The following is a 969,282-nucleotide window of genomic DNA, read 5'->3' as shown; positions in this document are numbered from 1 at the left end:
CTTAATTAACCTGTATTTTGTTCTTTAAACCTTATTCATATCATGATTATTGAATTATACAGTAACAGAATTACTTGGCAGTAGTTATAACATAATTTAAGCACAATGTATACCTTCATATGCCTTATTTATTTTGAGATGCAAATATTTTTGCATGACTTCGTGCAGTTACAGATTAATAGTGCTTAAATGGTTTTACTCAAATCAATTCAGCATTTGTACACACAGCAATTACTGTAAATGTTGAACACAAACGTTGATCATGATGTGATTTGAACTGGTTTCAATCCCACGCCTGTCAGACAGCATCCGACTCTCTAAATTCTCTGCTACTGGTATCTGCGGCTGGCCCTATCGAGGGAGGATCTGGATGCTGCTTCTTCTCGTTTTCGTTTCAGTGCTGTGGCCTTGGACAGTACTTGTCTGTAAATACTAAATTTTGTTTGACTTACCTTTTTCTGTTGTGTGTTTGTGTATTGGTTATGTTCTGATTTCTATTTGCAATTTGCTCTTGTTAGTGTTACAGTTGGAACAGTGATCTCCAGTCACAAGAAAAGTCATGCCTTGGATTTGAGGAATCGCATGTTAGCTAGCTGTCTACCTATGCAACCAGAAAGCTCATAGGGAGGACAGTATACATGCACTACATATTTTCTACTATCACTACACATCCTGTTTTAGGTCAATAAATAATCTTTTGTGGCATTTAAAACCTCTGTACATTTCCTCCTTGGTTGCAGCATAAAGGGCCGTAAGGTCGTAACAATGTAAAGTGTTTGTTGGTCTGTAGGATTTTCTGAATGCTTGCCTGATGTGTAGTTATCAGAGGTTCAGTGGACAGAAAAGAACACAGGCTTAGTAGGTAATTAAACTTCTGACTGCCTGAGTCACTGACATTCACTAGAAGCAGGACTTGTGTGAATCAACTTGTTGCTGCTTTGCTTTATTTCTGTTTCTGACTTACTGGGTGTTAAGGAAAAATTGTAGGTAATAGGTCATTTTGAACCAACATACAGAAGGTCATCCCTTGACTACAATTGGAGACACACAGAAGCACACCAACTGCTCAGACAGACAACTATTTGCTGATATGGCAACAACAACAAGGTTAGATCCTGCCTCTTTTCCCTTTCAGACAGTATAAACCCTGCAAGGACAGAGAGACTCCTCAGAGTTGATACTGACAATGCACTTGTTATGTCAATTCTCCTGAATTCAGTAAAGCATTTTTCTCTACATCAGTCATCTGAGTGTTCCTGAGTGTTCCTGAGTTCGCCTCCTGTGTTTCCTCACCTGACATCGCAGAAATTCCCTAACACTGGGAGGAACCCCCTTCATGAAGATCTGCTGCTGAATCAGTCTGACCTGTTTACAGAAGCATTTTATAAAAGGTGGGCAGTCCCTTTCTATCTGTAAAGAAAATCAGGTTGCAGGACAAGATGCTGAGATCTACCCAGTGTACATATTCGCTGAGATAATGAAAAATACCATCCTAACAGACATCAGTAATATGCTCGTTGAGTGGGATTATAATTGTGCACTTGATTACAAAACAAACTTTTCTTGATGTCAGGATGCTCAGAAGTTACAGTAATTTTGTCAGCAGAAAACCATCAGGTGTTAACTCAAACTCACAAAGTCTGTCACACACTTGGGCGTCATGATCGATGACCAGCTAATCTTCAAGGCTCATGTGGCCTCTATTGATCGGTCGTGTCGATTCATCCTGTACAGTATCAGGAAGATCAGACCCTTCCTGTCTCAACCAGCAGCTCAACTCCTGGTACAGGCTCTGATAATATCACACATTAACTGCTGCATCTCCTCAACAACAGGGCTGATCCATAGCTAGAGTCCTCTCCTCTGTGGTTCCCTGGTGTTGGAACAAGTTACCAAACTCTGTTCAATCTGCAGAGTCTCTCTCAGTCTTTAAGAAAAGATTAAAACCAGCTCTTCACTGAACACCTTTGCACTTGAAAGACTGGAAAAAAAATTCTTATACATCTGCACTTCCTGTAGACACCACAGTCCTGTTATCACACTTGAACCTCTTTATAGCTCTCATCCAGGCTGTTTCCTCCTAACTAGAGTCTTGTTTGTGTGTTTCTACTCTCAGATGTACAAAGTTTTGGATAAAAGCGTCTGATAAATGAAATTGTAGAATTGTAGGTATTAAACTCAGGTGTTAACTGATGTGTGTCTTTGTAGTGGTGAACTCTTGTACCTCCATGTTTATGATCACATGTCCAGTGTTGTGTTTGTTCATTTTGCTTTGGACACAGATAAAAGCAGAACGTGTCTTTGATAAAGAAGTTCCTTAAACAACTTCTGTATGCATGCATGCGTGCACAAACACACACCCAGAATCCTCAATGATGTTGGCAGCGCCAATAGATGGCATCATTGCTTCAGAGTAAAGACTAGGTTTATTTTTCATGCAAGCCAATCTGTGTGCACGCCGAGTCAAAGTATCATCTGTGGACACAAAAACCACCGTTTGGAGCAGCAACCAGATTCTCTGAGCAGCTTTCTCAGATTTGACTGTTGATTCTATGCAGTTTTTACATCCAGATATTGAAATTGCAGTTGTTTCTCTTTTCTGTTTATTTTGAAAGGACCTCTTTTTTAGTCTTAACTTCTCATTGGTGTTCATAAGTTGGCTGTTGATCATAATTCTCAGTGTAGACATTTGTACTGGTCATGATATAGTTTGGATATTCAATATTATGACTAAGATATCTGACATTGAAAGTAGAACTGGTGGAAACAACATTTTTCTTAAAGGAATTTAAGTGCAGTTATCCAGAATGCTCATGTATCTGATGTCCTAAAACACATGAATGACAAAGTTGTTTTTCTTTTTGCACTGAGCTAAATACACACGTGGACAAAATTGTTGGTACCCCTCAGTTAAAGAAGGAAAAACCCACAATTCTCACTGAAATCACTTGAAACTCACAAAAGTAACAATAAATAAAAATTTATTGAAAATTAAATAATCAAAATCAGCCATTACTTTTGAATTGTTGATTAACATAATTATTTAAAAAAACAAACTAATGAAATAGGGCTGGACAAAACTGATGGTTCCCATAACTTAATATTTTGTTGCACAACCTTTTGAGGCAATCACTGCAATTAAACGATTTCTGTATTTGTCAATGAGCGTTCTGCAGCTGTCAACAGGTATTTTGGCCCACTCCTCATGAGCAAACAGCTCCAGTTGTCTCAGGTTTGATGGGTGTCTTCTCCAAATGGCATGTCTCAGCTCCTTCCACATATGTTCAATGGGATTCAGATCTGGGCTCATAGAAGGCCACTTTAGAATAGTCCAACGCTTTTCTCTCAGCCATTCTTGGGTGTTTTTGGCTGTGTGTTTTGGATCGTTGTCCTGTTGGAAGACCCATGACCTGCGACTGAGACCAAGCTTTCTGACACCAGGCAGCACATTTCTCTCCAGAATGCCTTGATAGTCTTCAGATTTCATCGTACCTTGCACACTTTCAAGACACCCTGTGCCAGATGCAGCAAAGCAGCCCCAAAACATTACTGAGCCTCCTCCATGTTTCACCGTAGGGACAGTGTTCTTTTCTTCGTATGCTTGGTTTTTGAGTCTATGAACATAGAGTTGATGTGCCTTACCAAAAAGCTCCAGTTTGGTCTCATCTGTCCAAAGGACATTCTCCCAGAAGCTTTGTGGCTTGTCAACATGCATTTTTGCAAATTCCAGTCTGGCTTTTTTATGAGTTTTTTTCAGCAGTGGTGTCCTCCTTGGTCGTCTCCCATGAAGTCCACTTTGGCTCAAACAACGACGAATGGTGCGATCTGACACTGATGTACCTTGGCCTTGGAGTTCACCTTTAATTTCTTTGGAGGTTGCTCTGGGCTCTTTGGATACAATTCCAACGATCCGTCTCTTCAATTTGTCATCAATTTTCCTCTTGCGGCCACGTCCAGGGAGGTTGGCTACTGTCCCGTGGGTCTTGAACTTCTGAATAATACGAGCCACTGTTGTCACAGGAACTTCAAGCTGTTTAGAGATGGTCTTATAGCCTTTACCTTTAAGATGTCTGTCCATAATTTTTTTTCGGATGTCCTGGGACAATTCTCTCCTTCGCTTTCTGTTGTCCATGTTCAGTGTGGTACACACCTTTTCACCAAACAGCAGGGTGACTACTTGTCTCCCTTTAAATAGGCAGACTGACTGATTATGAGTTTGGAAACACCTGTGATGTCAATTAAATGACACACCTGAGTTAATCATGTCACTCTGGTCAAATAGTTTTCAATCTTTTATAGAGGTACCATCATTTTTGTCCAGGCCTGTTTCATTAGTTTGTTTTTTTAAATAATTATGTTAATCAACAATTCAAAAGTAATGGCTGTTTTTGATTATTTAATTTTCAATAAATTTTTATTTATTGTTACTTTTGTGAGTTTCAAGTGATTTCAGTGAGAATTGTGGGTTTTTCCTTCTTTAACTGAGGGGCACCAACAATTTTGTCCACGTGTGTATGTCCTAATAAAAAACACATGAAATTTTCCACAAAGCTGCAACAATTTTACCCCTGAAAGTCCATCCATCCATCCATTCATTCTCTATACACCGCTTTATCCTCACTAGGGTCATGGGGGGTGCTGGAGTCTTTCCCAGCTGACTCAGGCGAAGACAGGGGACACCCTGGACAGGTCACCAGTCTGTCACAGGGCTACATATACAGACAAACAATCACACTCACATTCACACCTACGGGCAATTTAGAGTAATCAATGAACCTCAGCATATTTTTGGATTGTGGGAGGAAGCCGGAGTACCTGGAGAAAACCCACGCATGCACATGGAGAACATGCAAACTCCATGCAGAAAGATCCCAGGCCCGCCCCTGAAAGTCAATAATATTAAAAAACTAAAAAGAATAAAATAAAAAACACAGCAAAAAAACAATGAACCAACTAATGAACCGAGATATATTAAGGCCATTATTATTACAATATTATATTTTATTATTTAAGTTTTAAAAACTCGTACATGAAGTCTGTAAGCAAATATGTTGTGAAATGCCCAAGCAGAAAAATAAACTCTTTTATATATTATTTGGAAAGTTATGTGTTAATCTCGACACAGCAGTTAAAATTTCATTGTATACCTGTTATACAGTGACAATAAAGGCTTTCTATTCTATTCTATTCTATTCTATTCTAAGATAATAAAACAATAACTGACAAAAAATATCAATAAAGAAAATCACTTGGTGTCTTTCAAAATCAAAGGCCTCTGCCATAATACTGACTTCATGATATAATTAACCCATTAAAAATATTGTAAAGAATGTTAAATTGGACAGTTCTGAGACTTCATTGAATATTAGGGTGATGTCTGTATTTCATCAGCATTCATAATTACTTTTGAAATTTTAGGACACAATTGCTTGAATAATTAGAGAAATAATTTGCAACTTAAGATAAAAATATATAAACTACCGTTCAAAAGTTTATGGTCACCCATACAATTTCATGTTTTCCATGAAAACTCACACTTTTATTCATGTGCTAACATAATTGCATAAAGGTTTTCTAATCATCAGATAGCCTTTCAACACCTTTAGCTAACACAATGTAGCATTAGAACACAGGAGTGATGGTTGCTGGAAATGTTCCTCTGTACCCCTATGGAGATATTCCATTAAAAATCCAGGAAGAACAATCATTTACCACATTAACAATGTCTAGACTGTATTTCTCAATCATTTTATGTTATCTTCACTGAAAAAAAATGCTTTTCTTTCAACAATAAGGGCAGTGGCGGCTGGTGGTGAAATTTGTTGGGTGGGCTAACAAATGCATAATACTGATTAAATGGTTAACACAGCTGCAAAAGTGACCTATGATACACACAGTTACATCAATTACAGGTACACTATACTTTTTTAGTGCTCTACATCAACACTCTCTCTCACTCACTCACTCTCTCACACACATACACACACCACTACAAAACGTGTTCCAACTGCAACGACTGCCCACAGATAGCCTGCTGCAACTGTCTTATTACAACTGTTTGGCGACATGTAGTGCAAAACACGCCTTCAGTACAACAGATGACCTCAGCAAAAACAAGGTGTCACAGTCCTTTAACAGGTCAACATGGGCCTACGTTATTTGAAAAGAAGCTCACATCGACGGCCGATGTGATCCCAGTCTCTTAACTTCCAGCTTTTCCTCCAAAGACATTGAGGAAAATGGACATGAAAGCAAATAATCCACCTCGTTCATGCTAACGCCCGCCATAGCTTAACCTTTTCTCCCTCCTTCCCAACTCTGGCACAAATAGCAGCCCCACTGCGTCAACTCGCTGTTACTGGTCAAAGTCAAGGCCTGTGGGCTGCCTGAAGTTAGCCCAAATGATCAGTAAATCACGGGGGCGGGACATGACACCTGTCAATCACTTACAAGAACGAAATGAATGAAAGCGGACTGTATCTGCTGGGGCTGTAAAAAAATAAGCCCATTTAGAGATATTCAGTGTTTTTCTTTTGACTGATTGGTGCTGTTGCTACCTTTGTTTTCACCTAAACTTAAAACAATCTGTTGTAAGTTATTTAAAAAATAATTTTCTCATCTTTTTTGTGTTGGCCTGGGAGGGCTTAGCCCTGTTAGCCCATTTATACCAGCCGTCCCTGAATAAGGGTATTTCTAAGAGACCCCAAACTTCTGAACGGTAGTGTCTATTCTGTGACTTCTTCTGTATAGGAGTCATAAAGTGTATCTAAATGCTGTCTAAATGTTACAGTGTCTCTCCAGGAGACCTTGGTCAACATTTTTTGGATTTGTCAGTTTACATAGAGTCTGTTCCACTGTTACGTGCGCTCACACACACAGTGAATGGATAAGGTGCTAGCGTCAGGCCGAAGCGTCCGTGCAGCGGAGGAGGAGGCGTTCCCTCCTGCAGTCTGAATTTAAAGGCCTGCAGTAAGCTGGTGACTGTCAGGAAAAGCTCCATCTTTGCCAGCTGTTCTCCCATGCACACCCTGCGACCTGAGAGCAGAAAGGGAGGAATGGTTAGAACTTCCATCCATCCATCTATACACCGCTAAAGCCTCATTAGGGTCGCAGGGGGGCTGGAGTCAGCTGGTTTAGGGTGAAAGCAGGGGACACATACTGTGGAATATTTTTTTTTCAATTCTTTCAAAACTGTAAAAACAAAAAAGCTTCTCTTTCATGTCAGGCTTGGAAAACAAATAGCAAAACTCTGCAGCTTTTCACACCGCTAACCATATGTGAAGATGCCATTAGAAGTGGATTAAAGTGTCTTGGACTAACAGAGTGTGCTTTAGTATGATGATACACTGAACACAGAAATTAGGCCCTCAGTGCAGGAAGGTGTGTGCTTTACATCAGTAGTGAGTTACGTTTGCTAATATGTTGACTGTTTAGACTTTATAAAGAATTTCTAACAGAGTGAGAGTTGATGTCGGTGATATGGAGTGACGGTTAAGCTTGGGGTAATATAAGTATTGCTTAAAGGCCGACTCACTGGATAGAACTTGGCATACACAATTAAATGAGTGTATAAATCCATGTATTAATCATATGGCTCATATGAGGAAGGAATGACTTACCGATCCCAAATGGTATGAAACACTCTTTCCTGAGCAACTTCCCCTCATCGTCCAGGAAGCGTGCAGGTTTGAAAGTGTCTGCGTCGTTCCACACAGTGGGATCTCTATGCACAGACCACAGGTTGGGCATAATAACTGTTCCTTTAGGAATAGTGTAGCCTCTGAACACTGAAAAGAGAAGAAGAATACCATCACCTCACTGAAACACATTCTCAGTGAAGGATAAGAAACGTACATTTTCACTGAATTATAACTACAGTCTCAGGATTCTGACTGGTTGAGCATTAACTGACAAAGGTGGTAAACTGTCTGTTAAGTTAAAGGTTGCAGGTGTTGTTTACCTGTTGTCTCTGAGGTCATGTGAGGAATAGCCAGTGGAACCACCACAGTCAGTCTCTGCACCTCCATGATGGTGGCTTCAGTAAAAGGCAAACTTCCTCTGTCAGTAAAAGACGGGACCCGATGTTTGCCCACCACTTCATCAATCTCTGCCTGGACCTTGTCTGAAATCAGAACAGCAGGAGAAAAGCAACATTCAGGACAGAATCCTTAAATGATGAATAAAGTCCTGGTCTCATCAAATCAGTAAAAAATGAAGAGTGATTGCAGAACACTTTTGACCAAGCAGAAACATTTCCAAGTATTAAAGTGCAGTAAAAAAAAAAGCATATTTAATGAGCCATGCAATGCAATTAAGAAGTGTTGGACTAGTATAAAAGTTAATAATAGAGCCAGACTTGTTGACTTCCTAAAACCAGGAAGCATTTGATTTGCAGGTGCCCACAGCAAATTCCATCCATCGCTTAATCCTCATTAGGGTTGCGGAGGCCTGGAGTCTATCCCGGCTGACTTAGGGTGAAGGCAGCAGACACCTGAACAGGTCACCAGTTTATCACAGGGCTACACGCAGAGACAAACAATCACACTCACATTCACACCTACGGACAATTTAGAATTATCAATTAACCTCAGCATGTTTTTGGACTGTGGGAGGAAGCTGGAGTACCTGGAGAAAACCCACACATGCACAGGGAGAACATGCAAACTCCATGCAGAAAGATCCCAGGAAGGCTGGGACGTGAACCAGGGATCTTCTAGCTGTAAGGCGAAAGTGCTAACCACCAAACCACTGTGAAAAATTGCATTAAAATGGAAAACAAGGTCTGTATGCCTAAAAAAAAAAATCACAATTTCTTCTACATATATTCATTTCATGCATAACTGCAAGTATTTGATTAATATAAATATACTGTTGCAAAAATATTCAATCATTTGTTGGCTTCTTGCAAAATTCTATTGGAACTCTGAGCAGAGATCATTTTTATGGTCGATCAATAAGACTGGCATCATTATCAACAAAAGACAAGATCTGATTGGAGATACACTACTGTTCAAAGGTTTGGGGTCACTCAGACAATTTCATGTTTTTCATGAAAAGTCACACTTTTAACATAATTGCACGAGGATTTTCTAATCATCAGTTAGCCTTTCAACACCATTAACTAACACGATGTAGCATTAGAACACAGGAGTGATGGTTGCTGGAAATGTTCCTCTGTACCCCTATGTAGATATTCCATTAAAAATCATCTAAAAATAGTCATTTACCACATTAAAAATGTCTGGACTGGATTTCTGATTAATTTAATGTTGTCTTCATTGAAAAAAAATGCTTTTCTTTCAAAAATAAGGACATTTCTAAGTGACCCCAAACTGTTAAACGATAGCGCAGATTCCATTACTTCAATCCAATCCACTGGAGATCAATTTTGCATCAGTAAACAATCACAGGTTATTAGATTTAACAATGACATATAAGAAGTCTTCAAAGGATGCACTTAATGGACTGCTGATACATTTACCTTGGACATCAGGGTGTAAGACCATGTACAGCAGAATCCACAAAACTGAATTAGTGGTTGTATCAGTGCCAGCAATGAAGAGATCTCCTATGATGTAAAAGAGATAGTCCTCATTGAAGCTGCTGTCCTTCTCTCCGGCAGCTTGCTGGGCCAACATCTCCATTAAATACATGTCTACCAAATCCCGTGGATTGTCAGGATCTAGTGTTTCGTGGTGCTTTGCAATATTCCTCTTTAGAAACACGGTGATGTCTTTTTCCACCTGCCGTAGCTGCTTGAAGGCCCCAAAAGGCAGATAGTAGAGCAGCGGAAAGACGTTGATGAGGACTGCGGGGCTGTTCACGCAGATCTCCAGCCCGTGAACCATCAGGTCCAGCATGCTGCGGAACTCGCGATCGTCGTGACGGAAGCGCTGACCCAGGATCAGTGAGCAGATGACGTTTGACACGGCGTTGCTGATCAGAGGAGCCAGGTCCACACCGGCGCCACCGCTCTCCTCGTTCAGCCGCAGTAGTTCTGTTTTGATGGTGGCGAGGCCTTCCTGGATGCAAGGCTCCAGACTCAGCTTCCCCAGGCCAAAGCTTCGCAGTGTGGCGTGGCAGAACTTGCGCTGCTTTCTCCATACTGGCCCATAAGGTGCAAAGACAATCCCTAAAGTAAAAAAAAAGAAAAAGGAAAAGAACGAAAGCAGAAAAATGAAATGCCCTTATTTTTGAAAGAAATTACGTTTTTTCAATGAAGATAACATTAAATGAATCAGAAATCCAGTCTAGACATTGTTAATGTGGTAAATGACTATTCTAGCTGGAAACAGCTGATTTTTAATGGAATATCTCCATAGGGGTACAGAGGAACATTTCCAGCAACCATCACTCCTGTGTTCTAATGCTACATTGTGTTAGCTAATGGTGTTGAAAGGCTAACTGATGATTAGAAAACCCTTGTGCAATTATGTTAGCACATGAATAAAAGTGTGAGTTTTCCTGGAAAACATGAAATTGTCTGGGTGACCCTAAACTTTTGAATGGTAGTGCACATCAGTGTAAGTTTTCAACCTTATCTCTACTGGACTTGTCATGACATGCTCACAGATCCAGTTTACGCCTCTAATCCTACACGGCATCATTCTGGCCCATTCCTGAGTTATTTTGTCTCTGAGCCCACACAGTATGATCTTTGACAGATAAAACAAGGACATTTTGAAATCTGTACTGCAAAATGTATTTACTGCTGAGCTTGGAATGTTCCCTTATTAACAGGTACATTTTAAAGGTTTCATGTCCATCAGGAAGCGCTCTAGGAATGTTGTTTGATCTAAAAAATTCTGAATCTAAGGAATACTTTCTTTGTAACCTTCAGGAAAGGTTCCCTGGAGGTTATCTTGTGAAACCTTCAGAAGACCTTCAGGGAACATCATTTTGTAAAACCTTTGTGAAATCTTTTTTGTAATGTCTCCAGAATGTTTCCTTAAGGTTGCAGTTGAGGCGATGTTCCCTCAAGGTTATTTTCGTAGAACTTTTAGAGAACATTCTGGGGACTTCCTTAAAGGTTATTTTGTGAGACCTTCAGAGGACCTTCAGGGAACCTTTGTCTTCGGAGGCCCTTCAGGAGACTTACACTTAATATTCCCTGAAGGTTTCGTGTTCATCAGGGAATGTTTGTGAATTTTTTGGGGGGTGAATAATTGGACTGTTTACTGAAGGTTATATTTTTCAGGGAATATCTCCTCACAGGAATATTTCTGAAGGTCTCGTGTCTATCAGGGAGCAATCTGGGAATGCTGCTTTGGCAAAAAAAAAAAAAAGAAAGACTCAGGAACACTTTTTGTAACCTACAGGGAACTTTTCCTGAAGATGAAGCCGTCAGAAGTCCTCCAGTAAAACTTCAGGGAACGTCATTTTGTTGTGGTTGTGTATTCTGTTAAAACTGTTCAAGAGGGATGTTAGTACATCAGTTTGGAGGGTAATTTGTGGTGCTGTTTAGCAGCATTGAGCTATACAGACAAAAACAGAACTTTAAGAGCTCTTAATGCTGCAGGTTCATCATGTGGTGATTAGTTTTGTGATCATTTGTTTTAGGAAAATATCTGCAAAGCACAACAGAAATTAGAGCGACCTTAGGTGACATTACATGCCACTCAATCCTGTAAACAATATAAATATAAAAATTGATTCAGTTTATGTTGTGCAGCTTACATTGTTTGACTGATTGATTTGTTTTATAAGTGCTCTGCATTAAACGGCGGCCACTTGATATGGGCTTATAAGAAGCCAGACGGCAGCATGTGAAAAGGGTCACATGCCAAACCACAAAGTGCAGATTGACAAATTTCACTTCAATTTTCTGTCTTAGCTGGCATGCATTCACGATAAATCGCACCATAACGAAACTCTCCTCATTACAGAACCAACACGGCATGTTACCCTCAGACAAATCACAACACTTATATTTTATTAATCAGATTACAAGAAACTAGCTGAGAAAAAAAGCAAACCTTGGCTTGGTAGCAGCAAAACAAGTGTTGAGTTTATGGGTGCCAGCGGAAAATATAATGTAGCTGTGCACTGTATTTTATGGTACTTGAACGAAACAGGATGTATACCTCATATTAAGATCCAGCTTAACTGTACATGAAATAAAGTGAGTTTTTATAGAAAACATGAAATTGTCTGGGTGACCCTAAACTTTTGAATGGTAGTGCACATCAGTGTAAGTTTTCAACCTTATTTCTATTGGACTTGTCATGGCATGCTCACAGATCCAGTTTACTCCTCTAATCCTACACGCCATCATTCTGGCCCATTCCTGAGTTATTTTGTCCCTGAGCCCACACAGTATGATCTTTGACAGATATAACAAGGACATTTTGAAATCTGTACTGCAAAATGTATTTACTGCTGAGCTTGGAATGTCTCCTCCCTGACAGGTGTTTTGTATTTTTTTGTCTCACTCCGTTTGTCCTTTTTTTGACACTTTGAAACTTTTTTGTCTTTTTTTCTCTTTTTGTTTTGTGTTGTGTCGTTTATCTCATTTTCGCTCATTTTGTTTCTCGCTTTTGTCATTTTGTGTCTCATTTTTGTAATATTTTGACTTGTTTTTTGTCATTTTTTTGTCCGACTGTGGTTTTGATCATGATACAACACTATATCATTCAGTTCCAGATATCTGTGAATAAATGTTTTGTGCTTTTTAGACACACTGTGATCAAGAAGTTGTAATATGTGAATGATAAACTGATGCATAACACTGTTAAAATTTCAGTTATTTTTCTTAAGAAATTTCAGGTTGTTCTTAATGTTTTCTAAAAAGTATAGTTTATTAAATGTGAACATTTTCAGAATGCCCATTTTTACACTAAAACAAAGGGGGAAATATGGAGTTATGATTATTTATCAGGTATGTTATGACTTTATTGGTCACTTACAAAAGCAAATCTGCATGAGCACATTACTGCAACTTTTTTTTTATACGGTGGGAAATAAGGTACAAAATTCTCACCTTTGCGTTTGGTCATGATGGTGATAGCGGGGATGTCAGGTCTGTCTGAGAACACCTCTGGGTGGTTTGACAGAGCATCCTTCACCGCTTCATATCCATTTAAAACAACCATCAGCTGAGTCCCCACGAACAGGCTGAACACGTTCCCATAAGTTCTGCTCAGTCCCGCTAAAGCCTCCATGGGGCTGGTGGGGCCGCTGCTCGCCCGCTGCCCGGCTCTCCTCTGGATGAAGGACGGAACCAGGAACCCGCCGAAGTTTCCGACCACCGGCCATGGCTTTGGTCCTGGAGGAATGTTTCTATACACCGAGTCCCGCTTCTTCTGATACAGCAGCAAAAACACCAGCAGGAAGAGCAGTAAAGCTGCGACGTTTGCGTTTGACAGAACAGAGCTGCTCAGCCACGACAGCGATTCCATGGCTTTGAGTTAACACGGTACAAACACAGCGAGTTGGAGGCACATTTCTGACTTCTAGCCCGCTAACGCAGGTGTTTATGGATGTTTATCGGGCAGTTCAAGCACTTCCTGTGTTGTGGTTTCGACACTGTGATCCTATTGGCTGATTGAGCTGAGAGCTGCTGCTATTGGTTGGCAAACTGACAGCCTAACGGTCTGCCCTCAGAAGGGGCGTTGATATGTGCAAAGGCTGGGGATATGTGCAAAATATTGGTATTTATAGATATTTCAAGTGAGTCTGTGATTTAGTAGCCGGATGGCCTGTGGATAGAAACAGTTTTTAAGTCTGTTGGTCCTTGCTTTCATTCTCATGTAGTGTCTGCCAGACTGCAGAAGTGTGAACAGTGTGTGCTGTGGGTAAGTGTGGTATTTGATGATGCTGTGCGCTCTCTTTGTGACCTGGGTGATATAAATGTTGTGTAATGGGGAGAAGGCTACTCCAAAGATGAATTGTGCTGTCTTAATGACACTCTGGAGAGCCTTCCTGTCCTTACTGCTGCAGTTCCCATACCATACTGTGATGGAAGTGGTCTGGACACTCTCCACTGTGCATCTGTAGAAGCTGCTGAGGAGTTTGTCGGATAATCCAAATTTCCTCAGAACAGAATAGAAGATGCTTTATTGTCATTATACAGTGCATAACGAGATTGGAGAGCTTCTTCTTTAGGAAGAACGGTTTCTGTTTAAACTTCTTGACAGTCCGCTGCATGTTGTGAGTCCAGGAGAGGTCCTCGCTGATGTGAGTTCCGAGGAGTTTGAAGGTCTTCACCCTCTCCACCTGAGTCTCATTAATGTGTAATGGGGTGCGTTGGTCTGTCTTCTTCCTTGGGTCGATAATCATCTCCTTCGTCTTCTCAGAGTTTAGGAAGAGATTATTACCAGGACACCAGCTGAGCCACCTCATCCCTGTAGGCTGTCTCCTCTCCACCAGTAATCAGCCCGATGACAGTTGTATCACCAGCAGACTTGACGATGGAGGTGTTGCTCTGGCTGGGGTCTGACTTTTGGGGGGGGTGTTAGTCCAAGGTTAAGGAGCTTTTCAGCCAGTTTGCTCAGGATGACAGTGTTGAATGCTGAGCTGTAATCTATAAACAGCATTCAAACATATGTGTCCTTATTTTTAAGTGTGAAAGGGCTGTGTGAATGACTGCATTGACGTCATCGTCTGTGGATGATGTCAGTACACTGTCTGATTGCTGTAAAAAGCCGACCATAAAGCCTGACTACCTATCATCTTGAAAAGAAATGGACTCCAAATCATTTAAAAACTGCTTAGATGACCCTTAATAATATAACGCTTGGTGGATTGTAGAACCATGATTTATTAACAGTTATAAATGGAAGCGACTAATGTTTGATAATGGCTCATTAAAAATTGACAAACCCCTTTATATCCATTCTGACATTATACCTGCAATATTCACCACTGAAGAGAAAATGCAGCCGTGTTACTGGGTGAGTCTATTCAAACAACAGAATGTGAACTTCTTAATTAAAAAAATATGTTGTTAATCGCCCTTATCATTAACATGTCACATTTATTGCATTGCTGTTTCTGGCATTCTTGTTATCTTGTTTCTTTTTCATAGTCTTTGTACATTTTTTTTTTATTACAAATTAATAATATGTTAAACATAAGAGTTGAGAACTTTAAGGAAAAATCCTGAAGCCAAATTAAGCAACAATTTAATACTAAATTTGTTTATAGTTTATAATGGAAAGTACAAATCCAAGATTGTACTTTTATATATACTATGCATATACACAATACATAACTCATTTCTAACTTTGTACATATACATAGCCCTATACATTATTGTTCTTAATATGGGATTTCACTTTAATACATATGCAGCTTGTGGTTTACAGCAGAACAATCTACCTGATCAGTTGTTTAATTAAGTAAAAAGGAGCACACTGAAGCTTTAGTATGGTAAAATTTTAATACAGCAGTACAATGTTGAGACTACAGCTGGGATATACACACTCAAGGCAACTAAAATATATAATAAAGATAAGAAAAACTCATTAAAAAAATGAAAAACAATTACACTAAGACATTGGCGGCTTTGTATACCTATGGACATTTAACTCACTAAGGCACCTTGTGACTTGAGCACACTGACATAATATAGAGGTATACCCCATAAAAATATATAGTATGGAAGAGATAAAGAGGAAAATCAATCAAGTCTTGCAAATACTGCAACAAACCTGCAAATATGATGCAAACAACTGCCGGTTTATGTGTTAAAACCACTAGGGTCAGTTACAATTATCATTTACAAAAACAGTAATGACTTGCAGGACTTCATAAATAAATCACAGTGGCAAAGACAATATGATTATCCTTCTAGACACATAACACTGAAACATTTCATTCATAGCTTTGAATCTGATATCAGTGTTCCTGTGTAGCAGACAAGACTGAATGAATCAATGAATGAATAAATGCCACCTCAGAGGACTTTCAAGTAACACTGCTGCGGCTTTGGCTTCAGGGTTGTGTTACTCCTCCCGTGTGCTCTGGACCATGGAGTACTTCTTGCAGGGGTTCTTAAGGCAGGCCGGAGGCCAGGTGATGGGCCAACTGTAGGAACATGGAACCGAGGTCTGGACGTTCCTCTCGAAGAAGTTGAATACTGGGTTCCACCAGGTGTTGGTGAGGTAGTTGTTGGGCGAGCATTTCAGAGTCTGCCAAGACAGTGTAAGTTAGAGTAATATCATTAATAACAAGAAAAGCACTCAGAGAATGCAGTACTCCTCCAAGGCTGTTCATTCCCTCATATGGCATTGTCAGAAATGCAGCATTTTTTTGTTGTAGAAATGCAGCATTTAATTATTAGTTATTGATGATCTGAAATCACGGCAACCTAGACTGTGGCTATTTTATATATATATATATATATATATATATATATATATATACACACACACACAAACAAAATGACCTTGTGCTGAGCACATGTTATGCATGTGTATGTTGTGTACGGATACCAAATCACGTGACCTAAATATATAGCAGGCAGTGAGAATTGATGAGAGTCAGAAACACCCCCACAGTTTAATCAGTTGTTCCTTGTATCATTTCTGACACATAAGTCCCCATAAGTCCACAGCGGTGGATTTGTAGTAGGATCTCAATCATGTGATCGTCAGCAGGCAGCTGATGTAGTGTTCACTTGTTGTCATAGTTACAGTGACGCCATGCTGCTATCTTGCAATGATACAGAAATCTTTAACAAATCCGTGGATCCAAAGTCACAGGCTGGGCTCAGCCCCGCCCCCTTGCAGCCGCCTGTTCCCTTGCCGGTGTGTTGCTGGTCTGTGGGGCTCTCTGCAGCTGCTAATCAGTGGATTGGTCGCAGCTGCGGGGGCCCCACACCTGTAGCGCATTTCCATCTGCTGCTATAAAGACCGGCTTCACACGGCAGGGGACGGCAAGAAGGGCGTGGACCTTTTCCCCTTCCCTTGACTGCCCCGACCAGCCGATGAGGGCCACCCGGACTACCGCTCTCTGGAGCCTGACCCCATCCCCTCTGTTCTGTTGTGAGTGCTGGCGATTGTTAATATATTCGCTGTAATAAGTTGATCTGCCTTCTGCTGTTCTGAGTGGTCTCTCTGGGGTTCCCAAACTACTTACGCCATGACATCCAGACTATAAGCCACATCACTATCAAAATCTAATCACTTGGTCCTTGTGCCATTTCTGACCTTCCCTGAAAATTTCATACAAATCTGTTAGTCCGTTTTTGAGTAATGATGCTGACAGACAGACAAACCACCACCGATAGTCATCATAACTAGCAATAAAATGTTTGTTTGTAGCAGAACAGAAAGGTATAGTCTGTCTGAAGTCTGTGAAATGCATATTTAGTTGTAACTACTGTGATAAAGTTGGAATTTCTTTCAGGTCTTGTGGGGTGGAAGTTGCATTAGCAAAAAACCTCCAATCATTTTTAGCTATATTAAAGGATAGGCTCATGTTTTCGAAAATCTGACTTGTGGTGCAGATAGAAGAATATAAAGAAGGAATTTTGGGTTAAAATGACTGGGCCATTTGATTTCTTTAACTCAGACTGCAAAATCCTCTAATGAGCTGTGAAACAATGCAGAGACAAACAATACATGATTTAGAAACTGTTTAACTTTAACTTGCTCTTTTAAATTGATTAATTAAAGGCATAAAACACAACATTGAAATCAGCAGTGAAGGCTGTAGTTTCCTCTTTTACTTCACTGGTCTTTCCCAATGGAAAATGATGATGAATATTAACTATCGGGGTAATTTCTCATTTTCATGGTATGATGAGCAATTACACCCAGGTCTTATAGACACAGATTAAAACATTCTTCCTAAGTGTCTAATAATGTGCAATGTATAAACTATTTTGTTTAAACATGCGCGGTAACAAATTCTGGTTCTAGCATGCGATGTTTAGGTGGTTCACTTGATGTAAACTTCCAGAACAGAGAGAGGAACAGCCTCCGTATACAATGACTCAAGTTTATCACGGTTCAATGAGAGGACACACACACACACCTGTAGGTTGGCCATGGTGTGGTACCACCAGAACAGCCGGGAAGTGATGAAATAAGCCACAACCACGTCCACGCTGTAGTGCTCGTGTGCCACCAGGATGCACACCACCCCCACGGCACTCAGCAGCCAGCACATGAGATGGTACCACCAGAACGACCGCGGCGAGTCTGCAGACAGAAGTAAGCGAAGACTTACTGTTAAGTGCTGTATATATTTAGAGCAACATTGATTTGTGGTCTGCTCTTCTGTATCGTCAGTATAAAATAAAAAGCTACCTGTTGCCACTTGGTGACAAGAATGAGATGTGACAAGAACAGAAGGATGGGAAAACAAAAGTGTTTGCAATAGTGGAAATTTAAAAAAAGTTTTCATTTAAACAACATTTAGGATTGGCAGTGCAGCTTTGGGTGGGTTTGTGCAATATTTGTTTATATGTTGTTTATCTATTTATGTTCATACATATATAATAAATGTTTTGCATAGTATATATATTTTCAGGGTCCGAGCACCGACGGTGCCGAAGGACCCTATTGAAACCCTAGGGTTTCTTTTTCTTCTTCTTCACTCTTTTCAAACTCCACTTTGGCGGCCCAAACATGCCCCAAAACGTGTCAAACATTGCATGCACATCAGGACTGGCGAAAAATTTTAGATTTTATGGGAGTTGTGCATGTGTGGCAAAATAGCTCCATAGCGCCCCCTGTAAAATTGAAAAAGTGGTCATTAGGCCAACTGCCACAATATTTCATCCACAGCCACAATATTTGGGGGGCGTATGCAACACATCAGGACACGCGAAAAAGTCAGGAAGTCAGCCATCTTAAATTAGCTGTAAATTTTTTCTGATGGACTTCATTCTAAATATTGGCAGCCATCGACTATGTGCTGAAAATAAGGCTGCTGCATTGAGCAGTGAAGCCAAGAGCAGGGTCAAATGCTAAATAAGAGGAAGCTGGCACTGGAGACACCCAGGGGAAGCTTCCTCCTCTGCGTCCTCACCCTACCCCACCTTCATGCCAAACCTCCATGACCTAGGCCAAGACCAATAACGCAGTTTAAAGAGGATGGACTGTAAATGGAGACGATGGATCTTGCTGAGGAGGAAGCTTTGAACACTGATGGCCTCCAACTGGAGCAGCAGCATCTGATCAAGTATGAATATACACATACAATCCAGGCCAAACATGGGGAAGCCAGATCACATTTATGCAAAAAAAATTATCACAGCTTCACTGGTACAGCAAAATAAACATGATTATTATATAAAGAATTGCTCATCTGAACAGATCTTTACTTTCATTATTAGGTATCTGTACCTATCAGTGACGGGCAGATGAGACGTCACGAGGCGCTGCTAGAGTCCCTATATTAACCAGAGTAGCGACATGACGGGTCCAAAAAATTTTGGTCATGTGATCTATGAGCGCCATTTTGTTTCCTATTCACGAATGCCGGGTTTTCCTGTTAACGTTGTTTATACCGCAGAGAGTAATTCGAGGTCTTTTTTCGCTTCCTAAATACCTGAAAAATGACGGGCTGTTGTGCCTTTGGGTGCACAAATCGATCGGAGAAGGGATTCCACATGTTTAGATTTCCCAGTAATAGTGAAAGAAGGAAACTGTGGGAAAATAAAGTCCGGAGAGTGGGATGGAAACCGACTTCATCATTGTTTTTGTGCCAGGTTAGTCCCATGTATGTACTTTCATGTTATGATGTATGGGTGAATGACAAATAGAAAAGTTTGATGTGATTTTAGGCAGTTGTGGTTATTTTGACTTTGTCCATTTTCATGCATGGAGATGCATGAAATACGGGCCGCTGAAGTTTAACGGGTTACCCCGTTAAACTTCAGTGGCCCGTCTTAAGATGTGCAAACGTATTTTGCTAAATTTACCAAAGCTGCAAACTCGATGATAGAAACATTATCCACCCATGGAAAGCTTAGATTCTCATGAATCCGCTGGTATAAACCACTTTCAGATGTGATTACCACAGCGGGTAATATAAACACATTTGTCCAACAAACAGCAAATAACATAAACAGCAAAACTCACCTTTGAAGGCTCATAAATAGCCACAGATGAAAATATTCCACAAAAAATGGCCATAATCCAACCTTGAACATCCAGACAAAACAAGCCAGTAAAATATTTTGTCCAAAACATGTCTTGAAATCAGTAAGCAATCCACAAATAGCTAAGCGAGTACACACACAGTCACGGGTGCATTCGTGCGTGGCACAGTGAATGGCAACAAAATGACGTCAAATCCCCAGTTGTCGCTACTCTGGTTAATATAGGGACTCTAGGCACTGCGCCCCCCCTCAACTGTGCTGTGTCCCTACTGTGTTGCTCCACACTGACACCTGCTGGCTCTTAAAATCATTGCAGATAAAATCTACATTTAATTATATAATTTTTAAAATTTAATAATATACAATAATATATATGACATTTTACTTATATATATATATATATATATATATATATATATATATATATATGTATGTATATAGATGTATGATTTCTATTAGTATATCTGTTTAAAACATGTTATTGCGGGGATACGTCCGAGACACCTCAAAGTTGGCCAGTATATCCAAGATGACTTCCTGATGAAAAATGATCAAAATGCTTCGCAAAAGTCTGAGGGTGTGGCCATGGCGACTCCCAATATTGATCCTTCGCCATGAAAAAGGAAGTACTGTCTAACTCTCCTGAACATGCTCCAATCTGTGTCAAACTTTACATGTATGATCAGAGTCCTGCCCTGATGACACTCACATGCAGCCAAAGTCATAGCGCCACCTGGTGGATGGAAGGTAATGCTCTATAACTAGCTGTATATGTCCGATCTGCCTGAAACTTTACATGTGTGATCAGAGTCCAGTCCTGATGACATCATTGGGCCCAAATAAACTCTCGGTTGGACATGCGTGGATTCGCCAACCAGCAAGGATGTAAGGACCCGTCCATCACTGCTTGCAGCTTTAATTTGTAATGTTATTTAAAATATATATTATTTGGCAGATATATGATAGAGATTTCTATAAAAACAATGTAAAACTAACCATGTAGCAGCATTATTTTTCTACCAAAAAAAAAAAAAAAGTTTTACTGTTGTGCTCTAAAGTTTTGGAATTCACACTATGGTGGTGTAAGTTGTTTGCTGACCCGGGCTTGAAAGACATGCTTTTCTGACAAATATTGCATTGTGCCTTACCTTGCCTGTCATCCACAGAAAAGTGCATACAAATGATGCTATCTTTCCTTTGACTCTGGCTCATTTTGTGATTTTTTTTTCCCCGTCACTAATATCTCCTCCTCCCTGATTAAGTGGTAAATGTGGCTCCACTCTGGTCTCCAGTCAGTCGGACTTGACTAAATTAGCTGCATATATAGCTGCGTTCACATGAATGGAGCGTGCTGTGTACAACTCAAACTCGGAGATGTCATTAGTGGTTCATGTGAAGACAGCGTGGACAGCTCAGACTAGACGTTAGTGAACGTCACATCTCTAAAATGTACAGCTTTAGAAGATAACTTGAAACCTCTGCTGTCAAATGTTAAATATTATATTAAAGAAAAGCATTAATAAAGTAATTTGTATCCTATTAGCGCCTATAGGTCGATGTGGAGCTGTATCATACAATAATATATGCCACAGGGAATCAGAGTGGAAACACACAATGTGATTCATATATTATTCATGGGGAAATCCAATAAATTATTCCACAAAAGCAAACAAACAAGCCATTCTTTGAGCACTCACATTCCTTGATGAACAGGTAGGTGAGGGTGAGCATCACCGTGTGTCCGCTGTACAGGAAGTCTCCACACAGGAGGTGGGAGTTTGTGATGGAAAGTCCTCCACCTGAAATCAGCTGCAGAATTCGCTGAATTTTTGCCTGGGAGTCTCCATGAAGCTGACAGAGAACAGGAACGAAGTGATGAGGGAGATGAACACTGGATAAGCAGCAACTTTAAGGCTGCAAAGCATGGATATTATCATTACTGATACCTTTTGCAATCAAACATTTTTCCACAAAGTCAGAACAAAGTGAAAAAATTAAGTTTCCAAAGGCCAAAATAAACAATTCAAATCCCCCCCCCCCCCAAAAGTGCTAGAAAAACTGCTCAAAAGTCAATAATATTCAATTTAGTATTGTGTAAAATATCACCAATCTTCATATTTGAGAAACAGAAAGAACAGAATACTTTTCCTTCCATGATAAAATCCTTTATAAATACTTAAAATCCAACCCAAACAATTAGAACCCCCTGATTATCAAAGCAGTTTCTTACTAAATGAATAGTCTGACATTCTAGCCTTTATACTGCTAACACAATAAAGACGTTGACAGAATCTCCAACTACACAAAATAATAAGAATATGATCAAATTTTGTGCTCTTGTATCTGCTGATTAAATTATAGTGCATAACTTGCAGTTTACGTCTTTCATGCATGGTCAACATTTTTGAAAAAAAAAAAAACACTATCCAACTGTCTAACCTCTGATCCTTTTATGCTACACAACCCAACAAACAACTGCCAGGGGCACATGTTTTTGATCAGACACTAATGCACCTCAGTACTGTTGGTTTCCTGAGGCAGTAAAAGCTAAAATGTTTTTTTTTTTAATAGCTACTTGTGTGGCTGTGCAAAACAAGTCCCAGAGACTGCAAAAGAAAAAGAGCTGCTGATGTTTGCATAAGGCCACTCACCTTTGGAGCACAGGTCATGTGCATACCAGGTACAGGCAGGGTGGTGATGTACATGGTGACGCAGCGGTACAAGTACAGGGTGCCGATGAGGAAGAAGAACCGTCTGAATGCTATTGACCTGCAAATGGAAAATGAATCAGTCAACCAGTCACCATGGAGAGTGAAATGTGGCAGTAATATTGTGGTCTCTTAATTATGCAATATTTAATACTTGGGTCATTCCAGAATTGAATATAATAGATAGAATATGCTTTATTGTCATTATACAGTGTATAATGAAATTGGAAAGCTTCTCCTTTTGGAGGACATTTTATGTTCCACCCATCAAATTGAAAATAATCCATGTAGAAAACACTAAACATGCAGTTCTTGTGCAAATTTACTTCTCCTAAGACCAAATCTAGAAAAAATAGGAGAAAAGAATGTTTTAAAATATTTTTACAAATACCAAATAAGTCTGGAGTTCCTCCTAAGATGCCATTTTTCTCTTGTCCTACCTCCGTGATGACCAAATTGAATCTCAAATAAAATATTTAAACTGAAATTTAAATCACCTTTTTTTAACATTTTTTTTTTACCTTGATATCTCTTGTAATTGTGGGAACATTTTTTAATCAACATAATATTTTAAATAATAATTCTTATACATGGAACATGTGTCTTACAACAACCCTGTTAGCATAACCTTTTTAGCTGGTAGAAGAAGAAAAAAAAACAGTGAATCATGGGAAACACTGAAAATAACATCATCAAACAGTTTTCCTAAAGAATGGGTAGAGCAAAGCTATGTGCTCTCTTCTATTTATCACATTTTCAGAACACTGACAGCCATGACTGAATGTCCCTACTCTAGTTTGTCCTCTTGGTCAGCAGTAACAGCTAGCTAAATATCTAGCTTCTACTTCTGAGAAAAAGCTAACATTAGCATGGATTAGCAACTGTGTTACTGTGATTACAGTAGGGTTAACAAACAAGGTTTATTTTTCAAAACATTTAAAGCCCAAATGCCCTCTTATTCTGGAATGACCCACTTATTTAATTCTTATATACAGTGCAACTATGTCAGTTTACCACTGAGATTAATAAAGTATACCTATAACAAGACAAACATCTGCTCAAATCCAGGGACTGCAGGTACTCTTGTTCCTGTTCAGCCAGTCAAACTGAATTTTACTACAAGGCCACACAGTGATAATGACACGTCCTCTCTCAAGTCTAACGTGCTGTGATTTAATTTTTCATGTTGAAAATCACAGATTTTTGCGAAATGTTATTACTTGAACTCCAAAACCAGGGTTTGAAAGGTTTTGGTGTAAATTACACCATGTATTAGCAAGAAACTGTAAAAAAAAAAAAAAGAAAAAAAAAGAATCAGATTTACAAATTTGCAATGGTCCTGGAGCACCTCATCTGTGACGTGCTGGTCAGTGTGAAAATTTTGTCAAACTGGAGCTTGAAACTGTAATGTTTCAGCAAAATTACTTTATTCTTCAAGTCTCATTTAAAAGCCAAAAATACATCTCTGGCTCCAGGCACTGAGCTGTGACTGATAGTCATGTGACAAAAACCCAAGCACTTTTTGGCTGAACTGGGCTGAATGTCAGGGTGTTCTTATACAGAGCAGATAAGAGCAGGACAAGTCGGGAAACAAATTAAAAATGTAAGTTGTAAAATATGTACAGTATGAGGAGTCACATTTATCACACTGGTAACATCTGTAAGCATTTGGAAAAATGCTGTAAATTTAGATTTTTGTACAAATAAATAAAGCAATGTTTCTTTTTTATGATTCATTGCATTGTAACTGTGTATTCCTGCACAGAAGACATTTCTGAGTTCTCTCTACTTCTTGGCATAGTTGTTGTGTTTCCATTGAGGTAAAGGACTTTATATTGCAGTGAAAAATGAGCCCACAGGGAGCAAAAAATGCTCTAAAACAGCTGGGGAGTTCAGAGGGTTAATTCCCACAGTCGAATTACCAAATGTGGTAGACTTTATGATACCATCCATCCATCTCTATACACCGCTTAATCCTCATTAGGGTCATGGGGGACTGGAGTCTGACTTAGGGTGAAGGCAATGGACAGTGGACAGGTTACCAGTCTATCACAGGACTACACAGAGAGACATTCACACCTACAGACAATTTAGAATAATCAATTAACCTCAGCATGCTTTTGGACAATGGTTGCACGGTTAGCTTGCAGCTAGATCAGGGGTCGGCAACCAGCGGCTCCAGAGCCGCATGCGGCTCTTTCATCCCTCTGTTGTGGCTCCCTGTAACTTTGGAAAATAAATAATCAGCAGGCTATTTAATTAAATTTTTTTATTTTTGATTGTTAATTTTTAAAATTTAATTCTAAATTTGAAGATTACGGTGATTTTGTAACATCAAAATAAAACGTCTTAATTTTTTGTCTGTCAAAATATGCGTCCCAGCCGTCAATCTCCGACACTCACTGGCCTGCGTGTAATCATTTGGAGTCCTGCTGATCTTCGGATCCCAGTGTTTGCTCTACATTCATTCAGCAGCGGCGGGCCACCATTCCTAAATCCTAGCTGTCGCTCCTTCAAATTTCTTTCTTTTTTTATTGTCACAAATACACCACTGCCGCAAGTCTCCGCCTTCACAGCAGAGTCCTGCATTGTGTCGGGTACTCGTGAGTACTAAGGTAAACTACGGATAATTGTCTTGCTCAGTATCTACCCTTTGATATGTCAGGTTAATACGATGTTACTCGCGAGAGCACGGATCGATGTCACGTCCAGCATCCAGGCAGCAGGTCAGAGAGTCAGAGGAGTGTCGTCTTGGAAAATAGGGCAGCCACTTACCGGAGAACAGTTATTAGCTTAAGATAAATAGATTTTACAAGTTAAATAGACATTCGCAAAATATTGATTTCCAGCTAACATTACGTAACATATGAGGTCCAAGCGCAAAAATGACATTAACCAAGTAAGATAAATATTAGTGGAAGGACACAATTTAAAAAAATGAATCTATCTAATTAGAGGCTTTGTAATTAATTAATCACGACTAATTAACAAGGGCATGGAGGTAAAAAAGCGATATATGCAGTGTTGTCTTCATTTTAAATGCCAAAAGGATTTTGCGGCTCCTGGTGTTTTCTTTTCTGTGAGAAACGGGTCGAAATGGCTCTTTGAGTGTTAAAGGTTGCCGACCCCTGAGCTAGAAGATCCCCGGTTTGCGTCCAAGTCTTCCTGGGATCTTTCTGCATGGAGTTTGCATGTCCTCCCTGTGCATGCGTGGGTTTTGTCTGGATATTCTGGCTTCCTCCCACAGTTCAAAAACATGCTAAGGTTAATTAGTAACTCTAAATTGTTCGTAGGTGTGAATGTGAGTGTGATTGTTTGTCTCTATGTGCAGCCCTGTGATAGACTGGTAACCTGTCCAGAGTGTCCCCTACCTTCACTGTTAAGTCAGGTGGGATAGACTCCAGCCCCCTGCATCTCTAATGAGGATTAAGTGGATAGATAATGGATGGATGGATGCTTTTGGACTGTGGGAGGAAGCTGGAATACCCAGCAAAAGCCAACACATGCACAGAGAGACCATGCAAACTCCATGCATAAGGATCCCAGGAAGGATGTGACGTAAACCTGGGATCTTCTAGCTGCAAGGCGAAAATGCTAACCACTGATCCACTGTGCAGCCCCTGCACGATATCAGTTAATTGAATTAAACATTTCTCAGCAACATTTAAATGCGGAGTGTATGTTTTTGTTGCCAGCTTTCTAAACGGCTCATGTGAAACAGTGATACCAAAGGTTTTTCTTCTTTGTGGTAGGGTTCAGGCCCGGACTGGCAATCGGGAGAGGCGGGACTTTTCCCGGTGGCCTGCCTCCTTATTGGCCTGCCTGGACAGGCCAGCCACGGACTGGCAGGCCAATGAATAAAAGTTGATCGGCTTTTTGGCAGACAGGCCAGAGACAGCAGTGCTAGAAGCCTTACAGAGTACATGCCCACCCTCCTGTCACTCACACAAAGCAAGTGCTCTGAGCTCTAAATCAGAAGGATAGGGATTGGTCAAAGTGACATTTTTTTTTAGAAGAAACGTGCCATGATTGGTTAGTTGCTTTATGGCCCGCCCCTTCATAACGAGAACGGGGAAGCAGCACTGCTGATATGAGAGTAAGGCGATAGAGTTTAAGGAGCGAATATTATGGAGCACCCTGAGAAAGCTGGTGGCAATAAACGAGAAAAGACGAAGAGAAAAGGTGAACATGAGAGGGAGATGGAGAAGAAAAAAAGGTTTCTCGAGGAGGAAGGGGCAAAGTGTTATAAAATAACACACACGTTTCATCAACCCCCACCCAGGTCCAGCAGTGTACAGTTGAAAATAAATGATGCTGCTACTTCAAGTAAGTTTACAAACGGTCGGTTCTTCTCACAAATGCATCATCAGACTTCAAAGGCCAAAATATAATAAAAAATGATTGGTATAAGGCAGTGCTTTAATAACTGTGAGTCCTAATACTCACCCATACAGAAGTGAGTCACAGCAAGTGGCCAGTTGCCATAAGAAAAAAAAAGCATGCATGCATTTAGGGTTGAGTTAAGTTGCGTTTATATATTTTAAATACAAGTCACAGCTGGTTCCTGACCCAGTGAGTGACATCAGGGTGGGCATGTGCCAAACTAAGTAGTTGTCAGGGCTCTCTCCTCACCCCTGTCCTTCCCACCTGAAATCCCCAAATACCCCCTTTCCCATCTGCTCCTTTCTCCTGCTCCTCTCCCACTCATGCTCCCCTCTCTCTCTGTCCCTTGGTTTCGGTCCCTCAGTCTCTTCGGTCTCCCATCCGCTCCTCTGCCCCTGTCTCTCCCTCTGCAGCTCGGCGCCTGAGTGGAGTTCAGCTTCCCAGCTGGCTCCACTCAGGCAATCAACCACCTCTACGGCTCCCGGACAGCTGATGGACATTCTACTGATTACACAACCTGCAATAAGAACCGGCTCATCCTTCCACTCCCTGCCAGATTGTTGAACAAAGACCCCACAGTCAGTTTGCTCTCTAGCCTCCGGTAATATCTGTTCAGTTTGCCAGTTGCCTTACGTTGTTTTTTTCCTTCTGCCTCCGCCAGACCCAGCTGTCCGGGATCCCCGCCGTCCTCCTTCCCCTCCGGCTCTCCCCAGACCATTCATCACCGGTTTTCTCCGGCCTGGACCCCTTCTGTTCCTGCCTGGACCCCCCGTTCCTGGCCAAAGCCCCCCACTACACCAGCCGCTCCCCGCTCCCCACTATTCACCCCCCAACAATAAAGCACTTTCATCCCAGCCAGCCTTGGTAGTGTGGCTCTCTGCTCGGGTCCAACCTGCTCGTTCGTGACAGTAGTTGTATTTTTATTGAGAATATTGGATGTATACTGTACTTTTCTTGTTAATATTTTAAGGCAGTTTTTGTTGAGGCCATGTCTACTTTAAAATAAGTAACAGCACTTTATTTTTGGGGCCCAAGTCCAACCCATATGTAAGTGACTACAGGGATGGATGTGCAAAACTAAATAATTGTATTTTTATTGAGGATATTGGATGTATACTGTATTGCTTGTTGTCTACTTAACATTGTTTCTCTTGAAGCCATGTTTATTTTAAATACTATCACTTTATTTTTTTCTATATTATTATTTCCAATTCCTTTAGTTTAGCCATGTTTAGCTGAAATGTGCCACCTGCTGAACTTATTTATTTGGATCACAGCAGGGGGCCTGATCTCACTAAAGTTTGTGTGATTTTGATCCACCTTGTCTGCTTCAGTTGATCATTATTGCAGTGTTTTTGAAAACTGATAAATACTTAGTGTAATACTGATTACCATTAAACAATATTTGTAGAGAAATGAATCAAATAATTATTACACCTTTGTTCTTACATGTTGATGGAAATGTAATGCTAATTTTAATGCACAAAATATGGTGAGTCTGGCCCAAATAAGCTCCACAGGTATCAGGTGGGTTGCAGGAAGCCTGAAAACGTTTGAGACCCCCTCTTCAGGTAGGACAGGCAGTTGACTTACAATTTTCAGTTATAAAATGAACATTGGTGTTTGCATATACTATTAGCTATGACCAGCTGACATCTAAATGATTTGCTGACAAAATAATATATATTTTTTTAATTTGACATGTTATATAAATAATAGGAAAAGGAAAACATTGGAAAAATTGGTGAGGGTAGTGAAGAGATTACAGAAGAGAAAAGTACTGGACTGTATGGAGCTGTCGTTATGGTTGTGTTTAATAGACTTACTGTCTGTTTAGTAGTGTTGTAATTGCTATAACATAACTGTAAAAGGCATATTTTTGGAAGGAAAAAAAACAAAATTTTGGTGCATTATCCCACGTGACACAACACTGGCCTGACTGATTGGAAATCTCCCGGCCTGAATTTCTTTCCCAGTCCGGCCCTGGTAGGGTTAAAGATACCTGATCAGATATCAACATCTTCTGAGCAACAGATAGCATCAATGGCTCTTACCTGTATCTAAAGAAGAACAGCTGGATCATCCAAATGGCCAGCAGCAGCATCCCATTGACCTCTGTCACTGTAAAGGCCCACTTGACCCTGTCGATATAGTCAAAAAACTTATCAGGAAGAGGCGGGCTGCTCTCTTTAGGTGGGACCCTCTCGTGGACGATTGTGATGACGACTGTTGTCAGGACCAAGTTAAAACCAGCATAAAAGAAAGCGATTGCCGTCTTCCACCACTCCATGGGCAGACGGTTGACCTTGGACTCCAGCACAGAGATCTTCACATAGTCATTATGCCTGCCTATGCCTTTCCGAAAGCCCCTCTTTGCATCCTCGCCACCCTGAACGTGGACAGGACAAGTTTTCCCGCCGCTGGGCACGGCACCACCCTCCATTCCTGGGTTTACAGTATCAGCGGCAGAGTCTCTTCCATCCACAAGCTCCGGTGATGCCATTGGTGCCTGCACTGTCCATCCACAGGCGGCGCTCCTCTGGGTTGAGGCTTTTAAGCTGCCATAAGAGAAATCAGAAGGTTGAAACTGACAAACTTAGCACAAGATAAAAAACACTTCTGTAAACGCATACTGGGAGGTTGCATTAAGGATGTCAAATCAACATGATGAGACACAGACAGGATGGTTTACTTTTGTTTCCACCTTTCTCTATTATAGAGATAAACAATGCAAGAAATGCGGGCTTTATTGATGCTAAGTTCTTGATTCTGTCGACTGAAATGTCCCTTTTAGACTGGAAAGTTATTTTTATAGCACCCAGCTATTATAGATGTGGTTGTGTGAGTTAATGCTGTGAGTTAAATTTTCCTTTTGCTGGACATTCAGCAGAACCACTTGGACGGCTTTCTGTTTGGACGTTCAGTCACAGACTCTTATTTTAGGATTTCCAAACTCTTTCTGCTACACTGCTTACGTTTTTGTTTTTTTAATGTTGTCCCCAACGGGCAGCTGCTATGGTCACTTCAGCTGTTTTTATGGTCAGACATTACCTTTAATTACACTACCAGTCAAACGTTAGGACACACTTTCTCATTGAAATGAATGAGAAAGTGTGCCCAAACGTTTGACTGGTAGTGTATAGCTATCTGTCACACCATTGTTCAGAGCTGGAGCTGGAATAACACAAAGACGACAATCAAAGCTGCAGATGAGCATGTGAAATGACTTGAGAGTGCACAAAAGCAAAGACCATTTTCATTCCTTCACATCTAAAAGGCTCATTAACAGCTCCATTAACAGATTGGAGAATATTGCTATCAGCCTCTCAATAAACGTTGTCAGCGATACACACAGAATGCATTGTTTACTTGTAGAGGAGCCTGGCAGCAGGATAAAAGGTGGGATAGAAATAGAGTACGGCTGGATGCGAGAGAGCCACTGAAAGCATCAGTTTCATCAGAATCAATTTTTGGGAAAATATTATTACAGTAGTGAAAGGATAACAGAATAATGCCCTCCCACTAACCCACAGCAGACACACTCTCTGTTATGCAACTGATAGATGACAACAGAAGACAAGTTCTGACAGGCCTTCGGGGCTCATATGGTATGCTAATCCTGACCAAGAAGACAAATAAGATCAACAAGAACAAACAAACAATATAAGCCAATTAATATGCCATGCTCCTCGTGCTACTAGTGAGGTACAGTAGCAAAAAGAAGGGACAGTTGTTGTAATTATTGATTTTGCTGTTTAAAAGTGTTGGAAGGAGGCAGTACTAACTGCATGTTTATGTATGAGTCTTTGTTTTTGTTGGACTTTTGTATCTGTCCATCCTCTGTGTGAGGTTAGTGACACATCCAGTATAAATTACATGTGAAATATTTATTTTCCGATGTTCCCTATGGCTGATACTCGCTGTTGGCATCAGAACAGGGAGACCAGCTGCGAGAGCAACTCGTCTTGTTTTCATGTTGTTCTGCTTGTCGCTGCTGTGTGGAAACTCATACAGTTCTGTCTGTCATTTCTTGTTTATAAGGTGTGTCAAGGGGATGTAAAGTGCTGTGAATAACGGTTCCCCCTTAAGTACAACAAAGTCCAACTATCTACTGAAGCAAACTGCTCTGTATGTACAGTACATGTGAGGGTCAGGAGAGCAGAGAGTCTCCATTAGACTCATTTTCCGGTCCCCTCCTCCCTCGTGTACAGTATACAGCATTTTCCCACCGGCAACAAGTACTAGGTGGTGATGGAAAACTGGCAGAAAAACCTATTCCACATGGTCACAGGCCATAATGGATAACTTGGCCGCCTCCTCTCACCCAAGCTATTTCAAGAGAAGTCAACCAGTTGCCTTGAAGGCTGTATTTTACTCCAGGGGAACCAGGGTTTTGACTCCATTTTGGGGCCTTCATAATAACATGCTAGTCTTGCTGTCCACTCATTTTCTTCTTCTGCACCATGTAGACTGTCTTCATCAAAGGGAGGGTTAAAAATAAGTCACACCAGAGGTGGCCCTGCCCTCTAGGAACTCATGAGACCACAAAGAGGAGTTCACTTTATGTTTGCTCTAAACAGGTCCAGAATCTCCATGTTCAGCAGTGTAGCATGTTTTAGTTTTGAGCTCTGACATGTTATGTTTTTATTTCGGCTTCAGGTGTTTCAAATGAAGTCTCACCAAACAGGGCTTCACTGAAGTACTTTCAATATGAAGTACCTCACACTTTGGAATTAACAACAATAATGTACCTGCGATGAAAGAACATCCTCTTTTTTGCTTTTAAAAACAAGATTAGCGTTTATTGTTATAACTATTTTTATTAGGTGCACTAGTAGCACCAGAGGTAAGGGGCGTATTTTGTGCTTTACTTAACTAAAAGTTGCAATACTACAGACTCAGAGTAAAACCACTGCATTACAAGTCAGAAATATTGCATTCAAAATCTTCTTCTGGTAAAAGCGGAAAAATATTAGAGGCTAAATGTTCCTAAAGTAACTGTAGTAAAAGTACTCATCATGCATTATTAGTAGCACTTTACTGCTGTCCATGTGGTGCTAACTGTAAATACTCTTCACTGTAAATAATTACAGTAATATCATTTTTTTTCTACATATAGAATGGCTCTGTGTGATATAGAAGAATCAGTGCAACATCAGTAGCACTTAAGCTACTGTTCAAAAGTTTGAAGTCAACCAGGCAATTTTATGTTTTCCATGAAAACTCACACTTTCATTCATCTGCTAACATAACTGCACAAGGGTTTTCTAATCATCAGTAAGCCGATTAGGTAACACAATGTAGCATTAGAACACAGGAGTGATGGTTGCTGGAAATGTTCCTCTGTACCCCTATGGAGATATTCTATTAAAAATCAGCTGTTTCCATTTAGAATAGTCATTTAGTCAGTAACAATATCTAGACTGTATTTCTGATTAATTTAATGTTATCTTCATTAAAAAAATGCTTTTCTTTCAAAAACAAGGACATTTCTACGCGACCCCAAACTTTTGAACTGTAGTGTATGTGCATTTCTTCTTTATTTATTTTACTAATGTTTGCTATGTGTTTTCGCTATTCCCTTTGCTGTAGCACTGCAAAATTTCCTTGCTGTGGGATTAATAAAGGATTACCTTATCTTATATATTCAATCTGAAACAATGCAATGCACTATAAAGGCTTATCATGTGGGAACCAAGATAAAAAAAAAAAAACACAAGCAACTGTACAAGTACGCTACCGTTCAAAACTTTCGGATAACATAGAAATGTCCTTATTTTTGAAAGAAAATAAGTTTTTCTTCAATGGCAATAACATTAAATGAATCAGAAATACAGTTTAGACATTTTTAATGTGGTAAATGACTATTCTAGCTGGAAACGGCTGATTTTTAATGGAATATCTACATAGGGGTACAGAGGAACATTTCCAGCAACCATCACTCCTGTGTTCTAATGCTATATTGTGTTAGAATGGTGTGTTAGAAAACCCTTGTGCAATTATGTTAACACATGAATAAAAGTATACATTTTCATGGAAAATATGAAATTGCCTGTCTGACCCCAAACTTTTGAATGGTAATGTATGTATAAACTGTTCTAAAGGACAGTGCTTGGATTTTTGCTTTTAATTTGAACCACCCGGCTAGTAGATGCAATGGCACTGATAACCAGAATAGTATTAATTTAGGTAGTAGGCAGCCTGCATTTTCTTTTACCACTAAATGTATGACAGCAAGCAAAAGTTTGAAACCTTTGGGTTGTACCGCTCATTATAACAGATTAACAACCAGGGCTGTTCATCAAGACAGAAAAACACAATTTTTACAGAGAGAACAAATAATTGTTGTCGTATCTCTGACAGCAAGTCTCATTTCATTGGGAAAGCAGCAAAAATAGACCCACTGAACATGGACCCACCCTGGCTTTTCTGGGTTCCTTAACCACATGAGGGGTTTGTGCTGACAGTAATGTCAGGGTCAGGACTGGGTGTCACCCATATGTTAGAGGGCGGCAGGCTGTCACAAATGGTGTTCAGAGCGCAGTCGGTTTTTGAAGTTTTCTTTTGGGGTGTAGCACAGTGGCCCCACACACAGTTTTAAACACTAGGTTCCATATGAGGCTGCTGGGTGGGGCAACAGGTCACTGCACGTCCTGTAATTAAGCCCTGTAATGTCAGTCAGAGCTAGTGCATTTTGGAACCGACAACTGGATTATAAAAATAAAATTAAAGCATAAAAACACTCATGTATCACAAACATGCACTTCAGAAAACAGGTTGCTGCTTTTGATTTGCTTTGAGAAGACTGGCCTTTTGCAAAATCATGTCACCTAATGTGTGTAAACACTTGCTGGTCATGCATAAGCAACTTTTTGTATTGGATTAATGAACACGTTAACTGTACACAACACATAAACAATCATGTGTGTTTACTAGAATCCACGACATTTCTGTATCTAGACGCAAGACTGATGAAAAGTTGGCTGTCATCAGGAGTCTAAAACCCATCCGCCATCCTTTTCAGCATCACAGCCACAACCTAAACCGATGAGAGGACGACGCTTCGGCATTAAGATTCACATGTTGCTCAGTTTCTAGCATCCTACCTGCCTCGCTCGGGCCTCCCAGCACCTCTTCCTGGAGTTGCAGCTGCTCCGATCCCCGCTTGCTGCGCCCTGTCTGCTGCGCCTCTCCGGCTGCACTGGCACATTACGCGACACTGCTGCTGGCTTTACAGGGAGCGCTCCTCCCCGACGCCCCGCACATCCTCGCATCCATCCAGCCTCCTGTCTCGCATCCCCTTTCATTCCGGGGAACCGACCTGTAATCATCGCATGCGTCGCCCTGTAACTCAGTTTCTACCATATTATAAAGAGATGCTCTGCAGGATTTTACGCACACTTTGGATACGTTTCCAGTTTGTGTGAGCAGTTATTATGGAGGGACAAAATACTATTATTATTATTATTATTATTATTATAAAACAATTTTACGATCCGTAGAAATCAATTAAAATATAATTAAAATATTTTCATGAGGTCCAATTATTTAACTACTTTCAGCCAAATCAGTAAAAATCCAAATATTATCTTTAACATAACAAATTTTATGCAACATCTTGAGACATTTCTTTGCAATACGAGTCTTTTACAGGGACTGGTTGCAGATCAGTTGAGTCACTGAGTCACTCACTGTTCCAGGAGACCGACGATGAAATTAAACTGACTCCAGATCAGTGTTTTTTTTTCTCCTCCGGAACCATCCACATACCGAGGAAATGCGTCAGCTCTCCACCGGTGACGTGGCCCCTCTTCCCGGTTGTGGTGCCAGGTGTCCTCGGCTCCGGGCTCCTCCATTCACTGGACCTACCTGTGCCTAAATATATATATATATATAATTTAAAAAAAAAACCTAACCATACCTGTGTTAGGAAACAAAGCCGTTTTTAGTCGTCCGGCGTATTTTTAACGAGGTCGTACCAGCCGCTGACTGCTGCCAGCCATGGAGACTCATGGCAACTCGCACAAGAAACAGAAGCTGAGCAACGCCGCCGAGAGCTGGGTGAGTTTTCTGTTATTATGGCCAAGTTCTGTTAATTCAACGTTTCATCGTGTCCTGTCCACCTCCACACACCGGCTGCTAATGAGCTAACAGGCTAGCCGGCAAGGCTGCTAGTTTAATCAGCACACTTACCGTTAGCTAGACTGCTACACAGCAAAGCTAGCTCTGTGTTGTTGCTAAAAATGAGCTGAGTGTTTTTTTTTAAGCTAATAGAAGGGCTTCAACTATTTGCACAGCTGTGATACCATTACACATTAAGGTTCCGGCATCCTTGTGAGTAAAATACCTTTTGAAAACCCCTCCTGTGCGTTTAATTGGTAACCTATTTCTGCAATTGATTGTTGGTTAAGATGCTCAGTGGCTAACTCTGCACTAGAGTGTCTTTGCACATCTGTCAATAATCTCACACAGACACGGCAGATTCACTCTCTGTTATGCAACGGTTGGATGACAACAGAACACAAGTTGTGACAGGCTTTTAAGGGTTCATAAGGTGTGTTAGTTTAATTAAAACGCCTTGGTACTCATGTTAGTAGTGGGATTCCGTTGTGGTTTATTACATTGCAAGTTGTGATGCAAGTCAAGGGCGTCTAAAGGGACAGTTAATCTACTCCTGCATGCACAGTCGCATAGTTTGATTCGTGCTTCATACACTCACCGGCTGACTCTGCACTGCAGTACCTTTAACCATCCTGTTTTTACAGAATCCAACATACTTTAATCTCAGACAAACGCACTCACCCACAGCAGATTCAGTTTAGGTTTTGCAACAGATAAATGACAACAGGACACAAGCTATGACAGGTTTTGAGGGTTTCTAAGGTGCGTTTATACAGATTGAGAGGGCATATAAGATCAACTAGAACAGACACACTATAAGCCAATTCCAAAGCCATGCCCCCTTGTGTATTTAGGGACATTCTGGTGCTGCACTGTGGTTGTGATCCTCTTTGTGAAGGAGATTTACGGAAAAGTCGCTATTGCTGGTCTGCCATGGAGTTTGCATCATGAATATGAGTGGTTTATGGAATAAGGCAGTCTGGTTAAACAAGTTTTTCCATGCTTTTCATAGGTAATGTGCTTCTGCAAGCAGAAATGCTTTTTGATTTCATGTTAAAAGCTTCAGTGCCTAACCGTGTTCTACAATATCTTTAACAATTAATGGTTTTCCTGATTCCAACAAGCAACAAAAGCTATAATAATAGACAAATATACCAATGCAGAAAAAATTGTAAACTGTTTAAAATGTCTTAATTTTTAAATGTTAGGATTCAAAACCCATCTTTGGCTTTGCATTGTTGATTTGACCAGACAAAAACACTGAAATGTCACTTTGTGCTATGGTAAAATGGTTAACTAAAATAGTAATTGCTACTTTACAGGGTGGGGAAGCAAAAATGTCCCTGTCAGGTTAAAAAAAAATAAAAAACTATAAATGGGTATAACTTTTTTATTCTTTGGAATTTTGAACTGATTTACTGAAGAACTCAAATTTAAAGCTTTCAGAACATGTTTATTCAACATGTCCTCCATCAGCCATGATGAAGGGCTCGATACAGCCTCTGAAAGAGGCACAGGCCCTCCTGACATCCTCCTTGCCTCCCATTCCCTGGAGAATGCAGCCTTAAGTAAATCCATATTGGCATGAGGGGTGGCATTAGTCCTCAACTCAATGGCGCCCCATCAGAAAAAATCCAGGGGGTTTAGATCAGGTGAGCTCGGGGGCCAAATGCCTTTGGGCCAGAAGTTCGCGATATTCTACTCACAGAACTTTTGGACCTTGATTGATGTGTGAGCAGGAGCCCCATCTTGCTGCCACACATAGTTGTTGTCAGGGTAGGTGGCCTTCAGCCAGGGCAAAAGGGTGTATCTCAGTAGTACACATCAGCTCCAATTTTCTGATCTGGCTTGAAGAAGTAGGGGGGGATCTTATTGCCATCTGAGCCCAAGACTCCCAGGACCATCTGGAGATCTCTTGGTGCCCAAACTGGATTGTCTGGCATGCGCGAATGGTCCTCTCACTGATGCCAACAATCTTGACAATGTCCTTCTGAGGGATTTGGGCATCCAGGAGATCACAAACCCTATTGCGTTTTGCTTGTTGCTTGCTCACTTCACAATGCACCAAGGTCTGACAAATACTAAAAAGACTGGATAAAGGTAAGGAACTTTGATTTTAATTGTTGTTTTGATTTGGACAGGACATTCAAATTTGTCAATAGGACATTTTTGCTTCCCCACCCTGTAATGCAAATGATCATTCCTTGCAGCTCTACATACGTGTTGTAAGAACCGCCTGGTTCTGGGAAGTCACACATTAAGGCCACTTTTGAGATGATTTATTGTGTTATTAACTTTAAGTTTGCAAGGCTTGACATGTTTTCTATAAATCTGTATTATTGGGCTGCAAGTGAATTGATTTTACACTAAATCTGTATCGTTTCAGGGAATGCAACGTGCAACTAATGTGACCTATCAAGCTCATCATGTAAGCCGGAACAAGCGAGGGCAGGTTGTGGGCACCAGAGGAGGATTCAGAGGATGCACCGTTTGGCTGACTGGTAGGTTACGACGTGTTACTGTAACACATTCCAGGGTGGCATTAATAAATGTTGTGATTTTTTTTCATAATCCTGTGCTTTTCCTCCTTGCAAAGGTTTGTCGGGTGCAGGGAAGACAACAGTGAGCATGGCTTTGGAGGAGTACCTTGTGTGTCACGGTATTCCCTGCTACACCCTGGATGGGGACAACATCCGTCAGGGTTTGAACAAAAACCTTGGTTTCAGCCCAGAGGACCGTGAAGAGAACATTAGGCGCATTGCTGAGGTGGCCCGGCTTTTTGCTGATGCAGGGCTGGTCTGCATTGCCAGTTTCATCTCTCCCTACAGTAGGGTGAGTGACTCTCCAAAGACAGTATGAGCAGCCGAATGAGAGAACGAGACGATTACAGCAATACATGTGGCAAATTTGGCTCTCATTCTGTTTCATTTTTATCATTGAATCATGTTTAAATAAAGTTAAACTTGATCTGATAGTGAACGTAAATAAGAAAAAATAAACACAACTTCTGGTTGGAGTTGTGGAATTTACCATTTCATTGTCAAGAGCCATTTTTCTTTATCATTCACAACGTAGAACTTAGATGCATGATTTGCAGCTTTTTTGTGGTTCTTCATTTCCTGTCCATTATTTGTGACCAATTCTGAGCTGTGTTTGGTAAAAAAAACAACCCAAATTCCTGTACACTGTGTTGTCCTCTTGCAGCAGACAATAACCTGAACTGTTGAACCTGGATTGTGCCACCTTTCACTAACTGTTTGTATCGCATTTTGTATATGGTTATTGTCTCTCAGGATCGTCTCAATGCCAGGAAGATCCACGAGGCTGCAGGTTTGCCTTTCTTTGAGGTGTTCGTTGACGCGCCTCTTGATGTCTGCGAGCAGAGGGATGTGAAGGGGCTGTACAAGAGAGCCCGAGCGGGGGAGATCAGAGGTGCAGTATGATTTAGTTCCATGTGCCGTGCATTAGTAGATACAAAGCTTGGAGTCTATGTTCACAATATGATCCCAACTTTCACTTGATAAAAGTTGATAAATGACTGTGGCATTTGTTGCACGATCCTCTATACTCTTTAGACCTACAGAGGTTGGATAAAAGTGTACTTTAATGTGATGTTGTGTTGCTTAACACAACACAGTGAATGGTCCAGTGGAGCTAGTGAGGGCAAATTTACCAGTTTAAAAATGTTTACACAGACACGGTTAGAAAAAGTCCACTTTTTCCAGTGCAGGAGTGAGATCTTGACTCAATATCCTGCATTTTGTGTCCTTTCTGAAGAGCAGATTGGTCTTTGTTCATTTCCCTTTTGTCTCAGGTCGAAAGGGTGCAATGCAAAGCCTTTTTTTGTGTTTGTATCCTTTACAGTAATATATGTGTATGTGCATCTTTTTGTATTTACATCATAAGTGGTGAAAATCTGTCACATTTGCTATTTTTTGGTCAAATTGCTTCACATTTCCATTTATACTCAACTGAGTTTACATATGTTTGAGTTCAGAAAAAATATAGGATTACAAAAAATAAATATATTTTAAAACTCATTTTGTTGATTTAAGTAGGTCTCATATATAAATAAATACTTGAAAATTACATTTTAAATGCAAAGTACCTCTAACTGCTCTGAATAAGTAAAATAGACACTGGGATTCAAGAGTTTCTCTTTAATTAATTAGCCGATTGAATCTTTAATTCCTGCAGTTAGAGTTCCCTTGTATGTGTAATTTTCTCTGGCAGTTTCCAGCCTTAGTTAGCTAATTGTGTTGGAGATTAGACTTTATATAATAAATTAAAAATACCAGTGCTGCATTTTATTTCCCTCTTCACATTGCAGACATTATAGACATTCTATGCGTATGACAAATAGTTATAAGAAAATATGAGAGATAAGATACAAGTCTATGTCTAAGTCTATCATACTATATCAGACCAAACATTCTGTAGTATCTCTAGAAAAGTTTTATGCCCAGTATTAATCTATATGTAGACTCCTCCTGATCCAACTGGTAGTAGAAAAACGTCAAGTGTAACGCTTGTGCATGCTTGTCAAATATTGTGCAGTTCAGAGCTGTGCAGTGTTGCAAAGTGATACAGAAATGTTAGTCAGAATGACGAAGTAAGTTTGCAACTTCTGCAGAGAAGTGACCAGGGAGCTCATTCAGACATGAAGCTGACACATTCTGTTGCCATCAGATTAAAAGAAAACGGATGTTTCAAGGGGGCTGCACAGTGGCTTGGTGGTTGGCACTTTTGCGTTGTAGCTAGAAGATCCCCAGTTTGCTTCTCGGGATCTTTCTGCATGGAGTTTGCATGTTCAGTGGTTTATTTAGTGGTGATTCATGTACTTTAGGCCCATAAAATTTCTTCAAAATAAGTGGTTCATGGGGCCTGCACAGTGGATTGGTGGTTAGCATCATCGCCTTGCAGCTAGTTTGCATCCCGGCCTGGAATCTTTCTGTGTGGAGTTTGCATGTTCTCCCTGTGCAGTGTGAGTTTTCTCCAGCTTCCTCCCACAGTCCAAAAACATGTTGAGGTTAATTGGTGATTCTAAATTGTCCGTGGGTGAAAATGTGAGTGTGATTGTTTGTCTCTATGTGTAGCCCTGTGACAGACTGGTGACCTGTCCAGGGTGTCTCCTACCTTCACCCTAAGTCAGAGTGACTGGATAGACTCCTTTAGATAGAGTCTCTTTATCTATTGATATCTGAATTTGTTGCTAATGTCTTTTTCCCTTCTCAGTGGTCCATTTCTGGCTTATTATGCTTTTGCATTGTACAGATAGATGGATAGACAGATAGCTGGATGGATGGACCTGCTGTACATTTCATACTGTGTCCATTTCAAATCCATAAAATGATAGAAATACACAAGAAATAGTGTTTGCTGAAAACGTTCCTTCAGAGTTAAATATATTGATTAGAAAAATAGTTTACACTGTGCAATAAGTTCTCTTTTTTCCCAATCAGGTTTCACTGGTATTGACTCAGAGTACGAGAAGCCGGAGGCTCCAGAGCTGGTGCTGAAGACCGACTCCTGCAGTGTGAACGAATGCATACAACAGCTCGTTGATCTGCTCCAGGAGAGGGTGAGGGCAAGAAATATCCTGCATTAATCATCTGTATCCCCAGTAACACCGTCATCAAGTCTTGAAATTCACTTTTCTGTTGCCACTAGGGGGCATTGAAGCATCATTTTTGTATGGCTAATGATGCCAGTGCAGTCCTTCAGTGAAATGAAAACCTTTACCAACATCTTCTTTATGCTGGATATTGTGTTATGATGTCTTTCTAATTGCTCATTTGATATTTTGATGTTTAACTCTGCAGGATATAGTTCCTGTTGATGCCTCGTATGAAGTGAAAGAGCTGTACGTTCAGGAGAATAAACTGGATCTGGCTAAGGCGGATGCAGAGACGCTTCCTGCTATACAGATTGGGAAGGTGATTGTCTAATTTTGATCAATCAAAAACAAAATGAAGCTTAATAGCTCTTTGTTTGTACCGTTTACAGAATAGTCATTAATCTATCCACAGATACATTTGCCAGTATCCTTTTATTTTGAACCGTATGTATGATGAGTGTGTCAAACTGCCGTATGTGTCTGTTTCTATGAACATATCTCCTCAGGTGGACATGCAGTGGGTGCAGGTGCTGGCTGAAGGCTGGGCTACTCCTCTGAATGGCTTTATGAGGGAGAGGGAGTTTCTGCAGTGTCTTCATTTTGACTGTCTGCTGGATGGTGAGATGATTTTGAAATCATTGTTTTCATACGCTAAAATAAAAAATAAAACAGCTTCTGACATTTCATTGCAACAGAAAAGGCACTAGGTGGAGTTGAGTGCTCACAAAATGGATCACCAAAAATGGCTGATGGGTTTCTGTTGGGACATTAGTGCACAATTCCCAGCAATTGGATGAAGTTAGTGCATTTTATGCATCACTTTCTGGTGCTACTATCGCTAAACCATCCTGCAGGTTTTCTAGAAATTGAGTCTCTTCATCAACCTCTTCTTAGGGCTCATTCAACAGCGTCTGGCATTGTAACATTTTCAAGTTTTGTGTGATTTGTAAAGGTTGAACCCTCTGTTGGCTGCACTCCTCGGGTTCCATTTTTTCTGTTTTCTACTACAAATGTAGTACTTTGACTAAACGGAGCATTAAATTAGATGAGCAAGTAAGTCCACAACTCCCTTTATGTGTCGCTGCACTGGACAATGAATGTTGTGCAGTGTTGGATGTACTGAGAGACCTAAGTACACTACCGTTCAAAAGGTTGGGGTTTCCCACAAAAGCTCACACTTTTCTTCAAGTGCTAGCATAATTGCTGAAGAATTTTCTAATCATCAATGAGCCTCTCAGCACCATTAGCTAACACAATGTAGCATTAGAACACAGGAGTGATGGTTGCTGGAAATGTTCCTCTGTACCTCTATGGAGATATTCCATTAAAAATCAGCCGTTTCCAGCTAGAATATTCATTTAGCATGTTAACAATGTGTAGACTGGATTTCTGATTTATTTATTGTTTAAAGAAAATGCTTTTCTTTCAAAAATAAGGACATTTCTAAGTGACCCCACACTTTTGACCGGCAGTGTCAGTGTTAACCGAGGTGGCATAATCCCGTTGATAAAATCAGGAGTGAGGCTGGAAGTCATGAAGTGTTGATTCCATTCACACCCAGCCCTCATGAGTGTCTCCATTTTTTTTTTGGCAGACTTTTAAAAATGAATCATATTGAGTACAGATTCTGTTTGTGTAATTACAGCAGTTTCTCAAGTATTGTTTGAAATTCCAAGAAAAAAAAAAAACGTCACTTTTGCTGTCACTATTCAAACATCAGCTCTGAAGTGTGGTGCCAAATACTTTGTTAGATACACACACACGGAAATGAAAAATACACAATGTATAGTGGGAGTTAACATAGGCTGTGTTTCATTTTTAACATTTTGACAGGTGTATATGAAACAACTGAAGGATAAAACCATCTACATCTCACAGCTTAGAGTAAAATTAGAGGCAGACATATATAAATATAGACGTGAAAAGTCATGATTCACTTTCCTGTTTGTCCCAAGGGAGAGGGACGAAGAGGAAGAAGCTTTTTGTATTGATTGACACCGCACACCACCGTTTGTCCATTTTCACTTCCTTCCTGGGATTTGACAGTGAAAGGATTGATTGCACACACACTCATGCTAAAACTGGTCGGGCAGCATGAAACTGCAGCTAATCAAGAAGTCTGGAAAAATAAACAGAAATACAAATTCAAGATTGTGTCTCCCTCGTTCAGACATTTGGCAGTCCTGCGTGTGTGTTTTATTGGAAGCAGCTGTAAGCTCTGCACTGTGACAGGGGGGACCAGAGAGGGGTCCAGCGGGAGGCAGGGGCAGTCAGCATCCCCTCCTGTCCACACGGGACTTCATGTGATGTGAGGTGAAAAGCGTGCCGGCCTCAACGTTTTCATCAACCTGGATGGCAAAATTAATGTGCCAAAAGAGGGCTGTCACCACACTTATCAAATCGGGAAAAGAGAGAAAAGGTCAAGCTCCACTGTGGCGGCGAAGGATTTTTCTTCTTCTTAAATTGCAGGCTTGAAGACACACTAGTCTGTGGTTTAGCCGTATATTCCATATTTAGCCTGGAGGCGTACAACATGATACTTTACAAGAATGGTGAGGCTCTCGTGTTGTGCATTGCTGATCTTTAAACACTTTTACCTGACTTACGCCTTACGTCTTATTTTTAAATGAACAATATACAGTTTTTTCTTTTAAATAGGTAAAATTAACTTTTTTTGGCAAAGTGAGAAAGAATTTAATGTTTTGTTTTTTACCAAATTTCTTTAAAATCAAACAGAAAAATGCCCTTTTACCAAGTGTACAGACCCATAATTCAGTACATTTGCGGGCAGCAGTTATAGCTTTGAGTCTTTGTTAAGTACTGTATGTCCAATCAATTAAATCTACCAGAGGTCAAGTGCACTTAAGTTCTGGACGATTCTCAGGGATAATTAAATCAAACAGGAGGCATCTGACTACAACCTGGACTACAGCAAAAGGTCTGAATACCTGATGACATATTTGGGTGTTTATTTTGTGTTTGTAGTTATGTGACGATTGCCGTTGGTTTGTCTGTCTGTCTGTTAGAAACATTATTCAAAAACAGATTAATGGATGTGGATGAAATTTTCAGGGAAGGTCAGAAATGACACAAGGACAAAGTGAGCGTAACAGTGCCTTCTCATTCCATAGGTGGGGTGATCAACCTCTCGGTGCCTGTGGTGCTGCCAGTGTCGACTGCAGATAAGGAGCGTTTGGACGGTGTGACAGCCATGGCCCTGGTGTACGAGGGCAGACGAGTGGCCATCCTTCGTAACCCTGAGTTTTATGAACACCGAAAAGAAGAGCGATGTGCTCGACAGTGGGGCACCACCTGCAAGGACCACCCCTACATCAAGGTTAGTGTCTGAGACTACAGATGCCTTCAGGCTCACGGTTTGTGTTCCTGGAGTAGGGCAGGATATTGGTAATAATCTCTGGTTGAGAACTGATCTGATTCCTTCATCGGAAGCTATGGTGTAGTGGCTGTTGTTTGGGTGAGGGCCCCTTTTTACTGAAAATGGTCAAACACAGCACATATGTGAGCTTCTTATTACTTCCCTGAGGAGCACGGCGAAGTTATGTGATGATCGGCGTATGTTTGTCTGTCTGCTTGTCTATTAGTAACATTACTCAAAAACTTGAAATTTTCAGGGGGGGTCAGAAATGACACAAGAACCAAGTGATTAGATTTTGGCAGTGATGCAGCTTATAGTCTGGATCCACGGATTTGTTAAGATTTCTATATCATTGTGAGATAGCGTCACTGTATCCATGACAAATTAACACTACATCAATTGACTGCTGACGATCACATAATTGAGATCCTTCTACAAATCCACTGCTGTGGACTTATCAGGAATTATCTGTCGGAAAAGATACAAAGAACAATTGATTAAATTGTAAGGGTGGCGGGTGATGGGACTTCATGTATTTAGGTCACACGATTCGGTATCCGTACATAACACACACGTGTAACACACACAGCACAAGGTCATTTTGTTTGCAAGTATATCTATATTAAATGGCTACATTCTATGTTGCCATGATTTCTGATCATCAATAACTAATAAAAAAGGCTGCATTTCTGACAATGCCATATGGGGGGAATGAACAGCCTTGTCTGAGTACTGCACTCTCTGAATATTTTTCTTGTTCATTACCTTTTTTTATTCACTTGTGTTTAAAAAATCAGTTGTGACTTTTCTACGCAGTTGATCTCTCAAAAGAATAAGACTGTTGAGCATCGTACATGACTCCTACCAGGCCAGCAGTGGACAGGTTGGATTAATTTTAAGTGTGGAAAACAAATCACAACATGGTCCTGAAAGCATCTTATAACGGAGCCAAGTGGCTGTTGATCACATCCCGCAGACACCTCTGCTGCTGACAGCACCCACATTTTTACGTACAGTTTGCCAGATCAAACTGAAGTCAGTCACTTTGTAAAGTATGGATATCAAAGGGCATTCACATGATAAATTACATGTCAACAAAGCTAGTGACACGAATGTGTTTTTCTTTTTTCTCAAGTTCAACTTTTCAGTGTCAGTGCTGGAGCTGTGTTCTTTACTGCCTGGTTTCTAAATAGCCACTTTGTGTCACATTAACATGGCACAGGCCAGTGTTTTCAGTAACTCTAGCACAAGAGACCGATAAAAGGTATTGCCTCATACAATAGCAGCCAGAATGAATTGGTTTGAAGCATTGATTTTAAGCAGTTCTCAGAATTTATCTTGGAACGTCAGTTTCCTCCACAGTCAACAAGAGAGCGGCACTGATGCTTCCTTGAATGTAAAATTGTATTAAGTGCACACGATAGGCTTGATTGTAAACACATTTCCTGTTTACAGAACTAGGATCAATGACAAAAGACTAAACCTGCACTACTTATAAAGGTGTTATCGTTTTGCTTATTTTAGCAAATAAATGCTATCCTGTACAGCTACACGTGGACTAGCAGCACCAGATGTTTCAACTAAGCACAGACGTCACTTTAATCATCACGTTGAGCAAAGGCAGGACAATACTGGAAGACTGCTCACTAATTCACTGTTTGTGTTGACACGACATCAGCCGGGCATCTGCAAGCGGCCGGATAGCTAGCATTAGCAACCCAGCAGGGACAGACTGGAAAAAATTATAATTCACACACCGTTCACATGACTTTTAAGGCTTCCACTGCGCTGTATCTCACAGCTACAAGTAATATCCTGTGAACAAACACAAACAGAGCATCAGTCATTAACAGTCTATCCCTATTTTAAATGCATTTTCTGGACTGACAACTAGATAGGCAGTCAGCTAACTATCTCGAGTCACGACAGGTCCTTAAGCTGCAGCTGGTCCACACCGACATAACATTTAAAACAAATGTGACACGTTTCCTAAGAGCAATTGCAAAAATCAATCTTGGATTTTTCAAGTACAAATCACTTTCAATTAGTTATTTGTTGAATTCTGTCCAAGCCTGAAAGCTGAATATAGAATATGGGCTAATATGTCAGAAATGTAATAGAAGCTTGACTTTTGGCAAATAAATACTGAGCAGCATCTGCAGAGCTCCAGACTGTCTGTCTCGGAGTGCTATGTGATAAACACTGCGCATGTGAAAGCAAACTGCCTCCCTGCATTCGGCACTGATAGAACACAGATCCCAGCTGGCCTTTTTACATTGCTTATGGAAAGACTGAATAGGTGGAGGAGAGGAGCTTTTCTCACAGTCTGTCAGGACGCCCAGTGTAATCACTTGATCTTTCTGGTCCACCCTCGTTTTGCAGGTGTTATATTTGGATGCCGAGTCTCTCGCTCGGCCTCCACTGAAATGTGTTTGAGATTGGACTGTGCGACTGCCAGCTTCCACCTTTCTGCTCACCCAACCCTTCTGCAAATATATCCAGGAATTATTTCCATCTGTGTCCTATCGACTTCTGCAGGGCTCAGGTAGACTCTGTGGCGAAATAATGTCCCAAATTGATCCTGCACACGTTGCAGAAAGTGACGTTGGCTTGTAGCTGTAAAAGAAAATAACTGTCTGGTCTTAGTGACAGAAATAGTTGTGTAATTGCCCCTTTTGTTTCCATCTGTGTGGACTTGTAGTGCAAAGTTAATTTTAAAAACTGCTTGTCTAATTTTATATTGTCATTGTTATCAGGATTAGTGCAGTTGCTAAGTTGACCGCAAAGTTGAAGACAAAACTAATAGTGCGCCGTTTGACGATTTCACTCCCTGGGGTCAGACTTACCGTAAGCCTCGCTGACTCATTTTAAAGCCCTCTGCTGCTAAACTTTCTGGCCAGCTTGAGCACCAGACAACAGCTGTCTCAATATTTCAGTGCAGTTGGCAGTCATTTTTAATTTTAGGGGATATCTCTTTTTTTCTGTATCACCTTGTTTATGATGAAATCTGGCTCAACTATGTGCTTTAAGATGCATCAGAAAGGATGCAAGGTTCATAAATTGGTACCATGACTCTTCACTGTCAACACCTGATGTCTCAATGCTGGCTTTAAACACATGCTGTGTGCTCTGTATTTCCACAACTGTCATTCTTTATCCCCTCTAACCTAATGTGTGTTCAGCCTGCTCTGATTAAGGTCTCACTCATTAAAGTGTGTGTGTATACAGAAGTGTATGTTTTAACTCCCTGCACCGGAGCCAGTCTGTCAGCACACCTCTGCACTGATAGCTACAACATTTTGATCCCGTTTCTTTTCAGTCAGAAATAAGCGACTCAACATAACATGTAGTTAATCCACTTTTTCCTGTTTATCTATCTGTCAGTCAGACAGGAGCCCTTTCCACCGGAAGCTGTGGTGTAGCCGCTGTTTATTTGGCTAGGCCCCTTATTCACATGTGAAGTCGTGGGGCACTTAAAATGGTTAAGATGTGGATGTGGAGGCCTCCTCCTTTGGCTTGTCCATGTAGACATTATACTTTCCATTTATTTCTGTTGGACAAATAAATTGACTTGTCTATGCCGCTGATCTCTCCAAAGAATTAGACTTTTAGGCATCTTTCGTGGCTCTTATCAGGCCAGCGGTGGACAGGCTGGATGAATTGGAGTGTGGAAAACAAATTGCAACATGACGCTGAAAATTTCTTGCAATGAGCGGAGCCAAGCGGCTATTTTTCACATCACGTAGACACCTCTGCTGCTGACAACGCTTAGATTTTTTTTGTATAGTTTGCCAGATCAAACTGAAATCAATCAATTTGTAAAGTGTAGATGTCAAAGAGTGTCCACATGAAAAACTAGGAAAGCACTCAGAGAGCTCAGTACACTGCTAAGGCTGTTCACTCCCCCATATGGCGTTGTCAGAGATGCAGCATTTTTTTTGGTTTTAGAAAAGCAGCATTTGTTTGTTATTGATGATCAGAAATCATTCCAATATAGAATGTGGCCATTTAATATAGATCTACCTACAAACAAAATGACCTCGCGCTGACCACAGGCGTGTGTTATTCATGTGTATTTTATGTTACGGATACCAAATCGTGTGACCTAAATTTGTAGCAGGCGGCAGGAATTGATGGGACTCCCCCACAATTTAATCAATTGTTCCTTGTATCATTGCTGATGTGTAAATCCTGGTAAGCCCACAGTGGTTGATTTGTAGTAGGATCGCAATCATGTGATCGTCAGCAGGCAGCTGACGTAGTGTTAATTTGTTGTCATGGTTACAGTGATGCCGTGCTGCTATCTCACAATGATACAGAAATTTTTAACGAATCCGTAGATCAGACTATAAGCTGAATCGCTGCCAAAATCTAATCACTTGGTCCTTGTGTCATTTCTGACCTTCCCTGAAAATTTCAAATTTTTGAGTAATGCTGCTAATAGACAAGCAGACAGACAAACCAACGCTGATCGTCACATCACACCATCGCATTCCTTGGCTGAGTATTAACATGCCAGCAACATCAGTGACATGGATGAGTTTTGTTTTTTTTGTTTTTTTTAAATCAACTCTGAAATCCTCTTTTTGATTCTATTTCTGTCCCTTTTTGAGTTCTTAAAGCCTCAGTGCTGAAGCTGTGTTTCTTTCGTTGTCTAGCTTGTAGACATTTGTCTCTTTGTATCACGTTAACGAGGCACAGGCCAGGGGTTTCAGTAACTCTAGCTACGGTCTCATAAGTGCCACAGGATGCAAGCAGAAGATATTGCCTGAAACAATAGCAGCCTTTGCCTGCATCCTGAGCACTTTCGTGACATTGTTGGATGAATCTCAGGAGGGGAAAATTTCTCTCCAGTGTGGTCATGAGCTCATCACCAGGTTTTACCATGGAATACAATCGGATTTTGTCTCTGCACTGTTATTCAAATTAAGGTAGCAGTTGTGACCAAATGCAGAAGGATAGACAAGCCAGAGTTTTGTTGGCGGTTTAACGACATATCGAGACTTTGATTTATGCTGCTGTGTCCCTGTTGCAACTGTGTAATAACTCAGGGCTTTTATTAGAATTCACACAGGCCGGCCTCCAGTGCAGGCAAGTTTATAAGGACCATAGTGCCTTAAGTCTGGATTATGTTTGAGTTGTGTTCACTGTCATGATCATTACGGCTCTGTTTTTAGATGGTGATGGAAAGTGGAGACTGGCTGGTTGGTGGAGACCTGCAGGTTCTGGACAGGATCTATTGGAACGATGGACTCGACCAGTACCGACTGACACCCACTGAGCTGAAACAGAAGTTTAAAGAAATGAATGCAGGTATGGTTCAGTAAGTTCAGCTGGCCATGGCTTATTTTCAGTTTGAACTAAATTGAAATGGTGATGACATCTTGGACCAGAGAGAGAGACGATAATGTCACAATAATTATCAACTGCTAGCATTTTTTTTTCCTTTAAAAGAAGAAGGCAACTTCCTCTCACTTCTTTAGTGCTTGTAGTCTTTGTTTAGATTTTGGTACAGCAATAGAGGAGTTGGAGGATTATGGTGTGATTCAGTCCTTCACCGATGACACACACTGTATGTGGTTCCAGAGGTCAGGCAGTCTGCAGCTTGATTATCTAAGGCTACATTGTGGCCTGTTGTTTGTCTTGTACAGATGTATACAGATGTGTTTGATTGCAGCTTAACAAACCTCTCTCTATTTAGATGCCGTATTTGCCTTCCAGCTCCGTAACCCAGTCCACAACGGCCACGCTCTTCTGATGCAGGACACCCACAAGCGTCTCATCGAGCGAGGTTACCGCCGGCCCGTTCTGCTGCTCCACCCACTGGGAGGCTGGACCAAAGACGATGACGTGCCGCTGCCGTGGAGGATGAAGCAGCACGCCGCTGTGCTGGAAGAGGGCATCCTAAATCCAGACTCCACCATTGTTGCTATTTTCCCTTCACCCATGATGTACGCGGGGCCAACTGAGGTAATGATTATTAAAAAATGTCACAGTGGAGGTCGCATGTTTAAAGTTTCTTTAAACAAAGGAGAACAAAATGGATGCAGCACTGAATAATGACAACAGACACAGAGGGAAGAAAACTGTCACATACTTTTCAAATTTTTTTTAGAGTGAAAAACGGCAGGAAAGGGGATTTAAAATTGTCTTGGGACCCTCTGTTGAGTGTTTCCATGCCATGCACAAACATCTCCGTGTGACTGAGCGTAGCTGTGTAGCTGGGAATCTTTTAATCATTCACTTATGATAATAGGAAAGCTATGGTGCAAGTTATTGAGAGCAGATTGCAGGCTAGTGGATGACAGGCAGTGAATTTATTTGGTTTGAATTTCTGAATGAGAGGTTTTGAGGGGCCAGGAACAATCTCAGCCTCACTGTTCTAGTTCTGCCTTTGTTAACCCATTATAAACAGCTTATACTGTAAATATTTGAACTCCTTCTGAAGAATTCATGTTCTCTAGCAACACACTGAAAGCCTGCTTGGAGCTGAAGCCGCTTGTTTCGTATGTCTAATCTAGAAATCACAGATCCTGAAATATACAAATTACATAGGCACAAACCCAATGGAGGTATTGTTAGTAATTGTCAAGGATTAATGGGTAGATTTAACAATTATTTATAATGAGAAACAGAACAAGAACCGCATGCTTCTAGTGACTGCAAGTCCCTAAGGGGAGAAATTGAAGCAGGCTGGCTGAACTTATATGGAGGTAGATCAGGTCTGCTAAAAAGGGAAAATTGTAAAGGCACTTTTCAGCTGATCTTCTATAATTATACCTTAGACTGCTTTCTATTGTTTCTCTGTATCATTCTGAGGTCCTGCCCTTTCTGTGTGAAGTGTCTTGAGATCATATGTTATAAATTAGTGCTGTTTGAGTGAAATGAGTCGAATTTTTTATTTACATGCAAATAAACAAATTATTAATTTAATTGTTTATGTATTAATTTAATAGTTAATTATTAAGAAAAAATATGTACATTGTAATTTCAGTGACAATGATATGTAGATCGTGAAAGTTGAGCAGAAAGCCCTGTGAAATACAAGACAAGTTTATATATAAGAAATTCAAAGTGCTTTACAATGGCAAAGATAATAAATAACAAAGACGATTTTAAAGGTAGACATTAAAATCATGTAAATACAACCTAATTTAAGCAATAAAATCAAATTTTATGATAATAAAAACAAAGAAATTAAAACTTACATAAAAAAACGGAGAGAGATAAAATAAAATCACTTGAAAAGTAGAGTGCAGTGCTGGTATTAAGGCAGTCAATGCCAATGACCAATCACAGGCTCATATCCTCTGTGTTATCATAATTAATTGGTAAATGGTTGGGGGACGTTGTAACCAGGGGATCTCTGCATGTCTGTCATAATTGTTTATTCATTCCAAAATTGGGTTTAAGCAAAATATCACAGTCAGCTTCATGTTTTAGTTATTGCTAATCAGTAAATGTTAGCATAGCCACATGCTAAGCTATGCCATTTTGACGTTCTCATCAATTAAGTTATTATCTCTGTTCATAAATCCTGCTTCTTCCATAGCTACAGTTTGTCTTTTCACTCCTCGTCCACAGGTTCAGTGGCATTGCAGAGCACGAATGGTGGCTGGTGCCAATTTCTACATTGTGGGTCGTGACCCTGCAGGCATGCCGCATCCTGACACAGGAAAGGACCTGTACGAGCCCACTCATGGAGCCAAGGTCCTCACCATGGCTCCAGGCCTCATCACGCTCGAGATTGTACCCTTTAAGGTCGCAGCTTACAACAAGGCTAAAAGAGCCATGGACTTTTATGACCCGAAGAAGTAAGTCCTGCTTTATGTTGTAATGCCATTGTTCCGGTTTGTTTCTTGTGGTCTTACAGGCTCTATATGATGCTCATGGGTGGTTTACAGGCCGTACTCTCACTAAATTAAAAAGCTTATTTGTAGACTTAGTCCCTAGTAATACCTCACATTTAGCCCAATTAGACCGAGCAGCCTAAACAGTAATTATATTCTCTAAATTAATTACTCATTAGGCTCGTCTTGTTTACAAAGAATCTCTTTCATCCATTTTCCGTCTTTCTTCTTTTCTATCTGCAGCGAAGCCAAGACTAACAGCGATTGTTTTTCTTTCTTATACAGTTAAATGGTTTAGTGGATTAGTATGAGCTTTGATGTTGCTCAAAATTACAGAGACCTGCCATTAATTAAACTCTGTGTATGGACACTGCACATGACGACCAGCAGAAACCATGCGCATTCTTTGCCTTTCCTCCAGGTTTGATGCAGCTTTCTCCATCGGGTTACGCAACTGTAGCTGTGCTCAGCCAGAAATGTTGAAATTAAATGTAGCCAGACTAATCAAAGGATTTGCTTTGTTTTCCATGATGCATATTTGAGTGCAAAGTGAACAGTTGATCAGGGACATCTAGTTCTTCTGTGAAAACAAGTAACAGTGCTGCTAGAAATAGTATGTTTTATATACTGCCGACATTTTATTTTATCTTTCCTTGGCTTTGAAGTGCTACGACCAGCTGAGTGCTCTGTGTTTGAAACTCCTCATCAGTTTCTGAGGGAAAGACTCACAGTTGGAGTCAAGCTTTATGCCCTATGTGTCTTCATATGAGGGCTTAGCTCTAAAATAGGCCTATGTTGTTGAACAATGCCACAAATTATCAGTCTAGATTATTTAGTAAAGTAGAGAGGTAACAGTGAAATTAAATGATTTGTTATCAGTCTGAAAGTCAAGGATTTAAAGTGTTAATTTCACCTAGACACAAGCTGCGTTGTTGTAAAACACAAAACATTCAGGAAAATGAAATATAAAAGCAAAAAATACATAAATATATGTCACATTTTACATAAGTCATGAACAGAGTGGAAGACGAATATGTGTATGTAAGCATATTTTATTCTTCATAGTCATTTTTAAAAAGCTCATGTCTTTGATAATCAAGAAAAATTTACACGTTTCACTCCCTCTGGCAAAATACATTCTACTTTATTTTTACTTATGTGACAATCGGCATTTGTTTGTATGTCTGTTAGCAACACTACTCAAAAACAGATTAACGGATGAGTCAATTTTCAGGGGAGGTCAGAAATGATACAAGGACAAAGTGATTAGATTTTGGCAGTGATGCGGCTTATAGTCTGGATCCACATATTTGCTAAAGATTTCTGCATCATTTTGAAATAGTGGCACTGTCACTGTAACTATGACAACAAGCGAACACTACATCAGCTGCCTGGTGATGATAACATGAAGACGATCCTGCTACAAATCCACCGCTGCGAACTTATCAGGACATATCCATTAAAAATGATACAATGAACAATTGATTAAATTGTGGGGGTGTTTCCGAGTCCCATCAATTCCTGTCTCCTGCTACATGTTTAGGTCACATGATTCGGTATCCGTACATAATGTACACATCCATAACACGCGCCTGTGCTCAGTGCAAGCTCTTCTTGTTTGTGGGTACATCTATATTAAATGGACACATTCTATGGTGTCGTGATTTCCAATACAAATTTTTTCAAGATTTCAGCCTTCGGAAATGATACGACTGAGCAGCCTTGGAGTACTGCGCTCTCTGAGTGCTTTTCTTGTTTACTATGTAATATAATTTTGTCTATCATTTTCAGGCTAATGGAAGCGAGTAAATTCAAGAGTATTGGCATTCCAGAGTCTGTAGTGGCCATTTGGTTAGATTTATGACCTTTCATTCCCTCAAACACACTTGCTTTTCCAGATTTCAGGAGTACAGATGCTCAGCCTAATTACAATACCCCTCAGTCTTTCTCTACGACGAAAAGGCTCACATCGCAGCAAGCTGTTTCTAATTTGACACTGTATAAAAATGTTCTCAGAGGAATTTGCCTGGGGCTCCTTTACCTAACGCCACAGGATCTGCAAAGTCTTCTCCCCAGAGTCCTAATGTTTCAGAGCTACAAGATGTTCTCTATCATGTGATAACAATTACAACATTTACTCCTTCAATAGCATGGCTTTGGCCCTCTCTGAATGTGAGCTCAGTGCAGATAAGTGTAAATGTCTGTTAACAAGATGTTTAAAACTGTCTTGATTATCCCTCGCAGTAATTTATAGATGAGGAGAGTGAAGACGTGAGGAACTTGTGCCAGGGCTCTGCTTAGTGCTGCTCGAAGATTAAATCTTTGGTTGCTTGCCTCACATAAAGATGATCAGATCTTTTCTTTACAGGTGAACTCAAAGCGCAGTGAGAAATCTATATGTCGTAAAAAGAGGAGGGAGGAGTTGTCAGAATGTCTGAAAGACGGCAGGTGTCTGCTCAAGGAAAACTCACGCAGAGACAGAAAGTTTGATTCTATTATGTAGCACCAAAGTACCCAGTAATTTAGTTTTTTAACCTGTCTGAACTAGAGGAGTAGCAGTTAATAAAGCAGTGTTAATGCTTGTTTGTCTGTTTTGAAAGTGTCTCATAAAAGTCTGAATTCCTGGCATTTCCACAGACACGTCAAATACATAATCAGAATACCACACTGATCTTCTTTAGGGCGTGTTGTCACATAATGGACCCAAAGCATTTTCTGCCACACCCTACCCATAGACCCATTTTTCTTTAAACTGACTTCTGTCCCCTAATAGTTGTACAGGACACCAAATGTGTTTGTGTACTGATACTTTTTGGAAACTAGACATTTATTTTTGGTTGGATCACTTATGTCAATCAGAATGGTTAAAATGGCTTAAATCAAAAACAAAACTCGAGCTACTTTAAAAAAACAACAACTATTGATTGATTGATTATTTATTTATTTCAAACCAGCTTCTGACACCACCAAAATCAGACAATTTACATAAATAAATAATTAACTCCAAAAATAAGTAACTATCTTGGCTTGTTCTCATTAAAAGTATTTTTTTTAAATATCAATGTATACACTGCTGTTCACAAGTTTAGCATCTCCCAGGCAATTTCTTCTTCACTTTTTTTCATGTGCTAACATAACTGCACCAGGGTTTTCTAATCATCAGTAAGACGATTAGCTAACACAATGTAGCATTAGAACACAGGAGTGATGGTTGCTGGAAATGTTCCTCTGTACCTCTATGGAGATATTCCATGAAAAATTTCCAGCAAATTTCCACATTAACCATGTCTACACTGTATTTCTGATTAATTTAATGTTATCTGGATTGAAAAACAGCTTTTCTTTAAAAAATAAGGACATTTCTAAGTGACCCTAAACTTTTAAACAGTAATGTGCGTATTTACCTGTAATATAAAACATTTTGATTTAAAACGGCTACAATCAATACTTTTATTATAACACATGGCAGTGTTAAAGAATCTGCAGTTTACCTCAACCTCATGGAGCTTTATAGAGTTCCAGCTGTTTCCGTTGACTCTCACTGCTCTCATATGGTTGTTTTTGGCCTCAGCAGACAACTGGAACTGTCTTCTCAGCAACACCTGGTGGACAGACTAAATTGTTGCTCCTTGCTGGCGAATATAGTGGATCAGGTGGGCATGAACATCCATCCATTATCTACACGCTGCGTAATCCTCATTAGGTTCGCGGGAGGCTGGAGTCTATCCCAGCTGACTTAAGGTCGAAGCGGGGACACCTGGATAGATCACCAGTCTATCACAGGGCTACATATAGAGACAATCACACTCACATTCACACCTACGGGCAATTTAGAATTACCAGTTAACCTCAGCATGTTTTTGGACTGTGGGAGGAAGCCGGAGTACCTGGAGAAAACCCACATGTGCACAGGGAGAACATGCAAACTCCATGCAGAAAGATCCCAGGAAGGCCGGGACGCGAACCAGGCATCATCTAGCTACAAGGCGACAGTGTTAACCACCGAGCTACTGTGCAGCCCCGGACATGAATATGATTCCAAATCAATTCTAAAGCTTGTTGGTTACCACTAGATGCGCAAATAGGCTGCTCACAAATTTAGATGAAACTATGATGATATGTCAGTTTTTCTTCCAAAATCTGATTCTCCTAAGGGACCAAAAAATCTCTTGTTCCAGGCCGAGGTTGAGTTTGGTCGATTTTGTGGCAGACAGCAGTGTGTAGCAAAAACCCCGAGAGTACCTTAAACATAAATCTACATGTTGACAGTCGGCTGTACTGGCCTCACTTTCCAACCGCTGCTCATCCAGCGTGCTAGTTCTTTCTGCATTGTGACATTATCTCTCCTCCCGCAGAGCCATTTTAGAGGAATTTCCTAGCTGGGAGAAATGGTCAGCATGTGAGGAATATGTTCCCATGCACAAACAATCACTGTGCCTCATTTCACAGGGCGGGATGTGTCATAAGCTTCATTTTGGTTTGCAGAAATGTGAACTGGCCCGGTCCAGCTCGCTCTCAAACAGCTGCTGGCGCTGTTGGCTCACGGTGCCGTTGATAAGAATCTTTCCATTGATTGAAATACGTCTGCTACTTTAAAAACCCTTTTTCTTTTAATTGCAGCCATCAAGATTTTGATTTCATCTCGGGCACACGCATGCGTAAGATGGCCCGCGAGGGAGAGAACCCTCCAGACGGATTCATGGCACCGAAGGCCTGGGCTGTCTTGAAAGAATACTATAAGTCTCTGGAAAAGGCCTAAAGGTTAAGTCTCGAATGAATAAAACATGGGATCACAGAGTTTCTACTAATGTTTAACGAGATGAATGTGGGGACCACTCACTCACTTCTATCAAAAAAAAAAAAAAAACACGCTCTGGCCTCCGTCTGTGTCACTTTTATGCTAAACTGTCGGTCATGAAACTGGTCTCAGTTTTTAGTCTCGTCACATTTGTGTTTTAGCTGTATGTTGCTTTATTTAACTAAACTTACTCTGACTGTGAAATGTAGTAGGACAGGTCCGTACCAAACAAAGTTTTTTCAAAGTACCGGTAGGTGTTTGTCTTTCTCACTAACTTTATGACTGTATATTGTGATGACTGGTTACAAATGTGTTACATAAAAAACAAATCTAAAGATCAAGAAGTCTCATCATGACCTGTATGAAGAGTACTGTTGACCAGTACTTTAATATTCTGGAGTGAATGTTGGGTATTTGTGATTTCAAAGGAGAAAAGGTTATGACACCTGCTCAGTCCACTAAATGCACTTCTGAAACTCAAACGAGTAGCTTTGTACTGTATGCGTGCAAGTGGCTGCGGCAAATGCTCCAAATTTGAAGTATTTGAAGTAAAAATTGAGTGCCTTGGTCTTCAGAAAGTCAACTCACACGATGTCTTGCTCAAATTAAGAACCACACCTGCTTTTTGTCCCACTTGTCAGGGAATTAAAATTCAGTTAAAGCTGTTTTTATGAGATGTACAACCTCAACCTTCATTTCACACTTATTACCATGTTTTGTTTAGTCTATTTATTCTGTCCTAACATTTCCACGTTTCTCATTTTAACTGTGTTGTGCATGTAGTTTTGATGCTTCAGCGTCTTGGTATTTTCTTACTTTTTCATCATTTGTATTTTTTCCTCTCAAGAGTTGCTAATATTTTCCATGTGGTAATTCATTTTTAAGAGTCGGCCTGTATAATCAGATGGTTGAGGGTTAGCAAGGGATCAGATTTGTAATCTTCCGTCTCCAATAAACCATTTTTAGCAAAAAAAAAAAGAACAGTGTGTTTACTTTTCCTTTGTCTGATCTTTGCATTTGTTGCACGTCACATGGCATTTGGTACACCAAAAGAGTTTTAAATGCATAACATATTCTCAAAGAATTCCAGCTAATTTTAAAAGACCGCATGGATTTTCATGTATTTTAGTCTAGAAAGTGGTTTACATTGATGAAAAGTCTACTTTCAGCTTTGTGATCTTGCTGTACTGCAGTTTACATTCTGACAGCTCAATAGCTTTAAATCTCTTTGTGACTAATTTGCTTCAAGTGTGTTCTGTCGTCTAGATGAACAATGCGTCTCTTCAAAAGTACATTTCTCCAGTTCGGTTCTTATTGCCTGTTGGAACTCGTTTGACCTCCCAGTCGGTCAATGGGCTGTATATTGAATGAGACAGACCCTCTAGTGACCCCAATCAGACCTAAACACACACACACACTGTATACTGAGATCTGCAGCTGGCTCCCAGATGCAGTGAAGGTGCAATGTACTGTACAGGGTTAAATCTACACCGAGAAGAGTAGCTCTGTAAGAAATGCCCTGGATACTTCATCTAATCCAACTCCCAAGATGTAACGAAGAGACCTGCCAGCAGCAATTTCTTCTGCTTTTCACCAGATCTTGTTCAATCTCAAATGCAGATCAAGCTGGGACCTCAGTGTGACGAGACAAAAGACAAGCTGGGGGTTTTTTCCCCCCCACAGAAAATGATCAAATGATTTTGGAGAGGTTGCCATATGATTTCTGTTGTCCTTTAAACTGTCTGGAGGATATCTGTGTTCCCTGGGTAATGCAGGTGTCTGTTACTACGTGTATCCGTAACCTCTTGATGTTATCTTAGTTTTAGCGTGCTCGGTCTATTTTCATTCTGGGTCCGTTTTCAGCTTGTTTGTCCCATAATCTGATCTTGCTTTGAAACTTTTCATCCCTCTGAGGGTGTGTTACTGTGTGGCACACTGCCAGAGGAGGAAAAAAAAATGGTTGAAGGTGCCAAAAGAATTTGTGCTGTACTGACTACTGTTTACATGACTTACGCCTCCACCTCATTTCAACTTTTTAATAGCAGATTTTCACTTCAACTAGAGAATATCAAAGAGGCTGAATGTCACTCAGTTATGTTGATTTTACTGGTAATGAGATAAAAGTGACTGGTAGTGTACATATATTCAATTAAATTCAATTTTATATATATAGCACCGATTACAGATCTAATTGTCTCAAGACGCTTTGCAGAACCCACATGCCTGAACCCCCAGAGCAAGCCTTAACGCGACAGTGGCAAGAAAAACACCCTTTTAACAGGGCAGAACCCAGCTCTTTATGTGGGGGACCATCTGCTGCTGGCCGGCGGGTTGAGAGAGACAGAAGTGGTAGAGAGAGAGAGGGGGAGGCATGGGAGAAGAGGAGGGTGGGGAACAAGGAACATATACCACACAGTTCAATACATGCATGATAAGGTAGATGATACAACGTACAAGCTAACATTCAAATGGATTCACAGTTCACTATTGTGGTGTACGGCTCTGATATTAGATATACTACATGTACAGCTGATAGTAAAATGCAAACAGTGTGTAGATTAGCATATCAAGTCTGTACTTGATATGCTAAAGGACGATGCAGAGTAGATTAGTGGAAATGGGCAGCTGGAAGCAGCTGGAGGAAGGTCAGCAGCAGCATCCCACAGTGGACATGATGAAGTAATTGACGCTATATAAATAAAATTGAATTGAATTGAATTGAATTGAAGACTAGGCCAGTTGATGGGACAGAAACCACAGATCAGAAGCATCCAGCTCTGGGACCAGGGACAGTCGAAGAAAGGACACGGGGAAACAAAGTGAATGCAATACAATAACGGTGTGACCTCAAACATATACACCCCTTGTCAAAAGTTCTAGGACACCGTCTCATTCAAATAAAGTAGAACCTGTTCTACAACTTTTGACAGGGGGTGTACTTCATCATATGGATGTGATCAGGGCAGGACTCTGATCATACATGTAAAGTTTGAGGCAGATTGGAGCATGTTCAGGGCATTTACATAGCATTTGAAATTTCATGGCGAAGGATCAAAATTCCAGAGGCTGCCACGGACACGCCCTTTGACTTTGGAAAAAGATTTTAATACCTTTAGATCATTAAGGCCTCCTGTATGTACTGGCCGAATTTGAGGTGAATTGGAGTTTCCCCCTAGGAGGACTTTGCTCTAGAAAAAAATGAAAAATGGGCAAAATCTGACATTCAACGCAAAATCGCTCACTTCCTGTTGGGTTTGGAATGTGTCTGTCACTGACTTTTTTGTTCAGTCTGATGTGCTGCATATGTGTACCAAATTTGGTAGATACACCCCCTGTCAAAAGTTGTAGGACAGGTTCTACTTTATTTGAATGAGAAAGTGTCCTAAAACTTTTGACAGGGGGTGTATATAAGTTTGAGGTCACTTACAAATGTTCTGATTTTGAAAGAAAAGCATTTTTTTCCCCCACTGAAGATAACATTAAATGAATCAGAAATCCAGTAAAATGACTATTCTAGCTGGAAACGGCTGATTTTTAATGGAATATCTACAGAGGAACATTTCCATCAACCATCACTCCTGTGTTCTAATGCTACATTGTGTTAGTTATTGGTGTTGAAAGGTAAACTGATGATTTGATGATTAGAAAAACCCTGTGCAGTTATGTTAGCACATGAATACAAGTGTGACTTTTCATGGCAAACATGGAATTGTCTCAGTGACACCAGACTATTGAACAGTATTGTACGTAGCACAAAATATATCCATCCTATAACAGATGTGGCAACACTTTTCATCAAGAATGCAGACTATGGACGGTATATTTAGATTAAAGCCTGGCTATAATAAATGCTTTCCCTGTACTTGAATTAAAAAAAGCTGCATTATTCTGCATCCCCTAAATTCTAATCCAACCCAACAGACTCAGTGTATTAATTTATTTCAAAGAAAAATTTATAGGAGCAGCGTCTTCCAGGAACAAATGGGCCCCTAGGATCTGAACACACAGGATGTTAACCATATGGCAGAACTTCCTAAAAAACCCGCTTCATAAAACAATATGTGAGACAGCTCTTTCCACTGCCATTATCACGGTCCACATGATCACACAAAATCATTACTGCTGATGAGCACCGACTCTGCTCTGCACACTCTCAGAGCCATCACCGAGGAACACCGCTTTGCTTGAATTTTAACCATGTCCTGTATCACTGTATTGCGTTTTTCAAAGTATTGCGTTTTTCAAAGTAAAGCCTGCTTTTATCACGACTGGCTTTGAATGGAACTCAAACCAGATGGAAGGAAATTGGAGATAAATGCAGCTGGAGTCCATGTAAAAACAGAACCTTTTGGTGCTATGAGAAGAGACAGCAGTGATGTCACTGCATGTATGATGCACGCATTTATAGCAGTATAACAGAATATGCATAGATAACAAAGGCTACACTGGTGACAGCTGCATACTTTACCATGTCTCTTATGACAGATATAATTTTTATTTCTGTTTTATAAAGGTGCAGTTTGGTGGGCTAATATGAGGTAATAAACCCCTTAACACATAATTTAACAGTGAAATACACGGTACAAAATGAGTAGTACACTGACTTTTTAAGAGTAGTTTCAACAACAGATTAAGTTAAATGCCTTACAGTGTTGTAAGTTGCATAATTAAAAGACAAGGTTTTAAGAGCACTTTGGAAAGCCCCTGCCACCATGTTTCCTTTTCATTTTCTTTGCACCCAAATAAATCTCTCCTTGTCAGCATTAAAGTCAGTAATTTGGCATTGCAGCAGAGGCAGCATTTTAGAATATTTTCATCTGCTTTTTGCTCTTCGCTGCTGCTAGTATTGTCTGTGAAATGTTTAATTTCAATATGGCTAGCTAGCTTAAATGTGCAAACATTACATGACTTAGCTAGCAGGTTAGCTAAATGTTATGGCTAACAAGGCTAAGTAAGTGTTATTAAGAAGAAGATACTGCTGTGAGATTTGACATTGCAATTTGGTGAATTGGTGATTGTAATTTGGATTTAGTTAACAGTTATCCATTTTAGGAAAGTAAAACAGTTTTGCCAGTTAGCAAGCTCATCAGTACAGGTAACAGGGATAATGTCATGCAGGCAATTTTGCTAACTTTGAGAAGGTCAATACATTGGAACTGCTACTGGAAAGGGAACAAACACAGTAAGAACAATGTTAAAGTTATTCTTTTTAATTGGTAATGAGATTTTGTCTGATATTGAGGAAATAAAGTTAGAACGGAGGAACTCTGGTTTGGTTCAGCAATAAATCACTTTACTGGTCTGGAGAAATTAGAATAATAAGTTCTGTAGTGTCTTATAAGATCCTTCGCTAATGTTGGCATCACTGAAAAAATTCCATGTGTGAAAACTCACACTTTTATTCATGTGCTAACATAATTGCACAAGGATTTTCTAATCATCAATCAGCCGATTAGCTAACACAATGTAGTATTAGAACACAGGAGTGATGGTTGCTGGAAATGTTTCTCTGTACCTCTAGTAAAAATCAGCTAGAATAGTCATTTTACCACATTAACAATGTCTAGACCGTATTTCTGATTCATTTAATGTTATCTTCATTAAAAAAATGCTTTTCTTTCAAAAATAAGGACATTTCTATGTGACCCCAAACTTTGAACTGTAGTGTATGTGCATTTACGTCAGTCTTAAAATATTGTCAAATTGGAATAGGATGGACGGAATTTTGTCATAACAATCTAATTACATGATGGACTTTTGCTCTAACAGGCCAGGGTGCACAGGTGTACAGACAAATAAATGCATGTCAAACACTTAAGAAGCCCTTTGATGCTCATGTTCCTGATAGTATCCAGAAAATATCCACAAATCATTAGTCATGCTACCATCTTTTCTTTTCTCTACCTTGCACATGCCGTTGATACAGGTTTCAAGAGACACTCATTACTACAAGATTACCAGAGCCAGATAAATCCGTCTGCTTTATGATTCCCTTGTCAACGCACCATGTCAGAATGAGCTGACAGTCTTGCGAACATTAGCTCAGGAGCCAGCGGCTCAGCATGAAGAGCATGCATCAGATGGTGATTCATGATCACATCAAAGGAAAGCATCTGTTTCAGAACCTTGGAGGACTCTGGAAAAGAGGAATTCCAGGCTTCAGACAGCAGATACACTGTCAAGCACAAAAGGTGGGCTGTCAGTGGAACCAGTGGCATCCATAACAGTTTTCATAACCCTCCTCAGACCATAGACTGTATATAAAGATGGACGTAGCATCTGGCTCCAGCATTGAAGCCAACCCGGAAGTGTCAAAAACTTGCAATATCACGCCGTCCGCTAGGGTTGGCTCCAAAAAGCTTTTGCTCCATAGACCCCAATTCATTTTTGGAAAAAATAAAATTTGATAGACTGATTTTCTACGGCTCAGGACTTTTTTCCCGTTAGTTTTCACAGTCAAAATGAGAGATCAGGTGGCCGATCTTAAAATAAATCAATACTGAATTTTAAATAAATCGTTAAAGTTGGCGGAGCCAGGGGGTGTGGCTATACTTGATAGACAGCAACAGAAGCCTCTGTGGTAAAATGTGGGCGGGATAAGAGAGTCCTCAGCCAATCCTGCCCCTAGTTGCTCTACCGGTCCAGTCTGTTTGATGACGCTTTTTACGTCACTGGCTCCAAAAAATCCAAAACGGCGACCAGGAAGTAGCAAAATCCGGGCTTCATTTTCTCGCCGTTGAAACCAACGGGTGACGTCACGGTTAGTTTACGCCTGCCTCAGACACAACTGTCTGCCCCTGCAAGCGCTAAATGTAACGCACAACAGCACCAGAAGCCAAACTGTTAAACCTGATAGCCTGGACACCATTTTCTACAGAACATGTGAGTTAAACAACATCGCTTTTGTATGTCATTATGTAGACATGAAAAAGCAGCCACATATAATTGTATATGTGTAAAACGTTTCTAAAAATATATGTTATTACAATGTCCACAAGGATTTAGCTGTTAAAGCTGGAATGCACATGCCCAGATAAACATCAGTACGCAGTCATACACTACGCTGCATGGGTGATATTTAGCAGATTGACTTGTGATAATACAGCAGTCAATACTGAAAGGACACGTTCCTGCATTTATGTATCCGGACTTTTCAGTCGTTGCCCCATGAAGCTGTTTGAGGTTTTGTCTCTTGACTGTGTCACAGACTGTCAGTTTAGTTCCTCTGGTTTCTGTCTTTGGGTGCTGAGTGTTTAAATGTTAGCAAACATTGGCTGAGACTTGATTGGATTGAATACTCCTGAAATGTGGGTGGTTTTTGGATTCTGAATGGACCAAACCTCCTTCAGGATGAGTTATTTTGATTTAATTATTCATGCCAACACCTCTTTACAACTCAATGCTTCATTAAATCTGGGCAGTTTAGAGATTTTGCTTTACACCAGAACATTTTCCACACTAAAACTCAGTGATATGAGTATTCACCGGTTAAATTAAATGACAGAAGTGTTGGCATAAAACACTTAAATCGCAGTGTTTAGGTTTTTTTTTTTTTTTTATTGCAGTGGAGCATCTCTGTGTTTTGGGGCTGCACATGTTGGCAGAAGTTGTAACTCTGGCTTCAAGGTAGCAGAGCCAAGCCAGAGGTTTAACAGATATCAGGCCTTTGTCTCACCAGTACTGGGAGAATGGACTTCGACCATATGAGAAATGCAACAGGCCTGTAATGTCTCAAAGTGAATAAGATTTCGGAAAGCCAGATTGAGAATGATACTATGAGACACAAAAGCTTCTTTTTATATTGAAAAAACTCCCATTGCACTGAGCTACAAAAAGGTCTTAATAAGTATACTACCGTTCAAAGGTTTGGGGTCACTTAGAAATGTCCTTATTTTTGAAAAAAAAGCAGTTTTTTTCAACAAAGATAACATTAAATTAGTCAGAAATACAGTCTAGACATTGTTAATGTGGTAAATGACTATTCTAGCTGGAAACGTTTAATGGAATATCTCCATAGGGGTACAGAGGAACATTTCCAGCAACCATCACTCCTGTGTTCTAATGCTACATTGTGTTAAATAATGATGTTGAAAGGCTAACTGATGATTAGAAAACCTTTGTGCAATTCTGTTTGCACATGAATGAAAATGTGAGTCTTCATTTTTTTAGTCACCATTTATTTAACCAAGTTAGTCCCACTGAGATCAGAGATCTCCTTTACAAGTGAGACCTGGCCAAGAGGGCAGCAGCACAGTGACATTAAAAACAGCCCAACCTTAAAACCTGCTCACATATAACACTTGCACACATAAGGTTTAGATTGTAATTTATTCCAAGCATTAGGAGGCAAAAACCTAAAGGCTTTCTTGCCCAGTTCAGATCATACAAAATTAAACACATATCAATGACTGAGACGTCGGGCACTTAAAGATGTCCAGTTAACTCTAGAATAGACAATGGTGAGTAAGGTGACCACATTTGAGAATGAATCTCAGTGCTCCATGGTACAAACCATCCAGCATGCTAAGATTATTAGCAGAAGCCAATTTCTGTTTCATGCAAAAAGACATGTTTTGGTAGTAAAATATGAAAAAGAGTTTCCATTTTTTTAAAACATATACTGAATGTGCTCCTTAAAAGATAAATGGCCATTAATTAAAAATCCTAGATTTTTTAAAAGTAGATACCAACTCAACTTGTTGACCATTTCTTGTTAAAATTTTTCCAGACAGTGTTGATCTTGCCGTTTTTGAAGTTGTAAAGAACATGCATTTTGTTTTGTCTGCATTTAAAACAAGTTGCAGATGACAAAGTTGTTCCTGTACTCAAATGCAAGCTTTTCATGGAAAACATGAAATTGTCTGGGTGACCCCAAACTTTTGAACTGTAGTGTATGTTGAACAGATTTAACTTAGGTGAGTTTTAGGCGTGATAAACTTCATAGAATAATAATGAATGAATTCGTAAGTAACAATAACTTGATCAAAGCTATAAGATGCACGTATTGTCTCAAGTTTAAGTTTTAAATCAGCAGATACAAGCTCTATCCAATTGTTTTGTGTTTTCTCTATCTGCAGCTCATACTTTGTTCCGCTGCATGCGTGCTGTCAAATTAGCGAGGATGTTTTCATGTGATTTGTCCATTTGCATTGTGTGTTATGTAGCTGCAGTGTGCTGAGCTCTCCAACCCACCGTACAAAACATCCTTTTCACAAAGCACATGGAGCAAACAGTGTCCACACTATAAAGAAAGTTTAATTACAATGTTGAGATACTGACTGTGTCCGATTCATGTGGGAGATGGATTAAAAATAAAAGAGCTATTTTGAGACGGGACAGATTAAAATTGGAATGTGCTTGTTTATCCTGAGATCAAAAGAGAAGGAGCGGATGAGTTACATTTCACGATGCTTTTTAAATTCACCTCACTACATTTGAGTTGACTTGTGCATCGCCCCATCTGGACATAGTTGATTTTTAAAAAGGCTGCAGGGAGGCCTGCACCACCCAGCACGGCTCATCGAGCGCTGTATGGAGGGTACAACCACTTTTACTGCTTTGACTTATACAGCAGCTTGTTCCAAACGATTTCTTAGCCAATGTACTAAACTGAGCTGAATGGATAATACTGAGCCAGTATAGACATTTCTTTATTGTTATTGGAGAAAGTAGCTCTAAATAAATTGCTCTCAAAGATATTAGAGTAAAAGGAGGAAATGGACAGAATGTAGGTCATGCCTGAAGAATCATGAAGGAGCCACAGTAAGTAGTTAATCCAAATGTGAACCATAGAATGAACTATTTATCCATCCATGCACGGGGTCATGGGATAAATCTGGACTCATCAGACCACATTACCTCCTTTCATTGCTTCAGAGTCCAATCTTTATGCTACCTAGCAAAATGAAGGATGTTTTTTTTCTGATTAGCCTCACTGATGAGTGGTTTTCTTAGAGCTACACAGCTGTTTAGTCCCAATCCCTTGAGTTTCCTTCACATTGTGCGTGTGGAAATGTCCTTACTTTCACTATTAAACATAGCCGTGAGTTCTACTGTTGATGTCCTACGATCATCTAAGAGTCTGTTTCAAACACATTTGTTCCTCAAAGATGATGGTTCTCCACTATCCTTCAGGTTTTAATAATGCATTGGATGGTTCTTAACCTGATTTTAGTAGTTTCAGAAATCTCCTTAGTTGTTTTCTTTGCTTGATGTAGGTCAATAATTTGACCCTTCCGAGACAGATTAACATCCTTTCCATGACCACAGGATATGTCTTCCCACATGGTTGTTTAAGAAATGAGAAGCTCTTCACTGCATCAGCTAGGGTTAAATAAGTTGTTGCAGCTGAAACATTCATCACTGCAGTAATTATCCAATGGAAGGTTCTTACCTATTTGCTAGTTAGTTAAATCCAAGTGCCGACTTTTTTTTGAACAGTGTATTTTAATGCACTAATCCATCCATCCATCCATTCATTAGCTACACACTGCTTAATCTTCATTAGGGTTGCAGGGGGCTGGACTCTGTCCCAGCTGATTTCAGGTGAAGGACACCCTGGACAGGTCACCAGTCTGTCACAGGGCTACATGTAGAGATAAACAATCACAATCACATTCATACCTATGGACAATTTAAAATCGTCAATTAACCTCAGCATGTTTTTGGACTGTGGGAGGAAGCCGGAGAAAACTCACACTGCACAGGGAGAACATGCAAACTCCACACAGAAAGATCCCAGGTCGGGATGCAAACTAGCTGCAAGGCGATGATGCTAACCACCGATCCACTGTGCAGCCCCTTGAACCACTTATTTTGAAGAAATGTTATGAGCCTAGATTATGTAAATCCCCACTAAATTACCTGTTCTGGACAAGACAGCTTGGCGCCACACCCTTCACCCATCACAGGTCTTCACACCGTCCCTCTGTGGACTGCTGTTTTCCTGCTACTGTTCGTGGAAGTGTCTTCAGCCCAGCCCACACCTGTTTTTGTTTTCCTCAGTTGCTTAAACCTTAGACTGTGTTTATGTCTACATTTACATTCTCCCTGGGTGTTGTTTATAGCCTTCCTATGTATCCAGTGTTTTAACGCTATATTGTCACAGAAGGCAGCCTCCCCGAGGACAGATGCCTCCTGCCAAGTCAAAACATACAGCCTTCTCATTTTTGTAAATATGTTTGCCAGTGCCATCAATTTCTCCTTACATTACCCACTCCCCACCCCCTGTTCTTTCACTTGGTACCCAAAGTTCCCCTGAATCGTGAGACAAGACGCATATATCTGCTGTTGATTAAACACAACTGACTCTTGTCTTTCCTTTAAGTGCAATTATTATGCCGAGCTAATAATAAGCTTTATTTGCATTGATAGGTCAGCTGAAATGTTGATAAGGTGTGTAGTAATAGGATATTCAGAAGAACTAGGAGCCCGAAACAGAAGCATTGATTACTAATCAGCACATCCACACTACTTTGTTGTTTTAAAGACACGTTTTTGGCTGCCCCATCCTACTTTTCCTCAAGTCTGTATGTATTATTTGTGTTTTCGAGCAGATGTACACTGATCATTAAGCATTATTACCACCTGCCTAATACTATATGGGTCCCCTTGGTATCATCAAAACAGCTCCAAGTCTTTATGTCTTGTGGCGATTGGCACTGAGATGTTGGCAGTTGATCCTTTGGGTACTGTGGGTTATCACGTGTGGACTTTGGAGATTGGGCTTTTCGCATCCTGCAGACGGGGATGCACACTGACTCAGTGGTTAGCACTTTCGCCTTGCAGCTAGAAGATCCCCAGTTCGCCTCCCGGGATCTTTCTACATGGAATTTGCATGTTCTCCCTGTGCATGTGTGGGTTTTAATCCAGGTACTCTGGCTTTCTTCCCACAGTCCAAAAACATGCTAATAGGTAACTCTAAATTGTCTGAAAATGTGATTGTTTGTCTGTGTATGCAGCCCTGCAAAAGACTGGTGACCTGTCCAGGTTATCCCTTGCCTTCACTCTAAGTCAGCTGGGATAGACTCCAGGACCCTAGTGAGTGTATAGATAATGGATGGATCCTGCAGATGCTTGATCAAATTGGGATGTGGGGAGTTCAGAGGTTTCTCAAGTTATTTCTGAGTAGTTTCTGCTGTGTTGCAGAGCACATTGTTTTAGGATGCTTGGTCTGTAGCAATGTTTAGGTACATGTTAAAGTAACATCCACATGTACGTCATGACCTAAGGTTTCCCATCAGAACATTGCTTTTCAACGAGCTGGTCCATGATATTCACTTCACCTGTCAGTAATTTTAATGTTGTGTCTGATCAGTGCAGATTTGCACAATCCAACACGTATGCTGTTGAACTCTATAATATCCTGTGAATCATAAATTCTGCACTGCAGTTCACTCTGAGTTCATGAGGTCGACTCATACATGAAACCATAATGAGTACCTGTGATTGACTTCCAGGCGCTTTTGCTCACAAACAAGTGTGGTGATGTGGTTTCAACCTTGGCACGGCTCTCTCAGGCAATCTCAAGTTCCCCCGTATCATCAGATGTGCTGCTACCCGATGCCACGATTGTATTTGTCTTGGACATTGTTCTAGCTTTGATCATAAATTGCAGTAATTACTTTGGTCCTTATCCCTCCCTCTGGAAACAATGCGTGGAACAGGAGAAGCCAGCGCATGCACAAGCACTGACACAGAGGCCTGCAGTATGTGGGAACACCGGTGAGAGGATAAGTGTACTGATTGAATGCAGCCGTCATGTTTTTCATTCACAGTGAGCTTTGCAGCACAGTGAGAGTGCAGCCACTTTGCAGTGGATCACTTACACCCAAATGTACTAATGAAACAGGGAGTTCTGCAGCTGAATCAGATCTCTGTCTGCCTTCCTCTAGCTTTTATCCTTATGTGTCTGTGAACAAATGAATAAATAATCAGATGCGACTACGGGGAACTGTTCATTATGGATTCTGCAAAACAGCAATCAGGACTAAAAACAGGCTGCGTGACTCATTTTGGTCCCTGAATAGTACAGGGGCCACACAATTAACCCCCCACTTGCCACAAGGCCGAGCAAAAATGTCTGTATGTTTTGTAGCTTCCCCTCAACAGGAAACAAACATGTTTGAATTCCAACAGCTGCGTGCATACCGTGATAACATTTTGTAATTAGGATTCCTGTCAAACTCTTCTGCAACTTCCTGGAAGATCTTGAACCTCTGTCTCTGGGAATTAAACGTCCGGCTGTGGTGGAACCTCAGTGCGGTTATCCAAAAGTATGGTGAGAGAAATTCCAAAAATTCTCTATTTATAACCATAAAACCTTTAATGATATGAGATCAAACCCTCCCAGTGGTGTTAAGCCACGTTTTCTGAGGGAAAGAGGTTTCGAGAGACTTTTAATTTACTCATCATCACTAGCTTTCCAGCATGTGCCACCAAAAATAACCTGTAAAACGGAACTAAAACTGGCTTTAATTATTTTAATAATTATGTTTTAATGACATTGTTCTGTTGAGTGTGATCTGGAACTCAAGTCGAGCCTGAACAGCTGTGGAGGAAGCAGTCAGATAAATATAATAAACTTCTTTGATCCCACAGACAACAGATGTATAATATACATAAGTGACCATAAAAACTCGAATTTTCTTTACATTAAACTACTATGTACAAATGGTAGCACTGAAAAGAAACAAGAACAAAAGGCCATGTTCCACCAGAAAGTTGTAAGTATATTTAGACAACATAGTTACTAATAGAGTAAGAAGGTAAAGATAATGCAATAAGTAATCAAATACAAAATCTGTACCAAGATGAATAGAACTGGGTGGAGGGTGTGAAGCTGTTAGGTGATATATGAGATTCTATTCTTAAAAACATCTCCCGTTGCCCTGTAATGTAGTTTATGTCAGTAATTTAGAGGAACAGAGCACACTTTGTAACACTTTGATGACAACTTGATAAAAAGTAGATATACCTGAACTGGAGAAGGACACTGTCGGCTCCATGCCTCCTAACTTCAAATAATTCCCCACCCATTTCCCATTCAGATACTTCAAAGCCACACTCTGAGACATACCCTGATCTAATGTGAAAAATATGACTAGGATTTGACCAATGCTACTTTGATTTGTGTCAGAAGTCAAGAATGGTAATCTAGGGAATGCCATACTTCCAGGAACTTAAAACCCAAATTCCAAACACATTAGTTTGAGATAAAATGTTCAATGTGTATTCAGGACCGAACAGCGCTTTTTGGAGTGTTGGAATATCTAATAAAGTGAAGTGACGCCCAAAACCACTGGCTAAGAGCAGTGCTTCAGAATAAAATGACTGCTGACAGAGTAAATCTTTGGCAGTGCCTCTGAAAGAGCTTATTTTGACCAAAAACTAAACTGAATGTGATTTAAAAATCAGCCCCAGCCACACAGTGAATTGTGCAACACTTGGGCTCGGCTGATTTCCACAACATTTCTATTTCGGAAAACATCCTCGGAGCAGAGAGAGGGAAACATGCACCCACCAACAGTATCAAATGTGTATCCTGAGGGAGATCATTACTTTATGATGTGGTATGTTCAGATGCCAACGTGCAATAATCCACCTCAGGACGGTTTGTTCACTGTCTTCTGCTAGTGAGCGCCGCTACTCAACGTAAACGCTCTTGACGTTTCCAGGACCAGAACTTAACATTGGTCACACAGATTGATTTTGTCCGTTACCACTGAAGGGGAAAAACCATGTTGTCATGTCAGTGCTGAGCATAGTTTTGATTAATACTGAATTTTAATACCATGCATTGAAACTACACTGGGATATTCACCCTTTGATTCCATCAGATCTGTTCAATATGGTTTGGTTTCTCTATTTTAAAAAGAGCATTTCATTTTTCTGAAACTAAAATCAGATTAGTAAAATTTTATGTTTTGTTTTGTTGGGTTTTTTTTTTGCTTGTATTGAATAATTTGCATTTGATACCATCACTCCAGGATACATATGAAATAAGTACTGATTTGGTGATGCAGTCATCTGTCACCAAGATTTACTTTCCATTTAGTGTCCAAAAACTCCAAAGGAAAACATCTGGCGCTTTAGCTACGAAATGCTTGAGTATATATACACCAGCTAGTTGTGAATTTGCACTACTGTACAAATGTTTGAGGTCACTTCGAAATGTTTTGGAAAAAAAAGCAGTGATTGAAGATAAGACAATATTTCAATGAAGATAACATTAAATGAATCAGAAATCCAGTCTAGACATTGTTAATGTGGTAAGATACGATAAGAGACACGTTGGCGAAGAGCAACTCTGGCAGTCAGTCATCTGCAACAGCGCCGGAAGTCAAAAAAATAAATGACTATTCTAGCTGGAAACAGCTGATTTTAATGGAATATCTCCATAGGGGTACAGAGGAACATTTCCAGCAACCATCACTCCTGTGTTCTAATGCTACATTGTGTTAGCTAATGGTGTTGAAAGGCTAATTGATGATTAGAAAACCCTCGTGCAGTTATGTTAGCACTTGAATAAAAGTACGAGTTTTCAACTGCTTTTCTTTCAAAAATATGGACATTTCTAAGAGGCCCCAAACTTTTGAACGGTAGTGTATATTCTCCGACTGTTACTGCAAACTAACTTTACAATAATTTTGTTGTACATCAAGATTACATAGTATGTAAAACTGTCATTTTTTTGACTGTTTCTAACAAATTATTTATGCTGCTTTTATTGGAGTTCTTTTCTTTACACTCAGTTTGCTCTTTAAGTCTTCAGCAACATCCAAACCTCATCCAATATTATATTACCCTGCAATAGCCTGAGGATAAGGACCTCCCATAGATGCTGTCTGTCGGTGTATATGTACTGTAAACACACATGCACAGTAACATCATACAGCGCATATACAGATATAAACTGTCTTGAATTTGTGATTCTTTCCCAGCAACAGAGATGGTTTGCTACTGCGACAAAATAATCGAAAGGCATCTTGTCTTCACTACATGTGCATTTGGCAAAAAGCAGTGGTCCCTTTATAATTTTAGAAATGCACGTGAAACCTCATATTATTTTACTTGAGTATTAAAAATGAAAAGCTGTCAAAACAAATACATAAACAAGAAACAGTCAATATATGGCACCCTTCTTGCCAAAAACACACACTCAGAAAAAAACTTAAAAGCTGTAAATGAACAGTTACTGTGTGTAATGCAATTAGCATGAGCTATTTCCATGCTTTATGCTAAGCTAAGCTAATCATCTGCTGGCTGTCGAATCATATTTGGTGGAGTGCTGATCTTTTAAATGGCACCACCCATTATCTTAACAGTGAAATGCTTTCTTTTTTGGTAAGTATATAATATTGTTTATTTATGTGATGATTTAATGAAAGAAAAACTGAGCAAACTCTGTTCTTTAAGAAGCTTAAAGTGTAATAGATGAATACAGAGAAAATCACTTTGTAATCAGTGTGCTAGGTTTGAGATGTGCAGAACAACATTGTGGTTCTCAAAGTCATGAAACTGTTGAAATGTAATCAAATTCAGAAAACTGCAATAAAGATGTCAAAATGTTGTGGTTAGAGGACGTAGGATATGCTCATGAAAACATGCTCAAGGAGCTTTCTTAAAAACTGTGTTCTTCACTTTTATTCCTATTTTTATTACTCCACCAAGAAACGCGGCAGAGTTATGTGACGATCGACGTTGGTTTGTCTGTCTGTCTGTCTGTCTGTTAGCAACATTACTCAACAACAGACAAACGGATTTGGGTGAAATTTTCAGGGAAGGTCAGAAATGACACAATGACCAAGTATTAAGATTTTGGCAGTGATGCAGCTTATAGTCTGGATCCACGGATTTGTTAAAGATTCTGTATCATTGTGAGATAGCGGCACAGCGGCACTGTAACTATGACAAGTGAACACTACATCAGCTTCCTGCTAATGATCACATGATTGTGATCCTACTACAAATTAACCACTGCGGACCATGAATTTTTAAAAAAGATTTCATCCGTCGGTAATCATACAACGACTGAGCAGCCTTGGTGGAGTACTGCACTCTCTGAGGGCTTTTCTTGTGTTACTTTTTTTCTTTCAAGTAAGGAGTCATTTTTGCTGATTAACAGTAAGATTTTGTACCTCCATGCAGCTGAGTCAAGAGACACTGTGTTTACCAGTTGTGCATCTGTTTGTCCATCCATCCCATTCTCATGTTTCATCTTTGTCTTTACCAGGGGTGTCAAACTCATTCTAGTTCAGAAGCCAATTTGATCTCAAGTGGGCTGGACCAGCAAAATCTTAACATAATAACCTAGAAATGACGACAGTTTCAAATTTTGCCCTCTGTTTCAGTACCTAAAGGGTGCTGCACCCTTTGTAGTACCCCACCTTTCATGATGTTGCTTAGCAACAAGGACAACTTAAGCTCCTCCCACAGATTTTTCCCAAAAGGCTGCTGAGATCCTTAAACCTGCCACTGTTCATCCAATTGACTTTGGTTCCTCAGGTGCCCGACACACCCACCAAGTTTAAAACAGGTCTTACATATGGTTGTCGAGATACATGAAGAACAGACACACACACACACACACACACGCACGCACGCACGCACGCACGCACGCACACGCACACACGCACGCACACACACACACACACACACACACACACACACACACACACACACACACACACACACACACACACACGCACGCATGTAAACACAAACACACACACACACACACACACACACACACACACACACACACACAGATTCCTTGATTTATAGTTGGATTATGGGCTCAAAGTGAAAACATTCAGTAAACCAAACATTACTGCTGAAAAGATAGTGATTTTCGTTGTCCAAAATGTCAACTCTTCATAAATTAAGAATAATTGCCTTGTTTTTAACTTGACAACAACAGATTTTTAAATTCAGCCAGTACATAAGAAATTTTGAAGTACAACAGTCCAGAAACTCTGCAAACCTCCAAACTGATGAGAAAACATGTTGAGTTATGATGTTCAACAACCAGCAATATCATGTTACACAAAGGAAGGGCTTTCTGCTCGGCCTGCACTCCGCTCTGATGTTGTTCCAAAAACAAATTTTTGGTGTGGACCAAAGTGTTTTTTATATTAGATCCTTTTGCATCGCCTGCATTGGCTGGTTATTGCAGTGCAATGTCTTAATCAATACAATGTTTAGGCAATTCTGCAAATCTCATTTTGTCTATATCCATCTTTCTGAACAATGGCAATGAAGTCACAGGAAATAAAATACAGTGGGTACAGAAAGTATTCAGACCCCTTGAAATGTTTCACTCTGTGTCATTGCAGCCATTTGCCAAAATCAAAAAAGTTCATTTTATTTCTCATTAATGTACACTCAGCACCCTATCTTGACAGAAAAAAACAGAAATGTAGAAATTTTTGCAAATTTATTAAAAAAAGAAAAACTGAAATATCACATGGTCATAAGTATTCAGACCCTTTGCAGCGACATTCATACAGCCATGGCCATAAGTTTGGACACAAGTATCATGACGCTTGTGAATCTTAGAAAATACCACAAAATTGTCACTTACAATACAGTACACAACTCCTGAGAACTATATTAAGTTTCATATTTAAAAAAAAACATCAAAAGAGTTTGGTGTCATTTTGTTATTCTTACCAAATTCGGTTGTGAAAGTAACTGCATTTTTTTTTGTTATTTTCTTCTAATATTATGTTTTGGGAACAAAGTTGTTCCAATTGTTGGAATTTATTGATAATATTATATCCCTTGTTGATTTGCTGACTAAACTGGTGCTGTCAAAAAATATTAGTTATGTTCTGTAATAGACATCAAAACAGACATAGTAAGTCATGCTGTGTCCAAACTTATGGCCATGGCTGTATTTAACTCACATGCTGTCCATTTCTTCTGATCCTCCTTGAGATGGTTCTGCTTCAGAGACAGAATTGTGGCAAGACACAGATCTGACCAAGGTTACAAAAGAATTTCTGCAGCACTCAAGGTTCCTCAGAGCACAGTGGCTCAATCCTCACATGGAAGAAGTTTGGGACGACCACAACTCTTCCTAGATCTGGCCGTCCAGCCAAACTGAGCAATTGTGGGAGAAGAGCCTTGGTGAGAGAGGTAAAGAAGAACCCAAAGATCACTGTGGCTGAGCTCCAGAAATGCAGTCGGGAGATAGGAGAAAGTTCCACAAAGTCAACTATCACTGCATCCCTCCACCAGTTGGGGCTTTATAGCAGAGTGGCTCAATGGAAGCCTCTCCTCAGTGCAAGACACATGAAAGCCTGCATAGAGTTTGCCAAAAAACACATGAAGGACTCCCAGACTATGAGAAGTAAGATTCTCTGGTCTGATGAGACCAAGATTGAACTTTTTGTGTTAATTCTAAGCGGTATATTTGGAGAAAAGCAGGCACTGCTCATCACCTGCCCAATACAATCCCTACAGTGAAACATGGTGGTGGGAGCATCATGTTGTGGGGGTGTTTTTCAGCTGCAGGGACAGGACGACTGGTTGCAATTGAAGGAAGGATGAATGCGGCCAAGTACAGAGATATCCTGGAGGAAAACCTCTTCCAGAGTGCTCAGGACCTCAGACTGGGCCCAAGGTTCACCTTTCAACAGGACAATGACCCTAAGCACACAGCTAAAATAACAAAGGAGTGGCTTCAGAACAACTCTGTGACCGTTCTTGACTGGCCCAGCCAGAGCCCTGACCTAAACCCAATTGAGCATCTCTGGAGAGACCTCAAAATGGCTGTCCACCAACGTTCACCATCCAACCTGACAGAACTGGAGAGGATCTGCAAGGAAGAATGGCAGAGGATCCCCAAATCCAGGTGTGAAAAACTTGTTGCATCATTCCCAAGAAGACTCATGGCTGTACTAGCTGAAAAGGGTGCTTCTACTCAGTACTGAGCACAGGGTCTGAATACTTCTGACCATGTGATATTTCAGTTTTTCTTTCATAAATTTGCAAAAATTTCTACATTTCTGTTTTTTTCTGTCAAGATGGGGTGCTGAGTGTACATTAATGAGAAATAAAATAAACTTTTTTGATTTTGGCAAATGGCTGCAATGACACAGAGAGTGAAAATTTTCAAGGGGTCTGAATACTTTCCGTACCCACTGTATATGTCTTCAAGCAGTGAAACACTCAGTTACCACATATAAATAAATTATATATGATGATATTATCAATGCCTCCTGCTGTTCTGGGTACAGTTTGTCCTATGTCAAAGTATCATATTACTGAAGGACTGCAGTGAACTGTGTTTTTCATGCTATTTATCTTATTACTGATTCTGTGTTCCATAAGTCAGTAAAGAATGCTGAAATGCTGTTTGTGCCTGAGGAAGATTCTATTAATCCAAACACTGAATGGAAATAATCAGTTCAGCACCGAAATTTTTTGGATGTGCAGGCTTTTTCCTTCCTTTGCGTGCATTTGACTCTCAAAATCAAGCAAAAAAAAAAAAAAACTTAGAAAAGCAACTTCAAATGAACTTACATTCCAAAATTTTAGCATTCAAGTTTTATCTGAATCGAACAAGATAAGGTTTTGACGTGCTACTTTTCTTCTTTTAATGCAGTTTTTTCAAACCAAAACAAACCATTTATTAGGAATAACTGTAAATCCGTGTTTAATTAACAGCAGCTCTGCCAAAGTCTAGGGAATACATTTTAAACCTCATGTGTTTAACAGATGTGTGGATGGAAGCTGAGTACTACAATCCAATCTTGGATTGAGCCCCTTCAATATTTTGGTGACATGAATGTTCTTTAAAAGGCAGATTTTAAGCCCTTTGCAAACATGAGATATGGAACATTTCTGGCTTTATTGATCTGTTGAAGTGGCAATATTCTGTCATTCAGGCATAAGTCAGATTTTTGTTAATGTAGACATCAAACAACAGAAACAGACAGAGCCACGGTACATGTTGATATTGAAACTGGAGAGTACATCAAGTGATGTGGAATGCATTATGTCAGAATTTTCTACCTACAACATTAATGTTGAGTGTTAATGTGTTCCAGGATTGCTTTTTTCCCATGTTATTGCTGTTTAGGGCTTTTCCCTCCCAAAAATAGAGGGATTGTGGTCAAATCTTTTACAGCATCCTTCCTGCACTGTTATGTTGCTCACTGTACGTAAAAATCTGTACACCGGGAGGAAGCTGGAGTGCCTAGAGAAAACCCATGCATGCACAAGGAAAACATGCAAACTCCATGCAGAAAGATCCTGGGACGCGAACTGGGGATCTTCAAGCTGTAAGGCGACAGTGCTAACCACCAAGCCCGTCCTTCATCAGTGCGTCACAGTCTTGTATATGTGACTGCATTCAGTTCTGCTGAAAGTGCTGCAGAAACCTTGCATGGTCTGACCTTGTGAAGCTGGCAACCTTTTAAGCAAAAATGCCTTGGCTCATTTAAACTTGTATGAGACTAACAGGTTCAGATGCCGTCAGAATAATGGAAAGAGTGCATGTCTCGAAGGGGGTTTAAGTTGCAGGAATTGAGTCAATCTCAGTTTTGTTGTTAACTAGTTTGTTTGATCAACACCTCCAAATCCAAGGCCATGGTTCTCTGCTGTAGACTAGCGGATTGCTCCCACCAGGTTGCTTCCCAAAGTGAAGGAGTTCAAGTATCTTGGGATCTTGTTCACGAGTAATGGGAAAGTGAAATGAGAGATGGACAGGTGGATTGGTGCGGCGGCAGCAGGAATGCAGGTTTTGTATCTGACTATCATGGTGAAGAGGGAGCTGAATCGCACAGCAAAGTTCTTGATATACCAGTCCATCTACGTTCCAACCCTCACCTGTGGTCATGAGCCCTTGGTAGTGACTGAAAAAAATGAAACTGCGGGTACAAGCGGCAAAAATGAGCTTCCTCCGTAGGCTGGCTGGGCTCAGCCGTAGAGATAGTGTGAGAAGCTCAGACATCCGGAGGTAGATCGGAGTAGAGCCGCTGGTCCTTCGCGTCAAAAGGAGCCAGTTGAGGTGGTTTGGACATCTGATTCGGATGCCTACAGGGAAACTTCCTTTGGAGGTTTTCCGACCGTGTCAGCATGGGAGAGGACCCCAGGGTTGACCCAGAACTTGCCGGAGAAATTATGTATCTCATCTGGCCTGGGAATGCCTCAGGTTCCCCTAGGAAAAGCAGCAGTGCCAGGGGGAGGGACATCTGGAATGACCTGCTTCGTCTGCTGCCTCTGCGACCCGACCTCAGATAGGCAGAAGAGAATGGATGGATGGATAGTTTGTTTGATAGTTAGTTTACTGACTGTAAACTAGTCATGCAGATTGGATTCATCTGGGCTAAACAGAAAAGCTTCTTCCAAAAGTTTAGATGCTTCAATGAATCAAATTCAAGTAATGTTACTGACCTTTCTGTAAGCACAACTCCAACACATCATCGCCACTCATAATTAGTGTGCTGGCTTTATTTGTCAGGCCTGTAATCTGCCTTCACTGGCAAGTTTTGTTCACTTAATCTAAATCTCAGTAACACAGGACAGTGTTTCAAATATAGATTTTAAGCAGTAAAAGTTAACGGTAAGTAGTTTCTAATTGTTTCTCAAACTTATTTTAGAAGCTGTGGTTATTTACACACAGTCTTGGCACATTTAGTTTAATGTAATGTAGGTGAAGGGTTTCAGTTTCACATGACCTGGAGATACAATTTTGTAAAAAAAAAATTCTGGGAAATGTTTTGAGTGTCACTTACATGTAAGAGAAGGGACATTTTGTTCCTCACTGGAATGGATCTTCTCTTTGTGCCTGACCACAGACACTTTGTTCACTTTCTCAAGGCAGAAATTCAGCCAACGTCCACGGCATCCACACGGTGACTGAGGAACAAAATATGCCCAGTATGCATCACATCTGCCCCCAACAACTCCCCGGGGAGGCAATCGGTCAGCATACCTCTCAGAAATTCCCAAACACCCTTTAGCATTCAAGTGTTGTCAAAACCACCATGACAAATGTGGTTACACACCACAATTGAGGCCAATGGAAATCTGACCAAATACTGCAGGAGACTAAAGCGCGTTCATGACATGCTCTCTGAAAATGAGAATTTGAAGTAACTTTCTTTGACTGGGCTGTGTCGCGCTCACTGCAAACCCAACCATTTCCATTTAATTTGGTTTGACTCAGTGCTTTTTACAGTCTTTTTAATGTTTTTGAGACAGTCAGTGTAAATCAGTGGTCTTTTCAAGTAGCAGACCTCCACGAAGTCAAACATCTGCTATGTAAATATGCTTGCCCCACATGACTGCGCTTCACATCACTCACTGCGTTGTGGTGTCATGTCATGCAGTCACAGAAGCTATCGAATATATTTTTAACCAGACTTACATCACGGCAGCATCACCAGTCCATGTTTGTCACGTTTGGCCAGGTCAACTATCAGGAGTTTTACACTTTATTGCTCTTCTCCGTGAGAGTGGCTAACACCTGGCATCGATTACAGCTCATACTGGACTTGCACAGATACAGAGACCCAGAGATAAACACATTGAATCACAGAGTTTGTATAGTCATAGTTGTCACAGGTTGCTGGCTCACACGTGGATCTTGTTACGCAAACTCGAATCAACAGCTCTTTTCATCTTTTATTTTGGACTTAATTTTTTCGTTAGGCCTTTCTGTTAGTGACACATAGTTTGAAACCAGTGGCTTGCTGGAAGCAACAAGTGCTTTGGCTTTGGCTTTCACAAGTGAAAATAGGAACCTTGTTACACACAGTTAACTTATAGTTTGTAAGAAACCTAAAGGAATATTCTGGTGTTTTTCAACCGAGGTCTTCATATTTCCTCAAGAGGTCCCAAATGTATCCACACATCCAACCAAAAACATTGAAGGTGCAAAACAAAACATTTACCTACAGGTCAGATTAAGGGCTTCATACTTTCATGTTGTAAATAAGTAATTTAACCCTATTAACCTAAAAGGTGTCTTGTTCTCAGAGCCAGAAACAATAAAAAACAGAAGGTATCCAATCATCAGATTTTCAGATTTGTAGAAATACAGCATTTGTTGATTTATTAGTTATTGATGATCAAAAATCACGGCAACATAGAATGTGGCCATTTAATATAGATGGACCCACAAACAAAATGTGTTATGAATGTGTACATCAGGTACAGATACTGAATCCCATGACCTAAATATGTAGCGGGTGGCATTAATCGATGGGACTTGGAAACATTCCCACAATTTAATCAATTGTTCCTTGTATCATTTCTGATGGATAAGTCCCAAAAAGTCCGCAGCGGTGGATTTGTAGTAGGATCACAATCATGTGATCATCAGCAGGCAGCTGACGTAGTGTTCACTTGCTGTCATGATTACAGTGATGCCATGATGCTATTTTACAATGATACAGTCTTTATCAAATCCGTGGATCCAGACTATAAGCTCAATCACTGCCAAAATCTAATCACTTGGTCCTTGTGTTATTTCTGACCTTTGAAAAATCCATCCAGATCTGTTAATCTGTTTTTGAGTAATGTTGCTAACAGACAGACAGACAGACAGACAGACAAATAGACAGACAAATCTATGCCGATCGTCACATAACTCTGCCACGATCCTTGGTTGAATAATAAATTGTTTGCTCCAATCAGATTGTGCAAAAAAGAAAAAAATGTAACTGTTCAGCAGTGTCACGTGACAACAATTCTGAGAGTTTCTGGCTGAACTGCAGGCTGTATTTACACTGTGCAGAGAAGAGAAAATATGGAAACTTCATTTCTTTCAGTATTGTTATCAGTGGGAAATTGTCAGACAGTTTTGAGTTCTTCCTGTTTTTAGCCATAGTGTTTCCATAGATGTGCAGGACTTCATATTACAGGGAAAAAGAAGCCTCCAGTGGTAAAAATCTGACAGCATCAGAAAATGCCCAGAAACTGCTTGGGGTTCATAGGGTTAATTCTATTTTAGGGGACCTTTAAAGGCCTTTTAAGGCCCCTTGAAAGGCAGCATTTCCATCAAAAAGGTCCTCCTCAGGCAAGCATCACACATCACACATACGCCTTTTGGTCCGCTTAAAGCGGACTGGAGTCTGCAACACCAGCAAGTACGGTTCGTTTGGGCTGGTGTGAAAGCAGACCAGATGTTTTTGGTGCGGACTAAAGAACCGGACCGAGACCACCTCCGCTTCTATGTGAACTCCAGTTCGGTTCGCTCCTGGTGAGAACACAAACCTGTCTCCATTCGGACCGGCTTGACTGGCTTCCGTAGCCAAAAACGACTGTGTAATGTTCTCGTACCGAATGCGAGCTTCATGCTGGAACGACAGCATTATTTGTGCTTGCTGCATAAAGCAATGATACGAATATATGACAACAAGAACGAACACGAGAGCATAGTTCGTTGTTTACAAATGAACCTCGATCCATGGAATGTTTTCTTCCGGGATTTTTCCCTCTTCACATGCTGCGCCAATCAGCGTTCACCTACGTCATCTAAAACACCTTATTTTTCTGAACAGCGCTGCCAAACGACTGGGGGGAGATATAACATTCATCGTAGTTGGTTCAACTGCGAAAACACTGGTGTGAATGCGAACCGAACCAGTTGAAATTAGCAACATTGTAACAACTTTTGGGTCCAAACGAACCACTCTAATGGACTAACAGGTGTGAAAGCACCCACACAGAGCACAAGGCATTTGGAGGTCTTTTTCTGACCTCTTGTAATTATAGCCATCCTGGCAATGGGTCTTGCTAAACCCTAAAACTTGAAAATTTACATTGTCTTGTTGCAGTCTGTCAAATATCAGTATGGAAAAGAACATGAGCCTCCTGGTTGCAAATTTAATGAATGTGTATATTAAATACACTTGTTTCTGAGTTAGATAAATTGTAAATATGATCGGTAGCCATTTCCTTTGAACAATGCCATAATTTTCCAAACCCATCTCTTGGACATTATTTAAATGTAAGCTAATGTGGTTTCCCGATTGTTTACTTTAATATTTCTGTCATAGCTAAGAGCAGAAATATTGCAAATAATTTAGAATAAATAAGAGTTTCACTGGAAAACAAACTTGTTGAACATTTCTACAGATACACGAAACTAATTTTCTGTCATAAATAAGCAACATTTTAAACACATTGTAGGAGGAATGTTGATTTTTTTTTTATTTTGTTTTATTTCTTTTTAACCTAAAACAGCTAAGGTCAGAGAGTACAGTAGCTAAGTCCAAATGGGGAGAGACAAACAACAGAGTCTGAGGCAGAAAGCCAACAATGCACAGCAAGAAAACCCACAAGACAACATAACCGAAAACACTGGTGGTGTTCTTGTTCTCTCTGCTGCTGAACTACGAGGAAAACTTTGCTGCACAAAGTAAGACTTGAATATTTTGCAGAAGCAGCTGTGGCTGGTCCTCACATTTCCCACCGGGGGACCTACAAAGAAGACAATAATACCAAATGGATGACAAGTGTAAACCCTTTACAACACACAGAATAATGTCAGAATCACATAAGAGCAGCTTCCATCATTTAAGAAAGCCTGTAATTTTTATTTATACCAGCAGCTGAGGTTATGTTTGTCTTTGAACACTGTTTTCTCAAGGATGAACGATCTGAAGCTTGTGGTTGATGCTGCACAATTAGGGAAATATTTTAAGCTATCCGCCATGAACACAGCGTCTCCTTCTGTTACTCATCTGAAACCCAGTTGTTGGGGAATGGGCAAAGGAAAAGAAGCAACTCGCCTGAGATGTACTGTAAACAGAAGCATTGGTCAGTCTAGCACAAAGGAAGCAGTGATTGCATATTGTAGGTGGAGACGGTGCCCCTTGCCACATGGTCATAAGTCGTCATTTCTGAGCAATGAGCTCATACGCTGCAAAGATAAGCCCTCAGCTAATTTAATGTGTGTCTCAGAAACAAGACTGATGTCCCTAAAAGCTCTTGTAGAGCTCAGTGTGCAGCGATTCTCAGAGGACCTCAAAGATTTTTTCTCAAAAGGTATTTAAAAGGTGCCAAGTTTATCACTGTCGGTGCATGCGAGCTGCTTTAGTTGAACACTGCTGTAGAGAAATTGAAAACACACCTCATGAATTCACTTGATCTTTGCTCTGTCTTTTTTTTTTTTGTCGGAATAAGACAAAACAACCAGGTCAAAGTTAACACCTTCATACATCTGGTCCTATCACATCAAACCACTAAAAACACCAAGGACCAGGGCGGATAACAGTAATAAAAAACACACTTTTTTTCAGTTGTTCTGTGATATATTGATGTTAGATCCATTCGCAGCTTAGAAGGCGTCCAGAGGTTGTACAGAGGGTTAAGCTCTGTGTCTCTGGGATATTGTTGTTGCTAGAAGGATGAAAGGTTGTGACAATGTGAGGGGCCCACTGCTGAAGAAAAATTCCAGTTGGATTATTTTATTTGGAGAAGTGGGTGTCCGGAGAGATAATAGTCCTCTGGGGGGCTCATAACTCACAGCTACGCCACTGCACACGTACTGCTGCACTCACCAAGAAGAGAAACTAAAACAACACCGATTTGTCTCTTCCTCATTTACCTGTCCTGTTTTGTCACATTCAGAATTGAAACAGTCAAGTTGAGCATGCTTTTCACTTTCCTCTCTTGAAATTAGTTTTTGACATTTGGAGGAGAACAGCGTCGGGCTGCCTAACCATCTCTCCTGTCAAAAAAATAAAAATTAAAAAGAAGAAGTGAAAAATGAAGCAGTGTTAAAATCTGCAGTTCCTCCGCTGGTCCCATGAGGCTGACAATCAGCTCAATCTGTATCGATCCTAATGTTAAAATGGCCAGCTTTACAGAATAAATAAGCATGTTCACTCCGCCTCCTTTGCGGAATAACAACTAGTGTGATCTCATTTGCCTAAATCCTACTTATTTTAAATGCAAATCTGGAACCTGCCGTCGAATAAGTGACAGACCTTTCCACAAGGGGAATGAAAAATTATAATAACTGCATTAATCAATTATGCTCTTATATTCGACATTTACGGTTGTAATGGTTGTAGTCACAGCAGTTAAATGGTCAGTTCTGATCAGCTGAAAAACACTGAAAAAAATGCAGAAGTCTGACCAGTCAATTATCTGTCTTCTAACAAATGAACTCCATATGAGTCAGCTTTGTTGTTCTTTCGTTTTCCCGAAACAGATTTATCATAAAAGCCGTGTAGACTGTGTTGTGAGTCATTGGTTTTCAAGAGTGAGACTGAAAGGTCTGTCATTTCCATGACTACAACCCTTGTGACCCTTGGTAGAGCAGCTGACATACGGTAGGGTTTTATTTACTTTATTTTACCTCATTTAATGAAGCTTATACATAAGTCAAATGAGGAATATCTGTTCACTTGAATTCTGTATTCATTCCTCTGGGTTAATATGGGCTATTCCTGCTGTTCTGTTTTCTTCACTGTCAATCTTAACATCACTACAGTCATCCAATGATCTATCCGCCCGCATTCTTCAAGCCAGTCAGACCTTGTTCTTTAAATTCATTGATATTCAGTCTTTTAAAAGACTTGGATTGTACATCCCTCTTTCTATCTATGTCTACCTCTTCCAAGTTGTTCAGGACGTCTCAGCCAGACTCCATCAGCCGTCTACTAACTTTCCTCCTCCACCACCACCACCACCAGCGTCTAGTCTCCTCCCGGTCCTCATCTCCTACATTCATCTGGGACTACGCCCTATAATGTCTATGATGCCAAAATATCTAAATTAAATTGTTTTTAGATTAGATTAGACTCATCTCTGTTGTCAGTACACAGAGTTCAAATACTAAGTCCATGGAATGCAGTTTAGTATCTAACCAGTCGTATAAAAGCAGCAGTAAAGTGCATCATATACAGTGTAGTATATGCTACAATATAAACAGGATTATGGACAGGATGGTACAAAACACTAGCCTCGCCCTGCTAGACCCATGTTCTGAAAATCCAGCCTCGAGCCTTATGGAGGGTAACTAGACCCACCCTGGCAGAGAATTAAATTCGTTGCCATGGGTTGTCTAGCGCGGCTAGGCTAACAAAACACACTAATGTATGAATATACAAATGCATACTACCATTCAAAAGTTTGGGGTCACTTAGAAATGTCCTTGTTTTTGAAAGAAAAGCAATTTTTTTCAATGAAGATAACATTAAATGAATCAGAAATCCAGTCTAGACATTCCTAATGTGGTAAATGACAATTGTAGCTGGAAACAGTTGATTTTTAATGGAATATCTCCATTGGGGTACAGAGGAACATTTCCAGCAACCATCACTCCTGTGTTCTAATGCTACATTGTGTTAGCTAACGGTGTTGAAAGGCTCATTGATGATTAGAAAACCCCTGTTCAATTTTGTTTGCACTTGAACACAAGTTTTCATGGAAAATGTGAAATTGCCTGGGTGACCCCAAACTTTTGAACATTAGCGTATGTTTGCAACCATTGTCATGATTTCCCCAAATTTCTCCCATTCTTGTCATTTTACATCTGGCACTGGCCAAACTCGTCGTACAGGCATTTACACAAACTGTTTACAGACGTCGTGATCGTCTGGTTGCTTTCTCGGCCCATCAACTTCACTGCAGTGATGTCACTCTGTTCTCGGATCTCAGTAATTACTGAAAGAAAAAGAAACTAAGGCCAAAACTGTATTTTTATAAAGTCCCAAGTTGTAATAAATCGGAATTATCCTTAAACATTGTTTGCTAAAAAGTCTGTCAAACAAGCACATCTTCCGGCTGCACTGAGTGGGAATAACAACATTTTCGACTCCTAGGCCAGGATTTCAGTGATTTAGGACCTCTGCGTCTGAAACATGTGTGTGCGTGATTAAACAGGATCCTGCAGCCAGAATAATGTTAAACTATTCCATCCTGAATGAGTGGTTTGTTGGTGTTGACTGAGTACTGGCAAACAGTCTGTCCATCTCAGACCAAGAATCCAGGATGTCCAGAGATGAGTGATCTCTTTGCGGTGGTAAGGTCACTGACTTTGGGCTCTGACTTAACAATATCTTCACTTGTCCAAACCAAAAATATTCTAATACTGACCAGCACATATGAGTGACCTATGACTGAACCGGAAAGACTTTGAAATTAAAAGTAGAGGCCACAGATGTTTGTGGTGTTGTGGTGGATGTGGTATAGGGAGTATTGATTGGAACAGTGTCTTTAGTTTTTCTACTCTGACATCTTGAGGGTCCTCTGGGATGAATTTGTGCCTCTTTACGCTGTCAACACCTCGTGACAGGACAGTGACACAACCTTTGCAGGAGCTCTCTCTTAATACAGAACCATATCTGTGGTGGTTCATGTTTTTGCTGCATTTTGCTACATTACAGATATTTTGCAATAGGCACAGATGGCCTGACTTGGCTCAGCTTGGCTGTCCTTCATTACCGATCTTAAACAATCCCCAAATACTCCATTAGAGCTGCACTGTGGCCAACTGATCAGACTGAGTTTATGTTTGGCAGCTTCTCTGTGGATCCTAAATGGGCTTGAGAGACACTAAATCCAAAATAAACAAAAAGTGAATATATTTAATTTCAGAAACAATTTAAACATTATTTATATACTATAATCAACAGACTAGATCTAGAGTTAATACAGATTTTTTTTTAATTATTTATTGCTATACTTCAGAGTCACTCTCTGGCTGTACAAAAACATCCTGTGATAACTGCAACACATCTTCTACCGTTCAAAAGTTTGGGGTCACTTAGAAATGTCCTTGTTTTTGAAAGAAAACCAATGTTTTTCAATGAAGATAACATTAAATGAATCAGAAATCCAGTCTAGACATTGTTAATGTGATAAATGACTATTCTAGATGGAAACAGCTGATTTTTAATGGAATATCTCCATAGAGGTACAGAGGAACACTTCCAGCAACCATCACTCCTGTGTTCTAATGCTACATTGTGTTAGCTAATCAGCTAATTGATGATTAGAAAACCCTTGTACAATGATGTTAGCACAAGAATAAAAGTGTGAATTTTCATGGAAAACATGAAATTGTCCAGTTGACCCCAAACCTTTGAATGGTAGTGTAGGTGATATCAAACTTGCTCTGTTTCATTTGATTATTTCATGTTTTGGCACTCAAACCCCACCCAGTCTGACCTCAAAAAAAGGTTTAAAAACTTAGTAAACTGTGTGGCCTCCGTGTAAAAGAAACCCTCCTGAATAAATAATCATTAGCATTAGAATGGATTAGAAAATGTAAGAAATTTTCAACAGTTCATTCATAGAGTTAGGGTTAGTCACTGTTTGGATCTGCTGGAAAAAATATTCAGAAATTTAAAATATGCATGAATTGGAAAATGTTCAAAATATAAAGTACAAAAGTACAACTTTTAGCTCTTAAAACTTGCAAACAAGCATATGAAGTTAATAATTTGACCAAACAGCAATTGAAAGCTCTGACTTACAATAAGATCTGGTGGAGCACCTTCCTAAGAATGGTACACATTAAGTGAATCAAATTGTACACTATTAAAAACAAACCAGGCATGGATGGCTAGACGGACTGAGTGGTCACAAATGTGCCGGGATAAAAAGATCTGAGAGGGAATTACAGCGAGAGAAGCCTCTGCTTGAAATGTACAACGAGGTCCTCCTCCGTGACTTTCCTGTGCACCGACATCACAGGTTTGGGGACAATGGAGCATTGTGTGGCAGTCATTCAATCCACTACTACGCAGTAACACTGATAGCGAGTGATCACAGAAAAATGATGTCACCACAGCTGCTTGCAGGAACAACAAAGAAGTACCTTTTAGGATGGGCAGATCTGAAGTCAGATTAAAGCCAGAAGGGAACTTAGAGTTCGCAGAGTCCCAAATGACACACACACACACACACACACACACACACACACACACTGATTACACAGCAGTGTCGGGTGAATTTCTCCACAGACGTTACCTGTAACCTGTGTCAGAGTTCAAAAGACTTTTCAGCTTTAAACGATTTCTCTTAACAGAGATTATGCAGAATTTAGGCTCTAAGAACTAAAAGCTAAAGACTGACAGTCAGAGAGCTAAATCTCAACCCTTCATAAACTATTATTTTGGCTTCCAGCAGACACAGAGCAACATTAGTATGCTTTTCATGTTTCAACAGATCTTCCAACCTGAGGAAGTCGTTCGTCTCTAATCTCTGAATAAGATTCATAGTTGCATAAATTTATGCAATTTATGCAACAAAAGATATTTTTTTTGCCCCCGGGAAGGATCTGGCACAAAAACAATTTGTAACATTGAGAAAAAGATCAGGTTTCAGTTTACAGAATAAAAAATGTCTTCCCCATAGTTGCATTGGTTGTCTCACATAGCCAGACTATTCTCTACAGCTTTGTGTCAGTGATGGAGAATGGTCTGGCTGCACCATGTGACCATTTTGCTATAAGAGAAAAAGCGCTCTGTCATGTTTGTGGTGACACCAGTGTAACAAGCACTTTGAGTGCCCCAGTGTCTTCCTTGTAAAGTTTTATGTCTGACCTTAACTCATTAAGTCCTTTAAGGAAAATGGGTCTGGGTTCTTATGGGTTAAAAGTTTGGGGTCACTTAGAAATGTCCTTATTTTTGAAAGAAAAGTGTTTTTTTTTCAATGCAGATAACATTAAATGAATCAGAAATCCAGTCCAGACATTGTTAATGTAGTAAATGACTATTCTAGCTGGAAACAGCTGATTATTAATGGAATATCTCCATAGAGGTACAGAGGAACATTTCCAGCAACCATCACTCCTGTGTTCTAATGCTACATTGTGTTAGCTATTGGTGCTGAAAGGCTAAATGATGATTAGAGAACCCTTGTGCAATTATGTTAGCACATGAATAAAAGTGTGAGTTTTCATGGGAAACATGAAACTGCCTGGGTGACCCCAAACTTTTGAACAGCAGAGTATTTCTTTGTGAACCAGTCTCAATTGTAATTAGAGGTTCTGAGCACTGCATGTAGTGATAGTGCCCCTACAAAATTGAAATTGCTTTGCTAGAACCAAGGATGAACACACTTGCATTAAAATGGCAAAAATGGCCAAAAAAAGAAAGAAAATAAAAAGAAAGCAGAATTGTCTTATTGCGTGATAAACTATGACAAAAGCTTGTTGTTTGCTGTTGGAGGCTGTTATTGTTATTTACCATAGTGGAGAGGATTTGGAAACAGTAACATGCAGGGACTCAAAGGGTGGAGAAAGTGAAGTTAGATGGGCGTTGAACAAGAACAGTAATTAACAATCCTGTTTGTCCAGTGTTTTGTCGATGCATCTATCCCATCCAATCTCTTCCCTGTGCCGAGTTTGTGGCTCTCTAACTATGTTATCTCTAATTTTGATTTGCTCCCATCATCATTTCTAGGACCCCCAGTGGTTTCATTGTCACGAATAAATGTAACTGTGGGTCCCAAATGGCGTGTGGGGATTTCTTTAGCGGTCAGACAGTGTCCTCTAGCCACAGGAATGAATGTCGATTCAATATTTATTGATTCTGTTCTCATGAGAAAAATGTTTGCTTACTGAGCTGCTTAAGACTCCTGAAAGATCACCACCAGACATGATGTTACAGACAGTGTACAAGGTGAGCTTTTTCACTGCTGCTGCATCTGAGAATTATGTTAACACTAAAGTTGTACCCTGGAAATAAAGACAAAAACATAAACTAACAGATGCTAAAAAAAATCTCTGCTAGGGAGCCAGATGCAGAAGACCAGGCAGGCAGAAACAGTCCAGTGATTTTAACGGTGAAAAGATACAGAGGCTCACATGCACAGTGAGTCTAAACAGAAGCAACAGAGAATCCACAGGCTGTACAGTAACCTTGATCGTCTGGCAGCGAGCAGATGGAAACGGTTGGTATGAATGTGAATGAGGAACAGGTGAGCAGATAGGTGTGGGAGTCAGGTGATTAAGACCAGTGGTCAAAACCGAAGTCATCTGGTCATCAGGTGGTTAGCGGAAGTGAGCACCTCTAGCTGAGTGCAGGAACAGAACGACTGAAATGAGCAGGAGTTGTGAAAATCTGTATGTTTTTTTTTTAAAGATTAAAGATTACGTACAAGCTTTATTTGACAGGGAGTCCTTAGCAGATTGGAGCTGAATCTGCTCTGGAACCCAACTCAGTCCCAAAACTGGGTTGTTTTTCTACAACAGGGGTGTCAAACATGCGGCCCGCGGGCCAAAACCAGCCCTCCAGAGGATCTAATCCGGCCCACAGGTCGACTTTGTAAAGTGTAAAAATTTTCAGAGAAGACATCAACTGCAAATTTTAAATTTTTAAACTATGAGTTAAAAAATAACTTCTAGACCATGACAAGTTGTTTTGATCATAAAGTAAAATACTAGATTTTCATTGTTCTTTTGTCATTTTGTCATCAAGATCAATAACGCAGTTTAAAAAGGATGGACTGTAAGTGGAGACGATGGATCCTGCCGAGGAGGAAGCTTTGACCACTGATGGCCTCCAACTGGAGCGGCAGCGTCTGATCAAGTCAACCGTCGATGGCTGTCAGTTCACTCATGACAGATTTTTAGATCGTGTTGTTGGAACTGTTGGAACTGAAATCTGGATGAGTTGCAGCAAAAAACAGTCAAGGTGCAACAGTATAGATAGATAGATAGATAGATAGATACTTTATTAATCCTGAGGTAAATTCAACGGAGCTTAAACCTTAACTGGTTTGTTTCACTGGCAAGACTGCTGAAGAAAATGCATGTAAAAGAAAAACTGCTGAGCTGATACACTGATTGAATGGGGGAAGTCTCGGTATAAATCCATCCCTGCAGCGTAAATCTGAGCAAGATTTATATGTTTATTTGAATGAGGAAACCAACCAGTTTTACACTTTTGTATAAACCACATTAGCAGATAGCATCTTGTCACCCGAGTGAATATTTCTTTGGTGAAAACATTTGCACAGCGTGCATATCAAACGCAGCACTTGGGGAAAATGCAGAATGTGTTAGTCATAATTCTGCTTATCTCACATGTGTGACAGATCACATTTTAGTAAATAAACCGGCCCATTACCACCTCTGTAAGTTATATTCAACATCAGAATGTGTTGAACCTGGAGTCGGACAGCTGCTCATATTAATCAAACAGCCCACTTCCCTTTATGACACCAAGCAAATAGTCATAAATGCTCTTATCGGCCTTTCTAATAGTGTGGACGTTACATTCAGATTCATAGTGGCGTTAACTATTACATTTCATCTTTATCACATCCAGCGATCACTTCTTTTTCACGGGCCTCGTTTATAACAGCCGGACAGCTTGTTACATAATGAAATTCAAAGCACTCTATCGACCAGGGAGATCTCGCACTCCGTTGACTTATATTTACATATATTTTGTTTTCCCACTACAGGCAAACAGACATGATGAATGTATGACCCTGCTGGGACACAGAGCTGGTCTGAGATCAGCCAACTTCCAGGCTCTACTGTAAAGTCTGGAGAGGGAACATTTTATTCTGTTTTATCTCAACATGACAAATAAAGGCTCTTTTCTTTAAAGTGCAATCTGCAGATGGCAAGAATGTGTTAATTTCTTTGCAAAATAAGCTGTTAAAACATACAAAGTCACATGTTTTGTTACAGTCACAGCTTAGGCTGTGAGCTGTGGCAGGGCTCTCTCTCTCTTTGCAGGTGTGTGCTGTGCTGATGAGGAGTCCAGTTGTGTGTCACCTGTCATCAGCAGATCATGTGCAGGTGGAGGCTAGCTAATCAGGTCCTGGCGTCCTATAAGGACCGTCGTCAGTCGGTGCTTGACCCTGGACTGTCTTTGTCCCTCCATGCTAACCTCTGCTTGCTTTTGGTTACCTGACTCCTCCAGCTCCTTGGTCTGCTCCTGGTCCCCCGTGGATTCTGGCTGGGTCAAGGAAAATCATCTGTCGTCTCCCTAGGTTAGCATAGCGGCTGTGTTAGCTCCCTATAGTCGAGAGCAGTTTGGGTTGAGCTTTTGGGTTTCAGTGCAGAGTTCTGGTTGCTTAGTTTTTGTTAGTTAGTTTTCCCTTGTTATTTTGTTCTCCTGCCTTGGTACTACAAACGGTGGGTTAACCTTAGCTTTTGGGTTTGTTTTGTTATTAGTCTTCCCTGCTTCTAGAGGCTCCTAGGTTGTTCCCTGAGTTCACCCTGAGTTGTACAGCTAGTTCTGGTTCTGGTTGTAGTTCTGTATTCTTCCTTGTTCTGTGAATAAATTCGTTGTTGTTGTAAACCAGTGAAGCCATGATAATTTTTTTTGGCAAAAATTTGATCTAGCTTCCCCCCGTTTGGCCTGGATTGTGTATAAATATATAATTATCATGGCTTCACTGGTACAGAAAAAGAAACGTGATTATTATTTAAAGAATTGCTCATCAGAACAGATCCTTACTGTCACCGTCAGGTACCTGGGGGTGCGATGTCATGAGGCGCTGCGGTGCCCCCACTCAACCCCCACTCAACCCCCGCGCTGTACTGACACTACAGTGTCGCTTCACACTGACACCTGCTGGCTCTTAAAATCATTACATGTAAACATTTAAATTTAGTTAAATAATTTTCAGGATTTAATTATTATCATAATAGTAAAAGAACAAGGAAAAATGGTTGTCATAATTTTTCCCGGAACAGAATAGTGCAACCACAATTAGTGTAAGCAAAAAGTGACTGATAAATGGAGGTTATTTAATGGTTCATAATGGTTCTGATGGGTCGTGGTTAGCACCTTGCATGGCAGCTCCCGCCATCAGTGTGTGAATGTGTGTGTGAATGGGTAAATGTGACATATCATGTAAAGCGCTTTGGATAAAAGCGCTATATAAATACAACCATTTACCATTCATAAGTCCGACAGCTGAGGGGAAGAAATTGATTTTGTGGTAGGAGGTTTTTGTCCATATGTTGTTAGATATAGTCAATAAATAATGTGAGTTTGTGTCATAACATGAAAATCAAAGTGAAAATGTTGTGAATGTCACAGGATGCTTATGTAGTTGTCTTTGAGGCAGGGAGGGGATTTTTTTAAAATATATTTTTTAATCAAAAAAAGTTTTTCCAAGGTCTTGGCACTCGTCATCAAAAGGCGTGTCTGTGGCGGCACGAAGAATTTCGATGTTTCGCCATGAAAACTGAATTATTTATAACTTTAAACAAAGTTATTTTATGTTGTTATGTCATGTTATGTTACGCTATGTTATGTTATGTTATGTTAATTTTTCTTATTACGTAATGGTAAAGTTATGGTAGTATTTTTTATATTTTCTTTTGTTATATAATTTATGTTTATTATTTAATTTTCTATTTGTCTAGTACAAGAGGGTACTGTAAAACACCCCATCTATTGGCAACAGGAAGTTTTATCAAAATACTCCGCAAAAGTCTGAGTACGTGGAAATGGCGACCCCTGGATTTTGACAGTTCGCCATGAAACAGGAAATGCTGTGTAAATGCCCTGAACATGCTCCAATCTGCCTCACACTTTACATGTATGACCAGAGTCCTGCCCTGATCACATCCATATGCTGATATACAGTCACAGTCATAGCGTCACCTTGTGGCTAGACAGTAAGTAGTGTATAAGTGGCCTATACATGCTCCAATCTGACTGAAATTTTACATGTATGATCAGAGTTCGGGCTGCTCAGTGGAGTAGTGGTTAGCACTTTCGCCTTGCAGCAAGAAGATCCCTGGTTCGAATCCCGGGGTGGGCCTGGGATCTTTCTGCATGGAGTTTGCATGTTCTCCCTGAGCATGCGTGGGTTTTCTCCGGGTACTCCGGCTTCCTCCCACAGTCCAAAAATATGCTGAGGTTAATTGGTTACTCTAAATTGCCCGTAGGTGTGAATGTGAGTGTGATTGTTCGTCTGTGTATGTGGCCCTGCGACAGGCTGGCGACCTGTCCAGGGTGTCCCCTGCCTTTGCCCGAGTCATCTGGGATAGGCTCTAGCACCCCCCGCGACCCTAGTGAGGATAAAGCGGTGTATAGAGGATGGATGGATGGATGGATGGATGATCAGAGTTCGGTCCTGATGACATCAATAGACCAATATACAGTCACAGTGATAGCGCCACCTGGTGGACTGACAGCAAATGCTGTGTAACTGCCCCATACGTGCTTCAATCTGCCTGAAATTTTACGTGTGATCAGAGTCCAGTCCTGATGATATCCACAGGCCAAAATACACTCTCGGTCTCAGCGTCACCTGGTGGACATGTGTGGATTTGCTGACCAACAACGATGCGAGGACCTGTCCAATGCTGGTTGCAGCTTTAATTTGTCTTGTTGTTGCTGGTTTTTGTCTCTTTTTTGTCTGGCTTTTGTCGTTTGTCTCATGTTTTTGTCGTTTTGTGTTTCCTTTTTGTCTCACTCGTGTCTTTCATCTTATTTTTGTCATTTTGTGTTTTGCTTTATTCATTGTTTTGTGTATTGTTTTGTTTTGTGTTTGTCTCATTTTTGGTTGTTTTGGGTCTTATTTTGGTAATATTTTGTCTTGTTTTTTGTTTTACTTTTGTCATTTTAATCATAAAGTAAAATATATCATTCAGTTCCACATATCTGTGACTTACAGATCACAGAGTGTCTTTGTAAACACTCTGTGATCTGTAAGTTGTAATGTGTAAATGATAAAATGAGGCATAATGTTGCTGAAACTTAATTAATTTTTCAAGGAAATTTCAGGTTGTTCATAATATTTTGTAAAAAGACAATTTCTTTGATACGAACATTTTCACAATGTACTTGTTTTGCACTTAAAGGGAAACATTTGGAGTTGTGGTTATTTATATATATGTTATTATGCTCTGATTTTACTGGTCCGGCCGACTTGAGATCAAATTGGGCTGAATGTGGCCCCTGAACTAGAATGAGTTTGACATCCCTGATCTACAACCTTGAAGGACTGGACATGTCAATATCTTTGGATGGTTGACACTGTTTATCAAGCTTCTCTGAGGTTTATTACGAACTGTAAAACGTCGACACACCCCTGTGAGTTCTACTCTCGGGTGGGATGGCCTGCTTTAGCTCCTTGAAGGATCAGTCATTAGTATACTTTCATATATAAGGCAGCACTTGGAATATTGCTACATATGTTCTGTAACTGCATAGAAAAGTGCTGATCTTCACTCACTCCGTTCACAAGATCATTTGTTGCTTTCTGTTCCATATGCTCGTACTGAATTGGGTAAAAAGGCTTTGGTTTACTCTGCACCTTTTGAATGGAATATGCTACAGAAAAGTTGGAAACTAACAGAGTTAATCACATCGAACGCTTTAAAATCCAAACTGGGAGTTCTTGAGGCCACTTGTTTTTCATAATTTGTAAATTCAAATTTTTTATTTTTGTTGTAATTAAATTAAATTGGATTTAATTACGTGCAATTTTGTAACTGTGTTTTGCATGTGCTGCTGTCTATCTTGGCCAGGACTCCCTTGCAAAAGAGGTTGCTAGTCTCAGTGGAATTTCTCCTGGTTAAATGAAGGTTAATCATATATTGAATAAATAGCATCTGAAAATCCTAATCAACTGCAAGTAATACACCCAAGTGGCAGATTAAAAAAGCACACCAGCTTGTAAAGCCTTCTCTCTAACCGTTGGTACCAAAGATGTGTTTACATCTCCCCTACCTACACAGGACACTGTGTTCTTCTTCTTCCAATAAAAACTGTTAAGTTGCCGAAGCAGCTTTTTGGCTCCAGCACGTACGAAACCTGAAAACACTATTGCTGCACATTCACGGACAGGTCTGCGAGTTTCAGGCCAAAGATTGTAAACGCCACTGTAATTACTGCAGACATTTTAAAGCAGCACTTCAGGGTAAACTGCCAATAGCATGCATGAGCCAGACATAGCATGTACACCACCGGGCTCACATGCATGTGGCCGAGGCTGGCTTCAATTAAAACACTATTACTGTCAAAACTAATCAACACTCCTCATGGGGATCTCAGCAGCAATAATTAAGCCTTCATTTATCTGTGCTGTCCATGCACTGTTGAGGTCTAAGTATGCTATTAAAATCCCACAGATGGTATTATCTAATTTTCTGGTTTACCATATTGATTCAATGGAATATTTGGAAAATCACAGTTTATCATGAGAACACGGTATTTATAGCCCGTATTGGTCAAGCACATCATAAATCTCATTTGGGAGCGTCAGCCACAAGCTGCCAGACTCTAGCCCCAGAGCTAACTGCTCTGCTGAATGTATACCTGGAGCCTGTTATTCACGGTTCATGCTTGGCTGAACCACAGGCTGAAATTTTCTTTTCAAATATGTCAACCTCCGCATAGACAACTATATTTAATCCTCTCTCCTCCCATGTAATATGGCTGTGACCTTAAAGACTAAAGAACAAAAGCCCAGTATGTATGCATGGTATTGTTCTGTGTAATACCTGTGCTCTAGTGTCTTTTAGTTGCACCTCTTTAACGCTATTCGCCCATGAGACATGATCATGGAATGCCAAAGCTGCCTTTTCTGTCATATCAATGGTCTATATCAGGGGTGTCAAACTCATTTTAGTTCAGGGGCCACATTCAGCCCAATTTGATATCAAGTGACCAGTAAAATTTTAGTATAATAACCAATAAAAAACAAAAAAAAATCCACATTTTTTTGTATTTATTTTGGTCATTCTGAAAATGTTCACATTTAAGCAGCTATAAAACATTTTGAACAACCTGAAATTTATTAAGCAAAATAAGTGAAAAATTAACAATATTATGCCTCAGTTGATCATTTACATGTGCATTACGACTTACAATCCAATCCAATCCAATCCAGCTTTACCACCGATTGAACCAAGTGCTGTACATACAGGTCACAGTTTATCTAGAAAAGGTACAAAACATTTAGTGACAGGTATCTGGAACTGAACAATATACTATTTTATAACATGTCAAGATCTATCATTTATAATAAGAAGAACTTTATTTGTGTAGCACCTTTCAGAAGAATATTATTATTATTATTCTGAGTTTATTTAAGAAGGGACCATGTACAATATTAAACATAAATGTTTCCATTTGATGCATTGTACCAGAGATAGCTTTAAGCTAATTTTCATCTGCAGTCCCCCAGCAAGTCACAATAAAAACATCACAACATTACGTTATAAAAAGTACATAACCAGTTAACAAAATATTACACACACACACACACACACACACACACACACACACACACACACACACACACACACACACACACACACACACACACACACACACACACACACACACACACACACACACTTAAAAGCACAGACACTCACACAAAAATAGCAATTAAAAGAACAGTGCTAGACTAAAATACATGACAGTGAATCAAAACATTATACACACACACACACACACACACACACACACTCTAATATTATTTGTTATATTCACAAAGTGCTTTGACAGGTAGAATATAGTGATTAAAGAGAAATAAAAGAGAATTTTACTGGAAGGCCAGTCTATAAAAGTGGGGTTTAAGAACTGATTTAAATGAATTTACTGATTTGGCGAGCCTTATCTCCTCAGACAGAGGGGCCCTAATGGTGGAGGGCCGGTCACTCTTGGATTTAAGCCAACAGAATTAAAAATAAAAAAGATTATATTAATTTCCAGTAATCCTGACCACCACACTATACAATCTGAAGTAGGAACTCTAGAGAAAGAAGGTTCAGTTTGGTTCAGTCTGTCCATTTTTGAGTAATGCTGCTAAAAGACAGACAAACCAATGCAGATCGTCACATAACTCCGCCGTTCCTTGGTGGAGTAATTAATGGCCATAGAACAGTACAAGTACAACAAGAAAAGTACTCAAAGAGCGCAGTACTCCACAAAGACTGCTCAGTCATTGTGTGACTTGGTGAAATCTTTAAAAAATTTGTGGTCCGCAGTGGTGGATTTGTAGTATGATCGTGTGATCGTCAGCAGGCAGCTGACGTAGTGTTCCCTTGTTGTCATAGTTACAGTGACGCCATGCCGCTATCTCACAATAATACAGAAATCTTCAACAAATCCGTGGATCCAGACTATAAGCCGCATCACTGCCTAAATCTAATCTTTTGGTCCTTGTGTCATTTTTGACCTTCCCTGAAAATTTCATTCAAATCCGTCTGTTTTTGAGTAATGTTGCAAACAGACAGACAGACAGTCACCGATCGTCACATATCTCTGCCGTGTTTCTTGACGGAGTAAAGATGTCATGAAGCCAGCCCAACTAAAACAGCACCAGAACATGCAAAGAGAAAGTGAACAGTTAACCTTGCAGCAGATCATTCGGTGGCCCAGCGGACTGTAAAAAGCAAGCAGCCAGTTTTCACTGAACACATAGTGGCTGAGATGTGCTTGGCGTAAAAGTGAGGAGGGGGACCTTTGAAAAGTGTCTCCCCTCTCAGGGGTTCGTGGTCTGAAAAGGTCTGATCCAGACAGTGTTTCCTTTCTGGGCTGCTGGGAGCGGTAGTAACATGGAGAGGAAATTTCATGATAAAATGGTCGTAACTCTGGACTCTGAATTATAGCTACCAATAACTGTTTCAATGCACACGAGGGAGCTTGAGTGCTGTTTTAAGAGGGACTTGAAAGAATGTGAGCTTATCCAATAGGTCTCAGCACTGTTAGTCACTTTTATTTCTATATACTTGAGCAAGCATTAAGAATGAAAGCAGCAAGAAACATGTACATAAGATTAAAATAACAATAAATAAATATAACAAAATGCACTTCTAGAAAATGAAGAGACACACATACAGAAAACTGCAGGAGAGGTTTAAGTGAATGGAGTAATACGTTAACCAGAACTTATTAAGTTTTTCTTACAGTTGCAATTTCAGTGACACAAAAACTATTTAAAGTGCTTAAGTGCACCAGTGGTACATAAGCAAAGGTAGTTATTTTGTCATTAGCGTTGCTTAAATTCTGATTAGGTAATCTCTACCATATGCATTTGTCATCAAATGAATAAAAGTCATTTATAAGACTTAGTCCAGCATACCGGAGTGTAAGCTGTCTCTGGATGTTCCTTTTTGTCACTATTGTGGAGCTCAAGCTGCTGAATAACTTCCTCCGACATTAAATGATTTATTGTTCTAAGCATGCCCAGTCCACTTACGGTACACATCCTGAGGCGATGATCTGCGTCATTAACATCACTTTAATCAATGTCCAACGCGGCTTTCATAACTTCTTTCAACCGCACATTCCAGGAAGATGAACTGGAGGCTGCAGTGAGCGATGGGCACGGCTCTTTTTTTAACAGAGGACACGTTGCTCTTCAGATAATTGTTCCTATCCTCTCATTTCCCAGGAAGATGGATTAGGCCATTTCCGAAAGAGTCGGGCCTTCAGTCGGGCACATGAATGCACCCTGTTACTGCGTTTAACTGACTCAGATTATTTAATCGATAACAGTGACCCTTCTCTGGCAGTATGCTGACCACATGAAAGCACACAGGGTTCTGGTAATCAAGGACCCAGAAGGCCATTCCTGCCTCTAAATCAAACGATGCCCTCTTTGCCTCGGGGCTGCTGGAAGTGGCGACACACAGAGGCACACTGTCACTGCTGTCGCTGCGATTATTTGAAGGCCCCTTTAGACATGCAACTCCTGAAGTCTCACTATAGACCAGGCGTGTCAAACATACGGCCTGCGGGCCAAAACCAGCCCGCCAGAGGGTCCAATCCAGCCTGCGGGACGACTTTATACCAGCACCCCCCACCACATGAAGGGCAGTTTTTCAGTAAAGTAACTGCTATTTTAAATTTGTCCACTGCACTGCCACAACTTTTATGAGTTTTTTATTACTCTGCCAAGGAATGGCAGAGTAATGTAATTGTCTGTCTGTCTGTCTGTCTGTCATCAGCATTACTTATAAATGGATTAACGGATTTGGTTGAAATTTTCCGAGAAGGTCAGAAATGACACAAGGGCCAAGTGATTAGATTTTGGCAGTGATGCGGCTTATAGTCTGGATCCTGGTATGTGTTAAAGATTTCTATATCATTGTGAGATAGCGTCACGGCGTCACTGTAACTATGACAACAAGTGAACACTACATCAGCTGCCTGCTGATGATCACATGATTGCAATCCTACTACAAATCCACTGCTGCGGACTTTTGAAGACTTATCTGTCGGAAATCATGCAAGGAGCAGCTGATTAAATTTTGGGGGTGTTTCAGCGTCCCATCAATTCCCACCACCTGCTACATATTTGGGTCACGTGATTCCGTATCCGTACATAGCGTACACATGCATAACACACGCCTGTGCTCAGCACAAGGTCATTGTGTCTGTGGGTACATCTATGTCAAATGTCCACTTTCAATGGTGACGTGATTTCTGATCATCAATAACTAATAAACAAATGATGCATTTCTAAAAAGAAAAAAGAAAAAAGCTGCATTTCTGACAATACCATATAGGGAAATGAACAACCTTTGTTGGAGTACTGCTCTCTCTGAGTGCTTTCCGAGTTGTTTTTGTGTCATTGCTCTCAACATAGCCACACTCACTATCACATTTTCATTCTTACGTGTCGTATGAGGATTAGGACGAGATCTCCCTGTGGCCATTACTGATTACTGATACCAAAATATGTTTCAATGATCATTTGAGCATCTGAGTGTTACTTTATTATCGATCAATCCTGCTTTATAGGATCAATTTCATTGTAACAAAGGTGGAAAATCAGTTCAGTAACAGAGTTAGAGTAGGTCAGCCTTTATTGGCTGACTGTGTCGATGCGAAGCTTTTGAGGATGGAAAAAGTTGACAAATTGTAAGAAGGGTTAGTTATCTCTGCAAACCAACTGTTTGTCTGAATGAAGCCAAGTTTGAAGACTCTTTTATCCTAATTTCTTAATTTGTGGCTAATTCTTTCATTACTCATGAGCCTCATTCTTTATTACAAACATAAGCATGGGATTTTTTGTTTATTTATTTCTTTTTTAAAACTGCTTTTGGAAAGAAAAGACTTTTGTGAGCAGTGGAAGAAAGCTGCCCAGCTCATCTCTACAAGTGGTAGATCTCAGCTAGGATTTAGCTTCAAAACAGGTTCCCCATTAAAATATGCAAACCAAAATCCTGATTAGATAGAAACACTTCCTAATGAGCAACGTTGTGTACATAATCCATGATCAGTGTCATTCTGCAAAATTCGAGTGATAAATACACTACTGTTCAAAAGTATGGGGTCTCTTTGAAATGTCCTTATTTTTGAAAGAAAAGCTGTTTTTTCTTAATAAACACAACATTAAATGAACCACAAATACAGTCTAGACATTGTTAATGTGCTAAATGATTATTCTAGCTGAAAATGGCTGATTTTTAATGGAATATCTCCATAGAGGTACAGAGGAACATTTCCAGCAACCATCACTCCTGTGTTCTAATGCTACATTGTGTTAGCTAATGGTGTTGAAAGGCTAATTGATGATTAGAAACCCTTTGTACAGTTATGCTAGCACATGAATGAAAGTGTGAGTTTTCATGGAAAACATGAAATTGTCTGGGTGACCCCAAACTTTTGAGCAGTGGTGTAGCTCTTAGCTAGGATTTAGCTCAAAACCAAAGTCCTGTTTAGAAACACTTCCTAGTGAGAAGTGATGTGTACATAATCCATCATCAATGTCATTCTGAAAAATTCCAGTGACAGTCACCTTCATTACAATCAAACCAGCTTCTGACTAATGTGTTTGTCTTGATTTTTCTGGAGTCATTCCTGCTTCCTCTCGGCCTGCTGCTTTAATGCTGAGCCACCTGCCATATGACTCGCGTCATCGGGCCGCCAGCTCACATCTGCTGGACGTGGACCACTAGAAAAGGGAGAGACGGTCTCTTCGATAATTTGTTTATCATCTAGTGTGGGTGTAGTCCATACGCATGTTCTGTGTGAGTCACATCAAAGTCAGCGGCAGCCTTCGTCTGAGCTCCACCTCACTAACAAAGCATGACAGACTTGTTGCTGCGTCTCGGCCGAGGGGAACCCCATATTCCGAACAGAACATAAACACCCACATTTCTGCATGACCCCGAATCAAAGACTCAAAGTGGGTCGACTGATGTGTTGTACTGATGCATGGTTGCGGGTGGTCAACCGGGAGGCAGGAACTCTTCCTGTACTGTGTGATCCAGTAACAAGAACCAGACTCGGTGTGCCACAGTGAAACTGGTTTACACGGTCTTCAGTTACACAACAGAATAAACCCACAACGACTTTAATCACAGTCCAAGAATTTTAATCTGAAGCTGGACTTCATACAGTATATAAAATGTTGTTTCTACAGACTACTGCTCTCATTGATGTCATATTATTAGATTTATACACTCTATCATTTCAATTTAACACTCGCTTTATTGCATATGGCACAACTCAAGGCGATATCAGGGGAAAGACAGGGGAGAGTGTTAAAGACAAATCTCTCACAACTGGCTGTAACCTTCAGTCAAGGCAGTGAGCTTAAACTGAAAACCCACACAGTTTGTTTTTAAATGCTCTAGTGCTTGTCTTTTCTGTGCCTTGAATTGCTTCTACATTTGAAAGAACAAATAAACCTGTCTTGCTTCAGCAGTAAATAGACTGACTTGACAGGGATAGCCTAGTGTGCACTAGTTACAAGACAACCTAAAACAAAGGAAGAATGGATGACATTCAGGTTAAATTAGCATCACTTGTTTCCATCGTCACATTTTTAAAAGGTTCAAAAGTTAATATAAGACTGAGGGTCATCACAGAAATGGCAAATGAAGAGACACAAAGTGCCTGCCTGAGGAGATAAGGCTCGCAGAGTCAGTAACTTCTTTTAAATCACTTCTTAAAACCCACTTTTATAGACTTGCTTCTATGTGAGGTTTGCTTTTAGGCCCCGTCCACACGAAGACAAAACGGCGAACAGTTTCAAAAACGAAAGCCGTAAAGACGAAGGCGTCTCAGAAATTGTGTGCGTCTACACGAATGCACTCGATACGCATGGAAAACACATGCCAGACCTCTAGGGGCGCTGTAACGATATGACGGAAACACGCGCAAACAGAAGAAAAAAACTGTGAGCATGCGCACTTGCGGCAAAAGTTGTAAACAGAGAGCTTCATCAGCACCTTTGCTACACTGTACGCCGCCACTGTTTTTGTCGTTGCCGCGTGTGCCGCATGTGTGTCAATGAAGATATGAAACTATGACGCAAGCGTTTCTGAAAAGCAGCGGATCGCCTGTACACACGGAGCTGCGTAAACAGTATTTCTAAATCTTTCCACTCTGGAACCCGTTTTCAAAAATGATCATTTACAGACCCCCAAAACACCGTCTTCGTGTGGATGAATATCCACGCACTGTCTCCTCTGCTGCTCACCACCTGCATATCATGACTGTCTATGTCAGCCTATAATTTAACCTGACTTTCTTCCGGTTATAATCCACCAATGCCAGAGTTATCCAGTCTGTTGTCAAGGGAGTAGACCCTCCATGATCCAACTTTAATCTTCCCTCACAATCCAGATTATAAATCAGCAGATCTTTGCTTTCTCAGTTGTCAGGTGAACGGATATTGAGAAGTTCTCAGATATTATTTTACAGACACCTCGAATTCTTCAACGCAGAAAAATAGTAGTCACAATGTGATTACCCTGTGAAGGCTGGGGTGGTGATGGCATGTCAGAACACAAGAAATAATCCAACAGGAAACTGTTTCCAACAGAGCGAGCCAAGAAAACAATTACAGATCACGGGCCAGGTGCTCTACTCTGTATTTCTGCTCAAGTTCTTCTTTTTTTTTTCTCCGTTTAACGTCACATTTTTGACACTAATTGCTGACATCCTGAAAGCTTTTTGTTAATGTGAAAAAAGTGACGATGGGTACGCTCCGCCATCATCCCTAAAACCTTCTGCGTAGAGTTTGGATACCACATGCAGAACCTTTATCTGACACACCAGAAGCCCAGCTGTCCAAAAAGATTCACATCGCCTTCCCTCCACTGAGACACTTTATCACATGTTGCTCTTGTCTGTCACATCCCATCGACTGTGGTTCCTCCAGATATCTCCACACTTATCAGCACCACTGAATCAACATGCTGCTTTTTTTTCCCTCTTGAGTTTCAGCAGTCTGTCATTTTAAGTGTCTCCTCATTTCTGCTCGCCTGTTTTAAAGTGATGAATGTGTTTGAAATGACATAGACACTCCGACCCCATCCGTCTCTGCTCCGGACCTCTGATTCACTGTGAGCCACTTTCGCCCTCATCTTAGGGACTTTTTCAGCTGTTTCATCAGCAGTATTGAAGGCAGACCAGAAAATCCAGCTGGGCACCACCCAGTGTTTATGGAATGAATCAAAGTTTGTGCCGCCAGTCATTGTTTTTGTTTTGCATTGGTTATTGGAACATAATCCAACAGAAAACATTCATGAAAAACTGCACAATGATAGAAAACTGTATTAGTGGAAGTTTATTTACTGCAGATTCCCTTCTTTTTATTGAAAAATTAACACATTGTTTCCAACTTTTATTCCTTTGAATATTTTCATTGTTTGTTTTTTCCTCTTGTGCTCATGTGACACACAGCAGGTATGCCCATTTTACAAAAGTCTGCAGTAGTACACACCTGCTCATACAGAAAAGAAACAACTGATGTAACAGAGGTACAGACTTTACAACAGGACATATCCAGGGTGGCATCCCAAACCCTCACAGATCCCCAGTGTGCTAAAGGAGTAATTAAAAAAACTAGAAAAGCACCCAGAGAGTGCAGTACTCTGCCAAGGCTGCTCAGTCGTTGTATCATTTCCGATGGATGAAATCTTTTACAAATATTTGTCCCTGTGTCACTTCCGACTTTCCTTGAAATTTTCATCCAAATCCGTTTGTCCATTTTTGAGTAATGTTGCTGACAGACAAACAGACAGACAAACCAACACCAATCGTCACCTAACTCCGCCTCCTTTGTGAGAATAACAACTAGAAAGATCTCATTTATCTAAATCCTACTTTTTCAAAACCCAAATCTGGTACCTGCCTTAGAATAAATGACAGCAATGTTGCTACAGACAGACAGACAGACGGACAGACAGATGGACAGACAGCAGCAATTGTCACAACTCCGCTTTCTTAGCAGAGTAAAGAAAAGAGTAGATAAACATTTCTAACCTGGAGTGTAACAGAGAAAGGAACTGGAAGTCAGGTTATGCGCCAGGTGAGAGAAAAATCAAACTGCAAGAGACGTCAATGAAAACTCTAATACCAAAAAAAGGAGATTTAAATGTAATTTTAACTGTTTTATTTGAGATTCAATTTGGTCATCGGGGGGTGGGACAAGAGAAAAACTGCATTTTAGGGGGAACTCCAGAATTATTTGGTATTTAAAAAATATTTTCAAACATTATTTTCTCCTAGTTTTTTTTTTTTTTAAGATTTGGTCTCATGATAAGTAAATTTAAACAATAACTGAATGTTTTGGTATTTTGCACATGGATTATTTGAAATTTGATGGGTGGAACGTAAAATGTCCTCCAGTTCTAGAAAGACATCTATTAACAACCTTAAACTATAGCAGGCAATGACGAGTTCCCAGGCGTTAACCTGTGTGGTTGAAAAAATGGATGAGCTCTTTTTAAAAACGTGTTTCCGGTAGCGGCAGCTGTTTAGTGGCAGTCTTTCAAAGTAAATCACTGTGCACTCAGGTGACAACGACGGCTAAAATAGCATCACCTCTGAGCATCTACAGTTACATCAGACAAGTCCAATACTTCCTCCCACTCCCCAGTTCAGTTGGTTGCCTATTGTCTCCAACAAAGGAACTTGACACTCTGAATTGGAGTCTGTGATGGATCGCTTTTGAGGTCAGAAGCCTTTACCGGTGTACTGGTTTCATCCCAGCCCAGCCGAGCTTCCAGCCTTGAATGGAGGCTTCTAACTTGCGTGAAGACTAAAGCATTATTAGGTGAAGAGTCACAGAGTCGTTGTGGGAAAGATGGTTTTGATGACTGGCTGCTTGATTTTCATTAATAGGATGACTTTTGTTGATTTACATGCACTGTGGTTCCTGTTTGTGCATCATATTTTCCACTGTCAAAGAGGGAGTCATGCAACATGTACATGATCCTGATGGATTTTTCTTTTTAATACTTGCACCACAGCATCATGTGCATGAAAAAAAGGCAGTAAAAGGTTCCGGCAGCATGTGGACACACTGAGGGCTGTAAAATACTTTCCAGGCAAGACTTTCTGCTAAGTGAATTATTCATCCAAGATCATGGGCTTTACCTGCCTACAACTGAAAGAGCGCATTGTGCTTACAAATACATTATCTAACCAACAGGAATAACTTATCCTGATACAGGACTCAGACAAAGGATCCTCTATAATTCTTTCTTCATTATCCTTATCACACAAGTCATCATTTGCATCATGAGGGATGTCTTTCCCACAAAAGGAAAACAATAGTTATCAGATTTTTTTCTTTCTAAGTTATTCCGGAATGCTGGTTAAATGAACCAATAATTTATCAGGGCATCATATCTATAAAATAAGCTTTAGTGACCGTTTGGGGCTTTAAAATCTAAGCACAGGTAACAATTTCCGAGGAACATAAATTATTTCTTGTGATAATGGAAAATGTTCCACCTTACTTACAAAAACCCTCTTTTTAGAGCAGCCCAACTTTTTTTCTCCCCCTTTCCATTTCCTATGCGTGCTCAGCCACCCCGCAGTAAAAAGGGTCAAGCGCTCAGTTAAAATACACAGTGTATAATTTTATAGCTTTTTCCCAACGGGGCTCCTGGTGCCGGTGTCCAGACGACAATGCGAAAGGAGCAGTGCCGCACACAGATCAGTTTCATTCTTTGTCAGTTGTGAATAGGGGCGGAGGAAGCAAACTCATTAGAATCCTATAAAAAGAAAGTATCCGAGATCATAAAACAGCCGGCTGCAGGACTAAGTGCTCACTCACAGCCAGACAGAGACACAGTGGAAAACCTCCTGTCAACTTTTCTTCCTGACCCTTAGCATCAGCATTTTAACAGATCTCCACTGATCCCCCTGCACACTGGGCTCTCTGTGCTTTTTCAGACCTCTGTGTCGATGGCAGTCATTCTTCTGAATATCTGATTTTTTTAAATTTTATTTTCAGGAACCAGCATCTTTTGGCTCCATCACCAGCGCTCTCTGTATTGTAGTCTGGCAAGCGTTACGCATGGACACTGCCAGGGCGCACACGTCTCACTGAAGAAACTTATTTTTACAACACAAATTTAAGGTTATTCCCCACTTTTTTTTTTTTACATTTCAGTATTTTTTTTCGAGGATGCTCGTCTCTACTTGGAATAGATGTTGTCTTGTGATGTTTCTCGTCGCTACACTGAGGACAGGGACATCCCAGGTATCAGAGGCGCGCCCGAAGGCGAACTCCATCAAGCCTGCTCTGCTGGAAGAGACACCGACACCGGCCACCAACCGCTCTGCTACTGTCACCAAGAAACAGAACATCCTTGCTCAGGTAATTCCGATCATTTACTTGTCTGAGAAAACACAAGCTGAGAGGTCTGGCACACTTTTACGCGCAACCGGAGGATCGGTGCCAGTGGAACAAAATTGTGAATGACAACTGTTCCAAAAGTTTAGTCTTATTTCAAATAAATGAAAGTCGAGTGGGGAGTATTAAGGAGCATTTTCTTATGTACGAGTAAAATTATAGATTAGTAATATGTGCACTAAAAAGGAGCTCTCTCATGTGCGAATGGTTATTGGAAATTGCGGGGACCGGACCCCTCATAAACCCTAATTGCCTTTCAGACCTGACGCCACAGTCGGTTGCAGCGCACTTCCACAGTAAATCATTAATGCCGGCAGAAATGTGAGAAAAAGTTAACACTTGGGGTAATTTTCTGTCTGGGTCTTAGTGTCATTAAAGTGGTCCAGACGCTTGCTGGGATTATGAGATTCTGCGGGGCCTCTGAGGGATACCCTTACCAACCACTTAATACCTACTCAAAGACTTATCAATTCCTGCTGTTTCAACAAAGTGCCACATTGGTGCAGCTTGACAGCAAACCCAGAATCAAAAAGCTGTGGACATTATAATAAATTAGTTCTACCAAGTGAGGAATCAGAGCTGCTGCTGCTTAGCCAGGAAAAATAATCTACCATTAGTGATAATCTGCTATGAAGCAGGTTTAGAAAACAGATATTATTGTGTAAAAGACATAGCAGCCACACAAAAAAGGGAAAATCCAGGCTTTCACCTCACATAAATGCTGATTTACTGCACAGAATCACCTCGATTTGAATTCAACTGGAGGCTGAATGTGTTGCTCGGGGCTGCTGCTGATGCCTCAGAGCATCTCCCCGAGCAGCAGATGGCAGTGCCACCTCTCCATCACATCCAGACTCTGTCCATCAGCTCACTGAGACATCTAATTGCTCGTGTCCTCACTTTAGGCAGCGCTTTCGCCCCATGTTCTCGCCCGCTATGCTTGCATTTGGCGTGTTCGGCTGCCTGTAAGTTCACTTGCTGTAGATTGTGCACGGCGCTGAGAGACGTCCAGCTCGCACAGAAGAATTATGGAAGAGCCACATTCTGTCCTCTGCGGAGTGTGGAGATCCAACCTCAGGCTCCCCTGCCAGACCTCAATCTGAACGCCTGCTTACATCTCTGCCATTGCAATAATCTGGAGTGGTTTGGAAGAGTGGACCGAGGGGAAACAATATGTGTGTGCAGAGACCACCGTATGGCTACAGAAGCAAAACATCACGGTGGGGGTATATATACGTGTATTATATGCGTGTCTTCTGGCTGCCAGGAGGTTTACAGGAGCTGTAAACTAACAGACAGCCGCAGTTTTGTGGCTTGACGATGGCCAACAAACTGCACTGACTTTCTGCATCTCAACTTACACTGGCTACCTATGGGGATAATAAATCAAAGATAACAAGTCTGATCTCTCTGCGAGGCTGTAATGGCAAAGATTTACCTTAAGGGTGATCACAGAGACACTAATCAGTCATTTTCTTGAGTATAAAACTGCAGTAACTTATTTAATTTTAATGATACGTCTTGCAATAGTCTGCACAGCACAAAACACACGATTGAAGTATTTTCTTTCCAAAGTGGTTCCCGGTGGGAATCCTTAAATATTTTCATCTCATTTTGCAATTGTGAGCTCACATATCGCTGATTAAGGTTGAGGGGAATGTTTGGAAAATGGGCACGCATCAGCTCAGATTTCTCCTCTGGCATCACACATTATGGGAAACCTTGGGCCTGATACGATATCAACAGATTTATGGTCAAGTAGTCATGTTGCTGAGATCTCTACAACCGGTGAGAAATAGTTGGCAGACTGTCACATCTCTGGGGAGTGGGTTCAGGATGTGAGTGTGATTGTGAGCGTGCCAGAAATGTCAGCGAGAATCTCAATAATTTACCACCGTGGCCATTATTTTAAACTATTCTCCTCTCAGTCAAATACCGGAATAGCTAACATTTTTGAAAAGCATGAGGCAGCTGTTTAGAGTCTCGAATCTCTCTCGGAGCTATAGAATGAAAATGACAGGGAATCTCCTCAAAAATTGCCCTCTTTGGCTTTCATTTAAAGTAGCAAATTACTGTGGGAGACAGTCCAGCCACCACCCAGGGCAGACAAGCAGGAAACAAGGGTGGAATATCCAGGAGATTAGAAATGTTGGTCAAAAAATTGGGTTAGAGGAAGACTTTGACAACTTAATGTGCTTTAATGTTCGTATAGCTGCGGACAAATTTTGGCGATTAGCGTGATGTTGATGGCACACACTTCCTCTGTGCTCTGATGGCCCCGAACTGCTGAGTGTTTTCCTCTTGTCTCACCCCGTTTCGCATCAGCTCGACCGGAGTGAAACCGACAAAACCTCACAGACCTTGACAGCCGGCGCTCCTGGGTGGCACTGTTGCCTCCTTGGAAGGGACCCAACAGAAATGGATAGCATGGGCAGGCGGTGCTCGCCGCTGTAACCTCTGAACCCACACGGGAACCAACAGTGTGGCGGCACTCATGCTGCCTGTAAAACCTCAGCCAGCCGGTCAGTCAGCCTTAACTAGTTGCTTTATTTAATCCAACACAGAGATCACTTTAACAAGCGATCTCCGAGGGCTCCGTCTATAAAAGTTTCTCTTTCTCAGGCTCCCCCTCAGTCTAAAATGACTGTTTAGTGATCCTAATGAGCTGAGCAAAGACAGGCAGAGGTGTGACTGCTTGTTAGCGCTCGGCTCACTTTGGGCTTCAGTCTTCTGTCGTTGCTTTTTCCCAGTCTGCGGGTCCCTTGAGTGCTGTGAGGGCCCCTGAACTGGAAGCACTGGGAACCTCATGGGAACCACCTTTACTGTAATTGGATCTGTTGATGAAAGAAGAGACCTGAGCACATCTCATTCCACAGGATTACACCTTTTAGAGCAGGGGTGTGAAATTGATTGTAGTTCAGGGGCCACATTCAGTCCAATTTGATGTCAAGTGGACCAGACCAGTAAAATCACAGCATATTAAACTATAAATAATGACAACTCCAATTTTTTCCTTTTAGTGCAAAAAAGTTCACATTTAAGGAACTTTTTTTTTTTTACAAAATATTATGAACAGTCTGAAATTTCTGAAGAAAAATAAGTTAAATTTCAACAACATTATGCCTCAGTTTCTCATCTACACATTACAACTTACAGATCACAGTGTTTCTAGAAAGGTACAAAAAATGTCATCACAGGTATCTGGAACTGAATGATATAATTATATTGCTTTATGATCAAAACGAAAAGAGTCTGACAAAAAAGACAAAAAAACAAAAACAAGACAAAATATGAAAAAAAATTAGACGTAAAATAATAAAACCAAGACACAAAACGACAAAAAATGTGATAAACAGCACAAAACAAAACAAAGAGACAGAGAATTACACAAAAGTTACGAAGCTACAAAAAAATGGACAAACGACAGAAAAGAGACAAGAAATTACACAAATGACACAAACAAGACAAAAAATGACAAAAGCGAGAAACAAAACGACAAAAAAGTAGACAAACAACACGAGCGAGATAAAAAACACAAAATGACACAAACAATACACAAAATAACAAAAAAGGCAAAACGCAAAATGACAAAAATAAGACAAAAACCACAAACAAGATAAAAAAGGAATCAAAACAACAAAAAACGACACAAAACGACAAACACATGAGATGAACAACAAACGTTAGACCAAAAACAACAAAAACCGGACAAAATATTACAACCATGAGACACAAAATGACAAAAGAACAATGAGCAATAAGATAGTTTAATTTATGATCAAAGCTACTTGTCGTGGTCTAGAAATTATTTTATAGTTATAGTTTTACAAATTTACAATTTGCAGTTAATGTCTTCTCTGTAATTTTTTTACTTTACAAAGTCGTCCTGTAGAGGGCTGGAATGGACCCTCTGGTGGGCCGGTTTTGGCCCACGGGCCGCATGTTTGACACCCATGATTTAGAGCAACACACCTTCCAGAATACCATCAAGAGCTTTTCACCCGTTAGTCTTTGAAGAGAGCAGTCGTGTTCGGTGACTCTGTGTCTTTTCTCCAATGAATAAGACCAGCTCAGAATGTATACTTAACTTAGGGAAGGACTAGTTTTTGGAGACTCTGGATTCTAGTGCTCAAAGGGACACGGCTATAAACACATGTGTTTTGAGTGATGAAAGACGCCAAGCTTTGTTTGAAGACATGGTTTGTATGAGTGAGTTGTGCGCAGTCATCCCTATGTTATCCGATACCGGCTGTCTGTGCTTTCAGGGCATATGAAGTTTGTTTATCCAGTGACATCGTTTATTTGACTCTTTAAGGCCCCTGCCACTCATTAACACCATTCACAGTTTCAGGTTACGAGCTTGAGCTCTGAAGGTCATGTGCAATCACAAAAAAAAAAAAAGTGGTTGTGTGGGAAGAAACTTTATTGCATTCTTTTGTTTTTTCCTCAGACTAAATCTGTGAAAGTATGGTGCATGAAATCTGCGTTTACAAACTGTGAAGAACTTGTAAATGATTAAGGTGAGAGAGTTATAGATAGCATAGTTCATAAAAGAAGACAGGCTTCAGCACTGTCATGGTTCATACAGATGATATTTGCCATATGCAGAGCACAGCAGGTCTGCTTTTGCTTTTATTAGAGTTTTACTAGTGTTTTTACTGATGGCCCACGTCAGGAGTTCCACTGAACAATAAAGTCTGCAAGTGCTTCGGATTAATCTTCTTGATCAATATCAAGAAAAGAAGCCAGTTTAATCCACTTTTGCATTGCTGTTTCTTTTGCTAGAGTTGGAAAAGCTTGATCGTCATAGTTACAAAAACATAGCAAGAAAAGCACTCAGACAGCGCAGTACTTCGCCAAGGCTGCTGTGACAGAAATCACATTTAATATAGATGTACTCACAAACAAAATGACCTTGCACTGATCACAGGCATGTGTTATGCATGTGTACGTTATGTATGGATATCGAATTGCGTGACCTAAATATGTAGCGGGCGGGGGGAATTGACAGGACTCGGAAACATGACCACAATTTAATCAATTGTTTTTTGTGTTTTTTTTAAAGTTATTTTTTTCGGCCATTTTTGACTTCATTTGACAGGTAGGTCAAGAGTCAGACAGGAAAATAAGGAGCAGAATGAGAGGGAAGACCTGCAGCAAAGGACCTGAGTTGGAATCAAACTGAGCCACTGAGTCTGGGATTACAGCCCGTGTTTAGGGGTCACCCACTCAACCAGCTGAGCCACCTGGGCGGCCCTTTTTTCAATCATTGCTGATGGATAAGTCACGATAAGTCTGCAGGGGTTGATTTGTAGTAGGATTCAATCATATGATCATCAACAAGCAAGCTGATGTAGTGTTCACTTGTTGTCATGGTTACAGCGACGCCGTGCTGCTGTCCCGCAATGATACAGAAATCTTTAACAAATCCATGGATCCAGACGATAAGCTGCATCACTGCCAAAATCTAATCACTTGGTCCTTGTGTCATTTCTGACCTTCCCTGAAAATTTCATCTGAATCCGTTCATCCGTTTTTGAGTAATGTTGCAGACAGACGGACAGACAGACAGACAAACCTAGGCCAATCGTCACAGTAGAAATATGGTTCAGCTTAGGGAATTATAGCGATGTTATTAAAAAAGAATGCCAAAACAAAAAACAAGCAGGAAATCGAAAAAAAACTGACAGCTCACTAACAATTTCTTTCATGTTACAAGCTCTGTTGACCCGTCCATCCACCCCAACCTCATCCCCGCCATCATTGCTGCTATCATAGTAACTGAGGCCACTAGTGGGTTTTGGGCTGTTTGACGTAGTTTGTTGAAATTGCTTCGTTTTGTTGTTTTGCTGTTGTATATTTGTATCTTCATACTGTCCCTCAGACGCAAACAACACAGCAGAGATACACCGAGTGTTATTTTTAAGCATTACAGGGCACTCCCATGGAATTATATCAGCGCTTTGGAATGACTGTGTAGCGGTAAATAAGGGATGCGCAGACTGGGGGAGAGGGTTCAAAGCCGTGTATATCCTGCAGTAAATCCCTTGTAGATTGTTGCTCCCGCACATTTAAGGTTCCTCTTCAAAGCTGCAGCGCTTTACCAGCACGAGAGCAACACGAGACAGGGCCGGGGGCTTCCCTTATGTCTGTCTCTTCCTTTATCGTCTCACCAGCATACCAACAGAGGCTGCAGAGTGCACAGTTCTTAAGCCACTTCCTGTGCCGGATCCAGGGCTGTGCTTTTATGTGCGAGCTCTGTCTAGGGGAAAAATAAGGGAGCAACTGAAAAAAAAGATACGAGATGAATAAGATGCATCCAAATGAAGGCCTGTCCGTCAGAAGTTGCGAGCGAGGCGTTTTAAAACATGACAAGATAAGGCGAGATTATCAGCTGTGATTTAGGGCTTGGCCTTGTAGCGCTGAGTTTCAAAGGGCTGTCTCAAAGTTTGAGCAGTGATGGAAGAGGTGAGCTTCGTCCTTCCCCAGTCTTTCCTGCATGTGTGCAAGGCGCCGTAATTGATCCAAACCTGCTGGTCAGAAAGACAAATAGGAATCAGAGCAAGTAGGGCCCTTTTCGTCGTCGTATTTAGATAACAGCACATTTGTCTTGACGGGAGAGAAACTCCTGCTGCACTTTCCTGAACTTCTCCTCAGACCAGATATTCACTACCATTCAAAAGTTTGGAGTCACTTAGAAATTACCTTATTTTTGAAAGAAAAGCACCTTTTTTCAATGATGACAACATTAAATAAATCAAAAATATAATCTAGACATTATTAATCTGGTAAATGACTATTCTAGCTGGAAACGGCTGATTTTTAATGGAATATCTCCATAGGGGTACAGAGGAACATTTCCAGCAACCATCACTCCTGTGTTCTAATGCTACATTGTGTTAGCTAATGGTGTTGAAAGGCTAATTGATGATTAGAAAACCCTTGTACAATTATGTTAGCACATGTGAGTTTTCATGGGAAACATGAAATTGTGTGAGTGACCCCAAACTTTTGAATGGTAGTGTACCTTTTCACTTTCCTGCATTTGGATCAGCACCAACTTAATGTCTGTGTGTTAAGAGCTAAAATGATTCACTGTGCTTCGTATAAAGACTGAAGACAGCAGAGAACAACTAATCCAGCTAAATGACAATCTGAGCGTCGTAGTATCAAGTATTGACGAACAGTTAGAAATGCTGGTGCTAGACAGAGAAACTTAACAAAACACTCAAATTTAAATCCCCTAAAACCAACTTTTAATTCATTCTAAACAAGTTTTGAGTCATTGTGTGTCATTTTTTGTCATTTAAAAAAACGTCATTTGGTAAATTTTTTTAACTATTCTGAAGTTTTGAGTCAGTTTTCATATATTTTTTCAATAATTTTGGACACATTTTAAGTCATTTTTCACATTTTTTGAATCATTCTGGTCCTATTTTGAAGTTTTTGAAATAATATTTGTCATTTTGGACAGTTGTTGAATGATTTTGGACAATTCATTTTGTTACAAGCCTTTTTATTTAATGTAATTTGGAATTGTCATTTGGTCATTTTTTAAAATTATTCTCCACAAAATTAGAGTCATTTTGGACATTTTTTCAGTCAATTTGGACATTTCTTCAGTCATTTTGGACAGATTTTAAGTCCTTTTGGACATTTCTTGAATAATTTTGGACAGCTTTTAATTCATTGTAAACAACTTTTCCATCATTTTAGGCATTTTTTCAGTCATTTTGGACATTTTTGGATAATTTTTGACTAATTTAAAGTAATTTTTGACATTTCTTTAAGACATTTCTTTTAACACTAGCAACCTGTTAAGTGAAGTTTGTATTCAAGGGGGAGTTCATCATTTTGGGAATCGTATCGGAGTATCAAGTATTGACAAACAACAGCTGGAAACGCTATACACAGAAGTGCTAAACAGACAAACTTAACAAAATAGTCCAATTTTAATCCCCTTAAATCATTAATTGTTGCTTTATTTCTACACTGTGCTTCCAAATGAACTGTAAAAGTGCTGCAAAGAGGATTTTTTGCCTTTATTAATGGCTATTTCCGCCTGCTTTAAGTCATAATGCTAAAATTAGAGCTCTGAATATTCTGACAACAGTTCTTAACCTTGCAGTAATTAAGAAATTTTCAGAACCCATAAAACATCAGGGCTTTGTTGCTTTCATCAACATGTTAAGCATTTGCATTATGGGAATCTGTCATAATGATGGATGAGCGTTCAGTTTAATATTCCTGCTCATTTTTCTATGGCTGTATCATTGCCTCCATGTGTTTCCAGTCTGAGAGAGCCAGTATGGCAGCCGTCCAATAAGTCTAATCTTGTTCATTTTCTGAAGCTCAAGCACATGAGTAGCAACTTCTAATGTGCTGAAATATTGATATTGTTGATAGTTGATTTAAACATGTGGTCGACATTCGTGTTTGGACGGATGCCCGCTCCTTTGGGCACTACAGAACCTTCATTTACCGACCTTTATACCCCAAAAGCAGTTTGTTATTTATTGTGGCTATAATGATTTTACTCTGATTTAAGCCTCTTTCATGTTCGCTCACATGTTGACTGTTCCGTGTTTGTCAGTGGTAAGCCACAGTAAATCAGATCTGTCAGTGCAGTGCCAGCTGAATGTGGATGTGGTGCTGGTGGTGGTGTGCCAGCCAAACATGTTGTTCCAATGTCAGTCCACAATGAGCATAATTCACACCGTTAGATTCTGTATCAGACTCATTTTTACCGATCTGTAAGTATGAATAGGTGCTGTGTCGTGCAAATGTCTGACATTTGCTAACCTAAAGTCAAGCCGAACAAGCAATTGAACGGTAACCTGAGCTTCTCTGTGTCTCGGCCAGCAGATGTGGACCTGAGACTTTAATGCTGCCGCTTAAAAAGTCCCTCTACTTTTATGAATTTGGTGCACATTGGTGACGCTATTTCATTTGTCTGCAAAGTTCATTTGATTTGTCAAACATTTCATGCCAAACTCTCAAAGCCTGGAGTCGAATTGCAATGGGACATGCTTATGTAAGGAATTATTGTACCGTTCAAAAGTTTGGGGTCATCCAGACAATTTCATGTTTTCCATGAAAACTCACACTTTTATTCATGTGCTAACATAAATGCATAAGGGTTTTTCTCACCATCAGTGAGCCTTTCAACACCATTAGCTAACACAATGTAGCATTAGAACACAGGAGTGATGGTTGCTGGAAATGTTCCTCTGTACCTCTATGGAGATATTCCATTAAAAGTGAACCATTTCCAGCTAGAATAGTCATTTAGCACATTAACAATGTCTAGACTGGATTTCAGATTAATTTAATGTTATCTCCACTGAAAAAAAACAGCTTTTCTTTAAAAGAAAAGGACATTTATAAATGACCCCAAACTTTTGAATGGTAGTGTACGTTATCACAGTGGTTCATGTAAAACTTCCAATTGGTATACACACTTGTTATGGAAAAAATGAACTTGGTTTTAATTGTGCTTCTCAATGCTATAGACAGTTTAGGTTATGTTTGTGAAGGTTTTCTTTGTGTGGCCATTTTTAGCACATTTATGGGAAAGACCCAAAGATTCCTTTAGCTGCTTTCAGTACAAAAACAAGAAATACTAAAGTAAAAACAATGCCTAATTAACTTTAAAGGAGACTGATTGGCTACTGAAATTACCCCTCAGTTATGTCTCATTATGCCCCTAAACACTTTGGGAGAATTAGAGAAACTGAAGTGGTTTTACTTGGTTTGGAAACTGTAATAGCTCTATTGTTTCGCCCTGACCATGCCAGTGACAGACAACTTAATCCCTACAACATGTCGTCCACTAAAACTGGACTCACAGGGACCACAGCCTGTAGTTATTTCACCCAAAACAAACAAACAGCATTTTTCCCCACTTACCCCCCGTGGTATCTGGCCGTGCAGACAGTCTTGGGTTAATTTGCTGAGGTTTTAGATCTCCGCTGCTAATACGTCAGCCTCCCATTTAATGCAATGAAGGCAAATGGCATTCAGTCTTTGCTTCCAAGACGTCCAACATCAAAGTTATTTTTGAACATTTTAGGGGAAATATTGCTTTTCAGAAACAATGGTACTTGGGACAACAGTGATTCTGGTTGAGAACAATAAGTACAGCAGAGACACTGCCAGCTTTTAAACTGGAATAGCCTACTAAATGATTTTAACAACGAAAATAACTCTTAGCTGGATCATTCAAAGTTTCCATAGCCTGGTTTTCCCTAACATAACACAAGTTTAACAGCAGCTTTTTCTCTCTTCGGCACCGATCCACATCTAGTGTTCAAAAAATACTGATGAATTAGCTAGCATAAGACTTACTGTGATTTACAGCCTCCTTGATAAAACACAATGCTCTCGAAGCAACACAACCGATTCAAGTTGAATCCGTCTTGGGTTCTGCTTTCGGTCCAAACTAAACTGCAACAGTTTAACTGAGCAATTTGACCTCATGATTTAAGACCTGGTGGAGATTGGAAGTAGTGGATCCACCACAGCCCTGTTGGAGCTGGTTTGGGTGATCTGGTTTTCAAAGACCTCTGACCTGGACTTTATTCAACTCTAACTGTTTGCAGTTCTAATTTTGCTGACTGGCTGTTGTGTGTTTGATAGAAGAGATGCTTTAAGTGTAGCACATTGCAGGTAAACATGAATTCCCCCTGCAACACAGCACTCATTGGTGGATGATGATATATGGGAGGTAGAAAATCACCGCAATAAAATACATACCCAGTTAAATTAAAAAATAAATTGGAGGAGATCAGTTTACCATTTCAAGATGTTTCATTACCCAATAAAACATTTTTATGAGTTTCGGCAGGATCAGTGTGGCTGAGGGCAGGGTGTGTCCACCATATGACATCTTTCCAGTAAGTGGTCTGATTTGTGCCATTCTGCATGAAAAGAGAACGATGCTTCACATGTAATTAAAGGAATCGCTTGCATTCACACCACAGCTACATGTGCTTCGTATTGTTTGATGCCACTGAGGCAACTCTATCAGAGTCAGATATCAAAGGCAACACTTGCCGTTTATTTATTCACAGAAGAGAAAGTCAAGCGTTGGGGGGAAAAAAAGCTCTTCCATGGCACGAACTCGAATTTTAAACAAAACTTGACAGCACTTTGTTGTTTGACAGAATAAGAGAGGATGGCTGATGCAACTACAGCCACACTGGCATCAATATTATGCTGCGAGGCTTCTTGCTGACTAACTAGAGTTCTGTGCGGTCCATGAAAAATACCACCTCATCAATGCAAGCTAGGTCAGGCAGCGTACGCTCCTACAAACTGTGAAGTTTATGGATTTTAGGCAGGGCTGTCCATCCTGCTGATTTAAAAGTCACTGAATTTATGCACTTTGACCACAGATTTGCCTGCTTCTTTCAGGAATCAGGTAGATGTACACTACCGTTCAAAAGTTTAGGGTCACTGTTCAAAAGTTTGGGGTCACTGTTCAAAAGTTTGAAGTCATGAATAAAAGTTTGAGTTTTCACGTTTTCCATGAAAACTCACACTTTTATTCATGTGCTAACAAAATTGCATAAGGGTTTTCTAATCATCAATTAGCCTTTCAACACCATTAGCTAACACAATGTAGCATTAGAACACAGGAGTGATGGTTGCTGGAAATGTTCCTCTGTACCCCTATGGAGATATTCCATTAAAAGTGAACCATTTCCAGCTAGTTATTTAGCACACTAAACATGTCTAGACTGGATTTCTGATTAATTTAATGTTATCCTCATTGGAAAAAGAGCTTTTCTTTCAAAAATAAGGACATTCCTAAGTGACCCCAAACTTTTAAACTACAATGTATATGAATTAAAGTTGCTCTATATTAGTTAAAGTTGCTCTTAATGAGTCAAAGTTATCGTTATTGTTAAAAGTTGCTCAAAAATGATTTAAAGTTGCTCCACATTAGCTAAAGTTGCTCTATAATAGTTAAAGTTGCTATATGTTAGTTAAAGTTGCTCTATATTAGTTAAAGTTGCTCTACATCAGTTAAAGTTGCTCGATATTAAAGTCGCTCTATATTAAAGTTGCTCTATATTAGTTAAAGTTGCTCTGAAGGAGTTAAAGTTGACATATGCTTTCACAGATTGAGTAAATGCATCTTTTTTCTCAGCAGGTGTATCCATGTAGCAACGACAAGGAGTGCAGCGTGGGCAGCTACTGCCACAGTCCCCAACAGGCTCCGTCTCGCTGCCTCACCTGCCGCAGGAGGAAGAAGCGCTGCCATCGAGATGCCATGTGCTGCCCTGGAAACCGCTGCAGCAACTGTACGTGTGCACAAACACAATATCAGCTGAGGTTCAATCGCATCCTGACTGCGGGGAGCGATTTAGAAACTTGATTTCTCGTCTCATGCAAATATTCTGGAAAAAGTGACTTTTTTTAGGCCATTGAACAAACAGTACCACAGCATCTAGCCCAGAGTCTCAGTGATGGAGCCAATACATTTAAATAATGCTGAACACATGCTTTCAGACAGAATCCTGGGCTATTTACTGAACTGTATTAAATCGAGGCCCAGAGGCTGTGCTGACATAGCTGATCAACACATTTAGGAAGTCGCCTTTTGTCACGTTGTCATCTCCTCCAGTTTGCCATGTTGGCATTCAGTGGTAGGCTCAGCGATCTGTGCTGTAGTTGTTATTTTTTAAAGATATTTTTTGGCCTTCTTTTGGCTTTATAGGATAGGTCAATGTAGAGAGGAAGACAGGAAAGTAGGGAGAAGACGTGTAGCAAAAGGCTGTGAGCTGGAATTGACCCCAGGCTGCTGCATTGGGGACTATAACCCCTGTTTATAATCACCCACTCAACCAGTTGAGCTAGCAGGGCACCCTTGCTCTGTTGTTTTTTAACAAATTGAGAAGATTTGGGATTTTCATAACCTTTACATCTTCCTCTTCTTTTTTCTTTCTGCAGATATTTGTGTCCCGATCTCTGAGAGCGTCCTCTCACCACACATCTCAGCGTTAGACGAACATAACAAGCTCTCCACCAAAGACCACAGTTGGCGGAAGGGTGGGAAAGCACACGCAAAGCATTCTCTTAAAGGTAAGATCTGACCGCATGTGTTTAAAATTTGCCCAGCAGAAACCCTGCCATCCCTGAACATTAGCACTTTCATCTTTTCTCTCGTATATTTTCCCCGTCATCCTCGCTGAACTGAACCTGGCCCGGATAGCTGAGTCCTTCTGTTGTTCGCCCTCTGCATGTTCCTTAAGAACTCGTGGGTAACACCCGTCCACGGACTAAGTTGATAATTGGCCGTCTGCTCATGTGTCAGCGCCTGTGAGCCCAAAGCACAGCGTGGGAAGGCTGGTACAAACCACAATGCGTGTGCTGTTTCTGCACCTACATAAAGCCGTACAAACAGTTTCATTGACGGCACACAGTGTACGATACGCAACCACAGAATGCAGGTCGGGGATGATTATAGCTAATAAGTCAGTGAGCCCCCCTGCTCGGCGTTCATGTCAGCTGATTTAGGTTAATGTAAAGGCCCCGTCCATGAAGTAGTAAGTTTAATGAGACACTTAAATTACTCAACCCTAAATGCACCCTGAAGACAGCAGGCTGCGACGTTAAAACCAACATGAAAATAACGGCACGACTTAAAGCTGCTGTAAATGAGACCATTTCCTTTTATTTGCACTTGACTCGCTGCCTTTCTTTAAACACTATTACATTCTAATGGCCGTCTGCTGCTTTAGAGAAGTCCTTCCAGAAAATCAGGGATGTTAAAACAATGAACAAACTTCGCAGTCCATCACGCTGATGGTTAGAAGTTCACAGTGAAATAACCAGTCAGCAAAGAGTGCTTTTGCCAGGGACACAGGATGACTGGTGTTGGATGATAATGCAACCTCTGGCAGGAGGTGATACACACATAAAGGGGTTTCGCAGAAAAACCTGCGTGTCTAAATTGCAGTAATTATATACTCTGCTCATAAGAGCGTGCCAAGAATATCAGACTAACTGAACAACAGATCGGATGATATGGTTAATATACAGCATAATCAAATTGTTTGCTTGATTCTTCTGCTGAAAGCTTCATATGTTCCTTTTGCCTCTCACATGCTGTATCATGCAATCTGGACCGAATCCGTGAAGAAAGGGTTATATAAACGTATCCGTATGGAAAACATAAACGCCCTAATGAACAATCATTGCATATTTCCTTTGCTTTTTTTACTTAAGCGCCGTACAACAAACTCCAAGATTCTAGATGGTTTACAATTTCATGCAGGTCTTTTATGTCCCTGATGGAGCATTTGTTTCTGTTTTTCCGAGCGCTCATATGCCAGCTCCAGCGGTTCACCAGCGATCTCTATTGTCTTCCTCTGTTAGGGCACGAGGGCGACCCTTGCCTTCGCTCGTCCGACTGCTCGGAGGGCTACTGCTGCGCCCGTCACTTCTGGACCAAAATTTGCAAGCCGGTGCTGCGGCAGGGAGAGGTGTGCACCAAGCAGAGGAAGAAAGGCTCTCACAGCTTGGAAATCTTCCAGCGCTGCGACTGCGCCAAAGGCCTCTCCTGCAAGGTGTGGAAAGACGCCACCTCCTCGTCCAAGTCCAGGCTCCACATGTGCCAGAAGATCTGAAGCTGAGGCAGCTGCTGTCGGCGTAGAGGCCTCTGTCTCCATCTGCCAGGGAAAGTTTTTGAAAGGATGGGTTGTGGCTGTATTGAAAGGAGTAAAAAGACAGAGACTAACAAGAGACAGAACAGACTGTGTGGGTTTAAAGCTCGCTATTCGGCGAGCGGAGAGCAAATGGGAATGCTTTAATGTGCTTGCTGTGAGTGGTCGATCCCTGCACCCACATAGGAACACTCATCCACATTCACATACCACACACACACACACACACACACACACACACACACACACACACACACACACATGCACGCAAACACACCTCACGGCTTTGAGAGATCAATGAGCTTGTGCTGTGTTTGTTCACAAACCTTTTACACATTGTTACAACATTCAGGGAGCCACAGAGTTAGCCAGTAGATGCTGTGATAGGTGTGGACTTTTTCTAGCAGTCTTTCATCAAAGCTACAACCCATAATATTACCATTTACAGACAAGCCATATTTTTTACTGAATAGTACATTCCTTAATGATCTCTGAAGTCAATTAGTTTGCTGTTTTGTTTCTGGACCTGAATTTTTTCCATTTTATGCCATCGGTTTTTCTCACATTGCCATATCTCACTCTATGTTGCTTATGTTAGGGTCTCGAAGAATTCCGCTATTGCTATGCAAAACATTTACAATCATTAACAAACGTGCACACACATCATATTAAATGAAGAACTGATTGCACACACTGTTTATTCACTCATATGAGACGCCAAATAGTCCTAAACCAAAGAATGCACAAACACTTACATTGGATTGATGACTTTCATCTGGGGAATTAACTCCTTGCCCTATTTTTAGCCACAAGAAGAGAGATAAAGCGCTATGTTCGCTGTGGAAACTCTGTTTGATCTGTCGCATACAGCTGTAATCTATTGTGATACAACTGTGTGGGTTAAATCACCGACGTAGCGCACTGCTGCAGGCTTAGCGGTTCTTCCGATACCAGAGCGAGAACCAGACTGGTTCTGCTTTTCCAATCACATGAACGGGACTCAAGGATATGATGGAATTGCAATTTTTTTCCGTTTATAAAGCCAATACGAGTGGGGATGTGAGAAGATTGATTAAGGTTACAAAAATGCTCCATAAGCCCGACGCTTTCAAAGAGCATTGCAGTTTGAATCGACGTTTCGTTGATGGCGTGCGGCCCTGTTTATTTCTCTGTTTTTCAAATACTTTCTTCTCATGAAATATTGCGGATCTTTATGTTGTGCTGGATGTGAAGCGATGCCTTTTTCCAGTGTCAGCCCTCCACAGCAGCCAGTCATTACAAACAAAGACAATATCATATCACATTTGCCTCCTTTTGCTTGTTTTTTTTTTTTTTTACAGCATCAAGTGCATATATTTTGTAACCATCTAAAATATCAATAAGCTCTTATATTGTAAATAGACTGGAAGCAATGAAAATGTATTTAAGAATCAATGTATATCATGTACATATAATAACATATGAATCCTAAACATTACAGCAAAATGATCTAGGTGAGAAGAGGAACGGTGGATGAAACGAGCACAGCTGAATAGATTGAAAATGGTAAACGCTGTGTGTACAGATATGAGGGGGGAAGACATAGATAGCTTTGACAGCTGTGACTGATATTCCAAACTGGACGCATCGAAAAGATAGTTCCTAAAGGAGAAGACACTAGTTTCCAAAAACACTTTGTGTAAATGGTGTGTAAATGGTGTGAAGATTTATATCCCACTAAATATTGTTTGTGTGAATACTTTGCAATGATTTGTTTTGTGTATTTACAATGATGAATGAATAAAAGAATGTATTTTGTATCATTGGTCACACAGGACGTGTTATTGTTTGTTGTGTTGCGTCTCATGGAGAATTCTGCTAATTAAAAAAAAAAAACGAAATAAAACAACATACACTTCTGTTCAAAAATGTCCCTATTTTAAAAAGAAAAGCATTCTTTTTTCAATGAAGATAACATTAAATGAATCATAAATGCAGTCTAGACATTGGTAATATAATGACATCACATCGCTCCTGTTCTAGCTTCCCTCCACTGGCTCCCTGCCCGTTTTAGAATTGATTTTAAGATTCTGCTGATCATTTTTAAAGCTGGTCTTGCCCCTGGCTATATTTTAGACTTAAATCCAAGGGTGACTGGACCTTTTCCATCAGGGCCCCTCAGTTTTAGAACGACCTGCCTGAGGAGATAAGGCTCACCCAATCAGTAGATTCTTTTAAATCATTTCTTAAAACCCACTTTCGTAGACTCGCCTTCCAGGAAAGTTTTCTTTCATTTCACTGTATTCTACCTGTCAAAGCACTTTGTGAATGTTCTTCTGAAAGATGCAATACAAAAAATAAAGTTATTATTGTTATTATTAATGTGGTAAATGACTGTTCTAGCTGGAAACAGCTGATTTTTAATGAAATATCTTCATAGAGGTACAGAGGAACATTTCCAGCAACCATCACTCCTGTGTTCTAATGCTACATTGTGTTAGCTAATGGTGCTGAAAGGCTAACTGATGATTAGAAAACCCTTGTACAATTATGTTAGCACATGAATAGAAGTGTGAGTTTTCATGGAAAACATGAATTTGTCTGGATGACCCCAAACCTTTGAACGATAGTGTATGTTACATGAAAAAGATGCTAAAAGCAGTTCGCAGGACAACAGGACAGAGATCACTTAGCTTGCTGCTACTTAACAAACATCACCTTCATGTGCTGCTCCTGAAAATCTTGTTTAAGATGTTAAAAGAGCATTTTGCTATCCCAGCAAAGTTATATTTACTTTCCAGGTTACTCAGCTAAATGCATTTCGTTCAACAAAGGCATGAACTGGATTTCATTCCTCACAAAACATCTGCAAAGATGAATTTGTGTTCTGTTTGTAATCTGTGTTGTTTGTGTCAATTACATTGTTTACATGCAAACAGTCGGCACTGTGTTAGTGCACTTTTTGGCACGTTACTGCCGTTTGAAATAACATCACACCAGGAGCAGGAATGTGGGCCTTATGATAGCAAATAAGCAACAATTGGAGTTAAATTGTGGAGAAAAACCATCTAACCTAAGAATTCAACATGTTTCATCAGTAATGCATGAGGTTTGGTGACAGCTGACAACATCAACAAACATCACCACAGTTTGGATGATTCAAAATAGGTGTGACTGTGTTAGTACAGGGCTGCACAGTGGCTTGATGGTTAGCAGCTAGACGATCCCTGGTGGGTGTCCTGATCTCTGCATGGAGTTTGCATGTTCTCCCTGTGCCTGACTGACCTTCATTTCTTAAAGTAATGATGGACTGTGGTTTCTCTTTACTTAGCTGATTGGTTCTTGCCATAATATGGATTCTAACAGTTGTCAAATAGGGCTGTCAGCTGTGACTTCTGCGCAGCACAACTGATGGTCCCAACCCCATTAAGAAGGCAAGAAATTCCACAAATGAACCTTGACAAGGCACACCTGTGAAGTGAAAACCATTTCAGGTTCTACCTCATGAAGCTCATAGAGAGAATGCCAAGAGTGTGTAAAGCAGTAATCAAAGCAAAGGGTGGCTGCTTTGAAGAATCTAAAATAGAAAACATGTTTGACTTATTTCACACTTTTTTGTTTACTACATAATTCCATGTGTGTTCATTCATAGTTTTGATGCCTTCAGTGAGAATCTACAATGTAAACAGTCATGAAAATAAAGAAAAACCATTAAATGAAAAGGTGTGTCCAAACTTTTGACTGGTAGTGTATTAGTGCATGAAAATATATTCCTTCTCTTAAATCAAGCAAAGCCCACTTTAAACCGATGAGCAGTGTGTGACCAAAAACACAAACAACACAGAAATCTTTTGGCAAAACATTTGATCTGCTCTGCATCGCCAGGAAATGTGGGATTTGTGCCCGTTTGAGGTTTAAAGAAGTCCTATGAATATGAGTGACTACCAAGTAGTTTTAAAAAAAAAACAAACAAAACATATCCACTACTGCTAAAAAAAATAAAAAACCGACCTGTGTACTAAAAGTTTGCTGTGCTTAACCATGATAACGTTAACAGAACTTTTAAAGATGAAGTTATCTATAAGCGAGCACTGCCATCTCAACAGGTCACACATATCAATCAATCAATCAATCAATCAATCAATCAATCAATCAATCAATCAATCAGTCAATCAGTCAATCAGTCAATCAATCAACCAATCAGTCAATCAATCAATCAATCAATCAATCAATCAATCAATCAATCAATCAGTCAGTCAGTCAGTCAGTCAGTCAATCAATCAGTCAATCAGTCAATCAGTCAATCAATCAATTGATTATATTTATTGTTGTTGCAATTTATTGAAGTACAATGAAATTAAGTGTAATCTTAAAAGTAACTACCGTTCAAAAGTTTGGGGTCTTTCAGACAATTTCATGTTTTCCATCAAAACTCACTTTTATTCATGTGCTAACATAACTGCACAAGGGTTTTCTATCATCAGTTAGCCTTTCAACACCATTAGCTAACACAATGTAGCATTAGAACACAGGAGTGATGGTTGCTGGAAATGTTCCTCTGTACCCCTATGGAGATATTCCATTAAAAATCAGCTGTTTCCAGCTACAATAGTCATTTACCACATTAACAATGTCTACACTGGATTTTTGATTAATTTAATGTTGTATTCACTGAAAAAAATGGTTTATTTATTTATTTATATAATTCTTTGTAGTTATTCTAAATATACTGCTGGATGAAGGGGCTGCTGGGCTCAAGTAGCTGAATCTGTATATAAAGCTGTAGATTTAAGGGCTACTGAGAAGAAGATGAGATGTGACTCACTCATCAGTCACACCCAATCAGCGGCGTATTCACACAATCTCTCTATACGACACTCAGTATAGTGTCTCCCTGGGTTGTTGGACTGCTGTTAACACACTGTGGTTTTTCCATTAAGGACTAATGCAACTGTTTAATAACAGTGGAGCACAGATACTGAGGACTGACAAAAAGCAGCGGTTGAGCAGGCGGCGGTCCAGGGATTGAGAGCTGGCAGAGAGATTTCATCTATTCGAATAACCTCTAATGTAAGAACGGCTCTTTTCTTGGACCGTGCGCTGTTGCAAAGGGAAGTCATGGAAACTAATAACCGTGAACTTGCTGTAATGATAAAACCAAAAATTTGCCAGTTGGAATAGTTGCTTCAGTGACAGTGGAGAGCTGATTTAGATAGGGAAGATAAGAACACAACAACTAGCCTGCAGGCTTAGACTTCACCGTTTATTCAATTTAGCCTTGGATGTATATATTCCCTGATATGTGGCTGCTTGTATACATCTGTAATAGTCCTCAGTGTGTGCTCTCTGAATGCTAACAGACGGCCATGACCCAAAATGCACTTGGGCTTTAGAGAGAGTCCATTTATTTATTTCTTTTTACATTTGTTTGTATGATTAAAGCACAGAACTGAATTCTTTACATTTTATATAATTGTCTCATTAGCACATTTATCAAATCTCTGCTACTAATAGTAGTGTACTGAATCAAGTTTTGTAATTAGATCAAGATATTTTGAGTATTTTAAATGCAGCAGAAGTTGTGTTTTTAAAAAAAATCTCCATCTCTCATCTCATGAACCCTCAGATTGATCAAATGAACCATTAAGGTGAGAATGTACTCAAAACTAGCTCCACTTCCATCACCTAAAGTATTAGCTGTTACATATAAAAAAAACATTTAGGGAAAAGAAGCAGGACTGTGACTTTTGTAGTTTATTTGATAAAATTGATGTTTTTTTTTAAAGCAAACTGCTCCTGTTTCTTCTGTTCTTGTATATTTTGAAGACTCCTAATACCTTATGAAGATAAATAATGTGATCTTGAATCATATATTTACTTTGGCTACTTTTAGTATTTGTAATGGGGTGTTTTCTTTTACGCTCTTGTGCTTTTATTTCCCTTGACGTTCTATTTCCACCACTGGAAGCTACTGCTAATGCCATTTACTTAAGCATCTCGAGCGCATCAGCAGAACCTGCACAATGAACTGGACCAAATACTAAACACATGTATTTTTACATGCTATGTGACTTTGTAAATGTTTTTACTAGTGATGGGACGCGATTAAAAAAAAATTGTCTAATAAATTAGAGGCTTTGCAATTAATTCATCGCGATTAATCTCACTTTTGCTAAGCAGTAATATTTGACACAATGAGCAAAGTTTTTCATTTTAAACAAGTTTTGGTTGATTACTGAATCGATGAATAGACATATACATGAACTTAAACAACAAAAATGTTTGTTTCATTTATATGTATCTGTGTTTTTTTCATCTGTCTGCCAAATTCACAGATTACGCCAAACTCAAAGTGCAACTATAGCAATTATATTCAACATTTTAAGACTTTTTGAAAACTTAAGCACTTTTAATGTCTTGAAATGTGGTCTATTGTGGCTTGGCTACATCGATAGCAGGTACCAGGACTGTCGTGCGTCCACAGGATCGTCAGTTTCTCGTATCCCATTCATTGTCTATGTGAAATGCACTGCATTGCATGCTGGTTGCGTCTACCCAGAGCTCGTTTGCATAAAGTAGACTTGACTTGTCCTTTATGCAAATTTGGTGCAGGCAGAGGAGGTCTGACGCATTTTGAAATATTTGTTAAATGTCTGAACTAGTCATCATTGAACGAAAACGAGGACAGATTTAACAACTGCTCAGCTTATTTCTTGCCTCAAATGCTTTCAGAAATACTTTTCTGCTGTGTTTTCCACTACAGTGCGCCCTGTGCATCTTCTTAACAGCTGCAAACAGACTTTAGGTTCATTACCGCCACCTACTGGGCTGGAGTGTGCATCAGTGCCAGAAATTAGTAAACTGAGAAAAGTGCGATTAAACGCGCTATTTTTTTATGTGTTATTCTTTCTGTAATTAATAAGTTGAAATTAATTCCCTAAAGTCCCAGCCCTAATTTTTAATCTGCCACTTCTCCCTGCATAACTATCACAGTGATAATTTGCCATTAAGTACATTCTTTAGCTTTGGGTCTCTTACAACCAAAAAAAAAAACAACACTCAGACAATGTCCCCCAGACCCTGTGACAGAACAGTAAAGTCTCATCAAACATCTACCAGCACATTTGTTGTGATCAACCCAACTTTTTCCACATTCTGAAGAATTACTGTCTCTAGACTGGCTTTGTTTTCTTAGAGAATAAAGACTTACAAATGGATAAAAGAATGACACAAACAAAACTGAACTCTGTTCCATGATCATCAAACAGTCTGATGACAACCATCATCTTCATCAGCTCACAGTAATGACAACTTTGATCCATCCCTGATGCGGAGGACTGTGTGATAAAGGCATGAGGCCTGTCTGCTTGAGAAGACTTTCCCTCTCTGCCACAGAGAATGATATGAGCCGTACAAACCCAAATTACGTCTATAATTTACATGGCGCAAACACGGGCACAAAATCAAAGCCTTCTACTGAATCATTTAGCATATTTACTTAGCTGGCAACTTCACGGGTAGTCAAACCTGCCTGTGTGAACTCCTTCATTTGTATTTTCTGCTGACACACACTGGAAAGTGCAGACCGAGTGACAGTCACTCTCTCATTAGCAAGCTCTTGGTGGAGACTCCAGATTCTGTGGGTGGCCTGGAACTCGAGAAAAGTGCTTTCTTTCTGTATCTACCGCTTCTTTCCATGGAGACCTGAAGTCTCCAGTCACCCTGAATGCACCCTTTCCAGTGTCCGTGGAGATGAGAAAAAGAAAGCATCCAATACTTCAGCAAATAGAAACCTTATCCAAACAAAGGTAGAGTTATTACTTTCAATCAAAAGCACATGTGAAAAAAGAAAAGAAAAGAAAGCACGGGCACTTGCTGTATTGAAAACACTACCTTGTAAAGTGCAGCGTGCAGAGTTTGGTGCTGAAAAATCTGCTGCTTTTTACTCTCAAAGGAATGTGAGAAAATGATTTATTGTGTCTCTTACAAACTTAAATTGAAAGAAGTAGTGAAATATCCATCAAATCTGAACACAAATGCAGTGTAAAATGCAGGCTTACATGGTCTTATATAAGATAGTGGTGAACAAAGGTACATATTGAGGAATCTGCACCATTTTTCACACCTTTTATTGAAATACAAATACTGAACATCTGGTGAAGACATTTATGTAAGAGGTCACTTACAAACTTTTCCACATAGTCCGTAAAATAAGCTAACGACTGAGGGAAAAACTAAACGTGTATTCTTTAATAATTTACAGAGGACTTGCGGAGCGAATACAAATCAAACTCGGCAACCACACAGGCACCAGATGTTAAAGCTAAAGAATTTTTTACCGACTGATCGTGAAGAAAGGAGCTTATCTTGGAATGCTGCTTAGATTGTAATGTAAATGCAAACTGACAGTCAGTCTGGGAGATTTACTGCACAACACTTGTAAATCCCAAATAATATTGTAGTCGGTATATTGTAGCACCGCGGCGGTTCCTAGGGCCACGCAAACGTAACATCTGGTTCGGGCTGCCTTCAACAACTCAAACTAAAGCATCCAAGTAGCTACAAGGCATTGTGGCTGAGACCATTTTCAACAGCTTTAATATTGTCTTTTAAACTTTTGTTTTGTGATTTTCAACCAGATGCATAAAAAGTGAAGTTGGTCAGTAACTCAAAAACATTAAGTGAACATCACGGCACACAGAAGAGGACAAGAACTCAACACAACGATGCTGCATTTGATGTTTTTGCAAATTACATCTCCAGTTAGGGTTGATGGAAAAAATATGTTGCTTTCTTTGGAAATATCAAAAAGAACGCAGTGACGTTGTACAATGATGTTCTTAAAATTGTGAGTTTTGCTTCAAAGTGGCCTCTCAAGAGCTTTCAGCACATGTTGCTTGATTGTCTGAAGTGGTGAAAAGCAGTGAACGCACTGAGAAAAGTCCTAAAGATGTCCTAAATTTTTCTATTAATCATTCCGTACCCATAACATGCAATAAAAATCGCTGTGGCCTCGACGTAGCCAAACATACCTTGCACATTTTTACTGCAACAGAAGTATATCAAAGGATTTTTTCGAGAGATCACATCTGCAAAACATCAGCCTGTAATGGCTTCTATGAAGTCTTATTTGTACTCATGAAAAAATCTCAGATGCAGACACAGTTGGTGGTTTTAGTGACCATTGAACTTCCTCAAATTGTATTTTAACTTAATACATATTCACTACTGTTCAAAAGTTTATGGTCGTTTAGAAATGTCCCTATTTTGAAAGAAAAGCATTTTTTTTCAAAGAAGATAACATTAAATGAATCAGACATACAGTCTACACATTGTTAATGTGGTAAATGACTATTGTACATGGAAATGGCTGATTTTTAATGGAATATCTCCATAGAGGTACAGAGGAACATTTCCAGCAACCATCACTCCTGTGTTCTAATGCTACATTGTGTTAGCTAATGGTGCTGAAAGGCTAATTGATGATTAGAAAACCCTTGTTCAATTCTGTTAGCACATGAATAAAAGTGTGAGTTTTCATGGAAAACATGAAAATGTCTGGGTGACCACAAACATTTGAACAGCAGTGCATGGCAACTTCCTTCAGAGCAACTGTAACTAATTTAGAGCAACTTTAACTCATTTAGAGCAACTTTAATCATTTTAGCTTCAGCTAATATAGATCAACTTTAACTAATATAGAGCAAGTTTAACTAATATAGAGCAGCTTTACCTCCTTTAGGGCAACTTCAGCAAATATAGAGCAACTTTAACTCCTTTAGATCGGCTTTACCTAATGTAGAACAACGTAATTGTCTGGGTAAACCACGAACTTTTAAACGGTAGTGTATTGAACAGATAAAGTAATGCACAAACTACGAATACGATCCTAAAAGCACCACTAGAATCTGTAAATATGCAACAAAAATAGCACAAGATGTGTCTGTTCTCACTGCATGCACAACAAAGGGTTCGAGTTTCCACATCACACTTGCAGAAGTCGTGCATTAGACCATCATAACTGGTTCCAAAAACAGTTTTGATGTCACAAAAATCTAACATATTTAAACACCAAATATTTCATAATAAGCATAACACATTTTTGAGTGCGTGAAGGACTTTGAGTTCTATAATAAACACACGTTGCCAACAGTTCAATAAAGATGTGTCATGTGTCTGGTGAAATGCCAGTTAATTGAACCTCCACAGTGTGTGTTTATCCTGTTGGCTACTGTCCACGGCCGCTCTGCTGATGCAGTTTGTGTGTTTGACATATGTTCTCATAACTCTCCAGACTCTCCAGTGACTTACCAAATAATTTAGGTATTTGGTCACAGACAATTTCACATCTTTGAAGCTGTGTTATTTGCTTCATGTTGTTTTGAAAACTTTCACATAAAGCGCAAATTACCAGATTTCTTTTATGGCCAGAAATGCCATTAAGTGGCGCTCAACTTCCTGTGACCCAGCTTTGTTGATTCATTGTCATCGTTATTAGGTAGCTCATTTCAAGATTTTCTTCTGTTTTTATATGAATATGTGGATCTGTGTGTATATGGGGAGACGTCTCTTGGAGGATTAAAAAAAAGAAAACGAGACGTTCCAATCGCCGGCAGGTTGAGATGCAGAGAGAGGAATGCTGGTTTGACGTGCCAAACCTCAAGCATTTCCTTTCCCTCCATATTGTCCGTCCATATTGACTGATTCCTGTTTTTATGCTTCTTTAGTTTTAGAATTTTTCTAACCTTCCTTTTGTGTGCAGGGAAACATTAGAGGACAGTCCAAAACAAGTGAACGAGAAACACATGGCGTCCTGCCAAAGACTTTTCGCCCGTATACTTTCTCCATGAGAAGTCGTCAGATGGACGGTTCATCTGGACATTAAGCAGGACATCCAAATAATAGATCCAATTACTTCATGCAAAAAGTTATGATTCAGACAGCATGTGCTTAAACAAATTTCAATGTTTCTCAAGGCCTCACATCTGCATATCAGCCTACATACTGTCTACTGGTGGGTGATATATATGCATGTATACATTGAAAGTTGTTTAACTGTATATGCGATTTTGTGTGTAAACTATTTATATCAAGATCTTGTCAAAGCAGAAGTGTGTTCATTTTTTTTATCCATTGTTGGTCCAAAATCAGCAGTTACATCTGACAGACTGATTTATAAATGCGCTGTATTTCCAGCAGCACCTGAGCACAGAGAGTTAGTTTCCGAGTGGATTCAGGATGTCATGGACAGGCTTTCCGTCTTTATAATAAACCCATTTACACCTGCTTCAGGCCGATCTCCCAACACACTTTGTGGGTCATGATCTACTCTCGTTTTTTCAATCTTGGAACATCTGTTTTGGCTTCTATGAGCTTGCCTCTGCCAAACTAAGGAAACTAAAAATTTATGGAACCCCAGGGGGAACTAGTTGTTGGTATACACGCTGATTTTCTTCTCAGGAAACAGCGTGGGGATGAAAGCCAACTGAAGAAAGAGGAATTATGAGAGAAAGGCCACGCTGGCAAACACAGGTCTGAACGCTGGAAGTTAAGCAAGACAAAGAGCAGAAAAAACAACAACCTGTCAGGTTCAGCTTGATTTAGATACAACAAAGTTAATGTAAGAACACTTGCGCGAGCTTGACGCCTGTTGTTAGTTAGTAATCATGTTTAATTTTCGTGTCGAACACATGTTTATGCATGACCAATTGGGCGTCTGTTGCGTTTCGCAACAAAGCACAAAAGACTTTCATAAGCTAGCGAGCGACGACTGCTATTATTCCGAGTCACACTAAGGTCAGCTCCGCTACAAACCTAAACACAAGTCGATTACACATACAAAAACACAAACTACAATTGAAGAAAAAACATTTTAGAAGCATAAAAATTTATTTTTGCTGTCTGGAGTGGATTACCTTGAAAAATAACCTTGATGGATTAACAACAGGGCAAAAATCCCTGAAGCCCCAAAACCTTTCACAGGACTAGAAGCCTCTGTGGCGTCGACAGGCCATCGCTAAGAACTAAACCTTGGTCAGAGTCAGTGCCGTTTTGAAAATGTTGACTGCACTTGTTTTGTCAGTCTGTGGCCACACGAGTGGCATGATCTGGTGCAAGTTTTTGACAACCAGAAGCTAGGAATGCTAATGCTGTCACAAGCATTTTGAACAAATGGAGGAACAGCCTCAAAATGATTTCAGCAGCTCGGAGATAGGATTTCCAGTCTGCACACGGTCTTTTTCACCTTTATATTACCAACATGTTCTCAAAATGTTCATATCCTGATATAACGTTGCCTTTTCTAAGGCTAACTTAGTGCTGCTAATAAAGTTTGTAGACTTCCTGTCTGTTTAAGCATAACACTGCTGCTGTGTGCTTTTTTTTTCTTCCTTTTTTCTGTTTTTTTTTTTGTTTGCAAGTCCGCTCAAAAATGACACCAACCACTCATGGTGCCATTGCTTAAGCTTCATGTGCCAATTTTTTTTCTTCTTTGTGACTGTGACCATCAACTGCCCTCATGGCAAATTAACCTATCATGTTTATTTCAAGTTGTTTCCTGCATTATGCCATTGAGGGCTGTGCACACCCAAGTGAACATAAAACAAACACAGGACAGACAGAAAGGTGAGGCATAGACAGTGTTCTAAGAGAAAAGGTGCATTTTATTTGTTTGTGCTCTTTAATCACACCTTAAAACCATTTACAAATCTAAACCCTTCACAAACACCTAATACGACAAACCCCAAGTGGATCAATCATGAAGATGTCAGGAGGCCACAAGAAGGATAGATAAAGCAGAGTGAGATCCACAGACACTAACCCAGCAGCCTCCACTGACTCAGCGACCGGAGGAACAAACTCTATAGAGTTTTGGTAGGTGCCGGTGTGGTGGGTCTGGCATGCATGAAAACCTCCACCAAAAGGAGGGAACTGTCTCCTCCAGCCCAAGGAGTCCACCAGCCCCCCGCAGGAGCCACCAAGCGGAGACCCAGCCCAGGGACCCGGAGCGACCGCCCCCCCGACACAGCCAGAGCCCCAAGGCCCGCACAGCAGACGGGCCATAGCAGACCCCCACGCCGCCCCACCGGCCCAGCCCACTTCCCCCACTACCACCCGCCCCCCCCATCCTCCCCCACGACCACCCGCCCCCCCCGCCACCCCCCACACCCCCCCCACCGGACGAGAACCCCCCCCCCGACACAGCCAGAGCCCAAGGCCCGCACAGCAGAACGGGCCATAGCAGACCCCCACGGCGCCCCCACCGGCCCAACAGCCCCACTTCCCCCACTACCACCCGCCCCCCCATCCTCCCCCACGACCACCCGCCCCCCCCGCCACCCCCCCCCACCCCCCCCACCATGGCCGCCCCCTCACAACCCACCCCCAACACCCCCCTCCGCCCCCCCACCAGGCCACCCCTTGCCCAGCCACCCCACCCACCCTATCCAGCCACACCACCCACACCACCCACGCCACCCTCGCCACCCCTCCCACCCCAAATCCGGGAGGCCACCCGCTCACCGGAAAACAGCACCAAGGACCGGGCAACAGCACTGCAAGGGCAAACGAGCCCAGCCCACCCCTGGCCGCCCAGAGAGACGCAACCCTGAGGGAGGGAGGGAGGGAGAGGAAGGAACACCAGGGGAGGCACAACAACCCGGGCCCTCGGGCCCGGCAGGAGAAAGCCCCGAGATCACGCCAGTAAACCTATTGTGATTTACCCTGTTACTGAGTTCACCAGTTCCCCGACTGGTGAACACTAGCCCTTGCACCGTGAATGTGACCCACCCAAGTGTATATACAAGTATGTGTGGTGCCTTAAGATTGGGGGTTGGTGAGGCAGAGCAGAGGGTAACGAACCCCCCCCCCGCCTCAGTCTCCCCGCAAGCCCAAAATGTGAATGTGTATGTGGTGCGTTAAAATTGGGGGAAGAAGTGTCAGGGTGGGGGCATAGACGGGGACCACAGTACAACACTGCACTGGGGCCTATCCCGTCTAATGACGTCCCACCCCATAACCACCCACTCCCAGGTAGTGTGTGCATTAAAATTGGAGGGGAATTGTGGAGTACGAATAGTACCTTTCTACCCCCCCCCCCCCCCCCCCCCCCCCCCCCCCCCAAGGGATGTGTTGTGTGCCCTATGTGTATATTTACAAGGTGTATTGTGCGAAGCTAGTGAAGTGAATTAAGAGGAGCGATCAACGGGGCCCCACCCAGCCAGGCGGAGGGAGGTGGGCGCGCGCCCAGCGTGGAAGACTGTTCTAGATCTTACTGTCCTTTAAAGGAGCATTTTGTCTGAAGGCTGTTTTTCTGTGTAGGGACTCACGGACCCTCTAAAGGGAGATTGTCTAAAGGTAGGCGCTGGTCCTGAGATGGCTGTGAGCCCTTCTTGTAAGAAAGTCAGACATGCAGGGCAGGGAAATGTACATGCTAGAGCGCCTAGAAATGAGGCAGGATAAGAAATACAAAGGTCCATCCATCCATTATCTGTACACCGCTTTATCCTCATTAGGGTTGTGGGGAGCTGGAGTCTATCCCAACTGACTTAGGGAGAAGGCAGAGGACGTTCTGGACAGGTCACCAGTCTATCAAAGGGCTTACACATAGAGACAATCACACTATGGACCATTGAGAGTTACCAATTAACCTCAGCATGTTTTTGACTTCTGCACAGTGGCGTAGTGGTTAGCACTTTCGCCTTGCAGCAAGGAAGATCCCCGGTTCAAATCCCGGCTTTCCCGGGATCGTTCTGCATGGAGTTTGCATGTTCTCCCCTGTGCATGAGCAGCGCTCAATTTAGACGGTCGCCAGGTCGCCATTTGTGACTAAAAAACGTCACAAATGGCGACCGTTGAAATCAAGCGCTTGAATCGCCTATCATGTTTTCTTCATGGAGGCAGCCACTTTGTACGATGTCATCAACCTGGCATGATTTCCCGGCGCTCGCGGCGATCCCCTGGCGACTGTCTAAATCGAGCGCTGATGAGTGGGTTTTCTCCGGGCTCTCCGGCATCCTCTCACAGTCCAAAAATATGCTTGAGGTTAATTGATTACTCTAAATTGCAAATAGGTGTGAATGTGAGTGCGATTGATTGTCTGTATATGTAGCCCTGTGACAGACTGGTGACTTGTCCAGGGGATCCCCTGCCTTCACCCGAAGTCAGCTGAGATAGGCTCCAGCACCCCACGACCCTAGTGAGGATAAAGCGGTGTATAGAGGAAACCCAGAAAATCCATGCGTGCACAGGAAGAACATGCAAGCTCCATGCAGAAAGATCCCAGAAAGGCAGAGACATGAACCAGAGATCTTCTAGTTGCAAGGTGACAGCACTAACCACTACTTCCACTGTGCAGTCTACAATGATAACAATAATGCTAAAAATAAAGATATAATAAAGATAGTGTACACCTTTAACATGCACAGACGAGGCATGATGAGTTCACATATGGATATGTACAGTACGGCATCATGAAACGATTTTACTGCAGAATTGTACCTTTATCCAGAACAACAGTTGCCGTTACTGCAGTCAAAATGTTACTGAGAGAAAATATTGAGTGTTAACACGATGATACTGCAAAAGAAGAGCTGTAAGAATACAGTGTTCTGTTTTGTTGTTGATCTAAACAGCTGTACGGAGAGAACACAGCTTCACATTTTGTAGTTTTGTTTTAACATTTAAATAGCAAACAGATGAACGTTTCTGGCCATTGCAAAATCCCAAGTGACAACTGATCACTGAATAAGGCCCTTTTAGATAATGTTACTAGTCCTGTTCAGTTTTCCATTTTCTTTTGGCCACAAATGCACTTTTGGCAGATTCACCACTCAAAGTTTTATGTCATTTTAGAGACAATGGGTCCCGTTGAGCTTACATGTTGTCTATATTATAAAACAGCATGATTCTTTTTTTTAAGAGAAAGGGCTTGTGTGTTTGGTGAGTTGGACACCACGTTCGACAACTTTGGCTGAGGTTACTGGAATGTAAACTTCCACAAATCCGATACAGAACAGGACAGTATGTGAGTTCTGGCTTCTACACCGTGGAGACACAGATCCACTCTGTTCTAGTCTTGAACAGATTTTGCACCCACAATAAAAACAAACTAATTTTACGCTCCTTGCTTGGAAACATTGCCGATTGGTAAGCTTAGATAAGAAGGAATTCTAATAATCGCAGCTCATACGAGAGCAGATAAACACGCTCTTAATTCCTTGCATTTCTGCTCTTGATTTTTTGTTTTGGAAAACTTTTTTTGTTCCGGCTATTACATTCCAACAACCTGATCAGAATGGCTTCAGCGTGTGATCTAAAGACAAAACTTGACATGTTTGCTTGGCCTTCATGTTGCAAACCTATGATTGGATTAGCAAACATCCAGTTGGTTGTGGGTTTTTTTTTTAATTAATGGCAATATTTGTTTGGAAATATAAGCAGAATATCAGCTGACAGGTGGCAGAGTGGTGCAGTGGTGCATTAACAGCAAGAAGGTTGTGGGTTGGTTCTGGTTGGTTGGTTGGTTTGTGTGGAGTTTTGCGTGTTCTTCCTGTGCCTGTGTTGGGTTTTCTCTGAGGGTTGTGACTTCCCACCGCTAAAGACGTGTGGAAGGTGATTTTAAGTGGTTGTGGGTGTTTTTTGTCTTTATGTTGATGCAAAACTGCAATTGTAATCTGTGCAGGGTGTCCTCCACCCCTTTGGAACCCTCTTTAGGATGAAGTGTCTGTATTAGGGGTGGTCAAACATGCGACTCGTGGGTCAAAATCATCCCTCAAGAGGGTCCAATCCAGCCCACAGGATGACTTTGTACTGTGTAAAAATTACAGAGAAGACATCAACTGCACATTGTAAATCTATAAATTTAAAATAAATTGTAGATCATGACAAATTGTTTTGATCATAAAGTAAAATACTATATTGTTCATTGTTTTTGTCATTTGTGTCTCATTTTGCAATATTTTGTTCTGTTTTTGTTGGTTTTGTCTTTATTTTGTCTGACTTTTGTTGTTTATCACACGTTTTTGTCATTTGCTTCTTGTTTGTTGATTTGTGTTGTCTTTTTTTCATTTTGTGTTTTGCTTCATTAGCTGTTTGTATATCAATTTTTTTTGTCTATTTTTGTCATTTTGTTTCTTGATTTTGTAGTTGGTCTCATTTATTTGTCGCTTTGTAACTTTTTTGTGTCATTTTTGTGTCTTTATTGTTTTGTTTTATTTTTTGTCATTTTGTGTCTTACTTTGCCATTTTGTCTTTTTTTTGTCTGACTTCTGACGATTTGATCATAAAGTAAAATACTATATAGATACCTGTGACTAAATGTTTTGATCCTTTGTAGACTATCTGTAAGTTGAAACGTATAAATAAGAAACTGAAGAATAATGTTGCTGAAATTGAATTCATTTTCTTAAATTTCCCTTTGTTCATAATGTTTTGTAAAAAGATAAGTCCTTAAACGTGAACATTTTTGCACTAAAACAAAGGAACAATATGGGGTTGTGGTTATTCATAGGTTAATATGCTGTGATTTTACAGTTCTGGCTCACTTGGGATCAAATTGGGCTGAATGTGGCCCCTGAACTGAGATGAGCTTGACACCTGATCTGTATCTAATAAACAGATATTAACTGACACGATAAAGATCACAAGTTGAGTCCTGCTTACTTACTGAAAACAAGTGGAACGGTCTACTTAAAGGTTAATTATTTCATCTGATATTGGGCCTACAAAATCGTCACAAAAAATGAAACGCATGCTATAAATGCTTGAGTTTAATTAAAAAAGGCAACTCCAGTTGGTTGGTTTAGTGTACTATCCTCCAAACTGCTGCCTCAGTAAGTGATGGTCAAAAACAAAATATGCTTAAAACCACACAATTCAGACAGATGTGTGGCCAGTCTTACTGCTTGTACAGGGAACCAGCTTAACGCTGTTGGACCGTACTGCATTTGGGAACGGTCAGATGAATTCAGCCTCAAATAAAACGAACGCTCAGTGCCTGAAATGGATAAGGGGTCAACAAACAAGTGCTACGCTTTTGAGTGCCGCATGTGAATGTGTTTAGCAAGGAATGCAGGATATGTCATGTAAGATTCACAGCCCCGCTTTGATCAGCGCTCACCCTGATTTACAAGGCCTGGATTGAAGATTTGTGTGTGGTTTTATTGGTGAGAGTAAGTTGAGGGTAGCAGTCTCTCAGTTCAAAGGCTGTCTTTTTGTAAATAGGTGAGGGCCACGCTGACTTCATGGCCAGATATGTCAAACAGGTTAAGTATTAGGTAAGAAAACGTGTGCCTGTGTGTGGCGGGGGCTCACAAACTGTCGTCATTTGCTGATGCTGACCTTCTTAAATCACTCTTTAGCTCCGGTGTGTTTCTTATCTGGAATAAAAACCGAAGCAAGCACAATTTCAGCACCAATGGGCTGAAGTGTATGTCCTATCAGTTCACATGGTTTTTAGTGTGCTCCTTAAAAAAAACACTCCGAGGAACACAGCGGAGTTATGTGATGATCGGCGTCTGTCTGTCTGTTAGTAACATTACTCAAAAACAGACAAATGGATCTGGATGAAATTTTCAGGGAAGGTCAGAAATGACACAAGGACCAGGTGATTAGATTTTGGCAGTGATGCAGCTTATAGTCTGGATCCATGGATCTGTTAAAGATTTCTGTATATTGCGGGATAGCGGCATGGTGTTACTGTAACCATGACAACAAGATAACACTATGTCAGCTACCTGCTCACGGTCACATGTTTTATATATATATTTATATAACACTTAATAATTTGCAATAACTTGGTGCAATAACAACACAAACAGTTTCTATCTGAAGGCCATCAGGCTACTGAATCACAGACTTCCCTGCAACATCTTGCCTGTTAACTTTTTAAGGTTATTTTATTTTGTTTTTACTTTATTCTGTTGTTTTACTTCTTTTTATTTAATCTTATTTTATTTGGTATTTCAGTTGTGTGAAGGGAATTCACAAATAAGAATCTCATTATTCAGGGCAACCACTGTGTTTCTTCTGTGTATATGATGATAAAGTTCTTCAATCTTGAATATCCCTGTACAATAAAATAGTTAATACACTCTACACTTATTTTCTTAGGAAAAGCATATACTACATTCATGCTTTTACTGTTTCTACTTAGGTTTATATTTTTCAGACATATTTTCTACTTATATTCAATTTGTAGGTCATATTTTTCTACTTATGTTTATATTTTTAGGTCAAATCTTTCTACTTTTATCTGTACATTTTGTATTGTTAATATTTCTGACATGAAATGGGAGCAATGGGATTTGATTGTGATTCTGGGCTGCACAGTGGCTTGGTGGTTAGCACTTTCCTCTTGAAGCTAGAAGATGTCTGCTTCACGTCCTGGCCTTCCGTTGTTGTCTTTCTGCATGGAGTTTGCATGTTCTCCCTGTGCATGTGTGGGTTTTCTTCGGCTTCCTCCTACAGTCCAAAACATGTTGAGGTTCATTGGTGGTTCCAAATTGTCTGTAGGTGTGGATGTGAGTGTTTGTCTCTATTAGCACTTATCCACTAGCACCTACTCAGCTCAACTCGACTCGGTTTAGGTCGTTTTCCATTACAATTGAGTACCACCACGTCGTGGGTGGAGTCATCACAGCACGGCGGCCCAGAAGTCCCTTGATGTCATTTGTGTGCAGCACAACAATGGAGGACATCAAAGCGATGACTTACCTGCGGCTCGGTCTATGGCTTCCTGTCAGATTCAAAGTAAAAGAAGAGAGTCAGGGAGCAATGCGCACCATTGCTGTCACCAGTTGTTTGTTTGTTTTTTAAATGGCAGGTTTGGTTTTCTAATGTGAAGGAGTCGCTCTGTGTCATCACTCCCTGTCCAATCAGTGGCCTGCACTCTGAAGACGTTACACTATCGGCTCGACTGAGCTCACTTGGAACCCAAGCAGAGTAGGTACTAAAATAGTATCTGGTACCAGGTACTATGTCCAAACCGAGTAGAGTCGAGCATAGGTACTAGTGGAAAAGTGGCATATGTGTAGCCCTGTGATAGACTGGTGACCTGTCCAGGGTGTCCCCTGCCTTCACTCTAAGTCCGCTGGGATAGACTCCAGCCCTCTGCGACCCGAATGAGGATTAAGCGGGGTGTAGATAATGGATGGATTCTGATTCTGATTGTAGCAAGAATTGTTGCAAGAGACAGGAATAACAGTTCACCATGCGAGTAAATTCAACCCAGAATGGACTTGTTTTGCTCCCACTTATCTCATTAGTTTAACATTGAAATGAAATAACGAGTAAAATATCCCAAGATGTAAATTTGCACACAACAGCAACAGAGTAGGAATCTGCTGCTTGTTAAACACACACAGAGACGCCATAAGTAACCCTGCTACTCCTACGTACTGTGTGTTTATCCAGTAATACAGTTTATACATGGAGATTACTTCAACTGTATGTATTCTGTGACTAGCTTATATTAAATAACCATTAAATGGCATTATGGTGGTTTGGCTGCTGTGTTCTTTTGTGTTGTTGCTATGCCTGTGTTTAGCAGATTAGTGTGTGTATGTGGTATTTAATTTCTTTTTCATATTTTTCTTTTAACCTAGAATTCCCCAGAACCACATTCACATGGTTTCTGCATTTGCATAACACAGTTAGGTAGTTCCAGACAGCTACAGTCATTAATATGAGTCATTAATTTCCAGGGTGTGATGACACGTCCTGTTTCAGTTTCCATTTTTTTTGGGACGTAGAGTATGACTAACTGCAAACAAACACAGTCTGAGTTTATTTTGCAAAGCCTCCTTTGAAAGTGAGCATCAGTGAGGATTTTGTGTGTTTGGGGGTGAGTTGTGGCTGCTGTTGTTTCGTTACTTAATCGCCACGGATGAGTGGATGGTTTATGTTGTGTCAAACTCATTTCAGTTCATGTGCCACATTCAGCCCAATTTGATCTCAAGTGAGCCAGACCAGTAAAATCACAGCATAATAGTCTACAAATAAATCCAAATTTTTACCTCTGTTTTGGTGCAAAAAAGTACATTCTAAGAATATTCACATTTCAGGAATTAAAAAATGAGACACAAAATGTCAAAAGTGAGAAACAAAATGAAAAAAAATGAGACAAATAACACGAAACGAGACAAACTGTCAAAAAAATGGTCAAATGACAAAAATGAGACAAAAAAATGACTCAAATACGTTGACATTGTTTTAGATTGCAGAAAAAAGCTGACAAAACAGAAACAAAACGGCAACAACAAAAATAGACAAAGATCAAAAGTAAGACAAAAAGAAACACAAAACGACAAAAATTATACACAAAACAACGAATAAAGCATAACACAAAATGACAAAATAAGACAAAAACCACGATTGAGACAAAAACAAGACACAAAATGACAAAAACGAGACACAAAACGGCAAAAGCGAGAAAGCAAGTGACATAAAAATGAGACTCACATGAAACAAAATAGAAATTTTTTTTGACAAAGTTACAACGCAACAAAAAAATTACACAAATGAGACAAAAATGCCAAGAAAAACCACAACACAACACAACAAAAACACAAAATGATAAAAATAGGACAAAAAACACAAGTGAGACAAAAAATGAACACAAAATGACAAAAACGAGAAACAAAACGACAAACGAGACAAGAAACAAAAGTCACACAAAAAATAGACAAAACAAAAACTAGACAAAAATATTAGAAATAAAACACACAACATGACAAAAGAACAATGAACATCATCTGGTGATTTATTTTGTGATCTAAACAACTTGTCACAGTCTAGGAATTATTTTAAATTCATAGTTTTACAAATTTACAATTTGCAGTGCATATCCCCTCTGTAATTTTTACACTTTACAAAGTCGTCCCGTTGACCAGATTGGACCCTCTGGTAGGCCGGTTTTGGCCCGTGGGTCGTATGGTTGACACCCCTGGTTTATGTGTTAGCACCTCGCTCCAATGGCCTCTTCAGTTCTATGGAATTTAGACAGGAAATGTCCAAGTATAACAAGGTGCAACTGTTGAATTTGATCTTTTAAGTAGCAGTGCGATTTTAAAAATCCATAAAAAGTCTTGTAGGTAAAAGATGCTTCATGTTTATCTCCATCCCCCGTTGTTGTCAACCGATAAGGGCTCTTGCACTCGCCACGATCACAGCAGAAGATCCATTTGTCAAACAGGCAAACCCGATACCAGGCGTTATTGTGCTCCTTTCAGCAGTCCCAAACGGTGACACTGCCCCTCCTACTCCCAGGGGCCAAGCTTTAACCCCCACCCCGTCCCCATCTCACTGTCATCCCTCGTCTCTAAAAGGAGGCTTTGTCACAATGTTTCACTTTGGCAGTTTAACTTGATAGTTACCATTGAGTGCTTGTGGGTGGCAAAGGGTACAATTTCCTCTTGCTAGATAATAAAGTCCAACAATTACTGGGAGCTTCCCATGGCGGAACCACACAGATCCTTTCTCTATTTGCCTGTCCTGCTGTCCTTGATCTCTCGGTTCTCTGTCCATCTGTCTTTCTATTATTCAAAACCTACAGCAATCAATCTTTGGTTTCCTCCCACTGCTCCGCGGTGAAGATAGTGGAATATTCCAACCGCCCTTTACCAGCTATGATTTCGCTCCACGGCTCTGCAGCGAGCGGGAGCCAGCCGACTCTGTAAGCAATCAAGGCGATGAGACAAACACATGCAGAATCCCGAAGCATGCAAGCTCATACTTACAAGCTATTTATTTACACCGTGAGATGCCCTGGCCTTTCGCTAAACATCTTCTTCACGCCATGTGCACCTAATTGAGCAGACTGTTGACGTTACTCTTTGGTCCCTGCTGTAAAACAGTAATGGAAGCTTCCCTAAGGTCATTTCTGTTGCACAAATTGGACAGAGCAGATGAGAATGCTAAATGTTACTGAAATTGTTTCTGAGCCGATTCCTCCAGAAGAGCTTGTCCAAGGCTGCGCTGCATTACTGAAGGTTGCTCGATGGGTGGTTTGGACCTCAACAGGTTACTTTGCTCATGTACCACGAGGAGGAGGTTCAAATCCACACTTGTGCCTGATTATGTACTGCAGCTAAAATGTGTATTAATAGAACTGTACTGCTGCCAACTAATGATTTTTTCCTTGACTTGCGCGCCCACCCAGGTGCTTCCACACGAGCTGCAAATGTGTTTGGGTTCAATTTAGCTCTGTGCAGCGTTACTAATCAAGCTGAGAACCTTCTTGTAAAATAACAGCAAGCTGTGGGTGTTTGCAAAAGAGGAAACGGCAGAGCAAGTACAAGGAGTATCAAGAGAACACACAAGGACACAATACGATTGAATAAAACAACCCCACAATAAATACTTCGAGCGTGAATTTTACAATGTTTCAAAATATGTCAAAGAGTCAGGGAGAAAGTGGACTTCCATGTTTTTACACCTGTTTAAACAAGAGCAAGGATGTGATGGCGGCTGTACGTGATTTATTTAAATGATGTGCAATTCAGTAATATTAGATTAGTTCACTTCTGAGGACATGAAAATTGCATTAAGTTTGAGCTTTGGACAGAAAGGTTTTAACTCGAGCTTACAATAATGTTTAATATTATTAGAAATATCTAATGAGTCAAAAAAAAATGCATATCTGCCACAAAATGTAGTTTCTTGGGTTATTTTTTTAAAAGCAAAATGCCAAATTATTTGAGATTCAAGCCCACCATGGTGTCAGGAAGTCATATGTGTGATCAGAGCTCAAGCGGCATTTACACTACCAGTCAAAAGTTTGGGGTCACTTAGAAATGTCCTTATCTTTGAAAGAAAAGCTTTTTTTTCAATGAAAATAACATTATTTTAATCAGAAATAGTCTAGACATTGTTAATGTGGTAAATGACTGTTCTAGCTGGAAACGGCTGATTTTTAATGGAATATCTACATAGAGGTACAGAGGAACATTTCCAGCAACCATCACTCCTGTGTTCTAATGCTACATTGTGTTAGCTAATGGTGTTGAAAGGCTAATTGATGATTATAAAACCCTTGTTCAGTTATGTTAGCACATGAATATAAGTGTGAGTTTTCATGGAAACATGAAATTACCTGAGTGACCCTCAACTTTTGAACGGTAGTGTACGTCTAAAAATGTATAAATGCCAGACACGACCGTAAATCTAAAAATTTATCGTAGCACTCTCTCACAAACCATATGCCTTTTGCCCTTTTTTTTCCCTCCACCTGCTATCTTCCTGCCTCCCCCTTAATGCACACAAACACACACACAGAGGAACACACTCCCCTGAGGGCGATCTTTTACCAGGCTTCCCTCACTCTCTCTGAGCAGGGCTCAGCAGGGACCGGGGCATGAATGAACGACCTGGAAATCTCACTGTTTCAAATGACGGCTGTGCGGAAGTGGAGCTGCGAGCCTGGCCCATTATGCTTCCCAAGGTTCATTCACTAAGAAAAAAGAAAAAAAAAGAAAAAGAAGAGAGACACACATGGGGAGAGGGAGGATGGAGGTATGGCCCCTCCCAGCCCACTCGTCCTCCCACCCCCACACCAGGGACTCCACTAACGTGACATCATGTCTCTGTCACAGAGCAGACTGCAGTGTTTTTAGCGACCGGCTCTAACTTTTCTGCCTTCCCCTCTCCTCCCTCCTCTCTTCCGCTGTTCTTTTTTTCTTTTCTCTCTCTTTCCTCTCTTGTCCTCCTCTCTTTTTGTTTTGTTTTCATGAACAACAAAGGGACGCCAGAGTCAAGGCTGGAGACATCCTTCCTCTCTCTGGCCATTTAGAAAGACAGCTCCCTCCTCCCACCCATTCCTCCACTTGAATAGGCAACACACACATATGCAAACCTGCACACGCACACGCACACACACACACACACACACACACACACACACACACACACACACACACACACACACACACACACACACACACACACACACACACACACACACACACACACACACACACAGGACCGTCGGCTGCACCCACAGCTTTACATTGGCCTCTAATTTCCTTTTACAGGGGTGCCCATGTGCACAATGTGAAGCAGCTTTCCCCCCCTCCTTTCATACACACATGCACAAAAACACACGCACGACCGCAAAACTGGCTGCCAACTCGTCATTTATCAACAGCTCACTGGGAGGTTTTCTCACAGACACTCGAGGTGAAGTCCCATTCACTCCTTGATTAACTGCCACCACCCAGATTCATTTACCATAACTGATAGGCAGCGAGGGCCTGTGTGGGCTCGCCGGCTTGTGGAAAGCTTCACCTAAAAATGCTCAGACTGCTATTTTCACCTAACATTGCATAACATTTGTTTTTTATTTATCACCGCCACAAAGCTTCCAACAGCCAGTATCTTAAAAAGGAAAAGAAAAGAAGAATGTAACCATCAAAGGTAATACGCAGCTAAGATTAATGGCGGAACATGTACTCCAGATACAACTGTACCACAGGCACCGTGGGGTGTTTATGATCTGCTCCATTCATTACTCTCCTCCGTGTGTTTAATGTGCTGTATTTCTTCTTTGGGTCTGTGTCTGTCTGCAGCCCCGGCGTTGTCATGTATCATTAGCATCAGCAGAGGTCACGGCACGTGTCGAAAGGAGTGATTTATGTTTATCAGAAATGCTTCTCCCTGCAGGGGTCCGCCTGCGTTTGAACTCGGCACAATACAGTTAGTCGCCGAACATGCAAGAGTGGATTCCACAAACGCGGCCTGCTGAAAGTGTTTAGGCTCCAGTTATTTATTTATGTGACATGCAGCTTCAAACAGCCGCAGCGCATGATCACTGCGACACTGGGGTAGGTGAAGCTAAGATCTCCTCTGCTGTAGCGCAGTTTAATGCTCCAGAATAACCATCCATCAATCCATCCATCCATTATCTATAAATCCCTTAATCCTCATAGGGTAAGAGACGAATTACACCATTTTAGCAGAAAAGCGGATAATTTCACCTCCAAATTTTTCTAACAACGCGGATGGAGATGTGCGTAAAACATGGCGGAAGAATAGGAGCTCCTAGCAGCAGAATTTGAGAAATACAGGCATTTATTTATTCTTAAATCATCACACAGAGATCACTGTGATAACTGGGTTATGAACAATCAATGGCGTGAAATTAAAACTAACTGCTGAAATGCAACTATTCTGTAAAATGCCATGTTGTAAGCGGTGTAAGCGATGGCAAATTTCTTCTACTCTAGTTTAGTACTGTGCTGGATGTGTGTTTGCGATACACTGCCCCCTGCAGTTTGGGAGCAGACATCGTGTGGAGTATAAGAGCCTCATTTCCGTGCGCCACCTTCATGTGGAAAGCACAACCTATGTTTTAGGGTGAAGATAGGGGACACTTCGGACAGGTTACCAGTCTATCAGAGGGGTACACATGGAGACAGTCACATTCACAACTACGGACAATTTAGAATTACCAGTTAAGCATGTTTTGGACTGTAGGAGGAAGGTAGAGTGCCTGGACAAAACCCACATATGCACAGAGAGAACATGAAAACTCTAACAAAGATCCCGGGAAGACGGAGACGTGAACCGGGCATCTTCTAGCTGCAAGGCAAAAGTGCTGAACACCAAAGTCACTGAGGAGCCCTGGTTACCAAACATTCATCCATCTATTCATTACCTATACACCACTCACCATCCTCATTAGAGTCACGGGGGGCTGGAGTCTATCCCAGTTGACTTAGGGAGAAGGCAGGAGATACCCTGGACAGGTCACCAGTTTATCACAGGGACACATATAGAGACAAACAATCACAATCACATTCACACCTTCGGACAAGCATGCACGGACAATTAAACTCAGCATGTTTTTGGACTGCGGGAGGAAACTGGAGTACCTGGAAAAAACCCGTGCATGCACAGGAAGAACATGCAAACTCCATGCAGAAAGATCCCGGGAAGGCAGGGATGCAAAGCAAAAGTGCTAACCCACTGTGCAGCCCCGACTTAAGAAAACCTTTCACCTATTTTTTGTTCCTTTTTGGAAATACTGAGAATGATCAAGTGGGGTGATTAGGACTCTTGAGCTTTGATGGATCATTAACTCTATTTTTGAAACGCGTGTTTTGATTTTCACAATACATGAAGGCCCATTTAGAGGTTTTATTGACACCCTGTGGTACAGAACCAGGAATAACACTATTGTGTTTATACAAAGCAGTCGAGTAGGAGTTCCTGCTGCAGAAGTGATGTATTCCTTGGCAGGTACACTGATCCTTTATCAGAAACTGTATCTGACACTGTCAAAACAAATTAACAACTTTATTTCCCTCCAGAACATTTTATTGGATATGATAAAAGACATGATATATATAAACGTCCGTGGTGCTGCATGTTAAATATCAACGGTGACAGAAGCTTCTGGAACAAGTGGACGCACAAGTGGCGTTGCGAGTCTGCCGAGTCATTAGAAATACTCCTCATTTGCGACATTAAAGAGATTCACAGACTGAACACTTTGCCACCCACTGGCAACTCGTCTATATTTTGTTTGGAAGAAAAGGTGCAGTGAAGTATTTTTCAAATGTACGGATCTCTGCATATTATTAATGAGTTTTGGTGTTCTCCTCTAGTAACTCTAGCCGGGCAAAACCATGCCAAATGATTGCTTTCCTTTCCTTTGGCACGGTGGACCTGCCAGACTTGATTACGCTCGACTCAGACGTTGCAAGATTATACCGTAGATGTGTTCAGATATCTGTTTCACGGCATCCTGATAAAGGCCCGGTGGGGATTAAAAGTCAGCCTTCCTGTGAATTCATGGCTTTTACAGTTAAAAGTGCTCCGGTGTACAGCAAATGTCTTGGCTCTTGTTGTAGACTTCGTAAGCTGGAGACAGAAAAAAAAGTCGAACTCTGACAAGTCACACTGTGACTGTCAGCAGGTCGGCAGATGTGGGGTCTTCTCAGTGTCATCATTCATACTTGTCAATAATCAATCTTTTCTGCTGTTTTTCATGGAAATGATGGGGATTTGTATTCATTTTTCAAAACTAACTGGATGAATACACTTGAACTACAAGAGTTTCTACCTATAGTCTGCGTACACTGGATGGATTTCTTGCTAATGACACCAGCTTTAACACCATATGCGGCATATAATGGATAGTTTTGAGAAATCAGAGTTGGTGTTGGGTGTTTCTTAATGATGTCCTATCCAGATGTAATGCGTTACAGTTCATCCCATAGGTGCACTCCTGTCTTTGTGTTGACCTTAAGCACATTCATTATTCCACCGTCACTTGATTAGAAACTAAACATCTGCACTTGAAATATTGTGACCAGAGGCAGTGAGTGCTTTGGCTGTATTTATTATCTGTCTGTTTTTGCTTCCCAAGACCACTATCCAAACATCCCCGGTGTAGGATATGAAGGAAATAAATCTTTAACGACAGCCTGGACAGTTTGATGGTTCAGAAGGATAAAAATGAACATGCTAGCCCCACCAAAATCATTTGACAACACTTATTGGTAGTTTGAAGCTGCATTCCAAATACTCATTGGTGACTCAGAGGGGGAATTTCACCCTGGATCTGAGTGTTGTCACAAGATCTTACAGATTAATTTGTAAGGGTGGAGAAGCCCAATCAAAAATCTTTTTACCTCTCGCATCCCTCTTTTGCTTAACTACACAATAAATAATTCTTGAGTAAATCAGAGTTTGTGTGGCAGTTACTTGGCAGTCAGGTGAAAAATCACAACAGATGCAAAATGTAGCAAAGCAGTGGGTCAAACAGTGATTCAGCCGTCATTCTGGTGACAATCCCACCGTCCTCAGGTGAAACGGCTAATGCTAAGTGATGACAGTTGTTGTAAGTGACCCTCTAACCTTTCATAGTTTCTTATTCATGTCACGACCCCGTTGACCATCAACTGATACACTTGGCCACAGGCACCCTTTCCTAAAGCTCCTCTCGGTCCAGCTGTCTCCTCAGGTCATAGCTGACTCCTGAGAGCCAACATCCTCACCCAACTCAAATTATTATATCAGGTCTCCAGCTCTTTGTTTTGAGGCTTTGAAGGATGCTGTTTTGTGTTTGTTTGAGAAATTATAGGTGTCCGGTCTGCGAAGAGAGGGGGGGGCTAAAAATTACCGGGGATAGAAAATAGAGCAACCACAATGCTTTCACAATGCTTTTTGCTTCTCCTTTCTCTTACCAATACCTCATGGTGCAACCTGACTCCCCCTCCCTTTTAGCTGTGTGTTTATCTAAGCGTCTCCATGGGACAGGCTGATGTGACTCTTTAGTGGACATCCTTTCAGTGTTCCACTATGAGAAAAAAAAGCTAGCTTCCCATGCATTCTATTCTTCTCACACAAGCAGCAGCTGGCCTATACGCACATAATGCACCCTCTTGAACACATGAAAATATACGTAGTTGCAGGTTGTGTCTCTTTATGAAAAAAATTATTAAAAACTTTAGGTTTAAAATGTTGAAAACCCACAAACAGCCATGTTAGGAGAGCTACGAATTACAGAATTAAGCCAAACACTGAAACTTTTTATCTTTATGAGGGTTTTGTGATGGCATTCTGTGCCATTTTCCCCATTAAAATCAGCACTTTGGACAGTTTTTAAGTGAAGTAAAACCAAACATTTGCTCAGACATGCACAGGTCATAGATTATATGCAAATAACTTGCTTTAAAGTGGCCCATGGAAACTGTCTAGGCAAATAAGCTACAACTCTAGCTGGCTGAGAATTGAATTTCTAAGCATGATTAATCTACATCTGATAGAAGGGGCTCTTCTATTAGTCTGTTTATCAGGGGAAATGATTTGCATGTCTTTATCATTATGTGGAGGAATGAGCCTACATGGAGCTCCATTTTTCTCTGTGACTTATTTTTTGTTTACTCCTGTAACATAATCTGAGGCCTCCTGTTAGATAAGATCAGTGGAAGGGAAGGCTTTATACTCCTACGTGACACTGAGCGTATCTCTCAATCAACTGCTGGATGATAAGGCAGACGTGGCTGACAGGTTTTAAACTCAGGGTCACGATGCAGGATTCAGAGCCTGAGATTTATCGTGGTAAACCCTAAATTGCATGATTGCACTTTAGGCTGAGATCCTGGCTGAGACGCTCTGGTAGCTTGGCATGCACACTTGTGGGCTTCACTGTGAGGAAACAGGAGTAAAAGTATTGAGTCATGCTATCAGCTGTGAGGGGCTCAGTGGTGCTCCGAGGGAAATATCAGCATGCAGATGTTGGTATTTGCTTACTATGCTCAGAAAAATAATCTAAACATGCAGATTTTTTAGAAATTACATTGTTCAGAAAAAGTTGGCATTTGGATTTAACTAAGCAAATAGGTAAGAGGCTTCCATTAGATAATTACTGCAGTGATGAATGTTTCAGCTGCAACAACTTATTTAACCCTAGATGATGCAGTGAGGAGCTTCTCATTTCTTAAACAATGATGAACTTGTTTTCCTATTTATGTGAATTAAAGCATCATCAGCTGCAGCATCTGCCTGTTATGTAAAACTAGCAAGCTCAACGACAGTATCCTGAGGGCAATTAAGTGACAAATATTCTGCAAGAACAGCACTATACACAACCCTGTCAATTTCCACTTCTTAGAATGTTTCCTGGCAATTATCACACCTAAAATAACAAGTAATATTCTGTACTTTTAGCAACTAGTTCTCAGCTGTAAACCACAAACATCATAGGGTTCTGTATACTAATCAGTCTAAATCAAAATGAGTACTACCAATACACAGTGAACAACAACAATCTGTACCCTTGATCTGTGGTAAAATAATCTGAAATGTTCTGTGCTGTAATGTAAATTTTAAAATACAATAAAATACAGTAAGTAGCACTCTATACATTTAACAATAAACCTGAGAACAATAATAAACAGTAACAATATTCCATATTCTTAAGTCATTTAATAGTGCACAGATCAGCAAACATCATAGTTTTCTGCATAGAAATCACAAAAAGCTGCTCTCAATAATCTTTCACAGTGAGCAGATGTTCTTGTGTTGCAGGTCCATGGTCCAGACGTGGTCATCGAACAGGCCGGGGGGGTCTGGCACCGTCTACTTCCTAGAGCACCTCCTCTTTTTGCACTCTTCATATGGGATGGAAATAAAGTAATGTTGGTTTAGCACATCCATCAAAGGCCTGTAGGTGTGAAGCAGGAAGCCCTCCACAATGAAGATGTGAGTCTCCTCCTCCTCCTTGTGGTCGGACTTCAGGACGATCTCTGTGTCCAGGGCGTTATTAAAGCTATGAGACTTCTGAAACTTCACCGGGTTCTCCAGCCACGTGTAGATCGTACTCATCATGGTGTCCGTGTCCAGAGCAGTGATGACATCATGCTGCTTAAAGCCATCTTCACCAACTTCAATCTGATCTTGGGGCTTGAAGAAGTCATCTTGATGGACCACGCAGCAGTTGGGCAGGTTCTTGATCAGGCGGTTGGTGAGGGTGGTTTTCAAAAACTGGGTCGGTTTGCTCTGACATGCACTGTGAGCTGTAAGGTCTTATACAGACAGGTGTGTGCCTTTCCTAATCAAGTCCAATCAGCTTAATTAAATACAGCTCCAATAAAGAAGCAGAACCATCTCAAGGAGGATCAGAAGAAATGGACAACATGTGAGTTAAATATGAATGTCGCTGCAAAGGGTCTGAATACTTCTGACCATGTGATATTTCAGTTTTTCTTTCTTTTAATAAATTTGCAAAAATTTCTACATTTCTGTTTTTTTCTGTCAAGATGGGGTGCTGAGTGTACATTAATGAGAAATAAAATGAACTTTTTTGATTTTGGCAAATGGCTGCAATGACACAGAGAGTGAAAAATTTCAAGGGGTCTGAATACTTTCCGTACCCACTGTATAGCTATCCACACTAGTCTGGTCCGATGCAGTCTTGATGATGACGTTTCACGAGTACGTGAGAACGCAAGTATGGACAGTTACATACCGAGAAACGACCATAGTCTTTTCACCGCAAAGGTACAAAGCTGCTTGTCTTCTCCTCTGACATCAGGAAACATCTTCAAAGCTTCTTCAAATCCAAACGAAACACGATCAAACTAACGTCATTGGTGCATGTAGGTGCAGTCAGACAACAAAGTTGCATTCAGGAGCGTCGGAAGTGAGAGTATCAGTAATGTAAATTTCCAACGAAAATTTTAGGGGGGCACACGGGGTGGCCCCCACAGAAGATCCGCCACTGACTTAAAGTGCTTTACAATGTGCTTCGCTCAAGGGCACTTCATGGTATGTAGAACCAAACCGCCAACCTTGCGATTAGTGGACAACCTGCTCTATAACCTGAGCCACAGCCCTCTGACAGAAAACATTGCCTGGGAGTAGTGGTTATAGATAAGGAAAGCAAGTCAGGAGAAAAGCAAAGTTTCCAGGATTCATTGTCTTGAGACCATGAATGCATATACAAAACAGCATTGATACAATATTTGTGGAAACATTTCACAAAAAAAAAACAGAAGAATGTCAAATTTCAGGTGGCAATTGAGAAAAAGGCAGGGGATCAGGAATATCTGCAGTTTACTTGCCTGCAAATCCCCCCCAGTACTTGTTGAGAAGCTGGATCATCCAACGGATTGACGTTTGGGAAAATCCACTCAAGAGACTCACCACTCTAAACATCCAACAGATGTACTGTAACACCGCTGCGGTACATTAAAATCTATACTGGGGATAAAAGGAGTGTGGGGCAGCCAGTGATGAGATTATTCCTTAAAAGTAAGTGTTGCTTCACCACTGAGCAAGAGATCTGTCAGGCAGAGTCATAGCTTATGTGTTTTTCCACTCAGGGGTGTCATCGGAACCGACTATACCCGTCTTGGCTGCTGAGCGGCGTTTGTAGCCAGGACACACACGCACACAACACAGCAGTGAGTCAGCGACATGGTTCAGGTGTGTTTTTGGGGGTCTGGAGTTCAGCCTTTGGTCTGACTATTAGGAGACACTGAAGTCATTACACTCAATGTTTCCATTGTCTGATGTTGTGTTACTAGGGCCCCCACAAATTCTCTGGAAGAGCAAGTTTGCATTAGTCACAGCTGCTGAGCTATACGCAGCTGAGAAGCAACAGTATATAAAACGGAATCACCTGCTCCAAATCTGACTAGATTAATACTTCAATAATATCGATAATTAAATGGTATTTGGCCTGTTAAATTGGAAACTTTTTGGGGAACGTATCAATCCATTTTCAGCTTCTCTGTGTCAAAACTATCCAGCTGTACTACTTTGATGAAGGATCAGTTTCTAGGATATGAATGGTTAGCATGGCTTCGGTCTAGTTTACAGTTTGATTGTGTGCATATGTGGTTATTTAGTCATTCAGTGCCAGGATGTCAAAATCCAGCATCAGCACTTCCCCTCCTGTCCATAAATGAGGGGTTTTCCCCAAAATGCTATGGGAAAATAAACCAGATCAACAAGCATTAAAGCAGCAACATTATATCCAATGTGGCAACTCCAGAAAGGACTGTGGGCACCAACAATGCCTGTCTTCGTTGTTTATACCTAAAACAGCTGCTCCGCTGCGTGCACCACATGTTATTCAAGACAACATTGGATTACATGGTGTCTTTCACTAATATCACTATATCACTTGTCCGCATATGGTAATTGACTGTGTGTACATGCCATCTGCTTTCATGTCAGTTGGACTTTGTCCTTGAACAATATCCCTAACAGAGCTTAGGAAGGTAAACCGATCTCATTCTCTTAATAATAATACATTATACGACAGCAACCACAGAGAAACAAGAGCTCCTTGTCCAACTCTCACTCTGTAAATCAAATAACTGTGTTCACCGATTTGCTGGGTATAAAATTACCCTTACTCTACACTTCTGACTGTCATCTGCCATCCTACCCAAGAGCCCATCACCGTGACTGGTGGCATGCAAATCAGCCCTTAACAGGCAAGAAGCCATAAACCAAAACAGGTAAGGGTCTCAGCTTCGTGCCTTAATTTGTCCAAAAAGCCTCTCATTCACATCTCTCTTCCTTGTTATCTTGGGTTTCACTTGTGGATGCGGGGGACAGTGGTGTCCTTGTTTGATTCTAATTATGGTCCTCACCTCAAAAGTTTCCCCCTGGGAACTTCCCTCCTCCCCCTCCTCCAAGAGGACTAAAGACACACTCAGACTGACTCATTAAGTGTCAAGGAAAATGAAGACAAGCCCGAGCTGTCTGAGAAGGTGAAGCTCTCCTGGAGTCTCACTGGAGACTCTCTCTGTCAATTGTCTTATCTTCTTTGGCATGAGGAAATGTCTCTGCGGGCCTGTTGACTGCTGAAAGATGAATGAGCTCATCAAGACACCAGACCCTGAGCAGAGTTTCAGTATAGCTGTCACAGACTCCAGACTGGGGTCACTTTTGAGTGAGATGCTGGATTTTTGGCTTGAGGTTACCGGGCTGATCTCTGATCTGTGCTGACAAATAAATCCCTTACAAAGGGTTTGGAGTTATACAGATTGTCAGCCATCTCCGAAGACAAATGAGGTACAAGAACGAAGGCTGCAACTCAAAACACATGTTCTTGCAGCCTTTTCCTTTTCCATTCTTTGGCAAAAGGTCTGGTAATTAGCGAGTCTAACCACATCCTTATTTTCTCTGTTCTGATAGATTTTTTAGAACTCAAATTTCTGTTTCAAATATAGTCTTTCACCACTTAGCTCATTGATAAGAAATGGATGGCTAGATGTACCAGCTCGGAATGGATCAGTATCACAAATGGATCAGATAAGCACAAACAAAGCATTTTGTTCAGAAGGATAATTATACAGTCATATAATACTTCCTCCTCCTCTGCATCCTCTTACACATTACTGCAGCAATGAATGATTCTGCATGAGCAGGACTTTCCTTCTGCCACTTCAAACTGGCTTAAATGTCAACAGAGAAAAAAAAAAAAGCAATTCACAATAGTAAAGGTCAACTCAATCAAGCACTTTTAACTCTTCAATGAGGCGCACAAAGCCTATTCTTTGTGCAGCAGGGACGGTAATATTGTGGTGGGGCTCTGCCCTCCTGTGGTCAGCACAGCAACGCTCAAGGTGTCCCTGAAGTGCAATAAATTTTCTTGTTCACTGGTTTCTGCTGTTACTTCAGTATACTGTCACAATTACCTCTGGAGACAAAGAGGCTTTGATTTAAGTTGTTTCAAGTCATTTAATTTTTTAGCACAAATTTACTGACAAAATACATTTGACCTTTAAAAAGAACAAGTGTATGAATCTGAATGCTGCAAGTTAATGTATATGTAGCTTTGTAAGTTCCTCGCTAAGGGAAGCTCTTGGGAAAATTCTAAAGGCTGATGAAAACAGTCATGAGAGGAATACAGCAGAGAAACCAGGATACACCAAGATAAATATAATGTTTATCTATTAGCAGAGAAGATCGGATCACAAAACACATCTGATATTCAACATTAGACTTCACATGATATGTTAAAATGTTGCATCAATACTGGTGTCATTTGTGTTGCTAGTGTGGCTCTGTTCACCAGTTTCACAAATATTTCTCACATTAAGAATCTACACTGGTTATACTGAGCTACTGCACAATTATAGCTTTTTTTCTATTGTATAACGTGATGGCAGGTGGTTCTATTTACATTGAAAAAACCAAGACAGTACACACACAATTTTGATGTATTTGAGTGTTAGTATAAATTATGTTTAGTCAACTACAAGGGAAAATGGATTTTCTACTTCTGATGACTTCACTTACAAGCTAATTTGTAGATCTTGATTAGTTTTGCAAAATTTAATCAACAACTAGATTATGTTGAATAAGAATGAATGATTTATAGATAAGATGAGACTTTATTGGGTACCCAGCAGCATACAACGTTATTAAATTTAAATGTGTAAATTGAAGATTAATGCTCCATTCAAAATTAATATACATTTTTCTTGATTATTCCAAAACACACACACATTGTACACTAATACATTTTAGCTGTGGTTCTCATGCTTTCCATCTTTCAATAAAACAGGATGATTTTGACCTTTGGCTTCAGGAGAAGATCTGAACACGTCTTCACTTCACCCCCTGTGTAGAAATGACTAATGTATTTATTTGGTATTTATTCTTGACAGTAGGAGTTTAACAAATGTATCAAAGCCGAGTGTAAAACTAGAGTTATGTAAAAACATCTTTAAGTGCTAAATGAAGAGTGTGAGGTCCAGTTAAAAAACTCCACGAGCTACTAAATGGACCTTTTGGGTTTACATGATGTTACATATCATCTCAATCACACGACTTTAGCATCTACATTTTTAACTTCTAAACTGCTTAGCCGAGGACGATCGTGTGATTTAACCACAATTTAAGCATTACTTCTTATGCTTTGCTTACTTTTGTCTTTCTTTACTTATTGAGCCATATTTCTTTTACCCCATTTTTACACTGTTATGATGTATTGTGCTGTTTTTACCATTAATATTTTCCTTTTGCTTTTCATCACTTGGCTGTGGTGTAGGTTTCCTCCTTTCAGCTGAACCTGTCAGACAGCATAACCCAAACTGGGGATAGCCTACAGCTGTTTCCATTGAAATTACTCCCCCAGAAAATACAAATCCTGTCATTCCTGAAGTCGCCTGATGAATTGAGTTCATAAGATATGGAAGTCACAGCAATTAAACAGTGGCAATAGACATTTTTTCTCTCTCCAATAACACCACTGAAATTCTCTTGGTTCTCCAGACTTGTATGAAAATATTCGCTTCGCTCACAGAAATGTTGTCATGTATGTAACCAGTGCTTTAAAGTGTCCGGCAGGGCCCATCGTACGGATAATAGATTTCCTGCAGTTGAAAGAGAAGCTCGGATAATTTTGCTCATTGTGAACACTAGTGAAGCGTGGAACCGCACACTGAGGAGCATGCACGAGCTGCTCTTTCAACTGCAGCCAAAATATGTCCACGGAGGTTTGTGTTTCCCTCAGTTCTCACAACAGCATTTTCCACCCAAAACATGTTTCTGCCCATCGACTGTCATTATCGAAACAAAGCTGTTGATTATTTGAATTTGTAGGTTGTTTGCTTGATCTGATCCAAATCCTGATTATTCGCATTTAATTTGCTATTGTGTAACAACTACGTTCTCCCTGAAGCAGTGTGGAGGGATTTTCAGGAGATTAAGCTCTACTGTCTATCACAGTAGAGTTTATTTGCAAATACTTTCATTTACAAGCAACATTTTAGGGTTCCTATTGTTGAAAAATGAATTGATTACAAGCAACAAATTGAATAAAACCACTTGGTGCTTGCTTAGTGAGCTTTGGGTCTTGGTGTGGCCGAGAGATGAAAATTTAGGGGCTAATGCAGAATAATTGGGTCATTCCAAAATTGGAAGACATTTTTATGTCTTACCCATCAAATTTAAAATAATCCATGTACAAAATACTAAAGCATGCAGTTGTTCGGTAAATTTACTTGTCCTGAGACCAAATGTAAAAAAAAAAAACTATGAGAAAAGAATGTTTGAAAATATTTTTTAAAATACCAAATAAATCTGAAGTTCCCCCTAAAATGCCATTTTCTCTTGTTGATGTCTCTTGTAAATGTGGAAACATTTTTTTAATCATCATAATATTTTAAATAATAATTATTATGCATGGAATGTGTGTCCCACAACAATCCTGTTAGCATAACCTTTTTAGCTGGTAGAAGAAGAAAACAGTGAATCACATGAAACGCTGGAATTAACATCATCAAACAGTTTTCCTAAAGAACAAGATTAGATTTTCATAAGATTGTCAGCCTTGATTGAATGTCTCATTCTACCTCACACACCCTGTTATGCATATTATCAGGATAAGACAAATTACTTTACTTTTTCTTGACTGCTTTCCATCAGTCAGTTTGTCCTCTTGGTCAGCAGTAACAGCTAGCTAAATATCTAGCTTCTCCTCCTGAGAAAAAGCTAACATTAGCATGGATTAGCAACCCCGTTACTGTGATTAGAGTAGGGTTAGCAAACAACAAATAAAACATGGAATAAAAATGGTACCATTGATGTGTAAGCTGAGCCAATCAAGCCTTTGATATTTTATTATCTATTATTGATGAATATGGAGCAGACAATTCTAAAAGAGAAGGTTTGTTTTGCAAAAGATTTCAATCCCAAATATCCTCCAATTCTGGAATGACTCTTACATAAAGCACTGAAGGCTCCATGAGAATTACGCAATCTGATCACATAAAGCTTCAGGAATAAGTATTAAATTAAAAAAAAGAAAAGTGTAACAGCAAAGAGGGTTTCCACAGTAATGATTTCACAGAGAAGTGTAAGCCTACAGCTCTTCTTGGCCTTTCAACCAGTACTTGCCCATTGTTTTAGTTCTACTGCCCACAAATTTACTGTACTTGCCACTTATTTCCAGCAGTGCAACCGTCGTAGTAAAAACATTTGGCTTGGAAGATATTTATGCTGGTTTGGAACCGACAACAGTTCATGACATCATTATCACTTGTAGACGTAGACCAAATAAAAACTTCTGCCAAACTACATGGATGGAGAAGATTTTTCTTATGGATGTACAGGAACAAAAGCTTGACTTCTTTTGGTTAAAAAAAAAAAGAACAACAAAAAACAGCAGTTAAAACAGCAGTGATGGTAAAACAAATGAGCAGGTTGGGCCTTTCACAAGGTTTGTGTGTCTAAGCAAAGATCAGCTAAGTATAGAACCAAAATAAAGACATCTCTGGAAAATACTGTATGGTGATGTGTGGTAACTGGTGAATATTTAAATGTTACTTACCCTAAAAGCCACACATACGTTCAAAAAGCACAGACTGTGTGGAAAGGTTCGAACAAAGCAGTACAAAACTACTGTACAATAAAAAAAAAAAACTCATTAAAGTGTTGCATATACTAGAGACATGAGGCCACTGTTGATTCAATAGTTCCAGTCAGCTTGGGGGGGGATTTTACTGCTGAACAACAAATGCAGTGAAATGGATCAACAGTTAATATATCATTCTGAAAATAAGGTTGAAGGGGGAAAAAAACAACAAAAAACAATAACACATTTATCAATTTGACAGGGTCCACCACACATCCAAAGGATCTTGAAGTCATCAAGAAACACAATTTCTTGATACACATTCATTTGGATCTCGCCATAAATGCAAATCATACTCGCCAATATGAGACAGGACTTTCATCCCGGAGGTTTGCATTCCTCTTTAAAGACCTGTCATAGTTTGACTTTGACGCTCCGCTGCAGGAATGAATGCTTGGCGTCAGAAATGAGAAATATATTCCTCGTGATCCTGCTGTTTCATAATGTTGTGGCTGGTGGAGATTAGAACCCAACATTAAGAGAAAAATAATGTCAAATTTGCCTTTTAGTCATAGTTACCCAGGACACTAAATCCTGCTTTCATGGGTGAGTTAAGCTCCGTCGCATCAAAGAGTTGCTTGGGGTTTTCCAGTTTCCTCCTCTTCATATTAAGTCATGTCTAAAGGTGTTGCATTTGTACGGTTCAACCTCCACGAAGGGCTGCTGGAAGAACTATTTTTCTTTGCTCAGGTCAAGTGGAGGACAGGACTTGGAGGATAAAGAATGAGGTGGAAATAATGAAATGGACCATCTACAGCAAAGAAACAAAGTTCTATTGCATCTTTAGAGTATAGAGAAGAGTTGCAGCCTGGACAGGGCAGGCGCAAAGGTGTTGGTTTGATGTATGGCTTTTCACAGAGCATTTGCAATGCGTAAGATGAGTACTTATGGCCTTGAAATTCTTCCCCAACATCTGGTTGCATGTGTCCACAGAAAGAACAAGAAAAGCACTTAGAGAGCGCAGTACTCCGCCAAGGCTGATCAGTCGTATCATTTCTGATGGCTAAAATCTTGAAAAATTTCTGGCAGAAATCATGGCACCATAAAATGTGTCCATTGTACCTTATGTACGAATACCAGATCATGTGATCTAAATATGAAGCAAACACCCCTACAATTTAATCACTTGTTCCTTGTATCAATTCCGACCGAAAAATCCCGATAAGCTCACAGTGGTGGATTTATAGTAGGATCACAATCATATGATCATCAGCAGGCAGCTGATGTAGTGTTCACTTGCTGTCATGGTTACAGCGATGCTGTGCCGCTATCTCACAATGATACAGAAATCTTTAACAAATATATGGATCCAGACTATAAGAAACTTCACTGCCAAAATCTAATCACTTCATCCTTGTGTCATTTCTGACCTTCCCTGAAAATTTCATCCAAATCCGACGGTCCATTTTTGAGTAATGATGCTAACAGACAAACAGTCGCCAATTGTCACATAACTCCACCATTCCTTGGCTTAGTAATAATCTAGGAAATGCCAAAACTCAGATATGAATGAGAAATAAACAGATATTATACATAATAGTGCAAATAGGCAACACAGAATACACCAGCTCCCATTAAAAATGTGCAAATGTCGAACTCGAGGAATCATGGAGAGAGCCTCCTCACAGATTGCAACACTCCCTGTGGTTTCACAAACCCCCAAAGGAACACTGTGGTTTAGGTGAGGATACTGTTTAGCACGGCTCGCTTAGATAAGCTGTCTATTTCATCTAAACCTAAATGAGAGGTTTTTCTCAGTGAGGATCTCTAAACATTTTTTTTTTACTTGAGATGTACAAGCATTTTGAGTGTGACAGGAAAAATCATTCAAAAGCACACAAACACCACCGGACAGTGTCTTATAGGTTATCAGGCAGGTGTTACTGCTGCAAGAAAAATCCATGTTCTCAATCTGAGACTAGCTGCAGCTGGTTGATAGGCACAGAGGCTGTACATGGACTTTTGGGAAACCTTGTCAAATTGGCAACAGGAATAAACAGCAGCAGAGTCCTACAGATACACACTGATGACAAGCCAGGATTGTTTAAATTCTTATTTTATTCTGGGCTTAGTGGTTAGCACTGTTGCCTTGCAGCTAGAAGATCCCTGGTTCGTGTCCAGGCCCGGGATTTTCTGCATGGAGTTTGCACGTTCTCCCTGTGCATGCATGGGCTTTTTCTGGGTACTCGGAGTTCCTCTTACAGTCCAAAAAACACACTGAGGTGTGAATGTGAGTGTGATTGTCTCTGTGTAGTCCTGTGATAGACTGGTGATCTGTCGCCTGTATTCAGCCTATATCAGACTCCCAGCCTTCCTGTGACCCTAATGAGGGTTAAGCGGTGTGTAGATAATGGATGGAAGCTTTTATTCTACCAGTAATACAAAGGAGAGTGAAGGCTTCTGGCCTGAAGATGACTGGTGTTTGAACTCCACCAGTTCTGAATTTGGCTCTGAATTTCTGTTATCAATATAATTTAGAATGAAGTTTGAGGTTTTCTGTGTAAATTTCAACTCTACACTATCACCAATTTTATTTCCTTTTTGGGTTCCTTCATAAAAATCTGTCTGGGAAAACAGAAACTCTGATTGTTTACTAGCTAAATGATGAGCTGATACTCATTAGAAAGCTATAGATTTAACAGGCTCAGGCTTTACAGGCTCACTGTGAGGTAAGAAACACCTTTCACTTGGTCTCATTGTCATTTGATGACTTGTTGCAAAAATATAGCCCCATCTAAAAATAACTACTGTTATGCAAAAGTTTAGGATGATAAATAGGTGTTTTTTTGCCCCTCCTTTACACTTGCTAACCTCAAAGCAAAACAAATCGTGGAAAACGCTTGAACACGACAGCAAACTTTTCGGTGTACTTGAAAACAGGACTGTGCTGTGTTCCGCTCTGACACATGACAAATGTTTGCGCTTTAAAAACTGTTGATGTAACATTAGAGGCTCTGGTGCACAGCTCTCCATTTCTTTGATGAAGACCGATATTTCCGGATGAAGGTGGATGTTTTCTTTCAGGAGGACAATAAACAAAACACACGGCACCGATATCACTACATCCAGACGGAGATAATGACAGTGGACCGGGAGATTAGTGTGCCAGGGCTGAGACCCAGCTAAATAGCTTCTGCAATAAGCCTGAAAACCTGATATGTTTTTGTTGGGCTCTGGAGTATAACATCCCCATTTCCTCTCCAGCTCAATTAAAATGCCCAAGACTAGTTGAATTATAAACCTGCTAAAGTGCAGTTTGGTCTGTCCTTCAGAGTTATAACCCCAAATCAAAGCACAATCAGGCTAATGTGCCTCAGGAGAAGACGCAAAGTTGGGGAATTGAAGCATAAATGAACAACTGTATTGATTACACTTTAAAGAGCATGACTGAGTCGACTTTAGAGGTCAAAAAGAAGCTCACAGTGACAGGACTGATTCTTAGGATGGAAAAAAAAAAAAAAGGACATACTATTTCCAAAACCCTTTATTGAACATCTTCAAAGCATCTCGTTTCTCAGCCCCATCATGGTCATCGCAGGAGATGATTGCCGAGTAAACACTGAGCTATTTCAAGCAGCTCTGTTATTTTATTTGATTCCACTGTTGCTCATGGTTTGGGCTTTGCACACTCCCTTGCCGGCGACTTCAAAGGCAGCTCCCTTGTAGGTTGCAACACACTGGCCGTCCGTGCGCAGGTCCGGCTGAACCTGCTCCCACACCTTCTTTTTGGGGTTCAGCTCTTTGTCGGGTTCGCCTGCATTTAAAAGATACGTCAGAAGCTCAGTTTGTTTTCCTCGGCTCATCCCATCACAAAGACCAGCTCAGAGAATCATGACCTGAGTGTGATATGGCACGTCTTTGCATAACCGACTCAAACATGCTTTATTTGGAGTTTTTAAGTTATTTTTTGGCATGTTTAGATTGGTTAGTGAAGAGAAAAATGGAGGGAAGACCTGCAGTAGAGGACTGTGAGCTGGAATTGAACCCAGGCCACTACAGCCCCTGTTCATGGGTCGCCTGCTCAACCAGTTGAGCTTCCTGGGCGTCCAAACACACTTTTAATATATTCATGCATTTCATCATTGATGATTTTAAATGCTCCTGCATGGACCTTTCATGGCCAATACAAATTGTAAGGAAATGACCAACAATTACATTCATGATTTATTACAGCAATTCTTATTTTACTTCTCCCACATGAACTGTGAATGGTTCGCATTTCTATCATGTTAGTGCATCGGCTTTCAAAAACTGCCATTTGTCCTAACTCAAAACATCTTAACTGAATTTCTCAGAATCAAAATATGCATCCAAGGAAAACAATTAGGTGAGGTTCTCATTACATGACGGCTTTGTTTTTGATGTTGCTTGGCCTTTGTGAAAATTTATAGCCAACGCTGGCCTGGCTTCCGTCCGCTGTTGACTTTTTCCGCTCGACGCGACCATCTTGGGGTATGAGGACACAAATGTGTTTCATTTCCCAAAGCTGTGATTTTACAACCCAAGAGTGGCAACAATCAGTTTTGATCAGAAGCGTGAAAGAGGTTTTGATGAGCAACTTGCGCACATTCTTAAGTTCAAGCAGAAGTACTGGGCCCCATTAGTTGGGGGGAAATGTGAGCAATTACAACCATGTACTCACACCAGCGGTGGATTGGCTGTAATTGAATCTGTATTACAGGGCTTTGGTGGGAAAAGAGGCAGCTAAGAAGAACACAAGAACTTCTTTAACCCCCTATTTCCAGTGTAATTTTAAACAGCTTCAATTCTTAACATATTGTTGTAAAACAGTATAAAACACGCAACAAGGCATGGCAACAGTCAATCTCATCTTTGCTCCTTTTGTTCTCTTTTTCAGAGGACAGTTTTTGTAATGTAGTATTCATAAAAGTGTTATTGCTGAAGGGATTTCTTGGGAATCAAACGGCTTTTACAATGGCTGGGACATGTGTACTGCAGGGATGAAAGCCTCAGCAGATGCAGCTGATCTGTGGGCGCATGAACCACAGATCCACCTTCATTATATCCTCCTCTTCACTTTATTCTTGTTAAGGGAACTTCCTATATGGTTATTGTTCTCAGTAGGATATGTGAAAAGGCCACTAATTCTCTTCTCATATTCAGCTTTGCAAACTTTTACAACCCCAGTGGCCTGTTGGTGCTGTTTTGATTTAGGCCACATTCATTAGAGTTTCTGTTTGAAATACCTCACAGGAAAGGACTTGACTCTATTACGGTCTAGCTGAAGCGTTAATAGGTAGAAAATAAGGTTCACGTGTTCTTTTTTTTGTTCAAACTCATCTATATTGGTTGAACTGAGCAGGACAATTAGGACACTTATCTTTCCAACTGATGATAAAACAAAATTAGGTCGCATTCCTGGCAATAAGTGTTGATTAGTCTGCCACATCAGCAGTCACAGACCATTTAGCCATCACCAAACAGAACCGAGGAGTCCTCTAAATGAGCACTTTCAGTGGGGTCTGAAAATGCATCGTGATTGGCGTCTTCAGAGGAATGAAACGGCCATGTTGATTTTCCCCAGTGAAAAGGTTTAACGACACCCTTCATTAACTAAAGACAGAGGCATTTTGTGGATATTACAGTGGGAAACTTTCTCAGGCTAAAGTCAATGACAGTCTCTGATAGTCATTAAGTGGTGAAAGGAACCGCCTCCATTTCCATTTGGTTTGTTTGGTAGCATGCAGGATTTTCCACATCCCAATAATCAATAAGTTTTTGATGGGTAAACGATAGTAATCTGGTACCTGGGAAGCCCTGGAAAGTAACTCTGTCCCCTGGTACTGCTCCACTTGGAGGGTCGAGGATTTCAACCTTGTCTGGAGAGCTGGCACACATGACCATGGCCTGGGACACCACCCCTCTCATCTTGGCTGGCTTCAGGTTACACATCAGGACTGCCATGCGGTTCTGCATCTGTATGGGGGACACGAGATTGAATACAGTTTTGTGACTCATATTCTCTTGACAACAGAGAAGAAAAACAAATTACACCCAACTAATTCAAGTTAAAAAAAAAACACCTTCCAACAGATGTGGTCTGTCTGGGGAAACGACAGAGAATTTCATAATCCATCAGCAACAATGATGCCAATTACAATCTATCAATTTTAAAGTTACTGTGTCCGGGGGTTTATGGTTTGCTAGCCTCATTTCATAAACCAAAGTGAGCAAACAGGAAAACATTAGACTCTTGAGCCCAGAGACCTCTGTGGTTTACCAAAATTTAAAAGGAGGACAAAAGGCAGTTCCTGCAAAAGCTGAGAAAAATTCTGCATTTCATGCTATGATGTAAACCAGAACTCAGAAAATAATCCTACCTACATCTCTGAAGAAATTGCTACATAAATTTAAAATTACTCATATTGCTTTGACAGGGTTTTAGTGGTAGTTTTTCATCTGTAGGCAGTTCAGGCAAACTGGTGAGAGCATGTGAGCATTTTTACAACAACAGACTGTTGTGCAATACTTCATTATACAACAGCCTCTTACCCTAGCAGCTATTTTATAGTTACACTTTGACTTCTATTTCTGAGTAGTACCTACAATTTATACACATTTATACTCAAAAGCATAAAACCAATTATATGTCTCGGATATTAATTTATTACTCCTGCTTGCCTGACATAAGATGGTTAACAAGAAGGTCAAATACAATTTGATTTTACATTTATTGCCTCTGTGAGTAACAGACTGATACAGAGACATAAAGGGCAGTAGTTGTTTAGCCTTTCCAACTGCAGTAAATAAATCTGTGCTACTTAACGTCAATGCTGCAGCCCCATAAACCATGTCTAATATTTGTCTGTGTGCATTAAATATCCTGGGTATAAACGCTTTTTTGACTAAGCTAAACAGTGTTTGTTACACGTGATTTTGGTGGGCTTCCATTTAAATGATATACAATGTCGTCCTACAGTAACATGCAACTCTTATACACAAGGGGACTCTTAATGAGAAATGTGAGGAAACAAACTGAAATGCTGATGACTGTAAAAGTGAATGATGCTTTCCATTTAGATCAAATAAAACATACTAATTAGCCTGCTTTAGGAGAAAATCATACGTTTCTGTGAGTTTAACATAAACACTAATGTTCTATGGAGTTCTGCAATCACAGTCATAAAATGTTGAGCAGTTACCTAATAAGTCACTTTAACTGGACAAATAAATTCTTATGAATGTCCTACTTTGACATTAATGTACAGTGTTCACAACTGCTTTTGACTCTGAAAACAACTCTCAAATATAATCTGTGTGGCGAACCATTAAGCTAATGTGAAAAGCTAACTATTTCTGAATTTTACATCTACATTACTCAAAAGGGAACACAACAGCAAGCCAGTTTACAGGCTGGTATTTTAGTCATCAATAAAGTTGTAACTTGAGACATGATGACATGTTCAGTGACTTCCACACTGGATCATAACGATGTGACAACTACACAGACTTTTGACAGTTTTTTTTACTAAATAAATACTAACTAGGGCTGAAGCGATTCCTCCAGTTATTCGAGTAATTTGATGACTAAAATTCCTCAATTCCTTATGCGAGTCGGCTCAACGAACACTAAAACCTCAGTCTGAGTTAACAGGTTTGAAGGTGGTTTTCAACTTTCTTTGTTCACTCAGACTTTCTGCTTCAAACTCGTCACACAAACAAGAGCGTTTGATCATTTCACTGGTTTTCTGCACAAAATGAACTGATAATGTTCAGCTGCTTCAGTCAACAGGCTGCTTTAATGGAGAACAACGAGGAAAATAAAAATTTATGACGGTAAAAAGCTGTGACTGGAAATTATGTAAAACAGGAATGCTGATAGAAAACTGTTAAACGTGCAATAATGTATTTATTTTACTGATCAATGCAGCTGATTATTTCTAACAGACAGCTGAACAATAAAACTATTAAACTTCACATATTCAAACATGATATTGTATTGAAGTACATGTAGACCTGACACTGTCTCATAATGAAGGAAATCACTTTAATTTTGTGACCAAATCAAAGTGACACTAAAATTAATGACTGAATATTCTCTGTAATAAATATTAATAAACTGATCTTATTGGTGTTCTATCAGCTGCAGTAGCAGCAGTTTAAACGGACCAAACATAAAAACATATTTATGTAATTTCTGCATCAACTAAATACATGTGGGGTTCCCAAGGCTTTGAGTTTTAGTTGAATGCTCCTGTACTATACTATAAATGTACAATACACCTGTACTATACTATATATTTACAATACTATATATGTACAATATCCTTGTACAATATCCTTGTACTATACTATATATGTAGAGCCATGATACAAACTAAATTAGAAAATATTTTGGAATCTCAGTGTGTATTATGGGACACTCTTGAGAGTTAGTCATTTCATCAGTTTCAAACCTCTGCCCAAACCTCTGTGAATCACATCTGAAGAGAGTAAAACTGTACCTGGTCCAGAGGTATGTGCTTGACAAGTCCGCTAACCACTGTTCTGGGAGCAGCTTCTCCCACATCGACTTGCTCAACATAAAGACTGTCAGCATCTGGATGCTTCTCAGCTGTGATTATACGTCCAACACGCAGGTCCAGACGGGACACATCCACCTTGGCCTCCTCTTGACTAGGGGCTGCCTGCTTTTTCTCTGCTTTCTCCCCTCCTGGCATTTAAAAAAAAGAAAAGGAAACTGTTATACTAACAGTGCGCACAAACACACTTTACCCTAAGATGTGATTTTTCAGTGCTTCTAACTTAGTCAAAGTGAATAAAAGTTTAACAAGATGGTTGGATGTTGTGTATTTTAAGCACAGAAAGCCAGACAGTAGTTAGTCATAGTGTGTTAAGAGGGAGGTTCGCGAAAGACGGGCATCTGAGACAGTTTTCATGCTATTATAATAAATGTGCATGATATTATCAGAAAAGGTTTTTTTAAGTCACAGAGAATATTTCAGTCCACTGTTATCTTTCCGAGAACGATGACAGAAAACAAATCAAGGATGAAACAATACTGGGCATCTAACTGGAATCTGATTTAATTTCCTCCCATAAATGAAAACATCAATGACAGGCCTCAGGGTGGCATGCGTATCATGTGAGCCATAAGTAAATAAAGAATTTAGAAAAACATTTATTCTCTTCTTCCCAGAATTGGAGAGCACGTGCCTTGACTAAATGACAATACCATTACCCGCTTTTGGCCGAAGGTGAGCGCCATGCGATCCAGTGACATAGCGGAATAGCAGATGGTTCCCCCCAGGAGACAAAGTAAGTTTCACTCGCCTGGTTTGCTTACACACATTAATTCCAGTGGATTGGAGTCTTCAATCATTCCGCTGAGCCCACACTCTCTCAGGAATAGAAATTTAAACCCCTGCCTTTGTTCTTAATTATCTGAACTCACCCCAAGGAATCTTTGCTCTGCTGTGATGACAGCACAGCGACACAACATAACGAGAACTCCACTGAAGTTCCACGTGTTTGCAGACTAACTTGTTGGATAAGGTCATACTACAGCTACATTGAAGCCCAAAGTAACACCAGAATTCAATATTTAATCACTGAAAAATGCCAGACACTCAATTTTTCAGTCTCTTTTTGCTTCCTCTTTGTAAGAGGCTGGCTGTTCCCTGTGTGTGCCCGAAGTCCTTCTAATTAGCCAAATAGCATATTCCTGAAACTGATTTAAGTGATTTATTGCTTACTAATTGAAATTCTCAGGCAAGGATTTTCTTTCTTTGTATTCTTAACAGTCAGACTTTACAGTCCCATAACGATGCACTTCCACAAAAAAAAATCCAAATTAAATTCCTCCCAAATTGGATTCAAAAAGTGGTGACATGAAGATACCTCATTACAAACACAGCTTATATACTTAAAATTCAGAACAAATAAAACTATATCTGGCTGAGACAGTTCAGGATTTATTAAGTGGCAGATGTCTTACTTTGATTACTGCCTGACATTAGAAACTGAAAAGGAGAAGCATGATAATAATGATGATGAGCTTCCAATAAATCCCTCGGTAGGGAAAGGTGGGTTTGTAGCTTCAATACACCACCGGTCAAAAGTTTGGGGTCACCCAGGCAATTTCATGTTTTCCATGAAAACTCACACTTTTATTCATGTGCTAACATAATTACACAAGGGTTTTATAATCATCAATGAGCCTTTCAACACCATTAGCTAACACAATGTAGCATTAGAACACAGGAGTGATGGTTGCTGGAAATGTTCCTCTGTACCCCTATGGAGATATTCCAATAAAAATCAGCTAAACATAATCACTGACTACATTAACTATGTATAGACTGTATTTCTGATTGATTCAATGTTATTTTCATTGAAAAAGAAGTTTTTCTTTTAAAAATAAGGACATTTCTAAGTGACCCCAAACTTTTGAATGGTTGCGTATATTTCTGCTAACAAACTGAAAATCACGTGATGGATGCGAAAGCTTTGTTGGATTCGTAACAGATCACACAGTGTGCTATACATTGTTCTCCAGCTGTTACCTTTTTCTCTGGCTTCTTCTTCTTGCCCTCGTCTTTGGGAGGTGGGCTCTGAACAGCAGCAGCAGGGGAAGCTGAGGGTGCTGGACCAGAGGGTTTGGGAGGAGCGGGCTTCGAACTGCACTCAACACTAGTGGCACTTGATGGCATTGCAACATCCAGCACTGAAGAGGGAACACACGGAATTTGTTAATAATGGTTAAATAGCAAATTAAACACAATATCTGTGCACACTCCTGGGATCCAAACTGAAAAGACACACAAGATTACAGCAGCACTTCTGCAAAACAGAAAATGTACATTTCAAACGCACGAGGTAAACGACTTCTTAGTTGTCCCTTTTCACGCACACAGAGCTGGTTGCATCAACATAATACAACAAAATGATACAGATGGAGGTTTATTTACACACCCAGTGGGCAGACTGCTCTCCTGATACAAACAGTTTTGATGGGAAAATGACACAGTGTCCAAGTTGATGGAAACATGGACATGGAACCATAAAGCTGGAAACAATGTCCTCATATAACTCTGTAGAAAGAAGTAACCCCTCATTTAAGGCGCCTGATGTTTGAATCCCTACAAAATCTACTGCCTGTGTCTGACAAACATCGGTCTGCAGGCACACCACCATCACCATAATGCTTTTAATTACCTTAATTCTATGTTCAGACCTGAGAACAGGACCTTTCCGGTTTACCTTGGAATTACAGGCAATAACCTCCCAAACTTCCCATCAAGTTTCCTCTCGAGGTTTTTTACATTTAAAACACACTCTTTACATTCTATGACAATAATAGATATGATACAGTGAGTGAAATGTTCAATTTCAAGTGGCTGCATAACTACACTACCGGTCAAAAGTTTGGAGTCATCCAGACAACTTCATGTTTGAAAACTCACACTTTTATTCATGTGCTGCACAAGGGTTTTCTAATCATTAATCAGCCTTTCAACATCATTAGCTAACACAATGTAGCATTAGAACACAGGAGTGATGGTTGCTGGAAATGTTCCTCTGTACCGTGTGTTTTCACGACACTGTACATAAGCACAGTGTTGTGAAAAAGTATTTGCCCCCTTCTCAAACGCTCATTGCTAATTTGGACATTTTCCCACTTTAATGTTTAAGATCATCAAGTAAATGTTAATATCAGACAAAGAAAACCCAAGCAAACACAAAGTGCATTTTTACATGATGATTTGAGGTTTTAAGGGAAAAAAGCTATCCAAACCTACCTGGCCTTTGTGAAAAAGTAACTGCCCCCCTTGTTAAATCATGAGTTAACTGTGGCTAATCACATTTTTTGGAAAGTGAGTTCAGTAGATATTCCATTAAAAATCAGCCGTTTCCAGCTAGACTAGTCATTTACCACATCAACGTCTAGACTGTATTTCTGACTCATTTAATGCTGTCTTCATTGAAACAAAACTGCTTTTCTTTCAGAAATAAGGATGCTAAGTGACTACAAATTTTTGAATGGTAGTGTACATGAAATACAGTGGATGTGGAGGTCCTGGGCTGGTGTGGTTCCACGTGGTCTGCGGTTGTGAGGCTGGTTGGATGTACTGCCAAATTCTCTGAAACGCCTTTGGAAACGGCTTATGGTAGAGAAATGAACATTCAATACACCAGCAACAGCTCTGGTTGACATTCCTGCTGTCAGCATGCCAATTGCATGGTCCCTCAAATCTTGCCACATCTGTGGCATTGTGCTGTGTGATAAAACTGCACCTTTCAGAGTGGCCTTTTATTGTGGGCAGTCTAAGACACACCTGTGCACTAATCATGGTGTCTAATCAGCATCTTGATATGGCACACCTGTGAGGTGGGATGGATTACCTCAGCAAAGGAGAAGTGCTCACTGTCACAGATTTAGACAGATTTGTGAACAATATTTGAGAGAAATGGTGATATTGTGCATGTGGAAAAAGTTTTAGATCTTTGAGTTCATCTCATAAAAAAATGGGAGCAAAAACAAAAGTGTTGCGTTTATATTTTTGTTGAGTGCAGAATTGTTGTTGTCTTCAGCAGTATATTTTCCCAAAAGTAACCCCAATATATTTTGTATATCAGGACATGTGAAGCACATAGTTACAAACCAAAGATTACAGCTCAGCTCTGGAGCTCTTTGTCTGTGCAGAAACTTTTCAGCACTTTTGCAACCTCTTGTTTTGGTTTTGTGGCCCCTGACCTTTCTTTCCCCTATTTAATATTCAGTCGTTTTTCATTGAACAATTATTAGCATTTCCCTGGGTATTGATTAAACATCTGAAAACTCTTTGTGTATTAAAAATTATATATTAAAGGCTTTTTCCAAGAAAATAATGTGATCATGATTAAAGGTTATGTAACCACTGTTCCTATAGTGGCAAACATACAGACAGTAGTCAACCAAAACTGACCACACAATCAAATGTTAGACTTATAATTAGTTTCACTATGTCGAGAATATTAGCATCTAGCCAAGTAGCATTAAACAATATCATGGAGGTTGTAATTAGTAGATTGTGTTGTAAATTATTCCATTTACTTGGGCCAAGCAAATGGAAATGCCCTCAAAATATCCATTCTGAGGGAAAGTTGCAGTGCAGGCAGAGGTCAAATTCATTTAACATGCTGTGCAATCAAAACATAGCTAAACTAAGCTTTCGTTTCCCGCAGGAACTGTGGATACACATTTGATAGGATGTTTTTGTTTTATTTCTTTGTAAATACATCACAAATAAAAACAATCATCACAAGAGTGAATAATAAATGAGGAAAAAAAGGCTCTGAAGTCACCGGCAACTTTTAAGATGGAGTATTTTCTTATAATCTTGAATCAATCAATACGACTTGAATGTCAACTTTGACCGTTCAATCTGTTTTATTGGCTCTCCCTCGTGACATGTGCTTTACGATCGTTGATGATTTCTTCAAGCACTTAAAAATGTGTATAAGTTTCAAATAGAATATGGGACATGAACATTCTGTTTCTTCACTTGGGGAAAAAAAAGGGACTGTGCATCTGTCTGGTGCACTTCAGAAGCACTATACTGATGGTTTACTCCAACAGATTAAGCATGCGAGTAGCTGCTGATTACAGTGGAACATTTAGCAGCTGAGGAGACACATAGTTAATTGGGAGTTGCCATTGATCACAACATAGCTCCAAGGACAGTCGACACTGGACCTACATTTATCAGGTGATTGGAAACACTACGAAAAATGAATGCTAATTCTACACTTTCATTTAGCAGATGCTTTTATCCAAAGTGAAGTACATCCAAGAGTAGATACAACACAAGCAAGGATCTAGTCAGGAGAAAACAACCTGGATAAGAGCCATGAACAGGTTCAAGTGTGATAATAGGACCGTGGTGTCTACAGGAAGTGTAGACGTAATAGGATTATGTCATAGTAGTCTGTCAAGTGCGGCGGTGTTCAGTGATGAGCTGGTTTTTAGTCTTTTCTTAAAGACTGAGAGGGACTCTGCAGATAGAGTTTGGTAACTCGTTCCATTAGGGGGGAACTACAGAGGAAAAGAGTCTAGCTGTGGAGCAGACCTGTTGTGGTGGTTGTATCAGGAGCCTTTTATTGGGCGAGCGTAGAGAGCGGAGGGGAGAGTAGACCTGAATGAGAGAGTTCAGGTAGGAGGGAGCCGTTTTCATTCTAGTTTTGAATGCAAGTGTCAGAGCTTTGAATTTTATGTGGGCAGCAACTCAAAGCCAGTGAAGTGATCTGAACAGCGAGATGCTGTTTTTGTCTGGTTGAAAACCAGACGTACTGCTGCATTCTGGATCATCTGCAGAGGCTTGACCGTGCATGCAGGGAGGCCTGCCAGTAAGGAGTTGCAGTAGTTGATGGTGATATTACGAGAGCCTGGACCAGGAGTTGAGCAGCATATTCAGACAGGAAAGGTCTGATCTTCCTGGTCAGACCTTTCAGTTGTACAGGGCGAATCGACACGGCTGATCAACAGAGGCTACATGAGCCTTGAAGGTTGGCTGGTCATCAATAATGACACCCAAGTTTCTGGCAAACTTTGTGGGTTTGAGTTGGGTTCATTCAAGCTGGATGTTGATTTCTTGTTGTATAGAGGGACTGGCTGGGATGACAAGGAGCTCAGTCTTGGAAAGGCTGAGTTGAAGGTGTCATTTTTTCCATCCGTGCTGAGATATCTGCAAGGCATGACGAGATCTGGGCAGAGACAGTGTGGTCCTCCGAGAGGAACGACAGTTGTAATGTGGCTTAGCGTCTGCTGGATGTGTGAACAATAACTATCTGCTAACAAGGGTTGGAACTTTAGTCTTCCACACAATATGATTTGATGTAAAATGCCAGTAAGATGACAATAAAGCACATTTGACAGACAGCTTCAGTTGTTTCTGGTTTTTACTCCTTGGCTCCAAAATGCCTTTTTCCCCCTTGACATTTTCAAAATCATACGGACTAGTCTGCTTTTCTAATCTAGTAACCAATCAGTAAAAGCCAACAGAAATTTCTTTCAAAAAGGTCCATATTTATCTATGTTTTGATTAAACTGTTTAAGCCACCTTAAAATCATTGAAAAGAAACCTCAAAAATAAACCTCATATACAATGTGTGGAAAAAAACACTGTCTTGGGTGTATTGGAATGCATTCCTTCAATGTTCCAAAACATATTGAGTTTTTGGAGCAAGGTTAAATTACTTGGTTCTTCCAGCCCCCTTTCATTCCTGCATCTTATTTCTGGAAAACATTAAATGATCTGAGCAATTTGCCCTTGAATGCCAACGTATGTCAGAAGCACAATAACTGACACACATGCTGTCCCCATCACCTTAATGGGGATTCTTCAAGTGCTGTGGTTGCTTATGGTAAAAACAACAACAAAAAAGAGCTGGTTATAATGGGCTCAGGCGAGAACGCACAAGATGGTATCATTGATAGGACAAACCAAACAAAGGCTCTAATGAGCACCAACTGACATCAAATGTTCCGAAATGAGGCACACACAACCACTTCTTTAACTGGATATAAAGGATAACAACATCAAGGTCTTTTTTAAAGACAAACATTTGATCCATAATAGAAGTCTTGCTGGGAACAAAACTTAACATACCTCCTCTCTTCTTTTCTTTCTCAAGCAGCTGTTTTTTCAGTTGCTCAATGTCATTCTTTAATTTGGCATTCTCCACCATCAGTTTCTTCTCCTCTCTGACACTTGCCTGGACAACTGCAACAAGGCAAATTTTTGTTACTTCTCGGCACAGAATTAAACTTCAGGGTCCCAAAGGACATTTAAAAGCATTTCTTAAAAGCAGAACAATTATAGTGTTGTATCAACTAAGATATGTTGACTACTGAAATACTTATTGGAATAAAAACTATGAAATTGGAGGGGGAAAAAATTCTTACTAAACTTCCACTACCGTTCAAAAGTTTGGGGTCACTTAGAAATGTCCTTATTTTTGAAAGAAAAGCAGTTTTTTCAATGAAGATAACATTAAATTCATCATAAATACAGTGTAGACATTGTGAATGTGGTAAATGACAATTCTAGCTGGAAACAGCTGACTTTTAATGGCACAGAGGAACATTTTCAGCAACCATCACTCCTGCGTTCTAATGCTACACTGTGTTAGGTAATGGTGTTGAAAGACTGATTGATGATTAGAAAACCCTCGTACAGTTATGTTAGCACATGAACAAAAGTGTGAGTTTTCATGGAAAACATGAAATTGCCTGGGTGACCCCAAACTTTTGACCAGTAGTGTATGATCAAATCTACCCTGATGTCTAGTAATTACAGTATTCTTTCTAAATACTACTTACTTGCTATAATAATAGCGGATCATACTCAAAAAACACATGTACAGCATTTATTAAGGACTTCATTTCATAAAAATATTGCCTCTCTAGACAAATTTGACAATCTAACTGCACTACATGCCTAAACATACCTCATCTGGTTGAGAACAAGCATCTTTGTGTGTGTTTATGTCTTACTGGCTTTGTCCTTTAGTAGCTGGACTTGCTGTTTGAGGTACTCGATGATTTGGTCAGCCTCAGCTGCTCGCTGCTCCAGCCTCAACAAAGGATTGTGACTTGACATCTTGACCAATGAGCGAGCTAAAAACCTGACCAACAACAACAACAAAAAAAGAAATTCAGCGAACTTCCACATAATTTTTGCAGATATTAGGGCTAAACATTACCCCCAAGTTATTGTATTCCAAGAACATTTTACAAGTTAAGTCTTCAGTAGGTGTTTTGGGTTACATAAGTTTAGTCTGATTCAATTTGTTTTAAATTGTTATGTAAGGCGGAGTCATCCTATTCCGTGCTTAAAACTGTCCGACACCAACAAGGTAAAAACAGATGGCATTCCAAAGCACCGTACTGGACATATACAAAGACGTGTTTGAGTTACAAGGTTTGCATTCCAGTACAAGTTCACCACAAACTACAGCCTCCAAGATGACCACAGAGTCAAGTCAAACAGTCTGAGATAGCCTCACAAAAACCCAACACTGTAATTTCCACAAAGTTGGTATGTGTTGCAGGTTTTCTCTATAGGGCATTACACTGTGCTGTTTTTGAGTAATGCTTCAAAATATGACGTGGCAGCATTAGAAGGTTTCCATTATTAAATGCTGCAAAGCCACAAATAAGGTGCTGTGAACGCCTGACTGCAATGCGCATTACACAGCAATCGTATTCATATGTTTTCCTTAATGTGCAGTCTCAGTAGGTATAAACCATGCACTAATGGGATTTTCATGACTGCTTTACTTTGGCTGGTTGCCTAAACTGACATAATTTGACTTGTGTCCACAAGGCATGCAGAGAAAGAGAAACACCTGCTGGATTTTTACAAAAATGAGAGCAAACCTTGATTCTGAGCAAATCTTCTTAACATTTCAGGGTTCAAAACCGTCACAAAATCTTCAACATTTTCTAGCTGTCTTTCAAAGTAGTGAGTGATAAAATGTCACTCAATTTAACCTTAGTGGGATACCAGTTTGAATTTGATGTAATGTTCCTTTATAATGTTGCGCTTGGCAAAGTACTTCATGAAGACGGAGGAAAAGAAGGATTTTTACAAGGCTGAGGCATGGAGAAGAAAACGTCTTACACATATTACAGGGAGGCGCTGGAAAACAACAGCTGGCCCAAGATGAAAACAAAATGTTGGGGGATGAGGAAATTAGAAACACAAAAGAGCTGGAGTTGATAAAATCAAGGATCAAAGCATTGCTTTTTGAGAAATTGAATTGATTTAAACAGGACCAGTGGTGGAGTAATAACAAGAGCCATAAAAAGGGCTGATCTCATTTGGATAACCTCTGAAAATGAATCTTGAAGCCGAGATACGGTCTGCAGCATAAAAAGACACTGCAGGTTTGGATTTTAGACGGAAATAGCCAAATGTGTTAACAATGTAAAAAGTGACATGTGCTTTCACCAGCTTTCAGCCCTCCTGATTTACAGGACTTCACTCCACAGAACTTACAGGATATTTGACTCATCTTTGCAACTGTATAAATTAACCAAGTTAGCAGTTTATGTTTTAGTAGACGCCTTTTTGCTTTAGGTGTTGTATGTCTACATTCACTCTCCAATTACAATATCAAAGATAATACTGAATAGCTCCACACATGCGGTTTGAATGAAGAATGTAAATCTGTGGGGCTTTCTGTGGTATGGTGGTGGTGTGTGAGCAGACCCACCAGCAGACAAGTGTTTTCTCTTTTCATGGTTCATTCCCACAGCAGAAATACACTGGATACTTCCCTACCTGGCTGCCAACCAGACCACTATGCATGAAAAGTGAGTGCAGTGTGCCAGCACCACCTGAAGGCATTAGAAGGACCTGCACATTTCAGTTTAAAGGGAACCATGTAACGTCGAGCCTGTAGCACCGTTATAAATCACAGCTACTTTAATGTACTTGTAAGCACAAAATGTCCAGCAATGATGAACGGTGAAAAGGGTAAACTACAGGCAATTAATACAGATAAAACTAGTTAAAATATTCATTGTCAAGAATACAAATGACTTTAAAGCACTGGAGTACCGATGTCCCCATGATTAATGCTACATTTATTAATTGTTGTCATTATCAATTAAGATGGTGTTTCAAACGCTTGGTGAGATTACAAAGAGTAAAAAACATATCAGCTGTACTTCGTATGTAGCCCAAAATATGTTCCTGTGTAAAATGTAAACAAGGCAGTTTCTGACATCAATGAATGATTGTGGAAAATGTAATAAAAAGCCAGCACATTTTCATGTGTTTCTGTTTCTGACAATAAAGACATGAAAATGTTTCAAAAACATATATTAATATTAAATGCATGTCTTACTCAGGTAATCACCAGTTAAATAACCCATTCTTGAGGGTTAAATATAATAAATCATTAATCACTCGCTTTTCCAACATGAGGATTTGCTGGATTTGTTCTATTTTATGCCTCTGTGCAAACCTTCAGAGGTTTGATTTTAGTTAACACCAATGACTCAATTTAAGACATAATAGTTATTTGGTTGAGTGCTATATTTTCTCAAAAATTCTTAACAATTCGATGTTTAAGCAGAATGATCTTTGGGTGCCTTACTAGCAGCAGTGGAAGAAGCATTTCTATTATTTACTCAAGTAAGAAGACTGGCACATCAGTGTAGAAACACCTCATTGCATATGGGAATCCGCCAGGAAAACCCGACTTAGTGAAAAGTACCTAAGTATTAGCAGCAAAATGTAATTAATATAGACAACATCATTTGATTATTATTACTGCAATACCAGTGTGTAAACAGATGCAGACACAGTTAGAATATCCAGGTCTACATAAAGAGAGACAGACACATCTGAGATGTATTAAGCTGATTAACGTGAGAAGAAGGAAAAACAATGTTTTGATACACAAATCTGTTTTCAGTTTTTCTTTGATCTTTGATTTTTAGTGAGATAGTGAATCATTTGAACATTTTTTTAAAATGAAACCACGTAAGAAGTCCGGAGTGAAAACTCCACACAGCACACAACTTTTTGTAAGAGATCAGAAGCCAGCAAAGTTGAATCTGTAACAATTTGTTGTATTTTTAAAACTTGTTATCTCGTTGTCATTATGTATGATTTCAAAATGAAATCATGGAGAAGTTCAAAGGAAAAAAATCTCCATTTGTAAATTACTCATAGACATCTGAATTGTGATCTGAATTGTACACAGTGCTATTTGTTAGATGTCAGAAGCCAAACAGGACGAATATTTAGCAGTGTGCTGCTTTCAAAAGCTTGCTATATTATCTAATGTGCGAAAGCTGTCAGACAAATGTAGTACAATATTTCCCTCTGACAGATAGGAGTGGAAACACACAGCAGCATAAGATAGAAATACTCAAATTGTATTTTTAGTATAGTATTTCAGGATATGTATGTTATTTTTGCACCACTGCATATTAGAACAGTAAATATGACTGAGATTAGATATAATCAGACAATGAGATTAAGACCAAATGACGGGCTGTGCAATGGACAGTTATATACAGTACACTCAACATGAGCTAACGTTGCGTCAGGTTTATTTGTCAGCTATTAGCTGGTGTTCTTTCGATTTATGCTAACTATTTACTACTTAGCTGTTCTGGGTTATGTTTAGAGCTGGAGTCGGACGGCTATCGATTTGTACATTTTTTTTCTAAAAAAGCAGCACAAACACCGGTTCACGTCTAGGTCTCTCAACAAACACCGAAAGCACTGCTAAGCTACATGCTAGAACTTGCCGGTTGGACGTCTTTGACGAATTACAGTTGTGATCAAGCAATAGTTAGTTTGAGCTGTAAGATATAACATAACTCCTTTTAGAAACTTACATGGACTCTGAGCAGCAACCCCAACACGTTTCAGGGACAGCTGGGGGCTTGACAGCTGCAGTTACAACAGCTAGCTGACGGGCAACTAGCAGTTAGCTGCGAACAGGCTCATTTAGGACCCAGCGGTCAGATCGCAGCTACATCCGGAGAGGACGTAGACGCAGTAGCAGTGTGTCCACGTCCATTTGCCTCATGTTCTATAGATCTAATACTGTCGACGACTTTTGGGCGTCAACGACTATTGCCTGTATATAATTTTAAGGACAAGAAACTAACTCGTCAAAAAGCAAAAAGAGAAAAAATCAATTCAAGAAATATTTTGTTGAAGATATTGATTTTTACTTATTTATTTAAATTCCATAACCATTGTTATGTTGTTTGACACTGTCCTCAGAACTTTGTCGCACAAAAAGAACGTAATGGTTCACGTTCACTCAGATGTCCGCGTTATACCTCAGCGGGGTGTACTGAGGCAACAAAAAAAAAAAAAAAAATCACCACTGGCAATTTTGGCATAGACTGTTATTCAGACAGTTTTCAGCTGAACTGCAGGCTGTGTTTACACAGAGCAGACAGGAGACAGGGATAGAAGTTATAAATAGTTAAATATCTATATCATCGGAAGCCACCATTAGCTTTTCTTGTGTTGGTAACAACTGAAGACACCTGGAAAATAAATAATCAACAAAGTTCAACTTGCATTTATTAACTTTCTTCTGGTTTCCATCATTCTGAGCCCTACTGGCAGACGACATCTCTGAGTTCCTCTCCTTCTTCTTCATGCACAACTTTAGATTGAAAAATTAACCATGGTGAAGAAAAATGAGATAGAAGATAAAACCTGCTTGGACTTCAAAGGGTTAAGGTGAAATAATCCGACTCTAATTTTCCATTTCAGCCTGAAACCAGGAACTAACTGCTTCAACTTTGAGATTTCTAACTCAGTCAGGAGGAGGCAGATAGAGAACAGAACCAGAGCCAGAGACCAGCAGGAGACCAGCAATGAGTCAGGAAGGAGGAGGAGCTTGAAGGATTCACATCAACCAATAAAAACTGTTTCTGTCAGTCCATCTGTTTTTACACTCCTTATTGTGAACAGTCACAGTGACTACGTCTACTTTTGACACAGAATAATGGAAAGAGACCAAAATTACAGAAAAAGATTTAGAAATGACACAAAACATGCAAAAAGGTGACAAAGATGCACAAAAATATGTAAAAATGACGCACAAGTTGCAAAAAGATGACGAAAATACACAAAAGGATGCAAAAAATAACTAGATGAGCCCTCAGTAGAGGGCAGAACCATGCCCTCTGCTGGCGAAAACCCTGTCCTCCCTATACAACTGATGCAATATCAATTTTGATCATCGTACATATCTCCCTCCCTACTTGATCTGCTGACCTGTAACTCCACAACTGAGCAGGGGACCTTAGACTGATCTTCAGTGTCAAGTTTGATTATCCTGACTTCAGCGGTTGCAGAGATATCGGACCGGACATAGCCACATACATACATACATACATACATACTTACCCAGCCAGATACCGCACCGAATGCAATAACCCCGCCGACGTACCCATCGGGCGTGGTTAACAAAAATGAATAAGAAGATGTAAAAGTAAAAATACACAAAAAGATGCAAAATACACAAAAATAACACAAAAATACACAAACAGATGCAGAAATGACAAACACATGCAAAAAGATGACAAAAATACATAAAACTGCAAGAAAAGATGCAAAATGACACAAAAAGATGTAAAATAATAACAAAAAAATACACAAAGGCTGAAAAATACATAAAACCATGCAAAAATAATACAAAAATACACAGAAACATGCTGTAATTGAGCAGTTTACTAGTTTTTACTACTATAAATGTTAAGTAATACTTTTCACCATTAAAGTATGATGGGAAAAAATGCAAAAAGATGAGAAAAATACACAAAAAGATGATAACAATACAAAGAAAGATGAGAAAAATACAAAAAAAGATGAGAGAAATACACTAAAAAGATGCAAAAAATACATAACATGCAAAAAATAACAAAATATGCAAAAATTCACATAAAGATAAGACAAAAGACACAAAAATCCAATAAAAGATTAAAAAAACACAAAACATGCAACAAAAAAAATCACAAAAACATGCATTATTAGTGGTAGTAATAGTGATATTATTATTATTATTATTATAGTTTTTCATCATTCTGATTTGAAATTAGTCCAAAATACAACAAATCTGGTCAAAAATATCTACAAAATTACCTTAAATGTGTCCTGACATACATAAAGCTGCCAAAAACATTAATAATAAATACAGATTGGTTCTTTAAAATGTAAAAAGTAAACAACTTTTAAGTGAGGGCTGTTTGTGGTTGAAGAAAGTTTTTATTAGTGTAACCCTCCAGTTTTTTTTTTGCCATTTTGATTGTAAATTCGTCAATAATTACTTAAAAAGTTCCAAATGGCAGGGCTCCCTCCTCACCCCCATCCTTCCCACCTGACATCCCCAAATACCCCTTTTCCTATCTGTTTCCTCCCGTTCATGCTTCTCTCCCCCTCTCCTGTTCCTCTGCCCTGCCTGTCTCCCATCCACTCCTCTGCCCTGCCTGGCCTGCCTGTCTCCCATCTGTTCCTCTGCCCTGCCTGGCCTGCCTGTCTCCCATCTGCTCCTCTGCCCTGTCTCTTCCCTTGCAGCTCGGTGCCTGAGTGGAGTCTAGCTTCTCAGCTGACTCCACTCAGGCAATCAACCACCTCCACGGCTCCCGGGCAGCTGACAATCATCATGCTAACGACTCACCTCTGCAATAAGTACCGGCTCAGCCTTCCACTCCCTGCCAGAGTATTGAACCAGAAACCTTGCAGTTCAGTTCGCTCTCTAGCCCTTAACATTTCCTGTTTGAGTTCCTGCCTTATTCTGATTTTGTTTTTCTCCTGCCTCCACGCAGCCAGCTGTCCGGGAACCCCCACTCCTGCCTGGAACCCCCACTCCTGCCTGGAACCCCCACTCCTGCCTGGACCCCCACTCTCGCCTGGACCCCCACTCCTGCCCGGAACCCCCCGCTCCTACACCCCTGGTTTTCCCCCACCTAGCCACCATTTTCACCCCCAAACAATAAACCACTTGCATTCAGCCAGCCCTGGTAGTGTGGCTTTCTGCTCGGGTTCACCAGCTCAGATCCGTGACACCAAAATGATGATAATGACGATTTAATGGCCTATTAAAATGGAATAAAGTGCAGAATGTTCAATCTAGACTGGTCCATAAAGTTCCTGTAAGTGTATTTATATGGATGGATCCATTTTTCTTTTACGAAAATATAGTCTTTGGTCGAGATTTCAACAACTTTTTGAGGCTCAAACATCAGTAGAATCTGATGTGTGGAAAGTTTGAACAGACAAGGTTCTAGTTTTTAGATAATTTGACTAAATGTTGATGTGGACTCATTAGTAGGAAACATAACCTGGTGTTCATAGAGGTCTAGATGTTGGTGTTCATAGAGGTCTAGATGTTCATAGAGGTCTAGATGTTCACAGAGGTCTAGATGCTCATAGAGGTCTAGATGTTGATAGAGGTCTAGATGTTGGTGTTCATAGAGGTCTAGATGTTCATAGAGGTCTAGATGTTCACAGAGGTCTAGATGTTCATAGAGGTCTAGATGTTGGTGTTCATAGAGGTCTAGATGTTCATAGAGGTCTAGATGTTGGTGTTCATAGAGATCTAGATGTTGGTGTTCACAGAGGTCTAGATGTTGGTGTTCACAGAGGTCTAGATGTTCATAGAGGTCTAGATGTTGGTGTTCATAGAGGTCTAGCTGTTGGTGTTCATAGAGGTCTAGATGTTGGCGTTCATAGAGATCTAGATGCTGGTGTTCACAGAGGTCTAGATGTTGGTGTTCACAGAGGTCTAGATGTTCATAGAGGTCTAGATGTTGGTGTTCATAGAGGTCTAGATGTTGGTGTTCACAGAGGTCTAGATGTTCATAGAGGTCTAGATGTTGGTGTTCATAGAGGTCCAGATGTTCATAGAGGTCTGGATGTTCATAGAGGTCTAGATGTTGGTGTTCATAGAGATCTAGATGTTGGTGTTCACAGAGGTCTAGATGTGAAAGTTTGAACAGACAAGGTTCTAGTTTTTAGATAATTTGACTAAATGTTATGTGGACTCATTAGTAGGAAACAATCTGGTGTTCATAGAGGTCTAGATGTTCATAGAGGTCTAGATGTTGGTGTTCACAGAGGTCTAGATGTTCATAGAGGTCCAGATGTTCACAGGGGTCTGGATGTTCATAGAGGTCTGGATGTTCTTAGAGGTCTAGATGTTGGTGTTCATAGAGGTCTAGCTGTTGGTGTTCATAGAGGTCTAGCTGTCGGTGTTCATAGAGGTCTAGATGTTGGTGTTCATAGAGATCTAGATGTTGGTGTTCACAGAGGTCTAGATGTTGGTGTTCACAGAGGTCTAGATGTTCATAGAGGTCTAGATGTTGGTGTTCATAGAGGTCTAGATGTTGGTGTTCACAGAGGTCTAGATGTTGGTGTTCATAGAGGTCTAGATGTTGGTGTTCACAGAGGTCTCGTTGATGTGTTCACAGAGGTCTAGATGTTGGTGTTCACAGAGGTCTAGATGTTCATAGAGGTCTAGATGTTGGTGTTCATAGAGGTCTAGATGTTGGTGTTCACAGAGGTCTAGATGTTCATAGAGGTCTAAATGTTGGTGTTCATAGAGGTCTAGTTGTTGGTGTTCATACAGGTCTAGATGTTCATATTGGTCTAGATGTTCATAGAGGTCTATATGTTGGTGTTCTATGTGCAGAGTTACAAACTGCTTCATGTTTAATTAACAACGTATGAGGCTTAATTTGCCTTCAAAAATTTTCTCATGTATTTATTTCAAACATTGGTCTGATGTTCCTGAGATAAGAAGCTTCAGATCTGAGTCAGATTTATTAGAACTTTATTATCAGACAGAACTGTTAAAATGTTCTTCATGTTTCCTGTTTTCTGGCTGCAGCTTCATTGAAGACCAAAGACAAAACCAGAAACTCTCCGTGACACAAACCTGCTGCGTCTCCCGAGAGTCACCAACCTCAGTTCAGTGCCAGAACCAATCAGGGCAGCCGCTCAGGTGAGTCACATGACAGGTGAAGGTCCAAACAGAGAGTGTTGATTCGGACAGGAAGTGACACAAACAAAAACTGAAACTCTTTATTTTAATAAACAGCTGCAGACTGATAACAGACTCAGAGCTCTGCCATTTTCATACTAGTTTTTAAGTGATCTCAGTGTTTACTTGGTTTGGTTTTGCATCTGTTTGTGTTTATTTTTTCTTCTTTTTTATTGTTTTGTCTTTTTGTGATTGTTTTGTGTCACTTCCTGCTGTTTTTTTGTGTATTTATAGTTGCTTGTCTTTTTTTAGTATCTTTGCTGTTGTTTTCTTTCAGTTTGCATAGATTTTGCACCTGTTTCCAATAATTTTAATCTTTCTGGACATTTTGTGTGACTTTTTATTGTTTTGTGTTCCTGTTGTTTTTATGTGTCTTTGTAGATGTTCATGTCTCCTTTTTGGCTGTGTTGTAACTGTCAGTATTTGTTTTGAGTAGCATTCAATACATATGGATTCAGGACACCATTTCTGAATGTTTGTAATGAAGAAACAGTTCTGTAATTTTGTTTTTACAGTTCAGAATAGCAGATCACATCATATGTTAATTTTTTTTAAAGTGCAATCACAATGAATTTTGCAAAAGTATGTTTTCATGCCAATTTTTTCTTAAAACATTTCTTTAACAAATGGGATTTTTTCTGGTTATTCAGTCTTTTTTTGTAATTTTACTGATACTTCTGGGTATTTCAGAAATAAAGTGAAAAAACCTGTAAAATATAAAAGAAAATTCAGTAAAATCACAGATTCGGGATTAAAATTTCAGGTAAAATTTGAACTAATATCACCGTGAAACTAACTCAGTTGATTATACTGACAATATTATAATTTCTTCTGTCACAAGTTTTCTGCAGTTTTGTATTTAAAAATGCAAATAAAGTTCCATATATTTAAAAATGAAGAAATTTGCAAATAATTTCCAGACCTGGATGCTGATCAGGACTTGGGATGGGTGTCATCGTGACACTTGGACTGACTGCTTGGATGCAGCATGTGGGAGAAATTGAGATAAAGTAAAACAAGCTAAGAAATGCCACAGAAAGGTAGCTAGCTATAGACTGCATTCTGTTTAGCTTTGTGGAAGATGTCGGTCTGAGGAACATTCTTAGGATTGCAACGAATGACGGAACGTGTGAGCCTCAACCTGCATCACTGGAAGGCTTTTTTTGTGTTACGATATAAACCAGGACTACCGCCCTCGAAACAGCGGTGATGGGTTTGAGTCCGACCCACGGTCATTTGCTCTTCTCCCTACATTTCCTGTCACTCTCCACTGTCCTGTATATTAAAGCTTTAAAAAAAAAAAACAACAACAACAAAGAAGTACAAATATGAACTTCACAGACTAAACAGTCTTCTGCACAGTCAGTCTCAGCTGTGTTCTTTTTTGTGTTCCACCACTTCACGTTATTAACAGGGGCGGCTGCTACTGAACATAGACTGTTTCTGCTGCTCCCTGAAAAGAGAAAAATGTTTCTGCTGGTTCCTGTTCAGAGAAAAATAAGAATACAGATGTATAAATTTGAACTTGCTGTTGCTGGAAATGTTCCCGTTATAATGTTATGATCGTGGCTCTGGACGTGGACTCTGAGGGTAACTTGTTTTTCTGTAACAAACCAGATAAAACGTGAATGCCCTTGCAGTGGTAAATAGCTTTGATTTGATTACATTGTTTAGGTTGAGATTTACAAGAAATATGGGAATACTGCTGTTAAAAAGCACTTTATTTGCTTGAAGTGTTTGCAAACCAGATGAGATTTCATTTTTGTTCATATAGCAGTATTTTTTAAAGTAAAAGTGTAGAATACAGTGCTTCTAAATTCATTATTTAATTTTACGCATAACAATGCAATTAATTGTGATAAAAAGTTGTAATCGTTGCCCAGCACTAATAAAATGAAAAGTTTTTCACAACAAAAACCAACCTTACAATAACACTTCTTAATGCTGCAGATTCAGAAAGCAAATTCAGTGATCAACTAAGAAGAGGATTCAGGATTATGAAGTGAAGCAATCCTTTTTCATTACAGCTAAATCTATGAGCCTGCCTACAAAACAAACATCAGCATGCAAGGATCACAAACAGTGGCTTAGTATCAGTTAAAATGACAACATACAGTTCTTCCTCTGTGGCCTTTTTCTTTAGTATGAATTTTCACAGGAGGTCACACCTTCTACTGCTTAAATGGTCACACTATTTTCTACCTCTTTTGGATCCATGTATTTGTATGGCACCTCCAGACCCTTGTTTCTGACTTTGATGGCTGCACTCAACACTTCAAGCTCTCCTTGAAAGTTTTGTATCATCTTGCAGGGAACCTCTTCACTGAAATGTTCCTCGGGGTACTGGCCAAGAGGAACCTGATGAGACCAATCAAACAATCAGCTTCTCTTCCAATAATGTTTCAGTGTTTATCAAACACAGACTCTTGATGTTATAGTGTGCAGAAACTTGTAAATAAATGACAGCATTTTTCATTGAGTCAAGTTCACTTACGAAGTCGCTGGACTGCTTGCTGAGTAGCCACATGACTGCCATTCCCTGAGCTGTTGTGTTAACATCAGGGAGCGTCTGCAGCATCGTGGCCTCGCTTGTCGTCCCCTTTGTGGTGGGTGGGGGAAGTTGCAGGGAGACGGGTGTGTTGGGCATCCAGCCACCGTAGTCATACTGCAAGGAATTAATAAGTGATGAAGAACTGAAGGGATGTAGCATGTGATTGATGTTTAATTCTGTCTATATATTTTTTTTAGCATTGATGATGTTTTTATTTGCTCATTTCTGTTCAAAAAGACATTCACGGATCCCAGAAGATGAATCCAGTGAATCTGACATTGACAGTTTTGACAGAAATGACTCATCAACCGTGGATTGTCATCACTAACTCAGGATGAACTCTAATAACCGTGGTGTTCCATCATCATGTCAACAATTCTGTCTGTCCAAAACCTCTGTTTAAAGACGAATACCTGAATATATATATATATATGTATATGTATATGTATATGTATAAAGCCATCAAATCATTCCACAAAACACTGTGAAATATGTTCACCAGTCATCTCAGTATATCACGAGGACTCACCTGTCCAGTGTTCACAGCTGAGTGCTGGCCGGAACCCGTGAAGATTGCCATGGTAACAAACTTGACCATCTCAGGTACAGTGGTGAGGCTCTGTGGAATCCCTGATAATGAGAAGAATTAACAGTATGACTTCAACATGTTCAGGTAACCAATTTAAAGTTTCATTTATGCATGACTGTGATATTGTATGATCTTCACATAAAGCACCATTGTCATCATAAAGTTTACATTCTCCTTGAAAGCCCACCTGTGTTTGGTTGGGACAGGAATCCATGTTCAAAAATGTCTGAAGTCCACTTCTGCAGTTCAGTGTCTTGCTGGACCTCAGCATCACTCTTGTAGTAGTGGCCAAGGATCCCCTCCACAAACCTTTGAGGAACAGGAATATGTTCTGTAAAACACTCTCCGAGTTGAATTTTATTTTACTTGTTACATTCTGTAAGAATAGGAAATGATTTTTATTCCTACATTTATTCAGAATGTATATATATATATATATATATATATATATATATATATAGAGAGAGAGAGAGAGAGAGAGAGTATACTACACTATTCTACTGTTCAACAGTTAGGAATCACTTAGATACTTAGATGTCTTTTTTTACAGAAAGACATTTTTTAAATAAAGATAACATGAAATAAATCAGAAATACAGTCCAGACATTGTCAATGTGGTACATGACTGTTCTAGCTGGAAACAGCTGATTTTTAATGGAATATCTCCATAGGGGTACAGAGGAAGCAACCTTCACTCCTGTGTTCTAATACTACATTGTGTTAGCTAATGGTGTTGAAAGACTAACTGATGATAGAAAACCCTTGTGCAATTATGTTAGCACACGAATAAAAGTGTTTCACTTCGTTCTTCTTTTAGTGTCCTCCATGGCTTCTGAATGTAAACAATCCCTAACAAGATGTATTTATTCTATAGCGACTAAAGTATCCAAAATATCTGTGTTTTTGCATCGCTATTTTAGTTATCAGGATCATACAACATGAAAATTCTCTACTGTACTTGTAGACGGCGTCCCATAGCTTGAGTCCATCGTCTCTGTAGTAGTAGTTCGGCACATCCTCCACGCCACGCTCTGCAATGTCATCTGGCATACAGAGGGAGGTGTAGGTAATCTCAGACAGAGATCTTTTCAGGATCGTCACCAAAGCCTCTCCACCAGAAGCTGCAAACTAGAGTCAAATCGCAGTCAGACAAATGTTCTACAAATCTTAAATACATTGTTTAAGTAATGCTCTATTGACGGTGTTGGTCTTGTCGTACCTGAGTGAAAAATCCACTCTCAGATATTAGACGAAGCCGAGCTAAGTAGTTGATCTGCAGAGTGTAGCGAGTGTGAGGGATGAGAAGCTGTAGAAAGAGGAATCTGTTAGTAACACAGTAAACTGGAGTTGTAGTTTGTGCATTCTGTTTTATCAGGAATTTATTTGGAATTTTATATACATATTTGCTGTTTATGTGTTGTTGTTTTTTATCCTGTTTCACGACTGTGCCATCAACCATCTATTATGAACAAATAAAGTGATTTATTGGTAACAAACTAATGAATCTCGATGCTTCTACACCATTCAGTAGAGTGAATAAATGCACACCAAAGCTCTGTGGTTCATCAGCTGCAGTTACCTTGTACAGAGGATGGATCATGGGCACATTGCGCAGCAGCGACACTGCAAAGACTTCAGCCAGCAAGTGAGTGCGCAGCAGGTGAACGTTGAGCTGATGCTCACTGAAATCCGCACTTCTCACAAAAATCTTTGCCATCAGCCAGTCGTACTCAGAGTCAGTAGGATAAAAGATCGGGTTGTCATCTGCTGGATTCTGCTTCAGCTGCAGGTGAAGGACAAAAGATGTGCTTCATTCAAGTCATGTGGAGTCATTAACCACGCCTGACGTGTACGTCAGTGGGGTTACTGCATTCGCTTCGGTATCTGGCTGGCTGGCTGGGTAAGTATGCATGTGTGTGTTTGTGTGTGTGTGGGTGGGTGTGTATGTCCGTTCAGATATCTCTGCAAGTGCTGAAGTCAGGATAATCAAACTCGGCACTGAAGATCGGTCTAAGGTCCCCTGCTCAGTTGTGGAGTCAGAGGTCAGCAGATCAAGGTCAAGGCCACAGGGGTCACTAAAAGCTAGGGGTCACAGGGCTCAGCCTCATTCAGAAAATAATGAACTTGCTTTCCTTGCAGAAAAAATTCAAAGCTGCTATCTAGATACACTACTGGCCATGCAGATGATGCTAGTGTCTGTTTTAAGGTAGTCAGGTGGATTTCTACAGTCACACTGGGAACCTACATCTTATGAATTGAATAAAAGCTGCCTTAATCAATACTATAACATAAAACTTTAGCATTATTTGCATTTGAGTGCATTTTTCACCTGAATGGCAATTGGCATCAGCTTATCATCAGGAGTTTTCTGGAGCAGAACGAGGGGAGCCATCAAGTACTGCTTCTTCCCATTGACGGGGTTTGCTTCCAGTCCATCCAAATGCTTGTAGTCACACAGATATATGTTGCCTTTCTGTTGGGAATTTCCATAAGAATGAGAAACATTTTGACTTTGATAAGACATGCATCTCTTACTGAAATGAACTAGGAGTAGGAGACAATCACCTGCATTTCATCAGTCAGTTTACAGTGACCGTGGAGGAAGATCTTGTCTTCAGTAACAGGAAAGTTACCGGGCAGGACTTTACAGCGTTGGATCATAATGGGGTTGACACCATTTAGATACTGATAGCCGAAGAAAGCATCCTCCTTCCAGTGTTCTTGAGTATACTCTGGAAAATTAGCAAGATTTATTGTTGTGGTGTTCAAAACTTTGTGATGTAAAATCTACTCTGTCACTGTTATTACCGTACCTTTTGACTGCATTATGTAAACTGGTGGAAAATAAACTGGTTACACAGAATTCAGTGTCTTACACATATGTTGTTGCCAGCCAAAGTCTTGATTACATGAAATCTACTACAGTTAGTCTTCTATATATTGTAAGACCTGGATCTGTTTTGATACATTTACATTTTCTTCACATTTTATAAAAGCATAGCACAAGTTTCATAATAAAAAATACCTTCTTTGGAGCAAATTTTCCAAAAGCCAATATTCCATATTTTACAAATTGAGCAAGAAATGAATGGACAGTTCATCCATCCATCATCTATGCACCCCTTAATCCTCATTAGGATCTCAGGTGGCTGGAGTCTAACCGAGCTGACTTAGGGTGAAGGCAGAAGACATCCTGGACAGGTCACCAGTCTATCACAGGACTACACATAGAGACAAACAATCACACTCATATTCACACCTACGGACAATTTAGAACTACCAATTAACCTCAGCATGTTTTTGGACTGTGAAAGGAAGCCGGAGCACTCAGAGAAAACCCATGCATGCACAGGGAGAACATAGAAACCCCAGGCAGAACCGGGGATCTTCTCGCTGCAAGGCCACTGTGCAGCCCATGGACAGTAATCAGTAAAATCTAACAGCTTTTTTGGGACTAAAAACTGCCATACTTTTTTGGAGGTAGTTAAATACATGCTACTACACACATTGTATACAGTAATCCAATAACCTACCATGATATTAAAGTACCTGATATTGGAGTCCGTCTGAGGAGAAACACCTGACCGATGTCATCAATACGAGTCCACGGCTCCACAGAATCTGTCAATCCTTTCAGCCCCAGCGCTGCCATTCTAGACAGAAAAAACACAGCAAGTTCATTATAGTGCTTTAGATCATTTCAATAAGTACCCAAATAGATAAATAAGCAGACAGATGAGGGCTTCACCCTGCGGATGCTGTGAAGTCAAACTCTGTTTTCTTGGTGAAAGAGAAGCGGACCTCACGAGGCAATGATAAAGGGTCTTCGGTCTTAATGCAGTGGGGTATTCCCTCCGCATATACATGCCAGCTGGGAAAAACAAAGAAGAGCAGAGTGGTGAGACTGGATTGGAATGTATCTGCAGTTTTAAGTTAGACTACAACAATATATGCTTGCATTTTCACAACATAGTTTGTGGTTTGATAGATTTAAATAAATCCTGGCAGAACAATGTTAAATTGTGGTTCATTTATCATGATGTATCATGAACACATATTCAACTGATGGTAGAGGAGTCTGTTAGTTTTCAGGTGCGTATTTACTAAAATGTGTGCAAACTCTGAGCTCTCACCGATAGTCTTCCTCTCGCTGCTTCAGCTCCTGCTGTCGACTGAACCTGCCAAGATGATGGGTGTCGTCAAAGACTCTCAGAGCTTTAAAGGAAAAACAAAAGAACCAGATTTAGAACTGTTGACTAATACTGTATGATGGGATGAATTTGCTCGAGAATCCTTATTGTCTAGTTTGCAGAGCCTGTGTTTGTTTCATATCTTCTGTGGTCGGAGCACAGAATATTACGAGTTTCCACAAACCTGTTCCCTCCCTGAATTGGTGCACTTCGTTGTCACTGATCCAGCGGTAGATGGGAAAGTTGTAGGTGTCTCCTTCTGGGGATTTCACTTCCACTTTGGAAGCGAACCAAGCGTCCTCTGTCACCTTCAGGAGATTCTGCTTGTCTAGTTCGATCAGCAGCAGCTTTCCAAGGGAGGTGGGGCAGGACACGTTAAAGTGCGAGCTCTAGATGAAACAATGACAGAATACAAGAACTTAACTGCAAGAGATCAAGATCAAGTGTGTTTGTAATCAGTTGTAAAAAAGCGGGTTGCAAAATAAAAATGCTGCAATACGATCACCCTGATTAAATGATGAGCTTTGAGAACACTTGATGGACATTTCCTGTTGTTACACATGGGTCTAAGTTAATCATCTCGTTCTCTAAATCGGTATTTATTGTGCCTACAATCTGTGCAAAGCTGAGGAAGCATGTGGCAGATTTAAACATGGAGATGCATATTCTGAACTTACTTGTCCCCTCAAGAAGGTTAAAGCTCCTTTCCAGGGCTTGAGCCATTCGTGGTCACTCTCTCCATCTGTGCCCACCAGTTTAATGTTGATCTTGTTGATAGTGCTGCCTCCGGCAAGATAGCCGGTGTGTACGGTCACTGAATAATCCACCATTTTCCAGCTTCAAAGTCTGGAATCATAATAAAGAGAGAATATTACAATCACCATTCTGTGATCATCAGATGAACCGGGGTGTCCAAAAACTTAATGATATCTGATATAACAATAAAAATAACAATGGTCAAAGACATCATAGCAAATATATATTGAATGATTCATTGCAGTCCAATCATTGCTAATTGAATTCCTTTCAATAAGCATCTGACCTACCTCTGCCAGTAAGAGGATGTTCCTTTGAAGAAGTGCCCAGTTGTTCAACCTTATCACCACTGATTTCTCTTCTTATACACACAGCTTGGTAGGAGTGTCCAGACAGCAGCTCTGTGAAGGAATGCTGGACACATATGATCAACGATTGCACCTGAAAACAACAAAAGAAAGGAAGACATGGCAAAACACTCAAGTTTGAAAGCAGCACCAGTTCATCCAGTACAGATGAAGAGATAAGGCATGCAGAGCCACTAACTTTTTCTAAATCACTTCTTAAAACCCACTTTCATAGACTTGCTTTTATGTGAAGTTTACTTATAGCTTTAATTAGTTTTAATGTTCTATTTTTATTATACCTTTTTTTTTTTTTACGTTTTCTCTTGTTTTATTGATTATTTGGCGGGATGCTATCTCTAATTCTGCTGATGTGTACATTTGTCTGCTATTCCGTCTGTGCGCAACATTAATTAAACACAGATCAACAGATTTGGATGAAATTTTCAGGGAACAAGTGAACACTAGGTCAGCTGCCAGCAAGGGCGTCAGTTTGTTTTTAAAAGTGGGGGGGATGGAGACCACAGCACTTTGAGAAAATGTCGAAGAACGGCGGCAAAATGCCACAGGTTGGGTTTGAACTCACAACCACCACATCATAGGCAGAGGATCACCCTGTTGGAGCTATCAGTACATGTGGGTAGAGGGGTCTGTGGGCCACTATAGTACTAATTCTCCCGGGCCGAAATTTTGCCCCTGCACGCCTCTGGTCGGAGCTTCCACTTGGCACGGGCGCAAATTTAGCATCCGCATGTTTTTTTTTAACCTCACGAAGGTGTGCTGCGTGTCTGTGCAACTCTCGGCCGAGTGCGGATGGTGCGTTCAGGAGCATCGGAATTTTCTATACTGCTGAAAATAACTGGGTTTACAACGGCTTACATGTGAAGAATTTGAATGTGTTGGAGACAAAATGATCCCTGACAAAAAGTGTGTGTGTGTGTGTGTGTGTGTGTGGGGGGGGGGGACGACGACACACACACACACACATCACCACCGTCCCCCCCTAAACTGACGCCTATGGCTGCCAGCTGCTTGCAATCCTACTACAAATCCAACACTGAGGACTTATCAGGACTTATCCGTCGGAAATGATACAAGGAATGAGCAGCCTTGATGGAGTACTGCGATCTCGGCGTGCTTTTCTTAGTTATTATTAGAATACTATGACTTTTCAACATTGTAAATGTGAACAGGACTTATCACCAAATGCACAAATCACTGATATTTTTATTGTCTCACACAAACATTTGTTACTTTTGTGCTTTGATTTTAAAGCTTCCACAAAACATAGCAGCTGTAAAGAATCAAGTGTTGCAATGTCACTGAGTTAATCTGAACTTCTATAGAAATTGAGAAATGAGAAATTACACAATGAAAGTTCCAGCTAACAGGAAGCACCTTAGGCAATGCCATCAAGGGACAGTTATTTCAGCATCAGAGTTGATACAGACAATAAAGAAAGTGTGGGGAAGAAATGTCAAAATTAACAGGACAACTGATCATTTCACACAAAAGAAAAAAATAGAACTGTCTGGATTGAATTGAAACTTGAAGGGTCACTGATAAAATAGCTGCTGATATGCTGTCTGACATTTTTTGTATCTAATATTTAATCTAATAAAGACATTAACTAGAGATGTAAAAGCAAAATTGGCATCTGGAAGTCTGAGGAAGTAGTTACTGACAGAATATACCGTTAGGCTGAAATGATGTTGCTCTCATTGTGATCTCTCTCTGAACTGCGTTGTGCAATATTTGCCCTTTAGATGGTGACACAAAATGAGGAAATCTGACCTCAAAACTTATGAAACCTGAAAAAAGATGATTTCACACACAACAGTAATTAAGAAAACTGACTATTAACAGAACTTCACTTGTGCCACGCAATGTTTGATTGACAAATGGGATATCAACTAAGGTTCAGATTGAATGAATCATTTAGAAAGCAAAATTAAACTTTCCAACAAATAAGAATTCATTAAAGTTTGATTGATTGATTCTGCCACTTTTTCTGAACTTCTGTCTGGCAATTTGTGATTCTTCACTATGAACAGAGCTGTCTGAGAATTCAACATGCTGAACTATGTGATGATACAATGCTTTTGTTTATTAGATATACACACTACCGTTTAAAAGTTTGGGTCACCTAGACAATTTCATGTTTCCATGAAAACTCACACTCTTATTCATGTGCTAACATAATTGCACAAGAGTTTTCTAATCATCCATTAGCCTTTCAACACCATTAGCTAACACAATGTAGCATTAGAACACAGGAGTGATGGCTGCTGGAAATGTTCCTCTGTACCCCTATGGAGATATTCCATTAAAAATCAGCTTGAACAGACATTTACCACATTGACAATGTCGAGACTGTATTTCTGATTAATTTAATGTGATTTTCATTGAAAGAAAATGCTTTAAAAAAATAGACATTTCTAAGTGACTCCAAACCTTTGAACAGTAGTGTCCATTTTCTAAATAAGAAATCACTGCTGAATGACTGACCCTGTTACATAATGTCATATATGAAATACTGTGTAGATCATGCAAGAAAACATACATAGGAGAAACAGGAAGAGCATTCAGTACAAGAAAAAAGCAATACCAGACAGAACGCGAAAAAGAGGCACCAGAACGACTCACAAGAACACTAGAAGAAAAAGCAGATCAGGAAAACAAAAATTCAGCCATCACGGACCACTGCAAGAGAAACAACCAATTATGGACTGGGATAAGGGCAAAATCACGACATTGGAGACCAACAAGCACTAGAGGTGGATTAAAGAGGCCATTGAGATCACGAAATGGGCCAATAATTCCATGAACCGTCTCGAGGTGGTCTACACAGTGTAACACCTGGGATTCCATCCTCCAGAGGCCATCGGGTGTGCCCGGCCAGACATTCTTACAGATCTGTCACAGGCCCTGAAATGACTTTAGGCCTAAAATGTGAGAACACTGAGGGCACTGATGGTTGTGTCCAAATACTCTAATAAATCTTGATTATGAAAGTTAACCAGCAGCTTGCTACTTTTGTTCACTGATAGGCTAATGGAGGAGAAATGCTAACAGTGTTATCTGTGAATTTTGCGACACAGTGTAGAAGCCATTTACAAAACAGGGAGGGATTAGAGAGGCCAGCTGCATGGCGAGTAGGTTAAATGCCAAAGCTCTGCCATGGACTTCAAAAGGCCCTCAATTATATATTGACCCAGCTAACTCCATTGGTCAACTGAGCAATCTTCAGTTCACTCAGCAGTGAAAAGCTCAGAGCCAGATGACCAGAGATATTTATTAGTCCAGAAAAGGAGTTACAGAATTGCTTCTTCACAAAGACTTTATTTAGCATTTCAGTGAACCTGAGTTGCTGCCCTAAAACCCAAACAAAAGTACAGTAACTTTTTTTTAAAAAAAGCCTGCAAGACTGTGTGTGGCTATTTTACATGTTCCAAACCCATATGATGAATATTTGACTCTCTAAATAAGTAAGTTATAAAAGTTCATGCAAAGCTGAAACCTGCACTTGCAGTAGACTCCTTTGGTTATATTGGTACTCAAACATTTCAGACACATTTATACATTTTACTGTACCACATTTAGAGAGACAACTATGTTTTATGAGAGAGTATATTAGGACACTTCTCATCAAATTTTCACAAGTCCCAATCAGAAGCTCCCTCATCCAAATCCCATCCACCATATTAGTAGTTTTATTTTAAAAAAGAAAATGACTCGCCCCCCCAGAGACCCTGATGGATTCCTTTCTCCTACTCAAAAGAACACAATAATCCTAGTAATCCTAAAACTTCAGTCTTATTTGATTCAATTGTTAGGATGAACCCGACTTCCCTGAGGGTTGTCTGGGACCAGGACCTCAGGATCACAATCTTTGATGAACAATGGGATCATGCACTCAATCTTGTTCATACATTCTCTACATGCACCAGACACAAACTCCTACAGTGTAAGATCTTACACAAGAGCCACTTCTCCAATGCTAGATTGGTCAAGATTTCTTCGGAAAGAGCTGGTTCCTGCAACAAACGGAAACTCTCCCCGGCTGACCTCATGCACATGTTTTGGTCAAGCCCCAAACACTAATTTTGGCATGGCAATTTTGATATGTTATGCAAGGTCTTCTGTTGTACAGTGAACCTTGACCCTCTCGTCTCTGTTTTTGGATTGTCCCTGGCACTTGGTTGGTCCAAATCCTCACAACACATTGTTGTTCTTACCACCTTGCTTGCCAGGATTCACATTCTCCTTAAATTGACTCATTCATCTCCACCTAAGAAATTTTACAATGCGAGAGACTTGAGAAAAATCTGATTCTCCCTTGAACGGGGCTTTCACAAAATCTGGCAGCCTTTTTTCACTTCATATAGACACCTTACATATTGAAGCATATACATATTCAACTGTAACAGGGTTTAATACGTTGAAAGGATGACCACTGTTGTACATCTGTAACGTCTTGGTATATCTCTGTACCCTTCCCATTAATGGAAAAAATCAATAAAAACATTTGAAAAAAATCCAGCCATTCTCAAAGAAAGATAGCAATATATAGGACAGCCTACATAGCATTTCAAAGGTCGTGTTCTCCAACACGGGACTGATGCATATCCAACATGACTTCTCTCTTCAGTTGGACTAATTGCTTTCTTGGAGCCCCAGAATAATGTAGCAATAGATCACTATAAACATCAATCGCCCAATAATATATGAAATAATAGTAGAAAAATGTGTTATTTCCTCACTGTGTTCATTACTGACCATACAGTCATAGAATGCTGCTTTCTGCTGTTAATTATTTCACAACAGTGGTCAACTTTATCCCTGACAAACAGGTTGTGCAGTGTGTTTTATCATGCAAAACCGGACCCCTGAGACAAGATGTTTATTTTCTCAGTTTGCAGAACTGAAACTACTGTCAGCGAAGAACATGACAGAAAATCTTCACCAGTGCCAGATGGTGAAGATTTTGATACATAGCGCTGATTGCAGTTCTCTGGTAGTCACTGAGTAATCATAGGACTCACTGAGCTCATGTTCTGACTTATCTTTTTGACCCCACATGTGTACATGTCTATGGCACCAACCATAGCGACAGGGGGATGGCGGCAGTGATCAGCTCGCTCTTCTAAGCCTGCACTCCTCAGCCCCGAAATTTGAACATTAACTCATACTCAGACTGAAAATATTTGCAGAACAGCAACTGCAAGAAAGGTATAGTTGTCTGTTGTGCTCAAACGCAAGAAACTGCCCCGGTAAACTCATTTGAAGCTAAAAACGATGTCCGGCGGGAAACTGAGCGCTAGCCCTAAGCTAACTGCTAATGCTGCTACTACAGATCACGATTACGTTCCGATGGACACTTCTGCAAGCCTTGCTGGTAAGAGAAAGAACCCACCTGCCACTCCAACAAAAACGGGTGCACCACCACTGGCTAGGATGAAGACAGCTCAAGAACAGTCCTACGATAACCTGATTGAAGCTATTGCTAAGCTAACCAATAAAGTGGATGGTTTCGGGATACAGCTAAGAGAAACCGCCACCATGGTAGCTAGCATCACTCGGCTTGTTGAAATAAACACCGCTGATATAAAGGAATGCCAAAACAAAATACAGAGGTTTGATAAAGACATCCCCGGACTTGTTCAAGAAAACAAGGAGCTAAAAGAGAGGGTCACTGAGTTGGAAAGGTACAAGAGGCGGTGGAATCTCAAGATACACGGAATAAAGGAAAAAGACGACGAACAAATACGTGAGGAGGTTGTCCACATTCTGTCACAACTCGCACCGCAGTGGGCAGCCACCATGGGAACCATTGTTGACAGCGTTCATCGCCAAGGAAAACGAGAGAATGGAAGAAACCGCCAGGTGATTATCCAGTTTGTCATGCGATACCATCGTGAGGAATTTTGGAGGATGACCAAAAATTCAAAATTCTGCAAAGAAGCCGGAATAAGATTCAAACAAGACTTCTGCAAAGCTGACAGGGAGGCCCGAGCTGCAGCATGGCCAAAGATGGATCAAGCCCGCACTGATGGGAAAAGTGTCTGGTTCAGGGGCCATGTGGGATACATCGATGGAAAAAAAGTTGAAATATAAAATATTGGCTCAATTAAGTTTGGGCTAGACTGTTATTACTAGTTAGCAAAGTTCTTATGGACATGTTCTCAAGGTTAAAATACATTCTTTTGAGAGTTGCACTTTTACAACACCTATCCTTTAAAACTGTTCACACTTGGTTGCACTATGTTTCTACTACCTTTCCCAGGTAAATATATAAAGGTCAATTTACGTTGAACTGTCACTTTCTTATATTACAAAGTTTACATTCTCTGCAGAATTTATTTCTATTTTTTCAATGCTATAGGAAAAACATAACATGTAAGCTATTGCTACATTATATGGAAATTAAAATTACAGTTATGAGTTAATAACAACTTACCAGACAATTTATTCAAGGGGCTCATTACTCTATACTTAACACCCAAAACTCACTAAACATTTTTTCTTTTATTACTCTATCCTTTATTTATGTCTTTGTTCAATGCAACTTTTTCTTCTGTTTCGCTAAATGTTAGGGGTTTGAGAGACTCTATTAAGAGAAAAGCTACGTTTTTATTTCTCAAAAATGAAAAAGCACATTGCTATTTAATTCAGGAAACCCACAGCAATGACACAGATGAGAAAATATGGTCCAACCAATAGGGTGAAAAAATATACTTTAGTCATGGCACAAATAGGTCGGCAGGGGTCGCCATACTCCTACATAACTTTCACGGAAAAGTTATTTCTACAAAAAAGGATTCTTCAGGTCACTGGACAATTTGCATTTTTGAAACAAGCAACCAATTCTTGATTCTAGGAAACCTTTATGGTTATAATAACCTCAACCAGAATAAACAATTGATTACAGAACTAACTAACATACTCACAGAACTATCTCAAACTTATATTAACAGTAAAATTATTCTAGGTGGAGATTACAATATGGTAATGGATGAATGGCTTGACAGGCAGCCCTCAAGATTTCAAAATCATCAATTTAATTGCACTTTGTCACAATTCTGTAATGATTTCCAACTAAATGACATATGGTGAATACAAAATCCAGGCAAACAAATCTTTACATGGTTCAAACCAGATGGAACCATCAAATCCAGATTAGACTTTTGGCTTGTTTCTGAATTTACACCTGCTCTTAATATCAACTGCTCAATTACTGCTGCACCGCTTACAGATCATTGTATGGTTAAATTAACTATTTCCCCGATAAATGCTAGTAGGAGGAATAAAGGCTATTGGAAATTTAATTCAAATCTTTTAAAAAATGAACACTACTGTCAGGATGTAATAAGAACTATAGAATATATCTCCAAAGATACTGCGCTTCAATCTTACAGTGAAAAATGGGAATTTCTAAAATATAAAATACGTCAGATATCCATATCTCATAGCCAAATTATAAACCGAGCCAATAAACAAAAAGAAATTGATATTATACAAGAAATTCATAATACTTGCAATAAACATTCTTTGAGTGAACAAGAAAAACAAAAATTAATCTTACTGCACTCGTCCTTGGACAACATTTACATCAACAAAGCCAAAGGAGCCTATATCAGGTCCAGAGCAAAGTGGATTGAGGAAGGAGAGAGAAGCTCAGCATATTTCTGCAGACTAGAAAAAAGAAGACAAGAAAGAAATACAATCAAAACTTTAGTAATCGATGGTGAAGAATGTAATGATCCTATTAAGATCTCCAAAGAAATCTTTCAATTTTATAGCCAACTGTACTCTTCCTCCTATTCACAAAGTGACGCAGACAAGTTTTTTGAGTCTATTGCTGAACAAATACCTAAGGTTGATGAGTGTTTTAGAAAAATCTGTGACGCAGAGATTCAAATGGATGAAGTTGAAAAAGCTCTAAAATGCTTATCACTCGATAAATCACCAGACTCTGACGGCTTAACAACTACTGTTTACAGACACTTCTGGGTTAATCTAAAAGACTTATTTTTCAATCTGCTAAAAGAGATTTTAATGACTTTAATTTGACCAAATACTATGAGACAAGGTGTTATTACCTTAATCCCCAAACCTGGTAAGGATCCAAAACTAATTGACAACCTTGGACCAATCACTCTATTGAACAACGATTACAAAATGTTAACTCATATATTTGCCAATGGACTTAAAATAGGTATCGCTGACATTATATCAGAAACTCAATCTGGATTCATTAAGGGAGGTTCGATTCACAACAATATACGACTTATTCTTGACTTGACTGACTACAAGGATTTAATTAACGACAACGGTTTTATTTTATTTCTAGATTTCTTTAAAGCTTTTGAAATGTTAGAGCACCAATTCATGTTTAAAACACTAGAAATGCTAGGTTTTGGAAATTACTTTATAGATTTCGTCAAATTGATATATACGGACACTAACAGCACCGTAATACTACCACAGGGCACTTCCCCAAGATTTTCAGTTAATAAGGGAATAAAGCAGGGCTGCCCTATCTCGCCCTTATTATTCATTGCAGCAGCTGAGATGCTATCGATTCTAATGAAAAAATCTGATTTTGACAAATTAAATATTCTAGGGAAACAACTAACCATCAGTCAATTGACTGATGATACAGCCATATTCATGAAAAACTCTGATCAACTACCAAAAATCCTTGATTCTGTTAATTTTTTCTCTAAGGCTTCTGGTTTAAAATTAAACTTTAGTAAATGTGAATTATTACCTATTCATGATTGCGATCTGTCAGCCATTCATCACATTCCTGTAAAGACAACAATGAAATACTTGGGTGTATATATCACTAAAGATAACGACCAATTATCCAAGCTTAATATATGGAACTGTGTAGAAAAATCTAAAACTCATCTAAATTCATGGTCTCAGAGAGACATCTCTATCATAGGAAGAACTTTTCTCACTGAAATGGAATGCATTTCCAGATTCATTTACCCCGCTTATTCCTTATCCATACCTAAAGATGCTATCAAAGCAATTAATCAAACTATGTTTAACTTCATTTGGAAAGGGAAAACACATTACATTAAAAAAGGTACTATGGTTAAGGAATATGAGGAGGGTGGTGTAAAAGCCATAGACTTTGAATGTATTAATGGAACCATCAAAATAAACTGGTTGAGACACTTTCTTAAACAACCCAAACAATTCTGGTTTCACATCTCAAATGAAATTTTCACAAAATTAGGAGGAATCGAGTTCCTACCTAAATGCGATTATGACCTAAATAAGCTCCCAATCAAAATTTCTTCATTTCATCAGCAGACTCTATTATACTGGAGATTAATTTACAAGCACAATTTCAGTCCCCACATGACCCCATTTTGGAACTGTAGATATGTTCTACATGAACACAAATCTATATTTCAACAAAATTGGTTTGATAAAGGAATCTGGTCTGTGATGCATTTACTGGACTGCTCTGGAAAAATGCTAACTTTTGAAAATTTCAGTACCAAATTTAATATAACTGACAAACGCCAATATAACCAAGTAATTAAAGCAATACCTCAGGCAGTCTTGTTAATGGCATCAGATTTGCATAAAAACAAAATTCAGGCAAATCTCCCATCGCTCATGCTGAATGGTTATAGGCTAAATGATTCCAAACTTACCAACTTTGTTCTTAGAAATATATTCAATAAAGTAATTTTCCCAAACCCATCATCAAGAAACTCAATTCTAAATTTTTTCTCCAAAAACGATGCTCAAATCTAAATTCTTCAAATTTCCTATTGCCCCCAAAATGAAAGAAAATCATTTCAAAATTATGAATAGAATTTATCCCTTAGCTGATTTTTTAAGCAAACGATTTGGTTTTGAGAATAGTAACTGCTCCTTTTGTAATGAGCACACTGAAACTACAGATCACTTATTCTATGAATGTATGTATTCTAAAGCTTTTTGGGATGATGTACATCACTGGTTATCTAACTATGTACCAATTCCTGCTTTTGAATGTGAAAATATTTTGTATGGATTTGTAATTAATAACTTTTTGCTAGACATGTTAGGGAATGTCATTGTAATATTAGGGACATTTTTCTTACACAAATGTAGATTTCTGAAATGTAGACCCATTTTTGGTGTGTTTCATAAAGAGACGTCTCTATTCTTCTCATCATTGAAGCATATGAAAGGGCGGACTGCTGTGAAGCTTTTTGGTATGGTTGAGGATGTCGGACTCATGGACAACCCCTAGCCCACTGAACATTCATGCGGACAGACTCCTTTTATTTTGTTACCTTTTTTTTTTTTTTTACTCTTTTTTCTTTCTATCTTGTACGTCTTTTTTGTTACTCTTCGTACCTCTTGTACGACTGTTGATGCTGCTTTGTTTCAATAAAAAAATAAAAAATAAATAAAAAAATAAACCATAGCGACATCCGGAGAGGAGGCAGGCGCACTTTTCGGCGTCAACGGCAATTGCCTGTATATAATTTTTGGGAAAATAAACTACTTCGTCAAAAAAATAAAAAAGAATTTCAAGAAATATTTTTTCGAAGATTTTTATTTTCACGTATTTATTTAAATTCCATAACTATTGGTTTGCCGTTCGAAAGTACCCTCAGAACTTTGTCGCACAGAGATGACGTCATCGGTCACGTTCACTCAGCTGTTCCCGTCAAATCTCAGAGACAGGAGACGAATTCATTTCAAACATATTTTAATAACAAGCATTTCAGGTCCATTCTGTGGCTATGAGCTTGCAGCCTCCTCATTAAGCGCGAGGAGACGCATGTTGAGAGGTAACGAACACTACATCATTGGTTTCCTCTGCGTACCGGTAGACGGTTGTTTTTATATTTTAGCTGCAGCCTCATTACACACTCGCACTGTGTCTCTTGTTTACGGAATTATTGCAATATATGGCGTATATGTCTTGTAATTATTATGTCAGTGCTAACCTATTTGCTCTAATGATAGTCTTTATATCAGTTATTGATGCAGAGTGAATGAGAAATTGGTTGTTAATACATGAAATGTTTTCTTTTATTTTTATGTTTTAGCATGTCATTATTATGTCCCATTGTCTGTGCTTCAGGCCGGCTGCACAATGAGGCCACTTAAGGATGCCCAGCTGGGGGCTTTCACCTTCTTTGCCTCAGCTCTCCCACATGATGTCTGTGGGAGTAACGGCCTCCCTCTTACCCCAAACTCCATCAAGATCCTGGGACGGTTCCAGATCCTTAAGACCGTCACTCACCCCAGACTCTGCCAGTATGTGGACATTTCAAGAGGGAAGCATGGTATGATTTTCTGTTTTGCACCTCATCAGGCAGTCAGTATAGAAGTGTCTTCATTCTTTGATCTTTATTACATTTCTAAACTAGTGATAGCTTTTCTTCATGTTGTTTTATGCTGCTGGTCTGTTGTTTTGAATTCATAATCATTGTGATTGGAAGATTATATGAAGCTTAGTACTTGCAAAAGTCACACATAAAGTAACTATTTTAGTGAATGAACTCCACAAACTCTTTCCCTAAAGCATGTGACTCTTCCAGCAGGCAAGTTTTGTTATATAGAACCTTATCACACACAGAGGTCTTTCAATGGGCTTTACAGACAAAACTTAAAATGAAAACATGTAAAGCAAAATATAGAAAATACAGCTGAAAAGCAAGAATTGAATAAAGGAATCTGAGAGACATTCTAGTCTTGTACTCAGCAAACTTATCTCTGATATATTTTGGGCTCACATGGTTCAGAGACTTATAGACAACTAGTAGAATAATTCGATTTTATATTTAAGAAGAAGCGAGTGCGGGGATTTAAGAATCCTTGTAATGTGTTGTCTCCTCTTGGTGTTTGTCAGTATTTCTTCTGCATAGCTATGATAAGATTTGAAAAATTCAAAATGACAGTGACCGTGCGAAAAACCTTCACAGAGGCGCAGTTTGTTTTTCAGGACTATTGTCTTGGACACTGGACGTGTTACAATTTTTAATCATTTGTTTTCTAAATCTTGACAAAATAAATACATCAGTGTAAAAGAGCATTCACCAAAATATCTCATTTATCTTAGATGTCTTAGATTTATCTTAGCTGTACATGCTTTCTCATAATAGATTGTTACAGATTTTGATAACTCACTTGCATATGTTTTTGTGTTTTTTTTTTCCTCCTCCTTGTTGCGTAGAACGACTGATTGTTGTTGCAGAACACTATGAGAAGAGTCTGAGTGATTTCCAGAAACAAGGAAAGCCAGCCAGGTGAAATTACCATTAAAAGTTCTTATTAACTCGTGATATGTGACAAACATATTGTTGTTTTCTCTCCCAGTTAACTTTAAAACTTGTTCTGTTGATATCTGCATACGATGGGCAGAGTAAACTTTATGCATTAATGTTGCATCTCCTGCATGAGGATAAAACCATTGGAGTTTCTAATATTAGTTTTGGAAATGTCGATTATTTCATCCACGCATCTTTTGTCTGATGCAGCCACTACATTACTTACAAAAACTGTGTTTGTCTTAGCTCGGAAAAGGTGCTGCAAATAGCCTACGAGGTTCTTGAAGGTCTGGAGTTCATGAATAAACACGGTTTGGTGCACAGAGCCCTCAGCGCACACAACGTGCTCATGGACTGCAAGGTAATTTTTCCGTCAAACGGAGCTGTTTTATGAATGTTTGAATTATCGTTTAATTACCAGAGGATAAAAAATCGTTTGTAATCCTGTCACTCTAAGACGGATTTTGTTTTTGTAGGGGAATGTCAAACTGGCAAAGTTTGGCCTTTATCACATGACTGATCATGGAGCAGATGTGGATTTCCCCATTGGGTATGTCTTTTTTTCTCCTCATTCATCACAGTTAGATGTCTGTAAAGGGTCACCGGTTCACTTGTATCTATTTGTTCTCAGTCAATTGATAATCCAACAATTGACCACAACATTGATGCATACTAGACCAACCTTTGCACAGAAACCAGGATGTGGTGGCATCAAAGTAGCCTCCTGCTGGAGGAGCTGTAACAAATGGCTGGACTTTCATCCTAATCCAAAGAGTTTTGTGTTTTACCAAGTCCCTCTGGTTAATATCCTTTTGCAGATTGAAAAGAGGAGTGATGGCACATACCCACGACTTTCAATAAAACATCTGGCAGGAGAATGAATGAAAAGAATCTAACTGTCAAACAGTGATGCAGGTTGTTCTGAGGAGCAGCTGCTGAAACGTCATTTAATGACAATAATTTGAACCATATTTGACTTTACATAGCATAATTTTGTAGGGCTAGTTTACCACTTTCACCTTGCAGCTAGAAGATCCCCATTTCATGTCCCTGCCTTTCTGCATGAAGTTTGCATGTTCTCCCTGTGCATCTGTGGGTTTTCTCCGGGTACTCCAGCTTCCTCCCACAGTCCAAATACATGCTGAGGTTCATTGCTAACTCTAAACTGTCTGTAGTGTGATTGTTTGTCCGTATGTGTAGCCCTGTGATAGACTGGTGACCTGTCCAGGTGTCCTCTACGGTGGCCGACAGGTGCAAACGCGCTGCAAACAGCAATAGCGCTGCAAACAACAATAGCGCTGCAAACTCAGAAATGATCCAAAACCAAAAACTCACAAACACATGCAAGAAAAAAAATGCTGCAAGAGAAACATGCTGCAATCACAGAAACGACACAGAAGCAAAGACTTACAAAATCACAAAACAGATGCAAACGAAAAATGCTGCAAATATATAGAAACACACACAAACCCCCAAAACAACCGCAAGAGAAAAACGCTGCAAATTCAATCCACAACGGAAGTGCACCAGACACGAAGAAGAAGAAGAAGGAGAAGAAGAAAACATAAAACATAAAGGAAAATGTACCTTTTCACACTGAAAGAAATTGCACGCCTTCTTTTTCTTCTTCGTGTCTGGTGCACTTCCGCTGTGGATTGAATTTTCAGCGTTTCTCTCTTAAAGTCTTTGCTTCTGCATCGTTTCTGTTATTGCAGCATGTTTCTCTTGGAGCATTTTTTTCTTGCATGTGTTTTATTGTGTTTGTGAGTTTTTGGTTTTGGATCATTTCTGTGTTTGCAGCGCTTTTGCCATTTGCAGCGCGTTTGCACCTGTCGGCCACCGTAGTCCTCTGCCTTCACCCTAAATCAGCTGGGATAGACTCCAGCCCCCCTAAGACCCTAATGAGGATTAAGTGGTGTATAGATAATGGATGAATAGATAGTTGGACCATTTGTTGGTAGAAATGGAAGTCAGCCCCCAAACCTGCAGCCAGTTTCTGAAAGTTTCAAGCAATGCAGCAGGAAGAAGTCCACGGCATTCAAGATGTATGCATCAGTGTATAGATAATGGATGGATGGATAGCATAATTGTGTAGTTTGGAGAATATCTTGTACATAAAATGGAAAGGAAGGGATGAAAAAAATATGAAGTCATGTCTCGTTCCTGAGTTGTTGATCAGCTCAATTTCATTTACAGGCCAACGCTGAGTTTCAACTATAAGTGTTATTTAGAGGCTGACAAAGTCATATGCTTATCTGCTCTGTCACTGTCACCTCAGCTACCCATCATACCTTGCGCCAGAAGTGATCGCTCAGGGCTCCTTCCACCCCAGTGATCCTTCACGTGATGAAGCTCCTCTGCCCTCGGGACCCAAGACTGACGTCTGGTCCCTCGGGGTTTTGCTCTTTGAATTGTGTGCAGTAAGAATCCTTCATACACCTGTTCATATACAAAGATAGCATTCACACAGGATTATTATTATTATTTTTTTTAGAATTTTGATTTAATTCATGCTGCATGAATCATTCTCCCTTAAAATCTAATGCAGTGATTCAATTACAGGGCAGACGACTCCTGCAGAATATAGAGATAAGTGAGAGGTTGAAATTCATTTTAACCTTGGGTGAGTGAAAAGGACGTAATTATTCTAAGTACTGAGCAACATGCTCTTAAGCTCAGCCAGGCTTATGCTGTGATGCTGTTTGTCATTCTCAGGTTGCATGGATGACATCGTCACTGTCCTTGCTGAGGAGCACGGTTGCTTGGATACCATTAAGGTAAACCTAATATCAGCGGCTACACAATGTTAACCATTAGCATTTTTTATTTCTCAGTCATTTTTATGTTTTAGACAAAATAACAATTTTGCTGTAACTGTAAATATTGTTCTCACAATATTATGTTAACATTAAATATTTTGAAGTTTTTGATGTCTGTGTCAACAGAATATATTTCTAAGAATATAAAACTGATTCCCCTGCTTTTTCACCTACAATGTCTGTTTGCCCACCCAGATCATACTAATGATAAATAACATCTTTTTCTAGAATTTTAAGGGGGGATTTGAATTTCTCAAACTGCTCAGGAGTTTTATTGTGTAATTGATGAAATTATTTTATGGGTCATTCCAGAAGTGGAGGACAATTGGGCTTCACATTTTTTGAAAAAATAAATATATAAATATTGATTTGGTTGATAGCAAATCCTTACATTTGCTTTTAGATATTTATTATTTGTTCGAGGGTTTGTACGTCAGCAGTCACATGGCATAGAAACATTATTTGGTCCTTTTAAGATTGAATTATTTTTTAAAAATGTATTCAATTACACTTCCTAATATTTCTTGACTATATGGAATTATTGTATGCATACAAAGGACCTGTGTGTGCCGTAGCTAATAATAAATATTTACCTAATGTTCACAGGAACTGCCTGAGAATGTTCTCGAGTTATTAAGAAAATGTTTGACCTTTCTTCCATCTAAAAGGTAAATGCAGTTTCTGTTGGATATCATGTCCTGTTAAAGGAACATTTGCCATTTAATTTCTAAAATTCATTGTTCATTGAGGTTATGAAATAGTCTGGTAGCATGTATGTCAGAGAAACAAATGCAATTTATGCACTTTAATGGCTCTATAAAAGTAAATCTTTAATATGATTTCTTAAATGAGCTTAACGGGATGCTTGCTTGTAGATGTTTTGCCATTCTAATCATTATGTTTTTGCCTTTTCTGCATCCTCAGGCCAACCCCTGCAGAGCTGCTTGGAGATCCTGTATTTAGTGGAATCTCCTGTCACTATACGCCCTTCCAAAAGCCTGTGAGCCTGTTCTCCTCTTCCCTGCGCTGTGCACATCTGGAGCTCCCAGATGACATCAGTGACCTTTGCAAAGGTCTCCTCCAAATACACACCAATGAATATGCAGCTCACACAGACATATATTACACAACATACACACAGACCACATGTCAAACCTTTTTCCTTTTGACTAGAAACATGCAAAATACACTGTCTTAAAGAAGAATTTATTCTCTTTAAGCAGCTGCAGTTAAACATGCTCGCATCAATATTCATAATATAGTCGGTACAGTGTTTAGTATTGACTTTAACTTCTTATTCGAATTTGAAAGGGTTATATATACAAGAAATCTTCCATTTGATATTCTAAAAAACATTTGATCAAATCATCTTTTTCAGTTCTTGAAGGTGTAGTCCGTCTTTCTAAGCAAAAAATAACTGGGCTAGAAGATAACCGCATTCCATTTCAAAACCAGTTCTTTCTTCTCTGCAGTCTTGTTGATATTATTGCAGATTTTTCTCTTACCTCTCATTTTCAGAAATTGCACATAACCTAATGAATTCATTGTTAATTTTAGAAATCTGTAAAACAGACTATATGTAAAGCCCACCTGAAAATAAAGAAGCCTTAATACAAAAGGTGTCTTTTTTGTGGATAACGATGCATTTTTAGTATGTTGTTCTTTTTTTTTCCACATAAAGTCCTGCATTTAATTCCAAAAACGTCTCTTATTAACAATGTCACGAGTTGCACTTTGAAGAACATGTTGACAATGGAAAGTTTTCTCTGTGCATTGCAGTGGAGATTAGGTTTAATGTGTTTGTTTCATTAGTTTTGGTCCTAATAATAACAAATAACAAAGGTAAAATGTATGAGTGTAATTACCTTTTTGTTTTATCCAGACGGTATTCCACTGCATTATGAGTAAAATATCTTGATGTCGTGTATTGTTAATTCGACTTGCTACTAAACAATCATTCAGTTACATATGCTCCAGTGGCAGCTGTTTACTATTTTGTGTGTGCTGCTTTTAGATGATGATGACGACTACTTGTCGGAGCGGGCCATAGATGAAGTGTACCATCTGTGGTGCCTGGCGGGTGGAGACCTGGAGAAGGAGCTCACCAACAAGGAAATCATCCAGTCCAAACCTCCAATCTGCACACTGCCCAAGTACATGACACACACATACACCGCTTCAGATATTTGCTTGTTTTTGGTCATTTAAAGACTTCACTGTTTGCCTCTGTCATTGGCTTTTCTTTCTAGTTTTGTCTTGGAGGACGGGGAGTCATTTGGGCAGGGCAGGGATCGCAGTTTCTTGCTCGATGACACAACAGTGACTCTGTCTCTGTGCCAACTCAGAAATGTAAGACAAAACTCACATCAGCAGACTTTAACCGCGCTGTGTAAATGTGTGCGTTTTTGTATGCAAATTACTGCACTGTTTGCAGTTGTCTTCACATTATCCTTCAGCAACACTGCATCATTACGCAGGGCTCACTCCCTTCTACATTTTTTCATTGATTAGTCTTTGTGGATTGCAGTAGTTAATCATTTGTTTCTCTTTGTTGTTTAATTATGGGAGATGTGCTCTTTTTGAACACGATAACAACAAACAAAAAGGTTTCAGTGTCTTGCTGTGTCGTAACTGGTGTCAAAAAGCTTTTTCACAACACCTGCGCATCACGTAGTGTTTTGAGAGTAAGTGGTTTTCTTTTTTTCTTTTTTTTCCAGCGGCTGAAGGATGTAGCAGGAGAAGCCTATTACCCTCTACTGGAAGACGAGTAAGGACTCTCCATCCTGAACTTACTGCTGTCATCCTCTCCTCTCCTGTCACCATTTTTCACGTCACCCCATCATTTATTTCGGCTTGGGTAATGTCATATTGCCTTTACTTCTCCCTCCTTCAGACAGTCAAGTCTGCCCCAGTCCAACAGCAGCAATGAGCTGTCGGCCACCGTCACGCTGCCACTCATCATCCGCGAGAGAGACACCGAGTACCAGCTCATCCGCATCATCCTCTTTGACAGGCTGCTCAAGGTCTGGGCTCCATACAGATTCATACACGCGCACACACACACACATATACACATATACACAGGGAGAGACTCTATACCTGGGATGCTCCACACCAGAGTGTATTTACCAATTAAAATTAAAATTGAAAAAGTTTTTCTCTCAGTCCCTGGTTCGTGTCCCGTCCTTCCCGGGGTCTTTCTGCATGGAGTTGCATGCTCTCCCTATGCATGCGTTTGTCCACGTACTTCCCACAGTCCAAAAACATGCTGAGGTTCATTGGTAACTCTAAATTTTCCATAGATGTGAATGTGAGTGTGTTTGTTTGTCTCTACATGTAGCCCTGTGTTAAACTGGTGATCTGTTCAGATGTCTCCTACCTTCACTGTAAGTCAGCTGGGATAGACTCCAGCCTCCCCTCACGACCCTAATGAGGATTAAGTGGTGTATAGATAATGGATGGATGTTTCAACTCGGATATGATTCCTTCTTTGCAATAAATAGTGAGAAAAGTACTCAGAGAGCACATTATTCCACCAAGGCTGTTCATTCCCCCATTTGGCATTGTGAGAAATGCAGCATTTTATTTATTTATTTTTTTAGAAGTGCAACATTTGTTTAAGAGTTATTGGTGATCAGAAATCAAGGCAACATTGAAAGTGGCCATTTATTTGAGATGTACCCACAAACAAAAGGACCTTGCACTGAGCACAGGTGTGTGTTCTGTATGTGTACGTTATGTACGGATACCGAATCACGTTACCTAAATATGTAGCGGACACCAGGAATTGATTGGAATTAAAAAAACACCCTCACAATTTAATCAATTGTTCCTTGTATGATTTCTGGTGGATAAGTCCTGATAAGTCCACAGCGGTGGATTTGTAGTAGGATCATGTGATCTTTATCGTAGTGTTCACTTGTTGTCATAGTTACAGTGATGCCGTGCCGCTATCTCGCAGTGGTACAGAAATCTTTAACAAATCCGTGGATCCAGACTCTAAGCTGCGTCACTGCCACAGTCTAATCACTTGGTCCATGTATCATTTCTGACCTTCCCTGAAAATTTCATCCAAATCCGTTTTCTGTTTTTGAGTAATGTTGCAAAAAGACAGACAAGCCAATGCCGATCGTCATGTGACTCCGTCCCCTTCCTTGATGGAGTAATAATAAATACGTTGCTGGATTAAAGGGTAACAAATGTACTGTTTTGTCTCCAGGCCTATCCTTATAAGAAGAATCTGGTGTGGAAAGAGGCTCGAGTGGATATTCCTCCTCTTGTTCGAGGACTGGCGTGGGCTGCGCTGCTTGGCATTGAGGTATAAAATAAACTGAAATTCTGACTTAAGAAAAAGTGCATTTTTCACATTTTTGATGGAGTCACTTCTTTTTTTTGGTGTGCGTGTGTGCAGGGTGACATTCAAGCTAAATATGAGAGCATAGACAAGGATACTCCGATACCAACTGACAGACAGGTAAACAACTGTTTTAAAAAGATGTCACAGGAAAATGTATCATACATACTGAAGTGTGACAAATTAGAGGAAAAACCAGCATATAATGTCTCAGTAATGGCTCTGTTTTACTTTCATTTGTTGCCCGTCTAAACATTTTTATTGAATTTTGCTTTATTTCGTTGTCGCGGTTGTTTCTGTGCACGTTTACAGATTGAGGTGGACATCCCACGCTGCCACCAGTACGATGAGCTGCTCTCGTCTCCTCAGGGCCACATCAAGTTCAGGCGTGTGCTGAAAGCCTGGGTGGTCTCTCATCCTGATCTGGTCTACTGGCAGGGTCAGTCACTTCCCTGTTGATGTGTGTTACTCTCTCGCTTGGTGTTTTTCTTCTGTCTATTTTGGTTCCTCAGGTTTTCTTTTACTTCTCTTGCTTCATTTTGCTCTATTCATTGTTGTACTACACGGAATTGGACACTAGGTGGCGATCATGTCACATTTTAAATACAGCAATGTGACTATAACCAATTTGTGTGATGAACTGTTTTGATTTTGTTTTTGTTTCAGGTTTGGACTCCCTTTGTGCCCCATTCCTGTATTTGAATTTCAACAATGAAGGTAGAGACCTGAATTTCAGCTTAATGAATAATTTATTTTTATCCCCGCTGAGTGTTTTTATCCCTTCTTTCTGTGTTATCTGCTCCCTTTCATCTTTATGTCACACTCCTCACAGCGTTGGCATATGCCTGCATGTCTGCCTTCATCCCAAAGTACCTGTACAACTTTTTCCTAAAGGACAACTCTCACGTCATCCAAGGTGAGCTTTGCTAGAGGAAGCATTTGCCGCGTAACTGTCAAAGTTACTGATACAGTCCTCTGATCGTTTGTGTTTCTCCTGATTGCGATATAAATTGCGTTCTCTGCTTCACTTTTCCGATTTGTTCGTTTCCACTCCAGCCATCCAGTGCTGTTGAGCTCATGTTGTCAAACGTCGCTGCAAGTTAAGTAATAAGTATTAAACATGGTCAGACTGTTCAGTTAGGTTCAAAACAAATTATCATCGGCTGGCACCGAGCGTCAGGCCGTCAGCTCAATGTTGATTAAATTTTGGCTCCATGTTGCTCCTAAGCTGCGAAAACTAATTTCAGTCTGTCTTAATGGAGTTTGCAGCTGAGCCGCATCATTTAGAGATAGGGAAACAAATGAAACTGCAAATGCCTGCAGAGAAATGTCACAAGCAGTTCCTACGTGACTGATAAACAGCTGCACCGTACACCTCTTGAACTCTGTGGGGAATGCGACTGTTATCATTTCTTTCCACTGCTAGATGCCCTAGAGAACCGGCTAATGTTTATCTGTCTGGTCAGAGCTCCTTTGTTGACTTATAGTGTGAAGAATGGTAGTAGCATGGCTTGAGTTTTCACTCCCAACGAATACAAAAGTTAGTTCCAAGGTTGTGCAGTAGATCGGTGGTCCGTGTGGAATATTTTGATTTCCTGCCTGTTTTTGATCATTGAGAACACAGAAAAGGAAAAACAAATGGTCACAAAATTGCCCCTCTCCCCACAGATTCTGTGACATCGTGTAACAGATCATTTGACGTCTGATTTACAACATGCAAACATTTCTTTGTTAGGTTTCTGTATGTTTCTGCATTTTGAGGTCCCTCTTGTATTTTCTCTTCTTACTTCACCGAGGAGGCGGAGACTCAGCAGAGTTTTGTGACAATCGGCATACGTTTGTCTGTCTGTCCATCTGTTTACCTGTTTGCAACTTTGCTCAAAAACAGAAAACGGATTTGGATGAGATTTTCACGAAAGGCCAGAAATGACGCAAGGAGCAATTGATTAGATTTTGGCAGTGATGCGGCTTATAGTCTGGATCCACGGATTTGTTAAAGATTTCTGTATCATTGTGAGATGGCATCACAGCATCACTGTAATTATGACAACAAGTGAACACTACGTCAGCTGCCTGCTGACAATCACATGATTGTGATCCTACTACAAATTGACCTCTGTGGACTTATCGGGACTTATCCGTCAAAGTCATACAAGGAACAATTGACTAAAATGTGGGGGTGTTTCTGAGTCTCATCAATTCCCGCCACCTGCTACATATTTAGGTCACATGATTAGATTTCCGTACATAATGTACACATGCTTAAACCTCGCCTGTGCTCAGTGCAAGGTCATTTAGCTTGTGGATACATCTATATTAAATGGCCACATTCTATAGCGCTGTGATTTCTGCCACACATTTTTTCAAGATTTCAGCCTTCTGAAATGATACGACTCGGCAGCTGTGGCAGAGTACGGTGCTCTCTGAATGCTTGTCTCGTTGATCATTCAAAACACAGAAAAGGAAAAACAAATGGTCACAAAATTGTCCCTCTCCCCCACAGATTCTGTGACATAGTGTAACAGATCATTTGACGTCTGATTTACTACATGCACACACTTCTCCGTTAGGTTTTTGTATGTTTCTGTATTTTGAGGTCCCTCTTGTATTCTCTCATGGTTACTGTAAGTCTCATTTGGTAAAATTTCTCTCAGATTTTAGCACAAAAGCTACACAATAGATTTTACATTGACCTTTTGGCCCTTTGCCTTTCTTTCAGAGTACTTGACTGTCTTCTCCCAAATGATTGCCTTCCATGACCCAGAGCTAAACAACCATCTAAATGAGATTGGCTTCATCCCAGATGTAAGTTACCGAGAGTGTGTGTCCTGACAGACTGATGAGAATAGGCAGCAGTGCAGGACATACCAGCACAGCAACATTTGCCTTTTATTGCAAGTTTATCTTTAATGTGGAGTCAGAGATGGTAAGAAATATGCTCTGTTTTTTGCTCCATGCCAGAGGCAAAGGAAATGACCATCCATACATTGTTATGTATATCTTTTCATTGTCAGTGGCATTTTTTTATTTCACGTCCTCCTTTCCAGAGTTGGTCAGGGTCAAGTTTTCCCCGTAGTCCACTGCTGATGATTTATACAGAGACTAATGTCTGCCAGGCACACTTAATGATTGTCCTCTGCCAGGCTTGCCTTATTTCTCTTACTTTGTGCCACCTCTTCCTGCCCTTCGCTTTCCTTCTTATAGCTCTGCTCAGACAGTGACAAGGTTAAAGTCTCCACTGTCTCTCCAGGGTTTCAGTTGGTGTGCTGATGAATGTGTGTCATCTGTGGACCGGCCTCTGAGACATTACCCAATGAAAAGTGGGGTCTTTAACACCGAGGAGTCAAGGATTTAAGCCTCCTTATCTTCAGTTTATGATGCTGCAGCTCTGAAGTGGTGCTTGTGAAGCACCAAACTGTGCTTGTTGAGTGTCTGTCAGAAGTGAAAGTGTGTAGGAAAAGAAGAATTGTTGCATGTAGGTGTTGGTGCTATTTCCTAAACAAAGACTTATCTTGAACAGTCGCCCTGTTGGGATACTTTCAGGTTTCTGGCTGCTGTGTTGTTCAGACTTGGCTTTTCGAAGAAAGGCATGCTTGGGAATTTTTTCTCCCCACTGCCGCCAAGTGTCTGCTTTAAGGGAGTTGTTGCTTTTCTCTCTGTAATAATATTGTAAGGTCTTGACCTTATTCTGCAAAGTGCCCTGAGATGGCTTATGTTGTGAATCGGTGTAGTATAAATAGAACTGAATTGAATTGCAAATGCTGACTTGCATGTACCAGCATTACCAGCACTGACTTGCCTCTCAAAGGAGACTTTGTATGGCTGTTTTCATTGTTAGGCCAGGATAATACTGGAACAGTCTTTGTTGATACAGGTTTCATACTTGATGTCAATCCATGCAATTAGACTTTACAGACTATAAATCCCTTTCCTTTTTCCTTTGTGGACTCTACAGAGAACACACAGAGAACTGTTGTTTTGCTGAGGCAATCAATCCATTGGCCTTAAAAGACCAAATGTCACTGCATTATGAGAGGATCTGGTTCCTCAAATACACTTCCGTTTAAAAGTTTGAGGTCATCCAGACAATTTTATGTTTTACATGAAAACTCACACTCTTGTATGTGTGCTAACATACACACGTGGACAAAATTGTTGGTACCCCTCAGTTAAAGAAGGAAAAACCCACAATTCTCACTGAAATCACTTGACACTCACAAAAGTAACAATAAATAAAAATTTATTGAAAATTAAATAATCAAAATCAGCCATCACTTTTGAATTGTTGATTAACATAATTATTTAAAAAAACAAACTAATGAAATAGGGCTGGACAAAAATGATGGTACCCATAACTTAATATTTTGTTGCACAACCTTTTGAGGCAATCACTGCAATTAAACGATTTCTGTATTTGTCAATGAGCGTTCTGCAGCTGTCAACAGGTATTTTGGCCCACTCCTCATGAGCAAACAGCTCCAGTTGTCTCAGGTTTGATGGGTGTCTTCTCCAAATGGCATGTTTCAGCTCCTTCCACATATGTTCAATGGGATTCAGATCTGGGCTCATAGAAGGCCACTTTAGAATAGTCCAACGCTTTTCTCTCAGCCATTCTTGGGTGTTTTTGGCTGTGTGTTTTGGATCGTTGTCCTGTTGGAAGACCCATGACCTGCGACTGAGACCAAGCTTTCTGACACTAGGCAGCACATTTCTCTCCAGAATGCCTTGATAGTCTTCAGATTTCATCATACCTTGCACACTTTCAAGACACCCTGTGCCAGATGCAGCAAAGCAGCCCCAAAACATTACTGAGCCTCCTCCATGTTTCACCGTAGGGACAGTGTTCTTTTCTTCGTATGCTTGGTTTTTGAGTCTATGAACATAGAGTTGATGTGCCTTACCAAAAAGCTCCAGTTTGGTCTCATCTGTCCAAAGGACATTCTCCCAGAAGCTTTGTGGCTTGTCAACATGCATTTTTGCAAATTCCAGTCTGGCTTTTTTATGAGTTTTTTTCAGCAGTGGTGTCCTCCTTGGTCGTCTCCCATGAAGTCCACTTTGGCTCAAACAACGACGAATGGTGCGATCTGACACTGATGTACCTTGGCCTTGGAGTTCACCTTTAATTTCTTTGGAGGTTGCTCTGGGCTCTTTGGATACAATTCCAACGATCCGTGTCTTCAATTTGTCATCAATTTTCCTCTTGCGGCCACGTCCAGGGAGGTTGGCTACTGTCCCGTGGGTCTTGAACTTCTGAATAATATGAGCCACTGTTGTCACAGGAACTTCAAGCTGTTTAGAGATGGTCTTATAGCCTTTACCTTTAAGATGTTTGTCTATAATTTTTTTTTCGGATGTCCTGAGACAATTCTCTCCTTCGCTTTCTGTTGTCCATGTTCAGTGTGGTACACACCTTTTCACCAAACAGCAGGGTGACTACTTGTCTCCCTTTAAATAGGCAGACTGACTGATTATGAGTTTGGAAACACCTGTGATGTCAATTAAATGACACACCTGAGTTAATCATGTCACTCTGGTCAAATAGTTTTCAATCTTTTATAGAGGTACCATCATTTTTGTCCAGGCCTGTTTCATTAGTTTGTTTTTTTAAATAATTATGTTAATAAACAATTCAAAAGTAATGGCTGTTTTTGATTATTTAATTTTCAATAAATTTTTATTTATTGTTACTTTTGTGAGTTTCAAGTGATTTCAGTGAGAATTGTGGGTTTTTCCTTCTTTACCTGAGGGGTACCAACAATTTTGTCCACGTGTGTAATTGCACAAGGGTTTTCTGATCATCAATTATCCTTTCAATTAGCTAACACAATGTAGCATTAGAACACAGGAGTGATGGTTGCTGGAAATGTTCCTCTGTACCTCTATGTAGATATTCCAATAAAAATCAGCCATTTCCTGCTAGAATATGCATTTACCACATTAACAATGACTAGACTGGATTTCTGATTCATTTAATGTTGTCTTCATTGAAGAAAAAATGATTTTCTTTCAAAAATAAGGACATTTCTCAGTGACAGCCAAACTTTTGAATGGTAGTGTATCCCCACCAAAACATGGCTCACCTAATGTGTTTTGTTTTTCAGAAAAAATAAAAGACCTTGTGCAAGCATGCAAAAATCACAGGTAGTCTTTGGAAACATTGGGCATTCAAGGATTGTGCTCCCGTAATGCCATAGGCAGAGAGTCAGATTGCATGTAGCCAGTGGTTTAATTTAGGCCACTTTCGATTTGGCCACATCTCGTCTCCTGGGTCTGCCATTTACACCTACACTAATCCAATCTGGCCAGACTCGCAGTCCTGCTGCTGAGCTGCGGATGAGACTTGGAGTGCAGTGGCTCTCTCTCCAGCTCATCACTCTCGGGCACACAAGAGTTCCGCTGAACAGTCACCAGCTCCCTCGCAATTAGCCATCAATTAACTGGCCGAGATAAGCTCCAATGTTCCTTCCCCAGACCTTTCGCCTGTGAATATTCCAGAGCCCCGGCGACAGTGGCCAGCAAATGGCAGGTGTTAGAACAGTTGGTTAATGGTGAGATGTTGGTGTGTTGGTACGCGTTCTTTCATTTCAATTTCACGCATTTTCTCCCGGGGACTGGAGAGAGCGGCGGAGGGGAGAGAAGGAGGAGAGATAACAAGATTGGTATAGTGAGACTCATTGTTAACTTTCTCCCCATTGGCTAATAACCAAACTCGGCAGTTTGATCTTTATTGCTGTTTCTGTTCCTCGCAGGCTGTAGAGATGTGCAGCCATGTGTGCTGCTTTTCTTGAAGACTGAAATCTCTCCAATAAAAATACTGTTCATTCGTTTCATTAGGGCTGTAAGCACTTTATTTGAACTTATTGAATATTATGCTCAAATGAAGGCTGAATCTGCTCGCAGTGTATCTTATTTTTTGTCCTCCTTGTGTTTTCTTTCTTCCCCACAGCTCTATGCTATTCCCTGGTTCCTGACGATGTTTACTCGTAAGTATAGTTTCGTTTTTGTGCTCACGCCGTCCACTTGATATGGCATAATCCAAAACTTTCCAAGGGTATTTTCATACTGCTTCAGTTAGATGAAAGAGACTGAAAAGGTCACTGGCTCCAGTGTGGACAAGTTCTGAAGGTTTTTTTAAAAGTTTTTTTTCCCCCCTCATGGTGACCTTTATTACAGCTGCTAATTAATTCCATTCCTGACCAGAAAGGACTCGGCCGCTCGGTCCTGGACTACCTGCGATTATTTTCCCTAGCACATTTCTTTTTACTTTGTATTTACCTGAATAAATTGAAAAAAAATTACAGCATATGGGTCAAGAGACACCTGCTCAGAGCAATGCTTTTACCCCATGAGTGAAAAAGATGAAAATACCCTCAAATATTTGGACAAAGTGTTAAATCCTGCTGGCTTTATCCAGAGCTTTCAATTGCATCTCATATTCTATGTCAGGGGATGGAATTTGCTTAGTTGATTTAAAACCTGATCCATGACAGTTCAGACAGTTTACAGCTGAGTTCCACTTGTCTCGCTGAGTTGAATTTGCAATGAGGCATCTCTACAACCAGAGATAGAAAGAAACTGAATCCATTTTTGAGACTTCTGTGCTGTGAAAAATATGATTGCTTGGTATTAAAATATATAAGCGAATTAAATTAGAAAATAAATTCAATGTCCACTAAGTATCAGCAGTTAAAAAATAAAATCATGATACCGCTTTCGTGTTAATGCAGTGACGATCAATGCAGAGAATGGGATTCATAACCTCCAGTTGTACTTGATATATTTTCTAAAACTCACTGTTGAAGATGTTTATTATCACACAGCTGCCTCAATAATGAATGACTGCAGTGCATGTTTTTACAGTCAGAATACGCGATTAATGTATTCTAACCTGCAGCTCATGAAAAGCTTTTAGGTGATATTTAAGAGGAAACAATACTGGAGGAAACAATCTGTCAGGGTCCATGGGTGGGATGTTGCCAACAAAATCAATTCCGAGCGCTCAACTCCAGGATGGTAAAAATAAAAAGTCCTTTAATGAATATGGATTTAATACATTATAAAAATGCATCAACAGTTATCGGCAAGCTTGCTTCCCTCAGGAAAACCTTGAGGAGGGTGTGATGTTTTTTTATTACTTGCTATGCCCATATTTATGAACAGCCTCTTTACTTTGATAATCTTGTGCCTTGGTTTGGATGCTGTAGACGACATCCTACCTCTTCTTTTAATGTTATCGTTGCAACATTTTCAAGAGGACCAATGGAAGAAAGAGCACAATAGACACTTGCCAGAAAAAATGTTAGAGGAAGCTCACTGAAGTTTTGAAGTTCACTGTTCACTATAAGATACATACATTACCTGTCAAAAGTTTGGAAACACCTTCTCATTTAATGTTTTTTCTTTATTTCCATGACTATTTATAGTGTAGATTCTCACTGAAGACATCAAAACTATGAATAACCACATATGGAATTATATAGGAATCAAAAGAAGTTTGAAATAAGTCAAAATATGTTTTAGATTTTAGATTCTTCAAAATAATCACCCTTTGCTTTGATTACTGCTTTCCACACTCTTGGTATTCTCTCCATGAGCTTCATGAGGTAGAACCTGAAATGGTTTTCCAACAGTCTTGAAGGAGTTCCCAGAGATGCTGAGCACTTGTTGGTCCTTTTGCCTTCACTCTGTGGTCCATCTCATCCCAAACCATCTGGATTGGGTTTAGGTCAGGTGACTGTGGAGGTCAGGTCATCTGATGCAGCACTCCATCACTCTCCTTCTTGGTCAAATAGTCCTTCCACAGCCTGGAGGTGTGTTTGGGGTCATTGTCCTGTTGAAAAATCAATGATGGTCCAACTAAATACAAACTGGATGGGATGGCATGTCTCTGCAGGATTCTGTGGTAGCCATGCTGGTTCAGTGTTCCTTCAGTTTTGAATAAATCCCCAACAGTGTCACCAGCAAAGCACCCCCACACCATCACACCTCCTCCTCCATGCTTCACGGTGGGAACCATGCATGTAGAGACCATCCATTCACCTTTTTTGGTTTCACAAAGACATGGTGGGTGGAACCAAAGATCTCAAATGTGGACTCATCAGACCAAAGCACAGATTTCCACTGGTCTAATGCTCATTCTTTGTGTTTCTTGTCCCAAACAAATCTCTTTTGCGTGTTGCTTTTCCTTAGTAGTGGTTTCTTAGCAGCTGTTTGACCATAAAGTCCTGATTGGTCAGTCTCCTCTGAATAGTTGATGTAGAGATGTGTCTGCTACTAGAACTCTGTGTGGCATTTATCTGGGCTCTGATCTGAGCTGATGTTAACTTTCCATTTCTGAGGCTGGTGACTGGGATGAACTTCTCCTCAGCAGCAGAGGTGACTCTTGGTCTTCCTTTCCTGGGGCGGTCCTCATGTGATCCAGTTTGGTCGTAGCGCTTGATGGTTTTTGTGACTGCACTTGGGGATACATTCAAAGTTTTTGCAATTTTCCGGACTGACTGACCTTCAGCTCTTAAAGTAATGATGGACTGTGGTTTCTCTTTACTTAGCTGATTGGTTCTTGCCATAATATGGATTCTAACAGTTGTCAAATAGGGCTGTCAATTGTGTACCAACCTGACTTCTGCACAACACAAGTGATGGTCCCAAACCCATTAAGAAGACAAGAAATTCCACAAATGAACCTTGACAAGATACACCTGTGAAGTGAAAACCATTTCAGGTTCTACCTCATGAAGCTCATGAAGAGAATGTCAAGAGTGTGCAAAGCAATAATCAAAGCAAAGGGTGGCTACTTTTAAGAATCTAAAATAGAAAACATGTTTTGACTTTCTTCACAATTTTTTGTTTACTACATAATTCCATGTGTGTTCATTCATAGTTTTGATGCCTTCAGTGAGAATCTACAATGTAAATAGTTATGAAAATTAAAAAAAAACATTAAATGAGAAGGCGTGTCCAAACTTTTGACTGGTAGTGTACATCGAGTGCTGACGACGGATAAAATATCCAAATGGATCCTCTTGAATAATTTCTGATTTGCTAATTACCCTGCAGTGTTCAACCTAAAAGCTTTTTTATGAGCGTCGAAAAGTGGCAACTCATCTCTCAGGAGTGTAGTTTCTGATGTTTTTAAATTGGACAGCATGATGATATAAGGTGTTTGTAGTGTTGTGTCATTCTCCCACGAATACAGAGAAGGGAAAAGCCACCTTTGGATGTCACTAAAACTAAGATGTCATCATTTACTAGGTCAAAATGAATACAATCCTATCAGTGTTGATGTAGATATCAAGATGTTTCACAAAAGTGTCACGTTAAATTTATGAGAATTTAGTTATTATTACGAACATTCTTTACCAGATTTGTCAAAAAATACAAAATGAGCAGATGTTTATAGATCTGAAGCCTTTTTGGCTTCTTTTCGGAGTCTGGCAAGTGAACATAGTTCCAGAGAAAGCTGTGAATCTAAAAAGAGTCTCAGTATAAACAAATGGTTTCCAGCACTTTGCACTCAACCTGAATGCAAAAAAATGATGCTAATTTGGGCACATTTTCGCAGGTGTCCTTGTTTTCAGTGCAAACTTGATCCAAATTAGTAGCATTGCGGTGAGTTCTGTTAACCTTCTATTTTGCATCATAGGAACATAAAGGTCTGTGTGTGTGTGCTCTCAGCATGTAGTTTAGCAACTGATGGCAGAATTATGCTCTGTCCACAGTGAAGGTAATTCTTTGAAATATGAGCATGGTTAGGGACAGGGCCCACACATCATTGTTATAAATTAAATTAGATTCCATTAGACTTCTATGCTGCCCCATCATGCTGTTTGAATGACTTTTAGCAGTCTCGATATAAATTTACTGTAGATCGTCCTCTTACAGACTCAACACCACCTGTGATTTGCATTAATTGCAGCCAAATGGTGTGGGTATGATTGAATCGTTGATCTCGCCGAACCCTGCGAGGTGTTTCATTCTGCGGTTAAACACACACAGCTATTCGCTCGCACAGAGACCACTCCTGGGGTGGAGAGTGTGAATTGTGACCCTTTTACCCCTTGTCCTCCCCCCTGAGGCAGTGTGTGAGTCCAGTATTCAGGAGGTGTGCCCTTCTGACTGCTAATGTCCTCGATCCAATATAAGACAAGGTTGGAGGGTCATCTTCCATTCACACACAAACACACCGCCTGTCACTCACACGCACCAGTCTACTCAGCTGACTGCTAATGTGGTGCAGACCCTCCCAGGCGTTTTCTCAGCACTCTGACTCTCTCAGCCTGCCTCATCACAGTCACACTCTGCCCACACACACGTCTGCTGCCGAGCATCCACCTTAACAAACCTCAGGATGATATAAACAGGTGGACTGTGCTGGTTCCCATGCATAAATCTCAACAGAAGGGAGACCTTAAATTTTGGAATCCTGAAAGTAATGTGAGTGAAATAATGGCTGCAGTGGGACATATTATCAGGATGTGGTTTTATTTAGCTTGAAACAACCTGTGCAGGTTTCTTGCTCAAAAGCTCTTCAGCCCCCTGATGTTCTCCCTGTCATTTTTCCACAACAACACCCACCTAAAAACATTTTCCCAGCTGCCTCCCCCACATCAAACATCCTTCCAGGCATCCTTGCCAAGACACAGTTTTGCTTAGTGAGCTTCCCGTTTTAGAGCTATACAGCCATGCTAAGTAAATGTGCTATGCACATGCAAATCATTTTCATAATACACAACCTGATTCTCCATTTCTCACTGTGTTCATGTTCACGCCATTGTACCTCTTGCAGGGTCCTATTGTGCGTCTCTGCAGGGATTTGTTTTCAGCCACTTTTCATTGCAGTCATCGTGTAAAATCTTCCTTTTATTGTGTTCATTTCTGCACCCACCATACAGATGTTTTCCCGCTGCACAAGATATTCCACCTGTGGGATACACTGCTGCTGGGTAACTCCTCGTTCCCCTTCTGTATCGGCGTAGCCATATTGCAGCAGCTGAGGGACCGTCTCCTGGCTAATGGCTTCAATGAATGCATCTTACTGTTCTCTGATCTGCCAGGTGAGAATATCACTTTGTATGTATGTCTATTTATATGCACTGCCTTTTGTATATCCCCTTCTTCAGCTCCATTCTATGCTGACACATTATCTTGAGAATTATCAAGAACCTAACAGCATTTATTACCATTTTCTGGATACGATAAGCTTTAGGATCCCTGCAGTAGGAAGTAATATCGCACAAGAGCACTTTTTTTCTGCCTTTCCTAAACCTGAGTTAAGATTTGTCCGTCTATATCAGCAATTGGCATTAGTAGGAGGTGTGTTGTTCTTCAGAGTACTAATGTGCACTGATGTGTCTGAGTTAATGACATCCTCTAAGCAGGCAGCTCTGCACTCTACTGAACAGTCAATCACTGGACCCCGGGAATTGTCAGCATTTACATCATCTTCATTCAGAACTTTAAGTCTGTCTTTTACCGTTCAGTCTCTCGGGTACAATATCATTAAATTAGCATGAACCAGGAGATGCAGTTGCACAAATGCAGGACTACTGATGCAAGAAACTGAGATGGACAAAAACAGGTAAAGCCAAGGGTGAGCGTATGAGTGTGAGGGTCGAGAGCTGCTTGAGGCAACTACCTGCATCACTAATACAAAGACGCAGAGATCAGTCTATAAAAATGCACTCAAACTGGAAGATGGTATCCTGGTAGGAAATGGGCCTAGAAGACAAAAAAGGATTAAAGGATAGGAATACCGTGGGTTACTGCGACCCCATCCCAGATAAGTGGAAAGAAAATGGATGAATGAAGAAAACAGGAAATAAGTATCATCCAGTGTACTATAAGACATGTTATGTTTGATAGACCTGTGTCTGCCTTTCTCCCACAGTCATTTCAGAAGATAGGGAACATTGCAAATTGTGTTTTTTTAGTGTTTCATTGTGCGACATAACTGCTTTATTACTGTAGTTCAGAAGCAGGAGGTGGGGTGACATATAATGAAACACAGTCTTTTAACATTGCAATATGATTGTTAACCCCTGCAGATTTCAATGTGTTACAGAGAAGATGAGCAATTCTTCTTCTTTTCTTAAGTAAGACACACAAGGGAGACTCACAAATCCAGGGTGGGATGATTCTATTTATGCGGGGTTGATGGAAATGTTTTCTTATGAACTTCATTAACTCTGTAGGTTATACAAATCCATCAAGCCCTTTTAACAAATCTCCTCCGCAGCAGAGTTTTCAAGCAAAGTGTAGGCGGACACTTCAACAGTGCATTTGGGATTTTGTTGTTTTTGTTGACTGTACTTGCCACACGGTGAAGACTCCTAACAGTGTCTTTTAATATGTGCCCACTTTACTGCTACTTTACACTTGCACAAAGCGATTACTTCAGCAAAGTATCAGTGACATGAAGTCAGAGAGCGGCATTTATAATGTATGTCTTCTGAATGTACCTCTGCCTGGGGGATAGCTTGTACAATTTCCTTTAAAACTCCATTTCCAAATGCTGCTTAGCCCTGTTTTTTTGCTTGCTGAAAGGCAGAATGACATTGGGATTTCAAAACCAGAAGAGACAGAGACGATTTGTCCAGAAGGGACGCTGGAGCACTCTGTAAACTAAGCCTCTCCTTCTGCCTAACTTCAGCGCTGCCATACTTCACTGTGTTTTACTGCCCACGTCCAACAGATTCATGTGATTGAGGCAGAAGGGAAAAGGAGATCCAGTTCTCCATATAAAGGTAAAATATGTTGGCCGAGAGCTGCAGTCAGCGTCTCTGGCAAGATTTTCCACAGAGTGGCTGCTTCTGCCAGCTTGTTTCTGTAGATCACTGCCAGTCTCATTATTGCAGCTTGTGTATACCTGAGTAGTTACGCTGTAGTATCTGGCTCTTACTCTCAACTATATTAGGAAAGAATTCTGGGTTGCAGAATGACCTCAAACAGGAGTTGTTTACTTAAGCCTCCAGCCATGTTTTGGTCTCCGCTCAAAAGAGTTTTGTGTAACTTGTTGTAAACACAGATTGCTAAATCCAATACCAACCAGTTAAGCACAATATTTATCATGTCTACGACAGCAGGGGCGCTACTATTATGGGCTTATTGGGCTTTCCTAGCCACACACGTCTGCTGCTTCCCATCAGCCATAGCTGTGCTTGAATCAGCATTGGTTTGTCTGTCCGTTAGCAACATTATTAAAAAACGGACTAATGGATTTGGGAAATGACACAAGGACCAAGTGATTAGACTTTGGCAGTGATGCAGCTTATAGTCTGGATCCACGGATTTGTTAACCCTTTAAGCTGCAGTCAATTCCAGCCATTTTCAGTACAAAAAATCGCTAATATTCTATTTGTAAATAAAAAATATGACGAGAAATGCAGGGAATATTGGACGCGCATCGCGAGGTGCATTTCCTTGAAAACGACCGATTCGTGGATCATATACCGACTTCAAGACATGTTTTGGACAAAATATTTTACTGGTTTGTTTCATCTGGATGTCTAAGGTTGGATTATGGCCAATTTTTTGTGGAATATTTTCATCTGTGTGTAATAATGAACCCGGAAATGTGAGTCGCGCTGTGTACGTTGAAGCCGTGTATAGAGAACGGATGGATGGATATTCGTTGTTTGTTGGACAAGTGTGTTTATATTACCCGCTGTGGTAATCACATCTGAAAGTGGTTTATACCGGCGGATTCATGAGAATCTAAGCTTTCCATCGGCGTATAGTGTTTGTATAATCGCGTTTGCAGCCTTCGGACATTCTTTAAATTCCTATGCAAATTAGTAGGTGTACCGCCGGCGGTACACTGAAGTTTAACGGGTTAAAGATTTCTGTATGATTGCGAGATAGCGGCACGGCATCACTGTGACAAGTGAACACTACGTCAGCTGCCTGCTGACAATCACATGATTGTGATCCTACTACAAATCGACTGCTGCAGACTTATTGAGGCATATCCATCACAAATCATTAGGTCTGCCCGTCGGACGTTGCGAACTGAACAGAATATTTGGATATTCGTCATTAATCGGGCCTGAATATCCGGATCCCAGAAACTGCTATTCGAGCCAGCCCTAGAAATTATACAAGGAGCAATTGATTAAATTGTGTGTGGGTTTCAGAATCCCAGCAATTCTTGCCGCCCGCTACATATTTAGGTCATGCGATTCGGTGTCCGCACATAACTTGCACACGCCTGTGCTGTGTAATTATCACATGATACTCAAATTTTTGGTACAGATTTTGTGATTATGATACATCTGGTAAGACTTACTTTCCTGAACAGCTGAATGATAAAGATTTCGAATGAGCACATCATCCATTGATTTGCGTGAACTAAATAACAAACATAGGTTTGGCATTATTGTATGAGTGAGTTATTTAGGTTTTTAATAGTGCTTGTCAGCATCTGCTGGAGAAATGGTTTTGAAGGTCAGCGTGTGCTCTGCCTCACTGCATTCATGTTTATGAACATACACACACACACTCACACAGTGAGTTATGCTAGATATCCTGTGATTTGTGGTCCACACCTGCTCCTTTCTGCCATCAGGCGTGCAGAATTGATGTCCTCATACAACTGAAGCTCACATTCATTTGTTTCAGAGCCGAATCCACATGCGTCACGTCTGTAACTACAGGAACTGCACGTGTGGAGCCAGAAAAGCGTACCCTGCTGCTGGCTGGACATTAAAAAAGAAGAAAAATAGGATCTAGCTCTCTCCCTCTGTGTAGCACTCAGAAAAGCACAAAACACTGGGAATGGTTTTGAGATTGATTCTTTTCCATCTATTCTCAAAACATGTAGAACATAACTGATTTTAATTTGTATGTAAAGCATAGAAAGAATTACAGACTATATTCAGCAGACATTTTAGAACCGTTCATACATTAAACTCTGGCAGTTGTAATTTCATACTGAGCAATGTTACACTTAAGTGATTGTCTAAACCTGCTTTGGAATGAGCTCATCAAGCCCCACTTGGTACCATTAACGCCTGGTACACATCATTATGATCTGTGTTACTTTTAGCTTGTACAGCCTATACTTAATGCCCTTGCATTACTTACATTTGTCTTTATCTGAGGTTCAGACAGATGGCTATACTTTGGAGAGATGCATAAGTAGACTTGACATTTAGTTGTGAAATAAAACCTGCTCCATGTCTATTTCTGTCTGCAACTGTCAGAATAAAAGTTAACAGTCAAGATAATATTGCAGGACAGTAGCTCTAACATGATTCACACACACTGTTCTCGTTCCCTCTTTCGAGGTAGTAAATGGGGCTGGTGACAATAATTCTCAGTGACAAGTCTATTACACGTAACACGGTGGAGTCTATAGTTGCCACCACTCCAACCAAGAGGAGAGGTCTAGATTCAGAGAAAATAATAGTCACATTTGGTTCCACAAATTATTATGTCAGGTGAATCATATACTGCGTATTATGACTCGTCATTGTACATACAAATAAAATTCTTTTTTACAAATAGGTGTGCTTGAGTCTGTAGAGCAGGGGTGTCAAACATGCGGTCCACGGGCCAAAACCAGCCCATTGGCCGATTTTGTAAAGTGCAAAAATTGCAAAGATATGAATTGTGAATTGTAAATTCGTAAAACTATAAATTTAAAATAATTTCTATACCATGACAAGTTGTTTTGGTCATAAAGTAAAACACTAGATTGCTCATTGTTCTTATGTTGTTTTGTGCCTCGTTTTTGTAGTATTTTGTCTTGTTTTGAGTTTTTTTGTCTGACTTTTGCTGTTTGACTCATGTTTTTTGTCATTTTGTTTCTTGTTTTTGTTGTTTAGTGTTTCCTTTTTGTGTCGCTTGTGTTGTTAGTCTTATTTTTGTCATTTTGTGTTTTATTTAATTTGTTGTTTTTTTTGTCTCGTTTCTGTTTTGCCTTTTTTTTGTCTCGCTTGTGCCTTGTTTTTGTAATGTTTTGTCTTGTTTTTATTGTTTTTTGTCTTCTTTTGTCATTTTGATTGTATAGTAAAATGCTGTGTTGTTCAGTTCTAGATACCTGAGACTAAATGTTTTGTGTCTTTGTAGATACTCTGTGATCTGGAAGTTGTAATGTTTGAAACTGAACAAATTTTTCAGTTTGTTCATAATATTTTGTCAAAAGATAATTCCTTAAATGTGAACATTTTCAGAACATGCCTTTTTTACACTGAAACAGAGGAAAACATTGTAATTGTTGTTATTTAAAGGTAATTACAGACTCTTATTTTACTGATCCAGCCCACTTGAGATCACATTGGGCTGAATGTGGCCCCAGAACTTAAAACAGTGTGACACCCGTTCTGTAGACTTTTAAAAACGACTAAAACATGGCTGACTTGTATTCAGTGAAGTTTTGTGATTAATTTGACTCTCAGTATATCAGAGTATGAAATAAAACAGAATGTGGAACGGGTTACCTGTGCTGCAACATTCTGCCTCGCAGCCAGCAATACATCTCAGCTTGCCATTTGTTGACTATTAATCTCATTTTGTGATTCCCATTTGCTTAGTCTCGTAGCCTCAGGTAATCTATACGACTCTCTCCTGTTTGGAGACTTCATTGATTCACTATGGACTGGAGAGACTCTCCGGCTGACGGGAACTGTATGTTTACTGATGATGCAGCGGCATTTGCCTTCACGGGACATTAGCATCTGCCTCAATGAGCCGAGATGGGTACAGAACTGATGAGCTCTAGTTATAGACGTTTAGCTCTGAGAAAAACAACCACACGTTGCTGAATCTACTTATGGAAACATTGCACGCAGAGACACCTTGAGAACACTAGCAGGAGAAGAAGAAACACTGGAATAGCAAAAACTTGGTATTACAAGTTTGACACATGACGTATGTGCGTACAGCTAAGGTTTAAGGGTTAGGGTTGATGTGGAGCATTTTGAAAACAACGTATAATAAGAGAAGAAGGGTAAATCTTTCACACCTTTCATATTAAGATGTCCTGAGTACACTGTATGCACAATTATTAAGCAAACTGTATTCCTGAGGATTCTATTTATTGTTGAACAGCCACAAAACTCTCAGTCATTGCAAAATGTAACTGAATCTCAAGTCTGAACGTTTATCAAAAGAAGTTTTGTCCTTCTGAGGCGACTATCTAATTGTGCAGAACTTTAGGGCAACTAAATTACAAAGAATTTGTCCCAACTCACTTATTTATTCCCAATTTGTTTCCAAAGTCTGGACACATAGGAAATCTCATTAACTATATTTTTTTTGCCTCCACAGGTTCAATATGGCTATGTCGAAAGAAGAAAGAGTTGAACTGGTACTTCTCAGGGGTGAGATGAATTTAAGGCACGTCATCTTAGGAGGATTCCACTTGACTTTTCCACTGTGGCGAAGGTGGTTAAAAAGTTTAAAGAAATGGGCAAACCCTGTTCTGGACGACCAAATGTATCACCCGAAGTTAAAGAATCGGTCATTGGTCATGGCTAAAATCCATGCTAGCTCCAAAAAAATCACTTCCTTAACCCTAACCCTATCTTTCCATACATCCATCTTTCACTTCCACTGAGACGTACCAGGTCAACTCTTTCTTCTATCGAGAAAGCCATATTTAATATGTGGAGGCAAGAAATTTATAGTTAGAGATTTCCTATGTGTCCAGACTTTAGGGACACCGTGTACAACAAGCCCGTTATCCATGGAAACTATCAGTGTCTTCTTCTGTTCAGTCAGCTGCTCAAAGAAGAGTGTTGTCTTCCCTCTGTATAAATCTCACATTTGAGAAGGGCCCACAAGTTCTCAGTAACATGTCGGTCCAGTCAGGAAAGGGACCAGCTCTTTGTTTGGACATCTTTTAGGCAGATACTTGATGCACTGGATGGAACATTGTAGTCCGTGAACATCATCTTGAATGTTATGGATTTCTTTCTGCTGCATTGCTTGAAACTTTCAGAAACTGGCTGCAAGTTTGGGGGTTGACTTTCATTTCTACCAAAAATGGCCCAACTATCCATCCATTATCTATACACCACTTAATCCTCATTAGGGTCATGGGAAGCTGGAGTCTATCCCAGCTGATTTAAGATGAAGACAGGAGACACCTGGACAGGTCGCCAGTCTATCACAGGGCTACACATAGGGACAGACAATCACACTTTGGACTGTGGGAGGAAGCAGGAGAATCCAGAGAGAACCCAGACATGCACAGGGAGAACATACACACTCCATGCAGAAAGATCCCTGGAAGGCAGGGATGCGAATCGGGGATCTTCTAGCTGTTAGGCAACAGTATGGTCCAACTCGCTCATCCTTAATAATAAAACCATTGCCCTTCTGCCACCTTACTGGCACCTGACTCGAGTCCTCTGTCCGCTAGTGATTTAGGTACAGGTTCATCCATCTGCTTCATTATGGAGCTGCTCTCATGTCATCTGTCCATGAAACCTTTGAAATACGATATTTACGAGCCCAATCTTGACGCTATAACACGTGAATCCTGTTTTAGCCTTCTTCACTGTGGCCGTGTCTCACTTGACAGTTGACTCTAGAATATGCTGGCACTGGAGGATTGTGGCCTTTTTGCGGCTTCACATTTCATTTTCTCAAGTCTTTTACAGTTAATTTGCACCTTTTACTCTCCATGTATTTTTTGCAAACCTCTTGACCATTTACAATATAACATTTGATTTGTGATCACACCTCAGTAGTTTAGCTGTTTCATTCATGCTGCATCCATCTGAAAGGTACACTAGTGTTCAAAAGTTTGAGGTCACTTAGAAATGTCTATTTTTGAAAGAAAAGCTGTTTTTTTATGAAGATAACATTAAATGAATCAGAAATCCAGTCTAGACATTGTTAATGTGGTAAATGACTATACTAGCTGGAAGCAGCTGATTTTTAATGGAATATCTCCATAGAGGTACAGAGGAACATTTCCAGCAACCATCACTCCTGTGTTCTAATGCTACATTGTGTTAGCTAATGGTGCTGAAAGGCTAACTGATGATCAGAAAACCCTTGTGCAGTTATGTTAGCACATGAGTAGAAGTGTGAGTTTTCATGGAAAACATTGTCTGGATGACCCAAAAGTTTTGAACAGTAGTGTATGCTTATATTTTTGATTCATCAGTGCTAATTAAATCTCTTTTTTGGTATCTTTTTTTTTACCTATATAATTGTGCATAATTTGATACAAAAAGATTGACCCTCCTTCACTGCACGTTTACATATGACCAGAAAAATGATGAAGTCCGGTAAGCACTCACATTTATAAAGTTTGGAGGTGGAAAATGTGCATAGAGGTAATGATAAGGATGGAATACAAATTACTGTGCATGCTGTGTGTATTTCTATGAAGCCATATTTCTTAATCATCTCAGATTTGCTCCATTAATTGTGCTGAAAGTTGAACTAGGAGCAATATTCCTACAGTTACTATTAATAAGGAGAAATTATTTAATTTTTTGTTTTCGAACCAAAAATGAAATAAATATTGTCACTTAGAGTCTCTTACTGGTGCCAATGTGCAATTAACAGCCTTCGAAGGCTGACGGGCTCCTTTGTATACAATTTCATGATGTAAAAATAAAGACACAAATACATCTGCACAGTTTTAGAGGGTACGTTCTATTTGAAAGAATACAACACCAATTACTGTATATTTCAAATGACAGGCACCGTTTTCACCATCTGACACCGTCTTGTTAGATCTAATGCAAGTCTGAAAATAGCGATGACAGCTGTATTTCTCCAAAGTAATTCTTTTCAGTTCAGGTATCATGAATCCCTAGCCTTCACTTGGACGAGCACTACTTTGTGGATGAGGTATACATCTCAAACAAATCGAGCCACAGTAATTTTTATTATTTGAAAAAGTTTTCTTTTTACTCTTTTGACACCTCTTACAGGAAACATGTTTGTACAGGCACTGCAGCTAATATTGTCCATACAAATATGTCCTCTTTTAATCGAATGGACCCAACATTAAGAAATGTGATTCATTAGAATAATACATGATGGCTCTGAACACTTCAGGTCATTTGAGGTTGATCTCTTAAGTGTGAAATGTGCATAAGTAGCGATGCATATCAAATGAGTGAAGAAATACTCTAATCTGATGCAACAATGATACCTGGATGATTTGAGGCTGTACAATTGCAATGCTCATCATTCATATAAGTAACCACTGGAATGCTGCTCTGGTGCTGGAACATGCATATATATTAGTGCATTATACATGCACTCCTAATGTTTTAGTGAAATGGAATAGAGCGCCCGTCCCTCTGGTTTTGATTACAAATTATGACTGACAAATAGTATTACTGTGCGAAGGAGTGATGGACAAACCCCTGGACAATAGATAATCATTGCTACACACCGGCAGTCGCACCGATTATTACCAGTGTCATCATGGATTGCAATTAGAGAGCTACAGTAATGAAAAGCAGGAAAAGGAATTGACAGTTGTTAGTTTTGTCAGCCCCATTCTGAAAAGCCCATAAGTGCCTCTTAGCTAATCTTGCTATTCTACTATTTGTGGCAAGAAGTCGCAACCCACAATCAGCACCTATACATAATTACTAAAATGTAATTTTGCCTGACAAAAAAGAAAAATTGCCCCTTAACGAAATTGGCTGTGTTGGAATGCCCAGCTGAGCCCAGGGCTTGTTACAGCTGCTATCAATCTCCTCTTCCTCATTTCTGCCTCTTTTAGTGGAAGGAGTGATTGCATGCACCGTTCATTGCTCCAGGGAGGGAAAATGTGTTTCCCTGAAATGCCTGCAAGCCTGTCGCTTAGGGAACTCAGACCACCAGCATGTTTTTCACTGGAATGGACCTTGTAACTGAGTTTGTGCGGTCCCATCCCATGAGAGCTGACAACCCCCTAACCTTGACTTGCTGCTGTGGGACAGAGGGGGGGGAGCAGATTCATCTTCTATATAATTTCACTGGAGTCTGGGCCAGGTGCAGGTCACACCAAGGAGCGGTCATTAGCCTGACTTGCATATTAGCCATGAAAAAGCGACGTGAAAGAGAGAGGCTGTCAGTGTGAAAGATTGTGAAAGAAAGAATTCCTAATTTACCCAAATCCTCGGCTAATCCAGTGAGTCCCTGTTCCCTAATCCTCTCTATTCTCTATGCAAGAAGCAGGAGAAGGGTGGATACTGCTGCAGAGGCATTCAGGGGAGAAAGAAGAATTTTTGCTTTGCACTGAAAACTTATTTTGGGACGAGAGCTGAGATGAAAGACGGCAGCTGAACGATGGGCAGTTATTATCTTAAAGAGCCACTGGCGCTGTTGGATGACTTCTTAAGACTATTAATGGCAGCAAAATGCCAAGGTCAAGCTGCTCACTTCTGCAACTAAACCTCCCACATTACATTTGCATAATCTGTTATGCTTTATAACTAAATTACATTTTTTTTTGTATCCGTTCTTTTTTCCCTGACTTATTTATATTCTTCACACAGCAGTTAAATGATTTACTGAAGTGAACTGTTGACAGTAATAAGTGAGAATATACAGATTAGTAGAATCCCCTCTGTTCTGAGTGGTTTGTTTCACTTGAAATGTCTTGACAGCCACTAAGTGGATTGCCATTAAATTTGGGACACACGTTGATGCCTCCTTACTTTGGTAATCCTGTTGAGATTCAATTTAGCAACATTATCTGTTTAATCTTTTGCTCTGTTGTTTAGTTGATGACCGAACACCTGCAGAACAAACGATATTCCCACCAACTTTAGCTGTTTTTTTTTTTTTTTTAAACAACCTAACCTCCAAAACCAAAGGTGTTAAACATGTGGCCCATGGGCCAAATTGGGCCTCCCAGAGGGTCCAGTCTGGCCCACAGGAGGACTTTACAAAGTGTAAATGTTACAGAGAGGACATTAACTGCAAATTGTACATTTATAAAACTAAAGTTAAAATAATTTCTTGACCATGACAAATAGTTTTGATCATAAAGTAAAATATCAGATTGTTCATTGTTCTTTTGCCATTTTGTGTCTCATTTTTGTAATATTTTGTCTTGTTTTTGTTGTTTTTGGTCTTTTTTGTCTGACTTTTGTCATTTGATGTCTGTCTCTGTTTTTGTCATTTTCTTTCTCATTTTTGTTGTTTTGTGTTTCCTTTTTGTCTTGCTTGTATTTTTTTGTCTTTGTCATTTTGTATTTTGCTTTATTCATTGTTTTTGTCATTTTGTGTTTTTTTTGTCTAGCTTGTGTTGTTAGTTTTTGTCCATTTTTTTTGTCGTATCTAATGTTTTGTCTCTTTGTTTTGTCTCATGTCGTTTCTCATTTTTTTGTCATTTTGTTTCTCCCATTTGTTCTATTGTGTCTTATTTTTGTAATATTTTGCGTTGTTTCTGTTGTTTTTTTGTCTTTTTTTGATCATAACGTAAAATGCTATGTCATTCAGTTCCAGATACCTGTGACATATTTTTTGTGCTTGAGTAGACATTGTGATCTATAAGTTGTAATGTGTAAATGATAAATGATGTTTTTGAAATTGAATTTATTTTTCTTAAGAAACTTCAGTTTGTTCATAATGTTTTGTTAAAAGATAATTCCTTAAATGTGAACATTTTCAGAATGTACTTTTTTGCACTAAAACAAAGGAAACATTTGGAGTTGTGCTTATTTATAGTTATTATCCTGTGATTTTACTGGTCCGGCCCACTTAAGATCAAATTGGGCTGAATGCAGCCCATCAACTAAAATAAGTTTGACACCCCTGTTCTAAACTAAGAAGATAAATGCACATGATACCTGCTGAACACCAGAATGTTCTGTAATGCTAGCATGGCTTCTCTGTCATTCATGACTTTGCTAACAGGTTGTGACTACACGGTTGTAAAGGGACATTTTTATATTTCTCTCCCGTCTATTTTGCTGCACAGAAATTGACATTGAACGCTGCGTCCGGGAATCCATCACCCTGTTCTGCTGGACTCCAAAGAGCGCGACGTACCGTCAACACGCTCAGCCTCCAAAGGTCGCTGGTGACAATGGCTTTGGGAAAACTGCAACATACTACTCATCCGACTACCAGGACATGCCCAAGACAGACCTGGTGAGTTTTAGTCATCCCACACTCACACATTTTACAAAAAGAAAAATAACATGTGAATTCATATATGTAAAGTTTCGCACTTCTGCTTAACAAAGCCCTAAACTGTTCATCTACATGTTACTTCATTTAATGAGTCACTGAAAATTGAGATTAGTCCACATAAAACCAGGACAACAGTTGACTTTTGTTTCTGTCTTGGTGTTTTCTGTGAATTGTTGTGCCATCTTCGGTGGAGTAGAAGACTTTGTTCCAGGTAGTTGTTGTCTGAAGTAATAAGTGGTCTCATCCAACAAGCTTGTTGGTTGTTTAAGGCCTGAACACAGGTTTCAGAGAAATTTTACATTAAGTTAGAGACAGGATTTTGTATGTGATATAGCACCTTGTGTACTGCAGCACACTTAACTAATGTAAGTACAGTGCCTGTACAGTAAAAAAAGTTGCACACTGTCATTTTTCATTGGACCACCTTTAGCTCCGAGAACAACATACATTCACCATGTCATCGCTTCAATAAGATTCTGCAATGTCACAGCATTTATTTCTGTCCAGAGTTGTATTAATTTTCTACCAAGATCTTATATTGATGATGGGAGAGTCAAAGTCTTCTCCAGCATATCTCACAGATTCTCAGTGGGGCTGAGGTCTGGACTCTGTGGAGGACAATCCATGTGTGAAAATGACGTCTCATGCTCCCTGATCCACTCATTCTCAATGTGAGCCCCATGAATCCTGGCATCATCATCTTGGAACATGTCCATGTGATCAGGGAAGAAAAACTCCACTGATGTAAAGACCTGGTCATTCAGTATATTCAGGTAGTCAGCTGACCTCATTCTTTAGGAACATAATGTTGGTGAACCTGACCAACCCCAGATCATAACCCTAACCCCCACAGGCTTGTAGACACTAACCATGATGACTTCATCATTTCATCTGTCTTTCTTCTTACCCTGATGCTCCATCACTTTGGAACAGGGTAAATCTGGACTCATCAGACCACATGACCTTCTTCCATTGCTCCAGAGTCCAATCTTTATGCTACCTAACAAATTGAAGCCTTTTTTTTCTGGTTTTCTTAGAGCTACACAGCTGTTTAGTCCCAATCCTTTGAGTTCCCTTCACATTGTGCATGTGGAAATGTCCTTACTTTCACTATTAATCATAGCTGTGAGTTCTACTGTTGAGTTATTATGATCATCTAAGAGTCTGTTTCAACCACATTTGTTCCTTAAAGCTGATGGTTCTCCACAACCCTTCAGGTTTTAATAATGCGTTGGACGTTTCTTAACCTGATTTTAGTTGTTTCAGAAATCTCATTAGTTGTTTTCTTTGCTTGATGCAGGTCAATAATTTGACCCTTCTGAATCAGATTAACATCCTTTCCATGACCACAGGATATGTCTTCAACATGGTTGTTTAAGAAATGAGAAGCTCCTCACTGCATCAGCTTGAGTTAAATAAGTTGTTGCAGCTGAAACATATTCATCACTGCAGTCATTATCCAATGGAAGGCTCTTACCTATTTCCCTAAGTCCAAGTGGCGATTTATTTATTTATTTATTTTTGGACAGGCAGTGTATGTAAATAACATGTAGGTTTACACACACACACACACACACACACACACACACACACACACACACACACACACACACACACACACACACATACACACAGCTGCCCTCTTTCAAAATGTACACTGCAGTTTATTTGTCCTTCATAATGTCTTCCTGTTGCTGCACAGCCTTGAGAACAATCGCTTTGCATTTCACCACACACCCTGTATGAGTATGTGACAAATGAATACTCTTGAACCTTGATTAAATGTCATCACATTCTGTGTGTTTACGTATAAACTTAGGGACCATTTTCATCTGAAAACATGAAACCATTCAACATTTTACATTTCAGTTTTGTAATAAAAATAATGAGTTAATGTTTTAGTGTTTTCAGAGCTATTTTCCTAGTAAGAGCAGTGTGAATATCTTGGTAAAATTGTCTTTTTATTTTGTAATAGAATAGAGAGGAAACATCTCAAGGTAATAACTGCAGAAAATATACATAAATGTAGACTGACTGTGCTACAAGGTCTGAATATTCTCTCAGTAACAATGGGTCTGAATCAATCAGAAATAATTTATTCAAACTCGAGCTACACTGAGGCAGAGGCCTCATTTATTATATAGGCAAGCAGAAATACAAATTAACCGAAGTTTAAGGCATGTAAACAGATTGTCTGTAAAAATCATAAATTATCAAAATAATAAAACCATTAAGAATACATTGAACAATTAAGATTTAAGACAAAGTGGGCCAGCTAAAACAAAAACAGATGGGAATGAGATTAGACGAAAGTTAATACCTAAATTATTCTAAATTATTATGGATAAAAAGTTAAGCAAGCATTAGTTTTCTCTGTGTGTTATTCCATCCGTGTAAAATCTTACTGTAACAGCGGACAGGTGCAGAATTCTAGTATGTAATATTAAGGTGAAATTCTACTTTGATGAAAAATATGTTAATAGTGGGGTAATAACAGCTTAGTATACTTGTAAATATTAGACTGGAGCTAATTGCAGTTGTCATTTCCTTGTAATATCTTAAGACAATGAGGAATTATCATCAGTAATTACCATGCATGATGATGAATTTATTCTGTCTTTACTTTAATCTAGATGCAGCAGAGCTAAAATATGAATGCTATCTTATATTTCTATTCTAATCAGTGCAAAATCAAATTCATTTACACAGTATGCACAAACAAGACAAGATAAATATGCACTATTTGTAGAAGAATTTAAGCTGCTGTCAAAAGTTTTAGAGCACCCCAATTTTTCTATTTTTTTTTTGTGAAATTCTGCATGTTCATGTCTCATTGTACTCTCAAAAGAAAGCATAGAACCAACTACCAAAAGAACTTAAAAAAAATCTGTTTTGAAACCAAAATGTATTATAAACTTTTGACTCATCAAAGTATCCTCCTTTGGCAGGTAGAACAGCTGAACACACTGGTGGCATTCTTTCCACAATGGAAATCAAATATTCTTCAGAAAGTTCTTCCCAACTCTGTGCAGAAGTTCCTACAAATGTGTGGTTCTTGTAGGTTGCTTTGCTTTCACTCTTCTGTCCAGTTCATCCCACACCAGCTCCATGCGGTTTAAGTCTGGACACTGTGCTGCCACTCCACGTTTTCAAGCTTATCATCTTGTTCTTTTTTCCTAAGGTAGTTCTGGCATAGCTTGGTCTTATGTTTTGGCTCTGTACAAGTCACCGACTCTGGATCCAGAAAAACAGCCCCAGACCGTCACACTTCCTCCTCCATGTTTGACAGTTGATGTCACACACTGAGGAACCATCCATTCTCCTACTTGATGGCGTATAAAAATCCTGCATGATGAACCAAAGATTTCATATTTTGATTCATCAGTCCATAATACCTTCTTCCAGTCTTCAGTAGTCCATTGGTGGTGTTTCATGGGCCAGACAAGCCTCTTTTTCTTATTCTGATGTCTTAGCAATGGCTTTCTTGCTGCAACTCCACCTCTCAAACCTGCAACTCCAAGTCTTCTCTTCACATTTGTAACTGAGACGTCTTTTTACGACCCCTACTAAGCTGTGCTTCAGGCTGTCATCCTGAAAGCCGCCTATCACCAAGCTGTTGACTCTCAGAAACTTGTCTTCTGATTTTGTTGTAGGAAAGACCTCAATTTTTAAGTGTTATGATGGTCTGTCACTCTTCTATTGTTAATTGCCTTTTCCTCTTCTTTTTTTATAACAACACACTACTTTCTGTAGTACAGTACTGTTCAAATAATGCTCTGGAGGGTTTGGTGCCACTGTGTGTTCCTACACTACTTTATGCAGACAAAGGAGGTTATAAACAATCAAGAAAAGTTTGGACACCTGTAGGATTTGGTAGCACCAAATTTTAAGATTGATCAACCTCCATTGCTGCAGAACAGCTTTAAGTTGTTAATCCATTTCTTGTTCCCTGGAAAAAAAGCCTTTTGGATTCTGAAATGTATATTATTTTTCAGTTTTGAATAACTTTTTTAACCTCTGGCAGTTCAGCACTTACCTTTGTACCATTTCAAGCTATTCATTGGACTTGAACTCCTTGAATTTCAATAAAAAATTAAAAAAATTGGGGCGTTCTAAAACTTTTGACCTTTAGTGTGTATAATAGTATATATTTTATTGATGCAACAGTTTGTACCAACATTATGCCAGTTTCTCATGTTCAAATAGATTGAGTTGAAGGTATAAGTCAAAGAAGAATTTTTATTTACCAATTCTAACTGATCAAAATAGTCTAGGCATGTTAGGATAAAGAAGGGGATTAAAATCTTGAGCTCACAGTTAAGAACAGTCACTAAGCCAGTTTCATTGAGCTACATCAACCTGAATTTAGTTTTCAATCAACTAACAGACATTTCAGTTTAAATTACATACAATATTAGGTGGATGCAATTCCCAGTTTTATTATGTCCACCCAACCCATCAGAAAAAGTAAAAGGTTAATCTAAATCAACAAATTATTATTTTTTTCATTTAATTAAAGGGGAACTTCGTTTTTTTTCAACCTGGGGTCTGTTTTCATATGTCATTTCATACATGTGAGTGATGGAGAAATGAATTTTCAACATAGCTCCAGTATTTAGCCAGGCAGGCAGCTTAGCGGCTCAGCTAGCAGCTCGGCTTGCGAAAAGTATGGGGCAGCTAGCCCCCCCGCGTCAAAGTCCGCCCTAACGTGCTTTTTGCCCCACACTGACCGGCTCAGATAGTCTCAATGAGTGTTCCACAACATACTAGAGATGAGAAGTGAACGAAAACCTCCAGATTACCTGGCGATCGTTCTTTGTTGTGGTCTGTATCCAAATCTCAGGACGCTAGAAAGCAAATCCGAAATCGCGCGAGAGCTTTTGCCAAAACCGGTGTTTTGGCGTGAGCTATCGTGCGATTTCGGAACGAGAAAAAGATCGCTAGCTGAGCTGCTAGCTGAGCTGCTAGCTGAGCTGCCTGCCTGGCTAAATACTGGAGCTATGTTGAAAATTCATTTCTCCATCACTCACATGTATGAAATGACAAATGAAAACAGACCCCAGGTTGAAAAAAACCAAAGTTCCCCTTTAAGTGGTGGGAATAGGTCAGTTGACTTCCTTTTGCAGAGGATGTGGCAGTTTTACTTTGTCTTTGTGAAATCATTTCCAGACAGTTTGTTTTCTGTTAGATCAAAGCTTCCGAATTCTTGTTTCTTTTCTCCGCTTTCGGATTTGCAAAAAGAATAACTGACAAAGTTGCCCAACATTTGTTCTTTTCATTGATCGGAATGTGATTGCAGAGCAGAAGAGTAACTCCAATAAGTTTTTCAGTTGTGTGAGCTTTCATGGCAAGATGAGTTCTTCTAGAATCACTTATGTGTTGTTACAAAACACCGTCTACTCAGATGAATTTGAGAGATGCTTTTGTCCAAAGCAAAGTCTATTTGACTTCAACAAGAGCAAGTGCTAAATCTATCCCTTCTAACATACAGGAGTAAATGCATTTACAATTAAAATGAACCACACAAGCATAAACGAGCATCAGTTTTGAGAAGTGGTTATTGATTTGATTCTTCACACTGGCTTCTGTTTATTTCTTGTGATGCAACCCTGTTTGCCTTTCACACCTGAACGCATCATGTCCAGAAAGCTCACAAACACTCTTGTCAGTCCTTATCTGCTGTGTGCCCAGGTGATTGCTGTAATCTTTCTCATTCAGCCGAGGCTCATTTGTATGGGCGGTGGCATTGATCCATGTTCACATCTACGTGCATCCCAGCTCTTCCTATGAAAAGACTGAAGCGGAACTGCACCGCATTGAAATGTCAGCCTCATAACCGGAGTGACCACAGACTCATACGATACAAATCAATACCATGTGTGCACTGAGACCGTAGAACAGCAAACAGGGCCTGTTTCAGTGTACATATGTGCACCTTACTGCTGTTTGAAGATATTGTGAATATAAAATAAGGTGAAACTGAATGAAATGAATACATTTATAGCATGAAAATATTCCAAGATGATTCTGAAAAAACAAGAATTAAAAAAATAAGGAATAAACTTGTACACACGCTGCCTTCCAAAATTATGCAACATTTGCAACACAACACTGACTGCAGCTGCAGACATGTAGACTTGCTGTCAAGCAGTCAGTTCTGCCACTTTCTGTGCCAAAAATATTCAGAAAAATGGCACGGGTGAAACTGAGCTGATGGATATCCTGTGTGTTTGTGCTACATACCTTCCTATTTCCCCTCTCTGTGGTAACAGAGCAGGAGGCCCTGTCAGCAGATTCTCAGCCCTCGTAGTGAACAGACATCCATCTCAGTGGACAGCTGCTGTCCAGTCAGCTTGGGCTGAGTGACTGAATAGGAGAAAACAAGCTCTCTGTCTCCTTTTTTTTCCCGTCAGTAGCAAGAGAATGCAAAACAGAAACTTTTGCAGAACTGTACCATTAATAAAAAGCCATTAGTCTTAGACTAGATTTTTTTTGCAATCAGTCCTGTTATTTATTTAGTTCATCTTTCTCACATGTATTTGTAAGTAAAGATTGCTGTAGTGAGGCATGACTTTTAGGCAGTAACACCTTTGTGCAGCTGAATGTGTTCCCACATGTTCAGTGTAAGTGATCCATCTCAACACATGATAAATTTTGCACATTTGCAACCTACTGTTGCTCACATAACGAGTCCTGTGTGTGTTTTGGCCACCAAATCATGGTGAACATTGGTGGCTTTGACGTGGTAACATAAATCAAAATGCAGCACAGTGCATGGAAGCCTGTGGAGATGTGTTGCTCACTGTCATCAAACAGCTGGTAGAGCTTATATTTCAGTGACTGAGCGAATGGATGTCCATGAGTAAACAGGAATGCTCCCTGGTTCCAGTCTTTCAGTGCTTGTGCATTAAATCTTAGCATGAACACGTAAAAGTCTGAGTGAGTTGAGCATTCCTAATTAGGTAGGGTGTGATTTATAGTAAATGGCTCAAACTGGTCCTTCTTCACTGACTTTCACTTGTGTAGACTTAGACACAATCACGCAGACAAAGCTAAAATATATACGATATTTGATGTAATCTCATGCAAAATCCTTGCAATAACCTGTAGCATTTTGAAGCTTATTAAATGTAGTTTTGTTGACATCAGATTTTCAGAGATAAAGCATCGTCCCAGAAATTGCAGCTATTGTCCGAATAACCCCAGTCTTTGGACATATTTCTTACAGATTGCATCAGATGAGACTGGCATACGTAGGTGAACATTATGTTTTGTTGCACCAGCTGTTACTTTCAGCTGTATCAGCATGTTCTGCAAGAGCTGCTGTTGCTCACGTCAGAACGTGACGCATGTTTCCACTGAAAATCCAAAGTGTAGCTACTTGAAGGCTTCAAATAACATTCCAGCAACAGATGTCATCTTTATCAAAACTGCTGCATACAGGTTGAAAATGTGCAGTTGCAATGTTTTGAGAGTGCTTTGTAAATATTAGTTGGCTTTACCTTAACTATTAGGGTTTATGTTGAGTGATTATAACTCCTCCATGTCACATAACGATCGGTGTATGTTTGTCTGTCTGTTGTTCTGTCTGTCAGCAACATTACTCAAAACAGACTAACGGATTTAGATGAAATTTTCAGGGAAAGTCAGAAATGACACAAGGACCAAGTGCTTAGATTTTGGCAGTGATGCGACTTACGGGACTGCAAATGGAAATTAGCTTAAAGCTAACACTGTTGCAATATATCAAATGGAAACATTTGTGTTTAATTTTGTACATGGTCCCTTTTTAAATAAACCGATAATAATAATATGTTCATTAAAAAACAGACACATTGCCAACAAGAAAAGCACTCAGAGAGCGCAGTACTCCGCCAAGGCTACTCAGTTGTTGTATGATTTCTGATGGCTGAAATCTTGAAAAAAAATTGTGGCAGAAATCACGGCATCAAAGAATGTGGCCATTTAATATAGATGTACCCACAAAGAAAATGATGTTGCGCTGAGCACAGGCATGTAGTATGCATCTGTACGTTATGTACAGATAACAAATCACAAGACCTAAATATGTAGAAGGTGGTGGGAATTCATGGGATTCGGAAACACTCCCACAGTTTAATCAATTTTCCCTTGTCATTTCCCACGGATAAGTCCTGATAAGTCTACAGCGGTGGATATGCAGTAGGATCACAATCATGTGATTGTCAGCAGGCAGCTGACGTAGTGTTCACTTGTTGTCATGGTTACAGTGACACCGTGCCGCTGTCTTGTAATGGTACAGAAATTGTGAACAGAAATCCTTGTATCACCCCCGAACGTCCCTGAAAATTTCATTGAAATCCATTAGTCCGTTTTTCAGTAATGTTGCTATCAGACAGACAGACAGACAAACGTACACCGATCGTCACATAACTCCACTGTTCCTTGGCGAAGTCATAATGTGAACTATGAGTATGAGTGAACCATATTCTTTTTGAGTTTGATTGTTAGTTACAGTGTCAGGACTTATTTATATGTAAAGTACGATAAGTCTTTTTATGTATTTCAGAAAAAATGTTGCACATATTTACCAACTGCAAAGATCTTTATTGCTTTTTGATTTCAATCAAGTATTTTATAACTAACTCAATCATCACACCTTGTGCAAAGGCCAGGTTCTTATGCAACACTAAAGCAGTTTTATTATTTCTGCCTCAGTACCTGAGTTGTTCAAGTACATGTCTGGATGACAGCATGTCTGATTTTGTCAGCAAAAATGGAGATGAATTTTCATTAGAAGAGGCTGCTTTTTCTGCCCTTACCCCCCAAAAAAATCCTTCATGTTTGAGTAATATTGAAAAGTGCTGTGTGGCCAGAATTAAAACAGGAAGTATATGAGAAGCTGAGGGAATTCTTTGTTTTTGAACCCTCCTATGTGGAAATTGGTGTGTGTGTGTGTGTGTGTGTGTGTGTGTGTGTGTGTGTGTGTGTGTGTGTGTGTGTGTGTGTGTGTGTGTGTGTGTGTGTGTGTGTGTGTGTGTGTGTGTGTGTGTGTGTGTGTGTGTGTGTGTGTGTGGCCACTGTTAAGGGTTATTTGTTGTCAGCGTTTTTCTCAGATCATGACCTCAATTATGGTTGTCTTCTCTTTTTCTGGCTGCAGACTTGGCAGATAAAATGTGTTTCTGTTTTAGAAGTTATGCTAAAGCAACACAGACTGTGCTGTTTGATATGTGAACATCTCAGCATAGTTTTAGGCATGCAGTGTGAAGTCATTTTAAATGAGCCATTGACCTTGTCATCAAGCTTTATCCAAGCTGTACAACACTGCTGTTCCTGGTTCAATATGTTAAGTGATGAAGTTCTGTCTTTTTGGCAACCGTGTGCCATCGGCATTAGTCTCCACGAACACAAACCGTGGCAGAAGATATGTTGTCTGCTTTTACTCTGCCCTGGTTCAGGCTCATCACTGTCTGGCCTGTGAAATGCCAAAGTGTCATTAAGTCATTCTTGTCTGGCACCCACTGCTCATCATGGCATTTAAGTCACCAAGCAGTGTTCCATCAATCCCAATCGATTACACGCTGCATTTTTCTGCCAGTACTGTATATTTATGTATTTGTGACTGTGAATAGAAAGGCAGTCAGATCTCTAGGTGTTACCACTCATCCCTACTGGTTAGAACATATAAGCTCAGCCAATCAAATGAGCTTGTTCATCTCCATGGAGATGTCCAATGTTCTAATCCACTTTTTTTCAAACAGAACCACCAGCGAATTCATTAGTTTTAATAATGATTGGTTGCTATCTACAGCACTTTTTAATGGAAAATCATAATGTAGCTGAGGGATATTCACTGAAAGGTTCCACAGAAAGCTTCCTGTTATTATGGTAACCACCATGCATCAGCTGAACCCATCCATCTGCTCTTCTTTAGTGATGTGTACAGATAAGATGAGCATTGGTCATAGCTACATTTTGTTCATGGTCTTCTGTGAATCACGTGCTTAAAAGGCATTTTTACTCAAGTGAGTAACAACTACAACAACCTCTTGGCATCAACCTGCCACACTGGAAATTTCAAATTTTTACAGAATTTGGATCATATAGCCAGTCAGCACTGCTCGTTTTTTTCGAATGGATTGTCTGTTTTAATGACAGGTGCCCCTCTCCCAGTATGCCAGTGTTCCAGTAAAACAGTTCCACCCGTCACCATTTGAGGGGAGCCTTCAAGCTGCAACTTTTGCTTAACTCCACCCAAAATGGTTGTGATTGGTTTAGTGAAACACGAATGAGCCAAAGTGTTGTTTTTCCTCTATAGCAGGATGATAGCGAGATGCAGCCAGATCATTCTGTCATACAGGAAGACTAAAGTCTTGTCTCTATGTCGCAACTTCAAAAGGTGGATAATTTGTCTAAAACCGTCCAGTGTAGATTGACTTTACAATGCAGGGACATGTTGTGCTGTATCACTCAACTTCTGTTGAGCTTCATCTGGACAGCCACCCTGACATTATCCTGTAAGATACCTAAATAAAGTTGGGAATTCATTTTTCCCTCTCTGGTGGTGAACCGTCCACATCCAGATGCAGCAGGAAATCAGCCCAAAGTCAAGATGCATCATGCTCTGTAATCTAAGAGGATGTTGTCATTTCAGTTTGCAGTCTCCTTTTTACACCATATGTAGTGCTGCATGGGTTTTTTTTGTTTTTGCTTTGTTTTTAGAAGCTGTTCAATTTCATCCACAAAACATTTAGCTTTGTGGGTCTCATGTTGCAGTAATGTTAGTTTTTGGAGAGCAGCAGTTTCCTCTGTGGTGCCTTTTCAATTATTTTCATATGGTAGAGTCATTAACAGAGATGCTAACCAGCTCCAATGATTTAGCTGTTTGTCTGGGCATTTTCGGGACCCCCCCCCCACCCCCCACCCCTTTTTTTAAAATTTTTTTTCAGCATTCTGCTTCATGCCTTTAGAGTCACTTTACCTGGGCTCTATTTAATTTGGACAAGAAGCTGCGGTACTTCATCCTCTCTATAGATGATTTGGTAAACTGTTGATGGCTAGCTAAAATCTGTGAAATGACGATGTGACTCTTTCCAGGTCTATGCAAATCATCATTTCTTCATCCTATGTCTTCTGAGATCTTGTTTTTTTGATTCAAGTCATGGTTTCTGTGAAAAACAGAGTCAAATTATGCAGTGAATTGTAAGTATGCACAGGAATCATTCAATAACTTGTGTGTTATTAGTTCAAATCTTTGCACATAAATGTAATTCAGGAGTTCTTAGGCTTCACCTAACCTCACTGACTAAGTAACAATATATTCAAATCCCATATCATGCATCTGCCATTTTGCACATTTATTGATTTCAGAGACTAAAGACTTAAAACCTGGATTATTTGTGTTTTCTTACAGTCTTCTGTAGTCTCAACAAACTCTACAATTAAGTGGTGCAATCATGGTTTTTTGGCAGGTTTGTGCTTTTTACATAAAGTTGATCAAATCTAAATTGTCAGATCTGCAAAGCAACACTATCTTAAACTTAATATTACTATTTTTGCTCTGTGTTATGTAGTTGACTTGTTTTGAAAAGAGGAATTTCTTCTGTTTAAGCTCTGGCATGTAGGTGAAAGTTGCGTGAGATGAGTGACTACTGTCAAAATGAAAATACTTCATCACGTCACAGTTCTTTTCATTTTTAAGCTTAGTTTGTACAGTCATGTTTTTGCTGAGCAGGCTTGTTCACTCGCACCTTTGTTTACTCTCAAGTTGAACTTGCGTAACTCCCACTTTTATGTTGCCTCACAATACTTCCATATTTTCTCAGAACCAAGATGATATGACAAAGCTTTCTATCACCATGTGTTACTGCAATTACAAGTTTTTACAGGGTTTCTTAATGAAAACCTTCAGCATTATAGTATTATGCTTAAGATTTCCTGCAGTGTTTTTTGGTTGATGTGTTTCACTGTGCCTGATTTAAGCACCAAGTCCACAAACATTAGAAACCAAATGCATGTTTTTGTGGAAATCAGAAGCAAAATATATCTGGGAGGGATACGTGTTTCCAACAGTAAGTGTGGCTATGGACTGACTTTGCCACGAGACAAGAACCTACAGTATCTGCTGTTTGTCACAGAGATACTGACCTTGATATTGTAAGGTTTCTTGCAGTTTTTTCATTTCTTATTTAGAATTCAGGTGGAGAAAATATTCTAAACACCTTTCATTGAAATTCAATTGAATATTCTATAAACCATGTACTGTTTATATGGTGAAAACTGTTTACCATAGTACTGTAGATGTGACTCAAAAAACAAACATCTGAATAGTACGCTCTACAAAAGCTGAACATTATGTGCAGAATAGTATTTATTGCAGGGCTTATGAGTCATATTGCATCAAATAGACGTTGATCTTTCTGACTTTCTTCTCCACTTAGTTTGTGTTTGCTTGTCAGTGGTTGTTAGATGTCAGACTGAAAGTTGAAAAAGAAATCCGAGAAGTGGGTGACTTTTTCTTTTGCCACAAAGGATAATGTTGGTTATGACAGTAAGACTTCATGAATATGTAGGTCTTGGCTCTACTGGTGGTCTCTTATGGTCTCTTAAATAGCTGTTGTCAAGCTGTGCGTAATTCAAGAGAGCGAAGTGAAGTTATTTGTTGAAAACGATACACAACTCTCTTTCCATTTTCACTGTGTTGATGATATTATTAGGGTTCGAACACTATTCGTAACGCATATGTAACTCATTAGGACGCACAAAAAAATCCTCTTGCACAAATACCCAAAATCCAACAGGAAGTGGGCTTTTTTGAATTATGATTCATATTCTGGACAATTTTATGTCATTTTTGCACGTTTGCAAAAGCTATAAACTCAAACAAGGTAACCCTGAGAAAGCTCAAATTTGGCCAGGAAGTACCTCAGGCATGGGTGATCAAAAGTTATCAAAATCCTCCGCAAAAGTCTGAAGACGTCGAAATGGGGACCAACGGAAATTCAACGTTTTGCCATGAAACAGGAAGTGCTTTGTAACTGGCCTGTGCATACTCCAAAATGGCAAGCATATTGGAGTGTTGAAGTTCACGTTCCACGCTGCTTACATTCACAGACATTACCACGACGTCATAGTCAGTTCATGTTCTATGCTCGAAGCAGCATTAATGGCTGCCATTTTGGATGTTTCACCGCCAAACAGGAGGTGCTGTCTAACTAGCCTCTACATGCTCCAATCTCTCTCCATCTTGACGTGTGATTGAAGTCCGGCCCTCATCATGTTCATAGGCCGATATACATTCAGACATGGCATGACCTGGTGGTCTGGTCACGTTCAACACTGCAAACAGCATTAGTGGCGGCCATTTTGGGTGTTTGGCCATGAAAGAGGAAATGCTGTGTGATTACCCTTTACATGCTCCAATCAGCCTCCGTCTTTACATGTGTGATCAGACTCCGACCCTGATGATATTCACAGGCCAATATACAGCCACAGCAATAGCGTCACCTAATAGCCTGTAAATGCTCCAGTCTGTCTGAAACTTTACATGTGTGATCAGAGTCCGGCCTTCATCAGATAAATAGGCCGAAATCCATTCAGTTGCAACGCCACCTGGAGGACATGCTTGAATTTGCTGACCAGCAAGAACGCAAGGACCCAACCATTGCTGCTTGCACCTTTAACTGATACTATTACTATGTAGAATGGAGATTTAGATTTTGCCATAATCACATTTGAAATCATATAACTTTTGAAATCATTAGATAATAAATATTTACTAGAAACAAAACCAAAATTGTGCTTGTTTTAGAAGTCTTACAAGGAAAGAAGGGTTTCAGAAATGTCTTTATGCCTTGTTACCCTTGACTAGATTTACTTTGTGTGGATGTTTAACTACTTAGTTTTATTTGATAAACTAAATTATTTATTGTACGGTGAGTGTTTTGCTGAAGTAATATTGCACCTAAGAATGAAAGAGTACAGACCAATTTAATCTGGAAGCCTGTGTGAACTCAGTGAGTCATTGTAATAAGCATTAAGATAAACTGCTGATGTAAAAGCAGAAATGCCACAACATTAACAAATGCTCCATTATGAATCAAAGTCTTTCATTCCAAATTTTTATTTCACCCTAATGAAAAGCATAGAAAAATAAGACACCAAAAACATTTCAGAATTAAAGTAAAAGTACTCATCCATGGCCTTGGTCATTATTGTATCAAATGATCAACTGTTCAAAAAGTCAAATCTAAGTGTAGTGTATTATTCTACACATTTTAGAACAACCTCTATTGAATGTGATAAGGCAGGCAGCAGTAAAAATATGTGCTACAAACTTTCAAAATCAGTAGACAGTCATTTACAAATTAGTAAAGTGCTGTAGTTGATTAACTACAGTGAATGTAATTTTTTGCATAAACTGTCTTTATCTGTCTAAATGTGGTAGAGTAGAATGTACAGCAAATTTGTTTGAAAGCTAGGAGAGTACAAATATAATCAAAGGAGCATAAAATACTCAAGTGTACTGCGAGTATTACAAACTTGGGGAAAAAATAGTTCCGGTTCCAGCTTTGCATGTACTTTTATAAGCCAAATATTCATCATATGGGTTTGGAACAGGTATATTAGCCACATACAGTATTACAAGATTTTTGAAAAATCACAGTGCTTATGTTTGGGTTTCAAGGCAGAAATCTACTAAATTGTTAAATTGAATCTTTGTAAAGGAAAGAAAAAACCTTTCAACTCCTTTTCTGGACTAATAAATATCTCTGGTCTCTGGCTCTGAATTTTTCACTGCTGAGTGAACTGAAGATTGCTCAGTTGACCGACGGAGTTAGCTGCTTTCAAACATTTTATTTCATGGATGGCAGAGCTTTGGCATTTAACCTACTCGTCGTGCAGCTGGCCTCTCTAATCCCTCCATGTTTTGTAAATGGCTTCTACACTGGGTGGCGAAATTCACAGATAACGCTGTTAGCATTTCTCCTCCATTTAATTAGTATATCAGTGAATAAAAGTAGCAAACTGCTGGTTAACTTTCATAATCACGATATATTAGAGTATTTTTGACTGTTAGACTTTTGGGGGGACTTGGACACAACCGTTGGTGCCCTCAGTGTTTTCACATTTTAGGCCTAAAGTCATTTCAGGGCATCTGGGAATCATAGTGGTGTAACATTTGGTCACCACAGCAGAGTGGAGTTCAGTCCCCTGTAGCTATGCCTCTGGCTGGCGGCTTTAATGAACCCATTTGGCAGTTCAGGTAGAAAACTGGCAAAGAATCATGTTCTGGCCTCTGCTGCTGGACGTCTGTGGTCCTGTCTGAGCCGTAATCCAGTTTTTATGGTAATGCAAAATGTAATTCTATTCTTGGTTCAGTGGGATGAGCTCTTTTTAAAAGGCGCCGTAAAAATTCTCATTAATACAGAAAAGGTTTATTTGACGTAGAATGTGTAATAGCTGGTTTTAAAGAAATAATAATATCCAAGCCGACACTATTCTTTCTGTCATTTCAGTGTCGTTTTGAAATAATTTCTTATCAGAACTCATTCAAAATGATATTCAGAAAGTCTGTGAACACATGTACTGCCAGTCTCCCCCTCTTTATCTGATCTCCTGTGACTTCCTCTCTTGTAGTCTCGGGAGCCTCTGGCGCTGTGTGACCTGAAAGCAGAAGTATCTCCCAGGATCTCGGCTGAGGACTTAATTGACCTCTGTGAACTGTCACTGGGTGGGCCCACCAAGAGGAGCAGAGCTGGCAAGCCCAAAATTGTTGCTGTGGATATTCGCAGTGTAGAAGAGTATCCTTCCAGTTTCTGTGTTCACCTATGCAACAGTTGAAACATGTAACTCCACTGCTCATGTAATCACTGCAACATACAGAAGCTTGCCATAACAACCCCGGATTGCATTCCACGCGGCCAAAACAACAGATGTTCTGCACACATTTATCTTCATACGTATCTGATACCCAGCATTGATGGCTGCAGATAAGGCTGCTTAAGGTAATGTTTATGTACTCAGACCTGCTCCAACTTGAAGCTTTTTCATTCCTTAAAATTTCTGAATCGCACCGTTCACGCTTCAATGCACAGCTGCCATAGAGATGGAGGTTACGTAACATGTGGTAAATAAGGGATTGGCAGTGCAGTTTCAGACAGGCTCTCTAGAAAGTTGTTCATCGTGTTGAATTTGGGTATAAAAATCAAAAGTGACAGGAAGTGACATCCATTCTGCAGGCTTTTTTTAAAGTGTCTTTTTGTTTCTTTTTGGTTCACAGCCTGAATCAAATCACATCTTGCCAGCCGAAATCTGCATCAAATAGCACAGGTAGAGTTTGTAAACAAGCCTACCTGTGCTGTTGTGCTGGCCTAATTTACCATAGAGATAAATGGCTAAAAAATAAAAGTCTGATATGACACACTTGGGGTGTGAACAATTAGACATAAGAAAATAATAAAAAAACTTCTTCAGTTCTGAAGAGTCCTTGACAGTGTAACATAATTCCTGAAGTTTCAGTGGGAAATATGACTAGTAATAAAAGTACTATGATGCAGTTTCCAGGGTATTTGGTGGAACAACAGGTTTGTGTGCTAAAGGGCTGCACATTAAAGAAGTAGTGCAAACACGAAGACTGCCTCTGAGATCAATCGTAGCAATAACCTCATTAAATTATAACAGCCTTACTGAGAATATAGTGGCTAACTTACTTGGCTGGACTTTGGTAGCTGATAATAAAAAAAAGTGTGTCTCTGGATGTTTACAGAAGTGCAACAACAGTGCTGTATTTTCACCTTATTGCATGCAAGAGGCCAATTAAATCCTGACCTACTTAATGAAATGTTCTTCTACCACTTTATCAAATGCCTTATTACTATGGAAGTTAATATCTCAGTTAGGTAAACAGATATCTTTTAGCTCTTGAGGAGAAGATGTTCAGCATCGCTCCTTACAGTACTCTGCCAAGTCTGCTCAGCCGTTGTATGATTTCTGACTAATGAAATCTGTGGTCCGCATTTGTGGATTTGTATTAGGATCACAATCATGTGATCGTCAGCAGGCAGCTGATGTAGTGTTCACTTGTTGTCATAGTTACAGTGCTGCTATCTCGCAATGATACAGAAATCTTCATCAAATCCGTGGATCCAGACTATAAGCCGCATCACTGTCAAAATATACTGAGTTGGTCCTTGTGTCACTTTCGACCTTCCCTGAAAATTTCATCCAAATCTGACTCTGTTTTTGAGTAATGTTGCTACCAGACAGACAGACAGACAAACCAACACCGATCGTCACATAACTCAGCTGCATTCCTTGGCGGAGTTATAAAACTACACATGAAAAATTGAATCGCATTATGTTCAGGTAGCAGCAGATTAAGGTTGAACATTTTGAAGAAACTGTGATACAGGAACCAAACATTCCCATCCATCCATTATCTATGCACTGCCTAATCCTCATTAGGGTCATGGGGGTGCTGGAGTCTATCCCAGCTGACTTAGGGTGAAGAAAGGGGACACCCTGGACAGGTCACCAGTCTATCACAGGACTACATATAGAGACAAACACTCACATTCACACCTACGGACAATTTAGAGTCAACAATTAACCTCAGCATGTTTTTGGACTGTGGGAGGAAGCCAGAGAACCCAGAGAAAACCCACTCATGCACAGGGAGAACATGAAACTCCATGCAGAAAGATCTGAGGAAGGCGGGTACCCAAACCAGGGATCTTCTAGCTGCAAGGCGAGAGTGCTATCCATCGGGCCACTGTGCAGCCCTCAAACAAGCCGCCTTTTTAAAACATTTTCTACCTTGTGATCAAACGTCTAATATTAATTGCCCTTTTTGTTCTAATTTGGTCTCCAGTAGTCTGCATGCTCTATCATTGGCTGCATGTTTTACACAGCTCCCACAATCTACATGTTACTAGTTTCAAGCAAACAAAACAGCAGCAACCTCTGAGCAGCGACCTGAAATGCCACATTCTGTAGAGGAACTGGATCGTGCAGTAAGGCCGCCACTTTTAATGACAGCACTGACTTTCCAGCAAAACAATTCCTCTATCACTGTTTTTAAGGGGACACCGTCAGCTCTATGCCTGGCTTAGCTCCCAATGTGATTGTCAGTTTCTTTTTAAAGAAATGCACGTAAGGCAGAGTGGTTTTTATCCCCTATAGCGGAATGATAATGAGGTGCAACCAGACATCTCACACATTCTGTTCTGCACAATGGTCTGACTGTGTGACACTCAGGCTCCACAATCTCCAGAGGAAAATGATTGGCCTCTCAGCTGTTAAGCATAATACCTTTACTTTTTCTTTCTTTTTTTTCCCCAACACTTTATAAAGAGCCGTCTAGTTGGACACCGGTTGAAAGCTGGCTCATGCAGACACTGATTCCAACACTGTGAACAGAGCTGTGATCTTCTACACCTTACCTGACTGACATACAGATTTCTCCTCTTTGATGCATGTGTCTCTATTCAGTTTCACAGGTGCCCTGGTTCTCCTGAGGGCAAAGTCCTTGAGTACATTCGAGGTCCCTGTGAAAGCTGCAGTCCATGCTGCTTTGAATTTGTGTGGCTTGTTTTTATGTCATATCTATACTTGCACCATTGCTGATGCAGTTTTCTTTCCATTCACCCGTGAAAAAGACTGAGAGGTCGCGACACGCACGGCAACAAAATGTGTACACAGCTACATACATGCAAGAAGTCTTTCTCTTCATCCCACAGCGCCTCTGATCTCTTGCTTACCTCTTGACCCGGTGCCACTTCTTTGCAGAGTTTTGAAACTGAACTCCGGGCACAGAGACCAAAACAGCTTGGTTTCCATCAGAGGCAAATAGGGGCAAATTCAAGAGGGACGATCTATTCCAGTTATGTGCTGCCAGATTCTGCAACATTCAGCTAGGCTCTTCATATCCACACAGGCTGCCCCACCAAATCCTGCAGTCTGAGAGATGAGGACAAAAAGCAGCAGAGATTAGCCTGGGAACCCGAGCAAAGTGCATTCTTCTGGCCTTTTATTTCTTCTTTTATGTGTTAGATTTCATTTTGTGTGTGTGTGTTGTTGTTTTTTTAATAAGAGAATTCTGTTCTTTGTGGTAATTTTAGTTATGGCAGATGCAGTTTACTGTAAAATGTGGCCGGCATTCTTTTATTTAAACGAGCTGTTCACAGCTGAGCTCTTTGTTAGGCTAAATGTTGCAGCACCTGAGCCTTTTTCTATGGGAAGTCTATTTGCAACCACTGGGCGTGCAGTGTGTGTGAATGTTTAAAGTCTAAATAAGATAATTTGTAGTAACAATTTTGAATATTTAGGACAAATGAATTTAGTTTTATGTTTTTAAACAATTTTAGACCCCCCTGGCTTAGCTGGAATTCTCAAAAAGCTCCAAACAAGGTCATCCTTTTCATGGAGCATGTTTTATAGATGCATGTTTTTTGGATACACAGCAGCGATATGCATGGCCTTGATGAGTCTACAGACTCTCAGTGATACAGTAAAATTCCCTCTGTTTGCTTTAGATTCTTTAGAAAAAGGAAGATTCCTACTGCTTGTCACAATCAATAGCCTCTTTATCTTTGTCATCGTTCTGCATAAAATTGCAGTATTACATTAAGACATTAATTTTGCTTTTGCTGGATGTAGTATAATACCCCAGAAAGCTGTGAATATATAAATAAAAGCACTAAAAGAGAGTAAGACTGCACAGTGGATTGGTGTTTTGCACTTTCGCCTTGCAGCTAGAAGATCATTGGTTTGCATCCCGGTCTTCCCGGGATCTTTCTGCATGGAATTTGCATGTTCTCCCTGTACATGTGTGGGTTTTCTCCAGGTTCTCCAGCTTCCTCCCACAGTCCAAAAAACATGCTGAGGTTCATTGGCAACTCTAAACTGTCTGTAGTGTGATTGTTTGTTTGTATGTGTAGCCCTGTGACAGACTGGTGACCTGTCCAGGGTGTCCCCTACCTGCACCCTAAGTCAGCTGGGATAGACTCCAGCCCTCCCACAACCCTAATGAGGATTAAGCGGTGTATAGATAATGGATGGATGGACTTAAAGGAGTGAGCCTCAAACCTTCAGTTCATCAGTGGAATAGTGATTATCTAAGGGGTTAAAAAGCCATTAATCAATAAGGATTAGTGGACAAGAATTTTGAAATGGCAGTTCCTCCAGCCAAATTCCCACTCTGTGGCCTCCTAATAGACAGATGTTCTTTAGGCCAAGCCACGTGGACCAGAGGATTTGGCAACCCCTTGTTCACCTTTATTGCAATCTTAGGCAAAGCTTTGTTATGGGTGTCTGCGGTCACACAAAGTGGCTTAAATTAAGGCCTGTGAGGAGTAAATCTGAGCAATCTAGATTAAGCTATTGAAGTACCTTGTCATTGTTCTCCTCTGGAAATGTATGCGCCGTGTAATTCCAAGACTAAATGTACCACAAAGGGATTTTTCAGCTAATGGACTATAGAGTGTACTATGAAATTCATTCTCTCTGTTTCTGTGGCAGCTAGTATGGCTTGGTGAACATAATAATTGTAGCAATAATGTCAATATCTCTGTGTTCTCCTTTTCCAAGGAATTATGATTCTATTATATACCACTACGCAGTTGTTTCACTGTTTCCTTGCCAATAGACTCACTAAGATGCGGTTACTATTTTTTTCTTCTCTTTTCATTTTCTTCCCCCCTTTTTCTGTCTATTTCTCTTCCACTGCTGACACCCTTATTATATTTCCTACATCTCTTATTTTCCCATCTGCTCTGCATCCCTTTGTTCTTCCTTGTTTTACACATTGCTGTGTTGAAGTTTGTGTTTTATACACTGCCTGTCCAAAACTAAAGTTGCACACTCTAATATTTCATTGGACTTTAGTTTTGAGAATGGCACACATTCACAGTGGCATCACTTTGATAAGCTTCTGCAGTGTCACAGCACTTATTTCTGTCCAGAGATGTATTAATTTTCTACCAAGATCTTATTTTGATGATAGTAAGTCTTCTCCAGCACATCCCAAAGTTTCTCAATGGGGCTGAGGTCTGGACTCTGTAGAGGCCAATCCATGTGTGAAAATGCTCCCTGAACCACAGGCTTGAAGACATTAGATATGATGAGTGTATCATTTTATCCACCTCTCTTCTTACCCTGATGCCCCCATCACTTTGGAACAGGGTAAATCTGGACTCATCAGACCACATGACCTCATTTCATTGCTCCAGAGTCCAATCTTTATACTGTACTACCTAGCAAACTGAAGCCTTTTTTTCTGATTAGCCTCACTGATCAGCGGTTTTCTCAGAACTACACAGTTGTTTAGTCCCAATCCTTTGAATTCCCTTCACATTGCACATGTGGAAATGCTCCTGTTTTCACTATTAAACATAGCCCAGAGTTGTTGATTCCTTATGATAGGATTTTACCAAACGTTTAAAGGATCTCCGATCATGATCATCTATAAGTTTGTTCCGACCACATTTCTTCCTCAAAAAATGATGGTTTACCGCTATCCTTTAGGTTTTCATGATGCGTTGGAAGGTTCCCAATTCTTTTGAGTTCCTTCACATTATGTGTGTGGAAATGCTCTTACTTTCTTAACCTGATTTTAGTAGTTTTAGTTTCAGAAAGCTCCTTAGTTGTTTTCTTTGCTTGATTCAGGCAAGTTATTTGACTCTTCTAAAACAGATTAACATCCATTTACAATTACAGGATATGTCTGGTTTAAGAAATGAGAAGCTCCTCACTGCATCAGCTAGGGTTAAATAAGTTGTTGCAGCTGAAACATATCCATCACTGCAGTAATTACCCAGTAGAATGCTCTTACCTATTTGCTTAGTTAAATTCAGGTGGCGACCTTTTTTAATTAGGAAGTGCATAATTTATACTGAAAGTCAGTCTCAAAAGAAGTAGAACAAACACTCTAAGTAGGGTATCACTGTGCTGATTTCATACTGTGTATTCTTGTATTCTTTGGCCTCGTTGACCTGTTCAAAGCTGTACTCCTTAACCTCGCTGCCTCCAGCTTCGGCAGAGGCCATATTTCTGGCAGCATCAACATTCCCTTCAACACAGCATTCAGCTGTGACGGTGAGCTGCTGCAGTGTCCCGCAACAGGAGTCCTCCAGAACTACAGAGGACGCGTCATCGTGGTCATCAGCCATGCCATGAAGAGTGCCGCTATGGTGAGAAACCAGACACACAAACACACATCCATGCACTATTACTGTTTCATTTCTGCCCTGGCCTCATATGGATGCTAATGTTGTTCTGTTGCTCGGTCCAACCTTTGGTTCAGAATCTATCGTATCAACAACTGTCACATTGTCTACTGGATTTTAATCAGATTCATGGTTCCCAGAAGATGAAACCTGCTGGTCTTAGTGCTCTCTAGATGAAGTGGATTTTTGTCCCCTGCCGTGCGAACGCGCGAAGAGGGGGACCTAGTATTCGCCTCCCTCCGTCCGTACGTCCCGCATCCTTGTCTGCGCGATATCTCATGAAGGAATTGTCGGATCTTCGTCAAACTTGATGTCAACATGTATTAGGATGATCCCCCGACACCAGTCAATTTGGGTGATCTTCGCATAATTTTCAAGGTCACACCGAGCGTTTGTTGACTTTGACTTTCAAATCCATGTCTGCGGTGGGGGACATAGACACGTTAGTGTCAAACACTTGTTTATTTTATTTTTTTTTTAAATGAAATGTCTCAACAACTTTCAGATGTATTGTCATGAAACTAGTCACAGAGACCTTCATGTCTCCGTCAGCAAGAACTTATTGAGCCCGTCACATCAGCTGCCCTCCGACAAAACTGTCTGAAAAACATTTAAGCAACAAACAGATGTACAGTGTAACGACTAAACAGACCCTTTTCGAAGCAGAAATTTTAGCTTTTCATGGTATGAAAAGCACAGGGTGTAACTGATAGCATTAACAATGGCTGCGTTCCACTTAGATAATATAACTCCAGGGTTCTGGTATTGTGCATGTGTGTTCACTGTCGTGTCTGACTGAGTCATTTGATGTGACTGGGCTATGATTAATGAAATTAGCTTCACCTGTTCCCATCCTTTTTATGACAAGTAAAAACACCTGCTCCTGCTATTCAGCACACAAAGAAATCCAAACAGACAACATCATATGAATGTTTTTTAACTGTAGAATCCATTTTGAAACGAAAGGAGGTTTGCTCTGTATTCCTGTTTTCAGAGATTTCTAACAAAATGTGACATCTCCTTAGTGTCTTGGGTGAAGGACAACATCAGATTTTTGGGGTCACATTGTCTCTGATGATTCCCCCCCAATCATTATCTCCTCAGTGTCATACATAACTTGCATAATGAGCTCATACTGTTGCTTGAAATAAGTTTTCCAGCTGCCATTTTTGAGAAAATTATTGTTTGGAATCATCTTGAACCCCACCCAGGCTTTTCAAGTGAAAACACTCACCAGCACCAACTATCACAACTCTCACAGTTCTGCTGTCTGCCTTAAAAATAAGCGAATAACTAGTTTTTTTCCGCATAGGTGTGCAGTGTTTAATTTTTAGAAATTATTTTCTTCAACAAAATTTTTTAGACATCAAAATGTGACATTGCTAGCAAAAGCGTCACACTATGAAGATTATTCACTGTTGAAGAGAGCGTGTCGTAGTGGAAGCCAACTCAGGGACCTCATGTGGATACCAGGTCGCCCCCTGTTCTGTGAAATATTTGCAATTTATTTAACTACTAGATGGAGTCTCACAAAATGTTATAAAGACAATCATGGTTTCCAGGTGATGTATCCATGAGATGGATGATCTCACATTTATGTTCCCCTCAGGATACATTTTAGCTGTAAGGATGCTCTCAACACATCAGGCTTTTAAGACTCTGATTTCTGACAAAATGCCTTCAGAACTAATGGCATTCCCATCAGTCTCAGCTGCACTTTGGGTTAAGTGCAAATTAGCAGCATGCTGAGATGTTAATCTGTACATGGTAAACACACTGAGCATTAGGCCAAACCTGGTAAACATCAGCATGTTAGCATGGGGATATTAGCATTTAATTTAAGGCACTGCTGGGCCTAAAAACTGTCACAGAGCTAATAGTTTGTTTGGAGACACTTTTGCTGAGACAATAATTCTCCATGTTAGGACCCCTGTCTTGCCAAATTGACAGCAGCCTGGACAAAAATTTAAATATTTGAAATACTAGAAATACTGTCTGCAATACTTGGCTCTGGAAACAGCATCTGTGTTAGGTTTGAGCTATTCCTGTACTTTAATTTTCAGTTGTATTAGTTTGATAGTATAATGTAGAAAAAGAAAAAAAAGGACTCTTGGGATTTTGCCATATTTCTAAAAGACATTAGGACATTATCTGACACTGGAACTGCAATTTACATAAATCACTGTCATTGACATTTCAGCGAACAGAAATAACTTTGCTCACTTAAGCGTAACTGAGCTATATTGATCATTATGAATTCTCCTTTTGTTCTTTTTTTGGAATAAATTAACTAAACTGGAATTTAAAAACTCAGCAGGGATATGACTTCAGGCAACATCCCAATTTAGAAAAGATGTCCTCCTTCCATATATTGGGAAGTGAAAGCAGAAAATAAGCAATTTTCCTCAATTCTAGAGACAATCTTGCTTTTATTTATTTTTTTGGAGCAACTGTGTCTATCTTGTATGCAAGAACTCGAAAATATGACTGTTGATGGGATAGAATTCATCTGTAGAGAGACCGCAGTGTAAATAAAACCATTTGTAAACTGGTAATAGTTTAGTTTATCTACATATAGTCATTGCTTTACTTCACTGCAGATTTGGTATTGTGCTTCTGATGTTTTGCGCAATAATCCTTGTGCGCTTTAAGCTAAATTAAGCAGATTTTTTTTATCTTAACGTCCTTATTCCTGAGATTACCTGTTTTTCATGTTCAACATATTTAAATGTCCCACCGACCATGCGTTGTCCTACACACACTACCAGTCAAAAGTTTGGACACGCCTTCTCATTTAATGTTTTTTTCTGCATTTTCATGAATATTTATATTGTACAGTAGATTCTCACTGAAGGCGTCAAAACTATGAATGAACAGATGAAACAAGACAGCACTCAGAGACCGCAGTACTCCATCAAAGCTGCTCAGTCGCTGTATCATTTCTGATGGATGAAATCACAGCACCATGGAATGTGTCCATTTAATATAGATGTACCCATAAACAAAATGACATTGCGCTGAGCACAGGCAGGTGTTATGCATGTGTACGTTAAGTATGAATGCCGAATCGCATGAACTCAATATGTAGCTGGCAGCGGGAATTGATGGGACTCCAAAACACCCCCACATATTTAGTCAATTGTTCCTTGTATCATTTTGGACAGAGAAGTCTGATAAGTCCACAACAGCCGATGTTAGTAGGTTCATAATCATGTGATCATCAGCAGGCAGCTGATGTCGTGTTTGCTTGTTGTCATGGTTACAGTGACGCCGTGCTGCTATCTTGCAATGATACAGAAATCTTTAGCAAATCTGTAGATCCAAACTACAAGCCGCATCACTGTTAAAATCTAATCCCTTGGTCCTTGTTTCATTTCTGACCTTCCTTGAAAATTTCATCCAAATCCAATAATCCCTTTCTGAGTAATGTTGCGAACAGACAGACAGACAAACCTGGCGGAGTTATGCAACGATAACTCCGCCGAGGCGCCACCTCCTTGGCGGAGTAATTATGTGTGAAATAAGTCAAAATATGTTTTATATTTTGTCCTTTGCAATTTTCCAGACTGACAGACCTTCAGTTCTTAAAGTAATGATGGACTGTGGTTTCTCTTTACTTAGCTGATTGGTTGTGTACCAACCTGATTTCTGCACAGCACAAGTGATGGTCCCAACCCCATTAAGAAAGCAAGAAATTCCACAAATGAACCCTGACGGTGAACACCTGTGAACTGAAAACCATTTCAGGTTCTCATGAAGCTCATGGAGAGAATGCCAAGAGTGTGTAAAGCAGTAATCAAAGCAAAGGGTGGCTGCTTTGAAGAATCTAAAATAGAAAACATGTTTTGACTGAATTCACACTTTTTATTACATAATTCCATGTGTGTTCATTCATAGTTTCGATGCCTTCAGTGAGAATCTACAATGTAAACAGTCGTGAAAATAAAGATAAACCATTAAATGAGGAGGTGTGTCCAAACTTTTGACGGGTGGTGCACGTCTAGTAAAACGGAGCAGATTTTTCATTATTATCATTGTGTGATAATGATCCAGCATGATAATTGATCTTCATTTTCATCATCACTTGCAAAAGTTAGGATGATTATTCATCATCCATATGGTGAGCTCGATTAGATTTTCTAATTGGGTGGTTTTACAATGTGGTGTTTTGCAGGGAGCTTACTTGTGCATGTACTGTGTGAGAAACCTCACACTTCAGCAATCCAGAAGACCTTCCAGTGGTGCAGGTCACGAAATTAAATGTCGATAAAGGGACTCAATTGTGCTTAAATGTCAGTCACATCTCTGTGCAGCACCATTATCATTAACTTTGGAGCCATGAGTCCACTCACTGTGCAGTCAGGCTTTACTGTAACCCTTTAACATTTAAACCCCACTAGCATTCAGAAGTGAGCCTGATTCTGCAGGCTCATTTCTTATAGGAGCCTTACAGACGATGTAAACTGATATTTGTACATTCTAAAAGTCAAACGGCTCTGAATGTGTGACCAACAACACAAACAGGCAAAATAGGTCTTGTTTTGTTAGTTTGTTATGGGGACACGAATGACCAAATCATTCAGTTGCACAATACATGAATTCACAGAGTGTTTTTCTGCATCAGTTGTTGCACATCATTGTGGGAAGCTGCTGGCTTTCACTTCTTTTAACCTCTATTATGCTGTGTCTGGAGGCATTATGTTTTCAGTTTGCCTGTCCCATTCTAGTGAATGTGATATCTCTTCAAGTTGAATTTCTTAATATTTGGCACAAACTTTGATGACTGATTAGATTTTAATGGTCAAAAAGTAAAGGTCGTTGTTCCCTCACAAAGCATTTTTAGCCAGAACTCGAGAGTTTGTATGGTAATTTTGTAAAATTTTACTCAAAAAAAAAAAAGATGAAGTAATGACATTGTGTATTTGAAAGGTCAACTGTGCGCATTGACGTAATAATGTTGAGCAAAAACACCATTATTTTTGCCCATTATGCAGCACTATAATTCAGGAACGGATGGTGAAGTTGTGGCCATATTTCACATTTGGGGTGTTCACTTTGAACCTGTGGTGATTTAATAGATGCTCTGTGCTGCCGGGTCAAAGATGTGTGTGAAGCCTCTAAATGAAGCCAGCATGCTTCTCACTGGAAATGATTAACTTGCATGTCAATATAGTGATAACTTCAATTTCGAAAACAAATACACTTATTACCTTTTACTAAATTACTTCATAGTCCTCACGTTTAATGAGTCTGGCTGTAAACTGAAATTGATTGGTTAACAGACATTCAAACATCAGGTTGGGATTAAAATGTTCCTGTTGACATATTTCTGTTCAGAGCTAAGTTCAGAGTGTACGACAGCTGATGTTACAGGCAGATCAACAGATACAATTGTAGTGTGAAAGGAGTGTAGGAATATATGCTGCCAACTAAGAGATGCACCTCAGACAGAACTGAAGTATTGTCTATTCTGCAAGGATGATATTGATCAACATATGCAGAGAGTTGTGAAACTGTATTTAAATGTGCATCAGTGTGCACAATTTCTGATTAATTTAATGTTATCTTAATTGAAAAAAAACTGCTTTCAAAAAAAAAAGGACATTTCTAAGTGACCCCAAACTTTTGAACGGTAGTGTAAATACCTTTAAATAAGTGACAGTTTGTACATAAAGCACATCTTAACTGTTTAATTTCAAATCCATTGTGGTGGTGTACAGAAACGGAATGAATATTGCGTCAATGTCCAAATCTGTATGTACCTGACAGTAGATAAGCAACTGTTTCAACAAAAATTCCAAGCCTAGAAAGAGGTTCCCGTCTGCAGCTTCCAACAAAATGCAGCTGAACAGGTGCTGCTCAGCTCGAGGACAGCGAGTCTCCAGAGTACCAAAGGGAGCCAGAGCACACCGATGTATTCACAGCGTTTTATTGTACAAACACACATTTCAACGCTACTGTGTCTTCATCAGAGTCAATGGGGACAAAGACAGAATGCATAGACATTTTCAACCCAACACAGGTGTACAATTGTCATTGGATAGTTGGTTGAATTGAAAGTGCCACAGTCAACATCGACACCATGCCAAAAACACAGGAACAGAGATCTCCCATTGCAGTATTATAAATAAATCCAGGAATTTAACAATCTGCAATCTAAAGATAAGTCATGAAATAAACGAGCTTCTAAATCAAACAATGCTTCAAGTCCATCTTCGTAAAATGTTTTTTTGTCTTAGGGGGCATTTAGTTTGATGTTTTTTAGACGATGGTTTACAATTAAAAGAAAAACTCTGAATGTCTTTAATTAGGACAGTTCTGCAGCAAAAAAAAACTGAGAGAACAGAAGATATTAGTTGTCAGAAAATGGGCCAGAATTCAGTGTTCCCTCAAAGGCCTTCCATGAAGTGTGAAGTGTTTACATGTTTAAAATGATGGCATCAGTAAATTTTGTAGGCTTCAATTAGTACTTGCTTGCTTATTTAGAAAAATATGCGCTACTGTTCAAAAGTTTGGGGTCACCCAGATGAATTTCATGTTTTCCACAAAAACTCACACTAGCATAATTGCACAAGGGTTCTCTAATCATCATTTAGCCTTTCAGCACCATTAGCTAACACAATGTAGCATTAGAACACAGGAGTGATGGTTGCTGGAAATGTTCCTCTGTACCCCTATGGAGATATTCTATTAAAAATGATTGTACTGTATTTGTGATTCATTTAATGTTATCTTCATTGAAAAAAACTTCTTTTCTTTCAAAAACAAGGACATTTCTAAGCGACCTCAAACTTTAAACGGTAGTGTGTATATCTAATAAACAGTAGCATTGTATTGTTGTAGCATCACATAGTTCTGCATGTTGAATTCTCAGACAGCTCTCTTCATAGTGAATAACGATAAATGGCCAGACAAAGGTTCAGAAAGTGTCAAAATCAATGAATTCTTATTTGTTGGAAAGTTTAATTTTGCTTTTTAAATGATTCATTCAATCTGAACATTGCGTGGCAGAAGTGAAGTTCAGTCATCAGTCAGTGTCAGTTTCCTCCGTCAGATTCTTTCTTTCTCAGAGGTTTTGTAATCAGATTTCCTCATTTTGTGTCACCATCTAAAGGGCAAATATTGCACAACGCAGTTCAGAGAGAGATCACAATGAGAGCAACATCACTTCAGCTTAACAGTGTATTATGGAAATAACTGCTTCCTGAATTAGTAGGTTTTTTTATTATGTTTTATGTGTCTGTCCAATATTCGGTTTTTGTCAAGACTACCAGATGAATTTTTTTTTATTATACTAAATAATAGATACAAAGAATGTCAGACAGCACTAACACAATTATTTAGTCCCTTCAGGTTCAAGTTCAGTCCAGACAGTTTTTTCCTTTCGTTTGTGTGAAATGGATAGTTGTTCCGTTAATTTTCACTTTACTTCCTCACACTACCTTTATTGTCTGTGTGAACTCTGATGCTGAAATACCTAGACTCTTCATGCTGTTGCCTAAGGTGCTTCCTGTTTGCTGGAACTTTCATTGTGTAAAGTCATAATTTGTCATATACTGCAGTAGAAGTTCTGATTAACTCAGTGACGTCACAACACTGTTGAGTCATGAATGCTTTATTTCATGGAAATTGACTGCCTTTCTTGTTTTGTTTTGTTTTTGTAATCCCTCTCAGTTTGCTGCACATCTAGTCAAGGTGAATTTTCCACGGGTTTGTATCCTGGATGGAGGAATCAACAAGCTGAAGCCCACTGGACTCCTGACCGTCCCCTCCCCTCAGATCTGAACCTGTTCCTCAACTTCACTGGAGCAGAAGGGACAAGTGAAAAGACTGTTTATTGAAGTGAAGAAAAAGAGTTAAAGAACGAAAGTCATCATTGTGTTTAGACTTTTTAGAAAGTATTCTAATCAAACCTCCTGTTAATGCTCTGATTTCATTGTCATGAAAAGTTTTTTTTATTATTTTTTATGTCAAATCTTTTTTTTTTTTTTTTTTACTAAAAAAACTGCTATGTTCTGTGGAATCTTTGAAAAAATGCTCAAATGTAACAAATGTTTGTGTGAGAGACAATAAAAATATCAGTGATTTGTGCATTTGGTGATTTCATAAGTTCTGTTTGCATTTACAATGTTAAAAAAGTCACAGTATAATGATAATAATAATAACTTTATATAGCACCCTTAAGAACAGTGTTCACAAGATGTATTGACAGTCAAAACATGCAAGACAAACAATCAAGCGAGACAAAGGAGACAAGGCAGAGCAGTCAATTCAAATAAAAATAAATGACAAGTTAAATGAAGAGTTAGCGAGATTAGCACTCATGTCAAACAAAGGAATTAGGCCGTTAAAAAATGAACGAATAAAGGGTTAAGTCCATAGAGGTCGATGTGTGGTCCTAAAGCAATCGCGTTTTTTTGTTCATTTCGATGGTCTCACATTTAACAGTGGAAATGCAGCTGTATTGGATGAACTGGTGCTGCTTTCAGACTATAGACATAGAGTGTTTTGCACTGTCTTCCTTTTTTTTTCAGGTGCAATAGTTGTTCGTACATGCCCAACATACCTTCACAGAGCTGACTATAGTTGCTGTCTGGACACTCCCACCAAGCTGTGTGTATAAGAAGAGAAATCAGTGGTGATAAGTTTGAACAACTGGGCACTTCTTCAAATGAACATCCTCTTACTGGCAGAGGTAGGTCAGATGTTTATTGAAAGGAATTCAATGGGCAATGATTGGACTGCAATGAATCATTTGATATTATTTGCTATAATATCTTTGACTGTTGTTATTTTCATTGTTATATCAGATATCATTAAGTTTTTGGACACCCCGGTTCAGCCGATGATCACAGATTGGTGATTGTAATATTCTCTCTTCACTATGATTCCAGACTTTGAAGCTGGAAAATGGTGAAATATACAGTGACCGTACACACCGGCTATCTTGCCGGAGGCAGCACATTAAACAATATCAACATTAAACTGGTGGGCACAGATGGAGAGAGTGACCACAAATGGCTCAAGCCCTGGAAAGGAGCTTTAACCTTCGTGAAGGGACTAGTAAGTTCAGAATATGCATCTCCATGTGTAAATCTGCCACATGCTTCCTCAGCTTTGCACAGATTGTATCAGTGACTCATATAGCAACAGGAAATGTGCATCAAGTGTTCCCAAAAGCTCATCGTATTGCAGCATTTTTTATTTGTTAGAACTGATTACAAACACATCTGATCTTGATTTCTTACAGTTTTTTAAGTTCTTGTACACCATCATTGTTCTAGAGCTCATGGTTTTACGTGTGCTGCCCCACCTCCCTTGGAAAGCTGGTGCTGATTGAAGTAGACAAACAGCATCTCCCGCTGTTTCCAGACGACGCTTGGTTCGCTGCCAAGGTGGAAGTGAAATCCCCAGAAGGAGACACGTACATCTTTCCCATCTACCGCTGGATCACTGACAACATAGTGCACCGATTCAGAGAGGGAACAGGTTTGTGTAAACTCGTAATATTCTGTGCACCGACCTCAGAAGATATGAAACAAAAATATGCTCTGCAAACTAGACAATGAGGAGACTCGAGCAAATTCATCCCATCATGCAACAGTTCTAAACCTGGTTCTTTTGTTTTCCTTTAAAGCTCTGAGAGTCTTTGACGACACCCATCATCTTGGCAGGTACAGTCGAGAGCAGGAGCTGAAGCAGCGAGAGGAAGACTATCGGTGAGAGCTCAGAGTTTGCACACATTTTAGTAAATACTCACCCGAAAACTAACAGACCTCCTCTACCATCAGTTGAATATGTGTTCATACAAGCTTCATAAGTTCTGTTTCTCTTAAATGTGATAAATGTAAAGTCAGTGATGGTACAATGTTGCGTTTATTTTGGGACTGTCGGTTAATCTACCAGTTCTGGGCCAGAATTTTAGTATTTTCTGTGAGGTTTATAAGAGGAAGCTCCCTTTTGACAGGGAGTTTGCTCTTTTTGGAGCCTCAGAGGACTTATCTGTACTCCCTGCACACATACAAGCAGTTCTCTGAATGGGCATGGTGCTAGCAAAAAAAAAAAAATTTTAATTTGGAAAACACCAACTCCACCATGCTTCAAAAACTGCTTGCATGAAAACTGTGAATCAGTAATATTAAATTCCAACTCAAACTGGAGAAAACATGGGATCCCCTTCTGCAACATTTGGAATCATCCTAACCACATTTGTATTCTTGATTATTTTTCTTTTATTGCTCACTTTGTCTTTGTACAAAGATGTGTAAGGATTGCCATGGAAGGCTTATTGTATGTTTATTGTGTCCTTTGTGAAGAGTTATTATGAATTCCATTTTTTTTAATCTGAACCCCTCCTCATCAGTCAGAAGTGTGTGTGTGTGTGTGTATTGGTGACTATGTTGGGTTTTTTGTTTTGTTTTGTTTTGTGTGTGTGTGGAGGGAGGGGGTTGAGTATGGGGTGGGAGATATGATTGTTTTCTTTTTTGTCATTACTAATCCGTTATTAAAACTAATATTTAAAAAAATATAATTCGTATTCGTGATACATCATGAAAAATGCACCACAACTTAAAGGGGAACTTCGTTTTTTTTTTAACCTGGAGTCTGTTTTCATTTGTCTTTTCATAAATGTGAGTGATGGAGAAATTAATTTTTGACATGGCTCCAGTATTTAGCCAGGCAGGCAGCTTAGCAGCTCAGCTAGCAGCTCAGCTAGCGAAAAGTATGGGGCAACTTGCCCCCCACGTCAAAATCCGCCCTAACGTGCTTTTTTCCCCACACTGACCAGCTCAGATAGTCTCAACGAGTGTCCCCCAACATACTAGAGATGAGAAGTGAACAAAAACCTCCACATTACTTGGCAATCGCTATTTGTTGTGGTCTGTATCCAAATCTCAGGACGCTAGAAAGCAAATCTCATTCCAAAATCGCGCGATAGCTCGCGCCAAAACACCGGTTTTGCCCCATACTTTTCACTAGCTGAGCTGCTAGCTGAGCTGCTAAGCTGCCTGCCTGGCTAAATACTGGAGCTATGTCGAAAATTCTTTTCTCCATCACTCACATGTATGAAAAGACATGAAAACAGACCCCAGGTTGAAAAAAAACGAAGTTCCCCTTTAACATTGTTCCATCTAACAGGATTTATTTAAATCTATCAAACCACAAACTGCAGACACATTCCATTGTCACCACTCTGCTCTTCTTTATTTTTCCCAGCTGGCATGTATATGTGGAGGGACTACCCCACTGCATTGAGGCAAAAGACCCTTCTTCACTGCCTTGTGAGGTCCGCTTCTCCTTCACCAAGACTACGGAGTTTGCCTTCACAGCATCCACAGGGTGAAGGCCTCATCTGTCTGCTTATTTATCTATTTATCTTCTTATTGAAATGATCTAAAGCACCATAATGAACTTGCTGTGTTTTTTTCTTCCTAGACTGACAGAGCTGGCGCTGAAAGGATTGACTTTGTCGAAGAAGCAGTGGACTAGTATTGATGCCATCAGTCGGGTGTTTTGCAACAAACGGACTCCAATATCAGGTACTGTAGTATCTTATTAATGGATTACTTTTTACAATGTGTATAGCAACATGTATTCAACTACCTACTAAAAAAAAGTATGGCAGTTTTTAGTCCCAGATCTTCCTGCATGGAGTTTGCATGTTCTCCCTGTGCATGTGTGGGTTTTTTCCAGGTTCTCTGGCTTCCTTTCACAGTCCAAAAACATGCTGAGGTTAATTGGTAATTCTAAATTGCCCATAGGTGTGAATGCAAGTGAGACTGTTTGTCTCTATAGGTAGTCCTGTGATAGACTGGTGACATGTCCAGATGTCCCCTGCCTTCACCCTAAGTCAACTGGGATAGGCTCCAGCACCCTGCGACCCTAATGAGGATGAAGCAGTGTATAGAGAATGGATGGATGGGAATGTTTGGTTCCTGTGCCATACTTTCTTCAAAATGTTTAACCTAAATCTGCTCCAACCTGAACATAAGTCAATTCAATTTTTTGTCTGTCTGTCTGTCTGTCTGTGGACAACATCACTCAAAAACTGAACATCAGATTTGGATGAAATTTTCAGGGAAGGTCAGAAATGACACAAGACCAAGTGATTAGATTTTGGCAGTGATGTGACTTATAGTCTGGATCCATGGGTTTGTTAAGGATTTCTGTATCAACAATTAACTAGTAATGCAGTGTGAAGGAGAAGTATCGTGGTTGCTTGCAGTCTGATATAGCTTACACACGCTTGGGTAATACTTGGAATACTATTTGCTCAAAAAAGAAGCTATTTTTTTATTATGAAACTTGTGTTACGCTTTTATAAAATGTGAAGAAAATGTAAATGTATCCAAACAGATCCAGGTCTGTTGCTTACGATATACAATACTTAGAATATATAGAAGACTACCTGTAGTAGATTTCATGTAATCAAGACTTTGGCTGGCAACAACATATGTGTAAGACACTGAATTCTGTGTAACCAGTTTATTTTCCACCAGTTTACATAGTGCAGTCAAAACTTCCAGTAATAACAGTGACAGAGCCCAAAGTATTAAGCATGACAACATTAAATCTTGTTCTTTTTCCAGAGTATGCCCAAAAACACTGGAAGGAGGATGCTTTCTTCGGCTACCAGTATCTAAATGGTGTCAACCCCATACTGATCCGACGCTGTAAAGTCCTGCCCAGAAACTTTCCCATTACTGTTGACAAGATCTTCCTCCACAGTCACTGTAAACTGACTGATGAAATGCAGGTGATTGTCTCCTACTCCTATAATATAACGTCCTTTGTACCTAGCTGATCGTAGTAAGAGATGCATGTCTTGTCAAAGTCAAAATGTTTCTCATTCTTTTGGAAATTCCCAACAGAAAGGCAACATATATCTGTGTGACTACAAGCGTTTGGATGGACTGGAAGCAAACACCATCAATGGGAAGAAGCAGTACTTGATGGCTCCGCTCGTTCTGCTCCAGAAAACTCCTGATGATAAGCTGATGCCAATTGCCATTCAGGTGAAAAATACACTCAAATGCAAATAATGCCAAAGTTTTATGTTATAGTATTGATCAAGGCAGCTTTTATTCAATTCATAAGATGTAGGTTCCCAGTGTGACTGTAGAAATCCACCTGACTACCTTAAAGCAGACACTAGCATCATCTGCATGGCCAGTAGTGTATCTAGATGGCAGCTTTGAATTTTTTCTGCAAGGAAAGCAAGTTCATTACTTTCTGAATGAGGCTGAGCCCTGTGAAAAAGTGCCACCCATAGCCATATCCAAGTTTAAAATGCTGAAAGCTGAGTCATCTCAGGGTTTGGTAGAAGCAGTCCCTCTTTCTATGTGTGTAGACGTGTACTAGATACGTTTTCCATGAAAAGTCACACTTTTTTTCATGTGCTAACATAATTGCACAAGGGTTTTCTAATCATCAATTAGCCTTTCAACACCATTAGCTAACACAATGTAGCATTAGAACACAGGAGTGATGGTTGCTGGAAATGTTTCTCTGTACCCCTATGGAGATATTCTATTAAGAATCAGCTGTTTCCAGATAGAATAGTCATTTACCACATTAAAAAGACTTAGACTTTATTGTCCCAGTGGGGAAATTAATTTCCACAGCACTATTCCACTTGATTTACATTGACAGGACAGAAAAAAAAAATACATATTTTACAAAAACACTGTTCAACATATAAGTGTAGCTTTCACTCTGGCCAGATCACCTTTGCCTTTCGTTAACGGTTGCTTTAACACATGGGATCAGGCTTTTGCCTGGTTGTTTTTGTCTGCATCTCAGTGTTCTGTATCTATGTCCTAAGGGGAAGGGGGTGAGGTTCTAGTATGTCTGCAATTCATGTAATGGCCTTGTCGTTTAATTCTGCGTGGTTTTGCGTGGGAAGACTGATTATTTTGGAGGCTGAAGTAGTTATGTGTATACGTTTGGTTTTGTTTGTAACAGAGAGCATATTATAGAAGCACGTGGAGCAGTACAGGAGGATGGACTGGATGATGCTTTGATACAGCAACGGACTAGACATTGTTAAATACAGTCCAGACATTGTTACAGTCTAACAATGTCTGGACTGTATTTCTGATGAATTTATTATCTTCATTAAAAAACTACTTTTCTTTCAAAAATAAGGACATTTCTATGTGACCCCAAACTTTTCAACAGTATATATGTGTAGAGTATGTATAACCATCAGTAAAACTACACGAACAGAGTGCAACCCTGTATGAGCAACATGGATCTGTCAGACACATTTAGACAAACAAGCACGGTGATCACGAAGCTTTTGTTTTGAAGTTGTCTTTGTGCTCTGACCTTCCTGTCAAAAGGATTCAATTAAAATTCTGCTGCAAAAGACCAAACTGAAAAGACCAACATACCAAGCAGAAAAAAACTATAGTAAATAGGAAAACATACAACGGTTACAGAACATTCTTAATCATTATTGACTCCACATGACTTGAATGAAGCACATCTTTTGTCCTTCACCTGCAGCTGAAGCAGAATCCAGCAGATGACAACCCGATCTTTTATCCTACTGACTCTGAGTACGACTGGTTGATGGCAAAGATTTTTGTGAGAAGTGCGGATTTCAGTGAGCATCAGCTCAACGTTCACCTGCTGCGCACTCACTTGCTGGCTGAAGTCTTTGCAGTGTCGCTGCTGCGCAATGTGCCCATGATCCATCCTCTGTACAAGGTAACTGCAGCTGATGAACCACAGAGCTTTGGTGTGCATTTATTCACTCTACTGAATGGTGCAGAAGCATCGAGATTCATTAGTTTGTTACCAATAAATCACTTTATTTGTCCATAATAGATGGTTGATGGTACAGTAGTCCATCCATCCATCCATCCTCTATACACTGCTTTATCCTCACTAGGGTCATGGGGGGTGCTGGAGTCCATCTCAGCTGACTTGGGCGAAGGCAGGGGACACCCTGGACAGGTCGCCAGTCTGTCACAGGGCTACATATACAGACAATCAATCGCACTCACATTCACACCTATGGGCAATTTAGAGTTATCAATGAACCTCAGCATATTTTTGGACTGTGGGAGGAAGCCGGAGTACCCGGAGAAAACCCACGCATGCACAGGGAGAACATGCAAACTCCATGCAGAAAGATCCCAGGCCCACCCCGGGATTTGAACCGGGGATCTTCTTGCTGCAAATGAAAGTGCTAACCACTACACCACTGTGCAGCCCTTGGTACAGTAGTGAAACAAGATGAAAAAAACTCCAACACATAAACAGCGAATATGTATATAAAACTCCACATAAATGTCTGATAAAACAGAGTGCACAAACTACAGCTCCAGTTTACTGTGTTACTAACAGATTCCTCTTTCTACAGCTTCTCATCCCTCACACTCGCTACACTCTGCAGATCAACTACTTAGCTCGGCTTCTTCTAATATCTGAGAGTGGAGTTTTCACTCAGGTACGACAAGACCAACACCGTCAATAGAGCATTACTTAAACAATGTATTTAAGATTTGTAGAACATTTGTCTGACTGTGATTTGACTCTAGTTTGCAGCTTCTGGTGGAGAGGCTATGATGACGATCCTGAAAAGATCTCTGTCTGAGATTACCTACACCTCCCTCTGTATACCAGATGACATTGCAGAGCGTGGTGTGGAGGATGTGCCGAACTACTACTACAGAGACGATGGACTCAAGCTATGGGACGCCATCTACAAGTACAGTAGAGAATTTTTGATTTGCATGATCCTGATAACTAATACGCTGCCTGTCCAAAGCAAAAGTCGCCACTTGGATTTCAGTAAGTAAATAGTTAAGAACCTTCCATTGGATAATTGCTGCAGTGATGAATATGTTTCACCTGCAACAACTTATTTAACCCAAGCTTCTTAAACAACCATGTCAGAAGACATATCCTGTGGTCATAGAATGGATGTTCATCTGTCTCAGAAGGATCAAATTATTGGCCTGCATCAAGCAAAGAAAACAACCAAGGAGATTTCTGAAACTACTAAAATCAGGTTAAGAACCGTCCAACGCATCATTAAAACCTGCAGGATAGTGGTGAACCATCATCTTCGAAGAACAAATGTGGTCGAAACAAACTCTTACATGATCGTAGGAAACAATTGGTGAATTCACAGCTATGTTTAATAGTGAAAGTAAGAACATTTCCACACACACAATGCAAAAGGAACTCAAAGGACTGGGACTAAACAGCTGTGTAGCTCTAAGAAAACCACTGATCAGTGGGGACAATCAGAAAAAAAGGCTTCAGTTTGCAAGGTAGCATAAAGATTGGACTCTGGAGCAATGAAAGAAGGCCATGTGGTCTGATGAGTCTAGATTTATCCTGTTCCAAAGTGATGGGAGAATCAGGGTAAGAAGAAAGACAGATGAAGTGATGCATTCATCATGTCTAGTGCCTACCAGTCTGTGGGGGTTAGGGTTATGATCTGGGGTTGGTCAGGTTCAGCAACGTTATGTTTCCAAAGAATGAGGTCAGCTGACTACCTGAATATACTGAATGACCAGGTCTTTACATCAGTGGAGGTTTTCTTCCCTGATGGCATGGACATGTTCCAAGATGATGATGCCAGGATTCATGGGGCTCACATTGTGATTGAGTGGATCAGGGAGCATGAGACGTCATTTTCACACATGGATTGTCCTCCACAGAGTCCAGACCTCAGCCCCACTGAGACTCTTTGGGATGTTCTGGAGAAGACTTTGTCCGACTCTCCCATCATCAATATAAGATCTTAGTAGAAAATTAATGCAACTCTGGACAGAAATAAATGCTGTGACATTACAGAAGCTTATTGAAACTATGCTACGGGAAATGTGTGTCGTTCTCAGAGCTTAAGACGGTCCAATGAAGTATCAGAGTATGCAACTCTTTTTTTTTGGACAGGCAGTGTATATCGAGGCAATAACATGGATGATTTGGATACTTTAGTTGATGAAATAGTAATGCCTTGTTCGGGTTTGTTTACATTAAGAAGTCATGGAGGACACTATAGTCAAAAAAGAAAAGAAAGGAAAACATGCTTCTCACAGTTTGTGTCTTAGATGAGTTCAAAAGTTGGATGTGACATAAGAGATTTGATGTGGTGTTAACAAGGTCAGGACAGATGAGCAATCTGAAAATACAAATGTAGAATTATAGGATACAATTAATCAGTTTAAAAGTTCATGTGCTCCACACTCTGGTGAATGATTTCTTGCTGAGCTGTTCTTGTCTGCAACAAGCCTGACACTCCGACTGAGAGGGAATTTTGTTACTAATCAATATTTAGTCAGACTTTCATGCAGAACGAGGGTTTCATTTTGCCACTACTCATCATGACTGACTGGAGTATCTGACTGCTCAGCCCTCATTTGTGGTTCACTGAGGCTGTGTTGCCAAGAATACAGTAAACCTCAGTCAAGCAAATCACTATTCAGATATTGGCAGTATCCCATCTTTTTTTCTGCAGCTTGCCTTTTTAAATAGGTGATCATAAGGAACATTTCTCCTGAAAATGGAAAAGTATAAAACTAATCAGGGTTTGTAAAAAGATAAAACATTTGTAAAGTGTTTTTTCTTTCATAATTTAAATATATCAACTTCTGCAGTGTAGCACCTGATCTCCACCCATTTGATATCCCTTATTCTGTTCTTTACCAACATTTTATAGTGGTAATAAAAACATTTCCTATTTTATGTTATGTAAAAAATACAGTTTACAGAGTCTAATAAATAAAATAAAATTCAACTAGGAGAGTGTCTTACAGAATATATTCCTGTTTCTTTGAGGTGTGTGGAGGGGATCCTTGGCCACTACTACAAGAGTGATGCTGAGGTCCAGCAAGACACTGAACTGCAGAAGTGGACTTCAGACATTTTTGAACATGGATTCCTGTCCCAAGCAAACACAGGTGGGCTTTCAAGGAAAATGTAAACTTTATGATGACAATGGTGCTTTATGTGAAGATCATATAATATCACAGTCATGCATAAATGAAACTTTAAATTGGTTACCTGAACATGTTGAAGTCATACTGTTAATTATCCTGATTATCAGGGATTCCACAGAGCCTCACCACTGTACCTGAGATGGTCAAGTTTGTTACCATGGCAATCTTCACGGGCTCCGGCCAGCACTCAGCTGTGAACACTGGACAGGTGAGTCCTCGTGATTTATTAAGATAATTGGTGAAAATATTTCAGTGTTTTGTGGAACAGCCTGATGAGGTACACACAGACAGTTGAATTTTGGCTAAATAAATGACACTGAACTTAATTGATGATTAGGAAACCCTTGTGCAGTTATGTTAGCACATGAATAAAAGTGTGAGTTTTCATGGAAAACATGAAATAGCCTGGGTGATCCCAAACTTTTATTTGTCTTTAAACAGAGGTTTTGGACAGATTTAATTGTTGACATGATGATGGAACATCACAGTTATTAGAGTTCATCCTGAGTTAGTGATGACAATCCACAGTTGATGAGTCATTTCTGTCCAAACTGTCAATGTCAGACTCACTGGATTCATCTTCTGGGACATGTGAATGTTTGAATAGAAATGAGCAAATAAAAGCATCATCAATGCTAAAAATATATATGAAGAGTTCATTTGCAAAAACAGGTAACTCCATTTTCAGAAAACTCATTTTTTTTATGGTTTACTTGAGATAATAATAATAATAACACTAATAATTTTTTTTTTCTATATTTTGTCATGTATTTTTCTACTGAGTCAAATCCACTCAACTTCAGTTTGATTGATATTATCTCAAGTAAACAATAAAATAAAAAGTTTTCCGAAAATGTATCAAAACGCAGTTATCTGTTTTTGCAAATGAACTCTTCATATATTTATAGACAGAATTAAACACCAATCACATGCGACATCCCTTCAGTTCTTCATCACTTATTAATTCCTTGCAGTATGACTACGGTGGCTGGATGCCCAACACACCCATCTCCCTGCAACTTCCCCCACCCACCACAAAGGGGACGACAAGCGAGGCCACGATGCTGCAGACGTTCCCCGATGTTAACACAACAGCTCAGGGCATGTCCACCATGTGGCTACTCAGCAAGCAGTCCAGCGACTTCGTAAGTGAACTTGAAAAATGACATAATTTACAGCGCAGTGAAAAACTATTTTTTGTTTTTATATTTCCCCCACTTAAATGTTTAAAACCATCAAACAAATGTAAATAATAGTCAAAGATAACCAAAGTAAACACAAAATGCAGTTTTAAAATGATGATTTATGTTTTAAGGGAAGAAAAAAAAATATCCAAACCTACCTGGCCCTTTGTGGAAACCCTTGTTAAATCATGAATTAACTGTGCCTAGTAAATCTGCGGCATGGCTCAGTGGGTAGAGTGGCCGTCTTGTAACTGGAAGGCTGTCGGTTCAATCCCCAGCCTGTTGTGCTCATGTTGAGGTGTCCCTGAGCAAGACACCGAACCCCTAATTGCTCCTGGTGGGTCGTGGTTAGCGCCTTGCATGGCAGCTTCCGCCATCAGTGTGTGAATGGGTGAATGTGACGTATCATGTGAAGTGCTTTGGATAAAAGCGCTATATAAATACTACCATTTAGTCACATTTTTTGTAAAGCGAATTAAATTTCACTGACCACACCCTAGTCTGATTACCTCCAGATCTGTTCTATCAAGATATCACTTAAATAGAACCGGTCTGACAAAGTGCAGTCGGCCAAAAGATCTCAAAAACCTGCAACAAAATGCCACCATCCAAAGAAATTCAAGAACAGATGAGAAATAAAGTCATTGCCAGCTATCAGTCTGGAAAGGGTTACAAAGCCATTTCTAAAGCTTTAGAACTCCAATGAACCACAGTGAGAACCATTATCCACAAATGAAGAAAACATGGAACAGTGGTGAACCTTCACTACCGAAATTACCCCAAGAGCAGAGCAACGACTCATCCAGGAGGTCACAAAGGAACCCAAGACAACATCTAAAGAACTGCAGGCCTCTCTTGCCTCAGTTAAGGTCAGTGTTCATGACTCAACAATAAGGAAGAGACTGGGCAGAAATGGATCCATGACAGAGTTCCAAGGCCTAAACCACTGCTGACCAAAAACAACATAAAGGCTCATCAAACATCTCTGAATGATCATCAAGACTTTTAGGAGAATGTTCTATGGACTGACGAGACCAAAGTTGAAGTTTTTATAAGGTGTGTGTCTTGTTACAAAAGAACATCATAGCACCAGTGAAACATGGTGGTGGTAGTGTGATGGTCTGGGGCTGCTTTGCTGCTTCAGGACCTGGTCGACTTGCTGTGATTGATGAACCATGAATTCTGCTCTGTACCAGAAAATCCTGAAGGAGAACATTTGACCATCAGTTTATGACCTCAAAACTGAAGCTCACTTGGGTTCTGCAGCAGGACAACGATCCAAGACACACCAGCTAGTCGACTTTTGAATGGCTTAAAAAAAAAACAAAATAAAGGTTTTGGAGTGGCCTCATCAAAGTCTGAACTTAAATCCAACTGAAATGCTGTGGCATGAACTCAAAAAGGCCGTTTATGCTCAAAAACAGTCCAGTTTTGCCGGAGAAGGTGGGCCAAACATTTCCACAGAGAGAGAGAGACTCACTGCGAGTCATAAAAAACACTTGATTTCAGTTGTTGCTGCTGAGGATGGCCCAACCTGTTACTAGGTTTAGGGGGCAATTACTTTTTCACACAGGGCCAGTTGCTTTGAAGAGTTTTTTTCCCTAAATAATTAAAAACACAATTTAAAAATTGCATTTCATGTTTACGTGGGTTATCTTTGTCTGATTTTTACATTTGTTTTGTGATCTTAAACATTAAAGTGGGGGAAATATGCAAAACAACAACAATTACAGATAGGGGCAAATACTTGTTGACAGCACTGCATGTACAAGTTTCTGCACACTATAATGTCAAGAGTCTGTGTTTTGATAAAGATTGAAATATTATTGGAAGAGAAGCTGATTTTATGACTGCTCTCATCAGGTTGCTCTCGGCCAGTACCCCGAGGACCATTTCAGTGAGGAGGTTCCCTGCAAGATGATACAGAGCTTTCAAGGAGAGCTTGAAGTGTTGACCGCAGTGATCAAAGCCAGAAACAAGGGTCTGGAGGTGCCATACACATACATGGATCCAAAGGAGGTAGAAAATAGTGTGGCCATTTAAGCAGTAAAAGGTGTGACCTCCAATAAAAGTGACCAAATTCAGCTTCAAACTAAAGAAACAGGCCACAGAGGAAGAACTGTATGTTGTCATTTTAACTGATACTAAGCCACTGTTTGTGATCCTTGCATGCCGATGTGTGTTTTGTAGGCAGGCTCATAGATTTATCTGTAGTATAAAATGATTGCTTCATCCCGTAATCCTGAATCCTCTTCTTAGTTGATCACTGAATGTGGTAAACATGGCACTGCTAGCAGAAATCAGATGTGAAATAAGGGATGTGAATCTGCAGCATAAAAAGTGCTCTTTTTTTTCAAGGATGCTTTTTTTGTGAGGAAACTTTGCATTTTTATCTATATGTTTTTATAAATAAAAGAAGAAAGAAATGAAAATTTTCTGTAATATATGTTTGTTCTCTTTTAGCAGGGGTGTCAAACTCATTTTAGTTGAGGGGCGACATTCATCCCAATTTGATCTTAAGTGGGACAGACAAGTTAAATCAGAGCATAATAACCTATAAATAACCACTACTCCAAATGTTTTCTTTGTTTTAGTGCAAAGAAGTACATTCTGAAAATGTTCACATTTAATGAATTCTCTTTTTTTTTTTACAAACGATTATGAACAACCTGAAATTTCTGAAGAAAAATAAGTTCAATTTCAACAACATTAGACCTCAGTTTATCATTTACACATTACAACTTACAGGTCACAGAGTGTCTACAAAAGGAACAAAACATTTAGTTACAGGTATCTGGAATTGAATGATATAGTATTTTACTTTATGATCAAAACAACGAGTCAGACAAAAATATATTTAAAACTAGAAAAGCACTCGGAGAGCGCATGCCTCCGCCATGCCGTTTGTCTGTCTGTCCGTCTGTGTGTGTGTGTGTGTGTGTGTGTGTGTGTCTGTCTGTCTGTTTGTCTGTTAACAGCATAACTCAAAAAGTTGTGGACGGATTTTCACCAAATCTTTACAGGATGTCCGGAAGAGCAAGAGTAAGAATCGATTAGCTTTTGGAGGTGATCCGAATCACCGTCTGGATCCAGGAATTTTTTTGAAGGTCGAAGGACAATTGGACAGAGACATCCTTTAAAAATTTGGTGAAAATCCGTCCACAACTTTTTGAGTTATGCTGTTGACAGACAAACAGACAGACACACACACACACACACACACACACACACACACACACACACAGATGGACAGACAGACAAACAAACTCCGGTGATTACATAACCTCCTGGCGGAGGTAAAAATTTGACTAAAAAGTAACCAAAAATGGACAAATGACACAAATTAGACAAAAAATGACAAAAGCCAGAAATAAAACGACAAAGAATAGACAAACAACACAAGCATGATAAATAAAAACGCAAAACGACAAAAATGACACACAAAACAGCAAATAAAGCGAAACAGAAAATGAGAAAAATAAGACAAAAAACATACACGAAGCAAAAAAGAAAACCACGAAGCGACAAAAAGCAAAACAAATTGACAAAAACGAGGAACAGAACTACAAAAATACGAGACAAATGACAACAAAACAGACAAAAAAGACACAAAAAACTAAAAAATAAGACAAAATATTACAAAAACGAGACAGAAAATGACAACAGAACAATCTACTATTTTACTTTTTGATCAAAACAACTTGTCAGAAATTACTTTACATTTATAGTTTTAAAAATCTACAAGTTAATGTCTTCTCTGTAATTTTTACACTTCACAAAGTCCTGCTGTGAGCTGGATTGGACCCTCTGGAGGGCCGTTTTTGGCCCGCTGGCCGCATGTTTGACACCCCTGTCATATAACACTGCACTAATAAACTGAGCTAAACTTTGATTTGCATGTGAGCCTCTTTCTTCTTAGCCACTCATTCCGCTGCAAATTCTTCCATATTGGTGAAAGAACAATATTTAATAACTCATATTTTTTGCTATTTTATTGCTGTTTTCAGTTTCCTAAAAATACGATTGTCTTTTTGAGTTGTTGTAGCAGTAAATAACAAAACAGAAGATTTAGCACAAGTTGGCTGAACAGACACTCAGACAAGCATCAGTTTACTTTCAAACAGTTTGTTTTATGAGCTTTGTAAAGAGCTTATGAGATGTGACAAACTACTGTGTCACTAACATTTTTACAAGGTTTGCATTTGCATTATTGAGCTTAAACGTTAAGCTCTTGTGGTTGTAATCGAACGAAGCCGCTTTTATGTCTTAACACAACATCGAATAGGTCCATTGTTTATCTGCAGCAGTTGCTTAGTGAGAGCAGTTTTCACATCTTGCTGTTCGTTGTCACCTCGCATTACTGCTGAAGATACATTACAGCACTGTAAATTAGCAGCACTTTGCACTGTACACAACATCATTTAAGGTGTGACTGTGTTTTCACTAATCTGGCTGGCACAGATGGGGACCATAATTGCCCATGGCTCATATTCATTAAAGGCTCTACAACCTTCTACCTCGGAGCAGTGGGTCTGGATAATCCCTGGATTTCACACCTACTGTTGACTTAGTGTTGAAATGTGTTGTATATTTCTTTAACATTTCATAATGCAGAGATTTTTCAGCACAAATAGCCCATTATATTGTTGCACGGACACCGGCTCATTAGCCTGAATGTGATTGTAATGCTCAAATATGTTGCCGGTTTAAACCTCCTACGCATGTTTGGAGATCCTTAAAAAGGAGCGAGAGGAGAAACACAATAACAATTCTAGATTTAATTCAGCACATTATTATTTTTTTAGTAATACATCAGATATCTGAGACTAAATTCTGAATTGTCTTCATGTTATTCTTTCAATTCAGTCTTTTTTTCTTCCCACGTTTAATTTCTTTTTCTCAGAGCCCATTAATTATTCGATAGATTTTTTTTCATCATATCTCCGACTCTAATCTCAGAATGAATTCCGTGAATGAATCATGCATCCTAGAAACATCACCATGAATTACTTTAATATGGACTAAAGTCAAAATAATATTGTATTTTGGTCTGGATTTAAAATGTGCAACAACATTGTTTGTGAAAAGAAGTGAAGTAGAAGTCACTTTGCTTCTGTCGTGTGATTTTGCAGATGTCTCAATATGTCTATGAGGCAAACCTCATACTGAATTTGTACTTCACTACCCCAAAATTTCACTGGGTGCAAAGACGCTGGCTAAATCCTGACAGAACGATATTTTCAATTTGTGCTCGCTCTTGTGTTTTTGCCACCACAGGCAGTGCACACGGAGCACAGAGCCTTTCACCTTCTCGCAGTCTGTTTGCAGGAGCTTCCATTTTCTGTGTCCTGATGTACCTCCCTAGGAAAGCTGCTGCTGATTGAAGCTGGCAAAAAGCTTCTCTTGGCTGTACCCAGAAGACCTGTGGTTTCCCTTCAAGGTTAAAGTGAAGAACCCAGAGGGAGATATGTATTACTATTGCTGAAGCGCTGACAGAAAAGGAGCAGGTTTGTAAACCATGATTATTACACTGTAAACCTTCTTTTTTTGATGAACAAACATCCGTCCATCCATTATCTATTCGCTACTTAATCCTTATTAAGGTAGGAGTCTATCCCAGCTGACTTAGGGTGAAGGCGGGAGACACCTGGACAGCTCACCAGTCTATTTCAGGGCGATATAGAGAGACAAACATTCGCACTACCATTCACACCTCAACAATCTAGAATCATCAATTGACCTCAGCGTAGTTTTGGACTGTGGGAGGAAGCCGGAGAACCTGGAGAAAACCCACACATGCACAGGAGAACTTGCAAACTCCATGCAGAAAGATCCTGGGAAGCCCAGGATACAGACCGGGGATCTTCTAGCTGCCTCTCATGACTAGAGAGGATAGTTACTATTCCACTAATCTGTGCTGTGCAGTGGCCTGATTAGTATACAGAACCCTATGATGTTTCTGGTTTACAGCTGAGAACTAGTTGCTAAAAGTACAGAATATTATTTCTTATTTTAGGTGTCACTAAACATTGTAAGAAGTGGAAATTGAAAGGGTTGTATATAGTGCTGTTCTTGTACAATATTTGTCACTTAACTGCCCTCAGATACTGTCGTTGAGCTTACTAGTTTTACATAACAGGCAGATGCTGCAGCTGATGATGCTTTAATTCACATAAACAAGGACACAAGTCCATCATAATTTGAATGTTAACAGTCTGAAATTATAAGGTCATAAACAGCTTTCCTACTGGGTTAAAGAGTCAAAAAAAACAAACATAAAAAATACTTTGTAAAAGCGAGAGGTTGCTGGCAACTTTCATTTTTTTCTTACAACTTCTCGGTGGTCCCCCCAAAATATCTGTTGTGCCCCCCACTAAAATGAATCTGGATCCGCCCCTGGATACGAGTTGTCATGTACTTCCCTGCCTCATCCATAACACTCTGTACATGATCTTTGAACTGGGTCTGGAGGTGTTCTGAGAGGTTCTGGTAGAAGTCCTGCACACACTCCAACAACTCATCAGCAGAAAATTTAGAAGTACCACTTAACCTCAGCATGTTTTTGGACTAACTCTGAATTGTCCTCAAGTATGAATATGTGTTTGACTGTTTGTCTCTACATGTAATCCTGTGATAGACTGGTGACCTGTCCAGGGTGTCCACTGCCTTCACCCACAGTCACCTGGGATAGACTCCAGCCCCCATGACCCCAATGAGGATTAAGATGATGGATGTTTTTGGATTGTGGGAGGAAGCCAGAGAACTCAAAGAAAACCCACGCAACATGCAAACTCCATGCAGAAAGATCCCGGGAAGGCCGGGGCGCAAACCGGGGATCTTCTAGCTGCAAGGTGAAAGTGTTAACCACTAAGCCCTGGTTACCAAACATGAAGAATGACGCATTTCTGAATCTCACCTTTACTCAGCTCTAAGAATCCGCGATGACAGTCAGCACAGCATAGAAAAGGACATTGAGTTGAGAGAGCAGCTATAGAACATCGATGAAAGCAGGGCTGTGTGTTCTCCTCAAAGAACCCAAACCTATGCAGACGCTGAAGTTAGCGACATAAATCTGCCTCGCTTTCCAAGACCTTGTTTTAATGCTAATATTACAAGCTCATGTTCTAAGAATATAGAATCTCTTTAATTGCTTTTTAATACTTCCAAACGGAGTGAAACCAAATGTCATAAATTGAAGATCAATTGAAAAACAATTCAGGTGACACTGACATACAAATTCACACACTCCTTGACTTGAACAGTAACATAATGCAGCACGTCCACTATGAAATTCAGTGAAAGACAGGTGAGATTTACTGCATGAGAAAATGGCTTTAACTGAGTTTGTTCAGTGGACACAGGACATTGGATTTATGGCCTCTTCTGGAATGTTTTTACATTAAACCTTTCTTTATAGCACCATCATGTGGACTTCTTCATTAATATTGCCAGGGATTATTAAAGGATGGCCTACTTAGCATCCTTTGTTGTGGACACTGCTTAATATTTCTAATGTAATGAGCCACAACCCATATAATCACTTTTATCGTGAGTTTTATGGCGTTTCATGTGCGCGGATTTGAAAATTCTTCAGTAGACATGCTCAGTCTCCCACGCAGACATTTAAGAAAAATGTTCTCCTGGTGGTATTTGAATGAAATCTGAATAATCCATTAACATTTAAGTGACAGGCTTAGTCTGAGTCACAGCTTACATGCATGAGAACTGCTCATGATGGAAGGTTTATAATTACCAAGTTACCAAACCAGACGCCATGTGAGAGGCTTTATGTAATTTACTGATAAACACAACATTTTCCTACAGTTTTATCATGAGAACTAAGTCACAAAATCTGATATATTCATTATAATGAACTTGATTAGGCCCATGGAAATCTTTTACAGCTCGGACAGCTGACTCAGCAGACTAATTACGGCGTCAGTCAGACTGTGTGAGATGCTGTCTTCTGAATTTTTAAACTCCCTCATGCCAAAATTTCAAGTCAGCTAAAATGTATTCCTCCATGAATACTGAGGAGTTTTTTGAAAAGCTCCTCTAACAGCAGCTCAGCTCGTTACACGTATAATTGGTCATCTTTCTTTGCTTTTAATTTTGATTCTTGAAAAATCTTGGCCAACAAATTTATATAAAATAGGGGAATAAAATGAAGAGGTGGGGATGGAATATTAGTCTACGCAGCTCACATATTGTTTGATTTATTTTGTTCATTGATTCCTTGCTGATATTGAATTATTTCGTCCTCTTGACTCTGAGTGGGATTGGCTGATACAAAGAGTTTTGTGAGAAATGCAGATTTCCAGTATTGTCCTGCTGTGAGTTTTTTTTTTTTGTTCAGTGTCATGACTAAGCAGTCTGTCCATGGACTACAGATGGGATTTATGGCTCTTTGAAGGGAGCCGGATCTTGAGGAGCCGTTCCCTTCAAAAGACTGGCTTGTTTTTATATTCATTTATTTATTAGAAGTCAACCAGGGGTAACTGTTTTTATCAGGGAAACACTGGTAGCGGTTATAAGAGACAATATGGATCAGAATAATTCAAATTTACACATCCCACCAATATATTCTCCATTGAGTTTTATTCACACTTTTTTTATTTACATATAGACATTTTATTCTTTTTTCTGTATTGTTGAAATGTTCTTGTGTGTAAAGTGGTGTAAATTGTTTGATGACCCAGATTTGAAAGAGATCTTTTTCTGACAAATACTGCATTGTGCTCTACCTTGTGTCTCGTCCCCAGAAAAGTGTGTCTAATTGCTGCTACGTTTCCTCTGACTCTGGCTCATTTTGTGTTTTGACATCTTTTTTCCCTGTCGCTAATATCTCCTCCTCCATGATAAAGCGGTAAATGTAGCTCCACTCTTGTCTCCAGTCAGTTGGACCAGGGGCAGCGCTCACACTCCTCCTCCTCTAAGTTTGCTGCATATATAGCTGCATTTCAGTGAATGAAGCGTGTTGTGGACAACTCAAACTTGTAGATGGCATTAGTTGTACATGTAAAGGCAGCGTGGACAGCTCAGACTCATGGGGCACACGGGCGGCACATGAAGAAAGCGTGGGCAATTTGCAGATATGAACAGCTCACAACTGTGAACTGGTTCTCATTGTTCATCTTAACAAAGCGTTCAAACGACTGACCTGTTCGTGAACATCCAATCTCTACCATGGAGCCTCCTCTGCACAAGGGAGTGTCTTTTACAACAATACACAACAGGGTGTTCGTGGTTTCTTCTCTGATGCGTCTGAAACCTCGAGTGAAAATGATCACATGATTTTTCCACACTTTTTCATCTTTGTGGTGCATTATATAATTTTGGAATGCCAAAAACCCAGAAATAAATAAAAGCACAGCAACAAATAAAGGTGAATGTGGAATAAATCATATATCTACCCAGTGTGACTTAATTATACATTTTTTAATAATAGTTTGACCTCGTGGCTTGGTGGTTAGCTCTGTCACCTCAAAGCGAGACGCATAGATCTTCTAACACTGCCGAAGAACTGAGGATCTTCTAGCACTATTGCCTCCCCAGTTCACGGTCCTGGGCTGGGATCCTTCTCCATGCAGTTTGCATGTTCTCCCTGTACATTTGTGGGTTTTCTCCAGGTACTCTGGCTTCCTCCCACAGTCCAAAAATATGCTGAGGTTAATTGATAACTTCAAATTCCCCGTAGGTGTGAATGTGAGTGTGATTGTTCGTCTGTATATGTAGCCCTGTGACAGACTGGCGACCTGTCCAGGGTGTCCCCTACCTTCGGGATAGACTCCAGCACCATCCACGACCCTAGTGAGGATAAAACGGTGTATAGAGAATGGATGGATGGACTCCGGCTTCTTCCCACAGACCAAAAACATGCAGAAGTTAAATAGTGATTCTAAATTGCCCATAGGTGTGAATTTGAGCGTGATTGTTTGTCTCTATGTATAGTCCTGTGATAGACTGGTGACCTGTCCACCCTGTCTTCACCCTAAGTCAGCTGGGATAGACTGCAGCCCCCTCATGACCCTAATGAGGATTAAGCGGTGTATAGAAAATGGATGTATAGTTTGATCTTTTATGGTTCACCTTTCTTGCTCAGAGCTACCTGAGATTATCTTGTTCCCATTCCTGGTGGATCTAGCAGCCTGTTTGTTCAGCCTGGCAAAAGACAAGACTGGAAATATGAGCAAGAGTAGTTCCCAAATGCTGAATTATTTGCTAAGCTATCCATCCATCCATCCATCCATCATCTATACACCGCTTCTCGCTTCAAGGCCACTGTGCAGCCCTAAACTACCCAGTATTTTTAAAACATTTCACACTCACACAGATACAGTGAAGTATTATAGCAGGTCCTCAAGCAGTTGCTATCTTTTCTCTTCTGATAAGCTCTTATTTTTCCCTCGGCTCCACCTGCTGTACACTCAACATCAACCACTTAGCACCACTTCTGCTTGTCTACAGTTTAGACCCAGCTATCTCCTCGTGTAGAGAATTTGTCTCCTACTGTGATCTGACTGTTTCCTGTCGTGCACACTCTGCTGAGGAGAGTGTGATCGCATTCCTGAAGCGATGGCTGCCCCCGATGACCTCCAGCTCCCTCTGTGTACCTGATAATATTGCTGAGCACCGTCTGGAGACTTGCAGTGTTTTAGGCACCCTGTGTGGCGGTACAAACACAACTACAGTGCTACTTCTGACCTCACATTTTTCTTCTTCTTCTGCAAGCGTAGACAGGATTTTTAACTAAAACAGAAGCTTTTATAACCACAGTTGCAGTTGGAGTGATGTGGTTTGGAAGAACGAGAGAAAATGAGATGAGCGAAAAACATAATAATGAAAAAAATAACCTCTGCTCTGCAGAAGAAAAGACTGTTTGGAGAGTCTCTAAGTGGAAAAGGGAAAATGATAAGCAACACAATAAACAGGCTTTCTTTATAAAATTGAAATAACTCAAAGAGACAACAAAAGCAATGGTTTATTTATACATGAGCATAATATTACTTTACCTCCAGCAGCACCCAGGAGCATATGAGAGTCTATGTTGGGGTTGTTTGGGGGGATTGTTTACAAGGCTTCCTGCATGTTGCTCCTCATGTTTCTATGTATTTCATGCTGTACTGACACAGCAGGGAGCGTCTCCAAGAGGAGGAAGCCAAGTCAAACTGTATAGTCATTTTTATTTGCTGTGAGACGTGAGTGCTCCTGAAGGATGTCAGAATAATAATATAACAGTGGAGAAAGAGCCAAACAACACATCCGATGCCCCTGAACAGGCTGCAGTGTGCTGCTCTCAAACATGGTCAGAATTTAAAAAGAACCGTGGCTTTAAATCGCTAATTTAAGTGGACGTCTGCTTCTCTTACTGGTTTGTACAATGGCAAGGGTTGTACAGCAGAAGAGGATTCATGACATTTGTGAAATGGAGTTTTAGTTTGCAGATAATTACACATTGTATATCACCAGTCTGCACAGTTCTTGACTCGGCTGAGTTGGTCAAACTTATCCTGGTGGTTTTTTTTTGTTCCAGGCAGGCTGTCTTTTAGTATATCGTTATATGTGGAAGTAGACTTTAATGAAATTATATTTATACTGTTTAAAACTGTTTTAAAGTAGAATATTCTTTATGAGAATAGAATATACTTTATTAGTCCCACAAGGGGAAATTTGCAATGTCACAGCAGTGAAGTGACAATAAGAAAAGCAAGAAAACAGGATTAAAGACGTAAGATATACCGTATACTAAATGGTCTGTATTTATATAGTGCATTAGTATACCTGCAAGGTACCCAAAGCGTTTTACAAGATACGTCACATTCACCCATTCATATGGTGGAAGGCAGCTAACCACGACCCATCATTGGCAATTAGGGGTTAGGTGTCTTGCTCAGGGGCACCTTGACATGAGCACGACGGGCCGAGGATCGAACCGGCAACCCTCCGGTTGCAAGACGGCCACTCTACCCACTGAGCCATGCGGCCCCCCCATACTACCATTCTAAAGTTTGGGATCACTTAGAAGTATTCTTGGTTTTGAAAGAAAGCAGTTTTTAAAAATGAAAATAACATTAAATGAATCAGAAATGGAGTCTAGACATTGTTAATGCAATAAATGACTATTCTAGCTGGACATTTTTATTGGAATATCACCATAGGGGTACAGAGGAACATTTCCAGCAACCATCACTCCTGTGTTCTAATGCTACATTGTGTTAGCTAATGGTGTTGAAAGGCTAATTGATGATTAGAAAACCCTTGTGCAAACATGTTAGCACATGAATAAAAGTGTGAGTTTTCATGGAAAACATGAAATTGCCTGTGTGACCCCAAACTTCTTAACAGTAGTGTATACACTATAAGAACAACAGAAGTACTCAAGGAAACTAACAACATAAATTTTAGAATATATACAGAGATTAATTGCACTTAAGTGTATTTGCACAGGACAGTTGTTTAACTGTCATTAAGTGAGTGTGTGTGGTCTGTTGAGAGCAGTGTCCGATACTAGCAGGAAGGAAGGACCTGCGGTAACGCTCCTTCACACAACTGGGTTGATGCAGTCTGTCACTAAAGGAGCTGTCCAGAGCCCTCAGAGTGTCATAAATGGGGCGGGAGTCCCTGTCCAGCAGGGGTGTTAGCCTGGCTAACATCCTGCTCTCTCCCACCACCTGCACTGGGTCCATGGGGCTCCCCAGTACAGAGCTGGCCTTCTTGATCAAGTTTAATTTTGTCAGCAGGTGAGATGCTGCAGGGATGTCTTGGGGACACTCCTACAGACACAAAAAGCCTTCAGGAGTGCTAGCTGCACCCCAAAAGACCTCAGTCTCTTTAATGAATAGAGTCTGCTTTAAACCATCCTGTATAGTGCTGTAATATGGTCTGATCGGTCCAGTTTATTGTTCTGGTGAACACCCAGGAACTTGTACTCTCACAATGTCCATGCCCTGGATGTTCACAGATGTTAGGGGAGTGTGACTGCCCCTTTTCACCCCGTTATGATTTAGACATCCATCCATCCATCAATCCTCATTAGGGTTGTGGGGGTGCTGGAGTCTTCTATCCCAGCTGACTTGGGGCGAAGGCAGGAGACACCCTGGACAGGCCACCAGTCTGTCACAGGGCTACAAACACAGACAAACAATCACACTCACATTCACACCTACGGACAATTTAGAATCACCAATTAACCTCAGCATGTTTTTGGACTGTGGGAGGAAGCTGGAGAACCAATCATGAGCAAGCCAGGCAGAAGATGTCCTCTGGTGTCAACACCTCATGTTCACAATGTGGCAGTACAGCTACAGCAAGCAGATCTCTGACTTTATAGGCGCTTGAAGACTTCATGTTGCATCTATCAAAGTAATGTTTGTAGTATTTCAGCTCTCGAGCAGCCAACATGGCTTCTTCTTGAAACCTTATGATTGGAGTTGGAGTTAAACTGATGTCATGCGGAGGATAAAAAAAAAAACTAAACAGAATGATTTTGGTCATGTGTTTTTCTGTCACAGTGATTTCTCTGAGCCAGAACCCAGAGGAGGATTTCTGTGAAACACTGATGAAGGACTTTCAAGGAGAGCATTAAAAACCAAAGATTAGAAGTGCACCTCCATGAATACTCTGACTCTCTGAATTCCACATTGAACAAAGGTTTGACCTCCTTCCTGATTCAGACTATACAGACAGATTGCTGTTTAAGCATTTCTTTCCCCCCGTACGATGAACGGTCTCAAGGGGGAATCCTTATCAGTCTTAACTTTATGGTGATGACTTTCCCTTTGTGTCCTTACATTGTGGTTATTGAAAGCTCATTTTAAACAGACACCAAAGATACAAATCCTAAAGTGTGCCACACTTGCTGACTTACACCTGTAACTCTGGTTGAGATTTACACAGATTGACTTTTGTATTGCAGTGAATAGAGTATAACAAAAAGGCTCCACAGAGGGTAGAATTTTTTAAATTTGACAGCAGCAATGTGAGAAATGCACTTTCCCACGCTGGTATGTCCTGCTATGTGGGTTATTTGTGTCCAGGTTTTGTATCAGATTGGGTAAATTCTACAAAACAGCTGTCATCCCTCATGGTACACCAAGTTTACCACTGACAGTTAACGTTTGTGGATGCTTTTTACTTTTTTTTTGGTCCATATCTGAAGCAAAGGTCCAGTTGTACTCTTATCTGTGTGCTTTCCTGTAATTTTTCACTGTGAAAGAACAACATTGGTGGTATTTTTAATCGCTGTATAAAGGTTGTGGTGAAAACAGAATGAGCAGAACAGCCATTATGATCATTCTTCCACAAAATCCTCCTGATTGTCTTCATTTGGTTGTTAGCTCCTAGAGGTCTTAGAAAACATTCAAATGGAAGCGACTGGAGGGAGTTTTTACCTGCTGATCGATATCACAAAGGGCCTGCTGGATTTGTATGCATCCTGTTGGGAGCTGAAGTTTCACACATTCAGCTGCTGTAATCAAGTCCAGCAATTTCGCACAGATGCAGCGGAGCCGTGGTACTTCACTGACATCCCAAGTCTTCACGCAGCAGTCTCTTTCACCCCAGAACATTGCCACTTAGGAGCTTTCAGACTTCTCTGCTAACAAGAACCCTGAATCCTCCAGCGCCGACTATCCAGAGGAAATGACTAACAAGTTCTTCAGTGTGATCTCTGACACTTTCCAACTTTATCCCCAAATCATTTTTTGCATTCCTCCTCCTTGAGAACATCTAGTAGTCATGTGTTTCGCTGTTGAGTCAGTATTTCCACCCTTATCCTGGAAGACTTCTTCTTCTTCAACTTGACATTTTACTTCACTAGCAGTGAGTGAAGCTGTGGAGGCACTGTACATCAAATTGGCAGGTTATACTTGTAGCAGGTTGTTTGGGGGCAAACTGGGTGTAGAATGCACACATTCAAAAAAATCATTACAAGCCTGGATCAAAACACAAACCAAAAGCTGAAATCAGTCAGAAAATCTGCACTCTGCACTGACAGCTCCTGGTCCTGTTCTGTTGGAACGAAGTTTCTTATCATTACTCTGCTACATCACGGGATCAGACAGTCTGACAAGACATCAGCATCAATGTCGTTGTGAAAAGCACTTTCTGAGACTGTAGTGGTGAATTAGTTGAGGCACAGTGATGTGTTATACTCAAGCAAAGAAAAAAAATGAATATATCTTTTTGAGTTATGATAACTTCTCATAAAATTATGTTCACCCAACTAACAACACTGGTTTATGGGACCTAACTTTTTCTCTGTAATATATGGTATATTTAATTCCCACTTAGTTAATTACTGGTAGCATAAACAAAACAGGATTTAAGTTGATTAGTCGTGAAAATCTAATTGTTCCAAGAAGCATTTCATTTTATCATGAAAAGATTTTTTTTAAATGTAATGCACTTAATTACTATAACCATGAAAGAAAGTTTTTAAGTTGCCATACTTTTAAAAATTAAACTGCTCAGGTGGAATGTAAAGTATTCAGGGGAGGAGGCCTAAAATCCAGTGGCTTGGTGGTTAGCACTTTTGTCTTGAGCATTGAGTTCTGCTGCTGATTGGTTTTTAATTTGTTTACTTAACATTTTGACAGAACATAGCAGCAGATTTTTTTGATGTCCCAAATTTGGATTTGGAATTTGGGTGGAATAACGCACGTAAGGTCAAGAGGTGCAATGTGTGGATAATATTTCTCATCTAGACATGCAGATGATTTATCTGCTGAGGTTTGGAGATGAGGACTGCACAGTGGATTGGTGTTTAGCATTTTTGCTTTGCAGCTAGAAGATCCGTGACTCACATCCAGGCCTTGATGCATGAAGTTTGCATGTTCTCCCTGCTGTAGCACTTGTAATGGAAATATGCTACCATTAGGTGGGCTAAGGGCTAGGCTATTGAAAGGTTCCGCTCTGGGAGCTGTGCGAGATTAATCAAGACAAGACAGAAATTATGTCACCGGTAAGATATTAAAAATAATCAACAGAAAACACTTGAATGCATCAGGGCAAAACAATGATCAAGATAATGCAAAAATACAAAATAACAGAAAATCAGAATCAGATAATCAAACCTTCACCTGTCCTTCAATCAATTCAAATCACAATAAGCAGCTACACTTTAAACAAATGACTATGTGCTCTTGCCAGTGTCCATAATGCAACGACAGTTCTTAATTCAGGTGAATGGTGGTCCACTGTTGCCAGTGGGATGCTAATTAAAGTTATCAATCTATAAAACAAGTCCATGAAACAAATCCAAACAATGTGGAACAAATCTAGCCAAGTCCTACCACACCACTGGGAAAGGGATGAAGCTGTGAGGCTTGAAGCCTGCCAATGAGTGGGGCGGTGAAGGGGTGAATCTTGTCAAACCGTTTTCCAGTTCGTTCCAGGGTAGCTCGCAATCAGTTCAATTCATCCACAGGAGCCTATCCTGTTCAGCAGACAGGCTTCGTTATCGTCATCATCAGTGGCTCATCACGTTTTCCATTAGTTGTTCACCAATGTTCAGCACAATATTGGTTCACTTGGGTGGCATTCAGAAATCCAGAAGCATGGTTCCAGTGGTGAGGCCTGTTAGCACTGGCATGAGCATTAGCATGATACTAAACAGCTTTCAAGATGCTTCACAGGAATTTTAACTCACTTTCTTTGATGGTCTGACTTCCAGGATTCCAGGCTTGTGAAAAGTGAATGGTTTCCAGAGATGAGTGGTGTGGGGTGATCCTGTTGTTCAAGTCACTGCTGTGTGTGACTGAATGAAGCTGATGTGCTTCAAAGAAAGGAATGTGGTGGATTCCAGGTGGGAGAGAGACTGCTGGTGATTGGTTCAGGTGTTGTGACTGACAGTGAGGAGGTCCAATAATGTGGAAGTGACTGACTGTGACTGGCAGGTGTCTGTTCATGTTGGGATTCTTGATGGACAACAATGAACTATTACAGAGTGAACTATTGCAGAGTGAGTGCTACACTGTGCATGTGTGGGTTTTCTCTGGGTTCCCCGGCTTCTTCTCACAGTCCAAAAACATGCTGAGGTTAATTGGCGATTCTAAAATATCCCTAGGTGCGAATGCGAGTGTTATTGTTTGTCTCTATGTGATGATAGACTGGTGATCTGTCCAGGTGTCCCCTATCTTCACCCTAAGTCAGCTGAGATAGGCTCCAACCCCTCCAGTGAGGATGAAGCGGTGTATAGATAATGGATGGATGGACCTTAAATCCTGACCTCAAGGTGAAGAAAATTTAGTTATCAAGTAAATCCCACGATGTTACCTAAACTTGAATTTAGTTTTAAATTAACTAATACAAAAAATTGAGTTGGCACCACATGCACTGTTAAGTTGATACCAATATTATTTTGTGAATGGAACCCATAAAATAATAGACTTAAACTGCAACTAAACCTAAATCATTAAATTAGATATGAAAAAGAAAAAAAATACAGCCATGGATTTAATTAAGTGGTGGGATGAGGTACTTTTAGTGTGTGATCATTTATTGTTGACCAATTTTCAGTTTCTACAATAACAAGGAGTTTTAGGTTGCAAAAACCGATCAGACTGATCTTTAACTGTAGTTAAAGTCAGACAGAAAATTGATGCTAAAGCAGGGAGAAAAAAATCATTTTTAGTTTAATGTCTTTCAGGTACACACAGTATGTGATCCAGTAAGATGATGTTCAAATAATAACACAATAGGTCCATTTGCAATCAAACTCTGACTATCCAGCAAACTGAGATTTAATAGTGACTCCCATCAGACCTCGCCTGCCTTATCGTTTTGTATGATGAAAAATGTCAGTACTGTTAAACTCCACGAACATTCGCTCATATTTAATTGCATCATTTATCTCCTTGTATGACATCCATTAATGTGCCATTAGCACTGATAGATTTCTTATTTCCACGGAACAAGCATAACGGAGTAGAGGAAGGTCCTTCATTAAGCCAGAAGCTTTGTGCTTTATTCTGTATTAGGTGAAAAGGTGTTTGATGTTTTCTTCTCGCTATTACGATGTGCTCTATTACTTTATGTGTGTGGGAAAATACAGAAGAAATGACTTTGCAACCCTCCTATACACGACTGGGGATCTCACACACACACACACACACACACACACACACACACACACACACACACACACACACACACACACACACACACACACACACACACTGGCTATTGCCTCTAACCTCTAGATTTCCTCCTTCTGTGGTGCTTTATCTTAATAAAAGCTCTGTTTGCTCACCCCTTTGATCTCAAAAATGAAGCCGCAAAGCAAAATGAAGATTTTTAGGTATTTTATCCCAGGTCAGTGACAGGACTGTGGAAAATTAAAGGTGAACTTGTGAACTTACCCTGATGGTTTCATTTACTGCTGCAAGCACATCCAGCAATGTAAAGGTTTATGTGATAGAACACAGTGAGAGTCCCTGAAATATGAAAACAGACAAAGTGAACAGAATCCTCCTCTTCATGCTTTATTTTGCTTGTGCTGTTCCGTGGCCAGTCATTACTTTGCCAAGGAAAGCGGGTTATGTGACGATCGGCGTTGCTTTGTCTGTCTGTTTGTCTGTTAGGAACATTACACAAAAACTGACTGACGGATTGAGATGAAATTTTCATAGAAGGTCAGAAATTCATCATTGCATCCTGGCTTTGATTAACATCAGTTTGCCTACATGTCCAACAGATCCACAGATGATGCCATCTCCATCACCCTCCACACTGTTCTCAGCCACACTGACAACCCCGACACATAAATTAGGATGCTGTTTGTTGACCTCAGGTCGGCATTGAACTCCATCAGCCCCAGCAGACTCATCAACAATGCATGTCAGAATGGGCACCTCCACATCCTCCACCATTGTCTTCAATACTGGTGTTCCTCAGGGCTGTGTGCTGGAGTCCAGTCTTGTACACACTGTACACTCATGACTATGTCGCTACTCATGGCTCCAACACTCTCATCAAATTTGCAGATGATACAACCATGTGGGGCTCATCAACAATCAACAATAGTTATGAGAAACCATACAAAGAGGAGGTCCAAGCACTGGTGGCCTGGTGCAGTGACAACCACATCAACCTCAACACCAAGAAGACAGAAGAAGTCATTATTGACTTCCAGAAGTCCAGGGCTACACTGCACTCAGGCCTGAGCATCAATGGGGAGGAAGTGGAACGGGTCACCAGCTTTAAGTTTCTTGGCCTGCACATCTCGGACGACCTGAGCTAGACTGTGAACACCACCCACATCATAAGAAAGGCCCAGCAGCATCTTTTCTTTCTGAGAACACTGAGGAGGAACAACCCCCCCCCCCCCCCCCCCCCCCCTTGGCAGAGAACTGTGCTCTCTGAGGGCTTTTGTAGTTGTACTTGTACTGTTCAGTGGCCACCTATTAGTCTGTCAAGGAACGCAGCGAAGTTATGTGACGATTGGTGTTGGTTTGTCCGTCTGTCTGTCTGTTAGCAACATTACTCAAGATCGAACCAACAGATTTGGATGAAGTTTTCAGGGAAGTTCAGAGATGACATAAGGACCAACTGATTCAATTTTGCCAGTGATGCAGCGTATAGTCTGGATCCACGGATTCGTTAAAGAGATAGCGACACTGTGTCACTGTAGCTATGACAACAAGTGAACACTACATCAGCTGCCTGCGGATGATCACATGATTACGATCCTGCTACAAATTCACTGCTGCAGACTTATTGGGACTTATCAGTTGGAAATGATACAAGGAACAGCTGTGTCTCCAAGTCAGATCAATTGCCGCCACTCGCTACATATTTAGGTCACGTGATTCGGTATCTGTACATAACGTACACATGCATAACACACACCTGTAGTCAGTGCAAAGTCATTTTCTTTGTGGGTACATCTATATTACATGGCCACATTATATGGTGCTGTGATTTCTGATCATCAGTAATTAATAAACAAATGCTGCATTTCTTTAAAAAAATGCTGTGATTTTGACAATGTTATATGGGGGAATGAACAGCTGTGGTGGAGTACTGCGATCACTGAGTGCTTTTCTTGTTGTGCTTATACTGTTCCATGGCTACTTACCATAGAAAACACAGGGGGACTAAATCAGGGAGACTTTCATCAAAGTAGTCACTTTGACCTACTTTGCTTCACGGCAACAATTAACTAGTAATGTAGTGTGAAGGAGAAGTATTGCGGTTGCTTGCGGTTCGATATAGCTTACACACTCATTTACAATGGCAGCTTAGTTAATACATGGAACTACATTTGAAGCCCCTTGCTTAGTCTTATTTGATACCTGCCAGCCAGCATACACAAACAACGCTTTGGGCTGCTGTGAAAACAAAGAGAACATGGCTTTGAATGTGAGAAATTTGAAATATTAAATCAAAGCATGTGTCCTTCAGTGTTTTAGCTTTTTGTACTCAAGGACTGATTATTCCATTGTCAGTGGAGTTTGTACCTGTAAAAAACATTTTCCTTATTTTTGATTTAAAAGCAATTGTGTCATGTGCTGTGTAAATTCCTGTGCATTAATTTCTTAAACACCTTATTTATTTTCAATTCACGTAGTGAAAGATGACACAAAGTTAGTTGGTGTGAGAGAAGAGGATGCAGAGAATGTGGTTAGATGGAAGCAGATGATCCACTGTGGCGAGAAGCCAAAAAGGAAAAGATTTCATTAGCGTTTTGTTTCATGTTTTCCATGATATTTTGAGGATAGTTGATTCCTGTGGGAATAGATGTGATCCATAGATTCAATATCTGTACACCGCTTAATTCTCATTAGAATCATGAAGGGCTGAAGTCTATCCCAGACGACTTAGAGTGAAGGCAGGGGACACCCTGGACAGGTCACCGGTCTATCACAGGGCTACATGTAGAGACAATCCCACTCACATTTACACCTACAGACAATTTAGAGTGATCAATTAACCTCAGCATGTTTTTAGACTGTGGGAGGAAGCCGGAGAACCCAGAGAAAACCCATCCATGCACAGGGAGAACATGCAAACTCACTGCAGAAAGGCCGGGACCCAAATTGGGGATCTTCTAGCTGTGAGGCGAAAGTGCTAACCACCGATCCACTGTGCAGCCTATACACATCCACATTATCTCATGCACAGGGAGAACATGCAAACTCCATGCAGAAAGATCCCAGGAAGGCCGGGATACAAATCGGGGATCTTCTAGCTTTTATAAAGTGCTAGCCGCCAAGCCACTGTTCAGCTCTAGATAGACATGATGTGTTATTTATTTTTGTTCGTTTTACAAAAGAAATCACAAGGTTGACTGGTAAAGTCAAATTAATGAATGTGGTCTGTAAAAACCAACTGAATACAGACAGAACGTTGTGAACTGCAGCAGTAATTGGATTTTGTTATAAAACTGCTACTGCTTAATAATAAATAAGATAAAATATTATAATCTGAAACTGATCATTTTACCCATCATACTGTAGCTCTGTAGGCACGGTTATATTAAAGTTGGAGTTTCCACTGCACACAAACACAGCTGTGTTTTTTCCCACCAAATACTTTGTGTTGTTAGCTTCCTTTTTTAAAAAGAACCCTTTTTAGGTTTAGTGATGCATTCTCGAGATCTTCATATTTTTACTAAACTTAGTTTTAACATTATGAAGCAGGGTTTGCTACTGCACCACTGGATGGTTGTCCTCTGCTTTTTCAGTTCTGTTTCACTGGAGCGGTGACATTTTTAAGGCACAACCTGCTTCTGATAGCCCTATGCTTGTTCTGTGCCCACATGCTCATTAAAACCTAATAATAGCATTGTGTAGTAGCAGTAGTCAAAATCTTAACAGGATATCTTTAAAAATAAGTTTTACTGCAGGTTCTATTTTAAAAACGGCAACTAGAAATGTAAAAAAAAGCCAACCCTTTGTTTCATAACATGTCAGTCAAATGTCTTTTATTTACATACTGGTCTGGATAAATCTGAATTTGGTGAATGCATCCATGCATACAGAAAACCTTTAAATTCCAGCCGATGCCCTTCATTATCACAGCATACAATATGCAACTATGCGCTTTGCAAGTAACAGACAGAGGGTTATACCACATGAACACACACACATTTGGCGCACTTTACACACAGCCTTGCACTACACAAGGTTTCTGTCTGCGTACGTGTTCTTTAAATGCTGAAATAACAACCACTTGAATTCCAATTAATACTTGTGCATGAATTTACACGACATAGGAACCACACAACAAATGGAATTGTAGATCTTTTAGAGTATGTACACACAACTACATTTACAATAATACAATTTGTGAAAGCCTAAAAAGTCGTCGGCATCATTGTCTTTATAACAAACCGCACTTAATATAACAAAGCACATACTGTATAATAGAAAGTAACCGTTGAGTTGCAAGTGTCAAAAATTAAACACTGACTCTGTTTTGCACGTTTCAAGTATCTGACAAACATGATCGCAGAGAGTTTAATTCAACTCTTATGAGTCTTCCATAAAAGATTGGGATAGAAAAGGTGCTAAATGCTTAAACTCTCTTCTATCAAGCAGATTTTTTTTTTGAAATACTGTGAAAAGCTGTGAAAAACACCAAAAAAATAAAAATAAAAAATCAGATTTTACCAACAAAAGCAGGCTGAATTGACTTGCAAATTCATTTAATACCCTTGTTTCATATCAGATTTGGAGTGATCTGGATGAGAACAAACCAAATTTTGACAAATGCAATTTGTCTTTTGCAAAGAAAAAACAACAAAAAAAACCCCATCTCTAACCCTCAAGGAAATGTCTGATATTTTTGCTGATCAAAACAGTCACAAATTGCAACCTCTGGCCACATAATTTTACCATCAAGAAAATAAAAAAGAAAAGCAGGGGCTTGTGGTTAAAAGGATCAAAGCAAAGCAAAAGTGGACTCCATAATGAGGGAAGAGATCCTCTGCGGGAAAGAAAGAAGTGAATGCGGGCCTCTCAGAGGTGTGGTTGGACGGCTGCCATGGCTGTGTTAGGTGGAGGACATTTCCATGGTAAGTAGGTACATGCAGGTTTCCGAGTAACAAGGTGACGGAGTGAGAGAGAGAGAGGCCGAGGGGTGTGCTGCCAGGATCCACCCATGAGATTGGCGTATTCACAGACGGCCGGGGAGGGAAAAGAGAAAAACCAATGTTCTACAGACACACAATTTTTCGGATATCGTTCAGCTGGGAGGTGGAGGACGGGGTGAGAGGGAGAGGGAGGGAGAGGGAGGGAGGGATCAGCGAGCACTAAGGCAGAGTGAGGGGGTGTCACAACAGAGTCTGCTCTCTTTGAGATGATTCTCCCTCATGTTTTCCCGCCTGCCTTCCTCTGTTCTGTCAGTCAGAGTCTCCTCAGATTGTGCTCCTCTGTGCAGGCGCCTTTCCTCAAGGTGATGTCGTCCACGGCCATCTCCCCGCTCCTGCCTCGCCCACGTTCCCCCTTCAGGATCACCTGGACGACAGCACAAAGCACACTCAGGCACCGCCACACAGGAATCAACACTTCCTGATCAAAGAGGATTCATTCAAGGTGGACCCCGCTAACTTTTGCGCATTCACTCTTTTCAACAGCTCCTTCGATTAATTTTTTTAGAAACACAGACACCTCTCTTCAAAAAAAATCTGTAGAAACAACCATGTAAAATTCAGCATATGCTGCATGAGAGAGCGCTTTTTGATGTTTCTTATACTTACACTTTCCAGGCCCGCGCCCCATAGTGTGATCTGGGTGTGTCTCCAGCCGTTTCCACCTGTTCGACCCCACACTGCCGGACTGTACTGCTTCCCCTTCTTCACGAACACTTGAAGCATTCCCACGTGGTGACCCGCCAGCTTGTGCCGGAATGACAGGCACAGATTGCCGTCGTTCCATGGAGGGGTGAGTGGGAGGACCAGCCGGGCCCCCCGTCCCGTCCTCTTGTTTCCTGCGTCAGGAATGGTGAGGTACCGACCACCTGTGGAGATGAAAGTCCATTAATGAAAGTAAACTTGACTGTGTAAAATGATGACAATTATAAAAGCTGTTGTTCCCGCCACACATGCTGCTGTATCCTTGAAAATCGTTTAATAACACAACAATAAATCTATTGCTGCTTATGTAATTTTACACCATTATCTAAGCGCAATACTCATGATCTATAGTCTTATTATTCCACCAAGGAACGCCGGAGTTATGAGACAATCGGTTTGTGTGTTTGTATGTCTGTCAGCAACATTACTCATAAACGGACTAAAGGATTTCGATGAAATTTCCAGGGAAGGTCAGAAATGACACAAGGACCACCTCAATCAATTGTGGCAGTGATGCAGCTTATAGTTTGGATCCACAGATTTGTTAAAGATTTCTGTATCATTGCCAGATAGCGGCAACAACTATGAAAAGCGAACGCTACGTCAGCTGCCTGCTGACAACAAATCCACCGCTGCATCGCTCGGGACTTATCTGTTGGAAATGATACAAGGAAGAAATAATAAAATTGGGGGTGTTTCTGCGTCATAGATAGATAGATAGATAACTTTATTGTCTGTTTCAAGTAAAAACTGAAATTCGTCTTTTGTCACGGCTGTAAGACAAAGTTTACAAACCACACTCAAACACTGAAATCACCCTCACATAATAACAACACAGTACAATAAATAAAAAAAACAAGTAATACACATAAAATAACTAAAAGTACTAAAAACACAGTGCAATCTATTTTGAGTTATCAAGAGCAGATATTGCAGAGGGGATGAAAGATTTTTGTAGATGTTTTTCCTGGCCAGTGGGGTTCTGCAGCGTCTGCCTGATGGCAGCAGCATGAAGGAGTGTTGGAGGGGATGTGAGGGGTCCTCACTGACGAGGGTGGCTTTCCTCATCATTGAGCGTCCATACAGTTCACACAATGGGGGTTGGGTGTTTGAGTGAAATTACTGGCCTGATTTATTATTTGGGAGAGTTTTGTTTTGTGTTTGATGGTGAGGAAGTTGAACCAGGTTAAGATGTTATAGGTGAGGATGGATTCGATGAGTTGATTATATCAATCAATTCTATCAATTCCTGTTGCCCGCTACATATTTAGGTCACGTGATTTGGTATCCGTACATAACGTATACATGAATAACACATGTCTGTGCTCAGCACAAGAGCATTTTGTTTGTGCGTACTTCTATACTAAATGGCCACATTCTATGTTGCCGTCTGCCATGAATTTTTTCAAGATTTCAGCCATCAGAAATGATGCGACTGAGCAGTCTTGGCAGAGTACTGTGCTCTCTGAGTGCTTTTCATGTTGTACAAATGAATCTAAAATGACTTGAACTGATCAAAACTAGTTTTACTTAACTTGGATTTTTTTTTAATGTTTAATTTGACACAAAAATAACTTAAAGGAGACCATAATAACAACAACAACAACAACAATAATAATAATAAAATCCACACAAACAAACAAAAACATAACTTTCTTGGTTATCTACTAGTACCAATCCACGCAGAAATTTCAGGTATTATTGGCTAAAGTTTTAGGATGTATGTGTATTCTTACTGCTACAAAAACTGACACACTGAGTCTCGTTTGTGTGTGCAGCGCTGAAACCTCTGAAAAATTTAGCAGCAGCCTGGTTTTCCAGTTTTTCCAGAGACAGTGTTCTGGTTTACCCAGGATAATTCACAGACCTCACTATTAACAGGTTTTTGCTGGAACGAATTGCTGCTTGAGAAACTGTTTGCATGCAAACTGTTGACAAGGTCTGTGGACTGTCCTGAGTGGAGCCTTGTTTCTGGGAAACTAAATTACAATGGAGCTTTGGCAACTTTTTGAACGGTGGGAGCAGCACAGTATTGTATTTTTTTGGCTGTGAAGAAAAAAGATTATTATGACTACACAGGTAAGTAAGAAAATATAATTTTGGGGGGCGGGGGTGAGGTGGAGTTTTTTTTTTTAACCATTTGGGTGAAATGCTCCTTTAAATGTCAACAGAAAATAAAAAAGACTATTGGTAAACACTCGACCCACTTCTGTGTCGTTTCCAGCAGCCTGTGGCAAATAGATATATTTTTGTTAATTCATGCATTAGTTAGTGATAGCAGAACTATATTTTTAAAAATTTAAAGGTGAAAGAGCTTCTGGCTGATTAATGCTGATGTATTTTGCTTATCCAGCAGATCCATGTATGGCTGCTGTTAACCACAGGGGCTGCAATAAGTATCTCTGGACCACAGAGGCTTTCTGCATAAGTTATGAGCTCCTTTCCAAATCGGTGCCATTCCTCCAACAGGAATGAGCATTTGGAAGTGTTTGCCCTTGGCTGTTTATCAGACGGCTTCAAGTGATGAACAGTAAATAGTAACATGCCTCAGAACACATCGAAGAAAAAGCAGGGATAGGTGAACACACACATGTATTTATAATTAAGAAATTATTCAAAAGTGTTGATTTAATGTCATGGTGTCAACAGACTACTACAGATCAAATGCTGCCTCTTAACTGGAATTACTCTATTAGCATTTGGTTTGCTGTAAATTACTGGTCTGGCCACCTAAATGTCTGGGTAAACATGTTTATTTGCACTGATGAGGCACTGAATGTCTGGAAACACGCTGTTGCCAGTTGGCAGCAGAAGCCAGATGTGGCTATTGTTACTTAAACAGCAGCAGCAGCAGCAGCAGTGCTCCGCTCTACTTAGACATCACACTGCCTCCACCGAGTCCTCTCAACATAATTCCCCATGTCTTCTCCTCACCCGAACCCAAAGAAAAACAGCGTTGTGTTCCTATTTAACGCGAGCCACTGGTATCACTGATGGGTCACGTAATCCACTTCTCATTTGCATCGCTTTGTACAGCAAAGCACTAATCTGCAGAAAAGACAGACTACTTCCCTCAAGTAATTTTCATCTTGACCTGTAATTGAGTAGAACAAAACGGAGCTGCTTAGACTGTCTTTGTGTGGCTGCAAGTGTGTGTGTGATGTGCGTCAGTAGAGGAGCAAAGTCATTTCAATTTTTATACTCTGCCAGTCAAAAGTTTGGACACACCTTCTCATTTAATGGTTTTTCTTTATTTTTACTACTTTCTACATTGTAGATACATACTGAAGAAATGGTAGCCACAAGTAGCCACCCTTTGCTTTGATTACTGCTTTGCACACTCTTGTCATTCTCTCCATGACCTTCATGAGGTAGAACCTGAAATGGTTTTCACTTCACAGGTGTTCCTTGTCAAGGTTAATTTGTGGAATTTCTTGCCTTCTTAACGGGGTTGGGACCATCAGCTGTGTTGTGCAGAAGTCAGGTTGGTACACAACTGACAGCCCTATTTGACAACTGTTAGAATCCATATTATGGCAAGAACCAATCAACTAAGTCAAGAGAAACCACAGTCCATCATTACTTTAAGAGCTGAAGGTCAGTCAATCCGAATCTGACGGTGTGGGGGTGCTTTGCTGGTGACACTGTTGGGGATTTATTCAAAACTGAAGGAACACTGAACCAGCATGGCTACCACAGAATCCTGCAGTGACATGACATGCCATCCAGGTTGTGTTTAGTCAGACCATCATTTATTTTTCAACAGGACAATGACCCCAAACACACCTCCAGGCTGTGGAAGGACTATTTGACCAAGAAGGAGAGTGATGGAGTGCTGCATCAGATGACCTGACCTCCACAGTCCCCTGACCTAAACCCGATCCAGATGGTTTGGGATGAAATGGACCACAGAGTGAAGGCAAAAGGACCAACAAGTGCTCAGCATCTCTGGGAACTCCTTCAAGACTGTTGGAAACCCATTTCAGGTTCTACTGTACCTCATGAAGCTCATGAAGAGAATGCCCAGAGTGTGGAAAGCAGTAATCAAAGCAAAGGGTGGCTGTTTTGAAGAATCTAAAATATAAAACATGTTTTGACTTATTTCACACTTTTTGTTTACTACATAATTCCATATTTGTTCATTCATAGTTTTGATGCCTTCAGTGAGAATCTTCAATGTAAATGGTCATGAAAATAAAGAAAAACCATTGAATGAGAAGGTGTGTCTAAACTTTTGACTAGTAGCGTAAAACAAATTATCGAACCAACAGTATTTTTATTAAAGTTGTGTGAGTGAGAATCCTCGGTTACCTGATGGATCAGGAGTTGTCTCCCAGTGAAGGTCTCCGTCTTTGTCCCTGATCCAACCACAAAGACCGTCATCAAAGGAGCAGCTGAGATACCCCGACGCTGAATAGAAAGAAAAACACATATTTCAGAGAAGCAGACAGAGCACACATGCACAAGCCTCCGGCCTGCTCTTTGTAATGGTTCACAGGGGGCTCGCTGTGCGCCTCCAACTTCTCTGGGAGCAAGAGGACTGCTGAAGCTGCTCCAAAAAGGTGTAAACATTTGTTCTAATCCTGCATTCTCAGAACAGAAGAAAAATGAGCTCCGAAAAGAAGAAATGGCTTTATGTAAATGTACAGGATTTGCTGAGTATTGCAACGTAGTGTGTTTCTATGCATTGTATGAATGCTGTGCAGCATAATAAAAGACATTATGTGTACAACAGAGTCATAATATTCAATGACTGATCATTTCTTTCCAAATGATGATGCCTAGACAACAACATTAAAGCAATGCAGGCAAAAGTTGCCGTATTATCCAGGGATCGCTGTACAAATTGGTTTCAAAGATAGGAATAATATCAATCATTTTGTCTCCGTAACAAGGTTTTCAGAAAAATACTTTCTAGTTCATTTTCTGAGCCAATGAAAATGCCTTCTCTTTTAAATCAGTATATCAAATGGCGCACTGTGAACTAAAATAAACACGTAACTAAATCATTAGGCAATTTAATCTGCATCCTCTCGAGATCAATAAATCACCCTGAGCAGGCATGACAGAAAGTGCTGTCTCCTCACAAAAGCTTATTGTCGTCGTAGGAACTCAACATTAAATACTATGGAGGTTTGGAGGAGAGCGCTGATGTGCTTCCAAATGATCAATTAATCATTCAAGCAGTCAAGCAATCAAGCAGGCATAATGTGAAAAGTGGAAAAGTCTGGCAGTGCATTCTGGGCTGTGAGCCATTATTTAAACTGATACGGCCAGATGTCATGCGTCACCCCCTGGTGAAAGCCCTATCAAAACACATCTGGTCACTCTAATACCTCCACCACTGCAGGAGCTGCTTGTCAGTTTCATTTTGCGTACAGCAAATGTGACTCGTCTGTCATCGTTTGAGCCGTATTTGCAGGGCCGCCGCTGATTGTCTCATCAAACGTGTTTACCTGGGTCATCCTTGGCTTCATCCGCAGTGTTGCCGAGCTCAATGTCAAAGTCAATGTCGAGGACGGTGTTATGGCCGGGGTTCCGAGGAACTGAGGAGACAGAGAGGGAGGGAAGTTTGGAAAAAGGATTAACTAAGGTATTATATTTGTTCACTGGCATTTTCTTGTGGCCATTGTATAGCTTTGCTTCATTACTCAACAAGGACTTGACAAGGATGAATCAATGTCACGGTTTAGCGCCTGTGTAGCCACGGCTAAGCTAATTCAATAACCCCCGCAGAGACCAGAATACCTGAGAAAACCCATAGCAACACCAGAAGTCAAATGTGAAACACAACGAGGGAAAGGGCGGCGGTTCATCTGATGCAATGTCTGGGCAAATGTTGCTGCCGCACAACTGGGACCTTCAGTACATGCACACACACATCAAGTACACAGCCAGCCCTGAAATAGCCTCTGTCCCTCTCCAATGGGGTCACACTGCCCAAAATACTATACAGTAGGCCAATCTGTGTTTTTAAAGGTCAACTGAGTGCAGCGTAAAGCAGGTTTTTTTAATGACAAATTTTCTGTAGCAAGACATGCATTGACTTCAGAACAAAACAAAATTGAAATACACGTAAATATCTTCATTTTACTATGTTTTGCATTTGAATATGCAGCAAGTTGGTGGGATTTGATGAGAAAAACTATCAGCCAGAAAAGCATTCAGAGGGCGCAGTACTAAGAAAGGCTGTTCAGTCCCTCATATGGCATTGTCGGAAATGCAGCATTATTTTTTAGAAATGCAGCATTTGTTTATCAGAAGTCACGGCAACACAGAATGTGGCCATTTAATATGGATGTATCCACAAACAAAATGACTTTGTGCAGAGCACAGGTGCGTGTTATTCATGTGTAGGTTATCTATGGACACTGAATCGCGTGATCTACACACGTGGACAAAATTGTTGGTACCCCTCAGTTAAAGAAGGAAAAACCCACAATTCTCACTGAAATCACTTGAAACTCACAAAAGTAACAATAAATAAAAATTTATTGAAAATTAAATAATCAAAAACAGCCATTACTTTAGAATTGTTGATTAACATAATTATTTAAAAAAACAAACTAATGAAACAGGCCTGGACAAAAATGATGGTACCTCTATAAAAGATTGAAAACTATTTGACCAGAGTGACATGATTAACTCAGGTGTGTCATTTAATTGACATCACAGGTGTTTCCAAACTCATAATCAGTCAGTCTGCCTATTTAAAGGGAGACAAGTAGTCACCCTGCTGTTTGGTGAAAAGGTGTGTACCACACTGAACATGGACAACAGAAAGCGAAGGAGAGAATTGTCCCAGGACATCCGAAAAAAAATTATAGACAAACATCTTAAAGGTAAAGGCTATAAGACCATCTCTAAACAGCTTGAAGTTCCTGTGACAACAGTGGCTCATATTATTCAGAAGTTCAAGACCCACGGGACAGTAGCCAACCTCCCTGGACGTGGCCGCAAGAGGAAAATTGATGACAAATTCAAGAGACGGATCGTTGGAATTGTATCCAAAGAGCCCAGAGCAACCTCCAAAGAAATTAAAGGTGAACTCCAAGGCCAAGGTACATCAGTGTCAGATCGCACCATTCGTCGTCGTTTGAGCCAAAGTGGACTTCATGGGAGACGACCAAGGAGGACACCACTGCTGAAAAAAACTCATAAAAAAGCCAGACTGGAATTTGCAAAAATGCATGTTGACAAGCCACAAAGCTTCTGGGAGAATGTCCTTTGGACAGATGAGACCAAACTGGAGCTTTTTGGTAAGGCACATCAACTCTATGTTCATAGACTCAAAAACCAAGCATACGAAGAAAAGAACACTGTCCCTACGGTGAAACATGGAGGAGGCTCAGTAATGTTTTGGGGCTGCTTTGCTGCATCTGGCACAGGGTGTCTTGAAAGTGTGCAAGGTACGATGAAATCTGAAGACTATCAAGGCATTCTGGAGAGAAATGTGCTGCCTAGTGTCAGAAAGCTTGGTCTCAGTCGCAGGTCATGGGTCTTCCAACAGGACAACGATCCAAAACACACAGCCAAAAACACCCAAGAATGGCTGAGAGAAAAGCGCTGGACTATTCTAAAGTGGCCTTCTATGAGCCCAGATCTGAATCCCATTGAACATATGTGGAAGGAGCTGAAACATCCCATTTGGAGAAGACACCCATCAAACCTGAGACAACTGGAGCTGTTTGCTCATGAGGAGTGGGCCAAAATACCTGTTGACAGCTGCAGAACGCTCATTGACAAATACAGAAATCGTTTAATTGCAGTGATTGCCTCAAAAGGTTGTGCAACAAAATATTAAGTTATGGGTACCATCATTTTTGTCCAGCCCTATTTCATTAGTTTGTTTTTTTAAATAATTATGTTAATCAACAATTCAAAAGTGATGGCTGATTTTGATTATTTAATTTTCAAAAAAATTTTATTTATTGTTACTTTTGTGAGTTTCAAGTGATTTCAGTGAGAATTGTGGGTTTTTCCTTCTTTAACTGAGGGGTACCAACAATTTTGTCCACGTGTGTAAATATGTAGCAGGTGGCGGGAATTGATGGGACTCGAAAACACCTCCACAATTTAATTAATTGTTCCTTGTATCATTTCCCATGGATAAGTCCTGATAAGTCCACAGCGGTCGATTTGTAGTAGGATCACAATCACGTGATCGTCAGCAGGCAGCTGATGTAGCGTTCACTTGTTGTCATAGTTACAGTAATGCAGTGTCACTATCTCGCAATGATACAGAAATCTTTAACAAATCCATGGATTCAGATTACAAGCCGCATCACTGGCAAAATTGAATCAGGTGGTCCTTGTGTCATTTCCGACCTTCCCTGAAAATTTCATCCAAATCCGCTGGTCTGTTTTTGAGTAATGTTGCTAACAGACAGACAAACAGACAGATAAACCAACTGCGATTGTCACATAACTCTGCTGTGTTCCTTGGCAGAGGAACAAAACACTTCTCAGCATCCCACGCAGATGCCTGAGCTTATGCTATGAATGAACCGTAACCTGCACTTGAACTGACAACCCTCCAGAGGCCCTATAACATGCGGTCCCCAGCAGACAGCCCGGCCACTGACGGGGCCCGTCCCCAATGCTGGGTCACGACCACCTGGCAGACCGCGATGTAGTCTGTCAGTCGAAGGAATCTGAGAGCGGGGAGGTTGCGCTCACACAAGGTTCTCCAGCAATCCCAGGCACGCAGGTCTCTCCGAGTACGTCTGTGTTTGTGTGTCTGTGCTGTTAAGGAACGAAGTCTCCCTTGAAATCGAGCATCCAGTCGCAGGGTGGATATATAAAGAGTAAATCCAATGATATGCTGATTAAGGCTGCAGTAATTTGACACTGTGACAACTGAAATACAGCCATGTTTGGGTATCCAATTTTAACAGCACAGGAACATCGTGTGATTACAAAAATTCTGACAATTAAACGGTATTATGGGAAATATATGCTTTTCTCTGCTGGCGGTTTGTAAGTTAAAACATATCCCAAAAATGTATATTAATTATCAGTGTTGGGTTTGCACAAGGGTTTTAGCCTTTCAACATTATTAGCTAACACAATGTAGCATTAGAACACAGGAGTGATGTCTGTAAATATTTATTGATTTTGAAAGTTTTGACTCTGTTTTTTGTCACATATTTTTATGGCTGTCTGCCTTATCACGTTCAACAGAGGTTGTTTTAAAATGTACTATATAAATGCAGTACTGTATGCTTAGATTTGACTTGTTGAACAGTTGATCATTTGATACAATAATGACCAAGGCCATGGATGAGTACTTTTACTTTAATTCTGAAATGTTTTTGGTGTCTTATTTTTCTGTTCTTTTCTTGTGGGTTAAATAAAAATTCTGAATGAAAGACTTTGATTCATAATGGAGCATTTGTTAATGTTGTGGCATTTCTGCTTTTACATCAGCAGTTTATCTTAATGCTTATTACAATGACTCACTGAGTCCACACAGGCTTCCAGATTAAATTGATCTTCACTCTTTCATTCTTAGGTGCAATATTACTTGAACAAAACACTAACCACACAATAAATAATTTAGTTTAAGATAGCAAACTAATTAGTAAAACACCCTTGCAAAGCCAATCTAGTTAGGAGTAACAAGGCATAAAGATATTTCTGAAACCCTTCTTTCCTTGTAAAACTTCTAAAACAAATACAATTTAGTTTTTCTTTCTAGTAAATATTTGTTATCTAATTATTTCAGAAGTTATCTGATTTCAAAAGTGATTGTAGCAATATCTAAATCTCCATTCTTCCCAGTAACAATATCAATAATAACATCCACACAGTGAGAACGGAAAAAGAGTTGTGTATCATTTTCAACAAACAATATGGAGATATTCCATTAAAAATCAGCTGTTTCCAGCTATAATAATCACTTGCCACCTTAACAATGTCTAGACTGTATTTCTGATTCAATTAATGCTAACTTCATTGAAATAAAAACATTTCTAAGTGACCCTAAACTTTTGAAAAGTAGTGTAGTATATGAAGATACAGGATGTATCAACATAGCAAACTTCCTACCCTTACCCCAAATGCCATGAAGTTCAATTAATTGACATTTTTGCTGCTCGAAACCTTAATAAAAGTTCATTTTAAGAACTCGAAAGTCATGCATCTTCTTAGAAACAATGCCCTGGTTACACTGAATGATCTATAGACCTCACTGTCAACATTTTTCATTGACTTCTTATTTTTGCAGAAAGTAGCTCAGATGAAAACTTCTCATAGCAAGGTCAGGATTATCCAGAGTAACTGGGACACTGTTTGTGGTTTGAGTCCTACTAATAAAAATCCCAGTTTTCTCCACTGCATCAGGGTGCTGACAGGAATCTCAGACATCTCCAAACCACAGTATATAAATCATAAACTATGTCTAAATATGATGAAACACGTCATGGGAAATATTATTCCAACACTGCACCTCTTGACCTTATGTGCTTTATTCCAACTAAATATTTTTGCAGTCAGTAAAATCTGCTGCTATGTTCTGTCCAAATGTTAAGTAAACAAATTAAAAACCAATCAGCAACACAGAAATCAACGCTCCTTTCCTTGAGATTTTAAGGTCTGTAGATAGATAGAGCACATTTCATCACTTTTTTATTTTTCTTTCAGATGCAGCGTCGCTATCTTTCCTTTTGTTGACATGATGTTACACCATCACACTTGTATAACTGTCACTGGGTGAAAGCCTTGCGTCTCCAAAATGCAAGCTTTCATGCGGCTAGGAAAAACAGCCTTGTGATTTTTTTTTCCAGCTGAACAGAAATGCATTTTTTTTTTTTGACACAATCCAGAGAGCGTTTAAGGGGATCTGTATTTATACTTTGGAAAATATGTTTATTTGCTTTTCTTACTGACTTAGATGACTGATGCTGCTCTCATGTTTATGCATTAATCTAGAAGTGGGAGGCAATAAACTTAACATAAAGACTGGAAACAGAGAGAGAGAGAAAGAGACATGTAACCTGCATCATGAAAACTAAACCATGTGTTTAGTCTGTACATACACAGGGACACAAATTTGTAGTTTTATCGGCGTTTATGTGCCTTAACTGTTACTTGGCTGGAGGCAAATTTGGTAGAATTTTGTGAAGCAACCAGCAGAGATGCTGAGAAACAATTACAGCGAGTAACTGAAGCCAATGTCACTTGTGTATTTTTTGTTCTAACACTTGTTGGTCAGAGTAAAATACAAAGATGGAAGTGTGTTTTTGATGTTTGGAGGCAGCCAGGCTGTTCATCTCTCTAAGATGACCCACTTCTTTCAGCTCCAGATTTATGCAGACATGAGAGTCACACTGATCCTCTCATCTAATTCTTGGCTTAAAAAGCACATTTCTTTTCTTTCAACTCATCTGAAAACAAGAAAATGTCCAACAGGTCTGAAGCGAAAGGAAACTACAAAAGTCTACACTAGCTCTGACTGCAGTAAGCATCTGTATTTGAGGCACAGCTTTCCGTTTTTACCCCCATTTCCATCTAATGATTTGAATAATTACTCAGTGATGTCTCTCTCTTCCCTCCTCCTCTCGTCTTATTCAAACCATCTTCAGGAAGCTCTCACATAGCTGGTCTGCTGTGGTGCAAACTATTAGATTGATGTCTCCCTCAAGCAGTGCAGACAGGTGTTTAGGTAATCTTCTCTCCTCTTTCCTTTCTCTAATTATGTGATGCCATCTGGCAAGGTGAGTTTGCACCACAGTATCTCACCTCCTGTTCTGTGTGTTGCATCTCACCAGACATTTCAGACATGTGAACGCAGCTCAGCGTTTTCTTTTTGCTGTGGCTACGAGCATGATACTGAAACGTCAATCTCTGTTCCAGCCTTGGCACTCCTCTCTGCCGCTCTTTCATAATGTGCACATTTATGGAAGCAACATATGCTTTAGTAGTTCTGCATTCTGTAAGCTTGAGGATTTAGTAGGCTGCAAAACGTGCGCGTAAAGTAAATGATTAGGGGTATTTTTCTGTTTAGAGTAAGAAAACCCCAAAAAAGAAACAACAAAGCATTATTCTATCTTTAATTACACGACTGTTCAAAAGTTTGGGGCCACTTAGAAAGGTCCTTATTTTTAAAAGAAAAGCATTTGTTCTCAATGAAGATGAAATAAAATGAATCAGAAATACAATCTAGACATTGATAATGTGTTAAATGACTATTCTAGTTGGAAACAGCTGATTTTTAATGGAATATCTCCATAGGGGTACAGAGGAACATTTCCAGCAACCATCACTACTGTGTTCTAATGCTACATTGTGTTAGCTAATGGTGTTGAAAGGCTAACTGATGATTAGAAAACCCTAATGCAGTTATGTTAGTACATGAATAAAAGTGTGAGTTTTCATGGAAAATAGGAAATTGCCTGAATGACCCTAAACTTTTGAATGGCAGTGTAGGTCAATTTCAACTCGTTAAGAGCAACTTTAACTCATTTGGAGCAACTTTAACTAATAATATCAACTTTAGCTAATAACAAGCAACTTCAGCTAATAATATCGACTTTAGCTAATATAGAGCAACTTTAACTAATAATAGCAACTTTAGTTAATAAAGAGCAATTTTAATTCATGTCCACTCGTGTTAAAAAGTTTGAGGTCACTTAGAAATGTCCTTATTTTTGAAACAAAAGCAGAAAAAATGAAATTGTCTGGGTGACCCCAAAGTTTTGACTGGTAGCATATGTTCCTACTCCTGTATCCTGTGCAATTTTGATAGTTTAAAGTCCTTTATTCGGAATGAAGAAGTGAATCCTAAAGGCTAAATAAGTTCCTGAAAAAGCAGGACACTAGTTTTCAGCAAACTTTACTGAAAAATTGAGCAAACTGTGAATTTGTTGGGAACTGTAGTAAGTTGCTTACAGCACCAAAATGCAGAGTGTAAACAATAGTTCTCATTTGCATTTCTTTTTTTTTTGTAACATTAAAGTGTTAGTTCATCCGGGCCTGAAAATAACTTGAGTTATCATTCAACCCACGCATTATCCAGCCAGCAGACTGCTGAGGTTTTAATGTGTCTAAGTTTTGAAATATTCAGCCCAATTTCCACCCAAAACAGTGGACACGAATGACATTTTACTGTCACCTGGTGCAGCTCACTGATGTGTTTCCTAATCGTTTTTTGGACAACAATAGAGCTTTATGGCACATCAGGTTTTTGACACACAGGTAAAAGCTGTTAGCAGCATTGATTTATTTTTTATTTTTTAGTGTTTTCGTCGGATTTCTTGGTCACAATATATAAAACTCCACCGTCCTCATCCTGTAAATACTTGAAATAATGTTTACCAGGAAAAAAATCTGGATCCTCTATTACATTAAGAAGCAGACAGTAAGTACAGCATCGGACCAAACGTTTCTGACATGTCACACATCACAGGGCTGATCTCATTAAGAAACAATTCAGTATTTTGAAAAGGTTACTGCACTTCTCGCTGGCAGAAGAAGGCAGCAGCTGATTGCCCTGATTACCCTTTGTTGAAGCAAAAAGGAAACAATCGCAGCCACCACTCATTATTTTTTCCCTCCGAGTCAATCCCGTTCTGTGGTTTTGATCGAGAATGTCAAACTAAAACAAGGACTGATGATGCATTTTGAATGTAATTGGTGTCAAAGATTCATGCTTGGCAGAGAACACAGTGTGACATCTGGATAAACAACAGTCTGGCTGAGCACCAGTTTGTGTTTGTTAACGGAAGCCAAGAAGATAATTGCCTTAAGAGGAAAATATTCTTACTTTTAATACTGCAATTAGTGGGACTAATTTGTTGTATTTTATAAATGAGCATTATTTCTTTACAATGTCTGTGTTGCACTGGGATTTGAGGGCGGGTACAGCTGGGGTTAAATATTTATCAGCTTGCAGGCTTAAATATTACAATGAGGCCCTGCTAAGTGCGTTTGCTAAAACTACTTGCACAGTGTTCCCATCCACTCTGATCCTGAACTCTGATTTCAACAACTCTCACACGTCTGCATCATAAACTGTTTTCAAAGTTGCTGTCAGATGTTTGGCATTAACACCGACATGTGTTTAGCTGGTAGGAAAACAGCCAACTGCACCAGTAATTTCGATTCACATATTAATATAGACACATTATCACAATTTGCCAAACCCATTTCATATTGGATACAAAATGCTCCAGGATGAATAGTATCCCATATCTATGATAAATGCAACGTCATGATTGAAAGCTTGGGACATGGACATAGTGGAATTAGGACAAAATATAAACTGGGATAAGATCTGGGCAAATACTGCCAGTACCTCAAAAAAATCCAAATCATCCTCCATGGAACCGTTGGCTCATTTATACATGTTGTATGGGAATGTCCAGGAGTTTTTGTTTTGTGGGAGACGGTTATCAGTACTCTGATAGAACTAACGGGAGTACAGTTATCAATGGACCCAGCTGTACGACTTCTAAATGAAGATTCTCATGTTTCTTTTGCGGACAAGAAGCATAACATTTAACTGGCAGGCCTGACTGCAGCAAAGAGGATCATTGTCCAGCGCTGGAAACCTTCCGCATGGCATCTCAAGTACTGGCTTCGGAGCTTTTTGGACATTGTCTGGCTTGGACGATCATCAGCAAGAGTCAATGATGCAAGACTAAACACAATCCAAATGTGGAAAGAATTGATATCTTGACAGACCTTCTTCCAAACTAGACAGTCTCTGTATGGACATTGCTATCCTAACAATCATGTGGTGGTGGCTTGGTTAGCACCGTCGCCTTGCAGCTAGAAGATCCCCAGTTCGTGTCCCGGTCTTCCTGGGATCTTTCTGCATGGACTTTGCATGTTCTCCCTGTGCATGTGTGGGTTTTCTCCAGGTTCTCCAGCTTTCTTCCACAACCCAAAAATATGCTGAGGTTAATCGGTGACTCTAAATTGTCCTGAGGTGTGAATGTGAGTGTGATTGTTTGTCTCTATGTGTAGTCCTGTGATAGACTGGTGACCTGTCCAGAGTGTCTTGAGAAAAATCCATTTCCCTACTGCTGCACAGTTATTTAATGGAAAAACGCTGTAATGTAGAACACCAGTACTGTAACTTTTGCATTTATTTCTTTAAATAATAAATGTACGTACTGTTGTGCTGATAATGGAAACGTGTCGTAATATCTATAACAAGTAATATGGCGATTTTTGTATTTTTTCATAAAAAATTACAGTTTGTACCCGTCAAATTGATGTAGTTTAGTTTAAAAAACAGACATATGCTTTAATATTTATGACAGCTATAACCATGTCATTGCTAAAAAAAAAACCACATATTAAATGCTAAATACATTAACCGTTGTGCTGATTATGGAAAAACGTTGTAATATTTAGAACAGGTCACACAAACTTTATTTTATAGGTATTTTCATGTAAATTTTCAAGTAAAACTATAAAAAAAAAGTTAAAACTTTTTTCTTTTTTACAGTAAAAGATGGAATAAAGCACTTTTTAAAAAAACGTAATGTTAATGGTATCAACATATTTCATTACCGTAAATGAAGAAACTGTTTTAATGCAATTTTATGGCAATGCTCTGGCAACCACAGCTGCTGGAATTTTACCACAAAAACAATTTTTTTTAACAGTGTAATGAGGATTAAGTGGTGTATAAATAATGGATGGATGGATAATTTTCATCATTTATCAATTACCTACTCACTCCCCAGAATGTTTCAAAATAAATGAAACATTCCAGGAATCAGATGCAGAAATATGTAAATGTGTTCTAATTTGATTTGCTGAGAGCTGATGAAGATGAATTATGTGACATAGAAGGTTCACTGGACCGTCAAACGTCAAAAAACAGACATGAGAAGCTGTCGGTGCAACACGTTGTTGTTCCATAAGTCCTCTAAGCTGTTAAACCTGCTCTAATAAATGTATTTACATCAGCAATGCGTGTTTCTATATGTGCCCTCTGAAAGGCGCTGGGCACAGTGATGAAGCCACAGAGAATGATCACTTGACTCTGGAGGGTCCCTCAGCTTTATTGAGTCTTTTAGTGCAATCCTTTTGTTCTACAGCCTGCAGTTTTACTGTTCTGGTTCAGTCTCACTGCTCTAATCAGTGCTGTTTCCAGACACAGCAGCTGTTTTCAGGGAAAAAGGCTGTAAACACTCATTGTGCTCTACCTGCCCTGCACCAAACATCAGTGGTTCAAAGACAGCAGCTAGATGGTGAACACAGAGGAGCATTCAGCAGCTTAACAGCCTGATATTTTTCCATTTTGTGGTCATCAAAACAGATGAGTGAACAGTGGACCTATTTGCCAGATCAGACAAAAAAAAATCTGAAAATAAATGTTAATGTTGGCTGAGAACCTTATGAGGTGAAAAGGCCAATTTTTGCTCACAGCTTGTTGCTGCTGCATTCAAATGTTTACTGGTGTTATTAATATCTGTAGTTTAGTCAGTTAAAAAAGTCTAAATCTACTCAAATTCTTCAATCATATTTGTGAACATATGTCAGATACAATATATGGTAAAGATAATTTTTGTGTAGTTTAAGCGCTATTAAGTGATCTTTTTGTAGGAAATTGCAATAATGGTTTCAAGTCAGAAGCTTTTTTCAAAAATTCAAATTAAACTGAAAAGAATAGACTTACTGTGGACATCCCCTCTCTGTTTGGTGACCTCCCTCTGGATGGTGTTGTCTACGGGTGTGACTGGAGGCTGTGGCTGCGGTGGCCTGGTGGGAGCTACAGGCCTCGGTGGGACGTACGGTCTGCGTGTGGGTATCAATGGCTTCCTCGTGGGGATGAAGGGCTTTCGGGTGGGAACCGCTGGCTTGCGTGGAGGTGGGGTCACTCTCCTCGGAGGCAGAGGTGGTTTGGTAGTTGTTGTGGTTTTCGCAGTTGTGGTGGTGGTTGGTGCTACTGGAATAACGGGGAAAATCCTCCTTGGAGTCACTGGTGGGCGGATGGTGGTGGTCCTCCTGTGATCGATGTCTGGGATGTGGTTGTGGTGGTTTGGAGGCAGCTTGTCTGGTCTGGGCGGGTAAATATTCACCTTAGGAATGGCTGAAATGATAAGAGAATACAGGCGGAGCACAGAAGTGTGAGCACTTGAGAGTTGATAAAGCACAGAATTAGCTTTGCTCCTGCAGAGGAGAGCTTTATTACTTTATTAGCTGAGTTATGTAAGGATCAGTGTACATTTGTTCATCTGTCTGTCTGTGTGTTAGCAACATTACTCAAAAACGGACAAATGGATCTGGATGAAATTTTCAGTGTAGTCAGAAATGACACAAGGACCAAATGATTAGATTTTGGCAGTGATGCGGCTTATAGTCTGGATCCACGGGCTTGTAAAAGATTTCTGTGTCATTGCGAGATAGCGGAACGGCGTGGCTGAAACTATGACAACAAGTGAACACTACGTCAGCTGCCTATTTATGATCACATGATCGCAATCCTGCTACAAATCGATTGTTGCAGACTTATCGGGGGTGGGGGTGTTTCCGAGTTAAATCAATTCCCGCCGCCTGCTACATATTTAGGTCACGAGACTCAGTATCCTTACATAATGTACACATGCAGAACACACGCCTGTGCTCAGTGCAAGGTCATTTCGTTTGTGGGTAAACCTAGATTAAATGGCCACATTCTATGTTGCTGTGACTTCTGCCACAAGGATTTAATTTGTCGGACATGATACAATGACTGAGCAGCCTTGGCGGAGTACAGTGCTCTCTGAGTGCTTTTCTTGTTTCATCTACTGAGAATTCACATGTTAACTATAAGCTACATGTTAGCATCCTAAAACAAATTGGGTGTCTCAAATCTCACAGTTGCAAAGGAAGCCCATATGTTGGCTTTCACTCACTGGAACTGTTCGAAGAGAGAATGAGGAATACCATTGTGGTTTCAAGACTTCATACACTGAGACAGCCTACGTTCAGTGGATTTCTACTTTTGTGAAATCGTTCTAATAGGGTCTTTTTGTCCATTCATGTGGTCATCTTGATTAGATATTCTTTGTGTAGTCATAGCCAGAGGCCTTTCAGCATCAAGCTAAAGCCGCTCAGTGTGTGTGGAATGATTTCTGCGTTCAAACAGGCTGCTGCACCACTGAGACCTCCGTTGCTGATGTCATCAAAGCTGCACCTTCTTGTCTTTTGTTCCTCCACACATTGTTTCACATCGGCAGCAGACAGAAACTGGGGGTTGGGGGGGTTTCAGGAGGGTTCATAAGACTTTCATGAGTGAGGAATGAGAGTGGACAAAGGTAAGCGGTTTGAACTCAGTTATTGGATCCTCAGGTTGCAGGCGACTTTGATATGTGATACACAAATAGGATATTGCAACTCGACTCCCGGAGAAGTCGCAGCCTTTGGGCAGGCGACACGGTGAAGTATTTTCAGGAGGCCTCCTCTCCGCTCTGTGGAGTGCTATACTGAGTGTCAGATGATTAAATAACTGTGGAGAATAGATGACTTCTTATCCACTGAGCTGCCGTGAAAAGTGCAGACGCACAGACTAATGAGCTGCGTGTCAGCAAGCAGAATGAGACAAACTACCAGGAAAAGAAATATTACACATTTGAAGATGACTCCTACTTTTGGCTGATTAAAATGGCCAGACGTCAAAAGTGGAGTCACTCTGGGAGCATGCGATAAGGAAGCAGGGTGATTTAAGTAATGACTGACAGCCTTTACAAAGAAAGGAATTTCAGTCCCAGCTTTGTGCTTCAAGGTTATTCCTCCCTCTTTCTTGCTTTCCGACCTTCTTAAAAACACAGGCAAAGAAAACAAAAATGAGAGGCCCCCGTTCCTCTTCGCAAAAGTGAACATCGGGGCTAGGAGTTTTTGTTCTCGGTCCTTACGTTTACAGTCGTGGCCCTTCCCCCTGTAGCCATCTTTGCATTTGCACTTGTATGAGCCTGGCGTGTTGTAGCAAGTGGCGAAGCTGCTGCAGTGGCTCTGACCTAAAGAGCACTCATCCACATCTGAAAGATAATGGAAACAGAACAACATTTAGCTACCGGGTGCAAGGTAAGAGCTCCAGACATAACAGCAGAAAATCAAAGGCTAATTGCTTTACATCCACTTGAAGGAAAGCTTGAAGTTCATGTTATGCTTTTAGAGAAAGCATTTACTTGTATAATGGCAGCTTTTCTATGAATCCCAGCGCAAAATCATTATGAAGGTTGTTCTGCCGAAAATCTTTCTGATACTCTGAGATGCAAGGTCTTTCAAACCTTTTAGGAGCAACTGCTACCAAACTTAAGTCAGAGTTCAGACTGCTCAACCTGCTTTGAAGGTTTGCTCAAAAGTGAATAAATTCACGTGTTTGTGATGTAAACATAGATTTAAGATAATGTGGATCTGTAAAGGTGGTAAAGCGGGTTGGTGGTTAGCACTTCTGCCTTGCAGTTCGTGTCCTCAGTTCATGTCCCGGCCTTCCCAGGATCTTAATGCAGGGAGTTTGCATGTTTTTCATGTACATGTGTGGGTTTTCTTGGGCACTCCGACTTCCTCCCATAGTCTAAAAACCTGCTCAGATTAATTAGTGATTCTAAATTGTCTGTCGGTGTGAATGTGAGTGTGACTGTCTCTATGTGTAGTCCTGTGATAGGCTGGTGACCTGTCCAGGGTCGGATGGATGGACGGTATTTATTTGTAGAATAGTGGCGGCTCAGCGATTAAAGCTTTTAGCTGCAGATTACTGAGGATTCAAACTTCAGTACTGCCAAGGTGCCGCTGTTGGGCCCTTGACCAAGGCCCTTAACTCTGCTTGCTTAACTGTGGGTGACCCTACGCTCCAAACGCAGCTTCCTAACAAGCTGGAATTTGTGAAAAGAGAATTTCCACTTGCAGGATCATCCATCCATCAATTATCTGCACACCGCTTTATCCTCATTAGGGCCACGGGGGGGCTGAAGTCTACCCAAGCTGACTCAGGGTGAAGGCAGGAGACACCCTGGACAGGTCACCAGTCTATTACAGAGCTACATATACAGACAAACAATCACACTCACACCTACGGTCAATTTAGAATCACCAATTAATCTCAGCCTGTGTTTAGATTGTGGGAGGAAGCCCGAGAACCCAGAGAAAACCCACCCATGCACAGGGAGAACTTACAAACTCCATGCAGAAAGATCTCAGAAAGGCTGGGACGCAAATCGGGGATCTTCTAGCTGTGAGGCAAAAGTGCTAACCACCATTCCACTGTGCAGCCTATACAAATCCACATTATCTTAAATCTTCATGTACATAACAGACAAATTCAAAACAAGTCGAACAGTCTGAGTTATGACTGACGTTTGGTAGCAGTTGCTCCTGAAAGGCTTGAAAGACCTTGCAGCTTAACGTAGAGTATGGATTAGGGTGCTACTATGCAGGACTGCTTGTAGGATCAGTAAAGTACGTTAAAAATAAATGTATCAGTGAAGGGGACTGTGAAAGCAAAGTTGAAGAACAAGACACCAAATAACTAGCATAAATTCATTTTTAAGTGTCCCCCCACCCCAGTTTTGTAGTGGTTTCAATGTCTCCTTTATCCTCTTAGTTTAATAAAACTTTAAATTCTGTTTTATTTTCTCTCAAGTTAATTTTTAATTAGATTACCTTTTTCCTAGCATTCACTGATATGCCTTGATTGACCAGAAAACCTGTGGATCACAGGTTTTACTCAAATTTTATCTAGTAAGCTCTGGGCTCAGGGTCAACCAACATTTTTTCGTGATTATCTTTATTCTAAATATATTTCTGGTGCATTCCTAATATCTGGTATTTTTTGAATACAGTATTGATCTAAATCACTTTGAAGAAGAAGACACAGAAGTTGTTGTTGGTGGCATTAAAATCCAACCTAGCTAGAAAAGCTGGCACCCAGATCTTAAAGTAAAAGTAGAAATGTTTTACTCTAATACAAGTAAAAGTTTGGTGTTAAAATTCCATAGTCTAATCAAAATTTGCTTAAAGTATAAAAAGATGAAGTACCAATCCTGCAGAATAGCCCCCTTCACAGTGTCTTATTATGACATAAATTATGGTATTGGAGAGGAGTAGGTCAAGCCAGTGCTGCTGGGTAGTTTCATTATTACATGCATGATGTATTGTAAGCTTATTACATGCTTGGGAAACCTTTTTATTTGCAAAAGGACAAATAACAAAGAGGCTGCCAAATGGATGTTATAAAGTGGAATGCTTGTCTCAGTGGTTTGGAACTACAGAGTGGAATTATGGTAAAATACTCAATTAAAAGACAGGTCTGTTATTACTTAATGTACTGTAAATGTACAGTGCCTTCCCCCTTTTGGAAGTTTTCACCTCTTATTGCTTTAAAATATTAAATCATGGTCAATGTCAAAGTGAACACATATGTCTACAAATTAACGTCAATTAACTAAAAATACACAATTTAAAATATTGCAAAAAGTATTATTTATTCCCTTTTCTTTGACATTACCTCTGTAGAAATCTGTCTGGTATGAAAGAGTATCTTATTGTAAATTGTTTGTTAAAAATCCAAATTAACTTGATGATGATCCAATGGTGAAAAGTAATAAGTTCTGTTATTCACATCTACACTAATATTTTGTTTTCTTGTCACCTTGCTTCTTCACACTGCCCACATCGCTAAAAATAACTTGGCTGAAAGTCAGAACGTTTTGGCACATCTTTGACCTTTGCAAGTTTTATCTGAGAAAGCCTCGCTGCAGAGACACCGTGTCAGTACCTATGCACTGGTATTTCCCGTTGATGTATTGCAGGTCAAACCCTTCGTGGCACTTGCAGATGTAGCTCCCAAAGGTGTTGATGCATTTCCTGAACCTGGGACACACGGCTGTCCCTGCTGCACACTCATCCACATCTGCAAGAGGGAAAAGCAAAGGAAAGGAAAATATTCAAATTAACGAATAAGATGGATTCACCCGTCTTTCACTAAAAGGAGCTGCACATTAGCATTGCTACGGTGCATTCAAAACAAACCAATGGCATATAAAAATTGAAAAAGCCAACTTATTCCACAACTAAACACACATTGAGATTCATACCGGAAGACTTCTTCACCTTCCCTGGTTAGTATTCATTTATGAACAAAGCACATTAGGTATGCTGTTCGGTGAGCGCAACACAATGCACACTACCTTGTTTCATTATTTAAAGCCTATTCTAAGTGTCTCTGTTGATCACCTCTGCAAGCATGTGGCCATTAATATTTAGACACTGAGCGGCTCAAAGCATTTGCCTTAAATCATTAATTTATTTGTGGCATAATGCGGCTGGAGCACTGTGGTGCTACAGGGACTGTTGTTGAAAAAGACCTTACAAACACAGAGACACCTGCACCAGCTGGGAAAACAAGTATGTGAAGTTGGTAAGCAGAGCTCCCTCAACAACTCCCCTTAGCAACTTCGGCTGAAGTTCTCATCAGCAAAGGGCCTTCATCCTAAACTGCTTCAGTGGAGCTGCTTAATGGCTAGTAGCTGGAGGCTGCTTCGCTCTGCTGCAGTCAGGACAGTGCAGGATTATTACTCTGCCAAGGAGGCGGAGTTATGTGATGATCGTTGTATATTTGTCTGTCCATCTGTCTGTCTGTCTGTTAGCAATATTACTCAAAAACAGATAAACGAATTTCAGTGAAATTTTCAAGGAAGGTCAGAAACAACACAAGGACCAAGTGATTAGATTTTGGCAGTGGTGCGGCTTATAGTCTGGTAGGGCTGGTTATCAATCTAAAAGTTTCAATACCAGTACCAATACCGATACCTTCACTTCAATACCGGTTCCTAAACGATATACCAGTTTTACAATATATACTCAACAGAATGAAAATTGCATTACACATACTTTTTACTTGCCTAGCCATGCTAGATCCCATGTTTCTGACGGCACAAGGGTCTAGGGAAGCTCGACAGGGAGGGAGGTGGGCTAAAAGGTTGTCTATCAAATCCCTCTGCAGCAATTGGGTAGGTATACAACCAATCAACGCAACGAATAGGCTGACGTAGTTCCTAGAGCACCGGCGGATTGTGGCTAAGTCCCATTAGCTTCCCAACCAGCGGAGCCCCGGAGCCAACTGGTATATTAAGGATTTGCCATATCCCGTCGGCATAAGTCCAAATACGTCTTTCTTCTCAATGAAACACTTAAGTGCCGTCCTTTGTTTATCTTTCAAGTTGAATTTTAGCTTCAAATCTTTAAGGGCTGTGGCCAAAGCTGAGTCGAAAGATAACTGTTTATTGTGCACCGGTTGTTTCTGTCAGAATCGTCACGCCTCTGTCGTCACTTCGTTACGCCCACCTTCTGACTCTACACTTCATGATGATTGGTCCGGCCAGTTTTAGGAGAATCCAGCCTCGAGCCTTATGGAGGGTAACTAGACCCTCCCTGGCAGAGAATTAAATTCGTTGCCGTGGGTTGTCTAGCGCGGCTAGGCTAACTTTTTACATCTTGAGTTTAATTTTCCAGTGATTTCCAGTGCAAAAGAACATTTGCAAGCAATGTACAGTTCAGTACATACTGAGCCACCTTCGCCCCCGGACCCTTCCTGGCCGACCCGGAGCCGATCGTGGCGCACCACTGTGGAGGAAATGCGCCCGGCGGGGGACGGCCCACACCCGGGGAGAGGTCCTGCGAGGGGATCCTCCTGCACTGAGCGGCCGCCCCTGGCCCACCGAGTTGAATCCCCCGGGTGGACTGCGCGGACGGTTTCACGCCCTCTTGAATTCTCTCTTCAAAGTTCTTTTCAGCTTTCCCTTAAGGTACTTGTCGACTATCGGTCTCGTGCCGGTATTTAGCCTTAGATGGAGTTTACCACCCGCTTTGGGATATACTGCACCGCGCACTATTGGCATCCATTTTACAAAAGTAGAGCCACGTTTTAGACCTCAGAGGCATCTTTTTAACCTGGCAATAGCCAGATTAATAATTGTGTAGTACTTGATAGTACTCCATAATATCAATCTGGGACCGCTCCATGTAAATCCGTTCAGAGGAAAGAGGTACGGATTGGACAATGCAACAGTATGTCCCGCCTCTGACAGGTTTGTTTTTAGCCAATCGTGGGATCTTCACATCGAGCGGAGCCAATTGGTAGATTAAACTCTTACCAAAACCCGTAGGTAAAAAAACACAAACATCTTTACCATCCAGAAATGCGCAAAGCGCCTCTCGTTGTTCTTCCTTCAAAGAAGCGATAGGAGATTCAGCTAAAACTGACTTCATAGCAGCATCTACACGATCGTTGTCCTCCATTGCCATGTTTGTTTTGATCTACTGGCGCTTGGTGTCGTCTTCACACCCAGATATCCCACCCCACACACGGATACTGCTGCGTGATTGGCTCGTGCCAACTTGGCTCTGTACGAACAGTGAATGCGGGAGCGGTGCAAGATGGTTTCTTGAGAGATTTGTGAACTCACAAATACCGCGAGAAATCAACTTGCTGGCAAGGTTAGCATCTTTTCCCATTTTGACGACACGCTACACAACTGCAGTAAAGTCAATGTACCTAATGTGAAATCTGTCTGTGAATGGGGGGGCGCGCCACAGCATGTTTTTTTTCCGGCTTGCCGCAATCACGTGTAATGTTACAGTCAATCACAGGTTTGCTTTATCATAATCACGTGATAAGTACCGGAACATGGTATCGAAAGACAAGGCTTATTTTGATACTCATTACTACCGAAACATTTCGGTCGGTGCCATTAAAAGAACCGAAGTTCGGTACTCAGCCCTATAGTCTGGTAAAGATTTCTAGAGGCACGGCATCACTGTAAATATGACAACAAGTGACCACTACGTCAGCAGGCAGCTGACAATCACACGATTGCGATCCTACTACAAATCTACCACTGCAGACCATGAATTTTTTAAGATTTCATTTGTCGTAAATGATACGAATGAGCAGACTTAGTGGAGTACTGCGCTCTCTGAGTACTTTTCTTGTTCTTGTTTTCTAAAAAAACAGCAACACGCAGATAGCAAAAGATTGGAGAAAGTTGTGTGAAATGCGTGAAAATAGCTAGACTTCACCAACAGTCTACTTTCAGTGAGGCACACTAAGGCATAGCTAGATACTCCCCCAAGGAACATGGCAGAGTTATGTGATGATTGCCACTTGCTTGTCTGTCTGTTAACAACATTACTAAAAACGGACAAATGGATTTCTATGAAAATTTCAGGGAAGGTCAGAAATGACACAAGGACCACCTGGTTAGATTTTGGCATCTATGCTGCTTATAGTCTGGATTTGTGAGATAGTGGCACAGCATCAATGTACCTACGACAACTAGGGAACACTACGTCATTTGCCTGCTGACGATCACATGATTTCGATCCTACGACAAATCAACCACTGCGGACTTACTGGGACTTATTTGTCAGATACAAGGAACATTTGATTAAATTGTGAAAGTGTTTCTGAGTCCCATCAATTCCTGCCGCTCCCTACATGTTTAGGTCACGCGATTCGGTATCCATACATTCTACAATTCTACAATTTCATTTAGCAGACGCTTTTGTCCAAAACGACGTAGACCACAAGCAAGAATTCAGACATAAGGAAAAACCTTTAGTAAGTGCAAAAAGTGCTTCAAGTGCGACTGGTCGAAGGTGTTGCCATCAAGTTACAGAAGAAGTGCCCCCCCCCCCTTTTTTTTCAACTTTGTCAGCGCTAAATAAGTGCTGGGTTTTGGACCACCTGACTTATTCTACCCCTGAGATGGAGTTGGATTAAGTGGCTAGGTGTTCTCTGAACAATTGAGTCTTCAATCGTCTCTTAAAAGAAGAAAGGGACATAACATAAACATGCATAACACATGCCTGTTCTCAGCGCAAGATCATTTTGTTTGTGGGAACATCTATATTAAATTTCCACATTCTATGCTGCTGTGACTTCTGATCATCAACAACTAATAAACAAATGCTGCATTTCTAAAAAAAAAAAGAAAAAAGAAAAAAGCTGCATTTCTGACGATGCCATGTGGGGGGAATGAACAGCCTTAGTGGAGTACTGTGCTCTCTGAGTGCTTTTCTAGTTATAGTTTAAATAACATGCAAATGCATCATGCACATAAATACAGTCACTGTGTCTTTATACAAACTATAATATTGCTTTTAAAAAGGTCTGCCTTCACCAGAATGTACATCTGGATTTGATGACAGCTCAGTTTTTCTTACAAAGTGGCAAATTGTCAGACATCAGCTTTAACCCCATATTCACAGTTACATAAAAACATCTGCAACTGTGCTGTACGTACTTGACAACTTGTGTGATGCATTAAGCAATTTCAGAGAGAGGCAGCGAATTATGGAGCTGTCTAATCCTGAGTTTCTCCAGCGCAAAAACACCACTGCACTTTGGCATTAATCAGGGGGTTTTGTTGCAGTTCTGTCACACAGCAAAAACAAGTCAATACCGCCTTTCGAACGGATCACAAGACATCCCTCTTAAGGGATTCCTGGCCTAATCCACTTTCAGTAAACAAATACTGTAGCACATGCAGAGTTTCCAAAAGCAGCGATTATTTAAAAGAGACTGAAACTTCAATGAACCGCTCACAGGAAAGTTTTGAACTTAAAAAGAAACAATATTTCACTTTTATTTCAATTTAGAAACTGATGACTAAGTAAAGTAAAGTACCAAACTAATTTCTATACACACACAGAAAGTGAGGTATTTGACACACCGTCTGCTTCACATTTTAGGGTGAAAACCAAAGCATAATGTTTCAGAATATGGAATGGCTTCCTCCAACTATTTTATTCTTCTTTTAATTACTAATAGTTATTGCAAATGACAGAAAGATGCGGCTATTGACTTTCTCTTTGAACATCACCACTATCTGAGGTCACCTTGTTGCATGATCTTCTGATATACCTCTTCAGGCAGCAGCAGAATTTCTGTAAAATGAAGGCTATTTTATCCACATTAATACATTCCTCTTTATACTATATCTCATGAAAGTATTTGCTGATTATTGTTCTACATGTTTAATACCATTGGAGCTGCTATGTTTGCATTTTACAGAAACTGAATCTCTCCACACTTCACCCCAAAAAAGAAAGCGAGGTCAGTGCTCTACAGCTGTTGCTAAGTGAATACAGATGACAGCTTTCACACACTGTAAACAGTGCATGAGAGCAAAGGTGCAGTTTGGATTAGCAGCGTGTTAATGTACTAAAACAAGACACTCAGTATTTCTATTGGCAGACTGAGAACATCCGTTCAGTCAGAGTTGAACAAAGATCAGCTCTGACCTGCGAGTCCATTGGAGCAAAACAGTCTGGAATGTATTCACCCTGAGGGCTTCAATAGAGCAGAGGGAACAAATATCTGTAGGCCGAAGATGCACTGTGACCATATGATTACATTTCAAAAATAGCTTCAAATACTTTAAATGCCTTATTCTTTGCATTTTTCCAAAAAAATCAACAACTCAAGATTGATTTACTGTCAAGTTGGATGAGGAGTTTTTTTTTTAGAGAATTTGTAATCTGATAAGTGCAGGGGGCTGCACAGTCGCTTGGTGGTTAGTACTTTTGCCTTGCAGCTAGAAGATCCATACCTTCTTGGGATCTTTCAGCATGGCTTCCTCCCACAGTCCAAAAACATGTTGAGGTTAATTGGTAATTCTAAATTATTCATATATGTGAACATGAGTGTAATTGTGAGTCTCTACATGTAGCTCTGTGATAGACTGGTGACCTGTCCAGGGTGTCCACTGCCTTCACCCTGAGTCAGCTGGGATAGACTCCAGCCCTCCATGACCATAATGAAGATTAGGTGCTGTATAGAGAATGAATAGATGGATGGATAAATGCAGGCCCATCCCATGTATTAAGCCCCTACAAAAGTACATTAAGCAGCATCAGTGCTGCATCATTTGGGGTCACTTAGAAATGTCCTTATTTTTGAAAGAAAAGCAGTTTTCAATGAAGATGACATTAAATTAATTAGAAATACTGTCTAGACATTGTTAATGTGGTAAATGACTATTCTAGCTGGAAAATTTTATTGGAATATCTCCATAGAGGTACAGAGGAACATTTCCAGCAACCATCACTCCTGTGTTCTAATGCTACATTGTGTTAGCTAATGGTGTTGAAAGGCTCATTGATGATTAGAAAACCCTTGTGCAATTATGTTAGCACATGAATAAAAGTGTGAGTTTTAATGGAAAACATGAAATTGTCTGGGTGACCCCAAACTTTTAAATGGTAGTATAACTCCAAGGCTGTGGCTATTTGAAGGGATCACCTCCACAGATATGATTATTAAGCCTCCGTAAAAATCTCCATAAAACGTCAGCATCCAGACGCGTCCGGAAACAGTCCATTAAACTGTCGTAACACCTGTGGCAGGAAACCTTTCTATCCACTCCTCCATCATTCTTCATGATTGATTTCCACCCTGTTTTAGAAATCCGCCCCCCATTAGCCACTCAGCACTTAAGTGGGCCGATAAAGCGGAGGAACAGGAACAGGCCGGACTGGAACAGCCTGTGTTTAAAACCTGACACAGGTTAACTGCCTCTGCTGTTCCCCATGTTCCCCATGTGCCACATAAAACTGGTAATGAAAGCAGGACAGGAGGGCGGTTGAGGGGTGGGCTTCATCTGATCACATTTCTGCTGTAAAAGCTTGAGGAAGTCTGGAGTAAAGTCACCATCTGGTTGAAAATCACTGGTGAATTGATGGTGTCCTTGATGAAAGTGAAAAAAAGATGTAATGGTAAATATTTTGGATGAATTCAACTTGGATGCTTGTCTTGCTAGGGAGGATTTGTTCGAGTTCCCAATTTCCAATTTTTTTGCTGCCAAGGTTTTTATTCTGCCTTCGCCAAAACAGTTGCGTCTGACTGTCACTTAGCGAATTTAAAGGGCGAGAAAAACACATTCGAAAAATGTTGCTCGTGATTATTTTACGTACGTTGCTCGTGGGCAGGAGCCGGCTCAGTTTTCTGTGGAGATATATTAAGAGCGGGACGTACCCATACAGGTTCTTCCATCCGGAGCCAGCTGTAGCCCTGGCGATGGACACTGACATCGGACCTCTCCTTTCAGCACCTCGCAGCCATACTGGCAGTTGGCCATACCGCAAGTGCGAGCGTCTGATGGATGCAAGAGAAGCACAGCACATATTAACACATGCTGGTGCCACAAGGGAGTACAAAGGGGGAACAGTTTATTCTGCCCTCACTCACACCTTCTCTCCTCACTTCCACACGCACACTCCATACCCTCCGGCCAATTTGTAAGAGCCGGGCCACTCGCCTGCCTTTTCTGATATTAGCCAGCTTGACCCTGGGGTGCCAACAACAGAACAGCACACACTCTCCCATTATTAGATTCCTCTGCTGTGCAGTTGCTATGTGCTCACACCTCAGCTCAAGCAATCTTCCCTTACCCACTTTTATCCTTTCTTACACCCCAAGACTGATAATCCATCTCCACCATATCGAGGCACCAGTGTGCAGCGCCACTGTTGTAGAGCCGTGCTGAGCAGATCAAGGCCCCTCCAAAATAATAATATAATAGAACAGACTTTGTTCAGCCTCTCTTGATAACTTTGGACCCTAAAAAGGAAATTAAAAGTGAGGCTCACGCTGCTGTTGCTGCTACTTCAGCTACTGCGGGCACCCTGGAGTACAGTTTGATGACTGAGGCAGGCCCGGCTGATTAAATGCTACAGTGATCTATTGATCATAGCTGGAGCAGGGGAGAAAAGAGGAGCAGCAAGGTGTTTAACGCTATCATTCTATCATTACACAACAACTCTGAGAATAATTTTAGATTGCCTCGAGTGGTGAGCAATTCAGACTTTAAAAGGTTGGCGAATGAATTTTCTTCTGATATGAAAGAACTAATTAAAATCGGGTACCGGGAGTGAAGTGGAAACGTGTGGAGAAAATAGTTATCAGGTGGGGAACAGAATTTACGGAGAGACATGTACAGACATCAGCTTGCATTCTGTGGAACACCCCAGGGCAGCTAATAAAAAGGGCACGTTCACTTCAGGGTCTACAGATTGCGTTTCTTTCATATTTTTTTTCATTTTAGGCCTCGCAGGGTTCTTCGCAGGGGTCCTTCACTCTGTAGAGCTGCTGTAATGAAGCAGATCAACGTGGGGCTTTAATCAAAACAGTCTATCAAAGGCTGTCGAAAGCATTCACACGAGTGGGAAAATGTATTCCATAATAGAGAGCATATGTCATCAGCGTTGAATTGTCTACGAGCTCACATGAATGCCTCGTGGAAGCACACGCAGGCTACAAAGCAGAAGAGAGATGAGGGAGAAGACACAAAGGATATTAAAATATCCACATTTCAGACAGCAACACAAACAACGAGTTCAGTCACAGAGACGTGGATGTGTGCGTGACACTCACTTCCACAGGTCCCGTCAGGCATCAGCATGTAGCCGTTCAGGCAGTAGCACTTGTAGCTCCCATACGTGTTCATGCACCTGTGCTTACAGGGCCTCGGCATCAGCCCACACTCATTCAGGTCTGCAGACAGAGAAGAGACGACATGAGCGGACTGGAGGAGAGACGGGGAGGCCCTCCTAGGCAGAGCTGAAATTAGTCAGAGGGCAAAGGTGAAGAGGTCAATCACATCAGACCTCACCCTTCTATTTATGTGTGGGCTGGAGGTGTCTACCTGTCTACGTGCGTGCTGATGTGTGTGTTTTGAAAGGGGTGGGGGTTGTCTGCGAGGAACCGACGTGTCGCCATGTTCTGACAGGCCCAGAACTGCCCCCTTTGATGATTTACCAGGAAGCCGGTGTCAACTGTCGGGCTTACTACCGCCTGCACGTGATCAAAGATGCTATTAGACCTTCTGACTCATCTCGACTTCACGAGGGCTGCAGCCTCGCCATCCAGCACACGCTGACAGTTACGTATAATTCCTGTGTTTTTTTATGCAGACATAAAAGTAGAGAGATCTCACCCACAACAGCCCATAAAAACCTTATTATAAAGTGATGCTGTCTGAGTTCAGAGCAGGAAGGGCTCCCGGGAGAAAGGAATATGCCCTGAGCTCAACACCTGTCAAATGCTTATGCAAATTCACATTATGCTCTGCTTAGAACAGAGATTTTGACGAGTCAAACACTGGTGGAACTAATAACATTATTAATGCCTGCATTCCATTTGTGTGTTTCAGTGGCAGGGATCTGGTGTTGTGTCTGCTGCCTCTCTGGGATTACTTACTGACAGCTGCGATTAATGTCATCAGCTAAACCTGTGCCTTAAAGTTTACAGTGTCATATTTAAATCATGCATTTTGACATGTCATACCACAAAAAGCGAAGGTGTAACTAATAAAAACAACATCGTCTGCGTTCAGACTCATGGCTCTGGTGTTGCACATGTAGCCTCTCTGGAATGAGTGTCCTTCATGAAAAAGGCTTACGGTTTGCTGATAAAATCTGTTTATTCCTTACTGTATGGCAGCAACATGACACTCAGGCTCTGCTGAAATTCATCTCTCCAAGCCCTTTTTATGACAGATATTTTGACAGGTAGCAACATGCGAGGCAAAGAATTAACTAATAGATTTAATAATGTCTGCATTCCATTTTCAGCTTCAGGGTCTTGGATGTTTATGCCGGCTTGCTGGCACACTTGAACGGAGCAGAAGTGTCATTAAGTGCATTTCTGTCTGTTTTAATGCACATTTTCAGCTTGTGCATTTCAAAAGAGGTGTGAAAGCATGAGCTGTACATCCACTCAAGCTTCTGCTCCACTTAAAGCGCCAAAAACAGTGGCAGATGGAAGTGTTATATCTAAAACTAATACATGAAATAAACAGAAACAGACAGTTTAAGCCTCTTCTTCTACAATTGAGTCCTGATGGCTCCAGACTGCAGAATTAGAGCCACTAGCAGCAGTTAGTTACATCAGTGGTCCCCAACCAGTGGGACGCGGACCGCTACGGGGCCGCACAGAGAGAATCAAAACTTCATTTTACATTTCACTTCTCGCGGAGTCTGTAGGGTGTTTTATTTTGAAAAATGACTAGATCGTCTTCCTGTCTCTTCCGTCTGTGCTTGTTTCCTGCACTTGATGGTAAATGAAGCTGTCAATCTGCCAACAATTAATTAAAAACAATTAAAAAAACATTAATAAACAATTAAAAAATTAATTAATAAGAAACAAACGTCTCTGGAGAGCTTTGTTTAAAAAAGGGAGTGACTTGATGCTAACACAAGTGAAAAAGTAAGCAAACATTTAGCAATAAGAAGTAATTTTATTTGTTTAGAACACTTAAAAAAAATCCAACACAAAACAAAAAAGATTATTACTCTGCCAAGGAACACGACGATCGGCGTACATTTGTCTGTCTGTCTGTCTGTCTGTCTGTTGGTCCATTAGCATAACTATTCAAAAACCAATCAACGGATTTCAATGAAATTTTCAGACAAGGTCAGTAATGACATGAGGACCAAGTGATTAGATTTTGGCAGTGATGCGGCTTATAGTCTGGATCCATGGATTTGTTAAAGATTTCTGTATCATTGCAAGATAGTCTCACAGCATCACTGTAACTATGACAACTAGTGAACACTACGTCAGCTGCCTGCTGATGATCACATGATTGCAATCGTACTACAAATCTACTGCTGCAGACTTATCAGGACTTATCCGTCGGAAATGATACAAGGAACAATTGATTAAATTGTGGCGTTGTTTCTGAGTCCCATCAATTCCCGCTGCATATTTAGGTCACGCGAATTTGTATCCGTACATATCGTACACATGCGTGACACATGCCTGTGTTCAGTGCAACATCTTTTTTTATTAAAGATTTCATCCATCGGAAATGATACGACTGAGCAGTCTTAGTGAAGTACTGTACTCTCTGAGTGCTTTACTTATTTGTTATGTGCGCCATCACCGGTCCATAGAAAACTGTCTTGCTTGAATCGGGTCCATGGTGCAAAAAAAGGTTGGAGACCGCTGAGTTACACTACTGCTTCTTGTGTTGCGTAGGTCAAATGTTCACTGTATGAAACATCTTTTGTTGTTTTCTTAGTTGTGGTGGAAAAGCAGCTAACATATTTCCATCGCTATTATTGCAGTTTGCTTTTGTGTATTTGGAAAATGTGAGTGTACTCAGTAATTTATATAAGGAGTTTGTGATTCTTCCTGCATTCATGCTTTAGAGTGGATTGCAGTTTTGCAGTTCTGAGGCAGAGAGAAATGCTTTTCATTTCACTTTGCTTTAAACCACTTTTTTTTTCTCCTAAAGCAATTTTTAAGATGAAGCTTTCTCATAAAGAAAATAGTGTCACTGTTCTTGCAGAACATCACTGAATTGAAAAGGGACTGGATGGTAAAACATGCTCATACCACTCTGCTTAGATTTAATGCTTATCTTTACTTTATTTAAATTTAAGGAAAAGTACTTCCTCTTTAACTACATGTTCTAGCAGTCTATATGCAGCTGTGGTGTTGGATAAAAGTCACGGCAGCACATTAAGCTTCTCAGAATGTAAAAAAAAATCGTATTTACTGGTAAAAATTTCTGCTTGTTCAACTAAGAAATTGTGTTACCGTTATTTCCTTTAACAACAAAGTTCATTCAGCCTATTTTTACTCTTTGCTTGTGTCTTTTTTTTCAAATTAAACAAGGTTATGAATGGCTGAAAGAATTTAGGGTCATAGGCTTCCATTCAGAATTACTCATGCAAGCTATTTGCCCCGTCTTGTTCAGTCATTTAAAATGAGTGTGTGCTTAGGGCTTAAAGACTTATGAATGTTGATGGACACAACGCACATGGCCATGAGGACACGTCTAGCTTGGCAGGAATCACGTATTTTTTTCCATACATTACGAACATACGGAAAGACCTCTTTCTCCAGCTACTACATCTGAATGTTCAGATCCGTTGGGATAACCAGACACAAAGGGGGAAAAATCCAACTTTGAATGCATCACACTGGGATGACTCCAAGAAACATAAATAACCTCAACTATGAATATGACTCTGTGTTTCTGTGGTACAGTAGAACCCTCGCAAATAGACTGCAGCTCACTGTACAGCACATGAGGGGACATCTCGGCCTACCACGCTTTAAATGGAGCCCTGCTGAGCTCTACGGACACATGCAGGGCACATTCTCTGCGAGCCGCATACCGCCTCCATTTAAGAGATACCATAGTTTAATGTGGATGAATGATGGAGCAGATGCTTGCATTTCCACAGACCCCATCTTCTATTAATGGAAGCCTGTGATCTACCAAACCCATGCTGGCTGAATGATCAGTGGAAGTGACAGGGATTTGGACCGGCTGTCTGTTTAACCCTCCACCAGACTTGAAGTCAACCTCCACAACTATAAACTCTTTACAATGCATGGGGGTCAGTTTGTGAATGCAGTTGTTACATTTGGGAACTGTATTAAACATTTATAGCATAACTTTCACTGACTAGTGAGGCTAACAACGAACAGAAGTTTGACTGTTCTACAAAAGACTATATATAGAATATTCAATATTCAACACATATACAGTATTCAACTTCATGTGTAATACCTGAATAACAATGTGCAATATTGTAATTTAAGTTGTGTTCTAATTTATTACCCTGGTTTAAGCAAACGTATGCCTTCTTTTTTACACAGTATTTTGTTTACACTTAGTTTTGCACAGTATTTCCTATACTTTTTATACTTACAGCATTTTTTTGTTTAGAATTTCTCAGAATTAGATTTGTATATTTATTCTTTTACTGTCTGTTGTTGTTGCTAGCTACTGCAACTCCACATACCAAGTCAAATTTCTTGTGTGTACTCACTTGGCAATAAAGACTGATTCTGAAAAGTTTCGATTTTTTTTTATTCGATTACAATGTGTGCATGTGTGAAGGAAGCTAAATGTTATTTGATTAAAGATTTAATATGAGGAACAAAATTTTTAGGTATAAAATAAACGGAATGAATATGCAATATGGCTGACACTTTTTTTACAAGTGCAAACAGAAATTTGTTGGTCTCTTCAAGGTAACCACGCAACATTTTATATTTGTGCTTGAAAAAAAGGTTGTTGAAGGAGACAGTAACACAGCTGCACATAGAGGCCGATATGAATATTAAAACTACAATTCACTCACATATGCTATCATTCCAAAGTTTACTTAGAAATATCTGTATATTTGAAAGAAAAGCTTTTTTTTTTTTTACAATGAAGATAACATTAAGCCTTTTAGACCTACCATTGTGCAAGTTTGCCAGGACATATTATTATATTTCTACATTCTGTTGCACAATTTTTTGAAGTATTCCTACTTGCTATATACAGTGCCTTGTGAAAGTATTCGGCCCCCTTAAACTTTTCAACCTTTCGCCACATTTCAGGCTTCAAACATAAAGATATAAATTTTTAATTTTTTGTCAAGAATCAACAACAAGTGGGACACAATCGTGAAGTGGAATGAAATTTATTGGATATTTTAAACTTTTTTAACAAATAAAAAACTGGAAAGTGGGGCGTGCAATATTATTCGGCCCCCTTGCATTAATACTTTGTAGCGCCACCTTTTGCTGCAATTACAGCTGCAAGTCGCTTGGGGTATGTCTCTATCAGTTTTGCACATCGAGAGACTGAAATTCTTGCCCATTCTTCCTTGCAAAACAGCTCGAGCTCAGTGAGGTTGGATGGAGAGCGTTTGTGAACAGCAGTCTTCAGCTCTGCCCACAGATTCTCCATTGGATTCAGGTCTGGACTTTGACTTGGCCATTCTAACACCTGGATACGTTTATTGTGAACCATTCCATTGTAGATTTGGCTTTATGTTTTGGATCATTGTCCTGTTGGAAGATAAATCTCCGTCCCAGTCTCAGGTCTTTTGCAGACTCCAACAGGTTTTCTTCCAGAATGCTCCTGTATTTGGCTCCATTCATCTTCCCATCAATTTGAACCATCTTCCCTGTCCCTGCTGAAGAAAAGCAGGCCCAAACCATGAGGCTGCCACCACCATGTTTGACAGTAGGGATGGTGTGTTCAGGGTGATGAGCTGTGTTGCTTTTACGCCAAACAATCGTTTTGCATTGTGGCCAAAAAGTTCCATTTTGGTTTCATCTGACCAGAGCACCTTCTTCCACATGTTTGGTGTGTCTCCCAGGTGGCTTGTGGCAAACTTCAAACAAGACTTTTTATGGATATCTTTGAGAAATGGCTTTCTTCTTGCCACTCTTCCATAAAGGCCAGATTTGTGCAGTGTACGACTGATTGTTGTCCTATGGACAGACTCTCCCACCTCAGCTGTAGATCTCTGCAGTTCATCCAGAGTGATCATGGGCCTCTTGGCTGCATCTCTGATCAGTCTTCTCCTTGTTCGAGGTGAAAGTTTAGAGGGACGGCCGGGTCTTGGTAGATTTGCAGTGGTCTGATACTCCTTCCATTTCAATACGATTGCTTGCACAGTGCTCCTTGAGATGTTTAAAGCTTGGGAAATCTTTTTGTATCCAAATCCAGCTTTAAACTTCTCCACAACAGTATCTGGGACCTGCCTGGTGTGTTCCTTGGTCTTCATGATGCTCTCTGCACTTTAAACAGAACCCTGAGACTATCACAGAGCAGGTGCATTTATACGGAGACTTGATTACACACAGGTGGATTCTATTTATCATCATCAGTCATTTAGGACAACATTGGATCATTCAGAGATCCTCACTGAACTTCTGGAGTGAGTTTGCTGCACTGAAAGTAAAGGGGCCGAATAATATTGCACACCCCACTTTTCAGTTTTTGATTTGTTAAAAAAGTATAAAATATCCAATAAATTTCATTCCACTTCACGATTGTGTCCCAACTGTATTTGCCTTCCATCAATATATACCAAGTTTTAATAATATGTATTATATGTATTGACTTATGTCTTAGCTACTACAATAAATTATTTAAGAGGTGGAATAAACCTAAAAAAAATTCAAATTGTTATTTGTTTTTTCACATATATTTCAAAATACAGAAATTGCAAAGCTGTATCCCTCAGATTTGTAAATGTAAAAAAGTTGCACAATATCGCTTGGTCTCATTTATAAAGATTTTTGTGCTTTATTGTGTATTTTCACAAAGCCATCACTGCAATAAAAAAGCGCTCTGAGACATGGTGAATGTGTGAAATGTTGGTTTAACTCCCCAGATTTTATATGCAAAAAGACTGATGGATCTATCTCATCTGGTTTCAAATCTACCGCCAATCAAAAATGAATATGTAATCGTAGTGCCAACGCTACACTGGGCTCTACAGGGTTCAGGACACAGTAACACAGCTGCACATAGAAGCCAATATGAATATTAAAATTGCAATTCACTCGCATAAGTCTTTTTGCAATTCAAATTAGACAGTGACTGTGTTTGTGCTATTGCTTGTTGACATACAGGCCACTTCTTACTCTTTTTGAAAACCTGTTAAAAATGACATTATTTCTGGACTGACTCTTAATTTCTGACTAAATTAAAGTGATCCTGTTTGTTCAGCTCTGTTCATTTTCACAGCTGAAACTGAAACTGTCCACACATATGCACACACGCATCTTGACTCGTCATTTCTTTCATAATTAACATTGTCAGTCCCGTTTTCCTCCTTGGTTTTTTCAGTGAACAACTGGCATTCTCATTACTGTGATTACAGAAAACCATAGCAACACTGTCCATCGTCAGCGTGGCGGAGAAACAGGTCTCCACTCGCCCGTTGTGCTGAAAAATGGCTCAAAAATGTAAATGAGGGATTATTGAAATGGTCACATTCTCAGGCGGTGGAAGCTCCGTGAGCATCAGCACAAGCCAGACGCAAGACACAGCCAGGCTCTCGACTACGAAGAGAAAACAGTCAGGATGGATAGAGAGGGCAAGACAAGACAGAGTGGACACAGAAGGATGGAAAACTGAGAGATAACGGACAGAGATGACCACCAAGTGACAGCTCGACATGGCCCCAGGACTGCAGGAGCGATAGCCGAGGTGGAAAGCCCCTCTGGCTGGCTCACTGTACGGTAAATGAACAACTAAGGCACATCTGAAGTGATGCAAAGTGGAGTGGTTTACTGGGTCAGCTCCACTGAGGTATGCTATGCTACATTCCCGACACGCCTCTATCACTGACAGAGAGATTAGCAGGAGGCTCTCTCTTGGGGATACGCTTTTCTTTCAGGGAGATAACACCGGTTAGAAGTCGGGTCCTTGTTCTAGCGGAGCTACGACTGCAGTGTCCATGTCGATGATGGTTTTGAAAAGAAGGAGGAGCTCCTTGTTCCAGGTGCTCGAAAAGACTGGAGAGGGAAATGAGATAAAAAAAGGAAGGGGACAGGGCAATAAAGAGAAAACCGTGATGGCTCTTTGGTGCTGAAAATCTGCTTTTTAAGGTGGAGAGTAAAAGAAAGAAAGAAAGAAAGAAAGAAAGGCCAAAAAAAAAGTGACATGCCGGGCATTCATGCTACTGAAAATCTGCTCTTGGGTGGTGCCTCTTCTGGTAGGAAAGACAAAGAAGCAGTGAGAAGACTGCTGCGAGTGACATTCACCCCTCCTCGGGCCACACACTGCAGTACCATGCATGTAGCCAAGGGGGGAAGAAGCTGCTGAGGGGAGGTCGATCGACAAATCTCACCCTCCGTCACTACTCTCGCTGGCCGATGGTCCACGGGAAGAAAGAGAGGGAGGTGACCGGCCCACACCGGTGGGGTTAAATAGTCCAGCGCTTCTTCTTTGGACAAAAGGAAGTGGGTTAGAGGGGATGAGGGGGATGGGAGGGAGAGGGGTGGTGAGGGTTTGATGGGCATGAAATAGTAAAGAGGAGAAGGAGGGAGAAAAAGAGAGAGGGATGTATTGAGAAAGAAAAGCACCAACCAGTGGATTAGAACACCTCTGACCACACCACATTCCTGGAAAGTAAAGAGGAACATTATGCAGCAAAGAGGATTACACTTGTGGGAATTGGACATGAGCTGAGCATCTGAACAAAAAAAAGAAAAGAAACTCAACTTAGAGGGCACATGGGAGAAACAGCGAAAGTGTTTTCTGCGTCCCTTCCCCTCCTGCCCTCTCTCCTCTCTTCTGCATTCCTTTTTTGTCATGAGGGTGAAATAGGATCTCAGAGAATTACAGTATCTCTCAGATTCAGAAGATCCCCTTCTCAATTTATGCCTGGCGTTTCAAAGGTTGCCGTTTAAAGGGGACAAATCATTGCTTGACTACAAACACTTCAGCCCCAGGAATGTCAGCCCCTCCCCTCCACCCATCTATAAGTCAGGCAGCCTGTCCTCCGGCAGGCGAGCTAACAACACCTATTGTTAGGTGACAGGAAGATGATACGGCTACCTCGGGCCTGTTTTGCATGCTTTAAATCACTCAAGCATCTCCCTATTGAAGGATGCGATAATTTAACCTGAGAAGTTACGCAAGCCTACTGTTGCCTTGCCAACTCTTCCCAGGACAGAAACACTTGACACGGGCCTTATCTGCAGAGAGGAACCATGAAGGGGCAGTGGAATAAGAGGCAGTAGAACAAAGAATTACTTGATGTGGGATGTAGATGGGTACCTGAAATAAAATACCATCAGAAATTACAAGAAAACCTGCAAAACCTGAGAAAAAATACAATATCTTGCAAAGCTTCTACTACGTCTTCGGACATTATGACATATGCATCTGTTAAAGTCAACTGAATTAGATATAAAGGTGTTTTGAACATTGGCAGTTTACATTTATGTGAATATGCAGATGCTTGTATACTGCTGGATAAAAATCTATATCAGCCAACATTCAGCCCAGTTTCATCTCAAGTGGGCCGGACCAGTAAAATCAGAGCAGAGTAACCTATAAATAGCTCAACTCCAAATTTTTCCTTTGTTTTAGTGCAAAAGGTACATTCTGAAAATATTCACACTGAATGAACTATCTTTTTACAAAACATTATAAACAAATTGAGATTTTTTAAGAAAAATAAGTGAAATTTTAACAACATTGTGCCTCAGTTTATTATTTACACAATACAACTTGCAGATCACAGAGTGTCTACAAAGACACAAAACATTCAATCACCTGAAACTGAATGATGTAGTATTTTACTTTATGATCAAAATGACAAAGCCAGACACAAAATGAAAATAACGAGACAAACGACAAAACAAAACAGACACAAAAAAATACACAAAAAAGTTACAAAGCGACACAAAAATGGACATACAACAAAAATGAGACAAAAAATTACAGAAATTACACCAGACCAAAGACCAAAAATGACAAAACGGGAAACAAAATGGCAAAAAAAGGACTAACAACACAAGTGAGACAAAAAGAAACACAAAACGACAAAAAAGGACAAAAAACATAAGCGAGACTTAAAGAAAACAGAAAATGACAAAAACGAGAAACAAAATGAGACAAACAACAAAAGTCAGACAAAAAAACAACAAAAAAGACAAAATATTACAAAAAAAGAGACACAAAACGACAAAAGAACAATGAAGAATCTAGTATTTTACTTTATGATTAAAACAACTTGTCATGGTCTAGAAACTATTTTAAATTTAAAGTGTTACAAATTTACAATTTGCAGTTAATGTCTTCTCTGTAATTTTTACTCTTTACAAAGTCGTCCTGTAGAGGGCCGGATTGGACCCTCTGGAGGGCCGCATGTTTGACACCCCTGAACTAAACTGAACAGGTACCAGACAGATTCTGCAAGATTATTTGATGGGATCTGGACACAGCATTCAACAAATGTTGTTGAAAGCGTCTTTTCTATGATAACACATAATAACCTGAAAGCAGCTGCAGGAGCTTGATCTGATCAATGAGCACTTATCCAGGTGCTGGGACTTCAAGGCTCACTCTCTGCTCTGTGTCCATACAACACCTTCCAGCCATTCTCTCTGCACTTTTATTGGCTTTCTTCTTTCCTGCAAGCGGGCATCTGTTATGAGGCGATATTAAAGCAGTGCTGCTGCTGCCATTTGTGTTTTATATTGTAATGCGCTGTATCACCTCTTATTAGACACGTGTTCAGCCTGAATAGCAAGCGTCTCGCTCATTCATCCTCACAGAGAAAATGCAACTTTAATATTGAAGCATTACCAGGGATGATTAGGAGGAGATTCACTCCATTAATTTTCTTTCTGTTCCTGTTTCACTCATAGAGGTTAATTAGGTCAAATATTACTTCACTTCCCTTTAATTACCTTGCTTTAAAGGAGAGCACAGACGAAACAAATGTGCAGTAATTAGATGAGAACTGAGAGAAAATACACAGTATGACGACGTGCATGCAATACTTTCACTGTCGACAGCCAGGAAGACAAACAGTGACAGAGAGGGATCATTTTCTAAACCAACAAACCCTGAAGTATCCGTCCACACCTACGCTGAATTAAACTCATGTGTGAAGTAATCCTAAGATTTTCTGTGCCAAGATAAAGCAGAGCGAGATCCCGGTATTAGCTAATATTCTAAAAGCAGATATAGACATAAATTGTATACATATTTAAACTGGGGTGCCAGACCGTCTTGTGTGAAGTGGTATCGCTTTCATATCTGGCTGACAGACGAGGAGAAAAAAGGAGAAGGCAGCATCTGGAGGCGCTGCAGCTGAATTGACTCTGAAGTCTGAGACGTCACTCCTTCAGCTGAATCTTTTAATAGTGCCTTAACAGCAGGTCAACTACACCTAATTAAATCCACCTGCACGGAATAATCATCTTATTAAAATGATTGGATCAGCAGGGGGAGTCTGCTGCCAAACTGTTAAACAGATTATCCCTATAATGAGTTTATTTGCGCAGCGAGAGCACATTCATCTATCGTCACCGTGCTTTATGACAGGAACGATTCTCATCAGCACCGAGGGTGACGCACTCTCTCACAATCACAGGGACACTCAAAGCAGTACTTATTATTCTGGAAAGATGAGTGCCTGTTCATTTAAAAAAAGAAAATAACCGGATCCATTCAAATTATAATCCGCTCAGGGCTCGCGAAATAACCACAAAAAGATAAACTGTCTGACAGGTGAAAAGAGCCGGCACTAAACGTAACCATGTAGACCTTGAAGTGTGAAGTAAATCTCTCACAACAGTACGAGCTAATAAAAGTTTGACAGAGGAAAATATGGCTTTGATTCCCAGAGAAATCAATACCCTGTCTGCTGTGCTTGTGTTTAGTGTAAACAGCCCTGTTTCCTCTGTGGTTTGTTGTTGCTCCATGCAGGCAGTGTTCTTGAGGTGTTCAACACTCCTGTTAATCAGAGTGCCTCTGGGGGTGACACAGCTATCCACACCTCCCACTTAAAGGCAGAGTCAGTGAGACCAATCCAAAACACTATTCGTTCCATTCAGGAACTACACTGCCTGTCCAAAAAAACAAAGCCACCACCTGATTTAAGTAAGCAAATAGGTAGGAGGGTTCCACTGGATAATTACTGCAGTGATGAATGTATTTCAGCTGCAACAACTGATTTAACCCTAGATGATGCAGTGAGGAGCTTCTCATTTCTTAAACAACCATGTTGGAAGACATATCCTGTGGTCATGGAAAGGATGTTAATCTGTCTCAGAAGGATCAAATCATTGACCAGCATCAAGCAAAGAAAACAATTAAGGAGATTTCTGAAACAACTAAAATTGAGTTGAGAAACGTCCGATGCATTATTAAAACCTGAAGGATAGTGGTGAAGCATCATCTTTGAGGAACAAATGTGGTCGGAACAAACTCTTATATGATCGTAGGAAATCAACAGTAGAACTCACAGCTATGTTTAATAGTGAAAGTAAGAACATTTCCACACGCACAATGTGAAGGAAACTCAAAGGATTGGGACTAAATAAAGCCACTGATCAGTGAGGCTAATCAGAGAAAAAAAGCTTCAATTTGCTAGATAGCATAAAGATTGGACTCTGGAGCAATGAAAGAAGGTCATGTGGTCTGATGAGTCCAGATTTACCCTGTTCCAAAGTGATGGGGGCATCAGGGTAAGAAGAGACGCAGATGAAGTGATGAACTCATCATGTCTAGTGCCTACCAGTCTGTAGGGGTTAGGGTTATGATCTGGGGTTGGTCAGGTTCAGCAACTTTATGTTCCCAAAGAATGAGGTCAGCTGACTACCTGAATATACTGAATGACCAGGTCTTTCCATCCATGGAGTTTTTCTTCCCAGATGACATGGACATGTTCCAAGATGATGATGCCAGGATTCATGGGGCTCACAATGAGAATGAGTGGATCAGGGAGCATGAGACGTCATTTTCACACATGGATTGTCCTCCACAGAGTCCAGACCTCAGCCCCATTGAGAATCTTTGGGATGTTCTGGAGAAGACTTTGTGCAGCGATCCGACTCTCCCATCATCAATATAAGATCTTGGTAGAAATGAATGCAACTCTGGACAGAAATAAATGCTGTGACATTGCAGAATCTTATTGAAATGATAATGTGTGTTCCTCTGAAAGCTAAAGGCGGTCCAATGAAATATTAGAGTGTGCGACGTTTTTTTGGACAGGCAATGTATGTCCTCGTGGTAGCTGTCTGTTCTGTGTGTATGATGAAAAATGAAATTCAGAGTTTTCAGCCATAGCTGGCTCAAAATCTGCATCACACTATTCCAGACAGTATTGAGCACATTGGAGCTTGTCCACAGAACTGTGTGGAATAGGAGGGGGATGGGGAATGGTTGGAAAAAGGGCAGTGAGAGCGACAGGGATAGTGAGTCTCTGACTATCTAAATAAGACAACCAGCTAAATATCACCAATCTTTCTCCAGAATCACAGATTCCACCTGTAAAGCACAAGACGGTTTGTTCATTTGTGTGTATATGTAAGATATCTCTACATAAACCTGTACATGTGAATTCTACATCGTAATATTTTAATATTTTATTCCATCTCAAATCATCAGGGCCCTTCTGCTCGACCATGTCTTCATTGCTTGTAAGGTTTACTTTTTAAATTATCCATTGACCTACTTTCAGCACATTAATATTTTTGGGCTGTATTTGGATGAGAATATGTCAGGAACTACTACAGATAAAAGCCTACATTTTCATTGTTATTTCCATCACGCCACTGATTCATAATCCGCAGATTGATTCAGAAACTGGACACGTAGATCAAACAGTCTTGATTATGGCTGTGTTTAAATAATTAAAAACCTGAAGCTATCATGAAAACTCTTTGTGCACAAATTGACCAAAAAACTGACAACATTGGAGTCAACTGGAGAGGTTTTTCAACCTATGTGTGGATGCAGGTCTCATCAATACAGAATAAAAGACATAAAATGCCTGTGTTTATGAAATATTTAGTCACAAAAAATGAAAGAAAAGGCATTTTTGCTGGACTTTCATAATTGATAGAGCAGGTATGACAGGTTGTACCACAAAAACAAAAAGAATACTGCTACAAAGTCTAATCCAAAGAGAGCAGAGTTCTGGAGTTTCAAAGTCAGAGATGGTCAAATAGAAATTGTTCTCGAAATTGGATGATTTGAGATGGAATGACCCTGCATTCATCGTGTTTTTTTGTCAAACACTGCACAATTCTGTCGACAGTTATTTGCATAAAATTCAAGGACATTTACTCTTTGGTTGTCTGCAAAAAAAATATAAAAATGTTGAAGGTGACAAAAGGCTGAAAAAGAGGTTTGACTGCTGAGAATGCATTCTATTTTATCAATCTGAAGTATGACTCCATTTATTCAAAGGTTGCTCAGAACTAAAGCTGACAGATCACAATAGTGGAATCAAGAGTAAAATGTTTCCCCCTGGAAAGCTCTAAAGAGGCATGAAATACACTGCCCATCCAACAAAAAAAATAGCACGCTCTAATATTTCTTTGAACCGCCTTTAGATCTGAGAACAACACACATTCACCGTAGCATCGTTTCAATAAGCTTCTGCAATGTCACAGCATTTATTTCTGTCCAGAGTAGCATTCTTTTTTTTTTTTTTTTTACCAAGTGCTTATATTGATGATGGGAGTGTTGGACAAAGTCTTCTCCAGAACATCCCAAAGATTCGCAATTGGGCTGAAGTCTGGACTCTGTGGAGGACAAGCCATGTTTGAAAATGACGTCTCATGCTCCCTGATCCACTCATTCTCAATGTGAGCCCCATGAATCCTGCCATCATCATCTTGGAACATGTCCATGTCATCAGTGAAGAAAACTCCACTGATGTAAAGACCTGGTCATTCAGTATATTCAGGTAGTCAGCTGACCTCATTCTTTGGGAACATAACGTTGGTGAACCTGACCAACCCCAGATCATAACCCTAACCCCCACAGACTGGTAGATACTAGACATGATGAGTTCATCACTTCATCTGCCTCTCTTCTTACCCTGATGCCCCCATCACTTTGGAACAGGGTAAATCTGGACTCATCAGACCACATGACCTTCTTTTGTTCCTCCAGAGTCCAATCTTTATGCTACCTAGCAAACTGAAGCCTTTTTTTCTGATTATCTTCACTGATCAGTGGTTTTCTTAGAGCTACACAGCTGTTTAGTCCAAATCCCTCGAGTTCTTCTACACTGTGCGTGTGGAAATGTTCTTAATTTCACTATTAAACATAGACGTAAGTTCTACTGTTGATTTCCTACGACCATCTAACACATTTGTTCTTCAAAGATGATGGTTCACCACTATCCTTCAGGTTTTAATAATGCGTTGGACGGTTCTTAACCTGATTTTAGTAGTTTCAGAAATCCCCTTAGTTGTTAACATATTTTCCATGACCACAGGATATGTCTTCCAACATGGTTGTTTAAGAAATGAGAAGCTCTTCACTGCATCAGCTAGGATTAAATAAGCTGTTGACTTTTTTTTTGGACAGGCAGAGTATAAAGACCTTAGAACTGGACATAAGTGTCTTTACCAGTTCCACCACTGGTGGAAATGCAGGCATTATGCAGCTTCCCGGCAGACGTTGTTCACAAAGCATATTTGCAGACTTTTAAAATGATTTAAAAGCCATTAGGGTGACTACTTGACCTTTTGCAGCATTGAGGTCAGAGAAGCAGCTCTGGGCAACTTATTTCCCTCCTCCAGTTGTCTTCTCAAGATAAATGGAGCCCTCAAGAGGGACGGGATATTAGAATGCTTCGAAACATTGCCCACCTGGCACATCAATAGTAAACCTCAAATCAATGTTTAACGGAGACTGCATTTAAATGAGAAAATCTAATCTCTGGTCTCTGAATAATTAAATTGGTTTCCATAGCATGGGGGAAGTTAAAAAAAAAAAAGAATCCAAGGTTATCAACACCTACACAGGCTGAAAGGTCAAGTCACAGCGAAATGGTAAAGCTGAGTAAAACGCCTGGAGCTTATATTGGACAAATGAGAGCTCGGCAGACGCTTGAAAGTACAGTTTCATCTTGAAAGCTCTCGGAATCACATTTGTCAGATAAAGTCTGTCTGAATGGTTGGCAGCGAAGTCTATTGTACTTGGATATGGGATGTGGATCCTTTTTCCTCTACCCCCTTTGTTGCAGATTAAGACAAAGTAGAGCCGTCTGGACGGGCAGACAGGAGCCACCTATAGCCTCACAAATGCACGATGAGTCATTTGGAACATTCCGGAAAGGATTTCAACACCCCCCCACCCCCCACCCCCCTTCATCCTCCTCCTGCTCCTCCCTCCCCCCTTGTTTTTAATTACACACTATCCTATTCCTGTCTTAGGGCGTGAATTCCACAAGTATTTTCAAGCTGCTTGGACGCACGTCAACTTATAGCTAACTGGGAGGCTTTAACGCTTTTCAACATGTCCAAACTCTCTATGCGCCGCACACACACACACACACACACACACACACACACACACACACACACACACACACACACACACACACACACACACAGACAAAAAAAAACAAGCTTTCAATAGCACGTGTTGTACTCAGCCGGGCCAAGTTATCTCAGGTCAGTAATTGAGATGTTATCTTCACAGGAGAGGATGCACTCCTGAGATCATTCAACATGGCCTCAGCACTCATTTCCATTCGAGCTGAATCAGCCCTCTCACTCCAGCTCCTCCCCTGTGATTAAAGCATCTCGCTGCTGTCGGCTTGATGGCAAACCAGCTTCCGCTCTGGTGGCAGCTTTAATATGTCGTGCGGCGGAGATCTGGCCACAATAAACAACGATTACTCTGCTGTTGCTCATTGCAGCAGTTCTTTGTTACTCACGCTAACGTTCAAAAGTTTGGGGTCGCTTAGAAATGTCCTTATTTTTGAAAGAAAAGTACTTTTATCCAATGAAGATAACATTAAATTAATCAGAAATACAGTCTAGACTATGGTAAATGATTATTCTAACTGGAAACAGCTGATTTTTGATGGAATATCTCCATAGGGGTACAGAGGAACATTTCCAGCAACCATCACTCCTGTGTTCTAATGCTACATTGTGTTAGCTAATGATGCTGAAAAGTTAATTGATGATTAGAAATCCCTTGTGCAATTATGTTAAAAAGTGTAAAAAAAGTGTGTGTTTTCATGGAAAACATGAAATTGCCTGGGTGACCCCAAATTTTTTGAACAGTAGTGTAGTCTCATTGTGAAAAATCCACCTGAATGTTGGAGGAGGGACCACGCATTCCAAATATTCTGACTTTGCCTTTTCTTTGTGTTGTGTGTTTTACATTTCACTGCTCTGTTATGAATAAAAAAGTTACATGCAACTGCAAATTAACAACCCCCAGAGTCATCATGGTGTCTAGATGTTACAAGGAGGAGCTCACCTTGATTGCAGGTCATGCCGGTGTAGCCGGGATGGCACTTGCACTTATTGGGTCCCACGCAGTCTCCATGTTTACAGCCCGGCTGACACACAGCTGTTCAGGGAGGATTCAGAGAGGAAGAGACAGATCAGTGCAGCGTCCTGGCAGACTACTTGTACCAGATCAGGGTGACAAAGCACTTAATCCTACTGCTTCTTGACTTCCACAACCCTTCGGCTGTAAATTATCTGTTTACTTATTACAGCAATAAGACATGATGAAGCTTATTTATGTAGGAAATGTGGTGTTTGTTTCTCCTTGTGTGACAGCGACATTATCTAACAAGAAAAGCACTCAGAGAGCGCAGTACTCTACCAAGGCTGCTTAGTCATTTCCGACGGATGATATCTTGAAAACGTTTGTGGCAGAAATCACGTCAGCAAAGAATGCGTTATAGATGTAACCACAAACAAAATGACGTCACGCTAAGCACAGGCATGTGCACGTTATGAACAGATACCGAATCACGTGAACCGAAATATGTAGTGGGTGGCGGGAATTGATAGGACTTGGAAACACCCCCACAATTTATTGAATTGTTCCATGTATGATTTCCGACAGGTAAGTCCCGATGAGTCCGCAGTGGTGGATTTGTAGTCGGATCACAATCATGTCATCATCAGGCAGATGACGTAGTGTTCACTTGTTGTCACAGTTACAGTGATGCTATCGCAAATTGATACGAAAATCTTTAATGAATCCGTGGATCCAGACTATGAGCCACATCACTGCCAAAATCTAATCATTTGGTCCTTGTGTCATTTCTGACCTTCCCTGAAAATTTCATCCAAATCCTGTTTTTGAGTAATGTTACTAACAGACAGACAGACAGACAGACAGACAAATGTACGCAGATCGTCACAATAATGATAATAGAGAAGAACTTTTCAGCTAACCACATAATATATGGGAACTGTTTTTTTTTCTCTTCACTTTGCACTGCTCTGGATTTTGGCAAAGTTTTACCCTCGTTATGGATATGAAATGATCTCACGCTGCACGAGATAAATGAGAAGTCTGACCTTTTAACACCTCAGCAAAGTTTTTTATCTGCCTGCTTTTTAAAATGCAGCGCTGATATTTACACTGGCATACAGTCAACAAGGAGGCGAATAATATTTTCCCCCTTTAGACTGAAGCAGAAACAAACAGAAAGCACCAAAATAGTAGATTTTAATTAACTCCTCAGTAAAGAGTTGCCCTGCAGATCGCGTGTGGATGGGGATATTTTGAGCGCGTACGGAGACGTGATAGTGCAGCTTCACCGACTCCGTTCTGTCTCAGTGAGCTGGAGGCTCGCCCTGCTTATCCGGCTGCACTTACCGCCGCTCGCTTCTAAGCATGTCTGATACATGAGGTCTCAGCCGAGTGTTGCTAATTTTCATTAAAAGCTTCATTAATTATGTCATAATACAGCGCCATCAGAGGACTCAATTATCGCAGTGGTAGAGGAGGCAGCGCATACGTGCGTGCTTGAATCACACAGATGGAGTGTTTTATCACACCAGCCAGTTTGTTTTGTATCCAGAAAGGTGTGACGGTGTATGAAGCTTTATTTGTGGCGGTGGAGCTATGGGGGTTGCTATATTATTGTGTGGTGGTGCCCTACATGCAACAACCAAACAATCATTTCTTTGCTACATACCCGGCATCAAAGGAGGTTTTTTTTAAATCTTTTATTTATGTTTATTGCTGTGACCTTTAGCAGTGTAACACAAAAGCTAACAGATTTTAGCGTGGCGGATGATAGGGCGAAGGATGAGGAAGTTAGCAGTTGTTCAGACTGAAAAAACTGCATTTAAAACACAAAAGGGCCTCTGTTGATGTGAGTTTTGCTTTAGGTACCAGAGAGGAAATAAGAAAAAAAGATCCAGAAAGTCCAGTTTAATTAAATATATCCATAATGAATAAATTAGCATTTTTCTGAGCCCGAAGCAGCAGTTTGTAATATCATAAAAGAGTTTCTTTATCTGAGGATAGTGTTTGTAGGGTGAAATTATATAATTCAAAAACACCCCATCCAAGTAGTTTAATAGGGGCTTTTCAGATACACTGGAGAATGACAATGCATTTCACTGCAGCATAAGTTACAGCTAACATCTCTGGGTTTATTGGTGGAAGTTATTTGCATCTGAAGACCCCACTGTGACAAAACTCACTAAATGAAAGAGTGGGTTACGTTTCTTGACGCAGTGCTAATTTATGGATAAAACCTCCATAAGGGTCATTCCAGAATGGTAGTGTCTACAGATACGGACCCGTACCCCTAGCCTGTGGCCTACGGATACGGCACTTTTCCTTCTCATAAATATTAATGAGCCGTACATAAATATTAATGAGCCGGCTGATGAACGCGCTTCGTGATTGGCTGGTAATCCGACGGACATGAATGTTAATGAGCCGGCTACGCTGATGAAGGCGCTTCCGTGATTCGAGGTGAATCTGCGTGCGGAGCCTGTCATGTCAGTCATCGTTGTGTATTAACAGTGTATTAAAGTCCATTCATTCCATATCAAGTTCCAATAAAGTTACAAGAAATATTTTACAATCAGTGTGCTGGGGTCATCGTTGTCTGTGGAAAAGTCCAACATCACTATCTGACTTTTTCACGGACAGCGATTTGGGGGTTGAAATCAGCACTACTACTAAAAATAAGAAAACTTTTTATTCACGTGGCGGAACTAACAGCCAGCAAACTGCAAGTATTTTTTTACCTTCAAAAGTAGCGACAGACTATTACATATTAACAACCTAAACAAAACCCTGACGTATTTTCTGCGTCTGTCAACACAGACACTGTCACAGTCACTTTAATGTTAGCGGACTCTGTTGAATGGCTAATTTACATCACCACAAACAAATCTCACAATATCACAGTAAATCGAGTTTGTGGTTTTTTTTAATTCATGCCGAATTAAAGAGCTGCTCCTCACCATTCACGAGTGTTTGTTTCATATTCGGCATCCTTAATTTTATCTTGTAAATTAGCGTTCGAAATTAAATGGGAACATTTGCAATGGAGTTCGTCAACCGCTTCCACCACTGAACGCGGTAAACTAATTAATAGGAACTGGACTTCAAACAATTTAGACACGGCGTCTAAAAGCGTAAAAACTACATTGTCTAAAGTGTGAGAGGAGACGGTGTATTTTTGGTTAAATTATACAATGTTCGCCGTCAACGTCATTCATATAAACTGCCTGTAATGTGCAGCAATAACCGGCGCCAGCTCTTCAGTGACCTTAACGGTCCGTACCTCTAGTACAGATGCTACGGGTACGGGTCCGTACCTCTAGCATCAACCTTCCAGAATTGGAGGACATTTGGGCTTCAACATTTTTGAAAATTAAACTTTCTCTTTTACAAATTTCTGCTACATAATTATCAATAATAGGAAATAAATGATCAAAGGTTTGATCGGCTCAGCTTACACATCAGTGGCACATTTTTTATTCTACGTTTTATTTGTTGTTTGCTAACCCTGCTCTAATCATAGTAAGAGGGTTGCTAATCCATGCTAATGTTAGCTTTTTCTGAGGAGTAGAAGCTAGATATTTAGCTAGCTGTTACTGCTGACATCGCTTTGATCTACCCATTCTATTGGAAAACTGTTTGATGATGTTAACTCCTGCGTTTCATGTGATTCACTGTTTTCTTCTTCTGCCAGCTAAAAAGGTTCTTCTAACAGGGTTCCAAGTGTAATAATTATTACTTAATAATTATAGGTAGTGTCTACAGATACGGACCCGTACCCGTAGCCTGTGGCCTAGCATCAACCATAATTATATTATGTTGATTTAAAAAATGCTCACACTATTACAGGAGACCTCAATGAAAACAATAATACTGAAAAAGGAGATTTAAAATTCATTTTTTTACAGTTTTATTTGAGATTCACTTTGGTCATCAGAGGGGTGGAACAAGAGAAAATGACATTTTAGGGGCAACTCCAGACTTATTTGGTGTTTTTAAAATATTTTCAAACATTCTTTTCTCTTTTTATTTATTTATTTTTTAGATTTGGTCTAAGGACAACTAAATTTACACAACAACTGCATGTTCTAGTATTTTGTACATGGATTATTTGAAATTTGATGAGTGGGATGTAAAATGTCCTCCAACTCTGGAATGACCCATTAAGCGATTCACAATTATGCTTGTGTGACTAGATTGAGAGTTAACTTGAATATTTAAATTTCTAAATTTATGCAAACTCCTTTCACCATTCCTCCATTTGCATCTCCAACAGATTTAATATATAATATATCTAAGTGGGTCCACGCTGCCATACTATGGGGCCACAGCATGCATTTGCAGGTATGTTAAACTGACATTCAGTATGCACAGTTTGCATCAGTCCAGACCAGTTCTGCAAAACCTGATAATATTTTAATGGCACTGGATTTATGTACAGTTAACTGTGCAACCTTGGTAGAGATATTCAATATCACATAAATGCTAGAAATAAGGTGAAAGCTGCTTTAATGTGTACCAAAGGACACTCAATAGAGCTAAAGAAGAAAGGCTTGAATAATGTTCTCTGTATAAGAAATGCAAAGGGTCAGAATTGAGTTACAATCTCTGAAAATTTGCATTCATACATGTTCAGTTTGCAGCCGAGCAGGATCACAGAGGAAGAACAAACTCAGCTCCTCAAGTTCCAGCCTGTCACATTATTCACACTGAATTCAAAAGCATAATCGTATGAGATGAGTCCTTGAACTGGTGTAGATGACATCTCCGCACTCATTCTACTTTACTGGGCTATGTAATCAAAGCGAATGAAAGTATTTTATTAGCTGTCGTTCAGAAACCTGCGAAACGAGCGATACTACCATTCAAAGTTTTGGGTCACTTAGAAATGCAATTATTTTTATTTTAAAAAATCTGCTCTTTTTCAATGAAAATAATACTAAATTAATCAGAAATACAGTCTAGACATTGTTAATGTGGTAAATGACTATTCTAGCTGGAAACGGCTGATTTTTAATGGAATATCTCCATGGGGGTACAGAGGAACATTTCCAGCAACCATCACTCCTGTGTTCTAATGCTACATTGTGTTAGCTAATGGTGTTGAAAGGCTAACTGATGATTAGAAAACCCTTGTGCAGTTATGTTAGCACATGAATAAAAATGTGAGTTTTCATGGAAAACATGAAATTGTCTGGATGACCCCAAACTTCTGAACAGTAGTGTAGGTTGTTAACATACTAAGCAAGTCAAAGTTCACAATTCCAAATTGAAAATGACCCAATTTGCTGGAGGAGATGAAAAGAGTTTTACTTCACTGGAAGCAGAAGATTGTAAGATCTCAGTCTGGTCAGCAGATAAAAAGGAAAGAAGCTACTGATGTTTTACTTCGACAGCAGCCAAGTGAAGTGCTTTTTGTTATTCTGCTGCATGGAGGAGGATTTGATTAGCAGGATCAGAGGCAACCATCAACAGGCTTTGCCTCTGAGGGTATTTTTAAGCTTCTGGTCTGGCAGAGAGATCAGGGAAACGTCTAGTATTCATTAACCACAGCAGAGGACAAGGAGGACTAAAAATGGCCGTACCAGCTGGAGGGCCAAACATAGCACGTATGACCCTCGTTCCATGAACACCATCAAAACATGTTGAGCGATGACACACTTTCACTCAGCGATTCCTTTGAACACAAGAAGGCTTGTACTGATGAAGTCTTATCATTCAAGGATTAAGGTTTGTGATGTGGAAAAGGATGCTTGTAATAATTATTTTATTATAGTTTTAATAAATTCAACAGTGTTTCTGGGCCGGGGAGGTTATGTTATCAGTACTATTCATCTGTTAGTAGGATTATGTGAAAACTAAATATTTTAATGAAAATCAGCAGAGAGGCGTAACAGGGCCAAAGAAAGAATCCATCAAATTTTTGTGTTCGTGTCTGGAACTCTGTGGCGCCATGAATGGGTCACAGTTGGACTTGTGCTTGTGCATGTAACTTCTCAAGCCAAGCTCAACGCACCCTATGATGTCAGTTTCCGTCATTTTACATTTTTGCTCAAGCTGAAAAATTTTCACAGGCCATAAATTCTATCAAAATCGGCGCAGATTATCTTCAGAACAAGCTTCACAAAATCTGGGCCAAATCTCATCAAAACCAAACTTTGTACATGGAGATGGAACCACATTTTGAGGAGGCACAAACAATTGTAGCATTTGACCAATAGGGGGCGCTGAATTTCACTGTAGGCAGTAATCTGTGCTACTCCTTCGAGGTTAGCATTTTAAATCATCTGAAACTATCATTCAGGATGATGAAACTAGAGAATATTTAAGATTTTTATGAACATTTTTTGGGAAATTTTTGGAAAAATGAGAAACAATTGATGATCAAAATTGTCTATAAGATCAACTCAACATTCCATTGATTAATACATTGAGGACAAATATTAACAGTGTCTGAGGTGTGACAGTTTTATATTGTTACTCTGCTCAGGAATGCGGCGAAGTTATGTGATGATCGGTTTGTCTGTCTGTCTGTCTGTCAGCAACATTACTCAAAAACGGACTAACGGATTTGGATGAAATTTTCAGGGAAGGTCTAAAGTGACACAAGGACCAAGTGATTAGATTTTGGCAGTGATGTGGCTTGTAGTCTGGATCCACAGATTTAATAAAGATTTCTGTATCATTGTGAGATAGCAGCACGACGTCATTGTAACTATGACAACAAGTGAACACTACATCAGCTGTCTGCTGACGATCACATGATTGTGATCCTACTACAAATCCACTGCTGTAGACTTATCGGGACTTATCCGTCGGAAATGATACAAGGAACAACTGATAAAATGTGAGGCTGTTTCTACGTCCCATCAATTCATGGCGCCTGCTACATATTTAGGTCACACGATTCAGTATCCGTACATAATGTACACATGGATAACACACGCCTGTGCTCAGCGCAACCTCATTTGATTGCGAGTGCATCTATATTAAATGGCCACATTCTATGCTGCTGTGATTTCTGATCATCTATAACTAAAAACAAATGCTGCATTTCTAAAAAAAAATGCTGCATTTCTGACAGTACCCTATGGGGGAATGAACAGCCTTTGAGAAGTACGGCGCTCTTTTCTAGATTTGTCTGTATGCATTGAAACTGAAAATTAATCAGCTCGGTAATGTCATAAATATATAATTTATTAATGAAATATGACGTCATTGTCATTCTAAACTTGAATAAACCAGTCAAGAGTCCCCACATACGCAGAACGTCTCCAACCACAATATTCAGTTTTGACTTTGCACCGTAAATACTGTTTACTGTCTATGTTACTGAAGCAGTAATTAAAAAATATTATGGATTTCAGCTTTAAGGGTTTCATTAGTATTCTAAGGGGCTGACTGGAGGGGCAGTTGAATATTAATACCTCTCTAAAGAAGTTCAGCATAATTCATGTTCGACATGGCTTCAGGTGAAATTGGGTCTGCAGAGTGTAAGCTGTTTGCACAGATCTGAGGCCGGAGGGAAGGAGATGGCCGCTGCTGAGGGGTGCGAGGTGCTACTTGTGATGGGAAGTGGGGCGGGCTCGGCTCTATAAATAAGTGAGCGAGCCCAGGATTCAGAGGATGTGCCCCCAGCAATGCATGTCTACCAAGATTATTTCAAGAAACACGTGGAGCTAACCTTGGGGCTGGCACCTTATCCCGACTACTCTGTGAGTTAAGGCGAAGAGAGCTGCAAAACAAATAGCCAGACAAACAAAGATTGCGGGCATTGTTTAGTCTTTGAGAGGAAATAAACAAACACACATGATGTTAGAGGGCACAGCCTGGTCATTTTGAAAAGCAAACATTTCTGGAAAAGAAGAAGAAAAAAAAAAGCACACATTTTTGGAGTTCTGGAGCCTCACATGTTCCTTGTTGGGGCATTTTGAATAATAATCTAAAAGACGTCTCAAGGGATGTCATATTTTTCCTGAAAATGTTAACTACTTATTACTTATCTGGATGAAGCAGTTTTCCCTCATATAATGTGAAATGGGGAAACTGTAATTCTGATTTTAAATTACAACACCGGAGTGAAAGATGAAAATACCATCGACATCATTCAATGAGATCCTGGTCCTGGTTTTGCCAATATAAAATATAAATATATATGTAAAACACGGTGCGGCTACCTGTCGGTGAGCAGATTGGTTTTCCTCGGAGCATTTGATTTCAAATTACTGCTGATTCCGAGTTCCCCTTACAGTCAGAATCGTGTCGAGTAATACTGAACACGCTCCTTTTATTTCTGCATACATTGCCCCCCATTTGAACAAGCGAACCCTTCCATTGTGCTTTCACCTCAGAGAGATGAAAAGAAACAGAGCCTTTACAGCTCAGTGATAATGAAAGAAAGTGGAGCAGACAAGGAAACCACGCAGACAATCACGATAAAGTGAATTACTTAAACTGAGGTATCACTTTTCCCCTTTCGTCGCTCACTTGTTAGCTCACATTACCAATTCAAAGTCCTGCCTTAATCCTGGCCGCACCATCTGAAGAAACAAAGACGGCACTCAATCAAACTAAATCCCGGTCTCAGTGGATTTGTAAAATCCACCAGGACCTCTGAGGAAATTATAATGTGTGATCTATTTAATATGGAGATGATATTCAACCCTTTACAATGAGGAGAAAATCACGTCTTTCTACCAAAGCTGTTCTTAACTCTTGTGAGAAGATCCCAGTTAATCAATACAGGTCTCAAGTCCTTCGAGACGCTTCCAAATCAAGCCACAGGTCCTTATGCATAGATTATAAGTCAGTTCAAGTTTCCCAGATGTCTGAACAATGACTGATCAAATATTGTGGCATTTGACTTTCACAATCTTATTTTATACATTGCTTGTTCAAAAAAAAGTTGCACACTCTAATATGGACTGCCTTTAGCTCTGAGAACGACACACATTTGCTGTAGCATCATTTCAATAAGCTTCTGCAAAGTCACAGCATTCATTTTTGTCCAGAGTTGCATTAATTTTTTTTTACCAAGATCTTATATTGAGAGTTGGACAAAGTCTTCTCTAGTACATCTAAAAGATTCTGAATGGAGCTGAAGTCTGGACTCTGTGGAGGACAATCCATGTGTGAAAATGACGTCTCATGCTCCCTGATCCACTCATTCTCAGTGTGAGCCCCATGAATCCTGGCATCATCATCATCTTGGAAAATGTCCATGCCATCAGGGAAGAAAAACTCCACTGATGTAAAGACCTGGTCATTCAGTATATTCAGGTAGTCAGCTGACCTCATTCTTTGGGAACATAACGTTGCTGAACCTGACCAACCCCAGATCATAACCCTAACCCCCACAGACTGGTAGATACTAGACATGATGAGTTCATCACTTCATCTGCCTCTCTTCTTACCCTGATGCCCCCATCACTTTGGAACAGGGTAAATCTGGACTCATCAGACCACATGACCTTCTTTTGTTCCTCCAGAGTCCAATCTTTATGCTACCTAGCAAACTGAAGCCTTTTTTTTCTGATTATCTTCACTGATCAGTGGTTTTCTTAGAGCTACACAGCTGTTTAGTCCAAATCCCTCGAGTTCTTCTACACTGTGCGTGTGGAAATGTTCTTAATTTCACTATTAAACATAGACGTAAGTTCTACTGTTGATTTCCTACGACCATCTAACACATTTGTTCTTCAAAGATGATGGTTCTCCACTATCCTTCAGGTTTTAATAATGCGTTGGACGGTTCTTAACCTGATTTTAGTAGTTTCAGAAATCTTCTTAGTTGTTTTCTTAGCGTGATGCAGGCCAATAATTTGAACCTTCTGAGACAGATCAACATCCTTTCTATGACCACAGCATACGTCTTCCAACATGGTTGTTTAAGAAATGAGAAGCTCCTCACTGCATCAGCTAGAGTTAAATAAGTTGTTGCAGCTGAAATGCATTGATCACTGCAGTAATTATCCAATGGAAGGCTCTTACCTATTTGCTTAGTTAAATCCAAGTGGCCACTTTTTTGAACAGGCAGTGTACATTAGATTGATTTGAATTTTGATTTATGCAAATGTGTTTTCTTTTGAGTCTGAGACCCAAGTCCAAGTCCTGTGCTCTGGTTTTTGATAGGATAACCGTATCTTATCTCCAGAAAAATACAATAATGTTAATTTTTTCATGGTTAGCTAAAATTTTAAAATATGTTCTACACTGGAGTACCATACACTCTGTGAAAACAGCTGTAATATTTTCAGCAAACCTTCTAAAGTCTGAAGAAATAATCCTGAAGTCATCGCCAAAGTTATCGCCGTTTGGGCTTAAGACTTCACATTTATATCAGAAAGTCTGTGCTAAAAGCTGGGAGAAGGAAGTTTGAACGCTGTGGACAGGAAGAGTCTCAAAAGACATTATTCAGCTGTATTATAGTAGCTTCAGGATCCTGTTCTCCGGTGGGACTCACTCTAGGGCTAAAAGTCAACATGTCTTAACAGTGATGCTTTGATTTTCATCATTCTTTTTTAGTCGTATTTCTAATAATCCCCACAATTCTGTGGGGGAAAATAATAGCCGGATTACTCCCTTAAAAATATTTCTGTCTGCAATGTCAGCAGACAAGGTATGATTAATGTTGAGGGAAGGTGTTGGTTTGGAAAATTTGGTCGAGGTATAACAATACACAACAATAAAAACTGAATTAATTTCTGGCCTGTGATTGAACCCACACTTCTGTCTGTTCTGTCCCCAAACCAACATTTTTACTCTCCATCTTTCAAGGCTACACTCTGACCTGTGCTAACCCTGAATGTTTAATTAATCCTTTTAGAACATCTTCAGGAATACTGATAAAATTAGCTTCAAATTAAAGCCAGCCTCTTTCATAACCTTGCAGATGACATTAACAGTAATGAAAGATCCAAGCTCCTGCTTCGACTCGCTGAGTGGACCATTTGGAAACCGACACTGTGTCGCAGAGTTAATGATGACACTTTCCATCACTTGTCATTGCATATTATACATTTATTTCTCACGGTGACTGCATATAACGTATGCGCCCTCTTCTGAGGTGTTCTCAGTCTGCTGTATCCTGTCTCTGTGGTAAGTCGATCAGTAATGGGCTCTGCTGAAAATGCAAATTAAGTTTGTTTTAGTGTCTAAATTTCTGGCTTTTGTGGGCGTTATGGTTGAAATAAATATGCCAAACTTTATAATAGTATCAGCTTGTTTACAGAATAAAGTATGCCATGTTGTCTGCAACTTTACTAGCTTGAATGTAACTTTACCATTCACCTCCGTAGTGTTTTTTAGTAGTATCAGAACTTTAACGCGTTCATTTTGATTAAGTACAGAAAAAAATAACGTGTTAAAAAAATAACGCATTTAACAGCACCTTTCTCAGTTCCCTAATTTCTGATATATCAGTAACACTGATGCACTCCAGCCCAGTAGGTGGCAGTAATGAACCTAAAGTCTCCTTTCCAACCATGAAGAAGATACACAGGAAGCACTGTAGTGGACCACTAGCTGGTCACATGACAGCGCTTTAGTATAAACGTCAGACCAACATGTCGGCTTGGCTGCAAACTTCCTCTTTTATTGCACCAACACTTCTGAAAAAGCCTGTGCATTAGCTGAATCTGTCCCCGTTTTAGTTCAACAACGGCTCATTTAGACGTTTAACAAATATTTCGCAATGCGTCGGACCTCCGCTGCCCAGAGCTAATTTGCATAAAGTAGAAGTCAAGTGTGTTTTATGCAAATGAGCTGCGGGAAGACGCACTGGCATGCAGTTCGAGATGCGCTGCAACGTAACCAGCATGCAAAACCCTGCGTTTCACAAAAACAATGAATGGGATGCAAGAAATTGACGATTCTGTGGACACGTTATCTACAACAGTCCTGGTACCGGCAAACGGTGTAGCCATCTCATAACAGACCACTTTTTAAAACACTGAAAGTGCTTGAGTTCATAGAAACTCTTAAAATGTTGAATATAATCACTTTTATTACACTTTGAGTTTGCAGTAATCTGTGAACATAGTAGACAGGTGAAAAATGCAGATAAATATAAATTAAACAAATGTTTTTGTTGTTTAAGTTCACATATATGTCTATTCATCAATTCAGTCATCAGCCAAAATTAATTTGAGTTGAAAAACTGGATTGTGTCAAATATTGGTATTTGACAAAATGTGATTAATCGCGATTAATTCATTACAAAGCCTCAAATTAATTAGATTAATTCTTTAATCACGTGCCACTACTAGTTTTTAGAAAAATCTGGAGTTTTTACCACAAGTGCAACTGTGAGAGAAATAACGTGTTTTACCGTGTTTTACCACTGCCCTGCTCCTGCATGTAAAGGGCAGATTTGGCGCCAAGGAGCGAACGCTCTGAGCTTGATTCTTCACTGCTCATATCAACTTGTTGAAAAGTCAGCGTTTCATCTTCATCAGGCACGAAAGAGAGGGAAAGTATCTTCACATGATTACAGTAAACTGTATTACACTTGGAATGCACTTAGAAATGCAAATGTCCAAAGGCTCACAGTGGCAGTAAAATGTTCATGATGGCAGCCGGTTAGAATAAGTGGCTTCCAGTGTGGATTTGCGTGCAGGATGGCCTGTCAGAACATTTTGAGTGGAGCTTCAGTCTACTACAAATCTAAAGCCTCTCTCTCTCTCTCTCTAACTCCATCTGGCTGTTTTTCTCACCATCCCATCATCTCTCCCTCACTACAACAGCAATCATCTCTAACTCCTTCCCCCTTACACCTCAGGATTTTATTTTTCATTTTTAACTTTTAGTCCTTTCCCTCCATCACTCTTTCAGCTGAGGGAGCTATGAAAAAGAACATCAAGGTTGATCCATTAAGTTTCTTATTCTCTGAGAAAAGTCGCACAAACCGATCGCTGAGCTCTGCGGCTGAGAAAGCCACAATCCAACAGCTCCAATCTAATCTCCTCTATCTCCACCGAAACTCACCAACACCTGAAATCTGCTACGACTGCATCCGCTCACACACATGCGGACAAAGATACACACACACACACATGCACACATCTGTGATTACGCTCGATTTCCTTCACAAACCTTCCACCTCCCTCCTCTAAGGTTTAAATCAGCACCTTACTGACTTGATGGAATGCTGATTGGAGTCTCAAGTGAATGGATTTGAGCCGTGCACCGTTAGGAGTATTTGAAAGCATCAAGGAAAGTACTCACTGAGTGATTTAACTCACAGAACAGATATGGTTTTGTTGGAAAAGGGGGGAAAAAGAAAAGAAAAAGGAAAGTGGTGAACGTAGCAGCTTGATGCGGGGGTTAAGCTCAAAATTCACCGATGCTTCTGGCTCAATATGGAACATGTGGGACTCCAGAGCGACACAGAAAACATGCTCACACACTGCTGTTTGGCTGGTCGAGTAAATGATGCTAACATGACTTATTAATGTGACTGTGCTGGATTTATTATTAATGAAACGTCACCTAAGATACATTATCACCGTTAATGTCTTGAGGCAAAACAGTGATTGCCGTGTCTTGTGAACCGAATGCAGCAATAATCTTTGGGGTTTAAATGGGTTTAATACTGTATAAGAACATGAATCTTTCAGTTCTTGACCTCTTGAAGTCTTGTTTATCTTCTTGAGTTTCCATGTTTATAACTATTCCATCTCAAATGTTCTGTATATGGTAAGCTGTAAGGCAGAGAGCCCAGTACAGTTGCACTGGGAGGTACTGTGCACCAAGATATCGGACTCCTGCCAAGATTACTGCTGAGTCTGGCCCCATGTTCAAACAAACACTATCACATGATACAATTGAAACAGAGCTGCTTCTGCCTGCATCGTTCCAACGCAGATTTGTGGTTCAAGTGTCAAAGTGTGAAAAGGTAGGAGGATTTTAAACGAGGTCGACTTTGGTATAAAAAAACCTGCATGAAATCATCCCTCCTTAAGTTACCCGTCTAGATCTGTCCCATAAAACATTAGCATAACTTGCTTTTTTCTCTCTCCGAATGTTTGTGTAAGAATAAAATTATCATATTTTGTTTCTAATAGACATGAAGCACGAGGTGGATAAAAAGCAGATTTGTCTCACAAAGACCTTAGGTTAATCTGGCTGAGCTAAAAGGAATACAAAACAGCTGGGCTATGAACTCAAGTAATGCTGTTTGTATTCCCCAGAACAAAATGAGAAATCTCGCAGTACACTGCAAACATCAAGTGAAAAGAAGGAACTTTGCCACTTCACATAAAATTGGAGTGAAAAATAGCTGCTGAACAGAGCAATTGCGGCAGTCTCTTAGATTTCCAGCGCAGACCTTTGGACCGAGCTAGCAGCGTGTGACATATTTTCCACAAGGGAATAAACAAAATTCAACAAGTTAGACAAAAGGTCAGATGTAGCGTGGCATCGTGAGCTGCAACACCTAAGAACATAAATCAAAATATGGTAATTTAAGCAATGGAAAAACACAAAATGAGCTGATTAATAAACAATATTTTTTGAAAAAAAGTATAAACATGTGGCCAGAACCAGCATGCAGAGTTATGAACCCTTTAAGGCCTTTTCCACAGCAGGAAATGAACAACCTGAACTTCTTCGGAGCTGCCGTGTTTTACAAACTGGGATATTATCTGTCAATGAAAATAAAACACCACCTTGAATTACCATTTACTATTAAACGGGCCATCACAAAGCAGTAATATTGATTTTCCTTGTCACTAAATATGGAAAGAGTTCACCCCAAAGCTGAAAGTTTTTCTTTATGTTTGTTATGGTGGTTCTTTGTTGTGGCGATTAGCGTGATCAGTCATGATCAAAAGCTCTTCCAGCAGCCCCCTGAGAGTACCTGAGACCTGGATTTGGTATCATGCCTTGATCAGATCAGGATTAGCTCAAACAAAAACACAGCCAGCAGTTGAGTTTAGGAAAAAAGAAAAGTTCATTTGTTTTCTTGCCAAGAGTTAGATGAGAAGATTGCGACCACTCACATATCTGTACACACAATATGAAGCTAAAGCCAGCGGCTGATTGGCTTATCTTAGCATAAAGACTGGAAACAAAGGGAGAAGCCAAGCCTTGAGGAACAGTACAAAGCTGTGTGGTGATTTTGATGTTGTAGTCACTCCGGGTAGAGCAACTTGGAGTAACATCATGGCACACACTGGCCCAAAAAGCTTTGTTCAAACGTATGGAGAAAAAAACGCTTTGTATTATCAGAATGTTAAACATTTCGCCATTGGCATTTGGAATTATTTTACACTATTTATGTTTACAGGCAGCCAACATGAAGCCAGCTGATTGGACTATGTGCATGCCCTATAAAAATGCCCTAAAATGTAGAAGTGTGACGGAGATAAATAGATGTGTGCAGTAAACTTTAATGGAAATCCACGGTGCATTATGTTTAAATGTAGAAACAGCCACCTTTGCTCTATGCAGAGGTAAAAAAAAATGTCCCTAGCAGTGTCTTTAAAGATCACTAATTCTACACTATATCTTGTTTGTTTTATCTGTAATGCCTTAGATTTCTACTTATTTGTAAATGGCCAGCCTAGCTCTTCTCCTGCGTCTTCTTGCTAATCTAAGCTAACCAGCTGCTGGCTGTAGCCTCATGTTTAACGGACACATATAGGAGTAGTATTGATTTTCTCATCTGACTCTTGGCAAGGAACCGAGTAAGTATATTCCCTTGCCTTTTCCTTAAAATTGCAGGTTGGTAGAGGTTGTTCCTGGGGTGGAAAAGGCCCATTTCTTTACTAAACGTCCACAGCAAAGCAGCAGGTTTACCATCACAGGAACCAAGCCATGCAAAGAGGGTTTAACATTCGTGAGGCGAGCGGCCAGATCTGAAGCTCAATGGTATATTCACAACTTGTTGGGGAGAATTGCAGGGGAGCGGAGGATCTTCACACAAATGTGAATGTGAAATGAAAATAAGACACAGAAGGACGCATCCTCTGAATCCTCTAAGCGGATATACTGATGAGTCAACGTGTGCACCTGACGACGCCATTGTTTCTGTTTTTCTTCTGGCATTCAGCTAGCTGGAATCCATAATCAATCTCGTATTTACCCTTGAATGTATCCACCTGCAGCAATGGTCTCTCCCTCATTACGGGCGCCCCGCAGTGTGAATATAAATGTCCAACCAGCCATTACCATCAATCTTTACTCAAAGATTGTCCCAGATGTGACGCTCCATTAGCTCTGTGTTGTGGCGGTATGTATGTGTGTGCTTCCCTGAGCCCTTTAGTGACTGTGTTGGTTGTTACAGCAAAAGCATGTCCTCTGTTCAGTAGCGTCTCCGACCCCAGCTTGAAACCATGCAACCTTGTTAGCCCTGTTTGCCCCCAGCAGCTACAGCAGGCGTAGCGGCACTCACGCTGGCAGTGACCCCAGGAGCGGCGCGTCCATCCCCAGCAGCAGTCCACCCTGGCCCCGTATCGGCACAGTCCATTGGATGATGCCATCTGCCGCGGCCACCTGTGAGTGGACGACATTATTAGTTTTGCAGTCAATTAAAATGTCTTAATGAAAAGCAGGGTGATTTTTTCATTTTTTTAATGGTGCTGGAGTGTTTCAAAGCACTTTCTTGCAATAGAAAGAAAAACGGAGCAAAAAGAGATGTGAAATAAACTCAGTCAAGTGGATAATGTATGGACTTGAAAGCTACAAAATAGCCTCAAAACAACCTGCTTTGGAACGACCTGCCTAAGGCTCACAGAGTCAGTAACTTCTTTTAAATCACTTCTTAAAACCCACCTTTAGAGATTTGCTTTTATATGAAGTTAACTTTTAGCTTTAATTAGTTTTAGTGTTCTATTTTATATTATGTCCTGTTTATTTTATATGCTCTCACTCCTTATATTTTACCTTTAGCTGCTTGTTTCCTTGGTGTGACGTTGTCACTCTAATTCCTAATTGTCAATTTTTTTTATTTCTAATTTCTAACTTTTAACCCTCCATCTTATTCTTTAACTTTCAAACTGCCTAGTTCCCTTGCTTGATATGGGTGCTAATCTAGCTAATCACTCATTTAACTTATCATTTTTACTATGTATTTTAATTGACTGCTCTGCCTTGTCTCCTTATGTCTTGCTCGATTGTCTGTGTTGCATGTTGTAACTGTCAAAGCACCTTGAGAACACTGTTCTTACGGGGGCTATAGTCATAAAGCTATTATTATTCTTATTATTTTTAATAAAATGGACGATACAAGATAAATTCCCAAATATCGCAAAAGATGGATGGAGTACATCTGCAAACTGCCAATGCTTCCAGTTCTACAAACATAGTTGGAGAATTAGTTAAATATAGACACTTAACAAATACCCACAGTTGGGCATGAATTCAAGCCCTCTTTTCATGGATTATTTTCCAAATTTTCAATTTCCAGTGTTTTGGTGGAGAGTTTTTTTCTCTTCTAACAGGTGAACACAAGGGCTCTTGCACAAATTGAAAAGCCTTTTATCAGGTTTTTAATTTATTTTGACAAAAAAATCTATGGACCTACAAAAAAACTGACTTGACCCTAACTCTAATGTGTGTCAAAAATGCTTTGTCAATATTAAGTCATTAATAAATGTCAAGGACCCCAGTTCTGTGACATTTTCCGTGCTTCTGTGTGCAAGAAGAAAGACACTAATGTTACCGCTTCCCAGAGAGAGTGGTGAGATGGTTGTTGCATCAAATGCCAGACGATCATAACAAATGACAGCACATTGCACTTTCCTGAGATCCTGAGGTGACATCTCTCAACTTCACTCCCATTTCTCATTTCAGTAACATAAAGATATGCAGCTTGCTATTATTAAATGGGTCATTCCAGAACTGGAGGACATTTGGGCTTCAAATTTTTGAAAGTAAAACTTCTATTTTACAAGTTTTTGCTAGATATTCATCAATAATAGGTAATAAACTGTCAAAGGCTTGATTGGCTCAGCTTACACATCAATGGTACCATTTTTATTCCATGTTTTATTTGTTGTTTGCTAACCCTACTCTAATCACAGTAACAGGGTTGCTAATCCATGCTAATGTTAGCTTTTTCTCAGGAGGAGAAGCTAGATATTTAGCTAGCTGTTACTGCTGACCAAGAGGACAAACTTACTGATGGAAAAATGTCAAGAAAAAAGTGAAAAGAATTAGTTTTATCCTGATAATATGCATAGCAGGGTTGCATGAGGTAGAGTGAGACATTCAATCAAGGCTGACAATGTTATGAAAATATGAAAAATAGAAGAGAGGACACAGTTTTGCTCTGTCCATTCTTTTGGAAAATTGTTTGATGATGTTAATTCCAGCGTTTCATGTGATTCACTGTTTTCTTCTTCTTCTACCAGCTAAAAAGGTTATGCTAACGGGGTTGTTGTGGGACACATGATCGATGCATGTTAATTATTATTTAAATACTATGTTGATTAAACAAAATATTCAGACAATTACGAGAGACAACAATGAAAAAAATACCAAAAAAAGGAATTTCAAATTTAATTTTAACTGTTTTATTTGAGGTCATCATGGGGATGGAACAAGAGAAAAAAAATGCATTTTAGGGGGAACTCCAGACTTATTAGTATTTTAAAAATATTTCAAAACATTTTTCTATTAGTTTTTTCAGATTTGATCTCAGGACAAGTAAACTTACACAGCAACTAATGTTTTAGTATTGTGTACGTGGATTATTTGAAATTTGATGGGTGGGACATGAAATGCCCTCCATTTCTGGAATGACTCAAAGACAAAGAGCATGTCTTTAACAATAGCGATAATAATCACACCTGAGAAGTATATAAAGAAGAAGCATTTAACATTTTGACATTTGATTTGAATAATCTTGATTCACTTCATAGCTGCTTCTTCTCCCTAAAGGTATATAAAATGCATATTTGAGGCAGCAAAACTGAATCATGTGAGGATTCTGAACACTGACTTTTTTTAATGCTTCACTGCTGCAGATTATCGTTGCATCCTGGAAACAAAACTGATAGCACATCAGATCGTGTTGGTTCATGCAATGTCAGACTGGAAACCCGTGTTGAAAGCCCGTCAGAGCCAATTTGAATTTCGCCTTCAGTGTGCGCCACTGACACTCACATCTGAGGATGCCACGGTGCTGCTGTGTTCATTTTAAGGCTTGTGGAAAAAGATGAGAAACTATGTACTTCCGGGTGCCCTTGAAAACGCAGTATTTTCCTCCACTGACAATTTCATGACAGTGGAAGATGCTATCGTCTCTGCTACAGAGGGAATGGGCAGGTATGAGTTTTATACAGATATAGGTTATTTTCCAAGCAATGCAATTCCTCTCAGAGAAATTATTGCCGGATGTTTTTGTTACACCATGTTCTTTTCTGCGCGGAGCGAGAAATAGCTTTTTGGCAGACAGAGCATGTGGATTACCTTTTTATCTGTACCAAGGCCGACCACGTATTCACGGAGAAAATAGAGCGAAGGAATGAGTCCATTTAAGGATAGCAATGAAAAATCCAAAGCCACATACTTCCAGAGCCCAGCTTTGACATGCTACCTGAAACCTAGCAAATAATCCATGAATCAGTGAATAGGCCAGATCTGGGCGAATTTTTCTGAAAATAAATAAAGTAAAACTGCGTCTTTCAGCACTGAGACTATTTCGCTGTCGTTTTAGGGGTGTGGAAGTTTCACACAGATCAATGAAAAGGTCCAAACCAAAGCTTTTAATTTGCACAGAGGAGCCAGAAACACTGTAACCCTTCACAAAACAAAAGAGAAGTCCTCTTGATGCACTTGCCTGCCACAAAAACGCGCTTTCTTTTGTACCTCAAAGAGAAAGTGAGGCTGTTGCTCAGTATTCAAGACACATCCCTCGGCGCTATCCCTGCCTATTAGTGTCTCTATGCCAAGATGAGGAAATGCTAATGCTTGCCCCTGCTGCCAATCACCTCATTGGAAAAAAAGGCAGATGGATGCTAAGTGAGAGTGGCAGATCCAGGGAAAATGTTTGTCTGCTGCCTGGCAAAGCAGGAAAGCAGTCATTCAGGAGAGGAGAGGAGAGGAGAGGAGAGGAGAGGAGAGGAGAGGAGAGGAGAGGAGAGGAGAGGAGAGGAGAGGAAAAGAAGAGAGGAGAGGGACAGGAGAGAGCAGAGGAGAGGAAACAAGAGGAGAGGAAACAAGAGAGGAGAGGAAACAAACGGAGAGGAAACAAAAGAGGAGAGGAAACAAGAGAGGAGAAGAGGAGAGCAAACAAGAGGGGAGGAGAAGAGAGTAGAGGTACAGGACAGAGGAGAGGAAAGGAGAGGAGAGGCAAGGAGAAGACGAGGAGAGGAGAGGAAAGGAGAGAGGAAAGGAAACAAGTGGAGAGGAAAAGAAAACAGGAGAGGAGAGGAGAGGAGAGGAGAGGAGAGGAGAGGAGAGGAGAGGAGAGGAGAAGGGGAGACAAGAGGAAAAGAGAGGAGAGGAAACAAAAAGAGAGGAAAGAAGAAACGAGAAGGAAAGAAGAAACTGTAAAAATGGGAAAAAGAAGGGACACCATGAGGATCTGCTGCCCCTCCATACTATAATACCTTTTCACATAAAACAAAACAGGAACTTCTCTCCCCGTGGCCAAACGCATTTAACTCAGAGGATGGTGACACCTTTGAAGAACACCTGACAAACCTCCCATGACATTTCAGTGATATTTAGATCCGGTGACGGCAGCCTGATTTCCTCCGGATGTTTTGAAAGCCCCTGTTAATTCACTCATAAGTGTGCACAAGGGAACCGCCACATTAGAAAATGGGGGCATCAGGTGGGGAGAGTTGATGCTGCTTTGGGTACACCTGTTCCTGATGGTCTCTTATTCACTTGCCAGTTATAAAGTAATTATCCCATCTAATGACTCCCAGTAGAAAGCTTCCCATACAACACCACAGCTAAGAGTTTTCTGTGGGTTAAAGAGATATTTTGATTTCTGCTGGCGCTCTAATTGTTAAAACAGAACGCCGAGTCCATGTTCTGGATTCTTTACACACTCATTGTGCCGTAATGGATTTGGATAAGAGCTGAAAACTCTCGTATGATCTGTTAAGTCACCCTGATAGTACTATCTGACACTTTGTTAGTGATTAAGTACAGTTAAGCACCAATCCCTCTCCTTGATCTCTCCATTTAGGCTTTTTCTTCTGTCCGTAACAATAAAAACACGCAGAAATTGTGTGACTAACTCTTTTGTTGTTGTGCCACCTCCTCTTTCCCAGTATCTCTGGAAGTCTTTCATTGCTGATTATCACCTCTAACAGAGTCGACTGTCATGTGTGTAGAGAACTGAGACAATGTTTGCAGCTAATTAGCGTCAGTTGGATTTCACAGTGTTGTGTGGTGGGAATTTGGTGCTTGCTCAAAGGTTATGTGACTAAATATCATGAACAATTTTTATATAACCAGTTCATCATAGTTTTTAAAGCAAAAGAGCTTAAAAACTCCCAGTTTCACATTGGGCAAAGTGCAAAATATTCTCTTGTCTTCTCTGTCCTGTATGATAATAAGCTGGTTATGGGTTACATTTTACGTTCCAATCATCAAATTTCCAATAATCCATGTACAAAATACTAAAACATGCAGTTGTTGTGTAAATTTACGTGTCCTGGGACCAAAGTTTTAAAAAACTAAAAGAAAAGAATGTTGGAAAACATTTTTTGTAATACCAAATAAGTGTGGAGTTCCCCCTAAAATGCAGTTTTTCTCTTTTCCTGCTGCCCTGATGATCAAATTGAATCTCAAATAAAACAGTTAAAATTAAATTTAAATCTCCTATTTTGTTATCCTTTTACTGATGTCTCTTGTAATTGTGGGAGCATTTTGTATAATCAACATAATATCTTAAATGATCATTATTATTCATGGAACGTGTGCCCCATAACCTTTCTAGCATATGCAACCCTGTTATGCATATTATCAGGATAAGACAAGTTTACTTTCTTCTTGACTGTTTTCCATCAGTCAGTTTGTCCTCTTGGTCAGCAGTAACAGCTAGCTAAATATCTAGCTTCTACTGCTGAGAAAAAGCTAACATTAGCATGGATTAGCAACCCTGTTATGGTGATTATTGTGATATTTTTTTATTATCCCTTATTAGTCCCACGAAGGGAAAGGCCCAACAGTGACCACATCAGGGTTTGAATCTCTGAGCTTCTGATCAGTAGTCCAGAAACTCGTCAAACAATAAATAAAATATGGAATAAAAATGTTATCATTGATGTGTAAGCTGAACCAATCAAGCCTTTGATAGTTTTTTACCTATTACTGATGAACATGTAGCAGAAAACTTTAATAGAGAAGATTTATTTTTCAAAAATTTTGAAGCCCAAATGTCCTCCAGTTCTGGAAAGACCTTTGTACTAAAGTTGTGGATTGCTGGTCCATCAAAAACATTCAATCTGAAGATGTGAGTTTAGCCTCTGAAAAAGTATACTTTCCTATTTTCCGATATTTTGAAACCAAAACGATTAAGCCATAAAACAAAGAAGACGATAAAAGTAGCAGAGTACGAACTCCTACGTGGATGGTGGGTGAGAGCTGTCTGGGAGGTCTGTTTGGTGCAGCAAGAAAGAAACGGGAACATCTTGAGATGCAACAGGTCCTGGATTACTGCTTCAAATATGCAGCTCTAATGCGTTCTCCTACACACTCACATATAAATACACATGCATGGTAAATCTGGAGTCACTTTGTGTTGCCTCTCTGAGCTGAATGTAGCCTGCAGCGGTCGTGCACCGCAGTGCAATCTGAACTTGAAACAGAGGGTTTAACGCAATTCATCAGCTTTATCACATCAACACGGCAGCAATGTCAGACACACAGTTTTCATTTTTTACGGCCTTTATGAGTTGATAATTATGACAATCAACAGTGGGAGCTGAGGTGACACCACACAATAACGAGGACCATTTTCTCAGATGTATCTTGTCCTCTGAACGGAAAGCTGGCATATCAAATGGACGTGAGCATAATACCTGTATTTATTACCCTGAAGCCCTGAATAATGATTCTAAATTGCACTAAGCCTTGAGGGAACTCAAGCAGATAATTATTACCCTTCATGCATGCCGTGTGACACCTCTTCTCAAGTACAGACCTAAAGTCAAGGTTCTCTCCTCAGAACCTGAGAGGCTGATATCCAACAATGGGGACGCCATTCTTCTTCCATTGTTTTAGTAATGGATACAGAGCTGGCTGGCCTCCCTGAGACCTGACAGAAAAGAGTCCATTTCTCACAAAGGAGGAGTAAGAATTGTAGCTGATGATCAGGACCATGAAAGTATACGGTGTGTATTCACAGTGATAATTTAATCAATCTATCATCCATCCGTGACTAAGGCATGCAAAGCGTGACTGCTGAGTGGATTTTCCTCGCAAACATCCAGAGAGGTTGACTGCTGGATTCGTAGCATCTCCGTGCGAAAGACCTGCTCAAACCTGCCGAGCTCAGCTGGAGGCGCGAGCGTGTGGAGTCAGAAGGTGTCTGCCGTAAATTGACCACGTCAGCTGCATGCACAGCCAGATCTGCACGCAGACTGCCACGCCTGACACATTAACACCAGGGAGCCATGTGGCCGAACCGACAGACATGTGCAGCAGGGTTTTAAATGCAAAGTGACAAATCCGCTTGCTGAATTCAAGCGGACTTTTTAATGCAACGGAGGCATGTGAAAGGCAACACAACACTACAGCCCTGCGATAAACACAGTTTCGTTGCTGCTTCCGACGCAGGAAGTCGTGTGTTGGCACAACTCTGTGACTATTTTCAGGATAAACACTGAAATGACGGTGGAGCAATCACATAATAATATCTTAGAAAGGAATGCAACGGGCTTTTTTTTCATTCAGCACTTGTGTTTAAAGATGTTAGATGTTGTTAGTAACTGTGAATGTACTGACAAACATACACTTAAAGCATGTGTGACACTGCAATAAAACTAGAGCGAAGAGGAGTTTTTTTTTGTTGCAACAATGGATTGATTGTTTGGTGTCAGTGTATTTGCCATTAACCCTTAGATGCATAAGTGGGTCAAAAATGAGCCGGTGACTTTGTTTTCTTATAATATCTTTGTAATGAAAAGATTTTCTCATTTCATTTTCCAGCTATTCCTCAAAAAATCTGCTTTTGATATTGTTCCATTTAAAGTTTTAAGGTACCATATAGTAATAGGAGAAGGGTGGAAAAATGCCTACAAAATTGGGGTTGACATTTTTCTATTGCTGCTGTGTGTAATATTGTTTCTCAATTATTAAAATGTGACAAAAAACTGTTTTAAAGTGAAAAATAAACATATTTCAAACATGAAATCATTCTTGTGTGGGCAAAAGTAGAAAACAAACAATAATGCAAATGATTATTCTCAACCAAAATGACAATAATGGCATAAAAACAGATTGATTCTTACATAAGTCATTCTTGGCCCACTTATGGAAGAGTAGGGTCCAATCACTTGTGCATCTAAGGGTTAACACCAATCCAAACTGATGCATTTGTTGCAGTAATGCTGAATTACATTGCAGTGTACAAGCTCGCACAGTGTATTGTGTTGCAGACTCAGCCAGCAGGCAACAACAGGACCTGACCTTGCAGCAACTTTTACTACTTTCTTTCTTTCCATCTTTGGGCTTGGCAGAGGACATAGCAGCTTGCACTTTAATCACACATCCTTCACATTAGAGGACTTGCAAGGTTATTACTGTAACAAATCCTAATAGTCTGCACAGGCTGGACTGTCCATGTAGAACTTAACTGAATAAGAAGCAAAGTTTCTCAACTCCCCCATTGTCCTATTTACATCAGGAAAGCTGCAACAAGATGAAATAACAGATGGAGTAAATGTATGAACAAAGAACAGTTCTGCACCAGATGCATTTTCCATAGGAAGATTGTGAGTTGATTATTATCATAAATGCCTTGTTCAGTGTGGTGCTGTAGCTGAATCCATGTTTCTCAACACCAAACTGTCTGTCAGTAAGGCGTGACGTTCACACAGCATATGGCGATATTGCATTTTGCATCTTGTTGACGCTCTTCATCACTCCCACTGACAAACTCTATTGTTCAAAAGTTTGTGGTCACTTAGAATTGTCCTTATTTTTGAAAGAAAGGCATTTTTTCCTCAATGAAGATAACACTAAATTAATCAGAAATACAGTCTAGACATTGTTAATGTGGTAAATGACTATTCTAGGTGGAAATCTGATTTTAATGGAATATCTCCATAGGGGTACAGAGGAACATTTCCAGCAACCATCACTCCTGTGTTCTAATGCTACATTGTGTTAGCTAATGGTGTTGAAAGGATAATTGATGATTAGAAAACCCTTGTGCAAACATGTTAGCACATGAATAAAAGTGTGAGTTTTCATGTAAAACATGAAATTGTCTGGGTGACCTCAAACTTATAAATGGTACTGTACTGGTGCCCACAACTAGAGATAAGAGTCACTGTTCAAATGTTAATGGGTCATTCAAAAATTGGAGGACATTTGGGCTTCAAAATTAAAAAAAAAACAAAAACTTCTCTTTTTCAGTTTTCTGCTAGATATTCATCAACAATAGGTCATAAACTATCAAAGGCTTGATTGGTTCAGCTTACACATCAATGGTACCATTTTTATTCCATGTTTTATTTGTTGTTTGCTAACCCTACTCTAATCACAGTAACAGGTTTGCTAATCCATGCTAATGTTAGCTTTTTCTCAGCAGTAGAAGCTAGATATTTAGCTAATTGTTACTGTTGACCAAGAGGACAAACTTACTGATGGGGAAAAGTAACGAAAAAGACAAAAAGAATAAAATACAATAAAATAGTAATAAAAAGTCTAATCCTGATAACACGCATAACAGGATTGTATGAGATAGACCATCACTCCTGTGTTCTAATGCTACATTGTGTTAGCTAATGATGTTGAAAGGCTAATCGATGATTAGAAAACCCTTGTGCAGTTATGTTAGCACATGAATAAAAGCGTGAGTTTTCATGGAGAACTGGAAATTGCCTGGGTGACCCCAAACTTTTGAACGGTCGTGTATGCCTTGTCCAGTGTGCTGCTGTACTTGAATCCATGTTTCTCAACTCCAAACCGTCTGTCAGTAAAACCTGACGTTCACACAGCATATGGCGAGATTGCAATTTGCATCTTGTTGACGCTCTTCATCACTCTCACTGACATATGCCAGACAGCGGGGAAGAGACATTAAATTTTAACTCACAATCGCCGGTTGGGCCACTCGTTCATCCTGACTTTTCACACTCATTCTCAAACCCCGAGAGCCCAAATGTGCCTCTGATATTACAATACCAACAAAACCTGGCACTAGTCCACGGCTGTGGATTATTACTGAGGAGGTCTGGTATGTGCTGCCTGGCTGTGTTAGACTTAACAACTTAGTGACATCACTGGAGAGGAATATCCTCCACTGTTTGAGCTGCCTTTCACTTTTTCAGCGTCTTTTCTGTTGCATGACATGAAATGGCTGTTCTGGGGTCCTTGGCGAGAATTTTAAAAAAAAAATGGCAATAGCACACACAGTACAATGTTTTTAGAGACAGACTTGCAGGTAAGCACATTATGTGCAGCTATGGGAGAACAGAATTATCTTGCCAATGATGCCCGTGAAGGACCCTTCAGGACTAGATGGATAAGCCTGTTAGGAACGCTCTCTAAAAGGCAATAAGTGAGGAAGACTGGTTAATAAATGGCTTTTCTGCTTGTGCTCAGTCTCAGGGGATGTTTTCTCAATGAATTAATATTGAAGCGCAGACTCAGGCCCGGGCAAGTTTATACCCATAAAAATTGCCAATTTATGGCCACGGTGACAAGCCACTCCATCAGCAGGGATGTTAATAATGTACAATATGCTGCTGCTAGGTTAAAGCAAATGATTATTACACAAAGGCAGTGCGTGAAATAAAGTTAAAGCCCTACACATCTCATCTGACCACGGCCTGTCACACAGACATTAGCCAAGGTGATTAGGAAGAATAAATGTACCAAATAACAATAATAAACGTGCTGGCAAATGCTTGAACCACTTCTCTGCCCTCTCCTTCATTCTCTGGAGCACGCCGACACTCTTTTACCTCTTCAGACCTTTGATATCCAAATTGCTTCTTTTGAAATACTTTTGAACGCAGCAGAAAACTGAACTGAAAGAGCTGAGGAGAGGGGAAAAAAAGGCCTGCATACCTGTCTATGTCAAAGTCTATTAATGAGCAGGTGGAATGGCAGTCCGCCTGACAGCTTTTTCTGAAATGAATGCACACTTTTTTCAATAGCAAGTTACCTCCAATAATCTTCAAAGTTTTTCATTCACTTGAAAAACATTGAACATGTTCGAGGATTCAGCTTCTGGAGCTCAGTCTGCCTGACAGAGATACACGAGGAAAATAAAGCACTTGGCTGCATACTTGTAGGCAATTTGGCAGTAGGACTTTATTTGTGTAACTCTATCACTATTTGGATGGATTTCACTCCAGATTTTTTTTCTCTCCCTCTCAGCTCCAGAAATCCATTTCAGTACAACATAAATAGATTCTGATTTTATGCCCCTCTTCGTAGAGTTAAAGTTTTAATAAATGATCACACACGCAGAGAACAAATGGACATTCTGCCATCAGTGCACTGCCTGTATAATGTTTGAAGTGTACAGAGCAGGGTGAGGCCTAAATCACATGATTTTTAACATGCATGCCTTCAAAAAAAATGTAAGAATCCACCATTTATCAACTCAAGATGCACCTATATGCAGATGGAAATCTCGGACACGTGCATTCTTTAAGGTCTGGCTCGTCTCCACGCACTCCGTGGGATTCGTGTTTGAACATGAAGCGGCGGGCAATGCGCTGTCACATCACTTTTAATAATCAGCCTGACATCTGCACAACGCCACAGCCGCTTGGCGTGATTCAGCTGTAAATGCAAACAAAACAATACCCGCTCCGAGGCGCACAAAAAGAAACGATGCGCTCGGATTACTGTGCCATGAAAATAAAAGTTAGGGGAACAGGTGGGGGGAAAGATTCATTCAAGGAGCACCCCAGCTCTCCCGAGGAGCAACATGTTTGCATTTAACAGTATCACACTTTGGAGGTGTTAAAATAATGCTCCAGTTTGCAGCCACTCCAGCAAAGTAGTGTTTTCTTCCAAAGGCGCAGATTCACACGCGTCGATCGAACTGTGTGGATCGAATAGGAGCGATAAAAACCCCACCAGACCATGTGTCCCTACCTGCCGTCGAAGCCTGCACTTGCTCCCAAACAGCAGCTGCAAAACAACATCAACTTTATCCATAATTCCATGATTTCGGGAGTTACGCGCCCACGCTGCGCCGCTCCTCTCCGTAATCCCAAAGCAGCAGGTAGGGGGAACAAACGAGGAAAAGAAAAAAAGAAGAAGAGGGGAAAAAAGAGAGTTTCTTTAAAGGTGCACCGGCAGGAGAGGTCTGCTGGCAGAATGAGCATATACTGAGGAGGTGCGAGGAGAAGGAAAGCAGCCCGACGCGTGGAAGCTCAGTGACTCCGGTGAGTGGATGTGTGTGGAGCGGGACGCACTCTGCCGGGAAGAGAGCGCACAGCTCCCCCTCTCCTCTGTCCTCCTCCTCCTCTTCCTCTCTCTCTCCTCACAAGTTCAGGCAGCGGGCTCTCCAGCCAGCACTGCAGTCTGACCTTATCTCCCTGCTTTTCAGTAACCAGCGCCAATATCCAGCCAGCAGCGGGGACTTCAAGCGTCATGACTTTGTGCAGGAGGAGAAGGAGGTGGAGGTGGAGGCTCCTCCTGCGGCTCCGTTCGTGCGTTTTTGGAAATGCCTTAATTAATTGCGCAGCCTGCTGAGGCACGCAGGTGCACTGGCCACCCAGGTAGACTCACGCAGTAAAGACAATGCAGTGGAAATGACTGTAGGGGACAAAGACAGAGGCAGCACAGAAATGCAAAATGAGCAGTTTGGTAAAAGTTTGAGCGCTTACCCCTGAGATGCACGAATGTTTGGACCTTACGCTCTTCCATAAGTGAGTCAAAAATGAGAATCAGTGTGTTTTTATGGCATTTTTTGTCATTTTAGTTAAGAATAATCATTTTTGTATTATTGTTTGTATTATATTTTGGTCCACACCGGAATGATTTCATGTTTGAAATATGTTTATTTTTCCACTTTATAGCAGATTCTGAACATTTTGATGATTGAAAAAGAAGAATACTACACAGAACAGCAGTGGAAGAATGTCAGCATCCATTCTGTTAAACATCTGTGTGCAATAGAGACTAAATATAGGACAATTGGAAGTACAAGTATTACCTAAAACTGCACCTTTGCAACAGAAATAGTTTTAGGGAGATGTATATTAAAAGAATGGGTGACTGTCAAATCTGATTTAATTCTAACTGTTAAATCGTGTTAATTCGGGGATTGCGCTTCAATGGAACTGGGTGTAATATCAAAGGGAAAATAAATTTAAGCTTCATATGTGTGACCAATACACATAATATATGTAGATCTGTGTAGATATGATGATATGTAAATACTATGTCACTGCTGACCTGGGAGCGGTCTTGTATTGTTCGTGTATTGTTGTTTTGTTGTTTTTTGTATTTCTTTGTGTTTTATGTTGCATTTGTACAGGGATTGTATTGTAAGTGATGCAACTGCATTGATACATTGTAAAGATGTTGTATGGACCCCAGGAAGAATAGCTTTGGCATTGCCATAGCTAATGGGATCCAAATCAATCAAATTCTGTTGACATTTTTCCACTCTTTTGTGCACTGCATCACCTCTTGTGATGAAGAGCCTAATCCAAATATTACAATTTCTTTAGAAGTATAAAAGGTAGCTTAAAAATGTATCTGGAATGCTACCAAGAATGTGTTTTTGAGGAATAGCTGGAAAATGAAATGAAAGCAACTTTTCATTACAAAGATATTGCGAGAAAATGACCTCACCGGGTCATTTTGGACTTTCTTATGCATCTAAAGGTTAAACAAACAAAGCCTTTGGATCTGGGCAATTATTGTGAATAAAAACACACCTGGTGTGGCTCCTGATTGGAATATGTTCTGACATAATGATGACGGCATTTGCGTCAAGATCCCACTGCACACTTGTTCAAATGTAAACTGTCTCAGTGTGTATTATTCCTTGACAAGAGTGTGGTTATCTCTCCTGGTATTCTAACTGTGCTGATCTGCACCTCCAGTCTGGGAGGCAGGACCATAAAGGCTGCTTAATTTCCTCATGTGACAGCCTTCTACCTCAGCAAAACCCAGTCTGTCAGTGAAATAACTACCTCAACTAAACAAAAAGAAGGAAAGAAAGCAAGAAGGAAAGAAAGCAAGAAGGAAAGAAAGAAAGAAAGAAAGGACCAACATACTATCGCCTTTGGAGCAGGAGATGAATGAGAGGAAGGTTTGATATGATTAGCTTACTGCTGGTTGTTCACAGTCCCAGCCGTCCTTTGATTCATGGCTCTGCTCTCCTTGTTACACCCCGTCACCCATCTGATAATAAATCTGCGTGGTGGCACGGAGGTTTGACACCAAGTGATCGGAGAAATGCTGGTTGTGTATAATTAGACGATCAATCACATCATTCTCATGGCTGGACTGTAAGAATGGGATTCTGTGATTCATTGCATTTTCAGATGACTTATGCGTTATGCAGATCACACAAATCAGGCCTCATTACCGGCCAGATTTGGTCTGCTGTGGAAAAACTGAGCTTGAGAAGATGAATTTCAAAGGATCAGTTCACCCAAAAAACCACACTAATTCACCAGAATCAGAATTGTGTCAGACGCTTTTTGACACCAAGTAGTTCAGAGTCACAGCCGTAGATGAGCCATGGCCGAACATGAGGGTTTTCCAGAACAGGTAGAGGGACCACCTGCATGTGGTACTTGTACCGTGAGACACATGCATCACGGAAAAACATTTATTTTTCTTGGACAGATGTATTTTGCTGCCCTGGGTCTACAATTCTACAATTTCATTCAGCAGATGCTTTTATCCAAATAAAATTAATATCATTCTAAAGCGACATCTGAGAGTAGATATAACACACACAATTAAGGGTCCACGTTTGGCTGTGGTGCTTCATCTGACTCATTTGTTTTGCTACTGTCTGCCTCACCAGATCCACTTGAATCGTCATTCTCCATCTCTTTGTTGCTGGGAGTCTAATCAGGGCCTTCAGAGTCTTCATCTGAGCTACTTCAACATCCGTCAAAGTCACTGTCATCTCCAGCAGCGCCTCCTGAACACTGCATCGTTTCTGCTTATTCGTACTGCGAATTAGAAAGAGACACTGAAACAGCACCAACATAGGATAATAAAATACCTTTTGTGTGTTTGTCTATTTACCACAAGAAGTGTTTCAGCTAAAGAGAAGGTGAAGTTTAGGGACTGATGTGCCAAATATGTGTCATAATACAGTTTATCATTCATTTATTTAAATTAACATTATTTTCTTGGATTCCATTAATGTAAATCTGCTCTCAAATGAACCACAGAAAAAAAACATGGATGCAAATGATTGAGCTTAATTATCTGAGCATTTTTCTTATTCTGACAATACATCACATGGTATTTTCCGCAACAGTTTTTAGGTTGAAGGCCCGAGGTAACATGTACGTATGTCTCTGCGATTTTTTTCTAAACTGGTTTTATATCAATTTAAGGAATGTGATCAGAACAGCTTAAATGTGATCTTGGACATGCTATTAAAGGATTACAATTGGGTGTAAACGTGTCTTTGATGTCAAGCATTTTTAACTGAGCACGTTTTCTCCCATGTGCTCACCAGACACACCGCCATTTTGGATGTGATGTCATGAGGACAGCAATTCACACACGGGCACATGACTTCACCAGTGTGGTCAGTGGAAGTCACTTGGGACCTCATCAGCTCAAACTGGGAGAGAGCTCTAGTGTGTGGATCGAGGTGTGTGTCACACCTGTGTTACTGTGGCTCCTGTTGGGTTAAGAAGCAGCTGCTGATTTCATGTTTTCTTGGTCATTTATTATTAGAAACTTAGTCGATTGTTGTATGAGTTTGTAGAAGGATTTTAAGAGTTATCCCGTTCAGCCTGCTCTGTACCGATTAGACTCCTTAGGCTCCATTAGGACACTGATTTGGGACATAAAGGGCTCCAAGTGAACACTGTAACAGCAGCATTATACCTGTGATTAGTGGCAAATTCCAGCCTTCTTAGTAATACTTCCAAGAAAAATTGAAAGGTATTAAAGGCTTTTAAAACAAACCATTACCATATTCTGTTTGCGGTGATTAAATCACGGTAAAACTATTCCTTTTTTAAAAGATTATGTCAATGTTGTCCTGACCAGGTAACAAATAACAATAAATGAAAAGGTTGATGCTACAGGTACGGACCCGTATCCGTAGGCCACAGGCTACGGGTACGGGTCCGTATCCGTAGACACTACCAAATGAAAAGGTAAAAGTATTCTTTATGATTTGGGTGAACTCGTCCTTTAATGAACCTCTTGGGGTAAATTATGATATTCTGAACTGACTACACTGCAGCAGATAAACAGCAGAAAATAAACACAAAAACAGAGTAAAAGCCACATAATGTGACAAGTAAAATGAGAAATTTAAGGGGATAGATTACAGCACTGTTAGGATGTACAAAATAACAGCAGCTGGGATCTACTATAAGCAGCCAAAAAGTAAATGTACACATAATTACTGTTAGTAATTTGGATTCCAATAATTCTGCTCAGTGTCATTTATCAGAGAAGTATGTTTATTAGAAAATGATGCAAGTCAAATGAAGCACATTATATTGCTGGTAAAAATGCAAGTTAAATATAAAAAGCAGGCGTAATATCAAAGATAATGGAAGGCGGCACAAAGGTCCATTTCACACGGGCTTGTGTTTTGTATCAGTGACTGCTGTAACCCAGGAAACATAAATACTGCCATTGTCAGGGGTCCCAGATATGGAGCAAAAAAAAACAAACAAAACTGTTGCAGACAAAAATTGTGGCACAATGAGATGTAAATTGTCTGGCAAAAAGACAAAAATGAGCAGAATTTTAATTAGAAGTAATAACTAAAGTCAATAAAACAATGAATGTAAGGTTTTATGTTGCAACTAAACTGTTCAGAGCTGAATTTAAAAACCTCCACAAATGGTGAAAAGAGAAGAGAGCGTTCATCGAGCCCAGCCGAAAAGATTATACGATTAACTATAACACCGTGACAAAAACACTCACTGAAAAAATGACAATCGATGATGCATACAGTTTATGTTTAGTCACTGGATACTTTTCCTCTGAAAATCTAAAAAAAAAAAAAAAAAAAAAAGGACTAGTTTACAACTTATACTACAATCAAAAGTTTGGGGTCACCCAGACAATTTTATATTTTCCATGAAAACTCGCACTTTCATTCATGTGCTGACATAATAGCACAAGGGTTTTCTAATCATCAATCAGCCTTTCAACACCATTAGCTAACACAATGTAGCATTAGAACACAGGAGTGATGGTTGATGGAAATGTTCCTCTGTACCCCTATGGAGATATTCCATTAAAAATCAGCTGTTTAGGGCACCTAGGTAGCTCAACAGCATGAGCCTGTACTCCATAAACAGGGGCTATAGTCCCTTATGCAGCAGTCTGAGTTTGATCAAGCTCATGGTCCTTTGTTGTAGGTCTTCCCCCCATTCCTCTCCCTACTTTCCTGTCTGCATCTCTACTAACCTGTCGAATAAAGTCAAAAAAGGCCAAAAGAAATCTGCTGTTTCCAACACTTGAGTATGCACATCAGCTAGTTGCTCACTTTGTCTATTTGCACAGGGCACAGTGGATTCATAAGAGCTTGTCCAAGAAAAACGGGTGCCTTCTGTGGTCAAAATTGATGCAGATTAAAGCTGGTTTGGTTGGAAAACCAAAACAATGAGCTGAAAGACTCCTTTTAGAGATGGATGATATTCTCGGTTCATTTGTGGCTATGAAAATGGTCAGTGAAGCTTTAAAATGGGGATAAAAATGAAAGTTTGCCCCTGAAAAGAAGCTCAAACTTGATTAACCTGCATCTAAAAAAGGTCACTTTTCACCAAATGTAAATACATCAAACTGCTTCATACATTAAAAGAGATTTTATTCTACACTACCGTTCAAATGTTTGGGGTCACCCAGACAATTTCATGTTTTACATGAAAAAACCCATTCATTCATGTGCTGATATAACTGCACAAGGGTTTTTCTAATCATCAATTAGCCTTTCAACACCATTAGCTAACACAATGTAGCATTAGAACACAGGAGTGATGGTTGCTGGAAATGTTCCTCTGTACCCCTATGGAGATATTGCATTCAAAAGTTCCAGCTAGAATAGTCATTTACCACATTAGCAATGTCTAGACTGGATTTCTGATTAATTTAATGTTATTTTCATTGAAAAAAATAAACTGCTTTTCTTTCAAAAATGAAGACATTTCTAAGTGACCCCAAACTTTTAAACGGTTGTGTATATAATAAGCCCAAACAGCCAAATACACAATTAAAAATGCATTCAGCTCAGTACTGACTCTATATTGTGCTAATAGAAATGCTTTGAGAGGTGAATCATTAGCAAAGAAAGCCATTTAGAAACAAACAACCTGGCATATCTCGCCTGTTATGCCTGAACAAAGAAACTGGCCGAGTCACCTTCCAGCCTCGGGTGTTTGGATTGAATCAACCCACTTCACACAATCTTCTTTTCTCTCTCATGCCAGCTTTAAGTAGCACCACCTACTCGCTCTCTCCTCCTTTGTACCTATATGTATTTCTGTAATGCGCACTTGTGCAAAGCCACAAGCATGAACAGGGAGTCAGACGGCTCCTTTTGAAATAATTCCAGCCCTTGGAAGGAGCTGTGTCTGTGGCCATTCACCTCGGGATAGATTGACTCTGCTGACTGAATTTAGATGAGCATTACACTGGAAAAGCCTGCATCTCTCTTGTCTATCCCGTCAGTGTGAGAACTGGCTCTCCCTCTCCTACCTCCTTGGATTTTTCAAGCAGCTGCAATATTCTGTCAGAGGTGACAAGGTGGGATTTTCCAGAGAAACAGATGACCAGTCTCACCTGCCAGAATGAAAGCTTAAGGGGCTACAGTGTGTCTACAGAGCGCGGGGCTGGAAACGTGGAGCGTATTGTGTGATTTTCAGCTACAAGCCTGTGAACGCCGCGCGTCTAATCAAGCACACTGACCTTTTCTCCAGCATCATAAAATATTCATTGGTGTTGAATGTATTACGGGATGCATACCATATTCACGCTGCTCCTTTGTGAAGAATAATCAAGCTCGCCGTAGAACCATGACAAATGCTATACTGTACCTGTTGTGATTTGAGTCTGAATCCAATTTCCCTGTCTCTATATTCTCCTTTCCTTCTTAGTGTCTCCTAAAAACAGACAGAAGAGAGGCAGGTGAGATGAGATAGAAGTCATTCCTCATCTCACCTTCAAGTGGAGCTGGGCTCTTAGCTGAATTTTTCCGTCTTCTGCTAATTAGAGGAAGCTGACTTTTGAGTGCCATCGCAGAAGGCTGTCTGCAAAAACAGCCAGTGAATGTATGGTGTGTTTAACTCACGATGCGGGGCGTGTAATTCCCGCTGCTTCTGTGTACGCTGACAGCTTGATCGCACAGTTTAGGGCGAAGACACAAACAGTCGGTGAGAGGCTCGAGCTCTTGTGCTCTAACAAAGCACCCAGTAATCGAGGGCATTTAACGAAGGAGGGTGCAGCTCTCAGAGAGCGCACGTCCACATGTTTATCCAAAACTCACGCCACCGTTGCTTTCACTTTTAGCCTCAAACTAAGTATTCAAAAGATGACTTTCTCCCGGTCCAGAAATAATAAACATTTCTTTTACTTCCCGAGGCTACAAAATTGGGCTTGTAAAAAATAAATAGAAGGAAAACGTTGAGGGTGGATGAATAGTAGCCAAAGTACAGCCAGGAGCCACGGAGGCTGGGTGCTTTATCAAACTCTGAGCAGGACGAAGATGCTCCGCCGTACACCAGCGCTTGAAGTCCTAATTATGCACCGGTGCTTCCACTTGGCGAGCGATGACTTCATGTCCGCTCTTCTGCGGCGGCCTTCCCACCAGCATGTTGTTCTTTGGTGAGCAGCTTTCAGGCTCCATAGTCATTACCCGCACCGAGTAGCCATGAGTCTCTGCTGCCCACGACCGATCCAAGTCCACCAGGCCCATGCACTGTTTACCTGTAGCGGTAGAAAGACGAAAAAGAGGACACAGGCTGATTATTGCTTGGTATCAGGCACTAACCTAACAGACTTTCACTGAACAATGGCGGCAAATCAACAGATAACATGAATATGAACCCACAATTCAAACATTCAGATTATACCTCAGATATACACTATGTTCAAAACAAAAAAGCTGCTAAATGCTATTAAGCTGTTTGACCTTAACACATGTACACTTCTGTTCAAAAGTTTGTGGGTCACTTACAAATGTCCTTATTTTTTGAAAGAAATGCATTTTTTTTCCTCAATGAAGATAACATTAAATGAATCAGAAATACGGTCTAGACATTGTTGATGTGGTAAATGACTGCCGGCAACCATCACTCCTGTGTTCTAATGCTACATTGTGTTAGCTAATGGTGTTGAAAAGCTAATTGATGATTAGAAATCCCTTGTACAATTATGTTAGCACATGAATAAAAATGTGTTTTCATGCAAAACATGAAATTGTCTGAGTGACCCCAAACTTTTGAACAGTAGTGTATATGAGTAAAAACCAACATAGTTTTGATATTTACTGCAGATATTTGTCTTTAACATATGTATTAGAGCTGCAACAAATCTCAAATAATCAGTAAGCTGATTTACACTTTCGCCTTGCAGCTAGAAGATCGCGTCTCCACCTTTCTGGAATCTTCTGCATGCCGTTTGCATGTTCTCCCTGTGCATGTGTGGGCTTCATCCACAGTCCAAAAACATGCTCAGGGTAATTCTAAATTGCCCGTAGGTGTGAGTGTGATTGTTTGTCTGTATATGTAGCCCTGTGATAGACTGGTGACCTGTCCAGGGGTCTCCTGCCTTAAGTCAGCTGGGATAAACTCCAGCCCCCACGACCCTAATGAGGTTTAGGTGGTGTTATAATAGATGGATAATGGATGGATGGATGATTTAAAGAAAAGTGAACCTCTAGTTTGTTTATCTATTACTCGTTTCAGGCATTTTTCAAGCACAAATTTCCCATATTGACTGGTTAAAGCTGAGCAAATGTGACGGTTTGCTGCTTTTCTTGGTCATATCTGACAGACTGAATATGTTTGGGTTTTGGACTGTTTATCAAAAATCTCAGCAAGAAATTTCTTCTATTTTACAGAAAAAAAATAAATTGATGAATCAGGAAAATAATATTCAGATCAAGCGATAAACTAAATAATCATTACTGGCAGCTCTGATAGACAAAGGTTCCTAATGTTGAATGCTAAACTTTTAATCTTTCACTTAATATCAAAGCTGACAGTATCTGTAGCGGTGAATTATTGTTTGGAATTAACAAGAAAAAAAAACTACGAAAGATGAGAACACACAGACAAAAACAAAAATGCAGAATAAAAAAGAAATGTATGTTACTTTTTCATACTTGGCAGCCATCAGAATTCTGTAAAGTAGTTGAGGAACATTTATTATATTTGCAGATGCTTCTCCACATGTCATAAAAAACATCCCGCCATGGTTCGTTTCTCAGACGGAAAAGTTACTCTGTCTGTCGAGGAAACATTTCCATCCTGACATGAGTTTCTTACAGGATGACGATGTCCCCATCAACAGGGCAGGAGGGGTCAGCGAGTGGTTTGAGGAGTACAAAAATGATCTGAATCCTGACAATGATCCTTCAGAGTCTGAGTTTGGACTGATAGTCTCCCTCTGCGAGTAAACCGCTACCATCAAAGCACCAAATGAGGGAACATCTTTTGGCAGAAATGCGTTCAACCCTCCAGTGGAGTTACTGAGATTTGGAGAATGTAAGCAGCGAAGCACTGAAGCCGTTCTGTCAACTTCTGACGACAGCGACGGATTTTCATTTAATTTGTCGCCCATCTGTGTATGCTGGTTCTGCTGACGTGTCTCAGCAGAACAACATCTCAGTCATGCTCTAATTCAGCAGCATATATTGCGACGCCGCTGTACCGGTTTGCGCTTCGTCGATGTTATTTTCCTGTACATTTCCAGCTTTTGTGTATCAGCGCCCTACAACCCACCAGACACTTTTTCCATCAACAACCCCACAAGGATTATCACGGTTCTCTCTTAGGATTTCCTTTAAACATAGACTTCAAACGCATTAGGCAGTTAAGCAGTTTGGTAGCAGGTGGCAGACACACTAAATGCGAGCTTTGGTCTGCCATGCTGCTTAGACGGTCGCAGACTCGCTAGCAGGCTCAGGAGAGATGAGATCAAACATGGTTAGAAAATGTTAGTGGGAGAGGTTGAGCTCTGTTCACTGATATGGAGCAGAAACAAGTGTGACAGGTGGTGTCAGGTACATATGAAAGGGCTTCAGACTGACGAGGCATTGGGGAGCCTTCTCAGATTTGCGGGGAAGCTTTGATAAGCTGGAGAGCTATCAGGGTGAAGAGAGTCCTCAACATAATGAAACACTGTACGGAGAAGCTCCAGCACAGGCCCGGAGGTTTCAGTCTGATAAAAACACTTCCCACAGAACCCGACAACACTGATCTGGCAGCTGTTCACCGCAGCTGTTTTGTCGCCGTGTAGAAATCCCCACATTAACATTTTTTCACTGTTCTCAAAAGTCCAGGCCTTTTCAAAAAGTACAACAGCAGGGGATGTCACAGTTTAAAGCAAATTTCATAAAACACATTTACAGTTTCAGCATGTTCACAGTGACAGCATACAACAGAAGTCAGCAAACCTCTACTGACTTTAATAGCCATCGATTCCAAGCTGTTTGACCTTACAGTAATTGCGTTCATTCAATTAGTCGGTTGAACATTACGGTATTTGCTCCACGTATAATCAAAAACAGACTGTTTAGGTTTAGTAAATTAAAAATACAGGCCACACAGTAGGAACTGAGTGCAACAAATGTCAGTAAACCTTTCAAAACAGATATTCAGATCCTATATTTTTCAATACTTTGTATGTACCATGGGCTGCACAGTGGTTTGGTCGGTGTTGGCAGCTAGAAGATCCTGGTTGGCCTCCCGGATCTTTCTCTATGGAGTTTGCATATTCTCTTCGGGTACTCCAGCTCCCACCATCCAAAAACATGCTGAGGTTAATTGGTAACTCTAAATTGTTCATAGGTGTGAATGTGAGTGTGACTGTTTGTCTCTGTATGAAGCCCTGTGACAGACTGGTGACCTGTCGAGAGTGTCCCCTGCCTTCACCCTAAGTCAGATGGGATAGACTCCACCCAACCGTGACCCTAATGAGGCTTAAGCGGTGTATAGATAAAGGATGGATGGATGTACCATTGTATTTTTGACAACAGACTTGATCCTAGTTGGCATGGAAGATACCAGTGGCCAGAAATTTCTAGACAGATGTTCTTCTGTTCTTCAGAGCCATATTTTATTTAGCAGCTTTTTGCTGGAGGGGTTTTGTTGCACTACCTCACTCTCTAAAGGTCTTCTACTGGATTAAAATCAGACAACATACTTGGCCAGCTTATAGTTTTCACATTTTCCTTCTTTAGACACTCTTCTGTGATTTTGGCAGTGAGCTCTGGATCACAGCTGGAACATTCCTCTTCTGCCAAACTGCTGCACACTGGGAGTTATCCTGACAGTATTTTGGTATATCTGGAACAATTCATGATGCCATCTATAAATGCCATCTTGCCAACACCTTTCACACTCATTCAGCCTCTTATCATCACACTCCCACTGCTGTTCTTCACTGTCTGGACTATGCACTCATTGTGGTAGTCCTGGCCAGGTTCATAACAAACATGCCGCAACTCATCTGAGCCGAGAAAATTCATCTTGACCATAATCTGAGCAAAGCACACGCTCTAAACCGTCATCAGGATTCCTTTTATGTCCTTTCATGTCATGTTAGTTTTAGCAAGGTTTAATCTTTGTAGCAAGAGTGTTGTTGTTCAGCGTCGCCCTGAGAGATTCATAAAAGATGATTTTACGCAGTGTTCTTCACTGTCACTGTCTGAGCAGTCACAGAACTGCTAATTTCCGTTGATAATCCCCAAAGCACTTTCCTGTCTGTTTTTCAGAGCTAGACTGTGTGAGTGGTGCACTGTCCATGGTGTCATTTTAAGTGGACAGCTCATTTTATACCACATGATTACTGCAGCAACTGCGTTTTTAATGGACGATCAATCTTCCAGTGTTCTTTTCCATCTTTGAAGGTGTCACAATCAGACTTTTTAAGTTCCTCTTTCAGTTCTTGTCCGTGAAGCACCATGATACAGACATGCATATCGACAACATCTATAGTTCAGAAAACTGAGAAAGTTCTGCTGCTCGTGTCAATGGTGACAAGTGTCTTCCTTTTTGTTGCATTGAGTTTCTACCTTGTGGCTTGTATTTTTTATACATACATACTTTTCAAAAGTTTAGGGTCACTTAGAAATGTGATTATATTTGAAAGAAAAGCATTTTTTTGAATGAAGATAACATTAATCAGAAATCCAGTCTAGACATTGTTAATGTGGTAAATGACTATTCTAGCTGGAATCAGCTGATTTTTAATGGAATATCTACATCAGAGGTCGGCAACCTTTAACACTCAAAGAGCTATTTCGACCCGTTTCCCACAGAAAAGAAAACACTGGGAGCCGCAAAATCCTTTTAGCATTTAAAATGAAGACAACACTGCATATATCGCTTTTTTACCTCTATGCCCTTGTTAATCAGTCGTGATTAATTAATTACAAAGCCTCTAATTAGATAGATTCATTTTTTAATTGTGTCCTTCCACTAATATTTATCTTACTTGGTTAATGTCATTTTTGCTCCTGGACCTCATATGTTACGTAATGTTAGCTGGAAATCAATATTTTGCGAATGTCTATTTAACTTGTAAAATCTATTTATCTTAAGCTAATAACTTTTCTCCGGTAAGTCGCTGCCCAGACGACACTCCTCTGACTCTCTGACCTGCTGCCTGGACATCGAGCCGTGTTCTTGCGAGTAATGTGTATTACCCTATCATGAGTACTTTTGACTCAAAGACAAGACGTGTTTTTCTTGGAGTGGAGCTTTAATATACAGGCTTGCCATTCTTGAGTACAAAACGATTTGAAACTACAGGCGTTGCTTCTCCATGTTCCCTGCATGAACTTTGCGCTCTCATGTCCTAGCCAGGGGAAAAACCCATCCGGTGGAGTGACACGTCAAAACAAGAGCGGTAATTTCACAATAAAACTCTCTATATTAAAATGCATTGAAACGCGCCTGAAAGGCAGAACAATTTATTTTCCAAAGTTACAGGGAGCCACGACAGAGGGCTGAAAGAGCCGCGGGTTGCCTACCCCTGATCTACATAGAGGTACAGAGGAACATTTCCAGCAACCATCACTCTTGTGATCTAATGCTACATTGTGTTAGCTAATGATGCTGAAAGGCTAACTGATGATTAGAAAACCCTTGTGCAACTGTGTGAGCACATGAAAAAAATGTGAGTTTTCATGGAAAACATGAAACTGTCTGGGGGAGCTCAAATTTTTAAATGGTAGTGTACATTTATCTTCACAACAGTACTTCCTTCCAGTTGTATGAAATGCTTTTGCATCTTTTGCAGATCACTGTTTGAGTTCTACTTCGCTCTGCTTTACTGTTTTGACTCTCAGTGCTCCTATCGACCCAGTTTAGCAAATACTGGTGACTGTTATGGAGCATTAGCAGCCACATATTTCTGTCAGGAGTTGGTGGAGACCAAAACAGAGCTAAAAGACTCAGAAATACAAATGGATGCTAATATACACTGGAAGCTGAAACACCTTCAAGTTCAAAAATGTCACTTCTACAGCTTATTCTACCGCCTCCAAGTAAAACAATGGCTTTAATCCTTGCACAGAGGTTAAATTCAGGTCAAAATCGGACCATAAAATTCGAACTTAAACTTATCTGTGAATCACATTTTTATCCACTGGTAGATCAACTTGAATCACTTAATATTATCCCTGATGATTCAAGACACATACACTACTGTTCAAAAGTTTGGGGCTACTTAGAAATGTCCTTATTTTTGAAAGAAAAGCAACCATCACTCCTGTGTTCTAATGCTACATTGTGTTAGCTAATGGTGTTGAAAGACTAATTGATGATTTGAAAAACGTTGTGCTAATTATGTTAGAATGTGAATAAAAATGTGAGCTTTCATGGAAAACATGAAATTGTCTGGGTGACCCCAAACTTTTGAACGGTAGTATATATAACTAACCCCAACCCTAAAGTAACTTACTAAAAATGCAATTATTGAGAAGTGATGCAATTTGGAATTGTTTCATATTCAAGTGATTTTGCACTAGACTTCTGTTGTATACTTTATATAGATATGGCTTATGTGTCCAAAAAAATAAAATAAAATCAGGCTGGTGTCCATCCCCACAAGATAATCGGGAATCGAAGTGGAACCATGGTTGTAGACTAGCGAGGTACCAAGAATCATTCTGAAAATATGTATCTGATACATTGCTGCACAATGGTGTGCAAAAGCTTTAGGCGTTAAAGAAGTATAGATTCTTATCCATCACGCAATAACATCAGGGAGGCGTCAGACTGGTCTCAAATTCACAATTTCACGCTGCAGCCATGACATCGACCCCAAGTCTAGTCATGAAAAATAATCTTCTGTGACGAGCAGGATAGGAGGTCCTGCATCAGATGATATGCCCTCGAAGATGCTTGCAGCAACCTATACCTGCCAAGTACTCTGACAAACTGTACCAAGCGTACCGAGGAGAATTGGGGCTGTTTTAAAAAGGCAAACAGTGGTCACGCCAGATATTGATTTAATTTGTTTTTTTTCTCTTTACTGCACATTGGATGCATCTAATTGACAAATGATGACTGAAGAGTAATAACACTCATTCTAATTACAGAGCCTAAAATGTTTGCATGCATTGTATGTGTCTGTGACTGTTCAAGTACAGGGAGAAGATTGTAAACAGTACCGATGAGTCGCCTCTCAGGGGGGAGCTGGACGGCAGTTTGGTCTGCGAAGCGACACAGGATCATGTGTTCCTGAAACAAGGACAGGTGATGAGTACAGGAACTGTTACATTTTACAGTAAAGTGCTGGATAATATCTGTTCAGTCTGAAAAGCACACATTTGGCCCTGCTATGGCAATAAGTGCAAAGTCAAAGTGTATCAGAGACTTCCACAGAAATATACACTCATCTGCCACTTCATTAGGTACAACTGTGAAATTATCTCATGTGAACCTGCTGCATTTTCAAAAATATGATAAAATATAAGCTTATTAAGACACATAATAAACTTATTAATGATGTCATAGTGGGTGGTGGTGGTGCAGCACCATCTACTACATTCATGTATATGATAAAGGTTGGCAAAATACAAAGGACACTTTTAAATGCAGTCCTCTAGTGAACTACCACCAACAGCTATGACCTCCATAATAAATATAAGGTACAATTCATTGCATTTTTAACAGCTTGACAACAGATAAAAATACAAACATGTCTTAAAAGTAGAATTTGTGGCAGAGCTGCTGTATCAGATTGCATTAGATTTTGCAGCGTTCCTAATAGACTGGCCGTTGAGCGTATATTTGTTTAAAATTAGCCATCCAGTGAAGCCAAAATTACTGTGAATGAAATATCTATTCATCCTTTTTTCTACATCTTGTTGTCTCACTTACAGCTGAAAGGCAGAAAACCTTTTAAAGCAGATCACGTGGCTAAAAATTCTACGCAGGACCTTCAGCCCAATAGTATTCGATGTCTTTTTTAGTAACACTAATGACGCGGCTCAGAAGATGGCAATCTCCTTCAGTTGTCCCTGCTGACATACCTGTCACTGAATGATGTTTTGTACTGAGATTGGGCTATAAAACGAATCCATTAATTATCATGTAAAAAAAAATCCTTTAATAACAGCAATGAATTCATAATTTAATAATTTACAATAAATGTACACAACCAAAAAGCTTCAAAAGATTGGGGTCATTTAGAAATGCCCATATTTTTGAAATCTTTCAATGAAGATACCAGTAAATGAATCAGAAATACAGTCCATAGCTGGAAACGGCTGATTTTTAATGGAATATCTCCATAGAGGTACAGAGGAACATTTCCAGCAACCATCACTCCTGTGTTCTAATGCTACATTGTGTTAGCTAATGGTGCTGAAAGGCTAATTGGTGATTAGAAAACCTTTGTGCATTTATGTTAGCACATGAATAAAAGAGTGAGTTTTCATGGAAAACATGAAATTGTCTGGGTAACCCCTAAACTTTTGAACAGTAGTATATGCGATCTGTCATCTCCACAATCATCCTGTCAGACCATAGCTGAAACCTGGATGGCCAAAACAAACAAAAACACATTATTGAAAACAAAGCACACCGTTGAAAGATCACATAACAACATTGGTCATTTATTTGGGACTTCTCAAGCTGGATAAACAGCAGAGCAACAATACAATCCGACCAAAGTACTTTGTATTAACGGAGCTACCCTGAATATGATATGAATTACCTCAAGGTGTTGTGATGCATAGTAAATCTGATTAACAGCAAGATTTTCAGGAATGTCTTAAATCTCGTTCTGTCTTGGATATTTTATAAATGGTGTATTGCTAACAAGCCTCTTGAGGTTGTTCTTGCGGAGTTCAAATCCCAGCAGAAGAACATCTGTCGGCTTTTTCAGTCATTACCAAGGCAGTGATGTGAATCACACCTGTAGCTGTCTAATTTGTAAGTGACAACTTTCTAATTTATATATTTTTCTTGTTATATATTTGTAACTGCAGCTGTTTTCACCGATGTGCAGTCGCCAATACGAGTGTCCTTGTAAATTCTTCAGTACAGACCAGATGAACCCATTTATTTCTAATCGAAGGACAAACTTTTCCACTCTAGTTTTACCTTGTTATGGTCCCTGGAACAAGGGACCCAGGAGAGCGGTTAGTCATCTCTAACCTGCCTCTGCTTTAATTGATTCCATTCTTCACTCCGCAGGGCACAGAGCAGGTGCTTAAAGTTAGTGTTGAGCACCAATATCTCACACCATTAGCCTTTTATTCCAGCGGCGTGCTATCCGTCAACGTGCTGTCATTCTGTTTAACTACTGTAGTTCAGGAAGGACAACTGTGGTTCTGCTATAAAACAAGGCAATCCGCAATTAAAAGCTGTGAAATAATCGGTGTGCTTCGGTCCCCTTTTGTCCTCTGAGAATGCACTGCAGCTTTTTATTTCTGCAAATGAAGTGGTGAGCACAGGCAACAGAAACCAGTGGGATTCTGTAGGCCGAGCCCGAATAAAAAGCAAATACCGAACATGGTTGTTGAAAGTAAAACCATGTGGGGGAGAGGAGAGGAGGGGAGATTTAGGGCTCAGGTTTATAGTGGCAGATAATGTGTCTGCTGATTCAAGTAGAATATAGATTTCTCCTGCTGTGTGGCTACGTGTCCAGTTTTGGTGTTTTTTTTGCCTCCACACAGAGAATACAGCAATTGTGATTGTTTTGCTCACTGGGCTTAAGGAGAAAAGGAAGAATATTGTAATTTCATATTCATTACAATGCGTACTTACATGGTCTTTTACCATCTAAAGTGCCTCTCGAGCTTGGAAAAATCTGTTTCCAGCAGTGCACAAAAGAAAAAGAAGTTCGAGGTGGTTCGATGTTGTGACATGTCAACTCTGGAGGTTGCTATGGTTAGGACCTGCAGCTACTTCTGCACAGATATTCCCCAGAGGCACTGACAGGTCCCATACATCATCATGGGATAGGCCCTCCCAGAGTACAGTGATGTGTTTGTGCTGAGCCATAAGGGATTGAGACTGGAGTGTGCGAGCCTTCCCCTTGTAAGAGCCTGGGGAATCTGTTTTCCCCAAGACAGCGATGACTGCAGAGATCTCATTAATTCTGTTTTATTGTCCAAAAAAAAAGGGGGGGAGGAGCTTTGTAGAAAACAACCTGAGAAAGAAAAATCATACCTAAGTCACGCCAAATTAAGTCATGACAGTTTTTTTTATTTTTAGACTTGATAATTGGAAGCTGGCTTCATAAGTTTGTTGCAGGTCAAACACACACTAAGTGTTGATTATGAGATTAAATATATCATACATTACATTCAAATTGGCTATTACAAAATATTTACACGTAATAACTTCCAGGTCTACACACAGTGAAATAAAAGCCTTTACGAGCTAAGGTATTTGTTTTTACATCATTAATATTGCAACACTATGTGCGAATCCCAAGTTTGAAAATAACTCGTAATTACCTATAATTTAGAAATAACATAATTTTGGTTGTACAAACAGCGAGTGCAACCCAGCCCAGGTCTGTCTCTGCTTGTCGGTTTGTTTCTCTTTTGCCTGAGTCTTGCTTGGTTTCTGTGTTTGCTGGGTGTTGACATTCGTGGTATGAGGATGCACGTTCACCTTTCACCAGGTCAGTGAACTACGGCCCGGGCATGTGAAAGGATAACTTCTTAAAGTAACTACCTCTAATTCCATTAGATGGTTTTCTAGCACCGACTTAAAGGGGCACTTCGGTTTTTTCCAACCTGGGGTCTGTTTTCATATGTCATTTCATACATGTGAGTGATGGAGAAATTAATTTTCGACATAGCTCCAGTATTTAGCCAGGCAGGCAGCTTAGCAGCTCAGCTAGCGAAAAGTATGGGGCAACTGGCCCCCCCGCATCAAAGTCCGCCCTAACGTGCTTTTTTCTCCACACTGACTGGCTCGGATGGTCTCAACGGGTGTCCCACAACATACTAGAGATGAGAAGTGTTAGTAATACCAACACCGGTGTTTTGGCGCAAGCTATCGCGCGATTTCGGAACGACATTTGCTTTCTAGCGTTCTGAGATTTGGATACAGACCACAACAAATAGCGATCGCCAGGTAATGTGGAGGTTTTCGTTCACTTCTCATCTCTAGTATGTTGTGGGACACTCATTGAGACTATCCGAGCCGGTCAGTGTGGGGAAAAAAGCACGTTAGGGCGGACTTTGACGCGGGGGGGCAAGTTGCCCCATACTTTTCGCTAGCTGAGCTGCTAGCTGAGCTGCTAGCTGAGCTGCTAAGCTGCTTGCCTGGCTAAATACTGGAGCTATGTCGAAAATTCATTTCTCCATCACTCACATGTATGAAATGACATATGGAAACAGACCCCAGGTTGAAAAAAAAAAACGAAGCTTCCCTTTAAGAAGCAATTACTGATGCACTAAACTACTTCTGATTCCAGTGATAAATATACGCTCACGTGCCACTTTATTAGATACACCTGTTCGATTGCTTATTACCACAAATAGTTGATCAGCCCCTTACATGGCTGCAAGTCAGTACATTTAGTCATGTAGACGTGATCAAGGCAAGCTGCTGAAGTTCAAACCAAGCATCAGAATGGGAAAGAAAGAGGATTAAGTGACTTTGAACGTGGCATGGTTGTTGGTACCAGATGGGTTGGTCTGAATATTTCACAAACTGCTGATCTACTGGGATTTTTATGTACAACCATCTCTAGGGTTTACAGAGAATGGTCGGAAAAAGAGAAAATATCCAATGAGCGGCAGTTGTATGGACCAAAATGCCTTGTTGATGTCAGAGGAGAATGGGCAGATTGGTTGGAGTTGATAGAAAGGCAACAGTAACGCAAATAACCACTTGCTAAACCAAGGAATGAAGAATACCATCTCGGAACGCACAACAATCATTAAGAAGCTACATCAGCAGAAGACCACACCAGGTGCCACTCCTGTCAGCTAAGAACAGGAAACTGAGGCAACAATTCACAGTTTCACCAAAATTGGACAATAAAAGACTGGAAAAACATTGCCTGGTCTGATGAATCTCCATTTCAGCTGCAACATTCAGATGGTCGGAATTTGATGAAAGTAACATGAAAGCATGGATCCATCCTGCCTTGTATCAACAGTTCAGGCTGCTGGTGGTGTAATGGTGTGGGGGATATTTTTGTGGCACACTTTGAGCTCCTTAGTACCAAGTGAGCATTGTTTAAACGCCTCAGCATACCCAAGTATAGTTTGCTAACCATGTCCATCCCTTTATGACCACAGTGGACCATCTTCTGATGCTACTTCCAGCAGGATAATGCTCTCTGTCACAAAGATCAGATCATCTCAAACTGTTTTTTGAACATGACAATAAGTTCTCTGTACTCAAATAGCCTCCACAGTCACCAGATCTCAATCCAATAGAACCTTTGGGATGTAGTGGAACGGGAGATTGGCTTCATAGACGCGGCCGACAAATCTGCAGCAACTGTGTGATGCTATCAGGTCAATATGGACCAAAATCTCTGAGGAATGTTTGCAACACCTTGTGGAAAGTATGCCACCAAGAATTAAGGTAGCTCTGACGCCAGAAGGGGGTCCAACCTTTTACTAGCAAAGTGTACCTAATAAAGTGGCCTGTGAGTGTATTCTACATTAAGTCGTTACACTTGAAGGCATCTTTTGATGTGCATATAATGAACAGAATCTGAAGCAAACCCATAAAAGGTTGCCCTATATCAGTATTCAGTAGTTTAAATTCATAAATGCAACAGATTCATTTAATAACACAGGATTGTTAAAAGCATACCTTGTATGTCAGAGTCTCTTCGAACTGTTTGCTGTGAAAACAGGAAAACAGATGAGATTTTTATGATTAACTTCAGCTATTCCAATCAGTATTTACTACACATATGGTCATGTGTTTACTTGCTTAGGTCTAGGGAGGAGAATCTCTCCACAAATAATCTAGAAATATACAACAAAATTAAGTCCAAACCAAACACACACAATTTGCATTATCTCCAAAACAAATCACTTTCTGCCTGGGAAAGAAGCACTTTCATTACTTTTGTTATCACACAGAAACAAAGTCAGTTTGCTTGTGATGGTTAACCATAGTTTGCTTTGGTTGATGTTAATTAAAAGTCAACATGAGGAAGGTCAAAAGCCAGGGGCCATTCAGGTCACATGGAGAAAAGTGTCAAGTTTAACTTGAACTTTTGCAGCCTTAACGAAACGGGCAGTTTAGTTTCACAGCTCATAAAAACCTGTGAACTGTGTGGAATGTCTACACCTGCAGAATATCCACATGAGTACCTGGAACATGACCTGAGGGGAAAACACTAAAAGTAGCGAGAGGAAGATTGACAGAGTCAGGTGCGTTAAGTCTGCCCTGCAGAAACATAGCTTCTTGTTGTCCATTACAGCTGCAAAGCCTTTTTTTTCAGTCATCCTTTAATATTTTATGAGGAGTCAGGAGCGGTGAAGTGTCAAGTTGGCAAAAGAGAGGAAAGGCAAAGCTAAGTATGTGAAAAATGTGAAATATTTATACTATACACTGAAGATTCACCCTAAGGCTTAGTTTTAGGGTTGGTCATAGCAAGGACACTGAAAATACTCATTCAAACTTTCATTTGTTGGCAGAGGATCCTTAAAATCAGATGCTTACATTCACACCTACAGTCAGTTGAGAGGCACCGTTTAGCAGAAATTGCATGTTTTTGACCATAGGAGGCAAAACCATGCAAGCATGGGGAGAACACGCAACAGGCAGCTGTGCTAACCACTGCACCACTGAGCAGCTCCAAAATTTTAACAACACAAAGTGCAGCATAATAACCTTCCCGAAAATTATTGGAAATTCAGATTGTCGATGGCCTCGCAAGTACCTTGTGTCAAGTGGGGCCTAGTTATTTGAGATCCCAGGAGCAACCACCACCTAAATACAAGCTTTAAGCAGACCAATGAAAAGTTAAAATGAGAAACTATATAAGTTAACCACATGATTATGCTTATGCTTGATGCAAGAATGATTTTAATAGGCTGATATATATTCTGGAAATGATGATTGCTATAGAAGAGAATGATTTAAAATAAGTTATTTGATCATGCTAAGAAAAATGATTTAAAGAAGTGATTCAGTGTAACTGAGTGAGTTTTGAATGGAAGTAATCTGTGCTGTTCTGAGCTGTATGCAGACAGGATGGGAAAAGCAGAAGTCTCCTCAGAAATGAGGAACTTGGAGTTTCCACAGGATGACAGGATGGGCTCAGGCCGACATTGTCATGACAACTGAAGTGTGTGTAACAAGTGGATGTGTTAACAGAAAAGATGGAAAGAATGATGTATGCGTGATAGGAAGAAGGTTGTGTCTTAAACCTATGAATTAATTACCTGGGCGTACCTATTAGTTAGAATTGTGTGTGAAAATGTGTATGTGCTAAGCTGAAGTCGAGCTAGGGTATAAAACCCAGAGACACAGACACTGAATTGGGAGTTCTCCCCCGGAGGGGAGAGATGCTGCTCGCCGGAGCTGCCGGAGAGCATCGCCAAAGTTCTGAAGAGTCGACACCGGACCCTTTTGCCCAAGAGACATGAAGACAACGCAGGACTTAGGCTCCAGAGATCGCTGAGAACATCGTTGGAAGCAAAGTTGTTCTAACTTTGTTCAACAAGCGAAGACCACACTCTGCCAGACGGAGAGTCCTGAGAGGTCTGCAGTTTTCCAAACAGATGAAGAGAGGCAAGCACCCATGGCATCCAGAGAGGCACAGGAGGCAGCAGCAGAGGGCTGCTCCACTCCAGGGGCTGGAAGACCCAGTGACCCACCACAGCCTGATGAGACGGGGGCTTTCCACCACCACCATCCGACTGAGAAGACAGCTGAGACGCCCGCACTTGTGTTCCAGCTGCTACTAAAGATAACTGCCAGACCAACGATTGGCTATCGGGACCTCTCCACTCCCCCTACCTATGAAGAACACCCTCTGCCCACAAAGAAGACTTCGTACCGAGTCTGCTGGTCCACGGAGGAGTTCAACTAGACGCAGGACAAGACCGGGCGTGGCAGCTAAGGCCTGGCTGTCCGCTCTCTCTCCTAAATTTACTAATTAGAGAAGATTCTCAGGTACGCTCAGCTTAGTTTAATTAAGTTAGAAATAATCAGAAATAATTAAATTGTTCAATCATGAATTAATGCTGTGCCCCTGCTAATAATTGCTTAATAAAACGCTATATTGCATTTAAAGAGAAGTCTAATGAAATGATTATGATTCACCTATTCTGCATAGTGGTAAAAAGTTAAGTTGATTGTGTGCATTAAATCTAATGGTTCTTAAAGGTTACTTTAATCCAACTAGTTATTTAAACATTACCCCTGAGGTTAGTTTTCCAAACCTCTAAAACGAACCTAGGAATATCAACAAGTGCCACAGTTTTAAGAGGAAAGCTGTCGTTAACAAACGTGTTCAATAAATCAATTCTACTACTTAGGAGGGCTGCTTAGTAAGAAAGTATTTATTGGAGTAAGAGGGGTAAGACGTTTGGAAGAAGACAGTTAGGACCTAGGCGAGTATTCCTCGACACCAGCTTAATTATTCTGCTGAAACCTGTTAGGTGGAATACTAATAGGCAGATAGAATCTAACCCTTTAAACGGAGAGCTGGTCCTGATTTAACCTGAGGCAAGGGTTAAAGAAGGCTATACTGAACGACATGGCGTCCCTGGGTGGGCACGGCTCGACTAAGACAGACGCTAAAAAGGGACTCCTGTCAGATGATACTGACCGACATGGCGTCCCTGGCTCGACTACGACTAAAAGAAAAGTGTCCAAAAGAATATTCTGAGGGTCCAGACCGACACCTAGAATCAACCGCCAGAGCCTTCCAGTGGAAACTGGGGAAGAGAGGGCGAATCTCTTCTGACCGAGGGTCCACAGCTGCAGAGATTGGGGAAGGAAAAGGACGAGCCCTTCTGACCGAGGATCCACAGCACCGGTGATCAGCCAATAGAGAGACTCGGGATCATCACGCCTGACGGGAGGTACAGTGAGAACCGCAGGCGAGAAGAAGCCGCAGTGACCTTGGGCCAGCGCACCCCAGAAAAGAGGCACCGTGGAGCAGCCAGACAGAGTCTGCACTCATCCCTGCTCAACGGTCCTACGAGAGGTTTTGAGGAAGCAGACAACTCGAGACGACAAAGACGATGGCTGAGAGCCAGCCAGAGAAAGATGTACTCGTCCCTGCCAAAGAAAAAGAGCCAGTTCAAGAAGACGCGAAAGTCGGAGGCTCCGATGAATCAGAGGAAGAAGATTCATCCTCCAAAACCCCAGTGCCCGGGTAAACAACGATCAGTTAAGTGGTAAGAGAGTCCGCTTCGAAGAAGCTTCACCCAGGTTCCACTCCAATGTACCAGAACCAGATTGTACTGGTAGGAGAGGGATGGAGCAACTGTCTGCAAGAGACACAGATGAGGAAATGAGAGTTACAGGACATGCTGCATCGCAGGGTGAGAGCTCAGACGCAGATGAGGAAGTAAGGCCAAAAATAGAGTTGGCCACATCAGCGGCAGGCACCCCGGCTGCAGAGGCAGAGAAGCGGCTGTAGAGGATGGCAGCTGTCACTAAGGAAGAAGAGGAATCCAAGAAGTGGAGCAGCTAGAGCCAGTTCCAGATTAAAGAAAACCAGGAACCAGAAACCATGGCTACGAGCACACAAGGCTTACCACCCTTCGTCGGAGTAGCCAACGTTAAAGGGGTGGTACTATGCAGAGAAATACAACGAGGCTCTGGGCAGGCAGAGCCCTGAAGAAACTGGATGATGCTGAAAGCAGAATCCTGTCAGATGATGCAGAGATGCAAGTCATCGGCGGCTGTGAGGACACATCTGATCTGTTGCAGATCGTGGGGGAAGTGACCGTCACCACTGAAGACGATGGACGGACGCAGCTGGGTGATGTGGTTAACCTGTCTGCTCCAGAGGATGATGAGTATCTTTTAAAATGACCTGGTGTTAGCTACCTGTGATCTCAAGGAGAGGGTGTCAAGTGGGGCCTAGTTATTTGAGATCCCAGGAGCAACCACCACCTAAATACAAGCTTTAAGCAGACCAATGAAAAGTTAAAATGAGAAACTATATAAGTTAACCACATGATTATGCTTATGCTTGATGCAAGAATGATTTTAATAGGCTGATATATATTCTGGAAATGATGATTGCTATAGAAGAGAATGATTTAAAATAAGTTATTTGATCATGCTAAGAAAAATGATTTAAAGAAGTGATTCAGTGTAACTGAGTGAGTTTTGAATGGAAGTAATCTGTGCTGTTCTGAGCTGTATGCAGACAGGATGGGAAAAGCAGAAGTCTCCTCAGAAATGAGGAACTTGGAGTTTCCACAGGATGACAGGATGGGCTCAGGCCGACATTGTCATGACAACTGAAGTGTGTGTAACAAGTGGATGTGTTAACAGAAAAGATGGAAAGAATGATGTATGCGTGATAGGAAGAAGGTTGTGTCTTAAACCTATGAATTAATTACCTGGGCGTACCTATTAGTTAGAATTGTGTGTGAAAATGTGTATGTGCTAAGCTGAAGTCGAGCTAGGGTATAAAACCCAGAGACACAGACACTGAATTGGGAGTTCTCCCCCGGAGGGGAGAGATGCTGCTCGCCGGAGCTGCCGGAGAGCATCGCCAAAGTTCTGAAGAGTCGACACCGGACCCTTTTGCCCAAGAGACGTGAAGACAACGCAGGACTTAGGCTCCAGAGATCGCTGAGAACATCGTTGGAAGCAAAGTTGTTCTAACTTTGTTCAACAAGCGAAGACCACACTCTGCCAGACGGAGAGTCCTGAGAGGTCTGCAGTTTTCCAAACAGATGAAGAGAGGCAAGCACCCATGGCATCCAGAGAGGCACAGGAGGCAGCAGCAGAGGGCTGCTCCACTCCAGGGGCTGGAAGACCCAGTGACCCACCACAGCCTGATGAGACGGGGGCTTTCCACCACCACCATCCGACTGAGAAGACAGCTGAGACGCCCGCACTTGTGTTCCAGCTGCTACTAAAGATAACTGCCAGACCAACGATTGGCTATCGGGACCTCTCCACTCCCCCTACCTATGAAGAACACCCTCTGCCCACAAAGAAGACTTCGTACCGAGTCTGCTGGTCCACGGAGGAGTTCAACTAGACGCAGGACAAGACCGGGCGTGGCAGCTAAGGCCTGGCTGTCCGCTCTCTCTCCTAAATTTACTAATTAGAGAAGATTCTCAGGTACGCTCAGCTTAGTTTAATTAAGTTAGAAATAATCAGAAATAATTAAATTGTTCAATCATGAATTAATGCTGTGCCCCTGCTAATAATTGCTTAATAAAACGCTATATTGCATTTAAAGAGAAGTCTAATGAAATGATTATGATTCACCTATTCTGCATAGTGGTAAAAAGTTAAGTTGATTGTGTGCATTAAATCTAATGGTTCTTAAAGGTTACTTTAATCCAACTAGTTATTTAAACATTACCCCTGAGGTTAGTTTTCCAAACCTCTAAAACGAACCTAGGAATATCAACAAGTGCCACAGTTTTAAGAGGAAAGCTGTCGTTAACAAACGTGTTCAATAAATCAATTCTACTACTTAGGAGGGCTGCTTAGTAAGAGAGTATTTATTGGAGTAAGAGGGGTAAGACGTTTGGAAGAAGACAGTTAGGACCTAGGCGAGTATTCCTCGACACCAGCTTAATTATTCTGCTGAAACCTGTTAGGTGGAATACTAATAGGCAGATAGAATCTAACCCTTTAAACGGAGAGCTGGTCCTGATTTAACCTGAGGCAAGGGTTAAAGAAGGCTATACTGAACGACACTTGTGAATAACATTCACAGTTTCTAACCAGGGCTTGGCATGGTAGTATAATTTCCAACCAGCCACCATCCAGGAACCACAAATTTCAAACACATTCATGGAGTTGTGGATGCAGCATGCATGGGAAGTCAACACTTGTCACATGCTATTTTCAGCAATTGCAATCATAAAAGGGCTCGTTGAAAAACAACAACAACTAAATAACCAAAAAGAATAAAATATTCGGCAACGCTTTGCTCTTTTAACAGGATGCCGAAGGACGCCTCTGCCTGCAGCCTCTAACTGAATAAACAGGTGAAGATAGCATATGCTTTGGTTTAGTATGATGTAAGAATGGACGCTGCTTTCTAGCATCAATCGATCAGATCGCTAATTGGTATTTAGTCACTGGCCTGTTATGTGAATGATGGGAATCAGAGCAAAAATAAGGTCCACAATTCTACAAACTCAGCCATCGGCCTGTTCCAATTAGCACAAGCCTTAAATTGTGCTTTACAGGTGAATTATTTACCAAGTTGAATTCTTAAGGAGGCAGACCAATAACCCACTAAGACCAGCTGCAATTTGCATGTTCAGAGAATTAGGCCTTAATGGAAATTAGTGAATAAAATATGCCAACATATGTTTTTACGTGCAAAATCCTTTCTTAAGTTACAAGCTGCATTGTTTGCATTCTCGTCTGTTCACATCAACATTGTCTTTTTCTTTTACAACACTACTGTGCCTACATGTCTACACTTCCTGCATATCTACACGTGCATCCGTGCCTGAAACAAAAACAAAACAGGAAATGTTCTTATTACAGTCTTGTAAATAAGAACAGTCTATACAGTTACAGTCTAGAACATCATCAGAAATGTGCACTGAAACCCACCAAAGTCTAGACACCCTTTACATGATGTCTACTTCAATCGAGAGAGTTAATATAAGCACTGACAGTCAGAAACTAGCATAAAGTGAATGAGTCAGTAAATACTCAGACAACATTGAACTGTCAGTCTGCAATGAGAGCTGCAACCCTTGAAATCCTGCAAGAACAGAAAGTACTGCGTGTTTCTGTGGCAAAACAGAGGCTCACATACAAACACAAAGCAAGAAGAAATTTCAGCATTTCTTGGATGTAACAGTAGATCAAGCGATCAGGGGCAATAAGAAATCTGCAGAGAGCTGGTGTCCTGACAAAGCGATACCCTGCTCACAATAATAAAATAATGCAACTCCAGGCATACATCGTCATTTGGTAAAATAATGTTCTAATGAATGATGGATATTTCAAAAAATCTAAGAAGAATTTGAATTCTTAAATATTGCATATGCTTGCCCTCAAGACTGGAGCAGACTAGACCCAACAACACAATTATAATGAGTGTCTCTACCTTAATTTGCGAGTGATCAGAGTTGTTGCTACAACATTCCCACACAACAGCTTTGTTTTGTAGCCATCAGTCTCTGAAAGCAGTTTTAGCTGTAAACCTTGTTATTAAACTTAAGTCGTTAGAGTCCCATTAGTCAACACAGCAGCAGAACCAACAGCATTGAAGCACAACCTATCATTCTTTCTCTGGAGCGCTTTTTATCCTCTATTTCTATTCAAACAGCATCATATTCCAGCCTGCAAACTCAACAGGTCTTTTGTATTAAATGATTAATTCTCTGTTACACATATTCAAGTTATTAAATCAAGAGTAATATTTCTTTCTGTACCATAAACTAGATTTTCCCACTGGTCGATCTGTAATATCTTTGCCAGTCTCCACATAAAGAAGCCTTTTCTCAGTCGCCGACGGTACAAGGCTGAAAATGTGGAGGGCGGACCCCGTTGTGAAGGTGATGTGACACTGCTGCCTCATATCGTCAGTGGTGATGATAAGAGACAGGAGGTGAACAAAAAGCAGTGACAGGAGATAAAGACTGCGTGCGAGAAGACAGAGTGAATGAGTGTGAAAGTGATGGAGAGCCGGAGTCATAAAGAGAAACTGGAAAAATAAAAATCACCAAGAGAGAATGAGAGAGAGGAGAGGCAGCATCATTTCAACAAGAAAACAACAGTGTCAGAAACAGCTGGACTGAGCTAGCTGTGAGCACATACAAACCTCTTGGGAAACTTGAACTTGACGGCGTTCTGGATGAAGCCGTAGCAACAAGGACTAATGACAAAGGCAGCTCCTGCCTGGATACAGTGCTCCATCACCATATCTGTAGCAACACCACATGCGTGCAGGGCAACCTGAATTGAAACAAGAGACAAAAAAAATGTGACGCTTTCACAGTTAAAACCTAGGTGTTCTTGAAAGCCTCTGTGCAACAGCAAGACCAAAACTGTGAGACTTGAGAGCATGCACTCAATCTAATTGATTACCTTATAATGGCTGCTGCTATTAAATACATCTGTGCTCTCTAAGGTGCAGAGTCTGGGAGTTAGAGCAAACAAAATGTATTAGTGCTTCAGGAGCAGAGGCACGAATGCATCAGGATTCCCATTGAGTGGGTAAACTGTGCGTGGTGATGAACACCTAGCTATGCATTAGTAATGGCGTGGTTATATATTGGACGGCAGACAGGGAATAAAAACCAGTATTGAAGTCTGTCTGTGTTCCGGCCATCTTTCTTGCTCAGTCCATCTGCAAAAATACATTAGGACTCCTCAAAGGCAATGACTTTAATATATCCAAAGTACAGCAGCAACATAGATGATTTTCTCTCAAGCGTACACTTGCTAAATAGATTCTCTGTTAATGGTGCAGATAAAATGCATTATCAACAGTCCGGTGCGACAATAACTACTGAGACTTGCTAAAATTACCCCATCAAACTCGAGCAACCAGCTTAAAATTCTACTCTTCTTTTCCAAGAAGTTGTCAGTTGGCGTCTGTGAGTCTGAATCGACTGCATGTTGCCGTGACAGCAGTGCCATGGAGCAGAAGTTCACAGCTGATCAGGACGAGACTGAGCCAACATTGGCTCAAACTCCACACATGGGGAAGGGAAGATACAGACGCCCTGAGCATGAGCCAAACCAACTCAAAGTCAATGCAGTGTCTGGACGGGGGGTACATTTCTCAGAGGAGCTTCAGCTCTCCATGGAAGGTGCACTTTGTGATTTCAGTCTCTGCATGGAAACACAGTGGTGCAATAAAGTTTTCTGACACCCCATGCATTTGTGAAATATTGTATGAAGAATCACTCTTAGGTCTTCAAGTGCAATTCCTTTTAGTACAGTCACAGCCAAAACACTAAAAAAAAAAAAAACTTAAAGTTGACTGGTTCCATAAAAATACATAAGAGATTTTGAGTATTGGGTAATTTTGGCACCAATGATCCACCAATGAAGATCATACTTTTTATTAAAAGGAACAATTTTTGTTTGTTTGTTGTCGTGCTTTGTGTATTCATAAAGACTGCACATTTGAAAGTTAAAAATGGCTAAAAGAAGGAACCTAACACAGGAAACACGCCTGAAGATATAGATTCTCAGCCAGGAAGGGTACAGCTGCCACCAGATAGCCAGGAAGTGCAGATGCAGTCGTTCAGCAGTTAGATCCACTCTGCAGAAACACAGACGAACCAACAGCTTGGAAGACAAACCAAGATCTGGGTTCCTCCAGCAAGAAATGACCACATCCTGATCCTCATGTGTAGGGAAAACCACTGAATGACATCACAGGAGCTTCAGCAGCAGTGATCAAACCAAACTGGTGTCCAGTCTTCCACCTGTACTGTATGTGACCGACTTTAGGATCATGGCTTAAGGTCCTACAAGGCTGTCAAGAAGCCCCTGATCAATGAGAGACAGAGGTTAGCCCAGTGCCATTGGGACCAAGCACACAAGAACAAGATTCAGTGGTCAGATGATTCCAGTTTCCCGCTTTATCTTCCTCCTGCTAATGTGAGGGTATACAGAAGGCCAGGCGAAGCATTATCTCCAGCATGTACAGTACCTACTGCTAAGCATGGTGGAGGCAGTATCATGGTTTGGGGATGCATGAGTGCTGCTGGTGTTGATCATCTCACTGTCTGTGATGGCACACTGAACTCTGCCAAGTATTGTGCAATACTCCAAACCCATATGCTCCCTTCTACATGTGCTCTGTTCTGTAGAGGCTAAAACTGGATGTTTCAACAAGATAATGCTCCTTGAACACATCCAGGACCAGTAGAACTTGGTTGCAGGAGCTCAGTATCCAGGTCTGAGAGTGGCCAGCTCAATCCCTGGACATGTGCCCCATTAAAATCTGTGGTGGATTATCAAAAGGTCTGTTTCAAAGCACAAACCAAATAAATTAGAAGAATAAAAGCCACTAATTCAAGAATAATGGGACCAGATTACCCTGCTCTACTGCGCGCTAATGGCAGGACTACTAAATATTAATTTGGTGATGCAATGCTATATTTATGTTTTGTTCAGTTTTGAACACATTCTCTGTTTGTTGACTTTGATACCAACAATGTTGAGAACTGACATATTGAAACTGTCAAGAATTTAATTTTGTTTGTTTTTCTTGTAAACAATACACAACTCTACCTGGAACTAGGACAGGTTTGGTCTCTGAATATGCAAAGAAAAAAAATCATTTATTCCACTTGAGAAAGATGTGTATTGATTTAAACATGAAGTTATTAAATGAGACTCTGCACATGAAAGAATAAGCAGAAACGGAAAAATTGTGGAATTAACATCAATTACCTCCATGGCCTTGCGTCTATTTGACATCTAATCTTGCATTTATTCATGTCATCAGGGAAAAGCCGTATACTCTTTCAACTGACAGTTTCAGAATGCTGATTAGGAGGAGGAGTTGCTATCAAAGATTGCGTGATGGTACAACCCCCCACATCTAAAGGAAAAATAATTAACAACGTAACACCATCACTCTTACCCAGCTACTTAATGTTGTACATTAGTCATGCTGTGGTAAATCCTAATTACATTTTATAACCTTTAGCCTTGATTTAATGTCAACACAAAGCCATTCAAGCAAAAGAAACATACACAACTAAAATAAATAAAAAATCTGATATGTTTTGATAAATAATCATGCATTTCCAAGTTTTGATGTAGAAAGAAAGCCTCTCTGTTTGAGCAGTGTTGATAAAGAATTGCTCCGGCCAATATGCTCTGTGTATTACTAATTAAAAATCTATAATAAAAGGTGGAAAAATGCATGCAAGGCTAATTTAAAAGCAGCCTACAACTCTACTGTATCCCCAACATATTCTGTAAGCATTACTTCTGCACAAAGTGTCTGGAAGAAGAAATCCTGAATTAATATGCAACAAACACAGGGCCACTTGTACAGATATATCCTATGTTGATCTATCTTTTCGGAAGCACAAAAGCTCTTTCTTTCTGTATCTTTCTCTCGGCAGTCACATCACAGAAATAATGAGCCTTCATTATTCACTCTTATGAAAGCAATTACATCCCTCTCCTGGTCTATCCGGGCCTGAGACTGAACAAGTTCTTGCAATACAGCTAACTAATGCCTAATCAACCCTTCCTGCAAAATTGTATTGCCAGTTTGTTTTGTTTTCTGGTGCAAAGAGAAGCGCTTTCAACACTTGTGGGATTTCTTTGCCGTGTTCGAGAATTAAACTCTCATTTTCTTATATAATGCTTAATACTACCTGACAATAAAAGCAAACAAAAATACCAAAGGAGTCTCAATAATCGAGCAGATCTGTTTTGTATCTGGAATTTGTGTTCATGTATATATTCAAATAAGAATTCTTGTGTCGCCGAGACTAGAAAAAAAGTCTGATTACAGAGAATCAAAGACTTCTTTTCTGTCACATGAGGATGCGGCGGTGTTTTTCATGGGCGATGAGCAGACTCAACCTTAGGTCTTTTAAAAGCAACATAAAAATCAGCAACAAAAAACAATATCCTTGAATGATATCAGTAGTGGAATAACCCCTAATAAAGTCTCCCATCTGGGACTTGATCAATACCAAGGTCTACACAAGCCTTAAAGTAATACCAGCAGGTATATTTTTCTTCACACAAACATAAAGAAGTCAAGAATCGAAGGTAAACAATCAGACCCTTAAGCAGAACCAATAATGGACCTGGATCCAATAAAATCCAAATCAAGTTTCACAACTTTTGCCTGCCCCTGAAGTGTGTCGGCTCAATTTTATCTGACAGGATAAAGGATAAAAGCTGACTACACTCTATGTAGAGGCTGGTGCTGCCACAAGTTTAACACTTGGGCCGATGCAATTTCAGCCAGGAAGAGCAGACGCTGACTAAGATTAGGAACACCTCAACTTAATTAGGCTGATTAAATGAATGTGACTAAAAATGGGAGCATGTATTATAGATAACAGGATTAAAATCAATGTCATGGGCGGCTCCTTCGGGTGGAAATATGTGTGTCGTGCAGGAAGAAGCTTAGCCAAAGTACGGATCTCAATAGTGCAGGAAAGGGCAAACTTAAGCACCTTTTTAGACATAAATGTATTATACATCATGTGAAAGGTATCTGTCTGTGTGTATGAACTCTCGGGCTAAGCTGCAAAAACACACCCATATGTTGTAGAGAATAAAAGTCTGCTCTGTTTGTTTTCTGCCAAATAGAACGGGTCTCAGTGGAGCGACAACGCTGGAACAAAAACTACTTCTAATTACAGCAGCTACACATATATTCTTATTTGTCCCGGAGAAAGTTAAAGCAAGGCTACTAGAACAGCTGGCTTTCCTGAATGTGGGCTATGACACACAACAGGAAGATGGATCTTTCCAACATGTCTGGGGGAGGACTATGGCCTGAGACACATAAATAACGACACCACGATCATGAGTGATGACACTGGAGATTTCATGGGAAAGCAAAATGTTGCTTGCAGAGCACCTACATAGAAGTCACAGTTTTAAAACCCTGTTCTTGTTCTACCTTTGTGACAAAGCCAGATTCAAACAGCCAAAAAACAGTTGTAGTCAAGAACTTGTTTGCTCTAAATTGATGGTAATTATCGGTTTGAGAAGTCAAGGGCTCTGCAGATGAAAGCAGGTGTTCTAAATAGGACTGGTAGGGGTGCTGAATCTACTGGAGAGTTCTACTAAATGCTCAATTTTAGTCTGTTTTCGCCCCATCAAGCACCGAGTTTGAAAGCCAGTAAAAATATTTACTCTGTCATCACAGGTAGCTGTGCAGAATTAAACCCATTTACTGAGTTGGATCCGTAAGCTTAACAAGCACAAACAGGCAGTGTTGGCAGGCAACACAAGCCATGTGAAAAATGTGTGGTGAATTAAGAAGTAAAGGGGTGACCTGGCAAGTCAAGCGTCTTGCATAAAACCCAAATAAAACTTGAAATGGCTGATTTCTTTTTATTAGACACTTTTTAAAGATTACACTTTCCATTTCAAATATGACTCCTACTGTAAACCTTCAAAAAGAGTATAAAAAACCCAAAAGCATCTTTGGATAGAAGATTTATACAGTAAACAAGAACAAAGCCAGAATATACTGCCTGTCCAAAAAAAAAAAGTCACATTCCAATATTTCATTAGACTGCCTTTAGCTCTGAGAAAGACACACATTCACCATGGCATTGTTTCGATACATTTCTGCAATGTCACAACATTTATTTCTGTCCAGAGTTGCATTCATTTTTTTTTTTTTACCAAGATCATATATTGATGATTGGAGAGTCGGACAAAGTCTTCTCTAGTACATCTTAAAGATTCTCAGTGGGGCTGAGGTCTGGGCTCTGTGGAGGACAATCCATGTGTGAAAAGGACGTCTCATGCTCCCTGATCCACTCATTCTCAATGTGAGCCCCATGAATCCTGGCATCATCATCTTGGAACATGTCCATGCCATCAGAGAGAAAAACTCCATTGATGTAAAGACCTTCAGTATATTCAGGGAGTCAGCTGACCTCATTCTTTAGGAACATAACGTTGCTGAACCTGACCAACCCCAGATCATAACCCTAACCCCTACAGACTGGTAGGCACTAGACAGGATAAGTGCATCACTTCATCTGCCTCTCTTCTTACCCTGATGCTCCATCACTTTGGAACAGGGTAAATCTGGACTCATCAGACCACATGACCTTCTTCCATTGCTCCAGAGTCCAATCTTTTTGCTACCTAACAAACCAAAGCCTTTTTGTTCTGATCAGTAGCTTTCTTAGAGCTACACAGCTGTTTAGTCCCAATCCTTTTGAGTTCCCTTCACATTGTGTGTGTGGAAAAGCTCTTACTTTCACTATTAAACATAGCCGTGGGTTCTACTGTTGATTTCCTACGATTGTTTGTTCCGACCACATTTGTTACCCAAAGATGATGGTTCACCACTATCCTTCAGGTTTTAATAATGTGTTGGACAGTTCTTAACCTGATTTTAGTAGTTTCAGAAATCTCCTCAGTTGTTTTCTTTGCTTGATGCAGGCCAATACTTTGACCCTTCTGAGACAAATTAACATCCTTTCCATGATCACAGGATCAGTTAAGTTGTTGCAGCTAAAACATCTTCATCACTGCAGTAGTTATCCAACGGAAGGCTCTTGCCTATTTGCTTAGTTAAATCCAGGTGGCGACTTTCTTTTTTTTTTTTGTAAAGGCAGTGTATAAGTAAGTTGAAGTAAGCCTAACCCTGACTGAAAAGATTCCCTAACCGTGACATTACTTTGTCCTTTATTTTCTGGGTAGAACTACCTTTTGGCTTTCCAATAATCAGAGAGGGAACAGTGGCATACAGTGCCTGAAGTGCAGGGCACTAAAAGGGTTCTGATTAAAAGCTCCACTTCTGAAAATGAAACACCATCTTATTCATTTTGACAAAAAATAATTGCATGTTGGCATTTTCAGCTGCTGTAAAGAAAGATGAGGGAGGGACATGCCTGCCTATGTGATGTGTGGTTGTACTCTTATATAAACATATACCAACATTTTCATTCAGTATTCAGACACACTTGTGGCGATGCTGGGATCGTGGGCAGAATGTCACACATCACTTATGCAACGTTACACAAATATTCCTATTTATGGTAATCACTGTCATTAACATTGCATCTCAGAGTCAAAAAAAGGTCACTGCACTCATTCACGCAGTGAATATTTTTTTTTAAAAATGTCATTAAAGCCAAAAAAAGTCAAAGGATTCAAACTTCTAACAGCAATGCTTTCAAACATCATGCACACTTATGAGATAAACTACAGCAGTATCTAAATGGACAATCACCACAGTGATGAAATAAGTCATAAATAATTAATTTCAAGGCATGCATGACACATTTTTCTTGCAGCTCGACAACACAATTACTGGGACAAAACCTACTGCGATGCTCCAGTGGGGAAGAGATTATGTCTTTTAAGCTTTAGAGTTTTCATTCAAAGCGTTACTGCTAATTAAATTTTCCTTTTTTCCCCCCGTTATTCTATTAGAAGATTATTGTGTAAGTGAGAAAGGCAACTTAATTTCTTTAAAATTACAATGGAGAAATTGCATTATGATTACAGTTTAACAGTCCAAATTATACTGAAATAAATGAAATTAAACCGGCACTAGTGTGACTTCTATATTACAGTAATTACAACAGCGTAAAATTACAGTACAGATAATACTGTGACTGCTCTCAATGTGAAAAATTATTTTAATTTCACCTGTGCCTCTGGTGTAATGCTAGTGTTTAGTTTTTTTTAAACCACCACAAACGGATTTTACATCACATTTGCTTGCAGTAGTTGGAGCTTCTACAATTTACAAACGAGCAAATTCTTCATTGGTTGCCCGAATGTCATACGGAACCTGTAGATCGTCAAAAAACAAACAAAAAAAATGGATTTTTGAAATCAGTGTCCCTTGCTACACTCACCCCAATCTGAAACGGTCCAGTGAAGTAATCCAAATTGGCCTGAATGAAGCCAATGTTTTTCAGACCGAGCTGAGCGCTGCGACTCTGAGCCCTCACCAAGGACTCTTCTTTGTTCTCTATGAGGATGACCTTGAATAAAGAAATAAAAAACAAAACTTGCATTATGTGTTTGCCATTTTTTTCCACGGAGTATGTCCTGGACAAAGCTGAAAAGAAAAATCAATCAAAATTTTCGAAAAAATAACCATAAAAACAGATTTCTATGACACTGACAGTAACGTGAAATTACAAGAACTCTGTTCTTAGATAAAATACATCATTTATAATACAACACTGCACTAATCTGAGTAGGTCATTAATTATTATGCCAAGGAACCCACTGGAGTTACGTGGCAATCGGCGTACATTTGTCTGTGTGTTTGTCTGTCTGTCAGCATCATTACTCAAAAATGGACTAACGGATTTGGATGAATTTTTCAACGAAGGTCAGAAATGACACAAGGAAAAAGTAATTAGATTTTGGCAGTGATGCAGTTTATAGGCTGGATTTAAGAATTTGTTAAAGATTTCTATATCATTGTGAGATAGCAGCACTGTGTCACTAGCTATGACAACAAGTGAACACTACATCAGCTGTCTGCTGACGAGCACAATTGCCATCCTACTACAAATCGATTGCTGAGGACTTGTCGGGACTTATCTGTCAGAAATGACACAAGGAACAAATGATTAAATTATGGGGGTGTTTCCAAGTCCCATCAACGCCCAGCACCCGCTACATATAAGTCACATGACTCGGGATCTGTACGTAACGTATACATGCATAACACATGCCTGTGCCCAGTGCAAGGTCATTTTTCCTTAAAGATTTCATCAGTCTGAAATTATACGAGTGAGGAGCCTCGTCAGAGTTCTGCACTGACTGAGAGCTTTTCTTGTTTTTAATGTTATCACTTTATTATTATTAATAGATCTCACGTAACTTGTAAAATGTCAAACAATGGCGAATGCCTGACAAGAGTAACCACATGTCAAAGTATTGTTTGTTTTGTCTGAAAACCATACGTTACCTGGCAATCTGGAAGTGTGTGAGCCAGAACAATCCCTACGTGACCCTGAGAGACAGCACAAAGAAAAAGAGAAAGCAGCAGACATCAAAGAGGGCATCTATTGTGTTATGATTAGCACTGCCCTATTGTACCAAGTACTGACCCTTTAGCCATGCAGCACTGGCTACTGCTCTGTTCTGAAAGTGCATTTTCATGAGCGTAATTACCAGTCTGCTTGTGTGCACCAGCCAGCAACAAAAGACGTTTAAAGGGGAAAGGATAATATGAGAGAAGATGAAGACTTGTTCCTTTCAGCTGGTCGCTAATGGAGCAGCGATTTAATGAATCCGTGGTCGGGGGCAGTGATAAATATACATGCATTGCTGGACTGATGGATGAATGCAAGTACCGTTCCACTGCAGAAATCCACAATGGTGTATCCTGGCCTGGCTAGCTCTGTCACCATGGCAACCAAGTTATTCAGCTGTTGCATCTTTCTGACGGCACGGATATTTGACATTTTCCCTGCAAAAAAAAAGAGAGAGAGAAAGAAAAAAAGCACAAGTTCTTATTGCATTTGAGCATAGAGTGGAAAGCAACCGTTTTTTGCAGCCAATTCATCTGAAAACTCAGTTAAGGGGTAAAATAAATAAATTTAAAAAAAGCTCTGCTTTAGAAGAAAGCGGTCAACAGAATTTCACTGGGACCAAATAAGTCTATTATGAAGACTGATTGGTTTCAGTCAATATTAACTCACTACAATGGACACAACTTTAACAACAAAAACATGTCAGAATACTTGCTAAAAATCAATTGGCACATTTTTCATTACTCTGTCTTCCTTTCCTCTGCTGCCAGTGAGTAAACATACTTCCTCCTCCAACTACTCAAATTATGATTTACAACCAGCCATTTCAGGTAATGGTGCTAGCACACAGATGAAAAGCCCTCATCTCTCTCATCAGCATGTTTCCAGCCAATTGCCAACTAGGGAGCACAAAAACAATCTTTCAACAACTCACAAAGCAGGCCTTCGAGCCAAAATCAAGTGTCTCCTTTTTTGTAGCAGAACTTTCTGCTGCTGTGAGAGCAGTATGTACCCCATTAACTCAAAGCATATTGCAGCCTCCTGCATCCTCCGTCTGTTGGTACGCCACATCGGCAGTGAGCCGTGGATGCGCTGTGCAGAAGCCATCTCTGGTCCATAAATCTAGAGTGATGAGTGTTTCATTTACCCCCGAGTCACACCCTCATATTCACACAACTGAAATATAAGAGAAATATTATTCCTATACTCTCCTGCTCGGGCTGCTTTGTATACGACAACAGGAAAGGAGAGATGGCAGAGGAGATTTTCATTCTGTCACAAACAGGAAATTTCACAAAGGCATTATTCAGCCTCTCGAACCGCCTGATCCCGGTTGTAGAGAGAGCACAATAAAGAGAGCAAGGGGTGAATTTAAATACAGAGAAACAGTACGGCAGGGTATGGACAAGTCTGTGCTCTTCATTTGGATGAGCAAATCACATGCAGGCACTTCTTCGTATCCATGAGTCCAGATACGGCCCAGTAAAGAGGCCCTTTGATGCGTCTAGACACATTTAAATGCAAATTACAATGCAAAGTGTGATAAAATTTAGCAGGGCAGAAATAGTGAGCGGTATCTGGGGTGTGACTTGGTGATGAAAAATGGAATAACTAAACAGTATAGATTATAGGACTCAATCTCTTGCTGTAAAATAAAACACTTCAAACATGCAACTGACAATTTGGCTTTTGGGGGGCGGTGAAGATGAGCTTTTTACACAACACTGACATATTTTACCTAACAAAGTTGATATGGTATGATAATAGAATAACTTATTCATCTTAACATTCAGTCATCTTATTGCTTCACTTTAATTTCCATCAGCTCCTCGTGGAAACACTTTTCTCTTGCACTGTAAAATGTCCTACAATGTTCACACTGTCATGTGCTGCCGAGCAGGTGGCGTCCAAAAAAAAATCGGCAACCTTGGGAGCTGAAAATAATAAGTCCTAAAGACGACAGTTCTTCGAAAGGCCACTTGAGGTTAGCTCCAAAAGGGAATCAATCCCAATTAGTCTCACAGTGGCCGATCTACACTACCAGTCAAACGTCTGGACACAACTTCTCATTCAGTGATTTTTCTTTATTTTTACTGCTTACAACATTGTAGATACATACTGAAGATATCAAACTATGAAGCAAGATACAAGGAATTATGTAGCAAACAATTGTAAAATAATTCTAAATATGTTTCATATTATATATTTCTCAAAGTAGCCACCCTTTGTTTTAATGACAGCTTTGTAAAACCTTGGCCTTCCCTCAGTGAGCTTCATGAGGTAGTCATTTCGTCAGGTCAATCAAAACCGTTTCAAATCATGCCTTCTTAATGGGGATGGGATCATCAGTGTTGTTGTGTCTCGTCTGGCTGTCAGGTTGGTACGCAGCTGACAGCCCTATTTGACAACTGTTAGAATCCATATTATGGCAAGAACCAATCAGCAAAGTAAAGAGAAACCACAGTCCATCATTACTTTAAGAACTGAAGGTCAGTCAGTGTGGAAAATTGCAAAACTTTGGAACGTGTCTCCAAATGCAGTTGCAAAAACCATCAAGCTCTACGACCAAACTGGTTCACATGAGGACCGCCCCATGAAAGGAAGACCAAGAGTCACCTCTGCTGCTGATGAAAAGTTCATCTGAGTCACCAGCCTCAGAAATGGAACGTTAACATCAGCTCAGACTAGAGCCCAGATAAATGCCACACAGAGTTCTAGCAGCAGACACATCTCTACATCAACTGTTCAGAGGAGACTGACCAATCAGACCTTTATGGTCAAACAGCTGCTAAGAAAGCAAGCAGAAGAGACTTGTTTGGGCCCAGAAACACAATGAAAAAATATGTATATTACAGCCACTTGTGGGGCAATCATTTTGCCAGAAACCTGTGTTATGAACAGAAAATCTGAATCTCATGTTCTGAGCCCCAAATGTCCGCTGTGAAGTTTTGCTATAATGTGAATCCATGTGTTTGAACAAATGTATCAGGCTCAACCTCAAAGTTGTTAATATTGTATGTGCTGAGAAAAAAAGAGGCTGAGGTCAGTCTCACAAGTTTGCGTCTTTGTGTATGTGCTGTGTTTGCGTGGGTGTGTGCCAATGCGTCTATGTATGACTGACTTTCCGTGTTTCGACTCTTACAAGACTGTGTTTGATGAAGGTCACCGCACAGTTCGATGTCAAATCGAAGAGCTACATAGGAATAAGTGGGTAACAAAAGAAAAGCGAACTACTTGTCAGTCAACTTCTCCCTTTTCTTTTCACTTCCATTTTAATGTGATCTCTGGAAGAAAAGTACGACTGTAAGACTTAAAGTTTATTCCCTGGGTCACTTTAAGTCCTTTAAATTCACTCAGTTTCAGATGAACATCATGAAGTATGTGTCAAACAGAGCAGAGGTCAAAAAGCCACAGGGTGTTAAATGAGAACACAGTGCAGATAACACTAAGCCTTTCTGTATAAACCTAATGACGCAAACAACATTAGGCTTGTTTCTAAATGTCTAGCATTTCCTTGGACTTCAAATGGTCATCATATAAAGTTAAGTCGATATTCCAGCAAAATGACTCACTTTAAACTTTATAGCAGACATCGAAGGGGAACAAGACATTTATTTGCTTCTCTTGAGTTCAAGAAATGCTTTGGTATAGGTGGAGGGAACAGGAAAAATCGATATCCTAATTAAAGATACAAATGGTTATAGTTTCAGCTTTTATCATTATCACAATAATGGACAACATTTGTCCCCAAAGAGAATTTTCTCTCCCCATGCAATTTTATTTCAGGTTTTATTTAGTCTTCTCTTTCTGCTCTAATACGGCTATGTGTGGATTAGCTGAGTTGCCTCTTAAGTAGTTAATATTGAATTAAACTCCTGATCTTTAAGTGCGTCATTGTTGAAAATAATGCTTAGTATCATTACTAGTTGCAATAAAACATATTATACTACACTACCTGTTGCGTAAACAGTCACCCAGATACAGACCCTATCTATCTAATTTTATCTATCGAGCTATCTATCCCCTAAGGCTGATGGGAAAGTCTGAAATTCTGCAAGCATTTGGATGTAAAAGTTCTACATATTGCATTATGGTAATTCATCTAACAGTTCTTGATACTTTCACAAAGAAATATGTCAGCCTAATGGTGGCACAAGACTAAGTTTGGGGATTAAGACAAATTTTTAGTATTTATCTTCTGTGGGTCATGGATATCTTTATCAAATATCAGAGAAATACAGTATACCCAATAGTTGTGAAGATATTTGGGGGAAAAATGAAAAAGCTAACTTAATAGTGGCAAAAAAGGACTCATTTTATTTCACTAATTTCAGCCTTATCATTTCCTTTCTTCTTATTTCTGCTGCCCATGACCCAGAAATCGATCTTGGTGCACCACAAATAGCACGTCTCAATTCCTAAAATGTATTTTGTGGAGACAGGATGGAGGAGGCTTGTTGGAGGAGCTATAAGAGTGGATGTACAGGTGTATCGTCAAAGTCTTTTCCAAACCTGTGACGTAACACACAGCTGGAATATACAAACCATGTCAGGAGCAGGGCAGATAAATATGTGATACTATTTATATGTACACTACTGTTCAAAGGTTTGGGGTCATCTAGACAATTTCATGTTTTCCATGAAAACTCACACTTTTATTCATGTGCTAACATAATTATACAAGGGTTTTATAATCATCAATTAGCCTTTCAACATCATTATTTAACACAATGTAGCATTAGAACACAGGAGTGATGGTTGCTGGAAATGCTCCTCTGTACCCCTATGGAGATATTCCATTAAAAATCAGCTGTTTCCAGCTGGAATAGTCATTTACCACATTAACAATGAATAGACTGTATTTCTGATTAATTTAATGTCATCTTCATTCAAAAAAAAAATGCTTTTATATCAAAAATGAGGACATTTCCAAGTGATCTCAAACTTTTGAACAGTAGTGTACATAAAAGTCAATCATAATCTATGTCAGTCTTTATTTGTATAGGACTCTTCTGTGTGCCATGACTTTTGATACTTCGCTGCCCGTTTGTTGAACAAAAAATAAAAAAGTATGACATTCGTTCATCTTTTCTACATTCCGTCATGTTGTGAATGGATTATGAGTGATAAATACAGCTAGTCACCTTGAGCACTCTTCTGCTCATCTGACCGTCATCACAACATACAGTGGTAGCTTAAAACAAAACAATGGACAGGTGATACAGCTGTGACTCACACTGTATTTGACAGACATCACTTTAAACTGATGTCTCCAAAGCTAGAATATCTCATTTTGTTAAAAGACCGTTGCCTCAACTGTTCTCTCCTTGTGTCTCATCCTTCCCTCCTCCATTTGCCTGACAGGGACTTGCCACTAAACTTTGATTGATTGACAGGGTTGAGGAAGTGACAAGAGGAGTCGAGAATATACAAACTACAAAATGAGATGAGTTGCATGAGGGGATGTACAATTTCATGAAAAAAAAAAACCTCTAATAGTCAGTAGGATATTTCAGTCTGTACCAAAATGATGGACCAATCGACCAAGTGACACTGCCATCCATAGAGCCGTTATGCCAATGGATTCTAAAAAGCTAACATTAATTGGTGATCTTAGGACAGGACACCAACTGAAGTGTGGTTACAACACCTCCTGACCTGTCGCCGGTGGTTGAGACAGAAACAGATGGGATGAACCCCAGGAAATACTGGATCTATTAGGTGGTGGTGTGAAAAGCTAAACACCACCAGCAAAAATGAAAGAGGGAAACAGTGGGGGAAAAATTGGACCATCCGAAGGCAGATTTGCCACCGTCCATGTATGAAATAATAGAATGAATCCTACTGTCTCCCTGTCACAATGACCGCTTGCATAATATTCAACAAGGAATATGTATTTATTGAGGCAGTGTTTGAGGCCAGGCCTTCAGATTGAAGCGTATACTTCCCTACTCACGAAACAAAATCGCTTCATGACAGCATGATGCCTGAGTTGCTGGATCACAAGTAAATTATGATGTGACTCCTACAAATAATATAAATGGCAGTGAGGACAACCACTGTGCCTGTTTCTTCTAAAACATAACAATTTTTACAGAGAAAAGTCGAAAGCTTTGGTCAAGCTCTAACTCAAAAAAGAAAAGCAATCCCAGACCATGTAATTCACAAAGAGCTCAGCAGGAGAGGGGTCTATCTGCAGTGATGTTTTTCACCACTTTTTTTCCCCTCCTCATGCATTCCAACTAGATCTTCTGTCTTCCAGTCACTTTATTTATAAAGCGAAAGCAGCAACAGCAATCACAAGCATGACAGAAACAGCCCGCGACTGTCATCCAGCCCAGCCCAAGTGATCCACTAGCAAGAAGAGCTGTTGACAGGTGGACATTAACTCAACTCTCCTCTGCTATTACTAACCCGATGTTGCAGCAATTACTCAGGCATCATCTTTTTTTAGAATTACGTCTAACACGTATGAAAATGCAAATTAACAGCCATAAATTATCACTTAGGAGGATAAAATAAGAGACATCGTTAAGTCACACTGTACGTATGAAACTATGATATTGGAAATTAAGGGGTGTTAAAAGTTTGAAAGACTTCTTTCAACTCTAAACTTGCCATCATTGAATGTAATCCTCTGTATTAGACAAGCAATGAGCAAACTGTCAAGGAAAATGTTGGTTTGTTTAGCCAACACTGACTAACACAATCTTACTAACCAAAAAAAGAAAAAAACATCAATATGTAAGGTTAATTGTCTTTATCCAATCCCAACATCAAAGCAGATTTTACCAATGGATTAAGAATCAAGAGTCATTTATAGCACTGCATACAAGGATGAAAGCTTACATGTAACATCCAACCATCCATCCATCGTTTGTCATTAAGGTTGCAGGGGACTGGAGCCTATCCCAGCTGACTTATGCTATGTTTGCTACTAATCAGTTTTCCCACAAGTAAACCCGTTCCATCTGAAAATCGGCCGCTTGGTGGGCGGTCACTAGTGGGCCAATACTTGGTCACATGACAGCGCTTGAGCTTCAGTCCGGTAGATGTGTTGGGCCAACATGGCACCAAACTTTATCCTTTATTTCAAAAACATTTCAGCGAAAAGTATTTCTGAAAGAATTTGAGGTGAGAAATAAGCTGTGCAGTTTGCTGAATCTAGCTGCACCGTGGTATAGTGGTTAGCACTTTCGTCTTGCAGATAGAAGATCCCTGGTTCGAGTCCTGGCCTGAGCCCAGGATCTTTCTGCATGGAGTTTGCATGTTCTCCCTGTGCATGCGTGGGTTTTCTCCGGGCACTCCACAGCCCAAAAATATGCTGAGGTTAATTGGTTACTCTAAATTGCCCGTAGGTGTGAATGTGAGTGTGATTGTTTGTCTGTAGCCCTGCGACAGACTGGCGACCTGTCCAGGGTGTCCCCTGCCTTTGCCCGAGTCAGCTGGGATAAGCTCCAGCACCCCCCGCGACCCATTCTCTGTATAGAGAATGGATGGATGGAGTTTGCTGAATCTGCCCTCATTTTAGTTCAACGACAGCTAGTCTAGACGTTTGGCGAAAGTTTTGCGATGCACACACTCTGCACTGAATTTGCATAAAGTGGGAGTCGAGTCCACTTTATGCAAATGAGCTGCGGTCCACTCTGCAGAGACGCAATGGTTTGCAGTTCGACAGGCACTACAACAGAACCAGCATGCAACACGGTGCGTTTCACAGACAATGAATGGGATGCGGGAAATTGACAGATCGAGTGGACATGCAATTTTAGGGTGAAGACAGGAGACACCCTGGACAGGTCCCCAGTCTATCACAGGGATACATATACAGACAATCACACTCACATTCACCCCTACAGACAATTTAGAGTCACCAATTAACCTCAGCATGTTTTTGGACTGTGGGAGGGAGCTGGAGAACCTGGAGAAAACTTACGCATGTACAGGGAGAACATGCAAACTCCATGCAGAAAGATCCATTAAGCCAGGCACGCAAACCGGGGATCTTCTAGCTGCAAGGCGACGATGCGAACCGCTGAGCAGCCCTACATGTAACAAAAGAGCAATATTCTTTTTCTCTTTTGTTGTGTTCTCCTGACTGCAGTGGAGAAGGCATTTATTTATCAGGCATGCCGGTCAGCCACATTTCAAGTTTTCAATTGAAAATAGAATTACTTCCTGGATCCAGATTACATTTCCTTGACCTCTTAGTATATATGCCGACATGTTCCTTGAGGCGGAATCTGATGAGGCTCGGGTGTTTTCTCCTCACAGACTTTTTTTGTTCAACCTCTTTCACAGACTGACGTGAGCCGAACGCAGACCGTTTTCTGAACAGGTGCACAGATGCCATCCCACACAGATAACTACTGACACAAAGCCAAAGATGGCAGACCAGTTAAGAGTCTTGGTATCGGAGAAACAAGTTTTCTGTTTCTGCGGCAGGTTGACTCGGCGTTGACACCTCCCAAAGCTCGGCGAGGAGAAAACATGCTGTGGCAGCGTCACCGGGGGAGACTGAGGATCCATTAGCCCATGTGTCCTCTACTGCTAAAAGGTGTCTGCCACTGCTGCTGCTGGCAGTGAGCCCCGATCTCTTCCTCTTTTTCTTTTTTTTTTCTCCCCTGATGCTGCAGAACTGCCCACGGCCTTATCAAGCAGGTCCATCACACAGATTAGAATGTAAACACACTGCTGTGGCACAGGACGGGGGGGGGGCTCTGTTTGTGCTTTGCAGGATCCAACAGCTACCGTCTCTCAGAGGACATGCTGGTTTAAAAACCAAACATGAGGAGAGCCCGTTTGAGATTCAGGTTTAGATTACTTCATTTACAACTTCAAGACTTGTGTTTGTATTTCACGTTTGTTTGGAGAAATTATTGCAGAGTCTATTTACTGGTCCAAAATGCAGAAAAGGGGTTATTTTCTGAAAATTACTGCAGAGTTTGATTTCTATTATATCGGAGGACAACTTGTTTATGTATTCAGAACAGAACACAGTTTATTTGAACAGTGAAAGCACCAGCTCTTGTGTAACAAAGAGAGCCTGGTACTCTTAAAGAGAGCTGTAATATAGATAATTTGTAGCCGTAATAGCATTATGTTAGAAAGTTCCCATATGTTCATGTGAAGCGCGTACGCCAGAGTTACTCAGCCTCGAAATTGTTCAGTAAAAAGCCTACAGGAGTTATCTGCTGGCTCACGTTATGCACTTTGCTGCCACGGAGGTAATGAATTCCTTTCAAGGGGAAAAGCAACTCCAGACGTGTTTGCCACAGAAATGTCCCAGACAGAGTCATCCATTAATGACCAAGAAATATGCGCTCACAGGATGTCATGTAAAGAGACGGCGATCCAGAAAGGATCGTCGTAAAAACACTTAGAGAAACTCTTCTGGTCTGCTTTCACGACGGTCTGAGCAACAGCCAAAAAGCACAATGACATATTGTATACAGATTTCTTTAAAATGCTGACAATCAACTTTTAAGTTATTCTTTAAAAAAAAAAAAATCTAACAGAAGAAATGATAAAAAAAATAAATAAGATGAGGAGTCTGCATTTTTTAAGTCGGCGTTTCTCATCCTCAGAAAGTCTTTATCTTAGAGAAGTGCTGCAAAATGATGTGTCATTTTATAATGACCATCTTTAATCAGGAACATTGATTTTAGCACTGAGCAAGCATCAAAACCAAAACACTTTTGGTGCAGGTCTTCATGCAGAACCAAATATATATTTTAGTTGTAAAAATTAAATAAAACGTAAGAATTTTGTATGTCTTTAGTTAAAACATTAACCGTCAATGACAATTTTAAAAAATTGACACTGTTCATGCTTTTATATGGTGATGTGTGATGCACTTCCAGGAGAAGGCAACCTAAAAAAATATACATTTTTATTCATGTAATAAGTTCTTTTATCTCACAGCCAAACGAACGGAAACAAATACTGAAAAGCCCAGGAGGATACATCACCCTCTGATCAGGAAAACCAACGAGAAAAGAGAGCCAAATATACGACCTAGAGAAAACCTTTGCATTCAGTTCCATAAATTTTTGCATCACTACAAATGGAGTAATCGGGTTATATTTGAGTACGTGACTGACTAATGACACAAACAGACAGATTAACTCATATAGAAGTGATTAGGAAAAGGAAACAGAAACAGGACTGTGAGGTGAATCATCATCATCTGTTCCTGGAACCTGCTCAAGCCCTCATGAAAGAACCAGTGTGTCAGTTCAGAGAAGATCAGGTTAGTCCTGAGAAACAATAGCAGTGGTTTTCTGTCTTGGCAGCTGCTAATGAACAAAGCAACATCTATCCATTATCTACACTACCATTCAAAAGTTTGGGATTACTTAGAAATGTTCTTATTTTTGAAAGAAAAGCAGTTTTACTCAATGAAGATATTAATGTTATCTTCACTGAGAAAAACTGAATCCGAAATAAAGTCTAGACATTGTTAATGTGCTAAATGACTATTCTAGCTGGAAACAGCTGATTTTTAATGGAATATCTCCATAGGGGTACAGAGGAACATCTATCACAGGGTTACACAGAGACAAACAATCACACTCACATCCACCCCTACGTACAATTCAGAGTTACCAATCAACCTCAGCATATTTTTGGACTGTGGGAGGAAGCTGGAGTAACTGGAGAAAACCCACTCATGCACAGGGAGAACATGCAAACTCCATGCAGAAAGATCTCAGGAAGGCCGGGACGCAAATCAGGAATCTTCTATCTGCAAGGCGACAGCGCCAACCACTACACCACTGTGCAGCCCAAAATGCAACATATGTCATAAAATCAAATAAAAGAATCTTCTGGGAGTTTTTAGAAATGTTAAAAGCTAAGGAACACTACAAAAACATTAAAAGTAAAAACTTAACCAGACTCCTGAAGCTGACCTCAGTGTTGTTCTAACAGCTGAATAAAATATTAAATCCACACATGGACTAAGCCACAACTGGCTCAGGTATGTGAATACACCCACTAACAGAAGGCTGGCTAATACAACCATGTCTGCTGCTCCACAGCCTGGCGTGAGAGAAGCTATATTTTATGTATGGGACTGGAAGAGTGCAAACTGCCGGTCCCCTAAGTGCTGTGAAATTGCACACACGGGTTTTGCAGGAGTAAAGTGACCAATCCAAATAAAGAGCGCTGCTGACCACCTAATAAACAAACTGCCGGGAGCTCAGGAACAAAAGGAAAATGGATTACAGAGATTCTGACAAATGCATACACCGATCGGCCACTACAATAAAACGACAGACGGGTGAACACTGATCGTCTCGTTACACTGGCTGAGCAGCTGAACAAGACACAGGGTTAAACCAATAGGGAAAAATCAGCTTTTAAAATCCTGACTTTCCTCTTAATATTCCTCTTTACTTTCTTTATATCTAAACCATATTATGTAACACAGCGTTGCCATTCTCTAAATATATCCTTCAACTACTTGTTAAAGAAATTTTACATCCTGATGATCGCTTCATGCCTGGGTCATTTACAGACCTGCGTCATCACCGCAAATGGAAATATTTGAGATGTTTCACCCATGTGAAACACTTATCACCTCATTAATAACAACTCTAATTCTACCAAGCTAATTACACATTTGCTACAGCCTGTCAGAACACTCATAAGTGGAGCGTTTGTACAACACATCTTTTGAACCTCTTTTAAGCGCAGAAGTGGGCCTCCTTTACAACACAAACAAAACCACTTGTACCTGCTGCTCGCTGAGATGTAAAAGCACCATCAGAGACAATTGCTGCACAGTGGGAGCCGTTTCTTGAAATACAGGTTATCTCTTCAGCGCTGGATTTGCTTTGCCTGATACTGATTTTACTGAAGAGGGACACAAAATGATCTATCAAAGTTCCGCAGAGTTAAAGGCAATCTCGGCGTATTTTTTTTAATGTGACAAGATTTTGGCAGTGACAAATGCTTCTGCTTTAGCTTTATCTTGGCATGGGCTGCTACAGGAAAATCGCAATATCCTCTCCATAATTCAAGGTTTGAAAGCTTGTTGGTATTTCTAAGCATACGCACAGATGCACAACAGTTACCATTTGACCATATGTTCATCATTATGGAAATTGATGAACTAAGGAATGACGAAATGAACTTTCAGCACATCTTTGCAGAGTGTTGAATGTTGTTAAAGACGGGAGCGAAATCTACACTACTGTTCAAAAGTTTGGGGTCACAAAGGCAATTTCATGTTGTCGCACTTTAATTAATATGCTAACGTAATTTCACAAGGGTTTTCTAATCATCATTTAGCCTTTCAACACCATTAGCTAACACAATGTAGCATTAGAACACAGGAGTGATGGTTGCTGGAAATGTTCCTCTGTACCCCTATGGAGATATTCCATTAAATATCAGCTGTTTCCAGTTAGAATAGTCATTTACCACAATAACAATGTCTAGACCAGGGGTGTCAAACATGCGGCCCATGGGCCAAAACCGGCCTGTCAGAAGGTCCAATGTCAATATTGTAAAGTGCAAAAACCATAAAGACATTAACAGCAATTTGTAAATTTGTAAAACTATACATTTAAAATAATTTCCAGATAATGACAAGTTGTTTTGATCATAAAGTAAAATACTAGATTGCTCATTGTTCTTTTGTCGTTTTATGCCTCATTTTTGTAACATTCTGTCTTTTTTTGCTGTTTTTTTCGTCTGATTTTTGTCATTTGTCTCATGTTTTGGTCATTTTGTTTCTCGTTTTTGTTGTTTTCTGCTTCCTTTTTGTCTCGTGTTCTTTGTCTTATTTCTGTCATTTTGTGTTTTGCTTCATTTGTTGTTTTGTGTGTCATTTGTGTTTTGTTTCTTGCTTTTGCCATTTTTTTTTTGCCTCATTTGTATCATTTGTGTAATTTTTTGTCTCATTTTTGCCATTTATCCTTTTTTTGTCCCTTCGTAATAATTTTTTTCATTTTTTTTGTCTTTTTGCTTTGTTTTGTGTCGTTTCTCATTTTTTTGTCATTTTGTGTCTCATTTTTGAAATATTTTATCCTGTTTTAGTTGTTTTTTTGTCTTTTGTTTGTCTGACTTTTCTCATTTTGATCATACAGTAAAATACTACATCATTCAGTTCTAGATACCTGTGACTAAATGGTTTGTGTCTTTGTCGACAAACTGTGATGTGGAAGTTGTAATGTGTAAATGATAAACTGAGGCACAATACTGTTGAATTTTAAATTATTTTTCTTAAGAAATTTCAGACTGTTCATGATATTTTGTAAAAAGACAATTCCTTAAATGTGAGCATTTTCAGAACATACTTTTTTTTGCACTAAACCAAAGGAAAAAAATTGGAGTTGTGGTTATTTATAGGTTACTGTGCTGTAATTTTACTGGTCACTTCAGATAAAACTGGGTTGAATGTGGCCCCTAAACTAAAATGAGTTTGACAGCCCTGATCTAGATTGTATTTCTGATTAATTTAATGTTATCATCACTGAAACTAGCTGCTTTAGTCTCAAAAATAAGGACATTTCTAAGTGACCCCAAACTTTAGAACGGTCGTGTAAACACACACTGCATTCATTTCAGGAAAAACATGATGCCATATCATTCCACCAGCAATACCCACTGATACACCACAGACAGGTTGGTAGTCACAGTGCAAATAATCTGAGGGAAAATCCTAAAAGCTCCAACCCCACACAACATAACCGCAATTGTGCCGTGAGGTATTCGGAAATGTTTGAGGCCATGAGGCATAACACTGAGCAGTAACTAAATATAATCTTGTTGGGCTGGCTTGAAGTAGAACAACATTCACGGCGCTGAAAGCTTCAATTGTTATCAAGCTGTCGGGGAAAAAAAAAGTACTCTAATAGCAGCAGTCCCAGAAATTTTTCAACGCATTTGTATAACACTGTGATGACAAGAAAAATGAAAGGTAATGAAGACAAATGCACGAGGAAAAAACTTCTCACTCTGCATCCTTCAGCAGCTTTGGAATGTCTGTCAAAACATGAGCAGACGTAGCTGTGGGCGAGAGGTCTGCATAATTAAGGAACTCCCATGGTCCCTCTCACAGGTCACAGCACATACCCAATTTGTCTGCACTGCTTTTGTTTTCAAAATGAGCAAACCACCAAACTCAGGCGTCGTTTTTGCTCCTCCGAATGCTTCCAATTATTGACTTGTCTGCTGCACACGTGCAAAGCATCACATCAACACTTGCCTAACTCTGATCCTTAGCAATATAAGTCAAAGCTTAAGTCTGTATAGCTAAAACAGTATGTCAATAATTTGATTAGAGTTTAAAAGATTTGCGTTTTTCAGTGTGTGAGAAATAACAGTGCTATCCTCGAGCTGATATGGAAATGCATGCTAGAAGGTCTAACACTGATCTGTGGAGACTTTCAGTTCTTTGACCTCGCTTCACTTAACTGGACTTCACACATTTATTACAGAAATGAAAGGTTTTTTTTCTCCCTCAAGACAATTTGTTGAAACAATTTTGATATTTTGGGGGTGTAAATACAAATTACTGAAAATATTTTGAGTGAGTGGCCAGAAAAGAGACAAAAAGCAATAAGTTCAGCAACACATTGTAGGGATTTCTGTTTCTGTTTTTCAACTTTAATCATGATAATATACACCACTGTTCAAAAGTTTGGAGTCACTTAGAAATGCCCTTATTTTGAAAGATAAACTGTTTATTTATCAGGATAACAATAAATTATTCAGAAAAACAGTCTAGACATTAATGTGCTAAATGACTATTCCAGCTGGAAACAGCTGATTTTTAATGGAATATCTCCATAGGGGTACAGAGGAACATTTCCAGCAACCATCACTCCTGTGTTCTAATGCTACATTGTGTTAGCTAATGGTGTTGAAAGACTGATTGATGATTAGAAAACCTTTGTGCAGTTATGTTAGCACATGAATGAAAGTGTGTGTTTTCATGGAAAACATAAAATGGTCTGGGTGAAACCAAACTTTTAAATGGTAGTGTATATTTTGGCCATTAAAACGACTATGTGATATTTTATTTGAGACATGCGAGGTAGATGGAGCGATCTCGCCTTTTGGCTGCCATTCATCGCGTGGGCTGAATGCTGACTTGCAGTTTGTCTCCTGGGCACTGTTCACTGTTTGAAGTGGACGTAGCAGGAAAAAAAAAGAAAAAAAAACTCCCCAATCCTCTGCTTAAAACTTGGGTACTTTGGAATCGATCCGTCCTGTCAGTGAAGTTTTATTTGCCACAGGCAGAGAAAAACAACGCTGCTGTTTTTCAGAGAAGATTCAAATGACTATACTGCTGTGATCCTGACCAGCATATTCACAGCCCAGCTCAGGTAAGGAACAAATGACTCGAGGCTATTCACAAGCTGACACATCGATACAACAAGTCCACAAGGAAAACACAAGATTTACCTCAGTTTGTGTTCTTCAGGTGTTTTCTTTCTTTTTACACTTTTATACTGTACATCTATCCGCCTCCTCCCAGGATACCTTACTGGAAGCCAAAGAAAGTCACATTCAACCAGTTTTGCAACTAAGGAAGGAGGAAAGCACTTATCCCTGTTTTTGATTATACCCGTACACATTTTAGTAACTTCAATTGACTGTCTTGATAGATAAATCACGTTATGCTCTATGCCACCTCCAGAACTACCTTCAGAGCACCCTTAAGTGCAAAATGCAAAAATCGACATGGATCTGTTATATACTACTGGGTGCACTCCATTTTGTGTGTTTCTTTGTGTGTGTGTGTGTGTGTGTGTGTGTGTGTGTGTGTGTGTGTGTGTGTGGGGGGGGGGGGGGGGGGGGGGTCAGGTCACATCTACTTTAAATATCATCCAATCAAAGACCATCCAATGTACACTACCAGTCAAAGGTTTGGACACACCTTCTCGTTTAATGTTTTTTATTTGCATTATTTTCTACATTTTAGATTTCTACTGAAGATGAACACTTTTTTTTTGTTTGCAGCATAATTCCATATGTATTGTTTTACAGTTTTGATGTCTTTAGTATTAGTCTACAATGTAGAAAATAATTAAATAAAAGCCACTGAATGAGAAGGTGTGTCCAAACTTTTGACTGGTAGTACATGGGGATTAAATAAATCAGCTTTTGTAACAGAAAACTTGATAGAATTTTTTTGTGTAATTACAGCAGGCGACATAAATAAACTGAATTTTTATTTACTTTTAGTTTTGCAATTACAGGACAAAGTCTGGATAATCAGCTGTACCTTTATTAGTATTTTACAGATTTATTTAACATTTGCAGCTTTTATACTGTAGATATACCAATAAATAACAGAAAATGCCCTATTTCTGACAATAGATTTACTACTAAATAACAGTAAAATATCTCATTTTTCTTTTTGAAATGTTGGCACGACTAATTTATTTTGAAAACGTAATTTAAAAAAATAGATACACCAATGAAGAGCAGAAAATGTTGCGTTTTTCACTATTAGTGCACAATTTCAAATAGAAATATTCTTATTCATTAAAATACAGAAAATGTCTTGTTAATGCTTGTTACTGATAATTAACAGGAAAAATAGTTATTCAACATTTGCGATATTCATGTCGATATTCAGTTAAATAATAAGAAAATGTCATTTTTTACTACAGATACATTAAATAATAGCAAACATTCCTTTTGTTATTATAGATTTACCCATTTACCTTCAAACAGCAGGAAGCTCTCGGTGTTTTTGTTGTCGTTTCATGACGAAACATTTGAAATTTCCTTTTTATTTATTTATTATTGCTGAAGAGTCACCACTAAAATAGCAAAAATATCCTGTTACTGCTTGTGACTGTGGAAGCACTGTTAGTTAACAGAAAATGTATAACTGATTAAATGAAACGGAAGAAAACAGTAGGGAGCACGACCATATTGCATGAATGAGGTTTTGAATGAATTGAATGGTATAAATTGAATTGATATAAATAAAAGGGAAATATGAAAAGTTAAAAACAATTAGTTTTCTTCTGCACTGATTTGTGTATAAAGATAATTTTGATAAGTGTACGAGGAAGAAAAATACCTGAAAATATAGTCAAACTATTTCAGTCCACCTGCTCTTCCTGTTCCATATCCTGAAATCCTTCCTCCACAATTGTTCTTTTAAACTAAGTAGTTTGTTTTTATTCAGCGCACACTCTCTGCACTGTGTACTCTGCCAGAGCTGTCAAAGGCAGGGAGTAAGTGGCACAATGCTGGCATCTGTGGAGGGCCGTGTCAACGTCTTTTGGCCTGCCACCTTTGTAAAGTCTTCCAGCCAGTATGGCTCTTAGCCCTAGCCTTGCAGTGCTAACCCAAGTAGAAATAAAGGCTAGCTGGACTCCAGCCATCTGCTGTCCCTATGCTCCTCTTGGTTTTCTTACAGAGATGTTGGGTTGTCAAAGCCTCCCTCTGCAGAGAGAAATTATGGGATTCTGCCTTCAACTCTGTAAGCTTCTGCTGTCAATGCAGCAGTAGACTGTTTAAGCTGCAGCAGAAAGTTTTAACAACAAATAATCCACCTCGGCAGATTGAAGCTCATTATCTTGTCAGTGTTATCTGATTCTCTCTCTCTCCGGTTTTATTCTAGTGATACACTTTGTCTCAATGTACATCTATTCTCTCATATCTGCAAATGTCTTGGCACTGCACAGATATTCTTATTTAGGAAAGTGGGACAAGAATCAAGGGATTGCAGATTGGCCACAAACACTACGTGTGCCCTTTGGATAATTAGAGCAGGATTTCGATGAATCATATTCTGTCTTGCGGAGCCACCTGCACACAAAAAAATACACTGGTGTTAAACTTGGACGGCGCTCTCTGTTCCCACTTCCCACCAAAAAGAAACCAAAATAACTCAATTAATATACAGGACGAAATTGTTTCAGCAAGACGTAGACTACCGTTCAAAGGTTTGGGGTCACTTAGAAATGAGAAAGATACAACGATGAGAAAGAAAAGCAGTTAGATAACACTAAATGAATCAGAAAGTCTAGACATTGTTAATGTGACAAATAACTATTTTAGCTGGAAACGGCTGATTTTTAATGGAATATGTCCATAGGGGTACAGAGGAACATTTCCAGCAACCATCACTCCTGTGTTCTAATGCTACATTGTGTTAGCTAATGGTGTTGAAAGGCTAAATGCTGATTAGAAAACCCTTGTGTAATTATGTTAGCACATGAATGAAAGTGTGAGTTTGCATGGAAAACACAAAGATGTCTGGGTGACCCCAAACTTCTGAACGGTAGTGCATTTGTGCCCATAACGAAGGATACGAGTCACTGTCCAAATGTTAAAGGGTCATCCCAGAATTGGAGGACATTTTGGCTTCCAAATTTTTGAAAACAAACATTTGGTATTTAAAAAAATATTTTCAAACATTCTTCTCACCTAGTTTTTTTTTTTAGATCTGGTCTCAGGACATAATAAATTTACACAACAACTGCATGTTTTAGTATTTTGTACACGGATTATTTGAAATTTGATGGGTGGGACAGAAAATGTCCTCCAATTCTAAAACGACCCGAACAGCTCCAAATGCAGCTGTAGTTCTCAGAATATGAAGCTATGGCAGCTCCTGCATCTTTGGAGATTTCTGTTTATTGTTAAAGGATGTGCAGACGCAGAAGCAGACAAAACACACATGGCATGTCAGCTCACCCCTATGTCAGAGTAAGCCAACACCATGAGGGTGTAAAATACAAGAGGGAATACTCCGCTAACAGCAAGACTTCAAACACGGACCACTGAGACGTACACGCCTGAGTCCACACACAACCCCAAATTAGACGTGGGCGCTGGGGGAGGTCACTCTTACATTAGGAGCACATCTCACAGTGCACACAAAGACCAAATATGGCACATCATCTATTATAGTTTGGTCGATACAGATCATAATAAAAACGCTTGAGACTTTCTTTGAGCCTGTGGCGAAAAAGAGAAGAACTGCAGCAAGTTCCCTTTCTATAGCAATGGGAAGAAAAATAACCCAAAAATGACACAAATAGTGCTGTGAATGACAGTGTGCTTTAATTTAACCCTTTAAGTTTCAGTGTACCGCCGGCGGTACACCTACTAATTTGCATAGGAATTTCAAGAATGTCCGACGGGTGCAAACGCGATTATACAAACACTATACACCAATGGAAAGCTTAGATTCTCATGAATCCGCCGGTATAAACCACTTTCAGATGCGATTACCACAGCAGGTGAGAAAAACACATTTGTCCGACAAAAACAAATATTCATCCATCCGTTCTCTATACACGACTTCAAAGCACACAGCGCGACTCACATTTCCGGGTTTATTATTACACACAAAAAAAAAGATTCCACAAAAAACGGCCATAATCCAACCTTTTACATCAGATGACACAAGCCAGTAAACTATTTTGTCCAAAACATGTCCTGAAGTCGGTATAAAATCCCCGAATCGGTCGTTTTCAAGGAAATGCACCTCCCGATGCGCGTCCAATATTCCCCGTATTTTTCGTAATTTTTTTTATTTAAAAATAGAATATTAGCGATTTTTTGTACTGAAAACGGCTGGAATTGACTGAAGCTTAAAGGGTTAATGGATGACAGCTTGTTAAAATAACTATAAAAATATGTCCTCTGACAGAATTTTAGACCTTACTGGGAACAGGTCCATGAACACATAAATAATATATTTGGAGGAAATATTCCTTTTAAAGGCATTATGGAGGATGTTTTTGTTGTTTAATTTGTCTGATTCACATAAAATGAATATACTGACCTTTAGTGGACTTGTATGTACGGTTTCCAAAAGAATAAAAAAAATAAATAAATAACTGTGGGCATGGCAGGACCTGAAAAACATCAGCCAATCAACGCGCTCGGACCGAGGCGTTTGGTTTGCTCCCTTTCCTGTCAATCAAAAATCTTCCGGCTCAGGCCTAGTTACGAAGATTACGTACGCCTTGGACTTACGTGTTTTCTGTATGTGTTGCTGGCGACTTGTTTTGCTCATCTTTTTATATAATGGCAGATAAAGATCCAGGGGGATCCAGCCGTAAAAGAAAGGCGTTTTTTGAGGTCAGAGAAAATAAAAGACAACTGGATCGCGAGAATGCAAAAACAAAAGTGATTATTGGCAAGTCATTTGGGCGATTGCGTCAGCTCAAGCAACAAATGGACCTAAAGACAGATGCCTTGGTTGCTAAATTCCTTCTGGACAGGTAAAATGTATTACTGTATTACACTGCGGCTGTAGGCAACTTCACGAGTCCTACGCAAGTTTCTGGAGGGGGGCGTTTCTTCGTAAATGTTAAGAGGGGGGAGGTTAGAGGGGGGTGAAGGAGAGGTTGTATGTGCGCATGCTACATTCAAAGTCGTAGGAAATTAAATCTCCTCTAATGCCTTTAAATGTGAAGTTCTGTATTTGGGCGACACATTGTTTGACAACTGAGCTTGAATTTACCTTGGCACTAATAAAGTATATAGCTATATCTATCTATCTATCTGTGACAAGAAATTACTTTTTATACTTGGAAATGGCAACAAGTAAATAACCCATTACGAGAGGATGGTTCAAAATGTGAACCACACACCATTGAGGAATGGATTGATATTGTACTTGAGGTTTACATTATGGAAAAGTTGACAGTGAAAGTGCAAACACAAAAAGTTCTGTAAGATCTGGACTAAATGGACTGAGTATGTAAAACCCGTAAGGTGTGACTTTACTTGAATCTACCCGAAAGTACATAGAGTCAGCTCTCTTTGTCTACTTTTTTCCTCTCAAACGTTGCGAAGATAATTAGAAATAGCTGGCTCCCTCATTCTATTGCTCTTCTGCAATAATAAAAGAAGAGTGAAGTAAAAAATGATAATATTGGAAGATGATATAGTCTTTGGTTCTGTAAATAAGTCTTGTTTGGAATTGTAATAATTTGCCTTTTCAATTTAAATAAAAAGAATTTTGTGTCAAAGCAGTGCTTATATCATAATAAATACTGAAAGAGAACATTGGAACATAAATAGAGACATACTCTAAAATAGACAGAGCAAACATAAAACACTCAGGATTGTTTTTTACTACAGCACCGTATTTAAAAGCAGTCCGTGAACACGTCCAGCATTACCGGCCAAATGACAAACAGAGTAAATGATACAAACCGATGCAGGCCACATTTCCAAATGAAGTGTCAAGTAATTGGTTTCAACTCTACATTGCTAATTTGGGCTCCTGAATTTGTTTAATGCTGCTGTGGAACATATTAGTCATCCATTAGGGACGCAACATTCATTTATTTTCCAATACTCCCTCTGCTTTACACGTGTCACTGAGGATAACAACAAGTTCAGATCAGCATCTGTTCATTCCCACTAGCATATTCTTGGTCTGTAAATATCCCTTCACATTGTGTAAGACAATGTTTTGGAGTAAAAATGTAAAAAGAAAAAGTGAACTAATTTAGAGCTTGCTGCTGATTAGGATTTTTTGAGGTCATGCTTGTTCAGATGTTTGTTATTTTCATTAATGAGGACATTATCATCTCGATCTGTTATTGTTTATGTCACATATTTTAGTTGCTATTTTTTAGTTTAGCATTATGCGTATAGATAAGGCTCTGACAAGGTGATTTTTATTCATTATCTAAGAGATTGTTTCTGCACAGACATTTATCAGCAACTACAGTTTGGTTTGTTTATGAGGAGAAACAATAAATGATCCGCTGTCGGTTTCCAGTTAAACCATGCCAAAAGTGTTAATTGTGCTTTCGTAATGTGTTATTACACCGAGTCACGGTAGAAAATGCATTAAAAAGGACGACAAGCCAAGAGTGGATAAAAAATAATGACTATTGTTTCCGTATTCCAAAAGCTTTCGACAAAAAGAGCAAGCTGTAAAATAAAAATCAGTCATATGCAACAAATAAGTGGAATATCTACGACTGTTATTATTTTACATGGCAGTGTTAATAAACGATTAGCTTTTCAGCATTTGCTAACATGAAGTGTCTAAATGTAAATCAATAAATCTTGAAAATCTAATTATATAATTCTGTAAATAGTGCCAAAAAATAAGTAATTAAGAGTCACTAGCTAAAAGAGAAAGGAAACTTCACCAGGAAAAGAAAACATTCCATCTGTTGTAGCCTTCAAATATCATCATCTATAATTCAAACACACGAGGCGTGTTAAACTGTGCTCCGACGGACAGGCCTGCGGAGGAGAGATTTGGTTTTACATTCTGCTCAGGGCTGAAAACACTAATCACTAATTAATTACAAGTGTACTGAAACAGTGCAAGAAAACACTATGTAATCCAAAACTCAGTAAAAGCTGGCTGAGGGTTAGGCAAATTGTCATCCCGCTCCAGACCCACACCGCAATGCCTCACCAGAGATTATCGAACAAAACAAAACTACGGAGACAAATGAATATTCATGATATGACATTTGCAAGGAGCTCATCATGGAGGCAGCCAGTGGCTCTGCATTTAAATGGGCACAACTCAAACATCCCTGCAAATAGCGAAAGTCTGCGGTGAACCTCCAGGGAGTCTAGACACGTTTGAACTTGAATTGTAGAAATAAAGTGCCAATTATCCCTCTAATTGGGAGTAACTAAGCTGGCTGCCTGTTGTGCTGGGTCCCGTGTTTACTGCCTATCTTTAAATCTCCAATTTAAAGGCTCTAATAAGTTCAATTAATTGAGAATGAGAGGAGTGATTTGGGAGTCACAGCCTGCTGTTCGGAGCTGTAAACCCGTGAGAATGAAGTATTAACCAAATGCCAGCACGCAGTACAAACAGACACCCTCAATGGCATTCAATAAGAGCATTTTTTAAATTATATACGTGGACTTGTGTAAAAAATATGCTCTACACCAGAGATGGCAAACATGCAGCCCGTGGGATGATTTTGTAAAGTGTAAAACTTACAGAAAAGACATTAACTGCAAATATAAATTTAAAATAATTTCTAGACCATGACAAGTTGTTTTGATCATGAAGTAAAACACTGTATTGCTCATTGTTCTTTGTGATTTTGCGTCTCATTTTTGTCTTGTTTTTGTCTGACTTTTGTCGTTAGTCTCATGTTTTTGTCATTTTATTTCTCGTTTGTGTTTCGTTCTTTTCTCGCTTGTGCTGTTTGTCGCATTTTTGTCATTTTGTGTTTTGCTGTATTCACTGTTTTGTGTATCGTTTTTGTCGTTTTGTTTCACGCTTTTGTCTTTTGCTTCGTTTTTGTTTGTCCATTTTTTCACTGTGTAACTTTTTGTCTAATGTTTTGTCTCTTTTTTGTTGAGTTCTGTGTCGTTTGTCTAATTTTTTTGTCTTGGTTTTGTCGTTTTGTGTCTTTTTTTGTCTCACTAGTGTCGTTTGCCAGTTTTTTGGTCGCTTTGTGTCTCGTTATTGTAATGTTTTGTCTTGATAATGTTGGTTTTTGTCCGACTTCTGTTGTTCGTCTCATTTTTGTCATTTTGTGTCTCATTTTTGGAATATTCTGTCTTGTTTTGTTTTGTCTTTTTTGTCTGACTTTTGCCATTTGTGTCACGTTTTTATCATTTTGTGTTTCCTTTTTGTTTTGCTTGTGTTTTTGGTCTCTTTATTCTTGCTTGTTTTGTGTCATTTTTGTCTTGTTTTGTCGTTTGTCCATTTTTTTGTCACTTTGTAACATTTTGTCTAGTTTTGTGTCTCCTACTTGAGACAAAAAATATGAAAACTTTTTTTTAACACTCAGATCTATAGATTTAATAAGAGGCAATTTAAACTTAATAACACCAATAATCCTACCTGTAAAACACGTAAACACACTTTGCCTTAAAGATTAACTAAAGAAATATGTGAAAAAACAGCCTCATTGTGAGCATGCTGGCATGCTTCCATTGTAGTTTAGCTCAAAGTACCACTGTGCCTACTAGCAGCCTCAGAGAGTCACTGTAGATTCTGCATTTTTTTTCTAGTTTTTTTCCCAGTATTTTGGAAATCTGCTGTATGTCTCAAGGACATGTGAAAGAGGCCTAAGATTCAAGGTTTGTCTGGCACATTTACTACTGAAGAACCACTGCAATTCCTACTAATCATGCTTAGATTCTTGGATCAAACACAAAAGAGTCTCTGGCGGAATGTTTCATTCATTACAAGCATTTGGAGGGCTGGATTTCTGAGGGATGACAAAAATCAGTAAGTTATATTTATGGCGGGGAAACTGGACAGAGATCTTAACTGGTCTGGCACTCAGGTTTACTTGAAATGTTTGTACACAGCAGGCGTCTGAAGAAAGCATCAGCCAACAAAACTTCACATCGAGATCACCCAAGACATTAGTCTGTTAGAAGCCCGAGGATGGCAAAGTATCTGACAGGCAGACAGGCTGTTTCTGAACAAACAATCCCACCCTGTGCTTTAACTTTGCCCTTGTCACTTGTACTGAACTCACAGCAAATCTAAAAAACACTGATGTGCTTCGAGAAAAACAAGAGGTAGAGAAGGGGAGAGGGAATCAGTCAACATTATCGAAAGACTAAGCTGATGTGGTAATGTGATAACAGTTAAACAGATTTGTGCCTAAGCCGGCTGTACATCTCTCAGCAGAGATTCATTCAGCCTGACAGCTGGACAGGAAGAAACATCCACATACAAGGACCTCAATTCAGCCAGATGACTAAAGTGTAGTGCAAACGCTCCACAGGTAGAGAGGGAAAATGCATTTTTGTCCAAACTGACAGTTACAAAGAAATATTTCAACAAAATACATTTTTAGTTTATGAGTTGCTGTTTTTTTTAATATACACTACTGTTCATATGTTTATTTTCTTTGCAAGTTTATGTGACCTTGTGATCATTTGTACAGCAACAATCGATTGGAATACAGCCCTCATTTCCCCTGCAATCAGCCCCAAATTACACTGTAATTTCAAGGAGCTCTTAAGTTTTAGTATACACTGCCTTTCAAAAGTTTGGTGTCACCCAGGCCATTTTATGTTTTCCATGAAAACTCACTTTCATTCATGTGCTAACATAATTGCACAAGGGTTTTCTAATCATCAATGAGCCTTTCAACACCATTAGCTAACACAATGTAGCATTAGAACACAGGAGTGATGGTTGCTGGAAATGGTCCTCTGTACCCCTATGGAGATATTCCATTAAAAATCAGCTGATTCCAGCTAGAACAGTCATTTACCACATTAACAATATCTAGACTGGATTTCTGATTCATTTAATGTCATCTTCATTGAAAAAATGCTTTTCTTTCCAGAATAAGGACAATTCTAAGTGACCCCAAACTTCTGAACGGTAGTGCATATATAAGCAGGTGAAGTAAAATTTCTGGTCTCTTAGGTCGGGATGTAAGGTTAAGCTCTCTGCACTGTATTGTTCGTATGTGGAAAATTTATATCATGATGTTTCTTCGCCTGCAGGGCTGCTGATGCAGGGTTTTACGGGTTGAAGTAATGGCTATTCAGCAGTATAACATCCATGCAGAGTTAAGTGGTTTCACAGGGTCCTGAGGCAGCATTAAACACTGTTTTTGAAACCATGTTCGCAGCCGAGCTGGAACTTTCTATTCCTTCACACACGTTTCCCTGCATCATCCTCCTAATTTTAAATCTCTAAAGAAATATTTTCCTCATCAGAAGTGTGGCCCACGCTTTTCACCGGTTTGCTTGTTTGCTCAACAATGTGCACAGGTCTAATGAGTAGTTAAACATCTGTCGTGTTTTGCTTCCAGAAACACCTCGTACGCTTACCATGCTGGTTTGGGAATAGGAAGGCTTCTCTGTAAGATGCATCAATGATGGAATATCAATCCAATAACCGCTTCCTCATATTGTATTATGTAGGTGGATATGTACTGTTTCTTTTCTCATCCCTTTTACTGTATTTTCTTTTTTAAGTTTAGGCTATGACTATGATGACACAGGGGTGATTTATTCTTCAGTTCAGCTGCATATTATGGGTATGATTTTGCCTGAGGCAAATCATAACACTGTTATTGAACCTATGAGAAGATAATTAGCCTGATTGGATTAAAGTCCTGATGTATGAATTTCACGTTGCATTAACTACTACTTTTTTTTTTAAGCCGGAGCTTTTGACAGTGCAAAATCTCCCAGCTGGACTTTATTCTAATGGACTGTCATTAGCTTTAAATAAATAAATGGCAATTATTTTATCTTCCAATTTGGACATCCATTCCATTTCTTTCACACTGCTGTCTAACATTACACTTCACATAATGTTTTATCTACATATAATCAGTGGTAGGTATCTGTAGAGATAATTTACATTACATTTACATTAGATGAAAGCTTCTGCACCAACTTTAAAGATCTGATTTGAGAATCATTATGATACCACCTACATATCTTTGTTGCAATAGATGTTTTTTCTTGATTTAGGTGGATTCATCTAAGTAGCTATGAACATACACTACTGAAAAAAGTTTGGGGTCACTTAGAAATGCCCTTTTTTTAAATAAAAGCAGTTTTTTTCAAGGAAGATGGCATTCAATGAATCAGAAATACAGTCTAGACATTGCCAATTTGGTAAATGACTATTCTAGCTGGAAACAGCTGATTATTAATGGAATATCTCCACAGGGGTACAGAGGAACATTTCCAGCAACCATCACTCCTGTGTTCTAATGCTACATTGTGTTAGCTAATGGTGCTGAAAGGATAATTGATGATTAGAAAATCCTTGTGCAAACATGTTAGCACATGAATCAAAGTGTGAAATTGTCTGTGTGACCCAAAACTTTTGAACAGTAGTGTATGTGGAGGTGCCCTCATAGCTTTTATTGATTTAAAAGTGACATTGAAGCTCATTAGAGGCAATAATCAAATCAATATGTTTGCATTCAAAATGGATCACATCCTCTCTCTGCTCTGATGGCATCGGTTCTAATGCAGCAGACACCTGCTTTCATTTTTTTAACAGTACAAACGACCATTTATATTTAAATCAAACTTGAAATATTTCACCCGACTTTCTTTCCAATGAGTTTTGAGATTTAATTTCACACCTACACCGAGTTTCCAAGTCCAATTACACCTAACAAGAGAACATGTGGATTTCATGCCGAAGTGCTGGTAGCATTTCTAGCTCCGTTTCCTATGGTTCATTGTTTCTATAAACTTGCCAAGAAAAAAAACTCCACAGCCGACAGTGGAGTTTGTGCAATCTCAATCATGTCTCTACTGCACTCCAAGCAGGGAGACAGAGACAAATGGAGCCAGTTTTCAGTCCAGCAGTTCAACTTCTGTCATAGTCTTGTAACCTAAGACAAAGACAGGGGAACTCATCTCATCTCCTTGTACCAAAACACCCCTGAAGGACCTAATAACAGCATGTCTCAAGCATGACAACTATGCCGTTTCCTCGGCAGCCCTCCCTTTTTAATGCCTCATTGTCTCGTTCACCCCTTTTCCCCCTGCCTTGTTTTCTCCTGATAACCCTCGTTCCTCCTCCTGCTGTCTCACCTCTATCTCAATCCCTTACTGTCACACACTCCATCATTCTATCCTGCTTTATTTGCAACCTCCCCTTCTCTCTCTATTAAGTGAAGTGCCGGAGACAAGGTGCTGGCTGCTCTGTACAATGACCCTTCTATTCACATCACTGTTTACCTGTTTGCAGACAACCCTCACTCCATTTAGTCAAGAAGCCCTCTGCACAAGGAGAACACAAAAACTCACATTCACAGAGGTTCCTTTGTTCCTATATTGTGCATACCTGAGTGTCAGTGTGTAGGATTTGTTATCACTGAATGCAAATCCGTCACTAGGCTTGGTGCAATATACAGCATGGAGCAAAACACATCTTATAGAGATGAATGAATAAATGAATGTCTTTATCTTCTTTTGAGACGTGGAGGTAGATATGAAGCATATCTGAAGGAAATACACTGTGCAGTCACAAAGAACTGAGGCAGTGATCTGTTCTTCATTGTTTTGGCCCTAAACCAGCACAATGGATTTCAAACAACTGCAGGGTTGAAGTGCTGCTTTAAGGGTGCCTGGAGGTGTTTACATTTATTCTGTGGGCACAAATTGTGGCCTTTTTTATCCATCTGGAGTATGGATCATGGAGGCTAAAAGTTGCACACATTAGAAGTGGATGTAAACACTCAAATGAGTCTGCACTTCATTCACATTACTTCACTTGAAATCCACTACTCTGAAGCCAAAACAAACTACTCAAGTACCTGCAGAATGAACTGCATATACGTATACGAAAAAGATAAGACAGCACATATGAATAAGGCTTCACAGACTTATGCATGCTATATATTAGCTTTACAGGTATGGAAATAGTTCTGCATACGTAAGGAGAAAATGCTGCAATTTTCCCTCTAGTACTGTGCATGTAGGCATGTGTGCAGCCGTTTTTGTGTGTCCTGTAGGAGCAGATGGATGGGAAAGCCCACGCGCTGGGGTTCAGGACAAATTGGCTGCCTTTCGTCTCTTTTCCTCTTTAATTGCACTGTACTAAAACGCAGGGGCTACCTACCTATCGGCCTAATACTGCAGAAGGAGATATCAACAGTGCCGTTTATCATGTAGAGTGCTGACAAAAGTGGGACAGCTAAAATTTAGTCTCTCTCCATGATTCCCGCTCTGAGAATAGACACACTACCCACATCATCAAGAGTACTTGTGTTTAGATGTCAGTGGAGTTTTGGGGAGGAGCTTTTAGACCGAAATAGATGATTAAGTGGCACTGTGGAGCCGCATTAATCTGCTGCAAATGGATGTAAACAAAGAGAGCGAGAGCTGCGTAGTTTAAAAGTAGTGGGATAATGACACCTTCGCAACTGTTTGGCTCTAAGCCAGCACATTGTACTTTGAATGAATTGTTGACTATGAAGTTAAAGAGCTGGATTTCTGTCATTTTCTTACTAGTAACGTTACCACATTATACAAATAGATACAAAACAAAAAACTCAATTTTAAGGGGTTGAATAGGGTGGTTTTGAGGGTGTCGTTTCGTACAACTAGTCAAATTTCAGGAGAGTGCAGTCAGACAAATGAACAAATGAACAGCAATGCTAGTGGCATGATCCTAGTGATGGTGTCCGTCCATATCGTTGGTGAAATTTCGCACATCAATGTTCTGTGTATTCTGCTGACTTTGGTGTTTCTCTGCCTTTCCTCCAGTACGACTATAAGCTTAGAAATGTTCTAATTTAAATATTCCTCAACGCCCTCAACCTACAGCATTTCGTGGTTACATCACCATCTCCCATAAACTGATTAAGGAAGTCGTGTTCCATCATTCCGATGTACGGTGTTTGCAATGTTAAGACAAATTTCGCGTGGGAACTAGTAGGCGAGTGAAGCGGACAAATAGGTCAACACGTGGCGCTACACGAGGAAGATGGCTTTGTGTACATTCGCCGGTTGTACACCATATTGGATTATGCTACATTCGCTGACTTTTGTTTGTGTTGTTTTTTGGAAACTTTTTGCCCTTCATTATGGCTCCCAAGTGCTTCGAAGAAAAGGAAAGCCATCTCCATGGAAGTGAAATTAGATATACTATGTCAGCGTAGGTGAGTGACATTGGTACTTATGTACAGTATGAGTTCCCATTTACATAAAAAATCGAGTTACATCACGCTGTAGGAATGGAATTCCGACATAACTCGAGGACCCCCTGTAGAGACAGACAAGCACACACACACATTCACACCTACAGACAATTTAGAATCACCAGTTAACCTCAGCATGTTTTTGGACTGAGGGAGGAAGCTGGAGAAAACCCACGCATGCACAAGGAGAACATGTAAACTCCATGCAGAAAGATCCCGGGAAGGCGGGACGCGAACCGGAATCTTATAGCCGCAAAGCAACAGTGCTGACCACTGATCCACTGCACAGGCCTTTCACCAAGCAGCAATTATCAAAATTAGAGCAATAATTTAGTTTACGAAAAAATATGAGAAAAACTAGTGACATTCCTGTACTTTGGTTTTACTGCTATATGCAGATATCGGTATGCTAACATGCTACAATGACAAATGTGTTCAATAGCATGCTTCCTAAACATTACAATGTCCAATATCCAATAGCCCAATATTTCAATTAATGCACACTTCACATCTTTTCTTTAACACACGCGATGCAACAGTCACTATATGTTTTCAGCTATCTTGCCTCTATGAAGAGTTGCAGATTTTATTGATTTAAAAACAAATTAAATAGGCAGACAAATGTTAAATAATATACCATTTTTATGTCTGTATAATGTTTCCTACTTAAAACATAAAATGCTACAATTCTGACACTGTAAATCTGTAGTAGTGACACACTCTAATTCAAAATGAAAGTCACCACTTAAACTTAACAGTCTTTACTATGATCTCAGGTTATGCGGTGAAAACACAATAAAAACTTATTTGACTTTGTTCATATTGCTGACTGCATTCCATATTTAGCCTAATTCTGAGTAACAAACTGTTTAAATATTGTTGTGAATGGAATATTCACACCAACAGATAAATCAGTAACAGTAATTTAAAAAAAAAAACTTATTTGTTGTGAATGTGTTTGCTGAATCAATGAGAATAGAAATACCAAGTGATAATTACCATCATGATATGCAGCAAACCCCCAAAGCAAAACAGCATGATGGCTCACAGACTAGTAAATAAGGTGAGCAAAACAAACCCTGGCATTACTGCAGAGTAGGTATGTTATCCTCCAGAGACCTGGCCCATTCATTTATGTCCTCTGTACTGGCCATTTGTATTTGATCTCTATCTTCTGACTCATTTGAGCTACTATACTAAATCCTGATGTGCTCAATAGAGGACATGCTGGCCTCTCCAATGACATCTAAAGTGATTGGGTGGGATGAGGGGAACTTTGTTTTCATGCTGAGACAAAATGGAGACGCTCCTGTCGAGAAAAGACAGAAGTTGAATATTGCAAAGATATCATTGTTTTACCAATGGTAATCATATATTTTCTGTTTTATGAACATGTCAGGAATTATTAATTTTGTCAGTTAAACTTTTTGTCAGGAAAAATAATAGCCCCTTTATGAATGTCAGCTGATATGGACATGAGAACAATTCAATGGGGTTAGATAATAGCTAACTAGATGGCTACTTCGTTGCTTTCATTCAAATTTCTGCCCCAAAACACATTTCTTTGTGGGGTAATAAACATGCTGAATGTAATTGTAATGCAATACATAAATAGCTGTTTATTACCGTTTATCATTCAACTTTTTAAATATTTACAAGACTGTTATTTAATTTAGTTTCTTAAAGTTTCATTAGAAAATAGGCTGACATTCTTGTTTTCTTGTCAGCCTATTGTTAATTCAAAGTGTTGCTGTTTTTTTTAAGGGTAAAATTGTTCTGTTGTCTTTAAAATAAAATATTTTGATAAAATTCTAAATTGTGAGTTGCTGTTTTAGCTCCAAAAAGGCAGAAAATCACAAAAAGGTTAGATTGAAATACACTTTTTCCCCTTGGTTCTCAGGAGGATAAGTATATTTTCTGTTCAATTAGTTTAATATGTAATTTCTTTTGTCTTTCCTAGTACCATGTCATTTCGAAGGTGTTACAGGAGCAAAATTTCCTAACTCGCCCTTTATTTCTGTAGCTGTTTAGAGTCAAAGAAATGGTCCCCTAACATGGTAAATGCAGTGGAAGTTAGATCTGCACAACACATAATGTGAAAACAGAGGCTGAAGTTATGGTACCATTCATATCTTAACAATAAAATGCCTTCTTTGCTTCATTTTTCCATGTTCTCTGACGACCGGAGGAAGTAAACGGTGAGAACGAACTTCCGCTTGTCACAATTTTCCACACAAGTGAAAATGAAAGGAAGAAAGAAAAGAAACGACAGATTTAAATATTCATCACATGCATACATGTGTGCATTTATCAACCTCCTCCATTTTCCCAGAACAGTAACACTGATGCATTGCAGCTGCTGCAACACATGCACAAACACTATTTAGCATCACTACCGGCACAGACGTCTCACTAATAAGAAGAGAAACATTGCAGGCAAGAGCAAGAGAGAGGAAAAAAAACAAGTGAGATTTCTTCTGTCTGCTTCACCAGTGCCACCTGGGGCAGCAATCAACAATCCTTCCACTGTCTATTAGATACTGCTTTCACAGCAATCAGTATCCACTAAGGCATAAGTACAAGTTCCACATCGCGCATTAGTTGTGTGTGCTTCTATTGTGCTGAGTCTCCCCCTGTCACAGATCTATTTCACACTTTCACAACACGACATAAGGACGGTAAGACATGTAGGGCCTCATGGGGAACCACATCCAACTGAGGATGAACAGAAAGTGTCAGGCCATAGTGCCACTGAAAATCACCAGGCCACAGCAGTACAGGAGGGTTTGATGTAAATATTTATGCAGGCGACTCGCTACATATACAACATGAATGTATTTGTTCTCAATCTGACCAAGCGTTGAAAGAAGGGAAGGAAAAAAAAAAAAGGGAGTGTGTATTAATGTAGAGGTATGCCAAATAAAGACATGGGGGATGTGAAAATGGTGTAAAGACAGAGAGAGAAGAATTTAGTGAGAGTAAAGAACAAGAAAACACAGAAAGAGATTATGAAAAAAAAAAGTCAGATCAAAGGAGCGCTGAAAAGACTGAGAGGGCAGAAGGGCAAAATGAAGATGAAGGAAGCAGAGAGGAGAGCCACGAGGCAAGATCCGACTACCTTCAGTGGGGTTGATAGCTCCTGGTAAGCTGTCCCATGGGAGGGTCCAGGAAGGGCAGGGATGAGTAGCGAAGACGGACTCGATGCCGTTTTCCTAGAGAAAGAATTTATGCACACACAAATACACGTTACCATAGAAACACCTATACGGTCTCGAGGTCTCTGGTCTAAGTGGTTGTAAAGAAGAGAGGAATATTCAGTTCATTTCTGCGAACAGTAAACTGAAGCTCCACTTATACGCTCTCAGGAGAGAACGTTCATTGACCAGTACAGTATGTGCTCACGGTCAGCCGGTGCAAATACATTCCAGAAAAAAACATTGACAAACAAGGTAAAGGACTTTTTTTTTTTTGTGCTTTCGATGTAAGAAGATGAAAACCCAAAGACAGTACATCATGACGGGCCTTCACATGAGTGGACGGCCACTCGATGAATGTACATGGCCACTGCTATTTAACTACTTATTGTGAAATATATATGTGTGCAGAACTTTTTGAAAGGCTACTTTAGATGTTCACATTTAAATTCATCACTCAGCACCATCTGGGAGGCATCTGATCAGTCCTGAAATTCATTCTGCAGCATGACAACGACCCCACAGAACCCTTATCTCAACATTACGGGCTCAGTGTGGGATTACATAAAGAAACAGAAGCCGCTGCTGCAATTTCTCCAAGAATCTACGAACAACCTTCCTGCCAAGTATCTTAAAAATTGTGTGAACATTTACCGAGGGGAATTAATGCTGTTTGAAGGCAGTGAGGATGCCACCAAGTATTGATTTGGTTTGCCGTTTTGTTTCATGCAGTTCCTTTTATCTGAAGCTAATGGACAAAAAATAAATATTTAAAGCATTTTTTTTAAAGATCTTTCATTTTTTTAGTGCCTAAAACTTGTGTACAGTCCAAGAAATAAACGCTTTTGCAGTGTAATTCTACAATAATTAAGTGTAAATCAGAAGAAAACAGACCTAAGTGTTAGAGAAGAGAGTATTATAAAAGTGTAATGGTATTCCAAAGCGTTGTGAATATATTTCCTATATTGCCCAGGCTATATTACTGCAAGGCATACACAGTTAAATAGCTTCATATGTATTTTTATGTATCAAGTGGAAACTAAAGGTCTGAGACCACTCTAAAATCTATCATAATTTCATGAAAAATCAAACAATTTGATGATTTTAAAAGCAATTAAAGAAATAAGAATTCCGGTGTGCAAATAAATAAAGGAATTACCAACTCATTGATGTGTTGGCTAAGGAGAAGTAGCACCCCATTCTTCAGAGACAAGGTTTGCATCTTTTTCAGAGAAGAATATATAACAAAGCACTAATTACACGAACCATTTAATGCACAAAGAAGCACAAGGTATGCTGACCATAGTTGTTAAAATCTAAGCAGTACCTGACTTTTCCCAAACCCTGTCTAATCCAAAAATGAGCAAAGAGTTGGTGCATGGGTAGACCTGAGACTTGTCATGCAAACATTACTGTAACATGGCGTCTCCACACCCATAGCCCTATAAGCTGCAGTCAATTCCAGCCATTTTCAGTACAAAAAAAAAAAATCGCTAATATTTTATTTGTAAACAAGACGACATGGTCGTCAATATCCCCCGCCACATGTGATGTCTATGAGTCTATATCCAAAATAGTGATCAAGGGCCATAACTCTGTTAAATATTATCGCACAGGTCTTGTTTTCGAACTTGATCAAGGTGTCCATGGTGTGAAGCTACATACTAAATTTCGTAATCCTAGCTGTAATAGTTTCCGAGAAAAGCTGTCCCCTTCATGTCGGACGCACAGATGGACGGACGGACGGACGGACGGACAGACGGACGGACGGAGGCCAAACCTATATCCCCCTTTTCCACTTCGTGGAGGTGGGGGATAATAAAAATATGACGAGAAATACAGGGAATATTGGATGCACATCGTGAGGGCATTTCCTCGAAAACGACCTATTCGTGGATTATATATCGACTTCAAGACATGTTTTGGACAAAATATTTTACTGGCTTGTTTCGTCTGGATGTCCAAGGTTGGATTATGGCCGTTTTTTGTGGAATATTTTCATCTGTGTGTAAAAATGAACCCGCAAATGTGAGTTGCGCTGTGTACGTTGAAGCCGTGTACAGAGAACGGATGGATGGATATTCATTGTTTGTTGGACAAATGTGTTTATATTACCCGCTGTGGTAATCACATCTGAAAGTGGTTTATACCGGCGGATTCATGAGAATCTAAGCTTTCCATCGGTGTATAGTGTTTGTATAATCGCATTTGCAGCTTCAGACATTTAAGGAAATGCTTATGCAGATCTCAAAGTGTTCCGTGGGCGAAACACTGAAGCTTAACGGGTTAATTTCAAGACTTAATGCAATTTAAAGGAGTGAGTCACATAAAAAAATGAGAAAAGTACACAAAGAGCACAGTATTCCTCCAAGGCTGCCAAGTTGTTTTATCATTTCTGATGGATAAGTCCCGATAAATCTACAGTGGTCGATTTGTAGTACGATCTCAATCATGTGATTATCAGCAGGCAGCTGATGTAGTGTTCACTTGTTGTCATAGTTACAGTGACGCCGTGCCGCCATCTCACAATGATGCAGAAATCATGAACAAATCCGTGGATCCAGACTATAAGCTGCATCACTGCTAAAATCTAATCACTTGGTCCTTGTGTCATTTCTGACCTTCCCTTAAAATTTCATCCAAGTCTGTCAGTTTTTGAGTAATGCTGCCAACAGACAGACAAACGTACGCCGATCGTCACTTAACTCCACTTAACACTTAACACTTAATATGGAGGTCATGGATTTTAACAGTAATTGAGTCTGTTTTTGTGTCAGCCTCAAGTGGCTATTTGAGGAACTGCAGTTTTTGACAATTTTGCGCTGGCTTTATGTTCTTTCGCCCCAGAGATTGCTGCTTGGCACTGACTGTCATGGACTTCCCTCCACAGTCACCTCACCTCAGTGCTAGTGAACATTCATAACTGACACCTCAAAATTGAGAAAGTAAGACATTCCTGGCATCACTAGTATGGCAGTGGAACACCGTTAAATCATGCTAGGATAACATGGGTTTTAAGGTTTTCACCCAAGCTTATTGAGAACATGTATCTCAAGCGCATGCTGTTATTAAAGCAAAACTGAGGTACACCAAATAATAAGATTTTAAAAATTACATACATTTTGTAGGGATTCAACTTGACACTCAATTTCAGTTTGAAAGTAAAACACCTGAGCGATCAGAAAAATGTAAACACTGCAGTATGAAACACTATAATATTATGCAAAGCAATACAACGGTCCTGCAAGGAACACTATTGTTGTCTAAACAGTGAGATGCTGTGTTGTATGACAAGTTTCACACAACACCATAAACTGCAGTATTAGAAAATTGCTGTGCTGACTTGTATTGCAAAGGGCCTGGAAGTCCTTTGCTCACTGGGTGGAAGTGTATGAGGTATCTCAGCAAGTAAAGCTGGGCCTATCTTGATAAGTTTGAATTCATTTCATCAAAACAAGCGATTCCTTCTAAAGCCATGGTCCAAGTGATCTTTACTGATTGAATTAAAAGTCCAGTAGAACTGTACTTCAGTCATATTCTGAAGCTGAATTAAGGTGGACATCACCTGGAAAAAGTAAATTTTGGTTGCTCCGCTAAGCTTCAGGGCAAAATGAAGACTAATTGGTTTAAGTATCCTACTATAAAGCTCACTGGTTTCAGAGAGTTCCCAGAAGAACACATACAGCCTTATTTCTGAAACACCAGATTCCCTTTGAACCCAGTTCATCTAACAGAAAATCATAGATTTCTCTTAGTTTATACTAAATTGATCTTGTTAAAACAGTAATCCTGTTTTCTGGAAAACCTCCTGCTTTTAGTGGTATCTTTTCAAGTGCTGTGTATTTTTTGCCCTTGTTGGGAAGCGATAGTGCAGGATCTTGATTTTGGCATTGGGGCTGCACTTTTGTTTACCCATACATTTAGATCACAGGTTGTGTCTTTACAGCTCATTGCACAGGCAGTTTGACTGGCATGCATGGGTGTGTGTTAACTGGAGTGAGAAAGAGGCAGAGTTTATGAGCCATTTATATTGTGGATAGTGTAGCGAGATGAGCCCGGTGCCTCTGGTTAGCAGCAGTGAAGGATCGATTGTCACCATGTCAGAAGGCAGACCGATCTGTCTCCATGCACTTGCTTTGCTGGAACACACACTGTCACATATGAGGACGTATGCACACACACCCAGGCACAGTGGCCAAGACAACACAACAGCTGCACTGCAGACATGATGGTGGCGACACGTAGCCATCCTTGTAATCCCTTTAGGCACAGACGGAATGGTGGCCGTTGTGTATGTGTGTGTATGTGTGCAAACATCCTCCACAGTTTTAATGTCTGATTTCAACCGGCCGTGAAAACTGTCATTTGTGCACATCTGGGTCTAACTAAATTTCATCCGTCAACAGGACACGCTTAAGACACATCCCATCCTGGCCACCCAGCTTACTCAGCCTCATCCACGTTCTAAAAACACTCCTGTACTGTTTTCTTCCTTCCCATTTTTTCGGTCAGTTAATATCGCATAGTTATGCAAATTTTGCCAGCAGGAAATCATAGAAAAATCTTTGCTGAGAGAGGAGAGCAACAACGCCAAGAGAACAGTCTGAAGGCTCAGTAGTGAGAGGTTAGTCAGGGTGGAGAGGACTGTCTCCTTTTATACAGCTGGGTCTGCTTATCTCCCTCTGCAAAACCTAGTCCAAATGCTGCAGAGGTAATATCTGAGGTCTTATGGTGCTAAGAAAACTATAAATGTGTGCAACTGTGTAAGTGCCTTGCCAATGCTTCCTGGGGGAACTGCACTTTAAGAGTGTGGAGTGGATTGTGTTAGGAGTGTGTGTCGGCTCGTGTCTTTACACTAAAAATTTTAGCCATTACTATAAACAACTTAGTGTGTCTATAAAACTTTGTTTTGTTTTGGACTGGATTCATTGTTTTTATTGCACCTGAAATGAGCATAAGCCGAATGTGCACCGTCTGCACTATTGCAAGTGGCAAAAAGGATCCACTGAGAATACTGGAATGAGCGCTCTGAAAAGCACCGAAGGGCAGTAAGATACTGTTCTTACAAACAAATTGCTATTCTTTTAAGAGAGGTCACTTTTTTGTTACTTTGTCTTAACTGTAAATGTGCTGCTAAAGTAAACACCTACGGGAAGAAAATAATGTAAATAGACAAGTGTCCTGAAGTTTTTAAAAACCCACTTAAAATGTTAATTTTCACACTAAAAGCGAAAGCACTGGCAGAAAGATGAAAAATTCAACAATTAGGAAAGTCTGCCAGAAGCTAAAACATTAAGTGAGAGCCGCACTCTTGAAGGCGCAATCAGCAGAAAATGGAAGCGTGAAATTACAGGGATAATAGTTAACAAGCAGTTGGAGCCTGCAAACCCTCCATGTGCTGTGAAGGGACACTAGGAGACAGCTCCTTACATTTCAGGTCAGTGTACGTGTGTGCTGAAGAGCATATAAAGGAAAAACAAGTTGAGAAATACACTACTGTTCAAAAGTTTGGGGCCACCCAGGCAATTTCATGTTTTCCATGAAAACTCACATTTGTATTCATGTGCTAACATAATTGCACAAGGGTTTTCAAATCATCACTTAGCCTTTCAACATGATTATCTAAAAATTACACGGTAAAAAAATAAACACATTTAATCACACCTTTCTCAGTTCCTAATTTCTGGCACAATGGTAACACTGATGCACACTCCAGCCCAGTAGATGGCGGTAATAACCTAAGGTCTGTTTTGGTCTGGAAGATGAGACTGCATTGAGCTTGTTGAGCAGAAAGTCTTCTTTTAAAGAAACTTCCCAACAGCAGCTTGGACAAAAGTGTGGTTGTGTGTAAATTGTGCAACAAAGAGTTTTCTCGTCACCGCAGCACTTCAAGTCGACGGCTTCACCTCAATGCTAAACATGTTGCTGTTAGCACCAGAGCTAACGTTAGCTATGACAGTCATGGTACTGGGAAACGGTGTAGCCATCCCATAACAGACCACTTTTCAAGGCAATGAAAGTGCTTGAGTTTCCAAAAAGTCTTAAAATGTTGAATAAAATAGCTATAAATGGACTTTGAGTTTGCAGTAATCTGTGAATGTAGTAGACAGATGAAAAATGAACAATAAATATAAATGAAACATAACATTGTTTCACTCTGTAAAGCCTGCCTGACCTATCAAAAAATAGGCAGAAAATTCAATTTTTTTTGGAACTGAACTTCTTTAACATAATCCACAAAAAAGTAAACTGCCATTTAATTTTACATATGGCAATTTTATGTGTCATATTTGATACACTGGGCAGTTTTGGCAATATTTTGCTCACAACAATGTGAATTTTAGAAATAGAAACTAGTTTTGTCGTATTTATTTAACCATTTATCATTTGATGAGATTGGGGTCTCAGAAACACATGTATCACATATGATATAAATGATAATATAGGGTTGAAGTTCACATGCGCGTCTTCATTGATTCAATCGTCAACCAAAATTTATTCAGATTTTAAAAACTTTGCTTATTTTGCCAAATATTGCTATTTGACAAAATGTAATTATTGCGATTAATTAATTACAAAGGCTCTAATTAATTAGATAGATTTTCGTAATCGCGTCTCACCACTAGTTTCAACACCATTAGCTAACACAATGTAGCATTAGAACACAGGAGTGATGGTTGCTGGAAATGTTCCTCTGTACCCCTATGGAGATATTCATTAAAAATCAGCCGTTTCCATCTAGAATAGTCATTTACCTCATTAACAATGTCTAGACTGGATTTCTGATTAATCTTCCGTTTTTTTCATTTTAAAAAAATGCTTTTCTTTCAAAATAAGGACATTTCTGAGTGACCCCAAACTTTTGAACAGCAGTGTAAGTAAGGGAAAGTAGTCATTTACTTTGAGTTTCGTGATTGTAGGCCTGGGTCCGCCAACAAAAGGAAGCTGTGTGGTCACCTCCTGGTCTTCCTCTTGTAACAGTAGGTTTGCTGGGTTGTCCTCTGCAGACGGCTCTGGGAGGCCGGATGTGGGAACTCGGGGGTCGGAGAGGAGTATCCCACAAGCCTCGGCTGCCCGAAGCACCCCGGGTACCTCCTGAACACGGCTGTACCAACGCAGGAGGTGGGGGAGATGATGTAGTGTGCTCGCAGCATGGGTTCGGAGGGAACACTGTTAAAGACCATCAGAGGAATAAAAGAGTAAAGGAAGGGGGGGTGGGGGAAAACAAGAAAATATTGATTAAGTGACTCAACGGACGTGTCATCTCCAGTGAAGCGGGATGTCAGGTTTCAACAGAATTCACTCATCACACTGACGGATGGACACACACAAGGGGCCGGCAGGGAAAAAAAAAAACATCAAAACAGAGTTGGCAGGTAGGGAGGGAAAACGACACAAACAAAGACACGATCAGAGACGCTGTGTCAGTTTCATGTGTGGAAGACACGGGGAGAGGAACCCGATAGAAGAAGGGGGCACTTTGCAGTATGACGAGTGGGTGGACTGGAAAGGATTCACTGTGGCTGCGTGTGTCGTGGACAGTGATGGCCGTTAACAGGAGACACGCTAGGCTGAGTGTGAAACTGGAAACCACTGGAGCACAGCTGACTACTAAAAGCCTCATTGTGAGAACCTCAGTTCATTCCCACAGTCGAGGAATAGCTGGAGACAGCTGAGAGGTGAAATGGAGGTTGAGACCCACTTCACCGCCCGACAATGCAGCATTCTTGATCAACAACAACACACACTTGAACCCAGCAGCTCTCACTTCTTGGCTGCGGTCACTTTAATTGCAGCTACAGAATTGATCAAAATTGCGCATGACGAATATTCAGAAAATGTTAGCGGGTCTTTCATTTTTTTAAGCCACGAGTTTTAAAGGTCAGCCTAACATCTTGCCAACTCTTGATCTGTTGCAGAGGGGAAAAAAAGCATTCAGAAAGTAAAGTCAGTGAAATGCATTTCAACCTGCTGCATTTGAATAGAAACCCTCCCGTACACTGTTATCAGTCTTTGCCAGGTGGCTCTGGACCACCTTTGAGAGCAAAACCTGTGCCAAGTCTGATGCAGTGAGTCTTCTTAACTTGAGTTTCTGCCTGGATGGATCTGAAAGGAGCTGGGTGTACCGACTGCTCACCCTGACCACAGTGTCAAAACTATACGTCATGCATAATTTGACAAGTCATCATAAGAAAGGTATTAAAAATCCAGTAAATACATGTGATGGGAGCAACATCTATATGCTGACGTCACACTAAGTCACATGTGCTGTTGCTTATATGTGAGACAAACCCTTGGATAAGTACGCTGAAGGAAGTTTTTTTTTTTAAAGTGCGTTGAAAACATGAGGCTTAAACAGGAAACACAGGCCTTTATACTGAAATTAAATTACCATCTGATGTGTATTCATGAATCCAAATTAGGTGATCGCTTTCAGCACAATATAAATGAGGTCATTAGCCACAAGGGTTCATTGCTGATAACACTTAAACACTGCTTATATGTCATCAAGTCGCAGCCCTTACCAGATACTGATAAATGCAGGGCAGGAGCACCACATCCGTCAGAGTGAAGTACAGTCCCTCGGCAAACACATGCTCCAGTGGAGGCAAATCTGTTGTCTTCACTTTCCTGATCTCAGAGTTCTCTCTGGTGGTTAAAGCCGGAACTGAATCCACGGACAGTTTGGCCAAAGCAGCTCTGAGCTCAAGTCCATCACAGACCTGTCCAGACTTGGACTCGGAGTCCAGGTTCCCTTGGCTTTCAGGGGGCTCATTCTTTTCGTTCTGTCTCTGTTCCTGGAGTTTCTGTCTGCGTATCTTGTCGTCATTGTGGACTTTGACAGGCTCCGCTAGCCTTCTTTCAAGGGTGAGGATGGAGAGAGGCAGCTGCTGGTATTGATCGGTGGGATTTCGGAGGTGCTCCTCAACAGCAGAAGGGATGCCAATTTCACACAGTCTGGTCCACTTACTTACCTGAACATGAGAGAAGAGGACACGTTTGAGGTGAAATGCAGCAAAGTGGATTCAAAACTGAAACACCTTATTGTCTGATAGCTTATAATGGAACCAGTCTAAGTATAACACTGTAGAGAAAACAAGTTTACATCCTGATTCCTTGAAATTTCATCAGACAACCCACAGAAGGTTTTAAGCTCAATAAATTTAAAATATTCTTCTTCACTTTATGGTAAAGAGCAATATCTGAACAGGTTATAAGGTAAGTCTGTTTTGTGGGATCAACTGAAACCTGTTCAACTGAAACGTTACAAGTACTAGTTCATCTATATTTCATTACTGGATAAATTATTCTTAATGGATGCTGAACTACATGATTGCCTGCAGGCCTGCATTATGTTGAAGTTTATGCAAAATCACTATGTATGCAATCTGTATGCACAGCACTGATGCTGATACAATACTGAGCTCCAACATCATCTGTACTGAAGGATTGATTTACCAGATCAGGATCACCTGTGACCTTAACAACAGCCACAGATCAGAATGCACAGGACTTAAAATAAAAACTGAACAAAAAAATGACCCTGGCATCCAAATGGTTTTCTTTTCTGACTGTGGGAGAAAGTTCTCATTTCTGTTGTTGGAAAAAGGTCAAATTCAGCCACATGTGCACAAAATCTTTGTGAACTCCTCAACTGGTGACAAAATCTCAACCACTGTGTGAAAATCCACACTCTAGTCAGGAGGAGCTTAAAGAACAATAATTAGGTAGAGTGACCAGTACACAGACAACTATCAAAGACCACCTTGAAATGCAGCTTTATACAAATGACATGATGCTACAGATGACAAGAGGAAGACAAAAGTGGGCCTCCAGCACACTTGAATGTGGACAACTCCACCATTTGTTGTCTAACATAACAATAATTAAAAGAACACGTCAAGACAGGTGATCTGCCACATGATCCAATGAATGGAAATGATTCAGTCACCTGAAATTTCCATCAAGTGCACCTAAATCTTCAGGAAAAGTGGGACAAGATAAGCAGCATCAACAAACCGATTAACCTCATAACTGACTTGTCATTTCTAAACTATAACCCCACTCTCAACCCGCTCGTTATCAGTGGCAGTTTAACATGAGGGCCTACAGGGGCCAGTGCCTCCGTCCAAATGTCACTGGCCTCTGTGGTAACTGAACAATAAACTGATCATTTTATAACAATGGCATGCGCTAGAGCCAAATCCGAAACTAATGTAGCTCTACATGGATGAATTACAGCAACAGACCCAAACTGTAGCTGTACTCCCATTGCCTGGTGGTCATATAATCTGCCTGCGGTTGCTGGGATTTGGGCTTGCTACAAATTTTGGAGAAAGGAGGAGCTAGTTTTCTTGTTCCCAGAGACATGCACAAGATGAGCAGAATGATGTCAAACATGACCGTCTTCCTGCTGTTTCTCACTCCAACAATGAAATCAAGTTTGTAAATATCTGGTCTCACTACGTTTTGAGCTGTTAAGCAAACTCATTAAAGGAAATATCGATCAAATACCACGATGGTGTGATAATGTTAACCATGTAACCTCAGTCTTACCATTTGTATTTTGATAAATAATACATTTGGTGAGTAAAGTAATGAACAGAACCCATGTGTGTTAAGTATGAGTGGGTAATGTCACCTGTTAAATGAGATGAGGTCACTCATCATGAGACAGAAATGTCATTTTTTTTAAAGAAAAGCAGTTTTTTTTCAAGGAAGATAACATTAAATTAATCAGAAATACAGTTTAGACATTGTCAATGTGTTAAATGACTATTCTAGCTGGAAACGGCTGATTTTTAATGGAATATCTCAATAGGGGTACAGAGGAACATTTCCAGCAACCATCACTCCTGTGTTCTAATGCTACATTGTGTTAGCTAATGGTGTTGAAAGGCTAATTGATGATTAGAAAACCCTTGTTCGGTTATGGTAACACAAGGATAAATATGCAAGTTTTCATGGAAAACATGAAATTGCCTGGGTGACGCTGGTGACCATATGTGTAACCCTAAGTCAGCTGGGATAGGCTACAGCCCCCTGTAACCCTATTGCCCTATTGATGATTAAGTGAGTGGATGGAATCTAATTTTTTTTATCTATCTTTTTGTTCAGTATAGTTATTCTTGACACCATAGGTTTTGCAAAAGTTGTGAGCCTTTTAATTGACCCACTCCAAGCACCTTACAAGAAAGTTTAGGTTGCCATCCAAGTGCTTTTCTACTTCTTTTCTGTATTCTTGTCATTTTTCTTCCCTGCTTACCACTAACCTCAGCACAGGCCTTCAGACACGTCTTCTTGAAGCCCAGCAGTGCCAATACATCATTTCTGGATGGGTCAGCCTCGATGGTTTTGTTGATGATATGTCTAAGAACCACTGCGAGTCCTGCCCTGCAGAGACTTCCAGCTTCATCCAGAACAGCGGGGAGACGGCAGCCTTTCACCAGCGGGGGCAGAGCCTCCAGCTGGATGTCAGACACATCCAGAGACACTGGCAGATGACTCCTCAGTGGCTCCGAGCTGTTGGCTTTGTTTGATACCAGGAAAACTTTAAAAGTCTTGCACTCGCAGTAGGACAGGAGGAACAGGACAATGGAGGTGTGCAAGGGAAGACGAGGTTCCTCATTTTGGGAGCAAACTTCTAAATAGAGGGAGGGGTGCTGCTGCTTTGCCTCAGTGGCTGTCATTGTAAATAATGGCAGTGCTGTGGAGTGAGAAGGGTTGTTATTAATAGTTAGCTTTGGGGATGCGTTGGTGTGCTAAGCTAGTATTCGTGAGCTAAAATATGTCTTCGAACAGATTCGGTAAATGACATTTAGAGATACTTACAGAAAAAGTCCGAACATCAGCACCGGCTAGTTGAATAAAACCACGTTGTTGTAGTACCACACGTTCACAGTGCTGTTGCTTCTTCTCCCCCCGTGCTAATGCTAGCATAGCTCCACAGCGCCATCAGCTGTCGACTTATTAATAAATATTTATCAAAGTGCGTAATATGTTAAAAGCCTCCGCTCAGTATAAAGTCGCAACAGCATACACGATGCTTGCCATGAAACAATAAATGCACAATTTGATATACATACGGTATTCTTGGGCAAAATCGATTTCGGTACAAGGTTCCGAGCGTGAAGATTCCGGACACATTTGACAGTTGCACAGGTTGAGAAACGAAGGAAACGCCACCCGGGCTGTCTTTTGTAGGAAGTGTTGCTCAACCGTCACCAGAACAAACGAAAATACCGGGATACCGGACAGACATTAACTGGAAGAAGTCTGAGGTAACGTAGTTCTTCTGAAAAAAATACATTTGTGATTTCCTCTGCATTAGCTGACAGCATAGAGGAGGATAACTTCAGCCAGTGTGCTGCTATCAGTAACCGATTGAACTCACCGTTAACGTCCGTATTTCTTTATATTAAATACAACCGATGAATGCGGACAAATTGAGATACTTTGGGTTCAGCCTAACGATGTAGGTTTTTTCCGGAAATCCTGCCCTAAAATGCAGAAACAATGTAAAATATTCACGAAAAAGGAAACATTATACGGCGGTACGTCAGTGTAAATGAACTATCAGACCAGAATGAGCACTTTAAACACAAGTTTTGGTCCGAATTCAAATTATTTTCTTCCTTTCAGAGATCAGTATTTGGCCTGTTTCTCTCCTCATCCTTTTACTGTGCGTGTTATGTCATATACTGTGAATACAATAATGAATCCAGCCATTATATGAGGAGCAAACCGTGTCCAGGCTTCACCAGAGGAGGAAACAGACTGGTGCCACTGAATATTTAAATCTTTCTAAAATTTTCATATGGAGAGGGCATCTTTGTTTAACATTAATGCTAAGAGCCCAAGAAATAGCTCAATCTAAAGTCCAGGATGAAGTGAAGACTGTGTCTTTGGTAACACAACTGACTCATGCACATGCAGTAAACCATTTGTTTACACTGTAATACAGCATTGTTTTGACTGTAACAAAGATGTTTTGTCAGATACTTTTATTGTCATAAATATTGAAGCTCTCAACAAAGTCAAATATGAGCACAAGTTAACATTGAATAGTCTACTGCACACATTTTGTTTGTTTAACTGATTTTTTGACAGTTTATTATATCTGGTAAATCATTAACTATTTTCACCAGGCTCGTCTTGGACTATATTTAGCAGTGGTATTTGGCAATGTAAGTTCTAAATAAGATCTCAAAAACTGACATTATTTTGTGATTCTCAAATCAAGCTATGGCTGGACCTGTCAGTTTGGAGCTGGATCCCATCTTTCTAAAGGGGCTGAGTTATTTGCACTCCAAAAGTAAAGACTCAGCCGAGAAACTCAAAGCTCTACTCGATGAGTCCCTTGCAAGAGGAAGTGACTCATCCTACCGTTCATTACAAAAGGTGAGGAACTGGAGACATACACTACCGTTCCAAAGTTTGGGGTCACCTAGACAATTTCAGGTTTTCCATTAAAACTCACACTTTTATTCATGTGCTAACATAACTGCACAAGAATTTTTAAATAATCCATCAGCCTTTCAACACCATTAGCCAATACAATGTAGCATTAGAACTAGGGCTGGACCCGAATATCCCGAATATCCGAATATTCGTTCGCTACGGCGGTATCCGGATATTAATTTTGGTATCCGAATACTCCGCCACAAGCCACCGCCGGGTCCCCGTCGGACATTACGGGGCGGAACGAATATTCGGATATTCGTCTTTAATAGGGCCCGAATATTCTGAGGCCAGAAACCACTATTTGGGCCAGCCCTAATTAGAACACAGGAGTGATGGTTGCTGGAAATGTTCCTCTGTACCCCTATATAGATATTCCATTACAAATCAGTCAGTTCCAGCTACAATAGCCATTTACCACATTTACAATGTCTAGACTGGATTTCTGATTCATTTGATGTTGTCTTAACTGAAAAAGCTTTTCTTTCAAAATAAGGACATTTCTAAGTGACCCCAAACTTTAAATGGCATGATGCGAGGCATGGTGGTGGCAGCATCATGACATGAAGCATGGTGGTGGCAGCATCATGACATGAAGCATGGTGGTGGCAGCATCATGACATGAAGCATGGTGGTGGCAGCATCATGACATGAAGCATGGTGGTGGCAGCATCATGACATGAAGCATGGTGGTGGCAGCATCATATGAAGCATGGTGGTGGCAGCATCATATGAAGCATGGCGGTGGCAGCATCATGACATGAAGCATGGCGGTGGCAGCATCATGACATGAAGCATGGTGGTGGCAGCATTATATGAAGCATGGTGGTAGCAACATCATGACATGAAGCATGGAGGTGGCAGCATCATGACGTGAAGCATGGTGGTGGCAGCATTATATGAAGCATGGTGGTAGCAACATCATGACATGAAGCATGGAGGTGGCAGCATCATGACGTGAAGCATGGTGGTGGCAGCATCATGACGTGAAGCATGGTGGTAGCAGCATCATGACATGAAGCATGGAGGTGGCAGCATCATGACGTGAAGCATGGTGGTAGCAGCATCATGACATGAAGCATGGAGGTGGCAGCATCATGACGTGAAGCATGGTGGTGGCAGCATCATGACGTGAAGCATGGTGGTGGCAGCATCATGATATGAAGCATGGTGGTGGCAGCATTATATGAAGCATGGTGGTAGCAACATCATGACATGAAGCATGGTGGTAGCAGCATCATGACATGAAGCATGGAGGTGGCAGCATCATGACGTGAAGCATGGTGATGGCAGCATCATGAAATGAAGCATGGTGGTGGCAGCATCATGATATGAAGCATGGTGGTGGCAGCATCATGATATGAAGCATGGTGGTGGCAGCATCATGATATGAAGCATGGTGGTGGCAGCATCATGATATGAAGCATGGTGGTGGCAGCATCATGACGTGAAGCATGGTGATCGCAGCATCATGAAATGAAGCATGGTGGTGGCAGCATCATGATATGAAGCATGGTGGTGGCAGCATCATGATATGAAGCATGGTGGTGGCAGCATCATGGCAGTAGGGCTGCAACTAACGATGCGTCGACGAGTATTATGTATGTGCTGCATCGTGCATGTATTATGCGCCGACGTCTGTCCGTGTTCTGCGCTCCGGTCGGAAGGTGATTTCTGTTGCATTGTGCGCTCACTTCCGCTTTTGATGACGTATCATGCTCGGACGACTCGTCGACGCGGCGTTACTTGCAGCCCTAGGTGGCAGCATCATGATGTGAAGCATGGTGGTGGCAGCATTATGATTTGAAGCATGGTGGTGGCAGCATCCTGACGTGAAGCATGGTGTATATGTTGATGCAGTCATTATTTATAATGTCATTTTTGTGAAAAATGCTAATACACTTTGTGGTATCGTTTTGTGTCCTCAGGATATAGAGGTGTCAAAGGGTTCTGTGTCAAAACTGAGCTTAAGTAAACAAGACTCCAAGTCCTCCTCGAGTTCCTCATCCTCCAGCAGCAGCAGCAGTGGAAGTAGCAAGTCCAGCTCAGAGAAGAGTAAGAAAGAAGGAGAGAAGAGGCCCTCTGAGAAGGTACTGGAGACATTTTGAGTCACTATAATTGTAAAAAATATATATATAACTTAGTAGTGGTGCAACGGATCACTAAACTCACGGATCGGATGGGTCCTCGGATCAAGAGCCACGGATCGGATAATTTTTCGGATCAGCATGTCTATGACATATACACATATGTGTATGTGATCACCCCTTCCTCCCCCCAGACGAAAATATTCGGACCTCGTCTCTTCCTTTCGCCTTCAGCCCACTTCGGCTCATCTCGGCTCCCCCGTTCGTGTTTGTAAACACCACCCGAATGGCCAGGTTGCTGCCGACTCTGACGTCACGCTGCACTTCGTTGCATTAACACAAGACAAGATGCTGAAGACCTCCTGTGTGGGAATTCTTCAGTTTAACTGAAGACAAAACGAAGGCAAAATTTGGACCCGAGACCAGACGAACGGATCCGAATAGTCGGGCCGTCTCCGCCACAAGTAGCAGCCCCCGCTGCCACCGCGGCCCCCACAGACGGTATGGGACGGAACGAATATTTGGATATTCGTCTTTAATAGGGCCCGAATATTCGGAGGCCAGAAACCACTATTCGGGCCAGCCCTACTCACCATGTCTGCTCTCTTCCTTTCTCCGCTCGCCACAAGCTGCGTGCGGACGGAGGACAACTTTTTTTTTTTTTTTTTTTTTTTTCAGAAATCGATCCGCGGGTCATGTGTGTGCCGAACCGATGACGTCGATCCGAACGGATCACGGATCAGTGATGATCCGTTGCACCACTATAATTTAGTGTCAACGTGTGGCATGGGCAGCTGGGTGTCCTTTCAGTGTTAGTTCACATACAGAAGAGTTCACACCTGAGTCTAACTCTGTTTTAGAGTTACAATTTTAGATTGAGGTGGAATAAAGAGATGACTAGTTGAAGTAAGCAATAATGGAATTTTGTCATTCAGATGGATCATGATTATCATAAACATAATGCCAGAGCAGCCAAAGAGGCTTTTCAGGGTGAAGAGATAGTCTTTGACTGGCTCAATAAAATACTTGATCACAGTCCTGCTAAGCTACATTAAACTTCAGCAGACCCCACACAAAGCTCCAAGACTTCAGGCAGTGATTGATTGTAAAGGACTTTCCACACTCAATATTCAATATAATGATTGGGTTGCATGGGGTTGTTAATTCCTTCAGGGCCCCTCGACTTTGGACCCTGAGCGTTCACCACAGAGTTCTTTTTTTGTATTGATTTAAACTTTTTAATGAAGTATCCAATATTATATTGTGCATTAGCACATTCATTGTGCAAAAGGACAAAGCTTTTAGCTAGATTGCATAGAGAAAAATGGAAGCTCACAAATGAATTCAACAAGGAAGTCAGTGTCTTTGAGGTTATCCTGACTATTGCTTTGCATTTCTTTTGTCATTCATGTTTTAATCGACTTTGACTGCCTGTGAAGAAGTATTTGTTGTTTTGCATCCATCCATCATCTATACACCACTTAATCCTCATTATGGTCGTGGGGGGCTGGAATCTATCCGAGCTGATTTAGGATGAAGGCAGGAACACCCTGGACAGGTCATCAGTCTATCACAGGGCTAAAAATAGAGACGAACAAGGGCAATCACATTCACACTTAGGGACAATTTAGAATTATCAGTTTGCCTCAGCAGGTTTTTGGGCTGTAGCAAGAAGCTGGAGAAGCCGGAGAAAACCCACGCATGCACATGGAGAACATGCAGACTCCATGCAGAAAGACCCCAGATGCGTGTATTCAGATGAAATGTAATATAAGTTCATCTGCCAGTTTGGAACTGCACTCTCCATGCAGTTGGGGTCACAGTTGCTTACATGATGAGGAAATTAGAGCTCAGAGATTATTCCGTGTAGGACAATGAGTATTAGCAAAAGTAGATAAAATCTGACAGTGTTGTTGTTTGGTGCTGATACCGTTATCCTCACCAACTGACCTCGCTCTGCCTTTCTGAAAAACAGGTTCGGGTTGACTTGGGTGAGGTGGACCCTCCGAAAAAGCCTCGTTTGGAGAAGCAGGAAAATCGTTCTTCTCCGATTACCGTTCAGACAAGCAAAGACCTCCTGCCAAACATAAATGACGACGAAACTAATGCCGACGACTTTGCCATGGAAATGGGCCTGGCTTGTGTGGTTTGCAGGTACGTGTTAATTATTTGTATGTAAAGTAAATATACTTGTTCAGTCTTCTAGTAGAGACAGTTAAACTTGGCTCTACTCATATGCTGACTTTCTTGTTGTGTTTTCAATTAACTAAGACAAATGACAGTGACCATGGGAAACCAGCTGGTCGAGTGCCAGGAGTGCCATAATTTGTACCACCAGGACTGTCACAAGCCTCAGGTGACAGACAAAGAAGTGAACGACCCACGGCTTGTCTGGTATTGTGCCCGCTGCACCAGGCAAATGAAACGTATGGTGAGGGAAATAAATTACGTTCCAGAATTCAAATGGTGTAATTACTTCCACAGCACATCTCCACTGTCTACGATTCTGATCAGCCCATAGTCCTCGGAACTGGTCATGGTGTTGTTTGTAAAATAGTTTTTGTTTGTCCACAAGGCCCAGAAACCTCCACAGAAGCCATCTCCTGTGTCTGCATCGTCCGCGCCTGTTGTTAAAGACACGCTGGTGAAAAAGACGGAGCTTAAACCCAAAGCGGACACAACCAGCACCTTCCAAGCCTTCAAACGAACAGAAGTGAAGGTATGTGTTATGGAAGGCAGACGCTGTGAATGTGAATGGGTAACATGCTTTTTGCCTGTCGTTTGTCGTATCGCATATGTGTTCCTTCTTTACCCTCGACTTTTGCTAAATCTACCATTCTACACCCTTAATTTGTCATCGGTGGCAAGGGAGATACTTAATGTGCAAAATTCCTCCAACAGGTAATCTGCATTAATCCCTGCAGAGGAAAATGAGTACAAGTATACATTTATTTTCGAGGATCAGAACTCTTTACTGGTGCTGCTCAGTATAGTGTAATTCCTCCTGAGGGAAGGCGTTTAAAACTTCCTAGAGTGTAGATATTGGAGTTCACCATACGGTTGTTTTGACAGCAAACAGCTTGCCTTGTAGCAACAGATTTGATGATGTTGATAGTGCTTACGCTGGGGGTGAGAGTTGGTCTGCAGTAAAATTATTGCTCAAGTAAACATGTGAAAGCACCAATTTGTGGGTAACTGGACCAAATAATGACTGTTGCAACATGTTACATGGTTCATAAGAAACTGGAGCTAATAGTTGTTTCCTGCTTATAATTAAGATTTCCGTTTACAGTGAGATCTTTGCTAATAGTTGCTGTAAATCAGAAACTGTGAGCAAAGCTCTTCAGTGATGCTGATAATCACATCTTACATTTCCAGGTCTTTTTCACTTTTTACAATCTAAATTGCCGACTACCATGTGCAGATATAATTTGATTGAAAGCAAAGAAGTTGAGCTGCTTTTAGCGTGGTTGTAGAGAGGGTTTATTATTGGTTATGTACAATCTGATGTAGTAATTTTAGGTCTTGCAAGTAGAGTGGAAATAAGAGCTACTTAGCTGAACACCAATTAAATCAGGTAATGTGCTGAACATTTCATAAGGTATGCAGAAAAGATGGAATAAACTTTAGTTACTAACAAAATGTACCTTATTACTTTATCTTTGAGATGTCAAACACACCCACAGAGCAAAGTCTTGATCTTGAGAAAGGTACACTAGAAACTTGGTGTCTCAAAAAAGTTTGGTAAAATTGTGCATCAGCCTCATCGAATAAACTGCTTTAGTAAAAGCTAAAATTGATTTGTTGGTGTTTGACTTCATAAATATTGCTAAGGTCTCAATTTCAAAACATTATAAATCATTATTGCAGGTTATTACTCCGCCAAGCAATGTGGCAGAGTTATGTGACGATTAGTGTACGTTTGTCTGTCTGTCTGTCTGTGCACAACATTACTCAAAAGCGGATTTACGGATTTGGATGAAATTTTCAAGGCAGATCAGAAATGGCACAAGGACCAAGTGATGAGGTTTTGGCAGTGATGCGACTTATAGTCTGGATCCATGGATTTGTTAAAGATTTCCATATCATTGCGGGATAGCGGCACAGCGTCACTGTAACCATGACAACAAGTGAAGACTGTGTCTGCTGCCTGCTGATGATCACATGATTGCAATCCTACTACAAATCGACTGCTGCGGACTTATCCAGACTTATCTGTTGGAAATCACACCATGACTGAGCAGCCTTGGCGGAGTACTCTGAGTGCTTTTCTTGTTATTATAGTAGAACAATAACGTCTTAGCATCTGTTAAATTTGTGTTGATAATTGCGTTACTGTTTTCTATTTTGCAGCCACCTACTACGTCAGGCAATCCCACCGGCAGCGGCTCCTCCTCCTCAGGCAGCGGGCTCACAGGCTGGGCTGCATTTGGCGCCAAAACAAGCCCATCTCTTCCCGTTAGCTCCAAACTAGGTTCCTCAGGTCCAAGTGGGAGCAGCAAGACCTTGACAGCTCCTTCCGGTCAGAAACCTGTCGGGTTGTCTGGACTAGCTGGAACCAAGTCAGGACTCGGGGGTGCCAAGATATCTGGGGGCAACAATGGAAACGGCTCCAGCCAGGTAAATCTGAAAGCTCCTCCGCCTCTGACTCTGGGTAAACAGCCACTGAACCGGTCATCCAGCGGTGAAGGCCAAGGGAAAGGCTCGGCTTCGTCAGGGGCCGGCTCCCCCGGCAGCTCCCAGCCAAGCACTGGAGGGAACGGAGGCAGTAACGGAGGAGGCAACGGGAACAATGGGAATGGGTCAAAGGCTGCACCGGGGGACAAAGCACCGACGTCTCAAGAGTCCCAGCTTAACGCCATGAAACGGTTGCAACTCGTGAAGAAGAAAGCGGCACAGAAGAAACTGAAGAAATGAGTAGAAGTAGAGAGAAATGAATAGGAGGAGGAGGTGTGAGGTAGTAGAAAATAAACGCTCGTTGTGGGTTTAGTGCCAGAGCATTATGTTTGTATCTCCACTGCACCTGTACATGGAGTAACACCATCCAGTTAAATACTTGAATTTTCACTTTGTGTAAATGCTGCTGGACTCTGTGTGCCTCGTTCTGTCCTGACAAATCTAACCATTGAAAAAAGTGTCACTTTTTATCAACAAATGTCATTAAATATCCTCTTCTTATAAACTGGCAGTAGCTATGACTTTGTAGCTGGTGGTGTTTCTTGAATGGGAGTCATTATATTCTGCAGAACAAAAAGAGAATGGACCACATTAGCGAAATCATAAAGGTCTTGTTTATTCATATTGTGACTGATAAAATATAAATCATGGCATAGATCTCTTCATTGAAAGGGCATAAAACATACTTTGCATATAAATCATTTCACATATAGCATTTCACTTCATCCATAAATCACTTCACATGTAAAACGTACTTCATTATTGAATCACTTCATTGTTAATATCAACTCGACAACACTGAAATACAAAAAGTGCTCAGCACAGTGCGCTGTGTTGTTACATAATTATCCATATTCATCACAGATTATCGGTCGAGTCCCACTGAGTCGCTCTCTTTCTATGAGATTGTGAAGTTAAAGCACTCGACATCAATACTTTTGGTGTGAGCCAACTGACAGTAACACACAGTGATACTTAGTACAGCTGTGATATTCACAAAGCAGAAATGCAACATGTTTTACAGTCAGGAAATTCAATGATATATTGAAAAGTAAAGGATGAAACATTCCCACAGTTAAGAGGGAGCTTTGATGCGCAAAATCAGAAGTGCTCCTTTTTTTTCATTTTGTTGTTGAATTTGTTTTCTAGATGCATTTACGCATAGGACATCCTGCCAAGGTAGTTGGCAGGAACGTATCCCTTTTGTCCGTTGGCCTCAGCTAACCACCACTCCTTATTGCCTCCCAGGTCGCAGAACTGGAGGATGCGGACATGTTGGTACTCCTGCAAGGTCAGCTCCTGTTCACAGCGAGCTTGAAATGCATACACGGCGTAAAACTGTGGAAACAAACACAGCCGAAATGTAATCAAACAGCTCTGGAAATGTTTGTTGTCACTGAAAACAAAGACATCCATAATGTTGCATGTCCTCCTGTAAATCCAGAAGGTGGCACTGTTTGACAGCTTTCTACCTGGATAGAGTGTTAACACTAGTACTAATTGTCATCGGTTACAATCTGTGGGGCCCTTGACAGCACGTTGTATTTTCACACCAATAATTGTGATAAAAATCAGTGGTGTATTAGTCTAAGCAGATGAAGACGTGGCCTCAAGGAAAACAAAGCCCAGGGACAGAGTGCAGAGCCACCACCATGTGATGTTATCCAATCCATTTAATTTTAATGCAAACCAGACAGACACTGTAAAGCCATCAAACGTGTTTTTACAGTGACGCATCTCTCACTGATACAGTCCATATACCAGCGCAACTCTGTTTTACTGCCACTCTCTAATAATTCATATTTTATAGGCGGAGCCTCTTCTGGCTCTGAAAACCCATCTAAAGTTACATGGTTTGCTGAGTCTTTATTTTATTGTAATTACAAGGTTTATGTGGGGTGTGATGTGTTGTGTTTCAGCTTGTTTTTTTTTCCTGAATTTTTCCATTGGTTCACTTCAAATATTTTCGAAGTATCTGCTCATGTGCATACACTACCGTTCAGAAGTCTAGGGTCACCTAGACATTGCCAATATGGTAAATGACTATTCTAACTGGAAACGGCTGATTTTTAATGGAAGTTATCACTGACAACATGAAATTGTCTGAGTGGCTCCAAACTTTTGAACAGTAGTATAGGTCAACTTTAACTCCTTTAGAGCAACTTTAACTAATGTAGAGCAACTTTAACTCATTTTTGAGCAATTTTAAACAATAAGGAGCAACTTTAGCTAATTTAGAGCAACTTTAATTCATACACTACCATTCAGAAATTTAGGATCACTTAGAAATGTCCTTATTTTTGAAAGAAAATCTTCTTTTTTCAATGAAGATAACATTAAATTAATCAAAAATCCAGTCTAGACATTGTCAATATGGTAAATGATTATTCTAGCTGGAAACAGCTGATTTTTAATGGAATATCTCCATAGGGGTACAGAGGAACATTTCCAGCAACCATCACTCCTGTGTTCTAACGCTACATTGTCTTAGCTAATGGTGCTGAAAGGCTAATTGATGATTAGAAAACCCTTGTGCAATTATGTTAACACATGAATAAAAGTGTGATTTTTCATGGAAAACTTGAAATTACCTGAGTGGCCCCAATCTTTTGAACAGTTGTGTATCTGTGGTAATATTCTAAATTCATTGTTGACTTAACTTGATTTGTTTTCTTTTAATCAGCTTCTGTCTGTATCTCAAGAACCCGTCATCAAAAGGCAAAAACCTTGAGTTTAAGCTTCTAAAACACATCTTGAACAGTGCCAATTGTTGGAGATGTAATCTTAACCTTCCCATTATCTTTGGGATCAATTTGACACCATTCAATGTTTAACAGAGGTTAAACATTGAATGTACATTACATGTGATCATTGTGAAACTTGACCTTTTGCAAAAAATTTAGAAAGGGCGTTAATCCTTCTGACCTTAGCTGTTCTGTTCTATCTTGCGAACCAGGATTTTTTTCACCCTCTATAATGCGAAGCACTGCAATATGTTGAAATGACACCCATATGGTACAAGATCAAATTTGATAAAACTGCAGGACACTCAACACACCTGCTGAGCCTCGGTGTCCAGTGTGTCCTCCAGGTCTTCAGTGCTCTCCAGCTCCCCCTGTAGACCGGACAGCATTGAGCTACTGTCAGTGGTGTGGAGGTTGAAGCTGCGCAGGCTGCTGCTGCCACTTCCTGATACGAACAGACTGAGATCATCAAAGTCCTCATCCACCATGGCAGGTGGCTGCTGCTGTTGCTGCTCTTTTGCCATCTGGCCGGCTCGCTGTGAGTCCCTCAGAGGGTTGTACTGCTTCAGGAATGTGGAGTAGACGTAGCCTTGAGCACCTAACAGAGACACACAGGGACGGTTTGTCAGGATGCCTGACCTCTACGTACATTTTAAAGGATTGATTTGCCCAAAGTATAATCAAGAAAGAAACTCTCTTTCCCCTCACTGTCTAGCCATGCAGACTGTTATAATGAATGCACTTTAGTTTGTCCTGTTCCTAACAGTAAATACACGGCATCTTTTTTTCACATATAGTATTGATTTTGATAATCTGTACAAACATTCACTGGGATATTTTAGTAAGACGCAAAAGGCTTGGTGTTTTAAGGGACCACAAGAGAAACTTGTAATTTTAGAGTGACATGCATGTTGAAACCTTAGGGGAAAACTATAAAAAATAGTCTCCATGGCTACACTGTAAAAAAAATGTTTGTGAATTTTACGGTGAAAAAAAGCTAAACTATGACGTCAAAAATCTGTAAACTTTAAAACAGTTCGATGCTGCTTATATAACACTGAATAAGTTAATCAGGAGAAATGCTTTTTTTTTTCAATTTTCTCTTGAAAAAAATTACATGTTGTTCTGATAATAGACGTAATATTTATAACAAGCAACATTTTAGCGATTTTTGCATTTATTTGATGTAAAAATACAGTTTGTACCTGTCAAATTCATGTACTTTTGTTTTAATAACAGACATATGTTTTAATATATACGGCATCTATAACTTTGTCATGGCTAAAAATACACATATTAAATGTTCAATACACTAACGGGTGTGCTGATATTGGAAAAATGCTGTCATATTTAGCATAGATCACACAAACTATATTATCTGGGTATGTTCATGTAAATTTTCACGTAAAACTTTTTTTTAACCCTCCTGTCATCCTTCAGGCCAAATTGACCCCTTTCTAAAGTTTTAAAAATGTGTTAAATATATATATATGTTCACAGTGAAAACTTCCACATTTTCAAAAAAAATTTTAGGAAATTTTTGAACATTTTTTAGTGGGAAAAAAAATTAAAAAAATGTTTAAGAACATTCAGAAAAAAATCAACCAAAATCCAGTGAATTTCGCTGTCAAATTTGGTGAGATTTTATTTTAAAAAAACTAAAGAACCTTTTCAGGAATTTTCTTCCTGAAGATTTTGCAATTTTTTATAAATTTGAGGAATTTATCTTCTGAATTTTTGGACTTTTTTCAGACAAGGCAACAACATTTTTTGGTAAGGACAACACAAGGGTTAAAGGTTAAAACTTATTTTTACAGTAAAATATGAAATGAAGCACATTTCAACTGTAAAGTTAATGGTATCAATACATTTCCTTACCATAAATGGGAAAGAAAAAAATGTTTCGCCGTAACTTTACAGCAACGTTCTGGCAAAATTTTACTGTAAAAAAATAACCTTTCTTTTTACAGTGTAGATAGTATTAGTTGTTTTTGTAATTTGGTTGAACTGACCCTTTCTCTGTCTGTAATTATCAAAAAAAAGCTCCATAAGACATCATTTCTTGAGATTACATGTGAGATCTTAACATATGAGACTGCATGTCTCACACTGAGGCTGTAAGCGTCTCAGTCAGAGGCCACAGCGCTTTCTTGCACAATATTAAACCCAGTTGCAGTGAGTGAATGAAGAGTGTGTAAATATGAGGCGAGCATATTCATGGTGTTGGTATAAACAGAGGGATGAGCAACAACTTCCTGGGAATTCTTGTTATCCCAGAGGAGAAGAAGAATCTGTGAAGAATGTACCTCGTACCAAGAAACGAACCTGCACTTTTTTCTTTTTTTTTAGCGCTCATAAAAAAAGAACTTGTTATTGCAGAGTACAGAAAGGAGCACAAGCGCGATCTCTCCATCCTTGTTTCTGAATACCCAGAGGAAAAGGCTTTGTACTCTAAGTAACGCTGCTTACAACGTGCAGCGGTTTGTTCCAAACAAGACGTCGGGATCTCAGGTGCCTCTGCTAGACGCAAAGGGGAGATAGAGACAAGCAATGGAGTCGGCCCTGTTGTGAGGCAACCATCTCCAGAGGCACCGGCAAGCATGACATCACAGCAGCTCCTGGGATTAATTCTTGTGTGCTGACTTGTCAGTGTCAGAAAGTAAAGTTTGGTGTGTGTGCACGGCCTCAGTCATCTAATAGAAGCTGGTGTATTCACAGAGGAATGTGCATTAGAGGAGGCCTATGCAAACCATACCTGCAGATGATCTAGTGTGATAACTCAATTCACCTTATATGTCTTAGGAACAGTATGAGGCTTCGTCTGCCTCGAGGGTCCTTGTCCTTATACACACACAATTACCTCCAGTGTGAACCAGCCAGCGACTGCTGCTGCCTAATGGGTCTGTGTCCTCCAGCAGGGCCACCAGCTCCCCCTCCAGCAGGCTGAGGTCCTGCTCCTGGCAGCCATTACACTTCCTCTTCAGCTGGTACAGGCGTTTCAGCGGGTATTCTGTCAGCAGCCAGGCTCGCTGTTCCTCAGTCTGATGCTGCACCTCGGGCATCTGGAGGACAACACATGCAGCACAAAGGAGTGTTGGTGTAAATATTGGAAGTGGGTATATGGTGTGTGGGTATATGTGGGTCTGGTGTTAGTTATCAGAGTATGATGGTTTTGTAATAAGGCAATAATGTAGGGGAGGGATTCTAGAAAATGCCGGTAATGAGTTCAAACTAACCACACATCCATAAAAACAAAAATTTTCACCTTTATTGCTTCACCAAGGAATGCGGTGGAGTTATGTGATGATTGGCATACGTTAGTCCGCCTGTTAGTGTTAGTCTGTGCGCAACATTTCTCAAAAACGGAATGATGGATTTGGATGAAATTTTCAGGGAAGGTCAGAAACGACTCGGTGATTTGCTAAGGTCTCAATTTCAAAAGTCATGATTGCAGGTTCGTACTCCACCAAGAAACGCAGCACAGTTATGTGATGATTAGCGTACATTTGTCTGTCCGTTTGTCTGTCTGTGCACAACATTACTCAAAAGCAGATTTATGGAATTGGATGATATTTTCAGGGAAGGTCAGAAATGACACAAGGACCAAGCGATTAGATTTTGGCAGAGATGCAGCCTATAGTCTGGATCCACGGATTTGTTAAAGATTTCTGTATCATTGCAAGCAACGTGGAATCACTGTAACTATGACAACAAGTAAGCGCTACATCAACATGATTGTGATCCTACTTCAAATCGAACTTATCGGGACTTATCCATCTGAAATAATACAATGACTGAGCAGCCTTATACTGCACTCTTTGAGTGCTTTTCTTGTCGGAGGCCGACAAATACAAACAATGGATTAAGGAGTCCATAGAGATCAGGAAGTGAGCAAGCAGTTCCATGAACCGGGACGAGGGTACCTACACCCTCTTGCATACCTGGGATTCCATCCTTCAGAGACCACAGATTCTGACAGATCTGTCAGACCGGCCACCTGATAAAAACAACACGTCAGCACGCGTAGGATGACGCTCTGACGAGGACTGCAGACGTAGTTGAAACATGCCAGCAAGGTAAAACCATACTTTCCTTACTTAGTTGTCGGTTAAAAAGTAACGCTATTCTAAAATGATTCATTTAATGTTATCTTCATTGAAAAAACTGCTTTTCTTAGAAAAATAAGGAAATTCCTAAGTGACCCCAAACTTTTGAACGGTAGTGTACATAGAACATTAAATGCCAGGTGTTCATGTTAAACATGACCAACATTACAAATAATGAAGTAAATTAAGGCTAAAGTAATCCCTCTGAGCCAAAACCTTTTGATTGCTGTGAATATTGGGTTTTAGGACAACTAAAGTGTTTGGAAGCAGAGCAGTCTAACCATCTTTCTGTAGTTTTTGAGAAAAATGGGTTCAAAGTTTTGTGTTTTCAAGAACGGTCTAACATCCCGTGCGCCACTGTAGCACTACATTTGGGTTGTGGGTTAAACCACTTTCCCTCACCATTGATCACAGCCTGGAGCTGTTCTTTCTTCTGCCTTTAATAAAACGTGCAGCTTTTTATTCATGGCTTGGCATCGATTCAAAATATTCTTCGAACCTCAGAGAAATATTTGCTTTAAACTTGCTGCCAATGAGGAGTTTACAAATGCTTACACAACTGATCAAGGATTTAAATGTTTCAGACTATGAAGAGACCCCTTCAGTTTGTAGGTGTGAGCAATCTGTTTTCGATCATTTCCACTTTCTTACCGCAGTTTTCTTATCTCGTTGTCTCTCAAAGCTGACTTTACGCTCCATTAACTTCTGTGCGTTGTCCTTGACAAAGGTCAGATTGTTCAGCTCATCCATGATGCTGTTCTGCACTTCAGCAATGTTTGACAGTGGAGCCTGAAAAGGAAACATAAAGCATTTCAATTTCAGTATTATCCATCCATTAATTATCTACACACCACTTAATCCTCATTAGGGTTGTGGGGGGATTTCAACATTAATTAGACTAAATTTAAACTGAGTCTTATAATGTGATTTATGTGTGGGGTCCTCACTGGTAGCTGCTGTATGGATGGAGCTCCGACCAGCACGTTATTCATCAGGCCTCTGAGCAGGTCCACTAGATACACCACACTGTTGGTCAGGATAGCATAGGCGGCCACGTTGAACCTCTGCAGCTCCTCCACGAGCAAAGCGTTGAGAGCTTCGTAGTCTCTCCTGGCGGGACCAGGCGGTTCTTCTGACACTAGCGAAGGAGAGGAAGAAGTTGTGGACGACGGGGACGAAAAAGAGGAAGAGCGCTCCAGGCGGCTGCAGTAGTCCAGTAATTTGTCGTAACGTTTCTGGATGAGCTTCTGTGGGGCTGTGAACATGCCCTGCAGGGAGGAGAGGGGGCCGAGGACCAAGCGCTCCATACTGTCTTTCTGGAGGGAAAAAAATGACAAAAGATGAAGATTAGTCAGCTTATTTCATAACCAACATAGTCCTTATTTTACGGGTCCTTTGAGTGAATTTCAATGTATTTTTAAAGGTTTCTTTGTGATGTATGAAACATGAAATGTCTTGTTTTTAATATCCAACACTTCCTTTAATGCACAACACTTTGCTTAAAGTGGAGATGGTAAAGTATACTTCAAGACAACAAAAGAGCTTCTGTATTCCAATTTCCATACAAATGAACTGGAGGTAAGGATGTTGTTAATGGTGACATAACAGACTTCATCTATTATAGCAGGATGCGTCTAATGGGTAACACCATACATAAAGTAAAAAGAAACGTTATTTCGCTGAAAATGCTATGCTTCCTGAAAGCATCTATCAGTTACAGCCGTCATGTTTTGATTGTAGCAGAGAAAATGGGAGTCTTTCATACAAAATGACTGAGTTGCTTCTCCTCCTGAAGCACACGTGCTTTTATGTCTACTGTCATTCCTGTAAAGCTCGTTACAGAGTTTGGTTTGAAATGCTGCAGTGAAGAGCCGCTACACAAAGAGTCTGACAAAAGAAAGTTACCTTAGAATTGGTGGCACTACAGTCCACAGAGGGAAGAGGGTAGAAAAGAGACTGCAACAAGGTCACTACGAGATCTAACGGCAAGGTTAGAGGCAGAGAAAGAGAGGTTTAATATATGAACAGACGACAAGTAGCTATGGGCAAAGTGACAGATGACTCATAGTTGGAGGGTAAATGAGAGGTCAATAAGGCAGCAAAGCAAGGACAAGTACTAATCCAGAAGATTCAGGAAAGAACAGCTAGAGAAGGAGACTGGTGAGGAAAGCATGCAGAATGTGAAGTAAGCGATACTTACAAAGTGCTTATAGGGATCGTTGCCATTATTCAGCGATGAACCGTTTGTGCCATTCTTGCTTGGATCCTTGACGATATTCTCCATGTCATGCACATTCTGAACAGCTACAGACACCATCTCCTGCAGAAACAGAAGAAGGAAAAATCCTCACAGAGTTAATAGGACATGTCAGATCCTTTAACCACAAACATGTTGTTTTTTTTCAGTTGGAAAGTATGAAATTACCTGAGTGTACTGTAGGTAGCAGTGAACGTTCTTGACCAGTTGCCTCACAGCTTTCTCCAGACTCCTGAATAGCTTCTCCTCTCTGTCAAATACTTCATCCCTGACCTACGGAAATAAGAGTTCAGTTACGCTGAAGTTGCCAATTATTTTCTTGAATTAATTAGAGAAGTTTAGTGTCAGTTTTCTTCTACCTGTGGTTCAACTCCAGTGAGGATCTTGAGGTAGCCAGCGAACCTGTCTCCTTTCTTCCGGATGGAGTGGATGTTGAACTTGTTGAGCTTTCCCCTCAGTGTTCCTTCATCTTCCAACCTCTTGTACTTCATAACTGAAAACAAGCAGGAACGGGGAACCAAACTTGTAAGAATCACAGCAGAGATACTTTATGATAATTGACTTTGAGCTCACGGGCAGCAAAATCCCACATTTAATGAAATACCCAAGTAACTGTGAATGTAAAATGAAATCCCACCTATATCCTTGCGTCTCTTGAACTCATTGATGTTAACATTTATGATCTTGGCAGCAGTGAAAGCCTCCTGCAGCGGCCGATGGTCTGGGTGGTCTTCAGGTGTGGCATGCCACAGCTCCCCAAGCAACAATGGGTACTTCATGATCCTCTGGACCGGTTTGATGATCAGTGAACCCATGTCCAACAGATTAGGCTTCCCTCTGAGCACATAAGTACAGCATATATTACATAGCTAAATATCAATCAAAGAAACAAAATATCAGCAGAAAACTTTTACAAATGTTTGTACTTACTCTTGGTCATAGATTTTCCTGTAATAAAATGGTCAAAGAAAGCAAAAAAGTATTAAAGATTGAAGGCAGAAAGTTGAAATGTTTAGAATAAATTCATTATAAATAATATATACATTAAAAAAGCTTACTTCAGTGATAATACACATGTGGTAAAATGTTGCTTTATTTCTTCCTCTTTCTCGTAGGATTTAAGCGCCCCATTAGCATCATCATGGTGGTAACAGTAAATCTTATATACATCTTCTAAAGCTGCCTTTGCCTGGATGAATACTTCTCCTTTAAATAAAGAAAAAAAGAACCTTTCAGTGAGCACTGACTAGGACAGTGACAGTCAACAAGTATGAAAATGGGCAATCAAGAATCTTAATAATGTCACCTATGACAACTGCTTCTGGATCAGGGTCCGCGATGGCTGCATGCAGTCTGTGCAGGAGGGCTGCAGAAACCTCACACACTGTCTCCATGTTGGTGAACAGTCGATCTACATCTACAACCTGAAAAGAGAGAAGAAAACAAGAGTTTAAGCTACTCTGCATCCAGATCAGTGCACAGTGGCTTGGTGGTTAACACTTTTGTCTTGCAGATAGAAGATCCCTGATTCGCATCCCTGCCTTCCTGGGATCTTTCTGCGTGGAGTTTGCATGTTCTCTCTGTGCATGTGTGGGTTTTCTCCCAGTACTTTGGCTTCCTATCACAGTCCAAAGACATCCACCCATCTATACACCGTTTCATCCTGATTAGGGTCACCAGCTGACTTAGGGTGAAGACAGGAGACACTCTGGACAGGTCACCAGTCTATCACAGGGCTACATATAGAGACAAACAAGGACACTCACATTCACACCTATGGACAATTTAGAGTTACCAATTAGCCTCAGCATGTTTTTGGATTGTGGGAGGAAGTTGGAGTACCCGGGAGAAAACCCACACATGCACAGGGAGAACATGCAAACTCCACGCAGAAAAATCCTGAGAAGCCCAGGGAGCAAACCGGGGATCTTCTAGCTGCAAGACGAAAGTGCTAACCACCATGCCACTGTGCAAGCCAGTCCAGAAACATGCTGAGGTTAATTTGTGAATCTAAATTGTCCATCGGTGTGAATGTGAGTGTCCTTGTTTGTCCGGCGGCCTGTCCAGGGTGTCTTCTGCCTTCACCCTAAGACAGCTGGGAAGACTCCAGTTCCCCACAACCCAAATGAGGATTAAGCGGTGTATAGATAATGGATGGACGGATTGAAATCAAAGGATAAATTATTTAAATAACGGTGCATTTTCTGTTTCTGTGATTCTTGACATCCCATATGTCAACAAAATATTCCTAAAACTTGTTGAATTCTTATGATTTACTGAAAGCTAATGTACACTGCTGTTTAAAAGATTGGGGTCACCCACACAGTTTCATGTTTTCCACGAAACTCATACTTTTATTCATGTGCTAACATAATTGCACAAGATTTTCCTAACCATCAATTAGCCTTTCAACACCGTTAGCTAACACAATGTAGCATTAGAACACAGGAGTGATGGTTGCTGGAAATGCTCCTCTGTACCCCTAGAATAGTCATTTAGCACATTAACATTGCCTAGACTGTATTTCTGATTCATTTAATGTTATCTTCATTGAAAAAAAAATGCCTTTCTTTCAAAAATAAGGACATTTCTAAGTGACGGCAAACTTTTGAATGATAGTGTACTGGTGTAGAAATGAGTTTAGACCTAGTTAGAATTACATAATAACGTTGGTCAAGATGCTTCAAATAAAGCAGCAACACAGTTGAGCTTCACCATTTTGAGTTTTAACCCTGAATTTACAACCAGATTTATTTATAGAACATGTTTGCATTCAGTGTATGTAGATGCTTCGAAACTTTGAGTGCGGATCCTGAACAAAATCTACCTGTAAATTTCTCAGAGGCTGGACCACCTCCCTGATGCACAGCTCCAGGTCAGTGAGGTAGTCCTTCTCAGTCTGCACAAGCTCCTGAATGATCTTCGCCCTACGGTTCATTTTTCTCAGCCGGGCCTCCTCTGGGTCGAGGGCCGGGGACGGGGGTGTGGACAGGTCATGCGGAGTCATTTTCTCTGAAGGTAAAGTGGTAAAGTTAGTCTAAAAGTGAAGATGTAAACAGGTTTTTATTTGCTATAATCACACCACAGCATCTGGCCTAACGAGTCGTACAGGTTGCACAAGGTCAGGCTAAACTGATGATATATTTTGCTCTAAAATAGCAATCGTGCCTTTGGAAGCATTTCAAGCCATCTGTGGCATGTGCACATTTTCGAAAATCCTGATAAACACCCGAGCTGTGCGGACTGTGGGTTCTTTGAAAAAAAAAAAGCTTACATCTCCTCTAACACATCCTCGTGAACGCCTGAGCAGTATTTCACGGTGATCTAATTATTTTGACTCGAATGCCAAAAGGCCTCACTTAACATGCCAGTCAGGCTCACTTCTCTGTTTTTTATTGCTGGGCTGCCTAATCAGTCTGTGGCTGCTCTGTGCTTTGCATGGCAGGCAGGAGTGTCTGTTCGGGGAAGAGGGATGCTTCCTCGCTGCCTAATCGACGCCACGCACTGCTTCCTCCTCTTGGGGGAGAGAGAGAGAGAGAGAGCAATGTAGAGGGAGAGAGAGGTGAAGGGGGGAGACAGAAGGCTCCCAGGCCCGTGTCAGGTTACGAAACTAATCGTGCTGCTGATGTAATTCTACGGCGTGCTCAGGCATCCCATCTGCTCAGACTGGGAGTGTGTGTTTCTGTGTGTGTGCTGAGGGGGGAGTGGCACAAAATGACACATACCTACAAAATGGAAACGCGCACACACACACACACACACACACACACACACACACACACACACACACACACACACACAAACACAGGTTCACGCAAGTGTGCATGCAGACAAATTTACTCCATCTGCCTCAGGTTAGTCATTTCAAACACACGCATAAACACAGGCGTAAATCTGCATAAGATCCTGACCTAAAAAGTTCAAGTTAGCCTTCATGTTCAAAGTATTTTTGAGACCTTTTTTTTTACATAATATTCGGCTGCCTCCAAAGCATCATTTCCAAAAGGATGCCGTGTGTTGGCTTTATGAATCTGGGTCCAGACAGAACGCACCCTTCCACACTCACCACTGCGATCTCCATGAATTGCTGAGGTGGCCTCCCTTCATACCACTGGTTTCATTTTGTTTATAAGTCAGTATTGGGCAATAAACCTCCCCACCTGTCCTCTCTTTTTCACCTGGCCCATAATTCATATTGCACTGGGTCTACTGAATACATCAAGCTCATCATCCTTAATACTTCTGGGTCATTCCACAAACAAAATACTAAAACATGCAGTTGCTTGGTAAATGTACTTGTCCTGAGACCAAATCTAAAAAAATACAAAATTGAAAAAAAAAAACTAGGAGAAAAGTCAAAAAAGTCTGGAGTTCCCCATTGAATACCCTTTTCCTCTTGTCCCACCACCCTGATGACCAAATTGAATCTCAAATAAAACAGCTAAAATACTATTTAAACCTTTTTTATTTATATTATTTTTTCATTGATGTCTTTTGTAATTGTGGGAGCATTTTTTAATCAACAAAATATTTAAAACAATAATTATTATGCATGGAGCATGTGTCTTACAACAACCTTTTTAGCTTGTAGAAGAAGAAGAAAACAGTGAATCACATGAAACACTGGAATTAACATCATCAAGCAGTTTTTCAAAAGAATGGACAGAGCAAAGTTATGTCCTCTCTTCTATTTTTCATATTTTCATAACATTGTCAGCCTTGATTGAATGTCTAACTCTAACTCAGATTATCAGGATAATTCTTTTTACTTTTTTCTTGACTTTTTTCCATCAGTACGTTTATCCTCTTGGTCAGCAGTAACAGCTAGCTAAATATCTATTTTCTACTCCTGAGGAAAAGCTAACATTAGCATGGACTAGCAACCCTGTTACTGTGATTAGAGTAGGGTTAGCAAACAAATTTATGCATGTAATAAACATGGTACCATTGATGTGTAAAGCTGAGCCAATCCAGTTGACTGATTGGCGGAAAATTGTAAAGAGAAGGGGTTTTTTTTTTTTCAAAAATTTGGAAGTCCGAATGTCCTCCAATTCTGGAGTGATCCTTCTACTATTTTTGGTCGTAACTCCTTTTGCTTTGCAGCAGCTAACGACTGGAACACATTGGAAAACACCCTCAAACTTGCAACTTTGACTTCACTCACCACCTTCAAGCTTAAACTCCAACAGATCGTAGTTGACTGTTGCTGATCATTTTGAACCTAATTAAATGCATACTTATATATACTCACACACTTTCTTACACTTCATACACAATTTTTTCCCACTCACATGCATATGCTCCCATGCTTCTGACTTCTTCACTTTTGTTCCATGTTATATTTGTATGTCGATTTGTATCTGTACTTTACATGTATATTTGTTCCTGCTGGCGCCTCTTGGCCAGGTCATGTTTGCAAATGAGAACTGGTTCTGAAACATTTTTACCTGGTAAAATAAATGCCAAATTTAAAAAAAAAAAACTGTATGGATTGTCCTTATGTTGGGTTTCTCAGCAGTTTTTATTCAAGGGAAAAGGGGATGAAATCAAAGCTGCAGATATTAAAAAGGTGCAATATCCACTGTCTGGCCATTGTTGAAGCCTAGTAGAATGGATCATGTGTTTCTGGCTGGTGAGCAGTTCTTGCTCATGAATGCCAGCTCTGTGCTGATTGTGCTCACTTGTGGGTGACTCTGGCAGAGATCTGATCACATTCTGCTCGCAACACTGCGTACAGTCGTATCTCACTTTCCCCCCTTCGTGATACGGTGATTAAATTAACATCTGCAGTGGCGATTCATCACTTTTCTAACTATTTGAACTAAAGCTTTACGATGATAATAGTTGTTTAAAGGGGACCAGTTGAAATTGTAACCCATGTTAAAATATGACATAAATAAGAATAAATAGTTGAATAAAAGCTGCATAAATAAGTTTGAAAGGTAAAAGTGATCCATTTAATGTCAATGAATCCTCAGAGATAATTTAAAATGCTAATTCAGCAATCATTTAGTGTTTAAGATAAGTCTGTTGAGAATATAACGTCGCTGCCCCTTTAAGGGACCAGCGACACAGACGCAGCGCATCAGCAGAGAGAGAGAGCAGAGGAGGAATCGGAGAAAACGAGCAGTGATTAAAGGCATTAAAGTTGTCTTTTACGGCTGGGTCCCCCCTGGATCTTTATCTGCCATTATGTAAAGAAAGATGAGCAAAACAAGTCGCCAGCTAACTACGAAGCTACACCAAAGCAACACATACAGAAAACACGTAAGTCCAAGGCGTACGTAATCTACGTAACTAGGCCTGAGCCGGAAGATTTTTGATTGACAGGAAAGGGAGCAAACCAAACGCCTCGGTCCGAGCGCATTGATTGGCTGATGTTTTTCAGGTCCTGCCATGTCCACAGTTATTTTTTAAATTTTTTTATTCTTTTAGAGACCATACATACAAGTCCACTAAAGGTCAGTATATTCATTTTATGTGAATCAGACAAATTAAACAAAAAAAAAATCCTCCATAATGCCTTTAATTAATAGAAAAAGCAGTGAAAAAGTCGATAAAACAGTTGAAAAACATAATTTACCTGGTCGGGAACTGACGGGGATTTTATGAGAACTAAGCCACACCGGTTTTGGTGAGTTTTGTGTTTATTTTCATGCATTTTCACGGTCTTGTACTTTTTTTTCTCTGGCGGAAAGCTAACGCTAAAAACGTAGCTGTTTACAAAGAAATGCACCGTCATAAACCGTTTACCAGTTAATATTTTGGGTTATGAAGACTGAATGTTATAAAAGTGTGTGTAAGCTGTGTAAATGAAAGAGTTGTGCAGTAATTAGTGCGGGAGACGGAGCCGTGAGATAAGAGACTGCTCCGCTGCCATTTTGAGTTGAAAAAAAAAACACCGTAGCAGTAACGTTACAACTCAGAGACTGTGAAGAATTTATTTGTGTGATTCGAGGATTTAAAGAGTTTTATTTTGTTTATGGCCTGTTACACAGGTCAGGTTTTTTTGCTCGGTTGGAAACTCGGTTGGAGTGAGAATTGGTCTGCCATGTGCGGGCGTGCACAGACGGGATTCAAGATGGCGAGCCAGACCCAGACCTTCAACTCATCTCCATTGCATCATTGAGGAAATCCTCTGCGTGTGTTACACACGTGGACAAAATTGTTGGTACCCCTCAGTTAAAGAAGGAAAAACCCACAATTCTCACTGAAATCACTTGAAACTCACAAAAGTAACAATAAATAAAAATTTATTGAAAATTAAATAATCAAAATCAGCCATCACTTTTGAATTGTTGATTAACATAATTATTAAAAAAAACAAACTAATCAAATAGGGCTGGACAAAAATGATGGTACCCATAACTTAATATTTTGTTGCACAACCTTTTGAGGCAATCACTGCAATTAAACCATTTCTGTATTTGTCAATGAGCGTTCTGCAGCTGTCAACAGGTATTTTGGCCCACTCCTCATGAGCAAACAGCTCCAGTTGTCTCAGGTTTGATGGGTGTCTTCTCCAAATGGCATGTTTCAGCTCCTTCCACATATGTTCAATGGGATTCAGATCTGGGCTCATAGAAGGCCACTTTAGAATAGTCCAACGCTTTTCTCTCAGCCATTCTTGGGTGTTTTTGGCTGTGTGTTTTGGATCGTTGTCCTGTTGGAAGACCCATGACCTGCGACTGAGACCAAGCTTTCTGACACTAGGCAGCACATTTCTCTCCAGAATGCCTTGATAGTCTTCAGTTTTCATCGTACCTTGCACACTTTCAAGACACCCTGTGCCAGATGCAGCAAAGCAGCCCCAAAACATTACTGAGCCTCCTCCATGTTTCACCGTAGGGACAGTGTTCTTTTCTTCGTATGCTTGGTTTTTGAGTCTATGAACATAGAGTTGATGTGCCTTACCAAAAAGCTCCAGTTTGGTCTCATCTGTCCAAAGGACATTCTCCCAGAAGCTTTGTGGCTTGTCAACATGCATTTTTGCAAATTCCAGTCTGGCTTTTTTATGAGTTTTTTTCAGCAGTGGTGTCCTCCTTGGTCGTCTCCCATGAAGTCCACTTTGGCTCAAACAATGACGAATGGTGCGATCTGACACTGACGTACCTTGGCCTTGGAGTTCACCTTTAATTTCTTTGGAGGTTGCTCTGGGCTCTTTGGATACAATTCGAACGATCCGTCTCTTCAATTTGTCATCAATTTTCCTCTTGTGGCCACGTCCAGGGAGGTTGGCTACTGTCCCGTGGGTCTTGAACTTCTGAATAATATGAGCCACTGTTGTCACAGGAACTTCAAGCTGTTTAGAGATGGTCTTATAGCCTTTACCTTTAAGATGTTTGTCTATAATTTTTTTTCGGATGTCCTGGGACAATTCTCTCCTTCGCTTTCTGTTGTCCATGTTCAGTGTGGTACACACCTTTTCACCAAACAGCAGGGTGACTACTTGTCTCCCTTTAAATAGGCAGACTGACTGGAAACATCTGTGATGTCAATTAAATGACACACCTGAGTTAATCATGTCACTCTGGTCAAATAGTTTTCAATCTTTTATAGAGGTACCATCATTTTTGTCCAGGCCTGTTTCATTAGTTTGTTTTTTAAAATAATTATGTTAATCAACAATTCAAAAGTGATGGCTGTTTTTGATTATTTAATTTTCAATAAATTTTTATTTATTGTTACTTTTGTGAGTTTCAAGTGATTTCAGTGAGAATTGTGGGTTTTTCCTTCTTTAACTGAGGGGTACCAACAATTTTGTCCACGTGTGTAACTCACTGCCAGAGTGGTAGGAGTATCAGGAACTAATTTGAACTGAACTGAACTGAACTGAACTGAGAATTGATTGAACTATTATTTTTTGGACCGAGTCGAACTGAAACTTTTCGTTGAACTGAGCACTTGAACTCCCATTTGGACTTGAACTTAAATTTAAAATGCCATACTGATATTTTCATATGTTTATATTTTTAAATGTGATTTGAATAACTGTGGTCCACTTTGATTTACTTGGGTTTTGAAGGTATTTTCTTGCTTGTAGAAGAAAGGAAAAGAGTTAACTCAAGAAGAAAAATAGGAATCCTAAAATAGGTACAACCTAGGAAAAAGAGACTGGTCTAATTAAATTAGATTAGCTTTACTAAAATAAACTAGGTGAACTAGAGAACAAAAAGGAAGAGTGAAATACTTTTTTCCCCCATTTACACTTACCTTGTTATTGGGAACCTGCAGGGTATTTTTGGTTTTATGTACTGTGTTTTATATTTGTGTTTTACATTCAGTAAATTTCCGGCCTTTTCTACATAAAGCAACGGTCTCTGGTGTAGTTATTCTTGCTCCCCACTCCTTAGAGCCTAGAACTGGTCCAGTGGTGCAGTTAGTGGTGTGATACCGGTGCTACAAAATATTCGCGTTTTATGTCCATGCCTTGTATGTTGATATACTGGAGATCACAATTTGAAACTGGCACAGCTGGTGTATTTAGTCAAGGCTTCTTATTTTTCTCCTTTAGTCTCCTCTTAGTGTTTGAAGACGGTTTTTACAGGGGAAATCCATGAAAATCTATAGTGAAAATGTGTTTGGATGGATTGTACACTGCTCACTGACACAAATGTAGTAGTTTTATGAATGCCTGATGTCTAAAAGGACTAGCATCGGTCTTGTGATTCTAATGTAGCTGTTTAGAAAAAATATCTTCAATAGATATAAATGCTGCTGTGCTTTTAACATGTATGGAGATAAGTGACCACTTTATTCCAGCTGTTGTTGCAATTTACTGGGTAACTCTGAGCTTGAGAATTGATTTTATTGCTTTTTAAAGCCTTGTATGGTCTAGCTCGGGGGTCGGCAACCCGCAGCTCCGGAGCCGCACGCGGCTCTTTTAGTCCTCTGTTGTGGCTCCCTGTAACTTTGGAAAATAAATTGTTCTGCCTTTCAGGCACGTTTCAATGCATTTTAATACAGATTTTTATTGTGAAATTACCGCTCTTATTTTGACGTGTCACTCCACTGGATGTGTTGCTGAGGTTTTCCCCTGGGACATGAGAGCGCAAAGTTGATGCAGAGAGACAACACGGAGCTTCCAATTCCCACACGTTTCATGCTTTAAAGCTCCACTCTAAGAAAGACACGTCTTTGAGTCAAAAGTACTCATGAGTAGTAAGGTAAACTACGGATAACTGTCTTGCTCAGTATCTACTCTTTGATAGGGTAATACACGTTACTCGCAAGAACACGGCTCGATTTCATGTCCAGCATCCAGGCAGCAGGTCAGAGATTCAGAGGAGTGTCGTCTTGGAAAATAGGGCAGCCACTTACCGGAGAACAGTTATTAGCTTAAGATAAATAGATTTTACAAGTTAAATAGACATTCGCAAAATATTGATTTCCAGCTAACATTACGTAACATATGAGGTCCAGGAGCAAAAATGACATTAACCAAGTAAGATAAATATTAGTGGAAGGACACAATTTTAAAAAATGAATCTATCTAATTAGAGGCTTTGTAATTAATTAATCACGACTGAATAATGAGGGCATAGAGGTAAAAAAGCGATATATGCAGTGTTGTCTTCATTTTAAATGCTAAAAGGATTTTGCGACTCCTGGTGTTTTCTTTTCTGTGGGAAACGAGTCGAAATGGCTCTTTGTGTTAAAGGTTGCCGACCCCTGGTCTAGCTCCTACCTAACTCCTGATGACTCTTATCATTGCTTGAGATCTTTGGGTCAGGCCTTACTAATGGTTCTAAATGATAATCAATGCCAGGAGATCTCTGGAAGGAAGATCTGTATCCTTTTTTAAATCCCATCTTAAAACTCACTTTTAGAATTTGGCTTTTTCTCAGTGGTAATTTTTTATTGCCAAAATAATTATTCTTGCTTTTTATGTAGTTAAATTATTTTTTTATCTTTTTACAACTTAATATTTGGTCCTATTTATTACTTGTATTATCATGTTTCAATTGTGAAAAGTGTTATATAAAGAGTATTATGATTATTATCATTATTATTATTATATAGTTAAATAATAATATAAGATAATTAGTATAGAAGTTGTTATCCTGTGGTAGGACGGCCCAGTCCGTCTGCACAGGTGTATTAGATCAGGTGTGCGCAGCTGGGAGTCATTATCCTGATGCACCTGGCTTACGGGGCGGTGCTACACTGCAGTATATTTGAGAGAGGGCTGCGCCATTTCCACATGCGTCCTCTACTTGGAGCTGGGGTGTTCACTCAGCCGCGTGGTTTGCCGCGGCAGTCTCGAGATGCCAGCGGAGTATTTTTCTACCTACCTGTCAGGTATGTTCCGACGCAGTCACTGCGTCTCCAAGTGACGTTTGTGCGGTGTTTGATCTGCTCTCTGCTTTGAGCAGAATTCGACTGGTACCTTGGCCGAAGGCTGGGAGCTGGGTATGTGTGTGGCCTCGGAGTGGGGCGTAACCTATGCATCGCGTTGGATTTTTGAGGTAGGCTGACTCATTCCTTTTTGATTTTTCAATCATTTTCAATCAACACAATCATTTTGATTGTGTTTGCTGGGCTGCACTTGAAATGACTGTCTGACTGCTGTTGGCAGTGATCGTGCGGCTGTTTCCCCTGATGTCTGAGGAGCTGCGGCTTCATTGACGAGCAGCTCTACATCTGAAGCAAACTGCTGCTGTTCTGTCTCCGAGTTCTGTCTTTACGTTCTGTTTTTATGTGCCATATCCGTGTTCAGTGCAACCAGTTCTCTGCCCATCGGGAACTGCTGCATTGGTTTTATTTTATGGCTTTCAAGGACAATCTTGGTGTGCATGTGCCCAACACCTGGCACGCCCGTTGTTAGTATTGTTTGTAAAAATTATTAGCCTCAGAATTACTTTTCTTTGATCTTGTAATCTGTTTATTATTCTCTTGTTTCGTGATTCTAAGTTTAGTTCTGCAATTACTTCTTTGGGTTATGTATGATTGATTGTTTTGCTTTCATTTGTTTGAATGGGCAGGTGGTCTGATTGGCTTCGGTGGTGACCTCCGGGGTTCAGTATCAGTGTGGTGTCAGGGTAGTTCTAGAGATCTCTAGCCTAGCCGCGCTAGACAACCCACGGCAACGAATTTAATTCTCTGCCAGGGTGGGTCTAGTTACCCTCCATAAGGCTCAAGGCTGGATGCTCCTAAAACTGGCCGGACGAATCACCATGAAGTGTAGAGTCAGAAGGCGGGCGTAACTCAGTGACGACAGAGGCCCGACAATTCTGACGGAAACAACCGGCGCACAATAAACAGTTATCTTTCAACTCGGCTTTGGCCACAGCCCTTAAAGATTTGAAGCTAAAATTCAACCTGAAAGATAAACAAAGGACGGCACTGAAGTGTTTCATTGAGAAGAAAGACGTATTTGGACTTATGCCGACGGGATATGGCAAATCCTTAATATACCAGTTGGCTCCACTGGTTGGGAAGCTAATGGGACTTAGCCACAATCCGCCGGTGCTCTTGGAACTCCGTCAGCCTATTCGTTGTGCTGATTGGTTGTATACCTACCCAATTGCTGCAGAGTGATTTGAAAGACAACCTTTTAGCCCGCCTCCCTCCCTGTCGAGTGGCCCTAGACCCTTGTGCCTTCAGAATTCAGAACATGGGTCTAGCGCGGCTAGGCTAAGAGATCTCTGTTCCTGTGGCTAACCGTATTTCTCTTTCTGTGAACAGGAGCTGTTGGGCTGTGTGGCGAGTGGCTGGCTGATTGCCCCCTGAGGTGGTGGTCCCCTCACTCCCTGTACAGTAGAGCACTTGGATGTCCATTAGTGGTTTTGTTGTTGTTGTTGTTGGTTTTTTTTTGCATGTGTGGTGTGTTTCATCCGGACCCTCTCCCTCCCTCTTCAGTCAGTCATTCCAGTCTGTTAAGCCCTCAGCCCTGAGTTGAGTATATAGATGTTCGGTGGCTGCACCCTGGAGGTCCTAACAGATTACCTCTATTTGGCCACCTACTATTGAGCTGTCTCGTGGCACCGCCACAAAGTTGTTGTTTTTTTAAACTGAACCATTGTCATTTTAAACAAAGAATACATTGTTAATAAATTCTATTTTGTGTATATTTGAGTCACGTCTGTCTCTCATGTCATACGTACCTGTGAGACCTTTCCCTGTATTGGAGTGGTGGTTCCCTCTAATCGGATTTCCTGGGGGTGAAATTCCCCCAGGTGGCGTTGTTGGCAATTTGATAACTAGCCCGAATACATCAACCCTTGTAGTCTTGCCACACTGAGAATGCTATTTGTTAGCCCAGGAATGGTAGTGACTAGCCTGGAGATGCCAGGGACCAGCCTAAGAATGCCAATCGTTGCCTTTAGAATTCCAGTTGATAGTCCAGAAATGCTAGCTGCTAACCTTGTAGTTGTGAAATTCTAGTTGTCAGCCCAGGAATTTTAGTCTTGTAATTCTAGTTACTAGTCCAGGAATGCTAGTTAATAGTCTAAGAATGACAATTAGTAGCCCATTAATGCTAGTTGCTGGCCATGGATTGCTAGTAGCAGGCCGGGAATGCTTTTGACCAGCCTTGGAATGCCAATTGTTAGTCTAAGAAGGATAGTTGTTAAGACTAAGTGTGCCATTTGCTAGCCTAGGAATTGTAGTTGCTGGGCTTGGAATGCTAGTTTGTAGATCAGGAACTGTGGTTGCTAGCCTAGGAAAGCCAATTGCTAACACCGGAATTCTAGTTGCTAGCCTATATTAGTTGTGGAATTCCAGTTGTCAGCCCAGAGATTTTAGCTTGTAGTTGCTAGCCCAAGACTGCTAATTTGCTAGTCTAGGAATGATAGTAGTTAGCCCATCAGTGCTACTTGCTGGTCATAACAATAACAATAATAGTAATTTATTAGCCTGTTGTTATTTTTATTATTGTAGCATGTTTTGCTATATCTAATCAGTGCCATTATTTCACTCGTGAAAATGTCATGAAATCATATGACACTCTTCTTTTAACACTATCATCAAGTGTCATGTGTCTATATGCACTTTCATTGTGTGAAGGGACCTAAGAACACCTGAAAAGTCCCCTTAATGTGTGATCATAAAAAGAATTTTTATTGCCTATTGAACAGAAGCGTGTTTTATTTTAATCCAGGTTTCTTTCATATATTATAAACTTCATACAGACATACATTCCCAATAGGAAAAATGATGCACACATGGCCTCAAAAAGATCCCTCCACAGTGTCACATTCAAGATTTAAATAAAAAACGGATTACAACCCATCAAGACTCAGCAGCAGATCCAACAGTGTGCGGACTTATCCTTTTGCTGGTATTATGTTTGGTTACTGGCATAGGTGTTCCCATGAAAGTGGATACAGGCCTTTTCACTGTTCAGCCCAGTGAAAGGGATCCAACAGGCTTCCCCGGAAAGAATACAAGGCCCGGTGTATCATGTATCACCATCAAGAGAAATGACATGTGAGACTTTTCTGCACGGCAAAGTACACACTGAGAAGACAATTTATTTTGGATTAAATATGCTGAATTTGAAGAGAGACTGAAGATGTCTTTTATATAAAAATACTCAGAAAACTCATATTTTTTTCCACTACAGCCTTTTCCAGTATGTTGCCACTAATCTTCTTTTCCTTTCGGCTTTTCCCTTCAGGGGTCGCCACAGCGAATCAATTGCCTCCATCTAACCCTGTCTGCTGCATCCTCTTCTCTCACACCAACTACCTTCATGTCCTCTTTAGCCACATCCATAAACCTCCTCTTTGGTCTTCCTCTAGGCCTCCTGCCTGGCAGTGGGAAACTCAGCATCCTTCTACCAATATATTCGCTCTCTCTCCTCTGGACATGTCTGAACCATCTCAGTATGGCCTCTCTGACTTTATCTCCAAAGCCTCTAACATGTGCTGTCCCTCTGATGTACTCATTCCTGATCCTATCCATCCTGGTCACTCCCAAAGAGAACCTCAGCATCTTCAGTTCTGCTACCTCCAGCTCTGCCTCCTGTCTTTTCCTCAGGGACACTGTCTCCAGACCAAACAACATGGCTGGTCTCACCACAGTTTTGTAAACCTTTCCTTTCATTTTAGCTGAAACTCTTCTATCACACATCACACCTGACACTTTTCTCCAGCCGTTCCAGCCTGCCTATACACGCTTCTTCACCTCTTTTCCACACTCTCCATTGCTCTGGACTGTTGACCCTAAGTACTTAAAATCCTCCACCTTCTTGATCTCTTCTCCCTGTAACCTCACTCTTCCACTTGGGTCCCTCTCATTCACACACAGATACTCTGTCTTGCTGCGGCTAACCTTCATTCCTCTCTTTTCCAGGGCAAACCTCCACGCCTCTAGCTTCTCCTCCACCTGTTCCCTGCTCTCACTACAGATCACAATGTCATCTGCAAACATCATAGTCCATGGAGACTCCTGTCTAACCTCGTCTGTCATCCTATCCATCACCATAGCAAACAAGAAGGGGCTCAGAGCTGATCCCTGATGTAGTCCCACCTCCACCTTGAACTCCACTAATCTAATTTGCTTAATTTTCCACAAAGGCCACGGATGTTTGAATGTTTTTATCAAGGTTACACAAAGAGTGCGAAATATGTGAGTTTTCATCCAGTCTAAACAAAATAACTTGCCCAATGAATGATTAGAAGAGAAATAAACAGGAATACATGCTCTGTAACTGTCTCTTTGTGTTTTTGCTGGTAAATCATTACCAGAACGTTTATATGTAGCTGCTGTAAATAATGAGGCCTAATGATGTCATGTTGCTGTGGCTCTATGGCTTGACCAACCTGTCTGACAAGCAGATGAGAAGAGGCTGTCGAGCAGCAACTCACATGTTTCCTCTTTCGGTGAAGTCATCGTCCTGTCAATATTTGCATTGCTAATACCACTGTAAATATGTAATACTGCCGGTCAGGTGTGAGGCTGAAGTCTAAAAAGGCGGGCAATTGGTTTACTGAAAACAACGCAGTGTTTTTGACAACTCTGCCTGCCTGCAGGTTGGTGAAGAAAACACAGAGTGCAAAGCAGTAGAGAGTGGCTCTATTTCAGGTAAACAGAGCCGCAGCTGATAAGGCCCTGTTTGGATGAGTGAAAGCCCTCTGTTGTGAGAAGTAGGTTACACTTTTTAGTTTTAATCCTGGTGCCATTATTCATTGTGCCCCGATGAGATGAGCCATTAGTCATTGGCACGCGGTGTGTTTGCTTCACCGCAGATGAAACCAAGGAACTAATTCACCAAGGAACTGGAAATCCCTCATTCTTTAGCTAATCTTTGATAGTAAACCTTCATAGACAGCTCATGTCCCTCTACCTGAAATGCAACATTTTCAGCCACTGACTGCACTCTTAAGTACAAGAGAAGCCAGTTTATCTGCAACATAAATATGTGTTAGTGTGCGAACACTGTGTCAGCATTTCTGATGAGGCAACATCCAGCTGGATTGATATTTTCTTGCTCTTCTGTGGTCAAACACTGCACATTCTTTCCTCAAATGTGACAGTCACTGCAACTCAAACTCTAATATCAAATGACTGATAATGTCTGATAATATTTTTAATTCTTTAATTCTGTCTAAAGACCTGTAAATCCTTCTTCCCGCATCACTGGTGTCAAGGTCTTGTTTACCAGCTGGTGTGGAACACTTCTAAAGCCACTCCTCTGTGCCTGAGTTTGGAGCACAGTTTGCATATGTGGCTTTACCCCTGTGGGAGTATCTCCTACTCAACACATAGTAACACAACAGGTGCCCAGTATGGAGTGGTGCATTCTTATTGTGAGTGTGTGTTGAGTTTTTGCCCTCAAGCTATACATGCAGCTCATCTGTAGTGGATATATATTTGTCTAAAAGTTCTGTCATCCAGTGTGTTGTCAGCAACTTTCCAGAGCAGAAATGACAGACTTTTCAGACTTGAGTGTTGACTCATGTGTGTGTAGATTGTTGCCATAGTTTTGACCCCTACAGGGACATCATTAACTGCTGTACCTTTAAGTTTGGCGCTGTACTCCGTCTTGTCGGACTGACTCCTCCTCACCAGCGTCCCCAGGTTGATGTCTCCTATGGCCATGTCATCAGCTACAATAGTGTCCGTCTTTCTCCTCTCCAGGTAACGCAGGAACACAGGCCGGTTCCTCCTTTTTATCACCTTGTCCTTCTCTTTCTCCTTCTCCTTCTCGGCCCCGCTGGCCTCCTTGGGATCCATGGCGAGGCTGGCCGGTCCTTCGCGCTTTCAGAGCAGTGAAGGAGAACAGAAGGGAAGGAAGAAAGACAGGAAAAGGGAGGGAGAAATGGAGAGAGAGAGAGCCTGGGAAGTGCAACAGGTGTACTGTTGCCTATGCCCTGTGCCCTTACTGCTGGCTCTGCACAGGTAATGCAACTCCTCCCCACATCTACCTGTCATGAGAACTATGTGGCCACACCTCTCCACTGCTGTGCTATGATACTTCCCTTTAGGCCATCATATCCATGCATGGGAGAGAAAGTGATGAGACACACCTTTTCTCTGGAAGGTGGAAAGACAGAGAAATGACCACTAGTTGTAAAGTCTTCATTATATTTTGAAACTAAAATTAAATGTCCTCAAAATTAAAATCCTTTGAGATGCCAACACTGGGCCAAATACTGACAAGGAAGTGCGCATGTAAATGGCCTGGCTGTAAATCCCAAATAGAAGCGTGCGGAGTGCTTTTTATGTAATGAATCTAAACATTTTGGTTATGCATTAACCACAGGAAAAAGCAAAGTGCTCAAGAATCCGTATGTAGCTGATTTCATTCTACATGCTTTTAACAAGTTCTGCAAGTCTCCAATCAAAGAAATGAATGTTTAAATGTAAAATGGCGATTCTGGGAAGGCAAAGAGTTCATTAACAAACATGCTGCCACAATGATTTCTGGTCTTAGCAACCACTACTGTAGTTCTTGTCAGAACAATAAATGAGTTCATTTCTTCCCCTTTGAAACAAAGGCACCACTGATTCCCATTGTGTTTTCAGATCAGCGTGGCAAACCTGTTTAACTTCTATTAAAGTAGACTAAATGCACACAAATGGCAGATGATAACAATGTGTCACCTGATCATCACACAGGACTATATATGTTTAGTATCTCATAGTATCCCCACCATCATCATTATCGTCAATGATGGAAGAACTTAAGAAAAATAATTAAGAATTTAACTACTGACTCTTGAGTGAACATATATTAACCTCGTACTCACTGGCCTTGCTCTTTTTTTTTTTTTTGATTGAGTAAACATCACACACTTCCCTGTTTGAAACACAGGTCATGGTCCAGTAGTGAATGAATAAAGTGACTGGTATTGACACACCTCCTTGGGTATAAATGTGTCTAAAACAAAGAAAATGATCAATGACATCAGGAAGAATCCTCCCCTTGTTCTTCCCGCTGCTATTTATGACTGTGAAATTGTCCAGCAATACAAGAATCTGAACAATAACTGATGACAAGTTAACCTTTAAACCATACGCTGATATGCAAAGGCCAATCTCTGCTTGTGTGAGACCACTTTTATGAGCATGGTTTTTTTTTCTTCATTTTTTTAAGTCTGTTTGAACCTTGTCTTTTATGTGCTGGTTTGGGTCACATAATTTACCAGGTAAAAGAAATCATTCATATGCAGCAAAAGTGCAGGCACAAGTCTGTAAGACCATTTCCAACCGTCACAAAGAAGGCTCAGTTGGTCTCTGTTGACCCTGGTAAGAGTTCATTTTGTTTCCATCTAGATGCAGATATAATGTGGCCAGTACATGAATGTACATTTAATAACTCATCTGTTCCTGCTGCTACTTGCCCTCATATAACACGATATAGCTGTGTTTTTTGTGTAATTTGTTTGTGTGTTGATTGTTAATGACGGCTGTGTTTACGACCTGCTGTGCTAATTGCCCCTGGAGTATAATTAAGACTACCTTGACCTCGACTTTGACGAGGTTGGTGGTTGGCCGCCAGCCCCCACCTATAGGAAACCAGAACAAACTTCTTCGGAGGGTCATCTGCGGACCACCAGTGTTCTTTTAACACTAGCACAACTCCTGGTGGCAGAAATTTCTCCCTTCGACCATCTATTAATGCCTCAGGTGCTGCTCAGCTCTAGACTCCTGTGCCTCGTCCGCTAGCCTCAACCAGAAGCTCTCCTTTTTTTCTGCCTCCACAGTTGGCTCTTTCACAAATTGTCCATGTTCTGTTCCTCTGACACCAAAGTTGCGGACCAGTCGAAAGGTTGAGGAGCTGACAAAGCCCTGGCCTCACCTCCACAGGGTACATAACCACCCTGCAGCCAGGTCCTCTACACTCAGCAGCCAGGTCAAAATGCTTTGTTTGTTGCTGCTCATAGGCAGCCTCCAGCGCCTCCTCCCAAGGGAGAGCCATTTCACATTTACATTGGTTGTTCAGGTCCAGTAGACCCGAGGATAATAAAAGTTTGGAAACTGTAGGTGAGTCCAGGAACACTCTGTAAAAACAGATAATACATTTGAAGTGTGTTACCCCTACATCCCTACCTCTACACACACATACACATTATTTTCATGGAAACTCTTACTATTTGTTTCCACATTCAGAATGGATTGGTTGAGAGTGGCGTGAGAGTCTCTACTTCCTTGGGAAGCTGGCCAAGAATTTTCTCAAAACATAACCCCTTCTTCTGATGTGCAACATATTCAGGAGGAGGATGCAAATGCCCATCTGTCCAGCACACCATCTCCAACTCCAGAAAGTGAAGTGAGCGTGTGTTATTGCGTGTGTGTGGATTTAAGTCCTGCACACCGATATAACTGCGTATAACTCTATATAATTCCTGAACTTTTGGTTGCAGAAAGTGGCAACAGTAGGAGGTGCTATCAGAATCAGAGATGCTTTACTGATCCAAGATGGGAAATTGCTTACAATTGCTCACATTCAAGTGAAATATAATGAAATATAGACAGTAAAAAATATGCATTACTAGTCAAAAGCTTTAAAACACCCCAATTTTTCCTGCTTTTTGTTGAAATACAAGTAGTTCAAGTCCAATGAATAGCTTGAAATGGTACAAAGGAAAATTGTGACCTGCCAGAGGTTAAAAAATGGTAAGGTGACTCAAAACTGAAAAATAATGTATATTTCAGAATTTAAAAAGGGAACAAGAAATGGGTTCACAACTTAAAGCTGTTCTGCAGCAATGGAGGTTGATCAATCCTTAGAAGTTGGTGCTACCAAATCCTGCAGGTGTCCCAACTTTTCTTGATTACTTACAGCCCCCTTTGTCTGCATAAAAGTAGTGTTGGAACACACCGTGACACCAAACCCTCGAAAGCATTATTTGAACAGTACTGTACTGCAGAAAGTTGTGTGCTACTAAAAAAAATAGAGAGGAAAAGGCAATTAACAATAGAAGATCAATCCACCATAACACTTAAAAATGTAGATCTTTCCTACAGAGAAAGTGTGAAGAAAGTCAAGGTAGTCAGTGAGTACAAGTTTCTTTCTTCACCATCAAAAGGCACTCTGAAGCTGGGGGAAACTCTGACAGGAAGAGGTCTGGAAGACCCACAGCCACAACAGAACCAGTGGACAAATTTCTGAGAGTCAACAGCTTGGTGATCAGCGGCTCAAAGGACAACAGCTTTAAGCACTGCTTAGTAGTGGTCGTAGTAAGAAGTCTCAGTTTCAGCTGTGAAGAGAAGACTTGGAGTTGCAGGTTTGACAGGTGGAGTTGCAGCAAGAAAGCCATTAAACGTCAGAATAAGAAAAAGAGGCTCGCCTGGCCCATGAAACACCACCAATGGACTACTGAAGACTGGAAGAAGGTATGGACTGACGGTTCATCATGTAGGACTTTTGTATGCTGTCATAACAGTGTGGGTTAGTTTTACATGAACAATACCCTAGAGTCAAACAATAATTTACTCTGTTAATTGTCAAGCATGCATAGTTAAATTGTGGTCAAACACAGCAGACATCAGTGTTAGTAACAATATGTAACCTGTTGAATTTGTTAAAGTAAGCCACACTAAAAAGCCACACACTGTGAACAAACATCTGAGTGAGCAAACAGTGTTATCTCCCGTCAGCCTCGCAGGATTCACTGCTTTGCCCTGAGGGAGTTTGGGAGAGATCGAGCCCCTCGCGGTGTAGCTCCACTTGACCTGCTGAAAGAGAAAGGAGTCTATTAACACCCAGGAGGAAAATACTCCAACAGTGACATCGAACTTTTACTAATCTCAGATTTCTTCATTAAATATCAAAAAAAGTTATTTCTGTTTATCAAGGCATGAAAATGACTAATTGCTTCAACTGCACTTTCATTTATTCTTTTTTTGGCTCTCCGTCCAGTTTTACAAAAGCTGAAAACTTAGAGCTGATCAAATATTTTTGTTTTCTGGAAATATTTCATAATCTCCAGCCATCATCTATACACCGCTTCCTCAGTAGGACTGGGGTCTATCCCAGGTGACATAGGGCAAAGGCAGGGTTTGCCTGGACAGGTCGTCAGTCTATCACAGGTCTACATATAGAGACAAACAATCACAATGACATCCACACAGATGGACAATTTGTGATCCCTAATTAATGTGAGCCTCCCTGCAACCCTAATGAGGATCAAGCAGTCTATAGATAATGGATAGATGGAAGTATTTTTACCCTTTTGTTAATGTATGGCACTGATACGAAGGTGAGAGAGAAATATATTTTTGGTTCCTCTGTCTGTCCTGGAAATATCGTAATGGACAATAAAAACCTCCAATTCTATTCTTATATTCCAGCTGTGAGGCGACGTGCTAACAACCAAGCCATCATGCACCCTCGCTTATTGTAATTTTGCGACAACTTCCAAACCCACATCTCTCTATGTAAAGCCACAGTAGGTTTATAACAAGATGTCTTCACATCTTAACTACACAACACTGGGGAAAACTGTCCTGTTACTTTAAACACACCAGACCCACAGGGACTGTACACAGCAGTATTAAAATCCCTCTGGCAACAATATCAAAGGAAAAGCACTTAAGGATTTTAATAAACCAGCTTTTTATTGCAGCTGATGTGTCATTTGTTTGAACAGAGTCCAGCCTATACAATAATAAAAGAGCTGCATCAAGGTGCCTGGGATGGTCATTTGTTTTTAGCACAATGGATACATATGGACTTTGATCTCACCATGTTTGTGGAGTTTACCGCCATCAAATCCATTCACTTCAGGCCGTAAAACAACAAATACACTGGGCGCCAAAGAAACAGGGGCCTTTGTGGAAGATAATATAATAGGAGGCAGAATTCATTCATTAACTGTTTGATATTGTAAAAGCCACTGGCGTAATTAGAAGTCACAAATTAGTTTAGTGTTTGCAACATAGATTGTCAAAACTAGACCAGAATTATTAACAATTCCACCATTACTGTTACAGACATTTTATTGTGTTTATAGCTTTTAAAAAAATAAAACAAAAAACACTGATGACACAAAAGAAAGGAAAACAGAAGAAAGAAAAGAAAAGGAGTCAACACTGAGGTTATCTTTTCTTAGCAGTTAATAGTTTTATTGCTGGAAAATGGAAGAAAACAAGGTGGCAGTAAAATAAAGCTGCTACACGTGGAGCAAGACTTGTCAAGTTAACGTGGAAAAAGGGATATCCGGTTAGAGCAACTTTTAAAATACAAAATAAATGTACAATATTGGGAACTGCCAAGCACCTAAGCCATTAAAAATCTCTCATAGGTGTGTATAGCACAGACAATTCTGAATTGCAGACCTCATTGTTATTCTACTATAAGGGTAAAAGAAAAAAAAACACTTTAGGTTGTATTTTTCTAACCCTCGCGTTGTCCTTGAGGTCATTCTGACCCCATAGCAAAATCCTTTGTCGTCGTATATTTTTATGTAATAAGGTATATTTGGTCATAAATTCCAAAATGAAGGGAAAAAATTGTGGTGATGGGTTGGCCTGACGTAAGACTGAAGGTGTATTGCAGAACTGACAGACAATTTATACTATGTGCTTTAAATAACAGTGAAACCAGACAGGATCATTTTGACCTCAGGGAACAGAAGGTGTTTGGCAGCTGGGAGGACATTACGAGAGTCGATCTAATAATCACACGTCGTCATATTACGGTGAGCAAAACAAAGGATGCAACAACAATGTCACATTAAAAGTAGTGTCAGGGGAAATTGCTTTAGTGGAACATTTGATGCAGAGAGGTAAGCATTGTCAAAAAATGGTTAATTTGCTGAATAGTAGCTAGCAGGACTGCAAAACTTTTTAAATTATTATTTATTTGGGTGTTTGTGTGTATGTGGTAGGTTACTCCTTTAAGGTTGTTTCCCATTGTGAAAATGATATTGAAAATGATTACACATATATATATTCAATGGGAAGAAGAAGCCACATAAAGTGGTTGGACAATGGCAAGTCTTTAGCATCCTATTGAGTTGAAAGACACATACTGATACTAATAATATTCTGAATACTCAATAAAAAAAACATATGTCTTGTTCACTGCTCTCTCTCTAACAAACGTTCTTACACCCCCACCCTTAAACAAAACTGTGAACAAATGACATATTGCCATTTATTTAGCGTCCTGATCACATATTCATCTGGAGCAAGTTATCCGTCATTTTGACTGCTTTCACTTTGAAAATCCCTGAGCGGAAGCCCCGGTCTCCCTGCTGCGCGTGGAGGAGGATGACGGGAAACAGGAAGCGCTGGAAGCAGAAGAAGCGTTTATAATGAGAGCTCCGCTGCTGCGCTCCTCGCTCGGCTACCTGCTGACAGGTTTCGGCTCTTTCTCTCGGAACAAAGCGGTCACACAAGCAGCACCTCCGCCTCTTCTGAGTTATCTGAGAAAAACGATGCACTATCAAACGGAGCAGAGAGGACACCAGAACTCCTCTGACTACCGGCTTTACTTTAGTAAGTTATTTGTCGCCATTGTGGGAGGAATCTTTGCGTTTGTTTTTAGCACCGGTCGGTGTGTGACGGGCAGCTCAGCCCAGGTCCGACCTCCAGGTCAAGGTTGACCTTTGAGTTGGAAGAGTGGAGTTTAACACTTGTCTCTGAGGGTCCAAATCCTGCTAAAGCTAGTAACCACCAAGTGTGAATGTGGTGAATGCATCCACAGTTTATTAGCTGAGACAGAGGAAGAGGTGCATGGGACAGCACAACATCCTCACATGGGTTTACTTCCTGTTTGGTGGTCACGTGGACAGAAAAGCTCCAGGAAAGAAAACATGAGCACTTTTATCTGAGAAACTGAACATGGTGGTGACACACAACAACCAAAAGCAATGAATGTGTTTTAAGAATTTTTTTCCTTAACCTTTTTAACTTTAGTTATGTGATGATAGGCATTGGTTTGTCCGTCTGTCTGTCTCTTAGCAACATTACTCAAAAATAGATGGAACAGACGGATTTGAATGACATTTTCAGGGAAGGTCAGAAATGACACAAGGACCAAGTTATTAGATTTTTTTCAGTGATGAAACGGATTTGTTCAAGATTTCTGTATCATTGCGAGATAGCGGCACACCATCACTGTAACTATAACAACAAGTGAACATCAGCTGTCTGCTGATGATCACATGTTGGCGATTCTACTACAAATCCACCACTGCCGACTTATTAGGACTGGACCCGAATATCCAAATATTCGTTCGCTACGGCACTATCCGGATATTAATTTTGGTATCCGAAACAAATTTGTGGTCTGTAGCAGTCAATTTGTAGTAGGCTCAAAATCATGTTATTTTTATTTATTCATTGTGTACAATATTCGGAACTGGCAAGCAGCTAGGCCACTTATAGTCTCGTATAGGGGTGTACAGTGAGATGCAGACTGCTGTGCAACTAATGATTTACCTGTAACTGATGAAACTGTGACTCAGCACTCCTGTTTAAGGTGTAGAGAAGTCCACAGTGGTCTGCATCATTAGACCCTGACAGATCTTGTCTCCATAATAAATAAGTAATTGAAGTTGAGGCTTGTTGTGTGTGAATTTTTCTTGATTAATAGAGAAGCTCAAGTTGCATCCTGCAGTTTTTAAAAAATAAAATCGGAGGAAAAAACTTCTGCAAACAGCTGGAAGAAATATAATAAACTGGAGCCCCTGTTCATGTTTTGAGCTTTGTGTACGTCAGTGAATTAAAAGCAAAAAGTATCTTTACTCTTGTCTGTGACGTTTATGGACGGGGCATACAATCCAATGGTATATACAGTTACATAGCATCAGTGCTGCTTTCACTTGAACTTGGACGTTGTAGTTGAATCATCTACAGTATATGCAGTGGATCCAAAACAGAAGTATTTCAGACAGTTGAGTAATACACTACATGTGATAAAATCATTTCACTTAGAATAAACTGTCTTCTGGGATATCGTTATGTAATATGGTTATAGATGTGGATGAGTAGTTAAGCAGTTTTTATTTGTATTTTTTTTACAGAAACCTCAGAAGGGAAATACATTTCTCCGTTCCATGATATTCCACTGATAGCAGAGACAGAACAGGTAATTTATTTTTATTTTTTATTGAAGAATTCTGTTTAACACTAGCATTCAAAGCAGAAATTCACAATTTTTCTTTTAACAGGACAGTAATGTGCCAGCTAAAAAAACCAAGAGGAATGAGAGTGAGGTACTGTCCAATTCACAACTCCTAGGTCACTTTTACCACCTGAAGACATTCATCTTAGTACATTTTGTGCTTAGCTGTCTTGTATACTTTCAGGTGCTCTATAACATGATTGTTGAGGTTCCTCGATGGTCAAACGCTAAGATGGAGGTAAAGTATTGATATGGTGTATTTATCTATGTACACATTATATGTATATGTGTGTGTATATATATATATATATATATATATATATATATATATATACATACAGTGGGTACGGAAAGTATTCAGACCCCTTGAAATTTTTCACTCCGTGTCATTGCAGCCATTTGCCAAAATCAAAAAAGTTCATTTTATTTCTCATTAATGTACACTCAGCACCCCATCTTGACAGAAAAAAACAGAAATGTAGAAATTTTTGCAAATTTATTAAAAAAGAAAAACTGAAATATCACATGGTCAGAAGTATTCAGACCCTGTGCTCAGTACTGAGTAGAAGCACCCTTTTCAGCTAGTACAGCCATGAGTCTTCTTGGGAATGACAACAAATTCAATAATAGAAAAAGCACACACACACAGACACACATGCTCTTCCATAATGGCTTCAATTCCCAGATCGCAACAAAGGAACCGCTGAATCCGATCAAACAAGATGTAAAGAAAGGAAAACTCCGATACGTCGCCAACATATTTCCCCATAAAGGTTACATTTGGAACTATGGAGCTCTCCCACAGGTGAGGAAAGTGTTAAGATAATTTTTTTGGTGCCCGTGTGTATCATTGTCAGGCTGTTTTTGATCTTAGTAACAATACTGCAATTTCTTTCATTTATTTTGATATGTTTAAGAGCAAACAATGGATTAGTTCACGGTCATCAGTGCTATGAATACATTCACATATGCATCATACAACAGAAGTGAGTACACATCTGTGCAATGTCACTTGGATGTCAAATTATTAAACACTGTCTTATTTCAAGTATGCACTCTTGGGAGCAATCAAAACCAAATACTTTTCAATTTTAAAATGACTTAATATTTCATTGACAGTGCTCAGAGGTGTACTACACTTGCTGTGTACTGTATTTATTGACGTATTTTGCAAGTAAGTTGTGAACATTTTGCAACAAAATGTTGGTTTCTTACGTGCTTTTCAATGCTTCCTTGAAACAGACGTGGGAGGACCCAAACCACCAAGACAAAGACACCAAGTGTTGTGGTGACAATGATCCTATTGATGTCTGTGACATCGGCACCCAGGTGATGCAGATAGAGATCTGAATCTACGCTGCCGTTCAACAGTTTGGAGTCACTTAGAAATGTCCTTGTTTTTGAAAGAAAAGCAGCTTTTTTTAATGGAGATAACATTAAATTAATCAGAAATCCAGTCTAGACATTGTTAATGTGGTAAATGACTATTCTAGCTGGAAACGGCTGATTTTTAACGGAATATCTCCATAAGGGTACAGAGGAACATTTCCAGCAACCATCACTCCTGTGTTCTAATGCTACATTGTGTTAGCTAATGGTGTTGAAAGGCTAATTGATGATTAGAAAACCCTTGTACAATTATGTTAGCACATGAATAAAAGTGTGAGTTTTCACAGAAAACATGAAATATCTGCGTGACTCCATATTTTTGGATGATAGTGTATATTATTTATGACTCATTTGTATATACCCTTTAAGATCGTAACTTTTGGTGTTGACCTTCTGCTTTAGGTTTGTTCTCCGGGTCAGGTGATCCAAGTAAAGGTGCTCGGCATCTTGGCCATGATCGATGAGGGAGAAATGGACTGGAAGGTCATCGCTATCAATACTCAGGACCCGGATGCAAAAAACCTAAATAGTGGGTGCTTTAATCATGTTGTATCCACAGTTATCTCGAATTTCCCTAAAATGAGCTGAATGTTCAGTTCAGGAGTTACTGTAACGCCACAACTTGTCCAATCTGCATTTTAACAACACACCATGAATAAGATTATTATGCCTCCACTACCTTTCATGTTATTGCGTATCAAACACAGGGTTCCTATGAAAAGGTTGGCAGCTCAGACAGTAACTTCACACTGTGGTTAAAACACTAACATAGTCTGCACCCAGTGGAGTTTTTAATGTCAACATGATTTTGTTTATATTCATTGTTTCTCTGCAAAGCATATTGCATGTAGCCTTAAGGCGTAAGAAACATGTGGAATGCACGTTTTACCACCTTTTATTACAACATGTTGGGTTTTTTTGTTTTAATATGTTTTTTTATCTTCTATCACCCATCATAAATGTATCACCTGCTTAGTTATTTGTTGTCACTAAATATTTGCGGCATTTTTCTTTTAAAAAATATTTAACATCCTTCAACAAATACGTGTTTTTTGTTGAGCTACGTACCAAGTTTAAATGAAATACCGACTGATATCCAGTTCAAACCGAGATAAACAAGCTGATTTTTCTATTGAATGTCTTCTCCTCAGGCATAGACGACGTCCGCAAGAGCCGACCAGGTCACTTAGAAGCCACTGTTGAGTGGTTCAGGAAATACAAAGTGCCTGATGGAAAGCCTGAGAATCAATTTGGATTCAACGGACAATTCAAAGACAAGGTCAGTACCTTTGCAACAATACATACAAAGATGAGACATGACGGCACGTGTGCCAGAGGGTTGCAGTCTGTGCAGTTTCAGTGGCTACAGCTGAATAAATGAATGAATTGCCCCCACAGAAATTAACGTGTCTTTTGCTCTGATCTTAGGATTTTGCAGTCGAGATCATTAAGTCCACCCATGAGCACTGGAGGGCACTAGTGCAAAAGCAAACGAACCCTGGAGGGATTGAATGGTAGGTTAGTGGGCATGAAGCCCTGCTGTGTGCATGTGTGTGGTGTTTATATGTAATTAGCTATGAAAGTCTAGTGAACGCCATTTCTTGCTTTCTTTTTTTTTCCAGCAAAAATCTCTCTTGCTGCGACAGCCCTTTCAAATGCAGCACTGACGAGGCCACAGATATAGTCCAGTCGGTGAGAACTTCGGTTGCCGTTTTTTCACATTGATGATGGCAAATAAAACTGCATTAGGTGGTAATTTTCATGGTTATCCTTTGGTTCATCAGGCCCCTGCATGTGGCAGTGCACATCCTGGGTCACCAGAGGGTAAGCACATAATGACTGTGGTTTATGTTAAGTTATACAGTTATAAACTTCTGTTTTCATGCCGTTCTAAATCTTATCTTGCACAGTGGACAAGTGGCATTTTGTCTGAAGCCCCCAAAACAACATGGAAATTGCCAACACGTATTAACATCTGATCAAGGAGCACCAGTTCTGAGGGATCTTTTTTATGCAGCTGGATTTATTTTTTTCTACGCACTCCGTCTCAGCTGCACATAGTGCCATCTACATTTGATAATTTGTTGAAGAATGAGCCAGTAAAGATATGTAGTGTTGTAATGCTCGGTAAAGAACCAAAAATGCGTTGTATTTTTGTGTGATGTTGGACCACAGATTTATTGTTGGTAAAATCAATTATAATTCAGAGATTAGTTGCAGAAACAACTGGTCTCATTTCTATTGCCTTGTAAATGACACTGTATTGTATGTTTGGCGTATTTTTATGACTAATGTCGAAGTCCAGCAATGCATAAGACTGAAAGTAAGATTCTGATTTACCTTTAAAACTGTAATCAGTGTCCAACACAACTCAGTTTGTTTGTAACAATTTGGGTAAATAAAAGGGGGAAAAAGATGAGAGCATGACTCAATTGCTTTCCAGTATTATCTGCAGTTCTGCCTTTAAGAACTTCAACATATATAATTGTGTGCAGAATTTAGAGATTGGTATTAACTTGGAGTAACAAATCAAATTGCTTTAAATAAATATAAATTTTATTAAAAAAACACCCACATATCAGCAATATCAGGAATGATATAATAAACAGCTTTCAAATAAACTGCATTCAGTACATTACAATACTTACAGTATTAATACCCATCCTTAATTCAATTTTTTGTAGCATACCAAACTTCAGGAGAACTAGGGAAGCCTTAAAAAGTAAATTGACAGGCAAAAAGTTGCACATTTTTTTTTAACCTTTAGTGTCTAACTGCAAAAAAAACCAAGTGTGTATGTAACTGCTAGCTTAACCTTTGAGTCGAGCACGTGTAGTGCACCAGTTAAGCCCACAAAGTCATTCAAGTAATGTTGACTCACTCAGAAACACTCTGAAGCATCTTCAAGTATGGCTATGCTTTTAACCCGCTATATCTTACGACACCTTGGCTTTCTCAGCGACAACCTGCTACTGTAGCTGGGTCCTATACAACGAAATTCAACATTTTTGTTTGTAGAGTTATTTTACAAAACAGTTAAAAAAAAAAAACTAGAACTTCTAATGACTGAGCTATCATGATACTATAACTGTAAACATTGCCGTGACAGTGAGTGTAATATTTACAAAAAGCTTCCTGGATAATCTAATCATCGTCATCGTTCTGTTAACCCGAAAAAGCCAAAATGATTTCTAAAGATATGATATATGAGGAGCTGTGGGTTGATTTGACAGAACAAAAAGAACCTACATCAACATCAAAGAATGAGTTACACTCCTGCAATGCAAATTCTTGGTATGTACAATGTGACATAATTTATTTTTTTTAACACATTTACAATCTGTTTAAATAAAACGTTTTGTAATTATTTATTACATTTTTTTTCCTGAAGAAGAAATGAAGTGCTTTAAGAGAATGAATATGTAGAAGAGAGGGGTGAGTTGTTGCTATAACATTATGTTATTCAATCATATATATCGCATTAATTCAATCAAATCAAGAGGGGAGAAATCGTTATACAATTGCTTAGTGGTAATAAATAAATTTAACTATACACAGGCACAAAGATGTGCAACTACAATAATCACTGCCCTGGTCTTGCCTCATCGCAAAAGCAAACAGATTACTTTTCACGTAGTCAATGTCATTCCCTTTAGTCAACTCAGTGCATATATGTTCAGATTACTTTTAAAAGATTACCACCGTCCTACTAGCTAAAATAAAAGTTTAAAAGAAAAACTGCAGGTAAGTATCTTTTTACTCACAAAATAATTTTTGTCTGTGTGATGTAATGGTAGACAAGAATCGTATTGGGATTCAGGATGCTATGGCAAGTCCCTGAATGTGAAAAAGACAAGATGAATACAGGCATCAAAGATGTACACAAAATTAGTTGAAAATGTCCCTGATTTTACAGTAATATCAAAGATTCAAGTTCAAGTAATACTTTCTAGCAGATTGATAAGAAAGTAAGCGATGAACTTTTATGCCTTTTGGTGGCCTGAATTTTAACTGTTATTAACATTTTGAAAGTAATATACAAATGCAGAAAGAAAAATATGTTATAATCCTATTGCCAAACTAGTTTTGAGGTATATGACTGGTTTGTACTGTACATTATTTAAAAGCCTTTTCACTGCCCAAAGAGTCTCACATTGTATGTTTCTAGTAGGCTGAATAGCACCTTATGAAATAAAATCAGTTGAAACCCAAAGAAATACAATGAAATAGGCCGTTAGCATTCTTTACAACACAAAATCTATAACAGTAATTCCAAAAAGGGAAATTAATTTACTGTACAAATCTCACATGTTTATCTTACAGTTAGATTACAATAGTTAAAGACCCCACAGCAAGCCAGCTGCCCTCAGAAACTGACACTGAGTTTACCCTGTTTCATGTTCCTCAGTGTATCAAAAGCACATTTACTAAGCACCACAGACATAAAACTACATGTAATATTCACAATCCAGGGTTGTTCAATGAACCTGCTGTGAGGAACATTAAAAACAGTTGGTGATAACAAAGTAAACCTGGAAAAAACTAAAATAAAACAAAAGTCGATTTTTTTTTCTCAAAATGTTAAAAATGCACCATAAGAATGGCTCAATTTACAGTATAAGTGACATAGGTAAGTGAAAGAAGCACCAACATAACGCTAGTTTTAAAAAATTGTTTTGCATGAACTTAAATCAGTTTCATGAACTACTCAAACAACCCCGTTATAAATTCATGAATGTAACCTTAGTGATGCTTAGAAATGAATTACTGTCAATGCAGCAATACAGTATAAACAGATTTCATGATTTAAAATTAACAACCCCCCCCCCCAAACATTTAACTCTCATCAAAAAAGTGCTTTATGAAACACTGACTTTCCAAAAATCACTGTAACGCTGATGATTAGACCGGTGGATGATATTTTCAGTGTCCCGGTGTCATAAGTAATCAAGTGCCACTCGTAGAGTGTGTTGTGGTTATAGTGTGAAGGCATTTGAATAAAAATCTATGGTAATAAGCACACACTTTAGCACCGTGAATGTTGTCACTTACAAAATCAGTGTTTGAAGCCAAGATTACATATCCAAAATTTGTAAGAAAAATAAAGCCACCAAAACTGAAACTTTGTTTCCAGCTAAAATAGATCCTTATGTATCAGACTGAAAGCACCAGAGATTTTGTGTATCTTGCTAATAAATACATCCTTAGTAGGGTCAACTAGTAAAGCTTGATTGTTAAAGAGGTGAAAAACCTGATGTGAAAGGTGATTTATATCTCATCTGAAAACAGGTTCCTTTCACTACTCAACATGAGGCTGATGAGAGGGCATTGGTGCCTGTGGTCTTTTTGTCAGAGATTAAGCACCGTTGAGATCTTCCTAATGAGTTTTTTCTACACAAACTGACTGTAAGGCCCTGTGACCTTGGTGAAGGCATACGGAGATGTACTGACATATGTGTTCGTTGTGCATGACAAGGACCCCTCCATTAGTGCTTTGATAAAACGCTTGTATGGAGGCTCCCCTGTGGTTTCTGATGACTCAGGATGCTCACGCTTCACCCCCTTCTTGCTGCCCTTGCTAGGTGTCCCCTCACCACCAGTCCTCTCTGCTTCTTCCTCCTTCTCTCGAGCCTTTTCTGCCATCTTAGCTTCCCACTGTGCCAAACCATGTTTGGCTTCATTCAGATTTTTGTGCTGGTAGAACACTAAGGAGATGCGTGTTGGGTGTTGACGATCCGGGTATTTGAGAGGCGTTGTGGCATGGAGCTCCCGTTTTGCACACTCAATAAGGACAGAGCCATGGCTAGGTGCCACTGCCACACCACCGATGTCAGGGTCCAAGAAATTATGCTCATTGTCTGACCACATCTCGGGCTTTTGTGGGGTGGTAGGTGTCTGTGGTGTTCCAGGCTCCTGCTTAATACTGGAGCCCATGAGGCTTCCATTGGGCAGACCTAACCGAGGCTGGGTTTCAGGATTTAAACAGCCACTACTCAGCTGACCAGAAAGCATCTGTGGGCCAGGTATACCCATCTCTGTCTTGATTTGCATATGGAAAGGATCTTGGCCTGGGGGTATGATTTGAGGGCTCTGAGACAGGTATGGATTTGGAAATTCTCCAAACTGATTGCCTTTGCTCACAGCAGTTGTATAATCTAGGCCTCCATGGGCTGAAGGTGCTCTTGAGAGGGGGTCCATAAACTGGTTTTCTGAGACCCTGTCAGGACCATAAGGGCCATAGGGTCTCATGGGGTGAACTGGTCTCATACTGCTGCCATTGTAACCATTGACCTGTAAACCAGGTTCACCATACCTTGGTGTATAATTGACCTCATATCGTTGATGTACACCATACCGCTGCTCTGGGTAAAGTGTTGGCCGCTGTTGTCGATATATGTCCAGGTGCTTTGGGTTTGAAGCATAGTATGGATGGTAATTGTCAAGGGGCATTCCTCCATTACACTGATAACCTGGATATGGACGATTGGATCCATTCATGTAAGAGTTTGGTACATGGAGTGGGGAAGGGTAGGGGCTGGCTGGTGTTGGTGGCTGAAGGGGATACATGCTGCCTGGCTTGGAAGTGCTTGGAAAAGACCCAGGATGGTTGGGGAACCTGGCGAAGGCAGCATTTGTTGAGCCAGAATAAGGAGGAAGAATTCCCTGGTGCTGTTGTTGCTGTAGTTGCTGAGGATGGGACCCAAGGGGATGTGGTGGCTGACCCAACTGTAGGGTTGCTCCCACAGCACCTGGAATAGGTCCTGCAGAAGAAAATCCCAAAATGATAAAGGTCTTATTAGCAGTCAGAAAAATTTAAATATCCATTTATGTTTCACTTTTTCTTAGTCCATTGTTCTTTGATATGTAAATTTACTATGTTGGCAATATGTCCCTACAAAGAGATAACATATCTAAGGTACAATTTATAAAAAAGATCAGAACAAATGTTAGCCTACCTGCCATAGGAGTGCTCTGAAGGGTATTCTCGTAAGTGCTAGCTTTTGACTTGGCCAGGAGGGCCTTCTCTGCCTTGTCATTAGAGCTGTCCAGCATAGCATTCTTGTTGGCAGCTGCCTTCTTAGCATCCAGCTTCTTTTGCCGGCAAGACTTGGCGGGTTCTGCAAGCATGCGCACCTGGCGGCGGAAGGCACTGAGTACTTGGATGGCCCCTGACTTTATTTTCTCCTGCTGACCTTCCACACTGCCAAATTCATCAGTGCTGGAAGCCTTGTAAAGAGGCAAGACGTGGAGCTGCTCATCCTCTGGTATCTTTCCAATCTCCCGGTTATCCTCCCTTGTCAATGTGCACACCTGGCAAGAAATTAAATACTGATTGAGTTACATACTTTTTGTTGGGTATATGGCAGACACTAAATAACAAGTCCACTTTAGTTATTAATATCTGTTTTAAAGCTGTGCTGTGATGATGTGCTGTGGCCTGGGTTCATCAGCAGTTTGAGTCTCTATATCCAGCAAACAAGTACAACAAATTAATGTTCCTGATTGATACTAATATACTGATCAGCTTTCTTATTGGTGTTCTGTCAGCTGCAGTACCAGCAGTTTAAATGGACCATAAAAACATAATTTCGTGATTTTTGCATCACCAACTAAATACATGTCGGGTTCCCATGGCTTGGAGTTTTAGTTGAGTACCCTGTACCATACTATATATTTACATTACCACTGTACTATACTACATATCTACAATGCATTGCAGATGTCCGCCAGTATTCCACCAGAACAGTGGTGAAATACGGGCTCACTTCTGCTTTTGATGCTGTACCGTGTATGCCAAGCACGGAATCCGATCACTTGATCAGTTGTCAGAATAACTGCTAGAATACTTGATTACTAAAATAATCGATAGCTCCAGCCCTACGGCATACTTAGAAAAACGTTTCCCAAGTTCTGCTTACCACCGTGCTGCCACCTTGCATGTTGTGAAGGTCTCTGTGAGCGTGGGCGCAGAAGTCCATACAAGCAGTGACCCCAGAGAAGGGTCGGCCCTCCTTGTGCCCAAGACGGCAATCTGGTGCCCTGTGTTCATGTTCCACCTTTGTCCGGGAACAACAAGAAATTAATCTGAACAAGCTATTCAATAGTTTTGCGAAGGTCATTCAACAATCTAGATGAGAAATCTTAACATATATACACTACTGTTCAAAAGTTTGGGGTCACTTAGAAATGTCCTTATTTTTGAAAGAAAAGTTTTTTTTCAGTGATAATAACATTAAATTAATCAGAAATACAGTCTGCCATTGTTAATGTGGTAAACGACTATTCTAGCTGTAAAACAACTGATTTTTTAATGGAATATCTCCATAGGGGTACAGAGGAACATTTCCAGCAACCATCACTCCTGTGTTCTAATGCTACATTGTGTTAGCTAGTTTGGTGGTTTGGTGACCCCAAACTTTTGAACGGTAGTGCAATCATACTCTCTTATACTTTTCAAAAACAAAGAATTTTCATTATGTATTTTAACAATAAATATGTCATTTGATGCAGAAAGTCAAGCTTTCTGTACAATGTCAAGATTTATTCACCTGGTTTTCATAAGCTTCAGGTGCCATCATTTTATACAAAGGAGCCAGTAAGGTTGCCAGATTTTGAAAGTTGTGCTCAATTTTCTCTTCCTGAAAGACATAATTAGTCAGTATCCGTTTACTTGAATAGTTAGTGTATTATATTAATGTAATGGTGTGCACTCTGAGTTAAGTACCTCTTTCACATCATCTCCAAGTAGCTTGAATTTTCTTGGGATTTTACTACGAGCAAATTTGCAGCCGTTGTAGTACATGCTCCACGAGCACCCAAAGGAGAAAGATGCTCCAGAGGCTTCAGGATCTAATCCTTGGCATGCACAGGTCCTCCTGAATGGACAGAACAAAAAGTTCAGATATGTCATTTTTGTCCAGGTAAATGCTATTTTAAAGAAGCTGATGGCTTCACTTGATGTAAAAAAGATGTAATGATCAAAAATGCAAGTCCTTTGAAATAATACATAAATTTTCGCTTTTGTGTATGAAGAAAAAAAAAGATAAGAGTGGTTTGTTTAACAAAGCTACTTAAGTATTCTGGCAGTAAGAGAATGACATAATATTTAAGAAGAAATTAATAGAATTAAGAGTAACTGTTAAGAGTGTGATCCAGTTGACTAGATTTGAGTTTGTTTATGTCACTTACTCCTCATTGAGAGCACAGCGTCTCTGGGTGTGGGCTCCATGTTTTGTTAGAGTTTCACTCAGCTCGAGGTAGAGGCGGTCAGCCAGACTGGGCAGGATGCCCTCCCAGACCAAGATTACAACAATGATGCAAGCCGTGTCACATCTATGACCGGTACGTTCCCGCACCAACACCAGCAGCTTTTCGTCTTTGCTGCCTCGACGAATCACCTGAAAAATATAAGAATATGCGCAAAGTTATTTGAAGGAAACACAGCAACAGCTGATTTAAATATATCTCAAATGAAATAAGCAAAAAATTTTCATACCCATTTAGCTATGGGGCAACCTTGAGTACTTTTTCCTTCCTTGCCGGTGTATATTACTTTCTCAATTCTGATGGCTGTACCAGTCAGGCCAGACCTTCAAAGCAGAATAAAAGCATTAAAATAAGCACAAGTGAAAAAGAACACGGAAGCTTTGTAACACAGCCTGTCTTTTACAGCAATTTCAGAACAACTTTGTCATTCACCTTTTCTCCATCATCTCCCGTATACCAGCAACACTAGGCGCTGACCCCAGATGAGTGTAGTATGGGCCTTCATCCTTTTCACAGATTTGTTCTAAATTTCACAGAACAAAATATGTTAATATTTACACTTCAACTGACCAGTCATGTTTCAGAAGCAACATTTTGAAACTTACCAAAGCAGTGGCAGGATGCAATGTCATATTGCGTTTTCATGGGAGTATCCAAAAGATTTTTTATAGGGGTGTCCAATAGCTTCATAGGAGATTCCATAAAACTTTGTAAGAGTTGTTCCTTCTTAGGGGTGGAATCAGGTGTTTTTTTTAATGCTACAGTGGACGAGGCACCTGCTGATGATTCTACTCCACTGATATCAGTGTTGGTTGACAGGATTGTGACAGGCCCAGAGGATTCCACCTTGACTCTATTTGATGAATTGATGACAAGGGATTTCTTCTCAAACACAGGTGAAATCTGGTACATCCTCAAACTTTGTTCCATAGAGGCCAGGATACTCCCCTGTTTCTTATTTTGCTCACACAGAGACTGTTTGTTTTCTTGCTTGACTTGGACTCCGCCGATGCCTCCCTCTCGCATCTGGAACTGCTGCTCCTGCTGCTGTGAACCAGGCAGCTCGAATCTGGGCCCATTTTCCATTTTCACAGCTCTCATCATAAGCTTGGAGTCACCAGAGCTCTGAGGGGGATGAGGAGGGCCCTGGCGTTCCTGCCTTTGTAACAAGTGCATTCGCAGGGCTGCATGCCTCTGAAAGTCTACGTGGGGACCTACTGGTCCCAGAGGTAGTCGCGGTCCCCTTTGGAACTGAGTGCAAGATGTTGTCAGCTGCTGTTCAGCTTTGGGGTACATCTGTGTTGTCACCTGTTGGTTTAACGCACCTTGTGGTAAATGAGGTTGTGACTGTGTAGAGGTCTGGGGAAAGTCCACGTGGTTGGGCTGCTGGCAGTGGTTGTTAGGCTGTTGTGGCTGAAATTGCTTGAGGTTACTACTGCCTGAGTTTGGTGGATATTGCCTTTGATGTTGTTGTGGTTGTTGCATCTCTGACGTGTTATTGTAAGTAAATGTCGCACGGTCGCTGTGCTGGATGTGTTGGTTGTTGGGTTGAGCGGAATTGTTTCTAAGAGGCTGGTTGGGTAGAAGCTGCTGCTGACCTGGCTGAGGCTGACTGTGGGGTCTGTAACTGGGAGACTTCATTTGCTGCCCTTCAAATTGTGGTGGGTGGGACAGTGGGCGTTGAAGATGACATTGCTGTTGTTGCTGCTGTTGCTGGGTTGGTAAAAATCCAGGGGAAAGTATATCCTGGAGGTCAGTGTCTTCACATAAGTGCTCTGACTGCATCTGGGAGTGGTAGCGGCTGTCAGCCTGCTGATTTTGAGGGAAGTTAAGCTGCTCGGGCATTTTTTGGGGCAGGGACTGCTGCATTTGAGGTGCTTTTGAATTTGATTGCTGCCACTCAGGGGCAGTGTTGTGCTGGGCTGGAGCACAGTGCGTTTTGGCTGGTAGACAGTCCTGCTGAGTCTTTTGGAAGCTGTTAGACCCCTGGCTGCTATCTGTGAAAACTCCCTGTGTCTGGAATCGCTGCGCTGGGTTTGGCTGCAACATCTGGCTGTGAACCTGGGGGTTGGCTGTCTGCTGTTCCGACTGAGGCTTAGCAGAGAAGCCCCTCCACATGTCCTTCTCTTGCGCCTGAGACGATGGGCCACTTGCTGGTTGATGCTGGGAATGTGAAGAATTCATATCTATCCAGCCTGTCTGGTTGGGAGTCGAACATGTTAAGTTGGCTCTCTGCTGAGACATGTTCTCCCTCCCATTTTCTAACCCAGCATGATGTCGCTGTTGGAGATTGGGCCCCATGGCTTCTGTACTATCAGCTCTATGTGGGTCCCTAGCCTTTTCTTGAAAGTTCTGGGGTTGAATCCCATACTGGAGGTCCCTGTCAGTGCCACGGTGTGGATGCTGACCAGATCCAGGTTTCTCACCTTGCCGCATCTTCGGTATCCCAGAGCTGGGAAACGATCCATATTCACCTGCCTCTGCTGCCTGCAGGGGATTTCTGCGCTCCAGAAAAGAGCTGTGGTTAAACTCATGGTGGGCTTTCGCATATATACCTTGAGGATTTATGTCGTCTGGATAACGGTGTGCACCATTTGGATGTTGTTGCGAGCCACTGCCATTATTTGTTGATGGGATCGTGCCTGGCAGCTGTCCTAGAGCCAGCTCCTGACCAGAATAAGATGCTGGCTGCTGCTGCTGTTGTTGTTGCTGCTGGTGGTCTGTTCCAAAATCGTTGGAATATCCATTCACAACATAGTTGACAGAGTTGTAACTGTTGCCTTCTTCAGCATTTCCAGATGCTCCAGGCTGCTGATGTTGTGAGTCTGGCATCTGTACTGAACTGGGCAGTCCTGAGGTTAAAGAGGTTGGTTGAGCACCATCACTGGACAACTTATTGACCAGTGAATCATTGACAGCACCTAGTTGTGACACAGATGTTTGTGGTGCAATTGACACTTGCTCAGGATAATACTGAGACAAAGTTTTCTCTAACAGATCACCCGGAGTGCTTTCTAAGGTTGAGTTTGGGGATACAGCACCATTTGGAACTTGTTTATTCCTTGGTAGGCAGAAAATATCTCCATTAGGAAAGTTACAATTTCTCTTATCTAACTTAATTTCTGTCTGTGGGGAACTGCATTCAAATTCTGTTGCCTTTGTCAACTCAGGAAAGTTGTCCACCAAACCGGAGCTCATGTCATTATTTCCTTTAATCTCAGAATCTACTTTCATTTTCTTCGGCTGGTGGACCAATAATGACTGCTCAGAGAGTGCATGCTTTAGCTCTCCGTTTATCACTTCTCCATTCATCATGTAGGATCCTTGATTGAACAGCCCTTGTTCCGAAGTGGAGTTGTTGCAGTTGTCCCGGTGCCTCTTCATGGTGTTGGCACCTATGTTGGGCTTGTAATGGTTCCAGTTCGTATCCCCAGTGATCTGCAGAGAATCGCCCTCTGAAGACTGGCCTCCATTCTGAAGTTTGTGAGAGATGTTGTGAGATGTGCCAAATTGTGCTAATATCAGACTTTCTTCCGGCTCATGTCTGGCCTGTTCTGTTTCCATCTGGGCTGCTCAGAGTCCATACACGGGGCTGCCCTCTGTCCGTCCTGCAAAACAGACAGTGATAGAGAAATATTTGGTTATGTCATTCTTTATGCAAAGGTCAAACACAGCAATAAATAGTATTTGGTATAGACTGAAGTGGTTTGTTCACACCGAAACATGTTTTTTCGTGGTCACAGCTGTGCCCCTAAGGATTAAAAATACATTGAGGTCAGGTCATGCACATGTCAACAAATGTGTTGTTGTATGAAAGTGAAAATGTCCTCATTCATGTTGAAAAACCAGTTAAATTTGTAGTTTACATTTAGTATGAAAGTTGCCAAGACACCGCTGCATACCGCTAATTTTTGAATGCCAAACAAATGAGAAAATCTGAATTTCCATGCCAAAACAAATGCTTTTTTACTTGCATGTAACTTAAGTATTTTGTTTACCTTTTTGCTTGCCTCACCTCTATATCATGCTACTTGAGAGATAAAACCGAGATTAAGGTGAGGATTTGTTGCAAGCCTGATTTTTTTAAACAAAAGTCCTGCTTTTCTTCTCGTTTTTTTAACACCAACTATAGTAATCACATTACTTTCTACCGTTCAAATACGCTCTGCTGACGAAGATTTTATTTCAGCACTCTTACAGTAGAGGTCTAAATGTGGCCTAAGTGGAGGGGAAGGCCAGTGGAGTAATGTGTTTATATTTGGCACTGCATCACTATCAGCTGGCAAGATAATCTTTTAATAGAGTTAGATTCACCCTGTCGTCATCCCTCCATTGCTTAAAAACCAGAGAGCAGTGAAAAGTAAGCAACAAGACAAAAAATAGACCAGAGGTCATGAATTCAGCATGTTAAGAGAAAGTGTCCTGCTGTAGTTGCACCTTGTTTTGTGGTCCTGCACTGCAAAAACCAAATTCTCAAAAATAAAAAACAAAAAAGCAAGAAGACGGTGTGTATATTACCTACAATAAGCAAAATGATCTGCCAACAGAAAGAAAAAAAATTCAAAGCAGAAAGCATTGTGAGGATTTTTTAAATGACAAAATGTCTCAAAAAACCTGTTAAAAGTAGTGCAACCAGATTAAATCAACTTTAACATGTAGGAGAATGTGCTAAAATTTAGCAGCCACTCAAAGCTATTTTAATTGTATTGAAATAAAACTTTGTACCCACATATTTTTCTGAGGGAAATTGCATATTGTGCTTAGACAGTGACTCTGGCTAAGATTTATGCAATACCACTAGCAATGAGATTGACTTGCTAAAAGAAAGTCAGTATTGTTGCATGCAGTGATATCAATGAGAGAATTTAACTTCCTCTGCCTAGCTTTTTTAGTAGAACAGCACTTTAAAGACACCTATCAATGCTAACACTGATCATCATCAACACACTACATGCATGGTGTTGCCGTTTGCAACCCGAACATGAATGTGCATTAAACACAACCTAAGCAACAAACAAGCTGCAAACATTAATTAGGACAATTCCACTGGTGGTGGTTGGTGAAAATGGAAATGTCAGACAGATAGCAAGAAAACAAAATCAGTGCTTTAAATCTTATCATAACACACCCTGTCTATTCTTTAAAGTTCATTTCTTTGGACTTTGTTCAGTGCTGTCTCTGTTCTGTGTTGTATTTTGCTTATATTAATACCATAATGCTGTGTTGTGGTGTAAGACCGACAATAACTCTGTTAATATTTCAAAACATGAAAAGCATAATATATTTGAAATAAGTAATTCTGACTTCATAAAAGGAATTTTGTAATTGACAATCAAATATCTTTATAAATGTTCTAATTCTAGTTACAAGCATTACGTTACTCAGAATGTGTAAAAAGTCTCAGTAACAAGAAATAATATATTATTCAGATAAGTAAATATGCTCTAAATACATGGAATGAGTGTAAAAACTGCCCAGTAAAATGCAACATTTTGTCAGACAGAAACCAAACATATTTTGTGACGATTTAACTTACATTTCAGTTTTTGCACTGTGTGACATTTTTAATTCCTAATATTAGGTGTGCATGGCTGAATGTTTCTATGAAGGATATTTTTTCAAACTGAAGCTGTGACTGTATGTGGATAATGAATCTAAAAAATGCCACATTAGACCAAATGCTCCCCCATAAAACTAGCCTAGCCGTGCTAGACCCAGCTCTTAAGACACAAGGGTCTAGGAATGCTTGACAGGGAGGGAGGCGGGCTAAAAGGTTGTCTTTCAAATCACTCTGCAGCAATTGGGTAGGTATACAACCAGTCAGCGCAACGAATAGGCTGACGTAGTTCCTAGAGCTCAGGATTGTGGCTAAGTCCCATTAGCTTCCCAACCAGCGGAGCCAACTGGTATATTAAGGATTTGCCATATCCCGTCGGCATAAGTCCAAATACGTCTTTCTTCTCAATGAAACACTTCAGTGCCGTCCTTTGTTTATCTTTCAAGTTGAATTTTAGCTTCAAATCTTTAAGGGCCGTGGCCAAAGCCGAGTCAAAAGATAACTGTTTATTGTGCGCCGGTTGTTTCTGTCAGAATCGTCACGCCTCTGTCGTCACTTAGTTACGCCCGCCTTCTGACTCTACACTTCATGGTGATTCGTCCGGCCAGTTTTAGGAGCATCCAACCTCGAGCCTTATGGAGGGTAACTAGACCCACCCTGGCAGAGAATTAAATTCGTTGCCGTGGGTTGTCTAGCGTGGCTAGGCTACCATAAAACTGCTCTGAAGGTAAAATAAGAAAAGCACTCAGAGAACGCAGTACTCTGCCAAGGCTGCTCACAGCTGAACCTTATCAAACAACACCAAGATTAGAGAAAACCATCACTGCTCTTCAAGAATGTCTTTATATCTGATCTGTACCTGATCATACTGGACCTGTGCATTCTCTGCACATTTAACTTCATATATAGCTCTATTTAAGTTTTGCCTTCTGTTACGTCCCCATGAGCTAGGGGATGAGAGGAGTAACAAAAGTTGTAAAGAAAAATGAGGTTCAAGAGACAGGAAATTGATTACGGAACAAAAAGCTGATTTATTTGCAGTTTAAAGCAAAACTAAATTTGAATTGAAGCGAGTTTCTTAAGAAAAACGAAGCCAATCCAAAGTGGTACAGCACCACACATGCTTTGCTTTAAGCATGACATGACACCAACACAACATAACACACTAGCTGCCGATCTGGTGGCCTGGCCGTAACAGCTTCTTACAGTTTTACTCCTTCCAGTGGCACTAGAGCTTTAATCATTTTTGATTGACTGTGTTTATACGACACTGCAAGTTATTCCTATAAACTAAACTCAAATTGGAAAAAAAAAATATTGCTCTCGACCAAGGAGAATTCTCTGCATAGTCCCATTTACAGTCTTTCCTCTGGCAAATGAACAAGGTATTTCCACAACGTCACCGTCTCACCTCTCTGCTTTACATTCGACATGGCTCCCATCATCCCAGATCCCCTTCAACAGCTTGCTTAGCAGTAAATTTATCTACTCCAAGAAAGAGCCACATGGCTCCGTTCTGGATAACGTTGTTGTCCATGGGCATCCTAAAAACACTCCAATCCTGCAGCATGAGAAGAGATTGAGCCCTAGGACCCTAACCCTATGAACTAAAACTCTTCAACCTGATTCTGTCAACATTTTAATTCCCTCTGAAAAGCACATTGAAAGCCCAACCATGATATGAATGAGCCTTAGTGTACCTTAGAGGCATTTAACCAAAGTTAAAGTACACTTTCACTGCTGTTCACATTGTTTTCCCAAATGTACAGTCTATGTTGTTACTATTAATAGTCCATTTACTACCTCATAAACTCCAAATATAGTGTCAATGCACCAAGAAATAACTTCCCCTTCAATTAGAGAGTTCAGGTCAATGAAGTGACTGTGGCAAATAGTTGTGGGGGTCAATTTAAACTCTACACTCTTTAAAACTTCATGACAGAAAGCTCACAGTTGCCTGAAACTAGCCCTAGTAACAAAGGCCTCCAATCTGAGAAATGAATAATATTTGCATATTTGACATTACAATATGGAAAGGCCGGGAGACGAATATCTCAACAGAACAGCTGACGAGCAGCCAACTGCTCCCCCCATCTACCATCTGGGACATTAACCTTGCATCCTACAGCCTCCAACCAGCTAGACTAATATTTCATTTAAGATATGCTGTCTTAGATAAAGCAACAAATGAATCAAGTTCGTATCGATAGTGTTGGATTTTTTTTTTTACTCTTTTTCTACATAGAAGACTCACGTTTGTTGCAGTGAACTGTAATGACCCCAGGTTCTAGAGGTTGGATTCAAACACATGCTGCTGTTTGATGGATATGTCTGCATGTATAAGAGGAAGTAAAAACCTGCTGGTTTTCTGACTACTGACATGCTTTTTCCCTCAGCATGTGGTGCGGCATTACAGAGATGAAAAATAAAGATGCCAAACACAGAAGCCCTGGATGCTTTACATACATTTAAAATCTTTCATTCTATTGAAATTTCGAGCATATTATCACTGTTTCTATTTAAAATGACTGCAAATTAACTGTTTACAACAATCTTTAAAGTGCGGTGAAGGTATTTGTTTAAGAAAAGAAAGTGTTATGGAACCAAAATGATCATCATTTGGCTGATGGACATTTTTGTAACCAAAAGGTTTGATTAGGAACAACAAAGTTACAATGGTTAGCTCCTTCATTACTCCGCCAAGGAACGCTGCCCACTCATGATCCCATGATTGCGATCCTACTACAAATCAACCGCTGCTGACTTATCAGGACTTATCTGTTGGACATGATACAAGGAACAAATGATTGAATTGCAGGGGTGTTTCAGAGTCCCATCAATTCCCGCCGCTCGCTACATATCGAGGTCACGCGATTCGATTTCCGTATATAACGTACACATGCAAGGTCATTTTGTTTGTGGGTAGATCCATTTTAAATGGTTGCATTCTATGTTGCCGCTGCATTTCTGACAATGTCATATGGGGGAATGGACAGCCTTGGAGGAGTACTGTGCTCTCTGAGTGCTTTTCCTGTTGTTAAATTGTCATGTAAGCCTATATGAGGGGGACAGAGAGATGCAGTGAATGTCCTGTAGCACCCAACAGGAGGATTCACTGTGCAATTTGTGCTCCTATATGGATTAAATGCACTTACTCGTACATTATTGAAACTTTTGTGCCATATTTTTAATTATTTTCGTATACCTCGTTCCAATCATAAACCCCACAAACCTTTAAACTGGGGCTAAGTGGCAAAATGTGCAGGAGTATGTCTGAAGTTTCTGCATCTGGTTTTGGCCAGGTACTAAATGTGCACTCAGGATTTCTGGATTTTGTCCATGAAATTGTGGTTAAATTCAGCCTGAGAGTTCCAATAGAGAGAAAATGACAAAATTAGGACAGTAGCTAGCCTTGGGAGCTGTAGGTGTCATTTTAGAAAATAATAACGTTGTGTGTGGGAAAATAAGATCGAGAGTGTTAAGCAGCAAGTGTAGCTTCTGGTCTCATTTTGCTTTCCCTGTGCTCTCCCGCTCTGCCAAAAGCAAACAGATTCCTGCGATACCAGTAGAACATTGATTTCTGTCTGCTGCCCTCAATTATTAATGCATGTCACGTCCGCAGCATCTGCAAAACCATTGCAGCGCACAGGTACAAAGAGAGCCGCAGTCTAATCCATCATAATTATGAGCAACTCCTTTGCAGATGCCAGAGGAGTGGGTAGCTGATGAGCGGCAAGAGGGGCGACCTAAACTAGTGTTTGGCATGACAACTGGTTGAATAAAAGAGAGAAACTGATTGCACTGACTGTATAGGGTGATTAAATTTCTGGTTAGATTTCCATTGTGTATGCATCTCTGTTTTTGCTTAAGTTTACTTATTCTCTTTAGACTCTTTCCGCCGACTTTAAGAAAGAAAACAACCTGACACAGATTTGCCATTTGCGTTGAGCTTGTGCGAATCAATATCAAATGCAGCATAGGCTACCATCTTTTCAAACAGGCTAAGGTTGTCCCTGAGAATCATTATCCTACACACTATGTGTTGAAGACAAAAGAGGTTGTGTTTTCCTGAGGGTTTGTCCACCTACATACAAGCATCCAGCACCACCACCATCACCTTCTGTTCGAAAATTACTGAATTTGGAATGCTTGGTTTGGAAAGTTTACAACCCTTTTTGATAATACTATAATAAAAAAAAACAGTCTGATTCTTTGCTTGTGTGTTTTAAAGTCAACGTCAACAAATTGATCCGCAAATTAACAACCTTAATGTTCACAAAATTCTACCAAATTCCAGCTACTTAAGATTTTGCACCGCAAATCTACATTCATAACACTCATTTGTCAGTTTGTAGTCTTGCAATCAGGTTGAATAGTGCTAGCTGATGGTGATGGGTGTTGGAAAATATCTTCATCACAGCAATTTAGGTCCGTTTTAGTAATATGTGTTCAGTGGATCTCTCAGAAATTGAAGCCATTTCAACCACACTATGCGTTTAAAAGAAGTAAATATTCTTTGAAGTATTTTAAGTCTCAGGTCACATCTGACATCTGCTACGGCTAACTTAAAAACAAAACCAAAATACTGTACTGTGTAAACAATGAAAACATAATGGTATCCAGCTTTAAAGTCCCACAAATACTACTATTATTGTTATTGTAAACCTACTATAGTTCCACTATAGGCACTGACTGTTGTTTGGGGGAACAGAAGAGAAAAATGCGAAATATTTAAAGTACTATGGCATGTTTCATTTGGCATAATTGTGCTCCATCATTGGTCCTGATGATCACATCTGGTGCTTGTTACGGCTGCTTAAGATTCTGGCAGAACAGCTGTTGTCTTTAAACAACTAGCTTCATCCAAGTGTTTTCAAAAAATGTCTGCATATATATTATATATTATAAATATACACTACCATTTTTCTTTAGTCTACATGGTAGTGCATATATATACGTTAAAAAAAATCCCTTATCTCTAGTTATCTATTAGTGCTTGGATAGTTTCAAGAAAAAACTGTCAGTCTAACCCTGACCTTGAAGAATGAACTGCTGAAAAACCTTTTCAAAACCACAAAACACTGGCTATTCTTCATTAGAACACCTTCCTCTTACTCTTGCTGCTTAAATGTGTTTTTTTGAGTCTTGGTCACTGCTTTGTGAACTCCACAAAGATAAAGCCCAGTGAACCCTTTACGATACCATTAAACAATAGAGAAATGGCATCGACACTAATCATCATCATGGCTATAAGCATCTGGATGTGTTTTATTATTATGATGCCAGTTAATCTCGACTTTCTTTCCTCTTTTCTCCTTTATCTTATCACCTTGAGGGAAGTCTAGCAGTCAAATAACTACAGCAAAATCCTCATCAGCTGAATTGATTTTCACACGCTGAACTTTTTCTTGATTTTATTTTTTGCAGATGAGCTCAGTAAAAGCCCCCAGAGACAGAAAACATAACGCATTTGCTCATAATGTGGTTGACATGGCCATATATACACACTACTGTTTAAAGGTTCGGGATACTTAGAAATGTCCCATTTTTGAAAGAAAAACTTTTTTTTTTCAATGAAGATAACATTAAATGAATCAGAAATACAATCTAGACATTGTTAATGCAGTAAATGACTATTGCACCCCTATGTACCTCTATGCAGATATTCCATTAAAAGAGGAACATTTCCTTCAACCATCACTCCTGTGTTCTAATGCTACATTGTGTTAGCTAATGGTGCTGAAAGGCTAGTTGATGATTAGAAAACTCTTGTGCAGTTATGTTAGCACTTGAATAAAAGTTTGAGTTTTCATGGAAAACATGAAATCATCTGGGTGACCCCAAACTTTTTAAACAGTAGTGTGTATATAAATTGCCATTTCGACCACATTTTGAGCAAATAATGAACAAAATATGAGCTGTTTAGATATGACTACGCAGATGTGTGCTATATTTTAGGAAAATATCTGCTGCTACTCATATACATGTGAAGTTTTTTGTCTTTGGGGTTTTTACTGAACTCATTTCCAATTTGCTAAAAAAACCCAAAAAAAGGTCATCATGTGAAAATCCATTCAGCTGATGAGAATTTTAGGTGAAAAGTTCATCTTTCAATCAGATACTTTTACCATTTTCAATTGCCTTTCAAAAAATGTCCCCATTTCCTAAAGCAATTCAAAACCTCATGATACACAGCAACAACACTAAATCCCCGTATTCCTTTAACCACAATGCCCAGTCTGGTTAAGTGGACCATGAATGAGGCCAAACAAAAGTCACCCTGCTGCAGTTGTGGCCCAGTCGCCCGTCTGGACCAAGATGACAGGAAACTGTCAGGCGGAAGCTGTGCCTAAGCAGGGAAGCTGGTTGACATAATGATCTCCTCCTCTGCGTCAATCACCATTCCAGGACATTAGCAGCCCTCCAGACCTCCGCAGTTAGAGTGCTAAATCTCCCACTAACGAGCCGAGCTGTTACAAGGGTGTCTGGAAGCTCCCGGCGCTGTCACAACAGAGCAACCGGCTGCCTGTTAGCAGCTGGAAGAGGGAATCAGCACACCAAAAACAAAGACAGTTCTCAGGTCAGCGGCGAGAGACAGGGGCCTCAAAGGTGTCTTTTTGTCTCTACTAGGTGAAGCGTGGGCGTCTCGCATCCCAAATATCAACCTTTTTTCATTAAAAAATAACTAGTAAGCTTGACAGAAACTGATTTTTGACATTATTCAATCAAATTTGAAAGACAAGAGACAACCGAAGTCAGAAGCATTTAGAATTTAAGCATTTTTATATCATTAAACAGAAAATGGTAATGACAATCCCATAGGTTTAACGTATATTTTCTGTATTTTCTCCCATGTATGTGATTGTTTCTGTCTGCACGTGCCTCTGTAGGTTTCCCTGTGTAATGGCTTTTAAGGATGATCTGTTCTCTTAATGGAATATAAATCTACGGTCAAGTACCCAAACTAAATGACTCCCATAAAATAGATTCATTCAAACCATAAAGCAATGAAATTATATTGAATCATCACTGGAACTTGAAGATAAAGAGTCTCATTTGCTGCTTGTTCAACAAGTTGCGGAACGGACGTGGAGTGCCGTACCACAATGGGATACCGGCAGCAGCATTGTAATCAGAAGCGACACTGAACCCCTTTATGAATATGTCAGACGTATTAAAACTGAAATGTGTTATTTTGACAAATGAGCGCAGTAACACCACGTGGGAGTTGTGAGTTGTACGTGGCAACTTTTGATGAATGACAAGTGGTCTCTGGATCTGGAAGTATTTTCATTAACACGAGACATTTGAATTTTCTAATCGGTGGCAGATCTGCTTATTTTAGAGCATGCAGCTTGCTATAGCTTTTAGAATAAAAAAAAAGATGAGGTCATCAGCTATACATAGCGCTACTACAGAGTAGTGCATAGATGTGCAGCTTCATTAGATGCACAGGTGATTGGACCCTACACTCTTCCATAAGTGGGTCAAAAATGACCGTCATTTTTGTAATTTTGTTGAAGAATAATCATTTGTGTAGTAGTTTGTATTATATTCTTGTCCACACAAGAATGATTTCATCTTTGCAATGTGTCTACTTTTCACTTTATAACAGATTTAAAATGAAAAAATTACACAGAAAAGCAATAGAAGAATGTCAACATCCATTTTGTTGACATTTTTACACTCTTTCCCTTCACGTTTGTTCATCACCTCTGTATGATATTATCAGTGATAAAGAGCTTGGTGTAGTTATACAAATATGACAAGTTCCTAAAAAGTAAAAAAAGGTGACTTAAAAGTTTAAATGGAATGATATCAAAAACTTTTTTAGGAATAGCTGGAATATGAAATGATAAAAAATTTTCCTTTTTAAAGATATTGCGTGAAAACGACCTCACTGGCTCATCTCAGTCGGTTTAGACCAGGGGTGTCAAATTCATTTTAGTTAAGGAGCCACTTTCAGCCCAATTTGATCTCAAGTGGGCTGCACCACTAAAATCAGAGCATGAAAAGCAATTGATAATATCGATTCTAAATTTTTCCTTTGTTTTGGTGTAAAAAAGTACATTCTGAAAATGTTCTCATTTACTGGATTGTCTTTTTACAAAACAATATGAACAACATGACATTTCTTAAGAAAATAAGTTCAATTTCAACAATATTATGCCTCAGTTTATCATTTACACATTACAACTTCAAGATCACAGTGTGTTGACAAAGACACAAAACATTTAGTCACAGGAACTGGAATCTATCTGGAACTGAATAATACAGTATTTTACTTTATGATCAAATGACCAAAGTTAGACAAAAAAAGACAAAAAACCCCAACAAAAACAAGACAAATGAGGCAAACATTGATTTTTAAAATTAGACAAATTACACGAAACTAAACAAGAGCCAAAAAATTTGACATAAAAGTTAAAAAGTGACAAAAAGTGGACAAACGACAAAAATGAGACAAAAATAAGACAAAAATGACAAACGCAAGAAACAAAACCACAAAAAATAGACTATGCAAGCAGAAAAAGAAAACAAAAAAAACAAAAAAAGAAACAAAAAATCACAAAATGACATACATGATACACAAAACAACAAATCAAGCGAAGCATAAAATGACAAAAACAAGACAAAAACACAAGGGAGACAAAACGGAAACAAAAGGACAAAAACATGAGACAGACATTAAGTCAGAAAAAAACCCAACAAAAACAAGACAAAATATGTCAAAAATGAGACAGAAAATGACAGAATGAGCAGTCCCGTATTTTACTTTATGATCCAAACAACTTGTCAAGGTCAGGGAATTATTTTAAATGTACAGTTTTACAATTTGCAGTTGATATCTTCTCTGTAAAGTCATTCTGCGGGCTGGATTGGACCCTCTTGTGGGTCAGTTTTGGCCCACGGGCTGCATGTTGGACACACCTGGTTTTCATGTTGCACATTGACTGATAATGTTTACCACTACTTGTATACCATCGTTTGTTTTTGTTTTAATGTGTCAATATTTCTCCTTTGATTTGGACATGCATTTGTATAAAAATCCGATTTGTAAAAGTGTGCAATAAACAAATTAAGTGCAGAACGAATGCTCCCATCTTTTTAGAACTCCTCCGTGTATAAAGCATCCTTCACGACATAACAATGAGGTAAGCGAGTGAATGCCGCCTCCGACCCCATGTGACTACTCCTTTGTTTTTCTGGCCGTCTGAGCTGTCTGTAAATCAGTAACAAAGTCAAGAGGTGAACGCTGGTGCAAAGCTGCTTTCAGAGCGGCTCCGCTCCTATGGGACACTCCAGGCTTTACAAAGGACCGTTTGGAGCCAAGCAGCTTGTCACAGTTGGATACACCCACACTGACGACAAAAAAAAAAAAAAAAGAAAAATCTTTGCAAACCCAGAACAAAGCCAGAGATCCCAGCTGTGTGTGTGTGTGTGTGTGAGTGTGTGTGTCTATCTGGGCTTGATGCAAACATACAAACACATGCAAATTATGCAATGCTGTAAGTCCAGCTTTGACTGCATGCTATAAGACCTTTCCAATGTCGGCTGCATGCTGTTAGATGTGATTCACTGGGAGTTCTATTTTTGCTCCGGAAGTAGAGCACTAAACTAAGCCAGAAGCGTTGCAGTGGCTTTAGTGTGGATGCCTGCTGGAAGTTATAATGCTTTGATCTATTTTGGGTTTCTTTCTAGTAGCTAATGTCCGCCAGGGAAATGAGCGTTCTGTTGCAGTTTATGATAATGACTCAACTTACTTGGCTCGAACCGAGTTCCCAACAAAACTCTCTTTTCCCTCCAGGAGTCCGTTTCTTTGTCTCTATGTGCTGCTGTTTGGTTTCCCTCCCTTCTCCCTCAGCCTCACCTCTGCCCTGTAATTACTCCTCAGGTTCATCTTTACTTAAGCCTGGCATTCATCTACTACCTCCTGTTCAGTCTACCGTCTAACCTGTGTAGTTATGAACCCGGATAAACAGTCAGCAGCCTGTGGTTTGGCTCGGTCACTATGTATTTGCTGGCATTTGTAGACGCTCAGTTGCTTTAGTGCTTTGAAGCCTGGGGGCAAGGGTGGACTCATGGACACAGTGTAACCAGTGTTGCAAAACAATGGACACAGTTTGCACAAGAGTGGAAGTTAATGCACATGACACTTCTGACTTATTCTAACAGGGAAGTGTTTTGTTTGCGGTATGATTTCATTTCTGTTTGTCCATCATCCCACTGAAAGTGTCCACAAATTTGAGCTACAGATTAAAGTTGCTGTGGCTATGCAGTCCACCAGGAGTACATCGCTGCGTCTGCCCAGCGCTAGTGTAACAGCGCCTAATGCACTGTGTTTTTGTTATTCCCAGAGAGACCTAGTGAAATATGAGAACCGCCATAGTAGACGGGCTGTGTTTGGCGTGACTTGGCAGCCGCATGTGACATTCAGCACTAACGACAGCTGCTGGGAGGCTCAGGTCTCTGCACTTTCAGGTTGAGACCTCTGCAGCTTGGTCTCGGAGCAGACGTGTAAATCAAATGCACACTTTTTGTGCAACAGTTCCAAGAACGAGCCCTAATCTCGAGTGTACATTTCCTTTTCTTTGCTGAAATGGGCTCATTTGTATTTTCCTGTTTGAGAGATAAGAACACAGAGCATGTGCCCAGACTGGCGACGAAATTTTCAGAGCACTTAGGAAAGGTAAAACCCAGACTCTTTGTGTGCTGATCAACAGTCAATGCTAATATTAATTGTAATCTAATTTATTGCAGGGACTCCTCTTACTCCACTACTACAACTCACTATAAACCAGTTGAGTTTCTCATTAGTTTCCAATTGAGATGTCACATATCACTACACCACACGTACCATTGCTTGCTGCTCCATTCAACTTTATTGGTCATTTAGGTGTCAGAGCTGCAATATTTGGCCTCTTTATTTAATCACAAGTAAAATTATTGCCTTAATTAATTAAACTGAAGGTGTTAGGTTTTTTTTTTATCTCACAAAGGCACTACAAGCTGAACACTGAAATTTGTCAGGATTTTCATCTCTCGAAGGTAGTATTAACTAAACACTGAAATTGATTTTACATCTAAGTGTTATAATATTGATAGTAATAACCATTTAATGTGCAATGAATCCATGAGCTGTGCTGGACCTTTAAAAGGGAAGAGATGGAGCTAAGCACTAACTCCAAGCTCTGATGGATACAGGTCAGGCTGAAAAGTTACAGCCGCTAATAAAATATGTTTCTTCTTCTACACATGCACACACACTAACAATGATAGAGTTTTGGCCTTGACACACACCACATTCCTATTTCCTTATAATGTAACAACAGATTTTACTGAAACTGCTAACTCAAAGTTGTTTGAGGGAGAAAACCAGAATAATCCTGCCTAAGGGACACCTGCATCCTCCCTATAAAACACCACTAATGGCTACATCACATCTCAGCTAACAATGGAATCATACTAATTGGTAGAAAGCAGGAAAAGGCTTGCAGGAGGGCTTTTTTTATAAGGAGCAGCTTCTGGGGATTGGATGAATCGTGTGCCAAGAGATATGGACATATCTGTGCACCAACTAATGTGAGAACTAAGTCCAAACCACAGTTTATCCCCACCTTTAGCCAATCACATTTCAATATTTGAATTAGATGTTTATATCTATACCCTATCACACAGCACTATACTGAATAAAATGCTGTGTTCACTTTTGATTTCATGATTTCTGGAAGGGTGTTCCAAACAGAAAAGCTCCTTGAACAAAATTCTTTTGGGACACTGATATTCAAAAAGTGAACAGTTTAATTGGAGAGAAGTAGTTTGTCTTCTATCTCAAAAAACAAACACGCTCAACAAAGGTATTGATAGAGTACAACAACACAGATGACTTTCATATGGCTGACTGGGCTTGACCTCACTTTAATAAATGTGTACATGTAACACACATACACACACACACACACACACACACACACACACACACACACACACACACACACACACACACACACACACACACACACACTCACACACACACTACCGTTCAAAAGTTTGAGGTCTCTTTAAAAATGTCCTTATTTTTGAAAGAAAAGCTTTTTTTCCAATGAAGATAACATTAAGTTAATCAGAGACCCTTGTTGTGTGTTATTTCATGATTACAACTGCCACAATGAAATCCAGTAAGACCTTGAGTTGAAATGAAATTGAACAGCTCATTTATCACTCCACCAATCATAACATCAGCAAATGACGGCATGGGAATGGAAACTCAGTCCTTGTTTAGAGCATTTTTAGAGCATAAATTTTGGTAATGAATATTTTTTTGGCAAAAAGCACAAGTAATGTATGACTGTATATACTTTTGGACTGGAGTTGGACGGTTCAGGCTGCACGCAGCTGCAAGTGAAACCTCATCCTGAGCAACCCTTTACCAGTGTAATTAGGTCACATGGCTTGCATTCTCGTGTTTTAAATCCCTGCTGTAAATATAGAGCTGAACTTGTTGCTCTACAAACCCAATGACCTCACAACTCTGCATTCCTGCTGACTATGTAAACAAGAAAATGCATGTCAAAAAGCTACAAACAGTTTAGAAACTCAGAAACACAGTTTTGTGTTTATGAGCTAAAATGTTTGTTGTATATAAAAATAATAATAAAAATGAAGTTCTGAATCACATTTTAATATTCCATGAAGACAAACGACTCCTTAAAACCTTAGACGCACATATACTTCAGCCAATATATTTCTCATTTTTAAATCAAAACATAGTTGAGCAGTGATTTAACAGTAAAGCCACCGCATTAACTCGTTACCAGTAGGTCTGTACATCCAATATGGCACATTTTTTCTCAAAATTAAAAGTGGAATTTCACATTCATGAACTGATTGAACTCTAATGACTAGATGACAACACTTTTTCTTAATCGTAAAAATTCAGTCATTTTTAAGACAGAATTGCATCTATATTCACTGGAGTGCTGGTACTAATGCACCCTCAGCCTAATGGGTTACAAGTATAGTTTTTGATGGCATAGCAACAAAAATGCATTGAGTCAGCTACATATACCAGGAGAAACACCAAAAAAAGCTCTTAGAGTGTGCAGTACGGATGAAATCTTTACTAAAAAATGACTGCACTGAGCACAGATGTGTGTTATGTATGTGTACATTTTGTACGGATACCGAATTGCGTGACCTAAATATGTAGCGGAATTGATAGGACTCGGAAACACCCCCACAATTTAATCACTTGTTCCTTGTGTTATTTCTAATGGATAAGTCCTGGTAAGTCCACAGCAGTGGATTTGTAGGATCGCAATCATGTGATCATCAGCAGGCTGCTGACGTAGCGTTCACTTGTTGTCATGGTTACAGTGACACTGTGCCACTGTCTTGCAATGATACGGGAATCTTTATCAAATCCATGGATCCAGACTATAAGCTGCATCACTGCCAAAATCTAATAACTTGGTCCTTGTGTCATTTCTGACCTTCCCTGAAAATTTCATCTAAATCTGTTTGTCCGTTTTTGAGAAATGCTGTACACAGACAGACAAACGTACACGATTGTCCCATAACTCCACCGCATTCTTTAGTGGAGTAAAAACCTCCATTCATACACATTTGCCTGATTAAAGATAACATTTAATCATTCATTCAGATGCTTGTACAAGCATTTTGAAGCGTAACCGATCATGAAATATGGCTTGCATTACTCCACTGAAGATAATGTTTAGAGGAGTGGACTGGAAAGTGTGCAGGGGGAGAACAACTACAAGTCATGAAGCACAATGTGAACTAATGTTCTGGTAGCATGTGCTGTTCGTGATGGTCAAATGCTCTACGGGCATGATAGGACAGATGTTCATTCATGCCCCGCGTCCTAGTGAGTCTCTTCATTGGGCACCACACACTTATGATTTGTCACATGGCATGCAGTGTGTACAATGCACCTCACATGGTTGGCTGTGCCTTCACTCTCCTGCCTTCTATCAGCCTGAACAGATGACTCTGAAAGCCCCCTGTGTCTGCAGTCAGACTACACATGCTCGTTAGATCGTTGGAACATTTTCTTCGAAGTGCTTCGATCTTGTTGCTAGACATGAATAACCTGAGCAACACAGGGATCTCAATGCAAATACGACTCCAACCTGACCAGTGACAGGAATTATGTAAACAAATTTCATGGAGTGGCTGCAGCCAGTTGGTAAAGTTGATTAGTTCAACACTGAATATAATTTTTTTTAATCAACACATTTTTTTTACATTATTATTTACATATTATAAGTACCACTGAAGGCTGCTTTTTTTCATTGTTTTTTTTTTCATCAGTTGGCTGCTGTCGGCACTACAGTTTTGGATAACTGCAGCAACTCTGCACCTTGCTGTGTAATACTTTAAAATAAAAACAGCAGCTTCGAAAGAAAGGAAATACGAACAAGAAAAGTTCTTGTATCCTTTCTGACAGCTGAAATCTTGAAAAAATCTGTGGCAGAAATAACGGCAACATAGAACGTGGCCATTTAATATAGATGTACCACAAACAAAATGACCTTGTGCTGAGCACAGGCGTGTGTTATGCATGTGTACGTTACGTACGGATACTGAATCACTCGACCTAAATATGTAGTAGGCGGTGAAAATTGATGGGACTCGGAGACACCCCCACAATTTAGTCAGTGGTTCCTTGTACTATTTCTAATGGATGAGTCCCGATAAGTCCACAGTAGTTGATTTGTAGGATCACAATCATGTGATTGTCAGCAGGCAGCTGACATAGTGTTCACTTGTAGTCATACAAGCAGCTCAGTTACAGTAACACTGTGACGTTATCTCGCAATGACACAAAAATCTTTCACAAATCTGTGGATCCAGACTTTAAGCTGCATCACTGATAGAATCTGATCACTTGGTCCTTGTGTCATTTCTGACTTTCCCTGAAAATTTCCTCCAAATCCGTCGTTTTTTGAGTAATGTTGCTAACAGACAAACAGACGGACAAACGTACGCCGATCGTCACATGACTCTGAGCACATAACGCTCCCTGACAAAGTAGAAACTACAGCAACTCTGCACCTCATGATAAAACTTTCAAAAGACCCATGGCTTCGAAAGAACAGAAGTACGAATTATCTCAGCTGTCAGATCAGAGTAGATTTTGCAGAGTTTTGCAGCGTACAAAACAAGCATTGGCAAAAAATCAGGAACACATTCATGATGGAGGCAACGTCCATCTGTTTGGTTCACTCCTACATCCTGAGCTCACATATACTGTATTTTAATACAACCTAATTTCTAAAGAACTGTTAACAGATTCATATTTTTCTGTCTCTGTCGTTAGATAATGGAACGAGTATGAAGTAGTGACTAAAACGTGGCTTATTCATGTTAACCGTCATTCACTTCCAAGCGGCTGCTCTGCATTTTGTTAGAACCGTGACGTGTCTGGCAAACTCATCATACACATGTCCTAAAGACGACAGCTGTGCTGCAGGTTCAGATGTGGTTTCATAGAATTCAAAGAGAACAATCAAACAATAGGAAGGACAGGAGGTGCTTTTGTTGCTGTGTTTGTAAAATATTCACCATTTCCATGTTAAACTTTGTTTAATGTGCAGGCTTAACTTGTTAAGGTTAAGGTTTAATCGACAGGCGGATGTTTCCAGTCGCAGTTTTGCACTTTAGACATTTGTTTTCATTTTCTGTGGGGCATTATTCATACATGCATACAGTTTGTCAAAGTAAAAGGAATGGAAATTAACTGTTTAGAGTAGCTGACTCATTTGCAAAATCACCATTAGTTGCAGCCCTAAAATAACCATGTGTGAAAGTGAAATCTGGGACACAAATGTTGATAGAAGTAGATAACACTGCTCTGAGCTCTTTGCCATCTTGCCCTCTCCTGAACTTTCTCCTCCCCAAACTCCACTTAGTATTTGTGCTAAATAAGCTAACTGGCTGCTGCGTGTCGTCTCATTATAATCACATTAACACAAAGTCCATATTCATTGGATCCACCTTTAAAACAGAAAGCAATATTTCCCAGAAGTTCAGATTATTGTTTTAAGACTAAATGTAAATGTACATTGTTAAGTTGTAGCTCTGTGACAGAGCATTATCATCAAAGTTTTTCTGCACCTTGCAACTGAAAAAGCGTTTGTTATTCATTAAAACAATGATCTTTTGTATTGGTTACTGTATGGAAGCAGATACACATGAAGGTTATTACCAGGAATGCAGATGTCTGAGGTTCAAAGTTACTGATGTGACACATGTTGGTTCCATTAATGACAACAAAGCTTGCTCTGCGGCCTGCTGAATGGGGGTGGGGTCTGACTTTGCACTGTATGACCTTAGGTCTAGTTTTTCTTGTCAGGTAGAAGAAAGCAGTAACCTGTTATTGCTGTCTGTGGCCCTAGATTGTAAGATTGTGAACTAATGATTTACAATTTCATTCAGCAGACGCTTTTATCAAGGACCTTTATTGAATCAAGAAAATGCAGTTTTGTTGGTAGTACTGGCTTAAAAGTAAACACTAACAGACACAGACAGTAAAACATAGTGCATTAAAAAATAGTAAAATGCATTAAAAGTAAGAAAATATGTATGGTATAGACTGTTTAAAGTGCACGGTGCAGTTTGAGTTCCATCTCGTCTCAAGCTTTTAAAGTGATTGCGTGTGTTTATAGTTTATAGCTCTGCTATCCCCCTCAATCTAGTGGTTCGAGTTCTCATATACCTGTACCTCCTTCCTGAGGGCAGAAGCACAGTTTGTTACCAATGTGAGTTGAATCTGCAGCCTTTCTCTGGAGGCATTGCTGCAGATTCTACCCACCCTAGTCCAAAGCGACATACAGTACATCTGAGAGTAGATACAACATGAGGTAGGTAGACGAGGCAGCACTAAGGACCTTGCCTAAGGGTCCTCATTGGACCAGGATTTGAACCACCAATCTCCTGTTCCAAAGTCAGGGCTAATCACTGAGCTATCCAGCTAATGGTTGCATCACATGGCAACAGAGGCAAACAGATCTGGTTTTTTGCTCTTTTCTGCCCTCACTTTTCAATGGTTGACTAAAAACCGTGGCAGCACTGAAGGTACAATCAGCTTGTTCAGGAACTGATCCCCGATTAAGAAATCATTCACTCTTCCAAATAAATATGATACAAAAATCTCTGCATCTTGTTTGCACATTAAAGGAAGAATTTCCTGTGATCTATGCATGCAAAGACATGCCATGACTATTCAGCATCTTGAATTTTTTCCCCTTTCGATCTGAAGACAAGATCAGTTATGGCAGAGACATAGGGGACATACACTTCTGTTTGTAATTTCTTTGTTAGAAAGCCGCCTCCCCCTCCACATGAAGAGGGGATCTGTACAATCTTCATTGTTCTTTATGTCTAATGCAAGACAGATGTGGCCGACTCGTGGAGAATCCCCTGCAGTCTTTGAGCTCCCACTGCTTTTTGTCCCATTGCTTTCTCCGACTGTATTTTGACCTAACTGTAATATCTGAGAAAGTACATTTGAAACTACTTAGACTTGCTTTTTTTAATAAATTTGAGTGTGTTTTAGCAATACAGAGTAAATATACAATGGAAATCCATTATTCCTACAGTTCTGGATATGGGTATGTACACCAACCTAAAGAGAACAATGGCTCATTTTTAAATTCATATTTTAAGCAAAGGGCACTTTGTTTTGAGAGGTCTTACTTTTAATCAACCATGAGTAGATGAATTTGTTATACATTGCTGCTGCAACCTAACAAATGAATGTCAAATTAAACATGTGGACCACACAACAACTAACTATCAAAAGGACACATTAGATACTACAACAGCAACTTCCTACATAAGAGACAGCAGCTTAAAATCTTCCAGCTGGGGCGTGAAATAATTCAATGAAAGGGCAAGCAATACTGGTCCAGACCCAAGTTAAGAAATGCTGTAGTTGTGTGGATGCTAAACTTCCCTCAAGGCAAAAGGATAAAGATTAACTGGCACCATAACACACACACAAAAAAAAACATACACAGATGCTTATAGCATGATGATGATTAGTGTCAATGCCACTCCTTTATTGTTTAATGACATAGTAAAGGGTTATTGGGCTTTATCTTTGTGGAGTTCAGAAAGCAGTGACCAAGACTCAAAAAACATATTCAAGCATCAAGAGTAAGAGGAAGGTGCTCAAGTGAAGAATAGTCAGTGTTTTGTGGCTGGTTTTGAACAGGTTTTTCAGCAATTCATTCTTCAAGGGCAGGGTTGGACTAACTGACAGTTTTTCTTGACATGAATACCCGTACACTAATAGATAACTAGAGATAAGGGATTTTTTTTTACACGCACATATATATAGAGTGGTTCAACTTATTTATACAAACTGAGAAAGATTGTGGTGAGATGTGAATATGACTAAGTTTTGATGCTGTAACATCTGTGATAAATGATTAGTACCTGATGAGTCACTGAATGTGGAGCATCTTATCAACAGTGAAGTTCAGAGATGGCAGAATACAGTGGCTTGTAGATGACACCGGCATGAGTAACTCAACAGCCTTTGTTGTGGGGGATAAACCCCACCTCTGCACATGTCTTATACAACTGGTTGAGCAGGTATGGAAAAAAATCACAAGCACTCGCACGCACAAAACCTTAACCTCATGTGCTGCTTTTCTCAGCTTAAATCAGTCTGATCTGTTTAGTATTTAATGTTTTTCTTTAAATTCTGCTTTAAAAGCTCAAAGGGGGAAATATTATGCTCATTTCAAGCTCTGTATTTTTATTTTAGGACTCCACTAAAGTAGGTTTGCGTGATTTAACATTCAGTAAAAATCCTTATTTATCTTTTAGTTCCTGAAACAAGTTTTTTTTTTTTTTTTTAGCTTTGGGCTCTTAACAGCGAACTTTGATCTGATTGGCTGGCTTTAAGGTAGCCTTTGCTTATGAGCACCACCTCATCATCAAATTCTTAAAGCAAAAGGCAAAACTACCAAGGAAAATAATTTCTTGTTCTTGATTGGAAATGGCAACTTCTCAGGTCTATCAGTACCTGTTCGAGCCCAAATTCAGTCCATGATATTACAATAGGTGAACAAACATCTGCACCAACAAAAAACGCACATGCTGATAAATCTGTTAATTAAATATTATTAATTACCTGCTTATTGTGTGACATAACAGTAGATCTAACCTTTCAATCACACTCTTTATAGAAATGTTCTTTATGATCTCCAGTCAATAAGTGTACAAGGGTTGGTTAACAAGTTCCAAGACGTGGGTGCAACATGTCTGAGCAAAACTGTCAAGTCAGGATGTCACATGAGACCACGCTAATGACAGCAGGACCTTTGTTACATGCATTTTTAGATTTTCAACTCACATTATTTGTGTAATATATAAAGCACCATGAGTCTCTCAAACTGTGTCAAAATGATGACCCTTCAACTTGAATTTCATCTTTGGGGTTGAGGAAAAAAGTCCTAGGGAACCATGTCTCTGAATGAGGAAGGTGGGCAGCTAAAGGAAGGAAATGTTAAAGGAAACAATGAGCATGCTCCTGGTGTGCCTCTACCCTGATGTGCCTTCTCCGGTTTTGGAAGCTGCAGGCCTTGCTACTGTGAAAACTGCTGTTTCTCTCAATGGTAGCTGCAGACCCACTTCTCATCACCAGTGATAATCTTTAACATGAAGGTTAACTTATTCCAGTTTGCTGACTGATAGTATGTGGGATTTTTCTCTGCTACAGTCTGTGGTGATATTGCAAACGTGACCTTACCAGTGTTCACAAAAATGTGTGTAACACAGATCCTGATATAGATAGTGTACCATCATGATCACTGACAGTTACTGCTCACACATGTTGCGCTGATGCTCAATCTAGATGCAATGGTATGGTAGCTAGCAAAGTGACTGTATAGTTTCTCCCTGCCTATCATGTATTTGTTTGTAGGACGACAGTAAATGCTCTTTATTCTACTCAAGTAGACGGTTTTCTGAAAATGATTTGTGTATTTATCATAAAAACTGCTATTAGACTTGTGCATGGAGCTAATGACCATACAATGAAATCGGAAACAAACAGATGCCAGCTTGTTGTAAGACTAGAAAAATATGTTGGAAAGCTAGTATTCAGAGCCATCTGAAGCTTTATTTCTCACAGGGATTACTTTACCATACATTTTCCTTACTATTACTCTGCCAAGGAACACGTCAGAGTTATGTGATGATTGATGTTGGTTTGTCTGGCTGTCCGTCTGTTCACAACGTTACTCAAAAACAAGCTAACGGATTTGGATGAAATTTTCAGCGAAGGTCAGAAATGACACAAGGACCAAGTGATTAGATTTTGTCAGTGATGCAGCTTATAGTCTGGATCCAAGGATTTGTTACAGATTTCTGTATCATTGTGAGATAGCAGCACAGCATCACTGTAACTATGACACCAACTAAACACTACATCAGTTGCCTGTTGATGATCACATGACTGTGATCCTACTACAAATCCACTCCTGCAGACTTGTCGGGACTTATCCGAGGGAAATGATACAAGGAACAACTGATTAAGTCGTAGGGGTGTTTCTGAGTCCCATCAATTCCCGCCGTCTGCTACATATTTAAGTGATGCAATTTGGTATCCGTACGTAACATACACATGCATAACACACGCCTGTGCTTAGCGCAAGGTCATTTTCTTTGTGGATACATCTGTATTAATTGGCCACATTCTATGATGCCCTGATTTTTTTCAAGATTTCAGCCATCGGAAATGACACAACGACTGAGAAGCTTGGCGGAGTACTGCGCTCTGAGTGCTTTTCTTGTTTGAAACTGTAACCGCCTTTATTATAACCATCAGACATTGTGGAATAAGGAAAACCTAAGATGTCCCCTTTCATGAAAGAATAGATTGTAATGTATTTCTTTGCGTTGTTTTATTAAGGTCTGTTCATTTGGGTAACACTGGAAACACCCAAATGATTGCTGGCAACAGACCACAGTGTTATAGATCAAATCGATCCACTACCAGCCTTTCCTCCAAATTTAAGAAAAAATATAAACATTTCAGTGACACAGTGCCTCTTCACAGAGAAGCTTGCATCCATGTTAGCACTCTTTTTTTCCTATGAGAGGTCAATCATGATAGTAGACAGCAGTTGAACATTAGCTCACATCTCACTTCATGAACCTGTTAGACTTGAATGTTATCTGTTTAACCACTGCAGCCTGAAAAACATCCCTGCCTGCCTCAGCTGCTCCATCAGCACAGCTTACACGGAGAGTCTAAACCTTTTTTGGGGGCTTTCAAGCTGCATCACATGGAGACTCTAATTAAGAAATGGGCTCCTGAGTGTACGAACCCTTTAACCTGCCCCGGCCCCTCACAGCGCTGCACTTCACTTTCCCACCTGCTTGTCTCTTTTGCCCTCCGACCCTTTTTCTATGCAACAGTCAGTATATCTGACTAACTTGATGAACTGTGCGCAGAGCAAAGTTAATTTCTTTCGGAGTGCACGGTAGCCATGGCGACCATCTTATGAGTGCTTCAAAGCCCATCTGGTCTAAACATTACCCCAGCACGGCTGACTACAGAGTAGGCTGCTTTGCCGTGATGTGCACATGTGCTTTATGCATTGCCAGTAAATGAGTAATGCCACATATTTATAAAGTTATATGTGCAGATCTACACCTTCCAATTTAGAATTGCAATTTGAAATGGAAATGAGTAAATAAAGATAAAATAAATGTTAAAATGGCAACTATATTATCTTGACCTCATGCTGTTTTTTCCCCGTCCACTACAATCTGGCAAGAGATGGAAAACGCAACCACAAAACCTGGTGATGTACAAACTGATTAGCATGTTTCTGAAATTCAGCTTCTTGTTTTGGCGTGTGGTTAGCTCACACGCACATACATTTAGCACATATTTCCAATTCTGTTTGCATGATCTAAACCAGCTGCCAGTGAAACAGGAAGTAGAGCTGAACAGTAAACAGAGGAAAGGGAAACATATTATAGGAGGGACGGTGCAACATGGCACACAAACATGGCAGTGAAGGAATTCTAAATGGATTCAGGACCACAGCAGATTTAAGTTTTATTGAAGACTGAGCTGCAGAATATGGTTTGTTATGAAGAAAAGGTAAGACAAGTTTGGCAGCCTCTACTTCCTTTCTTCTTTATCACACGTGAGGCCAAAAAATATCACAGTAGTGCTCACAGTAACTTTGAATAAGACATATTTTCTGTCATCTAGAAAGTGAATGTGGTGATATTCCTTCCCTCATTGGTTTCTAAGCAGCCTGCTCTAAGCCGCTGTTGCTAAGCTCCCTCTTTCCCTCCATTGAGTAGGAGGCACGTGACTCATTGAACAGAAATCACAAATCCTCCTGAGTGAGGATATTTTGTGATTCATTACTTCAGTTTAAGGGTTGTATAAATCATTCACTTCTTCTCTCGCACCTCAGGAATCAGTTGTGAAGAATAGTTACTGTAAGCAATAATTAATCAGTTCTTAAACATACTCTGCACAGTGATTGTTTAACTGTTGGGTTGCTTTACTGCCCAGTAACTGTATTTGTACCTACAACATTCATAGGATTATTTTTAGGTACAGCAAGTGTCACCGTGCTCGAAATTTTGCGCGAATGCTGCAAAATGTCCCATCTTGGACTTTCTATTCTTTCAGACCTAGAGCTAAAACCTGACTTTGAACCTTTCCCAATATGAATGCATATATGGATGCAGACCGGTCCAGTTGTCATTGAGACTATGGTTTGGAAAGACACCGGCTGTTTCACTTGGACATTCCATTTAGGAAACCTAATATTGAGCCTGAGCCACTCGGAGCCCTCAGAAGTAGTAGTGATGTCATTCAAAGCTTTTGGTAGGGTTACGCTTCTAAATGACAATCAGGACCAGCTGTCTGTCTTTGTGCTCCTTGTGTAGACAACAGGGAGTCATGGGGCCTCACCTCTGCAGTGACATCTCCAAGCAGTAAAACGCTTCATATCTGACAGCCATTTTAGAAGAGCGCAAACAGCGATCAGAAGTTGTTCTTCAGACCACTTTAGACCCCTTATGGATTGTGTGATGATGACAGAGCCTTGTGGATCATGATAGGCATGTTATGTCTGTGGATTTCTTTTTCAGATATTGATTCAGACGAGACAGTGTTTCTGCAGAAACTGCATTTTGACAGGTGATACTGTCTTGAACGCAATCTTTCCCTTTAACAATGAATCTTTCAGGATTAGACCTTTTGGAAAGCCTCCTCATGCTAACTGATTTAACTGGAACTGATTGTGCTCCAAACACACTGACATTAAAGTCTTTCTAAAGGTCAGATCTTAGCATGAGGTTAGGTCACCTCTTTTAACACCCTGCCTGGATGTTTGCTACCTCGCTCAACTTTAGTTACACGTTTGGCTGAAACACCACATCCTGTATGTTAGGAGGCACTTCATCCTGTTGACTGATAAAAAATGCTTATTTTATGCTTCACCTTTCTGGGGTTAAAGCTGACCCATTTCATTTAGGCACTACCGTTCAAACGTTTGGGGTCACTCAGACAATTTCATGTGTTCCACGTAAACTTGCACTTTTATTCATGTGCTAACATAATTTTACAAGGCTTTTCTAATCATCAGTTCACCTTTTCTAACACAATGTAGCATTAGAACACAGGAGTGATGGTTGCTGGAAATGTTCCTCTGTAGTCCGTGTAGATATTCCACTAAAAATCAGCCATTTCCAGCTAGAATAGTCATTTACCACATGCGCAATGTCTGGACTGTGTTTCTGATTAATTTAATGTTATCTTCATTGAAAAAACTGCTTTTCTTTCAAAAAACAGACATTTCTAAGTGACCACAAACTTTCAAACGGTGGAGTATGTTCATAGGAGATGATTTCTTTCCTTCGAGACCAGGTAAAGAAAAATCTGGTCAAAGTGAGTTTTCTCAGCAAATGAATAATTTATGTAGTTAATCACTACATTGCATTGGAAAGCACCACTGTGGGCGAAACTTTGGCTTTAAGAGTGTGCGAACCCATGGAGTTGCTTTTTATGCTACATGTGTTGGCAATTATGAATGAACACAAGCAAATATCACCATTTTTATTCTCATGTCCCAGAGTTGGAAGTTTTAAGAAGGTTTATGAAATAATCTGAGATGGAAAAAGAGTTTACGGCCCATTTAATATGTAGACCTGCTGCTGTTAAGACTTTCACCTTCACAACAGCTACAGTATGCAGAACAGAAGAATAGGCCTACTCTGACTTGCCACGCTCTCGGGCATGGACCCTGTTGTGACTGTGGCGCTTTAATTCCTTTTTTTTAAATTTCCTAACTTCTTGTTGCGGAACCAGTGAAAAGCAGCTTTCAAGAAGATTGTCCAAGCGTGGGAGGAGCGGCCTCGCAAGAAGCGGGAAGAGATGCTATTCGCTTTGGGGTGATTGCGTAACATCTCACTTGCCTCTGTCTCTCTCCACGGAATGCCAGGATAGTGTTTGTAAACAGAACGGCCATGTGCATGCGCTCACGTGGAGGAAGCTTTTGCTGCCCTCGCTGTCTCACCCCTGAGGTAAACCCTGACATCGATACATGCTCACAGGGCCAGCAACACTCCCGGCGGCCCTGTGCCACTCAAACAGAGCCTTATCACTGTCGCTGCATAATCGCGCCTCAACTTGGTGAACGACGTGCCGCTCCACGGAAAGAGAAAGGCCACGAGTCATATTTGGGATTCACGGCGTACACGGTGTGGCAATTACAGATAACATTTTTATAGATCAGACTCGTAAAAATAGTATTACCTCTTTACAATACCAGCAACAACTAACAACCCCGCTCCCAGGCCATAATTACATCAAAGTCTCCGTAACAAGGCAGGGCCTTCTCGGGACGAAAGCCAAGATTTTTGTTGGTGTCTGGATCTGCTTGGTAATTAGTGATAAACGGCATGCTGTATTTTGGGTCTGGGTACTCTAGCTTCTTCTCACAGTCCAAAAACATGCTGAGGTTAATTGGCAACTCTAAATTGTCTGTCAGTGTGAATGCAAGTGTGATTGCTTGTCTGTATATGTAGCCCTGTGATAGACTGACCTGTCCAGGGTGTACCCTGCCTTCGCTCTAAGTCAGCTGGGATAGACTCCAGCCCCACCGTGACCCTAATGAAGATTGTGTATAGATAATGGATGGATGGATGGATTTTTGGGCTCAAGCTTCAGTTAATAAACATGCATTTAAGTGGAGAATTCTCTTGAACCCACAATGTTTTGCAATAAAGCCATAGATAAAGTAGTCAATCATGAGTCAAGGGACCTTTTGATACATTCAGCAGACTTCAGAGCTGATGACAGATATCCAGAAATTGGTAAAACTCATTCAATTGCCATGTTCACTAAAATTGCATAATAATATGAGGTTACATCTTGTCTCTCAAAACTGTAAGACTAATGCACTATCGATTTTATCTATGAACTTCATGCTTTTTTGCAGAACATTTGATACTTTTTAGTTTGCAACAAGAACATTCTGACAGTTGTGCATTATTTAAATTCTGTGCAAATGTATAAAAATGTGTGCAGCTGTGGAAGAATACTGAAGCACTGTGATTCTGTTGCAGAAAAGCCTGAGAATGGCTTGCTGCTTCTCTTTGCTCTCTATAGAAAAACAACCCCCAATAGCAGACGAGAAGGAAATCAATATTGCAGAAATCAATACAACTCTCAGTATCTCGCCATTTTGTCTTCAGAAAGCGGTTGAGCAATGGCCAGCCAGCAGGTAGTGCAATCTAAAATGTCCAACCTGCCACTGGCATGTTCCTTGTGTCATTGGTGCAACAACTTCTGGATGGAAAAAAATGGTACGTGGGCTGGACAGAGCAGGTCAGAGGTGAAGGCTTGGGTAAGAGCTTGGGTTTTGTAAGTGGATAGCATTGTTGTGGAACACTATGGCAACTGGACATTCTTCCCAAAGGTGATATTGTCTTTGCCCTGGGACTAACATAAAGGGGACTTAGAGCCATGACGAAGGAGCAATCCAACCGCACGGCTTTATCTGTAGGTGTAGATAGATGAGAGGAGCTGTGTGGATGTGATTGATCTGGACGGCCCTTCCCCCCGCTCAGCCCCCTGTAGCCCTATTAATGCTCTGCTGAGTTTTCAGCTGCTGATGTAACAGCAGTCATGCAGGGACTCATGAACACAACTCCAGTAAGACTGCATGCTTTTATTTTTTCATTTTGTAAAGTGGCATCATTATGCAGGTCAGAATTCTCATGTGAAAAAACCTGCATTTAGTACAGCTGAACACAAATTACACAGCCGTGACAGCGATTGAAACTGTGCTTTCATACACAAGCAACGGACTAGTGTGGTAGATATAGCCTTTCACGTGAGACATTAGCTACAGTCTTAACATCATGAATGGGTCAATGGTATTGCTACACACACACGAAAGCACGGATCACCTGATCTCATGCAGTCACAACATACTTTATGAACACTGTGGAAAACGCTCTTGCTTAAGCGCTGGTGTTGATACTGCACAGTCAGTGACCATGCTCTCCGTGTCAAAACACAGCCACGCCGTTGCATCAGAGGGCTGCGATACTATTGGTTTAAAAGTTTAGTGACAACCCACAATGACTAAAATAGGATTCTCTTCCACTACAAGCAGATGTTTTTGTATAGTAAAGAGTTTGTAGTTTCGAAGCTACATGCTCTGCAGATTACAACCACACAGAATACTTCATTCAAAAGTTCTTCGAGAATAGCATCCTACTTTGTCCTCAGCTTAGAAGCTTGGTGACTGTCTTCTAGTCATTGGACTAAAAGACAGTCAATGACTTTATTTCAACATCACTGTGCCTTTTCTTTATAGCCCCTTTTATCCATCCTTTTATCGATATATCTTGTTAAAACTTTGGCACCAATTAAATGTAAACGTTGAAATCCTTTTGACATCCCACAACACCTAATTAAAGCCAAGTCATTATTCACTACCTTGTAGACATGCCTTTACTTTGGTTGTGACCCGGGGCCATGCTGTGGCTACATTACGACATGCCAGTAGAATACACAGACCTAATATACAAACCTGAGGGAGATCTGTTACACTCTAATGGGCCATTCAGATGCTAATCTTGGAATAACACTTAGTGGATTCAGGAAATAACTAACAACCAATTAGGTATTGCTAATTGAGGTGAGACATGATGTCCTGTAACTAATCTGAATATACATGTTCTTATCGCATGTTAAGGCGATTATCTCTATAATGCTATGATGGTTCATGCAAGTATTAGGGCAGCATTGCCATTTCTTTAATTCCCATTAAAATAATTACAGCTCACACACATACTTAAAGTCACACACACCTTCCTCTCTATTTGCCCATGACTCTGTTTCTAAAAGAGCATAGTGGTCGACCTGTTGTGACATTAAGCTGCTTTTAATGCATCAAAATATACATTACTGTGAAGTTGCAATTGGTTTAAGTTTGGTCAACTTCTATTCTCAGGTATGTAAAATGTTTGTTCCTGCTCCATGGCATCGACCTCTTGTTTGGCCTCAAGTTAAAAAAAAAGAAAAGCAAATTCTGCTCCAGAATTACCATTCTTGTTCCCCCAGTTAATGGTGCAGTAGGATAGAGTTTCATTTCCTTCAGAGCTTTCTGACCTTGTCTGCCTTCACTACACTCTGCCACCACTATAGTCTTCTCTTTTGCTTCTCCCAGGGATTTGCCTTTGTGTCTGCTTGTCATTCAGTGGTGAAAGCAATGAAAGCTGATTCACAGAGATACACAAAGCCAGAAGCTATTCCAGCTCCACTGCTGTGCAGACACTAAGCACTTACTGCTAGACATGTCCAGGTTGGACTTTTACTCTCCTACCTCGAGTCCTACTGACGCCTGCTGAACAACAGCACAAACAAGCACACATTCAGCAATGGATATGAAATGAGAAGCTACTGAAGGTAACATTTACTGCGTCTGAACACAATTATTTAAAAATATCACTGTTCTGTAATAGCCATTATTACACATAAATGTTAAAAATGTATTTCCACTCACTCAGACAAAAACACACCTTTATTACACACTCCAGCACATATTCAGTATTTGTCTAATAGCAAAGCTGGCTTGGTATGTTAAGAATGAGAGCATCATACAGGCATTTAAATTATGCCTAAAGAAAAACTCCTGAACAGGCAGTCTAAGTACACCATTTTCTATGATACATTCAAAAGCAGCAAGAATGTTGAGTGTACACAGGACACACCAGAAAACACAGAGGGTGTCTTTCCATTTCAGCTGGCAAAAAAAAGAAAAACAAAAGAAATGAAAATCGTCAGCCATGTTGGAGTAGCTTTATCTAATATCCCCTCCTTATTATGTTGGCTCTTGCTTTTTACGGTGGGGGACATCTGCTGTACTTCACCTGACCAAAAAAACCACCAAAATGCACTCAAGGTTAAAGGAGAAACGGGTAAACAGGGTATTAACACGCTGAGCAAATTCTCACCTCCTTTTTGCGTCCCTCCACTTTGTAGAAATTCCAACAAACCGTCTGGATCTCCTCTTTAACAAATCCTAAAGGGCAGCCATCTTGCCTCCTTCTGTTCTTCTATGAAACAGACTATCCTCCACATCAATATTCATGGAAACCAGTCTGACGTCGGCTCTCATCATCAGGAGAAGCCCGGGTGTCGCTGTTTGCCGGCCTGAGAAGCTCACTACTATGTGGCTCTTGTGTAAGGCAGCGGTGGCGCACAGAGTGGACGAGACGCTCTCGCAGATCAGGGGGAAGAGCCTTGGCTTTGGTGGCAAACTCAAAAAATTACAAAATCACTTTCCTGCCGAGTCCTTCCCACACAAAGAGACAGGTTTTCTTTCTCCCCTCTGCTCCCTCCTTTTTTTTCTTCTTCCCTCAGCCGCACACAATAGTGAACACTATGATGGCTGCCCTGAAGCACTGGAGTGGATTCAGTGTGCAGGACAGGACTCCAGTGCACTTTATGTTGAATATTGCACTGCCGGTCTCAACTGTCTGACTGTGGCTGGGTGGAAGATGCCTCCACCCCCTTCCTTTTTTTTTTTTTCTCAGACAGGAAGCCAAGTGACTCAGGGTTTTTCCCTCCCTTTTTACTCAAATCTATCTCTGCTTCTTTCATTTACTGTCAGAGGTTAGAGAAGTTCCCCCTTTGGTGTGAATGTGCTTCTTTTTCAGAGCACTGCCGCAGCAAATCGGATGTCGCCGCTTTGGGGTCCAACCAGTCGAGCAAATGCACTTGTTTCCGACGCCTGTGTCCTATTTTGGCACGGCTCGGCTCGCCGGCTCATTTTTAGAGTGGGGTGTAAGACAACTCTGCAGTCGTGCAATACAGGCAGCATACTTTGCTTAATGTGTCAGCCAAGACCCACCTCCTGTTGACACTGGCCACGTGGGCTTGAAAGAGATAGAGAGAGCAGTGTGAGGGAGAAACGGGCTGAGGGCAATTTTAAAAGACAAATTTAGTCCCGGAATGCAGCTGAAATAACACGAGTTCAAAATATGTTCAGATATTAAAACTGATGGTTTGGTTTTACGCAGAGCTGCAATTCTGAGGTTCTGTTTGCAATGTTAAAGTTAAAGGCCATAAACATCATATTCTCACAAACAAGTGATAAAATGTTCATGGATTTTATGAAAACAAGTGTTCTTTGAGGAACACAAAGGAAGGAGGCCAGTGTAATAAGTGCGTGCACTATTCTAAGATAAGCTTCTTTGTCCTTTCTGGCTTAGAGAAAAAGACAGTCAATTTTAGTTACCATGTATTAGCAGTGTGCTGGGGGGGACTGAACATGTGGCCACAGCTCCAGCCAACACAATCAATAGTCATTCATTTTGCCATTTAATTCCTGTTTTGCTTTACTATCAGGTGGATCTTGTCTGAAAATAATCTGCTTTTAGCTGTATTTCAGGCTTATAAGCAGACCCCACCTCTTTCCCAGCAGCCCCTGCCTCGCTGCAGTGACATTTGTTGACTCAATAGTTTCAGGCTCAGAGCAGAAAAGGAGATTTGTTTTTACACAGAATGGGGGAGGGGAAGAGGCAGAGAGAGGAAGGAGGAGTCGCTGCTGCACAGATCTTGCACAGACAAAATGCACTCTGTTATATTGTATTTCTATTCATAACTAGCTGAGAACAAAGTTGCTGCACAAGTGGATGTGTTTAGACCTCACACAGTTGCAAATTGTGTCACTGCAGATGGAGACACAGATACCAACAGAGCAGATATGTGCTGGAGTCCGGCTTGTTTTTTTTTTGCTGTTCTTCTTTGCATTGACTGAGCAGGTAACATGAGCTGCTGCCAGCCCAACTAATGGTTAGAGCGCTAGTCACTACACAGTTTAAATCCCCAGATGAGCTGAGAATGGATGAGGAGATCTTGTTCCCCCCTCATCAACTGCCATGAAAGCAGCCCCCGAGCAAGGCAGTAAACCAACCACTAGCACCGTCCCATGAAGGGCACCAGCCATCGGTGCTGCAGGGCTTTCATCAGTTGTTTGGGCTGGTTAGCTTCCTTCCATCTCCATGTTCTCTCGTGCTGCTGCTGTAAACAAGAAAGTGCACTCAGTCAGCATCTCTGGTGAAATGATGTTTGAGATGCATCTTAAAGTTGACCAAATTATTGCCTCTACATCCAGTTACAACGTCAAACTTGGGTGTAGCTGAAGTGTAAAGTTTTGTCATTCATCTTTTTGCTTTGGTGAAGGCAGTTTACTTTTGTGGATTTCTTCAACTTGAAATTACATTCAGTCCCTTTAAACTGTTACTCGAAACTCAGCAAAAGTGCAAAAATCTGATTTACTTATTCTTCAGCACTGTGCGTCTGACATCTGTTTCATCCACTTTTTCTGCTGAAACTCAATTGCTGTGTTCTTCCAGTAGGATTACAGATTCAAGACTAGAAAAGCACTCGGAGAACGCAGTACTCCTCCAAGGCTGTTCATTCCCCCATATGGCACTGTCAGAAATGCAGCATTTTAATTTTGCAGAAATGCAGCATTAGCAGTTATTGATGATCAGAAATCACAGCACTATAGAATGTGGCCATTTAATATTATTAGATGTACCCACAAACAAAAATGATGTTGTGCTGAGCAGAAGCATGTGTTATGCATGTGTACGTTATGTACGGATACCAAATCGCATGACCTAAATATGTAGCAGGCATCGGGAACTGACGGCACTCGGAAACACCCCCACAATTTAATCAAATGTTCTTTGTAACATTTCCAACAGATAAGTCGTGATATAAGTGGTGGATTTGTAGTAGGATCGCAATCATGTGATCATCAGTAGGTAGCTGATGTAGCGTTCATTTGTTGTCATGGTTACAGTGAACGCTGTGCCGCTATCTCACAATGATACAGAAATCTTGAACGAATTTGTGGATCCAGACTTTAAGCTGCTTCACTGCCAAAATCTAATCACTTGGTCCTTGTGTCATTTCTGAACTTCCCTGAAAATTTCCTCCAAATCTGTTAGTCCGTTTTGAATAATGTTGCTAACAAACAGACAGACAAATGCCAATCGTCACATAACTCTGCCACGTTTCTTGGTGGAATTAAAAGAAACGAACAGTGAATTTACTGACAAAATCATGTTTTTTCTTGGGAGTAAAGCAAATACCTCAGTGTGAAGAATCAGAAACTTCAAGTTGAATTTGAAGTTGCAGCAGTCCAAACTGTTAATCTGAGAGGAAGTAAATGATTTAAGCTGATCTAAATTTCAACCAGAGGCATTAATATTACTTGTTAACTCAATTTTCAATTCAGTTGAGTTTTGTGTTACCGATCAAAGCCATTCATTTAAGGTGGTCTAACAATTCTCCTTTTTGGTGTAATGTTGCAGCAAGGCTTATAACACAGGCAACTTGTAATATTCTCAGGCAACAAGCTACTATATGATTTCTTCAATATATTTTAGAATATATTTGTTTTCTGAAAGCGTCTGTAACCACTATTAATCGTTTCCTGCATCAAACAGCAGTGTGAAAACAAAGTGGAAGTGCCTTATAATAATAAGCTTATTGAAAAATGACCACTAGCTGCTGCAGTTTAGTTTTCCAGAGCTTGAATTTCACTGGTAAGCTGTCCAGTCTGTAAATTTACTCAGTTGTTTCACTCTCACTGCCTTCCCTGCCATTTTCGACTTCGACATGCAGAAGATGACTGTGCACTACCTTCACAGACACAGTTAGCAACCAGCTGGTGATCATTGTGGAGCATTTAACAACTGAAGAGCCAGATTGTTCCCTCGGGAGTTAATGGAAACCACAGTGGAGACCAAAAACAGACAGGAGAGGGAATATTGGACTTAGATTTGCCAAATGGCCAGAAACCAACTCCAAATGAAGGATAATGTTGCTCCTTAACTGCAAGATGTGTAAAGAGCAACTGTTTTCCAACAACTTTGCTATGTGACCTTAGAAGATGAGGATGTGTGAACACTGTCCTTACAAGTGGTTTCCAAATCTAAGTTTGCTGCTTCAGCGCTCCAGTAGTGAATTAATCAGTGCTTGTTTTCATGTGGCTGCATTGACTATTGTCATTTACACTACTGTTCAAAAGTTTGGGGTCACTTAGAAATGTCCTTATTTTTGAAAGAAAAGTATTTCTTTTTCAATTAAGTTAACATTAAATTAATCAGAAATACAGTCTAGACCAGGGGTGTCAAACTGATTTTATTTCAGGGCCAACATTCAGTCCAACTTGATCTCCAGTGGACCGAACCAGTAAAATAGGAGCATAATAACCTATAAAGAACCACAACTCCACATTTTCCCTTTGTTTTCATGCAAAAAAGTCCATTCTGGAAATGTTTACGTTTAAGGAATTATCTTCATGGGCTGCTCAGTGGAGCAGTGGTTAGCAGTTTCACCTTGCAGCAAGAAGATCCCCGGTTCAAATCCCGGGGTGGGCCTGGGATCTTTCTGCATGGAGTTTGCATGTTCTCCCTGTTTTCTGTGGGTACTCCGGCTTCCTCCCACAGTCCAAAAATATGCTGAGGTTAATTGATAACTCCAAATTGCCCATAGGTGTGAATGTGAGTGTGATTGTTTGTCTGTATATGTAGCCCTGTGACGGACTGGCGTCCTCTCCAGGGTGTCCCCTGCCTTCACCCGAGTCAGCTGGGATAGGCTCCAGCACCGCCCGCGACCCTAGTGAGGACAAAGCGGTGTATAGAGAATGGATAGATGGATGGATTATCTTCATACAAAACACTATGAACAACCGGAAATTTAAGTTCAATTTCAAAAACACTATGCCTCAGTTTATCGTTTATACATTACAACTTACAGATCACAGAGTGTCTACAAAGGCACTAAACATTTAGTTACGGTATCTGGAACTTTATGATATGGTATTTTACTTTATGATCAAAACAAAAAAAGTCAGACAGTTAACAAAAATGACAAAAACAAGACAAAGTATTACAAAATATTACAAAACGAGACAAAGCAACAAAAATGGACTAACAACGGAAACAAGACAAAAACAGACACAAAATGACAAAAACAAAACAAAAAGCGTTTATAGCAAAACACAGAATGACAAGGGAAAAACACAAGCCAGACAAAAAGGAAACAAACCGTCAAAAGTCAGACAAAAAAACAAAACAAGACAAAGTATTACAAAAACGAAGCACAAAACGAAAAAAGAACAATGAGCAAGCTAATATTTTACTTTACGATCAATACACCTTGTCATGGTCCGGAAATTATTTTAAATTTTTAGTTTTACAAATGTACAATTTGCAGTTAATGTCTTCTCTGTAATTTTTACACTTTACAAAGTCATCCAGTGGGCCAGACTGGACCCTCTGGGAGGCCGTGGGCCACATGTTTGACACCTCTAACCAAGACATCTTTAATGTGGTAAATGACTATTCTAGCTGATTTTTAATGGAATATCTCCATAGAGGTACAGAGGAACATTTCCAGCAACCATCACTCCTGTGTTCTAATGCTTCATTGTGTTAGCTAATGGTGTTGAAAGGATAATTGATGATTAGAAAACCCCTGTCCAATAATGTTAGCACAAGAATGAAAGTCATAGTTTTCATGGAAAACATGAAATTGTCTGAGTGACCCCAAACTTCTGAACAGTAGTGTATACTGAACAGCACTCAAGCAGAGAGACTCTTTGCTCCTTCCCTTTAAAACTACTGTAACTCGTAAATCAGAGATTAGCTCGTCTTTCCTCTTACCTAGTCACATTTCAAAGGAGTGGAGGCATGTGCCATCACCTCATCTGTAAACACAGAGCTGTGGCCTCATGCTGACCCAGGGTCATCAAAATTTAGGCCCACTTGTCACTTGACTGATTTCACACCTTAAGATGCTGATGGGCATTAGTGAGGGATTTAAACTGCTTCTCCTGCAGCCTGCTACTCCTGTGGATTTACGCCAAGCAAAACAAAAACAGAATCCAGCTAGCTGCTCGGGTCAGAGATCTGGGCTTCTGCTCTGAGATCTGTGTCACCTTAAATCATGTGGGGTTGGTCTGACTCCCCTTTTTTGTGCTTTCATGTAAAAGTAAATCAGCAAAAGCATATGTTGGAGACTGTCAAACTGGCTAGTAATTGATGTTATTACTATTTTTCTTAGCTTTTCACTTGCTGTGTAATAAAAAGTAACCAACAGCATGCAATATAATGTTTTATTTCTATTTTTTCTGAACATTGTATAGCTGCACAAGGCTGCAGACTGACAGAGATTTGTTAGGCAGAACTTTTATCCTGGTTGATCTATAAGAAAGTGCACTTACTCTTTCTTTTTTGTGGCACTTTCTGCAACTGTGTCTACCTTAAAATTGCAAAGAAAGTGTTTTGTTATTTACCCAGTTTGAGCAATAAACAACGGAGCACTTTCTCTGCAATTTTAAGGGTGACATAAATTGGAAACTATCTTTTTTTTGGCTCCCTATCTGCACCATACGCATGCTTTTGCTTCCCAAAGATAGATCCTTTCCAAAACCAGCATGTTGAGATGGACAAGAAAAAAATGAAATTATGTGATCTGACTTGAAGGTCTTGCACATGAAGGGACTTAATCAGTTTTCATTTTTTGTCATTTCAGTGTGAACATCAGTTTTTTTCCAGTGTTAACCTAAAAGTTCTTATGCGGGTTCAAAGCATGCCATATGTCTACTTCATGTGGGCATGAGCTCACTTGGAAAAACTTTTATATTTGGTGTGAATCATTTGGTTCTAATAAGGTGGAGACTCGACTCATTGAAGACACATTTGTGCTGCCACGTTTGCTGATTTACGGCTCTCTTCTCATTGGTGGGAGAAAAGGGTGACATCCGAGGTGCGACCGAACGCTACCAGGACTGACAAAAGCAGCACTTCTCGCAATCACCGGTGATTTTACCCACATCTCACCTGAGGCAATCTAAACACACAAGTCTTTATGTAGGGCAATAACTAGGAATCCTCTGCTCTGGCCAGTACACAAAATGACTGACCGCAGGATTCCCCCTCTAACAAGATGTCACCCACCACTGCCCCTCCTCCTGTAGTTATCTTAAAAGACAAGGGAGAGTCGTTAGTGTGGGTCTCACATAGCCTAATTGTTTAAGCCCCAGCAGGGGTTCTGGTGCAGACGGGGGTTTACATAAGAGAGGGAGAGTAACTGGGAGACAATTATATGACATTACTGAGTGCAAAAACCTCTAATTTTAGCCGTTTTATTGCATTTCTTGCACATTTGTAATTACTTTAAGACTCCTTTTTTGCACTGCCTGTGTGTCTGTGTGCATGCGTGCGTGTGTACATGTGTGTGCATGCGTGCGTGCGTGCGTGCGTGCGTGCGTGCGTGCGTGTGCATGCGTGCGTGCGTGCGTGCGTGCGTGGGTGTGCTCGTGCACCATCCAAAGTGTTCCTCCCTGGGCACAGCAGGGTTTGACAAGGCCAATCATGGCCTACCGCTGTTCCCGTGGAGACCAACTGCTCTGAGAGGTTTAAGAACTGGTTCCCGCACTCCAGCAGCAGGTGCTTCCATCCGCCCCTCACACTGCCCCCAGCTGAAGCCTCTATAGGCACGGCTGACTATTAAAAGTGGGAAAGATCTTTTTTTAATTTACCAGCTGTGCGATGCAAGCTCTTCACCCACTTTTCTAATCTTTGATCCCAGAGGGAAATCATCAACTGGCTGCATTGGTTTGGTGTGTTTAATGTGTGACAGTTTTGGGTTTTGGTGCAGATGGAGACAACTTTTCCTTTCAACAGTTTGTTAAATCAACCTTCCTGGTATCTTTGGGGTCAATTTGATCCCACTGAATGTTTAACATCTCTAAATAAATGGCTGACATATTTTTCTTTTTCTGGGGACAACTGGGTAAATATAAAATTAATGTGATATGTTTTCAGTGTCCTGTACACGTGTTGTACGCATCAGTGTTCTTTCGGGTCAGTGTGAGTTCAAGCTTTTAGCTATAAAACATCTAAGAAATATCAGACTTTCTCACAATTTAATTTTGGTTGTTTTGGAAGATACTGAGGTCTATAACATACAATTTTATAATATTCTAAAAGCTTTAGGACCCTGAACTTTTTGAAATTGTGTTTGTTTTTCCTGACCCTGAACATAATACATGTCTTGATAGCAGATCTTTTTTTATTATTATTATATATTATAGAGAACAAAAAATGCACTTTGAAATAATATAAAGCCATCAAAACTCCAAAAAGATATATCTCTAAATTTTTGGGTCAGTCAGTGAGATTTTATTGTGATCTGCAAATTTCTGGTATTCTGGATGCATAAGAGGAGTGGGTGGATGGTAGTTTTATTGAAAGGGCTACTTAGGAAGTCAACAAAAAGACATAAAGTACCTGACACATAAACCTGGGGAACAATTTTGATTATAATAATTTCCTTGAATTTTAAATTGCTGAAATCAAACTGACCCCAAGTATAAAATATGTCAGTAAATTTGAAGGTAATAGGAGGGTGAAAGGAAAAATACTATGTGATTTTAAAAATATGTAATTTTGTTAATGGACATGTTAAATGAAAATGTTACACATTGTCAATTTGTCATGGACTGGCTTTGTTCAAGAGCAGAAATGATCTCACTTTGGACAAAAAAGACCCTCTTTCATTGTTCAATCCACATTTTATTTGGGATTAATAAAGCTGACATGCTTCTGCCACATGCATGCACCACTGACATTACTAGCTGCTCTTCCCCAAATACACTGGTGTTTGGCATGGAGCAGAGGATGACCCCTGCTGGTGAAGCATGATGACCTGATCCTTCTGTCAGAGAAATTTGTGTGTTTGAGTCTGCGCAAATTTGTTACAAAACTTACAATTTGTCACTATGAATTCCCAAAGAAATGTGTGCTTTTGGATAATTATATATTCATGTTTTTCTTTTACAGACCTTTGCACTCAATCAAAGATGTAAGGTTTCTTTTATGTCTTATTGTAATTATCCAAATCCACAGTTCTGTACACTATTGGCTTTTTGTCATGTTTTAGCTTGCACACATTTAATCCTCTTTCATACAGGAGGTGGCATACTTGTAAGAAAAATGAGATTTTTCTGACAGTTATTGAACAAAAATATCAATAGATACAATATTCTTTTGTGGAGAAACTAAGCACAGAAGTTTGTCTTTCCATCTTCTTACAGACGTTTGTGCATAACTGTCCCTCAGTGTTGACTTGCTGGAAATTTTAGACACTTTTCCATGCAGAATACCTCCAGTTGCACAGTGTATGGGGTTTTTTTTGCATGTGCTACCCGTCTCAAATCCTCGCGTAATATTTCAGCGGGGTTCAAATCTGAGCTTTGGTGGTTGGATTCCGTTTCGGTTCTGGTTTAGGTTCAACTTTTGGACAGATGGCCTTACAGTATCTTCAAGCATTCTTTGTGATAAGGCAGAATTCATAGTTGAAGCAATGGCTGCAAGCTGCTCAGTCCCCGAGGCAGCAAAGAGCCTCGAAACAGTATCGTTCTCACCATCATGCTTCATAGTTAATGAGGTTAGTCTCCTAAAAAAACTTTCTGGTTTACTCCAACATGTCTTCTTCAAAAGACCTCTTCTTTACCTGTATGCTGATTGTCAACTGTTAGTTTTGCTCTAATGTTTTTGTGGACAGCAAAAGCTTTTTCCTGGCTCTCCAATTCTCACCAATATCCACCAACTTCGCACAGCCATTGAAGAGGAGTGGACCCCTCAGTAAAACAAAACTGCACCTTTCAGAGTGGCCTTTTATTGTGGGCAGTCTAAGGCACACCTGTGAGGTGGGATGGATTATCTCAGCAAAGGAGAAGTGCTCACTATCACAGATTTACACAGATTTGTGAACAATATTTGAGAGAAATGGTGATATTGTGTATGTGGAAAAAGTTTTACATCTTTGAGTTCATCTCATAAAAAATGGGAGCAAAAGCAAAAGTGTTGCGTTTATATTTTTGTTGAGTGTAAGTTTGCAGGCATCTTTAACTTTTTTTTCTGAAGGCCTGACAGAGCTCTTTTGAAATTGGCTTGATAACACAGCACACTTCAGTAGCAAAGAGAACATTGTAGATGCCAGATGTTCAAACAAAGACAGTTGTTCCTGTTACTCCCTAAGGAGGATTTAGTTACTGGAACCCCTGATTTTCATTTTATGCATTAGAATGTGTTATAAATGTGCCTGTTTCTTCTATGTGACTATAAAAATCTCTATAGACTGTCAGTTTAAGTAACTTGTTTGAGTGTATACAGTTTCAAAAAGGATCATATGTTTGCTTTCCCCCCCACTGTATTCATATCAGTCTAGACCTCCATACGTAATATAAAATAAAAAGACATTTAAAGTGAGGAAATCTACGGGATTGTTTTGCAGAAGCACAACGTTGTTCCTGCGCTAGAGATGTGATGTGTGTCCCTTGGAAGGAACAAAAATGAGATGCAGGCACTCGGTGTGCAGACAGCTGGCACTTAACATTTGAGACTGTTAATGTCACATCACACAACAGCAGCCTTGGATGGTCCCTGTGCTATCTGAACAACATCTCGATTCACCATCCTCCCACAGGTGGCCTCTGGTTTTGCCCCCACCTCCCTGCCAACTGTCCCAGCAGCAACACTTCTGCCATAGCAGCCAGAACACATCACACTCTTTGTTTGTCAAGGGAATAGAAAGCGAGTATTATTAAGTATTACCTCGGGGCTACTGGCTCCCTGTGTGTTACTGTATGTTACATCTGCAACATGCAGGGCTGTACCTTTCACCCAGACTGTATGAAAATTATACTTGTTGTTCAAGGTTTTCAGTGAAAGTATTCAGTGGAGAGTACTTGAGTAAATATAGTTACTTTACCCTCTTGAGATGATTCTAAATTACCCTTTTTGTATACACAATGGATTGATGAATGCCCCTTGATCAGTTATCAGTGAGTTGAAACACTCAGTATAGGTTTAAATTATATTTTACCATTCCAAAGGAACTTTAGGTGGTAACGAACAACTGTTGCTTAGAATTGGATCGCTTTCTTTTTCATCAGACCCTCAGAACTACCAACAACTGATTACATAAAACAATCATTACAGCCTAGATAACAGAGAGAAGGAATAAGCTCCTAATTTTTGCCACTGGCTATTGTCTAAAATGAGACGCAACCTGAAGAATCCCAATTTCAAATAGAAACCCCAATGGTTAAGTAACACACCTGGTTGAATTATTAAGTAGGAAGATTTTGTTACTTGTGATATAGCAGAAATAATGACTTGTTTTTTAAACCTCTCAAGACCCAGAGTTCTCTTCAGTGTGTCAATGCGAATCTCAGGTTTGCTCTTATATTACCTCAGTTTTTATCACTCTTCTTTGTCGCCTCCTTCGACAATGGGTAATTATTTTGTAAGGTACTATACAGTTACTTGAGTAATTCTTTGCACTGTAAATGAAGGCTTCATTCTCCTGGGAGATTTCGGATCCCGTGGCAGAAGAAAGTGTATAGTTAAGACAAGGCTTAAAGGGAACAAATCTAAATGTGGATGGGGTCATTATCCTATAGCCATTAAACTGTACCTTTACTTCACATTGGACCCTATACAACCAAAGTGGGAGCTGTGTTCGCATCCTTGGCACAAAGTCAGATACATTTATGTGGGTGCTGGACTCTGCCCAGGCTGCCCTCTGTCTCTGATCCTGATTGTGGTGTTCATGGACAGAATCTCAAGGAGCATTTGGGGTGAGCAAGGTGTCCAGTTTAGGGACCTTAGGATCGCATCTCTGCTTTTTGCAGATGATGTGGTACTGTTGGCTTCCTCAGATCATAACTTTTAGCACACGCGGTTTGCGGCCAAATGTGAAGCGGCTGGGATGCGCTCTGTCAGAAACCAGTGGAAACCATTTTCTTCCCCAAGTGAAGGAGTTTAAGTATTGTGGGATCTTGTTCAGTGGTGAGAAAATGGAGCGTGAGATGGACAGGCGGCTTGGTGATGCTTCAGCAGTAATGTGTGTGTCATAGCAGATGATGGTGGTGAAGAAGGAGCTGAGCTGGAAGGTGAAGCTCTCAATTTTCTAGTCCATCTAATACAGAATATATCCCCTTTGTGCCCTACAGCTTGTGTCCTTTTCCACAGTAAAGCTGATCCATTCCTACTCCACAGTATTTGGAATAGCATTCCCATGTTCCATGTATGATATCCCATTTTTCTTAACTGGAATTTTGAATGGATGGCTGGTTTTATTCTTTTGGGAATCAAGAGAAATGAAGACCTGACTGACTCTACAGGCAGCCAAAAAGGCACTACAACTGGTCAATGTTCCAATGTCCCAACCCTCACCAACGGTCATAAGCTCTGGGTAGTGAACGAGATCGCGGGTACAAGAGGCCTAAATGAGCTTCCTCTGTAGGGCATCTGGGCTTTGCCTTGGAAATAGAGTATGAAGCTCTGACATTCAGATGGAGCTCAGAGTAGAGCTGTTGCTCTTTCGCGTCAAAAGAAGCCAGTTGAGGTGGTTTTGACATGTGATTCTAATGCCTCCTGGGAAACTTTCTTTGGAGGTTTTTCGAGCATGTCTGCCTGGAAGGGTACCATGGGGTAGATTTGGAACCCACTGAAGGGATTATGTATTTCATCTGGCCTGGGAATGCCCCGGAAAGCCTGGAAAGCATCGCAGGTGGACAGACGTCTGGGATGACCTGCTTTGTCTGCTGCCTCCACGGCCCGACCCTGGATAAGCACAAGAAAGTGGATGGATGGATTTATTTCACAATGATAAATTTATTCATTTTTTAAAAAAAATGTTCATTGCCAATTTTTTAAAATAAAAATGCAAGAAAGTTTTGCTGTTTTCATAGTGAAATCAGCAATGGATCATAGCGTTGATACAAATAGTTGTTGACCTAATATGAAAAACAAAAAACAACACTTGAATCAATGAGTAAAGAAACATAGCAAATGCACATACATAAAGGACATAAGAAGTAACTGAATTGTATGGTAAGAAGGAAAACAATGTTAATACACATGCTACCAACTTCACAGTTCCTCAGTTTCCATCCAACGCCAGCTGGAGATTTTAGACGGTCCTGAAAGCATTAAAATTCAAAATAAGTTTTCCACCAGTGGTGTTTAATTCTGAAGTAGAGATTTATACTGAATAGAACAGAAGCTGTTTTGTTTCTGCGGTGGACTAACACCTTGTGTGAATATTTTCTGACTCATTGTGATTTCTCATTTGCTTTGTCATTATCAATTTGATTTGTAATCTTTAGAGTTTTAATACTTCACGTGCTCCACGGTCATAACTTAACAGTCTCAGGTTTCATTGCCTTTTCAACCAAAGACTCTTTTTACAAGTAAACGTTAGACTTTTGCACCTGACCAGATATGACGTTAAACAATGCACTTGCTCAAGATTGCTGCTCCACTTGTTTGTTAGGTTGGAATAATGCACAATCAGCCTGTTGAGCTGCCTGCAGCTCACAGCTAAGCAGCCGTCCCACAGCTGCCCAGAAGCGGCAGCTGCCTCCTCCTTGCTTATCTGTGCATTGGCAGCTGAGACGGTCCTTTTAGATAGCACAGACATGAAATCATCCCTTCACCTGCTCCGGGCTCGGTTCAGCATGACGAGCAGCCGCCGTTGCCATGTTGCCTATCACAGCGCGAACCTCCCTCCCTCCCTCTAAACTCCTCAACCATAAAACACTTAAACCTGACAGGAAATAAAAAGCAGATAAGAAAGGCAAAGCTATGATTTTATTCCCAAAACAGAACGAGAAGCTGGTGGAGATTAGGCTCAGATTAAGGGATCCGGAGCAGAATTTCTTGCAGACAGGGAGAGAGTGTGGCATTAAGGTAATTAAGGTGATGTTTTTCAGCAGCAGAGATGTGCTTCTGACTCAGAATGTAGCATAACAGCTGTGCCGTGACACGTAAGCCCCCCCTCCGCAGCCTATCACTGATTGTGGCAAGTCCTTGGTTATGACCTTGCTCTCTTTCTCTCTCTCTCTCTCTCTCTCTCTCTCTCTCTCTCTCTCTCTCTCTCTCTCTCTCTCTCTCTCTGCCCACGCTGTTGTGAGCAGGAGATGGTTGACGATCAATTTCAGCTGCGTGTGCGCTGCGGAGGAAGACAGCATATGGTTAGACATGATTTACACACAGACTCAAGCTCTTCCTGAACCCCGCCGCCCCCCCACCGACCCCCAACCACTCACAAACACACAAACAAGCACTTGCATAAATTACCATGTTCTGTGCTGCTGCAGATATTTCTGGAGAACCTGTAAGGTTGGTTCCAGGTTTGTGGCTCAGAGTAGAGAAAGGCATTAAAGGAAAGGTTGACTTTTTTTCAGCTCTGCCTTTAAGTAGTATTCCCATATGCAGATTGCTGTGATCTTTCCTCTTGTTTCTACTGACCATTAAACAATGTTTTTCTGACATGATTCCCAAGTCAGTGCACAGTGCTCGTTCTGTATAAAAACATATCTAATATGAGGCCTCACCATCCATCCATACATGCATACATGCATCTATGTAGCCAGATTTGGATTTTAGTAGCTGAGCAGTGTGTACCTAAAATTACTCTCTTTAGCAGCATTTTCAAGTTCCTCCAGGGGTATCCTCAGGCATTCCCAGGCCAGATGAGATATGTAATCCTTCCTCCAAGTTCTGGCTTTGCCCTGGGTTGTCCTCCGAGGTGGATGTACCTGGAAACCTTCAAAAAGGGGCCCAGGAGGTATCTTAATTAGATGCCTGATCCACCTCAGCTGGCTGTTTCCAGTGTGAGGGAGCAGTGACTGTACTTCAAGCTCCCTCTGGATGTCCGAGTTCCTCACTTATAAAGAGGCCTCAGCAGTCTGAGTTAATCAAATGAAGTGGATGCCTTCCAGAGTTACAGACTTTTCAGAACAGACTTCTGGTGTTTTCCCTAGCAATCTTTAATTGATGGGATATAATGGTGGGATAGTAAAGCAAAGAAGGAATCTTGTACTAAAAAGACTGCATTATTGGATGATGACCTGCTCGAGTGTCATAGCAACTACAAGTAAATTTTTTGCTTGAAAAGGTACTGCACATTCACATTTTAAAGGCCAGTCAGCGAAAAATGTTTGAACATACACTACCATTGAAAAGTTTGGGATCACCCAGATAATTTCATGTTTTCCATGAAAGCTCACACTCTTAGTCATGTGCTAACATGTGCCTTTCAACACCATTAGCTAACACAATGTAGCATTAGAACACAGGAGTGATGGTTGCTGGAAATGTTCCTCTGTACCCCTATGGAGATATTCCATTAAAAATCAGTTGTATCCAGCTAGAATAGTCATTTACCACATTAACAATGTCTAGACTGTATTTCTGATTGTAATTGTTTGTCTCTATGTGTAGCCCTGTTATAGAATGGTGATCTATCCAGGGTGTCTCCTGCCTTCACCCTAAGTCAGCCGGAATAGCTCCTTTGCAACCTTAATGAGGCTAAAGCAGTGTATAGATGATGGATGAATGGATGGGATGGTTTTGTATTTGTGGTATAGTTTATTCATGTTTTATGTGTCTTCCTGCATGGCGAGTTTTATAACTGAGATAGTATTATATTTTATATCCATGCAGACTGGACTCTACCTTAGAAATCATAGAACCCTCGCGCCACTGTCCAGCATAGGCTGGTGATGCGTCACCGGCCGCCATCTTGGAACGGGAGTGAAGTCGTAAACAAACAACGTCTGGTACATGCGAGACCATTACACAGCCACAGTTTTCCGCTCATAACTTTCCTTGTAATGCATAGATTTCGACATGGTATGGCTCATTTGAAAGCTTACGAGGTCGTCTTTTGATTACACTCCCAAAGAGATGGCGTCAATCAGCACAACAAGTTTTAGGGACCCTTTTCCTGCAACTGTTTGTTGTGTTGACCTGTTGTGATGTCCGGTTTCTCTGATCACCATGATAAGCAGCTTCTAAGTTTTATTTATTTAGTCTACTGATTAGTCCTTTTTTGTTCCATATGGGGTTAACATCTTTGAACAATTATCTTGAAATTACGTTGAAGTTTAATATTAAGTTTATAAAATTTTGAGGGTTTTTCTCTTTTCTCATTTTCAGTGCTTTAATACTAAAGAATTTTCAAAGCTGGCACAAAGTTGGAACCATGCCTAAATTCTTCAATTTACTTGTGTTCCATGCGTGCATGAAAAAAAGCTAGATATAATATTGATTTCATTAACTGCTCATCAATAGCAATATATCCTTTTTTAAGTTCAGCATGAGTTTATTTCTGAAACCCGATTTGCCATCTCTGTGTGCACTTCTCCAAAGATATAGCTACATCAGGGCTAGCCATCAGACTGACAACGTCTTGGTATCATACCATGGGTTTCTGCTACAATATCTGGTGAAATCTGTGAAAAGTTCAATGGAAAGGACATACTCACTTGTGGAATGTGATTCCTTGTGCCCTTGTGTTTGGGTTGCGTTGTATTGTACAGCCCCAGGCCGCACAAGACTGTGGCATTTTGAGATTTGTTGTCAATCGGTGTGTGATAAACACGCTTATCGCTGGTTTGTTTACTCCCGCTTGCTCCCGTTCCAAGATGGCGGCGCACTGACGCATCGCTCATTGGCCGGCGAGGCACCTAGTTTCTATTTATATCTATGGACTCTACTGTATAAGTATGTCACATTATGTCCTAACTCACTTAATAAATTAGACAGATAAGCCTTGAGAGACTAGATCTTATTTGCAATTGTAGCTCTTAGCATTATTAAACCTGGATGTGAATATCAGGTAAACAAACATGCAGCATTTTTTGAATGGGTGAAGATGGGTGACATCGCCCTGTTTAAGACATTGTAGCTTCCATATCCCTCCTGTGGTTCATATGATGAGAGAGGAACAGCCAAAGAAATGGGAGAAAGGTGTAAGAGTAGATGATAGGAACTGTAATGTCAGATTTGGCAACTTTAGTGTTAATCTTGCTTTTGAAAAAATGAGGGAAAAGGTGTCTTACGGTGTCACCTCCAGTATACCGGCAAGAAAAAGAAACTGACTTTACCTATATCTACCAACATCTGGGTTATTTTCATCACCAACACAAATACCAAATATGAAATCCCTACATTTTGCTGTGAATGTTGGCTGCACACATGCAGTTAGGCTGGTGGAGACTTCGAGTTCCTTGGAGCACATAACCAATTTGTTCATCTTTGTTTTTCTTCTCAAAAATATCTTTTTAAATGTCATGAACCCTTATGCAGTGTTATTGCTCATGATGATGAAAAAGAGTTATTAGATGTTGTACCGTTCAAAGGTTTGTACTTATTTTTAAAAAGAAAAGCAGTTTTTTTTCAACGAGGAAGCCAGAATACCCGGAGAAAACCCACAAATCCACATGGAGAACATGCAAACTCCTTGAAGAAAGATCTCAGGCCGGGACGCGAACCGGGGGATCTTCTAGCTGCAAAGCAATGGTGCTAACAACCACTGCACTGTGCAGCCAATACAAAACCAAAAAACTAGATATTTTTATTTTAATCCAACCACAACAGTTCAACACAAATGTAGCAATTTTACAAAAAAAACTGTTGGCTCTACAGCGCTTCATCTTCAGTCTCCCTTAAATTACGTAACAAAGGCCTTTTTTCCATTGGTAGACAGTTAAACCTGTCGTTTTTATGGGTAATAGTTACGTACTTGAGCATAGCCGTGAGATGTTTGACTTTGGGTTAAACTCTAGACTCTGAACTGTAGGTTTTCTTACAGTCTGGTATTCAACAGCAAAGCTAGCAGGGGAGCAGTTTAGTTAAGTCTCGCCTCAGTATGCTTATTCCTGCCTCTTGGAATATTTCATCTTGACGAAAAACAATTGGAAGCGGTGGACTCTCGGCGCACTTTCACAGAGAACTTCACCATAATGATATTTTTATTCCCAGAGACATGTCCTAAATGATTTCCTGTGCTAATGCAATGGGCTTGGCTATCCCTAAGGCAACAGCACTGGTCTCATTAGGGTTTCTAGTCATGAAAGCGGTGAAAAAGGAAAAGCACTGAATAGGGTCATTAAATACATCATCAAAGAGGTGTGTCTCTGCTCTCTCGTTATAAGTTAAGATAACGCAAAAAGCGCCTCGCTTATGGGGGAAGGGAGGGGGCAATATGCAGGGGAAAGTCAGTGTTTGCTTGTATTTCTGTTTTTGTATCTAATTACTGAGCCATAATGAATTTTCCATATCTAAGAAGAGAATTTAATTTTGCTGCAACTAATAACACGAGTTGCATGGGCTGCATGTATTCCAGTAGAAAACATTAAGGATATTTTCCTCGGTGTGAGTTGCTGGCTGCAAAATATAAGTCGTTAATCTTAAAGTTCAAAAATCTTTTTAGCTCATCTGTTGAATTTTATTTACGCCTTCTCTTTTGAGATCAATATGAATATAATGAGAGAAATCCACAAAAAGTAATGGTGTTTACCTGGTTTTACCTCATCATCAGTGTCATTCTTGAGTGCATTTGTTAATCAGAGCCACTGTTAGTCACCGTCACATGGGACTAATGGTGAAGGATGTTTTTTTTCTTCTTTTTTGTCTTTTGCTATAAATGCCTTTCAGTACAAATGTATGGCACCATCATAATTCCTAACTAAAAGGATTTTATAAGTAATTAAATCAACCTTACTAGTTAAACATTTGGTGCTAAATTTTAGCTGCAGCAGAGTAATAGCAGTGGAAATTCTAGTGTGACTCACTTTGGTCTGTGGCTGTGATATACATTGCATACATACATTAAATATCCACTAGAGGGCAATGTGTCCAATGCATTCAATCTGATGTCACAGGTTTCATAAGGGCGACAAACCACACAAAGAGAAATGACAAAGAGTCGGTTATTACACCATGTGCAGATTGGAAAAGTGAAGCTCCACAAAATCTGATCATTACCTTTGATATAAAGCTGCTTTCTCCCCCTGCAGCTTCCTCTTTGACTCAAAGGTGTGGAATTTGCAATATCATTTTTGTCATTGCTCTTTGCATCTGATTATTGGGCTTTTTTTTTTTTTTAGATGGCTTTTTTTTTGTCTTCTACAGTGCCCACCTCACAGTGTCATAATGCAATTTAAATCCTGTGATGAAGATGTAAGATGTGACAGGAGAAGGAGCTTTAGGGACAAATTAAACCTCATTCCTTCTGCATTTTGCTTGTTTATTATCAGCAGATTTCATGGAGAAGAAAGAGAATAACAAAAAGAAGTCTGCAGTGGAAGGCATGTGGCAAATGGTCATATTTAAAATAAGATGCAGAGAAATAATTGATACAGTTATGTCTAATCAGTGTGTTTTATTTTTTTTTTTTTTGTTCCCAACAAGAAGGATGCTGTCCACCTCCTCTTCCAGGATATTTTTCTATTCCTCTCTCTCTCTCTGTCCCCTTCATTCCCCCTCCTGCTATCTGTTCCCCCTCCTGTGGGATCATGGGAATTGTGCAAGTAGCGTGGCGTTCCACGCTCTGCCCGCGGCGCTCCAGGAGGAGGCGTGCAGTAATGACCTGCTCCTCAGCTCGCTCGCCATCATCGCCCTCACAATTAATTCCCGCCTCGCGTTCCTCTGTGGTGGCGGGGGGTGAGAGTGTGGGCTCCCTCATTAGAGCTCCTTGTAATGTGTCTGGCAGCAGTTCCCATCCTGCCACTTCTGCCCTTCCACTGCTGCTACCATGTTTGTTTTATGGATGCCTCCCTCTCTGCTTTGCTGCCACACAGAATGACTGACACCGGGTGTAAAAGTGCAGCCGCTTGGTGTTTTTTTACCCATCAGGGCTCTAAGAAACACGCCTTTTACATGCATAACGTAGGAGGGTATATTTGAGCAGGTTATTCCAGGTCCATCCTGCCAGTACCAGAGTCCCTTTTTTAAAGAACACAATTCATGGAAATGTCTAATGCGCTGGCACATTTGCCCCGAGAAACAGGTGATGACATTTTAAATGGAGGGTGACACCAAAGTAGGGCTACACACTGAACTTTTAAACCAAGTGGAGCAGAGTCTGACCTGGATTTCAACTCTGAGTCTGACCAGGGATGTTTTACAGTTTCATCATGCCATGGTGTGCTTCACATGGTTGGTCCGGCTGCATATTTTCCAGGTTTTAAGTGTGAAAGGGTGGCAACCACATATGGCAATAGTCTGTTATTCAAAGTAAAATACTGAAATCCTGCAGTGCCAGGATTGTTGAGCTCTTGCAAAAACATAATGGCGAAGAACACAGAAAAAAAGTTAATGTAGAATGTAGGTATAGCTATTATTTATATTATTAAATACCAAACAAGAAAAGCACTCAGAGAGCACAGTATTCCACCAATTCTGCTCAGTCATTGTATCATTTCCGATGGATGAACTCTTGAAAAAAATTTGTGGCAGAAATCACAGCATTATAAAATGTGGCCATTTAATACAGATGTGCACTGAGCACAAGTGTGTGTTATGCATGTGTACATTATGTATGGATACAGAATTGCATCAACTAAATATGTAGCGAGTGGCGGGAATTGATGGACTCAGAAACACCCCCGCAATTTAATCAATTGTTGCTTGTATCATTTCTAACAGATAAGTCCTGATAAGTCCAGAGTGGTTGACTTGTAGTAGGATCACAGTCATGTGATTGTCAGCAGGCAGCTGATGTAGTGTTCACTTGTTGTCATAGTTACAGTGACGTCATGCCGCTATCTCGCAATGATACAGAAATCTTTAACAAATCCATGGATCCAGACTATAAGCCGCATCACTGCAAAAATCTAATCACTTGGTCTTTCTGTCATTTCTGACCTTCGCTGAAAATTTCATTCAAATTTTGAGTAAAGTTGCAAACAGACGGACAAACCAACAGCGATAGTCACATAACTCCACTGAGGCTCCACCTCCTTGGTAGTGTAATGATAACATTAAATTGTCAAAGGGGTTATTTATAACACTGAAAAACTAGCTGTTGAACTTAATTAAAAAGTTAGAGGAAAGCAAAGCTACAAATGAGTGAAAAATTGACTTCTGTTCATCAGAGATGTGACTCCAAATGAATAATAATATTTAATAACTGCAATATGTGCCCTGCGTATTAATACGTAATTCCCCATATCATCCTAAAAGCTGATGATTCAAATTTTGTTTCCATTGTCCTAAAATGGTCAAAAACAAAAATAAAAAAAATCTATTTAAAAATCACTTAAAAAAATATTACAAAAATAATACCATCCTTGATGAGTAGACAATCTGGATGTAAACCAACTCTACTCCCGAGATTAACTACCTGCTTTCCTCTAATGATGATGCATATAGAGTAAATATGAGCTGGCGACATCCTAACTGGGATACATTTAATTTTTTACTTCACTTTAAAACTACTTGCACTCATTTGGTAAGCAAACTCCAGCAACCGGTACAGTGCATGCACTCTGCACAAAGTAAAATAGCAGAATGGTATTCTTTGGGGAAAACAGAACATAAAGCAAAGAGAAAAACAATCTCCACTGCTATATCCTGAACAAACTGAGACCTTTTAGTTGGTTCACATTTTTGTGTAACATGCGGTTCAGATATGGATTGTATTCAACCCAATGTCTAACATGTCAAAATGTCAAGCATGTAGGTCAAAAAGTCAAAAGTTATTCCAAGTCTGAGCAGTATAGAAGAACCAAAAGTTGCATCTCTGGTTGTTTTCATACTTTGGAGTGGCTGAATAAGTTTTGGGGAGAGTTGTCCTCAGCTGGTCTGTATGTTTCCGCATATTTCTGCATCATTTACACCAGTAAGAGCTGGACCATGCTACCTGGCAGAGACTCTTTTAAAAGGGAATTTCTGTCACAATAAAGCTCATCTTGACAATACTTAGATAGGAGTTCTGTTAGTACACACACACCCCTCTAAAATAGTACAATCAAAGACAATGACTTCTCCTCACTCTGTCACGGATACTTTGGCGAGTTGTGCTCCGTGTTCCCGCAACACAGAGCTCATTCACTGTCAGAGTTGTTCAAGACGGTTTTGCTCTATTACATTGATCTTTGCACTGCTATTGTGCAGGAGACAGATTCAGCATCTTCCATTGTGGACTTTGTCAAAGCCAAGGCTGCGGCTCAGAGGTTGAGTCAGCACGCAGATAAATAGAAGGTGGTTCTGGTTGACAGTACTGTGAAGGAAGTATGAAAAGTTGTATTCATTTCACCTAATATTGATAAAATGATCACTGTGATGAGTGGCTTTGATAGTGTCAGGGAGTGTGTGTTTGTGTGCGTGATGATTCTGCCTCTGCCACTGCTGCCTGCCTGTCTGATTCTCTAAACCCAAAACATTACTAGCTGCACTGAAAGCACCTTTAACTTGTGTCCACTGGAGAAACTAGTGGAGGAAAACCAAATAATTTATCCACCGTTAATGTATGCTCGGACATCAGTTAGAAATGATAGGAGGCCGCATGCTGGGCAACATTGAAAATATGAGCTCAGCAGATGGGAGAAAATCTTCCCTAGAGGTCCTTAAGCTTAAATGCACAAAAGAACAGAACTAGATCTGACTGTTCTAAATTTATTTTCTGACATAAATTTAAATGAGTCCATTCCAAAACTGCAAAATTAGCAAAGGTGTAGAGGTCCATATGGAAAATTTCCATATGGGTCCTGGAAGACCGAATAAATAAAGTGATAAACTCTAGAAACTCCAGAACTGTGTACAGATAACATAAAACTTTTGTTGTATATATATAGATATATTTTCAGATTGGTCAGTTTCACGGTTCCTATCGTCTTATTTACTACGATAAATATCTGTAGTGCTAAAATGCCATTACAACAATGTCACATGAAATAATCACATCTTCAAAAACATAAAATTATTCTGTCTACTCATCCTTAACTCCATAATTTTCACATCTCTTTTCTTTGCTTGGCTATTTCTAAACATCAACCTGGGCTCCTACATCTGACAAGAAGTTTTCTAAATGCATCTTCTTGGCCAGAAAAGTGACATATGAGGAGATGTGATTGTAGTATGTCACCTGCAAGCAATCGAGCCAGGTTAGGTTCTGTAGTCTGGATGTCTTTTTTCTTTTGGTCTGAATTAAGACCACAGAATAAGCATCTCTATTTTCACTCCAAGTAAAAACAAATTTTATTTGCTCAGGTATTGCCAGATTCATCACAGATGTAAAGTAGAATGTAAAAGCTTATTAAATCGAAAGTTTTACCCTCCAAAGGATTTCTCATATATTTGTAAGCGCTAGGAACTAGAATATGTTAACTTTTACCTCCACCAAGGTGGTCATGTTTCAATTACTGTAGGATGGTTTGTGTATGGGCTGCACAGGGACTCAGTGGTTAGCACTGTTGCCTTGCAGCTGGAAGGTCTGGGATCCCAGTCTGGGATCTTTCTGCATGGAGTTTACCTTGTGCAGTGTGAGTTTTCTCAGGGTTCTCCGACTTCCTCCTACTGTCCAAAACATGCTGAGGTTAATTGATGTGAGCATTATCATTTGTGTCTATAAGTAGCCCTGTGGACTGGCAACCTGTCCAGGGTGTCCCCTGCCTTCATCTTAAGTCATCTGACCCCCTGTAACCCTAATGAGGATTAAGTGGTGTATCACTAATGGATGACTGGATGGTTTGTGTATTTATCTGTCAGCAAGATGACACAAAAACTACAAGGCCAAATTTTATGTAATTGGTGAAAGAACTGGTTTAGCTTGTAAAGTAAATATTGGCCTTATTAGAAGTCTGCACTCTCTGAGTCCCCTTCTAACTTTAACCAGCAAGAAAAGCACTCAGAAAAGGCAGTACTCTGCCAAGGCTGCTCAGTCATTGTATGATTTCCGACAGATGAGTCCCGATAAGTCCGCAGTGGTCGATTTGTAGTAGGATCATAATCATGTGATCGTCAGCAGGCAGCTTACGTAGTGTTCACTTGTTTTCATAGTGACAATGATGCTGTGCCACTATCTCCTAACGATACAGAAATCTTTAACAAATCTGTGGATTCAGAGTGTAAGCCGCATCACTGCCGCAATCTAATCTCTTAGTCATTTCTGATCTTCCCTAAAAAAATTCATCCAAATCCGTTAGTCTGTTTTTGAGTGATGTTGTAAACAGACAAACAGACAGACAAGTGTAGGCCGATTATCACATAACTCCTCTGCGTTCCTTGGCGGACTAACAATAACCAGATGCAAAAGCAGTCTGGCCAAATTTTTAGGAAAAGTACGCAAACTTCTGAAAAAGTTGAATTTTACCAATTTTAAGCCCTTCCTGCGATCTCAAGCAAGTTCGTCAAAGAAATGACTCATTTAAAAAAAAATTAAAAATCAAAGAAATCAATGGAAAAAAATAGCTTAGTAGTGAATAAATCAGTAAACCTCACAAAGCAGCATGACTTCCCTTCACCTACAAGACCACAAAGTTATTCTTAATCTACAAATCTCAGTCAGATATCAGGAACCAGAAGACATTTTCTACACAGATGAAGATTACATGTAAATAGCATATGTAAGTGAAATCTTTATATCTGTTAATTCATATTTAGGATGGCAGATACACTATAGACATTAAAAATAAATGAGGTAAACATTTACAACTAAAAGTAGAATCACGGCGGCAGCAGCAGTGATACAACAGTGTCATGTTCAGATGGGAACACTTTCTCCAGAAAATCTGACAAGTGTGAGTGCAAGCACAACGTGGTGTGAAGCACTTAAAACTGAGTCACATCCTGAATGTGACCTATGGACTTACCAGGTGCTTTAAAAAGATATTTGTGTTTGCCAAAGCTGTTTGCACGCCTGCACTGACAGATGAGCATGGCAACTGTGTTTGCACACATAAACACAAAAACGAAAGTGTCCCCAATCTTGGTTCACAAAAGAAGACGCTTGGAGTTGAAGTTCAGGTTGTTGTTGACTCAAATTTTGTTTTAAACTGAGAAAACTGCCTCAGTGGATCAGAAAGTTATAAATTTACTGGAAGAACTGTTGAAAATGGGCTCTGACGAAAGAAATTTTCAACTTTCAGGGTCTGAATCTCAACCGAGGTCACTTGTAAAGTCTGTGTTATATTTATCAGACTCAAAAATGAATAGATGTGAGACGAGCTCTTCCTTGACTCCCTTTAAAAACCTCTGAAAGTGTTCTGTGGCATCAACTGGCAAGATGTTAGCAGCAGCTCCTTGAAAGGTCCAGTGTGAAGGACTTACAGGGATGTATTGGCAGAAATTAAATACAGTATTCATAATTCTGTGTACATTAAGAATTTTGGGGTTTTTGTTATCTAAGAACGAGTCATCGTATCTATATTGGGAGAGGATCCTCTTCCATGGAACCTGTCATGTTGCATCATGTTTCTATGGTGGCCCAGAGTGGACAAACTAAACGCCAGCTGTAGAGAGGGTCTTGAGAGAAGCGCACTGTTTTTGTTGCATCTAAAACATCACTGCCAGATGCTACTAAATCCTGCACAGTGGAGCTCGAACTTGTTCTCGTGTTTTCCATTGACGGTCATCTGGATTGACGTCATAAATGCATGGACTTCTCAGCAGAACAATAAACACAGAGTCACCCTATCTGCACCAGCTTATCTTTTTTCCTCTGTGCATCCTGATCACTTCTCCAAAACAATGGCTCTCATGTATCCAACTGTGCATGTGGTGTAAAAGGAAATGCAACCAGGCGACCTTCCATTGCTCCAAGTTCTAGTTCGCTTGTTGTAGTGCTTCAAACGGTGGACAGGGTTGGTGAGGACATTGGTTTGCAGCTACGCAGGCACATTCATCATAAAACCAACTGTAAAGTTTTCTCTGTTTGCCACGGTAGTGCTTTTGCAGGGTTGGACCAGATGAAATACCTTTTGTTGTCATTGATGAGACTCAGTTACCCAACACTCTACTACTGGATCATGGTCACCATCACGGCCACCTTACTCAGCTTGTTGTTTCAGAGTTGTTCTGAACCAATTGTCTAATCATGACAACTTGACTCTTGTCATATTCACTAAGGTCTTTACATCTGCCCACGAAGCGACTGTTCACTTACCATATACACTGTCTGTCCAAACAAAGAGTACCCACTTTGAGCCTTCCATCGAATAACTACTACAGTGATGGATATGTTCCAGCTGGCAACAACCTATTTAACCCTAACTGACACAGTAAGTTATTTCTCAATTCTTAAACAAACATATATTCGTTAAGAAATGAGGAGGACATATCCTGTGGTCGTGGAAAGGATAGTAATCTGTTTCAGATTGGTCAAATTACTGGCCGGTATCAAGAAAAGAAAGCAATTAAGGAGATTTCTGAAACTACTAAAATCAAATTAAAAACCATTGAACACATCATTAAAACCTGAAATGGTGAACCATCATCTTCAAGGAACGAATGTGCTTAGTTACAGTGGGGAAAATAAGTATTGAACGCGTCACCTTTTTTCTCAAGACTCCATTCCTCAACAAAAGACATGTTGAAGCTCGTTTAAAGTTTGCTAAACAGCATCTTGACAAGCCTGTAGAATACTGGGAGAATGTGTCTGGTCAGATGAGACCAAAATTGAACTTTTCGGCTGTCATACTACATACCATGTTTGGAGGAGAAATGGCACTGCACATCACCCAAAAAACACTATACCAACAGTGAAATTTGGAGGTGGAAGCATCATGGCATGGGGTTGTTTCTCATCTCATGGTACTGGCAAACTTCATATAATTGACGGAGCAATGAATGGAGCCGTGTATCGGGAAATTCTTGATATGAATCTGCTGCCATCCACCAGGATGAGATGTGGCTGGACCTTCCAGCAGGACAACAATCCAAAGCACACGGCAAAGTTGACTCTCAAATGGTTTCAAAAAAGAAAATCAATCTGTTAGAATGGCCTAGTCAATCACCTGACTTAAATCCAATTGAACATTTGTGGAAAGAACTCAAGAAAAGGGTTCACCAGAGGGCACCAAAGAATATTCAAGATTTAAAGACAATCTGTCCAGAGGAATGGGCTAAAATCACACCTGAGCAGTGTGGGCGATTAGTTAAAACATACAAGAAGCGTCTGGAAGCTGTCATTGCAAACAAAGGCTTCTCCACCAAGTATTAGATGAGTCTCAGTTAGCGTGTTCAATATTTTTTTCCTGTGTTATCTCACTTAATTCCACATAATCATTATTTATGGACCTGAATGTTGTGATTTCTTTTCATGTGTGGATTATTTGAGTTAATATCAATGTCTGGTAGAAATTTTGTTTGAATTGCATCTTTGGAAATAAATGTGATGAGAAAAAAGTTGACGCGTTCAACACTTATTTTCCCCACTGTATGTGGTCTGATGAGTCCAGATGTACCCTGTTCCAAAGTGATGGGCACATCAGGGTAAGAAGAGAGTCAGATGAAGTGATGCACTCATTATGGCTACTGCCTATGTCAGTCTGCGCGAATGGGCACAATTTATTACTGGACCGTGACCGTGGACCAGTAAACAGTAATTTTTTACTGGACCGAAACAGTTTTTACTGGACCGAATATTTTATGCACAAATGTACCAAAAGTTGATGTATAATTTAATTTTAATAATTGTTATACAAATTTACTACTTTATTAATTATGTCCCAGATACAACACGACGCCATGGGCGAAGAGAAATTACCGTTTTTATATAGAATAAACCATACAAAATTAACTATTGGATAAAGAAAAGCACTCATTTGAGATCAAAACATAAATCATGTACTCAACCATGCTAGAAGTACTATAAATCACAGAGCAATGTGGCTGGGTCAAGCAGAGCGACCTTGTAGAAGCGAAATGAGGTGTGGTTTATTTATTTTCTGTTTATATCATGCGTTTTTATCGCGTGATATCGCTGTTCACACGAGAGCCTCTCTGAGGAGCAGCCCTCCCCATCCGGACGGCGCGCCGCTGCGCTGCGCTTGCTGTGTGCTTTGACTTTCGGAGCAAGACAGCGGTGCTTCGTTCCGTTGCGCGACGCGGCGCGATCGCATTATGTGGAACTTCGGGGTTACAGGAAAAAAATTACACTGGACATGAGACCAGTAATGTAGTAAGTTTTACCGGACTTTTGGTACACAAATTGGATTTGACCGATGGTCCGACGTCATTGGCGCACACTGCTATGTACAAGTGCTCTGCTGTTGCTGCAGTTAGCCAGGTCCAGCTTCAGCAACGTTATGTTCCCAAAGAATGAGGTCGGCTGACTACATTAATATACTGAATGACCAGGTCTTTCCATCAATGGAGTTTTTCTTCCTTGGTGGCATGGGCATGTTGTAAGATGGTGATGCCAGGATTCATGGGGCTCACATTGTGAATGAGTGGTTCAGGGAGCATGAGACGTCATTTTCACACATGGATCCACAGTGTCCTGACCTCAGCCCCACTGAGAATCTTTGGGATGTTCTGGAGAAGACTTTGCACAGCTGTCCGACTCTCCCGTCATCAATAAAAGATCTTGGTAGAAAATGAATGCAACTCTGGACAGAAATAAATGCTGTGACATTGCAGAACCTTATCGAAATTATGCCACAGCCAATGTGTGTCATTCTCAAAGCTAAAGGTGGTCTAACAAAATATTACAGTGTGCAACTTTTTTTGGATGGGCACTGTAATATATCATAGTTGAAACAATCCATGTAATTAGTTTCATCGGTATGGTGGTTGTAAGTTTTCAGCTGATTGGTGTATCAAACTCAAATTCGTTTGATAAAATTATGAAAGTTCTGCAACCTAGGAAACAGCCTAGAAAAAAATGTAAAAACCTTTAATGAGAGCAAGTATTTGTTGCAATGAGACTTATCTTACAGCTGCCACAATCAGAGAATGTTCAACGCAATTTGATATTAGTTTGATTTCTGTCGGAGCACAGGTTTAACATTTAATTGTCACCTAACCGCCTGACACCTCAGATACAGCCCTGCTTGTTTTCTCTGGTCAATTGAATACTTTGTGACACTGAGGAGAGGGAAGAGGGATCATTATTGTCACAGTGTTTACATTCACGTAGTAGGACTGCCCTGTGACGGGTTAGAGCTGGTATTGATTGGGGGTCGTAACCTTGCAGTGACCTTTAATTCCTGCTGATGGTCGCCGTCCCCTGCAACTCTGCTCTTCCACCCCGTCTCTGACACAGCCAATCAGAATGGACATGTGCACCTGAACCACCTACACGTCTACTCTCCTCATCTAAAATGCACGTCTATGTTCTCGTGCTACTATGAGTGGTTGTCTTGTTCATTTAAAAAATCAGTTCTAAAGATCTTACTTTAAAGAGCCGTTTTCAGAGAAAGAATTTGGTCTGTCATTTGCATTATAAAGAATGTCAGGAATCAGTCATTAATGTCAGCTAAAGAGCGAAGTCGCCTACATTCATGGTGTCCTTGTGGTGAAAGTAACTAAGTGCATGAACTGTGTGTTCAAAAAGCTTTATTTGTATAGCGCCATTCATATAAGAAATGCAGACAAAGTGCTTTTTTTTAACCTTTTCTATCCTCGATTGCTATATGTAGCACATTCACGGCAATAGACGCTGAGCACTAATACAAGAGTTGATCAAAAAGTTCCAAGATTTACATTCAATTTATGTTGAGGACGAGTGATGGAAGGCACAGGGAGCAAAATTTGGTGAATGGGATGGGTAGGTAGCAACAGTTGTGTTGTGGTGGCCAAAACGGTCCATGAATAATCACCACACTGTGGCTGGGCGTATAGACCATTGGCACAGCCACATGCCATCACCATATTGGCAATCTTTAACCTCAGACACTTTCAGGGCCAGTTTACACGAAAACATTTTTAGGGTGAAATGCAAAGGTTTAGTTGCATTGCAGGCTCCCGTTTATACAGAACCAGCATTTTGGACAACCTAAAATGATAAGCTTTGACTACGGCCTCGAAGGTGGAATTTTTCTGAAACACGACCGCTGTCGCTGTGTGAACGAGTAGCCAGAGTTTTCAGTGAGAACACTGAAGTCATGCTTCGCTTTGTGCATTATACTTTTATTCTAGTTGTGTGAACTGGATGACAACAGTAACAATGGCAGACTACTGTGTTGGGCTTGTGCTGCTGAGTCTACTGAATTTATTGAATCTCCTCCAGCAGAGTGTGCATTTGTTGTGCCATTAATACAATCAGCGAAGACGTATTCAGTATACAGCAGATAATCAGCCAACCTCTCCAACAGTGGCTGGGTAATTCCAGAATTGGAGGACATTTGGGCTGCAAAATTTTTGAAAAGTAAATCTTCTCTTTTCAGGTTTTCTGCTCCATATTCATCAACAATAGATAATAAACTATGAAAGTCTTGAATGGCTCAGCTTACACGTCAATGGTACCATTTTTATTCCATGTTTTGTTTGCTAACTCTAGTCTAATCACAGTAACAGGGTTGCTAATCCATGCTAATTTTAGCTTTTTCTCAGCAGCAGAAGCTAGATATTTAGCAAGTTGTTACGGCTAACCAACAGTGACGGATCTTCCGTGATCTGATTGGCCACCCCGTGTGCCCCCCCAAAATTTTCGTTGGAAATTTACATTACGGATACTAGGATTTCAGACGCTCCTGAACACAACTTCCTTGTCCGACTGCACCTGAATGCACCAATGACGTCAGTTTGATCGTTTGATTGTATTTTGTTTGGATTTAAAGAAGCTTTGAAGACGTTTAATGATGCTGGAGTAGAAGACAAGCACCTTTGGACCTTTGCAGTAAGAAGAATATGGCCGTTTCTCAGTAAGTAACGGTCTGTGCCTGGTTCTCACATACTCGTGAAACGCCATCATGGAGACTGCATCGGACCAGACTAGTGTCCATAGATATGAATCAGTAGATAGTATCATAGATGTGAATCAGTAGATGGGACCTTAGATATGAATCAGTAGATAGTATCGTAGATGTGAATCAGTAGATGGGACCTTAGATGTGAATCAGTAGATAAGCCATGTCCCTTTGAGCTGCGTGCTACGACAACGCTAAGCTAGTGGGGGCAAAGCCTCAGTGCATTCTGTTGATGCGGACGGCGTGAAAAAGGAAACAAATATGCCGTCTCACTGTGCTGCATACAGTTACACACTACGTCATATGATTGAGACAAGGAAACTTGGAATAACTTTCCATAGGTGAGAGCTAACTAGTAGTCACTAGCAAAGCACTAACGCGAGCTAGCAGCTTGACAACCAAATACCAGACGATTAATAGTAGCTGTAGTATAGTTGTACAAGCAGAAGTAGTAATACTAAAAGTACAAGCAGCAGTAGTGGTATAAATAGCCGCTAGAGTCGCAAAAGTAGTATCCGCATTTGTAATAGTATTACAAGTTGTAGTAGCAGTGCCAGTATCAGCAGCAGTAGTTAGTGCACTACCACTACTACTACTAGTCGCATTACTATCAATACCACCAATACTACCAATAGTAGTTATAAAGCCTAACTCATATAAATCCAAGTAGCAGTTCCTCCCTAAAGTCAGAGATTGCAGCATCTGAGGGCCTCTTCAAAAGAAGATGTAGTTGATGAAGGCGTTCTCCAGCAGGGCCAGAAAAACGTTTATATTCGGAGTCAAAGTATTAATAAAAACACTGTCACTGCCAGATCTTAGCCAGCGTCTCCCTCAGGTGGGTGTCAACGGTGTTCACGGTCAGGTCTGTGGTAATCCTGTCAAAAAACAGAACAGAAAAAATTCTAGATTATAAATCAACATGTAACAAAGCACTGTGTGTATAACGCCATAGTATAGGATGTAGTTCAGAAAATGTCAAAGTATAGTATACTTTTCAAGAATAACATAGTATGGCCTGTAGTTCATAGTATAGCATGTTGAGGGGGGAAAAAACACCTAGAGATTATGTGGTTCAAAAAGCACAAAATGACAGGATGTTGCCTAAAATTGTCATGTACTGTATGATATGTGGTTTAAAAAATGTCAGAGTGCAGTATATTGTCAAAAAAGTATGTTATTCAAGAAAACAGAGTGTAATATGTGGTCTAAAAAATGCCATAGAATAATAGTTCATTGCACAAATAAAAGTATAGTAATTTTTACAACTGTTCAAATTCTTATGTTATAACAAAAACAAAAAAAACATTAGTAATATGTCAATTAAAAAAGCCTGTAGTATATATTAAAAAAGTATAAACGTCATAGTTTAGCCTTTGGTCAACAAAACGTTCTGTCCCAGCTGAAGTAGCTGAGGGGCAACACAAAAACAGTCCAAACGCTGCTTTCCAGAGGGTTAGACGAGTATTTATTTGAAAGAGTAAGTTTACAACACTTGTGAGGTGGTTAAAAGCAAATGGGTGTTAGTAAAATAAAAAATAAATAAACAGAACTAAAAGTGAACTTCACATTGACATAGATGGACATTCCAACCAGGAACAAAGTAAAAGATCATCAAAAAAAAAAAACTCTTCCTGTTCACCTCTTAAAACCCAAGAACACACCACTAAACTAAAACTACCGGTAGGTTCCCTGTTTTCCTTCCTGAACAATTCAAAGGTCCTTCTCTATTTCCCCACACTTCCACCAACCACTGGAACACATCTCCAAAGTTCTGCTGAAGCTCAGCTTCCTCTCAGAAGAAGTGCCACCAGATGAAGGAGCCTTTTGAGAGGCAGCTAGCATCGTGATTGGACTGTACTTTGGTCTGTTCCAATCCAGCTTCAGCTCCAGAGACGGCAGGTTGGACGAGTCAACGGAGGCCGGGTGGACGAAGGCATGCAGCAGAGTACAATCCAGAAAACAACAGAGGAGGAGTGCAGCGGCCCAGGGCCAGAACAAACAGTAGCATGGTATGTCTCTAGAAAACATCATAGTATAGCCTTTGGTATGAAAAACACCATCATTTGTATCGTATATTGTACAAATAATAAGTCAAAGGTAAGAGACATACATTGTAGAATTGTAGTAATTGTGGGCTGACTGATTTACTGATTATCAGTATTTTAGTTTTTACTGATTTATGGTAATAAACCAATTTAAAAATGACGCTACTTTGGCTCTGAACCTTTATTTACCTGTGGTCGCTCTGTCTTCTGGAGTGATTTGATTGGTTATACGTCACCAATAATAATAAAAACTCTCAAAGTCTCTTTTGCTGCAGGTTGCTTTCTGGAACTGTTACAAAAAACCTCACTAAACCACATGGAGGGGCCTCAAGATAGTCGTCCAAATGAAATCGTACAAAAACCAAACTAGCACAACACAAACGCTAAAGTCTCCTGCAGCCTACCAGAGAACCTCTTTAAACAGAGAATCAGGACAGGAACTCTTACCTTCTGGACAACCAATGTTGGTTCACAAACAAGAACACAGAATGTGTCTGACCAAAAACCTCTGAAGACTCACTACAGCCAAGATAAAGACACAACTCAGCTGCACCAAATCCACTAATCACTGCACACCTTAGCACCATGTGCTAACTGTGGCTAAAGAACCACATTTACCAAGACAACTATTCAGTACAAAGCCCTAAAACACACCAAGAAACACAATAAAGACAATTTTACTGCTGGAAGCTGCAAGCCAACGCTTAAAGAACAAACTAAAGCAATGGAGCCAAACCTGGTTCAGTGAAGAGAAGCAGAAGAAATGTTTGACTGCAGACATAAAGCAGGAAGACACTGAGCTGCTCAGGTGTTCCTGATAACACCAAGCAGCTACCTGGACAGCCAATAGGAACACAGCTTACTGGAAGTCCAGAGGGCTGGCTTAGCGAAGTAAATTTAGTTTAAGGTAGGGTCTACAGATACGGACCCGTACCCGTAGCCTGTGGGCTACGGATACGGCACTTTCCATTTGTCAGACAGATACAGACCCGTACACAAGTCTCGCGAGTCAAGAAGCTGCTAACCACTGCCAACTGTTGAAAGGTAAACAAAGGTTAAGGTTAGGGTTAGTGTTAGGGTCAGGTTTAGGGTTCGTACCTGTAGTACCAATGCTACGGGTCCGTACCGCTAGCGTCTACCGGGAGTCACGTGACCAGATCTCGCGTATCTGATTGGCAAATGGAAAGTGCCGTATCCGTAGCCTGTGGCCTACGGATACGGGTCCGTACCTCTAGCAACAACCTTAGTTTAAAGTTGAAGCAGAAAGTTAACAGAGAAAGTTGAAAACCACCTTCTGATACCTGAAATCTCTGAGTTTTCACACAAAGAATGCCTGAACATGCCAAACTGGTTTCAAAGTAGAACCTTCACTGTAAAAAAGTCATAGTATGGTGTGTTGCTCAAAAAACAGTATGACCCGGCTGTTTTACCGAGGACAAAAATGTATCTTTCTTATTTTAGGTGTGATAATTGTCAGTAAACATTCTAAGAAATGGAAATCCACAGGGTTGTATATAGTGCTGTTCTTGCACAATATTTGTCACTTAATTACCCTCAGGATGCTGTCGTTGAGCTTACTAGTTTTACATAACAGGCAGATGCTGCAGCTGATGATGCTGTAATTCACATAAACTTGGAAACAAGTCCATCATAATTTGAATGGTAACAGTCCAAAATGAAAAGGTCATATACAGCTTTCCTATTGAGTTAAAGAGCCAAAAAAAACAAAACAAAACATGAAAAATACTTTGTCAAAGTGAGAGGTCCGTAGCAGCTTTCATTTTTTTCTTACAACTTTTCAGTGGCCCTCCCAAAATATCTGTTGTACCCCCCTGTGCTCCGCCACTAAAATTAATCTGCATCCGCCCCTGCTGACCACGAGGACAAATTTACTGATGGAAAACCATTAGGAAAAAAGTCAAAAGAATTTGAGAGAAGGAAACCTGTTGGCCCCACTACACACCGACCCACCGGGACCGTGCCTGGTATGCCAGAAGGCCAGTCAACCCCTGGGTAGTGGACATGTCGGATGTGCCTCCATAAAGTTACATCACCGACTATCAGCCTGGCATGCACACCACAGCGTTTTCAGTCCTTCCAGTGTTCCAATGTAAGCGCAGATTTATTTCACTTCATTGTCTTGTAAACTCAACAAGGCAAATGAAATACTTTTGTGTTTTTGGATGAAACATTGTCGTGTTGCCTTAATGGGGCCTTAATATAAAAAAAAAAAAAAAACAAGACAAAACAGCAAATACGCCCTTGGTGCACTTCTGACCTGACACATCGTCTTCAGTGTACAATTTAATTTTCCTGTGTTGGAGATGGCAACATTTTCCCCTGTTAAAACTGCTGTTTCTTCTCTGGTAGCTGCATACCCAATTCTCATCATTAGTGATGATCCTCGACATGAAGGTTGGCTCATCCTGGCTGCTGGCTGACACAGAATGCGATCGATCTCTGCTCCATTTAAAGGTCCGTGGAGAAATTGCAATCGCGCACCTGCCACACGTCATAAAAATGTGTGTAACACCATCAACCCACTGTTGATAGTGTGTTGTCACTCCACATCCTGACTCTGGACAGTTTCTGCTTGCACATATTACAGCATGTGACCATTACACGCTCTGTGCATTCAATCCAAGAACAGTCTCTGAACTTTTGGATTCTTGTAGCATTTTTTAAAATTCATTTTCTGCCTGAAAATATTTCAAACTGATCCAGTAACATCACAGTGTTACAGCCTCATGGTGATAATAGAAAGTTTTGATTAGGTGGAAATAAAAATTTCCATTTGAGTCATCCATTATTGTATTTCAAAATTTCTAAAGCATCTCTTGTCCATAGAGCCATGAGTGTTCATTTAGACCTCACAGTTTTGTAGCTGTTATTAAATTAGGAGATATTTTTCCAGTTGGAAGTTTTAAAAAATAGCCCAGGGCAGAGATACTCAGCTTGCTTTGCCTGGGGGCCGCTTTTGCTAAATGACAGGAGGCCAGTGGCCAGTTTTTAAAGAAACAATAACATTTTTCAGATAAAAGAGATAGATAAATAATATATCTGGAGATAGATAAAATGATAAATATTAAAAGACCCACAACTCTTTTTGAAATTCTTATTAGATTTATTGAGTAACAGTTGAGGGGCATTATTGAACATTTGCTGCATAAAACAGAAAATTTCCCAGTCTGGGCACCTTATTGTAAGTTGATTAATTTCTTTTCTATTTTATTTACATATCTGACATTTCAGAAGGAAATATTGTCATTTCAGCTGTTTATGGTTCAGGTTTTATATGTATGAAGACTGGTTGGTTTTTATTTACCAAACATCATATCAAATACATAAAACTAGAAAAGCACTCAGAGCGCAGTATTTCACCAAGGCTGTTCATTCCCTCATAAGGCAGTCAGAAATGCAGCATTTGTTTATTAGTTATTGATGGTCAGAAATCACTGCACCACGGAATGTGGCTTTTTAATATAGATGTACCCACAAACAAAAAGATCTTATGCTGAGCACAGGTGTGTGTTATGCATGTGTACGTTATGTACGGATACCGAATCGAGTGACCTAAATATGTAGCGGGCAGCGGGAATTGATGGGACTTGGGAACACCTTCACAATTTATTTAATTGTTCCTTGTATCATTTCCGACAGATAATTCCGTCTGCAACATTTGATTTGTAGTAGGATTACAATCATGTGATCGTCAGCAGGCAGCTGATGTAGTGTTCACTTGTTGTCATAGTTACAGTGACGCTGTGCCACTATCTCGTAATGATCCATACATCTTTATTAAGTCTGTGTATCCAGACTATAAGCTGCATCACTGCCAAAATCTAATCACTTGATCTTTGTGTCATTTCTGACCTTCCCTGAAAATTTCATTAAAATCCGCTTGTCGTTTTTTGATTAATGTTGCTGACAGACAAACAGACAGACAGAAAAACCAATGCCGATTGTCACTTAACTCCACCGCATTCCTTGGCAGAGTAATAACCCTCAAGCAGCAACGTACCACACTGGAAATTTCAGTGTTTTTTTGCAGAGGGTTTGGATCATGCAGTAAGGCAGCCCTGGATGCTATTTTCCGGGTAATTAGTCATTTTAACAACAGTGAGTGCCTTCTTGCATGCAAATGTTCAACCACAACAATTTCACCTGTCACCATTTTGCAGGAGAACTGTTGCTGCATCCTCGGTGTAACTCTGCCCTGTACAACTGTGATTGATTTAAAGAAATGCAAACAAGCCAGCGCATTTTGTCTGCAGAATGATAATGAGGTGCAGCTGTTAGCTAGCATCATCAATTCAACAATATCATGTAAAGTAACATGCACAGACATCCATTTTTTTGGAGCAATGAGTACTGTTACTGTACTGAGTTTTTACATTGTTATAGGTCCACTTCTACATACATGAGGGCAACTGATCAAAAAGCTTAAACACATTCCAGTAAATGTTTTATGGATTTGGTCCAAGTGTCACTGCTCTGGTTGCTCTGAAGGTTTTTTTCTCTTTTTTTCCCCACTTTGCTAGAGATCCCAAGCTTGAAAAAACACACATCTATGACTAATATAGTCATGTAGAGTGATGGACTAATCAGAAGAGGGAATCTAAGTCTTACATATGCGGGTGCTCAACGTGCTAAATTTAAAAACAAGCATAGCAAACCAGAAGGAGTAATAAGAGAAATCTCCAGTGCCATTCCTCCTGCCTGAAGAAAGTTTTGAAAGCAGACACATCTACAGTCTCGAGTGCAAAATTTCAGTCACGTAGCCCGCATGAAGATTTTTCTATCCACAGGTTACTTGAGGTTTTCTGTGGAAGCGATTGTGTGTAGATGCTGTCATCTGCGGCAGACTGTGTGCCAGGAGTTGGCTTTCTTTTCGCAGAGCTACTAACAGGATAATTAAGGGTGCTCTATACACTCCAATTAGCAGGCAATGGCAAAGGGAGGAGGGATCGCTCGGATGTATCGGAGGAGAGCGGTGCAAAACTGGGTGATACACATCAAATCACAGCGGAAGGCTAATGCGCGCAAGGTGAGGGCGCCATGCATTACAGGCTGCAGGAGGAAATGAGGCTGGTTTGGAAATAAATGCTGCCAAGGTTGCTGCTACACTGTGGCGCATCAGTGCCAAACCCATAATCTCATACTGTTTGTTTTCCCAAGTCGTTCTACCCTTCTCTCCCTCTCTCTCCTGTCCCTCACTTAGACTCTCTTCCTGTCTGTGTCCTTCTCTTCATGCTTTAAAGGCCTCAGAGGAATGCTGTTTACCATAACAGTCTGTGTTCGTCCATCAGAAACACCTCCACAAGACACAGTCCAGCCCCTTCTTCTTTCTGGTCAGATCTTTTTTGATGTTGTTTATTCGTAATTCCTCTGGGGAAACAGCAGTGACTCTGTTGTGGTTTTCTCTGCTTTCATACAAAAAGTTTATACATCCTGCAAGTTTTAGACCAGGAGTGTCAAACATGCGGGCCAGCAGCCAAAAGAAGACATTAACTGCAAATTGTAATTGCAATTTGTAAAACTGTAAATTTAAAAATAATTTTTTAGACATGACAAGTTGTTTTGATCATAAAGTAAAACACTATATTGCTCATTGTTCTTTTGTCGTTTTTTTGCCTCATTTTTGTAATATTTTGTTGTTGTTTTGCCTTGTTTTGTCGTTAGCCTCTTGTTTTTGCCTTTTTGTTTCTCAGTTTTGTCATTTTGTGTTTCCTTTTAGTCTGGCTTATGTTTTTGTCTTACTTTATCATTTTCTGTTTCACTTTATTCGTTATTTTTTGTCTCATTTTTGTCGTTTTGTGTGTTTTTTTTTAGTCTCGCTTGTGTCGTTTGTCCATTCTTTCATTGCTTTGTGTCTTGTTTTTGCAATGTTTTCTTATTTTTCTCGTTTTTTGTTTGACTTGTGTCATTTGTGTCATATTTCTGTCGTTTTGTTCCTCGTTTTCGTTGTTTTGTTTCCTTTTTGTCTTGCTCATGTTTCTTTTATATCATTTTGTGTTTCACTTCATTCATTGTTTTGTGTATTGTTTTTGTCTGGCTTGTCCAATTTTGTCGCTTTGTGTTTCATTTTTGTCATTTTTTGTCTCGTTTGCATCATTTGTGTAATTTTTTGTCTCGTGTTTGTCATTTGTTCATTTTTTTATGCTTTCTAACTTTTTTGTCTCATTTTTAGTCTCTTTTTTTGTCATTTTGTTTCTCGCTTTTGTCGGCTTGTGCCTCATTTTGTAATATTTTGTCTTTTGTGGGACTTCTGTCATTTTGATCATAGCGTAAAATACTATATAGATACCTTTGACTGAATGTTGTGTGCCTTTGTAGATACTCTGTGATCTGTCAGTTGTAATGTGTAAATGATAAATTGAGGCATAATGATGTTGAAATTTCACTTATTTTTCTTCAGAAATTTCAGTTCGTTCATATTTTGTAAAAAAAAAAAAAAAAAAGATAATTCCTTAAATGTAAACATTTTCAGAATGTGCCTTTCTTGCACTGAAACAAAGGGGAAAACATATTTATTTAAAGGTTATTGTGCTGCGATTTGACCCACTTTAGATTAAATTGGGCTGAATGTGGCCCCAGGGCTAAAATGAGTTTGACACACCTGTTTCAGACTATCCCAAGAGGGAGGTGTACAGTATGTTCCAATTAACAAGCACAGTAGTCCCTCACTGGATCCTTATTTCCACCACTAGAACTTAAAGGCATTAGAGGAGATTTAATTTTCTACGACTTTGAACGTAGCATGCGCATGCGCACATACAACCTCTCCTCACCCCCCTCTAACCTCCCCCCTCTTAACATTTGCGAAGAAACGCCCCCCTCCAGAAACTTGCGTAGCACTCGTGAAGTTGTCTTTTACGGCTGGGTCCCCCTGGATCTTTATTTGCCATTATGTCAAAAAAGATGAGCAAAACAAGTCGCCAGCTAACTACAAAGCTATACCAAAGCAACACATACACAAAACACGTAAGTCCAAGGCGTACGTAATCTACGTAACTAGGCCTGAGCTGGAAGATTTTTGATTGACAGGAAAGGGAGCAAACCAAACGCCTCGGTCCGAGCGCATTGATTGGCTGATGTTTTTCAGGTCCTGCCATGTCCACAGTTATTTTTTTTAATTTTTAATTTTTTTAGAAACCGTACATACAAGTCCACTAAAGGTCAGTATATTCATTTTATGTGAATCAGACAAATTAAACAAAAAAACATCCTCCATAATGCCTTTAACATCTTTCAGTTTTATCAATTTGCGTTGATTTGCAGGATTGTTCTGATTTTGCAGGAAGAGAAAATGCAGCTGGACACATCTCCTGTATCTCTGCTGCCTTTGTGAGCCCGGCGCTCAGATCAAATTGAGACAGATGAATCAGTGGCTTCGCACCATCAATCCTCAAACACCCATGTCTTATGACTTTTCTCCTGCGTGATTCCGTTCCCGTCGACGGAACACAGGCTACATTAAAATCGAGGGTCGTGGTTATTAATTAGTCCTCCGAGTTTAGTTGAAAGCCCGGCGAAACGGGGGGGAGGAGCAGCCGCACAGGGAGCGACGCTGGAGCACACAGATAGGAACAAAGGCCTGCCACGTAGGTTCATGCCTCCCACCGCTAGAGACCCGCATACTGTCGTGGCTCTGCAGACGGAGGTTAGGACCACCTAGGCAGATTTCCCTCGGGGGCTATTATCGCCCGGAAGATAAAATGATTCTCAGAGAGAGGGGAGCTTCCACACACAGATGCACAGGGTCTGATACAGAGAACGCTGTGGAAAATAACGCTGCAAGACTGGCGCTTTTATTTTTTTCTTTCTTTCTTCTTTTTCAAATGTAACTGTCAGTCCCGTCTCGTGTCGAAGAACACAAGGTCTGATTGATCATTATTTTTTGGGCAAATGTCAAGAAAATTTTTCTGTCAGATACGCTTTTTGTTGTGTCAAAACAGCATGCGGTTTAAAGCCATGTGAAAAGGACACTACAAGACTGATCGCACAAAGACACATGGAAATGATTCATATAAATTGGATGAAACATACCGCTGGGTGAACAGGATGAAGTTGGGTCGAAGGATTTTTTTTTTTATGTGTCTGTTTTTGGACCAAAGAAGTGAAAACAGGCAGAGACCATGAGCAGGAGAAGAGAATAAAGCAAACATCACCACTGTTACTGTGGGGCTTTAAAGCTGGCCAGGCTGCACTAGATAGATATTTGTGTCTGCAGTTCAATATTGATAAAGTGACTTTATTTGGGGGGCACCAGAATAAATCAGTTTAAGAAAATAGCTGTGTCAGGTTTATTTGCATGGTTAATACGCTGCCTGTCCAAAAAAGTCATCACTTGGATTTAACTAAGCAAATAGGTAAGAGTCTTCCATTGGATAATTACTGCAGTGATGAATATGTTTCAGCTGTAACAACTGATTTAACCCTAGCTGATGCAGTGAGGAGCTTGTGATTTCTTAAACAACCATGTTGGAAGACGTATCCTGTGGTTGTGGAAAGGATGGTGATCTGTCTTAGAAGGGTCAAATTACTGGCCTACATCAAGCAAAGAAAACAACCGAGGAGATGAAACTACTAAAATCAGGTTAAGAACCACCCAATGCATTATTAAAACCTGAAGGATAGTGGTGAACCATCATCTTTGAGGAACAAATGTGGTCGAACAAACACTTAGATGATCATAGGAAATCAACAGTAGAACCCATGGCTATGTTTAATAGTGAAAGTAAGAACATTTCCACACTCCATCTGAAGGGAACTCAATGGATTGGGACTAAACAGCTGTGTAGCTCTAAGAAATCCACTGATCAGCGAGACTAAGCAGAAAAAAAGGCTTCAGTTTGCTAGGTAGCATAAAGATTGGACTCTGGAGCAATGAAAGAAGGTCATGTGGTCTGATGAGTCCAGATTTACCCTGTTCCAAAGTGATGGGAGCATCAGGGGTAAGAAAAGAGGCAGATGAAGTGATGAACTCATCATGTCTAGTGCCTACCAGCCTGTGGGGGTTAGGGTTATGATCTGGGGTTTGGTCAGGTTCACCAACGTTATGTTCCCAAAGAATGAGGTCAGCTGACTACCTGAATATACTGAATGACCAGGTCTTTACATCAGTGGAGGTTTTCTTCCCTGATGGCATGGACATGTTCCAAGATGATGATGCCAGGATTCATGGGGCTCACATTGAGAATGAGTAGATCAGGGAGCATGAGACGTCATTTTCACACATGGATTGTCCTCCACAGAGTCCAGACCTCAGCCCCACTGAGAATCTTTGGGATGTTCTGGAGAAGACTTTGTGCAGCGATCCGACTCTCCCATCATCAATATAAGATCTTGTGAGAAAATGAATGCAACTCTGGACAGAAATAAATGTTGTTACATTGCAGAAGCTTATTGAAACGATGCCACAGCAGATGTGTCGTACTCGGAGCTAAACGTGGTCCAATGACAGCGTATGCAACATCTTTTTGGACAGACAGTGTAATATTTAGAATGTCTGGTGACAACATTGTGATAAAGACAAAGTTGAAATGGTTTGTAAAGTATTGAAAAGTTATGATTTTCTTGTATTTTCTCTCGATTAATGTCCGCATGTGAAAATTATGTAAAGTTTCGAAACAAAACAAATCATACACTACCATTCAAAAGTTCGGGGTCACATAGAAATGTCCTCATTTTGAGGGGGAAAAAATCATATAAGATAGCTTTAAATTTATCAGAAATCCAGTGTAGACATTGCCAATGTGGTAAATGACTATTCTAACTGGAAACAGCTGATTTTTATTGGAATGTCTCCATAGAGGTACAGAGGAACATTTCCAGCAACCATCACTCCTGTGTTCTAATGCTACATTGGTGTTAGCTAATGGTGTGAAAGGCTCATTGATGATTAGAAAAACCCTTGTGCAAATATGTTAGCACATGAATCAAAGTGGTAAGTTTTCATCAAAAAACATGAAATTGCCTGAAATAAAAGTGGCAGAAATGGAGGACATTAGGGCTTACACATTCTAAAGGTGACAGTGGATTGTAAGGTTTTGGAGAAGGACTGACAATGCTAAGCATTACTCCTCAAACACTATCTTCTAAAACCACACACTTGTGTTGATAGACTCGCCCATTTCTCTAAACATGTCCATTTACCACTGCTGCTGCTGACTGCTGGAACAAATAAACTTAAACAAAGTTCAGTCCAGCAGACTTCATCATGCTGCTTATTTACAACCACTCTCTCTCTCCTCCCTCTCTTAACTAATCACATCAGCTGACTGAGGCCATTCTTTTCTCCGTTAAACCAATCAAATTCTGCCACAAACCTCTGTCTCTGACGTAATTTCGCTGTGTTCAGATTTTAAAACGTTCCTTTCTCTGCTGCTGTCAGATGTCATTTCAGCATCAGATCGACGCGACCTCTTCACCACATTCGCCTCCGGTTTTCATCAGAACCGGCATTTACAGATCTTTCTGCTTGCTCATCAGCGGTCCTGCTTCACATCAGATCGATTCAAATCTTCACTTTAACTACCTCTGTAAAATGATGATGTCACATATTCCTTCAACCTTTCCTTACGGAGCACGCCATGATGAGTAAATCGTTTAAGTTCCATTTAGGGTTTTCTCTCATTGATTGAAATATTTGTTGCACCCTCTGAACCGAAACAGTTCACCATTTCCATGATTGACAGCCACTGAAAGGACATGATCTGACAGAAGAGTTGGAGAGTTTGAGGTTTGTCACACAGTGTTTTGTACATGAGGCAGCGACTCAAGCACAAAAGCACACAAAGAAGAACAGGCCAGATTATTTATGACTTTAATCAATTCCATCAAGCCCAAAGTGTCTAAATCTGTGGCATGCACATTAAAGCATACAGCCAGTGTTCTCTTTAAACATTTTGTTCATGGGTGTTTTATACTTTAACAATCAGGATGTTAAAATACGCTTGAATCTCCACTGCAATTATTTACGACAACTGAAATATTACTTTTAAACCAATTCTAAAACAAAATTTGCATATAATTGTTCAACATTTACCGTCAAAGTCTTTGCTTCTTCTCTGTCCCATCCGTTGCCAGCTCTAAATAAATTCATCAAAGTGTAGCCCTTAGCAGCCTATAGGCCTGGTGTCACACAGCTCACCTGGAAGGGCTGTATGACTAGAAATGTGTCAGTGTCGCTGTCAGTTGTTTTACTCACCACATAAGCCTGTCTTAAAGTAAGAAGCAACACTGGGATTGTTTATTCCTCTGTGGCTTGTGCCATTTTAAGTGAAATGTCAAAGCGGAGCTGAAGTGATTAATCAGTTTTTGCTGATTAATCAATCAACAGAACATTATTCGGCAAACAACTCTGGCAAGAAAACGTGTCAAAAGATAAAGATCTGCTGGTTTTGAGTTGCAAATTTTGACCCACATTTGACTTTTTCCTGGGTTTCATAATCTTTTATGATAGTGTGATGGTTGGTTGTGGTTATTGATCAGACAAAGCGAGGTAATTCAAGAGGATATATTTTGAAGGCGTCACTTTGGAGTCTGGAAATTTATAATGGGACATTTTTCTTACTCTCAAATAGAGAGAAAGATAGTTGGATTGAGAAAAAAGAAACCCTCAGAGAGCACAGTGCTCCACAGGCTGATCATTCCCACATATGGCATTGTCAGAAATGCAGCATTTGTTATTAATTATTGATGATCAGAAATCATGGCAATGTGTCCATTAATACAGATGTACCCACAAACGAAATGACCTTGCACTGAGCACAGGCGTGTGTTATTCATGTGTATTTATGTACGGATACTGAATCGTGTGACCTGAATATGTAGCGGGTGGTGGGAATTGATGGGACTTGGAAAACCTCCACAATTTTAACAATTGTTCTTTGTATCATTTCCGACAGATAAGTCCCCATAAGTAGTGGATTTCTAGTAGGATCACAATCATGTATCCTTCAGCAGGCAGCTGATGTAGTGTTCATTGTTGTCATAGTTACAGTGATGCCGTGCCGCTATCTTACATGATACAGAAATCTTTAACAAATTGTGAGATCCAGACTATAAGCTGCATCACTGCCAGAATCTAATCACTTGGTCTTTGTGTCATTTTTTGCCTTCCCTGAAAATGTCATTGAAATCTGTTGGTCTGTTTTTGAGTAATGTTGCTAATAGACAGACAGACAACAGACAGACAGACAGACAGACAGACAGACAGACAGACAGACAGACAGACAGACAAGCCAACGCCGATCGTCACATAACTCTGCCACATTCCTAGGAGTATCTACTCCACCATAGTGTGAGTCACTGGAATGTAGACTGTGGGTAAGTCCAGCTATTTTCATGCATTTCATACAACCATCTCCAATCTTCCGTGAATCTGCGGGTTACTGTTTTAAAAAACAACAGCAAGAAAAGCACTCAGAGAGCGCAGCACTCCACCAAGTCTGCCCAGGTCGTTCATTTCAGGCAATAAAATCTGTAAAAAAAAAAATTGTTATCTGCATTGGTTGATTTTAGCAAAAATTCATTGAAATTTGGCACTCTTAACAAAACACAAGAAATGTGCTGTTTGAGTTTCTGTTTTGACCCATATGAATTTTTGCAGGGTTTCAGTCTTTTATGACAGTAATTGAACATCTTGGCTTCTGGATCATTGGTCAGACAACAAACAATCTGAAGAAGTCGCCTTGGGTCTGGAAACTCATAATAGAGAGCTTTCTCCTATTTTCTGACTCTAGTAGTTAATTGAGCAAATATTCTGATTCTACACAGAGCACTTTTGGGCCGGGTAGTAAATGCTATACACCACCATGTCACTAATTTATAGATAACAATACTCCTTATATTACAGCTCCTTAAGATGACTTATCACATCTGGAAACCAAACAACACATCGTCAGATGACTTATTTACCTTAATTTACACCAGAAATGACACCCCTCAAAACATGTGATTGCTTAGAAAATATTTGGCAACAGCATGTCAGTTTTTAACTAAAACACAGCAGGTTTGCTGGTTTAGTTCAGTTTTTGAACCCAAGCATGAATATTTCTAGGTTTCTTAGTCTTCCATGGCAGTAAATTGAGTCTTTGGGGTTTGATCATTGGTCAGACAAAACAAGTCATTTTGGGGAATGTCAAATTATGGTCCGGAAAGTTTTGAATTTCTTGTAAACTTGTAAATTTTCACTCTGATCGTTAATTTAGCATTGTTCCTACATCTTAATAGATGGTGAGAATAATGCACATTCTAGTAAAGCACACTTTATTATGGGCTTACATAACTAATGTCAGTCATAATGGGAATTTATATAATATATATAATATATAATATTATATATTATATATATTATAAATGCATAAACAACTTAATGTTAAAGTAAGGAACTTAAACATTTTTTGACTCTGATGGTTAACTGAGGAAATATTCTGCATTTTAAGTGAGAATATGGAAAACTGACAAGTTGAAGAACTTACATTCTAATAAGACACATCTTATCATGGTGTACACGTGTTTCCATTAATAACTTTTTTTGGAGCAGCTTGTGAAAACTCTGCACCATCTGGCCACTAGATGTTTAAAACTATCAAGCAAATGAATTACTGAGCATTAATGAGAAAATAGTGACACCTCACATGCCCTTTATCTGCATCAGCTATCTTAATGTAAAATGAATATTCCAGTGAGTTTATTTTCCTGCTGCTTAACTGTAAACCAGTGGTGTCAAACATGCGGCCCACGCCCAAAACCAGCTCTATAGAGTGGTCCAATCCAGCCCACTGGATGACTTTGTAAGTGTTAAAATGACAGAGAAGACCCTGACTTGATCAAAGTAAAATACTGGATTGTTTATTGTTCTTTTGTCATTTTGTCTCATTTTTGTAATATTTTGTCTTGTTTTTGTCTCATGTCTCATGTCATTTGTTTCTTGTTTTTCTCTTTTGTGTTTTTCATCTTATTTCTGTTGTCTTGTGTTTTGTTTTATTTGTTGTTCTGTGTGCTGTTTTTTTGTTGTTTGTGTCTTGTTTGTGTCGCTTGTCCATTTTGTTTTTGCCGCTTGTAACTTTCTGTCTCATTTTTTTGTCTCTTATTTGTTTTGTTTCATGTAGTTTGTCTCATTTTTTTGTCGTCTTGGGTCTCATTTTTGTAATATTTTGTCTTGCCTTAGTTATTTTTTTGTCTTTTTTGTCATTTGGATCATAAAGTAAACCACTATATCATTCAGTTCCAGATACCTGTGACTAAATGTTCTGTGCTTTTGTAGATAAACACTCATCTGTAAGTTGTAATGTGTAAATGATAAACTGAGGCATAATGTTGCTGAAACTGAGTTTTATTTTTTAAAGAAATTTCAGGTTGTTCATGATGTCTTGTAAAAGGATAAATCCTTAAATGTGAACTTTCTTGCACTAAAACAAAGGAAAACATTTGGAGTTGAGAACTGTTTATAGGTTTTCTGTGATTTTACTGGTCACTTGAGATCAAACTGGACTAAATGTGGCCCCTGAACTAGAATGAGTATGACAGCCTGCTGTAAAGTTTTGAGTATGGCTCATTTTTCTCATTTGGTGAATCTTTGTTTCTAAACTACACACTGGAGCTTCATGTAGACTAAATGCAGAGCTGGAGGGAGAATCTGCTCATCATTTCAACCCGGAGCCTGAGTGTCACACACATGGAGACTCGTGGAATAAATGTGGCCACGCGAGTCCATGTTGCCAGTGGGAGCTGTGGCTTGGGTGGCCAGCAGCGGGATTTTCTAATGTGATGAATCCCGGAGCTCTCAGTAATTATGGCTGCTGTCGCTGGACGGAGGAGAGAGTGAGAGAGGAGGGGAAACAAGCCGGCGGATGCCATTTTATCTTAATCACAGCTCAGCTCCATTCAAATTAATTTGACAACTTTCCCCCCCTCCCACATCCTTATTAAAAGACGCGTCTGACAAATGACAACCCCCCATTCCCCTTCCTCTGTAAATGTTCTCGTCATGAAATTCCTTTTATTTATTTATTTTATTGTTCTGTGTGTGGCAAAGAGGCCAACTGCGAGGGCGCAAGATATTTCCCGGAGATGTTTTTTTTTTCCCTTCCCTTTCTCCCTCCTCTCCCTGTAGGGCGCCCTGAGCCATCCATCCCTCCCACCTCCGAGTGTTTCTATAGTAATTTCCAGCCAATGATCAGTAGGTGTCCACATCCCTGCTTCCTCACCTCAGCACCAATCAGCCACACACAAGCGACAGGAGACACGGACCGAGCGGAGACGCACAATACAGCCCCCGATCAAGCGGGAGAGGAAACACCTCAGCCAAAAACACCCTCTGCGATTTGAATTTTCACATTTTCAAACCCCCTCCAGGTCTTGTCTTCTCCCTCCCCGTCTTTTCAAGCCTCTTTGGCTTATTTGTGGTAACTTTTTTCTCTCCAACGTGACAAGAAAGTCGATAAAAATGATCCTTTTGTTTTGAGCGCACACACTCAGTCGCCCCGCTCTCCTCGGCTGCTTCTGTCTGCGCGTCTTCTCCGCGTCTTTGCCATTATTTTTTTTTTCCTCAGCACCCCCCAACACGCATCGCCTCGCAGTAATGTGCCGTTACATGGTCGCAGGCTGGTAGCATCTTGGGAGCTCTTCTCAACGGGAACCTGGTAGGTGATGCTCTCTCTCTCTCTATGTGTCCATCCATGTTTTGGCGTCCACTTGCATGCGTCTTTTCCCCCTCGCGTTGCAGCCCAAGTGATCCCCGCCAGAGTCAGATTAATTCTTCTTTTATTATTATTTGCACTGTTGCACCTCTCTTTCCCCTTCTCTGGATTATCTATGCATGACCTTTGATCTGAATGTCTGCCACAGAGCTGTAATTAATGGCATCGTTGTGCAGCAGCGGCGGCGGCACAATGGTTCGTCATCGGACGTGGCTTTTTTTCCTTTCTTTTTTTTTTTTTTTTACTTTTCTTTCTTCAATCTCCTCTCCACATCTCTCTTCTCTTTCTCCTCTCCCCTCCTCTCTCCCCTCTCTCTCTCTCTCCCAAGTATTGAACATTTCTGTCTCTCTAAACTTTGTTTACAGGCTGCAAAATCAATGTCCGTGACTTGATTGCCTTTGGGCTGCGTATTTCGCTCCAGGGGTGAATTGATTAAGTAATAATGACCCTGAGGAGGGCTGATCATTAAGCCAAGGAGGTTTTGTTTACGGGTGGCTGCTGCTTGTTTTGGATGCCACATCTACATTGAACCTCGGGATCTCGGAAGGGGATGGTTGGATTTAGGACTCTTGGTTTCACATGTGCCATCAAAATCTAAATTTGAAAGAAATTATGCCCCAAAGTGCACTCAGACTTCAAGACTTTTTGCAGAAATTTGATTTCAGCCATTGAGATCAGATTATCTGGATAATTTGGTGGGGGTTTTTTTGTTAGAAAGGCAAATATTTGCCAGCTTAAGAAGGGGATGCACTTCAGCAGGACTTAAATACTGCCACCCAGTACGATCTCGCTCCATTTCCATGTGTGCATATTTATAATTCATCCTTTTCAAGACAGCTGCTGGGTAGCACCATGGAAGTGATTTGAAATGCTTTAGTGTTCCAGCAATGGATCAGCTTTGGCAATTAAGAGAGAAAGCCCAGAAAAAGGTAATGGAAGTAGGGGGAGATGTGTCTAATGGGCTTTTATCTGTGGAAACCAAATCCAGACAGACTGGTGGAGGGAGAGAAAGGAAATGGAGCACCCCCCACCTCCATCACCACCCTCCAACACACACACACCTACACCTACACACACACTCACGGTCCCATCCTGAGGCAGCTGACACTGTAGTTGGTGTGGTCCATGATCTGGTTGTAAATTCACCAGCAGCTGTCACTGAGTAAATGTAATAGAGCCGGCCATGAAGGAATACCTGCTGCTCCTAAGAGGCCGGACGGAGGCTTGTTTACACGGACGAGCTGCCTCCGTTATTAGTAATGTTACAGAGAAAATCAAGAAATTAGAAAAGATTAAACTATGTTCCTCAGCAGGTTATTTTTAAGGATGTGTATCGCAGGTTTAAGGTAAATATTTGTGTTTTTGAAGCTAATCTGACTGCTGGTGAGGCTCCCGTCTAACTTTTTTTTTTAAAGCGATATTTTGGATTGAATATTACATCTTTTTGTTCTGATGAAATGCACCCGTGTGTATTTTTTTTCCATTCTGCACAGAAGCTGATTTGATTTTCATGAAAATATGTAAAAATACCCTGACAAGACATGTGAAAAAAATCTTAAAATTTTGGCGTTTTTTGAAGCATGCTAATTCTTCTCCCCATTATAATAACGACATGCTGGTCTGTCACAGCTATCACGTTGTTGTTGCCAGATGAAGATCAGTCCTGACTATTTGTGATAGTTCCATTATGAAACGTCAGCGCGTAAACAATGTGCCAGAGTATTCTTCAAATGTTCAGCTGTTGTGTCCAGAGAAAAGTTGAAGCATAGAAATGAAAACTGATAAGAGTGAAAAAAAATGCCTCTTTTATGTTTAACTGTTGTTTTTTCTTATTTTTTTTGTTTTTTTCTTTTGCTTTTAGCACTGGAGAAGATAAACCAGGATGGTAACACATTGCTGGTAACCAGCTTCAGTTTGACAAAGGCCGCTGTAACCTCACTCTCTCCTCCTAAACGCTGACAACCGCTCCTCAGCCATGTCTAACATAAACAATGCGCTTTGCATTGAAAACGGACAGAATGCAGATGTGTCGCTCTTACAAAAGGATAATCTTCAGGATGGTGGATTAAGCCAGCTTTTGGATTATAACGCAGAAATGGAAAGGTACAGGTCTTTTGCAAACTTTTATAAAACCAATGGGGCATTTCCACAGACTGCAAAGATTGCCCGTATCACGACGCCCATTTTTCCCAGTGCGAGAATTGGTATGTCCCCTTGGAACTGTGATAACGCCATGCTCTGGGGAAGGAAATCAGCGGCAATAAACCCTAATAGGACCAGCATGCATAGAAATGACTCCCAGAGGCCGGGGAAGCCTGGCGTGCCGCCAGAGACGCTGCAAATGGCAAATAATAATTTCCTCTCTACCTTATCCCCCGAACACTGCAGACCTTTAGCAGGAGAATGCATGAACAAGCTGAAATGCGGCGCTGCTGAAGCAGAGATAATGAATCTCCCAGAACGCGTTGGAACTTTTTCCGCTATTCCGGCTTTAGGGGGCATCTCATTACCTCCCGGGGTCATCGTCATGACAGCCCTTCACTCCCCCGCAGCCTCAGCAGCCGTTACAGACAGTGCGTTTCAAATTGCCAATCTGGCAGACTGCCCACAGAATAATTCCTCAGCATCCAGTGGAAACCCAGCGAAGAAGAAAAGGAAAAGGTGTGGGGTCTGTGCACCCTGCAGGCGGCTAATCAACTGTGGTGTCTGCAGCAGTTGTCGGAACCGCAAAACGGGCCACCAGATCTGCAAATTTAGGAAATGCGAGGAGCTGAAGAAGAAGCCAGGCTCATCGCTGGAGGTGAGCACCAGGGCTCTGCTTCCCCTTCTTTTATTATTATCCCCTTGCACTCTAAAGCATTAACCTTTTCATCCAGTCACGTTCTAAGCCCTTGAAAATTGTTTCCATGCCCACCCATGCCTGAACATCCCCCGGTTTCTCAAATCTGCCTACCCGCCTAGCCTAATTGGCAGTAATTAGGGGTGTTTGTGCGGAGCGCAAGCTGAGCTTGGCTCAGACACCCCTAATTGCTGCCAGTCAGGCTGGGGCTGGAACGCATCCGAACAACCCCGAGCTTGGCTCAGCTCCAAGCAGGGCTGGGAAATGGTTTTCAGCAGAGAGCCATCTCTCTCTGCACCCGGTCATTTTAACCAATTATGGAAACCGTCTCTGGATGGGGAGAATCAATATCCCACAAAGCCTCAGCCTCCGACCACCAAGAGATGGCGAGAGTGATGGCAGAGCTGCTGATGGCGTTTCTCAAAACATCCCCCAAGTTTAGTGTGGGGAGGGGAGCCAAGCACCCAGACTGATCCCTTCCCACTGATCCTGTATGAACTGATTGTGCATATACAGTAGGCCGAAGACAACGTTATTTTATACTATATTTGTGTCACTATGGGCAATTATGCCTCAGTCTGGGGCACGATGCACATCAAGAAAGGCAAAAAAATAGTCTGTGCCAGTCAGAAAATAGAAAAACATTAAGCACTGGCTTTACTGACAAGTAGCAAAAGGCTTCATTAGGACACAATCAGAGGCCAGAATGGTTTCTAAAGGTTTATTTTAATTGATTTATTTACCGGCTGACATTTGTTTGTCAAAGCTGATTGTGAATGTTAAATGGCAAATATGGTTCTCTTTAGCCTGACTTTTTGAACTTGCTCACTGAACACAATCCTGTATAGATGAGTTTCCAGCAAATGCAAGATGAAGCCAGATACGTTGGTCATTAATTAACTCATTACAAAAGAAGGAAGACAAGGTTGAACATAAGATATCTGTTTATTGGAAAACACCATGTGTGGATTCTTTTGTTGGCTATGAATTTAAGGTATTAGTTTATCTGATTCTTATTTGCACCCACCTTAATTCATTTCCCTAAGTGTTCATTTCTACGAATGAAAGCTCAGTAAGGTGTTAATTTCTTCTGTTCTATGATTTAATGTTGCGTTTTCCTAAATATTTACTGTTTGAGAAGGCTTCATGACATCACATGATCTAATGTTATCATTTCATTCTTACATTTTTTGTCCCTTCTGCTCAACAATGTAATGATGTTTTGGAGATTTTCTGCTAAATCAGTCCTGGTCTTTCATACCTTAAATCCCTGTTTTAACTTTTCATGATTTGTCAGAAACACCGAAAGCTTTGCCACTTTGCAACGGAATCAGACTGTTTTTGCTCAGTTTAGCTCCTGAAACTGAACAGTTGGTCAGTCATTACAGACATAAGGAAATATTTTTTAATTCTTAAGATAGATGCCCATTTCACGATGTACAAAATTGTTAGAATGAATTGTTTATATAGGGTTGGTGGTTCCATCCCCGGCCCCTCCGCATGTGAAAGTGTTCTTGGGTAAGACACTGAACCCCAACTTGCTTCTTTTGGCATGGAGGCACCTTGCATGGCAGCTCTGTCAGCCTAGCTGTGTGAATGTGTGAATGGGAAATGTTGTAAAGTGCTTTGAGTACCTAAGGTAGAAAGGTGCTGTTTAAGTGCAGACCATTTACGTGCACCATGAAAATGTCTACAGATTTGACTTTTTGTCCATTCATTGTTCAAAGGAAGCAGACAAATCCTTCGCCACTTAGAAATAATTAGGACCAGCTTGGAGTAGACATCCACAGATTTTCACAACATGTTCTTGAAAATTTTGAATGTATGAACCAGGATTTGCTGTCCAAATGAGTCGAAATCTTCACAAAGGCAGATTTGTCTTATAAGAAAATTATGTTGTGAAGTGAAATTACAAACAACCTAATAGGCATGAGGTTTGAAATGTATTCATTTGGATTGTTTTTAAATATTTAGACACAAAATGTCATGACAGTCTGCTGTAGCTTACACTGAGTGTTGCAGCAGGCAGGGATAGTGTATTTGAAGTGTGGAAAAAATCTGAGGTTAAGGGGTTAGGAGTTTAATTAGTCACTGAGTGGGGTTACTACTCTGCCAAGGAACTGCAGAGTTATGTGACGATCAGTGTACGTTTGTCTGTCTGTCTGTCTGTCAGCAACATTACTCAAAAACAGACTAACAGATTTGGATGAAATTTTCAGGGAAGGTTAGAAATGACAGAAAGACCAAGTGATTAGATTTTGACAGTGATGCGGCATATAGTGTGAATCTACGGATTTGTTAAAGGTTTCGGTGTCATTGCGAGATAGCAGCACACCGTCACTGTAACTGTGACAACAAGTGGACACTACGTCAGCTGCCTGCTGATGATCACATGATTGCTATTATACTACAAATCCACTGCTGCAGACTTATCGGGACTTATCCGTCGAAAATGATACAAGGAACAACTGATTAAATTGTGGAGGTGTTTATGAGTCCCATCATTTCCCGCCGCCCACCACATATTTAGGTCACACGATTCGGTAAGAATAAGACATGCCAGTGCTTGGTGCAAGGTCCTTTTGTTTGTCAGGACATCTATATTAAATGGTCATATTCTATGTTGCATTGATTTCTGATCATCAGTAACTAATATATAAACAAATGCTGCATTCCTAAAATAAAAACAATGCTGCATTTCTGACAGTGGCATATGTGGGAATGAACTGCGAAGCACTGCGCTCTCTGGGTGCTTTTCTAGTTGGTTCTGGATAGGATGCAGATGCAGCAAAGGTGTCAGTCGGAAGCTAATTTAATGTTGACTCACTATTACGTGCACTAACAGGTGTCTCAAACAGGTGTCCTGCAGGAAGCTGGACTCACATTCGTAATCTGTGGGTAGACTCATTTTTGGAAAACATCCATTTGCAAAGAAGGTTAGAATTACCAAGGGTGTGAAGCCCCCCAAACAAATCCACACTCGCTTGTAAAAGCTCCTTCACCGACTTCAGTAATTCATGGTGTGGACTTTTCCAGCAGTAATTGTTATTTTTGACTCTGCATCCGTAATTACAGGTGCACCTTCTGCTGCGGAAATGGGTTTGAGTTTAGAGGCATCTTAGAGGTGAGAAGTTGCGCGCTGCCTTTGAGAAGTTTTCATGTGAGAAAAGGTCTCTTTACAGCTCACTGAACGGTCGCTCAAAGTTAAGCAGGATCTGATCGAGAAGCATGAGGAATCGGTTGCTGCTGTATATTTAGAAGGAGAATTTACGACATACGTGCGAATTCACACATAACACGTATGCTCGCTGTGTCTCTCACCTGTACTCACACAAACACACAGTCACAAACAAACGCACACGCCGAACACGAGCCAAGTCTACCTTTTGCCTTGGAAGAGATGATAAGCCACTGGCAGCCAGTTAGATTTGGCTGTCAGTGTTTTCCACATGGGAATCACCCTGAACTAATTATATCTTAAGCAGCGGTGGAAAATGCAAATCAGAATTTTACTCACACCCCTGAAATCGGAGAGCCAATTTAATCTAATACCCCCTTTAATTTAGCGCGCTAATGCAAGGCCCTAGAGAATTGCCCTGTGTCACTGCTGTGCTGTTCTGCAGCAGATTTCTCTCTCTCTCTCTCTCTGCTCTGTCTCTGTGCTGCTCTCAGGCTCCAGGATGGATTAGTCTGGCAGAGGAATCTCATCTAACCTAACATTTCCTGAGCAGTTACCTTTGCATAGCTTGAGCTCAGATGGCTCAAAGGTCCTTCATTAACTTTCAAATGCAATACTCCATGTATGTGGGCAAGCTGTGGCTTCTCCTCCGTTTACCTCACCTGTTTACCTCTCATTAACTCTTATTCCTGCAAAGATGCTCACACAAAGGGCTTTAGCTTCGCTTTAGATACAATATGCTCTGCTCCCTGTGTGGCTCTACAGATAAAAAAACATAAAGAATACGGTGAGGGCATTCATATGCATCACATGTATAGTATTTACTGACCCATTATTGTGGATTTTGGACTACTATTTTGGAATACTAACAAAAATGAAGATTATCTTAGTGTAAAAGAAATACTATGGATTTTTGTTGTAGTTTTGTTTCCATGCTATCTTTTCTGGGTTATCTTAGAATCCAAAGGGGCGGTTGCCCCCCTGCTTGGTGACTGTACAAAATCCAACAAGTGGCTAACCAATAGTATATTGTTCTAATTTATGCAGATATTATTTCATTTGTGCTATTTGTGTTTAATGCAAACGTAGATGTGTGAACTGTGTACATCTCAGAACTGGCAATGATTCCCAATATCCAGATTGTCATTGAAGTCATCACTAAAGATCAAAGATATTTTTTTACAAGGAAATCTTGAAAGGGAGTAGTAATATAAACATTTTATCTACTTCAGCTTAAAAATAACCAATCATGTAGGAAGATACAATGCAGCAGAACAGCATTTTACTTGTTATTTTACTTTGTGTGTTTCTTGATGGACTCTACCATTCAGAAGTTTGGGGTCACTTAGAAATGTGCTTATTTCTGAAAGGAAAGCATTTTATTTTCAATGAAGATAACTTTAAAATAATCAGAAACACAGTCTAGACATTGTTAATGTGGTAAATAGCTATTTTAACTGGAAATGATTGATTTTTAATGGAATATCTCCATAGGGGTACAGAGGAACATTTCCAGCAACCATCACTCCTGTGTTCTAATGCTACATTGTGTTAGCTAATGGTGCTGAAAGGCTCATTGATGATTAGAAAACCCTTGTGCAATTATGTTAGCACAATAAAAGTGTGAGTTTTCATGGAAAACAGGAAATTGTTTGAGTGACCCTAAACTTTTGAACGGTAGTGTAGATACGGCTTGTTAAAGACTGAAGCCATTGTCAGGTGCTGCACGTGATAGTTACCAAAACAAAGACATCCTGATGTAATTTTTCTTGCTGCGGCTCCGACATTTATGTAAAGATTTGAAAAGCTGCCATTTCCAGTCTCGATGCCCACAAGCAGAGGCTTCCACAAATGCAGCCAATCAGGAGACAGTGGGCTTTTCGGGAGCTCAGCAATAAAGAGCCTCTAACTAATATTGCCTATTTCAAGTAGATGCTAAACAGAGGGGCTGCATAACTGGCCGTTTCCAGCAGAGAAGACTGATGAATAGATAAACAGGGATTTTACCGCTGGCAAAGAAGTTTAATTTTCACTGCTATTTGTTTGTTTGTCTGTCAGCAAGATTATGCGTAAAACTGCCTGGCAGAATTTCATGAAACTTGGTAGAAAGGTGGAGCAGGGGAAAAGGAAGAACCCATTAAATTCTGGTGTGGATCTGGATCACTTTCTTTAAACTAGTGAGCGAGGGCATTGGCCTTGATGGAGGTCTTGGCCGTGAATCAAGGATAGGTATTTTAGCTGAGTCCCAGAATAAAAAATAGAAAACTGGAATTGAGCATAATGTTGCCACAGTGAGTAGGATTTCAAAACATGACTGAGACTGAAACAAGTAAAACCGCGTTACTTTATATATTATTGGAAATACCTAATCAGATAATAGTATGAATTTAGTAAGACTTATCAGTCAAGTATTTGATGAAAATATAAGTTAGTGTCTTGTTTTCACTGTCCTGTGCTGTCAAGACATTTCATTTAATTCATACAAGAAAAATTTTGAATTCTCTGAGAGAAACACTGACCAGTCTGAACGGTTCCTTCAAGACATTCTGGCGAAGCTACATATTCCATTTTTTAAATTTTGCATAATTGGTTGAACTGCGTGTATTATTCATGTTTTTTTTCAAGGTTTTGCTTGTGAATAACTCAATACTAAAGACACTGAATTAGCTATGTAAAGCCTAGAGACAAATGACATCTGTAATTATACTATTTGACAGAAACATAGCATCCTCATGTATTCAAATGTTCATTTATTGAGCACACTGACGACAGTTTTACTTAACACTTCTGACATCCTACGACACTGCAGAGACAAAGCAAAACACTTGAAATACAAAACAATACAGAGAGGCTCCTTTTTGAATAGCAGCTTAGTAACACTGCATATAAGAGCAGGAAAAAGAACAAAACAAAATCCGGTTGAACAGATTCCTCTTTCAGTTAACAAATGTCAAAGACCAGCATCAAGTCTTGTGCAGGAAAACAGCATCCTGACGCTGGAAGATGTTCCCTCTCTCCCTCTCGCTCTCTCTGTTCTTTGTGCTGTGTTGATATGACTACATGAAATGGGTGAGATGAAAAGGTGGCATGGCTGCCTAGAAACCTTTGCTATTGTGATAAAAGACAAGGCCCAAAATGGTAGGAAGCAGGACCTTGAGGAAAATAGCTCGGCTTCAACCCCTTAATGAGAGTGCGGGAGCCAAATAAGCAACGGCAGCCAGGTCTAATTTGTTTTAGGTGTGCTCAGAATAGATAAGGACAAATCTGTGGCCTTCACCCCCTCCCCCCAACCTTTGCCTCCCTGGAGATAACACTGAGTGCTCCCAGTCAATCTCCATGGGCATAGCAGAGGGGGTAAAGGGAAAAAAAAAAAAAAGCCGAGAAGAAAAAGCCTGAGGGACGTACGGCCTTTAGATCTGCAGATCTCTAACTTACCGGATTTATTCAAGCTTTAAAACTGCAGATTAATTTGGTCGCATAGGTTTGAGGGAGTGTGAAAAAAAAGGAAGAAAGAAAAATGAGGCCGCACGCTGCTGCGCATCTCAACCTAAAGGGCAACAGTAAGCTCCTGTCAAGACAATGGGATTTTGCCATCTGAACCACAATGCAGACCGCTTAATTATACACATCTTCCCTGCGAGCTACCCTCGGCTACTTAAGAGCACGGGCCCCCTTAGTCATTGTCATGCCCTTTTTCCCCTAGATTGGTTGTGCCATGTGGATTTTCTGTCAGCTTCCATTTGCACTGAGTAGCCGTCCTCCGTGGGCTTTTGCTGTGCTCGCGACGGCACGACTGTGTTAAAGAATTCATCGTTTTGTTTTTTTTTTGCCACCGCCACCAATTAAGGCCAAAGCGTAATTGGAGGCGTCCGGACGATGCCCTTACATTACGTGGTCTGTCGCCTCCTCTGCCCCTGTTTGATTTAACATCCCTGGTTCAGTGGTAAGAGAGAACTCATTGTCATTGTCTTTATTATAGTGTGAGGAGAGAGAGAGAGAGAGAGAGAGAGAGAGAGAGGGAGGAAGGGGAGGGATGAGGGCGGAAAGCAGCCCGGTGGAGGGTGGACAGCGTGAAAGAGCAGGTGCGGGAGGACGTTAATGTGTGGCACTTTAAATTTTAAACAGATGAGAATAAATTATTGATGCTGACTCTGGCTGAGAAGTTAAAAGGTATCTCGTCATTACTGAGAGCTTGTATGAAAAAGTGTGAGAGAAAAGTCTCCAGTAATTGCATCAGGGGATCGCACTGAGCGCAGAGTATCATAACAAGGTGTTACTGCGATGCTGGGTTCTTGACTTATTTTGGTTTTTGGCTGTAATATAAGACTTGCACGCTGCTAGCACTATTTACAGACACCCTCTATCAAAGAATTATTGCTCTAATGTCAAGCACAAATAAGTGATGTAAGATGAGCAAAGCTGTTCTTGAGAAAGTTGGTTCTAGAAATTTGAAAACGAGTTTTTATCAGAGCTTCCAACAAGCATATTGCTACTTTTGTATGGTTTATTATTATTAAATTGTCAGGGAAAAATGCAGTGAACTACACAGGAAAATATTATTTCTGCATGGTAATGAGAAAACTCATTGGTTACTTGTTACTACAATAAAAATACTTCACAAATTAAACACCAGCTGAAATAATATATCCAGTTTTACAGTAATTTAATACACTTGTGGAACAGTTTTGACCGCTGATTTTATTTAAAATTTTTTTAATAGAATTCAGGCAAAGAATTATGGAAGCTTCCTAACACCAGGCATTAAAACAATGGAAGCAAATGCTCACAGTTCGACAGTATTAAGACTTTTAGAGCTTGTAAAAACAAAAAGCGCATCACATTTGGGCCACAAACAAAGACTTTCAGTGTCAAAAAACTGTGTACTATACTATAGTTTTGGTAAAGCCATGTCTGCATAGAAAGCACAGTTGGCGCATCATGTTAGCAGAGCAGCAGCTCTAATGTTCTCTCTGCATCTACACAGGATGCATTCAGGTGCATTACTGAGCTGTAGGTCACCTGCGTTTTGGAATAATACACGTCATCGTAGTTATCTGCAGTGTGCGGGTCACACACGGGTTTCTTCTTTTCTTTTTTTCCACATTTACGAAGCTCATGATTTGCCTTTCACATACTTTGTTGCAATAAATAAAATTCTATTATCAAGCATAAGACAACAGATGAAACAGCAGAGAGTTGGATTGGCTCTACCTCTCTGTTCTGTTTGTTTAATACAGTTGTCATCATCTTTAAGTTAAATAGAGTAAAGTTTACAATTGTTATAATCTTTATTAAAGTGAATTAGTGATGAATTGTAGTCGAGCATGAATCCCAGATCTGGAACAGTCTAAATCTACACAATGATCCGCCACGATGAAGATGGAACAAAAGATATGCTTGGCAAAAGCAGCATGGTCAATATTTTCAAAACACGTCCCAAAATTTCACAAATCATGTTTTTTTTAAGAAAGTTAATGTATTATTAAGCGGTGCCAAGAGCCCCTTGGCGACCCTGTTGTTCACATGCTGGTTACACACGCACTACTGTTCAAAAGTTTGGGGTCACCCAGACAATTTAATGTTTTTTGTTGAAAACTCACACTTTTATTCATGTGCTAACATAATTGCACAAGGGTTTTCTAATCATCAATTAGTCTTTCAACACCATTAGCTAACACAATGTAGCATTAGAACACAGGAGTGATGGTTGCTGGAAATGTTCCTCTGTACCCCTATGGAGATATTGCATTGAAAATCAGCTGTTTCCACCTAGAATAGTCATTTACCACATTAACAATGTCTAGACTGCATTTCTGATTAATTTAATGTTATCTTCATTGAAAAAAAATGCTTTTCTTTCAAAATTAAGGACATTTCTAAGTGACCCCAAACTTTTGAAAGGTAGTGTAACATCATCTCGCATTAGCCAGATCATTTTACACAGCACTGACACAGTACTGTATAGAATGCTCTGACTACACTTCACCATGTTGGGTGGGGCTAAGAACAAAATGCAGCAATGATATTAACTCAAACTAGTGGAATCGTCCAATGTAAACAGCTCCGGGCTGATTTATTGTACAATCTAAACCTTCAGCAAAACTTGAAAATTATCAGTGTGGTAGATCACCGGCCTGGAGGTGGTTGTTGTGTTAAAACATGCTTAGGATTGTGTTTACGCCTTACAGCATAGCGTGTTATATGACTATATGAAATTAAATTAGAAAATACTGGTCTAGTAAGACATGTATGAGATGGACGATTGAAAAATGCAGCTGAAATACTTTCTGTGTAGAAGTGTAAAGTCTTTAGTATGGGAGGTTAAAGTGAATGTGTAGTTGTCACAATAGCACAATGCTGAAATAAACAAGTAGGATCGAAGAATTTGGTGTTGGAACACAGCGTTCAGTTTTCATAATGGTCCAACTTCATTCATAGCATAAATACAATAGCCTCGATGAAAGTTTCCAGTCACACAAGACTGTAGAGGGTTTAGAACCCTACCTTGAATGCATACATGCATCTGGTTCCTGTCGCCAGCCGCATACAGATCGCAAACAGTAAACCTACAAGTAGCACTTTCTTGTCAACAAAGTCATTATAATGAGTGTTATTGTAGAGCATGATCATCTGTTTTGAACTAAAAACCCAGCAAGAAAAGACACAATGGTGCCTTTATTGAAACTTTCCATTAGACAAAGGAAAGGGGCAAAGTGACAGCTGCACAATGTAGCAACGCTCAGAGCCCAAAGGACTTTTCTTGTGTGTGTTTTTAGTTCATTTGAGCATCATGTTGTCATACTGAAAGGCCAGGTTTTCTTCCATCCATCACTTAATCCTCATTAGGGTCACATGGGGGGCTGAGGTCTATCCCAGCTGACTGACGACAGGTCACAGTTTATCACATGTAGAAACAAACCATCAAACTCGCATTCACACCTACGGACAGTTTAGAATTACCAATTAACCTCAATTTTTGGACTGTGGGAGGAAGCCAGAGTACCCATGCAGGCACAGGGAGAACATGCAAACTCCATGCAGAAAGATCCCAGGAAGGCCGGGATGTGAACTGGGGATCTTCCAGCGGCAAGGTGACAGTGCTAACCAGCAAGTCACTGTGCAGCCCCCATGTTTTCTTGCAGTTCCTAAAGCCCTTCCCACATTTTTTTCATTTCTAACTAAGACAATGTTATCATAATTGAAGACAACATTGATTTATCATTATTGATATCGACAATAATTCATTGACTTATGGCGTCATCTTGAAGATCCTAGTTTCATAGACTGTGATAGTGAATCAGCTGTTCCATTACACTGGGACTTTCTGCCAACATTTCATTTGGTTATGTCCAATCACTAATTCACTGAGTTCTCTCATCATGTGCCACATTGTAACCCTGAACAAACTTTAAAGGATATCTTACAATTGTGATGGCAGAAAATTCTACTTTTCAGAAATAATTTGAAGTCATCCAGCCCTTCCTTTATCTGATGACAATCCAGTGAACAATTTAAATACAAAACTAGATTCAGTTTTTTTTTTTTTTGGCATTTTGCCCCCAATTAGGTACAAAACAGGAAAAAAAAAACAAGAAGACTGTCCAATAGTCAGACCCATTCAAAAGAACCTGTTATATTTAAATTAGTGAATGGCTTTTCCCCTTTTTATCCTTTGACACGGTTAAAGCATGCAGTCTCACCACTTCCCTCAGATCATCTCAGACCTCTTAAATGGTTCTGAGGTCAAAACCAAAAGAGTCAGAGATGCAGCCTTTGTTAATTGCTGCTGTGGCTGTAGTTGACTTAATGTGTGTTGTTGCCTAAAATGAAGATGTTGCCATCGCCCTGGCATCAAGTGTTTGTTGACTGTAGATCAGATAATTTAGGACTGCAAGAAAGATTTTGCAAGAACTTATAAGCGGACTATAGAGTTGTTTTTGTGTGAACTGCCAGACACTTGGCAAAATGAAGAATGACTTTACTCACGTTAACATGAATAAAATATCAGTAATCCAACTGCAAACATAACATATATATATATATATATATATGTGTATATATATATATATATACACTACCAAATTTGGGGTCACTTAGAAATGTCCATATTTCTGAAAGAAAAGACAAAATTAAATTAACCAGAAATACAGTCTAGACATTGTTAATGTGGTAAATGACTATTCTAGCTGGAAACGGCTGATTTTTAATGGAATATCTACATAGGGGTACAGAGGAACATTTCCAGCAACCATCACTCCTGTGTTCTAATGCTACATTGTGTTAGCTAATGGTGATGAAAGGCTAATAGATGATTAGAAAACCCTTGTGCAGTTATGTTAGTACATGAATAAAAGTGTGAGTTTTCGTGGAAAACATGAAATTTTCTGGGTGACCCCAAGCTTTTCAACGGCAGTGTATGTGCTTTTCTTTTATTTAAGATTCGACAAAATCTTTCTTTGTCTGTCTCATCTGGCCTTGGTCTGAAGTTCTCTACTTCCAGAAATGGAAGCGCTAGAACTGTTGTACATTTTCGTTTTTTTTCTTCCTGTTTAAAGCCCTTTTTTTTAAAAAAAAATTGTGGCTAACCATACTTCTCCAAAGTATGTCCTTTGTCATATTTACCCTCGAAGAAACCTTTTCCATTTTTGTCACTGTCATATCAAAACAAACAGAGATCTTGAAATAAATAAGCAATTCCAGTATGACTTTTGGACTGCTTGAGTTAAACATTATCAAGTGCATGATAATAATAAAGAATTCCTTGTTGGGTTAAGTCCTTATGGAGCATGGGCAGCCAGAATCCATTTACATTCTGAAGCAATGTTGTCAGTGAATCCTGCAAGAAAACAAACCAAGTAAACGCCAAAAAGGTAAATTAGAGTCTCATTGATAGCCACAATTGAAATATCCTATTCCAAATCTTTAACAGCATCACAGATGTTAAAAATTAAAGCTTAGTTTCTGGATTTTTTGAGATCCAGCTACCTTTTGTTTACATTTGGATTACTGGTTTTGTATTTTAAAATGCTTTCTCTTGGGCAGCAAACTCGTTACTTAGTATGCCTGGAATGGATAAAATGTTTTACATAATGGTAATGACGTAAAGCACAGAAAACATCAGACAGGTGCTTTATCTGTTAAATATGTAAAAGTAAACAGTTCAAAAGGAAAATCTGTTTAACCAAATTATTTTTACCTCATTGCTTTTGGGAAAATTGCAGTCGGACAAACACAATAAGGGCGTTTATATCTTTAAGTTAAAAGGCAGCAAATGACAGATGGCTTTGTGCCATTCATTCCAAAAAAAACTGACGAGAAAGTGAATTTGTGAGTGACGACTTGAGATGGGAGAAATCGGTCAGCGTGGTTTAAGCATCTCGGCTTCTGCAAGTCAAATCCTCGCATGCTGCCACCTCCTCTATTGTGGCTCTGCTCTCAGATTATGAATATTTCATGGCGAGCATCTGACACCATGCCCAGAAAGATATTTCAAGTTTTTTTTTTTTCTTTCTCTGTCAGAAACCCTGGGGTTAGAGAGTGTCACAGAGGTGTGAAGTCAGTCTGTGGTCCCCAGGCGAAGGATGGGATTTATGATGCACCGGTTGATGACATCAGGTGGATATTTTCATTCCTGAGCCGAGGGATCCTTTGTCCTCCGCCGCTGATAAACCATTGACTCGTTCACAGTTTGTTGTCGTTCCTTGAAAGAATGGTGGTGTTCTGTTGAGTAGAGAAATGATTTCAATCTGCTCAGAGTGCAATCTGTGTTTAGAGAAACTGTGACCGGTTTCTCCGTCTGATCAGTGTGGAGCCGGAATGACTAAGCAGGGGGGAGTCTGCTTGGATTAGTCCTGTTTTAAATGCTGCCTTTAGCACATTACATTGCCTGCTAATGATATCTCCCTTGTTTTCGTCTTTGTCAAGTTCCAGTTTAACTAAAGCCTACTTATGTAATTCCTCGTTTTAGGTTGCTTCAGGTGGAATATTAGTCTTATGACTCTTCATGTGATGACTTTAATCCTTGTTTCTTTTTTTCTTTGGGAGGTTTTTCCCACCCGCCTAGAGACCTGACCTCACACTGTTATTTTACGCGTGTCTCAGCAAAATTAAATAAAATCATATTAGGACTTCATACACATGCAGCCTTGGATATTCCAACAGTGTATAGTGTGTAAATGCGTTAGTACAATGGTTTCCAATCTTTTTTGGCTTGTGACTCCTTAAGCTGGAATTATGCGAGCCTACGCGGAGAAGGGTGGGATGGAGATGGCTCAACTCCCAAATCTCAACACGCTTTATGCAGATGTGCACATCAAACGAGTTGATTGGTTGATTCAACTCCAGTGAGGAGGGAGGTTTGAATTGCAGAGGAAAACAGATGTAAATGGCCTACATACAATAATAATATGAAGCTCATTCTCCTGCACACGTTTGGATAGTTGGACAAATCCAGTTCAACCAGAAAGACCTTTATTTGGATAAACACTAGAGTCCTGATCTTGCAACCTTCACATTTGCCTTCTTATTCATAGAACTGCAAAGCTGATGGAGCCATTGGTTCCACAAGTATTTTTTATCACTCAGTCTGGTTTCTGGAGCCCACTCCCAATTCATAACATAAACCCTGCATTGTCAGGACCCCTTGGTTTCACATTTTGAGACTTCCTTAGACCTATGTGAATGTCAGAAATAGGCACTGCAAATATTCTCTGCTGGGGTTGTCAGTGTCGCTCCTTTTCATACAAGAAGAGATTTGACTTGTTACTTATAGTTACTGTATGCTCTGAAGACGCAAGGGTCTAGGCACACTCGACAGGGAGGGAGGTGGGCTAATCACTGTCAAATCACTCTGCAGCAATTGGGTAGGTATACAACCAATCAGCGCAACGAATAGGCTCCTAGAGCGCCGGAAATCAGAGGATGCGGGAGTTCGGTGAAGCCTTATTTATACAGTCAATGGGTGAAGCTCAAGTATATTACAGACATGTTAACAGAAAGATTATTCAGAGTCGGTGCTAATGGAGCTCAACAACTGTTGTCGTTTTTGTTGTCGACCCTGGCAGAGAATTAAATTCGTTGCCGTGGGTTGTCTAGCACGGCTAGGCTAGTTGTTTCCGGTTGTTTCTGTCAGAATCGTCGCGCCTCTGTCGTCACTTAGTTACACCCGCCTTCTGACTCTACACTTCATGGTGATTGGTCCGGCCAGTTTTAGGAGCATCCAGCCTCGAGCCTTATGGAGGGTAACTACACCCACCCTGGCAGAGAATTAAATTCGTTGCCATGGGTTGTCTAGCGTGGCTAGGCTAATGAAACAGTGTATTTTAACCCAAACAGTGTATTTTAACCCCCTGTGATATTTGTTGAAACTTAACCAAGGAGTTTTGGTTGCCTAAGTTTAACCAAGTGAAAAATAAAACCATGAAAACTCCAAAATTAAACTAATAATAATGATTCTTCAGCCTCACCGCCCTACAACTTCACAAAAAAGGTTCTTTTAAACTGGGAAAATTCCTGTACTTCTATCGGCATCGAATATTGACGGGGGTTAAACAAATGACACCTTGTGCGTAATTCTGACACACCAACGGCTGCGACAAAAAGACATTTTTTGACGTCTAAAAACCAGTTTATTTATGATTTCTGCTGTTTGTTTTTTGCCAGTGTGGCATCAGAAAGGCATGAATCAAACCAGTAAGTTATTCAAAAAGCTTTGTTGATTAAATCATTAGCAGATGCTAACAGTGCCTGTAACAGAATTTCAAGCCTTTTGATTATTTTTCTTATTTTTCTTACACATTGGCAGTCGTAGTTTCTTTGTCTTATGTTTTTATGTTCACAGACATTTATGATAATTAATTTTGGGATCACAGAATCAGATGCTTCTAGCACAGTTGTTCATGTCAATCCAGTAAATGGAAGAGCTCCAACTGTGAGTCACCTGAAGTTGGGTTTTTGCTTTCAGAACAAGAGGTGAATTAGTATCCAGTTCTTAAACCTTAATCACTTATGTTGTTGAAGGACACAATTCGAAATTTCATGTTGCACAACCATTAATCGGTCAACACCAGCATATTTAGCTCCTAGATTGTGTATCTGAAAAGTATAAAGGTGTAAGCTGCACAATCTCTACTGTAAAGATGATGATTGGTTTGTACATATCCAAAATCTCATTTACCGAAATGAAATTTTTGTTACTCACTGAATTTGATGAACAGATTGGTTTGACTCTCAGTTACCTGAGTGAAATTAAAGATTCAGCTTCGTCTGTGTGTATTTTCTAATCCTAACCTAAATATTATGTTGATTTACAGTAAATATGCAGAGCTTTGCGTATGGACCTTCTAAGTTTAAGGGCTCCCACACAGATGCTGAGAAATCTGCTGAAAACAAGAAGGCCTGCTCCTACTTTGCATTTCAATTTAACATTTCAGAGAACTGGCAGCATGTTGCCTCGCTTAGCCCTCGCTTCGTTACACCCACATGGCTTCTCGTCGTGCTCGCTGACGTCTTTCGCTGTTCAAAGGGCTGCAACTTGGCTGAGAAATTGGGGATTTCCATACCAGATCCCTCAGGTACCTACACACTCAAACGCGTGTCCTGTTCATCTTCCCCCTCCTCCCCCGCTGCCACCCCACAGCTCCTTCTCCCCCACTCACTCTCACACACACACACACACACACACACACACACTGCCCTGATTTCCTGTCGTGGGGCTCAATTGACCTCGTCGCTGCATCCCTTTGCTTTGTTTTTCTGAAATCTCAGCAGCACCTGAAAGCTTCTCCGCTGTCTCCCGTATAGGGTTTGCTCCCAGAGGAGAGTTAGCTTTGTAGCAGCCCTGTGTAAAATCGCTTTACTTGGACAGGGGTACTTAGGGGGAAGCTAATTGAAATGGAGGCCGGCATTGTTGTACTTAGTGGCAGGTAGGTGATCCCGGCTACCAATGACAGCCTCTGACCCAAGGGTGCTGCCTCGGTTTCTTCCTACGAGGGTCGGCTCAGCCTCCGTCTGTGTGGGCAGGGATTTTCATGCATGATAAATGGAAGAGGCATGGCGTCTGCCTCAGCAGCATAAAGTTGCTCCATTTTTAACCTAGATATCTCTCACGCTGCATGGGTGCATTGTGTGAGATTCTAATCTGCTCTGTATGGTGGCAGGGTTCTACCTAAGGAATGGGATTTTTAGTATTTTAGCATACTGAGTGAAGTGACAACACCAAAACTACTATTTTAGGTTTGTTTTGCTATTGCTCCTTATTTGGATGCTGGTGAATCACTAAACAGAATCAAATTTTTAGCGAGGATGATTGCGCATATGTTCAAAACATATGTTCATGTGCAGCAAATTTTGATTGAAACATAATTGCAGCCCTGATTATGTTTAATTACTAGTTTATTTTATCCAATCTGGGAAGTTTGACATCCGTTTCCTGTGCCGAAATCATGAGCAGGGGGTCAGGATCTGCGATTGAAATCACGTTTTCGACACTGAAAATTGGAGTTTGCATGCTGCTTCTCATATGTCTTTAGATTTACTCTGTGTCTGCACAGAAGGCGTAGCATGAGAAGCACGTTAGCGGAGCAGCAGAAGCGCTTCCAGCTACTTTGTTAAGGCTACAGAAAGATTGGGGTTTTGGTTAAATATTGAAAGTCAACACGTCCCATCTGTTGTTTTGCCACTGATTGACAGGAGCAGATATGAAAGAGAAAACAACTAGAAGATGTTGAAAGTGAATAATTTTCATGCTTTGTATTGACTGTTGTGCATTGGTACTGAAAGGTTAGCATATACATTTAATCATTTCATTGCTGTGCTGATTTACAAAAAAAACAGCAGCACTGTGTAATCTACAGCACACTTTCTAATGCAAATTAGTTGCATATCAATGTGATTTTTCACAGGTGAGGTTAAAATAATAAAAATGTCCTTATTGTTGCATAGCAGTTTGTGACAATGTGTTCTAAACCATTTATTGAATTAAAATCTGTGCATTTATGTTACCTGTCTATACTAGTACCTCAAAACGCATGCCTTCAGAATCAGACATCTGATGACATGAACCTCAGTGCTGAACACCTGCACAGCTCACTGAAAGAAAAACTTAAAGTTGCATATTTAACAAGAAAAGCACTCTGAGAGCGCAGTACTCCACCAAGGCTGCTCAGTGGTGGTACCATTTTCGACGGCTGAAATCTTTAAAGAATTTGTGACAAAAATCACGACACAGTAGAATGTGGCCATTTAATATAGATGTACCCACAAACAAAGTAACTTTGTGCTGAGCACAGGTGTGTGTTCTGCATATGTACGTCATATGTTTCGGATACCGAATCATGTGACCTAACTATGTAGTGGGCGACGGGAATTGATGGGGCTCGGAAACATCCCCTCAATTTAATCAATTGTTCCTTGTATCATTTCCGACGGATAAGTCCCCTTGGATTTGTAGTAGGATCACAATCATGTGATTGTCAGCAGGCAGCTGATGTAGTGTTCACTTGTTGTCATAGTTACAGTGATGTGGTGCTGCTATCTCGCAATGATACAGAAATCTTAAACAAATATGTGGATCCAGACTATAAGCTGCATCACTGCCAAAATCTAATCACTTGGTCCTTGTATCATTTCTGACCTTCCCTGAAAATTTCGTCTAAATCCATTAGTCCGTTTTTGGGTAATGTTACGAACAGACAGGCACACAGACAAACATATGGCAATCATCACATACCTCCGCCGTTCCTTGGCAGAGTAATAAACACATTGCATGTCTTTCTTTGCATATTTATTTTCTGTATCTTTTATAACTGTACATTTCCAGTAAAGGTGAAATTTCTTACAGAAAATGTTAATATCAAACAAATCAAGCCTACATGCACACTGTTTACAGTTGACACTGTACCACACTATTAAGCTATGTAGCACCTTTTCAGCACTAACTGACAGAATAGGTCAATTGCCAAGGACACCAAAAATGACAAATGTCTACAAATAAAGAGCAAGAAAGTCTGTATTTGGAGGTGGTGGGCGTCCTGGTAGTATAAGTCAATCACAAGACTTTCACCCACAGGAAAGTGGTTTCTATCCAATGTGAGACCATTAATTTTAGATGTGGCTGAGGCAGAAGTCTGCCAGTGGCTGATCATTTCAGTCGGTATTCTCTCCTCCACTTCCGCTATCAGGACAACAGCCGCCTCCAAGCAGCATCCTACTACGCTGAAAATGTCAGGTTTTGCTGAGGATTTGGATCGTGCAGCAAGGCAGCCCTGCTAAATTTTCTTGTTTTGGTGAATTATCCGTTTTAATAAGAGTTTTGCAAATGCTCCACCATGATTCCACATTTTAGCTTAGCTCTACCCATGACATCTGTGATTGGTTTTACAAACAGACCATTTACTGCAGGATGATACTTTGGTGCAGCCGGACGAATGTGTTCAACAGAATCGGCTTGCACAGTAAAACTACTATTTGGTTAAATTTAGACGATTTATCTACTAGATTAGCTTTTGTAAAAAAAAAAAGTTCTTAAAATAGAAAATTGCAACAACCTCCTCTTCCGTTTTCTGGTTAACCAGATTGATGAGTTTTGTCCCATCTATTGTAAAACAAGCGGCAGCACCGACAACACCAGAAAAGATTATACATGCATTTTTTCACATCAATGCAAGAAGTCACTTTTGTAAATTTCAGCGGTTTTAACCTCTAAAACCAGAGGTGTGGCCCCGAACTCATTTTAGTTCAGGGGCCACATTCAGCCCAATTTGATCTCAAGTCCTAAGACCAATAAAATCACAGCATAATAACCTGCAAATAATAACAGCTCCAGTTTTTTCCTTTGCTTTAGTGCAAGAAAGTACATTCTGAACAGAGTGTTCACATTAAAGGAATTACCTTTTCACAAAACGTTATGAGCAACCTGAAATTTGTTAAGAAAAAAAAATACAATTTCAACAACATTATGCCTCAGTTTATCATTTACACATCACAATTTACAGATCACAGTGTCTACAAAGGGACAAAACATTTAATCATAGGTATCTGGAAGTGAATGACAGCATTTTACTTTAAAAAAAAGACAAAAGAGAGAAGCAAAATGACAAATTAGACAAATGACACAAAACAACAGAAAAGAGACAAAAAATTTGATAATAAAGTTACAAGATGGCAAAAAAGTGGCAAAACGACACAAATGAGACAAAAAATGACAAAAGCGTGAAACAAAATGACAAAAACAAGATAGAAAACACAAGCGACACAAAAAGGAAACACAAAATGAGGAAAAACTGCAAACAAAACAACCAAAAAAGAACAAAAGTCACATAAAAAAAGCAACAAAAACAAGACAAAATATTCCAAAAATGAGACAAAATGACAACTTGCCATGGTCTAGAAATTGTTTAAAATCCATAGTTTTACAAATTTAAAAATTGCAGTTATTATCCTCTCTGTAATTTTTACACTTTACAAAGTCGTCCTGTGGGCCGGATAGGACCCTCTGGAGGACCGGTTTTTGCCCCACGTCCACATGTTTGGACCCCTCGGCTCTTAAACCCCAGTATTGTTGTTTTTCTGAAGAACCCAGACTGGCCTGTTAATTACGCTTCTCATTCTGCTCTGTCTTCACTCATAACTGGCTAATCCACATTATATGATATAAAGCAGTGAACCAGAGCTGCACAACCATCTCTGGTCTGCACCTTTCATGCCTCCTGCACCTCCGGTCTCACCCTGATCAGTGACGTCAGCGGCTCAGCAGGTGTTTTGCTCTTGGCAGCCGACGAAAAACATCTGCTGTGACCTCACTGACTGAGGAGCGTTCAGAGGAGAGCAGCAGACTGGAATTCAGCAGGTTTCCTGCGTAAATGGAAAGCGGATTTACAAGTGTGTGACTACGGACGGTTTCCATTTCCATCAACATACACAGACTTACTCAAACATACTGCTGCCCCGCCTCAGGAGTTCTGACCCCTTCTATTCCACTGTCCACTCAATGGCTCCCCTGATTGTATGGTTAAAAAACAAAAAAGTTTTTATTTTCTGATGCCAGTGAGGCTTGGCCTGTCTCACTGCAAATCCACTCCTATGGAGGGCGAGTAAAATATACGTCCTACAGGAATACTGCACTGTAATTACATTCCCCCATTAGCATACGGAGGCTTGGAGTCACACTGCACTCAGCCTCCAGCAGCACTTTGCCATATGGTCCGTCTGTGCTTCTCAGGCGATATTTGGCAAGACTCTCGCAGAAGGTCAAATATCAAGTCAGAGGACTGTGCCAGAATTGCATCTATGCTAATTGCTCTCTCTCTCTCTCTCTCTTGCTTCCTCTGCTTCCTCATCCATCTCATGCTCCTCTGCCTCTTTCTCTCCCCTCCTTCTCTTCCTCTCCCACTGAAGTAAGTAATCTGCTTTAGGATGTTTCTGAGATGGAGATGGATTTGGTTTTCCTTCGCTGCCCCTCAGCCTAATCTCCCCCCTGTGACCACCCCGCCTCTCCCAGGCACAGCTCTTAAGTACACCATCATACATACCCCACCCCTCCCTCCGCCCCCAGCCCATACGTGCCTAGTCAGCGAAAAACTCCCAAATTCCTCATTACTCACAAACATCCGCAATACACTTAGCTTGATTTGCTCGAACGGATGCCTCGCGCAAGGCTGGACCTTGAATTAAAAGATTGTAGCTGTATTTCAGTATTGGAATGCTATCACACTCTGGTGTACTTGTGCTCTTTGTCTGTGTGCATTTGTGCCGTGATCATATTCAACTGGTGTGGTTATTTGAATACATGTCCCCTTTAGAGGAAAAATAGGTAGAAAGAAATATATAATGGTATTCCACTTAATTTGTTTATATCTCTGACTTGAAGTCCTCCACTAATGATCAAATAAACAGGTGATCTATGTTGGAAATGACTTGAATAACCATTGCGAGGTAAATGTCTGCAATCATACCAGTAAATACAGTGGTAACCTTGTCTATTGCCGGGCAAAATGCCACCAAAATATCACAGTTTGCATGAGAGATCATCTGAATCTGTATAGACCCAACAACCGAAACAAAAATGAAGTTTGCAATGGCAGCTTGACAAACAATATAATCAGAAAATGCATGAAATTGCCAGCTCAGTAATGAGCACGTACCTGTATAGATGTTACCCATATTTTATGTCAGATTTTAAAAAGCAGTTCCTGTTTTCAAACTTACTTTATGGGTCATTCCAGAGTTGGAGGACATTTTACGTCCCACCCATCAAATTTCAAATAATCCATGTACAAAATACTAAAACATGAAGTTGTTAAGGAAATGTACTTCTCCTGAGACCAAATCTAAAATAAAAACAGGAGAAAAGAATGTTTGGAAATATTATTTATATATTATTATTATATTATTTATACTATTATTTATGACATTTTTCTTTTGTCCTGCCCAAGTGATGACCAAATTAAATCTCAAATAAAACCGTTAAACCAAAGCCTCCTTTTATGTTTTGTTTTTTTCATTGATGCCTCTTGTAATTGTGGGAACATATTTTTTAATCAACATAATATTTGAAATACTATTTTTTTCTTTTGCATGAAACGTGTGTCCCACAACAACCCTGTTAGCACAACCTTTTTATCAGGTAGAAGAAGAAGAAAACAGTGAATCAAATGAAACTCTGGAATTAACATCTTCAAACAGTTTTCTGAAAGAATGGGTAGAGCAAAGCTATGTGCTGTCTTCCATTTTTCATAACATTGTCAGCTTTGATTGAATGTCTCATTCTACCTCTTATTATCAGGATAAAACAAATTCTTTTGACTTTTTTTTCCATCAGTCAGTTTGTCCTCTTGGTCAGCAGTAACAGCTAGCTAAATATCGAGCTTCTACTGCTGAGAAAAAGCTAACATTAGCATGGATTAGCAACCCTAATACTGTGGTTAGAGTAGGGTTAGCAAACACCAAATAAAACATGGGAAAAAAATGGTACCATTGATGTGTAAGCTGAGCCAATCAAGCCTTTGATAGTTTATTACCTTTTATTGATGAATATGTAGCAGAAAATTGTAAATGAGAAGGTTTATTTTTTTCTAAAATGCTGAAGCTCAAATGTTCTCCAAGTCTACAATGACCCACATGTTATATTCCATGGGTTTCCTGCTCTCACAGAAAAGTCACATATTTCCATTTTTGCTGTATCTGAATTGAACAATGCCCTTTAATATAGCCTAGATGTAGGTTCTACAGTGTATTACACATTGAAAGATGCAGAATTTGTAGCTTTACTTTGTAATACTACTGCATTGTACATTTAGAATTTCAACATTACTTGAGCAGCTTGAAAACATACGATTTTGTCAGAGCAAAATGCTTCTTTTATTAGTAATTTGTTCATTGCCACCAATACTTGAAGTAACATCGAGGTTCGAGCTTCTGCTGGAACAGAGTGTGTTTGCATTTCGGTGTTGGGATGCAGCGCCGGGGGCAGTGGTGTGTGGATGCCTAGATGAGTGGTCTGTCCGTGATAGCGGCCTTGGAGAGGTACCTTTTATAAACGGCATTGGGTGGCTAGAATATTGGCTACAAGCTTCAAGATGAGATTTCAGCCCCCACCCACCAACACCGGTAACGGTGCAGGTGATGGATTGCTATACCTTCCAGGTTTGAGCTTGGCGACGCCCCAATATTTCTGCAGAATAAAGTGACAGGCAATATATAACACATCAGTTAAGGCTGACTGCACCCCTGAAACCCCACCACCAGCTCCACCGCCGCCGCCCGGCCTGGAGATCGGCCCTGAATGTTTGGCTGGCTCTCAAAGTCCTCCTTCCTTGACTCTGATGAAACAAACTCTTTTCTCACTCTTCTTTCCTCTCTCTTCCTAGTTCTGCCTGCCTCGCCACCAAATCGAACATAATCAAAGCTTTTTATATTAAAATGATCACAGACGTAACTTTTCTGACTGCAGTTCAGAGGTGTTGGGTTTGTTTGGGGTTTGCAAGGCGCAAGGTGTTTGTGGCAAATTAATTAACGGTAATTAGACTATTTGTAGTTATATATTTAAAGAAAAAAGTGAATGTGCAGACAACTAAAGCGGCTTCAACTGGAGGTTTTGTGTGCATGTATGTGTCAGTGGTAAATATTTATTTTGTCTGCAGCCTGTCAGAGCTGCATCCAAAGGATTGTGGCTATAAAAAGTGGCCTGGTTCCTGCACTGTAACTTAATATATAATGGCTATTGTCAGAGTAACGTATGGGCCATGTGCTATAATGAGCATTTGGAAACACATCAGCACACTCCCACAGGCCACTATTCAACCTGCCCAGTGCTACTGTCTCGCCCCTGAAATTCCCTCCCCTCCTCTCCCACATATCCGATTCTCTGCTGCTTCTACCCATCCCATCTCTTCTCTGATTCTTCTTCTGCCTCGACACATTTTTTCCTCGATCCTCTCTCATCTCTAACTCTTTTTTTTGTTTCAGAGTACAAGCTGATTCTTAAGAATTCCTAGACAGAAAAAAAAGCAAATGGGAGAAGTTTGTAGCTGGCTGAAAAAAGAAAAAAAAAATCCACCCGTAATTATGGTGAATTAAAAGTTTTATGATGTAGTAAATGCCCGTGTGTGAGCTTTGAGTGTGAGCTGGTGGCAGGGAAGGGAGGGAGAAGGTTTCGGAGGGGGGAGGCCTCTGTGACAAGGCTGGCTGGGAGCACAGAGCTGAGGGTTAGTGCCAGACATGTCTCAAGAGAAACCGGGGCACATTTGCAATCACCCTGAGTTCAAAAGGGTAATTTATTCACAGTCTGTGGTTAAAGTAGGGCTGCTCAGAATGCCAGTGGGATTGTGCTGGGAAGCAGAGCAGTAGAGACACATTATTTTCATTTTTTTTCTTCTTCTTTTTTCTTCCTCTCCCTCCCTCTCTTGCCTTTTTCCCTCATCGTCCTCTTCATCTCCTGTTGTTGTTTCTGCGAGCCCTGTGTGGCGTCTTTTAACACACGCCGGCGAGCATATTTCACTTTTACACTCATCCGCATTGACGTCCGGGCGCTGATTGAATTTTGAGGCGCTGCGGCGTCTGCCATTATCATCCTCATCGTCTTGAGTGGTTTATCTCTGGCCCCGGCTCAGTGTGACGCCAAGGCTGCAGGGGAGAGGAGGGGCAGGGCAGCGGTGGACTCAGGGTTGAGGACTGTTCATGCGTTTTTCTTATTTGTGTGGAGAAAAAAAAAGGTGGAGAGGCTCGGCCTTAACCTGATCTTTAAGGCTGAAGGTTTGTGCGGCGTGCTCGTGGACCTGCAGGGGTTAGGGCAGCCTTTACCGAGCCTGCCTTATGCAGTCGCTTTGATTATGATTCACCGCCCCGTTTGGAGCCGCAGCCGTCTTTCTACCACCCCGTCTCAGTCAGCTGACGACGTGGCTTCAGCATTAACTGCACCTGCCAGGTTCAGTTAGGATCACAGGGTGTCATGGCTGCCCAGAGACCTCACACCGCCTCGCCAGAATCAGCAGAGAATTATTCCACCACATGTCAGTTTTACTGTGTTGTTATCACCAAAAGCCACCAGCAGACACTCAGAATACCCAGCCGACTGTGGTGGTGTGGTGAGGTTAATTTGAGGTCTGGAGAAATCTCTTCCTCCTTCTTCAGTCAGTTCAATACTCTGTTGTGTGCATTCATTGCCGGAGCGGGAAATTGTCTTCCCTCGGTGTGTCGTTGTAGCCGGGTTGTTATGTATGCTCTGCTGCAGAGGCAGCGGTGTTGACGTGAGGCTGAGCTGCTGCCACAGCATCTTGATTTGAGGTGAAACTTTGGCATTGCTCCCTTGTCCCCGGTGTAACACTATCAGCCCTCACGTCCTCCCTACCCTGTCCGTATCTCCCCTTTTCTCCCCTCTTGCTTCTGCCTTCTCGTGTCTTTTCTCCCTCACATTTCCTGCCAGTTGATGGAGTGATTTCGAAGGCGCATGCAGGTGGGGGAGCAGACAACGCAGAGCTGTGCTAATTGAGCCTTCTTTGTGCCTGGTCACTGCAGTGTGCCGAGGCAAGGAGGCCTGGGAGTGAATCCAAGCAGCACTCAAGAGCCCCACTGGATCGATAACATGGGAACTTAACAAAACAGAGACATGCCGAGTGCCCAGATCTAGGTCATTATTGTCTCTGGTGAGCCGCACTTCCACCAGGGACTGATCAATGTGAGAATATGGATCAAGATAAACATTCTCACCTCCCCTTTCTCTCCTCTTTGCTTCAGCTCCCAGAGCATCACAGTGTAGACAGCAAGAGCAGAGCTGAAACCTGAAAGTAGCTCTGTGGATGTAAATGGTGCAGAAATGCTGATGACGTCCGCAACATGAGACACATACACACTTTTTGTGCTATTTTTACTGCACCTCAGTAGGAAACATTATTGCAGTTTTATAACAGACACGTGGATGTTTCCTGTAGGTTAATGAAGAGCAGTGTACTGTTTTTTAAGGGAGTGTCATTCCAGAATTGGAGGACATTTGAGCTTCAAAATTTTTGAAAAATACATCTTCTCTTTTACAGTCTTCTGCTACATATTCATAAATAATAAGTAATAAACTATCAGAGGCTTGATTGGCTCAGCTTACACATCATTGGTACCATTTTTATTCCATGTTTTATTTGTTGTTTGCTAACCCTACTCTAATGACAGTAACAGGGTTGCTAATCCATGCTAATGTTAGCTTTCTCTCAGCAGTAGAAGCTAGATATTTAGCTAGCTGTTACTGCTGACCAAGAGGACAAACTGACTGATGGAAAACAGTCAGAAAGAATTAGTCTTATCCTGATAATATGCATACCATGGTAATTCCAGTGTTTCATGTGATTCACTGTTTTCTTCATCTTCTACCAGCTTAAAAGGTTATACTTACAGGGTTGTTGTGGGACACACATTGTATGCAAAATAACTATTTCAAATATTGTGATGATTTTTAAAAAATCCCACAATTACCAGAGGTATCCATGAAAAAATAATACCGAAAAATTAGGTTTAGGATTTATTAGTTTTATTATTATTATTATTATTATCATTATCATTATCATCATCATCATACTATTATGTTGTATCAGTGAAACTAATACACTTAACTTTTCTGTGTTGTAATACTTTGTCTGAAAATATTGTGTGGTGGCTGCTGGTTAATATTGTTTCCAGTATTTTAGATTTTAGATCGACAGAAACAGCACACAGAGGTGTTATGTGTCTCTGGCATGAAGTTAAAAAATAACTAGACAGATTGCAAATATTACTGTAATAGTACTTTTGTTAATAATATGCTGGGATATGATAAGTTTTTTTTTACTTAGTGGCCAGGGCATCCTTAGAAAATCCCCCCCCCCGGTTTTTCCCAACAACTCAAAGTTACTGGTGCTGGAAATGTGAATAATTACTGCTTCGCACGTTAAATCACAGTCCAATTGTTTGCTTTTACATGACAGAATTTGTCAAATAAAAGGAGGCATTTATGTATGAAAAGGTAATGAATGGTTGATTTGAGCTGAAACATTTAAAGTCCTGAGCACTTAAAGCTTTCAACGCTGAATCATCTGCACAAGAAAGCTATTATGAGCTGCAAATCTGTCAGTTTGCATGTTTATGGAGTTTTTATTAATAAAAACGACATACACATGCAAACTGGGGACTTGGAAGGAAATCAGCGGTTGGAAAAAAATAATCTCTTGTATTCTTAAACCTATGGCAACATGGGAACTACGAAGACACCAGATTTTATAATTGAAACTGATCTACCTTGATGTTCACTCTCAATTTGCCCAACTTGTTGTTCTCTGCCGTCAAATAACTGATTGAAAACAGCAAAAATGACAAAAATACATTAACAAAGGCCTTCCAAATGGTTTCTTAAAAAAGATCACACACTATTAATGGAGATACAGTGACATAACTATCAGCTTATTGCAGAAAAAAAACAAAAAAACATCAGACGTGTGAGAGCATCTCGACCCTTCATGGTTTTAAATTGGTGATGATGGTATCCTGCTGCTCTGAATCCCTCCATTACTCACTTGGAAGGATGATAATAATTGCTTAATGTGGTGTGAAAAAATGGTAAATGGCAGCTACAGACATAGGAAGTAATGTATGCGTCCAAAATAGGTGTAATGAAGCCAGGAAACGTGTGTGTAAAGCTGAATGCTAAAATCTCTGCTCAGCAAAATGGGACTTTCCAAAATTTCATAAAGGCCACAGCTATTGCATTATACCTAATGAGCATTTGTGGTTCTTAACCTTTCAAGTGGTGTGACTGGAGGCCTAGTGATGATTTGTTGTGCTTTGTCGGAGGTAAGCAGTTTAACAAACACAGGGGGCCGATAGCCTTATCAGATGAGTTGTTTGCAGACTCCTCATCCACTCATTTCACGCTTCTTCTAATTAATTGTTATTAGGGCTGTTTGTTTGGTCATCAGAGCTAAAGGGCTGCCGAAAGTCCATTTCATTTGTCTTCAAAAAACAAAGTCTGTAGCATCAGGCAGCCAACTGCCAGACAAGTAATGTGCTTGTGAGGCCTTTAAGGGTGCCAGCCAGCCAGCAGCCATTTTTGGACCACAATATTCACCACAAGCTTTCACACAGATTACATTTACACGTTGTACACATTTCCACATTTTAAGATATGACGATTTAGGAAACTTATGTGCTGTTAGTGAATCGGATCTGTAATGGTACAACGCTCTATCAAAAATCAAGTGTTTTACTTTGTTAACATATCAATATGGTGGTTTTTTTTATATATGGGTCATTCCAGAATTGGAGCACATTTTACGTCCACCCATCAAATTTCAAATAATCCATGTGCAAAATACTGAAACATGCAGTTGTTGTGTAAGTGTACTTGTCCTGGGATCAAATCTAAAAAATAACTAGGAGAAAAGAATGTTTGAATATGTTTTTGAGTCTGGAGTTGCCCCTAAAATGCTATTTTTCTCTTGTCCCACCCCCCTGATGACCAAAAAGGATGAGGCCAATTCTCTTGTCTTTTTTTCTAGACTTTTTTTCCATCAGTCAGTTTGTCCTCTTGGTCAGCAGTAACAGCTAGCTAAATATCTAGCTTCTACTGCTAAGAAAAAGCTAACATTAGCATGGATTAACAACCCTGTTACTGTGATTAGAGCAGGGTTAGCAAACAACAAATAAAACATGGAATAAAAATGGTACCATTAAGGTGTAAGCTGAGCCAATCAAGCCAGTGATAGTTTATCATCTATTATTGATGAATATGAAGCAGAAAATTGTAAAAGAGAAGGTTAATTTTAAAATTTTGAAGTTCAAATGTCCTCCAATTCTGGAAAGATCCACATGATTGAGAGCAAAATTAGCATTTCCACCTTAAAACTGCAGTGTAACGATGACAGCCTTTAAAACACAGGTTGAGACTTCTGAGACATTGTATGTAACAAAACCAGAGAACCAATTATATCAACTGTCAGGGTGGGACTGACTTTCTTCATCATTATTCCTCTCCAGAATCAGTTTCCATTTCAGGTATATATGGATTTATGGCATAGTTACTACAGTATTACAACTTACCATTGTAATACTGTAGTAGTTTTGTAGTGTTTGAGTGAAGTTTGGGATGAGCTGCAGCGAGTGGTGCTGGGGTGAATGGAGAGAGAGGCAGGGACTTTATAGATCTGTATTATCTAAAGAAAGCAACAGTGTAGACTTATATCTGTGTCATTTATGAAAAAAATCAATGACCAAAGAGGGACTACAGCAAAAAATTCTAACTAAAATGTAAAGAATATCTGTCACAGCTACCGTTCTCCCTGGACAAACATTGTACACCATGTATAAAACACATACTAAGGTTGAATGACATTTCATTTCCTTCAACAGTCATTTAAACTGATGATCAAAATCGGTGCATATGAGATTTACTAATTGTGTCTGCTTCCTATATGTTGCACTGGATAACCCTCCACACATTTCACTAGCACCGTTTGTTTATTTTACAATTACAAATGCTTGAGAGGTTGATGTAAAATTAAACTGTACTATCGTCCAGCTCTACTGTACATAGTGTTTAGATGTGGTCAGTAATCTGTATAAGCTTGAATATAGGAGCCCGTCTGGTGCTAAAGCGCTCATTAGCATGCCTTTAAGGAGCCGCCAATGACACTTGGTATTAAAATGTCAAATTGCCCTCCACTCAGACTAAAGTGATTTCAGTTGTGATTACCCACCATTTCCCCCTGTCAACAGCAAAAAAAAAAAAAGGCCAAAAAAAATATCAAAAAATGTGCTAATTGGTCATGGGGATTGGTGGGAGACTTCAGTATTTTATGTCTCTGACTTTCAAATGAGTTTCGGAAAGGAGAGGCTGTCACTCTGGCATGGAGGTTTTGGGGAAGAGGAGGAGGGGCGGCTGCTGGCGCAGGCTCAAATTGAAATGATGCACTGTTCCCCCTCACTGCGGCTAGAGCTCACAGTAATTAAATGCCTCATTGTTGCTTCTTGGGAATTTGTATTGAATATTTCATCCGGCGTAATGATTATTTGGGTGTGGGTGGGACGTGGATGTAATCACCTTGGCTAGCTCTTTGATGAAATACTTGGTTTGGTGGTTGTGCTTTATAGCCTTTTTAAGTGCCCTTCTGGGTTTTTACTTTACTTAATGTCCGTGCTATTTCTCACTGCTGTTATCCACCACTGCCTACATTGCTGATTATTGGCTTCTAAATATGTCTGTAATTTCTGAATATGTATGTTTGGTTTTTTTTGGAATTGGAATATGACAATGACACAACCTCAAAATCCGCAAATTAAAATGTGTCCTTCACATCTTGTCTCCCGCAGAGGACGCCGGTGAACAACGGCGAAGCTTTTCGGTGGTTCTTTTAGAAAGGCGAGCCGTGGCCGCCCCGTCCAGCAGGAGGGCAGGTGGGACTCTTGACTCTCTGCCAGGAGCACTTCATGGGTTCACAGGACCCGACACGCCCAACACATTCGGAGAGGACGAGAGAAGAGAAAGCGGACAGACAAAAAGATAAAACATAATGGTGTTGTTTTAACTCTGTAATTTACTTTTCTGTGTAATTATTGTACCTTTTGACAGTATCATAATGTATATTTTTGGTGTCTATGAATGTGTTTTCAGTGTTGTGGCTGTGGGTTTTACAGCCAATCCTATGTAAAGGACTCAAACAGACAATCGTACAGTCACACTGAATCCGTCAAACAGAAGAGGCCACAATTATTGATGATATAACGAGCAAAACACACTTCCTTCTGGAGCAATAATCTATTCTGTTGATTATTCTTCAACCTCTCCTTTTTTCTGTTGACTTCAATTATTTTTAATGAAACTGGTTCATAATCCGGGTTTGTCTTTAATTCCATCTGAAAACCAAGTGCTAGCGTTGAGGCTGGATGTGTCTCACCAAGGGGGACGACGCGACGGATGGCAGCGGTGCTTCTGTGACGGGCTTGCTGATGCGTTTCCTTAATTTGAGTGGACTCGCTGCAGAACAGGGCACATTGTCTTGTGTGGTGAGCGTCACTTCTTCAAACTCTAATTGGGCGTCATTTGATTGTGACAGCGCCAGATGTTTATGGGCGACGCTGCTGTCTGGAGGTCATTTCTCAAAGATGATCCAAGTACATGTTTTTAACTAAACTACATAGGTCAACATACCTTTTTTTGTTTAGTTTTTTTCTTTATTTGGATCACTAAAGGTTGTACCTGTCTAAAAGGTAGGGAGCAATGGCAGTAAGGAATCGTAGGTTATGTTGAAAGCATTCAAATTTAGAATTAAACACAGAATACTACACATATTCGACATATCATGTTGTTCTGGAGCTAAAGGATAGTCTGGACTTTTCCTCTGCAGTCCTTTTACTCCTGCAAAGTAACGTTAATACATTCCAAAAACAAAAATTATTCAATAAGTTACTCATTGTCTTAAACCCTATTGTTGCATGTGTAAATGTGTTTTGGTTTTAAAGATTACTAAGGATTTGTATATTGTTGTTGTGATGCTTTTATGTGTTAAAATAAAAAAAAAATGGCTTCAGTAAAACGTATCTTGACAGAAAATGTTTGATGTGAAAAGAACCGAAGACGGTGTGAGAATTAAACCCATCTATATAAAGGAAAGAAGAGGAAAAATAAAATCAGTGATCGGTTATGATCAGCTGATAACTTTCTGTTTTTCTTTCTGCTGCTGCAAAAAGCATCAACAGAAATAACAACCAGGAGGAGACGGGGAGGAATATAACAGCATTGGTTGCCTCCCCAGTCACGTATTCCCTGGAATACTAAAATGTTGCATGAAGAAGAGTGGTTCCCAGAGGCAGCAGACTTTAAAGGACTAGCGAAATCCCATGTGGTTTGTCATGCTGGAATGCACTTGGGTGGGTGGGAGAGAGAGAGAGAGAGAGAGAGCGAGCACAGGGGGGGTGGAGGGATGTGGGGAAGAAAAAAATAAAAAAGAGGGGAGGATGGCGGGTGAGGTGTGGTGGTGGCGGGGTGGAGGGGGGGGGGGTCGGTTGAAGCGAGACAGGTTCCTGAGATAAGTTGAGCAACTGAGTGATTGCCGGGTCTTTGAGTTTCCGTGGTAAAGGTGGGAGAGGCGATGCCGAGGAGGGGTGGGGGAGGCAGCAGGAGGGAAAAGGGAGGACAGAGACACATTTGGACGATAGCTGAAGGTGGGGTGGGGAGGGGAAGTGAGGAGGGGGAGGGGGTGTCAATGCTGAGGAGAACGAGCAGAGAAGGAGGAAATCATCCGGGACTGACTTCTCCCCTGACTGAGCACGCTTTGCCATCACCCAAATTGAGCTGCTGACTGGTTCGGGGGCTCCAAGTGTTGCTGCAGCAGGCGGAGTTGGAGGCAATGTGGCATCTAAAGGTGCCCAATCCCCCCCTACCTCCCTCCTCACTGGTCATCACAGGTTGATAATGTGCATCAGGGGTGCGCTGGCTCGCTCACTCCCTGGCCGGTGAGATTAAATAACATCAGAGACAGCTCTCTCTAATCCTTACCCCCCCCCTCCCTCCAACCTCCCACTCTGTGCTCTGGAAGCGGGATTTAAAGTCCTCAGGCCCCAGCGGTAATGTTCAGTTTCCTGCTTTGACAGACCGAGAGGCAGAGACAGAGGCTGAGAAGGTGGCGGGAGCGTGTTAGCAAGTTAGCGGGGTATTAGGAATACGTGAAAGTCCTCAGTCCACAGAATTCTCCCACAAATTTATGTCTCGGACTGCAAGACGTCGTGGAGCGTTTTCTGGCGACGACATTCGCTGAATTATTCTAAATTATTCATTTGAGAAGAAGGATAAGCAGAGTCAGTGATCATTTGTTCATTTGTAGGTTTATTATACGCTTCGCAGAGAATACTAGAGCTGGTTTCAAGAGAAGAACATTAACTTAAACAAAAAAGCACTCCGCCAGGACTGTCGTATGATTTCCGATGGATGAAATCTTGAAAAAATTTGTGGTCCGCAGGGATCGATTTGTCGTTAAATCGCAATCATGTGATCGTCAGCAGGCAGTTCACAGTGTTCACTTGCAGTCATGGTTAAGGTTGTTTTAAGCTTGTCGCGTCCGTGAGCAAGCATAAAACGCACGGAGCTGCGTAATTTGTCTGTCGCTCCATGCAGACAATTTACGTCATTTTAGCAGCCATGTTCCCTCGAGTGGCCCTTCTCATGTGGAAAATTTCTGCGTTGTGCACCTCCACATTTTTCTAACTACACGGACGGACACATGCGAAAAACATAGCAGAGGACCAGGACCTGCTCATAGTTGAAGTCCAGAAATATGGACACTTATACGATTCACCACACAGAGATCACTCTGATAACGGGGTTTTGAACAACTCATGGCGTGAAATTAAAACCAACTGCTGAAATGCAACTATTTTTTAAAATGCTATGTTGTAAGTGGTGTAAATAATGGCAAACTTCTGCTCTAGTACCAGAGTAGACTAGGTAGCCGTGTCTTTGCGATACACTGCCCCCTGTGATGTCGTTGTGAAGCCGCATCGCTGCCAAAATCTAATCAGTTGGTCCTTGTGTCATTTCTGACCTTCCCTGAAAATTTCATCCGAATCTGTTTGTCCGTTTTTGAGTAATGTTGCTAACAGACAAACAGACAAACAGGCGTCGATCTTCACATAACTCCGCCATTCCTTAACAGAGTAATTATTCTTGATTATTGTAACGCACTTGAGAGGGAGGAGATAAGCAGAGTCAGTCAATATTTGTCCATTTGTAGGTTTATTATAAACTTCACAGAGAATGCTAGAGCTAGAGTTGATAGAATAACATTTACTTAAATAAAATTCTTCACTCTGTCCAACATCGTCTCACCAGTGTACAATAATAACCTGATTCTCCCCTCATGTCAGGAATTGCATCACCACATTATGTGCAACCGGCCTTGCAGGCTGTGGCCTCGCACAGTGTCTGCTGAGCAGACGAAAGGACACCTGTGGTGCTTACAAAACAATCTAATTAAACAGCTTTGGACAGCTGAGACACACAGACTGTCTTCATATGTTCTGATTGTCAACCTCCTGATTATTTACCATCATTACACTCAGCTTATGTGATAAAACATGTGAACACATGGTTCAAATGGCCTAAGTCTTTATATACTTGATATATTCCTATTTTTAACCATGCCACTATTTTTAAAGTGAAATTTGGACATTATTTTATGAATGTAAGAGAAACAGACTTTTTTGGTTAGCGAGCTAGCTTAGCTTACTGGTTCATTTACAAAGTTAAAAAAGGGGAAATGCATGCTTTCTGCCTCCATGTGCACAGACCAATGCAAACTCTGAAAGTGCACCATAAAAGGTCCACATCAGATGGTCAAATTGTCTCTAATATTGAACTCAGAAAGACAAGATATAGCAGCATTGTACAGACTGGGCTGTAGAACAGTGTCAATGTGATGATTCCTTAGTGTACTGAGCACAGATAGAAGACAAAGCACAGGACATCTGGAGAATTTAGATCTCCCCACTGTTGTTTGTTCTCCATCAGTGGAAAGCATGTACAAATCAAAGCTTTGCCTAAGTCTGGCAAGTGACATCAATTATAAGGGCCATTCGAGAATTGAGGACATTTTACATCCCACCCTTCAAATTTCAAATAATCCATTTACAAATTGTTAAAATATGCAGTTGCTGTGTAAATTTACTTGTCCTGAGACCAAATCTTAAAAAAAAAAAAAAAAGGAGAAAAGAAAGTTTGAAAATATTTTTTCAAATACCAAATAAGTTTGGAGTTCCTTCTAAAATGTAATTTTTCTCTTGTTCCATCCTGATGACCAAATTGAATCTCAAATGAAACAGCTGAAATGAAATTTAAGACACCTTTTTTGGATGTCTCATTCTACCTCAGGCAACCCTGTTATGCATATTATCAGGATAAGACCAATCCTTTTTTTTTAAAACTTTTTTTTTTTTACTGTTTTCCATCAGTAAGTTTGTCCTCTTGGTCAGCAGTAACAGCTAGCTAAATATCTAGCTTCTACTGCTGAGGAAAAGCTAACATTAGCATGGATTAGCAACCCTGTTACTGTGATTTGAGTAGGGTTAGCAAACAACAAATAAAACATGGAACAAAAATGGTACCATTGACGTTGAAGCCAATATGTCCTCAAGTCTGGAATGACCCATAACTATTTGAATGATTAATTATAAACTTGTAGGTGACAGAGAATCTCCTCGTCCAGAGTCTTCTCTCTTGCACGTGTGCAGTTGGCATGCGTGCAGTTGTGGTTGAAATATGACCTGGCCTTAAATATACCAACCTTTCTATGGCTGATAAAGTCATTCTTTATTTAACCTCTTTAAAAAGACAAATGTGAATTCATAAATTTGTTTTTGTCAGCCAGTCCCATGACTCCATCACTGTGCCTGGTCATGAAAAATAAGTCCTTTGAAAGTTAAGCTTGCATTTTTACAGTACTGTTTGGATTAGACCAGGAATAAGATGTTAGCATGCTTTAAAGTTGTCTGTGCTACAGTAACAGTAGTTAATGCACAGATGTGACAGCTGTATCAGTCTAACTTGTGGAAAGACTGGAAAATGTCCTATATATGGAGACTATTGGTTCACTTGTGAAAGGTGTATTTGTTTGGTGTTTAACCAGAGAGTGAAGCATCATTTTCCACTTCCTGTGAAAAGGAGTTTTAACTGCCATATTGTCTGAAAATTATGGATTTTGAGATTCAGCAGATCTCTGCTGCAGATGTGAGTTTGAGTTCATGGTCTGCATCAAGATGGTATCTGCTGTTTTTAGGAGACTACCATTCAGACCTCGCAGCATCATATGAAACTGCTGAAGGTGTCACTTCTGTCTCAACAGAAAACCCTCAGTCTCTCACTCCTGAAAAGCATTTCAGGGTAAATAAGTTCTACAAGTCTCAGCATTGTGAGAAGGACCACATGTCTCAAGGGAAAAGAAGCCCAAAAATGTTTACAATAGCTGAAATGATTATTCTGATTTATTACCTCTTGGACGTCATTGTTGCAGCTCTGGCTGTCATTTCTATTAGTTAAGTTTTATTTATTCAAGAATTCTGATTGAGATCAAAATTTCTTTTGCTAGACAGACCTGAGAACAAAGTAGAATAACACAAAACCACAACAATGAAAACCATTCACTCCAAACAACAATCACACCATTATATTAATTAAAACATTCACAAACTCTCCCCGAGGAAGGAGTGTTTCTAGCTACAACACCATTTGATGTGGCAAGAAACACAAACAGCCCCACAATCAATTGGTGAAAGGCTACTATTTTAGTCAGACTACCACTTTAATTAGATGTAAAATTTAAATGTAAGAAATAATCTCTCATCTTAGAGTAAAATGGCACACACTGTCACCTATCGCAAATACAGATGGTCAAATTTAAAGCAGAAGTTTGATTGCAAACTTGAACTATTTTACATACTAGATAATGGTTAACTTGTTTAAAACTAGGCAGAGCACAAAAGTGGTCAACCAAAGTAAAACAGGGCTGGTGGATGTTGCTAACTCAAAGAACCAAATAAAACCAAACAAAGGCTAGCAGAGGTCTTAAATGAGCTAAACACAAACAAAATAACTAATCTCCCTAGCCAAACCTGAACACAGCAACATCCACTGCAAACAACAGAAATAGTAGTAATAATACAAAATGTCCGCATAATTAACTAAATAAAATTGGTGCCTCAAAACACACATTTTCTAACAAGACACAACACACAAAGACACAAGTCACAAGTAGCTTCTCACCAAATTAGCAGCCGCTAACAGAAACTTGACTTCAGGTAGCCACCTCTCAGTGGTTATGGAATCTACAGTGCACACAGAACACACACAAAGCACAGAAACACAAAGAGACACTAGCGCAAACTGGTCACACTAAATCTCAGGGGCCCCAACTGAGAGTTTGGTTGTAGGATTTATCCGCTCCATGGTGTACTGATGGCTGCGACCGCTTGGCTGAAGGTGAAGGGAACTGGGTGGTGGCCCAATCAGACAGGTTGGGAGGTGGGGAGAACAAAAGGCAGTAGTGCAGGTCTTCAACTACAGACTCATGAGCTGAGATGACTAGCAGCTGGGGTTCTGGAGAGGCTGGACCTACACATGACATCTCCCCATACAAAGACCCAAAAGAAATCCACCCCAGAAACAAGATGGCATGCAATCACCTGTGGCCATAACTCCATCTAAAGTAAACATTTGTTTCGTAACCATTCATCTGATCTGGATCATCCTATTGAATATGTACTTCTGGTCATGTGAAAAATGTAGAGAAAGCTTCAATCTTCTTTTACCTCAGCTTTGATCTCCACCAGCTCCTGTTTTAAAATACTGAGCTAGCGTTAGCTGCTTGTGTTTCTAATCTAGTAACTGCTTACTGTTGTCCTTTCTACAACTGCAAGCTAAAAGCCTGTATTCTAACTGCTTTTTTCCTGTCTTACTTACTTATTAATTGTTGTTTTCTTATGCCATTGAACGTGTGAGTGTTTGCCTCTGGGACATTCTCAATGGTTTCATTTTTTCCCCCCAATACTGTAAATACTAAGAAACCTCTAAATAACCCCCAATACTGAAAGCTGGTATAAGACAGAAGTATCATTTTATAAAATAAATTTGTGCTAGTTTTTCACTTACGCTGAAGTAAGAATATTTAGCTGTGAACTCAGTTTGAACCCAGTTGTACACAAATTCACAAATAGCGCACACATACACACACAAAATTACACGAAACTAGTGTGGCGAGCCAAACAGTGCGGCATCTCCTAAAGATGAAGTCATTTGATCGACTGGATGCAGCTGCTGCGACTTTTTCCGGCAAACTAATCATTAATTAGTATGTGATCAGGGCATCAACACTTGCAGGACTGCAGTGAATCCTCACATGTTCTGCTGACAGGATGGAAAGGTAAAATATTCTCACAAGACGGTTTGTAGGCTGCAAAAGTAAAAAACAGATCTTCCTTTTCGAGCTTCATAATGGCTCTTTGAAGATCCTGCCATGAAACAGAGCAAATATCAGCTGTCATTCAAATAAATACTGAGATGAATTCAGGTCTCTGTGATGCCTGTGTTGCCACGGGGTGCCTGGGGTTAGTGGGCCAATCAGATGTACTTACCCTCTATGTCCTCCACAGAAATGCAGAGTCTGTGTGATAATCCCTTTAGGGATTCTGACTGAAAATGCTCCCTCACTGCACGACTGGCATACTTCTTGGCTCTAAGCAGAGGAAAGATCAGCACACCTTGGTGCTAAGCAAGGACAAATCGGACTGGGAAATTAAAGCAACACGGAAGGAAGTTGGAGAAACAAAATATCCTTAAATGAAGCTTTTACTTTAATTAAAAGAAAGGGGAATGGATTTTATTTCAAGGTTAATACCATCTCAAAAAAAACCTGTAAGTGGGAATCATTTTTGTGTAATAAATCCCAATTTTTCATTCACATCTCCAAGAAACTGTACAGATTCACTACTTAGATGCCTTTACACAAAGCACACTTTTCCCACACTAGCAAGCACAGAGGACAGAGAAAGAGACCGAGAGAGAGAACGCCACACTGCCACCCCTCCTCCCTCCCTACCTTGTCTTTCATTATTTATTTACTGTCTGCAGTTTTTCCATCGCACGCATATTGATGCAGAGAAAGCAGGGTGTGAGTGCGTGTCAGAATCATTTCCTGACGAGGGAGACAAGGTGGAAGTAATCAGCAGAGCGCTGATGCAATATGACAGCCCCTAGAACCGCTGGTACACAGTTAAGAGCAGGAGGGAGGAGAGAGAAGAGAAAAAATCTCCCCACTGAAGGAAGCGGCAAGATTTGCACAAGCAACATTCGGGCGGAAAGTAGATTTACAAAGTTCTAAAAGTTTGAGAGAATAAAATCGGATTCCAGGGCTGTTTTGTCGGAGCTCATCTCTGTAAATTTCTCCTTGCAGTGAAGGAAGTAGTACAAAAACACTACATTGTATTGTTTTAGGATTGTTTAAGAATCTAAATAAGCTTCTTTTTTTTTGTTTCCACGTCACTTCTTTCGCTGCACCCTCGAGGAATTTAAGTAATTTGGAAAATATGTTCGTGCTGCCTTCTACAATCGTGACTAATGTCCAGATTTTTTGAGATGGAAAAGCTCCCCAAGGGGTTGCTAGGTTGATAAAGGCTGACTTTTATTTCCTTTTCTTTTTAAGAAATTCAATCAAACGAAGTCCAATTTATTCATGCATAATCATGAGGAAATTCAGCCAGTTTATTTCACCTAGTCCTATGGAAAGGAGGACGCAGACTAGCACGGTCTGCAGGGAAGCCGGCACCGCGTCTGGCTGACATGATCTCTCTCCACTAATCTTGTCTGACTGTTCCTCTCTCTCTCTCTCTTTCCGAGGCAGGTATAGATTGATTAGTTATCCTGCAGCCATCACCAAGCGCAGAGAAATGGCCAGGCTCCTCTCTCAGTGTAACACACCTGTACATATCTCCCTTGCACATCTGTACATCTCTATCTCGTTCACTTCTATCTCTGTCTCTGTCATCACCTTTGTCTGTTTCCATTCAAACACCTTCACCCTGTCTTTTTCCACACATTCACATAGACAGTACACACACACACACATACCATCTGCTCCCCCTGACAGACACAACCTTCCTGGGTGCAGTAATTGATGAATGTGACAAACGATGCTTTTAGGGTCTCCCTGCGTCTCCCCTGTACACGCCGACCTCGGAGAGCGAATGGGTGAATCCTCTGCTCAAACACACACACACACACACACATTCAAGCGCCCACAAAAGAGGTGTGGAACACTGATTGATTGATTGGGGCGGCCGGCTTCATGACGGCTAGCGACATTTATCCACATCATGTCAACGCCTCTGCTGGCAGCCAGAGTCTCGGAGTAATCTCGAAGGAATTAGGTAATCAAAGTCAGGAGGGCTGGAAACTGGGGCGGTGTCCACGCAAAAGTCTGAACGCATTTAAAAGAGCAGAAAATGCTCAGCTTAGCAGCCAGGTAGATGAATGAGATGAGAACTAGCATCACTTGATTTGAATATGATGCTCATAACAGTTATTTTGTACAAAAATGGAGACCTCAGTGCAGCAACATTAATGCTCAACCTGTTCTAATAACTAAAACCTACACTGAAATGCAGACGTGTTGGACCAAGGTAAATAAATTGCAACAACAGCACACAATTAAACAAGAAAAGCACTCAGAGGATGCAGTAATCCACCAAAGCTGCTCAGTTGCTGTATCATTTCCGTCAAATTAAATCTCTAATAAAAAAAACAACCTTGCGCTGAGCACAAGCATGTTTTATGCATGTGTACGTCATGTACGGATATCGAATCGCATGAACTAAAAATGTAGCGGGTGGTGGGAATTGATGGGACTCGGAAACACCCCCAAAATTTAGTCAATTTTTCCTTGTATCATTTCTGACGGATAAGTCCTGATGCATCCACAGCGGTAAATTTGTAGTAAGATCACAATCATGTGATCGTCAGCAGACAGCTGATGTAGCGTTCACTTGTTGTCAGTTACATTGACACCGTGCTATTATCTTGCAACGATACAGAAATCTGTAACAAATCCGTGAATCCAGACTATAAGCTGCATCACTGCCAAAATCTAATCACTTGGTCCTTGTGTTATTTCTGACCTTCCCTGAAAATTTCATCCAAATCTGTTTGTTAATTTTTGAGTAACGTTGCAAACAGACAGACAGAGGGGTAGACAAACGTACAGCGATCGTTCCTTAGCGGAGTAATTAAGTTCATACAAATTAAGTTAAGTCAATTAATGTTACTTGTTTAAGTTCGATTCCTCTCAAATGAGCATCTTAAGGAAAGTCAACTTAAAGTTTCCAGTTTTTCCAATTTCAGTATATTTTTTTATTTCAATCTTTATTTTACTAGGAAGTCCCTTGAGATTAAAAATCTCTTTTCCGAGGCCACACTCAAATTTTCAATAGTAGAACATGATTTTGTGAAATAAAGAAAAAAGACAAAAAGAATAAAATACTATAAAATAGTATTAAAAAGGCCTAATCCTGATAATACGCGTAACAGGGTTGTATGAGATAGAGTGAGACATTTCCAGCAACCATCACTCCTGTGTTCTAATGTTACATTGTGTTAGCTAATGGTGTTGAAAGGCGCATTGATGATTAGAAAACCCTTGTGCAATTATGAACATGTGTAAAAATGTGGGTTTTCATGGAAAACATGAAATTGTCTGAATGACCCCAAAGTTTTGAACAGTAGTGTACCATTTTGTTTACTTTTTCCATCAGTCAGTTTGTCCTCTTGACCAGCAGTAACAGCTAGCTAAATATCTAGCTTCTACTGCTGAGAAAAAGCTAACATTAGCATGGATTAGCAACCCTGTTACTGTGATTAGAGTAGGGTTAGCAAACAGCAAATAAAACATGGGAAAAAATGGTACTATTGATGTGTAAGCTGAGCCAATCACGCCTTTGATAGTTTATTACCCATTATTGATGAATATCCAGCAGAAAACTGTAAAAAAAAAGAAGTTTTTTTTTGTTTTTTTTTTTGAAGCCCAAATGTCCTCAAATTATGGAATGACCCTAGTTCTTTAATTCAACCGCAGCTCAAATGCACTTTCTATGGTGTAGCAGTGAGAAGAAATCAGGATACAAATCTTGTCTCGGCCAAGCGTCCAACCTCAACTCCTGTGCAGTTTAATGATGTTGTACCTTGAACTGTAAAAAGCACCAATAGCTAATGAAATCCACACAGCAATTACATATCTACGAGACATACTTGGCAAAGCAATGAATGGAATATAAACAGAATTTGTAGAGAACGTGTGACTTCTTACATTCATTTCAGTTCCACTGCAGACAAGTGAAAAACAAAGACTTTCATAGCCTTCAACTCATTCGTCCAAACAGTCATCCAGAGCGCTACAGCAGTAGATAGTATTTTATTTTACTCTACACCAGTTCTCTTCTGAGCCCTGACACTGTTTTGCAAAGAAAAGGATTCAGCAAAGTCTTGTAGCTGACAGTTAATGGAGAAACTGGCAGTGTGACAAAACGTCATATCGACATTAACCAGAAGTCAAAATATGGATCGTAATGTACGATTTGCAGCAACCTCCCCTAATATCCCACGAGTTTCTCTGCCTGTGTTTTAGAATGTAAGAGGAAAATTCAAGGTTTGATGTTGATTTTTTCTTCTTAAAATTCTTGATATTGAGTCGAGAAGATCGAATAGAGTAGCCTAAAAGGGCAATATTGGATATAAAGTATATAATTTTTCCAATTTCTATGCATCATCCCCTACTCATCTGATCTTCACCCCGACCCTGACAGTATAAATTAGTGAAATAAATATTCTAGTCATCATTTTAATTGACTGTCATATTCAGCATTGTTGCATGTAGGACGATGTATAAAAGGTGATAGAAACCAATGAGGAAGCGTGTCATTAGGATAAAAGGAAATTACTAACGCACTTTATCTCTAAAGAGGCTTACATTCACTTATCTCCCATGTATTACTCATCTCTCAATCTATCCACCTAGCCTTTCATCCATTCATCGACCCTTCTATTCATCATCCATCCATCCAATCGTCCATCTATCAGCCGCGCCGCCTTTCCTCCCCTAAACTCACCCATCAAGTCTAACCAAGTGGTCCCACGCAAGCAAATAAAAACGGCGCTTGGTCGAAAACTCCTTACGGGCCACGAGCGTGTTGGCAAGACGCGGTGGATGCCGGGAAGAGGAGGTGGAGGAGTGAGGAGAGAGGACAGGGAGGGTCCAAATGTCAGGTCCCATTGGGGTCACGGGATGGCGGCTACGTTTACCAAAGCAAACAGCCCAGAGGAGCAGAGTACTTCACCTGTCTCTGTGGATTACTCCATTATCACATCCACCGGTCTCGCGGTGTCCCATTCTAACCGCTCACGATTCAAAATTCATACAACATGGAGAACCGTGGGCGGCATAAAATCTTAAACTGCAGGACGGTTCGAATTCTGAAAGAGTAGTTCATGTGTTGTTGAGAAGGGTTAACTGTAAGATTTTCTCATCGTCAGAAATATGAGAATATATAAAAATACCCATGTCCTGCAAAATCTCGCAATATAGCGAAACGCTGTGAGACAGTGAGACCACAAGAAGTGAACTGCGATATGGCAAAGGATGACTGTAATCCTTACTATGGTCGCGGGGGGCTGGAGTCTATCCCAGGTGCCTTAGGGTGAAGGCCGGGGACACCCTGGACAGGTAACAGTCTCTCACAGGACTACATATGCAGACAAATAATCGCACACGTTCACACCTATGTACAATTTAGAATCACCAATTAACCTCAGCATGTTTTTGGACTGTGGAAGGAAGCCAGAGAACCTCGAAAAAACCCACGCATGCACAAACTCCGTGCAGAACAATCCTAGGCCGGGACACGAACCAGGGATCTTAAAGCTGCAAGGTCAACAATGCTAACCACTGATCACTGTGCAGCCCTGTAAAAATCTATCCCCTAACTTAGTATATTCAATTTTTACTGATATCAAACCGAAAAAACAGAAAATCTTTTAATTTAAGAAACATGAACCAGTGAAAGTTTGGTATCTATCTATGTTAGATGATTTAAAGTATTTCAAACTGCTGTTATATTCTGTCAGCTGCAGAATCTATCAACAAATCACCTTGGCAGTAGAGGCGCTGCATAAATATGAAGTATAGTGTTTAATATGAAATTACAGGAGTGACCCACTGGCTAAAATGGCACTTTTCTACGATTCAGCAGGAATTTCTGGACTGTAGCCCCGGAGCTAGTGGCTGGAGGTGGACTTAGCTGGAATGTACTTTTCCCCTGCAGCAATACAGAATGCCAAGGCACTCATAATACTGCTGTGGTTTAGCTAGGCGGCAAATAGAACACGGGAAATGGCACAAAAGACACATCCAGGGTAAAGAGCCATCCCTGGAGAGGAGAGTGACACCAAGGAGTCCCTCTTCTCCTTCTCAGCAGCATGATTAATAACCTCTGTGCCCCATAATCTCTCCATCATCTATCTATGTAAATGCCCCTGGACCTGCAGCGCCAACACGCTTTGACTGATGGCTGTTCCACAGCACTGGGCTCAGTGTGTGTGTGTGTGTGTGTGTGTGTGTGTGTGTGTGTGTGTGTGTGTGTGTGTGTGTGTGTGTGTGTGTGTGTGTGTGTGTGTTTTCACATATTCAGGCAGGCATGTGACTGTATGCGTGAGGAGATGTGAGGGCTTTTTGAGAGGGGAACGGCAGAAATGAGAAAAGTCACACAGCATAGGCTCACCAACTGTTATCTGTTACAAACACACATTAGGAAAGAAAGGCATAGTACTCAAGAACAAGGCACAGGGGAGGTTATAATTTACTCACACAAATAACGAATAAGAGACTAAATTAGATTTGGCCAAATAGTTTAATAAATTCTCATTTTATCCCCTTAGCTCCTTCTTTTTCCGCGACGATGGCAGCTTCCGTAAATGGGGTGAATTGGATTAATTAGGGATCTCAAAGCACCATTTCAAATATTACGTAAATTATTAATGCTTGTATATTTATTATTAAATGACACCGTCTCTTGTTCATGCTAGGGAGGGTTTTCATGGCTGGAGCTTGTAACTGTGCAACCGGGAAGTCGTTGTGGCACAAACCTGAAGAAACAAGACAATGTTTCTTCAGTTGGTGAATTAATTCTCAACACCAGTGAGCGACAGATTTATTTCTTTGTGAATTTGAGCGTAATCCTTTTTGGAGATCCCTGACGAAGCAACATTGCCTACCTTTTAAGCCATAGTTTTTGGAGGTTTTTTTAATTAAAAAAAACAAGTTTCATGAAGCTTTCATAGGACCCATGCAACCACTGGCTGCAGAGGTGCGTCGTTATTTAGCTAATTAAAAGGAGCAGAGTAAACTCTACACTACACGTCCAAGTCACTTCGAGGATTCAATGTCGTATATAATAGTCATAATTCACAAGTTTCAGATGTTACATGACCTACAGAGGAAGTATTTATGTTTGATATGATTTGTTTTTCTTGTGTCAAATAAAGATGTGTCACAGTTAACATAGAATTTTTTTTGTTCAGTCAAGGAATGCAGTGGAGTGATGTGATGATCGGCGTTTGTCCATCTGTCTGTCTGTCTGTCTGTTAGCAACATTACTCAAAAACGGACAAACGGATTTGGATGAAATTTTTAAAGAAGGTCAGAAATGACACAAGGACCAAATGATTAGATTTTGGCAGTGATGCAGCTTATAGTCGGGATCCATGGATTTGTTAAAGATTTCTGTACCATTGCGAGATAGCGGCATGCCATCTTTGTGAACATTGTGTCGATCCTACTACAAATTGACCATTGCGGATTTATCAGGACTTATGTGTCAGAAATGATACCAGGAACAATTGATTAGGTGTTTCCGAGTCTCATCAATTCCCGCTGTCTGCTACATATTTAGGTCATGTGATTCGGTATCTGTACATAACGCACACATGAATAACACATGCCTGTGCTTGCCACAAGGTCATTTTGTTTGTGGGTACATCCATATTAAATGCCACATTCTATGTTGCTGTAATTTCTGCTACCAATTTTTTTCAAGATTGTAGAGGTCAGAAGTGATGCAACTGAGCAGTCTAGTACTGGGCTCCCTGAGTATTTTTCTTGTCCAACCCCTTGACACCAATTGTCGCAAATTTGCATCATACTGCTTTCATTCATACCTGTTATAGTGTGGCTCCACTTGATGGTTAGCTAGAAAATCCCCAGTTCGCATCCCAGCCTTCGTGGGATCTTTCTGCATGGAGTTTGAATGGGCTTGTCTTGGACTTCTCCTGTATTGTAAATGCTTTTAGAATGCTTCTTGATGATAAAAGTCTTAAAGTCCTTAAAATAATAGTTATCTCAGCCATTTTTTTTAACAATTTGATTTCATAACATTTAACAATTTTGGTTAATAATTACTCTTTAGGTGAATTTACAAAATGTAATCCAACTGAAAGGGAAAGATAAAATCAAAATAATCATTCTTAAAGTAATTTGCAGCCTCTACCTTGTGAGCTGAATTGAGGAAATGCAAAGCTGCTTATTCTCACTGCCAAAATTGAACTAAGTGGTTGCTTAGAAGGCAATAAACCAATAAATCAATCGACTTAAACATGCTGAACCACCAGCACAACCCTCTAATGAGAAATCAGCCTCCACTGAAGTTCACGCTAATGTTGAATGAAAGACAGCGTTGGTGATTTTGCCTCCAGAATGTTTGTGTCTGCCTTTCCTAAATGGTTGTCCCAAGTGTGGGGGAGGGATGCAGACAAGCAGGATGCCTTGTGGTTTTTAACCATGACATCCCTCGGGCAGTTTTGGGCACAAAGACGTATAACAACAGAGCTATGAAAAGGTCAAGGAGCAACATTGTCTTAATGTGCAACTGAGTCTGTCTGAAGGCAAGGAGAGGAAAATCAGAAGGAAAATCTGACTGGGATGCAGTGGATGCAGCTTTAATGCATTTGTGACTGTTTTGTGTTCATATTTTAATGGATTTATCAGTAGACCAGTCAAATGCAGTTTATACAACATAGTATTTAGTTTCTTCATTAATGAAATATATGCAGCAGTGAATATGAAGCTTACAGTCGTGTTTTGTGTCCGTCATGAAAAGGTACAAAACGACAGAGTGACATCATTGTTTTCTCATTGCATATTATTTTTTAAAAAGCAGGTCCTTAGGGTGATCCAAGCATAATGTTTTTGGGACCGTTGTTACAGCTGACAAAACCCTAACAAAGCTTGACCTAATTCTGGTGTTAATGCTGGGGGTAAACCTGATCTGATTCACTAATTATAAAGCCATCTCAATCTTGTAATTGATAATTACAGTTGACTGATTGTTGGATAATTACAATGCAGCTGAAATGAAAACAGACACCTATTGATTAAATGCTTTCTAGACACTGTTTGGAGATTCAGTGGAGTTGTCATGATGCTCTACTGTGCACAGTTTGCAAAATCTAAGGTTTCAATTTCAAATTTATGTTGAGGTGTAACACATTTTTGTGCTGTTCAAACATACTTTCTTGTTGTAATTTAGAAAATAAACTAACAATAACAATCTCACTGATGTTTTCTTTCATTAATTTTACACAGTAAGTCTAGATGTGTGGTTAGAGATTTAGTTTTTGTTTAGTTCGTGGATAAAACTACAGCAATTAAGTCATTCAGTTTAATCTATCTTTTAAAAATACACAATTTTTACAGTGCAGATGAGAATCTAACTTCCAGAGGGATCTTTAAAGCTTCACTTTGATTTTTTGTTTGACTTTGCCCAAAACAGCATCAAAAAATATAATTCATTATGGTTGGAGGCAGAATCCATGGTTGACAGAGTTACATATTTGTTTTGGCCTTTATTAAAGAGATGAGATTAATCCCTACTGACAGCCGCAATTAAATTATTTATGTGACATTTACAACTTATCAAATTGCATACAGTTTACTGCTGAATATCCAGGGTACCTTCAGCAAATCAGGACTTCCTGTCACTTATGAATCCAAGGACTGTCAATGCAGTCCTTCTGATGGCTTCCTACATGAAGAAAAATCATGGATGCACTCCCTCAGAAGTGGTCGTTTTCAAATCTTTCATGGGCACAGACAGACTTGATGATGATTGCCTTGATTTAAATGTGAGGGAAACTGAGTCACTCCGGTTTTGCTTATGTGTTTACAAGTGAGCTTCAATTACGGAGTCTCACATGAGAGGAAAGGGGAGGATAAGTATCTACAAGTCGACAACTTTTCCCCCAAAAAAACTCAGCTGAATATCTCGGTATCCAGAGGGTAGCCGGCATCCAGTCCACACTCCAAAGCACCTTTTTCAGTGAGCCGCCCTCACACAGCTCTTCAGAGGGGAGACATGTTGTTAATAATTAAGGCTGTGGCTGGAGGCACAGGGAGGCTAAACTTCCTCTAACAAGTGGCTCTCTGACAGCGCAGACATATGGCTCTCGCTTCCACATATTCTCCTCAGCCCTCCAGACTTGTGAATTTCACACACGTCCAAGGCGGGGGTGAGAAACCTCCATCCTGGCTGCCAAAGAACAATAAATCAAATTTCTAATGGTCGGCAACAATCAGATAATTATGAGTGTGGCCGCGTGGCATGAAAGGGAATTTTCTCCTTCAAATCCAGTTAAGTATTTTGCTTGATTTCTTGCCAGCGCTCACAGCGGTGAGTACAATAGGTTGTGCTGCTTTGTTGGGGGGTTTTTGGGAATCGAGACCTCCTGCGAAAGCAGAAATTTAAAAAAGATTAGTCGACGTCTCGGACTTTAAAGTTCTGAATGGGTGATGATTAATCACTCAATCTGCATGCAGATAAATGAGGCAAACAAAAAAAATCACAGCCTTAAGCAATTGTCAGTGTATCTAAAGCCTGATACAGCTTATTTGTCTGTGCATCAGATCCATTGTTGTACAAAAACTATTGTGAGCCGCAGTGTCGCACTGCCTTACATTCACTATGTACACTATAGTTTATTAAGAGTCAGTTACACAAATATTATCTTGCTTCTAACACACTGTCAGGCTGAAATTCATGGGATATATTGACAATAACAAACCTACAGAATAACACCTGCTTATTATGTTATCTTTGTTTACTGTACGGCACCATGCACATTAGTGCCACTTTCATCACTATGAAAGATGACTTCAGTGCTTATTTTCTTACCCATTCCTAAATAAATAAGAAAAGCACTCAGAGAGCGCAGTACTCCCCCAAAGTTGCTCAGTCGTTGTATCATTTCCGATGGATAAGTCCGCAGCGGTGGATTTGCAGTGGGATCGTCAGCAGGAGCCGACGTAGTGTTCATTTATTGCCATAGCTACAGTGACACCATACTGCTATCTCGTAATGACACACAAGTCTTTAACAAATCTGTGGATCCAGAATATAAGCCACATCACTGCCAAAATCTAATCTAATCTAATGGTCCTTGTGTCATTTCTGCCCTACCTTGAAAATTTCATCCAAATCCGTTTTTGAGTAATGTTGCACACAGACAGATTAACAGATGGAAGGACAAATGTATGTCGATCATCACGTAACTAAGAACTCTGGTGACAAAACAGGGAAATAAAGGTACAGAAAGATGGTAATTTAACAAGTGTTATTGCATTAACTCTGGACTGCTTTACAGAATCTGGATCAGTTGCATTCAAGGTCCGATCGAAGGACCACCTCTTCAGAAGTTAAATACATCGAGGATAATACACAGAGATAGACTAGCAGCTTCATCACAAATACAAAATTTGCCAAATAAAGAACACAAGACTCTAATCAGATAAAATAGTATCAAACGAAGGTTGTCTGTAGAGTCTTGGAGGACGAGCAGCGATCTCTAAACTGCTTCTTAGGAAGGGAAACAAGCTTGATGTTTGGAGTTAGCAAAGGGAAACCAGCATTTTGCAATGAAAGATAGAGGAAAAAAAGCCATTTTACTGATGAATCCAAGTTAGCGATTCATAGAGGGCATGGAAGGAGAGAGAATGACACTGCAGTTTATCACACCAGCAGAGAAACACGGTGATGAAAACACACTGCGTTGTGTTTTGCAACTTTGAAGTACACCAGGGTGACTCCAGGTAGTGTTCCATTGTTCAAAGATACGCAGCGACCTCTGGTTTGCATCTTGGTGGTGAAGAATTCACACTGCAGAAGGATAATGAGACCGAACACACCATGAAGATTTGCAAGAAACACCTGGAGACCAAAGAACAGCAAGTGGTGATGGCTGTCATGGACTTTCCTCCAGAGTGACCTGACCTCAAAAATGTTTGATTTATGGGGACACTTGAAGTCCGTGGAAACCAAAAATCCTGACAAGAACAAGAAGCTTTTTTGGAACATTGTCTAATCAGGCTAGAGTATCAGGTTTGATAAAACTTGTGGAGTCCATGATGCTTTTATTGAAGCAAAATGGATATCCTGAAATTTGGTGGTTATCATTTTTCCTTGCAGCTAGAAGATCCCCGGTTCATGTCCCCGCCCTTTCTGGGATCTTTCTGCATGGAGTGTGCATGTTCTCCCTGTGCATGTGTGGGTACTCCAGCGTTCTACCGCAGTCCAAAAACATGCTGAGGTTAATTGGTGATTCTAATTTGTCCATCGGTGTGAACGCGAGTGTGACTGTTTGTCTCTATATGTAGTCCTGTGATAGACTGGTGACCTGTCCAGGGTGTCCCCTGCCTTCACCCTAAGTCAGTTGGGACAGACTCCAGCCCTCCACGACCGTAATGAGGATTAAGTGGTGTATAGATAATGGATGGATGAAAAATTATGCCTAAAATTCAAATGCAAAATAGAAAAATCTTCATTAGTTATTTAAAACTTATGGTCCAACTGAATGACGAACAAGTTGAGGATCCAGAACAGTTCAGGTGTTGGTTCATCGCTGGGTGAATGATGTTGTTTAATAAAATGTAGACTTGCATCCTGCTATACTGAAGCCAAATGGAGCAGAAATGACAGAGATTTTTCACAGCAGACACTGGTTGTGCCACTTTTTGGGACAAACTAAGCACTTGGCCGGGGAGAAGAATCGTCATTTTAAGCAACCATTGCCTATCCTGCTTCCTCCTCCTCCTTCTGCTGGGTGGGGGAAGGAGTAGAGGCAGAAGGGGGTGGGGTGGAGGGGGGGACAAATCTTGTTTTGATACCGGCGCTGTCAGGGGGCTAGCCAGAGAGGATAGTAAACACTGCCTTTGCAGAACATTTAAAATCAATCCTTCAGCCACAGGCCTCGAAACTCCCCTCGCTTCCCGCTCGCTCCCTCTCTCTCTTTCCCCGAGCCTTTCTTCCTCTTCTTCTCTCTGCGCTCTCTGTAATGTGTCTGCTGCTCTCTGAGAATAGAGGCAGCACTTAAAAGCAGGGCGTTGGGGCTGAGTTTTGTGACAACAGCTCTGGCTTTTATTATCATGCTGAGATGTGACCAGCACCACCCAGCCCCAGCACCACCGCCGCCACCACCGCCGCTAACAGTACAGGCTTAAACACATATACTTCCTGACATGTTCGCAGGCTCACACTCGCATCACCCTGATGAGCAAATAATCATGTCATTAGCCTGCGCGCTTTCAAGGCAGTGGCTCATTTGCCAGCATCCAAGCCGTTACCTTTGCTCATGATTGGGTACAGGATGAGTTGAAAATCATTTTTGTTTCCAGTGTTATTGCTTGATTAAGTCACCATTTGTCAACCACCAGGGACAGTCAACAGATACTTCTACCAAATGACCACTGAAGGTGGAGAGGAATACTTATGAATTTATGGCTACTTAATGACACAGTAACTTACATTTGTTTTCCATATGTTTAATCTAATACAGTGAAATTCAACCGTTCATAACACTTCGTCCTGCTAGAATGTTTCTACATTCCATGATATTATCACACATCGAAGAATGCATAACATGTTGGTCGCTGACAGGTGTAAATATGCAAGATCATAGAATCATTCTATGAACAAGAAAAGCACTCAGAGAGTGCAGTATTCCATCAAGGATGCTCAGTCATATGATTTCCGACGGCTGACAACTTAAAAACATTTGTGGCAGAAATCACGGCACCATAGAACGTGGCCTTTTAATATAGATGTACCCACAAACAAAACAGGCACAGATGCGTGTTATGCATGTGTATGTTATGTACAGACACTGAATCACATGACCTAAATATGTAGCGGGTGGCGGGAATTAATGGGACTCAGAAACACCCCCACAATTTAATCAGTTGTTCCTTGCATCATTTGTGATGATAAGTGCCGATAAGTCCACAGTGGTGGATTTGTAGTAGGATCACAATCACGTGATTGTCAGCAAACAGCTGATGTAGTGTTCACTTATTGTCATAGTTAGAGTGACACCGTGCTGCTATTCTGCAAAGATACAGAAATCTTTTACAAATCAGTTGATACAGACTATAAGCCGCACCACTGCCCAAATGTAATCACTTTAGCCTTCTGTCATTTCTGACGATTTCATCCAAATCGGTCAGTGTGTTTTTAAGTAATGTTGGGAACAGACAAACAGATGGACAAATCGCCAATCGTCACACAACCTGTAAAAATCTTTCAAGGTCTTCAATAGAAAACAAATATCAAATCATGTTTGTAATATCTTAAAGTACAGCATATTGAGCTTTGAGAATTAATTTTTTTCAAATTTATTTGATCTACAAAGTGTTACATGGACTCGCATCACGCTTCATGTCCGACTTTCTTGAAAGAATGGTGCACGGTGGTCATAGGACCAGGTCCTCCTTTCGAGGGGACTGTGAGTCCCCACACAGAAAGAAGAGTTCAGACAAAATGCTCCATCTGTGAAGGCCAGTAAGATCTGGAACAATCTTAGCCTAGCTGCGCTAGACCCAGCTCTTAAGACACAAGGGTCTAGGGCCGTTCGACAGGGAGGGAGGCGGGCTAAAAGGTTGTCTTTCAAATCACTCTGCAGCAATTGGGTAGGTATACAACCAATCAGTGCAACGAATAGGCTAACGTAGTTCCTAGAGCGCCGGATTGTGGCTAAGTCCCATTAGCTTCCCAACCAGCGGAGCCAACTGGTATATTAAGGATTTGCCATATCTCGTCGGCATAAGTCCAAATATGTCTTTCTTCTCAATGAAACACTTCAGTGCCGTCCTTTGTTTATCTTTCGAGTTGAATTTTAGCTTCAAATCTTTAAGGGCTGTGGCCAAAGCCGAGTCGAAAGATAACTGTTTATTGTGTGCCGGTTGTTTCTGCCAGAATCGTCACGCCTCTGTCGTCACCGCCTTCTGACTCTACACTTCATGGTGATTGGTCCGGCCAGTTTTAGGAGCATCCAGCCTCGAGCCTTATGGAGGGTAACTACACCCACCCTGGCAGAGAATTAAATTCGTTGCCGTGGGTTGTCTAGTGCAGCTAAGCTAGAACAATCTTGCACTCTCCATAAACGAGTGTCCCATGTTAACAAACTTCAAAACTCACCTTAAACAGTAGCTGAAAGTGAACCAGTCTTGTGACCACTGACCTTTTGCTTCCTTTTATACTTTTTGTAATGTGCTTTTACTGTGACCTATTGTCCTGTGTTTCACTGTTATAACTCCACTAAGGAACGGTGGAGTTACGTGATGATCGCCGTACATTTGTCTGTTTGTCTGTCAGCAACATTACTCAAAAATTGACCAATGGATTTTGATGAAAATTTCAGGGAAGGTCAGAAATGACGCAAAGACCAAGTGATTAGATTTTGGCAGTGATGCAGCTTAAAGTCTGGATACATGGATTTGTTAAAGATTTCTGTGTCATTGTGAGATAACAGCATGGCGTCACTGTAACTATGACAACAAATGAACACTACATCAGCTGCCTGTTGATGATCACATGACTGTGATCCTACTACAAATCCACCACTCCGAACTTATTGAGACTTATCCATTGCAAATGATACAAGAAACAATTGATTAAATTGTGGGGGTGTTTCTGCGTCCCATCAATTCCCACCGCCTACAGCATATTTCGGTCACGGGCTTCGTATCCGCACATAACGTACACATGCATAAAACACACCTGTGCTCAAGATCTGAGCCATCAGAAGTGACATGTCTGAGCAGCCTTGGCAGAGTAGTGCTCTTCTCGTGTTTCCTTAGTGTACTTTTTGCAATGTGCTTTTTTGTGACCTATTGTCCTATTTTTCACAGTTTTTTGTCTTTTTTTTTTATCTGCCTAGGGACTGTGGATGTAAATTAACATTGTTGCTATAATCCAGCATATTATATGTATTGCTCTCTACACAGATGTTCATTAATGTGCACTGTCCCAATCAAAAACATACACAAATAAATGAAATAATCCTGTAATGCCAGCAAACCATGAATTCATACATCAGGCTTTTCCGTCGGCGTGTTACCTGCAGCTTTATCTTAGCGTGCGCCATTAGGTCGCCGAGCGGCCCCGTAGTGTCGAGCAGCTGCTGAAGAGCATGTGAAATGTGACCCCAGAGAGGGTAACGTGAACCCTGATCCACACAGACAGCACTCTCACACCGAGGATTGTGTGCGTCACCCACCACCTCCTCTGTGCAGCGTTTCATTCAATTTCTGTCAGAAGGTTAGGTGACAGGAAGTGTAGTGCTTTATTTCACTGCGCCATCGCTCATACAGATTGCCTCGTTTTTCTTTAGTTTCCAGTCTGCATTTCCCTGCTTACTTTTTGTCATATCCATGAAAATAAGAAAGAAACTAACTGAGAAGTGTCATATATCAGTGTATCCAAAGTGGTGTCTGTTTCTGAGCAACACAGCAACAGTTAACTGATTATCCTCCAGTGGTCTTCAATGTGGATCAGTGCCTACTAAAAGCATTTATCTCCTTTTAAAGTTTTCCCTTTTCCTGCTTTTCAACATTGTCATTTTAATCACGCTTTTTTGAAAAAAAAAAAACACAAAATAAAGACTATTTCCTGTCAAAGTGAAAATAGATTTCTACAAAGTAATGTCAGATTATTCAAAGTGTGAAATAAGTGACTGCATACATGTTTACTAGGGGTGTAACGGTACACTAAAATGTAATTTCGGTTCGGTTCAGTTTCCTAGAGTATTCGGTTCGGTTAATTTTCGGTACAAAAAAGGCAGAAAAAGAACGTGAATAAGAACGTAGTCCCATGGCAATAAAAACCCCAATGCCATGTGTTATTGCTTTGGCCCGGTCAGAGTCGCGTGTTAGAGGTTGTTTAAAAGCAGACGTTATCGGTGTTTGCACCAAGCTGGTTTTCTTTCTTGTTGATGTAACATTTACTGTCGGGTGATGCCGTTTTAAGTGCGTTAACATATTAGACGTGTTTCCTGTAGCATACCCGATCTCCGTGGAACAGTGCCGACACACAACTTTGGTTTTATCCACTTGTCTTTGTCCATTGGTAACTGTAAAAGGAAAACCAAAATGTTCCCAAACAGGAGAGCGTGGTGAGCTGGGAGGGTCTTCCAGCTCAGGTTTGATGCCATTTAACACGTCTGCTAGCAACGCCTCCACTTCTTCAAGAAGTGGAAGAAGTGGTGTCCGACCAAGAAGTGGTGTCCGACACTCTAAAGCGTCCGTGTGAAAACACGTTAAGGACTTAAGTTCCCGACGGAGCGCTTAGATCACTCTAGTCATAAATTTGAAGAGAAAATAATATGAAATATGAACCGAAACGGTGCGCAAGTGGACCGAACCGAACATGCCGTACCGAAACGGTTGAATACAACCACATGAACTGTTACACCCCTAATGTTTACCCCTTTAAAATAACTCATTTTATTCAAATGCAACCACAAATGGTGCTAGAAGTCACACAGTTGCTGAAACCTGCACCACCTGAGTGCAGTCAATGTATCTCAAGTGATTTCAGTATAAAGTCAACTGTAAAAATCTTGTAAAAAAGAAAAGTGAAATTATACTGAGCGCAATTCAATGTTGAAAAGCAAAAAATGTTGAAAATTTCCAAGGTGGATAAACACATTTTGCAGGCACTGTATGTTCATTTACGGCATGTAATTGTAAATGCATCCTTTAAACAAATCACATATATAGTATTGTCTCTTTAAGTCAAATGAAATGCGACACTTAGGTGATAATCATATGGTAATTACTTGTGTTAGAAAAATTGTGTAATGAAAGGAATAAAGAATAACGAGAAGCCTGATCTTCTTGACTTCATTTAGGTGGACTAGTAGGAGGTATGTAAGTTATATACATAAATTAGGAACACAAACAAAGTGTTGTGTTTCAGCAAAATGAAAATAATCATAGCTTAGGTGGCAAAGAGAGCTTGTACACAGCTGCCTCTCAAATTATTAGAATTATTTCATATATTCATTGCATGTAAAATTAAATGTTTCAAGCCTTCTTTTGTTTTATTTTTGATGATTATGGTCTATAGCTTGTAATAATCAGAAATCTGGTGTCTCAAAGTATTAGAATATGTAACACCTCAGCTGTACCACAGGCTGATCACCTCGATGTCCTGCTGTATTGATGCAGTAATTCTTGTTCAAGGAGTCCTAACCACATATTTTGTTGGGCATTTCTGTATTGTAAGTCCCTTTAATTGGTTGATCAAAAAAGAAAAGAAATAATTTAGGATACTGGATTTCTGATTTTAATAAGGTAATAAATATATAATATGTGAATGTTTCCTTCATTGAAATAAAATCTGAAATGTTTTTCCCCGTGATATTCTAATTATTTGAGATACACCCACATGCCGTAAACGACCTTATCCTCTTTATCCCTGGAAAATCATCATGGTCTTTCCGCTATTGACCGACTGAGATCTCTAAGCTGCTGCACTTTCGTTCAGATCGGGGCTGCTGGTGGTGGTGGGGGGAGGCAGGGAGAGATTTCTGGTACAAACAGCCATCAAAGGTGGGAGTGTTTCATGGGAGCAAAAGAAGCTGCAGCAAGGGCCAGCTTTCATAGTTCACCAGAAAAGGTTTACATTGCAAGGCCCCCAAGGAGCGGCACGTTTTACCCTCCACACTGCGGACAGAAACAGCTAAATCATACAGTCATGAGCACCGATGGGCCACAGCATGGAAGAGATTTATTCATATGGAAAATCTGAATTGAATACAGAATTGGTTTAAACTGCAAGTGCAAATTTCTTTACTTTTATTTTCAACTCGAAAAATACATTTTTTTTAAATAAAGTATGTTCTCGATATTTAAAGCTTCCCTTGAAAAAAATCTATATTGCATATTTTAAATGGACACATCCTTGACTGCTTGCCCCAGAGCAAAAAGAAATATGTGCAAGTCCGCTGTAATGCTGTGAAAATTAAATGTTGAGTGATAAAAACCTTGGAAAATAGACATTTAACAAATCTGCACATTCTGATAGATTTTTATAGAGTTCAACCACATGGTTTTGTTTTGAAATCAATGGTTGTAATTCTGTGTATGAAATGTTCTGTATGTGGGTAGCATGATCTGATCCCAAAAATGTACTCATGACTGTCACTTTCATTTTGACAATTTAAGTGCCAATTATGTAGAAGTAAAAATGAAACACCTTTACATTGTGTTCATTCATTCATTGTGTGTACAAAATTACATAATGAAGCTTCACACGTAGAACAGGAGAAATAGATATCAAAGTCTTTTGGTAAAGGGTGCGATATATGCTACCAGTCAAAAGTTTGGACACACCTGCTCATTTAATGTTTTTTTTAATTATTTATTTTCAGAGCCCAGATAAATGCCACACAGAGTTCTAGTAGCAGACACATCTCTACATCAACTGTTCAGAGGAGACTGACCAATCAGACCTTTATGGTCAAACAGCTGCTAAGAAACCACGACTAAGGAAAAGCAACAAGCAGAAGAGATTTGTTTGGGACAAGAAACACAAAGAATGGACATTAGACCAGTGGAAATCTGTGCTCTGGTCTGATGAGTCCAAATTTGTGATATTTGGTTTCACCCATATTAAAGGAACACTGAACCAGCATGGCTACCACAGCATCCTGCAGAGACATGCTATCTCATACGATTTGCATTGAGTTGGACCATCATTTACTTTTCAACAGGACAATGACCCCAAACACACCTCCAGCCTGTGTAAGGACTATTTGATGAAGAAGGAGAGTGATGGAGTGCTGCATCAGATGACCTGACCTCCACAGTCACCTGACCTAAACCCAATCCAGATGGTTTGGGATGAGATGGACCACAGAGTGAAGGTAGAAGGACCAACAAGTGCTCTGCATCTCTGGGAACTCCTTCAAGACTGTTGGAAAACCATTTCAGGTTCTACCTCATGAAGCTCATGGAGAGAATACCAAGAGTGTGGAAAGCAGTAATTGAAGCAAAAGTTGTTTTGAAGAATGTAAAATATAAAACACGTTTTGACTTATTTCAAACTATTTTTGTTTACTACATAATTCCATATGAGTTCATTCATAGTTATGATGCCTTCAGTGATGTAAACAGTCAAGAAAATAAAGAAAAAATATTAAAGATGAGAAGGTGTGTCCAAACTTTTCACTGGTAGTGTATACACTGGAGTAAATAAAGGCAGGTGATAACTTGTGGTGAGAGACTTGGCTTGACTAAGGTAACCAGGTGTCCTGTTTTCTGCCGCGCTGCACAGCACTTTCATCCTTTGCTGTGCATCCCACATACTGAGACCATGTCCTGCATTTTGATAGGTTCTACTTTTTACAAGTCAGCACTGCAGGACAGGCACTTTTCTAAAATCTGGCTTTCACCCAGCGGCTCTGAAGAAAGCAGGGAGCGCTGTCATCATGGTGCTGTGTTTGATGTCAGTCAAACAGCGCACACGTGGGTCAAGTGCAGGTTAACCTGTCACCAGCTCTGCTGCCCACGCCACAACCAGCAGGGAAAATTGCTAGTCACCACAAAGTCACAAGCTATGCAGATTTGAGCAAAGTATGATGGAACCACCACAAAGAAAAGGAAGAACAGCTGCAGCAAAGACCAAAACTAAGTGGGTGAAGCTCATAGCAAGCTCAGATGTGTTGTTAGAGAAAATATAAGCAAAGTCACATATAGGATGAGAGCAGGAAAACCACTGAGTGAAGGTCAGCTGAAGTTAAGGATGAATACAGGCTTTATGAAAACGTTTACTGCATAGGAAAGCTGATCTAAATGTACTGCTTTTCCATTATGGATGTACTATCTTGGACTTTAACAGCCATCTAGATGGAAAAAAGTAATAACATCATAATCACCATAAAAACCATGAAACTTTAGCTTTATTGCTGAAAGCCGCATTCAAATAAGACTTTGTTTTTACATTTTCTGAAACCAGCAGTGTTGTGACATTTTTGTTGTTGTTGTTTGTGCATTATGGGTAAGTTAATATCCACAGACTACAGTGGAGTTTTTAAGGGATAAATCTACTTAGAAGCCATCAGGGGTCCTGGCAAATACATTCCAACATGGTGATCAAGCCCTGTTTGATCCAAAAAAGCCATTTATTGTATGACAGTAGTTTATTAATAAGAAAAAATAGATACTTTATGACCTATTTCAGTGAAAAGTATAGAAAATTTTGCAGTACAAATTGTTCTGTTTAGTTAAATGTTCCATTTTTACGTTTGTAATGTAAATCTGTTGCACATGCACTACTGTTCAAAAGTTTGGGGTCACTCAGACAACTACATGTTTTCCATGAAAACTCACACTTTTATTCATGTGCTAACATAACTGCACAAGGGTTTTCTAATCATCAATTAGCCTTTCAACACCATTAGCTAACACAATGTAGCATTAGAACACAGGAGTGATGGTTGCTGGAAATGTTCCTCTGTACCCCTATGGAGATATTCCATTAAAAATGTCCAGCTAGAACAGTCTTTTACCAATTAACAATGTTTCGACTGTATTTATGATAAATTCAATGTTATCTTCATTGAAAAAAAAAAGTTTTTCTTTCAAAAACAAGGACCAAGCGACCCCAGACTTTTGAATGGTAGTGTATACACCAGTTGTGTGCCGCTCTCATGCCTGGTGTTGCCAGTTTCAGTGATTATCGTGAAAGCGTTAGTGTTACAGCAGCCGCTCTGAGAATGGTCTGCACATGCTTAGTGAGCCCACAGGATCAGACTCTTATTGTCACACCGATCTCTACAGTGCTTGGTCAGTGCTGGGGAATGGTGTGGCAGTGCTCATTATCAATCTGCTACAGAGGGAACATGTTCAGGCGTGCTTGTATTCCTTTAAATCAGTGACAAGTGCCTTGGGCAGTGCTAAATCCAAAATACAATCCATAGTTAAAAAGTGAAGGTCAGCTGATGCTTTCTGCATAACAGATGCAGATGTAATAACCGGACAAGTGGTTCCATTCATACTACAATAGGTATACATCATTCTGCTGCATAAACACCGGGATGCAACACAGGACTTCTGGAGAATTTAGAACTTCCTGTTTTTTTGGCACCATTGATGGAAAACATGTATAAAAAAAGCTTCTCCAAAGTCCAGCATCAACTAAAGGTGTGGATGATGGAGAATCTCTCTGCACAGCCTCCTCTCATGGGAAGCACTTGTTTGACGCACCATTTGTTTTTTTACAGTCCACACGGTCACAAAGTTGGATTTGGGTTAAATATTGGTGGAAAAGTTATGTAAATCTCCAACAAATTTGATTTTAGCCTTGTTACGACTGGCTCTTAGGTTCCAACAGAAAAGGAGAAGCACAGAGATGTTTAACTGCAACAAAAGATTATTTGACAAGAAAAACATGATAATGAGGTGTGGTAGTGAGCATCAGTGATGTGTGAGGATGTATGGAGTCAGTGTAAAGCGAAACAAAGTAGAACAACCTGTAAGTGCTTCCTCGATTATTGCTTGGCTAACAGTTTAGCAGAATATCTAATACATTGTTCTAGTGCAGGTTCCAAAATCATATATGTGTGATTCTGCTCTTCCATCACTCATATATGTACACCCTAAACATAAGCTTATTTTAATATTGAAGGAAACTAAAGCCATATATTTAACATATTAGCGTATTTTGTTGTTAACAATGTTAGATATATGTAATCCTGCTGAGCAAAAATTCAGAGTGAGCCTTCACTATTCAAATATACACATATAGATGTATTTAAATACTAAATGACTCTGAAAGGATGGTGTAAAACGTTGGATAGCAACTGGCTTATCTACTTTATTTTTTAATGTGATTCCACTTTGTTAAACAATAACAGTCATATATAGTAAGGTTTTATCACTGACTTCATTTAAAAAAAAAAATTAATGTATTGTAGCAATATTTTATACATATAACAATATCATACACCCATATAAATAGTGTTTACAGATAAGTGACCCTGCTATCTGAATGCTCACTTTATCATCTTTACATCACATACTCTGACTCTTCTCTCAGGCACAGTTTTTCCACATAAATGTGAACAGTTTATCTGACATAAAATACGAAATCTACAAACGAACAGGCTACAGACAGAGTGAATAAAAAGTCAAATATAGTTTGAGGCAAAAAAGAAAATGATGCAGGCTGTGCAACACAACTGATTGGCTCAACCAGAACAAGTGGAACAGCATTTCAAGCTATATGATGACTCTCCGCTAAGCAATCAGCACGCAGCCAGACATTTATTATGCTCTAGTTTTTATCAGTCTGTACAGAGATAAACAGCGATCTGGGAAAGTGCTCTGGGTTTAACGGATGCACAGTGCATGGACGGGCCTTGAGCTGTTCCATCTTCAAAAGATGATTTGCAGATCCATATTGCACAGCCAGCATTCCCCCTGTTACACAAAGCAGCAGGCTTCACCCTCATCCTGTCAACAGGTGTCGTTTCAGTGGAGACATCATGCAGAGATGTTGTGGGAATACACTGGAGCTTAACGTCCAGTAGCTTTTAGCATTTGTGCGTGGAACACTGCCAGCTTCACAAATGCCAGCAATAGCGCGTAAGTCATTATTAGGACACAGATTACTTATGGAATCGAATGTAGAAAAGATATGCTTTGATAGGGGTTTAATTTGGATTTCAAATGGATGCAGAATTAGAAATGTTTGCAAAAGTTTTCATGACACCTACACCACCTTTCAAAAGTTTGGAGTCACCCAGACATGTTCATGAAAACTCACACTTTTATTCATGTGCTAACATAAATGCACAAGGGATTTCTAATCATCATTTAGCCTTTCAACACCATTAGCTAACACAATGTAGCATTAGAACACAGGAGTGATGGTTGCTGGAAATGTTCCTCTGTACCCCTATGGAGATATTCCATTAAAAATTTCAATCTAGAATAGTCATTTACCACATCAACAATGTCAAGACTGTATTTCTGATTAACTTAATGTTATCTTCATTGAAAAACAATGGTTTTCTTTCAAAAATAAGGACATTTCTAGGTGACCTCAAAACTTTTGTATAGTAGTGTATGCTTCTTATTGTCCTCTGGAAACTGTCCTTGAGGGTTTGGTGTACAAAAGGTCTCATGCGTATCTTCTAACAAGAAGAAAACTTCTCCCAGAGGTCCTAATAAGTCTGCCACATCCACAGTTAAGACAGAGAGCATTTAAAATTATTTGCAATTTTATGTGGGAAATTATATTATCGTTTTGTCAAAATGACTGCCGGAGGGCGACATGCCAATTCAATCTCCATGTGCAGCCATCCTAAACAGTTAAATGCAAAGGCAATATCTCACTGGTAAGATGTAAAAAAGTTCTCACTTTTTCTAAAGACATGCTTTGCTTTAAGGGGATTTCAACTTTCAAAGACATTTTGACAAACCTATGTATTCAGAGAGGACTCGGGGTCCCGACCTGCGCCTGTCCGTACGTGTGAATGTGAGCGTGTTTGGTTGAATCTATGTAGACTGGTGACCTGTCCAGGGTGTCCCCTGCCTTTACTCTAAGTCAGCTGAGACAGACTCCAGCCCCCCGTGACCCTAATGAGGGTTAAGCGGTGTATAGAGAATGGATGAATGTATTCAGAGCAGGTGGTGATAAGTTTAACCTAGTAAACAACAAACATCGCCAAAGTTCAATAATGAACATTTTTTACCTCGTGGTTAGTCTGTAAACAAATCAAAATGTTACAAGGGCCCGTGTTGTTTACCAAGTCAGACTTATGGCCTCCTGCTCTGAATACATCCATCCATTATCTATACATCGCTTAATCCTCTTTAGGGTCGCAGCTAGCTGGAGTCTATCACCAGTCTATCACTGGGTTACATGTGATAGACACGATCACACTTATGAACAGTTTAGAATCACCAATTAATCTAGCATGTTTTTGGATGGTGGATAGAACTAATTTGTTAAATCAAATTATATTTTGTATTTACAAATTAAGGACATAATAATTCATGAGTTTGACATTCACTACTGAAGAGATCAGTGAAATGTTCACTGAAAATGTGCGTGTGCTGTTGTTGCTTTCTTTTGAATAAAATACCAGATTTTGGAGCCACTTATTTGTCATCACAGCGGTATTATCAGATCACAATCTTTTCCCAACCTTCATCAAAGTGCTTTCTGTTGTCGAAACCTGACCACAGACAGGAGTACTGGACACACACTCTGGTGTCTAGTGTGATAATAGTGCACTTTGTACACCTGCCAGTCGCCACAACCCCACATGGGATGTCCAGAGCAGTTCAAATGTTGGACTTGATCCATTCATTCACAAAATGTTGCTTCTGAATGTAACAAAACCATCACAGCATAAATAGGGAGACTATTTATTATTATATGAATATGAATGTGATCTCTCGGAGACTTAGCCACAGTGAAGCCTGGAGCTCAATGACACGTCATACGTCGACATGCATCCATTCTCACAGTCACATTTCTAACATATTGCTGATTGGCACAGAATAAATTAGTTCTGCAAGTGAAATGATGACCTGGTGCATCAGGAAAAGTTGCTGCAGTCCATCATGAGAGGAACTTGAACATGTCTGACAAGCTTCCATCCCAAGTTGTCAACACATTTAACTCCAAAAAAAAAAAGTGCTGGCCTCATGTTGGCACTAGAAAAGTTAGTGGTTCGCTGAAGGCTCATTAAAACACTGGGCATCTTGTCTAAACAATATGAAATACATTAAATGGCAACACAGTGCAGCCTCTAGTTGGAAATTGAGTGTAAAACTCTCCAAATACCACATTTTTACATTTTGGTTTGTGTGAAAATGAAACTATTAAGAATGTGTTAGTTAGTGTTGAGTTAAGTTTACTAGTGTTAATTGGCATATTTTTTTAAGTTTGGACATACTATAATGGCTTCTTTTTAACTAAAATTAACTTAACAGCTTTACCTCCATGTGCATACAAACGATTTTGATCTCCCATCTCACTGTCAGAAAGCTAAACCAAGACATATTCTTACATTTTTACAGACTTTAGTACGATTTTTTTTGGAGTATTTTTATTTGCTTTACATTTGCTTCACATCAATATAACCTATATAGCTCAAGTTTTGATGATATGTTTTGACTTCAGTGTTTCCCCTAGGATTGGTGCCTTGGGGGGGTGGGGGTGGGGGGTGGGGTGTGTGTGTGTGGGGGGGGTTTGTTTTCACGTCGGTCGTTGTCGCCGTCGTACAAAAACTCGAAATAAGGAATTTCAGTCATAATATGTTTTAATTACCTACCTACATTTATGTAATGTATGTATTTTTATTAATTACTTGCTTATGCCTAGAGCTAACAACACGATATCAGGCCGATTTTGGCTAGGTTTTTTGTCGGAGCTTGTCTGCTCTTGTCTCACCTGACACTAAACTAAAATTGGCCTGATATCGCATAGTGTGCTCTAAGCATTAATTACTTACCAATATCAGTTTTGTACAGCCAGGGGGAATATTTCCCCTCTGACAACCAAGCTGGGTCAAAGCCAGGCGTAAACTAACCATGACGTCACCCGTTGGTTTCAACGCCGAGAAAATGAAGCCCGGATTTTGCTACTTCCTGGTCGCCGTTTTGGATTTTTTGGAGCCAGTGACGTAAAAAGCGTCATCAAACAGACTGGACCGGAGAACAACTAGGGGCAGGATTGGCTGAGGACTCTCTTATCCCGCCCACATTTTACCGCAGAGGCTTCTGTTGCTGTCTGTCAAGTATAGCCACGCCCCCTGGCTCCGCCAACTTTAACGATTTATTTAAAATTCAGTATTGATTTATTTTAAGATCGGCCACCTGATCTCTCATTTTGACCATGAAAACTAACGGGGAAAAAATCCTGAGCTGTAGAAAATCAGTCTATCAAATTTTATTTTTTCCAAAAATGAATTGGGGTCTATGGAGAAAAAGCTTTTTGGAGCCAACCCTAGCGGACGGCGTGATATTGCAAGTTTTTGACACTTCCGGGTTGGCTTCAATTCTGGAGCCAGATGCTACGTCCATCTTTATATACAGTCTATGGTCAAAGCCCGACATGCGGTGGTGAGATGATGACTTTTGCTGCGGGGCAGGTGGGGGGGCTTGCCGTGCAGAACTTTGGCTGCTGTCACTTGGCCTGGGAGAGGCAGAGCTGCTCTGGGTGCTACTGCTTGAAGAGCCAGAGGGACGGCTGGTGTTGCCATTATCACCCTGTGACTGTGAGCGTTTAAAAAACGCTGAGATTTTGCTTTGTTTTTCATGTGCCATTTTCCGACAGTCGCTGGCGGGAGTCTGCTCACATGTGCGCTCACGCTTGTGTGTGTGTGTGTACACGTGTGCGCGCACGCCGATATTAAAATATATAATTTTCACCATTTTGTACCACTTATTGAGCGTGTGAATCATTTTTAGCCCATTTTTACGTTACGGTGTTGAAAGGCTTCATCTAATTATTTTATAACAATAATAATAACAATAATACTTAATTTATTTTAGGCCCAATATAACGACAGATGTCGTCTCAAAGTACCAATTATGCATCATAAGAAGTCATGCTGTTAAAAAGAGCGTCTTCACTTTTTTTTTCTCTATGAAGTTTCATCGCGGGTCCCACTTCCCTTCATTCTTTTTTCATTTTTAACACTCCTACACGATTGAGAACAACAACAACACACGGCCCCGCTATACGGTCGTAATTACCTCATGGCGCGCGTCACTGTCATCAGAGGTGGTTTTTCTTCTGCTTCTTTATTTTATGGCTGAAATAACTATATTTTGGCCGTAGTTTGTTGTAGAAAGTAAAACACGAGACGCGCCACTGCAAACTAGTGTTTGTGTGTGTGGTGACTGTGGGGTGGGGGGCAGTGTGACTGTTTACAAGACGGAGGGAGGGGGAAGTAGACACAGTGGAGTGCTGCAGCGAGTGCTGTCAGGACAGCATGTGGAGCGGCCTTTATGCAGAAAAACTAAAGTTTGCGTGTAAAAAAGTAACAATTATTTTAATTTAACTTGACCTTCTGGGGGGGCGGGGGGTGCCGTTGGGGGGGCGGGGCGCCCCCCTAATACAATGGTAGGGGAAACACTGGACTTATTTCTTAACTACTACAATAAATTGCTTAATAGTGCAATAAACCTGAAAAATGTTTTTTGTCACATATATTTGAAAATACAGAAACTGCACAGCTGTATCCCTCATATTTGCAAAGTTGGACAATATCCCGTGGTCTTGTTTATATTGTTACGTGCACTTTGTTGTGTATTTTTACAAACTCATCACTGCAATGAAAAAACACTGAGACATGGTGAATGTGTGAAATGTTAGTGGAACTCCCCAGATTTTATATGCAAATAGAATGATCTTACGTGGTTTCAAATCTAGCACCAATCAAAAATGAATATTCAATTGTAGCACCCGCATTACATTGGGCTCTATAGGGTTAAAATCTGCTGCAAAGCCACGCTGGTATGGGGCCTCATGTAACCGTGTTTTCTGCTCCACATATGCACGGAATAAACAAAGTCTGTGTTTCACTGAAGTGTATTGACAGTCTCTGCAGATGTATTGACAGGCAGCTACAGAGGCCAATAACTACTGACCCTGCAGAAAGACAGCAAAATGTTGTTGCCATCCATCTAAACATCCAACCAGATTTTTCTTGATGGATTTGAGTTTGTTCTCAGTGGATGGGTCTTCATGCTGTGCAGTGGCACAAGCCTCCTGAATTTGCACCCAAAAAGCTTGCCATGCAGAAAAACAGTGCAGAAGTAATGAAAAGCTGCAAGCAGACAAACAGAATTTAAAAAGATAATTCAAACCAGCTTGCATGTGATTAATATTATCAAATATTTGAAGTATTTTGGGGTGAAATTTTTAATTTGCATTAGATTAAGAGCACAGATGACCTCTGCAAATATTTTGGTCATTATAGAATTGGAGGACATTTGAGCTTCAAAATTTTTGAGAAATAGACCTTCTCTTAACAGTTTTCTGCTACATATTCATCAACAATAGGTAATAAACTATCAAAGACTTGATTAGCACAGCTTACACATCAATGGTACCATTTTTATTCCATGTTTTATGTGTTGTTTGCTAACCCTACTCTAATCACAGTAACAGGGTAGCTAATCCATGCTAATGTTAGCTTTTTCTCAGCAGTAGAAGCTAGATATTTAGCTAGCTGTTACTGCTGACCAAGAGGACAGACTTATTGATGGAAAACAGTCAAAAGAATTTATCTTGTCCTGATAATATGCATAACAGGGTTGCATAAAATAGAGTGAGACATTCAATTAAGGCTGATAATGTTCTGAAAATATGAAAAATTGAAGAGAGGACATAGCTTTGTTCTACACATTCTTTTGGAAAACTGATGATGTTAATTCCAGCGTTTCATGTGATTCACTGTTTTCTTCTTCTTCTACCAGCTATAAAGGTTATGCTAACGGGGTTGTTGTGGGACACACGTTCCATGCATAATAAGTATTAAAATATTATATTGATTAAAAAAAAAGTTCAAACATTTACAAGAAACACCAATGAAAAAATATACAAAAAATGAGATTTTAATTCCATTTTAACCATTTTTATTTGGTATTCAATTTGGTCATCAGAGGCGTGGGACAAGAGAAAAATGACATTTTAGGAGGAACTCCAGTCTAAAAAATTTATTAAATGTTCTTTTCTCCTAGTTTTTGTTTTGATTTGGCCTCAGGATAAGTGAATTCACGCAACAACTGCATGTTTTAGTATTTTGTACATGGATTATTAGAAATTTGATGGGTGGGCCGGAAAATGTCCTCCAATTCTGGAATGACCCACTACAAACTATTAGACGTGCTAGTCCGACGCGACTAGGGCTTAAGAATATATTTGCCGCTTAACATAGTGGAAGGCCTGTGTCTGAGCACCATCAAAAACTTTGTGTCTGTATGTGTTCACACGCAGGTAAAACCAGTCATTTGAAATGCCTCCGCCAACTGAGATATTGTGGCCGTGGAACGCTGTGACTGACTCCAACTTAATTTCATTGTCAACACCTGTTTGTGCTGAAATCCACACAGAGCCGATAGATCCCAAACTGAAATGCCATCTTCAAAAACCCCCCATGAAATATGGAATTCTTTTTTACTCTTTTTTTTCTCCTTTCTAAGACGAAGGCTTTCTTCATGCATGGCTTCCGTTCGCTGCACAGTGAAGAATGTTGTTACCAGGCAACAGGCATAACAATGACACAGGTGCTCTCTCCGGCTCTCTCTCAAAGCGTTCGTGGGTTTTGCATCTTCTCCTCAATAATGTTAAATGGCACTTGTTCTAAGTTCAGCATGAATTTGTTACACTTATAAAAAAGGTTGCACCTTGATTATTCGTACATCCTGATTTGGTCTGGGTTTTTTTTATTTTTTTCGCGTTTCACATTTGAGCAGGAGCGTGTTTTGTTCTTTCTTTTTACTTTTCTTTGGATGTAGTTCAGCAATAAGCAGCAAGATTATTTTATGAGCCCTACAAATATCCTATCAGATTCAATGTCAAGTGTTTTTTTTTTTTAAATCAGTGGTGTAAGCTGAGAAAAAGGCAGATTAGCGCACTAAGATGCAGCAAAACTAAAATTCTGGGCAAAATCTTCGAGGCAAATTGATTTATAATGGGAACAAGTTGGAATAAAGTCACTGCACTGACTGATTTTATTTTTAACTTGTTTTGAGGAAATAATACTTGTAGGTTTCAAAAATGGAAAAAAGTGAACAGCCTGTCTTTATGATTTATTTACAGTGTGAGAGATAAAAGTGGATAATCAACAAGTTCTACAGCCGTGTTGGTTTTACAGAAAAACAGCAGTCGAAGATATTCTGAAGACAGATTTTCAAAGTTTCTTTCAAAGCCCGGAGTAATCACATTTTTTTTTCTAAACACCAAATCTCACAAACAAAGAGGCAGGAGAGGAAGAAAAAGCGAGGGCAGAACTAACAGGCTGTTAACACCAGCCTGAGCCCGGCCCGATCTCCTCCATGTCTGTCTCCTTTCTTGCTTTTCAGAGATGGCAGAGCCTTTGAGCTTCGTTAAATTGTCCCTCCTGCCCCTCCCCCACCTCTTCCTCCCTTTTTCTCGTTCTCTCTATCTCCTCTCCCCGTCTCTCTCTCTCTCGGTCTGTATCCCTCCTCCTTCTCCTCCTCCTCTTCCGCCCCCACCACCTCAGCCGGCAGTCTTTCGCCCTTAATCAGAAGGCTGCAGCTCCCCACGCTTCCCTGCCTCCTCTCTCCATCCTCCTCATCACCCCATCCCTCCCTCCCCCCCTGCCCCCACCTTCTATCCTTTTACCAACCGCCACCTCTTCCCTCCTCTCTCTCTCTCTCTCTCTCTCTCTTTTTCTCTCCCTTTACATTTTTTTCCTCCCCCTCAACCCGCCGCCACACCACACACACCTCCTTCTACACCCCTGCAGTTAGCATCTGCCAAAGGCCGCTTCTGTTCATCACTCACCCATGCACTTAGCAACAAAAGATGTGTGGTAATTTCCCAGCGCGTGCGGCAGACTGCCGGCCGGTCACACCCCGGGGGGAGTGGGTGGGTGGGGGGGGGGGGGGGGGGGGACGATGGAAGGAGGGGGTCCTCAGAGGCTCTTCGCCTTCGCCGCTGCTCGCTGCTGACCTCCATGTCACGCATGATCGACGTGGGGGAGTGTGGTGGGCTGCAGCTGCGTGACTGGCAGGCCGGGAGATGACAGTGGTGGGGCGGTGTGTGGTGGGGTAGGTGGGTGGGTGAAGGTGGCGGTGGTGTGGTGATGATGTGTGTGTGTGTGTGAGGGGGGGGGCTGGCAGGGGAAGGAGCAGAGCTGATGGCTGCCACCGGCCCCGTCCGCCACGGTGTGTTTGTTAAAATGACTTCCTCGTGCACCATTGTCACCGGCTGGCTGCTGCACCTGCTCTCCACGTCTTCCCCCAAAAACCTCCACCAACTCCACACTCCAGACTTTTTCTCGGCACCTTGCTTTCCACAAATGGCACAACACACAGCAGCACATTTGCAGGAACATTTGGGTAATTTTAGAGTTGGAGCACATTTTACGTCCCACCCATCAAATTTCAAATAATCCATGTACAAAATACTAAAACATGCAGCGGTTGTGTAAATTTACTTTTGCTGAGAACAAATCAAAAAGAAAATGTAGGAGAAAAGAATGTTTGAATATACTTTATAGTCTGGAGTTCCCCCTAAAATGACATTTTTCTCTTCTCCCCCTCCACTGTTGACCAAATTGAATCTCAAAGAAAATAAAAATTATCAAAATAAAATTTAAATCCCCTTTTTTGGTATTTTCTTTTTCATTGACGTCTCTTGTAATTGTAGGAGCAATTTGTTTAAATCAACATAATATTTTAAATAACTATTATGTATATGTCCCACAACAACCCCGTTAGTAAAACCTTTTTAGCTGGTAGACGAAGAAAACAGTTATAGCATGACTATCTACTCATAAAAGGCATCATATAATATAAAAACAGGTACAAGCATGAACTTTGGACATTCTGCATACAAGAATTATATATATATATATATATATATATATATATATATATATATATGTATGCCACATAGGTACTTTTAAGCGTCATTCCAGACTTGGAGGACATTTTACATCCCACCCATCAAAATTTCAGAATAATCCATGTACAAAATGCTAAAACATGCATTTGTTGTGTAAATTTACTTGTCCTGAGACCAAATCTAAAGAACTAGGAGAGAAGAATGTTTGAAAATATTTTTTTAAATACCAAAAAAGTCTGGAGTTCCTTTTAAAATGTCATTTTTCTCCTGTCCCACGCCCCTGATAACCAAATTAAATCTCACATAAAACAGTTCAAATGAAAATTAAATCTTCTTTTTTTGTCATTATTTTTTCATTGATATCTCTGGTAATATGTGGGAACATTTATAATCAAGATAACATTTTAAATAATAATTATTATGCATGTTTCATACAACAATCCTGTTAGCATAACCTTTTTATCTGGTAGAAGAAGAAGAAACAGTGAATCACATTAAACGCTGAAATTTACATCATCAAACAGTTTTGTGAAAGAATGGGTAGAGCAAAGCTATGTCCTCTCTTCTATTTTTCATATTTTCATAACATTATCATCCTTGATTGAATGTCTCACTCTACTTTATGCAACCCTGTTATGCGTATTATCAGGATAAGACTAATTCTTTCAACTTTTTTCTGTATTTGTTTCCATCAGTACTTTTGTCCTCTTGGAGTCGGAACCCTGTTACTGTGATCAGAGTGGCAAAAAACAAATAAAACATGGAATAAAATGGTATCAATGATGTGTAAGCTGAGCCAATCCAATCTTTGATAGTTTATTACCTATTACTGATGAATACGGAGCATAAAATTATAAAAGAGATAGTCAATTTTTCAAAAATGTTGAAGCCCAAATGTCCTCCAATTCTGGAATGGAATGGCCCATTTACTGTACATTTTGAAAAGCAGCACCAAAAAATCATAACAGGAGAAAGAATTCATGGATAAAAACCAAAGAGGTGAAACATACAGGCGAGCACATGCCAAAATACCGCTCAAGTAAACACGCATAAATATGAAAAAGTGCACGTGTGAATCAAATCACAGCCGCACAGGAGGGAAAAGGCGCATTACTGGAATTCTCAGAGTGCAAAGCCCTTTTCCCAGCAATGAAAGAGTGAGGGAGGCGCGTGGGGGGGAGGGGGATGGAAGGGAGGGAGCGGGCGCGAGGACACCTCCATCCAATCTGATCAATGGTGATATTAATCTGAGCACGAGTCAGCCCCGCCGCCACGGCATTTGATTAAAACAGGGAAGAAATATGACGTAACCAATAAATCTGTTTGTCAAAATGGCACATGGCTGGAGAGGAGAGGAAATACTGGCACAGATAAGAGGAGAGCGGAGGAAAGGGGAAGGAGATGAGAGGAGGTTTGAATGACAGAGAGGGAGATGGAAGGAGTGCAGAGAGGGGGTGGGGTGGCTGCCGACTGACCTCAGCATTTCCGCTGCATGAGTGAAGCACTCAGCCTGAACCAGATCTTCACCCGCTCGCCTCCCACTGCACTCCCACCAAACTACCTTTCCCTTCCCCTCTGTTTTCTCTCTCCCCCTCTCCCTCTCTTCGGCTCTATCTCGCACCCTCTCCAAGCAGCGACCACGGATAACGGAATAATCCTCAGATTCTGCAGCGGGAGCCTTAATGTGTGCGTCTGTGTTGTGGAGTTTGAGGCCTCTGCAGTTTGCTGCTGCTACAAATAACTCCGGGGGGAAAGAAGGCTGGCTGAAATGTACTTCCTGTCTGTAAACGCACAGACCTGCCAACACCGCAACATTTCGTGCATCGACGTGTGGATACTGTAATATATTCAGACAAGAGGAAGTATTTTGTTTGATACACCTTGTTATTCTTATGTCAAATAAAGAGAACCTTGTGTCAGAGTTAACCATAGAATTTGTTTTTTTACTCCGACAAGGAGTTATGTGACGATCGGCGTACGTTTGTCCGTCCGTCTGTCTGTCTGTTAGCAGCATTACTCAAGAATGGATTATTGGATTTGGATGAAATTTTCAGGGAAGGTCAGACATGACAAAAGGACCAAGTGATTAGATTTTGGCAGTGATGCGGCTTATAGTCTGGAACTTTGTTAGAGATTTCTGTATCATTGAGCGATAGCGGCACAACGTCACTGTAACTATGACAACAAGTGAACACTACGTCAGCTGCCTGCCTATGATCACATGATTGCGATCCTACTACAAATCTGATCATCGCAGACTTATTGGGACTCATCCACCAAAGTATATTTTCACATATTTTGGTATATTTTTGGTACATTACTTATCAGCTGCCGTTTCTTTTCAACACTTCCTTTAGACGTTTGTACTTGAGCTAGTGTCCTAAGTGTGTCTTGACGTGTTGCATTTTATTGTCGGAACCTTGTCAAAAGAGAATTTTTGTCACTGTTTGGGGCAGACAATAAAGTTTATCTATTCTAACTAAATGATACAAGGAACTGTTGATTAAATTGTGGGGGTGTTTCAGCGTCCCATCAATTCCCGCCACCCGCTACATATTTAGGTTACGTGAGTCGGTATCCATACATAACGTACACATGCATATCACACGCCTGTGCTCAGCGCAAGGTCATTTTGTTCGTGGGTACATCTATATTAAATGGCCACATTCTATGGCGGCTGAGCGCTTTTCTTGTTTTACTGTTTTGGCCATTCTGATGTGACCAATTGCAGACTGGAAGGCAGAGCATCACAGTGCATCTTCACAGGACCATCTTCAAAAGCCTATTATGACCAATAGTATTATGCTAAAGGGTGTGAAATTACTGTGTGACCCTTGGCTCTTTGGAGAAAAGGCAGTTGTAGCATGAAGTTGTTATCAGCTGCAGTGCTGATAACAAGAATCAACCAGCGGGGAGGACGTCTGGGAGCAAATGGGTCAACAGAGAATGTGACGTTTTGGACTCTGCTGTTTCCTGTTTCCAACCAACCATCATCACTGGCTTGTTTCAGCTATGAAGTCATTCTAAAGGTATGACCAAACATGAGCTGCTGATCAGATATCAATAATTTTTAACATGCAAAAATCAAGTTTTCGTTGTTATTTACCTTGTTAATGTGTTTATATTGTGTTCTTTATTTGCTGGAAGAGAAATCATGAGCGAAATAGTCTCAAAAACATAGAAACGGTCTATCAAACTGCAGATTATTGTCTCAGCTGATTGTGGCTGATATTTGGCAGCTTTCTTATTATCAGTATCTGCATTTTTAGTGAACACTTGTTGATTAAAAGCTAATATAGATCTGCTGAAGCCTTCTTTCTCTGTATCTCAGAAATGTCTCTCAAGCAGCAAAAATTGAACAACAAACACAAGCCGTTGCCTAAAAACAGGAAATTAACACCTCTCACAGTGGCTAATGCTACGCTAACGGCTAATGGCTAGATTAGAAGGTGGCTCCAGATTAACCTTTAATAGAGTCTGGAATACAATAATTATTAATGCTTTAAGATCAGAATCTTAGTGGACAATTAAAGTGATAGGACAATGAAAGATTAAGAAAACGGAGACAAACTGATCAATCTCAGCATTCTAAATGAATCACTCCTATTTCTATTTTACATATTCAGTTCTAGTCAGCCTTATTAATGAAGAAGCCTCATTATGAATGACAGGTTCTCTGCCATCACATGTTGTTAAGACATTACATTTAATGTATATCAGCTCCAAATATTAATTACTGGCCTTTCTTGATCACCAATAATCAGCATCCGTATTGGCCCGAAAAAAACCCACACACGCACCAGTCAATCCCTAATTCAGACCGCTAATGTTTCATACTCAACAAACCGGAGAAACCAATCCTGTCAGCTTGTGAGGTGGGGATTTCTGTATCAATATTGTTGTTCAGAAGTGGTTTTACATTCTAACATGTATAGTAGAGCTACTCCAATAATAAAACTTGCCACTGTGTACCGTAGAGTAGTTTTACAGTGTTTCAGAGTGAGCTGGTGTGCTTCAGCTGCAGCAAGTGTGGAAGATTGACTGGACAAAGGGGTGAATCTTTATAGAATCATATCGTCTAGAGCAGGGATGTCAACTTATTCTAGTTCAAGGGCCACAATTTAATCTCAAGTGGGCCAGAACAGTAAAATCAGAGCATAATAACCAATAAATAACCACAACTTCAAATATTTCCATTTGTTTTAGTGCAAACAGCACATTCTGACAACGTTCATATTTAAGGAACTATCTTTTTATAAAATATCATGAACAACCAGAAATTTCTTAAGAAAATAAGTTCAATTTCAACAATATTATGCCTCACCTTATTATTTATACATTACAACTTACAGATCACAGTGTTTCTACAAAGGCACAAAACATTTAGTCACAGGAACTGAATGATATAGTATTTTACTCTGTGATCAAAACGACAAAAGGCAGACAAAAGGCAGACAAACAACAAAAACAAGACAAAATATTACAAAAATGAAACACAAATGCGAAAAATGAGACACAAAACGACAAAAAAAACAACAAAGGACATGAAAAAACAGAGACAAAAATTAGACAAAAAAGTTACAAAGTGACAAAAAATGGACAAATGAAAAAAATGAGAAAAATGACAAAAGCGAGAAACAAAGCAAAAAAGTAGACAACACAAACAAGACAAAAAACACAATATGATACAAATGCTGCACAAAACAACAAATGAAGCAAAAAAACAAAATTACAAAAAGACAAAAACACAAGCAAGACAAAAAGGAAACACTAAACGACAAAACGAGAAGCAAAACGACAAAAACAGGAGACAGACGACAACAATCACACAAAAAAACGAAGAAAACAAGACAAAATACTCTGCGTCACAAAAATGAGACATTAAATGACAAAAAGACCAATGAGCAATCTGTTTTTTTACTTAATGATCAAAACAACTTGTCAAAGTCTAGAAGCTATTATAAATTTATAGCTGTACAAATTTACAATTTCCAGTTAATGTCTTCTCTGTAATTTTACACTTTACAAGTCGTCCCGTGGGCCGGATCGGACCCTCTGGAGGGCCGGTTTTGGCCTGTGGGCTGTATGTTTGACACCTCTGCTCTAGAGGAAACAACAGTGTAGAAACTAATGACTAAGTTTGAGACACAGAGATGAGTTTTTCAGAGTTGAATCAATGACCTGAGTGAAACTTCACCAGCCACAGTGCTGACAAATAATGTTGTTCTGCCAATAAGGGCGTTAGACATCTCTGAGCTGCCTTCCAGCAATCTGCCTGGCCAATCACAGCCCGGCCCAAAACAAAAACAGCATCTGAGGTTAAAGCAAAATTCAACTGGCAGACACTGACACTTCACAGGTGTAAATTATAATCTGAATTCTGTTCAGCTGTTTCGGTTTCAGACTTTTGTTGGTGCTCCTGTTGGCTCACTGTCACTCTGCCGTGGCTTATTGGGAATGGAATTAAACCATCATTAATGTTGTTAGTAACACCTGTGCTTTATCAGAAGTGAAAATTTCTGCTGTGAAAACGTGACGACCGAATGCTGGAACCAATTATCTGCACACACGGTTGCACATGAACACTCACTTTACGGTAACACACACACTGCATGTAATTCTTGAGAGAACAGTGAGGAGGTGAAAGATTCATACATTGATTTGTTGTTTGACGTAAATAAAATGGCTATTTGATATGTCAGTGCTTAATAACATCTAGTTGATGGCATGTTTGATGTTTTTTTTTCCCCAAGATAATTGGGTAAATATCGGAACATTGTTTATTTTCCGTCAATTTTTAAAAAGATTATCAATCACAGTAAATCCTCTGAGTGCCGTGCAGTGAAGGTTTATATTTCTTTCTGGAGGCCAGAGGAAAAACAGTCGTGCAAGTGGAGGAAAGTTAGTCCATTCATTATATTCTTTCACACCCACTTTTGATGCAGTGGCACCTTAGCCCAGGGGTTAGATTAAAACTGCCACACCCTTCCTGCTCCTTATGCAGAAAATATGGATTTAGTGAGATTTATTAAATCCGATCCCCTACAAAGTCCCATGAAAGTTTTCCATTTTTCCTTCTGTTGCTCTCATATATTTGCCCTCTAACCGTTTTGCCCTGACAGGCTGCAATATTTGCATCGGCAAAAGTAACCCTTGTGCTGTATCCCACACTGGATCCATAGACAATAAAAGCAAGGATGATATTGTCTTCTTCTTTTCTCGTTATGGCAGTTCAGAGGAAATGCTTTCACAACATGATTCATTTACACAATGAAACAAAGAAAGAAGGCAGCTTCCCCAAAAGACTACCTTGCAGAGGGAGCAAAGTGAGTGAGGCTGGGAAAAGCATCTGTGATCGTGAATGTGGTCTTTAAAGTCTAAACCGATACGTCTGCCGGCACGAAATTTACAATTACATCCTCTTTTATCATTTGAGGACAAACAACTTCAGTTTAGTTTTGGCCTGCCAAGAAATACACAAGGTAGCTTGTTAAATGTACTGTAAATGCGCAACTAAAAAAAGAACAAGACAAACTGGATAGCAAGCACGTTCTGAGCAGCTCTGATGTATTTTTACAAATCAGCCAGTGAAGTGTGAAAATGCCGCTTCCTGCACAATATTAAGTACACATTTGTTTTTCTCCCGATATGAAAACAAGGTAATGATTTTCATTATGCTGAAAAAGTCCTTGGACGCATCCTTTAATCTTGTTTTTTTTTTTTTGTGTGGATTTGTATTAAATTAGAGACTCTGTTGGTCTATTAAATGCACCTTTAAAAAATCACTAAGCAAGGGCTTTTACAATAGACAGGAGTAGTATTATCTGTTTTCACTGTCATCGCTGCTGAGTATACTATTTGACAAGTTACCTTAGAAATGATTAACTTTACATTATTTATTAAAACATACTGCAATTATAATACACTACTAATTATGAAGCACGAAAGAAAAAAGTGACTTGTGTTCGATAACTCCATCCTCACTGATGTCTTGAAAGAAATGTATTTTCTCTCTCCAAGGCAAAAGTATTAAGTAGTAGCAAATGCTCCCAGTTTCAAAGATCTACAAAGTCCATGTTAGGAGCTTAGACGGTATAGTGATGGCATATGTCTGACACTACTCTTTCATCCAGAAACCTGGGGACCAGCATTCTTAGAAATAAGTTCTGGTTTCACTCATTTAGGCCTGGGAGATTGAACAAAAGTGAGATATACTAGCAATAGACACTTCAGCATTAAAATAAGAACATTTTTAGATTGAAAGTAAGACAAGGAGATGGTGGTGTACTATGACAGGTCTAAGCCGCCGCTCCAACCAGTAATATTAGAGAGGAGAACTTTGAAGTGGTGCAAACTTATAAATATTTTTGCACCTGGACTGGTCTGCAAACACAGATGGCCTGTATCGGAAGGGCAGAGTCAGCTGTTCTTCCTCAGGAGGCTGAGGCCTTCTGATATTTGCAGTGAAGTGCTGCATGTGTTCATTTCCAGTGCTCTTTTCTACACTTTGGTCGACTCGGGCATCAGCATCACTGACAAGCTGGTGAAGAAGGCTGGCTCTGTGCTCGGTAAGAGCTTTGACTCACTGAAGACTGTGGTTGACAGATCTATCTATCTATCTATCTTCTCTTTTCTAAGGCAAAACATACGAAAACACAAGTCACAAGTAATTTCTCACTAAATTAGTGGGATGCTAACAGGAGCTACAGTCTTCATCCATCCATCCATCCATGCAACCAACATAACAGTATGTTCCCTCCATTAGTCATGAACTGCCTACCATCTTTGGTTAATCAATTGTTCTTCTATTCTCACTGTTATTGTGCAGGTCTCCCAAGGCACACTAGTCTGCATGTTGCACACCCATGGTGGAGGCTCCAGTCTGCATGGACCTGCCCTCTCCATCTCCACCTAGGCAAGGAACTTCTGGCTGCCTGGTACAAGGGCTGGTGGACTGTATCTCAGAAGTCTGTGAGTGGTTTCCATCTGGGCACACCCAGTCCAGGCCAACCAAAAGGAACCTTAACCTTAGTGCAGTGTGGCAGATTAACCCTGATGAACCTTCTGCCTTTACTTGCTTTCTGTATTTAACATGTCTCAAGGAGTAATCATTCATTTATGCTTATTTATTTTTACTTACGTATGTATTTTTTGTGTGTGTTTTGTTCATTGCTGTGGAAACGTTTAAATCATTACCAGTGATAAATAGGTTAAATTGGTACTTCATATCTCTCAGGTATGTTAACTAGTCCGACACTCACAGGTTACTTTTGTTTTTACAAGCTGTTTGGTTGGCACCAAAACTCCTTGCTTTGATTTTGGAAAATATCCTGCTCTGGGTTGTAATACACCCTTTCATAGTGTTTACCATATGCTTGAAGCTTCTCCTCTGTTTTCTGGGTTACCATCCCATCTACTTTACATTTGGTTGGCTGAGAAAAGGCAAAAACATGTTGATTTAAATGCATTTGTGATATGTGCGAAGCAAACACATTATGGGAGGGAATATGTTTTCCTCAAACGGAGAATGCAGTCGAGTTGTATGGGAATATAATTTCTAAAAGACAGGGGATCCAGCTGAGGTGAGCCCAAGGTGACGTCCCCAAATCCTTCACATATCAGGTCTCTGTATTTAACGCATGTAGAAATAGAAATACAAGACACTGTAGTTTAACAAGCAAGCAGATCTGCAATTTGGAGGGATTTACTGAATCCCTCGAACTACAGAAGTTAGCGCTTAGCTTCAGTGAACACACGTGTCTCCATGAAGTTCCGCCTTTAATTCACGCGCCCTTCAGTGACTCCTGAATGTGGGCACACCCAGCGCTAGGAAGCCAGGAAAGACAACCCAACGTGTGAATGAGACAATTTTCTTAAACACCGGGAGTCTCCTTTCTCATTTGCTCACAGAAGCTAACTGCCTCACTCCAGCTGATACCTTGTGTGAAGTTAACATGAACCAGTTTCTCTTCCGAACACAGAAAGATAAAAATGACATTAACCTACCTTGCAACAGCTGGGAATCTCCAAATCTGAAAGAAACAGAATGTTGCTGGAATTACTAATTCAAATATAATGACTGAATTTAAAATTGTAATCCCTTATATTACTGGAAAAGTAATCACATTACTGTAACATGCTGCCATGTGAGGCATTATGGCCGCTGCTTTGGAGCACATCTGGGACTGAAGGTGAGAGAGAATAGGTTGTTGTGTAGGTGAGGCTTTGAATTAAGTCGGATGACTCATACAATCCGCCTCTAAATGTCAGTGCTTCATTTCTGGCTTTGTGCTGGTCACCGTGGACACTGTCTGGACAGATGAATATTGCAAGAAGCAAACTTGTTTATATGCTTATTTATCATTTGTGTTAGCCCTAATGAAGGTTGTAGAGCGTATAATTAAAATGTTTAAATGAAATGACATTTAAAAGGCTCGACAAGTTTAATAAAACAACTTGTCCTGTAGACCTTGATGTCAAGTGGCTGCACTCATTTAGAGGCAATCACTATCATTTTGGGAGGGCAAATAAAGCTTTGTTTGCCTTGCAGACGAGCCGCGGACCCCCGCCTACGTTTGTGCAACCCTGCCAATGAGCGGACCCCATTTCTGAGCGTCTCTCAGACATCTCTGAAATGAAAGCGAGGAACGGGAACGATGAAGGGATTAAGAATGATGGAGGAGAATGACGGAAAAGTGGAGGAGATGAAAAGTGAGTCCACATAGGAGCAGGAGGAGGCGGAGGAGAGCAGGTGTCACGTGACCCCGATGGCAACGTAGCGCAGAGGAGAGTCAAGCAGACAAAAGAACCTGTCAGCATGCACACTAAAGAGCGCACACACACACACAGCAGCATAACACAGTAGCCAGATAAACTTGAGTGGCAGAGGGTACAGATGAAGAAATGGATTTTTTTTTTTTTTAGGCCAAGCTAAACCTTCAAACATCAAGGTGCCATGTATAAATGACCCATCTACCAAGAGAGATATCTGGTCGGCACAGAGGAGGACGGTCAGATCTTGACATCTACCTTCATCAATATCACAGTTGTGTGTGGTCAGGAAGAGGGAAACCACGGTCACAATGTCGACAAAGCGGTGCACGAAACTGAATGCAAACAGAATCTTCGAGTTCTGATCTGGAAACCTGGATGAAACCCACACCGACAATCGCAGTAATTAATAAATGCTAAAAATCCAGTCTTACAAAATATTCTTACTCATCAGTATGTTGTGGGTTTCTCTCAGTATCAGAGTGTTGTTATTATCTGGTATCATTAGCGGTGGTTTAAACATTACCAGCCTGACAGACTGCAGAAACAGGACAGTTTTTAGACAGTGAAGATTACAACTACAAGAGAAAATGAGTGAATATTACAGATGAGTAATGAACAAGCAAAGCAAAGATGTTGCCATTAAAAAATTTTAATGGCAGTCGTAGTTTTCCGAACGCTAACGAAATCATTATTTTTAGAATTGTAATGGCTTGTGTTGATAGAGGTGCATGAAATCAGATGTAAAATGCCAATGTTGATACAATTCTTTGTTTTTTATAATGTCTGTACATCGCATTTGTGTTTAATGTATGGTTGGGATGAGGCAACTAAAACATGATGTTTACTTAAAGATTGTGGTCACAGAACAAGAAAAGCACTCAGAGATCACAGTACTCCTCCAAGGCCATTCATTCCCTCATATGGCATTGTCAGAAATGCAGCATATTTTGTAGAAATACAGCATTTTTTTTGTTAGTTACTGATGATCAGAAATCACAGCAACAAAGAACGTGGCCATTGAATATAGATGTACCCACAAACAAAATGACCTTGCGCTGAGCACAGGTGTGTGTTAGGCATGTGTACATTAAAGTATGGATACCGAATCGTGTGACCTAAATATGTAGCGGGCGGCAGGAATTGACGGGACTTGGAAACACCCCCACAATTTAATTAAATGTTCCTTGCATCAGCAGATAAGTCCGATAAGTCCACAGCAGTGGATTTGTAGTAGGATCACACTCATGTGATCGTCAGCAGGCAGCTGATGTAGTGTTCACTTGTTGTCATAGTTACAGTGCTGGCGTGCTGCTATCTCACAATGATACAGAAATCTTTAACAAATATGTGGATCCAGACTTTAAGCTGCATCACTGCCAAAAATCTAACCACTTGGACTTTGTGTCATTTCTGGCCTTCCCTGCAAATTTCATCGAAATCTGTTAGTCCGTTTTTGAGTAATGTTGCTGACAGACAGACAGACAGACAGACAGACAGAGGGACAAACATTAGCCAATCGTCACATAACTCCACCATTTCTTGGCAGAGTAATAAGGCAAATATTAATTTTAGGTCTGTGACAGAGTCACTTCCATATGAAGCGCTCCAAGGCCATCCACCGCAATCTTTACATTTAACTCTCTTTAACCTGTTAGACCAGCATCCGGGGCAGTATGCCGACGGATTATAGCCCTGAGTGGAAAAAAAACTAAATCAACTCAAGTGATCTTCAGCTTTGTTGTCATTCAGCAATGTGGGTACACAGCTAAACTAAGTGATGTTTCTCTCATCCATTTCCCAGTGCAAAAATAAAAGTGTTAATACTAGAAAGAATTGAATGAATGAATCAATGAATCAATGAACGTCTTGATTTCAGACGTGAGAAAAGCCCCAAAAACAAATCAAAATATCAAACACAAACACAACAAAACAACCAAACATAACAAAACAAAGCAACAAATGCTAAACCAACATATCCATAAAGGAGCAGGACGAAGCATAAGCTCGTTTACTCCTGCCCCTTTCTCCATCTCCACTATCAGTCACTCAGTACCCCACTGCCGTAGTTAATTATGTACCTATTTCTAAACAAAACAGAAAATAAATAACATAAATAAACAAATAATAAATAACTAGTGAGATACCCATGTCAAAGCCCCGCCTCCTTTGTGGACCTCGTGAAAACCATTTCTTTGTACTGCTTTTTAAACTGAGTCGTGCTTGGACGTTGCTTGAGCCCCACTTCCAAAAATGAAGAATAAATATAAGGTTATAAATGAAAAAAGACAAAACATAAAAAAACAAGCATACATCAGACACAATCATAGTCGCTACCTGGGTTATAATGGGAGAAATTAACTATTATTAACTGCAGTAATCTGTTATTATGCGCAGTATAATGCACATGAGTCCTGAATGATCAGTTATTACGCTAATTACACATAATATAGTGTAGGTGACAATTATACATCCTCTGGTTCACCTTAATGAAGCCACCACTGATGCTGTGGAGGTGCCAGCGTGTTTAAACTTGTGGCTCTGCGGCTCCATAGGTCAAACGGAGCCTCCTGAATCTACCTGGAACAACGTGAGCCTTCCAACAGCTTGGCAGTTGTTTTAACCACAGAGCAGTTTATTGGTCTGAGCACCAGCTAAGCGACATGCCTATGCTGGCACTGACATTGGCATTGGACATAAATCTCTGAGTGAGGAACTGACTAATATGAACACAATTCCTATTACTGAAGAGTTACTGAAGCGTGACCGGCGGGTAGTCCAGAGGTGACACCCACATTTTGACTCCCTGTGCTTTTGCAGTGGTCCAGTTGTGTGTTTATTATCTTTGTGGCCTGTCTCTTGGCATGCAGCTGTAGTTCCAGTGCAGCGATGGGTGAGGAGGGGAGAGCCGTATCTGGGCCCCTCTTGCTAATTGAGCGCAGCTCCGGACCCCAAGGTCTGCATCGCTGACGTTTTCTTAATCCATGGCTGTTTAACGCCGGCTGTGCTTGAGTAATTAAGCAGATAATCTTCAATTAAGCCAAGCCCGACCCCCACAACCCCCAACCCCCATCCTGAGAGAGATGGGCTCGAAGCACGCCGCTCCTCTTTCCCAAGATAAATGGTCCACTTCCCTGCCATGCAGCCGGGGTGCTGCCATGCTTTATGACAAGTGTGTTTTTGTCATGATCATTTTTTACCACTGGACTTCGATATTACCGCGCTGACACATTTTTGGCCTCGCTTGTTGTGTACACAGTATGGACGTAAATTACGGAACGCCATTTACATATTTGCTTTGCGTATGTTCACAAGATTGTGTTGATTTTTTAACGCGCTTAAATATACATTCAGTAATTCATGTTTGAGTTTGTATTAAAGCTCAGTAGTGTTTATATGAATGGAATATATCACAATTAATCAGTATGAACTCTGAATTACTCCAAATATGTCAGTTAAATGATGTATTTAAGCATTTGTAAACCTCTAAATCAAATCTTTTCAAAAACAATCCAAAACCAAACATAAGTGATCATCATTGCTGCGCTCACGACTTCTTTAATTTGAATTGGGGCCATATGACAGCCTTCAAGCATTGAGTCACGTTTTACTGCCACCGGTGTAAAAAAATTCTGTAAGGAATACTTTTCCATACTTCCAAATTATAAAAGTTGTTTCTAGGGTAAAAAATTGTCTACTTTCTGATGGCAGCATCATATTTTATCTCAATTGTATGCTTACATCATTTTTGTGGCCATTTATGGCAAAAAACAGGCAAAAAATGATGATTTTCGGTGACAAAAATTTTTGTACTTTGATATGGAAGCAGTAAATCCTGTGTTAATGCTTCTTTGATAAGGTATTTTAAGGTCCCTTTCCCTTGTTCATGTTGTGTGCTTTAATTTGGAACCCAGTTTTAAGGCTTGCAGGTATTCCAAGGTGTTTTTCAGTACCTGTGTTTACAGAGGGTGCAGTGACAAAATCGTTTGCTATATTTCAAGTTTAAGGTAAGAAGTTACCATATGTTTCATATTATTGGAAGGACTATAACAGTTATATGCAAGTGTTATATACCATTTGATTCTCTAGGACCTGGCAAAAATGATGATGTGCAGCAACAAATATTTTATTAAGTCAGCTAAGAGCACACAAGCAAAATACTAACCCACCCTGTTGAAATTCTTGATTTGTAAAAAAAATTATTGATCCTCGTTTAAAAAACAAACTAACACTTGGGCAATTTTGACCATACAGCTTCAAAAATCAATCCCAGTATACTTTAAACTGTTGTGCAGATGGTGATTACATTATTTTGTTGATTTTGATGCTCAGAAACAAGTGTTAGTTTTTTTAACATGGAATTTTAGATCTTTTTTTAAATTTCCACCTGGCAAATTTTGGGGTATTAATGTGTTTTGTATTCCTTTTGTTACTTTCTCACTGCCTGACTCTACTAAATATAGTTAAGAAATCTTTGATAAAGGGGAACTTTGGTTTTTTTCAACCTGGGGTCTGTTTTCAGATGTCATTTCATACATGTGAGTGATGGAGAAATTAATTTTAAATACATGACCTTTGTATGGACTCTTTAAGATGTTCAGTCAGTAAATGGTATAGTTAAAGCAAGGTTTCCCATGTATTCACAACACAGTACTTATAAATGTCAGGAATATGAATGCTAATGTTTTTGTCAATTTCTGCCTGAAGTGTCTGAGAAAAAAATGGCTGTAGCTCAAAAGTGGTTAGAGATTTTGCATTTCTGATTTCAAATCAGAATTCCTGAGAAAATTTTACAATAGAAAATTTATGTTTAAAATTTCCAACGGAAAGCCGAAAAAATGGTCATTTTGGCAGTGAAATGTGATTCAAAGCTTGAACCCTGTCATATTCAGAAATCATATCAAGGAATATGTCCTGGGGCTTGACCCCGATTCAAAACAAATCATGTGATGCTAATTAAAAAGGTCTAATAAATGCACCAGAGACTTAAAAGAGGAGGAAAACACTTAAGGCACCTATTCCACCGTGTTGGTCTGTGCGTCATTGTGTGGATATTGTGCGACTCCTTTGCTCACGCGCTTGGCATGCAAATCATCTCGTCGTTTAGCTAATGTTCGCGTCCTTTGAACCTGTGTAGGTTTTATGCTTTGTAAACAGTGAGTCACATTTTTTTTGCTCAGCTGCCAAGACGTGCAAATGCAGGAATAAGATGAGGCGTGCAGGGTTTTCAACAAATCATGCGAAAAGACAAACCCAAAAATGTGTTAGTCCTTGTCTTAACATTCAAACCTATCCATGGCATCAACTTCTCCATAATTTAGAACCCTAAAAATTCAATAAAATAGCTTTCATGTATACAGCTGCAGTGCTTAGTTAAAGTATCTTGAAATTTTTGGGATTTCTTTGTTTCAGCATCGAGTAAGAAAACAGTTCAAATTGAAGGAGGTGGCAACTTATAAAGAATCAATAAAATATCTCGGCATGCTGCAGTTTTAATATCATCGCAGACCAACAAAATGCATTCCTATTGAGCGAGGTTAAACAAGCATCAAAATTCTCCTCGCCGAGCGCACATATTTAAGATGCCTTATGGGACCTCGGTGCCATTTTAGCCCCACGCTAACGATCCTCGCAAGCTTATCAGTGCTGCTAACACTTGCACATAACCCTCTCTCCCTCTCCCGCGCTCCCTCCCTCTCTTCCTCTAACCACTCCTGTTTCCACAGCGATAATTAAGCCATCAAAGCGTGCAACCATGCCCATCCTCCGTCTCTAAGGTGAGAATACAGGCCCACATGTCAAGTGGAGCGCAGCCACCCGTGTGTCTCTTTAAAGGGGAAGGCACGAGGGACAGGCTAACAGAAAGAGGTGTGTGTGTGTGTGTGTGTGTGTGTGTGTGTGTGTGTGTGTGTGTGTGTGTGTGTGTGTGTGTGTGTGTGTGTGTGTGTGTGTGTGTGTGTGTGTGTGTGTTCAGGTGTGGTGGGCTCTCACAGCAGCAGCTGCGATGGGCTGCTAGACAACACGCTGTGACGTAGGGCGAATGTCTGATACCTGCTGGAGAGCTGCGGAGAACCGTTTGCATTCATTTCTTGAGCACTTCGTTTAAAATTAAAAGAAAAACAAAAAGGAGGCAAAATACAGCCTGAACGTTAAGGTGCATTGACACAAAGCCTCTTCCTATTAAACGCACGCATCTGACCAAATGTGCTCCGTCTTGCTCTTTCATTAAACTCCACCCACAGATACTCCTGCCCCGTTGCATGTAATCAATCAGGGATGTCCAGTGCATCCCCACAGATATTTCATGTTTATTTCAGTGGAGCAGCAACCTACCTCATCTGTGTCTATTTTAATTAATTTACCAGAACGCCGGCCTGTTGATTTTCCCCAGAAACCACACCTGATGCAGTTCGACTCACCTGGTTATTTCTGGTACAGTTAACAGAAGTATGTCAGGAGTAAGTCTGATATTAATGATGATTTGCCAGTTCCTCATTAGGAACAAGATTGATTATTGGCTCATTTCAGAATTGGAGGATATTTGGGCTCCAAAATTTGTGAAAAATTAACCTCTTCTTACAATTTTTTACTCCATGTTCATCAATAATAGGTAATAAACCATCAAAGGCTTGATTGGCTCAGCTTACACATCAATGGTACCATTTTTATTCCATGTTTTATTTGTTGTTTGCTAACCCTACTCTAATCACAGTAACAGGGTTGCTAATCCATGCTAATGTTAGCTTTTTCTAAGCAGTAGAAGCTAGATATTTAGCTTGCTGTTACTGCTGGTCAAGTGGACAATCTGACTGATGGAAAAAAGTAAAGAAAAATGTAAAAAGAATTTGTCTTATCCTGATAATTTGAAGCACGGTGAAATATTCAATCAAGGCTGACAATGCTCTGAAAATATGAAAAATAGAAGAGCGGACATCTTTGCGCTACCCATTTGTTTTGAAAACTGTTTGATGATGTTAATTCCAGTGTTTCCTGTGATTCACTGTTTTCTTCTTCTTCTACCTGCTAAAAAAGTTATGCTAACAGGGTTGTTGCGGGACACACGTTCCGCGCATGATAATTATTATTTAAAGTATTATGTTGATTAAAAAATGTTCCCACAATTACAGGAGACATCAATGAAAAAAATTGGTCTCAGAACAAGTACATTTAGACAACAACTGCATGTTTTAGTATTTTGTACATGGACTATTTGAAATTTGATGGGTAGGAAATAAAATGTCCTCCAATTTTAGAACGACCCTTGAAAGTATCTGTTATTGACCCGAAGAAGGTTGAAGAGGAAACGAAAGAGAAAATTCCAGCTGTCAATTCCCAGAAGGTGACCATAGTCACTGCGTTCATGGTCCAAATGAAGCTAAGAGCAAATCTGACCATGGAGAAAGTATATCTGGTATATCTGTGAGTTTATTTTTGTATGCAGAATGTCTAAGGTCTAAGGTTCATGTTTGCACCAGTTTTTGTATTATATGATGCCTTTTAAGAGTAGATAGTCATGGTTTCACTGTTTTCTTCTTCTACCACATAAAAATGTTATGCTGACATGTTGCGGGACATATGCATAATAATTACTATTTAAAATATTCTGTAGATTAAAAAAAAAATGTTCCTACAATTTTCAGAGAGATCAATGGAAAAAGTTTGGTTTTTTTAGAAAAGGACATTTAAATTTAAATGTAATTGCTTTACTTGAGTTTCAATTTGGTCATCAGTGAGATGGAAAAAGAGAAAAGTGGCATTTTAGTTGGTAGTCCAGATTTTTTTAAAGATTTGGTCTCAGGACAAGAGAATGGACACACCAACTGCATGTTTTTGTATTTTGTTCATGGATTATTTGAAATTTGATGGGTGGGACGTAAAATGTAATCCAACTCTGCAATAACCCTTGAAAGTATTTGCTTGACATATAAATAAAATTGTGATTTTATTCTTGTATGCAGAATGTCCAAGGTTCATGTTTGTACCTGTTATTATATGATGCTGTTCAGAGTAGACAGTCATGCTATCGGCAGCTCTTGGATTTTTTTGAATGAAATAATGACAACGTGCTTTCAGCGACACGGTCAACATGCTGATGTTTAATAAGTAATCAAGGACAACACCTCAATAAAAGGTGTTAGCTTACATTTGTTATCACAGTTGCAAAATCAGCAAGGTTTGTTTACACATCCTGTATTTCCTTTTTGTTTTTATTTCATTTTATTGAGATCCTCAGAAACCCTGTGACTGACTGACGTGTAGTACAGTTTGTACCTTTGCCTCTCATCCATTCTCAGCTGAGATGGGCGTCAGAAAAAGCAGCTACAGAAACAGACGGACTAATAATATCCTCCTAAATTATTTAATATAGAAAGAATGGGCTTTCCTGGATAACCTAATGACTGCAGTTTATTTTGTAGTAATCTCAACACTATCATCATCAGCTTTCATCCATTGTTAACAACACATGTAACACAATTATAAGTTACGTCATCACATGCAGCACATTGATAACAAGTCGTTGTCATCCAACATGCTAAGATATAAGATTAAGGTTACAAATTTACCAAAACAGGTTTGAATATGAATCTATATAGTTAATTTAGGGTACATTTTAAGCCGTTTTAAGTCATGTTTTGTATTACTGATGAAGTTAAAACTGAATAGAGGCCTGAGTGTGAGTCACGTAAAGCTGTCTATGGAAAAATGAATGGGTGCAGCTAAGGCTGATGGGAATGTCAAGTTTTGTGAGTCATGAACTCAAGCACTAGACAAAGTGGAAATATGACCTGATAGTGGTTGTAAATGAAAGTGAGAGGATCAACCTAGTCAGCAGAATGAACCCTCTGTAGTCTTAAACGTGTTAAAAATTTCACAGGAATACATAGCAGTAGTAGTAGTGGAGATATTTTAGCGCAAAGTGGTGGCGTGTCTGACTGACATTACAGGCCCTGCTAAATATATACCACCAATCAAAAATACATCCAGAAAGGTCAGATGGATTACTGAATGCACCTTTAACAATTTATCGTTAACAAAACATATCTTAGCAAAAAGTGACAGTTTCAAGGAAACCCAGTGGAGGACCCTAAAAAGCATTTCAGCACTCCTTAAAAAATAAAGCTTCAGTAAGAGTAATGTTAACAAGAAAATGTCTCTTACAAGAATCCCTTAAACTGTGAGAGGAAGCAATTCTAGCACTTACTGTTCATTTATTTTAGGCTGCATTACTTGAGTTCAGTGTTATCAGGGGTCTGTGGAAAGCCACATATAGTACTTTTATCAGTCAGACAGGTGTTCTTGTAAAGCCTAGCTTACACTCAGTATGTTGAATATTTGGTAGGTAAATCAACAGACTGTGCGACATTTACTTTTAAAGGCTAACTAGTCTTCAAAACAAAGTTTGGGTGTCCGATTTGGGAACCTGTGAGTCACAGCTCTGCTTTCAGCAGATGATGTCATCCTGCTTTGATTTACGCTACAGTTCAAAAGCTTGGGGTCACATAGAAATGTCCTCATTTTTGAAAGGAAATCAGTTTTTTCCAACGAAGATTACATTAAATTACTCAGAAATACAATCTAGACATTGTTAATGTGGTCAATGACTATTATAGATGGAAACAGCTGATTTTTAATGGAATATCTCCATAGGAACATTTCCAGCAACCATCACTCCTGTGTTCTAATGCTACATTGTGTTAGCTCGGCTGAATTGGATGTAAAGATGGATGAATGGATGGATGGATGGATGGATGATAGTTAAAGTTAGCAGAAACTGAATACTATTACCCATAAATGAAGTGAGTGTATTGCTTCTGCTAACAGCAGCAAGCTTTATTGTGATTTTTTGATTAGTCAGAATCATCCATCCATTATCTATACGCCGTTTAATCCTTTAAGGTTTAAGGGTCACGGGGGGCTGGAGGGACATCCTGCACAGGTCACCAGTCTGCTACAGAGACAAACAATCACACTAACATTCAAACCTACGGACAATTTAGAGCTATAAATTAGCCTCAGCATGTTTGTGGACTGTGGGAGGAAGTCAGAGTATCTGGAGAAAACCCACACATGCTCAGGGAGAACATGCAAACTCCATGCAGAAAGATCCCGGAAAGGCCAGGAGATGAACAGTGATCTTCTAGCTGTGAGGCGACAGTGCTAATAACCACCAAGCCACTGTGCAGTTCTGGTCAAAATCAGACATTCCTTAATTGACATTCAGTTGTTGGTGGTGTATTCTTACTACTGTGGTGGACTTACGGTCTAGAAAAAGTTGTCTCCCATGTTTCAACCGTATGACATTGTAGGTCCTTTCCTTAATTTGACATACAGCCCTGTGCGTTGTCACTGCCATGTGTGCAACCTCCCTTTACCTGTTTTTTTATGGATCAGGTGAACAGGTGCAGATGTACAACTCAGTACAGTCGGAGCAGACCTAGAAACTCACCTGGTATGTTGCCAGGTTGACAAATTTCACCCCATCGCAGCTGTGACAGAATATCAGAGGGGACAAAGCCCAACAGCCCTCATCCAGTCAACCGCAGGCGAGACAACAGGGGACCTTAGACAGAAAGACATGACACGGACGCTCACCTCAGTACCAGACAGGAGTGCAACGTCTAAGCCAGGCACATGTTTAAGGTTGGAGCGATGACTTTTATAAGTCAAAGCACAGATAGACATACAAAAAAATTCTGAGACATCACCCTTGCTGAAGTTGAGATCACAGTCTCCTAATTTCTGGTGTCACAGTCTAAGGATTTAATGAACGACTACCAAGAAATGAAGCTATTCCAATGTGATGTTGAATACAAATAGTAAAGTTGGATGTGGTGCTATTTATTGACATCTGGTGGATTTCTGCCTGTGGTTGTGGATTTAAAGGTGGACTCTGTGATTTTGGAGAAAGACTGTTGATGTTTAGTCACTAGATAGTTAGCATGTGCCAGATTTAGTATAATTTCACAATTCTCCCAATAATGTCTTCTTCCCTTTCCCCCTTAAGTCCTGTGAATGAGCAAAAACACGCATAGGACACCCTGGAATAAAGCTGACCGGATCAGTCAGAGCTGCTTTGTTTGTTTCCCATTTACAGAGCCAGACATGGAGAGATCTTTTGAAGAACTAAAAAACAATAAAACATGTTGGATTACAATCACATACTCCACTTTCAAGTGTTTGTTGTTTGTGCGTTTTTGAGATTATTCAGCAACGATCATGACTGTACTTTATAACATACAGATGCAAAACATTTATTTCTTTTTCCAGATGGGGAGTGGGATGTGGAGGATGTTGATTACTATTTATGTGTTTATTTCACCGGTATTACATCAATTTTACAACTCACAAAGCAAATTTACTTGCATGGATGGGTTTTGCGAAACTACACAAAGACAACAGATCATACCAAAAAAGAAGAAACATGGTATTAAGCCAAGCTTTTGCAGGATTAGACCTGAATCTGCTTTGGTGATAATGAAAAAATAAGCTTCCAAACAAAGAACCTGCAGAACTAACTTCTCAAGCACAACCTAAAATGAACCTTTTTCTAAAAATTTGCATCGAAACTTGTCATTTTGACTGGTCTATGTGTTTCTGAAAGGTTTGATAATTCATAGCATCATTATTGCACATAGCTAATACATGTTAGTTTCTTGTGCTTCCCTTACAGTTGAAAACACTGAAACAATCTAATATAAGGGTTATTCCAGAATTGGAGGACATTTTACATCCCACTCATCAAATTTCAAATAATCCATGTACAAAATACTAAAACATGTAATTGCTGTGTAAATTTGCTTTTCCTGAAACCAAATCTAAAAATAAAACTAAGAGAAAAGAATGTTTAAAAAAAAAAGTCTGGCGTTCCCCCTAAAATGCCATTTTTCTCATCTCACACTCCTGATGACCAAATTGAATCTCAAATAAAATTTCAATCTCCTTTTTTGTATTTATTATTTTTTTCATTGATGTCTTTTGTAATTGTGGGAGCATTTTTTTATAAATCAAAATAATATTTGAAATACTTAATATGCATGGAATGTGTGTCCCACAACAACCCTGTTAGCATAACCTCTTTAACTGGCAGAACAAGAAAACGATGAACAAGTGTTTGCCACTAACGTGTCTATGTCCCCCGCCGCAGACAAGGATTTGAAAGTCAAAGTCAACAAACGCTCGGTGTGACCTTGAAAATTATGCAAAGGTCACCCAAATTGACTGGTGTCGGGGGATCATCCTAATACATGTTGACATCAAGTTTGAAGAAGATCCGACAATTCCTTCATGAGATATCGCGCAGACAGGGATGCGGGACGGACGGACGGACGGACGGACGGACAGACGCGAATACGAGGTCCCCCTCTTCGCGCGGCGGGGGACAATAACATGAAATACTGAAATTAACATCATCAAAGAGTTTTCCAAAAGAATGTGTAGAGCAAAGTTATGTCCTCTCTTCTATTTTTCATATTTTCATAACATTGACCCTACCTCATGCGATCCTGTTATGTATATTACCAGGATAACACAAATTCTTTTTACTTTTTTACATCAGACAGTTTGTCCTCTTGGTCAGCAGTAACAGCTAGCTAAATATCTAGCTTCTACTCCTGAGAAAAAGCTAACATTAGCATGGATTAGCAACCCTGTTACTGTGATTAGAGTAGGGTTAGCAAACAACGAATAAAACATGGAATAAAAATGGTGTATGAACAAATTGATGTGTAAGCTGAACCAATCAAGCTTTTAACAGCTTATTATCTATCATTGATGCATATCTAGCTGAAAATTGTAAAAGGTTTGTTTTTCAAAAATTTTGGAGCCTAAATGTCCTCCGATTCTGAAATGACCCATAAAGTGTTGGTTCAGCCATATGCAGCGGCTTGCACAGCTTGCACACACACACACACACACACACACACACACACACACACACACACACACACACACACACACACACACACACACACACACACACACACACACACACACACACACACACACACACACACACACACACACACACACACACACAGTTTGTGGTGGATTGCGGTGTACTCCTGCTCTTTAGCGGCTGGGTGCGTTCCCTCATGTTACTGACAGCTCCTAATGGCGGTGGGAGACCTTGCGTAATTAGGAGACCGTACGCCTGCCATGACGCCTGTCTTACAGAAGCCAATTCCCCCTGATGTTTTCCTACACCACCACAAATCCACCAAGCCCACTGCCCACACACACACAGACGAACACACATCATCACTCCTCCACCTCTTTTTCTCCTCGCTGCCCCCTGAATGGCTGCCGTCTGCTCTCCCTGGCGCAGTGCCCCGGGTGGCAGCACGTGCATGGATGTATCCCTGTGTACCGGTACCTGGGGGAGGTAATTATCGTGATAAGCAGCACGAGGGAGGAGGGTTTGGTGTGTGTGTGTGTGTGTGTGTGTGTGTGTGTGTGTGTGTGTGTGTGTGTGTGTGTGTGTGTGTGTGTGTGTGTGTGTGGAAGGGAGTTATCATGGCCACATTGTGTATCCGGATCTCCAACTTCAACATGGCCCATCAGAGGCTTCACATCCTATGCAAGAGGAGATTTATATTTAAATTTCCCCTCATTCTTTTTTCAGCATATCTTCCTCTTTCTGACAGTCTTCACAGGATTTTCCCTTCCCTTTTGTCCTTTCCCTTCAGTTTCTGTCTAAACCTGCGCTGCCACGCTTCCATCTGTTTTGTCTTTCATTCTTCGCGTCCTTTATTGTATTTTCTCCTCCTGATTTGAGCCGTTTGCTGAGCTTTCACGCCTCCATCCACGAGTCACTGAGGTTGTTAACACTAGACTCAACAACAAAGTTTAATGAAACCCAAACCTCCCTCAACCCTCCACATGACACAGGCGACAGAGTTGTAGTACATCTAAATATCTCTTAATAATTCCGTCCTTACGACGGCATCAAGTGGCTTCACTGGGATTAGGTAACGACTGAGCCAAGGAGAGATGAGAGTGGCAGAGAGGGAATAAGAGACTCGTAATTATTCTCATTTTATGGGTGCTCACAATCAGGGCGGCGGGCTTGTGATGCGTCACGAGTACAGAGGGAAGAGATGAAAACCGTCTGAGGAGAATTACATGCATTTCCGGGCCAAGACGCCAACAAAGGAAGCTGAGCTACCTGAGGAGCACGAAAAAGGGCACAAATAATGTCAATGAGCCCATCAAGACACTTGTCTTAAACTGATCTATTGCCGAGTTTTCATTTAATCTCCTGATTGAATAAACACACGTGATAAATATTTGGAAAAATGGATCTCATCGGTGTGATTAATTCTTCTCCACGGGGGCTGATGATGGCGTGATAATGGCAGGTATGTGGTCTTCGGTCAGCCGCCAGTGGTCCTGGAGGAGAGAGATATAACCTTTGTCTCAGGGACGGCAGATATACGAGCCAGGCGAGCGCCAAGGATTATACACCGAGGTCCTCGCCGAGAGATGGAGTGAGGAGGGGGGGATGAAGGGGGGAGAGAGAGAGAAAAAAGCCTGTGACCGTAGAATAATTTCAGCCTCTCTCCCTCCCTCGAGACCACACGCTGTCTGAGCCGACCACCACCACCTCCCTCCCCCTCCGCCTCACCCGCCAATCCCCCTAACTGCCTGCCGATGCCGGATGTCTCTTCTTCTCCTCCTCAATGTAGTGGGGGGGGGGGAGGCGGGGAGGTGGGGAGCATTGTAGGTGGTGGAGGGGAGAGAGCGAGAGAGACGGAAACCAGAGTCAGGTTCCTGTGCTGCTGCAGCTAAGTGCTGCAGCAAATCATCCCCGCATTAGGAATATGGGCAATTAGCACTGTGGCACATCCCTCCAGACACCCTTGTGCCTACACACCCATGCACACAGTCGCACGAGCACACATGTACCAACAAAAATGATCCTGCACATCAGTATTTAGATTGGAGAAAAAAAAAACATATTTACATCTGGACGCTCATAAAGATCCTTCTTTATTTTATTTTATTTAAGATGCCCATAATGGAAGAGCAAAAAATAAAAATAAAAAATTGTGGATTTTTCAGCTTCCACTGACATTTTATTCCAAACAAAAACAAAAATAAAAGCAAAACCTTTCAAATCAGGCTGTTTAAATCTCAAACATGCCACTTTGGACAGACATCCCTAAACAATAAATCCATCATTAGCATTCAGGTGTACAGAGGAGCTGCAGAGCGGGAGTTGCCGTTCCACCTTAAGAAAGGTACCTTAAAAGATTATCTCGGTTATTTCACCGCCACTGAGCCGGCACTAATAGTCCAAGGCAGATATTGAAGAGCAGCGCAGGGCCGCAGAGATCTATTAGAAATTCCCATCTACGCGCCTCATACATATTGATTTCTGACACCAAGCAGCAATGAAAGGCCCAGGGGAATAATATATTTAGCAGGGTTTGCAGTGAGGAGGTCACAGAGTGCATAAAGATTAGCTGCACAGACCCCTGACAGGACGATGTGTGAGCCCAAATTGCAGACAGGCACGCACCCAGACACGCACACAGACACACACACACACACACGCCTAGATGTACGCATACATATACAGTATGGAAAGCTTTTGTGCATGATGTTGGGGCTGCTTTGCTTTCAAAGTTGTTATCCCTCAGTGGATGAAAAAATAGCAAAAAAAAAAAAAAAGGAAAACGCATGCCTAGTGTCAAAACCTCAATAGCAAAAAAGATTATTATTTTTTCTGAAAATGGCACCTTTTGTTTGTTTGTGAGAAAGAATCTAGCGTTAATTGATTCCACCAGCAGTCAACACCGTGTTAACAGTTTTATGCTTATTATAAGTGACAACGGCTTTCACCAAAGCCTCTTTACTTCCGTCTGTGCTGAAATGCATGCACTGGGGTTAGTCAAGGGCAGAGCATGCATATACAGGAGGTGGACACAAAAACAGAAACAGCTCTACAGTTTACAACCAAACTTGCAATGTGGCTTCATGAGGCCTTATATGGAGAACTAGGGCTTATTACAACTTGGGTTCTACTTTCACAGCATTTCAGCTTTATGAGTTAAGATTTTATTCTTTAAAGTCATTACTGAGATCTGAAAGCACTGACGAATCACGCAAAATCAAACACCTGTGTGGTAAGATGCTTAAACAGGTTAAAACAAGCAAACAATTAGGATTACTTACTTGGGATTGAAAGTCAAGAGTGTCAAACTCATTTTAGTTCAGGGGCCACATTCAATCCAATCTGATCTGAAGTGGGCCGAACCAGTAAAAGCAGAGCATAATAACCTATAAATAACCACACATCTAAACTTTTACCTTTGTTTTAGTGCAAAAAAGTACATTCTGAAAATATTCACATTTCACGGACTATCTTTTTACAAAACATTATGAACAACCTGAAATTTCTTAAGAAAAATAAATCACGTGCAAACATTTTTAAAAAAAAAAAAGCGTTATTTAACGTGAACTAACTAACTATAGTGAACCATATTGTCACAACAAATCAGTAGCTTTCAGCAGTGGAGCCCACTTAGCTGAAGTGATCAGCTCGGACGTGCAACATGGTGAGACAGCTTTGTGTTAAAAGCCACTAAAACGCAGCAAAAGCCGTAGAAACAATTATAACCAAACTACACAGTTATAAATAGGAGGCAGCAGGGTGCTAAACTTTTAGTTTCATGCCTTTAAACGCTACGTTTATGCTGAAATTCACAGTTTAGATTAGCAACAGGCTGAATGTACTGAAGGTCATGACTGTATGAATGCCGGAGCCCAAATGCATTTAACTTTCTGTTAAACAACTTAAATGTAATAACTTAAATTAATTATAAATCAAAGGTACTTACTCCGCCAAGGAACGTCGGAGTTATGTGGCGATCGGTGCACATTTGTCTGTCCGTCTGTTTGTCTGTCTGTTAGCAGCATTGCTCAAAAATAGACTAATGGATTTGGATGAAATTTTCAGGGAAGCTCAGAAATGACACAAGGACCAAGTGATTAGATTTTGGCAGTGATGTGGCTTATAGTCTGCATCCACGGATTTGTTACAGATTTCTGTATTATTATAACTATGACAAGTGAACACAACATCAGCTGCCTGCTGATGATCACATGATTATGATCCTACTACAAATCGTTTGTTGCAGACTTATCAGGACTTATCCATCAGAAATGATACAAGGAACAATTGATTAAATTGTGGGAGTGTTTCTGAGTCCCATCAATTCCCGCCGTCCGCTACATATTTAGGTCACGCGATTCGGTATCCGTACATACCGTACACATGCATAACACACGCCTGTGCTCAGAACAAGGTCATTTTGTTTGTGAGTACATCTATATTATATGGCCACATTCTATAGTGTCGTGATTTCTGCCACAATTTTTTTTAATCAAGATTTCATAATGATACAACAACTGAGCAGCCTTGGAGTACTGCACTCCCTGAGTGCTTTTTTTTGTTTACACTGTCTTCTAGAAGAGTTAAAAGAAGTATTTACAGTACGTAGTGAGAAAACTTTATTTCTTGCACTTGAGGTGATGTAGAATGCTCGACAGTTTCATTTATATAAAGTTGTAGTATGTGGAAATAGGTGTCTGTGATCTTTGTTTCACAGTATCAGTTTATCTTTAATTGCTGTTTGAGTTGCAGGGATCGGCAGTCGTGCACCGACTTTGCACACAGTATTTTTAATTTAAGTAAACAGTTCCACTTTATTTAGGGGTTCTGTGGATTCTTTCTTCAACATCGATTGCAAAGAGAGGAATTATGAGAGCATCAAGCTGACGGCTTCATTAATTGGAACCTACAATGATGCTTTCAGTTCCTGTTGTGTGTACCAAAGTGTTTGTAAACGGTGCGACAAACAACAAATTACATATTCAGCACCTATAAATCTTTGAGCAAAAACAATTTGTAATTTTCTTCATATGCAACAAAAAGCAAGTCCATTTTTCAACGTTGATGTCTTTGCTGTGTGTAAAAAATGTTCCATAAATTTCTGAGTAATTTGTGACGCCGGTGCACTATTTTATAAAAACTTCCTGCCTAACTTTGTCTCCCCTGCAGTATTTTACAGTCCTGGTTGGAGTCCTGCGTTGCTGGAGCGGAGGTGGTGCTGGTGGTGGTGTGCTGGGGTGGCTGCAGTGATTCTGTGATGAGCTTGTCCAGGTGAAAGGGTAATTGCTTCAAAGGGGATCAGACCGCCGAGAGCGAGGCTGCGACCAGCGAGAGGGAGGGCTCGACTCCTCCGTGAGAGCACTTAACACCGCCTCCCCATACATCCATCCTCCACACCCGTCCCCGCTCTCACCTAGCTTCCAGCTCCTGCATGCCCAATGCCATTGCCATTACTGCCTTTTCTCTTTTTTTTCAGTCCCGCTCTCTCCTCTTCATCCTTCCTCCCCCCCTTCAAAGCACCTCTCGGCAGCCTCTTCAGAAATTACAATCGTTCAGGGTTTAGGCAATTTGACCAACTGCAGGGCCTGCATGTAAGGATTGGGAAGGGGAGGAGGGGTAGTTAGGACTGCAGGGTGAGCCTTGGGGGAGACTGGAATGAAATTACCAATTCAGTGGCTGAAGCACTGCACGACAGTGGCAAAGCGTGGACACAAAATGAGGATTATCCGATTTTAGGAGGGGGCGAAAAGTGCGAGAAAGAGTCTCAAGCTCATGAGAGCTGACGCCCCCAAGTTGGCTTTGGCAATTGTCTAAACCAAAATGTAAATTTTTGCCAAAACGACTCATTGCTTTGGTGGAAACAACATAGAGATTTGTGAGAATAATGTTCTTTAAGCACCTTATTCATCTTCCAATCGCAGAGAGTGAATGATTGTTGTTGAATTGTTATGGGGAAGTGAGTAGGCAGAGAAAAAAAAAATGTTTTTCTGGATGATGACATTTGCTCATTTCAGGAAGAAATCCAAAACAAAGACAGAGATGATTTCATGCCTTCGCACAATGTTACCAAAGAGTTGAGTTTCCTACTTTCGAAAACTGATTAAAATAAGGAAATATGAGGGTGGACGGGAAAAGTATCTTTGAATTCCAAGACGAATGTTGATTTTACGGCGTTAAAAACACTAGATCTAATTCCACACAAAGAAACGTAATATACTATATCATGGGTCATAACCGCCTTGAGGAAAACTTCTCCTCTGTATTATTCGAAACACTGGCAAAGGTATTCAGTGACCACTGGCTGCTTTAAGGAAAATACCTGATTTCCCACTCCATCATGGGTTGAATGCTAGGTTTGGGGATGACAGTCTATTTCAGAGTTTTCTCACTTGGTAGAGGACATGAAAGGAAAAATGCTTGGATCACATGTGAGAAATACAATCCTGCTATCTTCATTTCTGCATCTCTTACTTTAGATTTGTCATCTTTACACCCAGTAAACTAGCACAGTATATCTCAAACTGAGCTCTCGTCGACCTGGAGTTGTCTAAAACCGCGAAGAAAAACCTAAATATTATTCTGTCGCTTGTCATTGTCAGTCAAAGCAGAAATAAGACGGCCTGATGAGGCCGTCACACCTTGACGACGAGCCTCGCAGTTCAGGTGACGTGCAAAACAAGCATAAACTAATCTTAATGAAAAGCGGCGAATTTGATAAATCGCAATCATCGCGCGTGGCGTGATGAATGGCGACGATGCTAACTACGACCATTCATCAGCTGGCCATCAGTTATCCTAAGGTGGCTTAATGTTTCATCCACTCAGACCTCAGAGGGAGCGGGCAGCCATCCCTCATCGCAGCCGGCTGGGAGAGCACCACACACATTTCAATCTTGTCTTGTCATCTCTCCCTCGGGCGCAGACAGCCACCCTCAAAATCATCATTTTTATCAGCCCCAGTAAACCTTGGACCCGGGACAGCATTGGAGATGCAGATTTTTATGGACTAGAGAGAAATAAAAAAAATCATCCAGGCTGAGTGAGATCACCCTGTCTGTTTATGTGTGCGTGTGTGTGCGCGCATGTATTTTTATTTTTGGTGGGAGCAGCGATGAGGACAGCCAAGACGGGGCTTAGGGGGTAGCTGCAATGACAGGAGGTCTTTCGGCGCGTTGGTTACAGTAAATTAGCATTCGAGCTGCGCTGCATGTTTAGCTCTTTGCGATTGGGTTCAGCAGAGGCCTCGCCCAGACTGTCCCTGGGGGAACCGTCGGCAGCAGTACGGCGGCACAATGGGCGTTACCGGGCTGTCAAAATTAGATAATAAAGCACCGCAGCGCTGGCGGATAAATGTGTGTGAGAGGGCATCCATCTTGCAAGCGTGTTGCTGAAGAGGATGCTGCTAAATGACAATAAGGGATGCGTGTGTGTGTGTGTGTGTGTGTGTGTGTGTGTGTGTGTGTGTGTGTCTCTATGCAATGACTGTGGGGAACCAATAGGAAACAAACTTTTCTTTGCAGCGCAGCTTTCTCCCAATAAAATCTAATATAAGGAATTAGGATTCAAGTGTTTATGTAGAACGGAAGGGAGGAAGAAAGAAAGAGGGGAGGTAGAAATGTGGAGAGTAAGCGCCAAAGGAGAGAGGTGGGAGAGAAGAAAAAGACACGAGACGTGTGACAGAGAGAGAGAGAGAGAGAGAGAGATGGAGGGAGGAAATTAAATGTCGGCTGGGCACTTAACCTTTCCCTAATAATGTGTGGCCTGCTGAACCAGCAGAGTCCCTGATGTTTTATCAATACTCCTAATTAATGTGCAGCTGCCATATTTTTGACAGTATTTATACAATATGGCTGAGTATTGCAATCAATAATATCCGTATTCACATCCTATATCCCTCGCCGTTTAAAATGGGCACGCTCTTTATGACTTCAGGAGTCGGGGAAAGTTAAAGGATAAGTCTCTGCCGATATTCTTTATTGTCAACAAATCCCACGAAAAGGCCAAAACTTACAATGAATTCATCCTCATCAAAAGTACTATTTTTGTAGCTCATCCAGAAACTATTTAAAGACATCGGCAATCCAGAGTGACACAAGAGTCATCTGAGAACGAGTTTGAACACACACACACACACACACACACACACACACACACACACACACACACACACACACACACACACACACACACACACACACACACACACACACACACACACACACACACACACACACACACACACACACACACACACACACACACACACACACACACACTCACTATGTGTTCAAAGCAATTTAAATGCAATCCATATTGAGTGGCGTATTGCGAGGTTTTAAAATCTAAATCACCTGATCACAGTCTAAGAATCTGACCAAGCATTCAGTGTGACTGATCAACACTTTAGTTTCACACCCACTAGAGCATCAGATCAGCAGCTGCAAAGCATCACTCATCAAATACACAATTTAACAGTGAATTTAACCCAAAAAACCTTCAAATCAGCAGCTGTTTAAAGACATTAGTTGCCTTTCAAAAAAATGAATGTGTATATGACCTAATTCATAAAGATTCATACCTTCCATAGAATCAATATACAGGCTGGTGAAGTTAGGGAGTGTAACTATGGTCTATGTCCACTGGACCTGTTTTTATCACATGTAAACGCCCCGCATCTGAAAATCGCCACTAGCTGGCCACTAGCTGGCCACATGATAGCGCTTTCAGCTTCAGCCCGGTAGATGAATCAGACCAACATGGCGGCTCAGTCGCAAATTTTCTCTTTTATTAAGAAAACAGTTCAGCAAAAAGTGTTTCTGAAAGCATTTGAGGCCGAAAGATAAGCTGCTGAATCTGTCCTCGTTTTAACTGAGTGATTGGCTACACGAAAGTTTCTCGAAGCGTTGGATCTCTGTTCGCTGCACTGAATTTGCATAAAGTAGAAGTCAAGTCTACTTCATGTTAATGAGCTCTAGGGAGACGCAGTGGATCGCAGCTCGAAACGCACCGCAACAGAACCAGCATGCAACAGCATGCATTTCAAACAGACAATAAATGGGAGCATTAGTTTTAGTCGTGACAAATACTATCATTCAAAAGTTTGAGGTCAACCAGGAAATTTCATGTTTTCCCTGAAAACTCTCACTTTTTTTTTCTAATCATCAGTTAGCACATTAACAATGTCTACAATGAATTTGTCATTCATTTAATATTATGTTCATTGAAAAAAAAAAAAGATTTTCTTTCAAAAATAAGGACATTTTTAAGTGACCCCAAACTTCTGAACAATAGAGTAGAATTTGGCCAAAGTATGGTCAGTGATAAGTTTGTGTTTGTTAAATCTGGTTATCTCCTCAATTTTGTTTCCACATGGACAGTCAACAAAGGCAGCAGTGATGTGAATGATTAGAATGCGCACATTAGACCTGGAAGACTCAAAGCGAGCACAGAGTAGTGTATTAATAGTCTCGCTTGCAAACCCATTCTGTAGAACATAATGCTCTGGCTGCATTTCACTCTCATTCTGCTATAAGAAAGAAAAAAATGCTTTGGCATGTTTGTATTTCTTTAAACCAATCACAGTCAAGATGGGCAGAAAGAACCGATTTCATGTTCCTTCAAAATAGTGACAGGAGGGGTTGTTTAGGTGAAACCTTTGCATTCAAGGACACGAGAACCGTAATTAAAACTGATAATCCACCAAAAAGAAAAAAAAAAAGGAAACATGGCTGACTTACTGCACAGTCCAAATCCTCTGCAAAACTTTTCAGTGTGGTAGGTTGCTGCTCAGCAGTTGTTGATGTTTCCTGTAGCGAAGAAAACACACAGATAGCTGGAGATCAGGACAAAGCCACCTGAAATTGGCGGCCAATGGCAGGCTTATACCTGCATCCTGCATCTGGTGATTCAGACTAGTATATAATCGTGTCCACAGCTGTCTCTGTGCATGCTCACAAGGTAGAATAATCAAGGCTTAACAAGAAATACCATCAGACTTACTAGAAAAACGCAGAATGCTGTGGTCTTTGAATAGATTGAAATGCTTGACATTTTAAAATTCACACCGCTGTTTTTACAACCACAACTTATAAAATGTATGAAATAAACGGTTTGCAGTAAGAAGCCCTTTCATCTTATCTTTCTGTATTCATAATCATTATATCCTAATAAATACTCAGGAAAAATAGGACTGAGTTCATTCGTTTAAATGTGGAATATAGTTGTAGCGCTGCTCTTTAGATTTCTCTCTGTGTGTAAATAGAATCTGTCGTTACAGTGCTGCACGTGTATCCAGCCCAGATAGACGCTTTACAAATAGAGATATCTTTCATTTAATCATCCGTCGTTCATTCTCCTTGGTGTACGCTGCATTGTGAGCGGCACCGCTGCTTCTTGATTAATGGCTTTTTCAGAGAGGTGCTACTAATGGCTCTTTAATTGCTCTGACTTCCTTTCTAAGCTTCCAGGATTTTTACTCCTGTTCCTTACGCTGCAGGAAATAGACGGTTTATATGGCACGGGGGGGAAATAGGTTTCCACGATGCTCTCCTGTGTCAGGTATGCTCTTATGCTGGAGCATAAATAACTTGTGAAGAGGCTCGACGCACACAAAGTACAACAATCGCTCTACAAGGTGCACATGGCAGTGCAGGGCTTGTGGTCATCCTGAAGAGACTAGCGTCTTTTATATGTGCTTTTATGTGAAGGCTATCTTATGAAGCTTTTGAAATACACAGTCTTTATGCTATATTCAGCGGGAATGCCTGTGCTATACTATATATGTACAATACACTTGTACTATGTTATATACACTCAACAAAAATATAAATGCAACACTTTTGTTTTTGCTCCCATTTTTTATGAGATGAACTCAAAGATCTAAAACTTTTTCCGCATACACAATATCACCATTTCTCTCAAATATTGTTCACAAATCTGTCTAAATCTGTGATAGTGAGCACTTCTCCTTTGCTGAGATAATCCATCCCACCTCACAGGTGTTCCATATCAAGATGCTGATTAGACACCATGATTAGTGCACAGGTGTGCCTTAGACTGCCCACAATAAAAGGTGCAGTTTTGTTTTATTGAGGGGTCCACTCCTCTTCAATGGCTGTGCAAAGTTGCTGGATATTGGCGGGAATTGGTACACGCTGTTGTATACGCCGATCCAGAGTATCCCAAACATGCTCAATGGGTGACATGTCCGGTGAGTATGCTGGCCATGCAAGAACTGGGACGTTTTCAGCTTCCAAGAATTGTGTACAGATCCTTACAACATGGGGCCGTGCATTATTCTGCTGCAACATAAGGTGATGTTCTTGGATGTATGACACAACAATGGGCCTCAGGATCTCTTCACGGTATCTCTGTGCATTCAAAATGCCATCAATAAAATGCACCTGTGTTCTTCGTCCATAACAGACGCCTGCCCATACCATAACCCCACCGCCACCATGGGCCACTCCATCCACAACATTGACATCAGAAAACCGCTCACCCACACAACGCCACACACGCTGTCTGCCATCTGCCCTGAACAGTGTAAACCGGGATTCATCCGTGAAGAGAACACCTCTCCAACGTGCCAGACGCCATCCAATGTGAGCATTTGCCCACTCAGTTCGGTTACAACGACGAACTGGAGTCAGGTGGAGACCCCGATGAGGACGACGAGCACGCAGATGAGCTTCACTGAGACGGTTTCTGACAGTTTGTGCAGAAATTCTTTGGTTATGCAAACCCATTGTTTCAGCAGCTGTCTGAGTGGCTGGTCTCAGACCATCTTGGAGGTGAACATGCTGGATGTGGAGGTCCTGGGCTGGTGTGGTTACACGTGGTCTGCGGTTGTGAGGCTGGTTGGATGTACTGCCAAATTCTCTGAAACGCCTTTGGAGACGGCTTATGGTAGAGAAATGAACATTCAATACACGAGCAACAGCTCTGGTTGACATTCCTGCTGTCAGCATGCCAACTGTACGCTTCCTCAAATCTTGCCACATCTGTGGCATTGTGCTGTGTGATAAAACTGCACCTTTCAGAGTGGCCTTTTATTGTGGGCAGTCTAAGGCACACCTGTGCACTAATCATGGTGTCTAATCAGCATCTTGATATGGCACACCTGTGAGGTGGGATGGATTATCTCAGCAAAGGAGAAGTGCTCACTGTCACAGGTTTAGACAGATTTGTGAACAATGTTTGAGAGAAATGGTGATATTGTGTATGTGGAAAAAGTTTTATATCTTTGACTTCATCTCATAAAAAATGGGAGCAAAAACAAAAGTGTTGGGTTTATATTTTTGTTGACTGTATGTACAATACCCCTGTACTTTACTGTATGTACAATACACCGCAGATGTCTGCCTGTGTTCCACCAAGACGGTTATTTCTGTTGCACAATGCGCTCACTTCTGCTTTTGATGCTGGACCATGCATGCCAAGCACAGAATTTGATTGCTCGATTAATCGCCAGAATAATCGATAGAATACTCAATGACTGAAATGATCCATAGCTGCAGCCCTAGTCGTGTTTCCACTGAACAGGGCTTAAAAACGAGCAAAAAAAAACAAAAAAAAAAAACAGTGTATTTTCCCACATACACAGACACACTTCGCTGATTTTGTGAAAACCCCAGCATGTAGCCAGTAGGAATCCCGTATCTCTGCCTGTTTCAAAAGAGAATATGCAACCGGCCTATTGTTGAGGTTTTCTCTGCAAATTTTATCTTATCTGGAGTTCCATAGCTGTCATAAAGCAGAGAGCGGGGAGAAGCATGGCAGGGCATGGTGGTCATCCATCACCGGTGCACAGGCTGGAAACTACGACCTCCACGGAGGTAAATGCAACAATAGAATCGGCTTTTACGTACATTTAATGATGCTAAAAACACACCAAGACAGCACAATCAAGTATAAATCAACCAGACAGAAACTAATTGAGGCTGTTGCAGTCATAAAAAAAAATTTAAATGAGATAAAATTTGTAATAATTAGTGAAAAGTGTCAAGTCAAATATCTTTCATCTCATATGCTGATCTAAAGATTTAGCAGCACGTCGTAGCACGAGTCCCCCTCCTCCTCTGGTATCGACTGCCATGCAGAGAGATATTGGAAATCATTTTTATGGAGGCTTGTGGAATCAGGTGTAGACAACCGCTGCAAACAAGATCGGTGAGCGATCAGACACGTCAAAGGCGCATAGTGACCTGGACAAAAGTGGTTAATGCAACTCCATATTTCAAATCACACTAAACAGGGTTTAGTCTGTCGCCATTTCTGGTATATTCATCCTCATTTTTCCTTTCTATACCACTTCTACATTAAATTCTTGTATGAACTGAAAATGTGTATAGTTGTGCAACAGGATGAAAGAAGAAAGTGTTCCCATGCATGCCAAAGTATTGAAGATATCCACATATGGCAGCAGTAAGTCACATGCAGGCTGTGAAGTTATCCACTAGTGACCCTAAGAAACAAGTCCAACATGGTTCGGGGTTCAAGAGAGTCATGCCAATGGAAAAGTAACTCCTGCCGTTTCTCTGCTTGCTTCGGTCATTTCAGCTGGTGCGTTTTTACTTTTTCAAATGGAACGCTGCCAAAGCTTCTTTATTAATGAACATGGACATGATGGCATGGACATGTTCCAAGATGATGATGCCAGGATTCATGGGGCTCACATTGAGAATGAGTGGATCAGGGAGCATGAGACGTCATTTTCACACATGGGTTGTCCTCCACAGAGTCCAGACCTCAGCCCCATTGAGAATCTTTGGGATGTTCTGAAGAAGACTTTGTGTAGCAGTCCAACTCTCAAATCATCAGTGCAAGATCTTTGTAGAAAATGAATGCAACTCTGGACAGAAATAAATGCTGTGACACTGCAGAAGCTTATACAAACGATGCCACGGCGAATGTGTGTCGTTCTCAGAACTAAAGGAGGTCCAATGAAATATTAAAGTGTTTTTTATTTTTATGTTTGGATGGGCAGTGTACCTATCAATCTATGAAACTTAACCTTGTAAGTTTAAAGGTTGTAGCTGAAGCAAACTGTCCTAAAAAAAATTTGTTCAAACAACTGAGCAGTAGTTTTCTGTTGTCTGCTGACTGAATTTAACTAATTTCTTCCGGCAAGACACCTTTTGTTATTACAGAAGTTATAAAAAATAATAATTCTGTTTTGAGCAAGCACTTGCTGTTACAATCCAGTAAAGAAGTGTATAAAATGTGCCTTTTTAGTGCAGTCTTCCATTTATTTCCATTAAAAACTACAAACAAGGAGAATAATGACGAACAAGGACCTCCACTTATGAAGACATTCACTCTTTATAAAACTTCAATTTAGAAGTATCAAACATTGACCTCATTCAAGAACAGAGTAAAATAGCATCACTTTATACACAATTATTCTCATCTACAGGCAAACGCATCGGTCCTCCAAACATGACATGGTGAATCTTTAGTTGTATGCCCTTGAACAGCTTGTAGGTATTGGGAAACAAAATGAACACAGTGAAACATAATAGAAGAACGGAAGAAAGACTGGCAACACAAAGGCCTACACAAACAAGGACAAAACAAAACATTGTTCTGTAGGTATAACAGCGGGTGAATTTAACAGCCACTTTGATAAACCACATTTGCTGTCAACCACTGACAAGTAATGTAAACATTAAACCTATTTCAGACGATCACTGCTTTCTGTTAATCTGACAGAAACCGAACGTGTCACCTTGATGTCTAAATGTGCACTCTGGCTTCTTTTATGTCAAAGTCGCAACAACAAGCTTACTGAATTGGACCTCCTAACATTTCTTGCAGCACAAGTTTAAACTGCACCTTCACATTAACAGATAGACACGCACAAGCAGCAGTACGGCCAGCTTAGTGGAGTCTGCTGGAGAACCTCATGTGGATGCTCCTACAGTAATGGTATTCCTCAACAGCAGCGATCTTCATAAGTAGTCAAGACAACTCAAAAACTGCTCAAGGAACACGTCACAGAGTCCAAGGCTTTGACCCAGCCTCCCAACACCCAAGATCCTTCACTGACCAAGCGTCAGAAGGATAATGCCACAGCGATCCATGGAGGCCCCGCAGCACCCAAAGGATCCTCTGCTGACATCCTGGTGCCAGACACTCCACAAGGTGATCATGTTTGGTTATGCAAGCAGTACACTGTTCATCTTTACTGTCTCAAAAATGTGTAGCTGAGGTCACATACGTAATGATCGAACTGTCTGTCTGCACTGGTCTGCATTTCCATTACATTTCTAGCAACCTTTACAAAACATCCAAGTTTGAACAAATGAAAACCAACACAGTCTGAATTCAGACTCAACTCAGATATCCTAAATCATGTTTATGCATATTTGTTGTTGTTCTCTTCATTTTCGTTGCCACTGCTGCTGCTGCCACGGCGCAGTGATGAACCTTACAGGTGACTCAGATTTGTTGTTGCGCTAATGCTGCTGTGAGGCAATGACAGCTTGAAAAGTTAGCAAGAAGCCATAAAAGTGACTCACTCTAATGTGCACTTTGAAGGCTTTTATATTCATGTTGATTTTTCCTATTATATCATTGTTCCATGAGCCATGCCACCTTAGGTATATGAATGAGCTGCTGTAAAGTGACAACTGAAGCAGATTAAGGAGCAGGGATAGGTTTCTTATATTGTGTACATTTTTAAAATAGCTTTGTTTTCATTATTGACCAGAACTTTATTTATATATCACCATTAACTCCAACAACACTAGGAACCCTAATCCTATTTACGAGAAAAAGAGAGGATAGCCAAATGCCCATCAGGTCGATATGTACTGAGGTCACATTAGTAGCTACACCTGTAAAATGTAATGCAAGATAAATGCAACGAATCAGCTGTATATTCTACTTCTACAAAGAAAATCACGTCTGTTTTGACTAGCTTACTATGTATATTATTGAGGCTGTAGTTTGTAGCAGCATCAGACTGGACTCCATTGCTCTGAGTTGTTTCTTATGTTTTGCCCTCCACATTTACATGCGGGTGGAAGACGTCCATTTTAATGTAATGCACAAGTCAGACCTCCACATCTAGCTCAAGTTCATGTATGAAATTAGTCACACGTCTCAAGGATAATTAAAGCCAATGCCTGAGCCCAATCTGGAGAGTCAAAGCAAAGGGTCTGAATGCATCCATAAATGACAGGTTTCAAGTGTTTGATAATGAATACATTTGCAAAATTTTTAAGGAACTTGCTCTTCTTTGTCATTACGAGTTATTGACAGTAGATTTGTGGGAAGAAACAGCAAGTTTATCTCTTTAAAATCAAAACTCTACCAAATGTGTGCAAAATAAAAAAGGAATAAGTGAATGGATTTCAATGCTTTCCAGAGTTCTGAGGAATTTTTACATAATATTCTGAACCTCCGTGCAATTCGTTAATGTATAAATCTTACACCTTACACTATTTCACACACAGACTTGACGAGGAAAGGTAAGATTTGATAACCGCTAGGAATCGGAATAAGGCCACACTTTCAAACAGTCTCTTCTCAGAGGCGTTAATGGCGTTGCTTTTGTAGGTAAACACAAAAGAGGAATGAAGCAGTTGTGCGAAGAATAAAAAGTCTGGCTGATAATGCATTAATATGAAAGAGACGCTGGACGCTCTTCATTAAGAGTAAAGACCTACTTTTTAAGAAGCCAATAATTCCACATTGTGTATCGGCAACTATTCAAGTGAGTGATCTCAGACGTCATCATTGTCCCATAGCAAAATGCTTTGGTTTGACTAAATAATGCCTCACAGTAATAAGCTGCTAACATCACTATTTGCTATTCATGCATGATTTTCAAGGCATTCTCAATATATTTGGTTGAAGGATACGTTTTCAAATTGTATTGATTTTAGTAGCCTATAGAGAAGCCTGCATTAACCATCAACAACAAACTAGTGTGCAACCACAACCCCTGCAAAAATAAGCAGAGCGGGCAATAAATCCTCTATTTTTCAGTGGCCACAATGCCGGTGGTCGTTCATTTCTCCATTTCCATCTTTTTTTTTTGTAACAAGGGAGGTTCGGGTGGGCATATCGTTAATAACAGAATAGTGATTCATCATTTAATTATGATTTGACAAATGCTCGCGCCTTCCCCATTCTCGGCATCCTCCTCCCTTTCAATTCTCCGCTCTGCCAAACTGTCACGCACTCCCCCCGTGGGATTAATTCGAGCTGTCTGTCTTTGTGAGGCTGCCGGCGCTCTCGGGGCGGCGGGTGCACGACACTGTCAATGAACAGAGAGCCTGACACTTCCAGGGAGCCGCACATAGACGCACGCTCCCCGCTCCCCTTGTTATTGTTTTCACCTTAACCCTTTCCTGCCTGCTTCCCCCGCCTGACTTCATGTGTGTGCACCTTCCTTCCCCTCCCACCTCCTCTCTCTCTCTCTCTCTTCTCCCGTCTCCTTGCTTCTGCCCCCCTGTCTATCTCCTCTTTCCTGTCTGTCGCTCTTCTTCTTCTTGCCTCCCTCCCTCCCATCCATCCAGCCTCTAGCTCTCTTTCTCTCTCAACCCTCACAGAGAGAGGGACAGCAGCATCAGGAGGAAATATCACACAAAGGAAACGTGAATGTAGCTCCTGGAGATAGGCTATGTGAGCAGTACGAGGGAAAAAAACTCCTAGAAATCAATAGAAAAACAATTAAAATAATTATCTGCTCCCATATAAAACTTCACAAAAGATTCTATGCATAAATATTCTCCGACTTGGTAAGCAGCCGTTGCATGTGGCATGATGGAAACTATAAAAAAAAACCTCCACAGATCCACTAGAGCCACGTCAAGCCTCCAGGTGACAAGTGATGCTAATGGGTGGCCGGTAAAACAAGGCATGTTTGAGTTGAACCGGAGCACTTGTGCAGCCAAATCCAGCAGGCCTTAGCCCCAGCTGGAGAGATAAGGTTTAATACCAGGCACAGGGCCCAGCCTTATCTCCCCTACTGATAGAGAGAGGCACGAAAGAGGAGGGAGGGGAAGGGAGGGCAGGCGAGGAGAGAAAACAAGAGGGACAAAAACAAGTGTCTTGCAGGGACCCTGGCTGGCTGGCTGGCTGGCTGGCTGCGTGAGTGCGTCCTCCCGCCGTTGGCATAGAAACTAATCCACGTTCACATTTAACACCTGACTCGTTTTTTTTTTCCCCTTCCCTCCACCTTTCTCTCTCCACGGCAGTGGTGCAGTGGGAGTTGGGGGAGGAGAGGGCATCCGTGAGCTTTCTCCCTCTCATAATGAGGCCCGTAGGAGGGGAGGTAGGGGAGGGTGGGGGGGGAGCAAACGCAAAGGAGGGAGGGTGAGCCGCCTGGCTGGTTGGCTGGCTGACACCCTTGGCCTGGAGGATCCAGCTGTGTCTCTCCGTAGGACCAAAACACATTCACACACACCTAGACGCTCACCGCCGCTGCTGTTCTGCATCCTGGCTGCACACCTGGAGGGCAGCTGACAGTATCGGAGATGCCATCGATTGATCAGGCTAAACACGCATAAACTAGCTGGGAGTCATGAATTGGTTTGGACCGGCGTTTAAATCTCTCACATTCGTTCATTACAACCCACAGTGGGTGTTGACTGAGGACTCCACACTTCTGCTCAACTTCACTTTTCCACTCCTGATCGCACAGCAACTGTCTATTGTGAATACTTTAATCAAGAAAATGTTCTTTCCAGTTGGCAAAGTTCATAAGATTTGTTTAGAATCATATAAATATCTTTAGATAGGTCATTTTAGTGCCTTAAAGAAACCACGGAGAATGGGATGAGTTGTTATTTTACTAACCTGCAGTAATCTTCTAATCTTCTAAATCTAACAACACTGGGCACATTGCTCACAACATCTGTGGCTCATACGCAAAAAAAAAAAAAAAAAAATCAGCAGAGATTTCTGTCTGCTTTTGAAAAATTGATTAATAAAAGTTTTATCTTAGTCAGCTCACTCATCTTGCTTGTCCCAATCTGGTTTTTACATTATCATTAATGCAGCTTGTTTGGTTGGTTTGATGTCTTCAACTCACTACAGATGAGGAGCAACATCACTGAAAAACTGATTAATAAAGGTTGTGTCTTCTTTAGTCAGCTCACTCATCATCCTTGCCCACATACGGCACCTACATTACCCACAATGCAACCCAAACTGTTTGGTTGGTTGTTTAGGTGTGTCATACAAGTCGTGGCTCAATTCACGAGAGATGAGGAGCAACACAAGTCTGACTTATTAATAAATGCGCACCCAGATTTTTGCTATTTTCACATTTGTCATCTTAGGTGACTTCACTTCAGGTAATAGATCTGATTTTGCACAGTGTCTTCTTTAGTTGGGATGTCACAATAGATAACAGTCTTTACAAGGTCAAAATTCTGAAAATGTGACGGTACAGATGCTGCAAGTAATTTCAGAAAAACACTTTGCATAACTTTTTTCCCACACTTTCCGTAGCTTCCAAATGGCAACTGAACACTTTGAGTTCACCTTTTAGTAATTCAATTAACTGATCAGAAACTCAGTGATTCATAAAGCGGAAAGAAAACAGTTGTCTCATGAATGCATCTGTATGAGATTCTTTCATAACTTTCTCTGCATTTAAGCCTTGTGTCCAAACGAAATGGATTTTTTTTTGCCGCAAGGCCAGCAAAGTTAAGAAGACAACCTTTAGTTGCGTAAATTTTTCAAGTCAAATGCACAGCATGGATGTTGTCATTAACCTGTATTCACATTGTTTTGGTCAGATGACCTCACAATTTAAGAATCAAGACTTTATCACAACACTATAGCAGCTTGTGAATGACTTTGTTTAACGTGTAGCGCTTACCGGCTGCGATTTATTAAATACCTCACACTGGAACATGAAAACTCTGTATATGAGAACAACTATGGCTGTACAGGTGGACACACAGAGTAGGAGGGGACTGATTAAACCTGGAACACTTGACACAGTGTATGGCTAAAGTTAGTGGTAGAGTTTCTAAATCTGAAAGTAAGTAAGGGTCTGTTAGAGTTTGAGGGACGTAAATCTTGTCATCAGCTCGGTGCAAATCCTTCAATCTGTTGTGACCACACAGACTGGTTTTCTATGCTGCAAAAACACCGATTGCACATGTACTGGAAAAATGGGCCATTTTGATTCATCACGGAATGGACACTGATGTACTGTGCACGTAGGGAACATATCCTACAAGAAAAGTAGTATGAGAACAACTACTTGTTACAACTAGCTGTCTGTGTGCTTGTCTATAATAGTAGTATAATACTGGCCCAAGTGTAAACCTAATACATAATAGTGTTGTGGTACAGGGAAGTTAGGAGGACTATAAAAACTTCATGTCCTGTTTTTCTTTTTTCTGTTCTTATCCGTCTGTCACACAACTTACCAGACGTTGGCAGTAAGAAGTGAGTATTCAAACTACAAAGAGGGTGAATAAGTAAAGCATTTTGTGTCGTTCAGGTGCTTCACCAAAGTCTTCTAAAACATTGACGTGTGTTGTTCTCGAGCAAAAATTGTATTTCAAAATGTAGACACTACCAGCCAAAGTTTGGACACACCTTCGCAATCAGCTAAGTAAAGAGAAACCACAGTCCATCATTAGCGTAAGAACTGAAGGTCAGTCAGTCATGATCATTGCATGCAACTTTGAATGTATCCTCAAACTCATCAAGAGGAGACCAAGAGTGTGTAAAGCAGTAATCAAAGCAAAGGGTGGCTATTTTGAAGAATCTAAAATATGTAACATGTTTTGACATATTTCACTTTTGTGCTTACTACATAATTAACCACGCCTGACGTACGTCAGCGGGGTTACTACTGTATCTGGCTGGCTGGCTGGGTAAGTATGTATGTCATGTATGTGGGTATGTGTATATGTCCGGTCAGATCTCTGCAAGTGCTGAAGTCAGGATGATCAAACTTGGCACTGACGATCGGCCTAAGGTCCCCTGCTCAGTTGTGGAGTTAGAGGTCAGCAGATCAAGTAGGAAGGGATATACATAGGATGATCAAAATTGAAAGCTATATGTGTGACGGTAGTGGCTGCACAGTGGCAGCCAGTAGATGGCGTGGTTCTGCCATCAACTGAGGGCTTGTCTAGTTCCATATGTGTTCATTCATAGTTTTGATGCCTTCAGTGAGAATCTACAACGTAAATAGTCATGAAAACAAAGAAAAACCACTAAATGAGAAGGTGTGTCCAAACTTTTGACTGGTAGTGTAAGTCTTAACATAGACATAGTCTCAGTGCGCGTTAATATTAAGTCCTGTCAAGAGTGTAGCCTTCCTTTCATCCTGGATGTTGGCTGAGGTTGGCTCCAGCCCTTCCATGACCCTCTACAGGATTAAGTGGTTATAGATAATGAACGCTGCAATATGGTGCAGTGACGCCTAGTCGACGTGATGCTCATGTGAACGCAGATCATGTTGTGCTTAGACACACAGAAAGACACCGCCACAGCCTGATGGTTCGTAGCAAGGTGTTTGTTTTCCTCCTTTGACGTGGGTCCTCTCACGTCATTTTGATTTTTTTTCACCCCATAATGGTGCACTCCTCCCCCCTCCTCAGTCTCTCACTGTGACATCAGTCAATGAGCTGGAAGGAGGAAGAGACGAGATGAGGCTGCTGGAGCGCCATCTCGCTTCCACCCCCTTTCCACCCCACCTCTCTTTCATTTGTGTATGTGTGTGTGCGCTCGGACGCTCACACAATGGTCTCTTAAGGCTTTTGGAGTGTGAGGTGCTTTCCCGTGGCCGTCCTTCAACTCTCCACTTACCTCTGAGAAGAGCTCTCTGCTTCTGCACTGCCCATGTCACAGCCATTGTCCCTAATTAGGGATTCAGGATCTGAGCCCATTCAATTAATGTGCAGCCACAATGCACCAGATTCACCCCACTCTTCACCCTTTCACCCCCTTACTCTAGCCCTAAAAAACCCTTTCCAACCCCTTGTGCAGCAGTTGCAGATTAGAGACAAAGGGGTAAAAAGGGGTTACGAAAGGAATTAGTGCTGAGAGTAGAGGAATGATTTTTTATTAAATTCAAATGAGCAAACCAGAACTAGTTCAGCCGAAAATTTAAAAATAAACATTTAGATGGGCTATAAACTATATACAGAGATATACATACATACACTCACAATGACTGCCAGTCAAAAGTTTGGCCACACCTTCTCATTAACTGCTTTTTATTCATTTCTATTATTTTCTACATTGTAGACTAATATCGAAGATTAACACTTGTTTACGCCATAATTCCATATGTATTAATTTATAATTTTGATATCTTCAGTATTAATCTACAGTGTATAACAATTAAATAGAAACCATTGAATGAGAAGATATGTCCAATCTTTCGACTCATAGTGTATATAGTATTAAAAATAGAATCTCTGTCATCCCTGGTGGGAAATAGGTCACATAATTACAATTAAATCAATACCAAATGTGCTGTTTCACCTGATCTGTCACATTCTGCATAGTGATTATGACTTAATGAAGAGAGGTCTGATGCATGCAGCCATGGTGTATTTGAATGAGAGCAACTTAGGCCCTGTTATGCTGGCATTGCGAAAGCTTAAAGACAAATGTGCTCATGTTCATTCAAGTTAAGTACCTGGCCTGCTTGGGAAAATCTGGCCAAGGTGATTAGAATGAGAAATTGTCTGTAAATACATCATGCAACTACAGTTTCATCATCATTCGCCTTCCAGCAAGGCACTTAACCCCCAGCTGCTCTGACAGAGCAGCTCATTGACCGGCATACTGTGGTTCTGTTTGGCAGCTTACTGTGCTGTCTCACTGTGGCTAGCTTAAGCATTAGCGGGACAAATTAACGTTTGAAAGGGTACAATCTGAGTTTCCCTCAAGTCTGTTTGAGAGTAAACAACAACACTGATTTAATCAATTTCCTCCAGATAAATGAGAAAGAAATTCAAAGATTTAGTAAACTACTAGTTTAACATCACTCTGTGCCTTTATATAATGTGTAACTTAGTTAAACAAGAAAAGCACAATACTCTGCCAAGGCTGTTCATTCCCCCATACGGCATTGTCAGAAATGCTGCCTTTTTTTTAGATGCAGGACTTCTTTAATAGTTACTGAAGATCAGAAATCACAACATTTAACATAGATGTACCCACAAATAAAATGACCTTGCGCTGCATACAGGCATGGGTTATGTATGAGTACGTTATGTACAGAATCGCGTGACCTAAATATGTAGCAAGCGGCGGGAATTGATAGGGCTCGAAAACATCCCCCACAGTTTAATCAATTGTTCCTTGTATCATTTCCGATGGCTAAGTCCTGATAAGTCCACAGCGGTGGATTTGTATTAGGGTCACAATCATGTGACCATCAGCAGGCAGCTGATGTAGTGTTCACTTGTTGTCATGGTTACAGTGACGCTATCTCACAATGATACAGAAATCTTTAACAAATCCGTAGATCCAGACTATAAGCCGCATCACTGCCAAAAACTAATCACTTTGTCCTTGTGTCATTTCTGACCTTCCCTGAAAATTTCATCTAAATCCGTTTGTCTGTTTATGAGTAATGTTGCTAAGGGCAGACAAACAGACGGACAGACAAACCAACATCAATTGTCACTTAATTCTGCTGCATTCATTGGTGAAGTAATAAATTCAGGTTTTGGGTCAAGTGAATAGTTAGTGATAAAACAGAATATTTTCTCATATATTTACAATCTGAACCACATGTCACTGTCATCGGCTGTATATAAAGATAAATGACCTCTCTGTGACATCTTATATGGGTTTACCTAACAATCTAAACCACATACAGGTAGACCTATGGATGAACATCAGGGCTCAGTGTGGTGGCTCTGACTGCTATCATCTTGGCAGTGCCTGGTTCCATCTAACTCTGGGCTGATGTTGGAATGAACAAAGAAGTAGAGGGTAAGTTAAGGTGAGGCGGGTCACAGAACCATCATAGACTGTCCTGTGACAACATCCACCTGTCACTCGAAGTAGTCATGCCCTTAATGCAGTTTAAACAGGGGAGTTGTATTAAACTTCGCTCCCAGTGCAATTGCCATGAACAGGGAAATTACCTATAGAGACCAAAACCATTTTGTGTATCAAGATGTAAACATGCTTATTTCTGCTGTAACGTTGGGCATTTTAACATTACGGTCTATGGGGATTGACTCACGTTTGGAGCCTCAAGTGGCCATTTGAGAGACTGCAGTTTTTTGCATTTGCATTTTGGGGTTCTTGTTTAGCCCCACGAGGTTGCTGCTTAATCTGAACCCAAATCAATACTTTTGTTGAAATCTAACCAAGTAGTCTGGTGCCTAAATCTAACCAAACAGCAAGGAAAAAAACTAGGTTTTGCAAAACTTGCGATTCTATATGGCTGTATTTTGGTACAACTGTGATAAATGCTAACATTTCCTAATAAGTTCTACATCCAAACCATAATAAACTTGTCTTTACTTTGACAGTTACCTGGTACATAAATATTGTACAAGCTGAAATTCTGACAAGAGTGCTAGATTTAAAGTCAGAGGATTACCAGGAAAAGTTGGAGGAATAGTCCTTAATTCTCTCTAATTTCAACACGAAATTTCATGGCACCTCATGCAACAGTCGCTGAGATCTTTCAGTCTAGACCAGGTTGGTGGACCGACAGTCCGGACACTGCATCCCTAGAGCCCTGCTGCTACTGTGGCTGAAAATAAAAGGGGAGAATCCTCAGGAAAAGTAACAAAAGGAAAGGGATTCCTATGCCAGGATGAACAGACACACTGCTAAAAAACTGAACAAGCAGTAGTAAAATTACAATATGACGTAAATAATGTATGCAACATCTAGCCTATAAGGCAAGATACAAATGTGTCTGGAGTAGAGTCTGTGGTTCGAACTTCTTTGAATAATTAACACAGTCCACTATACCTGATATGTAATAGAAATAGAAATGATAATCCATAGGCGCAATAGAGGTTCATCAATCCACACATCACACAGCAGGTTTACACTAAACTCTGTGGCGATGGTGTCCCAGAGTCTGCGAAAACACCTCCAACCAGCAGAGTGATGCTTATCTCTCTTCTGTGTGAAATGATTCAATTACTTACACTCACCCAGACAGGAAATTAGGGATTTTATGTATGAAGTATTTTGCAGGGGTAGGAGGCGTGAACAGGCTTCTTAATGAAGCAGGGCTGCCTGAGCCCATAATGAAGATATCTGAGGAATGGGAGAATTACTTTGCCCTAACCTGTAGACCTTAAGGCGAAAACACACACAAACACACACACAAATGATCTCACAACTAGCACACGTAGGCAATGTCTCAGAGGTTAGGATTGGGAGCAGCTCAGCTAATACAGCTTTATTTTTTTTGGCTTGTGTGCAATAAATGTGCTTATTTCACAACTAAGATTAATGAATTCATGAATCCCATTTTGACATTTTGATGTCTCTCTTGGCTTTGAGGTCAGCTGCAGCGACAGTGCTGTTAAGTGCCCAAAAAATAAAGTGAAGTGAAAAGAAGGGAAAGATTCCCTGACAACTGCAATCAAAGACCCAACCAAACACTACACATAAAGATGGACACAGCAGGTGATGATGGAGTCAAACTGGAGCCTAGAGAAAGGCTTTATGGTGGACGTCATCTTTTCTGGTAGGAGCCAGGACGTCATAGTTATGGGTCATTCCAGAATTGGGGGACATCTAGGCTTTAACATTTTTGAAAAATAAACCTTCTCTTTTATAATTTTCTCCTAAATATTCATCAATAATCGATAATAAACTACCATTTTTATTCCATGTTGCTACTGTTGCTTGCAGGGTTGCTAATCCATGCTAATGTTAGCTTTTTCTCAGGAGGAGAAGCTAGATATTTCGCTAGCTGTTACTGCTGACCCAGAGGACAAACTGACTGATGAAAGTAAAAAGAATTAGCCTTATCCAGATAATATGCATAACAGGGTTGCATGAGGTAGAGTGAGACATTCAATGAAGGCTGACAATGTTATGAAAATATGAAAAATAGAAGAGAGGACATAGCTTTGCTCTACCCATTCTTTTGGAAAACTGTTTGATGATGTTAATTCCAGTGTTTCATGTGATTCACTCTTTTCGTGTTCTTCTACCAGCTAAAAAGGTTATGCTAACAGGGTTGTTGTGAGACACATGCTCCACTGATAAATATTTTTATTATCCCCCGCCTCCACGAAGTGGAAAAGGGGGATATAGGTTTGGCCTCCGTCCGTCCATCCGTCCGTGCGTCCGTCCGAGATGAAGGGGACAGCTTTTCTCGGAAACTATTAAAGCTAGGATTACGAAATTTAGTGTGTAGCTTCACACCATGGACACCTTGATCAAGTTCCAAAATTAGACCTGTGCGATAATATTTAACCCCTTAAGCTTCAGTGTACCGCCGGCGGTACACCTACTAATTTGCATAGGAATTTCAAGAATGTCCAACGGCTGCAAACACGATTATACAAACACTATACGCCGATGGAAAGCTTAGATTCTCATGAATCCGCCGGTATAAACCACTTTCAGATGCGATTACCACAGCGGGTGAGAAAAACACATTTGTCCGACAAAAACGAATATTCATCCATCCGTTCTCTATACACGCACACTATATCAACGCACACAGCGCGACTCACATTTCCGGGTTTATTATTACACACACAAAAAAAGATTCCACAAAAAACGGCCATAATCCAACCTTTTACATCAGATGACACAAGCCAGTAAACTATTTTATCCAAAACATGTCCTGAAGTCGGTATAAAATCCCCGAATCGGTCATTTTCAAGGAAATGCACCTCGCGATGCCCGTCCAATATTCCCCGTATTTTTCGTAATTTTTTTTATTTAAAAATAGAATATTAGCGATTTTTTGTACTGAAAACGGCTGGAATTGACTGAAGCTTAAAGGGTTAACAGAGTTATGGCCCTTGATCACTATTTTGGCTATAGACTCATATGAAGGGGACAGCTTTTCTCGGAAACTATTACAGCTAGGATTACGAAATTTAGTATATAGCTTCACACCATGGACACCTTGATCAAGTTCGAAAATTAGACCTGTGCGATAATATTTAACAGAGTTATGGCCCTTGATCACTATCTTGGATATAGACTCATAGACATCACATGTGGCGGGGGATATTGATGACCATGTCGTCTTGTTTAAAATATTATGTCGATTAAATAAAAATATTCCCACATCAATTACATCAATGAAAAAAATAATACCAAAAAAAGGAGATTTAAATTTCATTTTAACTGTTTTATTTGAGATTCAATTTGGTCATCAGAGGGGTTGAAAAAGAGAAAAATGGCATTTTAGGGGGAATGCCAGACTTATTTGGTATTTGTAAAATATTTTCAAATATTCTTTTCTCCTAGTTTTTTTTAGATTTTGTCTCAGGACAAGTGAATTCACGCAACAACTGCATGTTTTAGTATTTTGTACATGGATTTTTTTTAAATTTGATGGGTGGGACGTAAAATGTCCTCCAATTCTGGAATGATGCTTATAGGAAACACAGCAAAATGGTTGGAATGACACTTTAAACCTAACTGGAACACATAGCTAACACGTATCACGTATAGATGGTGTTTTAGCCTATGGACAAGGTGCATTGTACACATTCAACTTAATGCAAAAATTGCATATAAATTACATTACGATTGGAAACAAGTAAGTGAACATTTGCTCACCTAAATAAAAAAAAATACCAGAATGAATTGAACTAATGGCATCACCATGACTTGTAGAAATAATGTAGGGACTCAGTATTTCATTGGAGAACATGATGCTGCTTGAATGGCTTTTTATTGGAAGCAGAGACTTTTTGGGTCTAATGAGCACTTTAAAGCATTTCGCAGCAGCTTCAACTTCAAACTGTGGTTCTTGCTGCTTGGCCCAAACTGTTAGTGTTGCTAAAACTGAGACACAACCCAAATCTATTCAGACTAATCAGAATGAATGAAGCACAGTAAGTCAATGCTGGGAATCAGGGGAACTCATCAAAACCAACAGTTCTGTCCTGTCACCGAATACACTGCAAATCACTATTTAAAGGAGGGAAAATATACATTCATCACTTGAAGGTGGACGGCTAACATTCTGAACCACGTGAGATTGTCATTATGTCAAAAAATGGTCACCACCTCTATATGTCGGTATGCTAAAAGGCTATGAGAAAACAAGTGTGGTCAACCATTTAAAACTCTACCAAACATCTCAAAGCAAACAGTACAATAAGCTCCCAAAAGCAGGCTATATCTGGCTGATTATCATCATCAAGAAAACATTAAAACATAAAATATAAACGCTACCATTCAAAAGTTTGGGGTCACTTAGAAATGTCCAAATTTTTTAAAAGCATTTTTTCGATGAAGATAACATTAAATGAATCAGAAATTCAGTCTAGACATTGTTAATGTGCTAAATGACTATTCTAGCTGGAAACGACTGATTTTTAATGGAATATCTCCATAGAGGTACAGAGGAACATTTCCAGCAACCATCACTCCTGTGTTCTAATGCTACATTGTGTTAGCTAATGGTGTTGAAAGGCTAATTGATGATTAGAAAACCCTTGTGCAATTGTGTTAGCACATGAATAAAAGCGTGAACTTTTGAATGGTAGTATACACACACACACACACACACACACACACACACACACACACACACACCACACACCACACACCACACACTACACACACACACACACACAGTCCTGCGGAGTCCTGGAATTGTTTTTGTAACATTAAAACAGTTTCAGAAGAAACTAAATTCAGGGCATTTCATCAGAATTCTGTTCCCACAGCGTGGCACAATGCGATTTTGCCATACGTTGGAACTCACTTATGTACACACCAGTAAATAATGACACCACTACACTGCTTTGTAATCACAGTGGATTTCATCAGAGCAGCTCTTTTCACATCTTCAAGTATATGCTTTTTATCGCCAATGATCATTGAGACAGTCGTGCGACTTAGGCCAAACAAAAGGCTAATGTTCGTCGGCGTTTTGCCCTTTTCCAAGCATTTTATTATATCAAACTTCACTTCCATGGAGATGGCTTTCCTTTTCTTTGAAGCACTGCCATCAGAAGAATCTAACTTATGTTTTGCTGCCATAATGACGGGCACAAAGTTTCCAACATAAACAACACAAATAAAAGAAAGCGAGTGTAGCAAAATCCAATATGGCGCACAACCCGTGAATGTAAACAAAGCTGCCTTCCTCATATAGTGCTGCATGACGACGTCTTCGTCTGCTCCATTTGTCAACTAGATCCAATGCAAATTTTTTTGAATGTTGCAAACATCGAAATGATGGAACAAGACTTTTTTACTGAATTTATGGGAGATGGCAACGTAATCACGAAACACCGTAGGTTGAGGACGTCGTAAACCGAGGACCTACTGCAGTATACTGTATATTAGTGGTGTAAAAACAAAAAATATCTACTGTGCAAGTATAGTTTTACAGCTCGCGATGTGACTTTTCATTCAGAGTAAGTGGAGTTCAGACTTTCATGAGATTTAGCTTTGAAAGTCGTGTCACTGTACTTAATGGGCACAAATGCAGACATAAAAGTGCAAAAACCTAGCAACAAACTTGCTCATGTGTCAAGCAAGGTTCAAAGGATCAAAAACTCTGTACTCTGCATTTCAGGACTGAACATGGAAGTGTCCACTGACGGACTGCAAGGAATAACATATGAGCAAAACCATCTTAAACAAATAACTGTCTGCCTAATTTTGCAGCCACTGTCAATATAATTTTCCCCCTTTTCTTTTTCACCACAACTAGTAGAGGGTAATAGCTTCATTCTAAGTGGAATATATTTATCCTTCACAAAATGTCAAACTGTCGTTGTCACATCATTGTAGCGACAACAGCTATGGCATGTGGAAAGCAATTGCCCCATGGGCATATCACACAACTGCACAGATGCACAGGCACACATGCCCACACACATATAAGCACACCTGTAAACATATACCGTGTGCCGGTATTTCAGCAACTGTCTCCTCCTCTCATCATATCCATATTCACATGTCCTCCTCCTTCTCCCTCCTCTCCCAACCCATCCTCCAATCCACCCACAGAGTCTCCCCGATGTTGTGGCCTGCCCGTGACAGTAATTGAGGGAAGCTGGCCGGAACAGTGTGAAGATGGGGGAGGAAGAGGGAAGGATGGGAGGAGAGAGAGATGAAAAGAGGAAGGGAGGGGGAAACCATTCATCTGAGACCCATGGATGTGGAATGGCATATTACAGGTCTAATGTGTAATTAGATAGATAGGGAATAAGGTCAGTGTGCTCTGAGAGGGGGTAATTGCTGTTGGCACAGTGCCATCTAGTGGTGCAGACATAAACAGGAAGCCTCGTCCTCAGGTGTACGGTTGTGGAACCAGCAGGAATCGTATTAGAAGTTAACAATGATTTATGACATGTTCTTCGCCATCTGCAAGTGGAATTTCTCGCGTGATTGTTTGCTTCTCGCGCTGCGTGCAGCATTGCTGTCACATGCGCTGCCGGACGACGGGGCAATTGTTTAATTTCGTCATGTGGCTCTTGTGCTTCCGGCCAGCTGATTTGAATGATTTCCCAACACGCGCTTTAATTTAGTGTTTTAGTCAAAGAATTGGCAAGCAGTAATTTGCTGCGTTCTGAAAACTGCTTCACTTTTAATACGGTCTGGAACACATAAGGACAGCCAGGTATACAGACAGCAGCGTCTTTACGTGTCCATCTGCCTGCATTCATGCTTGTGTTTACATGTTCGCTGTGGTAATGTCCCTAATGAGAGATTCAGGCCTCCCCTCCCTGCTTCCTGATGACAGGTGTTTGGTCCAGACCTCCTGGAGACAGTCAGATCACATGACAGGAAGCTGCTAAAGCTGTTGGACCAGCAGTAAACACAGAGAAATTGCCACCCTGGGGGCAGGAAAATATTCTTTCCCTGCGTTTACAAGCCCCGTTTAATACATGTTTTTGTGCAACTTTAAGCATGCAGCCCAAAAACTACAGATGTGTTCTGTCAATAAAAGTCATGGTTTGCTAATGTGTACCTATGGAAACGGTTTTATATTATATGCATAGAAACCACAAGTTAGTTTGTGTTATTTGACTTTTCTGACATCACATCTACAAGGATTTAATGCAATGTGATGTATATATTATAGAGCATATCTTACATATCTGAGTTGCTATAAAACACAAAGTGCACGTTTCAATTAGCAATTTGAATAAGTTTTGCTAACCGAATGCTGTGTAATACTGCTGTACTGTAAGTCCGTCTAACAAACTTTGTTCTTTGTCGCTTTTCTGACCATGTACACTTTTCATTCTGAGCTTTTCTACAAATAAAGCCCATCGAACTTGCAGCAGCACAGCTTTATTCATGTCTTTTAATGAGTTTAAGAAAGCTCACAGACAGTAGGCAGATGTTATAAAAGAGACACAGAATAGAAACATTGTCATTCCTCATTTCTCATTTTCTCCTGTTACCCTTTTTGAATAAAAAAATCAGCTTAGATAATGTGCAGTGCTTATTTGTGTGTAGTGCTACCAACATGTTACATGATAATTTGGGAATTGAGAGATGTGGGGGTTTTTTTACGAATATTTAGAATTTTCTCCAGACTATGGCAATAACTGAAAGACAACGAATCACTAGTTTAAACCAGGGGTGTCAAACTCATCTTAGTTCAGGGGCCACATTCAGCCTAATTTGATGTCAAGTGACCAGTAAAATCGGAGCATAATAATCTATAAATAACCACAACTCTAAAATTTCCCTTTTGTTTTAGTGTAAAAAAGTCTATTCTGAAAATGTTCACATTTAATTAACTGTCTTTTTACAAAACATTATGAATAATCTGAATTTCTTTAAGAAAAGTAAATTCAATTTTAACACCATTATGCCTCAGTTCATCATTTACACATTACAACTGACAGATCACAGTTTATAAAGGCACAAAACATTTAGTTGCAGGTATCTGGAACTGAATGGTGTAGTATTTTACGTTATGGTCTAAAAGTCAGACAAAAAAAGACAACAACAACAAAAACAACACAAACTAGACAAGCCCTCAGTAGATGGCAGAACCACGCCCATGAATGGACATGCACACACATACATACTTACCCAGCCAGTCAGATACCGAAGCGAATGCAGTAACCCCGCTGACATGCACGTCAGGCGTGGTTAATGATGCAATATGCAAGAAATGTGCTAAGTGACCCCTGTGACCTTGACCTTGATCTGCTGACCTCTAACTCCACAACTGAGCACGGGACCTTAGACTGATCTTCAGTGCCAAGTTTGATTATCCTGACTTGAGCACTTGCAGAGATATCTGACCGGACATACACACCCACACATACATACTTACCCAGCCAGATACCGAAGCGAATGCAGTAACCCCGCTGACGTACACATCAGACGTGGTTAAATATTACAAAAATGAAACACAAAATGACAAAAATGAGACACGATCGACAAACGCGAGAAAGAAATGAGAAAAATGAGACAAACAACATATAACAAAACAAGAGACAAAAATTTTGATTAAGCTACAAAGTGACAAAAGAATCGACAAAAACGAGACAAAAAATTACACAAATGACAAAAACGATGCACTAAGGCAAAACACAAAACGACAAAAATGAGAAACAAAATGACAAAAATGTGAGACAAGCGTCAAAAGTCAGTCAAAAAACAAGCCAAAAAAAATTACAAAAAGAGACACAAAATGACAAAAGAACAATGGGCAATATGGTATTTTACTTCATGATCAAAACAACTTGTCTAGAAATTATAGTTTCAGAAATTTACTGTTTGCAGTTACTGTCTTCTCTGTAATTTTTACCCTTTACAAAGTCGTCCTGTGGGCCAGATTGGACCCCCTGGAGGGCCTCTTTTGACCCACAGGCCGCATGTTTGACACCCCTGGTTTAAACCCTGCTTAGTCTGCATTGCTTTAATATTTTTCTACTTTGTTTTTTGAGCTGGAACTGTTGTGCCGACCTTTACATTTAAAAAAGTTACGGAATTATTGCCAAAAATTAATCGTTTGCAGCCAGACTCTCCGAGCATTACAAGAACTAAAAGAGGAAATACAATTATGGCCAAAATGAAGACCGGAGCTCTGCAGTCTAAACACTACCAGACATACAACATATAAATGCATGCATGCGTGTGTGTGTGTGTGTGTGTGTGTGTGTGTGTGTGTGTGTGTGTGTGTGTGTGTGTGTGTGTGTGTGTGTGTGTGTGTGTGTGTGTGCATGTCACACACTCCTCCATCGTTCTATTACATGGGCCAGTGACTGCGCCATCTCTCCAGTTTCACCCCTCTGCTCTCCCAGACGTCTCATATTGCCCGGAGGGATGGTGTTGATGCGGGAGGCAGAGGTGGTGGTGGTGGTGGGGGAGCGAGAGGGCGGTCGACTACACACATTATCTGTCTGAGAGGAGCTCAAACCACACGGCCGCATCCTCTATCTCCTCTCTGCTGACTTCAACATCTAACACTTGGTCCCGGTAATCTCTGGCTGCTTGTGCTCGCCGTGTCCGGGCAATTGTTCATTCCGTTAGCTGATAACTGAATTATTTGCTGAGACAAAATGATTGAAGAGGCGGCGCTAAGTGCCACCTGTATCATGTTCAATTATAGTAAATAAGCCCTTTATAGTTCCTCGTCATTTGGGAGTATACTACAAAGCAAGGCAGACAAATACTCAACTGCTGATTATCTTCTTGTGTTTAACTAATTATAATTACTCCACAGTGCACCTGCATTCTCAGTGGAAGTGTGACTATATTTGTGCATTTCAGTTCAAATCAATGACCACATTTTAATTTAGAATCAATCCTGCCCCCTGGTGGCCACATCATTGAAATAAAAATCAACAAAGTTGGACATCCAGCACATGAATTTTTTTTTTTTTTTTTAAATCGGTAACCTAAGGTTTGCTGATTGTAAAATAATGACCATGAAGGTAATTTCCGCTACATAATCACTGTTGTTCTGGCAATTCATATCAGTCGAAAGGCCAAGCTCTTATCAAAAAAGCAAAGGTCTGTCATTAAGTATACGAGCTGAGACTGCAATGGCACGAAAAGTATGAGTCATATCACCTTCATCGGCGATCATAAGACTGTTATCATGTGATGTTGTTCTGTTTGGAGCGTCAGGTTTCTCTTTCTGTTCATCTGAAACTTCAGACAGTTACAAGGAAGAAGTCTGCATAAATACTATGCACTGACCCTCCATTTTGTTCACTTGCAATTCAAAACAAACACACATTCCGCCATTTTGCAGCATATTTATCTAATTTTGCTTAAACATTCCTTCAAAATTTTAAAAAGATATCATGTTTATGTCAGGTTCATGTGTTTATCAGCCTTCACTAATGTCCATATCCCCTGCTGTTGTTTTTAGAGTGATGATTCGGTCATGATCAGACCACACTGTATCTCCGGTGGCTAAACGCCCCCTCAGTCAATGGCAGACACACAGGAAGCGTACGGCAGTGCATACTGAGCCGGATTTCTCGGAAGCAGATTGGTTTACGAGAACAATATTCACGGAGGAAAAGTTCCGAGTTCACTTCACAATCCACTCGTATGAAAGCAGAGTCTGCAGAAACCACAGGGGAGAGACAAATGACCACACCCTCAGCACAGAGCAAACAGATCCGTCGAAGCTCACCTTTTTAACAAAGCTGACTACTATCCTGTCCGTTCAGTAAATACAGAAATGAACTCAGTGTTCTTTAATATCTCTGATAAAAAAAAAAAAATGGGAGTGTGAATAACAGTGTCAGAAATTATGATGAATTTTGAAGTATGTTCCTCCCCAAACTTGTTGTCCTGCACTAATAAAAGTGTTTATAAATGTTTGTACGAATCTGTGTCTTGGATTAATATGACTCACTTTGATAGGGCTGCTTCTGAGCGGAGCATGACGGCATTTCGGCCACCCACACAACTCTAAGAGCGGACATAACCAGCTCTGGCAGGAACTCATCCAGAGGAAGAGCTGATCTGCTGCAACAGCGTGCATAAAGAAGAAAGTGCTCCAAATAACTGCCAGCGAAGACCAGCAGAAGCATCTTTTTAACTTTAACATGCTTCCTACGAGCTAAAAAACATTTTATAATTTCATTTCTTTCTTTCTTTTGATGGGACAGTGCATATTAATGACGTACAATCTCATAAGTTTACACAAGGCTGCAGTAAATGAGCCGGATTTAGCACAAGGCTAATTTCCATCCGTTGTCCAAAACATAAAAGAAAAACATACAGGGTTACAGACGTATAAAACATTACAGTAAAACAAAGAGAAGAATGATAAATTAATTCTGACTGGGTTAAACCTACCCTAAAGTGTTATTATTTTAGTGAAGTGCGTTCTATAGTCGCAGTGCCTATGTTTGCAAGTTTGATTGTTAATCAGCTGTGCCTTATACTGTCTCCTAAAACTGACTAAGGTGGAGCTTTCTCTGATAGCTGTAGGTAAAGTATTCCAGTTTTTGCAGCCTTTAAAGGCATTAGAGGAGATTTAATTTCCTACGACTTTGAACGTAGCATGCGCACATACAACCTCTCCCTCACCCCCCTCTAACCTACCCCCTCTTAACATTTACGAAGAAACGCCCCCCTCCAGAAACTTGCGTCGCACTCGTGAAGCTTTCTTTTACGGCTGGGTCCCCCTGGATCTTTATCTGCCATTATGTCAAAAAGATGAGCAAAACAAGTCGCCAGCTAACTACGAAGCTACACCAAAGCAACACATACACAAAACACGTAAGTCCAAGGCGTACGTAATCTACGTAACTAGGGCTGAGCCGGAAGATTTTTGATTGACAGGGAAGGGAGCAAAGCAAACGCCTCGGTCCGAGCGCGTTGATTGGCTGATGTTTTTCAGGTCCTGCCATGTCCACAGTTTGTTTTTGTTTTTTTTAAATTCTTTTAGAGACCATACATACAAGTCCACTAAAGGTCAGTATATTCATTTTATGTGAATCAGACAAATTAAACAAAAAAAACATCCTCCATAATGCCTTTAATAGATAATCTGTGCAAAGGAGGACTTTCTAAATTTAACTTCACAATCATCCCTGGTGACTGATCTTGACTTTGAAATTCTTTTTTTTTTTTTTTTTGCATATTTTCAACACTTTAATGTTTAAAATAATCAAATATTATTAAATTAAAAAAAAATCAAAGCTACCTGGCCCTGTGTGAAAAAGTAATTGCCCCTTAAACCTAATAACTGGTTGAATCACGCTCAGCAGCAACGACTGAAATCAAGCTTTTTCTATAACCGGCGATGAGTCTTTCACATCTCTGTGGAGATTTTTTGGCCCGTTCTTCTTTTCAGATTTGTTTTAATTCAGAAACACTGGAGGGTTTTCCGGGACGAACGGCCTTTGTAAGGATTCAAGTCTGGCCTTTGACTAGGCCACTCCAAAACCTTCACTTTGTGTTTTTTAAGCCATTCAAAAAATAAAAAAATTGTTGTCCTGCTACAGAACCCAAATGCTCTTCAGTTTGAAGTCACAAACTGATGGCCAAACGTTCTCCTTCAGGATTTTCTGGTACAGAGCAGAATTCATGGTTCCATCAATCACAGCAAGTCGACCAGGTCCTGAAGCAGCAAAGCAGCCCCAGAACATCACACTACCACCACCATGTTCCACTGGTGCTATGATGTTCTTTTGTAACAAGACACACACCTTATAAAAACTTCAACTTTGGTCTCGTCCGTCCATAGAATATTCCCTATATATTCTCTAGAATACGTCTTGGGGATCAACAACTGCTTGTTGAGTCATCCGTGGCTGTTTGTTTTACAACCCTATCCCTCGTGCTTCCCTGCTTAACAACATGATTACAGTGAAGATCTGCAAGCCCTGAAATTTACTTTGAATCCGGCCACAAGCTGCCATAACTGGGCAAGAATGAGTCAGCGTCTTAATGTGAAATTGTAAAGAAATTCAAAAGAAATTCATCTGAAAAATGAAAAAAAAACGTGTGCCTTTGTGGCTTCTGTTGACAAAAAAGTGCTTTCACTTACAGTTATAAAGTTTTCATAACGCTGCCAGTTTTGTTTGTGTAAGCGTATCTCAAAGGTGCTGCCGGTAATCAGTGCCATCATAAGGAGGAGTGATGTCACCGTCTTGTTAATCATTAGTCAAACATAACAGGACTCAAATACTGCTTTTATTGCCCAGTGTGTAGGAGTGTGTTGTCATACTGTCTAAAATCCTGGAAAAACACATAGCTGTAAGCTGACTATGCAGTACATTTCAGCTGCTCCAGGAAGAATAACAGCGCTAAAACGTGCACATTATTAGAAACTGTTCTATCTCTGACCGCAGGCAGATCCTACAAGTCAATGCACAATGGACTCCTTGTTAGAGTCAACTATCTAAACATCGTAAAAACGATGAGCCTCATGACAGCTAACTCTTTCACCCTTTACTTACACACTCTTTCAATTTGTCTGTTTCAGCATTAATAAGGTGATTCCAGACACTCATCTGTACAGTATGTGGGCGGCGGCTGCATGCGACTGGCACAACAAAAAGATGTCAGCAGAAGCAAAATCCCGAGTACTCTCAGCTCCCTCCCTCCTTCTGCTCTCCATCTGCAGCCGAGTCCCTGAAAATCTGCTCACAAACAGCTCATTGATATGGCATGTGTGATGAAATTAGACCAGGGGTGGCGCACACTCAGCACTCACCAGATACCATCCACAGACTTCCACACATGGGTGTAAAGGCCACGAAACCGTCAATGCATTCTAGCAGGACACGTTTCAGGTTGAGTTTCTTGGGAAACACGTTTTGAGCCAGCTATCGGAAAAACAAAACCTCGCTTGTTCAAATCAATGAGTTAAACTGCGGATGTTTACAGAGAAATGAAACTCCTCCAGCTGCTATGAGAGTATGATTCAGCAATCACAGATAACCTTTTAATTGTGCTTGACATTTAAGGCAACGAGATGAACACAACAGATGTACATCAAACTGCAGAACAATTACTGTAACCTCAAGTGGACGTTAAATGTGTCTGTCAGGGAACAAACAGAACACATTGAATTTGCGAGCTGATTTTACACCAACTATGGACGCATCGCTCTCAGATAGCAGAGCATGAATCTGCTATTAAGCTTTCAACATTCTCATTCAGGGGCCACATTCAGCCCAATTTTGTCTCAAGTGACCAGTAAAAACTCAGCACAACAACTGATAAATAATCACAACTCCAATTCATTCCTTTAAGTGCAAAAAATTACATTCTGAAAATGTTCACATTTAATGAACTATCTTTTCACAAAACATTATGAACAAACTGAAATTTGAAGAAAAACAAATTCAATTTCAACAATATTATGCCTCAGTTTAGCATTTACACATCACAATTTACAGGTCACAGAGTGTCTACAAAAAGGTACAAAACATTTAGTCACAGTTATCTGGAACTGAATGACACGGTATTTTACTTTGAAAAAACAACAAGACAAAATATTACACAAATGAGACACAAAACTACAAAAGGGAGAAACAAAATGACAAAAAGAAATTAGACACGACATGAAACAAAACAAAAGAGAAAAAAATTGGACAAAAAAGTTACAAAGGGACACAAAAAAATGGACAAACGAGGCAAAATAGGACAAAAGCGTTAAACAAAATGACAAGAAGGCTACACAAAACAATGAGTAAAGCAAAGCACAAAATGACAAAAACAAACGAGACAAAAAGGAAACACAAAACGGCAAAAACATGAGACAAACAACAAAAGTCAGCCCAAAAACAGACAAAAAACAACAAAAATAAGACAAAACATTACAAAAATGAGACACAAAATGTGGCAAAAAGAGCAATGAAGTATTTTACTTTATGATCAAAACAACTTGTCAAGATCTAGAAATTATTTAAAATTTACAGTTTACAGTTAATATCTTTTCTGTAATTTTTTTACACTGTGCAAAGTCATTCTGTGGGCCGGATTGGACCCTTTAGTGCATGCTGGGTAATTCATAATAAATCCAGGTCTCATTTTTAGATGGTCATCATGTATGCAAAAGTTTAATTTTGTGTAAAGTGAACAAGAGTAAATACAACCTCAAGCAGGAAATATTCACCAAAAAAAAAGGATTCTTCATAAGTTAATGCAAGAACGTACACTACCAGTCAAAAGTTTGACACACCTTCTCATTCAAGGCTTTTTATTTATTTGTATTATTTTATACACTCCAATAGATTAATACTGGAGATTAACACTTAACATAACTCCATATGTATTCTTTTATAGCTTTGATGTCTTCAGTATTAATCTACAATGTAGAAAATAATCAAGTAAAAACCATTCAATGAGAAGATGTGTCCAAACTGTGGACTGGTAGTGTACGTCTTAATTTCCATAGTTTCCTTAACTGTCGTTTTATTACTGAAAACACCCTGATGTTCAGGTCCCTTGAACTGAACAATATAGTAGTTTACAGCTTGTCAAGATCTAGAAATTATTTTACATTCAGTTCCACAGCTGTGTAGTAATCCTGACACACCACACAAACTAAAGTGGGAACCATTAAGGAAGAAGGTTAACCTGTCCCCATGCCTTGTAAATGTATAAAATCTATGCAACAAATATGCATAAAGGTTGTGACAGTACGGTGGACAAATTTAAAATAGCAGTGACTTGTATTGTAAAGATTGCATCTATTGTCATCTCTGTCATCCAATGTTTGACAGCCCTGGTCTAACTTCTGCAGCACAGGGGCTAAAAAGCACACTATGGGAAGATAACCTCAAGTATTTGCACACAATGAGCCCAGTCTGAGTCAGAAGGTCTTTCAACCTCATGCACACATGGAAATTGCTTCTGCTTGTAAAAACTTGTCTTTTACAGAAAAACTGACATTTTCTTAGTTTTATGCCCCTAGAACTAATGATTCAGAAATGCAACACGTCAAATATTCAATAAACAATTCGACTTCTGTTCAAATTCAGGGTGGTGTCTCTTAGCCCGACTCTATTTTGGATGAGTGAGATTAGTAAGGCAGAAAGAATTCAAGACTTACTGAATATTTTGATAGAATGAATGGATCGATTATATCGTCGTTATAAAGTAACCTCAGATTTAAAACAAAGCCCTGCCTCTGTCTGGCCGTTATCCCTCAGTTCATGGAAAGTGTTCTGACAAAAGTGGACTTCAAAGCGAAAACACCAACATCACAAAGGCTTTATCTGCAATACAGTATGCAGAATTGTGTGTGCTTAACCTAAGTCACAGATTGTGATGCGCCTTTGATGTAATGAGCGGTCTGCAAATAGTGGAGGAAGGGCTTCACGGGACTGGGGAAGTAAACAGAGCCATAACCTCATTCAAATGTTGTGCAATTTAACTTCACGGACACACTGCAGCTCTGAAAAACAGTCTGTTGTAATAATCAAACCTCTGTGAAATCTCATAAAGACACCAATGACGTCAAGAAGACAATTAAAAATCAAACAATGTGAAAGGTAAGGGTGTGAGCGGGGCGGCGCTTCATCACAACACGGTGAAATACCACATGTAGTGCAGAACTGCCAGCCAGAAACCAACATTACTCTGTCATGTTCCTTGGTGGAGTTATGTGGCGATTAGCGTACGTTTGTCTATTTGTCTGTTAGCAACAGTACTCAAAAAGGGACGAACGGACACCACAGAAACCACAACGAAACTTAGCAAAGCATCTCACCGACTAGCATCGTGCCTTGTCCAGAGATCTCAGAGCAACAGGTTTGCGAAAGCCCTCAAATAAAGAGAAATGAATTTATTCCTCTGCCAAGGAACACGACGGAGCTATGTGATGATCGGCATCTGTATGTCGGTTAGCAGCATTACTCAAAAACAGACAAACGGATTTGGATAAAATTTTCATGGACAGTCAGAAATGACACAAGGACCACCTCAGTAGATTTTGGCAGTGATGCAGCTTATAGTATGGGTCCACAATTTTTTTCAACATTTCCGTATCATTGTGAGATAGCAGCACTGCGTCACTGTAACCATGACAACAAGTGAACACTACGTCAGCTGCCTGCTGATGATCACATGATTGCGATTATACTACAAATCCACCACTGTGGACTTATCCAGACTCATCCGTCGCAAATCAAACAAGGAACAATTGATTAAATTGTGAGTATGCTTCTGAATCTCATCAATTCCCGCTAGGGCTACAGCGTGTAAATACATGCACGATACAGTGCAAATATTCGTCCATCAGCACAGACATCCACGCTGTATCATGCATATATTATATATGTGTGTGTTCCGCCCAGACGGTTATTTCTGCTGCACAGTGCGCCCACTTCTGCTTCTGATGCCGTAACGTGCATGAGACAGAGACATACAATTACTCGATTAATCGATAGCTGCAGCCCTAATTCCTGCCGCCTGCTACATATTTAGGTCAAGCGATTCGGTATCCGTACATCACGTACATATGCACAACACAGGACTGTACTCAGCGCAAGGTCATTTTGTTTGTGGGTACACCTATGTAAGACGGCCATATTCTATGTTGCTGTGATTTCTGCCACAAATTCTTCCAAGATTTCTGATGTCTGAGTGTTTTTCTTGCTACAAGTGTGGTCCGACATAGAAAACTAGCTCCACTGGGTGGAGGCAGACTCAAGGTGGAGCATGAGTGTTCAGCGTACTTCATAGAAATGATAAATTTGTTGACATATGGCTGCTCTGAAGAGGCTGAAATGTCATATTTGAACCAAGGCCGAACTGTTCAACTCCAACTTTTTGCAAAAATGTCCTTTATCTGTACCCACAAGCTTGTCTTTTATGTGGAAATGACACAGGAAGAGAATAAACAGAGCTTAAAAAAAAGAGCTGAGGGCCAGTTGAAAGTGTCCTATCACTGCAAATCTAGCCTTTTACAGTTAAATAAAGTAATAAATTCATTAGCAGGCAGCATTATAGCGATGAAAAGGGCAGACAAAAACACCATTTAAACCGACAATAAAAGGGGGATTTCAAATGAACAGTCAGCAGGAGGTGATTTCATTCGTCGGGAATCAGAGCGTAGGTATTCCCCTTCTCTACTGTCGAGGACAGTGGTTTGGATTGCGCAGCTATTTTAGTATGCGAAGCACAGTTCGATACAGAGCGAAGAGGAAGAAAGAAATCAAAAACCGAATAGCCAAATCCGGTAAAAGTTTTGGTTCAGTTTTTAGAGCAGTAACACTAGCAAACTGAGCACCCAGCTGTATGTAAGTCGGAGGAGGTTCTGTGGGAAACACCATATAACTGACAGATTACAATGATGCCCACATCACTATTGACCGCTTTTCTCCAAACTAAGCGGCTAAATTTAGCCGCGAAGAGGAGGACTTTCTTCTTAAAGCATTTTTCTGACCAAAAGAACGTTCCAAATGCACTGATGTCATGAAGTCAAGCCCTACAAAGACAAACCGCCGAATAAGACATGTTTTGATGATGGCCTTGGTTGTTATTAAAAGCAAGCTTTAATTGTCTACTTTTTTTGGTCCTTTCACTGGGTAAAATTGTGACCTGTTTACTTTCCCATACTTTAAACAGAGCATAAAAGGCATAACGTCTGCAATCATTCACAGTGCCCTCTTTTTTTTCTAACACCAATCTCACACACACACACACACACACACACACACACACACACACACACATGTGCTCGCACACAGGGGACTTCCAGGCCAACACACCTCCACCCACTCTCAGCCTCCATCGCTACAGGCTCAACCTCAAGACGAACACACATTCCGCACAGGTCTGCTCACATTTACACAAATAAATGGAGAATTAAGAGTATTGACGCACATCACCACACACTGCTTTAATGTCTAACTTCACCACCGGTGACCTAACAGTCCTACATCAAGTATTTTCTGATACACAAATCAAAACACTGCAAAGTCTTGTCATCATCAGTTATCTGCATCATCTAACTGCTTTCACACACATTTTCCACATTACATGCTGCTCTATTCTACTACTTTGCTATAATTCTGAATAGCATATTTTTTGCGACATATTTATTTCTTCTTATACAAATCTAAATTAAAAGTTACATATTTTATTAGCTGCAAAGTCAAGTTACAATCAATTTGCATCTAAGGGCTCACGCACATATTTTCCCATTGTATGCTACCTTATACAAATACTTTGTCACAATTTAGAAGAAAATAACCACATTTTTACTATATATAATAAAAATCTCAATTAAATTAAAAATGAAATATTTTAATAGCTGCAAAGTCAAGTTACAATCAACTTTCATCTAAGTGCTCACATAAACACACTTATAGTTTTCCACATTGTATGCTCTCTTATTCTACTACTTTGCTGCAATTCAGAGGAAAATAACATAATTTTTACTATATATACACATAATTATTTCTTCTTATAAAAATCTAAATTAAAATTTAAAAATTACGTATTTTACTAGCTGTAAAGTTAAGATATGAATATTTTTCTACTGTATGCTACCTTATTCTACTGCTTTGCTACAATTCTGAGGAATATAACCTTTTTTACTATATACATTTATTCATTTATTATCATTTATTATAAAAATCTACATTATAAAAAATGACATATTTTATTAGCTGCAAAGTCAAGTTCTAATCACTTTTCATCTAACTGCTCACACACACACTCATATTTTTCCACTGCATGCTACCTTATTCTACTGCTTTGCCACAATTCAGAGGAAAAGAACATGAATTTTTACTACATATATATTGACTTCTGCTTAAAAAAAAAATCTAAATTCAAATTAAAAATTACATATCGTATTGATTTTTTTCAAATTAAAGGGATTAATTACAACCCCTGTAGCAAACAAACCATAAAACTTAGCTTTCATTCCAACGCTAGTACAATGCTACTTATTCTATTAACCCTTTTTTTTTTAACCAAGCAGTGACTGAGGTGTGTGCGAATGTTTGACCACCAACTACTTTTCTTTGAGATCTGTCAGTTTATGACAATTCAGAGTCAATAATTTCTATGATGACTCTCAACACACACAGGCTCCTCTGAGCAACTGACCGAGGAGATAACTGATGCTACCTAGCAGGGCAATAAAAAGACATCAGGGTGTTTTCGGGATTAAAATGGCAGTTAAGGAAAATTATGGAAATTAAGATGTGCATTCATGCATTAACTTATGAAGAATCCTGTTTTTGGGGGGTGAATAGTTGCTGCTTGAGGTTGTATTGACTCTTGTTCATCTTTTGCATAAGAAAGTGCATGATGACCATAGAAAAATTAGAAAATAAACTTCATTGTGGCCAGCTACAACATCAAGATGTAAAACAATGTAGAAAGTAACTTATCAGTCGTAGTTATGCAGTCCGTCGCAAAATTTAAATATTTTACACTTTTAAATAATTGTTTCTGATGGAACTTCTGCTATGCTTTTACCTGCAAAACTTTAACTTACAATTGAGTTTCTGTCATGGTTGTATTAGTACAGGGGGTGTCAAAGATGCGGCCCACGGGCCAAAACCAGCCTGGAAGAGGGTCCAGTCTGGCCTGCAGGACGACTTTGCAAAATGTGAAAATTACAGAGAAGAAATCGACTGCAAATTATAAATCTGTAAAACTGTTCATTTTAAATAATTTCTAGATCTTGACAAGTTGGTTTGAGCATAAAGTAAAATATTGTATTGCTCTTTTTGTCACATTTTTTCATTTTTGTACGATTCGTCTTGTGTTTGTCTTTTTATGTCTCACGTTAATGTCGTCTGTCTCACGTTTTTGTCGTTTTGTGCTTCCTTTTTGTCTCGCTTATGGTTTTTTTGGTCTTATTTTTGCCATTTTGTGTTTTGCTTTATTCATTGTTTTGTGCGTCGTTTTGTTTCACGCTTTTGCCATTTTTGTCTTGTTTGTGTCGTTGTCCTTTTTTTTGTCTCTTTGTAACTTTTTTTTGTCTGTTTTTTGTTTTGTGTCGCATCTCATTTCTGGTAATTTCGTTTCTTGCTTTTGTTGTTTTATGTCTCGTTTTGTGATATTTTGTCTTGTTTTGGTGTTTCTTAAAATAAAATGAATGCTAAATCATAAGCCTAACATATATATTTTCAAAATTCAAAAAAATAAATAATTTTGACAATGAATAAACACATACTGCATATATTTCTGGCTCGGTCCAGTGTTTCTCTCTGATATCCTTTTCTCCCTCCTTTAACCTCACCCTAACCAGGAAAGGCACATAGCAGTTATGTAATTAGAATTATTGTTAATAGTACTGTAGAGTTTTAGTCTTAGAATTTTATTTAGTCAAAAAACATTAGCATTTTATGTAATGTAGGATTTTAAATTACAATGTAAATTCACATCAGAAATGTTCAATAATATTTAACTTCTCATTTGTCTGCTGGAGAGCTCGTCCAACAGCTGCTATTTTAAATGTGTTGTATGAATGACTGTGACTTCACCTCACTGACAGTGGCTTCAAAATGGTGTCTGACTACCTTCTAAGTCACTAATTCAGCTTCAAAATATAAGTTTCAGTTTTAATTTGCGTCATTACATATCACCCCGACTGCAGTATTGGTTAACGTTAATCACTCAGAAAAGAAAAGCAGAAGAACCGGCCGCCCACAGCCACGCTGAATAATCAGAATCCTCAAAGTATTCATCAGAAATACAGCTAATCATAAGACATGCTGTGTCTTTGAAAGATAGTTTCAAAATTTGCCCTCTTCCTCAGAAACCGTACGGTAAGATAAGATAATGAACATCTTGACAGAAGTGCACACAGCCCATGCCGAGCACACAGAGGCTACGTATATGCAAGCCAGTGCAGGTTTTTCTTTTAAAAAATAAATGCGGAGCCGTGTGTTGTCCTGTTTAAATAAAAAGTTAGAATCATAATTCAAGACTAATCTTCCTCAATCTCAGCCCAGTGTCAGAACTTGTTCAGTCTGATGGTTTTAATGTGATACTGAGGTGTATCTAGCACCCGTTATTCCATCAGTCCAGCTATTTTACATTCCTAGCAGAGGCTGGGAACACAGTCATCATGTGGTTGTCTCTCCTCCATCAAGGTCGTCACGTTTTGTAAAAAAAAAAAAAAATCAAGTTTAGTCGTGGTGAAGCTGGTTAAACAACGGAGAAGCAGAACGTTATGCTTTCACAGTGACAACCACATCCTCTATGAAGACACGTATATTACTTATATTAACACATATAGCAGCTATTGTTCACACACAGTGGCTGCTGACTGCGACTTTGTGGAGACAGATGGACATTCCAGTCGCTTTGTGAAAGGCCTCTATTGAGGTGATGCATTTGGTTCCTCTGCCATGTTGACAAACCTCGGATCAGCCTGCTCAGCAAAAACTAACCGTTTTTTAAAGTTTTGTTTCAGTTTGTCACAGATGACTTAGAGCAGTCACTGCATCATATTTTCCAGAGCCGTGTGTACTGTATATTTCAGGTATTTTAGGGCAGACAACCAGCCTGTCTCATTACCAACAGAATCAGAAAGTTTTATTGCGGAGCAGCTTTTCACAAACAAAGAATCTTACTTAGTGTTTTAGTGCAGTGAAGCAGTAACAGATAGACTAAAAGTGTTGCCAGTAGAAGTTAAATAAATAAGAGTAAACCAAAGTGAAACAGCCAGCAGACGCTCCAAGCTGCTTAGTGTATGTATCACTATATCATCAGTCCACCAAGGAGCACGGTGGAGTTATGTGAAAATCGGCGTATGTTTGTTTGTCTGTCCGTCTGTCTGTCTGTTAGCAATATTACTCAAAAACAGACCAACAGATCTGAATGAAATTTTCAGGGAAGGTCAGAAATGACACAAAGACCGACTAATTAGATTTTGGCAGTGATGCAGTTTATAGTCTGGATCCATGGATTTGTTGAAGATTTCTGTGTCATTGCGAGATAGCAGCACAGAGTCACTGTAACTATGATAAGTAAACACTATTTCAGCTTCCTGCTGAACATGATTGCAATCCTACTACAAATCCACCGCTGAGGACTTATCCATCGGAAATCGTCAACAGCTGAGCAGCCTTGGTGGAATACTGCGCTCTCTGAGTGCTTCTCTAGTTGTAAAGTTGGTGGAGTGTGACAGAAAATTAGTTGGCCTTGTATTGACTTTCATTGCCTGGCCAGACAACAGTAACAACAAAAGCAGCCAGAGACCACAGTAAGTGCCAAGGCTGTTCATTCCCCCATATGGCATTGTCAGAAATGCTGCATTTTTATTTTTTAAGAAATGCAGCATTTGTGTATGAGTTACTGATCATCAGAAATCACCCCACTATAGAATGTGGCCATTTAATATAGATGTACCCACAAACAAAATGACCTTACACTGAGCACAGGCGTGTGTTATTCACATATATGTTATGTACAGATACCGAGTCATGAGACATAAATATGTAGCAGGTGGTGGGAATTGCTGGGACGCAGAAACACCCTCACAATTTAATCAACTGACATAGTTTTCACTTGCTGTCACAGTTACAGTGACATCATTTCGCTATCTCGCAATGATACAGAAATCTTTAACAAATCTGTGGATCCAAACGATAAGCTGCATCATTGCCAAAATCTAATCACTTAGTCTTTCTGTTATTTCTGACCTTCCCTGAAAATTTCCTCCAAATCTGTTCGTCTGTTTTTGAGTAATGTTGCTAACAGACAGACAAACAGACATTGAGTGTCACATAACTCTGCATTCCTTGGCGAAGTGATAAAAAAAAAAAAAAAACACTTAAAGGTCCACTTTGTAGTTTCTCTGAACCTTAGAGTCACATCACATGATCTTCACCAGCAGATGGAATCACAGAACCACAGAACTACAGATCCTTAAATTTCTTTTTTCTTTCGAAGCATTTTAAGTTGTTTTTTTTTTTTTTTAAATTAAAGTATAGCAGGAGGAAAGAAATTAATGCATTTGTGGACCCCTTTGATAAATGAGAATACTGTGATATAACTGAAAGCTCCAACACTGCTGTTAAAAAGCCCCAGGGTGAGATTGCTCACTCGACAAGGGTGAACTCTAGAACAATCCTTTAATGTTGCAGCTGGGAATGTGAAGCTATTAATTAGTGCAAACGCAGCTGTGAAGCTTGTGGATACTATTCCTGTGTGAATAAAGCCTTTCTGTCACCTTTAACACATCACACATTGTTTGGTGATTATATTGTGTTAACCTGTGTCCGCAAAGTACATAAAGTTAGCACAAATGTAGTGGAGAAAAACTTTTCAGTGAAATGTGCAGCCTGGGCCTACACAAGGACAAAAAGGAAATGTGGCCTACCTATTTGCTTTCATCCATTGGCTGCCGGGTTTTTAATTTAAATCATTAATCGCCCAGAAACTCACTGATTTTGGGGGCTTTTTTTGAAGGTGTGTCAGTAAAACTCGACCTCCCTTACCCCCGCAGCAGGAATTGAGGAAACTAAAATGTGGCGCTTCTGCTTGTCAAATTCAGCTGGGGCTGCGCATGCGCACGATCGCGCCACTGCAGCGGTGACGTCACCCATTCAAAATAAAGACAAGTCCGGACAGACACCGAGCGACCGACCGAGCGATCGACAGCTGAACAGACAGGCGATGCTCCGTTCACTCAGCCGGTCACCCGAGCAGCCGGCGGCCCGGACGCAGTGAGGAGCTCCCGGGGGACGGAGGAGCCCCGAGCGGCGGAACAAAACCGAGCACAAGCCACGGTTTCAGTCGACGGGCGCTCCGGTTTGTTGTGGTTCCTCCTCGAAGAAGCATCACCCGATCTACCTGTCAAGTCTCCACTCGGAGGATCCCGGCGGTGGGGAAATGTCTCTCCAGGATGAGCTGACGACCGCAGCGGCGAAGGGGAACACGGCGGATGTGGAGGATCTCCTGCGGGCAGGAGCTCCGGTTAACGGGGTGAACAAATTTGGACGAACCGCTGTGCAGGTCGGTGGAGACGCAAAACAAAACATGAGTTAAGTTCATATGACAACCAGCTGCATGCCTGTCGCACAGAAACTCACAACCTGGGAACATGAACATGATCTATTTTCTTTGTTTTTTTATTTTTTAATTCGGCCTAAGTTTGGAGAAAGTAACGCTTCTCCAGATTACTTAGCGATCTGCTTATTTACACCGACAAAAAACAAACAAAAAAAAAAAAACACAATCCAGCTCTCCTTTTAGGATTTATATCATAGATTTAGCTGCAAATTACCTAAAGCTAAATAAAGTGTCAGTTTTAAAGTAGCAGCTTGAATTTTGCTCGAGATTGTTTTCTAACTCACACATCAAATCGAAAGCAATAATAAAATAATTATCCCGTACACCCCCATAAAACATCCAGGTGAGAGATTGTTCTTTATCTCTAAAACTGGTAATTACAGCAGCATAACAACTCCAGCTGTCCGTGGCGCATAAACACAGCCACATTTTTACAATTATATTGCCTAAGTTATCAAGCAACTTTAATGTGGAGAAACACTCAATTTTCTTTCCTAATTTATTTAATTTCTATTTAAGCTAAATGTAGGGGAGCCTTTTGCAGATGCAGGCTGATTTCTTTTTTATTGTTTAGATGTAAAATAGAAGCCTTCATTTGCTCATTTCCACTCAAGTAAATTATAGTCAATGAGGGACCATATTTCCACTTGTTCATAGGCCCAGAAACAACTGTAATGGTTCGTTTTTTTCCTAAGTATGCAAATACACACTGATGAAGAAGGGGAAAATGCGTTAAAAGCAGCAAAACTAAATAAAACCAACATTTGTCCAAGTGCGTAAATGCCCTCCTTTTTGTAGCAGCCAGGGTGTGTTTTCTGTCACCCGGTGTGGTGCTCTCATTAAGTAACGGCCATGTTCCTGTGAAGGTGATGATGATGGGCAGCTCCCCGGTGGCTCAGGCGTTGCTGGAACACGGAGCGGATCCCAACGTGGCGGACCCCAGCACCGGATCCACGCCGCTGCACGACGCGGCCAGGACGGGCTTTGTGGACACTGCGCGCCTGCTGGTGAAGTTCCTGGCTGACCCGCAGGCCAGGGACCACGCGAACCGCCTGCCCATCGATTTGGCTGCACAGAACGGACATACGGATGTTGTTGCTTTCCTGGAGACTCTGTAAAAGAAAAAGAAAAAAAAACCGACAACAGAAAGCAAACTGGCTGTGAGGTGTTTTATTTCCTGCTGGTTCTGAGCGGAGACAGCGGGCCTGGAGAAGAGAGGCCTGCAGCCGAAATTACTCATTACGGCTGTTTTATGTGAACTCTCGTTTTATTTATTTGACTGCCGTTTGCTTAGTACTTAACATTATTTTATTCTTAACGAAATCAGGGTTGTGGGTGGGCACAGGGCCGCTGGTATGAGAGATAACACACATATCCTGCAACGCTCTTCTGCTACACAGTGTTTTTGAGGCAGTTTTGACTCCTACGTAATAATCACGGTGCAGGTGTGCGGTAAGGACTGTTTTTTTATGCCTATTCATGACTAATATTTAACCAAAAAAAACGTAAAAGCAATTGAAAATGTTTTGCACATTGGAATATTACACGTTTACCTGATGCACTGTTCTGTTTGCTGTTCCCTGTTTGTATAAATATTATGCACTTTAATAAACTGTAATTTCAGAGAGTTTATGTGTTTGGAGCAGGTTTAAGCAAAGGTGAGCTGTGCTTTATATTCTGTCTAAAAGCTGGGTTACTGGAAAGAGTTTTTAAACTTCAGCAGTTTTTTTTTTTTTTGAATAAGTGCTTGAGTTTGTTGATTTTTGTATTTGGATACTGTTAGTGAAGAGAACAGTGTTGAAAAATAAGTCTGTGGCAACTCCAAGTGAAAAAAATGTACTATAACCTGGAGACAACACCTTCAACTGTTCTTAGCTGGATGGCTTCTCCCTGGATTTGCTTTTTCTAAACTTTTTTTTTAACAGATTTAGATCACATGCATTAACGTTTAAAAGTTTGGGGTCATCCAGACAATTTCATGTTTTCCATGAAAATACACACTTTTATTCATGTACTAACATCACTGCACGAGGGTTTTCTAATCATCAGTTAGCCTTTCAACACCATTAGCTAACACAATGTAGCATTAGAACACAGGAGTGATGGTTGATGGAAATGTTCCTCTGTACCCCTATGGAGATATTCCATTAAAGATTTCCATGCAGAATAGTCATTTACCACATTAATGTCTAGACTGTATTTCTGATTAATTTAGTGTTATCTTCAGTAGTGTACATCCAAATAGTTTTTCCTAACCACTCTTGATTCACGAGTCCTCGCCTCGGTCGATTTTTCATTGTTAAATGTGGCAGTTAAGTCCAGGCTGATGCATGAATTTAACCCTTAGATGCTCCAGTGATTTGGATCCTACGTTCTTCCGTAAGTGGATCAAAAATAACCCAGATAAGAATCAATGTGTTTTTATGGCATTTTTGTCATTTTGGTGAAGAATAGTAATTTGTTTAATTGTTTGTATCATAGCTTGAATGATATCATTTTTGAAATCTGATTGTTTTTCCCGTTATAACTGATTTGGATAAATGGGGGAAAAAAGATTACACAGAACAGCAACAGAAGAATGTCAACATCCATTCTGTTGACATTTTTCCTCACATTTCCTCCAAACTTGTGCACTGTATCACCTCTCGTATGATATTATCAGTGATAAAGAGCTTGGGGTAGTAATACAATTATTACAGTTTCTTTAAAAGTCTAGAAGGTAACTTAAAAATTGAAATGGAATGATGTCAGAAACATGTTTTTTGAGGAAGAGCTAGAAAATGAAATGGTAAAAACTTTTCATTACAAAGATATGGCATGAAAATGACCTCACCAGGTCATTTTTGACCCACTTAAGCATCTAAGAGTTAATTATGTATACTACTGTTTAAAAATTTGAGGTCATTTAAAATATTATTTTTGAAAAAAAACAACTTTTTTTTTCAATGAAAATAACATTAAATTAATCAGAAATAAAGTCCAGACATTGTTAATGTGGTAAATGACTATTCTAGCTGGAAACAGCTGATTTTTAATGGAATATCTCCATAGAGGTACAGAGGAACATTTCCAGCAACCATCACTCCTGTGTTCTAATGCTACATTGTGTTAGCTAACGGTGTTAAAAGGCTAATTGATGATTAGAAAACCCTTGTTAACACATGAATAAGAGTGTGAGCTGTCACGGAAAACATGAAACTGTCTGTGTGTTCCCAAACTTTTGAACGGCAGTGTATATTGGGTGAAAAACTGAGCTGAAACCTTTGTGTAATATAATTAGGTATAAAAATGACTTCTGTTGTTGCACAACTGAACAGCAAGCATTACTGCCTTCATCAAAAGTAAGACACAGAGAAAACACAGTCTGAAACAACATGCTTAATAAAGTAGGCCATTCATTTATGTTGCACCACGATTTCAGACAAATAGGTTTTGTGGCTTCATGCGACGAAAGGGAGATTTGATCACAAAGAAAATCCCCCGTGGGTCCGGAATCAAGCTTTATTGGTCTATTTTAACACGAGCACGGCCGACAGCTTCCTCCAGCATCATCACATATCAAGTAGAGGGTGTTCAGACTCAAATCATACCCTGAAATCAATGCAAACACTTTATATCAAGACCAGAAATGTACTTTAGTGCTTAGTAGATGTGACAAATAAAACATTTTTAACTGCAATTGCAATTAAGATGCATGAAATCAGTCCAAGTTATTCAAGTATTAATCTTTATCAACTGGTCTAAGCATGACAACAACTCATTGAATACTTTTTGGAGAGTATTTAGGATACATAAGGTATTGTTATTGTTGGAAAAATGCAATATAGAGGGAACACAAGGAGGCTACATGTTTTGTGCGTTATGATAAAAAAAAACAAAAAAACATTGAAATGAATACAGACCTAACATGAGAAGTAACAAAAAGGACAAACACTCTTACAAAAACGCTCATTTCAGTACATGATGACAAAATTGTACAATATATCAAACATTTTCAGGTGTAAATGCAGTCCGTACCTGTACCTGTCAAATGCTGTTATTTTCTAATTAAAGCTGGAAAAGGGTTTGCATGTACAGTGCAGATTCTATCCTAAATAAAATGTGGTTCTTATTCCTCAAACATCTCCAAAGAGGAAATAAAAACAAAAGCATTCCACAAAATATTAAAAAAGGGTCCCTGACAAGCAAAGACAGAAACATTCCTGGTATTAATAAGACTTGTAGAAGTGTGTACAGGCGTTGTAAGGGTTTTACTGCAAGACATCAGCTTTAAAAAGGAAAAGTTGGTGTTGCAACTAAGGCAGTAGGAAAGTACTCATGTGCTAAAGCGTTCTTTTCTCAGATCCTGTATTAACAGAAGTGAAGACACCAACGGCTTCCAGGCAACAAATGTAGAAATTTGATGTACAGGCGACAAAAAAATAAAGCCACAAAATATCTACTTAGAATCCTACGACTTAAAATCTTCTGTTGATCTTTTTTTATTTAATATTTCTACCCAAATATGTGACAAGATGACAGTAAACATTTCCAGAAAAAAATGAAAAAGTGGTCCGTGAGTCAGTATGCAGAGCGGAGTCACAGTTGCACTCAAAATGATTCAATCCCCAGTGCCAGTTTGGGTTTTAAGTACTATCTACAACTTTTAAGTTTGGAATAAATTTAACAAACAAGTGGATTGTAAACAGCTGAATGTAACCAATAATACAAGGGTTTTCCTCTAAATTCCACACAAAATGTTCATTTTAATAACTAGTGCAGGTTCAAGGAGCATTCCTTATAAAGACACACAATTGCAAACCAAGTGTGACTAATGACAAGTGTCTTTGAAACTTGCTGGAGCATTTTATGACTGTTATAACCTTTTGCAAATACGATATTTAACCAAACAATACCTTCTGGTAATCCAAACAAAGAATCTGAGTTCCTTCCTCATGGGGAAGTGTCCTAGTTCAGCATAATTCTTGAGTATGTCTGCTGCAACTGTCTTCACCAAATCCCAGTAAAGATTTCCCGTGAGATTTCAATCCTTCAACTACCAATACCACTCTAGAATATTCTAGGATGTCTTGGGAAACCCAGCCTTAGTAGACAGTGTGATACTGTAAGCATGGTCTTGTTGCTGTAAAGCCAAATGTCGTCCCCAAGCATCATCTTATTCAATGTCTGCATGAAATTAGCTTCTGAGATTTTCTGATATTTGCTCAAATTCATCTCGTTTTCTACTTATTATAGTTTTGCAGTACCTGATGAAGCCAATCAGGCCAAGAACAGCGTTCGGCCACCGTCATGCCTTACTGTAGATTGGGTGTATTGTCATCTTCCCTCTCCAGCCATATATACTGATAAATCACAGGCCTACAGAAGTTCTTATTTTCTTTCAACGCTTTGGAAACTATGATTACAAAACGGCTATGGACTATGTAAATGGTGTTAAGAAATTTTGAGCTGATTTTTATGTGTTTGCTGTGGGTCAATAGACATTCCCATCTTTGAGTAGCTGAAGAAGCTCTTTGGTGTGAAGTTGTATCTTACTGTACCAACTAAATATCAGTTACTGATTAGTTCCTGATGTCGGAATATCTTATTGTAGCTCTTTTATAGTCATTCAAGCTATTTTGCCACTTGTCTCCATAGAAATCTGCGGGTAGTGGTGGTTAAGTTATTCTTTCTCCCTGGTCAGGTAGTGCTGCCACTTCATGTAAACCTATTAACTAGCGAACTGCGCTTTCAAAAATATCCTTAGAACAATTTAGTGCACATGCTACCTTTTTGGATCCATTTCTGTGCTTATGCACGGACATTGACATTTTTCTTATTTTTTTTAGGGCAGTGTTCTTGACTTTGATACAATATTAAACTATAAGATGCAAATCCAAGCATGTAGAAAAGAGAATTTGCAACTGTAGTACTAATGTTAGCTTTCACGCACGTTATAAAAGCTTGGGGCATTATTAACCACACTTGGTTTGCAATTGTGTGTCTTTATAAGGAATGCTCCTTCCTTTGAATAATTTTGAACCTGCACTAGTTATTAAAATGAACATTTTGTGTGGAATTTAGAGAAAACCCTTGTATTATTGGTTACATTCAGCAGTTTACAATCCACTTGTATGTTAAATTTACTCCAAACAACTTAAAAGTTGTAGATAGTACTTAAAACCCAAATTGGAACTGGGGGTTGAATAATTTGGAGTGCAACTGTGCTTGTGTATTTTCAAGCTGAGACAAAAAACACAGAAAGTCCAGCTGGAAACACATCATGTGCATTATTTATGTGAGGCACTTTCTTGTGATTCACTGATGACGAATCCACCAGCAAAGTTGAGTGTGTTGCCGTGTGTTGGAGTTTGTGCGGGCGTAGTCTGGTATCCTTTCTCTGCTTCATTTTTTTCAAGATGTTTAGTGCTTTGGCAGCATTACTGAAGACTGTGCCATTGACTGTAACGAAAACAGAAAGAAAGAAAGGAGCTTTATCTCCATATATGTCATTCAAACGGTGTAAAGCGATAGCAGGCACATTTATGAGAAACTTACAACCGTCCATCTACGACCCAGATGAGATATCCTGAGTCACATCTGGGTATATTTGAGTTATGAGGGGTTATGTGGGGGGTGATTCGGGTACATCTGGACAAGTTTCTAGTCATTTTTGGCACATTTTGAGTCATTCTTCAACCCGTCGCTAAATTTCGAGACTTTCTTGCCAGTTTTGAGTCACTTTGAACACCGTCTAACCCAATTTTGGCCCTTTTTGAGACAGTTGAGTCATTTTTAGCCAGTTTAGAGTCATTCATGAACTTATTTTAGGCAAATGTCAAGTCATTTCAGGCAAAATTTTGGATTTTCTGTAGAGTTTTGAGTGATTTAGGACAAATTGCTCCACCATGCAGCAGCTGTGGGAGAAGTTAAATGAAGCTTCTGTCATAGGAGCGCAGATTCAAACAGATGACAAAACTAATTAGCCAACATGTTCAATGAGTTCAGCGGATAGCACTGAAAGGAGTTCAGCACAATCAAATATGAAATATATTTCATTTTGGTTGATGGCTATGACTGGTATTTATATTGTAAGTGACAATTTTGTGGTATTTTCTAAGATTCACAAGCGTCATGGTACTTGTGTCCAAACTTATGGCCATGGCTGTATCTTACATAGATATTTTTTAAAATTAAAAAAAAATCTTTATTATGTTTACTATGATCATGTCTTTACAAATTCCAGAATTATTTATTATTGAAGCAATCACTTATTAATAAAAAATGATTGGATATCACTAAAATGTCAACTAAATAACCATTCAAATTTAGTAACAGCCACCTTCTAATTAGCAAAACAACAATAAAATGAGCTTGTTCAAAAATAGTTTTGCATTCTTTTTCATAAGTTAAGATAATCATGACAGATATTTCTTTTTTGGCAATATATAAAAGTTTTGTCTGGAAAAAAACAAATTGCATCTGTGTCCGAGAAATCGCTTCCACTAAGTTACTCATTACAAAAACACCTCTCAAGGAAGTGTGTTAATTCCAGATCACATGACCTGCTCCGCATGATGTCATTTCCTCCTGAAGAAAAGACTGGAGAGACTCCAAGCCTTTATTAGTCATTTAATATAAAGTAGTCAAGTGTGGATTTATCACATGTCAACAAGTTTACTACAATATCTTTCAATCTCAATTTTACTGACATGTGTATATAATATTTAGAAGAATCTTTCTCTTAAATGCCATATGGTGTTTGGTTATAGGCGGCCATGTTGACTTTTGGCCTGAAAACAGCAAAAATGTCAAAAAGTCCCGCAATTATATATTGACCTACAAAAAGAAAACTAAAACTTAGAATATTTCTAAACTTTTATCGTATTTTGTCCTTAAGCTTGAAGTAGTGAATGACTTTAGGTGGCTGAATTCTTTAGGCATCTCATTTTATACATAAAACAATTTTTAAAACACACATTGATTAGATGTTTTAAAGTTCAAAAGTCCATTATGCATTTTGTAGTAATTACACAAGTCATGGGAAAATGCCAATCTGTCACGTGTAGTTTTCTTTAAGTTCAAACTTTTTCATCATTTTTTTCCCAAAGACTGGGCATTTCCAATAAAGAAAAATACGTTTTGAACTTAAACTTACCTCACTGCAAATTCAAAGTACTGCAGCCATAATTACAACTTGCTGCGAGTAGATACAGAGAATGTGTTTTTACCTGCACTTACTATGAAAAAATACGATTATTATTGTCCATTTAGTAGACATTTTAAACATGCAGGACTTCATCGGTCATGCTTGTGAGTCTCAGCACCACACAGCACAATGTGTCACGCTGTCTGAGTCAACCTCAGAAACGCTTCGTAGCAGAAATCGCTTACATAAACAGGTGGTGTTTCCAGCGATCGTGCGCCATACGGTTCGATTGTTCTTTCGATGCAACATTTAAGAAGTGCTGCGGTGAAACTGAAAACATTCTAAATGAAATGTCAGTTCCAGATAACCAGCTAGAAGGTAAACAGACCCTCTTTCATAACTTCTCCAAAGTCTCGGCGAGTGGAAATGAATCATCACAAAAGTTGACAGCTTACTTTCAAGGTCTTCATTGTGTGAGCCCAGTCCATCTGACTAATCTGGGGTATTGCAGTAAGCAGGATACTGCTGGCTTTGTTGGCGTTCTCCTTCATCGTCTTCAGTACGTTGTCAACACAGACCTGGGAGAAGGAAAAAGGAAGAAAAAAAAAACACGCAGTCATACAAGAGGAATCACTTACAGTGTCGTAAATTTCACTTCCTTCTAATGTCACGGTCATGCTGTGCGTCCCAAATAAAGATCTTGACATGCGTCCTTACTTGCACTATGGGAAATGTCTGCATTGTGAAGAGGAGGGCATGAAACAAAACAAAGCGTTCACAGGAATGCATCACACAGACAAAGACATCAATCTATTAAATCACAGCTGCTTGTGTTATCTTTATATATTTTCAGATTCTCCATGCAGTCTCGGTTAATCTCTGGAATTAATTTACTGATACTGTATGCATTTGTTATTTTCAAACATCAGTTTATTAACAGTGTCAGTACTTTGTGAACTGCTGAAGCCATCTCTAGCTCAGTATATATTAAAGATGTGGTTTAGTGTCTTTTTATTATTGTCTGACAAGGAAATAAACCATGAAACTACCTGTTCTTTAAATAAAGGGGAAATTCGCGAGGGAAGCAGGATTCCTTTTGTGAATATCTGAAGAGCTTTGGTTTATTATTACCAGAAATTATTAAAATCAGATTGAATCAAAATGGTTGAATATTCAAATACATATCACAGTCATGTGTCACAAAATGGCTAAAAGAGGAAAGTCATGTAAAAAAATAGTTTACAGTGTAAATTTCAATTTATATTAAATAATGGCAATGAATTTAGCTGTTCTTTAAAGAAAATTTGCTTGGTGGCAGTGATACAGACAATAGAATAATGTAAAATCAGAACAAGATGATATAACACAGTTCCACTCAAAACTGACTAATAGGAGTGTATTCACATCGGAAGTCTATTTATGTTTACAGCCTTGTACTTCTGCAAAAACAGAAAAAAGACGGTGCACTAGTCGTTGTCCACCAGTTAAAACATGTTGACATGGTTAACCTTAAAGCTGAGCAGTCACTGTGCCAACTCATGGAAACACGTACTATGTGTTAACTTCTGCTACACTAGTTCTGGCTTCCTGCACTGCCACAATCTATAAACCTCTCTGCTCAGAGTGTGTGGGTCAATTGACTTCACAGTCAAAACAAATATGAAAAAAAACCTTTGCCAAGATGGTCGACAAAAAAGAGAGAGAAAGGCAGTGATACTTGTCTTACACTACTGTTCAGTAGCTTGGGGTCACTTAGAAAGGTCCTTATTTTTCAAAGAAAAGCATTTTTTTCCCAATGAAGATAACATTAAATTAATCAGAAACACAGTCTAGATATTGTTAATGTGGTGAATGACTATTCCAGCTGGAAACAGCTGATTTTTAAAGGAATATCTCCATAGGGGTACAGAGGAACATTTCCATCAACCATCACTCCTGTGTTCTAATGCTACATTGTGTTAGTTAATGGTGCTGAAAGGCTAACTGATGATTAGAAAACCATTTTTCAGTTATGTTAGCACATGAATAAAAGTGTGTATTTTCATTGAAAACATGAAATTGTCTGAGTGACCCCAAACTTTTGAATGGTAGTGTATCTCTCCTTTATCTGGAGGTCCTGTGTAGGTGGTGTTAGACAGGAGGATGATGACAAAGCTGTTGTCTATCATGGAGGATACCTCCCACCCCCTGCAGGAAACAGTAAGATCACTGGGCAGCTCCTTCAGTGACAGACTGCTTCACCCGCGGTGTATAAAGGAGAGATACCGCAGGTCCTTCCTTCCTGCTGCAGTCAGACTGTACTATCAAGCCTGATCCCAGTAGTTCAGTTCACCCACTTACAAACTGTGCAATAAGAATGTAAATGATGCTGTGCAATTTCATAAAAAATTTGCTGTAAATACTGCTTTCTTCTCTTCTTCTGACGAAAAATTTTTATTTATATATATGCACTGTGTGCTGCACTCTTTCTTTGATTCAAGTGTTCTATTTGCTGCTGTACAATGTAAATTCTCCCACTGTGGGATTAATAAATGTTTAATCTATCTATCTATCTATCTAACTTGTTTAGACTAATATGTTTAACTAGTTTAACTAATATGGAGCAACTTTAATGTCGAGCAATTTTAACTCCTTTACAGCAACTTTAACTCAAGGCTAATTGATAATTAGAAAACTCTTGTGCAGTTATGTTAGCACATGAATAAAAGTGTGTTTTCATGGAAAACATGAAATTGCTGGGGCGACCCCAAACTTTTGAGTGGTAGTGTATGTTACAGTAAGAACTATGGTCAATTAGGCACTAAGTTTTGAAGTTTTTCAAAATAAATGAAAAAACAAAATTTAGCGTACTGTGTATTTTCTGCACCATTACACCCATCCTGAATAAATCGCCCCATTAAGTTCTATTTCAGAAACTGCATAGGACAAGTTCAAGCTCAGTTAAGGTGAGCAGCTCAAAGTTTTATCTCCAGTCCGATCAAATCACAACAGAGCCTGTGGAAGCCACAGAAAAAGCAAAGACAAATCCATCTTAAGTGCAGATGTGAGAAGCAGTACGGTATATTGTTTTTCGAGCAGCCAGCTGTACTCTTTACACCAGTGACTCACTGTGTGGCATTAATGAAACCCTGAAGAGCTGCCGTATCTATGACACAACAATCGTGTTATTCACTTGACCCACGCCACTACAACGAGAGCGGAAATAGGAATCAAAACAGCGCAACAAGCATGGTTATTTATCTTCTCTAATCACATTTGAAATGGAGTCTTCAGTCACATGGTCAAGATAATGCATTCTTCAGAATATATATTTAATCGTTTGAAAAATGAGTCAGCCTGGCATACGGCGCGTGGTACAGTAAGTTACAACATTAGTTCCGTCCTGTGTTCATGTCTACCTCCTGTGACCCTCATTAACCCGTCCCTTGAGTGCTTTGTTTTCATGTCACACTCAAAGACTAGGTCCGTGTTTTTGTGGTGTTTGCCAGGATGAAGACAGTGAAGCTGATGACTCAAGTGTGACTCAACCTCCTCTGGCAGGGCTTCCACCGGAGGCTGGCAGGCAAGGCGACGGCGGGAGTGGGGGGGGCCAGGAGGTAGTATCAGGCGGGGAGGGAGCGTGGTGGTGGTGGTGGGGGGGGGGGGGGAGCGGAAGGATGTGGCGAGCAGTTCTGCAACAGGAGGGGGAAGAGGTCAGCTGCAGGAACTCGGAAGTGGAGTTTGAGCTGGGCTGGATTGGTGACAAATAAGCCAAAACTCCCCCGCACGCAGTATATCAACTGAATTATCCACAGCAGCGCCTGAACGAGGGTAGGTCACTCGGAAGCTGTACAAAGCCACAGATACTCTTGTCTGCTTACAGAGCACAGATGGTAAAGAGCTCTGAGGAGGAGACATCACGCTGATAAAAGCAAAACAAGCTGGTCTAGATTTTTGTTTTTGTCTTAATGATGCAACACCTTGGTGGTGTGCTGAGCTTCTAACAAAACAGAAACTTCAAAAATCACGTTTCAAGTACTTTAAACTCTTTTTTTTTTATGTAAATCAAGGCCAACAAACTGCTTTTTGTTCTTAATTGCTAAATATTGTGGTAGAACAACAGTAGAATCTGCAACATGGCAGTTTTTATGTTGATTTAATCATCAATCAATCAAAGTTTATTTCTATAGCACTTTTCATACAAAAGTAACACAAAGTGCTTAACAAGTTAAAAACAAACAATAAAAAAAATAAAAAGACAAAGCCCCACATCCCTCCCAAATCCTGCCCCCCATCATATTTCCTATGAACACACAGTCACACACACACACACACACACACACACACACACACACACACACACACAGTCACACACACACACACACACACACACACACACACACACAGTCACACACACACACACACACACACACACACACACACACACACACACACACACTTTTATAACAGAAATAATAGTGTCTGTTGGCTGAGAGCAGAAACACCAGAAAGAGGAAACAATTATGTCCTAGTGCTTTAAAAAATCCATGCAGCACATTATACATAGAGTGCCATCATTTATCTGCAGCTTTACTGCGTTTTAGTAAATATTTCCTTAATCCAAGCAGGTTGATAAAAAGCAGAATCGGTTTGTTGGTAACAAACAGGAAGGTGAGGAAGATCGAATTATTTCCATTTTGCTGAAGCAGTGACTGAACAGCAGTAAACAGAACTAAAACCGTGTCCCTCTTGAGTGCAATCATGTAAACGTTTATCCTTTTCAGCACAAAATGTCATCGTATATTCCCTGTAAGTTGTGTGACTAACTCATTTTACTCAGTTCATTTTACCTCATTTATTTCTTTTTTTGTTTCTGGGGCTCGCTTGAGTTTTTGGAATGACGACAACAAAAAGTGTCCAAACTTCAAAAACCTCACATTGTCCTGTTTATCTTCGACAGAAAACCCCATGATTTCTGATCACACGCTGATGATGAGAGCAGATTTGTGCCACGCAGAAAGTCGAGATTTTCATGTTAACGCTACCAGACCAGAGTGTCAGAGGGGATCAGACAGTATTTACAAAAGCCCAGACGTGCTTATTTGTTCCCACACTTCTGGAAAGATGGGACCGTCTGGCTGTCGTCATTTTTGTGTACGAGATGAGAGAAGACATGAGCCGTGCCACAATCCTATCAGGCCTTCTACTGTCTCAGAGCTATCGTGGGAGGTCTGGGTATAATTATGCAATAACTGTCTGACTGAACAGCTTGCCGCATGTGGTCCACACTTGTGCATCTTGTTCACACCTGGCGCTGACATGCGTCTTGGGTGATCCGCTCACAAGTCAGCCGACACCTGGCATCTGAATGTGCCTCTCATGTCCACGCTCTACATGCAAATAAACTCGTACTACATTTCCATTCCAAATGCGCTGTTGTTTTTATCCGACAGGTAGCAATGCGTTTATTAAAAGAAGAAGGAGAAATGACCATTGTGTCTGTAATTTGACAACAATGGTGCGCATGAATGAGTACACATTATGGGATACAATAGAGTAGACAATCCGTCATTGGAATCCATGGCACATCTGCATACACATTTGCTAAAACATGACCTCTGAATGGAAGGAATTATTTTGTATTTTCAGATAATGTCAGACACTCGGATATTTCTGGAACCATCATTAGGCAATCGCTTACATAAAGTGACCTGGCCAAGACTGCCTGCTTCTAGCGTCGTCTGGCTTTTTATGAGCTTCTGGCAAACGTCCTGAGGTTGAACACCTCATGTTTTCTAGCACCTACAGCCACTTAGCTCTGACCTGCTAACTAGCTATTGTGTAATCAGATCATCAAAAATGCGTTTCCTAAATGCAGCTCAAGCTAAATCAGGTTAAGCTGCAGTTTGCCACGATGAAGCTTCTCTTGAAGAAAAATGCCTGATGACCTGAAATCTGCTGCGGTTGTATCTTCAAAAGCGATCTTAAATCTTTCCTTTCCTCTCAGGTTTTTAGCAGTTTGTCTGTGTGTGCTTGTACTAAGTATTGTACTCTATGTACGTGTGTGTGTGTGTGTGTGTGCTGTATGGTGGCTGAATGGTTATTTTATATTTGTGGAATATTTGTATGTATTCTCCATTTCAGGTGTCAAATATACACTACCGTTCAAAAGTTTGGGATCACCCAAACAATTTCATGTTTTCCATGAAAACTCACACTTTTATTCATGTGCTAACATAACTGAACAAGGGTTTTCTAATCATCAGTTAGCCCTTCAGCACCATTAGCTAACACAATGTAGCATTAGAACACAGGAGTGATGGTTGCTGGAAATGTTCCTCTGTACCCCTATGGAGATATTCATTAAAAATCAGCTGTTTCCAGCTAAAATAGTCATTTACCACATTAACAATGTCTGGACTGCATTTCTGATTAATTGAATGATATCTTAATTGGACAAAAACTGCTTTTCTTTCAAAAATAAGGACCCCAATCCTTTCCCGAAACTTTTCAACCACTTTTAATAGTTGAACAGCACATTAAGGTTAACTGTGTATGCAACGTGCTATACAAACAAATTAACTTGACCGACCAGCTAACAGGTGAGTCGTCACATTTAACACATGGAGGCTGGGCTAACGCTACAGGAGTTTCAGGACGATCCACCCTTACTCGACAGTGGGAGGAGAAATCTTGTCTGGAATGCTGATCTGCTCTGATGCCCAGATTATCCGGTAATGCAAGCGGTTTACAGATCCACTCTTAACCCTCCCAACTTGCTCAGACTCATTGGGGCTGACCGCAGAATACCAAGCGTGTTTTATATTTCTAAGTTAAAATCAGGATGGTTACGCCCGGGGCAGGTGACACCGTTGCCAGGTAACAGCAAACATTTTAGCCATTGAGACAAACAGTAGCAACAGACAGCTGCTGGCAGCTTTTACGCCAGAAGTCCTTCAGTGATGCTAGCTAGACTAAGGTGGTAAATAAAAACTATTTTGAGGCTGGCACAAACGAGATTTAACGTGCTGCTGTAACAGAGAACAAAGACCAGGCAGGATATGATGTCGAGTGCAGCGCATTAAGAGGGCGTCATCCATTGTCACTGGCTCTCGAGACACTGAAAGGACACCAGAAACACCAAAGAAATGAAAAACGGCAGTTGCGACCTCCAGCCTGCCACTCACCGCCTCTTCGTGCTCCTTCCAACAGTCGTAGTCTGTTGCCATGGCGATGCTGGCATAGCACAAGCCGGCCTCCTTGGCGAGGACCACCTCTGGCACCGTGGTCATATTGATGACGTCGGCGCCCCACTGGCGGAACATCAGGCTTTCTGCCCGCGAGGAAAAGCGAGGCCCCTCGATGGTCAGCATTGTCCCTCGCACATGGCACTTTATCCCCAGAGTACGCGCCACCTCCACCAAAACCTGCACCGAGATAGGAGGCTCGAAATAGTCTTCATTGAACAAACAAGAGAAGGAGGGGGAACTGTGTACATGTTCCAAATAGCAATCCACCTCAGGATGAATCACTACCTGTGTAGTAACTGCTTATCTGTCTGCTGTTTTCAGTCCACCACAAATAAGCGGATGTTTGTTTGGAAGGCAGGTTCTACTCTCACCACATGATGGCTTTTGTGGACCGATTGCGTCACGTGACCAGCCGAGCATTAGACAAAGTAGGAATTTAGAGGACAATGCTGTTTTGCTCCAACCTCTGGTGTATTCCCCATTAATGTGGCTATTGTGACTCTGTACTTAGGTAGGATTATTGTAATGGTGTCTTTACAGGTCTTCACAAGATAATAATCAAGCAGCTGCAGTTGATCCAGAACGCTGCTGCCAGAGTCCTACTGAACATAAGGAAACTGGACCACATTACACCGGTCCTCAAATTACTACACTGGCTTCCTGTTAGTTAAAGGATAGAATTCAAAATCTTACTCCTGGTCCACAAAGCACTGAATGATCTTGGACCAGAATACATCCTGGACTTATTAGGTCCATATGAAGCATCCAGAGCCCTCAGGTCATCAGGGACAGGTTTACTGTGTGCTCCCAGAACCAGAACCAAGAGTAGTGAAGCAGCATTCAGCTATTATGCTCCTCACCTGTGGAACAAACGTCCTGAACACCTGAGTTCTGCTCAAACTGCCGGCTCTTTTAAATCAGGCCTGAAAACCAGATTGTTTACTGCAGCTTTGTCTTAGATGCTCAACCTGTTTGCTTGACGTTTAATGCACTTTTATGTTTCGTTTCTGTGAGCTTAATGCATGATTTTAATGTCTGCTTCTAAATCATCTTCATGATTAATATTCTGAATGTATTTCCACTGTAAAGCATCTTATGAATTGTGCTATACAAATACATTTGCCTTGCCTTGTTTTAGAAAACTTGAAATAATAAAAAAAACGAGTTGATTAAGTTTCATTTTAGGATGATTATGCAAAACAGAGAATTGTGACAAATCCTAAGCAGCATAGCATGTGACATGTATGACATGGGGTACAGGTAAATTTGCAGACTCACCTCTCTGGTTCTGTTGCAGAAAGGCTCAGCCATGGGGATGTGCGACACACCTGGAGGACTGGTGGGATGCCCATGGTACAGCGTTTGAGATCTCTTGGTGGTCCTGGCAGTAGAAGGAAAGCGCACTGAAAGTTATCGTCAAGCCAAACTACAGATGCCGCCCTGTTGGGTTCTGTTGTTGCAAATTAGTCAAATCCAAAAGAAATACTGAATTCTCAAACTTATAATAATAGACAAAAATGTAGGCAATTGAACTTTTTTGATTTGACTTTATAAGATCGGAAAATGAAAAAAGAAAATATGGAGGGAAAAAAAACACTGATTCAACAGCAGGCCGTCACGATTAAAAATTTGCAGATTCAATTCTTACACAAACAATTGCACGTTCCGATTTGTCTTTACTAGTTTTAGCTTAGTGATATTAGCACCTTTGACAACGACCCCTCTGCTGCTAATTCAACAAACTGCCTCCTCCAAGTTGTTCTGCTCTTATCAGGCGATTACGCAAAAACAGCAGCAGGTCTTCTCTGGGGACTAAAGAATCATAGGAATTATTGATGACATAAACGCAGATGTCATCAAGCAGCAAGTAAGCAAAAATTACTACAATAAAAAGTTATTGTGTCACAATCATGATCATAATCTTGTAAGCCAGACCCGGGTTGATCATTAAGTCTCAAGCTTCACCCCAACAATTAGTATTTCTTGCTCTGCTGAGTCAGTGGAGTTCAGGGTTTCTAGTGTTACTCTGTAGTACAGGGGACACATTCAGTTTGATCTAAAGTAGGCCGGACCAGTTAAATTACAGCACAATAACCTATAAATAACCACAACTCCACAGCTTTCCCTTGTTTTAGTGCAAAAAAAGTTCACATTTAAGGAATCATCTTGTTTTTTTAACCAAACATTATGAACAACTTGAAATTTCTTAGGAAAAGTAAATTCAATTTCAACAACATTATGCCTCAGTTTCTCATTTACACATTACAACTTACAGATCAGAGTGTCTACAAAGACACCAAACATTTAGTCGCAGTTATCTATGTAGTATTTTACTTTATGATCAAAATGACAAAAGACAAAAAACAGCAAAAACAGGACAAAATATTACAAAAATGAGACACACTATTAGAAAAAAAACGACACAAATGACATTACAGAGACAAAACATTCAAAAAAAAAAAGTTACAAAGTGACAAAAAAAATTGACAAATGACAAAAACAAGACAAAAATGACAGAAGCCAGAAACAAAATGAGAAAAAATAAACTAACACCACAAGCGGGGCAAAAAAAAAAACAAATCGCCAAAAGCGATACACAAAACAACGAATAAAGCAAAACACAATATGATAAAAAAAATAAGGTAAAAAAGACAAGAGAGACAAAAAGGAAGCACAAAAAGACGAAAATGAGAACCAAAAAGACAAAAGTCAGATTAAAAAAAGACAAAAAAACAACAAAAGCAAAACAAACTATTACAAAAATGAGACACAAAACGACAAAAGAACAGGGAACAACATAGTATTTTACTTTATGATCAAAACAAATTCTCGAGGTCTAGAATTTATTTTAAATTTGCAGTTTTATAACTTGCACTTAATGTCTTCTCTGTAATTTCTACACTTTCCAAAGTCTGACACCCCTGCTATAGTCTATACAGCTAACAGCCCTCCAGTGACTGCAGTAATCCATATGGCAAGGAGCTCTCTCAACTAAAGCGAAATGACAGCATATCATTCTTTTAAGATTCTTTTAAGACAGGACAGTCAGTTGATCAAACAACCACACCGAAAGTTCCTTTGAGTGTGGTCACAAAAACCAAACACTCTAATGAAAGCGGGCTCCGACAAAGACTGCACAGGAACTGAAGAGCAGCAGCCTCAGAAATCACCAAATAACAGCAGCTCAGAATAGAGCCCACATCAAAGTGTCCCAGAGTTCAAGCAGTGGACACATCTCAACATCAATTCTGGGAGGAGACCGTGTGAATCAGGCTTTCAAGACAGAACTGCTGCAACCACTGGTGAGGGAGAGCAGTAATGAGAAGAGAACTGCCCGGGCCAGCAAGTACAAGGAACGGAGAAATCTGTACTTTGGTGTAACTGATCCACATTTTTGATTTTTGCTTCCAACCACTGTGTCTTTGCAAGATGCAGAGGAGGTGAATGGATGTTATCTATATGGGTAGTTCCCACTCTGAGGCATTATGTTGTGATGGTGGCTAGAACACTAGTATTGCTGTGACACACCATCCCATTAGGTATGCCCATAACAGGTCTATCTAAGTGGGATTTGAGGAACATGGGCTATGTACAGCTAAGGAGAGTCCAGCCTCAAGTATCAGACTTGCTGCAATAGAGTCTTCCCCAACAAGTGGGGCTACGTTTTGAGTTCAACTGAGGGATGTGGAGCGGTGGAATACCTGGACCCAAGTCAAGTCAGGAGGTTTAGAAGAAGTGTGCCTTCAAGTGCCACGGACTAAAGGAGGATGGAATTAAGCAGGTTTTCCCTGTCAATGCCACCTCATTTCACAGTGTTCATAACACCTTTGCAAAAGATGGCTCAGATGGATTGGCGATCATCTGGGACCCATCCAACAAAAAGCGTGCATCAGCTCCAGCCGACCATCGTTGCATCACTGTCCTTCCATAATGACAGCACCATGATTGCAATCGCCTCCTCCTACATGCATGACAAAGGAGACAACAGCCATCCAGATGACGCCATCTTCATCTGGCAAATCACCAGACGCAGAGACAAAGCCCAAGTCAACCAAAGTACAACGTGGAAGTGTTTCTTTTGCGTATGAAGCCTTTACCACATTGGGCTTATCTGCAGGCATCCAGTGTATCATAACTACACTGCTTCCTGTCGTTTCCTTTCATTCCAATACACCAGTTCTTCTTTTCTGGCTCATCTTAAATATTTCATTGTTTCAAGTAATGTCTTTTTGTTCTTGCTTGACTAAAACTGATTTAAATACACCCTTTTGACTCTTGTTTTTTGGCAGAATAATGACCTAGAACACACCTTTAGGTTCTGTAAGGGCTATTTGACCAAGGAGGAGAACGATAGAGGGGTGCGTCAGTCGATCTGGCTTCCACAATCATCAACCTAAACCCAATGAGATGGTTTGAGATAAGCTGGACCGCAAAGTGAAAGGAGAAGCAGCTGACAAGCGTTCGGCATCTGCGAGAACTATTTTAAGAAACGCTCCAGGTGATTGACAGAATAAAGAATGTGTCAAGTTGTTAGCAAAACAATATGTTGCTAAATTTTTGAATAATAGAAACTTTTTGCCTATTAAATAAATCTCCGTGTGTTTTTTTAATGTAGTTTTGATGCCTTTACTGTTATTCTACAATGAAGAAAATGGTTTAAAAAATAATAAAACACTTTTAAATGAGTAGGTGTGCCCAAACCTTTGATGGTACTATGGATCATTATATCACAGGGAAATTAAAGGATTTTTCAGTAATGCTTATTCATAATACAGCTTGGCTTTTCTTGTTTTCCCACGGATTACACAGTCATCACATAATTATCTCAGACATCTAAAATATGAATGTTTTAACAGTGTTCTTTCAGGATGATGCCCAACCCTTTCTCTTATTCATAACCCTGGCAGAGGAAGACTAAGTCAGTGTTTAAATATTTTCCGCAAGCCGCAGCTCTGCCCTGCTAAAAGCCAACACTGGTGTGTGAGATAAACCACGAGCCGAGTACAATGCTCACTTATGCAAGAGAAATCAAGTTACCTTGGCCTGGCATTTCATTAAAGTCATTATTGCAGAGAATGCCTCCCACACCCTCTAATTATCAAATATGTTCATAATTCGTGGACGGCAAAACAGATGTCCTGCTGGCTGCTATGCATTGCGTACATGCTGCAAAAAGACTCCAAAAGCTTTGGGAAATTACACCACTATTCAGATTTTATGAATGCTATAAATAATATAGTTTGTACAAAAGCTACACTACCAGTCAAAAGTTTGGACACACCTTCTCATCCAGTGGTTTTTATTGAATTATGTTTATACATTGTAGATTAATACCGAAGACATCAAAACAATAAAAGAATACATATGGAATTATGTTGTAATAAAAAAAAGTGTTCATCTTCAGTATTAATCTACAATGTAGAAAACAACACAAATAAATAAAAAGGAATGAATGAGAAGGTGTGTCCAAACTTTTGACTGGTAGTGCACATTATGTACCTGTTTTGGATTTAATTTGTGTTTTTGTTTTAGATTCTGTTATTGCTATTTAACGTATGTATGCTGTCTATCAAACCAGTGTAATATTTAAGTAATTTTATCAAGCCATAAATAAGCTCCTGTGCTAGCTTTAGCCATCTGGAGTTGCAATTTTTTAACTATTTTTTTATATAATAGAGGCTGGCATACATAACCCGTCCAGCAAAGCTGAGATTGTTGTGATTCCGTTCAGCCAATATAAGGAAATTTAGCGTTTTTAATCACATCAAAAGATTTGCTAAAGTCAAAAGCAAAGTGAAAACTTAATGAAAAGAATCTAAATAAAGGACTTAGAAGCGTGCCTTATGTACTTTCAGACAGTGTGAGACATTGTGGGTGAAACCGCACCGAGTACACATTCATTTATTAGCAACCCAGTGGTTGGTTTGTCAACAACAAGCTGGGAGAGGTGAATGCATAAAGTGAGGCCTTCAGAAGCATGCTGTCACATGCTGCGGGACAAGTCTGAGCAAGTTCCAACAGGCAACTTCCTCATTTCAGATAAATAGATCTTGTTTGTGCTTGATACTGGTAGTTCATTCACTTCACCAGCAGTCAACGAAGCCACGGGCAACGTGATGCAGTCGTACAGGGGAACACACTGACACAACTGTGGGATGGCGACTTATTACTCATTTCAATCCAAGCAGTTATATTTCATCCAATTCAATTTAAATAGCATGTCTCAACTTGCATCTTGTGTTGTTTAGCTAAGTACAACACTCCCACGGGCGATGCTCTGTGTGCTACAAAGGAAGTATACATGTGTAGAAGCCCTGAGGTCAGAAACTGCTGAGAAAGCACCATTTCCCATGACACTGAAAGATATGATCAAGTTTACCAGTGAGTGTGTTTAAGGAGGAATTTATAATCACCTATTGCAATTTGAACTGCTGAGACCCTAACCCTAACCCTGAACCTAAACACCTACAACAGCATTCTGCAGCAGAACCCTCTGGTATGTTCCTAGTTGGTAAGGAGTTAATCCTACAGCAAGATAATAACTCAAAACATAAGTCTAAGTGATGCCAGAACTACCTTAGGAAAAAAGAACACGATGGTAAGCTTGAAAACATGGAGTAGCAGCACAGTGTCCAGACTTAAACCGCATGGAGCTGGTTTGGGATGAAATGGACAGAAGAGTGAACGCAAAGCAACCTACAAGAACCACATATTTGTAGGAACTTCTGCACAGAGTTGGGAGGAACTTTCTGAAGAATATTTGATCTCCATTGTGGAAAGAATGCCACCAGTGTGTTCAGCTGTTCTATCTGCCAAAGGTGGCTACTTTGATGAGTCAAAAGTTTATAATACATTTTGGTTTCTAAATTGTTTTTTAAACTTAATTTCTTTATTTGTTCTATGCTTTCATTTCAGAGTAGAATGAGACATTAACCCTTTAAGCTTCAGTCAATTCCAGCCGTTTTCAGTTAAAAAATCGCTAATATTCTATTTTTAAATAAAAAAAATTACGAAAAATACGGGGAATATTGGACGGGCATCGCGAGGTGCATTTCCTTGACAATGACCGATTCGGGGATTTTATACCGCCTTCAGGACAGGTTTTGGATAAAATAGTTTACTGGCTTGTGTCATCTGGATGTAAAAGGTTGGATTATGGCCATTTTTTGTGGAATCTTTTTTTTTGTGTGTAATAATAAACCCGGAAATGTGAGTCGCGCTGTGTGCGTTGAAGCCGCGTATAGAGAACGGATGGATGAATATTCGTTTTTGTCGGACAAATGTGTTTTTCTCACCCGCTGTGGTAATCGCATCTGAAAGTGGTTTATACCGGCGGATTCATGAGAATCTAAGCTTTCCATCGGTGTATAGTGTTTGTATAATCGGGTTTGCAGCCGTCGGACATTCTTGAAATTCCTATGCAAATTAGTAGGTGTACCGCCGGCGGTACACTGAAGCTTAAGGAGTAAAAAATTGGAAAAAATGGAGTGTTTAAAAACTTTTGACCAGTAATGTAAATAGATTGAACAAAATAATAGAAAGATCTCCACCACAAATTCGGCTTCATAAATGATTCTAAAATAATAAAAAAAAACACCTCTCTAAACAGGTGGGTGTATTGAACACACGAGAACCCAAAGCTCAAATTCTTGCAATTTCAAGAAAATGATCCACCGAGTGGCACAAAAGACAAACAGAAAGAAGCCACGACTGTTTTCAGAAATACTTTCACAGCGAAGTTTGTGTTCTGGATAAACTGTCATGCCACTGGTGGAATGTCACAGCTACAACATTGTTAATTCTCACTGAAGCCTAAAGGAAACTGTGACACTTGATAATCAGTCAAAATATCCAGTTGATGGTGATGATTTGTTTTCCCACAGAACAGAAAAATAACAAACGTTAGTTTTGACAGATGGATGTCAAACATGCTGAATCAGTTACCGGGACACCATCTGTCACTCAGTAGCACAAATCCTGTCAGTGAGATGTGTGGGAAGACAGGATAAGAGCCAACAACAATTTCTGACAGATGTTCAGTTCTATTTAAAGAAACACATCAGTACAATTAACAGAACCAGTCTTTCTTTTATAAAATATCAGCAAACAATGTAGCCATTTTACTCGCACAAACTGGAGACTGTGTGCAAGACTGACTCTAAAACAAGTCCCTTTGTTGAACCCCAAAAGGCATGTTATCAAAAAAATAAAAACCAAAATTACACTGTTTTATCAGAACCAGGTTTTAGAATCGTTTGATTTCCAACAACTACGGTCTTGAAACTACTCATCTGTGACCAAATGTAAGTTTAAAATCCTGATAATCCATCAAAATCACTTTATTCCATTATCTATATGTAGAGCTATCTGCGTTATCTATAGTATATGATCTATTTTTGGCTGAACCACAGGCTGTGCTTACACAAAACAAGTGGGATACGAGAACGGAAACAGTTGAAAATGTATGCAGTTACCATTTGTCTTCAAGTATTGGTAACATCTGTGAGCACTTGAAAAATGTGTTGTTTCCAGATTTTTTTTTCATTTACTTAGAGAAATTGAACTTTTTTCTCTTTTTTAAATCATTTATGGCAGCATAATTGTGCCATACTGTTGTATTTATTTTTTATTTACACTACCGTTCAAAAGTTTGGATTCACCCAGGCAATTCCATGTTTCCCATGAAAACTCACACTTTTATCCATGTGCTAACATAACTGCACAAGGGTTTTCTAATCATCAATGAGCCTTTCAACACCATTAGCTAACACAATGTAGCATTAGAACACAGGGGTGATGGTTGCTGGAAATGTTCCTCTGTATCCCTATAGAGATATTCCATTAAAAATTTCCAGCCAGAATAGTCATTTACCACAATAACAATGTCTAGACTGTATTTCTGATTAATTTTCAATGAAAAAAATGGTTTTCTTTCAAAAATAAGGACATTTCTAAGTGACCTCAAACTTTTGAACAGTAAAATTAAGAGTTTTGTGCAATTTTCTGACATATTTATTGAATTTTACTGGTTCTTATTCTATTTTTTCCATTATTCCATTCCATTTACCTCCCATATTGAATATATCTGGCCTCCTTTGCATATGTTGTAATTTTTATATTGTCTTGTTATATATGTACACTTGATTTTAGTATTTAATGTAGACGTTTTATTTCTTATTGCTTGTTGTTGTGCACTGTCCAGCAGAGGCTATTTATATTTTCGTCATGCCATGTATGATGACAGTAAAGCCATTCTAATTCTAATTCCTAGCTATGGTTGAGCTGTTTCCATGGGAGATGCAGGAAAATAAAAAAATATGCACAATTTTGCTTTTTCACAGTGGTGGATGATGTGTCACTTAATCTAGCTCTGTTTGAGGGTACATGGACCTCTAATGCTCGACTTTACCTTGAAAAAGAGGTTTCTTTCTGTCAAATAACAGCAAGACATTCGGTGCCGTTCAAAAGTTTGGGGTCACTTTGAAATGTCCATATTGTTCACTGGCTTCAGAATTGTTTACGATTTTATTGCTTGTTTTTAAAAGTGTTACATGGGTTGGCACCTTCTTATTTATCTGAGCTTTTAAATTTCCATGCTCCAGTACTATGGCTGAGGTCGGCTAATCAGATGGTCCTGAAAGTTTCCAGATCCAGACTCCAAAACAGAGGCGACCAAGTCTTTTCTGTGGAACTGTTTACCTGTTCCAATTAGAACCGCTCAGTCCCTTGATACCTTCAAGTATCTACTGAAAACAAATATGTACTCTCTGGCTTTTGATTGTAGTTGAACGTTGACACGTTGATAAATGGCATTGTTTACCTTGCTCGGTATATTTCCTCACAGATTACGTCTTGCTTTCTGTTTTGAACTGTGAAGCACTTTGGTCAACCTGGGTTGTTTTTTAAATGTGCTGTATAAAAAAAGTTGGCTTGACTTATTTTTGAAAGAAACACATTTTTTGAAGGCAAAACATTTTTTTTCAATGAAGATAACATTAAATTTATCAGAAATACAGTCCAAACATTGTTAATGTGGTAAATGACTGTTCTAGTTGGAAGTTTTGAATGGAATATCTCCATAGGGGTACAGAGGAACATTTCCAGCAACCATCACTCCTGTGTTCTAATGCTACATTGTGTTAGCTAATGGTGTTGAAAGGCTCATTGATGATTAGAAAACCCTTGTGCAGTTATGCTAGCACATGAATAAAAGTGTGAGTTCTCATTGAAAACATGAAATTGTCTCGGTGACCCCAAACTTTGAATTAGACTGTATGTGCAACAAAATAATTTATGACATTCTTCAAGACCCATATTTCCCTGCATAGTTCTTTCTCATTTCTGTCCTTCGTCTTTTTGGGTAACAATCTGTCCTGGTATGAATGACTGAGTTCTGGGAGCAAATTTAAAATAAATAAAGAAATAAATATCTGAACATTGATGTGCTGACGAGGTCTCATCCTACTAACCTGTCAATGAACTGATCTATGATGACGATATCTCCGGGCTGAATCTCTTCCCTCAGTGAGCCGCAGGCTGTGGTGACCAGCAGATGTGTGCAGCCTTCTTCTCTGAGGGCCCAGATGTTGGCCTGGTAGTTCACATTGGATGGCATTATGGTGTGTTGTCTCCCATGCCTAAGAATGTCAGAAGTCGTTCCACTTATACAAGTGCAAGCTTTGTCCACTAGATGGTGCCAATACAGAAGATATTTTCACAACTCGAAAGCAAAATAAAATAACGTCTCTTACCGAGCCAGGAGCACACATTCTACATTTTTTATCTTCCCCAGAATCAGGGCATCTGATGGCTGTTCAAGAAGAGCACAATCACTACAGTTAGGAGTTATTTTACATGCAAATACGCCCAACTAGAACTTCTTATTTACACTGTTCTATTTGACAAGATGGTAACTCATCGAACCTTTCCATACGGTGTGTCAACGTAGCGCTCGGTTCTTCCCTCTAAGATATCTGGATCATCAAGACCTGAACCACCGATTATTCCAATCTAGAGGGAAATATTGGAGAAAAGTTTAGACATCGACATTTCATCAGAGCTCATATCTGAGCCGGAGCTTCTGCTAGTTTCACTGAAATAAACTGACAACTTTGATACCACACAGAAGGCAATTTAAAATCCATTTTACGATCCTGCTTCCAAACAGAACAGAACAATCATTACCTAGAATATTATTAGGCATCTCAAAATAATTAGCTGGACTAACAAGTTCAATATATTCAGCTCAAGTATGTGCTAAAAATTGACACTTTGCCCATTTTCTGACTTCTTTACTGAGTTACCATAACAAAAAAAATAAATAAATAAATACTTCAGCTTACAGGTAAAACAAAGCATATTTACTATGTATGTCTAATTATTTAAAAAATATTTTTAGTCAGTTGATATTTAATTTTAAAAGTTTTTACTGAGTGATACAGATGATGACATTGAGATCATAGTCCATCCTTACAAATGATAATAACTCTAATAATAATGATAATAATAATAATAATAATAAGGGATTTAATTGTCTATTGCTTGCAGGATTCAGTGTCACACCAGGTGACAGTTAACAGGTGAAAAAATATTTTAGAAGAAACTCACATTACTGACTAAGGCAGACAGAGACATATTAAAGACTTTTAGGACTTTTTATTATCTTCTAAAGCCTTGTTTTGAAGTGACTCAATTAATTTTCCAGACCTGGAGAAATCCTGTATCTTTACACCAATTTAAAAACACTAATAATCAACCTCTGCAGAATGTATTTTGCCCACAATTTAGAGAAATAAAAACAGAAATATGAGCAGAGTTACAACTCTATGATGTACTGAAGACTTTGATGACAAGACCTGATGCCGTTATTTGTCATTATGGAAAACTCTTAGCTTTGCTTTTACATGTTTACTTTGCTGTTAATAGTCAGTTAACTGTTGCCTGAAGGTAAACGTATTTGCTCAAGTACTTTAATCACATATTAGCTTCTGAACGTGTTTACAGTCCGTTAAGAGTGACGCTCAAAGGCAAGTTTATTGACTAAGCCATCTTAATTATACTTCAATATATTTCAAAGACAAATATTTGGGGCTCCAAATAACAATTATTTTCATTATCAAGTAATCATTACGACGATAAACGTTCAGTTTTAACTTTGCCAAAGTCGTACACTAGTGTATTCCAGTGTTTTTTTTCTTGATTTTATTTTTTGTTTTTTAGGAATATGAGAAGACAGATACAAAAATGGTTTGGCATCTTTTTTTCCCCCCTCCACCTCATTTACACTCCACTTTATTAGGCACGTGTCACTTGGACTGATGTAGTCTAATACAATAGCGCTGCCAAAAATATGATTTTCATAAAGTTTATGTCCAGTTTTTGTTTTATAGAGGGATGCTGTCACAACTTTACAATCATTCTAGAGGATACAGCTCCGGGTGCTGCTGAACCGTTTTGTGTTATGCTCACAAAACATATTATGTAACACAGTTCAACAGCACCACAGTCTGTCTTCTCCTTCAAGATCGTAAAGACGCAACAACATCCATCTGAAAAGTTTAAAAAACAAAACATTGTAACTGACGTAATCCATTGTGACTATATTAGTTCAACAGTATGAATAAATAGCTGCCTTCTAGAATAGAATAGAATAGAATAGAACAGAACAGAACAGAATACCTTTATTCATCACCGAAGGGAAATTCATTCATTAACAATTGACACAAAAATGTAAAGTCTGCTTCTCGAAAAAAATCATATTGCTATTATTATTATTATTAATAATATACTGGGGGCGGCATAGCTCAGTGGGTAGAGTGACCGTCTCACACCCCGAGGGTTGCGGCTCGATCCCCGGCCCATCGTGCTCATGTCGAGGTGTCCCTAAGCAAGACACATAACCCTTAATTGCTCCAGGGGCGCTGTACCGCGGCTGACCCCGCGCTCTGACCCCCCAGATGGGGGGATATGCGAAAAGTAGAATTTCCCCTCGTGGGCCTTAAAGGCATTAGAGGAGATTTAATTTCCTACGACTTTGAACGTAGCATGTGCATGTGCACATGCAACCTCTCTCTCACCCCCCCTCTTAACATTTACAAAGAAACGCCCCCCTGCAGAAACTTGCATAGCACTCGTGAAGTTGTCTTTTACGGCTGGGTCCCCCTGGATCTTTATCTGCCATTATGTAAAAAAAGATGAGCAAAACAAGTCGCCAGCTAACGCCAGGCGTACGTAATCTACGTAACTCGGCCTGAGCCGGAAGATTTTTGATTGACAGGAAAGGGAGCAAACCAAACGCCTCAGTCCGAGCGCATTGATTGGCTGATGTTTTTCAGGTCCTGCCATGTCCACAGTTTGTTTTTGTTTTTTTTATTCTTTTAGAAACCATACATACAAGTCCACTAAAGGTCAGTATATTCATTTTATGTGAATCAGACAAATTAAACAAAAAAACCATCCTCCATAATGCCTTTAATAAGGGATATAAAAATAAATAAATTCCGAAAAATACTAAGATTGCAATATGAGTTTTAGTGGGAATGGTATTTTTTTAATGACCTTCATTAAATTGTGGCTACAACTGGGATATTTTTTTTGGTTACCTTGCAACTTTGATAACACATGAATTAATTATTTAGCCTTAATTCACAGTCCCAGACACTCAGTGTGTTAAATTGTTAAAACTAGTTCCATGACGCTGTGTGCTTTCCTTCACTTCAGTCAGGTTCGAGGTCACACACAGCCCCAGTTTAAAAGTTACACACAAAACATTTGTGACGGAGCTGAAAACTGAGCTTCATCACAACTGAATAGTATTATACTGTAAAGTGAAACTGTTAAAGTTACTAAAGTCAAAATGAAGAGTTTATTTGCAACAGACTCAGTTTCATAAATTTTCAGAAAACTTATTTTTTATTGTTTACTTGAGATAATAATAAAAATATTTTTTTTCTCTATTTTGTCATGTATTTTTCTACTGAGTCAAAGCCACTCAACTTCAGTTTGATTGATATTATCTCAAGTAAACGATAAAAAAAAATGTTTTCTGAAAATATATCAAAACGGAGTTATCTGTTTTTGCAAATAAACTCTTCAAATGTTTTTCTGTCCTATCAAGTTAATTATTGTCAGGAAGATTTTTCTCATTGTCACAAAATGGTCTGAGCCTTATATTTAAATTAGCTAGGTTACTCTCTATATTTAAGAATACTGTAGGGTCATAGCCTGAACAATAATAACAATAATGATAGTCACATAAAGTGGTCTCAACCTTACATTTAAATTACTTAGGATGCTTTCTATATTTTATAATACTGTAAGGTCTTAGCCTTAGTAACAGTCACACAAAGTGGTCTTAACCTTATTTTTAGATAATTTAGGTTACTTTCTATATTTAATAATACTGTCCAGCCAGTCCAGTCTAAGCAATATAACAGTCACAAAAGGAGTGTTAGCCATACATTCAAGTTATTTATGTTAATTTCCACATTTAATCGTGATACAGGGTCCGAGACCAAGTAATAATAATCATAGTCACATAAAGTGGTCTTAACTTAATTAGGTCAAATTTGATCATTACTATTACTGTAGGGTCTTACCTTTTCAGTAATAATTACTGTCACACAGAGTGGTCTTAGCCTAATATTTTTTGAGTATTTAGGCTACTTTCTATACTAAATAATACTACAGGGTCTCAGCCTAAATAATAATCACAGTCCGGTAAAGCAGCATTTTATCGCATTTTTTGTAGAGCTCTCAACCTTAATATTCAAATGACTCTGCTAAATTCAACTGAGAAGCACTTTGCATTATTTTAAGTTATTTTAAACTGTTTTATTCTGTATAAATGTCTGACATCCTGCAGCCAGTCACAGTTCCGTCTCGGCCATGTGCCTCGTCAGCTCCACCTGGGCTGCTTCACCTCCAGCTGCTTTAACGGCACCAAGCTCACACACAGACCGGCACTTTAAGCGCTTATATGTTGGATTTACTCGGATTTAATTCAAACTAGAATAAACAACATTTGCTAACACGATGCTAAAGCACATGAGAGCCTTTTTTTCCCGGTAATGGCTGCACATCTGTCAGGAAATGACCGTCGCTGCTGATTTCTTTGCGCCTTCACTAAAAGTGGAAATGTGACATTTAATTAGAGGTTTTTTACCTTAATGGGCAGCGCGGACGCCATGGCGACTATTTTCTTGCCTGTACAAGAACAGATTTGAACAAGTTGAGAGGCTTTACAGTCTTCACCGACCCGTAACAACATCCGCGAGCACAACGGACACGTTTCATGTGTGCCTTTCAAAATAAAACGCAGCCGCACACTGCCTCAAGCTGTTTGCTTTAGTCGGTCTGTTTTTACAGCGTTTTCCACAGCAAACACTTATTTAACTTAAATAAACTTTCCATGAATCAGTTGATGCTAAAGTCCACTCCAAAGCTAACATTGAAATATCACACTGAACTTTAAGGATAATAATTAAGCAAAAAAGTGATCATCTGTTAAATTGTTCCTATGTTTCCGCATTATTTTACCTGCTCTGTGCAATAGTTTACAACCAAACTTTTTTCTCATGTTCAAACAGCTTTAAATGAGCAATTCAAGTTGATTAAAAATTATTGCAGCTCCGACATTGTGACCAAATGCATCCAAATGATTGACTTCAATCATGAAAGTTATATTTTTAAAATTAGAATTCATAGAATACTTGCAAAATAGATGCTTTTTATTTTAAATACTTAAAAATGCACCTGTAAATTGTGCTAGTGTCAAAGATAATTATGTCAAATACACACATCCTAAATGTCACAATCACTATTAGTTTTACTTATAATCATAAATTACTCTGTTACTAGCCATATTAAAGCTATCATCATAGTATTAAATGATGTGCAGTTACACGTCATGACTGTTTGATCCAGATAAACATTTTTTAAAAAAAGACACAAAAACTGGACAATCTTTCATTGAAGTGATTACTGACTTATTTCATGTTTTTTATACGTGTTTATAGTTACATTGAATTGTGTTTCATTTTATGTCTTACCATGACATGTTTCAATACTTTATGATACCTACGCCTGTTTTTGCATCTAAGTTTAGTTTCACGATGTGCTTGATTTGTCTCAAACTCTCTTCCTCCTTTCAAATCTTGGCTGTACCTTGTTTGAGTATGAAGCTGTCAATTATTTAAGTTATAACTGGCAAATTTCTCATACCTTAAATGACAAAAAAACGGCATAAACAAAAATAGAGTGCACACAGTTATGCATTGCAATTTATTCTTAAATAAAATTCAATAGAAAAAAGCCCATTCTGAAATCCAAACACCAGCTGCAGATAATAAGCACACATCCATGAGCAGAAGGTAGAAATAGTTTTGTCTCAAGAATATAGCTGACTTATGACAACAAAAACAAACAAATGTAATCAGCACGATCCCTGAGAGCACCTTTGAAGTAAAATACAACATAGAATAAGATGAATTTCCAAAATAAGAGCTGATTCTTGAAAAAGATGTGCGACTCCCAATATGATTACTTTTCTGACTTGTTCAGAGTGGCACATTTGCACATAAAATAGCATTGTTTTACATCATTTATCTGGTCATGACCTCAATCCAGTTCAGTACAGATATCTATACTAATGTCCAATGAAACGTCTCTTTAGAAAACACTTTTGGTGGCATTTAAGTGCATACGTGTATCCACCATCTTTTCTGAGGGCTGGTGAATTCAATATACTAAAATACTGGTGGCAGGTTATAGCAGCTGAGGGTAAATCCATCAGCATGATTACGACAGTGAGTCCGCAGGTGTGGGGTCGACTGGGTCATCTGTGGTATTTTCAGTGAGATTCTCCTTATTAGCGCTACTGGCCTGGGTGACGCTATCATTAGCACAGGAGTCACTGTCACTATCGATGGTGATGACGGCAGGTAAGCGCTTCTTCTCTGTGGGTTCACTGCTCTTGTGCCTTCTGCATTTCTTCTTGTGTTTCTTCTTTTTCTTATGGTGCCGCCTGCTTCGCTCGTACGCTTTGTCGTCACTAACAAGCTCCACGCTGACACTCCTGCTGGTCTTTCTCGACCTCTCTTTGGATTTCTTGCGACTCTTCTCTTTGCTTTTTTTCTTGTGTTTCGTTGAGTCACCTTTGGCGTACGAGTTAGAAAGTGTGCTATTGGACGGTTCGTCCAAATGCCTTGTTTTGTATTTCCTCTTCCCGCCAGGCTTGTCGTGGTGAGATTTTCTTTTTACCGAAGGGGAGCGACTGCTGGAATAAGTCCTAGATCGGGAATGCCTCCTATCCCGTCTCCGCGAGTCTCTGCTGTGGCTCCTGGAGCGAGAGTGCAATATTAAGGATTTGTGGCTAGTGTAAAAGTAGGACTGTCTCTGTGAGAAATGCATTCCACTATCATCTCTCTCTTGGCCGTAATGGCTGTACTGATAAGTGCGATCACTGTCCCTCCTTTTATAACGACTGTCACATTTTGAGTAGTCTCTGGCCCAGCCTTGGTCATTAGAATGAGTGCTCACACTGCTGTGGGAGATCACTGGGCTTCTGCAGCGTCGGTGCTCTCCACTTCTTGACCTCCTCCTTCTCCTGTGGTCTCTGTCCTTTGACCGGGGCTTCTCCCGAGATCTCTCTTTACTGTCAAATCTTCTTTCTGTGTCTTTTCTGTTTGAGTTGCTGGATGTCTTGCATCTGCTAGATATCGAAGAGCTACATCTTTCTTTAGAATCCATGTGATTTTCCGATCGCCCGACACCACTGGCATCGCTGTTCTGTGAAGCTGCAGGACTCAGACTGGTGAAGCGGATGTGCTGAGGCAGAAGAGGCACGTCTTTAGTATCTTCGCTGGCAGATTCGTCAGAGTCAGAGGACAGGTGAACCAGCTCAGGAGTCCTCTCTGCTGTCGGTTTAACAAACCCTACAATGACACAGTCGTCGCTGTCACAGGAAAGACACTCTTCGTCGTTACGTTCGCCCTGAGTCAAGTCTGTTTGGTTGTGAGGACTCATTTGCTGTGGAGAAGCGCCAAAATCATGTGTCTCTTCCTCTAAACTGGTATCAGAGTCAGAGTCCGGAACTGACAGTTGTTCTGCTCTGGCCTGTTCTGCTGTCGTAGAATATGATGGCCCAGGCGTCTCATCATCCCACATAGAGTGGCTCAGAGTAGAGGTTGAGGCTCCTGGATGGCCCAACTCTGTAGTGTTTTCCTCATCCTCTGAGATAGCAATGACAGATGAGTTGGTGCTGCTGTCTTCATTTGAGGGAGGAGCTGGGAAGTCATAGACAGCATGCTGGTCGTAGGCCTCCATATTAAAGGGGGACTTTGCAAAACTGGTGAACTCGTGCAGAAAGTGCTCTGTGCGACCCTGCAGAAACGGCCTGAGCTCCTCCTGAATAGCTCCATCCTCCATGTCATAACGTGTGATGCGAGACATGATGATGTGCTGAACTATGTTGACCAAAGAGCCATGGGCCCCGTACAGCACAGTGAGTTCTCTTTTTAACCAGGGGATCAGTCTATGTAGACAGGCAGGATTTCTTCTGTAGAACTCAGCTGAGATGTCTCGAGAGCGGCCACCATCTCGAACATTTCGGACCCTAAATCCCCGTCGATACAGTTCCCTCCTGAAGTTCACCATTTCTTGCTCCCGTACACTGTTCACTGTCCTGCCTTCACTCACAGCTCTTCTCCTGGCAGCCAACCTCGTCATTACATGTTGGATGTAACGGTCACACTGCCGTTGGGATTGATTTGTTGAGGCTTCGAAAAGTACTCCGTTGTCTGGAGGTGGAGAGGTCCTTCGCCTTGCCTGTCGTTGGACACCGGTAAGAGTTGTGCGGTATCTAAACCGCACTCCCTGAAAAGTGCCAAAAGAAGCAGTTTCCACTGGCCGCAGGTCATATTTCTTAAAGTCTTGCTCCGATTTTATACTGTGGTAGATTGAATTAAACGGCTGCTTGCACAATGGACATTCAGCTTTGTTCTTGGACCACTCGTGAATACAGCGGAAACAGAACTTGTGCAGGCAGAGATCCAGATAAGACATGTTGTTAAATATGTCCAAACAGATGGGACATTTGGAGTCCGGCGACACCTCTGCAGACATTGTTTTAGAGGTTTTGCTTCTGCCACTCTTCTGGCTCTGCTGCAGGGCAACCTTGATTGCTGACATGATCTGGCAAAAACAAAAAGCAGATTAAGGTGATTTTGAATTTTGGAAATTTTCACATTTACGAAAAAATAACGGTAGGGCAGTTATAGAGTGACTAGTAACTTGTGAGTTTCCAAAAAAAAAAAAAAATTTAGAGATAAATACACCTTGTTACCAGAACAAACTCCGCTTTAAAGTCTGTATGCTGCTATGTATATAAAAAGCATCACTGAAGGCGTCACATTAAATAATAGTATCTGTTTGAGACAATGCGCTGACCTTTTAGTTACCTTCGTCGTCATTTTTTATCATTGAAAAAAATAAAGTACTGTATATACCTTGTCTTGTGTCATATAGAAAAAATTGCATAATGTTTACAATGTTAAATTTGATTGATGTCATTGAATTACATGTTTTAGCAATGAAGTCACAGAGGCTGCTGGGGTGCATCATCGCCGCAGAAGCTGAAAACCAGAAGTTTATGTGGACATTTAGAAGTGCTATGAAAGCACTAGCATGAGAATTTGAGGGATGACAGCTAAATAATGAAGACTGCATGCAGTGAAAGAATGAAACATGTGGAAAGTTGTTCTTTTTTAAATGAAAACCTGTCATAGATGTGCTCAAAATGCAACTTGTTGCATGATACATTAACCAGTACAATGCAGGCCTTGCAGACAGAGAACACAATCATGAAACATCCCTCTGACAAGAGGGAGTAAATATGCCAACATCAAACTATGTATCATCTAAAATTAGGCTCAAGATGCCTCATTAAATTAACTGTTAACTATGGAGCTACAGTAGCTGGTTAGCTTAGCTTAGCATATAGAAATAGTCGGAAATAGCTAGCCTGGATCCACAACGTAGCAAAAAACACCTACAGTAGGTACAGACATTGGTCACCAGGCAATAAAAAGACTTGCAGAGCTGCAGATAAGGTAGTTTTATACTACACAGCTGCAGTGGTAAAAATTAACTAAATGCATGTACAGGAACAGCATTAAACACCATTATGAGATACTCTCCTCGAGTGTTTTAGAGGCAAACACTGTACATTTTACTCCACTGCATCTATTTGACAGTTGTAGCTACTAGTTGCTTTATAGATTCAAATATTTAAATTAAAAAACACATGCTAAAATTACAAATTGCACTGGATCAAGGAAACCAATGGTCTCCAACATTCCTGGTCCTCACAAAACAACTGCTGAGCACTTTCTCATATTTCAGATATTTATGAGCATAATCTTATATTTTCTAATATTCTGTCCCATGGTGCGTAAAAATGAATTACAAAAAATAAGACACATCTTCATATAATGCAGTCCAACACTATCTATAACTATAACCACAATGAGAAACACAGAAATGGATTTGCACAGAAACACAATGGCACCAAAAACAGTGCATTATGATGTACTGAATTATGCTAATAGCTGGCGATGCAGTATCTGGGACATACCAGCTTACTTTGTTTTAAGTCCCTCCAAATGAAAAAGACAATGCCAACACAAATGGCATCACATCTACTTATGTGCATGTTACACATGAGCACATATAATCAAAGATTATTTGGAATAACGAGAAAAATATAATGTTACACTGAGACCTCACTACACAGAGACAGAACAGTCGGACATACATAACTATGAAGGACTTACACCAGCGCTATAACGTTAGATATTTGACTTCTTCAGTGTCTTTCTCGTTCATTGCTAATTTTGGGGAAAAAAATACAAAACGAAAACATCGCAATGAACCCACTGTTGTCAAAACCGACACTCCTCTCTGTTCTTCCCGGCGTTTGAATCTGTTGTTTTTCGTTTTGTTAGCTTAGCAGGCTATAGCTTAGCAGGTTAGCCTACAGCAGTTATGGTTCCCTCAAAGAAATGAGTAGGGTCGGCAAACAGTCGTGAATACACCGAGTTAAAACGCTGGTACAGATATATATGACAACCACAGCGTGTATACGAAAGACATATGTAGATGTGGTTAATGATTAAAACTTCAAGAAACCAAATTAACTTGTTTGGCTAAAGTTAGCAGGCTAGCTAAGTAGGCTAATGCAGTGTAGCTAGGGGAGGCTAGCAGCTCTGCGGCTAGTTACAACGTTGGAGAAAAGTTGTGTAATATTTACCTCTGACTTCCTCACACAGGTATACGGCTGGCAACTGACTGCTCCTCTCACTGCTGTAGAAACTCATTCATTTCTACACCGATGAGTGACTTTTAACATCATATTGACAGTTAACAAGACCCTTCCTTCTATGTCATATCGTGCACTTTCAGTATTCCATAATTCAACGAGCAACTTCTGCCTTCACAATAAAAGCCTCACATTTCTTTTAAAAAGCACTCGAATCAAGTTTTGTTGTAAACCTTTGTTCAGACTAATACACTGAGGTTTGGATGGCTGTAAATTATTATTACAGATTTTAGAATGTTAATTTAAACTGTAACTGGAGCATTTAAGATTGAAAACACACAAATGAGTAAATCTGTATTTTGTAAGCACCTGCAAAGCGTTCATTTTAAAAAAGACAGTAATTAAGTAATGTAAGGGGATAGAAATAAAAATGAATAATTTAAACTGGTTGACAGAGGGTTATACAGCTCACAGTGTACTGTATTATAACTATCACCTGTAATAAATCCCAAAGTAGAATGATAAATAGTGTCCAAAAGCTTAAGAGTGCTGTTGAATCATGCATGGATAAAATGTCACCATAATCCAGTACTGACAGAAAAGTGGCCTCAGAAAGTTTTTATTCAACAATATGTTTTTGTTACAAATGGCAGATTTTTAAAAAATCCCATATTCTATTATTTCCTATATAATAGCACTTGTAGTACCATGTATGCTTACCATCTTAAGAGCTAACACATTATAAGTGTTAGTTCTTCAGACAGTAAACATATATGGTGCTAGAAAGTACACTGACAGTCATTAAAAACTTTGAGACCATATTTTTCAACATAATTTTTATTTTGAAGCCCGAAACTGGATTTTCTTCATATGAATCATTTGTTTAGCATATTGGCATACAGAAACAAAAATCTAAAGTTTCAAGAATGATTTCAAAATAAAGAATTTCACAAAAGAAAACGGCACCTGCCAAACACAAAGTCACAACAGTCAATACCGAGTATGGCCTCCATTTGCTTCGATGCAAGCAGCAATCCGTCGCCGCATGCTTTGGACCAGGCTTCTGATTGTGGGTTGGGAACAGCCCATACGCCTGGCTACATCACTGGAGCTCAAACCGGCCTCCACCATACCCAGTGCCCAGAGACGTTGTTCATGTGATAGACGCGGCATGATGCTGTTCACTGGACTAACAATGGTGGCCTTTTTTTGGGCCTTTATATAGGCCTTCAAAACCCATTCTCAAATTGTGCAGATACTCACTGAGTATTGCTCGGTGTGTATTTGGTTCACTTTTGCAAAGTGACCAACCCATAAGCAATGAATCATGACAAAATGACAACTCATCATTATCTCAACTACCAGGGCACTAGATCATCAGTAAATCCACAATGAATAAATACAGCCCCCCTACAAGTAGAATTCTGCGTACATTTCTACCTCAAAGTTTCTATTGACTGTCAGTATACATTCTTTGTTTGACAGTTTGCAGGTGTATGTCTGCTCTCTGGAAATTCAGCCAATCATCACTGATTACGGTATACCAAAGTTGGTATAAAATTCAAAGTCTACATGAGATTATCACTACAGACATGCAGCTCTACACCAGATACTGCAAATGGACTTCTCCACTCAAATGATATTTGTTTTAAGATTCAGGACGCTTTGTCTTAACATCCATCCATCCATTCTCTATACACCGCTTTATCTTCACTAGGGTCGCGGGGGGTGCTGGAGCCTATCTTAGCTGACTCGGGCGAAGGCAGGGGACACCCTGGACAGGTCGCCAGTCTGTCACAGGGCTTTTGTCTTAACACTGCAATTCAAAATTTCATATATCCAACTACTAAAATATAACTACAAATTACAATCTACCAAATATACTGTACGTGTCTGACATTTTTACTGCTTTTTTTGTTTACATGTCACAATTTTTTTTCTTACCAAAATGCATTTGCTTGCTCTGGTACATTGTTAATCATTGTATTTACTTTTATGCTCTTTGGTTTAAAACTATTGTGTTCCAAGACACTGCCATCTACTAGTTTTAAGTGTTTGCATTCTTTAAAGACCACATCATGTAGAAGATTCCTGCTAAAAAAGAGCCTTAGCAATCTGCTTGGCTAACAAGTGAAGACTTAATGCCAAAATGCGTCACTGCCTTTACACGTGACCATGTGACGATAATAAACCCATTAAACCCAATAAACCCAACTGGAATATATCAGCATAAACAAGTCACGCACAAAAAATGACTGCAATATTTTAATGGCATATACACAGTTTTTACAACAGAAACTCGAGGAAATAATTGATATATTTCAATGATGGCTGTGGGTCTCAGGGAGATCTGGAACAACTTCGCCTGTCTCCAGAATGGTGTCACCCTGGGCACAAAAAAATGGCAAAACGAAACATTCAGATAATACTCTTTTCTCCAGTAAGACCTCCAGGAGGTTAGTGTGAGAGAGGATCAGACTTTGCTATGGATAGAACTAATGAGAATTGTATGTATAGAAAATAAAAACAGTGATTATATGGATTAAGAAACAAGGTATACTTACTGGGAACAGCTTGGGTTTTACTTCCACAATACCATAGGGTCTTTGCTGTGGAGAGTCAATGACAATTTCGTTTTTATAGAGTAAAGTTGACAACTGCATGACATAGGTCATGTAAAGAAGCCTTGTTTGTTTGCACATCTCTGATAACTTACAGCAGTATGGTATTTCACGTAGTAGTGAACAATCCAAGCAGGTATCAACAGCCGCGTTATTGCGAAAACTCCTCCTTTGTATGCTTTGTAGGTCTACAAGGAGACAAACATATTAAGAAAGAGACACATATAATGGATCACAGCATTTATCCTACATATTGGGCATACCAACTCTCATATCCTACATTCAGCTTAAAGCATATTCCCTTCCTGTAAGCCTCTTATTCAGGAAGCTATATTTAGGCGACAAAACCTCTAGAAATGTAACTTTCATAGGCAAAAAATTTGGTGTAGACATAAACAAAATTGCTTCCAGCAGATCCTAAATGATCACATTGCCCTTAAAAATTAATCCAAGCGCCAAATTTTTAAACAAGGATGATACTGAGACTCCAGAAAGTTCCTGTAATTGTATACATATGTAAATGTATCCATACTTCCTACTAAAAATGCTGTGTTAGTTTGACATTTCACCAATTAACGTTTACTTAGTGGACGTATGGCAAGCCAAGGTTCCAGTTTTTTTACAATGTTATGTCAAAATGAGGCGGCATGGTTGACCGGTGGTCGGCACAGTCGCTCACAGCTAGCAGGTCCTGGGTTCAACTCTCAGAGCCTGGGGTCTTTGTGTGTGCAGATTAGATGTTCTCTCTGTGCGGGTTCTCACCAGGTGGTTCAGCTTCTTCCCACAGTTCAAAGACATGCAGAGGTTTATTGGTGTGAATGTGACTGTGCCTGGTTGTCTGTCTTTCTATGTGGCCCTGCAAAAGCCTGGTGACCTCTCCAGGGTGAACCCTGCCATTGCCTTGAGTCAGCTGGGATAGACTCCAGCACCCCACAACCTTAACAGTTTTAACAGACATCACATCACACCTATCCTGGCTTCCCTCTACAGGCTCCCTGCTTGTTTTAGAATTGATTTTAAGACTTCATTCATCACTTCTAAAGCTTGCCAGGGTCTCAATCTACATTTGCGATCTGTTGACCCAGTACAAGCCTACTTTCATTCCTAGATCCTCAGGTGGATCCTATGGTTGTTCCAAAATCGAGGCTTACATCTAAAGGTGACCGAGTTTTCTCCATCAGGACCCTTCCACTTTGAAAAGACCTGCCTGAGGAGATAAGGCTTGCAGAGTCAGTGAATTCTTTTAAATCACTTCTTTTATAGACTTGCTTTTAAGTTTACTTTTAGTTTCAATTATTTTCAGTGTTTTATTCTGTATTATGTCCTGTTCAATTTATATATTGTCTCTTGTTTTTACTTAAATTTTACCCACCGGTTCCTTGGTATGTCATCTCTGATTCTTAAATTCACTATTTTTTTTTTATTTCCATCTTTTAGCCTTCCATTTGATTCTTTAATTTTTAAACTGCCTAGTTCCCTTGTTTGATATGCGTGCTAATCTAGCTAGTTATCATTATCATTTTTATTGTTTATTCTAAGTGACTGCTCTGCCATGTCTCCTGATGTCTTGCTTGATTGTCTATAGTGCATGTTTTAACTGTCAAAGCAACTTGTAAACACTGTCTTTGAGGATGCTACATAAATAAAGCTATTATTACACAGCAGTGTACAGATAATGGTTATGTGAAAATGCTGGTGTGGACTCATTCATAGGATAAAAAGTGATATGCAAAGGGGTGTGTGTTGCCATCGCATGTGAAAAGTCACAAGCTGATTCCAGATCGATTTTATTTAATGTCTTTCCATTTTCAAAGACCACTAAATTAAAAATCTGTCCTCTGCTGGAGTCATTTTATCAATTCTGTCTGCGCCATCCACAAATTTAATGGCTGTAGGAGTTACATTTCTGGAGAAACATTAAAATAACTTTACAAGGAAGACATCGTTGGAGGTGAAAATACAACTCCCAGGAATGAAAACAACAAATTCTCAAAATTTAGGCAGAATTTTTTTAAATGTAATGTTTAGTCCCAAATAAACCCTACATTGACACATAAGCCTGTCAAGTAAATAATGTTTACGTAATAAAAATAATTAAAGCTGCAAGCAGCGATGGACGGGTCCTCGCATCCACGCTGGTCGTGAATCCACGCACGTCCACCAGGTGGCGCTGTGACTGAGAGTGTATGTCGGCCTCTGAATCGCATCTGGACCAGAGTCCAATCATACATTTAAAATTTCAGCCAGACTGTAGCATGTTCAGAGCAGTTATAGAGCATTTCCTGTCTATCCACCAGGTGGCGCTGTAACTCAGAGTGTATTTCACACAGTGAATGTGATGAGGGTTGGACTCTGATCACTCATGAAAAGTTTCAGGCTGATTTGATCATGTAGAGGCCAGTTATACAGCATTTACTGTCCCTCCATCAGGTGGCGCTGCGACTGAGAGTGTCTGTTGGCCTGTAGATGTGATCAGGATTGGATTGTGATCACACATGGAAAGTTTGAGGCAGATTGGAGCATGCAGAGGAGAGTTATACAGCAGTTGATGTTTCATGGCGAAGCATCAAAACGCTGATGGTCGCCATGGCCACGCCATTTGGCTTCTGGTTAAACTTTTGATAACTTTTCATCACCAAGTCCTGCTGTGTGGACTGACAAAATTTCAGGTCTCCTGGAATTATCCCCTAGGAGGTATTAACTCTCAAAAGTGAGAAAAATCATCAAAAATCTCACAATTAATCCAAGATGGCCGACTTCCTGTTGGGTTTAGGACATGGCTCCAAGAGGCTTTTTTGTGCGTCCTGATGTGCTCTATAAGCCTCCCAAATTTCATGGATGTAGGTGAAACGTGCTGGGGGGGCTGTTTGTTAAAAATACTGTAGGGGGCGCTATAGCATGTGCAGTGCCGAGATGCATACAGTGTTGTTCCTTGGGTCAATGGTGATGTGTGTGGTAATTTTTGTGAGCATTGGAGTATTCCTAACCTGTCAGAAAGGGCTTTGTTTTTCATGGCGATATTTGGTTGCTACGGCAACAGCGTTACATGAAATGTCACACCCTTCACAGTGTGTGATTGTCAAGAGGTGAAGACTTGACTGACCAATTTCCAGCATGATATCACCAAGTTTGGGGCCATTGTACCTGAAAATATAAGGCCTTAAACTTACTATTACCAACAGGTGGCGCTATGACTTTTTCAAAATTTATGAGTGTGGATGTGTTCAGACTGGACCTGGTATCCAGCATGTGAAGTCTGAGGCAGATAGGATGTTGTTCAGCTGAGATATGAATCGTTAAATTTTCATGGCGAAACATCGAAATTGGTTTGGCCGCCACAGACACGCCCTTTGATGACAAGTCACCATTTTCACTGGGATGCATCATCAATGTGTTTAGGCTGTTGTCACTGCATTTGAAGTGAATATGATCAACCGGGTAACAATAGGGCATGAAAGTGTAAAAGATGTCTATTTCCTGAAACCACAAGGTGGCGCTATGACTGTCAATGAATATCCCTATGTGGATGACATCAGGACAGGACTGTCATCATACATGTAAAGTTTCAGGCAGATTGGAGCATGTTGAGAAGAATTAGACACCACTTCCTGTTTCATGGCGAAGGATCAGTTGTTTGAGGCTCCGCCATGGCCACACCTTTTGGCTTCTGGTTGAGTTTTTGATAACTTTTCATCAGAAAGGTCTGGTGCATGTACTGGCCAAATTTCAGTTCTCTCAGACTTATCCACTAGGAGCTATAAATTTTGACAAATGTACAGCAAATTCAAGATGGCCGACTTCCTGTTGGGTTTAGGGTGTGGCTGTGATTGACTTTTTGGTGTGTCCTGATGTGGTGCATATGCCCACCAAATATTGTAGCTGTAAATAAAACATTGTGGAAGTTGGCCTAATGACCACTGTTTCAATTTTGCAGGTGGCGCTATAGAGCCATTTTTTCACACATATGCGCAACTCCCATAAAATATCAAATTTTTCGCCAGTCCTGATGTGCACGCCAAATTTCACGCGTTTTGGTTCATGATAAGGCCGCCAAAAAGGCAAGTCATTTCCCGAGGAGCGATTAAGTTTGAAAAATTTACAGCAAATTGAAGATGGCCGACTTCCTGTTGGGTTTAGGGCGTGGCTGTAATTGACTTTTTGGTGTGTCCAGATGTTCTGCATATGCCCACCAAATATTGTAGCTGTACATGAAACATTGTGGCAGTTGGCCTAATGACTACTTTTTCAACTTTGCAGGTGGCGCTATAGAGCCATTTTGGCACGCACATCCGCAACTCCCATAAAATATCAAATTTTTCGCCAGTCCTGATGTGCATGCCAAATTTCACGCGTTTTGGAGTATGATAAGGCCGCCAAAAAGCCAATTTACTTTACGGGAGAAAAAAAAAATAATAATAATAATAATAATAATAATAATAATAAACCCTAGGGTTTCAATAGGGTCCTTGGCACCGCTGGTGCCTTGGACAGTCGGTGCCCTGGCACCGCCTGTCCTTCGCACCCTCGGTGCTCGGACCCTAATAATGTTCACCACGTTGGAGGTGAGTAAACAGCTACTCTGTACTGTAACTGCAAACAAGATAACGTCACATTTACTAAAAAATACATATTTTAAAAAGACACTGACTGTAGTTGCACTACGTAAACTGCTCAAATAATTTCGCATGTATACTTTCATAATAAGCGGCTGTGTTGTTAGCTAGCTAGCTTGTGTTAGCTGTGTAGCCGGACTCACGTAAAGCCTCCACAGGCTCTTCGGCTCCAGAAAACCAGTCCAGAACTTCTCGACGGCGCCGGGAGGTTTAGGCTGTATCACGGGCTCCCTCGCACTGAGCTCCTGGTCCTTCAGCCACTGTCTCCGGAGCTTCGCCAGCTGCTGGGCACGGAGCTTCTCGTCTGCCGTGTACCCAGACATCGTTTTAACTTGGATATTCAACCTCAGAAGCCCTACAATGACACCATGGAGGACACTTCCCTCTACAGGCAAGTGCACCAACGAAGAAAAGGCAGCAACAGTTCGACTAATTATAGTGCGCCACCTACAGGACAAGATTGGGCACTCTATGACACCACAGTTGTACACGGATATGTGGTGTTAGTGCACAGTACTGTTCGAAAGTTTGGGATCCCCCAGACAATTTCATGTTTTTCCATTAAACTCACATTTTTTTTTCATGTGATAACATAATTTTCTCATCATCAATTAGCCTTTCAACACCATTATGTAGCATTAGAACACAGGAGTGATGGTTGCTGGAAATATTCCTCTGTACCTCTATGTAGATATTTAAGTAATTATTGTTTGCAAATAAATATCTGTTTGAAAATCAATTAATATTTGTTTACAAGTAAGCAAATATGTGTTTGCAAATATTTAAATAAATAGATTTGATCAATAACATGCTAAATAAATAAACAAAATATTTGCTGACAAATATTTGTAAAGACATTTGTTTGTGTAATACATGGGCAAAAAATAAACACATAAAAATAGAACATTTATTAATGGATATTTGTTTATAATCATTTGTTTATTATTTATTCACTCATTTTTGAATTTCCCTTCGGGGATGAATAAAGTGATTCTATTCTATTCTATTTAATAGATAAATAAATAAATGATCAAATACTTTTGATCATTTGTAAATGATCAAAAATATTTACAAACAAATATTTGCAGGTTTTTTTTTTTTTTTTTTCTCTGGCTGCATCAGTGAATAACCACCACTCTTACGTTTGGAATGATTATTATAGTTTCTGAGATATGGGTATACATTAAGCAAAAAAGAAAACCTTGTCTTGAAGCCATATTCTTATCTTATCCTTTGAAGATTGTAATAATATGATCTTATTGAAGAGTCAACCTTTTAGTGATGTTAAACATTTTAATTTAACACATTAATTTATTTATTGTTTTTAATAACTATTTATATAACTAATGAATTTTTGTCATCAGTATAAAACAGGAATGACAGTATTCACCCTCGATCCAAAGTCCCATTCTGCAATTCTATCCTGTCAAAAACAATAAAAAATATAAATCGTATCATTATCTTTCATGATTGTATAGGTCGTTGTTGTTTTTTGTCTTTGTGTTTGTTTTTTTTAGGGTAGGTGCTTTTTTTTTTTAGTTTAACTTCCGTATCATTATAATAACATAACATTAACATATTTTTACATGCAAATATATTTTTTTCTTTTTCATTTTCTGTCTGCCAATCTACTGTTCTACATTCTAGTCCGATAGGTGGCGGAGATGCGTCTTCAAGCTGGTTTGTCAACCACCAGTTAACTAAAAGAAGAATAAGAGCTTTACTTTGAAATGATGACCGGAAGCACTGTTCCTGTAAAACAGTTCCGCCCCGACCATCAGTGGTCGTCACGTCTGTCACATGTAGCATTATGCATGTAATTATGTTTGGAAGTGTTGGGGCCGAAGGTACAGCAAACAAACAGTGTGCCGATGATTATTAGCTTAACATTTCATTAGCAGTAACTACAGGTAAGCTTGTCTTGTTTCCTATTGTAGCTGAGTGTGCTTGAATCTTTGGTTAATGTCCGCACGGCGTTGAGGTTAGCTAAACTTTATTAACATAGGTACCTGTCAAATGCTCATTACAGTCACGACTGAACTGTAAATTGATGAATACACCGGCTGTTGTTTAGTCTCACTACAACCGTTACATGTAAATATGTTGATTTACTTGAGTATTTAAAGTCTGTTTGAAGCTAATTAGCTAGCACTTCGCTGCCCAGGGAGCTGACATTATAGGAGTAACGGTATTCAGGAAGCTAACAACAAGCTTTAACCTCAGCTATAGCACAATATAGGCTGTATTTCAAGGTGACATGTGTACATAATGCCTAAATAACAACTTATTTTTGACCCAATAGGAAAAATAAGACTTGTATTAATGAATTTAGGGTGTTTTGCGAATAATAAGGCAACTTGAGTTTACATATGGCGCTGTGGATGTTTACCGATTATTGTAATTTGGCAAACAGGATATAGCTTCAGTGGCACGCTTCGCTGGCTCATTGCGGACTTAGGTGTTCGTGGACATGCTAATATAGAACAAATACATATTGTAAAGGAAAAACACTGTTGTATAACACCCAAGATTAACAAACAAAACCCACACAGTTTCTATAAAACCAGTTGAGAGATTACCCATGGATAAAATACGAGATATTTCTGATTTAACCAGCAAATTAAATATCTACTAAAATATTTTTGATGCATAAATCATATTGAAGCAATCCTGTCAAATAATATGCAGAATTTCCTACAGTGGACTAAAAGAAATGATACTGCAAAATCAGATGTGATCATCAAATGTGACCCTGTGCTTTCATGCTTTTTAACAATCAATTCTTTTCACTTCATTAGGACCACGCCAGACTTTGGATGGAGTCAGCACCCAGCTTTTCATTGTTTTATGTAGTCACAAGAAGGGACCTAAGGGTTCGGGATTCAGGGCATCGGGCGCATCAGCGAGAGAAAAATGGTCAAATATTTCTGTAATAACACAGACATTAAAAGCGCATGGGACCAAGTTGTCTCTGCTTTCTGGCAGAGGTATCCAAACCCATTCAGGTAATAAAATGCTTTTATTGTCAGGTTTTTATGAGAGGTGCTTCTTGGAACACATTTGGTGGTTTTTGTACCGCTATTCGTGGTCCTACTTTTTTGTGATTCTCTAATGTTTTCACCTTGAGGTTGACAGTTGTGGTTTGGACTGAAGTACTTTGACAACTACCAGATGAATTGCCATGCAATTTGAAACTAATAGTGAAGCTCCCTATAATATGAACTCTTCTGACTTTAGACCTGGTTAAGTTCTGCTGGCTCACATTTTTGGCTATTATGGAAATATCGTAACAGCTATTGGCTGGATGGCTGGATTGTAGTAAAGTTTGGTACAGACACTCAAAACTTCAAAAATTAAGATTTCTTAATCCCTTGACTTGCTCAACTATTATTATCCCCGTCCCTCTCAGCTGTGTTTTGTGCTAAATAAAAAAAACGTTAGCATGCTAACACACTAAACTAAAATGGTAAAATGTACTGGTCAGCATCTGCCTGTTACATGTGATGCTTATTAATAATGCACAGAGAGTGATTAACAAGTGTCCGTGTCAAATATCCGCTGTGCACTGGGGACAATAAGTCACAATAATGATAAGATTATAATATATACAGCATCAGTGTGTATGATGATATGTTTTTAAAAAAAAAGATTTAATCCGTAAATTCTCAACTTTAAAGAGAAAGTTTGGATTTTATTAATAGTACATGTGATGTGTTTGTAACATTGTATTGAGAGGCCTGCAGAAGTGTGTAGAGTTAGAAGACAGTTTGAATGTTACTATAAAAGGTGTTGTGTGGACGCTGCTTTGCTTTTGAAGACTGACGGCAAAATAGAGCCTCAGTCATGGTTCATCTAGGGAACTGAGAAAATGCACCAGAGAAGTAAAACTAAGTTTAGCCTTCCTGAGTGGTCTGGTAGTTATTTTTTTTCTTTAGCTAGCAGCATCAGGGGCTGCACAGTGGCTTGGTGGTTAGCACTTTCGCTTTGCAGCTAGAAGATCCCTGGTTTGCATTCTGGCCTTTCCGGGATCTTTCTGCATAAAGTTTGCATGTTCTCCCTGTGCAGACGTCAGTTCTCTGGGTTCTCGAGCTTCCTCCCACAGTCCAAAAGCATGCTGAGGTTAATTGTTTTTTCTAAATTTCCCGTACGTATGAATGTGAGTGTGATTGCTGGTTTCTGTATGTAGCCCTGTGGTGGACTGGTGATCTGTCCAGAGTGTCCAACCGCCTGCAACCCTAATGAGGATTAATCAGTGTGTAGATAATGGATGGTCTCACAAACATAGGGCCGTTTGGTTGTGTATTAAAAGCTGTGCCAGATCCCAGGAAATACTTACGTCCATTTTCTTTTACTAATAATGGACAGCTGTTTAAGCTCAAGTGAAAGTATGCTCAAACATTATAAAACTTCATACCTAACGGTTAGCTTCTGTCTGACACAGCTGTGTGTTTGTGTGTCAACCAGCACCCACGTTCTCACGGAGGACGTCGTGTATCGGGAGGTAACTGCAGACAATCGGCTCTTCTCCAGGCGCCTCCTGATGAAGACCAACCGGTTGCCTCGCTGGGCGGAGAGCTTCTTCCCTGGAGGCATGTCTCGCTCTGTGTACATCATCGAGGACTCCATCGTGGACCCTGTCAACAGGAGCCTGACCACCTACACCTGGAACCTCAACCACACAACACTCATGGTGAGGCCTCTCTGTGGTCAGCTGCTTTCATTCTGTAATGAACATGCAGCTTTGGGTATCAAGTGGGAGTTTTTTTTCAGATAGTGTGAATACAGCTTTCATCTGTGTCTTTGTGGTTTTGTGTTTTAGATCTAAACTAGGAAAATTTCAGATAGATTTTCACGACTAAAACATACTTTGTGTTTGAGTTTCTAGTTTGTGCAAGTAAAAATATAATTTTACACAGGCTTTGTGTTAAAGTTAGCGTGATATGGGAAAGTATTGTGGTTTGGCATCACGATCAGTTACAGTCTTCCATGATACCGAAGCGTTGGCTTCAGCACGATACCTTCCTAAATGTCAGTACTGGGATGACACCACATCAGAACAGCAATGTCTCTTAGTTAACCCGTAGATGCATAAATGGGTCAAAAATGACCTGGTAAGGTTGCTTTCTTGCAATATCTTTACAATTAAAAATGTTCATCATTTTAGATTCCAATTATTCCTCAAAAAACATGTTTTTGATACCATTCCATTTAGATTTTCAAGTTACCTTTTATACTTTTAAAGAAATTGTAATATTTGTATTACTACCCCAAGCTCTTTATCATTGATTATGTCATACAAGAGGTAGTGCACAAACTCAGAGGAACGGAGAGCAGCAACAGATAGAGGAAAAGAGTAGAAAAATGTCAATAACATGGATGGTGACATTCTTCTATTGCTGTATTGTAAAATATTCTTCTTTTTCGGTTATCAAAATGCTCAACAGGGTTTCTGCAGGGCATTAAAAAGCATTAATAGTCATTAAATTGATTTGGTGAAAATTAAGGCCTTAAATGGCATTAAAAATTATTAAATTTGATTCTCAGTGGCATTAAAAATTATTCCTGCAGTTTTCAAGAAAAATCTTTGATACTAATAATATAATAATATGTAATTATAGACTGTCATTTGTCAGATATGTGCGTCTGTGTAAACATGCTGAAGCATTGCAATAATTGTTCCGGCCGGCTGGGTACAAATTGCCAAAAACTGCATGTTTTTAAAGTGACTGGCAGGCTGGACCAGGTGGAGGACAACTGGGAAATAGGGAAATGCAAATTCCAGCAAAAATGGCTAGAAAACGTTGAATTCAGAGAATGATTACAGCCTGTGGGTGGTCAGGGGTGGTTTCCGGATTCATAAATGGTGAAATGTAGGGACAGTTTTCATATAAAAACCATCTTTTACAAAAAAAAAAAAACAAACCTGTGTAATTTGTTGAGTTCACGGCCGTGGCATTAAAATTTTTACAGTCTAGCATTAAAATGGCATTAAAAAGTATTAGATTTGACTTGCTGATTTCTGCAGAAACCCTGTTCAAAATGTGTTATAAAGTGAAAAATAAACAGATTTCAAATGAAGTTCTTATGTGGACAAAACTATAAAACAAACAATAATACAAATGATTATTGTTAACCAAAATGACAAAAATGGCATGAAAACACATTGATTCTCATTTTTGACCCACTTTTGGAAGAGTGTAGGGTCCAGTCAGTCGTGCATCTAAGGGTTAAGATCATCCTACTTGAGTAAGTAACCTTAAATATATAATCAAATTACACAAGGATCATTACCATAATTTGCCTTATCACGCTCCAACGGCAAAAACAGTTGGCGTGTCACAAAAGAAATGAAACTCGTTTGTCTTTATTTGAGGGCTTTTGCGAACCCGTTGCTCTTTGAGTTCTCTGGACAAGGTGCGATATTAGTCGACGAGATGCTTTGCTAAGTTTCGTTGTGGTTTCTGTGGGCTCATATTTGGCTTTGTGCCTACGTTTTCAGCACAATCCGTTGGCTGTTGACAAGAGTGCTCAAATTTGCAGACATGCCGTCCATTTTGTCACCCTGAAAGCTGCTGCAGTTTGCATATGAAAGAAAAAAAACCGTCTGAGACGCCCACTGTCCTTGCTGGGAGAGGAAGCAGAGCACTACACACAGACACACACAGACTCACTCAGACACACTGTGTTGTTGTTGCACATCGAAGCAACTCGTAGGAAATGTAGCCTCTCTTAAAACACTGCCATTCATCCGAAAGTGTGTGCGTTGCCATAACAGGTATAGTAGTATTTTTAACAGCAGGGTATTGCGATACCTTTCCACTAGTAACATGTGCTGTACATTTCTGGCCACACTCAGCAGTTCTGTCGGTTGCCAAAACATCAGGGATGAAGAAACCAATTGACACTGAGGTCCTTATTTTGTACTTTAAAAACCACTAGACGTTTAACAAATCTGTGTACAAATCCTTGCTGAATGCTGTCTGCGATATGAATACATTACCTGCGTAGTACAGTCAGGTGCAGCTGGCAAGAATGTAAAGTAACTCAGCCTGATCTTCAACCCTGACATGACTTGTACGTTGTGCAACTTTAAGGTGCGGTATTTTTACATTCTGACTGCTGTACGACGACATACCACAGCTGGTTTGATTTATGATGTTTTTAATCTACCGCCATAGAAAACATAATGCCGTTAAAGTAACTGGTGGAAATCCAAGAAGTTGTCTGGTGTAAGCATTGATGAAAATAGCTCTGATGAGCGTGGGAGAGGCTGGAAACATTTGAAATATTTTTACTACAGTGCAGTGAGGAAACCATGAAGTCCTCAGACAAACTGTAACATTTCTTCACGTTTGTGCTGTTGTAACATCCTTTTCAAAAAGTAAACATATTTGTAACAGAGTTCTCCAAGAGTCTACTACATAAAATATTTTGTAACATTTCTAATGATCCTTACACTTTGGAAAATACCTAGTTAGCCTGTATTCAGTGCTTTATTCTATATGTGGGTGCAAATTCAGTTTAATGTGACAGTTTTCTTTGTCTGCAATTTTCTCTGTCTACCGATTAGTCGGTTGAAGAGCGTTGTGTTTTCAAGGACTCAGCGGAGCAGCCAGCAACCACACAACTGAAACGGGAGGCGTGGATATCCTCAAGCATTTATGGCTTCTCCAAACCTATTCAGGTACATTTAACGTCTAGCTGCGGTACTTCGATTGACTACCATGAATGCAACATGCATGAGATCGTTGTGAATAGTGAAGTGTTTTTCTCATTTTGTTCAGTGGGAGTGCTTGTGTTCTTTACATAAATCAGATCTGAATTAATTCACACCTGACTGTGATGGCATTCAGATAGTATTCACACAGAATCATTTCTCCATACCCTGGTTTTATCTTGTCTATGTTGTAGAAATACACCACCGTTCAAACGTTTGGGGTCACTCGGTCAATGTCTTGTTTTCCAGGAGAACTCACACTTTTATTCAAGGGTTTTCTAATCATCAGTTAGCCATTAGCTAACACAATGTAGCATTAGAACACAGGAGTGATGGTTGCTGGAAATGTTCCTATGTAGATATCCCATTAAAAATCAGACGTTTCCAACTAGAATAATCATTTACCACATTAAGTAGGTCTAGACTGTATTTCTGATTCATTTAATGTTATCTTCATTAGAAGAAATTGCTTTTCTTTCAAAAATAAGGACATTTCTAAGTGACCCCAAACATTTGAATGGTAGTGTACGTTTCAAGAAAGCATTTCAGTGTGAGTCAAAGTATCAAGGGCTCAAAAATTGTGTATAAATTAATTCAAGAGACTGCTGCAGGAGTTAGGACTTGTCATAAATTTGTAATGCGTAGTTCTTCTGGACCATGTGCACAGTCTTGGGCGCTGCAGAGCTTAATCTAAAACAGTATGGATTGTCTCCATGTTTGATGCAAATTACTAATTATTTTAGTATTATTGTCACTGAAAAATACTGCTTTTCTTTCCAAATAAGAACATTTCTAAGTGTATTTCTTCAGTTCAAGCAGATAGATTTATTTTTACCGTAGAGGATGACACAGAGGGTTTCAGAGCCTTTGATTGTAGGTCATAGTGGACAACAGAGAAGTGAGAGCCTGTGTGCAAATGCCAGAATAAAGAAGTGGGAGATTTGTGGGGTAAAGTGAAAGCAATGCCAAAAATATGTCAGCCGAAAATTGGTATTATTGGATGTGGAATATGCCAGGCTCGCTGTGAAATCCCCAGAGAGTGGGAGGAAAAAAAAAAGACTATTAGCTGGTGTTGTTTTTCAGATGCCTCCCCCATGCAAAGCCATTTCCTGTTGTGTGTTTTCCCAGGAGTTTGGTTTGGCTCGCTTCAAGAGCAACCAGGTGAAGGCCATGAAGGGGCTGGAATACGCGCTGTCCAACCTACAGGGTATGTACACTTCACGTTTCACCACTCACGTGTGTGCCACCAGAAAGAGTCGAGGGAAACAAAACAGTTTATTTTTAACTGTTGCCATTTCTGGAAAGGAGAAAACCTACACAGGAAGCAGAGCCGACTTTCCTCAAAACACAGGACTGTGGCACGTTATACACTGTTTACTTTAACCCATTTATGGTTTAATTTATATACAAAACCCTTCCTACAGTTTGAATGCGTGACGAAACATTTTTATTCCCATAACGACTCCTGACAAGTGCATAGAAAAAAACCCTGAAATAGCTCACCCTTGCCATTTAGAGCTTAGTTTACTCCTGCATGTTTGATTAAGGAACAGGATAATTTAAGCACCCAATGAAGCCTAGAGGTCCTTGTTGCTGCTCAGAAATGCCATGTGACTGCAGAGGGATATGAAACCATGACAACTACAGAGACAGTCAGCTTGAATTTCTGGATTTAGGTTAATGCCAGAACAGTTCAAAGCCAGTGTCGCATAAACAAAATTTAGTAGAGCAGGTTGTATAAAAAAGACGCCTCTGTAAAAGAAGAGAGGAGCAAAAACAAAAACTTGACCACATAAATAAGAAAGAACTTCTGAACTTTTACTGTCTGTAAAAATGCAAAAAAAAAAAAAACAACAACTGGCAGCTGTATGTTTTTTTGCAATACATTTTTGGAAATAGTTAAACAGATATAAAAATACAAAGCTGACAACAAACTTCTTGTTGTGTCTGATCAGTTGTCCAAAACACAAAGATATTTATTGTGCTACAGTAAAACTCAAAAATATTCACATTTGAAAAGCTGGAAGATGTGATTGTAAAAATCAATAAGGTGACTTTCAGTCACATGAAGCCATAGGTGAAAAAGGTGGTGCCCACTTTGGCTGTGGGCCCCGATGAGGGAGGATTGTGTGGTGCTACAAACTATGTGTTGTGCTGATGCAGCGTACTGTTGTCTGAAAGGGCATTCTCCCACTGTTGTGATTCTGTCCTGTTGCCCCTTTGTTGATGCCACTGCAGGAATTGGCATCAGGCTGAGCGTTGTGGTAAGTATGTTAGGAGTGGTGCATCCATCTGCCATCCCAGGCCATTTACACTGCTAGTCAACAGTTTGGACACACCTTCTAAATTAATGTTTTTTTCTTTATTTTCATGACTGTTTACATTGGAGATTCTCACTGAATGGATCATAACTTTGAATGAACACACATGGAATTATGTAGTAAACAAAAAAATGTGTGAAATAAGTCACAACATGTTTTATATTTTACATTCTTCAAAACAACTTTTGCTTTGATTACTGCTTTCCACACTCTTGGCATTCTCTCCATGAGCTTCATGAGGTAGAACCTGAAATGGTTTTCCAACAGTCTTGAAGGAGTTCCCACAGATGCTGAGCACTTGTTGGTCCTTTTGCCTTCACTCTGTGGTCCATCTCATCCCAAACCATCTGGATTGGGTTTAGGTCAGGTGACTGTGGAGGTCAGGTCATCTGATGCAGCACTCCATCACTCTCCTTCTTGGTCAAATAGTCCTTCCACAGCCTGGAGGTGTGTTTGGGGTCATTGTCCTGCTGAAAAATAAATGATGGTCCAACTAAACACAAACCAGATGGGATTGCATGTCACTGCAGGATTCTGTGGTAGCCATGCTGGTTCAGTGTTCCTTCAGTTTTGAATAAATCCCCAACAGTGTCACCAGCAAAGCACCCCCACACCATCACACCTCCTCCTCCATGCTTCACGATGGGAACCATGCATGTAGAGACCATCCATTCACCTTTTCTGTGTCGTATAAAGACACGATGAGTGGAACCAAAGATCTGAAATGTGGACTCATCAGACCAAAGCACAGATTTCCACTGGTCTAATGCTCATTCTTTGTGTTTCTTGTCCCAAACAAATCTCTTCTGCTTGTTGCTTTTCCTTAGTAGTGGTTTCTTAGCAGCTGTTTGACCATAAAGGTCTGATTGGTCAGTCTCCTCTGAATAGTTGATGTAGAGATGTGTCTGCTACTAGAACTCTGTGTGGCATTTATCTGGGCTCTAATCTGAGCTGCTGTTAACTTTCCATTTCTGAGGCTGGTGACTGGGATGAACTTCTCCTCAGCAGCAGAGGTGAGTCTTGGTCTTCCTTTCCTGGGGCAGTCCTCATGTGAGCCAGTTTGGTCGTAGCACTTGATGCATTTTTACGACTGCACTTGGGGATACATTCAAAGTTTTTGCAATTTTCCAGACTGACTGACCTTCATTTCTTAAAGTAATGATGGACTGTGGTTTCTCTTTACTTAGCTGATTGGTTCTTGCCATAATATGGATTCTAACAGTTGTCAAATAGATCTATCAACTGTGTACCAACCTGACTTCTGCACAACACAACTGATGGTGCCAACCCCATTAAGAAGGCAAGAAATTCCACTAATTAACCTTGACAAGGAACACCTGTGAAGTGAAAACCATTTCAGGTTCTACCTCATGGAGAGAATGCCAAGAGTGTTCAAAGCAGCAGTCAAAGCAAAGGGTGTCTACTTTGAAGAATCTAAAATGTAAAACATGAAAAGCATTAAATGAGAAGGTGTGTCCAAAGTTTTGACTGGTAGTAGTTGAGCCTCGCACTGCAGATTGTGTAGAGGTAGAGGCTTTCTCCCCTGTTTAATGTGTCTGAGTAACAGTGACACAAAGTGTAGTGTAGATTATGTATTGTTTAGTTGAGCTCAAGAGGATAAATGACAGGATCAGTGTGTAGGATTTACGAGTATCTTTTGTCAGGAAATAAATATAGTATTCTATGCTTGTTAGATTAGAATGGTCTGTACATATGAGGAGGATCATCATCCATGGAGCCCACTATGCTGCATGTTCATGTTTCTAGAAACGCTGGCTCGAGAGAGATTTTCATGTTTTTTACGTTGAAGTAATGCCGATGTGGTTTCTCCTACACACTTGAAAGGGTTGGTTGCAATGTGCAACCTCAGCACTAGATGCCACTAAATCCTACACACTGCTTTGAGCCCTTGTGAAGCCCCTTTTACTGGAGGAAAATGAGTTCCAGTCGTATTTTTTAGTTTTTCCCCCAAATGCAGTAACATTTTGTTAGAATTTATGTCCAATATCCAACTGATCAACAGGTCGTGATTGTTGCTGTGGTGTTTAGTGCTGTTTTAAATCAAGGTTCCTGAATTTACCAAGATGAACTGTATTTGAAAATTGCTCTAACAGAAATACTTTTCTTTCATACTAAGTTGATTATTACTAAAATGCTCCCAAAAATTCTTTTTGGATTTCCTATCTTGTTTGTGCAGTTACTGAAAACTGCGGTATCTGCATTTTTGACCCCAAGTTTAGGGGCTTTAGCGGTTAAAAGTTTTGCATTTCATTTACATAGAAAAAAATAACTAGAAAGCAAAGGCAAACCCTCATAGCTTGAGAAAGTAGCATCACTTACTAAAGATTGCCGTTGTGTGGCTGTACAGTCAGTGATGAGTGATGTATAACAGAGTTTCAAACACTCTGAGATGTTGTTTATTTGCTTGTTTGGCTTTTGTATACAGTTTATTCTTATGGGATTGGACAAGTTGGAATGGAAGGTTGGAATGTCATGTGTGGGATGAAAAGCTGTGATTGTGTGCAGTACATCTGTGTCTGTGTACCTCTACTGTCAGCTGATCTACAATCACAAGTTGATGCTAATTGATTGATGACTGTGAGACACAGTGCTCATGGTTTAGACCTGCATGCAGTGTCTATAGAAAGTGTTTCCTCTTTGCCGCCTTTTAACATTGAATCAGGGTGAATTGAATTTACCTTTTTGGACAATAAATTACAGAGAAGATTCTTTCATGTCGATGTGAACTTATATTTATACAAAGTAATGTTAATTTACCCTTAGCTGCATAAGTGATTGGACCCTACGCTCTTCTATAAGTGGGTTAAAAATGACCGTATAAAAATTAATGTTTTTATGCAACTTATGTTGTTTTGGTGAAGAATAATAATCTATATTATTGTTTGATTATATTTTAGTCCACACAAGAATGACTGCATGTTTGAAATATGTTTATTTTTCACTTTATAACACATTTTGAACATTTTGATAATTGAAAAAGAAGAGTACTACACAGACCAGCAATAGAAGAATGTCAGCCTCCATTTTGATGGCATTTTTCCACTCTTCCCTCCAAGTCTGTGCACGTCATCTCCTCTTGTATGATATTATCAGTGATAAAACGCTTGGGTAGTAATACAAATATTACAATTTCTTTAAAAGTGTAGAAGGTAACTTAAAAAAATAAATACAATGACATCAAAACGTGTTTTTTGAGGAATAGCTGGAAAATTAAAAACTTTTCATTACAAAGATATTGCAAGAAAACGACCTCACAGGGCCAGTTTTGACCAACTTATGCATCTAAGGATTAAAAAAATAAAAAAAGTACAAGAAGTTTTACCAAACTTGGACCGCCTGGCGAGGTCATCTGTATGTCATGGACATGAGCCAGTGACATCGGACACTACATTTACAAAGATGACCCCTGTGACCTTGAAAATGGGGTCACGGTCACCAAATGCGAACTTGACCTGTGTCTTATTATGGTACACCTGTGTACCAAATATGGTGAGGCGACATCAATATTTTATCGAGTTATCGCGCGGAAACCAAATTGTTACAGACAAACAAACAAGCAAGCAAGCAAGCAAGACCATGCAGCTGAAAACAATACCTTCCGGAAAACGGAGTTTTTCCGGGCGGTAATAAGTGCTTTAGTATTCACCCACTTTAAACAGGGCTCCAAGACTAACCTTACCTCACTGGTAACACTGGTGTGGCCAACTTTCTTATGTGGTAGCACCTTCCACCTTATCACAGGCAAAACACCTCACTTGCTCGTTACCGATGTTCCTCAAATGCCTCAAATTAGCATTAGCCACCGGTTCAGTCTCTATGTTGCTGCACTTGCAGTCGGATCATCAGGTGTGTCTGAGTCGGACCTCCTCATATCCACCAGCCGCCTTCTCTTTGTTAAGTTTGTTTTTAGATAATCAGCTCCAGACTGCTCCGTCTTTGTAACACACCTCACCTAAACAGTTTGATTTAAGCATCAGACAGGGACAGACTGTTAGAGCCAATGAAGTTATAAAAGACCTACTTCCACTGTGGTTAACACATTAGCTGCATGCGCCACTTAGAGAGACACCAAAACAACTTTATGATATCAGGACTTAAGCTTATTACTAAGCGGAGGAAAAGAAACTAACAAATGTTTAGATTGGTTACGTGCAAAAGAGAATGCACAGGAAAATGTGACATGAGACTATATTAACCACTTTTGACGTGTTTTATTAAATTCAGCAAATACATAATCTTTCAAACAGTACAAATTTTTAGCAAAATTCCTTGTTAAGTAAAGGAGTAGTGTAAAGAGTAATTTCTTCAGAAAAAGCAAAAAGTTGATTCCTTACCTTCCAAATCTTGTATAAATCCAACCAGAAATAGTGCTGAAGTCAACTTTCGAATGAGGAAAGGGGTCAATAAAACAGGAAATACATCAACAGGCGTTTTTTTGGATGCTTGTCTAAACTTTTAGCTCCATTTATCTGATTAAAAGTTCATGTATATTAAGTCTTAGAACAGGTGCAACTTACTTTACGAGCATGAAGTCTTCTTCTATGGTTAAAGGCGTTTGTCGAGTCCACTAAATGCTTGACCTTTTTGGTAATGTCCTTGGACATCTGCAGTGTGTTATTGTAATGTCAATTTGAATGTGAACTCCAACAAAAAGATTGTGAACGTCATGCAGCCATCTTGATCACAGTCTGGAGCCCAGTTTAAGTGACTCACCAAACCAAAACAGGTGCAGCCAGTTGGTGCTGGAAGTCACACAATCAGTGAAATGCAGATCAACTGAAGGAAGCAAATGTGTCTCTAGTGATTATAGTATAAACACACCTGTATCTGGAAGCCCCAGTCACTAATGAATCCTGGCTGTAACTACACAACAAAGACAAAAGGAACACTCCAAACGACTCCGTGAACAGGTTATTGAAAATCACAAGTCAGGGGATAGGTATGAGAAAGTCGCTGATTATTTCTCAATTTAATTCATCAATCAGAAATATGACATGGTATGTTATTTTTAACACGTAGCTGCACATCTTTTGTCTGACTTATCTTGTGGATAAACTGTCAGATAATTAGCATTGCTGCTATCATCAGCTGCTAGAAAAGCCTTGAGTAATGGCTAATGCAGAACTAGTAAATAAATTCCCTTGAGTTTTCCAGAGCTGTAATTGTACTGCAGTGTAATCTTTCAAAGAGGATTCAAACATCTTAGCATACTCTCTAAGCTTTAGCAATGTCACCGCTGACACTGGCTTTATAATGAGTGATTGATCCACAACTGTGGACTATTGACAAAATCATTACAACTGAACTGTCTTGATCAATAGCAGGTGGCAGATGTTTAAAATTCAATACCACATGGAGGAGCGTTAGGTGCATGTTCCTCACATCAAAGAACATTTAATGTTTAGGTTTTCTCAAAAGCAAAGTTCAGTCTACTTTGATGAAGCCATTTTCACCACTGACGCATACTCACTGAATTAGGAATTTGAAGACCAGATAAAGTTAACTCCAGGTTATGGGATTTAAACATTTAAGATCCAGAAAATGCCTCATTTCAAATCGCTATTTATTGATTGATTCAGCAAAATCCAAAACATCCAAGCAAGTCACATTCAGTCTTGATGTCAAAATAATCCTCTTACCTGATCTACATGAAAGAATGACTTGTTCCTGGAAACAACTGGTCAACTGCAACAAATGTCCACAAGTGTCTCAGTGATTTTTATCAGTCCAGGAAATACAGTATGTCACTTCCAATATGTTATTTATGCTTTGAGCAGTGCACTGACGATATTCGTAATCAGTATAGTTTGTGTGTTGTTGGAAGTATGCAACAGAGCTTTGCTGGTCTGCTGACAGACACTCGGCATGTGTTAAGTCTACCAATTTAGCTTAGCATAAGCCTCAGATAGCTAGCTAAACCAGACAGCCAGAGTTCATTAACACGAGCACCACAGGCAGCAGTTAGACAGCAGCTCAATTTAGGCAACTTTTTTGGACGATCAGCAAACACTCCTGTAACTCCATCTCATAAGTTAGGTGCTTCACCAGTTGACCCTCTCCACTGCCGGTATTACTGCCCTCCGCCATATTTACGAGTTGTTTACTGTGCAGTGCGCATGCGCGCGGGGCGCATGTATCCGATCGGCTGCCTGCAGCTGCACTTCTCACAACAGTAGTAGGCCTATTCCTGAGATTTTCCGGATTGTGGCAATCAAACACGGTTTAACGATAATTAAAATTTGAAACGGTAGTACTAACCGTCAGACATTTTACCGCGTTTTATCATTTTAACCGGTAATCGTTACATCCCTAGTTCTAATGCTACATTTTGTTAGCTAGTGGTATTGAAAGGCTAATTGATGATTAGAAAACCCTTGTGCAATTACATTAGGACATGCATGAAAGTATGAGTTGTCCGGTTGACCCCAAACTTTTGAGCGGTAGTGTACATCACTTTCTCTGACAGTTGTCTTATCTCATGTCAACCAGCATTTGTTGGTTCGCCAAAGCTGAAGAGGAGATCTTTCAGCAGGAACAGAGTAGGCTGCAGAATCAAGGGGTACAGTGGAAAAACCTCCAACAAAACAGGGACGGCGAGGGCAAACACCGAGAACGTACATCACAAGCATGCGCCAACACTGTGTAGTTACTCTTACTGCCAGAAGGGGGAGACAAAATCTTCCCTACTGCAGCTTTAATTTAAGCAAATGCCAGCTTAAACTCAGTAATTTAATAATGTTGCATTTCAATTGTTGAGGTTCTGAGTTTATTAGATGTTTTACTGACTGTATCTAGTATCTGTCAGACTAATGCATTGGCCAAGTGTATCAGAATAAACCAGTGGTGTCTGACAGATAATCTGAGATATCACAGTGCAAAAATGTCTCCACCTCTGGCTAGACCATATTGATTTTCTGGCATTCGTGCAATGTTGGAAACCGACCAGGCACAGACTCTGCTGAGTAATTTCTGACATTGTGAGTGTACCTGAGGTCAGATTGGATTTCTTTTTTTAATGTGCTTTCATAGAAGTAGTTAATTCCAGTTTCCTTTCACATTTAGCAAAGATTTGTGTGATCGAAAGACAGAGCAAACACACACATTTGCCAACTAAAATATTCCATAAAAGGAGTTTGTTGAGTCATAAATTAGTAAAATATTGTATTGTATTAGCCTTACTGTAGATCACTTTTACAATATTTTTGTGCTTAGTTAGACTGTCCGGTAATAAAATCAACCAGTGAACATTTTCTGATAGTTTCTGGCAGCAAAGCTTTCAGTTCAGTGACACTCAAGTATTTTTGAGCTTCATTGCATCCTTTAGGTGCTCTAAGGGATTTCACCAGGGCCAATCGAAGACTCTGACTTCCTTCTTGGCAAATTATTCTTGCGCCTGATGTGCTTTGGATCATTATTCTGCTGAATGATTCGCATCTACTGCTTGAATAAGTTTTCTGTTGATCTCTTTACATTTGCATCCTGATTGCATAAAAAAAAATAAGTTTACGTTTTAACAGCCTCAAACTTTGAACTCTCCAACGTTAATACTTCATCATAAACTCAGAGCAGTCTGGCATCAGCAAAAAACATTCGACCATCAGATCCACGTGGGCTGAATCTGGACTTCCCTTCTCCAAAAGCTGTTTTATAAATTACTCTTGTGAACTTTGACAAAGTGTACTGATAGCTTTTTGATCCAGACATCAAAACCTTTTTACGCTGCTCATACAATGACGGGCAATTTTCCACTAGTTGTTTAAAAAAAACTTTAGGATTTAGAAAGTGTAAAAGCAGGTAACACGCAATTCATTCTGTTTTCGACACCTACGAATCCCCAAGATCCACTCCCTTCAGTCATAGTCAGCCTCCAGACACAGAAAGAGGTTTCTCCCTTCAACCCAGGAAAAACATTCAGGGAATATTTGCAACTAGAATAGAATATGTAAATATGACAAAAACACCTCATCTCTTCCCTGCTGTCCGTCCCTCTCAGATTTTAGGGAAATCACTCGGCTGTATTGTGACACTAGTCGTTGTTCTCACATGAGGTCGAGGGTTCACAGTTAGGGCGGACACAAATAGACTGCAGCCTGTAGTGCTCAATCCAGTGTGAGGCAGTTCATACCAGCAGGCCAACGAGGGCGGAGGCTCCCTTTTACTGACTTCTCAAAAGCAGTTTCTCCTTTTCTGCAACGTCTATCATCGTTTGGGTTTCGTCGCCTTTCCCTCCAGCATGCCCAAGTCCGTGTCATAGAACAGTTACGATTGCAGCTTCAATGGATCAGTCACTTTCAGCACAGCACAGCACAACTCTGAACTGAACACTGGCAGATGAAAGAAAAGCCTGCTGCAGCACAGAGAGCAGCTCACTGTGTGTTCACGCACATTAAAGCGTAATAAAGCTGTCATCTTCTGAACCTAGTGAAATCAATAAGGAATTAGACCATTCAACATTGTCAGACAGATGCTTGTCAGGTCAGGTCAGGCCATGCAGTTATTCTTTCATCACAGTGCAACTGGGGACCAAAAAACAAAAACAAACTTGTTGAACCACAGCTTGACCGGCTGAATGTCTTTTTACGTTTTCAACTTTCACTCAGTGCCAGCAGCATTAATGAATAAATTAATGTCCGGAAAGAGGAAAGATACAAAAACAACTGCTTGCTCTTGTTGCAGACTAAAAACTACGCAGCAGAATTCTTGTTCTTATAAATGTTTAAACTAAGAAGAAAAGTGTTTAGCGAGCATCCCACACTGTCCTATATAACAACTCGAAAAGCACTCAGAGAGCGCAGTACTCTGCTAAGTCTGCTCAGTCGTTGTATGATTTCCGACGTAGGGCTGGGCGATATGACCAAAATTTTATATCCCGATATAGCTTATTTTATATCCCGATACGATATACATCACGATATTTTTGGTAAATTCAACAAATGAATGGGACCGGGCAGTGGCATACCTTACAAAGTACGGTAGTCTGATCCTTGTCGGTCTTTTTAAATCCAAACCACCGCCATATGACAGAAGTTCCCCCTCTTTTAGGTACAAGCTAGTTGGTTTGAGCTGGTTGTTCGTCATCTTGTTGTTTAGATTGTTCTTCTGAGTCGAGTCCACCGTCTTCCTCCATAGCTGTTTATGTCTTAGCCGCATGCAGTGTTGCCAACTCCTCAGTAAGGAAAGTAGCTGTTGGCTGTCCTAAAAGTCGCTAGAAGTCGCTAAATGATGGGATCTCCTAATTTGCATATTTCCCAGTTTGCATGTAATTGTAATCAACGTTGTAGGAGAGAGGAATAACGTGGAAGAGACCAAAGAGTGAATATAAAACACCCAAAATATGTTTTTGTACTAGAGGCTAAATGCTGTGGTTTATTTTAGTATGGCAGTGAAGAAACATTTTCATTTATATCCCACTCCGTAAGTCTGGATGGGATCTGTAGTGACTTTGCGCATGCGCGATTCATCTGCCGTCTGGCTGCGGAGTGATGTGGGTCTCCCCTAATCAGACACTGGGACTGCTGTGGGGTTACTGGACTGACAGCCTGTGCTCTGGGAGGGGGAGAAGCTCACAGCAGCACCTGCTGCTTGTTGAAAACAGTAACTGCAGAATGATCCAAGTTTTCCTGTCAGTGTCTCCAAAACGGCAGAAAAAGTCGCTAGATTTGTGGCTAGTCGCTTTTGACAAAAAAGTCGCTAGGACGCTTTGGAAAGTCGCTAGATTTAGCGAGAAAGTCGCTAAGTTGGCAACACTGGCTGCGTGCCTGGGCTTGCTGTAAGGCACATCGGTGACGTAAAATACTGCTGTAAAGCGTGTTTTGTGACACTGCGATATAAACGATAGGATGTTCACATAAAACGATAGATATTTTCTATCATCCAGACGATATCTATCGTCATAGCTCCCAGCCCTATTCCGATGGATGAAATCTTTAAACAATTTGTGGTCCACAGCGGTGGATTTGTCGTATGATCACAATCACGGAATTGTCAGCGAGCAGCTGCTGTAGTGTTCAGTTGTAGTCATAGCTACAGTGACACTGTGCTGCTGTCTCTCAATTTAACAAATCCGTGGATCCAGACTATAAGCCGCATCACTGCCTAAATCTAATCAGATGGTCCGTGTATTATTTCTGACCTTCCCTGAAAATTTCATCCAAATCCGTTGGTCTGTTTTTGAGTAATGTTGCTAACAGACAAACATCACAGAACTCCACCGCGCTAGCAGTGTTATGTGTTCTGTGTCTGTGTGTTATATTTAGGAAGCGTTGTCCTCACTCTCTTCTGTTTCTTTCTCTGGACGTTCTGGTGCTTCAGGAGAGACGCCCCAGCGGCTGCTCAGGGACACAGTGAAGGATGCATCGGAGAAGGCCAAAGAGGCAGCAAAGACTCTGGCTTCAGCTGCTGCTGTCCCACAGAAGCCTCAGCAGTACGTCTGACAGGACTGACTGAAGTACTGCACAGGTGACAGGAAGTCAGCACAATGCCTTTTGATCATCTCCATCGTCTCGCTGGGATCTCCCCATTTACTGCAATCTGTATTTTTCTAAAGTTCGAACCAGCCTCTGTGGAATTACCTCGACTGTTGGACTTCTTCTTTGCTCTCTGTTTTCTTCTTTTCGTTCAATCTCAGGTCTTGAGCCTTCGTATGAAACCTCCTGCCTTTCAGACCAGCAGCGTCTGGGCCACTTATTTATATATTACAAATCTACTGTAGAATAATGATATTTTTCTGATCACTATATAAGCTTTTGTTTTTGTTTTTTGTGCATTTCCTGCATAATGATAAAATGAGTGGGGTTAATACAGGTTTATTACAGTCATCAAATGTATTTTATGCTCAAGCTAAAGCTCACATTATGACTGTTCAGTTTTCATTTCAATTAAAGGAAGAATTTAGGAGGATGTAATAAAACATTTTATTGTGCTTGCGGGGAATAATTAAGGCAAAAAATTCCCTCTTTTTTACGATTTTCTTCTCTGAGACTGTAATAAACGTCCAGCTCTGAGGCACATCTGTATGTGTTACAAGTGTCGGCGCACAATGTTTCCTGTAATATTGCAAACATAATTAGAAAGCTACTGCCAGAAAGCCTGCATTGACTCATTTCTCATCACAACATACCATAGTGACTTATATCAAAAAAGTCAGAATGAGCAAAGTTCTCACTATTCTGTGCTCAGATTTGTTGTGAGTAGCCTTTCTAAGTGTCACTTAGCTGCTTAGGTGAAAATAGATCATTTAAATCTAGCTGTTTATTTGAAGATTAGTTAGCATTAAAGACGATAATGTAAACATTTCAATAATTGCATTCCCTTAAAGATGGATTTAGTGGGGTTTTTGTTTGTTTTGGAAGACTTGAATGATGAGAGAAATAATTAATGAGATGTATTTTTATGAATTGTTTAGAGTTAGGATTTTGTGATACTGGACTCATGTAGATTTACTTTAACCATGTAGTGAGATGTCCCAAAACAAAGTAAACTGTTTAGACTTTGAGTTGAAAATGTTTCACAGCCCAAACATTTTCAACAACTTGTTTATTTTGTTTGTCATTGTGTTTAATGTTTTGTCAGACGGAGCTTTAATAAAACTTAAGTTATTGTTTTAGCCTCTGTGTTGCCGTCTCTCTGCAGAGCTGCTGTTTGCTATACTTGGACATGTGCAGCGCCCCGTGACTGCCGAGGGGTCCCACTGCACAAACTCTTTTTATTTCCTCCAGCTCCAATATAAAAGGACATTTCTGGTAATTTTGGGCTTTAAGACTGTCATGGTCTATAATAATCGGCCCTCTGCCCTCCAAACATAGCTACGATCTGCGTGGAGATTCAGAGCAGCAGCCAGTTGCGATGCTAATTCAGCTCCAAGGCCGTGGGTTCCATCCCCGCTTGGGTCAATGACTGTTTTCGCACTGTCCATCTACTTACTCGATGGAACTTCTGTGTTTGTCAAGTCTGAAGTTGTTTTCATGAGCAGTGGGTCTTTTTGGCATATTCATGGACTGTTTGGCTGCTTAGGAGCAAATACTGGCAGAACTAGAACTTTCTTTTCATCATTTTGAAAGGCTGCACATTGGATTAGTGGTTAGCACTTTTGCCTTGCAGCAAGAAGATCCCTGGTTCATGTCTCGGCCTTGATGGGATCTTTCTGCATGGAGTTTGTAAGTTCTCCCTGTGCACTCGTGGATTTTGTCCGGCTTCTTTCCATAGTCCAAAAACATCCATCCATTATCTATACACCGCTTAATCATCCGTATGTTTTTTGGACTGTGGGAGGAAGCCGGACTACCCGGAGAAAACCTAGGTACTTCTGGAGTGATTTGATTGGTTATATGTCACGAATAAAACTCCTTTAACTTAACATCTGTAAACTGGGTAACTGCACTTTAATATGGATGGATGACACTGAATTAGAGTCTGTTTTAATGAGACTGAGTTCAGATGTGTAGCTCTGTCATTAAAGGGGAACTTCGTTTTTTTTCAACCTGAGGTCTGTTTTCATATGTCATTTCATACATGTGAGTGATGGAGAAATGAGTTTTCTACATAGCTCCAGTATTTAGCCAGGCAGGCAGCTTAGCAGCTCAGCTAGCAGCTCAGCTAGCGAAAAGTATGGGGCAACTTGACGCTAGAAAGCAAATCTTGTTCCAAAATTGTGCGATAGCTCGCGCCAAAACACTGGTGGGGGAAACAGCTGTTCCGAAGTCGCCCGATAGCTTGCGCGATTTCGGAACGAGATTTGCTTTCTCGCGTCCCGAGATTTGCTTTCTCGCGTCCCGAGATTTGGATACAGACCACAACAAATAGCGATCGCCAAGTAATGTGGAGGTTTTCGTTCACTTCTCATCTCTAGTATGTTGTGGGACACTCGTTGAGACTATCCGAGCCGGTCAGTGTGGGAAAGAAAAGCACGTTAGGGCGGACTTTGACGCGGGGGTGCAAGTTGCCCCATACTTTTCGCTAGCTGAGCTGCTAGCTGAGCTGCGAAGCTGCCTGCCTGGCTAAATACTGGAGCTATGTTGAAAATTCATTTCTCCATCACTCACATGTATGAAATGACATGAAAACAGACCCCAGGTTGAAAAAAAAAACCGAAGTTCCCCTTTAAATAGGAAATTATTTCTCAGAATTCATAGAAAAAAGTCTGAAATGTTTGCTAGGTTAGCATCCCACATGTTCAGCTAAAGCTAACTCTCTCCAACTTCTGGATCTCTTGAGTTGCTTGTTGTTAAAATATCTTGCTAGAGGTGCTGAAGCTCAGAAAGTCTGAGATGTTTGTTCAAAATAAGCTCATAAACTGTCCTCTTTTGTTTGAACTTTCCTGAAACTTAAGCGTCAATGACAGACCAGCACATCCAGACTCAGTCTCATTTATGTAGAGATTAAACTTCAGTGTCATTCATTGATGTTGAAGTGCAGTTTTTCAAATGTCTGTTGCACATGCTCCCGACCAAACCAGTCCAGGTGGAAGACGATGTAAAGAGAAGCTCCAGAGGATGAATATCACACATTTATGTTGGAAATAAATTTCAAACATCATGAAAAATTTCCCTTTAATGATGTTCAAATCTTAGTTGAGTGTTTTTGTTGATGTTGGTTTCTAAATGTTTTCTGACACACGGCCCCAAAGATTAAAACCTTTTACGGCTCACAAGCTGCAACAATTCGCACATTATCAACTGTCTTTCTGACTAACACCTTATTTTTCTGAACAGCGTCGCCAAACGACTGGGGGGAGATATAACATTCATCGTAGTTGGTTCAACTGCGAAAACACTGGTGTGAATGCGAACTGAACCAGTTGAAAATAGCAACATTGTAACAACTTTTGGGTCCAAACGAACCACTCTAACGGACTAACAGGTGTGAAAGCACCCTTAGTGAAGTAAATTTAGTTTAAAGTTGAAGCAGAAAGTTAACAAAGAAAGTTGAAAACCACCTTCTGATGCCTGAAATCTCTGAGTTTTCACACAAAGAACACCTGAACATGTCAAACTGGTTCCATAGTAGAAACATCACTGTAAAAACGTCATAGTATGGTGTGTTGCTCAAAAAACAACATTACGACCCCACTTTCTAGGTTCGCCGAGGAGCGACAAAAACAGGACAACCCTCTGGTTTCCAGAGCGCTAGGAGGCTATTTATTTGAAAGAATAAGTTTACAACAACACAACATGTGAGCAGAAAATATTTGTTTTTGATTTTTCATTGACCAAACTTTTCAGGAGGTAGATGAAGAATAATTAAAGCTCTCATGTAGAAGTCCAACTTATTTTGGATCCTTGTGGAGAGTTTAATCTTAGAGTTTGTTAAGCTGTTGAGTTTTTAGAGTCACATGGATTGTTTTGACATTTAATAACCGAGTCCTGAAATAAAATTACAGTGGTGGATTTCTGTCATTTATTCTGGACAAAACAAATAACAGCAGCAGAAATCTCAAACGTCATTATAAGGAGTGTGGATTGAGATTTCTCACTTGATAATGATCTAAACATGAAATTTAGGTTGGTTTAAAGGAATATTTCACCTTAAATCTATGAATGTTGACCTAAAAGGTTGGTTTCAGTAAGCATTCCACCTACAAGGTCCTCACACATCCACCTTAAAGGAAAATTCCACCAAACATCCCTGGACACGCACCTAAAATGTTGGTTTAACCGAGTATTCCATCCAAAATCCTCAAAGAGACCTGAGGGGCTGGTTAAAAGGAATATTCCACCTAAAACCTCAACTAGGGCAGTGACAACAGAAAGAGGTCCTCTCTGGGTGGAAAAACCGCGTCCGAGTGGCAGCTCCCTTTCTGCTCTTACCTTACTCACTAAACTCAAGTGCCATGGAGGACTCAAGTAGTTGACGTTTCCTGCTGCAGCCTTCTCTTTTTCAGCTTTCTTCCACATCCGATCACTCCCAGCCCGGTTTTTGTTGACGTTTTTGACTCTTTTTCCGAGCTTTGACCAATCCGAGAACATGAAGTACATCATCGGCATCGATGTAATCGATGGAGGAAAAACAATCCTCACCAACCGCCTGATCAAGAACCTGCCCAACTGCTGCCCGGTCCATCAGAATGACTTCAAGCCCCAAGATTAGATTAAAGTTGGTGAAGATGGCTTTAAGCAGCACGATGTCATCACTGCTCTGGACATGGACACCATGATGAGTACGATCTACACGTGGCTGGAGAACCCGGTGAAGTTTGAGAAGTCTCATAGCTTTAATAACACCCTGGACACAGAGATCGTCCTGAAGTCCGACCACAAAGAGGAGGAGGAGACTCACATCCTCATTGTGGAGAGCTTCCTGCTTCACACCTACAGGCCTTTGATGGACGTGCTAAACCAACGTTACTTTATTTCCATCCCATATGAAGAATGTAAAAAGAGGAGGTGCTCTAGGAAGTAGACGGTGCCAGACCCCCCCCCCCCCCCCCCCCCCCCGGCCTGTTCGATGGTCACGTCTGGACCATGGACCTGCAACACAAGAACATCTGCTCACTGTGGAAGATTACTGAGAGCAGCTTTTTGTGATTTCTACGCAAAACACTGATGTTTGCTGAGCTGTACACTGTTAAATGACTTAAGAATATGGAATATTGTTACTGTTTATTATTGTTCTCAGGTTTATTGTTAAATGTATATAGTGCTACTTACTGTATTTTATTGTATTTTAAAATTTACATTACTGCACAGAACATTTCAGATTATTTTACCACAGATCACGGGTACAGATTGTTGTTGTTCACTGTGTATTGGGTAGTACTCATTTTGATTTAGACTGATTAGTATATAGAACCCTATGATGTTTGTGGTTTACAGCTGAGAACTAGTTGCTAAAAGTACAGAATATTATTTCTTATTTTAGGTGTGATAATTGTCAGTAAACATTCTAAGAAATGGAAATCCACAGGGTTGTATATAGTGCTGTTCTTGCACAATATTTGTCACTTAATTGCCCTCAGAATGCTGTCGTTGAGCTTACTAGTTTTACATAACAGGCAGATGCTGCAGCTGATGATGCTGTAATTCACATAAACAGGAAAACAAGTCCATCATAATTTGAATGTTAACAGTCAAAAGTGAAAGGTCATATACAGCCTTCCTATGGGGTTAAAGAGCCAAAAAAAAAAAAAAACAACTTGAAAAAGACTTTGCAAAAGCAAGAGATCGGTTGCAGATTTCATTTTTTCTTACTATTTTTCGGTGGCCCCCCTAAAATATCTGTTGTACCCCCCTGTGGCCCCCCACTAAATTTCATCTGGATCCGCCCCTGCTCCTACCTTCACCTTAAGTCAGCTGGTATAGACTCCAGCCCCCCAGGGGGCTCCAAGGAGGATTAAGCAGTGTATAGATGATGGATGGATGGATGCTTTTTCCAGTTTGCATGTCCAGTTTTGTCATGCTTGCAGTCCGTGTATCTGTTTCATAAACTATGTAATAAAGATAAATCTTTATTATACAGTCTATTGTCATCAACTGTTCAGTAGATCTGTTAAATCTGAAGTTGTTGGGCCTGTAGCTCAACAGGTTGAACAGAAGCTATTGCCTCCAAATGCAGCAGTCATGGGCTCGAGTCTGACTAGTGGCCATTTACTGCATGTCTTTCCCCATATTTCCTGTCTCTCTCTTCACTGTGCACTAAAAGAAAGGCCAAAAAATGACCTGAAAAACAATAAAATTTGAAGTTGTTGTGATGACCAGTGGCCTTGTTTAGGATCGTTTCGAGGGTCATCAACTGCTTACATACAAACATTGGCAGAACTAGTATTATATCACTTGATTTTAATGATTTTGATGTCAACAATGCAGCTATGCTCAATAAATTTAAAGTAGAATTAGTTCTCACTCGTATGCATGTGGAATATGAGATTGACATTTGGTGCATTCATAACTGCTGGAAATCCAGAGGGGAGGCCCCCAAAAAGCTCGAAAGAACCCCGTCTCTCTGGTGTAACAGTAACGGAAGCTGAACCTTTAAAACATTATTTGATATTCCAGACTACAGATTAGAGTTTCACAGCTGCACAAACCAAACAGGAAGCCCCAGAGCATTTGAGCGTCTTTATCTGCATTTTCCTGCTTGCTTGGTTGACTTTCAGACCTCGCAGTTTTCTCTACTGCTTCACCATCGTGTCACAAACAAAACATCACAGCAGACAGGAACGAGGCTTTGACGTCTTTATGTATAAAACATTTTAATTATATTACAATGAGAGAATACGCGATACCTTCAAGTGTTTGCTAAAATGTAGCCAGCACCAGGTACTCGTGTACACACACTCGCACACACAAAAAAATAAACAACAAAAAAAAAAAAGGAACTTATATAACATCTTCTGAATGCATATTACACATCCGCTATAAAGGAACATATTCACAGGTCTCTGGCACAGAACTCTCCCGACTCTGCACAGTATGTCAGCCCTAAACAAACTCCTCGTCGTCCTCAACTAAAGCCAGTTCGCCCTCGACAGCTTCTAGGTTCGAGTGTCACACAAAGATACACGAAGATGCAAAAATAAAGACATGAAGGCTTGAAGTGCGGAAAGTGGGAAGCTGGCCTAAAGCCTACAGGTAGTTAAAGCTATTCGAATTACTTACAGGAATTCTTATTAGTTTTGGAAGGATTAAAAGTGACTGTTTATTTGGCAGGAATAATATCTCATGGAAGTCCTCGGGTCGATTTTAGGAGCACCGTTAATCGGCAGGCTTTGGGGTAGAAAGATGTCTTCGATGTTTGCCATTTGGCGCCTCGATCGGGCCTTTATTTCATCACAGATTTCTTTCTTCTCTGCCTGCTGACTTCCCCACACCCAAGTGCTCGAATCGAATCTCTGTGCAACGGCAACATGAAAGCAAACATAAAATCTCGTCTGCGCTCGCTCTGAAGTTTCGGTTTTTAGCCCTCTTCTCTCCGATGACTCCTGAATTACGCTCCGTTTGTTCTGAGAAGGGAAGCGCCAACGTCTTCTTTTGCCTCTCCACCTGTACCTGATTTAACAGTCTACATAAATTGGTACAATCTCTGCTTCTTTTTTTTGTTTTGTTTTGCTTTTTACTTAATAAAGAAAATAACTTTTTCCAAGGCACATCATTAAAAGAATTTCCATAAACACTATCCATCCGACATTCGAGCTAAATGTTACCACGTCCAGTCAGCCGCTCGTAGGCCTCTCGTTCTGAGCGTTGCGTGTGCTATGTACATTTTTCAATGACGCCACTGAAAAATTATAATCTCATATCTGGCCCAAGAGCTCATCCCATTCACTCTGTCACGTTTCTTACTGGGGAGGTTCTGTGCAAGAGAATAATCTTATTCCATTAATAGGGTTTACTCAGTTGTTCAAAAGGACATTTTTGCTACAAACAGTCATGTACAAATCTTTTGACATGAATGTAAACTCTTGATGACAAAAAAAAAAACACATTTTTCTCATGTTTAGTTCAATTTTTGTTTTGCCCTCCTGCAGTGTATGGAGAGAGTGCAGATTAGGAGGTAAAATCATCGAAACAAAAATAAAGAGTTGGTCACCAAAATGCACCACAGAGTCAAAAGCAAAACCACCTGCTTGTCTTTTTCAAAAAGAAAAAAACAAAACAAAAAACCCCTGCCCGCCCACCCTCCCTCAGAAAGCACAAGATGGTAATATTGCTGTGTCTCAAGAGGTCCCCTGATCAACGGGTAACACTATTTTTTGGGACGGACCACCGGGAGCTCGGAGGATAACACCTTAAGCTGCCATTGATTGGATTATTCTTTTATCGCTCCTCTCCCAGTGATTCCCACCGAACACATACATAGTCAACATACAATAATAAAATGACGAGAAAAAAAAGATAAACACGCTTCAAGCCCAGAAGTTTCGAACCCCCTCCGTCGGTGACCATTCGGAGGGGGGCGACTGGAAGCTGCCATGGGAGTTTTACCAGTGTGTGTTTTCTTTTCTTTTTCCATGACAGAGGCGGCACTGGCAGATGGGTGGGCATCGAGAGGGCGGGGAGTGCCTGGACAGGGCGTAGTACAACAGCGGCTTCAGTAGAGACCAAGGGGACTTGTTTTTTTTTTTTGTCATTTCTGTATTTTGAGGTCTTCTCTTCACACGCCCCCCCTTTTGCTTGTGGAAGTGTTTTCGGGTTGAAATCGAAGCTTTCAGCCCCGCCGGAGGGGAAGAAGAAGAAGACGGAGAGAGGGGAGGGATGGAGGGGGAGTGTGACCTGAGTAGGGGCCGAGGGTGAGGAGGTGGTGGGAGGAGGAGGAAGAGGAGGACGAGAGAGGTCGAAGGCTCACCAAGGCACAGAATGACAGCAGGAGAGTCACCTAAGGGAGAGGGGCCAGTGTATCAGCTCCCCCACCCCCACTCTCCCTTCAACAAGCCTGGCCTCCTTGTCTGTCGGTCTGTCTCTCTTTTATATATATATTTATATATATCTAGATATACTCACTCTTTTTTGTCTTTTCATTACAAGAGGACATTTAGGAAAATATAATACAAAATTTAATACAAGAAATATAGACTACACTGGCTAGCATCACTTTCAGTGACGAGTAGCTTCTTTTGTATGCAATTTTTTGTCATTTTCTTCAGACTCTTTTGTAGGTTTTTGATTTTTTTTTTGGTCAGACCCGCCCGCAGTGGACCGGCCCTTTTTGTTTTTAAAGTGCCAAGCTCTAAAGACTGCCAGAGACTGGGTGCTAATGATTATTAAATGGTCAGAGAGCGACAGAAGCGCCTCCTCCGTCAATAGTGACTATTGTGCATAAGTTACTGACAAGTTAGAGAAAGAAACGTCACCTACGTCGGCCTTCAGCAGTGCTCAAAGCTCCAGAAATAAGGAACAGATAGCAGAGAAAACAAGAGTAATAGTCCCGTTATAGAAATGAAAGGTGATTAGTCTGCTAAGATAGCTAAAATAGGTGCTTCTAAGACAGAAGAAAATCATTACAGCTGGCCCTTGTGCCCACGATCACAGCTTTGGCTTGATAATCGGAATAATACACACTTTAAAACCCGGTCACACAAGAACGCAACAGAAAAGCAACGGAGCTGTAGAGAAATGCACATTCTGGGTAGATGGTGTTGTGCACACAGAGAAGGATCTATTAGTGAAAAAGAAAATGTAAAAAAAAGTGGGGAAAACAGCCCAGTTTCCTGCAGGTTCGCTGTCTGTAAGCAACAACTTTCCATCTACAGGGTTAAATTGGGACAAGAAAAAGTCTCCCGCAACACCTCACCGTCCACCAGAATCAATTTGACACTGCCTCTTGTATTTATTGCTACATCAATTAGCTACTGAGAAGGAAACACAAGATGTGACTCAATATTTAAAGGAATAGAGTTTTAGTTGTGAGGCCACTCCTTTTTTTTGTTTGACATAGTAGTCCATCCACACCATAGGGTGGTATAGTGTAGTGGTCAGTAGTGTGGAGTAGTGGTTAGGCAGCCCAACCAAAGGGAGACGTGAGGGTCTGGACAGTAACTGTACACCTATTTACACGTTTTCTTCTCTGCTACAGCTCTGAAACTTTTCCATGTCGCTTTCGGTGATAAAGATGCGACAGAGCTGCTATTGAAAAAGTCCTGTTTTAAGTCGTCAGCTTATACAAGTATTGCTGTGCATTTACAACTTTGCTAAAATGTTGGAAACGAAACAGTTTTGGATCACTTTTTCGCTGAGATGATCAACCACACTCTCATATGTGCACCGGAAGTGTTAAGCCAAAGCCAGTAGCTCGTTAGCTTAGCATAAAGAATGGGAACCGCCGGTCTAAAGAAATATGCAGAACCACTAAAGCTCACTAATCAATATGTTATATCTTGTTTGCTTATTGTGTACAAAAATCATCTAAGAACATCAAAATGCAGTTACCTGCTACGCTACAGGGTGTCACTAAAGTCTGGACACATAGAAAATCTCATTAACTGTAATTTTTTGCTTCCACGGACTAAATATGGCTTTGTCGATAGAAGAAAGAGTCGAACTGATACTTCTCAGTGGACGTGAAGGATGACAATATCGAAGACAGGGTTAGGGAAGTGATTTTTGGGGGGGCTAACATGAATTTTAGCTATGACCAATTCTTTAGTTTCAGCTGATAGATTTGGTCGTCCACAACAGGGTTTGTCATCTGCTATCTTTCAATACGTCCATGCTTCACAAGCACCAGTTCAACTCTTCTTTCGACAAAGCCATATTTAATCTGTGAAGGCAAAACAATATATATAGTTAATGAGATTTCGTATGTGTCCAGACTTTAGGGACACCCTGTATTTCTCCACCAGCCAAGCTACTTCCATGTGAATCCCATAACATTACAACCTAACGCTGACTTTAGCACGGATTAACATGTGAATTTGTGAGCTTTAGAGGTGCCGGCAGCAGATCTCTTCTCATCTAACTCTCAGCAAGAAAGAGAATGAGTGTATTCCTCCAACATTTTTCAGCAGTCAGATGTTTCAAGGAACCTGCAGGACATTTGCAATAGCTTCTCCTTTAAATCTTGCTGTGTAAAAGGAGGATACCGTACGATGAACGCAACTTTCGAGGTCCCGATGTTGCCGAACAAACACAAGTGCTTTACTTTCCACATCACACCCATAGTGCAATGTGTTGTCTGTGTATTATTGCCACATTAAAATGACTGTAGCTTATATTGTTGACCTCTCATAAACTCCCCATCTTCACTTTTACACATATGCACACACCCGCCAATTAACAAGTCAAAGCTGTCCACCGTGCCACAGAATTCCCAAACAAAAACCACAAACTCGGCTCTGCACTCTTGGAGCCTGCAGCAACGCTAGGTCGGGGTTGTGAGGGCAGTGAGAGGGCAGTGAGAGGGCAGGAGGGGCAGGTTCAGGCAGGATACAGCAGGGTGAGGTAGGGTCAGTGGTTGGGAGGTGGGTGGGAGGGGGTGGTAAAGGAAGGTTTTAAGTGGCATTTCAGCCTCGTGTGCTTCCTGGAGAGAAGGAACGGGGTTCAGGGTGTACCGCCGTCATGGACCGGTCTGACGTCGGTAGTTGGGTGGCGTTGGCAAATCGCAGGGGGTGGGGGAAAGGTACGGCGAGGGGAGGAAAGCATGGGGTGAGGAAGCTGGTTGACAGATGGATGGCCGCTGCGGTGTCTAACAGTGGTGCGGCTGCAGTCTGTGGGAATGTGTGGCCGTGTAGCTGGTGTCGCTGGAGCTGCTCTGGAGGCTGTAGTGGTCCTCCTCCTCGCCGTCGCTGACGCTGTCCGCGCTGTCTGCCTCGCCGGGGGTGAACTCCATGCCCTCGATGTCCACCTCTGCACGCGTAGAGAAAAGAAAACACGCAAAATGGTTATTTTCAGTACGTTTAAAACAGAGCAGGAGAGACGAAATGGTTCATTTCCACCCAACTGTGGATATGTTTATTAGGGAGCCTGCTGCGGCTGTGGATTAACCCGGGATTTAGGCTGCTATTAGCTCTCGGCAAACAGGCAGATCTTTGTGCTGCCACAGGTAATCCCCGTCCATTGATAAACAACTGCATGTGTGTTTACCTCGTCCGGGATGAGAAAACAACTTCCAACGGTTTAACCGAGCGTTTTGGGCAGTCTGATGGGCAGATTCTCTCCTTAAGCCTGGCAACAACTAGTTCGTACGACATGCGGTCCAACCACATCAAAGCGCAAAAGTGTTGATATCAGCCACACTGACGGTCAGTCCTGGAAGCTATTCGTGGTGTTGTAAACATTAGAATTAGCAAGATGCAGTAAAGACAGTGAGAGGTTCAAACCCGTCAACCACCTGTTTGACCATCCTAGACGCAGTAACACCTTTACTCTTGTGAGATTTTCTGCAATTTCAGGATAATAGCCTTCAGATAAAACTTGATTTTGACCTCAAAAGATTACAGATTACTGTATTGTAGGGCTGGGACTTCAACGCGTTAATTTTGATAAATTAATTACAGAAAAAATAACGCATTTAATCGCACCTTTCTTCTAATTCCTACCACACCGGTAACACTGACGAACACTCCAGCCCAGCAGGTGGCAGTAATGAACCTAAAGTCTGTTTGCCAGCCATGAAGAAGGTGCACAGGACGCACTTTCAGCGCACAAGAAAGCTTGGTGAACAGTGAAGGAACTGAGCTTGTTAGACGGAAAGTTTTCTTTTAAAAAAACTTGCTGATGGTGGCTTGAATAAAAGCCTGGATGTGTGCAAACTGTGCAACAAAGAGTTTTCTGATCACCGCAGCACTTCAAGCCGATGGCATCGCCTCAATGCAAAACATGTTGCTGTTAGCATCAGAGCTAACATTAACTAACAGTCCTGGTACAGGTGAACGGTGTAGCCATCCCATAATAGACCACTTTCCAAGATACTGAAAGTGCTTGAGTTTACAAAAAGTCTTAAAATGTTGAATATAATCGTGATAATTGGACTTGGAAACAAACATTTTTGCTGCTGAAGTTCACGTAAATGTCTAGTCATTGATTCAGTCGTCAACCAACATTTATTTGAATTGACAAACTTTTCTTATTGTGTCAACTATTACTATTTGACTAATACGTGATTAATCATGATTAATTAATCACAAAGCCTCTAATTAATTAGATACATTTTCCCAATCGCGTTCCACCATGACTCTGTTTATACTATTTCTGCAGTTGGCACATGACAAAGTTGTTGACCCGCTACAACCTGCACTCGTAAACAAGATCACATGACACGAAACCTCCCACCAATAGTAGCTAAAGGGCACAGCCAGACTTCTTTATCTGTAATCTGAGGTGTTAGCATTTGACCCCGGGGGCATCACTTGTAAACAATGCCGGGGCTAATCATCGGATCACAGAGCCGCTCAGAGTGTATCGGTGGACAGTGAGAGGAGGAAAAACAGCCAAACAGCTCTTTTCCGATTTACATTTGGGTGAAAGCCCCTATAGAGTTGTTTGAAGAATTTTTTGCAAGTCTTAGCTTCAGAGTATCGAGTGAGTCTGTCAGTGCCAACCAGAGCCATACCTTGGCATTAGTAATTTGCATCAAACATGGAGGCAATCCATACTGATTTACATTAAGGTCAGCAGTGCACAAGACTGTGCATATGGTACAAATTTATGACAAGTTCTAACTCCAGCAGCAGTCTCTTGAATTAATTTATACACAACTTTTGAGGCCTCAATACTAAGACTGACACCAAAATGTATTCTGGAAATGTTTGGGGTCACTTAGAAAAGTCCTTACTTTTGAAAGAAAATCTTTTTTTTTTCCAATGAAGATAACATTAAATGAATCAGAAATACTGTCTAGACATTGTTAATGTGCTAAACGACTATTGTAGCTGGAAATTTTTTAATGGAGTATCTCCATAGGGGTACAGAGGAACATTTCCAGCAACCATCACTCCTGTGTGCTAATGCTACATTGTGTTAGCTAATGGTGCTGAAAGGCTAATTGATGATTAGAAAACCATCGTGCAGTTATGTTAGCACATGAATGAAAGTGTGAAATTGTCCAGGTGACCCCAAACCTTTGAACGGTAGTGTACATACGAAAAAACTTTAGAATAAAGATAAGAGAAATTAAATTCCCAGCATCAAAACTGAACACAATGTGCATTAACTGTGCTTTATAAACACAGGTAGCCTGACTTGATCCCTGCTTCAACACCACCGGTTGACTTTTTAAAGCCAGCGTACCTTGCTCTGAGTCGGTGGAGATGGTGGATCCCATGCTGTCAGTGCGGATGCGCTCCACGGATCCCGACACAGAGAGCTGCTCCAGGCGGCGTTTGAGGTAGCGGTGCTCTCTCTGAAGCTGCTCCTTCATGTTTAAAGCCTTCCTGTCCTGCTCTTCCAGCTTCTACAAACACACACACACACACACAGAAATGCCAAGAATTACTGTTAATGGTACTGGACTCAAACATCTGTTTACATTCTCTTAACAGTAAAAAAAAATAAAGTGCACTTCCTCTTAAAGGTTACTTTCTTACAGTCCCTTGCAACAGGAAACTTAATTGTCAGAGAACACAAAATTTCACCTTTACATAGGAAAAGCTCACAATAATATGACAGAAATCAGTAGTTCCAGGATTGGACCTTTGTATTGACAAGAAAGACGGCTCATTGCTGCGTACCACACCATGCATGTGTGTAAACAAAAGAAAAAACATGTTTTACACACTTAAACCTGCCTATGAACAACACATTTTAATTGTGAATTTACACTACCAGTCAAAAGTTTCCACACTCCTTCTCATTCAATGTTTTTTTTTCTTTCATTATTTTCTACATTGTAGATTAATACTGAAGACATCAAAACTATCAAAGAATATATTTGGAATTATGTTGTGGAGAAAAAGGTGTTATCTTCAATATTAATCTACAGTATAGAAAATAGCACAAATAAATAAAAAGAATTGAATGAGAAGGTGTGTCCAAACATTTGACTGGTAGTGTAAGACTAGACACAAGTACACAACAGAAGATGTGAACGCATTCTTCATATTGTGATCACCATATTAGTCCCATTATTGCTCTAGAATTAAGGGTTAACTTTGTCAAAATTCAGATTCAAGCGGCATCATACTGCTCCTGATGGTATCGAGCGTAAAAGCTTATGAAACCAGGTTTATTCTCTACCTTCTTGCAATCCTCCGTCACAAAAGAGCGTATTTACCAATGACAAATTTCAGCATTTCATGGGGAAGTAGCCAAATGACTGCGTGAGGTTCACAGTTTAGAAACTAAAAACGTGTGGGATTCTATTTTGCACTCCTTTGCATGTATGAAAGTTTTCGGTGGTGAATCAAAGCAGAGACTAACACGTGTCCTCTTGTGATCCGAGAAGACGCGGCACAGTGACGAGAATTAGCGCAGATCGTCTGAGCAGAGAGGACGTGCACGGTAAACAGGAAATGAAGGGTTAAAACTCGCTACGTCTGGATTTTCCACCGACCACACTGTTGCCACTCATAAACAGCAAGATCAGTACAGCGTGTCCTAAACTCCACTTGTAGTTCATCTTCCAGAGCGACTTCATGAATCAAATTATCTGCATGCACTGACATTTTTTAAGGCTCTTTTGTGTCCTTTTTGTAGAGCATCTTGAGAGTTTTGCACCGAAACTGTTCATGAATCATGGAGGATAAGCCAGCATGAAACGAACCAAACATCATCCTGTCTTCTGCTACATATCAGCCGCCACATCTCCTGTATATTCCACAAAGGTTTTCAGTCTTTTTCTTCTTTTTTTCCCCCCCTTTCTGGCAGGTCCTGAGCAACTCAGACGGAGATTAGGCAACAATATGACATAAAGGGGGGAGAAAAACAGACTGCTAAAAGATATGGGGAAAAGAAGAACTAGTGTGTTGTGCTCAGAGAAGAAAATAACTTTCTGGGAAGAGTTTTTGATCAATAGGTCTTCTTGTTGAAAGGAAACGGAACAAAAATGCTTTTCAGAATGTACCAGAAGGCCACACTGATGCTGTGAAATTGTTGATTTTGCCTGACCAGCAGATCAAAACCCCATTATATTCAATTTATTATAACAGAAAGCATCAAATCACATCTGACAGACTGGAGCCACCCAAAGTCTCTTCTGTGGCTAACAAACTGTAGCTCTGAAAGTGTAACTTTTCAAACAGATCCAGGCAGAACAGCAGACGTGTTGCGAACGAGGGCGTTTTTGTTGTCGTCGTCGTTTGAAAGTACCTTGATGTGCATCTTGGCCCTTTTCAGCAAGCTCAGAGTGGTGTGTCTCGTGCTGTCTGGACCCAAAGGCACCAGCTTCTTCAGCTGCTCCAAATACAGCCGCAGTTTGGCACGTCTGCAAGCACACAAGCACAGAATGAGTCAGCACACGTCCACCTAGCAGACAGTGAGAAAGCGACCTACGCAAACAGGCTGAGAAGAAGAGCTCATCCACATGTTCCTAAAGGGCAGAGACAAACACCGCTTCTCGTGGGGTGTGAATTTCACGTCCTGCTCTTGTACTCGAAAACGGTGAAACTGAGTGTTGCATGATGCTCTGCAGGTTTGGTTTCACTTGTGACTTTGAGACTTGACCGTGAGACTTTTTTTCAAAGGGTTGAGGGTGCTCAGAGTGTCTGTGGTTGCGAACGATCAAAGCTCACGAAGGCTCGTCGTCCGCAACAAAAAGACAACCAGCGCAAAACGACACAGCTGACTGAAATACCACCATGATGAATCTTTAACCAGCCTAAATTTGCCCCCATTGCATTTTTCAGTAATTAAAACAGTTTCAATCCTGTGTAATAAACTGTGAATAGCAACAACATCTAACCGGATATTCAATAAAGTAATCAGCTCCGTCCAGAGGTCGAAAAGGCAAATATATAATGAGCTATACTATATTTATTACGTGTCAGAGACTGTAGATTGTAGCTAACATCATCTGTTCTCATTACACACCCACACACATTCTGCACTACAAACAGGCCTTTACTATGGAGGCCTTTATCTGTTTGCTCATGAAATTGAATATTCCCTTTGTGATTTGCCGGCTTTGGTTTCATTTGTGAGGTTTGAATTTGCACAAACACAAGCACCCAGTAACTAATGTCACCTACACTACCAGTCAAAAGTTTCCACGCTCCGTCTCTCCTTCTCATTCAGTGGTTTTGATTTCATTATTTTCTACATTGTAGATTAATACTGAAGACATCAAAACTATAAAAGAATACATATGGAACAAGAACAGCACTAGCACCAAGGCTGTTCATTCCTCCATAAGGTACTGTCAGAAATTCATCTTTTTTTCTTTTTTTAAAGAAATGAATCATTGTTTATTAGTTATTGATTATCAGAAATCACAGCACTATAGAATGTGGCATTTAATATAGATGTACCTACAAACAAAATGACCTTTTGCTGAGCACGTGTGTGTTACGCATGTGTACGTTGTGTACGGATACCGAATCATGTGACCTAAATATGCAGCGGGAATTGATGGGACTCAGAAACACCCCCACAGTTTAATCAGCTGTTCCTTGTATCATTTCCGATGGATAAGTCCCAATGAGTCCGCAGTGGTGGATTTGTAGTAGAATTAAAATCATGTGATCATCAGCAGGCAGCCGATGTAGTGTTCACTTGTTGTCATAGTTACAGTGATTCAGTGTCGTTATCTTGCAATGACACATAAATCTTTAACAAATCCGTGGATTCAGACTATAAGTTGCATCGCTGCTAAAATCTACAGAGTTGTTCCTTGAGTCATTTCTGACCTTCCCTGAAAATTTCATCCAAATCCGTTAATCCATTTCTGAGTAATGTTGCGCACAAACGGAATAACAGACGGACAGACAAACGTACGCCGATTGTCAAATAACTCTGTCGCATTCCTTTGCAGAGTAATTACGTTGTAAACAAAAAAGTGTTAATCTTCAGTATTAATCTACAATGTAGAAAATAATACAAATAAATAAAAAGCACTGAATGAGTAGGTGTGTCCAAACTGTTGACTGGTAGTCCAGATCTGGGGTGACAGTGCAACACACTGGCCTAAATATGAAGAGTGTGTATCGTATGTTACTGTCCACCACAGCTGGTCCAAACCTTGTGTGCCTCAAAAACTGTCAAACCTGCAATGCACTGGAGAGCCTTTGAACTTGATAAAAAAAAATCCTTACTGAGCAAAATGGCAGCGTTAGAAGCCTCTCATCTGCTCTGGTGACTGCACTGACTGAAATCAAACTGTGACCCCAGAAAACCCTGCATCACTGCCAACACCCTCCAGGCCGACAACCCTCGATGCGCAAGTAAACAGCGCGCTGGATGCATCCTTTGGATGTTTATCTGAGTGATAACAAAGACGAGGCAAAGTTAGCCTTTGTGTGGACATGCAGCAGCGACTTTCTATGGTTACTGTACGTTATTTAAAAAGGGCTGCTCTCATTCACGACATTTTTATCAGCAGATCCCCTTCTCTGTCCTTGGCTCATTCAGATTTGCTCATAAAGGCCTTTCAATCCTCCATTAGTCAAGCTAGTCCATGAACCGTTTCTTTGTTCTGAGCTAGTTTTCCCCCTTTTCTCCTGTTCCTTTGGCTAACTCCGACTGAACGGTAAACAAACTCCAACAATGGAAGGTCTCCGCCGGCCATCGCTGTGACCACAATAAACCTAATCAGAGAAATGAAGCTCTCTGGGGCTGGCTGCAGAGCTGAGCACACAGGAGGCCTCGGCTAGTCTGCACACATGCACACAGTCTTTTCCCTGTGTTGTTATTTTTTTTCTTTTTCAGGAAGGGCGTCACCTGTATTTTTCACATAAAGTAAGACCCTCTGAGTGGTTTCATTTAGAGGTCGACCACAGACAGCCTGTGGGCAAAAACAGAGTCTGGGTGACTTAACATAATAGCCTAAATTCCTAAACGATAACTTCATCTTTAATTTTGACGGATTTGTTGGATTGTAGTCAGAAAAATGCACACAGGATTTCTGGATATATACGAGGCGGATTAGCACAAATGCCCTTTAGACATTCTCTCTCCCCTCTACAGGTGCATATAGGTGTTCCCTGAGAAAGGGCGTGTGAAAGTGCTCTCATTCTTTTATCTCCCCCCCTCTCCCAGGGGGAAATTCTGCCCCCCTCCCCATCCGCCGAACCCCTTCAACCCCCTGCTCCACCCTGCCAACACCAACACACCCTCGTCCCACTGGAAAACAAGTGTCTTCTGAGGACCGGGGCGGGGGGCCACCTCCGACCTGCCCCAGTCCAGCCACATGAAGCACTTGGGCCGCAGCCAGGGGGAAGCGGGCAGGAAGGAGCAGGGGGTCTGGAGCAGAGAGGCGGGAGGAGGGGTGTTTTTTTGGAAGGGAGCGGGGGTCCGAGCAAGTGGATGACTTTCTCTCCGGGGCTGAAAAAAGGCCTCTTTGAGTGCAGTGTGCTCAGCTGCACTAGGCAGCGCTGCACACACATCGTCCAAACGGTAACTTGAGCCAATGGGCGACCATCTTGCACCCCACCCCAACCTCCATCCCTCTCTTGTAACGAAAAACAAAAACAAGGCATTCCTCCCTCCTTCCTCACCTCTCCAGAAAACTCTCTTTTTTCCCCCCATCTCAGGCCCCACATGTGTGCTCACCACATATTTTACCTGGCACATCCAGGACAGAAATGTGCTCCGGTGCACTTTCAACCATTGCTTTTACTACTAAAAAAGTCACGCCAATGTTTGCGCTTCCTTGTATTCAAGCCTTCACAAATGCCACTTTTTTTTCTTTGAACCCTAAATCAAAAGCAGACAACTTGCCACTCCACACCCATGGTGACGTGGACGCTGACCATACCTGTTTCTGGAGGTGGATAAAAAAGGTATGAGCTTTCTGTGAAATGAAAGTATAATGGAATATGCTAAGGGGGTCAAACTCATTGTGGGGCCACATGCAAGCCAATCTGATGCCCAGTGGGGCGGACCAGTAAAGTCACAGCATAATGTTCTATAAATAACCAGAATTCCACATTTTTCCTTTGTTTTAGTGCATAACAGTACATTCTGAAAATTTCCACATTTAAGGAATTATCTGTTTACAAAACTTCATGAACATCCTGAAATTTCTTAAGAAAAATAAGTATAATTTCAGCAATATTAGGCCTCAGTTTATCATTTACACATTACAACTTACAGAGCTACAAAGGCACAAAGCATTTAGTCATATCTAGAATCGATGATAGTATTTTACTTTGTGATCAAAACAAAAGTCAGACAATAAGGACAAAAAACAACAAAAACAAGACAAAATATTACAAAAACGAGACACAAAACGAGAAGAAATGAGACAAGCGACACGAAACAAAACAAAAAAATTGACAAATAAAGTTAAAAGCGACAAAAAATGGACAAGCGACGGAAACGAGACAAAAAAATTACACAAATGACACAAATGAGACCAAAAACGACAAAAAAAGTAGACTAACAACACAAGTGAGACAAAAAAACAAAACGACAAAAACAACACACAAAACAACTAATAAAGCAAAACACAAAATGGCAAAAATAAAACAAAAACACAAGCAAGATGAAAAGAAAAGACAAAAACACAAAACAAACGACAAAAGTCAGACAAAAAAAGAGAAAAAACAACAAAAACAAGACAAAATATTACAAAAATGAGACAAAATGACAAAAGAACAATGAACAAGCATTAGTAGTATTTTACTTTAAAACAGCTTGTATCATAGTTTTACAATTTTACAATTTGCAGTTATTGTCTTCTCTGTAATTTTAACACTTCACAAAGTTGTCCCTCAGGCCGGATTGGACCCTGTGGTGGGCCGTTTTTGGCCCGTGGGCCGCATGTTTGACACCCCTGGAATATGCCATACCAAAGCTCTGTCATGTATCTTGTGAACACTCAGGGGATTATACAAGAAAGAGACAAACACTAAGATTTTGATTGCGGTGTTTAAAGTGGTGTAAAAGTTAACTTCCAACATACGAGAAACGGTTTGATATTGTTCAGGAAGCTGCTAAGTATCTTGACTTGTAAAAAGCCTGACCATGAAGCATTTACATGAACTGATTTACAAAACAAAGTCAAACTAAATGAATAGTTTCACATTCGGGAAAATAGAAAGTTCATTGCTCTCTTGCCAGAAGCGGAGAAAACCGAAACCGCTCTGATGTCTGTACAGTGAAAAAGAAGCTAAAAGCAGAAAACAGCTAGCTTTGGCTTAGTATAAAGACAGAAAACTGGGGGAAACAGCTTGTTTGCAATATCATAGTGACAATAGGACTCGAGGAAGTCACTGCGCTCAGCCAAGAAAAAACTTGGCATGAAACCGCCCGTAAAAATGGCGACGTTTCTGTCTAAGGACAGCTACATGTTATTGATAAAAGTGGCCCTACAGTAAACCTGGCAGTGTGTCCCTGACAGCAGCATGTGTTTCCCTGCCACGAGACACACTCGCTACTTTCCTTCAAACCACACAGCCCATTTGGAGCGGAGCGCAGGACCCTCCCTCACTCACGTTTGTTATTCCTTAAGCCAAGCCTCGGTCACGCAATGTTTATCAGATTGCCTCAAACAGCTATGCGAAGAAGTGTGGCACCGGAGCGAACACGAATGTTGTGTCCGTGACAGAAAGCAGAGAGTTCGCAGCGCCTGGCACACATGGTCCTGAATCACACCAAATTTTCCAATTTGTCTGGTTTGAAAATAGGATGGTCTTTGATATTCCAGTCATGAACGGCGTCACAGAGTGAGACCATTGGTGCGGTGTCACATGATTTGTAGTTGGGGCAGAGTACAGGCTTGTTGAAACACGGCGAAAAAGTCGGGGTTTCATTTGCACCACACACACAATGCGCCTGGAATAATATCGATATTGTGTTCTAGCAGCAGCATTACAGACTGAAAAGGTACCAGTGAAAATCACCAAAGCTGCAAAAACAGCATGCCCTGTAACGCTGAGGGTATAGAAGTGAATCTGGAGGAGTCACGTCTGCGGAGGAATCACCACCTGACTGTTCTCACGTGCCGAGTAGCACGGGATGATTTGTGTCTGATCTCTGCCCTTCCCTCCCCCTTCCCTCTTTTCTCTCCATCAGGGGCTCAGCGCCAAAACAAAGCAAAGACCGGGGAGAAAGAAAAAAAAAGGAACTTTTGCTCAGAAAGCTGCAAACTGCTGAAACTGGAACAAGCTATTTAAACTGCTGACTTATGCTCCAAGGTTGGCTGGGTACACATCGGGCCTTTTCTCACAGACCTGCTCGCGCTCTGGGCCTTGGAAGGAGAACAGCTGTGGAAATGTTGCTCGACTGTTTCTGATTGACGCACATTGATGGACATGATTGTATTCTGCATCACAGAAAAGAGAGTTGTGCAATCTACACACACAAACACACAAACACTGTCCTGGTGGCCACAATGCGTCCCAGGGTGGCTCGATCGGCACAGTTAGCTGCAGGGCCTGAGAAGGCGAGCTAGTGCTAACAACAGGCCTTCACCCCTCACTCGCTGCACTGTTTAATGAGCTCACCGCAGCCTAACGCATTCCTCAACCCGTACGCCCCAGGACCGAGTAGCTTGCCTGGCACCGAGACAAACCTGCTAAACAAAGGTCAGAGGTCATCAGAAACACCACCGCAGTGTTTCCCCTCGCTGCCAGAGCTGCTGTCCGTTGGGCTTTTAAGGAGAGAAAATGCGACGCCGGTCCCAGCGTGCAGGCTGCACAATAATGCGATCATGTAATCTCGAAATGCAACATATCAAACTGGAGGGTTTTGTCGTTTGACGTCTCTCAAATAAAGAGGATGAAAACTGTGTTCTTAAGGGCTTAAGGGATAATTCCAGGTCATTACTACACAGAACTCATTTTTAGAGTAGTAAAAACGCTGTACTCGTCAGGTAAGTTACTGAGATCTGGAAAGCTGGCTGCTAAAAAAAGCTCTGACTCAGTGTGTTTGCCACGGATAGTTTTCTGCTGCAGTCTGAACTCATTACTGATATATTGGGTACTTGTTTTAACATGAGTTGAACCAGGAAGCCAGTCTGGGTAGTAACTTTATGATCTTTACTCCTGCCTACATGTCACCAAATATGCAGCCTTTAACTTGGAGAGTAAAATCTTACCGTTACCGATGGCCAAAACTACAAACATAAGAAGCTGCAATAAGCCAGAATTCAACTGTAACCCGATAGAGCCTATATTCATTTTTGATTGGTGGTAGATTTGAAACCAGATAAGACAGATCGATCATTCTTTTTGCATGTAAAATCTGGAGAGTTCCACTAACATTTCACACATTCACCATGTCTCAGAGCGCTTTTTTGTTGCAGTGATGAGTTTGTAGAATACACAATAAAGCACACACAACAAAAATCTTCAAAAACAAGACCATGGGATATTTACATTTACAAATTTGAAGGATACAGCTGTGCAATTTCTGTGTTTTTAAATATATGTGGATATGTGGTTTTTAGGTTAATAGCACTTTTAAGTAATTTATTTTAGTAGATAAGACACAAGTAAATATATATTACTAAAACTTGGGATAAAAAGGTTATATTGATGTAAAGCAAATAAAATACTCCAAAAACAGCACTGCAGCATATAAAAATGTAAGAATATGTCCTCGCACAATGGTATGTCGTAAATGGCTGCATATACAGTGTCCTCCATAATTATTGGCACCCCTGGTTTAGATGTGTTGAAAGCCTTAGAATAAATTACATTTTTATTGCAGAAGCATACTCTCACACTGAAAATTGTAGAAAAATGTGTTATAGGAGAAGATTAGGTGCTGTTTTGTCGGCAAAAGGGGGTTGTACAAAGATTTAACATCAAGGTGCTAATATCTGTGGCACACATGATTTGATGTAAAAGAATTATTTCTTAATGTGTGATTTTTTCCCCCATTGAATAAATGCACTTGAATTAAAGGTTGGATTTTCCTCTTTTTTTCATTGTGGTCCTATATTATTTAGAAAAAATTGAATTTATTAGAAGCTAAAGGACACATCTTAACCATCGGTGGCAATAATTATGGAAGGCGCTGTATCCACACACATCCTATATGCTCTTCTTAGCTTTTACATACTGTACAAAACACCAAACTTTTCCTATTAAACGTTCTGCATCTGCCGACCTCTCTGCTATGGGAAGTGAAAGTGGGGGCTGCATTGCTAAGTGTGGGTCACCATGGTGACGTGGTGGAATTTGAGGTTGCCACTGGGGTGGCTCTACATCTGGCTGGCAGGTTCCTGGGGAGAACGAGGCAGATGGAGGGAGGTTTGAGGTGGCAAGAGACCCTACCTACAACACACACAGTCTTTCAGCAGCCCTTCGTTACTCTCCCTGCTGCCCTGCAGGCCTGCCCCGAACATGTTTACATTTACCAGAGATCTGATGTGCCGTCTCAGAAAAACAAGATGGGAGAAAAATAAGAAGCGGCTCATGTGAAACTCGCGGCGTGGTTCACCATACTGCCCACGCCGCTCAGACGAAAGGCGCACAAGGAGACACGAGAGGCTTTTATCGCTGATATGAAATGTCAGTCGTCTGGGACGAGCTGTGTTTGTTTTCTGTCATCGAGGACGCCACACCCACCCGCTGTGTGCAGTGACAACTGAAAGGCGAGACAGACGGATACAAGTCCCCCATAAACACATTCTCCTGACGGCAGGAACATGGAGCTCGACCTCACATGACTCGGCTCTCACACGCGAGAGCTGCAAACAGAAACCTGAACACACCACAACAGGATAGCACAGGGAGGGGAGGGAGGAAACTTTGCTTTTCACAGAACTACGCTAAAGAAAAGGCTCTGCATGCTTTACCGGTGATTAAATAACCGGAAACAGCAGAATTAGTGCGCTACTCACTCGGTGTAGTAGTATTTCCACAAAACAAACTGGAATTTCCACTGGGCGTGCTTGGGAATGCCTACTAATTAGATTCATTTGATAGTTTTCATGTACTGAAACAATCCCCTGTGCAAGCATGGATCATTACAAAATCCCTTCCTCAGCACAGCCAGCTTACAGCGGTGTTAACAGAAAAACAGATGTCAAATAGAATTTAAAGAAGAGAGCGTGTGAGGACACACCGAGGGGTGGGGGGTGAAAATAGAGAAAGGCTTCCCTGTGCATCTCTGAATCATCTCAACAACATGTCAACTGACAGACCTGAACATTAATTGCCTTCCGCTGCGTGCATCGGAAAGTACATCTGCAAATGTTGGACGGACGAGCAGAGACAAGTTTAGCGAGCTCAATAAAAACATTCCCCTGACACGGGGAGGCCGGGTTTTATAATGATCCTCGTCAATGATTAACACCGGAGTCTAGTAGCATGAGAGAAGATTCCAGGCTCCGTGTTGACTGTAAAAGTTGAGCTTCTTAAAGGAAGGTTTGAGACCAGGAGGGTGAGGTCCAGTTTGAGGATGGAGGCCCAATAAGAATTGCAGGACAAAAACTGAGGGCGTCAGAAGAAGATGCAGAGGAAAGAAGATAATTCTGCTGCAGAAATCATGCTCAGATTTACAGACAGAGCGTTGGTAGATTTTGAAAGTTATTAAAATGGGGGAAAGAAGAAAGTCACTTGTTGCTAGGCTAACGCAAGGAGCCACTTTAGGGTTCTCAAACTGCTGTGGTGGATTATACAAGAACTAAAGTGGACAGAACAAGGAAGAGGTGAGAACAGACGGTGAATGACAGAACGCCTGCAGCTCTAATCCAGTCTTTCAATGCATAATCAAACAAATAATCACCCGCAACTCCCTGCTTGCCAAAAAAACATTCCGTACTGAATGCAGATGTGGCTGCGCAGCGTTCTAGTAATACTCGGCCTGCTAGTTCTGTGACCCCCATCCATCTGCAGACTCTCCCCCTACGCTGCCTCTCTTACTTAACTCTGCATTCCAGTGTATGTGTGTATGCTCCGCTGACCTGAATTTCAGGCTGCCTGTTCGACTTACATGCAGCAGCCACGTCCTGCTCTGCCCCCTCCTGAGACGCACAAGGCCCAAAACCAAGCTGTGAACGGCTCAGTCAACGTACTTTTCTTCTTGCTCTCCTCCGCTTCACGTCTTTCTTTAGTTGCTTATGCTTTTTGTCCCTTGAAACCGACACCAGAGCCGTGCACACACCTTGTTAAAAGTGTTGGTTTTATGAGCATCAGCTGTTTTGCGCCAGTGTACCAAGTTTACTGTGGGGTACCCTGCAGCGGCGACACCTGAGAGGGAGCGGGAACATTTTCACCTAAATCTAGGAGCACAGCTCATAGAACAGATTATCCTTTATTAGTCCCACAAGGGGAAAGTTGCATACTCAACTCGAGAAGCACTCAGAGAGCTCAGTCCTCTGCCAAGGCTGCTCAATCGTTATATCATTTACAATGGATGAAATCCTGAATAAAAAATGACCTTGCATTGAGCACACTGAGTAGACACTGAATCGCGTGACCTAAATATGTAACGGGAGGCGGAAAATGATGGGACTCAGAAACACCCCCACAATTTAACCAGTTGTTCCTCATATCATTTCCCACGGAAAAGTCTCGATAAGTCCGCAACTGTCGATCTGTAGTAGGATCGCAATCATGTGATCGTCAGCAGGCAGCTGACGTAGTGTTCACTTGTTGTCATGGTTACAGTGACGCTGTGCTGCTATCTCACAATGATACAGAAATCTGTAACAAATCCATGGATCCAGACTATACGACGCATCACTGCCAAAATCTAATCAGTCAGTCTTCGTGCCATTTTTGACCTTCTCTGAAAATTTCATCCAAATCTGCTAGTCCGACTTTGAGTAATATTGCTAACAGACAGATTCACAAAAGGACCAATGTAAGACGATCGTCAATCGGCGGAGTAACAAGAAAAGCGCTCAAAAAGCACAGTACTTTGCCAAGGCTGCACAGTCGTTGTATGATTTCCAACGGATCAGTCCCGATAAGTTCACAACGGTGGATTTGAAGTAGGATCAAAATCATGTGATCGTCAGCAGGCAGCTGACGTAGTGTTCACTTGTTGTCATAGTTACAGTGATGCAGTGCCACTATCTCATAATGATACAGAAATGTTTAACAAATCCGTGGATCCATACTATAAGCCGCATCACTGCCAAAATCTAATCAGGTGGTCTTTGTGTCATTTTTGACCTTCTCTGAAAATTTCATCCAAATCCATTAGTCCATTTTTGAGTAATGTTGCTAACAGACAGACAAACGTATACCGACTGCCACATAACTCTGCCGCGTTCTTTAGTAAATGTCTCTGTGTGAATGTCCAAATGCACTAAAGGCCAACAGATCATCCACAGGGCTTGCACAAACACACAGTCATTCTCAGATAGCATACACACTGCACCCGCAGTTGGATTTGAACCAAGCGAGTTGAAAAACTTCTCAAAGTCAAGTGACCTCAGGGTGGAGATATTCCACATGGGACCTGAGCTGCTGACCTTCAGCTGTAGCCTGTTTCTGATTCTCACTTCACATACAGCCCAGTTAACATCCAGTTTGTCTTCAGGAGAAATCCACTGACTTCAGTAAATGTACAACACTGTGGACAAAGCCATTCTGTCGTAAGGATGGGCAAAATATAATGAAAGAGGAACGTGTCAGCTGAGATTTGAAAACTAACATCTCTGGTCATATTAAGTCATTGTGGGTAATGCTGCAGACTAACAGGCAGTAACAGACTTTTGAATTCTAATGGAAGAAACTTGATGTTTTACTCACAACAAGACCAGACAAAACACTTCTTCCTCTGCAGTTACTCAGGAAAAGTACGCATCCACTTACTTAGAGCAAATATGGTAAATCGATTACCGGAGTAATGTGCCCACAATTAAGTCAGAAATACTAAGAATTGGTCAAGCCAATTTTTAAATCAAAAGTGCAAAATATTCCTGAATGCCAGCTTCTTTCCTGTCAGAGTTCTCTTCATTTCTTTGTCTTGTATGATTTGGAAAATGTCACCATTTTCAGACTACACACGTGATTTAAATTAGAATATACACTACCGCTCAAAAGTTTGGGGTCATCCAGACAATTTCATGTTTTCCATGAAAACTCACACTTTTATTCATGTGCTAGCATAATTGCACAAGGGTTTTTCTAATCATTAATTAGCTTTTCAACACCATTAGCTAACACAATGTAGCATTAGAACACAGGAGTGATGGTTGCTGGAAATGTTCCTCTGTACCTCTATGGAGATATTCCATTAAAAATCAGCCGTTTCCAGCTAGAATAGTCATTTAACACATTAACAATGTCTAGCCTGGATTTCTGATTCATTTAATGTTAACTTTATTGAAAAAAATTACACTTTTCTTTCAAAAATAACAACATTTCTGAATGACCCAAAACTTTTGAACAGTAGTGTACATGAATTAAAGTTGCTCTATATTAAAGTTGCTCCATATTAGCTAACGTTGCTCTGCATTAGCTAAAGTTGCTCTTATTAGTTGAAGTAGCTCTACATTCATGTTTACGAATCACCTTCTTAACCAGTTGAGCTATCTGGACACCTTGTTCCAATTTGTTGGACGACATACTAACCTATGATGTTTTTGTCATATTTTGGACCACATACTAAAACATACTAAAAAAATTCAAAGTGATCCAGAATCCAGGATGCTTTCCGGATTGCCACCAAAATTAAATCAGCTCTTCCTCTTACCATAGTCTACATCCCCTCAAAATTTCATCTGAATCTGCCCAGGCGTTTTTAAGTTATCTTGCTAACAGACAGACAGACAGACACACAAACGCCGGGTGTCACATAACCTCCTTGGCGGAGGTAATTAAAGTTGCTACATATTAGTTAAAGTTGCTCTAAATAAGTTAAAGTCGCTCTATATTATTTGAAGTTGGTCAAAAATGAGTTAAAGTTGTTCTATGTTAGTTAAAGCTGCTCTAAAATGAGTTAAGGTTGCTCTACATTCGTTAAAGTTGACCCAAAACTTTTGAACGGTAGTGTAAAAATCACGTTAACCTTGATTTTTTTTTTAAAAAGAAGTATGGATGTGACACAGCTGTAGGAGACTAACAATATGTCAACATTACCTGCCTTCATGTTGCAACAAATTACGACATGTCCTAGACATGTTTTAATCACAGACCGCATACACTACGTGTTGTTGTTAACTGCATGTAATGACTTCAAGTCGCCAGACAAAGGAGGAATGTAACCGACATTGTGACAGCGGAGGAAGTTAAGCACACATGCATGTGAGCATGTGGCTGTCACACTACAACCAAAGCTGGAAGAAATAAAGGAACTTTCCACAGTTTGTTCACATAGCAGCCTCTAAGAGACAAACATGACATTTCATTTAAAACACTGACGTGGCCAGCTGTGATCACAATGGCTGAGCGATTTACAATCTGCAAAAATATGCGGGCAAACAGGAAGAACTTCGATATAAATGTTTTTTTTTAAAGTTACACCTCAAAGCGGGTACAGATGAGTTTTATCACTCAGTGAAGATAAAGGCCCTCTGTGAGGAGAAGGCAGCTTGCCCCCCTCCTCCTCCTTACTGAATCAGGTTTCTGCTGACTCAGGCGATTTTAGTGGGCGAAAAGGAGGGCCAGAAAAAAAACAGACAACAGAAAAAACAGATGTGGTCTCTGGAGAAAGAGGGAGACAAAGAGTAGAAGGCCGAGGAGGTAAAGTAACAAGGCTATGGACTAGACTCCCTCCCGCCGATCCACCGCCATAAGTCACACACATGCGCACACACACACACACACACACACACACACGCGCGCTTCACTTGAGGGGAAAGAGCTCCACAAAGCCAAATAAGTCATTCATCACAGCTGGGAGCTGAAGACACTCGGAGAGTAAATTTAATTAGAGGGAAGATTAGACCGTGACAAACGCAGCGCTCACTCCCGTGTCCATGAAGAGCGTGTAAATTTAAAGCCCAGTTCAGTAGGTGCTGCACAGTTGCTGCACGCTGTCTGCAGCGGGATACATACTGTAAGGGAATGCTGCTTGTCGAAATCAATCTGAAAACTTTGAGCATCACTTTTAATCTCAGTGATCTCAGAAATGAAACTGAGAGTACCTGATAGCTGTGGGTAGTGGCGATAAAAATAGAACCGCAAATCCTTTTTCAATTGAGGGAAGCAGCGCAAACATACCAGATGCTCGTCCTTACGAGGCCAGACTCAGATTTCCTGTAAACAGGTGATACGTGGGAAAGCGAAAATGTCCGTGCTTTCGCAATTTCTTGGTGTTACTTGAAAAGGAAACTTGTAGCACGATGAGTCGTCATAGGCGTGATCAAGAGCGGTTTGAGTCAGAAATGGGAAGGAAGCAATGCCAGTGGAGAGCGACCACACAGCAGCATTTTGGTAACACGAAAAGTCAAGCCGATGCTCTGCGGCTGTGCTCGGAGCTGGTGCAGTGATGTCAGAAAAAAAGCAGCGCTACCGTCCTCGGTGATAGTCAAAATCGGGGGTGTCAAACATGCGGCCCTCCAGAGGGTCCAATCCGGCCTGAGGGACGACTTTGTAAAGTGTAAAAATGACAGAGAAGACAAGAACTGCGAATTGTAAATTTGTAAAACTATAAATTTAAAATAATTTCTCGACCATGACAAGTTGTTTTGATCTTAAAGTAAAATACTATATTGTTCATTGTTCTTTTGTCATTTTGTGTCTCATTTTTGTAAGATTTTGTCTTGTTTTTTTTGTCTTTGTCTGACTTTGTCATTTGTCTCATGTTTTTGTCATTCTGTTTCTCACTTTTGTCGTTTTGTGTTTCCTTTTGGTCTCGCTTATGTTGTTTTTGTCTACTTTTTTGTTGCTTTGCTTCTCGCTTTTGTCATTTTTGGTCTCGTTTGTGTCATTTGTGTAATTTTTTGTCTTGTTTTTGTTGTTTTTCCAATTTTCTGTCACGTTGTAACTTTTGTCAAATTTCTGGTCTCTTTGTTGTTTTGTTTCTTGTCGTTTCGTGTCTCATTTTTGTCATTTTGGGCTTCATTTTTGTAATACTTTGTCTTGTTTTTGTTGTTTTTTGTCTTTAAAAGTAAAATACTATATCCTTCAGTTCTAGATACCTGTGAATAAAAGTTTTGTGCCTTTTTGTAGATACTTTGTGATCTGTAAGTTGTAATGTGTAAATGATAAACTGAGGCATAATGTTGTTGAAATTGAACTTATTTTTCTTAAGAAATTTAAGCTTGGTCATAATGTTTTGTAAAAAGATAAATCCTTAAATGTGAACATTTTCAGAATGTACTTTTGGGCACTAAAACAGAGGAAAACTTTGGAGGTGTGGTTATTTATAGGTTAATATGCTGGGATTTTACTGGGCATCAAAGTTGGCTGAATGTGGCCCCTGAACTAGAATGAGTTGGACACCCCTGGTCTAGACAGAGCTGTCACAGCGACACTCAGGCTGCGGCAGATAAGCAGCCTGTGCCAGGACAGACGACCCTGTGGGACTCGGCTCCCACCCACCAGACAACTCACTCTGATAACGGGACACAAATATATGCAGGGCGCCTCCTGAGCGGCTGCCAAGACAACAGCCAGCTCCGTGAGAGACACCAAGTGTGCATAAGATCGTTTACTGAGCTGTGAGCCCAATGCCCACATCAGGAAATGGGGAAAAAAAACAGAATTTAATTTGACAACTGTCACATTACACTGCAGCAACAGGGCTCAGCTGATAGAGCAATTATCTGATTGACAGAAAATGGATCTACAGACATTTTTGACGAACATAATCTTTAAGTGTTTTATGTTAAGATTGTAAAATGTGAGATTTGATGCATTTCTTCATCATATATGGTGCTAAATTAAATATTTTTGAAACTTTTTCATACTTTTAAGAACAAAATAATGATCAAATAACAACCAATAATCAAAGAAAAATGATCAGCAGATTAATAGATGATGAAAATCGTCACTACTTTCAATCATACCACGTTTTGTGCGCTACAAAACTGATTTAAAACAGACAAACGGCTTGCCAGGGAGGCTGGGTATTCAACCTCAATACGTTTTCAGAAAATGTGTCAATTGAACAAATTATTATTTTTTGAATGAGTAGTGAAAGCAGGCGTCGAGTGGTGCCGATTTCTGATCAAACGGTTCCTGATTTAAATCAAAAAAATTTGCTAAAACCAAAGTTAAATATTGAAAAATGTTGGTATTGATACTGAAAATCCTGCACCAAGATGCTCCAGCTGCATGTACTGTACACGCAGCCCTGCCGGCAGGATAACAGGTATTCCACTATTTCCTTTGAAGTCAGTTTCTTCCAGCACCTAAGCCAGACATTCATCTGCAAACATGTCTACCACGTGTACATATAGAACAAGGATTCCTCTGTGCTACAAAAGGGTGAAGCAAAAACACAACACGACGACTAAACAAAGACAGTGAGTCAGGGCTCAAACAGCAGCACCTCCCTGCAGCGGCGTCTGAGGGCGTGAGGACGGCCGAGATTTCAGAGACGATACTGGGACTGATGTAGATTAAAGAGGGATGAGGCTTTGAACAGAACCTAGGAACTGGTAAGACATTCATTTAAACAGGTTGAACAAGACGACCGAAGACTTTTGGTTTTCGTATGAATCACCAGCAGGTACAGTCCAACTGGGCATGCTGGAAAAGTTCCTTTGGGTGGCGTACAGCTTTGCTTTCAGTTCAGTCATAAATTGTTTATCGTGTTTGGGTTGGTTGGTCAGTTGTTTTATCAGTGTGCTTTTACGTGTCAGACAACGACCGGTGTTACTTTCATAATCGGTGCATCAACAACCTTCCTAGATTATTCCAAAAAAGTTTTGCACAGCAGACAACCTCAAAGAAATACTTGGTGTCTCTGCATTTAGTTACACAAGGACGGGCAAAAGGTCCAGTGAAAACTTTGCAAACAGCAGCTTATCACAGTACAACAGCCGACGTGGCATGTCATGTAACAACAAGTCAACCTGTCTGACGCAGATTCCTTCTATAGATCATGTGCTGGGAGGAGTAGATATGGTTCTATTTTCAGAAATCATATGACAATTATCACTGTTATAAAACAATTAGGTTTAAATGATAATGCGATGCAAATACGATATTTAATGTGTTAGGCCAAGGGTGTCAAACTCATCTTAGGTCAGGGTCCACATTCAGCCCAATTTGATCTCAAGCGGGCCGGAGCAGTTAAATCAAAGCATAATAACCCCTAAATAACTCCAAATCTTTCCTTTTAGTGTAAAAAATTACATTCTGAAAATGTTCACAAATAAGAATTATCTTTTTACAAAACATTATGAACAACCTGAAATTTCTTAAGAAAAATAAACTCAATTTCAACAACATTATGCCTCAGTTTATCATTTACACATGACAACTTACAGATCATAGAGTGTCTACAAGAAGGTACAAAGTATTTAGTCACAGGTATCTGGAACTGAATGATGTAGTATTTTACTTTATGATCAAAACAACAAAAGTCAGACGAAAAACAACAAAAACAAGACAAAATATTTAAAAAATGAGACAAACAACATGAAACAAAACAAAAGACAGACAAAAAAATTAGACAAAAAATTACAAAGTGACAAAAAAATGGACAACTGACAAAAATGAGACAAAAAATTACACAAATGACACAAGCGAGACTTAAAACGACAAAAGCAAAACACAAATGACAAAAATAAGACAAAATATTACATGAATGAGACACAGAATGACAAAAGACCAATAAACAACATGGCATTTTACTTTATGATAAAAAAAAAAAACTTGCCATGATTCAGAAACTATATTAAATTTAAAGTTTTACAAATTTACAAATTGCAGTAAATGTATTCTCTGTAATTTTTACCCTTGACAAAGTCGCCCCGTAGGCCCAATTGGACCCTCTGTTGTTCCGGTTTTGACCCACGGGCCGCCTGTTTGACAACTTTGATTTAGACAAAAATGGCCTGAAGGTAGAGTGCACTGAGTGTATTGTGGCTAATTTATCAATCAATTGGTTGAATAGTAAGTATGATTTCAGTCAGTTGAACTATACTCCTAACTGTAAAACTCTTTAAAATAGGAGAAAATAGCAAAAAGACATCTTGATATTACTTGTTTTTGCCCACCTAAAGCCCCAAAACCAAAATATACTCAACACAGAGAGAAAAATGGAACAAATCCTCACACTATAGTGGCAGAAACATCCAAATGACCTTTTCCTTTTTGCTTGTAAATGACATAAATAAGTGTCTAAGTGTAATTTCCCTTTAATCTACCATCCAGTGTTGCATATTGCACAACCACAGCAGGTGCTCGGCACTGGATGCACTGTAGATGGCTGCGTTGGGAGTCCCGGTTTCAACCTTTAACACCTGTATCTTGGCGTAACGACCATGTAATTTGAGGACACGAGTTCAGACAGGGACTGAGCCAGGACAGACTGTGCTGCACAGTATCGCAATGATACCTCGTCACCTCGGCCTGTCATTACAAATAAGCGGGTTGAAACTTTTCCATGCAAACACTGAAGGGTGAAAAAAAACAGGGGGCGGGGGGGAGAGCTTGTGGAATAACCCATCACACGCTACTGAGGATGTGAAATGTGACAGTGTGTCTGAAGCAAATTTGTAATTATTAAAGGGCTTACTTCTTCGCATCGGTGAATAAGAGAAGTCGTGTGTTTTACCGTTGCAGTCATGACAGTACAAAAAAAAAGCGTCTTTTTCAGAAATTTGTGGCCACAGCAGTGATGACAAGGGAAGTGAGTAAACTGATTATGGAACACTTTACCGGCACTTTGCTGGACGTCACTTGGTTGGTAAGCAACCACACCCGTCATCGGACATGAGGTAACCAAAGTGTCTCAACACCTGCAGTCAGTGTATTCAGCCCAGGCCTTCCTCAGCTCTTAGGTCAGGGAGGAATATGTCCTTACTTGTTGCTCTCTGCGCTACACACATCCATTACTCACTCCCAGACATGTGACTGGCAAACCCCAATCCCTCAATGTCGGTGACGATGTGTCACGCAACACACCCAGTCCGGCCTCTGCTCACATGCTGACACATCAGCTGATCCTAAACCGACTCTGTAGGGCAGTTTGTTTTATAGAATACAGGCGGCAAAAAAAGCACCACAGCAAATAGTTTTACCACTTTTTTCCCCCCATCGAAGACGAGAGCGAAAGCAGACGTGTGTGTCTTTAATGAGCACGCTATGAGCTGGGAGTATGAGTGTTGTACCCTGAAGAGACCAAAAGGATTGTGAGCTGTGCCGAGGTGCATGCTGGGAGTAGTAGAGCAGGATCACTGGGTGTGTGTGTGTGTGTGTGTGTGCGATCTGTGGGCTTCAGAGTTTAGAAAAATGACAGTCGAGGCCCTGATTCACCCCGGCTCCGTTCACTGTGTCAGTCTGTGCAGGATTATCACATTACTGACAGGATTCCCCTTCCATACAAGGAAACTAGCTTCATCCACAAAATGGAGATAGATCTAATCAACACGAGGTGCTCTTTGAAATCCGCTTATTATCCATTCCCAGATGTGAAGAATTAATTGATTAAATCTCCAGCTCTTTGAGGTGACCCCTGATCCGATCCGCAATTATGGTGTTTTTGACTAAGAGCAACATACACTACCGTTCAAAAGTTTGGGGTCTCCCAGGCAATTTCATGTTTTCCACAAAAACTGACACTTCTACCCATGTGCTAACATAACTGCACAAGGGTTTTCTAATCATCAATTAGCCTTTCAACACCATTAGCTAACACAATGTAGCATTAGAACACAGGAGTGATGGTTGCCGGAAATGTTCCTCTGTACCCCTATGGAGATATTCCATTAAAAATCAGCCGTTTCCAGTTAGAATAGTCATTTAACACCATGAATAGACTGTATTTCTGATTCATTTAATGTCATCTTTATTGACTAAAAAACAGCTTTTCTTTCAAAAATAAGCACATTTCTAAGTGATCCCAAACTTTTGAACGGTAGTGTACATGAATTAAAGTTGTTCTGTATTAGCTAAAGTTGCTCTAAATGAGTTAAAGTTGCCCTATACTACTTAAAGTTGCTCAAGGTTGAATTAAAGTTGCTCTCAATGAGTTAAAATTGTTCCATATTAGTCAAAGTTGCTCGAAATGAGTTAAAGTTGAGATACACTACAGTTCAAAAGCTTGGGGTCACTCAGACAATTTCATGTTTGCCATGAAACTCACACTTTTATTCATGTGCTAACATAATTTCACAAGAGTTTTCTAATCATTCGTTAGCCTTTCAACACCATTAGCTAACACACCATTATATATATATATATATATATATATATACATATATATAATATGCCATTAGAACACAGGAGTGATGGTTGCTGGAAATGTTCCTCTGTACCCCTATGTAGATATTCCATTAAAAAAATCAGCCGTTTCCAGCTACAATAGTCATTTACCACATTACCAATGTCTACACTGGATTAATAAGGATATTTCTGCCCAGATAGCTCAGCTGGCTGAGCAAGGACCCATAAACATTGACTAGAGTCCCCGATGCATTGGTCATGGGTTCAAATCCAGCTTATGGCCATTTACTACATGTCACTCTTCTACTCACATTTCTTGTCTCTCTCTCCACTGTCCTATATAATAAAAAGCCAAAAACAACTTCAATAAACTAGACGAGCCCTCAGTAGATGGCAGAACCTCGCCCATGCACGATACTCTGTATCAGTTTTGACCATCCTAAGTATATCCCTTACTATACAAATGATGCAATATGCAAGAAATGTGCTAAGTGACCCCTGCGACCTTGACCTTGAGCTGCTGACCTCTAACTCCACAACTGAGCAGGGGACCTTAGACTGATCTTCAGTGCCAAGTTTGATTATCCTGACTTCAGCACTTGCAGAGATATCTGAACGGACATACACACACACACACACATACTTACCCAGCCAGATACCAAAGCGAATGTAGTAACCCCACTGACGTACACATCAGACGTGGTTAATAAAACAAATTGGGACATTTCTAAGTCACCCCAAACTTTTGAACAGTAGTGCACCTGCAGCCACGATTCTTTCACCAAATACGTCAGAAACAGAAATCAGACAAACGTGACACACGGGGGAGGGCGTAGAGCGTCAGAGATCGGCTTACCTGTGTTTCTCCAGCTCGTTGTGTGATGATCTGAAACGACAAAAGATGAGCATCAGGGGAGAAAGTGCCAAAATTCTATCAAAGGATTACAGAAACTTTAAAACACACAAGATGAGCGGTTCAGTGTGATGGAGAGAGCCTTGCTTAGTTAATGTTTTGATCTTGAATGTGAGACAGATGAAAGCAGATTTGGAAGAAAATGCCAGATCTGAGAAACAATCAGAACAAAAATCTGTCAAGAGATGAAAGAAAGCCCTCGATTCTTCTCCGTCTTTTCTTTCCTTTCTGCCTTCAGGTGCCTCGGGGGCTTTGAAAGTTTCACATAAGAAAACGTAGTGTTATGATAACTCTAAAATAGGCCCATGTTGGGTGAAATAAGGTCACAAACATGCAGAGGGTTTGGTCACATATTTTGGGAATGTGTGACAAAATCTTTCTTTTTTTTTCCCCCAGTTGTGTGCTACATCTGTCAGAGGGCAAAAATGGCCCTGAGAGAGAGAGAGAGAGAGAGAGAGAGAGAGAGAGAGAGAGAGAGAGAGAGAGAGAGAGAGAGAGAGAGAGAGAGAGAGAGAGAGAGAGAGAGAGAGAGAGAGAGAGAGAGAGAGAGAGAGAGTAAAATCTGTGACACTGCACAACACCCCCCTCTCTGCCCGCCCGCCCGCCTGTCTGACTGCATGCCTGCCTGCCCCACACGCATACAAACAGCATGTACACCCCGGTGTTGTCGCTGCACGCTGGCTCAACGGCAGCGTGGATAAAAACACACTCAGACGTCTGCAGGCCTAGACGCTGTAGAATTCCTCAGCGTGTGGGCTATTCCGAGGAGAGCCCCTATTATGACGCGCAGCCGGGAGCGGGGAGGGCACTGCAGTCCGTCTGAAACAGGCCCTCTGTTCATGAGACCGTCATGGATACCACGGCAATAAAAACAAAAACAGCACCAACAAAGGGTCAGACTGACAACAAGCCTTTTTCACATTTTCCACTCTTTAAGAAGGCCTTTTATTTTTTGCTCGGGAAGCAGCGGTTCCCACAGCTGTCCCGAGGAGGCCTCAGACATCTGCACCAAAAGGTCGACCGTGCAACTGGGGTAATGTGGCGTTTGCACAAAATCATCCCGGGAGGAGTTGCACTGCGGCTAATAACCTGATGTAAAATGCCGACAAAGAGCTTTGCTCGGCCGTGGAGGAAGCGGCGCTATTCAAACCTGCACAAATTGGGGAAACGTCCCAGTCAAAGCAAAGGGCACGACGAGGAAATCACTGAGAGGAAGGGAATGCTCACAGACCTGTAATAACAGCAGATTAGCACACACCTTTACATGTTATGTAAAAGCATGGAGACATGCAAAGGTGCTCTGATGTTATACACTCACGCTAATAATCAAAGGCCTGTAAAATAGCTTTACATCACCTTTTCTATGGGATGTAAAACTATCAGACTACTCATCCTCACAGCACCCCGTTTGTTTCCTTACAGTCACAGGAAGGAATTCAGGGATGCAAAAGAAGCAAAGCTGGGCTTTTCTTGTCATCTGCGCTATTTATACTTTACTTTCACATTTAGCATGACAAAGAAGTCACACTAGATTCTAATTTTTTTTTTTTTGATTTCACAGCCACCAAGTAAACAAAGAAACTCCACCGGGGTTTCTGTGCACACAAATAGATTGCCAACTGTTTTTTTTTTCCCCCCTTCCACGTGCCCTGAATATTCCACCGTCACGCAACATGTTCTAATCTGCAGATTTGATCACGATATCAAACGCTATAGGACCCGGTTGTTGACTCTACAAAGCGATCACTGTGCCTTCTGACTGACGGCCGGCCTCGGGTTGGGTTCAAGCACGAATAATGTTTTTACTTCACTAACCCCCCTCCTCCACCCCAGCATCCTGTTGATGCTTAAAAAAAAAGCTGGAGGAGAGTATAAAGGGAATTGGGGAATTTGCCCACAGTGTAGTTGCAAGAGAAAAAGGAGGGAAAGCAGGCCTGGTGCACGAAGCCTGGTGGGCTGGTGTTTGTCAAAGGGTGTACGTAGGTGTCTGCTTCAGCCACCACACCCACCTGCCACATCCACACAAACACCCCACACCCACCCACGTATGAAATAAGCATGTTACACTGTCAGCGACCCGATAGAAGGAACGCGAGGGGACTGCATTCTTATTCTGACTGCTAATATCGGTTTCAGATTCCCAAAACTACTCGAAGAGGAGTGTCATTTAATAGCTTGTTTTCTGTCAGTGACATAACTCTCAGACGTACTACTGAGGAAATATTTCTCCACTGTGGTTACTTAGACTATTATTAGGCAACAGGAAATCTTCTTCATTCAAATCAGATCGTCAGACGCGCTGACGTTTATCAGGATAAGAACTGGACTGACTAGACAGCTTCACCAAAAACCAGTTTACCGTAAACCAAAGGAATTTACTGTTGCACATTTGAACAAAAAACCGCCGCAAATATGTGCGTACAGCAGTGAAATTAAACGAAATTTAATCCTCAATTATTTTGATAGCAGTTGAAGTATTTCAGGCCTTTTTTGAGCACACATAACTGTGGAAATGTACCGCTGCTCTTTGGCAAACATAGTTGAATAGTTGAATCAGCAGATGCCACCTTACAATTAAATATTTTAGTGTCCTTTCTGTTACTTCCACTGAAAAAAAGTGCTGATCCATATCTGGTGCCAAGCGTCAGACTAAACAGGGCTTTAAATTTTAAAGAGGGTAATTAAACGATAACCTGCTGGTGTTTAAATGGCCTTTAACCTGCAGTCCAACAGAGCGAACCCGAAGCGAAACTGAAACTCCCATTTATGCACAGCACAGTTTAGTGTCTCTTTGCAGCGTCTGCACAAGTTGCAGAGGAATGGGGTCAAGCTCACTGGGAAAGCAAGTCCGATGAAAGTTTCACACAGAATCAATTGAAATATTGATCAGAACCTCCAGGGAGAAGACAGTGCAGCCTAAGGGAGATTTGCATGAAAATATGGCATTTTAAAGGCCTGCACAGGTGAATGCACGACTTGATCCGTGAGCGACAGGGTGCAGAGGGAAGAGGCTAAATGCATGCCGGGTATTTGTGCTCTCAGGCTGGTAGGTGTGAGTGAAACAGAGGGAGAGAGGAGGCAGTGGAGTTGACAGTGTACGCGTGGCACTGTTTATTGGAGAGACCAAAACACAAGAGGAGCCCAGCCCAGGCAGCAGAAAGATGGCAGTGTGTGTGTGCAGGGAAACTGCTGTCCTCGCTCTGTGTGTGTGTTTCCAAGAGCTGCCAAAATATATGCAAAGAAGAAGAAAAAAGCAAGGACTTTTATTTACCTATTGTTCTGAGTTTTTCTGGAAATTGGCGATGCTTTCGTTTTCTTTCTGGAGAAGTCGCTGCTGTATGGTAAAACAGACGCATAACCGTGTTCTGCCTCTGTTGACACAGAAAGCAGGGATGAATGTTATTTTACTGCCAGAATAAAGCACACATAAAAAACAAGCTTGCAATGAGTCATTTAGAGACATGGTGAAACCGATAGAGCCAAACGTGATCGACCAGTAATCTAATCGCATCGTACATCCTCATCGAGATGTGCAGTTCACAGAATTAATGCTGCATAATATCTGTAATTATGATATGATGCTGCCCCGTATTTTCAATGTCACTCTTGTTTACTCATTTCTCCCCACATCATAATGCAAAAACTGCTGCGTCCTGGCCACACACAACACATGACCCGTGTTAGGAATAACGCCAGCACAGCTCACAAATACATGACACACTTTTAAATTATGAATTACAGCTATTATTTCCTAGCTTTAGGGCTCCTGCGTCCAGTTTGCACCCATCGCCTGGTGCGTGTCCCATTGTCTATAAAGTGACATCATACCTGCACTATGGCAGGACACGTAGAAAACGTAACACACGATCAGAAATGAAGTTAACTAGTATCCCGACACTCCGTTCACAAAATATCCATTAAGGCAGAAACGCTGTCAAGTTGTCAGTTTATCTCGAAATACCTCTGTCTCTTCTCTCCAAGTACTCTGCAGCCTCCAGCAGAATTAAAAGAGAATTAAGTTCCATCTCGTTGTTGTCGCGTTTACAAAAATAGAAACAGTCTATCTACACAAATGTACAAGTCATAAAATGCTGGAATGAAAATGTAAAAACAGTTTCAGAGCGATGTATGTGCTGCTACGTTCACTTCTGAGTCTTGGTTGACTCCAAACTACACTATCAACAGCACCTAACTAAAACTCAGGGAAGCGAGTGACGGCGCCAGTGGCCAATGAGAAGCGCTTGTGGGCGGGCTCTCGGGTGTATCTTCACCAATGATTCCGCTGGAAACTCCAAAGGTGCGATGTCATTGGCTAAACGCCGTAAAAGTCACCAGGGACATACCCTAGCAACAGCCCGAGCAGCCCGCCTGCTCCGAAGCTGATTGGTATGACACACGGGTAAGACGCATCTGATTGGCTGAGAGGATTTCTGGGCGTGTGTCTTAAGTTGAACTTGGGTGTTGTTTGGGTTGCCAAACTTGATAAGTTCTCAAAAAGTGTGTTTCTGGATTTGGACCATGAAATAAAGTGCATTTAGTCTACAGGGCTCTTTTTTTTTAGATATCAGCACTTTTTCAGACGTTTGTTTATACATATGAGTGTGTGACATGACCTAATCACTCACAGGATTTGTGTTTTTGTGTCCCTTTTCCTGTTTCAGTCATTATGAAAGTCTTGTATGAGGTTCTTGAAACTAAGCTGACATATAAGTGAAGATTTATGCAAGGTGAAAATAAAGCTGCAAATAAAACTGATGATTTAAACAGCAGATTATTTCCCACCTTAGTCTAAAAGACCTTTTGAATTCAGGATGGATTAGAATAACTCTGAGTACAATCACAACTACACCTAATTTTGAAAATTAACTCCCAAATTATGGCTATAAAATCAAGCAACGCTGCACCATTCATCAAATGCAATGCCATTTTAAGATATTAACCCAGATATGGTCAATATGGACCACTGGCAAAATGCAATGTAACATAAAAAGAAAAAAATTAGCGTCACTTCAGTGCATTATTCCTATGACACACTTAGAGCTGAAATAATTCATAGATTAATGTGTGCATTGAAGGATTAAATTCAAATCTTTCCACGTGTGGTAGTAATCTGAATAAGTCTGACTGTAGTTGACACACCCCACCATTTTCTGACGCAACTGATAGTGAAAACTCTCTCTACACACAGTTTGGGACAAGTCATTTTTTTCACCCAAATGTTTAGCATGTTGTGGCAGAATTTACCCTTCAGACATTTGGGGTCACTTAAAAATGTCCTTTTTTTTAAAGAAAATACTTTTTTTCAATAAAGATAACATTAAATTAATGAAAAATCCAGTCTTGACATTGTTAATGTGGTAAATGATTATTCTAGTTGGAAATTTTTAATGGAATATCTACATAGGGGTACAGAGGCCTACTTCCAGCAACCATCACTCCTACAGAAGCTTGGGGTTTTGTGTTAGCTGATCGTGTTGAAAGGCCCATTGATGATTGGACAACCCCTTGTGAAATTATGCTAGTGTATGAATAAAAATGTGAGTTTTCATGAAAAACATGAAATTGCCTGGGTGACCACAAACTTTTGAACGGTAGCGTAGATCCAAATGTGTGAATGTGTCTGAAGAGGTGCCTCTCTGCTGTGTGATGCCAAAACCACCTTTCCTTTCTGCTGCTGAACTGAGCTGCAGGTCTTTTTGATTTTTGTTGAGTCAAGTCAAAGGACACAATTCAAGGTAAATGGTCAAGGTCAAAGGTTCTTTATTGTCATTTCATTCCACATTTGCACATGAAACAATACGAAATTGGACCCTGGTCCCGGTTTCAGCCATAAGACAATATAAAAACACTTTCATAAAAGACAATATAAGTATAAAGAGACACACTAATATGTACAAACCTACAACATAAATATATGTGCAGTGAACCATCAGTTAGTGCAATATTTAGTAGATAAATAAAAAAAGAGCCTAATGCAGTAGTGCAGTGTGTGTATGAATGTGTGTGCCTGTTTGCGTGTGCGCATGTGTGTGTGCGTGTGTATGCATGTGTGTGTATGTGGGGATGTGTGCATGCATGTGTATTTGCAGGGAGAGGTGGTGATGATACGAAAACCGAGTCTACAGAGACCTGTTCAATAGCCTGACAACTTCGGGGAAGAAGCTGTTCATGTGACTTAAGCCTGGAACTCTTGTTGAAGCTGTTCGTGGCTACAGATTCAGCACCAGAACTTCATTTCATATGTTAAAAGAATCCCATCAGAACCTAAAAGCTAATGTTTTTTTTTTAATTTCAACCCCTCAGCTGTGTGATGCAGCTGAACTGTGTAAGGTGTCACAACCGCTGGAGCAATGGAAGAGTTATGAATATCGCAACAGGCGTGCCTGCAGAGCATAAATGTGGGTTACTCTGCATGGCAGGCAGTTTATATTGCTAGTGCCAGATGTTTGCGCCTCACGTTGTTGGAGTGCGCTCTGAAGAAATCACTAAGGCGTTTCAATGGGGGAAGTGACTTTTAGTGTGAACGATGAGGAAAAGGCCCTTGAGAGTCAGTGCCACAAACATGGTTTTTGTTGTACTTTCTTGGTAATATCTGTCATACAGGATCCTCATGGGGCCTGTACAGCAGACAGTTTAACATGGGTTGCAAGATTTCAGGCAGTAGGCCACACTTAGTCAGTTAAATCTGTGGCTCTCAGTTTTGTAAAAGTTAGCAAGAGTGCTGTGCAAGTTAAAAGATATGTAAATATGTAAAGCTGCTTATGAGTGCCATTAGGAGCCATAACAACACAGAGGGAACTGATCATTGATGTTAACAATGACCATATCCACTTATTCTGAAGGGCCTAAATGTTGTACAGTGTTTGTATTTTCCATGACCAGCCAGTTTATTTATTTCCAGCTACAAATAATGCATTTTATAGTAAAGGGTTTCTATTTTAAATTCACATTCATCGGTGTCAGCGGGCAAGAAAAAACACCAGACCATGCATTATAATATCCCACAATGTCTAATTCCCTGCAATTCTGTGTAAGACAAGTACACTGAATAAACAAAAAAGTGTAAATGTTAATTGCGTGTGAGCATTTTCAGTCCACTCAGAATACTGCACAAGCTGCTCAGGATGCAGGTGACTGCAGATCACTTGGCATTTACAAAAGCTGTGCGTATATTTGGCTCACCCAGCTCAAGCCAAGCAGAAACCACATTCAGCTGCAAATAAGCTCGATATGAATTTATGTTCATCAGTAGCTTTTATTTCCTGTGTTTTGGCCTCCCTTTGTTTTGCACAATTTCATTTCAGTGCCACCTGAATGCAGCAACTCCTGAGTCTTGTGAATGATTTGTATATTGTGTTTGCTGGCTTTCATGTGCCCTTTAATACCCGTTTATGAGTGCCAGTGAGAGGATTTCTCCTGCCATGCAATTTTAATGCACTATATTCAGATCAGAATACAGGAGATAATTGCTTATTTGTATCTCTTTTAAGCTAAATAAAATGTGATGATTTATTTATGAGGATGTTTGATAGCTTCTTGTAGGAGATTTGCTGTCCTGTCTGCATGGAACATCTTTGTGGTGACGTGAAGACGCAGTAAACAAGAGACCAAATTAGCCTCCGTACATCCTTGTTTGAAACTGTGAACCCGGTGCAGAGTCATAGCGAGAATATAACTCAGTCACACATACATTGCAAGCGTTTCACAACAGCTTAGCTGCGGCATCGAGCCTGATTCTGTTTGGGCTCAGCTTCATGACTATTACTGAGGTAATTATAGAGAAGTTATGCAACTTGAATTCTTCTTATCAAAGGCCCACATGTGTCGTGACAGTGATGCACTCTGCCACTGAACTCTGTACAGCTGTAGCATAGGTCTGATTGCTGAAGCCTACAGGTTTATGGAGTAATATAACTTTTGTCTTTTCAGGGTTTTTTTTTGTGTGTGTGTGTGTGTGTGTGTGTGTGTGTGTGTGTGTGTGTGTGTGTATGCATTTATTTGACCTCATAGGGAGGGTCAGTGCAATAGAGTAAAATGACCTGAACCCTGCAAGGATGTTTTATGTCAGCAAGCATTCATCATTTTCTTTTTTAGAAGCCCCTCTTTCCACTGTGACTGCAGAGGACTTAAGTGAAAAGATGCGGCTTTTTGCTGCTGCATTTACTGTAATTACTCAGTGAGATCGTCATCTAAGTTACAGTGAAGCTTAGTTTCACAACGATAGTTTGGTTTATGACGCAAACATGTAGGAAATGAAAGCACCACCGCTCATCCAGAATGTAAAATGTGAATATCACCTTGTTTGAACTTTTTGCATGTCATCCTGTGTCACATTTAAATGTTTTTTCAAATGGAAATTGAATTATTATCATGTGGATGTCAGCATGTTTTGGCTGCAAACCCAGAAAGAAAAAAAGTCAAATCATTTTCCAAATTAAATGTCTATCGCCTGGTGTCTATTTTCATGGTTATGTTTTGCATGTAATTTTCACGTTGTATTACACAACTGATAAAAAAAACACCGGAGAAAGCTATTTATTGTCAAACAGTCAACACGCTTATCGAGTTTGTGTAATTGAACCAAAATTGGACAGTGATAACCGGTCAGCTTTTAAAATGCTCATTGCAGCACAAAGGCCCAACCATTCTTTCACATCATTTGAAAGGAAATAGCCTTTGTCCCTCCCGCTGCATGTTTCTATTTATAGCCTTATCATCTGCATGCTCTCTGATCATAGTGGCTCAGGCCTTGCATCGCTCACTGCCTCAGGCCCGTCGGCCAAATGACTACTCTCTCTGCTCCTTCTTTCCTCTCCTCCATCTATCATTCTATCTTAGACAAACATCTCAGCACCATTTCCACAGCTGGCCTCTGACCGATGGCTGTTTTGCCACAGATCAACAGTTACACAATCTGGGTTTTAAAATAAAAGCATGATGACTGCCTCAGAAATTTAGGTCATAAAATCTACCAACCAAGAGCTTTGCTGATTGCACCAGTCTGATAATAGGATTTATTAGGATTTTTCTTTCACATCAACCACTATGTTTTGATGTTTGTTTCTGAGTATGCAACAGTTGTTGTTCTTTTAGTTTCTGCCTAATCATTTCAGAGTAAAATGGAACTAAATGCTTCTTCATTGTGGTCGTCTAAGTCGCAGCGATGTTTACCTCAAAATCTTCTCATTTCCTATTTTGCTTGTTTACTTGAATATTATTGAACTGTTTGCAGGAGAACTTCCACATATAACTGAAAACAAAAACGAATAATAAATGAAGGCCTTTATTTTATAGGATTAAAAGTAATGACTTGGACATTTTTCGACATCCAGTCAAGGATGGAACGCGTGTCACGAAATGTAAGGTCTCTATCTCCTGCTACAGTCGATCCGTTTTTGGACGCGACTGACAAACAAAATATCAGCAACATATGTTTTCTGCTTCCTCACCCACAGCAGGCTGTCTCAGAGTGATAGTCCCCCAATCAAAGTGATGTTCTCAGGAAATAACCCAAATGCTTTCAATATGTGACTGAATTGTGGTTGTTGTTTTTTTTCACATGAAACTTCTCTGTCAGTCTCATGCAGCTACAGTCGTGTTCGTTGGTCATAAAACCCTGAACAGTCTGGCGCAGTGGAGCCAGAAAAGTGAGAACAGACACGCAAATTACAGTCATTTAGTATTTGTTCATCATTTGATCTTAACTTAACAATAAACTGGGGTGATCTCTGAAGTTCACAGCTTATCACCACTCCGTAAAAAAAAAAAAATGTAGTTTGTAAAATTTGAGCTTTGTTGTTGAAAAAAATATGAGACCACTCTCCCTGTAATTTTTTAAAAATCTAGTTAAACCCTGATATGGTTTGGTCCATGCTTGTAGACAATCCCAGGCAGGCTCCAACATTCTAATGTGGCTCCAGCATGACTACTAATGAAGAAAGCTAATGAGAAACGAGGGAAGCGGGATTGCAGATTCGGAGAGTTCTTTATCTTGTAGACACTGATTGTTCACTGTCTACCTTCCTTCCATCTGCCAGAACTCCTCCATCGCCCATCTTCCCCCTACATCCTTTGGGCCAAAGGTCATTACTGTGGTCTGTTTTCCACCATTTTTGCTCCACATGTAATCAGGATTAGGCCTCTTAATTCCACTCCATTCTCGTGTAAACTGCACAAAGGCCAAACGTCAACACACTCTGGATTTTTCTGTAAGCAGATCTTTCAATAAAAGAATACACATGAAGACATAAAAGTGATGTCAACTCTGAAACAGATGCTTAAACCCTGAGCTGACACACTTAAAGCCTATTATGAGGCTAGAATCAGTAATCCAGTGTTTATGCTCATACTCAACAAAGGTCACATCGATTTAGCATTAGCATGCTCTGATTGGTCTCAAGCAACACCTCATGTCCACCTGACTGATTATGTCCCAATAATGAAAACACACTCCTGACTCCTCCTACGAGTCTTCACACGCACAATTCAAAGTTTTCCCCTCCAGCCTGATGTGCGGCAGACACCGACACAAACAGCGTTAGTCACTGAAACAACATGCTCCTCCGTCCATCCCTCCTGCAGTGCATTTTCTGAAGCATCCTGTGTGTCAGAGGTGGTGACGTCGGCTACCAGAGAAATACCAATGAGTTAACTGTCTGGAAAAGTTCCTAAAGGGTGAGGTGGGGGTGTGTCCACAACAGAGGCTGTGCATCTATTGTGGTGTAAATCAAACGCAACAGTTGCATGATGCAATATTTGGTATTCATTACTACAATGTCTGTTTCTTACAGCAGTCTATTAAAAGTCAGTTGTTGTTGTACCAAGCCAATTATAAAAAACATATCCTGTGGATTTTTGACATTTTTCCAAAGCAGAGAACAAATATTTCTGCACCTACAAACACACAGAGATGCTGCAGTCCTGCTTTAAGGCAGGATGCTGGCCGTTTATGTCACATAGCGAAACCTTTGTAACCCTGACTTGAAACCTTTGATGTAGCTCCACTATAAACCATCTGTGGCCAGCGTACATTTCTTTCTTTCACTCAGAGAGGCTCAGATGCGTTGGGAAGTCCTAACACACACACACACACACACACACACACACACACACACACACACACACACACACACACACACACACACACACACACACACACACACACACACACACAAACACTAACACTCATACCACTCCTTGTACCTCCTCTTTGTGTTTGTTGCCCTGTCATACTGGTGTGTTTGTGCAGTCAGTCCTCTTTGCAGGACTCCATTGTGATTAAAAGGTCATGTAGCTCAGGAATTTCCTGACGTCCTCCTGAATCATATACTTTTGTGTATGTTTGGAGTCTACAATTTTGTCACATTGCTTTTGTATACTTTAATCTGCCATGTTGGTTTTCTGTAGACATCTACTGACTTGCACACTACCGCTCAAAAGTTTGGGGTCACCCACACAATTTCATTTTTACCATAGAAATTCCCATTTTCATTCATGTACTAACATAATTGCACAAAGGTTTTCTAATAATCAATGAGCCTTTCAGCACCATTAGCTAACACAATGTAGCATTAGAACACAGGAGTGATGGTTGCTGGAAATGTTCCTCTGTACCCCTATGGAGATATTCCATTAAAATCTTCCCACTAGAATAGTCATTTACCACATTAACAATGTCTAGACTGTGTTTCTGATTAATTTAATGTTGTCTTCACTGAAAAAAAAATGCTTTTCTTTCAAAAATAATGACATTTCTAAGTAACCCCAAACTTTTGAACGGTAGTGTGTGAAGAGGCATTCCTCCTCAGTTGGTGCTTTCGAGTGTATTTTCCTGTTGTTTGTGGAGTTTTTCTCTTTAATCTGAATCAAACAGAATATAAAGTGTTACTATATATACTATATCAATTGTAGAACACCAAAGGTCAAACATGTGATCTGCTCTATAAATTTGATTTGACTTGGGAATCCAGTCTAGATGTTCTTGATCTTCTTGTTCTCAATTTTTATTTTCATGTTTTGCAGCGTTTGGTGCAGACTAGGTCTAACAACTGCCGACTGCCATCAAATTTCTTTCTTCTGTTTTATTTAATATTGGTTCGTAAAGATAATATCCAGCCTGTCAGCCTTCACTGTCCAGCTTTGATGCGTCACATCTCTTTGAATGTTATCTGTTACTGTCATGCTTATCTCAGCCTGTGTGATGAGATGTACACATGTTCACGGTTTGGATGTTTTCAAGGGCGTACATGGCTCCATTAAACAGATTCTGAACTTACTTACTCTTAGAACTTTTTGAAATCACTTAAGGCAGCCTAATCACCAATGCAAATTATGCTGGAACTGGAATTGTCTGAGATCTCTGTTGGTAATGTACTTGTCACCTCAGCAGCAGTTAGTTCTGGGTCTACATGAAGACCACCAATATGACTCTTTCCACTCATTCATTCACCCATCTGTGTCCCCTCACACGTCCGGCTTCCTCCGTCTGTGTGCTTCTGCCTACAGAGCTGACGGCTGTTCATGTGAGAGGCCTAAAGGTGGGAAACTACTCAACCGTCATCTGTCGATTCTTTCTTGTGGTTTTCTGTGGCACAAACGTCAGAATCTGCATCATTTTCTACGTCTGGCCCTGCTCATCTGGAATCCCTCCAGGTTCCCCGGGTTCCTCAGTTCCTCTGCCTTCCTGGCATGGCGTTTCCTCGGCAGAGCCACTGTCACATGCTCCTCCGGCTCTTGAGCCACATGACAGCACCATGTTGCTGTGGCATATGTCCTCCACGAGACCTCCAGGATCTCATGCGGGGTTTGAAGCATGAGTGCATGGTGCTGCTCCGTTTAGATACGCAGTGCAGGATGTAGAAAATCCAAAGAGAAACGTCAAAAAGAGAAATATTTTCCTTCTTCATTCGGTTTTATCAAATATTTATGTGTGTGCTGGTTAACTGGTGAGGAAAAATCCCACCAGGGTGAAACACAGACACCACTACCGTGTAAAAAAAAAAAAAAAGCCATGCGGCCACAGAAAGTCAAGGAAGACCAAAGAGGGGCAGAGATGTGTGTTTGTGTGTATGGGAGTTTGAATGGCCTAAAATAAAACAACCATATCCGTGGCCATGGCAACTGGCGAACTTAAGCTAATTCATACACTCAAACAGCGGGTCTCTAACAACAAACATCCTCCCTATAAATATGCAAACCAGGCCGATCTTCTCTTGTGGGTGGGCAGCGAGGAAGTGCAGCGACAGACCACCCACCAATGGATGCGATTCTTTTCTGATAATGGATGAATATTAGAAAATGGAAGTAAAGCGAGACACAGAACTGAAGCCCTTGTCTCATGGTTCTGATGCGGCTTTGATACCCCGTCGAGTATCCCTGTCAGGATGTCTGGATTTACAAATCCCTGGTGTGCCATTGCTGCTAACCTTTTGACTTGTTGAGACTTGTGAGTGTGGATTTCCGTGTATTCAGCTGAAGTGATACTCCACCCAAAATCTGTTTTCTTTTTTTTTTGGAATGTCATCCCTATAGGCTTAAAGGTGGCTTCAAAAGTTTTAATTCTTTTCAGATCAAAAACAGCAGCAGTGGTCAGTTTCAGTGTGGAGTGTTTCAATGTTTTTGAAGGAGGAAAATATGAAAGAAATTGTTAAATATTATTGGAAATTACGATATTCTCCTTGTTGCTGAAGATCTAAAAAGTGTCTGAGTGATAAATAGCCTACATAAATAAACCTCTACGGCTTTGAAAATAGTTTTAACGATGAAAAGATGAATAATATTAAATGTATTTTGCTTTTTAGTACTCCGCCAAGGAAATGGAGCCTCAGTGGAGTTATGTGATGATCGGCGCTTGTCTGTCTGTCTTTTAACAGCATTACTCAAAAACAGACAAACGGATTTGGATGAAATTTACACGAAAGATCAGAAATGACACAAGGACCACATGATTAGATTTTGGCAGTGATGCAGCTTATAATCTGGATCCATGGATTTCTGTATCATTGTGAGATAGCGACACAAGGTCACTGTAACTATGATCGCCTGCTGACGATCACTTGATTCTGATCCTACCACAAATCCACCACTGCGGGCTTGCTGGGACTTAAGGCTGGGTTATGCTTTTCACATGAAAGTGACAGGTGGAAATGCAACGTTTAGAAATCCGTTCGAGAGAGTATGTGTGGCTTTATCCTCCATGCGGCATCTGCTCCAAAACTGCAGGAGGCAGTGTATTGCAAACACACATCTACCTAGTGTACTCTAGTACTAAACTAGACCAGCCCTCAGTAGATGGCAGAACCATGTCCAGATATCTGACCTTGACCTTGATCTGCTGACCTCTAACTCCACAACTGAGCAGGGGACCTTAGACTGATCTTCAGTGCCAAGTTTGATTATCCTGACTTCAACACTTGCAGAGATATCTGAACGGACATACACACCCACCCACACACACACAAACACACACATGCATACTTACCCAGCCAGCCAGATACCGAAGCGAATGCAGTAACCCCGCTGACGTACACGTCAGGTGTGGTTAACAAGAGTACATGAAATTTACAAATGTTTACACTTACAACATGGCATTTTACGAAATATGTAGTTGCATTTCAGCAGTTAGTTTAAATTTCATGCCATGAATTGTTCATAATTTGGGAACCACGGTGATCTCTGTGTGATGAATTGTATAAGTGCCTGTACTTCTGAACTTGTGCTGCCAGGAGCCCCTGCTCTTCCATCAGTTTTCTGCATGTCTCCATTGGCATTGTTCGAAAAATTTGGAGGTGCATGACATGGAAATTTTGCGCTTGAGGAGGGCTGTGTGAGGAGGCAGGGCCACTAAAATGACATAATTCATATGCACCGAGCCGCAAAAACCTCATGAACACATCAAGCATAAAACAAGCTTTATTCATTTCAAATAATACAGGGAACAACTGATTAAATTGTGAGGGTGTTTCCGAGTCCCATCAGTTCCCGCCGCCCACTACATATTTAGGTCACACGATTTGGTATCCGTACATAACACACACCTCTGCGCAGTGCAAGGTCATTTTGTTTGTGGATCCATCTATATTAAATGGCCACATTCTATGTTGCCGTATGCTGCCATAAATTTTTCAAGATTTCAGCTGTCGGATATGATACGACTGAGCAGCCTTGACTGAGTACTGCGCTCTCTCAGTGCTTTTCTTGTTGGAAATGCAGTGCTGTACTGAAGATTTCAGTCTTTACACTAACATAATTACTCCCAGGCTCGAGCTCCATACTTGATGCAGAAACATGAGAGTTGTATTGATTTTTTTGTCTAACATTCAACAAAAACGTAGAAAAAAATCAATCAATCTATCACAGAAACATCTTGAACCACTTCTGCAATGTAATTTGTTTTTAAACTCTCACTGTGTACTGTGTTCGTGCTAAAATGTGACTAGACCCAGAACGAATCTCACACAAAAACATCACAAGACAATCCAGTCACACAAAGCTGTCATTATACACGCAAAACAACGCTAATTAAAAGATTCACAGAAAATGTGGCTGTATTTTGAGAAAAATTTGGTTGGAGCATCGTTCAGTTTGTCAGCAAGGCTCCATCCATGAGCTTAAAAAATGTACACGTGCCCCACCAGTAATTAGTTGTGCATGTGTGTGTGTGAGAATACCTGCGTTGCTGACATGCCAAGCTTAAGCTTCTCATCAACTAACTCACAAGTGGTCAAAGGGTGTGGCGGGGACAAATGTCAGAGACAGCACGCCACTGTAATTACTACCATCTCTCGAGGTCATACGTAGAGTACAACTTGTGTTTGTGTGCATGTGAGCCTTTGTTTATTCTCTCTGTGTGCTTGCACGAACATGTGAGTGAGCTGTATATGTGGATGTGTGTGTTTGGGTGCCCATCTGGCATTTTGGCCCACAGCTGCAAGGTACAGGCTCTGGCTCACGTCCCGTGCTGAGCTGGCAGCCGAGGGAGGAGTGTTAAAGGGTCTGCAGTGCAAAGAGTCATCATGGCTCCCTTACTGCTGTGGTCTTCCACTCCTTCCCTCACACACAGAATCAGTGTTTGGGTCATTCCAGAATTGGAGGACATTTGCGCTTCAAAATTTTTGAAGCATCAACCTGTTTTACAATTTTCTGCTACATAGTCATTAAAAATAGGTAATAAACAAACAAAGGTTCGACTGGCTCAGTTTACACATCAATGGTACCATTTTTATTCCATGTTTTATTTGTTGTTTGCTAACCCTACTCTAATCACAGTAACAGGGTTGCTAATCCATGCTAATGTTAGCTTTTTCTCAGGAGTACAAGCTAGATATTTAGCTAGCTGTTACTGCTGACCAAGAGGACAAACTGATGGAAAACAGTCAAGAAAAAAGTCTAAAGAATTTGTTTTCTACTGATAATATTATAACAGGCTTGCATGAGGTAGAGTGAGACATTCAATCAAGGCTGATAATGTTATGAAAATATGACAAATAGAAGAGAGGACATAGCTTTGCTCTACCCAATCTTTTGGAAAACTCTTTGATGATGTTAATTCCAGTGTTTCATGTGATTCACTGTTTTCTTCTTCTTCTACCAGATAAAAAGGTTAACGGGGTGTTGTGGCATACATGCTAAATAATTATTCTTTAAAATATTGTGTTGATTAAAAAAAGTTCCCACAATTACCAGAGATATCAATGAAAGAAATACACTGAAAAAAGGAGATTTAAATTTCATTTTAATTGTTTTGTTTGAGATTCAATTTGGTCATCAGAGGTGGGACAAGAGAAAAATGAAATTTTAGGGGGAACTCCAGATTTATGTGGTATTTTAGAAACATTCTTTTCTCCTAGTTTACTTTTATGTTTGGTCTCAGATAAGTACATTTACACAACAACTGCATGCTTTAGTATTTTGTACATGGACTATTTGAAATTTGATGGGTGGGACTTAAAATGTCCTCAAATTCTGGAATGACCCTTTTCTTGCTTTTGTGGTTTTTATCTACAGCTTTTGGAAGAGTGGGGCCATCCCCATCGGCCATGACAGGTAATTATGACCAGGTGCTGTGTGTGCAAGAAGCAGGCCTGGCAGCGAGGGGCTAATGTAGACATGCTAGTATCGGTGTCATCTTCAGGACCACTGCAGGTTTCATACAGCCGGAGCATTAGCCGGCTAATTCATGCTACACATCGGCCATTGTCCAGAGCAGCAGGAGGGAAACACATTCTGCAGTTGAGCGATGGTTTCATCTGAGAACAATGGGCAGAACCACAGATATGCCACACTGTTTTATTGCCCTCAAAGAAAAGACGGGCAGTGAACCTCTGCGGGTGATTTTTATGAAGGAAACGAAAGAACAGCAAGAGAGGAAACATAAAAAAAAAAAAAAAGAACATGCCGACAGTCTTTTCTTTACTGTACAGTACGGGAAGATTAGTTTATTTTTCAATCCAGGAGCAAGGTTCATAAGGGCTGAGTGTGCGTTCTCCTTATTCAGTGTTTTCAGCGGAGGAAAGTGGAACGACGTGCAGGAGTTTCAGAGCAGGGGGCATTCGAACAGTGAAGTTATTGCTCTGCACGGCTCTGCGATGGCTGCTGGCCTCAGCAGACAGAGAGAATGGCCCACAAACACACAGCTGTTTCTAATCGGTAACTCAGCACCGATGGCTGACCTACATTCTAGTGCTTGCACGTCTTTGAACCCGTGGTCCTGCCAGACTCAGCCATGGGGGAAGGTAAAGGGAGAAAAACAAGAGGGAGGAGAGGATGGAGTCAAGAGGGGTGAAAGAAAGAAAGAAAGAAAGAAAGAAAGAAAGAAAGAAAGAAAGAAAGAAAGAAAGAAAGAAAGAAAAGGATGTATTTCTGACTTTCTCGGGTTGTTATCGTCTTATAATGGATAGTGCAGGTATAGGTTTAACAGGTTGAATGGCGTGCACACATGTATAATGACAGTACGTCAGACAGCTTGTGAATGCCTGCAAATGTTTCCACAGCTTCAATGTGCAGCTGTGCACACCTAAAAAAGAAAAAGAAAAAAAAAAACAGGAAAACGAGATCTCATAAAAACCTCCTGACCGGCAATTTTCTGCCTCTCTGGATGGACTTGTTACACATGGAAAATCCTCACTTTTTCGAAATTACTTTTCTTTGTCAACACCCTGCCGCCTATCAAACTTTCATAAAGTTGTGCCGTCTGCATCTGAATGAGTGTCCCTTTTCATTAAGGCTGGAGTGCATCTCGTCTAGCATTCCCTGCATGCAGAGGAGGGGTACAGCAGAGTGCCAGGGGTCCCTGGTAATGACTCATGGCACAGTTCCCTGTCCACTCCCACTCCCAAACAGGACGCTTCCCTGGGTCTTGCAGAGAGAGCGAGAGACAGAAAGGGTGAGGGAGTGGGGGTGGGCGTGTTGCATGGGAGAAAATAAAGAGAGAAGCAAAGCGAGGGTGGGTTTGGAGGGGGGGTGGTGGGGGGCTCTGGAGCAAAAAATGCTGCAAAAACAAAAACCGTTAACTTTAGCATTTACACACACTCTGCTTTGGAGGGAGGAAGGAACTGGAAGTGGGTCACTGTGTCTCAGGATTCCAGTAGAAGAAAAAAAGAAAAGAAAAAGAAAACAGAGAGCAGGGGAGAAGGAAAAACTGAGAGAGAGTCAGCGGTGGAGTCAGGCCAGCCAAGAATTCAGTGGATTGAAATGTGCGGCAAATAAATCCACACAAAGACGGGGAGAAGGAGGGCGAAGTTACACCAGATTAATTGAGAAAACCGCCACGGTGTCAGTCAGAAAGAGAGAAAACAACAAATTAAAGAGTTACTCCTCGCAGGCACGCTTTTCATCCTGTGCCCTGAAAGCAGGTGTGGCACAGAAAAGTGCAAAGCTCCAAATTTGTTTGCAGTTTAGCACAATGGCAGATGTTTCTTTATCATTTAGCTCCATGTTAACTGCTTCCCATCAGAAAACCATTGTTATTGTCACCAGACATGTGACTCTGTGCTGTCTGGCAAAATGTGACTGTGGTGGTCGGACCTGAGGTTAGTCAGCTCTCTTTAAACCACCGTCAGCAAACTCAAGTAAGGCGTTCACGTGGAGGAAGCAGACACATCGCAGACACGCAACGCGAACCGGCTTTTCTGCTTGTGCCAGAGTTTCCTCTGCTAACTGGGGCTGCAGAAGTCGGCAGTGTTTGGTTCACTTGTTGTTCTGCACCTTCTCCTCTCTTCTTCCTCTTGTTTTTGTGCTGGTGAGACAAAAGCTTTAGTCAGCAGCAGCAAATACTGAAGAAAGTCATCATGGTCCTGCAGAGGGAGGGAGGGAGAAATCAACAGGGGGTTAAGGGAGGAACTGCACTGACATGGAGGCCTCTCTGTTTTTCATGTGATTGTTTCATTTCTCTGCCATCTATTCTTTACTCCTCTTCAAATCAGCATTGTCTAATGCTTCAGTGAGTTTAACAGCTTAATTTTAGGTCTAATTTTTTACTCCACATAGGAACGCGGCGGAGTTATGTGATGATCAGAAAATCATCGATCAGAAGACTGGAAAAGAGAAGGTTTATTTCTCAAAAATGTTGAAGCCTTCAGTTCTGGAATGACCCCCATGTTGTTCACATGCTGCTGGGACTTTGTCTGCAAACACTCAGCCATGCAGTCATTCACTTTTCTACCCATAGTAGTTTTTGATTTGAGTAGTAAATGGAGATTTTGAACAATAATGAATCAGAAACATTTGGTCTCACTGGCATCTGAAATGTATTAGAACAGTAAATGACATGTCAGTTTATGGCATTTCTAAGTTTCTTTTTAAAGAATTGAGTATCCCTTGACATTTGGGTACCATCAAAGCTCCCGAAGCAGCAGCAGCAGCTTTGTTTGTTTTTCCTCCAAGAAACGCAGTGGAATTATTGTCTGTCTGTCTGTCTGTCTGTTAGCAACATTGCTCAAAAACGGACTAACAGATTTGGATAAAATTTTCAGAGAAGGTCAGAAATGACATAAAGACCAAGTGATTAGATTTTGACAGTGATGCAGCTTAAAGTCTGGATCCACAGATTCGTTCAAGATTTCTGTATCATTGTGAGATAACGACACAGCGTCACTGTAACTATGACAACAAGTGAACACTACATCAGCTGCTTGCTGATGATCACATGATTGAGATCCTACTACAAATCCACCGCTGCGGACTTATTGGAACTTATCAGTTGGAAATGATACAAGGAATATTTGATTAAATTATGGGGGTGTTTCCAAGCCCCATCAATTCCCGCCGCCTGCTACATATTCAAAAATCCGAATTCGGACACCGAATTTCATGCAATTCGGTGTCTGTACATAACGTACACATGCATGACACATGCCTGTGCTCAGCACAAGGTCATTTTGTTTGTGAGTACATCTATATTAAATGGCCACATTCTATGTTGCCATGATTTCTGATCATCAATAAATATTTCTCAAATGGCAATTTGACAACGCCATATGGAGGAATGAGCAGCCTTGGAGGAGTACTGTGCTCTCTGAGTACTTTTCCAGTTCTTTGATATATTATGTTTTTCCACTGCTCAACAGAGTAAACCACTGTTGTTTCACTGCTGTGTTAAGCAAGAGTATCAGAAATAAACTGAAATGAAGGGGTGGCTGCCAGAAGCAGCATAAATCATAGTGGTGATTTGAACTCCCATTTATTACACTGTGGAGTCTCAAACATTATTGCTTATAATGTGTGTGTGTTCAGGTCTTGTCTGGCTGTGATACAGGATAAAAAAAAAACTAGATGAGCTCAGTGGTTAATCCTTCCTAACCTGCAGGCAAACAAAACTATCAAATCTTAATTCGGTGGATTACGACATACAACATTTTCTAGTGTTCTCTGGTTGTGATCCTCTGATGTGGAGTCGAGGCTTCAGGAGGGAGCTAACCTGATGATGTCTTCTCATATGATGTTTTGCTCATGTCACTCACCCGCGTGATAATCATGTCTGATAGCACATATGTGTGTGTGCCGAGGTCCCTACTACCCTCATTAAGTCGACTACAGTTGACTTGTCAGGACTTGTCATGAATCTGTGGTTCCAGTGTGTGTGTGCTGAGAGGGAGGCGGGGTCTGTCACTTAAATCTGCTGTCAGAGAGACCAGCAGTCTGTCAGTCACGTGTGCTTTCTGTCTGATTATAACCAGTGTTTGTGTCCTTCTGAACGACTGTGTTCGTCTCAGCTGCTTTCAGTGGAAACAATATTTTCATTTACACAAACAAGCAAACAAACAAACAAAACTCCAAAAAAGCAACAGTCAAGGGAGAAGCATGACCCTTTATATCAATTAGGGGGCACTGTAAAAATCTTTTAAAACATTATTTAACTGTAATGTTTTCTTTTAACACTTTACTGTTATTTTACAGATGTTTTCTGATTTGTTAAATTTCATGTTACATACAGTAAAATCACAGAAAAAGCATTAGCATACATGTGAACTGTAAAAATACAACACCGAAAAAAAACAGTAAAATTTTCATTTTCACATGAAAAATGTATATTTACAAGTCATTTGCTCATTTGACTGTAAAATCACAACAATTCAAAGATCCAAAAACTTATAAATATTGTTATTTTAATCATAAATAACAACTCTATATAATGATTAAATATGGCAATTTTTTAAGTCTTAAAATTTCAAGAAATACTGAATAAAATCACAGAAAAACCATTAATTTATATGTGAACTGTAAAAATGAATGAATAAATTAAATTAAAACACACACAAATAAAATCAGGCGAAACTGCTAATAAACAGTAAATAGTAATTTGTTCTATTACAATTTTTGACTGTAAAATTACATTTAAAAAAAAAATGTGTTAAAATCAGCAAAAATATCACTATTTTAAAGATATTTAGAGTTTAAAAATCTATATTAATGACTGAAAAATGTCAAATATTTTTTAACAGTTTCAAAATTTCAGATAATTTATATCAGTGAAATCACAGAAAAAGCATTAATTCATGTGTGAACTGTAAAAAAAAACTAATAAAAGAATACAGTAAATCTTTCATTCCCTCATGAAAAAATATGTTTACAGTTTATTTATTCTTTTGATTGGAAACGTACAAAGATTTAAGAATCACAAAATTCTAAATATTATATTAATTTACATATTTTTCCTGTATCGGAAAATTATAAATACTATCTAGTAAAATCATGATTAAACATTATTGACTTTCATGGTAATTGAAAAAACAACAACAACACAGAAACAAGGCACAGGCCACACTGCCAACAATGTTCACAGAAAAATTGTATTTTTGCAAATAATAATTTTTTCTTTTACAAATTTTAACTCTAAAATTACATTATTTTTAATATATTTGAATCAATAAAAAACATCATCAATCACAATCACAATGTTTGCTGTTCTTTTAAAAAATAAGATTGAAAATTGTAATAATTCTGTAACAGCTGTTTTACAGTTTTTTTTCCTGTTTTGCTAAATTTTAGATAATTTAGCTTAAAAAAATCCTCAAAAAACAAATTATATATATATATATATATACACACGTGGACAAAATTGTTGGTACCCCTCAGTTAAAGAAGGAAAAACCCACAATTCTCACTGAAATCACTTGAAACTCACAAAAGTAACAATCAATAAAAATTTATTGAAAATTAAATAATCAAAATCAGCCATTACTTTTGAATTGTTGATTAACATAATTATTTAAAAAAACAAACTAATGAAATAGGGCTAGACAAAAATGATGGTACCCATAACTTAATATTTTGTTGCACAACCTTTTGAGGCAATCACTGCAATTAAACGATTTCTGTATTTGTCAATGAGCGTTCTGCAGCTGTCAACAGGTATTTTGGCCCACTCCTCATGAGCAAACAGCTCCAGTTGTCTCAGGTTTGATGGGTGTCTTCTCCAAATGGCATGTTTCAGCTCCTTCCACATATGTTCAATGGGATTCAGATCTGGGCTCATAGAAGGCCACTTTAGAATAGTCCAACGCTTTTCTCTCAGCCATTCTTGGGTGTTTTTGGCTGTGTGTTTTGGATCGTTGTCCTGTTGGAAGACCCATGACCTGCGACTGAGACCAAGCTTTCTGACACTAGGCAGCACATTTCTCTCCAGAATGCCTTGATAGTCTTCAGATTTCATCGTACCTTGCACACTTTCAAGACACCCTGTGCCAGATGCAGCAAAGCAGCCCCAAAACATTACTGAGCCTCCTCCATGTTTCACCGTAGGGACAGTGTTCTTTTCTTCGTATGCTTGCTTTTTGAGTCTATGAACATAGAGTTGATGTGCCTTACCAAAAAGCTCCAGTTTGGTCTCATCTGTCCAAAGGACATTCTCCCAGAAGCTTTGTGGCTTGTCAACATGCATTTTTGCAAATTCCAGTCTGGCTTTTTTATGAGTTTTTTTCAGCAGTGGTGTCCTCCTTGGTCGTCTCCCATGAAGTCCACTTTGGCTCAAACAACGACGAATGGTGCGATCTGACACTGATGTACCTTGGCCTTGGAGTTCACCTTTAATTTCTTTGGAGGTTGCTCTGGGCTCTTTGGATACAATTCGAACGATCCGTCTCTTCAATTTGTCATCAATTTTCCTCTTGCGGCCACGTCCAGGGAGGTTGGCTACTGTCCCGTGGGTCTTGAACTTCTGAATAATATGAGCCACTGTTGTCACAGGAACTTCAAGCTGTTTAGAGATGGTCTTATAGCCTTTACCTTTAAGATGTTTGTCTATAATTTTTTTTTCGGATGTCCTGGGACAATTCTCTCCTTCGCTTTCTGTTGTCCATGTTCAGTGTGATACACACCTTTTCACCAAACAGCAGGGTGACTACTTGTCTCCCTTTAAATAGGCAGACTGACTGATTATGAGTTTGGAAACACCTGTGATGTCAATTAAATGACACACCTGAGTTAATCATGTCACTCTGGTCAAATAGTTTTCAATCTTTTATAGAGGTACCATCATTTTTGTCCAGGCCTGTTTCATTAGTTTGTTTTTTTTAATAATTATGTTAATCAACAATTCAAAAGTAATGGCTGTTTTTGATTATTTAATTTTCAATAAATTTTTATTTATTGTTACTTTTGTGAGTTTCAAGTGATTTCAGTGAGAATTGTGGGTTTTTCCTTCTTTAACTGAGGGGTACCAACAATTTTGTCCACGTGTGTATATAATTATTTTTTTACAGTGAATTTTTTTCAGCATGTGAGTCGAAGTCTGTGCAGCAGATATTTACAAATTTCAGATAATGTCATGTAAAATCACACAAAAAGTATTAATTTACATTCATTATAAATAGTCAGCATTAAGTGCTATATTGTTTGAAACAGGCTACAACGATACATAACGTTCACATCAAAATGTATGTTATTTCCAAACAGTAATTTGTTCTTTTACTATATGAGATCATTAAAAACACTATTTTACACAATTTAAATCCATCTAAATTATTTTATAGCCACTGTTTTACCATTTTTTTGTGTGGTCACCCTTGCTATCGGATTTTCACTTTTTTTAAAGTGAATTTTTGTTTTATTTTCATTTTTTTTCCAGCGTGTGAGTCAAAGTCTGTGCAGCAGATATTTACAAATTTCATATAATATAGTGTAAAATCACACAAAATTAATTTGCATATATTTTAAACAGTAAGTATGGACTACTATTTAAAAATAACTGGCTAAAGCTGTACAGAATGTTCACATCAAAATTTATATTTTTTTCAAACACTAATTTGCTTGTTTGCTTTTTGTTTTTTATTTGCAATGTGGGGTCTTTAAAATACACAATTTTACAAAATTTAAATCCATCAAAGTCATTTTACAGCCACTATTTTCACATTTTTTATCTGGCACTCTTTCTGCCAGATTTTCACTTTTCACGTGTTTTTTTACACTGAATTTTTTTATTTTATTATCATTATTATTATTTACACCGTGTGAATCGAAGTCGGGGCAGCAGATATTTCCTTCCAACAAATGGTGCCATACAATATTACAGTTTGTTATGGAAGCAAACACCACACATCGATTCCCAGTGCATACTGCCGCTTGCATGAAATAACACAAAGCTGCATCGTATAGCAGTAAAGCAAATATTAATAAACCCGATTGTGTCTGTGCATGGACATGAATGCATTGAGTTTCATGTGTTTGGTTTGCATGTGGCCGGTGGAGCGCAGAACCACGGGAACATAATGACAAATGTTTGCAGCCGGATTAGTTGTGTGATCTTTCAACAAACATCACAGGAATAGTTCTGTGTATCTGTCTCCTTGTAGTTCTGTCAGACAGCTGTAGTATATTAGCACAGGGACAGCTGATTTACAGCGCTGATGATAATATAGTGCCGTCATACCTCAAACAAAGAGGCCAAAGACACTGATCCGGTGACTGGGTCCGTCTTAACCAGTGACAGCTGGCCGAGGATCTTCGAAGGCCTCATGCTGGATGTCAGGTACATCTGGCAGGTATCTGCTTCAAGACACAAATGCAGTTTGTAGAACTGAGTAGTCACGGTTCAGTTTTTAAGTGCCTGAAAACTTCGTAATAATCCTTTAGCGCAATAAAAATTTAAAGCAATGATGAAAGAGGAAGTCAGGTTAGAAAAACATTCTTTTCCTATACATACAGAAGAGTTAGACTGCATGGGTGTGGACAAATCATGGTTGAATGACAGTGACATCTCCACGGCAACACCAGCAACAAACAAACAAATCCTAACACTGAGTCACTTCAACGGCTTTATTTCATCATATTATTTAAGTATAAAAAATTCCGGCGTGAAATGTATGTTTCATACACTGCTCTGAAGGGAATAACCACACAACACTACGCTGTAATGTCCAGAATCTTAAGTTACTGCTCACTGTAGACTAAACTAATGTATATCCTGATCTGTTTTGGTTTGTGCTGCAGCAAAATTAAGCAAAGTCTAGTTGTGTCGATATTTTTATTGCTTTGTTTCTCGCTTTAAACATTTTTTGTCTCATTTGTGTCCATTTTGTCCCTGTTTTGTTTTGTTTCGTGTTGTTTGTCTCCTTTTTTTGTCATTTTGTTTCTCGTTTTTATCGTTTTGTGTCTCATTTTTGTAATATTTTGACTTTTGTTGTTTGTTTTAATTGCTTTGTTTCTTGTTTTTGTCAATTTGTGTTTCCTTTTATCTCGGTTGTGTTGTTTGTTTACTTTTATGTCATTTTGTTTCTTGCTTTTGTCATTTTTTAGTCTTGTGTGATCTGTGTCTTTTTTGTCTCGCTTGTGTCATTTGTCCATTTTTTGTCGCTTTCTAATTTTTCCATCTAATTTCTTTCTCTTTTGTTTTGTTTCGTCTCATTTGCCAAATTTATTTGTCGTTTTGTTTCTTGCTTCTGTCGTTTTGTGTCTCGTTATTGCCATTTTGTGTCTCATTTTTGTAATATTTTGTCATGTTCTTGTTGTTTTTTGTCTTTTTTTATCATAAGGTATTACCCTTTTTTTTTATCATACCACATTGTTAAGCTCCAGATAAATTTTTGTCTTAACTTTTTTGTCTTAATAGATACTCTGTGATCTGTAAGTTGTAATGTGTAAATGATAACCTGATACATAATGCTGTTGGAATTGAATTTACTTTTTTGCACCAAAACAAAGAAACATTTGGAGTCATGGTTTTATATATCGGTCGTTATTGTCTGATTTTACTGGTCTGGCCCACTTGAGATCAAATTTGGTTGAATGTGGCCCCTGAACTGAAATGAGTTTGACACCTCTGATCTACGGTTACAGAATGAGCAGTGATCCACCTTATTTACTGCTTAGAGGGCTTTTAAAGGCCTAAAGAGGAGAGCGCAAAAAAAGAAAAAGAATCTAATTTTTCTTTCGTGCTTCTTTAATTCCTCTGCTGACACCTCACATTTATCTCAAGTCTGATATAGGACATAATGACAGTGAACGTAGGGAAGTAGCCTCGCTCTGATCGTCTTGTTTTGACAACTTTAAACCAGTGATTTGAGCGCAGACCAACAAGAATATCTCATTAAAATGACCACGATTGTTTTGACTTAGGAACATGATGCTGCATTTACGCGGGGCCCCTGTTGATTATGATTACAAACAGACTAAGAAAGCCGTTTTTTAGTTCCTGTAGGTAATCCGTCTTCAACACGAGAACAGAAGCTGTTGGAGTTCATTTTGTCAGGAGTTAGTTTGGTGTTTTGCTGAACTTCATCTCTGGTTTTTATTTAAGGGAGTGTAATTAGACATCTCAGTAAATTAAGATCCTGTGGATTTGTGTGTTCTAAGAACAATAACAGGACACTGACCTCTTTTGAAGGCCCTGTCAAGCATCAAGCGGGTTTCTCATTTTGTCATTTTGTGTTCCCTTTTTGTCTCGTTTTTGTTTTTATGTCTTATTTTTGTCATTTTGTATTTTTGCTTTATTCATTGTTCAGGGTGTGTTGTTTTTGTCATTTTGTATTGTTTTTGTCTCGCCTGTATTTTTTGTCTCGCTTTTGTTTTTTGTCTTATTTTTGTCATTTTGTATTTTTGCTTTATTCATTGTTCGGTGTATTGTTTTTGTCATTTTGTATTATTTTTGTCTCGCTTGTATTTTTGTCTCATTTTTGTCATTTTGTGTCTCATTTCAGTAATATTTTGCCTTGTTTTTGTTGTTTTTTGTCTTATTTTGTATGACTTTTGTTGTTTGTCTCATGTTTTTGTCATTTGGGTTCTCATTTTTGTCATTTTGTGGGTTTTTTTGTCCCGCTTGAGTTGTTTTTTTTTTTTTGTTGCTTTGTGTCTCATTTTTCACATTTTTTGTCTCGTTTTTATAATATTTTGCCATGTTTTTGTAGTTTTTTGTCTTATTTTGACTGACTTCTGTTATTTGTCTCAATTTTTGGTCATTTTGTTCCTCATTTTTGTCGTTTTGTGTTTCTTTTTTGTCTTGCTTGTGTTTTTGTCTTATTTTTGTCATTTTCTGTTTTGCTTTATTAGTTGCTCTGTTTGTCGCTTTTGTCGTTTTGTGTTTTTTGTTGTCTCATTTGTGTTGTTACTCTATTTTTTGTTTTGTTTCTCGCGTTTATCGTTTTGTCTCCCATTTTTGAAAGAAATGTGCTGTAATTTTACATGCAGGTTAGCAAAAAGCTCAGTGTCCTTTCAGTGCTTTGGAAAGTGGCTGGCAATAATGCAAAGCGTGGAATTTTCCTGCTCTCCCCTTCAGGGACCCATCAGGGACCTACCATGGATTGTGCTGTCATTTACAGTGGCATTTTTAAATGTCACATGTCCACGAGGCACAGGATGTGAACTGACAGTGTTCTAAGTGCAGGCAGATGAGGCAGATGCATGCTGTTTTATAGCACCAGACCACTTTGCATTTCCCAGCATTGGCAAATTATTAAGCGTCAGTGGGAGTTTTGAGGGCTTTCTGTTGTGGATTTAGAGAGAAAAGGGAAGTTTAAAGTTGCATGACTTGGGCTTTTATTCCTGTATACTTTCCAGCGTGACATCACTGTCAAGAATGAAGACTTTCATTTGATAGGCAGGCTTCAAAAATAGCACCACGGGGCCACAGGAAACACTCGTTAGTGTCATAAGAGTCATTCCAAGATTGGAGGACATCTGGGCCTCGAACTTTTTGCAAAACAAACCTTCTCTTTTACAATTCTATGCTCCATATTCATCAATAATAGGTAATAAACTATCAAAGGCTTGATTGGCTCAGCTTACACATCAATGGTACCATTTTTATTCCATGTTTTATTTGTTGTTTGCTAACCGTACTCTAATCACAATAACAGGGTTGCTAATCCATGCTAATGTTAGCTTTTTCTCAGGAGTAGAAGCTAGATATTTAGCTAGCTGTTACTGCTGACCAAGAGGACAAACTTACTGATGGAAAAAGTCAAAAGATTTTGTTTTATCCTGATAATATGCATAACAGGGTTGCATGAGGTAGAGTGAGACATTCAATCAAGGCTGACAATGTTATGAAAATATGAAAAATAGAAGAGAGGACATAGCTTTGATCTACCCATTCTTTCAGAAAACTGTTTGATGATGTTAATTCCAACGTTTCATGTGATTCACTGTTTTCTTCTTCTACCAGATAAAAAGGTTATGCTAACAGGATTGTTGTGGGACACACGTTCCATGCATAATAATATTTTTTAATATTATGTTGATTAAAACATTTTTCCCACAATTGCAAGAAACAAGAGGCTTAAATTTCATTTTAACTGTTTTATCTGAGATTCAATTTGGTCATCAGGGAGGTGGGACAAGAGAAAAAATGACATTTTATTGGGAACTCTTGACTTAGTTCATATCTTAAAAAATATTTTCAAACATTCTTTATTCCTAGTTGTTTTTTTTGTTTGTTTTTTTTAGATTTGGTCTCAGGACAAGTACATTTAAACAACAACTGCATGTTTTAGCATTTTGTATATGGATTATTTGAAATGTGTTGGGTGGGATGTAAAATGTCCTCCAAGTCTGGAATGACCTCTCTGACACGAGGACTTTATTCTTTGACAAATGTGTCAAAGTCAGCAGTATGAACTCATCAGTTTAAATTTGGACTCACTAAACAGCCTGTGTTTCCTCATTTGGCTTTTTTCGTGAACGATTTAGATTTGACCTAATGACATTTTTTTGCACTTCTGCACAATATGCTTGTTGCACAAATGGAGGAATGAAAAGGGGGGAAAATAATATTTGTTCTTATATTTCAGGTAAACACAACTATATTATAAAATCTTAAATTCTTCCATAGGATTTAATTGTTCAATGTCAGCCATCTCTAATATTTAAAAGTCTGTCACAGGTTGAAAAGGTATTTTTTGCAAAGCAGAAAATAAATGTCCTTTGCCAAGAAATGTTTTCGTGGTCGTTATTATGCTTTTTGAACTTCGCGGGCTCCTTCCGGCTGAGGAAGATTCAAACTCTCGCCTAAGCTGCCACTTCCCTGTTCCCTGTGTTGTTTCTGTTTAAATAGAAATTTGTAGCGTCATCCTTATTTTGCTGTATTTGTGGATGCCTGTTTGTGAAGTAAAGCCACTCCCCTCTGCCAGATAAGTCAGAGGGAGAGGAAAAAAAAGGGACGTGCTGTACGGTCACGTCTCATACAGTCAGTGCTGGTTTGCAATTTGCATTTGTGCCCATTATAAAACACAGTCATAAAACACAAACAGGAGTGATGACTGCACAAACACCTTATCTCCCCGTGGAAATAAAAAGCAAACATGAAATGAGTTTCATTTTGAATGTTTGCTAAATGATAATTGCATCACTTTGTGTACTGTCACGTGTTCCAGTTTCGAAGAGTCTCACTTCATTTCCAATAAATCAGCTGCTAGCAGGTTCTGTGCACGTAGCTCAATGCCACATTGAACTGATAACTCCTAATTGAACCGGTTTTAAGCAAAAGAAAACTCTTCATGTGTATGTGCTGAAACGAACCGAGGAGGTGTGTTGTGTCACATTGCATCATTATTAAACAAGTTGACCAAATGCCTTCTTTGTAATGTTTTGGAAAATGACAGCATTATGGTGGACGGAGCTGCTACGACGCTATCAACTCTCATTTCTCACCACATAAAGATCTATTTCATTCCAATTTTAGCACAGTTTATTTTAGCACATGCAAGAGTTTTGGTAAGTTGTGTGGTTGCTTTATTTATTCTACTTTTAGTTCCTCCTTTAAGAACTACCTCCAGCTTCATTTCTGCCATTCTCTCTTCCTTCAAGCTTTCAGTGCAGCTCCATCAACATTAAAGATGCTTGCTATCCATTCCCGCCTGCGTGTGGCTCCCTGATGTGGCGTGAGTGCTAGCAAATCAATTAACACGTGTGTCAGGTTGGACAAAATACCTCTGAAAACACACCCTGTATATTAGCGGCGCCTATAATCCTGATTAATGCACAGGCTTTACAATACAGAGCGTGATCACAAACAAGTGAGCAAGACCTCAAGCATGTGTTTCACTGAGAGATTCTAAGCACAGGTTTGAAATGAGGGGAAATTAGAAGGTGTGGCAGCTGAAGCACTTCAGTTTCTTTGTACCTGGACCTGCTTACACTCCTGGATCTTCAAGAAGATAGGAAGGTCAGAGGCTTTTTTACAAAACCTATTTCTCCTCTGTTGGGTGAGGTAGCAGACAGAAGGCAGCAGTTATTAAACACCTCCCTCTCCGTGTTCTCTCTCTTTCTCCTCCACATTTCATGCCTTCGATATGTGCATGATTTTAAAAACAAGTCACACATTGCAACAACCAGAAAAATGTCCAACATGTATTCCAAAAACCCAGGAAGTGACACTTAAATATCCTGTTTTGTTTGATCAAAAGTTCAATAAAAATCATGATTATTATTTAAGACAGAAAAAAGAAAATTCCAGAATTTAAGAAGGTAAAATCAATGAATGAATGTTTGGCATTTTTGATTGCTAAATAGTCTAATTGGCAAGTGAGTTATCAAGTGAAAATTGAAGTTGAATATTAAAACACTGCATTCTCATGGTGAAACACACACAGTTATAAAAAGATGACAAGTTAAAGAGCTGTATTATTTCTTAGCTGTACCACAACTGAAACTGTTTTGTTGAGTGTGAGGCTCTTTTGTTTTTACACCAGGACATTGAACCGTATTACAGTTCTTCCTAGTGTAAAAAAAAAAACAACAGTCTATATAAATCAAAAGCATGTCGTCTGCTGCCCTCTTGTGACGCACGGATAGTAACTGCAGTCGATTCTCGCTGCTAAATTTGTACGTTTCCTGGTATTGCTGTTGGCTGGATGAAGCAAGAACATCCATCCATCCATGATCTAAACATGACCTATTCCTCATTCGGGTCGTGGGTGAAGACAGGAAACCCTGGACAGGTCACCAGTCTATCGTAGTGCTACAAAGAGATGCAAACAATCACACTCACATTCACACCTGCAGACAATTTGAAGGTACCAATTAACCTCAGCATGTTTTTGGACTGTGGGAGGAAGCCAGAGAAAACTCCCACATGCACAAGGAGAACATGCAAACTCCATGCAGAAAGATCCTAGGAACACTGGACGAAGGAGAAAGTGCCAACCACTGAAGCAAGAATGTAATTGTTGCAATTAAAAACAAAACTTTATAAGGATTCTAGTGGTTAAAAAACATTCTTGAATGCACATAAAGTAAAATAAAAAATGTCATACATAAAACCAGTCAATCTCATTAGCTAGCTAAATAGCTAGCTTCTCATCCTAAGAAAAAGCTAACATTAGCATGGATTAGCAACCCTGTTACTGTGATTAGAGCAGGGTTAGCAAACAACAAATAAAACATGGAATAAAAATGGTGTCATTGATGTGTAAGCTGAGCCAATCAAGTCTTTGATAGTTTATTACCTATTATTGATGAATATGTAGCATTAAATGGAAAAGGCTGGGTTAATTTTCCAACATTTTGAAGCCCAAATGTCCTCCAATTGTGGAATGACCCATTAGCAGTCTGGCTAATTGAAAATCACAGGTGTTCAGAGTTTGGTTTCAGTGATCACAAATCAAATCAAATTTACTTGTAAAGCAGTTTAAAACAACCAGGGTTGACCAAGCTGCTGTACAGAAGCATAAAAACATGATCAAAAGATAAACAATAAAATACAGAAATACATAATATATAGACTAAACAGATTGGACTGCCCATCCCAGATAAAATGTACGTGTACATGAAAACAACAAACTTACGCGGTGTGAAATGCCAAAGAAAGGTGAATTCATTTTCTTTTTGCTTTGAGTTTCTACTTTGGGGCCTGTTTTTTTCATATATAGTCTCTCTAGAATTTATTTTTAATTTGTACATAAGAGGAAATACTCTAACTAATGGTCCGATGGCGATTAGGTCCAAAACTGACAGAGTTAAGATGATAAGAGGTCATTTTATGAGCCATTCCAGAATTGGAGGATATTTTACATCTCATCCATGAATTTTCAAATAATCCATGTACAAAATACTAAAAGATGCAGTTGTTGTGTACATTTACTTGTCCTGAGACAAAACTAGCAGAAAAAAATGTTTGAAAATATTCTTAAAAAACCAAAAAAGTCTGGAGTTTCTCTTAAAATGCCAAACCTTTTGAAACCTTTTTTCTCTTGTCCCACCCCTCTGATGACCAAATTGAATCTCAAATAAAACAGCTAAAAATAAATTTAAATCTACTTTTTCTGGTATTATTTAATAAAAATATAAAATGGTACCACTGATGTGTAAGCTGAGCCAATCAAGCTTTTGATAATCTATTGCGTATTATTGATGAATACAGAGCAGAAAATGTAAAAGACAGGGTTAATTTTCCAACCTTTTGAACCCCATATGTCCTCCTATTGTGGAATGTCCCATTAGCAGACGGGCTAATTGGAATCACAAGTGTTCGGTGTTTGGCTTCCATGATCACAGGTGAATTCACTTTCTTTTTCTACCATGTTGCTTGTATTTCATTTAATATAAAGCCTCTCTCGAATTTGTTTCCTATTGTGCATAAGAGGAAATACTCTGCCAGCAAACTGAGGAATGATGTAAATATTGTAAAAAAACAACAACAACAACAACAACAAAAAAAAAACCCCAACAACATCTCAGTGATGATGCACAATAATGGACTCTCATTTGATCGCCTTGTGTGTTTTCCCCCCCCCCACTCTTATTCCAACAAACCCTCGTGGATGTGCGTCCACAGAGCAGCAGTGTGTGAGCTGGAGCCCAGAGGAGGCAGCCTCTGTGCGGCTGTTGCTGGGAGCTCCGGCCAATCAAAGCCACGGCGCCTCCATGCGGGTAGTGTGGTGGCTGGAGGAGCATGACATCACGGCCAGCCCCGGCCCCCTCTGCAAAAAGCACGAGTGAAACATCTTCATTTCACTACAGCGAGGGCAGCAGCCGACCGCTCAGCCGTCTGGACCGTGAAACCCGTCCGTGCGTGCACCGAACCTCACCGCGCGTGTGGCCGTGGCGCGTGCAGCGGGGCCTGGGAGGGGCATCCGTGCGTCCGTTCGGGGGGGAATGGCGGATGGGAAGGATGGCGCGTCTGTGGAGCGGGACACCGGCGACGGGGGTTTAGCGGAATAACGGCCCTCCCTGTGTGCTGTTTTCACTCGTCTCTGCATAGCTTGGTAGTCGGTCATCGCCATGGATCCAGAGAAAACGCTGACGTTCTGCCACGGGCTGCAGGCTGAGGAGGTAAACCACCGCTTGCTTGCTTGCTTGCTTGCTTCCTTCCTTCCTTCCTTCCTTCCTTCCTTCCTCCACTCACCGCTGTCAACAGCTGGGCTCCACTGGATCTGCAGAGCGACACGCTGCCCTCGGCCTGTGTTGTTGTTGTTGTTGTTGTTGTGGTTGCAGCACAGTGGTCCCAGCCTGTTCCTGTCTTCTCATTTCTTCACCTTGTGCCAGCGCACCTTTTGACATATTGCAGGAGACAATAGGTGCATGTTTTTGCACCACTGCAGCAAATGTTTGGCTGCTGCTTGACCATGGACAGGCTGTCTGATGCTGGAGGTAATGCAACATATACTGATGATGAGTTCTGCTTCTAATGCACAGCAAAATGCATCCAGAAAATGATGTGATTGTTGTTGCAGACACTTCAACCGCAGGCAATGCTGTCAACTTTGATGTCTCGTTCCACAATTGGAGGACATTTGGGCTTCAACATTTTTGAAAAAATATCTTTCTCTTTTACAGTTTTCTGCTAAATATTCATCGATAATAGGTCACAAACGATCAAAGGCTTGACTGGCTCAGCTTACACATCAGTGGTGAAATCTTTATTCCATGTTTTATGTGTTAATTGAGTTGGAAATCCATGCTAATGTTAGTTTTTTTTCTTAGGAGTAGCAGTTAGATATTTAGCTAGCTGTTACTGCTGACCAAGAAGACAAACTTACTGATGGAAAACAGTCAAAAGAATGAGTCTGATCCTGATAATATGCATAACAAAATTGCATGGGGTAGAGTGAGACATTCAATGAAGGCTGACAATGTTATGAAAATATGAAAAATAGAAGACAGGACATAGCTTTGATCTACACATTCTTTAGGAAAACTGTTTGATGTTAATTCCAGTGTTTCGTGTGATTCACGGTTTTCTTCTTCTTCTACCAGATAAAAAGGTTATGCTAACAGGGTTGTTGTGGGATACACATTCCATGCTTAATAATTATTATTTCAAACATTTTGTTGATTTAAAAAAAATGTTCTCACATTCATAAGAGACATCAATGAAAAATAATACAAAAAAGGAGATTTAAATTTCATTTTAACTATTTGATTTGATTCAATTTGGTCATCAAGGGAGTGGGAAAAGAGAAAAAATGGCATTTTAGGGGCAACTCAAGACTTATTTTGTATTTTAAGAATATTTTCAAACATTCTTTTCTGCTAGTTTTTTCAAATTTTGTCTCAGGACAAGTACATTTACACAACAGCTGCATGTTTTAGTATTTTGTACGTGGATTATTTGAAATTTAGTGAGTGGGACATAAAATGTCCTCCAGTTCTGGAATGACCTGGATGTTCAATGAATCATTTAAAGTTTGTATTTTGGGATTTTAGCTTAAATGAAATCAAATTAATTCAATTTTAAGTTGGAATGGTTTGCACCAATGCTGCTGTTGCAGATTGTGTTAATGCACAAAGGGGTTAGCAGTAATTTACACAAGAGCCTTTCCATGGCAGCATAATAAATCTAATGTACACTTGGTTGTTCAGGAGAACACTGTGCTGCTGGTGCAGGAAAAGTGCTTGTTCGCTCTGGACGATCTTTCCTGCTTCACGTCTTTTTTTTTCCGAGTATTGAAAGTAGTATATGTGCAACCAAGGAAATGGTGGCTAGTGGGGAAAATTAGAATTTGCACAGAATGACGGCATATGTTTTGCAGAAAATGTAAATATAGCATTGCCAGAGGTGTTTATGCAGGATTTAAAATTCAAATATAAGTAGTGGGAAAGTCAGACAGCCACACATCACTGCAAACAAATCCCTAGAATAATATGAGTTGAATAAGAGGTACACACCATACTGAGATCCACAGAGTAATAGAGATCCAAGCAGATTGTGAAGCTGGTCACTACAGTTTTAAGGAATGATGTTGGCCATATATTGTTTTTTTTTCCCTTTATGGCAGTTTCAGTTGTTACCTCAAGTAAATAATCTGTTTTCCTTTGATTGTTTAACAGTTTTCTTGGATATTTTTGGTGTTTTTCAATGGCTGCATTGTATCAGAAAGTGTTGCCTAGTCTTGTTAAATGTGCAGCTGACAGTAATATTACCACACAGCCACAGCTGGAAGCAGTAAAGTCACCTCTAACCTCTGACTGGATAGTTTTTTTTTGTGACAGTTTTAAGAATTATGAATATCATCATTCTTCACTTTTTCCCCTACACTCCAGATTTTTGTTTGCAGCGCAGTGGAGGCTGCTGGGGTCCCCAGGGTGGAAACCACTTGTGGTTAGTCTGCGGCCTCTGGGGAAGCCTGAATGACTTCGCTTCACTCACTTCATGTGCTGATCCTGTGCCATGTGGTGGGCTGCCCACAGAAACTCAGTTTGGCATTATTTATGACCGAATATTACCCCTCTTGACTCTTTCATAACAGTGTAGACGTTCAGTTATGAATTACCTGAGGCTATGTTTGACTGCTGGATATGCAGCGGTTTTTCTGCTGACATACACCACCTTTCAGACGTTTAAGGTCACTTAGAAATGTCCTTATCTTTAAAAGAAAAGCAGTTTTGTTCAATGAAGATAACATTTAATGAGTCAGAAATCCAGTCTAGTCATTGTTAATGTGGTAAATGACTATTGTGGCTGGAAAAGGCTGATTTTTAATGGAATATTTCCATAGGGGTACAGAGGAACATTTCCAACAACCATCACTCCTGTGTTCTAATGCTACATTGTGTTAGCTAATGCTGTTGAAAGGTTAACTGATGATTAGAAAACCCTTGTGCAATTATGTTGGCACAAGAATAAAAGTGTGAATTTCTATGGAGAACATGGAATTACCTGGGTGACCACAAACTTCTGAATGGTGGTGTATAGTGTTACACAGCATTTGCCGGTTTAGACTTCTTAGAAACAAACACAGTTTGCAAAATCTCTGATTCAGCTATGATTAACAGCAGGTAGATAAAACTATAAATGACAGCTGCATGAATCTCAGTACCATTTTGATGTTTGTGCATGATAATATCAGGATCATCATCAATGTCAGCCAATAATGGCTTTAAAATCGTCGAAAATAGACACAGACGGGCCAGTGATGCCCTCTAAAATCCATCCATCCAGTATCTATACACAGCTTAATCGTCACTAGGGTCGTGGGCGGCTGGAGTCTATCCCGGCTGACTTAGGGTGAAGGCAGGTGACACCCTGGACAGATCACAGGTTGCATACGCTAAAATGTTACATAGAAATAAATATGGCATGTTTGACTTGTACATTGAAGTAGTTTCATTATTTGCCTTGTAAATGGACTCATTTGCAAATCATTGTGCTTCATGTCTGCATCTGTCAGCAGCCCATCATGATAAGAGTAGGAATAATATTATGTTAATGCCCCACAAAGGAGATTTGATGTTCTTTGCAATAGGTGGAAGAAATGTGTTCACATATTGGCATCAGCGACCAGCCAGGGAGAGTTGGAAAATGTCAGTATATCAGAAAATCAAATCCAGTATCACACATCTGTAGTATTAACTGAAATGTGCCTGTAGTTTAGAAACATGTCAAGTTCTATAATTTGACATAATGTGATAGGAGGTAAAGTTCTTGTTCAGCTTGTGCAGATACGAGCGCTTTTTGCCTCTTTGGTTAAATTCATCATTCAAAGCGAACATTCTTCTGTGCATGGGATCAAAATTATTGGCATTCTTGGACGAATGAATGAAAGAACTGCTGGTTGCTGGTTGTTCAGCTGATCTGTTCACGGCCACATAGTTGTGCCTGAAAGCAGAGCAATATGTTGGCAGAAAAAAGTTAAGTCATCTTCTCCTTCCAGTGCTTGCTGCAGTGCTGGTTGCTTGTTTGGATCCTGTGTGTCCTTGGTTAGACGTTGCTCTTCACTACAGCACTAGCAGTGGTGGCTGGTGGTGAAATTTGTTGGGTGGGCTAACAAATGCATAATACCGATTAAATGGTTAAAACAGCTGCAAAAGCAACATCACCTATAATACACACAGTTACATCAATTACAGGTACACTATACTTTTTTAGTGCTCTACATCAACACTCTCTCTCACTCACTCACACACACACACACACACACACCACTACAAAACGTGTTCCAACTGCAACGACTGCCCGCAGATAGCCTGCTGCAACTGTCTTATTACAACTGTTTGGCGACATGTAGTGCAAAACACGCCTTCAGTACAACAGATGACCTCAGCAAAAACAAGGTGTCACAGTCCTTTAACAGGTCAACATGGGCCTACGTTATTTGAAAACAAGCTCACATTGATGGCCGATGTGATCCCAGTCTCTTAACTTCCAGCTTTTCCTCCAAAGACACTGAGGAAAATGGACATGAAAGCAAATACCTCGTTCATGCTAACGCCCGCCATAGCTTAACCTTTTCTCGCTGCGTCAAAGGCCTGTGGGCTGACTGAAGTTAGCCCAAATGATCAGTAAATCACGGGGGCGGGACATGACACCTGTCAATCACTGACAAGAACGAAATGAATGAAAGCAGACTGTATCTGCTGGGGCTGTAAAAAAATAAGCCCATTTAGAGATATTCAATGTTTTTCTTTTGACTGATTGGTGCTGTTGCTACCTTTGTTTTCACCTAAACTTAAAACAATCTGTTCTAAGTTATTTGAAAAATAATTTTCTCATCTTTTTTGTGTTGGCCTGGGAGGGCTTAGCCCTGTTAGCCCTTTTATACCAGCCGCCCCTGAGCACTAGTGTTGTCTTTGCGGTGTTAATAAACCCTGTGGATGCATCGGATGGTTATGAAGTGTGTGTTACATGCTGCTGCACAGAGCTGTATGATTACTACAGTAATAAGGAAAAGCACTCGGAGAGGGCAGTACTCCACCAAGGCTACTCAGTTGTATCATTTCTGACGACTGAAATTTTGAAAAAATTTGACACAGAAATCACGACACTATAGAATGTGGTCATTTAATATAGATTTACCCACAAACAAAATGACCTATGCATGTATACATTTTGTACGGATACTGAATTGTGCGACTTCAATATGTAGCAGGCGGCCGGAATTGATGAGACTTGGAAACACCCCACAATTTAAACAGTTGTTCCTTGTGTCATTTCCAACAGATAAGTCCTGATAAGGCTGCACAGTGGTATACTGGTTAGCACTTTCGCCTTGCAGCAAGAAGATACCCGTTTGAAATCCCGGCCTGGGATCTTTCTGCATGGAGTTTGCATGTTCTCCCTGTGCATGCGTGGGTTTTCTCCGGGCACTCCGGCTTCCTCCCACAGTCCAAAAATATGCTGAGGTGAACTGGTTACTCTAAATTGCCTGTAGGTGTGAATATGAGAGTGATTGTTTGTCTGTATATGTAGCCCTGTCACAGACTGACGACCTAACACCCCCCGCCCCCCGCAACCCTACTGAGGATAAAGCGGTGCTTAGAGAATGGATGGATGGAAGTCCTGATAAGTCCACAGCGGTGGATTAGTAGTGGGATCACAATCATGTGATCGTCAGCAGGCAGCTGATGTAGTGTCCACTTGTTGTCATAGTTACAGTGAAGCCGTGCCGCTATCTGGCAATGATGCAATAATCTTTAACAAATCCATGGGTCCAGGCTATAAGCAGCATCACTGCCAAAATCTAATCACTACGTCCTTGTGTCATTTCTGACCTGCCCTGCAAATTTCTTCCAAATCCGTTGGTCTGTTTTTGAGTAATGTTGCTAACAGACAGACAGACAAATGTATGCCGATTGTCACAAAACTCCACTGTCCCTTGGTAAAGTAAAAATAATCAATCTTGTGTTTCCTATCCAACTAAGCTTCTGTTGTCACTTGTTCAGCAGGTTAACATTAGCTGCTTTATGAAATTTATCTGATTGACATTTGGTAATTTCTGAATAGACAGTAGTTGTGATTCTGAGCCTGGTTGGTGAACAGCTGCGTCTGCACCGACACACACACACACACACACACACACACACACACACACACACACACACACACACACACACACACACACACAATGCCGTCCCGGGCCAACATTGTTCCCCATGCTGACCACATAACCAGCAGCCATTTGCTAACAAAGGAGGTCTCATTTACATGGCTGCAGTTTCGCTGAGCCCCCAGTGACAGTCGCTTTGTTTTTACAGCGGCCCCACATCCAGCGCACACACTGACATTTTTCCATTTTACCACATGTGGCCTGAATGACATTTACAGAGGCACAAGTGACATCCATGAAATTTTGGGTAGATGACCGTATAGTCCTAGATTCCACTGTGGATAATGTGTAGACACAAACCATATGTATACTACCGCTCAAACGTTTGGGGTCACTTAGAAATGTCCTTATTTTTCAATGAAGATGACATTAAATTAATCAGAAATACAGTCCAGACATTGTTAATGTGGTAAATGACTATTCTTGCTGGAAACAGTTGATTTTTAATGGAATATCTCCATAGGGGTACAGAGGAACATTTGCAGCAACCATCACTCCTGTGTTCTAATGCTACATTGTGTTAGCTAATGGTGTTGAAAGGCTAATTGATGATCCTGGTTAAACACTGTAAAGCTACTCTACCACACACAGTGACAAGTTTGTAATGGGGTTGAAGCAATCAAGCCACACAATTTGAGGCAGTAACTGTTTCCCAAGCTCCAATTTTACCTGAGAGAGGCTTTAAATGTGTGTCCAGTTGCACATATCTCTGTGCTTTCTGTATTTAGGTTTTTTCCATCTGAGGTTTTTTTTTTCATTTGTTGTGACTGGGGTTCTGTCATGTTGGACACAGTGTGTGCGTCCATGTGTGTGTGTTTTTCTGTTGACAACTCACTTGCCGATCAGTAGGGATGGGAATTTCGACTAATTTCCGAACCGATTAATTTTATTGGTGACTAGTCGGTTCAGAAAACTTGCAATTTAACCCTTTAAGTGCCAAAGTCGCAATATTGCGACAAGCAACATTGCTGAACATAACAAGCCATAGCTTCAAATATACTGCCTCGTGTGCCTCATGTACTGTACACCAGGAGATGGCGGACATCTGGAACTTCAATCTGAGCATCAGTTGTGGGCGTGTTTTCATTCAAAGTTTTGGAGTTTACAGAGTTTGAAAACCGAGGAGACGAGACTTGCCGTCGGAGCATATCAGAGCGCAAGATGGCACATTTTAGAGTGAGAAAACTCACCATACTGAGAGGTCTGCTCAACGCTGACAAAGTACTTTGTCAAGTAATGGCTTACTCATATTCTGAAGAGGAATATTCACCCTCTGATGAAGATGTTCAGTCGTCCACTGAAACAGAAAGTGCCGCTGCGTCTGTGCGTAACGGCAGCGGGTCGGTGCGCCATGACAGTCCACGAGCAGCACAGACTGGAGCCGATGCTTTGCTTCGGGGTGGCAGGAAGGGACGTGGTGGGTGTAGCTGGACTGGTCAAAACACCGCTAATGATGAGGGGGATAGCGGGGGTTGAAAAAAGAGACACGCATATGCTACTGGCAGGATCAACCAGGTAGCCCAGACAGGACGAGCGTGCGGCGCACGGCCGAGCGTAGACCTGCATGGTGGCGGCCGGTCGGGGAGGGGGGGGCACACTAGCGTTTAACCGACTAGTAAAATACTAAACGTTTAATAAATGAGTAGACGGTTAAACGATTAAACGACTAGTCGCGCACATCCCTACCGATCAGGCTATTTATCAATCAAAAAAAGACAAGCATTCATTTGTTTCACCTTCTTAAATTTTGGAATTTTCTCTTTTTCTATCTTAAATAATAATCCTGATTTTTAATGAACTGTTGGTCAAACAAAACAGGATATTTAAGTGTCACTTCCAGGGCTTTTGGAATACATGTTAGATGTTTTTCTGGTTGCTGCAATCTGTGACTTTTTTTTTTTTTTATTCATGCACATTTTGCAGGCATGTGTGCCTTTGACAGAAACATGGAACAGAAATGGAGAGAACAGAGGGAGAGAGGTGTTTGGTAATTGCTGCCTTCTGTCTGCTCCCTCATCCAACAGAGGAGATATAGGTTTTGTTAAAAAGCCTCTGACCTTCCCATCCGCTTGAAGATCCAGGACTGTCGCAACCAACGGCTTTGGGCTTTTGGAAAATGGGCCTTTAGTGGCCTCTTTGTTATGCTTGATTACCACAATAACAAGTACACGGTGTATCTGTTGCTCGTTCTTGCCGTCCACATCATGACATTTATCTCCTAACTGCTGTGTCTCTCTGCTTTTCTCCAGATGACTATGTCCCTGCAGGGGTTGGATGCAACTGAAGATGCTACGGTAGGGAGCTCAACCTTTAACCACAACTAAGCATTTCACACTGCTGGACAGTATAAAACATCGTCCACATCGGCAACAAGCCTTAAAGCCATTTCCTCAGCGGTTGCTATGGCAATGCATACTTATTTGTTAGCACGTCTGAGCCTCATGTAGTAAATATGTACACAGCAGATTTAGCAGCCTCTTCCTCGCTGCATTGTTATTGAACTTTACAGTTTTCCTCCAGTATCTGAGCTCGTCTTGACCCTTTTCCCAAAGCAGTGAAATTTACTGGCTTTTTATGACGTGTCAAATATTCAATAGTCCTTCACTTGCTTCTCGTCTTACTAAGATTTTTTTCCTTTCTCATTTTAGGTGCCTGTGAAGGAGATTGACATGAGTACAATTAATAAGGTGGGAGATCTTCGTTCGACCTAATCTTTACCTGTAGCTGCCGTCAAACATTAACCAGTCCTTTTCTGTTAACAACGCTTGAAATACGTGATGTGGAATATAAAAGTGGCCATGGGTAGCGAGGAATTCATCAGAAATGATCACCATCAGGGCTCCAGAGTGCAACCATTTCTGCCATTTTGCTCTGTTAAACTATTCTAGCGTGTTCTTTGAGTCACAGGTGTTTCTATGGTTTGTGGTTGGACCATGAGACTGAGTCACTGCAGTTTGATGTTCTATTTTAGCTTCTTGATATTTTGGGTGCAAGCAGAGTTATTGCATATTTTAGTGACATTTGTTCATGCTGGTTTAGCTGACTCTTTTTTTTTTATACTGTTTGCCTTATTCAAGACAAGAATAAAATGCAAAGTGTGTCCTTTATTCGCTTTATGTGTGTTTTAACAGCCTGGTAATGATCTAACTTGCAGTGCTCTGGGTGTTTTCTGCTGTCACATGGTGTCATCTCGTTTGCTGTGCTTCTTGTAAACACTGTTGATGCTCCGTGACTGAGCGAAATCATGTGAGACGTCGGGTCATTCTGGGTCTGGGAAGGGGTCAGCACAATGTTTTGTTTGGGTGGGGCCCCCAGCAATTATGAATGCACTGTTGACCTTTCAGTAATAGACCCACCACTGGTCTCTCCATACCCTTTATCAATGCATGCTCTCAGCTGTTTTGTACTCGTCTCCTGTGGGAGGGGCCAGCTACACTGTAGTTTTTGTTTGTGTCACAGAGTAACACAAGCCAGAAGCCCATTGGTAAGGAAATATTGAGCTTGTGCACCTCAATCAAAAAAAGAAAATTAGATGCATGAATGCAACCGGAGTAAAGAGTATATCAGGAGCCCTGAATTATATGTATATCAAATGTTAAATAAGTGATTGCATGAGTATTAAAGTGACTCACCTAATTCTATACTGTCTGTGTAGGTTCTCATTCATCCAGGTCATGGTTATCCAAAGTAGTTTAAATAAATCCACTGGACTTTAAGAAAGTTCCTTGAAGACGTTTCACCTCTCATCCAAGAGGCTTCTTCAGTTCTGGTGGTGGTTGGTGTTGCCTCAGCTTTTAAACCTCTGTGAGGTGTGTCCAGGGCTATTATTCCAACGACCGATACCAAAACTCATCTGACTACTCAACGATGGTCGTTGTGAGTATCGGTGGGGGTCGTTGAAATGCACAGATTCTATACTGCCTGTCCAAAAAAATAAGTCTCACACTAATATTTCATTGGACCACTTTAGCTCTGAGAATGACACACATTTACCGAGGCATCATTTCGATAAGCTTCTGCAATGTCACAGCATTTATTTCTGTCCAGAGTTGCATTCATTTTCTACCAAGATCTTATATTGATGATGGGAGTGTCGGACCGCTGCACAAAATCTTCTTCAGCACGTCCCAAAGATTCTCAGTGAGGCTCTCATCAGACCACATGACCTTCTTCCGTTGCTCCAGAGTCCAATCTTTATGCTACCTAGCAAACTGAAGCCTTTTTTCTGATTAACCTCACTTATGAGTGGTTTTCTTAGAGCTACACAGCTGTTTAGGTTTTAATGATTCAGGCTTCAGGTTTTAATAATGCTTTGGACGGTTCTTAACCTGATTTTAGTAGTTTCATAAATCTCCTTAGTTGGTTGCTTTGCTTGATGCAGGCAAATAGTTTGACCCTTCTGAGACAGATTAACATCCTTTCTATGACCACAGGACATGTCTTCCAACATAGTTGTTTAAGAAATGAGAAGCTCTTGACTGCATCAGCTCGGATGATTTTTCGGATAGGCAGTGTATATAACCCATGATAATAGATGCTCATGTAAACGGGTAGATCATAAAGATTGACATCAGATGTGACTGACCTCCTATTCTGTCCTGATGTAATGTTTTGATAAAAATGCTTTGAATAAAAAGTTAGTGAACGAAACCACAAAGACGACTTTCTGCGACGTTATCGTTTCTGCTGTTTTTACATTGCAATGTGGTGTTTTGTCCACTAGGTGGTGAAGGCTCATGGGAGTTCTGGTAGCCAGCCTGTAGTCAGCTCCAAGTACTGTCCTGGAGTCAACAACAGTCCAGGTTACCTGTGTGAAACAGGACACTGCTGCGGAGAGACAGGCTGCTGTACCTACTATTATGAACTCTGGTGTGAGTCTACTGACTGACTTCTTCTGCACTGTGGACAGGACCATGAATCAGTGAAGCATCAAGTGAAAAAATATTACATGCTTTCTTACATTACCTTCAAATATTAGGAACATGTTGTAAAAGTATTCTGCCCTGTGATTGTTTTTCTACTTATACATGTGTCCCACTAGAATCTGCGGACAACTTACTTTATGAGAAAAGAATTTGAATCGGAAATTTGTACCGAAAAATTGTCCCGATCATTTACACTCTTGGTCAACCAGTTAGTCGGGAAATAGCAGTCCTAACACATAAAACTGTCATTTGGTTTTCTTTATAAGAGTGTGTTCCTTGACAGATTTCAACAGGATTTCGACTGCAAACACTACCGTTCAAAACTTTGGGATCCACCCAGGCAATTTCATGTTTTAAATGAAAACTCAACACTTTTATTCATGTGCTAACAATTTCACAAGGGTTTTCTAATCATCAGTGAGCCTTTCAACACCATTAGCTAACACAATGTAGCATTAGAACACAGGAGTGATGGTTGCTGGAAATGTTCCTCTGTACCTCTATGGAGATATTCCAGCAAGAATAGTCATTTAGCACATTAACAATGTCTAGACTGCATTAATGTTATCTTCATTGGAAAGAAATTTTCTTTCACAAATAAGAACATTTCAAAGTGACCCCAAACTTTTGAGCGGTAGTCTATATCTTTGACATCATAAATATTTCATTATAACATTTAAGATTGGGTAATAAATCGCTTGTATTTAGCCTTGTCAACTCTCCCTGCACATTACTTTATGTATTTTTCATAGTTTTGGTTATATTTGCATAATTTTAACACAAAATAATATTGTACAAAAAATTCATGGATAAAGAACCATAGGAGAAACCAAACAAGTGTTTTGGGTCACAGATTGCAATGCGATGTAGTTAAAGTTGGATTATTGTAAAAATATCCATAATGGCATTTGAAATTTAAACCTTTTTATGGTCAGATCATTGGCAAAACATTTAAAATTAAGAATGAGCAGCTAAAAACCACATCATTCAAGCCCATGCATTCTCAGGCTGTGCTTTGGAAAATGAATGTAGCGTGGAGCAAAAATCACTTGTATGAAACAGGATAAAGCATCCAAAACCACTGATGTAGTGTTTTTGTAACAGTTTCTGCCTCTGTGTAGATCTGAGATGTAATCCAAAATGTTTGTTTTCGTAATGACGAGCGCTGGCTTTGTTTCCTGTTTACTGCAGGGTTCTGGCTGCTGTGGACGGTGCTGATCCTGTTCAGCTGTTTCTGTGCTTACCGCCACCGCCGGGCCAAGCTGAGAATCCAGCAGCAGCAGAGACAGAGAGAAATCAATCTGATTGCTTATAACGGAGCCTGCAACTACCCTTCCTCAATGCTGGACCTCAGTAGGTTCATTTCAGTGCAGTTCCAAACAGCCTGAACCCTCTGAATCCGGTTTGTGGGTGTGTTTTTGCACATTTTTAGTCACTGTGGCGATGTTTTTAATCGCAATTTAAAATCCTGCACTTTATTAAAACAGCACAATCATGGGTAGAAGTAGCCTATCTGTGCTAGACCCAGGTCTGAAGACGCAAGGGTCTAGGAACTCTCGACAGGGAGGGAGGCTAAAGGGCTAAAAGGTTGTCTTTCAAATCACTCTGCAGCATTTGGGTAGGTATACAACCAATCACCACAACGAATAGGCTGATGTAGTTCCAAGAGCGCCGGAAATCAGAGGATGTGGGAGTTCAGTGAAGCCTTATTTATACAGTCAATGGGTGAAGCTCAAGTATATTACAGACATGTTAACAGAAAGATTATTCAGAGTCGGTGCTAATGGAGCTCAACGACTGTTGTCGTTTTTGTTGTCGACCCTGACAGAGAATTAAATTCGTTGCCGTGGGTTGTCTAGCGCGGCTAGGCTAGTTGTTTCCGGTTGTTTCTGTCAGAATCGGCGCGCCTCTGTCATCACTTAGTTACGCCCGCCTTCTGACTCTACACTTCATGGTGATTCGTCGGCCAGTTTTAGGAGCATCCAACCTCGGGGCTTACCGAGGGTAACTGGACCCACCCTGGCAGAGAATTAAATTCGTTGCCGTGGGTTGTCTAGCGCGGCTAGGCTAGGCTAGAAGTAGAGAGAAATCAAAAATATCTTCTGTGCAGTATGACAAAATGGTATTGTCATTAATAATAAAAAAGAAAAAAAAACAAGCTGAATTTCTTTGATGACTTGGTTTTTAAAAATGGTAAAATCCTCAAGTCAACATGTACATAATTTTTCCGAGTGTCCACAGTAGTTACCATCACTGGAAAAAAAATTGATGACTTGACATTCCATAGATATTTTGCAACTTTAATTTTTATTGTATTTCCATACGTGGCTCCTCTCTGCTCTTTGTAAACACAGCATGCAATTCAATCCAGATCAACCAAATAGTCCCAGAATGTTTGTCATTTCACAGTCATAGCTTTACGGTTGGCTTGAAGAGCACATTATATATATATATTTTTTTTAAATAAGTTAACGAAAGTGCTTAATTTTTTGGTGACTTTTAAATAATAAGACGTGTAGAATCAAGTGATTTTACCAAAATGTTGCGATTTTAAGCTTGGATTTGATCAATTTTTCCAACAGAACTGCACCTCGCACATGCATAGTTCTCGAACCCCTGGAAAATTGAATTGCTTAAAAATATTTCTACTTTTACAATTTCCCGCTCAAACAAATTGTATAATTTTGGCAATTAAAAAAAAAAGATAATGTGCTTTTCAAGCCAGGTTTTGAGGTTACGCAGTTTAAAATCATATCTAGTTCTTACATACTAATTGAAATCAATTTTCCAGATTTGCATTTGTCCTGCTTTGGTCTTGTTTCGTTAGGGGTCATCCAGACAATTTCATGTTTTCCACAAAAACTCACACTTTCATTCATGTGCTAACATAACTGCACAAGGGTTTTCTAATCATCAATTAGTGTTTCAACACCATTAGCTAACACAATGTAGCATTAGAACACAGGAGTGATGGTTGCTGGAAATGTTCCTCTGTACCCCTATGGAGATATTCCATTAAAAATCAGCCATTTTCAGCTAGAATAGCCATTTACCACATTTACAATGTCTAGACCACGGGTGTCAAACTCATTGTAGTTCAGGGGCAACATTCAGCCCAATTTGATCTCAAGTGGGCTGGACCAGTAAAATCAGAGCATGACAACCGATAACCACAACTACAAATTTTTTCCTTTGTTTTAGTGCAAAAATACATTCTGACAATATTCACATTTAATGAACTATCTTTTTACAAAACATTATAAACAACCTGAAATTTCTTTAGACAAATACGTCCAATTTCAACAATATTAAGCCTCAGTTTATCATTTGTGTATCACAGATCACAGTGTATCTGCAAAGAGGCACAAAACATTGAGTCCCAGGTATCTGGAACTGAACAATGTAATATTTTACAACTTGTCAAGATCTAGAAATGATTTTAAATTTACATTCATTTCTACATCTGTGTAGTAATCCTGAGCACCACACAAACTAAAATAGGAACGTTTAAGGAACAAGGTTCAGTTGTCCCCCTGCCTTGTAAATGTAGAAAATTTGCACATAAAAAGTGCATGAAAGTTGTGGCAGTGCATCAACAATAGCGTTCCACCAAAACAAACTCAGTCACACTGAAGCTGCCTACTTGCATTACGTTGCACAATGTTCAATGTCTTTAGATATTTTCACAGTAGTCACTATCGCCTCTGCAATTTTTACACTTTACAAAGATATCCCACGGGCCTCATTGGACCCTCTGGAAGGCCGGTTTTGGCCCACGGACCCTATGTTTGACACCACTAGTCTAGACTGTATTTCTGATTAATTTAGTGTTATCTTCATTGAAAAAAAAGTTTTTATTTCAAAAATAAGGACATTTCTAAGTGACCTCAAACTTTTGAACTTTTAGTGGGGTTGGTATACACTACATGCAGAACACTGCAACGTTACAGCAATGAGTTTCATCCATTAGGAGGGTATTACACTAAACACAATAAAACTACATTGACAAAAAAAAGTTCAGTAATTAATATCTGTTAAATATAACATGATCCAGTAAAACAGTCATTATTAACAGTGAATTTCCAACCTCTGTATCTGAGTTTGAGTTTCTTCTGTCGCAGGTTTTCTGGCTTCCTTCAAGCTGCCCTCCTATGAAGAGGTGGCTGCGCAGCCCAGCACGCCTCCGCCGCCTTACAGCTCCGTCTTTGCACTGCAGGGAGCTACCACAGGGGGTCCCAGCTCCTCTTACCTCCATCACCACCACCACCGTCACCCCTGTCCTCCCTACCTGGGCCCCGGCCCGAGCGGCCTGACCTCCTCCCAGAGCTCTGACAACTACACCAGCTGCTCCTGCGAGTCCTGCTCCCTCACCTCCCCCTCCAGCACCTCCTTCTCCGTGCAGGTAACCGACGAGACGTACGACAGCAGCCGCATGTCCACGCCCAGCGAAGCGGGAGGCGGCTTTGCCATCATGTCAAGAGTTGGGCCCAGCTTCACGCCGACGCCCTCCCCGCCTCCTCCGTCACAAGTTCCACCTGACATCATACCCGCGGCCACTCCGGATGTCATACCTGTGCAGAGATGCTCCTCTAATGGCAGTGAAGGAGTCTCGCCTCCTGCTCCCCCGCTCTCTCTCCCTTTACACTCTCGTCCTTCACACTCTTCACGCCTTCCTCTTTCTCCCCTCGTCCTGCTGTCTTTCATTCCTCCCGGTCAAGTGCATCCTCCTGTTTCCTCAGACCCACTCGGAGCCTTGGTCGCCCCGAAAGCTCAAGAGGAGATCTCACCTCACGATCCAGCCGCCAGGCCGGCGCCTTCTCCCCCTAAACATGCTCTGTTCTCCCCAAACGTGGCTGTTTTTGTGCGTTGCAACAGCAAAGAGGAGCAAAAGAAAGAAGAGGAGGAAGAGGAGGAAGAAGACGAGGAGGAAGAGGATCATTTCCGGCACAGACGTCTGACAGGCGACTCGGGCATCGAGGTGTGTCGCTGCCATGTGAAGAGAGAAGGACGAGAGGAAGAGGAACTGCAGAAAGGCCACTTTAATAAAGGAGGGAAAGAGATTTTAAAGGATGGGAAGAGGGCAGACATGTTGCATGACAGCGTGGACTGTTCCCACCGAACCAAGGCCGCCGTGCAGTCGCCTGTCACCGAAAACTGTGCGGAGCAGCGTGACCACGTCTCTTCATCCTCCAGCATCATCCACAAGACGGGCGAGGCCATCATCACTGTGAAGTCCTCGTAAGGTGACAGGAAGAGGTGTTGTGGAACGAGGGAGAAGAGAGATATTTATGCTCGACGACTAACTTCTAGATCAAGACTAGTAGGTGAAAAGTAGAATCACTGAAGAAAGGTCTTGCAGAGGGACAGGATGAGTAAAGAAGCGTTTTGGTTTCTCTGTATTTTATTTTAAATGAGAAACCCAAAGCCAACTCCTAAAAGTTTTCTTTTATTATTCATGCTTATTTAGTATGTGGTTTGGGAGAAGGCATATTTTTTTCTACAAAATATGGTTGGCTTAACTGCTTTTTCTTGCTGAGGTCACTATAACAAAAGTAGAAATGCCTGACATGCACTGCACACCAACCAAACCCACTTTTTCTCCACTTAGTATTCTTTCTCTCTTCTCTGTGTGACGCGACATCGTTCTCAAAGTAGCATTTTAGCGCTCAGAAGTATAATCCCTCGTATCAGTGGTTCCCAACCTGCAGGTAGGAACACCTTTAGGGAGTGACGGGAAGAAAAACATGATTCAGCTTTGGAAAATTAAAGGACAAAGTAATCAGATTTTCCTCTAAACTGTGCTTTGTTAAGGAAAATATAGTTTTATCTTCTTTAGGCATTTAGAAATGGAACAGTCTATGAGGCAGATATCAATCTTAGGTGGAAATTTCACAATTTATTGACGTATTTATTGCAGCTAAAAGGTTGGGAATCACTGTCTTACTTTACTCCTGTCATCCTAGGCTGTTAATAGCATCTAAATAACATGGACAAGACTGTTTTTCAATAACTAAAGGCTCCTATTTTCCAAACTAAGCAGCTCCAAAACAAGGGTGTTTTGATCCTCATTTAAATGTAGTTTCTATCTTTTGAACACTGAAATATTGAAAAGTAATGTTCTCTTTTTGCTTTCACCAGCCTCCTTCCCACTGTTTATCAGAGGAAATAATGAGTAACTATTTGACTGATTCAGTGTGTCTCTGTTAAATGCATTGTGTCTTATTTTGCTTCCTTAGTGAAAAAGGGGGTGCAAACGTTGATTTAAACGTGTTGGTGGCAAAGCTTTACAATGGTATTACGGTAATACGTCGTTTCATACTGTTCTATGAATATACTGTACAATTACCTAGACCGTTTGACTTTTAACGTGTTTGGACTTGTTCCTCGTTGCCATTTTTTTTTTTGCAAGGCAACGTGAATCTGACTCCTCCGTGGACGGACTGTTGAGTTTTTACAAGGCAGACACTTTAAGCTTAATCTCGTCATTGATTATGAATGTACAAAGGTTATGCATCGCAACAAAAAATACACGTAAAACTGTTTACAGAGAATTTTTATAGCATGATGCTTGACTGAACTGAAGAAACCTCTGGGAAAGTGTCCAAAAACTGCAGCAAGGCAATACAGTGTGCCAGGTGTGGGCTTTGAGGAGACACTTTAGATAAGAAGTGCCCGTTGTAATGTCTGTCTGCGTTGAGTAATGCTTGTTAAATATCGAAGGCGTCAAAGGATGACGTGAAGGTTGCACAGAACGGAGTCTCGTTAGAATATTGCTAAATGTGTCGTCACTTGGGCTGATTTTCTCTAAATGCATCTGGGTTGGGATTTAGTTGTGGATTTATTTACTTTAGATTTTTAGTGGAGGGTAAACCTCTTAGGAAGCATCTTCTCATTGTCAAGTTGCAAAATAACTAAAAATTTGAGAACTGTTATCTTCCAGTCGCTGTTCGTATCGGTAGCTTCAAAAATATTCAGGAGGAAAACAGCCACAACAAGTGACTATTGTGAGGCGAAGTCACATTTTATTTTGTACTGTACAGCGTCTGTCTCTAAAGGATGTTCTCTGCCTCTGGGGCCTGGGTGGTTTGACGCTTTGTGCATCCAAGGATTGAGTGGAGTTAGCTGGTCCTGGTGACATGTAGTAGGGGTAGCACACGTGTACTCTCTTGTAATTAACTGTCAGTACAAAATGTACTCGAGACTAGAACAAGTTTAGAAAGAGATCATCTCTGATTGCATTTTTACGTGTTTGTCTTGCTGTAGTTGTGATGAGACAAACGTCTCTGTAGTTCACTGACTAGAGGCCGCTTTGCTGCGTCCTCACTGCAAAGCTGACTTAATTGTCTAATGCCTGAAGGCAAAGCTTTCAACTAATTTATAGCTCTGTGGGCAGAAAACTTTCCCACAGTTCGCTCTCTTTGTCAAGGACAAATATGTGTTAATTTGTTCCTTCATGTGTGAGTGTTGGGATTGCGAGAAGGTTTGTGTTGCAGTTCGGTTTAGTTCTGAAGGTCATTTTGCTGTCTGATCATCTCTGTTCAAAGCTCTTGTGCAGTGACTCACCGGTCTGTCTCGGAGCGACCTGGTGCCCCGACAGACACATATCAGCATAAAAGCCTTTTGGCAGCTGTACATTTTTTACGCTGAAGGATGGACAGTCATTGTTTTCATTTTCGTTAGTTCTAGCTACCGTATGACGGTGATCTAAGTATATGGTGCCTAGAAGAAAGCAAATTTTCTGTTAGGCTAGTTTACTACTAATATGTGAGTGTGCGTGTGTTTTCTTTAAATTGTGAATAGTTGTAAATCAGATGTTTTCTAACAGTACTTAGCAGTCTCTTTATGAAATATAGACAGTACATGTGAGACTTGCAAAAATAGTATTTAGCAATAGTATTCACACTTTTTTCCTTATTCTAGTTGATGCTGGTTGATAGGAAATAAACTGTTGTGAAAAAAGACATTTACCTCTTTATTACTGATCCATGAGCTGTGCTGGGCAGAGGCCCTTGATTGTATAAACACAGCATCTGAAATGCCTTCGGCTTAAGGTTTCTCCCAAGTGCAAACTCAGATTATCTGGTTTCACGTTAGCCCCAGTTTGTGTCTTGTGCTTTCCGTTGACAGAAATAAACATCGTGTTGAAGACATTCACGGATTTGTCAGACACTCTTCTCTACCCTCCATCTGGATGAAAACATACATCAACTGGATGGTATAAAAGATTTGTAGACCATTTCCCAAGTTGCAAATGAATTCCACATAAAGATAACTCATGCTTGAACCAATAGCCAAAAATGTACACTACCATTCAAAAATTTGGGGTCATTTAGAAATGTCCTTATTTATTCAAGAAAGCATTTTTTTTTTAGTGAAGATAACATTAAATTAAGCAGAAATACAGTCTACACATTGTTAATGTGGCAAATGATTCTAGTTGGAAATCTTTAATGGAATATCGCCATAGAGGTACAGAGGAACATTTCCAGCAACCATCACTCCTGTGTTCTAATGCTACTTTGTGTTAGCTAATGGTATTGATAGGATAATTGATTATTAGAAAATTCTTGTGTTATTATCTTAGCACATGAATAAAAGTGTGAGTTTTCATGGAAAACATGAAATTGCCTGAGTGACCCCAAACTTTTGAATGGCAGTGTTCGCATTATGATATTTTTCTATGTATTATTTTCTCCTGCACTAAGTAAGGCATATATTTGACCGTGGTACAGTGCAACATCTTATCTTGAAGAGTCTTAAGGGACTTTGTTATACATTTTTTTATTACTCCACCAAGGAATGCGCCGGGGTTATTTGACGATCGGCATTGGTCTGTCCGTCTGTCTGTTAGCAACATAACTCAAAAACGGATTTGGATGGAATTTTCAGGAAAGATCTGAAATGTCACAAGGACCAAGTGATTAGATTTTGGAAGTGATGCAGCTTATAGTCTGGATCCAAGGATTTGTTAAAAATGTCTGTGTCATTGTGAGATAGCAGCCCAGCGTCACTGTAACTATGACAACAAGTGAACACTACATCAGCTGCCTGCTGACGATCACATGATTGTAATCCTACTACAAATCCACAGTTGCAGACTTATCAGGACTATCTGTCTGAAATGATACAACTGAGCTCAGTACATAAAATGTGAAATATTCTGACATACAATAGATCAAAAAAGATTGCTTGTTTTATTTTGGTGTGTTTCGGTTTGCCTTATAACTAAAAGTCAAAATTAGCTGCTCCACTTTTAACAGTGCAGGTACATGTATAATATACAGAACTTGTTTTGAGAGCATTTCTTCTCTTCCGTATGTAAAGAAAGAAATGAGAAAACCTTGTTCATGTTGGTTTTCTTCCTTATTTTTCTATTTTTGTCCTGTTTGCTGTTGTGTTTATAAACGTATGAGTAGAATTCTGAATCTGGCCTTTATGAATTCTTTATGAACTCCTTTAAGCTCATGCGGATGGAGCCTTCTAACTAAAACTTCAGTTGTTCAGATATTTTTCTTATACAGTATCAAGTATTGTTAATAAGTCATGTTGAGAGAAGCTTTGAGTTTTCTAAAAGCTCTGTCGTGAAGTTGTTGGTTATAAATTTATCTTAAAGCGACATTTAGCTCTCAGATTTTTCAATAATAAACCTGTAGAGGCCTGTTCTTTGAGCTACTTTTCGTCCTCTTGGTTTAATATTCTTCTTTTTCCGATTCTCGACTCACACTTTAAACAGTTTAAACTCAAAACTGCAGCAGCTGATTTATTTAGCGCTAATTAGACATTAATTGATTTGATAGCAGTCAGAGTATAATTTCGCAATCAGCACACACCTATAAACACAAATGATTCTGATGAAACCACAGGCACAAACTGGGGCTACTTTTCTCCCGACTCTGCTTTCCAATTGAAGCCAATCTTGTCTGAGTTCAGTGTACAAAGAGCATGTTTGATTTGTTTTGCCTTGTCAGCAGCTAGTATGTGCACACAAAATGCCCAAACTCTGCCCTCATTGCCACTGTAGGCCAAGGCCTGATATAAGACTGTTACCTCGCTCGAGTTTTGACTGCAAAGGACTGTTTTACTTCTTCTTCTGAAGATAGTATTTACTCTATATTTGTACTGATTTTATTTTGTAATGCCGAGAAATGAAGAATTAACAAAAGCCCATGTTGGTACAGCTGAACTACTTTGCCAGGAAAAAAAAACAAAAATCATCAAGCCCTGTTGATTCAGGACTACTCAAGACTGTTTGTCTCCCACTCAAACAAAGCGTTCTCCTTTTTCCTCCTGCGGCTCTGAGACGGCAGGTTGTATAGCAGTATCTTTATGTGACTGTGTGTGGAGTAGTTCAGATTAATATTACTGCAAAATGTGGTGTACTTTGAGGGTATCTTTGTGCAATTCTACCTGCAGCTCTTCAGTGTGTTGTGCGCATGTGTGAGGGAGTTACTGTCGGCCGTGTTGTTGTGTTGTTGAAATCATTGTCGCTTATTATGAAGCCAAAGTTGAGTGTTGATGGTATTTGTTGACATATTTCTCAATATGAACACAGACATTTTTATGTCGTCATGAATATCGAGTTTGATTTTGTATCTTGTAGAGATTTCTGATGCATACTCAGATGTAAAATCCAAACATTGAGATGTTTTCATATTTTTAAAGTCCCTCTCTGGTCGTCACTTAAGCCCCTAAAAACTTGTCTCCGTGTAGCAAAGTTATAAATATTACCATGAAAACAATGTTTTTTTCTGTATTAAAGCAGCTCACATTTACCTCTCCTCTAGAATGTACAAATCCATAAAGTCTCCAACACTCTCCATAAACAACTCTCTCTCGAGCACACCAGCTCGCCTACTCTACCATTAAAAAGTTTGGGGTCACTTTGAAATGTCCTTATTCTTGAATGAAAGGCAGTTTTATCAATAATGATAACATTTAATGAATCAAAAATACAGTCTAGACATTGTTAATGTGGTAAAGGTCTATTCTAGCTGGAAATCTTTAATGGAATATCTCCATAGGGGTACAGAGGAACATTTCAGCAACCATCACTCCTGTGTTCTAATGCTACATTGTGTTAGCTAATGGTGTTGAAAGGCTCATTGATGGTGAGAAAACCCTTGTGAAATTATGTTAGCACATGAATGAAAGTGTGAGTTTTCATGTAAAACATGAAATTGTCCGAGTGACCCCAAACTTTTGAACGGTAGTGTAAGACTGTGGTCCAACTACTCGACTTTACACGGTGACAAGTTGTAATAGGGATGGAGTAATCCAGCCACACATTTTGAGATGGAAAGTGATTCCAAAACTCCATTTTAACCAGAGAGGGTCTTTAAATGTGTGTCCAGTTGCATATATCTCGGTGCTTTCTGCAGAAGGTGCAGTTGTATTTAGGTTTATTCCGTTTGAGGTTTTTTTCCCCCCATTTGTTGTCACTGGGATTCTGCCATGTTGGACACATATCTTCGCTACTTTATTCAACAAAAAACTTTGGATTTTGTGTCAAAATAAATGTGCTACCAAACACATGTCTGTATTTTTCTTAACTTACCATTCTTTTTCTTTTGGTGCAAAACTCTGGAAGTGTTAAACTTTTATTTGGGGAAAGGAATGACCTAAGAAATCTCCCACTCATAAGTATCTGTCACTGCGAGTGACTCAGGATGAATCATCTCAGTGCACTCGCCCTGAACGCTTCGTCTTTTCAGGAGTTTGATGAGTTTGAAATATGTGTCCTTACCTCGGCTGACAGCATGGTGTATCACCAAGAACAATAACAACATGCAGTGTGAGAAAATTGGCCGTCTTTTGTAGTTAGACATAATTGTAATATAAGAGCTACCGCCATATGCCTCGATAAAAACCTGTCTGGTCTCATTGTTCTTCTCACACAGAGGCTGAGTCACAGTTATTGCAGTGCCACTAGAAATATTATTGCTGGGGCGACATGATCAAACAGCAGCTTTATTGTTAACTCTGTGTCAACTGTTCTCTACTTAATAAATTGAAAGTTTCTTTGGAGTTATGACTAAAGCACAAACTCAGCTGAAACAACAAGAAGGCCAAGTGCTGCGGTTTTGTTTTTTTTAGGCAGGTCACAATCTACTTTGGAGACTTTTGCCATTTTAGTCTTGAACTTAGTTGTATAACAGGAAACGGGTGTCAGTTTGGTCGTCTTCCTCAAAATGCAATAATGTTTGTGGATGAGTCCAGACATGTGCAAGTTATGTCCTGTTGAAATTAAAATTCAACAACACAGTAGAGGTCCTGCCAAGATCCGAAACAACAGGTGGCGATACAACCCTAATCCTAAAGCCACTGTGGCAGATAGAAGCCTGAAAAAAAGCTTGAAATGTTTCCAGTAGGGGACTGCACAGTGGTTAACACTCTCACCTTGCAGCTAGAAGATCCCCGGTTTCCGTCCCGTCCTTCCTGGGATCTTTCTGCATGGAGTTTGCATGTTCTCCCTGTGCATGCATGGGTTCTCTCCAGGTATTCTAGCTTCCTCCCACAGTCCAAAAATATGCTGAGGTCAACTGTTAACTCTAAATTGTCTGCAGATGTGAATTGTTTGTCTCTATATGTAGCCCTATGATAGACTGCTGACCTGTCCAGGTGTCCCCTTCCTTCACCTTTAGTTAGCCAAGATAGACTCCAACCCCCTGCAGCCCTAGTGAGATGTTTAGATAATGGATGGATGGTTCTAGTAGGCTGCCACTAATGGCACATTAAGGACTGTGGTCATTGATTCTGATGCATATGTTCCTCAATATGTAAGGGAGCAGTAACTGTACATTTTTTGTGTAAACATAGTAGCACAGACACTATCTTATCTTGAGCCTCATATAAATAATGGAGATAGTGTCACAAATTCTGGCATCATGAGCCGAACCTCTCCTAGTCTACATGTCAACACTGCAAGCACTGTTTTATACAAGTTTGCTAAAAGCTCCCTCTTTAATGATCTGAAACTGCAATTTGCATATGAACAAAAGGTTAGAATGCATAGAAAAAGATATGTTTTAAATAACACGTTAGTATGTAATTCTTGAGATCAAAGTAGAGAATCAGAATCACTCATATCTGTTGTCTAATTTCTGTTGGGGTTAAGTTAATATGCATTGAATCAAATGACCACATGGTAAACCCAAGAAAAACTGCTGTATTCCTTTAAAGGGTTAAAAAAAAAAAACTAGATTATTCAAGTCTAACAAGTTCTTTATTTGCTCTGTGCAGTTGAGCTGTGCATGACTATTACAACCTGACGTGTTATTGTGGTCCAACTGAGTTGATATTCCAAAAAGAGGAAGTGCAGACTGTAGTGGAAGAAAAGAAACAACAATTTGGAAACAGCAGAAAATGTAAATAGTTTTCCAACAACGAAGTGGAATAACAAGTAACTGAATAAATTTGCAGGCATTTTATTCAAATGATAGATGGCTGATAGTAAAGAATACCAAGAACACCTGAGGGTCTTTTGGTCAAATGCAGCTAAATGTGTTTTCAGCACCATCTGGTGGTGTGAAATCAGATAGCAAAAATACTTCAACGTGTGCATCAGGTTTTCTAATGTCCAGCAGCTGTATGTCTTTGCTTAAATGATTCATCACAGGAGGCTCTAGTGACCTGACAGTAAATGACGGAGAAGATGAGGAAGACATGCAGCGACTTACAGAAGTCCTTAACCAGACTGAAAGCTGTCACTAAAACAAATAGAATTCACAACAACATCGACAAAACACAAACCTAACCCTAACTAGAACAAGCTAAAAAAAACAACAAAGAAGTCCAGACAGATACTCTGAGGTGACCGTACAAACATGTAAAACATTGTCATCTACCAACAGTGACTGTTTTTGCAGCAAACTCCCCATCAGAAGCATTAAGTTGCCCTGCTGGTTTGTATTGATCAGTTGCTCTATTTCCCACTGTGTTTTATCTTCATAGCTCCACTTGTTTTTCTTTTTATCTAGCAAATATGCTTTACCTTTGCAGTCTTGTTTATAGGCTGTGTTCATACGTTCATATCCACTAATGCAGTGGTTCTCAACCCTGTTCCTCAGGCCCCACTGTCCTGAGAAGCAGAAGCCTGATGACGAGCTGATCATTTGAGTCAGGTGTGTTGGAGCAGGGACGCATCTAAAACATGCAGGACAGTGGGTCCTGAGGAACAGGGTTGAGAACCACTGGCCGAGAGCACACAGTCTGACCAATCACCTGTCTGGAGACTGAGATCGGTTGATTAAATGAGTCATGTCTGGTGTGATGCTGCTTCGTTGGAACAAAAACCTGGAGCCACACCGGCCCTTTGTGGAATGAGTTTGACATCCCTGTTTTAGATGCTTCCCTGCTCCAACACACCTGATTCAAATGATCAGCTCGTCATCAAGCCTCTGCAGAAGCCTGATGACGAGCTGATCATTTGAGTCAGGTGTGTTGGAGCAGGGAAGCATCTAAAACATGCAGGAGAGTGGGTCCTGAGGAACAGGGTTGAGAACCATTGCACTAATGCATGTCATTAACTTTGTATCATCTGTCTGTGGTAGTTTCTACCTTGTCCTCTCTCTTTACATTTCAGTTTCTGCAGGTATTTGAGGTTCTTCAGCTGCACAGGTCTAATAGCCAACTACTGGTGCATCCAATCAGTGTGGTGTTCATATCTCTTGTAGTCTGCTATCCCTTACTTCTACCCCGTCAGGTTGAGGCAGACGGCTGACTCCCACTAGCCTGGTTCTTCTGGAGGCCTCCCTCTTTCCACTGTGGCAAATTATGTTGCAGTTTTGTGGGCTGTTTTTCTGTGATAAATAATACTGTAGAGGTTTAGTCAGGTAAATCTGCATTTTATATAACTTTGTAAGGTTTTAACTGCAATATTTAACATAATAAACAGCAACTGACCCTCACTATAAAACCTCTCCCAGGCCAGATGAGATACATAATCTTTACAGTGAGTTCTGGGTCTACCCTTTGGTCTCCTCCCAGGCAGATGTGCTCGGAAAACCTCCAAAGGAAGTCTCCCTGGGCGGCATCTGAATCAGATGTCCAAACCACTTTAAACGGCTTTCAACGTGAGGAGCAGCAGCTCTACTCCCAGCTTCCTCCAGATCTCTAAGGCTGAGCCCAGTCACCCTGCAGAGGAAGCTCGTTTTGGCCGCTTGCACCCACGATCTCGTTCTTTCAGTCAGAGCTCATGACCATAGGTGAGGGTTGGAACGTTGATCAGTCCTTCCAGGATTTCGAGGGCGTTTTTCGTGATTGTTGCAGGAGAAAATGCCTGAATTTGCAGCAGCTTTTCTAAAAAAATTGCGATTAAAGTTGCGATATCTTAAGCTTATTTATTGTGATGAAATTGCGGGAGACAGTGACAACTGCTAAAAAGCTGCCTTTTTTCCAGCTTGTAGAACATGTTTCAACACTGTAATTGACAATATTTATTCCGAAATTAATTATTTAACATTCCAACCCATTTCCACGAAAGCTGGCACACCATGGTGGGAAATTAGCAGCAGCCAGATACTGGTTTAACATGACGTGGTTGGTAGATTTGCGGCACAAAATGCTAATTTACTATTGAATGAATCATATTCGGACATATATGTCAGTGGCTTAAAAAGTTAATTTCACATCCTGGCACACACGTGTTCACACACACGCTCACGGCTTGTCACTTCAACTAACAAGAACAGCACTGAGAGAGCACAGTTCTCCACCAAGACAGGTGTGTGTTCTGCATGTATACATACCGAATCGCGTGGCCTAAATATGTAGCCGGCGACAGGAATTGATGGGACTCAGAGACACCCCCACAATTTAATCAGTTGTTCCTTGTATCATTTCCGATACGTGCACAGTGGTAGATTTGTAGTAGGATAACAATCATGTGATGGTCAGCAGGCCGCTGAGGTAGCGTTCACTTGTTGCCATGGTTACCGTGCCGCTATGAGACGCTGTGCCGCTACCTCAATGTGAAATCCTTAACAAATACGTGGATCCAAACTTTAAGCCGTATCACTGCCGAAGTCTGATCATTTGGTCCTTGTGTCATTTCTGACCGACCCTGAAAACTTCATTTAAATCCCTGAGTCTGTTTTTGAGTGATATGGTAACAGAGGAAGGATTCACAGGCGCTGATCGCCGTGTTCTTAGGTGGAATAAATAATCTAATTTACCTTCATTCTTTTAGTGCTCTAACGGATCTGGATGCAACAGTTTCCATCACTGTGATTTATGTGGTCTGTTGTCTGATCATTTCAGCCATTCTAATATGTTTCGTGTTTTTTTTAAGTGTATCAATCGATGATTTTTTTTTCTTTTTTGTATTCCACCACAGTATTGCGCGGGTGTAAAACAGTTTAGCTCCGCTTTGGTGAAGAACATCAGTGAATTAATTGTTTATCACGGTCTTCAGCAGTAATTTTTGTTGGTAAATGAGAGACATTAGTATCGCACATGTCTGCATCTTCAAACCATAAACAAGGAAGTGAATTCGGTGACGTATGTGCATTAGGTTTGCGCTGGGGACTGCTCTGATTGGTGGAACTCACGGGAGGCGGGCCAAAATTGCGGGAAAGTTGCGGTGATTGGACAAAATTGCAAGGCCGTGCAAAATTCGCGGAGATTGGTTGATTTCGCGTGAATTCGCACGATCGCAACATCGTGAATTCCTGGAGGGACTGGTTGATGGACTGGTAAATCGAGTGCTTCGCCTTGCGGCTCAGTTCCCTCTTCACCCTGATGGTTCAGTACAACGTTTGCATTACTGCTGACGTCGCACAATCTACCTCTCCATCTATCACTTCATTTTCCCATCAACTGTGAACAAGATCCCAAGATACTTGAACTCCTTCACTTGCGGAAGCAACTCCCCCTCCAATCCAGACAGAGCAATACACCTTCCAGCAGAGAACCATGGCCTCGGACTTGGAGGTGCTGATCCACATCCTGTGCTGCTTCTCACTGCTGAAGGTCACGGTCTGATGAAGCCAACAGAACCACATCATCCACAAAAAGCAGAGATGTGATCCTGAGGGCCCCAAACCGAGATCCTCCTCACCCTGGCTGTGCCTTGAGATCCTGTCCATGAAGACCACAAACAGGATCAGAAACAAGACACAGCCTTAGCACAGTCCAACACCCACTGGAAACATGGTTAACATATAAACTAGCCAAGTCAATCCTGCATGCCAGTGTTATTTTTCTACTGGAATGCACTTTAGCTGTTGTTTCAAATTTGTTACATAAATAACTTTACTTGAGTTGAAGAAAATTGCACTTTTGAGAAAACTTCACTGATCCAAATTAAGTATAGCAGTCTACACCAACCTGAGATCACAGCTTGAACTAAACCGTGACATCACAAACCAATAATATCTCACATTAGGACATTAAAATAAATCACTGATATATAGGATGAAAAATATCCAAAATCGAGTCGCTGTAATGATTTGAAGAAGAAGAAAAAAAGAAAAAAAACATGTAAACGTTGATATTTATATTCCTGCTCTGTGATTGGTCAGAGAGGACCAGCACCCACCCCCTCGCCTGACCACTCCCCATCCGCGTTTCCTCCACGTGACTCCTCTCGGATCGCTTTGCAAAGTTAAAAACAGACTTTGTTTATCTTGCAGGGTGTTTGTTGAAATGCACTCCGACTAGTTAACTCGCCCACCGTCGTCTCCGCTCTTTTGACTCCTGGGAGGAGAAACTCGCCTCCTCCTCTCTGCTTCACCCTGCAGCATTTCTACTCTCTTTGTGATTCAGTTTCATCGTGTTTTTTTTGGTTCTTTTCAGCTGTGAGATCGTGCAGGGAAGAAAAGGCTCAGCAATAGAGGCTCGAGTGTTTTGCTTCTGCCATTTTGGTGACATTTGATTAAAGGACTTGGCTGCATTAAACGAAGCAATTGTGCACACTTTCAGTTTTTTTGGAGGGGGGAATCTGTTGCAGCTCGACAGAAGCAGAGCGCACCGTGAGGGGGTTTTAACCGAGACACAGTGAGAGAGACATGGCGGCCGAAGTGGAGACGTGGTCCACGGCAGCTCCAGCCGACGGTGAGTGAATGAATCATGCGTGGTGTGGTGAATGTCCGGTCCTCTGGGGAGCCACCGCTGTGGGGCCTGCTGCTGCCGATCTATTGTCCCTGCATGGGATGGGCAGCAGCGCCAGCCATGCTCCCCCATGTGCTCCGTCTAGAGCGCACACAAACACGTCGTTGGTGCACGAATCACTGCACGCAGCTGTTGCACTCTCGGTGCTGCAGTTTGAACCATTTGCACATTTCCCACAGGTTTTTAAATGGTTGTTGTTGTTTGTTTTCTTTCTTTCTTTCTTTCTTTTTTTACATTTAACCCTTTCGCGCTTTTTGATTGGACGGCGCACACTTCCGGTTTTACAAGCCGTTGTTGTGTGTGCACGCTTCCGGTTTTTTTCTTTTATTATTATTATTTCCCCCCGTCTTTGCAGCACGTTTTCGATGAGAAACAGTTGTGTTTGTGACCTCTAAGCCGTGCGTACCGATACTTTCTGACCGTTTACGCACGACGCGCCGCCGCAGCGCCTTTCCTGCGTTAAATCACACCGTGCGATTGGCGTTTGCAGAAATGATCGCACAGTTTCATCACCTAACAGCTCTCGAAATGTGTGACTTGCAGCGGCATTTTCGGTCAGTGTGTGGATGGACGGCGGTTTTGGATCTGGCAATAATAGCTGAGCTGCTGGGGCATTGGGTTCCGTGATGACGTCGACATGTATAGCCTACTATAGGAGCCAATCAGAGCGCCTTACATAATCCCTGTCTTGTTGTGTGTGTTCAAATGTTGCATAAGAAACGTATTGTTGGTCCTGTAACTGGTGTTAATGCATGGATCTTGGACGTGTGTGGCAAACGTGGAACCCCACACTCTTCATAACGTCTGTTGGTGTAAATGCACATTGACTTGTTGGACTGGTGGATCAGTGACGCATGCCACATGGTAGGTTGTGGCAGTGCAACAGCAGCCGGTGCATCGGTGCACAGATGGGCTGTTGTGCATGAACTTTGCCTGTTGTGTTTTGTGTTTCTTTTTCTTCTCAAGGAACATCGAGGCACGCTTGATGGAGCAGCAGCCTCCGTTTGATGAGGTGCTGTCAAAGAGTCTATTGTCTTGGCTGGAAAACAAGAGGGGGCACGGCTCCTTTTTGCATTGTGGGTCAAGTCTGGGCACTGAGCCACCACAACAGTATGGGGAACATACAGAGAAAACATGAATCATCCCCAATGATCAGACTCTAAAGATTTTCCTCTTGTCTTTTTCTGATTTGCCAAATGGTGTAGTTGCTGCAGCACAAAGCAAAGGTTTTATATTATTGTTCAAGCAGGCAGCAAAACACCCACATCAAATGCTTTTAAAATCAAGAGTCTTCAGTAAAAAGCATGCTTCTAAGTGTTTTGCCTTTTCACATCTAGAACCATGTAAATGTTCTCGACCTTGTGAACAGTCTGACAAAATGCTCTCAACTCTTGAGAGCTTCTTGAGAGCTTTGTGTCGCGTCTTCTTCAGAACAGTTTGTTCGCATTTCAGGTTCCTTTATTCCCATAACCTTTAGTTGGTTTTTTTTGTGTCAGCTTTGACGTCAACATTTGGTGCTTTAGAAATCTGTTGCTTTAAGGCAAGAGTGTCAAACAGGCGGCCTGCGGGCCAGAGTCGACCCGCTAGAGGATCCAATCAAGCCTGCGGGGCGAACTTTTCAAAGTGTAAAAATACCGAGAAGACATTAACTGGAAATTCTAAATTTGTAAAATTGAATTTAAAATAGTTTCGGGACCATGACAAGTTGTTTTGATCACAAAGTAAAATGCTAGATTATTCATTGTTTTTGTGCCATTTTGTGTGTCATTTTTGTAATATTTTGTCTTGGTTTTGTTGTTTTTCATCTTTTTTTGGTCTGATTTTTATCATTTGTCTCATATTTTTGTCATTTTGTTTCTTGTTTTTTGTGGTTTTGTACTTTGTCTCGCTTGTGTTTGTCTTATTTTTCTTATTTTGTGTTTTGCTTTACTCGTTGTCTTGTGTATCGTTTTTGTCGCTTTGTGTGATTTTTGTCTCGCTTGTGTTTTTGTTTGTCTAATTTTTGTTGTTAGTCCATTTTTTGTCCCTTTGTAATTTTTTCTAATTTTTGTCTCTTTTTTGTTTGTTTTTTTTATTTTTTGCCATTTTGTTTCTTGCTTTTGTTGTGTTTTGTCTAACTTTTGTCATTTTGATCATAAAATATAATACAGTATCATACAGTTCTAGATACCTGTGGCTAAATGTTTTGTTTTTGTAGATACTCTGTAATCTGTCATCTGTAAATGATACACTGAGGCATAATGTTGTCAAAATTGAATTTATTTTTCTTTAAAAAATTCAGTTTGTTCATAATGTTCTGTAAAAAGATAATGCCTTAAATGTGTTTTCAGAGCATACTTGTTTTTTCTAAATGGAAAAAATATTGGAGTTGTGGTTATTTCTAGGTTACTGTGCTGTGATTTTACTGGTTACCTCAGATCAAATTGGGCTGATTGTGAACTAACATGAGTTTGACATCCTTTTTTAAAGTATCCTGCACTTTTTGGCATATAAACAGAAATTAAATTAGTTTCATTGCAAACATGCACTTTTTTTTTTTTTTTTTAGGTCACCCAGAGCAAGTCTGCGCTCTGATAAGTGCCCTGTAGGGGCAGATTTTGCGGCTGTGTAGAGCTCCACCTGTGAGAACATTTACGTAACTCCTTGGATAAATAAATGTGTTACGAGCACAATGCCATAAATGTCAAGCCAGATCTCCTCGCGGCCTGCTGAGTAAACATTCTGTTACGGTCTTGGCCGCTGTTCTTTTGTTGACCTCCACATACATTTATGTTTGCATGCACCATCCGTTTGCATTAACTGTGTCAGTGTAGAAACAAAGCAAACCACCCAACTTGTGCAGAGTTGCAGTGCACCAGTGGAGGTGATTGGGAGGAAAAAAACTTATCAGACACTTCAGTGTTTATCTGAGTAGCTGTACGTTATCTGTGTTGTTCTTCTGCAGCTGTTAGAAGAAGCACACTCAGCAAAAGTTTCCATTCAGTTGAGCTGTTTGATTTTATTTCAGACACTAAAGCATAGTTTCCTGTTTGACCATGTGCTGCCAGTTCCTCAGCCTCCGCTCTTACAGTTAACTCTGCATTACCATATGTACACAAATTATATCTAGCTGTGCTCCTGGAACATGTTTTTAAGTTTTAAAAAAAATCTGCCCAAGCCTCCTTTCATTAAATGAAATGACAGTTAAACCTCAAGGACATCCACACCCTTCACTCCTGTCATAGATAATCACCACAGAGGACCATTTTCAGAAAGCTCGCTCTCTATTTGTCCCTTTTATCATGGCGCACATGCTTGTTTGACCTCAAAGGCCACCACACGTTTCTGCTAATGTTTATCTATGTTTGGGTTTAACAGAGAAAGATGACTTTTAGCAGATTGTTAAACAGACTGAGAGCGGTGCTGAATGTTTCACAAACTACCATACCAGATGTAGAAAAGAAGAAAATGACAGAAGAACGTTTTGTAAGACTACAGTTTCAGTCTTTCCTTGTGTGCAACCCTTAATTGTGCACGTTGAATCTCCCACCACCACCATCAACAGTTTACACAGAGGTGTCATCACAGCTTGATGTAGGACGTTATTTGGTTGCACTGTATTTAAGACGTACTGGATTCTGTGAAACAGAAGCTAAATCAAGAACTTTTTGTAAGTTAGCTGAAGCTTTTGTAAAACATCTGTATAATTATGCCACTTGCTGGCATTAAAAATCCCTCAGACATGTTCTAAAGTCCCTCTCTGCTTTGTGATTAATCACTTAAAACTCATTTGTGTGCATCAAAGTTACATATTCAAAAGTTTTTCTGTGGAAATAATCCCTTCCTTCTTTAAAACAACTCAGAAATACACCCACCACTGCCAACATGCTGCAGTTCAAACACACCAGCTCACCAAAGTTGGAATTTTGGAATAATTCTGCTACATACATTACTGTTCAAAAGTTTGGGATCACCTAGAAATGTCCTTATTTTTGAAAGAAAAGGAGTTTTTTTTTCCAATGAAGATGCTATTAAGTGAATCAGAAATACAGTCCAGACATTGTTAATGTGATAAATGACTATTCTAACTGGAAACCACTGATTTTTAATGGAATGGGGTATAGAGGAACATTTCCAGCAACCATCACTCCTGTGTTCTAATGCTACATTGTGTTAGCTAATGGTGTTCAAAGACTAATTGATGAGTGACCCCCAACCTTTGAATGCTTGTGTACATTTGACCCGGTAACAGATTTTTCTAGAAGGGTAGCAAAACTGAAAACCTTTTTTGAGCATGATTTGTCTTGTAGCGTAAGAAAATGCCAAAAAACCCCTAGATTTTTCACCCAAGGGCGTCTTTCAGGCATGTCAAGACACTACTATGAATCGAAACTATCTTGAGTTACTTCTCTCATTGGAAAGTTCAGAATTTATGAATGCGCAAACTGTTTAAGTTACTATTTTAAAAAGGTTATCCTTTTAATATCACAAATCCTGCTAGTCTGAAACTCAGATTTAACTCGAATAAAGAAAAACTTCCATCTTAATTAAGCAGATGAACATAACAGCCCTCTGGTACCAAACTCTTCTACTGCATGTATAAATAATGCTATTTGGAGTAGGGGGGCTGCTATAAAACAGTCCTAAACATGTCAATAGTACATGCTTGGAGAGTTAGTTTAGAAAACTATGTCTGCCCCTGCCCCACTGACCCACTTCTCATTCATAAACACTGCTACCATATGGATGTCTAAGACTAAATAAGACTGCTGCTGTCCTTTTCTAACCTCCCACGCAGCATGTAGGGCTGAGGTTCTGTGCTGGTCTGCATCTGGCTCTGTGTTCACTGGTAAACCGTGAGGGCGGTGTTGAAACCATCATGATGGTGCTGGTGTGCTCTGGTAGGCGTGTGGTGTTAAACACGGCAGTTTGTTTATGCAGCTTTATGGGACTGTGACACTCGGTTTGTGCTGCAGTTTGTGGGGGAAGCCTTTAAACAACTACTTCCAGAGCTGCATGATGTTTGCTTAAAGTTAGTCAGCTCGGCTGCATTTTTTTTCTCAAGATTGTTTTGCAACTCTTGGCAAAGAACTCCGACTTTATCTTCCCTCTCGATTTTTTTGTTTTTTCTTCTTTTCTTTTCCAATTGGCCGGGTGAGTGTTTGGCACGCTGCCATTGGTTAGTTCCTCATTTACTGCTCTGGCGAGGCCACTTGGCCTACATTTGGGGGGGGGGGGGAGCCGCGGGAGGAGGTGACACATGGTCGGTTGTTTACAGAATTTAGAAGGCCAAGGGTGTGGTGCTGCTCCTACTACAGCAGGTTAACTCAGGGAGGCTTCCTTTCCTTTTGTTTTTCATGTTTCTGAGCCACCTGAACTCTGCAGTGACTGAGATCATTTGAGCGCCGTGTTAAAGTTGCAAGCTTTCCAGTCGTATAAAATCTAAAAGTCTGCCCAAGTTGCAGCCATTTGGTTTTGCTTTTTTAGATTTAGTTCTATCTGTGGCTTGGACGTTTGCCCCCCCCCCCGCATGTTCTCCTCATGTCCTCTAATCTGAGGGGCCATAACTCAAACTGCCATTTTGGAGCCACGCACATGGCATCGGAGTATTCATTACACCCTCAGACATTCCTCCTCCTGCTTTCCGTCTCTCTTTCAGCCCCGTCATGTGACCAGTCGTGGACCCAACCATGCCATATGTAGTAAGGTCCACTCCAGCTGCGACGCACAGATCGTGAAAGGACGGAGGAGTTAAAAAAAACAACCAAAAAAACTGGTGTCAGCATTTCTGCAGCATGCGTTTCCCTTCACTCCCTCCTCCCAGGCCTGCAGCAGCGCAGGCCTGTTTTGTCGTTTCTCTTTCTCTGCGCTTACAAGTAGCAGCCAGATATTAGAAACTGACCACACACAGAAGAGTAATTAATTCATTACCCGCCTCGTGTCTGCTGATAAAAGCTGGAGAGTCTCGCTGCCATGAATGTGCGCCACCTTCCTGTGTAATGTTTTGAGCGTTCTGTGACCTTTTGGGTGGCTGTACAAAGCACTTCCATGGCACATGCTGTCCGAAAGCATTGTTTTTCTGCTCTCAGCTGGCGAAGTTGCAGAACTGTAAATTGACTGTGCAATTTGTGGAATGCACACTAAATAATCTATAGCGTTTGAAATGCAGGTAAAATTAGACCAAACAAGCTCAGCATTTACACCGTAAATGTATAATGCCTCGCTGTAGTCCCGGGCTGCTTGGTGCACAATAAATCCTAGAGCTGTATTCCTTGCACAAGACTTGGCTTGACTTTCTAAACATCTCTGCCAGAAACATGTTTGCAGACAGCATTAAGGCTGTTGAGCTTCCAGCCAGCCTCAGTTTCGTTGGCTGAGCCGTGGCACGACGTTTTCAGTGGAGTTTTCAATAACTAAGTGTTATAAAAATGACTTTCCTCTGAAATCCGTTTACTAGCACAGATATGATTTTTTTCTCCCAGTCACCTGTATTGTTCTTATTAGTATTATATTTTTTTGGAAAACAGAAATGAACAGATTTCTAACGGATACATGCATTCTAACAAAATGTTCGATTAGCGTTTCTGTTTCTGTGTGGTTTATGGTTCTTAACAGTGTGTCAGTCAGTTCACACACAGTCCAAAACACCAATATGTGACTGAACAGATAAGATTAACTTTACTTTTAAGGACTCCCCTTCAAAGGTGTAAGTTCAAAAAACATGTTTTCATTGATCTCTACTGGAACTTAATTATTATCCTCTTGCCACAAACTTTGAACTACTTTATTACCTTGAATATTGCTGTTTGTTGAAGCATTACAATTGACCATAAATCCAAATTTTAAAGCCAAGCCCAAACCATAAAACCCAAGCACAGGACACTTTGGCTAAGACTTGGGTGTCTACATTCTTGTGGCTATTTGATGTCTCAAGTGTCTTGTGCACAAAAAAGGTAACTCTTGGGCTTTATGACTGTCCCCTTCTGGCACAGTACAACCTAGGCTGTTCAAGGCAAATCAACTGTTGTAACTCTTTGATCACAGGGATGTTTTCTTTTGACGCCAACTTGGCAGAGGCTTCCCAGCCCTACAGTGATGACGAAGATGCGCTGAATGAGGTCGAGGTGAACGGCAACTGGACGCCCCAGGAGAAAGCCCTCCACGAGGCCCGTCTCAAAGCCAAGGCCAAGCGTCGCCTTCGCAAGTCCTCGTCCCGCAACTCCGCTAGCGAGTCCTTCTCTGAGTCGGGAGATGTGCCAGGCGGCGACCCACACAGTCCCAAGGGCAAAGTCAACACCAACGACCGCAAATCCAGGGCGGGCAAAGGCAGAGGACTGCCGAAAAAAGGTACGAGTTGCAGTCGGCGCAGACTTTTATAGGTGGAAAGAGTTATGCTTTATAGATGCACACTGAAGATGAGAGGATTCTCTGTCTTTGATGAACATGAACAACAGTGAATGAACGGGTTACAGCTTCAAACTCCAGATTGGAATGGAAGAAGCACTGATGATCAGCTGATTCCTCTGGTCCTAAAATTTCTAAATAATCTGATGTTTATGACTTGTATGTTATTTACTGCTGTTATTTAGCTTTCATTAAACCAAAAACAAACAAAAAAGACAAAAAGCGGGTTAGTAACCAGATTAACATTAAAGGTTAGCATATGCTCTAAAAAACAAAACTTCTCATTTTAAAATCTATGGAAATATCAAATGAATTAAAAGTCAGTATACAATATTTACACATTTCAAAGCACGGAGATTTAAAGTGATTTCGACAGGCGTTAAAACAGCTGTACAATCAAGCTTTGCCATATTGCAGTTCACTTCTTGTGGCTTCACTGTATCGCGGATTTTTAAATTGTATATATCTGATTTTGTATCACGGATTTTTTGCTGTATCGTGGGATTTTGCGGTATATAGGTTTTTTTTTAATACATTTATTGTAATAATTTTTGCAGAAAAATGAGCACTTTCTAGCCTAAAAAATTGACAATACAACAACTAAGAAATAATAATTAAAACAAACAAAATAAAATGTGTAGAGGACAGTGCTGGGTGCTGATTGGCTCAGCGACCGTAGCATCAGTCTCCTCTGTTTCCCGTGTAGAGCGGCGTTCAACATGTCGTTTTGTCCTTTTCACATCAACATCTGATCGCTGTAAGTAGCGTTGCTCTGTGTTGTTGTGTTTTTGTGACATTTTCGTACAAAAATTAAATTTATTTCAAACCTTACGATGTCGATCAAACGCTCTGCGCCTTCTAAGGCTTCTGGCACCGAACCCAAGTAGTAGAGGAAGATGCTAACCATCGCAGAAAAGGTGGAACTCCTTAACACATATATAAATAGTAAACTAAATTTGAGGTCGCTGCTTTGTGGATTCTCGTCTGTTGTGGGGAGTTCTGGAACCTATCCCCCATGATAGGCAAGGGACCACTGTAGTGAACTACAGAAAGTGGACAGACATTTTACTATCGCATTGAATCAGTCCTACTGTGATCTTTAGCTGTAGTAAATAGAATGGAGGCGATTAGGGCTATGACCAAAATTTTATATCCCGATATAGCTTATTTTATATCCTGATACGATATACATCACGATATAGCATATTTTTCAGGTGATAAAAACAGTTACTCGTGTTTGAGTCTGTTGTTGGGACCGGGCAGTGGCATACCTTACAAAGTACGGTAGTCTGATCCTTGTCGGTCTTTTTAAATCCAAACCACCGCCATATGACAGAAGTTCCCCCTCTTTTAGGTACAAGCTAGTTGGTTTGAGCTGGTTGTTCGTCATCTTGTTGTTTAGATTGTTCTTCTGAGTCGAGTCCACCGTCTTCCTCCATAGCTGTTTGTCTTAGCCGCATGCAGTGTTGCCAACTCCTCAGTAAGGAAAGTAGCTGTTGGCTGTCCTAAAAGTCGCTAGAAGTCGCTAAATGACGTCATCGCCTAATTTGCATATTTCCCAGTTTGCATGTAATTGTAATCAACGTTGTAGGAGAGAGGAATAACGTTGTGGAAGAGACCAAAAAGTGAGTATAAAACACCCAAAATATGTTTTTACACTAGAGGCTAAATGCTGTGGTTTATTTTAGCATGACAGTGAAGAAATATTTTCATTTATAACCCACTCCGTAAGTCTGGATGGGATCTGTAGTGACTTTCCGCATGCGCGATTCATCTGCCGTCTGGCCGCGGAGTGATGTGGGTCTCCCCTAATCAGACACTGGGACTGCTGTGGGGTTACTGGACTGACAGCCTGTGCTTTGGGAGGGGGAGAAGCTCACAGCAGCAACTGCTGCTTGTTGAGGACAGTAACTGCAGAATGATCCGAGTTTTCCTGTCAGTGTCTCCAAAACGGCTGATAAAGTCGCTAGATTTGTCGCTAGTCGCTTTTGACAAAAAAAAGTCACTGGGACGCTTTGGAAAGTCGCTAGATTTAGCGAGAAAGTCGCTAAGTTGGCAACACTGCCGCATGCCTGGGCTTGCCGTAAGGCACGTCGGTGACGTAAAATACTGCCGTAAAGCGTGTTTTGCGACACTGCGATATAAACGACAGGATCTTCACATAAAATGCTAGACATTTTCTATCGTCCAGACGATATCTATCGTCATATCGCCCAGCCCTAGAGGCAATGCTTCTTACGGAAGTTGTATTGGTGATTGGTGTTTTCTGCTGTTTGTCTTCAGGTGGGGCCGGTGGTAAAGGCGTTTGGGGAGCTGCTGGGATGGTTTATGAAGATGAAGAGCCTGATGCACGAGATCCCAACTATGATGAATCCTCCCAGGTAAGTCAGTACAGCCAAGTCTGTCTTTGTATTTTAGACTGTTGCGGTACAGAGATATGCAATTTTCTCTCAAAACGTTGGGTCATGACTACATAAAATGGAAAATGTTGCACGTTATATTAGAGAAAGGAATTTTTGCTTGAAAAAGATGAATTATATCATAACAGTTGCAGACCTACTCAACACTTTATTAAAAGATGTTTTTTCATGTCTATGGTGCCATAGAAGTCTTTTTGTCATTACTCGGGCATCAGTAGTCTGTGCACACAAAGTGTTTTCCCGTGATGAATGAGCATCACCAGCAGAGGTTAGTTTAGCACCGTTGTCAGAGCATCCTTTTGTTCCAAAGAGCCGCACTGATCAAAGCCCTGTGGGGAATTGGTGCCTTTCATGTCTTATGTTGAGCAAACATGCTGATATTGAAGAGCTGATGAAACACATGGACCATAAAAAAAGGTTTCCCTCTCTGAACAAGATAATGTTTGTCCACACTCTGATAACAAGCACATGCACGTGGCGAATCTACTAATGAGTTTCATAATGTTGTGCTCTCCTGCGATGAATCGTGAGGTCTTTAATAGCATACTGTATAATCAAAGAAAATAAGAGTGTTTGTATCTTATACAAAAGCTACATTTCAGTTCGAAGTATGATTTACTTCTACCCCAAGTAATAAACACAATAAAAAAACTCACAAATACAGCTTTAGAAAGAGTTACACAGTCAGTTGCATCTGACAGAATCAGTAACAGGAATAAAGTTCTCCCTCCAGCTCCCTCTGTCCAACATTGCAGTCAAAAGTTCTTTGCCTTCCAGACCAGTGTTCTCTAGTACCTTCCTTAACATTGTGCAAAGCATGCCAGCCCTTCTGATAGTATCAGGTTTCCATAACAATGACCAGCTGCTTCGTTGCGTCTCACCACATGTCCAGCAAGGGCTAGTCTGCGTTGCAAAATGCTGGTTGACGAACGTGGATGTGACACATAGACTTGTTGGTGAGGTGTGATATCCAAGAGATGTTTTGTACCATCTGTAACATTCTAGTTTAAGTCCCACCAATTCTTTTTTGAGAGTGTCTTTGTTGATGACCAGGAGTCAGATCCAAAAGCGAGATGGATTCCACGGACACATTGAATACAGGGGGTCCTTGGTTTATGACGTCCTCGACCTATGGCATTTCGGCGTTACATCAGAACTGGTTACGTTGAATTAGTTGAAGAGGAGTAGACGAATACGTCGTCACACGGCACTTGAAGACAGCTTTGCTTACATTTGCCAATTGTAGGCCACCTTAGATTGTGCTACATTCGCTAACTTTTTCACGTTCATTATGGCTCCCAAGCGTAAGTCAGGCTCTTCTGATGGCAGTGCTTTGAAGAGAAGGAAAGCCATCTCGGACTCCCACGAGATGTTAACGACGTTAACATCAGCGACAATAAAGTGTTCAAATTTGAAATTAAATCCGCGGAAAATTGCCATCCCTGAAAGTTGGATTTGGAGGTCAGTAGCCCATATCAAAATATTTGGGCCCCTAACCAGCGTGTTTTTTGTCATTTTTGGTTTTATTTGGTTATTTGTCAAAATCTGTTTTTAGTTGCAAATGGCGACCGTCTAAATCGAGCGCTGCATTGAGTGCATGCAGTGTCTCCTCAGATGTTGAGTTAAGTTGCATGAACTTTGTCTTTCCAGCATTCAGCAAGAGTCCAATCTGTCTTGTAAGTTGCACACAACGATCTGTCAAAGTGGTGAGACTTTGATTGCACAACAAGGTCTGCGTCACAATGGTGCACATAGTTCTCAGTATAAAAACAAAAAGTACTAAAAACATTGATTTCTTTTTGATATGTTTAGATTTTCAAACATTTGATCCTCTTTGATGCAGTACCTGAATATGCACAAGGAACATTAGCTCTTTCAGTCATTTAGTCAACTACAATATCAATAGATATGGCTGGAAAAATTGCATGCATCCTTGGCTTGGGAGGTTAGTTTTCCCTTTAGCAGAAAATATCTTCCTGCAGACATTTTGCATAATTGTGCACTAACCTCTGACTTTGGCCTGCTCAAATTTTTGGCCCTTCTTTCATGCAAAATTCCTTCACTTGCAAGATGTTTGAGGTTTTTCTCGCATACACTAACCACTTCAAATCCCCCACAACATTTAGATGAGATTTAAATCTGGCCATTCCACAACCCTCAATTTCTTCTTCTTTTTTTTAAAGCCACCTCTTGATGAATTTTCCAGTGGATTTAAGGGATCATTAACTTTCTGACAGGCCCACTCGGTTCAGCTTCAGGTTTTGAAAAGATGCCATCACATTATCTCTGAAGACTGCTTGATATGATGCAGAATTCCCACTGATTCAACAAAACCCTGAACTGTAAAGTTCCCGCCACCAGCTGGTATGAGGTTCAGCTCTTGAAAAGCTGCTTCTGATCTGTGCCATGTCAGCTGTTACTGTGTCTAAACAACAACTCCTTCGATTTATCTGCCCAGAGCACATTATTCTCCTGCTCTTTGTTCATTGATGAACTAGTCTTCCTGTTAATGGTCTTTTTGGACAGGAAAGTCTTAGTCATGGCATGTTTCCTGTGCAGCTCAAATTTGTGTGATGTTTTCATGAACATAAGAGGTACCTGCAGATCTATATGATGAAATTTTGTGGTTCGTTGGTGGATTTTTTCCAATCAAACGGTCTGTTCTTGGGCTGATTTTGGAATATGGTCAAGATGGCAGTTGACACACTTAAATCATTTTGAAATCCATTTCTGTACTCACAGGGTTTAAGTTTTTTCTGAAGGTCTTCACATGCATGATGACACCACGCATTTGAAAAATAAAGCCAACATCAGACTTGAGATGTCAGAATTTGAAATAAAACCGTTCTAGCCGTCACTCTCCAAGTATCTAATCATTGGCACCTAAACTGGAACTCCTGGTTCTAATTTTAGGGATTTAAAGTTAAAATAAATGTACTTACCTTAGTCACATGACTGAAGTTTTCTTTTATTATTCAAATTATGAAACGGGCCACAAAATGTAAATTTTGTGCATAATCTGTTATCTAAAAGCACTGTCAAATATTTTCTTGTCCGAATATGTTTTTAAAAAGCCAGTAACTTCCATGGGATGCACCTAATTAAAAAGAAAAACATCAGATGTCAAATTTGCTAATTTTTTTATTAAATAATATCTAAATAATCCAAATAGAGCATTTTTTTCCAAATGGCATCTGAAACCAAACCAAAGTTATTTCATTTAGTTTTACATGTAAATCACATTTCAGGTGGCAGCAACTGAGGCTGTCATAGAAGACGTGTGGAGGTCATTAATACACGTTTAAGCCTTTTTTTGAGTTTGTTGGATATTAAGCTGCACTAAAAAGATCTTTCTGTTTAGCCAGTGATTTTAGAGCTGAGATTAACAACACCTTGCAGTTGGTTCTTGTCATTTTGATGAATGAAAGTAAATGTTAAAATGTCAGAACACGTTTTATAGTGTACCTAGACAGTACAGAGGCCGCAGAGCTTTTTTTTTTTTTTTTAAACAAATCTTGCCTTGTTAATTTTCACTGTTCACTCTGTTAAAGGCCAACCAAAGGCCACCTCTGAGTATTTGTAGATCTGGACATTTTCAACACTTTATTCTTAAATATTTTTTTATGTACATTTATGAAATTTTTAGTAAATTTGTGGCACCATTCCACAAATTCTCCCATTCTAGGTTCCTGAAATAGTTACTCTGCCAAGGAATGCACTGTTTATTTGTCTGTTAGCTACATTAATCAAAAATTAACTGATGGATTTGGATGAAATTTTCAGTGAAGGTCGGAAATGACACAAGGACCAAGTGATGCAACCTACAGTGTAGTCTGGATCCACGCATCTGAAAGATGTCTGGATCATTGTGAGACAGCGCCATGACATTACTGTAACTATATCTTTATGAACCTTTATTTAATCAGGAGAAATCCCATATATATTATGACCCTCTTTTTCAAGAGAGTCCTGGCCAAGATAGCCAGCAGAAACTGCAATGCACAGTTACAAAATAACACTGTGAAAATGCTAGCAAAAAACAAAAACATTCAGTTTACAAGCAAATTATAACAAGCAAGTGCTTGTTGTAGAGTTGACCTCAAGAACTCAGAGTTTAGTTTTAAAAGTGCTCAAGGAGATTAACTTGGTTCATTTCCAGTCTTTCTGCAAAAGGTGTGGAGTAAACAAAAGCCTTTTTTTAACCAATTCATAATGCATATGGAACAGAAAGCAACAAATACTCTTGTGCACGGAGAGAGTGAAGATCAGAACTTTTCTGTACAGTTAAGGAGCAAATGTAGGTGGCCAAGAGTCAAAGTATTGTCTTGTATATGAAAGTATACCAGTAACGGATCCTTCTGGTGGCTAAAGCTGGCCATCCCACCCGAGAGTATAACTCAGTGGCATGTCGACACTTTACAGTTCGTAATACACCTCAAAGAAGCATGGTAAACTACGACTACAAATGAACACTACGTCAGCTGCCTACTACAACAACCGCTGCGGACCACGAATTGTTTAAAGATTTCATCCGTTGGAAATCATACGACTGAGCATCCTTGGTGGCGTGCTTCCGAGTCTTTTCCTTGGTTCTGACTATGGAGAGACATAACAGCACTTCAAAGAAATTCTAGACTGGTTTATATGAAAATGTTAACTTGAGCTGGTTTAAAACCCGCCCGCTCACATGATTGTTTAATCCAGGTGGCTCCATCCCATCATAATCAACAATACGTTCAATCTTTAACCTCATTATCATGCAGTTGCTCAACGCAATGCTGAAGACCCGAGTTTGTTTGTCTCCTGCCCCCGTCACGACTGAATGCAGAGTGGGAACGGAACTTCTGTCAGTAAAATGCTGATAACAGTTTGGGAATGAGTCAGAAAAGCCAGCATGATTTGGCCTTGACTTTCGCACGAAGGTAGTGGAAAGATGTCTGGTGTTAAAAGGGAACTGGGACAAAGTGGCACAGAAAAATAGCCGGGACATGTTCAGACGGTGGCCTTTGAATCAGACTGAGTGGATCACCTGATGAAAGATGCGTAAATGGCACAGGTCATCCTGCCCTCTGGGAAAATGATGGAATGTAAAAATGAGTAGCCCTAAAATGGGAAACCTAACGCTTCCTTTTCCTCTACACAATGTAATTTGTTGCAAAGTTAACACAAAAAGCTAAGAGCTCTTGCAGAAATGTTCAGCACAGGTCATCACTTTGCCTGCACTTGGACATAAATGTATTTTCTACCATCTCTTTCTAGAGTTACTTGTGTAACATGAAAACAGGAAAGTGAATCCGCATGTTGAACTTCAGGCAATAATCCACCTTTATACTAATAGATTTTTACTGTTACACAAGCTCTAATTTTTACAAGACATTATAACAGTGAGCTGGCTTTTAATTCTTTTCCAGCTGCAGTTTTATTTGCTCGTTCTATGCTAAGATTACCATTGTATCAATGCTTACTATTGTTCTCCAGGTCAGGCTTTGCTTGACCTGAAAAGTTTGTTGGACTGGTTTTTATTGATGTTCTTGGCATTCATGAATGCCAATGCTGAAACGAAAGAGAGAAACTGTTGGATGGAAAAATCATTTGTTTTTTGTATGTCTTGATAAGAAGGTAGACCTGGTTTCATGTGAATTCAGAAAATTCACAGTGGATGTTTGAGCTTTTTAATGATAATGTAAATACTGTCATTTAGAGTGTTTGAATTTCAATGCGGAACGCTGAAAAGAACAAATGATAAACACTGGAAAATATAACAGATTACATAGCAAACTGGGGCTGCACAGTGCTTGGTCGTTAGCACTTTCGCCTTGCAGTGAGAAGATCCCCGGTTCTGCATGGGGTTTGCGTGTTGTCCCTGTGCATATGTGAGTTTTTTCCGGATTCTCCAGCTTCCTCCCACACTCCAAAACATGCTGAGGTTAACTGGCCACTCTAAATTGTCTGTAGGTGTGAATAAGCAGTGTATAGATAACGGATGGATGGACATAGCAAACTGAAAACCTGTAGTAATGAGTGTGCATCCATGTTGTCGTGCAGTTTTGTGTACATGGAAGGGTTTTTTTTTTTTTGACTGATAATGTCTGTTTTTTCACAGGGGGACACGGTTTATGCAACAGTTGTGCCAGAGGTAGATGAGAAGGAGCTAGAAAAAATGGTCAACCCAATTGTACAGGAGTACTTCGAACATGGAGACACAAAAGAGGTTGAGGTAAATGACTTCAGATCTTTCTTTAAGTCATGTCATCAGATCAGTAAAAGCACTGATTGGACTGTATAAACTCATTCAAGCTTAATTTTTGCACTTTCTCCTCACTCTGTCAGATGTTGCTGAAGGAGTTAAACTTGGGCCCACATAAGTATGAGTTCTCCTCTTTGGCCGTGTCCTTGTCCCTTGAAGGCAAGGCCAGCCACAGAGAACTCACCTCCCGGCTGCTGTCCGATCTGTCGGGGAAGCTCATGTCTCAAAGCGACATGGCCCGAGCCTTTGACAAGATGCTCAAAGAGCTTCCAGACCTCATACTGGACACGCCGGAGGCTCCACAGGTAGAGCTGAGGGACAAGTCAGAGCTGTGGACCTGACGACTTAACACACCTAGAAGATTAAATGGAAATAAAGATTAAGTGTGGCACAATATACACTACTGTTCCGAAGTTTGAGATCCCTTAGAAATGTCTTTATTTTTTTAAAGAAAAGCATGTTTTTTCAATGACGATAACATTAAATGAATCAGAAATCCAGTCTAGACATTGTTAATGTGCTAAATGACTATTCTAGCTGGAAACGACTGATTTTTAATGGAATATCTCCATAGGGGTACAGAGGAACATTTCCAGCAACTGTCACTCCTGTGTTCTAATGCTACATTGTGTTAGCTGATGGTGTTGAAAGGCTAATTGATGATTAGAAAACCCTTGTGCAGTTATGTTAGCACATGAATAAAAGTGTGAGTTTTCATGGACATGGAATTGTCTGTGTGACCCCAGACTTTTGAACAGTAGTGTCCATTCAAGATTGTTTATGTCATAGAGATGCACAAATCTCACTAGATAAACACACTGCCTTCGCTTTGGACACCAAGTAACTTCCACACTTTTGGTGCTCCAAGAAACAAGAGTTAACTTTTATACTACATCAGGATCTTTGCCCAGTGTCTCTTGTCATTTCCTCGATAGTTGAATGATTCGTCCATTTGTGAAAATCGGTGTGGAAATCCAAATTATCATTGGTATCTTGGTCCTGTCCACAGTCTAAACTAATGGTTGAGATGTAACTCCTGTGGCAGTTTTGAGGAATTGATTGAAGAAAAGGTGGTTGTTGGGGAGAAAGCAGACTTTTCCAGTTGATTTAAATGTTACACATTTAGAAAAAAATACTCAAATTTGTATCACTTTAGATGTGGAGATGTTTTAACTTGTTTTTTTTCTTGTCTCTTAGATGTTAGGTCAGTTTATAGCCAGAGCCATTGCCGATCACGTCCTCCCCATGTCTTTCTTGGACTGTTACAAGGGCAAAGTGGACTGTGAGCACGCCAGGTGAGTAGAGATGAAACACATATTTATTTTTATCAACACATTTGGATCAAGGCATGTTGAAATTGGGTGTTTTTGCATTTTTTTTTCATCTTGAGCTTTTTTTTTTCTCAGAGTGGCTTTAGACCGTGCTGCAGTGCTGCTGACCATGAAGAGGGAGATGGTTCGTCTAGACAATGTGTGGGGCGTTGGCGGAGGTCTCAGACCTGTTAAACATCTCGTCAAAGAGGTACACTCAAACTAAACAGACAGAATATTGCACACTTTATAACAGGGGTGTCAAACTCCTTTTAGTTCAGGGGCCACATTGAGCCCAATTTGATCTGAAGTGGGCCTCACCAGTAAAATCACAGCATATTAACCTGTACATAATAACATCTCCTTTTTCCCCTTTGTTTTAGTGCAAAAAAGTACATTCTGAAAATGTTCACACTTAAGCAATTATCGTCTTATAAATATCATGAACAGCTTGAAATTATATCATACCTCACTGTATTATTTACACATTACAACATACGGATGACAGAATACTGACAAAGGCACAAAACATTTAATCACAGGTATCTGGAATTGAATGATATACTATTTTATGATCAAAGCGGAAAAAAAAGTCAGACAAAAACAGAAACAAGAAGACAAAATATTACAAAAACGAGACACAAAGCGACAAAAAATGGACAAACGACACAAGCAAGACAAATCAAGACACAAAAATGAAACAAAAAACAATGAATGAAGCGAAACACAAAATGATAAAAATAAGACAAAAAGCGCAAGCGAGACAAAGTAAACACAAAATGACAAAAAAAAGAGAAGTCAGACAAAAAAACAAGATGAAATGTTACAAAAAATGACACAAAAGAACAGTCAGCAATATAGTATTTACTTTATGATCAAAACAATTTGTCATGGTCTTAAAAATATTTTAAATTTGCAGTTTTACAAATTTACACTCACTTGTCTGTAATTTTTACACTTTACAAAGTCATCCCACAGGCCGGATTAGACCCTCTGGAGGGCCGGTTTTGGCCAAGCAAGTGACTGACAAGTCACTTGCTTGTTTCAGTACTTAAAGTGATTTAAACAGTAATCCTTTGCACCTGAGGTCAGAATATAAGATAAGATAATCCTTTATTACTCCCCGTGTCCGGGGAAATTTCCCATGTTACAGCAGCATACATCGTACAGTAGAGCAACAATAGCAACAGTAAACAACAACAATATAATGATAATCATAATCACAGTCACATATGTCCAGGAGTGTAGGATGGGAAAGGTGGCTTATGGAATGAAATATTTGTGTTAACAAGACCTATGTCTCTCTTAACATTACGTAACATAAACAGAAGGCCAAAATGCATGCTGTGTAGAGAGCCATGGGCCAAACCCTCTGCTATGTTGCTGTGTCAGCACAGCATTTTTCTCCCCTGAGAAGTGGGAATCACAAAAACGAGGGCACAGGAGGAGCAAACACACGTCCAGGACTTGAACTGAAATGCCGATGACACTCTCTTTTTCTGTCGCTCTGTTTCTTGACTTTGCCTTTGTTTTACAGTTGCCCTTCTGGTTGTTATGGCTTTTCTGTTTTGTGCGAATGTGGGTGTAGGAGTTTGAAGTGCGCATCGTTTTTGTTTATCAAATTATAAGTTATGCAACATTTTAAATGACTGTGTGCACGCTTGAAAATGAGGGATCGGCGTGCCCCCGGCCACTGTGCTGTGTGTCAGCCTCAGACCTGCAGACGCTCTTGTCCATTTTTGATTTCCTGCCTGGTTGTTGCTGCCTGGGGGAGAGTGTACTGGCCTGGAAGAGGTTTCATTCACTCTTCTTTGCAGCCTTTTCCTTGTCACCCTTTTAGCTTCCTTGTCCTTCTCTGTGTTTCTATCCTGCTTATCCACGTCATACTTCTCTCCTGTCACGTTTCCCTTGATGCTCAGACAAGCACACATCAACTTCACTCAGGGAATTTATTCAGAAGCGTCTTTCTCTCAGTGTTTTTGAGCATCTTGCATTGATCACGCTCTCCTCAGCTCTCAGGCTGTATGACTAATTGTTCCATAAATAGGCTTAAATAAGACAATGTTTGTTGATGTACGTGCTGATTAGCAATGAGAGTGACATAACCAAGCCTGTTAACAAGCAAAAGAGACTCAAGCACTACATTTGAAATTTTGCCATAGAGCTCATTTAACATCAACAATTAGACTCCAGATGGGATTGGCCCCTGACCCATTTTGCTTCTTGTCCCCCATTGGAACCGTTGGCTCATTTATACATGTTGTATGGGAATGTCCAGGAGTTTTTGTTTTGTGGGAGACGGTTATCAGTACTCTGATAGAACTAACGGGAGTACAGTTATCAGTGGACCCAACTGTACGACTTCGAAATGAAGGCTCTCGCTGCTATTACGAACAGCGCGGGAAACGCCCGCATCTCAAATAATCACTGGCTTCAGAGCTCTTTGGACAGGATAGATGAATAAGATAATGTTAGCTGCTACTTTAGCCTAATTAAGATAATACTAGTTGCTACTTTAGCCTAAATACCATAATGTTAGCTGCTGCTTCAGGCCAAATAAACTAACTGCTACTTTAGCCTAATTAAGATAATAGCGGCTACTTTAGCCTAATTAAGATAATCTTAGCTGCTACTTTAACGTAAATACATTGTTAGCAGCTACTTTAGCCTAATTAAGATAACCTTAGCTGTTACTTTAACCTAAGTACAATGTTAGCTGCTAGTTTAGCCTAAATAGAGTAATGTTAGCTGCTTCTTTAGCCTAACAAAGATAATGTTAACCCCTACTTCAGCCTAAACAAAATAATGTTAGCTGTTACTTTAACCTAAATAAATATTAGCTGTTACTTTAGCCTAATTAAGAAAACATTAGCAGCTACTTTAGCCTAGACAAAATAATATTAGAAACTACATTAGCCTAATTATGTTAATATTAGCTGCTACTTTAGCCTAAATAAGATAATGTTTGCTGCTGCTTTAGCCTAAATAAGATAATGTCAGCTGCTGCTTTAGTCCGAATAAGATCATGTTAGTTGTAACTTTGGTCTAAGTAAGATCATGTTTGTCGCTACTTTAGCCTAAATAAGATAACATTAGGATAACAAACTGGATTGTCAGCCTATCTAGAACTACCATCAGCAAGAGTCAATGATGCAAGACTAAATGCAATGCAAATGTGTAAAGAATTGATATCAAAGACCTTCTTTCAAACTATACAGTCTCTATACAGACATTGCTATCCTGACAATCAGTTGGTTCTGGGGTGTGTGAGGGGATTAGGGGGCTACAGAGCAGGGATGAGGGGAAACTGACTTATCAGGGACACCAGACATGTATGTGGATTTTATTTCCCAAGGAAGTCAGGTTATTGCTGAAATAATAATGCTAAATTAAAAATACATCAGAGAGATGAATACTTTTTGGTATTTGTGGGCTCTCTGTTCAGCTGTTGGAATTTTGCAATATCCAGGGTCATTTCGAGGGAACACAGGTTTGCTTCAGATAAAAGCAGAGGAACACAGGTGGCAAAAACAGCATAACCCTCAGTGTAGCAGGATAAATTCAGCACATTCTCAACCTCCCGAGTATTTTCTCATCGGAAAACGCACTCATTCTTGAGACTTTATTTTTCTACTGACCAGAAAAGGTCTTCTTACTCACAGATGAATTCACAATGTCTCTTCCGTTTCTGTGCACCCATGTTGTTAGGCTGCCGTTAGTGGAAGTCAGCATTTTCCACCAGTTATTTCAAGCTAAAAACTCTTCATGGCAGTGAGCTGCTGGAGGAAAATTTTCATGTTAAATAAATACAGAGGATAATAAACCCCATAAATACCTGCACAAATTAGGTGGAATTGTTTTGGCAAAATGTCATCAATTTATTTATGCATGGTGATGTGACCCTCATAAATTCTCAGATCAATAAATTCCGTATTCATGAGAGAATCTGTTGATACTTCCTGTGCGAGCAGAAGTTTGTAGCTGTGTTTGATGCACTTTGCACACACTGCCGACCTGATTGTTTGTGTGTTTGTTCCAGATGAACCTCCTGCTCAAAGAGTACCTGGTATCAGGAGACGTGTCGGAGGCGGAGCGCTGTCTGCGGGACCTGGAAGTCCCTCACTTCCACCATGAGCTGGTCTACGAGGTACTGAGCGTTTGATTTTATGTGAACCAAATTGGTAGATAGTTTCAAACTAAATGGAGTGTTTCTGTTGGATTTCCCCACATATCGTAACAACTGGATTAGAAGTAAAATCTGAACTTTTTGAAATGTTTCTGTCCCTGGTGACTACTTATGTAAACTGAAGAGCAAGACTAAAAAATAAAATCTCTTCAGTGACTGCCTTTACTGTTTTCTGCCAAGGACACTGTGTGTTTGGCAGCGACTTTCTCTCATTTGCAGGGCATTTATTCGCACAGTTCCATCCAAATCAATCAATCCTAAATGTGTAATTAAATAAATGGATAATTGGTTACCGATTTCTTAACGTGCACATATTTTACACACACATTCTTGGACGGCAGAGTTTTCTGTTCCAAATTAGATTAGGGGTTAACATGCTTCTGTCATAACTGCAACTGCTCAAAGTCAAAAATAGGTTCAGGATTTTTTTCTGTCACTGAAACTCTACACACACATTTGTGTTTAGTTGCACATGCAGTGATCAATTCTGCACATATGGCCTCCGTAATAAATGTGCACTTGTTTTTTCTTTGTTGGCTAATGTGCATTTTTGCAATTCTACCAAGATGCACTATGATGCAGCCGCTACACTTTCAAAAGGCACCGAGATGAGTTTACAGGTCTGCCATTTGGATTTGTCCTCTGGCTTCAAAGTGTAATCGAGTTGAATTTGACACCACATGCCAAAATGTCTAATCAGACTGATATTACTTCCAGATAGTCATACATGAAAAATGAAAAAACAGAGCTACTATTTTTATGTTTAAGTGTTGCCAGATTTTGTGAGATGAGCAAAGTGATGTTTGGCCTGAGCCTCGTTGAGCTCATCTTTTGAAAATGTTTGATGGTAATTGCCTACAGTAAAGGTGGAAACACTGCCTCCATGTGGTGAAACATTCAGCTCAGACACCTCTGAAAAGTCCATCCATGCATCCATTATTTACACACCCCATAATCTTCACTAGGGTTGACCCTAGTGAGGATAAAAGCGGTGTATAGAGAATGGATGGATGGATAATCTTTACTAGGGTTGCGGAGGGGATGGAGTCTATCCCATCTGACTTAGGGTGAAGGCAAGGGGCACAGAGCTACATATAGAGACAAACAATCACACTCACATTCATACATACAGACAATTTAGAGTTACCTGTTAACCTCAGCATGTTTTTGAACTGTGGGAGGAAGAGAAAACCCATGCACAGGGAGAACATGCGAACTGCATGCAGAAAGATCCCGGGAAGGCTGGGATGCAAACCAGGGATCTTCTAGCTGTGAGGCGAAAGTGCTAACCACCACTGTTTTTACTGCACATTTTAGAACAAAAGTTGAGCGATTTCATAGAGAAGTAAGATTGGGTGTAACAAATTTACATAGCAAGGTTAAAAATTAAGGTTAAGATGCTAAAATATGATTAAATTATAATCCTTATGTGTTAACGGGAGGCCAACTTATGTAAATATTAAGACTCAGACCCTAAAGCAATACGTTATCAGCCCAATTTCCCGACTAGTTTAAAAATGAAAGTAAATATAAAATTATGTATTGAAAACCCCCAAACTTGATATTGGCAATGAGCAAGACTATTGGTGAGAGTGGTGAGAGGAGAAATGAACAACAAAATCATGAGACAAATGAAAAGTCAGACAAAAAAAGACAAAATATTACCAAAATAAGACACAAAATGACAAAAGAACAGTGGTCAATATAGTATTTTACTTTATCAAAACACCTTGTCTTGGTCTAGAAATTATTTTAAATTTTTAGTTTTACAAATTAAAAATTTTCAGTCAATGTCCTCTCTCTAATTTTTACACTTTACAAAGTCATCCCTTGGGCCAAATTGGACCCGCTGGAGAGCTGGTTTTGTTACACCGGCTGCATATTTGACACCCCTGATGTAAACCATTTTAACTCTGTACCAGAATAGATAATGACTTTGATAATGACTGACCTAAATGCTGCTCACATTTAGTTTGTGTATTGGATAATTGCGCTTAGTGCACCGTGTTTCTTCCTCTTGTGCTTCATGTTGTGCATCATTGTTGTTCTTCAGGCTGTGGTGATGGTCCTGGAGTCGACAGGAGACACCGCCAGTCATATGATGATAAAGCTTCTGCAGTCCTTCTGGAAAACGGGCCTCATCACTGTGGATCAGATGAACAGGGTTAGCTCCTTTTTGTGCTCTAGTTTTACGTAGAATATTTTAAATGTAATGATATTTTAACTGAAGTAAAATGCCATATCTTCATATTTCTACACCCTTTTCTGTGCAGGGTTTCCAGCGAGTCTATGATGAACTCCCTGAAATCAGCCTCGATGTGCCACATGCCCACTCCATCATGGAGACCTTTGTGGATCTCTGCTACCAGGAGTCCATCATCACCAAACAGCTGAGGGATGCTTGTCCCTCCAGGTGAGTTGGACAAATGGTTAGCATTTTCTCATCAAGTCAATCTTTAGACTGGCAAAATCTTTCTGTTTGTGTATCAATGTTTCCCAGTTGTCTGCAACAAACTCTGACTGGTAAAACTGGTAATTAGTAAATAGATCATAGATCTATTGTTTACCCTCAGAACACCATAATATGACACTAGGATTTTAAGTCATGTTGTGTTTTTAAAAATCACACAAAAGGACACCAATTGATGTCACAGCAAATCTTTGAAAACAGGAAGAATTGTCAGTCATTTGTGAATTTTGGATTCATTTGGAAAAGCAAGTGAACCAAAGTCACTTTTTTCTGTATTTCTCATTTACGAATTTCTCAAAAATACGTCATTTGAATTACCGGATTCTATTAAAAAAACATTCTGCACTCCTCTGTGTAACCAAGAAGCCAATAGTGACTCAGCTGACAGTACCTCAGGGACTTTTCGGCTGAGCTGAAGGCCTTGCTTACACAAAGCAGGTAGGAGACAACAATTAAAGGATTTAAAAATAAAAGTTGGAAAATATCATATATAGTTTTTTTTTTTAACGATTGGCAACAACTGGAGACGCAGTAATTTTTTGTCCTATTTTCATGTAAATAAAGAATTTCAACTTTTTATGTTGTTTTTGGTCTGTGGCATTACCACTTTGTTATTCTGTGCAAGACATATATTTGAGCTAGCCATGGCTGTGCTGCTGCCATAGAGATACAGGACTTTATGTTACAGTGAAAAATTTAGTCCACAGTGAGTGAAAATTCGACGGGAGCAAAGAAAACTCCCAGAAATGGGTCAATTTTTAAAGACAGCTCAGTAATTTCAGAACTACGCTGCAGAAACACATCAGCCGCTGTAACTGAGTGATCTGGTGATGTTATTGGTCGTTTTTGGACAACAATGGAGATCTCCGATGATTAAACGCAGACTTTAATTACATAAGAAAAAAATTCTAAGTAAAATTCATTGTTGGTTTAGTCTTTTCACGTGGTTTGTTGAGAATAACCAAACATTAAATATCACCAACTTAATTCTTCAGCTTTGTTATTACTCCGCCATCAAACGCAGCAGTTACATGATGATCACCACTGGTTTGTCTGTCTGTTTGTTAACATCATTACTGGAAAAACAAACCCACGGATTTGGATGAAATTTTCAGGGAAGTTCAGAAATGACAGAAAGACCAAGTGATTAGATTTTGGCAGTGATGCGGCTTATAGCATGGATCCACAGATTTGTTAGAGATTGCTGGATCATTGCGAGACAGCGGCACGGCGTCACTGTAACCATGACAACAAGTGAACACTACGTCCACTGCTTGCTGATGATCACATGATTGAGATCCTACTACAACTCGACTGCTGCAGACTTATCGGGACATATCCACCAAAAATGATACAAAGAACAATCAATTAAATTATAAGTTTGTTTCCGAGTCCCATTAATTCCGACCCCCTCCTACATATAAGGTCATTTTGTTTGTGGGTACATCTATATTAAATGCTTGCATTCTATGTTGTTGTCATTTCTGATCATCAATAACTAATAAACAAATGCCGCATTTCTACAAAAAAGTGCTGCATTTTTGACAATGCCATATGGGGGAATGAACAGCCTTGGAGGAGTACTGCGCTCTGAGTGCTTTTCTAGTGATTCTAACTCTCAAACTTCACTTTCTCCACCAGAGGGCGGAAGCGTTTTGTAAGTGAAGGAGATGGAGGGATGATCAAGAACTAATCCATCAGAGGAAGAGCAGCAAGAGGATGAGGAGACGGGGTGTTTACTGGTTCTTACACCCTGTTTCTGCTTCAGTGTGTTTCCCTGAAACCGGGCATGCCTGCAGTCTGACGTTTCCTCGATCCTCTCCAGATCATGTTGTCATTACACAAACCAGCGTTGACGTTCGGTGAAAGCAAACTGAAGAGTGGCTCGGGCGTTCACTTCCCTTCATCTTTGTATTCACTGTTTTTGACTTTTTTTTTTTTTTTTGAAGAATATTCTGTATTTCTGAGGATGGTGTGACCCTCTTGCCTCAGTCTTTTTACCTGTTTGTCAAGAATAACTCAAGTCAGAGCTGCAGAAAAACAGGACAGGCAGGATTTTGTGGGAGATGATTTTTTTTTTTGTTTCACCTGTTGCCATGTCTTTTTTTTTTTTTATGTATTGTGCTATAAATGGAAAAAAGCACTTAAAGACAGACAGAGCATACTGTACAGGCCGTGAGCACTTAGTAATTTAGCTCAGCCACAAGGATCTAAACCTTTTTATCTTCTGCCACAAATTATTTGAAATTATTTCAAGGACATCATGCTTTGTACCTTCTGGTTCAAGTGGTTCTATTGATACTTTATGAACAGTGCTTTTTGTTATTTTATTTTTCTTCATCTCTTGGTCTCGGAGGCCAAATGTTTACTTTGTAAAGCAGCAGTGAAAGCAAGAGGTGTTTGGGTGCTGGGTGTTTTTTGAGACATGCATTAAAGCAAATGTACTTTGATAATAATAAATTGGGATACGTGTACACAAAACGGAAAGAAAATGAAAGTAATATTATGAGCACTCTGGCTTTTCTTGCCGTTAACTGATGTATCTACAGCCTCATGGTCAGCAGGTGATTCTGGACAGGCAACCTTCAAATACAAAACCAAATATGCTGTAGAGCGTCTGCAAATCTGCAAGTTGGAATCTGTTTAATGCCCCTGAAAAGGCAAAGTAAAGTTTTTCTTGAAAGACAGTTTGTCACTGCCCTTCTCTAACAGTTTTACATGTTGACCAAAGTTGAAATGAGTGTGTTTCATTCATTAAAAAAGGCAACAAATTAAAGTTTCTGTATTTTTTTTTTTAACCGTTTGGGTGAAAGAGTACCCAGAGGAAAATGAAGATGTACAGCAATCAAACTGTATAATCATTGTCATTAGTTGGGACTATTGAATGAAAAGAAAAATGCAGTATGTAATATTTTATTGCATTTTATCTATTCTTTTTAACGGGAATAAATATTTGGTTCATTACGTGGCATCTCTACAGCAGAATAGACGTCATTAAGCAAGCAAGTACGCACTGCATTGGACATAATGAACAGAAAGAGAGTGGAGTCATACAGATCACAAGTCAGTAATGAGTCACACATCTGCGACACAAACTGGTTGTTGATGCTGCTTGTAGAACATTGTTGAACTCTTACTGAAGGTCTCTGTGAACTTGGCAGGCTTTTTGGAAGATGGGATCATGTTGTTGAACACGACCATCCAGAGCTATCTGACGATTTCTTAGAAGACAGATGATGAAGTTGTGGATATTTGAGTGCCTGACCTTGAGCCTAACTGACATGACAACAGCCAACTCAACCTTTGGTGCACAATTGGCTAAATTAGACCCCTTTCTAACCATATAGTATGAGATTTTAAACGAGAGAAGATTTTCTTCAGCCTTGTCGTTCTTTTGTATTAGTACCTTCTGTCATTGCTAATCTTCAGCTTTTGATCAGAGGAGGTGTAACAACATTAACTTTAACCTGCAACTCAAAAGCAGATTGAGTTTGACTTGTTTTTGCCTTGTTTTGGCCTGATCCTTGTCTCTATGGTGCATTCTTGGCACAGGGATACATGTGTTTATTGTGATTCCTCCTAGCACACTTTTGTTCCATTGATCTACACACGTGGACAAAATTGTTGGTACCCCTCAGTTAAAGAAGGAAAAACCCACAATTCTCACTGAAATCACTTGAAACTCACAAAAGTAACAATAAATAAAAATTTATTGAAAATTAAATAATCAAAAACAGCCATTACTTTTGAATTGTTGATTAACATAATTATTTTAAAAAACAAACTAATGAAACAGGCCTGGACAAAAATGATGGTACCTCTATAAAAGATTGAAAACTATTTGACCAGAGTGACATGATTAACTCAGGTGTGTCATTTAATTGACATCACAGGTGTTTCCAAACTCATAATCAGTCAGTCTGCCTATTTAAAGGGAGACAAGTAGTCACCCTGCTGTTTGGTGAAAAGGTGTGTACCACACTGAACATGGACAACAGAAAGCGAAGGAGAGAATTGTCCCAGGACATCCGAAAAAAAATGATAGACAAACATCTTAAAGGTAAAGGCTATAAGACCATCTCTAAACAGCTTGAAGTTCCTGTGACAACAGTGGCTCATATTATTCAGAAGTTCAAGACCCACGGGACAGTGGCCAACCTCCCTGGACGTGGCCGCAAGAGGAAAATTGATGACAAATTGAAGAGACGGATCGTTCGAATTGTAGCCAAAGAGCCCAGAGCAACCTCCAAAGAAATTAAAGGTGAACTCCAAGGCCAAGGTACATCAGTGTCAGATCGCACCATTCGTCGTTGTTTGAGCCAAAGTGGACTTCATGGGAGACGACCAAGGAGGACACCACTGGTGAAAAAAACTCATAAAAAAGCGAGACTGGAATTTGCAAAAATGCATGTTGACAAGCCACAAAGCTTCTGGGAGAATGTCCTTTGGACAGATGAGACCAAACTGGAGCTTTTTGGTAAGGCACATCAACTCTATGTTCATAGACTCAAAAACCAAGCATACGAAGAAAAGAACACTGTCCCTACGGTGAAACATGGAGGAGGCTCAGTAATGTTTTGGGGCTGCTTTGCTGCATCTGGCACAGGGTGTCTTGAAAGTGTGCAAGGTACGATGAAATCTGAAGACTATCAAGGCATTCTGGAGAGAAATGTGCTGCCTAGTGTCAGAAAGCTTGGTCTCAGTCGCAGGTCATGGGTCTTCCAACAGGACAACGATCCAAAACACACAGCCAAAAACACCCAAGAATGGCTGAGAGAAAAGCGTTGGACTATTCTAAAGTGGCCTTCTATGAGCCCAGATCTGAATCCCATTGAACATATGTGGAAGGAGCTGAAACATGCCATTTGGAGAAGACACCCATCAAACCTGAGACAACTGGAGCTGTTTGCTCATGAGGAGTGGGCCAAAATACCTGTTGACAACTGCAGAACGCTCATTGACAAATACAGAAATCGTTTAATTGCAGTGATTGCCTCAAAAGGTTGTGCAACAAAATATTAAGTTATGGGTACCATCATTTTTGTCCAGGCCTGTTTCATTAGTTTGTTTTTTTAAATAATTATGTTAATCAACAATTCAAAAGTGATGGCTGATTTTGATTATTTAATTTTCAATAAATTTTTATTTATTGTTACTTTTGTGAGTTTCAAGTGATTTCAGTGAGAATTGTGGGTTTTTCCTTCTTTAACTGAGGGGTACCAACAATTTTGTCCACGTGTGTATTATCTATACGTCGCTTAACCCCTGTTAGACGGTCATATTCCAGTTTCTGTAGCTTTAATAGTAGCGGAGCCATTATCCACACCCCCTTCAGGAAGAAGACTCTCTCTGATTGATAGCACCATAGACATATAAAGAGTAGACGCTGCATCGACCGCTACTGCCTATTGGTGCTGACGAGCGGTGGGGTCGCCATCTTGGTCCGGTCAGCTGCTCCACTCAGTGCTGTTTGACAGCGTATTTAATCAGTCTTAACTCTGAATATTAAACTGATTTTCATGCGTTTTTTATTTTTATTTTTTTGCTGCAAACGTCATACATGTAGCTATGATACAGGACAAATGGTTCGTCGTATTTTAATATTCATAGCGGGAATAATAGATAATAGTAATAATAATAGGTAATAGAATATTCTGATATTAAGCTCGACTGTAGACAGGTATTTTGCAAACACTGTAAACACACACACTAATATATGTTAGAGAAGCAGATAATGGCAGTAAAGTCAATTATTTTAATAATTTGAAGAGACAATATATGGTTACACTATATATACATATATAAACAAAATACTGAATAATGAACACATATTTCTATATAAAACAATAGATAGAAGTTATATATCATAGAAAATGAATATATATAAATCATAGATCATAGATGGAATATCGACTTCATTATATCAGAGAAAATTATTATATAAATCATATATAGACTATCAATATAATTCATACATATATATTAAAATATATATATCAGAAAATGATTATATATATATTGTTTTATATAGAAGTATGTGTTCATTAGTCAGTATTTTATTTATATATGTATATATAGCGTAACCATATATTGTCTCTTCAAATTATTAAAATAATTGACTTTACTGCCATTATCTGCTCCTCTAACATATATTAGTGTGTGTGTGTTTACAGTGTTTGCAAAATACCTGTCTACAGTCGAGCTTAATATCAGAATATTCTATTAACTATTATTATTATTATCTATTATTCCCGCTATGAATATTAAAATACGCCGAACCATTTGTCCTGTATCATAGCTACATGTATGACGTTTGCAGCAAAAAAATAAAAATAAAAAACGCGTGAAAATCAGTTTAATATTCAGAGTTAAGATGGATTAAATGCGCTGTCAAACAGCGCTGAGTGGAGCGGCTGACCGGACCAAGATGGCGGCCGTATTTGTCGCTGCGCAGCACCTCGAGCGGCGTCGACTCTTTATTATGTCTATGGATATCACCATGCTAACAACAAGGCATCTGACACTAATGTGATTGAGTGTGCGAGACTTTTTAGTGCTTCTACATTTATATTTGATCATTTTAAATGGAAAAATTCTCAGCATAGTCATTTTTAAAAATGTGTCTGTGGTCCATTTGTCAGACAAACTTGCGATTTTGAAATGCTAGCAGAACAGCACTGAAGTGACTGCTGGTTGACGTGTAGATTTAATTTGCTGTGTTTTATTTGTTATTTCATGCTTGTTCTATTGCTTAACAGAACAAGAAAATAATATAAATGAGAACAGCCTTATTGGGAATTAAGCTGTGTTTATTGGTTTCAATTTGATCTTTAAGTTTCTACAATCTCAGCTTGTCCTTCAGCTTTACTGTTTCCACGGAGTATTTTATTAATCCAACTCATTGTGCATGAAAGGCTGTCCCAATTTAAGCAGCAATCAATCAGTCAATCACCTGCCAGCTAAGTTAAGCTGCTGGGTTGCATGCTACTTGCTAGTTCCAGGATGGTATCACTACTTTTGACACTGTCTTCAAAGTTAATGGCCACATTTGCTGCACACCAAGCTAATACAAGGAATCTCACAAATGTTTTTAGTGACATTCCAATGAAAAATGCAAGTATTGCACTGGATCTTCAGCTACTGAGATGCTGGGTGTGCACGAGGACTTGTGTTTTCATTCTTGCAGCCAACAGCAGAACATTTGGTGAGCTTTTCTCTTGGCTGGGACAGTTTAGTTAGTGGAGACTACTCTAGAAAGTTTTAAAAAAATCTGGTGGACTGTGAGGCAGCTGGTCTTTATGAATGGCTCACATGGAAAGCAGCGGGCAGTGTGGGAGCAGGATTATATAAAGTCCTGCTCTGGGCGTAGATGAGATAGATGACTATTGATTCATTTAGTGCTGAGTAGCACTTAGGTCAAATTGTAACTCAGTTGGAAACCTGGGAGGCTATCTTGTTCAGGCTTCAGGAATGGCAGAAGTAACGAATGTTGGTTTCCTCCTCCAAGTTTACAGAAGCTACAAATCACAATAGAAATGGATTTTCACAATTTCAAACCTTTAAATGATTTGTGTTTTGGGATTTGTTCAAAGTGGACACTCATTCATGAAGTTATTCACTGTCAAACAGAATCTAAGCTGTTTGCTTTGAATCCCTTTCTGGTTTATTTCAGATCAGCAAAAACAGTAAATAGGCTCAGGTCATTAAAAATAAATAAATGAATAAAAAAATAATAAATAATAACAATAACTACAACAACAATAATAACAGCAATAATAATATATAATGTGATAATGATAATTAAGAAACAATGAATTCATTAATAATATAATATAATATAATTATTTTAATAAGGAGCAGCCATTCGGTAGTGGACTGTCTCTGGTAGTTGGTGACGTCACCGCGGGGAGCGCGAGCGACGGACACGTCAGTGAAAGTGAGTTGTAAGCAGGAAGTGGCTAGTGAGCTTAGCCAGCAACGGATAATGAACAGCTGAGGTTCTCGTATTTCGACAGGTCAGTACCCATTTGCTAAATGAACATTGAGCTAGAACCACGAATTGGACCCATATTTTATCAGCTGCTGACAAATTAGAGCGGCATTATGCCGCCACCGCCGGTCTTTAGTGTCAAAAACTAGCGTTAGCTTCACGGCACTAGCTAGTAGCGTGCAACCAACTGGGGCGTAGCGGGTAGATACTAGCTGAATGTGGTTGAACAGGTGTCGGTGGTTGGTGCTTAATTTGCGGACAACATGGCCTGTATGCTGAGTTGAATTTGTATGATTTTCAGAGACGTAATAAAGCCTTTTCTGCCATCATAGACGGTGTGATGTTAGCTAAACCGCTTTTTTTTTTTTTAGCGTGACATGACGTGAACTTAACGTCGGTTATAAGGCTTCGACATGACTCACAGGAATGTCAGTCCTAATGTGACCGAATGTGACGTCGTGTTCGCTCGTTGTCATACTTACAGTGACACTGTGTCACTATCTCAAAACGTTACAGAAATCTTTAACAAATCTGTGGATCCAGACTATGAGCCACATCTCTGCCAAAATCTAATCACTTGGTCCTTGTGTCATTCCTGACCTTCCCTGAAACTTTCATCCAAATCCATTTTCTGTTTGTGAGTGATGTTGTGAACAAACGGGCGAATAGACGAACAAACGTATGCCGATTGTCACATAACTCTGCCTTTTTTCTAGGTGAAGTAAATATACAAAATATTATACAAATGTCTGTCTGTACAGATGGGTTTTGTAACGCTTTCTAAACTGAGTATTGAGTTACTGACTGAACTTTTCTGTCAATAACAGGGAGTTTGTTCCAGACGTTGAGGCTAAAAGAATGAAAGCATGGTCCCTTTTTGTTGTACTAGGGATAGAGAGATTAATAAGTCCAGTGTTCAGCATTTTTAAAATGATCAGTATCATGATTTTTAAAAGCAACTGTTAATAAAGTAAATTACTTGGGCTCTGGTATCGTGACTTTGACCTGTCTGTGGTCTCAGTCAGTGTCCCACTGACAGCATTGCCTGACCGGTTACATATTGTGAGAAATAGTTTATCAGCAGTGAAAGGATAAATGGATAAACACATGTAAACTATAACTAAAAGTATCTACACAAAGTTTGAAACTCTTGTAAATACTGCAGATATATATGGTTCCAAAATAGATTGTTGATGTCCTTCATTCCTAAATCTTGGTGCTGATATCAGTCAACCTTTAGTTTTCATGTAGTTTGTTCACCAAAAAACACAGTTGAATTATAAACTGTAAAATCTTCCACTGAAAATGTATCTTTGTCGCAAGAAAAAAGGGAGGAAAAACACAGACATTGCATCTGTATCAAGACTGTGTGTATGTTATACGTTTATGTAAAAGTAAAATGTAATTAACAGCTTTTGTCCAATGTGTTAGATTTTTTTTTTTTTTTAAAAAAAAAGCAAACTCTGAAATATCAATATCGGTGTCAGGCTCAAAAATCCAGTATCAATTAGGCCATAATTCAAAATCAGTAAAAAAAATATTAAAGACAGCTCTTAGTTTGACCATCAAGTTCAGTCAACTAATGATCTCACCAAAATATCTTCAGCAACTCAAACCTTGAGCTTAAATACAAGAAATTCTTCTGTACAGGGAGGATTTATTTTATTGCTGTGATATCAGACTGCATTTAAGCTTCGTGAACCTAACAAACCTGGTCGCTGAGTAAAGAATAGTTTACAGTGTACACTGTAGACACACTGCAGGCAGAAATACTTGTGCATCTATTAGTGTTTCTGTTGGTTGTTTTGTTTAGATCCCTTTTTATTTTTTAGCCTTTGTGTCGTCTACACACTAGCATCACTTCAGCTTGACTTACTCATATTACCATAAATTAGCAATAATTTTTTTGTGCTTGAAGGTTCTAATTTAATCAGGTAGTCTCAATGAGATCAAGGTCTCTTTTTAAGAGAAATCTGCCAACAAATGGTTGCTACAGGCAGGCAGCCATAATAAGCCGGCAAGCAAGTAAGCTAAGTACACAGATATGTCTCAAAGGGCTGTACTATCAGAAAACAGCTCTTCCTCATTCTAATTCAGACAAGGAAAACCCCAGAGAGATGAAAAAAACCTTTATTGGGAATATACTGTTACTGAACATTCATAACATTGAAGAAAGCAGGGTTTATAGCTTAAAGGTTGGATTTATTTATTTTATTATATTTATATTTTTATTTATATGTGTTGCTGTATTGTACAAAACTAAAGCTTCACTATTTCTAAGGTGAATGAAAGAATTTGATTGAGAAAGAATTCCATTCCAGTCATTTCAAGATGTTTGTGCTTCTTTGTACATCTGTGATGCCAAGTGGTAAATAATGATCGCATTCTGTACTGTTGTTACAAGATTTGAGTGGCTTTATTTAGCAAAGAACATCTACAAATTCATAAAATGTCTGATTAGATTGTTCAATTACACATGCCATGAAGCAAAGTGGAAAATAGACAGGAAACAAAGTACCAAATGATCTGTTCACAGAACAAAACTGTTACATATCTACAGCTTGTCCTAATTTTTCCTCCTCTCCCAGGCTTTCAGCCAGCTCTATCTTTGTGCACCATCCATACTTAAAAAGTCAGTATCTGTTTTTAATCTTAATAACCAACGCACCGCACAATTCCTTGTAAAAATGATCATAGAAAACAATATGACTTCTTCTGTATCCTTCAGACAGCACATTGAACAAATCTGCTTTTCTTCTTCCAGGGTGACATACTTATAAAATGCTACATGTCAGCAGCACACATAGATATAGATATGTAATTCTTTTTTGGAAGTCTATACCGCAATTCTAATTACCACAGTAATTGCTATTATCCTAAATAGTCCGCACATCATCACCATGTTGCACTTTAGTCTGAACTAACCAATGTAAAGTGTTTTATTAATGAAAGCCTCAAATATCCACAGCAATGTGTTCGTGTCTTTTGACCAAGCTTGAGTAAAATATTTATCCTTTCCTAGTAAAGTAAAGAGACTTCTTTGAAGCAGACCTTTGGCACTGGTACACAGAATTATACTGTTTAATCAAAACACATCTTTCTCCTCTTGTCTCCAGCTTCAGAAGGGTAGGATGGGCAGGCAGAGGAAGAGGGTGGTGACAGGTGAAGCTGCTAGCCTTCCAAGGAAAGATGAGAAGCCTGCCTTATTTCATCGCAAGGAGAAGAAAAAGAAAGTGGACATGGGAAAAGTGTTCATCAACATCTCCATTGGTCTTTGCATATTCAGCCTTATCTGGTTCTTCTATGCCCTCTACATGAGATCCATCCTGTCCAAACGGGTGGCGACACTGCACTCGTCGCCTCCTGTCCTGGATGCCAACAGCACCAGTGCCAAGGTTTCACCAGAAAGGTTCTGGGGCTCGTACAGGCCTCAGGTCTACTTTGGAATGAAAACGAGAAGTCCCAGGTCAATTGTGACAGGTAGGCTTCACCCTGACTCAGTTTGTTTCTGTACTCTACCAATGGGAGTTTTCCATGAAAACTAACTCTTTTATTCATATGCTAACATAACTGCACAAGGGTTTCCTAATCATTAATGAGCCTTTCAACACCATTAGCTAACACAATGTAGCATTAGAACTAGGGATGTGCGCGACTAGTCGTTTAATCATTTAACTGCCTACTCATTTATTAAACATTTAGTATTTTACTAGTCGGTCAAACGCTGCATTAAGCATCATGCACCTTATTCTTCGTGCCTCTGCATCGGCTTCTGTGTAAACAGGCTGAGCAGCCACTGAGAGAATTGCTCCTCCTCCCCTCACACGCACACGTAGCAGGGGGCGGTCGACCTCTGGATGACACGTTTATTTCTCCAGACACCCCCCCCCCCCGGTTTACCTTCATCCAAACGGAAATCGAAAATCGGATGGTTTCCCGTTTTTCGTTTACCCATATCAATCCGGAAAACGGATGGCTGTAAAGTACACGGACCGTTTCCACCAACTGGTTACACTGGTTACACTGGTATCTTCTGGAATGTATCTTCATTCATGCTTATGAAGGTTCCTCAAACTGGCCAGTAAATGTTGCCTCATGGTACTTTTTGGTGTTTAAAAAAATTAAAACTGTCAGATACTTTACCATCAAGAGTTTTGAAATCTGACACTGATGGCCTGCATTTTGAAGTTATGCTCCAGCATACCTGTACCTTATGGTTCTATTAATTTTCTTCCGAGTTATTGCACTCGGCAGATACTATGCTTTTAAGTTATTTTATTATGCTACAACAAAAATGGGTAAAATGAGAGTGAATTCATGCACCCCCAACTCAAATAGACACTGCAGTTACACTTTGTTTCCAAACTTTTGGGTCACCCTGTATAGTCCGTACTTATGTTGTCAGACTGTGTGGAATACAATGTTTTTTCCTCCAATCTTATAGCTCCTTAGGGCAAGATTAACAGGGGGAACTAAATGTAAAGGGATTAAATTGTATTTTTATATTACTAAAATCCAAAGCAGTATCGACCCTTATGTCGCATCATGAGTTTTATTCTGATTTATGGCTGTAACACCAAAGAGAAATTAGTTGAATTTGGATGTAGCGTTTTAGGACCCCTACAGAGGTAGTGACTAATTAGTCACAGTGCATATTTTATAAAACACTGTAAATACTAGACACGGGACCTTTTGGTTTGTACATGCTCTGTTTACTGTCAGATTTTCCTGAATGAATGTCTAAAGTGGAATACCACACGCTAAATTCTATTTAGGGTGAGTTGTCCCTTTGATATTTAATAGTTTTTACAAACATTTTCATTATTGTATTAATTAAAATTTCAGTACTTTGTACCACTGAAATAGTGAAAGGGTGGACAATAGCCCAGGCACTTGTCAAATTCAAGTAAATTTCGACCAGAGTTCCCAGCAGTGTTAACCCTGGATTGCCAATATTGCTAGTTAGTTGTTACAGTTTTCAGTACTAGGAGAGTAGCAGTAAGTATGTACTCCTGTTATGAATAAAAGGTTGGCAGAAAACATGGTGCATGAAGTCAGAGAGTTTTTGGATGCACCTTTTATCTGAAACTGCTGACAAATATTTTTTTACCACATAATTTGGAGCATAATTTGACAGCTGCTCTATTTGTGCATCCTCCATTTTCACAACTTAATCGGTTTCATTTTATGCTCATATCTCCTCAGGCATGATGTGGATGCGACAGTTCTCTGACTTTGACATGAATCTAAGGCACACGTGTGAGCAGAGCGATCATTTGCAAGGCTATGGCTGGCTGATGCATGATGGGATGACCTTTGGTGTGCAAGAAATTCGAGACAACAACTTCACACTCACCACAGAGTTTGTAAAGAGGATGGGAGGAGATAATGGAGGAGACTGGACCTGGAGGATCACAGCCAAACAGCATGTGAGTAGTAACTCAGATTTAGTGCATGTGCAGTTGTTTGTAAATTGTACAGGGTGGGCCATAAGTTTCCATACATAGGAAAAATAAACATTTTATGTTAGACAACCGTTTTTATTTACATAATGTGCTCTATATGATTACCATTGTTTCGAAAACATATGTTGATGAACTTACATTAGCACAGTTGAAGTTATGTTTGTAATGGCGTTGGTGATACATTCCTTGAGATGACTTATGTCTTGTATCTTCACCTGATACACCCTGGCCTTCAAGTACCCCCAAAGATAGCGTCAAACGCATCTGCTAGGGTATCTGGAACATACAAAAATATACATTATACATTTTCCTATGTATGGAAACTTATGGCCCACCCTGCATTGTATTTTATGTGGCATTCATCCATCCATTATCTACACACCGCTTAAGCCTCATTAGGGTCGCCTGGAGGGCGGGACTCTATCCCAGCAGACTCAGGATGATGACAGGGGACACCCTGGACAGGTCACCTGTTTATCACAGGGCTACACAGAGAGACAAACAAGCACACTCACATTCATTCCTACGGACAATTTAGAGTTACCAATTAACCCCAGCATGGTTTTGGACTGTGGGAGGAAGCCAGAGTACCCAGAGAAAAGCCACTCATGCTCAGGGAGAACATGCAAACTCCATGCAGAAAGATCCTGGCATGGCCGGAATGCGAACCAGGGATCTTCTAGCTGCAATGCAACAGTACTAACTACCAAGATTTTATGTGGCATAAGGCTATTATTTATGTAAAATGTAGTCAGAATTATAAGATGCTGAGTTTTTTTTTTGTTTGTTGTATTTTTTCCATCTCTACACACCAGAGCTCTGCTCCCTACCCGCCAGTCATCTCCCTGATGTTTTACGCTGCAACAGACACCCAGGGCTCGCTGCAGGCTCACGTGGAGGAGAGAAGTCGCCTCGCTTCCATCACTGGTTTCTCAGAGGAACTTGGGAACTTTAAGATCACCTTTCGAAAGCCTGTGACTGGGGAATTGTCCAGCGCTAAATATGCCAGGTAAACGCATGATTAGTCTCAGGACCAAGACAAAGAAGCTAGTTTAGAATATCTGCTAGTACTCAGCTGCAACAAGTGACCCAAAAGGCTTTTGTTAATGAAAAAAATGTTAACCTACTGATTGTAGGTAGATTTTGCAGTGTTAAAACTTGATAGAAAAATGACAAAATGTTGTAATAAAGCAGCAATGAATAGTAACTCTTTTAACCCAAATGTAAGGATGTAATGATCTTTCCTTACATAAAAACTAGCAAAAAACTACTTCTTAAAAATTTCTGTCGTAAAGCATGTGGTTAGTTGTAGTGTAGCAGAAAGACACAGTATTTGAATGAGCCTTACATTTATAAAGTGATGCAAATCTTTCTATCTTGTACTGTAGTGTGATCTTTGAACTCTGATTTTTATTTTAGCATAATATGTCATTATATGTGAACATGTGAATAAGTTTTGAAAAGCCAAAGAAAGCCAGACCTTTTCCATAAAGGTTCTGTCCATTCTGTCAAAATAATTACCGTTATTTTTTATGGTGAGCAAGCTCAGGGCTATTCTGGCTCTCTGCTCATAACATTTGCAAGGAGCACCAATAATTCCCATGTTCAAGAGGGCCAGACAAGACCAGCATGGCAAAATAGAAATTGCAGTATGCACAGAACTTTGTGAAAATATTATTTGAATTTATTGTAGAAATGTGGATGATATAGTCCAAAATAGACCTTAAGGTTGGATTTTATAGTGATCAGTTGCTTGGTCTGAGTCACCTGAGCAACACAAGATGGCAAAAGCAAAGCTACAGTGTGCTACAGCTACCTAAGCATATCTTTCAGTTTAAGGTTTTGTTTGACCGTTTCTAATTAATTGATATGAAAACAAATTACAGTTTACACTACATTTTTATCTTTTCAGTTACAACTACCTTCAGACTGTCTTTACTGGCTTGGAGAACCTGACTGAAATAGTGAAGCACAGTCTGAACCGCAGGTTTGTCTACAGCCCTCCTTCTGGTGAGAAGAGGCATTACATTGCTGTAGACACCTACAAGCCGCTCCACCATCAAAGCCAACAGAAACCTGCTGACACAAGGAAAGAAGGTGACTTTGTGGTTCACCAGGTTACTGTCCAAATGCCATTCCAGATTGAAGTTTTGTTTGAGTCTGGAAGTTTCCACAGTCGCCCCAACCAACTGGTGGGCTCCATCATGACTCAGGAGCTGGAGAAGAGGAAAGCTGAGTTTAACGCAAAGTTTGAGAAAACCTTTGGGCTTGAGAGCAAAGGTTTCAGTCAGGCGCGTATTAAATTTGCCAAGGCAGCACTCAGCAACATGTTGGGTGGAATGGGTTACTTTTATGGCCAGTCATTGGTACAGTCAGTCTACAATGAATACCCACTCCTGTACCCAGAAAGTGCTTTATTCACTGCTGTCCCATCCCGGTCTTTCTTTCCCAGAGGATTCCTTTGGGATGAGGGCTTTCACCAGCTACTGCTGAGTAAGTGGGATCCCCAGGTAACAAGGGAGAGTATTGCCCACTGGATAGACCTGATGAATGTGGAGGGCTGGATTCCTCGCGAGCAGATTCTTGGTGATGAGGCTCGTAGTAAAGTCCCAGGTGAATTTATCATTCAGCGGAATGAGAATGCCAATCCACCTACTCTGTTCTTAGCTCTTCAGGAACTTATTGAACAGCTCTCCTTAAATCCAGACAAGGCAGCTTCGCAACCAACTTTGCCTTTCCTCCGGCGACTCTTCCCCAGGCTGAAAACCTGGTTTGAATGGTACAACACCACACAGACAGGGCCCCTACCCAACTCTTACCGGTGGCGTGGGCGCGACAAGGACACCAATCTGTTCCTCAATCCCAAGACCCTGACCTCTGGGCTGGATGACTACCCACGGGCCTCACACCCTTCAGCAGAAGAGCGACATGTTGATTTGCACTGCTGGATGACCTTGTCCTCAGGCATCATGGCTAGCATAGCTCAGCTCATAGGTGAGCCCCATGAGGACTACAAACGCTCACATGATGCGCTCAGCGACAACAACCTGGTCAACAAACTGTACTGGTCAGAGCAACTACGTGCTTTCAGTGACTTTGGCAACCACACAGAGAATGTATCTTTAATGCGAGAGAAGGTGTACGTACCTCCTGGACAGCCTCGTCATCAGTTCCCTGTGGCACGTCTTGTGCGTTCTGTCCGCAAGAACCCCAAGCCTCAGTTTGTCAATGCATTTGGTTATGTTAGCTTGTTCCCCTTCTTACTGCACATCCTCCAGCCTGACTCACCCAAACTGGAACATATCCTCCAAGACATGAGAGACTCCAACAAGCTGTGGACACCCTATGGCCTGCGTTCACTATCGAAGGCCGATCCCTTGTATATGAGGCGAAACACAGAACACGATGCCCCCTACTGGAGGGGACCAATATGGATTAACATCAACTACTTGGCAGTCAGAGCCCTCCACCATTATAGTAAGACAGAAGGGCCGTATAAAGAGAAGGCAGCTGCTCTTCATGAGGAACTCAGGACTAACATTATCAATAATGTTTATAGACAGTATGTTGATACAGGATATATCTGGGAACAGTACAACGACATCACTGGTAGGGGCCAAGGAAGCCACCCCTTCACTGGCTGGTCAGCCCTGACGGTATTAATGATGGCTGAGCAGTACTGATACTCTAGATTTCATCTCATACTTTCTAAGATACTGGCCTTCATTTATCTGTATGCGATTAGAACAAAAGTGAGTATTAAGGAAAAAAAATATGGTCTGGTTGACTATATTAACAGAATCCAGAAGAGAAGTTGATTTTTGTCATTTCTAAGCAAAAGGTGAAGGGCAGTGTAAAACAAGTGTTGAGTGAAGCTACGCTGTCTTATGCTGTGGAGCCAAACACTGTTTAGTGCTTCAGTTAAACACTTCAGATGCATTTAACTTAATGCAATTATTTTGATGACCACTTCACTTGCCTGCACCTTCACTGCTTCAGCCTTTTAATCAAAGGAAAATGCAGATTCACCTTGCTAAGGAAAGATTCATGCTTTTACACTAGAGGAGAGAACAACGTCTTAAGACAAGTTTCTTGGAAAAGTTAAACAAGTTGTGAGTTCACTTGAGGAATAAGGGCCTTTTTCTGCAACTGCCATTTTCTCTTTGTTCTATCACATCTCTCATTCTCTGTCTTAATGTCTGATCATTTTGATATTTAATTAATTGTTAAATCACAGTCTTTTGAAAAAAAAATTACATCCAGTTTTGGTCAACGTTTCTAAAATTACTGCTTGCAAAGGCAGCCATATTTTGTATGCACAGCTCATGGTTTGACTGGTGGGGAATACAACATTGACCATGACATTGGTTTTGTTTTGTCAAAAACAATAAATTTTTTTAAAATATTTGCTGTCAAGCCTGAACTTTATTGCTAATGTTGGTGTGTTACATCTATTGGGAGCAAATTGCTTATTGAATCTAAGCCTTAAGCTACAATCTTTGCTCGAAACACAGAAGAAAGAAAATTACCTCCTAGCTCTGTCCTTTATAATTTGAGCTCGGTTGTTATGGCTCAGACACTCCTTCACAGCGAGGTGCTTGTAATTGATCATCTATCACTTCTTAGGTGTTGCTATGGATAAAAGTATCACTTGAGATTCTCATAAATTAAACAGACAACTCTCTTTGGAAACAGAATTTCTTTTCCTTTATTAATCTAGCAGCTGTGACGTCAAATGCATACTTAAGATGTAATGAGAATAATGTATCAAAGCATGCGACATGTTAATACACCTGTTTGTTGATCAGTGTTATGTTGCATATGTGAAGGTAACTGCATTTGCATACTCTTCACGTCTTCCCAGTATCTGGGAGGACTTATTATCTGCTATCTAGGAGTAGATATCACAAAAATGTGATTAAGCCTAAGATCTAAGTGTTAATATTTGATGAATATTATACAGTGCAGTGGAGAGTCAGGATATTTAAACCTCCAATTCCATTTTTCTCTTTAAAAAAATCTTCCATTTCAATTTGCAGACACAAAGCCTATTTTGCAGTTATTTTGTAGTACTGAAATTGCCTTTAAATCTTTACATGTTCACTATAGATGTTAGCGGCGATCTGTCAGTCAAAGCAGACAGAGGATTCACTGCACTGTGACCTTAAGTGCAGCAGCCCGGTCCTCTTTCTTTTGTCAGATGGCACATTTGAAGGCCTCCAGCTGACGTCAATAATTTTTTTATTTTTTTATTTTTTTTGCTCCGTTTCCATGGAGCGCAGTTGTTGTGAAGGCTTGGTGTTTTATTAGCCAACATCAATAGGTGCGGAGAGTACATAGATGGCCAATTCTATTCACTCCTTGACATATGCTGGCATACATTCACACACTGGGGCATGCAGTGGCAGTGTTTTTATTAATACTTTGACTCCGAATATAAAACGCTGGTACTGAGAGCACCGATGCTGGCTCTCAGTATGTGTGCAGGACTACTGGGCTTTAACCTCTACACTTATATGAATCCTTTGAATGGACTAGATGTGCAGTTGTATAGTTGGAGGCTTAGCATGGGGCTTTAAGGTTGCGTGGCTAAAAATAGTGTCTCTATCAGCTACGGGAGATAGACTGTGAAGCTGCAGGTTGATAGTATTGCCAAATGTATTATAAGCTGCAGTACCAGCTTCACAAAAAGTGTACAGACTGTAATTAACGCTAAAAGGATTCGTCTTTTAGAATTTTTTACAACGTTGTGAAGAATTCAGTTGATTGAATTGCTGTGAGTATAGATCTGAAGAGCTATCGTGCCATGTATCGGTGTGAAACGACTGCCTTCAGGCTCAGTCGTAGGAGCCGCGGGCGCATCGTTTGACCCTTTGACCTGTTAACGCACAGCACGGCATCAGGAGACTTTGGACACAGATGAGTCGTATCCTCTGCCTTTTTGCTGTTTCTCTCGGAGGAAATGGATTCCACATCCCCTCAATGCAACTACAGTCGAAAATGCATTTATTTCTTTGAAGAGTGCGGACAATCTGTGTGACTAAAGCACTCACTGCGCAATCCATCCCCCTCACCCAAGACCCTTTTTTCACAGTGAGATGGGATAATAGCCAAACAGCATCAGAGCTAACTAATGTGACTGCATAATAAACAGATGAGTCAGGGAGTATTCATTTGCATATCATCCCAACCTTATCAGAGCTTCTATATAGTGAATATTGCTGCCAGTGAATTGACGGGCGAGTGCAGTGAACATGGAGTGAATACAGCGTCCACAATGCTGCTGCTCAGTGTTAAAATAGCTTTTTTTTATGATGGAAATCATTATACATGTGCAGAGTAATTATAAAGTTGTCTGATGGTGCCCCCCCACTCCACAGCACTGACTGCCGTGTTGAATGTAATTACTGGGAACGTATGCTAGAGGGAGCTAATTAATAAGGCATTTGTGAGTGGAAAAGTGGCTTTTTGAATACAGCTTAGCTATCATTTTACTTACAATGGAGAGCTACTTAGAATTAAAGCAGTATAAGTGGATAATTATGCTAATGGCTCAATTTGGTTTTAAGATATGGTGGCAGGCTGTATTTCTAAATGATCACTGTTCGTGCATTGCGGCGGCTCTTGCACGGGTCCTGTGCATATGTGGGCTTCTGTGTTCATATTATATCACTGCAGATGTCAGATGTTTAGTCCTGAGGCTGCATGGTAATATGTTTGTTTATATGTGTTGTCCTCTGACACAACTTTTGCACCACCCATACAAATAAACAAGGCTTCTGGGCCAAACGGCTCTGAGGTTCTGCTCCTTGTGACGTATGCATTATTATTATTTCTTTTTCCTCATGTATTCCTCATGCCTCAGGGGTATGAAATGTTGAATGTGTGGATTTTCATTAGCTTACTGCATGTTCATGTGTGCGGGACTCCGGCTTTGACCTCGCACGACAGTGTAACGCTGCTCTCCCCGACATCAAAACAGCAAGCCTTCTTCTCCGTTTAATTTAGTTGCCACAAGCAGCATTCCACTCTGTAGTAATTGCTGTTTACACATAATGTATTTCTATCAGATTCACTCCAGGATCCAGCATCTTCACTTCTACGTACCCTGCCTTTGCCCCCCAGAAGCTTGCTGTTTAGTACTAAACTTGCCTCAGCCAGCATAGGTCTATGTATGTTATGTAAGGCCCACTATAAATAGGTTCACCCGGGATCTTTTGTCTTTACCTGATTCGCTCTTAGCCCAACAGTTTTTATTTCAGGAGAGAGCTGTGGAAGCTAGTGCAATGTAGAGCTGGCCGTTTCCATAGTTACTTTTGTTAGCTGCAAGCTCTTAACATTCTTCATCTGTTTCCTCACATGTCTGCTGTTAGCTGTTTGTTTGAATCTGTTTGCATTGCATGTCTCCGTAATGATTGTATGCGCATCAATAAAGCGGCCGTAGAAGCATTCTTTTCTAATTATTAACATTCATTTCTTTTCATGCACATTGTGGTGTCATTGGATAAGAGAAAGAGCAACAAATAGAAATCAGTGTGGGTGCAGATGAGTCAGAGACTAGAATATGTAGACCTATTAACTTCTGCTGGTCAAAAGTACATGCAATTAGTCCCATGTTGTGTGATAATGATTTAGTGTCGTGTATGTTATTGAGCTTCAGTCTAAAGGGACTGCTGATGTATCTGTAAGCAAATAACTCAGATATTTGCATTTTCTGCTGTTATCTGCAATAGTATCCAGCATTTTTTTTTTGAATCGGCTGTAATTAAAGCAGAAAATGTAAGAGGTTAGTGTTTTCTTTTTTTTGTTGTTGTATGTACAAGCGGTTAGGTAACACCAGGTGCAGTAGCTGGATCGGGCCCAAGAATTGGACTGTCAGAGTGCTGCGAGCATGGATCCAGCAGAGAAGAGGGCAAGGTGGGAGCCATGCGAGTGCAGTTTGTGTGGAGGAGTCTGGGGGCATGGTTAAAGAAACACTGGGGCATTCCGCAATCACGATTGGAGAGCCGAGTATGATTCTCACCCATCCCTGTTGTAGAACCAAAGAGTACAGGCGGCTGGGGACCAAAGTGGGCGAGTGTGAAAGTATTTTTGGATCGCACGGGAAACCTGCCACACCAACAGCAGCAGCAGCATCGGGGCCTGGTACCGGGCTTCCCTAACCCACTCCCACTCTCAGAGGAAGAGCAGGAGAGAGATGCTCCTTCAAAAGAAGAACCACGCTTCCGCTGCTTTCATTTTTCTTATTTGTGCTGCTTTTCTTTGAATTGCCCAGCGTTTGAATGATGATGTAGTATATATAACTATGCAGAGCCCAACATGACAGAGAGGGAGAGAGAGAGAGAGAGAGAAAGAGAGAGAGAGAAAATAACGAACTTGGCAGCTGAGGCGAGTATCTTGTATTTATAGAAAGTCGTGTTTCCGGCAGAGGTTTCTGTGGTTTTAGCACTCCCAATCCATTTTTGCGGTGTCTTATGGGCTCTATTGTATTCAGGTTGAGATTGAAGATGTTCCCTCATCTTACGCCTTGGGGGGGAGATTTGACTGTGAGACATGTCAGAATATGATTTGGGGGAGGCAGATGGATTTCTCCGGCTCTGTTCAACCCTGGCTTTCGTAGGATTGCTCCAAAAAACACGTACTTTACATCCACAAACTTAAGAAGACATTAGTCAAAAGTACAACACAACACTGGAGGCTAAATGTAAATGTGTGTACTGTATTTTATATATATATATATGTATGTATGCATCTCATTACGATATGGATGCAGGCAAGGCTGTAGCGTATCTTTTTTTTTTGTATTTGTCTTGTAGTTCCAGTACAGTATTTCCTGTATAACCTCTCTAGATCATGGTGGGTTTGAAGTGCTTTTTTATTTCAAACAGCAACGACAGCCTCTGCATCTCAGTGGATTTCCTGGTATGGATCAGGTTCTTCTATTATTTACTCTCAAACAGTGTGGGCAGCATAGTTGGTTGACAGGATGCCAAGGCATTGAGATTTTCAGGAGCTACTGTACATCAAATTCATTTTGAAAGTAACAACCATAAGTACAAAAGGATGTCTTTTTCTGACACGTGAACGTGACATTCGGAGCAACCAACGCTTTAAATTCTTACAGTCCAAAAGTTAGTCTGGCATTTCAGATTGTTAAAGTCTGAGAAAAGCCAGCAACAGTGGAGCCGTTCAGTCCGCTAAATTTAGATTTCCCACTGCAAATCCATGGATGAAAAGAGGCTGGCTACTGATTTTCAATAACAAGAGTAAGCCATCTACTTATCTGATTTGGCTTAAACCAGAATTATAATGTGCTTTCCAGAACAAAAGCAATACAATATATCAATAAGAAGGGATAATTATAACAGTTATCCTGCCTCTGGTCGCCTTCGGTCTCTGGCTGAGACTTGAGGTTACATTTTTGGGGAGCTGAAATTATGAAGTCCAAAACTGACACCTACAGAGCCGAAATGTAATACTAATGAGCCGTTTTGATTTTCCAGTTTCTGTCACTAGCTCTACTGCTGCAAAATCAACATGCCACAGAGTATTTCATCCTAAGATCAGCTTCGTCTGACTCACAGTATATAATTTTGGTAAAGGAAATGCATTTATCTCTCTGTGCTGGTTGTGATTGTCAAACAACTGAGGTTATAGCTGGTTTAGATTAGCTGAGTGCAGTCCATAGAAGCTCTTTTTTTGTTATAAAACTATTGAACACCCAAGGATATTAGAAATCAAAACAAGAAAATATAGAACAGACATTACTGTCCACACTAGCCTTCATCTGGCAGGCAGTGATCTCAGAGGGCAGTCACTCCTTGCTGCCTCTTCAACTCTATCAGGCACCCACCTGCAAGAAAAAACACCCACTCCCTGTCCAAGAGTGAACCTGAAAATAACACGGCCAGGGGGTTACATATGCAGCACAAAGGAATGTATTTACCTTTTCTTTGTGTTTTCACTTCTGTTATGGAAGTAATATTGGGCATCACACCTAATAATTAAAGCAGCTGTAATGTAGCGATTGAATCAGCACAGATGCAAACAGTTTAAATGTGAGTCACGGTAAAGCCACGGTTGTGAGGACATTTACATTTTATGCATGCAGAGACTGCACTCATTGCAAAATATGGGGTGTGGATAGTGAAAACTGTTCAGCATCCTAGCAACATGGCTCTACAGACAGCAGTGTTGCTCAGTCTACCTCAGCTAAAATACCTCTAGATTGGTGTGAATTGCTGCCCACACATTCATAGTCCCCAGATGATGCACTGCTGTCCCTATTTTTGAAAGAAAAGCATTTTTTTTTCAATGAAGATAACATTAAATTAAGCAGATTTTTAATGGAATATCTCGATAGGGGTACAGAGGAACATTTCCAGCAACCATCACTCCTGTGTTCTAATGCTACATTGTGTTAGCTAATGGTGCTGAAAGGCTAACTGATGATTAGAAAACTCTTGTACAATTATGTTAGCACATGAATAGAAGTGTGTTTTCATGGAAAACAGGAAATTGCCTGGGTGACCCCAAACTTTTGACTGCAGTGTACGTCTAACTGACTTTGATGATCCCTTGACTGATCCCCTAGTGCCACAAGTAGCTTGAAATTTAGTTTTTTACTAAAATATCTTTATAAATATGGATTGCAATGTTTTTTGGCAGGCATTCATGGCTGTAGTATCTTAATGACTGGTGATCCTATTCTTCTAGTGAGGTTGACTCATAGCAAATATGTTGGATATATTGTAAGTAATTTGGTGATTCCTTGACCCCTCATGTAGTTATCCTTTATTTTACACTTTGTTCTATAACAAAATATTGACAAAATCAGCAGCATACTTTGTGTTTACTCTTCATTTATGAATGTTGACATGCTAACATGCTAAACTAAGTTGATAACCTGGTATCGTATAATAGATGTGACATTGTCTTATGTTAGCATGCTAGCATTAGCATGTAGCTGAAAGTCTCACAGTGTTAATAGCATGGCTATAGAACAGGGGTGTCAAACTCATTCTAGTTCAGGGTCCACATTCAGCCCAATTTGATCTCAAGTGGGCAGGATCAGTAAAATCAGAGCATAATAACCTATAAATAGCCACAACTCCAAAATTTTTCTTTGTTTTAGTGCTAAAATTTGTATTTTTTTTATTCTTGTTTTTATTGTTTATCTATTTGTGCTAATATTTGGACTGATAATGTGCTTTAGTGTGATTAATTTTAATGTTCTTGCTTTTTTTAATTGTTGCTCATTTCTTTTTGACTCAGAGTCACGTACAAGAATTCCAATGCACCTGTGATGTACCTGTGCAAATGGCAATAAACTCTATTCTGAAATGTACGTTCTGAAAATGTTCACATTTAAGAGCTATCTTTGTACAAAACATGATAAATAGGCTGAAATTTCTTCAGAAGATTCAGTTCAATTTCAACAATATTAAGCCTCAGTTTATCATTTACACATTACAAGTTACAGATCACAGCATGTCTACAAAGGTACAAAACATTTAGTCATCTGGAACTGAACAATGTAGTATTTTACTTTATGATTAAAACGGCAAAAGTCAGACAGTTAACAACAAAAGACAAAATATTAGAAAAATGAAACACAAAAGATCAATGAACAATATAGGATTTTACTTTACAATCAAAAACACAAAAAAACAAGAAGACAAAATATTACAAAAACGAGACACAAAACGACAAATGCAAGAAACAAAGCGGCAACAAATAGACAATGCAAGAGAGACAAAACGGAAACACAAAATGACAAAAACAAGAAACAAAACAAAAAAACATGAGACAAGCAACAAATGTCAGATAAAAAGCAACAAAAAAAAGATAAAATGTTACAAAAATGAGATGCAAAACAACAAAAGAACAATAAGCAATCTAGTATTTTACTTTGTGATCAAAACAACTTGTCTGGAAATTATTTTAAATTTATAGTTTTACAAATGTACAATTTGCACTTAATGTCATCTCTGTAATTTTTACACTTTACAAAGTCATCCCACGGGCCGGATTGGACCCTCTGGAGGGCCGATTTTGGCCTGCGGGCCACATGTTTGACACCCCTGATGTCGACTCGTAGATAAGCAGAAACAGATGTGTGTTGAATTAATAGTGATACTGATTGTCATAAGAAATCATTTAGAAGTTCAATAGGATTCTAATAGCAAATGGTTAATAAAATAACAAAGAACTGAAGTAATATAAGAGATGGACAGAAGACAAATGAATGCTTTGGTTAAATGACAACACCTACAAGTTGAGCCTGTTTTAGGTCAGGGCAGCATTAAAGCATGTTTGACTGTGTTTTACTGAAGCTGTCCATTCAGGAGAAGCGCCAAGATGTCCTTTCATTAAGCCAATGTTTCATCTTCTTTCCGTAGCCAGCACTTTGAACCTCTTCTGAAGCCAATATCTTGTTAAAACATAGAAGCAACTTTGTATCGCTCTACATTCTTTCTCAGCCCACCAAGCTGTTCCCTAAGAAACAGGAGCATTTTGTCTCAGACGCGAGGAAATAAAACAAAGGCTTTCATTTAACTTTCACAGGTATGGAGTTACCTCTGCGCTATAATGTCAGTAAGTGCTAACATTACATAAATCCATTACTTAGTCCCTGTGCTGTGGCATTTTATGGAGGAGAGAGGTTAGCCACACGGCAGTTATCATAACAGCATCCCGTGATCTGAACTCTGTGTGATCAGATTGGTTTTAATAGACTCTGGATTACTTGGAGGCAGTTCCTCAAAGCTAAACATCTCCGGGCCTAGAATTAGAGTGCATAGCTGAGGTGAAAACGATTTGTTCCGGAGAATGTCACTGCTGCAATGAAAGAGCTTATATGCTATTATCATACCCTACCTTAAAAAGATGACAGGGTAGCGACTTAGAGATCCTTTAATACATTTTTCGCCGCTCAGTATTGATGGAGATAACACAAAATGCGAGTAGTCTAGGATGAGCAGGCTGTTTATTATGTCTAACAGTCTTTTTACATTTGTGCTGCAGTAGACACAGTATCTTTTATTCCACAGAGCCCACAATCTTTCGAAGCTTCAGCTAATCTTGTCTGTAACAAAACACACTCAGATGCTATTCAAATGGCCTGAGATCTGAGCTCACTGGAGCCCTTTCATTACAGTTCAGAAAAATCCTGTGGTTATTGGTAAAAGGCTGTCTGTAGCGATGTGAAAGAAGAGATTTTTCTGGTTTTGGTTCACTTACCTTGTAACATATTTGCTGGTGCACAGCCACGTGCACTTGTGACCCCTTGTTGCTGGTTTCGTGGCTGCTGTGAGAATTGTACTTGAAGAAGGATTGTTTCTTTTGAATAGTTTCAGGCTAAAAATTGCAGTGCTTATTTAAAAGAAAAAAGCAAAAAAACGTCAGAGAGAAGTCTGAAAAATCAACACAATTTTCTGCAGTTTCATTTAGCAGATGCTTTTATCCAAAGTGACGTAGACAGTAGATAAAACACATGCAAGGAGCTAGTCAGACCTGGATAAGTACCATAAAACAAATTGTAGAGAGCCTCTTACAGCCTAATGATGCTGTTTCAGGTCTGGTACTGGCTATAACTATCATTGAGATCATAGTTTTTAGCATTTTAAATAGAAATGTTACTCAAACTCCGACCCCTCATGAATGTGAATTGGAAGGTCAAAATTTTTTAAACATGTCTCAGTTTTACCATGAACAACTATTACCCCATGGGTAAGTATGTATTTGAACGTACACACTTCCAACAATGTCACCATCTTAAAAAAAAAGATCTTGTGTCTAAAAATCCCAATAATATTTCTTATCCCAGTATTTTTCTTAATAAATATGGTGACTGTTACCACCGGTTATGAAAGAAGTATGTAGATTATTATTATTAATATTATCATTAGCATTATTAGTATTATTAACATTGTTATTAGCAGTACTACTAGTAGTATCATTATTATTATTATCATTATTAGTATGTCCTATAGGCAAGTATTTATATATATTTGATTGGACACATTTCCAACAATGTCACCAATAACATAATATTCAAAAAAAATTATGTGTATAAAATTCCCCAATAATATTTCTTATCCCAGTATTTTTCCTAATAAGTTGATGACTGTTTCCACCAGCTGTAGGAGTATGTAGATTATTATTATTAGCATTAGCATTATTATTAGCATTGTTTTTAGTGCTAGTAGTAGTATCATTATTATGATTATCTGCATTATTATTAGCATTATTATTACTATTATTATTAATATCATTATTGTTATTATTAGTAGTATTATTATTTGCATTTCAAACATTTTAGCATTGCTATTACAGACATTATTAGCATTGTAATTAGAACTAGTAGTGACATCATCATCATTATTATTATTGTTATTATTAATATTATTGTTATTATGTCATATAGGCAAATATTTACACATAAACACAATAAAATGGAAACCTTATCACAACACACTGCAAAAGAAAAATGAACTACACAATAAGAAGCTAAGAGCAAAAAAGTAAAATAAAAAAGACAAATAAAATGAATAATATAGAGATCATTTCCTCAGATAAAAGTAACAAGAGCACGCTATAAAAACACAAGTGAAAGTTCTAAATTCAAAGTGTAACTTTAGTAACTACACAGAGTTATTGTCAACAAGATGCTCTTAAAATTGTTTTGTGTAAACTGTTCAAGCAACAAACTGAAATACATGATGCACTTCTTATAGGTATTTAGTAAAGTGTGGAACTTGTATCTACCAAACAATAGGGGGAAGCATTTGGAGTACAACTTTAATAATAATAAACTAAAATCAGCCTCTAAATATTCCTTAGGGCCACTGCTCATGTTGTTTAAACAAGATCATTGTGTGTGTTGACCACTTTTTCTGCTGCTCCACCACTCCCTGGGATTAAAGCAAAAATCATTATGTTAGTAGTGACTCTAATTTCCCATCGTTGTCTGGGGTGTGATTGGATTGATTTCATGCAAAAGAATACAGTTCACTTGGATACAGGATGACAGGAGCCAGCTGGTTAAAGTAAAAAGTAAAGGGTTTGTGTCCTGCTGCTCCGGTCCACGTGTGATTACTCGGCTGAATGCTGCACCGGCGCTGTCCGCGGTCCTGAACCTCCAGCCGGTGCCAGAGGTCTGCTGCAGACTGCAAGCGTCCTATGAAAGAGTATCGACTTTTTGTAATAGGATGTGTGACCACGGAGTGCACCCGGCAACAGATGCGAAACAGAAAAAAATGCTTTGGGGGTTGAAATGTCATGTGAACAGTTGGGTTCAACCACTGAACACCTCAGGGGTGTTATCGACTCCCTTCAATGCTTTTAAAGGCCAAGGGTTCGTCCAGACTGGGCTCTGCAGTTATTCGCCCTGATGGTGTGAGCGACCACAATTTCCAGCGGCACCTCGAGAGGAAGTGAATTTGTGAAAAGCAAATGTGAGCAGTGGACTGTCTGGGAGAGGAGTTCAGTGGCGCTGCTGAAAGCTCATACGCCGTGCAGTCTGGCTCACAGATGAGTGTCAGGAGAGCCGGACTGGGCTGCAGATTATTTTACATTGATCCATAAAACAGAGCGTTTAGTGGCATTTAAGGACAGTCAGGATAACATCAGATGGGAGGTGTGAAGATGTAGAGTAGCAATGACAAGAACAGCATTTCTGAAAATGAAACATATACTGACAGAAAATAGCAGTTAGCTTCCGTAAGAGGACTCTCAGCTGCTACATTCTACTAGTTCTGATGGATGGATGTGAATCTTGGAACATGAATAATAAAATGTCAAACAAAATCACAGCAGCAGAGATGTGGTTTACATGCTACATGCGTCTTATATGGCCAGAATAACCAATGAAGATGTTTTAACATAACTAAACACAAATTATATGCTATTGAACAAAATTATGAAACAGCAAGCAACATTTTCTGGACACAATGTAGGGAAAGAAACCCTGGAATATATCGTCACAACTGGAAAATTAATGAGAAGAGAGTCGAGGCAGATAAAGAATGAAAATGATAGAAGGACTGACATCATGGTTACACATGGAATGGACAACAGTCACAATTCAGACAGCAAAAGATCAGATTAGATGGAGGGAAATGATCGCCTACACTGAATGATGTCACATTTAATTGATTGATTGAATGATAATCAGATCAGTTTAGGTTCACTTCAATTCAGCCACTCTAGTGTGCTACCTTTTGATTCTGCACTTTGATTCTTTGTTGTTCTGTTCTAAATCTCTCTTGTGTGCGCTTGCAGCATGTCACCTGTCAGCTCAACAAAGAGAACCTCGTTACTGTTGCAACGTTTTACCTTGGGCCATGTGTGGATTTAGTTTGTTGATTTTGAATTTGAACACTAATGGAGGAGCGCATGCCTGCTCTTCCTATTAAGATTAGTTTTATCAGTAATTTGCACTTTGGCTGTATTTGTAATTACAATATCTAGAGGATAGCACTGTTGCCTTCCAGCTAGTAGGTCTGAATCTCAGCTTGGGGTCTTTCTGTGTGGAGTTTGCAAGTTCTCCCTGTGTCTGCATGAGTTTTTATCGTGTGCTGAGATTAATTGGGATTCTCAATTGTCTGTAGGTGTGAGTGCGTTTGGTTGTTTGTCTTCATATACTGGTGATCATCCAAAGCATATCCTGTCTTCACCCTGAGTCAGCTGGGATAGACTCCACCCCATATGACCCTACAGAGGATGAAGCGGTGTATAGATAAGGGATGGATGGATATCCTAACGTTCCTGCCTGATTTAGCTTATATATTTTAACTACTACCGGTCAAAGGTTTGGGGTCACTCAGACAATTTTATGTTTTCCATGAAAACTCACACTTTTATTCATGTGCTGACATAACTTCAAAAGGTTTTCTAATCATCAGTTAGCCTTTCAGCACCATTAGCTAACACAATGTAGCATTAGAACACAGGAGTGATGGTTGCTGGAAATGTTCCTCTGTACCCCTATGCAGATATTCCAATAAAAATCAGCTAGAATAGTCATTTGCCACATTAACAATGTCTGTATTGTATTTCTAATTAACTTCATGTTATCTTCATTGACAAAAAACTGCTTTTCTTTCATAGTGAAGACATTTCTAAGTGACCCCAAACTTTTGAACTGTCATGTATATTTCATTGATATTCCTTTGTACAGCATGTGGTGTTTAGTTTGGTCTAAGAAGCTCATAGTATCTCTCTAAAATTTGTTATAGTGTGACTTTAGTGCTGTATATATTTAAATGGCTCTCTTTTTGGTATGCAGTTATAAACATTTGCATTCAACCTTAAAGATGAGATGAGTGTGGAAATCTGCAGTGTTACAGCAGCAGAGAAATGTAGTAGTATGAAAATAAACCAAAATACACACTACTGTTCAAAAGTTTAAGGTCACTTTGAAATGGCCTTATGTTTGAAAGAAAAGCAATTTTTCAATGAAGATTAGATTGAATGAATCAGAGATACAGTCTTGACATTGTTAATGTGATAAATGACTATTCTAGCTGGAAACGGCTGATTTTTAATGGAATATCTCCATAGGGGTACAGAGGAACATTTCCAGCAACCATCACTCCTGTGTTCTAATGCTACATTGTGTTAGCTAATGGTGTTGAAAGGCTCATTGATGATTAGAAAACCATTGTGCAGTTATGTTAGCACATGGATGAAAGTGTGAGTTTTCATGGAAAACAGGAAATTGTGTGGGTGAATCCAAACTTTGGAATGGTAGTGTACATTTTTAGTGGCTCTCATTTTGGTATGCAGTTATGAACATCTGCCAATTTACCTTAAAGATGAGATGAGATGAAATAACCCTTTATTTATCCTGCAGTGTTACAGTAGTAAAGAAGTGCAGTATGAAGATAAACCAAAATATACTAGTTATAAGAATAGCAGTGTTGCACATGTCTGTGGTATTGCACAGATTCTTTTATGAACAGGAATACTGAGAAAAACAACTAACTAGTGGAACAAACTTGAAGCAGCTTGTTTTTGTTTGTGAAATGGTCTATATGCTGAGTCACTGGTGGACTATAGATATCTGTCACATTACTCTTCATATTACATTCCCTTTACACCTTTTTAATTGTGCCTATTAGCACCAAACACTGGAATATAACGCCTCAGACTGAGCCACTATTGTCAAAACTGATGAGTGAACATTGAGGCATCTTCGCTGTTGTGCTGCTTCGCCTTCAGTGAGATGTTCTAAGAGACGGTCAGCCAGAGATGATATGAAGAATAGCCATTCCATCTTTTCAGATTGGCTTCATTTTGATGCTACATCTGATTTAAAATGGCATTAAGAGAAATGCCATGATGACAAGGTTTTGTTTTTTTTTTACCAGCCAGCACTTGTTGCAAAGACTCCATCTCTCTAGGAGGAGGGAGGACTGAGGGGGGTGGGGACTCCGTCACATCCTCTGTCCATATATGGGCATGAAGTTTACACGCAGCGGGGAATCCTCTCACTGGAGCTGATGAATGGGGAGGAGGGCCGAGGGAGCTGCCAAAGTGTATATAAGGAGAGAGAGGGGAAGTCGCTGATGTGAAATCCACATCGAGCAAATACCTACCGAGGAGCAGAGACGAGAAGGAATACCTTTAATTTGCTTTTCTTTTTTTACTCCTTTCGAAAAACAGACACTTTGGATCATTTGTTGAAAACCATCAAAAGGAGGGTTGAAAGACAAAACAGTCATCTGCACAGTTTGTTTTCCCCCCTTTTACCTTTTTCCCTGGAGAGAGACGGACTTCTAAGTGCATCATTATGTTGAACAATATGGATTTGAATGCGAAAGATTCTTTTTACCCTCAGTTTGAGAATTGCAACAGTTCTTCACTGGGGATGGAAAACAGCGCGCGGAAGGACAACCAGGAGGTGTTCGTCGATGCAGAGCGGGGGGTACCTGCCCAGTTTGGCCACGGTGAGTTCGCATGTTTTGCACGGTCGATAAATCTGCATGCATGACCGCTGAAATGTGTCGAAGACGAGCGTTACAGGACGGAGAGGACACTTTAAGCGCAGTCGTGTGTGTGTGTTCTCACTGAGGCATCTCTGTGCCAAAATACGCACGAATGTTTATGTAACGCAGATTTTCTTCATCGTTTAATTTTTATCTTAGACCTTATAAAATAAACCGTCGTGATGACAAAGTTTTCTCTCTGTCTAATCCAACAGAAGGAACCCCCGCAACCCTCAAAACCGAAGCCTCCAACTCGGAATTTGCTTTTAACCCCTGCGAGTGCCCAAAAGACGCCTACACCCCCTCCTCGCTCGCCTACTCCGGCAGTTTCTATGTTGAGGCATCTCAGGGAGCGCCGTGCAGCACCGAAACACTTCTCAATATGATCACCGAGATCGTGGGCATCTCCACACTGCCACTTTCAGAAGTGCAACAGAGCGGCAACAGCCGGGGAACTTATCCATCGCCTGCGCCGTTGGACAGCAGCAATGGCAATTTTGGAGACCCCGGCGTCAAGCGGCAACCGTACACCTGCTCCGGACCTACTCCTCCGGTCTACTCTCCGGATCAGACGTGCCCGAGGTACACCGATGACCAGGCCGGCAGTCAGGCCCAAGACCCGTCCACTTCCCAGCTCAGCTTCGGCTCCTCCCGAGCTCCAAGCCAGAAGAAGGCCGAGCCGAAGTCAGAGGCCGCTTCGTTCCCCGTCGTGGTCAAGAACGAGTTCGAGAGCAGCTGCTACGAGTGGGGAACGTTTACCAAATCTGAGTGTTTGGAGACGAGTTTCCAGTCGGAGACCTTCCCGATGTCGAGTGATTTCCCACCTGACCAGCAAATGGATGTAAAGGAACTTTTAGACACGTTCCCCCCAATCTGTCCCAACCCAGAGATGGAGTTTAAGGTGGAGGGGGGGATCAAACAGGAACCGTGCTTCTCTGACACCTGCTCTCAGAGCTACTCCAACCCCCTGTACAACAATTACCTCCCCCCACCGCCGATGGGCCTCTCCTCCAACCTGAAGCCCTTCCCGGAGCCTCCACAGCCATCTAATAATCAATGTGACTCCTTATACGCGTCGCCAGCTTTACCCAGCACCATAGACTCCATCCTGTACTCTTCACTGTTGCCAGATTCTTTCGCCCAAAGTTACACCACCCGTGCGACGAAGCCCCCCAGGGCCAGAAAGAGCCCCGCCGCCTCTCACGGCCCCGCCAAAGAGAAACCCTTCACCTGCCCCATGGAGAGCTGCGACCGGCGCTTCTCCCGCTCGGACGAGCTCAACCGGCACATCCGCATCCACACGGGCCACAAACCCTTCCAGTGCCGCATCTGTTTGCGCAGTTTCAGCCGTAGCGATCACCTCACCACCCACACCAGGACTCACACCGGGGAGAAGCCGTTCTCCTGCGACGTGTGCGGCAAACGGTTCGCCCGCAGCGACGAGAGAAAACGGCACGGACGCGTACATCTGAAACAGAAGGAGAAAATGGAAATTAAGCCACAGGTGACCACCGGCGCATGGCCATTCACTCTTCCCGAGGGAATTTGAAGACAAAGCGGTGTGTCCAGACAAATATACATATATATATACATAGATATATATTAGGATCTTTCCGTCTTGGAAGATATAAGCCAGCTGACTAACAAGTTGATGTCCGAGTTGGTTTCACTGGCGAGCCAATGCAGGAGGCTTTGCGCATATTAGAGTTTTTTGAGGAGCAGAGAGGAAAGAGGGAGGGAATAAAAAGGACTGCTTCGGCCTTACTGCCTGCTGCTGATGCTGCTGACTTTATGCAAAAAGATGCATAAGTTGTAAAAGTCGGTAAACAGATCAACAGTGACTTGTTGCTGTTGCTGTGAGCGGAGCTGAACCTCTCTGCTCTGCATTGCATGACTGCTGTTCAGCACCTCCACACCTGGACAGCTCCACCAACCTCCACTCGCCTCTGAGCATGGATGGATTGCACTTACAGATTATTAATATCTCCATTTAAGATTCTTATTTTCTGCTTTAGCATTCTTAGAGCAATGGTTTGGACTATGTTTCTTAGAAATGCATGTTTATGTCAGTGTTTTTATTTTTTATTTTTTTATTTTTCCTTTATCCGGAATATCAACCACTGTCAAAGTACTCCTTCACTTCTGAGTGAGGGCTGTTGACATGAATGTAGGCTACAACACACATTTATGGCTTCAACCATAAAGCTGTCCATCTTTGATCAAATTTAGTGTTTGTTTATCTTCTTATCATTTTGCCGTCAGTGTTTTTTGTCATTGGTCTTTGTGTTGTGTTACAATTGTTTGGATTATTACAGTTGTGAAAGATATATCATAAATGGGAAATAAATATATTTGTATTACTGTACTTCTTTGTATTTTTATAGCCAACTGTATATTTTACAATTATCATATTTGAGCGTCCTTTCTAAGGTGAAATGTATTCTAAAATCATAAATAATGTCTTGGTTTTTTTCGAGGGCTATCGTTTAGTAACACAATATTTTAAATGTTACAATTTGATATCGGAAACATTTTCGCACTTCATCCCATTGTTGGTATGATAAGAGTTGCTCCGTTGAATTGTTGATCTAGATTTAAAAGGGAATGTACACTAGTTGTGGTACAGCTTTTCAAACACAAATGATTTTACAGTATGTACAGACGTATGTTCAATCCAGCTAGGAATCACTAGCAACTCATATAAACATTGCTTTTAAGTAATCAGGTAGCACACATTGCTGCGAGTTTCTGTAGACTTTACCTTGGTGATGAGAGGATTTTGACTCCTAGTATCTTTTTGCTGGAGATACTGTATGCTGAAATGTTCACTTTAGCAAAAAAAAAAAAAAAATTGAAAAAAAATGTAATTAAAAAAGGAATAAAAAAACGTTGAGAGTTTGGTGAAACTGTCACCAACAGGGTACTGCAAAAAAGTAATTTAACTCGCCTTAAGTTATATTAACTGTTCTAGTAAAGATTTTGTACATACACAGTTTCTACAATACTTTAAATTAATATTGATGTTGTTATTTTTATGAAAAGTTTATGAACAAAATAAACATTTTCTGGAACAGCAAAGCTTCTCGTGTATGGTTTGGAATGATCTGAGTTCTATTTTTACGTTTCTCACAATCTGTGTGGTTTGGTATCGAGACCTCCCTCCCCCCCACCAATCAGAGCATTTTGGATGACTGTCTCCTCCCAACATATACATTTTAACAGGCCACCTGTGGCACCGCGCTGCTGCCCTAACATTAGACATCACAGCTCTGCCGTGTGACTCGCGAGACTGAAACGCATTCAGCTGTACTTTGAATCCCGTTGACTTTAAAGATTCTCCCTAAATGTAAATGCAGAGATGAACCACTGCAAGGATCATGGTATTCTTGTTAAAAAGGACAGTTTCTTGCCATGTCAGTGGAGACGATCTGAAAGTCTTGCTTCATTCACTCCTTTGTTCATTCTCACATCCAGTTTTGCTGTAAAAGGATATTAATTTCCACTCAAAGCTGAAGACGATTATGATCTACTGTCATGTATTTTTTTCTCTTTCAAAGCACGTTGGATCTGAAGTGTCCTGTTTTCAAAACTGCCTAAATATTCTTGTAAATGCATTTAATGATCTGTGTGGCCTCACATCTCCACAAGACTAAAAGAGAATGGAAAAAAATGTGGTGCAAGCTATTGCTTTTGTTTTTTTTTCAAAGCTGCAAAAATCTGTTTGTCACTATATAAAGAACAGGTCCAAATCACTGTGGCATTCCTGTGAAGTGGTAAAACAATTTGAGCACTGTAGAAGTAAAGGTGAAGGTAAGAAAATATGACATGTTTAGGTTTTGGGGAGAAGACTGTTGCTTTAATCCCTAAATTGGGATGTTTTGTGCACCGTGCAGGCTCAGCTCTTACAATCTGTCGTTGCAAACTGTGCAGGCATGTATAAGAGGGACTCCGTATGTGGTGGTATGTACGACATGCATGTGGCCGTGACGCAGTCGGCTGGCAGAACACTACTTTGCTTGCCCACGGCAGTGCGTAAGTGCCTGCGTTGTCTGTAGCTGACAAACATACTGTACCAGTGTGAAAATGCAAGCTGCCACATGGAGCACTGTGAATAGTATGCGCCCATCCTCTCCTGTCTATCACT

At 40.2% G+C, this 969,282-nt stretch overlaps 25 protein-coding genes, 2 long non-coding RNA genes and 1 pseudogene across 38 annotated transcripts; 14 read left to right on the top strand and 14 right to left on the bottom strand.

Moving 5' to 3' along the window:
• Positions 1-4,980: 4,980 nt before the first annotated feature.
• On the bottom strand, positions 4,981-13,529 carry LOC110971340 (cytochrome P450 2U1). Its single transcript, XM_022221686.2, has 5 exons — positions 12,980-13,529; positions 9,482-10,132; positions 7,961-8,122; positions 7,620-7,787; positions 4,981-7,035 (listed from the first exon to the last, which is right to left on the bottom strand). The coding sequence occupies exons 1-5, from the start codon at positions 13,395-13,397 to the stop codon at positions 6,836-6,838; spliced, it is 1,599 nt and encodes a 532-aa protein (XP_022077378.2). The 5' UTR covers positions 13,398-13,529; the 3' UTR covers positions 4,981-6,835.
• On the bottom strand, positions 4,981-462,948 carry gstcd (glutathione S-transferase, C-terminal domain containing). 2 transcript variants are annotated; one of them, XR_007940647.1, is made up of 13 exons: positions 462,814-462,948; positions 462,255-462,688; positions 459,507-459,956; positions 457,882-458,151; positions 450,906-450,999; positions 418,521-418,636; positions 418,133-418,177; positions 417,063-417,191; positions 409,331-409,464; positions 401,188-401,218; positions 395,559-395,628; positions 386,660-388,642; positions 4,981-5,600 (listed from the first exon to the last, which is right to left on the bottom strand). XR_007940647.1 is itself a non-coding variant. In XM_022193732.2 (12 exons), exons 2-12 carry the CDS (start codon positions 462,669-462,671, stop codon positions 388,452-388,454), a joined length of 1,947 nt encoding a protein of 648 aa, XP_022049424.2. In that variant the 5' UTR covers positions 462,672-462,688; positions 462,814-462,948; the 3' UTR covers positions 385,147-388,451. The 2 variants fall into 2 exon arrangements, 1 of the variants encoding a protein (XP_022049424.2); XM_022193732.2 differs by lacking the exon at positions 4,981-5,600 and having other exon boundaries at positions 385,147-388,642.
• On the bottom strand, positions 14,739-34,919 carry sgms2a (sphingomyelin synthase 2a). The gene is made up of 7 exons (XM_051945200.1): positions 34,837-34,919; positions 34,251-34,465; positions 29,199-29,702; positions 22,705-22,822; positions 21,751-21,904; positions 17,980-18,146; positions 14,739-16,130 (listed from the first exon to the last, which is right to left on the bottom strand). The coding sequence occupies exons 2-7, from the start codon at positions 34,352-34,354 to the stop codon at positions 15,945-15,947; spliced, it is 1,233 nt and encodes a 410-aa protein (XP_051801160.1). The 5' UTR covers positions 34,355-34,465; positions 34,837-34,919; the 3' UTR covers positions 14,739-15,944.
• On the top strand, positions 34,927-57,884 carry papss1 (3'-phosphoadenosine 5'-phosphosulfate synthase 1). The gene is made up of 12 exons (XM_022214009.2): positions 34,927-35,205; positions 37,652-37,766; positions 37,862-38,097; positions 38,559-38,697; positions 40,728-40,846; positions 41,088-41,201; positions 41,389-41,500; positions 44,014-44,219; positions 49,436-49,571; positions 49,960-50,228; positions 51,843-52,072; positions 56,729-57,884. Exons 1-12 carry the CDS (start codon positions 35,146-35,148, stop codon positions 56,865-56,867), a joined length of 1,875 nt encoding a protein of 624 aa, XP_022069701.1. The 5' UTR covers positions 34,927-35,145; the 3' UTR covers positions 56,868-57,884.
• On the top strand, positions 107,826-124,908 carry dkk2 (dickkopf WNT signaling pathway inhibitor 2). The gene is made up of 4 exons (XM_022214013.2): positions 107,826-108,389; positions 120,580-120,733; positions 121,383-121,514; positions 122,811-124,908. The coding sequence occupies exons 1-4, from the start codon at positions 108,198-108,200 to the stop codon at positions 123,059-123,061; spliced, it is 729 nt and encodes a 242-aa protein (XP_022069705.2). The 5' UTR covers positions 107,826-108,197; the 3' UTR covers positions 123,062-124,908.
• Positions 153,835-156,972, bottom strand: LOC127533314 (nicotinamide riboside kinase 2-like; annotated as a pseudogene).
• On the bottom strand, positions 165,427-182,481 carry aimp1a (aminoacyl tRNA synthetase complex interacting multifunctional protein 1a). 2 transcript variants are annotated; one of them, XM_051945201.1, is made up of 7 exons: positions 182,326-182,481; positions 178,459-178,589; positions 177,572-177,685; positions 172,488-172,647; positions 170,426-170,636; positions 167,729-167,897; positions 165,427-165,714 (listed from the first exon to the last, which is right to left on the bottom strand). In XM_051945201.1, coding segments are annotated over exons 1-7 (954 nt in total). In that variant the 5' UTR covers positions 182,328-182,481; the 3' UTR covers positions 165,427-165,547. The 2 variants fall into 2 exon arrangements, with proteins under 2 accessions (XP_051801161.1, XP_051801162.1); XM_051945202.1 differs by lacking the exon at positions 182,326-182,481 and adding an exon at positions 182,236-182,255.
• LOC110965087 (hydroperoxide isomerase ALOXE3-like) lies at positions 189,200-195,986 on the bottom strand. Its single transcript, XM_051945183.1, has 15 exons — positions 195,873-195,986; positions 195,504-195,672; positions 195,011-195,215; positions 194,770-194,851; positions 194,385-194,507; positions 194,186-194,289; positions 193,202-193,368; positions 192,966-193,109; positions 192,216-192,419; positions 191,856-191,942; positions 191,595-191,764; positions 190,824-190,945; positions 190,577-190,677; positions 189,991-190,161; positions 189,200-189,854 (listed from the first exon to the last, which is right to left on the bottom strand). The coding sequence occupies exons 2-15, from the start codon at positions 195,654-195,656 to the stop codon at positions 189,675-189,677; spliced, it is 2,013 nt and encodes a 670-aa protein (XP_051801143.1). The 5' UTR covers positions 195,657-195,672; positions 195,873-195,986; the 3' UTR covers positions 189,200-189,674.
• Positions 206,588-269,798, top strand: tbck (TBC1 domain containing kinase). The gene is made up of 26 exons (XM_051945179.1): positions 206,588-206,740; positions 207,037-207,241; positions 208,132-208,204; positions 208,472-208,586; positions 208,702-208,775; positions 210,504-210,645; positions 210,788-210,848; positions 210,941-211,002; positions 211,651-211,712; positions 211,969-212,117; positions 213,059-213,197; positions 213,294-213,393; positions 213,762-213,811; positions 213,938-214,067; positions 215,264-215,362; positions 215,456-215,518; positions 215,711-215,837; positions 216,065-216,115; positions 216,231-216,314; positions 218,118-218,203; positions 222,345-222,381; positions 227,290-227,451; positions 239,286-239,458; positions 255,119-255,282; positions 261,510-261,669; positions 269,380-269,798. The coding sequence occupies exons 2-26, from the start codon at positions 207,049-207,051 to the stop codon at positions 269,488-269,490; spliced, it is 2,667 nt and encodes an 888-aa protein (XP_051801139.1). The 5' UTR covers positions 206,588-206,740; positions 207,037-207,048; the 3' UTR covers positions 269,491-269,798.
• On the top strand, positions 269,921-284,744 carry LOC110950880 (polyunsaturated fatty acid lipoxygenase ALOX15B-like). The gene is made up of 15 exons (XM_051945184.1): positions 269,921-270,400; positions 270,600-270,768; positions 270,990-271,194; positions 271,343-271,424; positions 272,923-273,045; positions 273,142-273,245; positions 274,296-274,462; positions 274,578-274,721; positions 276,217-276,420; positions 277,079-277,165; positions 277,257-277,426; positions 279,508-279,629; positions 279,776-279,876; positions 280,643-280,813; positions 282,716-284,744. The coding sequence occupies exons 2-15, from the start codon at positions 270,616-270,618 to the stop codon at positions 282,893-282,895; spliced, it is 2,013 nt and encodes a 670-aa protein (XP_051801144.1). The 5' UTR covers positions 269,921-270,400; positions 270,600-270,615; the 3' UTR covers positions 282,896-284,744.
• Positions 302,761-381,218, bottom strand: npnta (nephronectin a). 3 transcript variants are annotated; one of them, XM_022193737.2, is made up of 13 exons: positions 380,636-381,218; positions 368,784-368,884; positions 360,075-360,125; positions 352,379-352,471; positions 335,023-335,142; positions 333,625-333,744; positions 326,365-326,499; positions 323,504-323,626; positions 321,286-321,699; positions 310,106-310,195; positions 308,961-309,059; positions 304,554-304,813; positions 302,761-304,311 (listed from the first exon to the last, which is right to left on the bottom strand). In XM_022193737.2, exons 1-13 carry the CDS (start codon positions 380,866-380,868, stop codon positions 304,201-304,203), a joined length of 1,950 nt encoding a protein of 649 aa, XP_022049429.2. In that variant the 5' UTR covers positions 380,869-381,218; the 3' UTR covers positions 302,761-304,200. The 3 variants fall into 3 exon arrangements, with proteins under 3 accessions (XP_022049429.2, XP_051801155.1, XP_022049430.2); XM_051945195.1 differs by lacking the exon at positions 326,365-326,499; XM_022193738.2 differs by lacking the exon at positions 360,075-360,125.
• Positions 381,218-384,660, top strand: LOC127533078 (uncharacterized). Its single transcript, XR_007940653.1, has 2 exons — positions 381,218-381,414; positions 383,535-384,660. It is a non-coding gene; the product is annotated as an uncharacterized LOC127533078 (long non-coding RNA).
• A 145-nt stretch (positions 462,949-463,093) lies between the features above and the next one.
• On the top strand, positions 463,094-471,711 carry ints12 (integrator complex subunit 12). Its single transcript, XM_051945199.1, has 7 exons — positions 463,094-463,262; positions 464,225-464,382; positions 466,371-466,532; positions 468,505-468,683; positions 468,801-468,960; positions 469,105-469,248; positions 470,883-471,711. Exons 2-7 carry the CDS (start codon positions 464,227-464,229, stop codon positions 471,444-471,446), a joined length of 1,365 nt encoding a protein of 454 aa, XP_051801159.1. The 5' UTR covers positions 463,094-463,262; positions 464,225-464,226; the 3' UTR covers positions 471,447-471,711.
• Positions 471,712-471,802: 91 nt separating this feature from the next.
• arhgef38 (Rho guanine nucleotide exchange factor (GEF) 38) lies at positions 471,803-499,969 on the bottom strand. The gene is made up of 14 exons (XM_022193734.2): positions 497,278-499,969; positions 483,141-483,325; positions 481,620-481,737; positions 481,372-481,519; positions 481,244-481,261; positions 480,951-481,150; positions 480,673-480,806; positions 480,482-480,586; positions 480,257-480,376; positions 479,004-479,372; positions 478,708-478,845; positions 476,811-477,012; positions 474,265-474,548; positions 471,803-472,544 (listed from the first exon to the last, which is right to left on the bottom strand). Exons 1-14 carry the CDS (start codon positions 497,492-497,494, stop codon positions 472,362-472,364), a joined length of 2,421 nt encoding a protein of 806 aa, XP_022049426.2. The 5' UTR covers positions 497,495-499,969; the 3' UTR covers positions 471,803-472,361.
• Positions 499,970-503,965: 3,996 nt separating this feature from the next.
• ppa2 (inorganic pyrophosphatase 2) lies at positions 503,966-509,646 on the top strand. The gene is made up of 12 exons (XM_022193731.2): positions 503,966-504,208; positions 505,738-505,802; positions 505,885-505,929; positions 506,023-506,076; positions 506,524-506,643; positions 507,081-507,167; positions 507,630-507,756; positions 508,379-508,506; positions 508,656-508,741; positions 508,850-508,919; positions 509,012-509,051; positions 509,138-509,646. Exons 1-12 carry the CDS (start codon positions 504,025-504,027, stop codon positions 509,158-509,160), a joined length of 1,029 nt encoding a protein of 342 aa, XP_022049423.1. The 5' UTR covers positions 503,966-504,024; the 3' UTR covers positions 509,161-509,646.
• Positions 509,647-509,761: 115 nt separating this feature from the next.
• On the bottom strand, positions 509,762-551,034 carry tet2 (tet methylcytosine dioxygenase 2). The gene is made up of 10 exons (XM_022193730.2): positions 550,594-551,034; positions 517,100-520,102; positions 516,927-517,017; positions 516,724-516,817; positions 516,417-516,625; positions 515,953-516,103; positions 515,777-515,866; positions 515,147-515,284; positions 514,184-514,538; positions 509,762-513,988 (listed from the first exon to the last, which is right to left on the bottom strand). Exons 2-10 carry the CDS (start codon positions 520,056-520,058, stop codon positions 512,619-512,621), a joined length of 5,457 nt encoding a protein of 1,818 aa, XP_022049422.2. The 5' UTR covers positions 520,059-520,102; positions 550,594-551,034; the 3' UTR covers positions 509,762-512,618.
• A 27,189-nt stretch (positions 551,035-578,223) lies between these two features.
• LOC127533076 (uncharacterized) lies at positions 578,224-743,294 on the bottom strand. 3 transcript variants are annotated; one of them, XR_007940650.1, is made up of 6 exons: positions 743,174-743,294; positions 704,535-704,603; positions 692,350-692,463; positions 681,138-681,163; positions 581,519-582,256; positions 578,224-581,466 (listed from the first exon to the last, which is right to left on the bottom strand). It is a non-coding gene; the product is annotated as an uncharacterized LOC127533076 (long non-coding RNA). The 3 variants fall into 3 exon arrangements; XR_007940649.1 differs by having other exon boundaries at positions 578,224-582,256; XR_007940651.1 differs by lacking the exon at positions 692,350-692,463 and having other exon boundaries at positions 578,224-582,256.
• On the top strand, positions 598,517-633,196 carry cxxc4 (CXXC finger 4). Its single transcript, XM_022193729.2, has 3 exons — positions 598,517-599,079; positions 600,998-601,936; positions 631,974-633,196. The coding sequence occupies exons 2-3, from the start codon at positions 601,112-601,114 to the stop codon at positions 632,016-632,018; spliced, it is 870 nt and encodes a 289-aa protein (XP_022049421.1). The 5' UTR covers positions 598,517-599,079; positions 600,998-601,111; the 3' UTR covers positions 632,019-633,196.
• A 106-nt stretch (positions 743,295-743,400) lies between the features above and the next one.
• cdkn2a/b (cyclin-dependent kinase inhibitor 2A/B (p15, inhibits CDK4)) lies at positions 743,401-745,492 on the top strand. The gene is made up of 2 exons (XM_022193715.2): positions 743,401-743,808; positions 744,732-745,492. Exons 1-2 carry the CDS (start codon positions 743,686-743,688, stop codon positions 744,981-744,983), a joined length of 375 nt encoding a protein of 124 aa, XP_022049407.1. The 5' UTR covers positions 743,401-743,685; the 3' UTR covers positions 744,984-745,492.
• A 1,860-nt stretch (positions 745,493-747,352) lies between these two features.
• On the bottom strand, positions 747,353-774,529 carry mtap (methylthioadenosine phosphorylase). Its single transcript, XM_022193728.2, has 8 exons — positions 774,386-774,529; positions 770,146-770,232; positions 769,974-770,032; positions 769,692-769,859; positions 760,501-760,603; positions 759,160-759,399; positions 752,449-752,571; positions 747,353-750,306 (listed from the first exon to the last, which is right to left on the bottom strand). The coding sequence occupies exons 1-8, from the start codon at positions 774,488-774,490 to the stop codon at positions 750,268-750,270; spliced, it is 924 nt and encodes a 307-aa protein (XP_022049420.1). The 5' UTR covers positions 774,491-774,529; the 3' UTR covers positions 747,353-750,267.
• Positions 774,530-775,475: 946 nt separating this feature from the next.
• toporsa (topoisomerase I binding, arginine/serine-rich a) lies at positions 775,476-780,722 on the bottom strand. The gene is made up of 2 exons (XM_022193727.2): positions 780,530-780,722; positions 775,476-778,413 (listed from the first exon to the last, which is right to left on the bottom strand). The coding sequence occupies exon 2, from the start codon at positions 778,408-778,410 to the stop codon at positions 776,020-776,022; it is 2,391 nt and encodes a 796-aa protein (XP_022049419.2). The 5' UTR covers positions 778,411-778,413; positions 780,530-780,722; the 3' UTR covers positions 775,476-776,019.
• A 2,068-nt stretch (positions 780,723-782,790) lies between these two features.
• ndufb6 (NADH:ubiquinone oxidoreductase subunit B) lies at positions 782,791-788,191 on the bottom strand. Its single transcript, XM_022193726.2, has 4 exons — positions 787,916-788,191; positions 783,255-783,347; positions 783,103-783,147; positions 782,791-782,925 (listed from the first exon to the last, which is right to left on the bottom strand). Exons 1-4 carry the CDS (start codon positions 788,093-788,095, stop codon positions 782,860-782,862), a joined length of 384 nt encoding a protein of 127 aa, XP_022049418.2. The 5' UTR covers positions 788,096-788,191; the 3' UTR covers positions 782,791-782,859.
• Positions 788,192-789,513: 1,322 nt separating this feature from the next.
• On the top strand, positions 789,514-809,436 carry LOC110950889 (PRELI domain-containing protein 1, mitochondrial-like). Of its 2 annotated transcripts, XM_022193725.2 has the most exons (6): positions 789,514-789,682; positions 790,571-790,777; positions 792,237-792,462; positions 795,343-795,456; positions 796,618-796,696; positions 808,143-809,436. In XM_022193725.2, the coding sequence occupies exons 2-6, from the start codon at positions 790,686-790,688 to the stop codon at positions 808,262-808,264; spliced, it is 633 nt and encodes a 210-aa protein (XP_022049417.1). In that variant the 5' UTR covers positions 789,514-789,682; positions 790,571-790,685; the 3' UTR covers positions 808,265-809,436. The 2 variants fall into 2 exon arrangements, with proteins under 2 accessions (XP_022049417.1, XP_022049416.1); XM_022193724.2 differs by lacking the exons at positions 789,514-789,682; positions 790,571-790,777 and having other exon boundaries at positions 790,800-792,462.
• Positions 809,437-814,985: 5,549 nt separating this feature from the next.
• On the bottom strand, positions 814,986-849,634 carry mxd4 (MAX dimerization protein 4). The gene is made up of 6 exons (XM_022193723.2): positions 849,414-849,634; positions 848,724-848,823; positions 845,396-845,425; positions 824,504-824,618; positions 822,488-822,650; positions 814,986-820,105 (listed from the first exon to the last, which is right to left on the bottom strand). Exons 1-6 carry the CDS (start codon positions 849,475-849,477, stop codon positions 819,945-819,947), a joined length of 633 nt encoding a protein of 210 aa, XP_022049415.2. The 5' UTR covers positions 849,478-849,634; the 3' UTR covers positions 814,986-819,944.
• Positions 849,635-879,163: 29,529 nt separating this feature from the next.
• Positions 879,164-902,098, top strand: LOC110950887 (WW domain binding protein 1-like). Of its 3 annotated transcripts, none has more exons than XM_022193720.2 (6): positions 879,164-879,649; positions 887,892-887,936; positions 888,291-888,329; positions 890,366-890,513; positions 891,759-891,920; positions 894,689-902,098. In XM_022193720.2, the coding sequence occupies exons 1-6, from the start codon at positions 879,599-879,601 to the stop codon at positions 895,807-895,809; spliced, it is 1,566 nt and encodes a 521-aa protein (XP_022049412.2). In that variant the 5' UTR covers positions 879,164-879,598; the 3' UTR covers positions 895,810-902,098. The 3 variants fall into 3 exon arrangements, with proteins under 3 accessions (XP_022049412.2, XP_051801156.1, XP_051801157.1); XM_051945196.1 differs by lacking the exon at positions 879,164-879,649 and adding an exon at positions 879,694-879,967; XM_051945197.1 differs by lacking the exon at positions 879,164-879,649 and adding an exon at positions 889,298-889,518 and having other exon boundaries at positions 887,897-887,936.
• A 6,039-nt stretch (positions 902,099-908,137) lies between these two features.
• pdcd4a (programmed cell death 4a) lies at positions 908,138-935,467 on the top strand. Of its 3 annotated transcripts, none has more exons than XM_022193718.2 (11): positions 908,138-908,618; positions 915,699-916,001; positions 918,342-918,439; positions 924,582-924,695; positions 924,809-925,030; positions 925,923-926,020; positions 926,132-926,246; positions 930,075-930,182; positions 932,275-932,385; positions 932,495-932,634; positions 934,333-935,467. In XM_022193718.2, the coding sequence occupies exons 1-11, from the start codon at positions 908,573-908,575 to the stop codon at positions 934,382-934,384; spliced, it is 1,407 nt and encodes a 468-aa protein (XP_022049410.1). In that variant the 5' UTR covers positions 908,138-908,572; the 3' UTR covers positions 934,385-935,467. The 3 variants fall into 3 exon arrangements, with proteins under 3 accessions (XP_022049410.1, XP_051801158.1, XP_022049411.1); XM_022193719.2 differs by having other exon boundaries at positions 908,139-908,618; positions 915,729-916,001; XM_051945198.1 differs by lacking the exon at positions 924,809-925,030.
• Positions 935,468-940,567: 5,100 nt separating this feature from the next.
• On the top strand, positions 940,568-950,551 carry mogs (mannosyl-oligosaccharide glucosidase). The gene is made up of 5 exons (XM_051945180.1): positions 940,568-940,706; positions 943,798-944,161; positions 945,887-946,110; positions 946,962-947,155; positions 948,059-950,551. Exons 2-5 carry the CDS (start codon positions 943,813-943,815, stop codon positions 949,827-949,829), a joined length of 2,538 nt encoding a protein of 845 aa, XP_051801140.1. The 5' UTR covers positions 940,568-940,706; positions 943,798-943,812; the 3' UTR covers positions 949,830-950,551.
• A 14,148-nt stretch (positions 950,552-964,699) lies between these two features.
• LOC110950883 (early growth response protein 1-B) lies at positions 964,700-968,216 on the top strand. The gene is made up of 2 exons (XM_022193716.2): positions 964,700-965,099; positions 965,354-968,216. Exons 1-2 carry the CDS (start codon positions 964,943-964,945, stop codon positions 966,685-966,687), a joined length of 1,491 nt encoding a protein of 496 aa, XP_022049408.1. The 5' UTR covers positions 964,700-964,942; the 3' UTR covers positions 966,688-968,216.
• Positions 968,217-969,282: the final 1,066 nt, after the last annotated feature.

The sequence above is a fragment of the Acanthochromis polyacanthus genome, chromosome 3 (genome assembly GCF_021347895.1).
Source record: "Acanthochromis polyacanthus isolate Apoly-LR-REF ecotype Palm Island chromosome 3, KAUST_Apoly_ChrSc, whole genome shotgun sequence".
Lineage (NCBI taxonomy): Eukaryota > Metazoa > Chordata > Actinopteri > Pomacentridae > Acanthochromis > Acanthochromis polyacanthus.
The sequence above is the reverse complement of the archived record's forward strand: the minus strand, read 5'-3'. Positions and strand labels throughout refer to the sequence as shown.

Excerpts from the sequence above, each read along its gene's own strand:
- LOC110950880 (XM_051945184.1), top strand. The coding sequence starts at position 270,616 with ATGGTGAAATATACAGTGACCGTACACACCGGCTATCTTGCCGGAGGC. Across the intron at positions 271,425-272,922 it reads CAGCGAGAGGAAGACTATCG|CTGGCATGTATATGTGGAGG; the intron begins GTGAGAGCTCAG and ends TATTTTTCCCAG. Across the intron at positions 279,877-280,642 it reads CAGCTGTGAACACTGGACAG|TATGACTACGGTGGCTGGAT; the intron begins GTGAGTCCTCGT and ends AATTCCTTGCAG.
- LOC110971340 (XM_022221686.2), bottom strand. The coding sequence starts at position 13,397 with ATGGAATCGCTGTCGTGGCTGAGCAGCTCTGTTCTGTCAAACGCAAAC. Across the intron at positions 10,133-12,979 it reads CATCATGACCAAACGCAAAG|GGATTGTCTTTGCACCTTAT; the intron begins GTGAGAATTTTG and ends TTTTTACTTTAG. Across the intron at positions 7,036-7,619 it reads TTTCATACCATTTGGGATCG|GTCGCAGGGTGTGCATGGGA; the intron begins GTAAGTCATTCC and ends TTCTGCTCTCAG.
- tet2 (XM_022193730.2), bottom strand. The coding sequence starts at position 520,058 with ATGGAAACAGAACAGGCCAGACATGAGCCGGAAGAAAGTCTGATATTA. Across the intron at positions 516,818-516,926 it reads CGGGAGATGATGGAGAAAAG|GTCTGGCCTGACTGGTACAG; the intron begins GTGAATGACAAA and ends TCTGCTTTGAAG. Across the intron at positions 514,539-515,146 it reads TGCAAGGTGGCAGCACGGTG|GTGTGCACATTGACAAGGGA; the intron begins GTAAGCAGAACT and ends ATTTCTTGCCAG.
- cdkn2a/b (XM_022193715.2), top strand. The coding sequence starts at position 743,686 with ATGTCTCTCCAGGATGAGCTGACGACCGCAGCGGCGAAGGGGAACACG. Across the intron at positions 743,809-744,731 it reads TTGGACGAACCGCTGTGCAG|GTGATGATGATGGGCAGCTC; the intron begins GTCGGTGGAGAC and ends GTTCCTGTGAAG.
- aimp1a (XM_051945201.1), bottom strand. Across the intron at positions 177,686-178,458 it reads GCTACTAAAGGACAAAGCCA|TTGTCCAGGCAAGTGTCAGA; the intron begins GTAAGACATAAA and ends GCCTTGTTGCAG. Across the intron at positions 165,715-167,728 it reads TACTTTCCAGGGCTTCCCAG|GCGAACCCGACAAAGAGCTG; the intron begins GTACCAGATTAC and ends TTTTAAATGCAG.
- toporsa (XM_022193727.2), bottom strand. The coding sequence starts at position 778,410 with ATGTCAGCAATCAAGGTTGCCCTGCAGCAGAGCCAGAAGAGTGGCAGA.
- ints12 (XM_051945199.1), top strand. The coding sequence starts at position 464,227 with ATGGCTGGACCTGTCAGTTTGGAGCTGGATCCCATCTTTCTAAAGGGG. Across the intron at positions 468,684-468,800 it reads CTGGCTTGTGTGGTTTGCAG|ACAAATGACAGTGACCATGG; the intron begins GTACGTGTTAAT and ends CAATTAACTAAG. Across the intron at positions 469,249-470,882 it reads TCAAACGAACAGAAGTGAAG|CCACCTACTACGTCAGGCAA; the intron begins GTATGTGTTATG and ends TCTATTTTGCAG.
- ndufb6 (XM_022193726.2), bottom strand. The coding sequence starts at position 788,095 with ATGTCTGGGTACACGGCAGACGAGAAGCTCCGTGCCCAGCAGCTGGCG. Across the intron at positions 783,148-783,254 it reads ACGTGAAATACCATACTGCT|CAAAGACCCTATGGTATTGT; the intron begins GTAAGTTATCAG and ends GACTCTCCACAG. Across the intron at positions 782,926-783,102 it reads TAAAACCCAAGCTGTTCCCA|GGTGACACCATTCTGGAGAC; the intron begins GTAAGTATACCT and ends TTTTGTGCCCAG.
- LOC110965087 (XM_051945183.1), bottom strand. The coding sequence starts at position 195,656 with ATGGTGGATTATTCAGTGACCGTACACACCGGCTATCTTGCCGGAGGC. Across the intron at positions 194,852-195,010 it reads CCAATTCAGGGAGGGAACAG|CTCTGAGAGTCTTTGACGAC; the intron begins GTTTGTGGAAAC and ends TTTCCTTTAAAG. Across the intron at positions 190,678-190,823 it reads CCTGTCCCAACCAAACACAG|GGATTCCACAGAGCCTCACC; the intron begins GTGGGCTTTCAA and ends TCTCATTATCAG.
- mtap (XM_022193728.2), bottom strand. The coding sequence starts at position 774,490 with ATGTTGTTACGGGTCGGTGAAGACTGTAAAGCCTCTCAACTTGTTCAA. Across the intron at positions 770,033-770,145 it reads TTGACACACCGTATGGAAAG|CCATCAGATGCCCTGATTCT; the intron begins GTTCGATGAGTT and ends CTTCTTGAACAG. Across the intron at positions 769,860-769,973 it reads GAATGTGTGCTCCTGGCTCG|GCATGGGAGACAACACACCA; the intron begins GTAAGAGACGTT and ends TGACATTCTTAG.
- sgms2a (XM_051945200.1), bottom strand. The coding sequence starts at position 34,354 with ATGTGCCAGTGCAGCCGGAGAGGCGCAGCAGACAGGGCGCAGCAAGCG. Across the intron at positions 22,823-29,198 it reads CTGTTCTTCTTTAGATACAG|GTCAATAGCATTCAGACGGT; the intron begins GTAAGAGCCATT and ends TTCCATTTGCAG. Across the intron at positions 16,131-17,979 it reads ACACCATGGCCAACCTACAG|ACTCTGAAATGCTCGCCCAA; the intron begins GTGTGTGTGTGT and ends CTGTCTTGGCAG.
- LOC110950883 (XM_022193716.2), top strand. The coding sequence starts at position 964,943 with ATGTTGAACAATATGGATTTGAATGCGAAAGATTCTTTTTACCCTCAG. Across the intron at positions 965,100-965,353 it reads ACCTGCCCAGTTTGGCCACG|AAGGAACCCCCGCAACCCTC; the intron begins GTGAGTTCGCAT and ends CTAATCCAACAG.
- arhgef38 (XM_022193734.2), bottom strand. The coding sequence starts at position 497,494 with ATGGATCCCAAGGAGGCCAGCGGGGCCGAGAAGGAGAAGGAGAAAGAG. Across the intron at positions 478,846-479,003 it reads CATCCATACAGCAGCTACCA|GCTCCACTGTCAAACATTGC; the intron begins GTGAGGACCCCA and ends TTTCCTTTTCAG. Across the intron at positions 474,549-476,810 it reads CTGGCTGGTTCACACTGGAG|GTGCTCAAGGCTACGTCTAC; the intron begins GTAATTGTGTGT and ends TGTCTCTGTTAG.
- npnta (XM_022193737.2), bottom strand. The coding sequence starts at position 380,868 with ATGCTCATTCTGCCAGCAGACCTCTCCTGCCGGTGCACCTTTAAAGAA. Across the intron at positions 326,500-333,624 it reads GGATGGAAGAACCTGTATGG|ATGTGGATGAGTGTGCAGCA; the intron begins GTACGTCCCGCT and ends TCCCTCTTGCAG. Across the intron at positions 304,312-304,553 it reads GGGGCGCGGGCCTGGAAAGT|GTGATCCTGAAGGGGGAACG; the intron begins GTAAGTATAAGA and ends GCTGTCGTCCAG.
- tbck (XM_051945179.1), top strand. The coding sequence starts at position 207,049 with ATGAGGCCACTTAAGGATGCCCAGCTGGGGGCTTTCACCTTCTTTGCC. Across the intron at positions 208,205-208,471 it reads AAACAAGGAAAGCCAGCCAG|CTCGGAAAAGGTGCTGCAAA; the intron begins GTGAAATTACCA and ends TGTTTGTCTTAG. Across the intron at positions 214,068-215,263 it reads TCTTTGACAGGCTGCTCAAG|GCCTATCCTTATAAGAAGAA; the intron begins GTCTGGGCTCCA and ends TTTTGTCTCCAG.
- mogs (XM_051945180.1), top strand. The coding sequence starts at position 943,813 with ATGGGCAGGCAGAGGAAGAGGGTGGTGACAGGTGAAGCTGCTAGCCTT. Across the intron at positions 944,162-945,886 it reads TCCCAGGTCAATTGTGACAG|GCATGATGTGGATGCGACAG; the intron begins GTAGGCTTCACC and ends ATATCTCCTCAG. Across the intron at positions 946,111-946,961 it reads GGATCACAGCCAAACAGCAT|AGCTCTGCTCCCTACCCGCC; the intron begins GTGAGTAGTAAC and ends TCTACACACCAG.
- cxxc4 (XM_022193729.2), top strand. The coding sequence starts at position 601,112 with ATGTCTAACATAAACAATGCGCTTTGCATTGAAAACGGACAGAATGCA. Across the intron at positions 601,937-631,973 it reads AGCCAGGCTCATCGCTGGAG|AGGACGCCGGTGAACAACGG; the intron begins GTGAGCACCAGG and ends TGTCTCCCGCAG.
- papss1 (XM_022214009.2), top strand. The coding sequence starts at position 35,146 with ATGGAGACTCATGGCAACTCGCACAAGAAACAGAAGCTGAGCAACGCC. Across the intron at positions 37,767-37,861 it reads ATGCACCGTTTGGCTGACTG|GTTTGTCGGGTGCAGGGAAG; the intron begins GTAGGTTACGAC and ends CTCCTTGCAAAG. Across the intron at positions 41,501-44,013 it reads TTTTGACTGTCTGCTGGATG|GTGGGGTGATCAACCTCTCG; the intron begins GTGAGATGATTT and ends CTCATTCCATAG.
- LOC110950889 (XM_022193724.2), top strand. The coding sequence starts at position 792,130 with ATGGACAGCTGTTTAAGCTCAAGTGAAAGTATGCTCAAACATTATAAA. Across the intron at positions 792,463-795,342 it reads TCAACCACACAACACTCATG|TCGGTTGAAGAGCGTTGTGT; the intron begins GTGAGGCCTCTC and ends TCTACCGATTAG. Across the intron at positions 796,697-808,142 it reads CGCGCTGTCCAACCTACAGG|GAGAGACGCCCCAGCGGCTG; the intron begins GTATGTACACTT and ends CTGGTGCTTCAG.
- pdcd4a (XM_022193718.2), top strand. The coding sequence starts at position 908,573 with ATGGCGGCCGAAGTGGAGACGTGGTCCACGGCAGCTCCAGCCGACG. Across the intron at positions 925,031-925,922 it reads ACACGCCGGAGGCTCCACAG|ATGTTAGGTCAGTTTATAGC; the intron begins GTAGAGCTGAGG and ends CTTGTCTCTTAG. Across the intron at positions 932,635-934,332 it reads AGGGATGCTTGTCCCTCCAG|AGGGCGGAAGCGTTTTGTAA; the intron begins GTGAGTTGGACA and ends TTTCTCCACCAG.
- LOC110950887 (XM_022193720.2), top strand. The coding sequence starts at position 879,599 with ATGGATCCAGAGAAAACGCTGACGTTCTGCCACGGGCTGCAGGCTGAG. Across the intron at positions 879,650-887,891 it reads ACGGGCTGCAGGCTGAGGAG|ATGACTATGTCCCTGCAGGG; the intron begins GTAAACCACCGC and ends GCTTTTCTCCAG. Across the intron at positions 890,514-891,758 it reads CTACTATTATGAACTCTGGT|GGTTCTGGCTGCTGTGGACG; the intron begins GTGAGTCTACTG and ends TGTTTACTGCAG.
- dkk2 (XM_022214013.2), top strand. The coding sequence starts at position 108,198 with ATGCTCGTCTCTACTTGGAATAGATGTTGTCTTGTGATGTTTCTCGTC. Across the intron at positions 108,390-120,579 it reads AACAGAACATCCTTGCTCAG|CAGGTGTATCCATGTAGCAA; the intron begins GTAATTCCGATC and ends CTTTTTTCTCAG. Across the intron at positions 120,734-121,382 it reads TGGAAACCGCTGCAGCAACT|ATATTTGTGTCCCGATCTCT; the intron begins GTACGTGTGCAC and ends TTCTTTCTGCAG.
- gstcd (XM_022193732.2), bottom strand. The coding sequence starts at position 462,671 with ATGACAGCCACTGAGGCAAAGCAGCAGCACCCCTCCCTCTATTTAGAA. Across the intron at positions 418,637-450,905 it reads AGCTATCAACCCCACTGAAG|GGAAAATGTCAAATATCCGT; the intron begins GTAGTCGGATCT and ends TTTTTTTTGCAG. Across the intron at positions 388,643-395,558 it reads CCCTGAGAGGCGACTCATCG|GTAAACAGTGCATGGGCCTG; the intron begins GTACTGTTTACA and ends CTACCGCTACAG.
- ppa2 (XM_022193731.2), top strand. The coding sequence starts at position 504,025 with ATGAGAGCTCCGCTGCTGCGCTCCTCGCTCGGCTACCTGCTGACAGGT. Across the intron at positions 505,803-505,884 it reads TGATAGCAGAGACAGAACAG|GACAGTAATGTGCCAGCTAA; the intron begins GTAATTTATTTT and ends TTCTTTTAACAG. Across the intron at positions 507,168-507,629 it reads TCTGTGACATCGGCACCCAG|GTTTGTTCTCCGGGTCAGGT; the intron begins GTGATGCAGATA and ends CTTCTGCTTTAG.
- mxd4 (XM_022193723.2), bottom strand. The coding sequence starts at position 849,477 with ATGGAACTTAATTCTCTTTTAATTCTGCTGGAGGCTGCAGAGTACTTG. Across the intron at positions 848,824-849,413 it reads CTTGGAGAGAAGAGACAGAG|AGGCAGAACACGGTTATGCG; the intron begins GTATTTCGAGAT and ends CTGTGTCAACAG. Across the intron at positions 822,651-824,503 it reads GGGCCAAGATGCACATCAAG|AAGCTGGAAGAGCAGGACAG; the intron begins GTACTTTCAAAC and ends GTGTGTTTGTAG.